Genomic DNA, 1,042,952 nt, shown 5'->3' with positions numbered 1-1,042,952 from the left:
ATCAAACATTAAAAACTTCCCTAAACAGGGCTGCCTTCAGATGTCTTCTGAAAGTCTGGTAGTTGTTGTTCTCTTTGACATCTGATGGAAGGGCGTTCCACAGGGCGGGCGCCACCACCGAGAAGGCCCTCTGCCTGGTTCCCTGTAACTTGACTTCTCGCAGGGAGGGAACCGCCAGAAGGCCCTCAGCGCTGGACCTCAGCATCCGGGATGGACGATGGGGGTGGAGATGCTCCTTCAGGTATACTGGGCAAATGCACAAAGGAGGAGAGGTCTCTCGATGGCTCCTAGCAACTGCGGCTTGGCTCTGCCACAATTCTTCCAAAACTAGTTGCTGGAAACTGCAGGAGGGGAGAAGATGCTTGCTCTCATCTGGCTGGCTCTTCTGATGGAACCTCCAGTTCCAGAGGCTGTCTATCTGGGTTCCTCCTTCCATTGGGCCGCTGTGAGATCTGCTGGATGTGTGGAGCCGCAGGATCACCTTCGGTTCCACACGGACGTCTTGCGGCATTGGGGATCCTCCAGCTGTAGCAAGGAAGCATTGGACTCTGATTAATAGAATACACACGAGGCTTGACCAGCAAGACTCTGGGAGGAGTGCATAGAATAATCCTCCCTCTCCACCTCTAGTCCCAGGTTGTTTTTTTCACAAAAGAACTTTTTACAGAGTGTTTGTAAGAACCAATCAGATTTCCCCTGAGCATTTCAAAAAAAGTGGGACAAAGTAAAATCAGAGAAATTCTTTTAACTACAAAGAAACTATTTCCTACTTGAGCATGCATATGTAGTTCAGAGTAAATAAAAGCGGAAGCAAGGAGGAATGCTTTTAGGAAACTCTGGAGGTCATAAACGGGTATAAACAGGATGGCAGTATTTGCCATCTCCTTGTGAACTCTCTTCCTGGCCCTTAAGATCTATCTAAAGATTAAACTACATCAAAGTAACCTACTATCTCAGTCAAAATAAAAAAATTCCTTCCAGTAGCACCTTAAAGACCAACTAGGTTAGTTCTTGGCATGAGCTTTCGTGTGCATGCACACTTCTTCAGATACACTTCTTCAGATACACTTCTTCAGATACACCTGTAGCAGATACACTTCTTCAGATACACCTGTAGCAGTCCAGGCAACACCGTGGGACACGATTCAAGAGAAGCTCCGTAACCACAACTTAACAAAATTTCTGTTTTAGACTGCCTTTTCTGTGATGTAGGTATGATGTTTCTGGGGGTGGTCTTGATCTACAGGGTGGCAATTTCAAAAGTCTTTATAAGGCCTTGCGCTCCATTTTTCTGGGTTCCTCCTTCTCTCCTTCGTGTGGTGAGTGAGGACCCTGTTGCAACAGATCAATAAAGATCAGGCTCACTAGCTGCTTTGCTTCTCAATATTCTCTGCTTGGCCTCTGTTATTCTCTCCTACCAATAGGGAACTCTGTAAGGACTCTATATGGGCTCTTGGATACCCCTAAGGGGAAAAGGGCAGTTTTTCTTTACAACAGAGGCTGGGGGCCAGAGTTGGCCTGCCCGCCCCCTGTGAGACGGGAGCAAAAAGAAAGCAAAGAGTCTGCAATTGGCGGCCACTCTCAGCCTCCATTCTGTGACTCAGCCCAGCCCCTCGTTTTATTCCCAAGTCATTGATTGACTTAATTTCATTTCTCTCCCAGCTGCCGTGCTCATCCTTTTTTCCCTGCCACCCACACACAGCCTGCAGCCAGTTCTGTCCCCGATTTAGCCCCACCTCAAGAAGGTGCTGGATCCGTCCCTCTGCCCTTGGGCATCCTCCGTCACGGGTGACCTAGCTTCTCTGGGGCGGAGCATGGGGGGGGTCCTCCTTCTTCCCTGCCGTGGCCTAGATTCCCCTTATCCCAGCTCCCTGCTCAGAGTCATGTCTCTTTTCTGGGGGGCGGGGGGGTGGGGGCTATGGCCAAGAAGCATTTCTCTGCCTCTGTGGCTACAGGACCACCTGCCTTCCTCCCCTCTTCAATAAAAAGCAGCAGCGTGCTTCCTTCTAGATTCCCACCCACCCTTCGTGGCCTTCTGCATGCAAGCTCTCCCCCGCTGAAAGCAGGCCACCAGAACAGGCCTTTCCCCACCCTGCTTAAAGTTCTTAAAATCTCTTTTAAAAAATAATAATTCTGCAACCTGGATAGTTGTAGGAGGTTTGTGCATCTCTTCCCCCCATTTTTTTTTATTTCATAAAATTTATGCACCGCTCGATTGTGAAAATCCCCCTCAACGCAGTTTACACAAAAGATCGTTAAGAAAAATAAATGGCAAGAATTTTAAGTCTTTCAAAAGGTTAAAATAAGAATCGGCGTAAAACGGGTAGAAACTAACATCAAATTTCTGAAACGTCCCGGTGGACTTTTCTAAACAAGAATGTTTTGAGGAGGTGCCGAAGAGATTGCAGCGGAAACGCCTGCCCTCCCACCTGTCTCCCTCCCCAGAATGACAATAGGCTGTTCCAGCAGGAGCTCTTCATCTCTCCGTCTTCTCATCACTGGTTGACGCCTCCCTTTTAACCGCAGAAGAACGTTCTCTCACCCTGTGCAGCTGTCCTGTTTTTTCCTGTTCCAGGAACCCCGATGGCCACAGTTAAAATGCTTCTAGCAGCCTCTCTCTCGCCATCAAGCATCCTGAGTCCCAGAGGATAGAATACAGAGGTTACAATATCCAAAATATAGAGAGGCCTCTATATTCATCATTTATGTTCCTCTATGCCAGAGGTTTCCCAGACTTTTAGGGACCCCTGCCCTATAAAAAGCAATATTCAGGATAGCTGTTTGCACAACCCACTAAGGGAAATAATAGCACCAGACAGGAGGAAGAGATAATTGCACATTGATTCAAGGTCCAATTAAAACTATTTAATTCAATTAATTCAACCAAAGAGATGAAATTGGACCCAGTGACAGTCTGGCAGTCTCTTCCACCTCCAGCCCCCCCCCTGCCACCCCTTTAGGGCCCCCACTAGGGAATCCCACCACCTCCAGGGGGCGCTACCGCACACTTTGGCTCTACGCTGAGCACTAACATATGCGTGTGGATGTCAAAGCTCCGTCATGCGGACACAAAATTAATACATTTAACCACACCAAACGCTGTGCGATTTGGGGTTAATCCTGGGTCCCTCTTAGGAAGGCCAAGGGGCAGCCCCCTGGAACATGGGGCTGGGAGATTCTCTTCCTGCTATCATCAGAATCATCCAGCCTCAGCCTCTTGACAGCTCTCTAAAAATATTATCTATATGTGTCTTTTAATTTCGGAAGGCGTTAATATCTGAAGGGTAAATGACTGGGGGGCAGGAATCAGAGGAAGGGAGAATCTCTCCCAGGTGGGAGCTGGAAGGATTGAAGATTAAGACAAAATACTGAGATGACAGATAGATAGATAGAGATAGATTAAAAAACCTATATACTTTTGTATTTTATTAGGTTCATTATTGTCGTTGCTATTTTATTTCACTTGTTTTCTTTCTCTTTTTTGGTTTTCTTTTTTTTTTTTTAGCTCCATTATTCCTTTTATATGATGCTGAAAAAATAAAAATGAGGTTATTTTTGTTAATCCAGCCTCTGTCCAGGTGATTTTTATAGCACACGAATCTCTTTCTCTCTTTTCCTCATCTATAATACATAGCGGTGAAGCTGCTGAGTCAGTGGCTGGGCTCAACGATGGACTGGAGCCAGCCCTAATGGGCCTGACGCTTGGTCCAGGGTTATCGCCAGAGGGGTAAACAGCCATTTACTCTTTCGGCAAAAAAAAGCAGCACCACCAGCAGAGTCTTGTGCTATCTGACAAGCAAACAACTGTAGTGTGTGTGGCACCTTTAAATTATGTAACTTGATTATTGGGGTTTCAATTGAATATTAAGTGGTTTAGAGGTCTTTTGTGCCAGGACATGGGAAGAGTTTGGCCACTGGATCAGGCCAATGGCCTGCCTAGTCAAGCATCCCAGTGACTGAACAGTTGACTGTGGAAAACCCACACTCAGGATTTGACCTCCTCCCCTCCTGTGGGATCGCAGCAACTGGTATTCCAAAGCATCACTGTCTCCATGGAGGCAGAGGAGATCCATCATGACCAAGAGCCATTCATAGCTGTGGACAGACCATGAATTTGCTAGCAGGAAAGGATCCAGGGGTCTTGGTGGACCTCAAGCTGAACAGGAGTCCACAGTGTGATGCAGCAGCAAAAGAAGCTAATGCTGTTCTAGGCTGCATCAAGAGATGTCTAGTGTCCAGATCAAGGGAATTAATAGTACCACCCTATTCTGCCTGGATTGGACCACACCTGGAAGACTGTGTCCAGTTCTGGGTGCCACCATTTTAAAATGCCATTGGTAAGCTGCAATGTGTGCAGAGGAGGGCAACAAAGATGATCTAGTACAGTGGTACCTCGGGTTACAGACGCTTCAGGTTACAGACTCCGCTAACCCAGAAATAGTACCTCGGGTTAAGAACTTTGCTTCAGGAGAGGAACAGAAATCGTGATCCAGCGGTGCAGCGGCAGCAGGAGGCCCCATTAGCTAAAGTGGTGCTTCAGGTTAAGAACAGGTTAAGAACGGACCTCCAGAATGAATTAAGTTATTAACCCAAGGTACTACTGTATATCTGAAGTAGCGTCTCCACCCCCATCGTTCTACCTGGACGCTGAGGTCCAGCTCCGAGGGCCTTCTGACAGTTCCCTCACTGCGAGAAGTCAAGTTACAGGGAACCAGGCAGAGGGCCTTCTCAGTGGTGGCACCCGCCTTGTGGAACGCCCTCCCATCAGATGTCAAAGTGAACAACAACTACAAGACTTTCAGAAGACATCTGAAGGCAGCCCTGTTTAGGGAAGCTTTTAATGTTTGATGCATTACGGTATTTTAATATTTTGTTGGAAGCCGCCCAGAGCGGCTGAGGAGGCCCAGCCAGATGGGCGGGGTATAAATAATAAATTGTTGTTGTTGTTGCTAAGTCTGGAAACCAAGCCTGATGAGGAACGGTTGAAGGAGCTGGATATGTTTAGCCTGGAAAAGAGAAGACTGAGAGGAGATATGAGAGCCATCTTCAAATATCTCAAATATCACAAGGAGGATGGAGAAAGCTTGTTTTCTCCTGCTCTGCAAGGTAAGACTCGAACCAGTGGAATCAAGTTTACAAGAAAGGAGATTCTAACTCAACATTAGGAAGGACTTTCTGACGGTAAGAGCTGTTCGACGGTGGAACATCGGCCTCCCTTCCGAAGGTGGTGGACTCTCCTTCCTTGGAGGTTTTTAAGCAGAGATTGGACCGCCATCTGTCAGGAATGCTGAAATTCCTGCATTGCAGCGGGTTGGATGACCCTTGCAATCCCTTCCAACTCTATGAAAGCCGTCCTTGCCGGCCCTGCCTCCTGTGGCAGTGAGTTCCACAGTTTCACACTGTGCTCTGTGAAAGAGGACCTCTTCCTTGGACGCCGTCTATAAAGTTTGGGTGAAAATTAAAAAAAATGTGGGCTGTGTGGAGCTGCCCAGCTGGGAACTCCAGATGTTCCGAGTCTTCCTCTCAGCCCCGGCCACCAGGCTGAGAGTTGCTGCGGTCCAGAAAGGGCAGTCGCCTTTCTCCGCCTCTAACCTACCTCGCAGGGCTGTTGTGAGGATAACAGGGGGAGGAGGGAAACCACGTCCTCAGAAAGGTGAGATACAAACAAACAAGCAAACGATGCTCAAAGATACAAGCGAGGCTTCCCATCGCCGTGGCGCATGGCGCGCTGCGCCCTTCAAGGCGGCATCTGTGCGCCTCTCCGTCGAAACCGGCGGCGTCTCCGTCCCGGGCAAGGCTGAGCACGGGGGGGGGGGGGACCCTCCTTCCTCGGGTCAGGGGAGGGGACGGCGGGGGGGGTGGCTCCTCCCTCCCTCTCCCCCGCCTCCCGCGCCGGAGTCACGTAGCTCTGCGGCACCGCAGCCTCTTTTACAGCCGGAGCCGCGCCGCCCGCACACGCAGCTTGCTCCAGCCTCGACGACAGACGGACGCACGGACGGGAGGCCGGTAAGCCCGCCAGGATCGGGTCCCAGAGACCCCCCCCCACACACACCTTCCTCCTCCGTGGCACCGTTGCCTGTCCCCCCCTCCCCATAGGAAGGCAAGACCCCCACCATTTGCTCGAGGGGAAGGACGCACGGCACCCCACCAAAAGACGGTCCGAGGACAGGACACTTGGGGTGGGGCTCCCCTGTTTATTTTTTTCAGCCCCCCAATTCCTCATCTCTGCCTGGTTTTCTGGGGAGCGCCCTACACATATTTCTTGGAGGGTTTTTTTTTGGGGGGGGGAGCAATCTCCAGCCTCCCCTTCTGTGCTGAGGTGCAAAGTGATGAAGAGGCGTCATATGGGAGGAAGGAAAGGAACGTGGGGTTCAGATGGAGCCCCTAGCGAGGTCAGGGGGTTGCTGTGGGAGTGGTGGCGAAATGCGCTCTGCATGTGCTCAGAGGCACCCGCCGGGCAGGCAAAGTGTAGGGCAGGATTGGTTCCAGCTAATGTGCGTGCGTGGTTGAGGAGCGAGGCCCACCCATCAAATTCCTCCAAACGCCACCCCCTTCCCATCTTTTGCTAATTCCGGCATCCCTTCTCCTGCGGAAAATACCCCTTTAAAATGATTATGTTTGCATTTCTGTAACCCAGGAAGCAAAGTCCCAAATGGCGGGGAGGGGGTCCAGAGAGGCAAGGGGGCAGACTTCCACCCTGGGGCTCCCCCAGCTGCTGACCGCCGTGTTAGGGTCCGTCTTGGTGGTCCTGCCAGCCTCCACTTGGATTTGGGGCTCCTGTTCTGGGCCTCCCCACTTGGTAGGTATAAAAATATGTGCGGGTATTTCTTGCACCCGGAATTCTGGAATGGCGATTCCTCCTTGCCTGCCTGTTTGCTAGTCGTTCCCTGGCACCCGTTGCCCAGGGATGGGGAGGGGGGAGCCCAGAGTCCTTTGGCGCTGGCTGGGTTGGGGGGGGCGAAGCTTCCCTGGGACGCTTTGGGAATGGCAACATCTCTTGTTCCTGGCTCAAAAAAAGCTCTTTTTGTGAGCCTGGCAGATTGATGGCTTGAATTAAATCTTCCTTTCTGGACAGATGGCTAAGAGGCAAGTCTCTCCTGCCCCCCCCCCAATCACTTTTCTTGCCTGTGGCTCAACTTGCTTTCTTGAAAGCAGAAAGCACCAGATGGGATGTTGAATTTTAATATATTGATCGATCGATCGATCGGTTGGTTGCTTTCCTATTCCATCTCTAAGGAACTCAAGGTGGTCTGCAGGGTCCGTCCCCCCCCACAACAACAACCCTGCGAGGAAGGCTAGCCCAAGAGGCAGTGGCAGGCCCCCAAGGTCCCCCACCCAGAGAGCTCCATGGCCAAGAGGGAGGATTTGCACCCTAGTATCTCTAACCACTATACCACACTGCCTCTCTGGCGTGCATGTTACATTTACAGGGAACGTGGGGTGCAGCTCAGCGCTCCAGAGCCCCTGCTTTGCATGCAGAAGGTCCCAGACTCAGTCCCCATTGGTAGGGCTGGGAGAGACTGCAGCCCTGGAGAGGCAGTGCTGCCGGTCCGTGTGTGCAATACTGGGCTGGATGGACTCTGTATAAGGAAGCTTCCTATATAGGTAGTGGCAAAGCACCTCCATTGCGTGCAGAAGGTCCCAGGCTTGGTCCCCAATGGTGTCTCCAGGTAGGGCTGTAAGAGAGTCTGAAATCCTGGAGAGCCATTGCTGCCAGTCAGAGTAGGCATTATTTAGCTAAGTGGAGCAAGCCTCTAACTCACTATAAGGCAGCTTCCAGAGTTTCTATGAACCAGCATGGCAGGGTGGGGAGAGTCTTGGACTGGGACCTGGGAGAGACCGGGGTTCAAATCCCTTGAGCTCCCTGGAGAAAAAGGTGGGATCCAAAGGCCATAAATCCGTGGTCCACCCCTGTTTCATTCTCACAACAACCCTGCCAGGTAGGCTGAGAAGCAGTGACTGGCCCAAGGTCACCCACTGAGCTGAGGGGGAAGATTTGAACCCTGGTCTTTCTCAGGCTGACACCCTCGTCCACTGGGGTGCCACATGGGGGTGTTTGGGGGGGGGTGAGCTTCCTCTGAGTTGCCCTGGACTTTGCCAACCAGCCCTGAGACGGGGGCACATGGTGGGTTGCCGTCTCCCCAAAAATGGGGCGAGAACCGGCTGGTGGGTTGGGGCAGCCCACGAAGCTGCCAAGGACGTAGCAAGGTCACAGGGCCCCTGGCCTGGGGTGGGGGTCTCTGGCCCGGCTCTGGCATCCAGTTTGGGGTTGTTGGTGATTATTATTATTATTATTATTATTATTATTATTATTATTATTATTATTATTTATTTATTTGTACCCCGCCCGTCTGGCTGGGCTTCCCCAGCCACTCTGGGTGGCTTCCAACAAAGATTAAAAATACAGTGGTACCTCGGGTTAAGAACTTAATTCGTTCTGAAGGTCCGTTCTTAACCTGAAACTGTTCTTAACCTGAAGCACCACTTTAGCTAATGGGGCCTCCCGCTGTGCTGCCACCGCACGATTTCTGTTCTCATTCTGAAGCAAAGTTCTTAACCCGAGGTACTATTTCTGGGTTAGCGGAGTCTGTAACCTGAAGCGTATGTAACCCGAGGTACCACTGTACGTTAAAATGTCACACATTAAAAACTTCCCTGAACAGGGCTGCCTGATGGGTATCTGGCAGCGTTGTGGGACCGCCTTGCCCCTCGTGTTGGTGGGGGAAGAGGGAGGGTGTTGGCCCCCACCTAGGAGGAACTTCTCCTCCCAACTGGAGCTACCCAGGAAGCAGGATTAGGATCACGGAGAGGGGTCCAGTCCTTTAGGAGAAGAGCTTAAGGGGAGCAGTGTCTGCCTGCACAATGAGGACTAGCGCATCTTTCTCCAAAGGGAAGCCAACACACGGCAGAGTCTTGGAAAAGGTTCTGGAAGGGGCAGCCCAAATGACCCAGGGAGGGGAGCTTGCAGCGTTTGGGACGTCCCACAGTGCAGGGTTAAGCTGTGGAACTCCCTCCCACAAGGGCCCCCAACCTAGATGAGTTTAGAAGAGGATTGGGCAGATTCCTGGAGGGGGAGAGGGCTCTGCTCTGGCTGCGCTTCTGAATCCCAGTTGCTGGAACCCACAGGAAGGGAGAGCACTCTTGAGTTCGAATCCTGCCACGGGTTTCCCATCTGCTTGGCCGCTGTGAGGGCGGAAGACTGGACCAGATGGGCCATGGGCCTGATCCAGCAGCCGCTTCTTATGTTCTTATATTTCTATGTTTCCACGCTCTCCTGGAGCTCCCAGAGACAGGAATTGCTTCATGTTGACAGGTCGCTTTGATGGAATAACCATCGTAGAATTGCAGAGTTGACAGGCCCACTCCTCCCAAGGGCCATCCAGTCCCACCCCCTGCAGCGGGTTGCAGAGAGTTGGGGGGCAAGAAGTAGCAAACCCCCTTTCTCCCTTATGAGAAAAGGCAGCAAGGCTTGGGCCTTTTTTAGCTTAGGAAACCAGGCGAATTGCGGAGGTGTAAACATTGATGTGAGGTGTGATAGAGATGGCGAGAGGGTTCTTCCCCCCTTTTATTTATTAATTATTGTCTATTTATTGTATAGATATCCCAAGGAGCTCAAGATGATGATGATGATGATGATGATAATAATTTTTTATTTATACTCCGCCCTTCCCGGTTCAGAAACCGGGCTCAGGGCAGCTAACAACAAATTTAAAACAATTGATGCAACAAAAAACAGCATAAAACATGGATAACAATTAATTCAGAATTCAAAAATCAATTGGGAGGGGGGGACCATCCAATAAATATTAGATGATCACCAGGGCTAGCTGGCTAAATTAGTCCTATTTGGGCCAACGAGGAGAACAAGGGAGAATTAGCTGTGGGATCCCAGATCATAAAAGGGGGGGGGGGGAGGGAAAAAGATGGTATGGAAAGTTCTCTTCCTCCCCATTTCCTCCCCCCAGCAACCCTGTGAGGTTGCTTCTGCCGAGACTGAGCGACTGGCTTCCAAGTTCAGGCAGTGAGAGCTTTGTGACAGCTGGGTGATTTGAACCCGGGTCTCTCCCAGGTCCTGGTCTGGCACTCTCACCACTAGGCCACCACAGGCTCTGCATAATGCGATGATCCAAAAGGAGGCCGCCCAATGAAGCTCAGGACAGGCAAAAGGAAGAACTGCTTCAGGCAGCGTGTAGTTGAACTATGGAACTCACTGCAACAAGATATTTATTTTAAAAAACAGCATCCTGTTCTCTCTCCGCTTTCTCCATGCTGTGCGATGGGCTGTAGACATCTGAAGGCATCCTTGTTTGGGGAAGTTTTTAATGTTTAATGCTGTATTGGGTTTTTAATATTCAGTTGGGAGCCACCCGGAGTGGCTGGGGAAGCCCAGCCAGATGGGCGAGGTAATAATAATAATAATAATAATAATAATAATAATAATAATAATAATAATAATAATAATGTTGCGTTCTCTCTAAGTCCCAAATGCTCCTGGCTTCTTGGAAGAATATTTGGGGATATTGTTGTAAACAAAATCTGCCCTTTTCCCCTTATGGGGTATCCAAGAGCCCATAAAATTCTTATCACAATATCCTACTGATTCACTGGATTTGGGGCCTGTGCTGCTGATAATAATGATAATGATGATGTCAATAATAATAATAATAATAATAATAATAATGGCAATAATTAATAATGGGTCCCCATTTGGTGGCCGCAGAAAAGAAAAGCCCTTGGCGGGAATGTTTGTTTTGCAGGCTGTGCTTGAGAGGGGAAGGGTGCTTAATCCTCAGGGGTCACTAACAGCAAAGCCCTCGGCTGCCTGTGGTTGGGGGGGGGGGAGTGCCTGGCCGTGTGCTGCCATCTGGCTGGGGCTGCCACGAGACTGGGCACGTGTCTGGGCCGCTGGCTGTGATCGCCCCGCTCTCCGTTATGTAACTTGTCCTCTGCTACGTGCTCCCTGGATGGGCAGGCGGGCAGAGGGGTGGCGGCTCTGTCTGTCTGTCTGTCTGTCTGGTTGGGTGGCGCAGCTGGGTGGGGGGCTTGGAAGTCCCCCCCCCCCACAACTGCCTGAGCAGATGAGGCCTGGCAGAGAGGGGGCTGGCCCAGCTCCCATTTCTGTCTCACCTGGCACACTAATTCGCTGGGCAGCGCCAAGGGAACCTCTTCAGAGCGTACAACTCAGATTATTCAAAAATGTAGTTTTGCAACCCAGGAAGCAAAGCAAGGTGTGCTTTGTTTACAAGCTCGCATTTTGGAATAGCCGGGAAAGTCGTTCTTCACACAGTGCATAGTTCATTTTTCATTTTAAATTTTTATACTGCCTTCATCCAAAGATTTGGGGGGCGGGGCGTTGACAGAATAAAATACAAGATAAAACACAGTACAGTGGTACCTCAGGTTAAGTACTTAATTCGTTCCGGAGGTCTGTACTTAACCTGAAACTGTTCTCAACCTGAAGCACCACTTTAGCTAATGAGGCCTCCTGCTGCTGCTGGAGCACGATTTCTGTTCTCATCCTGAAGCAAAGTTCCTAACCTGAAGCACTATTTCTGGGTTAGCGGAGTCTGTAACCTGAAGCGTATGTAACCTGAAGCGTATGTAACCTGAGGTACCACTGTAAATAATTAAACCAAAACACCAAAAGAATAACTCCCCCTTCCCACTGATACCTTTAAAAGGGCTGTAGAATACTAATCAGCCAAAGGTGTTAAACTGTGGAACTCCCTGCTGCAGGAGAAGTGGGTGTTGGACTAGGTGGGCCATTGGCCTGATCCAGCAGGCTCTCCTTATGTTGTGATCCTGGAATCGTTGCCACTCCTTTTGCAAAACCAGATCCCCGAATTGTGTTTCCCAGGCCTGATCAGCTCCTCACACTCAGCAGGGCTTCTGTTTTAAGCTCTCTATCTAGTTCCATCCCCCAGCTGGGAACTGGTTTAAGGGGTTAGATAAATAGATAATTTATTATGGTCGGAGACCAGCTTATAAAACACACTTGGGGGTACAGTCCCAGAAGGAAAGCAAACAATTAGAACATTGTACAACAATAAATTTAAAATTTATAAATGCGATAAGCGTTTACGGGGTTGAAAAATGGAATTAAACTGATTGTGCTTTTGATGCACAGATGTCGACTCGATCAATATTTGCACATAAAGTTTCCATGAGCTCTGTAGCAGATATTGATTGAGTAAATTAGAAAGCCCTAGGTTGGTTTTGGAATGGGGAGAACGAAAATGTACAACTTGCTATGAATATGGCTTGACTTTCTGTTTATTCTGGAAGCTTTTGGTCATCGTTTAAAGACACGTGAACAAGGCCTGCATAAAAGCAGCGAGTGGACGGAGGCCTTGGCAAAGTTGGCGGGAGTTGGTGACCCCCATTTGCAGGGTGGGGGAGCCCTAGAAAGAGCTGCCCCCACGGGTAGGGGGTCTCTGCTGACTTGCTTCTTGTGCCTTCCTTTGGCGCAGGAAAAACCAGCCAAGATGACGCACCAGTACCCCGCCCTCACCACGGAGCAGAAGATGGAGCTCTCGGACATTGCCCAGCGGATCGTGGCCCCGGGCAAGGGCATCCTGGCAGCCGATGAATCCGTGGGTAGGCCTCTTTTTCTTTTAAAAAGCGCCCCTGGACATTTCCTGCACTGGTTCTCCACTTAGGCAGGAAGTCCCAGATGCACAATTATAGGATGGGGGGCACATGGCTTGACAACAGAGCATGTGAGAAGGATTGGGGGGTGGGGGGTGTCTTAGGAAACCACAAGCTGAGCAGGAGTCCACAGTGTGATGCAGCAGCCGGTCCACTGTCCCTCAGACCTTATGGGGGGCCAGACTATGTTTTGGAGGGGGGGAGAACAAATTCCTATGCCCCACAAATAACCCAGAGGTGCATTTTAAATAAAAGGACACATCCTACTCATCTAAAAACACGCTGATTCCTGGACTGTCCATGGGCTGGATTTAGAAGGCGATTGGGCCGGATCCGGCCCCCAGGCCTTAGTTTGCCTACGCATGGTCCAGATCAAGGGAAGTCATAGTCCCACTCTGTTCTGCCTTGGTCAGATCACACCTGGAGTCCTGTGTCCAGTTCTGGGCGCCACAATTTAAGGAGGATGTTGACAAGCTGGAAGGTGGGCAGAGGAGGGCGACCAGGATGATCAAGGGCCTGGAAGCCAAGCCTTATGAGGAACGGTTGAAGGAGCCAGATAGGTTGAGCCTGGAAACGAGGAGTTTGAGAGGAGATAGGAGAGCCATCTTCAAATATCTCAAGGAAGATGGAGCAAGCTTGGTTTCTCCTGCTCTGGAAGGAAGGATCCGAAACAATCCTGTCAGGGATTCTTTAGTTGAGATTCCTGCATTGCAGGGGGTTGGACTAGATGACCCTTAGGGATCCCTCCCCATCCTAGGATTATATGATACCAATTCTCTGCTGGCGTTACCTGCTGGCTTTGGCTGACCTTCTTGAGTGGCTTTTGATTCCCATTTTACAGATGGCAACTGAGGCTGAGAGTCAAGATCCCTCAGACTAGGGGCACTGCAGACTCACATACCCCTGACCCTTCCGCCATTGCGCTTCCGAACATTTGCGTGGGTTTTTGGTTTGCTAAGCCCCCCTCTGCCTTCCTCCTCTTCCGACAGGGAGCATGGCCAAGCGGCTGAACCAGATCGGGGTGGAGAACACGGAGGAGAACCGACGTCTCTACCGCCAGATCCTCTTCAGCGCCGACAGCCGGGTGGAGAAGTGTATCGGAGGGGTCATCTTCTTCCACGAGACCATGTACCAGAAGGCGGACGACGGCACGCCCTTCGTCGAGATGGTCAAGGACAAGGGCATCGTCGTGGGCATCAAGGTGCGCGAGGCGAATCGGGGCTGTGGGTCGCGAGGTTTCTCCCCCTTCGAGGGAAAGGAAACAACCGCCAGCTCTCGTTTACAGACCCTGGTGACCCCGTGCCCTCCCCACCTCTTGGACTACAACTCCCATGGGTGTATAATCCCGGGGCTGATGGGAATTGTAGTGCGGCAAGATCTGGAGGGCAGCAGGTTCCTGGCTTGTTCTGGGCCTTGGAGAGGGTCTGTCCCAGAGGCGTCGGTCACCCTTGGGTGTCTTGTGTCTTTCACAGGTGGACAAGGGCGTCGTGCCCCTCGCTGGGACCGATGGGGAGACCACCACTCAAGGTAGGAGCCTTTGAAGCCCAGCCAAACCCATCAGATGAGTCGCTGGCTGGCTGGTGTTCAAACGTGCATGCAGGTCAAAGCAATGTTTTGGAACAGCTGTTTCCTTGGCCATCCCAGAGACGATGTTGAGCTGGATGGATCAATGCTCTGATCCAGTACAAAGCACATTTGCTGCCCTTGCCCATTGTTCCAAAGGTCGGGTTGGGATTAACTTGATCTGCTCTTTCTGTAAGTAGATTAGGTCTTAGATGCTTCACGGCATGAAATTTTAGGGCCGAGGGTAAGGTAAAGGGACCCCTGACCATTAGGTCCAGTCATGGCTGACTCTGGGGTTGGGGCGCTCATCTTGCTTTACTGGCCGTGGGAGCCGGCGTACAGCTTCCAGGTCATGTGGCCAGCATGACTAAGCAACTTCTGGCGAACCAGAGCAGCGCACGGAAACGCCGTTTACCTTCCCGCTGGAGCGGTACCTATTTATCTACTTGCACTTCGTGCTTTTGAACTGCTAGGTTGGCAGGAGCAGGGACCGAGCAACGGGAGCTCACCCCGTCACGGGGATTCGAACCGCCGACCTTCTGATCAGCAAGCCCAAGAGGCTCAGTGGTTTAACCCACAGCGCCACCCACGTCCCAGGGCCGAGGATAGGCTCTCTTAAATAAATAAATAAATAACCAAGAGTGCTAAGAAGATGAGAATAGCCTGCCGGATCAGAGCAGTGGCTCATCTAATCCTGTATCCTCTTCTCGCACGTGCCAAATGCCCCAAAGTACCTGGGAATCGAGATAGACTGCCTCTGGACCTGGAGGTTCCATAGGAACATCAGAAGAGCCCGGATGCTGGATCAGGCCAAAGGGGGGCCATCTAGTTCAGCCTCCTGTTCTCACAGTGGCCAACCTGGTGCCTCTTCTGGGAAGCTTGCAATCAGATCCAAGCCTGAGCCCTTTCCTGTACTGAGGTTTTCATCAACTGGTAGAAGCATTTCCTGGCTCCAGCCTGGCTAGCAGCCATCGATAGCCCTCTCCTCCTCCATCAATCGGTCCAGTCCTCTTTTAAAGTTGTCTAGCTTGGGGGTCATCAGTGTTTCCTGTGGGAGAGAGTTCCATAGTATAAGTCTGCGCTGTCCTTTCTCACTAATAATGATAACATCTGCGGAAACCTCCTATTTCATCAGACCTGTGTAGGCATTAAAGACATGTCCCATAACGGTTTGTTGATGCTTGTTTTAAAATAGTCTCTTTTGCTTCAAAATAGTTTTCATCTTTTTACGTGGTTCTCTTCTTTTTCATTTTGTAACACACCTTGATATGTTCTGTGATTTAACGGTGCAGAAATACCTTGATAAACAACTCAGGGCTTGTGAATGATTAACTGCCTCCATCAGGCAACTGAAAGCTCTTTTTAAAAAAAGAGAAAGATTTTATTAAAGCTTTTTCACAATACAATGAGATAAAAGAAACTAATCTAAATAAAATGCAGAAAAGGGAAATGCAGAGTCCTCTCTCGAAGGCAGCTCTTAATTGCGCAGAAGGTGGTTCACCCCATAACTGTTTAATTGGAGTAATTAAACTCTGCAGCCCTAAACCCTGGTACCACCGGCTAATTATTTTGAATATCTCCAGCCCATCCTTTAGGAAGGTGCCAGTTAACAGGTCAGGCTTTTGATTTTTAAAATACAAATATGTTATTGTCCCCCCTCAATTCTTCCCTTCCTTCCTCCTGCCAGGCCTGGATGGACTCTCTGAGCGCTGCGCTCAGTACAAGAAAGACGGGGCGGATTTCGCCAAGTGGCGCTGCGTGTTGAAGATCAGCGATAACACCCCCTCCGCCCTGGCCATCCTGGAGAACGCCAACGTCTTGGCGCGCTATGCCAGTATCTGCCAGCAGGTGAGGGCACCCGGCTGCCGGGAGCGTCTGGAACAGAGGAAATCTCCTTGCAATGACTATCTAGCTTGGTATTGTCTGCCCTGGCTGGCAACAGCTCTCCCGGGTCTCTCACAGCTCTGCTTGGAAATGTCACTGAGGACTGAACCCAGGACCTGCTGCATGCAAAGTAGGCCATGGCCCTTCCCCTACAAAGTTTCTAGTCCTCATGTGTTTAAATAAAGCTTCGCCTGAAATAGGAACACGGGAAGCTGCTTTATGTAGGGTCTGGTATTTGATATTTTCAGCACTGACTGGCAGCTAGAGCCCTTTCCTTTAAAAAACCCCGCAAGGCTATAGTCCTTATGGTTCTAAATAAAGGGGCAAACAGGAAGCTGCCTGGTGCAGAGTCAGACTACAGTCCATTGGGACTGCGTACGCACTGACTGGCAGCAGTTCTCCAGGGTTTGAGCTGGGAGGTGTCATTTCCAGCCTAGATGCCGTTGGGGTTTGAACCTGGGGCCTTCTGCAAGCCAAGCAGGTTCACCATACCCCTGGGCTCTGGCCCTGTGCTAGCCTCATGCCTTGCCACATGCCCAGAGTGGCGATGGGGAAGATGGCAGTGTGGCCTAGTGGTGAGAGTGTCTGACCAGGACCCAGGAGAGATCCCCCACTCATAGGCCAGTCATGCTGCCTCTCTCTGCCCAAGCTACTTCACAAGGTTGTTGTGGGGGTGAATGGGGAGGAGGAGAACCAAGCTGAGTTCCTTGGGGATAAAGGTGGGCTAAATAATGGAATAAATAAATAAAAATGAAATAAAATTATGCGGCCGCCACACTGTCAAACTGGGAAATCCAGCCGTCTTCCGGGGCAAAGAAGCCTCTCACGTCTTAAGTGCTTGTGTTGGCCTTTCTGCTCTAGAACGGCATCGTGCCCATTGTGGAACCGGAGATCTTGCCCGACGGGGAACACGATTTGAAGAGGTGCCAGTACGTGACTGAGAAGGTGAGGCTTCTCTCTCTCTGTGTGTGTAAGTTTAGAAAACAGGCATGGCTGCCCCCACCCCTTTCAAAATTTCATTTTATAATGTACATAATACAGAACAATTATAACAGATGAAAAAAACTAAACTGTGAAATGGGTACATAGAACACAGCTGCACATGAGTTAAAATGGCAAAGTGCAAATGTAAATTCTCAGCGTTATCAGATTATCAAGCATGGTTTAAACAATGCTTCCATTGCATAGGTCACAAAAAGAACACCAAATCACATAAACGGCACCTGGAAGCCTTAATTTTCTCCATTATAGCTCTATTCCAGAATGAGGGGTACCAAGTGTAAGATTTTGGGCTGGAAAACAGGGCTGGCTTAATCCACATGGTGAAAGGCTATCTTTGTGTTTTTATGCTTTTTCTTCTTAAAGTTTACAGACTCCTCCAAAGTGTTTGGCAGAATGCCAGCAGGGCTGAACCCCATTGTCATTTTTTCAGTATTAGAAGGGCTGGCAGGAAGCAAAATAGTTTTGTTAACGTTTTGTTTCTGTGATCCTTTGCATTGGATACGTCGTAAATAAATACAATGTGACTTGCAACTTTTTAAAGAAGACTCGAAAGAGCATAAGGAGAGCTTTGCCATTGAGCGCCCAACATTCAGCGGCTTCCGGAAGGTTGCATAGCGGCCTCTGACCGTGGAGGAAGAGATAGCTGTTGTGGCCAGGAGCCATCAATAGTCTTTCCTCCTTGAATTGGCCCAATCCTCTTCCCCCCCCCAAATTTTTTCAATTCATTATAAAGCTTCTCCCAGAAGTCTTTGACCTTGGGGCAGGTCCACCACATGTGAATTGGCCCAATCCCCTTTTCTAGCCCCCTGGGGAGGAGCAGTTGAGTCTTCATGGGGTTCCTTTAGAGCTGGGTCCACCTGGCGCTAAATGGGGCACATGGCAAGAGCGTTGGGGAGTCTCATTGCAGCTGCACCGGTTGGATTTCCAGGTCCTGGCCGCCGTCTACAAGGCGCTGAGTGACCACCACGTCTACCTGGAAGGGACTTTGCTCAAGCCCAACATGGTGACCCCGGGGCACGCCTGCCCGACCAAGTACAGCCCGGAAGAGATCGCCATGGCGACGGTGACCGCCCTGCGCCGCACGGTGCCGCCTGCCGTCCCAGGTAGGCCAGCGCTCCCTCCCTCCCGCCTGCCTGCCCCACAGCTCCCCTGGGGAAGCCACACAAGGGTCTTCAAAGACAAGCCGTCAGTTTGTCTTCGATACCAATTGGTGCTGCCTCCAGCTTCTGGCGCAGTCTACCTTTGAATGCCAGTCCAAGTGGGCAGGGGGCGCCGTTGCACCCATGTCCTGCTCCTCGGGCTTCCCAAAGGTGCCAGATTCTTGGCGGGTGGCCTTGGGCCACCCCTTCCCCTGTTCCTCGGCCTCCCTCGCAGGGGTGTCGTGAGGGTGAAATCCCCGATTGTTCAGCCGTCTCCTCCTTCCCCACGCTCTCCTTCAGGGGTCACCTTCCTGTCCGGAGGGCAGAGCGAAGAGGAGGCGTCCATCAACCTCAACGCCATCAACAACTGCCCCCTGCCCCGTCCGTGGGCGCTGACCTTCTCCTACGGCCGGGCGCTGCAGGCCTCGGCCCTCAACGCCTGGCGCGGTCAGCGGGAGAATGAGGACTCGGCCACGGAGGAGTTTGTCAAACGCGCCGAGGTAAAGGGCAGGGGGGAGGCAGTGTGGGGGGTGTGTTTCTCCTTTTCCTCCTGTGGGGCAGAGGGTCCCGGGACAGGCAGCGAAAGGCTCCTTCTTTCAGCGCAGGGAGCGAGAGAATGCGGGCGCCCCAGTTAGGCAAACAGGCCAGTGACCCACCCAGTTCAGCACCCTCTTCTCACAGTGGCCAAAGACCCATAAGCCCCTAGGAGTTGAGATAGACTGCCTCTGGAGCTGGAGGTTCCACAAGAGCACCAGAAGCGCCTGGTTGCTGGATCAGGCCATTGGTCCATCTATAATACAGTCATACCTCCGGCTGAATGTGCTTCAGGTTGAGCACGTTTGAGTTGCGCTCCACGGCAACCTGGAAGTAACAGAGCGCATTACTTCCGGGTTTCGCCGCTCGCGCATGCGCAGATGCTCAAAATGTCGTCACACGCATCTGCGGAAGCGGCGAAACGTGACCCGCGCACGCGCAGACGCGCCATCATGTCTTGCGTTCCATTCAGGATGTGAACAGGGCTCCAGAACGGATCCTGTTCGCATCCTGAGGTACCACTGTATTATTAATAATAATAATAATAATAATAATAATAATAATAATAACGTCAAATCTTCACCGAGGCCAACTATCCAGACTGGTCCTACGTGGGCCAGAAAAAAGCCCGGGAAGTCCCCAAAGAGGAGTTCCATCACAGAAAGAGAAAGGAAAAAAAGAACGAAAGAGGGGAAGGGAATCAAATAGATCTAGTCTTCCATCCTCTTCTCACAGGGGCCAAAGACCCCATCAAACCTAGAAATAGAGATAGACTGCCTCTGGAGCTGGAGGCTCTATAAGAATAGCATAAGAGCCTGATGGATCAAGACTGCGACCCGCTTTGCCCGGCCTCCTGTTCCCACAGTGGCCAACCTGGTGCCCCCCAGGGAAACCCGCCAGCAGGAGCTGGGCACAAAAACCACTTTGGCTCAACCCTCGTCCCTTGCTCCCTGCTCCCTTCTCCAACTGGTGATGCAGATGATGGTGCCAGGACCTTCCATGAACAAAAAGCAGGGGCTCCATTGCTGAGCTTGCTTTCAAAATAAAGATCCTGGTCCTCATGGTTGTAAAACAAGGGCTGGCCGGAAGAGAAACCGAGGGAGCCGACTTGGATATAAATGGGCAAGAGCTATGGCCATTTCAATAATAATAATAATAGTAATAATAATAATAATAATAATAATAATAATAATAATAATAATAATAAATTTATTATTTATACCCCACCCATCTGGCTGGGCTTCCCCAGCCACTCTGGGCGGCTTCCAAAAAAAATATTAAAATACTGTAGTACATAAAACAAAAAAGGGGGCAGGATTCTAGTCCCTTTTATGCTAAATAAAAGGATTGTTTAAATCTTATGCAGAGTGAGACCATTAATGGCTCCATCTAGCTCAGAGCTGTGCACACACTGAGCAGCAGTGCTGGCTTGGACTGATGGGAGTTGTAGTTTAAAATGTATTTGTGACGGCTGAGCCCGATGGGAGTTGTAGTTTAAAATCTGTCCAGGCCAGCGGAGCCTGATGGGAGTTGTAGTTTAAAATCTGTCCGCATCAGCTGAGCGTAATGGGAATTGCAGTTTCAAATCTGTCCAGGTCAGCAGAGCCTGATGGGAGTTGTAGTTTAAAATCTGTCCGCATCAGCTGAACGTAATGGGAATTGCAGTTTCAAATCTGTCCAGGTCAGCAGAGCCTGATGGGAGTTGTAGTTTAAAATCTGAGTCAGCTGAGCCTGATGGGAGTTGTAGTTTAAAATCTGTCCAGTCCAGCGGAGCCTCATGGGAGTTGTAGTTTAACATCTGTCCAGACCAGCGGAGCCTGATGGGAGTTGTCTTTCCAAACTCTTCTTCTGCTTTCCAGGTCAACGGCTTGGCGGCCCTCGGCAAGTACGAAGGGTCCAGTGACGGTTCTGGCGCGGCGGGCCTGTCTCTCTACGTCGCCAACCACGCCTACTGAGGCCCCGCTGGGCTGGGAGCAGCCCCCCCACCCGCAGGTGGGGCCAGGCTTGTAGCCGCTCCCCACCCCCACCCCCACTGACGGAAAACCTCCCACTCTGCTACCTTGCCTACCAGCCACGACAGCCACACCCAGCTTTGTCTCTACCGTAGCCGCCAGAGGAGCGAAGTAGCCGCAGAGGGTGTCCGGTGCCAGGGGTGACGTGCCAGGAGGAGCAGCCGAAAAAGGAGCCGGGTTTTGTGCAGCTGGGAGGCGGAAGGGGTGGAAATCCTAGCAGCGCCGTCCTACCTTGCAGGGTCGTTCTGAGGATCCCGAAGCACATCCGGAAGAAGCGAGAGGAAGACCCCCAAATGGGATGGTCCCATCCCGGAGGCGGAAGCGAGTGTGGGGTGTGGGGCGAGCCCATTGCACGGGGCGACAGGTTGTGGGGGGGGGATCCCCTGGAGAAGACGTTTTGGGGGCCGCCCCTCCCTGCCTGTGTATTTGGGGAACCCCTTTTCCCTTCCCCCCGCCCATATGGCTCTGCACTTTGATGTTGGTCGTTGCTTTTGCAGAGCTGCGCCCCTAAGTACTCCCACCACCAGGCGATGTCAGCATGGGGGGCTCCCCCAAGTCGCCATGGGGAGGCAGTTACCGCCCTCTGTGTGTGTATGCTTGTGTGTCGAGTGTGCACTCTTTGCACCTTAAGTGTACCAAATAGACCTTATGACTAATAATAATAATAATAATAATAAAAAACCGATAGAGGACTGAAGCCGTCCGGGTTTCGTTTTGGTTGTTTCTGAAACACCTCCGTCGTTTGCGATGCCGTCTAAGAAGACGAAAAGAATTTGTGCCCCGCTCTTATTAAAAATTTGGTTAGTTATTTTGCAAGATTTATACACTGCTAGACTGCAAATAACAACAACAATTTGTTTTGCATGGAGAAGGCACCTATTTCAATCCCCACTTGGCAGTATTTCCCTAAACCACAAACAGTATTTCCATAAACCACAAACAGATTAAGACTCACATTAACTTTCTAAATATCTGTGTAGGCTTGTTGCTACCTGAAGCAACCAACTTTCTGGACTGTTAATGAATTTGTTTGTTTCCTTAAATCTATACACCGCTTGATTGTAAAATAAACTCGCCAAGCAGTTTGTAAAAGGAATAACATTATTGGTAACTGCTATTTGGCCTGTTCATACCCCTATGCCTTGAAAGCACATTCCAAACTTGTGCTTTCCCTCAAAGGATTCTGGGTGTTGTAGTTTAACTCCCTCTCACAGAGTTTCCAAGCAAGCCCTTTACCAGGCATCCCCAAACTTGGCCCTCCAGCTGTTTTGGGACTACAACTCCCATGATCCCTAGCTAACAGGACCAGTGGTCAGGGGTGATGGGAATTGTAGTCCCAAAACAGCTGGAGGGCTGAGTTTGGGGATGCCGGTCCTTTACAAACTACATTACCCAGAATTATTTGAGGGGAAGGATGTGCTTTAAGCTGCAAGAGATTGAGTTGGAGACTCAAATCCTTATGGCTGGAGGCCGTGCAAGGGCCACATCACATCGTGGGACGACCACCTGGGGGCCACATGACAAGGGTGGGAGGAGCCAGTCAAAAGTGGGTGTGGCCAGAGGGAGAAAGGAGGGGGCCAAGAACTGGGACTTCTTCATTCTGGCTACACAAAAGTCAGAGGTTTTCACACAGACGTGCCAGAGGCATTGCTCACACTTCCTAAGAACAGGAGAAGAGGCCAGGGGTCCAATGAGTCCAGCACCCCGTCCTCCCGGTGGCCAACCAGATGTCTCTTCTGGGATTCAAGCACAAGAGTCCTCTGCCTCCCACAGTTTCCAGCACCTGGGACCCAGAAGCATTGCTGCCTCTTACTGTGGAGCCATCAAGGCTAGGAGCCATCCATAGCCCTCTCCTCCTCCATGAATACGGCTAAACTATTTTTAAAGCTATCCAGGTTGGTGGCCACCACTGCCTCCAGTGGCAGGGAGTTCCATAGTTTAACTCTGTGCTGCACTTTCTTTTAAATGCAAAGGGGTTTGAGGAGGTTGGGGAGCAGAGCCCATGAAATCGACGGCCCGAGGATGGCTCTGGCCAGCCAGCAGAGAGGACCAGGGGCCAGGTGGAGAAGGGCCAGAGGGTCGCATTTCGGGCCCAGGCTTGAGGTTCTCAGCCCTGGAAGCTGTAACCAGAACAGGACTGAGGGGTCTTTGCCTAGAAATGGGAGTGGTAAATATCCTGCAATTGCCAGGCCTTGCAAAACCCAGTCAGGAGGCCCTGTGACATTGCCTGCTTCTCTCGAAATGTGGTATGGATGCAGCCGGGCAGGCAGCTGAAATCATAGCACCGTTGTAAACAAAACCTGCCCTTTTCCCCTTAGGGGTATCCAAGAGCCCATATAGAGTCCTTACAGAGTTCCCTATTGGTAGGAGAAAAGAACAGAGGCCAACCAGAGAATATTGAGAAGCAAAGCAGCTAGTGAGCCTGATCTTTATTGATCTGTTGCAACAGGATCCTCACACACCACACGCAGGAGGGAGGAGGAACCCAGAACAATGGCACGCAAGGCCTTATATGAACATTTTAAATTCCCTGCCCTGGAGCTCAAGACCACCCCTCCATCCATCATACATACATCACAGAAAGGGTGTAACCTAAGACCACCCCCCAGAGACATCATACCTGCATCACAGAAAAGGCGGTCTACAGCAGAAATCTGAGTGACTTGTTTATCTCGTCTGACAGGTTACCTGTTTAATGGTCACTTGATTGGATACCCTGGGGAGCCTGGCCAGTCTTTTGTAATGATAAAAACTTAGTTCCTGAGCCAGGTTCCGGAATAGGTCCTGAGCCTATTCCGATCTTAAATGTGCCCTTAAGACAAGATTTGTGAAGGGAAAAGACCATGGGGAAGTTTCCCACTTTGACCTTGCAGAGAAATAACTGAGGTCAATTTGTTCAGAACTTTTTCGGTGGGGTTTTCAGACATGTGGTTTATATATTTATGTATGTGTTTGCTTGGTACATTTATGAACATTTATTACATATCTAAGACCTTAAAACCTCGCCCAGCCCCACAGGAAGGATCCACAGAGGTCTCCTGGGAAGGGTTTGGGAGGAGACTCAATCCACAGATTCCCCACGGAGCCTCCAGGGACGTGGGCAGGTGGGGTTTGTATGGCGGGAAGAACTGGAGTTCCCTCTTGGAGCTCCCCATTAGCTCTGTGGAAAAAGGACAGTGCAATGCGATCCGTGGGTTTGATTCCCACGCAGAGGAGATGCACCCGAGGTCTCCGCAAGGGGGCTGGACTAGATGACCCTTGCGGGTCCCTTCCCTCTCCACGGTTCTATGATTCTAAGGCAGAGCCATTAAAGTTGTAAAGCAGGTCTTTAAAAAACATTTCACAGATGGTGAAAATCAGCAGTAACTAAAAAGAAATAAAACACATGTTAACTTCTAAAACCAGGTTGAACTTTCTGGTCAACGTTAACAGAAGCAATTTGCCTTGAAGGAGAGGAGAGGGTTAAAAAAAGCGTTTCTCCTTTCGTGTATTTTTTTTATTCCCTTCAGCTTTCCGTACTGAAGGGCGGGCCTTACTTGGCTATTTCTTTTCTCCACTGGCCAGTCTAGCTGTCGCTCCGTTAGGCGGCGGCGTACGATTGGCTGACCCGCCTCCGGCTTCGACTCATTGGGTAGACCGGGGCTTGCCCTTACCTAGGGTCGGGCGAGCGGTCCTTCAGCCGGGGAGCGCCTTCGGAGAGCTCTGATTGGATGTTTTCCCTGCTGCTCATCTCTACCGCGCGTCTGATTGGGTTAATCGCTCCTGGGGGCCTTGAGCTCCGCCCCAGGGCTACGCCAGCCCGGCAGCGGCTTCCGGGAGCGAGAATGGCGGCCGAAGCGAGCGCCGTGGCAGCCATGGATGCGGCAGGTGCGAGTTGGGGAGGGGAGGGGAGGGGAGGGGAGGGGACCCAGGCGTCCGGGAGGGGACCCAGGAGTCCGAGACCCATGTCGGCAGGGACCCAGGTGTCCGGGCACCGGAGTCACTCCAGATTCGATCCGAATTTAGCAAGCCCCCTTGTGTTCAATGGGATTTACTCGCCTGTAAATCCTGTAAGGATCGCCTGGTTTGTAGGAAAATGTATTTTCTATCCCGCTTGAGTGAATGGGAGGTCGATTCAGTGGGGAGGGGCCGGCGCGGGAGGGTTTCGCTTTACACGTAGCCCCAGCTGAACTGTGGAACCCCCCGCCACAGGACCTGGTGGCAGCTGGCTGCAAAAGGAGCCGAATCAAATACCCAAACGGACTGGAATCTGGAACCGGAATGTCAAAGGCTGTCTTTGCGTGAGCTGTGCATGCCTTTGCAGGATTTGGAGGCTATTTGTTTTATTTTTATAAAATTCATAAAGTTTATACACCACCTGAGTATAGAAGAAACCTCAGAGCAGTTTACAAAAAGAGGAAACAATAAAATCATCAAGGAAAAATTCACAACATTAATTAAAAACGTGTGGAAAGTTAAAATACCAAACCGGGTTAAAATTCACACCAGCTTTCTAAGCCTCTGCACAGGCTTCTCTAAACAGGAATGTATTTGGCAGGTACCGAAAAGAGTACAGGGAAGGTGCCGGCTCAATATCAATAGGCAAGGAGTTCCAAAGGTTCCTCTGCCATTGGGAACTGAACCAAGGAGATCTTTGCAGGCCGAGTGTGCCCTTTACAAACCAGAGACTCCCTTCCTTTCCTTCCGTGTCTCTCCAGAGAAGGCGCGAGGGAAATATGCTGCTCTCTCCTTCGCCGCCATCGCCATCGTGGTGGGGCTTCCGCTCTGGTGGAAGACGACAGAGACCTACCGCGCTGCGCTGCCCTACTCGGAGATCGCTGAGCTGGACACCCTCCTGGTGAGGACACACCCTGCCTCTTCCCCTCCTCAGCACCGTGCTCCAAGGGCCCCTCGTAGAATCATAGAACTGTAGGGGCCCCCACAGGTCATCTAGTCCAGCCCCTTCAATGCAGGAATCTCAGCTAAAGAATCCCAGGCAGGTGGCCTCTCTTTAAAAACCTTTCCACTGCCAAACTGTCAGAAAGTTTATCCTGATGTTTGGTTGGAATCTCCTTTCTCCTAACTTGAATCTGTTGGCTCTGGTCCTACCCTTTGGAGCAGCAGACAAGAGTGGAAATTCAGATATTTGAAGACAGCTCTCATGTCACCTCTCAAAATCTACTGAACAGGTGGGGTCTGACCAAGGCAGAATAGAGCCAGACTAAAACTTCCCTTCATCTGGGCACTAGACTTCCCTTGATGCAGCCCAGAATAGTATTAGCCTTTATTGCCACTGCGTCACACTCTTGCCTCCAGACTCCTCATATGTGACGCTTGCTGTCTCAGGCAATCCTAGCAGGACGGGGCTCTGCCTTTTGCTAGGTGCTGACATTGAAAGCCCTAAACGGCCTCAGTCCTGTATACCTGAAGGAGCGTCTCCACCCTCATAATCCAGCCCGGACACTGAGGTCCAGCGCCGAGGGCCTTCTGGTGGTTCTCTCACTGCAAGAAGTGAGGTTACAAGGGCCTTCTCGGTGGTGGCGCCTGCCCTGTGGAATGCCCTCCCAGCAGATGTCAAGGCAATAAACAACTATTTTACTTTTAAAAGACAACTGAAGGCGGCCCTGTTTAGGGAGGTTTTTAATGTCTGATGCTGTATTGTTTTTAATATTTGGTTGGAAGCTGCCCAGAGTGGCTGGGGAAACCCAACCAGATGGGTGGGGTATAAATAATCAATTATTATTATTATCATTATTATTGTTAACCTGGCCGTCCCGCGAAATCTTCTGGACTAGGAACTTTGACCTGGATTTGATCAGCCCCAAACAGCATCACTACAAATCTGGTGGGGAGAGCTCAGGTCCTCCTTGCGGGCTGGTTGCAAGCACCTGCTGAGGTTGCGCTTTTTGGATTCAGTTCCAGCTGACGGTGCCCGTCTCGGTGGTGTTTGCCAAGGGAACCCTTCCAGGAGATCTGGAGCGGAAACTGCCCTTTAGGAAACCGCAGGAGGCCGAGATCCCCTTGAACCGTGAGTTGGTTGATGTTGCTTCCGGGTCTGGCTCTGCAGGTGATGATCCACTGTGCGTGGGGCAGGTGGCCACCCGACCTCTGCTTAAAAATCCTGCCTCCTCCCTCCTCCCCACACTTCTCTCTCAGTCCTGAGAGTTCCTCTTTCACCATCCTCCGAGAGAACGAAGGAGCCAGCATGGGCTGTCTCGATCTTCTCTGGTTTGGTTAGTTAGACTATACAGGGGTCAGCAAACTTTTCCAGCAGGGGGCCGGTCCACTGTCCCTCACACCTTGTGGGGGGCCGGACTATATTTTTTTGGGGGGGGGGGAAGAACGAATACCTATATGCCCCACAAATAACCCAGAGATGCATTTTAAATAAAAACACACATTCTACTCGTGTAAAAACACCAGGCAAGCTCCACAAATAACCCAGAGATGCGTTTTAAATAAAAGGGCACACTCTACTCATGTAAAAACACACTGATTCCTGGACTGTCCACGGGCTGGATTGAGAAGGCGAATGGGCCAGATCCGGCCCCCGGGCCTTACTTTGCCTACCCCTGGACTAGAACTATAAACGTTGCTATCCAAGTTCTATATTTCCAACAATAAAAAACTTCGGTTATTTTCTTACCTGCAAGCATTTCCGGGGTTGCGTGATTTCAACGGATGAAGGGCCTTGTCTAAGCAAGAATCGGCGGCTTTAACGCTGCTCACTCTGCAACCCACAAGGACCCTATTATCCCCGAAGGGGTGCTGGGGGTGGGTGCTGGGGACCCAGTTACGTTTGGATTTCGGAAGCAGCCCGGGGGTTGGCTGAGGACCATCACCCGCAGAGCAGATGGCCTCATCCTGCGTCTCCTTCCTCCAGCCAAGACCAGCGTGACGTCCCGCTATGAGGTCTCCTACCGCCGAGCCACTTCTCAGGAGGAGAAGACTCTGTCCCAGGCCTCGGTGCCAGGTAAAGGCTCCGATCTGTGTGATGGAGATGGGTGGACCACAGGTTCCCCAAGTGGGCGGTGGCGTCTCCTGGGGGGCAGGTGGGATTGCCTGGGGGGCAGCAGGGGGGTGCGGGAAGTGTCAATGACTGTCAGATTCTGAAGAGCCAGTATCGCTGGAGCAGCTTCATCAATTGTATTGAGTTGATTAAGCTAAATGGCTTTTGACTAAACATGCAATTCTTTGGTCCCGTTTTGAACTTTACTGTGCTGTTCTTCCTTAGTGGGCTGTGCAAACTGCTATTCTGAATAATGATTTTTTTCATAGAGTTTGGTGGTAGGCTGTGGGGAGGAGTTTATGGGACGCAGGAAAAAGTTCAAGAACCCCTGGGCAGAACATGCAAGACAATTTCAGCTTGGATGATAATAATAATAATAATAATAATAATAATAATAATAATAATAATAATAATAAATTATTATTTATACCCCGCCCATCTGGCTGGGTTTCCCCAGCCACTCTGGGCGGCTTCCAACAGAACACTAAAATACAATAACCTATTAAACATTAAAAGCTTCCCTAAACAGGGCTGCCTTCAGATGTCTTCTAAAAGTCTGGTATTTATTTTTCTCTTTGACATCAGGTGGGAGGGCGTTCCACAGGGCCGGTGCCACTACCGAGAAAGCCCTCTGCCTGGTTCCCTGTAACTTGGCTTCTCTCAGCGAGGGAACAGCCAGAAGGCCCTCGGAGCTGGACCTCAGTGTCCGGGCTGAACGATGGGCGTGGAGATGCTCCTTCAGGTATACTGGGCCTCAACATAAGAGCAGGATGCTGCAGCACGGCTGCTGACAGGGAGTATCACACCTGGACTCAGAAATCTGCACCAGTTGCTGATCTGCTACTGGGCCATGTTCAAGATGTTACTATTAGGACATAAAGCCTTTAACAACTTGGACAAGTTCACTTGACCTGTGGCGCTCAGTCGACACTCCTTCAGGATCAGGGTGTGATCCTCTCCATGAGGGATGTGGGCAGAGGATTTTGGGGTGACTGCCGCGGGCACCGTCACCTCCTCTGGCCACTTCTCCCTGCCCCGGATCAGAGCCCCACCCCATGAGACCCAAAGGGAGAAGGGGCCTGCACTGACGTGTGACAGAGGAGTTTCTTTAGCGAGACCATAGAGAAGGTGCCTGTCTGATATGCAGTGGAAGGGAGTTCCAAAGGGGAAGGGGAGGTCCTGGGGAGTAGGTGGGCTTTTGGGGAGGGGCTTTCCCTCTGCATATCAGGATGGGGGGAACCCCACAGCCTCACCTCCTCTTCTCGTTCCAGAGGCGGGCGAGGGGCTCCTTCCAGCGCAGGAGGCTGCTGTGGGCTCCCTCACCATCTACGTGATCCCGAGAAACTCTGTTCTCCTGCCACAGGTAGACTGCCCCTCTCCTGCCCTCTCTGCTACTCCCCACCCTCCGGCGGGTGGGAAAGTCCCTTTTATGGAAAGGGGGCATTTAAATTATGCAGCAAATAATAATAATAAATCTTATTTATATCCCGCCCTCCCCGGCCAAAGCCAGGCTCAGAGCGGCTAACACCATTTTGGGTTGGCTCTCCATGCTTTATATGTTGTTCTGGCAAAATCGTGTGATTTGTCCCGCCTCTCAGGGCCGCTGTGCAGAACTAACTCACTATAGTTTGCTCACTGCCGTCTTTCTCCCTCTGCAGGAGGTCCCCGTCTACATCAGCAAGCGGCGCAGTGCAGTGGTGCGGGCGCCTCGGGGCTCGGGAGACGTCCTGGCAGCTGTGGACGCCCAGGTCCGAGAAGTCGCCCATGCCATGTCCTTCAGCCTGGAATCCATCGCAGAGGCCCTCTCTGACCGCGTTCCCCTCGGCCAGCCGGGCGCAGAGTGGAAGCGCCCTTTCAAATCCAGTCTGGGTAGGGACTGGCGGGCAGAGAACCTTCCCTTTTCCCAGCCGGAGAGTCTTGTTGGAATCTCCGTTTGACCGAGCTCCTCCTCCGGTCGAGTCTTCAGATCTCCTCCAGCGGTGATTAACGGCCTAAGCCTTTGATGAGGCTCCAGGCCTGTTCCCATTACGCAGAGTACACAAGTAGCAGCAGAAGGAAAAGAAATATGAGCTACATTGCTAAGAGTTTTATTTCTAACTACGCAGACAGAAAAGAAATATACATCCTCTCTCTGTGAAAGCAGAGAGGCAACTGGTACAAAGAAACAGGAAACCAGTAATATCAACATCCGTCTCCCATCTCCCGTGAGACTTCCAGCAGTCTGGAATGTCTTGTGACTCCAAGCACTGCCCAGTGGCACAACAGAAACCCAACAAATCTCCCTTACCTGCTGGGGTTGCGCCTGTGGGATTTCTGCCTGCCAGGAAGACCTCTCCCCCTTCTTTTGCCTCTGAGCCAAGCACGCTGGCCTGTTGAGAGGATCCTGCCCCATCTGTGCCCACTCAACCCGCTTCAGTCGGCGGAGCTGGCACTCTTTCAGCTGGTCTGCATTTGCAAGAATTTGATGTGTTAGTGTGGCAGCAACTGCACTTTGGAACTCCCTGCCTCTTGAGATCAAGGAGGCGCCTTTGCTGCCCTCTTTTCAGCACCTGCTGAAAACATTCTTCTTTGGGCAAGAATGTTTAGAAAACCGATTCAAGTCTTCGTCTGTTTTTAGTCCATTGCTATTTTCGAAAGTCTTAAATTATTGCCATTTTTTCATATATTTTTTCCATAAAATTTTGTTTATTTCGGATTGTAATGTATATGAATCAGAGAGAACAGTCAGGACAACAGATGAAAATTGAAAGATGAAAAACAGGGCTGTAAATTAACACACAGAATGAGCACAGTTGCAGGTGCCAGTGAAGAATATCGCATTGATCTGGTTTATGAAATCTGTTCCAGATTTGCTAAGTTTGGGTTAAGGTTGCCTTGGAAAAGATGGTTCTGCTGTGTATTTACTTGATTTATTTCATTAAACACCACTTGATTGTAGAAGAAACCTCAAAGCGGTTTACAAAAAAAGAGAAAACCATAAAATCATCACAATTTACAGCAGTAATTTAAAGAGTACAAAAAGTTGAAACAACAATGGATTGAAACAAATTAAAATTCACCTTAACTTTTTAAGCACCTGGACTGGCTTGTCTAAACAGGAAAGCTTTGAGCAGGTACTGAAATGTTGATGGCGAAGGCACCTGCTTCATATCAATTGGCAGGGAGTTCCGAAGTCCAGATGCCGCCACGCTAAACAACTGAGTCCTTACGAAAGTGAATGGGGTTTTATGTGGCACCTGTACGTTTTAATTTGTTGGGAGACATCCAGAGTGGCTGTGGCAACACATTGCGATGGGTGGTACTCGGAGACCTATTGCGGTAAGAGTACCAATTCTTCAGATTAAAGAGGTTGGGTGGGCACATAACAAAGGAATACCAAATCATGTTAAAAGGGCCTGGAAGTTCTAGTTCCTGATGAAGTCTCCAGCGTTGCCTAATTTTCCGCACTGTGACTCCATTCGGAGTGAGTGGCCCCAAGTGTCAGATTTCGGACAGTTTTCCATTCAGCCGCAATGGCTATTCGAACTGCCAGGATTAATTCTTTTGATCGTCAGAAACATTCAGCGATGTTAATTTGGGGCAGCAAACCATCGTTTCTTTAGTAGTATTTATTCTTGGTCAATTCTCCCAGTGGATAGTTTTATCATTTCCTTGTTTTTGTAAAGCCCCTTGTGGGTTCTTTTTAAACAATCAAGAGGTATATAAATTTTACGAAGCAAGTAGCCCCATCCGTAGAGTGTGAGGCTCTTAATCTTGGGGTTGTGGGTTCGGGTCACACGCTGAGCAAAAGATTCTCGAATTGCAGGGGGGGTTGGACTAGATGGCCCTTGAGGTCCCTTCCAGCTGATTCTATGAGTAAGTCAATATATTCCCCCTCCGCTCTGTTGCAGGATACGAGGTCACCTTCAGCCTGCTGAACCCCGACCCGAGAGCTCACAGCGTCCACTGGGAGATTGAGGGGGCCATTCACCGCTACGTGGACCCCCTCCTGGGGAAGCTGAGTACACTGGCCGAGTTCTCCGTGGACTCTCAGGTGAGTGCCGGGTGTGAGTTGCCCGGGAGTCATGCAGCGCCCCTGCCCTGCGAGGGGGGCTTACGGCCACATCTTTTCCCCTAATTCTGCAGATCCTCTACTACGCCGCCCTGGGGGTCACGCCCCGCTTTGACGCTGCTTCCTCCAGCTATATCCTGAGCGCCCACAGCCTCCCGCACGTCATTAACCCCGTGGAAGCCAGGCTGGGTGAGTCCCTCTTTCTCCCAACCAGGGAGGGGGTGGCTGGTTATTATTATTTTTCCCACAAAATTTTTTATTGGTTTTCACAACATTATAAACAAACAAACAAACACATAAGACAAACAAACATAAACCATAGCCTTATTGAAAATTACTCTTATTAACATTGTCAAGTGACTTCCTCGCTTCCCCTTGGTTGAATTTCATTGCATATCCTTTTAACGGTTTTCCAAATCGCAGTTCTTATAAAATTTAACTTAAACATTAACATCCTTGGATCTTCACATTATGAAATTAAACATATTAATTCACCACTTAACATAAATAAAATCCTAATAAATAAAATCCTAAGCCAATTAAGTATCTGCAAGCTGCTTTCAGTTAATTTAACTTAACATATTTAACTAAATAGTCATTAAATTTAATCCACTCTTCCTGATACGCCTCCTCCTCCTTCTGGTCGCGGACTCTTCCGGTTAGGTCGGCTAGCTCCAAAAAATCCATCGGGGGTGGCTGGTTATTGGTTCTTCCCAAGAGATCTCAGAAGCCCTTGCTGCCCTCAGCCGGCCAGGCCAAGCGAAGCAGGGTCCAGATTTGGCCCCTTAATTATTACGCATTTGCCTTTGTATCCCCCCTCTTTTCTCCGAGGAGCTCAGGGTGGCGCAACACGGTTCTCTCCTTGTTTAATTCCCCCACAACAACCCTGCGAGGTGAGTTAGGCTGAGACAGGCAGTGAATGACCCCCAGTGCCATCCAGGGGGATTGCATTTCATTTTCTGCCTTCATCTGAGGATCACAGGACAGTTTACATTATAAAAACGCAAAAATACATACCACAATATCAAAGAAAACCATAGCAAACGCACACAGTTTAAAAGGCCATCGATCTCAAAGCCCACACCCGGAATATCTTCCGACAACACCGTAAGGAAGAGGCCACCGTCCGACCCCCAGAATATTTCAGGTCTTAGAACTCATTGCGGCACCTATTTTAAAAAAAGAGATCTGAACATACCAACAAACAATGGAACAACTCCACTATGCCAAACAATGCGATTCTAGTCCTTAGTTTCTGGGGCATTTAACACCAATGACTTCTCCTCGCCACTTATTTCGCCTAGTGGCTGATACCACTACTTTTCATTCCCCCCCCCCCAAAGATCTTTATTGAAACTTAACATATATACATAATAACCAAAATTCCCAATGATTCCCTCACATAAAATATAATATCTAAATTAAAACAGCTACTTAATTATACACTTAATTATAAAACCCACCCCCTACTTCCCTCCACAGCAACTCAACTCAATTTCTTTCTACCTTTTTTCCTTGCATTCTATAATAAATTATTTTTGTTACATTCTGATTTTTCCTTCTTCCTGTATCGGTTTTGTTATTGCTTACATTTTTTTATTCTAAGCCTATTAGCGCGTCATTTTTAGAACAACATTTTGACATGTAATCTTCAAAACACTTCCACTCCATTCTTATCTTTTGATTTGATTGATAACTGAAGTTTGTTTTGCCAATTCTATATACTCACTTAATTTACAAATCCACTCTTCCTTTGTCGGTGTGTCCTGAGATCTCCATTGACCACTACTTTTCAAATGACCTCTTGCCATCATTCTGTGCAAATCGATGCCCCCGAGTGGCTCCCGGTTTCATCAGATGAAATAAAAATGTTAATTCCTGTTCAGGGAAGTTTTTAATGTGTGACAATTTAGTGTATTCTGTGGTCTCTGTGGAAGCCACCCAGAGTGGCTGGGGAAACCCAGCCAGATGGGCTGGGTACAAAATTATTATTATTATTATTATTATTATTATTATTAGGCAAGGGAAAGCTGCTGGCTCAGATGGGATAGGCTCTTTAAACTAGACCCTGACTGGCCAACCTATTCCCAAGGGTATATACGACTGGACTTATACCAGAGGCATGGGCAAGCGCAATCATTGTTCCCATATTGGCTCTCCATAGTGGGACTCCAGTTCCCCAACTAGCGCAGGACGATGGGTGTTCTAGTCCAAAACATCCTTCTCTCTCTCTCCCTTCCCGCAGGTTCCAGCGCCTCCTCGCTGTATCCGGTCCTCAATTTCCTGCTCTATGTGCCAGAGCGCCTGCACTCGCCCCTCTATATCCAGGACAAGGATGGCGCTTCCGTCCCCACCAACGCTTTCCACAGCCCCCGCTGGGGCGGCATCATGGTGAGGAAGCAGGCAGGGCTGCCACAAGCTCTGCAGGGACGTTGCGAAGTCATTTCTTGATTGAGAGCAATGAGCAATCGAGCTTTTAGTGTTGTTGGCCCTGTGGAACACTCTGCCACTGGAGACTCAACAGGTGCCTTCTGTTTTGTTTTTCACTTTCAAGGCACCTGCTGAAAACTTTGTTTTCTTTTTTTGAAAACTAGTTTTTTAAATGTCTTTTTATGGTGTATGTAAAACAGACAGGACAGTTATAAAAAGAGAGGAAAATGAGAAGATGGAAGGCAAAACTGTAAAACAGGCACACGGAATGAGCACAGTTGCACGTGGGTGAAAATAACGAAGCCCAAGGCAGGAAAGAAAGAAGCGAGGATAAATTTGGCCATCTCATAAAGAATATCAGCGTTATCTGATTGTCAAGTCTACTTCCTGGTTTGCCAGGCTCTCAGCAAGCGTTGTCTTGAACATGATGCTTCTGTTGTATATATTTCACAAAGGAGGACTGAACGGTATAAAATGCGCCTGGAGGTTCTAGTCCTCATTAACATCTCAAATTATGCCCCATTTTCTCCATCCAAACACTGTTCCAGAGGGGACCAAGCGGCCAGTCTCCTATTTTGGCCCGTTTTCCATTGAGCTGCAGTTGCTCTTAGCTGCCAAGATCATATATAAGACCAATTCTTTTGAAAATAGATCTACATAGGTATAATCAAAAATACCCAGCAATGTTGATTTTGGAAAACAAACCAGTTTCTTTGGTAATATTGATCATTTCCATCAAAATACTATAGATAACTCTTTCTATTCCACCAGGTTTGTGCAGGCCTTCCATTGTGATTGATGTCTGTCTTTTAACATTTTCTGTATGCTTTTATGTGTATTTTTGTCATAAACCACTTGGAGATTTTTCTTTAACGCAATGGCGGCCCTTTTGTACGTGAATAAATGAATGGCTCCCTCGTTTCCAGGTCTACAACGTGGAGCGCGAGACGGCCAACGAGACTTCCCTCCCGAGGAGGGTGGATGTCGACATGACGCGGGTGATGGAGGTGTTTCTGGCGCAGCTGCGGTGCGTTTTTACGGATCCTAGAATCATAGAGTTGGCAGGGACCCCCAAAGGTCATCTAGCCCAACCCCCCGAGAGCACGTGCTCCGCATGCAGAAGGTCCCAGGTTCCTCTTTGTTCAGCACCATGAGGACTAGGAACTTGCTTTTATTTTCAGGGGAAGGGCTGTAGCTCAGGGGCAGAGCATTGCTTTGCATGCAGAAGGCCCAGGGGCCTAGGGCAGGGCTGGGATAGACTCTCGTTCTGAAACCCTGGAGAGTCACTGCTGCCAGTCAGTGTAGGCAATACTAAGCTAGATGGACCACCGGCCTGATGTCCCTATTTAAATGAGCTGGGGGTTTTTTTAAACCATGAGGACTGGAAGCTTGCTTTTATCATCTGCTTTGCATGCAGGTCTCGGGTTCAGTCCCCAGCAGAACCTCCACACAGGGCTGGGAGAGGCCCCTTGGCTGAAACCCTGGAGAGCTATTGCTGCCAGTCAGTGCAGGCAGTGCTAAGCTAGATGGGCTGGTGGGGCGACTTGCTACACACACACACACACACACACACACACACACACACACACTAGTTTTTTAGCATACCATTTTCAACAATAATTAAACATACTTTTACATCTTATTCAATTTTTTTTTACTTCCATCAGCCCTGTCTAAAAATTTTCCAATCAAATCTCTTAGTATGCATTTCTTATTTTCCCTATTACATTTCAAACTCCTAACCAACACCTCTATCTTTTTCTACTTTGTAACACTTTGTATATTTCTCCTTACAAAACTTCTTGTAGTCCTACCAGCGTAATTTGTTGGTTACAGTTGCTCTTCAAATAATTCATATACTTCTTCCAATCGTCTGTAAATCTCTGGTCCCGCAGGTTTCGAATCCTTCCTGTCATTTGGTCCAATTCTGCATAGTCCATTAATTTCGTCTGCCATTCTTTTTTCGTAGGAATTTCTGGTGTGGCGGCTTGCTATTACGACAGCTACCCACATCCCTGTAGTTCAATGTTTTCATGGGATTGTTTATTGTATATTTTGATTACAGGGGCTTGTATTCTAGTGCTTGTGTGTTGCTGATTTCTGTATTTTGTAATCTGTGTGGTTTTGGCATTAAGCCGCCTATAAATCTGTTGCCCTAAGCGGTGCATAAAACTGTTGTTGCAGAAGCAACAGATAAACCTGCTGGTGTCTAAATCGGCTCGCTGGCCCTCTTCCTCTCTGCAGCTTGCTGTTTGGGATCCTGCCGGGTCCCCTGCCGGAGGGGGCCATCCTCGAAAGCCCCGGGAACGAGGGTCTCTCCGACTGGGAGCTGGACCGCCTGCTGTGGGCTCGGACGGTGGAGAATGTGGCCACCGTCTCCACCACCCTGACCTCCCTGGCTCAGCTGCTGGGCAAGATCAGCAACATCGTCATCAAGGACGACGTGGCTTCTCAGGTAAACTCGCAGGCGGGTCTTCCGGCGCAGCACCGCTCCAGTTTGCCTCCCTCTTTGGGGCCCCGTGCTGAGCCCGTTGCTGCGGCCACAATTACCAAGTCTCGTGGTGCCTTGAAAGGGGGTTGGTCTAGATGACCCCTGGGGGTCCCTTTCAACTCTGTGATTCTAAGCAGGGACTCTCCCACTCAGCGACAGCTCTTCCCCTAAAAGATTCAAATGAAGGACAAAGGTTCCGAATTCAGGGTGGGTGAAAATATAAGCAAACCAGAAACGCACGTGGGGGGAAGTCTTGGAGGGGAGGGAGAGAGGGAGGAATATATAGTAAATGTTAAGAATTTCAGGTGTATGTAATGAACGAAAATGAAAAATGAATAATTTTTTTAAAAAATAAAATAAATAGAAGTTAGGAAGCTGCTCTGTGCCAACCTTCTGCAGGCAAAGCAGCTGTCCTGCCACCAAACTCCGTCCTGGCCCAGCAAACCCGGCCTGATCCTGTGCCCTTTTTTTAATCCTAGGTGTACCACGCTGTGGCATTCGCCCAGGAGGCGCTGGCTGAGCTCAGCCAGGGGCGCCTGGACTCTGCCTTCCAGGCCAGCAAGGCCGCCATCAACGCCTCGGAGAGGGCCTTTTTCGACCCATCCCTCCTCCACCTCCTCTACTTCCCTGACGACCAAAAGTTCGCCATCTACATCCCCCTCTTCCTGCCCATGGCCGTCCCCATTCTGCTGTCGCTGGTGAAGATCGGCCGGGAGATGAGGCAGAGCAAGAAAGCGGCCATCAAGGTGGACTGAGGCACACGCCCAGCGTGGAGAAGTTGGCGCCCGGGGTGTGCGTGATGGAGGGCGAGAGAGGGGTCTGGATGCAACCCTCTCCCTCTTCCTGGGATGGGGCCCCGTCCTCCTCTTGATCTGAGTTTCACGCTCTCTGTGTTGGAGAGTTTGCCGCTGGATTCAAAGGGTGCTGCCGAGACTGTGATGAGCCCATCCAACGCTGCGGCGTTTGGGATATTATTATTATTGCCATTGGAAACAACTTCCGTTGTTTTATATAGAAGGCACAGTCGCATCCCGTTGCTACAAACACTCTCAGCGAAAACCAACCGAAAAGCCGAAATTCATAACCGTGTCCTCCCCAGCAGCCAGCTACCCCATCCAGACTCTCTTAATCCTACAACATTGTCTTCACTCTTTGCAAAGTCCACACACACAAAAAAAACAGGCGCCCACAACATAAATAAGTATAAATTTGTACTTTTGGATATAAGGAGTTTAAACGTGCCGAAAATGTCTTCGGCAGAGGGCAAATGAAGAAACGAGAAGTTTTGAGAAAACCACAAGCCAACGGCAAATAAATGATATGTAATGAAATACTTCAGTAGCCAGCTATTGTTTCTAAAATTCGATGTAAATATTAATCGCATCACACACACCCAAATGGATGAAATAAAAAAATTCATTCCAGTAGCACCTTAGAGACCAACTAAGTTTGTTATTGGTATGAGCTTTCATGTGCTAAAGCTGATACCAATAACAAAATTACTTGGTCTCTAAGGTGATACCGGAAGGCATTTTTTAATTTTGTTTTGACTATGGCAGAGCAACACGGCTACCTACCTGTAACCCAAACGGATGGTTTGGGAAATATTATCTCCCTGGGGTTGTGGATTTGGTGCTTTTTTCAAAACAGATTTTCCTTTTTGCAGAAATAAGTTTAGGAAGAATGCAGTGGGGTGGAATGGGCCACTTCTCCTATTTCTGCCCCCCCCGGTCATTTAAAGGGTGGCCCCCAATAAATCTTGTTCACTTGCAGGGCTATGAAGGGGCTTCCTCCTTGGTTTGCCATGGAAAGTTTGCATGTTGGCATAAATTCTGCCCTTGTTGATGGAGAGGATGGCATGTACCAACTACCAAAGGACACTTAGGGATGTTCCATAAAAGTCTGGCTGGATGGATTCTCTTTCTGCAGGGTCGTCGTTCTTGGGCGGGTGGGGCAGCGGCTGGGGATGGGCCTCCTGTGGGTGTTGGGTTGGAGCAGCGAGGGGGCCCCTGTGGCCCTCCAGACGTTGAGGCCATCAGAAGGGCCCTGCTGCGGACGGATCAGGCCTCAGGGGGCCCATCTGGTCCACCTTCCTGTTCTCACAGCGACCAACCTTGCTGTCCATAAGGAGGCAGGACCCGAGTGCGAGAGCAGCACTCCTCACTTGCGATGCTCCACTCTGACAGTGGAGGCAGAACACAGCCACTGAGTGTTATAGGAACGGTGGGAGTTGCCTCTATTAAAACTGAGCGAGACCGATGGTCCATCTAGCTTAGTATTGCCTGCACTGGCTGGCAGCTGCTCTCCAGGGTTTCAGGCAAGGGAGTCTTTCCCAGTGGAACCTAGAGAGGCTGCCAGGGATTGAACCTGGGACCTTCTGCATGCAAAGCATGCACCACTGAGCTGCGTCCCTTCCCTTTAAGAGAAAGATGCTAGTCCTCATGATTAAAAAAAGAGAAAGATTTCTCCCTTACCCACCTGCTCCAAGGAGGGCGGGGCTGCCCTTCTTCCTGCCACGTTCCTTTCACATGTTCACAACAGCCCTGCTGGGTAGAGCAGGCGCCCGGCAGCGAGCCTGGCAGCTCCAGACAGAGGCCCCTTTCCACTGTTTCCAATTGCCCCCCCCCATCTCTCCAAGGACGCGGGGCTGCCCTTCTTTCTGCCCTGTTCCTTTCACAGCAGCCCGGCGAGGCTGCCAGCCCCTCTCCTACCCCGCGCTGGCCGGCGCTCTGCACGCGCTCCGGGGCGCCCTTGCGTTCCCTCCTCCCTCCGCTGGGGAGGAGCCGGGCCCGAAGGGGCGGCCCGCGGCCGCAAAGGCGCTTAGGGCGCGCGGCCGGGCGGGCAGGAGCGAGGCGACCGTGGTCGCTGTCGCCGCCGCCGCCGCTGCAGCAGCCTCCGCGCGCGCCGCCGCCGCCGACACTCGCTCCGCGGCCGCCCAGAGCAGCAGCAGCAGCAGCCGGAGCCGGAGCAGGAGCAGGAGCGGCGGCGCCATGAAGGTGAAGAAGGGCAGCGGCGCCGGAGGAGGAGGAGGAGGAGGAGGCGCGCCCGGGGCCGGCGCGGGCGGAGGAGCCGCCGCCGCCGCTTGCACCGAGGAGGAGCTGCTGCGCAAAGCCGCCATCAGCCCCGAGGACGTGCTGGGGCTCCCCAAGATCACCTCCGGTAAGGCGGCCCCGCAGGCCCGGGTCCCCCTGCACCTCTCCAAGCGCCGTGCGCCCTGGGCGCAGCGCCCAAGCGCAACCCCTCCGGACGCCGCAACGCCAGGCCCCTGGCCCGCAAAGACCAGTCTTTTGGAAAGATAGATATCGTGGGGGTGGAGGGGTCCCCGAATATTCAGCCCCCCGATCTTCCACACCCCACCCACTTCCACTCGATCCCTCCAGGGGCCGCAAGGGGTGTCCCTGCTGCACCTCATTGGTCCCCCCCGGCAAAGTCTTCTGTCTCCACCCGCGCTTTTCCTACAGGCTAGTCTTTTCCGCGGGAGGGAGAAAGTTGAATGGAGGAAAGGAAGCAAATAAAGTAGAATAAATGCTGCTGTTCGTCTATTATTCTTTCATTCCTGTTGGGTTATTAACATCCCAAGAGTGTCGTTATTTTGACTTTTTGCAAGTCTAGATGGTTATTTATGCTCCTTGTGGATAATTTTTTGTTGTTTTATCTTTTCTGGCAAACCACAATGGAATAAAGTATTGCTCCAGAGCCCCCTCCTGTGGTTGTTTACTCAGAAGTAGCCCCATGGGGCTTGCTTCCCCTAGGGCCTAGGTGACCCATGACCCAAGCAGTCCAGACACGCGAGTGCATGTCAGAAGCAGGCATGACACGAGTGTTACCGTCGCCTCTCAGTTTGCACCTGTGTTCTTCCAGGGGGCTTATGGCCTGCTATGGCTGGCTGGAGTTCTGGTGGGCCCCTGATGCTCAGAGCCTCCTGGATTCTGCCTGTGTCTGTGGAATCTCTCCCGCAAGGATCAACTTGCCAGGATACCTCCCTTGCATTGGAGAGAAGCGGAAAGGTGTCCCCGCATTGAGTTTTCAAAGTTAGCGTGTGAATAGTTGGAGGAGATGATAAGGCTTTTAATGTTTAGGGACTGGTAACTTGAAGTAGTTGTGCTTGATTTCCACCTCCTCCCTCCTCCTCCCTTTTTCCTCTTGTGCCATGTCTTTTTAGATGGTGAGCCTTAGTGCTGACTTTTTGGGAGCCACTTTCGAGAACGTTTTGGGCTAAAGGCACAAATGCTGTCAAGAAAAGGGAGGTTTGCACGTCTCCAAGCTCTGTCACTTCCTGGAGTGTGCAAAAGCAAACGGGCTCTGTGAAGGTCTAGTCAGTCCATGGGTAGGCAACCTAAGGCCTGGGGGCCGGATGCGGCCCAATCGCCTTCTCAATCCGGCCCATGGATGGTCTGGGGATCAGCGTGTTTTTACATGAGTAGAATGTGTCCTTTTATTTAAAATGCATCTCTGGGTTATTTGTGGGGCAAAGGAATTCGTTCTTTTTCTTTTCTTTTCCAAAATATAGTCTGGCCCCCCACAAGGTCTGAGGGACAGTGGACCGGCCCCCTGCTGAAAAAGTTTACTGACCCCTAGTCTAGTGTGTCCTTTGAGAGCTTGTCCAGGGCAGGTGTGCTTTTGACCTGCGTGGTTGCAGCTTTGTGGCTTTCCGCCCTCAGACAAGGCTCTGGCAGGGAGAGGAATAGCGCCGGTTTGGGAGCAGGGCTCTAAGGTTTCGGTCCCCAATGACATCTCCAGGTGGGGCTGGGAATGTCCCTCCTGCCTGAAACCCCGGAGAGCCCCTGCTGCCTGCCGGTTAGCCTAGACCAGAGCTTTCCAAACTGTGTCGCGACATGTTTGTGTGTCATGCAAACACTGCTGACGCTCCTCTCAGAGCTGGAAAATGGTTAGTTTAACCAGGGGTCAGCAAACTTTTTCGGCAGGGGGCCGGTCCACTGTCCCTCAGACCTTGTGGGGGGCCGGACTATATTTTCTTTGGGGGGGGAAATGAACGGATGCATTTTAAATAAAAGGACACATTCTGCTCATGTAAAAACATGCTGATTCCCGGACCATCCGTGGGCCGGATTGAGAAGGCGATTGGGCCGCATCCAGCCCACGGGTCTTAGTTTGCCTGCCCATGGTTTAACCTCTGGTTTGCTAGTAAAACTGAATTATGCTGCTGCGAAATGATGCGTGTCTAAAAAGTGTGTCACCTGCAAGAAAAGTTTGGACTGCCCCGGTCTGAGGGCAGTGCCAGGATGGTCCAGTTGTCTGGTGTAATATAGGGGAGTTTCCTATCTTCCTATTTAATCCAGCTCTTACTCCAGCCCCATGAGGACCGGAATCTTGCTTCTTAGGTCTAGGGGAAGGGCCTTAGCAGCCGCTTCCTCTCTCCCTTCTCTCTGCAGCCGCTCATGGTCTTGGTTTGACTCCTGTAGCCGTCTGTATATTGCTGAGGGCTGCAATTCAAGCCTCCTGTATATTCCACTCTCAAAGTTTGGGTTTAAGTGCATGTGGCCTGAGATTTCCTCTGCTCCTGGCGAGCCAGACGGTTTTGTGGTTCATTTTTGGATCTCAGTTAATTAGGGGTGTATAAGATGTGGGGATATAGGAAGTGACTTTGTCCCAGGTCAGACAGTTAACCCATCTAACCCAAATTTGTGCCTCCTGTTGATGCGTTGGACAGGTCATTCCCCTGCCAAACCACAGGGTGTAGAAAGCAGACCAGCAGTCCATCTAGCTCAGTATTGTCTGCACTGACTGGCAGCAGCAGCAGCTCTCCAGGGTTCCAGGCAGGGAGCCTTTCCCCCAGGATTATGTGGAGATGCCATTGCGGATTGAACCTGGAACCTTCTGCATGCAAAGGAGGCAATCTGCGTTGTACGAAGTCGAACCATTGAGCCATCCAGTTCAGGAGTGCCAGCACTGACTGGCAGCAGCTCTCCAAGGTTTTATGTGGGGGGTCTCTTCCAGCCCCACCTGGAGATGCTGCCGGGGATGGAACCTGCGACCTTCTGCAACTGAAGCCCTCTTGCTCCCCGCGCATTGGAGGATTGGAGTCGGGGGGGGGGCATCTTTGCCAATTTGATGCATCTTTGCCAATTTATTGATTCTGAAGGCTTCCCGCTTGGGCTGGGTGACCGTGTGCTAGGAGCTGCCAGGAATTTTGGCCCGCTGTTCATTCGCTCTATTTATTCAATTCCGTTTAATTCTGGACCTCCTCCCCGCAAATCATCCCAAAGCAATGAATGAGAATTTCAACGATTAAAAAACCCCACCCATATTCATCAATCAAATTTGCACCCAGGGAAGATGAGATAAGGATCTTTGCTCAAGAGATTTCTTCGAAAGGAAAGGTCTTTGATAGACCCTGGAAAAGCAGCAGAGATGGCATCTGCCTGAGACGTAAAAATAAGGCGTTCCAAAGGTTGGGTGCCACCACACTAAAGGCCCCGTCCTGTAGGAAAGGTTCTGTGAGAGGCCATCTCCTGCAGAGCAGAGGGATCAGTTGGGCATATAATGAGTTAGAGGATCTTTTAGGATCCCTCCAGGCTGGTGGCGTGTTTCTGTGTGTGTGGAGTTGAGTTCTGTAGCATGACGTTGATGCAACAAGAGTGTATTAATAGCAGATTTTTACTGGACCGTCCACACGTCGTTCTGCAATATTAGCTGTTCTGCGATAACTACTCCAATATTGCCACAGTATTGCCCTCTGAAGGGACACTCTTGGGCTATAGTGTAACAAAAGATAAACTGGAACTTGTGCAGCTATGGAAAGTTGGACGAAATTATCCAGAAACTTTGGAGCATGTGCCAGTGAGGAACTAAGTGTGTGCCCACCACGAAATCTTTGCAGGCACAGTGTCGAAAGTGTGACAGTCTAACCACCCCGTTAACGTCTTGCGCGCAAATAATTATTTGTTTATTTCATAAAAATTATACACCTCTTGATTGAACCCCCCCTCCCCCCAACCTCAAAATGGTTTACAAAAAGATGAACATTAAAGTCAGGGGGAAAAACTACAATGCATTGAAATATAAAAGCTGTTAAAATGCCACAGCGGATTAAAATTCACACCAGCTTTTGTGGGCAGGCTTGTATAAACAAGAGTGTTTTCAGTAGACTCCAGAAAGAGTGCAGGTGACCTGATCTCAAGAGGCAGGGAGTTCCAGAGTGCAGGTGCCGATGGAAGTGGCCAACACTGGAACAGCTCAGTTTGTAGAGCACGAGACTCTTAAGGACATGGGTTCGAATCCTGCGGTGGGCAAAATATTCATTGTATTGCAGGGGTTGGGCTGGATGACCCTCGGGGTCCCTTCCGGCTCTACAATTCTAGCATTCTAAGTTGAATGCATTCTTAAAAGGGTGTCTGGAGGACCCCTTGGGTATCCGGTTTCCTTGTCTTGGGGAAGGGGCTACAGCTCATTGACAGAGCCCCTGCTTTGCACCCAGAAACTCTCAGATTCAGTCCTGGGCAGCATTTCTGGGTGGGGCTGGGAGAGACTTCCTTTCCTACATCCTGGAGAGCCATTGCTGCCCATCAGAGCAGACACTGCTGAGCTAGATGGAGCAATGGTTCCGGCTGGCAGAAGGCCACTTCCTATGCTCCTTTGGGTCCAGCCCTGACCAGGGTGAGGGCTACGGGGCACATGCGGGTGTCCTGTTGGGGACATCCGGGCAGCCGCTATGGGAAGCTGCCGGCCGGCCTCTCTGGGCCTTTCGTCTGACCCAGCAGGGCTGAGTCCTGTTCCTACTGCAAACCGAGAGCCTCTTTGTCTTAAGAACATCAGAAGACCCTCCTGGACCTGGCCAAGGCGGGCCCACCGTGTCCTGCCTCCTGCTCTCCCAGTGGCCACCCAGATGCCCCCAGGGCAAACCCACAGGCAGGATTCGAACACAAGATATTCCCACATTGCAGGGGGGCTGGGCTAGATGACCCTCGGGGGTCCCAGTTTTGTGGTTCTATGAGGAGCCTCGCTGCTTCCGACTGTGGAGGCAGAACATCAGATCAGGCCTGGCTGCAGGATCAGGCCAGTGGCTCCTCTGGTCCGGCATCCTGTCCTCAGATGGCCACCCCAACGTCCTGATGGGTAGCCCGCAAGCGGGATCCGAACCCGAAATCCCTCTCGCCTCTTGTGGTTTCCAGCCACCGGCATTCAGAAGCCTCGCTGCCTCCCCATAGCCCTCTCCTCCTCTGGGAATTGGTCTGATCCTCTTTCAAAGGGGTTGGGGGCCCCTCCTGCTCTCCTGCAGGACGTCCAGTTCCCCCGTCCCCTTCCTGAGCAGCTGGCGCTGAAAAGGTGTCTTTCCAAGGGATTAAGCCCAACTCGACCCCTCTGCGTCCCCTTCCCTGTTGCCCAGATTTGCGTCTCGCTCTCAGGGCCTCGTGCAAAGAGGGCGGCCGATTAGCCGGGCATTAGCCCTGGGTGCCTCTCACCTCCTCGGTCAATAGTGATGCTCCCTGCAGAGCGAGGAATAAATAGACGGTTTCGGGCATCTTCTGCGACAGCTGGTTCTGCACGGCACTTTTTCGATTTCTCTGGGCACCTTGCCTCTCGACGTTTCCATTTATTTGCTTCCTAGAAATTCACACGCCGCTCGATTGCTTAAAAACAAAGCCGCCCCTCCAGGCCGGTTATGAAAAAGAGACAATTATCCAGGAGGAGAAGTAGCAACAACCGTAACCGAAGGCTGTTGAAATGTTAGGTGAAAACTCGCAGCAGCTTTCTGAATGTCTGGATGGGCTTGTCTAAATAAAAAAAAGTTTTCAGTAGGCACTGAAAGCAGTACAGGGAGGGTGCCGGCATGGTGTCAATAGGCAGGCAGTTCCAAAGGTCACCACTCTAAGAGACTGAGTTATTGCAAATGCATGCGTGTTATTTATGCAATTCTTTGACCCAAACCTTTGCTGTAACTTGGTGCCAGGATGGATTTGTTAAAAATGCAACATTAAAATACTTGGGAGTCCTTTGTCCATTTCTAGGCACCCCAGTTTAAGAAGGACATTGACAAGCTGGAAGGTGTGCAGATGAGGGTGACCAAAATGATCAGGAAACCAAGCCTTGTGAGGAACGGTGGAAGACTGAGAGGAGATACGATAGCCATCTTCAAATGTCTCGGTTGTTTTCTCCAGCTCCAGAGGGGAGGATTCAGAACAATGGCTTCAAATTGCAAGGAGGGCGACTCAACATCAGAAGAACTTTCTAACAGGAAGAATTGATCAAAATGGAACGGATTCCCTCTGAAAGACCCTTTTAAACAGCAGTTGGATGGCCATCTGTCAGGGGTACTTTAGCTGAAATTCCTGCATTGCAGGGGCTGGACTAGGTGACTTTGGGTATCCCTTCTGACTCTATGTTTCTTCAATTTATCGGAGGTTATTAAAGAGAGCTCGCTCCTTCATGGACCACTGCCTTGCCGTGGCGAAGGGGCTTGAATAACTCAGAGAAGCTATGAGCTATGCCATGCAGAGCCACCCAAGATGGACAGGTCATAGTGGAGAGTTTAGACCAAACATGATCCACCTGGAGCAGGAACCGGCAAGCCACTCCAGTATCCCTGCCAAGAAAACTCCATGGACAAAAACAACAGATGTATGGAAGTGAGAGCTGGACCATCAAGAAGGCTGATCACCAAAGAATTGATGCTTTTGAATTATGGTACTGGAGGAGACTCTTGAGAGTCCCACGGACTGCAAGAAGATCAAACCTCTCCATTCTGAAGGAAATCAGCCCTGAGTGCTCACTGGAAGGACAGATCCTGAAGCTGAGGCTCCAATACTTTGGTCACCTCATGAGAAGAGAAGACTCCCTGGAAAAGACCCTGATGTTGGGAAAGATGGAGGGCACAAGGAGAAGGGGATGACAGAGGACGAGATGGTGGGACAGTGTTCTCGAAGCTACCAGCATGAGTTTAACCAAACTGCGGGAGGCAGTGGAAGACAGGAGTGCCTGGCATGCTCTGGTCCAGGGGGTCACGAAGAGGCGGACACGACTAAACAACAACAAAGAGAGCTCGGAGGGCTACCTGTCAGGGATTCTTCAGCTGAGATTCCTGAATTGTAGGGGGTTGGACTAGATGGCCCTTGGGGTGCTTCCAGTTATAGGATTTTAAAATCATGTTTACACATCAGGTTGCGGGAGTGGAATTGGGAGCCGTTTTGTGGCCCAGGTGAGGGGGATTCCTTCCTCCGACCCGGGATGCACGTCAAAGGGAGCTCACAGGCCTCTCCTCCTCCTCCCTCCGCCCATCCATTTTTCCTTTTGCAGATCACCTTCCTATTTATAGCTGTGCTGTGGTAACTGCTAATGAACTTATCTCAGAGCCAAATCCCTCCGAGAGAGGGAATTATCTCCTTGCTACGCAGATGGGCTCCTGTGTGTTGATGCGGGGATTCACCGGGGCTCTTGCGTCATTAAGGTGGGATTCTTTGGGACTAGTAACTTACAAAACAACCCTCGCTGGTCCGTGTCGGCGGCTGGTGTTGACTGAGAGAGACCCAGGCACACCCTGGCGCAGTAACAGCGCAGATATCTGTGGCCAAAGTGGATTGATTTACGCTGTGTTTAAATATGCAAAGTGCTTCTCCCCTAACCCCCATTTAAGATATTATTATATCAACCAATCTAGTTTTTGTTTTGTTACGTATTTTGCGTCCTCATTTTGTATTTTTTATGTTGTTCACTGCCCTTTGATCCTACGAAAATGTAGGTCATAATACAAATGCAATTAATTAATTAATAATGATAATATAGCTCCCATTTTGCAGATGGGGAAAACTGAGATGGAGAGGGAGTTGGCTGCTGTGTAGAGCTGGTGGCCTACACAAAGTCCCTGGCTAGGAACCCCCTTATTTCTTGGTCAGAAGACTAGGACCCTGGAGTCAGGGTTCAAATCTCCACCTGACCTTGAAGCTCTCTGGGTGTGACCTTAGGCTGAGAGAGGCTCTGGGTGGCCCCAGCCCACCTCACAGGGTTGTTGTGAAGACCAAGCAGGGAAAGGTGTGTGTGGAATGTCTGTCCCACCTCAAGCCCCTTGCAAGAAACCTGCTTTTAGTCTATTGCTATTTCAGCACTTGGAATGTCTCGACTTATTCTTCTTTCCCCCAAGGCATTGCTAATTTTATCGCATTATCTTCCCCTCCCCTCCTTTTTGCAGACACGTGGTGTCTAAACGTTAAGAAGTAAATAAGCCTGGGATATGAACGCCCTAGCAAAAATAATAACATGAACCTCAATAAAATAATTGCATCTTTTAAAAAATGCCTCTTTTGGTGCTCTCAACACCAGAAACACTTAAAAAAATAAATAAACTGCAAGCAGAGACGCTGTGGGATGTCGTGTTCCTCCCCCTGAACTCAAGGGCTTGAATGTGCAACTTGTGTGCCCACTGTATCTGCCTGCGGCTTCCTATCGCTTCCCGTCTTGCCACTCCGAGCGAGAGACCTTCCTTCAACTTCCTCTCCCTAACACCCTAATCGCTGATTCTCTGGCCGTGGGTGTCCTCGCCTTAGACCTGGCTTACCTCGACACGGCGGGGTTTTAAAAATAGCCCCTGAGCTTATCAGTTACCCGAGCAAAGCTTGTTAGGCAACAGGGCTTTGGGGAAAGGGGGGTTGGCCCGTTTTCCTCCTCTGGGGTGGAAGAAGACGTGACGGCGTCCCACAGCGCTGTTTCCATTACGCCGCAGTTTGCCTCCCTCCAAAAACGCCGACATGATTAGCCACCCGCCGTGGTGAAATCGCTTAACTTCTGCAATGGATCCAGGCAGCTTCCTTTGCAGAATGATGTCGTGAGTGACGTTTTCTCCCTGGTCCTTTCAGTGCAAAAGGAAGCTGGGTGTGTTTGTCAGCTGCGTATTTCTTGCAGACTGAAAGTTATAACAGTTGTGTCAACCCATTGATTCCTCCACTGCAACAGGTTGGGTAGATGGCCCAACTCTTACCAATTCTTCCAACTCTACAATTTGATGATGATGATGATGATGATAATAATAATAATAATAATAATAATAATATATTATTTATACCTCACCTATCTTTGTGGCTTAGGGCCCTCGTATTTACGGGACTGGCTCTCCTGGTCTGCCCACAGAGGACCTTAAGGTCCATGAACAACCATAGTTTAGAGGTCCCGGGCCCTAAGGAAGTCAGACTATCCTCCCCCAGGGCCAGGGCCTTCTCAGTGGTGGCTCCGACCTGGTGGAATGCTCTGTCCCATGAGACCAGGGCCCTGCAGGATTTAACTTCCTTCCGCAGGGCCTGTAAGACAGAGCGATTCCGCCTGGCCTTTAATTTGAATTCAGCCTGATCTTTTATTCCCCTTCCTTCCCTCCCTCTCCCCTTTTTATGAAGATTTCCCGCTCTGGGATCCCACAGCTGGTAATTCTCCCCTGGTCTCCTCGCTGGCCCAAATAGGACTAATTTAGCCAGCTAGCCCTGGTGATCACCTAATGTTTATTGGATGGATTTTCCCTCTAAATTGATTTTTGAATTCTGAATTTATTGTTATTCACTTTTTATACTGTATTTTATGCTGTTTTTTGTTGCATCAATTAAGTGTTTTAAATTTGTTGTTAGCCGCCCTGAGCCCGGTTTTCTGAACTGGGAAGGGCGGGGTATAAATAAAAATTTATTATTATTATTATCTGGCTGGGTTTCCCCAGCTGCTCTGGGCGGCTCCCAACAGAATATTAAATATATTACTCCTGTCTATGTTTTGTGCACTGCTTGATTGTAGAAAACCTCACCTCAGGCTCCTCTTATCTCACTAGCTTATCTAAGATGTAACTTATTTCAAAGAGTGGTGGTTTTCCTGTGACCTTTTTGACTCTCTTGAGTTTCGCATTCGGGGCTCATTGCTTTTGCGTAACGAGCGTCTCTTCCTGCACGTTGCGCAGAGCTGCTCGCCTGCGTGTTGCCCGGAAGCCGCCGGCCTCTCTCAGCATGTTAAGAAAGAACATACCGACGGCATTCGCACCCGGCGTTTTCCCAGTGTGCGCCTGTTCAGCAGCCGCTAAGTGTCGCCAAATCTGCCAGTCCCCGCATTTTTCAAATCTTAAATTCGGCTCCCCGCGTTTCCACATCTGGTTGTGACTTTTTTCCCTTAAAAGAAATCCTCAAGAAAAATCTGCAACATTTGGTGTGAATTTCTTGAATTTTTCTACACAATTTTACGATTACGATATCTTTATGGTCATTGTCCCATGCAGAACAATGAAATTGGAAAACTACATAAAACTACAGAAAAACTACAGAAAACTACCATAAAACTACATAAAACTACATAAAACTACATAAAACTACATAAAACTACATAAAACTACATAAAATCACATTACGTGATATTGGGGGGTGTGTGTGTGTGTGTTTGTGTATTTGCAAAGTGGTATTCCTGATAGGGGAAACGGGTGGCGCTGTGGTTTAAACCACTGAGCCTAGGAGTTGCCGATCAGAAGGTCGGCAGTTCATATCCCTACGACGGGGTGAGCTCCCGTTGCTCGGTCCCTGCTCCTGCCAACCCAGCAGTTCAAAAGCACGTCCAAGTGCAAGTAGATAAATAGGTACCACTCTGGCAGGAAGGTAGATGGTGTTTCCGTGCGCTGCTCTGGTTCGCCAGAAGCGGCTTAGTCATGCTGGTCACATGACCCGGAAGCTGTATGCCGGCTCCCTCGGCCAACAAAGTGAGATGAGCGCCGCAACCCCAGAGTCGTCCGCGACTGGACCTAATGGTCAGGGGTCCCTTTACCTATTCCCTGATAGACTGTTTAGGGAAGCTTTTAATATCTGAAGTACTATTGTATTTTAATATTTTGTTGGAAGCCACCCAGAGTGGCTGGGGAAACCCAGCCAGATTGGCAGGGTATAAATATTATTATTATTCTTATTCTTATTCTTATTATTATTATTATTATTATTATTATTATTATTATTATTATACTGCATTTTTATCTGTCCTTTTCACTTATATGTTCCTTTTTTGATGTACTGTTTACTGTAGCATATGTATTTTTGTACAAGTTCCCTGTCTGGAGATTTGCATTGCAAAAGTCAAAGAGGAGCAGATTTTGGAGGACAGCTACACTCTCAGCGCTTGCCTTGTTTATTTATTGTGCATTTATTCGCATCTCTCTCCCACCTTTTCTGTCGAGAAGCTCAATGAGACTTACACGGTTGCCCCCTCCTCACGTAACCCCCACAACACCCCTGTGAGGCAGGCTAGGCTGAGAGAGGCAGTTTCTGACCCCCAAAGTCTCACCTGGCCTCTGCTTCATGGGCCAAGGAGGTGATTCGCACTCTGGTCTCTCCCAGCCCCTAGTCCTCATTTAATCCCCCCAACATCCCTGTGAGGGAGGTGAGGCTGAGAGGCAGGGAGGGGCCCAAGTTCACATGCAGTGAGCTTCGTGTGTGTGTGTGAATTCGAACCCGGATCTCTCCCAGTTCAGAGTCTGATGCTGTAACCACTCCACAACCGCTGCCTCTCAGAAACGGCAAGCAGAATTGACTTCCTTTCTCCTCCTGACACATTATTTTGTTGGGTTGTCCACAAGGTGCGTTTGATTTAAATCAAATTGATTTAAATCACTAGTCAGTAAGACCTGATTTAAATCTTTTTTTTTTTTTTTACAGAAAGACTCATTCTTGCTAGTATAATGTTAATATTTCCAACCAGAGGAAGGTTTCATTTTTGGAATAATAAATTTTCAGGGTAGTTTTTACAGTTATATCAAAAATTACTGATTTGGTTATACTATTAGAAATACATAGACAGATAATTATGAAATAATTGAGAGGTTTAATAAGGTAACTGTTTATATTTGGACAACTTTTCTGCTGTACTTTATTGGAAGGAGAAAAACAATCATTTCCTTAATAACAATTTAAACAATTTATTCAACTTAAACAATAACATTATAGCATATGTATCCATGTTTGTTAACTGATGTGGTTAAATGTTTTTTTTTTTTTTGTTTAAAAAACTTTAACCGAGTTTTAGCACACATGAAAAACTTAAAACAAATCCTTATTTCCTGATGAATAGCCTTTGGACTACAATGTAACTTAAATAGAAAACTATCTTTAGTAAGATATTTCCTCCAAAAGCATTTTATTTAAAAAATCCAATTTATTTTTAAAAAAAATCCAATTTAAATATTTTTTTTATTTAAATAAAAAAAATCCAATTTTTAATTTATTTTTTTTTAAAAAAAGAATCATTGATTTTTATCCACCCTGGTTGCCCATCTTCCTCATTGACAGCCTTGTGGGCACTCATCTTAGGGGGGCCTGGTGATGGGTGCCAAGGCCCGATGGCCACCTCTCGCTGCAATTCTCGTGTTGGCAGGGGTTGGACTAGATGACCGCTGGGGATCCCTCCTGTGATTCAAGAGAGCAGAGGGGCTGTGGGAAAGGGAGGATGAGCAAGCTGGCGGGAGCCCCTTTTGCTCCACCCTGGGGACTGGACCGCTCTATCTCCCTCCCACCCCAGATGAGCCATGGCCACACCATCTCCATGGCAACCGTTGCTGAGGGGAGATGGCCGTTGCCATGGTGCTGGGAGGGAGGGGGCAGAGTGGGCAACTCTGACTGGCCTGTGCCATTAACCGGGGCAGGATTCGCCAACCTGGTGCCCCCACCGTGAGGTTTTACAGGAACATGCGAGATCGTGCAAGGGTTTCACCCGTCTCAGTATTGTCTGCACTGACAGGCAGCAGCGGCTTCTCAGGGGTTTCGCCAGGGAATATTTCTCAGCCCTACCTGGAGATGCTGCCGACGGGGATGGAACCTGGGCCTTCTGCGTGCCAAGCAGCCGCTCTGCTGCTGATCTACGTGCCACCCTTAAAAGAGAGGGGCTAGTCCTCGTGGTTCTCATTAAAGGGATGCTTTGAATTAGCAACAGAGGAAGCAGCCGTCTACCGAGTCAAAGCATTAGCACATCCAGCCCAGTGTTGTCTACACTGACTGGCAGCAGACCCTTCTAGGGTCTCTTCCAGAACTTCCTCTAAAAAGAGAATAAGTTTCCAGCCCTCAGGGTTCTGAACTAGAGGCTGGTTTAAGCAGGGGCAGAGGAAACTGGCTTAATCCCACAGCAGACCATTTGTGCACCTAGTTCAGTATTGTCTGCACTGGCTGGCAGCAGCAGCAACACCTCCAGGGTTTGGGGCAGCAGATCTTGCCAGCCGACTTACTCACCAAGAGGGGAAGGAATCTGCACACCTGTTTTCCACGGAGTTTCAGTGACTATTTGCAGATAATCTCGAAGGCCAATTATTTTTAAATATATCTACATTGGTATCCTCAAAAATATTCAGGAACATTAATTTTGGACAGTGTGTGTGTGTGTGTGTGTGTGTGTGTGTATTAAAATTTTCTGCTTCATAATTTAAAATACTCATTTTACACCCTTCAGATATCAATGACTTCCCTTCTCGTTTTCCATGGTTCATTTTACATATCATATATCCCTGCATATTTTACAAAAAAACTATACTATTCACTATTCCATTATGACATCCATCAAAGCTTATTTGCACTGTTGAATTTATCTTAATGCTGCCAGCGTTTTCAGCTGTACACTGTTATTTCCCATACATTAAACGTTTTTCTGTCTTCTTTAAACGTACAGTGGTGCCCCGCAAGACGAATGCCTCGCAAGACGGAAAACCTGCTAGACGAAAGGGTTTTCCGTTTTTGAGCTGCTTCGCAAGACGATTTTCCCTATGGGCTTGCTTTGCAAGACGAAAACGTCTTGCAAGTGTTCTGATTTTTTTTTGTCCCTCCCCCCCTTTTCTAAGCCGCTAAGCCTTTAATAGCCTTTTAGCAGCTAAGCTGCTAAGCCGCTAAGCCTTTAATAGCCGCTAAACTGCTAATAGCGCTAATCCGCTAATAGGGTTGCTTTGCAAGACGAAAAAACCGCTAGACGAAGAGACTCATGGAACGGATTTATTTCGTCTTGCGAGGTACCACTTTTTGTTTGTGCACAACTTGTTTCTTTTGTAATATTTATCCTTTCTGCCAAGATTAAATTTAAAAAACCTTGCCCAATTTACATTGCCACCATAAATGATAACACGCTGAGTTTATCACAACCCCTCCAACAATGGGGAGATATGGAAAGAAGCATTTTTGACACCTGGAAATGAGGAGGATGTCTTCCTTGTGCATTATTTTTCCTAAGGAAACTAGATACAGATTTCAAGGGTTGGAATTCCTATATTTCATTCCAACCTCCAGGAAAAAATTGTGTGCTGGTATCTGTTTCCTATGATGCGGGTGGCGCTGTGGGTTAAACCACAAAGCCTAGGACTTGCTGATCAGAAGGTCAGCGGTTCGAATCCCCGCAACGGGGTGAGCTCCTGTTGCTCGGTCCCTGCTCCTGCCAACCTAGCAGTTCGAAAGTACTTCAAAGTGCAAGTAGATAAATAGGTACTGCTCTGGCAGGAAGGTAAATGGCGTTTCCGTGCGCTGCTCTGGTTCGCCAGAAGCGGCTTAGTCCTGCTGGCCACATGACCCGGAAGCTGTACGCCGGCTCCCTCGGCCAGTAAAGCGAGATGAGCGCCGCAACCCCAGAGTCGGTCACGACTGGACCTAATGGTCAGGGGTCACTTTACCTTTCATCTGTTTCCTATATCCTGTTAAGGGGTTCCATAATATCTGCACGTTATATTAACTTTGGGCCCCTGCGGCTTGATGGAGGTAGAAACTGTCTCTCAAGCCTTGTTACGCTACCGTTTCTACGGTACGCTCGGTATTTACAGTGGTACCTCGCAAGACGAACGCCTCGCAAGACGGAAAACCCGCTAGACGAAAGGGTTTTCCGTTTTGGAGGCGCTTCGCAAGATGAATTTCCCTATGGGCTTGCTTCGCAAGACGACAGCCCATAGGGAAATATCCGGGACAGCGGGGAAGCGCAGCGCGTCTTCCCCACTGTCCTCGGACCTCCTCCGAAGCCGGGCGGCGGGGAGGGAACACCTTCTGAAGGCGGGCGGGGGGCGAAAGTCTTTGTCTCCCCTGCCTGCCTTCCCAGGGGCTTTTAAATCGCCCCGGACAGCGGAGAAGTCCTCCGCTGTCCCGGGGCGATTTTAAAATGCCGCCCGCCAGCATTTTAAGATCGCCCGGACAGCGGAGAAGTCCTCCGCTGTCCCAGGGTTTTTTAAAATGCTGGGGGTGGGAAGAAAAGCCCTTGTCCCCCCCCCCAGCCTTCAGAAGAGGTCCGGGGACAGACTGTCCCCGGACCTGGTCTGAAGGCGGTTTCCCTAGGAACGCATTAATTGATTTTCAATGCATTCCTATGGGAAACCGTGCATCGCAAGACGAAAAACTCGCAAGACGAAGAGACTTGCGGAACGAATTAATTTCGTCTTGTGAGGCACCACTGTATTACCCCTGCTATGCAAAAATCTCCAAATGAATCTGAACTTCAATGTCTAAAATCCCAGGTAGAGGACAAGGATCCTGAGATCACATTGAGGGAGCCAAATTCTGTGCGATTGCCATAAAACTTAGGGAACAAGCTGTGCTATCATAATGATTAAGGCCTTAAATGATAATTTTAGGTTATATATTAGTGACTAAGTTTTAATTTATATATATTTTTAAGCTTGCTACACGTGTATTGTCTCTGTTATACCGAATTGCAAATTCAAATGTATCCCTATCGTGTTTTGTGACTTCCTTGAAATTGTATGTGGGCTGGAACTGGTCTGTGACCGAAATAATAAAATTCATTCATTCATAACTTTGGCTGATTGACATCCGATGCCCTTTTTAAAATGTGTTGTAGAAGGGGAGGATTATTGGGTTGTTCTTGCTTTTATTATGTATTGTGTGATTTTAGATTGTGATTTTTAACGATTGACGCTTTATTATGTTTTTATATTCTGCTGGAAGACGCCCAGAGTGGCTGAGGAAACCCAGCCAGATGGGCGGGGTGTAAATAATACAAATTTATACTTTATATTATTTTATATTTCATGATCTGCCCCGAGACCTGTGGGGACAAGGCAGAATACATGTGCAATAAATAGATAAATAATAAATAATAACAATTAATCAATTGTGCAGAGTACCATCTGGGGCGCTTGGGCTGCCTCCTTGAAATACCCTCGCGCAGCCGCCCCCTCGCAGCTGACCGCCCCCTGCTGATTCGCTGCATCCGATCCGGCCAATCTGGGATCTGCCCAGATGGTCCATTTGCCGATGAGGGTGGCTAACCTCGTTAGCCGCCCGGAATTAGAATCCTTTTAGGGCGCGGGGGGCGGGGTGGGCGGCCGCTCTGACAGGCTTAGGGCGAGCGAGTGCCGCGGCCTCTGGGCAGAAGGCAAGAGGGGAGCTACTCTCTGTTAGCAGCAATAACAATAAAAAGGCAAAATGCTATTATTGATTTATTGCTGTAATGTCACAGAGCACAGGTTGCAACTTTAGAACGCAATCCCCAAAACAATTTGAAAGCACTTGCCTTGTTTGCCTATGAGACTGACTTGAGCCCATTTGATCCCTCTGATCGGGGAAGTTGGCGCTGCCAGGTCACCCCCGTTCTGCCCTTGTAAGAACTCGGCTGCTTAGCGTGGCAGCGTTTGCACCTTGGAACTCCCTGCCTCTTGATCTCAAGCACCTGCTAAGAACAATTTTGTTCGGGCAAACCTGCCCATATGCTTAGGAAGTTAGGGTAATTCTAACCTGTTTGAGTATTTTACCTTTTGTATGCTTTGAAGCAGGCTGGCAAATCTTTCTTGGTAATCTTGTAAACCACTCTGACGTTTTTGCCATCAATTGATAATAATTTTATGAAATAAAAAATAAATGCTACCTTCTTCAGGCTCCGCTTGGAGTCCTGGGGTAAGTCCAGTTCTGGGCACCCCAATTTAAAAAGGATGTTGACAAGCTGGAAGGTGGGCAGAGCGACCAGGATGAGCAAGGACATAGAAACCAAGCCTTATGAGGAGTGGTTGAGGGAGCTGGGTATGTTTAGCCTGGATAAGAGGAGATTGAGAGGAGAAAGGAGAGCCATCTTCAAATACCTTCAGGATATTCAAATATCTCACATAGAAGATGTAGCAACCTTGTTTTCTCCTCTGAAGGGTAGGACTCGAACCCGTGGCTCCAAGTTCCAAGAAAGGAGATTCCGACGCAACATCAGGAAGAACTTTCTGATAATAAGAGCTGTTCGACGGTGGAACAGCCTCCCCTCAGAAGGTGGTGGACTCTCCGCCCTTGGAGGTTTTTAAGCAGAGATTGGATGGTATTCTGTCCTGGACACTTTAGCTGAGATTCCTGCATTGCAGCGGGTTGGACTAGATGACCCTGGGGTCCCTTCGAACTCTACAACTCTATGATAAATTGTGCCACTAACTCACATGAGTTTTTAAAGCCCTGAACAATTCAGGCCCCACATAGAGGGAGGGCCGCCTCCTTCCCCACAGTCCCCATTGAGTATTGAGATCGGCAGGCGGTGCCTTCTTGGTAGTTTCTCCCCCTGCAGATTCTCAGCGGCTGAGGGAAAGAGGGCCTTCTCTGTGGTGGCCCCTAAGCTAGGCAACTCTCACCCCAAAGAGGTGCACCTGCCACCTTCATTGTCCTGCTTCCACTGAATGCTGAATGCCTTTCTCCTCAGGCTCCCAACATTCAGGGGACGTAGTTTAGGACCGACTTGATTTTTGTGATTGTAAACTCATGGAAACAGAGAGCTATTGGAAGGGACCCTGAGGGTCATCCAGCCCAACCCGCTGCTGCAATGCAGGAATCTCAGCTGAAGCATCCTGGACAGATGACTGAGGATGGAGAGTCCACAACTTCCAGAGAGAGTCTCTTCCACCATCAAACAGCTCTTGCTGTCAGAAGGTTCTTCCTGATGTTGAGTCAGACAAAAAACAAAAAAAAAACAGCTTAAAATACAGTATAAAACATGAATAATAATAAATTCAGAATTCAAAAATCAATTTAGGGGGAAATCCATCCAATAAACATTAGGTGATCCCCAGGGCTAGCTGGCTAAATTAGTCCTATTTGGGCCAGCGAGGAGACCAGGGGAGAATAGCTGTGGGATCCCAGAGCGGGAAATCTTCATAAAAAGGGGAGAAGGAGGGAAGGAAGGAAGGGGAATAAAAGATACGAGACTTCTGTGGCAAACAGAAGCAAACAAAGCAGCTTAGAATTGGCTTTTCTTGCCGCTGCATCTCGCGTCGAATCTGACTATGTACTAACATGAACTTACTGGATTCTGATCCATAATTGACTTCTGACTTGCTCAATGATTGAAACGAATTATTGTGTTATACATATCTTTATGAGTTTGAGTTTGTAATCTCTGTTAGAGTTTGTAATCTCTGTTAGAGTTTGTAATGCTTGTCAGAATACATACTTTTGAATGGATCAGTTTTTGTTAAAATTGACTATTGATTTGTGAGTAGGGACCACTCCCACTATGGAAACGAACATTGGCCTGAGGTCTTGGTGTGCTTTTTTCTTGGTATATTTAATAACAAGAACTCCAACTTATTTGACGCATCTCACTGTTGGCACAGATTTCCCGGGGTTCCCTGGGAGAGCGCCTTTCTGTCGGGGAGGAGCGGGGGCCCAGATCCGCCTCCTCTATTTAGGTGTATTGGGCTTAGCGGCTGCAAAGGAGCTTATCCTTTTTGTTCTGTCAGAGGGCAAAGCCTCTTAGGGTTGGCAAGGCTGCAGGGGCCGCAGGGGCACCACATGCCGGCCTGGGAGAGGGAGGAGGCAGAAGGGAGAGGCTTTGCGAAGGAGGAGCTGGCCTTTCCTCATGAGGCTGAGAGGCAAAGCACCAGGCTTCCTTTGATACAAAAATAAAATAAAACAAAAATCCTGCGTTAAAGAATTTAAAATTTGACGGCGGTTGTTGCCGCTTCAGGACTCTGACAAAATAATAATAATAATTTAGAAGCTGCCATAAAGCAGTTCTAGAAATAAATTAGCTGGATTCTGCAACCTGTGTGGGAAATTTGAACACTTTTTATTCTGCTTGAGGAATAGGGACAGGAGGAAAGGATTGTATTATTAGTTTTTTAACATATGATTTTCAACAATCATTAAACATACTTTTATATCGTATACAATTTTTTTTACTTCCATCAATCACATCTGAAAATTTTCCAATCTTTCCCACTTAATTTACATTTCTTACTTTCACTATTACATTTAAGTATCATAACTAATGTCTCTCTGCTTTCTCTTCTTTGCAATGTTTCATATATTCCTCCTTACAAAACTTCTTGTAGTCCTACTAGCGTAATTTGTTGATTGCAGTTGCTCTTCAAATAGTTAGGAGGAAAGAATTGTATTCACCTTCCTCCTCTGGTTACAAGCAGATGGCGTTGGCTGCATGTTTCCGGTGTCTGCTTCCAGTCATAAGGTCTAGAAACTTGCTTTGAAATTCAGTTTTTGCAGGATTATGGTGTACGCACAGCCACAACACCAAGCCTGTTTCCACCTGTTGATGTGGATTTAGGTTGAGTTCAGTCGCAGGCCTATTCTCTGCATAGACCCCACAGCAAGAGGAAGGAGAGATGGGCGAATCTGGCAATTCTGATGTCTCTCATTTTCTCATTTCTCACTCAGCTCACCCCATTTCAGCATCGTAGAATGGTAAGAGTCGGAAGGGGCCCCCGAAGGTCATCCATTCCAACCCCCTGCAATGCAGGAATTGCAAACAAAGCACCTATCAATTTGCAATTACTATTATTTGTTTGAGTCCCTTGTGGGAATTCATCAGCAACATACATTTTTCCTACCGTACTCAATTTATACATGCACTTTTAAAAAACAAATCAGTGAAATCTGACCTGCACCAAATTTCTCCCCCCCCCCCATGAAAAGAAAAGCGGAGCAGCTTTCGAACCCTGCACCTGCCTATGGGGCAGGCCTGAACCCTTTGGCCCACCTGCCCCCCTAACTGCGACGACCCTTCTCTCCCGCAGACTACCTCTGCACCCCGGAGGAGAACGTCTACAAGATAGATTTCACCCGGTTCAAAATCCGAGACATGGAGTCGGGCACGGTGCTCTTTGAAATCACCAAGCCGCCGGCTTCAGGTAAGTTCCTAGTCCTCATTATTCTGATGGAAGGGACTGCTTCGGACAGGAAGCTGCCTTACAACTGAAGCTGACCATTGGTCCATCTGCCTCAGTATTGTCTGCACTGGCCGGCAGCAGCTCTCCAGGGATTCAGGCAGACAGGCTTTCCCCCCAGACTTCCCTTGAGATGCCCCTGGGGTTTAAACCTGGGACCTTCTGCATGCAAAGCTCTTGCAAGGCTCTAGTCCTCATGGTCCTGCTTTAAACAGGAGCCTCGTACTGTGTCTGCTCAGTGGCAAGGGGTCTACAGAGTTTCTGGCTGGATGTCATTCCCAGCCCTACCAGGGATCGAGCTTGGGACCTTCTGCATGCCAAGCAGGGGCTCTTCCTCTGAGCCACACCCCTTCCCAGAGGTCTGGATGCTTTCTCGCTTTGTCACAGATTTCTAGCATTTTGTTTTAGTGCTTTTTGCTGTTGTTAAACCATGGAACTCCCTGCCACAGGAGACAGGATCCCCTTGAAGAGCCCTCTGGTGTGAGACCTTTAGATACATCAGAGAAGGATCAGCACCCGCCTTGTCTTCAAGAACGGCGGTACCAAAAGATCCAGGTTTGGAACACGGGTCTGTGGTCTCCGAGCCACTGTGTTCCTAAGGATTCAGGGGGTTTCCTCATGAGGAAGCAATCCCTGGATCTCCTTCACAGCCGCCATTGGTGGTCCAGGTGTGGTTTAGGAGGACAGCGTATCTAAGGCAGCAGTTCTCCACCTGTGGGTCCCCAGATGTTGTTGGACTACAACTCCCATCATCCCTGAGCTCTGGCCTTGCTAGCTAGGGGTGATGGGAGTTGTAGTTCAACAACATCTGGGGACCCACAGGTGGAGAAAGGCTGTGATGGACCCCCTTGGCTTGGTCCAGCCAGACTCTCCCCTCCATCTCCTCCCAGAACTCCTCTTTAGAGAACTGGCTTTTGCTTTCAAGAGTCAGGTTCCTCGTCTTCATGATTCTGTCGGAGGGAACTGGGTGCTGGACTAGACGGGCTGGCAGGCTCTTCCTGCCCTGTAGCTTTCCTTTCCTCTCTCTTCTCCTTCCAGAGCGAGAGCACAGTGACAAGAAGGACGTCGACCCCAACGCCGGGCGCTTCGTGCGCTACCAATTCACGCCGGCGTTTCTGCGGCTGCGTCAGGTTGGGGCCACGTAAGTGACCTGGCAAGGCCTTCGCTTGGATGCAGAAACCTTCCCTCTTCCATGTCTGTTTGGATAAATGCACCTTCTAGGCCGGGGAGGGGGGGCAGCCTCCAGCTCAGGGTCCAAATGCTGCCTGGAGCTGATGGGAATTATAGTTTGCAACATCTGGATGGCACCCGGCTGGGGAAGGCTGTTCCACACAGGCTGGCAGCAGCTCTCTTGGCGTTTAAGACCAGGGATATGCCCAGCCCTAATGGGAGATGCCACCTGGGTCCTTCTGCATGCCAAGCAGGTGCTCTGCACCCACGAACTGTGCCAGGGGCTCTGCCACTTCGCGAAAGCCCTTCTCCTCATGGTTCTGAGCTCAGAGCTGGTTTAAGGGTTGCCTTAGACTGAGTCAGACCGTTGGTCTGCCTAGCTCAGTGATGCCTACACTGACTGGCAGCCACTCTCCAGGGTTTCAGGCAAGAGTCTTGCTCTGCCCAACATTGCGGGTTGAACCCGGGGCCTTCTGCAAGCAAGACAGCTGCTCTGCCACTGAGCTATGCACTTCCCCTCTCTTTGAGAGTTAAAAAAAGTGACTCCTCCCCGAGAAATTGTCTCCCACTTTTTCACAGAATCATATAATTATTGAAAGGGGCCCTCAAGGTTTCATCCAGTCCACCCCGCTTCAGGGCAGGAATCGCAGTCTGCTAACGTTCTGTTCTGATAGTTTTATGACTCCGCTGTTTTGAACAGTCTGCCTTCCGCCGCTACGTTTTGCAGGGACCTCAGCTTTCTCTTCCCCTCTCTCAGGGTGGAGTTCACCGTGGGCGACAAGCCCATCAATAACTTCCGCATGATCGAGAGGCATTACTTCCGGGACCAGCTGCTGAAGAGCTTCGATTTCGAGTTCGGCTTCTGCATCCCCAGCAGCAAGAACACCTGCGAGCACATCTACGAGTTCCCCCAGCTCTCCGAAGACCTCAGTAAGCGGCTGCCAACGGGGGGGACGGGGGGGGACGGACGGACGGACAGTAGGGCAGCAGGAGCCGGGGGGGCGACCTCCGGAAGTCGTTGGACCCCACCTCCCAGCAGGCATTGCTTGGGAATGCTAAAAACTCACAAAGACCAGCCCGGGTTCGAAAGCTTCCTTCCGCCATCTTGATTCAAAATGTTGTCTGATTGTACCAACCTGCTCCATTTTGGGCAAGGTCACTATTGGCAAATCATTTTATCCATCTGTATTATTATTATTATTAATAATATCCCACCTTTTGCCCAAGGCTTCTGCCAATTAAAACAACCGCAACACAAAAGGCTAAAAGCATACAGAATCATTAATCAAACTCTAACAGAAATGAAATAATATAAAAAACTGATCTATTAAAATATGGGTAATATAAGCAGCACAGGGCTATTTAAAAGCCCTTTCCTTAAAAAAACAAACCAAAACAACAGCCAGTCAGTCCCCAAAAGCCTGTTGGAATAGAGCGATCTTCTCCTGCTGGCAAAGGAAGCGGCGAATCTGGTTTCTCCAGTGGGCCTGTGAGGGTGGTGGGACCTAGAGAAGAGACTCCCCCTGGGCTGGGCATCTTGGTTTGGGGCGTTGCAGTCCACCCTATAGCCAGGCTGTCGGCTGTGAGCCTCTTTCTTTCCCCTTCCTCCTTTGCAGTTCAGGAGATGATCCTGCACCCCTACGAGACCCAGTCAGACAGTTTCTACTTTGTGGATAGCAAGCTGGTCATGCACAACAAAGCGGATTATTCCTACAGCGGGGGACCCTGACGCAGAACCGCCAGGCGCCTTCCCCGCAAATTCCTGTAGAAATGGGTTCGGGTTTCCGCCGGCCGGCGTTGGCATGGAGAGCCAGGATCCGAGGACCCTGCCAGGAGCTGGAGTTTTGGGACTAAAATTAGCTGAAGTCGTTAACTGTTCCTTGAGCTGTCGAGGCAACCCCCCCCCCTGCCCACCCCCTCTCCCAGGGAGAGCCTCTTCACACCACTGAGTAACCCCGTAGTTGTGGCTTGAAATAGCTCCACGTAGTTAACTCCAGGCCATCGAGGTCTGCGATTCATGCCGGCTATGGTGTGTGTGTGTCTCTCTCTCTCTTCGTCTTTGGCCCAGGGGTTTGGGTTTTTTTGGTGGAAAACCCACCCCAGACGCTCTCTCCAAGAGAGCGGCGTCCTCGATGAACCCCTTTTTCTCGGAACTGGTGGCAGGCGGATGCGAACTCTGAGACGTGCACCTTCTATCTGGTCGGACGAAGGACCTGTGTGGTCCTCGGGGCAGAGTCCTAACCTCCTGTTCCCATTTCCTTTGCCCTTTCAGTGTTCTGAGAAGCGGAAGCAAACCAGGACAACGTTTAGATAGGTGTGTGTTTTTTTAAAAGAGGGGTCTTGCTGTGGGAGCCTCTGGCACTTGCAAAGGGCGGCAACTGTGCGTCTCAGGCTGGGTGGGAGCCCAGATCCCAGAACACCTCATTCAGCCCAATCCCAGGGTCTCCCGGGTGCCCCACCCTTTGCCATCTCTCTTGGGGGGGTCCTGGAGGCTTGTCACGGAAATGGGCCACTGGGGTCTATTACTCCCATTGCCATACTTCCCCACCCCAAGCCCAGCAAATCTCTGCATTCCAGTGTCTGGTGTCATTTGCACTTAGAAAGATAGCTGTGGGTATATTGGACCAGATGGGGTATTCCTCTTCTGCCAGGCCTCTTCCATCTTCCGTGCAAATCCTGGAGAGTTGGGGGTCTCCAGCCCTTTCGTGGGTCTCCCCTCGTCCTCAGCCCCTTCCACAGACACCTCTTCCTTCCCATACAGAACTGGCCGACTGAACCCCAACTTCTTAACCCAAACCCAACTTCTTTGTTAAAGGAGAGCCACTCAGACCAGAATCCTATAGACATTCCAGCCAGGGGGGCTTTTTGGGGGGGGGAGAGTAGCGTGCCCTGTTAATGGGGATTTGGGGAATGGGATTTTCTTATTTTAAGCACTCTCTCTCTCTCTCTGTGTGTGTGACTTATTTATTTCTTTGGCTTCCTCTCCGTGCGAATCACCTGGGAAACGTCCCTTCTCCGAAGATGCGCAAGCCCAAAGGTCAGGGGTCGGAAGCGACTTAGGGGGCTGGGGTGCCTGTGTGGGGCTCAAGCTCTCCGTGGGCATTTGACTCTCCAGAACGTCCAAGGAGAGGAAGGCGGGGGGGGGGGGGAGTCTTCCCCGTTGGGGGTCTCAGAAGCCGAAAACGCAACCAGTCTTTGGGTGGGAGACGAGGAGTCCCCTTTTATTCCTGGCGTAATCGTGGAGCCTCCAGGCCACTGGTGTTTGGGTGGGTGTGTTGGCCATTCTGCAGGGAGCTCTTTAAATACTAAGCGTGAGTTAATCGAAACAGCCATGTGCCGGCCTCCGAAAAGGGGGACTTTACCGGACAGCAGATTAAGTCCTGTTTCTCCCTCCCTCTCGGGACGCATCCTTGTTGAAGCAAGAAGTCCAAACGGAAAAGGCAGAGAGTCTCGTGGCGCTTTGCGTTGTGCTCTCCTGAAAGTTATGCAGGCATCACTGGGCCAAGGGGGGGGTGTGAACTGAGGGGGGTTTGGTAATTCAGAGCAGGAGGTGGGTGGGAAAGCTCCCCCCCTCTCTCTGTGTGTGTGCATCATCTCCTGGTTGAGTTGCTTTCCCTAATTTTGACCAGTCACATGAATTCCATTTTTCTATATTCAAGCCTAAGTGTGGACCAGGGGCAGAACGTGAGCTGTGACGGTGCTCTTGTTTTATTTCCGTTCTTCCCTATCTGAAACGTCAAAATGAAAAGGCAGAAGAAGAGATGGCAGAACCCGTTTCTGGGGCTCAACCCAAGCGGTTTGCCATTAGCAATGATCACGACAGCATCTTGCAGCTTGCGGGGCATGGATAATTGTGCAAGAGTTTTAAGCGCTCAAGGGTGATCCTTCTTGGCACCTGTCAGTTACGAAAAAGACAATCTCCTTATGGAAGATCGGAGGAATTACCTTGCAGCCGAACGGAGGCACGCAAAAGACCCTGTCTTCAGCAAGGATGGGGCAAGCAAGAGGCGCCATATGGGGACTGCTTCTCTACGCAGAGGCCGTGGCTCTGCCGGCAGTTCTCCTTGGCTGCAGAATTGCCGCGGTTTATTTTTTTATAGCGTTAAAAATTAGGTTGGCTGTGTTGCAAGCAGCACGATTCTCTGTCGTCGGAGGAAAATGATTCACACTGGGCAGAGTTCTTTCCTCCCCACCTCTTTTCTTTGGGGGAAGGGTGGCAGGAGCAGCACAAAAGTCCCGGGTTCAAACTCCCAGGATGAGACCTGCCTGAACTCCTGCAGAGCCATAGCTGCCTGTCAGTGGGGGCAATACTGACCCACAGTCTGACTTGGCAAACGGGCGGCTGCTCATGCTCCTCACTTCACTCACGACCACGATGACTGGAATCTTTCTTTTTAAATGAAGGGCTCTAGGGGTCGAGTGCCTGCTTTGGATGCAGAAGGTCCTGGGTTCAATTCTAGGGGCATCTCCTGGTAGGCTTGTCTGAAACCCTGGAGAGCTGCTGCTGCTGCTGCCAGTCAGTGCAGGCAATACTGAGCTAGATGGGCCTGGCTCTGCACAAGACAGCTTCCTCCATTCCCACCATTGGGGTGGTAAGAGGCTCATGATATCCCCCCTCCAGCCTGGTTTCTGGGATTTCTAGGGAAAAAAGGGGGTCTGCAGGATTTCTTACAGAAACGGCTGCATTCTCCATTCTGTGCCCTTCTATAGTTCTGGTCGCCTTTTTCACAAATGGAAAGCTATGTAGAATAATGGAATTGTAGGGTTGGGAAGGACCCAAAGGTTGTCTCGTCCAGCTCCCCACAGTGTAGGGATCCCGCCCGCAGCCATCTCTGGGTGGGCTGGAACCACGGACCCCCCTGGTGAAGAGCCAGGCCTATTGGTGAGAAGTGCTGTTAAGACACGAGGCTGGGAGGGAGAGGAGGAGTCTGAAAAGCTCTGCCTGGGGGCAGCCGGGTGGGACCCCTGCCTCCCAAAGGAGTGGGGGAACACTCCAAATTGCAGCCTCGCTGGTCGGACGGGGGGATCAGTGGTCTGATTCGGCTGAAGCCGCGCCCTGTGCCCCTACTTCATTCATCTCGCTCTGCTCACGTTCTCCCACTCCGTCCGATGGAAGGCGCCCACAAAAGCTCCTGTAGTAATAATAAGAAGAAGTCTCTTCAGGCGCCACAAGACTTCCACAGAGCCACGAAACGGACATATTAAATGCACAGAAGCTTTTCATTGATTGGGCTTTGGGGAGATAGATTTTTAGCATCACCTGGCAAAACGCTCTTAAGAAGTGTTTTGATTTTCTTTTTTGTGTGTGTCTCTTTTGAGTTGAGGGTGTGTGCGTTCGCATGACCCATCTGCTGTGTTAATAATATTTGAATGCAACGATTTAGCTGCAATTCCTGCATCGCAGTGGGTTGGGCTAGATGTCCTTTGGGGTCCCCTTCAAGTCTACAGTTCTCCGATTCAGTCACTGGGAATCAAGTTCCGGATGTGACACGTTGAGCTGCACTGCATCATTTGACAGGTAGACGTTAGGATTCCTCCTTGGGGACACGGTAGCAATGTCCACCATATCAGTTCCCCTCTTGCTTAGCTACCAGACTCTTAGCAGATTTCCTAGGAACATGCAAGGTGAGCTGCCAGAGCGCTGAGTGGTCTGCAACGCTGGATTTGGACCAAGAGGATTGGGTAATTATTCCAGGGAAAATAAAATAGGATTTATAATAGCCAGGTCTTCCTTGTAGGAATCGGAGGTGCCTAAAAGAGATTACAGATGAGTGGAGATTTTAAAGGGCCACATATAAGAAATGGGAGAAAGGGCAAACCACGAAGGAAGGGTATAAGTCTTGCAGGGAGAAGGTCAGGTGGACCAAAGCTCTGAGGAGCTCCGGCTTGCAGGAGAGGTCATCAATTTAAAAGGTTTCCCCCACTGGCTTTATTCAAAGCAAGAGGGAGAATAAGCACCCCCTTTGGGGGTGGAAAATGGAGAATTGCTTTTGGGTGACAGGGAGAAGGCAGAGCTGCTTGGTCATCTAGGGCCCGCCTCCAGACATGGCTGGGCTCCCATCAGCCAGCATGACCAATGGTTAGGGATGTGCAGCCCACAAATATCGAGAAGGCATCATGGATGCACCTCATCCTTGGGCGAAAGGGGAATTGTTTCAAAACCGTTTTGCGTTTCCACTTACAGATTATGGGGTGTGCTTTTTCCGGGTGGGACGGGAAAGGACTTTGGAAAAAAAAGCAAACTTTCCCTGGAACAAATGTTTGCTCTCCTGTAAAACTGTAAAAATGATAAATCGCCCATCAGTGGCACAAACATCCCTCTCCAAACACTTGAAAGTAAACGAGTGATCAAAAATAAACGAGCTGGTGTTTTCTTTGCCTGTTTTTCACTCTCCTTTATTTGAGGATGTCTCTAGAGGATGTGGGGTGCCGTGGTTAGAGGGTGAGGACCTGGGACCTGGGAGAGAGCAGGGTTCAGATGGACAAAATCAGGGCAGTGGGGCAAATCTCTTCCCTCTGCAGAAGGCAGGGGGAGCCCTTTCCAGCTGGTGGGCCACATTCCCTCATCAGAAACCTCCTCAGGGCCACATGCTGGTGGGGCGGAGCCAGAGGCAAAGGTGGGCGGAGCCAGAGGCAAAGGTGGGCGGAGCCAAGGCTGCACGAAGTCCGTAGCAGGTGACACAGCAGCCCTTTGAAACTCCCAGATTTCTATATGTACACGAACACACAAAGACATATATAAGAACGTCACATGATCACCGAAATAGCTGGATGAACCAAAGCACAATTCAAAGTGCTGGTGTTGACCTTTAAAGCCCTAAATGGCCTCAGTCCTGTATACCTGAAGGAGCGTCTCCATCCCCATCGTTCTGCCCAGACACTGAGGTCCAGCGCTGAGGGCCTTCTGGCAGTTCCCTCATTGCGAGAAGTGAGGTTACAGGGAACCAGGCAGAGGGCCTTCTCGGTGGTGGCACCCACCCTGTGGAACACCCATCAGATGTCAAGGAAATAAACAACTATCTGACTTTTAGAAGACATCTGAAAGCAGCCTTGTTTAGGGAAGCTTTTAATGTTTGATAGGTTATTGTATTTTAATATTCTGTTGGAAGCCGCCCAGAGTGGCTGGGGAAACCCAGCCAGATGGGCGGGTTATAAATAAATTATTATTATTATTATTATTATTATTATTATTATTATTATTACGGCCTTCCTAGTGCAGCATCCTGTTCTTGCAGTGGCCAACCTCATGCCCCAAAGGGAATTCTGCAAATGGGATCTGAGTGCAACATCAAGTCTCCAGTTGTTCCCCGTTGCCTGGCATTGAGAGGTAGACTGCTGCTGGGCTTGGAGGTTCTGCTGTCACAATAGACCTCCACAGTGCTTTTTTTTTCTAAAGAAGAATGTTTAGGGGTACTCTCATTTTCCTACTCATATTGAAATGAGGCCAAACTTGAGTGCACAAACTGTTGAGCGATATGCGTACCCCCAGGAAAAAAGCACTGGGCCTCCGTATGAGGAGCCTGCTGGATCATGGCCATCTGGCCTTTTTTTTAAAACCTCAAATGAATGAATTGTTGGCGGGAAAGGGGGGGTTCCCACTGAGCAATGCCCTCCTTGAAAGAGTCTTGCTTGGGTCTTGCTCTGAAAGGAGTCTTGGGGAAGAATAAGATAGCTACCTGGATAAACTTCAGGGGGTTGGGGCCATCACAAGACCATTTGGGCGAGTGCCCATCTTTCTGTGGGCAGAAATGCAGCCTTTGCAGGCATCGCGGGAAATGTGCAGCCGTGGAGCGAGACAGCCTGGCTTTCGCAAGAACCGATTTGACCTGGGGCTGACACCGCATCCCTTGAACAGGGGTAGGCAACCTAAGGCCCGTGGGCTGGATGCGGCCCAATCGCCTTCTCAATCCGGCCCACGGATGGTCTGGGAATCAGCGTGTTTTTTCCATGAATAGAATGTGTCCTTTTCTTTAAAATGCACCTCTGGGTTATTTGTGGGGCCTAGGAATTCTTTCTTTCCCCCCTCCCCAAATATGGTCCGGCCCACCACATGGTCTGAGGGACGGTGGACCGGCCCACGGCTGAAAAAGGTTGCTGACCTTGAACCACAAAACCTCCATGTGTGGTCTCGGGCTCGGCTAGACGTCTCCCCATCTTGGCCTTGCCAATCCCTATCTGTAAAATGGGCGTATGAGTGAGCTAACTTTCACAGAGCTTATCGCTGCCTATCGTAGAATTGCAACACAGCAATCCCAGCTAATGAATCCTTGACTAATGGCCACCTAAGCTCTGTTTAAAGACCTCCAGCGAACCGAGGAATCCAAGGAGATTCTGACTCAACCTTAGGGAGAACTTCTTGCTGATAAGAACTGTTCAGCAGCGGAATGGGCCACCTCAGAAGGCGGCAGACTCCTTCGCGGGAGGTTTCTAAAGAGGCCGGTTGGCCATCTCTCAGGATTTCCTTTGTTGTGATTGCTGCATTGCAGGGGGCTGGACTAAATGGCCCCTGGTGTCCCCGCTCTATAATTCCCGTGCCCCAAAGCTCTCTCCCCTCCTGTTGTGCCCGGCATCTGGTGACCATGAGGCCGGGCACAGAGCCATCTCTGTGCCAGGCAAACACCTTCCTTTACTCCCATGCCTGGGGCTAATTAAACCATCCATGTGTGTGTCTGGCAGTGCTTTTGTGTGTTACTGTGGCATGTGTTGTATTTTCATTTTATAACCCACCCTGTGATCCTTGGATAAAGGGCAGTACAGTGGTGCCTTGGTTTACGAACTGAATCCGTTCCGGAGGTCCGTTCTTAAACCGAAACCGTTCTTAAACCGAGGCGTGGCTTTCCCTAATGAGGCCTCCCTCTGCCAGTGCCCTTCCACCATTCGGCTTTCATTCTTAGACCGAGGTAAAGTTTGCAAACCAGGACACTACTTCCGGTTTTGCAGAGTTTGCAAACCGAATCGTTCTTAAACTAGACTGTTCTTAAACCGAGGTACCACTGTACAGTGATACCTCAGGTTACAGACACTTCAGGTTACATACGCTTCAGGTTACAGACTCCGCTAACCCAGAAATAGTACCTCAGGTTAAGAACTTTGCTTCAGGATGAGAACAGAAATCGTGCGGCAGCGGGAGGCCCCATTAGCTAAAGTGGTGCCTCAGGTTAAGAACAAACAGGAAACAGCAGAGAGGCCTCTGAGCAGGCTGCCTGCCTGAATCTGTTTTGCCTGGGCTGCCGAATGGGAGCCCCAGTGAGTCACCAAAAGCTAGAGAAGGCATGTTTTGCAGGTGGGTGTGCTGGGCACTGGGACCAGCTGGCATTGCACAATGACAGAGGGCTGAGAAAGCAAGCCACGTGCGCCTTGATGAGGGAAACGGTTGGGCAACCCTGTTCACACAAACCGGCAGGAAGAAGATGATTTGCTTATATATGTCTCTCTTCCCCCCAAGAAGCGCAAAGTTCTTCAGCAAGGACCAGGATGTACCAAATCAGGGCTGGATTCCGTGTTTGCAACATGGCAAAAGCATATGCGCCGCCTGGGGTTCCTTTTTGCCATGGACCAATGCTCAGTGCAAAAATGTGCAGAAAGGAAAGGGCGCAGGCCCAGCCCTCTGGAATTCACGTGAAAACCATCACTTGTGGTGCTGGACTTCCATGTAGTGCTGGCGACGCGCAGGCAGCTCTTTCCAAACAATTTAATTCGCTTTTAATTTGAAATATGCCCCTACCCAATGCTATGAGCATTGCCTGCGAGTTTCTCTTCTGCCAGTTGTGTCACATACGAATGCAAGGCAGAACGAAGGGAAACAATTGAATTGCAGGGGGTTCCTTCCAACTCTACAAATATAAGATGTTATGAGGTCAGCTACTAGAGACAGACGCTTTTTGGTGTTGGCAGCCCCAGGGGGTCTTCCAAGTGCCTCTACAACGACCTTCATAGGTGTCAGGTAAAGACTTCACCAGTCGCAAATATTTTCCACTGCTTTTTAAATTCGTTGCCATTCACTGTCACTGGTTTTATTCTGTGTTAGAGCTTAGTTTTCTATTGTATTTTACGTTTTTAATTTTCCCCTTTGCAAACCACCCAGACGCTTTTGCCGTTAGTTATTTTATTTGCAATATTTATATATCACCTAAGCACTGGGACTCACTCTGGCGCACGGGGCCTGCTTCCCCGGGCTCTCCCCATGGGTTTCAAACACCCTTCCTTCTCAGTGCCCGATTTACCTATAAGCTAAACAAGCTATAGCTTAGGGTCCCACTCTCTTGGGCCCCCCAAAAAAATTTAAAGGAAAAAACCACTGGATATGCATTTCCAAAATATAAGATAAAAAAATAAAATAAAACCTACATACAGTGTTTTGTGTTGTGTAGGCTCCTATTTGTTATGTGCAAATGGCTTTAGATACCTATTAGGTCCATAAATTACCCTGTATATAGCATATATTCAACACAAAAAACAGCGACAATTTGTGGTTGATAAAGGACAGCCAGACATATAAAGGGCCCCATTACCTTCCATAGCTTAGGGCCTCATCAAACCTAAATCTGGCCCTGTTCCTTCTATCAGGAAGCTCAGGTGGTGATTGCCAACAGATGGAGGTCCTAAAAATGGCTCTTGCATCAGCATCCCATCTATCCCGGCCTCCTGTCCTCACGGCGGCCAATCAGAGCCCCCCAAGGGAAGCCCCAAAGCACAACCTGAGCCCGACAGCAGCAACCTGCCATCTGTTCCCCATCCTCTGGTATCCACAGGTAGACTGTCCCTGGTCATGGAGGTTCTGCTATCAGACTAGACCTCCCTAAGAAAAGCCTGGCTGCATCAGGCCAAAAGGGGCCCGCCTAGTCCAGCCTCCTGTTCCCACAGCGGAAATCCATGCGCAGGACTTGTGCGCAACATCCACGGGAAGCCCTTGACTCTGCAAGTGTGAGTGTGTGTGTGTGTGTAAGGGGGCTGGCTGGCTGTTTATCACTAAGCAAGTGTGACTGTTGCATTTTTCTACCCTTAAACCGCCCTGTGGTCTTCGGATGAAGGGTGGCATATAAATTTAATAAATAATAATAATTAAGGATTATTTACTTTTGTGAGAAGGCGGAGAGGGAGCACCAGCTCTCAGGGAGCATCGGCTCTTGCCACACACACTGTTGTGTAACTCTGTGTTGCAACGCTGCTTGCTCATTGCCGGAGATTTCTCCACCAGCTGCTTTGGAGGTCACCAGCCCTTTCTCCCCCTTTTATCTCCTCCCCGCCCTCCCCGCCCTCCATGCTTTGCCAGGCGACCCATAAATACCCCTCCCTTGGGCGGAGAGGGAGGCTCAGAACATCTGCATCTCTGGCAAGCCTCTGTCTCTTTAAATCCCCCCTGCGGGGTGGGCAGGCAACAAGAGAGCCATGTCTGTATCTGTGGGAAAATTGGGAAGGTGGAGATCCCTTGATGGCAGGCATGGCCCACGGGAGCCACCAGGGGGAGGCAAAGAGCCACTGGCTTGATGGCAGAAAGTGAGGAGGAATTAAAGAACCTTTTAATGCGGGTGAAAGAGGAGAGCGCAAAATATGGTCTGAAGCACAACATCAAAAACGAAGATCATGGCCGCTGGTCCCATCACCTCCTGGCAAATAGAAGGGGAAGAAATGGAGGCAGTGAGAGATTTTACTTCCTTGGGCTCCATGATGACTGCAGATGGTGACAACAGCCACGAAATTAAAAGACGCCTGCTTCTTGGGAGAAAAGCAATGACAAACCTAGACAGCATCTTAAAAAGAAGAGACATCACCTTGCCAACAAAGGTCCGTATAGTTAAAGCCATGGTTTTCCCAGTAGTGATGTATGGAAGTGAGAGCTGGACCATAAAGAAGGCGGATCGGCGAAGAATGGATGCTTTTCAATTCTGGTGCTGGAGGAGACTCTTGAGAGTCCCATGGACTGCAAGAAGATCCAACCTCTCCATTCTGAAGGAAATCAGCCCTGAGTGCTCACTGGAAGGACAGATCCTGAAGCTGAGGCTCCAAGACTTTGGCCACCTCATGAGAAGAGAAGACTCCCTGGGAAAGACCCTGATGTTGGGAAAGATGGAGGGCACAAGGAGAAGGGGACGACAGAGGACGAGATGGTGGGACAGTGTTCTCGAAGCTACGAACAGGAGTTTGACCAAACTGCGGGAGGCAGTGGAAGACAGAAGTGCCTGGCGTGCTCTGGTCCAGGGGGTCACGAAGAGGTGGACATGACTAAATGACTAAACAACAACAATTACGCTTTAGCTGGGATTCCTGCTTTGCGGGGATTGGACTAGATGACCCCAGGGTCCCTTCCAACACTATGAATCTAGGATTTTATGAAAGGGGAAAGGGGTTTGGCTGCCTGTCTCTTTGTTCTCCACAGGTTTGAGCGTCACTTGAGAGATCAACACCCAACCCGGCCCAAGCATTCGCCCAGTGGGGTGGGTGTGGCAATTTTCATTGACCAGTCACTGGTGTGACTGGTCCAAACTCACAAATTACACCATCTATCTAAAAACCACAATTTTGAGGGATTTTTTTTTTTTTAATCCAAGGCAGTGCTGGGCTCATTCCCTGCTAGTAACATTATATATGTGTTTGTATCCGCAGGTATATAAAGCAAATGGCTTTCCTTTCAAGAAAATGACCCTTATTCCTTGCCCATAGCAATACATTTGTTGCATGTAAGACTTTTCGGAGCAGGAATCTGGTGGCAAATTGCTGGCAGGTAGTGATGGGTGACCTGTCAAATTCAGTTCTTCTCAATTTCTCATTTTTTCAGACCTGAGTTCCATTCTCCACAAGGCCATGTCAGATTGTTTTATATATATATAAAATGTCATTGTGATACCAATCAGCAGTTTAGCGTGGATTTCTTATTAAAAACATTTTTTGTAGGTAACTGTGCCCCAAAGGCACATTTTTGCAACACAGTTTTCCCTCTCTCTATTATATCCATTTTTCATGCATTTTTGGAACCATTACAAAATTCGGCAAAATACAATTTTCGCAGGCATTTTGTTTGCTGTTTTGTTTGTTGAGAGTGAGAATCTGATGAAATTAATGGGCAAGACTTGTGCAGGCTGCTTATGGCTCAGTCTGTGTACGTGAAAGAAAGCAAACGTATCGACTTCCTACTGTATATAAGGAAAAGAAGCAGTTAAAAAGAGCAGGTTCACTGTTTTATTGAAACAAACAAGGCGTGTGTTTTCTTGTGGGGGATTTGTAGTGCAATCCAGGATGAGCCCATTCAGAAATAAGCTACACTGACATCAAGGAGGCTTACGCCTGACCTTGGCAGACGACCACCGAAGGCGGCAGGTTCTCTGTTTTTAAACAGAGGCTGGATATCCACCTGTCAGATTATCGAACTGTGATTCCTGCTAGATGACCTTTGGGGTCCTTGCCAACGCTACAATTCTATGACTCTACGTTGATCCATTTTATTGAATTAAGCTAAATAGCCTTAAGTTGATTTGGAATAAATGCATAGTTAATTGTGACTGTCTTGAATTCTATTGGGTTACAGTCGTACCTTGGAAGTCAAACGGAATCCGTTCCAGAAGTCTGTTCAACTTCCAAAATGTTCCAAAACCAAATCACGGCTTCTGATTGGATGAAGGAAGCTCCTGCAGCCAATCAGAAGCCCCGTCAGACGTTCGAGTTCCCAAAGAACGTTTGCAAACCGGAACAATCACTTCCGGGTTTGCGGCATTCGGGAGCCAAAATGTCTGAGTTCCAGGGCCTTCGGGATCGAAGGTACGACTGTGCTGCCTTCCGTAGTAGGTCACCCTCTTCAGAATAAAACCTTTGATAAGGGAGGGTAGGGCATGGGGCACCAGGGATGAATTTATGGAGCCGAGGGTGGGGGTGGCGGCCCACCGGGTTAGAGACTTCATCCACATATATATATGTTTCTAACCCTGGCACAGCCTCTGTACATCACCCACCCTTGAGGCCCCCAGACCTACTTCCAAAAGGGCATTGAAGTTTGTGGTTGCTGAGCAGAATGTTGCAGGCTGAGGGGTATTTGAAAAGAGATGGGCTTTGAAAATAAAAGGGAACGGGAGTTTGCTTGCCACCTGACTTCTTCCCTGCAAGCCTTGGCCAGGTTTTCTCCAGGAACGCTGGCTTGACGCCGACATGGTTTTAACAGATCTCTGGCTAGCTGTGGTTGGCCGTTCCAGGGGGGGGGCCTACGACAATCTGGGTTTTGAAAAGATGGAAGTGGCTTGTTCTCTGCTGCTCCTGAAGGGAGAACCCAAAGCAATGGATTCAATTGCTAAGAAAGGAGAGTGTAGCAAAACATCAGGAATAACTTTCTGACCCTAAGAGCTGTTCAACGGAGAAATGGACTCCCTTGGAGGTTTTTCAGCAGAGGTGGGACAGCCATCTGTCAGGGGTTCTTTAGTTGCAATTCCTGCACTGCAGGGGGTTGGACTGAATGACCTTTGGGGGTCCCGCCTGAATCTACAATTCTAAGGTTCTGTGCATATCTACATCTTTGCACCACGGCACTTGGGCACGCCTCGGGTTTCTGCAGTCCGGGTCCAGAAGCAGTGAGTTTTGTTTCCTTGCTGGGCATCAGTGGCGGACTTGGGCTGGGGTTCCCCACCCAGCATTGGCACGGGCGATGTTTGGCCTGGCGGCCTAGACCAAAGCCACCGGTTTGGAGCCGGAGTTATTCAGGAAGGAAGGCGATCCCGTCTCCAGGTCCATGAAGGCAGAGTAGAGGGTGGTGAGGTGGATCTCAGGCAAGCTGTGGTGCTGAGCGTCACCGTGCGCACCGAACTTCCCACTGTTGTCGTCATCCATCTGGCACAGGGTCGAGAAGCAGGGACCGGGCGCCGAGGAGGAGGAGGAGGAGGAGGAAGAGGAGGAGGCGATGAGCGCTAGGGGGTCGCTGGCCAGGCTGTCGTCCTTCAGTTCCTCCCAGAGGTTTCCTGCAACGACAGAAACAGACTTCACTGGGTCATGCCAAAAGGTGTCCCCGCTTAGGCCACCGTCCTGCTATCTCAATGGCCAAATGCCCCGAAGGACCTAGGAACCGGGACAGACTGTCTGTGGGCCTGGCGGTTCCATAAGGACAGAAGAGCTTGGCTGCTGCAGGATCAGGCACAAGGGGCGCCCATCTAGCCCAGCCTCCTGCGCTCACAGATGACCATTATTGCAAGCCCATTAATATACAGTGGTACCTCTGGGTGCAAACGGGATCTGTTCCGGAGCCCTGTTCACATCTGTGCGGGTCGTGATTCGTCGCTTCCGCTCATGCGCGTGACATCAATTTGAGCATATGCGCATGTGCAAGTGGCGAAACCCAGAAGTAACACGTTTGGTTGCTTCCGGGTCACCGCGGAGCGCAACCCAAAAACGCTCAACCTGAAGCAACTTCAACCCGAGGTATGACTGTAATATATTATATTATGTTATGTTATGTTATGTTATGTTATGTTATGTTATGTTATGTTATGTTATGTTATGTTATGTTATGTTATGTTATGTTGTTTTATGTTATGTTATGTTATGTTATGTTATGTTATGTTATGTTATGTTATGTTATGTTATGTTATGTTATGTTATGTTATGTTAATGTTATATTTATACCCAGCCCATCTGGCTGGGCTTCCAACAGAATATTAAAATACAATAGTCTATTAAACATTACAAGCTTCCCTAAACAGGGCTGCCATAAGCGGAACCTGAGTGCAACAGCAACCCTGGTATGTAGTGGTAGACTGTCCCTGAGCAGGGAGGCTCTGCTATCACAACAGACCTCCGTAAGAAGAGCCCTGGTGGATTGGGCTGAAGTCCTTTCTAATCCAGCCTCACTATGTGGACGACCAGGTCTCCCCAAAGGGAATTCTGCAATACTCTATTGCCAGGTCAAAAATTATGAAGCCGACATCACAGTATGGATTCAATCCTTGGCCATCACTGGATTAGGACTGGGAGAGGCTCCCTGCCCAAGACCCTGGAGAGCCCTTGCTGCCAGCCAGTGCAGACATTACTGAGCTAGAGGGAGCCGTGGGCTGACTCAGTAGAAGGCTCCTATTCAAATCAGGACCCATGAGGACTAGAACCTGGAATGGACTCCCTCGAAGCAGGGCTGCGCACCTTGGAGCTCGAAGTCGGTGAGCGAAGGGCTCAGGGCGTCCACGTCGTGGCTGAGGTCACCTTCCGCCATGGGCACCTCCTGCACGGCGGCCCGTGCCATGGCCAGCATCTTCATCCCACGTCCCGGAGGGGCCTGGGCGCCCCCCGGCGGGGAGTCTTGGCCCTGGTGTCCGTTCTGGGCGTCTGCGGGAGGGAGAAGGCTTTGAGAGCCGCCCGGCTGCAGGAAAGTGGGCGAGACCTGGGAAAACCCTTGGGGAGGGACCCCGTAGCAGGAGGTCTGTGGGGCCCCCAGCATGCCAGGCTGCGGGGGCTTGGAGGGGAGGGCCCCATGGGTGTGGGGGGCACTGGAGGAAGAGATGGGGGGCTCACACAGGGGGTGATGCTGGAGCGGCAGCCCCCGGGAGATGGGAGGACTCGCCAAGCCGCTGGTGGGGGTGCAGGCCAGAAGGGTCGACCTCAGCTTGTCTGTCTTGTCCCCTATCAGGTTGTCCAGTTCCTCTAAAACACAAAGAAAAACAAAACAAGCCATGTTTATTTCTTCATTTCTGGGGGTTGGGCTGGATGACCCTTGGGGGTCCCAATTCTGTAGTTCTATGTTTCTAAGATGTGTTAATTCTGCCTGGGGATGGTCTTCTGCAAGAGACCAGGATATCTGCTTTGAATCATGTCGGAAGTGGGCCCTTATTACTATTTTTAATCGTTTACTGATTATTTTATGATTATCAGCAATAATCCATAAAATTCTTCTGTAGGAAAAGTTCCATCCAGTCATATTATTCTGCAGGAAAATATGACTTTTAAAGTTTTTATTTATCTTTTTACAACATTTGCACAAATTACAAAACTTAAACTCTACCCTTCCCTTCCCTGGTTCATTTCCATTTCCCTTCACTGCTGCGTTATTCCTTATTATTTCTTTTAAAAGTTCTTCCCTCAGTCTATAGTTTAACTGCTCAATTTATTCTAATTCTGCTAACATTTTAAATTGTTTACAGATTTTTTTCAAATATTCAACAATTTCCCCCCAGTCTTCTTTAATAACTCTTGTTTCCTGATCTCTTATTAGGAGGAAAATATGACTTAATGTAAAATTACATTTATTCTAAAGGGGGGGGGAGAAATATCAAAAGCTAGTTAAGGACATAAGAAGAGCTGGCTGCAGGATCAGGCCAGTGGCCCTTCATCTATGGCACAGCCATGGACCCAGAGCTGAGCTGCCATGGCTAGTTCCATTAAGGCTCTCTCCTCCATGCATTATCTCCTTTCAGGGAGCCAATTATTTAGTATAAGGAGAAACCATTTCCCTCAGAATTTATTTCTGGGAAACTATTTACAACAAATATTAAAACCAAGAATAACCTAAACACCAGATTAAAACACATGTCAGTGTCTTGATGGGCTTTGCATAAACAAAAGTGCTTTGAAGCAGGCACCGGACATAGGACAGTGAAAGTGTTGATTTCAAGAGGCAGGGAGTTCCAAAGGACTGGCAATGATGGCGGTTGTAGTCTAGCAACATCTGAAAGACTGCAGGTTAGGTGACCTCCCCACCATAGAGGTTTCTGCATCCATCACCCACCTGCCTGCCTTGCTACTGTGCAACCAACCCAGGAGGGGGCCTTGCATGTCCCTCCTCCCTCTTAGTCTCAGTGTTGCTCCTTGCTGAGCAGTCTCCTTGCTGCCTGCCAGTCTCTGGGGCTGCCAGCGTCCTCCCCCCCTTAGCCTCAGTGTTGCCCCTCACCAAACAGCCTTTTGCTGCCTGCCAGTCTCTGGGGCTGCCAGCGTCCTCCTCCCCCTTAGTCTCAGTGTTGCCCCCCACCAAACAGCCCTTCTGGAACTCAGCAGGAAGGAGGAAGAGGAAGGGGCAAAGCCAGAATGAGTTGGCTCTGCCCTTCATTGACTCTGGCGCCCCCTACTGTTGGCTCCTGCCCTGCCAGTCCCAAAGGGAATCAGCCACTCCTGAACGCCCCTTGCCCACCTGGCTTGGCCATGCTTTTCCGGACCGCGATGGGGTCTTTCCTCTTCCATTTCTGCAGCTCCTCCTGCATCTTGTCCACCTTGGCCGGGTTCAGCGCCCACAAACAGCCTTTCCTCGAGGAGCTGCCCGACTTATTCTCCACTTTCTCGAAGCATTTGTTCAGGGAGAGGTTGTGGCGGACCGAATTCTTCCAACCGTCTGGAGCTGTCTAGGAAGGGAGGCAGGCACAAAAAACGAACGGAAGTTAATTGGGGAGGGGAAAGGCTTTGTTTCGTTACATCTGTACCATTCCTCAACTTCTCCTGTGGCAGAAACTTCCATCTGAGGTAGGCAGCAATAAGCAGTTTCAGTTCTTCCTACAACTGATTGTGATTCCTGTAACTGATGAAAGCAAAAGTCAGCCGGAACAGGATTTGTGCCCAGCTAATCTTGGCACCTTCCAGGAGCTTGTGACCTATCATCCCTAGCCATTGGGCATGCTGGTTGCTGGAGGTTGTCAAAGGCAGAGCTGAACATCATCAGACCTTTGAAGTGTTTCAGAAAACCTGGAGCAGAAACACTCAGCAGTGCACGGGCTCTTTCGTTCTGATTAATGATTATTAACTAATATTATTAACTTCCCATCTTTTCCCCAGGCCAGGACTCCAAGCAGCTTACACAAATTAAAACAGCACAGATAAAATATGAAAAGCTGAATGCTTTTTGTTAATAAAGTATTTCAGCACTGATAGAATTAAAATAAGGTAAGAAAATGTTGATCTATTAAAATACAGATAATAAAAACAGCACCACACTATTAAAGCAAAAAAACAAAAGACACCAGGCAGCTCTGCCCAAATAAGAATATTTTCACCTGCCAGTGAAAGGGCAGCATGGAAGGCACTGGTTTAATTTCTCTAGGGAAGGAGTTCCAAAGGTTGGGAGAAGCCACTACCGAGAAGTCCCTCTCCTTCATTCATAACTAGCAGGCCTATGAGGGGGGCAGGACAAGGAGGGGGGCATGTGGTCTGCCAAAGAGCTTGGGCCCAATTGTGCGGTGATTGCAGAAGGGCGGCGGTTCAGAGCCCCTGCTTGGCATGCAGAAGGGCCCAGGATCAGTCCCCTTTGGCGGGGAGAGGCCTGAAACCCTGGACAGTTGCTGCCAGCCTGTGCAGACAACACTGAGCTCAATGGGCCGGTATAGAGCAGCTTCCTAAATATGGAACATGACAGAGATGAAGACATCAGCCCAGCCCTGTAGCTTTTATAAATAGCAATACCTCAGACCTAATTGCGGAGCGTGGGATCTTCGGATGGGAAGTGACAAGGTTAGAAACGCACGAGGAGGATTGCGTTTCTAGAAGAGCCACATTCCCTTGCACCCATCCTGGCTGGGGCTGGGCGAGGGTGTGGCCCAAAGCATCCAGGATGGCAAAGGCTGCTGTCAGCCAGTGCCTGGCACCGCGGCATTTTTGGGAGCTTAGGCGCCATTTTTTTGGAAGGCGGCTAATTAACAAGAGCTGTTTGACAACCGAATCCCAGTTTTAACATTTGCATATGTTATGGCTTTTTTTTATAGAAAAAACAACTCTGGGGTCAAAAACTCAGAAGACTGTTTTTGCTGGGACAATGCACTTTAATTATCTCTGCAAAATAACCTCCTCCTTTTTAAATTCATGTTCTCTCTGGTTAATGAGATAAACAAACGGCTCTCCTCTGCCTCGGGCAAAGCTCCCTGTGTAATTAATCATGCCTCAATTGGAAAGGGGGGGGGATGATGGATACCTGTGTCTACCAATATAAATAATAATAATAAACCTGCAGCAGGAGTTTACCAACACTTGACAGGTTCAGGGGTCTAAGCTGTCTGTCCTCTGGAAACGTTTGCCCTGCCATATAGTTGTTCCTGTAAAAATAAGGATTCTGGACCTCATGAATAAAGGGGACGGGGAACACAGAAAGCTGCCTTATATGCGTTGCAGGAATTTATATACAGGTTGGGGGGCTTTGCCCCTCCAGCAGATATCAGGCACATGCAGCCCACTACCAAAACCAGCACAATCACTTTTGTGACTTTTGTGATTTGTCCCCACAAAACACTTCATCACAGTTTCTTTCTATCTATTCAAAGGGCCTTTGCTGTATGATACCAAACGTAATAATTCACTGATAAATGCATCTGTGTACTGGCTCACTGGGAAAACTTCAGAAATTCATATAGACAGGTGAGCTCAGCTCCTCAGCAGCCCCTCTGCCTGAGGGATAATCCCTGGCATCCTGATACCTGAGTGCCAGACAGGTAGCCATTCCAGAAATACCAAACCCAGATGAAGGCAAAAGGGTGGGATGAACTTGGCTGGGAAACAGGGAAATGTGAATATCTCTTTTGTTCCACTTGATGGGTGTTTGGTGGAGGGCAAGGAGAACCATGGGGCAGGGTCCAGGATGCTCAGATTCCTGCCACCAGACCTCCCCTTTCATGATGTAACCATGATGTAGTTTGGGAGGGGGTGTAACATGGGGATTAGCAGCTAATAAAAGTTTGGGGGCTCTTTTGTTCGGGGCTTCCATCTTGTTCCACCTGGTGGCAGGTGGGAGTCCTGTCACAACAGTCTTCAATCAAGACCAAGCCTACTGGCTGCTGTTTTGCTCTGGTATTCCTGGCTGGTGTCCTTGTTTTTTGTCCAAGGGAGCCCTCAGATTTCTCCGCTAACATATGGAACCAGAGCATTAGTCCATATAATTCAGCATTGCCTAAACTGGCTGGCGTCTCAGGCAGGGGACATTCCCAGCCGCATCAGAACTTGACCCTGGGACCTTCTGTATGCTAAGGCTCCCTCCCCACTTATCCTTCACCTGAAATTCCTCCATTGCAGGGGGGTGAGCTAGATGACCCCTGGGTTCCCGTCCAACGTGACAATTCTATGGTTTCATGACAACCTAAACTCTCTTTGGAGCTGATCAGAAACAGAGCATCATCGGCTAGGTTTTGCTAGCCCAAGGATGGAAAACCGACGAAATACCAGCTAAAGAACAATGGCAAGAGAAAATGATGGAATATGCTGAGATGGCAAAGTTAACTGAAAGACTTGGAAACAAAGACAAGAGAGACTTTAAAGAAGACTGGGAACTACTCATGTTGTACTAACAGAAACAATGTAAAGAAACAGACTCACTAGCAGGATTTGACTAAACACTTACAATGAACAAAATGAATACAGAAATTATTGATATGATAAAATTACAATAATATACAATTTAAAGATTTTAGAATTAAGAGATAAAAAAGCAAGCAAGAGGAGCTAACATGTTAAAGAACAAGAAGAGGAAGTTGAGGGAAGTCGTTGTGGGAGGGCGGGGAATATTTGGGAATTGTATCTTTTGTTTTTTGATGTGGTGTTATTATGATAAAAATGTAAAACTTGATAAAAATCATTTTTAAAAAAGAAAAAGAAACAGAGCATCCCCAATTCCTCTTGAGCCACGGTGGGAAGGGGAGGATGACCAGTCCCTTCTAAACAAAGGCGCATTTCAGGTGAGAGGGCGTCTCTCGCTGGGCAATGGGGAAACCTGGGATCTGGCTCTCCGGCAAGAGGCGTGATGTTAGTGGTCAGTGAGGCGATGTCTCCTCGCTTGGAGTGGCAGCGCAGTTATATAAATCTCCAACTTCCAGAAAGCTGAGCCAGGCCTGCCTTCGTTGTCCTACGCTGGTGTTTCTGCTGATTAGCTAATTGCGTTTATAATTAAATTTCTGGCTCTCTGTTTTGTCTCTGACATATTCCTGGGAATCTGTCAGGTTCTACAACTTGTTTCCTGTGTCATCTTCTGCGGTGAGCAATGGTCTCCCCCAGGAAATGACTTCGGGAGAGCGCTGCGGCCGGATCAGGACAAAGGGGCCCCGTTCCACTCCAGCCAGTGGCCGAGCCCATGTCCCCAAAGAGAAGCAAAAAACTCTGTCGCTTGGGCAAAGACTCCCTGGGAACACAGACCGCTGACCAGTGCCTTCATCTGGTTTTCATCTTACCATTGATTTTACTTATAATAACATCAGAAGAGCCTGCTGGCTAGTAGCCATCAACACCCCCCTCCTCCTCCCTGGATTCAATCCTTTTTTAAAAGCCAACCACTTTGGCTGCCATCCCTGCGTCCTGTGGCAGGGAGTTCCACAGTGTAACGATGCACGGCATCTGTCCTGAATCTTCCAACTGTCGGCTTCATGGGATGCCTGTGAGTTTTGGTGTTACGAGAGAGGGAGGAAAACTTTTCTCTGCGCTTTGCATAATTTTAGACACTTTTATAAATGTCCAGTTCTAGGTTGCTGGCCATTACTGCCTCCTGAATTTTCAAACCATTATTATTAATAATCATGATTGTTAAATGTTTTAAATAGCTGGGTTTTTAACTGATAATTTGTTTATTCTTTTAGTAAACAACTCTGAGGTGTTTGCTGAGTTTTCATTTACAAGCCATTGGAATATAGATTTTGTGAACTGAAATAACAAATTTAAGGTCATATATATATAATGTTCATGGATATGTGGACCACATGTCTGGAGCAGCACAGAAGGACCGCCCTGAAACCATTTTGACTCTCAGACTGACCAAATGTTTTCTCTGCAAGGAGGGAGGGGGTGAGGGAACCTTCCCATTGTCTCAGGAATTGGGTAATCACCATCTCAAAGGAATGGCCAGACTACCAGGAAAGGCAATCAGGTAAGGCATTATCCAATAACCTGACAGACAGGAAAAACAATTCAAATTTCTGTTGCAGACCACCTTTTCTGTGATGTATGTATGATGTATGGAGGGGTGGTCTTGAGCTCCAAGGCAGGGAATTTAAAAGGTCTATATAAGGGCAGGCACACCTTTGTTCAGGGTCTTCCTCCTTTCCTGCGTGTGAAGGGGGCATCTTGTTGCAACAGTTCAATAAAGATCAGGCTTACTAGCTGCTTTGCTTCTCAGTATTCTCTGTTATTTTTTCCTACTGATGGAGAACCTATAAAGGACTCTATAAGGGCTCTTGTGTCCCCCATAAGGGAATGAGGGCAGATGTTGTTTGTTACAGAACTAAACAAATGGAATAACCTCCCTTTGTACTAATCGATCAAGCCAAGCCATTTGCACCCACCCAAGCTAGCTTGCCTTGCAGGGGATTGGCCTAGATGCTCCCGTCCAACGCTACAATTCTGTGCATCTATAAGCCCTTCCAGACCACCTTCTCTGCCTGCCACCCTGCTGGGCACAAAGCGACAAAGCGTCCCTGGCACAAGCAGATTCCCAGCTTGACACTCGCTTTCTCCTCCTGCCTGCCACACACCCTCGCTCGCTCACTGAGCCTGGCAAGAACCCCTTGATCTTTGGAAAGTTATTGGGCTCTTGCAAAACTCTCTCCCTTTTAGAAATCTGGTTCTGCTGAGCGAGGAGAGGCACTTCAAAGCGGCTCAAATTGTGTGCGTACCTTCCCTGCCCCTTTTTACCCCACGGACGTGGGAGTCGGATTGCTGTGTTTCAACTAGAAAAGGGGCCAGTTGCATCACTGCAGTTGCCACCTAAGTGCTGCTTGTCCTTTCCCTCTCTCGCCGTGTATTTTATTCCCAAATTGTGCTCTCCTCCACCCCTTGGCTCTCTCTGCTCCGAGAGCAACGGAGGGATTTCCTTCTCTGCCTTTTTTGGCAAGGATTTGCCCCGTGAGGCTGAGAGTGGAAACATGAGAGAAGGAGAAAGGGCAGGATAGGCAAGTAAGAGGTAACCGGAAAGCTCATAAAATTCTGCCAGGAATGGAGAGAAAAGTTTTCCTCCCTCTCTCGTAACACTGCAACTCGGGGGCATCCAAGAAAACGGAACGTTGGAAGATTTGGGACAGAGAAAAGGAAGCCCTTCTCCACGCAGCGCAGAGTTAAACGGTGGAACTCACTGCCACATGAGGCAGAGATGGCCACCAATCTGGCAGCAAGCTGGCCTCAATGGGCCAGCAGGCTTCCCCCCCCTACATTTTTAGCTGAAATATTGCTTGCTGTTTCTTCTACGATGCCCAATTTTGCTCGAAAAATTCTTTTTCTTGTGTTTGTTGCAAAGAAATCTGGGCACCTCCTGCGAGACTGAAGAAAAACCGACCGATCAAGCCAGGCGGTGCCCAGCATTGGGCAGGTTTCCTGGAAGTGCCTCCTTCTGGAGGAAGTGGTGCGAGGTCTGGTGGGGGGAATCCCCCAGCTCAGGGGCAGAACACCTGCTTTGCATGCAGAAGGTTCAGTCTCCACGAGCGTCTCTGGGAGAGCTTGGAATGTTCCCAATCCGAGTTCCAGGCCTACAGATCTGCAACGATCCATCGCTCGCCACAAGAGCTTACCTTGAAATAAGGGAAGTGTTCCGTCATGAAATTGTAAATCTCGCTGACGGGGAGGCTGCCAGTTTTGCTGTTCTTGAGCGCCATAAATATGAGGATGCTGGTCAAAGGAGAAAAACAAAACACGAAAGGGATGTTAAAGCTTCCTTCAACCTTCAGTTTCTCTGCTTTTGCTTAACAGGGACTAGCAACTTGGCACTCTGGCAGCTGTAGCCCTGCTTACTTCAAGACTGGGTTACTGCAATGTGCCAGATTATAGGGAGAGCGTTGCATGCCAGCCTCACCATTTCCTTCATTTGGTGCAGGGATTTTATTTTCAGTATGAACAGGGCTCCGTTTTTGCACCTACATACACAGCAAAGGCTCCTGTTTCCAAAAAGGTCTTGACTGGGGCACCTGATCTCTCCACCACTTTTAATCGAGATGAGGAGGGCAGGAATAAGGAAAAGCAGGACAGTCCAGGATCAGATCAGAAACCAGGACAGCTGCTGTAATTCCAGGACTGTCCCTGGAAGATCAGGACACTTGGAGGGTACGGTTTAGCTTTGGGTTCGTCTTGCCCCCACAGATGCCCCTTCAGGCACTACTGGCACTACTGCAGGGGCCACATGCCCCCCCTCCTGCATTCGTAAGAACTTGATCATTCAGTGTGGCAGCATCTACACTGCGGAACTCCCTGCCTCTTGATATTAGGGCAGGCGCCTTCGCTGTTCACTTTTGGGAGCCTGTTAAAAACATTCTTTTTTAGACATGGCTGACTGATGCGACTTCTAATCTTAGTCTATTGTCATTTTAACTTTTCAAAGGTCTTAAACTGTAAACCGCTTTGCGGTGTATCTTTTTACAATCAAGCGGGGTGTACGTTTCACGAAACAAATGAGCAAACGCCTCGCATTGCTTGGGAATGACAAGGAATGAAAAAGAGTCTATGCTGTTTTGAGAAGCTCGGTCCACCATCTTGATGCACCCTGGCGTCCAAGTGTCTCCAAATTTAAGCAAAAATCCTGCTCCATGAAAAAACTGGTTGAAATCAAGACAGTTTTGAAAGGTTGTGGGCCGTCTTGATTGAAAATGGCACCCAGTGGTGTCCAACCCTAGAAGAGAACCGGTTCCTTTCTCTCAGGAAAAGTCAGGCAACATGCAGCTCTGATTTCTTAAGAGGCGTCCAATCACATTGCGGATAGGCAAGCTACTTTCCAAAGTATATAGCAGATCGACACAAAGCCTGGCAATAGAAGGATTGATTGGCAAACAGGCTCATCTTATTTTTATTTATTCAATCAATCATTTATATCACAGAATGTCTCCATGGCTTGACTGTAAAAAACAACAACCCTCAAAGCAATTATGAAAAGATAAAATAAGAAAATCAAGAAAAACTTACAGCCATACTTTCAAACATACAGAAAGTTAAAATACGGAGGCAGATTAAAATCAACTCGACTGTCTAGGCATCTGGAAAGGTCTGTCTAAAGAGGAATGTATTTAGCAGGCGCTGAAAAGAGTGCAGCGAAGGCACTTGCTTGACATCAATAGGCAGGGAGTTCCACAGGGCACATGCTGCCACACAAAAATATTGCGTCCTTACCAATGTGGAACAGGGATTATGTGGCACCTGGAACAGAGCCAGTTCGACTGAGCACAGCAGGTCAAGAGGGTCAGGTGAACTTGTCCAACTTGTTAAAGGCTTTATGTCCTAATAGTAACACCCTGAACATGGCCCAGTAGCAGATCAGCAACTGGTGCAGATTTCTGAGTCCAGGTGTGATACTCCCTGTCAGCAGCCGTGCTGCAGCATCCTGCTCTTACGTTGAGGCCCAGTATACCTGAAGGAGCATCTCCACCCCAATCATCCATCCTGGACACTGAGGTCCAGCTCTGAGGGCCTTCTGGCGGTTCCTTCACTGTGAGAAGCCAAGTTACAGGGAACCAGGCAGAGGGCCTTTTCAGTGGTGGCACCCGCCCTGTGGAATGCCCTCCCACCAGATGTCAAGGAAATAAACAACTACCTGACTTTTAGAAGACATCTGAAGGCTGCCCTGTTTAGGGAAGTTTTTAATGTTTGATTTTTTATCGTGGTTTTAATATTCTGTTGGGAGCTACCCAGAGTGGCTGGGGAAACCCAGCCAGATGGGCGGGGTATAAATAATACATTTATTAATTATTATTATTATTAATACTGGAACTCGTTGGGGGCACCCCACGCAGCTGGACGTTTGGAGGTTCAGGACAGACCACAGCTTGCAGTTGAGCACTGAGGCCTCTTGTGCTTGAGTCCTGCTGGTGGGTTTCCTACCTGCATCTGCTTAGTCAGTGGCTGGTTCTGACGTTCTTCTGACGTCCTCATGGAACCTCCAGGTGCAGAGGCAGTCTATCCAGATCCCTCTGTTCTGTGGGGCATTTGTGAGAACAGGGTGCCGGACACAATGGGCCTTCGGGAAGGCTATTGGCTAGGATCACGACAGAGCCTCCAGGCACAGGGGCAGCCTACCACCAATTGCCAACTGCAAGACGGGACGAGGCTGTGGCACTCAGGGGTCCTTCTTGTGGGCTTCTGGTGGCCACTGTGTGAACAGGGTGCTGGCCTGGTTAGCCCCCTTTGGTAGCCAGGCCTCTTCTCGTGGAACCTCCAGGTCCAGAGCAGACTATCGTGAGTCCTAGGTTCTTGGGGGTATTTGGCCACTGTGAGGACAGGATGGGTGGCCTGGTCTGGCAGGCTCTTCTGATGTCCTTTTAGACATCACTCCAAAAATCGAAGAGAAAAATCCGAATTTCTCTTTTTTCACCAGCCATTATCTACTGATGCTTTCCATTATGTTTTTATGGATCGTTTTATTGATCTTGCTAGTCTGTCTGTTTTAAGATGCCTTGGGGGGGATCTTACGAAAGAGCAGGTTCTAAGCATCCCAATGAGGAAATAAAAAGAAGGTGCAAAGGCTTACCTGTAGGAGTAGATGGGCTTAGGGAACAGGGGCTGGTGAGGCTCTTGGCTGCTCTGCGGGGCGATGCGTTGGTAGGGGTACTGCGAGCTGGAGATGTAGGAGAACGAGTAGCTGTTCCCTGCAGGATACTAGGGACACAAGGAGACGAGAGATGGACCTTCATTGTATCAAAGGCTAGAGTGCAAAAAACCAAAACAAACTCCAAGAGATTTACAGAAAGGATAACACAATGAACCCATCAGTTTTTAAAAAAACACAACACAGGTAAACTACTATTTAAAACATTTATAGAATTGTAGTGTTGGAAGTCTGACCCGCTGCAATGCAGGGATTACAGCTACGGAATCCCCAACCAAAAATAATTAAAATCAAAATTGCTGCATGAACCTCCATCAACGGAAGTAAAGTCACAAAGAGCTTATGAAGGCGGCCAGCCCAGGCCCTGGTCTGCAGCCACCATGACTAGTAGCCTTTGCTAGCCCTCTCCTCCTCCACGAACTTGTCTTTTAAAGCCATCTAGCTTGGTGGCCCTCGCTGCCTCCATGTGGGAGGGAGTTCCACAGTCCATCCATGTGCTAACTCCTTGTACTCTGTAAAAGAACACCGAGGGTTCTGCGTCTCATTATCCATGATTAGTGTTCCTGAAGGAGCAGCCTTCCCGTTGCCTTTACACATATCTAAGGGAACAGGGAGAGCCCTTCTCAAGGCCGAGGGAGCCCAGGCTGCTGGAGGGGAGGGAGGCGGCCCCAGGAGCCGAGCCCAGAAAGCTCTTGGGCAGCCAGGGAAGATGCTGTCTTGTCTTGTGGGCGATATTCTGCTCTCTGCAGCCCGTCCTGGGGAGATTTACCTGTGGAAGCTGCAAAGCCCTACAGAGGAATATTAATGGCAAGGAGATGGTGTGCCCTTTAAATGTTGCTGTACTAGCTCCGGGCAGCCAGCATGCCCAATGGTTAGGGATGATCAAGGGAACAGAGGGACTCCCCGATGTGGAAAGTTTGGGGCATTTTAGGCAAGTGAGGTGACACGACAGGAATTTATAAAGTTCTGGAGGGCAAGGAGAAAGCAGACAGAGGTGATTTTTTCTCCCACTCATAACATTGGAACTCTGATGAAGCTGAAGGTTAGGAGATGCAGGGCAGATGGAAGAAAGTCCTTCGTCACGCAGCACGGAGTTAACCTGTGGAACTCCCTCCCACAGGAGACAGCGAGACATGGTCATTGGTTGCAAGATCCCAGTCAGGGGATGGCAAAGCCTTGCCTAGTTATTGCTATCAGTTTGGGGCTCCAAGGAGCCTAAACGGCTGTTGCTGGACTAGACGGGTCACTTTTGGCTTGATCCAGCAAGGATCAGGTCCAACTTGTGGGTTTCCTGCTCTTAATCTTGGGGCTTGTGGGTTTCCTGCTCTTAATCTTGGGGCTGTGGGCTCAAGCTCCATGTTGGGCGAAAGATTCCTTCCTTGACGTGGGGTAGACTGCATGATGCTCATGGCCCCTTGCAAATCGATGATTCTGTTCTTCGATTGGGGCATCTGGTCAGCCACTGTGAGAAAAGGGTGCTGAACTAGGTGGGCCCCGTTTGGCCTGACCCAACAGAGGTCTTCTGTTGCTCTCGTGGAACCTCCAGGCCTAGTGGCAGTCTATCTGGATTCCTAGGCTATTTGGCCATGGTGAGGCTGGGCCAGAAGGGCCACTGGTCTGATCAAGTGGAGCTTTTCTGGTGCGCTTGGGGGTCAGACCATGTGCCAGGGCTTTTCTTGGCATCTTGGGCCACATCCTGCCCTCCAGTGAGGCTCCAGGGGTCACCTGCCCCACCCTGCTCACCTGCGGTTCTGGGGCCAGGCGAGGAAGTTCTTTGCTCTGCAATTCCGATTTTATTGGTTTCAGTCTCTCCTTCAGAAGTTGGGGAAGGAGCTGGCGGAGGTGTCCTCATTACGGGCTGTTTTGAAAGGCCATTTCTGTTTTATGAGTTTCAAGGCAGTCGGTGTCAGGTGTGTTATTTCGTTTTTTATAGGCAAATGAAGGACAGCAGAATGGTCCAACCGCCTTTCGGGAGTTTTACGACGGCAAGGCTGGCACCACCGTCCTCGTCAGGCGGCGGGTGGGCAGGTGACTCCAGGCCAGCCAGGAGATGGTTTCTGACTGAGTCAGCCTTGACCCAGCAAAACACGAGGCAAATCCGTTCTGCTGGTCAGGGCCAGAAACGAACGAGGACGCTGACCTCCCTGGATGACGGAGAGCTTGGTCAGGCAGTCAGAGGCCAGGATGCTCTGCGGAAGGAATCCGATGATGGCAACCTGGAAGTGGCTCGTTCTGCTGGATCGGGCCCCTGTTCTGCCTGGTCCAGCATCCTGTTCTCACAGTGGCCGACCAGATGCCTTTTTGGGGAAGCCCACTAGCGGGAGCTGAGTGCGAAAGCAACTCTCGTCTCCTGCACTTTCACGCAACGCATATTCGAGAGCATTGCTGCCTTGGACCATGGGAATAGAGCGGATTCATTGTGACTGGTAGGCACTGAGAGTCTTAGCCTCTGTGGCCCATCCAGTCCAGATCTCCCAATGTGAAACGTGCAAGCAGGATTCGAACACAAGAGCAACTCTCCCCCTCCTGCGGTCTCCAGCATTCTGGTATTCAGAAGCATTTCCTGCCTCCGACCGTGGAAGCCCTCAATAGCTCCCTCCTCCATGAAACGTGTGCAATCCTCTTTCAAAAAGGGTTAGTGATTGTCAGCGTCTCCTGCAGGAAGGAGTTCCGCAGTTCAGCTGCTGCACACTGCAATCTGGGTGCCACTATTGTTGTGGGTGGGGGGTCGCCCCATCCTGTCTTACCTGGTGGAAAGGATGAGAGGGGCAATACATCTGGGGGGCCTGAGGTTGGTAGCAGTAGGGGCTGGTCTGTTCCTCCAACGGTGGGGTCTTCAGCTTGACCTCTGTTTCCTGGTGGATGAGAGAAGAATGTCATGGTGCCATGTTAAAAAAAACCCAAACCCCAAAACCTCAGGTGTGGGAAGCCTGTGTTGGTACTACTCGAAGTGAGAGCTGGACCATGAAGAAGGCTGATTGCTGAAGAATGGATGCTTTTGAATTCTGGTGCTGGAGGAGACTCTTGAGAGTCCCATGGACTGCAAGAAGATCAAACCTCTCCATTCTGAAGGAAATCAGCCCTGAGTGCTCACTGGAAGGACAGATCCTGAAGCTGAGGCTCCAAGACTTTGGCCACCTCATGAGAAGAGAGGACTCCCTGGAAAAGACCCTGATGTTGGGAAAGATGGAGGGCACAAGGAGAAGGGGACGACAGAGGACGAGATGGTGGGACAGTGTTCTCGAAGCTACCAGCATGAGTCTGACCAAACTGCGGGAGGCAGTGGAAGACAGGAGTGCTTGGCGTGCTCTGGTCCAGGGGGTCACAAAGTGGCGGACACGACTAAACAACTCAACAACAACAACAACTACTACTACTCGGAGTAGAGCCACAATGAAATGAACAGGTAGCTTAGATCCATTCGTTCCAAGGGGTCTACCCTGAGGAGTACCAGCAATTGAGCTCATGGACATGAAGGTGAGGGTTGGAAGAATCAGGGCCGATAAAAGGCAGGACTTTTTCATGAACCCCATAAATAAACTGTGGAACTCACTCCAGCAGGAGGTCAACTGGGATGGCTTTAAAAGTTCAAGCAAATTCATGGAAAAAGAGAGGGCTATCGATGGCTTTGGGGCTTTGAAATTCTGAATCGTGTCATGCAAAATAAAAATTGCAAGCCTAATGCATATATTAGGGGAAAGTGGCTGCCAAATTTTTATGTGAGTTAAAATAAAGCTCAAAGATGTGTTCTGTTAGTGGAAACGGCTTTCTGGGAAATGTGTTTATGTAGAAAAGTGTCTATTGGGAGAAAAAGGCACAGAAATGTAGTGTTTTTTTTAGTATTTAAAAAATTGCAAGCTGATGAAGAAATGAAGCAAATTGGGCTGAAAGATGGAAAAATGAAAAACTGAAACGTCTAGATTCTTCCACCCTAATGTTATGAGTTTGGGGGAAGTAGACTGTATGCAAAGACCCTTCTAATCCCTGCATCCAGCAAGTGTTAAACTCCAATGAAGGCTCCTAATTCTTGGAATAGCCAGACTAGCCTCCTGGTGATGTGCAAAGGGATGGGCAGTAATGTGACCTAGAAGTAAAACAGCAACCGGGGGAAAGAGCCACAGCAACGTTTGAGAGCCATATTTGATTTCTGTTTGACTGCTGCTATGGGAGCAGCAAGACCATTTTTGGGTGTAACAACAACAACAATAATAATAATATTTATACCCCACCCAACTGGCTGGGTTTCCCCAGCCACTCTGGGCGGCTTCCAACAAAATATTAAAATAGAATAGTCCGTCAAACATTAAAAGCTTCCCTAAATTGCTGGAAACTCCCCCAGGTTGTATATATGTGTAAACAAGCCATATTATTATTAATAATAATAATAGAATTTATATACCGCCCGATGCAAGGAGGTCTTAGGGCAGTTCACAGAATAAAATCAAAATATAAAACCACAAAATACATAATCAAAATAAAGACAACAACCCAATAATTCTCCATCCCCCAAAAGAAACAGCAACCACATTTCAAAAGGGCATAGGATGTCAATCAAATCAACCAAAGGCCTGGTTAAAAAGGAAGGTTTTTGCCTGGCGCTTGAAGTGTAAAATGAAGGCACCAGGTGAACTTCCCTGGGGAGAAGCCTTCCACAGATGGGGAGCCACTGCAGAGAAGGCCCTGCTCTCATGTTGCCACCCTCTGAACCTTTTGAGAAGGTGGCGCATGAAGAAGGGCCTCGGAAGATGATCTCAGGGTCTGGGTAGGTTCATCTGGAAAGAGGCGCTCCTTGAGATACTGTGACCCTGAGCCCTTTAAGGCTTTATAGGTCAAAACCAGCACTTTGAACTGAGCCTGGAAACTGATTGGTAGCCAGTGCGGTCAGACTAGGATCGCCAATGTAATGTGCTCAAACCGCCTTGTTCCGGTGAGCAACCTGGCCATCGAATTCTGCACCAGCTAAAGTTCCCAAATCGTCTTCAGAGACATATATCATAAAGACACCACAGTCTCCGCTCTGCTTCATTTCCAAAAGGAAACACAAATGGTGGGACCCCAGAATCTCGCACTGGTCAGAAACTGGGGTGCCATTCAACAATAACAGGATCAGAAGCAGGTAGCAGCGGGATGAGGCCAGAGGGGGACCCTCTAGTCCAGACTTCCTTGAACTCGGCCCTCCAGATGTTTTGAGACTACAATTCCCATCATCCCTGACCACTGGGTCCTGCTAGCTTGGGATCATGGGAGTTGTAGGCCAAAAACATCTGGAGGGCTGAGTTTGAGGAAGCCTGTGTCTAGTCTAACCTCCTCTCCTCATCTGGGGCCACCCAGATGCCCCCAAACAAAAACCACAAGCCGGACACAAGAGCCCTCTTCCTTCGCTCGGTTCCCAGAAACTGGAATTCAGAGGCATTTCCTTCCACCGGTTGTGGAGGCAGAGTGCGGCCATCCCCGCTAACCCTCTTTTAAAGCCATCCAAGATGGTGGCCGTCAACACCGCCTGGTTTGGGGAAGAAACGGCAATTGGGTTTTCTGCACATTGACATTTGTTCCCATCTAGCAGGTTTTCCAAAGGCAAAACCGCAAATTGAATAATGCAACAATAACAAAAATAATACATAGTAGGTAAAGAAGTTGCAGACGTGTGGAGGGAAGTCCTGGGCTGCAGGGAGGGAGGTGAATGGATTAACCGAAATTGTTAAAGATTGGTATAGCGTTTAAGAGATTTAAATTTTCATTAAGATTCTATAAGGAAAGCAGAAAGCAGCGAGAAATATCAAGTAAAGGTATCAGAGGAGGAGCTCAGTGTAAATGAAAACATGAGACTTATGGTTTTGTTACATATGATATTATTTTGGAGTTGCCTGCTTATTTTGGAGTTGTTTGTTGTAAAGAATGTATATAAAGAAGGTACAGGGTTATAAAGACCAGGACTAGCCGCCTGAGAAACAGTTTCTACCCAAATGCAATTCTGGTTTTAAACGCAGTATAAGGAGTCTCTATAGTATATTGCATTTTAAAATGGGGTTTCAGAGTTTTTAGGGTGTTTTGAATGTCTTATGTAGATTTTTCAATTTCATTGTTCTGTATGGGACAATGACAATAAACAGAATATATCGTGTGTGAATAATTTTTTTAAAAAAAATGGGGGGGAGCAAAAAAGCAAGAAGAAGAAGAAAAGAAAAGGAAGGCCGCTCGGACTCCTGCTTTCTAGGCATGGATGGGGCAAGCGGGAGGAGCCCAGAGATTGGTCGCTGGGAAAGGGCCAGCGGACTCTTTGGTGTCTCTAAGAAACACCTTTCGCACTGATTCTGCTGCAGTTGCAGCCGGAATGTACTGTACAGAGAAGGCTTGGCTGCTGGCGACTCCTTTGCAATCCTGTGCAACTCCAGAATGCGTCTTGCCAGCCAGGAGACCTTGTGACTGTTACACCTCTAATTAAAGCAGCAAGTGATTTTAAAATGTCTTAATTAATGGGTATAACGCATCTCTTTTCCTCTCTTTTCTTTGGCCAGTCTGCAGAGCCTAAGACCGAAAGTTAAACAGAGAGAGGAGTGTGTGGATGTGCTGCTTTCGGGGGTGATCTCCTTGAAACAGCTTTGGGCGCCTCAGAAGACCAGAAGAGGAGCCTGCAGGATCAGGCCAGGGGGAGCCTCCCTGGTCCAGCCTCCTGCTCTCATGGTGGCCAACCAGTGCCCGTTTTGAGCAGCCTGCCTTCAGGATCCAAACCCTCCAGAAACTGGCATTCAGAAGGGTTGCTGCTTCTCCATGAATTCGCCTAAGCCTCTTTCAAAGCCATCCAAGTTGGTGGCCATCACTGTCTCCCGCAGCAGCAGGGAGTTCCGCAGTTTAACTTTGAGTGAAGAAAGACTTCTCTTTCGTCTCACCGGGACATCCCAGCATTCAGCTTCATGGGATGTCCAGGAATTCTAGTGTTACGAGAGAGGGAGGAAAACTTCTCTCTATCTACTCTCTCCAGGCCAGGTTTATCATTTTACAAACTTAAACCATGTCGCCTCCTAATCACTACTTCTCTAAACTGAAAAGTAGGGGACTCACTTCCTCCCCTCAATCATTTGGCCCTTTTCTGACCCTTTCCAGTGCTACAATATACTTTTGAGGGGAGGCAGCCAGGGCACAAATCCGATCGCACCAGAGATTTGTATTATGATATTGGCAGTTTTCTTTCCAACGTCTTTCCTAATGATCCTTAGCACGGCGTTTGCATTTTTCACGGCTGCCGCACACGGCACTGACATCTCCATTGAGCTGTGCACTTTCTTCACGGCCTGCGCGGTTTTCTATACCTCTGCCATGCGCTGCAACTCTCAGACGCTTCGACTTCACCCCCAAAGGGACACTCCTCCATTGTCTGCCGAGACAGACGGAGGCCAGCGATCATCTTGCGTCTTCCTTGACTCTTAGAAAGCCTTAAATGCTGCAACCCTTTCCCCATCCCTTTGATCATTTTGGTGGATGTAATAACTGTAAAAAAAAAATTATCCAGAAGGGACCCTGAGGGTCATCCAGTCCAACCCGCTGCAATCACAGCTGAAGAATCCCTGGCAGGTGGCCACCCAACCTCTGCTTCAAAACCTCCAAGGAAGGAGAGTGCGCCACCTTCTGAGGTCATGGAAGCATAGAACCGTGGAGTGGGGACCCCCGAGCATAACCTAATTTGAACCCACCTCCTAAGGAATGCCGCCATTTAATTAGAACGAGCCCAACTCACCATAGCCTGGGGGTGATGTTCCTGCCCAGGGTTGCAATACTGCAGGCCGTTGCACCAGGCTGGCTCGGAGGAGAGGCTGGGAAGGTGTCCCAGATACATCTCTGCCTCCCTGGTCATGGTGGGCCCACACATCTCCTCAAAGCCCTCCATGCTGGCTGCCTTGAACAGGTGTCCGTCCATGGCCAGGGCCTGCTGAGCTTCTGGGAAGGTCTCCTCCGGGAACTGCCTCTTGTAAGGGTGGAAAGGGCTGTTGCGGAGGGAGCTCTTGAACCGGCCACAGGTGCCGGCCGCGCTCTCCTCGTAGCTGTAGCGCCTGAACTTCTCGGCGGCGCCGGAAGGGACCTTGAAGGCTTCCTGCTCAGCCGGGGCACCTTGGCCGGCGGAGAACCTCCCGTAGATGTGTTCGGGGGGCGGGGAGGAGGTGCTGGAGCTCGGGGAGGACTCCGAGTGCGTCCTCTCGGCCCGGGGCTCGCCATCATACGACGGGCAGCAGAAGCCGGGGGTCTCCTGGAAGCAGAGGCATAGCAAGGTCAGGGGGTACCCGGTGCAATTTTCTTTTTTGTTAACCCCCACATTGCAATTTTTGGGAATGTTGCCCAGAGGTGTTGAGCTTTTTAAAGGGAGGGTTGGTGCAAAACAGATACAGTGGTACCTCGGGTTACAGACGCTTCAGGTTACAGACTCCGCTAACCCAGAAATAGTACCTTGGGTTAAGAACTTCACTTCAGGATGAGAACAGAAATCGTGTGGTGGCAGCACAGCGAGAGGCCCTTTAGCTAAAGTGGTGCTTCAGGTTAAGAACAGTTGCAGGTTAAGAATGGACCTCCGGAACGAATTAAGTACTTAACCTGAGGTACCACTGTACACCCACAGATCACGCAAATCCGACTGGCGATCACATGGAACCGTATCAGCGCCACCAGATGGGGGTGCAAGCATTGCCCGCCGGGAGTGCCAGCGCCGGCCGCTTGGGGGTGGGAACCCCACCGGCCAGGGGTGCCAGGCTGATCGCTGGCCGTATTTGCATGATCAGCAGACGGATTATCCCAATGACGATCGCGCCAATCACAAAAATCCACCTGCTCGGGGTGCAAGTGCCGCCATGACGATCCACCCCGAGGGATTTTGTCACCCCTCCCAGGCATGGCACCTGGGATGAACCGCACCCCCCTTGCGCTGCCCCTGCCTGAAAGCCACCAAACACCTTTGGGGAGGGTTAGGTCACTGTGAGAGCAGATACCGGGCAGGTAGAAGGTCCCAGGTTCTTTCCCCAATGGCATCACAAGGTAGGGAGTCCCGGCCTACCCAGGCAATAACTCCTCATCCAGTCTATCCCCCCCCAAAACCCCCCAAACCCAGCTGGGCACTATTCCCAACCATCCCTACAAGATAAGTAAGTCAAACTCTATGGTGAGCACACCATAAACTCCACAGGCAAAACACCCCCGAGACCTAGGGGAGATTCCTGACTTGGGCAGGTGAGCCTTGGGGGCCCTTCCATTTTATCCTCACAACAACCAAGGTGAGCTTCACGGCTGAGTGGGGGATTTGAACCCTGGTCTCTCCTGGGCTCTAGTCTGACACTCTAACCACTAGGCAACGCTGGCTCATTATGTGATGTCAACAGACTCCAGCTCCCATCAGCCCCCGTGGCCCCAATGGTCAGGCGGGCTGGGAGCTGATGTCCAGCAGGAACACCTCTTCTGGATTGACACTGGTCAAGCGGGGAAGAAAACGCACGGCCATTCTCACCTGCGTTGCAGGGGGCTGGACTAAATGGCCTCCGGGGGTCTCTTCTAGGATTCTCACCTGCTGGATGGGGGACCCCGAATTGTCATGGGTCTGCATCCGGTCGCCGCGTGGGTTGCTGTCCAGAGAATCCGAAGGCGAAAAGGTAATGCTAGATTGGTCTTGGAGCAGTGAAACCATCACCGGCGCCAGCCAAGAATCCTGTTTCAACAGAGAAAAACAGCCAGCCGGGGAAATAAATACATGACCTCAGATGAATTGGAGACTTTCTGAGCTTCACAACAGGATTCACTTCAGTGCCTCTGATCCCAAGGAAAGGAGCTGGGCTTCCATCTCCCTGAAATCAAGAGGATGGCTGTCGCCGGTCCTGTTGCTTTTGACGGGACAAGGGGGTGAATTTTCGCTCAGTTGTTCATCTGCCAGGTGGTGGGTTCAGGAGGTAAGAAGAGGCTGCTGGATCAGGCCCATGGCCCATCTAGTCCAGCATCCTGTTCTCACAGTCGTCAAATGCCCATCAGTACCTAGGACTCGGGAGAGACTGCCTCTGGGAATGGAGGCTCCATAAGTGCACCAGGAGAGCCTTTCTGGATCAGGCCACTTGCCCACCTCACAGGGGGGCAGCCCCATGCCCCAAAGGGAAGTCCCCTAGCAGGATCCAAGCACAAGCAACTGGGATACAGAAGCATCACTGCCTCCAGCTGGGGAGGCAGAGCTGAGCCATCATGCCTAGCAGCCATCAAGACTCATCTCCTCCTCCATGAATTTGTCCAATTCCCTTTTAAAGCCACCCAGGTTGGCGGCTATCACTGCCTTCTGTGGGAGGGAGTTCCACAGTCCAACTCTTCTCTGCACGAAGGAGGTCTTTCTTTCCCCGGTCCTGAATATTCAGGGGGTGACTCTGCCTTGTAACTTTGTGCGAGCGGAATAAAAGGATTTCCCTATCCACTTTCCATCAAAGGGCCATACAAGAGAGCATATAAATAGAGCAAAAGCCCACCATTGCCACCTGCAGAAGCCCACAACCCTGGCCAGACAAGCGGCTTTGAATCCCCCAGAACTGCCTACTTCTTGATATTTAAGAAGAGTTGGCTCCGGCGACTTTGAGCTCTCCTTTGCGAAACCTGGGATGGAAAGGCGACTGCTTGACGGCTCTTGTGAGGGGAGCAGAATGCAGCCGGCACCTCTGACAACCCAGAGAGGCACCTGCAAACTTTTTTTATTTCGCCTGGAATGCCTTCCTCGCAATCTCTGAACCTCCCGGGGCTTTTACACCCGGTTTCCGTTGCTGATCCCCCTGGGCGGCAAACATTTCAGCAGAACTTACTCATGATAAAACATCCTTTTCCCCCCACCCCCACCCCCCTTTGAACTACAAAAGAGACTTTTTAGCATTTTTACAACCCTGCCTCTTTGTTTAATCCGAAACTGATAGATGAGGCTGGAACTTCCAGAGATAAACCCTTTGGGTGCAAAATCTGGGCGAAAGTGGCGGGAGACTGACAGGGCCCACGAGGAGGGCGCCCCAGATTTCTTGGGGCCACAGCAGGGCAGTTTGGTTTTGCTTGGTTTCTACATCTGCTTGTAACCTTTCTAAACAAAAATCCGGATGGAGATTCATCAGCATTTTCTGTGCAAATTTCTCCTCAATGTACACATGCACACATTTTACTTAATATATGGATTTTTGAAAGAACCTCCCCCAGAAGCATCCTTTAACTTATTTCCTCTAATAACACACATTTCTCTCCCCCACTTCGCTGGAAAACCACACCACAATGTTTGGGGGAATGCAACTGTTACGAGACAGCTGCATTCACACGTTCAGTTTGTTTTCAGGTTGCGAACCGAGTGAATCTCTCTCTGCTCCCTAACAAAAACGCCCAAGGGCCCGGCCCTCTCCTTTGCCTAGATTTGACGCTCTGGGGTTTTCCACAGGGAACTTATTTCATTTCACTCGCCACACTCCTGTTTGCAAGGATGAGTGCTTTGTAAATAACAAGTTAATGAGGCATTTATGCAATTGATAAGAGAAGATGGCACCGCCTTAAAATTAGGAAAAGGGGAAAAGGAAAAAAAACCCAGACGTGAATGCTAGAAAACTCAATGGAACTGTGGTAAGGGCAACCAGATTTGTAAGCCTCATCTACCTTCCTAACAGTCAATTTTAAAATTATTATTATTATTATTATTATTATTATTATTATTATGATGATGCAAGAGGACTGGAGAAATCCATGGAAGAGGAGAGGGCTATCGATGCCAACAATGGCTCTTCTCCACAGTCGGAAGCAGTGCGCTTCTGAACAGGGATCTGGGACAGCGGCATGTGGTGAAATATTGAGTAGGGGGACAAGTCAGGGCTGCCAGAGGTTCCAGCTTGCGAGGGCAATTGTGGGGGCTGATGTCCCACACGTGTGGCATCCCGATGTCCTGTGGTTGCGCGCATGAGCAATGTGCCTCCCTTCCTAAGCCAGGACTTTGGGCAAGAGGCACCAGGCTTTAATACTTTAATACTCTAATTTAGCAGGGACATTTAGGGGACCAGCCTCACCCCCCCCCCTAGTCCACTGACTGCATGCGACTGGTCTGGAAACCGCAGGAGGCGAGAGGGCCCTTGGGCTCAAATCCTGCTTGCAGGTTTCCCAATAGAGGCACCTGACCGGTTGGCCACCATGAAAACAGGATGCTGGAGTCGGGGGTCCCCTTTGGCCGGATCCAGCAATGGGTGCATCCCCCCAAGGTTTAAGGCAAGCAGCATCACAGCTCCCACCTATTGCTGGCCTACAGCACGGGCTGCATAGCATATTTTCAGGTCCCATTCTCAGCATCTCTCATCAAGTGCGTCTCCTGTTTGTGCAAAGGTGACCAGAACCGCGCAAGCTCTTCCAAACGAGGTCGCGCCATAGATTCACATAATGGCACTGCGGTATTTTCCCAGGGTTTGGAGGCGCAGCCCCACTTAGGAGAGCAAAGGCATGGCTGCTTGAGTTTCTAGCGGGACAGATGGCAGCCAGCCAAGGCTGAGATTGCTCCTGACCAACGACCAAAGCCCCGTGTCTCCGCCGCGCTCTGCCAATGGTGCGTGGCCCTCGCCACTTCCCCTCGGATTAGATGCCTGCTTTGAAAAAATCAAGGGAGTGGAAAGCGCTTGGAGAGGCGACGCTGGCCAAGCTCCTTCGCTGGCGTGACTGACGGGTCCCGTCAGCGAGCCAGGCCTGGACCCGGCCCCCGTTTCCTTCTCGCTCTTGGATTCCCGAGGGCCGCTATTCTGGCGACACCTCTTTGCCGCTCGCGCCTCTTGCACCGCTGCTGCGCCGGATGCCAGGTGCTGCTGCTGCTCCCGAGCAGGCCTCCCGTGTCCCCGGAGGCGGAGATCAACTTTCACTGGAAGGCGGCGTGTTGGATGATCCCCAATTCGTAATTCATCCTCTGCTCTACATGCCTCCGAGGAGGTGCGTGATCCCAGGTTGACACCGGTGTTTCTGATCTTCCCCCTTCTCCCCCACCCCTTCCCCAAAGCACTAAATCACCCTCTTCCCAACCCCCCTTCCTTCCTTCTGGGATTCACTCCGGTGCCTCTTGGTTCGAGAAAGAGCCAGAGCGTTGGAAGAGGAACCCAAATCACCTCCACACCAGGATTCTTTAGCTGGGAGATCCTGGCGGGTCCCTTCCATCTCCACAATCCTCTGATTCTAGATGGTACCACCACCATCAAGTTGCATCTCATTTCCTCATTTATTGCGTTTTTCTCCCAGGAGCAGGAGGGGGAACACGTGATTCTTCTCCTCATCCTTTAATCCCTCCAACAGCCCCGCGAGGTAGCTCAGGTGGAGAGGCAATAACTTGAGCCAGGCTCACCCAGTGGGAGCTTCGTGGCTGAGCGGCAGGATTCGAACCCTGCTCTCTCCCCAGGCCTTAGCCTGACCCTCTAACCACTACACCGCACTGTCTCTCTAGCAAAGAGTGTGGCTGGAGAACCAGGCAGACGGCCTTGTGGGATCAGCAAGGGAGGTTCCGTGGCAGGAGAGATAAGAGCCTCGAGAGCAGCCACAAAAGAAACCACGGCAGATTCCCTTTTTTGCAGCCACAGCAACACCGGCTCCGCGTGACCTCAGCTTTGTGCGGCACCTTTGAGTCTTCCAGGGTGGGGCTCAGGGGTTGAGTCAGCAGCTGGGAGGGGACGGGCCCAGGAGGGCGAGGTGGGGGAATGGCTGGCCTCTGGATTCCTGAGTCAAAACACCTTGTCTCTGATCTCCATCAGATCCTGATTGCGGCAGGTTTGGCCCACAAAGTGTGTCTTCCTGCCTGGTGGTGTGAAAGGCTCCTCCTTTGGATTTCCACACGTGCCCAGAACATCCCTGGTGATTTCATGGAATCGTGCAGTCGGAAGGGGCCCCTGAGGGACATCTAGTCCAACCCCCTGCAATTGCAGGAAGCAGAGCTGAAGAATCCCAGACAATCTCTGCTTGAAAACCTCCAAGGAAGGAGAGTCCACCACCTTCCAAGGGAGATCATTCCATTGTTGAACTGTTGAAATTCCTTCCTGATGTTTAGTCAGAAAATCCTTTCTTGCAACTTGAAGCCCTGGGTTTGAGTCCTACCCTCCAGAGCAGGAGAAAACACGCTTGCTTCCTCCTCCAGTTGACAGCCCTTGAGATATCTGAAGATGGCTCTATCTCAGTCTCCTCTTTTCCACGCTAAACATACCCAGCGCCTTCAACCGTTCCTCATCAGGCTTCACTTTCTGACTCTTGATCATCTTGGTTGCCCTCCTCTACACACCTTCCAGCTTGCAAATGTCATTTTTTAACTGGGGTGCCCAGCACTGAACACAGGACTCCAGGCAGGGCCTGACCAAGGCAGAACAGAGTGATACTATTACCTCCCTAGATCTGGACACTAGACGTCTCTTGATGGCAGCCTAGAATTGCGTTTGCTTTTTTTGCTGCTGCATCACACTGTTGCCTCATGTTACCTTTGTGGTCCACCAAGACCCCTCAATCCTTTTCACAGGTCATCTCTCAGAGTGCCAGGCTAACTGACTCTTTGCTCCAGCAAGTGAATGGCGTGATAACGTGGCTTTCAAGTTGGTAGCAGGGGTGGCGATAACAGAAGCCAGAGAAAGCAGACAAATCACCCAGAAGAGGCTAGTTATGTCTCTCCTTTTCTTTGAAGCGGTTTCTGCTTCATGCTAACAGCTTAAACAGTAATGCTGCAGGAAGGTGTTAATTTTACTGCATGCAGTGCACTTAAAGAAAATGTTATGAAAATGATATATAGATGGTATTTAACACCAGCTAAACTTGCCAAATGTATAAGACAAGAACTAATGAGTGCTGGAAATGTAAAGGAAGGTATCTTTTACTACATGTGGTGGACTTGTAAAGAGGTAAAGGCTTTCTGGGAAAAGATATATAATGAGTTAAAGAAAATGTTGAAAAATACTTTTGTTGAAAAACCAGAAGTCTTTTTATTGGTTATAGTGGCTGAAGAGATACCAAGGGAAGGTAAAAGATTGTTTATGTATGCAACAACTGCGGCAAGAATTCTTTACAAGAAGTACCAACGAAAGAAGAGGGGCCGATGAAGATGTTGGACTATGCAGAATTGGCGAAGCTGGCGGGAAAACCCCGAAACCAGCAAGATCAAGCACTCCAAAAGGACGGGCACATTTATACGATATCTGAAAGATTATTGTAAGCAATTAACATCACTAGCAGGGTTGTCTGAAGACTCGCAACGAGAAATTTTCTACCTTTCTATATTTACAGTGGTACCTCGGGTTAAGAACTTAATTAGTTCTGGAGGTCTGTTATTAACCTGAAACTGTTCTTAACCTGAAGCACCACTTTAGCTAATGGGGCCTCCTGCTGCTGCGCCACCGGAGCACGATTTCTGTTCTCATCCTGAAGCAAAGTTCTTAACCCGAGGTACTATTTCTGGGTTAGCGGAGTCTGTAACCTGAAGCATATGTAACCTGAGGTACCACTGTATTTAAATTTTGAGTTATTTTATAATGTATGTAATGAGAACTGGAAAACGTGCAAAATGCAATGATATAAAAGTTAATTTTGAAAGCCATGAGGTGGGAGGGAAGGAAGTTGAAAGGGTCTAAAGAGCCAGGGATGTATTTGTTGTTGAGTCGTTTAGTCGTGTCCGCCTCTTTGTGACCCCCTGGACCAGAGCACGCCAGGCCCTCCTGTCTTCCACTGCCTCCCGCAGTTTGGTCAAACTCATGCTGGTCGCTTCGAGAACACTGTCCAACCATCTCGTCCTCTGTCGTCCCCTTCTCCTTGCGCCCTCCATCTTTCCCAGCATCAGGGTCTTTTCCGGGGAGTCTTCTCTTCTCATGGGGTGGCCAAAATATTGGAGCCTCAGCTTCAGGATCTGTCCTTCCAGTGAGCACTCAGGGCTGATTTCCTTAAGAATGGAGAGGTTTGATTTTCTTGCAGTCCATGGGACTCTCCAGAGTCTCCTCCAGCGCCATCTGGGGACCCACAGGTGGAGAAAGGCTGCCTTAGAGCAAGCAGGGATGGAGCAGAGTTCAGATTCGGTTGACACTTAAAGCCAGGTTTTTATGCTGTAAACTGCCCTGTGATTCTCAAACGAAGGGCGGTAGATATGTTCAGTAAATTCAACAAATAAACAAAATTGCTGCTGCTGTTGCTGTTAATTAACTTTGTACACCTCCCTTCCTTTGAGAATCACAGGGTAGTTTACAATCTAAAAACACAACATTGCATAACAAACAAAAACATCAACTCCCACTTTATCAAAGAATTGTAGAGTTGAAATGAACCCTAAGGGTCATCTAGTCCCAGTGGCATAGCAGCTGCAGGGGGTGCCCGGCCGCACCGGGCGCAACATCTGGGGGTTAGGGTTAGGGGGCACAAATCCACGGGTTAAGGGGCGCAAATTACTTGCCTTGCCCCGGGTGCTGACAACCCACGCTACGCCACTGTCTAGTCCAACCCCCTGCAATGTGGGAAACTTTCATCCAATGTGGGACTTGAACCCAAAACCCTGAGATTAAGAGTTTCATGCTCTATTAGCTGAGCTATCACATTCGCCAACCAAGCAGAGTTTGCAGAAATGAACAAGCTGTGTGTGTGGGGTGTGTGTGCGCGTGTGTGTGTGTGCATGAAACTGAAGACATCCGTGAAAATGGCCTTTAAAACGGAAAAGTGGCTTGCATCCAAGAATATGCTACTCAGAATGGTGTCAACTGAGAGAAATTTGCACTAAATTGCTGAGGACTAAATACCGTATTTACTCGAGTCTAATGCGCCATCAAATCCAATGTGCACCTCAATTTTCAGAACCTTGAAACCCCAAAAAGTATTTGCTGGCAAATGCAAATGTGCCATTGAATTTAATGTGGATCTTAATTTTCGCAACGTAATCTGGCCAAAAAAAGGTGAGCACTGGGTTCGAGTGAATGTGGTAACAACAATCTCCATATTTCCACAGAAATGTGGAGATCCTGAATTTAAGACGGGGGGGGGGGGAATGAGAGAAGGGCAAACCCTTCCATCCCTGGCGGCTGAAGTGCTCACTTTTTGCCCTCTTCTTGCAACTGGACTACAACTCCCATAATCCCCTGGGGCTGGGACTGATGGGAGCTGGAGTGCTTGAGCCAAAGCTCCTCCTCCAAACTTCTGCCCCTTATCAACCAGCACTTTATCTGGAGCGCTGAGGTCTAGAATCTTGCTTCGCTTTCAGGGGGGGAAAGCTGCTTTGGTAGAGCAGCTGCTTTGCATGCAGAAGGCCCCCGGTTCAATTTGCAGGCAGGGCTGGGACAAAAGACCCCCCCTGCCTGAATCCCTGGAGAGCTGCTGCTGCTGCCAGTCAGCGCAGGCAACACCAAACATCTAAGGCGGCTTCCGATGTTCCTATTTAATTCGGAACCATGAGGACTAGATTCTTGCTTCGTTTTGGCGCTGGTGGTCAGTGTGGGTACCTCTGGGCCAAGGGTCCCCTGTGCCAGGTCTCTCCATCCTCTCCTGCACCTTCTCCTCCTCCTGCTCCTCCGGGATCCTTCCCTTCCCGTGAGCTCATCCTGGGACAGTGCCATGTTCCTCCTTTTATGAGGAAGGTGTGTGCCGTGAGCCGCCCTAATGGTTTCTGTCTCTGGCTGCGGCAGCATGTTTTATGCCGGGTGTGGCCTGGTGCTGTGCCTTTCATGCGTTCCCTCTGCTGCCCCACCTGGGACCACTCCTACCCTCCCACTGGGAAGCACCCACATCCTGCGCTGCAATTACCTTTATTTGATCTGCGGGACGGGTTTGGGAATCTTTCGCACCAGGGTTCTGGGGAGCTGAGTCGGGAGAAAAAAGCCTGGCAGGCTGCAGCGAGCGCCAAGGAATGGGCAGGATCGTAGCAGAGCCGGGAGGGAACCCCCAGGGGTCATTTAGCAGGGGCGGGGGGCAGCCGCACAAGCTCAGTTGGCTCTGGGGGGTGGAGAGGGCAGGGCTTCAGGCCCAGAACTTGATTCCCAGAACTCAGCTGTGGAATGTGTGGAAGCGTGTCGGGCACAAGGTGTCATGGAGCATGTGCAGAGTAACGCTCCTAAGTGAGGGAAAGTCAGACCCAAATGATCTGGGATTCTGGAGAGGGCTTTCCAGAATGGAGTCTGTGGCTTCTGGATGGGAAACTCATTTCATTTACTACGCTTGGCTAACGGCCAGTGGCTGCAGGTCCTGGGACTCTTTGCCTTAGTGATTTTTTGAAAACCTATAAAATGGAATATCTGAAATCTGAAACTGAATAATTAGAAAACAACAACAACAAATACACCAGGGTATGAAACCAAAGGGATGCGGGTGGCGCTGTGGGTTAAACCACAGAGCCTAGGACTTGCCGATCGAAAGGTCGGCAGTTCAAATCCCCGCAATGACGGGGTGAGCTCCTGTTGCTCGGTCCCTGCTCCTGCCCACCTAGCAGTTCGAAAGCACCTCAAAGTGCAAGTAGATAAATAGGTACCGCTCTGGCAGGAAGGTAAACGGCATTTCCATGTGCTGCTCTGGTTTGCCAGCAGCGGCTTAGTCATGCTGGCCACATGACCCGGAAGCTGTACGCCGGCTCCCTCGGCCAGTAAAGCGAGATGAGCGCCACAACCCCAGAGTCGTCCGCGACTGGACCTAATGGTCAGGGGTCCCTTTACCTTATGAAACCAAAATAGGAACACAGGTCTGCGTATTGTCTACACTGACTGGCAGTCGCTCTCCAGGGTCTCCGGGAGGGAGTCCTTCCCTGCCCTCCCTGGAGATGCTGTCAGGAATTGACCCTGGGACCTTCTACATGCAAGGCAGCTGCTCTGCCCCTGAGTCACAGCCCTTCAGGACACCTGAAGCTGAGAGGAATTTGCCCCATCACTGCATAAGTCGGCCCATCCAACCATGGATCCCTGCCAGAAAAAAAGCCAAAAGCAACCTTTTCTCCAAAGCAATCCCTCCCTCCCCAGGTCTTCCCCCACTGGCTCTGCAGGTAGGAGAGTAAGACATCTCAGGTGCAGGCAGCACATAATTAGCAGGGAAGGCTGCCTCGTGGCGTGGCTGGCGGCCACCAGCCAGCTTTCTCAAAAGGGATGAGCAACTCATGGCAGACGGCGAGGATGAGTGTGCACGTTACGGCTCCCATACATGGTCCTCCTGCTCCGTTTGCAGTCATAGGATCATAGGCCTGTAGAGTTGGGACACCCGGGGTCATCCAGTTCAACCCGCCGCAATGGAGGAACCACAACTATTTCCGCTTTAATTGCGTTGCCCCCTGACACCACTTTCTACATCCCTTGATTATTTATGATCCAACCAAGGGAACTCTAGCCCACGAAAACTGGTGCCAGGATAAATCTGGTGGCCTCTAAGTCAAGGGTCACCAATCATGCTGCCCCAGGTTGCCCACAACTCCCCTCCATCACCTCTGGAAAGTGCACAGAGCTGGAGGAGGAAGTTGGAAGCGTGGTTTCCCCCTTCCACTCCATGGTGCTTCTCAAGGCACAGCGTGACTCTGCTGGATTGGACTCAAATCCTTTGAAAAATTAAACTGGGTCATTGGGTTCTTTCTTTCTGTGGGGAATAATCTGGGAGAGTGGGAGGTGCCTGCGGACAGTCACTCCAAAATCCAAATGTCCCCATGGCTTAGAAAGGTGCACTATGTTGCTATTGATCCTGCCGCTCCCTGGAGCTGCCCAATCCTCTTTTAAAGCCATCTAGGTCATTGGCCATCACTGCCTACTGTGGGAAGGAGTTCCACAGTTTAACTCTGCACAACTTTCTTTTATCCATCTTGAATCCCATGAGTCTCATGAGAGAGGGAGGAAAACTTCCTTCTGTCCACTTTCTCCATGTCAGTCATAATTTTTATACACCTCTAGCTCAGCTGGTACAGCCCGACCTTCTTAATCTCAGGGTTGTGGGTTCAAGCGACATGTTGGGCAAAAGATTCCTGCGTTGCAGGGGGTTGGACTAGAAGACCCTTGCAGTCCCTCTCCCTCGCCTTTTCTCCAAACTAAAATGTCCCAAGCTCCACAACCTTTCTGCGGTGGGGAATCCCTTGATCATTCTGAACCTAAAAAAGCCCCAAATGAGTCCCAGATCCTTGCATGATTCACAAACCTCAGTCTCTGTCCTCTTATCTCTGGATTTTTTGCCTCTCCTGGGAAAGCAAAGGATCGGCTGGGAAGGAGCCTCAAAGGAGTTGCTCTGCTGGTGAGTAAGCAACTGCAGCCTCCCAGAGAGACTTGCTCCGGGCTGGGGTAGGGACTTGGTGCATTTAAAAGTGCTTTTTTCTCTCTCCTTCCCTGCCTCCTCCTCCTCTGTGGCACTTCAGCCCTTAATAAACAGAGCAGAGTCGTCAAAAAAGGCGCCCTTGTGCTGAAGGAAACTGGGGCTCCTGGCCACAGATGGCTCTGCAGCAATGCCCCTGAATCCCAGTTCCTGGAGGGAAGAGGGCTCTGGGGCTCAGAAGAGGCGCCTGGTCGCTGGACCAGCGGGGCCACTACGGGCCCGATCCAGCAGGCTCTTCTCCTGTGAGCCAGCCAGGGAACCCGGGGAGGGATTTCCTTCCACGAATGGCATGCGGCTGCTACATTCTTGGGAGAACAGGTTCCGCTCTCTCGTCTCCTGGCTGCCTCTCGCTCGCTCCGAGCAGGGAGAAGGTTGGCCGGGACCTGCCAAGGCAGGCCTGGGCGAGCTGGCTGGCAGTCCCTGGCATCAGGAGGGCAGGAAGACCCAGCCCCGCTGCAGGAGGGGAGGGAGAGAGAGGGGTGGATGGGCTGCTGCAACCCGGGTGCTTGGTGAGGCTGTGGCCACAGTTGCCTCCAGGCCCTTTTTTCTGGGTAGGGGGCACATCCACCGCTGTTTTTCACCTGCTGGGAATGGAGGAGGCTATCAAAGGATTGGCATCCTGGCCACATTCAGAGCAGCCCACACAGGCGCCAGGCGCCATCCCAGGCCAAGGGTGCCCCAGGCAGTTGGAGGCTTCTGGGACCGGGTGCGGGAGGCGACAAGCAGCCAGGTGACTTATTCACCTCCACCATCCTAATCTTATATTGATTGAGGCTGCCGGTGTTATGATGCCATCGCACAAATCTGTGATGCAGCTGCATCGGGAGGCCTGGTACAGTTCTGGTCAGCTCAACTCAAAACGGAGATGGAAAAGGTTGATAAAAGGGCAGTCAGAATGGTCCAGGCGATGGAGCAACTCACCTATGGTGAAAGGCGGCAGCGTTTGGGAATTTTGGGTTTAGCAGAAAGGCGAGGAAGAGGCGACATGAATTATAGACATTTATAAAATCAAGCCTGGCCTGGAGAAAGGGGGTGAAGGAAAGCTTTTCTCCCACACTAGAACTTGTGGACGTCCAAAAGAACTGAATATGGAAAGATTCGGGACTGATAAAAGGATGGACTTCTTCATACAGCAAATGGTTAAACTACAGAAATCGCTCCTACGCTTTGGCCTGATTCAGCAGGCTCTTTTGATGTTCTAATGGAGCTTCCAGTTCCAGAGGCAGTCTATCTGGATTCCTAGGTTCTTAAGGGCATGTGGCCGCTGTCAGAACAGGGTGCTGGGCTAGATGTGGCCGTTTTGCCTGATCCACTGGCTGTTTTTATGCCTCTGACAGCAGAGGAAGAACACAACCCCCCTGGCTAGCAGCCACAGGAAAGCCGCCGCCTCCTCCTCCTCCTTGATGCCCTTACTGTATCTTGACCTGAGTAACGTTAGGTCCATTCCTTCCAAAGGATCTACTTTGAGTAAAAGCTAGGCTATAACCCATTCTTTTAAATCTCCCTTTCTGGCCTTCTGTCGACCTCATCTATTTACTTCCTAAAACTTGGGCACTGCTTGTTTTGTTTGTAAAAAGCCTCCCTCAAAATGGTTTGCAAAGAAAGCAGTAATATTATCACTAGGGGGGGAAATGCCACTCTCAAAAAGTTAAAACAACACTAGACGAAGAGCTCATTAAAGCTCTCACCAACTTTCTAAACATCTGGGCAGACCTTCAGTTGTGTTCAGTGACTGGCTCCCTAAATCGAGGGCGGAGTTATTGCTGGGCTCCAAACCCCCTGCTCTGCCCATTGGGCGCTGATGGGAGTAGAGAGCCTCATGGCCTCTGGAGGAGGGCCAAAGATGTCCCCCCCTTTCTGAAATCTTGCCACCTGCACTGATACCCAGCATTGCCTCTGCCCAAAACCTCTCTCAGTAATCTCTGCAAACAGCCTTTCAAAGTAGGCCGGAGTTGGTTCTCCCCATTTTGCAAAGCTGCGAGAATCAGCTTGTATAAGGGCTATCTCATAAGCCTGTGATTCACCCTCCACACCCACTCTGCCAGGGCTGATTGAAATCTCAGTCTATTTAAACCTCTCTCTCTCTGTGTGTGTGTGTGTTTTGTTTTTCGTATTTCCCAGATTGCAGTCCCGGGACTTGCCTTTAGGGTCATTGCGACGTCTGCATTGATCGGGGTTGGACTAGATGATCTTGGGGGGTCCCTTCCAACTCCACAATTCTAGGAATCTATAAATTGTCCCAATTTCTGGTCTCTGGTTCCCCTTCTGGGGTGGGTGGGTGTGAAATGGGTTTGCCCACCTTGCCCCCGTCTCGGAGGAGCAGGCTGAGAATTGCCGCCCACCTGCTGTCGTCATCAGGACGAAGAAGCCTGTGAAAACAGGGACTGATCCCTTCGCACGTTGCTCCCTCCATTCCGCTCGGGGGCCGGGGGCTGAGAAAGTCGTGGCCCTTTGTGTGCCAGAGGGGGAAAGGTGTATCAAAGCCCTGTCATTTTCTTCTGCCGCTAATTCCGCCAGCGCAATCTCCAGGATTAATCTTCCTTTTCTTCTCCCTGCGACTTAATTCATTTCTTCAAGGTGGAAGGAGGAGGCGAGCGCTGAGAGGCTCGCCCATGCTGGGAGGCCTTGGCGTATGCCAGCCTGCCTGCCGGCTGCCTGGTGTGTGCCAGTGGAAATCTGCTCCGCTCTTGCACAGCTCTTCCTGCCAGAAAGACATTTGTACTGCAGGTGGCTTTCTGCTTGCCTCGGAAGGCTGTGTGTTTTGCTAGGGACCTTCTGTGGCACAACGGGGGGTGGAATTATTGCTGCTATTTATTAAATTTCTATACCGCCTTTTGCCCGAGGGTCACAGGGCGGTTGACAATATAAAACATGAACCCAGCTGGGCATCAAGAGAAACGGAGGCTTCCTATTCACATTTGCAAAGCAGCTTTGGGAGTCGCAGAAAAACGCCTTCTACTGTGTCAAACCCATTAAGCCCAGTGTTGTCTGCACTGACTGGCAGCAGCTCTCAAGCGTTTAATACAAAGGTCTTTCCCTGCCCCTCTTGGAGATGGCGCTGCCCCTGAAACGGAAGCAAGGCTCTAGTCCTCATGGTTCTAGACGAACACATTAACAGGCACATAGGAAGCTGCCTTAGAGCACATCGGATCAGAGGGCCACCCAGCTCAGTGTCGGCCACCCTGACTGGCAGCACCTCTCCAGGGGTTCGGGCAGAGGATTCCCCCAGCCCAAATTGCAGATGCCAAGGAATGAATCAGGGCCCGGATCAGCAAGGAGCAAACCTCTAGGTCAGGAGGATGGGGCCGCAACAGAGTTTCTGGGTATGTATAAGATTTTGGGCAGGGCCCAAATCTGCATAAGATTTGCAACAGTTCATTTATATGCAGAGATGCAAATCTAGCCTTTAGATTTTGCCCAAAGCAAGCCAATCAAGGTTCGCTCCAAATTCCCCAGTTTATTCCTTCAGTTTGCACTCGTCCCACTTCAGATCTCCCTGAGATAATGTCCTTGTACCTACAGGACCACCTCTCCTGGTATGTCCCATGTAGAACCTTACGGTCTTCAAAGAAAAACATCTTGGAGGTCCCAGGCCACAGGGAGGTTAGGCTGGCCTCAACCAGAGCCAAGGCCTTTTCAGCTGTGGCCCCGATCTGGTGGGACGCTCTGTCACAAGAGACCAGGGCCCTGCGGGACTTGGCATCTTTCCTCAGGGCCTGCAAGACAGAGCTGTTCCACCAGGCCTTTGGCCAGGGCACAGTCTGACCCCCTCCTTTGGTAATCCTCACAGAACTCTAGCCCAATGGTTGCCATGAATTTGACTCTGAATTGATTTTAGAATGATTTGATTTTAGAATGATTTGATTTTAGAATGCTGTGTTACTTTTACTGTTGTTAGCTGCTCTGAGCCCGGCTTCGGCTGGGGAGGGTGGGATATAAATAAAAATTTACTATTATTATTATTATTATTATTATTATTATTATTATTATTATTTAGCCCCAATTAATTTCCCCAAAGTTTCCTCCAAATGAAGGCTGCTCCTGCCTCTTCAGGACCCCCAGATCCCCACCAAGTACCTAAGGAGAGCCTGCTGGATCAGGCCAAATGGGACCCATCCAGTCTAGCCTCCTGTCTTCACAGGGGCCAGTCAGATGCCCATTATGGGAACCCCCAAGCTGAATTTGAGGGCAAGGACATCACTCTCCTGTCCTGCCGTTTCCAGCAATGGGCTTTCAGGAGCATTTCTGCCTCTGAGCGTGTAAAGCCATACAAGTTGGTGGCCGACACTGCCTCCTGTGGCAGGGAGTTCCACAGTTTATTTATGCAGTTCATGAATACGTCATTTCTTTTATCTACCCTGAATCTTCCAATAGTCAGCTTCATTAGATGCCCAGGAGTTCTGGTGTTCTGATGCCAAGCTTACTTTTACAAACTTATATCATGTCGTCTTTTCTCTTAACTAAAAAGTCCCACACGCTGCGAACGTCCTTTGCAGGGAAGCTGCTCCATCCCCCAAATCATTTTGGCGGCCCTTTTCTGTACTTTTTTTTTGGCAACTCTGCACTATCACCTTACATTAATATCCTACACAGGAACTGAGAACATCCCTCTGAATTCAAATTCCCCAGACAACACTTGGTGGGCGGGCAGGCGGGTGGCAGCGGGGAATGGGACATTCACAAAAATATTCAGCTCCCCTGTCCCCTTATTCCATCCTTCCTGGATGGATCAGCGTGTCTGGGAATCAGCGTGTTTTTACATGAGTAGAATGTGTGCTTTTATTTCAAATGCATCTCTGGGTTATTTGGGGGGCATAGGAACTTAGTCATTATTATTTTTCAAAATATAGTCCGGCCCACCACATGGTCTGAGGGATGGTGGACCAGCCCATGGCTGAAAAAGGTTGCTGACCCCTGGTCTACAATCTCCCAAGGGAAAAAGTTCCACTGTTAAGAGATTCTGACTAAACATCAGGAAAAACTTTCATCTTGTAACTTGAAGTCATGGGTTCGAGTCCTACCCTCCAGAGCAGGAGAAAACAAGCTTCTTTCCTCTTCCCTGTGGCAATCTGAAGATTGCTCTCATATCTCCTCTTTTCCAGGCAAAACATACCCAGCTCCTTCAACCGTTCCTCATAAGGCTTGGTTTTTTGAGACCCTTGATCATCCTGGTTGCCCTCTTCTGCCCACCTTCCAGCTTATCAACGTCCTTCTTAAATTGTGGTGCCCAGAATTGGACACAGTAGACAGCATCTTAAAAAGCAGAGACATCACCGTGCTCTGGTCCAGGGGGTCACGAAGAGTCGGACACGACTAAACGACTAAACAACAACAACAAATTCCAGCTGTGGTCTGACCAAGGCAGAAGAGAGCAGGACTAAGGCTTCCCTGTTGCTTCTGCTGATGCAGCCTAGAATAGCGTGAGATATTTGTCTCTGTCTGGAACCCTGGAGCACCCCTGTGTTGCAGTATAGGCCAGCTTCCTGCGCTCCAAAATTTTCCTGTCGGGTTGGGGGGACACCCAGTATCTGGCACCCAGGAGTCTGTGGACCTGCCAAAAGGTAGATGTCACAAATCTAAAAAAGGAGGCCAAAGTTGCAGGCAGCTGGGCTCTCTGGTGTCTCTTTGTAATGACTGCCTTGGGAGACAGAGCAGGGTGACTGACTTGCAGGTGCCAAATGTTTTGTAAAAGTCAACTTGCTTTGCATCACTTCTGGCTTCTGCTCTTGGCAAGCAGTGGCCCGTTTTCTGCTGGTCTTGGCATTCTCCACAGAGCCACCTCCTCTTGCCTCTGACCTTGGCTTAATTTAAAACAAATAACTAGATCTGAAGATTGCATCTGACTGTGATCTTCTCCGAATTGAAATAAATGGATCTCAGCAAGTTGCACCTATTAATTTTATTTTAAAAAATTAAAAAAATTGTCCAGTAGCACCTTAGAGGCCAACTAAGTTTGTTCTGGGTATGAGCTTTCGTGTGCATGCACACTTCTTCAGATACATGGAAACACAACTCACCAGACCCTTATATATAGTTGGGAGGGTGGGTTGGGGTTTTTCTCAGAAGGGTAGTAGGAGATGGCTGATTGACTCAATGGGTATGGTAAACCTGTTGACGACTGTTAATGACTGCAATTAGTCCTACAGGAAAAAGAAAGGGATAGTATGCAGATCACCAAAAATAACTTTAGCATATGTAATGAAGCAAGAATCTGAATATTCTTGTCTCATTACATATGCCAAAGTTATTTTTGGTTTACCATACCCATTGAGTCAATCACCCATCTCCTACTACCCTTCTGAGAAAAACCCCACCCCACCCTCCCACTATATAGAAGGGTCTGGTGAATTGTGTTTCAGTGGATCTGAAGAAGTGTGGGTGCACACAAAAGCTTATACCCAGAACAAACTTAGTTGGTCTCTAAGGTGCTACTTTAAAGGGACGCGGGTGGCACTGTGGGTTAAACCACAGAGCCCAGGACTTGCCAATCAGAAAGTCGGTGGTTCAAATCCCCGCAACGGGGTGAGCTCCAATTGCTCAGTCCCTGCTCCTGCCAACCTAGCAGTTCGAAAGCATGTCAAAGTAGATAAATAGGTACTGCTCTGGCGGGAAGGTAAATGGCATTTCCGTGTGCTGCTCTGGTTCGCCAGAAGCGGCTTAGTCATGCTGGCCACATGACCCGGAAGCTGTACGCCGGCTCCCTCGGCCAATAAAGCAAGATGAGCGCCACAACCCCAGAGTCGTCTGTGACTGGACCTCATGGTCAGGGGTCCCTTTACCCTTACCTTTAAGGTGCTACTGGACATCTTTTTAATTTTTTTATTTATTTTGACTGTGTCAGGCCAACACAGCTATCTACCTGAATCTATTAATTTTATGCTAGTCTTTTAGCTACTAATGGAGTGAAATACTAATACTAATACAATTAGATACTTTTAGAGTTGAAAGGGACCCCCAAGCGCCATCTAGTCCAACCCCACAATGCAAGAGTCACGGCTAGAGAATCCTTGACAGACAGACAGCCATCCAACCAACCAACCAACCAACCAACCTGTACTTAATAACCTGGAAGGAAGGAGAGTCCACTGCCTTCTGGGACATCATTTTGGCTGGTCTACTTTGAGTATGACTCATGCTGGATACAACCCTGACGAAGGACATTGCACCCTCTAGTTAACGCAAGGGCTTCATCCGGTCCCCAGATGGGAAGGTCCACCTGCAGGCCCTGAGCACAACACTCAGGAGAGAGGAGAGTGCTGCTCTTGTGGCAGTGAGTTCCATCGCTGGAAAGAACTCTTTCCTTTTGCCTGTCCTGAATCTTCCCATGTTCAGCTTTGGCAAGTGACGCCTTTGGGCTCCCGTATGATGAGAGAGGCCAATCCACTTCTCACCACCACCGTGTGTAATCTTAGACCAGCGGTTCTCCACCTGAGGGTCCCCAGATGTTGTTGGACTACAGCTCCCATCATCCCCGAGCTCTGGCCTTGCTAATTAGGGGTGATGGGAGTTGTAGTTCAACAACATCTGGGGACCCACAGGTGGAGAAAGGCTGCCTTAGACCAAGGGTAGGCAACCTAAGGCCTGGGGGTCGGATGCGGCCCAATCGCCTTCTCTATCCAACCGGCGGACGGTCCAGAAACAAGCGTGTTTTTACATGAGTAGAATGTGTCCTTTTATTTAACATGCATCTCTGGGTTATTTGTGGGGCATTGGAATTCGTTCATTTTCCCCCCCTTCAAAATATAGTCCGGCCCCCCACAAGGTCTGAGGGACGGTGGACCGGCCCACAGCTGAAAAAGGTTGCTGACCCCTGCCTTAGACCCCCATTTAATGCCCTCTTTTACTTGCTCTGAACTAATAAGCAAAACCCCCACAAGCCTCGTGAGGGAGTTGGGGGTGTTTCTGCCTGGAGAAGAGATGACCGAGAGGCAGCACAATGGCCATCTCCAAATATCTAGAGGGTTGTTCCATGGAGGGTGGAGCAGGCTTGTTCGCTCCTGATCGGGAGCGGAGGACTCGAACCCATTCAAATGACGAGAAAGGAGATTTTGACTAAAGCTCAGGAAGAACTTTCTGATGGCAAAAGCCACCTGACAATGGAACAGACTCCTTCCGAAGATGGCAGGCTCTCCTTCCTTGCAGGTTTTTAAGCAGAGGTGGGGATGCCTTAGTTGAGATTCCTGCATTGCCTCCCTTCTCAACTCCACAAGTCTACAAACTATTGCAGCCTCTTTTCACAGGGGAGCTGCTCCACCCTGTCAATCACTTAAGCTGCCCTTCTCCGTCACTTAACAGAGAGGGCTTGGGAAGCCACGGAACGACTGCTGCCCACGATTTGCCCCGATATGGGCTAGAGACCTGCAGAGCTCCAGCTTGCCGAAAAGGTGTTTGCCCAGCCCTGCCTCTGGGTCCCCTGTTGCAATCCTCCCATCCCTTCGCACCAGCGCTCCGCACCAGGCCTGCTTCCGATGCCTGCCTGGGCCTGCCTCCTTCCCTCTGGATGAAGAGCCGAGCGAAAGGTGGGGTGTGGCATGAGGCTGCCCTGGTACTCTGTGCACCTGTTGGCGTGGCGAGGCGGCTGCCAGTGGAGAGCAAGGTGCATTGGTTTGGCAGCTGCCTCGCCAGGCACCTGCCCGCTTTGAGGTGCTCCGTGGCATCCGAAGTCGCAACGGAGGTTAACTCTCTTTTGCTTTGCAATTCTGTACTTAAGCCTGGATTGTTTTGTTGTTGCAATACTGAATTTATTCTGTTTTCCAAAGTATTGGCTTTTGTCGTTTTTGGATCTACTGATTGGCTCCATGTTTTGTATATCTGTATTTTCAATATTTCAATAGGTTGCTCTAAGCCAGGCATGTCCAAAGTCTGTTTCGGGGGCCTAATCTGGAGTAAAATTGTAAAAAACAACAACCAACAACTTCAATCCTAAAAAAAGGCCAACAACTTTGGTTGGCCCCCACGGCCCTTCACTTTGTCAAATCTGGCCCTCTTTGAAAAAAGTTTGGACACCACTGCGTAAGCTGTTCTGGGCAAAGCTCATTGTGGAAAAGAGGTATACAAGTAAAATCCACCCATCGATCAATCAATCCTCCAGGCGACTCCAAGTCAAGAGAGCTTGAGGGTCGTTCTGCAACTGGTGCAGCTGCAAGGAGGGACTGGTGCCATTTATATCCTGTCCTTTCCCCAAGGAGATCCAGGTGACATTCACGACTCCCCCCTCCTCATTTAATCCCCACCACAACCTTGTGAGGTGGGTGAAGCTGAGGGGCAGTGCCTGGCCCCCAAGGTGAGACCTTCATGGCTAAGTGGAGATTTGAACCCTGCTCTCTCCTGTGTCCTAGTCTGATGCTCTAACCACTACACCACACTAGCTCACCTCTGGGCGCTGGCTGAGGAGCTGGCAATGTTGCCAAGCCCACCACTGGCCCTTGCTGCTCTAGCGCTCTCCAAGTCAAGGGGTGGGCGCCTGGACAGTGCCCAGGTAGGAGGTTGCACGGGAATATTTCCTTTTGCTCAGTGGCAGTGCCATCTTTGCACAGAGACCACCCCAGGTACGGCTAGGAAGACCCCAGAGGCTGAGTCGAAGGCACTTCCCTGTGTGGCTCATTAAACCAGCTCTCCTTCCGGAGCTTGAGGACTAGGATCTTATTTTATGCTTCAGGGAAGCGTGGCAGCTCCATGGCAAAAGCACCTGCTTTGCATGCAGAGAAGGTTCCCCGTCCCGTCCCAAGCAGGCTGAGGAAAAAACAACCTGCCTCTGAAAGCCTGGAGGCAGACCCTGCTGGTCAGAGTCGGCAGCACTGCCCTGAATGGAGCCAAGTGTCTGGCTTGGTCAAATCGGTTCCCCATGGTCACCAGAAGAAAAGTGACCGCCCAAACATGCCAAGCTTTCATTTTCCCCTTTGCACCAGAATGGTCTCCTCCTGCCGGCACCTCACTCCTCTGTCGCTTGCGCAGAGAATTCCTCAAAGGCAGCCTTTGCTGTCTTGGGGTCCTCCAGATGTTTCTGGGCCCAACACATCAGCTGGGTAGCTGCATTGGGGCCTCCAAAGCAGCTGAAGGGCGCCCCCAAGTCCATCGCATGATGAGGGGATGAAGGAAGGGGCAGCAATCTTTCAACTGGGGCATTCTGCCTCCGCCACCCACCCCGTCTCTGAACTGGGATTCCTGGGATTCTACCCTTGGTGGTCCCTTCCAGTTCTATGACTCCTGCCCAGGAGGAACTCTGGAAGTCCCAAAGTTGTTTCTTTGCGCCGTCGTTCCTCCTCCCCACCAAAATAAAACTCCCCTCAACACTCAACCGCTGCCGGATCTTCCACCCGCAAATTTCTGGGAACGCGAGGTCAAATGCCCAGTTGACAGCAACCTCCAAGAATGTCACCGCGGTGAATAATAACTGCCAACGGGGATGCCCCATCCATCCGTCACACCGGCTCCTTCCCCAAGTGAGGGGAACAGCCAAACTTTAGAATTATGGAAAAGTTTGGGGATCTTCCTGGAGAAAGCGGAAGATCAGTTTCTCCCGCCTCATAGACCTTAGCGAGCAACATGTCTCACAAGCATACACAGAGTGCCAAGGGTCTGCTCACCTCGCCGCCGGGAAGTTGGAGAGGCTTCGGGGCCCCGTTCCCTCCGCCGGGAGTTGAGCGCTGCCCGGGTTAAGTGGAGAGGTCTCGGCTTACCTCTCTGCTCCGAAGCAGCACCTCCGAGACGCGGAAAGGTCCCGCGGAGCGAGGCGCCCTTGGGTGGCTCTGCTGCTGCGGCGGCGCGCGCGGCTCAGCGACTCCTCTCGGCGCTGTGGGAGCCCGGAGACTGCTGCGCTCTGCAGGCGAGGCGGAGAGGCATTTGGCGAAGGAGGCAAGGCGGCAATTATGATATCAGCAACTCCTAGCCTTGGGCAACCGAGCCTCTCCGAAGGCCGGGGGAAAAGTGACGGAGAAGGCGAAGGCTCCCGCTCTCCGCGCCCCTTTCCCCTGCCTCTCAACTTTCCTAGGTGCGACTCCGGAAGAGGGGGGATGAGCTAGCCGAGGGTCACCTGGGCAGGTGCTCGACCCTCCGCAGGTGGGGAGAAGGCGTGGGGCGGGGCCAGCCTGTAGCTAAACCTGCCTGCGTCTGGCAGAGGCAATTGCGCACCTCCTTCCCCCTTCCCATAGCATCACAGAATTGCAGCGGTGGAAGGGGTCCGAGGGTCATCTAGTCCAACCCGCTGCAATTCAGGGATCGCAGCTTAGGCGTCCCACAACTTTGGGGGTGGAAAGAGGGTGTGGGCCAGACCCCTTGCGCTAAAACGATGGTTTTAATGGGGATGGGGTTTTAACTCAGGTGGGTGTTTTGTTTTATTTGGGGTGGGTGGGGTTGTTTAGAATTGTTCTTAAGGGCTATTTGTTAATGTGCAGTTTGTATCTGCAGTTTTTGTTTCAGTATTTTGTTGGAAGCCACCCGGAGTGGCTGGGGAAACTACGATTATTATGAAGCCTTTCCTCTAAGCTCTGTATGCTCCTTGGGGCAGGGAGCTGTCCCCTTTGGACACAAGGTACTCTGATGGCCTGGTGCCAGCAGGCAAGAGCAGCGGGAAGGCAGGGACCTGGAGATGCTGCCAGGGGATTGAGCCCAGGGCCTTCTGCATGCCAAGCAGGGGCTCTGCCGCTGAACTATGGCCCTTCCTTTAAAAATAAAGCAGGATTCTGGTCCTCGTGGTTCTGAATGGAGGTTTGAAGCACAGGAAGCTGCCTTATACTAAGCCAGACCACCATCTAGCTCAGCATTATCAGCACTGACTGGCAGCAGCTCTCCAGAGTTTCTCCCAGTCCTACCTGCCCCACAAGCCAGACTCCAGCACAGCAGCAGCTCTCCCCACTTGCAACTGCCATTCAGAGGATGGAGAACAGAGGCATTGTGTCTAATAGCCAGTCCTGACATTTGGGTTAGATCACAGAACTGTAGGGCTGGCCGTGAGGATCACCCAGTCCAATCCCCATGTATATGCAGCTGTCCCATGAGGGAATCGAACCTGCAACCTTTAGGAAATGTAAATTGAATATTCAGCCACTTATTATTGAGGGGAAGTGCATGGAACAGGTCTCGGTATTTTGATTTCTGGGAATGGAGTTGAGAGATGACCTAACCTGGGGAGAAAACAGCAAAGACCTGATGAAGAGAACACAGCAGAGGTCACATTTTCTGAGAATCCTCCGGAAAAACAGTCTCTCAAAGGACCTGTTGATGGCATTTTACCATTGTACTGTGGAGAATGTATTAACTTATGGTCCGTGTGTGTGGTTTGGGAGCTGCACGGCCAGGGAAAAAACAATGCTGTCCAGGGTTGTAAAGACTGCAGAGAGAAGAATTGGGTGCACTCTTCCCACCTTGGATCAAATCTATGCTTCCAGGTGCCATAAGAAAGCTGCAGAGATAGCGCAGGATAGTGCGCACCCCGGAAATGATCTCTTTCAGCATCTGATTCTGGAAGAAGGTACAGACAGGGTTATAAAGACTAGGACTTAAAGCCAGCATCTTAAAAAGCAGAGACATCACCTTGCCAACAAAGGCCCATATAGTTAATGCTATGGTTTCCCAGTAGTGATGTATGGAAGTGAGAGCTGGACCATAAAGAAGGCTGATGGCTGAAGAACTGATGCTTTTGAATTCTGGAGGAGACTCTTGAGAGTCCCCTGGACTGCAAGAAGATCAAACCTCTCCATTCTGAAGGAAATCAAGCCTGGGTGCTCACTGGAAGGACGGATCCTGAAGCTGAGGCTCCAAGACTTTGGCCACCTCCTGAGAAGAGAAGACTCCCTGGAAAAGACCCTGATGTTGGGAAAGATGGAGGGCATAAGGAGAAGGGGATGACAGAGGACGAGATGGTGGGACAGTCTTCTCGAAGCTACCAGCACGAGTCTGACCAAACTGCGGGAGGCAGTGGAAGACAGGAGTGTCTGGCGTGCTCTGGTCCATGGGGTCACGAAGAGTCGGACACGACCAAACGACTAAACAACAGCAACAACAAGCCACCTGAGAAACAGTTTCTACCCAAATGAGATTTTGGTTTTAAACACATTGCAAGGAATCTGTATAGGAGTATATTGTATTTAAAAATGGGGTATCAGAGTTTTTAGGGGGCTAACCAGGTTGGGATAGCTGGGATAGCAGGCTTGTTGGTTTTTGAATGTCTTATGTAGATTTTTCAATTTCGTTGTTCTGTATGGGACAAGGACAATAAAGAATATTGTATCGTTATTCAGCACTGTGGTCTAACCAACTGAGCTATCCAGACCTGCCGAAGGGAGAACGAGACATTGCTGCTGCTCCTTTGCTGCCACCCTTGCAATGGCGCACGGGGTGTGTGTGTGTGTGTGTGTGTGTTTTGCGGAGCAGCGGCCTGGGATCCCCTCCAGGGAAACACGCCTGGGCGTAGCTCCCTCAACCGTCTGCTGCTGTGCCTTGAGAGAGGAGTTGGGGCTTGCCCTTTATCTCTCGCGCAACGTCCTCCGGGGAAGGTGCGCCCCACATTGCTCCACCTGCGCTGGCCCTTTGGGTCCCCGGGAAACAACCCCATAGGAGGGCGCGGGGAATCGAAGGGACTGATCCGGGGGCACAGATGCCACGGTCACAGAGGCCACAAACCCAAAAGGAAATGGGGTCTTTTCCAGCCTCCCCCCCAGCCCACAGTGCCAGATTTACGTATAAGCTAAACAAGCTATAGCTTTAGGCCCCACTATCTTGGGGCCCCCAAAAAAAAATTAAAGAAAAAAAATCCTGTTCATTTCCAAAATATAACATAAAAAACAAATAAAATAAAACCTACATAAGCAACAGTGTTTTGTGTTGTGTAGGCTCCTATGATGTAAGTCATGGGCCCCGCCTGCTAGCCTGCTCCCTAAAATATCACTGGTTTGCTCATTTCTATATATGGGGTGCCGACATTCTTCATGGGCAAATAGCTTTAGATACCTATTAGGTCCATAAATTACCATATATATAGCATATATTCAACACAAAAAACAGCGACAATTTGTTGTTGACAAAGGACAGCTGGACATATAAAGGGCCCCATTACCTTCAGTAGCTTAGGGCCTCATCAAACCTAAATCTGGCCCTCCGTGTCAGTGGGGTGAAATGGTTCACTTATTATTTCATTTCATAAAAAGTTATATACCACTTGATTGTAAACAACCAAAGCGGTTCATGAAAAGGATAGAAAACAGTGAGATTATCAAGAAGAAGAATGAACAACAACTTAAGAAACAGAATATGTTAAAAAAGAAACACATTAAAACTAGCAGGCGCTGAAACGTGGGCAGGGAAGGTGTCTGCATGATATCAATAGGCAGGGAGTTCCAAGGTGTAAAGGGGGATTACAACCCAAATTGTTGTCTGCTGTGCCTTTGCGCAGCTTGGGGAAAAGTCTCTGTGGGTGAGGAGATGCAATATCTGGAATGAGAGCTAGTGGTGGCCAAGTGGTGAGAGTGCCAGACCAGGGTTCGAATCCCACACCCTCTCGGCCATGAAGCTCTCACTGGAGGTGAGCTCCTCTTTCAGTTGAACCCGCCTCACAGGGTTGTTGTGGGGATTAAACGAGGAGGTGGGGAGAACCACAGGCCAGCCACCTTGCGCTCCTGGGAGGGAAACGGGGGAGAGAAATGCAGCACAAAAATAACTAAGTCACATCACTCCTTCTAACATTCACAGCCAGTTTGTGTGCCAACAGGACCTGGAAACCAAATGGGACCACTGAGAAGCAGTAGGGATGAAATGGAGAAGACGCCAGGTCCAGAGATGAACTGTGGAACTCCCTCCCACAGGAAGCAGTGATGGCATTCGTGGAGGAGGAGAGGGCTTTTCATGGCTGTGCTCTGCACATGCTTTTGGATGCCAATTGCTGGAAATGGCAGGAGGGGAGAACTGTTCTTGGGCTCTGGTCCTGCTTTCAGATTTCCCAAGATGGCATCTGGTTGGCTGCTGTGAAAACAGGATGCTATACTAGGTGGGCCCCCTTTGGCCTGATCCAGCAACCAGGCTCTTCGGACGTCCTTATGGAACCTCCAGCTCCAGGGGCAGTCTATCTCGATTCCTAGGTTCTCAGGGGCATGTGACTTCTGTGGGAACAGGAGGCCAGACTAGGGGTGCCTCCCTCGGGCCTGATCCAGCCCTGCAGGGCTCTTCTGATGTTCTGACCTTGAGATACACTCTCCTCGACGTATGCTAATTGAAAGAACAAAGGATCCAATTTTCCCCTTTATGTCCTAGAACCTCCTGCGCAAATATATTTTCTGGTCTATCATTATGACATTACTATTATTATTACTGCTATTATCATGATTGCATTTCCACGGATAGAAATCTCTCCTTCCTTTGTGACCCTGCCAACCATGGGAATTATATCTTTTTGTTCACGTTACGAGTCGCCACCGGGGTTTGTCTACTGGCCCCACTGCAGGCATTTTGAAACAGTTTTCTCTGGTGCTGAGTCCTGATATTTCAGCTGAGCTGCTGGGCTGGGTGAGGGTGAACTCAGGAGGAGGGAGAGGGGAGGTCCTTGAGGACTGGTGTGTGAGACCCTTAGATACATCAGAGAAGGATCAGCACCCGCCTTGTCTTCAAGAACGGTGGTACCAAAAGATCCAGGTTTGGAACACGGGTCTGTGGTCTCCGAGCCACTGTGTTCCTAAGGATTCAGGGGGTTTCCTCATGAGGAAGCAATCCCTGGATCTCCTTCACAGCCGCCATTGGTGGTCCAGGTGTGGTTTAGGAGGACAGCGTATCTAAGGCAGCAGTTCTCCACCTGTGGGTCCCCAGATGTTGTTGGACTACAACTCCCATCATCCCTGAGCTCTGGCCTTGCTAGCTAGGGGTGATGGGAGTTGTAGTTCAACAACATCTGGGGACCCACAGGTGGAGGAAGGCTGATCTAAGGTCTACTTCTTGAACCTTTCATTTACTGGAAATGGCACAGATTGGAGTCCCCTTCTCTCCACACTGAGCCACTCCCTGTGGCTGAGCTACACCATCCCTGCAGTGTCGGCCCTGGGCTTGCCTGTAGGTCATGCTTTGGACCTGCTGGACCCTGGGCTTTTTTGGAATGCACTGCCCCATCATCTGCCCTGCAGTGATGGCCATCAATCAAGTTGCCTTTAAAAGAAGATTAGACAAATTCATGGAGGGGTGTTGCTGGCTACCAGCCAGGAAAGCTCTGCTTGGCCCCACAGCTGGAGGCAGCGGCGATGCTTCTGAACCCCAGTCCCTGGGAACCACAGGAGGGGAGAATTGCTCATGTGCTCAGAACCCGATTGTGGGTTTTCCATAATGTGCGTCTGATTGGCCCCGGTGAGAACAGAATATACAAAACGACGCAAAGTCATGGAGAGAAGTTTTCCTTCCTCTCTCCTAGTTTGAGGGTGAAGTATACTCAGAGTCGAGAGTGGATTTCATGCTCTTTTTTCAGCTCATAGTGGTGAGGAGGAATGAAAGTTCCCCCAAAGTATCTGCTTTATATACATCATTTACACAATGGGCTGCACGTGATTGGCTAATTCCGGAATTCTCCTGTAGGCCAATCAGGTTGTGGATTCACTTCCACCTGGAGCTGGATTGGGTGGCTCCTGCGGACCAATCATACTGCTTCATTGTTCTAGGACCAATCAGACTGCTGCATTTTGGATCCTATTCAACTCAGTACATGACAGGGGGCATCCCATAAAGCTGAATGTTGGGGGATTCGGGAATGAAAAAAGAAAGTCCTTATTCATGCAGCACATGGTTAACCAGTGGAACTCACTGCCACAGGAGGCAGCCATGGATTCCAACCTGGAAATTTTAAAGAGGCAATTGGAGAAATTAATGGAGGAGGGCGGCTATCAATGGCTAGGAGCCACAGCTGGAGGCTGCAAGGCTTCTGGAAACCAGAGGAGGGGAGAGTATCATCCTTTTGCTCGAATCCTGCAAATTCCCTTGGGGGTATATGTTCCGATGCTAGACTAGATGGGACACTGGCTTGATCCAGAATGCTCTTCCTACGTTCTGAGGGTGCTGCCTTTTTGCTGGAGCTGTCTTAAGGACACCAGATTTCTGAAGCTCAATGGCAAATGTGGAAAAAGCAAAGGGGGAGCTATAGGACCAAAAAAAGGACCGCTCCTTAGAGACATCCTTCCTCCAACAGTGGAGGGGAGAACAGAGCCATTGTCGCTCATAGCCTGAGCATCTTCTGAAGTCCTTGCCTGTTGCGGCATCTGCCACAGTGAGAACAGGAGGCTGGGCGACCTGAGCCCCTTCAGCCTGATCCTGCACCCAGACACATCCTCTGATGTTCTGTGCACTGTGTTCCTGCAGAGAAAATTAACCCGACCGCCTGATGGAGGGAAGGGAGGGGATGTGGCCCCACCCTCCCCTCTTCCCCTGAGAACTCCTGCCTGTCTTAATGAATCGAAATTAATTCCTCAGATGATTTGCCCGAGGAAGAGGAGAGGGTGAAGGAAGGCACCCGGAGGACCGGAAACGCAGGCGACTCCAAAGCTAAGCTGGAATCAGATGGTTTTCTCTTAATGGCGCATTTAGGGATTCTGCTTTGTGTGTTGAATCCGTAAGCAAAAACTGAAGCCTCCTGACCTGCCATTTTGGGGCAGGCTGGGAAAGCTGGTGCCCTTCCAGTTGTTGCTGACTACACACCCCATCAGCCAGCGTGGCAGCTGCAGTCCATCAACAGATGGCAATGCCTATACTTTGGAACTCCCCGCCACTTGACAGCAGGTGGTCACCTTCCCTGAACTCTCTTCGCTGGTCACCAAGAACATTTTATCCTGTCCAGATGTTTAGAGAGCTGGTGCAAGTTTTGCTCTGCTTTCAGCCGGTTGCTAATTTAGCTGCTGGAGGTCTTACATGATACTTGTTAATTCTTCTTTTTGGGTAATGTTTTTGTTTCTAAATCCTTTTCATAAACCTTTGCTGTTTTATGGTTTGTTGCTTTCTTAACGAGCAAGCGGAATATACATTTTATGGAATGAATGAATGAATGAATGAATGAATGAATGAATGAATGAATGTGTAAAGGTAAAGGTAAAGGTAAAGGGACCCCTGACCATTAGGTCCAGTCACGGACGACTCTGGGGTTGCAGCACTCAGGAGCCGGCGTCCAGCTTCCGGGTCATGTGGCCAGCAGGACTGAGCCGCTTCTGGCGAACCAGAGCAGCACACGGAAACGCCGTTTACCTTCCCACCGGAGCGGTACCTATTTATCTACCCACACTTTGACATGCTTTCGGACAGCTAGGTTGGCAGGAGCAGGGACCGAGCAACGGGAGCTCACCCCGTCACGGGGATTCGAACCGCCGACCTTCTGATCGGCAAGTCCTAGGCTCTGTGGTTTAACTCACAGCGCCACCCACGTCCTTTAAGCAGCACCTTACTTGAGAGCAATGGTTCAGGTCTTTGGGGGCATGGAGAGCCTTGGCTGATGTGCTATGCAAAGAAATTGGCTTGCTTCAAACTTAAGAAGAGCTTGCATGATCCGGCCAACGGTTCATCTAGCCTGGCATTCTGCTCTCTCAGTGGCCAAATGCCCCCAAGACCCTAGGATTCTGGATAGACTGCCTCTGAGCCTGGATGTTCCATGAGCACGTAAGAAGAGCCGGCTGGCCCAGGCCAGTGACCCTTCTAGTCCAGCCTCCTTCTCTCACAGAGCCCAACCAGATGCCAATGAGATGCCCACAAACAGGATCCAAACACAAGAGCCCTGTGCCTTCCTGCGGTTTCCCGCCACTGGTCTTTGGAAGCATTGCCCCTTCGGACTGTGGAGGCAGAGCAGAGCCAGGGTTCCCAGGAGCCACCGATAAGCCTTACCCTCCACAAACCTGCCCCAATGCTCTTCTAAAGCTGTCCGAGTTGGTGGCCTCCAGTGGGAGGGAGTTCCGCAGTTTACCTATGTCCTGGCGCCTCCCTTGGGAAGCAGCAGTTGTGGTGTGTCCTGCCCGGGGCCCGAGTGACGTTCAAAGGTTCAGCAATTTGTTGCTTTCTCAGTAAACAGTTTATTGCCTTTGTAATTACTGTGATTAAGCGCCTGCCAGGCGGTGCCAGGCTGCTTTTTCTGGTGTGGCAAGTGAGATCCCTGCCACAACAAAGGGTGGGTTGCTTTCTGGGTCTCTCCCCCCCCCATTCCACTGCCCTCCTGCTTTCTCCCAGATCCTGGCATGCCCTCCTGCCCACAGCAGCACCCTGAAAGCCTTCAGAGCGTCTGAAATGGCCGCCTCTGCTCGGATCTGTTGCCCGTCACCTTGCGCGCTCTGGCTGGCAGCAGCTCCGAGATCTCAAGGGGAGAACCAGGCTGCACTGTGGGGCCACAGTTTTCCTTTCCACCCAGCAGGGCTGCTTCCCTTCTGCCGCAGTTCATGTCTTCCCTAAAAGTGACGTTTTTCGTCTTGCTTTTCTGCTGTGGCGACATCACATAACTCTCACAAGTCTTGCCGCAAGCACACTTGCAGTTTCTGCTCACTGTACTTTATTTGCTTCCACTACTTTATTTATCTAATCTACATATCTGGCTTATCTGACTTCTCTAACTTAACCTCTACCTTCCTGCATCATTTTGCAATTTTAAAAAGTCCTCATGAAAAACCTCCTTCGCTTTCTAGCACGAATTTTCTGTATCATTGGCAGCCTGAAAACAATTTGTGGGTTGATTTCTTCTCCAGACACAGGGCAAAGAAGTTTTGCATGCGATTTTGGCTGCGGTACAAATATGTATATTTGCCATTCTCAATAATATAAAACATTTTTTATGTCCGCGGTCATGAATCTTCGTGCCTTTTTTGTATACTGTGATAACGCTGGTGAATTTTCGTGAGGCATTAAAAATAATAATTCACAAACAGGTGTGGAAATGTGAGTGACTGGATTTAAGATTAGGGGGAGGGGGTCGAGAAAGTGGAATTGGCTGACGTTTGCAACGTCACCTCAAAAAGGCTTGGGCTCCCGGGTGCTGCACCCTATGTTGCTTATACCAGAGATTCCGCAGGCTGAACAGTTCAGTGAAACTCAAAAGCTTGTGCATTGTGTGTGTGTGTGAACTATCATGATGCTGTTATACAAATTTGTGGCATTTGGAGAACTGTGTGGAGTTCCAGTCGCCTCAAGAAGGAGATTGCAGAGAAAAGATCAGGAAAGGGGAACCAAAATGTTTCAGGGAATGAATGGAGAGGCTTGCTTATGAAGAAAAGTGGTGGCGTTAGGGACTTTTTAGGTGAGGAAGAGGCAACATGGCAGAGGTTTCTAAAATTATGCCCAGCATGAGAAAAGTGGAGAGAGAAAAACTTTTTGCTTCTCTCATGACATGAAAACTCCCGGGAATCCCATGAAGCTGAATACGGTGGTACCTCGGTTCTCAAACGCCTTGGTACTCAAACAACTTGGAACCCAGTTCAACTACTGGTTGATTAATAATAATAATAATAATAATAATACATTATTTATTATTTTTACCCCTCCCATCTGGCTGGGTTTCCCCAGCCACTCTGGGCGGCTTCCAACAAAATATTAAAATACAATAATTTATTCAACATTAAAAGCTTCCCTAAACAGAGCTGCCTTCAGATGATTGATTGCGTGTCTGCAGTACATTGTTTATTGCTTTCGTTTTGGCTCAATGGTCTCGTTAGATAGTAAAATTCATGTTAAATTGCTGTTTTAGGGGTTGTTTTTAAAAGCCTGGAACAGATTAATCCATTTTGCATTGCTTTCTATGGGAAAGTGTGCATTGGTTTTGGAACGCTTTGGTTTTGGAACGGACTTCCGGAACGGATTAAGTTTGAGAGCCAACGTACCACTGTACTGGAAGATTCAGAATGGATAAGAGAAGGTCCTTCTTCATGGAACATACAGGGTCGCTTACCCTTTGTCCTGCATTGAAGGTTAGATGACCCTTGGGGATCATTCCAACTCTATGATTCCTTCTAGCACTTTCAAGCCCCATGCCAGAGGGCTTCTTGTTTTTGCCTGGCCTCTTTCCCCGCGAAAACCCGGTCTTTAGTGCCGAATCACAACGAACAGCAGGATGGGTGATCCACGGAAGGTGCTCAGAGACAGCACTTGAAAGCACAGACCTGTGCCTAGAAATCCAGCACGAAAGGAAGTTTGAATGAGCCCATGGGACTCCCTGCCACTGGAGGCAGTGATGGCCACCAACCTAGATGGATTTAAAAGAGGATGAGAAAAATCCATGGAGGAGGAGAGGGCTGGGCTGGGCCTTCGCAGTCAGAGACAGCAATGTTTCTGGCAAGCGCAGGAGGGGTTCTTTGTGCTCAAGCCTCACTCGAATGTTTCCCATAACACAGGCATAGGCAACCTCGGTCCTCCAGATGTTCTGGGACTACAACTCCCATCATCCCTAGCTAACAGGACCAGTGGTCAGGGACGATGGGAATTGTAGTCTCAAAAACGCCTGGAGGGCTGAGTTTGCCTCTGCCTGCTGTAAGACATCTGCTTGGCCCCTGTGAGGAAAGGATGCTGGCCTAGGCAGGTCCCCTTGGGCCTGATCCTGCAACCAGGCTCTTCGGACGTCCTTATGGAACCTCCAGCTGCAGGGGCAGTCTATCAGGATCCCTAGGTTCTCAGGGGCATTTGGACACTGTGAGAGCAGAACGCTGAACCAGACAGACCATTGGCCTGATTCTGCTGGGCTGCTCTGATGTTTTGAGCCCACATGGCCTCCATTTGAGGGTGGATCAGGAAAGGGGGGGTCCCAGGTGTGAGCAGGGGCTGGAGGGGGACGGTGACAGGAGGGGGGGCTGAGCCACCATTCCCCAACAAGACAAGTGATTTATGAGTGTTCATGTTTCCCATGGCAGGAACGAAACAGCAAGAAGAGAGAGCCGACTTTGCTCTGGGGGACACGGCACCTTCGCAGCGGCAGTGGCGGGGGGGGGGGGAATCCTTTTGAATTCCCTTGCAAGTCTCATCAGGACAGGCCTGTAGCGAAGCGGGGGTTGGCGGAGCAGAGTTGGGGGGAGGACGGACCTGCACTCTTTCTTTCTTACTCTGCCCGGGCAGGATCCAGTCCCAAGTTGGGCTCTCCATAAGGCTGTCCGTTCAGAAGGTGAGATGGTGGTGGGGTGATCGGTCACGGGACTCCCTAGGACACCTGTGGAACTCACAGCCTCCTGCCCTCACCAGGGTCAGGCAGAGGCCCCAAGCAGGATTGGATCACAGACCAGTAAGTTCATGTGAGTCCATAGTCCGATTCGACTCTTAGTTTCAATCATTGAGCAGAAGTCAGGAGTCAATATGGATCAGAAACCAGGACAGGGCCCTGTTTCAATGTATTCATCTTCATCAGCTAATTTTTAAAGGGTCGTGTATATATATGTATATATATATGTGTGTGTGTGTGTGTGTGTGTGTATATGGACTAACATGAACTTACTGGTCTCTGATCCATTAGTGAAATTGGTACCTCAAGTTAAGAACAGCTTTGGGTTAAGAACAGACCTCCAGAACGAATTAAGTTCTTAACCTGAGGTACCACTGTACTGGAAGCAGAGACAAATTTCTTTGTCTCCCAGGGGTGCTGCTGAAACTTGAGGCCCCAGGGTCTGGCACTTCTCTTCCTGCAGAACACTAGGAATAACTTTCTGAGGTTAAGATGGATTCTCGAGGTGGGATTCCTGGTTTGCAGAGGGTTGGACTAGATGACCCTTGGTGCCCCGTCTACAATTCTTTGTTTGTAAGGAAGGCGTGGGATTTGCTGGAATCTTTCTCTGGGTGTCCTGGAGCTCAGGTGAGGTTAGAAAAAAGGCCCCCTCGAGCAAACTCTCCTTTGAGGAAAGGTTAGAGCGTTTGGGACTCTTCAGGATGAAGGAAAGGCAAGGAAGAGGCGACGTGATAGACGTTTATAAATTCATGCCTGGCATGAAGAAAGCAGATAGAGAAACACTTTTCTTCCCCTCTCCTAACCCCGGAACTGCTGGGAGATTCAGGAGAGGTAAAAGGAAGTCCTTCTTCATGCAGTGCAGAGTTAAACTATGGAACTCCCTGCCACCAGAGGCAGCGGTGGCAGCCAACTTGGATCGCTTTAAAAGACGATTAGATGGAAGAAAGGACTATCGATGGCTACTAACCACTACACTCTGCCACCCTGGTTGGAGGCTCTGAACCCCAGTCGCTGGAAACCCCAGGAGGGGAGAGGGCTCTCGTGTTCAAATCCTGTTTGCAGGCTTCCCATGGAGGCATCTGGTCGGCCCCTGTGAGGACAGGATGCTGGGCTGGATGTGTGAGGAAAGGACTAAAATATCCGCCCTCTAAGCCTGTGTTTAACAGGGGCTGGCAGCGCTGGCAGTGGTGATTAACACCCAATAAACGGGGGTTATTTTGGGCTCCTGGCACCTGATCAGTGCATGCCAGGCACCTGGGCGCTGGTTTGGGCACCTGAGCCTTGGCTGACTCCCATTGTAAAGCGGCGTGAGTCAGCCTGCAAGCAGTTTTTATGGGTGCCCCGTCGGAACAGAGGATCAGTTGGTAGGGTGCTGGGATGGGCCTGAGTGTGTGAAAGAAAGACGGGGGTTTGGGGTTTTGGTTTTTTTTTTGACACTTGTGGTGTTTCTGCTGTGTCTGTGGTTGTGTTGCACCTCGGACACAAAGGCTGTTGATCCATCAAGCTCAGCACGGCCTGCACGGCCTGCACGGACTGGCAGCAGCTCTCCGGGTAAGGGATCCTTCACAGCCCTGCCTGGAAAGGCCATTGAGGGTTGAATGTGGGCCCCTTTGCATGCAAAGCAGGTGCTTCACCCCTAAGCTGCAGCCCTCCCCTAAAAACAAAGCAAGATTCTAGTCCTCATGGTGCTAAACAAAGGTGGAATCTAGACACATATTAAAAAAACGCTGTGAAAATGCTTTTTTAAAAAAGCGTTTTGAAAAATATATTAAATTTGCCATTGCCCACCATCGCCATCTAGTGTCAAATTTGTATAATGCACTTTTATTAAATATTAAAATACCGTAATACATCAAACATTAAAAGCTTCCCTAAACAGGGCTGACTTCAGATGTCTTCTAAAAGTCTGGTAGTTGTTTTTCTCTTTGACATCTTATGGGAGGGCGTTCCACAGGGCGGGCGCCACCACCGAGAAGGCCCTCTGCCTGGTTCCCTGTAACTTGGCTTCTCGCAGTGAGGGAACCGCCAGAAGGCCCTCAGAGCTGGACCTCAGTGTCTGGGTAGAACGATGGAGGTGGAGACGCTCCTTCAGATATACTGGACCAAGGCCATTTAGGGCTTTCAAGGTCAGCACCAACACTTTGAATTGTGCTCGGAAACGTACTGGGAGCCAATGTAGGTCTTTCAAGACCGGTGTTATGTGGTCTTGGCAGCTGCCCCCTGTCACCAGTCTAGCTGCCGCATTCTGGATTAGTTGTAGTTTCCGGGTCACCTTCAAAGGTAGCCCCACGTAGAGCGCATTGCAGTAGTCCACTGGATCACCTTCATCAGTTGGGTTGACTTAACTGAACTAAATAGCTTTCAACTGGATTTGGAATCAATGGGTGAAAGAGGGTTCCTGTTTCGAATTTTACTGTGTTGTTACCTTCTTTAGCGGGTCGTGCTAGTTGCTGTTCTGAATAACGCTTTCCACAGGGCAGGGGGTGAGTTTTCAGAAACAAGGGGGCAGTGGCTGGGCAAGAGGGTTGGACTAGGACCTGGGAGGGGCCCGTGGGGGCTTTCCTAGCCCTGCCTGGAGGTTGAATCCTGGGCCTTCTGCACTCAAGGCAGGTGTTCCCCACCATTGCACCGTAGCTTAGAGGTGAGTTATGGCCACCTGCCATGGATGCTTTAGTTGAGATTCCTGCATTGCAGGGGGGTTGGGCAGGATGACCTTTGGGGGCCCCTTCCAACTCGACAATTCCATGATCCTCCCCCCAGCTAGTGGGGTGAAGCGGCTGGGATCCTAACGGGCAGGGGGATCCCTGGAGCCTTGCCTGGGGTTTCCTCCGAGGAAGCACCTGCCTCTCTTCCCCACCTGCCATGCTCTGCACCTTGCCAAATTGGTACTTGTTTTACCAGCCGCATGATAAGGATCAGGCCTGGAGCGGAGGGAGAGAAAGGGCGTGTGCCCAGGCCCTTCCCCGAGATGCTCAGAGCTGCAGTTCCCGAACGAGGCGGGTTCCCCATGCAAATCCTCCGCGGGGGGGGGGGGGAGTCATAAGCCTGAGACCGACGGCAGCCGCAAAATGGGCAGCTGCGTTTGTTTTAAATTTAAAATATAGGCAGAACCAGTGTGTTTTTTTCTGGGGGTCTGTAGGGGTCTGCATGCCCCTAAACACTTTGTGAATCATTGTACTTTTGTCCATTTACTGTATTTATTTTTCCCGATTTGAACTACAAAATGATTTAATTTTTTTAAGTCAAAATGAGAGTACCCCTAAACTTTTTTTTAAAAAAAGCACTGGGCAGAACAGTGAAAAAATATGTAAAATATGAGAACATCAAAAAATGGCCCAGCTTCTCTGAATTTTGCAAAGTAGCTTTTGAATTTTTTTTAAAACCTGTGTAAAAGTGCATGCATTTAAGGGAAACAATGTACAAACACACCTTAAATTAGGGAGGATGACTTTTTTTGGGGGGGCTGAATATATTGAACAAACCTGCCTAGATCAGAAGAGAGGCATACAAAAGTTTGTGCGAATTTTCGTGCAAACTTGATGTTAAATATTGCAAACTAATAAAGAAAAGGGGTGAGAACTGAACTTTAAGGATGGTCGACTCAGAAACGGAGCACAAGCAGAGGATAGTGTCACAGAGTTAAGAACCTAAGAGCCCTCTGGATCAGGCCCAAGGCCCCCCTGGCCCAGCCTCCTGTCTTCACAGGGCCAGCAGGAGCCCACAAGCCGGTGGACAAGGCAGCAAGCCCTGGGGCCCCCCAGTCTCCATCGGCCTGAAGAAGCTCGGGGGAAATATTGTCTGCACCAGGAGCTTTGCCAGGTTTAGGTGACTGAATGGGCCTGCAAGCTTCTTCAGCTGACACCCCCGGGGGCCACTCAGCACCAGGATCACTTAGAGGTCGGGACAGAGCCTGAAGATGCTGGTTAGTTGTGTATAAGGATTGGAAGTATGACTCCCAAACCCCAACAGAGATGGTATATTCCCCTTCGGAGGGGGAATCTTGCCAACCTTTTGCAACTATTTTCCAAAGGTGACTGCGTCTCTCCTCTTGCCACTCTTCCTGTTGGGCCTTAAGCTTTTTCTTTTTGATCAAAGCTTTATAATTTCGTCCAGCTTCAAACCACTCTGCAGGGAGTAGATTGGCAGACCTAGAGTTCCTGTATTTTCCCAACAAAGAGCGCTTCATAGCGAGGCATTCCAATGGAACCAGGGTTTGGATTTGTTGGAGTATAATGGTCGTCCGCATGGGAAACAGGAAAGCAGGATTCGAACCCAAGAGCCATCACCTCTCCTTTGGCTTCCAGCAGCTGGGATTCAGAAGCATTGCTGCCTCCAGCTGTGGAGTCACAGCAGAGCCATTCTGGCTGTTGTTGTTGTTTAGTGGTTTAGTCGTGTCCTCCTCTTCGTGACCCCCTGGACCAGAGCACGCCAGGCCCTCCTGTCTTCCACTGCCTCCCGCAGTTTGGTCAAACTCATGCTGGTAGCTTCAAGAACACTGTCCCACCATCTCGTCCTCCAGATGGGCCCTCCATCTTTCCCAACATCAGGGTCTTTTCCAGGGAATCTTCTCATGAGGTGGCCAAAGTATTGGAGCCTCAGCTTCAGGATCTGTCCTTCCAGTGAGCACTCAGGGCTGATTTCCTTCAGAATGGAGAGGTTGGATCTTCTTGCAGTCCATGGGACTCTCAAGAGTCTCCTCCAGCACCAGAATTCAAAAGCATTCATTCTTCGGCGATCCGCCTTCTTTATGGTCCAGCTCTCACTTCCATACATCACTACTGGGAAAACCAGAGCTTTAACTATACAGACCTTTGTCGGCAAGGTAAGCCCTCTCCATCCATCAATTTGTCCCATCCTCTTTTAAAGCCATTCAAGTTGTTGGCTGTCACTGCCTCCTGGGCGAGCGAGGTCCATGCAGCAGTGGTGTAGTGGTTAGAGGGCCAGACTAGTACCTGAAAGATCTGGGTTCAAATCCCCACTCGGCCATGTGGCTTCCGCTGGAGGACGTGGGCCATTCACAGCCTCTTGCTTTCTCAGCATAATTAAATTTGTTTTCCCCCACCCTCTCTTTCCCCCTATTATGTTTTTGCTGTGATTTTATTGGTGTTAGCTGCCTTGAGCCCGGCTCTGGCAGGGGAGGGTGGGGTATAAATAAAATTATTATTATTATTATTATTATTATTATTATTATTATTATTATTTAGTATTATTATTATTATCATCATCATCATCATCTCCCTCGCAGGGTTGTTGTGGGAGGAGGCAAATCACATATCCCACCTTGAGCTGCGTGGAGGAAAGATGGGCTATGAATGTAATGAAATGCATAACCATCAGTGCCAGATTTACGTATAAGCTAAACACACTATAGCTTAAGGCCCCACTCTCTTCCCCCCCAAAAAAAAAAATTAAAGGAAAAACCCACTGGATGTTCATTTCCAAAATATAAGATAAAAAACAAATAAAATAAAACCTACATACAGCAACAGTGTTTTGTTTTGTGTAGGCTCCTGTGATGTAAGTCATGGGCCCTGCCTGCTCCCTAAAATATCACTGGTTTGCTCATTTCTATATATAGGGTGCCGACATTCTTCATGTGCAAATAGCTTTAGATACCTATTAGGTCCATAAATTACCATATATATATAGCATATATTCAACACAAAAAACAGCGACAATTTGTTGTTGACAAAGGACAGCTGTACATATAAAGGGCCCCATTACCTTCAGTAACTTGGGGCTTCGTCAAACCTAAATCCGGCCCGGATAACCATAGCTAAGACCTAGTGCCAGAGCTTGCTTTTTTCCTCTTCCCTCCGGACGCTCTTTCCTTCTGTGCTGGGTCTCTAAAGCTTGAGCTCGGCGACTCTGTTATCACTGATATTTGGATTATTATTTTTTGGCCTGTTGTGAGATAAAGGCGCTTTAAATAGACTCTGTGTATGTGTGTGACTGTGTGTGATCCACAGATCCCCTTAAACTCATGAGAACAACCACAATACACTTTTGGCCCACACTTTCTTTATTGCACAAAAGAGCTGTTGTGTTTTTCCCAGGGGCCTGGAAGCCCCCACCTCCTTGGAAGATGGGAGGCACCAACGGGGCACGGTGCCCACGGTGCCCAGTGGCTGGTGGGGGTCACAAGGAGGTTGGGGGGGTGCCTTGGCTCTGCCTGCCCGCTGCTGTGGCTCACACAGAACTACTCAGCAGCAACCTGTAAAAAAGACCAGCGGCAGAAAGACACGCCCAGACATGCCGGCGCTCTGCGTCTGATGAAACGACCCTGCATCGCAGGGGTTGGACTAAATGACCTTTGGGGGGCCCTCCCTCCTCAACAATTCCATGACCTCAGGAGGGAACAGATTCTTCTTCTCTGGAGGCTTTTAAACAGAAGTTGGATGGGCGCCTGCCAGGGATTCTTGAGAAGCGATTCCTGCATTGCAGGGGGCTGGACTGGATGGCCTCTGGGTGTCCCCTCCCAACTTTATGATCCTGTGGTGTGTTGCCCAGGGAAGATGGTGCTGGGTGGAGATCTGGGAGGGGGCCATTTCTTTCCTGCCCCACAACGCTGGGTCTGTGAGGTGAGGTGCCCCACTGCTAAGCTCCACACGGGTGCTAAAACTGGGGCAGAAGAAATCCCAGCGAGGGAGGGAGGGAGCCCCGTCCACAGCCGCTACCGGCTTGGGAAGGCTGCGTTTGCGCCTCCACGGCCCCCCAAGCAAGCCGGCCCCTCGGCGGAGCGTAGGAGTTGCCGCTCGAGGATCCAAAGGGCGTTTGCGAGAGAGTCGCTTCCCCGGGCTCAGCATTGACCTGCGGTGCCGTTTGCCCAACTTGGGAAATTGTGGAGGTCAAAGATGGGGAAGCCCCAGGTGTTGATGGCCAGGGTGATGGTCAAGACCCCCAGTAAGTTCAGCATGCAGCCGGCTTTGACCTGAGGACACAAAGAAAGGTGATCAGGATGCCAGAAGAGGCCGTAGAGCGAGGCAGGCAGATTCCAGCTCAGTTCTGCCTGCACTGACTGGCAGCAGCTCGTCAGGGTTTCAGGAAAGGGACCTTCTGAACCTACTCCTGAAGCACGGACCTTCTGCATGCCAAGCAGGGGCTCTATCCCCCTTGCCCCAAGAAAGAGCAGCCATCCTAGATGTGCCTTGAGATATCCCTGTACTTCCTCCACCTTCCTCTCCGCAGGAGGATGGGGGGCAAAGCTGGAATGAGTTGGCTCCGCCTCTCGTTGGCCTTAGCTCCGCCCACTGTTGGCCTCTGCTGTCCTCCCCACCAGTCCGAATAGGCAACCGGGTGCCACTGCAGGAGGGGCCACTGGGGGGTGCTGGAGTCAACAACCACCCATCTCTTTCTGCCACCCCCTGCCCAGGGAAGCTCCTGGGTGGGCAGAGCCCGAGGTGATGACACTGGCTTTGCGGGGGCGGGACTAGATGACCCCAGAGGGTCCCTTCCAACCCTACACGGCCTAGGACCCTCGTACCTACGGGACCGCCTCTCCCGGTCTGCCCCACGGAGAGCCTCAAGGTCCATAAATAGCACCACCCTAGTGGTCCCAGGCCCTAAGATTAGCTTCAACCAGAGCCAGGGCCTTTTCAACTCTGGCTCCGGGCTGGTGGAACGCTCTGTCTCATGAGACCAGGGCCCTGCAGGATCTGATTTCTTTCCGCAGGGCCTGTAAGACAGAGTTGTTCTGCCTGGCCTTGGGCTTGGAATCAACTTGATCCTCTCCCCCTTTTTCCTTCTGTGGCGGAACTCCTATTTGGGGACTTCCCTGGCTTTTTCTGGCCCATGTAGGACCAGTCTGGGGCCTTGGTGAAGATTTGATGTTTTCATCCCTAAAAAGTTTTTGATTTGAGTTTCCACTGAAATGAGGCTGCATTTTAATGTTTGAATGTTGTCTTTTAATCTCGTTTTTAAGTGGTATTTCAATCAATTTGTTTTATATCTGGTGTTAGCCGCCCTGAGCCCGGTCTTGGCTGGGGAGGGCGGGGTATAAATAATTTATTATTATTATTATTACTACTATGACAACGGCGTGACACTCACTCACCATGTCGATGACGTGCAGCTGCCCGTAGGAGAAGACGATGGCGTTGGGAGGGGTGGCCACCGGAAGCATGAAGGCCAGCGAGGCGGAGAGGGTGCACGGCAGCATCACGTAGAGGGGGTTGAGGCAGATGGCCTGAGACTGGGGGCAACAAAAGGCAGGAGGAGATGGGGGGGGGCGTGTCTGGCTGGATCAGGCCAAAGGGGCCCAAGAAGCCCACAGGCAGCAGGAACTCTCCAGCTGTCATTCCCCATTGTCTGAGATTGAGAGGTAGACTGTCCCTGGGCATGGAGGTTCTGCTATCACAAGAGACTTCCATAAGAAGAGCCCTTCCTTTTTGCCACGCTTACCATGGAAGCCAGGATGGGCAGGAAGAGCGTGGTGGTGGCCACGTTGCTGGTGCACTCGGTGAAGACGGCAACCAGCAGGCAGAGCACAAAGGCGATGGCCGGGTGAGGGATGGTCTCCAGGGGGGTCAGCTTGCTCCCCAGCCATTTGGACAGACCAGACGCCTGGCAGGAAAAAGGACAAGGGGGTGTCATTGATGGAGGACCAGACAGAGGGGCACAGACCCTGGCTTCTCACACAAACGCTACCCCCCGACTCCTCTTCAGCTGAGATTCCTGTATGGGCAGGACTAGACCCTGGAGGACTAGACCCAGTAGTGATGCATGGAAGTGAGAGCTGGACCATCAAGAAGGCTGATCGCCAAAGAATGGATGCTTTTGAATTCTGGTGCTGGAGGAGACTCTTGAGAGTCCCATGGACTGCAAGAAGATCCAACCTCTCCATTCTGAAGGAAATCAGCCCTGAGTGCTCACTGGAAGGACAGATCCTGAAGCTGAGGCTCCAAGACTTTGGCCACCTCATGAGAAGAGAAGGCTTCCTGGAAAAGACCCTGATGTTGGGAAAGATGGAGGGCACAAGGAGAAGGGGACAGCAGAGGACAAGATGGTGGGACAGTGTTCTGGAAGCTACCAGCATGAGTCTGACCAAACTGCGGGAGGCAGTGGAAGACAGGAGGGCCTGGCGTGCTCTGGTCCAGGGGGTCACGAAGAGGCGGACACGACTCAACGACTAAACAACAACAAGACCCTGGAGGTCCCTTCCAACGCTCCTGTTCTATGATTTGTATTTCTTATTCTTATTTCTTAACCACCCATCACGATATGGTTGTGCGGTGTCTTGCAGTAATTAAAAAAACCCGCAGCATTAAAAAGACTTCAGAGCAACCTGCAGCCCCAAGTATAGGGTGGGCTCCTCAAATAATATTGTTGCAGCTGAGCTTCCCAGGGGATAATAGAGCAGCCACTCATTTATCCCTTGAATGGCAGCTCGTGCCAGTTCAGCACTGCTTGGGCGCCCCCTAGTGCTTTGGATGAGTCATTGCTGATGTTGATCTGTGTCAGGTCACTCACCCATCTTGGTGGGACCTCGTGGGAAAGTGAGAGACGGTGGCGGTGTAGTGGTTAGAGCATCAGACTAGGAACCAGGGAGAGATCAGGGTTCAAATCCCCCACTTGGATATAAAGCTCACTGAGTCCCTCTCCCGCTCAGCCTAACCTACCTCACTGGGTGTTGTGGAGATTAAATGGGGGGGGGGGGGAGAAAAAACCACCATCATCATCAGTGCTTTTTCTCTTAAAAAATGTTTAGGGGTACTCTCATTTTGACTCAAGAAAATCACCATTTTATAGTTCAAATCGGGAAAAATAAATACAGTGGTACCTTGGTTTGCAACCGTTTTGGATTACAACCACGTCAAACCCTGAAGCGTGTGTCCCTTTTTTATTACTGCAACCTTTATTATTATTATTACAACAATTTTTTTTGGGGAGGCCGTATTGGCAAAAGCATGCCTTGGGTTACAACCTGTTTTGGTTTACAACTGGACCTCCAGAACAGATTATGGTTGTAAACCAAGGTATCACTGTACAATAAATGGACAAAATGTTTAGGGGTATGTGTACCCCTGCGTCTCCCCAGAAAAAAGCAACAACAACCACAACAACAACAACAACAGATTGTGAAGCTGAGGCTCCAATACTTTGGCAACCTCATGAGAAGAGAAGACTCCCTGGAAAAGACCCTGATGTTGGGAAAGATGGAGGGCGCAAGGAGAAGGGGATGACAGAGGACGAGATGGTGGGACAGTGTTCTTGAAGCTCCCAGCATGAGTTTGACCAAACTGCGGGAGGCAGTGGAAGACAGGAGTGCCTGGCGTGCTCTGGTCCAGGGGGTCACGAAGAGTCGGACACGACTAAATGACTAAAGAACAATAGCAGCAGCCCAAGGGGGATCACCTCACTGCCTTTGGCCAAGGCAAAGCCTCCTCCCAAGAGGATGACGATGTTCCAGGGCATCTTCTGATTAACGGTTGGCCAGTCCAGGAGGGCCGGGGTCACCCGGATCTGCCCTGAAATGCAAAGGGTTTGTGAGCCCCTGGGGCTGGACTAGATGGCCTTTGGGGGTTCCCTCCCACCTCTGCAATTCTGTGAACCACTTGCAGGTTAGGGGGGCAGCATTGCTCACCTCCTGGTGGGGTGCGGCTCCGGAAGCCGCATCTGGGCACCTCCGAGGGGATGAGGAACAGCAGCATCGAAATGAAGATGACGACCGTGGCATCAGTGGCGTAGCTGCAGGGAAAGGATGGGCATCGCAGGCGAGGATCAGAAGACGAGTCTGGCTGAGGCCAAATCAGGCCAGAGGGAGCCCATCTAGCCCAGCCTTCTAGTTTCACAGCAGTCACTTGCCCCATAGAACCTGGGGGGCCAGATAGGCTGCCTCTGAAGCTGGAGGTTCTACAAAAAGAGCCTAGCTGCAAAAGGACTCCCTCTAGCCCAGTATCCTGCACTCACTGTGGCCAACCAGGTGCCCCCAAGCGAAACCCACAAGCAGGCAGGACATTTCCAGGCCAGGGCAAGAAGGAGCAGGGAAGGTGTGCCCCTCTCTCACCTCTTCCCATCCCAGGTGAAGGCGGCACTCGCCCATCCCGGCATGAAGCCCGGCTCCCGGGTGAACCAGAGCAGCACCAGGATGATGAAGAGGACCAGGACGGTGATTTCGGAGAACTTCATGGGCCCCAGCGCCTGGTGCTGGTTCTTGATGATGCGGTAGGCCATCCGAGAGCCTGCCTTCTCCGAATCGTTGGTGCCGCACCCAAAGTTCTTCCGGAAGCTGGAATGGCAGAGAGAAATAAGACGGGGGGGGGGTTGTGGTTCCCCTGGGGGGCAAAACCCATTTAAGAGGGGCCGTTCCCTGCTTCTGGGTCCAGCTCCATCCCTAGAGACTCGGGGAGCCTCCGCGGCCAGAAGTGCCTTTGACCAAGCGCAGCTCCGGCCACAAAAAAATTGCCACAGTCATTGGATTGCTGCAATGCGCTGCAGTTAGTGCTGGATGCTGCAGCATAATTGCTGGTGGCAGTGAGATTTGAGATCTGAACAGGCTGCTCATCATGGACCAAGTTCAAGGTGTTCCTATATGGGTGCAAACCCTTTTCACAACTTGGGGCCAGTTGACCTGAACCCATGTGCACCCGTTTGGCCGCTTCGATCTGCGTTGTGATTCGGGCCACAGAATTCCCTGTTCCGCATTTGAAATAAATTGCCCTTTTAGTGTGGCTGCACTTTGGAACTCCCTGCCTATTGATATCCAGCAGACGTCTTCACTGTACATTTTCGGTTCCTGTTCAAGACAATTTCATTTAGAAGCCTGGCCAGATGCTTAGAAATCTGATGCAAGTTTTAATCTGCTTTTAGTCTATTGTTACTTTCACTTATTGAAAGTTTTAGGTGAATCTTGAGGTTTTCTTTTGGTATCAAGCAGAGTATAAATTTGAGATGATAGATAGATGATGATAGATAGATAGATAGATAGATAGATAGATAGATAGATAGATAGCCATGAGCTGCTGTATGGCTGGCAGAGCTTAATGTCTCTCCAACATTGAGTATCGCAAAATGCCTTGTGACCAGTCCCTCAAAGAAGTCCTAGCCAGCTGGGCAGAGTGGGTGTCACTGGGCCAAACATATGAACCTCAGCAGCTACCTTAGACCCACTCAGACTCTTTGCTCACTTAGCCTTGCAGTGTCTGCTCTGGCTGGCAGCAGCTCCTTGGGGGCCTCAGACTCACCCCCTACCCCAACCCGACTTAGAACCACAGGAAATTGCCTTACACCAGCTGCACTGCAAAAGTCCGTAGCTGAGGGACAGAGCCCCTGTATTGCGTGCAGAAGGCTCAACCCCCAACGTCATCTCTGTGTAGGGCCGGGAGAGACTCCCTAGCCTGAAACCCTGGCAAGCCACGGCTGCCAGTCAGTGCAGGCAGCCCTGAGGTCAATGGGCCCATGGTCTGACTCTGCATAAGGCATAAAGGACTAGAACTTTGCCTGCTTTTTTACATGCTGGTCTTGGGTGGAGAGACAGGAGTGACCCTCTTCCATGTGGGTCTCTCCTGTGTTGCAGGAATTTATGTATAGGTTGGGGGGGGGATTGCCCCTCCAGCAGATATCATGCACATGCAGCCCACTACCAAAATCAGCACAATCACTTTTGTGACTTTTGTGATTTGTCCCCACAAAACACTTCATTACAGTTCCTTCCTATCTATTCAAAGGGCCTTTGCGGCACGACACCAAAGGTACGAATTCACTGATAAATGTATCTATGTACTGGCTCACTGGGAAAATTTCAGAAATTCATATAGACAGGTGAGCTCAGCTACTCAGCAGCCCCTCTGCCTGAGTGATAATTCCTGGCATCCTGATACCTGAGTGCCAGACAGGTAGCCATTCCAGAAATAACAAACCCAGATGAAGACAAAAGGGTGGGATTAACTTGGCTGGGAAACAGGGAAATGTGAATATCTTTTTTGTTACACTTGATGATGGGTGTTTGGTGGAGGGCAAGGAGAACCATGGGGCAGGGTCCAGGATGTTCAGATTTCTGCCACCAGACCTCTCCTTTCATGATGTAACCATGATGTAGTTTGGGGGGTGTAACATGGGGATTAGCAGCTAATAAAAGTTTGGGTTCTCTTTTGTTCGGGGCTTCCATCTTGTTCCACCTGGTGGCAGGTGGGAGTCCTGTCGCGACAGTCTTCAATCAAGACCAAGCCGACTGGCTGCTGTTTTGCTCTGGTATTCCTGGTTAGTGTCCTTGTTTTTTTGTCCAAGAGAGCCCTCAGATTTCTCCGTTAACAGCTGCACGAGTCTCCCACCCACCTTCCCACAGCATTATCACCCGTGGGTCTCAACTTACTCCACGCCCAGGAACAGCAGCAGCAGCCAGACCCAGGAGAGGATCAGCAGGACCACCATGGTGGGGAAGGCAAAGCTGAACCACGAGGCAAAGTTGACCACGTTGCCGTTGTTGGGGAAGAGGCTGGCGAGGAGAAAGGGGAGCCGTGAAATGCGAGCGGCGTTAGCTTGGAGGCGGGTCTGCGATGCATGTCGTTGACCCTGTGCATTTTAATTATTGCACACTTTCCCCCTCCCCGCAGTGGGTGCATTTTGTTCGGTTGCCGAATCGCGTCACAAAATATGGAGGAATAATAGAACAGCCCCATGGGTGATCTCGCCCAATCCCTGCACCGCAGGAATCGCAGTTCATAAAATTGCACGCTGCTTTGATACTTTGTGATGGGGCAGTGTAGAAATACTTGGGGGGGTGTAGAAAACAATTCTATACATGGAAAGAACGGCAGCTAAACATTCCCTGACAGGCGATTATCCAACCTCTCTTTAACCAAACCAATACAACCATGTGAAGAAGAACGAGACGCTGAAATGGACAGAGTCTCATCCATCCCTGGTTCTGAGTCAGGGACTTCTCCTTCTCCTTATGAGTGTAGCTCAAGCAGAGAACAAATGGGGGTCACAGAATCGGAAGGAACCCCCTCGCCACAAGAGGTGCTGGTCTTGACCTTTCAAGCCCTTTGTGGCTTAGGGCCCTCGTATTTACGGGACCGCCTCTCCTGGTCTGCCCCACAGAGGACCTTAAGGTCCATGAACAACCATAGTTTAGAGGTCCCGGGCCCTAAGGAAGTCAGACTATCCTCCCCCAGGGCCAGGGCCAGAGCCTGACTCGGTACTCACTCGTCCATCTGCCCCTTCATCACCAGGTTGGGTGTGGTCCCCGTCAGGGTGGCGATTCCCCCAATGCTGGCCGCGTAACACACCGCCAGGCTCATTCCTTTGCACAAGGTCAGGTGCTTCTTCTCCAGCTGCTGCTGCTCGTGGGACACTTTCTCCTTCTCCACAGTCACGACGTGTCCGTTCACTGCAGGAGGCGAGAGAGGGGTTGGTGAAGGGCAGTAAGGCTGGCCCAAGCAAGGTTGGGGGAGAGGCAGCGGTAGCCTAGTGGTTGGAGCACTGGGCGAGGACCTTGTTTCTTCATTTACCGGTAACCCTTTTACATCATTTTGTATGATTTGTGGTATTTTATGTATTGAGATTTTGTGCTATTTTTATCGATGATAGATGAGTAATTTTTTATTGTAATTGGTAAGTGTAAATGGTGCAATTATTACTTATTGATGTTTAATTGTAGTGTTTACTATGGGATTCTAATGCATATTGCTTTATTTGGTATAAGTTGTTTATTTTAAAGTTATCGTGACTTTTTATATAGGATCTGATTGTTACTCTTAATGTTTGATTTTTAGTGTGTGTGTGTGTGTGTGTTGGAAGCCACCCAGAGTGACTGGAGCAACCCAGCCAGATGGGCAGAGTAAATAAATAAATAATAATAATAATAATAATAATAATAATAATAATAATAATAATAATAATTTATTTATACCCCGCCCATCCGGCTGGGTTTCCCCAGCCACTCTGGGCAGCTCCCAACAGAATATTAAAATACAGTGGTACCTCGGGTTAAGTACTTAATTCGTTCCGGAGGTCCGTTCTTAACCTGAAACTGTTCTTAACCTGAAGCACCACTTTAGCTAATGGGGCCTCCTGCTGCTGCTGCGCCGCAGAGCATGATTTCTGTTCTCATCCTGAAGCGAAGTTCTTAACCTGAAGCACTATTTCTGGGTTAGCGGAGTCTGTAACCTGAAGCGTATGTAACCTGAGGGACCACTGTACAATAGTCTATGAAACATTAAAAGCTTCCCTAAACATCAATGCTTCCGGATGCGAATTGCTGGAAACCGCAGGCGAGGAGGGGGCTCTTGGGCTCAGATTCTGCTTGGGACTTCTCTTTTGGTTGGTCCCTGTGAGAAGAGGGGGCTGGACTAGACAGGACCCCTATGGCCCAATCCAGCCCTTCTTACAGAGCTCCATTGCAATAGCAGAGCCTCCATGCCCAGGAACAGTCTACCTCTGAATACCAGACAATGGGGAGTGCCGGCTGATGGCCTAGATGTCCCCCCTTTGGCCTGATCCTTCTCCGGGGCTCCTCTGACGTCCTTCCGGGGGCTTCAGAGGAAGGAGGGCTGAGTGACGGTCCTGAGCCCGAACCTACCTTGCTGGTGGACGGTCTCCTGCAGCTCAAAGCCTCCGTTGACGGTCCCCTTCTTGGCCACGGCCTCCTTGGCCTGCAGCCGCTCCAGCTCGGATCTGTGGAGCTGCTCCAGGACGGCCTGGGCGATGGGCACCATCATGGCGGTGGTGGCCGTGTTGCTGATCCACATGGAGAGGAAGGCGGTGACGCCCATGAAGCCCATCATGAGCCTGTGTGATAGGAATTTCGAGGTCTTAGATGTATATTAAATGTTTATAAGTGTACCAACCAAGCACGTACATAGATCAGCACAGGAAGGCCAACCTGGAACCATTTTTTGATTCCCAAACTGTCCCAAACTGACCAAATGTTTTCTCTGCAAGGTCAAAGTGGAAAAGCCTCCCCACTGTCTTTTCCTTCACAAATCCTGTCTTAAGGGTATGTCTGTCTGTGTTTGAATAGGGTGAGCCTGTGACCTGGCTCAGCAACTAAGTATTTATCATTACAAAAGACTGGCCAGGCTCCCCAGGGTATCCAATCAAGTGACCATTAATAGATGGTCTGCCAGACAGGAGATAAACAACGCACTCAGATTTCTGTTGTAGACCAAACTTTCTGTGATGTATCTGGGGGGTGGTCTTGAGGTACACCCCTTTCTTTGATGTAGGTATGATGTATGGAGGGGTGGTCTTGAGCTCCAGGGTGGGCAATTTAAAATGTCTATATAAGGCCTTGCGCGCCATTGTTCTGGGTTCCTCCTCTCTCCTGCGGGTGAGGGGAGCACCCTGTTGCAACAGATCAATAAAGATCAGGCTCACTAGCTGCTTTGCTTCTCAATATTCTCTGGTTGGCCTCTGTTCTTTTCTCCTACCAATAGGGAACCTACGTAAGGACTCTATATGGGCTCTTGGATACCCCTAAGGGGAAAAGGGCAGATTTTGTTTACAACATCTGCCATGGATGGAGACTGTGGTGGGCAGGAGCCTGGCACTCAGCTCCTCTCGCCACCAGAGCAGGGCGGCTCAGCCCTACTCGGGGATGCTGGAGGGTGGAGGCCAAGGGGCCGTCTGCCATGGCCCTTAAGTGTTGGGCTTTGGAGAAATGGCTCCCTCCCCAGCTTTGGCCGTGCACCAGCAGAACAAAGCCACTAGAGTCTGTTGCAGCAATTTATGTATAGGTTGGGGGGGGTTGCCCCTCCAGCAGATATCATGCACATGCAGCCCACTACCAAAATCATCACAATCGCTTTTGTGACTTTTGTGATTTGTCCCCACAAAACACTTCATCAGGCAGCATGACTCACAGGCCTGGCCGGACCCCGATGAGCAGGAGGACGCGGAGGGCGATGCGCTTGTGCAGGTTCCAGTGCTCCACCGCGATGGCCACCAGCAGCCCCCCAATGAAGAGCATGTTGGTGTCCTTCAGGTACTCCATGCAAACCTGTGGGGAAGGAGGGGGATGTTAAATATACAAGTTTAAGAAAGCCTATGTTTGAATGCATTGTATTTAACATGCTCTGCAGAGAGCTTTGCATCAGGCAGGAGGTTACACTCTAGGTAAATGCGGCAAGGAGACGCTCGGTGAGCATGCTGAGTAGTGGCGTCACAGCAAGAGATGGAACCACCAGCAGCAGCGGCAGTGTTGAAAAAGGAAGTTGTTTAGGAGCTCCCTCTGAGACCAGAGAGAGGATAGATCCTGGACTGAATTAAAGAAGACTGACCCCATTGTTTAGAGCAATGTGTTACTTTGCGTTTTGTAACTTTCTGTTTTGTAACTAGTTTAAGACTGTTTTGCAGTAAAACTTTTTGGAACTTTTTCTTGTGGTGGAGAGCACTCATTTCTACTCTGCACAAGGTCCAGATCAGGGATTCAATTTGCAGCGGGGGGGTAGGGGCATTGACAGCCAGGAGAGGCTATAAGCCATGGGTAGGCAAACTAAGGCCCGGGGGCCGGATCTGGCCCAATCGCCTTCTAAATCCGGCCCGCAGACAGTCTGGGAATCAGCGTGTTTTTACATGAGTAGAATGTGTCTTTTTATTTAAAATGCATCTCTGGGTTATTTGTGGGGCATAGGGATTCATTCATCCCCCCCCCACAAAAATATAGTCCGCCCCCCCCCCCAGGTCTGAAGGACAGTGGGCCGGGCCCCTGATGAAAAAGTTTGCTGTCCCCTGCTATAAGCCTCTCTCTCGCCCTCTTAGCACTGAGCCAGAGTTTCCAGGCCACTTACTGATTAATAAAAATACTGAAATTTAGATGCCACTTGATAATGAAGAAAGCCAAACTAATCTCAAAATGGTTTCCAAAAAACAATAAGACAATAATATTACCCATAAGAAGAAGTAACAACAATAATTTAACACTTTCAAAAAGTGAAAGAACAGCAAACTAAAAACAGATTAAAAGTCACACCAGCTTTCTAAACTGAAGGTCTAATTTAAAGAGGAACAGAGGAAGCCGCCTTTATGCTTAATCACTGCGGTGGTCCATCTAGCTCAGTATTGTCCACTCGGACCGGCAGCAGCTCTCCAGGGTTGCTCGGAAGAGGTCTTCCCAGCCCCTCTGGAGACGCTAGGGATCGTGTGTTATGCATGCAAAGCAGCTGTCCTGCCATAGAGCTACAGCTATTCTGAAAACAAATTAAGATTCTAGTCCTCTTGAAGGCCTAATTAAAATAGAAACACGTGAAGCTGACTTGAGGCATCAGGCATAAGCCTGCATTTTATTAATGTTTGATCAGGGCTTGTATATTAAAGAGAGGGCTTAGATTTTCAAATGTTTCATGCCAGGCAGAGAAAACCTTGGCCATTCTCCTAGACAAGGGGCCCCTTTTTGATTGATAGCAGAAAACAATTCTCAAAGTCGTAAAAGCTGAAAATACAGACTAAGAGCAGGACATTGACCCTACATGTTACAGAAGATAACAAAGGCAGAGATAAATATAATTAGGAATGGGCAAATAGTAAAATGATACCATGGGCCTCTTTTAAACCTTGAGCTGTATTTTCTAAGGCCAGAGGCAAATGGGGAGAAGCATCTAGCTGGCAGAAAGAGAGGCTTTTTAGGAAATCTTCTAAAAACTGTTTCTTTCTTAAACTGAGAGAGTTTGAGGAAGAGCTAATGGAAACAAAGCAGCTGGCTGAAGCAGCTGGAGAAGGGGGGGAAGTGTAAACTGAAGAGGCTTCTTTTGAAGAGGTTTCTTCTGAAACTGTTTTAAACTGAGTTCCTTTTTACAAAGACCTTATTCCTTTTAAGAGGCTACTTGTGTTGTGTATTAAATATATTGGCTTAAATGTAATTATGCAAAGGATTTAACAAATGCTAGAAGAGTTGTATTTATCCTGGAATTAAGTCAGCCAGCAGTTTAGCCCCCCTGCCAGACAGGAAGACGCCATCAAATGCTGTCCTGATATATTAGCTGTCAGACATTTGTTTAGAAACCTTCAAATGAAGGATATCTTTCAATGTTGATGTGAAACTCAAGATCCTTGACATATGTTTAAGATAAAAATTTAAGATTAACCATTTGTTTTAGAAGGCAATAGGGCAGGGAGGGCAAGAGGTGAGCTGGTAATTAAGATTCCTTGTTGAGACACATGTAAGATATATTACTACTTATTTGTCATTTATAGATGTAACAATATATAGCTGTTTGTGTTCCATATAAGGACAGGAGGATGTGGGTGTATCTTTTAGGATTGGATATAGCAATCAGCCAATAGGAAATCCAACCAGGCTGATTGGACAGAGGCAGCCCAAGGAGGAGCAAAGGGGGCTGGATTAAGGGAATATAAGTGCTGGCCATAATGGCAGGAGGCCAGGCCAGAGCTTGGTAACCATATACCACTGTGCCTCTCATTTATTTGTCTGACAAATAAATAATTATTTTAAATTCTCTATTGCTGCGTTGAATATTTCATTCCAGCTAAGCGTTAACCACAAGCAGGGTGCTACATTTTATGGTGCGCCTGTGACTCGGATAAGTGGTCTGCTGGAACGCAGCCCCTTCGCTCTACTGAGCAGGGTACAAGAGAGAGGATCTCTAAACTGCTTACCCAAGCGCGCACTGGTAAATTTTTCCAGGGGGAACGCAGAAGTCTCGTCTGTCTGATACCCTGCTCACTGGCGGCGACAGACCGGGGGGAAACGGAACCAACCAGGGGTAAGTGCACAAAGGGATTTTTGGCCCTCCAATTAATTGGGAGGAAGAGAAGTCTTGATCAAACTTCTGCGTCTCAGTAAGTGGGAACTGAGTACGCTAGGTGGTTGGATACATCAGATGGTGGTCTGGTGGGGGAAAAGGGAAGAATGGGAGGTAGTGTGTGGTGAAGTATCCAGCGCATTGTATGTGTGAGAAAGTACAGAGCAATCTGTAGCTGACCTGAGTGTGGAGTGGGTAGTACTTCGGTTCCCAGTGAGGCGACTCCATCTGGGCAAGGAAACCCACGAAGCGTGTGTGTGAGTGACTGAGTGGATACTTCACAGGGCCATACAATGGGAGTTGGGGGTTCAAAAGGGGAAAATACACCTCTTGAATGTATGTTAAATAATTTTAAGAAAGCCTTCTCAGGGGCATATGGAGTCAAAATGACGCCAGAGCGCCTGAGAACGTTATGTGAATTAGAGTGGCCGAAGCAAAATACTGAATGGCCATCTCAAGGAACCTTTGATATAAATTTAGTAAGCAAACTTTGGTCTAACATCGCCAAAGAAACTGGAGGGTGCCCAGAACAATTTTCATATATAGATTCCTGGCTGAGCACATTAAATAAAAATCCTCCATGGATAAGGGAATGCAAAGTCCAACGATGCAAATTATTGGCTGTAAAAGCCGAAGCTAGAAAAGGAATCTTGCCAAATAAACTCAAACCCATTTTTGAGGGACCAGAGGAAGAGCTGCTTCCACCTCCACCTTATGCTCCACATCGAAGGGAGCCTAATCCAAACCCTCCACCAGTTGTAACCCCAAGGCAAGAAAGTGGAATGAATAATGGGGCTGGAGTCACAGAACTTGATTCCTTGATAGATTATGATAAATATCTTCAGGAGGCATTGGAGTCCTATAATAAAGCCCAAGCAGAAGTGGTTATTCCATCTGTGAGTCCCAGTAGAACTCCATCTACAGTCTCTTTTAGTGGAACAACTGATTGCCTACCCCAAACCCCTGTACATCCAAGTCCTAGAGAATTATTACAGAAGTTACAGGGAGACCTTAATCGGTCAGCAAGCAATACAGCCAGGCGTATAAGGCTGCTAAAAGAACGCCTTGGGACAAATACCATCCCCTATGATTTGAGGCCCTTAGAGCAAAGCGAAGAGAAAGATCACGTAGTAGCCCCTCTCAGAAGAGTATTTGATGCACTTGAGGAGCCTGTGCTGGTTAACGGGCAACCCGGACCACGGCCACCTCGAACTTCGACCCTCCAGTACATTCCATTCACAACTACGGATCTGATGAATTGGAAAACACACACCCCATCTTTCGCAGAAAAACCTCAGGCTATGATGGACTTGGTGACTTCAATAATAAATACTCATAGTCCTACTTGGACAGATTGCCGCCAGCTCCTGAATACTCTGTTCACCACTGAGGAAAGAAGAGACATAATTGAAAAGGCACAGATATATTTGCGTGAGCAGGCCAGAGTGGGAAATATTTATAATATTGACCGTCATCTCCAAGACAACTTTCCCTTGGAAGATCCCAATTGGGATCCAAACAATGTAATTCACCTGGCCAGGCTTACCACCTATCGCCAGACGCTTGTGCAAGGTATCCGCAGGGCATGCCAGAAGCCCACTAATATGTCTAAAGTCTCAGAAGTAGAACAGAAACCAAATGAGAGTCCAGGAGACTTTTTAGAGAGGCTGCAAGAAGCCTATCGTATATGGACTCCTTTTGACCCTGAAGCCCCTGAAAACAGCAGAATGATTACTGCTACATTTGTGGCCCAGTGCGCTTCTGACATTCGTAAGAAAATTCAGAAATCAGAAGGATGGGAAGGGATGCTGATGAGCCAAATTATGGCCATTGCACGCCGAGTTTATCGGAATAGGGATGAGGCTGAGAAACAAGAGAAGAAGAAGTGGCAGAAGGAAAAGATGGTAATGCTAGCCACAGCAGTGAAGCAAGACTACCGCCCCTTAAATGGAGGAAGAGGGCGGGGAAGGAATCCACCACTGGGAAGGAATCAATGTGCAAATTGCAAGAAGGAGGGTCATTGGAAGCGGGAATGTCCTGAACCCCTGAGGTTGGAAGAAGTACGCCCAGGCCCAGGCCCAGGCCCAGGCCCAGGCCCAGGCTCCGGCCCAAGAAACCAGGGACGGGGACGGGGAATGATCCGAGATGGAAGATATCAGAGACCTGGACAAGGACGGAGTAGGGACAATGTCATTGGACTGGCAGAGGAGGATTTTACCCAAGACTAGGAACGACCGGACTCCATAAAGTTAGGCTTCCAGGAGCCCACGGTCACGATTCAATTAGGAAGCCATTTAATAGACTTTATGATTGATACTGGGGCTGAATACTCAGTACTCCCAGAACTATTGCAGAAAAAGGCATCCAAAAGTGTAGTCATTAAAAGTGCCACTGGTCAGTCAGCTAAGAGGTCTTTCCTCCAACCTTTGGATTGCCAGATTGGGGGACATCGTTTAACCCATCAGTTTTTGTATATACCTGAGTGTCCAATACCTCTCTTAGGTAGAGATATGCTGTCCAAATTGCAGGCCCAAATCACCTTCACTCCTCGAGGTCCAGAAATGAAACTGCCATCAAAGGCAGCAGGAATAATTTCCCTCTCCGTACCTAAGGAACAATCATGGCGTCTAATGTCAGCCCTGCAAGTCCAACCCACATTGGATACAGAGTTAAACAAGCTCCTCCGAACTCTACAGGTGCCACCAGGAGTATGGGCCGAAAATAGCCCACCAGGAATGGCCAAGAATATAGCTCCAATTGTAGTAACCTTAAAACCTATGGCTACCCCTGTATCTGTAAAGCAATATCCTTTACCCCGGCGAGCAGCAGAGGGCATCCAGAAACATTTGGACCGCCTATTAAAATATGGTCTGCTTAAGCCCTGCCAATCAGAATGGAACACACCCCTTTTGCCTGTTCGAAAACCTGGGACAGATGAATACAGGCCAGTGCAGGACTTGAGGCTCGTAAACCAGGCTATCGAGACCTTGCACCCAAATGTACCAAACCCATATACCTTGCTGAGTTTGATCCCACCAGAAGCAACATTTTTTACTGTATTGGACTTGAAAGATGCATTCTTCTGTTGCCGGCTGGCACCACAGAGCCAACCTATATTTGCCTTCCAGTGGGAAGACCCTTTGACAGGAACAAAAGGCCAGCTAACCTGGACGAGATTGCCCCAGGGATTCAAAAATTCCCCAACTTTATTTGGCACTGCCTTGGTGAAGGATCTAACAAGTTACCCCTCAATACCTGGAGAAAAGGTGGTTCTGCAATATGTAGATGACCTTATACTAGCAGCAAAGGATTTTGATACCTGTAAAGAAGGTACAGAGGAACTGCTCCACTTGCTCTGGCAAGCTGGCTACCGAGTTTCCCAGAAAAAGGCACAGTTATGTTTAGAAAAGGTCAAATATTTGGGCTTTGACATCTCACACCAACAACGAGCATTGAGACCAGAGAGGAAAGAAGCTATTTGCCTTATCAAGGAACCTACCACAAGGAAACAACTCAGAGGATTCCTGGGAACAGCAGGGTTTTGTAGACTATGGATACCTGATTTCAGCAGTCTGGCCAAGCCCTTACATGAAAGCACTCGAGGTGCAGAAAAGGACCCATTCGTATGGGGACCTGAGCAGCAACAAGCCTTTTTAGTTATCAAACAACGACTTATGGAGGCCCCAGCCCTTGGACTGCCTAATTCGGAAAAACCCTTTCAGCTGTATGTACATGAACAGAATGGGATTGCAGCGGCAGTCCTGACCCAGAGATTAGGAAGTTGGAATCGTCCAGTAGCTTATTTGTCAAAACAATTGGACTCAGTAGCAAAAGGATGGCCTCCATGCCTAAGGGCAGTAGCGGCCACTGCAAGCCTTGTCAAAGAAGCTGATAAATTTACCTTCGGCCAGACGATGTATGTGAATGTACCTCATGCTGTTCTGACACTCATGGAATATAAGGGTAGTTATTGGCTAACGAACCCAAGGATGGCTAGGTACCAAGGCCTATTGTGTGAAAATCCCAGGATTCATCTACGAGTAGTGAATATGCTCAATCCAGCGACTTTGCTGCCCCTACCAGAGGTAGATGATGAAGAATCACATGATTGTCTCCAAATAATGGATGAAGTTTATTCCAGTAGACCCGATCTGAAAGATGAACCATTGAAAAATCCAGATGTTGTGTATTATACTGATGGTAGCAGTTACCTGCATGAAGGTGCCAGACGAGCAGGATATGCTGTGGTCACCAATGAGGAAGTTGTGGAAGCTGAAGCTTTGCCTGCTGGCACCTCAGCACAAAAAGCTGAACTTATAGGTTTAACTAGAGCTCTGCAATTGGCAGCCGGATGTAAGGCAAACATCTATACTGATTCTAAATATGCCTTCTTAACCCTGCATGCACATGGTGCTCTATGGAAAGAAAGAGGTCTAATAGGAGCCCACGGGAAGGCCTTGAAATATGGACCTGAAGTAGAAATCCTGTTAGAAGCAGTATGGGCTCCAGAACAGATTGCTGTAATGCACTGCAAAGGTCATGGACGAGGAAGGGATCCAATAACCAGAGGAAATCATGCTGCTGACAAAGCAGCCCGAGAGGCAGCCCAGAAGCCTGTGGGAGGATTTATAGCAGCCCTCATACCAGAGGTAGTTCCAGAAGAAGTTAAACCTCACTATACCCCAGAAGAGAGGAAGTGGGCTGAACAGGAAGGAGCAGTTGTGAAGGACGGTTGGATGATCCTGCCGGATAATAGGATTTATGTACCTCATCATCTAGCAGGCACAATTGTAAGAAATTATCATGAATCTACTCACCTTGGCGGTACTGCAACCAGAGAGAGTCTCAGTCGGAAGTTGTATATTATTAATCTATCACAATTAGCAACTTGCATTTCACAGAAATGTGTTCTTTGTGCTAAAAACAATCCCAGGCAGGGACCGGTACAACCTCCTGGAATCCAACATGTGGGATATGTCCCCATGGAAAGCCTAATTGTGGACTTCACAGAGCTGGTCCCTTCTAAGGGATTCAAGTATCTCCTTGTGTTTGTAGATACTCTTACCGGATGGGTTGAAGCTTTTCCCACCCGAACTGAAAAGGCACGAGAGGTAACTAAGAGACTCCTCACTGAATTGATCCCGAGATTTGGGTTACCTAGATGCATTGGAAGTGATAATGGGCCAGCGTTCATTGATCAAGTAGTACAAGAAGTATGTCGAGTCCTACAAGTGAAATGGAGACTGCATGCAGCCTATAGGCCTCAGAGTTCAGGGAAAACTGAAAGAATGACTCGGACTCTGAAAACCCAATTGGCAAAATTAACCCAGGAAACGGGATTGGGATGGGTAGATGTGTTACCCATAACACTGTTTCGCGTTCGGTGTGCACCCACAAAAAGACTTAAGTTGTCACCTTTTGAGCTCCTGTATGGGAGACCGCCCTCCTTTGTTCAGAATATTCCAGCTGATCTTAAACAAATAGGAGACCATGTGACACAGGGACAAGTGCAATCTCTCTCCCGTGTTTTTGTTTCTCTTAACAGGTGGGTCCTGGAGCGCACGCCGTGCAGCATTGCCGAGCCGATTCATCAGTTCCAGGCTGGCGATAGCGTATGGGTGAAAGAGTGGAAACGTGATCCACTTGCACCTAAGTGGCGTGGACCTTACACCGTCTTGCTCTCTACTCCAACAGCGGTGAAGGTAGCTGAGGTGACCCCCTGGATTCATCACTCCCGTTTGAAGAAGTCCGAAGGCAGTTGGACGTGCAAAGGTGACCCCTCTAATCCTCTTAAACTGACTCTCTCCAAAAACCCCTGTATCTAGCCCTACCGGGAACGGGCTAGGTCACGGGCAACATTAGACGACCGGCCTGCTGCAGCCACAACCTGGAAGCTGGCTGACCTGCGCACGCCTGAAGCTTGAGGAGCATCTGAACCAGCGATTGTGAAAGGAAAGATTCTCTTATACAATTAATTGACTGCCCACCCCCCTTGTGGAACAATTATCAGAGATATTACTCATTGGGGATCCTCGGGATATATGTTTTGGTCTTGGTGGTTCCCCATTCCTGTCACTGGGGGAATTATATTGGGACTAATATTTATTTGCTATCACAATAAGGTAATCTTTTGTGGAAGGAATGCATATGCTAGACATCAACATGATTCTATTATTAATCCTGATCCCTTGGGAAGGGGAAGGGTCCTTGAATCTGGCCAAATTGACTAAATATGGATTCCACCATGACCACAATATGTGGGTAGGTTTAGCTGAAATGGTAGCCAATGTTGCAAATAGGACCAATTGCCTTGTTTGCTCTCTTGGGCCAGATGATTCAGAGGGAGGTATGCCCTTATTACCGATACCATTAGATGCCATTGGTATGGTAAGCGAAATACCAAACCAAACAGAAGTACAGAATTTCCCCGGATGGAACTCAACTAAACCATTACGAGTTATACCTGTACAAGGGGAATTCTGTGTACATAAATCATCAGATGCAGCTGATTCTACCATGATAGGCTCTTCTCATTGTCACTATACTTGGGATAATATTAAGAATACCTGGGCACACGATACTACCTATCGAACTCGGGATGCCTTGCCCTGTGCACCTCCTTTTATTCATGCATGGAAAGTGGTATGGAACATAACTGTGACAGAAAAAGGCAATCTAACATACTGCACTGTGAACTCTCTACCTCTTTTGCTATTTCGCCTTCTGTACTCCACGTACCAAAGACCTCAGACCCGATGGTTGTGGTGGATATGTGGAGAATGGGCATACAAGAAACTCCCCTCCAAATGGAGTGGGACTTGTTTCTTGGGATGGGTATTACCACCAATGTGGATTATGCCCACTAATTTGGCCAAGCGTACACGAAGAAACGCTGATATTTCTCGTATAGCAGGAGGAAGTACCCAAAGTTGGAGCGGTACTGATGATTGGCCACCAGAGCGCATTATAGCCTATTATGATCCTGCCTCCTGGAATCCTGGTGAGCTCATACAAGGGGCACGGGATCCTATTTATAATCTAAACAGAATAATTCGATTGCAAGCAGTAGTGGAGCTTGTAACCAATGCAACGGCCCAGAGTTTGAGACTTATTGCACAACAGTTGGATGAAAGTAGAGCCGCCATTTTGCAGCTGAAAATGGGAATGGATTATGTACTTGCCAAGCAGGGAGGCCTATGTGGAGTCTTGAACTTGACAGGGAATGCCTGTTGCTTTAACATTTCAGATAATGGTGAGGCAATCCGTGTGTTGGCCACAAAGATGGAGAATATAGCACATGTCCCAGTACAAACATGGGAAGGATGGGATATGGGATGGCTCACCAATTGGTTACCTAATGTCACAGGACTCAAAGGGATACTATTGTCTTGCTTGTTTTTCTTGACAGTAGTGGTAATGGTTTTATGTATGATGCCATGTATCATTTCATGTTTTAGAAGTACAATTAGCAAGATGGTTTCAAATGAAACTCTACCTCATATCATGGCCCTATACAGAGCTTTACCTCAGGAATATGATGAAGGTCAAGCTATCAAGGACACTTGGGACGAAGGTCCTTGAGCTTGAAAGGGGGGAATGAGGCATCAGGCATAAGCCTGCATTTTATTAATGTTTGATCAGGGCTTGTATATTAAAGGGAGGGCTTAGATTTTCAAATGTTTCATGCCAGGCAGAGAAAACCTTGGCCATTCTCCTAGACAAGGGGCCCCTTTTTGACTGATAGCAGAAAACAATTCTCAAAGTCGTAAAAGCTGAAAATACAGACTAAGAGCAGGACATTGACCCTACATGTTACAGAAGATAACAAAGGCAGAGATAAATATAATTAGGAATGGGCAAATAGTAAAATGATACCATGGGCCTCTTTTAAACCTTGAGCTGTATTTTCTAAGGCCAGAGGCAAATGGGGAGAAGCATCTAGCTGGCAGAAAGAGAGGCTTTTTAGGAAATCTTCTAAAAACTGTTTCTTTCTTAAACTGAGAGAGTTTGAGGAAGAGCTAATGGAAACAAAGCAGCTGGCTGAAGCAGCTGGAGAAGGGGGGGAAGTGTAAACTGAAGAGGCTTCTTTTGAAGAGGTTTCTTCTGAAACTGTTTTAAACTGAGTTCCTTTTTACAAAGACCTTATTCCTTTTAAGAGGCTACTTGTGTTGTGTATTAAATATATTGGCTTAAATGTAATTATGCAAAGGATTTAACAAATGCTAGAAGAGTTGTATTTATCCTGGAATTAAGTCAGCCAGCAGTTTAGCCCCCCTGCCAGACAGGAAGACGCCATCAAATGCTGTCCTGATATATTAGCTGTCAGACATTTGTTTAGAAACCTTCAAATGAAGGATATCTTTCAATGTTGATGTGAAACTCAAGATCCTTGACATATGTTTAAGATAAAAATTTAAGATTAACCATTTGTTTTAGAAGGCAATAGGGCAGGGAGGGCAAGAGGTGAGCTGGTAATTAAGATTCCTTGTTGAGACACATGTAAGATATATTACTACTTATTTGTCATTTATAGATGTAACAATATATAGCTGTTTGTGTTCCATATAAGGACAGGAGGATGTGGGTGTATCTTTTAGGATTGGATATAGCAATCAGCCAATAGGAAATCCAACCAGGCTGATTGGACAGAGGCAGCCCAAGGAGGAGCAAAGGGGGCTGGATTAAGGGAATATAAGTGCTGGCCATAATGGCAGGAGGCCAGGCCAGAGCTTGGTAACCATATACCACTGTGCCTCTCATTTATTTGTCTGACAAATAAATAATTATTTTAAATTCTCTATTGCTGCGTTGAATATTTCATTCCAGCTAAGCGTTAACCACAAGCAGGGTGCTACAGACTGAGTCAGAACATTGGTTCATCTTGGCTCAGTTTTGTGTCCACTGACTGGCAGGGGTTTTAGGCAGGGGTCCCTCCCAGTCTCAGCTGGGGACACCATTAGGGCTTGAACCCGGGCCCTCTACATGCCGAGCAGACACTCTCCCACTAAGCCCCAGCCCCTGAGGGGTTATTGAGGGCCATGCTTTGTTCTCCCCGGGCTGGGACTGATGGGAGTTGTGGTCCGGGTGCAAACAGAGGGCGCCAGGTCATGTCAGCCCTGCATGGCTGGCCAGTTGCAAAACCGAGAGTCTCTTTGGTCCGGCCGTCTCCTTACCGTGGTGGAGTCCATGATGCCCATGAGCGGGAAGAGGATGACGGGCAGCAGAGCGGTGACGGCCAGCGGCAGAGCCTCTGTGCACCAGAAGAGCGCCATCAGGATGATGGTGTAGCCACATTGCGCTTCCTGCAAGGGAGAGGCAGAGGAAAGGAGAAGGGCCATTTTGCATGAGCTCATTGCTGGAGGGGTTTGCAATAAACTCAGTAAAAAGGTAAAGGTAAAGGGACCCCTGACTGTTAGGTCCAGTTGCGGACGACTCTGGGGTTGCGACGCTCATCTCGCTTTATTGGCCGAGGGAGCCGGCGTACAGCTTCCGGGTCATGTGGCCAGCATGATTAAGCCGCTTCTGGCGAACCAGAGCAGCGCACGGAAACGCCGTTTACCTTCCTGCCAGAGCAGTACCTATTTATCTACTTGCACTTTGATGTGCTTTCGAACTGCTAGGTTGGCAGGAGCAGGGACCGAGCAACGGGAGCTCACCCCGTTGCGGGGATTCGAACCGCCAACCTTCTGATTGGCAAGTCCTAGGCTCTGTGGTTTAACCCACAGCGCCACCAGCGTCCCTAATAAACTCAGTACATGCCATCTATAGGGGGCTGGGATGTAAGCTGCTTCAAGATTCTCAGAATTTAATCTTGACAGAAATGAGAAATGTTACCAAAGGAACCAAGGTCCAAAATTTATGTTACTGGATATTTTGGGGGCACATTGTCAAAAGCAGTGCTTTTTTTCTGAAAAAAAGAAAAATGTTTAGCGTTTTCCTACTCATATTGAAATTCTGGCCCTCAATGAGGCCAAACTTAGATTCACAAAATGTTTAGCGGTATGCATACCCCTGTGTACCCCCCAGGGAAAAAAGCACCGGTCAAAAGAATTGGTCTCATCTATGATCTGGGCAGCACAAATCGTCATCGCAACTCAATGGAAAACAGCCCAAAATATTACACTGACCATTTGGTAGCACTCACTTGGGAATATTGTTGTTCTTATTTCCACCGCTACAATTCTATGACTCTATTTATTATTATTTATCTGAATTTATATACCACCCTTTAGCCAAAGATTGTCCAGACAGAGGTCATTATATAAGGCGACCCGGGCAGTTTCTTTGCCAAAGCCAGGCTGAAACCCCAAATGAAATTGATCTAGAAAATCAATTTCCGCCAACAGCACCTCGATCTGGTCATTACAAAACGATAATGGAGAAAATCGCACAAAGATTGCAATTTCGGTGAGGACATTTCTTTGTGACATGCACAGTGGGACCATCTTTTTCAAGATAACTGTTGGCACAAGCCTGGCAAATCTGGAACTTGACTCGATAATCAGATAACACCGATATTCTTCACTTGGACTTTGTTATTCTAACCCGCGTGCAACTGTGCTCATTCTATGTGCCTGTTTTATCGTTTTGTTTTTCATCCTTTACTTTTCACCTGTTGACATAACCGTTCTCTCTGTTTTATATACAATATAAAATGAATTTTTTTAAAAAAAAAATATTTACCAAAAAAAGTGGGGCGGGGAAGGGAGTTTTGCAAAGGGTCCATGTGTGTATCAGTGTCTGGGAGAGAAGAAGAAGCAGGAGATTTTGCAAAGTAAGACACTTTGCAGAGGCAGGGTGGCATAGTGGTTGGAGTGTTGGCCTAGGGCCTGGGAGATCAGGGTTCAAATCCCCACTCAGCCGCGAAGCTCTCACTGGGTGTGACCAGTGCACACTCTATTTAAGACTTCCCCCAAAGGAACCTGGGAACTATAGTTTACCTCTCACAGAGCTACCATTCCCAGTACCTTTGGGGGTGAAAGTTCCCAGGATTCTTGTGGGAGGAGTTGAATACGAATACAAGTGCTTGAAATGTGTAGAGTTGGGCTTCTTGGCTATTACCCTCTGATTATAAATGTGTGTGGCCTGCAGGTGTTGATCTTGCTGCACCTAACTCTGCTTTGGTTAAAATAAATAGCTGGGGAGTCCCTGAAATGGCCCAGAAATTGGGGGTGGGGGTTAAAGAGGAGGGTTTTCTTTCTGCCAGACAGGAGATAAACAACGCACTCAGATTTCTGTTGTAGACCACCTTTTCTGTGATTTAGGTATGATGTATCTGGGGGGTGGTCTTGGGTTATACCCATTCTGTGATGTATGTTTGATGTATGGAGGGGTGGTCCTGAGCTCCAGGGCAGGGAATTTAAAATATCTATATAAGGGCAGGCACACCTTGGTTCTGGGTCCTCCTCCTTTCCTGTGTGTGAGGGGAGCACCCTGTTGCAACAGATCAATAAAGATCAGGCTTACGAGCTGCTTTGCTTCTCAATATTCTCTGGCTGGCCTCTGTTATTTTCTCCTACCAATAGGGAACCTACGTAAGGACTCTATAAGGGCTCTTGTGCCCCCCATAAGGGAATAAGGGCAGAGTTTTGTTTATTACACTTTCTTTCTTTCTTTCTTTCTTGAGCGCCACATTCACAACAACCCTGCAAGGTAGAGTGAGTCCCCTTCTTGGCAAATGAGAGGGTGTGTCTTTCCTGAGGATGTCATGCTCTGCTTGAAGGGGGGGTGGCAGAGAGAAGGAAGTTGCCAGCTCTCTCTGTTTTCAGCTGTGCCTCAGATTCTACTCCCCCCCCCCCGAAAGGCTTGACTGCATAATTGGTTTTTAAGGTTTGTAGCTGGAGATTGTGTCAACAATGCAGAGCATGAGTGAGAAAACTCTTGCCTCAAGGTCCACTTTCCTTCCCAGGGAATTTTCCGGGGGCCGCATGCCTGGGGTGGGTAGGGCTGCAGACACAGGTAAAGCAATGGATGGCCCGACTCGGTCCTGCATTCCTTGCCCTCATTCAAGCCGTGCAAAAGTCCAAGGTCTCTATACATACTATTGCAGTAATTTATGTACAGGTTGGGGGAGGGGGTTGCCCCTCCAGCAGATCTCAGGCACATGCAGCCCACTACCAAAAGCAGCACAATCACTTTTGTGACTTTTGTGATTTGTCTCCACAAAACACTTCATCACAGTTTCTTCCTATCTATTCAAAGAGCCTTTGCAGCACGATACCAAATGTAAGAATTCACTGATAAATGTATCTATGTACTGGCTCACTGGAAAAACTTCATAAATTCCTATAGACAGGTGAGCTCAGCTACTCAGCAGCCCCTCTGCCTGAGGGATAATCCCTGGCTTCCTGATACCTGAGTGCCAGACAGGTAGCCATTCCAGAAACAGTAAGGAACCCAGATGAAGACAAAAGGGTGGGATGAACTGGGCTGGGAAACAGGGAAATGGAAAGATCTCTTTTGTTCCACTTGATGGGTGTTTGGTGGAGGGCAAGGGGAACCATGGGGCAGGGTCCAGGATGCTCAGATTACAGCCACCAGACCTCCCCTTTCATGATGTAACTGTGATGTAAGAGTGATGTGGTTTGGGGGGGTGTAACATGGGGATTAGCAGCTAATAACAGTTTGGGGGCTCTTTTATTCGGGGCTTCCATCTTGTTCCACCTGGTGGCAGGTGGGAGTCCTGTCTCGACAGTCTTCAATCAAGACCAAGCCTACTGGCTGCTGTTTTGCTCTGGTATTCCTGGCTGGTGTCCTTGTTTTTTGTCCAAGGGACCCCTCAGATACTATACAACCCATCCCTCTGTTTCTCCACCCAGGTTATTATTACAGAAGCTCAAGAATTCACCATTGCAAGCAGGAGGAGCACTCAGGGAGAGCGTGGAGCAGGATTGCGGGGCTTGGAAAGAAGATTGGAGCCCTTCAGGCAGGAGGGGGCTCTGGGGGGGGGCTGGGTGGTCAGAGGCAGCAGCGCTTCTGAGCACGAGTTGCTGGAAACTGCAGAAGGAGAGAGTTGCTCTTGCGCCCAGATATCCTGCTTGTGACCACTTAGGTGGCCACTGTGAGGACGGGATGCTTCTCTAGCTAAGTTCCCATTGGCCTGATCCTGGAGGGTGGAGCATGAGGCACCTAATCCTAGGGTCATGGGTTCAAGTCTCACCACGTTGGGCAAAGATTCCTGCATTTCAGGGGGTTGGCCTAGATGACCCTCGTGGTCTCTTCCACCTACGATTCCTTGGTTCTTCTGATGTACCTGTTTGCAAGGGGGGTGGCTTAGGGTGAGCCCCAATGCCCAGCTACCCACACATGGCTGGGTAGAGAGGAAGGGTGGACAAGGCTGCTTGCCTGTTGTTGCAGGTCATGTTCTGGTTTCTTTTGACGAGGAAGGATGGGCCTCTCGTCTCTATGAACATCATGATCATGACCCAGCATTGTGTTCTCACAGTGGCCAAATACCTCCAAATAATCCAGATAGACTACCTCTGGACCTGGAGGTTCCATCAGAATGTAATAAGAGCACTGCGCTCACAGTGGCCAGTCAGGTGCCCCAAAGATAAGAACACAAGCAGCATCCGAGTGCAACAGTATGCTCCAATTGTTGTTCCCAATAATAATAAGAATAAATTTTATTTATACCACGCCTTCCCTGCCAAGACCGGGCTCAGAGCAGCTAACATCAAATATATGACACATTACCATAAAATCAAGCCATCAGTTAAAACACATCTTAAAATCAAGTCAGAATCAAAGTGAAATCCAATCATATGGCAACCGCAAAATAGGAATGAGGACCTTAAATGCTCAACAGGCCTAACTGTTTATGCTGATCTCATATGAGCCTGTGAGAAAGCTTGGGGGGGGGCCACTTTCATGCCAAGTTCTTTTAAGGAGAGAGGGGGAGTCAGACTGGACCCCGGCCAAAGGCCTGGCGGAATAGCTCCATCTTGCAGGCCCTGCGGAAAGATGCCAAATCCCACAGGGCCCTGGTCTCTTGTGACAAAGCGGTCCACCAGGCCGGGGCCACAGCCGAAAAGGCCTTGACCCTGGTTGAGGCCAGTCTTCTTTCCTTGAGGCCCAGGACCTCCAAGATGTTACTATCTTGTATTCAGAGGTAGACTGCCACTGGACATGGAGGTTCTGCTGTCACAATGGACCTCCTTAAGAAGAACCTAGATGGATCAGGTCAGTGGTCCACCTAGTCCAGCCTCCTGTTCCTACAGTGGCCAACCAGGTGCCCCCAAGGGAAATCCACAAGCACACGAGCAACATTCCCCTCTCTTGCGGTTTCTAGGAACTGGTATTCTGAAACCTCTGGAACAAGACAGATCCAGCCCTTTCTTTGGGCTGTGGACCATGAAGCCTCTTTTGTTCCTCTAAATTGTTGTGCTCTCTGCCTTGGCTCGGGATCCTGCTTCCTGGGTAGCAACAGAGCGAGAGACAGGTGAAGAACTTCCTGAAACCAACAGCCTCTTATCAGCCACATCATCCCCATTAATCTCTGTTTTCCTCCTCCTCAGCTGACTTCAGCACAATGCTCTGTTTTATTGCCCATTCTGCGGCATGAGCGTGCTGCCAAGGGCAGAAGAGTTCACTGCCCGCCCCGCAGGGTTGGTGTTTCTCCTCCCCTGTTGCCACCCGAGATGCGTCTCTTGCTGGAAGAAAACCCTGAGGGCCGGCGATGCCTAATGCCGTCGAGGCTAAACAGCCACAGAATCATAGAGTTGTAGGTCTGGAAGTGTCTAACCTGCTGAAATGCAGAAATTGCAGCTAAGGAATCTTTGACAGATGGTCGTCCTCAGTTAAAAATTGTCCAAGGAAAGCAAGACCCCCACTTTCCAAGGGAGTCCGTTTCACTGCTGAAAAGCTCTCACCATTAGAAAGTTCCCTTTTTTTGTAATTTGACTCCACTGGAGCCAGAGGCAGTGTAGTGCAGTGGTTAGAGTGTTGGAATAGGAGCTGGGAGAGACCAGGGTTCAAATCCTCCCACTCTGTCATGTTGGGTGGGCCTTGGGGCTCAGTCGCTGCCTTTCAGCCTAACCCACCTCACAGGGCTGTTGTGAGGATTAAACAAGGCCCTAAACGCCCCAGTATCCCTGAGTGTCTCCATGCCCATCGTTCAGCCCAGACACAGAGGTCCAGCTCCGAGGGCCTTCTGGTGGTTCCCTTATTGTGAGAAGTGAGGTTACAGGGAACCAGGCAGAGGGCCTTCTCGGTGATGGCACCCGCCCTGTAGAACACCCTCCCACCAGATGTCAAAGAGAAAAACAACTACCAGACTTTTAGAAGACATCTGAAGGCAGCCCTGTTCAGGGAAGTTTTTAATGTTTGACATTTTATCGTGTTTTTAATCTGTTGGAAGCTGCCCAAAGTGGCTGGGGAACCCCAGCCAGATGGGTGGGGTACAGATAATAAATTATTATTATAATTATTATTATTAGGAGGGGGAGTACCGTGTATGTCACCTTAAAGCTCCCTGGAGAAAAAGCTGTGATATAAATGCAATCGATAATCACACAATCATAGACTTGTAGGGTTGGGAGGGACCCCAACGGTCATCTAGTCCAACCCCCTGCAATGCAACAGATACAGTAAATGGAAACGGAATTGGATTCCCCCCTCCCTCCAAAGGATATTGCGGGTGGTCCTATCCTGAGAGGGGCCACTTTGCCTCTAGGAAAGAAGGTCGGAGGTGTTCCTTGGCTGAGGGCCGTGATATTTAAGCAGTCTTGCAAGTGGATTTTAATTGTGTCTCGTGGACGTGGTTTAGGAGGCACTGCCGGGCGAGTTTAATTGGCTCAAGGCAGAAACAACTTTCGCTGATTTACACACCCTCATTTATGGTCCATCACCGCTTTATGGCTGCTTTATCACCTTGGCAGATGCGGCCTGTGGTGGATGAGTAATGAGCAGTTCTGGGTTTGCTTTTGAAACGGGGCTGTTTACTCTGCCTTGTGCAAAACTTGCTTTTCGCTATGACGGGGGCAATCAGAATAAGGGCCACTGACTGACTGCTGATTCAGGACTTTAAATTGTGCTTTTACATCAAATTCCTGCATATACTATAATGTTTTACGGTTGCTATAGCCATTGGCTAAGGCGAATAAAGTTTTATCGGTCTCTCTTTTCTCTACGACAAGAGGCAGAAGAAAACCTCCCTTGCTGGGAGATCAAGGACCGAGAAAAGAAAGGACTCTTTTCACACAGCATGGCGTTAAACTTTGGAACTCCCTGCCACAGGAAGAACCTCATCTTGTAAAGTAAACCTGTACCATGGCTCCCTTTTTAATTGTCTTTTTCTAAATTGCAGCTCATCAACAATTTAGAGCTAGCAGCACATCTCTGGGGTCTCAGTCAGAAGCCATCTCTTTGGGTTATTATTTTTTTAAAAAACTAGACGTGTTGAGGAAATTTCACCTTGGCTCTTCTGCATGCAAGGGGCTCTAACACCGAGCTAAGGTCCTTCAAGACCCCCAGGTACTTCCTCTTGAAACCAGCCCTTTATCTGAACTCATGAGGACTAGAATCTTACTTTAGTTCTAGGAAAAGGCCCACTGCTCAGTGGCAGAGCTCCAACTTTGCGTACGGAAGGTCCCAAGTTCAGTCCCCGGTGGCATCTCCAAGTAGGGCCAGCAAAGAAAGACTCTCTCCCTGAAAGCCTGGGGAGCTGCTGCCAGCCAGAGTCTGCAATACTGAGCTGAGTGGACCAAGGGTCTGGCTTGGAATAAGGCCACTTCCTCAGTCCCTATTTGAATCAGACCTGAACTCAGAACCATAAGGACCAGAATCTGGACTTGAGTTGGGATGGGGCGGAGGAGAACCTGCAGGTAATAAAGGACGAAAGTTCTGGGCCAATTGCTGGCGCTGCTGGCGGGGAAACAGGAGATCAGGTTAGTCACGGACTCTTCTGGTCTCCTTGGAGCAAAGAGGCGAACTCTGGCCCCTTAAAGTGTAACTTCTGTCTGCCCAGCTGCTGCCCTCTTGACCCCGGCCAGGGGTCAAAGCATCTCAGGCTTAAAAATTGATAGACAGCTCTCCCACGCTCCCTCGTCACCTTCTTTGTGGGTTGAAAGAGACCATGCAGGACTTTGATTTAAGGAGGGCCATCGCCCAGTTGCAGAACACCTGCCTTGCATGCAGAGGGTTCGACCCCTGATGGCCTCCCCAGGTAGGACTGGGGAGAGCGCTCGTGTGAAACCCTGGAGCAGGCACAGGCAAACTCGGCCCGCCAGATGTTTTGGGACTACAACTCCCATCATCCCTAGCTAACAGGACCAGTGGTCAGGGATGATGGGAGTTGTAGTCCCAAAACATCTGGAGGGTCGAGTTTGCCTATGCCTGCCCTGGAGAGTCAGTTCAGACAGTACTGAGCAAGACAGACCAGTGGCTCTGACTCGGTATAAAGCAGATTCCTAGTTAAACCAGAACCATGAGGACCAGAAACTTAGAATCAAAGAATCGTAGAGTTGGAAGGGACCCCAAGGATAATCTAGTCCAGCCCCCTGCAGTGCAGGAATATGCAGCTGTCCTTTATGGGGATCGAACCTGCAACCTTGGCATTATTCAGCAGCACACTCTAACCAACTGAGCTATCCAGGCTGACTTGTTTAAAGCTTTAGGAGGGTGAATAAGACCTTTATGCTAGAGCACCTGCCTGGCATGCAGAAGGCCCCAGGTTCAACTCTCAACAGCATCTCCAAGCAGGACTACTGAAATCTCTCATCTGAAAGCCTAGGGAGTCGCTGCCGGTCAGTGTAGGCAATGCTGAGGTAGATGGACCAATTGCCAGATTTGGCCTTAAGCAGTTTCCTATGTTCCTATTGAAATCATCCATTTATCCAGAACCATGAGGACTAGAATCTTACTGTGTTTCTAGTGGGATGAGCCAGACATCTGTGCTAGAGCATTCACAGAGGCTCCAGGTTCAGTCCCTGATGGCATCTCCAGGTAGGGCTGGGGGAGACCCCTGGCTGAAATCCTGGGGAGCTGCTGCCCGTCTGTGCAGACAATACTGGTACCTAAGAACATAAGCAAAGCCTGCTGGATCAGGGAAGTGGCCCATCTAGTCCAGCCTCCTGTCCTCATAGTGGCCAACCAGATACCCCAAAAGGAGACCCCCAGGACCCACGCACAAAAGCCACTCTCTGCTCCTGCAGTTTCCAGCAACTGGTATTCAGGAGGCAGAACCGAGCCACCCTGGCTAGCAATCCTCAACAGCCCTCTCCTCTTCCGTGAATTTGTCCAATCCTCTTTTAAAGCCATCCAAGCTGATGGCCATCACTGCCTCCTGTGGCAGGGAGTTCCACAGTTCAACGATGCTCCGTGTGAACGACGCACCTTCCCCAAATCTATAATCTAGATCATGGGTAGGCAAACTAAGGCCTGGGGGCCGGATCTGGCCCAATCGCCTTCTAAATCCGGCCCGCGGACAGTCCGGGAACCAGCGTGTTTTAACATGAGTAGAATGTGTCCTTTTATTTAAAATGCAACTCTGGGTTATTTGTGGGGCACAGGAATTCGTTCATTTCCCCCCCTCCAAAATATAGTCCGGCCCCCCACAAGGTCTGTGGGACAGTAGACCAGCCCTCTGCTGAAAAAGTTTGCTGACCCCTGATCTAGATGAACCCCTGGTCAGACTCGGTGTGAGGCAGATTCCAATGTTCCTGAGGGCCAATTTGGGGAGGTGGGAAAAGCGAGCATCTCTGCTCTGTAGCTCAGCATGGAAGAAGCTTCCCAAAGAGGGGGTGTCGTGCTTCCACAAAGATTCAGGTGATCATCTCAGAGGGTGAGGAAGAAGCCACAGCTTCTGCCATGCAAGGAGTGTGGTCTAGTGGTTAGGGGCGTCAAACTGAGACCTGGGAGACCAGGGTCCCCAATCTCCGCTCCTGGGACCTTCCTATCCAAAGGTCAGGATTTTGCAGTGGGTCGGGGGTGGGAGTGTCCTCCAAATCAAGGCTTGGCCCATCTGGCCCAGGGACCCTCTCTCCAGTCCATTTGCCCAGCATTCATTTCTTTTGACACCTTCCCTGCAGCTGGAGTCCCTTCACACCTGGAGGGCAAGACGGGGAGTGAGCTGGAAGGGGTCCAAGCAGGAAACTCAGCGTCCAGAATAGGAGCTGGCTGCTGTTTGGCTCCGGGGTCAGGCTGCTTACGTAACTGGGAAATGGGCATGAAGGCAGCAGCAGAGCTCGACGAAAGGAGGTGGTCCTGCTAAAAATGCTGTCCTGTGCCCAAATTGCGCCTCTCTGCTCCAGATCCCTGAGGACTAGACTCTTGCAAGGGGTGGGGTTTCAAAGGAAAGGACCACAGCTCCGTGACAAAGCACCTGCTTCGCCTGCAGAGGGTCCCAGGGTCAGTCGCTGGCAGCAGGGAGTGCCTGGGGAAAGCTGCTGCCACCTGGAGAGCTGCTGCCAGCCAGTGCAAGCACCACTGGGTGGGGAAAAAATGTCGGATTTGTATGTGCTTTGGGGGTTGGACTAGATGACCCTTGGGTCCCAACTCTACCATTCTATGATTCTTAACATACTACAGTTCCCAGGATTCCTTAATGAGAGGCTACCAATGATGGTGCTACCAATCATCTGCTACCAATGAATGGTGTAGTTTATCTTCTCCAAAAGAGCTGGGTTTTACCTGCTTTTCCAGGCATCAAGCTATTTTGCCTTTCCTTTCCTCACCAAAAGCCTCTTAACTTTTCTCTACTTCTCTCTGAAGGTTCCAGCATAGGACGCTGCCTGCCCGGGAATGAGGCAGTGACTCTTTGGGGAGAATACCTGGCGTTGTTACCAGCACTGCCATTGGGGATTGTACCTGGGACACCCTCCTTCATGCCAAACCGGTGCTCAGCACCACTCAGCACCACAGCCCTTGGAGCAGGTTATGGGAGACGGTTCCACGGGTGCCGGGGGGGGTGCAATTTGAAAGGCTCCTGCAGCTGCCAAACTTTCTCCTTGGATCCTCCTTGGAGCTTGCAATATGAAGGCCACTGCATGCAAACCCTCCGAGTTGCATTCCAAGGCACACAGAAACCCAGGCTTGACCTTAAACTGTGGAACTCCCTGCCACAAGAGGCAGGGATGGCCTCCAACTTGGATGGCTTTAAAAGAGGACTGGGCAAACCCACGGAGGAAGAGAAAGCTATTGCTTCCATTTCTCCCACTTCATATAGACTCATAATAGAGGGGGGAGGGACCCCAAAGTTCACCTAGGTCCTAGTCCAACCCTCTGCAATGTAAGAATCACAACTAAAGACACTTTGCTCCACCTGCAGGGCTCTTCCAACTTGTAGGTTCCCATTTCATTTAGATTCCCAGCCCCCCACGCTGTGGCCGTCAGGTTAGAACAGGGGTAGGCAACCTAAGGCCCGTGGGCTGGATGCGGCCCAATCACCTTCTCAATCCGGCCCACAGACAGTCCGGGTGTTTTTACATGAGTAGAATGTGTGCTTTTATTTAAAATGCATCTCTGGGTTATTTGCGGGGCATAGGAATTTGTTCATTCCCCCCCCCCTTCAAAATATAGTCTGCCCCCCCACAAGGTCTGAGGGACGGTGGACCAGCCCACAGTTGACCCCTGGGTTAGAAGATGCTTGGAGGGCCTCCAATTCCTGTTATTATGTTAAATTATCTGTCGCTTCTGCCCTCTGTACAGCGCAACACCAACAGGGGCTTATCAGCAGCGTCCCCAGCAGTCGCTCCTCCTGCTGAAGAGGCAAGCTGCTTTTCAGGTGCCACAATTTGAGGTGGCTCGCCTCTTCAGCGTGTTCCGGAAACGGCAAAGGAAACATTGCTTCTTTGGGACATGGTGTTCTCTCACTATTGTTATTGCCATCTTTGGGGACCGCCTGGAAGATGGGGGGGGGGAGTGTTTCCCTCTGCAAAGGGACTGTGGTGTCACAACCTCGACCCCCCACTTTTCCTCTGGGAGCAAAACCCTGTGCAGCTCAACAGCTGTTCCTTCACCCTAAGCACTGCCCATAAAAGAAAATTGTGCCTTGATGGCTTCACTGCTTGGATCCTGCAGCCGCTGGGACAGGGCAAGGGAATCTCTCCTTTGTTGGGTGACAGGTGGCCCTCTGTCATGGATGCTTGAGATTCCTGCATCGCAGGGGGTTGGGATAGATGACCCTCGGGGTCCCACCCAGCTCTACAATTCTAGGATTCTCTGAATCCCCGACGACTCTCCTTTTCCATGGCGAGGGGCTCAGGACCCAGAGAGCGACTTACCTTGTAAGGTAGTAGCAGGGGCAGGGGGAGACAGAGGAAGGGGGTCAGCAGGACGATCAGGTAGTTCCTGTGCGCCAGAATCTCCCTCCACATGATGGTGGGGGACGCTGCCTGCCTGGGCCGAAAGGAGCTCTCGATCTCGCCTCCGAGGCTTTATAAAGGCTCCGGGGCACCTGGCAGCCGACCTTGGCACCTGAGCGCCCTCCTGCCGAGGAAGAAGAATCAGGAGCTGCTCGAAATCTTCCCCGGGAGAAACTCCTGCGCGCTCGCCAAGTTAACTCTTTGGCAGCCTCCCAGTTCAACGCTCCCCGGCGCACACCTGTGACTCAGGTGCGCGGATCTCGTTCTCCAGGTCGGGCTGGCGAAACCCGCCTCCAAGTTCCCACGCGCGGCAGCCGGCAAGAGACTCGGCGAGGCGGCGGCGGCGGGGCCGCTTCAGTTTGTGGGCGTCTGCTGGCAGAAACTTCTAGGCCAGACTTGCCGCCCCCCAAAAAGTGCCGCCCTCCAGAAGTTTGGGGCTGCAGATGCTCCCCGAGACGCATGGGAGGTGTTCGCAAAGATATCGGGAGGCGCACCACCAGGCTGGGAGCAGGCTCGATGGGGAGGATGAGCCTGTAAGCCGAGTTGCAGCCCCAACACACACACAGCGCCTTGGCCTGAAACCGTGGAACTCACTGCCACAAGAGGCAGCGGTGGCCACCAACTTGGAGGACTTTGAAAGAGGATTGGGCAGATTCGTGCGGAAGGAGAAGGCCATCAGTGGCTACTATTAGCCACAATGGCTGCGCTTCTTCCACTGTTGGAGGCAGTGAATGCGGGGGTAAGGAGGGTCTACATTGCATTTTCACACGTTCAGTCCCATCGTGAACTCCTGAATGCTTTCCAGATGTATGAAACTTGTTTGTTTTGCTTATTTAAAATACTGCACGTGTAATTTGAAATAAAAAAATAAAAATGGGCTGCAAGAGGCTTTCTGTATTATTATTTTTTAGGGGGATCTGTTTTCCTCCTTTTCGCATGCTATCATTCACTGGAGGGAATCAGCAGCCACTCCCCCCCCCCCGGATTAGAGGAGCGACACTGCCAGTAATATTTGCAGAGCCCCTTGCTCTTTCTCCAAAGTCCCCTCCCTGTTTGACAGCAACCCTGGGAGGTAGGCAAAGTTCAGATACAAGAATCTGGTCCAACCTCTACCAACATTACGCATTTGTATTGGTTCTGCGCCAGTCTAAGTTTCGGCCCCAACCACAAAACTTTGGAACTGGAATTGGTCCGGTCCCCCATCTCCCACAAAGCTACAGTTTCCAGGTTTCTGGGAATGGGTTAAACCAAGATGTCTGTAATATAGGTAGGGGAGGGAGAGGGCTGTGTTTATTATGGGATGGGTGATCATGCAGAAAATATTATCACAGCATCTGCACGCCCTGGTTGGCATAGAATGGCGACCTGCCTTCTCCCCTTCACCTACCCACCAATTTAACCTAAAATTAACCTTTCGAGGAAAAATCCAATGTTTATTGTTATTGTTATTAATTATCTGCTTCATGACCAAGTTATCGAAGCAGGGCACAGTGAGATAAAATAGCAAAGATTGCAAACTCAGGAAAACACCAGGAGAGTCTTGCGGGATCTGGCCTGGGGCTCCTCCAGCCCATTCTTCTGCGCTCACAGCAGGCGACCAGATGCCTATTATGGGAAACCTTCAAGCAAGATCCAAGCACAAGAACCAAGGCAGAGCAGAGCCATCGTGGCTAGAAACCATTGACCATAAAAATTAAAAAATTCAAACCAAACCCGCTCTGCAATTTTCTGAATGACCCCCCTTCTGGAAGCACCTCCACCCCCAAGACTAAATTTAAAATAATAGAACTGTAGGGTTGGAAGGGACCCCAAGGGTCATCTAGTCCAACCCCTACAATGCAAGAATATCGGCTAAAAGGGTCCCATTTTGCAGGCTGGGGTTAAAGGTGGAGCTTCCTGGCTCTACTTCTGAAGGGCTCCATACACACCATATCTTATCACCCCCCCCAAAAAGCCACCCATCCTGGGAACTATAGTTCCCAGCACCCTGTAGTTCTTGTTTGGGGGAGGAAGAGCTCCCAATGTACTCAGAGCTTGCCCTTCTCATCTGGCCTCCCAGTGACTCTATCTGCTCGTGGTGGGAGGAGGTCCAAATTGGGGATTCCCTTTCCTTGTGCTCCTGCTGCAGCCCAGGAAGGTTGAGGAGGGGGTTAATCCCCAGAGAAAGACACACCCGTCCCCAACACTTGATCCTCGGGGTGTGGGCGCACGTGCAGAGTGGAGCGGGTGTCGCAACAGGCCCTGTGTGCCAACTCCTGGGAGAAGGACAAGGAAGTGAAACGCGGCTGCATGCTTTCTCTGTAAAGGGTGAAACTGAATACCCAGAGGCAGCCTCCCTCCCCTCTCACGGCATCGCCCCGCTCGGCACCTAAAGCGCCTTCAACGCGCGCTCAAATAATCCCAGGAACTGCAGCAAACTGTATAGCGGTTTGCCGGCGGCGCCGGGATCCTGTGCGAACGGAGCATCCTCCCGGGCGTCACGACGCCTTCCTTCGCCCCTGCTCAGACCCACCACCTGTCCTGGCTTGACCGGGTCTTCCTGGATCACAGAAGTAAATCCCGGCTTCTGTTTTGATCCCAGAATGTCCCGTTTTTGGGTCCAGGGCTCTGGTGCAAGTCCTGGACCAAGAGACACTCCATCGGATGGTCGTCAGCAGCGTCGCATCAGAGCACTTCCCCGTCCAGAGCTGTGGCTCGACTCTGCGGATATTTGCCAGAGCGCCAGGCGGGAGGGGGCGAGCAGGGGGTGAGGGTGGGGAGGGCAAGTGGCAAGAGTGGGCAGGGGGTGCCCCAAATTTAGTTAGGAAAAGTTGGAGCGTGAGTTTTGTGGCTGAGCAGGAATTTGAACCCTGCTCTCTCCCCGGTCCCTAGTCCAGGAGTCCAACCATTACACCCCGCTGGCTCTGTTTTTAAGTCCGGGAGCCACATTGTCTCACGGGAAATGTTTTGGGGGCCAGGGGTCAGCCATGAATGGGCTGGGGGCCAAAGTGGGTGGGGCCAGAGGCAAAAGCAGCAGAGGAACGGATGTGACTCTAACCTTTGTACGTTAGATTATATTTCCAGCCGCAGGAAAGTTAGAGAGGCACATCTCCAGGAACGCAAGAGGCAAGATCACAGCTCAAGGCCGCATTCCAGCCAGCAAAAACATTCAAAAAGGTGGCAGAGCAGGGGAGACCGGGGGTGTGGTCTGGAGAGAAGGGGTGTGGCTTAGGGAGAGTGCTGAGGTCCAGATTGAAGGGCCTGGGGGGCCAGATATGACTTCCAGGACTGAGGCTTGCCATTGCAAGAGCTCTCTCTCTCTCTTTCTCTCTCTCTCTCTCTGATCTGATAATTTCCTTATCTGACGCCTTTTGCAACATTATGCTGCAAAGTCAGCACATTATGTAAGATCATAAATCCATTAAAAATATCCCTGTAATAATTAAACCATCAAACTTGTGAGTGTGTGAAAGAGAAAGAGAGATCGCATCCCTTTGCTCTGCTTGGCTGAGGTTCCCCTTCCAAAGAGGTATTTCAAGAAGCAAAGGGAGGGAAGAGGGAGGGGAACAAGACCTGCAGGAAGCTGGATCATGGCCAAGGTCATGGATTGTCTGGGGAGAGGGGGGGCTTTTTGCTTTCGCTCCCCCTCGCCCGCTCCTCTGCAGCCACACCTTGGAAACCACAGAGGCCTCTGCAGCTCAATTACTGAACAAATAAATAATAATTAATGTGTGGTAGTGGTGCCAAAGCCAGGTGGCTCTGGGGGTCTGGGCACCCACCATTTTTTTGTGGGTGCCCGGCATCCGCCCCCCACCGCTGCCACACACAGCCTGCTGCCATTACTGGCTGCCACCCGACCCCTGGTGCTCCAGGGTGGCAATGGCAACTAGATCAGGGCTAGCAAATCTCCAAACCTCCAAATCTCCTGGTCTGCCCCACAGAGGACCTTAAGGTCCATGAACAACCATAGTTTAGAGGTCCCAGGTCCTAAGGAAGTCAGACTATCCTCCCCCAGGGCCAGGGCCTTCTCAGTGATGGCTCCGACCTGGTGGAATGCTCTGTCCCATGAGACCAGGGCCCTGCAGGATTTAATCCTCCTTCCATTGGGCCTGTAAGACAAAGCTGTTCCGCCTGGCCTTTAATTTGATTTCAACCTGATCTTTCATTTCCCTTCTCTTCCCTCCCCCTCCCCTTTTATGAAGATCATCCGCTCTGAGACCCCACAGCTAATTCTCCCCTGGCCTCCTTGCTGGCCCAAGTGGGACCAATTCAGCCAGCTAGCCCTGGGGATTATCTAATGCTTAAAGGTAAAGGGACCCCTGACCATTAGGTCCAGTCATGGCAGACTGGGGTTGCGGCGCTCATCTCGCTTTACTGGCCGAGGGATGTGGCCAGCATGATGAAGCTGCTTCTGGCGAACCAGAGCAGTGCACGGAAACGCCGTTGACCTTCCCGCCGGAGTGGTACCTATTTATCTACTTGCACTTTGACGTGCTTTCAAACTGCTAGGTTGGCAGGAGCAGGGATTGAACAATGGGAGCTCACCCCATCACAGGGATTAGAACTGCCGACCTTCCAATCAGCAAGCCCTGGGCTCTGTGGTTTAACCCACAACACCACCCGCGTCCCTATCTAATGCTTATTTCCCCTAAATTGATTTTTGATTTTTATTGTTTTTCATGTTTTTGCACTGTATTTTATGCTGCTTTTATAATTAAGTGTTTTAAATTTGTTGTTAGCTGCTCTGAGCCAGGCTTTTGAACCGGGTAGGGATGGGTATAAATAAAAATTTGTTTATTTATTTATTCAGAGCAGGAGAGTTCACAACCTCCTTATGTTTTCTCCTTTCCAGCACCTTTCGTCACCAGAGATACTGCCAGGGAAGGAACGTGGGTCCTTTGACCTGCAAAGCAAGGGCTCAGCCCCAGAGCGGTTGCCCCACATGGGCCCTCCACGTGGAGCGTGCACAAGGCCAGTCATTGTGCAAAGGATCCCAGAGCTCGCGCCCTCCACTCTTGAGGGCGTCACAAGCACAAACATCCGTCTCCAGCCCATCCTAGCCGGTAATGGGGTGGTTGTGATGGTTTTCATTTCCTCCAAATGAACTCTGTGCCTTCAGGGCTGCTTAGGAGGAAGCCCTTTTCTGCTGCTATAGCAATTATCGCAGTCCTGTTCCCCTCCGAACATTGCGCTCTCCGAAGGACAATGCCAGCCACAAGAGCATTGCTCTGCCCCTTCTCCAGAAGCCAAGAAACCTCATCATAAATCAGTCTCATAAATTACTTCTGGGAATAATAAGGAGAAGGAGCGGAGGGCCGTCAAACCTTGAAAAGGGATCATTTACCTTTTGCAGCTGGGAGCAGGCCCAAGGAGCAAAGTCACCGCCCGGGAGTATTGATTTATTTCGTAAAACCTATATGCCGCTTGTGTTTTGTTTTTTAAAGTCGTCAAAGCGATTCACGAGAAGATTAAACAATAAAACCAAGGGGAAATCACTCTAAGAATTCCAGAAGAGCACCTGGCTGCACCTGGATGAGGCCAAAGGGTCTCAGCCAACATTCTCCCTGTGACTCGCAGGATGTCCCAGAGGGAAGAAGCCCACAAGCAAGGCCTGAGGGCAACAGCAGCAAGTGTTCCCTGTCAACTGGCATTCAGAGGTAGACTGCCCATGGGCATGGAGGTTCTGCTGTCACAGCAGACCTCTGGAAGAAGAGCCTGGCTGGATCAGGCCAAAGGCCAAATGGCCCCATTGACAAGCGGAGGTTGGAGGGTTGCCCCAGTGGGAAGCGCACAAGCAAGGAGGACCTGAGCTCAACAGCACCAACTTCCTCCACTTGTGATTCCCAGTGTTGTAAACAAAAATTGCCCTTTTCCCTTATGGGGTATCCAAGAGCCCATATAGAGTCCTTACAGAGTTCCCTATTGGTAGGAGAAAAGAACAGAGGCCAACCAGAGAATATTGAGAAGCAAAGCAGCTAGTGAGCCTGATCTTTATTGATCTGTTGCAACAGGGTCCTCACTCACCACACGAAGGAGAGAAGGAGGAACCCAGAAAAATGGAGCGCAAGGCCTTATAAAGACTTTTGAAATTGCCACCCTGTAGATCAAGACCACCCCCAGAAACATCATACATACATCACAGAAGGGGTGTAACCCAAGACCACCCCTCAGATACATCATACCTACATCACAGAAAAGGCAGTCTAAAACAGAAATTTGAATGTTGTTTTTCTCTTGTCATTTATCTCCTGTCTGGCAGGTTACTTGATTGAATTGCCTGGAGAGCCTGGCCAGTCTTTTGTAGTGATAAATACTTAGTTCCTGGGCCAGGTCACAGAAATACCCTTAAGACAGGATTTGTGAAGGAAAAGACAATGGGGAGTCTTGTCCATTTTCCTTTGACCTTGCAGAGAAAACATTTGGTCAGTTTGGGAATAAAAAATGGTTCTAGGTTGGTCTTCCTGTGCTGATCTATGTATGTGCTTGTTTGGTACACTTATAAACATTTAACATATAACTAAGACTGAGCCTTGGGCTTGCTGATTGGAAGGTTGGCGGTTCGAATCCCCGCAATGACGGGGTGAGCTCCCTTTACTCGGTCCCTGCTCCTGCCAACCTAGCAGTTCGAAAGCACCTCAAAGTGCAAGTAGATAAATACCGTAGGTATCTGGCGGGAAGGTAAACGGTGTTTCCGTGTGCTCTTCTGGTTTGCCTGAAGCGGCTTAGTCCTGCTGGCCACATGACCCAGAAGCTGTACGCCAGCTCCCTCGGCCTATAGAGCGAGATGAGCGCCACAACCCCAGAGTCGGCCACGACTGGACCTAATGGTCAGGGGTCCCTTTACCTTTAAGACCTCGAAATTCCTATCACACCAGCAATTCCGAGGTAGACTGTCCCTGGGTGTGAAAGTTCTGCTGCCACCGTAAACCTCCATATGGAGAGCCCTGTGAGTGCATCAGACCAAACCAGATGCCCACAACCTGAGCCCAACAGCAGAAACTCTCTCCACTTGAGACTCCCAGCATTTACCACTCCGAGAACAGAGCCTGGAGAACAGAGCCTTATTTTCCACAGCCGGATCTGCCTGACCCCTTTTAACCCTTAGCTGTCCCGAGAGAGAGGAACAGCTGCTTCCCTGTTTCTCAACCTCCTGTCCTCTTCGGAAGCGCTGAGAGGAGCACATAGAGTCCCTGGCAAAAGTCAGGCCCTGCAATCTGCAATTATGGGTCATAAACGCCTGGTCGGGTTCACTGGCTGAGGCTGGGGAGGGGCTCTCTGCACCCTGGTCCTGCTTGCAGCCTCAGCTGGGTTCACAGCCCCAAGGAACAAGGAGGGCACGACCACTGGGCTCTGCCGCCAGCACACCCGCATCTCCTCAGAGGGCAAAGAACAGGCTCCAAAGCCACAAGGAGGCGCCTCCTCACACCATCGGGATGGTTGATTGAGTCCTGATATGTTCAAAGGAGAAGCGCAGGAAAGCCTCGCAGCTACTAGGGGAATATGTAAACACTTTGGGGAAGAATGTGGTTAAAAGGTGTTGGGAAGAACTGGGGTGATTGACAGGGTTGGGTGATGGGCTCATGTTTCTACATGCCAAACACTCCTACTTTGTGACATATTTGTGATGTCTCGATGATGCTGTTGAAAAATGTATTATGGGAGAGGTCTTAGAAGTTCATGCAACCCCATGTTCAGGGGTTTGTGTGTTTGAACCTTGTTGCGACAAATAAAAATCAGATCTACTGACCGCTATTTGCTTCTTTAACTTGGCTGGAGATCCTTCTTTGCTGACCCAGAGAGATCCGCGGGAAGTTGCACCCCGACCAGATGGGCAGGGGAGTAAATCCGCACCCCAGGATTTTCTCCTTATCAAGGGGTTGGTTTTGCTCTCTGCGTTTTTCTTGAAGCTGTGGAGCAGTGAAAATCACTGTGGTCGAAAACCATTTTGGGATGTTGATCTTGGTAATCAAGGGCTATTGGCTGTGATTTCTATGCTCAGTCTCCACCTGCAGAAGCATTAACCCTTCTGAAGAGCAGGCGCTGGAAGGCGCATCAGAGGAGAGGGCTCTTGCGCTGGGATCTGGCTCGCAGCGTTTCCCAAGGGCCACTGAGAGAACAGGAGGCTGCACTAGAGGAGACCCCTGGGACCTGATCCAGTGGGGCATATGTTGTTCATTAAATGTTCAGCTTTCATTATTTTTAAGGAAAGCAATGACAAACCGAGACAGCATCTTAAAAAGCAGAGACATCACCTTGCCAACAAAGGTCCATACAGTGTTACCTCGGGTTACATACGCTTCAGGTTACAGACTATGCTAACCCAGAAATAGTACCACGGGTTAAGAACTTTCCTTCAGGATGAGAACAGAAATTGTGCTCCAGCGGCGCGGCAGCAGCAGGAGGCCCCATTAGCTAAAGTGGTGCTTCAGGTTAAGAACAGTTTCAGGTTAAGAACGGACCTCTGGAACGAATTAAGTACTTAACCCGAGGTACCACTGTATAGTTAAAGCTATGGTTTTCCCAATAGTGGTGTATGGAAGTGAAAGCTGGACCATAAAGAAGGCGGATCACCGAAGAATTGATGCTTTTGAATTCTGGTGCTGGAAGAGACTCTTGAGAGTCCCATGGACTGCAAGAAGATCAAACCTATCCATCCTTAAGGAAATCAGCCCTGAGTGCTCACTGGAAGGACAGATCCTGAAGCTGAGGCTCCAATACTTTGGCCACCTCATGAGAAGAGAAGACTCCCTGGAAAAGACCCTGATGTGGGGAAAGATGGAGGGCACAAGGAGAAGGGGACTACAGAGGACGAGATGGTGGGATGGTGTTTTCGAAGCTACCAGCATTAGTCTGACCAAACTGGGGGAGGCAGTGGAAGACAGGAGGGCCTGGCGTGCTCTGGTCCAGGGGGTCACGAAGAGGAGGACACGACTAAACGACTCAACAACAACAAAGTAGCCAAGTGTCTAGTCCCTATGAATCGAGGAGAGAGGAAGCCAAGCATGCCGGCAGGATTCTTCCCACTTCCCCAGGCTCTCTGGACGCCGCCGTCTTGCCGTGGCGTCACGGCAGGTCGGCGAGAGCCGCGGCGCTTCCCTTTCCGCCGGCGGCGCCGGCATCGCCTTCCTCCGCGTCCCGCGCCCCGACCGCCGCCTCCTTCCCTCCTGCCGACCTGGCCATGGCCCGCCCTTCGCCCTCGCGTCGGGCCGGGCGGAGCTGGTGGCCGCTCCGCCCCTTGGTCGCTGCTGCCGCCGCCGCCGCCGCCATGGCTGAGCAGGCGGCGGGACCCCCGGCGGAGCCGCCCGGGGACGAGCCGGAGCCGGAGGAGGGGGCGCGCCCGCGGGCCGGCTGCTTGCGCCCGCGGGCCGTGGAGCCGGTGCTGCTGCTGGCCACGCTGGCCCTGGGCTTGCAGGGTCCGCTCTGCACCCAGTACCTGTGGGAGCGCCTCGGCGCCGGGAAGGGCAGCGCCGCCCGGCCGGGAGGAGGATGCGCCAACCGGAGCGGCTCCGCCGAGCAGGAGGAGGTGCGTGGCCCTTCCAGGCGCAGCCCCCGGCCCCCAGGGGCTCTCCGGGCGCCTTCAGGGTCAGGGACCCCGGGGGGTGCCCGGCGGCAACGGGGCTGGCCTGGGGTAGACTGCGCCTGAACGGGGAAGCTCACCGGACAGGCAGGCTCTCTGCAGCCGGGAAGGCACGTTCTTGCTCCATCAGGATCAGGACCACTGGCACAGACTGGCAGCAGTTCTCCTCTGGGTCTCAGGCTGGGGGTCCTGCTGTTGTTGCTGCCTTTGTTTCTCTCCCACCTTTTGCTCCAGGCTGGGACTCCAGGTGGGACTCCAGAGAAAAACAAGCGCAGAAACACAGATAAAATAGGAAACAGCCATTCAAAAGTTTTTAAATAGGAATTGAATAGAAACCACATATTTAAAAGAAAATGAAGAAGAATGTTTGTGTGTATAAAAGATAATAGGGGCTCTGTGGCTTTTTTTGTTCTTACTTTTATTATGTATTTCATGTTTTTATCTTGGATTTTAATGCGGAACCAACCTGAGATCTATGAATGAAGGGTGGTATGCAAATTTTAAAAACAACAACAACAACAACAACAACAATAGCAGCACCAGCCTTTATGGCATACCTAAGAGACTGCAGACGTATAGACCAAGTCAGACCCTCCGGACTCCCAGCTCAGTATTGCCTACACTGACTGGCAGCAGCTCTGTGGGGTTTCAGGCAGGGGAAATTCCCAGTTCTAAGTTATTTATTTATAATAGATATTTATATACTGCTGTATCTTAAAAATATATCACAGTGGTTTTCAACAATGTAAAAACATAAAACCGTACACTAAAATAGTAAAAAAATGAAACTGAGTTAAAAGCAAACAAAGAATTAAAAGCAAACACCAGCCAGCCCTTGTATTCGTCATGGCCTGCCTTGACCAGGCGGAATAGAAAAGTTTTTAGTAGGTGCCCGCTGCATCTCCAGTGGCAGGGAGTTCCACAAGACTGGGTCCATGACCCTAGAGGCTTGGTTTTTCATTGTTGTCAAGTGAGCCACACCACGGGTGATCTCAGTGAGCAAGCTAGGATAGAAGGGCTCAGGCGACCCCTTAGGGATTGTAGACGCAAGTCGCTCGGGGCTTTGTACGTTAACGCAAGACCCTCGAACGCAGCTCGGCAGCAGGTGGGCATCCTTTGTTCTTGGCCAGCAGCTCCTGCCAGCAATCCAGCCGCACCAGCTGTAGCTTCTGAACCAGGCCCAAGGGCAGCCCCACGAAGAGCGTCCAGCTCCCTCCTGCTGCCTCACGGCCCTCTGCCTTCCTCTCTCTCTCAGGAGCTGGAGACCCTGGTGGCTCACTGGAACCTCTACCTCAACCTGGCCGGCTTCCTGGTGGGCCTCTTCTCCGTCACGCTGCTCGGCCCCTGGAGCGACTCCGCGGGGCGCCGCCCAGCCCTTGCCATCGCCTCTCTGGGCATGGCTCTGCAGGCGGCCATCTTCCTGGCGGTGATGTCCCTCCGGCTCCCCGTGGCCTGGCTGCTGCTCGGCCGCATCCTGGCTGGCCTCTCGGGTGACTACAACCTCATCCTGGCCGCCTCCTTCGCCTACGCGGCCGACGTCAGCGACCGGCGAGGGCGCACCTTCCGCGTGGCCGTCCTGGAGGCCTGCCTGGGCCTGGCGGGGATGGGCGCCAGCCTCCTGGGTGGGCAGTGGCGCCATGCCCAAGGCTACGCGGCTCCCTTCTGGCTGGCCCTCTCCGCTAGCCTCGCCGCCGCTCTCTACGCCACGGCCTGCCTGCGGGAATCGGTGGCGCCCAGGCGGCCCACGAGGCTCCTCACCCTCCGCCATTACGCCTCCGTCCTCCGCCTCTATGCGCCCGGCGCCCGGGGCTGGGAGTGGCGCAAGCTGCTCCTCTACTCCCTTGCCTTCTTCCTGGTGGTCAGCGTGCATTTCGGGGCCTCGGACCTGCTGGTGCTCTACGAACTGAGCACCCCGCTCTGCTGGGGCTCGGAGCTCATCGGCTACGGCTCGGCTGCTCACTACCTGGCCTACCTATCCAGCTTGCTGGGCCTGCGGCTGCTGCAGACCTGCCTCAGAGACGGCTGGGTGGCCGAAGCCGGCCTGCTCTCCAACGTCCTGGGCCTGGGGACAATCGCGCTGGCGAGCACCACACCCCTGATGTTCACAGGTGGGAGGCGTTGCTTGAGGGTTGGAGAGTTGGGACACCCGGCGGTCATCTAGCCCAACCCGCCAGCCGCGCAGGGGTCGCAACTAAAGAGTTCCTGGCAGATGGACACCCAGCCTCTGCTTAAAAACGTCCAGGGAATGGGAGTCCATCTCCCAAGCACCTGTGTAGAATAAGGAAGCTGGACCAGATGGGTCCCTGGCCTGATCCTGCTGCCGGGCTCTCCGCATGGAGGCCTACTGTGGGAGCAGAGCCTCCATGCTCAGGGGCAGCCTACCCCTGAAAACCAGGCGGTGCAGAGCTGAAGAACCGTTGCCCTTGGCTCCTGCTTGTGGGCTTCCCGTGGGGCAGCTGGTAGGCCACTGTGGGGAAAGGGGGTTGGGCTAGAGGGGCCACTGGCCTGATCCATTTCATTCTGTGCTGCATGCCCTCAGTGTCGGGAGGCAGTGTGCCTCTGAATTCCTGCACTGCGGGGGGTGAGACTAGATGACCCCTGGGTGTGCCTCCACCTCGGGAGATTATAAGATTCTGTGAGCCCCGGTGGGTGGGAAGCGCAAGCGAGGAGATCACACTCAGGACCCAAGTGCAACTGCGGCTTTCCCTTTGTGCTACCTGGTTGGCATAGGAAGCCGTGCTAGAATCGCAGAATTGTAGAGTTTGGAGGGAACGCAAGGGTCATCTAGCCCCCTGCAGTGCAGGAATCTTTTGGCCCCACGTGGGACTTGAACCCAGGACCCTGAGATTAAGCATCTCCTGCCAACAGAGCCCCTTGGGCCTGATCCAGCAGGCTCTTATGTTGCTCTTGTGGAACCTCCAGGCCCAGAGGCAGTCTATCTGTATTCCTAGAGAGCACTAACTGTGTTCCCCTTCCAGTGTCAGAGACATTCAGTGCGTCTGAATGGCAGTTGCTGGGACATCCATGGACACTTAAGTTTGCCCCAAACCGAAGTCCGCCATGTTAGTTCATTTCAGTGGGTCTCTTCCTTTTCTTTCTCCTCCTTTCCCCGACAGGATACGGCCTCCTCTTCCTCTCCATGACTGCCACACCTGTGATCCGCTCCAAGTTATCCAGGCTGGTTGATGAGAAGGAGCAAGGTAAGCCGAGCAAGGGTTCAGGGACCCACAGCCAGATCACCTGACCCAGAATGCATTGGGGCAACATGCAGCAAACATGGCCGACAGCTAGGACTGATGGGAATTGTAGTTCGGTAATATCTGGAGGGCCAAAGCTTCCCACTGCTACCATAAGGACTAGAGACTTAGAAAAAAACAAACTCAAAAGTTTCTAGTCCTCGTGGCAGGAGTGGGAAGCTTTGGCCCTCCAGCTGTTTGTTGCACGCCAGGCCCTCCTGTCTTCCACTGCCTCCCGCAGTTTAGTCAAACTCATGCTGGTAGCTTCAAGAACACTGTCCCACCATCTCGTCCTCTGTCGTCCCCTTCTCCTTGTGGCCTCCATCTTTCCCAACATCAGGGTCTTTTCCAGGGAGTCTTCTCTTCTCATGAGGTGGCCAAAGTATTGGAGCCTCAGTTCAGGATCTGTCCTTCCCGTGAGCACTCAGGGCTGATTTCCTTCAGAATGCAGAGGTTTGATCTTCTTGCAGTCCATGGGACTCTCCAGAGTCTCCTCCAGCACCAGAATTCAAAAGCATCAATTCCTCGGCGATCAGCCTTCTTTATGGTCCAGCTCTCACTTCCATACATCACTACCGTACTGGGAAAACCATAGCTTTAACTATACAGTGGTACCTCGGGTTAAGTACTTAATTCGTTCCAGAGGTCCGTTCTTAACCTGAAACTGTTCAGCCTTCTTGATGGTCCAGCTCTCACTTCCATACAGCTGTTACTGAACTACAACTCCCACCAGCCCCAGCAAGCCTGGCCAGAAGACAGAGATGGCGGGCGTTGCGGTCCAGCAATGTCTGGGAAGGGGTCCCCACTCCCGCCATGTGGGCGCAAGGAGCGCTCGGGAGCATGCCTGCTCAGGTGGCAGAATATAAGATTTGCAGGGGGTGGCAGAGGGCAGAGATCCCTTGCCCCACATCTCTCTTTCTTCTCCCATGAGCAAAATGAGCTGCAAGAATCAGCGGTTGTGCATTTACTGGAGAAGCACAACAGGCGTTGTTTGGCTGCCTTGAGGACCTCACCTCACGCCCAAACACCCCTCCTGGGTGGGCTCCCAAATCAGCCGACACCTCCCTCTGTGTGTGTGTTGCTGGGGACAAAGAGCAAGTTCAGATCCCCAGCTAGGAAGGTCTGGACATCACAGAACTACAGTTCCCAGCACCCTGGGAAGAGCAGACTCCTTCATAAGATGGTCTTTCCTTGACTGGAGAGGTCAGGTGGGCCACCTGTCAGGAATCCTTGAGCTGCAATTTCTGCATTGCATGGGGTTGGACTAGAGGACCTTTGGGGACCCCTTCCATTTCTATGATTTTATGAAAACACCCACCGTTGGGAGCATGCCCCTTGGGTGTCCCATGTGTGCTTCAGCTCTCTGCTCTCCCCTCCAGGCGCTCTCTTTGCTGCCGTGGCCTGCGTGGAAGGTCTCTGCTCGCTGGTGGCCACAGGGGTCTTCAACTCCCTTTACCCCGCCAGCCTCTCCTTCATGAAAGGCTTCCCCTTCCTCTTTGGGGCCGTCCTCCTCCTCGTTCCAGCCGCCATCATCGGGTAAGTCCTCCTCTCTCCATCTTGACCATCCTGGCTTCCTGCATCACACGGTCACATAAGAGCCGCCTGGCTGTGGCTGAGTCAGGCCAAAGGGAGCCCTAGTGGCAGCTACTCAAACTGCAGCATGACGACAGCCTTCCGTTGTTATTTATATAGGAAGAAATGGGATAAGTGTATAAGGATAGCCTGGCTTGTTCAGGCAAAGGGGCCCATTGAGTGCAGCCTCCTGTTCTCACAGAGGCCAACTAGATGCCCCAATGGGAAACCCACAAGCAAGATCCGGGCCCAAGAGCAACTCTCCCCTCCTGCGGTTTCCAGCAAGCTGGGATTCCAGCTGCCTCCAGCCATGGAAGTGAAGCAGAGCCTCCTAGCTAGGAACCCTCCAGAACCCTCTCCTCCTCCATTAATTTGTCTAATCTTCTTTAAAAGCCATCCAAGTTGTTGGCTATCCCTGTCTCATGTGGGAGGGAGTTCCACAGTGTAACTCTGCACTGTGTGAAGAAGTCTCAAATCTTCCATCCATCAGTTTCATTGCAGAATTCTATAAATTCCTGTAATGTCACCATTTAAACTAAAAAGTCCCAAACACAGCAATTTTTCTTCCACCCCTCTTGATCCATTTGGGTTGCCCTTTTCTGAAACATTTCCCAACTCTGCAATGTCCTTTTTGAGGTGAGCAACCGGAACTGTACATAGTATTCCAAATGCAGCTATATCGTGGCATTAGAAGAGCTGCAGTTTTAATTTTTGTTTTCCTAATGATGCCTGGCATGGCAGTCGCCTTTCCCTGGGCTCTATCGGCTCCATTCCTCGGAGGTCCTTAACTCTGCCCCTTTTCTCTCTGCCCCCCTCCCTACCCCAGGTGGATCGAAATCCAGGACTCAAAACCTGACTACAGCCACTTTGCCGACATGCCTGGTCCGCTGCAGGAGGCAGAACAATGACCCGCTGAACCGGAGTTGCCACCCTTCCGGAAAGCAGCAGCTGAGTTCTGCACGTGCCTCTCCAATGACTTGAAAACAATTTCCTCTTGGCTCTTCACGTTTGGCCTTTTAATGTAACTTGGGGGGGGGGTAACTTTCCTCTGAGACATGCTTTGATCTCTGTGTTACTGGATTGGGTGTGTCATGAGGACTAGAACATTTCTTCAGATCTGTGGAGCTGGGAGTAGGAATCCTAACCAGGGGAGTGAGATTGTGTGTGTGTGTGTGTGTGTGTGTGTGTGTGTGTGTGAGAGAGAGAGAGAGAGAGAGAGAGAGAGAGAGAGAGAGAGAGAGAGAGAGAGAGTGTTAGTGGGCTTGGTGTGTGCCATTCACATTGGCTTTTAGGGGAGATCACAAAGAAAGCTCCCTTTTCCCTCCCACAAATCTCTTCCTTGCCCGTTCTGGGGGTATCACCCACCCCAGCAGTGGGGAGTATTTTCCTTTTCCAGTGGTGCAGCTGCCCCTCTTGGATGGACCTGGGTGCCAAGGGGGGGCGGCCCGTCTCTCGAGGACAGCTGGCCCTCCTGTGCCAAGGGAGGTGGTGCCCCCCTCCCACTCAAGTTTGCTTCCCCATTCGTACTTGGAGGGGAAATTGCTGGTGGCAAATTGCGCCTGGACCCACCTGGGCGAGGGTGCGCATCAAAGGACGTGTCGCAATAAAGTTGGAAGTGTGCGCTGATAAGATGCTGGATCTTCTCTTTGCCCTTTTGTGGCATGTTGGCACTCTGAGGTGTGCCAACGGGGCCCTAAAGAGCGGCCTTGAAGATGCAGCTCAGCCTGGGGGGAGGGGGTGTTTTTCCACTCCTTCCTCTGTCCTTCTGCACCGAGAACAGATAAGAAGGAAGATCTGGCGGTTCAGGAACATCATGAGAACATCGGAAAAGGCTGCTGGGTCAGGTCCAGCGTCTTGTTCTCACAGTGGCTAACAAGATGCCCCAGTGGGGCCGCCCCCCAGCAGGACCTAAGCGCCCCCTCCCCTCCTGTGATTTCCAACCTGTTTGCATGCAGGATAATGAAGAAGAGGAGTTTGGATTTGATATCCTGCTTTATCACTACCCTAAGGAGTCTCAAGGGATGCAGGTGGCGCTGTGGGTTAAACCACAGAGCCTTGGACTTGCTGATCAGAAGGTTAGCGGTTCAAATCCCCGCAATGGGGTGAGCTCCCGTTGCTCAGTCCCTGCTCCTGCCAACCTAGCAGTTCGAAAGCACTTCAAAGTGCAAGTAGATAAATAGGTACCGCTCTGGCAGGAAGGTAAACGGGGTTTCCATGCGCTGCTCTGGTTCGCCAGAAGCGGCTTAGTCCTGCTGGCCACATGAGCCGGAAGCTGTACGCCGGCTCCCACGGCCAGTAAAGCAAGATGAGCGCTGCAACCCCAGAGTTGGTCACGACTGGACCTAATGGTCAGGGGTCCCTTTACCTTTTAAGGAGTCTCAAAGTGGCTAACAATCTCCTTTCCCTTCTTCCCCCACAACAAACACTCTGTGAGGTGAGTGGGGCTGAGAGACTTCACAGAAGTGCGACTGGCCCAAGGTCACCCAGCAGCTGCAGGTGGAGGAGCAGGGAAGCGAACCCGGTTCCCCAGATTACGAGTCTACCGCTCTTAACCACTACACCACACTGACTCTCAAGGATGTCCTTGCAGAGCCGCTGCTGCCAGTCAGTGCAGGCAGACCCAGTGGTCTGGCTCAGGACAGAGGCACCTTCCAAGGGACCCATGAATCTGGTCCTTAAAATTGACTGGCAGGGGTGCAAACTGCAATTATTGGGGGTCATCGAGACCAAGGCCCTGAGTGGGGGAACTGGGTGGTGACTGAGGGGGGACCTTCCCTGGGCACTCGGTTACCCATCTCCCACCCAAGCGTCCACAAGCCTGGCACGGGGAGGAAAGGCTGGGTGCTGGAATGGCGGCTGAGAGCAGTCCACCCCGGAAAGCGAAAAGATAAGATATATCAAAGCCAAGGAAGAATAAGGGGCTGTGTGCAGCCACAGCAAAGCCTGGCTTGTTCTGCTGCTACTCCTAAGGCACACTGGGGTTTTTCCAGCAGGTCAGATGGCTACCTGTCAGGGATCCTTTAGCTGCGATTCCTGCACTGCAAGAGGGTGGACTAGATGAGCCTTAGGGGCCCCTTCCAGGAAGGGTTTGGATTTGATATCCCGCCTTTCACTCCCTTTAAGGAGTCTCCAAGCGGCTAACATTCCTCCTTTCCCTTCCTCCCCCACAACAAACACTCTGTGAGGTGAGTGGGGCTGAGAGACTTCAGAGAAGTGTGACTGGCCCAAGGTCACCCAGCAGCTGCATGCGGAGGAGCGGAGACGCTAACCCAGTTCACCAGATTACGAGACTACCGCTCTTAACCACTACACCATACTGGCTCTCAGGCTCAGGAGTAGTGAGCAGCCCTGCTCTTTCTCCAGGCCACGCATAACCTTATGAACTTCTATCATGGCGCCTCTTTCTCACATCCCCAATGCTGCAACCTTTTCCACATTGAGAGTCGTTCCACCCCTTTGGGGGTTTTGCCTGCCCTTTCCTGAACATCGCCTTTTTGAGGACTGTACTGGACACAGTTCTCCACATGTGGCCGCATGACAGATTTCTATAACAACATCATGATCCTGGCCATTTTGTTTTCAGTTCCTTTCCTAACCATCCCTTGCAAGGAATGCGCATTGTCGCTCGGTCAACCTCACTCAGCTGTCTCTTGGGACCACAAGGTCTGCCACCTGCAATTCAGGGCCCCATGAGCAGGTAACATGAAATTAAGACTTTTTTGACCTGACACGCATCATTTAACACTTGTTTGCATTGAATTGCATTTGCCATTTTGCCACCTATCCGCTCCATTTGGAGAGGTCCTTTTGGAGCTCTTTGCAATCTCTTTTGTGTTTAAACGTCCCTGAACAACTGAGCACCACCGTCAGTAAACTCGGCCACTTTGCTGCTCCTTCCCAGCTCTAGATGGTTTATGAAGGAGTTTGAAAAGCAGTCTTTTCCTAAACCTCTGACCATTTGCTTAGCTTAAAAAACAGATGAGCAGACACCGAAGGAAGCTTCTGGAGCCTGGAATCTGATAAATACTTTAATACAAGATAAACACTACAAAGCCCACCTTCCCAACAGCCAAGTAATAACCTAATTGGTTGAGAAACCAAACATCTTACCCAGGCACACAAAGAGTTAAGAGCCTCCGGTGAAAGGCCACTAGCAAAGGAGAAAGTTTGCTGCTCCAACTGTCCTCCCAGGGCAGCTTCTTCCGGGATTTTGCATAACCTAATCTGCATATCCCAAAGGCAGCCAGCAGGGGGCACCGACGCAGCGGTGGCTGAGCCTGCAAAAGCTGGGGGGGCAGGGGGGTGAGGCCCCTCTCTAGGGCAGTGCAGACTTGGGGACAGAAGCAAAGGGTCACCCTCTTCTTCCCACCACCCCCTTCCTCGGCTCCGTTGGGGGGAGCACCTTCCAGTTCCCTAGTTTTGAGGGGGGCCACACTCCAGGCTGTTTTCCGAGCCAGCGGAGGAATCCCGGGAGGAGCGGCCTTGCAGGAAGCGGATGATCTTCTCAATGGTGGCGTCTTGGTATTCGTGGGACCATCTGCATGGGAAGAGGAAATGAAACAGCTGAACCACGGGTCGGCAAACTGAGGTCCGCAGGCCGGATCAGGCCCAATAGCCTTCTAAATCTGGCCCGCGGACGGTCCAGGAATCGCTGCATGGATTGCCAGTGTGTGTTCTTTCCCCCTCCCTCCTATGGCGGCGGCGCCTCCTCCCTCCCTCCTCCTGGCTTTTCCCTGCCCTGCCTAGAGGAGGCAGGGGGCTGGGCTTGGTTGGTGCCAGCAGCAGCGCTCAAGCAGCTGCCATTTTAAGCAGCCCCTCTCTGGAGCCCTTTCACACGCCGCTCATCGTCCCTTGTTCATTTCCCCCAAAAAATATAGTCCGGCCCCCAACAAGGTCTGAGGCAGGGGTCGGCAATGTGCAGCCCATGCACCGGATGCGGCCCACGAAGACCATTTTACTGGCCCATGAGCAGCCCTCGAACCAAGCCACACACTTGGCGAGTCCCCCCCTCTGCACTGCACTAAACCAGCGCAGCATGGCGCAGGCACTCTCAGAGCAGCGCCAGAAATCGCGTCTGCACATACGTAGATACCGGAAATCATGTCTGCTCATGTCCAGATGCCGGAAATTGCTTCTGCACAGAAGTGGTTTTCGGCGTCTGGGCATGTGCAGAAGCGATTTTCGGCACCGCAGACATGCGCAGACGCGATTTCCAGCATTGCACTGTGCCAGTCCAGCCCACGGACGACCTCCGTGGGAATAATTTGGCCCATGTCCAGTAAACCTTGCCGGCCTCTGGTGAGGGATAGTGGACCGGCCCCCTGCTGAAAAAGTTTGAGGACCCCTGAGCTGACCCAAGCCATGCGGTGCTTGGGGGTGGAAGGGGCTGTGGGGAATCTACAGCTCTTGTGTAGCGCTCCCAATTTTTCCCCTGCATGAACTGGAGCAGGAAAGGGGCAGGGGAAAGGGTGCAACTTCAAGCCTGGTGCTTCAAAGCGTCTTTTGCACCTGAAACTATTAGCATTAAATCGGTTTCAAACCCTTTCAGATTCAGCCTCGTCTCTCCGCGTTTCCCCAGATTCACCCCCCCCCCACAAGCAGCTGGCTGCCCTTATCCCCAGGGACACTCCTTGATCCCACTCACTTGATCCCGTTGAACTTCAGGATGGCTCTCATGTCCTCAGGAAGGGTCTTGGGATCCGGCCATTCGAAGTGGTCTGTGATCGGGACAATGTTCTTCCCGCTACTCAGGGCTGTGACAATTTCCTGTGAAGGATATGCATTTAAAAAGAGAGAAGAGAATCTTGCTTAGGGAGGGGTGAGTTTGTTCAATATGGTTTCCCTTCCTCTTGTCCTGCTGGCTTCCACGTACATTATATCAGGAAGATTTTGGGCATCACGTGGCAGGACCAAGTCTCCCCAAAAGATGTGCCCTCTCAATGAGCAAATGTTCCCGGCCTGTTTGCCCTCCTGTCTTGGTGATATTTATGCTGGTTTGGTCATGTCCACAGGATGGAAGATGGCAGGATCCCCAAGGAGATCCCTGCCCTGTGGAAATCCCTTGCAGATGACCGCAGCGCCTGGAGACAGGCAGACTGGTCATGCATCCACAGCAGTGACCGGAGGAGCAATGACCACTTGGAGGAGCGCAGAGAGAAGAAATGCCCTGGTGCATCTGCAGCAGCGCAACCAGATGCCTTCCTCTGCCCCGGCTGCAACAAAACATGTCTCTCCCGTATCGGCCTCCGCAGCCACAGCAGGCGCTGCGACTCTCCAACGTTTTGACTTCACCTCCCCAAGGCACACTCCTCCGTTGTCTCCTGAGACAGATGGCTGGCAGCTCAGCTCAAGGAGAAGCCCTTTGTCGTGAATTGGGCTGCGTCTCCTGCATTGCAGGGGGTTGGGCTAGATGTCCTTTGGGGGGTCCCACCCAACTTTTCTAGGATTCTCTGAGTTTCATCCCCACCCCCCCCAAACCCAGAGACACTATGAGCCCTCTCACCTTGTGCACCCAGTCTTTGCATTCGCTGTCCCCCACGCACTTGTCGAGGGCGTTGCGCGAAAGCAGCATCACGAAGTTCCGGGCGCTCATCACGCTCTGAATCAGCTTGTCCTCGAACTTCCCGGCCTCCAGCTTCTCCACGTCGATGAAGACGCTGAATCCGTGCAGCTGCAGGTGGACCTTCAGGAGGCTGGAGAGGCGGGAACAGGGCAGGGGGTGAAAGGAAGGGGTGGTTTGACCCAGGCACCCATAATTGGGCTCTTTCCGATTGCGTCTCCGGAGAGATTTGGGGTGATGGCATAAAGGGAAAGGGTTGGAGAACGCCCTTTCCCCTCCGGCTGCAACCTCAGTCCAAACTGTACCCTCCCACAGCTGCTGCTGCTGGCCTACCTTACAGGGCGGTTGTAAAGGAACTAATGTACGTCTGCCCTCGTCTCCCCCTCCCTGCTTATGTGTGCTTGTGGTTTCTCAGCCCTCCGCTCGCTCCCACTTCCCCTTCTTTAATTAACATGAGCCATTTTGGGAGACTACAATTGTTCAGAAAGCAGAATAATAAATGCATAATTAATAAGCAAGTGCTCTGAACGCCTCCAAAGTGTTACAATATCAGTGCTAAGGATAATTATATCCATTTCACGGTCTTATTTTTAAGTCTTAATGGGTGCGTTTTATTCTCATTCAGTCCCCTCTAGAGAACGCAGGTCTCTTGTAGAAATGCAACTCGTAAAAATCTACTACTGCTGCTAACGGTAGCGCAAAGTGCGGTTGCAGTGAGTTCCACAGGTTAATTCTACACTGTCCCCTGTTTCTGGCCAATCAAGGCTGCAAGCTTTGCTCTGAGCCCAGCTTGTCAGAGATCCTGCCGACCACCTTAACCACGGAGCAGCCTTTTTGGACCAACCTTTCAGAGGTCACGTGGACTACAACTCCCATCATCCCTGAACATTGGCCAACCTGGGTTGCTGGGAGTTGGAGTCCAACACCCTCTGGATGACATTGGCTTGGGGAGAGCCGCCGTGGGCCAACCCGTTTCCTTGAACAGAGAGGTTGAGAGATTAGAAGTTGAGGTTGAGAGAGACAGAAGGGACCCCCAAAGGTTATCCAGCCCAACCCGCTTCAGATGGCCACCCAAGCTCTCTTTAAAAACCTTCAATGAAGGTCCACCACCTTCTGGGGGTGTCTGTTCCGCTATCAAATAGCTCTTATTGCCAGAAAGTTATTCCTAATAGTATTCCGGGTGTGATCTGTCCAAGCCAGGATAGAGCGGTCCTACTATTTCCCTTGATCTGGACACAGGACTTCTGTTGATGCAGCCGAGAATCGCATTAAGCTTTTCTGCTGCTGCATCACACAGTTGGCTCTTTACAGAAGGAGAAAGGAGGCTTTTCTCTTTGACACGCCCGCATGTGTGAATGGTCCGCGCTGCGTTCCCCTGCCCACCTGGCCAGCTGCGCCCCAGTGGCTCTCCGGTAGCTGATGAAGACGTCCGTCCCCTCCAAGGTGGACTTTCCGCTGCTGCAGGGCAGAGGCGAATGCAGCATCTCTGGGAGGAGACAGAAAGGGGGTGGGTGGCCGTATGGGCTGCGCCGCCCCGGGTGCCGGAGAGGGTTCCTCCGCCACTGTTCCCCACCTTAGATCCATTTGTTCCCTCCCTTCCAACAGCAAATTGTTTCATGGAATCATACTGTACACTTGGAAGGGGCACCCAGGGGTCATCCAGCCCAACCCCATTTAAAGATCTCCAGTGAAGAAGAGTCCACCGCCTGGCGAGCAAGGCTGTTCCACTGCCAAATGACTCTGACCCTCAGGATGTCCTTCCCCGGGGTTGGGGGGTTTGCAGAGCAAGGGGAGAGGTTACCTCGGGCGGCCGAGAGGATGCGGACGCGGTGGAAGCCCATGTGGACCTGGCAGTCCTCCTGCAGCTGCTGCTCCGTCACGCGGTGGAGGAAGTTGCGGTCGATGCCGCTGGTGACCAGGTTGTAGGTGTACTGGCGGAATTTGGGGTCCACGGAGCCCAGCCAGTCGGCCAGGTTGCTGCGGTCGCAGGTGGAATAGTTGGCGTAGGTCTTGAGCTCTGTCAGCTCCCGGAAAAACCTGGGGGAAGGAGGGGGCAGCTCTGTAGGGCTGAGGGCAGGGGGGGCACCTTCTGCCAGGTTGGAGCAGAGGCACGCCACTTTCGGAGGGGGAACTGGCGGCCCTCAAGGTGCTCAAAAGCCTTTTGCATATCTGAATTTCCTGCAAACGTGGTGTGGGCTTTTAAAAAAAGTTGGAATGGCAAACATGAGTACAAACTGCTGTACTCAGGGAGCAATATAGCACAGCTTCTGTTTTTGATCTGGTGGGTTCCCTCAGAGATCATCCAGCTCAATCCCGCTCCTTACCGCTTGCGTGTGATGCTGGAGGTCATCTGGAGGTCCACCCGCAAATCCTCCTCCGTCATCCTCAGCAGCAGGTCGCCATCCACCTGGTGTTCCTGGGGGGAGAGGAAGGATGGGGTCAGTTTCACATCCAAAGAGCAAGGGGAGAGAAAGCAACATGATCCATGGGGTGGAGGGACTCTGCTATGAAAAAAGGTTGTGGTGTTTGGTAGAAAAAGTGAGTAAGAGTAAGAATAATGTTCTTATGAGGGGTCTTAGCCAGGGGTGAGCTAGAGAGGCAGCTTTTTGGGGAGGCCCGCGTGGGGAGTGAGCTGTGAACCCTGCAGACACCTGCAGTCTCTTCAGGGGCCCTCTCCTCTCTCCAGGAGCCCTGATCCCCATTCCCCGCACAACCACTGCCCCCTTGCAAGCCCTACCAGGAAATTGGGGCAGTATTTGACAAAGCCGATCTGCTGGAGCCACTTCTGCACCTCCAGGGGTTTCCAGTTGGGCACCGTGGGCAGCAGGCGCCGGGGCACCTCTTCGCCCATCGTGCAGAGCGCCCTCTTGGCAAGCGAGGAGGTGGTGCCGTCCGGGGAGTAGCAGACGATCCTCTTCAAGCTCTGGATGGCCCCGATCTCTGTGAAAATCTGAGCAGAGCAAAGCATTTATTCACTTCCTGTCCTCTAAGCGTCCTGTTCCTCCCCGTTTGGAGAGGTAGGTTAGCCCGAGAGGGAGCAACCAGCTTGCCAGTGAGCTTCATGGCGGAATGGGGATTTGAACCCAGATTCTAGTCAGGGATTGGACCCAGGACCTTCTGCATGCAAAGCAGGGGCTCTGCCGCTGAACTAAGAGAGGAAGTAAGGTGCTAGTCCTCATGGCGCTGCATGCAAACAATCTACCTGCATCTTCTTCTGCTGGGCCTTAATGGCGGCCTCTGCGCACAGGTAGAAGGCAGCCAGGCACTGGGCCTCTGGGCGGGAGCTGTCCAGAAGGGGCACCAGGCGCTGCAGGTCCTCTGCCGTCCTGCCCTGGCTGTTGTCGCTGCTGCCCAGCAAGGTGTGGGCGAAGTGCCCCGGGTCCAGCGTGGCCACGAAGGGCTCCACCAGCGCCAGGGTCCCCGAGTGCTCCACCTCCTTCTCCACCTCCTTGTTGGTGGCCAGGACGGCCACGGCCAGGCAGGCGTGGAACTGCACCAGGAAGCCGTCCTTGGAGAAGGCCAGCGGGAAGAGCCACTCGGCCGCCTTCTTCTCCACCATCAGCCGCTGGTTGGCCGGCCCGCCATGCATAGCCGCATTGGCCAGGGCGGCAGCGCAGTGGTGCAGGACCACAGGGTCATTCCAGCGGCACCAGTAGAGGAGCGCGTCCAGGCCGCCGTCGGAGATCAGCTGTGAGCAGGTGTCCTCAGAGTGCTTGAGCATGTGCTCCAGGATCCCCGAGGTGCTGCGCGCCAGAGGGAGGCTCTCGCGCTCCTTGGACAGGTTCAGGATCACACCCAGGCCGATGCGAGCCACGCGGTCCCTAGGGGCAGAGAGCGGGGAGGCAGAACGGGGTCAGGGAAGCAGCCTTGGAAAGAAGTGGAAAGAAGGCCCTTCATCACATGGCCCAGAGTTAAACGGCGGAACTCCCTGACACAGGAAGCAGGGATGGCCACTAACTTAAAAAGGTAAAGGTAAAGGGACCCCTGACCATTACGTCCAGTCATGGCTGACTCTGGGGTTGCAGCGCTCATCTCGCTTTATTGGCCGAGGGAGCCGGCATGCAGCTTCCGGGTCATGTGGCCAGCATGACTAAGCAGCTTCTGGCGAAGCAGAGCAGCACACGGAAACACCGTTTACCTTCCCGCCAGAGTGGTACCTATTGATCTACTTGCACTTTGACATGCTTTCGAACTGCTAGGTGGGCAGGAGCTGGGACCGAGCAACGGGAGCTCACCCCGTCGCGGGGATTCGAACCGCCGACCTTCTGATCAGCAAGTCCTAGGCTCTGTGGTTTAACCCACTGCGCCAAGGAGGATTAGACAAATTCAGGAAGGAGGAGAGAGGTATCAATGGCTCCTAGCCATCCTCTGCCTTCACAGTCAGAGGCACTGATGTTTCTGAATACCAGTTGCTGGAAACTGCAAAAAGGACTTCTGCACTCAGTGCACTCAAAAAGTACTCAGAGGTGCCTTCCTTGTTGCACCCCACCTCGCCTGAGTGGGTGGAACAATCACAAATCAGCTGGACTGGAAGGCAGGTAGCACAGAATTGTGGAACTGCAGAGCTGGAGGGCATCGCAAGGGGCATCTATTCCAACCCTCTGCAATGCAGAAATGTTCAGACTCCAGGGCTGACACCACTGGCTCTGTTCTATGTTAACTGTGGGTGGAGGGAGGAAGGAGGGACTTTGCTCCAGCCGGGGCTTGGACCCATAGCTGGGGCGGGATGGGGAGCATCAATGCCAGCAGGGGGGGTTGCATTGCAAGGCTAAACAGCACCCCCCTCACCCACCAGATTCTGCCAGGCTGGCTTGTTCCAGGAAGTGAGCGAAACGCCCCGTTCTGGGAAAACTTGGGCTCCCTCTGTGAGCGACTGACGTCGGCCTCCATCAATATCTGGCAGCCGCTGCACCTGCCAGCCCTGGCAGGGTTCCCAAGCCATCTCTGCAGGAGGCTGGGTCCTGCACTCAGGACCTGCCTGGCCCAGCCAGATGGGCCTATCTCAAGGAAGTGGAGAGCTTGGACCTGCCACCCCCAGATAAATTATAAGATAATAGAAGTGTCACTGTAAGAGCTAGAGAGGGACTTAGAGGTCACATGGTCCCCGTTCAGTACAGGGAATCCAGAGAGCTGCAGGATCTCTGAAGGACGGCCATTAGTGTGGGGCAATGGGGTGGCAACAGAGGACTGTTGGGGCAGAAGGCAGGCAGCCCAGCAGGAAGTGGTGCCAGATCGAACTCATCCCAGTTTCGTCATCCTCCTTTTATCGCTTGACTCCTAAGCTGATGCAGAAGTCTCTTGCGCTCAGGTTCCCAGAGGCAAGTGTGAGAGCAGGAGACGGGACTAGACGGGCCATTGGCCAGCAGGCTCCTCTTCTTATGTTCTTGGCCCTGCCAAATTCTGCATCTTCAGGTACCTGAATCGCTGTGCCGTGGAAGATGCAGAAAGCTGGTTCTGTGCTGCTCCAGAGAACCAGGGATTCAAGTGTCAAGGAAGAAAATCCCAAATAAACCTTAGAAAGACGCCTCTGAGGGCAAGAGCCATTTGACCTTCCTTGGGAGGTGGGGAAACTCAGCCAGATGGGCGGGGTATAAATTATCATTATTATTTATTATTATTATTATTATTATTATTATTATTATTATTATTATTATTATTTTCAGTTTTTTAAACAGAGAATAGATGGTTTTAAAAACCTCCAAGGAAGGAGAGTTGTCCACTTTCCAAGGAGTTTGTTCCACTGTCCAGCAGCTTTGACACTCAGAAAGTTCTTCCTAATCTTTAGCTGGAATCTCCTTTTTTTTGTAACCTGAAGCCATTGGTTCATGTCCTGGAGCAACTGAAAACAAGCTTGTTCCCTCTTCCCTTTGAGATATCTGAAGATGGCTCTCGTATCACTTCTCGGTCTTCTCTTCTCCAGGCTAAACACACATGAGAAGAGCCTGCTGGATCAGGCCAGCGGCCCATCTATTTATTTATTTTTATTTTTTATTGGAAATGTTATTTACAACATAACATAAACCCCCACCCAATACAGAATTCCACCCTCATTAAACGTGAACATAACATACAATAAGCATAACATACAACAATACAAACAACCAAATAAAAGACTTTCTTTATCCTGTATCTGGCCTCCTTATTTACTTCTTCTAAACTGTTTCCTTTATGAATAATTATTAAGCTTTTTCTAATTATAACTTAAATATCCACAAAGTCTCCTGCAGACATGAATCGAAACAAGTCCAAGTATGTATTTTAGGGCACTGTTTTGCCAAGTATTCTCTGCTTTTCCCCCATGCTTTTTGAAACTCTTGTCTAGTGTGATCTCTGATTGCCTCTGTTAATCTAGCCAGCGGCCCAACTAGTCCACCATCCTGTTCTCTCACACAGTGGCCAGCCAGATGCCTATTATGGGATGCCCGCAAGCAGGACTTGAGCACGAGAGCAACTCTCCCCTCCTGTGGCTTCCAGCTCCCTCCTTCTCTGCCCTGCTCCCATCGGGGGACACACTGGCAGGGCCCCTCTCCCTCTGGAGACCACCTCATCTTGGCACAGCAGCCAGCTGATTCATCCTCCAGAGTGGTGACGAGCAATCAGCACGCAGCAGCAGCAGCAGCACAGCTTGTCCTGGCCACATGGAACAGAACAAGGCGGCTTCCGCCCACCCCCCCGCCCTGCCTTGGATCCCCACCCTGGCGAGGCAGGCTGGCGGTAGGAAGGGGAGAGGTGTGTGGTTTATCCGGAGAGATGCAAAGGCCAGCAGCCGCTCCCTCCTGCCAGGAAGCTCATCCGATGGATCCAACGTCTTTCTGGGTCTCGGCTAATGCATTTTCCCAATTAGAAGCCCCGGTGGGCCCTTAAAAGCCCACCTGGCAGAGGGGAGAGGCTGCCTCGGCCCTTCCTGTGGGGCTCCAGAAAGGACATTGTGCCCCAGGGCAGGTTGTTTTGTTCTCAAGCAGATCCTGGCAAACTTTGATTTTGTATTTCATTTATAATGAGGATCGTAGCCAAGTGGGGATTTGAACCCAGATCTCCCAGGTCGCAGTCCTCCTTTAATCCCCACAACATCCCTGTGATTGAGCTTAGGCTGAGAGGTAGCAACTGGGTTTCAAGGTCACACCCAGTGAGCTTTGAAACCGGGTCTCTCCCGGGTCCAAATCCTCATTTAACCCCTGCAGGGTTGAACCTGGGACCTTCCGCCTGCAAAGGTCTGTTCTACCAAAGCAGCAGCTTCTCCCTAGGAATAAAGCAAGATGCTAGTCCTCATGGTTCCAAATTTAAATAAACAGTGCTCTAAATAGGAACATACAAAGCCTCCTTATATGGCGCAGACCAGTGGTCCACCTAGCTCAGTATTGCCCACACAGACTGGCAGCAGCGGCTCCCCAGGAGTCCAGGCAAGGGGGTCTTAATCTCTAGCCCTACCTAGAGACACCTGCAGCTGCTATGAAGGCTTTTTCTCCTAGCTAGTTGAATGAAATAGCAGTCACAAAATTAAAAGACGCCTGCTTCTTGGGAGGAAAGCAATGACAAACCTAGACAGCATCTTAAAAATCAGAGACATCACCTTGCCAACAAAGGTCCGTATAGTTAAAGCTATGGTTTTCACAGTAGTGATGTGTGGAAGTGAGAGCTGGACCATAAAGAAGGCTGATCACCGAAGAATTTATGCTTTTGAATTATGGTGCTGGAGGAGACTCTTGAGAGTCCCATGGACTGCAAGAAGATCAAACCGATCCATTCTGAAGGAAATCAGCCCTGAGTGCTCACTGGAAGGACAGATCCTGAAGCGGAGGCTCCAATACTTTGGCCACCTCATGAGAAGAGAAGACTCCCTGGAAAAGACCCTGATGTTGGGACAGATGGAGGGCACAAGGAGAAGGGGACAACAGAGGACGGGATGGTGGGACAGTGTTCTCGAAGCTACCAGCATGAGTTTAACCAAACTGTGGAAGGCAGTGGAAGGCAGGAGGGCCTGGCGTGCTCTGGTCCAGGGGGTCACAAAGAGGCGGACACGACTAAATGACTAAACAACAACAACAAGTTGAATGAACATCAACAACGAATAGTTTGTCATCCTGGTATGACACAGGGCAGCTATGGCTGCTGACATGACTCCAGAATTTGGGGGGGGGGGAGGAGTCAGCAGCGCGGTCAGGCCAGGACTTGGGGGGTGTATGGGATAATTATCACAGAAGATTATTATAATTCGAGGAGATAGTGATCTGGCATGGTCACCTCTTCCAACTCTGGTTATTCCTTCCTGCCTCTGCTTACTGTGCTTTATTGCTTTCAATATCCTTTGTGAACCTCTTCATGGATCACTGCCTTGCCATGGCGAAGGGGCTTGAATAACTCAGAGAAGCTATGAACTATGCCATGCAGGGCCACCCAAGATGGACAGGTCATAGTGGAGAGTTTTGACCAAACGTGATCCACCTGGAGCAGGAACCAGCAAGCCACTCCAGTATCCCTGCCAAGAAAACTCCATGGACAAAGGCAACAGGCATATAAAAGTTATGACGCTGGAAGATGAGCCCCTCAGGTTGGAAGGTGTCCAAAATGCTACTGAGGTTCCAATACTTTGGCCACCTCAGGAGAAGAGAAGACTCCCTGGAAAAGACCCTGATGTTGGGAAAGATGGAGGGCACAAGGAGAAGGGGACGAAGGAGGACAAGATGGTGGGACAGTGTTCTCGAAGCTACAAACATGAGTTTGACCAAACTGCGGGAGGCAGTGGAAGACAGGAGTTCCTGGCGTGCTCTGGTCCAGGGGTCACGAAGAATCGGACACGACTAAACGACTCAACAACATCCTTTGTGAAAAGGCCCTTGTGTTGATGAAACTGGTCCAGCAAAGCCTTTGATGTAGAGTAGCTCTGCTTGAGCCGGTGTTAGTCCAATAGGACACAGGTCTATAAAATATCTAGTTTTGGAGCATGCCAGGTAGGAGTTCGGCACAGACTCGTGGCCAGAGTGCTGTGCAAAAGACGGCAACCTGGGAGTCGCTTCGCCATTTCTGGGCTCCTCAATAGCTAATTGAAGTACTTGCTTGGTAATGTGTATTTTTGCTTGCTGTTTGGAATAAAATCTTTAATCTTCTCACCCAATTGCGCTTGTATTGCTTCCGAATCTAAATTTTAAAAGAACCATTTTGCATTGGGCAAGACAGGGTCAAAACCGGGGTCTCATTCAGCAACATGAGCAAGATTTGGAACAGGCCTGGCTTGGCCCATTTCATGGAAAGCAAAGCCTTGAATGTGCCCACGTTACATGTTGCCACCCCTGAAAGACCATCAAGGGCAGGTTCCCTAAGAACCTAAGAAAGAGCCTGCCAATGGCCCCTCCAGTCCAGCATCCTGTTCTCACAGGGGCCAAACAGATATCAAAAAGGGGAACTGGCAGGCAGGATCCGGGCACAAGAGCCCTTCCTCCCCTCCTGCAGTTTTCAGCAACTGGGATTCAGAAGCACTGCTGCCTCTGACTGTGGAGGCAGAGCTGAGCCACTGGTAGTCCTCTCCTTCTCTGTGGATTTGTCCAGTCCTCCTGAGTCCCATAGTTTAACTATGCATGGCCTAAGTGCACCATTGGCAGAAGGCACGGGTGCCTCTCTTGGCAAGCCTTCATTTGTAGTGCCACCGACAGCCCTCACAGGAGCGGGAAGGCCCCTGGGAGCCCCCACTATAAAACCACTCTTGTGTCTCTGCACGAAAACCTGCCCTGCCTTCCTTCTCAGCCCGCCTCTGCTGTCCCTCTGCCACTGAGAGGTGTGAGTGGTGGTGGGGATCTCTCCGGAGGCAGGGACACAGCGATCGCCCACCTTCAGGCAAGGGCATGCCCAGAACAGGGACTCATGCAGAGAACCACAGGGGTGGGCTTCTTTTGGGGCTTCCTGCACACTCAAAATGCAAACCTTTTAAAAGCAGGTGGGAAAATCCCTTTGGGGAAGAAAGGCTGTGGGAAAGGGAGTATAGGAAGGAGGAATTTCAGTGAGTGTGTCACTTCTTCCCTACACAAATGTTGCCCCATTGCCAAGGACAGGGAACTGGAGGTCCAGGGGCCAAATGCGACTCCCCCATCCAAAACCACACCCCCTCCCCCTAGGCTACACACCTGCCTGGCCCTTGCTTCACATCCTCATGCCCATTCCCCTTTCCTGTCTCATCAAAACATAGGAAGGCAGAGCTGAGAGGGACCCCCCCCCCAGGGGCAGCACAGGGATCACAGCTAAATAATCCCTGACAGACAGCTGTCCAACTTCTGCTTCCCATGAGGTCCCTTTGACTTCCCTCCTCCCCTTTTGTGGGTTCTTCTGTTAACTTTTCCTCCTGCAACTTCTCTGTTAATCCACTTCTACTAAATCTTCAATAAAACCATAGTTGAACTTTTGACTACAAGCGTCATTCCAGTCCTACTAATAATTTTAATTGTTGACAATGATTTTTAGAATAAACTATGCATTTTCCCCATTCCTTATTGAAATATTGGTCTTCCCGATTCCTAATTCTTTGGGTCAGTTTTGCCATTTCTGCATCTGCTTAATCTGCCATTCTTCTCTGGTGGAGACTGTGCCTTCCCCTTAAGCATGATCGAAGTCCATCCCTCTGCAACGCAGGTATCACAACTAAGGAATCACTAGCTCATTGTCCGTCCCCCGTCCCACCCCCCCACAAAAAACACCCCTGGCATTCATTGCTTGGCCTCCTTTTGCCTCTGGACCCGCCCACCTTGGCATGCGGCTCCTGGAAGCTTGCAAGGAAGGGAATGTGGCCCGTGATCTGGAAGCAAAGGTCCGCCAGCCCTGGCCCCCTGCAGACGCCTCGGCCCGTTACTCCCCCCCCCTCTCCCTGCCTGGCTCACCTGTTCTCCGCCACCAGGATCTGCTCCAGGAGTTTGGCCGCCTGGCACTTGGTCTCGTGGTCGGCCGTCTGGAGCAAGGACAGCAGCAAGTCCAGCCCCCCCTCCAGGCGAATCGCGTCGCACAGGCCCTTGGCGACCTCCCTGCCCACGGTGGGCATCAGCCAGGCCTCCTCCACCAGGGCCAGGATCTCGGCCAGGCCGCTGCGGAGGTCCTCGGGGCCGGCCGCCTGCTTGGTGGCCGAGATGGCCTGGTGCAGGTCGGGCAGGATCCTGTTCAGGGCCGCTTGGATGGCCGGGCTGGCCCCCGGAGAGCTCTCCTGGGGCGCCCGGGGGCTGCCTCCCCACCAGTCGACCGTCAGCCTCTCCGCGTCGGACATGGCTAAGCGGCACAGTCTATAGGCAGAGACGAGGAGAGGGAGCACCATCGGGGTGGGGGTGGGCGTCAGGGAAGGGGGGCACCTTAAAGCTGCATCCCCGGATCTGGGGGTGTCCCCAGGGCGGGCTTGGGAGCCTGGGGTCCGGCTGGCAGGAGGCTGGCACAGCGAGGCGCGGCAAAGGTGAGTCTGGGCGCGGCAGAAGAAGTGATGGAGAGAGATGGAGAGATGCAGGGCTGGAGGAAGGAGTCGGGCGCGTTCTTGGGTACCAGCAGTGAGCTGGCAGCGGTCCACTTGCCGGGCAGCTGAGCTGTTCGTCCTCCTGATGTGGGATGCAGAGCTCTCTGCCGGCAGAGAGGCGGCCAAGCCCATCCCCTCCGGCGATGCCTCGCCTTCCCCGCCGGAATGAAGTCACCTCCCCCTGAAAGGAGGGCCTGTCGCCGTGGCAACTGCATCTTCCTCCTTCCTTCCCTCTCTCCTCTCCTCCTGGTGAGACCAAGAGGACGAGGCATGGTGGTCGCGTCCTCGGCGGCGCTCCGGACATTGCACGCCCCCTCCCCAGTAATAATGAAGCAATTAAGGGGAATGGAAAGGGATTCAGGTGTGGGGTTGGGGAGGGGAGGGAGCGTTTGGGAAGTTGGCGGGGAGCGGCGATTGGACGAGAGTTTGACTTGTGGTTAGGTCATCCTCGTTCCTCATCTCAGTTCTACGGCTCCCATCAGCCTCAGCGAGTATGCGCTCCTCAGCAGCAAGTCGTGGGTTCAGGGAGGGGTCTTTCCCAGCCCCACCGTCATGAAATTGTAGGGTTGGAAGGGACCCCCAAGGGTCATTTAGTCCGACCCCCTGCAAGGCAGGAATCACGGCTAAAGGATCCCTGAGAGGTGGACATCTGGCCTCTGCTTCAAAACCTCCACTGAAGGAGAGCCCACACCGTCAGGACCTTCTTCCTAAGCTTGAGTGGGAATCTCCTTTCTTGTGATTTGAAGCCCTTGGTTCGGGTCCTGCTCTCTGGAGCAACAGGAAGCAAGTTTGCTCCATCCAAACAACTCCTCAGGTATCTGTAGTTAGATTATTATTTTCCCAGCCTTATTCTGTAGCTGTTGCCAACACAAAAATGGCCTGTTGTTCCGAGGACTCTGGCTGCGTACACAACATGCATTTTAAAAAATAAAATAAAATGACTTCCCACAAGAAAATATTGGGAACTGTAGTTCACCCCTCACAGCACTGCAGTTCCCAGCAGAAACTACAGTTCCCAGTGGGGAAATAATGCGCTTTCAACGTACGATGTGTAATGCAGCCTCGTTCTCTCTCTCTCTCAGACACAGACAACTTATTTTTATCTCTGTCCATTCAAGATCTCCCTGCCTGTCTCTGCAGCTTTAGAGCCAAGCCTGTGTTTGGGGGCCGTTGCAAAGACACTAATCCTCTTCCCGTCTGCGCGGAAAGAGATCCCAGAGGTGGCAAGGAGGGAAGGTGGGAGACCCGGAAGGTGGCAGCCTGAACCCCAGAGACACGGCAGGTCCCCCAAGCCACACCTGAGAAGGTAGGTTTGGCCTCTGGCCATTGGTTGTGGGTGGGGTCTGATGCAGTCAGAGGGGGGCTTTGTAGGGAGGTCTCTGGGGGCTGCTCCTCTGGGTTTCTGAAGCAAGAGATGCGGGGCCTTATGCCTGCAGGGATTCCCGCCCCTGCCCCTCCACCTCTCTGAGCAGGAGAGTCTTTGTCATGTGGGGGAAGTGCTTCAGAAAGGACTCTGGCTCAGGGGCAGAAGATCTAAGGTTCGACCCCTCGTAAGAAATTCTCCGCCCGAAACCCTGGCAATCCATTGCTGCCAGTCAGTGCCAGGCAAGACCGACCTGCTGAGACAATGCCACTTCCCATGTTCCAGTTTCAACCCTTCATTCCGGCACATGAGGTCTAGAATCCTACTTTGCACCTGCTCTGCATGCAGAAGGCTTGGTCCCTGACATTTCCATGCAGGGCTGGGAAAGAGACTCTGTGCCTGAAGCCCTGGGGAGGCACTGCTGCCAACCAGTGCAGACATTACTGAACTAAATAGATCAACGGTCTGTAAATGACCGTCTGTAAAAGTCTGAGTCTTTTAATGGGGGAGTTACTCACCAATTCTCTCTGCAGTAGCAGCAAGCTGCCAGGTGGGAGGTACGGGGGGGGGCAGAGGCAGGGACTTTCCTTGGCAGAACGGAGGATGAGTGTCAGGAGAGAGGATTTTCAGGCAGAGCCTTTAAGTGGATTCTGAGGCGGGGAGGGCGAGGGAAGCCGGCTTGGGCACCTGCCGATTAAAGAATCAGGGTGGTGTGTAAATCCCTTCGCTCAATTCCCTCGCTGATGCCAGATGGGACCCCCCCCAGGTGTGGGCAGTCCACATTGCAAGGGGAGCGGGGCTGTTGGCTCCCATGGGACAATGGTCAACGGGGCATAGAATTGTCGCATTGGGAGGGGCCCTGAGCAGAGCAGACAATCCTGGCTAGTAGCCATCAATAACCTCCTCCTCCTCCTTGAATTTGCCCAGGCCTCTTTTAAAAGCATCCCAGTCGGTGGTCATCACTGCTTCCAGGGGGAGGGAGTTCCACGGATTAACTCTGTGCTGTGTGATATTGGAATCATAGAACTAGAAGGGTCATGTAGTCCAGCCCCCTGAAATGCAGGTTGTTGTTAGCCGCTCTGAGCCCGGCTTCAGCTGGGGAGGGTGGGATATCAATAAAATTTATTATTATTATTATTATTATTATTATTATTATTATTATTAGCAGCCGCCCCATACGGGGATCGAACCAGCCACCTTGGCGTTATCAGCACCGTGGTCTAAACCGACGGAGCTACATAGGGTATATGGTTTTATTGATGCATATATGTTTATTTCCCCCATTTATTGTGTTTACAGTGGATGCTCGGGTTGCGAATGTGATCCGCGCGGGAAGCACGTTCGCAACCCACAGCGCCGCTTCTGCACATGTGCAGGTCACGATTCGGCACTTCTGCGCATGCACAAACACCGAAATCTGGAATTAACCAATTCTGGTACTTCTGGTTTCAGCCCCATGCGCAACCCGAAATCACACAACCCGAAGCGTCTGTAACCCGAGGTATGGCTGTATATCCCATCGTCTTTCTCTTCAGGGAGCTCAAGGTGGCATGCAGGGTTCTCCCCCGCTCCTCAATCAACCCTCAAAATAACCCTGTGAAGTAGGTTAGGCTGAGAGAAGAAGAAGAAGAAGAGTTTGGATTTGATATCCCGCTTTATCACTACCGATCCGAAGGTCGGTGGTTCAAATCCCCGTGACGGGATGAGCTCCGTTGTTCGGTCCCTGCTCCTGCCAACCTAGCAGTTCGAAAGTACGTCAAAGCGCAAGTAGATAAATAGGTCCCACTCCAGCGGGAAGGTAAACGGCGTTTCCGTGCACTGCTCTGGCTCGCCAGAAGCGGCTTAGTCCTGCTGGCCACATGACCCAGAAGCTGTACGCCGGCTCCCTCGGCCAGTAAAGCGAGATGAGCGCCGCAACCCCAGAGTCGGTCACGACTGGATCTAATGGGATCCCTTTACCTTTACCTTTAAGGAGTCTGAAAGCAGTTAACATTCTCCTTTCCCTTCCTCCCCCACAACAAACACTGGCTGCCCCAGAAGGTCACCCAGAGAGCTTCACGGCCAACAGAGAGGATTCAAACCCTGGTCTCCCAAGGCCCAGCCCTCTAATCCCTACACCCCACAAGATGAGCATAGGGTGGAGGCGCTCACAGCATTAACAACCATCAGCCACAGCTTTGGATTCAGCACAGAGCAAGCAGTTCTCTGCGTCTCCAGCTTCCAGCTCAGCTCACATAGAATAGAATCACAGAATCGTAGAATCCAACCTCTGCTTTCAAAGCCTCCAAGGAAGGAGAGTCTGCTCCTCTGTGGAACAGCTCTTCCTGTCCGGGATTCCGTCCAGGAATTCTTTCTCTGGGATTCCTGCATTTCAGGGGGCTGGACTAGATGACTCTTAGGGTCCCTTTCAACTCTACAATTCTATGGACACAGGGAGAGGGGATCCTTTGCCCAGCTGGGGCCCAGAGTCGCCCCAGCCTCTCTGGGTCCCCTTTGCCCCCTAAGTGAGTCAGAGTCACATCAGGGGGTGGGGGGGGAGCCTCCCGGATGGAGTTCATATTAATTAGTAACCAGGCGGAATCTGGGAGCAAATTCCACCGGGTTTTGTTTGCAGAGTGGGAGAGAGCAGGGAGGGATGTTTTTCCATGGAAAGTGAATCCGTTTATGGCTGGGATCAGGATGTGGCGAAAGAACTGCAGAGAAAGAACTTCCCTGAGTTCCCCCCAGTTTTTTCACACACACCTCAACTGGGCTCCTTAGGAATGGCACGGGCCCAAGGGCTGGATTTGAATCCAGACCGCGGTGGGACCTGGTGTCACAGTTCGGGCTCCCAGCTCTTATTATCCATTGGCTGCATTTATATCCCACCGTTTTCCTCGAAGGAGCTCAAGGTGGCCTACATGGTTCTCCACCTCCTCATTTAACCCCCACAACAACCCTGTGGGGCAGGTTAGGCCAAGGGAGGCGTTGATGAACCCCCAAGATCACACCCAGTGACTTTCATGATTGAGGTGGGGGGAGGTGTGGATTTGAACCCTTGTCTCTGCCAGGTCCTAGTCCAACACTCCAACCACTATACCACACAGCAGCATGTTGAATACCGGAGGTGCCTCTGAGCATGTGCCAAGTGCCTTCCTTGTGTGTCTAATAATGGCAGCCAATCGGACACCATTGGTCAGATATTGGGTTGGTGGCTTCCCAGAAGCTAGACATGTTGTGGGGTTGCTCTTGCGGGGGGCGGAAGCTCTAGAGTCAGCCCCAAATTTGGGGCCAGGTTGGGGGGAGTCTGGCGTGGCCCTCGGAGGGCTCTGCCCCAAGCTGCCTGCATTTTGACAGGCCCTTTCAGGGCTGCTCCATCAGGGGAAAGAGTGGCTGTAAAACTGCGTCAGATATTTGGGAAGCTGACTCCAGTCACGTTCCTCAAAGCAAAAGAAAGTCACATGCACAACCGAACATTTAAAGCACGATGATACCATTTTATACAGGCATGGCTTCCCCCAGAGAATTCTGGGAGCTGTAGTATGTTAAGGGTGCTAAGAGCTGTTGGGAGACACACACACACACACACACACACACCGTTTCCCCTCACAGAACTACGATTCCCAGACTTCCATGTGAAGGGGGATTGATTGTTAAACTGCTCTGGGAATTGTAGCTCCAGCAGAGGAATAGCCCCCATAGGAGCCAACTCCTATAATAATAATAATATAATAATATTAATAATAATAATAATAATATAATAATAATAATAATAATAATAATAATAATAATAATAATAATAATAATAATAATAATAATAATTTATTATTTATACCCCACCCATCTGGCTGGGCTTCCCCAGACACTCTGGGCGGCTTCCAAAAGAATATTAAAATACATCAAACATTAAAAGCTTCCCGAAACAGGGCTGCCTTCAGATGTCTACTGAAAGCCTGGTAGTTGTTGTTCTCTTTGACATCTGGTGGGAGGGCGTTCCACAGGGAGGGCGCCACTACCGAGAAGGTATAAAATATTTGTGGGTCCTGGGGCCCCTCAAAGTTGATGGGCATTCCCATTCAAATGGTGTGTGTGCACTGCGTCATGTGATCAGTTATTCAGGGTGGGGCTTACCTGGGCTCCCACACTGTTTTATTCAAGTTGGCACCCCTGGTCTCCCCTACGCCAGTGTGGTGTAGTGGTTAAGAGCGGTAGTCTCGTAATCTGGGGAACTGGGTTCGCGTCTCCGCTCCTCCACATGCAGCTGCTGGGTGACCTTGGGCCAGTCACGCTTCTCTGAAGTCTCTCAGCCCCACTCACCTCACAGAGTGTTGGTTGTGGGGGAGGAAGGGAAAGGAGAATGTTAGCCGCTTTGAGACTCCTTAAAGGGAGTGAAAGGCGGGATATCAAATCCAAACTCTTCTTCTAACATCTCTCAGCACCCTGAGCAAACTACAACTCCCAGGAGTCTTGGGGGGGGGGAGCCGTGGCTGCTTTAAAGGGGTATTGCAGCTCTTTAAACATCTGGTGTGAACATGTGTCCATACTCAGAGTGCGTCTTTGCACGTCTTGCCCTCGAAGGCTGGAAGGGTGGAGGAGGGCAGGCTTAGCCGTGGAGCCGTCCAGTCGCCGACCCCCGTGCCTTTGGAGGGAAAGTTGGTGACAAAGGGAAAGAGATAGTTGGAGGAGGAAGAGGAGGAGGCTGGTGACCCCAGTGACCTTGCGTGTTCCCTTTGAAGCAGGGAGGCTGGGCTGAGCAAACAGGATCCCTGGCACAACCCCCGGGGTCCCATCAGAGGAGGACGGCCACCCGCCTGCCCAGCCACTCGCCATGAAGCTCCTCAGCCTGGTCTTGCTGCTGGGCTGCCTGTGGGGGAGCTTTGCTGCCGAGGGTGAGTACCAAGACCCCCCCCAATAACTCCCCCCCCCCATTTGAGCCCTTGACTGGGGAATCCCAAGAGAACTTGCAACCAGCCTAGGTGCGTCTCCATGATAAAACTGTTCAGAGTGGGAGGGAGCGTTAGCTTTTGGAACTCCCCGACACAAGGGGCTGCCAAGTCCATCTGCTGGGGAAGCTTTGGAAGTGGGGTGCCTTCCAACAGAGTTTTACTCAGAGTTGTTGAGGTCAATGGCTCTATCTGAGTCACGTTCATTTAATGTTCAGAGTTTCTACTCTGAGTAAAACTTCTTTGAGTGCCCCCCATGGGTTTCAGGGACAATTTGTGCGCACACACACACACGGATGATACTGGGGGCAATCAGAATGAGAAAGAACAAAAGAAAAAACAGAAAGATTGATTAAATTCCTCCTGTTAGGCAATAATGTGGTTTTTTTTGGGGGGGAGGTTGAATTGCATTGGGAAATGTCAAAATTGCATCAAAAAGGTTCCTGAATATGGTCCCTGGGACTCGCCACAGCCCTCACCAGCCCTGCCCCCCTGCCCCCCCCACGTGAGGGTCTTTGCCCAGCTGGGAATCTGTCCTTGAACCCTGATCCTGCCTCTTATTTTCCCTGGATGGAGGATAAGGGAGGAGGGGTGTTTGTGTAGAAACCAGCCTACAGCACAGAGCCTGTGCTGCGCCACCCACTTTCCCTGAGGACCCCTCCCACCACCCTCACGTGGCCCCTGGAAAGTGAAGTAGAAGGGACTGCAGCCCTCAGGCCTGAAAAAGATTCTCCTCCCTCTCCTTGTCCTGGGAAGCAATCTAATTTTGCAATTTTATTTCACGTGCGCTTAGCAAACATTCAGATTGCTTGATATCTGCTTGCAATTCGCATCTGTTTGTTGCCAGAAGAAAATGGAGAATTTCCCCTTGAAGCGCAGGAGGGATGGTGGATTTCGGCCCCACTTCTCTGCCATTAAAGGAATAGAGAAAGGGAGAGGGTCTACATTGCAGGAGGTGGACTAGGTGACTCTGGGTGTCCCTCCCAGCTGTACAATTCTGTGATTCTATCCTTGATACCGCGGCCCCCGTGGTGTCACTTTCTCACTCAATACCAGATGGCTCTTCCAAACCTTCCACCCACCGGATGAAACTTGCTTTGATTTAATCTACAGCAATCCTTGCCCACGGCTTGCAAGCCAAGTGGAGGCCCCGATCTCTGTGCGAGTCTCCCAGGCTCCAAAAGCAGCTCGCCAACCAGCCCAGAAAGCAAGAGATGGAGTCGGTTCCCTCTCCCTTCTCCCCAGAGCAAGCCTGACTTGGCACATATTAACCAAAGAGCCTAGGACTTGCTGATCGGAAGGTCGGCGGTTCGAATACCCGCGACGGGGTGAGCTCCCGTTGCTCGGTCCCTGCTCCTGCCAACCTAGCAGTTCGAAAGCGCATCAAAGTGCAAGTAGATAAATAGGTACCGCTCCGGCGGGAAGGTAAACGCCGTTTCCGTGCGCTGCTCTGGTTCGCCAGGCTTAGTCCTGCTGGCCACATGACCCAGAAGCTGTATGCTGGCTCCCTCGGCCAATAAAGCGAGATGAGCGCCGCAACCCCAGAGTTGGCCACAACTGGACGTAACGGTCAGGGGTCCCTTTACCTTTTTAAGTTAGTGGCCATCCCTGCTTCCTGTGTCAGGGAGTTCCGCCGTTTAACTCTGGGCCATGTGATGAAGGGCCTTCTTTCCACTTCTTTCCAAGGCTGCTTCCCTGACCCCCTTCTGCCTCCCCGCTCTCATTAATTTTGGACCTTGGTTCCTTTGGTAACATTTCTCATTTCTGTCAAGATTAAATTCTGAGAATCTTGAAGCAGCTTACATACCCGCCCCCTATAGATGGCATGTACTGAGTTTATTAGGGACGCTGGTGGCACTGTGGGTTAAACCACAGAGCCTAGGACTTGCCGATCACAAGCTCGGCGGTTCGAATCCCCGCGATGGGGTGAGCTCCCGTTGCTCGGTCCCTGCTCCTGCCAACGTAGCAGTTCGAAAGCACGTCAAAGTGCAAGTAGATAAATAGGTACTGCTCTGGCAGGAAGGTAAACGGCGTTTCCATGCGCTGCTCTGGTTCGCCAGAAGCAGCTTAGTCATGCTGGCCACATGACCCGGAAGCTGTACTCTGGCTCCTGCTGCCGCAACCCCAGAGTTGTGGACCTAATGGTCAGGGGTACCTTTACCTTTACCTAATTCATGGAGTGCCTATCCTGTGCAAATGGCAGTCGCAGTGGAGTTGCTGTGTGGCGCCCCCTGGTGCCAGCCCTGACCGGGGACAAACAGACCACCTGCCTTGGTCTCTGGAAAGTAAGAACCTAGGAAAAGCTTGCAGGATCAGGCCGGGGGCCACCGGATCCAGCATCCTGTACTCACAGGGGCCACCCAAGACGCCCATAGGAAACCCACAAGCAGGATTCGAGCCCAAGAGCAACTCTCCCCTCCTGCGGTTTCCAGAAATTGTGGAGGCAGAGCAGAACCATCATAGCTAGGAGCCATCCATAGCGTTCTCCAGGAATGTGTCCAATCCTCTTTTCATAGAATCAGAGAATTGTAGAGTTAGAAGGGACCCCATAGGGTCATCTAGTCCGACCCCCTGCTGCAATGCAGGAATCTCAGCTAAAGCATCCCTGACAGAGGGCCACCCAAACTCTGCTCAAAAACCTCCAAGGAAGGAGAGTCCACCACCTTCAGAGGGAGTCCGCCCCACCGCCCAATGGCTCTTACCCTCAGGACACTTTAAACCCATCCAGGTTGGTGTCCATTACTGCTTCCGGTGGGAGGGAGTTCCATAGGCCCCCCCAGTTTTATTTATTTATTAAAGTTCTTGTGTTACATCGGTAAACATTATCATATTACATCACAAGGCTTATTATACTGTAATTTTCAGCATGTATACAAAGTTTATATACTTAAAGTAAAACAAAACAAAAGGACAAAAAACTATTCCAAAATCATATATATACCAACACTTTGGACTTCCTGTCTATCCCGTTGTATGTTCCTTTTTTTACAAATGAATGTACTCTTATTATTGTATACTTCTTTACATTTTATCTAATACATTCCTATATCAATATGTACCTGGGAGGGAGTTCCATAGTTTAACTCTTAACTCTTCCCATTACTCCTTGCTGTTTTGCTGGTTCTCTTTCTTTCTTTTCTTTTTTAATTTTTTTTAAATTAACAATTTCAACATAACAAAATATAAAAACATCTCATATTCATCATCCCCCCCAATTTCCCCATCAAAACCCCAAGACTTCCCTCAGCTCCTCTCTCTGATTTCTCAACTCATATTGTTCTCTGCATACTGTAAAATTGTATCAATCCTTATGTTATCTATTTATTCTGTTAACAATCAATACGTTTGTGTATTCAAAACCTGTCAAAAGTTCCCATTCTCCTTTGAAGTCACAGTTGTCCTTCTCTCGCAATTTGTGTGTCATTTTAGCCAGTTCTGCATAGTTCACCCATTTCTCTTGCTGCTCTTCTTTTGTGGGGTTTCCACCTTCTTCCATCCTTGTTGATGGTTCTCTTTCCCCTGCCCAGAGACCTGCGAGGGGCGCTGCAATGACGGCTTCAACAAGGAGAGGAAATGCCAGTGTGACGATCTCTGCATGTACTACCAGAGCTGCTGCAGTGACTACTGGACGGCCTGCAAATCCAAAGGTATCGTCAGCAGCACAGGGGCCCACGGGACACCTGCTCTGCATGCAGAAGGCCCCAAATTCAGCCCCTGGCTGCATCTCCAGCTCGGAGAGCTCTTCCCAAAATCCTGGAGAGCTTCTGCCAAACAGTGGAGACAACACTCATCTAGAGGGACCACGGGTCAGACTTGGAATAATAATAATAATAATAATAATAATAATAATAATAATAATAATAATAATAATTTATTATTTATACCCCACCCATCTGGCTTGGCTTCCCCAGCCATTCTGGGCGGCTTCCAACAAAATATTAAAATACAATAATGCATCAAACATTAAAAGCTTCCCTAAACAGGGCTGCCTTCAGATGTCTTCTAAAAGTCTGGTAGTTGTTTTTCTCTTTGACATCTGGTGGGAGGGTGTTCCACAGGGCGGGCGCCACCACCGAGAAGGCCCTCTGCCTGGTTCCCTGTAACTTGGCTTCTCGCAGGGAGGGAACCGCCAGAAGGCCCTCGGTGCTGGACCTCCAGGCTGAACGATGGAGGTGGAGACGCTCCTTCAGGTCTACTGGGCCAAGGCCATTTAGGGCTTTCAAGGTCAGCACCAACACTTTGAATTGTGCTTGGAAACGTACTGGGAGCCAATGTAGGTCTTTCAAGACCGGTGTTATATGGTCTTGGCGGCCGCTCCCAGTCACCAGTCTGGCTGCCGCATTCTGGATTAGTTGTAGTTTCCGAGTCACCTTCAAAGGTAGCCCCACGTAGAGCGCATTGCAGTAGTCCAAGCGGGAGATAACCGCTGCTGGGAATTGTAGCTTCACGAGGCATGAGCTACAGTTCCCAGGATTCCCCGAGGGGAAGCTGTGCCCTTTAAATGAGCAAGCGCCCCTGGTAACAAAAGCACATTTGCACAGAAGACAGGAGATTGTGGGAAGGGAAGTTTGTTAAGGGGGCTGGGAAATGTTTTTCAAGGGGTGAACTATAGTTCCCGGGATCTTCTGAGAGGAAGTCATGGAAAGTGCCCTCCCCCATCCATTTGCCAACGTTCACCTGGCATCTCTCCTTTTCCCCCAGTGACCCGCGGAGACGTTTTCACGCAGCCGGAAGATGACTACCAGGATTACTACGACCTCCCCAACGCCACGACCCCCGAGCCCACGCCCACCACCGGAGCCCCCAAGTCAACCACGTGGTTTGAGTATGACGATGTGTGGACGGGGGAGGTGGACGGGGGTGTGGCCGAGCCCACCAAGGAAGCCCCCTTGCCCCCCGAGACAGAGGCCCCGACCGATGCCCCAGAAGAAGAGGAAGAGGCCTGCAGCGGGGCTCCTTTTGACGCCTTCACCAGCCTGAAGAACGGCTCCATCTACGCTTTCCGGGGTACAGTCTGGGTCAGGGGGCGGGAAGCTGACCCCAGCACCCACAATCCAGACGTGGCTCTGAGGGGCCCGGAGACCTGCAGGGGGGCACGACTCCCCTGGCTCCACTGCTCCCCAGGCGTTTCGATCTCGCAGGAGCCCAAGGTGCAAACGGAGCCATTTATCTTTTATTTTTATAATTAGCTGACTTTATTGCAAGGAGCACAACAATTATACACAGGCACATAAATCATTGCCGCACAATCCAGCAATAAAAGAGGGAAAACACGGGGGAAACTGAGTTCCAAAGTGCAGAACAAGGTACACCTTTAAAGGAGAGGTTTTTTATTTAAATTTCAAAAGTCCATTTATTTTTTAGATAGCAAATAATAATAATAATAATAATAATAATAATAATAATAATAATAATAATAATAATAATTTGATTATTTATACCCCACCCATCTGGCTGGGTGACCCCAAATTATGTGTACAAGTGTGATCTTTTAAAACATGCAGATCATTACATTAAAACATCACAGCACCATCCATTTCCTTAAAAACAGTGACTTCCCCAAAGCCTGTAGGAACAAGGAGGTCTCCACATGCCGGGAGGAGAACAGCAAGGAGGGAGCCCGTCTGGCTTCTCCAGGGAGGGAGTTCCAAAGTTCGGGATTCTGGGAACAAATGTTCACCTTCCTCTGCCTGTCTCTTCCTCTCCCTCCCTCCCTGATCCAGGAAAGTATTTCTATGAGCTGGACGAGAAGAGCGTGAGGCCGGGGTACCCCAAGCTCATCAAGGAAGTGTGGGGCATTGAGGGGCCCATCGATGCCGCCTTCACCCGCGTCAACTGCGAGGGCAAGACCTACATCTTCCAGGTGAGAGGCTCACACACCCCAGTTCCCCTCCTGGTCCCCTGCCCAGCCTTTGCCAAACCTGGCGCCTTGCAGACGTTTCAAACTACAACTCCCACCATCCTCCCTTCCCATAAGGGCGTTTTTATATCACTGTTTTGGTTTTTTTATGTTGTGCAGATATTACATTATGACCTTTGGGTTGCGTATTAATACTTATATCTTACTGAGATTATTAAGGTAAAGGTAAAGGGACCCCTGACCATTAGGTCCATTCGTGGCCGACTCTGGGGTTGCGGCGCTCATCTCGCTTTACTGGCCGAGGGAGCCGGCGTACAGCTTCCAGGTCGTGTGGCCAGCAGGACTAACCCGCTTCTGGCGAACCAGAGCAGCGCACGGAAACACCATTTACCTTCCTGCCAGAGCAGTGCCTATTTGTCTACTTGCACTTTTGACGTGCTTTCGAACTGCTAGGTTGGCAGGAATTGAGATTATTAGAGCAAATTAAATAGAACAGAATAGAATTGTATATTATAAACCGCCCTGTGGTCTCCTGAAGAACAGCGGCATATAAGATTTAAATAATAATAATTAATAATTGCACAGAAGTGCACATCACAGTACGCAAAAATTCATCTCTCAGTAGTGGGGAACTTACAAAAATGTGTTCTATTTGGGGGAAATCGCTTTGCAGAGATGGGCCTCTCAGTCCAAACTCCATGTTAAAAGGTGTAGAGTGGAAGAAAATCACCCTGAAACGCTGAGGACTTTTCATGATGATTTCTCCCCACCACAAAAAAAAAAAAAAAAAAAAAAAAAACTGATTTGGAAATGCAGAGAACTTAATGTGAGCTTGGAAAGTAAGTGGGGCCTCAGCCCTTCCCCTATCCAGCTCTAAACGAGGGATAACCCCAGACAGCTTTTATGCCTGGAGGGTCCCAGCTCAGAGAAGGGGGCTTTCAGATTTTTATGAACTTGGTTGCGGATCAGGCAGGGGCGTCTTGCCCATAGAGGCAAGTGGCGTGGAGCGCCAGGGCGCCAAGTTCTGGAGGGTGCCAGGGAAGAGGCGGAGGCTGGGCACAGCGCAGCACCTCCTGGCATCAGCTTGCCACCCTCGCCCGCCTCGCTGAAGCAGCACTGCGCCCAGGGCCTCTGCCTCTTCCCCACCGGAGGAGCCGCCCTTCAGCCGCTGCCTGCCTCCTCCGGCCCCGCAAAGCTGCCGGCAGCGCCATAAAAAGGTCGGCAACTCTGGGAAACGGTGCGTGTGTGTGTGTGTGTGTGTGTGTGTGTGTGCCAGAGGGTCTTTGCACCACGGTGCTGGATATACGTAAGACGGCCCTGGGTTCAGGCAGCCCCCCACCTCAGCTGATGTGCATCCCTGACCCTCGCCTGCCCATGGCTTCCTCTCTCCTCCAGGGCAGCCTGTATTGGCGCTTTGCTGACGGAGTCCTGGAGCCAGATTTCCCCCGTAACATCTCGGACGGGTTCAAGGGCATCCCTGACGACCTGGACGCTGCCTTTGCCCTGCCTGCGCAGAGCTACTTCTCCAGCGAGAGGGTCTACTTCTTCCAAGGTGAGGCTGGGGGTGCCGTCCCTAAACACTAGGGAGTTTATTCTGCCTTTGAAGCGTGCTTAAGACGCATTTCCCCCAACCCCAAAGAATCTTGGGAAGTGTAGTTTAGAGGAAAGGCAACTGAGAGGCGACACAGAACTACATTTCCCAGAATCCTTAACAAACGAGCGTAAGAAATATAAGAAGAGGCTGCTGGATCAGGCCAGTTGGCTATCTAGTCTAACGTCCTGTTCTCACAGTGGCCAGCCAGCTGCCCCCATGGCAAACCCTCGAGCAGGATCTGAGCCGAAGAGCCCTCTTGCCTCCTGGGGTTTCCAGCAACTGCTGTTCAGAACCATGGCTGCCTCCAATGGCAGTGTGGTGTAGTGGTTAAGAGTGGTGGACTCGTAATCTGGTGAACCGGGTTCACTTCCCTGCTCCTCCACCTGCAGCTGCTGGGTGACCTTGGGCCAGTCACACTTCTCTGAAGTCTCAGCCCCACTCACCTCACAGAGTGTTTGTTGTGGGGGAGGAAGGGAAAGGAGAATGTGAGCCGCTTTGAGACTCCTTTGGGCAGTGATAAAGCGGGATATCAAACCCAAACTCAGAGGCAAAGCAGAGCCATCCTGGCTAGGAGCCACTGGAAGCCCTCTCCTCCTCCATGGATTTGCTTAATAATGACTGACATCCGTCTGTCTCGGGAGACAATGGAGAAGTGTGTCTTTGGGGGCGAGGTCAAGCGGTTGGATAGTTGCAGTGCCTGCTGGGACTGTAAAGACTGATACAGGAAAGACATGTTTTGTTGCAGCTGGGGCAGAGGAAAGCGTCTGGTTGTGCTGCTGCAGATGTGCCAAGGAGTTTCTTGTCTCTGGGCTCCTCCCAGCGGTCATTCCTCCTCTGGTCACTGCTGTGGATGCACAACCTGACTGCCTGTCTCCTCCTCCTCCTCCTCCATGCATTTGTCTACTCCTCTTACAAAGCCATCCAGTCCATTGGCCATCACCGTCTCCTGTGGGAGGGAGTTCCACAGTTTAACCCACAAGCAGGATTCGAGCATAAGTTCGGTTTCCAGCAAGTATTGCTGCCTCTGAGCCAGGAGGCAAAGTAGGACCCCTGTGTCCCGGAGCCATCAGTATCTTTCCCCTCCATTTGTCCAATACTCCTCTACAGCCATCCACAATGGTGGCCATCGCTGGCTCCTGTTGCAGGGAGTTCCAGAGTTTAACACTGCACAGCACGAAGAAGGACTTTATTGTCTCTGCCCTGAATCTTCTAACATTCAGCTTCATCCACGAGTTCTAGCGTCAGGAGACAGGGAGAAAAACTCTTCTCCGTCCCCTTTCTCCCGGCTGACATGGCCTAACGCGTCATCTTTTCCTGACCTTCTCTAAACGGAAGAGCCTTTTCTGAACCTTTTCTTGATGACTTCTGAATTTAAGTTTAGAACTGACACCCCCTGCAATGGCATGATGGGAAGTTGGGGCCCCCATTGCAAGACCCATCTCGGGGCTGGCACTCTCCTCCCTGCCATTGAAGAAGAGTTCTGGGAAGATTTGCACCAGGAACAAGGGAGGTTGGCTGTGGGATCCTGGCGCAGCCCTCTGTGAAATCTGTTCTCCCCTGCCCGGTGCTGAATCCCTTCTCCGTCTGCCTCCCCAGGGCGGAAATACTGGTCCTACGACTTCTCCAAGCAGCCGACACGGGAGGACTGTGAGGCCACGTCCCCCTCGCTGGTCTTCGACCACTACGCTGTGCTCAAGGGCGACAGCTGGGAGGATATCTTCCAAGCACTTTTCGGGGGCTCACGGCGCAGTGAGTAGGGCAGCAGCGGGAGGGTGTGGGGTGTCCGGGCTGAGCCCCTCTCTCTGCAGGGACCCACAGCTGGGCCACATCCTGTTGAGCTGGCCCAATGTGCTCGCCGGGGGCAGGAGAGGACGGGACTCCTGCCCTGTTCATACATTTGGGGAGGGATGTGGCTCAGTGGCAGAGCACCTGCTTGGCCTGCAGAAGGCTCCAGCATCACCAGGTAGGGCTGGGAAGGTCTCCTTGCCTGAAACCCCAGAGAGCTGCTGCCAGTCAGTGTGGAAAACGCTGAGCAAGATGGTCTAGGGCAGTGTTTCCCAACCTTTTTTGGGCAACGGCACACCTGTTTAATGAAAAAAATCTCGCGGCACACCACCATTACAGCCCCGTGACGTCAGCGCGCAGCGTCACGCCGGGAGGGACGCACGAAAGTGAAAGTTTTTTCCCTCCCCCTTGCCGGGGAACCTCCAAGCTTTGGGGGTGGGGGGGGAGGAGGCAGCAGAGCGAGGGACTGAGGGACGGCGGCAACTGAGGCGGCGGCGGCTGTTGTGGTGGTGGTGGCGGCGATAGCGGGCGGAGGAGGGGGCGGCGGCGGGGCTTGAGGAGCCGTCGCCGGGAGTTGCTGCTGCTGTTGTTGCTGCTGCTGCCCGGACATGCCGGCCTCCTCCTCCTCCGCTGTCTCGCGCTCCTCCCTTTTGCACGCGCTGCCCCGCCGCTCGGCACCACCACTGCGGAGCCGCCCCCGGCTCGACGCGGATCCTCGCCGCCGCCGCCTCTCACCGCCCGACTCGCCCGCCTCCCTCCCACGGCACACCAGCCAATGTCTCACGGCACACTAGTGTGCCGCGGAACACCGGTTGGGAAACACTGGTCTAGGGCACCTTCCGATTTTAACCAGCGGTTTAGGCCATCTCATGAGGACTGGAATCTTACTATATTCTGCAAGGGAAGGGGCTCAGCTCAATCAAAAGTCAGAAGAAGACCCCATTTCCTCTGCACACATTCCAGCTTGACAATATCCTCCTTAAACTGGGGTGTGCAGAGCTGGACATGGGAGTCCAGGTGGATCTGATCAAGGCAGAATAGAGCAGTAATATCTCTTCCCTTGATCTGGACGCTAGACTTCTGCAGATGCTGCCTAGGATTGCATGAGCCTTTGCTGCTGCTGCAACACACTGTTGGCTCAGTGCGCAGTTAAACTAGAGAACTTGCTGCCGCAACAAGTCTCCTTTTTTCCAGGCCAAACATATCCAACTGCCTTAACCCTTTCTCGTAAGGCTTGGTTGCCAGTCTCACGATTGACTTGGTCACCCTCCTCTGCCCATGGGGATGGCCTGAGGAAAGCCTGGCCTTGCCTGCTGCCCAGTTCTTCTGACGCCCCCTCTCCCCATTTCCAGGTGGGGCCAGCAGGGCGCGTTTCATCAGCCGCGACTGGAAAGGGGTGCCCAGCGGCCTGGACGCTGTGATGCTCGGCCGGATCTACGTGGCACAGAGCCCCGCCCAGCGCCGCCCAGCAAGGAAGTCATCACGCCGGCACCGCAGGAAGTACCGCCAGCGCCAGCGCTGGGGACGCTGGAATGCATGGGACTGGCAAGGCGAACCCAGCTCAGAGTCCTCGGACCTGGACTGGCTGCTGGGCGGGACCACCCCTTGCCAGCCCTTCCAGAGCGTCTACTTCTTCGTTGGCAGTAAGTACATGGCATGGAGGAAGGGCTGCAGCTGTTGCTGGTGGGGGGGGGGGAATAGACACAAAAAGAGGACTCCCTGGATGCCAAGATCCAGGTTTGGGGCAAGCACATTTTAGGGAGAGAACCCCAGTCCAGTTTTGAAATTGAAGAATATGCAGCAAGGCAAAGCTTAGAAACACAGGCAGTTAGAACTCTAAAAACATGTGGGTTCACAAGTTTAAAATGGTTTACTTGTTGTTGTCGTTTGGTCGTGTCCGCCTCTTCGTGACCCCCTGGACCAGAGCACGCCAGGCCCTCCTGTCTTCCACTGCCTCCCGCAGTTTGGTCAAACTCATGCTGGCCGCTTTGAGAACACTGTCCCACCATCTCGTCCTCTGTCGTCCCCTTCTCCTTCTGCCCTCCATCTTTCCCAGCATCAGGGTCTTTTCCAGGGAGTCTTCTCTTCTCATGAGGTGGCCAAAGTCTTGGAGCCTCAGCTTCAGGATCTGTCCTTCCAGTGAGCGAGCGCTCAGGGCTGATTTCCTTCAGAATGGAGAGGTTGGATCTTCTTGCAGTCCACGGGACTCTCAAGAGTCTCCTCCAGCACCATAATTCAAAAGCATCAATTCTTTGGCGATCCACCTTCTTGATGGTCCAGCTCTCACTTCCATACATCACTACTGGGAAAACCAGAGCTTTAACTATACGGACCTTTGTTGGCAAGGTGATGTCTCTGTTTTTTAAGATGCTGTCTAGGTTTGTCATTGCTTTTCTCCCAAGAAGCAGGCATCTTTTAATTTCGTGGCTGCTGTCACCACCTGCAGTCATCATGGAACCCAAGAAAGTAAAATCTCCCACTGCCTCCATTTCTTCCCCTTCTATTTGTCAGGAGATGATGGGACCAGTGGCCATGATCTTAGGTTTTTTTGATGTTGAGCTTCAGACCACATTTTGTGCTCTCCTCTTTCACCCTCATTAAAAGGTTCTTTAATTCCTCCTCACTTTCTGCCCTCAAGGTTTGGGATTCATCCAGTCCAACCTTTCACATGATGAATTCTGCATATAAGTTAAATAAGCAGGGAGACAATATACAGCCTTGTCGTACTCCTTTCCCAATTTTGAACCAATTCATGTGCTTTTCCATTTAGCGTGCAGGAAAAAAAAATGCACAGGCAGTAAAATTTGGCTTTAGGTACAAAGTGGCTTAGGTACAAAGTGGTAGAATTGGTATAGGTACTCAAGAGTGGCTTGTAAGAGTCATGCGATTTGCAACTCAGACCTCACACATTGAGCTTCTCTGGTAGACTAAGGGAACAAAGGTTTAATGACCTAGTCCCTCCCAAGGTGAGCTAAGCCTGACAGGAAAGCTTACTCTATGGTCTTAACCCCGTCATGCATTAATTAGGCTTAAGAATGCTGGTTACGTGAGGCTGGTTATCCCACAGTAGCTCAGTGGCCGAGCATCTGCTTGGCATGCAGAACGTCCCAGCCTCAATCCTCAGTGGCATCTCCAGGTAGCGATGACGAGGATTATGGGACACTCGTAACACTGCCAGGTCCACTGATCGAATAGCTGGGCTAAGGCGATCTCAAATTTATCAGATTAGCATTTCAAAAATTATAATAAAGACTATTGAAATGCAGCCGCCCTTCGGCATTCACCTACATCCAGATTTTGGGCTGCAGTTCTCCAGCCGACTGTTGGGTACAGAAATGAATATATTAGGGGGCAGTGTGCATAACTATTCAAAGGTAAGTGGAAAAAATGCCAATGAAAAATGCTTTCTGTTAGGAAAAAAAGGTGCACATGTGGTCAAAACAGAAGTGATCTGCGCCTGGTGAACTTTGATGAGGATATTTTTTAAAAACCTCAAATTGCTGCAGAAATCCAGAGAGCTGGATTTAAGGTTGGAGAAGTGAAAAGCCAAATTAACATGATTTCTTCCTCCCTTTCTGTACCTCCCTCTCAGACAAGTACTACCGCCTGAACCTGAACACTCGACGTGTGGATTTCGTCTACCCCAGGTACCCGCGCCCCATCTCCAAGTACTGGCTGGGGTGCCCATCCGATGAGGATCTTGCCTGAGCCCAGCCAGAAAGCCCTCCACACTGTCGACAGCGGCCAAATAAAGCCCTGAGTTCCAAAGACCGTACCCGCCTGCTTGTTTTTTGGGACCAGCGGCCTGTGGGGAGGGGGGTTCTTTGCAGCCCGAGTTTGGACAACCTGTTTCACCTGGTAGTTTGGGGACCAAAACAAAGAACGGTGATGCTAAACCGCCTCACAGGGGACACGTGTCATTTGGCAGTGACTCAATGTTTATTTAAAACTCCATAGTCAGGATCTGGGGTTGTAACGTGTGGAATTGCATTGTGCAAAAGCAGGTCCTGGAGATGTGTGATGCATGAGGTGAGGGAACCCGAATCCTCCAGGTCCTTCCAGCCAGCCCTTGAAATGACCACCAGGCCACGCCCTCTCTCCAAGGCCACGCCTCCTCCCAGCCCCCTCTGTCTGGGCCACGCCCCTTCAGTGCTGGCCACGCCCCTCTTGCTTGCCTGGATGGAGGATCAAGGGTCAGCAGTGTAGAAACTAAACTACTGCTCAAAGAGGGGTGGGGTCCTCCATTACCCCGCCTACTTTTGCCTCTGGCTCCGCCCACCCCTGGCCTATGGCCCTTGGAAGGCTGTCTAAAGGCCAGGGTTGGCCCTCAAACTGGAAAATATTCCCCAGGGTTGGTCCAGCACTAATTTTGGAGCCCAGGGGGGCAAATATTTCTCAGCACCTAAATCTGAAATGACTCTGTTTCAAACATGGGGAATTGGGAATAAGGATGCCTTGTCAGCTTTGGGACCAGCAAGTGGTGGGGAGGGGGGGGGGACCAGTCTCTCTCCAGAGCCTGAGGCTGGTGGAGGGGAGGGGCAGATGTTCTGTCTGCCCCACACAGTCATCAAGAAGCAGGCCAGAAGGTAGCCAAGCCCTTTCGTAGAGTTAGGGTGATCAAGATGATCATAATTTAGGAATGTGGGGGTGTCTGGAAAGCCTTAGGTCCAATGAGGACTGGTTAAAAGAGACCTTTCGCCTGACAAAGAGAGGGTTTTATTGGTTTCTACACTTTTCCTCAAGCTCAAGGTGGCAGGCATGGCTCTCCCTCTCTGTTTTATTCATGCAATCACCCATGTGAGGCAGCTGAGGCTGAGAGAGGGAGACCGGCCGCAGGTCACCAACCAGCCACTGACTGGGGGATTTGAAGCCCAAATTTCTCTGGTCCTTGGGGATGTACATTTAAAGCAAACCCCCCCATCCAGAGAACTGTAGTTTCCCTCTCCCAGCGCTACAACTCCCAGCACCCCTAATCTACAGTTCCCAAGATTCGGGGGGGGTGCTTTAAATGCATGGTGCAACCCTAGGCAGCACTCTAACCACTGCACCATACTATTGTTGAGCAGGAAGTGGGACAGACTCTTCCACTGTTACTCCAGCAGATGGGACTGGAATCATGAGGAATGGTTCCCTGTGAGGAACGATGGAGGGAGTTGCGTATGTTTCACCTGGGCAAGAGGAGACTGAGAGGCATGGGCGTAGCCAGGATTTTTGTTAGGGGGACAGGCCTTTGTGGGGGGGGCAGAACCTCAGTTAGCTATGCATTTTTATTGGTTTTGGGAGGCAGCTGCCCCTCCCTGGCTGCGCCCATGCTGAGAGGAGATTTGAGAGCCACCTTCAAATATCTCAAGCGCCGTCCCATGAAAGAGGGGGCAAGCTTGTGATCTGCTGTTCCGGAAGGGAGGACCAGAGCCAATGGATTCAAGTTGCAGGAAAGGAGAGTACAACTAAACGTCAGGAGGAACTTTCTGACAGGAAGAGCTGTTTGACGGTGGAACGGTCTCCCTCAGGAAGTTGTGGGCTCTCCTTCCTTGGGTGAGTTTTAGCAGAGGTTGGGTGGCCACCTGCCAGGGATGCTTTAGCTGAGAGTCCTGCCTTGCAGGGGGTTGGACTCGATTAATGACCCTTTGTAGGGAACCCTGACTCTACCCTGACTGTGATTCTATGGCCTCTGAAGTTTCTCTTCCAACTTTAATAGTACATAATATTAAGGGCTTTTTATGGGGCTGGTCAATCTGATACAATGGGAAAATAATAATAATAATAATAATAATAATAATAATAATAATAATAATAATAATTTTTATTTTTATCCCGCCCTCCCCATGAAGCCGGGTTCAGGGCAGCTAACAACAATAAAATAGTGCAACATTCTAAAAACATTTCATTATAAAAATTAATTAAAATCAAATTGATGGCAACCACTGGGCTAGAGTTCTATGAGGATTACAGGAGGGGGTCAGACTGTGCCTTGGCCAAAGGCCTGGGGGAACAGCTCCGTTTTGCAGGCCCTGCAGAAAGATGTCAAGTCCTGCAGGGCCCTTGTCTCTTGTGACAGAGCCTTCCACCAGATTGGAGCCGCAGCCGAAAAAGCCTGGCTCTAGTTGACACAGGGTTTAGTCTGCAATCCTATGCACACTTCCTTGGAAGTAAGCGTGGCTTTGCTGTTGAAGCAGATGCTTCTGGGATCACTGCCAGGCATATTCTATGCACACAAACTATGGAGTACTGAACTCAGGTTTAGCTCTCGGAGTAACTGAATGCATGGGGGCCAGAGCTGCACGTTAAGCCCTCATAATAACACCAGAAGAGCCTGCTGGATCAGGCCATTGGCCCACTTAGTCCAGCATCCACTTCTCACAGTGGGCAACGCAATGCAAAACCCACAGGCAGGAACTGAGCACAGGGTCCTCTGGTATTCAGAAGCATCACTGGACCCGACACTGGAGACAGAGCATAACCATCCTGGCTGGTAGTCATCACTAACCTTCTCCTCCTCCATGAATTTGCCCAATCCTATTTTAAAAACATCCCAGATGGTGCCCATCACTGCTTCCAGTGGCAGGGAGTTCCACTGTTTAACTCTGTGCTGTGTGGACTTAGAATCATAGAGTTAGAAGGATCGCCTAGTCCAACCCCCTGCAGTGTAGGAATATGCAGCCATCTCATACAGGGATTGAACCTACAACCTCTAACCAGAGGTTATACAGATGGCACCATACCCCATCAAAACTTGCTAAAATGTATAAAGGCAGGTCACCAGCATGTTGGAGACGTAAGAAGGAGATAGGGTCATACTATCTGTGGTGGACCTGTGCAATCATATATGATTTCTGGAATAATATCTACAACAAACTCAAGAAACTATTCAAATTTACCGTCAAAAAAAGACCAGAGATTTTTTTATTAGGAATATTGCCAATAGAAATTAAAAAAAATATATAAGACCATTGTTCATGTATGCAATCATGGCAGCAAGAATACTCGTGGCGAGAAACTGGAAAAGCACCACCAACGATAACACTTATGATAGAATATTTCCAACTAGCAAAACTGATGGGTAAAGTCAGGGGAGCTTTAAATCAGAAAACATACGGAGAATGGAAAATATTTAAGGAATATATAATATTCTGTTGTACAAATGATACCATCTTAGCAGAACTTGAATGATACTTGTGAACAAAAATGATTGAAATGAATACCTTAGTGGAATATATGAAAAAGGATATAACGCAAAGCTGTGCGACAAAACCATGATAATAGAAATAGTATAATGAGAACGTTTGGAAGTTTTAAGCAGAAATTTTTATTTGACGAACATGATTTTGTATAAATTTTGGGTTTTTTTTTTCTTTTTCCTTTGTCTTTTCTTTCTTTTCCGTCTTTTTAACTTTTTTCTTACTTCTATGTCGTGTTGTTTTTTCTTCTGTATTGAATTTTTCTATACTTGCCTTGGTTGTAAATGATCATTTACGTCTGTATTTTAAACCAATAAAGATTTACCATGGGGAAAAAACAAAAAACAGCCTCTGACCAGAGAAGCTATCCTTTCCTCTGTCTCCATAAACGTGAGCTTCCTGGCAGACTGCGGATTTCAACCTGCTTTCCCAGGTCCTGGTTCTAACCACTACACCACACAGCCTCTCTAAAGACAGGCCTCCTGCGTGTGCCCGAGAAGTTGGACTCCAGGAAAGCGCCCCTCTTCGACTGGACTCCAGGCTGGTCCCTAGAGGCGCTGCCCGAGGCGGGCACTTCAGTACCAAGGACAGCTCCCGCGCCCGACGGCGCGCCCTCCTCTCCCCCCTCCCGTCTCCAGGTGCCCGAACTGCGTTAGGTGGGGGGGGGGCTGGTCCCAGATGTGAGCCTGCCCGAGGGGGGGGGGGAATGACGCTGGTCGGTCTCCGAGGGGATAAAAGCTAGACGACCAGCCTGAGCAGCCGCAGGAGCCGCCGCCGCCACGATGGGCAGCAGGGAGCGGGCGCGCGTCCTGCGGGTGCCGCCGCCCTTTCTCTTCCCCGACGGGGCGGCCGGAGAGCGCGGGGAGCAGCCTGGTGGAGGAGGTGGGTTGCGGGGCGCTTGGTGCTGGGGGGACGGGGGTGGGACCTGGAGAGGGGAGGCTAGGAAGAAGCCGCCTCCTCCCTCCCGAGCACTGCCCGCCCCGTCTGCCTTCTTTTGCACCCCCGCAGGTCCCCGGACGGAGGGAGGCGGCGGCGGCGGCGGCCCCCGGAAGAGGAAGCGGACCACCTTCAGTCGGGGCCAGCTGAGCGAGCTGGAGCGCGTCTTCGCCGCCCTGCCCTACCCGGACATCGGGACGCGCGAGCGCCTGGCCGAGCTCACGCAGCTGCCCGAGGCCAAGATCCAGGTGAGCCCCGACGGCTCCTCCGCCTGGGGAGGGCCCCTGCCTCTCAATGCCCCTTCTCTCACCGGCTCCCTCTCCCCCCGCCAGGTCTGGTTCCAGAACCGCCGCGCCCGCAGGATCAAGAGCAGCGCCGCGCCCCGACGGGCTCCGGCTGGCAGCAAGCCCGACGGGCAGCCGGGATTGAGCGCCACGCCGCCGCCCGGCAGCGCCTCTGTCTTCCTAGGCTGGGAGGAGGCGGCGGCGGCCCCTCGGTGGCCGGGGAGCTCCGTCCGAGAAGAGGAAGAGGCCGCGGCGTGGACCGCCCTGTCGGGCCGCTGGGACGCCTTTCCTCCGCCTCGCACCTCCCTGGGGACCATCTCGGACCTCATCTACAGCGCCGCCCTGGTGGCCAACTTCGGGGACCTCTAGACGCCCGCGTGGGCGCACCGTCGGGGAAGATCTGGCGCTGGGTGAGAGATGTTTGGAGGCTGGTTGGGAGCTGGAAGCGGCCAAAGGGGAAGGCTGGAGCAGCGTCTCTCCTCCTCTGTCAACCATCGTTCCTTTGTGTAACAGGCCCCTTCCTAGGAAGGGGAGAGGGCTGTCTCTGTTGGGAGTCCAATTGTATCTGGGCGCCCCCCTCCCCGTTTAAAAATGCACCTGGCCGCATTAATCTGCTGGCTTTTCTCCTCTTCCCCTCAAATCTCTCTTGTAACTCCAATAAAAGAGATGTTTTGTGATGTCCTCACAGCTTAGCCTGATCACTTTCATTTCTGATTTCGGCGGGGGGGGGGTGCTCTCTACCCCACAGGCCTATCCAATATCCTTAAATGCAGAAGCGGGGGGAGCTCAGACCCCACAATCGCTTGATAATGCCACCTAATCTGCCCAGGGGGAAAAAATACCTTAATCTCCAGGGGGATCCGTGGATGATTGAACGACATCACCTAATCCCAGTGATGGCCCAGGGAAAAGGTCTAGGTTCCCATAGCGCCCCCCCCCCGCGCCCCCTTCTGGGCCCAGCCAGCTGGAATGGCACATAGCGACAATATTAATATTGGAGTGTGTGTTTCTGGCGAGGGCTTAGCAGACATCAGAACATTAATCAACGCTTCTGAGGGGCCTCTGACCAGCACCCGCTGCTTAAAGCCTCCAGGAGCATAAAGGGCACAATGGTTTTGAGCAACTGTTATCCAAGGCGGGCGTTGGCATAGAACTGTAGAGTTGGGGGACACCCAAGGGTCATCTAGTCCAACCCTCTGCAATGCAGAAATCTCAACTAACACATCTATGACAGGCGGCCTCCCGACCTCTGCTTAAAAACCTCCACAGAAAGAGAGTCCACAACCGCCTGTTGAACAGCTCTGTCAGAAAGTTTTTTTGTATTCTTAGCTGGACTCTTTCTTGTAACTTGAAGCCCTGGGTTCGAGTCCTACCCTCCAGAGAAGGAGAAAACAAGCTTGCTCCATCCTCCATGTGACAGCTCTTGAGATATTTGGCTCTCCCATCTCCTCTCAGTCTCGTCTTCTCCAGGCTAAATATCGCCAACTCCTTCAACCGCTCCTCATCAGGATTGGTTTCCAGACATGGATCATCTTGGGCACCCTCCTCTGCACACCTTCCAGCTTGTCAAACATCCTGCTTAAATTGTGGGGCCCAGAATTCTTCTATTCTTTCCCATAGCAGCTGTTATTGAAAGTGAGCCTGTTACCTGTTTGGAAGCCCTCTGGATGCAGAGTCTGGCTGGAGAACTTGGCTGGAGAGCAGACTTCAGCTGTTGCAATCACATACAGTGATGCTTGTAGAGAAAGGAAGTGATCATAGGGTGGTAGATATTTCTACAATATATATTCAATATATACTCAGGGATGATTCACACCCTGGCCGGCACTTTCTTGATCTCCTGCCCTCGGGCAGAAGATATAGAAGCCTGATTAGTCGCACCAACAGGGTAAAGAACAGCTTCTATCTGGGGGCTGTTAGGCTGCCGAATGAAAAGATAACAACAGGGCAACTGACTTTCGGGTTTGGTGGGTGTGCGTCAGAAAACGAGGGGAATTAAGACTAAGAGGGCTGGGGGGGGGGGGGGCTTGTGTAATTGTACAAGTGACAATAAAGTATTTCAAATTTCACCTGGCCGTACCTGGTAATGCTGTCTGGGATTGAACTTGGAACCTTCTGCACACAGAGCAGGCAACCAGCCGGTGGCAAGAGGGCGTGCTAATCACCTCCTCATCCCTGACAACCCCCTCGCCCAACTGCAGCACCCCTGGGGAAATCCTCAGCATGCTTACTTGAAATCTAACCCTGTCATGATCAAATAGATTTATTTCAGAGATGATATGCTTAAGATGGGAGAACTGAGATCCAAGCACTCACCATCTAAGGCTTTTCTTCGTGCGCCTCCTCTGCAGGAGGAAGGTGGCAGCACAAGAGCAGGCCTTTTCTGCAGTGACTCCCCACTTGGGGAATTCTCTCCCCAGGAAGGCTTGCCTGGCACCTTCATTGTACACCTTCAGGTGCCAGGTGAAGACGTTCCACTTCTCTCAGGCCTCTGGCTAATAAAACAATCTGTGGGAACTTTACTGTTTTAGTTTGTTACTATGCTATGCATTTCTGTGTTTTTATATTGCAAACCGCCTTGTGATCCTCGGATGAAGGGCAGTACAGTGGTACCTCGGGTTACAGACGCTTCAGGTTAGACGCTTCAGGTTACAGACTCCGCTAACCCATAAATATTACCTCGGGTTAAGAACTTTGCTTCAGGATGAGAACAGAAATCGTGCTCCGGCGGCACGGCAGCAGCAGGAGGCCCCATTAGCTAAAGTGGTGCTTCAGGTTAAGAACAGTTTCAGGTTAAGAACAGACCTCCAGAACGAATTACCGTATTTTTTGCACCATAACACTCACTTTTTTCCTCCTAGAAAGTAAGGGGAAATGTCTGTGCGTGTTATGGAGGGAATGCCTACGGGTGGCATGCCTACGGATTTTCCTCCTCTAAAAACTATGTGCGTGTTATGGTCGGGTTCGTGTTATAGAGTGAAAAATACAGTCAGTTCTTAACCCGAGGTACCACTGTATAGAAATTTAACAAAACAAGCAAACAAGGAGTGTCTGTTGGTTCTGACCAAAGGGGACCCATCTAGTCCAGCATCCTGTTTTCACAGTGGCCAATTATGGGATGCCCTCAAGCAAGATGGTGTTCGGAAGCATTACTGCCTCTGAAGAGCACAGCCATCATGAGAGCCTCCTCTGAATTTGCCTAATACCCATTGAAAGCCATCCCAGTTGCTGGGCATCTTTGCCTCCTGCAGGAGCAAGTTCCATCCTTTCAACTATGCGCTGCGTGACTTTCTTTTGTCTGCTCTGAATCTTCCAACGAAGGTGAAGCATACAATTATTTTGCTTCTAGGGATCTAAAACGGGACGAAGCTCATACCTCAAGCCTCAAAACACAGTTTGTTATTATCCCATATATATATTGGTCACCATTACACAGCAAATAGAAGACAAGGAGTACCTCCCTCTAAAATCCCTTCATCAATGAGAATACAGTGGTACCTCAGGTTACAGATGCTTCAGGTTACAGCTAACCCAGAAATAGTACTTCGGGTTAAAAACTTTGCTTCAGGATGAGAACAGAAATCGTGCTCCGGTGGTGCGGCAGCAGCAGGAGGCCCCATTAGCTAAAGTGGTGCTTCAGGTTAAGAACAGTTTCAGGTTAAGAACGGACCTCCAGAATGAATTAAGTACTTAACCTGAGGTACCACTGTATGTAGCCTTCCTCTCCCTCAGAACCTCCCCACACCTGCTACTAGAGAACTGCCTGAGTTGCAGCTTCAACAGATTCCAATCCGTTTATTGCACACAACAAAGGTTGATTTCTATACATTAAGACGACACCCGGGGGATGGCGGTTTGCGGAGGGGGGGGGAAAGCATCTCCAAACTGTAAGGGGTAGGACCCAGCCGTTCACAGTTGCTTGCCGGGCTTGGTGTAACAGCAAAATGGTGTGTCCCTTTGTGTTTGCCAAAGGGCAACAAAAGTAATCGCTATGGGCACCCTCTCTAGCACTGCCAGCTCAGGTGGCCAACGCTTTGGAAACAGCAACCTTCCAGCTTGGGGGTGTGACAGAAACACGAGGAAAAATCTCCTCTTGCTGGTGTGAAGTTGCTCTCCCCTAGTGCTGGACCCTTTGCAGCTTCAGGGCCTGCAGGGAAAAAAAACCCCACACTCCTGAAAACACACCAGATTACTTGTGCCAGAGAAAAGGGAGGCCTGTGGGGGAAAGGAAAAGCACAGAGGCCTCAGGGGAAGGAAAAGGAGCCGACTTGTCTGTAGCTGCAAGAGGAAGGAGTTGCATTGAGAATGTCCTGTTCCTCCTTGGTAGTTTGTACTGGGATTTGCAGGTGGCCTCTGGGGGCCGAGCCCACCTCCCCGGCCACGAGTGGGGAGCAGCAAGGATGGAGAGAGCGGGCCGAGAAAGAGGCCAGCCAGGAAGGGCTCCTTGGCTACGGCTCCCCCAGTTCTCCTTCCAGGTTCCGAACCATCACGTAGAGCTCGGCCAAGCCCACGACGGAGGCCACAACCACGGCAGACAGGACACGCTGGAAGGAAGGGGGGAAAGGAAGTCAGCTCAGCCTCAGAGCCAGGTGAGTTGCAGTTAAGAGACATCCTGCCTTGCTTCCGCTCTGGACATTTTGGGGGGTCGGGGCTAATCTGTACCCTCTGGGGGTTTTTTTTGCGTCTAGCATTAGAGTCAGAACCTTTTTTTTTTTGGATTCAAAACTAAAGGCTTCCCCTCTCCCCCTTTTACATAAAAATGCACTAGTGGAGGAATTGCAGGATCATAGAGTTGTGGAGTTAGAAGGGACTCCCAAAGGTCATCCAGTCCAGCCACCTGCAATGCAGGAATCTCAGCTAAAACATCCAAGACAGATGACCATCAAACCTCTGCCTAAAAACCTGCAAGGAAAGAGAGTCCATCACCTCTCAACAGCTCTTACTGCTCTTCCTGATGTTTAGCAGCCATCTTCTTTCTTGTAACCTGAAGCCATGTGTTTGAGTTCTACCCTCCAGAGCAGGAGAAAGCCCTTGAGATATCTGAAGATGACTCTCCTATCTCCTCTCAGTCTCCTCTTCTCCAGGCTAAACATCTCCAGCTCCTTCAACTGTTCCTCATCAGGCTTTGACTCCAGACCCTTAACCATCCTGGCTGCCCTACTCTGCGCATGTTCCAGCTTGTCAATGTCCTTGGGAGGTTAAACTCTATGTTGTTCAAGGGAGCTGCCCTTCACCCCCCCCCCACCCACGGAATATCCAGAGCTTTCCTTAGGTCTCTCCCTGCCCCCTGTATGGTTCCGCCCCCCCCCCGGCCCAGCTGCCACTCACCGGTGCCATTTCCACAAAGATGTACTGGGAGCCCAGGTAGGTGCAGGCAAACGTGGCTCCCACAGTGACCAGGAAGTTGACGATGGTGACAACCAAGGCTTTGGTGGACCTCACTGGGAAAAGCAGAGGCAGAGTGTGTGACCCAGGCCCAGCAAGGTCCATTCCCTAGGACTGAAACCCCAAGGAGGAAAGGCAATCCCCTGTCCCTCTGAAATGAGCTTTGCCCACCCCCACCCCACCTCATTACCCCACTGCAGTGCTCCTCTCCGCCCCACAGGAAGCTGCTATATACTGGGTTAGAACATTGAAAACTTGGGAACTCCCTGCCTGCTGATATCAAGCGTTTGCCTTCCCCGTACTCTCTTCAGCGCCTGCTAAAAACAAGCCTACGCTCGTTTTTAGTCAATTGTTATTTTAACTTTTTGAAAGTTTTAACTTGCGAATTTGGGGTTTCTTTTACAATCAAGCAGCGTGTAAACGTTATGAAATAAGCAAATAGGGCCATCCAGTTGAGGACTGCCTGCCCTGACCGGCAGAAGTTGCTCTCCAGGGTCTCAGGCAGGGGCTCTTTCCCAGCCTGGGGCCACAGGCATGGAAAGTGGGGTCTCTGCCAGGAACATGCAGCCCTTTTTCTAACAGCCCTCATGGTTCTGACCAAAGGAACTGGCTTTCAACAGGAACAGAGGCAGCTGCCATAATACAAGTTGGAACATGGTTCCCTAGAGCTTTGTATTGTCTACACCTGTTGGTCTTTAACCAATCCAGACCCGAGACCCACCTCTGACCCCCAAACAGGAACGCTGGACCCATTCTGACTTTCAGTTTTAACTTAACAGTACTGGAGTCTCACCACATATTACACATATTGAGGTACTGGCATGCTATTGTTTTTTCCAATATTATATGTAGTAGTTTGAACCAAGTTAACCAATCTTTCATTTAATACAGTGGTACCTCGGGTTACATACGCTTCAGGTTACATACACTTCAGGTTACAGATTCCGCTAACCCAGAAACAGTACCTTGGGTTAAGAACTTTGCTTCAGGATGAGAACAGAAATTGTGCTCTGTGCGGCGGCAGCAGGAGGCCCCATTAGCTAAAGTGGTGCTTCAGGTTAAGAACAGTTTCAGGTTAAGAACGGACCTCCGGAACAAATTAAGTACTTAACCCGAGGTACCACTGTAGTTGGCTAAAACTTCTAAACCCTTTTCTCTATGCCCGTGGTTGATACTGAGCAAGAGGACAAGAGGTCACCACCACCATTATGTCTGCCTTTCCTTAACAACAGCAAAAAGCTTCTCTCTCACTTTCCATAACCTTCACCGCCTCCTTTCTTTCTCATGGAGTTGCAGAGTTGGAAGGGACCTCTGGGGTCATCTAGTCCAACCCCTAAAGCAGCACACAGCTAAACTATGGAACTCCCTGCCACAAGGCATTGAAAAGATGGCATTGAAAGGAACTGAGCAAAATCCTAGAGGGCTATTAGCCAGGATGGCTATGATCTGCCTTCACTGTCACAAGCAGCAATGCTTTTGAATATACCAGCTGCTGGAAACCACAGGAGAGGAGAGCTGCTCTTGTGCTTGAATCCTGCTCACTGGTTTCCTACAGGCATCTGGCTGGCGACTGTGAGAACAGGATCCCAGACTAGATAAGCATTGACCTGATCCAGCAGGCTCTTCTTAGGTTCTCTTCATCTCCTCAAACATTTCTACCCTCCCTCTCAGCATCTTCTGCTTTCCTTTCGGCTGCTGCTGCTGCTATCACCTCTCAGTCTCCCTCTCCCTTTCCCTTTTTGCTCTGCTCTTTCTTCCATCTTCTGCCGCCTTCCCTGCCTCTTCAGCTCCCTTCTCTCTGTGACTCCTGCCCCCCACAACGTCAACTTGCCTGAAATTAAAATGAGCAGGATTTCTGGAAAAAGTTCACCCCCCTCAGAATCTAACATAGGGGGCAGCTGCACTTGGGTTCCCCTTTTTTGGATGAAGCAGCTTGAAGAAATTCCTCAGATTCTCCCACATTGAAGTAACATATTTTCGTGGTTCTAAAATGAAAAGGGTTGTTTTCCCTTTTAGTTTGCAAAGACTTGTACTTTATTTTATTTTTTAAGCGACTAAATAAAAGCAAAATTCATTCCAGAGTCTAATCAGACATTAAGAAAGTTGATGTAAGTTTTAATCTGTTCCTATTGTTAATTTAACTTTCAAAAAGTGCTTATTGCTATTTTTTCTTTGTGTTTTCTCCTTTTTTTGTAAATTGCTTTAAAGTTTTGTTTTTCTCACAATCAAATGGTGTATAAATTTTATGGAATAAATTTCAAATCAAGACTGAAATACTAAAGTTGCTGTCTCTACTTACTTGAGATACATCCCATTCCAATGAATGGGCCTTACTTCTGAAAAGACATGCATAGGAGCCGCTATCAATTTAACTAAGGTTAAATTGGGAGTCTCCTCTCCCCTTCCAGCAGTTCCCACCCCACCCTTTCTGCCACCTTTAACGGATGCCTTACTTTCCCTCTCTCGCAACCACCCGTCCATCTGTCCTCTCCTTGTCTCAACATGCCACCTGCTCTTAACACAGAAACCCACCTTGCCTTCCAAGGTCAGCCAAAGTGCCATATCGGTTCAGTTCCTAAAAGAAAGAGGGAGAAGAGTTTGTTAGCTTCTTACAGGGCTTTCCTCTGTTCTGCTTGGCAACGAAGCAGCTTCAGGACCAAGGCAAATAAAGGCCTTCCCTTCTTCCCAGGTGTGGTGTGAAAATGTCACCTAGGTCGTTAGATATAAAATGTGGAGCGCTATGACCCAAATCCCACAGCAGAAACTACAGTAACTGAGCTAGTCACATCACATATACTTAATGCTAACCAGAGATTAGCTGCCTATATAGCAACTCTATGAATAGGAAAGTAGGAAGCTGCCTTACACTGACCCAGATCTGTGGTCCATCTAGTTCAATACTGCAAACGCTGGCAGAGGCTCTCTAGGGTTTCAGGCAGGGAGTCCTCCCAGCCCTACCTAGAGCCATTGGGGGTTGTACCTGGGACCTTCTGCATGCAAAGCAGGGGCTCTACCACTGAGCTCCGGTCCCCTCCCCAAAAGAAAGGGTCTCACCCTGAAGCTTAATCTTTATTATGTTCATTTGCATGCTTAACACAAATTCTTAGTTCCAGAACCCCTGTGCCCTTCACTGAGGGTCTGTATCCACATCCACCAACCCTTCCTCAAAGCAGAGCCGTATCACGTAGATGGCTTAAGTAAGATCAGGCTGATCTTTGCTAAGGGTGGGACAGTTCAGGTTTATATTTTCCCCTCACCTGGCAGTTGATGTTCCTTGTTATCTTATTGTATTCCTCGTTGGCTAGCTTGGCCTTGATCTTCTCTAACCGGGCTACTAATTCTGGATTCTGAAACAGAAGACAAACTTGCAATGGAACAGCAATTTGTTGGGAGAGTGGAGAGATTTAGGCTTCCTAAGATACATGTAACTAGAGATTTCTGTGTGTTTGGAGATGCAAAGTTATCTCCTTATCAAAGCCTTTTATATACCAGAAGCCACAGAGATTCCAACCACCTAGTTATTTTTATTAAAAAGGTAAGTGCTTCATACAAACCCTGGGAGGCTTTTTCTCTTCAGGAAGGAAGATCTCACTGCCTTCCAGCAGTTCATGAAGATATACCTGAGAACCTAGGAGTAAAAAAAAGGTGTGTCACCAATAAGAATTCTGGGCCAAAGGAATTTGAAAGATATAATGTTATGCACATAGGAAATGGCCTTATCCTAGGTTGGATTCATTGCCCACTTAGGCCAGTACTGTCTGCTTTGACTGGTAGCTGCGCTCCAGGGTCTCAGGTGTGGAGAAGGTTTTCACCTTGATTCTTTTAACTGGAGAATTTAGGATAAGTCCTGCCCTTCCACATGTGCACAGGAGGGAAACAATTTCCTCCTCATGACAAACCTGTAAGGTCAGATAGGCTGAGAGATAGTGACTGGCTCCAAGGTCAGCAAGCAAGCCCTTCATAACTGGTTGGAAATTTGAACACTTGTATCCTAACAAGCCTGTAAGGTATGGTAAAGGGTCCTGCCTCTCTCACCCCCCCCCCACCCTCCAGTCCAACACTCTACTAGGGCACCACATAGGCTCTGTTTCCCTTTACTATTCACCCCCATTTCAATGTATTTTGTTCCCCAATAAGTGTGTATACCATGGTGCACCCTATGCTATGTATGGTGTAGTAGTGTTTTGAGTGTAGAGTCAGTGTGGTGTAGTGGTTAAGAGTCTTGGGCAGAGAAACCAAGCAGATCAAAGTTCAAATGCCGACTCAGCCATGAAGTTCACTGGGTGGCCCTGGGTCAGTCACTCTCTCTCTCTGTCTGTCTGTCTAAGAAACCTCACAGGAGTGTTCTGAAGATAAAATAACCAGGGTGGGGTGGGGAGAAGAACCATGTACATTATCCTGAGCTCCTTTATGGAAACACGTGACATGAATACAATTACAGTGGTACCTCGGGTTAAGTACTTAATTCGTTCCGGAGGTCCGTTCTTAACCTGAAACTGTTCTTAACCTGAAGCACCACTTTAGTTAATGGGGCCTCCTGCTGCTGCCGGAGCACGATTTCTGTTCTCATCCTGAAGCAAAGTTCTTAACCTGAAGCACTATTTCTGGTTTAGCGGAGTATGTAACCTGAAGCGTATGTAACCCGAGGTACCACTGTATATCTATATGCAGGTGCCCCTTCTAAGCGTTGGTTAGTTTACTCGAGAGGAAGCACACAGGGCGTGGAGGAAAGAAGGCAGCCTCTTTCGGACAGGGATTAGAGGGGGCGAACTGCCCCTCCGTCTCCAAGGTCAAAGATCACGACCCCAGCCTCAAGTCTCCGGGGGGGGGCTCTCCTCACCCGCCTCCCGCAGCGCTCGGTGGAGCTTTCGGACGAAGTGGAAGGACAAGCGGGGCTCCTCTTCGGCCAGGGCCGCCTCCAGCTCGGCCCGCAGCTCCTCCGGCAGCCGCTGCGCCTCGGAGCCCCGCAGGAGCCCCCGCAGCGCAGGCCCCACCTTCAGGGAGGACGCCATCTTGGAAGGGCCGCTGGTCACATGACCGCTCGGGGCCTGAAGTGGGCGGGGAAGAATCTGACGGGGGTTGCCGCGGCAACCCGAAGAGGGAGGGGAACCAAGAGGGAGCAAAAGGGAAGAGAGGGCGCCTGGTCGCCCTGAGAAGCATATTGCGGGTTCACTCCGCGGCCCAAAGGCGGGCAAGAAGCGCTCCGAATAAATAAGCGGCCTGCGTCATCCAAAGCTTTCTGCAAACTCGGCTCTATTTCCCGAAAACACAAATGTTTATAATCATTTAAACCCGCGTGGGGGGGGCAAGGGAGGAACAACCCCGGAAACTGCCTATTCGGGCTCCTTCTACACGTTCTTATCTCTGTGGGGAAGAAAGCGGCGCCGAGCGAGTGACCCGGAAGCCTTCCCCTCTCTATGGCCTCCGCGCGGGCCAGAGCGACCCCGTCCTCTCCGCCCCTCAGACGACGAAGCGGCGGCGGCGGCGCGGGCGCGCGGTGCATTGTGGGCGCCGGCGGAGGCCTCTCTTGCGCCAGGGCCGCGGGATGGCGGCAGCGGCCTGCGCGGCGGCGGCCCGGAGCCGGTGCTGGGCGGCGGTGGCGCTGAGCCGGGCCAGGGCCTCCTCCTCCTCCTCGTCGTCCTCGTGCGGCTCAGGGCTGCCCTGCAGGGCGGCGGCGGCGGCGGGGCTGCGAGGGGCGGCGCGCGGGAGCGGCCTGTGGGCGTGGCCTGGCCTGGTCCCCCGGAGGGCCCTTTCCTCACGGTGAGCGGAGAGGGAGGGGGGGCTTGTGTGGGGCGGGGGCCACAGCTGGGAAGAGGGGCTCGAGCAGGCAGCCCCAAGCTCGGCCCGCCAGCTGTTTGGGGACTACAACTCCCATCATCACTAGCTAACAGGACTAGTCAGGGATGGTGGGAGTTGGAGTCCCGAAGCATCTGGAGGGCCGAGTTTGGGGCTGCCTGGGCTTGAGGGTACAGGTGGGGGGGGGTCTTACCTTTTCAGGACATTCCAGCGATTTCTGCCTGTATCTATTAGTGGAGGTGAGGGAATCCATGGAGGCTGAGAACATTCCACCAGGGCTCGGATTGGGATCCTCCCCCAAATTCTTGCATGAACAGTTGCCAACTGGGTAAACCCCGTTAAGCTTCTCCTAGGTATGTTGCAGCTCTTGCATTTGATGGTGGGACATTCCCCCCCCTTCCTCATTCATGTCCTGCTGGCAGGCTTCCCACTGGGGCCCTTCCCTTGTGTGGAAGCAGGAGGCTGGACTAGGTGAGTCCCCTTTGGCCTGATCCAGCAGCCAGGGCTTCCTTCTGCTTGTCACTTCCTAAATAGCTGTTTGCGCCCGTTGCTCCCTCTAATAGCAAACGTAGGTGGTGAGTGCCAACAGAAAGGAGGCCCAAGCAGAGTTGTATGCTCAGGTGTTTTGCAGAGATTAATCTGTCCCTGGAGGTTAACAGTTCATCAATATACTTGTAGGTTCTGCTTTGTGGGGGGTGTGGAGTGTTAGAAACAGAGATATGAAAGCTAGGAGCTAAATGGCACCTTAAACGTAGGTTATGGGCGCAACAACAGAATGTCTAGGCGCACTTTTTAATAACAAGAATGCAAAGCTGAAAATGAATGAACTGCAGCTAAAATCTTTTGCTCATTTTTCAAATGGTCTAGTCCTTCCCCTGCCCACCCCCATAATATTCTTAAGGGGGTCTCTTCTCCAGTCTTCAGAGAGTGACTGGAAATGGGGAGGAAGAAAAACAGCAGCGGCATTTTTAGTCTGAAATCTTAGGCACCGTATTGCGCCCAGAGCTCAGAAACTGCTCATGCTAATGAAATTCCCTGCCGCAAAACATGCCTAGAACAATGGGAGTTTCAAACGCTGGGTGTGTGCAATATTACGGCGAGAGCCTGAAGGCGAGAGCCTGAAGGCCTGCCAACCACACCAAGGGGCAAAATAGTGGCTTGTGGGGGTGGAGCCCAATACATAAAGGTGCCTTGAGAGAGAAGTTCTCCCATTCTTATTAGAATGACGTGAGCTATCATTGGTCATTGATGCCACTACCTTGTTGCTATTGTTTAAGCTGGCCTTCACCAACCAAGGGCCCTCCAGATGTTTTGAACCGCAACTCTCATCCAGCATGGCTGTAGGATGCTGGGGGCTGATGGGACTTGTAGTCCGAAACGTTTGGCAGGCACCAGGTTGGAGAAGTCTGGTTTAAAGCATTTGGAGTCAGGAACCCTTACTGGTCTCCCGCAAATCACTTTGAGGCCTGCTTGCTCCTGCCTGACTTTGCCAGTGCAAAATGAGATTTCACTTTGCACCTAATTCAGCTCTCAAAACAGGACCCACAGGCACAGTCCCCTGTGTTCTTATCCCCAGAGCTATGCTGCTTCGGGGTGTGCAAGGCTCTTTTTAACCATCATGACCAACATCCATCGATAGACTTCCCTCCCAGTGTGGTTAAGAGAGCCAGTGTGGTGTAGTGGTTAAGAGCGGTAGTCATGTAATCTGGGAAACCGGGTTCGTGTCTCCACTCCTCCACATGCAGCTGCTGGGTGACCTTGGGCCAGTCACACTTCTGTGAAGTCTCTCAGCCCCACTCACCTCACAGAGTGTTTGTTGTGGGGGAGGAAGGGAAAGGAGAATGTTAGCCGCTTTGAGACTCCTTAAAGGGAGTGAAAGGCGGGATATCAAATCCAAACTCTTCTTCTTCTTCTTCTCCCTCCCGAGTTTATCTGTTCCCTTCAAAAGTCATCTGAGCTCTTGGACATCATGACTGCAGTTACCTCTGGAGTTAAACTTTAAACAAGCAGCTTTACTTTATTCATTGTTACTTTCTTGTTGTATTTGTTGTGCGTGGGGCAGATCAGCATCACAGGGCTCCCAGCTGAATAGGAGTCTGAAAGCTGAGCTGTGGTGGGGAGGGGGGAGGGGGGAGGGGGGCGGGGGGCAACGTCCAAAGCCAGTTCAGATTTGCAACTCAGTGACCAACACTCTGGGCGAGCTTGACGTCCTGCCTTCTCTCTGCCCTCACCCTAGGAATCGCCCTGAGGGCAAAGTGCTGGAGACGGTGGGTGTATTTGAAGTGCCAAAGCAGCATGGGAAATATGACACGGGTCAGGTAAGTGGGAAATATGACACCGGTCAGTTTTTTGTGTGGCAGGGTGGAATCAGAGGCATTGGAAGCCTCTTGCTCTACACTGGATTGCGTCAGCTTGGGATCCTCTCTTTTTGGTGCCCCCATCTCTGTTGCAGTTGGTGCTACTATAAAGGGACACCTCCGGACCACATTCTGCAAGCCCAGCCTTATAAAGGGATCCTTGTCTGGTTGCCCACAGGAACACGCAGATTTTTTTGCTTCAAGGCAACCAGGCAGAGAAGCTTTTCTCAATGGAAAGGAATGTTGGCTCTTGTAAGCCATCGCTGTGACACAGTATGGATGTGTGAAGACTGTCAGGACCTGTAGCATTTTTTTGGTCCTGCCCACAGCTGCATTTTTGGCTTCCTTCACATGACCTTTACTGGAGCCTTTGTCGTTTGTTTTGACGACCCCCCCCCCCTTAGACTCTGGATTAGGTAGCAAGAGATGCCCTAAAGCTGCCCACCTCCCTCCCTTCTGAAGCTGGTTCCTTGGAGCTGCCATTTCTCACCGCGATGGTTGGAGCAAGCTCTGCTTTCTCTTCTGCCTTGGCCTGCCTCGCTTGACGCTTTCTCTCGCCCTGCCCCCTGTGCTCTTTTCTTTCAGCTATTTCTCCACAGTGTATTTGGATACCGGGGGATAGTCCTGTTTCCTTGGCAAGCCAGGCTGTACGACAGAGACGTGGCTTCCCCGGTGCCTGAAAAGTAAGGAAGGAATGGTGTTTCACTCCCAGGCAGCCAGAAATGGGGAGGGAGAGGAGCATGTTAAGAAGCTCAGTGCGCTTTAAGAAGCTGTTGTGGTTGGTATTTAGAGTGGGCAGTGGGCAGAGCTTGCCCTGCTTTATTTAATCATTTTGTTGAATGTAATTTATATACAGCTTACTCCAAGTGGTTTACAGTAAACATTTTTTTAAAGTCATTGAAAAATACAGTTGTACCTTGGTTCTTGAACAGAATCTGTTCCAGAAGTCCGTTTGACTTTCGAAAACCAAGGCACGGCTTCTGATTGGCTGCAGGAGCTTCCTGCACTCAGTCGGGACATTTGGGCTCCAAAGAACATTTGCAAACCAGAACACTCACTTCCAGGTTTGCGGAGTTCGGGAGCCAAAACGTTCAAGAACTAAGTTCCTAACTGTATTTGCTTCCATATTAAAGGACACTGGGGTTTTTTGCATTTATTTATTTACACCAAAATAGCTTCTAACCAGTTTAAAAGTATAAAAACAATGATGACATATTTACACACAGTTAACATAAGCAATAAAATAATTTCATTAGCACAGTAAAAACATTCCTAAGTAAAATAAAGGAAATTCATTACGAAAGCTTCAGACACCAAGGTAGTGGAATACAGTGGTACCTCGGGTTAAGTACTTAATTCGTTCCGGAGGTCCGTTCTTAACCTGAAACTGTTCTTAACCTGAAGCACCACTTTAGCTAATGGGGTCTCCCGCTGCCGCCGCGCTGCCAGAGCACAATTTCTGTTCTCATCCTGAAGCAAAGTTCTTAACCTGAGGTACTATTTCTGGGTTAGCGGAGTCTGTAACCTGAACCGTCTGTAACCCGAGGTACCACTGTATATATGTGACTTTTGAGATTTTCCGGTTTGTAACATTTCCTCTCCTTTCTCGTACAAGAGGCTTTTTTCTTCCCCAATGAGGCTGAGCTGTCGCCCTGTGTCAGAGACGGCCCATCCACACTTGCTCTGTGAAATGTGAAATCTCTTGTGGATTTAGCATATAACCAGGCCTTTGCCTGATCGAGCCTTCTGTAGCCTTCTAAATGTGTTTCGGGGGGGGTGTTAATGGTTTGGTTTTTGCTCTGTTATGTATTTTGTGTTCTCATTTTGTATTTTTATGTTGTGAAGCACCCTGTGATCTTCGGATGAAGGACAGTACACAAATTTTAATAACAATAACAGAAGAGGTTCTAAAAACATGCTGTGTGTTTTGATTCAGGGGTGAGAATGCAGCTGGGCACGGATCCAAGGAAGTGAAAGGCAAGACGCACACGTACTACCAGGTTCTCATAGATGCTCGGGACTGCCCACATATAGTAAGTGCTTCAGCCTTCCTCCCCTTGCCCCCCCTCCGTGCATGACTAGGATGCCATACAGAGCAGGGAGGGAGCCGGTCGGAGGATCCATCTAAGGGTGCCTTACATCAGAGGTGGTTAACACATGGCCTTTGTTATTAATTGTTGTGTTGGTTAAATTTGTATCCTACCCTTCCTCCAAAGAGTTAAGCTGTGGAACTCCCTCCCACAGGAGGCAGCGACGGCCCCCAGCCGAAATGACTTTAAAAGAGGGTGAGGCCAATTCATGGAGGAGAGCGCTATTGTTGGCTACTAGCCAGGAAGACTATGCTCTGATTCCCCGGTCAGAGGCAGCAATGTTTCTGAATGCCAGCTGCTGGAAACCACGGGAGGGAAGAGTGCTGCTCTTTTGGTCAAATCCTGCTTGCGGGTTTCCCATAATTGTCATCTGGTTGGCCACAGTGAGAGCAGGATGCTGGACTAGATGATTCATTGGCCTGATCCAGAAGGGCCACCCCTTTCCATATGAACCGACTCAGACCATGTAATCTTCATCCAGTGTCCTCCTCTGTACTTCCTCTCCACAACAGTTCTGGATGGTGGCAATATGAGAGCTGGCCTTTGCTGTGGTGGCTCTCCATTTGTAGGCGCCATCATTACATGTATTTAGATGGCAGGCAAAAGCATTCCTCTTCTTCCACGCCTTTAGCTAATTAAATCCATGGCCTTTTAAACTGGGTGGGTGTTATTGTTTGATTTGTTATTGTGGTATGTATTGTTCACAAAATAATAGCAGCTCTCGTGCTGTCTTTGCCATTTCTTCCTCAGTCTCAGAGATCGCAGACGGAAGCAGTGACTTTCTTAGCGAACCATGATGACAGCAGAGCCCTCTATGCAATCCCAGGTGAGCAAGCTGTCCCTGTGGCTGCCTGGGGAGGGTCCAGGAGGGCCCAACATTTCCCCAGGCTCTGTGTGTAAATCCCTGAAGTGTTCATGCAGGGGAGTGGGAAGCGGGTTTAATTATTCATTAAATTTATTCCCTGCACTTCCAGGGTGGGACAAAGAGCAAAGTGGTAAAACATGCTCTGTTAGGGTTTTATTCAACCATCTTCCACTCAGAGTAGACTCATTTAGATTAATGGATCTACCATATTTTCCGGCGTATAAGACGACAGGGCGTATAAGATGACCCCCCCCCAACTTTTCCAGTTAAAATATAGAGTTTGGGATATACTCGCCATATAAGACTACCCCTCTTCCAACGCACACCAAATAAAAATTTAAAAAACCAGTCTCCAGTCCGGTTCAGAAATCCGCTCCACTTCCCAGTGGCCGGGGGCCTCTGGGGCCAATTTTCAAGCGTATTTCTGCTTCATCTAGAGAGCTTGGTGTCCTCTGATTTAATTTGCTGTCGTTTTATCCTTTGGTGGGGAGTTGCTGCAGGAGCTTCTGCTGTAGCCGGCGTATAAGACGACCCCCGACTTTTGAGAAGATTTTCCTGGGTTAAAAAGTAGTCTTATACGCCAGGAAATACAGTATGTGAATTGTGGCCATTCATTTCAATGGGTCTACTTTGTGAACTGTTGCGGGGGGTTTTCTTTTACAATCAAGTAGTGGTCTTTTTTAAAAAAACAACAACACATATCTACTAGGAGATATAAAGGAATAGGTTAGCCTTTTTCCTTTTGTGGACTAGTTTTTTAAATCTCATTCAATTCGGCAAATAGGCCCCCATCTGATCAGGCACCTAGACCAGTGGTCAGCCTGTCGCTCGGGGCAGATCATCTGCTTTGCATGTAGAAGGTCCTGGGAAGGGCTCCTGCCTGAAACCCTTGAGAGTTGCTGCCCGTCAGTGTGGACGGGACTCAGCTAGATTGAGCAGTGGTCTGACTCAGGATAAGGCAGTTTCCTATGTAACGTTTGAAACCTGGTCTGTATTTGGAACCAGGAGGACTAGAACCTTTAGAGCCACTACTTCAAAAGGCAGCTTCCTATGTTCCTCCGAGTAGGATAATTTGTTCTGGACAGGATTGTGTTCTGATTCTGAAGCTGAGGATAATAACTGGATAATTCTGAAGCTGAGGATAATTCTGAAGCTGATTCTGAAGCTGAGGATAATAACTGCACTTGGCTGCTGTTACCTGGCCTCTGCAAATACCTAGGTGTGTGTTTTTTCTCTGGGATCCCCTTCTAGGACTTGACTATGTAAGCCACGAAGACATCCTTCCATATACCTCCACCGACCAGGTGCCCATCCAGCACGAGTTGTTCGAACGGTTCCTCCTGTACGATCAGACGAAAGGTGAGTTCTTACTTGGGGGGAAAGGCTGCAAAGGCCGATATGTTCTCCCCCCTCTAAGAGAGGCAGACATGGGCTGAAGCCCAGCTCAGTGCCTTCAGTGGTGCGCCAGAAGCTGCAATAAATGCGGCCTTTTTTCTGATTTCCCCCTTCTTCTTATGCAAGGTGAATGCTACATTTTAAAAACCTTTTGTGGCAGATTTTTGTTCAACAGACACACCATTGTGACGTTTGAGACAGCTGTACTTGGTTGGAGTAACAGTGGCTGCTGGGGGACCCCCAGATGAGGAGCCCCTGGGCCTATAAACCATGCAGGCGTAAAAAAAAGGCATTCCCTCGCCTTAGCTTAGCCCATAGGAATGAAGTCATGTTGTGAGAGAGGAAAAGCCTTCCTGCATGAGCAGAGCTGGGTGCCTGGTTCATCGAGAGGAACAGGGTGCCTCCCCTCCTTATCGGGTGAGCTCAAGGATGAGTTCCTCCTGCGCAAACATTCTTGATACTTTCTTAATATAACCTGAGTAAACAGATTACTCGCACACTCTTTTCCTCCACATCTGTTCACGTACAATTTATATAGCAATAATAATAATTTATTATTTATACCCCGCTCATCTGGCTGGGCTTCCCCAGCCACTCTGGGCGGCTTCCAACAAAATATTAAAATACTGTAATGCACCAAACATTAAAAGCTTTCCTAAACAGGGCTGCCTTCAGATGTCTTCTAGAAGTCTGGTAGTTGTTGTTCTCTTTGACATCTGGTGGGAGGGCGTTCCTCAGGGTGGGTGCCACCACCGAGAAGGCCCTCTGCCTGGTTCCCTGTAACTTGGCTTCTCGCAGTGAGGGAACCACCAGAAGGCCCTCAGAGCTGGACCTCAGTGTCTGGGTAGAACGATGGGGGTGGAGACGCTCCTTCAGATATGCTGGACCGAGGCCATTTAGGGCTTTCAAGGTCAGCACCAACACTTTGAATTGTGCTCGGAAACGTACTGGGAGCCAGTGTAGGTCTTTCAAGACCGGTGTTATGTGGTCTCGGCAGCCGCTCCCAGTCACCAGTCTAGCTGCCGCATTCTGGATTAGTTGTAGTTTCCGGCATACTGTCAAGCGCATATAGCAAAGCGCATACTGTAATTCCCACTTCAACTTGCTTCCCCAAAAGTCTTGTCCACGTTACTTTCTGTGGGTAAACACCTTCTGTGCTTACTTTCCCTTGGAAATACCCTTTTCTCTCTCTCCCTCCCCTCCAGTTCCACCCTTTGTGGCAAGGGACACACTGTGTGCATGGCAGGAGAAGAACCACCCGTGGCTGGAGCTGTCTGACGTGCACCGGGAAACCACAGAGAACATTCGGGTCACAGTGATCCCCTTCTACATGGGCATGCGGGTAGGTGCCTGGCCCCGTGCCCCTTGGAGGCCTCGCTGTGGGTACGCCTGTCAGCAGCAGCCATTGTTTCTGACACAAGTCGTGGTGCTGCCAAAGCCTCAGGGACCTCGAAATGGGAGCAGCTGGTTGGGTGGCCCTTCCAGGGGAACGTGTCGCAGACCCTGCAGGTTTCGTACACCATCCTCAGGCCTGTATCTTGCGTCGCAAAGCGAATGGGTCCATATCTTTAGGAAATCATCCTGTGTGACTGGTTCTCTCCCACACTGTCCCAGGGTTGCAAGGAGAAAGGGCTGTTGTGCTAGGTCAGGCAAAAGGGTCAGTTGGGCTTCAGTGCACTGGCCATTCTCTATGGCTTGTCTACACAGGAATGCTTTTAGCAGGCACCAAAAGGGGTCTTCTCAATATCAGTTGTCAGGGCTTTAGACAGAGATTCCCAGTAGTTGCCATGAATAAACAGAAACCTGCTGTGAGGGAGACCCCTCCAGACTTCTTGAAAAGCCGCTAAGGCAGTCTTCTTTCTCTTTGGCGATCACTTGTAGCCGAGTAAGATTGCAATGCCCATCGTAGGCCACCCCTTCCTTGTCTCTCCCAAGGATGTGGGGCTTGGAAATCCCATGGGGAGCGGCCGGTAGCCATGGGTTTCTGACATGGAGTGCACTGTTTATGACAAAGGCCGCCTTCTCTTCTTCTCTCCTGCAGGAAGCCCAGAATTCCCACGTCTACTGGGTGAGTGCTCTTTCTCCTGGGCTTGCATGCTAAGGGTGGAGTGGCGGAGAGGGCTCTGGCCTTGCAAGGGTGTCTAGGCCTCTGTGGGCAGCCCCCCCCCCCCGTTTTCCGGCTGGGAAGCCCTTTGCTGTTGGCTCTCCTGCTCTGACTGTGACTCCTCCCTCCTTCTCGCGTCAAGTGGCGCTACTGCATCCGCCTGGAGAACCTCAACAACGAAGTCGTGCAGCTCCGGGAACGGCACTGGAGGATATTCAGCTTGTCGGGCACGCTGGAGACAGTCCGCGGCCGAGGGGTCGTGGGGAGAGTAAGTGCCCCCCCGGAGGGGGTTTAAAACTGGCCTTTTATCTCTTGCTGGCTCTGCAGGAGGGGAGGGGGCTCTTGTGCTCGGGTTTTGCCAAAGGGCTACTCACTGGGGCACTGGTGGGCTACTGTGACAGCAGGATGGGCCACTGGTCGGATGCAGCCGCAGGCTCCTACCATGATTGTTAATATTCATTTCGTTTCTGTATCTATATTTTTAGGAACACAAAATCTCAAAGTGGTTTAGCAACCCAACATTAAAACATTACTGAAGAAAGTCAAATATAAAGTCTACATTCAAAGCCACCTAATACAGGAAGCTGAGATATTATCTTTAAAGACTTCAAAATGAAACATTGCAAAAGAGGTCAGCTGCAGAATGCACATTTAGTGCAGCAAAGTTAAGAAAAAAAATATCTTTAACATATCAAAGGAAAACATTACTGAAGGAAGTCAGCTATAAAATGCACATTGAAAACAGCATAATTGGCAAGAGAATGAAATATTGTCTTAAGCATAGAACGTGTCTGCTGCTGTTGCTGCCAGTCCTGCCAGTGGTGGTTCACAGCGGGCAGCAGCTGTGGAAGCTCAGGCTGGAAGACCTGGGTCTGCACTGGAAGACAGCCAAGGTGGTCTCTGGCCTCAGCTTTTGTAGCTGGAGTCAGCCAGGTCCCCTCCCACCCAGGCCATGTGGAAAAGGGCCTGCAAGGTCTTCCAGGTCTCGCAGCCGGTCTTATGTTCTTCTTCCTGGAAGAAGTCTCAAACAGAACAAAGCAGTTTAGCATGAACAACTCCCATCAGCCCCCAGATGGTTGGTGAAGGTTGTTCTTATTGCAGAGCAGGAGGTGAGGCAGGAGGCGGCTCTCCAGTGATGCTTCGTTTTCTCTCCCCAGGAGCCAGTCCTGTCCAAAGAACAGCCAGCCTTCCAGTACAGCAGCCATGTCTCCCTGCAAGCATCCAGCGGCCACATGTGGTAAGGAACCGGAGGCTTCCAGAGCCACAGCAGGAAAGACCAGAGAGGAGGGTGGGAAGCCAGCTTCCCTGGGGGCAGCCTCCCCAAGGTGGCAGCGGCCAGGTGGCTGAACGGGCAGGTTGGCCAGGTGGGGTGAGAAACATGCCTTGGGAGTGTATTGAATCAGAGGGCTGGTGTTTATAGGTCCCTCAGGTTGGCCCTGGCCACTTCTGATCATCAAATCGTAGCACAGTATCACCTCTTCCCAGCCACGATGGCTCTGCCCTGTCTCCACAGTTGGAGGCAGCAATGCTTCTGAATGCCAGTGGCTGGAGACCACAGGAGGGGAGAGATCTGGTAGGATGCTGTGAGAACAGGAACCTGGACTGTTTTGAGCCTCCTTTGGCCTGATCCAGCAGCCGCTACTTACATTCTTAACGTTAACTGCCACACAATTGGAGGCTTCCCCTTTCCTGCCTGGTGTGTTTATGAAATGTGTTCATAAACGGAAGAGTTTTGCTGTTAGATGTCTCTGCCAATAATAGGTTTTATCTGATGTTTGTCCTACTCAGAGCAGACTGGCTGAAATTAGGTCTGTTAATTTCACTGACTCCGCTCTAGGAGTAAAATTCAGCTGGATGCTTCCCAGTTCCTCCAGCCCACCCTGGTTCTGATGAGCTGCTTTAAAAAGAATGTGCAGCATCATCTGCCAGACTCGCTGGGAAGCGTAAAGGAAGGAAAGATGGAAAGTATCGGAGGAGGGAGAGGAGACTAGCTAACAGATAACAAGGAGGAGAGGACGATCGATGGCTGCTACCCACGATGGCTACTCTCTGCTGCCATGGTGGGAGGCAGAAATGCTTTTAATTATCAGTTGCTGGAAACCCCAGGAGGGGAGGGGGCTTGTGGGTTTCCCTTTGCGGAATCTGGTTGGCCCCTGTGAGAACAGGAGGCTGGACTAGATGGCAAACCCTTTGGGCTTGACTTTATGGTCTTGTTGAAAGAAGAAGGTGGAGTGAAAACTGCAGTCCAGATATATTTTCTCTTGCCTGTTGTGGCAGTGCAGTCCTCCTGAGTTAACAGGTTTTAAGATCTAATAAACGGGAATGGCCCCGAACAGAGTGACTTGGTTGTGTGTGTCCCCCCCCCCCCCCCCGCCCGCCCCCTAACCTGCTTTGGGTCACCCCTCACTCTGAGCTCTGCTTTTGCTCCGTAGGGGCACTTTCCGCTTTGAGCGGCCCGACGGCTCCCACTTCGACGTCCGGATCCCACCCTTTTCCCTGGAAAGCAATAAGGACGAGAAGACGCCCCCTTCTGGCCTCCACTGGTAGAGCAGCCCTCAGGACAGCTTGGCTTCCCCCCAACTTACCCACAAACAAACAGCCCCTTTTCTTCCTCTCTCAGGGGCTGACGCTAGTTCTGGTTTTTCTTTTAAGGAAACACAAAAACTTGGAAACACCCCCCCCCCTCCGTTTCTTTTTCACAATGGCCGGAATCTGGAGAGTTTGCTTGGAATTCAAACGTGGCTTGTTTCATGGCCGCTTGGCGCCATCACCCCCCCTCCCCAGGGACTCAAGAGTATTGGGCCACCTGGGACAAACCTGCTGTTGATGGAGCCCACGGGAAGGGTCTCTGCTGAGTGTCGCATGGAGTCGTCTCCTCCCCCCCCCCCCCCCCGGAATGTGAGGTAGTGTGTGTTTTTCTCTGAATAAAACAGGCCCTCCCCAGCGAACTGCCCAAGTCTTCCTTTTGTATCCTCACCATCCCTCCCGCCATCGTTCTTGCCCTGATTCACATCCATCCCAGGCCTGGCCCTTCCCAGCAGTGAGCCTGCTTCCCTTTTGGGCAAAGGCCAGAGCAGGAGGGGAGTGTGGGGAGGCCTCTGCCCTGCAGCCTCTGCCAGGAGCTCATGGCCCTCTGGGTGTCATGAGGCTATGATTCCCCATCCTCCTCTCTCACCAGAACTGATGGAAGTTGAAGTTTGGCAATGCCTAGAGGGTCCCCACAGGCTCCATGTCCTTGTCCTCTGGCCCTCAAGTGATGGTGTCTGTGGCAGATCACATGTTTTGTCCCCCCGCCCCCTCCTCCAGCTGTGTTGCTTCCTCTAGATTCCATTTCCATCTGGCCTCACCTCCTTCTCCAGAGCCATTTATGTTGCGGGCTCCCAACCCCAGGGGCTTGGGCCACAGGTCAGTTTGCAGCCTCAGGGATGCTCGTCTCAGGATCCGGCCTGCTCTGGTCCCCTCCCTGCTAGGAGCAGAACAGAAATTGCAAGAGGTCTGCTCCAAATCAAAGGCCAAAGATGAGAGCCAGGCCAGGGAGCTGCAGCAGTGCCCGTCTGGGTGATGCTGCGTCGTCTTGTCCTGTTAGAGCCACAACCTGTTGTTGTCCCCTCCCGTCTCGTTCTGCTGATGCGTAGCTACAGCACTCCTGGTGCTGCCTTCCCTGGCAGGGACAGTGCCACCTGTGGAAGGTTAATTGTTTCTCAGCCAGCCTGGAGCACAGACTGACAGGAGGTTCAGTCCCAAACATCTGTTGGCAAAGCTTTTTAAGCTGTGGAAGCAAGAGCTGCTTTATAGCTCCTCTTTGGTCTCTGGAAGAGTGAACAGTAGGATTGCACCTTACATGGGAGTTCAGTTCCAGGATTTCCACGTTTACATGAAAATTGCATCTACCCAAACCCTTGGTTTTGCCCTGTAGCTAGCAGGTGAGAGTGGGGAGAAAAAGAGAGAATCCCCAGTCCTCACAAGGCTTTTGTGCCAAGTGGACCTGGTCCAAAGGAGCTTTTAAACTCTTTGCTTGCTGATCAAGGCCCACTCAGCCAGCGAACTCTGGGAAACTAGAGATGCTCATGCAAGATCTCACAGGAACTTGGCTGGCCCTGCGAGAGCATCCCAGAGCTGATACACTGAGCCAGCCTTGTCCCCCAAGCAAAGCAGAAACCTTAAAAGCTCTTTAGGCACCAGCTTAACCCCAAGCAGACCTGGCACCTAAATAGCTTATAAGCTATCCGCCTTGCTTGGGTTTCAGTTGTGCAATTGCAACCAGCCTGCCTTCAGCCATGGATGGTTGCAATTGTGCAGGTTAGACGCACATAGGAAGCAGTCATGCTGTATTAAGCAAGCGTTGGAGACTAGATGGAGGCAGGTCAGGCCTGGGGCTGGGCAAGCTTCCCTTCACACCCGGTCCTTGCCACTCCCCCCCCCCCATTTCTTCAACTGGTTTTATATATTTTGCAGGCGCAATTAACATTCTCCCAACTACCAGAGGGCTGGTGGTAAATGGGGGAGTCCATCCACCTCCACACCACCCACTTGCTTTCTATCCTGCTGCTCTTTAATTTTTTCTGCCTGTCAGCTGACCTTCGTTTAAGCCCAAAAACAAAACCCCACGGAGGCTCAGAACTGGAGCAAAGCTCAGTCCCTTTGGGGAAGTGCCCCCCTCCTGGCTGTGGGAGGTGTTGAAGCCAGCAGTGCCATGAAGTGAGGGGGCTCCCTGCCAAGTGTCAGGGGTTTTGTTTTACATTTTTAGGCAGAGGGCACTCACAGATCTCCTGGGGCTGAGGGGACTTGTGTTTGTTGCAGACTTTCCCCACCCACGTCTAAAAGAGACGAGGCAATCCTCTCCTTAGCCTCATTAGTGCTTCCAGACTGGCAGAGGAGCTGGGCGTGTCATGTAAATAACTGTAAACAAAAAACAAAAAGATGCTATTAAATAAAAAGTGTTGAAGTAATCCGTGTGCCCTGGTGTCGTGGGGGGTCCCCAGGCCACTGGTGGGTTGCAACAGGATCACTATTGCCATGTTGATATATGGCAAAAGATAAAAGAAACCGGTCTCTAAATGCATGATTTGAGTTAAAACAGTCCTGGATCTGAAAAGCTTGAAAATGACCTGCCCTAGGTAGACCAGCCTTTCCAGTGCGGTCCTTCATGTGCATGAATGCAGCATGGGGAGTTGCTCCAGACCCAATGTCTTTATGTCCCAAAGTCTTAGCTCAGACTGACCATTGCTTTGCCTCCAGCCCAGATTTTGTCAGCTCCTTCTGACACCATGTTGTTTCTTTCTTGGTTAGTGACAGCAGTGGGGGCATCCGGGGATGGGATGTGGTAATAATAATTATTTATTTATAGCCTGCTCATATGGCTGGGTTTACCCAGCCACTCTGGGCGGCTCCCAACAGAATATTAAACAGAATAAAACTTCAAACGTTAAAAAGTTTCCTAAAGAGGGCTGCCTTCAGATGGTAGCAGCATGTATCTCCCTACCACACTCCCTTCCCCTGCAAAAAGTAGGAGCAAAACTTTTTTAGCTCAGATCTCTGTGTGAAAATATCAGCCCTTGAGGTTTTCCAAAATTACATTTCGGCTGCGCCAAATACCGTATTTTTCGCTCTGTAAGATGCACCAGCCCACAAGTTTTTGGAGGAGGAAAACAAGAAAAAAAAAAAATTCTGAATCCCAGAAGCCAGAACAGCAAGAGGGATTGCTGTGCAGCGAAAGCAGTGATCCCTCTTGCTGTTCTGGCTTCTGGGATAGCTGTGCAGCCTGCATTCGCTCCATAAGACGCACACACATTTCCCCTTACTTTTTAGGAGGGGAAAAGTGAGTCTTATAGAGCAAAAAATACGGTAGTTAAACTATGGAACTCGCTCCCACCAGAGGCAGTGAGGGCCTGCAATGGGGATGGCTTTCAAAGAGGCTCAAGCAAAGGCATGGAGGAGGGGGCTCTCACTTGGTGCTCTACAGCTGTTCTGGCCTTCAGCACATGGGCTCAAGGCAGCCTGGCCCGTTTGCTGCCACGGGTGATGGGAGCTGTCGCCAGAAACTTTTGGAGGGCTTGAGGAAAGGGCATTCTTCACCCAGATGCAACGGCCTTTAAATCCTCACTTTCCCATTCCTACTTCGTTCTCCCTCTAAACAGAGCAGGAATTCCCCTCTTTGCGACCACCTTTTCAAAATCAAACCAGCTGAACGTGCTGCTGCCCAAAAATCTCATTTCATGTTGGGGGGGGGGGAATGAAATAGGAATCTGGTCCTCAGTGTTTTAGATACAAGGCTGGTTTAAACAGGAGCGCAGGATGCTGCCTTCTACTGAGCCCGTCTAGCAGCAAAGCGGCTCTTCCGGGAGCGAGAGAGGCCGGAGACTTAGCCGAAGACTCCGGCGTCCCCTTCCTCGTCTATCCTGAGAGCTGAGTTGCTCCTCTGCCCTTTCTTTTCTCTACGCAGCCTGGCAGGCCACGTGGCCCGGTGGGCGGGGCAAAGAGCTGCTTCCCGCCCCTCCCTCCTCGGTGGAGGCTGCGCCTGCGCGTTCCGTCCCGCCCCTCGCTTGTCCCGCGTCGGCCGCCGTCCGCCCGCTTCGTTTCTCGGGGAGCCAAAATGGCGGCGGCGGCGGAGCTGGAGCGCGTCCGCGTCTCGGCGGCGGAGCTGAGGAGGGGCGTCCTGGCGGCGGCGGCGGAGGCGGCCTCCTCGGGGGCGGCCAGGGGCGGCGGAGGACCAGGTGGGCGCGCCGGGCGGGGGGAGGAGAGGCGCGCGTCCGGGACTTGGCTCCGCGTGAACGGGCCCGGGGGGCGTGGCGGGGGGAGGCGCGCGGCGGGCGGGCGGGGGCGCTTCCTCACGGCCCGCCGACACGCGAGTTTGCGGGGAGCTTCTTGCAGTTACCACCGCGTGGTGGCGGCGGTTGTCACGGTTCTCACCCCTCGGCCGTTATTCTCACCGTGAGGGGATCGCTATCGCCACCATCGTCACCCTCATCTTCATCGTTATTCTATATTTAATTGGATCTCGGTGGGGTTTCTCGTTTCTATTCTGTTTATTCATTTGCACCCCGCCCCTCCCGAAAGATTAAAAACAAAACACAGCCGTGAAGCACAGAATACGTGAAGATAATGATAGTAATAATAGTATTTTTTATTATTTATACCCCACCCACTCTGGGTGGCTTCCAACACATGTAAAAACATCATGAAACGTTAAAAACTCACCAGTGCATAAAACACATGCATTATGTTTTAAAAACATAAAAGACCTTAGTTGTTGTTTTTTTAGTGATTAAAGCATCAATGGAGTTAGAGCAATGTTTGAAAGAAACTTGATCTGTTATACTGCAAGCAGTAACAAAGCAAAGCAAGAACAGCACAGAAGGCTGTTGCTTAAAAATAAGGAGCCGCCTCATTTTGTTGATTGCAAGTACTGTAGTTTTAAAGTTGTGCTTGGAGTTGTGACTCGCCCTGGGGCCCTGTGGGAAAGGGCAGCCAATCAATAATATTAAGAGCTGTTTCCTTAAAAGCAGTCAGATCCCCAAAGGCCTGTTGGAGAGAAATCTTCACCCCCCCTCCGGAGGACAGCAAGGAGGGAACCAGCTTTAATCTCTCTAGGAAGGGAGCCCCAAAGTTGTCTGGGGGAGCAGCAGCCACTGGGAAGCCCCTCTCCTGCGTCCACACAAAGCGTGCCTGTGAGGGTCAAGAGAAGGGCCTCCCCCTAAGATTGCGCTGAAAAAATGGGGTGCAAGCATGGAAGTGAAAGAAACAGATTGGGTGGAAAACAGGCTGGCACAGAATGTGCCCCGTTGAGGCTGCACAGTGGGTTTGTGCCATATATCAGTTTTGAAACGAGGTCCCATGGATCAAGACCCTCCTCACTATGTAATGCACTTTTTGTCCACCATCCCAAGACAGTGAACGTTTAGTTCTTGCATTGGGTTGTGGCTGTTTCCTCTCACATAAGTTTTAGTAATGCTGCAGTCTGTATTGAAACTGGTGATAGACACGTATAGAGCCATACAGTGGTGCCTCGCAAGACGAAAAGAATCCGTTCCGCGAGTCTCTTCGTCTTGCGGTTTTTTCGTCTTGCGAAGCAAGCCCATTAGCGGATCAGCTGATTAGCGGCTTAGCGGATCAGCTGTTAAGTGGCTTAGCGGATCAGCTGATAAGTGGCTTAGCGGATCAGCTGTTAAGCGGCTTAGCGGCTTGGGGGAAGGGGGGGAAACCACAGGAACTCACAAGACATTTTCGTCTTGCGAAGCAAGCCCATAGGAAATTTGTTTTGCGAAGCACCTCCAAAACGGAAAACCCTTTCGTCTAGCGGGTTTTCCGTCTTGCGAGGCATTCGTCTTGCGGGGCACCACTGTACTTGCATTGATTGGGCTGTAAATATGATTTTCAAGTAAATATGATGGAAGCTGGCTGCAAGCAGGATTCTCTCATTGTGGATGGTGGCTCACAGCAAATGGAGGACTGAGGCTGAGAGATGGAGACGTTGCTCACAGCCAGCCAGGAACTCCTCTGAAGAGCTGGTAGAACTTGAATCCAGCTCTCCAGCCTGTGGACCACATTGCTTCTCCCCTCTGCAGTCTATAGTGAAGTCCTACCTGGAAAACAAAGCTCAGATGTCATCCTAAAGTTGTTCCTGCCATTCAGGGGGCCGGTTTCTATGGAGTGGTTGTGTGTTCACCTTAATGTTCCTTGAGGACGGGATGATGGGAAGCCTGGGTGCCTTGCTGGGATTTTGCTTTGTATTACCATATTTTCCCGTGTATAAGATGAACTTTTTTGACCCAAAAATGAGGTTCAAAATTTAGGATTGTCTTATATACAGTTAGTGCTCAGGGGGGATGGGCGAATGGTTTTTTGGTGCAAGCCCGAGATTGTAAGCGGCGATTGGCCTCTTGATTATTTGGGGGGGGGGGGGGGAATGCTGAAAATCGTTCACCTGCCGGAACGTAGCACACAACCACTCATGTCACAGCTGCCCAATGGCCGCCATTAACCCAGCCTGATTCCGCTGTGGCAGCCAATAGACAGCTGCCCTTGTCGCAGCAAGCAAGAGTGTAATTGGCGGCCGCTGGCTGCAATTGGGCAACTGATATCGCTCACCCGCTGGAACGAACTGCGAGCCTGAGATTCGAAGGGGCAATTGTAAGCAGTTGTGTGCTGCGTTCTGGCGGGTAAGCGATTTTTGGCATCCCCCCCAATAATCCCTCAAAGCTCAATCCCCCCTATTTTCTAAATTTTAAAATAGGGGGCATCTTATACATGGGGGCGTCCTATAGACGAAAAAGTATGGTAGTTCTTCCATTTGGGTTTGGAAACGCTGGGGAGACTGTTCATTGTAGACTATTGTTTGCTTCCCACTTTTTCCTATTAGTATAAGAACTAAAATGGAGAAATGAACAGTACGGAACAAAAGCAATCACATCCTACATCCATTAAAACAAGAATCATAGTATATTGCTACCGAATCAGCTGCTTGCTTTGTGCTGGTTTACAAATGTTTTCTTATACTTCACTTGTAAATCTAAGGCCTGGTGGTGGCGGCAAGTTCTTACAGTCTTGCGTTCTCACATTCAGCCAATACTCCAGAAGCTGAGCCATCTTTCCCCACCAGCAGTCCAGTTTTTCCCCAGTGGTCCCCTTGGCTGGAAGGTTCCGGAACCCCGCCCCACCAAGGCTCTGTTGCCACGGGCACTGCTTCCTCCGGGGTTCCGATCCCTGCCAGCTCAGAACACCTGAGGAGGGCCACCTGGCATTCCTGGCAGCCTTTGAGCTGGCAATGGCACAGGGAGCCAACCAGTGGGAGCCCCCTGCTACTCTCAGGATGTTCTCCCCTGTGGGAGGTCCGTTCTGGCTTCCTGTGGGGTGGGGGCTGCGCGTCTTTGGGCCGCATGTGGGGAGAAGCCCGTGAAAAATACTTTGTGTCTGAAAAAAGCACCTGGTAGGGCAGAGGCGGCATCCTGATGCGTCTCCAGGAAGCTTTATGACAATACGTCACCATGGAAGTGGCCGTTTGGGTGGGATGTGGTGGGAAGCGCCATGCATGGGGGGTGGGCAAATTAAAAGAGAAACTCTAAGTTTGTGACTGTCAATGTCAGTTTTGTGAGGTGGCCAAGCAGCCACTTGGTGAACCCCAAAGAACTGAAGTGGGGACCAAGAGGGAGGGTCAGAAGGAAACACACTCATTTCCATCCAGCTCAGTATTGCCGACATTGGCTGGCAGCAGCTCTCCAGGATGTCAGGGAGGGGATGCTTCCAGTCCTCCCTGAGCGATGGGGAGCTGTGCTGCTTGAGAAATAACATTCCCGCTCTCTGCCCTGTGAGAGAGTCCTACTTGAAATGTTCTAGAGCAGTGGTGGCCAAACTTGGCCCTCTAGCTGTTTTTGGACTGCAACTCCCATCATCCTTAGCTAACAGGACCAGTGGTCAGGGATGATGGGAATTGTAGTCCCAAAACAGCTGGAGGGCCAGGTTTGGCCATCACTGCTCTAGAGGCTCTTCCAGTATGTCTTAGCAGTACTGAGTTGGGTGGACCAGCGATTTGACTCCGAAGGGAAGCGAATTGGCACCAGGTCTGCTCAGTCAGACATCTTCCTCTTGGCCCTGCGCTGGTCCTAATATGTGTTGGTCACAGCTCACTGTTTCCCCTGCCTCTTTGGCTCTCTTGCTCCCTAGGCAAAGCCCACAGCCGTGTCCCTGATTTCCCCTGGTGCTTCTTATCCGCTCCGAGGCTGACCACCTCCTTGTGTTTTCCTTCTTTGCAGAGACCACAAAGGAGCCTCGCCACCGCAAGGACAATCGGCGCCCTGACCTCGAGATCTACAAGCCAGGCCTCTCCCGACTGCGGAACAAGCTCAGCTTCTCAGCCAAGCAGGAGGAGGCCAAAGGAGGCGCCCTGGCTGGCGACAGAGGAGCTCCCCTTGCTCCCAGCAAGGAAGAGCCCCCAGCCCCTCAGGACCCTCCCCGGGGAAGCAGCCAGCAGCAGCCCAATGGCCTCTTGGAAGGCGCTGCCGAGGCAGGGGCCCCACAAGATCCGGGGGTCTCCCCTGAGGACTGGTGTCCTCGTATCATCCGGCGAGCCAAGAAGCCTGACCAGCAGATCTACCAGCCAGGGAAGCGCCTGCAGGTCCCCTCCAAGGAGCCCGCTGCCCCCCAGCTGGCGGCCGAGGAGCCCCCCGCAAAGGGGGAGCGGGATGAAGAGCCCGAAAGGGACGCTGGGAAGGGCTACAGGAAGCCAGCGGCCCCTGAGGGGCAGGAAGGGGGCCTGAGCCAGGAGGGGGCCAAGCTCCTCCGTGGCGGGGAGAAGGGCAGGCGGGCCGAGCGGGTCCGGAAAGGCGGCGAGGAGGCAGCTGCCCATAGCAAGGCCCAGAGCACCCCGAAGCGCTACTCGCGCTCGGACAAGCGGCGGAACCGCTACCGCACCTGCAGCACCAGTTCAGCCGGGAGCAACAACAGCGCCGACGGGGCCCGCGGGGAGGCAGAGGCCGGGCGGAAGCGCCAGGAGCCACCCAAGGAGAGGCCCCGTCCCCGGAAGCAGCTCTCCGCTTCCTCCACGGACTCGCTGGATGAAGACAAGGCGGAAGAGGAGGAGGCCGAGGCAGTCCGTGGCTCCAGCAGGGACTCGGAGGCAGCCAAGAGGCGCCTGGAGCACGGCTGGCTCTCCCGGGGCGCCGGTGGGCGGGAGGCCAAGGGAGCCCCAGCGGGCGGCAGGGGCGGCGGGCGGGGGGAGCCCTCCGAGGCAGAGTGGCGCAAGCGGAAGCCCTCGGAGGCCAGCCTGAGCGATTCCACGGAGGCCGCCGAAGTGGGGAAGGGCTCTTCCAATCGGGAGCCCCAGGGCAGGGGCCGCGGCATCCTGGTCCTCCCGGCCAACACGGACCTCACCGCCAGTGGTGCCGGCTCCCCCGAAGCCCCCCACTCAGGGCCACGGCTCCTCTTCAGCGGCGGCCTGGGCAAGGGGACCAGGGGGAGGGGCAGAGGGGGCACCGCCCGCCGGCTGTGGGACCCCAACAACCCCGAGCAGAAGCCGGCCCTGAAGAGCCAGGCTTCCCAGCTGCACTTCCTCGACACGGACGACGAGGCGGCCCCTCCGCCCCGGGGGGACACCCGCCAGGCCCAGGCCTCCTACTACCGCTTCCAGAACTCGGACAACCCCTACTACTACGGGCGGGCGGCAGGCCAAGCCCCCTCCTACCCCTACGCCGGGTACTCCCTGCCCTATCAGGTCGGTGCCATTAACGGAGTTTACCCGGGCACCTATTACCCGCCAGGCTACCCGGGGCAAGCTGAGCCCTACCTGTGCAGCCCCCTCCTGGCTGGGCCCCTCAGCCCCGAGATGGAGCAGCAGGTGCGCAGCCTGCAGCAGCAGGATCTCAGCAAGATCCTCCGCGAAGCTAGCAACCTGGAGCAGCAGCTGAGCAACCTCCTGTCCCGGGACCGGCTCAGCCCTGAGGGCCTGGAGAAGATGGGGCAGCTCAGGTGCGAGGGCTTGGGGCAGGGTGGGCGCTGGCAGAGAGGGCGGGAGCTGGTTGGCCAGAGGTGGGTTGGGGGAGGGGTCTTGGCATCCCAGCTGCTTTCACCTGCTGCTCTAAGAGCTGGGCAGCTTGCAGGGGAAACCACAGTGGGTGCTCTTTAACTTTGGCCATAAGGATACGGCCTAGCTGCTGGATCATGCCAAAAGGGGTCCATTGTGTCTACCACCCTCTCCTCACGATGGCCACCCAGATGCCACCAGAAGAAGGCCAAAAGCAAGGGGGACCATAGCATAAAAGCAGCGTTCTCCCCATTTAAGATTCCCAGCAACTGGCCTCCAGGCGCTTAGTAAAGAGGCAGTCTGGCCTTGGACTAGGACCTGGGAGAACAGGGTTCCAATCCCCTCTTAGTCGTGAAGCTCACCGACTGAGTCACTCTGTGAGTCATTGCCTCCCAGCCTAACCTGCCTCACAGGGTTGTTGTGAGGATTAAATGAGGAGCAGGAGAACCATGTAGGCCACCCTGAACTCCGTGGAGAAAAAGGCAGAATACAAATCAATAATGCTGCCTCTGTAACATAGTCAAGGCGGCTAGTAGCCATTGGTAGCCTCACCCTCCATTCATTTGTCGGATCCTTAAGAGAACATAAAAGGAGGAAAGGAAGGCCTTTTCGCAGGTCATTGTTGCTTTTATATTCATTAGTTGCATTTTGCATTTGCGTGTCTTAAAGTGACTTACGCAACAGAAATAAAGACATTAAGATCAGATAGAAAAACAACAGTAAATGAAACCTAAAATACTGGTCCAGACATCCATTCAAAAGGAACAAGTCCTATTCTCTCTTCTTAAAGGATGAGCACAACCACCAAGGTCACGGACGTATCCAGCTGCCCTCCCAGTTAAAAACCAGAAGCCTTGGCGAATAATGTATTTTGCCTGTACTCCAAAACAGGGCGTTGCTAATTAATGGGGTTCATTGTCAGAAGATGTCCAAGGAGGCTTTAAAAGGGGGTTAAGCCGGTTAGTGGAAGACGAGAAGTCCTGTCTGTGGAATCTCTGCTTTTGCCTGGGGAGTCACAACAGTTGGGGTTGTGCTATTAATAGACTTCCCAGAAGAGGCCTCTGGTTGGCCATTTTGGGGGAAATGGCGTGCTGAACTCGGGTGAGTCTTTGGTCCAACTCAGCTACCGAGCTCCTCTTACATTTGCCCCAAGTATCATTGTGGGTCTGAGTAGAGTCCTGTGGAAGAGATGAACTGTAAGGGGGGGGAGTGTTTGAGGCGGAAGCCCCTGGGCTTAGCTGTGCCCCTTTCCAGGGTGGAGATGCTGCAGCTGTACAAGCGCTGCCTGCTGACCGACATCGAGTTTTCTGACGCCCAGAACGTGGACCAGCTGCTGTGGAAGAACGCCTTCTACCAGGTGATCGAGAAGTTCCGGCAGCTGCTCAAGGATCCCCTTGGGGAGAACGCCCAGGAGATCCGCACCAAGCTGCTCCAGATCCTGGATGAGGTAAGGACGCCTGAGGCCGAGCCCTATAGCCTGGCACAAGGGGAGGGCACCACCTCAAGGGTCGGGGTAGTACGCCTGACCCCAAATACGGTGGCTTTAAAAACACACGGAAATAAAAAGGTTATGTTAGCATGATGACCCCCTTAGGTAAGGAAGAAAAAGGTGTGTCTGTCCCCCAACACATAGCAAATAGTGTGTAAAGTCAGAATGTTTTGCAGCCTAGCCTTACCCAACCGGGCACCCCCCCCCCCTGGATATTTTGGACTACAACTCCCATCAGCCCCAGCCAGCATAGCCATCAGAGCCCAAACTGTCTGGAGGCCAGCAGGCTAGGCCAGGCTGCTGTAGCCCAAGCAGAACCTCCTGATGCCCCCTCTGCACTGTCACCAGCAACCTGCCTCTCAAAACCAGCTCCTGGGAAACCACAAGCGGGGAGAGCTCAGCTGTTGCCCTCAGCTCCTGCTTGCGCACTTCCCTTTGGGGCGTCTGATTGGCCACTGTGAGAACAGGAGGCTGGACTAGATGGGGCCCCTTTGGCCCAATCCGGCTGCTGTAGGGCTCCTATTACATTTGTACTGATGGCTTTTTAAAAAAAATAAAATGAGACAAATTCACAGGGGTGGCTAAGCCTGCCTTCTTCCTCTTCTGTTGGAGGCAGGATGCTTCTGAATCCAGTTGCAGGGGCTCACGAGTGCAGGGAGTTCTGTGGGTGGACTTTGCTTTGGGGGCATTTGCTTGTCTGCTCTGAATAGGATGCTGGACGAGCTGGGCCCCCTTTCGCCAGATCCAGCTGCATGGATTTCTGACATTCTGATGACTTCAGCTCCAAGCTGTTCACAAAGCTTCCTGTGGCCCACTGACAAGTGCTGAACGCACAAAGGCTCTGGATCTCTTCCCACTTTATGGCATAAACAACCTGTGTTGGGTGATTCCAAGGCTGAACTCTTGTTTGTGGGCACCCAGAAGGACCGTGGTGGAATCCCAGGAGCTGCTTAGTGAACCAGCTCGTCCCCAAGTCTATTCCTGGTGGCGGTGGGGGGACCCAAGGAGGTCAGGATTGCTCTGAACTGGAGGTAAAATTGTAGACTAATAGAGTTGGAAAGGAACCCAAGGGTCATCTAGTCCAGCCCCCTGCAATGCGGGAAGCACAGATGCATTGGATGCTGAGCTGACAGGCTTTGGATCAACTCCAGCAGGGCTCTTCTTATGGCTGCTGTTATTCCATCAGAAGATTCTGAATCCGGGGCATGTGTTCTTCAAGTACTCCTTCCACGTCCACTCTCTCTCTCTCTCTCCCATCCCTTTTCACTTTCTCTCTCCTGGGTCTCAGGGCAGCGATTTCTTCGACAGTTTGCTTCAGAAGCTGCAAGCGACATACCAGTTCAAGCTGGAGGACTACATGGACGGCATGGCTGTGCGCAGCAAGCCCCTGCGGAAGGTGGTGAGTCCTGGCTAGGGCCTGGGTCTGCCAGAGGGAAGCCTTGTTGATCAGGCCCTCTGGGGGTCCCTGGAAGACGGATGGTAAAGGAGACCCTCTCTTTGGGCAGAGGGGAGCTCAGAGCTTTTCCCTGGCGAAGGAAGCAGGCGTGCTGAAGCCCGGCTGTGTCTCCATTTTAAGCTGGAGATCAAATCTCCTTTTGCCCTTGTCAAAAATGGACTAGGATGCTGGAGCTGGCGGGGGGGGGGGGGAGTCCTGCCTTTTCCCATCACTCAGCAAGGGGCAGGAGCTCAATCTTGCGAGGGAGGCAGGGAACAATGTCACATCCGAGACCTGTAGAGAGGAGATTGACTTCATTTTTAAAATAACTATATGTGTGGGTTGCAAATATCCTTTGGAACACTAGACTTGCCACTCACAGCCTCCATCTAAAATACGAGGGAAGAGTTTTTGGATTCCAGCAGAGGCCTCTCCCCAGCTCTCCCTCCCTCCTTCCTGCAACTGATGGGCTTGTTTCCTCTCCCCCAGGTTAAATATGCCCTCATCAGCGCCCAGAGGAGCCTGATCTGCCAAGGAGACATCTGCAGATACCGAGAGCAAAGCAGTGACACGGCCAACTATGGGAAGGCACGCAGGTAGGGAGGGAGGAAGTCCTGGAGGGCATCTGCCTCTCTACGTCATATGCCAGGCCCCTCTGGAGGGGAAGGGACTGTGTCGCTTCATGGGGTAGAGCACCTGCTTTGTGTCCAGAAAACCCAAGGTTCAGGTCGGGCTGCGACTGTTCCTAATCAGAGAACCTGGAGAGTCAGTGTGGACAATATTCATCTGGTCCGACTCAGTACAAGGCAGCTTGCTACAATTTTCTGTCTTCAGGAAAGGGCTGTAGCTCAGCTGCAGAACACTTGCTTGGCATGCAGAAGGTCCCAGGTCCAATCTCCAGGCAGGGCTGGGGTTGTTCCCCCGCCTGAAACCGTCCTGAGGAGCCCCTCCCTCTCTCCTTCCAGGAGCCTGCAGTCTAAACGTTGAGAAAGTTGAGTAGACAGAAGGGAAGGGGCAAAAGGGTTGATGTGAGCAGGTGCAGTTACAACATACTTTTGGGACTTTGTGCCAGTGGTGGGGAAGGGGGTAAGGCTGGATAACGAACGTCAGTTTTGAGAGGAGAGCGAACCATAGCACCTCAGAGGGGTTCTTTGGGAACTTCTGTGCATGGGACGGGTTCCGTGTGGCCACACTTCAGGTATAGCTCGAATTCCAGCTCCCCAGGGTCACGCTGTCCCCATCTCTGCCACAGCCACTGGCAGGACCAAGGAGAGGACTCTGCCAGTGGCAGCCTCTCCACTCCAGGGTCTCCTGCCCCGATGCAGCCTAGCCTGCCAGTCACTCTTCTCTCTTGCCTCCCCAGCTGGTACTTGAAGGCCCAGCACATCGCCCCCAAGAACGGACGTCCGTACAACCAGCTGGCCCTCTTGGCTGTCTACACGGTAAGAGAGACGCAGGGAGGGAGGGAGCCGGGGTGGTCCAGGCACAGGAGGCTTGTGAGCCTCACGGCACCAGGAGAGGCATCGGCTCGCTTCACTTGTGAAAAATGCTTACATTTCTTAATTATTTTGCCAGTGTTTCAGATGCATGGCAGCTATTTCCCAAATTGCTAATATTTCGTTAGACGAATTAACTCAGCTGTCAAAAATAATTACTAGCAGACTTTATAAGCATTTATGAAAATGTGGGCATCACTTCTTTTTCACTTACTGACTGAAATGGATAATTCCTCAAACATCTGTCAATAAGGTTCATTAGATGTACAGAGTTTGCTAGCTTTTTATTCCTGCAGTGTGACCATACAGCACAGCTTCTGGCCCAAAGATCTGAGGGTGCTGCAGGTACCCCTTCAGGATGGAACCCCTCATTTATTTTCAGGCCTCAAAACCCATTGCAGGTGCCTTGGCATGAGGAAGCTCCACGTCTGTGGACATAAATTCGCCGGGTGAGGGTTATCGTGGACAAATCGTACATCGTGTAGATAGACCATGGTGCTAGGAAGGCGTGTCTTTGTTCTTGTGGAAGGCTAACCAATGATTAAAACTGATTTTTGAAATTTAAGTTGGCATGAGTTTTCATGCGGTTTTAGTCTGTCATTATTTTAGCTTTTCAAAAAGTCTTAAATTACTGTTACTATTTTTTTCTTGTTGATAAGTTTCTTGTTTCTCCCCCTTTTTTATAAATCTTTTGGGTTTTTTAAAGCAAGGAGTATCTAATTGTTATTAAATTAATTAAACCATCTAGACCAGCTGCTGGGTAGCCAAGGTGCCAGGTTTGTGTGCAGAATGTCCCAGGTTCAAAGACTGGGAAGGACTCCCTGCCTGAGACCTTAGAGAGCCACGGCTGCCGGTCAGCGTATACAGCACTGAGCTAAGCAGACCCAGTGGTCTGACTCTGTATAAAGCAACTTCTTCTGCTCTAAAGGATGCAGCCCTAGATGTGACTGAGTCACATCTGTGTGACTTTGACAGAGACGGGGCTTCCTGCTCCTCCCCCCCCCATCAGCGTAAGGGGTGTCCCAGGAATATATATGCCATTTATTAGGAGCCACACACTTCATTTCTGATTGAGGTCCTTATTAGCACCACTGGAAAACAGAAACACTCTGTGTCGGTCTCCCCCAACCTGGCGTCCCTCCTGATGTTTTGGACTACAACCCCCATCAGCGTTGGGTGGGACTGATGGGCGTTGTAGTCCAAAAACTTGTTAGGGTTTCAAGGTTGGGAGAGACTACTCTCCATTCTCTGAGCTAGCAGGAGTTCCTTTGCAAGAGAGTCTAGATCCGTGGTTCCCCAAGCCCTTGGTTCTAAAACTCATTCTCAGGAACCCCAACCCTATAAAAGCATCATTCAGAATTTGCACAACCCACTAAGGAAGATAATAACACAATGAAATTCACTAAAGAATATCACGTGAAAAATATTTTTTACGCATCCTTACAAAAACATTTATAGTATAAAATATTACTATATAATATTAATATAGTACATTTCCGAGCACAATTCAAAGTGTTGGTGCTGACCTTTAAAGCCCTAAATGGCCTCAGTCCAGTATGCCTGAAGGAGCGTCTCCACCCCCATCGTTCTGCCCAGACACTGAGGTCCAGCGCTGAGGGCCTTCTGGCGGTTCCCTCGCTGCGAGAAGCCAAGTTACAGAAAACCAGGCAGAGGGCCTTCTCGGTAGTGGCACCCGCCCTGTGGAACGCCCTCCCACCAGATGTCAAAGAGAAAAACAACCAGCAGACTTTTAGAAGACATATGAAGGCAGCCCTGTTTAGGGAAGCTTTTAATGTTTGATGCATTGCTGTATTTTAATATTTTGTTGGAAGCCGCCCAGAGTGGCTGGGAAAGCCCAGCCAGATGGGTGGGGTATAAATAAGAAATTATTATTATTATTATTATTATTATTATTATTATTCACCAAAAGAGCATGAAGCTCCACCTACCACAGACGTCCGGTAACTAAGGCATAGGAAAATTACCAATCATTGGCCACCTTGTGATAACTCAGAATTGTAAATCCAGACCAATGTGGCTAAAAGAAATAGCAGTAAAACTCTCAGTGTAAAGCCGCTCACTAGCTACAATGGCTCTGCTCTGCCTCCACGGTCAGAGGCCGCAATGCTTCCAGATTCCACTTGCTGGAGATTACAGGAGAGGATCCTGCCTCCTGGTTCCCTACAGGCAGCTGTTCAGCCCCTGCGAGAACAGGATGCTGGGCCATTGGCTTGATCCAACAGGCTCTTCTTACGTTCTTAGAGTTTTGCCCCTGGCAAAGAGCTTAATGCTGCGGGGCTTGTGTTTGTTGCAGTCCTAGAAGCTTCATCTGCCCCTCTCCGTCCATTGCCACCTCCCCTTTCTCAGCAAGAAGGAGGGTGTTCCCTTAGGACCCCCCCAGTCGCCCCTCTCTAGGGTCCTGTCTTGTAAGGGGATCTTCCTGTTCTTGTCTCCGCAGAGGAGGAAGTTGGATGCGGTCTACTACTACATGCGCAGCCTTGCGGCCAGCAACCCCATCCTCACTGCCAAGGAGAGCCTCATGAGCCTCTTCGAGGAGACCAAGCGGAAGGTAAGGGGTGGGGGGAGGGCCGCGGACCCCTTTCCTCGCCCCCAGCCTCCCTCTCTGCCCAGGAGCCCCCACCCTGACCACGGCGCCACTCCCTCCCTGTGCAGGTGGAGCAGAAGAAGAGCCCCAGCCGGCAGAGCCAAGGCAAGAAGTCGGCCTTCCGGCCTTCTGGGGAGGATGCCACCCGCCTGGAGCTCTGGATCCACCCCTCGCACCCCCACGCCAGCCAGGGGCACGAGTCCGGGCGCGACTCGGAGCAGGACAACGGCCTCGGCAGCCTCAGCCCCAGCGACGTGAGTACCGTCCGGGCGGCTGAAATCCGTGTAGCGTCATGTAAGGAGTGTTGCCCCTTGTGGAATTGGTTTGGTTATTGCATTTATGCCTCGCCTTTTCCTCCCAGGAGCTCCCAGGATTCCCCGCTCTCCTCATTTAATCCCCGCAACGACCCCGTGAGGTGGGTTAGCCTGAGGGCCTCGGGCTGAGCTTTGTGGCTGAGTGGAGACTTGAACCCTGGTCTCTCCCAGGCCCTCGTCCTCTGGCACTCTCACCGCTGCACCACACGCTTTCCCAGGATGGGTAGATGAGCGTGTATAAATACGTGTGCAAGTCGGCCAAGAGGAGCTTCTCTTGCCGGGCTCCCTCTGGCCACTGGATGGCGCTGCTCTTCTTGCTATGCAGGACAGGCTGACATGTTGCGGGGGGGGGGGGCGATGAGAATGAGGATACAACTTGCAGTGATGGGTGGAGGGTGGTTTTTTGGTGGGGAGTGCCTTGGCCCTCCCAGCCTTTGGAACGACAGTGTTAATTGAGCCATGGGCTGCGCTGGCACTTTGGGTGCTGGGTGGGTGGGCTGCTTTGCTCTGGGTGCTTTGGCCTGAGAGATCCCTATTCCAAGGAAGCATCTGGGCAGAAGCAAAGGGGCAGGTTGGCAGGAAGGAGGCAAACAGAGGGTCATGGGAGGCACATGGGCTGAGCTGGGCAAGAAGACGGGTTAGTGGCTCCTATTCCAACTAGCTCAGTGTCACCTACACAGACTGGCAGCAGGGTTTCAGGCAAGGAGCATTTCCCAGCCTTTCTTGGAGATACTGCCAAGGATTGAGCCGGGGATCTTCTGCATGCCCGGCAGGGGCTCTCTGCCCCTGACCTCTAGCCCTTCTTCTGCCTCCTGCCGGGGCCATCAGTGTCACACAGGAGTCGGTGCTCAACTGTCACTTTAAGCCTTTCGCCCGTTGGGCTCATGGAGGTTCCCTGGGGTGCCTGGCTTTCATAGAACAACAGAATTGTAGTGTAGGAAGGTACCGTTTGGGGCCATCTAGTCCAGCCCCCTGCAATGCAGGAATCTCAACTAAAAAATCCCTGACAGATGGCCAGCAAAGCTCTGCTTAAAAACCACCAAGCAAGGAGAGTCAAACACCTCCCAAGGGGAGTCCCTTCCACACTCAAACAGCTCTTTCTTCATAGCACTGGAGCCCGACCTCGGGGGGGGGACTCCCCCTCACTCCCCCACCTGCCTAGACTTGCGCGTTCCTGGGATCCCACTGACTCGGGGTCACCCTGTGGGCGCCCTGCCGGCAGGGACAGCGCTGTGCTTTTGGCCTGCTGTGCCAGGCCTGCAGAGAGCAGTTGCCGAAAGCCCTGGAGGTTGACTCAGCGAGCGCTGGGGGGATCCCCCCTCCTTTCTGTTTGCGAAGCAGGTTCCCAGGCGAGAGAGAGGGGCAGAGAGAAAGACTCTGCTCCCCCCAGCCTCCTTCGCTGGTGCCGGGACGGGCAACCCAGAATGCTGCTGGGTGTGCTTCATCTCTCTCTCTCTCCCCCTCTTCCTCCTCGAGCTCCTTTGACCCGGTCACCAAAACCACCCCTCAGCTTTTATTTTTACACCCGGCCCGTTTTTGTTTCGAGCCCTGAGGTTTGGTCTCTTTCCTCTAACGGAGAGAGAAGTTCTCCGAGGAGGAAGCCGCGGGTGCCAGGCTGCAGTTGGGCTGGTTAGACGCGGAAACCACATGCCCGGCCCCCGCGGGCTTGGGGACGTGACTCTCGGCACGCAGCGCCTTGCGCTGGAGGCAGCGCCTGGCTCACCCCCGTCCCCTTCCGCCTCCCAGCCACCAGCTGCACCCACCCCTCCTCCCTGGTGCTCTGCGTCTCGGGAGCGAAACAGGCTTTTGGGGAAACTGTCCCACCGAGCGCCGCTCCTGCTCCCTGCTGGGGCTGAGCTCCTTGCTGCCTGCAGCCCTCTTCAGGGCAGCCTTGCGTGGAGCCTGCCCCCCTTCCCCTTCCTTCCGGCCCCACTTGACCTTTCGCTGCCACCCACAAGGAGGCCGGGGTGAGGTGAAGCGAGAGTTTCCAGGCACGCAAAGGCCAAAAAAAGAGAAAAGAGGCTCAGCGTCTTAATTTTAAAAGTGAGGAGAGAAGGCAGGTTGCTGTGACTACTGGGGAGCTGGTTGGCTGGAGAGGTGGGCCGCTGGGCATGGCAGGAGGGTGCCAGGCTCCCTTGACCCAGGAGAGGACCAGGCAGGATCCCATTCTGCAGAGGCCCTCAGCTCCAAGGGCTGTGCAGGCATTTGCAGCCACTTGCATTGTGGTTGTGTTGTGGTTGTGTGTATGTGTGTAAACTGAGAAACTGTCCCATTTTTGTGCCCTGGTTGTTGGCTTATATTTGCTCGTTTCTTCTCTGCATCAACTTGTGGGGAGTACTCTGTAGATCACAGAATCCCTCCCTTCTGGAGCCACAGCCACTCAGGGTCCTCCCCCTTCCCTCTCTGGATTCTGATTCCATGCCCTCCCTCAATGTTCCCCACATGCACCCCAGTTTATCAATAATCATCAGGACTAGGAGCCTATTTTTTCTTTGAAAGAAGGAACCAAGAGGTTTAGGATGTTGCATTCTAGGGCCAGTAGCAGGTTGTTCTGCTTAATGTGGAAGTGCTACAGTTTGATTTTTTTTAAAGTGAATAACTAAATCACGATACATTGGTTTTATTAATTTATGTATTAAAAGATATGCACCCCGCCCTTCATCACAGGATAATCAGGATGGGTGACAATAAGTGCACCATATTCTGATTTCCCCCCAAAACATCATTTGTGAAAATGGGCTTGGAATTCCAAGTGGGAAGAACACGGCGGCTGTTGCCTCCGGTTCCCCATGCCCCCTGGGGACATCTGCGTGGCCACTGTGAGAGCAGGATGCTGGGTAAGGGGGCCTGATCCAGCTGCTGCTCCAGGCCTCTCCTGATGTTTGTGAGCATTCAGGAGGTTGGAGGAAGCGCTGCTCTCCTGGCCCACCCATTTCCCAAGGGAGGCCTGATGCCTGCTCTGGGAAAGGGTGTCTGGAGGGGCTCTTGTGCCAACCGGTCAGACAAACACGTCTCTCCGCTGAGCCCGGCTGGGTTTGTCCCTGGGTGCATCTGCTCCCTTCGCTCCTCCTTGTTACTTTTTTTTTTTAGCAGCCACCCAAACTGCCCCCCCACCGTGACATCCGTGGCGCTGCTCCCTCCCCTCCCGCATCCGGTCCCCTGGCAAAGAAACAAGCCTTGTCCTTCCGCTGCCCCGCGCTGGTTCCGCCGACCCTTCTCTGCTCCGCAGATGCGTCGCGGCTGCCGAGGGGAAAGTTTGCCTCCTCGCTTGATAAAGAACAGATACCAGAGTGCTGCTTCCAAACCTGAAGTAACCATTTTTAACTGGAAGCAGCCTCTCCTCCTCCTCCTCCTCCTCCTAATCCCAGCCCTACCGGAGCAGCTGTGCTGGAATCCTGCCCTTATTTGGTGCCTGCCCTCCTTCCCACCAGGGATCCTGGGGCTCAGGTGCCGAGCGCAGAGCCCCAGCCCCCCGGATCGGGGCCAGATGGATCGGTGCTCAGAGCCGGGGCTGTTGCTGCTGGTGGCTCCTCGGCACAATAGCTGCGCTCTGCCTCCCCTGTGGGAGACACAGACGCCTCCATATTCCTCTTCCTGGGAGTCGCAGGCGAGGAGAGTGTTGCTGATTCACTTGGGTCCTACTTGCTAATCAGAGGATGTTGTGTTCGATGGTCCCCTTTGGGGGGACCTCCTGCAGGACTCTTCCTAGGTTCCTGTAAAGGATTAGGCTGGTGGTTCCCGATTGGGGGGGGGGGGCTTCTGCCCCCTTGGTTCCATAAGCTCAAGGCCCCCTACCCTACCCCATAAGAAGCATTATTCAGAATAGTGACATGCGCAACACACTCTGGAATATAATTACACAATAAAATTCAAAGCAGTAACAATTGCTTGCGCATTTTTTTGAAATCCAATTACAGCTAGCTAGTTTAATTATTATTTCAACAAAACTGATGAACCTAATCTTCTGAAAGCAGCCTTTCGAAGTCTGATAACCATTTAGCTATTGGGAGTTTTTAATGTTTGAAGTTTTACTGTGTTTTTGTATTTTGTTGGAAGCCACCCAGAATGGCTGGGGCAACCCAGTCAGATGGACAGGCTATATAGTTAATAAAATTATTCTTATTGTTAGCAAGAGTTTTAGATACCACATTCAGGAGCGACTTCACCATTTGGTAAATTCGTAATGTGATGGCTGACCTTGTGCCCTTATGTCCTTCCTATAGATATGGCATTGCTTTTATTCATATTGCCTGCTTTGGGCGCTTCCCCACCCCCAGAATCAGAGTTACTTAGAAAAGGAGCTCGTGGCGCTCTTGTCACCATCAGTCACACTCAAGATTGTACAAACCTCCCCTAATCAGCTTTCCCTGGGAAGTTTTGCTGCAGGGCGGCACCCAAGTGTTTCAGATCGAAACGTGTGAGCGGGTGAACGATCTTCAGCCTTATCGCTGTGTCTTTCTTTGTATGCTGCTTTCCCCTGACGGAGCCACGCGCAAGCAGCTCATGAGAACGCACAGATTTGAAATAAAACAACATTCCAAGACAATGCATTAACAGTTGCAAAGCGAAGCGCAATGTAAACGAAAAGCCACACAAATGTCCAGGCCTGGGCTCAGCCGAGCTGCCCCTCCGTACCCCCCCCCCCCCGCCCAAACAACAAGTGCCGCCCGTGACCTCTTCCTCACTGAGGACTAGTCTGCTTTGGTGTGTTCTGTATGGGGTAGCAGGAGATGGGGGAACCCCCTCTGCATAAATGGGTTGTTGAGGCAATGAGAAAGAGCAGCCACTGGGCTGTCTTCTTTGCTCTTCGTGTTTTGCGGAGGGGGGCACAGGGGGCGCATTTCTCATCCCTCCGCCGCTTTGGGGAAGTGCATGTGTCCCCCCCCTCCTCCCCCTCGCCTCACGCAGCCGCCGCAACCAGCAGGTGGTGCCACTTCCTCTCCCGGGGGCTCCGTTTCCCTCTGGCTGTGAGAAGCAGGAGGTTCCCAGGGGGGGCCCTGCCGGCAGGTGAGTCACGCCAAGAGCACAACCACGCAGAGAGTCATTTGGAGAGCAGCCGCTGGCCTGCCCTTGAACCTTCCCACCGGCCTCTTCCCAGGGCTGAGCTCATCGGGGTCACGCGGGAGGCAGGAGGCAGGCACGCACGCACGCTCGGAGGGAGCCGGGAAGGGGCTTTCCTTGCCCTTCTGTTCCCACCCCAGAGCACCACCACCATCATCATCGCAACATTTATATTCTGCTTTTCCTCCAAGCAGCTCAAGGTGGCGTGTGCGATTCTCCCCCACTAGCATAGGAATATAAGAAGAGCCTGGCGGCGGGATCAGGTCAGTGGCCCACCGAGCCCGGCCTCCTCTTCTCACAGGGGGAGCCCCCAAGCACGACCCCACCCCAGGAGCCCTCTCCCCTCCTGCACTGTTCAGCAACTGCTGTCCGGAAGCCTCATGGCTGGTTGCCATTGATAGCCCTCTCCTCTTGCGTGAATCTGTCCAACCCTCTCTTAAAAGCATCCAAGTCGGTGGCCATCGCCGCTGCGTCCTGCGGCAGAGAGGACTTCCTTCTCTCTGTCCTGAATCTTCCAACATTCCGCTTTGTTGGATGTCCACAAGTTCTCATGTTATCCTCCCAACAACCCTGTGAGGCAGGGACTCACCCAGGGAACTTCAGGAGGCTGAGTGTCAGGGGATTTTGGACCCTGGCCCCTCCCAGGTCCTAGCCCAGCGCTCTAAGCCCCGGGGTAGCCAACCTGGTGCCCTCCAGGTGTTTAGGACTGCAACTCAGCCGGAATAGCCAGCATCCAGGAGTGATGAGGAGTTAATAATAATAATAATAATAATAATAATAATAATAATAATACCACCTCACCCATCTGGCTGGATTACCCCAGCCACTCTGGGAAGCTTCCAGCACATAAAAAACATAATAAAGCATCAAACATTAAAAGCTTACCAATGCAGAAGTCCTGAACCCCCTGCTCTGACCACTGCTCTGCACTGCTTCTCTTCCATTCTTCCCAGGTTGCACCCCAACTATCTGAGGCTTCACCTATATTTAATTTACATCCCCTTCCTTTCCCCAAAGCACTTGGGGCAATGGACACCTGTCCCCCACGTTTCTCCTTGCACCCACCCCTGCAAGGTAGGCCTGGCCAAAGGAGAAAGCTGGTGGGTGGCTTGAGGTCACTCAAGGAGTTTTGTGGCCAGATGAGGGATTTGAACTCGGGTCTTCCCCGCAAGGAGCCGCATTGACAGGACTTGCATGCTCTGTGTGTGTCCCTCCCTACTGGAGGAATTGGTTGGGTCCGACCCCCTGCCACCATGCTTCAGGCATTGCATGGCAGCCTGTTTGCAAAATCGAGGAGGGGCAGGATATGGGATTCCTGGGCCAGTTACTGTCTTGGAAATGGATTTGTGCCACAGTTGGGTCAGTGCAGAAGAGTTGGCAAAGCAAAGGGGGGTTGGTGGTGGTAGAATATGTCAAAAACAGAGGAAAACCCACCTTGATTCTCTCTGTCTGGCAGCCTTTCCTCCATGTGCAGTTTGTTGTCGTTCCAGTGAATGTATTGGTTTTAATACATTGCTCTGTTTAGTTCAGTGGTAGAGCGTGAGACTCTTAAATCTCAGGGTTGTGGGTTTGAGCCCCACGTTGGGCAAAAGATTCCTGCATTGCCAGGGGCTGGGCTAGATGTGCCTCGGGTCCCTTCCAACTCTACAGTGATTGCCCCTCCCATTCAGCCTAAGAATGACCTTCGCCTCAGGCCAACCCTGTGGGATGCCCTCCAGCAAACTGTAGTTCCCAGGATACTTTGGGGGAAGCCGTGACTGTTCAAGTGGCTAAGAATGCTTTACGGGGATGGTGTGAATCACAGGAGGGGGAGAGTTGTCGTTGCCCAGGCCCCACCCTCGGGCTTCCCTTTGGGGTATCTAGAAGGCCACTGAGAAGCCTGGACTGGATGGGCCCCCTTTGGCCTGCTCCAGCCAGGCTCTTAGGAAGCCCTATTGAGAAAGCAGAACCTCCATCCATGCCCAGGGACAGTCTGCCTCGGAAAACCAGAGGATGGGGACAACTGGAGAGTTGCTGCTGCTGGGCTCAGGTCCTGCTTTGGCCACTGAGGACAGGTTGCTGGCCTGGCCTGACCCAGCTTCAAGGCTCTTCTTAGGTCCTTACGTGTTGCCCTCGCATTCCCCTCTGGAAAGTGGCGGTTGGTGGGCACCCCTGGGATTCCTTGCACACATGCTCCTGTCGCTTGCAGAGAACCTTGTCCGCCAGCAGAGGGTGCCGTGGGCCTAGCACGTCTCCCCCCTCAAAAAATGCAGCTGTCTGGCACTTGCCCTCGCGCTTGGAGGGCCGGGGCACAGACATTTGGTTCCCATCTGCCGCCCCTCCACCCCCCTCTGCACATCCCAGGCCAGGTTATCCTGTCACCCGGGACTCTGGGCTCGTTCACAGGAAAAGGGAGCGTTCGAATTGTTTTCTCATCTTCTTCAACATCATCTTTTCTCTCTCTCTCTCTCTGCTTTCCCCCCCTCTTTCCCATGCAGCTGAACAAAAGGTTCGTCCTGAGTTTTCTCCATGCCCATGGGAAGCTGTTTACCAGGATTGGGTAAGGCTGCAGGATGTTTGTTTTATTTTTCCTACATTACGAGCCCTTTTGGAATTCCAATATTGTTAGCAACTGGGCTTGTGTTTGGAGCGGAGGGCACAGGGTGTGAAGCCGCCTCCTCCTCCTCCCTCCCCCTCCCAGGCCGGCTCTGGAGGGTGGGGCGGGTGGGGGCGAGGGAGAGGGTCAGCACTCCGGCCGGGGCTGGGGCTGGGAGCGCCACCGCAGCAGTGACGCAGCTCTGGCCCTCCTCGTCCAGCACAGCAGCTGCCCTCCTTTATCAGAACAAATTCGTCCCCAGCCAAGTCCATTCGTGCCATTTTCCCGCTGCCGCCTGGAGTTCAGGGCTAGACTGCCACTGCCTGTGGAGGTTCTGTTTAGCATTGAGGTCTGATGCCCCCCGATCTAAATCGTGTCCTCCAGGGATTGGCTCTTGACAAACTGAGGCAGATTGTCAGAGAAATGCCGAGCAGAGGAAAGGAAGTCCCTCTTAGTGCAGCGCAGAGTTAAACTGTGGAACTCCCTCCCACATGAGGCCATGATGGCCAACAGCTTGGGCGGCTTTTTAAAGGGGTTCGGCAAATTCATGGAGGAGGAGGAGGAGGCTATCGAGGGCTTTGCTCTGCCTCCACAGCTGGAGATGGGGATGCTTCTGACTCTCTCTTGCTGGGAACCGCAGGAGGGGAGGCTGCTGCCCTTCTGCTTCAATCCTGCTTGCGGGTTTCCCAGGGGAACACCTAGTTGGCCTCTGTGAGAAGAGGACGCTGGACCAGAAGGGCCCTGATCCACCAGGCCCTTCTGCTGTGTGCTTTATCTTGTCCACCTAGCCCAGCATGTTCCACTCTGACCGGCTGAGCCTCCCAGGATCTCTGGCAGAGAAGCGTCTTTCTCCCCCATTTTCACTTGCTACCAAATTCTGGGTAGCAAGCCTGGGGATTGAACCTCCCCCATGCCAAGCATTCATTCTGCTGTCCCCGGACAGCATTTGGCTCCCAGGTTTTCCCTCAGGTGGCCATTGCTTCTTGGGTGATGGCAGAGGAGTTGGCGTTGCCCCTCTTGGGAAGCCTCCCTGGGTGCGAGGAAGAAGGCGCCTCCCATAAGGATGCCCAAGAAGTCAGCTCCAGTCTGTGCCCTCTCGGACTTCCACCATCCCTGACCACTGGCCATGCTGGCTGCTGGGTGTGCTGGGAATTGGAGTCCAAACAATGGCCACAGGGCCACGGGTTCACGTCAGCTCCCGCAAGGGCCGAGTTTGAGTTGGCTTCGTAACTGGGCGACCTGCAGAGCTCCCTCTGCTGTGAATGAGAGTGCAGGTGCTCATGTTTCCTGTGACAAAACAACGGAAGCGATTTCACTCACTGAGACACACACACACACACTCTTTCCAGTGGTAACCACGTGTAGGGTCAAAGTGGTAATTTCTCTTCACCAAAGTACTTTGTCTCCTTGTGCTCGGCAAATCTCGACGGCAGCCTCATAAAGTAGGCCAGTGTTGCTGAGAAAGAGCGGCTTTTCTCAGTCCCACACAGCCTCCCCTGCTTGCCCCACACCCCATTATTATTATTTATTACATTTATATTCCACCCTGCTGCCAAGGAGCTCAAGGTGGCGCCCATGGTTCTTCTCCCCATTTTATCCACAGCCCTGCAAGGTGAGCTAGGCTGAGAGGCAGTGACTGGCCCAAGGCTGAGGGGGGACTGGAACCTTGGTCTCTCTAGTCTTAATTCGACACCTCTCCACGTCTCCACAACAGCTGGCTTTCTAGCAGATTCTGCCGTTATCTTTCATCCCCATAGAATTGTAGAGGTGGAAGGGACTCCTGAGGGTCATCTAGTCCAGCTCCTTGCATTGCACAAATCGTGGCTAAAACATCCCTGACAGGCCCCCCCCCACCTCTGCTTAAAAACCTCCAAGGAAGGAAAGGCCACCACCATCTGAGGGACTCCATTCCTCTGTCGTCCGGCTCTTACTGTCAGAAAGTTATTCCTGATGTTGAGTCAGAATCTCCTTTCTTGTAACTTGAAGCCATGGGTTCGAGACCTACCCTCCAGAGCAGGAGGAAACAAGTTTGTTCCCTCTTCTATGTGACAGCCCTTGAGGTGTTTGAAGACGACGGCTATGCTTTCTCCTCTGAATCTCCTCTTCTCCAGGCTAAACATCCCCAGCTCCCTAAAATGTTCCTCACATGACTTGGTTCCCTGCCCCTTTTTATCACCTTGCTTGCGCTCCTCTGCTCTCAGGTTGTCGTTACGATAATTACTGTCTATTTGCAATTGTACTGGGAGATAAGTTAATAATAATAATAATAATAATAATAATAATAATAATAATAATAATAATAATACTACAGTGGTACTTCTGGTTGGAATGGGATCCGTTCCGGAGGCCAGTTCGCAACATGAAAAGAGCGCAACCTGAAGTGTCGTATCTGCGCAGGTGCGCAGCGCGATCTGGCGCTTATGCACGAAGCACGATTTAGCACTTCTGCACATGTGCGAGTGGCGAAACCTGGAAGTAACCCTTTCCAGTATTTCCAGGTTGCCACGGGATGTAAGCTGAAAGAACGTAACATGAAGCAAACGTAGCATGAGGTATGACTGTAATATAAATAACAGTGCAATGCAAATGGCGTTGTTAATAATGCAGTGGAAATAATGAGCAACGCAAACAATGTCTCCCCTCCTTCCTTGGTTTCTTCAGGATGGAGACCTTCCCTGCCGTGGCTGCTGAGGTCCTGAGCGAGTTCCGGGTGCTGCTGGGGCACAGCCCCTCGCCCATCGGAAGCACCCGTCTGCTGCAACTCATGGCCATCAACATGTTTGCTGTCTACAACTCCCAGCCCAAAGGTACTGGAGGGGGACAGGTGGGGGAAGGAGTCAGGAAGGAGCCCCAGGCCTCAGTCCTCAGGCGCTGGGTTTGTGAGCAGGACGCAACTCTGGTGCCCAGGAGGCCCTTTGGAAGTCGCGGGTTGAGAAAACTGCTAAATTCCAAAACCCCAGCGGGCAGAGTTGAGATCTTGAGAGCAACTCTTGCTGGTTAGCATCCAGCTCAGGCTTCCCATGGGACCATTTGCTTCCTGTGTGGAGAGGCGCTGCTCATAAGAGCCTAAGGAGAGCCCTGTGCCAGCTGGATCAGGCCAGCTTGTTTATCAGCCTGTTTTTGCAATGGCCAGCCAATGGGAAGAAGCCTGCAAGGAGGTCCTGGTCGCTACAACAGCTCTCTAGTTGTTGTTGCCCGTCACCCGGTATTCAGAGGTAGACTGTCCCTGGGCATGGAGGTTCTGCTATCGCAATTGGCCCTGCTTCCCCCCCCCCCCGCCAAAGGGGGCCCACCTTGTTTCAGCATCCTATTCTTTCAGTGGCCAACCAGGTGCCCCCTAGGGGAAGAAGCTAGCAGCAGAACCCGAGGGCTACAGCAGGGCACTCCGCACCTGCCATTCCCAATCTAGTACCTCTAGGCAGGCTGCCTTTGTCCTTCCTGGTGGGCAGAAGCAGCCAGTGGGTTTGGTCCAAGGAAGGGCCCCCTTTTCTCCCCCTGCCCCTTCAGGGTTTGTCTCTGACACATCGAAAGTGCTGGTGATCGAGCCTGGGCCTCCCCTAAATTCTCCCCCTGTAGCCCTCCGGCTGTGGCCGTCATCCTCATGGGAGAGCAGTGCCAGCAGATCCTGGGGCCAGCAGGTCAGATCTGTGGCTCTCCTGCTGTGTCGTCCTCTATGGCACCCAGAAAGCATTGCTTGCACAACCTTTCTCTTTCCTTTGAGCCTTGGTCTTCCTTGCTCCTTCATTATCATCTTGTTGACTGACAGTCCCATCCTGTCCCCCACCCCACTCTGCCTCGGAAGTGCTGTAGGGGAAGGTGATGCCTGGCCAGCCCCCTTTTGGTAGTTCCTTGGCAGTCCGGAACAGACCCCCCCCCACCACCACCACCCCAGAAGCTGCGATCTCTGTCCCTTGCATGCCGTCTCTCTCCAGAAGGAGGTGCTGGCGGGCTCCCTTTGCCCCCAGGAGGACAAGGAGGAGGCCAGCGCAACACCTTGCCCCAGGTGGCCTCCTTGGGCGCTTTGGGAGCCAGCTGCACACCCGCCTGGCAGGGAAGTGCCGGGTGCCTTTATCCTGACCGCAGACGCGTGGAGAATGTGGTTGGTGGGGTTTTTTTAAGGGGGGGGAATCTGTAATTTGGGCACAGGGAGAGAGGGGTGGCTGGAACGGAGTTTGCAAGCGAGCTAATTGAAGCCGTGCCTTGTGGCAGGGCATCTCCGGCTCGCAGGACTCCCCCCCTCCCCCACCCATCTGTGCCCAATTTACTCCAATCTGGTCTCGGTGGGGCTTTTCTCCCACCCCCAAAGCCCACCCCCTTTCTCTCTCTCTCTCTCTTTCCCCCTTTTAATAATTTGTTTTATAATTCCTGGAATCAAACCCATCTCAAACACACTGTTCTGTTTTACTATATTATTGGATTATACTTCCTATAAATCACTGGAGGGATGTTCATAGGGCCACCGCCGGGATCACTTCCCTTCGCCGCAACCCCCCCCCCCGCCCCCGGCACGTCTTACACACATATCCAGGCAGTTTGTCTTCTGGCCTTTTTGTGCCCTTCCCAGCTGAGCAGGGCAACAGTTGCCCCCACCACCACCACCCAGCCAACTTCTGGCTGTGGCTCCATCTGGCTGATCACGAGCTTTTTGGCCTGTTGGGCAGAACAACCCCCCCCCCCCCATACACTCCTCTGATGTCAGGGTTGGGAAGCCCTGTTGCACAAATGACAGGCCTTGCACTGGCCTTCTGGCGATGTGGCTTAGCAGGTGACCCTCCCTCCCTCTGTATTACGTGGAGAAGGAGCCTCTGAAGAGCAGCCGCTGGATCAGGCCAAGGTGGGTCTGTCTAGCCCAGCAACCTGTTCTCACAGGCCAGCCAGGTGTCCCTGTGGAAAGCCTGTTGGCTCCCTTTAGCTCAGTACTGTCTTCACTGGCTGGCAGCAATGGCTCTCCAAGGTTTTAGGCAGGGGACCATTGCGGTTTGCAGCAACTGGCGTTTGGGATCGTTGCTGCCTCCGACTGCGGAGGTAGAGAGAGCATCCATCATGGCTAGGAGCCCTCCATGAGTTGTCTTTCAAAGCCATCCTGGTTGGTGGCCATCCTTGTTTCCTGTGGCAGTGAGTTCCACAGTTCAGCTGCCCCCGTGTGGGCACCTCCCTGTAATATCAGGCATGTAAAACATTGATTTACATTTTAATCTCTTCTCAGTTCATTGCTGGTTTTATTCTTGGAACTAAATGTTGTTATTTAGTCGTGTCCGACTCTTCGTGACCCCCTGGACCAGAGCACGCCAGGCACTTCTGTCTTCCACTGCCTCCCGCAGTTTGGTCAAACTCATGCTGGTCGCTTCAAGAACACTGTCCCACCATCTCGTCCTCTGTCGTCCCCTTCTCCTTGGGCCCTCCATCTTTCCCAACATCAGGGTCTTTTCCAGGGAGTCTTCTCTTCTCATGAGGTGGCCAAAGTCTTGGAGCCTCAGCTTCAGGATCTGTCCTTCCAGTGAGCACTCAGGGCTGATTTCATTAAGAATGGAGAGGTTTGATCTTCTTGCAGTCCATGGGACTCTCAAGAGTCTCCTCCAGCACCAGAATTCAAAAGCATCCATTCTTTGGTGATCAGCCTTCTTTATGGTCCAGCTCTCACTTCCATACATCACTACTGGGAAAACCAGAGCTTTAACTATACGGGCCTTTGTTGGCAAGGTGATGTCTCTGCTTTTTAAGGTGCTGTCTAGGTTTGGAACTAAATAGTTGGCTTTAACTATTTTTACTGATAACATTTCTTTTTGCAAATTGTTTTGAGAGATTTCTTTTTTTAAAAAAGTTAAGCTGCGCATTAATTTTATGAAATAAATCAAATCAACAGCCTGCCCACCAAACCGAGGCCCGACTCCCAGACCCTTTCAAAAGGGCCCTTGTGGTTCCCCAGAGTTCCTCCGAGGCCTGTCCGCAACGTCTTTTTACCAGTGCCTCCTCGATGTGCAAACCACGCGGCATCTACCAGGACCGGAAAGCCCCAAGCCGAGTCCAGTTTTCTCAGCCGCCTATAAAAATAACGCCGGCTCGTCTGCTGCAGCCTTGGTTTAGTGGCCTTTTAAAATTAGCCCCTCCGGAGTATTTGAGCGTAACCTCAGGCTCCTGGGAGCAGAAAGAGCCGCATGGGGAAGTGGCCCCCAACCCCGCTCTCAAACCCCAGTCTCCGCGCTGCACCTCTTCACCCACACCCCAGGTGAGCCGGGGGGGGGGACCAGAAAAGCTGCAGTGACAAAGTGGGGCTGGGGTGGGAGCAGGGAGGATGCCGCGTGTTTGCAGGTAGCCGGGGATTGGGGCCGCCTGCTTGCAGCCAGCAGACGAGGCAGCTGCCTTATACCTGGTTGGGCTATTTGTCCATCCAGCCCCCTGTTCTCTGCTCCAACTGGCAGCTGGTCTCCAGAGTCTCAGGCTGAGGGGAAGAACCCTTCCATCACCGGGGAAGCTCCGTGGCAGAGCATCTGCCTTGCATGCAGAAGGTCCCCTGTTCAGTCCCCATCAGCATCTCCAGGCAGGGCTGGGAATGGTCCCCTGCCTAAAACCTTGGAGAGCCATTGCTGCCAGCCAGTGAAGACAGTACTGAGCTAAAGGGAGCCAACAATCTCAGTATACGGCAGCTCCCTAACTTCCTGGAAGCTTGCTCATCCGCAGCTCAGCGGTAGTGCACATGCTTGGCTTGCAGAAGGTCCCAGGTTCCATCCCTGGCAACATCTCTGCGTAGGGTTGAAGAAAAGACTCCTGCCTAAAACCCTGGAGAGCTATTGCTGCCAGTCAGTGAAGATCAGCCTGAGCTCGATGGACTCTGCATCAGGCGGCTTCCTATGTGCTCAAGATCCATTTTTAACTGATGATGCTGGTGGCTGAACCTGGGAGTAGAAGTAGATGCAGAAGTAGGTGCTGAAGAAATTTCAGTCCTTGTGCCCTCCAAATGACCTCTGACCAGCCCCGGCCAGCAGTGCCTTAGCCCAGGGCAGACAGAGAGCACCAGGCTGACAAAGGCTGATTCATCAGTTAAGTTCTGGGCGGCCAGAGCAGTATATCTGAATGGGCAGCTCACCAGGGTGGCAAAGCCTGCTGCATTTTTACTTATTTTTTGCTTTCTAGGTTGCATTTCATTTTTCAAGGTCTGAGATACCTTGAAACCGTTTTTTTTTAAGGTGGGATGCATTTAAAAACAAAAAACCCTAATCAACGAAGGTTTCCTTGCTTGTTTCCATGATGGAAGGAAAGGCTCTATTTGCGGAGGTTCCTCTCTCGTACCCGCTGTTCCCACAGAGGCTTGTGCCCACAAGGCCGTCAGCTGTTCAGACTGGGGCGGGCTGGACCAACCACCCCTCTGGAAGACCCGTCCCTGTTGCAGCGCTTGGGTAGTTAGGTTATGGAATTGACTCCCACGAAAGCTCGTGATGGGCACCAGTTTAGATGGCTTTAAAAAGATAAGGGGGGGGGGAGTGGTTCAGTCCTCTGCCTCTCCAGGTAGAGCTGAGAAATACAGGAGAGTCAGTGCAAATGCTTGCAAGCTAAATGAGCTGGCGGCCTGTCTCAGTAGGAAGGCCGTTTCCTACATTTGTCTGGGAGGAGTAAACCTGCATCGTGTGACTGTGAGAAGGGGGTGTCCCCTGAGTCCGCTTGCCAGCTGGTTGTGGGCAGCAGCCCCTTTGGGGTCCGCAAAGCAGCCAGGCTGACTCCCTTAAATCCTGCCTTGTCTGTCGGGGTCTGTTTCCCAGAATCCTCCTGGGCCACCCTTTGCCATCATCTCACATCTTGCTGAGCAGAGCAAGAGTGGGGGGCAAATCCTGCTGTGGTGCTCCGCTCCTGCTTGTGGGCTTCCGCATGGGGCAGGAAGCTGGACTAGGCGCTGGGTCCCCTCTGGCCTGATCCAGCTGCATTCTTATGAGGGGCTGGCAGAGCAGCTTCCTTTCACGTGGAAGCTCCTGAGTTGGATTCCTACCGTTTCCAGCCAAAAAGGGACTCGGCAGCTGGTGGTAGGGAAAGGGGTCTTTTCTGCCTGAGGACCCTGGTGGGCTGCTGCCAGTCAGAGCCTGCAATGCTGGGCTAGGCAGAGAAGAGTCTGAACTGTGGTGGCCCCTTTGAAAAGCCATGGCAGATTGCCTTGCAAGCCCCATCTGGTTAGAGCAGCCTTTCTCCACCTGTGGGTCCCCAGATGTTGTTGAACTACAACTCCCATCACCCCTAACTAGCAAGGCCAGAGCTCGGGGATGATGGGAGTTGTAGTCCAACAACATCTGGGGAGCCACAGGTTCAGAACTGCTGGGTTAGAGTGTCAGAGGAGGGCCTGGGAGGAGGCTGCTCTCCCTCTGTCTGATCTACCTCATAGGGTTGTTGTGAGGGAGTTTCTCTCACCGCCATCCCATGCTGCCTGTGTGTGTGTGTGTGTGTGTGTGTGTGTGTGTGTGTGTGTGTGTGTCATATTTCCTGATCCCTCACTCAGAAAGCTTCAGAACTGGGCCAGAATTAGAACTCAGGACCACTACCCCCAAGAGCCCTGCAGCATCTGGGTCAGGCCCAAGGGGGCCCATCTGGCCCAGCACCCTAGCCTCACAGTGCTCCTTAGAACCTGGGGGTCTAGATAGACTGCCTCTGGGCCTGGAGGTTCTGTAGGAAAAGAGTCCCCCCCCCCCCGGATCAGGCCCTCCTAGTGCAGCGTCCAACCTGCCCTGCCTCCCCTGAACTTTTCCTCTCTCCGTTTCCCTGCCTGAGCGGAGCATCATCCTCTGGGCAGCGCGAGGGGAGCTCTCCGGTGGGGACGTGGGATGGGGAGGGAGCTGCGTCCCAGGCCGCTGAGCCTGCCTGCCTGCCCGCCTGCCTCTTAAAAGCCTGCAGCAGCCAGCGAGCGGAAGCCCTGCACTCCGGCCCATCTGCGCCTGCCGAGGGAGACGCAGCGCAGCTGCTGTTGCTCCGAGTCGCTGGCGCAGCGCAAGAGAGAGGGAGGGAGCCAGATCTGCTGTCTGTTGGGGTTTACTGCTGTCTACATTGAAACATGGCTGGGGCTGGGGGGGGGCTGGGGCTCAGAATGGGGTGGGGGGAGCCGGTGGCACCATGCCAGCCCCAGTTAGCCTGGCCTCCCCCCAACCTTCCCCCCCACCCCCCAACTGATGCTTTAAAGTCACATTTCCAGGCCAGACATAGAATTAATCTCTGGGCACTTCAGATTGCTGGCAGCCCAAAGCAGGATGTGGGATTTTTCTCTCTCTCTCTTTCTCTCTCTCTCTCTGTGTCTTGGCTGACTTTTTTACCTCTCGAAGAATTTGGAAGGGCCGTGAGAGTCCCTCCTCCCCCCCTCCCTTTTCGCCTTGGTGCCGCGAAGCTTTTCTGCTCGCTGATCGCCCTGCTGTGGCTTCGCCCCTAATAGATTTCATATGTCGATGCCGTTGACATCAGTATCAAACTATTCTACATGTGATCTGGTGTGTTTCCTGCAGGAAATCTGCAAGATATTTATTAAGAACTAATAAAATAAACCTCTCCCCGAGCTTTTAGGTAGTTTTCAATTGTCCGCGTCTCCCTCGTTTCCTTTTATCAACTGGGGGGGGGGGCGTGCTTTGTTTTTGTTTTGTTTTTTGCTCTTCCCTCTGACCATCACAAAAAAGACACCCACCCAAAGTGGGAAGCCAGAATATTTTGGGGCGGGTGGTTTGAGGGAAGAAAGAGACAGCTCTGCAAAGACCTGCGTCTTCAGGGCTTGAATTCACAGGGGCTGCAATGGCTGTGCCTGTTCTTTTTATAGCACACCCTCCTTTGTGTGTGTGTGTGTGTGTGTGTGTGTGTGTGTGTGTGTGTGCCTGTGCCTGTGTGTGGCTTCGGCAGCCTTCACACCAGCGCTTAGAGGGCTGCCTTTGCACTACTGTTAAATTTCCTGCCCCTCTCGCAGCTGGAGACGGTTAGCTTGCAAATTGAAGTAATCCTGGTCAAGAAGAAGGCCGCCTTGGGGGCCCTGGGCCCTGCGTTCAGGATGCGGGTGAAGGAGGGCAGCGAGCGTGGGCTGGCCCCCTTCTTTCCCTTTCCAAGATAGCCATCTGGGGCTGCCATAGAGTTGTAGCCTTGGAAGGAATCCCAGAGGTCATCTAGTCCAACCCCCTGCAATGCAGAAACCGCAACTGAATATTCCCTGGGAGATGGCCACGCTCGCTCTGCTTAAAAGCCTCCAAGGAATTAGTATTCATATTTGTATTAGTATTAGTATTCGCCGCCCATCCAACTGGGTTGTCCCCACCACTCTGAGCTGCTCCCAACAAAATATTAAAAACACAGTAAAACATCAGACATTGAAAACTTCCCTATACAGGGCTGCCAAGGGAGTCCATTCCCCTGCCAGCTTAGTAATGGAGCTTTAGGTCTTTTGCCCCTTTGGGGGGGAAGATTTCTCAGAGCTCATGCAACTCCTTTCCAGAAAAGGCACATTTTCTTCCCCTTTTCTTTTTGAAACCCATTACATGTGCGTGTGGCCCCCTGGGATGCTTTCCTGTGTCTCTTGTGTGGCTCGGGGGGGGGGGGGCGTGGAGAAACACTGGCGCTCAGGAAGGGTCACACAGGAAACTCTCCCCACCCCCAATATACACTGGGCTATGGGTTAGAGCGGCAAGAGGCAGCCACTGGCGCACGGCAAACATCCCCAAGCCCCCTGGGCTGACATCTGGTGCAGGGCAGACATCCCTCCCATTAATTAGGGGGGCTAGCAAAAAAAAATAATAAATGGGGAAGAAAATCTTTTTATTGTACAAACTGATGGCGGGCTGCTTGGCTCTCCTGCAGCAGCAGGATCCGAGATTCGAAACAATAAAAAATGTGTGTGTCCCCCACCCCTTTAGGTAACTTTTTTTAAAAAATGCCTGCTTACCAGCCCCCCTGGAGGGGCTGTTTGGGGAGGGTGGGCCCACCGGCCGCTGTGCCTGGCCTGTACCCATCCTTGAGAGGTGGCTGACGCTGGCACCAGAAGAAAGGCAGCCCCATTTTTCCAAGAACTCTGCTCTTTCTCAGCTTGATAAGCATTTGAACGCAACGCCGCTCGATTGGAATTGGCAGGGTGTCCTCATTCTTTTGTCTGCCTGTTTATTTTTCCCCTCATCCCTCCACATGTGCTCGGCAGCCCACGGATGAGGCACCCCCAAGACCCGGAGGCTGGGAAAACGTGGTGCGGAGGCCGTGCCAGGACCCCCTCTTTCCGCAGCCGGGCAGCGACTCCCAAGGCTGCAAGTGAGGAGGACGGGGCAGTAGAAGCCAGCGCAGCTTAGGTTTAATCTTGGGAAGGGTCAAGGCTCTGCCAAGTGGAGATGTTTTCAAGTGCAGGCTGCCATTGGCCCCCCAGCCTCTGGGCCTCATCCAGCAGCCGGACTCTTCTTTCACACTGGTGGGGAATTGGTCTGTCAATAACTGTTAGCTGTAACAGACCCAGGAAAGGTGCCTGGCCCTCACCCAAGTGCCCAGGACTGTTGCACCGGCCTTTGCCAACCAGGTGTCCTTCAGGGGTGCTTGCACTACAACTCCCAGCCACCAACGTGAATCGATTAAAAATATATATAAATCCATTGCATTTATATCCCACCTTTTCCTCAGTGGGCCTCAAGGTACATGGTTCTGGCCCTCATTTAATCCCCACAACAGCCCTGTCAGGTGGGAGAGGCTGAGAGTGAGTGATCAGCCCCCGGGGTCACCCAGGGAGCAGTCCCCAAATGCCAGGCTGGTGGAGGCTGAGACTCATCCACAGCCCCAGTAACAAACACAGGAAGCTCTGTGATCAGAGGGAAGGACAGGGGGACTGAGCAGGATGCTGCAGTGCCGTCCCATGAGGACTAGGAACTTGGCCTTTGAAGTCTGCTCTGCTCGGGGACGCAGTGTTCTGTGCCCCAGCCCAAACGCAGCACCGGCTGCATGAATAGCAACCGCCAGTCAGGCTTGTGGAAGGCAAGTGTCCTCCTGAGTCCTGCGGTGTGGATCCCCCCTGCCTTCAGGGGAAGATGAGGGCAGAAGCTGGGAAGAAAGGCTTAGCAAAAGGCAGACGTTAGTGGGCTCTTCTTCCTTGGTGGTTTCTAAGCAGAGGCCAGGTGGCCGTCTGTCAGGGATGCTTTAGCTGGGATTGCGAGGCGGGACTAGATGGTCCTTGGGGTCAATTCCAACTCTGCAAGTCTGTGATTCTGCGGAAACCCCAAATGCCCAAGCGGGTGGATCAAAGACCTTGATCAGTATGCAGCATTAATGCCACACAAGCAGGTGGGCAGCAAGCTGTGTGTGTGTATCCGTGTGTGTGTGTGTGTGTGTGTGCGCCCAAAGGACTTTGGAGCCCTGAATTCTAGCTTAGAATAAGCCCATCCCTGAAAAGCTGTGCAAGAGAGAGCCGTCATTCTGGCAAGGCGGCTCTCGCGGCGCAGGATTCTGACTCCGTCAAGAAGTTCTTGCCACAGACCAGACCGGTCTGTTTCCTTGGCTACAGTCTGATGCTCTCCCAAGTGGGGGGAGTCTCAAAGCTGGAGCAAAGGGGGGGGGAGTTTTTAAGCAGAGGTCGGACGGCCACCTGTTGGGGATTCTTGAGCTGTGCTCCCTGCATTGCAGTGGGCTGGGCTGGATGACCTTTGGGGGACCCTGCCAACTCTGCAGTTCTCTGTTGGAACTAGAGTAGCCTTGGCATTGTGCTTGTGAGTTAACGGGGGGGCTGCTTGGGGGGGGGGTGCCACTTAGTAAAGCTGGCTGGATCTCCTGCACTGGGTGGGGGTTAGGGTAGTAGGGGAGCCTTCCCCTCCTGCAGAAAAGAAAAACCCTTTTGGTCAGAAGTTCCTGCCAGAGGGGCCTTCTGCTTGGCCCTGTGCTGGCGTCCTGTGGCATGGGTGCCAGGGCCAAGAGAAATGTCCCCTGCCCGGGGGGCTTTTACTTATTTTTCCCTCCTAGTGGCATCTGCCCTTCCTTTGCTGCTCTCCCCCCGCCCCCAGCAGTCCTCCTCAATTCCACACTGGGGGTTTTTCTCTCCCCCCGCCCCGGTCTATCTTTTTCCATCTCTCTGTCTCTCTTCGTAACAGTTTTTAATAATGTTTTAGTTAGTTCCAGCCCTTTTCCCTCAATGGATCCCATTGGAAAAAAACAAAAAGCATTTTGAAAGGAAACAGTTATACACTTCCCTTCCTTTGAAACTCTTGCTGGCACCTTTTCCAGCGCAGTAAACCATACAACATGGATTTTCAAGAGTTTCCAAACACAGACATGCTGGCGTTAAATTTATGAAAAAATGTTTTATTCGGCCGTGTGCTCCAGAAAGAGAGAGGAGCCTCGGAGCGGCTGGTCAGAGTTGAAACCCAAGCCCCCGGCTCGGAATCGGGCTCCCCCCAAACCTGCTAGGAGACGCAGCTGCCAACCCCAGGCAGCTTGCTGGGCCTTTCCCAGTGCCTCTGCAGCTTCTCCTCTCCCAGAAAGGAAAGCGGGGGGGGGGGAGAGGAAGAGGAAGAGGAGTCCCCCTTCGGCTACTGGCCCTGCGGCCGGCCCAAGAGAGACTCTGCCGCAAATCAGCGCTTTGGGGTGGGGCTTTTAAGAGCAAATCTGCACTGAGATGAGTCTGCTCTGCAGGGCTTTCTGCTGGGAGGGGGGCTATTAAAATTACACACACACCCCAGGTAGTCCGGAGTCTGTGTCGGGTATAGACAATGCGGTGTACACAGGAAGTCCCAGAGGCACTTCCCATAGGAAGCTGCCGTATACAGAGTCAGGCCATTGGGTCGATGTAGCGGCTTTTGTCAGTTTTGACTACAGTGGTACCTCAGGTTAAGTACTTAATTCATTCTGGAGGTCCGTTATTAACCTGAAGCACCACTTTAGCTAATGGGGCCTTCCGCTGCCGCTGTGCAGAGCACGATTTCTGTTCTCATCCTGAAGCAAAGTTCTTAACCCGAGGTACTATTTCTGGCTTAGCGGAATCTGTAACATGAAGCGTCTGTAACCCGAGGCCCCACTGTATTTTTATGTCCGTCTTTGGCACTGAACTGTTTTGCTGCTTCGCATCGCCGAAGGTGGCTTCTGAACGCCGTTTAAAATAGGCGCAGATTCCAGGAGAGGCGGAGGGTTCAGGGCATGTCGCCAGAAGAGTCTTCCTGGTAGGGCAGATGGGCTTGCGGGTGAGGAAGGAAGGACTGATGGACAGGAGCGGCGGCGGCCGCCCTTGCCCTGCAGGCTTTGATGACAGAGCTGCTCCTCTCCCTGGGCCCTCGCCACCCCACCAGCCACACACCAAGGAGTCTCCAAGGAAACTGGGTCTCCCTCCTGCACATTCACACACGGCTGTCAGGCTCCAGACAGCCTCTGGCGCAGGGCTGGGGGAATCCTGCCTGGCCTCTCCCACCCAGCGATGGAGTCTCAGCCTCCTGCGGGGTGAAGGGGTGCTCCCTTCTGGCTGCAGGTGATCCCAAGCAGCCTGCAGAGGCCGGCAGCTTTCTCTGCACTTGGGCTGCCAGAGGAAGCCCCTGCGCTTTCCCCCTGGAAACGTGAGTGCTGCGCATCAGGAACTTGCCCCCCACCCCACTTCTAGCCATCCTGCAGTTAAACGTGGGCGCACTTTGCTCAAATACGGGAGCTGTGTGTTTCCTCTTCTGAGCTGGCGAGGCGGCAGGGGCCCCAAATAGCACCTCCTTGGAAGAGGCCCCAGACGGCACTAAAACCCTGGCCCCAAATCTCCAGCAGAATTCTATGAGTTGTGCAGCCCTGGGGGAGCAGAGGTCTCTGCTCTTTGCAGCTTGGCAGAATCTGCTGTTTCTGCTAGTCCTGGTGAGGGATGTTGCCATGGGAGACCCTACCCCAGACCCCAGCAGTTGTATTCCCTCCAGAGCAGTTTTGTGGGGTTAATAGCGGCGGGTGTGCACAGACACCAGTATGGCTCTGTTCTGTCTCAACTGTTGGAGACGGCAGATGCCTCTGAATGGCAGTTGCTGGGAATCGCAGGTAGAGAGAGTTGCTGGTGCGCTCAGTTCTCGCATGTTGGCTTCTTCCCTTTGAGGGCACCTGGTTGGCCACTGCGAGAACAGGATGCTAGACTAGAAGGGCCCTCTTTGGCCTGGTTGTGGACAAGTGTCATGCTAGCAGAACCTCCATGCCCAGGGACAGTCTACCTCTGAATACCAGGTGGTGGAGAACAACAAGAACTGGAGAGTTGCTGTAGTGCTCTGGCCCTGCTTGCAGGCTTCCCACTGAAGTATCTGGTTGACCATGTGAGAACAGGAGGCTGCGCCAGGTGGACTATCGGCCTGACCCGGCAGGCGCTTGTTAGGCTGCTGCGCCCTGGGCCCTGGAGGGTTGCCACCGAGAGCTCCTGGTGCCTGGGTGTTTCTGTCCGTGCAGGGTCCCCCAGGTGGGGAGGCTGCAAAGCCATCGTGCCCTCCCTGCTCACCCCATAGGCGGCACCCGCTCTGCCCCATGGCGGGCCTGTGGAAATGGCTTCTCCGCCTGTTGGTCATTAGGGGCCTTTTCAGGAAACTTCTGAGAATAACACGTTCTAAAAATGGGAGAACCGCTTTCCACAGATAGCTTCCGGGAAAGGGGCCGAGTTAATTTTAGCCGCTACAGCGCCCTTTTCCGCTTTCAGGGGGGACGCGAGCTTGAGGCTGAAGACCCCGGTGTGTGTGTGTGTGTGTGTGCGCGCGCGCAAGGATGCAGCGCTGCTCAGTCACCTCGCAGAGGGGAAACGGGTCTGGTCTTCCATGGATCCAAACCCAGAGGCCGTCCTCAGAGTCACCTCTCCCTCCTGCCGCCTGCTCCTATTGGCTCTCCAGGCGAAAGGGGACGAGCGTGTGGGGCTCCAGGGGTTGGACGTGGGGTTCAGGACCCTGGCCAGGGCAAGCCCCTCTCGTAGCCGGGCTTCCTGTGCGAGTCCCGCGCAGGCCCAAGGCCACGTCTGGGAATATGCCATTAATTTTTATACTTTCCCCTGTAAACCACCGACCCTTTTTATGATGTCAGGAGGGATTCCTTAATTCTGCAGCTGCTTCCTGGTTACGTCAGAGGAGAGCCTCCCGTCCTGGAGCCGAAAGAGAGAGCTATGCTCCCCGGCTTGGGGGCTGGGGGGGGCAGAAACAAATGAAGTGTTGAGTATCTAATGGCTTCCATGGGGAGAGCCCCTCTGTTCTCTCTCCCCCACCCCTTGCTCCACACTTTCCACCAGGCCTTACCTTGTCCTTCTCTCCCCCTCCCTCCAAGAAAGAGTGATTTGCAAAGGAGGCTCTCAAAGGCCACACCTGCCCCCCCCTTGTCCGTGAAAGCACGCTGTCCTAGGACATGGGGGGGGGGTGTTTGTGCAAATCCAGCACAGAAAACCGTGGCCCTTTTCCCAATCTCCTGATGCCCAGACAGAGAAGAGCTTTTGTCCTCTGATGCCCCAAAGGACTAGAAAGTTACAGGAGGGGAGATTCTGTGGATCCACCAGGATCCATTCTGTGTTTTTAATATTTTGTTTCTGAGCTGCCCAGAGTGGCTGGGACAACCCAGTCAGATGTGCAACATATTAATAATAATATTATCATTCTATTCTAAGGCCAGTGATCCAGGCCTGCGAGGAAGGCTCTTAAAAATGAGGCAAAAAAAATGAGAGGCACAAATACAAGATGGGTGACACCTGGCTTGAGAGCAGTACATGTGAAAAGGATCTAGGAGTCTTGGTTGACCACAAACTTGACATGAGCCAACAGTGTGACGCGGCAGCTAAAAAAGCCAATGCAATTCTGGGCTGCATCAATAGGAGTATAGCATCTAGATCAAGGGAAGTAATAGTGCCGCTGTATTCTGCTCTGGTCAGACCTCACCTGGAGTACTGTGTCCAGTTCTGGGCACCACAATTCAAGAAGGACACTGACAAACTGGAACGTGTCCAGAGGAGGGCAACCAAAATGGTCAAAGGCCTGGAAACGATGCCTTATGAGGAACGGCTAAGGGAGCTGGGCATGTTTAGCCTGGAGAAGAGGAGGTTAAGGGGTGATATGATAGCCATGTTCAAATATATAAAAGGATGTCACAAAGAGGAGGGATAAAGGTTGTTTTCTGCTGCTCCAGAGAAGCGGACACGGAGCAATGGAGCCAAACTACAAGAAAGAAGATTCCACCTAAACATTAGGAAGAACTTCCTGACAGTAAGAGCTGTTCAACAGTGGAATTTGCTGCCAAGGAGTGTGGTGGAGTCTCCTCCTTTGGAGGTCTTTAAGCAGAGGCTTGACAACCATATGTCAGGAGTGCTCTGATGGTGTTTCTTGCTTGGCAGGGGGTTGGACTCGATGGCCCTTGTGGTCTCTTCCAACTCTAGGATTCTATGATAAGTAGACCCCCTCTGCTCTTGATAGATCAGGTACCTTCAACCTTTTCAGACCCAGGACCCACTTCTCACCCAGACATGCATTTGGGGACCCATTTATTGGTCTTATCCCATATATTTGCTGGGTGGTGGTGCTCCTGTTGTGGCCCACCTCGGATCAGGCCCTGGCCCACCAGCTGGAAGACCTATTCAAGTCTTAATAGATTGAGAAGGGGCTCAGCTGAACTTCCAAGGATCCTGTCTTTCTCTCTCTCTCTCTCTCTCTCTCTCTCTCTCTCTCTCTCTTCCCTCCTCGCTCTAAGAGTAACTTAGCCAGGTGAACTTAGTGGGACTGGGAATCTTTGGTGAAGGCTTTTGCGCACACACGCGCACACACACACACACACACACACACACACCCCATGCAGGCGCTATTTCCCTTTCTACTCCTCTTTCCCTCCCCTCTTTGGACAGTGGGGCTACAAGACTTTTGCATTCAATGGGTATTCCTGGCTCCAGCCAACGTGTGCGCATGCTGCTTGAGTCTGGCAGGAGACTGTCATTTGGGAGGAGGTGGGAGGGAGCCATGTGTCAGGCACACATTAAGCTAGGGCTTTGGAGGAATGCCCCCCAGCTGGGACTCTTCCTCCTCCCCCCCCCCCAACATCCCACCCCAGAGATTTGCATTCCTGTCTGGTTGACATACCAGCCTCTCTCCCCCCCCCCCCCCCGCCGCCTCATCCCTCTGCATCCCAGTGGGGGCTTAGAAGCATCCACAGGCGCTCCTGGGTGCTTGCCTCCTCTCTGGCTGCCCACTTCCTGCAAGAAGGCCAGCCGTGGGGCTGGGAAGGGGGGAGGCGGAGGGTGCGGTGCCAGGACTGTCTGGCTGAGGGTGACTCAGAAGGCAACAACTCAGCGAGTGTCTGAGCAGCAGTGATAAGGGAAGAGGCAAATGATGATCGCCTCCAGGTGGTGTCAGCTGGGAGGGAGATGGGGGGGAGCCAGCCCCACAGTCTTCCTGCCAGCCAGCTGGTGGAGAGGGGTCTGGTGGTGGCGGCGGCCGCAGAGTCAGTCGATGAGACATCAAGAGGTTGCCTCCTGGGGTGACTCCCCCACCCTGGCTGGCCATCCGGACACATCCACTTTTGGCTTTTGGGAGCAGAGTGCTGCTGCTGCCTTCTGCTCTCAAAGGCCAAGCTCTCTGGCATCACATCTGGAAAGGTGTGTCTCATTCAGCCTGGGCTGTGCAAGACTCTGGATCTGGCCAGTGGCCCATCTAGGCCACCATCCTCTTTCTAAGGGGGCCAAGCGGATGCTTCTTCCAGGAAGCCCATAAGCAGAGTCCGAGCGCAAGAGCTCTCTCTCCCCTCTTCATTACTGGGTGAAGGTTTTTCTGTCTTGGCAAATGGTCTGGTGCAATTCTGGACCCTTTCACAGCCCACCAACACTGGCCTCCCTTGGCCCGAAATCAGGGTCTCTCTTAACACCCACGTCCTGTGTGTTTTGTCAGGTAGATGATGATGATGCTCATCTGGTCCAGCATGCTCTTCTCACGGTGGCCAATGAGATGCCCCAGGGGCAACCCCATAAGCAAGACCAGAGCCCAAGAGCCCTCTCTCCTCTTGTGGTTTCCAGCAACTGGGATTCAGAAGCATTCCTGCCTCTGACCGTGGAGGCAGGACAGAGCCATTGTGACTCGTAGTCCTCCGTAGCCTTTTTCTCCTCCGTGGATTTGTCCAACCCTGTTTTCAAGCCATTTCGCTTGGTGGCCCTCCCTTGCCTCCCGTGGGAGCAAGTTCCATAGGTTAACTGCGCAGTTGTCTCCATCTGGGGCCATTTGGCCCCTTCTGCCTGGGCATTAGCCCTGCTGCTACTCTCGCTCCTTCCACTGGCTCCCCTGACCTGGCAGTGGCCTTCGCGTAGCTCCCTCGTCTTGCTTTGCTGCTCCCATCCGGGCATTGAGGAGGAAGCTGGCACTTTCTGCTTTCTCCTGCTGCTTCTTCTTCCCAGGCTCTTCCTCTGGCTCCCTCCTCCATGGCCACCTCCTTCCTCTCTCGCTGCCCTTCAGGCCTGGCCGATGGTGTCCAGCACACCCTGGCGGGGAGCGCTGGGTGTTTATCACTTTTCCTGGAGATTATCTGTTTTAAGCACTCCTTGACAGTTACAATAACAAGGGCCGCGCTCTCGGTTTCCCAGCACAGAAAAAGGGGACACTCTCCCGCCGCTGAAAGATGTATAGCGCTAATTGGAAAGGCATAACATCCGGCCACATGGCAGCCCCTCTCCGCTTCCTGAGCCTCGACAACTTTGACGACAGTTGGTTTATGTTTTCCACGAATATTTTGTTCTCTGGGAAACGAAAGCGGCCTTCCCGGCCAAGCGGGAGGCAGCTCCCAGGTAGACGGACACCAGGGCGTGCGTGTGAGTGCCAGAGCATCCCCTGTGCTCTGGAGAGCAGAGTGGCCGGGGCGAACCTGGGAGAGGAGCGCCCCCAAGGCCCCCTCGGCCACTTGAGAACATAAGGAGAGTCTGCTGGATCAGGCCAAAGGGGGCCCGTCTAGTCCAGCCTCCTCTTCTCCCAGCGGCTGAACAGATGCCTATGGGAAACCTGCAAGCGGGATTTGAGCCCAAGAGCAACACTCCTCGCTCCTGTGGCTTCAGAAGCCTGGCTGCCTCTGACCGTGGAGCCAGCGTGCAGCCAGCGTGGCTAGTAGCTATCCATGGCCCTCTCCTCCCCAAATTTGTTTAATCCTCTTTCAAAAGTCACCTGCGAGGAGTGAAGCTACAGGGAATCGGACACAGTGCCTTCTCGGTAGTGGCACCCACCCTGTGGAACGCCCTCCCATCAGGTGTCAAGGAGATAAGTAACTATACAATCTTTGGAAGACATCTGAAGGAAGCCCGGGAAAGGGAAGGTTTTTAATGTTTGATGTTTCGTTGTGTTCTTATATCTGCTGGAAGCTGCACAGAGTGGCTGGGGAAACCCAGTCAGATGGGCGATGTACCATTATTATTATTATTATTATTATTATTATTATTATTATTATTATTACTATTATTATTATTTATAACCACTATTACTGTTATCATCATCATCCAAGTGGGTGGCTGTCACTACCTCCTGGGAGAGCGAGTTCCACCATTTAACTCCTTCTGCGTGAAGAAGGACTATCCTTTGATCTGTTGCCCCTTCTTGGTCTCTCTTCTTGGGTCACCTGGTTGTCTTCTCTTTCCACCTTGGCACCCCAGAGAGACCAGCTCTATGGGTGCTAGAAGGATGTCCTCACAGCTGCCCCTCTGCCCAGCTGATCTCAGGCCGCTTCTGGACCCTGCAACCCCCTTGGCCTGGCAAGTGGGACCTGCAGTGCTAGGCGAGGGGCAGTGTAAAGTTGTGCAGTAGTTAGAGCAACAGACTAGGACCTGGGGGAGACCAGGGGTCCAAGCCTCACTTGGCCATGAAACCCACGGGGAGACCTTGCTCCCATCCCTCCCCCTCAGCCTAACCTGCCTTGCGGGGTTGTTGGGGGGATTAAATGGGGGGGGGGGAGCCATGGAAGCCACCTTGAACTCTGTGGAGGGAAAGTGGGATATAAATGTAAAGTAATAAATAAATAGGGGACGCAGGTGGCGCTGTGGTCTGAACTACTGAGCCTAGGGCTTGCTGATCGGAAGGTCAGTGGTTCGAATCCCTGCAACGGGGTGATCTTCCATTATTTGGTCCCAGCTCCTGCCAACCAAGCAGTTCAAAAGCACATCAAAGTGCAAGTAGATAAATAGGTACCGCTCCGGTGGGACGGTAAACGGCGTTTCCATGTGCTGCTCTGGTTTCGCCAGAAGCGGCTTAGTCATGCTGACCACATGACCCGGAAAAACTGTCTGCGGACAAAATGTCGGCTCCCTTGGCCAGTAAAGGGAGATGAGCGCCACAACCCCAGAGTCGTTCGCGACTGGACTTAACTGTCAGGGGTCCTTTACTTTTTAAATAAATAAATAAATATTCAGAGTTGTGCCACAAATGAGCCTCACTTTAGAACACTGGACAAGAGGTTGTTGTCGGACTACAGCTCCCATCATCTCCGCCTGTTGGGAGCAAGCAATGTCTGGTTCCCCCGCCTCACTTTATTGGGATATTATTGGTGAGCTTTAGTGCCTAAGGGAAATAAATGGCAGCCACCCACCCAGCTTGGCTTCCCTGGCGGCCCCTTCAGTTCGTAGGCGTGAGAAATTCAGGCGCCACCTTTAGAATCGCTTAGCAAAGGAGAAGAGATTTCTGGGCTGAGCAGCAGCTTCAGAGCAAAGGCCGCCCCCTGCATCGCTCTGCGGGGGTCCTGCGATTCCTGCACAAAACTGCAGGGTCAGTGGAATCTGAACACCCAAGTTCAGTTTCCTCAGAGCGAGTGCGAGAGAGAAAGCAGCAAGTGCCTAGACCCTGTTGCTGCGAAGTGAGACTGGTCGGCCTAAAACCTGGTGGGTCTTAGAAGACTCCGTGGGTTTCCAGCCGTTAAGGAGCTGCGTATCTGAGCCCTGCCTGGCTCTCAGTGACAAACTGTCAGGTGCCATAAGAAAGCTGCAGAGATAGCGCAGGATAGTACGCACCCCTGAAATGATCTCCTTCAGCTTCTGCCTTCTGGAAGAAGGTATAGGGTTATAAAGACCAGGACTAGCCGCCTGAGAAACAGTTTCTACCCAAATGCAATTCTGGTTCTAAATGCAGTATAAGGAGTCTCTATAGTATATTGTATTTTAAAATGGGGTTTCAGAGTTTTTAGGGGGTTTTGAATGTCTTATGTAGATTTTTCAATTTCATTGTTCTGTATGGGACAGTGACAATAAAGATATCGTATCGTAAACAGGACAGATCACGCTGCCTGCTGTGCCTTTTGTAAAGTTGCCTATCTCTCCGCTGTGCATTTGGACACCTCCGAAGATACTGCTGGGCTGCCTCTCTTGCCCTCCACTCACGGCTTCAGAGTCATGGCGTCCTCCCCCCATCACCTCTGTCAGCTTCTGGGGGACGGAGCGGGGTGATTCCCTGCCCTCCTCCCTCCAGAAGTGCCTAAGCTGCCTGGCATCTGCGTTGGTCAAGTCCAGCGGTGAAGGAGCTGCCCCTCCCGCCTCGGCAGCTGTGACTTGAGACGGAGCCAGGCTGCGCCCCTAATTATCCCTCTGACACTCTGCAGAGCTCCTCTTGGCACGAGGGGAAGGGGCCAGGCTGGGTGGCCGCCCTTCCCCGCTGGCGCACCAGGGCCTGGGTGGCAAAGCGGGATGGGTCAGTCTATTAAGACTCTCTGCCTTTTCACCAGGCTCTCCATGGCAGCCCAGACTGGCCTCTGTCAGATTTTCAGAGGGGCATGGAGGAGAGGGGGCAGCAGTGGTCACCAGTTGTCCTTTAAAAGAGGACAAATTGATAGCTATTAACCAGAATGGCTCGGCTCGGCCTTCCCGGTCAGAGACAGCCATGCTTCTGGATGCTAGTTGCTGGAAACCGCAGGAGGGGAGAGGGCTCTTGGGCTCAGGTCCATCTTGCGGGTTTTGCGTTCAGGCGTCTTTGGACCCTGTGAGAGCAGGATGCTGAACTAAATTTGCCCCCTTTGGCCTGATTATGTTTGAGAGCCTCAGATGAGCCCTCCTGTCCAGGTCAGGCAATGCCACCCCCACGCCTAGCCCACATCATTGCTCTGCAACCAGAGCGTGCTTGGTGGCAATGGTGGTGGTCTGGCGCCAACTCTCCAGGGCTCCCTTGGTGGATCAGTCAGGCGTGAGGTTCATAGAAACACGGAATAGTAGAGTTGGAAGGGAACCCAGGGGTCATCTCACCCAACCCCTGGCAACACAGGAATCTCAACTAAGCATCCCTGACAGGTGGCCATCCAACCTCTGCTTAAAAACCTCCAAGGAAAGAGAGTTTGCTGCCTTCTGAGGTGGTCTGCTCCACGGTTGAACAGCTCTTCCTAATGTTGGGTCAGAATACCCTTCCTTGTCATTTGGAGCCATTGGTTTGGGTCCTCTCCTCTTGCTCCCTCCTGCATCTGATATAGTTGAAGGTGACTCTTATCTCTCCTCTCGAGCTCCTCTTCTCCATGCTCAACATCCCCTGGTCCCTCAACCGTTCCTCATAAGGCTTGGTTTCCAGACTGCCCCCTGGACAAGAACTTCTGTCGCTGCTGCTTTGGTGGGGTTTTGTCCGAGGTTGCACGGGAGGGCGCTGACCGTGTTTCCTTTCGTTTTCCCTCTTCCCTGCAGAGTGCCTCTCTGAAGACTGTCGCTCGGTGATCCAGGAGCAGGCCACGGCCCTGGGGCTCTCCATGTTCGCCATGCTGGTCAAGCGCTGCACTGCTCTGCTGCGGGACGTCTCCCCAGGTGAGCAGAAGCAGGCATATATTTCCCTTGCCAAGGAGGGCTGCTTTTTCCTCGTTTCCCTCCCTCAACACGCCTCTGAGGCGACCCACGGGAAATCAGGCTAGATTCAGGGAACCCAGGGCACTAGCAGAAGTCAGTGCAAGGACTCTTGCTAATGGAACAGGGCTTCCCCAGCATCTGCCTTGGAGGGTCAGGAGAGCTCAGGGGGAGGGCAGGAGACCCCAGGGTCACTCCTGGGAGAGCATTGAGCTGGGAAAGATTCCCTGCCAGAACCCAGGAGAGCCCCTGCCAGTCAGTGCAGGAAGTACTAGGCCAGGTGGATCAACAGTGTGACTCGGTAGAAGCCACCTTCCTCTGCTCCCATTTAAGCTGTCCCTGTATTTAGAAACATGAGGCTTGAATCGACTTCTTTTCAGAGAAAAGGACCATATCTCTGTGGTGGAGACCCTGCTTTGCATGCAGACAGTCTCAGCCTCAGTCCCCAGAGGCATCTCCAGGTACGGTGGGGAGAAACTCCCTCTCTGAAGCCCTGGAGAGCCATTGCTGCCAGTCGGAGTAGACAGCGCTGTATCAGAGGGACCCAAGGCAGCTTGCAGTCTTCCTAGAGTGAGACCTGCCCAATCCTCCTCTTCTTCCTCCTGGTGTTCAGGGACCCTCTTCCCCCCATTTTGGCATCGGGAAGCCTTAAATTTTCATTTTTTAAAATATAAAAGTTCCCAGCCCACAGGGCTGTGAAGAAGCCTAATGGACTGGCAGAAGGCAGATGGTGGAGAGGAGGAGAATTGCTGTTCATTGGCGGGCAGAGGCTTCAGCGCTCTGCCTCTCCCTGCGACCAGCTGAGGCAGAATCCACTGGGTGAAACTAAGAAAAGACGCAGCACGTGTGCCTGATTTTACGCTGTCTGTGGAATTTCGCAGCTCTTAGCGCCCGGATTTGGAGTTGACGCTCAGCCTCTATTTAGGAACTGTTTCCTGGCTATGCTGGTGGGAAGCTCCCTTACGCCGGGGCCTTTCTCCAGCCGACTCCATATTGTCTTCTCTAATGGGCAGCAGCTCTCCAGGGCTTTGGGGCAGGGACCTCTCCCAGCCCTGCCTGGAGGGGCAGTTGGGGACTGAACCTGGGACCATCGCCATACAAAGCAGGTGCCCTCTGCCCACCTGGTGGATAGCCCAGTTCCTTTGTCCCTGTCCTTTGTGGGGCCCTTCTGCCGTTCCCCCTCCCCTTTCAGCTGCAGTCACAGCTGCATCAAGGAAACCCAGAGCGTCCTTAGACTGTCCTTGGGAGAGGAAGGAGCAAGGCCAGGCTGAAGCTCTGAAGGGCAGAGACCACCAGAAGAGAGCCTGGCGCTGGATCAGCCCCAAGGATTCTGTCCTTGCAGTGGCCACCAGCAGCCGCAACTCTCCTATGAGATTCACATAATCGTGTGGAGTTGGAAGGCACCCCAGGGGTCATCTAGTCCAACCCCCTGCAATGCAAGAATCTCAACTAAAGCACCCAAAGACAGATGGCCATCCAACCTCTGCTTAAAAACCTCCAAGGAAGGAGAGACCTCGACCTCTCAAGGGAGTCCGTTCCCTGGTCAAACCTTCCTAGCGACTGATACTCAGAGGCCTGTACTTCCTTGGACTGCAGAGGTAGAGCCATCCTGCCTAGTAGCCACCGATAGCCTTGTCCTGAATTTGTCTAGTCCTCTCTGTAAGCCGATCCATCTAGGTTGGTGTCCAGGAGGAAGTTCCATAGTTTTGCTGTGCGCTGCGAGAGGAAGCCCTCTCTTTTGCCTGCCCTGAATCTTCCAGCAAAGCTTCTGTCCCTGGTTCAGATCTCGCTCCTTCCCAGAGGATTTTCAGAGGGCCAAGAGAGGGGGGGGTGGCAGAGGAGCAGGCGAGGGGCGTTCTTGAGAGGAGCTGCCCGGCCCACTCTGCATTTCTTTCTCTCTCAGCAGCTGCTCAGGGCCAGGAAGGCTCTGAGGACGATGACATCAAAGTCTCCTCCTTGCCGCAGGACCTGAAGGAACTGCTGCCCAGCATCAAGGTCTGGTCGGATTGGATGCTGGGCCACTCGGACACCTGGAACCCCCCGCCCAGCACCCTGGAGCTGCCCAGATTGTACGTCAGCACCCTTGGGGGGCTATGCGCCCCTTTCTCCTCTCCTCTCCTCTCCTCACCCAGGCAGGGACTTTCCCTCTGCCCTCTGCCATGTATGCGGGTGGCTGTAAGTCACTAAGCACCTTCAGCCTCCGTTTATCAACCTATGACCTTTGCTTGCTGCCATTCCTCCAAGGAGCCCTGGGTGGGGCTTATGCTCTCCCCAATTCTGTCCCCCCCCCCAGCAACTCTGCAAGGCAGGTTGAGCTGGGAGTCAGTGGGTGGCCCAAGACTACCCAGTGAGCTGAACAGTGGGTGGGGATTTGAACCCAGGTCTCCTCAGCCTTACTTTGGCATGTCACCCTGGAAGTTCTGGGCTACAACTCCCACCGCCTTTCCATCAGCCACAGTCCCTGGAGCAGATGGGGGCTGGCAGATCCTGGCATCACCCAGAGGGCGCCCACTAACTGAATTATGAATGAATCCTTTATCAGAACAGCCTGGCTGCCGGATCAGGCCAAAGGGGGCCCATCTAGTCCAGCACCCTGAGCTCACAGTGGCCAAACACCCCTCAGAATCTGGGAGTCTAGATAGACTGCCTCTGGAGCTGGAGGTTCCGTAAGAGCCCTGTAGCTGGATCAGACCCCAAGGGGGCCCATGTAGCCCAGCATATCCTGTCCTCACAGCCGCTAATCAGATGCCCCAATGGAAAGAAGCCGGAAGCAAGCAGGACCCGGGGGCGTGTGCTGTTTTGACCCCCCCCCCGCCCCACCCCTTGGCACCCGTTTCCCTGAGCTGCGACCCCCTAGGCAGCTCCATGCACATTTTGCTTGCATCTTTCTGAGCCGCTCTTGCCCCATCTTTGGGGAGCCAGGCTCTTGGGGGGCCCAGAGGCCTTTCTCCCAGCATGCTCTTCCCCTTCCGCCTTTCCCTGCAGGCCTTTGCGCCCAGATCCGGATCCCCTCGGCCTCTTCCCCCTCCTCCCCAGTCCTATTAATCTGTCAGAGCCAGGGCTGAGGGTGATGATGGGGAAGACGAGGCTCCCGGGAGCGAAGGGGGGCTCCATCCTGCAAAGAAGCTGCAGCTCAAAGATGGCTCCCCAGCACTCCTGCTGCACAGGGGCAGAAGGAGGCAGGATGTCCGTCCATCTCCAGCCTCTTCCCTCGTTTATGGCTACTATTCTCTCTCTCTCTTTTTTTGCTTCATTTTGGCCGAGGAAATGGAAATCTCACACAGGAAGTGCCGGGCCCCATTTTGGGGGAGTGGGAAAAAGAGTCTGTTTTCTGTTTGCTGGCTGCTTGGGGCCGGCTGGCTTGCTGGCTGGCAGGGGGGAGGGGGGGCGCTTGCCTGTCTCTGTGAACTGTTGCCCATCTTTGGACAGCAGCTCAGACCCCCAGAGAGGGCACTCACAGGAGCCCACCTCCTGCCAGTCCCGACTCCTTTCCCAGTGGGGATCCACTCTTCCTCTTCCAGCCTCCCTGCTCTCCCTTCAACACAGTAGGATCCCTGGTCACTAAAAGGGCCATAGCTCAGTGGTGGAGCTTCCCTTGCAAGCAGAAGGTCCCTGGTTCAATCCTTGCTGGAATCCACAAGTAGGGCTAAGGACTCTTTGCTTGACGCCCTACAGAGCTGCTGCCAGTCAGTGTAGACAGTACTGGGTAGACCAGTGGTGCGGCTCCATATAAGGCAGCTCCCTGTGTGCCTAATCATATAATTGTAGAGTCGAAAGGGATCCCAACAGTCATCTAGTCCGATGCCCTGCCATGCAGGAAACAGCATTGTTTGGGGCGGTATGTTAGCCTGTGCCTGACCTCTTTGGGGCAAGGGGGCACCAGCCCCACGAGGGAATCCCATTTTTTTCTAAGCGTAGAACTTGAGGCTTGCCTCCCCGTGACTTTGCGGCAGGGGCAGATCCCAGAGACACCTCCTCCCTTCTGGCCCCCGCTTCTCCAGACATGGCCAATGGGTGGTGGAGGGCCCCTCGTCCCGTCTCCTCTCAGGGAGGCCCCCCAGGACACTGACAGGCCGTCCTCCTCACTTTGCTCAGGAGCGCAGGTGGGAGGAGCCCCATCCAGGTGGTGAAGCTAATGGACTTAGGCGAGTGGCAGGACCACTGACCATGCGTCAGCCTCATGGGGGTGGGCAGGGCTGGGCTTCACGTCCCAGGACTTGTTTGCGGGGCCTTTCTGGTAAAGGAAGCTCCAGTTGAGCACAGGATTGATGCTCCCCCTGCCAAAATCTGCCAGGGTGTGACTTATGGCACCTTACGCACGCACGCACGCACGCACGCACACACACACATACCCTGAAACATCCAGGCTCCCAAACAATTTGGACGGAAACAACTTGTCTTTGCTGGCCGGGGGGAGTCTGAACATGCACACCCCTTTTCTGAAGCGCAGGAACAGGGCCCTAAAGGAGGATCAGGTCCCCGCTACCCTCCAGCCGCTGCCCCCCAGGCCCAAGCTGTGGCAGCCTCTGTCGTTTCCACCCCGGTACCCCTCTTTTCTGCCCCCCGGCAGGCAGGCGGCCTGTTTCCCAGGGAGCCAGCGCAGGCTCCGAGGCCGGCTAAACTCAGCCCAGCTGCGGCAGTTGGTTTATTGCTTTCAGCTGGTACTTGAACCCGGGTCCCGGGCTTTGGAGCCCTTCCCAGGCTTAATCCCCGGAGCTTTCTCCGCAGCTGTATGACACTCCGCTGACCCTGAATGAGGATAGGAAAATAGAACGGGTGCCAAGCCAGAGTCTCTTTTTCATTTGGAGCGCCTGGCGGCCTGCCCATGACCAGGGTTACATAATGGGAAACATAGCTGGGACTCTGGAGAGCCCTCCGCGCCTCCCCCCCCTCCGCCTGCCCCCTCCTCTTCCTCGCCAGGCTGCCCAGGCCCATTCCCCTGCGCTCCTGCCGCTGCCTCTGCCGCCATATATCTTCCTAATTGGCCCTCGGATGCATTTATCACCCGCTTGGAGCTTTTACGCCAGAGTCCTCCGAGTGGAAACCGGGGCGGCGTTCTCCTCTTCCCCTCTTGCAGGGAGGGGGGAGCAGGGACAGAGGATGTGGCATTGGCGCTCGGGCCAGGTGGGGGGGGGGGGAACGCGCTGGGGGGAAGCAGGCATTTCCTAGGACCTAGGAAGGAAGCCGGTGTCCGGCAGCCAGTGTTTCGCCGAGCCCAGAGCCGGGAACTGTTTTTACCCCTTTAGGAAAAAAGAGGAAAGGACGCCTCCTTTGTGCCCAAGGGTGGCAGTGGCTTTTTCTTGGGGTGGGGGGCAGAGGGAAGACTGGAGCGCCATGTCACATCCCACATACGGTCCCCATGCGGTGGGGTTTAGTGGCAGGCGTGGCCAGAGCAATAGACGTGGCTTTTTGGTACAGTGACATTTCAGCCAGGGGGTTGTTCTGATGCACATAGAATGGTAGAGTCGGAAGGGGCATGCGAGGGTCATCCAATCCAGCCCCCTGTAGTGAAAGGATACTTGACAGGGATGCACCCTCCTCACCCAGGTAACCCAGAGGGGTGGTCAGCGTTCAGGGACGCCTCCTGCCCTGGCCAAAGCTCCTTGGGGGGAGAGGGAAAGTGGCCCTTGGGGGGGGGGAGCTCCTGCATTCAAATGCTGCTTGAGCGTTGGGGCATTTGCTTGGCCGCTGTGAGAGCAGGTGGGACTCGAAGGACCCCTTTGGCCAGATCCAGCAGACCCCTCTTGCGTTCTTACCAGAGAATTGTAGGGTTGGAAGAGACCCCCAGGCTCACCTAGTCCAGCGCACTGCAGTGCTGGGATGCATCAAGCGATGACTGACTTTGGGAGTGAGCCGCCCGATGAAACAACTGCTTGAACAAGACTGCTTGCTAAAACGGATCTTTTGCTGCCGGTCCGTAGTATTTGTTGGTATTTTTGTTTATTATCAAAGGTTAGAACAATGCAGGTACTATTTGGACGTAATTTGAGGAGGAGATGCGCCAGGGAGATGGAGAGGTGGAAGGGATTAGAAGGGATAAGAAACGCACACCCCACATACAGCCTTGCCCCACTCAGGAGAGCTCTCTCTCCCTTCCGCCTTGGACTTGCCTGTGGCCCAAGGAACAAGCCCCCAGGAGAGCTGTGGGGAGGGAGGACCCCCAGCTGCCACCTCCTGCTCTTTGACCTTTGCCATCTTTTGGGAGGGGGGCAACCTGTCTGTAGAGGCTGCTTTTAGCAGGATGGGGGCTTGGCAAGAAGTTGCTGGGAGAGGCGGCTGGGCTGAGCTGCCTTCCCTCCCCCCCCCCCAAAGCAAGAGCAAAAGGCCTGAGCGGTTTGCCATCTGGAGCGCAGCCCTGGGCTCCTTCCACCGCACTCCTTCCGGGTTTGAGCTGCAGCTGTGGGGCTGGTGAGTGCGAGTGTTTAAACAGGCTGGTATTACACAGGAAACGGCCACCTCCGTGGGGCCCCCGCAGGCCTGGAACATGGGGTCATTGTGTTTGGCGTTCAGCGCGTGGGAAGGGGGGTGCGTGCGAGGAGGCCCCAGGCAGCCCCACGGCACTCGGGGATCCCTTCCTGCAAGCCTCCGGAGCCCAGGCCTCGCCCCCAACCCAGGTTAGTTTCGGAAGAGAGTCCTTCCCCCTACCCCCGCCCCGACCATCCATGCCCCGCTTCCTTCGTCTCCAGGCTGTGCCCCCATTTCAGCCTCCCGGTCACCCTGACCTGCTCTGGCTGGGCAGACTCCCTGCCCTTGGAGCCCAGGAATTCAGGAAGACGAAGGAAGGAAAGACATTGCCTGGCTTTGCTGGGAGAAGGGCGGCAGATGCAAGGTGGGCAGTCCTCGCCCCACCCGGGCCCTTCCTCCTGCAGCCTGGCAATCCCAGCAAATGGGGTCTTTGCTGCTCTGTCCAGGAGGGCGTGCTTTGGGGAGAAGGCGGCTATTCTCCCTGCCTGGTTCGGGGTTGCCCAGCCCCCAAGGAGAACTGCCCTGTGGCCTAGAGCATTGCTCTTGGGGGCCCTTCCTTGCTCTCACACCCTTCTCAAGGTCAGGTGGTGAGCAGGGGCCCAGGGGACAGAGCTCCCGCTTTGTGTGCAGAAGGCCCAAGGCTCAGCCCCCGGGGCAGCTCCGGGAAGGGCTAGTGGAGTATCCCCCCCCCCTGAACCCCTGGAGAGCCAGTCCAGTCCAGCCGGGGGTCAAGCAGCTGTTCTTGTGAAATCCACCCTGAATTCAGGACCGTCAGGCCTGGGACCTTGCTTTTGAGGGAAGGAGGTGCAGCTCAGGAACAAAGTGCCTGAATTGCATGGAGAAGGAGTCTGCTTTGGGAAGGGCTGGGGGTGCCCCTGCCAGAGACCCCTGGAAAGCCACTTCTGCCAGTCCATAGAGGCAATGGCAGCATAGGAGGAGCCCTGCCGGATCAGGCCAGGGGCTCACCTGGCCCAGCCTCCTGCCCTCCCAATGGCCAACCAGACGTCTCAGGGGGGAATCTGAAAGCAGAGCCCAAGAGCCTCGGAAGCCCAAGAGCCATTGTGGCTCGTAGCCTGGGGTCTCTGCCTCCCTCTGCTGCCGCCTCCCAGCCTCCTGCCCCAGGCAGGTGATGGTGGGGGACTCACACTGCTGGTGGGGGCTGCCAGCGGGGTTGGGAGCATCAGGCCGCCTAAAGCCTGGCCAAATCCTTCCTCCCCGCGCCCCATGGGCAGCAGCACCGCACGTCGGAGGTGGCCCAGAGCTGTCCTCTTGCATCCGGCCCTTGTCTCTGCAGCCAAGGCCCCGAGGATAAGCTCAGGGCCGTGGGGCAGCGCAGGGCGGGGGGGGCAGCACCGTTGCTCATATACATTTCCTCTGGTGCGGATCTGGAGGGGGGGCAGTTCGTGGAAAGTTCAGTTCCTTTTAACCCTCCAGGCTCTGTTTATTTTCAAGCTGGTAGCGCAAGCCAAGCCTTTTCCCATTACATCATGGGGGACCCTTGGACATCGTCCGCCCGTGCGCCCCCCCCCAAAAGCCCCACATATTTACTCCTGTTTCTCTCTGTGTGCGTTTTCCACCTTTTAAATGTTTCTGACAGCCAGACCTGGCCGGGGCAAAGTGGGGAGGGGGAGCCACGATCTGGGGCCCCCTCCTCCCTGCCTCCCTCCCTCCGACCCAGGCTCTGGGGGCGCAGGCAGGCGCTGATGGTGTGCTGGGCTTTGATTAATGGCAGCTCATTCCGCCCAGCTCCCAGGACACTCTTGAAAACAAGATGTTTCGTTTCAGTGCAAGGCTTTTCTCTCTCCTCCCCCTCCCCGCATGTTGATTCCAGCAAATAAATGAGTGCAGATTGTCCACCTGGAGCCACTTGCTGGGGGGGGGGGAGAGGTGTTGGGTAGGGGGCTTGTCGTAGGCCCCGAGGATGGAAGACCTTTCCTGGTCCCAGGGTGAGCGGGCACAGAGAGAGAGGGCAAGGAAGGGGTTCCCTTTCCCTGCCGCCACTGGAGTGACCCTTTTCTCTGGTCCCACGGTGAAAAACGTCCCTCTTGAAAGCGAACACTTTTTGAAAAGAGGTTTGAGGAGTGAGCATGAGAACATGACCCCCTGCTTCTGCAAACTGACCCTCATTGTCCTTGGCCGGCTGCTTCCAACAATATTTATTTACTCATTCCTTTTTTGGCATTTCTGGTCCACCTTTTTCTCTGAGGAGTGTCCCTGGTTCTCCCCCTCCTCCTTTTAATCCTGGCAACAACCCTGCAAGGTGGGTTGAGCTGAGAGAGGCAGTGACCAGCCCCCAAGGTCATGCCCAGCTGTGCCCCTTTCCTCTCCCTGCTCACCCACCCCCAAGCACAGCTACGCCTTCGGAATGACTGCCATGTCCTGCGCCACTGAGACTCCTCCTGTTTTTCATCACTTCATTCCTGCCCCTCAAGAATACAGTTCTTTACAAGGCACCCAGTTAACGTTTTGTCATTGGGCAGGGTGTCAATATCGTCCACAACTCCCTCTTGGGGCTGCAATCCTTAATGCTGGGGAGCAAGCCCTCAAAGTGAGCGCCTGTGCCAGGTCCCTCTGGAGCCCAAGATGGCAGCTGCAGGTGACACCACCAGCCTTGTGCAACCGGGCGAGATTGCTTTGAGAATTGGGGTAAAAAATGGCTGTCTGTTGCTTGGGGTTCTTTAGCTGCAATTCCTGCCTTGCAGGGGGATGGACTAGAGGACCCTTGGGGTCCCTAGGGGCTTTTAAACAGAGCTTGCATCAGCGGTGATTCCTGTGTTGCAGCGGGTTGTGCTGGATGATCCCTGGGGGTCCCTTCCAACACCACAAGTCTGCGAAAAGTGCTGCAAAGGGAGCACCACTTGCTTGGCCCATTTCCACCCTTTTTGACTGCTTTGCATCGTTTTTTCTGCTTCCTCTTCCCCTGCCCAGCCTGGCTTCTGAGGTTTCCCCAGCCATGGTGACACGCTCTTCCAGGCCCCTCTTTGCACCACTTGAAAGCGCTCCCCAATGGCACTCTCTGTTCTCACCCTCGGCTCTGCGGGGTGTGAGAGCCACCCACACGCTACACACCCTCCTCCCAGGGTGCCTTTGAGGGTGAAGCTGCGGCCAGAAGCGAAACTGGTGTCAGGATGCCAGCAAACACCCCCACCCCGCCTTTCGTGTCTCTCTCTCACGACATACCTGAAGCTGGATGTCGGGAGAGTCAGGGCAGACGAAAGAAAGCCCTTCTTCAGGGTTGAACTGTGGAACTCCCTGCCACAGGAGGCAGTGATGGCCACCAACCTGGATGGCCTGAAAAGAGCATTGCACAAACACATGGAGGAAGAGGAGGAGGCTTTGGAGGGCTCCTCGCCAAGGTGGCTGTGCTCTGCCTCCACGGTCGGTGCTTCCGAATGCTGGTTGCTGGCAACTGCTACCCACAGTTTAATGGGGATGCTTCCAGGAGTTGAAGCTGGATATAGGAAGCTACCATCCAGGTCCGTTTTGCCTACAGGGACTGGCAGCATCCCCTGGAGGTGTCTTTCCCAGCCCTCCCCAGGGATGATGCCGTTGGGGTTTGAAGCTGGAGCCTGCTGCATGCAGAGCAGGTACTCGGGGGCCATGGCCGGCCCAGTTTGGCCCTCCCACAGCCGTCGTCATGCTTCCCCCAGGAGCCAGCATGGCTCCAATAGCAAGTGAGGAGAGTGGGCACCCAGTGGGTGCCCAAGAGCCTGGCACTCTCCACCAGACTCGGAGCAACTTACCCTTCCTTTCGCTGTGCTTTCCCTTTGCTCTCTCTGCGAGATCCTTCCCCAACCGGGCAAAGCCTGTTAGTTGTGGCCCCTTGAGCCTTAAAGGTGTGCGTGTGTGTGTGCCCCTTGTGTCTCTGGGCCTCTTCCTTTCTTCTCTGCTGTCTTCCGTAGAGTCCCTGTTGAGCTCAGTAGTTGAGAGACAGTGGCGGTGTAGTGGTTAGAGTCCAGCACTGGGGCCTGGGAGAGACCAGGGTTCAAATCTCCGCTCGGCCATGAAGCACACAGGCTGACGTTAGGGGCCAGCCCCTCTTGCCTCTCAGCCTGAGCCACCTTGCTGGGACAGAGGAGAATGGCATGTATGCCCTTGAGCTCGTTGGAGAAGACAGTGGGGTAGAAATGCAATAGATAACGGGGAAGAGGCCTCTCCAGCCTATGTGACATGGGGGGCAGGCATCCTTTAGGGGAAGGGGAAGGGGTCCCCACGCCTTGCCTGCAACAGAGTGCCCAGCCCTGCAGGGAAGTTGCATCTCCGGAGCAAGAGTGTCTGCGCTGTCCTGGGGATGGGGGTCTCTCCTGCCTTGCTCAGCTCCCCCCTCCTTCTCCCCACCCTGCAGGGTCTCGGTGGACGTGTGGGCCACCCTGGCCGACTTCTGCAACATCCTGACGGCCGTGAACCAGTCGGAGGTGCCGCTCTACAAGGACCCGGACGAGGACCTGGCCCTGCTCAGCCTGGAGGAGGACCGCCTGCTCTCGGGTTTCGTCCCGCTGCTGGTCGCCCCCCAGGAGCCCTGCTACGTGGAGAAATCCTCGGACAAGGTCAGGGCCGGGGCACGGCGCCCCTCCTCCTCCTCCTCTCTGTCTCCCCCCTCCACAACCCTCCAGGCCGTTTCTTCTTGGGAAGCATTTTTGTGCAAACGGAACACGATTAAGTCATTGAGAAAAGGGTGTTAAGGGAAAATATCGACCTTTTAGCCGCTGACATCCCGCTCTGTGTCATGAAAAACCCTCTTGACTTCCTTTTGCTGTGTGTGTGTGTGTGTGTGTGTGTGTGTGTAAGAGAGTGTGTGTGAGAGTGTGTCTGTGAGTGCGCTCGCTGGCATGCCGTAGATACGGTCATTTCCTCCCTTGTTTAAAGAGCGCAGCTTGCGTTGGCAGCTCTCTGCAGCTCCTCCAAATGGCTTGCATCACGCTCCTCCGAGCAGCCTCCTCCTCCTCTCCCCCCTCCCCGCCCCGACTGCAGAGCCCTGCGTGAGGAGGAAGCCGGCCAGATCTATCTCTCTTCCTCTAAAGACCGGGCGATAAAGAAGGTTGGCGGGGAAGTGAAAAGAAGCACCCAGTGAGGGTTATTGGGGGGGGGCTGCCAGATCTCCTGCAGCTTCCCTTGCCCCACCAGCAGCAGCTCTCTAGGGTTCATAGAATTGTAGAGTTGAAAGGGATCCCCAAAGGTCCTCTAGCCCACCCCCTGCAAAGCAGGAATCACAGCTGAAGAATCGCTGGCAGGACCTTCAGCCACTGCTGAATGGCTCTTCACTTCAGAAAGTTCTTCCTGATGTTTGGTCAGAATCCCCTTCCTTGTCACTCGTCCTCGCCTCTGGAGCAGCAGAATACAAGCTTGCTCCATCCTCCATGTGACAGCCCTTCCTTATTTGAAGCTGGCTCTCGTGTCACCTCTCCCTTTCCTCTTTTGTAGAACATAAAACGGGCCTGATCTCGCCCAGCATCTTGTTCTCATGTCGGCAAACCAGATTCCCCAATAGGAAACCCTCCAGCAGGGCTTGAGCGCAAGAGCAGTCCCTCTTCCCCTCTTGTGGTATTTCTGCATTGGCTTGGTGCAATTCTGGACCCTGCACAGCCCGCCAACGATGGCCTCCCTTGGCCCCAGATCAAGGCCTCTCTTAGCACCCATGTCCTATGAAGATGACACCTCCTGAGTTGGGGTTGGGAGCTCTCCTCTTTGGGCCTTGGATAGGAACAAAGGGAGAGCCTGCTGGATCAAGCCCATTGCCCACCTGGCCCAGCACCCTCTTCTCACCCATGAGATGCCCTAAAGGCAAACCTGAGACTAAGAAGCATCACCGCCTCTGACTCTGGAATCAGAGCAGAGCCATTAGGGTGAATAACCATCAGTAGTTTTATCCTCCTCCATGGATTTGTCCAATCCTCTTATAATGCCATCCAAGCGGGTGGCCATCTCTGCCTCCTGTGGAAGAGAGGTCCATAGCTCACAAAGAAGGACTTGCTTTCATCTGCCCTGAATCTTCCAGCTCTCAACTTCATCACATGTCCCTGCCTTCTGTATGGGGGGTAGGGGGGGGAATGCTGCCCCCAAGAGCTTTACCCCTCGAATCCCAGTCTTTGGGCAGGAGACTAGGCCAGTAGCGGCTGCCCCGTTCTGGGCTGCAGACCCCTGGCTTTGGCTACCGAGAGTCCAGCTGGCAAGGTGCGGGGGGACGGGAAGGGCTAATGCCTTTTGCACACTGGAGCACAGGGGGTCTTGAAACCCGTACCGTCCCCTAAGCATGTCACATGTTAATAGCAAAAAAAGAGGAAGAAGAAAGGAAAGAGAGGTTTTTAAATACCCATAATAAAAAAGGCCAGGAGCCCCTCCCCCCCCACCCCGAGGTCCCAGCAAAGGCCCCCAGCAGAAACCAGGCTGTGTTTTTCTCATTTGCAGGACCAGCCAGAGAGGAGAGTTCCCCCCTCCTCCCCCTCCCTATATCCTTGCAGCAGCCTGTTTCTCCTGCTGTATCTGCTACGGGGGGCAACGGGGGGGGTCTCCTTTTCATGCACCAGGCCCCTTTCATTGTGCAGTCACAAGCAACGCGCCCAGGGATGGGGTTGCCTCCTTCAGATCCAGGGTGGAAGCAAGAGTTCCTCTCTCTCTGCTTTTATTTTTTGGCCTGTGCAATATTATATCCTGAATGGATTATGGAATATTACATTTATTTGATATGAAGTTGTTTATTTTAATGTTACATATTTTAATTATGACTTAGTTGGATCAGACTGGTACACAACCTGTGTTGTGTATTTCGCTGTTTCTGCGGCTTGTAAAGCGCCTTGCATATGGTCCCTCTCTCCAGCAGCGGGTTGGACTAAATGAACTCTGGGGTGCCCTTTCTGCCTCTGTGATGCAGGTGTCCCTTACAGGGAATGCTGCAGCCTCTGAGTGTGCTGCCTCTGCTTTCGGCTGGGGGGAGGCAGGATGACACCCCCGGCAAATACTTCTTGTGCACTCAGCAAGGGGCGACTTGTGGCAAGTGGAACCTTATTTTTTTTTGTAAAGCTTTAATTTATTTATATAATGTATATAAGACAGGGAACAGTTACAACAACGGGTAAAGATGAAAAAATGAAAAACAAAACTATGAAACAGGCACTTTGAATGAGTGCAGTTGCACATGGGTGAAAATTGCAGAGTCCCAAGTAAAGAATATCAGTTTTGTCTGATGGTCTAGATCAAGATTTGCCAGGCTTGGACCAAGAGTTGTCCTGAAAGTGATACTTCCCTTGTATATGTAACAATGGAATTCCAAACCATATTCAAAGCATCTAGAGGTTCTAGCCCTTCTCAAAATCTCAAGCTGTGCCTAATTTCCTCCATTCCAGCTTTCTTCCAGAGGGTACCAAATACAAGATTTTGGGCTGTTTTCTGTTGAGTTGCAATGACTGTTTCAGCTGCTGAGATCAATTCTTTTGACAGTGTTCAGCAATATTAATTCTGGATGACAAACAATCGTTTGTTTTGTAATATTTATCATTTCCATCAAAATCATGGATGTTTTAGCTGAGATTCCTGCATTGCAGGCGGTGGTCCTGGATGTCCCTTGAAATACTTTCCAACTCGACAATTCTGTGATTCTATGAAAATTAAATTTTTAAAATCTGAGGCCAGTCTTGCATTGAGACTAAGGAGAGGCGAGCCCTGGAGAAAACCCGCAGGAGCGTCTCTGACTTGGAGGGGAAAGAAGAGCTGGGATTGGGGGGGGGCAGACTGAACTGAGCCATAAATCTCGGGTGCGGAATCCGAGGGAAAAGGCTCCCACCTGGAAGTCTCGGGCGGCTGCCGAAGGTTCCCTTTCTGGGGCGCCCCAGATTTGCGGGAAGCAGAGGCTCTGTCGGCCCCTCGTAATTGATGTCCGCTGGAGCTGGGGCTCTGCCAGGCTTGCGTTGGCCGGGCGCCAGCGTTCTGTAATTTCGGAGCCAGGTGTGAAGCGATTTCTGTTCCGTCTTGTTCCCAAGCACCTACAGAAGCCTCTCGCGTCCCACTGAGGCGGGGGGGGGGTCTGCTCCAGCCTCCAGGAAGGAAACAGCTGTGCAGGTAGAAAGACGGGAAGACGGCGGGGAGGGGGTGAGGAAACGGCCCAGCGGCAACGGAGTGCTTCTTGCACCCAGGTGCGATGACACAAGGCTGGGTGCCTGCCAGGGGGCACCCAGCCAGGCATGCGCCCACGAGGAAGAGCCCCCTTGCACTGTGAGGAATTGTGGGGTGGAGAGGAGGGGCTGAGTCCCCCTCCAGTTTGCCCACCTTGCAGGCTGTGGGCTCCTCTTTCTATCCCAGCCTTGCGGTGGCTCTCCGGAGCCTCACCTGCTGACTTCTTAAGAACCAAAGAAGAGTCTAGCTTCTGGATCAGGCCAAAGGGAGCCCATCTAGGCCAGCATTCCGTCCTGACAGTGGGCGACCAGATGCCTCTTATGGGGAATTCTGTTGGCTTTGGTTCCCCTGCAAGCCTTGGTCTGTCTGAGCCGGCTGACATCCCCCCTCCCTCTTCGCTTTGGCTGGTCCTGTCTTGGCCACATAAGGGCAGGTTGCTATTAGCATAGTTAGCACACAGAGGGAACACTGTAGGGCTGGGATGTTTGGTTGCTTAATCTAAAACAAAAGCCCCATAATGCGCTTTTAAAAAGGCGCCACTGGTTAACCAGGCAACAAATGCACATTACTTCATAGAAACCACCAGAGCAACCTTGCAGATGTCAGTGATAAGATGGTCCCTCCGCTCAGGCTTACAATCTAAAAAGTCACAGCATGAAAGGAAAAGCTGTCGGAAGGGAGGAGGGAAAAAGCAGGCACCAGGCACTGCGCCTTAAAGTTACAGAATTTATGTCATGGCCGGCTGGAATGGAAAGATTTCAAGAAAACGAGGAGGCCAAGGGAAGAGGGCTCTGGGGCTCTGGTCCTGCTTTCCGCAAGGCAGGTGGAGAGGCTCTGCACGTATATACAGATTGAAACTTCAAACTCAGGTGTCTTTAAATAGAAGCAACTGGGGACATATGGGTGCCCAAGCTGGCATTAATCTGGCAGGAGGGAATGTCATTGAGGACTAGCAAAGTGTGGCATCCCACCCCACGAAAGCTCGCTCACCTTGCCAGCTTGGATCTCAGCAAGCCTCTGGGCCAAGAATGATGCTGGACTCAGCAGCTTTTCTGCCCTCTCCCTTCCAGGGGCTGCTGGTCCTCTGGAAAGATCATCAGGGGATCCCAGCGTGCTTAATGAAGTGGTGAAAGGGGAGGGGCGGTGAGCACCAGTGAGGGTCAGGTGGAGAGGAGGAGGATTAGGCCCTGCTCAGACACTCGCCCTCCTTGCAGGGAGCAAAGGAGCCAAGGGATCGACTTCCCTTCCAAAGGCCTTGAGGCATCCCTCACAGAGGGCAGATCCCCAGGCAAACTCATGGAGGTGGGGAAGGCTCTCAGCGGCCCCACGGGCTCTCTTCTCCCTCCAGCGCCAGATGATGTAAATGCCTCTGGGACACCCAAGTGGGGACTGCTGTTGCGCTCAGTCCTGCTTGCTTGCGGGCTTCCCATGGGGGAATCCCGTTGGCCATGGCGATGGTGGATTAGATGGGCCCTCTCTGGCCTGATCCAGCAGCCAGGCTCTTCTTGTGCTGTCTGCATACTCTCTCCAGCACCAGAGGCCCCATTCCTCTGAATGCCTGTTGCTGGGGAGTCCCTAGCAGGAGAGCCCTGCTCTTAAGCTCTGGTCCTGGCGGCTCTCGGGCTGCTCGTTGGGTCGTCTGCTTGGCCCCTCACAGAATCAAAGAATCATAGAGTTGGAAGGGAATCTCAGCCGAGCATCCAAGACAGAGGGCCACCCACCCGCTGCTTAAAAGCCTCCAAGGAGAAGGTTCAGGGGAAAAGCAACTGAAACAATCAAGGGGACGTAGCGGTTCCCCTGGGAGGAAAGGTCAGCTTTTTAATTTAGAGAAAAGGCAAGAGCTGACATGACAGAAGTGCATTGAATTATGCCCGGCATGAGGAAAGTGGCAGGGGAAAGTTTTGCTCTTCTCATGACTCGCGAAAATCCAAGGAGCGGAAAGTTGGAACATTCAGGACAAATAGAAGGAAGAGCTTCCTCATGCAGCGGTTAATCTGTGGAACTCCCTCCCACCGGAGGCAGGGATGGCTACCAACTGGGATGGCATTCAACAAATTCATGGAGGACAAGAGGGCTATGGATGGCCACTGGCCATTGTGCCTAGGCTTTGCCACCATGGTTGGAGGCAGCCATGCTTCAGAAAACCAGCCGCTGGAAACCCCAGGAGGGAAGAGGGCTCTGGGGCTCTGGTCCTGCTCACAGATTTCCAGGCATCTATCTGGCTGGCCCCTGTGAGGACAGGAGGCTGGGCTCGGTGGGCCACTGCCCTGATCCAGCAGACTCTTTCTTACTCAGGCCCTGAGCCTTCCCAGCGCTCCTCCCACCCCCCAACCTCCTTTGGATCGGAGCACCCAGCGGCCCCTCTCTTGTGTCAGCTGCATCTTGGGAGGAGCTGGCGGCCGGCCAGGTGTCATCACTTGCGGCAGTGCCCCTGCCGTTGGGGGGGGGGAGGCGCAAGATAAGATCAGCCGCTTGAGGTGATGGCACCGTTTCAAATAAACCAGGCATGACCCAGAGCTCCCACTTCAAATGGGGGAATGGAATTGCTTCATCCGCTTGACAGCTCGCTCCGCGGAACGAAATTTATCTCCCCTTAATTGCCTCGGATCCCCAGAGAGAGGCTGCGTACGGTAATTCCGAGGAGATAATTAACATCAAATTTAAAAAATATGTGGCTCCGTGGCAAGGATCCGAGGGCCGAGCTGGGAAGGCACAGCCAGAGGTGCCCCCACCTCCAGGACAGCTGATGGAGTGGCCACAATTGTGGGGGGCATGTGCTCAAGGTTGGGGATGCAGCTTCTCTCCAGAAGGGATGGAGCACCCCACCTATGCTTTTGGAGGGGGGCACAAGGATCAGGACCACCCCTCCCTGGTCCTTCCAGCAGGAAGCAGGTGGTTTTTGGGCTTGCAAGCCATGCCTCTTTGGAGGCTCAAGGCAGGGCCAACTTCCTACCCAGAGAGAGAGTGGCTTGGGCAACTTCGGGCAGTGGGTGGGACGTCCCGGCTTCCCCTCTTCTGCCCATCCCGACCACCGGCCTCTGCATCCTCTCTCAGTCCTTGCTCAGGACCAGGAAAGAGCCTCCCTTTGTGCTGGCACTGCTGGACAGAAGACCTCTGGAGGTGCCTTGGAGTGGGGTGTGCACTGCATGACTGTGCTGTCAGCCTCCAGAGTGGGCCACCAGCCCTGGCAGGCAGCACGGCCAGTGGGCAGGGATGGAGTTGGGAGGTGTAGTCCCGGAGGGTGCCCCGTTGGCTGCCCCTGCTCCAGAGTCCCTGCCTGCAGTCTCCAGGTTGCAGAGTCACCTGAGGTGGCTTTTTAACAGCAGCACTTAACCTCCATCCAAATACATTTGTTTGCTAATAGGATTTCTTACCATAAGGTCCCGGGGCAGGTTTCAACCCTATATTTATGCAATTACCAAACGTTTATGAAGCCGTTACAATTAGAGAACAAGCGAAATAGATTAGAGCAGCATCTAAATTGCACCCATAGAGTTGAGTCCCTCAGAAGGTCCAACCACCAATGGTTAGGTAGATCTCTGCAGAGAGGGACTTCCAGAATTTAGGGGGTCCTGCAGAGAAAGCCCCTCTCCTAGGCTGGTGTTCCCCTCCTCTGAAGGTGGGAGAATCGTTGTGTTTGAAAAAGAATAATTAAGAAGTGGTTGCCGAACTGCACATCTGGGCTGAAGACAGTCCCTGGGTTTGCAGAGGGCAAGAGCCACTGCTCTTGAAGTGTCCTCTTGGAGGAGAGAGGTGTTGCAGTCAGAGCTGGCAAGGCTTCTAAATACCAGTTGCTGGAAGCCACAGGAGCAGAGAGTTGCTCTTGTGCTCCAATCCTGCTTGCAGGTTTCCCATAACGAGCATCTGGTTGTCCACAGTGAAAACAGGATGCTGGACAAGACGGGCCATTGGCCTGACCCAGCAGTCTCCTCTTGGGCTGTTTTTAAGAGGCAAGTTCCTAGTCCTCATAATCCTCTGAGAACAGGGTGCCAGACTCAATGGGCCTGAGCCAGCAAGCTCTTCTTATGGAAGCCACAGAAGGGGAGAATGCTCTTGGGCTGGGGACATGAAATGTTACTGTTCATTTATAATACGCCCCCTTACAGCATTGACAATATATCCAGGGGCAGCAAGCTCTGTTGTGCAATGGGCAAGTTGCACGAGGTCTGCATAGGGTGGGCGAAGGTGCCCAACATCCCCCATTCGGATGACCCCTCCTGAGAGTTTGCAGGGCTTTGTCTCAAAAGAGGTGCCTCCAGGCAAGCTTGGCTTCCTTTAGACTCCAGAAACATCTATAAGCTGGTGGTGGTGCTGGTTTGGGGTTTGCTTTTTTTAAAAAAAAAGTACTGAAATTGGAGCAAATTTGCATTTGAAAGCTGGCGTGAGTCCCCCTCTGATTCTCTTGAGGGAACCTGCACAGTCCCTTTGATGTCCTCACCTTCCTTGGATCTACATCAAGGAGCCTCCCGAGGGGAGAAAAGCAGAGCCTCTGGCTTGGTGGGGAAATATTTGCACCTGGTTGCCGGGGTGTCAAGAGCAGGGTCACCAGGAGGCAACTGGGGGGAGAGAGAGGCAGCCCTCCAGGCAGAAGGTGTGAGCTTCCCTCCGCAGAGAGGGAGAAGCCGGCACCTCCATGAGGGCTGGCCTCTTGCTGGGGGGAACAACCCTGTCAGCATGGAGGAGGAGGAGGACAGGGCTTACTGCAGGCCCTGGGCCCAAACCTCCTCAGCTTTTCTCTGAGCAAATTCCGGTCAGATAAAGGACTGCTTCACGCGGCACAGGCAAACTGTGGCCCTCCCACAAGAAACAGTCATAGCCACCAGTCTGAATGGCTTTAAAGAGGATTGGAGATATTCATGGAGGAGGAGGAGAGGGCTGTTGATATTCACTCGCTGTGGTGGCTCTGCTCTGACTGCCCGGTCAGAGGCAGCCATGCTTCTGAGTGCCAGTGGCTGGAAACCTCAGGAGGAGAGAGTGCGCCTCTTGGGCTCAGACCCTGCTTGTGAGTTTCCCTTGGGGGCATCTGGTTGGTCGCCATCCATGAGAAAAGGGGGCTGGACTAGGTGGGCCATTGACCCTGCACAAACCCCTGACCTCCCTCCCTCTCCAGAATATTATGAACATGAGGTGTAGAAAGGTGGAACTCCCAATGCCATTTGTGGCCACGCTCGTGAGCCCACCAGGACTGTGACCCGGTTTGTCCTCCAAATTCCTCCCTTCCTATGGGTGGCTTCTGGAAAAGGAAATGGTTTCTGGTAACGCCTCTCCCCCAAGATTCAGGGTGAATTGGGGTGTAGGGTGCAGGAAGGTGCCGCGGAGTACTCCTGCTTGGCATGCAGAAGGAGGTCCCAGGCTCAGTCCTCCAGGGGCATCCGCAAGTTGGGCCTGGGGAGGGATGGAGGCTCCCTCCTGCATCCAGGGGAACTGTCTCTCTCTCTCTCCTGGGGGCAGAAGCAGCCCAGAGCAGCCCCAACCCCTGCAGGAACCCCCCTCCAATTCTGTGAATCTTTAGCTGTGATGGCAGGGGGCTGGACTAGATGACCCTTGGGGATCCCTTCCAACTCTATGATTCTGTTATTTCTTTTCAGCACCCTTACACCCCCCCTTTCTTCCCTGGGCTTTGTGCAGGGACTTGCTCTATGGCACTGCTGCTGGTGGTGGTGGTGGTGGTTCTCCCTGGTGTAATGAACGAGCTGTCAAGCCAGGAGTGAGCGCCTCTTCTAACTCCTGGCAAAGGCTCCCTTTTTCACACCCTTCTGCATGGAGGTAGAGTCCCTCTCCGTTGGGGTGGGAGGAGAGGAGGGTGCCTTACCCCTGAGCCACAGTTCCCTCCTCAAAGGACGTCTGCCGGGGATGCTGGGGGGCACCTTTCTCTCAGGGCCAGGGGGGCATGCTTGGCTCCTTCTGGCTCCACAGATCTGCCCCACAATAGTCCCTCCAAGATGGGGCTTGAGCCTGGTTCTCTGCTCGCTCTCTGGACCTTGCCAGTGGCCTACCTAGTCCAACATCCAGCGGCTCTCACAATGGCCAACCAGATGCCTGAATGGAAAAGCCACAGGCAGAGCCCTTTCCGCTCCTGTGGCTTCCAGCAGTTGGCATTCGGTAGCATTGCTGCCTCCCCACCCCTTCATCTGGGGTGCCCTGTTGTGGGGTGACATGGAGAAGAAGCAGTGTTGCAGAACATTCCTCCCCTGTCCTCCTCCATGGCAAGTATCTCTCTTTCCAGGACGCCCCGTGCCTGGGGAAGAGACGCAGCTGGCAGCAGCGAGTGGGGAGAAATGTGCATCTTGGGGCGGATAAGACAATGGGCTGGAAAATCTTTCCTGCTCTTTGCTGGCAGGAGGACCTGCCTGGGGAGGCAGCCGGTAGGAGAAGCCTCATCTGGAGAGAGAGAGAGGTCTTGCCTGGCCCACGGGCAGCGGAACAAACTACGCCCAGGTTTGCAGCTGGCCAGCTGTGGCCCATCCCCACCTCCCATCTCCTGTCAGAGGCTCGGAAACGCTGAGCTAACTCCGATCAAGGCTTGAGATTTGTTGCTGAAGGTGCAGGGCGGGGGAAGAGGATGTGGAGAGGTGCCTGCCCAGCTGGGCTCTCGGCAGATTGGAGATGGATTGCGGAGTCGCAGCTCCCTGAAATGTGGGATGTCCCTCTCGAGCCAGAGAGCCAGCGAGAGAGCCCATCAACCCTGCCTTGAACTCCCAGAGCTGAGCCTCTCCCCGTTTCTCTGGCCTGCTCCCCCCACCCTCCTGGTGCCCCCGCCTCCTCCTCTCTGGGTCCCTGCAGCAGCTCCTTGGAACGCTCCTGCTCCTGCTCCACCAGCACGGGTAATGTCTGGCCAGCCGTTCCGCCAAGAGCTAGATCATGTTGAGGGCGTGGAGGGGAGGGAGGGGAAGGACGGGGGCTTCCTCCCCTCCGACCCTCTCCTCCTCCGGAGGAACCAGGGAGGAGGAAGAACAGGCGCGGAAGGGATGGATCCAGGCCCCTGGACAGGCCCCGGCCACCTTCGGAAGGCTTTCAGCCCTTGAAAAAGACACGTCCCAGCGCCTGTGAATAGGAGGGAGGCAGAGCAAGGGCCCAGATTAGGACGTGCCGCTTGCCCAAGGCTGGAGCAGCAGCAGCGAGGCACTTTTGTGGTGTCCGGACAGGAAGTGAAAGCTCCCTCGGTCTCTCTCTCTCTGCCCTTGTAAAGCCTCCCCAGGTCACCCTCGACTCTTCCTGTTCTGCCGAGGTTGTCCATAGCTGCAAGATTTGGGACAGATAGAAGAAAGTCCTTCTTCACGCAGTGCCCAGTTAAACTGCGGAACTCATTCCCTCAGGAGGCAAAGATGGCCACCAACTTGAATGGCTTTCAGAGAGGAGTAGACACATTCCTGGAGGAGGCTGCTAGCCCCCAAGGCTCAGCTCTCTGCACAGCCAGAGGCAGCGATGCTTCTGAATGCCAGTTGCTGAAAACAGCAGGCAGGAGGGGAGAAGGCTCCTGTGTTCAAATCCTGCTTGCAGGTTTCTCCCAGGCATCTGGTCGGCCCCTGCGAGAACAGGATGCTGGACTAGATAGGCCACTGGCCTGATCCAGCAGGCTCTTTCTTCTTAGGTGGGTGCTGCTCCATGGCTGCCGCAAGCACTTCCTGCCACTGCAGGATTCTGCATCTGTTTCAGGTTTTGGCAGCAGCAGAATTAGAAGCTTGGGTTTGTTTGAGTCTGCCAAGGAGGTTTGACAGCATGTGGGCAGCAGCCACCACAGTCGTGGAAAACAGCGAGGCTTTTGTGGCTGGGCTGGGGAGCCTTTGCTTGCCTGCAGTGGCTCTTTGGCCCTCCCCCACCATTGCATATTGTGCAAGCGCTGCTTTGTTTGCGTGACTCGAAAACGGTTGCAGAGGATTCAGCCTTTTTTTGCAGAACAGCATTTTGATGACTTGTTGGTAGCTCAGCGGAACGCTGCCCCCAAATGCCACGCCTCCACCCCTTCTGCTGAGCCTGCACCTTCTGGTGCCCTCTCTGGCAGGGACTTGCCCTGGAAGTGGGCGAGCCAGAGAGCCAGTGAGGATGAGGCCGCTCTCCTGCTTCCCAGATCATCCTGCCCACCTCTTTTGCCAGGCTTGCACCCACGTTCTCCTCCCCCAGGGACAGAGCAGGCTGCCTGGTGCTCCTGCTGCAGGTGGGATTCAGCCCAGCCCTGCAGCTCAGGGTGGCCAGCTTGCCAGCCCCTGCGCCACTCCTGCCGCAGAGCCCCGATGGCCTGCCATGACCTCAGGGGCCAGACCTCCAGCCAGGACTGGGCGGCAAATAGGCCCGTTGCTCAGGGGTTCCCAAACTTTTTCAGGCCCCCACCCCCTTGTTTCCACAAACTCCTCCCCAGAGCCCCCTACCCTATAAAAAACATTATTCAGCATAGTGGTCTTCTCGAACGCAATGTAATTCATAACAGGAACAATTGGTTGCACATTTACTCAAAATCCGGTTGGAACTATTGTAACTTAATTCAACAAAACGGGTGAAATTGATGCAGTGAAACCAGCTTTCCCAGTCCGACAGTCCTTTGCACCTCCAGTGCCCCCCTGCTGCCCCCTTGCCAGGAAACTGCACTGCCCCCAAGGGGTGACACCACCCACTTTGGGAACCACAGGGGCAGCTGCATGGTCAGGGGAGCAGAGAGATGGGGCTGCCTCCAGTTTCCCCTGGTGTGCAAATGTGGCCAAGGGGAGCGCTTGGCTCAGGGTCTCTCCTGTCCTGATGTTTTAATCACCTGTTAAGTGCTCCGAGGAGCCTCTGCCAGCAAAGGAGGAAGGGAGGCTCTGGCAGCCACTTTCACCAGCTCCTTGGCAGGAGAGCTTTTGGGCCTTCTCCTGAGCCCCACCTCATCTCCTGCCCCCACTGGGAGGACCAGTGCTGCAGCTGCCGAGCTTTGCTGCCAAGGAGCTGGCGAGGTTGACCTTTCCCAGTCAAGGCTGGTGTCAACCCTGTGCTGGCTCTCTCGCTCCCAAGCGCTTCAGACAAACTGTGAAAGCCAGCCAAAAGGTGTCAGGAATTAACAGAGGGGAGGCGATCAGTAAATCAAGCCTCCTTTCGAGGTGGTCCAGGGAACGTGAGCTGCAGGGGAAGTTTGTGCCTCTGGTGTGTGTGGCACAGAGCCCCAAGTCTTGGCCGGATCCTGCCACCTCTTTCCCCCCATGCACAGATTCTCCCAGCGCAGCCTTCTCTCTGCAGCAACACCCCAATGCTTCCCTGGAAACCCCTTGAACGGAGGTTATTCCCACAAGAGGCACCTGGGCGATCACTCTGGGAAGAGGCGCTGCACTCGAGGGGCCCCCACTGGCCTGATCCAGCAGCCTCTTCTCATGTTCTTACGTCCCACAAACCCGGTCGCGGGATTTATGACGCACCTGGTGCCAAAGAGTGCATTATCGTCCTTCGCACCCTCACGGCCGCGCCACAAGGTAGGCCAGGGCGAGCCACGCTGTCTTGCCAGGGGCTCAGGCCTGCCAGCATCCAGTCAGCACTCTGTCCCCCGTCCAGACCCGTCTCCTGTCAGGTCCACTGGGTGGGGCAGGGGAAACATTTCCAGTCGCAGGATTGAAACTTTAGGAGCTGGGCGGAGGGGGAGAAGCCAGGAGCCACAAAGGGCCAGCACCAGAATTGGTGGGCCGCAGTCCCTGCCCCAAACCCAGAGTGATCCAGAAGGGGCGTGAACTCTCAGAGGACCTTGGCAGCGCCAGTTCCATCCTGAGCACCCCACACGGTTCCCTCTGAGCTCTGTTTCTAGGATCCCTTTCACAGGGCGGCTTTTCAGACAGGAGTGGTTTTTTCCCCTGCCGACAGATGCCCTCGGGGCTTGAACTTGGCATCTCCTTCATGCAAGGCCCGTGCCCAGACTTGGATGCTCAGAGGGTGCTCCCATACCCCAACCCTTTAAGGCGGGCCAGGTGGGGTGCTGGCCAGTTGTGGCACGTCCGAGGCCTCCCCGCCTCGGCTGCGTCCCACAGACACCCCCTCTTGCTCGCTCTCTGCCCACACCGGCAGACCCACGCTTGTTGGGGAGGGGGAGCAGCTCCTCCCCCCCCCCATTGCAGCCTGTTCCCTGCTTCCTGCCGGGTGGGGGGCAATGTCAGGCCAGGGAGGTCACGGCGGGGTGAGGCAGCTGATGGCCCATGCGCCAGGGGACTCCGATTACCCTGCAGCAGAGAGGAAGCTGGCAGCTCGAGGGGGCAGGGGAAGTGCAAGCACTTCCTCACTCCCGGGCAGAGCAGAGCTGCCTTTCCCCACCAGCCCAGGCAGCTCTGACTCAGCCTCCACAGGGAGCCACCTGGGCTAGGGCAGCACCCCTCACCCCCTCCCTCTTGGCCCAGAGAGTGCTGGGGGCCTCCCTGCTGGTGCTGCTTGTGGGGCACGCTTCTTCCCCCTTGATCCTTCTCCTGGCCAGCAGGCATCCCCTCTCGCAGGCCAGGCCTCCAGTGCTCACAGTCAAGGGCAACTGTGCCCAAAGGGCTCACCGTCTTCTCTGCAGGCCGGGGAGGGCCGTACAGCGTCTGTCTTGCAGGCAGCAGGTTCCTGGTTCAACCCCCAAAGGCATCTCCAGGTCATAATAATAATAACTTTATTGTTTATATGCCACCCATCTGACTAGGTTGTCCCAGCCACTCTGGGCAGCTCCCAACAAAATATTAAAAACACAATAAAACATCAAACATTTAAAACCTCCCTGTACAGGACTGCCTTCACACGTCTTCTAAAAGTCAAATAGTTGTTTTATTTCCTAGACTGGGAGAGACTCCTGCCTGAAACCCTGGAGAGCTGCTGCCAGTCAGTGTAGACACTATTGTGTTAAATGAACCATTGGTTTGACTGGGTATAAGGCCACTTCCTAGGTTCCTGTTTCAGCCTTTTATTGAGAGCCATGAGGACTAGAATCTTCCTTTAGTTTCACGGAAAGGTCTGTAGCTCAGTGAAGGATGCAGCGCAGAATGGGACAAGACGGGAGGAGCTGAGGACACAGAGGGAACAGCTGTCCGGCCGCCGTCTTCCATCCTGTGGCTTCCCATCTCGTTTTTTTCTCAGACTCTTGGGGCTTCTGTGACTCCTACATGGCAGGGGGTTGGACTGGATGACCTTTGGGGGTACTTTCCAGTTTTACAGTTCTGTGACTCCATTGTCTGGCTGGCATTGCAGTCAGCCAGTATGGGCACTTGCCACGTGGGGTGGGTGGGTCTACATTTTCACCTTGAAATCCCTTCTGGGGGGACCTGGCCACAGCAGAAGACCAATTCCCTGAAGTGAAGGAGGGCAGCTTTTTTGTGCCTTTGAAATGGGCCTGGAGGAGCAGGAGTCTGCGCCAGCAATGCTGGGATGCCTGCCCTCCCTCCTCTCCCTCCCCAGCCCAGGTTCCCTCCTCACACTTCCCTCAGCAATGAGGGATGTTGGCTCGACCGCCCTACAGGCTCTCTCTCTCTCGGAAGCTTGCCGGCAGCCCTGTCCATCAGAGCCGAGCCTGTCAAGGATCGCAGCCCTCCCAGGCTGGCGAGAGGAGGAAGGATTTCTTCACCCGGGTGCGTCACTGACTTGGAACACGGGGCAGTGATGGCTGCTGGCGTAAGAGGCTTTGGAGAGGATTGGACATATCCAAGGAGGAGGAGGAGAGGGCTGGCAGGGGCTGCTGATCTTGATGGGCACATGGAGCTTCCACATCCAGGCACAGTCTACCCCAGGGGTAGGCAGCCTAAGGCCCGTGGGTCGGATGTGGCCCAATCGCCTTCTCAATCTGGCCCATGGACAGTCCTGGAATCAGCGTGTTTTTACATGAGTAGAATGTGTCCTTTTATTTCAAATGCATCTCTGGGTTATATGTGGGACACACGAATTTGTTCATTCCCCCCCCCCCAAAAAAAATAGTCCAGCCCCCCACATGGTCTGAGGGACGGTGGACCGGTCCTCGGCTGAAAAAGGTTGCTGACACCCGGTCTACCCTCTTGAGCACTGTTCACTGGGCAGGTGCAGCAGGAAAAGGGCGTCCCTTTCGAACCCTGCTGTGGGTGTCTTCTTGGCCACTGGGGAAGGCAGGGTGCTGGTCTGGTCCAAGAGCCTCCTGGATCAGGCCAGTGGCCCATCTGGCCCCTCATCCTTTCCTCACAGTGGCCACCTAGATGCCAAAGGGAGACCCGCAAGGAGGAAAAGGGTGGCACAGTTTTGGCCAGCCTTGGCCATCCTGGTGCCCATCAGAGGCTCTCCTGCGGGTTTCAGGAGTGGGGCACCTTGGCGGCTTGCCCTGCCAGACCTGGAAAGCCTCTTTCCCGGGCGGATCCAACATGTGGCTGGAACTGGCCCTCATGCTGGAGCACCCTAAAACGCTCCCCTTTTCTGTATCTACATTCCCACCTGTTATTGTATTGAACTCTTTTATTGTTTCAACTGCTTCAAAGGTTTGCCAGGTTTAGAGATTGATATAGGTATGATGGTTCAAAAATATAAATTGATAAAGAGAGATACGATGGTTTAAATATAGATGCATAAAAGGGAAGGTCCCAGAGCGGAGTCCAGCTCGGAAGCCCATTTGCTGTCGTGAGCAGTCGCAGTGGGCAGAGAAGTCTCTCGTTCTCATAATGCCACAAGAGCCGCCCCCTCCATCGGAGGTTTGGCATCTCCAACTTAAAGCTCTGAGGATCTGGAGAACAGGATATCCCGCTGTTCCTCCAAGGAGCCCACAATGGTGTGCGCCTTCTCCCTCTCTCCCTTCAATCTCCACAACAACCCTGTAGAGTGTGAGCCTGAGAGACAAGTGACCAGGGCGAAGTCGGCTGGTGAGCTTCCTGGCTGAGCAGGGATTTGATCCCAGGCCTTCGCTCAGCACACTAACCACTACACCCCACTGCTTCTCTCCTTAGCCACAGATGCCCTCCCCTCTCCTGGCCAACAGCCCAGCAGCCTGCTTAGTGTCGGAGAGGTTGGTTGCTCCCGTGTTGCCAGCAGGACTCAAACCCGGGTCTCCCTCTGGCTCTGCTACGTGCCTGCGCCCTGTCCCGTCCCCCCTGCCCAGACAATGCCCTCTGACCTCTGTATCTTGTTGTGTGTCCCCACCCCCTCCATCTCTCTCATCCTGGCTCCTCCGTAGGTCATTGCGGCGGACTGCAAGCGGGTCACTGTGCTGAAGTATTTCCTGGAAGCCCTCTGTGGCCAAGAAGAGCCATTGCTGGCATTCAAGGGTGGAAAGTATGTGTCAGTGGCCCCCGTCCCAGACGCCATGGGAAAGGAAGCAGCCAGCCAAGAGGGAAAACAACTGGAAGATCAGGTACCGGAGGGCGGGGGGGGGGGGAGAGAGATCAGCGCAGGCAGCAGCAGGAGCAATTGCCCCAGCGGGGCCTGGGCTGGCCGCGCTCCCCGCTATTTATAGCTGGCCAGGAGGAGGAGGAAGACCAGCCTTTGGGGGGGGGGTCCTGCTGCTGCTGCTGCCGCCGCTGCACTCATATGTGCCCCTTCCTGCCAGCAGCCTTTATTTCTCTGTCTCTCTCTCTCTCTCTCTCTCTCTGGCAACAGCGATGAGTTCCAGATGCGCTTTCCAAATAACGATTCCTTTCGGGGTGGGGGGGCACAGCTTTAATAACGTGCAGCTCAGGCCCAGCAGGAAAGGGTTTGGGGGTGGGAGGCAGAGCAGGGTGAGGGTTCAGGCTCAGGATCGAGTTTATTGGGGCGGTGGAGGGGGGGTGAGAAGCAGCGCTGAGCAGCAACCCACGTACAGGAAGAGAGGGGCTTGGTGCTGGCTCTTCTCTCCCCTGCCCTCCCTTTGCCTCTCGCGCTCTCTCTTTCACACACACACATCCTGATGTGATTAAGGAATTTCTCCTCTTGTTTTTCTGCCCCGGCTTGTTCCTGTAGCCCGGGGTTCTCTGCAGGCCGTCCGTGTGTGAGAGTGTGTGAGCGCTTGGTGTTCGTTCAGCATCCCTGCCAGCTGCTCTGCAAGGCTGCGCTTGCCTTGAGGAGGATCTCGCAGGAGGTCAGAGAGCGGGAAGAGGGTGGCAGGCAGAAGAAAGCCCTCCTTCGTTCTCCACAGGGTGAAACTGCGGAACTCGCTCCCACAGGAAGCAGCCACCAGCCTAGGTGGCTTTGAAAGAGGATGGGGCAGATTTGTTTATTTACACCCCTCCTTCTTCCCTGACCGGGACACAAGGCGGCTTACAGATAAAATCCGCAGAGGAGGACCGTTCTGGTCGCCTCACCCGAAAGAGGATATTGTAGAGCAGGGAGAAAGATCAGAAAAGGGCAGCCCAAATAATTGAGGGAATTGAGAGACTCCTCCGTGAAGGAAGGTTGCAGTTTTGAGGATTACTTTAGAGAAAAGGCGAGTGAGAGGCAACACAATAGAAGTTTATAAAAGTCATGCATGGCATAGAGAAAGCAGATAAAGAAAAGTCACTCATAACGTGAGAACTCAAGGATATGTGTTGAAGCTGAACGTTGGGAAATTGAGGGTGGATAAAAGAGAGTCCTTCACGCAGTGCTGAGTTGAACTCTGGAACTCCCTCCCACTGGAGGCAGGGATGGCCGCCAACGTGGATAGGTTTAAAAAGAGGACCAGACAAATTTACAGAGGAGGAGAGGGCTGTCAGTGGCTACTAGCCCAGGGGCTTGGCTCTGCCTCCACGGTCAGAGGCAGCAATACTTCTGAATCCCAGTCGCTGGGAACTGCAGGAGGGGGGAAGGGTCTTGTGCTCAGATCCTGCTTGTGGGGACAGCAGGCTGGACTGGAGGGGCCCCTGGCCTGATCCATCGGGCCCTTCTGAGGTTCTTGTGCAGGATAGAGGAGGAGAGACTTCGGATTCTGAGGCTGGGGAGACCCTTTTGCCCAGCCTTGGGCCGAGGAGCCAAGGACCTCCAATCAGCTGCTGCTGCTGCTGCTTCCTTTCCCCTTTTCCAAAAGGGGTTTGGAGCAGAATATCTTGCGTGTCCCTGAGTGCAGGAGCCCAGGGGCTGGGAGGTGGTGGAGTCTGTCAGGAATCCTTCAGCTGCGATTGCTAGATGACCCTCAGGGTCCCTTCCAACTCTGCAGTTCTGTGATGGGGAACGTCTCCCCGCCCTTGGTCCTCTCCACCCCTTTCCCAGCAGTAGCAGCAGGAGGAGTTTCTTGCAGGGGTGAGCCACGGTGCAGCGCCTGCTCCCAAGGATCCCTGGGAATTGTAGTTCCCTACAGGGGCTCCCATCCTCCTGCAGCGAGATCAGCCGTGCGATTCCCAGTGTTCATGGTGGGAAGACGGAACAGGGAGGGGGGAGCAAAAGCGCTGCATATAGCTTGCTAGCTTTCCTTTGTTGCAATTGTCCTTCCCAACCACCCTTTCTTTTCTTCTTCTTCTTCCTCCCCTCCTCCTGGCTGGTGACAAGGAGGACGATGTCCGGATCGAGGCTTTTGAGGACGACTCGGAGGCCGACGGCAGCGGCGGAGAGCTGGACATCAGGGAGCTGCGGGCCAAGAAGCAAGCGCTGACCAGGAAGGTGGCCGAACAGCAGCGCCGGCAAGACAAGATCCAGGTTTGCATTGGGGCGTGTGGTCGAATTGTAAAGCTGGAAGGGGTCCCCAGAGTCATCTAGTCCAACCCCTGCAGCACAGGAATCTCAGCTTGTATGCCTGTATCCATTTACTTATAGCAGAGGTAGGAAGCTTCAAGCTCCAAATTCGGCCCTCCAAGCCTCAGCACCCGGCCCTTGGAAATCTCCCAAGCCCCTTTCTAGATCTGCTTAATACTTCACGTGGTTTGGGGAGGTGTCCGAGTGTCTGCAGAAGCTAGCCTAGTGTAGAAAGCTAAATTAAATGTGCATGATGTGCCCTTGCCTCTGGCCCTGCACATGAGGCCCCTGGAGGGGAATGTGGCCCTAAGGCCTGAGCAAAAGGTTCCCGGCCCCTGGCTTTAAATATTTCCTAACAGCCTTTCATTGAAAATGTTCCAAGGTGGCTTTTCACATGTTTCATGCAACATAGAAGTGGAATTCTTTCTTAAAAAAAAAACCCAACAGATGAGTTTAACAAACGTACAGCAAAAATAAGCTGTGAACAAAAAACATTAAATACATGAGGTGCGGCTAGAAATAAGCTTTCCTTCCTTTCTCCTAACACTGCATCTCGTGAGCATCCAGAGAAGCTGAATGTGGGGAGATTCAGGACACGGGGGGGGGGGACTCCTCCTTCACACAATGCAAAGTTAAATTGTGGAACTCTCTCCTGCAGGAGACAGCGATGGCCACCAACCTGGGTGGCTTTCAAAGAGAATTAGACAAATGGGTAGATCAGCCTCAGTGGTGATGCCAAGCGCACATCTCTGGGAAGCTTTTGGGAGCGCAATCCCAGGAACCATCAGGACGGCACACCTTCCCCCCTTGCTGGGCCAGGCGGATCATTGGGCAAGTCGGGGGCAGCAGCCTTCAGGACCATGGTGGCCATCCTAAAGTCCCTAACCGCCTCTGCATCGTAAATCTCACGTGGGACAGGAGCTGATCTGGATGGCTTTGCTGCGCCTGAGTCCCACATCCCCCAAACCGCAGCAGAACTCACCACGACATCCCCCCCCCCCATTCGTAGTCCTGTTGATTCTGCTGTAAACCGACCTCTACAGATGAAGGGTGGTGGGCAAATTTAATTCATTCATTAATTAATAGAATGAAATAAACGGCAGTTCGAAGCCCCACTGTGCCAACTGCAGGGGAGAGAGAGAGAGAGTGTGCCCTAGGGCGTTGGCTGGCCTGCCTCTCGAGCCTGCAGGCTGGCTGGCTGGCTGGCTGGCTGGCTGGCTGGCTCCCTACAGCCAAGGGAAATTCCTCCTCCCTCCTTCTCTCTCTCTCTCTCTTTCTCTCTCTCCTTTCTCTCTCCCCCCGCCCCAAATTCTCTCTCCTTGCAGTGCCCAGGGCCCTCTTCACTTCCATAACTCTTCATTTCCCAGCCTTGAACGCCAGCCAAACACATCTGTCTAGCCATATGCGTGAACTCTGGAGTCTGTGCCGAGGTGGTTGTAAAACAGGGCCGCTGAAGGCCCTACTGGGAGAGCAGCGCACATGTGTACCCGCCGGCTGTTGGCTGCGGGCCCAGAACCACCAGCTCTTGTGCTCTCTCTTTCTCTGCTCTCCAGGCCCACCGTGGCCCAATGGCTGAGGCTGCAGCCAGCCAGCCGCTCTGCCTGCCTGCCTGCCAGGAGGAGAGGAGAGGAAGAAAGGGCCCTGCGTTCTGGCAAGCCAGAGCGACCCAGCACATGAGGCACAGGGGAGAGAGAGCGTGAAGCTCGCTTGGCTGGAGCCAAGGCAGCAAGGAGAGCCGGCAGGGAGCCGTGCGTCCTCTGGGTGGGTGGCTCTGCCATCCTGGGCCACTCCAAAAGCAGCAAGAGATTGGGAGGGCAGCAGGACCTGGCACAGGCAAGGCAAGGAGGGCACCCAAGGTGGCAAGCCACGCAGTGCCTAGTTAAAATTGTGGAACTCCTTCCTGCAGGATGGCCCCGAGCCTGGCTGGCTTTAAAAGAGGGCTGGATAGATTCGTGCCGGAGGAGAGGGCTGCCGATGGCTCCTAACCGCAGTGGCTCCGCTTCGTCTCCGCAGTAGGAAGCAGGAGAAAGCAGAAATGCCACGCAGGTTTCTCCTCCTTACCCAAATGAGAGCGGCACAGCAAGCGGGGCGGGGGGAGCATTCTCTACGTAAAGACCACTGCTAGGTCAGTGAGGGCCATGGAAGGAGAGGCAGCAGAAGCAGCAGGGCTGGTGGCCAGGCCAAAAAGGCCAGAGTTTGGCCCCAAATCCAGGCAACTGTCGGAGGCAGTAAATGCTTTCAGATAATAGTTTTTGGGATTCGTAAATGGGGAGAGCATTTGGGACGCGGGTGGCGCTGGGGGTTAAACCACAGAGCCTAGGGCTTGCTGATCAGAAGGTTGGCGGTTCGAATCCCTGTGACGGGATGAGCTCCGTTGCTCAGTCCCTGCTCCTGCCAACCTAGCAGTTCGAAAGCACCTCAAAGTGCAAGTTGATAAATAGGTACCGCTCCGGCGGGAAGGTAAATGGTGTTTCCGTGCGCTGCTCTGGTTCGCCAGAAGCAGCTTAGTCATGCTGGCCACATGACCCGGAAGCTGTACGCCGGCTCCCTCGGCCAGTAAAGTGAGATGAGCGCCACAACCCCAGAGTCGGCCACGACTGGACCTAATGGTCAGGGGTCCCTTTACCTTTAAATGGGGAGAGCAGCTGATCTTGCACTCAGGTCCTTCTTGCTTATGGGCTTCGCTGTGGGGCATCTGCTTGGCTACTCTGAGAACAGGATTTTGGACTAGTATGCCCCCCCCCCCGCCCCTCGCTCTAATCCAGGCTGTTTTGATATTCTTGTGCCGTGGGAGGACACTCAACTCCCCATAAGCTCAGAGGCACCGTGTGAGTCTCTCCCATGCGTTCTGAGCCAGAATCTTGGCCATCCAAACCTGTCTCAGACTGGGCGGGGGGGGGGGTGTCATTTAGCCAACAGAAGGAGCGCTTTGCACTCTTTCTGCCCCCCCCCCTGCCCGGTCCTTTGTCTGCCTGGAGTGGAGGCATTTCCTGCCCAGCTGAAACATTCCCACCTGAACCATAACAAGCTCTTCCTCTGGGCACTGCGGAGCAGGGCAGCCGCTCTCCCCAGGGGGGCTGCCCGGAATAGCCAGGTCCAGCTGCGGGGCGGGTGGGCTGCGGGGAGACGCTCTGCCTATATTTAGCCCTCCTCCGAGTCGCCCAGCACGTGCGCACGCGGACGGACAGCCAGGCACCTGCCAGCGGCGGAAGGGCAACCCCCACCCAGGCGGCTCCAGGGCGGGCGCAGTGACGACAAGCGAGCGCCACAGGGCGTCCGGCAGGGCGGCGGAACCTGCCCCTCGCCAGTTGCCAAGCCTCTCCCGTGGCCTCCTCTGCGCCCCTTCCCTCTCTTCCCCAGCGACGCCTGCAACTTTGCACGCGCTCAGGGACAGTCTTCCCCAGGAAACTGTTTTCCCTCTTCCCCAACCTGCAGCAGGAAGGGCAGAGCAGCTTTGCACGCCCTCAGTTGCCATTCTTCTCAAGGAAGCCTTTTGGGGACGGGTTCTAGCGGAGGGGGCGTCCGGCTGCCTCTGGGTGCCCCTGCAGCCACCTGCCCGCTTTTCCACAGCCTTTTCCACTCCTCTTGCAGACGCCCCTCTCTCTGGCCCAGCCGGATGTCGCCGCCCCCCCCCTCCTGTACCCCCTCGGCCAGCCCCTGTCAAACACAAACAAACCTCCTCCTGGCCTCTGAACCCTGCTGAGGCGAGTTCCCCTCCGGCTCCTTGAACGCAGGGGAGGGGGGACTTGGCACCCTCCCCAGCACCACCACCATGCGCATCCTGTCGTCCTCTCCCTGGCCAGCCCAGGGGGGCAGGATGGGACGTGACGGCCGGCACAGGCCTCGCTCAGCCTTGCCAGGAGCCCGGGAGTCTGGGCCAAGGAGCCTGGGGAGGGAGGGCGGCACCTCCTGGGCACCGGGTGCGCATGTCAGGGGCACTGCAGGAGCAGCTCCTCCCACCGGGAACATGCGTGACGTCGTGGCAGTATTTTTACATTCCTCGCTGTGCCGTTCCTGCAAAGCTAAATGCGGACAGGGCTGACGGAGCAGTTCAGGGTGGGTGGGTTCCTCGGCTCCCGTGACATAAAAATAAAAAGCAGAAGAACCTGAGCAGGGCCTTCTGCATCAGGCCAGCAGCCCATCTAGTCTGGCCTCCTGGTCTCGCAGTGTCCAGTCAGATGCCCCAGCAAGCAAGGCCTGAGCACAGCTCTCCCCTCCTGCCATTTCCAGCAGCTGGGATTCAGGCTCCGACTGTGGCGAGAGCACAGCCCTTGTGACTAGCCACCCTCCGTAGCCCTCTCCTCCTCCTCCTCCGTGAATTTGTCAAATGCTCTTCTAAAGCCATCCCAGGTAGCGGCCATCGCTCCCTCCTGCATGAAAAGGACTTTCTTGTATCTGCCCTGAGTCTCACGACACTCCACACGTCCAGCAGTTCTAGTGTTAGGAGAGAGGGAGGGAAACTTTCCTTTATCCGCTCTCTCCAGGCCAGGCATCATTTCATAAACTGCAGTCAGGTCACCTCTTAGAAGTGCATCACGGAAGCATGAGACTCTTTTATATTATTTTATTTATTTATACCTCACGCATCTGGCTGGGTTTCCCCAGCCACTCTGGGCAGCTTCCAACAAAATATTAAAAATACAATAAAACATCAGACATTTAAAACTTCCCTAAACAGGGCTGCCTTCAGATGCCTTCTAAAAGTCAGGTAGTTCTTTATTTCCTTGACATCTGATGGGAGGGAGTTCCACAGGGCGGGTGCCACCACCGAGAAGGCCCTCTGCCTGGTTCCCTGTAACTTGGCTTCTCGCAGGGAGGGAACCACCAGAAGGCCCTCAGCGCTGGACCTCAGTGTCTGGGCAGAACAATGGAGGTGGAGACTAATAGGCTAATGACGAATACACTGAATAAACCATAATAATCAACAAAACTGAAAAGAGCCCCCTCAAGCAGAGAAGCCAGTATGAAAAACCTGTCAAAACATAAATGTTTCTAACCAGTGGCAACCCACACGCACATACAAATGTCTCTTCTGGGAGGGGGCTCCACTGAAAGGGCCCCTCACTCACCTGAGAGCTTGGGGCGATGGCCCTGGGGCGAGCTTAGTTGTGATTCCTGCACTGCAGGGGGGGTTGGACTAGATGACCCCTGGGGTCCCTTCCAATTCTGATTTGACATCTCTGAGGCTGATTGAAAGGCCCAGGCAGGTCTGCGCGGGAGGGAAAGGATTCAGCACCAAGCTGCTTGGTTTCCATCATGCTTCAGGCTGTGCAGAATTTGGGGAGGGGGGACCCCCTGGTGCATGCTGGGAGAATCTCCCCTCGGCTCAAAGGCGGGGATTTTTGTGTGCTAGGCGGTGCTGAAGGACCAGGCCCAAGTGCGGCAGATGGAGCTGGAGATCCGCCCCGTCTTCCTGGTGCCGGACACCAACGGCTTCATTGACCATCTGGGCAGCCTGGTCAAGCTCCTGGACTGCCGGCAGTTCATCCTTGTGGTGCCCCTGATTGGTGAGTGTGTGCTTGCGTGTGTGCGCTCACGGACCCGGTGCGCTGTCTCCAAGCGGGGAGCAGCCACGTCCCTCCCCCACCTTACAAATAAAGGCTGCAAACATCGCAGGGCCCACAAGAAGGGCTGCTTAGCCCCACCTGTTCTCTGCATCCTTTGGGACCCAAAGGAAACGCTTGGGTATATTGATTTGATTTATATTCCCTCCGTCCAACTAAGGCAGTGGGTTTGGGGACCTCCTGTGCATGTTCCCTCAAAAGCATACAGCCTCTTCTTCAGGCGGTGTGTCATTGGCCGCTGGAACTCCTTGCCAGAGGAGCCTGCCACTCATCCATTCCAGGAGAGGCTCTCTCCTCTCCTCTCCTCCCAATGGACTGCCCTGTTTTGAGCTGCCACCTCCCAGGGCTCCAGCAAAGCAGCAGGCATCAGTGGAGCCTCCACACTCAGGGGCAGTCTACCTCCGAGGCACAGGGAGGCAGAAGCAGGCAGGGAGATGAGGTCCCATGGCCCTGGCATCCTGCATCTGGCCTTCACAGAGGCCTTCTGGGGTGAGGGAGGTGGGGGTCTGACCCGGGAGGGCAGCCAGCACTTCTGTACTGAGGGGGGGGGCGAGGTCTTGAGCCAGGGCGCTTGTCCCAGCTGCCTGGCCCTGGCTCTCCCTTTTCTCCTTATAAAGCTGCAGTCCGGCGACTCAGCAAGGCTGGTTCCTGTTATTGGTAAACACTCGGCCCTGGCAGATAACAGGCGGCTGCTGCTGCTGCTGGGTGGTCTGGCCGGGCCGGCAGGAGGGTGGAGGCGCTGGGCACTCACGTCCCCCTCCCTCACGGAAGGACCGAAGCAGCTTGGGAGGGGAGGGCATCCTGCTTGCAGGCAGAAGGTCCCGGGTCCCGTCCCCTGTGGGGTCTGCAAGGGCGGCGGGGAGAGACTGAAATCCCCAAATGCCACTGCTGCCAGTCAGTGTAGCATCGCCCTCCCACCCCCCTCCTGGGGGTAAAGCGAGGTGTGCTGCTCCAGCTCAGACGGCAGCCCAGCTCCCCTGGGAACACCGCCTGAGCTTCTTCCACTGAGGGTATTCCTCACTGAGGATCGCAGGGCAGTTTATGGTGTAAAAACACAAAAATACATGACATAACAACAAGCAATAACACCACCCAAAGGCCCAGTTTTAAAGGCCGTATAGGCTGTTCAATCAGCCAGAGACCAGGGAGGAGGAGAAGAGCGTTTACTTCCTGCATTTATATCCCACCTTTTCCTCCAAGGAGCTCACTGTGGTGTGTGAATGGTTCTCCTCCTCCTATAAATCCCCACCACAACCCTGCGAGGTAGGTTAGGCTGAGAGAAGAGAGTTTGGAGGCCGAGTGGGGGATTTGAACCCAAGTCCCAGACTGAAGCCCCAGACTTGCCCTCACGGCTCCTCCTGAGTTGCTCCCTGCAATAACCAGCAGGCACTTGTTATGGAGCAGGGAAGGGGTTAAAGCTCCCCCTCTTGCGCCCGGCTCCTTGAACCCGACCCGCGTGGGGAGAAGCAGCCAGGCAGCTTGGGCAGGAGCGCAAACAAGCTTCCTCTTTGAAGGCTGTTTTGCTTGGAAGCGGCTGCGAGCGGCGGATTTCGGCCCGGAGTACCAGCCGCTCTCCTCCTGTTTGATGTTCCCTGCGCTGGCTCTTCTCCCCCCTCCCAGGCCATCCTCCCCAGAGCAAAGCAGCGGCGGTGGGGGGAGGGGGGAGAGCAGGCCTTGGCCCAGGTGGGGACTGTACCAGGCCGGATGTCCCAGGAAGGGCCAGAATTGCCACCAGCGCTGGAAAAGCCAGGGGGGCTCATAGGGACGGGGAGAGGCCTCACCCCACATTCCCCCCCTGTCTCTCCCTCTGCACATCCAACCCCCCAGCCTCTCTGAGGAATGCATACTTCCCGCTTGATCTCAGCTCTTGGCGAAGAAAGCCAAAAAGAGCAGCCAGATTAACCGTCTCAGGGAGCCGGTGGGGCTGGGTGCCTGGGAAGAGGTGCCCGCCAACGCGGGAAGGACCGTAGCCCCATAGAATCCTAGAACGGGAGAGTGGAAGGGACCCTCAAGGCTCATCTAGCCTGGCCCCCCTCCGGGGCAGGAATTGCAGTAGATTAGGGCACCGCAGGAGGCCTCAGGCTCAGTCCCCCAGTGCCATCCATCTGCCAAGGGAGCTGGGAAAAGCCCCTCTTTCAAAACCCCGGAGAGCTGCTGCCAGCCAGTGCAGGCAGCACAAAGCCAGGTGGGCCCAAAGGCTGGCTCCTATGCTCCTCTTTAAAATCAGCCCCTTTATTCAGAACCATAAGAGCTGGACTCTTGCTTAGATTTTAGCGGAAGGGGGTTCATGCAGAAGGTCCCAGTGGCCTCTCCAGGTAGGGTGGGGAGAGACGCTGCTGGAAATGCTAGAACGCTGCTGCCAGTCAGTGCAGACAGCATGAAGCTACTTCACTCTAGGTTCCTAGGTTCCACATTGGCTCCAGGACTTCCCTTGTGCCCTTGTGCTCGTGGCCTCACATATGTCTGCTGGGGGTGCCGCCAGGCCCCCTCGGGCTCTCCTGGGGCTCCCAGACATATTTGTCACCCTGCCCGCTGCAAAGAAAGAGAAAGCCGTTCCCAGGGACCTCTGGCAGCTTCTGCCTGGCTCCCTCTGAGGCAGGGAGAGGAGCTGCGTTGGCTGCTTCTAGCCAGGCCAGACAGACCAGTGCTGCCCCTCCCTCCTCTGGGTTCCTCTCTCTCCGCTCCTAGCCAGAGTCAGAACCTGCTGCCCCCAAGCCCAGAGGAAATGCCCAGCCTCAGGCGCAGGGGTCTCCCAAGGCCTGGGGTGGGGGCAGAAACCTCCCACCCAGGAATCATACCGCCAAGGCCAGCTTGGAAGGCTTTAACAGAGGGTGGGTCAAACACATGGAGCAGGCTGCCAATGGCTACTAGCCAGGGTGGCCATACTCTGCCCCCACAGTCAGGCAGCAATGGCGGGTGCTGGGAAGGATGCCCCTGTTGCATTTCCCATAATGGGCCCCCCCTTCTCGCCCCCTGTGAGAACAGGAGGCTGGGCTTGGTTGGCCAAGGAGACTCTGCTTCTTACGGAGCCCCCAGGCCCAGAGGCAGTCTATCCCCCAGGCTCCTCTCCCATTCTTCTCTCTCCTTCCTTCCTCCCTGCCAGTCATCAACGAGCTGGACGGGCTGGCCAAGGGCCCCGAGTCGGAGCACCGCGGGGGCGGCTACGCGCGGCTGCTGCAGGAGCGGGCCCGCAAGGCGGTGGAGTTCCTGGAGGCGCGCTTTGAGAAGCGGGACAGCTACATGCGAGCCCTCACCAGCCGCGGCAACGAGCTGGAGTCCATCTCCTTCCGCAGCGAGGACATCTCCAGGCAACAGGTGGGGGGGAGGGGGCTCCCACTTTCCGGTGGGGCAACAGGGAGGTCCTGGGTTCAGGCTGTACAGCCTTTGAGGGGTTTAGCAGGACAGCTGCTTGGTGTGCAGAAGGTTCTGGGTTGAGACCCCAGAGGACATCAGCCCCATCTCTGCCTGGGAAGGCGCTGAGCATCCTTCGCTTTTCCAAAGGGTTTGGGGGTCCTTATCATCTGCCTTGAGCCGCAGTGGCTCGATGGGATCCTCCACTTTGAAGGGCAGTCTACCTGCGGCATGCCTACATGCCAGGGGTGGGTATCGCCTTCATATTCCTGGCTTGGGGTTTCCCCGAGGGGTCTCTGCCTGGCGACAGCAGCTGCTGTGACCTCTACATTTCCTCTGACAGAGAGCTCTTGAGCGTATCCAACATTTGGCCTGCTCACTGTAGACCCACTGAAATGAAAGAACATACCTAACTTGGATCCACTAATTTCAATGCCTGTGCACTGAGTAGAACCTAATTGGATGCAACCTTATTATTATTATTTTCTTAATTCCCAATATTTAGACTTGTCGGGCTCATATTTGGCTCATTAGCCAAAGATCTCCAAGCAACTTCTTAGAACACAGATAGAAACATGAACGTGAATACCTTACGCCATCCATCAGATTCATCCCATAGAATTGTAGAGTTGCAAGGGACCCCCACAGGTCATCTAGTCCAACCCCCTGCAGTGCAGGAATATAGACACACACACAAAACACCCACCTGCACCCATAACACCAAGAGGAGGCAAATAGGCAGCCTGTATTTTCAAAAGACCCCCCGGGGCTGAGAGAGGGCAAGCTGAGCTGTTCCTTTTCCCGGACTCACTCTCCTTCCTCCTCAGGGAAACAACGACGACCTGATCCTCTCCTGCTGCCTCCACTACTGCAATGACAAGGCCAAGGACTTCATGCCGGCCAACAAAGGTATGTTTCGGGGGGGCACTAAGATGCCCCTCCTGGGCGGGCAGGAGGGTCTGCCTTGCCAGGGAGGAGACCCTCCTTGCAGTTGTCCCCAACACTCTCCATGTTTACTCTGCAGTAAGGCCTCCTGTATTATCAGGGGTGGGGCTTACTCCCTAGTAAACGTCCTTAGGATTGTAGGACCGTTTCATTCCCAAGCAAGAACGGGCAAATATTCACTCCGTCGCCCGATGCAAAGAAAGCAAAAAACGGCCATCTCACCTGGAGTACCTTTCAGAATATGAAAGCCACGGCAGGGAACACGCGGGCACACCCCTTCCTCCGGCCCTCCGGAAAGTGCCGGGCCGCCTCCTGCCCTGCCCTCCTGCATCGCCTGGGGGCCTCTTCTCCTCCTCCACCCCCCCAACGAGCTCTCCTGGCAGGGAGGCGCACAGGCCATCTCCCCCACCCCACCCACCACCAAGGCCCCGGTTTCCATCTTCCTTGGGCCAAATCCTCCTCAGCTTAACTTGTCATCTTGACGGAGGGAGGCGTTCCCGGAGTGTTTATGCCTCGCCTGGGGTGCAGGCCAGGCGATCAGGGGATTATGGCGGATGAGGCCTGACAAACGTGACAGCCTCTGGTTTGTAACAGTCGCCTGGCCCTGAGCGCAGCAAGGGGATGGTTATTGTTACGGACGCAGGCACCCGCCCTCTTCTGAGCCGCTCTTGACTCCCGCCTCCTCTCGCCCCCTGCAGACGACCCGATCCGGCTGCTGCGCGAGGTGGTGCTGCTGACGGACGACCGCAACCTGCGGGTGAAGGCGCTGACCCGCAACGTCCCCGTCCGGGACATCCCCACCTTCCTGCGATGGGCGCAGGAGGGCTGAGCCAGGCAGCCTACAGGGGGCGCTGTCCCCAGGAAGCTGTGCCGCTCTGTGCCACCAGCAGGGGGCAGCCTTGAGGCAGAGGGGGGGCCCTTGCGCCAAGCCACTGCTGCCCCCACCAACGTTCCCGGCTGACACCCACCAATGAACAATAAACGTGTCTCCAACCCGCCCGGAATGGCCGTGCTGTGGGTGTGAGAGAGAGAGGGAAGTGTTGTGTCCGCACAGGCCACCGGGGGGGGGGTGCGCAGAATAGGTGCGTGTCGTGTTCCCCCGCCGAGGGGGGAGGATAGGACAGCCAGAGAGGTCTCAAGTGGGCACCCCCATATTCCTTTTACTTGGCCAGGTGGGGCAAGGGGGGATCCTTTGTGTGGAAGTTTGTGAGCCCCGATCCACTCCCTGCTGCCCCCCACATTGACATCCTCTCTCTTCCAGCCCCCTCCTGGACCCTCATCCTTCCCTTTTGCCACCCTGACACCTGCGTCACAGATTTCTTGAGCTTGCACCCATCCATTTTCATCACCCCCAGTCACACACTCTCTCCTGGTCCAGTGGTGTGGGTTGCAGAGGGAGGCCTGGGCATTGGGATCAGACCTTTAAGCTGCAGGGTTTGGGGAGTGCGGTGTCAGGGCTGGGGGGTGGAGAGAACAGGCGAGCAGGTTCCCCCGTGAAGGAGCTCTGAGGGCAGTTGGAGCTCACACACAGAACGGCTGCCGTGAAAAAGAAGAATTGTCCCCTTGGGAGCTTGCATTTAAATGGGGGGGGGAGCCTTAACTGGCCCCGGTCAGTTGCATCGTTGGCCATCCCCAGGCCCTTTGGGTCAGTGGCAGGCGGGGGGGGGGGCAGGATTGGGAACAAAAACAGAAAACCAAAAGAGCCAGCCATGGAAATGGACTTGTCCTGCATTCAAAGGACGCTTTTTAGATAAAACCCTTTGCTTCTGGAGGGGGTCACGCCAGATGGTTTGGGGGCACAATTCTGCCTTTCTTGGTCTGGAGAGGGGGAATCACCTCTCCCGCCTCCACCTTTGGGGTCTTCTGCACTCAAGATCGCCAGCCCCACCTGCTCGCCAAACAGGCGTGGACCCAGCCCCATGGATATGGGGAGGGGCGGCCCTCCCACAGGCAGGTGTGTCTCTTCCCCCACCCCTTTTGTTCTGCTTTTTGGCCTGCCTGGGTTTGATGGGGGGCTTGTGACAGGCAAAGTAAAAAAAAAAATGTTCCTTTGTTTTCTTAATAAAAATTTTAGTAGGGAAATGCTGTTCTGTGCTGCCTCATTTTGTGGGGTCGGGGGGAGAAGGCGGCCTGGGGAACCATCAGCCTGGAATGGGGTTTCTGAGGAGGGATGTAGATGGCACTGATTTGGGCAGAGTGGTAGCTAAACGACCCATCTCTTTTCAGGACACCCATTATGCCCATAATGGTTTGTGTCATAGAATTGTGGAGTTGGAAGGGACCCCATCTAGACGAACCCCCTGCAAGGCAGGAATCTCGCTACCCAGAAGTAAGTGCCCCTGAATTCAGTGGGGTTAGAATTTGGCCGGGACCATGGCTGGAGAAGCAGGTCAGGTTTTGAGGAATCAGGGGGCGGGGAAGCGGAGGTCTATGGCCAGAGTCTCCAATGCGGTGCCCTCCCAAGGTTGCTGGCCTTCCAGCTCCCAGCTCCCTGACCACCGACCACCAGGGCTCAGGACATTGGGGGGGGGCACCCACAGCTCAGTTGGCCTCATCCTGGCCCAGCCATAGATCATATTTGGAGGGGGGGGGACAAGATTTCACTGAGCCAGTTTAACACTAGTTTTCCACAGTCATTTCACGGTTTTAAAAATAAAAATACAGGAGGCCAATAAATGGTGTCATAACAGCTCCAAAGAAGATGAGAGAAATTAATGGCGGAGAGGGCTCTTGTGTTTGAGTCCTGCTTGCAGGTTTCCAATCGTGGGCCCCTGGTGGGCCCCAGGGTGGGGCCCCTTTGGCCTGATCCAGCAAGCCCTTCTGTTGGTTCCATGTTCATGATGTTGGATGGCCAGGCACCCAGTAAGGCCTGTTTTAAACTGGTTCTCCTCAGCACAGACACTAAATCTTGGCCGCAAGTCACCCGCAAGTTGCTCTCTCCGCTACCACCCCCAGGTTGCCACTATTGCTGCTTTTACCCCTCCCCAAGTGGTGGCTATCAAGAGCTCTTTTTGGGGGGGCAGGTTTGAGTCTCCCAAAAGTCCAGTCTGCAACACCTCAATCAAGCACACACACTCCAGACCCCCCCCCCCTGAGGAAGCAGAAGCAGCCTTGTGGTGTCAAAAGAAAACTTTTATTGCTGTTGAGGTTTTTTCCCCCATGTTTATTTTTTATTTCTGGTATAAAACGAAAGGGGAAAAGGCACATCCCATGTACAAAATGCTACGGTGGGCACAGCAGGCTGCCCCCCCCTTTTTAATACTTTGTGTTGGGGGGTTGTCTTGCTGTGTCCTCCCAGGGCTTGGTAGGGTGGGTGGGTTGGGGGGCAGCTGGCTCAGACAAAGAAGGCCCAGCCCCACGCTTGGGGGGGGGCAGGTGGGAGGTTGTGTGTGCAAAAAGAGGTAAAAGGAAGATTCACATCTTAACCTGACCTTTGGTTAAAAAAGAGTTAGAGGGAAAGAGGGGGCAGCTGTTCTGGCAGGGCCTGAAGGCAAAGGGCACATCTTGCCCCACAGCCCCCACCCCACCCTCTCCCCATAAGTGCAAAGAGTCTGGCAATACTTGCACTGGTCAAAGCTTGGGTTGCCCTCTTTCACCCCGTGGGGATGCCCATCCCACCCCCAACAGAGCTGGCAATCTGGGGAATGTTTTGTCTTTGTCAAACAGTCCTTGGGGAGGAGGGACAAGCAGGGAGAAGGAGGGCATCCCCCAAACCACACACAAATACCCCAAAATAATCTTTGGCTCAAAGTGAGAAAGTGGAAGATGGGACTTGGGGTTGGAAGACTGGGATGGAGCTGATTCAAAGGGAGAGGGACCCCGTTGTGGTAAGAAGGAACACACACACACCCATCGCCACCCCTTGGTCACAGCCGTGTGGAGTCTTTAGTAGGGGGAGAAGGGGGGGTGAGGGCCCCCTCCTATTCACATTGCAAAAGAGGTTGAGGGGAGAGTTAAGTGCTTGCTCAGGTGAGTCCCAGGGCATCCACTCACCTGTTGCCTCTGTGGCAAAAGGGATGCAGGAAACTTAAGGACACCGCGCCCCTTGCTCTGCCCCCACAGTCACCACACAGGATTTGTGAAAAAGCTTCCGGACACTTGGACTCGTGCTCAGCTCGTGCCAGTGAGCCAGGCTGCACTGGGAGCTTCACCACCTTCCCAAAGTCACTGCACAGCAGCCAGCCTGGAAAGGGATGAGGGGAGTGGGGTGTCCAGCGACATCTGTAGAGCCAGGAGTTTCTCACTCCCTAGTTCTGCAGGAAGGCACATTGTGGAGCTCTGTGTGAACCTTGAACCCGAAGGGGTTGGGTCCCATGCCAAGATTTAAGGCTTCCACACCTGTTGTCCTGCCTGTCACCCATTGTGACAGGCAGAAAATCAACATGTGTGGCGGTTTGAAGGCATGGGATGACAATTCAGTGCGTCAAGATATCTGGGTATAGAGGGACAGATGTCTATAAGATGCAAAAAGGACTGTGTGGGCAGCTGAAATGTACGCAGCATAAGCAGAGACCACCGACATGGTTCTCTGTGCATTCTGTGGGCAGTCCCTCTCACCCTCCTTTCTCTGGCCACTGATACCCCACTGAGCACTGGGAACCAGAGTCCACCAAGGTTTCTGGGGGCCACAAGACTCTTCAGCTGTCCCTGTAGACCCAACAGAGCTGCTGCCCTCTTTGCTAAAGCCCAGACCTGCCCAGAGGACGCCTCTGGGGCTTCCCCCAATTGAGGCAGGTAGAAATGTGGGTCTGCCCCACAGGAAAAGCTTGGGGCGGAGGGAGAGGCAGTCAGGAGCACAACCTCCCGGCCATTTCTGGAGGGCCAGAGGGCAGCCTCGAGCTTTGACTCCTGAAAGGGAAGTAGGAATGGAGTTGGTGGGATCAGGCCCATGACACTCAGGCCTCACCTCCCAAGCAAGGGGGACAGTCCTCAAGGTGCTCTCTGGATAGACTTTATTAGCCTGCTTCTTTTCCTTCCAACTCAAAACCCTGGGCACTCAAGGGGGGGGGAGCATCACTGACTGTTGCCTTGTTGTTAAAGCTTTTAAGAGCTGGAGTCAGGGCTTGCAAAAAAAAAACACCCACATGTCCCAATTCCTGAGAATTGCACCAAGGCCCCTTTCCTGAGCAGATCCCTACAGGCAAGATTCCCTTCTCTCCTTGAGGAGAGAGCTCTTCCATATTTCCCAAAAAAAAAAAAGCTGGGATATCATTCTCAATTGCACCACTTCAAATTTAAGGGTGGGGGGAACATTTCTAGGCCACCCAAAAACACCCACAAGCGTGTCAAATTATAATCTCCCTGCACATAGAAAACTAGGAGAAAGCCCTTTTCCCTCCTGCGCTAGTTTTCCGCCCCTGCGAGGCTCCTTTCTGGTAGAGGCTGTCAGGCCCCAGCAGGACACCTGTTCCTTTTGCCCAATGGTGAGATCAGGTGACAGGTGACAGAGGCCATTGGGAGGGGGAGACTATTCTCACCCTCCCCGCAAGAAGAAAAAACCAGCAATGAGGCTGGACTCGATTAATCTTTGGGTCCTTCCAACTCTACGGGTGGGGGGGGGGTGTATCTGAGGTAGGGACAAATTCACAATTCCGCTTTGGGGGCAGCTCCACAGCTTGGCAGAGAACAGAAATAGAGAAGAGAGAGAGGGGTGAGCTCTGGCTTCACGAGAGGTTGGGGGGAGAGGACGACGACTCCATGACGTCCCCTCCCTCGTCACAAATAAGAGGGGGCTGAACTGTTCCCTTGGGAGGGGCTGCGCTGGTCACTTTTGGGGAGGAAGCTGTCCTTTCCCCCCGCAGTGGGGGCAAGAGTCACCCCCTCTCCTGGGCAGAACACAAAGGCACTCTCACACCCCAAACAACTTGGGGGAGCCCCCTTCCCTCCCCCACAAGCCCCGGTCCGTGGAGGGAGAGCGTGAGAGCGTGAGGGGGGTGATGCGGGGGTCGTCAGGGGGGTGAAAAGCGCTCTATGGTCCGGGCGTGGTGGTCGTTGTGCAGGTGGGCGGCGGCGGCGGCGGCGGCAGCAGCTGCAGCGGCGGCGGCTCCCTGGGCGAGCACCTCGGCCGCCTTGTCGGGGCTGAGCCCGAGGTAGAGGCCCTCCATGGCGGCCTTGGGGTCGGCGGCGGCGGCCAGGAAGTGCGAGGTGTGGCTGAGCAGCTCCTTGTCGTGCTGCTGCTGCTGCGCCAGGCGCGCCATGGCCAGCACGCCCTCGGGGAAGTCCAGCTTCAGCTTGCCGTCGGGGCCCGCCGCCGCCGCCGCTGCAGCCGCCGCCGCCGCCGCCGCGTGCATCTTCATGTGGCTGAGGAGGTTCCTCTGCTGGGCGAACTTGCCGCCGCACACCTGGCACTCGTAGGGCTTCTCTCCGGAGTGGATGCGCATGTGCTCCGTCAGGCGGTACTGGCGCGTGAAGCGCATCCCGCAGGCCTCGCAGGCGAAGGGCTTGAGGCCCAGGTGGCTCCGCATGTGGCGGGTCATGGTGCCGCGCTGCGTGAACTTCTTGCCGCAGATGGAGCAGGGGTAGGGCCGCGTCAGCCAGTGCGTCTTCTCGTGCTGCCGCAGCGTGGCCGGGTCCTTGTAGGCCTTGTCGCACGACGAGCAGCGGTAAGGGCGCAGCAGGTCGCACGCCCCCGACGGCACCGGCGGTGGCGGAGGCCCCTGCTGCTGCTGCGGCGGCAGCGACGACGGCGGAAGAGGTTTGTCCAGAAAAGGAGAGCCTTGCCCGGCGGCGGCAGCCGCCTCGGCGGCCTCCTTGCGGTACAGCTCCTCTTCCTCGTTGTGCGCCTCGACGTGCGCGTTCAGCTGCTCCGACGACGGGAAGCCCTTCCCGCAGGGGATGCACACGTACAGGTTGTCGCCGCCGAAGCTCTCCGGCTCGTAGCCCAGGTACCGCTCCAGGCTGCCGCCGGCCGGGGAAGGCCCTCCGCTGCTGCAGCCCGTCTCCTCGCTAGTGCTCTTGTCGTTCTCCAGGTCCTCCCCGTCGGGCTCGCCTGCTCCGCCGCTCTCCAAGCTCGGGTAGCGCCGCGGCGGCTGCTCCTGCGAGGAGGGCGACTCGGGCTTGTGGTCCAGCTCGCCCTCCTTGTCCCGCCGCCCTCCCCGGCAGTCGCCCCCGCCCTCGTCGTCGTCGTCCTCGTCGTCCTCCACGTAGCCGCCCACCAGCGGCTCGTGCTTCATCCAGCGGTAGAAGAACTCCGGCGGCGCCACCTCGCCGGCGCGCCCCGACGGCTCCGACCCGGGGCTGCCTCCGCGGTGGTGGTGCAGGAGGTGGTGGAAGGGCGCCTGCAGCTGCGAAGGGGCCGCCTCCCCGAAGGCCGAGTGGTTGGGCAGCAAGGCGGGGCTCTCGGGCCGGGCGTTCTCGCGACCCTCCATGGTGGCGCGCAGGCGGCTCTCCGGCGGCGGCGGCGGGGCGGGCAGCTGCGGCGAGGGCCCGTTGGGGCTCTTTTTGGAGAGGTCGAGGCCGCAGAGTGGGGAGCAGAGGCGCTCCGGGGGGCACAGACCGGCCCCATGAGGGTGCGCGGAGGCTGCGGCGTACAGCTCCCCGCAGTGGGTGCTGAGTGGCTCGGAGGGGCGCGGCGGCAGCCCCGGGGGCGCGTAGCAGCTCTGGATGACGGGCGTGGCTGCGCGCAGGCCGCGCGCCAGCTTGCCGAAGGGCGAGTAGCCGCCGCGGAGCTGGCAGTACTTGCCCGAGCGCTTGAGCTTCTTCTTGCACAAGGCCACCAAGTCTGGGATCTGCAGGTAGCTGGCGGCGGCCAGCACGGCGCCCAGGCTGGGCTCTCCCTCTCCGCCGCCGCCGCCGCTGTCAGAGTCGCCCAGGCGGCCCGTGTAGATGAAGTCGAGGACGGCGCGGAAGACGCCCGGGCTGACCATCTCCTGGTCCAGGTTGATGAGGTTGTCGTGGACCACCAGGGCCTTGAGGTAGGCGCTGCTGGCCGCCAGCACGTTCTTGTGCGCGCGGAAGAGCGCGTTCTGCACCACCAGGATCACGTCGCACAGGAAGCCCTTGGTGCGCTGCGCGTTGAGCTGCAGCAGCAGCTGCCGGGAGTGGCCCGCCGACTCCGACGAGGCGTCCAGCATCGCTGCGCCGCGCTCTCCTGCAGAAAGACACGCACGGAAAGAGAGAGAGAGAGAGAGCCCGGCGGGCAGCGTCAGCGCGGGGGGCCCAGCCTGCCCGCACCGCTGCCCTCTCCTGTCCCACGACGGCGCGGACGCCCCCTCGGAACGTGTGTGACTCTGCCTCGGCCCCGGGCTCCTCGCAGGGCACTCTGGACTCCTTCCCCGCCAGTCTGCCCTTATAGAGGGGTTTCCCTCTCAAGGAAGGAGGAGGCGGCGGCGGAAAGAGGGGATGTTCAGCCCCCCGGTATCTCCGCCGTTGCCGATCGCATCCCACGCCCCCCTCCGGGTGGGGAGGGGGGGAAGGGCTAAACGTTCACACCTGGAGGGGGCAGCGCCTCTCCACGTCTCTCCCCTCGCCCAGCGCAACCACCCTGCGGAGCCAACCGGCCAAAAGCACTGATCCAGCCGCCGGCCTCTCCGTCTCTACTCGTCTCCCTCTGGCCACGATCCGGCTTTCAGAAGGCTCGCTTTCTGGATGCCGCCTCGGAGACCCCAGAGAGCACAGCGAGCCCCGGTCTTCTGTCCTCCGGAGGTCCCCAAGAGGCGGCTGCCCCAAGCGTCAAAACGCAGTCCCCACCCCTTCCTTTTCTCTGCGCGCTTTCTAGCCCTGAGCCTTAAAGGCTGCGATCCTAAGCGAGCCTCGTTACTAGAGAGTCAGCCCCGTTTCATGCAGCGGGACCGGCTTCCGAGTAAGCCCTGCAATGTCCCTGCCCTTCTTCCAACCGTCTCTCCAAGCGCGCCTCGCGGGGATCCGTCCGGGCCCCGGGAGCAGAAGGCACCGCTTGCACCCAGCTAGCGGTCCGGCAAAACAAAACTGAGAGGTTTCGGGGAGCCTTCTGGGCCCAGGAAACTGTTCCCCTTGCTCCACTTTGGTGCTGAGATCCGAGGCACCATCTGCAGGGAGCGCACAGGCCGAAGCGAAAGCAGCCCTGCGCTCCCTTCCAGCCGCGAGCAGGGCGAGGCCTGGTCTGCCTCTTCCAACTCCTCACCAGCCCCAGTTAGGAGGGTCAGCTCCGTCCCCGGGGTGAGGTGCGGGGTGCATAAGCGGAGCTGAGGGCAGGGTGAACCATGCCTAAGTTGTGGTGTTTGTTAGTCATAGGTCCCTGCCAAAAAGGGGGGGGACATTATGTGCGATCTGGTGAAGGCCACGGAAATGTCAAAAATGCCTTTCGGGAAAGTTTAAAAACAAAAACAAATTCCAAAATGTGCAGGAGAGTGGCGGGAGGAGAAAGAGAAAGCTGAGAGATTTGACGGGGAGAGAAGAAGGAGCCGCCCGCCCTGCCCGCCACGCTCTCTGGGCTGCAGAGTTGACAGCCCGACGGAGCCCGCTCCGCAGCCGGGAAAAGCGCTTCCAAAGCCGCTGGCCTCGGAGGAGACAGGAGGGAAGGCCGCTCGGCCGGCCGAAGGGGGATCTTCCGCCCCAGGACCGACTGCGGAGCGAAGAGCGAGCTCGGGAGAGGAATCGGGGTTCAGTAGAGGACCGAGGAAGGAGGTAAGAGCCCCCCGAAAAAACTTCCAAGGCGCCCCCGGTCGCGGGGCAAAAGCCACCCTCTGCTTTCCAAGTTCTTCCGAAGGAAAGTCGCCTTCGGTTGTGCCTCCCGCTCCGGGTTGACATGTCGGGCAGGGCAGGCTAGCTTGGCGGGGCGAACAGGGAGAGCCGCAGCGCAGCTCAAGCTGAGGATCGGGCGCGCGAAAAAGCGCCGCGCCTGGGACTGGGGGAGGGGGCGGCAAGAAAGGACTTTTCTTTTCCTGGGGGGGACGGGACAGTGAAGTATTTTCGCTGGGTCTCTTCGGAAAGGGCGCGCAATCTGGAGTGCCTCCCGCCAGCCCGCCGCGCCGTCTTACCCGGGAGCCCCGTCGAGTCAGCCAGGCAGGCGAGGTCCGTGTGGACGCGCATGGCTTAGCGGGCTGCGCTACTGCCGTGGCGGCGGCGGCGCCCGCCCCTCACCGGCGCCTCAGACCTCTTGGCCGCCGCTGCGCGCTCTTGCTGCTGCTGCTGCTGCTGCGCTTGAGCCCCATGTGCCGGGAGCGCAGCGGCGGCGGCGGCGGAAAAGGTAAAGGCCGGGCCGCGAACTCCGCCTGACCCCGAGCTGAACTCGGGCGTGTTCAAGGAGCCGCCGCGGCTTCCTCCTCCTCCTCCTCCTCCTCCTCCTCCTCTGGGCCAGAGAGAAGCAAGCGGAGCAGGACGGGGCGGGCGGGACGGATGGGGCAGAGAAAGAGGAGGAGGAGGAGGAGCCGCCGCGCCGACGGGGCTCCCGCAGGAATCGCCCCAGGTAGGAGGAGAAGCAGCGGCCGCGCCCCCCCCCCACCCGTCGTGGGACGGGGTGGGAGGGAGGACCTTCAGGCCGGGGCGGGTCCCTCGCCGCTGCGCGCTGCCGGGGATCTCCTCGGCTCCGGCTACCCCGAGGGGAAGGAGAAGAGGGAGCGCCGCCGCCGTCGAGGGAGCTCCGTCTTTGGCCCTTGGCGAGCGCCCCCTTCCCCGTCCGGCCCCGGGAGCGCTTCTCGTCCAAGAGGTGGGTGCTGCGGGTTTGGGGGCCAGGCGGCCAGCGCCCGCCCCTCCTTGCGCCTCCCCTGCCCCACTTCTGCTTCTCCTCTGCCCCCCACCCACACCGCCCCCATGTCTCCGCGGGATATGGTGATGGCGGGGGGGGGGGATCCTAGGGGTAAATAGCCCTTCCTCGCACTTCGCTCCCCAGCCGCTCTCCTGCCCCCTGGCCACAGCCCCCTCTCCTCTCCTCCTCCAGGAATCCCGCGCTGCCCCCCAACGCGCGCCCGCGCACACACGGACCCCATTCCTCTCCGCGGGTGCTGAAGGAGCCTGCTGGGCTGGCGACACCTGGCGGTCGCCGCGGGAACGACAAAGCGGCGCTCCGCTTCATTCAGGCGCGCGGCTCCGGGGGTCCCGTCGGGCGCTTTTTTGGAGGCCTGGGGCCGCTTTGAAGGGCCGAGGGAGAGGGGTCCAAACGGGGAGTTCGCAGCGGAGGAGTTGGGATCCTGAACTCTTCCAGTAGCACTCTCTATCTGAATAAATAGCGTCTCTTTCGTTACAGAGATATATGTTTTTATACCAGAGAGGGTTGCTGTTGTGCGCTCAGGTACTGCTTGGGGGCTTCGCTTTGGGGGTGTCCGGTTGGCCACTGTGAGAACTGGGTACTGGGCTCGATGCCCCGCCCGGCCTGATCCTTATGGCAGCCCCCCCCCCTCTCCACCAATGTCCAGTTGTCACTCGTTTAAAACACAACACCCAACTCCCCAGCCGCTCTGAACTGAGCAGGCAAGCAGGATTCTCCCCAGTTCCTCACTCAGAAGTCGCGCAGTCAGTCGTCCAGGTCCTGCTCGGGGACTTCCCATTTGGGGCATCGAGGCGGGCGCTGCGAAGACATTCGGCCCAGTCCTGCACTGCAGGGCCCTTCGGGTGATCTTCTCTTCGCATGTTGTCAGTGGCTCGGGGGGTGCGAGGACTTGGGAAGCCAAAGAAACCGGGAGTTTTGCACGGACAGCGGGTCTCCCTTCCTGCTTCCTCGGGTTCTTTCTCTGCAGCCTCTCTCAAATTTGGGAAAGAGCCTCCGCCGCGTCGGGTCTTCTCCTGCAGCCAAAACCAACTCGGACCCCTGTTGCTATCAAAGCGACGGCTGTGGTCCTCAGCCGGGGGCAGGAACCGGCCAGGGAAAGTGTGTGAAAGAGAAAGTGATGTTTATCCATGTGTGCATGCGTGTGTGTGTGAGAGAGAGAGAGAGAGAGAGCGAGCACCTTGTTTTTGCACGATGAGATTTCGAGAGGAGACTGGGACCAGAGTCCTGTTTTCTCCTTAGTTGCTTCCCGCGCTAACCCCCCCCCCCGCTCCTTTCCCGCCCCCTCCATTTCCAGTGACCCAGTGTTGCCTAGTGGTTAGAGTGTCGGACTAGGGCCTGGGAGACACCAGGGTTCAAATCCCTCACTCGGCCATGAAGCTCACCAGGTGACCCGGGGCCCGTCAGCCACTCTCCGCCTCGCCTACCTCGCAGGGTTGCTGGGTGGATTAAATGGGGGGGGGGGGAGAGAACCACCTAGAGCTCCTTGGAGAAAAAAGGTGGGATTGAAATGCAATAAGTAAATAGACAAAATGAATTCTCTTTGACAAGTTACAATAAAGTAATTCAGAATCTTATCGACGGGGCCCTCCTTCCTTCTCCCTGCTTCCCGCTCCTCTATGTCTTCCATTTTAGTCCCTTCTGACCCGCTCCAGGCCATCAGACCCACTTCACAAATTATGTGAAATCCATTTCTGGGCCCTGAAGGGCATTTCTCCCATTTCTTCATTATTTGGGGGGCGGGGGGTGGGATTTAGACCGCTTTTCGAGTAGAGAGGAGTCACATCCCAAAGCGGTTTGACAACGGAGTTCAGGCGCGATATGATTTTGAACCGGGAGAGCAGGGGGAGGCATCGTCCACACGAGACCCAGACCCAGAAGCGTGCATGTAAGAGAGAAAGAGATGTTAAGATCCGTGTTTTATTCCCCGCGCCTTCGAAACCTCAGTGCATTTCTCTAGGCCGGCGAGGAATAAAAATATTATACAGAAGTCCGTGTTCAGACGACCACGGCATAAAAACCCGCATGAGCAGCGCTCTAAATACCACATCCCTCCACTCTCTGAACACGGGTTAGGACTTGGAGACTGGATTTTTTTGGGAGAGGGGATCTCTACTAATATTCCCTGCAGGCGAACCCGCCCCCTCGTCGCCGATTGACAAACGGTTGGACGGGTGAAACTACTTGCTTCTTTCATTTATTTCGAAGATTTATAAAACGCTTGATCGAAAGAGATTCTCCGGCTCTGCTCCCCCCGGGTTAAATCGAGGGTTAAGCTTAGCCGCCGGCGATTTCGATTAAGGAACAAAAATGGACCCGAGGAATATAAGGCAATATATTTTTTTATTGCGCCTCTTCTTCCAAAAAAGGATTTAAACCGAATGGGATCGTTTGCTTCCTTGGCTGGAGGAGCGAGACGGTTTTTCTCCGCCTTTTCAAAGGCTTGAAAACGACAAGAAACGCGTTAACGAATTAATAACAAAAACTTCTCAACTTAAAACAACACAACGCAATTGAATTTACAACCGCAACAAAAACGCCCGAAAGGGGATTTTGGGGAAGGATCGATGGATTCTGCTGGAAGCCACCCAGGCGCGCCCAACTTTGGAGAGGGAGAAGAGGCCCTTTTTTAGGCGTTTGGAGATCGCAGGCCCGCCGCCCCGGGGATGCGCGCCGGAGGCTGGTTTCATTTTCGCCTCTCTTGCGTCGCAAGCCCAGGCGGACGGCTCTCCTCTCCATCGCTGTTTAGGAGATTCCCCCCACTCAACTTTTGAAAATATTCCTCTCCCCTCCCCCCACAAGGGCGCACGCCCAGCCTTCATCTCCTCCGGGGCTTTAAAAGTCTGGCGTGCTTGCCGCTTTGCGAGGCGAATTTCGAGGTCGTTACCGTGGATTTCTCCCGGTTTTTGAGCGAGAATAACAATTGCATTTCAGGAATAGCATGTGAAAATCCCCACACTCCAGTTTATAATTATTATTGCTATTATTACTATTTTATTAAATGCGAATTTAATTTAGTTATTGTAATAACCGTTGCTGTTGCTATTAATAACACCAACAGGAATCTGGGTCGTATTTGTTTTATTTATTTATTTTTATGCTACCTCTTCGCGACTTCAGAATGTTTCCAATGAATAATATTAATTGATTATTTCCGTGGGATAGAACGCCTTGCTCTGGCGCCCGCTCCCTTTGCCGAAAGGCGCCCAGGGGCCACACCACCCGGCCCGCGGACCCCTTCCCATCTCGCGGTGGGGGGGGGGGAGAGAAATGAGAAGAAACCCGGAAAGCGAGGTAACTTGTCTGCCCTAGGGGAGCTGCCCCGCCCCGGGACGAGGGGAGACGAAGTTCGCTTTTATCCCGCTGTGAAAGGGCTCCGCTCCCCTTCCCTCGCCTGTCCCCCGCCCGGAAGATTCGCAAATAAGAAGCTTAGCAAATATGAAAGTCTGAGGTGTGTGACACAGCTGCTCGAAAGCAAAAGCAGCACTCACGTACCCACAACGAAAGGAGGCAGGAAGGAACAGAAACGGAGTCTGCAGGCGGGGCTAGTCCTACTCGGAGTAGACGTATTACCAGGCACGCATAACTTAGGTCTAATGATTGCAGTGGCTAGAGCTGAGTTGGGGATCACTCCTCGTGGCCCTGCTTCTGTTATTAAAAACTGCTAAACCCGATTCACTATCCTCCTCGGCGCCCCCACCCACTTTTAGTGGGGGTCCGGCTTATTTTAATTCGGGGTTCTCTGATGCCTTCGGTGGGCTTTCAGAGGTGCGTCCGGAGAAACGGTGTGTCCAGGCTGACATAATGAAATGCAAAACAGTAACAATCAATTGCGCGTTTAGTCAAAATCCAATTAAATTTTGTTTAATCAATGCTACAAAATGGATGAGCCTGATACGGTGACAGCAGCATTTCAAAGTCTGATTGTCATCTCCGGTGCCCCCCTTGCCTCTTAGCGCGCACACACACACACACACACACACACAATCTCACTGCCGCCACCCCCCCCAAGGTGCTACTCTCCTTTCTGGGAAATGCTGGTCTAAGCCACCATCAGGCAGACATGGGCAGGTCTACAATAGCCGGAGAGGCCAAGAGGAACTTGGAGACTTAGGTCTGGGCACCTGCCTGTCTCTTGGGGACAGAAGGGAAAGTCCCAACATCTTCATCCCATCCCATGACCCCAGAAAAGGAGCGTGGCCTCCCCAGTGGTGGCTCCGGCTTGGCGACTTTTGCAGACAAGCAAAAATACAGATGGTTCTTTATGAAGCGTAGCTTGCCTTCCCTTCTCTCATTTTGCTGTCTTTTCAAATGCCCATTGTCGACTGCTGCCTCAGTTTAAGGAAGAGGCTCTACCCGTTTCAAAATGGGCTCCCTGCAACCCATAATAGCTCAGGTCACTTGGCTTCATCTTGGCAGGCGGAAATGTCCCCAGAGTACCTAAACGTAAACCACTTCAAGGTTGTTGACAACCAAGCTGTATATAAAGGAATAAAGACATGAAATTGCCGGATGCAAGCTTTGGAGTCACACAGGACTCTTGCTTCAGGATGAGTCCTCAAAAGAGAGAAATAGGGTCCTGTGTGACTCAGAAGCTTGCACCTTAAAATGCCAAGGTATGAGGGAAACGTTGACCCTCCTATCTTCCTATATGGGAGCTTTCTTCAAGCTGCTGCCCTCTGGGACTGCAACTCTCATCAGCCAGATTTAGCCGTGCCGCCTAATAGTCCTTGACAGAACTCTCCACCACAAATGTGCCTAATCCCCCTTTCAGAGGCACCTAAGACCATCACATGGTTGTGTTATTCTGGGCTGTATAAGCAGGGAGTTCCTCAGATCCATTTAAAATCCCCTGTCAGCCACACAATCCCAAAGTTCAAATATTAGGAGAGAAAAATATACTTATGTTTATAAAACTTTTATCTAGGAGGGAGAGCAAACCTCAGACCCAGAGGAGAAATTCGGCCCCCAAGGGCTTCCCATGAAGCCCTTGGGACTTGCCCCAGGCCACACCCTCTTTCACTAGCCTCTGATTGGCCCTGCATTGCAGGGTTTGGATGGCCTTTGGGGGTCCCTCCCAAGTCTACAGTTCTGATTCTGCTTCTCGCTCGCTTGCCTGAATTGAAGATGGAGAGTTTTATGTGCAGGACCTCTGTTTTTGTATACAAAAGTACAAATCACACCTGTGGCTCCGCCCTCTTTTCCCTCTGGCCCCACCCACTGCTGCCATGTGGCCCCCAGAAGGTTGCCAGCGAGGCAGTGTGGCCCTCAGTCTGAAAACTCCCCACCCCATGACCCATGTCCTGCTGAATCCTTCCTGACACACATCCATCCTAAACAACTCCCCACGCTTCCCTCGTAGTTTCCTGGTCAGGAACAAGGCTGGATGAGACCTGCCCAGAAGTGCCACAAATGAGGCTGGGGGTGGCTTTGGCCCAAGGTAAGGTCAGGCCGGCTTTTTCTCCTGTTGTGGAAACGGAGTGGGGTCTGGACCGAGGGAGAAAGAATGTGTGGAGGCTGACAGCTTTCGTTTCCCCTTTCCCACTGCGCCACACGCGACTGCAGCCTTGTCCAAGCTCCCCCTGCCTCTGTGCAGAGTCGCACCCCTGCAGGGCTGCTTCTTAAGGGGAAACAAAGCACAAAAAACAGGTCTCCAAGCCCACAAAGACCCTGAAGTCCCTGTGAGGCTGTGAGGCTGACACCATGGTTTGCACCCTGCTTAAGAAGTTAAGAACCTCAGAAGATCATGGCTGCTGGATCAGGCCAGAGGGGGCCCATCTAGTCCAGGATCCTGCCCTCACAGTAGCCACCTAGGTGCCTCTTTTGGGAAACCCACAAGCAGAATTCGAGCACAAGAACGTCTGCTCCTCTGGTTCGGAGACTGCAGCCTGCACGTCCTTTGCGAATCAGTGGTTCCCAAATTTTGTGATGGGCCACACTCCCCACCCACCCGCTTAGTTGCCTAAGTTCTTCATCCCCTGCCTTCTTAAAAGAATTATTCAGAATAGTGGTTTGCAAGACCCACTGAGGAAAGACCAGAATGCTGTAAAAATCAGAACAGTAGCAATTAATTGAACGTTTATTCAAAAGCCAATGAGAACTATTTAGTTTCATTAATTCAACACAGCAGGTGAAATCGGTCCAACTTTTCAAAGTCTGATAGTCACTAACACCTCCAGGCCCCCCCCCCTGCCTCTTAGCAGCCCCCCAGGTAACCCTCTCCAGGCAGCGTTAGGAACTGGCATAGAAAAACTAGGAGCCGAATGGCTCCTGGGAGCTCGATGTGGACGCCAAAAGAGAATGTCTAGTTGCCACTTCTTATTTGTTACTTTTGATAAGCATGAATTACCGTAATATGCAATTCACATAAGTAACACATTGTTAATACCACATTTTTAGCAGAAATTGTTAATACATGTTTAATTTGGTGATGACAATAAAAATATTTGTACCATTCTTCAGTTTTCAAAACACTCTACTCTTTATTGTTACATTTCTTAATATATTGTCTATCTTTAGCATATACTTTGAGGCTTCATAGCACATACATTTCAGGAATCCTTGAGTGTCAGCCAGGTCCGGGGGAAAAAAAAAAAAAGGCACCTAGACTCTTTGAGGTGCTCACAAATGGAGAATCTTTAGGTGCAAAATGTGCCTGGTGCTCTGCTAACTGCCAACCCTGCTTCTAGAGGGCTCTACCACCCACCTGCATACAAACTGGTATATAGAAGACCCAGATCTGCACTTTTTGGTGCCAGAGGCGTAGGAAGGTCAGGTGGTGCCCAGTGCGGAAAATTTCTTGTCACCCCCCCCCCCAACATTGATTTATTTATTTATTTTGCCTGCAAAAATGGTTTTACGTTATGTCATATTTTCTTACAAAGGAAATAATAATAAACAACTTTCATTTATATCCCGCCCTCCCCGGCCGGTCGGGCTCAGGGCGGCTAACATCAGATACATAACATTGGTATAAAATCAAACAATAATTAAATTAATCCTAAAAACATGTCAAAATCAAATTAAAGTCTAATTAGATGGCTTTCTGCAGGGTTAGGGTTGGGAACAGTAAGTGCTCCACTGAACTGAAATTTCAGCCTTCACGACATAGGAAAACGGCCAAGTAAGCAGCTATTTTCGTGGAGGAGGGTCAAGATATTAACTGATATGCATGAAATTTCATATATAGCTATGTAATCCCTAGTGCAGTAAGAGAAGACCTTTGGAGCAGGCTTTTTTTTAATAAAAGTTTTTATGAACTGCCCTAGTAGGGCAGTAATTGTTCCTTGATAATTTGTCGCCCCCCCCCCTCCATGATGGCACCCGGGGCCACCCGCCCCCTTCCTATGCCCCTGCTTGGTGCCCACCCACTGAGCCAGGGAGCCTCCAGGGCACAGCCCCAATGCGGCCCTCCAGAGGCCTCTCTCTCCGGCCCTCGGAACCCTCCCCAGGCCACTCCCCTCCTTGGACTCTGATCCTTTTCTTCTCTGGAAGGAGGATGGAGAGAGACCGGTGGGTGGGTGAGTGGGGGTAGAAACTTGCCTGCTGCACAGAGGTAAAATTTGCTCTGGGACGCTTATTTGATTTTTAATTATCATTCTATAACATTTATGCACCTTGATGACACCCATCTGTCTCGAGAGACAACGGAGTGCACCTCCAAGGGTCAAACTGCAGCGCAGTGACAAGCCTGGCCAGTGTGTCTGGAGGTCCTGGGCTGCTCAGACGACAAGACCCCCCCCCCTCGGCCTGGCTGATATGGTCCAAAGGAAAGCAGAGCAAGACGCTTGGCACCTTCTGATTGTAAAAAACCAACAGACAATCTCAAACCTGTTTTTGTACTTATGTTCCAGTTGTGAAACCCACTTATTTGTGTATTATGTTGATTGTTGATGCGTTGTCGAGATTATTTAAAGTAAAACATGAAAATGCATTTTTTAAAGAGTGAAATGTGCCTTTGTCGTCCCGCCCACCACTGACATATGGGTCCCTGGGAGGGGACCTAGAAGGGAAGGCAGCCCCCCCCCCCCACTTCTGGACTAATAGCCCTCCTCCTCAATTTTGGGCAAAACTGGCCTCTGTTAAAGAGACCCCACTAGAGAGACTGAATCTTCAGCAGACTGCCAAACAGATGGTGGCCGAATTTATTTGCCTGATGGTCAGCCAGTGCTATAATGTTGTTGTGAAACAATGGCAGGGCGTTTTTTTTCTTGTGACAGGCCAAAGGATGTCTTCCTTTCCCCATTGCCAACTTATGGAATTCACTGCCACATGATGGCTTTGAAAGCGGGCTTTGCACTTTCTAGGGACGGGTGACGTGAGGAGGCCTTGCCTGTCCTGCTTGCGGGACTTCCTGTTGTGGCGTCTGGTGAGAAACAGGAAGTTTGCCTCAGGGGCCTTTTGGCCTGACCCAGCAGGGCTCTGAGGCCGGTGAGGTTTCCAGGACAGATCTCAGATTCTTGCATTTCCCTTTCTCACTGAGCCTTCCGCAAGGAGGACCCCCACCCTCCTCCTCTTCATCTTGTTGCAATGGAGAGAGCTTCAACGGCGTTTTGTTCTGACCCGATGCCCCCTTCATTAAAAGGAAGGCGCTCCCAGGCCAACAAGGGTCGGCTCGAATCCCAGTGAAATTTTTTTCTGGGCCCCCCAGCAAGGGGCAAACCGGCTGAAAACCTTTACACAGGGTATGAAATGAATGTGTGGTCTTAATTTCATGTTGATAATAATAATAAATGTGATAATATTTGTACCTGTTGAATCCTAGAATCCGAGAACTGTAGAACTGGAAGGGACCCAAGGCTCATCTAGTCTGACCCCCTGAAATGCAGGAATCTCAGCTAAAGCATTCAGGAAAGATGGCCGTCCAACCTCTGCTTAAAAACCCACAAGGAAGGAGAGTTCACCGTCTCTCGTGAGAGCCCGTTCCACTGTCAAACAGCTCTTACTGGCAGAAAGTTCTTCCGGATGTTTAGTTGAAATATAAAACTTTGCAGAGCGTAGAGAAAGTGCACAGACTTCTCAATGTAATACTAAAACTCAGCAGGGTCATCCAATGAAATGGAATGTTGGAAGATTCAGGGCAGTTTTAGAGTTAAACTGTGGAACTCCCTGCCACAGGAAGCACTGATCTGGATGGAGGCAGCCACGCTTCTGAGTACCAGTTATGGGAACCCAGGAGGGGAGAGTGCTGTTCTTGCGCTCAAATCCTGCTTGCAGGTGGGGTTTCCCATGTGGGCACCTGGTTGGCAGCTGTGAGCACCGGATGCTGGACTGAATGGACCAGCCGGCTCTTCTGCTATTCTTCCCCAACCTTACCTGCCAGAGACTGAATCGTGGACCTCCTCACCAGGCAGAGCTGGCCCTCTTCCTCTCTGGCTACGACCGCCTTTTGTGATAATCTCTCTGGGATGATGGAAGGAGATGGAAGAAGAGGTTTTTCCAAATGATGCTCCATTTCCTTTGGCCCACCTGGAGAGGACAGGTTGGAGGTGATACGGAACGAAGGGGGGGGGGCTCCTTTCCTCCCTTCTTGCTAGCGACAACCGAGGCGATGACCTCGAGGGTGCCCACAATGCACCCACCCTCAGCCCCCTCACCGTTACACAAGCACCACACGTCTCCCATCACCCCTTTTCCTTCTCTCTTTCTGGAGCGAAATAAGCTCAAATATATGAACATATCCTCCTATCCCTTCCTATGGCTATCTGCGCTCCATTCTTAGAACGGGTAGACCTGGCGTTCCAGCTTCTCCGCTAATTCCTATGGCTGCGCCTTAGCCAATCACAGCCATGCATTTATCCTGCACGAGCTAGCTCACGGAGCCCTTGCACGCCTCGTTGAGCCTACTGACAAGCTGCTGACGGCCCCCCACGGAGAGAACAATGGATCCGAAACCAAGGGCCTCGTAAAGCTGTCAAAATGTATCCATTCTTGCTACAATGTATCCATTTTGTTTCCACTTTCAATCACCGATACGGAATAGGTCAGACAGCATAGGAAACCTTTAAAAATTGATATAAAATCAACCGTAACTCCGATTTCTTTCCTCTTGGTGTCATTCAACTCGGCTCCCTATGGACTCCATGATGCTGCCCCTACCTCCATGATCCCCTGAGCGACAGGTCACGTACTCAGGAAGACCTTAATCCTGTCGGATCGTTCTGCCATACCCTTCCTCCGGGCGATGCCAGGTGGCAGACGATGCATATCTCCGCCATTGTCTCCCATCACCTGTACTCAGGAAACGCTTATCTGTGTTTATCTGTGCATATCTCTTACTCTGCATATTTCCCCCCTCCCTTCCTGAAATGCTAATCCATGTAATCCCACCTTCCTGTAATGTATTCATGATGTAACCTGGAAAACCCAGCCTTCTTTTAATGTATTCATGACGTTTTGTTGCACTGTATTCTGGGACTTGGAGGGAACTTTTAAAAGTTTATGTCGCCCCATGCTCGGGGTTCAATCCCATCTTGAACCTGTTGCGCAATAAACTTTGGGTCTCCGCAGTTTGCTCCTGTGTCCGGCTGAACTTATTTCCTCCGCTAGGACCCGCGGACTTAGTCCGACGAGCTGGGTGGCAGTGCAACCACGCACACGGGATTTTTCCGTTACATTTGGCGCCCAACGTGGGGCGGGCGGTTCTCCCGTGTTGCTGACCGGGGGCCCCGAAATCTTCTGCCGGCTCCGGGCCCTTTTGCCTGGGAAGATCCTTTGGACCCCCGGCCATCTTCCGGGCGGTAATCAAACGTCCCAAGAGTTCAGCTGGGGAGCAAAGGGACATCCGGCCGGCTTCTTCGATCCCGGGATCAACGTTGAAGACGCGTGAGTATAAGGAAAAGAAAATCCAGTGCACTGGTGGGAAGGGGGTGGAAGTCTCCTGGCAACCGAATTCTCTGCCCTCCTCTCTATCGCTCCTTCTCTTCTGTACCTTGGTCCAAGTGGTGAGAGAGACCGCGGACTGCCGCTCGACCCGAAAGGGGGGTTCTGAGCTCTATATCTTTTCCTCAAACTCTCCAGCCAGCCGCACCGATTGAGAGTCCGAAAGTAAGACGGAGAGACCCGGCTTGGAAAGACAGCCGACTCTCTGCAACGGGCATCTCAGTCGAAAGCAAGGGGTTGGAGTTCCTTTTCCGAACTTCCCGAGCGCCCTTACGGAGGGGGCAGGAAGGGGTCTTGCTTTCCTATCGATCAATCCCAGCCGCACCGGTCGGGCCACGTAACACGTGTATCGTGCGTGAGTCCGCTTCCGAAAGCAAGGGGGATTTTCCGTTCGAAACCTGTCCAGGGATCATCCGATCTGGCATCGCACTGCGCGAGCGTCCAGTAGGACCCCTTTTCCTGAGAATGCGACGATAGGTAGGAGGTTGCCAGGAGGGATAGCCCACGAGGAATTGGGTGGGACTGGCAGAGTGGAAGAGAAACCCCAGGTTATAGGAATCAGGAATAAGGAAAGGGGTGAAAAGGGAACAATAGGAATCAGGTAGACAGAGCTCTCAAAACCCTCGTTAAGAAAGCTGCTGAGCAGCTAGAGAAACCCCTCTTTACTATCCCCTCCCTTTTGCATTCGGCATAATATTCCCCTAGGTGCACCATACCAATCCTTACCCATCCCTCTCTTCCCTCTTTCTGTCTAGACACGCGTGAAACAAATGGGTACCCAGGCCTCTAAGCATGAACGGGCTCGCTCCGGGAGGAAGGCTTCAAAGAAGCCATCCGAGTCCCAGAGGGACCCCGACTCCCCTCTCGAATTCGTTATCTCCTATTGGAAATCTATTCCCGGGCATAAATTGTTGTCAAGGCAGAAGTTAGAAGATCTCTGTAGAGATACTTGGCCCACCGGAACTGCCTCTGCGAAACCAGAGTTACGCTGGCCAAGAGGGGGCTCTTTCAATGAAGACCGTCTACAACATCTTAGAAAATATTTGTTAGAAGAGAAGCCCCGTCAATTGGAATATCTGGCCACCTTCGAGACGGTCAAAGGGCTGCTCCAAGGCACCAAAGGAGCAACGACCTATCAGCTGCCAGTCTTAAACCATGGAAGGTCATCCTTGCCCCCCCCATATGAGGGATACCCTGGAGAGGACCCCATAGAACAAGCACTCGTTCCCTTCTACTATCGACAAACTACTCCACCCGCCCCAGGGGGTCACTCAGATAGCGATGAAGACACCCAGGAGCCAGGGGCACGAGGGGGGGGCACAAGTCCACGAATAACCAGGCAGCGAGCTAAGGGGATTCAGAACGCTACCTCAGAAAACCCTAACCCCGTAGCTCTGAGACAGCGAGCTAGAGAAATACTAGACGCCACTCTAGATGCCACCTTGAGAGACCCCAGCCTTCTAGAGACACTTAAAGAGACCCCGGGGACGTCCAAACAAACAGAGTCCGCAGCCGTCCAGATGCCCTTAAGGGCCCTACCAATTCCACCCCTGCGACCGGACGGACCTCCTCGGATGGTATACACTCACCAACCATTCTATACGGCAGACCTGGTGACTTGGTCGAATCAAATGCCGTCTTTAAGAGATGACCCGGATAAGTGTCACCGCCAGGTCAGCGCTATTTTCTCGACCCACAAGCCGACTTGGCCAGACGTCCATGTCCTCCTGAATGCCCTTTTCAATGAAGCCGAAAAGGCAGATATCTTAGCCAAGGCCGGAGAAGCAATTGAACTCCCGAATTACCAGGCAGGACGCCCACAAGGTGTTGAGGCACTCACAGCCCAATGCCTACGCACCGAACCAACCTGGGACTATAATACCACAGACGGAACATGGTGCTTAGACTTGTTTAAGAAGGCAATCCTGGACGGCATTAAGGCTGCTGGCCAGCGTACAGTCAACTGGACGAAAGTCCAAACCGTGTTACAAGGGGCAAATGAGCACCCATCCGACTACTACACCAGGCTAGTGTCAGCCATCAAGACCTGGGGAGGGATCGACCCGGATAATTCTCAACACGAGGTCATTGTGAAAGGATTTTTCAAGGATCAGGCTTGCCCTGATATCAGAAAAGCCCTGAACCTACAAATAGGGTATGATGGAAAGAGCATTAGCGAAATTCTCTCCATCGCCAAATCCGTCTATAACTCCCGAGACGAGAGGAAGAAAAGGGACCCCAAGCCTGAAACGGAACAAATCCTGGCCCTCAGCATGGAACCAAATTACGGCAGGGGCAGAGGTTTCGGTCGAGGAAGGGGAACCCGGGGAGGGGGACCTCCGAATCCTCATAGACCTTGGGGACCAACTGCAGGAGGGTGTTTTTATTGCCAAGAGGAAGGACACATAAAAAGATTCTGTCCCTACCTCAATCATATGAATCACGGAATACACCCCAACACGACCTATGGGTACCGAAACCAACCTCCTATGACCTACGATCCTCAAGTACCCCCGGCACCTTACAATCCACCGCCTCCAAATGCCCCTACTAAAACTCCAGCGCCTCCGTCGGGACCGAGGACCCAAATGCCGACAATAACTCCATCTGCCCACCCTTGGGTAAACGCCTCTGCTCCGCCTCTACACCCGCCTAACCAACCCCCCCCGGACGACCAACAAACTTATTGACAATCAAAAGGGGATCCCGACCAAACCCAAACCATCTGTCCAGTCCTAACGTTATCCTCCGAAGACCCCTTTTGCACTATAGAGATAGATGGCCATCCCTATCAATGCCTATTGGACACCGGGGCCACCTACTCCACTTTAACCGATAGTCACCTGGAGCCAGGTTCGGAAACAAAAAAGGTTATGGGTCTGGACGGGATACCCCGCACTTGTCCTCTATCACGTCCAACTAAAGTTACCCTGGGACCCTTACTCGCCGAACATACCTTTCTCTTAACCAGTAGTCCAGTAAACCTCCTCGGAAGGGACTTACTCTGTAAATTGAACGCGACAATTAAATGTTCTCAGGAAGGTATCTATCTATACATGCCGGAAAGTTCCATCCCCGCATTCCAAGGAATGATGGAGGAAGTAAAGACAGATAGACAATTCCCCGAACTCCCTCCCGAACTAGAGAACGATCTACCCCCTTCTCTATGGGGCACCGAGTCAACCTCAGTGGGTCTCCTCTTATCGGCTACCCCAGTAAAAATCACCTATAGGACTGACCTACCCTTTCCGTGTACTAAGCAATACCCCTTACCCAAGGAGGCCATCGAGGGACTAACCCCGATGATAGAAGACTTTCTCAAAAAGGGAATCTTGGTTCCTTGTGCATCCCCGTGCAATACACCAGTACTACCAGTAAAGAAACCGTCCGCCGAGGGAGCCCCAGTCCGCTACCGCTTCGTTCAGGACTTGAGATTAGTAAATCAATTTGTAATACCCCGTCACCCAGTAGTGGGCAACCCGAACTCCCTCCTAAACGCCATACCTGCAGGAACCCAATGGTATACCGCTGCAGACCTCTGCTCCGCTTTCTTTAGTATACCATTAGACCCAGCTAGCCAATTCCTCTTCGCCTTCACATGGGGACCCAGTCAATTAACCTGGACAAGGTTGCCCCAGGGGTACGTGGAGTCACCTGCAATTTTTTCGGCAATCCTACACCAGGATTTGCAAGATATACATCTCCCAGCTGGTTCTGCTCTCCTTCTTTACGTAGATGACCTGCTCCTTTGTTCTACCAGCGAGGAGGCATGTAAAACAGACACCAAACATCTCCTTGCCGAACTAGCCAGAAAGGGCCACAAAGTGTCACCAAAAAAGCTACAATACTGCAAGCAAGAAGTAAAGTACCTCGGGCACATCCTTGGAGTGGGCACCCGAAGCTTAGCTACAGACAGGATAGAAGCCGTCACAAAAATTCCCCTTCCCAAAACGAAACGACAACTACGGGGATTTCTAGGAATGGCAGGCTTCTGCAGAGCCTGGATCGCGGGCTACAGCGAAATAACAAAACCGCTGTCCGCCATGACCCGTCAAGATCACCCCGACACCCTAATTTGGGAAAAGGAAGCATACAAATCTTTTGAACGGTTGAAGCGGGAACTGAGGTCGGCCCCTGCACTAGGCTTACCCGACTACCGGATCCCCTTCAACTTGTTTATCCATGAACAAATGGGGGTAGCCTCAGGGGTACTGACCCAACCTTTCCGAGATAAAGAGAGACCCGTGGCATACTATAGCCTACAATTGGACAATACTGCAAAGGGGGCAGTAGGCTGCCTACGGGCTATAGCCGCTGCAGCGACCCTCCTCGAGAAGGCTCAGGAAACAGTCTTGGGGCATGAAATCATTGTTCACGTTCCCCACTCTGTCTCCACCCTCCTAACTCTACGAGGCATTCATCATTTTTCCAACTCCCGATTAAACAAGTATGAGGCCCTTCTCTTAACCCCATCAAATGTCACCATAAAAAGAGTCAACTCCCTTAACCCGGCTACCCTCCTACCTCTCCCCGATGACGGGACTCCACACCACGACTGCGCCAAAATAGTCCGTCAAGCCGAGAAACCCAGGGAAGACCTAGATCACATACCCCTGGAAAACCCAGACCTTATACTGTACACAGACGGAAGCTCCAGAGTTATAGAAGGGGAGAGAAAAACAGGGTATGCCGTGGCCACCGACTTTGAAGTCTTAGAGTCCAACCCGATCAACCCACAATATAGCGCCCAAGCGGCGGAACTAATAGCACTCATACGCGCCTGTGAACTCAGCGAAGGCAAACGGGCTACCATCTACACAGATAGCAAATACTGTTTCGGGTTAGTGCACACCACTGGTCAGATTTGGCTACAAAGGGGTTTCCTAACAGCTGCAGGCTCCAAAATCTCGCACGCCGCCCTAGTGGAGAGACTACTGACCGCTATCCACATGCCCACTGCGATCGCGGTTGTTCACTGTAAAGCACATACCCGGGGCAGAGACCCCGTCTCGAGGGGCAATAGACGGGCCGATAACGCGGCTCAGGCTGCCGCCCTCCGCCCCCCCAACCAAGAATCTGAATTTCAAGCCCTGCAAGTCCCACTTAACATAGATCCTACACAGATTTACAAAGAAGCCCCCGAAGAAGAAAAGACCCTCTGGCGTTCTGTGGGTGCAATTGAGCAAAACGACGTTTGGGTCCTCCCTGATGGCAGACCCATCCTTCCAAGGGCATGGGTTTCAAAATTGGTGAGGGTCCTCCATCAACAAACACATTGGGGAAAGGGGAGACTGATAGAACATGTTAAGAGATCTTGGTATGCACCAGGCTTGCCACTCGCGGCAACAACAGCATCAAAGAACTGTATTACTTGCAGCTCTTATAACCCCAAACGACAACCCAGAGCACCTCCAGGAGCCAGACTATGGGCATTCGTCCCCTTCGAAAGCCTACAGCTAGATTTTATCGACCTCCCACCCTGCCAAGGCTTCAAACATGCCCTCATCATAATAGACAAACTCTCTTCCTGGGTAGAAGGATTTCCCTGCAGGAAGCCAACTGCCTCTGTAGTAGCCAGAGCCCTCCTGCAGGACATCATTCCCCGGTTTGGGGTTCCCCGCCGCCTAGACAGTGACAGAGGAACCCATTTCACGGCTCAAATAGTTCAATTAGTCGCAAAGGCTCTACAAATAAAGTGGGATCTTCATACACCCTATCACCCACAATCTTCAGGCCAAGTAGAGCGCATGAACCAAGAAATTAAAATACAACTTGGAAAACTCTGTAGACTTACTGGACTAAAGTGGGTGAATGCACTCCCATTGGTTCTCCACAATATACGAAGTGCCCCCACAGGACCCTTGAAATTGTCTCCGTACGAACTCCTATTCGGGAGGCCCCCTCCCGTCTATAATACTCTATTTCCCCTTTCGGAGCTCGAACTGGGGGAAGCAGAACTTACTAACTATGTCGTTCAGCTCCAGACGCAGCTACAGCGCCTCCACCAGTACGCGGCCATCGAAGGACAGAACCTACCTATCGACGTACAAGCCCACTCCTTCGATCCCGGCGACTGGATCCTCATCAAGGTCTATCAAAAGGAACCTCTTCAACCTGCCTGGGAGGGCCCCTACCAAATCCTCCTAACATCACCGACCGCCGTAAAGGTAGGGGAGAAGAATTCGTGGATCCACCACACGAGGTGTAAGTCCGTGCCGCCCCCTCAAGAGACGGAAGAAAACCCCGGCGAAGACTTCACCTTTTCAACCCCTCCCACACCTCCAACCTCGTACATCGACGACGACGAAGAACAGACCGGACCAGTGGATCGGGGCCAAGGTCGGGCTCAACAGACCGGACCAGTGGATCGGGGCCAAGGTCGGGCTCAACAGACCGGACCAGTGGATCGGGGCCAAGGTCGGGCTCAACAGACCGGACAGGACGCCGTGACATCCAACTGGACATCCGAGATCGTCCCAGACACCGACGCCCTCAAGCTACGTCTCAAACGCTCCGACAGCTCCATCTGACATCTCCCCACACCGCCGCTTCATTTGACAGCTTCATTTGACAGCTCATCTGACAGCTCCGCTACTTCAGTTGACAGCTCGTCTGACATTCAGCTCTACCGCCTCATCTGACATCTCCCTACACCGCCGCTTCATTTGACAGCTCATCTGACAGCTCATCTGACAGCTCATCTGACAGCTCCGCCGCTTCACTTGATAGCTCATCTGACAACTCTGTTTGAAGTTGACAACCTGCCCTTATGCGCATTCAGCCCATGGGTCTTGCTTGTGCCGCCCTCCTTCTTGCCGCCTTATCCAGAATCACGACTACCTCGTCGGATCACTGCACAGGATTGCAAACAGACTATCACTTCCTGGACTATCACGAGGTCGAGACAGGGGGAAGGTCCAACCCTGACCGAATGGGGGACTTTGATTTTTGCCTTCCTGAGTCTCGAACCCTACTACGCCATTCCCTAGTACCTCGAATTGCCAATGACGGATACTGGGAACTCTTCATCCGGAACAAAGACTTACGCCGCATCGGGTCTGCTGCCCTCACCCTTGACCACTCTTCTTATCGTCTGACTTGCCATAATGGGACTTACCTTCTTTACAAGAATGGAGAGGTCACACAAAATCCAAACTGGACCGAAGTCGAGATAGGAGGGGCCTCTCATGCCTACACGGACTCAAACCACCCCTCTGGAAACTTGATTTTCGGGTTCCAGTGTCTCCTCTCCGTCCCGGAAACTCGAAAACCCCAACTCCAGGGCCTCTGCTTACGGCGGTTCTGCTGCTTATGGAACCTCGGGGTCACTCGTGAATGGAAAGGGGCCGAATATCTGGAAGGTTGGCATCATCCCATACACCCTTCACACACCCCCTCCTGGGATCACGCCGGACCCCTGAGATGTGGTGGGATCGCCAGAGACAGGCGACTATTAAATACCACCGATCCACTTCATCCAATCGGCACAGCACCTAGACAACTTAACACAGACTCTGCGCTCCCGGGAGAGGACCTCCTCTCTTCCTGGGAGCAAAATTCCTACATTAAACTTCTTAGCCAAGTTGCGAAAGAAGCACCCTACCCAGACTGTTGGATCTGTGCCCACGCACCCAGTCACCTCCAGCAGAGCCTCCCACTTGTCCCAGTACCAGTGACCTTGGAACAATTTCACTCTGGAAACGTAACATCCTGGAACTTAACCGCACTCAACCTGACACACCAATACCTTTATCTCACAGGCCCTACAAAGGGACCCCTTTGCCGCCGTTTCTCCGGAGAAGGAACCTTCATTGGGTCCAGTACTTGTACTTCCACGCTCGAAATCCTACCGACTGGACTAGTTACCGTCACCAACGCTAGGGGTCCCCGGACTTTCCCTAACCTTACCACCGCCTGGGCCGCTGTCGTTGGACATCCGCTGGACTGGAAGCCTCAACCCACGGACTCCATGCTGCTGCAAACTTTTGCTTCAGGCAGAATGGAGTCTTACCTCAGCGGCTTATTCTGGATATGCGGACATCGCGCATATACCTGGGTGAGCCCCCACATGTCTGGATCCTGCTTCGTCGGCTACATTGTTCCCGGAATTAGAATAGTTCCCCACCTACCCCCCGGGAGACAGAGAAATAAGAGGGAGCAGAGAGAGCTGTCCGACCTGTCAGACGTTGCTGCGAATGGAGAGACCGTAGGTCGAGCACTTTTCCCCGCCTACGGTGCCGGCTCAAACCATGTGGATATTCTCCGTCTCACTGACATCCTCCTTAAATTCATGCAGGAGGCGACCCAGATCACGGACTCCCTCATGTCTGAATTAACCGAGGTAAGGCAATTGAGCTTACAGACGAGGATTGCGACAGACTTCCTTCTATCCAGCCAGGGAGGCACATGTGCACTCATAGGCACAGAGTGCTGCACGTATGTAACTGATCAAACCTTAAACATAACCGGGCATCTTAACAATATCCACGAGCTGGCAGGGAGGTTGAATAATATCCAACACGAAGGACTTTCAGAACTGGACTTATGGGGATGGTTGCCTAAACTGGGATGGCTACGACAATTGTTGAAAACTGTGCTCCTTACCGCCTTAATTGTTATTTTCTGTATCTCCATCTTCTGTTGTACTATACACTGTGTTCCCTCTTGCTGCTCTTTCTGTCATCGCTCGACTTCTCCTGCCCCCTTCCCGCTTAGGGCATACTCCCGCTCCCAAAACATCCCGACCTTCCCAGAGTATGTACGAATGAGACACATTGGAGAAGGAGAGTATGAGATCACTGAACTCTAGGGTGCGGAGAAAGGATTTGCAAGTTCCTTCAGAACTTTATTGCAAATCTATCTCCGAATGGGGGACTGATACGGAACGAAGGGGGGGGGGCTCCTTTCCTCCCTTCTTGCTAGCGACAACCGAGGCGATGACCTCGAGGGTGCCCACAATGCACCCACCCTCAGCCCCCTCACCGTTACACAAGCACCACACGTCTCCCATCACCCCTTTTCCTTCTCTCTTTCTGGAGCGAAATAAGCTCAAATATATGAACATATCCTCCTATCTCTTCCTATGGCTATTCGCGCTCCATTTTTAGAACGGGTAGACCTGGCGTTCCAGCTTCTCCGCTAATTCCTATGGCTGCGCCTTAGCCAATCACAGCCATGCATTTATCCTGCACGAGCTAGCTCACGGAGCCCTTGCACGCCTCGTTGAGCCTACTGACAAGCTGCTGACGGCCCCCCACGGAGAGAACAATGGATCCGAAACCAAGGGCCTCGTAAAGCTGTCAAAATGTATCCATTCTTGCTACAATGTATCCATTTTGTTTCCACTTTCAATCACCGATACGGAATAGGTCAGACAGCATAGGAAACCTTTAAAAATTGATATAAAATCAACCGTAACTCCGATTTCTTTCCTCTTGGTGTCATTCAACTCGGCTCCCTATGGACTCCATGATGCTGCCCCTACCTCCATGATCCCCTGAGCGACAGGTCACGTACTCAGGAAGACCTTAATCCTGTCGGATCGTTCTGCCATACCCTTCCTCCGGGCGATGCCAGGTGGCAGACGATGCATATCTCCGCCATTGTCTCCCATCACCTGTACTCAGGAAACGCTTATCTGTGTTTATCTGTGCATATCTCTTACTCTGCATATTTCCCCCCTCCCTTCCTGAAATGCTAATCCATGTAATCCCACCTTCCTGTAATGTATTCATGATGTAACCTGGAAAACCCAGCCTTCTTTTAATGTATTCATGACGTTTTGTTGCACTGTATTCTGGGACTTGGAGGGAACTTTTAAAAGTTTATGTCGCCCCATGCTCGGGGTTCAATCCCATCTTGAACCTGTTGCGCAATAAACTTTGGGTCTCCGCAGTTTGCTCCTGTGTCCGGCTGAACTTATTTCCTCCGCTAGGACCCGCGGACTTAGTCCGACGAGCTGGGTGGCAGTGCAACCACGCACACGGGATTTTTCCGTTACATTGGCAAAGTCCTTTTCCGAACCAGAGATTATGGGATGCTCCCCCCACTCCCCCCCCCCATGCTCAGCAATGGGTGCAAAGCGAGGAGTTTGCCAAATATGCAGAGAGGAGGAACATTATTTGGCAGGAGGCAGAACCCAGCTTTGAAGGCATCCGATGATCTCACTGTTGGTTCTGTATGCATGGCTGGGAACCAGGGCGGCTGATCAGAGGAAGCTGCGTTCTCCAGAGTTCAAGTCTCCAGAGTTTCAGAAAAGCTGCACTCGGGAGAGTCCAGGGGTTGAGACTGAGGCCTCTGAGCAACGTCCCTTTCCGTAGTTAGATTCCAGTCCTCCTGGTTCTTAATGAAGGGCTGGTTTCGTCTGGAGCATAGGAAGCGAGTCGCAATTCCAAATAAAGGAGGGGTTTAAATCAGAATAGCTGGTCTATACGAATCAGGTCCTTGTGTCCGTGTAACTCAGTACTGCCCCTGAGTGGCTCTCCAGAAATTCAGGCAGGGAACATTCGCAGCCCTACCTGTGGGAATGTTGTACATACTAGGAGAGGACATATTGATGTAATAGTATCCTTCCTAGCTCACGCTTGTGAGTCAACGGCAGAGTGCATTCCCCAATATACAGCAGGAAGCGAGTTGGTAGATTTGTTTGAATCTCTTAAGTAATCCAATATGGCTTTGTTCAGATTGGGTTCTGTTCCTGGGAAGACCTCTCATGTCCCTCCTAAAAAGAATAAAGACAAAACAAGCTTCTTTTAAAAGTAATAAGAAGTCACGCCCACCTACCTGGTCACATGAAGGGAGAGGATGCTCCAGGTGGAACAGGAAGTTCAACTGGCTGGATCAACACCCCCCCTATCTGTGTCCACTCTAGGCAAACAGGAAGCGTTGTACTTGACGGCTTATGTTACATCCCACACCACTTGGGGATGCTGCCATGAACTGAACTTGAGACCTCCTACCACTAGGCAACACTCCTTTCCTTCAGAATAAGGTAGGCTTCCACTCTTCATGGTTCCTAATGAAGGACTGAGTTCAATAGAAACATAGGAAGAACTTTCTGGCAGTAAGAGCTGTTTGACAGTGGAACGGACTCCCTCCCAAGTCCTTCCTTGGAGGTTTTTAAGCAGAGTCTTGGATGCTTTAGCTGAGATTCCTGCAATTGCGGCGGGTTGGGCTAGATGACCTTTGGGTATCCCTTCCAACTCTGCATTCCTTTGATTCTATGAGGAAGCTGCCTTATACTGAATCAGACCACTGGTCCACCTAACTCAGTATTGCCTACAGTGATCGGCAGCAATGGCTCTCCAGGATTTAAGGCAGGGGACGCTCGCAGCCCTACCTGAAGATGCTGTTGGGGACGGAGCCACATCTCAGCAGTGGAGAAGCTGCTCTTAATTTACTTTTATTCGCTTTCTCACCTTTACCCCCAAGGTCCCAGGGATGGGCGACAACAATAAAGCATGCAACTGTAAAACAGAAAAAAGGCACAAATGTAAAACAAGTGTTTAGATCCAATTAAAACCACTTCCGTAATGATTCCATATATAGAAAATGATACAAACCATTTTACCAAAAAAGATCACGTATGAAAACAGTCTGAAATTTGTTCCAGTGCAGATGGAGACCTTCAGGAGGCAGCAAAATGGCAACAGAGATGTCTAATATTGCAAGGAGGAGGTGCCACCACACACAAGGCCCTGTTCCTGCATTGCATTGCATTGCTTTGCATGGACCCTCTTTGCAGACAGAAGATCCCGGGTCCAATCCCCAGTGGTGTCTCCAGTTATAAAGGCTCAAGGAGCAACAGGTGCTGCAAAAGGCAGACATCTCTGCCCTGAGAGCTTGGAGAGCCGCTGCCGGTCAGAGCCGACAGTACTGGGTTGGGTAAGCAAGGAGTCTGGTCCTGCATCCAGAAGTTCTCTGGTTCCATTCCCACATTTTCAAAAACAAAGAAGCAGCCGCTTGAGCCAGCAGGACAAAACGGCCCGGGACTTGGCGCGGCAGCGTCACAGACACAAAACTTGACTCATACTTCTGAGTCAAGATGCCAGGCAAAGAGGCAGTGGCAGTGTAGCGGTCAGAATGCCAGCCTAGAACCTGGGAGGCCCTGGGTTCAAGACCCTGCTCAGCCAAGAGGCTCGCTGGGGTGACCTTGGGCCAGTTGCCATCTCTCATCCTGGCCCGACTCAACATCGGGAAGAACATTCTGACAGTCAGTGGGACAAACTCGCTTGGAAGTGGGTGGGCTCTGCTTCCTGGAGGTCTCTAAACAGAGGCTGGGTGGCCACCTGCCAGGGATCCTTTGGCTGTGACTCTTGCAACGCAGGGGGTCAGACTAGATGGCCCTTGGGGGACCCCCTTCCAACAATTCTTACTCTTCTAACCTACCTTGTAGGATTGTTCTGAGGAGCAAATGGTGAGACAAAGAAGTATCTGTGTCCCATTGAACTTATAAATAAATGAATTTCAAAACAAAATGAATAAATACCGTGCATTGCGAAGAAAGGCTCCCCTCGTATTGCATTTCCTTCCTGACCAAACTTACAAAAGGGGCACCATCAGAGACCCCAAAAGGCACAAACTTAAGTAAGAAGGAGTGTGGGGTTGGGTGGGGGGTACTGAGACCCCCTACCACCCCCCCAGAATTAACTCTCCTCTCTCCTCTTTGCCTCATCTTCAGCTAATTGTTGGAAACAATTCCTTTTCTCTCTCTCTCTTTTTTTGGAGAGGTTCTGGCATCAGACTCTGCACGGCTGGTGTGAGGAATGGGTCCCCCAGGCCTCATCCAGGTAATTTATTGGTCTGTTATGTATAAATCACACAGGCAGCCCCCTCCCCACCTCCAGGCAACCTGAAGACAAGCCGCTGAGTCCCTGAGGCCTTGCGTTGACTGACATCTGAGGTTGCCCCCTCCTGGAGAGGAAAGGGGCAGGGGGAGGGGGGAGAGAACATTGCCACAAGGTGTGGGGCAAAGACCCCCACTCTCTCTCTCTCTCTCTCTCTCTCTCTCTCTCTCTCTCTCTCACACACACACACACACACACACACACACACCACTCCTAACAAGCACAAAGTAAGGTTTGTGAAATCAGCTAGGCAGGAAAACATCAAGTCTGCTTTCATCAGCAGCCTGATCGGCAATGATCAACAGGTGGTGTTTTGCAGGAACATAAGAATGGAAAAGCCTGCAGGATCAGGCCTGGGCGGGGGCCCCAACTAGTCTAGCATCCTGTTCTCACAGGAGCCAACCTGATGCCCCACTGGGAAGCCCCCCAAGCAGCCCCTGAGCACAACACCACCCATCTAATTGCTGTTCCCCATCATCAGGGATTCAGAGGTAGACTGCTCCTGGCCATGGAGGTTCTGCTATCACAGTAGACATCCATATGGATAGCCCTGCTGGACGAAGCCAATGGCCCCTCTAGGCCAAGATCCTGTTCTCAGTTGGGAAACCTTTCTGAGATCTGAGGTCAAGGTGTGCTGCTTTAACCTTTTCCAGCTGAGGGCCACATTCTCCTCTGTGGCAGCAGCTGGGGGCCGCATGCCAGTGGTGGGTGGGGCCAGAGGCAAAAGTGGGTGGGGCAACACATGCAAATTTTGCCTTCCCAGGATAGGTTGCTTTCTACACACACACACACCCCTCTCGCCACCCTGGGGAGGTTTCCAAGGGCCAGATAAGGGAGGTCTGGAGGGCCACATCCCTCAGGTGGGTTGAATGGGCCCCACTGGCCTGACCCAGCTGCAGCCAGGCTCCTCCAGCGCTCTTATAAAGAATTATGAAAATTCACAGTGGAAGGTAAGGCTGTCCGTGGCTTGAAACTGCTATGGCTCTGTTCTCCCTGCCCTGGCGGAGGCAGTGAATGTCTCTGCATGCCAGTCCAACTGGGCCGGGGAGAGCTGGCACACTCAGGTCCTTTCTTGCCCCAATTGGGCCACTGAGAGAACAGGAATTTGGACTCAGGGCGGGGGCCTTCAGGATTGTAAAAGAGAACCTCCAATCGGAGGCCTGCTGTGATAGCAGAACCTCCCCGCCCAAAGGCAGTCTACCTCTGTATACCAGGCAATGGGGAACAAACAGTTGAGAGTTGCTCAGGTCCCTTTGGGGCGCCTGGCTGGCCACAGTGAGGACAGGCCGCTGGACTCGATGGGCCCCCTTTGCGAAGGCCATTCACCAACAGAACCTCCAGGCACAGGGGCAGCCTACCTCCAAACTGCAAGCTGGGAGAGAGAGCGCTGTTGCCTCCATGTCTGGCTTGTGGGTTTCCCGTTTGGGGCATCTGGTTGGATGCAGGATACAAGAGTAGAGGAGCCACTTTTTGCCCGATTCCAGCACACACACCCCAGGCTCTGCTTATGTTCTTCTGGAACCTCCAAAGGCACTTTCTCTCGGGGGCACTTGGCAAGGACAGGAGGCTGGACTGGACGGGCCCCCTCTGGCCTGATCCTGCTTCTACAGGGCTCTCCGGGTGGCTCTCCACGCCGTGCCCAAGCGGGAACCGGGGAGGAAGGGCGAGAAACTGGTTTCGTGGCCCCTTGCTGGCTGCGCGCGGGCAGCGCGAGGCGCATTTCGGGGTGGCGCGTGCGCGCGCGCGGAGAGGGCGCCTTTCCCCTCAACGAGTTCCGCACATTGGAGCGAGGCTCTGGTGAACTCATTGGCGCGGCGGGGGGGGGGGGGTCTGGGTGCCCCTCCCTTCCCCGCCATTAATCACCGCGCGAGGAGGCGACGCAGGCAGGCCAGATGCGGGGAGCCAGCGCCTCTCTCCCTCCTCCTCCAGCAGCAGCAGCTGCGGCTTTGGCGCATGCTCAGCGGTGGGCCCAGGACCGGCCTGACTTGGACAGGATACAAGCCCCCATTTCCGAGCCTCCCCCCCCCTCAAAAAAGCCCCCCACACCTGGCTTCGATTAGCAGCGCCTTGGCTGCCCGCTCCAAACCACTCTCAGCGCGACGCCACGCTGGAGGCGCAGGGAACTGTTCATCCTCCTCCTCCTGGCTCCCCCGTGCCAGGCCAGAGGACCCGGGCCGAAGGAATCCCTTCCTGGGGAGATGGGGGGGGGGCAAGGCCCAGCTACCCTGCCCTGGTTTCTCTCCCTCTCTCTCTCGGGCCCGTTGGCCAAGCTCCCTGGCAACATCCCCACCCGGGCTTCGGAGGGTGGGGTGTGGTAAGAAGCCTTCCTATCCCCCCTCCTCGAGAACCCAGAGAGCCCTCGCCCCCCACTCCCAGCCTCTTCATCTGAGGGGTCCCTCCTCTCAGCCCATTCGCACCTTCAGGCCTCATCCTGCTCTCCTCCCTCCCCATAATTGTCACTTAATCCTTTTGCAACTGGCTCTGGATTTGAGGAAAGTGGGGGAACCAACCGTAAAGTCTCCTTTGGGTCTGGGAGGAAGGGAGGAAGGAAGGAAGGGGGGACGGGACGTTCCCTGCCGCAATGCCAGACCCTCCAGTTTCTCCAGGGAGAGAGAGGCCCATCTCACTGGGCAAAGGAGACTGACAAAGGAGAACTGGAGCCGGAGAGGGAGGCTCTGGCCAAGGTCTGGCAGAGGGGCCGTTTATGATGGGTGGGAAACAGCCAGGAGGGACAAGGGCTGCGAGAAAGCGGGTGGTGGAGAGAAGGGGTGCTCCCTTGTGTGCACACAAAATCATAGACCTGTAGAGCTTGAAGGGTCCCCAATGGTCATCTAGCCCAACCCCTGCAATACAGGAAATGCAGCTAATGGATCCCTGACAGGTGGCCACCCAACTTCTGTTTAAAAACCTCCAATGAAGCAAAGAATCCTAGAATTGTGAGGTTGGAAAGGATCCCAGAAAGGCTGATAAGGACAAATATTGGGGTACGGTACTTAAACCGTTTCCCAACCTCGCCAGGGTCTAGAGACCTGCGGGTTCAGAACTGATCAGGTTCAAGCAAGAGACCTCATCCAGGCAAATCAAAGCAAAACAGCAGCTAGGAAGCCATTATCATTTTATTGTTGCAATAAGGTTCCCAATTCCCAAGCAAAAACAGGGAAGAAAAAGCCCAGAACAAAGGGCATACGGGCTCTTAAGAGTTGTGGGATATAATATCACGGAAACAGTCAAATACAACATTTCCTTTTTGCCCAGAGTGTACACCCAGGGGAATGTTGCTCCAGCCAGGAGGACTTCCTGTCACACCTGGAGCATCCTCCCCCTGCGTGTGACCAGGTAGATGGGTGTGACGCTGGCAGACCCTACAAAAGGGCCAGTCACGCAGCCATTGTTCTCTCTTGATCCTTCCTCTCCATTTTCCCTTTTGCTGTCTGCGGGCTCTCAGCCAGCAGCACATGGGCTCATTCCTCACAGAGGAGGAACCCACACTTTTCTCTGTAACTGTAACTAAAAGCTAAAGCAGGGGTAGGCAACCTAAGGCCCGGGGGCCAGATCTGGCCCAATTGCCTTCTAAATCCAGCCCCTGGACGGTCTGGGAATCAGCGTATGAGTAGAATGTGTGCTTTTATTTAAAATGCACCTCTGGGTTATTTGTGGGGCATAGGAATTCGTTCATTCCCCACCCCCAAATATAGTCCAGCCCCCCACATGGTCTGAGGGACGGTGGACCGGCCCACGGCTGAAAAAGGTTGCTGACCCCTGAGCTAAAGCCTGCCTTCATACTGTGAACTGAATGCAAGTAAACCTTATCATTACTTTTAAAAGAAGACTGTTGTGTCATTATTGTTTTTAAGAGGGAACTAAAGGGGATTTACCAGGAACAATCCAATCTGGACAAGCCAGACTGGATTGCTTAAAGCAAACGATTCTCATGAATCCATCCACTAGCTTCCTGCAATGTGCAAGGGAATGTGCTCTGCTACTAGCTCACTCGCGTGAGTGAGGAAGGATAGTATTTAATCAATATATCCTCCCCTACTATCCTCGAAAAATTCCCACAAGAGTTCCCACATTTCCCCATGATACATTTAACACAGCAGCATCAAAACATCATCGGTATGTCACGGAAAAAGCTGTGGCGCCAGGCAGAAACCTTGAGATCCAGGCATGCCCCTGTCCATCATGCGTGGTTCAAGGGCACACTTCACGCGTGTTAATGAAAATATCTCCATATCCTAGGTGTGCATGGGCGTCCCAGTTCCATTCGTTCCATGAGTCAGGTCCCCTTCCCTCCATTCCTGGACCACAATTTTTATTACCCTTTGGAACTAAATGAAACCATCTATTGGGCTATTTCTTTGGTGACGGGGTCTCCTTGCCCAGGGCAGGTTGTCCAATGGAGGGGAATGTATTGAAATCAGTGGTGGTATTTGCATGTGACGCCGTGCGGCGGAAAGAGCTCCTCTGCTCTGGAAATGGATGTTGTCAAATTCACACGAGATCAGGAGGCCAACGCTTCTGATGTGTTGGCTGGGTAACCCCCCCCCATCCCCCCCCCTGCGTAATAAAACCACCCCACCCATTCCCAAAGGGCCATCCTCTGGGGGTGCAGCAGAGATCCTGCTGGCACCCCCGATAAGGAAAAGGCCTCTTGGCCATCCCTCTGGAGGGCTGAGTGTGCCCGGCCAGCCTTGGGGCTGCTGGCGTGATAATTGCCGCGTGTTTGCGTCACGCCCGCGCTGGCCCTGCAGTACCTTCCTGTGGCCACCGGGTGGCAGCCCCTGCCCTGCCAGCGCGCCCGTTGCCGGAGCAGCCGCGAGGCTTGCTGACGCTGCTCCGCGAGTGACGAAGGTAGCAGCCGGGGCGAGGGGGGGGGTGTTCAGGATCTGGGGGGTTAGCTTGGCCCGGTGGGTCGGGAAGGACGTGCCCCGAATGCCACGGAGCCCCACAAACCCTGGCCCCCTTCACCTCGGGGGCAGGCAGCTGGCAGCTCCCAGCCTCGTTGCAAAGCCAGAAGCAGGAGCTCTTCCGCCTTGGCCAGCTGCATGACAGGCAGATATCCAACAGAGGACGCTGTGCTGATCGGAGCAAGCTGCACCTGTTGGTTTTCCGCCTACTGTGTACCCAAAACCTTGGCTAGGACACGTGGGCGGCTTCCTGTTCCTGACCTCCTAATTTTGCATCACTAATGTGTGTTTAATTATAAGGAGCCGGTATGGACTGCTAGGACCAGACCCTACCTCACAGGGTTGTGGAGAGGATAACTGTGTACTTCGCCCCAAGTCCTTGAGGGATGGGGGGAATATAAATGCGACCAACCGATCATTCAGTCAAGCCCTTAACAGCTCAGGACCTGCTCAAAACAATTTTGTTTAGGCAGAGCTTCTCCAGACATGAACTGTTGAGAGGTGGTTTAGGCATGGATGTTTTAGTTGAGACTTCTGTATCGCAGGGGGTTGGTCTAGATGACTCTAGGGATCCCTTCTAACTCTACAGTCCCGTGATTCTGTTAATCTGGTTTTTACCTAGACATTATTTTAACTGTTTTTTGAAGGTTTCAAATAGTTGTTCTTAATTGCTTTTTAACTGATAGCTTTTGTAAAGTGCTTTGAAGGTTGTTTTTACAGTCAAGCGGCATATAATACATTTTATGAAACAAATCAGATCTATAACCCCTCTTTCCAAAAATGTAAGTGCTAAACTCAACATAGCAAAACACGGCAAGCAATAAAAAAAATGCGCCAGAAAATTTTAAAATCCAACCTGGGCTTTCAGATCCCAGCAGCGCATAAGTTTGCTTGAAGCGATCAAATCTTCAGTGGGCCATTTTTTCCTCACAACAACCCTGCGAGGGAGGTTAAGCCGAGAGACTGTGACTGGTCCAAGGTCACCCAGCGAGAGCTTCATGTCTGAGTGGGGATTTGAACCTTGGTCCGACACCCTAACCACTGCACCATGCTGTCTCCCTTTCCATGACCTTGCCCATTGCACTTCCCATCTCACACTTTTTAAAGTAAGATGGTGAGCTATTATATATATATATATATATATATATATATATATATATATATGGAATGTTCAGGGAGGCAGGAGAGGATATATTGTTTATTAATATCCTTCCTAACGTGCGTTAGCAAGTTCCTTTACTTAGCAGAGTTTACATTCCCCTTTTGCATGCACAGCAGATAGCTGGTTGCAGGCTTGTTAAGCCTCTCACTGTTTTATACAATTCAATATTGAATTGTATATTCCTGGTAAGTTCCCTTTAATCCCTCTTAAAAGAATAAAGACATGAAAATCTTAAAGTCAATAAAAGTTGTTTATTCACATCAGTTCACAATTGGATCCCTGATGGCAGATTTAGTTGCAAATATATACATGTGCATCTCCCCCATATGGGAGATTTGATCCCAGAGCATTTCTAGCTAAGAAGCTGGTCCAGCGACAGAGGAAGTGAAAAAGAGAGAGAGTGGCAGCATGCCTTGTCCTTCTGTTACCTGGACAGGTAAGGTCACGCCCATCTCTGGCGACATGCAAAGGAAGGATGCTCCAGTCAGGAGGAAACAGGAAGTTTTCCACTGGCTGGACCAAACATTCCCCCGCATGTCTTCTCTAGACGCTGCTGGACTGCAACTCCCATCATCCTCTCTGGCTGCTGGGAGTTGGGGGCCAACAACATCTCGTGAATGGCAACCGATGCCCCCCCTCCCATGTTAACGATCCCCTGCTGGGCCCTGTATGATGTGCAGAGTCCAAACCTAGGAATCTTTGCCTTGCATGTGTTGGCGTACAGCGGTTTGCAAAGGGTTAAAGCAGACCGAGAAGGGAACTCCCAAATTCCTAAACTGTCTCCTTGTCCTTTGATCTCCGGGCTGACCTCTCCTGTAACGCAAGACTGATACTCTCGGGTTGCAGCTCTCCCTTCCTGCCTCCCCCTCCTTTCTCTTGGGGGGAGTTCTTGCCTTTTTGGCCCTATCCCTGCGGGGAGAACAGAGGCGGCAAACGTGGCTTCCTTGTATTGCCAAATCACCCAGAACTGGGAACTATTTTCCTATCCAAATACGCATTTCCTAGAATAAATTTAACTTTCTTCTTCCAACAACAGTTTACCCAGAAGGAAGCCCAGCTGAGCAAAAGGGTGCTAACTCTGCAGGGACTGCGCTCAGGATCAGCCCCCCCCCCCCGAATTTCCAGACGCGAGACCTTCAGGAGCTTCAATCCGCTTCATCGGAAGTAAAATGGACCTCGCAGAGCTGGTGGCGAGGACCACCATAAAGAGCGAGAAAATGGGGTGGTGGTCTGAGCCTCCTCAAAGGGGCGTGGGAAGGGCCCGAGAGAGGCTGCTTCTCCTGCGACCAGCAGCTGTTTGGTTTAGCCAATCCTCACCGACCCTCAAATGCTCCTCTGCAGCCACGAGGACTAGAACCTTGGGGATTCCTATAGAGTGGAAATGAGAAGGGGTTCCCCCCCACTGTCTGGCACAGGGTGGAGGGAGGGGGTAGTCCTGGGCGCGAGGGGTGCTGAGGTTTCTCTGTGATCCGCAAAATTGTTTGGTTCCTGTGATATTATCAAAGGGAAGATTCTGCAGTTCCCTTTAGAGGTTGATTGCCCGGCTGGGTTTCTGCCTGTCAGGCAGCTATGAAAATAGGGATGTGGTTCTTTGGATGTCATTGGACCCCTTCATCAGCCCCAGAAGTAAAAAAAAAAAAAAAGAGAGAGAGAGAGAGAGAGAGAGAGAGAGAGAGAGAGAGTGATTTGGTAAATAATAAGATATAATAATACGAAGATGTGGTCCAGCAACATCTGGCTTTGCTTTCCATGATATCTCTCCCTCTCTCTCTCTCTCTCTCTCTCTCTCTCTCTCACACACACACACACACACACACACACACACACACTTACTCTTTCTTTACACCCACCCGCACCCCGAGAGAAAGCGAGGAGTCCGGCTACTCCTGCGTCCCTCACGAGTAGAGGAAGGAAAATGCGTTTTGCACATGCTCAGAGGACACCTCCCAACGCTCAGCTCTGGCAACAGTTGCGGGCGAGAGAGATGAGCCTCTTTGAGAGCTCGAGAGCGCGATGGGAGTACCTGTAAGGGGTTGAAGCGCCTGCAAAGCTGGCGCAGAGTGTTAGGAGGGGGCGTCCTTGGGTGTGTGGGCTGCTGCGGGGGAGGAAGAGGAAGAGGTGACTAACCTGATCTCTGCGCCCACCCGCCCACCCACCCCACGCTTCCTTTCCCCACTCCCCACGCCTCGCGCATCCCTCTCTCCATCCACCCGTTTCTTCCAGACTTTTCTCTTCCTAGCGCTGCAGCAGTTCCGGGGCATGGGCAGAGAGAGGGGTGAGCTGGAGGCTTCACCTGGGGGGCGGGTTTGGACTCGGAGCCCCAAGCCCGACAAGGAGGGGTGGACCAGCTCAGCGGGGGGCCCTCCCCACCTTGGCCCGAGGCGAGGGACCCAGGCATCTTCCCTGCATCAGCAGCAGCCTTCATCCCTGGTTGCCATGGAGACCACAATGATGCTTTTCCAGGGCAGAATGTGAGGTCAGGGGAGGGGGGTGGGAGGAGGACGAGCAGCTTCCAACACAAACAAGATCGGGAGGGGGAGAAGGCAATTGCCGGGGGGGGGGCGGCGCTCGGATATGGTTTCCAGGCAGTAAATACGCCGGGAATGGGGGGTGGGGTGCTTCTTTTTGCAGATTGCAGTATGGGAATGAAGCTGGAATTGGGAAGGTGAACCCTTGTGGCGCTGGGGGGGGGGGACGGCAGGAATTTGTGATTTGTCCTTTTCGGTGTTATCTGTGGGGAGCGGAGGTCATAGCCCGCTGACAAAGCCCCCCCCCTCATCCCACGCTCTGGGTTAACAGAGCTGGAGTAAAATAGCACTTTTAGCCCCCCTACGGACTAGCACCTTGGCACGACTTTAAGAGCCCAGGGCGCATTTTCAACGCTTCCCTTGGAGCTGGGTGTGGGGAGAAGAAAGCGCCAGTTTTTCTCAGGAGGGGGCTGGCTTGTGATGACCCCCCTCCCACAGTCAGTCAGCCGGCGATGGCCCTCGGGTGGCGCTGACAGTTCCTCTTCCTGCTGCCCATCCACCTTCTCCCACACTGACTTATCCCCACGGTGTGTGCTCTCCGATTTAAGGATTATGTGGGGTGGGGGGAGAGGTACGCTGGTGCTCCACCTCGGGCCCCTTTCTTCCTGCTGCCGCTTTGCCCGGGGCTGTGGGTGGGCGCCCCACCCTGGGAGGGGAAGGAGAGGATGTTGTGTCTGGAGAGAGAAAAGATTCCTGGAATATCTGCCGCCACCCTCCAAAGTCCCCTTTCAGAACCGCTGTGCGTGTTTCATGCAGAGTAGAAAGGGGGGGGGGGAGAATGAGGCATAATGAGAGGCTAGCAACGTAACGCACCCCCCCCCACGGCATCTTCATCTACTTCTAAGTACTCTGTCCCCCCCGCCCTTCCTCAAAAGTGCCTCTTCCTTAGGATCAGGCTGGGTGTGTGTGTGGGGGGGTGTCATCTAGATATCAGTAACCCCTTTTACTCTGTCCTCAGAATCCTGTCCCAGCCTGTCAGTGGCTAAGCGAAGTCAAACCCCAAAAGGAGAGAGTCCTCTTCGACCGTGTAGACACAAACACGCGCGCGCACTCGGGTTTATTCCGCATCCGCCGCTGGTTTGGGCACACGGCTTCAAGCACGACTCGCATCTATCCCGTACCTCCCCTGCCGGCTCTTCCGAAACGTTGCATTTCGATGCCTTCCCCCGCACCCTGCATGCAAACTGGCTTCGATCCAGATTGAGAAAAGCAGCCGCCTGGCTGCATTTGGAGCCAATCCGGTAACAGTGCCATACAAACCATTCCGCTGAACCGGTATCTTCTGGCGGGGGGGTTCAGTGGGTGGGTTGATGCAGCTTTTGCCAGAGGCAGGAAGCGCTCACCTTGTTGAGTTGGCACGTGTATCTTGGAGAAAAGAGAATAGATTAATCCCAGATTAAAGACCGAGTCTCTGTTTTGCGGGGCGCCCCTTAGCAACTGTGTTTACCCAAGGGTCACGCTGTGGCTGGAAGGGAAGTAGGAGGTGATGAGGGGAGGTCTGTTCGATTTTATTAAGAGAACTCCCACTACACAAACACACACAGACACACAGACATACACACACGTGAGAACAAGAGCCTGGCTGCTGGGTCAGAACAAAGGAGCCCATCTAGTCCAGCATCCCCATCTCTCAGGGGCTGAACAGTTGCCTATGGCAGGATTTGAGCGTGGGAGCCCTCTCTCCTCCTGCAGTTTGCAGCAGCTGGTAGAATCGCAGATTCCTAGAACTGCAGAGTTGGAAGGAGGTCCCCCAAAGGTCATCTAGTCCAACCCCCTGCAATGCAGGAATCACAGTAAAAGCATCCCTGAGGGATGGCCATCCAATCTCTGCTCCAGGGAAGCAGTGAAGTCCGCTACCTTCTGAGGAAGCCCAACGTCCCGTAGGAAACCCGCAAGCAGGACCTGAGTGCAGAAGACGCCAGGAGGGCCTCTGCCAGTCAGTGTGTGCAGAACTGAGCTAGATGTGACTTTCTAAGTTCCTGTTTAAATAACCCCCTTATTCAAAGCCACGAGGACTGGAATTCAGGCACCTGCTTTGCACACAGAAGGTTCCAGGTTGACCCCCTGACAGCATCTCTAAGCAGGGCTAGGAATGTCCGAGGCCACCTGGTGGGGACCTCAGCCTGGCTGTCCCGGGTCCGAGTCCCACACCTGAACCTCCAGCCCACATGACACCTCCCATCACACAATGCATGTCCCACAGACTCCTTCCATTCCAGAAGCCCCAAGGCAGGCTCCCCCCCCCCCCTTAGGCTCACTAAGAAATAATAGCGGGAACCTCCGAGCAGAGCCTTGCAGCACCTGGATCAGGACCTGGGGGGGGGGCTCTAGCCCGGCACCCTCTTCTCACAGGGGCCAACTGCCCCTAAGAAACTAGGAATCTCGATAGACTGCCTCTGGAACTGGAGGTTCCATAGGAATGTCCGAAGAGCCTACTGGTTTAGGCCAAAGGGGGCCCATCTAGTCCAGTCTCCTCATAGTGGCCAAATATTGCATATAACCTAGGAATTTAGATAGACTGCTCCTGGACCTGGAGGTTCCACAAGAAATTGCAGGAGAGGGCAAACATCTCACAGGGTGTGGGGAGAGACCACCCAGAAATCCTCATGTTCTCACATTTTATTTCCATGTGGGCTCTTTCAGAATTTTGCAGAAATGAAATAAATTACGCGCAGCTTCCAGGTAGGCCTGAACTTGCTGTCTGACGATTCCTGCTTTGCAGGGAGTCGGACTGGATAACCCTTCTGGGTCCCTTCCAACAATAAAATTCTGTGATTCTATGGATTTCTAGCTCTTCGTCGAAAAGCCTATATGACGGTTCTACTTTATGAGCTTGCTTTTGTGGGAGGTCAGAAACTCCTGGGCACAGATCCAGTTTGGGGAGCTGCCATCTGATTCAATATTGGTTGCACTGACTGGCAGCAGCTCATCAGGATTTTAGACTTTCCTAGTCTCACCTGGAGATGCTGACAGGGTTTGAACCTGGTACCTTCTGCATGCGGGCAGGTGCTCTACCACTCAGCTATACCCCCGCCATGGACACGGCCTCGTTTTGTGGCCTTGGGTCTGTCCCTCGGCCTCGGCCTCCACTTCCCCATCTTTAAAATGGGAAGCATTTCCTCCTGCAAAAGAAGTCTTTGTGAAGAGGCAGGCTCAGATATAGCGTGAGACAAGAGAGAGATGCCTGGGTGCAGATTCCAGTGTTCCTCTCTGCCTCTCTCAATAGGCGGCTGGGGGGAGGGCACCTCCCTGCTGCCTATCACTGTCTTCTCCCGCCTCTGAGCCTTGCATTTATCTGAGAGATAATGGGCTCTGCCTCCCACATAATGCGTCTTACAGAACCACTTCAGAGGCCGACAGGAAAGGAAGAGCTGAGGAGAGGAGAAGGGGAGGCGGGGGTAGACAAGAGGAGAGAAGGTCCATATATAACAGGGGGTGGTGAGTTCATGCCTCCCCCTCCAGATGTTGTTGATGGACTCCGACTCCCATCAGTCAGTGCCAGCCAGCATGGCCAATAGCCAGGGATGATGGGCGTTGTAGTCTTAGGATGGGGAGCACAAGTGGGGTCTCCAGATCTCGTTAGACTCCAACTCCCAACAGCTGGCCAGGGGGGTGGTGGGGCTCCAGAAACATCTGGCAAGCCAGAGATGCTGCCCATCCATGTCATCGTCCAGCAACATCTAGGGGAGCAGGTGTTCCCCAGCCCTGAGAATGGCGCTCTCTTTGGTTTATACCAAGCGGCTTCCATGTTTGCAAATGCCTTGCAGCTGGCAATTCTTCAGAGGCTCCGTCAGGGTTGAACGGGAGGAGAAGAGGTTTGGGGGTTAAAGCATCTTACCAGCCACGTTTCCTGCCCCCAAACACCCCGCTTCTGAAGTGGGAGCCAGTCACGTTTTCCTCGTGGCACAGAAACTGCACTTGACACATTCTCAGAGGCATGCTTGCCATGCAGAGGTACATGGTAGAGCACGAGACTCTTAATCTCAGGACTGTGGGTTGGAACCCCATGTTGGGCCAAAGAGTCCTGTGTTTCAAGGGGCTGGACTAGATGGCCCTCATGGTCCCACTCTGCAATCCTATGACTTTAGGATGGGCAGGAGAAGGACCTAGGCTTTCTGGGTCAGATTAAAGGCCTGTCTCTCTGGGAACCTTCCACTTCTGGAAGAGATGAACTGGGTTGTTGGGAGAGACAGGGGTAGGGCCTTGGACTGTGTGAGGATAGGGACGTTTAAGTCCCTTTCTCAGCATAGTAAAACTGAGTCTCACTCAGGGAGGCAGGATGGGTGGACTATGTCTGTAATAAAATACAAACCCTTACCATGTTTTGCTGTTGCTTTCAGGCTCCTTTAGCCCTCCAGGCCTTTGAAGGAAAGATGGGCAGAGGGACTTCAGAAGAGCCCTGTTTGTCCACCACCCTCTTCTCGCAGTGGCCAACCAGAGGCCTTTAGTGGGAAACTTGCAAGTAGGAAACCAAGCCCACCAACTTTTTCTCCACCTGTGGCTTCCAGAAATGGGCATTCAGCAGCATTTCTGCCTCTGACCATCACTGGCTCCTGAGGGAGGGAGTTCCAGAGTTTTACTCTGTGTAAAAAAAAAAGTGCTTCCGGAACCTTCCAGCATGCTGTGTTTTAAATAAATACGTAAGTGAATGAACGCAGTACAAGGATTACTACTCAGCAGCGTAAATGCATTGTTCTAAAGGAGTTTCAGAATTCATCGCCTGGTGGCCGGATAGTGACATTGCAGGCACCCAGGCTGAGAGCCCATAAACCAGGCAGCACCGTCACCCAAAACACCTTCTCTCCAGGTACCCCTCGCTCTGCCTCTCACACACCCATGGCAACTGGGGCAGCAGCACAGCACTTCCACAAGACCTGGGTTGAGCTGGGAGTGGCAGATCTCCATTCTGGTACACTGACCCCAAGCTGTGTGGGGGCTTAATAGCACCAACCTCTAGCCCTTCACGGCCTAGGACCCTCGTACCTATGGGACCGCCTCTCCCGGTCTGCCCCACGGAGAGCCTCAAGGTCCATAAATAGCAACAGCCTAGTGGTCCCAGGCCCTAAGGAAGTCAGATTAGCCTCAACCAGAGCCAGGGCCTTTTCAACACTGGCTCCGGTCTGGTGGAATGCTCTGTCTCATGAGACCAGGGCCCTGCAGGATCTGACCTCTTTCCACAGGGCCTGTAAGACAGAGTTGTTCTGCCTGGCCTTTGGCTTGGAATCAACTTGATCCCCTCCGGTTCTTTCCTTTTTCCTTTCCCCTTCTGTGATGGAACTCCTATTTGGGGACTTCCCTGGCTTTTTTCTGGCCAACGTAGGACCAGTCTGGATAGTTGGCCTTGGTGAAGATTTGACGTTTTCATCCCCCAAAAGTTTTTGATTTGAGTTTCTACTGAAATGAGGCTGCATTTTAATGTTGTATTTTAACCTTGTTTTTAAGTTGTATTTTAATCAATTGTTTTTATACCTGGTGTTAGCCACCCTGAGCTCGGTCTTGGCTGGGGAGGGCAGGGTATAAATAAAATTTATTATTATTATTATTATTATTATTATTGCCACGGGCAAGAATCCAGTGCAGATTTGAGCACAGCCTCCCACCTTCCCACTCAGTCCATTCCCAGCTGGAAGTCCAGCAGCTGTGTTTTGAACTCATGACAGTTTCCAGGCAGTCTTCAAGGACAGCCCCACATGACATGCATTGCAGTAGCCTGGATGACTGTGGTCAGGCTATCGCTGTCCCAAAAGGGCCGCAACAGCTGCACTGGCCTCATCTTGGATGGATGGATGGATGGATTGATTGATTGCATTTATATCCTACATTTCCACCCCTGACGGGAGCTCACAATGGTGTACATGGTTCTCCCCATTTAATCCCACAGCAACCCTGCAAGGTTGGTTTGGCTGAGAAGCCGTGCCTGCTTCCCCAAGGCCACACCCAGGGGATCTGAACTCCGGTCTCTCCCAGGTACTATTCTGACATTCTAACCACTACACCACGCTGTCCTATCTGACAAATGCTCCTGGGTGCCACAGAGGCTGCTCTTGTCTCCAGTGATGAAGGACAGGGGTCGCAGGACCTGTGGCTGCCTCCAGTTCCTCTCAAACTCCCACAACATCTGGAGGCCAGATCTTTATTTTTGTTTTATTAAATTTCTATACCGCTCTTCATCTGAGGTGGCTTACAATATAAAAACACAAAAATACATACAATAGCAACAAACAGAAACAATACCCACCCGTTTAAAAGTTCATAGACAGTTTAATCAGCCAAAGGGGGGGGGTTAGCATTCCACAGAGGGGGAGCCACCGCAGAAAAGGCCCCGTTCTTGTGTTGCCACCCTCTGGACCTCTTGTGACAGAGGCACATGGAGAAGGGCCTCAGAAGATGATCTCATGGTCCAGGTCGTTTCCTATGGAAGAGAGGTGGCCCTTGAGGTATTGCCGTCCTGAACCCTTTAAGGCTTTGTAGGTCAAAACCAGCACTTTGAATGGGTAACTGACCAGCAGCCAGTGCAGCCAGGCCAGCAATGGCGTCATATGCTCAAACCGCTTCGCCCTGGTGGGCAACCTGGCTGCCAAATTCTGCACCAGCTGAGGTTTCCGAACCGACATCAGAGGCGGTTTCCCACCTCTCATGTAGGGGTGCCTCCAGATGGCGGATCTGATCCTTGAGGTGTGGGAGTGCAGGAAATGCTGATGGCTCAGCCGCAAACACTGGACAGGCACTCCACAAGGTCTCATGCGCATGTAGGAGAGGGTGGCATCCTGCAGAGGACCATAGCAACAGGTCCTTGGGGCTGAGCAGCAGCAGCAAGGCCAGGCCCAGCACCACTTTCTGGAACCCCCGGCAGGTAGGAGCAGAGCCACACCCAAACATGACCCCTCCAGCTCCCATCTTGGAGGAGCTATCCAGAACCCACAGAAGGGCTGGGAGTCTTGATCACCGACTCGGATGACTCAGGCGGTTTCTTGGCCTGGAAACAGACTGAGGTGGACCAAAATCAGCCTTGGCCAACCGACTGGCTTCCAGAGGTTTTGAACCACAACTCCCATCAGCCCCAGACATAATATAGAGAAAGCTTACCTAGATGATCCATTGCATCACATCTGTGGACTGGAGCTCAGTGGGAGAGCAGTTGCTTTGCATGCAGAAGGTCCTGGTTCAATCCCCAATGGCATCTGCAGGTAGGGTTAGAACCCTGAAGAGTTGCTGCCAGTTCGTGCAGGCAGTGAGTGAGAGGGACCAATGGGCTGACTTGGTATAAAGGTAAAGGTAAAGGGACCCCTGAGCATTAGATCCAGTCGTGGCCGACTCCGGGGTTGCGGCGCTCATCTCGCTTTATTGGCCGAGGGAGCCGGTGTACAGCTTCCGGGTCATGTGGCCAGGATGACGAAGCCGCTTCTGGCGAACCAGAGCAGTGCACGGAAACGCCGTTCACCTTCCCGCTGGAGCGGTACCTATTTATCTAGTTGCACTTTGAGGTACTTTCGAACTGCTAGATTGGCAGGAGCAGGGACTGAGCAACGGGAGCTCACCCCGTCGTGGGGATTTGAACCGCCAACCTTCTGATCTGCAAGTCCTAGGCTCTGTGGTTTAACCCACAGCGCCACCCGCGTCCCGACTTGGTATAGGGCTGCTTATAATAATAATAATTTTATTAGTTATACCCCGCCCACCTGGCTGGGTTGCTGCAGCAGGCTTCCTGGGCGGCTTCCTGGAGTCTCCATGCCCCCAGTGCTGTTTAGCTGTGTGATCCTGAGCGGAGGAAATTGGGGGAGGCTGGAATCATAGACTGGTAGAGTTGGGAGGGCCCACAAGAGCCATCTAGTCCAACCTCCTGCAGCACGGGAATCTTTTGCCCGAAATGCCTGTGCCCTTCGTGTGGCAGGGCATTTCTTCTCCTGCCCCACCAGTGCCCCCATGCCCCTCTCCACGGCTCAGGGGCCAGCCAGATGCCACCAAGGGAAACCCACAAGCAAGACTCAAGCCCAAGAGTCTCCCCTCCTGTGGGTTTCAGCCACTGGGATTCAGAAGCGCTGCTGCCTTAGACCAGGCATCCCCAACCTTTGGCCCTCCAGATGTTTTGAACTACAATTCCCATCACCCCTGACCATTAGTCCTGTTAGCTAGGGATCATGGGAGTTGTAGGCCAAAACATCTGGCGGGCCGCAGGTTGGGGGTGCCTGCCTTAGACCATGGAGGAGCAGAGCCAGCCTGGCTAGGAGGAGCCCTCCACAGCCCTCGCTTCCCCCATGAATTTGTTTTAAAGCCATCTCCTCCACATCCTGTGGGAGGGAGTTCCACAGCTTCACCATGCACTGCAAACCCCAATATCCCCCGGTAGGTCTGCAGAAATACTTCAGTCTGAAACGCTGGAGAGCTGCTGCCGATCAGTGCTGGCAGTGCTGAGCTAGATGGACTAGTAGTCAGGCTGAGCACAGCACAACTTCCTGTGTTGACATATGGAGGGGCTGTAGTTTAGGGGTGCAGAACACCTGCTTGGCATGCAGAAGGGTCCACATTCAGCTCCCAGTGGCATCTCCAGGCAGGGTCAGGGGAGAGTCCCCCCCCCCCGCCCCGAACCCTGAAGAGCTGCTGCTCTTGGCTGCGAGTCCCGGGAGACCTGCTCTCTGCCTTGCAAGCCTTTTCCTACCAGGCCTGGGAGGGCAGCCCTCGGACTGACTCCAGCTGCAAAAGCTGAGAATGCCGAACAGACTCTTGGGCTGGGGGGTGGGTTGTTTAGGGGGTTTTGGGGTGTGTGTGTTGTTGTTCCTGGTACTTTTTGTATCTTTATTTTCCATCTTCTTATGATTTATGTGGAAGTTGTTCAATTTGGCTACGTGCTTTCTGATGTTTTATTCATTGTTCACAGACTACTTTTGTTATGTTCATAATTATGTGATTTTTATATGTTGTCGACCACCTTGAGCATAGCTTTAACTTTGGAAAGGCGGCCTAAAAATAAAACGATCGGTTGACTGATTGCTGCCAGTCTGTGTTGGCAATACTGAGCCGACTGATTGGACTCAGTATATGAGGCGGTTTGCAATAAACCAGCCCTTTATTTAGAGTCATGAAGATCAAAAACTTACCTTATTTTTAGGGGGTGGGCTGCAGCTTACTGTCCCGGCACCTCCTTTCCCAGATCCAATCTCTGCTTAGCTGGCGGTAAGACCTCCGCTTTCTGGAGACCCCCGGGGAGACACCGCCAGTCCGTGTTGACGATATGGAGTTTAATAGACCAGTTGGTGACTCAGCCTCCGCCAGCTTCCTGTGTTCCTAGATCTGAGTTAAGACTTCGTGAGTTTTTTGCCACTCGGGTACATCTTGGCACATGCCGGGGGGGTGGATGCCCCCCTGGAGTGTGTGTGTGTGTGTGTGTGTGTGTGTGTGTGTGTGTGTGTGTGTGTGTGCCAAGACCGGGGAATCGGGCAGTTTCAGAGGTCTATAAAGCTCTCGCTTTCTCTCCCCCCCCCCCCCGTCGTTTCAATGGGCATCAGGAGTGTCATGTAGCAAACTGATGCTAAGGAGACCCACTTAGAGTCGCCCCCCCCAATAAATCCCCCCTCTCTGGCTGGCTAGTTTCTCTCCCCCGCCCCTCTTTCTCTCCCTTTCTCTCTCTCCCCCCCCCCTCCCCGTGATATAAATAGCTGCCTCTGCCCGTTCCCTAAATTTCCCGCTGACGTCGTGCTCACGTCATTGTGTAGGTTGATTCTTTTCTATGAATGAGCCGCGAGGTCCCCGTTACTACGAGCCGGACTCTATAAAAAGCCCGACGGCTGCAGACACCGCTCCGGAGCCTGCACCGCCGACGGAGCCCGGCGCTTCTCCCCCCAAAGCCGGGAGAGAAAAAGGGGGCTCCGGCGCGGAGGGATGGAGGGGAGAAGGGCCGGCGGGCGGATGGACGGGAAGGACGCCCCGTCGAGGCACAGGTAAGCGGAGAATGGGCTGCCCCCTACCAATCCAGCTCTGCCCCTCTCTCCCCATTGCAAGGCTGGCTAATCGCCGCTTTCAAGAGTGGGGGGGGTGTCAGGAGGTCCCCACTTATTCTCTCTCTGCTCCGAGGCGGAGATTCGCCTCCAACAGAGTCCCGTCCCAGGCGGTTTGTGGGGGGAGGTGCGCGGGGGTCCCGCAGCGTGACTCGCCCGGAGTCGATTGGTTCCCGTGCCAAACACGTGGCACTTGTCCGGGCAGCGACTGCCTACCTCCCCCCCACCCTCATCAAAGGAGAGTAAGTAGGTCTTGAATCGGGACCGACTTTCCCCACCAGGGATGTGTCGGGGGCGTCTCTTTTCAGTGGGTGGGGGGGCACAGAGGGAACAGAGACCCCCCCTCCTACGTGAATGGGAGCAGAGAGGCATTGGCCATTATAATAAGCGGGCGGCGAGGGGGACACGGCAGAGTTTCGGGCGTTGCCCCCCCCCCACCTTGTGCCTTGCCAACTTCCCCTCTCCCGCAAAAAGCCCAGCTAAGGGGAAGCTGCTGGCATTGAATGGGGGGGGACGGATGAGGAGCGCCTGGATGCGGGGCGCGCAGAGAAGGCTGGCTCATCCCTATCGCCCCCCCCCTCCACGTAATTGAGCTTGGAGCTGGTTAGATGATGCCTCTGACTCCCCCCCCCCCCAATTTCTTCCTCCTGCGGATCCGCCACCTGTTGCATTGCGTCTGCTTGGCGTTCGCTCCTCTCTTTTTCCTGCGGGGGGGGGGCGGGAGAGACGTTGCTGCAGCTCTCTCTCCCCCCTCCCTCTCTTTTCCGCCCCCACCAGCCTACCTGCCGCTCCATTCACCTTGAGCCGGAACAAGAACTGGCTGGAAGGGGCTGCTGCGCCGCCGGAAGCGATGGGCGGGGGGGAGCGCCAGCCAGCCAGCCGCTTCTCTACCTCCCCCCCCCCCCCGTGTCCGCTTGGCTGAAGGGGAGGGCTGGCTTGGCGCAGGGCGGCAGCGACCTGCCTTTCTCCCCCACCCCCAACTCCCTAGGCATAAGCATCCGTCAGACCAGACCCCCACCTCCCAAAAAATCTCTTTCTTTCCTTCCCTTTCCACTCCGAGATGCCCAACGAGAAAGCAGGAAGAGAGAATCTCCTCAACGGGGGGCTGTTGATGGGGTGGGTGTTGAATATAAGAGGAAGATCTGGGGGTGGAAGAAGGAGAGGGACCTCTCCCTTCCTTTGATACCCCCCCGGCTCTCCCCCCCCCCCCACACACACCCGGAAGCGAAGAGTTCGAGACACCCGCCTTCTCTAACGCCCTGCGCTTTTGTGGGGTTTAGTTATTCATTTTTAAGAATGAGCAACAGATTCATTCACGGCTCGCTCTGCCCCCGCAGTCGGAGGCAGCGATGCTTCTGAATCCCAGTTGCTGGAAATCGCAGGAGGGGAGAGTTCGAGCTCTTGTGCATGAATCCTGCTTGCGAGCATCCCATAATGAGCATCTGTTCAGCCACTGGATGCTGGACTAGACGGGCCCCCTTTGACCTGATCCAGCAGGGCTCTTCTTACAAAGGTCTATTGTGATAGCAGAACCTCCATGCCCTGGGACAGTCTACCTTTGAATACCAGAGGATGGGGAACAACAGCTGGGGGTCTGTTTCCCACAATGGGCATCTTGTCGGCCGCTGTGGGAACAGGACGCTGGACTAGGTGGGCTCTTGGCCTGATCCTGCAGGCTCTTCTGTTCCATTTATTTCCACTGTCCCTTGAACACACACCCCTGTTTCCCTGGCTCAGCCTTTCCCAACCTGGTGCCCTCTTGGATGGACAGCTCCCACCCTCAACAGAATCATGGCCAGCCAGGCTGTGTGCGAAAGGCCTCCTGGATCCATAGGAAGGAGAGAGGGAAGGAATGAGGGTGTGTGTGTGTGTGTGTGTGTGTGTTGTTTTATTTTATTTACTGATTGCTTTTCATAGAATTCTAGAGCTGGAAATGGACCCCAGGGGTCATCTAGTCCAACCCCCTGCAATGCAGGAATTTATGTCCATCTTTTTCTGCATGGCGTCCTTGGTTCTCCCCACCCTTGTTTAATCCCCACAACAGCCCTGTGAGGTAGGCTAGGCTGAGAAGCAGTGACTGGCCCAAATCACTCAGTCAGCTTCAGGGCCAAGGGGGGAGTCAAGCCCTAATTTCTCCCAGGCTAACCACTAAGCCACACTGCCGATGTACTGAGACCCTGCTTGCAGGCTTCCCAGGGGGCAGCTGAGACAAAGGATGCTGGACTGAATGAGTCCTGCTTTGGCCTGATCCAGCAGCCAGGCTCCTCTTAGGACCTGAAGCAGATGTAGGGGACCTCTGGCTCTTCAGGTGCCGCTGAAACTACAGTTCCCGTCAGCAGCAAGCATGGCCAGAGGCTAAGGTTGATGGGAGTTGTAGTTCACCCCACCCCCTTAGCCTGCCATAGAGGGTGAAAGTAAGGAGGGGAGCAGTTGGGGGAAACTTATGGAGAAGATTTTAGCCATGTTCGCTCCGTGGAGCCTCTCTCCTTAGAGGCAGTCTACCCAGGAGTCAAGGGCATTGATCTGGAGCCCAGACCCCTTGCCTGCAACTGCATATCCCTAGATATCCTCAGGGTCTCTTCCAACTCTACTATTCTATGGGCTATTTGGGGAGGGTCTGCCTGTTGGTTCTTCAGCAGAAGGCAGGTCTATATCACCCCCCTCCTAACCCCAGCCTCTTCCAGGACGGCCTGGAGTTTCCCCGCATCATTTCTGTCAAAACATTATTTGCCCTGTAACTCGCTGGTGAGCCCTGAAATCCAGGAACTTCCTTCCCCCAGACTCTGAAACTGAGTCCTCAGCTCACGCTGTGATCATGAGATCTAGAATCCTGATTTTAATGGCCTCTCAAGGAAGCACAGAGGCAGCCACACCAGCAGGCAGGAGGCTTTTTGCACTTTCCTTTGCAGTGGCCTTCCCCCCCTCCGGGTTAAAGCAAGGGGAACCGCATGCGGAAGAGACCCCGGTGAGAAGATTCAACCTCCTGCCCCCCCACCCTCCCTGCCAGGTCAGTGCGTCGGCACCTTGGCTCTAGACTGCTTACTGCTAAGTGCTACGACAGGAACAGTAACAGTCTACAGTCATGGCTACTGAAGTCTGACAGCAACTACAGTGCCTCTTCACCCGAGGGGGGCGGGCTTTTGTGGGGGGCGCCTGTCTCCTTTCAGCTGTGCCAGGGCAAAGACATGTCGGGATCCACTCTTGGTAGGTCTCTGCAGCAGATCCTGCAAAAGGGTTTCTGGCTCACGGTTCTTTAACAGCAGCACAAACAGATCTCCACGCCCTCCCCTGGTAAACCAGGCTTCTGAAACGAAGAAAGCTTAGCGAAGAAGGTATAGACAGTAGATCTATAGCTATATCTGGGCCTCAGTTTGCCCTGGCTGTAAAATGGGACCCTGGTGGTTTTAAATGCTGCTCCTTTAAAAAAACACACACCATACAACCTTGACATGGTGGGCCTTGTGGTATAATTGCTTACCTCTTTAACCTCTGTGCTTCTCACCTGTAAAACTAGATTATGGGTGGGCTATCTGTGACCTTGAGCAGCCCCGCCATGTACCGGTACTTAAATATATGTCTCATCATTTGTCTGTCAATCAAATGGGGACTCCCTACTGCTGGCCCTTGGACCAGTGCAACAGAGGAGTGGGGTGGTCCAGAGATTGAACAGGTGGGTGGATGCAAGCCAGTGCAGCTGACAGGTATTTAAAATGTCATAATGGTTGGAGATGACGGTCGGTGGGCAGCACTTTGTTAAACTATGGAACTCCCTGCCACAGGAGGAGGGCCACCAACCAAGATGCCTTTAAAAGAGGATTGGACAAATTCCTGGAGGAGGAGAGGGCTATTGATGGGTCCTAGCCATGGTGGCTGTGCTCTGCCACCCCAACTGGAGGCAATTATGCTTCTGAATACCAGTTGCTGGAAATCAGGAGGGAAGAGGGCTCTTAAATTGGGCTTCCCAAAAGAGTCACCTGGCTGGCCACTGTGAGAACAGGGTGCTGGTCGAGATGGGCCATTGGCCTGATCTAGCAGATAGGCTCTTCGGATGCTTTGATGGAACCTCCAGGTCCAGAGGCAGTCTATCTCGATTCCTAGGTTCTTTGGGGTAGAGGGGCCATTGGGCCGATCCAACAGGCTCGTCATATGATGTGGGCCTTGAGAAGGTGTGGGGGAAGTGCAGAGAGGGAGGCTGGTGCCACTCCAATATTGCGGATCTTAGGCAGAACTGGCAGAGTTGGTTCTTCAAACTGGACTCCAGTTTCTTGTGGTTCCGGGACCCACTTGGTTGAGATTCCCTACCCCACATTCTCTCCCCATCTCCTGTCCTTGGGGCCCAAACGGAGCCTCCCTCCCGGCACCAAAAGGGATCCTTGCTGCGAGTTGCTCTCCATGGTGCTGATCTCCAGTCTCCCCTGGAAAACTCCCCACTTCCAAACAGTTTTAGGGCTGGTCCCCTCGCGTTTTGTACTAGGGTGGGAAACACCTTTCCCATATCAGAACTGGGTCCCACTCCTCCTTGAAACAGTGAGAGGAATGGCTGGCTCTGATCCTTTTCCAAAGGGTAGCTGTGTTTGTTTTGGCCAAAACAACCAACGGCACTGAGTCAGACCATTGGTTGACCATGCTCTGTTTTGTCTGTACCAGGGACCCCGACGTTGCAGGACTCCAACTCCCATCAGCCCCAGACAGCATGAGCAGTAATGAGGTGGGTGGGAGTCGTAGTCCAGCAGTTTTTATGAATGAAGAATCCTGCAGCACCATAGAAACGAATAGATTTATTACAGGAGAAAAAATCATGGGTGCCGTCCATAGTTCAGCAGAGCATAGCCCATTCTTTTGCACATGCAAGGACTCCAGAAGCAGGTGAGGGTTCTTTGCTGAAGGCCCCAGAAAGCCACTGCCAGCCAGAGAAGGCAATACTGAACTAGATGGACCAATGGCCTGATCAGATTAAGTGCTGCCGTCTCCAGGTTTTGCCCATGCTGCAATAAATCTGTGAGTCCTTAAGGCTGTGTTTGACCACCTTCCCTCTCCAGGAATGTAGGGACCTGCTTCAAACCCAGTCAGGCCATTGCTATACCTAGCCCAGTATTGCCAACACTGACTGGCAACAGCTGTCCAGAGTTTCAGAAGGGACTGGGGCCTTCTGCATTCAAAGCAGGGGCTCTGCCACCAAGCGACGGGGAGTCCCATACTGGAAAGGTCCAGGTAGGTTTCGCCTTTAATCCTTGATGCTCTGTGGACGTCACTTGGGGGTGGGGGGTGCTTCTGGGATTCTGGCTTGTTGAGAATCAGTGAAGAGAGATGCCCACCTCCAGAGGGAGCCCAAGGTGTGGGGTGGGGGTACAGGCTGTCTCCCCATTGGCACATTTTCCAGCCTTTGCCAGACAATAGTGATGAAGGCGAGACCTGCACAGTAGTGATTGTTCCCAGTACAGTCTGGCCAATGAGGAGGAAGTTCCGTGTGGCAGTTAAGACATGCTCCTAAGCCAGGGTAAGAGCAAAATCCATTCTTCCCCATCCTCCATCTCCACCGCCCCAAGAGTAAAAGTCAGTCCTGTGTCCAGTTCTGAGCACCCCAGTTTAAGAAGGGTATTGACAAGCTAGAAGCTGGGCAGAGGAGGGCAACCAGTGTGATGAAGAAGCCTTATGAGGAATGGTTGAGGGAGATGGGTGTGTTTAGCCTGGAGAAGAGAAGACTGAGAGGAGATATGACTGCTGTCTTCAGATACCTGGAGGACTAACACATGGCATGTGAAGCAAGTTGTTTTTCTGCTGCTCTGGAGGGGAGAAGAACCCAAACCAATGGATTCAGATGACAAAAAAGGAGATTTGTCTTGCTCTTACCTGGGGGAAGCAATTGCACTTTCTGAGGTTGAAGTGCCCACCTTGAATGGTGCTCCTCTTCTTGCCAGAGCATCAAGAGCAAGAATTGCGCTCCATAATATGGTGATTTTTTTTTAATTAGACCAACCCAAAATAATGTGGACACTTTTGAGTTCCTCAGAACTCTTCCATAAGGCTAGATGGTTAACAAAAAGGAAAGAAAAAGCAAACAGTGGGTTGGGGAAGGTGAGTTATATGGACAAAGAAACAAGATTAGGAGGACTTTCTGAATAATGCTGTTTTTAGAAGGCATCTAAAATCAAGCAGTGGCAAGGAGTTCCACAGGGCAGGGCTCGCTACACTGAAGCCTCAGCTCCTGATAGGAACCAGCTGAAACTTGGGGGTACATGGGACCCCCTCAAAAAAGTGCCCCCATCAAAAGGTTGAAGTTTGAGTGCATCAGCAGAAATTTGAATTGAGCACTGATCCACTGCTGGCCCCTTGGATACAATCACACTGAGACTCCGAGTTTGGAAGCTAAGTTTCCTGAAGTCAATGCACGCTGGACAGGAGAGATCCTCGTTCTGCCCTGCTCTCAGCAGGAGTCACAAAGATTTGCCTCTCCCAATGTATGGAAGGAGGAGGAGGAGATGAGGCCAGCAACCCTCAGAAGATCAGTCTAGCACCAGAGGGGTGGTCGGAGCAGGTTAAAGGGCAGCTTAGGAAGCTGGGTGGCTTCTCTCACTGACTCTTCCTTCCCATGCAGACACATCAGTGCAAAGCGAGTTGTATCCCAAAAGTCCTCGGCAGTGGAGGAGGGGCAGGAGGAACCAGGTGGTTGACTGCCAGCGAGCAGTCGGGCTCTTCATAGGTCCTCTCTGGGGGAAGGAGTGGGTGCTGGGATTTGGAGTCTAGCAACATCAGGAGAGCCACAGGGGCCACTCATCCCTGGTGTAGATAATACAGAGCTGGGTGGAGCCAGTGGTCTGTCTGGGTCCATGAAATGTGGTCCAGGCAGCAGGGGAACAGTCTCCCGCGGGAGGCCGCAGACTCTCCTTCCTTGGGGATTTTAAATCAGAGGTTGGATGGCCATCTGTCTTTGGGTGCTTTAGTTGAGATTCCTGCATTGCAGGGGGTTGGACTAGATGGCCCTTGGGGGTCCCTTCCAACTCTATGATTCCATGAACTTACTCTGGTCCACAGTGGATGGAAATTCCGCACTTCAGTAAAAAGGGTTATTCAGCTACTGGTCACTGGATGACCAAAGAATTCAAGAGTCTCCACCTAACACTGGAGGGAATGTCAGCACAGATTAAAGGGCAGTCAGGGAGGGTCTTCTCTCTACTGACTTTCCCCCATCATGCAGACCCCCCAGTTCTCCCCAACAGAGAACACATTCATGGCTGCCAGCTCCTCAACTGCAGCCTCTGCAGATCTCACAACCTGACGTGCAGCTGAATTTGGGCAGACCCTGAGCTGGACTCCAAGTGGGTCCAAGTGTGCATTGCTGCTGATTTGGGGGAATGGCGAGTAGGAGATTGGAACGGTGGTGCTGGTGGGTTTTCTGCTTCTCCCTCTTCGCAGCAATCAGAGAGAAAGAGATGGAGCCTTCAGGATGCCATTTGCCACGGTGCCAGCTCATCCTGCGTCTCCAGGGCAACCGTGGCTTTAGATTGTTACTGTGTGGATGTGGGCTGGTAACAGTCTACAGCCATGGTTGCCTGGAGTGGACGCCCCAGCAGCAGCAGCAGCAGCAGCCGCCGCCGCCGCCTTGATGATGGAGGGGGAGGAATTCTTCGTGGGCATCCTGGGGCTGCTCTCTCTCCAAAGCTCCTGGTTCTGGGCCCCCACGGCAGAGACCAGCCTGGGAGAGAGGCTGGGCTGATGCACAAACACACCCCTCCCTGGGCGCTGGGCCCTGCCAAGTGGCCTCTGGGCTGCTGGAATGTGCTGGGGTGGGGGAGAAACAAACGAGGGTTGGCTGGCCCTTCCTTCCTTCCTTCCTTCCTTCCTTCCTTCCTTCCTTCCTTCCTTCCTTCCTTCCTTCCTTCCTTTCGTTTTCCTTCCTTTCTTTCATTTTCCTTCCTTCCTTTCATTTTCCTTCTTTCCTTTGTTCCTTTTTCCTTCCTTCCTTCCTTCCTTCCTTCCTTCCTTCCTTCCTTCCTTCCTTCCTTCCTTCCTTCCTTCTATTCCTCCAGGAAGTTCAAAGTGGTGTCCTTAATCCTCATGACAACGCTGTGATTTAGGTGATTGCTCTGAGAGGTGGAGACTGGCCCCAAGGCCTGAGCTTTATGGCTGGGTCAGGATCTGAACCTGAGTTTCCCAGGCCTTAGTGTAGAACGCTGACATGGGTGGCAGCCCCTCTTTCCAGTGAAAGGGGGCTCTTTTTGTCCAGACCATGCCCTTCTATCCTGGCAAGCGGCCCTGAGAAAGTTGGTGAGTGCAGGTTAGCAGATCTGTACTCACTGAGGACTAGTCCAATGTGGAAGCACATGCTCACCCAAAGGAGTGGGGACTCAAAGCAACAGGGACATGCTACTGCTTGCATTCCCATGTTCAGTGGCAAATGCGGGGAGGCTGCAGCGCAGCCGAGCAGATGCTTTGCCTGCAGAAGGTTCTGGACTCAATCCCTGGAAGCACCTTCAGGTAAAGGGGGATCAGGCAGCAGGTGATGAGGAAGATGGAGCTGCTTCTTGCTTTCCCTTTGTGAACCTCTCTCTGTGGGTAGCCAGCTCCTCGTGTGGAACCAACAAGAAGGAACTTACGAGGAATCTGGAAACCTTGGGGGGTTATAACGCTCCCTCCCCCTTTTCTTTCATCTCATATAAATTTAAAATTTGTGGCCTGCATAAATTGTACACATTTGCACCCTTTACTGTGCATAGGTCTATTATTTTTACACAGTTCATTCCTGCAGGTGTGTGTGTGTCTGTGTGTTTCAGGGCAGGGCAGGGAGAGAATGGACACAATTTTCTATTGGAGGGGCTGCTCAGGACTTTCTGGGTTTCCCACAAGATTCTGGCCAGGCCCCAAGAGGCAATCCTCAAGGTACCAGATCCTGCCCACTTGCCCTGGGACCTGCTGGATCTCCAGCCACCATCAGAGCAGCATTTTGGGAAATGTACTCTTCTCCTCTGCAACTAAGAAACAGCAGCTGTTAAACGAAAGGATGCAAAATTAAGGAGAAAATGAATATGCCTGAAATGGTTACATTTAAGATTGGGGGATGGCACTGAGGTTACAGAAGAAAGGCCTGCTCAGCTGGTGGCTCATATTTTCTTCCTGAGACCTGAAGCCCAATTTGAGGATTATAGTGCCAAGGAGGCACGTACAACATTTTCACATTCTATACCGAGAGCAGATTCACACATTCATTTATTTCATGAAATTCATACACTGCTTGATGGGGAATGGGAACATTCACAGCAGTTTGGAAAAAAAGATAAAACAATAAAATTATCAGTAAGAAAAGCTGACAATATAATTTATGGCTTTCAAAAAGTTAAAATAGTAGGCTAAAAACAAACTGGAACGCCCATCAACTTTCTAAACATCTGGATGGGCTTGTCAAAAAAAGAAAGTTTTTTTAGCTGGTGCAGAAAAGACTACAGTGAAGGCATCTGCCCGGTGTCAAAAGGCAGGGAGTTCCAAAGTGTAAGTGCTGCAAAAATATGGAGTTCTTACAAACAAGTATTAAGTTGTGCTTGGAACAAGGCCAGTTCTGCCAGTCAAAGCGGTTGGAAGGGTGCGGGTGGGGGGTGGGGGATAAGGTGATCTTCTTGCAGGCAAACTGGTCCCAAGGTGTTAAGGGCTTAATATACAGATGCTAAGTAACACCTTGAATTTGGCCCAATCTGGCAGCAGCAACTGGTGCCCTGCATGTGTGTATGGGCTGTCAAACAGATCAAATGCTGCAGGCACAACTTCCAAATGCACTGCTTTTAATGTACACATTAAAAGATGTGTGGGAATGTTCAGGGAGGCAGGAGAGGATATATTGTTTATTAATACCTTTTCCTAACTTTGTGCTAGCAAGTTCCTTTACTTAGCAGAGTTTACATTCCTCTTTTACATGCACAGCAGATAGCTGGTTGCAGGCTCGTGCGAGCCTCTCACTATTTTATACAATTCAGTATTGAACTGTATATTCCTGGTAAGTTCCCTTTTACCCCTCTTAAAAGAATAAAGACACGGCAATCTTATTTAAAGTCAATAAAAGTTGTTTACTCACATCAGTTCACGGTTGAATTCCTGAAGGCAGGCTTGGTTACAAATATATACATGTGCATATACCCCATATGGGAGATTTGATCCCACTGCTTCTGCTAGCTGAGAAGCTAGCAGAGTATTTCTAGCTAAGAAGCTGGTCCATGCCTTGTCCTTCTGTTACCTGGGCAGGTAAGGTCACGCCCACCTCTAGCGACATGCAAAGGAAGGATGCTCCAGCCAGGAGGAAACAGGAAGTTTTCAACTGGCTGGACCAAACATTCCCCTGCATGTCTTCTCTAGGAAAACAAGGAATGTTGTGTTTGACTGCTCTCAGTGGATTACTTCCCACAAGATGTGCATGTGTGGACAAGGCCCTGCAGGACCAGAGAAGAGTCCCATCTCATCCAGATTGAGGGATAAAGCTTTCCTCCTTCCCTCCTAACACTAGACCTCCAGTGAAGCTGAATGTTGGATGGCTAAAAGACAGTCCTTCAAGCGGCGCTGGAACTGGCTCCCGCGAGAGGCAGGCATGGCCTGGTCTCCCCGCACAGGAGGAGCTTGTGTGCAGATTCCGGATGACACTGCACATAAACTCTTACTGTTTGGGGAATGCCAGGGGCTTCTGGGTGGGTGCTCCCTCCAGTGCCAGGCAGAAATCCACAAGAGGAAGGGAAGGTGCCCGTGTGCTCCCTGGCAGGGGCAGGACGGATCCAGCGCATCCTAGAATCTGCAGGCTGCTGCAGGAGGGAGGCAACGCCCCTCAACCCACAAAAAGCAAATCCATTTTTTAAAAAAAATATTTTTATTGAGTTTTCCATATTTAATTACATCTCATTACACAAATCCATAACATAAAACATTGCTCAGACAGAGCATCGACTTCCTTCCCTCCCTCTTTCTGACTTCGAAACATCTTTTAATAAATTCTCGCATTTCTATAATCACTTTTCTACCTTAAATCTTCTTCTTTTTTATAAAAATTGCCACCTTATATGTAAATCGGTTCCTTATTTTCACATTACAAAGCATTTCAATTCAAACCTACAAACGTTTTCAAATGTTTACAGTTTTCTTTCCTATAGAATATAAGTTTGCTCCAGTCCTTCTGAAACAGTTTGTCTCACTGATTCCAGATCTTCCCCATCAGTTTTGCCATCTCCACATATTCTCCCATCTTTATCTGCCAGTCTTCCAGTGTAGGAAGTTCCTGCGGCTTCCATTTCATCCCTCCATCAGTTGGTACCCTCGACCCTCAGGCCCCAGGGAAGGTTGCAACAACTAAAACACAACAGTTTCAAACAACTTACAGTCACAGAAAGGAGGTGGATCAAGAATGAGGATTAGGGACAGATAAAAGAAAGGACTTCTTCACACAAGGCTTAGTTAAACTGTGGAACTCCCTTGTGCAGGAGGCAGTGATGCCCACCAACCTAGATGGCTTGAGCAGAGAATTAGACAAAGTTTACTCGCCACAATGGCTCAGCTTTGCCTCCACAGTCAGAGGCAGCGATGTTTCTGAATGCCAGTTGCTGGAAATCGCAGGATGGGAAAGGGCTCTTGTGTTCAAATCCTGCTTGCTGGTTTCCCATTGGGGCACCCGGTTGGCCACTGTGAGAAGAGGCAACCGGCCTGAATGGGCCACTGGCCTGACCCAGCAAGCTCTCATTATGTTCTGATGGTACCAATGTGCAAGTTGGGTGGCCCTCTGTCATGGATGCTTTAGCTGAGATTCCGACATTGCAGGGGGCTGGACCCCCTTGGGGTCCCTTCCAACTCTGCAATCCCAATATTCTAAGTTGCTCTTCTAATAGCTCACTGATGGGGAGCCCTGCTACAAATGGTCTACAAATGAAAAACATTTTGGAGGTCCCAGGGTGGTTAGATTGGTCTCAACTAGGGCCAGGGCCTTTTCAGTACTGGCCCTGACTTGGTGGAATGCTCTGTCACAAGAGACTAGGGCCCTGTGCATGGCTGTCAATATTTCCCCTTTTTTAAAGGGAAATTCCCTTATTCCAAATAGGCTTCCTCACAAGAAAAGGGAAAAGTTGACAGCTATGGGCCCTGCGGGACTTGACGTCTTTCTGCAGGGCCTGCAAGACAGAGCTGTTCTACCTGGCCTTTGGTCTGGACTCAGACTGACCCTTATGTTTTCATCCCCTTATGGTTTTGATGAGGCTGCATTTTAAATTGCATTTTAACCTGTATTTTAAATTGGGTTTCCCACCCACCCCCATTATGTTTCTACTGTAATTTTACTGTTGTTAGCAACCCTGAGCCTGGCTCTGGCCGGGGAGGGCAGGGTATAAATTATTATTATTATTATTATTATTATTATTATTATTATTATTATTATTATTATTATTATTAAAACCCAGGAGCCAGAATCGGCCCTCCATTCCACTCCACCTGGTCCTCAGGCAGAATAGCACTCTCCCCATCTGAGATTCAAAGCAGCTGGTATTCAGAAGCATTGCTGCCCCCCAGCCACGCCCCCTCCCTCCAGGACACGCCCCTTGCTGGCCTCACTCTGCCCCTTCCTGGCCAGAAGCCTTTCCTTGAACTCTGACCCTGCCTCTTTTCATGCCTGGAAGGAGGGTGGAAAGAGGAAGGGGCGAGGATAACTGCTACAGCTCCTTTTGCCTCTGGCATGCGGCCCCAGAAGGGAAGGCTGCCCTCCATTCAGGGCCTTTAAGAGATCAAGGAAGTGTGGGAGGGAAAGGGCTAGGCAGCAATTTGGTCCTGGGAAGCGGAGAGCCCTGGCACAGCTGGACACATCTTTGGACAGGGCAGGCAGCCATCCAACAGGTAGGCCTCCTCTTCGCCGGGCTGCTTCCATCCTGAGAACTCTGGCTAGTTTAAGGAGGGCAAATCTTTCTTTCCGTTGAATCCAGCACAGCATTCTGCCTCCGACAGGGGACAGCTGATGAGGACATGAAAGGGACGTGTCTCAGAGTCATTGGGCCCTAAATTTATGGTTCCATTGACTTATCATGAGCCTGGAGAAGAGGAGACTGCAGGTGACCTGAGAGCCACCTGAAGGGCTCTCCCAAGGGAGAAGGAATTCACTTGTATTCTGTTGCTCCAGAGGGTAGGACCCCAAACCAAGGGATTCAAATGGCAAGAAAAGAGATTCCCATTAAACGTTAGGAAGAACTGTCTAAGAGCTGTTTTGGCAGGGGAACGGACTACCTGGAGAGAGAGTCTGGAAGGCCACCTGCAATGGATCCTTCAGCTGTGATTCCTGCACTGAGAGGTTGGACTAGATCTGACCCCTGGGGTCCCAAATCTATGATCACATTGGCGGGTGCAAACACACATGCCTGCCCTCTGCCTGGCTTTGGAGGGAAGGGGTGCCCCAGGGGAGCACCCTAGCCTGAGAATCCCAATTCCCTGGGTCTGAGGAACTCACCCCTGGCCTCATGTTCCTGCAGAAGGCCCCTTGGCCTATAGGGTTAACACACACCTTCTTCAGGGGTTTCAGAAAGGATCCAGCAAAACAACAACACTGGAAGTGGGGTGTGTGTGTGTCAGGGCACATGTGCTGAACTGAACCCCAACTCACCCTCACTGGACTAAGCTTTCCTTCTATCAGTGATGGAGGAATTATCCTGCAGGGTGGTTTAAACTGGGACAAGCGTCAAGTCTTGCCAATGAGTGGGCCGGCCGAGGAAGACGCTTGTCAGGTTCTGAGTTGTCCTGTTCTCTGGGGCAGACGGTGATGGGGTGAGTGATGGGGGGTGGGGAGGGAGAAGGGAGTCAAAACGCTCCCCGCCACCTCCCTTCTCTTCTTCCCTCTCTCTGTGTGTTTGAGTGACACATCCAGCCTCAGCATCTGGAAGCGATTTCTCCATCCTGCGGATGGTGCCAGCTCTGGGCTGCACAAGAGGGTCTGGCCTGGCCCTGGGAACACGCTGTTCCCGGCGCAGGAAGTGCCTTTGACTCTCAGTCACTGAACTGAGCCGCCGCCAGGAAGCTGAGGGGGCTGCTGCTGCTGCTGGGGCAGCGTTGCACAGTCTGAGTCAGGGCAGATCCTCTCTTCAAGCGGCGGCAAGACTGCTACCAAGGCACGCTTCCTGGGGCCGCCCCCTGGCCGCTGTTCCAGCCACCCAGGAAGGGCTGGGGCAACCTGCCTCGCCCTTTCCCCACTGAGCCAGGCCCAAGGGGAGCTATACCCATCGAATCATAGACTTGTAGGGTTGGAAGGGACCCCCAAGGATCATCTATTCCAACCCCTTGCGATGCAGAAATCACAGCTAAGACCCCCCCAGACATCATTCCATGCAGAATAATGGGGGGCTTCCCTCGTCTCCCACAGGGAAGGGGGTGCAAGATAGACACAGTTTGCTCTCTGTGGGACTTTGACAGGGCGAAATCACAACGGGGCATCAGGGGCATTGGAAGAGCAGATGACTGCAGCTGGATTGGGGGGGGCACCTAGTCCAGCATCCTGTTCTCTTAGGACTAACCAGATGCCCCCCAAAATAAGCTCATATGCCAACCCACCCCCTGCCACTAATCTTCAACCCCCCCCTCCAAAACCTATGCCACCTGTCAGTCACTTTATTTCATTTCTTGTTGACTTTAAGACATTCCCAGTTTCTGACTAAGCTTCTTCCAACCAAAACAAAGTCCAGTCATCAGCCTGTGCTGCCCCCCCGGCTGCCCCCCCCCGTCCCTGTGGAGTGCTGAATCAGCCTCTGAATCTGAAATCCTCAGGCTCCTTGGCTCTTGAAAGGCACTCTGCACATGCCTCAAAACCATTCAGAGCACCCCAAAGGGAGAGAGCTGCTGTGTTTTAACCAGGACAGGGGAGATCTGGGTTCAAATCTCCGTTCTTGTCACAAAACTTCCTGGGTAAGAAGATGCTCCCCCCCCCAGCCTAGCCTACTTTGCATGGGTGTGGTTTTTTTTTGGGGGGGGGGGTAAATAGCTTGGGAGAGAATCATGAAAACTGCCTTGAGATGCTTGAGAGAAAGGCAGGATAGAAAGGCAGTAGGATTAAAGAACCCAGAAAGTTACAAGAGGATTAAAATTGGGTCCCACCGTCCGTTGAAATTAAGGCCCAATGAGGATGGGGGGTCCTGCCCTCTCCCCAACGGCAGCCTCAGGAGGACCCTCCCCGCTGGATTATTCACCCCCTCCCATGTCTCACGGACACCACACCTCCTTTTTCTGCTACTCACGCAAGGGATTTTTTTGCGGGGACTGAGAAAGAGGGACCCACATATTTGTGGGGAGCGACGCGCCCTCTCCTCTCCTTTCCCGTACTGGCTGAGTTTTCGGCGAGAGGAGGCAGCTTGGGATGGCGGCGGGTCGGGAGGGACGGGGGGTGTTCGGAGTGAACCCCAGAACTTCTTTCGGAAGTAGAAGGACCCCGTCCAGGCTGCGCCTCTGGGCATGTGCAGAGGGGCCTCCCACGGGGAGCCCAGCCCACCCCGCAAAGTGGAATGTGGGGGGGGGGTCCTCCGAGAGAGCTGCACCCCGTTTTTACCTGGCGCGGCGCTCTCCTCTCTTCCTCGACGGCTCCCGGGAGGACTGCGCGCCCGACGGCACCGCCAGCTGGGGCTGTTGGGGCCTCTGGCGGGGCGGGCGGAGGCGTCAGCCACTTGCGCAAGCCGGGCTTGGCTTGGCCGGGACGACCCGGGCCTGATCCTGACGCCGAGCAGCGGCGCCAGCCAAGCTTCAGAGCCGCCCGCCCCGTCGGTGGCCGCTCACCGCGCCAGCAGGGGGCGCCCTTGGCACGGCCGCCGCCGCCGCTCCACCCACATCCCTTCACAGACGCGGGTGGGAGGTTGCCTGCATGGGCTGCCCAAGAAGGAGGCGCTCTGCACATGCCCAGGGGGCGCGGGAACATCGGCCCAGAACTTCAACCTGGAAGGGTTGGGCAGAGCCGGGTGGTATCACCTGGGACCTTTTCTGCGCTCAACACGTGTCGTGATGGTGGCGTGCAGACGACGCTCTCCGCGTGCGCGGCGAAGCTCGAGAGGCCAGATCCTTCGTGTCCCCCTTCCTAGCCAGTCCTGCCTCAATGTGAACTAGCAACCCCTAGAGACTAACCCCGCCCCCCCAACATAAGGGGGATAGGAAAACGGCGCCCCGCTCCGCCTGGAGATGATATGGCGCGTGGAATCTGGGAGCTAACCCTGCCCCTAAAAAGAAAGTAATATTCTTATGGTGTAAGGGACTGGTTTTAAATAGAAAGGTCGGAAGCAGCCTTAAAATCAGGCCGTTGATCCAGCGGGTTTGTATTGCCTGCACTGACCGGCAGCAACTCTCCAGGGGGTTCTGAAGAGCTCCTTAGCTTACCCCAAGAGTAGGATATGAAGGCAGTAAAGAAAATAAAAAAATGGGAATCAAATACAGGAATCAGCAAACTTTTTTAGCAGGGGGCCGGTCCACTGTCCCTCAGACCTTGTGGGGGGCCGGACTATATTTTTTGGGGGGGATGAACGAATTCCTATGCCCCACAAATAACCCAGAAATGCATGTTAAATAAAAGGACACATTCTACTCATCTAAAAACACGCTGATTCCAGAACCGTCCGCGGGCCGGACTGAGAAGGCGATTGGGCCGGATCCAGCCCCCGGGCCTTAGTTTGCCTACCCATAGACACCTCGAACTTCTTGGTGGACGGGAGAGGTGGGTACAAAGTTAAATGCATGGAGGAAGACACTCCCCCCAATATACCTCATTGTCGCCCCCTGGATTTGCAACCTGATTTTTATTTGTTTCCCAGACAATCACAGGAGCCCAGCCAGGGAGAGGATTCCTCTGCCAGGGGCAGCTGGGAGCAAGAGCTGCCTGTTTATGCCACGGATTCCACCCTGCTGGGCTCCGGGGACTCAAAGGGAACGCGGTCCGTTTTTCTCTTTTTGCAAGTGGCAAAAGGGCAGCCAATTTCTCTCTTTGCAGCTGCCTGGCTGCATAGCGTGTCAGTTATGGGTTGTGGTTGTGGTGGTGGTGGGGGTTACAGCCCTGTAGCCCCACACTGCTTATGGGGCATCTGGTCGGCCACTGCAAGAACAGGACGCTAGACTGGATGGGCCCCCTTTTGGCCTGATCCAGCAGCCAGGCTCTTCCTATGCTCTCATGGAGCCTCCAGGTCCAGAGGCAGTCTATCTGGACCCCCAGGTTCTGTGGGGCATTTGGCTGCTGTGGGAGCAGGAGGCTGGGCTAAGTGTGTTCCCTGTGACCTGCTCCGGCTGCTGGGCTTTTCTTCTGGGTGGGGAAATGGGCAAGAAGGAAGCCCCTCAAGTTCTGGGCTACTGAAAGCCCAGCTCTGGAGCCCCAGCCCCACTTGACACTTCCCTCCCTCTCTCCCAGGGACTGCAGCCTTTTAGGAACCAGATGGTGGCGACTGCTCCTCCTGGTCTGGCAGGGGTTTCTGTGGAAAGCCTCCCTCAAAACCAGCTGGTGTGACTCAAGAGATCTGGAGGGTGGGGTGGGTGGGTGGCTGTCCGGGAGCTCGGGACCACCATCGGGGCCTTGCAGAGCCCACTGCCAGCCGAGAGGCTTAAAGTTGCCACGGCAAAAGGTCCTCTTCTTCTTCGCTGTGGCCGCCCACAGATTGTGCTCATCCCAGGAGGCCTCTCTCCTGTTTACGAGGAAAAAGCCGAGGATGAGTAAGAGGAGCGAAGCACAGCGGCTGGGGAGGGGAAGAGCAAGAGGCAGCTTGGCTCCGGGAGAGGAGGGCTGGGAGCCAAGGCAGCCTCACCAAGCAGGCCGCAAACTGATCGCCCACAGCCACGGAGACCGGCTGCAGGTGCCCGAGGGGAGGAGGTCGCAGCTCAACTAGGGAACTCCCTGCCACAGGAGGCAGGGGTTGGGTGGACCGCTTGACGGAGAGGGTGAAGGTTATCGACGGCAACCAGCCAAGATGGTGGTGGGGACAGTCCTGTGCTGAATGGGCTAATGGTCTGATGAGGTATAAGGCTATTTAACCCTGCCCCTTTATTTGGAACAATGAAGACTAGAATCTTGCTTTCTTTTTTAGGGAGAGGCCATAGCTCAATGGCAGAGCACCTGCTTGGCATGCAGAAGGCGCCAGGTTCAATCCCCAACAGCATCTCCAGGTAGGGCTGGGACTGGGAGAATCCCTATATGAAACCCTGGAAAGGTGCTGCCAGTCAGTGTCAACAACAGTGAGCTAGATGGCCCCATGGTCTGACTCGGTACAAAGGCAGCTTCGCTCAGGGGCAGAGCACTTGCTTGGCATGCAGAAGGTGCCAGGTTCTGTCCCTAGCGCCATCTCCAGGCAGGGCTGGGAAGTGTTCCCTTCCTGAAACCCTGGAGAGCTGCTGCCAGCCAGTGTGGAGAACAATGAGATGGCCTAAGGCAGTTTCCGCTGTTTCTACGAAGCTGCCCAGCTGTAATTTCAGGTGGGGAAGCGGCGGCTTCCAAGCCGGCAGAGTAAGTGTTCCCAATAGGAACAAAGAAAGGTGCCTTACAGCGAAGTCAGGTCATTGGCCCATCTAGCTCAGTGCTGTCGACACTGACTGACAGCAGCTCCTTCAGGCAGGGAACATTTCCCCAGCCCCACCTGGGGGTTCCATTGGGCCCTGGGCTTTGTTCCTTCTGCATGCAAAGCAGGAGTTCAGCTGCCCTGGAGCCTTTGCTCCTTAGAAGAAAGCAGGATTCCAGTCCTCATGAAGGAAGGGCTAATTGAAACAGGGAGCTGCCTTCCAGAGTCAGGCAGCTGGCCCATCTGGATCACACTTGTTCACACTGACCGGCAGTGGCTTTTCAGGGTCTCCTAATGGTATCCCTTCCGGGAGACGTGGGAAAGTGAACCTGGGGGCCTTCTGCATGCCAGGCAAGTGCTCTCCGGCTGGGCTACAGGCCTTCCTCATACCCTCATCACTGCCCAAATGACCACAAAAGGACTCCTCCTCCTCCAAAAGAACACCTCACTGTCAAGTAATCTGCTCTTCCTTCTTTCCTCCCTTCTTTCTGCACTGGGGACCCCTTTCCCCCGTCTCGCCCCCCACTTGCCCTAGTCAAGACAGCAAGTCAGTCCCAGGGCAATGGCACCCCACCCTCCTCCCACAAAGACAGGGCCCTTCTGCTGGCAACCCCCCCCCCCCAGCACCATCGCAGAAGCCCAGCGCCATCCCAGCGCCTCTCAACCAAAGCCTGTCGCCATGGAGAGGAAGAGGAGCCCCCTGCGGAGTGGCAGAGCGGGTGAGTCAGACTCTGCAGAGCAGCAGCAGCCTTTTCACAAACAGAAAAACAGCCGCCAAGCGCCTGGCAGTGAGGCGGCCTGCAGCCCTCCTCTTCCTCCTGGGTCCCTCAGAGCGCCTCCCCCACCCCCACTCCAGACCCAGACCCAGCCGTGAGATGGGGGGCTCACAAGACAGAGCGCTTTCCTAGCCCTGTCCAGCTTTCCCTGCCTTCTTCACTAGCCACGTTGACTCCAGCAGGTGCTCCAAGGAAGGAGCCCTCAGCAGCTGGTTCCTTGCAGCTTGGCTGCCTTCTCCTCCCTGCCTGTGGAGAGCAAGTCAGATGGAAAGAGAGAGAGATCTGTAGGGAAGCAGGCAGGGAAAGGCCTTCGTGGGGGACGTGGCTGCCCTCTAGCGCCTAAGGAAAAATTACAAAATGCTTCCTGGAGCCTGGATGGTCCTTAACCTGTCAGGCCTGTCAGGTCCTTAACCTGCGCCACCCCCCATCCTGCCAGCCAGTTGCGGGACTGAGTGTGAGAGCAAGTCTCCACATTTGAGGTTTGCAGGAAGTGGCTGAGAGAGGCATTTACGGCCACCAGCAGTGGAAGGGGCCGTCGTGGCTAGGAACCTCCTCCATGAATTTGTCTGATCCTTTATCAGAACAGCAGAAAAAGCCCTGCTGCAGCAGGTGGACCAGGCCAAAGCAGACCCTCCTAGTCCAGCATCTTCTTCTCCCAGGGACCAAGCAGATGCTCCCGTGGGAAGCAGCAAGCAGGGCTCTTTGTTGCTGTTGTTTAGTTGTTTAGTAGTGTCCGCCCTCTTCGTGACCCCATGGACCAGAGCACGCCAGGCCCTCCTGTCTTCCACTGCCTCCCGCAGTTTGGTCAAACTCATGCTGGTAGCTTCGAGAACACTGTCCCACCATCTCGTCCTCTGTTGTCCCCTTCTCCTTGTGCCCTCCATCTTTCCCAACATCAGGGTCTTTTCCAGGGAGTCTTCTCTTCTCATGAGGTGGCCAAAATCTTGGAGCCTCAGCTTCAGGATCTGTCCTTCCAGTGAGCACTCGGGGCTGATTTCCTTCAGAATGGAGAGGTTTGATCTTCTTGCAGTCCATGGGACCCTCAAGAGTCTCCTCCAGCACCATAACTCAAAAGCATCAATTCTTCGGCGATCAGCCTTCTTTATGGTCCAGCTCTCACTTCCATACATCACTACTGGGAAAACCATAGCTTTAACTATACGGACCTTTGTCGGCAAGGTGATGTCTTTGCTGGGCTCTTTAATGCACTCCAAACTGGTCGCCACAACGACCTCTGTGTGTGTGAGAATTAATGACACACTATGGAAAGAGAGCACTGCCCAGGCTCCAACGCCTCCCTGTCCATCGGGTGGCTCAGAGGCTTCCACTGGGCAGCTGCAGGGGGACTTGGGCACAAAGAAAAGATGACAGCTATTTAAACTCTAATCCCTGCTCCAAGGCCCAGAAAAGTAGCTCAGAGCAAAAGCCCCTGCAGTCTAAAAGACGCCAAAGGTTGAAGAAAGGAGAGGGGGACGCCAAAGGATTCGGAAAAGCTGGAAATAAAAGACCTCACTCAATTCTTCCTGTCCTGAGAGGGAGGGCTCACTTCAACAAGGACACCAAGGCAGGCCACAGCCAAGATGGTGCCGCCCTCAAAGAGGCCTCTTCCTCACTGGAGAAAGAAAAAACGGGGACAATATCTTAAGGTAAGAATTTGCATAACACTTTGGAAGAACTAAGGCTTCCAATGGAAACTGACAGAGCTTAACACAAGGCCTGACTCTTTAACAGAAAACACAACCGCAACAAAATAACCCATAACAAAAAGATCAAAGAATTACAAAAAGAAAATACAGACATACACAACAAGCTTGGAGATGCAGAAAATTAAAACAGGAGAATTTATGTTTTTGGTGGGAAAGGGAGTGGAAGAAAATGATCCTAGAAGAGTTTGGATTTGATATCCCACTTTTTTCACTACCCGAAGGAGTCTCCAAGCGGCTAACATTCTCCTTTCCCTTCCTCCCCCACAACAAACACTCTGTGAGGTGAGGGAGGCTGAGAGACTTCAGAGAAGTGTGACTGGCCCAAGGTCACCCAGCAGCCGCATGTGGAGGAGCGGAGACGTGAACCCGGTTCACCAGATTACGAGTCCACTGCGCTTAACCACTACACCACACTGGCTCTCCTACACCATTTATTGCCACGTGGCTTAAATCGCTGCTTCTAGAACTCACAGTCTCCGATGGTTTTGAACGGCCACATTGAATGCTTTGCTCATTTCAGGAACAAGGAGGGAGTGTGGCACAAACTGAGGAACCTAATATCCATAACTTATAACTTGCAGGGGGCAGCTGCAGGCGGACCCAGGGGGATGCCCTCAGGACAGTGCTTAGTTGAAGAAGCCTCAGCAATTCTTGCCCACCCCACTGATATCCTGCATGCTCTAACTGCCAGCCTCAAGGGCAGCTGACACTCTCCCCCATGAAAACCCCAGAGTTGTGCCTGTAGGGGAAGAATAAAGAGCTCTTTTTAAATAATTTTCAACACAGGGACAGACAAGATTTTCAGCTCTGACAAGTCCCAGTTTACTCATCCCTCAAGGCAGTGGTTGCAAAACAAATAGGATTCTCTGGCCATCATGCTGCAGTGACCAGGCAAGCCAAGAGCTGCCCCTTAAACCTTCATCCGCCGGAAGTCCCACTCCGGCCAAGCCCCAAAGCCGCCTGGGCACCGGGCCCCAACACAGTCACTTTACAAACCGATCCAAGAATTCCAGATAGGCTTTCTTTTGGGGTGCGGAGGCCGGGACAAAGTGGCCCCCTGTGTGAATGAGGGTGACGGGCTCCGCAAAGCAGGAGGCAAGCTGCCTGCTCATCTCAGCTGGGATGACCCGATCCGTCTCGCCCAGGACGTGCAGGCTGGGCACCGCAATGGGGTCCTGGTAGTAGCCCTGGTGGGGGGCAGCCTGGCTCTGGAAGCCAGCCACCACGATGGCGAAGGCAATGGGAAAGCGGGGGTCGCCGCGCTGCTTCAGGGCACAAATGATGCCCACCAACGCCGCTCCCTGGCTGAAGCCCAGGAGGCCGTCGATGGGGCCCTGCTCCACAAAGGCCTTGGCAATGCTGTCTAGGGACTCCTCCAGCCCTTTGCAGGAAGACGCTTCTTCCAGGGCACTGAATGTCCCTTCCTGGGGGTTGGAGAACCACCAGCCCTTTGAGTCAGCTTCTAGAGCACCTGAGGCAGCTTCCCCTGCAATGGAAAGGGGTGGAGGTTAGCAAGAATGTCAAGAGAGATCAGCAGCCCTGCAGATGAGGGACAACTCATCGGAACACTCTTCATTAATTCCCTCTCTTGCAGCATAACAAATCTTAACCTTAGATGTTGTGGCCATCCCATGAAACTCAAAATGTTGGAAGATTCCAGACGGATAAAATTAAGGACATTACGCAGCGCAGACTGTGGAACTCGATCACACAAGAGGCAGCGATGGCCACTGACAAAGTTGGTTTTGAAAGAGGATTAGACACAGTAAAGGAGGAGAGGACTGCAGATGACTGCTAGCCCCAGTGGTCTCCACAGTCAGAGGCAGTGATGCTTCTGAATGCCAGTTTTCTGGAAACCAGAGGAGGGAAGAGTTGTTCTCGTGCTTGATTCCTGCTGGAGGGTTTCCCTTTGGGGCAGGAACAGCAGGCTGGGCAAGACGGGCCGTGGGCCTGATCCTTCTTATGCTCCTAGAGCATAATAAATCTGCAAGTCTCTATTTAACCTGGTGCCCTCCAGGGGCTGTTGGACTACAAATCCCATCAGCCTCTAAACCAGCAGAGGACAGGCAAAGGCTTCCTGCAGGTCTCATTGCAAGACTTGTTTTTTGCTGCAACTGTCTCCATTTTTTCTTGCTGGTCCCTGACCTTTCTGCTAACAATCACTCATGAAGTGTTGTTGCTTTCAGAAGGTGAGAAATATGAGTATGTACAAATGTTCATGATCAAACCATACAGTGACTAATGTGTTTTTGTACAGGGATAGGAAACGAGGGCCCACGCCACAGACCTGCCACTCAAATGCAAACCATAACTTGTTCCTCCCACCTCAGAACAGATTTTCTCTCAGTAATTCTTACAATCAGCCTGTGGGTAGACCACTAATGGCAGGGTCTCCATCCCTGCCGGGGAAACAGAAAGGACTCGCTTAAGGCAACAGGGACTTTGCCAACCGCAATGTATTTTACAGGCTTCACTGGGATTTTTGCCATGGGTTTGGAAACCAGGATTTTGCTGGCGCTTTTTCTTAACTGGAGAGGCCAGGGATTCAACCTGGGACTTCCTTCCAGCAAAGCAGCTGATCTGCTCCTACACTCCAGTTCCTTCCCCTAACAAACACACCTGAGCTGTGGCTGAGAACAGATGGAGAAACCAAAGAAGAGCCCTACAGCAGCTGGATTAGGCCAAGAGGGGGGGAGGCATCTAGTGCAGCCTCCTGTTGCCACAGTGGCCAACCAGATGCCCCCCAGGGAAGCCCACAAAGCAGCAGGACGGGGGGGGGGGCAGCAGCTGCTGCTGCACACCACATGCAACATCTTCATTAAACTAGAGGAGGGTTTCCCAAACTTGGGTCTCCAGCTGTTTGGGGACTACAATTCCCATCATCCCTGAGCACTGGTCCTGCTAGCTAGGGGGGATGGGAGATGTAGTCCAAAAACTGCTGGAGAAAGCCTGTTTGGGAAACTCCAAGGTCTTATTCCTGGCAGGTCAGGAGGACATCCGAAGAGGCTGCAGGGTCCGGCCCAAGAGGGGCCCATCTTGCCCAGCCTCCTCTTCTCACTGTGGCCGATGCCCCCCCAGCAAACGGGACCCGAGCCCCAGAGCCAGCCTCCCCTCCTGGGGTTCCCAGTCCCTGGCCTTGGGAGCCACGCTGCCCCTCAGAGCCCATCCTCAACAGCCCTCTCACCCGCCACGAACTGGCCCAGTCCTCTCTGGGAGACTGTGGGGCTGCTGGCCCGGCAGATTTCTTTTTTTAAAAAAAGTTCACAAAATGGATTAACGAGACTTTCTCCTGATTAGTTGCCCATCTGGGATGCGGAAGCGGTTAATAATAATAATAATAATAATTTATTATTTATACCCCGCCCATCTGGCTGGGTTTCCCCAGCCACTCTGGGCGGCTTCCAACTGAATATTAAAAACAGTACAGCATCAGACATTAAAAACTTCCCTAAAGAGGGCTGCCTTCAGTTGTCTTTTAAAAGTAAAATAGTTGTTTATTGCTTTGACATCTGCTGGGAGGGCGTTCCACAGGGCAGGCGCCACTACCGAGAAGGCCCTCTGCCTGGTTCCCTGTAACCTTACTTCTCGCAATGAGGGAACTGCCAGAAGGCCCTCGGTGCTGGATCTCAGTGTCCGGGCTGAACGATGGGGGTGGAGATGCTCCTTCAGGTATACAGGACCGAGGCCGTTTAGGGCTTTAAAGGTCAGACCCAACACTTTGAATTGTGCTTGGAAACGTCCTGGTAGCCAATGTAGGTCTTTCAAGACCGATGTTATATGGTCTCAGCAGCTGCTCCCAGTCACCAGTCTAGCTGCCGCGTTCTGGATTAGTTGTAGTTTCCAGGTCACCTTCAAAGGTAGCCCCACGTAGAGCGCATTGCAGTAGTCCAAGCGGGAGATAACCAGAGCATGAACCACTCTGGTGAGACAGTCCGCGGGCAGGAAGGATCTCATACTGTGTACCAGATAGAGCTGCTAGACAGCCGCCCTGGACACGGATTTAACCTGCACCTCCATGGACAGCTGTGAGTCCAGAATGACTCCCAGGCTGCGCACCTGGTCCTTCAGGGGCACAGTTACCCCATTCAGGACCAGGGAGTCCTCCACACCTGCCCGCCTCCTGTCCCCACAAAACAATACTTCTGTCTTGTCAGGATTCAACCTCAGTCTCAAGGTTTTTTGAGGGGGGGGGATCGCTCTCTGCACATGCTCAGAGGAACACCTGGCCAATGGCAAGGCTCTCCTGGAGTGACGTCAGGGGAGGCGGCCCGTGACGTCACAGGGAGGCCCCGCCCCTCACCTGACGGGAGAGGCGCGTCCACCGAATGGGGCGCGTCCACGTACAGGAGCTCCGCGCGACCCCGGAGGGCCTTGCGCAGGGACCCGGTTCGCGCGCGGAAGACGTCCGCGCTCTGCCGGTATCCATGGAGACAGAGCAGCCGCAACCCGCCGCCCCCGCGGGAGGACATGCCGCATCCGGGTATCTGCGCCAGGTGGGAAGTGGAACGAGGGAAGCCGGAAGCGACGCTCCTCTTTGCAGCGTCTATGGTTAGGAGGCCGGAAACGCCCTTCTCGTACCGTAGAGCTATCAAAGATATAGAGTGAACTCTATTGGGGGTCTGGAGAGGGGAATTCCGGGCTCGCTCATGGAAATCTGGCTCTCAGGTCTGCGCGTAAGACTTCAGATGCCTGCCAAGGCGAAACTCTTGCCTGCTTCCCGCTGCGTCTGCCAGGGGAGGAAAGAGCAAGCGAGAGGAGGCTCACGACAGCCCTGCAAGGTAGGACACCAGAGGCGGGTAGGATTCCCAAGCAAAAAAACAGGGGCCTTAAATTCATCGCCTGCCCCAACCTCCTCTTTCTGGGCAAAAAGAAAGAGAGCAATCCTGCCACGCTCTTTTTAAATCTCACACGGAGGACCCTTTCCCTCCACTGCCTTGCCTACAAACACGAACAGTGAATGCTTACTCACAAGTAAGCCCCACTGAGTGATACAGGACTTGCTCCCGGGTAAGTGTGCATGTTTAGGATGGCAGCCTTAAGCTACTTATTTACTTTGGGATTTCCAAGGCAGATCTCAAATTATTTAGGGGAACGGAAATTAATTTCACATTAAGGCAGCTGGGAGACCCTGTACAGATTTGGGCAACTGAACAGCCTTTTTTGTGGCATTTTCCCTATTTTCCAGGGACAGCCCCGGATTTACAGAAGCCACCCTGGTTTCTGATTTGATCCCAGAGTGTCCCTCTTTTCCCTAGGATGCCCTTATCTTCATCGGAGAAAGCTTGGAGAGTATGGAGATGTGACCCTGAACCAAAGAGATGAATAACTATACAACCTTTAATGTTTAATTATGTGTTTATATATGTTGTAAGCTGCCCAGAGTGGCTGGAGCAACCCAGGGAGATGGGTGGGATACAAATAATAAAAAGATGGTGATGGAATGAACTCTCTCCACTGTGCAGCAGCCGCTTTTCAGTTTTGACTGCATTTCTGAGTGTATTTTGTAAAGAGGGACTCCTGTCCCAAACAGGCTGCATAGCAGAGGGGCCCGGCTCTCCTCTTGCACCCACAGCCAGGCGTTTGGGGACCTTACCCCTTCTCAAGGGTAGTGGAGACATTACAAGTGTTAACGGAGAAATCTGAGAGCTCCCTTGGACAAAAAACAAGGACACCAGCCAGGAATACCAGAGCAAAACAGCAGCCAGTCGGCTTGGTCTTGATTGAAGACTGTTGTGACAGGACTCCCACCTGCCACCAGGTGGAACAAGATGGAAGCCCTGAACAAAAGAGAACCCAAACTTTTATTAGCTACTAATCCCCATGTTTGAGCGCTCACTGGAAGGACAGATCGTGAAGTTGAGACTCCAAGACTTTGGCCACCTCATGAGAAGAGAAGACTCCCTGGAAAAGACCCCGATGTTGGGAAAGATGGAGGGCACAAGGAGAAGGGGACGGCAGAGGACAAGATGGTGGGACAGTGTTCTCGAAGCTACCAGCAAGAGTTTGACCAAACTGCGGGAGGCAGTGGAAGACAGGAGTGCCTGGCGTGCTCTGGTCCAGGGGGTCACGAAGAGTCAGACACAACTAAACAACAACAACAATCCCTATGTTACACCCCCCAAACTACATCCCTCATACATCACGGTTAGATCATGAAAGGGGAGGTCTGGTGGCAGAAATCTGAACATCCTGGACCCTGCCCCATGGTTCTCCTTGCCCTCCACCAAACACCCATCATCAAGTGTAACAAAAAAGATATTCACATTCCCCTGTTTCCCAGCCAAGTTCATCCCACCCTTTTGTCTTCATCTGGGTTTGGTATTTCTGGATTGGCTACCTGTCTGGCACTCAGGTATCAGGATGCCAGGGATTATCACTCAGGCAGAGCGGCTGCTGAGTAGCTGAGCTCACCTGTCTATATGAATTTCTGAAGTTTTCCCAGTGAGCCAGTACACAGATGCATTTATCAGTGAATTCTTACATTTGGTATCGTGCAGCAAAGGCCCTCTGAATAGATAGGAAGGAACTGTGATGAAGTGTTTTGTGGGGACAAATCACAAAGTTACAAAAGTGATTGTGCTGATTTTGGTAGTGGGCTGCATGTACATGATATCTGCTGGAGGGGCAGCCCCCTCCCCCAACCTGTACATAAATTCCTGCAACACAAGCATCCCACCCCAGCAGTTTCTCCCAAGACATGTTCCTGGATTATTTTTATGACTGATTTCATTTCTATACCGCTTCATATTTGTAAGAAAAAGTTCTCAACGTGCATTAAAATACCATACAGAACATTCCAGAAAATCATATATAGAACATACATTTAAAACAACATAATTAACGGGAAACAGCAATATTATCTTAAAAGAAGTCAAAATAAAACATTATAAAGGAAGGTCAAGGATGGAATACACATTTAAAGCAGTGCAAAAGGGAAGAGAATAAAATATTGTCATAAACATGGATTGACAGTAAGTAGAGATAGATGAAACACTCCCTCCATTTCTTAGTGCAAGGGCTCCAGAGCTGGAAGTTTGGGGATAAACCAGGGTTTCTCAAATGTTTGGGGGCCCCCTGGCACCTTGGTTCCATAAACTCACCCAGTGCCCCCTGCCCTGTCCTATAAACAATAGCAATTTGCATGACCCACTACAGAAGATAACAAAATGAAAACAGCAATGATTTATTGTACATTTATTTCAAAAAAATAAACATAGGCAAAAATAAATATATGCTCCACTCTAATCATGGAGCTGAAAAAAGAATGTGCATCAAAGAATATTGCATGAAAAATAGAAATATATGTATATTTGGAAACATTTTTAATGATTACCAAGCATAAAGTGTTGTCTTCCAGGAGAAACGCATGAAAACTCTTTTACGCATTCTAATGATGGAAAACATAAGGGAGAAGGAAATTTATAGCATATGGTTTGTACTTGCCAAACAGGCACAAACCTTCACCGACTACAGATGTACGGTAACCAGTTTATAAGAAAATCGATAGCTATTACCAATAATTGGCCATCTTGGGACGACGCAGAATTGTAGATGCAAAGAAACTTCCCCAAAGGAAAACAGTTTTGAAAGTGGTAAGAACAGTAAACCTTTAAAAACGAAGCGAGGGAAAAGTTTCACTCGAGCTTCTAGTCTGATCAATCGTAAAACAGCGGCGCATGAGCTTGGAGGGGCTTCCTCCAGCGCCCCCTGCCGCCCCTTCCTCTTATCACCCCTAGGTGATCCCACCGCCCCCCAAGAGTTAGTCCCACACATTTGGGGAGCCGGTGGGCTAGACTGTGGCCCCCACACTGCAGGACAGCAACGGCCGCTTGCCTCCTTGGAGGTGCATCCTCTGGGCTTGGCTGGTGTTTGTGCCCCAGAGCGCCAGCCCTGCTGTTCCTCAGGGGTGCTGCCAAGCCGGTTCTGTGCCCGACAGCTCAGTGTGGTCCCAGGACCCGCCTGAACCCCCAGGTCTGGCACGGAGCCTCAAGGCTGAGGGCTGGGCAGCGGCACCTCTTCCTTCTCCTTCTCCTCCTCTCGGCAGTCGCAGCGCCCACAGGCATTCTTCTCGGGCTGGAGCGTGGCCTTGGCCGGGATCACCTGCAAGAATTGGTCAACGCCTGAGAAGCTGAAGGGGCCATGGCAAGGTCCCAGCCCTCGGAGTTTTGAGCTGAGGGCGGATCTAAACAGGAACACGGGAAGCTGCCTTGTCAGAGAGTACAGAGTCACTCTAAAAAGAAATGCAAGTTTCCAGTCCTCAGGGTTGATTTCAATAGGAACTCAGGAAGGTCCCTTTTACTGGCTATTAAGTACAGTGGTACCTCGGTTTAAGAACAGCCCTGTTTACCAACTATTCAGTATAAGAACTCGGCAAAACCGGTAGTGTTCCGGTTAGCAAACTTTACCTTGGTCTACGAACGGAATCTGAACGGTGGAAGGGCACCGACGGCGGGAGGCCTCGTTAGGAAAAGTGCACCTCGGTTTAAGAACGACTTTGGTTTAAGAACGGACTTGTGGAACAGATTAAGTTCGTAAACCGAGGTACCACTGTACTGCTAGATCCAGCATACATTTTGGAAAGCTATTTTTCTGGTATGTATCTGGATACTCCATTCAAGATGGAACGCTCTGTCACAAGAGACTAGGGCCCTGCGGGACTTGACATCTTTCTGCAAGGCCTGCGAGACAGAGCTGTTCCACCAGGCCTTTGGCCAGGGCACAGTCTGACCCCCTCCTTTGGTAATCCTCTAGCCCATAGAATTGATTTTAGAATGAATGGATTTTAGAATGTATTTCAATTAATCGATTATTTTTTATGTAAACTGTGTTATTTTTACTGTTGTTAGCCGCTCTGAGCCTGGATTTGGCTGGGGAGAGTGGGATATAAATAAAATTTTATTATTATTATTATTTTATTAAGATCATCATAACCAAATTTTGCATGGTGCTTCCCAAGACTAAGGATCAGCCTTTCGTCTGTGTTTGGATACTGTAATGACTATAGGGGTTGCTCGTGCGTAAGTTGCCGCCACTCCTGGCTATGTTGCCTTGTTAAATCTTTCCTGTCTGGACAGCCCTTCACTTCATGGCTGCCTCAGTCGCTAGCAGAATCCGTCAGTGGGCGTTTCTTAAACCTTTTCCAGCATAAAAGCTGTTTGACGCCAAGTGTCCTCCTACTCTCCCTGCGCGGAAGTCTTCTGCGCAGGGTGGGCGTGGGTAGCGGAGGACCTGTGCTCTCCCCGCTGGTGTCCAGTGAAGAGTCCTGGAGCCCTCTTGCCGATTCCCCCATCTGCCCCCCTTTATCCCTGGTGTTGCGCTGATTTCCTTCCCCAGCTGGTGAGCTGCCTCTCTCCCTGCTGGGTCCCTCTCCAGCATCACTTGGGAGCCTTCCCTCCGCCTCTGGCTCCGATGTCAGTTCCCTGACAGATACCATCGGACGCCATCAGACTAAGACCTGGGAGACCCCAGGGTCCCAAATTCCTTCCCTCGACCATGACACTCACGGGGTGACTTTGGGGGCTGGTCACTGCCTCTCAGCCAAGCTGACCTTGCAGCGTTGTGGTGGGGAGTATACAAGGAGGGCAGAACTGTTTACACATCACCACGAGCTCCTTGGGAGGAAAAGGTGTCATACAAATGCAATTCAACGCATTTTGATCCAAGATGGGGGGCCGGATCTCTCGCAATTTAGCCATGATTTTGCAAGACTGCACTGATTTTGCGGGATGGGGTGTTCTTAGACTTCCTGAGCAACGTCAGGAATGAGGTTGCTAGCTATTAAATAGAATCACAGAATCAAAGCATAGTAGAGTTGGATGTGATCCCAATCTCATCTAGTCCAACCCTTCTGGGCCGCCCTGAGATCTTATAAATCTAATAATATATAAAATAACCCCCCTGCAATGCAGGGATCACAGCCAAAGAACTCCTGACTGGGGGCCATCAAACCTCTGCTTAGTTTGCCCATTGCACATGAAGCAGTCATGGTGGAAGCCAGATCTGGTGTTAGCAGGGAAGGCGGATAGGACAGAAAAAAACTGATCCAAGAACCGTGAGGATCTAGGACTCCTGGGTCCGCTCTCTGGCTGCGCCTTCGCTGCACTAATGCAACTCCCACTATATGGAAAACAGTTCACCCAAAGCGAGAGGGGCCCCACCCTGACTGGCCGCTAGGGGGAGATGCCACCCTGCAAGTGAAGCGCAGAGAGCCGAGTGCGAGAACCTGGGAAAGGAACCGCAGAAATGGGGCTTCCTTCTGCAGGACAAGGGACCTGAGGCCTGTGTGTCCCAGTTAAGAAGCCACAGGCGTCACCCCAAGGGAAAGAGAGGGATCTTGATAGACAAATAGAAAGGGCAGGGCTACTGGTGAGATGGCTACTGACTGCCATGGTCCATCTAGCCCAGTGTTGCCTACACTGACTGGCAGCATCTCTGCAGGGTTTCAGGCAGAGAGTGTTTCTTCCAGCCCCCCCCCCCGGAGATGCTGCAAGTGGGGACTGAACCTGGGACCTTCTGCACTCAAAGCAGGTGCTCTCTACCACTGACCAAGCCTTCCCCTCAAGAGCGTGGAGAGCGGCTGCCAGCCAGAGCAGACAGTGCTTGGAGACTGAACTATAATACAGAAATTGGGGGGGATCCAACCCTGAGCTGTGAACCAGGAAGTCCCACTTCAAATGCTATGAGCTCTTTGGGTCTCCCTTCAGCCCCCTGCTCCCCCCTGAAATTTGGGGGATAAAGTGAATAATGCTGACCTCCTGCTCTTGTAAGGGGTGCGGAACCTTACGTGACCCCCACACCTCTCTCTCTAGCCCCCAAAGTCCCCCCCCTGGCTGCACCCTCCTCCAGTGGTCTAGCTGCAAAGGTGCCCCATGCCTCTTGCCTAGCCTGCGGGGGGAGAGGCTGAGGGCTCCTGTCCAAGGATAAAGAGGGCTATTTGCTGCCCCCCTTTGCTTCTTGCCCCACCCACCACTGGTGTGCGGCCCTCAGGAAACTCCGCAAGGGAATGCGGCCCTCCGAGCGGACACGCTTCCCCACCAGGGATTGCAGTTTCAAAACGCGCACGAAAGCACTTTGCCGCTGGTTATTACTGTGAATTACTATGAATTGACTGAATTGCATCAATTGTTTTGATGAGTCCGTGGCTGTTTGCTTTATTTATTTATATGCTGCTGTGTTTGATATTATAGAGATCGCAATGCCTTTTTTAAAAAAAACTAATGCTGTTGCTTTGCGCTCAACATTTGCTGCTGGAAAAGCAGAATACAGATCCCCAGTCAGATCAAATGATGAGAATCGGGAGGCCTTCAAAAGCCCCACTTCCTGCACTGCAGGGGGCTGGACTAGAGGACCCTTGGAGGTCCCTTCCAACTCCACCGTTCTATGAAACAGAAGTGCCAGAGTGCAAGGGCTCCTGTGCCCAGGAAGAACCCCTGCCCCACTCCCCGTCCGCATGCAAAGCCCCCAAGGGCTGCCCTGCCCCTCACCTCCTTCTCCCGGCTCCCCCTCTGCGGCTGGCGGCTGCTGCTGTGGTTCACCGTCCAAGGCCCCAGCGACTGGCTGGCGTAGAAATCCATGGGGTAGGTCTCTTGCCACTGGACCTGCTGCAGAGCCACGGCGGCCTGAAAAGAGGGCAAGGGCGGGGGGGGGGGTCAAGCTCCTGGTGGGTCCAGACGCTTCCCTGACTGGAGGGGCTTAATCATCATCATCATCTATTACTTATACCCCGCCCATCTGGCTGGGTTTCCCCAGCCACTCTGGGCAGCTTCCAACAAAGTATTAAAATACAGTAGTCTGTTAAGCATCAAAAGCTTCCCTAAACAGGGCTGCCTTCAGATGTCTTCTAAAAGTCTGGTAGTTGTATCTGGTGGGAGGGAGTTCCACAGGGCGGGTGCCACTACCAAGAAGGCCCTCTGCCTGGTTCCCTGTAACTTGGCTTCTCGCAGTGAGGGAACCACCAGAAGGCCCTCAGTGTCCGGGCAGAATGATGGGGGTGGAGACGCTCCTTCAGGTATACTGGGCCGAGGCTGTTTAGGGCTTTCAAGGTCCGCAACAACACTTTGAATTGTGCTCGGAAACGTACTGAATCCTGTTGTGGTTTGGGCTGCGGGTTCAAGGCCCAGGGAATGATGGGAGGCGGGAGTCCAGCCACCTCGGATTGGAGGAAGGTGGATGCTATCGTTGGCTCACCTCGTAGGGCGTGAGGAGAGGTCTTCCGAAGGCCTCCCCCCAGTCGATGGAGAGCCTGGGACAAGCCACCTGGACCCACCTGCAGGAAGGAAGAGGAAGAGAGGCTGTAGGGCAGCAGGGCAGGGCGCCTGCTTGGCATGCAGAAGGACCCAGGCTCAATCCCCAGGAAGAAAAGGTCCCAAATGGGCCAAATCGGCCCAGCTAGGAAGGCGAGACCTTAGGCCAGCCACAGTCTCTCAGCTTCACTACCCTCGCAGGGCTGCTGGGAGGACGAAACGGCCTGGCAAAGATTTGCCTGTTCCAAGCCTGCTTTGGGTTCACTGGCCGCTGGGATTTCCTATATGTTTTATTGAATGCTTGCTCTGTATTTTGCTCCATTGCGTATGGAGTTCATGTTATTGGAAAGGCAAGATTACATCTTTTAATTATTTCAGAAAAGGCAAGTGCCTGTTTGTTTGTTTTTTAACTGAAAAATTCATTGTTTTATTCCTTTCTGAGGTTTTGGGGGGTTTATTTTACAGTCCAGCAAGATTTGGGTTTTTTAAATGAAATAAATAAGCGAACAAATCTTTGCTGCCTGGTGGACTAGAACCTTGGCTTTGCTTTTAAAACAGAAAAGAAGCTTGCCCAGTGACAGGGTCCGGCCACCACCGTTCTGGGCAACAAACAGGGAAATGGGGGAAGAGGAGGCCTCAGGTGTCCCAGTGTGGCGCAGGGGTCAGAGTGTCAGACAAGGCCTGGGAGGGACCAGGGTTCAAATCCTTCCACTTAGCCATGAAGCTCACCGGTGTCCTTGGGGGCCGGCTGCTGCCTCTCTCACCCTCACAGGGTTGTTATGGGGATTAAATGAAGAGGGAGAGCAGAACCAAGAACGCCAAAGAGGGGAGAGGAAGGGGGGTGTCTTCTGACCCACGGCTCCCATTCATACTCACGCCTCAACATCGGGGAACAGCCGCAGTTTGCCAGGGAAAATCTCCGAGAGCAGGAGGCGGATGTAAGGGCGCCCCAAAGACTGGAGGGTGGACTCCAAGTGCTGCAGACAAGGGGGGGGGGGACACGGAGAGAAGAGAGGTTGGGACCCGAGACGGAGCCTTAACGGTGGTGGCACCAAACATGTCTCCCCTGCAAGGAAGGTCCACCAGGCTCCTTCTCTCTTTGCGGAAAAACTTTCTATTCCAGCATGCTTTTCCTTTACAGTCGTACCTTGGAAGTCAAACAGAATACGTTTCGGAAGTCCGTTTGGCATCTGAAATGTTCTACTTCCAAAGCGCGGATTCTGATTGGAAGCTCCTGCAGCCAATCGGAAGCAGCGGAACATGTGTCAAACGTTCGGGTTCCAAAAATAGTTCGCAAACCGGAACAGTCACTTCCAGTTTTCGATCGTTTGGGAGTCGGAACATTAGGCTCCCAAGGAGTTCGGGAGCTGAGGTACACCTGTATTTTATTTCAACAACTTATACACCACTTATTTACCATCGTCGCTAAGTGGCTTATTTTAGCTGAAGGATCCGGTTAACGGCCCCCATGAAAGGGCCCCCTGAGTCCAGCGCCCTGATCTCACCGTGGCCAACCAGGCAACTCAAAGGGACCTGATCACTTCAGCAACTCTCCACTGTTTGTTCCTCATTGCTTGGTACACAGAGGTAGACTGCCCCTGGGCATGGAGGTTCTGCTATCACAGCAGGCCTCCAGTTGGACCTGTCTGTCTAGTCCAGCCTCCTGCCTTTGCCATGGCATTCAGAAGCATCGCGGCCTCTGGCACCTGCCCTCAGCCCCATCCCAGCTAAGAATGTAGTAAGAACTCTGTACGAGGACAGGAGCTGGCCAGGGGGGAATGGAGGCTGGGGGAGGACAGGACTTGATCTCTGTTGCTGGAGGGCTCCTTCACACACAATGGTTCTATGGTTCTGTTGATTTATTCCTTGCCCTCCACCCTAAGATCCCAGGGCAGGTGATAGCATTAACAACAACCCTGAAACAACACTTTAAAATAACTTAAAACGGTAAAAGGACCCCTGACCATTAGGTCCAGTTTTGGCCGACTCTGGGGTTGCGGCGCTCATCTCGCTTTACTGGCCGTGGGAGCCGGCGTACAGCTTCCGGGTCACGTGGCCAGCAGGACTAAGCCGCTTCTGGCGAACCAGAGCAGCGCACGGAAACGCCGTTTACCTTCCCGCCGGAGTGGTACCTATTTATCTGCTTGCACTTTGACGTGCTTTCAAACTGCTAGGTTGGCAGGAGCAGGGACTGAGCAACGGGAGCTCACCCCATTGCAGGGATTTGAACCGCCGACCTTCCGATCGGCAAGTCCTAGGCTCTGTGGTTTAACCCAGAGCGCCACCCGCGTCCCTTTTAAAACAACTTACAATGGCAGAAAACAGGTGGGCCCTAAAAATATTCACCTTGTGTGTCAACAGCCAGAGCAAAGAGGGGCACCTTCGACATTCTCCAAAAGCTGGACAATGAAGGCGCCAGACGCACCCCAGTCAGCAGGGAGTTCCACAGCTCATTTTATTCCTAACAGTATTGGCATACTGCTCTATCATACAAAAGTAAAATAAAAATAAAACCCACGTCAAAGTGGTTTATAAAGAGATAAAACCATACAAGAGAACCACAACATGTTGGAAGTTTTGCAGCCTCCCTGGGTGGCTCTGCCTGGCTGCGCCGTATCCTCGAACTCAGGTCCTCGAACTCTATTTCCCTGGGCGGAGAGGGGAGAAGCAGCGAATGCAGGAACCAGCCTGCTGCACCCAAGGGAGAAATCCAGACACATTGCTCCGCCCATGTTTGCTCCTGGCCCCGCCCATTACCCCCCCCCCGGGCTGGAATCTTCCCCCTCCACCGCCAGAGGAGGGACAAGGCAGGGAGCAACTCACTTCCAGGATGGCCGGGGACCCCTGGCGCCCCAACGTCCCCAGGATGAGGCCCCACTTTCCGGCGCGAGACGCCTCCCGGATGGCTTCCTTCCGCGTCCTCTGCATGCGCTCGTGGCCGTAGTGCTCCTGCGAGAAGACCTTGCTGTAGGGGTCGTACCTGCAGAGAGGGGAGCAGGGGAGGGGTCAGAGGCTGGTAGGGAGGGACCCCCACCTCGGGAAAAAGGAAAGACGCAGGCCCTGAACTCAGGCAGGCAGCAGCAGGTCCCACCCACGGCATCCCCCCATGCGCTTCCCACAGGGGCCAAGCGCAGAACGTGGCGTCCTCTATGCACACTGGAAGCTGCCTGATGCAGAGTCAGGCCTTGGGGTCTGGCTGGCTCAGGGCTGCCCACACGGACTGGCAGCAGCAGCAGCTCTCCAAGATGTCAGACAGGAGGTTTCTCCCATCTGAAGATGCCCCTGGGGACTGAACCTGGGGCTTTTCTGCGGGCAAAGCTCTGCCACCGAGCCCAGGGCCCTTTCCCTTCAAAAAACAAAAGAGCCAAAACGCTAGTCCTCATGATTAAAGGGGCTGCTTCAACAGGAAGCCGCCTTTTGTCTGGAACAAACAAACTGAAGAATTGCTGGTGCTGCGCTCAGGTCCTGTCGGCCGCCGTGAGAAGAGGACGCTGGGTCTCTGCTGAGTCCCCTTTGGCCCAACACTGCGGGGCTCTTCTGGCGTCCTTTGGGCTCTGCACATGCTCAAAGAGGCAGCGCGGCACCATGGTTAGAGCGCTGGACCAGGAACTGGGAGAACAGGGTTGAAATCCCCACTTGGCCATGAAGCTCACAGAGTGACCTTGGGCCAGTCACAGCCTCTTAACCTAGCCTCCCTTGCAGGGCTGTAATAATAATAATAATAATAATAATAATAATAATAATAATAATAATAATAATAATAAATAAATTTATATCCCGCCCTCCCCAGCCGAAGCCGGGCTCAGAGTGGCTAACAACAATAGTGAGGTTGAAATGGGAGGAGGAGAACCATGAGGTTCTTGGAAAACAAAGGTGGTATATTAATATTAATAAAAATAATAATAACAACAACCGCAGCACCTCCCTCTAGCTTTTATCACATCTTTGGAATGGGAGGCAGTTGTACTAAAGGGATGGGGCTGCACCAGGTAGGGGATTGTGTGTTGGGGGGCAGCACACCCCCCCGTCTTCCTCTGCCCAGCAGAGCACCCTCTAAAGTCTACCCCTCTCCCATCCGAAATCTAAACATTTTGACAAGCACCTCCAGAAACGTGGGTCTCCCATTACGCCCCCCCCTCCCGACCGCCCTTCTTCTGGAGGCAGAGAGGGGCCATAAAACGAGGCGATGATGAGCCCTGCTCAGAACCGATGAAATATCCGCCGCTCTGCTGGGACCCGGCCTGCCCACCGCCCAAATCTGAATTCCTGAGCAGGTCGTTTGTTAGCGGCAGGCAGGGGGGGACGGCAGCTTTATGGGGCAGAGAGGCGGCCCAGCCCAGGCTCAGCTTGATTAAAATTCCCTCTGCCAAGCCGGGTAACAAATCACCCGTTTTCCAGGGAAGCGGCGATGGGGAGAGAGAGCGCAGCGGAGCGTGGCCGCCTGCGGAAATCAGGCCTTTCCTGCTGGGGGGGGGGCAGGGAGAGGGTTGGCCATGGCTACTGGCCAGGATGGCTAGCTGCAAGGGCAGGAGGAAGGACGGGATGAGCCATGGGCCCGATCCTTTAGGCTCTTACGGAGGAGGAGAGGGTGGCCCATGGCTACTAGCCAGAAGTCGCAGCAACCGGCCTTGCTGTCTCCAGCAGAGGAGGCAGGAGCACAGCCGTCGCGGCCAGAAAGCAGAAAGGAAACAGGGAGCCAAGCTGAGTGTTGGTCAGGTATAAGGAAGAACTTTGTTAAACTGTGGAACTCCCTTCCACTGGAGGTACGTGATGGCCACCAACCTGGATTGCTTAAAAAGAGGCTTGGACAAATTCAGGGAGAAGGAGAGGGCTACTAGCCAGGATCACTCTGCTCTGCCCTCTTCTGGAGACCAGTTTCTGGAAACCACAGGAGGGGGAGAGTTGCTCCTGTGTTCGAATCCTGCTTGCGGGTTTCCCTTTGGGGCATCCAGTTGCTGTCCCAGGTGGGCCACTGGCCTAATTCAGTCGGCTCCTTTTCTGTTCTTAGCAGAAGGAAGGTTCCCTACCTACGTGCAAACTCCCTCTTCCCCAGCAGAAGGTGGACGTTTGCCTTCCTGTTTGCCTTCTGGTAATCACTGTTTGCCGTCCTTCCTGCTCAGCCCAACCTTGAATTCCCAGGCCGGCCTTTAACAAGATTGTTCCGCCCGTTTAGCGGGAAATCAGCCCGCAGGAGGGGCTGCGCTGGGGTCCTAAGGAGAGCGGACGGCGAGGGACTGGGGTGGGAGCAGCCAGCAGGTGTTGGGGGGGCCCAGGGCTGAAGAGGGTGAAGGGTGGGGCACACAGGACTGGGGGTTTTGGTCTATGACATGCCTGGCGGGGGCTGATGGGAGTTGTAGAGCCAGGGGCTCCAGGTTGGTGGAGGCTGAGAACGTGGTCCTCTGCGCTGACCACCTCCTAATCAGTCCAGCCCAACGTTTGCTCCTAAAGCCCCCTGGAAATTGAAGTTTCCGTAACAAGGAAGGCACTTTTACAGAAATGGAGAACCACACGGCTGGGATGAATGTGGCCCTCAAGGCCTTTTTGGCCCCCAAGATGCTTTTCCCAGGCCACGCCTCCTACCTAGGCATGCCTTCTATATCCAAGTCACACCTCCCTCCTTTGCCACACCCTCTGTAGGCCACGCCTCCCCCTAACCACACCCTCTATAGGTCACGCCTCCTCCCATGGCACACCAATCTCTAGGCCATGCCTCCTCCCAAGCCACACCTCCTATCTCAGGCCACGCCTCCTCCCTAGCCACACCTCCTATCTCCAGGCCACACCTCCCTCCCCAGCCCCTCCCTGGACCTCACCCCCTGCCCCCCCTCCAATACCTGTAGGCAGGAATCCCTGGGTTGGCGATCATGATGGACTCCAGGTGGAAACGGCCGTCTCCCAGGTAACTGGAAACAGAAAGGAAAGGAAAGGTAAGGAAGGGCTGCGGCTCAGCGGAGGAGGGCCTGCTTGGCATGCAGAAGAGTCCTGGGTCCAACTGCCAAGGGCATCTCCAGGCAGGGCTGGGAAGACCCTGCCTAAAACCCTGGGGAGTCGCTGCCAGCCTGTGCCCGAGGGAGCTGCCTGCTGAAGCAAACCCTTTGTTTAGAATCATGAGGACTAGAATGCCGCACTCTCTGTTTAGGTGGCCCAATGGTCTGACTTGGTGGCGGCCAGTCAAAGGGGGGGGCGGTTCCCAGAGCACCACAGAGCCAATGGCAAGAAGGGCCACCAGGCCGCCTTCTGCCCCAGACCCCCAAGAAGGGAGGGGGGTCTGAAAACAAGCTCCTCTGGGTACCCACTGTCTCAGGCCCCAAAGAGGGTCCCCCATTTGTTCTGAAGGACAGTCGCCCACCTAGTCCGTCATCCTGTTCTCACACGGCCACCCAGATGCCCCAATGCAAAACTCCCAGGCAGGATTGGAACCCAAGAGCCCTGCTCCCTCGTGTGGTTTCCAGTAACTGGGATCCAGAAGCATTTCTGAGCAGAGCCATTCTGGCAGGGAGCCCTCCAGAGCTCTTTCTGCCTCCATCCAATCCTCTTTCAAAGCCATCCAAGGTGGTGGTCCCCACAGCCTCCTGTGGCAGGGAGTTCCACAGTTGAACTGCGCTGTGCAAAAAAAAGGGACTTTCTCTTATCTGTCTCGAATCTTCCCAAAGGAACCTGGCTTGCACCAATCTGGCTTTCTCAAGAGCCCCCCCCCCCCCGTGCCGCTCAGGCTGCTTTCCTCCAGACTCTCTCGCTGCTCCCGCTAACGCTGCATTTTCATTTTTAAAAATGGATCGTGCTTTTCCGTTTGCTATTACACCTTGATGTTTTCGTTGTGCAAAAACATATCTTTCTTTTTTTTAAGGCAAGCAAGGAACTTTAGTATAAACATGTAAACACAATCTGGCTCTCTGTTCCTGCGCCCTGTTTGTTTTGCCAGCAAGACGTTGTTTCCAAGGGCAACGGGGGACGCAGGTGGGTAGACTTCTTCTGAACATGGAGGTACCATTTCGCGCCAATGAAGCAAGACCCTTTTACTCTCCGGAATGGACCTTTGACTTTTTATATAAAACAGGGAGGGGCAGCCTGTCAAAACACACACGGACCCCACCTCCAAGATGGTGGTGGATTTCAACTCCCCGCAGCCAGGAGGACCAATGGTTAGGGACGGTGGGAGGTGGAGTTCTGAAAGATCAGGCCAAAGGGGGCCCATCTGGTCCCGTGTCCTGTTCTCACATGGGTCCAATGCCCCATAGCACCTTGGAATTGAGATAGACTGCCTCTGCACCTGGAGGTTCCATAAGAACAACACCAGAAGAGCCAAAACGGGTCCAATCCAGCCCGGCATCCTGCTCCCCCAGGGGCCAGCGAATGCTGCCGGTCAGCGCAGGTGAGGCTGAGCTAGATGGAGCTGGCTGTGCGCAATTATGGCAGCTTCTTTGGTCCCTCCTTAAATCACCCCTTTATTTGGGACCATGAGGACTAGATGCTTGGGTTCTTTTCTTTAAGAAAAGGGACACAGCTCAGCAGGCAGAAGGTTCCCGGTTTGACCCCCGCTGGCATCTCCAGGTGGGCCTGGCAGAGAACCCACTCCGAAACCCCGGAGAGCCTATGCTGCCAGTCCGTGCAGACGGCACTGAGCTGGATAGTCCTCCCTGTGCCAGATTCTCCACCCTGTTTCCTCCCCAGGACCCGCACCCAGCACCCCCGTCCCCAGCAAGAGCGCCCCCGGGAGAGCCAGGACGGGTCCTTAGCGAGGGAGACGTCTCCGCTTCCCGTTGTAATCAGATTCCGAGTCAGCAATTACATCTCAAACTCTTTTGTTCGGCTGCCCTAATGGAGTGAGGGGTCGGAAAATGAATCCGGACAGAAAACCTGACTAGATTTTTGCCTTTAATTGTGGAATGACATTTCGGAGGATCAAAGCTAATTTGCCTGCTTTCTTTGAAAGCGTCCGCCCAAGAGACGGGCAAAATAATTACTGAGCCTGAGCCAGTCACGGCAGCAGCACCCAGGGCAGGGGAGGGGGCCGAGGCGAGGAGGGTCTGTCGCCCCTCCGAATCCATTTGCAGAACGAGGGAGAAGCCCTCCAAAGCCTCGGAGGGGGAGGAGTCAAAAGCCGGTGGAAGGTCTGCGAAAGGGAAGGGATGGATCTGCGGAACTCATGGCCACTGGGTGCTGCTCTTCTCTTGGGAAACTGCAGTTTGGTAGAGCAGGCAGCCTGAGGGTGGCTGACCTGTCACTCTCCAGATATTGCTGAACGCCCCTGCTCCAAATGGCCCCCTAGCCTGTGGGGCCGCTGGCGAGAAATGAAGGGAGGTGGGAGTTCACAGATTAGCCCCCCCTGGGCTCAAGGGCCCGGCTCAAAAGCAACATTTCGGTGGCTGACTGCAGGCCCTGTGGCTGTCTCTCAGCCTGGTCTACCTCACAGGGTTGTCGAGAGGATAAAACGAGGAAAGGGGTGAACCTTGATTTCCTTGGAGACGAGGCGAGATAAAACCCAAATAATACATAAAATACATTTTACAAACATGACAAGAGACAGAAAAATCCTTCTCCCATCCAACCCGGGGATGGAGTTAAAGAACTTCCGCCCTGTCGGCCGATAAACTGTCCTGAGAGGTCGCCACGAAGGTTAAATTCTGCACGACTGACCCTTTGCAAAAATGGACCCCCTGCAGGCATCACCAACATGGCGCCCCCCTGATGGGACTACAACTCCCATCAGCCACTGCCAGGATAAGAGGTGCTTCCCATCAGACACAGAGCAAGGCAATCCATGCTGGCAGCACCTGATGGGAGTTGTAGTCCACAGCCAAGAGTCGCCTCCGTTGCCCCACCCGACAAAAGCATGTGGCCCCCAGGAAGCTGCTCACCAGGGAATGTGGCCCCGGGGGGGCAAAAGGCGATCCCTCCGACCAGAAGAAACAGAGGCATTGGCACGCTGTGGGGTCCAGAAGGAGCCAGAGCTACTCATCGCTCTCCAAATCCCGAGACGTAACCCTCCGAGTGGCCGTTGGCGGTATGAGGTCCCGCTCCGGCAAGCGCCATCCATCAACGCCAGAGACTCCGCAACGGCACCTAATAGTTGACGTGCGCCTTCCTTGCTGCCAAATTTAATTAAATTTGGAGGGGCGCTCAGGAGATTCGCTGGATGGATCCAGGCTGCTGCGTCTGGTCTGGCAGCCTCTCTCCAGGGATTTGGGGAGGGGTCATTCCCAGCCTCACCCAACAGATGTCAAACAGAGACCCCCCTTTTGCCCCCCAGAGTCTCAGGGCATGTTATGAGACCCCGGAGCACCTCTCCTCCTCAAAGATGCCCCTCGGATGCTGCTCTGTGCTTGGCCAGGGCAGAGACACAACGGGGAACCTCCCCGGAGGACAGGCCCGCCCTGTGGCGCCAGCCTCAAGAGCAAGCGGCCGAATGGCGCCCGATACTTAGAGGCAAGCCTCCATCTGTTGGTGGAAGGCGGCAGCCACCAGGACAGAACTGTGCATCACACAGAGGTACAGCGGGAGGCCTCCTCGGCCTCCGCATCTCCTCTTGCTGCTGCTGCCTGCCCTGACTCACGAGGCAATCTAGTCGCTGGTCCCCATCGGGAGCAACAGAGTTCAGCTTTCAGGGGGCTGGACTAGAGGACCTTGGGGGTCCCTTCCAACCCCACAATTCTGTAAGTCTCTGAACTCCTAGGAAGGCGGAGTGAACAGGACTGTCCCAGACGTATCCAGCTCCCCTGGGAGGAGGGGAAACTGGGGAAGGTTGGCCACGGTGGCGGCAAAAAACCCTCCATCATTTTGGTTGGGGGGCTGGCCAGAAAGGCCCCCCCTCCCTGCTCCCCCTCTCCTTCCAGAGTGGGGGGGGGGCGTTATTTATTTCCCTCTGTCTCCCTGCTGCGCCGTTCACAGCGCATTAAGCATTTCCATTACCTCTCATAATTAGGTGTGCGGGAGGCAGGGGCCGGCTAATTCGCTGTCCTTAAAGAAAATTAATGGGGTTGCCGCATCAGGCCCAGAGTCGTCTGTCTTCCCCCAAAGCGCCAAGTTCTCCCCCCCCCCCACTCTATCTCTCTTTGGCCCCACTTCTGGGGGGCAAAGTCCCACCCAGGCCTCCCACAGACAAGAGCCGACCCAGGACCAAAAGGTGCGTGGCAGAAGCAGCCAGAACTTCTCAAAAACTTCCGTCAAGATTTCCAGACGTCACAAGGGGGTTCTGTGGGGTTCTGCAGGCCAAGAGGCACCACAGGCTATGGGCATGGGGCTTGCAAATATGCCCCCCTCCACCCCACTGATACCTGGCCCCTGGGACCTTCCCCGGCCCCCACCCATAGGACATTACCGCCACCAGCCAAGCTTTGTGAAGCGGCATTCCTGAAGCTCCCAACCCAAAGGTCAAGGGAGAGGCACTCTGCGTCTGCTCAGAGGGCCCCTTCTCCTTGGTCCCTTCAGCTCGGAGTTGAGTCAGGGCAGGAAACCTGAGCCCCCGATCCCATTACGGATGCTGCGGGAGGTTAACCTGGATCAATTCCCCCAGATGAACTATCCCACATGATTTCTGGGTCCTGCGAGATTCTCCATAGCACAAAAAGGTAGAACCCGCAAGACTCATCTCTTGAATTACGGCACGAAAACTGCGTGGAACTCGGCCGATGGCCAGAAAATAGCCTGTAACCTCTGAGTCACAAAAGGAAAAGAACCCGTGAGAGGTTTTTGGTCAGCAGACAACCGGCAAAACTCACTTGCCTACACAGTCATACCTTGGTTTTTGAACAGCTTAGTTCTCGAACATTTTGGCTCCTGAACGCCGCAAACTCGGAAGTGACTGTTCCGGTTTGCAAACTATTTTTGGAAGCCGAACGTCCGATGGGGCTTCCGATTGGGTGCAGGGGCTTCCTGAATCCAATCAGAAGCCGCGCTTTGGTTTCCAAACGTTTTGGAAGTTGAACGGACTTTCGGAACGGATTCCGTTTGACTTCCAAGGTACGACTGACCGGAAAAGGGACGGCGGAATAGGACCCTTTGAGGACCCAGATACGGCGAGGCTCACCTGCATAACGGAGACACAGCTCAAGGCTGACTTTTTGCATTTGTGTGTGACTTTTTGCTGTGCATTATTGCCGTCTGTAAAACATGGTCCGTAATACCGTTGATCTTGCCAAACCATAGATACATGCATCTTCCTCTGGCCCAGGTGCAACGAAACACGTCTCTCCGGCATCGGCCTCTAGAGCCACAGCAGGCACTGCAACCCTCCAGCGATTTAACTTCAGCCCCGAAGGCACCCTTGTCCACTGTGTCCCAACACATCTATCTAGCCAAGAGCCCCGATCCCAAGTAGGGGTCCTACTCACACGATGGCGTCCGTGGCCTGGGCCAGGCGGGGAGCTGTGCACCCCAGCAGCTCCCCGGGCGAGAGAGGCTTGCACTGCGGGGTGCAGATGGAGTAGTCGGCTTGGAGCGCCTGCCGGGCAGCCTGTCAAGGGGGAGGGAGGAAGGAGGACGCAAAAAAACAGGGGCTGAGATTAATAGTGGTGGTTCTCACTGGTATCATTACATCTACACCCCAACTTAAGGAGTTTCACAATATAAAATCAACACACCAAACCTCCTATCAATGCAGAGATATCGTCAAAGGAAGAGACCTCAAATTATGATCTTGGCAGCTCAAATAGTTGCTTGTGACTCAACAGGAAACAGCCCAAAATCTGACACTGGGAGCTTGGTACCACCAGTTTTGGAACAGAGCAATAATGGAGGAAATAATGGATTCTGACGAGGACTAGAGCTTCCCGGCACCTTTAATATGGCTTGTCCTTCCGTTCTTACAAATGTAGCAGAATGATCCTTTTCAAGGCGACCCTCATTCCAAGGCTGCCAAATCTGGAACCAAACTGGATCATCAGATAAATGCTGGCATTCTTCACTTGGACTTCCTCATTTTAATCCACCTGCAACTGTACACATTCTCCCTGCCTGTTTTATGGCTTTGTTTCCCATCATTCCAATTTTGTCTGTTGCCCTAACCGTTCTCTCCTTTTATATACGTTATAAAAATCAAAAGCAAAGGGACTTGACCGGGAACACACACACACCCCAAAGACGTGAAAAATCCTAAAATTACTTTTGAGAGCTCCAGTTCCCCAAAGCTGGATCCACGGCCATCTTCCTGACCGAGAAAGAGAGGTGGTCTGGGGGCTCAGCACCACGCTGGATGGGAGCTGGGCACACGACTGTCACGTTGTGTGACAAGGAGGGCTCCCCCCTCTCAAAATAAAACCCGAAACGTCACCCCTGGGAACCGGGCCGGGCCACGTGGGGCTTGGCAAGGCATCAATTAAAAGGGCAGGCGCTGCGTCCGCCTCCTTAACGCTCCAATGCTGCCGTGTTCAGACGGCTCCGGCGCCCGGCGCCCATCCATCTCTGCCCACCCAGGCGCTCCGCAGGCCCTGCTGGGACTCCTCCCTGCCTGCCACCCGCTTTGTGACGCTCGCTCAGGCTGTCTTGGGTGACAGTAACAGAGTGCCTGTCAAACGGGGACCTGGTGAGACAAGCGGCAGACAGGAGCTCAGACAGTCATCCCGGGATGTTAGAGAGCTCGCCGATCCAGCCAGTTAAAAAACGGGTTTCGGAGAAAGCAGGGAGGAGAATCATATGAATGTAGTTGGATGGGACCCCCCATGGTCATCCAGTCCAGCCCCCTGCAATGAAGGAATCACAGCTGAAGCATCCCTGGCAGGTGGCCGTCCAGCCTCTGGTTAAAAACCTCCAAGGGGGGTGTTACGGAAATTACAGGGGGGGGGGCCCACATCTTTAAAGTTGTTCAATGTTACAAATATTATGCCTAAATGTATCCTTTCGACTAGGGACACGGGTGGCGCTGTGGGTTAAACCACAGAGCCTAGGGCTTGCCGATCAGAAGGTCGGCGGTTTGAATCCCCGCGACAGAGTGAGCTCCCGTTGCTCGGTCCCTGCTCCTGCCAACCTAGCAGTTTGAAAGCACGTCAAAGTGCAAGTAGATAAATAGGTACCGCTCCAGCGGGAAGGTAGATGGCATTTCCATGTGTTGCTCTGGTTCGCCAGAAGCGGCTTCGTCATGCTGGCCACATGACCCAGAAGCTGTATGCTGGCTCCCTCGGCCAATAAAGCGAGATGAGTGCCGCAACCCTACAGTCGGTCACGACTGGACCTAATGGTTAGGGGTCCCTTTACCTTTATCCTTTCGACTTGACAGCTCAGGGAAGTTGCCAAGCTTTAACAATCATATAAAATCAACTCCTTTTTGCCAGTTCCCTCTATTTCAACACTATTTTGCCCTTGGAAAAACCCCAACTCTTTTCCCTTCCACCTCCCTAAGAAAGGACAAGTATACACACCTCCTACCCCAGGAAGTGCCCAGAGGTGACAATTGCTGAGCTGATTGTTGGCCAAGGAAAGCCTAATCCCATCACCAGACTTGCCAAGGGGTCCAGACATGCAAGTTCTATTGTACTTTGGGTGGTGGGACTTCAGAGGTGTTTGCCTATGCTAATCTTAGACCTGAGTCTTGCCCTGACATGTCTGCTAATGCTAATTTTGAACCAAGGACTTGTCTGGACCTGTTTGCCACGGTTGAACTAGTGTAACCCCTGTCTACCCCTCCCCTTTTGTGACATGTCAGTGATGTAGCAACGATGCTGTACGAACTGTATTCTGGGATATGGTGGGAAAGTTTTAAAAGTCTTTGTCACGCCATCCTCGGGGTTCAAATTTCCTCTTTGAACCGGTTGCGCAATAAACTTTGGTCTACAGCTATTGGCTCCGGTTGGTGGCTGGACTCCTTCCTTTATTCCGCAGGGACCCGCGGGCTCTGCCCGACCAGCTGGGGCACTGAGCAGCCTCACACCTAGATTCTTCCGTAACACTGGGGAAAAGGCTTCCCTGGTGTGGCTCTTCAGGGTCTCCACAAAGCATAGGCGGCCCCCCTGTACCCTGAAATTCCAGCGCCATGCAAGGCAGGTGACGCACAGAGCCATCTTCAGATATCGGAAGGGAGATGGAAAAAGGCTGGTTCCTGCCGCTCTGTGAGGGAGGACTTGAACGAATGGATTCTAATCACAAGAAAGGAGATTCCCACTCAACATCAGGAAGAACTTTCTGGCAGTCAGAGCCGCTTGCGAGTGGGACGGTCTCCCTCGGGAGATGGTGGCCTCTGCTTCCTTGAAGGTTTTAAAGCAGAGATTGGATGGCCATCTGTCAGGGATGCTTTAGCAAAGATTCCCGCATTGCAGCGGGTTGGGATAGATGACTTTTGGGTACCATTCTATGATTCTACGATCTAGTCCAGGGATCAGCAAACTTTTTCGGCAGGGGGCCGGTCCACTGTCCCTCAGACGTTGTGGGGGGCCAGACTATATATTTTTTTGGGGGGGGGGAATGAACGAATTCCTATGCCCCACAAATAACCCAGAGATGCATTTTAAATAAAAGCACACATTCTACCCATGTAAAAACATGCTGATTCCCGGACCGTCCGTGGGCCGGATTTAGAAGGCGATTGGGCCGGATCCAGCCCCCGGGCCTTAGTTTGCCTACCCATGATCTAGTCCGTCTTCCTTTCCCCAATGGGAAGCCCCCAAGCAGGGCCTGGGTGCAGCAGCAGCCCTCTTGCCCTTGTGATTCCCAGTACAGTGGTACCTCAGGTTAAGTACTTAATTCATTCCGGATGTCCATTCTTAGCCTGCAACTGTTCTTAACCTGAGGTACCACTTTAGCTAATGGGGCCTCCCACTGCCGCCAGGCCGCGGGAGCACAATTTCTGTTCTCATCCTGAAGCAAAGTTCTTAACCTGAAGCACTATTTCTGGGTTAGCGGAGTCTGTAACCTGAAGCGTATACAACCTGAAGCGTATGTAACCCGAGGTACCACTGTATCTGGTGTTTGGGGACACCCTCCCTCCCACAGCGCTGACACAGCCTAGCCCTGGTGGCTAGAAGCCACAGACATCCTCACTCTCCTCCATGAATAAAGAGGAGCCCACCTTTAAAGGCACCAGTGGCTCCTGCAGAGGAGAGTTCCACAGTTTAACAATACGCTGTCTGAAGAAGGATAGGCAGGCAAGACTCCCAGCGCACACAATATTGTGATTTATTTCCTTATTCTTACCTGCAGCGCCGAGATGAACTGGACGGTGCTGACGAGGGCCAGTGCGGCCCCTGCAGGGAAGTTGAAGCGCAGGGTCTCCACAAAGTGTGCTGTGTCAATCTTGATGTCCACAAAGACATAGAGCATCTTCACTCCCTGCGTGGAGTCGATGGGAACTGGAGGGAGCGGGTAGAGAAAATGACACGGCATGTTTTTGGGGGGTGGGCACCAGGGAGAGAAGCACGCTGATCCTCCATCCAACAGATTTCAGGTCTCACCCCATTAAGGTACATTTTCTTACTCAGCAGCAAACCCCACCAACCCAAGGCGGGGAGATCCCACACCGCCACAATCGCAACATGCTCAAATACTGGATGAAGAAAGTGGGAAAGTGGGACTTCCCTGCTGCCCAGTCCCAGCAAAATGAAAAAGACAACAACCTCCATCAGGTTTCTAGCCCACGTAGAAGGAGCGTCTCCACCCCCATCGTTCTGCCTGGACACTGAGGTCCAGCGCCGAGGGCCTTCTGGCGGTTCCCTCATTGCGAGAAGCGAAGCTACAGGGAACCAGGCAGAGGGCCTTCTCAGTGGTGGCGCCCGCCCTGTGGAATGCCCTCCCATCAGATGTCAAAGCAATAAACAACTACCTGACATTCAGAAGACATCTTAAGGCAGCCCTGTTCAGGGAGGTTTTTAATATGTGACATTTTAGTGTATTTTTGGTCTCTGTGGAAGCCGCCCAGAGTGGATGGGGAAACCCAGCCAGATGGGCGGGGTACAAATAATAAATTATGATGATGATGATGATGATGATGATGTGGGGTGCAGGGAGAGCCAAGCAGAGCAGGAAAGTAGCTCTGGCTACCCAGCCACCGCTGCAAAGAGCACATCCACACAGACGCTGACTCCGGCCCCCTTGCAGGTCGAAACACAAAGCAGAAAAGCATAATAATAAAGAATGAATTGCTGGCTGCGATTCCTGTGCTGCAGGGGGCTGGACCCTTGGGGTCCCTTCAGTCTCTACAATTCTATGATTCCGTGAGTGCTTAATGCATTTAATGGTTCTACCGAGGGAGACGCTGGCATAAAGACACCAGATTGCCCAGAGAAGGGACTCCCCACGACTCAAGGAACTGGGTGTCCCACACCTTCCAGGAAGAGACGGATTCTCCTCCCCAAACTGCGCAACGCACAAAGGGATTTCATTCCAGAAGGAGCACCTCCCATCGCACCTCTGCGTGAGTGGCTGTTCTGCGACGGAAAGCCATTTCCGCCCCTGTCCTTGCAGTGCGTGCGACTTCAGCATCCCTCCCAACATGACAGAATTGCCTGCCCTCCGAGGAGGCTGAGAAACCACCACCTCCTGAGGTAGTCTGCTCCACTGTCTCCACGTGCAAAATCCCCTAGAACCTTTTTTGGGGGGGTTGTCCCTCCTGGCCCCCCGTCTTGGCCAAAGGAACGGGAGCCCACTCAAAGATTTACGCACAGAGACGCAAGCCATGCCAAAGCTGCGCCTCCACCTGCCATGTATTCTTTATCTGCACTTCCTGCATCACAGGGGGTTGGGCTAGATGACCTCTGGGGGTCCCTTCCAACTCTGCAATTCGCCAAGGAGGCTTTTCCGAGCAGCGGTTTGGGTGCTTCGCTTTGGATGGCTTTTCAATCTCACCGCCAGAGAGAGAGGGGGGGGGAAGGAGAGACGGACGGCATGCGGCGTCAATTAAACCTCTCCTAAACGGAACTCGGAACTTGGCTGCCGCACGTCTGCCTGCCCGCAACACCCCTGCGGTGCTGGCGCTCCAGGGCCACTAGCTCAGGGAAGGGGGAGGGGTTGCATTGCCAGGCCCCCCCATCCCACTACCCTGCCTGCTAACTGGGAGAAGCCCCCAAGGGACTTGGGCTGCCCTTTAGGTGGACCACTTGGCAAGGGTGGGGGGTCCCTGCATAATGCAACCCCCCCCAGCTTGCCCTGCTCCTCTTGGCGCACTGAAAATCGTGTTGGGGGGGGGAGAGGGAGGTGTGTGTGTGTGTGCAGAATACAGACTGCTCCTCCTTCTGCGAAGGCCGCCCCTGACCTGGAAAAGTGGCGGGGGGGGGGGGGAGAAGCCAGGAAAAGCGGGAATAAAATAGGTAAGATAGATGCCTCCCCGCTTCCAATCCGCCTGTGCCAGGGGGTCTTACAGCCTCCTCCTCATCCACCTGCTTCTCCCCACCCCTCCAATGATCCCCCACTCCATCACTGTGACCCCCCCCACACGCACACACCCAGCAACAGCCCTAGCAACAATGCCAAAAAAACCCAGAGAGCTGGGCCAGAGGGAGGAGAGAGGATGAAGGCTCAGGGAAGCTCCACCCCCTCCCTCCGGGGCGATAATTCTGCAGATCCACCTTAAAAGCTAACATGGCCCCTTTTTCCCTTTTCTATCTCTCCCTCCCTCCCTCTCCCTCCCCCTTTCCTTTCCTTTCCCTGTTATTTTGAGCCGGATTCCATCCTGGGCAGACTTCAAAGTTAGCAGCATCTGGGACAGCAGCGCTGCAGTTGCCATAGCAACAGCATCCAGAGAACCGTTTCCGCCTAGGGAGATGCAAGGCAGCGGCAGCAGCCAGCCCTCTTTTCGGGTTTCCTGGCCTCCCCTCCCCCACCCAGCCAAGCCTTCCTCCTCTTCCTCCTCCAGTGCAGCAAAGCCCCCCCCCCCAGCCCCGAAATACTCTCCATGGGGCAAAGCAGGGCCACAGCCCAGCCCCAGAAGCTCCCGAAATCAAGGACGCTGTGAAAGAAAAGGGAAAACAGGAGAGGAAAGGAGGCAGGCAGGGCAGGAATAATTGTGCCCCAGACTCCAGAGTTCCCTTTATATTCAGAGGCTGCCTTTCCTCCAAGGAGCTCAAGGGGGCGCCCAAGGACCTCCTGCCCACCACTCCCGGGTTTGTCCTCACTGCAACCCTGCGAGGAAGGCCAGGCGAAAAGGATGGAAGGAAAGAAGGAAGGAAGGGAGGGAGGGAGGGAAGGAAGAGGCCCACCCAAGGTGACCTACCCTGAAAACTAGTCATACCTTGGGTTACGAATGTTGCAGGTTGCGCATTTTCGGGTTGCGGACCGCGCCAAACCCAGATGTACCGGAACGGGTTTCTTCTGGGTTTTGGCGCTCGCGCATGCGCAGAAACACAAGATGTCACACGCATGCGCAGAAACGCCAAATCGCATCACGCACGTGCGCCGTGGGTTGTGAACCCTGAGGGCTGCGAACATGCCTCCCGCATGGATCATGTTGCAACCCAAGGTATGACTGTACAGGGCCAAGTGGAGATGTGAACCCCCAGTTTCCCCAGTCTGGCACTCTTTAACTGCCACACCACGACTGGACCCTCAATTCCCCGGCGGAGAGACTGGCCCAGGCCTGGCCCTTGCCTCCTTCGTACCCAGGCAGCTGTGGCCGTAGTGGACCAGGAAGTCGGCTCCCAGCGCCCGGGCGGTGAAGTCGTCCACGCAGCAGGCCCCGTAAGTCACATCGCCCATCACCACGGCCTCGGCCTCTGTGAACCTGCAAGAGAGGAGAGGAGAGGAGGTGGGCTGAGGAAAGAGGGAGCCGCTCTGCCCCACTTCCCAGCTTTGGGGCCCAGCCAAGTGCTGCTGGGGAACAGGGGCAGGTGCACCGCTGGACTGGAGAAGACCCGGATGAATCCACCCCACAAGCCAGTCACCATCTTCTGGCCTCAGTTTTCCCAGACGGGAAATGGGAACAGGCACATCTTAACATCACCAGAAGAGCCCATGGCCCATCCGGCCCAGTATTCTGACAGATGCCCCAAATGCAAAACCCGCAAGCAGGATGTAAGCACAAGAGCTCCGTCTCCTCCTGCGGTTTCGGCATTAATGATTTCCGGCCACACAGGCAGAGCGTCGCCATCCTGGCTAGTCGCCCATCGATAGGCGTCTCCTCCTTCATGAGTTTGCCCAATCACCTTTCACAGCCACCCAGGTTGGCAGCCATCATTGTGTCTCCTGTGGGAGTGAGTTCCACAGGTTAACTCTGTGCTGCGTGAAGATGCCTTTTGATCTATCCCGAATCTTCCAATGGTCAGCTTCGCTGGATGCCCACCAGTCCCAACTTCCTTTCTAGGGGTTTCTTGAAAGGGCAGCAAAGATCCGGATGTATTGTGACTCCTCCATTGCAGGGGGTCAGACTACATGACCTTTGGGGGTCCTGTCCAACTTGACGATTCTAGGATTTTTTAAGGAAGAGGCCACTGGGGCTGCAAGTTAGGAGGAGGAGAAGCTGGACCCGTGGCAGGATGGTCAGAGGCACCTCCGCAGCCACCCCACCCTCTCCCTCCGCCAGCTGGAAGACCCCCGGAAGGCTGCCTGCCCCCTCCCTCCGCTGCCCCAGCAGCCAGGCCACTCCGGAGATGTCAACATGATTAAACTGGAGTGTGCTAATCCACCTCCTCAATTGGGGAAAGCTGTTTGCAATTCAGGGGATTAGGCGCTCATCAAAAAATGAGGCTGCGCTTCTCCGAGGCAGAAGATGCAGGAGGGAGAGAGAAGCAGGGGAGGCAGGCAGAAAACCCACAGCCGGCCCCACAGCACCAGAAAGGGGGCAGCCCCACGCAGAGAAAAAGCCCAGGAGGGGAAGGCGCATCCTTGCTCCGGCTAGAGCAGGGGACTGCGGCCTGCAGGAGATCTCGCTCCCCTGGACGGAGTGGGACAATCGTACTGCTCATCGGCAGCAGGAGCTGACTAGTTGGGGGGGCTGATGCTGTGGGGCAGGAGGTTCCCTACCTGTGTGACGACTGGTCTTCCCATTCCACAGACGGGGAAAACCGAGGCCAAGGAAACGCGGCAACAAGGCAGCGGCAGAGATGAGGTGTGAAGTCGCAGGGAGAGTTTTAAGGGACTAAAACGATCATCAGAGGCAATCCCACACTGCTTGTGGGAACACTGGTGGCCGAGGGGGACCGGCAGAGCTTTTAGTCGCTAAGGATTGCTAAACGGAGCCTCCACGGGCAGCGCCAGTCTACCTTAGCATGCGGGGGAACAAGAGCGGGAGGAGGCTGCTGCTCTCAGGTCCTGCTTGCCGTGGCTTCCCTTTGGGGACATCTGCACACGGATAACCTGCACACGGATAACCTGTGGAACTCCCTCCCACCGGATGTCCACCCACCTAGATGGCTCGAAAAGCTAATTAGAAAAATCCATGGAGGAGGAGGAAGGCGGAGGAGATGGCTCCCAGGTCCTGCTGATGGCTTCCCACTGGGGCATCTGGCTGGGGGGCCCCACCTTGGCCCAATCCAGCTGCAGCCAGCTGCTCTTCTGAAGCCCCTCGCCCCCTTCACCCAGCACAAAATCTGCGATTATCTGACGGCTGCAGGGGAAGGAAGCCAGCTGGATGCACCAAGGCTGCATGCGAGGGCACAGAGGCCCTGATCCTCCTGCCCCTGCAAGAACCTGGCCGTCGCCCCCTGCACCCGCCAAGGCAGGCAGCACCCGGCAGGCCAGGGACTCCCCCGTTGGCGGCGGCTGCAGCTGCCAGTGCTCCTGCCGCCCCTACGGAGCGGACGCCTCGCAGTTCAGCTCCACCGGTTCTTCTCCCGTCAAAATGTCACACGATAAACAGATCATTAACTCTGATTGGAGAAGGCCGCAGGGCACTATTCTGCTAACAGCCTCCCTCCTTCCTTTCTGCCTTCCTTCCCAGGGCGAAAGGCAGGCAGCGGCGGCAGCAAAAGGGGGGGGGCGGGAGAAGGGGCTGCGACGGGGGGGGGGGCAGAAGTGCCGCGTTTGGGGCTGTGGTGGGGATCCAAGGAGGACTAGCTCCTGGGAGGCGTCAAATCCCCCCCGCTCAGCCTTCGTGAAGCTCACCTGGCCTCGCTCAGCCTGACCTACCTGGCAGGGTTGTTGTGGGGACCAGGTTTGCTGGGAAGAACCCTGCCTGCCACGTTGGGGAAACGGCGGGATATAAAGGCAACTGATGATAATAATTGCAGGAAGAGGTGTGTGATCTGCTGGGTGGGGGCAAGAAGAGTTCTTTCAGCTCAGGCAGCGACTGGGGGGTGTCGTGTGTTGGGGGGGGCTGACAGACAAAGCGGGAGAGAGATTTGGCGGCTGGGCCACGCAGGTGCCAGACTCCACCTGCGAGAAGGCTGCGAATTTGGAAAGCCGAAAATAGCAGCCGCCTTCAAGACGCCGCAGCGCCCTGGCTGGGGCGCCTGGGAAGCCGAACTCTGCAGCCCCGCCTGAGATCTATGCAAATCCAGCAGGACGGCATTTGCATGCGCTTCTCGTGCCCCTTCGTTTCCTCGTGAGGAGGGGGAGCGAAGGAAGGGAGAAGCCCGGCTGCTGTGCCATCAGCCCCGGGGAGGTGGCCAAACCCGCCTCCGATCCCACAGCTTTGGCCAGCAGTTCCCCTTCCTGCGACCGCCTAGAGGGCGAGTTCCTTGCTGCTTCTTGGAATCGCAGAATTCTGCAGTTGGAAGGGACCCCCAGGCCTCATCCAGTCCAGCTCAGGAAGCCTCCGAAGAGCTCAGTTCCTGCCAGAGAGTTGCTCACTGTGAAGACAGGAGACTCTTCTGATTATGAAACCTCCCAGTTCGGGGGCAGTCTATCTCGATTCCTGTCCTCCGAGGGGTATTTGGCCCCTGTGAGATCAAGACGGCTGGACTCAATGGGCCGCTGGCCTGATCCAGCACACGTCTTACGGAGGGACGGAGAGGTGAGAACGGCTCCCAGCCCCCCCATGCCAACTCCGTGGGCACCTTGGCATGCGAGATGCGCGTCTCGGCCTCCTTTGATCCTCCTTATCTCCCCGTCCTGGCTTGTTCTGCGAGTGGGGAGAGAGGGCTTTAAAGTTTCTGCCAAAGAGGCTCCTTTCATGCCCAAGATCTCTGCCAAGTCCGGAGACTTGCGCACGCTGCGCCGTTCCTGGCGAGTTGGCCTGGCGCACTCTGCTTAACTCTCGCCCGCCCTCCCCAGCAGACAAGCAGTCGGTTCCAAGGGCAACATACCCGGGAAAGAGACATCAAGTACCCGCCCCAAAGGAAGCACCACGTTCGAATCCTGTGTTGGATTTGGGCTGTGTCAAGTTGACGGGCTGGGAGGAATCGCCCCCCAGCCTCCGCCGGCACTCACTCAGCAAGGTGGGCGGCTCTGCCGAGCTGAGAAGATCTGAGTGGGTGGCACCCACCTCACCATGATCACCCCCCTCCTTCCACGCACCCACACGTCCTCCCCCCCCCCCTTTATGGCCTCCTGAATATTTCACTCAGAGTAATCTCTGGAAGAGAGGTTTCATATGAAAGGCAGGAGCGGCACAAGAGCCCAGGAGGGGATTTGGGGAGGGGGGGGGAGATACAGTAGAGAGAAAATGCGGCCGCTAGGATGCTCCCTCGCATGGCAATCACCGCAGGAAGCCAGGCGGATCCGAGGCCGAGTCTGGGCGCTGCTTTGGCAGAACGGCTACGTCCGCCTGCTCCCAGCCCCACAGACGGACGTTCTCCCCACGCCACTCCCAGAAAGGCTTTTCAGGGCAGGCTTGCCTTGGAAAGCAGGCTGGAGGAGGGGGCTAAGAATGGCTGCTAGCCGGGATGGTGGCTCTGCCGCCGAAGGCCAGGGATGCTTTGGGGTACCCATTGATGCAAACTGTGGGAGGGGAGGGGGCCCCGGTGCCCCTGCTTGTGGGCATCTGATTGGCCACGGGGAGGGGGAACGGGAGGCTGGACTCGATGGGGCCCCACCTGGGGCCCGATCCGGCTGCCAGGTTCTTCCGATGGTCTCAAGAGGGACTGTGACTTGCCAGTTTGGATTTTCCCCTCATTTAAGAGCGGCAATGAGGGGCATTTGAAAGGACCATTTGCAATCTCTGGGAAACAGAAAGGTTGGGTCAAGGGAAACATGCGGGCAAAACCTGGCAGGCACCCTGAGGTTTCTGCATCAGGACCAGCAGAAGCCACGCCTGGGCAGAGCAACCAGGTTGTCCCATCCAGATGTTCCGAACTGCAACTCCCCTCAGCCCCCAGCGCTCCTGCAGCCGTGATGGACTGCAGTCCGGAACACCCAAGGGGCGCCAGGGCGACAAAGGCTCCTTTGCAAGGCTGGCTGAGAGCAAGAGGCTTAGCGACCACAAGAAGGGGGTCCTGGGGGTGGATGCGACCATCTCCCCTTCCTGGTCCCTGGCGCCTGGGTGGTAGAGTGCCTTTAAAGCTGGAGGTTCCACCAAGGGACTCGGCTGCAGATAAGGCCTCACTTCTAGGAGAAGGGAAAGCACAGGACCAGGGGCATTTGCAAGAGAGGAGCCCCCTGGCTGGGGCAATTTGGCCCTGCAATGTGGGCCCCCAGCCCCCTCCTCCTCCTCCTTCTTCCCCCCTCCTCCTCCTCCTCCTCCTCCGCCTGCAGCACCAAGGATCAGAGGCAGCTGCTGCCAGGGAAAGTCATGCTTCAGGTTTCATTCAGATAAAAGGATCGCCATAATCAGCTGCCTTTGAAGTCGGAGACATGAAAGCGGCCCCATGCTGGGAGGGAGGCCAGCTCCCTTAAAGGGCCAGCAGCACACCAGCCGGGAACTGGCTGCAGCTGCGGCAGGAAAGGAAAAGGGACCTGCCCCCCCCCCTCCTTAAAACAAGACCAGCCGCTGCACGGGGCCAAAGGGGGACCATCTAGTCTACCCTCCTGTCCTCACAGGGCCCCTAAGGGACCCCCCTGAGCAGGACACGGAGGCAACAGCGACTCTCCCGCCCCCAAAACCCCAAAGAGCTGCTGCCAGCCAGTGCAGACAGCACTGAGCAAGATGGGACAATGACCACCTCAGCCTCCTCCATTCCTGGTCAAGCCAGCCCCTCGCTTAGAATAGGGAGGACTAGAGTACTGATAGGGTGGTTCCGCAGCAGAGCCCCTGCCTTGCATGCCAGGCTTCTGAAGGTTCAGTCCTGGAGAGCCATGGCTGCCTGTCCGTGCGGACAATACTACGCTACATGGGCAAACGGCCTGACTCAGCAGAAGGCAGTTTTCACTACGTTCCTTTTTAACTGGACACTTTATTCAAGCCAGGTTTGCTCTGGGGGTAAGACAAGGTACCTGCGCCACGGCGGAAAGTTACCACATCAGTCCCGAAAAGGGAGTCGCAGGGCACACCTTGTGGCAGCTGGAGGGGGGTGGCAGCCTGGCCACAGTCCTGCTCCCTGGTCTGGACGCGGGGGCCCCTCCAGACAACCCCCTCCAGCTCACAAGGCCACCCAGTAAAGGTGCCAGGAAGAAGGGCTGCATTTTCAAATGAATTTTTTAAAAAATTGGCTGCCCTGCAAAGGAGTCTAGGATGCCCTGAGGCTCTGCAAACAGGGGCAGATCCTGTCAGCTCCCTGTCTGACCCTCAAACCAGCCAAGCCAGGCGCAGAAGTGGCCACCCGTAGGAAGGGACCTGACACCTGCAGTCGGGCCACTGGCTCATCTAGCTCAGTACGGCCTGCACTGGCTGGCAGCAGCAGCTTTCCGTGGCCTAAAAAGGACGTTTCTAGTCCCTCGCAGCTCTGCAGAAAGGGCTGGTCTAAGCAGCAGCAGAGGAAGAGGCTTCCTACTCAACTAGATTGAGGCTCAGTGCTGTCTGCACTGACTGGCAGCCCTGGCTCTCTGCGGTTTCAGCCCTCCTTAATCTGAGCAAGCCATTTATACCAGGAGGCATTATTCTTGCCCCTTCCCACTCACGCCAAGCACACCCTCTCAGGGTCCAGCCCACCCATTCGCCCTCCGCCCTGCTCTCAATCCCTGCCAGGGGCCAGTCCACGTTTGACCCCTCTCTCCCCTACTCACCTCTCAATGATGTCTGCCAGGGTGCAGGCGAACATGAGGAGGCCTTCCGGCATCTGCAGCGCCACTGAGAGAAAGAAGGAAGGGACGCATGTCACAGAAAGCTCATTTCCTCCTCCCTCCTCCTCCATTTTCCTTTTGTGCTGCGTCTCCTCATATTGCAACCCCGACGGGGCAGCGGCTATCTTTTGCATGTGCGATTTCAAAGCAGTTCCGTTGGCCTTTTTCTGACAGAACAGCAGGATAAAAATATTCTCAAAGCTGGGGGCCTTGGACCTCCACATTTCCAAATTCTCACCTCACACCCCTGCGCAGAAGACTGGAAGGGGGCAGCGCCCCTTCTCCCCCAGACCCATCACGGCACACCGGGGTGAGGTGGAACAACCTCTGGGCATGCCTTGAGCCCAACCCAGGAACACTCCCTTTGCAGGGTCCTTGCACGAAACATTATGGGATGGCTGCATCTGGAATGCCGGTGGCTGAAACTGGCCCAGCTGCTGCTAAGGTGGGGAGAGGACCCAGGAAGTCAAGGGGCTACTCCAGCTGGACAAGACCTTTCAACCCAAGGCAGCGTGGCCGAGTGGTTAGAGTACTGGGCTAGAACCCAGAAAAGACCAGGGTTCAAATACCCTCTTGGCCATGAAGCTCACTGCCTCTCAACCAGGTTGCTGTGAGGATGAAACGGGCAGAAGTACGTGGGCCACCTTGAGCTCCACGGGAGAAAAAGTTGGGATACAAATGGAATAGAATTAATAAACTTCATCTGGATTTCCCATTCATTCACAGGCAGCTGGATCAGGCCCAAGAGGGGCCCATCTCGTCCGGCATCCTCTTCGCACAGGGGTCAAGCAGATGGCCCAAAGGGAAGCCCACAAAGAAGACCTGAGCGGAAGCTCTGTTATTCAGAGGTAGACTGTCCCTGGGCATGGAGGTTCTGCCACCACAACAGACCTCTCCTCCTCCATGAATCTGCCCAATCCTCTTTCAAGTTGGTGGCCCTTGCTGCCTCCTGCGGGGGCGAGTTCCACAGATTAACCGTGCGCTGCGGGAAGAAGCCCTTCCTTTTGTCTGCCCTTAACCTCCCATCCCCGCTCCCCATCTCTCCCAACGTGGGGGGCGCCTGGCTAGCTGCCCTCCAGAGGCCCCTCCCCACTCCGACCCCTGCCCAGCCGCGCAAGCAGAGGCCTGGCTCCGCCTGGCAGAGCTCCCAGGCCCGTCAGCAGCTGACGCTGCCTTGTCCGATCCCATTATCACCCTGACGCGGAGGCTGATCATCGGGCCGACGTGACTCTTGCTCGGGCAACGACTGCGTGCAGCCGGCTCGTCTTGGCATGGATGGCACCAGTCAGCAGCCGCTGTGCCAGCCCCCCCCCCCCCGGGCAGCCACCGCACACACAAGCCAAGGTCTGCCACCCTGGTCCCCCCCCCCCGAAACAGGGCTTCCCCACGAGGATGCAGGCTGCCCGGCTGTGGGAATGTGAGAGCATCAAGAGCCTGGCTGCAGGATCAGGCCAGGGGGGGTCCCATCCAGTCCGACCTTCCCCCTTCGCATACTGAATCCGGCTCTCAGCTCTCCTCTCCGTCTCCTTGTGTGCCCCCCCCCCGAGCTCCTCCGCCAAGAGGGGTTCAACAGGTAACCCTGGGAACCGTAGTTCTGTGCAAGGTCTTTGAACAACTCGGCGCCCTGAGCAAACTACAGCTCCCAGGACTCCCTGGGGGAAGCCGTGGCTGCCTTAAAAGCAACATCAGAATTTTCTGGTGTCCATGTGGCCTGAGGGACGGAGTGGAAAGCCCCGGTTTCCTCCAAAGAATCCTGGGAGCTGTAGTTTGTCAAGGGTGCTGAGAGTTGTTAGGAGACGCCTCCAGAGAGCTGCAATTCCCGAGTTCCCTGTGAAGGGGGATGTGGGAATTGTAGCTCTGATAGGACAGAGGGGTCTTCCATCACCTCTCAGCACCCTGAACAAAACTACAGCTCCCAGAAGCCTCTGGGGGGAGCCACAAGTGTTTAAAGCAACATCGTGATGCTTTAACTGCCTGCGTTGGCTCCGCCCATCACTGACTCTGGCTCCGCCCACCCCAGGCTCCCTGCCTCCTTCTTCACCAGCCGCCATGGACTCAGAGGGTGGGGGTCTCCCGGGCCCAAACCTTTCCAACGGGAGCCCTGAGCTCAGCCAAGGAGACGACTGCAGGGGGTTGTTCTAGATGACCCTTGGGGGTCCCCTTCCAACTCCATAGTCTTGCCATCTCCCCCCTCCCCCCAGCCAAGACACTCACCCCGCTTCACCCCGGTCTGCCGGATCCGCCACACCGTCTTGTGGACCTCAAAGTTGTAGTTGCTGGGGAGGGAGGCCACGGCTGCCTGGAGCTCAGGGTCCGAGAGGATCTCCTGGGGGATCTGGTGAGCCACCCGGCGGGGGCCTCGGCGGGCTGCAGGAGGAGGAGGAGGGGAGAATCAGCAGCTGAGTCAGGATCGAGGAACCACCACAGCTTCTCTGCTTCCTCCCCTCAGGCTGGGTGGAAGTGAGGGAAAGGCACTCTGCACATGGTTAGAGGTCTCCTGCCCGCTTCATGCCTTACAGGGTTGAGAGAAAGAGCCCAGGTGGGCGGCCAGAGGGCCAGAGCAGCTCTTCTTGATAGGTCAAGGGGACATCAGGCAGGGCAGAGAGGCAGCAATCTCCTCAACCCCAGCCATTATTCGTGGGTTTTTATTTACTTCATCTAAGAAAAATTGTATTCTGCTTGACTGTAATAAATCCTTTATGCAGTTGTTGCTTCTATGCTGGTATTCAGAGGCTGACTGGCCCTGAAGCAGCTCTAGAAAGCCAAATATATACAGTGACACCTTGGTATACGAACTTAATCCGTTCCAGAAGTCCGTTCTTAAACCGAAACTGTTCTTAAACCGAGGCACGCTTTCCCTAATGAGTCCTCCCGTCGCCGGTGCCCTTCCACCGTTCAGCTTCTGTTCTTAGACTGAGGTAAAGTTCGCAAACCAGGACACTCTTTCCGGTTTTGCAGAGTTCATATACCAAATAGTTCGTAAACAGGGCTGTTCTTAAACCAAGGTACCACTGTAATCTAGTCGCCAAAGGGAACCTTAAACCTAGGCTGCAGTTGACACAATTGAATTTCTAGGCGCCATTTTTTCCTTTTCTTTTTTGCGATGGAGTTTCTATGATTATCGTTATCATCATTATTATTTTCATTTCTACACAGTTTAAAGAACAAATCTCAGAGGGGTTTACGACACATTAAAACATGAAACAAAACGAATCCAAGCTTCAAGGAAAATCTTCCAGATCCTTCTCTAAGTGGCACTTTGCCTTCCCCAGTCGCCTACCGAAAAATCCAGAGATCTCCACATGGTCACAACTGGAAATGCGACAGCCTCAAAATGCGCCTGGCCCTGGGCTAATTTCTAGCACTGCCCTGAACCTGTAGGTTCCTTTAACCCACCAGGCCAGAGAGCCGTTATATTCCATCACAAAAGAGAACTGTAAAGTTGTAAGGGACCCCTGAGAGTCATCTAGTCCCACCCCCTGCAATGCAGGAATCCCAGTGAAAGAATCCTTGACAGGTGCCAATCCAACCTCTGTTGAAGAAGAAGAAGAAGAGTTTGGATTTGATATCCCGCCTTTCACTCCCTTTAAGGAGTCTCAAAGCGGCTAACAATCTCCTTTCCCTTCCTCCCCCACAACAAACACTCTGTGAGGTGAGTGGGGCTGAGAGACTTCAGAGAAGTGTGACTAGGCCAAGGTCACCCAGCAGCTGCATGTGGAGGAGCGGAGGCGCGAACCCAGTTCACCAGATTACGAGACTACCGCTCTTAACCACTACACCACACTGGCCACGAAAAACCACACCACGCAAAAAACCTCCAAGGAAGGAGAACCCGCCACTTTCCACCTTCCAAGTTAAAGGTAAAGGGACCCCTGACTGTTAGGTCCAGTCGTGGCCGACTCTGGGGTTGTGGTGCTCATCTCGCTTTATTGGCCGAGGGAGCCGGCGTACAGCTTCCAGGTCATGTGGCCAGCATGACGAAGCCGCTTCTGGCGAACCAGAGCAGCGCACGGAAACGCCGTTTACCTTCCCGCTGGAGCAGTACCTATTTATCTACTTGCACTTTGACGTGCTTTCGAACTGCTAGGTGGGCAGGAACAGGGACCGAGCAACAGGAGCTCACTCTGTCGCGGGGATTCGAACCACCAACCTTCTGATCGGCAAGTCCTAGGCTCTGTGGTTTAACCAACAGCGCCACTCACGTTCCCTCCACCTTTCAAGGGAAGGGGCAAATTTAGTCAATAAGATCCAGGAGGGAGAAACTCTGGCAAGTTTAGGGGGAAATGAAAGATTAAGAGAAAGCATGGGTGGGGGGCATCCTCACCTTCCCTCTCAAGATGGGGGCTCCCCTAGGACAGGGAGCAGAGATCTTCCCTCCTGAACACACACACACACACACACACACACACACACACCATGCTAGTATTTTGGGCAGATGAGGCAAGTGTGCCAGTTGGGGACGTAGGGTGAAATCTGAGTCACCTTTTAGCAGGGTGCTTGGCACCCTCCCACGGTGGCAGGGTGTGTGTAGATGGAGCTGCCCAGAAAGGGCTGGTGGGCATCGATTGCTTCAGCTGAATGCCAACGTCAGAAAGGGCGATCTGCTATTCTTCCCCCCCCAAAGACGCCCCCTCCTTTTAACACAAACGCCATCCTGTGAATCAGCAAAGCGACAAGAGTTCTCAGAGAACACAACTTGGCAAAGAGTTATTTGGGATGGGAGGGGTGGAGAGGTGACAGAAAGTAGTTTGAGGGGGGCTATTTATGCTCCTGTGTGAATTTGCCCCCCTGCTCCCCCCAAAACACACCCCAATAGGCGGTGGCTACTGTAGGAAGGAGCAGAGAGAAAATGACTCACAGGAGGTCTTGCCTACTCACCAGGGAGAGGCAAGAGAACCAGAAGAGGAGTACACATTGCGGGGGCCGAGGTGGAAGGGCGTGGCTCTCTGGAAGAGCAGCTGCTTGGCATGCAGAAGGTTCAGTCCCCAATAGCATCTCAAGGCTCTTGGAGAGTCACTGCCACTCATCACAAGATGCCGAACTCAGGAGCCAATGGCCTGACTCGGGGGAAGGCAGCTTCTGACCTTCCTTTTTTCAGTCAGAACAATGAGGACTGGAACCTTGCTTTATTTTTAGGGGACTAGCCACAGCTCACTGTGGAAGTGTGTGCTTTGCATGCAGAAGGTCCCAGGCTCAGTCCCCAACAACAGGATGTAAAAAGAGCCCTGGTGGATCAGGCCCAAAGGGGGCCCACCTAGTCCAGCCTCCTGTTCCTCTCAGCTGTGAGAGTCCAGCCCTCTAAAGCAGGCATAGGCAAACTCGGCCCTCCAGCTGCTTTGGGACTACAGTTTCCATCATCCCTGAAGACTGGTCCTATTAGCTAGGGATGATGGGAGTTGTAGTTCCAAAACAGCTGGAGGGCCAAGTTTGGCCATGTCAGCTCTAAAGTGTTCCTTCCAACTTTACAATTTAAATTAGACGAAATCTGCAGCGAGGCTGAGACGGATCTCAGCACCTTGCTGGATCAGGTCTGAGGCCTATGAATGTCAGCCTCCACCTCCTCCCCACATCTCACTGGGGGATGCCCACGGCCCGGGCGCCCTCGCTCTTCCTTCCGCTCAACAGCTGAAATTCAGGGGTAGACTACCTCGGGCCAAGGGGGCTCTACAGGTGGCTTTTCTCCTCCCACACGGCAGTGCCCGACTCCCTCCTGCAAGGACCACGCAGTGAAAAAGGCCCCACATAGTGACACCTCCAGATTTTTGTGGGGGGGGCGCAGATAGAACATAACAACAACAGTAAATAAGAACAATAAATAAAGGCAGAGCCCCCCCCTCCACGCCTCCTGCGCGTGCCCGCTGCGCCCGCTCCGGAGCGACTCCGAATTCACCTGGCGCCGGATCCGGAGTGGGACCCTTCTCCTCCCTCGCTCCTCCTGGATCCGCCATGGCTGCAAAACCCACGTGGAGCCCAGAAAGGCAGCGCCAGTGGAGCGCCGGTCGCGCGAGCCAGGCAGGAGCGAGCCGTCCCCGAGCGCATCGATCGGCAGCGCCCCGCCCGAAGCCCCGTTTGTGGGGCCACAGGGAGCCCTTGCGTGGGGGTGCCGGGGCTCAGCCGCCCCAGCACCTGTTCCCCGTGGCTCCTCATTATTATTATTATTATTACTATTAGCATTTATGGCATCGTAGATCAGAAGGCAGCGAGAAAAGGCGACGAGGGTGCCCTTGAGCGCGTGCAGAGTGCACAGAAACTGCAGGCGCAGAGTCTTCACGCTTCGCGGGGCTTCAAAATCAGAGGGCGAAATTTCGAAATAGGCCGTCCTAAGCTCCGGAACCTTTTTCAGGAGATCGAGGGTGTTTTGCCACAAAAATGCCATTCGCTCGCCTCAGTTGCAAAGCGTCAAGGGAGACGACCCCGCCACACTTTTGCCCGCCCCTGTCAAGGCTGTGTGTGCCCCTGGTGTGGAAGGCACTCTGTACATGCCCCAAAGCACTGCCTCCACTTTTCAGGGCCAGTACTGTATGCATCAGTCTAGAATGCCACAGGGCTGGCCCGAAACCAAATGCCTCCCTGCTCCATTTAACTGCATTTGTAGCCCATTTCACGACTTTGATGCACGATTCGAAATGCATGATTTATTTCCCTGTCCCGTAAGATGATAAATTTGCACGCACAGACCTGCAAATCTGTATTTATCCATGCCTTATACGAACTGTGTGCATTTCATCTGGGGGTAAACAGGTAGCTGGACAGATCAGTGCAGTGTTTTGGGGGTGCTGGACCTTGGGGGGGGGCTCTGAAAAATGGCCACCCAGAGAGCAGCCCAGTGGCAAAGTGGGCCCCCATCAGCCCCTGGACCAGCGCAGGCATGCCAGCGCCCCCCAAGTCTGGCACGGCTCCCTCTCGCTTCCATCCTTTCCTCCGTGGAGTCAGAGCGCAGCCTCCAGTAGCTTCCTGTAGCCTCCATGAATCTGTCTGTCCCTCTTTTAAAGCCGCCTAGGGGGTTGGAACCACTTCCTGTGGAAGTGAGTTCCATAGATTCACTGTGCACTACATGAAGAAGTCCTTTCTTTTATCTGCTCTGGACATGGAAGTCGATTTATTTCACCTGAGAAAACCCATCCAACTCCACCACCCCTTCATCAGTCCTCTGCGCCCAGGACAAACTTAAGAACAGAAGACATCAGAAGAGCCTGGGGCAGGATCAGGCCCAAGGGGCCCAGGTGGTCCAGCATCCTGTTCTTAGATGCCCCAAAGAGAAGCCCTCAAGCCCGAAACGAGCACAACATCAACTCTCCAGTTGTTCCTCATTGTCTGCTATTCAGAGGTAGACTGTTCCTGGGCCTGGAGGTTCTGCTATCGCAATAGACTTCCATATAAAAAGAGCCTGTTGGGTCAGGCTCAAGGGGGCTCATCTAGTCCAGCCTCCTGTTCCTACTGTGGCCACCCAGATGCCCCGAAAGGAAGCCCGCAAGTGGGTCCTGAGTGCAACAGCAATGCTCCCCTCCTGCAATTTCCAACAGCTGGCTTTCAGAGACTTGGTGCCTCTGAAACAGCCCTCCTTCCTCACCCCACAAAGAGCCTTGTCTGTCCTGAAAAACTGAAGGTTTCACGGGTGCCCTTGAGGATCTTGGTTGGAGATGCATCCTGCCTTGCTACTTGACAGACCAGGCTCCCCACACGCTGGACCTCCAGGACCTCCCCACTCTCTGGTGCTCACAAAGAACCACACAGGTGAGCAGCAAAACTGCCAGGTGTCGTATGATGGGTGCAAAGAGCGGCACTGGTTTCAGGCATGCTAGAGAGCTAGAGTTGCTGCTTCTCAGGCGATCCTGCCTCACAGGGTGGTTGTGGGAATTAAATGAAGACTAGGCACCTGGGAGAGACCTGGGTTCAAATCCCCCACTCACCGCATGTGACCGTGGGCCCATCATTGCCACTCAGCCTCGCTTGCCTCACAAGGCTGGTGTGGGGATTCCACGAGGAAGCAGAGAACTTTGTACGCCACCTGGAGCTCCTTGGGGAAAGAGAGGGGCTAGAAATGCAATAAGAAATGAGACTCCCTTTTTCTGCATAGGTCAGGCAGAGCTTGGAAGGTTCTGGGAACACCTTGGAGGAACGGACAGAAAGAGGAAATCTCCCCAACTGTGAAGGTGGGAAGGTCCCATTTTTGGGGGGCGGCATAACAACAACAACAATAATAATAAATAATAATAATAATAATACAGTCATATCTTGGGTTACAGATGCTTCAGGTTGCGTTTTTTCAGGTTACAGACCTGCCAAAACCCGGAAGTACCAGAATGGGTTACTTCCAGGTTTCGGCGGTTGCAAATGTGCAGAAGTGCTAAATCGCGCTTTGCGCAAAAGCACCGGATCGCAACCGGTGCATGTGCAGATGTGCCGCTGCGGGTTGCGAACGTGCATCCTGCATGGATCACGTTCGCAACCTGAGCGTCCACTGTAATAATAATAATAATAATAATAATAATAATAATAATAATTTATTATTAATACCCCACCCATCTGGCTGGGTTTCCCCAGCCACTCTGGGCGGCTTCCAACAAAAGATTACAAATACATCTTGCATGTTCCAAAAATGGCAGGTGGGGTGACAGTGAGAGGCTGCTGTGCTGGGCCTTCCAGCCCCACAAACCCCAAAGGTGTGGGTCATAGCAGGGATGGGGGAAGAGATTGGGTATGAACCCCTTCCTTGGCTGCCTTTCTAGTCCCTGAGATTCCCTCTTGCTGTCCGTTCCTCCAGGGGGTTCCCAGCCCCTTCTGAGCTTTGCCTGACCTTTGCAGAAAAAGGGAGGCGCATCATCTCTCTTGGCAAACCTCTGACCTGGCTCCTCTCTGCCTTTTTAAAACAAGAACGAAATTAATCCGGATCTCTTTGAAACCTTTCCTTTAAAAAGGGCCCGCAAGTTGATCAGAGATTATTTATTTCCTCAACCCCCTTGGGAAACCAGAGAGAGAGGAGGGGGGTGGCCGGTCCTGCCCCTTGGGGTTCCCTCCGGAGAGCCAGGATTGGCCCAGCGCCTGCTGCTGCCGTGCACCAGAGCCAGGCGGGTCTCCCTGGGGCTTTTGCCATGGTGCCCGGCTGCCCTGCCTTGCCTGCTCCTGCCTGCGAAGGCACACCTGCCCTTGAAAGCACGGAAAATATCCTGGGAGCTGTACTTTGCCCATCACGCGACTACGATTCCTGGAACCTTTTAACAAGCTACAGTTCCCAGGATTCTTTGGGGGAAAGGATGTGCTCTGAAGGTCCCAGGTTCAAATTCCCCCCTCAGCCTTGAAGCTCACTGCCCCTGCCTCTCAACATGACCTACCTTGCAGGGCTGTTGTCATGGGGATTAAAGGAATAGGGATGGGGAAACGTGTTGGCCACTTCGAGCTCCTTGTGGGGGGGGGAGGTGGGGCATTAAATGCAGTACAGTCATACCTCGGGTTGAATATGCTTCAGGTGGAGCGCTTTCAGGTTGCGCTCTGCAGCGACCCGGAAGTAATGGAGTGTGTTACTTGCGCAAGCACAGATGGTCAAAATGACGTCATGCGTGGAAGCGGCAAATTGTGACATGCACAGACGTGCAGTCGCGGGTTACGTTCGCTTCAGGATGGGAACGGGGCTCTGGAACGGATCCCGTTCACATCCTGAGGTACCACTGTACAGTGGTACCTCGGGTTAAGAACTTAATTCATTCTGGAGGTCCGTTCTTAACCTGAAACTGTTCTTAACCTGAAGCACCACTTTAGCTAATTGGGCCTCCTGCTGCCGCCGTGCCGCCGGAGCACGATTTCTGTTCTCATTCTGAAGCAAAGTTCTTAACCCAGGGTACTATTTCTTGGTTAGAGGAGTCTGTAACCTGAAGCGTATGTAACCTGAATCATATGTAACCTGAGGTACCACTGTACATAAATAAATAGCCCAGCATCTGGTTCTCAAAGTGCCCAGCATGATGCCCCAGTAGGAAGGCCATAAAGGCAGGCCCAGGGGGCAGCTGCTTCCCAGAGACAGGGAACAGGGTGGGAGGTGGGGAAGAGGAAGACCCTGAACCAACGGATTCAGATGACTAGAAAGAATATTTTGACTAAACGCCAGGAAGAACTTTCTGATGGTCAGAGCTGTTCAACTGTGGAAAGGTCTCCCTCGTAAGAAGGTAGACTCTCCTTCCTTGGACTAGATGACCCTCGGGGTCCCTTCTGACTCTAGGATTCTATCCAGAGGACGTCTGCCGCTCCAGGAATCAGTCTACGGCCACTGCAGGCTCCTGCACATGCCGACCCTCAACCTCCCAGCTCCTCTTCCCTCCTTCCTCCTCCTCTGGGCCCAAGGACCAAGCCCCATCGCACATTCCTCCTCCCCAGCATCACAGAGCCTCCGATTCCACCGCCACGTTTGGATTCCTGTTCTCTGACATTTTATTACACACTAATTAAATTAGACCCTCTTTCCCCCACACGCAGGCTGAGCGACAGATGCTCAGCCCCCTCCGCGCATGGCTTCTTACTCAGCGCCTGAGTAATCCTCTCGCCTCCCTCCCGCTGGTCAGATGCGGCCACAAGTGGGCTACCGCCCCACCCTGGAAAAGGGAGGGTCCCACCAAGTGTAGCGGGTCTCTCTCTCTCTCCCCACCTCGGAGAAAGGTCTCTCGATTCCAGGAGAGCAGGAATAATAATAATAATAATAATAATAATAATAATAATAATAATTTATTTATACCCCGCCCTTCCTGGTTCAGAAAACCGGGCTCAGGGCGGCTAACAACAAATTTAAAACACTTAATTGATGCAACAAAAAACAGCATAAAACATGGATAACAATAAATTCAGAATTCAAAAATCAATTTAGGGGGGAAATCCATCCAATAAACATTAGGTGATCACCAGGGCTAGCTGGCTAAATTAGTCCTATTTGGGCCAGCGAGGAGACCAGGGGAGAATTAGCTGTGGGATCCCAGAGCGGGGAATCTTCATAAAAAGGGGAGGGGGAGGGAAGGAAGGGGAATTAAAGATCAGGCCCCCTCTGGTGCTTTTGCCTACGTTGCCAACTTTCCTGGGGAAGAGTGTCACTAGGCTCACGGCACATAAAGGAGAGCCCTGCACCAGCTGGGTCAGGACAAAGGAGTGGAGGGTCACCTGGTCCAGCCTCCTGTCCTCACGGTGGCCAAATGCCCCAAAGAACCTAGGAATCGAGATAGACTGCCTCTGGAACTGGAGGTTCCATAAGAACATCAGAAGAGCCTGGCTGCTGGATCAGGCCAAAGAAGGCCCATCGTAGTCCAGCCTCCTGCTCTCACAGTGACCACCCGGATGCCCCAGGGGGAAACAAGCAGGACTCGAGCCCCACAACAGCAACGCTCTCTTCACTTGGGGTTCCCAGCGTTTAGTCTCTGGAGGTGGAAGGTAGTCATTTTGGCTAGTGGCCACGGAGAGCCTCCTCCTCCTTGCTTGGCATGGGGGTCCCTGAGGAGGCTTCCAGAGCCTCCCAGATACGTAGCCAATGATCTCCTGAGCTTGAGTCACCCCGAGAAGGCTTCAGCACAAAGTGTTGGTGCTGACCTTTAAAGCCCTAAACGGCCTCGGTCCTGTATACCTGAAGGAGCCTCTCCACCCACATCGTCCAGTCTGGACACTGAGGTCCAGCGCCGAGGGCCTTCTGGCGGTTCCCTCATTGCGAGAAGTGAGGTTACAGGGAACCAGGCAGAGGGCCTTCTTGGTGGTGGCGCCCGCCCTGTGGAACGCCCTCCCTTCAGATGTGAAGGAAATAAGCAGCTATCTTATTTTTAAAAGACATCTGAAGGCAGCCCTGTTTAGGGAAGTTTTTAATATTTAATGCTGTATTGTTTTTAACACTCGATTGGGAGCCGTCCAGAGTGGCTGGGGAAACTCAACCAGATAAAATAATAATAATAATAATAATAATAATAATAATAATAATAATAATAATAATAATAATTTCTACATTGCAGGGGGTTGGACTAGATGACCCCTGGGGTTATTCCCATGATTCTGTGAGAACAGCATCCTCTCCTACGTGGGTCTCCAGGCCTGAGGCAGCCTGTTCCGCAGGGCTGAACTGGCAGAGGGGGTTGGCAGCCAGTTCTCTGTGCCAGTCAATTCCTTGTCCTGGCTGAGAGGAGAGATCTTGCCCTGGAAAGCAGCCTGGTCTGCAGAGGGGCCCTGATTCAGGAGTGACACCAGCATGGTCTACAATGTGTAAGGCCATTTAAGATGTTGAGTATTGTTGCAATGGGTAAGCAGTTGGCCTCATTGCCACCACCTTTCTGCCCTTAACACGACGCTATGTGTGCATTTCAAAGGATTCCCTGCTTTCCCACAAACCGCACTGAAGGTGACCTTCAGCCAGTCAGTGGCTCTCAGCCGAGCCTCCCTCGCAGGGTTGTTGTGGGGAGCAAATGGAGAAGGATGAGAAGAACGTACAGCGTGCCCCACTTAAGAGCTTCTTGGAGAAATAGGTGGGATATGAACGCAATAAACAAATAAAAATCTGTCCTTTTAGAATGAAGCAAGATTCTAGTCCTCAGGTTCTGGCTGATTTAAATGGGGCCTTATATCATCCAGCTCAGAATCGCCCGTGACTCATTGCAGCAACTCTCTGGGGAGTCGGGCGAGGAGTTCCCAGCGCTACCTGCCTTGCAGGGGGTTGGGCGGAATGATCCTCAGGGTCCCTTCCTCCAGCTCTACCATGCTGTGATTCTACCTGGGGATGCTGTCGGGCATTCAGCCTGGTGCCTTCTGCATGCCAAGCAGGGGCTCTGCCCTGCAGCTACAACATGGCCCTTTCCTCCAGAGTCAGCATCCGAGGCAGAAAAGACCTCCTTCCTCCGAGGAGGGGGAAACAGAAAACAAAACAGTGTGTGCCTCTGACTGCAATCTGCTTGGCCCAGACCCCAAAGAAGAACAGAAGGGAGGATTCGTCATGTCCCCACTGCAGCGGAGAGGAGCTGAGACGCCACCGGCAAGCGCCATACCTCTCCCCAATTCACCCCTGTTGTTCTTGAGCAGCACCCTCCACGCAGGAAACAGGGGGACGGAGAGCTCCTTGCGGCAGAGACCTGCCCTTTTCTCCCCTTGTGCTAGTCTGTAAATAGCAGAGCACATCAATGCGCCTGGCACTCCTAAGAAGAACCTGCTGGATCAGGCCAGTGGCCCACCTAATAACAACAACAACAACAACAACAGCAATAATAATAATAATAATAATAATAATAATAATAATAATAATAATAAATTTATTTATACCCCACCCTCCCCAGCCAAGACCGGGCTCAGGGTGGCTAACACCAGGTATAAAAACAATTGATTAAAATACAACTTAAAAACAAGATTAAGTACAACATTAAAATGCAGCCTCGTTTCAGTAGAAACTCAAATCAAAAACTTTTTAGGGATGAAAACATCAAATCTTCACCAAGGCCAACTATCCAGACTTGTCCTACGTGGGCCAGAAAAAAAGACAGGGAAGTCCCCAAATAGGAGTTCCATCACAGAAGGGGAAAGGAAAAAGGAAAGAGGAAAGGGGGGAGGGGATCAAGTTGATTCCAAGCCAAAGGCCAGGCAGAACAACTCTGTCTTGCAGGCCCTGCGGAAAGAGGTCAGATCCTGCAGGGCTCTGGTGTCATGAGACAGAGTGTTCCACCAGGCCGGAGCCAGTGTTGAAAAGGCCCTGGCTCTGGTTGAGGCTAGTCTGACTTCCTTAGGGCCTGGGACCTCTAGGGTATTGCTATTTATGGACCTTGAGGCTCTCGTGGGGCAGACCGGGAGAGGCGGTCCCATAAGTGCGGGCAGCCTCCTGTTCTCCCAGTGGCCGACCAGGTACCTCCTTGGGAAGCCCCAAAGCAGAATCCAAGCACAAGAGCAACTCTCCCCTCCGGCAGTTTCCAGCAACTGGTACTGCCTCCAACTGCAGAAACAGAGCAGAGCCATTGTGGCTGGTCGCCATCGACAGCTCCTCTCTTCCTCCATGGATTTCTCCGAGTTGGTGGCCATCCCTCGCTCCTGTGGGAGGGAGTTCCACAGTTTAACTTGGCGCTGCATTAAGAGATACTTTTTTTTGCCTGTCCCAACCTTCGGCTTCTTTGGACGTCCTTGAGTTCTCGTGTTATGAGAGAGGGAGAAAAAACTTTTCCCTATCCACTTTCTCAGTGTTGTTCATAATACACATCGCTGAAAAAGTAGATAGAGAAAAACTTCTGTCCCGTCACTTCTTTACAACAGGGCTGGCAAATCCACAGCCTGCAGGTCCTAAATGGCCCCCCAGATGAACAGAGTGCAGCCTGCAGAAATCCCCCTGACGCCTGTCACACGTTTGGAGTGGGGGGTGTTAATTGGTTGCTTTCTTCCTGCAAAGGTTTTTGTAAAATTACAGACCTCACCAAGGGAAGAGAACACAGATCTCTGCCTGCAAGGAGCAAGCAATCCATTTTTGAGTGAAAGGCCAGCAGAAGAATAGGATAGAGGGCAGGGAAACAGTGGGTCACTCTTAACAGCAAATGTGCAGCAGCACCAACGGAAACTGGGAATTGTAGCTGTGGGAGGGGTAAACTACAGTTTCCAGGATGTGCTTTAAACATAGGGTATGTCCTCAGCCCGGGACCCTTTAAATTGCAGTGGGGCATTAAGGTTATTTTTTGACGGGGTGGGGAGGTTGTGCCCCACAGCTTTGCAGAAGAAGAGGTGGGTGATTTGAGGAGGGGGGTTAAGGGAGAGAAAATTCAGACATAAGAGCCAGTGGTGGCATAATGGTTAGAGTCCTGGGTTCAGATCCTCCCTGGTCCATGAATCTCACTAGGTGTGCCCTTGGGGTCCAGCCACTGCCTTCCTCGGCCTCACCTCCCTCACAGGGTCGTTGTGGGGATTAGATGGTAATGGGGGGGGGGAGTCAGGTAGGGCCCTTGGAGGAAAAAGATGGGAATAGAACTGCAAGAATAAATAAATAAATTAAGCGTGTCCCTCCCAGCTCTACAATCCCATGAAATTGGGGCAGCGTCAAACCAGGCTCCTCCAGCCCAGGGTTGGGGAAGCGGGAGGCTCCTCCTGCCTCTTTCGCGCCAAGCCAGCAAACAAACAATCTGCGCCCCCCCCCCCACCGCGAGGCTCCGAAGGCTCAGTACCCAAATCCGCGTGTAAACACCGGGAGCCGCTCCAGTCTCTGCCCGCCCCTCTCCCCGCAGCGAGGTGAGCCATCGGCACCAGCGCGGCTCACGCTCCGCGCGCTGGAAAGAGCCCCAGATGGATGGAGTCCGGAGGGGCGGGCAGGATGGAGCCCCTCAAGCCCCACCCCGTCTCTGGGCAGAGCAAGAGCCTCTGGGCCAGCGCGAAGAGGGGCGATAGTCAAACGCGGGCCCAGCTTGCCGAGCCAGGGATCCTGGATCGGGATGGAGAAAAGGAAGTCGTTTTTCACCTAGTGGATCTGTGGAACTCGCTTCCGCAGGAGGCGGCGATGGGCAGCAACTTGGATGGCTTGGCTTTAAAAGGGAATTGGACAAGTTCATGGAGGAAAAGGCTCTCGGTGACTCCCAGGCACCGTGGCTCTGTTCTCCCTCCACGCCCGGAGGCAGGAATGCTTTTCTGCCTCTCAGTCATAGGCGGGAGAGTTGTGTTCAGATCCTGCTTGGCCACTGCGAGAACAGGAGGCTGGACTGGACGGGCCACTGGCCTGATCCAGCAGACGCTTCTTAGGTTTTGGTGACTGCAGAAGGCCTATGAGACGCCTTCCGGAAGAGCATAAGCAAGGCCTGAACATCGCAGCCCTCCCCAGCAAAGGCAGACTGCCTTGGGCCCTGGAGGCTCCACGCAGCCTCGGATCTCGGCCCTATCCGTGGAAGACCATCTCGGTCGTCCCCCTCTGCACCCCTTCCAGCTCGTCCATATCGTCCCTAAATTGTGGTGCCCAAAACTGGATCCGGGACTCCAGGTGCGGGGGTTGGCCAAGGCAAAAGAGAGCAGCACAATGAACATCCCGTGATTTGGAGCAGCAGAAAACGAGCTCGACCCATCTTCCAATGAAGCGCCCTTCAAATATTTGTAGATGGCTCCCATCAGCTGTGAATTGCATTCCCTGGTCCCCCGCCCCGAAGACGTTCCAGCGACGATTTCAGAAATGTGACCCTGCTGCTCCTTTGCTTGAAAGCATAACCCGCGTGCGTGCGTTTAAAGTGTCAAAATTGTCCACACCTCCTCAATTTAGCGCGTAGACTCGGAGCGAAGCGACTTAATCACTCCGTGTGCGCGCGTGCGACCGGGTGGAGGAGTCCGGGTGTGATTCAGTTACGTGCAAAAAAGGAGGAGGGGGGATCTGGCCCGGTCAGACGTTCCGAGGCGATGACTCCGAGCGACGAAAGGAGATGCGTGAAGAAGAGGCTTGAGAGGTGGGCAGAGCAGAGGAGGGAGCGGCTGTTCCAGGGAGCAGATGGTAGCTGGGTGCCCAGGCAGCGAAAGGGAGAGAGAAGAAGGCGCTTTCTGGGACGCGAGAGGCGGCAGAAGAGGCGGGGAGGGGTGACCCCTCCTAGAGACCGCCCCGCCCCAGCCAGTTCAGTATTCAGACTCGAATATGAGCCAAATATTTATTGACTTGCGCACTGAAGAGCACCAGCCACCCATTAACTCGCCAGGCCCTCCATCTACCAGCCGCCTATAGCTCAAGATGGAGCTTCCACATCCAAAGGCAGTCTATCGCCAAATGCCAGGATTCATCCGTTCGTTCCACTCAAATCCCACCTTTTTCTTGCAAGGCACTCAAGATGGCGTGCGCCCAGTTCTTCCTCCTCTCTTCTTGATCCCCACAGCAACCCTGGGAGGGAGGTTACTAGGCCCACCCCCAGTGAGCTCCAGGGCTGAGTGGGGATTCGAACTGGGGTCTCTCCCATGTCTTAGGCAGCCACTCTAACCACTACCTCACGCTGCCTGCCATCTCCATACCCAGTTTGTCCCTGGTGCGGCTGTTGGCAGGAGGACTTGAATGTGCTCCTGGGGTTTGATCAAGGGATTATGTTATTTTATTGCATTTACAGCCCATCTCTCCTCGCCGCATCCCCGCTCCTCCAATGAGTTCAATATGATACACTGTACGTGGTTCTCCCCTTCCTCAGTCAGGCAACACAACAACCCCGTGAGGGAGGTCAAGCTGAGAGGCAACGGCTAGTTCAAGGTCACAGCCAGCAAGTTTTACGGCCGAGTGGGGGATTTGAAATCTGGTCTCTCCCAGGTCCTGTGCCAGGACACTAACCACTATGCCACGCTGCCTCCCAGACTGAAGCCCCAGAGCCTGAAAGTGCTTGCTGCCTCCTCCCGCAGCCCCGGACGGACCTGACAAATAAGTGTAAGTGTCGCCAATGCAAACAGAACAGATCGGCGAGGTGTAGACGGGTGTCCTGGCCAAGAGGTCAGGGAACTGGGAATTCTGAATCTTGACCCTTGAGAACATAAGGAGGCGAATCAGGCCAAAGCACTTGGCGTAGCACCGTGGCCAACCAGGTGCCCAAATGGGGAGCCCGCAAGCAGGAGCTGGGCGCAGCAGCAGCAGCGACGCTCCCCGTTCGCGATTCCCAGAGACCGGGATGGAAAGGCATTTACTGCCTCCGACAGGGGAGGGAGAATACAGCCATCGCGGCTAGTAGTGGCTGCCGAGAGCCTCCTCCTCCTCCTCCTCCATTTGCCTAACCCTCTGGTGAAGCTGTCTTCGTTGCTCGCCTCCTGCGTGGAGGAGTTCCACAGTCTGAGCCCACAACTCTCCCGCCTAGCAGGGTGGTCGGAAAGGTTCCTGACCTGGCCTGCTGCACGAGCCCCTTTCCTGGCTGGACCAGGCGCCACTCTCGATCTGCTCCTGTATCAACGGACAAAGAGGTGCACAACGCCCCCCGCCCGGTCAAGGGACGCCCCAACCCCTAACTTCTTCTGCCCCCTCTCCAAAATGGAGAGCCGGGGCGGGGCAGAGCCTGGCCCGCGATGTGGGGTCACTCTGGGGAGCCACAGGGCACCTTCCTCTCCCCGCCACGGTGCGCAAAGGCTCTCAGCCTCCCCCTGGCAAAGCGAAGGGGCGAGAAGCAAGGGGGTCGCCCTGGCTGGCGGGTCTCGGGACAAAGGAGCCTCCACGTGGCGGCGCCGGCGGAGGGCGTGGCGGCGGCGAGGGAGGGTCCGCGCAACTCCAGCTGGTTGCCATGGAGATAAGGAGGGAGAGGGGCTCGCCGTCGCGTTGCCATGGCGGCCACGGCTGTCTGTCAACTCGCCGCGCCTGCTCCTCCCCCTCCCCTGTCCGGGCTCACAACCCCCTTCCCCCAACCCGTCCGTGGCAGGGAAAAAGTGGGCCGGGGTCCCCTCTCCGCCGCTGAGAGGGACTCAGGGGACCCGCATCGCGTTCCTCCTCCTCCCCAGGCCCGTCGGGGTCTTTGTGCCACTAGGGAAAGGCGAGCGCGCCGCGCCTGGGCTCTTTCTGCCCGCCGTCCAGGCGCGCCCCGGTGGCTCTCCGGATCTTGCCCTCCCCGCAGGGCGCAGAATTAAGCATGGGAGAGATTATATCGGGTGGGGGGCGCTCCCCGTTTCCCGGCCAGGCCCCCTTTTCCGAAGCGAAGTCTCCCTCCCTCCCTGCGTGCGGGCTCCGCCTGTCCCTCCGTGGGGAGCTGTCGGGAGGGGCGCCGCCGCCAAGACTTTCATAAATTTTCGATGCGAAGCGGGAGGGAGGGAGGGAGAGCGGGGGGGGGGAGGAGGCGGGGAAGGAGGCGGAGGGGGACCTGGCCCTGCCCAGCCCGAGCCCAGCCCAGCCCTGCCCAGCCGTCGCTGCTGCGGGGAAGAGAGGCGAGGCGAGCTGGGGCGCAGCAGCGCGACGCCCTTTGGAGGCGCAAACCCGAGCGGGTGGAGAGGGGGCTCTGCGCGTTAAAGAGGGAGGCAGGAGGAGGAGGAGGAGGCAGCGCGGCCAGCCCGGAGGGGGCGGCTCCCCCCCTAAAAGCGCCGAGCCGGGCGGAGCCGAGCCGGCAGCGAGCAGCCAGGCGCGCAACGGAGTAGGAGAGTCGTCCGACTGCTTCGCCTGCCTTCTCTGCCTGCCTGCCTGCCGGGGAAGCGCTGCCGCCGGCCGCGCGATGCGGCTGCCTGGAGCTCCCGCGAGCCCCGCTCGGATTATCTGCCGCCGTCGCAGTCGCCGCCCGCTGTGAGCGCCGCTCCGGGATCCGCCGCCGCGGCGCCTCCAAGATGCTCCGCAAAGGTGAGTCCGCAGAGCCCGCGAAGGAAGCGAGGGACGCAGGCGGCCGTCGCCAAACTTTGCCGCGCTGTCCGGGGGCTGCCGGACCCAGCCGGGGAGCACAGGCCGGCAAACTTTCCTGGCCCCTCCGGGGGGAAGTGGGGGCGTCGGGGCTCCTTCCCGCGGGTCCCCGGAGTCGCGCCCGGACGAGAGCAGTGAGCCGCGCGCTCCGCTCGGCTTCTCGGGGTACCTGGGGAGGAATGTAGCAAAGAGTAAAGAGGGGCGAGGCGGCGGGGAGGGCAGAGCAGTCTCCCCAAAGGGCTGTGGCAGGGGGTCCCCGTCGAATTGGGGAGGGTCAGGTGGTGTCCGGCCTGGAATGTCCGGAGCGCGGGGCTGAGTCGCCACTTGGGCTTGGGCGGCGCTGCAGGGAAGGAGTCGACGGGGCGGGGTTGGGGGGGGGGAGATGATCGGAGCGCCCAACGGGGTGGGGAGAGGCCGGTGCCTCCCGGCTTCCTCGGGTGTAAGGACGGTTTCTTTTGCTTCGTGATCCGCAGTCGCATTCTGGTTCGCGCGCCCCGCTGCCGCCTTTATCTGGGGGTCCCTCGACGGGTCGGGGCTGCTGGGACCTGGCTAGCTCTCCGCGCGCGCTGTCAAGTCAAAGTATGGGGGGGCGTGGGGTCTCCCCCTTACCAAATGCGCCCAACTTTGCCGGCCCAATCTTGGGATGTCGCTCTGAGACAGACTTGTGTGCGTGCGCGCGCGCGCCCTAGGGTGATGGGGGTCTCAGGGGCGGGCTTGATCCGTGGGGCTGAGCGCGGATCTTTTCTCGGGACCCGAAGTGGGGCAGGGCGGAGGGGAGCGAGTAGCTGGTGCGCTCGGCTCTAATCTTCATGCGGCGGCGTCACAGTCGTGGCGGGGTCTCTAAAATCGGCTCAGGAGGTGGGATGGGGAGGCAGATCCGTGCCCGGGCTCAGGCGCCTGGTCTTGTCACGGCAGCCTCTGGCAAAGCGGTGCCACAGAGGCCCCTCGCAAGGAAGAAGGAAGGAAGGAAGGATGAGGCCTCGCCCTCCCTCCTTCCCACTCTCCCTTCCCACCCCCACCCCCGCTTTCTGCCCCAGTTTCCGAAGCTTAATCCGTGCCAAAGCAACTGCCCTCCTTCCTGACCGCGAGTCGGGGCCCAGCACCTATTTTTTAAAGGAGCACAGCTTCCTGAGCATGCACAGAGCGCCCCTGAAGCCCGGTAGCCAGAATCAGCAGACCCCTTAATAGAGGGGGGAGGGAGACTTTGATGTGGGGGTCAAGAGGTCAGTTTAGGACCACCTCTCCCCCATTCGGAAGTTGGCCATTGGGGGCGGGGCGAGGAAGTTTTTTGGGTCCCGCAAGCCGGGCGGGCGGCGAGGCGACTTGGCTAAGTGGCCCCGCGAGGAATTCTTGCGAGTCTCGAAGCTGCCTTTCATTTGGATCTATCTGTACGTCAGCCACGCGGAGGAAATGCAGAAAAGAGCCAGCCCGGCCCGCGCTTCTCTGCCGAGCTAATATCGCCGCCCGGAATAATTCAGCAGCCGGGCCCGCTTCAGGCCACGCCCCCCACTCCCACCCACCCAGAGGAGAAGGACCCCGGCCCCTTCTTGGCACCGGCGGCGGCCTCGCTGGTTCTGGGCCCCGGAAGGAGCAGGTCTGCTTTGGAGGGAGAGCAGCTCAGCCCGGGACCCCTCCAGGTCTCCAGCAACTGCCTCCAGGCACATATTTGCATCTCATTTGCATGTAGTCGAAACAAAATAAAAAAATTCCTTCCAGTAGCATCTTAGAGACCAAGTAAGTTTGTTATTGGTATGAGCTTTGGTGTGCATGCACACTTCTTCAGATACATAAAAGCTCATACCAATAACTAACTTAGATGGTTTCTAAGGTGCTACTGGAAGGATTTTTTTATTTTTATTTTTTATTTTTTTATTTGTTTATTATTTTATTACCGCAGACCAACACAGCTACCTACCTGTAACCATTTGCATATAGTCATCTTTGCATATTTAGGCGGCCATTCAGAGGGACAGTCAGGACAGAAGCAAAGTTGAGGTTGTTGTGAGTAGAGGAATGTGTGTACCTGGGGATATAAACACAGGCACATATATTCTCTCATATACACAGAGATTTAATATTATCTAAATATATCTCACATACATGTAAAACCAACTTTGGTTCATGCAACCCACTTAGGTGTGTTTTTTTAAATCGATTAACATGCCACTTAATCTTGCCAAATATTTGTTTTATTTATTTATTTCGTAAACTGCTTGTGAGGGTTGTTGTTTTTAAAAAAAAACTATCAAGGGCTATATATGTTTTATTAAATCAATCAATCAATCAATACTATATCTCGTTAAGAGACCTGCAAGAAGACAACCCTCAAAGCAGTTATCTAAAGGAATAATGTAAGGAAGAAGGTTCAGGAGATCATAGGGATGTGGCCAGCGACTTGGGTCTAGCCCTCCCCGCTTAACACCCCTGAATGGCAGGATCTGTAAGTAGACCTGGAGAAGCCTCTGAAGATCCCAAGGGCCTGAACCAGGCGGCCACCACTAGCCCCCCTTGGCTGTGTTCTCGCTCCACCGTTGGAGGCAGTATGCTGGGAACCCCAAGTGGGGGAGAAGAGGTGGGCTTCCCTTTGGGGCCTCTGGTGGGCCACTGTGAGGACAGGAGGCAGGACTAGGGGTGCATTTTTTAGCCTGGTCCAGCACGGCCGGCAGAGCTGTTTTTCTGATGCATGCCCTGATTCCAGCACAAAGGGCAGAACATGGACCCCTTTCCTGGATCCTGACCTTCTGTTGGATGAGGCTACTTGAAAGCATTCACATCATGCAAACTGTTTAGAGAGATAATTTCCCCCCAGTAAGCGGTATACAGCGGTACCTCTGGTTACGTACTTAATTTGTTCTGGAGGTCTGTTCTTAACCTGAAGCACCACTTTAGCTAATGGGGCCTCCTGCTGCTGCCGCGCCGCTGGAGCACAATTTCTGTTCTCATCCTGAAGCAAAGTACTTAACCCGAGGTACTATTTCTGGGTTAGAGGAGTCTGTAACCTGAAGTGTATGTAACCTGAAGCATATGTGACCCGAGGTACCACTGTATAAATTTTGCCAGGTAAATAAATCTGGCCAGGACTGGGGTTGAACTGTGGAACTCCCTGCCACAGGAATCAGTGTCGGCATGGCCACCAACTTAGAAGATGAGCAAGGTTAATGATAAGGATATCAGTGGCTCTGCTCCTGACAACCAGTTGCTAGAAAGCACAGGAGCGGAGAGGGATCTCTTGCTCAGATCCTGCTTGCTGGTTTCCCATGGGGGGGGGGACTGGTTGGCCACTGGGAGGGGAGGACACAGGACTAGATGGCCCACTGGCCTGATCGGGCAGGTTCTTCCTGTGTTCTTAAGGCCCCCTCCCCTCACGAACCGAGTCAACCATTTGCACATCTGAGGGGTTGTTTTGCACATTTTGCTTATTTTTCACGGTTCTCTAAGTTGCTTTCAGGTTTTGTGGGGGAAAGAGACATGATGACAAGAACTCCCAGCAACCAGCAGAGCCACAGAGGGATGATGGGAATTGTAGTCCAGCTGGAGCTGGATTCTGGCCAAGGCTGCTTTGTTGGGTGAAGGGGCAGACCCCAGTCCTGGGAACGGCAGGCAGCCCGGTTCAAAGGGGCCAAACCCCCAAGGTGGGGGGGCCATTCTGTAGCACTGCTGAGGGTCAGCTGAAGCCGCCTCCTCCAGCGGGACTGGCTCTCCTGCCTCTGTGAAAGGGCTGCAGCCACAGAGTTAAGACTGGGGTCCCCACTTCTGTTCTTGAGGAGGAGAGGGGGGCAATTCTGGAGTTCCTGGGGGACCCACATATCCCAAAGCTTTTAAAAACCTATTCTGAGTCTCTTTAGAATCCAGTGCCTGAGCTTGTCTCAGGACAGATATTACAGCACCTGGGGTGGGGGCAGGCAGGGACCTTTTCAATCCAGGGGCCACATTCCATCCCGGGCAACCTTATGAGGGCCACTTCTGACATTGGACTAGATGACCCATTGCGTCCTTTCCAGCTTTAAAATTCTATGATTTGATGGTGGGCGAGGCCAAAACCAAAAGTGGGCAGGGCAAGGAATGTGAATGGTTAGCTACACTCTCAAAGCCTCTCTCTCTCCACCCTCCATCGAGGCAGCCCAGAGGCATGTGCAGAGTTCAAGGACACATTTGCAGCCTTGCACAAGTACTCAAGGATGGTGTGAGGCAGAGCCAGGGAGGGGCGTGGCCTGGGGAAAGCCCCAAGGAAGGCGGAGGGGGCCCCCAGTCTGAGGGCCCCCCTCCCCTTGTAGGATCACAGGAGTGTCTTGCAGTTCCTTGGCCTGACCTGCCAAGGAAGGATCACCCTCAGCCCATAGCAGCTGCTCCCTCTCACCCAACAGGCCACTTAGAGTACAGAGCAAACGGCTCTGGATGGCTCAGGCTAGTGAGCCAAATCACAGGTAGCTATGGAAGGTGGCGCAGATGTGTTTTTGTGGGGGTAATAGGCTCCTTAGCCACTCTGAAACGCCTTCTCAGATCCCTTCCAGGTTCCCTTGCATGAGATGTCAGGATGCTGCCTAGAAGGGTCTGTGTGTGGTCCAGGCAGAGAGAGAGGGAGACTTCCAGATTCCTGCCCCTCTCCCTTTGACCTCTGTGCTGACCTGTCCTTTGAAGGCCAATGGATGTGTCTTGGCTGCATCCCTTCCCCTTCCGCCTCTCCTCTCACACTTTTGAGGTCCTCTTGGAGAGCAGAGCTTCTTTGCCCCTCCAGCTGGTTGGTGATCCAGGGCGATAGAATCCTGCCCAGTGCACTTCCCTCAATAAACACCTGCTTCCTTATTTTATACTAACTCTCTCAGACTTCAGAGGTGTTCACCAAAGACCCATTTCACCAAAGTTTACTTCTGCTGTTGCGCTCCGGAGGCCAACTGGAGATTCCTTTGTCGTTCCCAGAGCACCAGGGAGCTCCAGTTCTTAGACCAGGGATAGTCATTGGGGTGGGCTGTCGGGAGCAGCCCTCCCCACCCAGCAACCCCATCCATTCTTTTAAAATCAAGGTGCACTTGACATTCTGAAGACTGTGCCACTTGCAAAGGAAAGGGGCTTAATTTCAAAAGATGAATAAGGAAACGGGGGAACCTACACCTCACCCCCCCCATCCTAAGAACAGGCCAACTGGATCAGATCAAGGGATGGAGGCAATTCAGGAGGGTTGCTGTTTTGGTTTACGGCTTCCCCAGGTGGGGGGGGGGATAAATAAAAGTTTAAGGCATGGGGATAGGAGAGGTCACAAATGACAGTCTCTCCAAAAGAGTGGAATTAGTGAGGAGAGGAAAGGAGCGCCAGACTCCCAGCAGTAGAAAAATGGCAAGAAATGAGATCCTGGTGGAACATTAGGAGGAAATTTCTAAGCCATTTGATGGGGGGAATGGGTGATCCTGGAAGGTTGCAGACTCAGGTGGTCACCTGTCAGAGATTTTCTTAGCCATGGCTCTTGCATTGCCCCTTCCAACTCTACAGTTCAATGATTCGATGGAAGAGGAAGCTCAACATGTCCTACCAAAGAGACGAGACCTTCCCAACGCAGGAAAAGAAAACATGTGTCCAGAGATGCCACAGGTGGATGGTGAGGCATCCTGGGGCTTTGGCAGAGGAGACAGGAGCCTAAGTATTTAAATAAATAAACCGGCGAATGGATTGAGGAGAAGCAGAATTGGTGCCAGAGGGCCCTGACCAGAGCAAGAAGAGACTTTCCTCCAGCCAAGTTGGGGTAGAGAGCCAGCGGTAGATAATTGGGACCAGGGGAGCTGGGTTCAAGTCTTGCCTCTGCTATGGATTTGTTTTCCAGTCTTGGGAAAGTCACTCATTTCTGGCTCTCATGGAAATGAAACTTTTCTTCTTCTTCTTGGAAGTGGAAAACCGTTATTTGAATCTGTGGCAGGAACATAGTTCTGGTCTCTGCACCCCAGAAAGGAGATTGTAGAAGGTTCAGAAAAGGGCCACCAAAATGATTGAGGGGATGGAATGACTCGCTCCCCTATGAAGAAAAGTTGCAGCATTTGGGACTTTTCACTTTACAGAAAGGACAAGTAAGAGGGGCCACAATAGAGGCTTATAAAGTGATGCAAGGCCTGGAGAAAGTGGACAGAGAAGTGTTTTTCTACCTTTCTACGAACACGTGAACTTGTGGATATCTAATGTTGGGAGATTCAGGACAGACCCCCCCAAAAAAAGCCCTTCTTCACGCAGCGCAGAGTTAAACTCTGGAACTCCCTGCCACTGGAGGCAGTGACGGCCACCAACTTGGAGGGCTTCAGAAAGAGGATTAGACAAATTCATGGAGGAGGAGAGGGCTATGGCGGGCTACTGGCCAGGATGAGCTATTGCTCTGCCTCCACAGTCAGAGGCAGTGATGCTTCTGAAATACCACTTTCTGTGGATCTCAGATAGGAGAGCACTGCTGTTGTGATCAGGCTTTTCTTGCAAGCAGCCCATTTGCGGGGGACAGGATCGGGTTGGCTACTGTGAAAGCAGGATGCTGGAGTAGAAGTTCCCTCCGCCCCTTGGTCCCTTCTGCTGATCTTACTCTCCCTCTCTCTTCTGCACCTCCCTTTAACCCCGATGCAAAACTGGAATCCCAGGCTTGTCACCCCACCAGATCCCTTGCTCACTTCGAGGGCTGAAAAGACAAGGAAGGCCCTTAAATTATTTATTTGTGGCATTTCCGTGTTTCCCCGAAGCCAGATTACATCAGAAGTTGAAATGCAAAGTAACGCATACATAACAAAGGCGGGATAAGAAAGATATGGCAACAGAGAGACTAAGCCAGGCTGCGCTGAGTGAGTTGGAAATGAGAGTTGGGTGTTTGAGTACACATACTGGCCTATTAGCCACCTCACGCCCAGTTGGGGAAGGTTCCATCCGCCATCTTGATTCAAAATGGTGTCCCAATTTCATCAAAACCCAGGTGAAAACCTGCTTTGTGATCTTGCATTGCAGGTTGGTGGGCTAGACCAGGAGTCAGCAAACTTTTTCAGCAGGGGGCCGGTCCACTGTCCCTCAGACCTTGTGGGGGGCCGGACTATATTTTTTTGGTGGGGGGAATGAACAAATTCCTATGCCCCACAAATACCCCAGAGATGCATTTTAAATAAAAGCACAGTTCTACTCATGTAAAAACATGCTGATTCCAGGACCGTCCGCGGGCCAGATTGAGAAGGCAATTGGGCCGGATCCGGCCCCCGGGCCTTAGTTTGCCTACCTGTGGGCTGGACGACCTCAGTTGGTGGAACAGGAGACTCTCAATCTCGGGGTTGTGGGTTTGGGCAAAAGACGCCTGCATTGCAGGGGTTGGACTAGATGACCCTCGTGCTCCCTTCCGACTTGACAGTTCTATGACTCTGTGACGCTTGGGGTTCCTCCCAGTTCTATGATTCTGTGTTCAGGAAACATTTGGCTCTGAGGTCTCAAAGGGTGCCCAAGTGCACAGCAGGCAGATAAAGCTGAGCCTTCCAAAATATACAGTAGGAGGGAAGAAGGGGGCTGGGTGAAACCAGAGGTGTTTGTGATGTGATAGAAATAAAGTGTGCTGGGTGTGTGTGTCAATCCTGGCCAACTCATCCCTGTTGTTGCTGCTGCTGCTCCCGGTCTCCTCATTTCACCTCTCATCCCTCTGTTTTGACCAGCGGGAGAAGCCTCTTTCCCCACATCCCACCTTTCATGTGAGACCCACTTGGTGGGAATAAGGAAACAGGGAGTTTTCCTCTTATTTAGCACAGCACCCACCACATAGGAGTCGTCTCTCACCCTTCCCTTAATGGTCTTGCCCTGTCTTTCCAATATTTGGGGTGGGAGGGCCATAGCTCAGTGGTACAGAGCACCTGCTTTCCATGCAGAAGGTCCCAGGTTCAATCCCTGACAGCATCTTCAGGAGCGAGCCAGCATTCGATCACACTGAGCAAGCTGGAGTTAACTCTTTCTTAGCAAGACAGTGTCTGCGCAGGAGTGTCCGTCCTATGAGCACAGCAATTATTCACTAGGTCTTGCCCCCCAGGAAGCAGTTGCAGAGGCTGAAGGCCCCGCCTCCCCACAGCTAAATTCCCTCCTGCAAGCAATCTGAGACTGTGCCTGCTTGCAGCCAACCTCTCCTCCACCCTTTTCAGGCCTCTCCTGGTTCTGGGAGGCGAGTGTGTCGCAGCAGGAGCAGGAGACACCTGTGACTCTTCCCCAGCCAGACTCATCTCTGCCTCTTGGCTTCCTTCCTCTCCTGCTTCAGCTTCTGCCTCTGATTCTGGACTGCTCTCTGCCACAGACTCTCCCTGCTCACTAAGCCCTGTTCTGCTTCAGCTTCCAACACCTCCTTCTCCCAGCCCTCTCCCTCTGACCACTCATTGGTGTCCCATCCCCACTCCCCGGGCTCTGAACCTTGTTCCCTTGGGGTTTCCCCAGCCGGTTCCTCCAACCAGTCCATGACCCCAGATAGGGCTGGGAGACAGTCCCTGCCTGAAACCCTGCAGAGCCATTGCTGCTGGCCGGTAAGGATGACACTGAGCTTGAAAGGCCCTTGGCAGATGTCAGCCTCTGGTCAGCCAAAAGGAGAGCTCTAGATGAACGCATGGTTTGGCTTGGAATTAAGGCTGCTTTCTTTTCTTCCTCTGTGTAAACATCCCAGTGTGATTGATGGCGCCTTGCAGGCTCCTTGCTTGTGGGGAGAAAATAAACACCTGAATCTGTTGATTGATCTGGGTCTGCCTCTGGGGGGAATCACAGCGCTGCCTGGGAGCCGACAAGACCCCCTGGGAAGAGCAGCTTTTGGGGAGAGCTGGGTTGATCTGAGAGTTCTTTTTAAGAACATCAGAAGAGAGCCCGGCTGGACCAGGCCAGTGGCCCAACTGGACCAGCACCCTCTTTTCAGAGCGGCCAACCGGATGCCTCAGGAGCTGCTGCTTTCTCCTTGTCTGGGGGCATTTAAGCAGAGCTCTTGGGTTCCTTCTGCAATGCCCAGCCAGGCGGCTGCCAGGGACTCCTAGCGGGTGCTGCAAACAGAAAGGGCCCTAATGGGGCAGGAAAGGGAGGTGCAAGTGTGCAGGTGTGGATCACAGCCCCAGGACACCCCACCTTATCTTTATTGGGCTCGAACCAAACACCCAGTACTTTGGGAATGAGGCCTGGACCTCCTTACCAGCCCCACTGGGGTGTCGTCACCTCCTTCAAACGGGACAGCCGATGGAAATAACCCCAGACCCAGAGGAGAGCTAGTTAGCGGCTGCCTCTAATCCAGATTAAGGGGCTTGCAAATCGAGAGCAAGTCCTCTGATCAGGAGATGCCTGCAAGACGTGTAATCCCGTTCACATGGCGAATTAATCCAGATTAACTCCCCCCCCAACCCTGGTGTGGGGAAGGGCCACTTCTCTTAGCCCTGGCTGGTGATAGCCTAGCTTGACAGCCTTGGGGGCTCACGGGGTGAGGGGGCTTTGTCAGTGTTTGCTGCCGTGCGAGTGTGTTGAGGGGGTATTATTGTTGGTGCCCCCTTGCCGTGAGGGGCTGTGCCACCCCAGGGTGGGGAGGAAGCAGACAGGAAGCAAGGCAGGCCGGGGAGCTCCTGGAGCGACAGACTCTGACCCGGCAGAGCCGTGTGGGGAGAGGAAGGTCGCTTCAAGGTCAAGGCATATGGCAAGGTGGTTGGGCAGGAGTGGGGTGGGGTGGGGGCCTGCAGGAACCCCAGCAGAGACGGTGTGTGTGTCCCCCCCCCACCTCTATTGCTTTGCTAAAAGGGTTCACTTGGCAGCTGGGCAAGAGAATCGAATTAAGTTATTTGCGCTTAGTTGCTCTTCTAATGCAGGGAAGGGAGCCTGCAGGGAGAGTCAGAGGGAGGGGCAGGAGGGGGTGGGCACGGAGCTGGCCTGGGCTTGAGGGGGCCCCCCCACACAAAAAAAGGCCTTCTCTTTCTGCTCTCCAGGAACTGTGAACCTGCTTCTGCAAGGTAGGCAGCAGCACCTGGGCTCTGCAGAAACAAATGTCAGCTCTAGCATTTGACAAGAGTTGCAGGGTGCAGATCCAGGGGCGAGTGACTGTGGTTTTGCCCGTGCTGCTATGCATGACCCCTGAGCCCCCAGGCCATGTCCCGCCACTGGAGGCCATCAAACTGTACAGACTGCCAAGGGACATCTAGCCCACCCCTAGCAACGGTGTGTGTTCAGAGCTGTGTACGTCTCCTCTAAGCCAGTGGGCTCCCTAATCGCCATTATTTACTGTATTTTTCGCTCTATAACACGCACCAGACCATAACACGCACGTAGTTTTTAGAGGAGGAAAACAAGAAAAAAAATATTCTAAACGAAATAGTGGATATATGATTTTTGTGGTTCATGCTGTGGCCACAGACGTGATCTGACAGTGAGCTTGGAGTAGCCCAATGCAAAAATCCTGAGGATCCATGTGGATCCATGCTTTGTAACCACGGAGGAGGGCAGGAAGGGGAACCATGGATCCTCTGCTCACGACTGCAGCAGATCCCCCCCCTGCCACCTGCAGGCATTCGTAACACGCACAGACATTTCCCCTTACTTTCTAGGAGGAAAAAAGTGAGTGTTATGGTGCAAAAAATACGGTATTTGTTGCCTTTGTAGCCTCTGCTTTCTCAAGGCAGCGTGCCTCGCTCTCCCCTCATTTATCGCCACAACACCCCTGCGAGGTGGGTGAGACTGAGAGGCGGTGCTTGTTTTCCGAGGTCATCCAAGGGGCTTTGACGCCTGGTCTCTCCCAGGTCTTCGCTACTTGGGTGCAGGCAGCCAGGGACCAACTGGCAGCTTCTCAACACCCCAAGGCGGCCACTCTTCCTGGGGGACGAGGATGGGGGGGGGAGAGAGAGAGAGAGAGAGAGAGAGAGAGGGAGCGGCGGCAGCGGGGTTCTTCTGGGACTGTCTAGGACAGCCTTTCTCAACCTTGGGTCCACAGATGCTGTTGAACTACAACTCCCATCACCACCAGCTAGCAAGGTCAGAGTTCAGGGGTGATGAGAGTTGTAGTCCAACAACATCTGGGGAGCCACAGGTTCAGAACCGCTGGTCTAGGACTTGGAAGCCTGTCCTGGGAGACTTCCCTCCTCAACAACAACAACAGGAAATCAAAAGCTCTCTGCACATGCTCTCTTTTTCTGACACCACACATCACCTGGGACCAGGGCTTGATATTGAAGGTAGAGATTCTGAGGTCTGAGAGGGGTCCCTGAAGGGATTCCCGTTGTGAGGAAAGGTTGGGGAGAAAGGCAGGAGACAGGGGCAGTCAGGCCACCCCTGACCCTAGATGGGGGCACAGTGGTGGTTGTGGGAGACAGCTAATTCAGTTTATTTTTTTAACTGCGAACCAGCCCGATTCATGCTTTCGAAAAACACAAACTGAAACTCGCCCGCCCTTCAGAAATCTGCACTTCTCTGAATTTTGCAACACAGTTCTCCATACAGAAATGCACGCACTGGGTTTAAGTGTGCCTATAAATGAATATATCAGTGAAAGTAACGTGCCAAAAGGGGCAGAGTGTTAGAGAAAATTGCTCTGCAGAAATGTGTTTGTGAGGAGGAATTTGACTAAGATGCTGAGGAATTTTCAGGAAGCTTTTTTTAATAAGAAAAAATTGTATTGCGGATTGCTGCGGAAATGTAAGAGAGCTGAATTTAAGATTAGGAGTGAGATTAGTGTGAGAAATTGAAATGGAGCCCTCCCTCCCTTGACATTTGGCTTGGGGGTGGAGAGGCCTCTTCTCCCTGTCTTCTGGATAATGGACAGCCTTGTCATTGCAGCCCCTTCCTCTTAGCCTTTACTAAGACCATCCTCTCTCTTCTCTGGCCCAGAGAGCTCAGGGAATAGCCCTGACGATCTGCTTCGGAGGGGCCAGTGGGTGGGGTGCTCCACTGCCCTCTTTTATCCTGACAACAACCCTGCGAGGTGGGCTAGGCTAGGCTGAGAGGCTGTGACTGATGCAAAGTCAGCCAGGGAGCTTAGGGGCGTAGGAAGCTGCCCTATACTGAGTCGGGCCACCGAGTCTGGCTTAGTATTGCCTACACTGACTGGCAGAAGCACCCCGGGACTCTGGGGAAAGGGTCTCCCTCAGCCCTTCTCTGGGAGATGTTGCTGGAGGTTGAACTCAGGACCTTCTGCATGCCAAGCAGGGCTCTCCCACAGAGCTGGAGCTTTCCCCTTAGAAATATAGACTATAAGAAGGTGATCTCTCCCTCGGGAAGTGGCAGACTGTCCTTCCTTGGAGGTTTTTAAGCAGAGGGTGGATGGCCATCTGTCTTGGATGCTTTAGCTGAGATTCCTGCATTGCAGGGGGCTGGACTAGATGGCCTTTGGGTATCCCTTCCGACTCTACATTTCTTTGATTCTATGACAAGGCTGATAACCCTGCTGGATCACCTAGTCCAGCCTCCACTTCTCACAGATTCCCCAAAGGGAAAACCCCGAGCAGAGCCTGAGGGAAGCAGCATTCAGAGGCGGTGGCTGAGATGGGATTTGAACCCAGGTCTTCCAAGTCCTAGTCCAACACCCTAACCACTGCGCCACGCTGCCTCCCGGTGGTCTTACCACAGCCTCCCATCTAGTGATTCTGCACTTTCCTTCAGTCGGCTCCAAGGGCTCCTTTTCCGTCTCCACAGCCAGCGCAGCGATTGTAGTAGTACTAAAGGGGGGCGTTTCTCTGACGCTGGATTTGAATGATGGCCTTGTGTCGCGGTCTTATTCCCCATTTTGTTTGGCAAATTTATTGTTTCTATTTTTAGTGGATCTTATCGTGGATGCGTGGTGTTGCTCTCTGGGCAAGGTGCTCTGAATAATTCACTGCCCCAACCCCTCGAAAGGTGACTAATGAGCAAATCACCCATTGCAGGGACGGGGCACATCTTGTAAGGGGTTCCAAGGGTCCTCTAGTCCACCCCCCCCCCTGCAGTGCAGGAATCTGTGCCCCACCCATTTCCCCCACCCATAGCGGAGAGGGACTTTTGCCAGCCTCTTCCTCTCCAATGCAGAGGAGCACATTGTGAGTTTCAGCTCCAGAACGCAGCAGGCGGGCTATGGGAGTCCAAGTCTTTTTACAGGGACGTGTTTTGGGGGGGTCCTCCACCCCATTTTTAACATTTCAGGCTGTTTCTCAATTTACAGTTGCTCCATGTCAGAGTAGACACTGCTATGCTAAATGGAGCAATGGCCTCCTGACTCAACAGAGGTTTGGTTGGTTAGAGAATCATTGGATTGGAAGGGACCCCAGGGGTCATCTATTCCAACCCCCTGCAATGCAGGGATAATTTCAATGCAACCTTCTAGGGGCCACATGCCACAGTGGGCAGGGCCAGAGGAAACAGTGGGCAAGCAACAGGTGCAAATTTTGCCTTTGTACAGTAGCTTGGTTTCGAGTCGCTCTCCTCCATCCAGGCCAAGCAAAGAGGCACTATTAAAAGCCAGACTCAAAGAGGTTGTGAAGAAGGGCTGTGGTCCAAGGAAGAATCCCAAGGGCCAGGCAGAGAGGCATGGAGGGCCACATCTGGGAATTTGGGGGCCGGTGATCCCTGTGGTGGACTTGGCCTCCGATGGAACACTTTCCTCCAAGCCAGTAAGAGAGCAGAGACTCTCTTTGTGAACTGTCCTCACTCAGAGTGTACCAGCAAAGTTGGGCGCAAGAGCTGGTTTAGGAGGCCAGGCTTTTCTGTAATCCCATCCAGACCCCCAGCACAGCTGCCCCCAAACAACCCCGCCCAGAGGGGTCTGTGCAAACAGAGGAGGGAGGGATCAACCTCCTTCTCTTCCTCATCTTGGCAATCCGGTTCAGCGCTCCTCCTTTTTCTGTTTGTGATTTCCAACACACCCCCCCAAAAGCCCGCATGAAAATCCATATGCAAATCTCCGTGTGCATTTCACTTGCGTACAGCAAACCTCATACAACCCATTTTTGCACTTGCTTTCCTTTGAGTGCACCTCGTTCCCCTAACAGATGCTTTTTTGGGTGTCCAAGTTTTGGGGTGGTGACCAGACACATGGCAGAACTCAGGGAAATGTTGGGTTTGGAAGGACAACAACCATGTCCCAGCCTTGGCTCAAGAAGTGCAGCTGAGGTCATTGTTTAATGGAAATGGAACACACTTCTCTCCTGTCCAGAGGGGCTGGGTTATCTTTTGGGGGGGAGAGCACTGGCCAGCTGGGAAAATGATGTCACAACAACAGTGACAGAGGCCTGGAGCCAGGTGACTGGGGAGCCTGGTGACGTCCATGGAAGGATCTGGACCACAGCACAGAGAGGGCAGGAAAAGCAGGGGTGGGATAGATGAAGGCTTGAGGGGGAAGGGGGGTGCCCTTGGAGTTGAACTGCAAAGGCTCCCTGATGAACACAGGACTGGAAAGCTTAGTGCACATCTTTGGGAAAGGATTTTCCAAAGGACTGTGCTACTATCATGGATTCCCCCCCCCACGTCCCAAATTCAAGCAAGCTTCCCTTTGGACTTTGGAGGGGCTCTCTGGGAGGGCAGGCACTGTTGGGGTGTGCGTGTGAGCATGCTTTGCCAAGGACCCAAAGCTTGGACCAATTCATGGAGGAGAGAGCTATTGATGGCTCCTAAGGGACGCGGGTGGCGCTGTGGGTTAAACCACAGAGCCTAGGACTTGCCAATCAGAAGGTCGGCGGTTTGAATCCCCGCAACGGGGTGAGCTCCCGTTGTCCAGTCCCTGCTCCTGCCAACCTAGCAGTTCGAAAGCACGTCAAAATGCAAGTAGATAAATAGATACTGCTCAGGTGGGAAGTTAAACGGCGTTTCCGTGCGCTGCTCTAGTTCGCCAGAAGCGGCTTAGTCATGCTGGCCACATGACCCGGAAGCTGTACGCCGGCTCCCTCGGCCAGTAAAGTGAGATGAGCGCTGCAGCCCGACAGGGGTCCCTTTACGTTTACCTTTAAGCCACGATGGCTCCGCTCTGTCCTCCACTGTCGGAAGCAGCAATTCTTTGGAACACCAGTAGCTGGAAGCTGCAGGAAGGGAGAGGGCTGTTGTGTGTTCGAATCCTGATTGTGGGCTTCCCAGAAGAGGCATCTGGTTGACACTGTGGCTCTTGGACTGGACCTGGAGCCCGACTCCTTTGTACACCTCCCTCCCATCCATCTTGCCTGGGACTGGCAGTGCCGATCCAGCTGGACCAAAGGCTTAGCGTTGTCTTGAGGTGGCGCCTAAGCAACACCCCCCCCAAGCTGCACTCTGCTGGTCCCTCAACATCTGGGGTGGGAGACAGCCTTGTCTGCTGGAATTTTGCTAAAGGAAGGCAGGGCTGAGATTATATTGCTCATTTCCAAGCGTTGAGAGACTCTGGGGTTCCAGCGCTTCCACAGGTTCCAGTTTCCTGGAAATGAGAGACAGCGGAGATTGTGGTGTCTTTAGCGTATAGAATCATAGAAATGTAGAGTTGAGACCACAAGGATAATCTAGTCCAACCCCCTGCAGTGCAGGAATCTTTCACCCAACATGAGATTCGAACGCATGTCCCTGAGCATCTCTCTCATGCTCTACCAATGGAGCGATTGGTTTTATTAGATATGGTTTTATTGACATGTCTGTACAACCTAAGGCTAAGATGGAGGGACTCACAGCCGTAACACGCCCCCCCCCCAAAAAAAATCTGCTTCTCCCATCATCACAGCCTTGGGATCAAGCATGGCTCTATCTCTCTGGCTTTTGCCTGCATCTTTCTCCCAGTTCCGCTCACTCTAGCTGAGAGAATAGTTCACTACCTGGCTGTTGTTCTCCTAAATCACATCCACGTTTCTGAGCACAATTCAAAGTGTTGGTGCTGACCTTTAAAGCCCTAAACAGCCTTGGTCCTGTATACCTGAAGGAGCATCTCCACCCCCATTGTTCATCCCGGACACTGAGGTCCAGCGCTGAGGGCCTTCTGGCGGTTCCCTCGATGTGAGAAGTGAGGTTACAGGGAACCAGGCAGAGGGCCTTCTTGGTGGTGGTGCTTGCCCTGTGGAACACCCTTCCGTCAGATGTCAAGGCAATAAACAACTGTTTTACTTTTAGAAGACATCTGAAGGCAGCCCTGTTTAGGGAAGTTTTTAATGTCTGATGCTGTATTGTTTTTAATATTCGGCTGGAAGCCGCCCAGAGTGGCTGGGGAAACCCAGCCAGATGGGCGGGGTATAAATAATAAATTATTATATTATTATTATCCAGGTGAGGTGGGATGGATGGCCCACCCATTAGCCTGCCATTAGGGAGCTTACCCCTTCAGCCACACAGCCCTTGCCTAGACAAAAGGTGGCCTCAAGGATGGAAATCCGCCCGGCTAGTTGAAGAATGGGGTCCTCTGTTAGATCTTAACCCTAGCTGGGTAGAAGGCTCCAGGAATTAGAGGGGACTCGGGAATCAGGCAGACAGAGGCACCCCACCAAAAACACCCTCACAACAATATAAATAAATGAGCTTTGGATCCGAGTGTGCTGCAGATACTTGAAAGGTGCACATCCCCCCCCCCCCGACACACTCCCTGCCTGCCTTCCCGGACCCCCTGTGCTGGCCTGCCTGTTTGGGTTGCTGGGCAGGCTTTGATGCCTGTTAATGAGACTCTCCCCTTAAACGGGCTTCACTCTGGTGTGAATTTAATGCTGATCCAATTTGCTGACAGCAGCAAGAGCCACGGGGGCAGAAAATGCACAGGAGGAGGAGAGAAGGGGGGCTAGTTCAATCTGCAAAGGTGCCTCCAAGGAGAAAGGTTCCGGGGGCAAGGGGCAGAGAGGTCGGCTCCTGGCCACAGGTGTGTCCATCTTCACGTGGCCTAGAGCTGGCTGGGGAGCAGGGAACAGAAGGATGGACAGACGTCTAGTGCCATTCCTGGGGAAGATGAAGAGTGCCTTGGACCAAGCTAGACCTTTGGGTGCATCTGGCTCTGTGTTGTCTACGCTAGCTGGCAGCAGCAAAAGAAGCTGGCATGGTGATTCAAAGTCAGTTCCATCTAACTTGGCGTTGCCTACACTGACTGGCAGCCTTGGCTCACTGGCGTTTCGGACAGAGGAGTCTTTCCCAACCCCAGCTTTCTTTCCCAAACAATAAACCCAGGTCTCATGGTTATGGAATAAAGGGCTGATTTCAGTAGGAAAGGAGGAAGCTGATGAACCAAGTGTTAGAAATGTAGATACAGTATATCAGCTAGGCGCCAAATGGCTCCTTAAACCAGGGTTACAGTTGCCAGAACGGAATGCCTTGTTGACATTTCGGGAGCAGACACCTCGGATGTTGTATGTTTCAGTGTGACTTTTTGGTTCCTGAAATTCATTCTGATTGTGCAGATAAAATATCATGGATAGAATCCTACAGGTTGTGCTGTGAGAGTGCAAAAACAGTCCAGACCCAAGGATCTCCAGGCAGGCCATCTCCAGATGGTGGAGACTTCAGGTGTCATCCTGGCGCCCAGGCATCTTCACTTGGTCACAAGCGGCTGACAGCCAGGGCCAAAATGCTCCTGGCAAATTTCAAATGCTGATTTGAACCCGGGACCTTCTGCATGCAAAGACTCAATGACCTTTGAGGTCCCTTTGTAACTCTGTGGTTCTGAACTTAGGGTGAGAGCTGTGTGCGCTGGGGATTGTGAGCTTACCTTGTTGTCACTGAGGTTTTGCAGAGAACAGTCACTGACTGTGGGTCTCTGACCCCCTCTTGAGCTTCCCTTTGGGGGCACCTGTCTGGCCACTGCGAGGAAGGGATGCTGGACTAGAGGGACCCCTATTGGCCTGATCCTGCAGCCGCCAGGCTCTGCTGACGTTCTTATCTTCAGCACCACACCTGATGCCTTTTATTTATTTATCCATCTCACCCCCTTCCTCATCCTGCTTCTGCCCCTTTGGCCTGATCCAGCCACCTTGAGGCTCTGATGTTTGCATTTCACTGCTATTTCCCCCGCCTCCCATGCCCAGGTGTGCGCATATACCTGCCAAACATCACCTACGTGGCTGTCATGACAAGGGGACTGGGGTCCATATACAAACGCTCATGATGATGCAACAAATCTGTTGGCCTCTAAGGTGCCACAAGTCTCCTCTCTGCTGCTTTTTCTGCAACAGACCAAGAGAGCTGCGAACCCCACTGGAAACTGGGGCGTGTCTTGCCTTTTGCTCTCCTTGATGCACCGCAATCCCTCTTCCCTCTGTCTCCTACTGGTTTGGAGTGGAGGGCAGGGGTGAAACTGGGCTTTATTTCACCCGAGTCAAAGACCCAGTTTGGCACATTCCCAATGCGCGCACACACAGGCTGGGAGCCTCAATGGCGCCCCTCTGGAGGCTTCACCCGGGGCAAAAAAACCAGATAGCCCCCTTCTGCCAGCTACAGCATTGGTGGAGGGTCTGGAGGAAGTGGGAGACTCAGCAAGCCCAGGGCTGTATCCAGCCCCCTCCTTTAGCTTAGGCGCCCAGCTGATTGGGATTTCAGCACCCAATTTTAAAAGCCACACACACAGACACAGAGGGAGGTACAGGCCCTCCACTGCCAGAGCTTGTGCCTCGTGTGCCGCTCTCTTATTTTTTAAATAATTGAGAGTAGTAAATATGTATTCCTCCTTCCTTCTTCCTCCCACCCTCCGCAGCTTGTCAGCTCCCAGCGCCTCTCCTCTGATCAGGCCGCATCTTTCCTTGAGTGCAAAAAAAAGTGGGGGGGGGGGAGAAAGGGGAAAAAATCCTTTAAGCAAAAAAGGATTAAAGCCGGGAAAGTAGGGCTCTTATTGCCAGCGACTGAGGCCTCTTCTGGAAGGAGGCGCCCTCTGAGGTTGGGAAAGGAGGCAGCCAGGGGCGGGGAGGCGAGGTTTCTTGGCCAAGGCCACTGATGGAGATAGGGGAGGGGGCAGGAATCAGTGTAAAGGCCCAGCCATGAAGCCCACTTCTTGTACAGTGGTACCTCAGGTTAAGAACTTAATTCATTCTGGAGGTCTGTTCTTAACCTGAAACTGTTCTTAACCTGAGATACCACTTTAGCTAATGGGGCCTCCCACGATTTCTGTTCTCATCCTGAAGCAAAGTTCTTAACCCGAGGTGCTATTTTTGGGTTAGCAGAGTCTGTAACCTGAAGCGTCTGTAACCTGAAGCGTCTGTAACCCGAGGTACCACTGTACTTGTGTGTCTCTGTGTTGCAGTAAAGAGGACAGGCTCTCTCCCTGCTTTCTAACCCAGCTTGTGAGAAGAGGGACCAGAAATGCAGCCTTGGTCAACCTGGTGCCCATCAGAGATGCTTTGCACTACGGCTCTCAACAGCCCCAGAGATGCCAGAGGGTGTCAGGTTGCCAAAGGCTGCGGCAGACCCTTCTGTAGCGCCTTGGCGGTTGGCTTAGCTTGGCGTAATCCCAAAGGGCAGGTCATCACTCCATTGTGAGGGGGGAAGCAGCCCCCTCCCCTTAGCGCTGGGTGCTAGCATGACCCACTGGCTGAACCTCCAAAAGGGACCGAGGCCCCTGGGGCACTCTGGATCCTGCCCGACTCCCTCAGCTCTGCAGGAGACAGCACGGCCAATGGTCAGGTGATGGCAATAATGGGAGCCCAGCAAGTTCTGGAGGAGTTGCAATCTTGAGGGGGTGGGTGCCACCTTCCTGGCCCCCGTGGCTTTGCAGATCTCCAGGGAGGCTGTGGAAAAGACGTCCTACCCCAAACCCTGGAGAGCCATGGCTGCCAAGTCCGTGTGGACGAAACTGAGCCAGGTGGACCCAATGGCCTGGCTCCTTCTTGAAGCAGCTTCCTGGCTCTGGGGGCATCCCTTGGGGGCATTGTGTGGGGACAGGATTCTGAACGAGGTGGCTTGATCAAATCAAATCAAATCAAATCAAAACTTTATTAGCAAAGCCAACAGGCCACAGCTGTACAAGAGTTAAAAGTGAGAATAGGGATAAAAGGAAGAAAAGAACAGGCAAAAGGAGGTCCGTCGGATGAACAGGTCTGTCACTCAGATGGTGGCCCTCAATTTCGCAGCTCTCTCGATGTACCTCGCGACCTTCTCTGTTATCTGACTATCCGTATCAGATAATAGAAAATACAGTGTAATGTCTGGTGAACGGCCGGGGTTGGAGAGAATGAGTGGAGTAATAATCTCATTCCTTAGGTCTTTGTAAAGGGGGCAAGAAAGAAGGACGTGGGACACTGTTTCCGTGTTACCATCTCCACATGGGCAGAGTCGTTTTTCAAATGGAGTCTTTTGGTAACGCCCTTCGAGTACAGCAGAGGGAAGAACATCCCATCTAGCCAATGTAAAGGCACGTCTGTATTTTGGGATGGTTAGTTTAGACAAATATGAGGCTGGAGAGTCAAAATGAGAAGGGGGAAAGTAGGTATACCATGGGCACAGTTTCTTTAAGATAGTCAGGTTGTTTTGTCGTTCAATGTCTTTCAGGCGCTGGCCTATTAGACTCTTTGCTTTAATGAGGCCCATTGATAGTAGGGACTGTGAGTGCAGACCGCATGTAAGGAGTTTTTGATGCACAGTTTTAAACCACTTGCTTTTGTGAGGGTCTTGCATTACTAGCGGCAGTAGACCAGGAGGATTCAGATTAAGACGAAGCCAATAATTAAATGTTCTCTGCCAGGTCCGAGTTTCCACAGATGGAAGGCAGGCCTCGAGTCGTAATGCTGCGTTTGGAACACAGGAGGGGACACCGAGTATCTGCCTTAGAAATTTGGACTGGACAGTTTCAAGACTGGAGCTTGATCCAGCAAAGCCAGGCTCTGCTTTGTTTCTTAGGATTCCTAAACAGAACCTCCACGGGCAGACAGAGTCTACCTGGGAACGATGGACAGAAACAGGGGAAGGCTGTGCTCTCAGATCCTGCTGGTGGGGTTCCCTTTGGGGCACCTGGGCAGTCCCTGGGGCAAGAGGATGCTGGGATAGGCAGGTAGGGCACCCTCTTGCACCTGCGCCTCTGGAAACCCTACAAAGGTGGCTGATGCTTGCAGTCTGGTGGTTTTCTTTTGGAGGTACCCCCCCCCCCCCGTCCAGCGCCTGTTGCTGTTTTAATCCATCTGGCTTCCATCCTTTCTTTGGGGTGGGGGGGGGGAGTTTAGGGTTGCTTTTAGCTTTAAATGTTTTATGACTGTCTCCATCGCTGCTCTTGTCTTTGAGCTCCGCGTTTATCGCAGAGTGCTTCCAGGGCCATTTGGCAGAGAGCGCGGCTTATAAATAAATCCCCCGGTAGCCAATTCTGAATGGGGATAGAGTGTACCCACTGGTGCCTCCACGGAGAGGGGGGGGGACAGGCAACAGAGCCCATTGGGGGAAGAGAAAAGGGAGCAAGAGATGGAAGTTTGCAAAATGAAGCCTGGCATGAAGAAAGTGGCCAGAGTAGAGAAAAGTTTTTCTCCCTCTCACATCACTCTGGACCTCGTGGGCATCCAATGAGGCTGAATGTTGGGAGATTCAGGACAGATAGGGCCATAGATCTGTAGAGCTGGAAGGGGACCCCAGGGGTCATCTATCCCAACCCGCTGCAATGCAGGAATCTTTGCTAAAGCATCCCTGGTGGATGGCCACCCAACCTCTGCTTAAAACCTCAAATGAAAGAGAGTTCACCACCTTTGGAGGGGGTCCAATGCCCTGCCGAACAGCTGTGACCATGAGAAAATTCTTTCTAATGTTTAGTTGGAATCTCCTTTCTTACACATAAAGTAGACAGAAGAAGGGACTTCTTCACGCAGCCCAGAGTTGAACTATGGAACTTACTGCTGCAGGAGGCAATGGCTGGAGTGGCTTTATTTTATTTTATTTTATTTTTATTGATTTTTTTAACATATCAGTTCCAACAGTCATACAACATATCTTCTCCTCTTATACAATATTTTAGACTTCTGTCAACACCTCTGATGATTTCCCCTTCTTTATCACTTGGCTGGAGTGGCTTTAAAAGAGGACCGGGCAAATTCAGGGAGGAGGGGAGGGCAACGAGGGCTACCAGCCACATTGGCCATGCGCTGCCTCCTCAGTCAGAGGCGGTGTGCTGGGGACCAGGAGTGGGGAGAGGGCTGCTGTCGTGGCCCTGGGGGGGGCTGCTTAGGGGCTTCCCTTGGGGCATCCGCTTTCCCCTGTGAGACCTGGAGGCTGGGCTGACCCAGCAAGCTCCTCTTCTGACAAGGCAGAGACGCTGGCCTGTCCATCTGCAGCAGACTCCCCGGGGAGCCCTGGCAAGAGGGTGCTCAGCGCTCCTTCCTCTCCCGCACGAAGCGCTTTTTGAGTTCTGCTTAGGCTGCATTCCGCCTGGCTGCTGCCTCTGCCGCTCCTCCTCCCGCTGCCCTTTACACCAAGGGAGGCTTGCACGAGAACAGAGACGATCTGCACGCTCTCTCCCTCTCTTGCTGCAGTTGCTCCTTCCCCACCTGCGCAGATGGATCCGCCTAGACAGATCAGCACTCCTGGGTGACGCTGCCGCTTCCAGGCCTGGCTGGGCCTGGCACCCGCCGCCTGCCTGATGAATGAGCCCACGAGGAGCCCTTGCCATCCCACTGGAGGGCGGGCTCAGCGTCTCCCCGGGGAGGCCAACTCAGCCAGGGTATCAAGTCGAGCAAGTGTGCTGCGGAGAAAGGGGGGCGTGCGTTTGGCTATTTTTAGCCCCTCCACCGTATTCCCAGGCCAGCTGCACTCTAAATAGATCCAGCCGCATCCATGGAGCTTCCTTGACCCCCTCCCCAAATCCTCCACACGGCAAGGCTGAGGAGGGGGCTCCTTTCCCTCTGGAATCATTGTCCCGGGGTTTCATGCATGCATTTCTTTCGTGAACGTCTTAACAGCTTTATATTCCTCCCGCCTTTCACCCTTGTGAGCCTGATGAATCGCACTCTTATTAGCGCATGGGAAACATATGCCATGAGACATTTGTTAGGCTTCCAGGTGCCACAAGCCGCTCTCTGCTGCTTCCTTGTGACTCAGGGACAGTGCTGAGCCCGGGAAGCAGACAGATCCGGAGGTGAGCAGGGGATGATGGCCATGATGGTCCTGTGCAATTGACACACACACACACACACACACACACACACACACACACACGGCTGTCTCCCAGAAGTGGGCAGGGATGATATCTAATGGGCTTAAAGTTACCGGAAGGGAGATTTACGTTTAAGATTGCAAGAAGCAGCGAGAGCAGGACAGATTAATGCAAGGACTTATTTGTGCAGCGCAGAGTGGAACTATGGAACTCCCTGCTGCAGGAAGCAGGGGTGGCCACCCTCTAGGATGGTTCTCTAAAAGAGACAAACTCCTGGAGGAAGAGAGGACCATGGATGGCCCTGGTCTGCCTCCACAGGAATGCTTCTCAGTTGCTGGAAACCTCAGGAGAGGCGAGGGCTGTTGTGCTGGGTTCTCGTCTGAGGGTTCCCCGCAGGTGTTTGGTTGGCCGCTGGGAGAACAGGAGGCTGCTCTAGATGGGCCCCCTTTGGCCTGATCCTGCAGGCTCTTCTTCAGTTCTGACACTTTTCCATCATAGGACGAAGGAGGGAGGCAGTAAGGCTTCCGAATGCCAGTCGCCGGGACTCTCAAGTGGGAAGAGTGGATGTTGTCCTCAGGTTCTGCTCGTGGGCATCTGGGCAGCCACTGTGAGGGCAGCTGCTGGGCACCCTCTGGCCTCATCCAGCCTGCTCTGAGGACCTTCTGATGTTCTTTAGTTTGGCCAGGATTGCACGGCGGCCACCACATACATTTTCTTTAATGCCACTTTATGTTTTATGATAATGGCGGTCTGGAATGACTCATAATAAATGCAACTGAGACCATCTCCATTCAGCACCCAGAAAAGCCCCCCTTCTCTACGTTGCTGGTGGATCAGTGGTCTGCCTTGCTGCTCCGTTGCTTCCTGCGTTCTTCCATCCTGGATGAGGGAGCCTCTGCTTTGCAGGGAAAGGGCCATCGGAGCTCAGCAGCAGAGCACTTGATTGGCATGTAGAAGGAGATCCTGGGCAACATCTCCAGGCCCAGCTTGGAAGGACTCCTTGCCTGAGACCCTGGAGAGCTGCTGCCAGTCAGTGTAGACAAGACTGAACTAGATAGGCTAAGGCAGCTGGGGGGGTGTGTTTTTAAATGGGGCTTGGTTGTGAGAATGCCTTGTGCCTACAGCTCATGTCAAGAGGAAAGTGCAGGAGCAGGGAGCTTTCTTGCTGTCCCACTTGGGGGCTTCCCATAATGCGCCCCTGGTTGGCCCCATGAGGACAGGAGACTGCGCTCAATAGGACTGCAGCCCGATCCAGCGGGGCTCTTCTAATGGAGGTCTGTGGCAAAAGCAGAACCTCCGTGTCCAGGGACAGTCTACCTTTGAATGCCAAAGAGGGGTAACTGGAGAGTTGTCATTTCATTCGGTCCATGCTTTTCAGCTTCCCATTTTAGGGATCTTGTCGGACAATATGAGTACAGGATGGTGGCTTTGATGAGCCATGGGTCTGATCCAGCAAGCGCCTTTGATGTTGGCTGTTAAGGGTCCTCCCATGTCCTTCATCACCCCAAGAAATACAAAAGCAAAAGGCTGGAGGGAGAAGCCCACCCTGAGCCCCGGGACCTGGGCTCTCCTGGAAATGGGGTTGCGGTTGGGGTGGCAGATTGGGCGAGGGGGCCCAGGCTTGCGGAGGGAGGCTGTGCCAGAACTGCCCCCCTCCCTGCAGGCTGGTCAGTGCAGGAGGGTCTCCTCCTCTTCCTCCTGGCGTCTCTTCCTGGCCCACCTGCCTGAGCAGGCGCAGCCCCTCCTTGCCAGCACTCGGCTCTCTCCGAGATCGATAGAGCCAAGAAGCAGCACGAGAAAACAAGGTGAATATTTCATAGGATCCAGGGAGGCTCCCCTCCCCCTCCGGCCGCCTGTCTCCCTCCACGGCCAGCTGCTCACGGCTCCAGCAGCAGCTCCTCTGCGGCACGGAGGCAGGAGGGATCTGCTGGCCAGGGTGGGGTCAGCCCTGCCAGCTGGGCCTTGGCAAGAGGACCCTGGGGTCCCACAAGCATTGTCACCCCATGACTGTTGGGCTTCTCCACCACCAGCACCTCACCTCTCTCTGTGTCCCCTAACCCTAACCTGGATGGCTTTTAAAAAGGGTTGGACAAATGCATGGAGGAGGAGAGGTCTATTGAGGGATGGTAGCCACAATGGCATACCCTCCAACATTTCTCCGATGAAATTAGGGACGTCCTAATGGCTCTGTGGGTTAAACCATAGAGCCTAGGACTTGCTGATCAGAAGGTCGGTGGTTCAAATCCCCGCAACCGGGTGAGCTCCCGTTGCTCAGTCCCTGCTCCTGCCAACCTAGCAGTTCGAAAGCACGTCAAAAGTGCAAGTAGATAAATAGGTACCACTCCAGTGGGAAGGTGAACGGTGTTTCCGTGCGCTGCTCTGGTTTTCCAGAAGTGGCTTAGTCATGCTGGCCACATGACCCGGAAGCTGTACGCCGGCTCCCTCGGCCGGTAAAGCGAGATGAGCGCCCCAACCCCAGAGTCGTCTGTGACTGGACCTAATGGTCAGGGGTACCTTTACCTTTATCTTTAATCCATGATGATGATGATGATGATGATGATGATGATGATACAGTAGTAATAGTAATAATAATAATAATAATAGTGTTATTTATACCCTGCCCATCTGACTGGGTTGCCACAGCTAGTATATAAAAACACAATAAAACATTAAACATTTTTTTAAAAAACTCCCCTCTACAGGGCTGCCTTCAGATGTCTCCTAAAGGTTGCCTAGTTCCTTATCTCCTTGGCTTGGGGGACACATAACTCTGTACACTCCAACATTTCTCTGATGAAAGTCGGAGCAGGAGCTTTCTCTCTTTCACAGTGAGCCCTAGATCGAGAGGAACCGATGGGTGGGAGAGGATGGGGCAGCCCCACACCACCCACCCAACGCCCACTGAACACCCACAACTTCCCCCAAAGACTCCTGGCAACTTATCCCAGTGTGCCAGGACCTCCAGCTCTGTGAGTGAGGAAATTGCAGGGCTTCAGAATGGATGGGGCAGACCTGCCCTAGATCTTGTGGGGCTGGAGGACGTGGCAGAGAAGGGGGACTCTTTCCTCTCCCCACGCACCCGTCCCTTGAGGTTTGGGAGGATGGAATATGCAGGGTGGAAGGTGGCTGATCCCTGGAAATCTGCAGCCGGCCGCAGTCTGGAGCCCTGGAAGTTTTTGCAGCTGCATTGTGTGTTGGGGGGGGGGAGGGGCACACGACTGTTGACATGTTTTTTTGAAACAATTTCAGATCCGATATCTTTGCCAGATTGAGTTTGTAACCAGCTTTATTGTTTAAGCCCTGCTGGGATTTCATCAAAGGCGTCTGCTGTTTACCCAAAGACATTTCATTGGAGAAAACAGCAAACAGGCCTGACGCTCCATCTGATTTCACGTTTATTCCACCCCCCCTTTTTTTTCCTGGGGAATTCGGGAGCCGGTGAAATGGCGGGGGTGTGATAAGGCAAGAGAGCAATGTGGCGAAACCCCCCACCCACCCGACGTGGCTCCGTGGGGACTTCCAGGCTGCGCCAGTGCGCAATAGCCTTGTCTTTGAAAGTATTTTTTGTTGTTCTGTTTACTGCATTTGCATCCCACCTTTTCCTCCGAGGGGTTCAAAGTGGCAAGCGTGGTTCTCCCCCTCCTTGTTTAATCCCCACCCCAGCCCTGCGAGGTAGGCGAGGCTGAGAAAGGCAGCAATTGGCCCAACCAAGGTCACACTCCGTGTGGATTCAAACCCAGGTCTCTCCCAAGTCCTAGCTCAACACTCCAACCACTGCGCCACACTGTCCCTGGCCCAGGTGCAAAGGAGGGAAACAGAGAGTGGGGCCTTCCCCCTTCCTCGCCCTTCTTGTGCCAGGGTTGTGCCAGAGGTGGGCTTCCTTTTGCTGAAAGATGCTTTTTTTGTCCGGGAGGCAAGATGGGCCCAGGGTGGGCCTGATCCATCCTGACATGCTGCCAGTTCAGCCTCTGGGGCACGAAACGGTCCAGCTGTCAACGGAAAAGCCAAATGGAGCGGCCGTCCCCCATCCCAGCGCCCTCCAGATATCTGGGACTACAACTCCCAACAGCGCCAGCATCACTCGGCAGCACTGGCTGGGACTGGTGGGAATTGTAGTCCCCAAACAAAGGGAAGGTCTGGGGCTCACAGGAAAAGCAGCAGCAGAAGGAGCGCAGGGAGCAGGATTCGCCTCATCCGAATTAACCCATTGGCCACTGTAGGAGCAAGAGGCTGGACTGGATGGGCTCCCTTTGGCCCGGTCTGGAAGCAAGGCTGATTCAAGCCTTCATAAGAAAATCAGGGGAGTTTTTCTGGACCCCACAAGGCCAGCATCCGGCTCTCTCTCGCAGGGGTCAGGCAGGTGTCCCCAAAGGGAAGCCCAAGCAGGGAGTGAGAGGGACGGTCTTTTTCCACTGCGGCTCCCTAGCAGTCTAAGGTAGGCTGGCTCTGTCCATGGAAGCTCTGCTTAGACCAAAGGAGGGACCGCCCAATGTCCATCCAGCTGCCCCCAATAGCAAGCAGGGTCCAGGCACTAGAGCAACGCTCTCCCCACGTACGATTCTCCCAGAGGCGTTCACTGCCTCTGACAAGTGGAGACCCAACTCATTCTCTGGGTTGGGTTTTGCTTGTGCAAAGGTGGAAGTAATATCTAATAAAGCGAATTGCTCTCGCACCTTCGCTGCCTCTGCACCGGAAGGGGAGCTTTGCAGTTTGGGGCGATGACTCACGAGCCAGCCCCCTACCTCCCCCCATCCCACCCCCTGCTTGTCTCGGGGGCACCTGACGGCATTGCCCCGCGAACCCTCTCCGCCACACACCTCCCGGGCGAACGTGGCTGGCTTGTCTCCTCCATCTATCACACCTGCGCTGTGACAATGTAATTTTTATCTCTGGTTGTTTATTTCTCAGATGGAACTACTTGTAAATTCCGGGAAGAATATATCTCTCTGCGTGTGACACAACCAGCACAAGCCGATTAATCTGGCCTTTTAGGAGTGGAACGGGGAGACAGGGCAGAGGTGCCCCCCGCCTGTGCAATTGAGGGGGGAGTGGTGGCGCCAGGAGGGGGGGCTGCCTGGCAGAAGCAGGACCAATTGCACCCCCACCCCAGTTTTCAGCATAAATGCGCTCGAATGTGTGACAGAGCAGCCAGGAACCCTGACAGAGAAAAGTCTGGTTTTTAGCCAGTGAAGCCACAGTCCCACAGCTAGAGTCCTTCCTCTAAAGCGTCTCTGGTCTTTGTGGTTCTGAATCAAGGGCTGGTTTTAAATAGGGACATTGGAAGCTGCCTTCTGCTGTCTCAGACCCTTGGTCCATCTTGCTCAGTGCTGTCTACACTGACTGGCAGCAGCTCTCCAGGGCTTCCGGCAGGGAGTTTCTCCCAGCCCCACCTGGAGAGGTCATTAGAGATTGAACCCGGGGCCACCTTCTTGCAAGGCGGACACTCTGCCACTAAAGTACGGTTCTCCCCATCGCTTTGGGAGCTCAGCTGCCGGCCTCATTCACCGCCCTGCCCCCCAAAACACCCTTTTGGCCCAGCCCCAAATCACCCCCCTTCTCAAAGCACCTTTTTGCACACCAGGTGCCGTGAGAGCATCCAGAGCCATTGTGAGAAAGGCGCCTTAGAATAAAGAGCTGTGAGGTCGGGGCTGAGATCCTCTTGCCCTGAAGGCAGCTTCTCTATGAGGGTGTTGGGTGGACATTTTCAAGGTCATAACCAGGCGAGAGTCTTTGCAGGAGCCAGCCCCAACTAGGCCTTGATAACCCGAGGGCTGTTCCTCTGATCCAGGACTCTGCACACGCTCTTTAGTGCTTTGGCTAGTGCATGGAATCCTAAAATCGTAGAGTCGGAAGGGGTCCCGAAGGCCATCTAGCCCAACCCCCTGCAATGCAGGAATCTTTTACCCAACATGGGATTCGAACCCATGACCCTGAGAAGAAGAGAGTCGTGCTCTGCTGACTGAGCTATCCAATTGCCCTTGAATGATCACAGCTACCCTGCAACACTTGATGTCAGAGAACAGGAGGTTTAAACTTCTCTCACCCCGACCCCAATTGTAGTCCACCATTGTCCTTCCACTAGACTGTTTCTCTCTCTTTCTCTGTCTCTTTCTCTCCCCCTCTTTCTCCTTTCTTTCTTTCTCTCTCTCTCTGCTAAACAATAATCCCCCCACATTCTGAGGCAGGGAAGAAGAGCCAAATTCTGTGACCTGATTAAGCAGATTTGCCCAGGCAGGCAAGCCGGGTCTGTCTAATTCCTACTGGCGCGGGGAGGTTGGCGGGGGGAGAGAGAGAAGAAGCAGTGAGTCAGAGCCCTGGGACCCTCTGGCAGGACTGGCATGGCATTCTGCCTGTCACACACAAACACACCGCTCTGCCAGGGATGTTCCACTGTGCAAAACACCAGCGCCAACTGGGGGTCCCTTGCTGGGGGACCCTAACCCAACAAGAGCCTCTTCAGCCCGCTCCTATTTGGTCTCCCTCCTTCCACCCTGCCAGTCTCCCTGGGCCTACACTGTTAGCCAGGGCACTGACGGAGAACCTCCAAGTCCAGGAGCAGGCTACCTGGGAATGCCAGCTGTGGAGGGACAGGCATTAGGAGTGGGGCTGTGCCTTTGTGTCCTGCTTGGAGACGCAATGCTAGTCTAAATGGACCCGCCTTAGTTCTCATCTCCAGGAAGGCTCCTGTTAGGACTCTGTGGGAGGGGTGAGATGTTTAGGGCATGGATAGGCAAACTAAGGCCCAGGGGCCAGATGCAGCCCAATCGCCCTCTCAATCTGGTCCGGGAATCAGTGTGTTTTTACATGAGTAGAATGTGTGCTTTTATTTAAAATGCATCTCTGGGTTATTTGTGGGGCATAGGAATTCTTTTATTCCCTCCCCAAAAAAATGTAGTCCGCCACACACACACACCAAGGTCTGAGGGACAGTGGACCGGCCCCCTGCTGAAAAAGTTTGCGGATCCCTGGTTTAGGGCATGTAGGAATCTTCCCCTTTGCCCCACCCTCTGCCCCTGAGTTCCCCTTTCTTTCCTCCCTTGCTAGGTGGTCAGTCTTGCTGCTCCCCCTGGACCCAAGGAAGGAGTCAGGTCCCTTGGTCGGAGGCTCCCCCCACCCCCAACTCAAGCATTACCTTGAGTGTAAATGTTGGATTCAAATGTCAGGAAAGGAGATTTCAACTAAACATTGGAAAGAACTTCCAGACAGGCCAGGGCTGTTTGACAGCAGACTGGCTGGGACAGTGGTGGGCTCTCCTTCCTTGGAGACTTTAAAGCAGAGAGATGATTTGGCTGTGATTCTTCCATTGCAAGGGGTTGGACTAGATGGCCTTTGGTGGTCCCTTCCAACTCTACAATTTATACGATTCTGTGAATGTGAAGAAGGCTTCTGTGTGACCCGAAAGCTGGCACCCCCTTCAGCAGTTTGCCCCCTGTGTTCAGGGGGTCAGATGCGGCCCCTCTGCATCCCCCCGCCCCCGTATTCAGAGCAGTGCAGTGGCAGGTGGTGGCGCAGGCCCCTTCGGACCCCCGCTGAGCTTCTGTGCTGAGCTGTGGCTGCTGCGGCTGCATCTTTGGGAGGTTTATGCAAATGCGGATTTGGGCCTCCCTCTTCCTGCTCTGGCCTGCGCCATGGCCCAGATACGGAAAGTGCTGAGCCGACACTTGTGCAGTGTGGCCGCCACTCCAGCCAGCCATCTGCAAGGCTCTCTCGGGCTGGGGGAGGGCGGAGAGGAGGAGGGGGAAGGTGGGGGTGTGTGCAAGAGAGGCCGCTACGCACCCAACAACTTGAGGGATCGTGCCAGATGGCAGGGCACCTCCCCACCCGAAAACCCCTGGCCTGCCAAGTGCATCTTCCTTAGAGAGGCACCTTTTCCTCCTCCCCCAAGTCTGCTTATTCACAGACAGCGCCCAATGTCCACACATACACGCACACACTTTCTGCAGGGTGCCACTGACACCCGGTGCGTCATGATCCGGAGAAAGAGGAGCTTGGTGGGGAGAGAGAAGCCGCCCGGCATCTCTGAGATGTGCTAATGGCTTGCAGGAGGGAGGCAAGGAGGCCTTCTCCTGCCAAGTTTCCTACGGTGAAGGGCACAGAGCATATGCTTGGCCTGCAGAAGGCCCCAGGTCCAGTCCCCAGCGGCAGCTCCAGGCAGGGCTGGTAAAACGAAATCCCAGAGAGCCTCTGCTGCTGGTCAGTGCAGACACTATTGAGTTAGATGGGTGAGTAGTCTGCAACAGGATGGGGTTAGGACATGGGTAGGCAAACTAAGGCCCGGGGGCCAGATCCGGCCCAATCGCCTTCTCAATCCGGCCCACGGACGGTCTGGGAATCAGCGTGTTTTACATGAGTAGAATGTGCCCTTTTATTTAAAATGCATCTCTGGGTTATTTGTGGGGCATAGGAATTCGTTCATTTTCTTTTTCAAAATATAGTCTGCCCCCCCCACCCCCACGAGGTCTGAGGGACAGTGGACCGCCCCCCTGCTGAAAACATTTGCAGACCCCTGGCGTTGGATTAGCGGCAGAGCTTCTGCCCTGCATGCCGAAGGTGCCTGGCTCAATCGCCCACGGCATTTCCAGGGAGGTCTGGTAGGGAGCCCTGCCTGAAACCGTAGCTGCCAGTCAGTGCCAACAATCCTGAGCAAAATGGACCGATGATGGTGGCCCTGTGGTCAAGGTCTCCTACCTGGGAGGCAGGTGGCGGAGGAGAGAAGGGAGGAGAAGCAGGATCCTGACCAGACCAGCCTCCCCAGAAGAAAGAAGGCACCCGTTTGTGCATCTCTGGATGAGCCCCCCCTCTACCTCCCCTGGTTGCTCCATGTCAGCGGATGGGCCCAGCCATGTGGGGTGTCTGGGGCTCAGGGCCATCCTGCTGGGTTTGTAGGCCTGAGAATGCAGGAGGCAGAGACTGGCTGGCAACACTGCTCCCTTTACACGCCCCTCCATCCCGCCATCCATCTATCCATCCCTCCAGGCCTCCTAAAAGCCTTGCTGAGTTGCCAGGAGAGGTGGGGGAGCTGCAGAGAGAGAGGAGGTGACCCTCTTGAGAGAAGGGGCAGAACATTCCTCTGGAAGATAACTTGGTGTTCTTCCAAACCCTTTCATTGTCTCAAACTTCCCCAGCACAGTTAAACTCCTCTGGCTGCAGCCTGTATTCTTCGGGGGGGGGGGGGAGATTGCTCTGGTCCCAGGGCAGGGAAGGGAGGGGCCCTCTCCGCTGAGGCACACCCTCAAGTGTTGCTGCTGCCTCATTTGAGCTGCACGCATGATTCATTGGCAGATCGCTCTCTCCATCCACTTAGGATCACAGGGCAGTTTGCAATACAATCAATGAAGCAATAAAAAAAGAATACTAGCCATAAAACCATTAACAGCAAAGCGTTCGATAAAAACCAGGCGCTCGCTCTTCCTCGGGTCAGGGCAGCAAAGCTTAATTTTGCAAAGCTTATCGCCTGATTGCCGTGCGCTCGGCTTGGGCTCCTGGAGCCACGGATGGGGCCAGAAAAGCGTCCCGCGCGCATTTGGTGCAAACAGGAAAAACGGGCGCTTCCCGAGAGAGGAAGCAAAGGGCCTCCAAGGAGCCTTCGAAATTCACAGCCCCGAATTTTGCAATGCACTCCTCCCACGGAAGCAGGCGCGCAGAAAGTTGGATATTAGTGGGAAATAACGGGCCACAATTCAGACCTGCTAGGCGAGAATTGCTGGCAACAATTCATATATTAGGCAAAATGGCATACAAAAATGTGTACCGGTATATCTGGAGAAACGTGTACAAATGTTCAAGAATAACACAATTGTACATGGAAAGGGAGCAAATTTGTGAGAACAGGATTCTGGACCCGGCGGAACTGACCCAGCTTCAGGGACTCTTCTGGCTGTAGGCCCCCTGCCCTGAGCTGCCCCACATACGGTGTGCATCTGCGTGACCCTGGCCAGCCCCTTTTCCTTTTTCACATGAGGGGGGGGGGGGATATTCCAACCCGGTGCACAAAAAATGAGCCTCCCTCCCTTAATGGCCATTTCAGGCATCCGCTGTTTCTCAACCCAGTTCCCGGGCAGTGAGTCATCCTCCCTGGTCGCTGTGCTCAATGAGTTCCACCCTGGAATTGGGTCCCTGTGGCTGGTGGGGCTGCCCTCTGCCTCCTGCCCCACAGAAAGGCCTGTCTGCCAGCGCAGTCACAAGTCACTCAACCCAAACTCAAGTGCTTTGCAGGGGGCGAAACACTCCTCCTGCTGCTGCTTTTTGTGTCTGTTGCTAATTCATGGGGAGATAATAAGAAGGCTGTGTGTGTGTGTGTGTGTGTGTGTGTGTGTGTGTGTGTGTGTGTGTCTGTCTTTGCGTGAGGAAAAAGGGCTGGCTCAGACAATGCCTGCACGGGGCTGCAGAATGCCTGGCCCGGAATTGGATCCTCCTTGATTGTCTCTCCTCTTCCCTCCTCAAATGGAAGCTGAGTCTATCATCTCTGGCCAAATGAGAGGCTGCCTCTCTCTCTCTCCCCTCCACACCAGGGAGGAAGAGGCAGCGAGGAGAGGGAGGGAAAATCACAGGTTATTTTTCCACACTTTTGAAAAAACGAGGCATTCTGAGCGAGGCCAGGCTGAATAGGGCTAGGAAATTGCCTCGCAGGCCTGCTCTCTGCAGGGACGGCCTCTTTCGCGGCCCCAAGTATTTGGAAACCTAATTGTGCGTTTGCGCCGGCCACTGTTTTCCTTTCCCCCGCGCCGGTCTCAGAGGTGGGCTTTGAAGATTGCTGTCGCTCCGTAATGGCTTTCCTTTATCTTGAGCAAACTCCCCACACCTGCGAGGCGGAGCTCCTCGAGAGAAATGGGGCCAGAAATTGGCTCTCAGTTTAATAAACCTGCAAACGGGGAGAGAGGCAGAGCGGGTTGAGTGGCAGGTGCAGGGGGGGGGGAGGAATAGGAGGGGGTGCTGGCGCTGCCGTTGGCTTGCGATTGATCAGCTTCCCAGGAATGGCTTCCCCTCCGACTTCCAAAAATCCTGCCCAGGATGGGATTGATGGACCAAGTCTTTTGGGCTCGGCCCCAGGCCCTTCCCTAGCTTTGCAGCTGTGAGAACACTGGTCCATCTAGCTCAGTATCGGCTACACTGACTGGCAGCAGCCCTCCAGGGTCTCAGGCAGAGATGCTGTGAGCCAATGAACCTGGGACCTGCTACCTGGCAAGCAGGGGCGCTGCCATGGAGTCAGGCTCCCACCGAGCTGGGCATCCTTCTAGCTCCGGACTGCCTGCACTGACCAGAAGCAATGGCTCTCTGGGTCTCAGACAGAAAGTCCTCACCAGCTGTACCTGGAGAGGTCATTGGGGGTGGAACTGGCGACCTTCTGCATGCCAAGCAGGAGTCCTGAACCACTAGCCTCTCCAGAATACATGGGGTTTGGCCATCCTGCTGTGAAGTCCTGTGCTCCTGCCTGGACAGCACCACCAGGCGCAAGGGGCGCCTTGCCATTGGGGGGCGCTGCCCCCAGCTTCCTCTTCTGCATGCCAGAGGCCGCCTGCCTGATCCTGGGCAGAGTTGCAGAGCTGCATGGGACCAACGAGGGCCACGTAGTCCAACCCCCGCAACGCATCTTGGCCGTGCTCTGCCAGCAGCCTGGCACAAGCGCCCAGCTATCCAGACAGCCACCTATTCCCCCTTGCCAGGCCAGATGCCTCCCCCCACTTCACAGAATCATGGCATTGTTGAGTTGGAACGGGAACCACAAGAGTCATCTAGTCCAACCCACCGCAATGAAGGAATCACAGCTCCAGAATCTCGCCCACCCAACCCCTCCGATGAGACGGTGCAAGGCAGGAGGCGCTGCAGTTGGGGGCTGCTGCCAGATGGACCTTATGAGCCCACCTACTTCAAGGGGGCCAGGTGGGTGGGGGGAGGTCTCAGCCCGGCTTGGACTGGCAGCCCTCTCCTCGGCCTCTTCCCCGAAGGAGCCCAGAGCCTCTTTGCCGCTCCTTGCCAGCTTCCGGCTGCGGCACTTAATGCCGCCACGCTCGGCTGCCTCAGGCCGCCTCTCTGGTGTCAAGAGGCTTCTCTGCTTCTCCATCCCCCCAGCAAAACCCCGTGGCTCCTTGATGAACCACTGCTGCAGGGGGGGGGGCATGCAAAATCCCTTTACAGTGAGGCCGAGCGAGCGGTGCTCTGCGCTGGCCGTGCGCAGGAGGAGACAGGGCGAGGGTTGGCCTCTTCTCCTCCCTCCTGCCGGGGCTCAGAGATGCTGCTATTTTTTCCCTATGGCTCTGAGGTCTCAGTGCATTCAGACGGCATCCCGTTGGCAGAGGAGGGGGAAACACTCTGGTTCTGGGGAGTCTGTGCTGTGACGGGGCTGGCTGGCCCTGATTTGCAGGGATGCTCACCATGCAGGAAGAGTAAGGGTCTGGTCAGCTGTTCCAAGCATCGGAGGTTCCAGTTGTAAACAGTGGAACTCCCTGCTGCAGGAGGCTGTGAGGGCCACCAGCTTGGATGGCTTTCAAAGAGGATTGGAGAAATTCATGAAGGAGGAGAGGGTTTTCATTTTCATTTTTTTAAACACATTTTTATTGGGGGGGGGGGTTTAACATATCATATCCAACAATCATATAACATAACCTCTTATCTTATACAATATTTTAGACTTCCGTGAACACCTCTGATGATTTTTCATTCTTTATCACTTATTCTGCATTTCTTAATTTCTCTATTACTCTTAATTATCATTAACTAATAATTCTCCTCCTAGTCTTTATTGCAATATTTCAAATAGTCCTCCCTACAAAACTTCTTGCAATCCTACTAGCGTAATCTGTTCATCACAATTACTTTTCAAATAGTTCATATATTTACTCCAGTCTTCTAAGAATCTCTGATCCCGCAGGTTTCAAACCCTTCCTGTTAATTCATCTAATTCTGCATAGTCCATCATCTGCCATTCTTCTTTCTTCTTGCTTCCCTTTTTGTGCCAGTGGAGGAGAGGGTTTTCAAGGGCAACTAGTAGTGATGGCTCAGAGGCAGCCGTGCTTCTGAATACCAGTTGCTGGAAACCACTGGTAAGGGAAAGAGAGCTCTTGCACTCGGATCCGGCTTGCAGGTTTTCCAGGAGAGTCAGCTGGCTGGCCCCTGAGAGATCAGGCTGCTGGTCTAGAGGGGCCACTTGCCGGTTTCCCTATCAGAATCATGGCCCACCGAAGGAAAGCCCACCCCCCGGATCTGAGCACAAGAACAACTCTCCTGTTGTTCCCCATAACATCATGCTCATGCAGAGGTACACTGTCCCTGCACATGGAGGTTCTGCTATCACAACAGACCGTTGTCATAAGAAGAGCCTGGTGGCTGGAGCAGGCAAAGTCCAGCCTCCTGTCCTCACAGTGGCCACCCAGATGCCCCCAAGGTGTGGATAGCTCAGTGGGTGGAGCACGAAGGGCTTCCTTTCAGGAGTTTGAGCCCCACATGGGACAGAAGATTCCTGCATTGCAGGGGATAGGACCAGGTGATCCTTGTGGTCCCTTGCAAGGGTATAATTCTGTGCGAGGGACCGAGCCCAAAAGCCCCCTCGGAAGCATCTCTGGAGGCAGAGCGGAGCCACCGCCAGGCCTCTCCTCCTCCGTGAAACTGCTGCTTCCCTCCATCTCCACCTGCCGAACAATGGGCCCCTCGGCGCTCCTTCTTTGTGCTGCCTCTTCATCTCACCCTCTCCCACCAGAACCCCTTTCACCAGAACCCGCTCACGGCTGCCGGCATTGTGGGCGCTTTTATATATAACGTCCTCGTCGTTGAGCGTCCTCCAAGTGCCTCATTGAAGTTTTCCGCGCCGCTCATCACCATGGCATCCGAACACCCAGCAGGGCTGAACAAGGGCCCGGATCCCATTCCGGAGGCACTCGGCCCCTCGCTCCACCCACCCCCTCTCCCTCAGTCGCAGCCTCTCATTGTCACCCAGGCGGCTTCTTCTGGGGGTTCCTGCCTATGCCTGGGTACTTTGCAGGCCCTTCAGAGACGGCACACACACCCCCCGGCCCCAATCTATGCTCCCCTTTCAGCTTCTGTCAGCTCTGCCTCCCTTCTTCCCTCCTTCCCTCGCTCTTTCTCATCTCAGGAAGGATTTCCTCCTTCTGCCAGGCAGCCAAGCCCCGTGCCAAACAGCTCTTGCTGTTAAGCCAATTTCCCTAATGGCTCAGGTAGAATCTACTACCTCTCTTGAGTAGTAGTTTAAATTCAGGGCGGGCAACTCCCCGTCTTCCTTTACTGAGCTGCCTTTAAATATTTGGAAACTGAGCTGCCTTTAAATATTTGGGAAACATGCGGGGGGGGGGGGTTGGTAGTTTGAGATTCCTGAGATTTCCTTTCCTCCAGATGTGTGCCTGCTCACTCAGCTGGCCGTGGAGAAACAAAAAACAGGCCACAGGCCTGCCGTGAGATGCAGGGGGAGGGGGGCTGTCGGGGGTGGAGGCTTTGGGTGGTCCCTGCAGTGGTGACCTGGTTCACAACACCCACGTTTCTCTGGGCCAGGAAGGGAAATCCCTCCACCCCCAGGAAACGCCCCACTTTAGGGCTGGCCCTACCATCAGACAGCGTCAAGCAGTTGCCTTGGGTGTCAGATGCCAGGAAGCCCCAGCCTAGATAGCTTTAAAAGAGGATGGGACAAATTCATGGAGGAGAAGAGGGCTAGCAATGGCTCCTAGCCAGGGTGACTCTGCCCTGCCTCCACTGATGGAGGCAGCAATGCTTCTGAATGCAGTGGCAAAGGTAAAGGGACCCCTGACCATTAGGTCCAGTCGTGGCTGACTGGGGTTGCGGCGCTCATCTCGCTTTACTGGCCGAGGGAGCCGGCGTACAGCTTCCGGGTCATGTGGCCATCAGGACTAAGCCACTTCTGGCAAACCAGAGCAGCGCACGGAAACGCCGTTTACCTTCCCGTCAGAGCAGTACCTATTTATCTACTTGCACTTTGACGTGCTTTTGAACTTCTAGGTTGGCAGGAGCAGGGACCGAGCAACAGAGGCTCACCCCATCGCGGCGATTCGAATCACCAACCTTCTGATCAGCAAGCGCCACCCACGTCCAGAATACAGTGGTACCTCGGGTTAAGAACTTAATTTGTTCTGGAAGTCCGTTCTTAACCTGAAACTGTTCTTAACCTGAGGTACCACATTAGCTAATGGGGCCTCCTGCTGCCACCGCCACACGATTTCTGTTCTCATCCTGAAGCAAAGTTCTTAACCCAAGGTACTATTTCTGGGTTAGCGGAGTCTGTAACCTGAAGTGTCTGTAATCTGAGGTACCACTGTACCAGCTTCTGGAAGCTGAGCTCAGATCATGCATGCAGATTTCAAGAGAGGCATCTGGCTGGCCACTGGGAGAACTGGGTGGGCCTTATGTTCTATGGGGAGGCCTCACGGAATGAGCGGTGGAGGAAGCCGCTTGGGTGCCCAGGGGCAGGGCAAGCTGTCCATAGGGGCGGGGCACACCGTGGGGCCTCTGGAGTCTGCCTGCCTCCCTCCCACTCAGCCACCCTACAGCTGGGGGGGGGGAGGCAGCGGGTGGACCATTTGGGCAGCGCGGAGCCTGCACGCACCCAGGCCACCATCTCTCCCAGGAGAGACGCCTGACTGGAGTGCGCTGCAGGCGTCAATGGTGAGTGCCGCCCGGCATTTTGTCACCACCCTCAGTGGTGACACCCGGGGCAGCCCACACCCACCGCACCCCCCTTCCTCCGCCCCTGGCTACATAGCAAGAATGTGACAAGAAGGGACCAAAGGGGGTCTGTCTAGTCCAGCCTCTCGGTCTCACAGTGACTGACCAGTTGCCCATGGCAAACCCACAGGTAGGATCCGAGCACAATAGCATACCCTCCAATATTTCTCTGATGAAAATAGGCACGTCCCAGTCCATAATGATGTTTTTACCATTTATACCCCACACATCTTACTGCGTTTCTCCAGCCACCCTGGGCAGCTTCCAAAGCATATAACAACATAATAAAACATTAAACATTAAATAAACTTCCCTATACAGGATTGCCTTCAGATAGCTCGGGGGTCAGGTAACTCCACACCCTCCAACATTTCTCCAGTGAAAACAGGGACATCCTAAGGAAAAGCAGGACATTCCGGGATCAAATCAGAAATTGGGACAGCTTCTCTAAATCAGGGATGTCTCTGGAAAATGGGGACACTGGGAGGATCTGCAATAGCCCTCTTTTAAAGCCTTCTATGTTGGTGGCCATTCCTGCCTCCTGTGGAAGGGAGTTCCACAGTCCAACTGTGCATTGCGTCCTTCTGTGGGAGAGCGGCGCTGGGTCTCCTGAACCCCCATGACTGTGTCTGACTGCCCAACGGCCAGAATTGGCCCACAGGCGATACACTCCCCATGCTGCCTGGGTGGTTGGAAGCAAGCCTCCAGGCTCCAAAGGGGCTCCCCCCACGCTCACACTAAGGAGTGGGGCGTTCATCCCTCCCCTTTCCAGGGGGACAGAGATGGCTGCTCCAGCCCCGCTCCCCCCACTCCCCAGGGCGGCTGGTAATGGAGCGTCCCTCGGGCGCTTGACTCCATTAAGTGTGAATCAGACAGCCTGGACAGGGCAAATTGATCTGCCGCGCAGCCGCCCCTCCAGATTGAGAGCGGCTCTTATCCGTGCTGCCGGGGCCTCCGTGATTGGATTAGGGGCTGCTAATGGGCCCGGGCCCTGGTGCTGTCGCTGGGCTGGCAGTGGAGCTGTCAGGACGGGCGGAGGGGGCAGACGCCTGCCTGTAATCGAATCAGCGGCTGGCAGGGCCTCTCGCCTGGCTGGGCACGGGGCCGTGCGGGTGGCTGGACAACAGGCAGGCAGAGGGGAGGCGATGCCATGCAGGGCTAAACCAGCAGGGCTTGGTGTGGCCACAGGGAAGATGCCCTCTGCTCCTGGGCTCCAGCTCTCCGAGACTCCAGGCCTGGCAAGTCAACTAGCCTGGCTGACCTGCCAGTCCCGCCTCAAGGTCACTGAGTTCTGCAGGGAAGGGGCTTTTGGTCCTGGGCCACATTAGAGGCTGCTGGATCAGGCCAATGGGGGCCCCTCTAGACCAGCGTCCTGTTCTCACAGGGACCAACCAGGTGCCCATTGTGCGAAAGAGCAACTCTCCCCTCCTGGGGGCAGAGCAATAGGCATCCTGGCTGCTAGACATCCATCGCCCTCTCCCATTCTGCTTCAAAAGGGCCATCAGGGAAGGCAGGCAAAAGCCCTTCTTTGCTCTGAGATGGTGGAGAGCTGCTGCCAGTCCGAGAAGGGAGCGCTCATAGCATTGTAGGGTTGGGAGGGTCCCCCAGCAGCCATCTAGTCCAGCCCCTTGCAATGCTGATCTATGCAGACTCTGCGCAGGCCGCCCTAAGGTCCGTGATGGGCAGCTCCGTTGGTGAGAGCGTGGTGCTGAGAACACCAAGGTTGCAGGTTCGATCCTCGTAAGGGACAGCTGCCTATTCCTGCACTGCAGGGGGTTGGACTAGATGACCCTCAGGGTCCCTTCCAGCTCCGCAGGTCTATGATTCCATGGTATTTGTGTGCCCGCTGCTTCGAACGCATCCCCAACAGGTGTCTGTTCATCCGAAGGAGCAGCAGGCTGCCTGGCCCTCCCCCAGAGCCCTGCTTCTCTTTCTCTCTCATTTAGGAAAGATCTCCTCATGTTTAATTGAAGCCTCCCTCCCTGTGGCTCCAGGATTTCGTGTCCAGGCCGCACGACACAGGCCAACGCGCCTCAGCTGCTTCTGAGATCCTTCCCCATCTCTCCAGGCGTCAGTGAACATCTCCGTCGCTCCTCGCCTGACAAACGCAGTTCCTTGAAGCCTCTCCGCAGACGATTTGTCTCACTCAGCTTCACAGGCGCCCGTCTCTTTCCCCCACTTGCTGCCAGGAGCCGGGAGGAAGCCCCGACTTCCACAGGCAAGCTTGCCCCCCCCCCACTCTTTAAAATATATATTTTACAAATCACCGTCATTATTCCACCTGTTCCAAGGAGCTCAGGAGTACGCGGTTCTCTCGCCCTTCCCGTTTTATCCCCACAACAGCCCTGCAAAGCAGTCCAGGTCAAGAGAAGGTGACTGTGACTGGCCCAAGGTCATAGAAGGGTCGAGTTAGAAGGGACCCCTGCGGGTCATCTAGTCTAACCCCCTGCAATGCAGGAATAGCAACCCACAGCCTTGGCCTTTTCCGCTGCAGCCTCACCTGTCTGGCTCATTATTATTTATTACATTTATATACCACGCTTCGTCTGAGGACCACAGGGCAGTTTATTGTATCCTGCAAACACTGTCCAACTGGGTGCTTGCCAGAAACCCTTGGTCCTCCCCAGAGGAGCTAGGGGCCTGGAACACTGCGGCCTCCATTTCTGAGCCCGCTTCCGTAATATTTTAGAGCGGAGGGCTTGTCCGCAGCTCCATCCGGCCTCTTTTTCCGACTTGGACTCTGGCACTGCTGGCTCTCCTTTCCCCACCCCCACCCCGGCCGCCCCCTCCTCCTCCCTGTTCTCTCCCAGTGCTGAACTGCCTTTTCAGGCGGGCCTGCCATCTCTGTGGCAGCCGCTTGCTTTGATCTCATGGTCTTCCCATCCAGCATATTAAAAGTTGCAATTAGCAGCATGTTCACGGATGAGCTTGCTCTGGCGGGAGGGAGAGGCTCCCCAGGAAAGCTGAAAGGTTATTCCAATAAGCGGCTACCCTTGCCGAGAGGAAGAACTTGCCAGGGGAGGTGGGATGTAGGGGGATGTCTCCCATGTCCAAGGGGTGGGCCGGCTGGCCAGAAGGGTGCCGGCCCCAGGAGGAGGAGGAGGAGGAGGAAGCTGTAATCCTTTTCTCTTGGGCGTGGTGGGAGACCCGTGCAAGCAGAGACACCAAGTGTTGAGTAGCATCTTCTTGGTCACTGTGAGACAGGATGCTGGGCAAGATGGACCACTGGCCTGATCCAGCAGGCTCTTATATTGTGACTCAGTGGGCCAAGTGGAGGATAAGTCTGAGCGGAGACCCACAGGGGGCCCCATCTTTCACCCCACCCTCCGGGAAATGATGTATCTCAGGGGCAAAGAGCACCTGCTTGGCATTCAGAAGGTCCCGGGTTCCATCCCTGCTGGCTTCTCCAGGTAGGGCTGGGAATGCAGACTCTCCCAGTGTCCCTACTTTCCAGAGACATCCCTGATTTAGAGAATTCGTCCCAGTTTCTGATTTGATCCCAGAATGTCCCGCTTTTCCTTAGGATGTCTCTATTTTCATTGGATAAATGTTGGAGGGGGTGGAGTTATCCACCCCCTCAGCTGTCTGAAGGCAATCCTGTATAGGGAAGTTTTTTTAATGTTTAATGTTTTATTATGTTTTAATATATGTTGGAAGCAGCCCAGAGTGGCTGGGGAAACGCAGTAAGATGTGTGGGGTATAAATAGTAAAATTATCATTATGGAATGGTACATCCCTATTTTCACCGGAGAAATGTTGGAGGGTATGGGAATGTTGCCCATCTGACACCTTGAACACCTGTTGCTGCCAGTCAGTGCCGACAATACTAAGCTAGATGGACCAACCATCTGGTTTGGTATAGGACAGTTTTCTCTGCTCCTAGGAAACAGAAATTCCTGGGTCCAACGCAAACTTTCTGGCTTCTGAAATTTCCCCATGTGCTACCTACCTGCATCCCAGTCATATGGACTAGCTGCTTTGGACTAGCTGGCTGAACAGCAAAGCCCATGTGATGAGCTTGCAGAAATGCGAGCGAGTGGCAGAGAGGGCCTTCTTGAGGGTGGCTGCTCCCAGGTTTTGGCCCTCCCTCCCTAGATAGACCAGACTGGCTTCCTCCTTGCTGTCCTTCCTCCGGCAGATGAAAACTGCTGATTCCAGAAAGGGTTTGGGGGAACTGGCTCTTTGTTTGTTTTTTAAAGGAAAGGTCTCTGAATAGCGTGCTCTGCTGCCTTTTGCATTTTACCTGCAGTTTCATAGACCTGTTTTTACACCAAACTGATGCCTTTATAGTTTCAATTGAACTTACAGAAGTTTTTAGCTTTCTGTGCATTACCTGTTTTTAATTTTTGTGAGCTGCCTTGCACCCCCAGTTCTGGAGGAAAGGTGGGGTATAGATGATGGAATTGTAGAGTTGTAGTGTACGAAGGGACCCGAAAGGGCCATTTAGTCCAACCCCCTGCAGTGCAGCAGTAATAATAAACGATAATGAAAGGAGGGTGGGCTTGGGACAGGGACGTCCTGCAGCAGCAGCAAGTGCCGCCCACTGGGCTCGCTGGCCAGCCTCCCCTCCTGGCTGCCGTGGCTCTGGAGCGCCAGCCCTGCGTGCCCTCCTGGCTTCGCGCCAGGCTCCTCACAAAGCGCCGGCTCTTCTGACGGCGTCTGGGCCTGATAAAAGGCCCTTGAAAGGGGCCGCACAAAGCCAGCCACGCTTCAGAAGGGGAGACGTGGCCACAGATGCTGCCGGCAGGATAAATGCTATCAGGAGCCATCAGATGGCGAGTCGGCCCCCCTCCCCGCCCCCCACTTCCAAGGTTCAGCGCTGGCTGGCCCCTCCTCTGTCCCTGACAGGCCTTTCAAAGGCTCCCGCAGCCACAGCACCTCTGGAGATGGAGGGGCGCATGTCTCCTCCCTCCGCTTTTAATTAGCTGCGCCTGCCCTTTCTCTCTCTGCCAGGGCCAACCCCCCCCTCCCTCCCTGCCCAGCTCGCTTTCCATCACTTCTTAATTTCCTGGAAACTTTTGCTAGATGGACTTGAAGCAAGAGCAGCAGCAACAGCTGGGCAGCTGCCCAAGGAGAGCCAAGGGCCACAGGTTGGACCAACCCCACAAGCAGAGGCTGGTCACTATGTGGGGGGCTGCTGTGTCCCCACCCCAAATAACAGGTTTAGGGCTGCCCGGTTTGCTTAGTTTTTACCACCCTGCACAGAGGGGCTGTTTGATATCCTGGGTCCCTTAAGCTGCACAGAGTTAAACTGTGGAACTCCCTCCCACTGGATGGCTTTAAAAGAGGATTGGACAAATTCATGGAGAAGGAGGAGGGGGCTGCCAAGGGCTACTAGCCAGGATGAGCTATTGCTCTGCCTCCACATCCAGAGGCAGGAAATTATTCTGAATCCCAGTTCCTGGAAACCCGGGGAGGGGAGGGGAGAGGGCTGGACTAGATGGGTCTCTGGCCTGATCCAGCAGCCTCTGCTTAGGTTCTCAGGGTATAGAGAGGGTTGCAGCATTGGCAAAAGATTCCTGGTTCATCCCCACAACTCCTACCCCTGCTTTCTTCAAGTAGGGCTAGGGAAAATATCCTATCTGAAAAGCCCCGAGAGCCGCTGCCAGCCAGGGTTGACAGTACTGAGCTGCATGGACCAATGGCCAGACTCAATATGGCAGTTTCCAAGGTTCCCATTTAGAATCATAGAATTTTAGAGTTGGAAGGGACCCCCAAGGGTCATCCAGTCCAACCCCCAGCAATGCAGCAATCTCGGCTAAAGCATCCATGACAGAGGGCCATCCAACCTCTGCTCAAAAATCTCCAAGGAAGGAGAGTCCGCTACGTCTTGTGGGAAGCTGTTCCACTATCAAACAGCTCTTACTGTTGAGTCAGAATCTCTTTTCTTGGAGCTTGAAGCCATGGATTCGAGTCCTACATTCCATAGCAGGAGAAAACAGGCTTGCTTCATCTTCCCTGTGACAGCCCCTGAGATATTTGGCTATCCTATCTCCTTTCAGTCTCCTCTTTTCCCCGCTAAACATCCCCAGCTCCTTCAACCGTTCACCATCAGGCTTGGCGTTTAGACCCTTGATCATCTTAGTTGCCCATTTAAGCCAGCCCTTTGTGCAGGACTGGAATCCCAACTTTATTTTTAAGGGAAGAGCAGCGGCTCCGTGGCACAGAGCACCTGCTTGGCATGCAGAAGGTGCCAGGTCCAATCCCTGACAGCATCTCTGGCTAGGGCTGGGGGAGATTTCCCTGTCTGAAATCCCAGAGAGTCATTGCTGCCCGTCGGTGTAGACAACAGGGGTGGGTGAGACCCCGCTGCCTGAAACCCTAGGTGGGCCAGCGCTCTAAGGCAGGCTCCTATCTTCCCATTCAATTTAGCTTTTATTCAAATGCATGAGGACTAGCGCCTTGCTTTGTTTTTAGGGAGAGGTTTTAGCTCACTGGCAGAGCCTTTGCTTTGCATGCAGGGGCTCCCTGTTTCAGTCCCTAATAACATCTCCAGGTGACGTTGGGGGAAAGACCGAAACCTTGCAGAGGCGTTGCTGCCAGTCAGTGTGGACAATACAGAGTTAGTGGTCTGACTCTGTATAAAGCAGCTTCTTATGCTCTGCACCAGCAGCAGCTGCTGCTGCTGCTTCTGCTGCTGTTGTTGTTCCTAGAGAAGCCTCCTGAGGAGAGAGGGAAGGAGGAGGGAAGGAAATTTCTGCCCACGAATTGCTGCTGCACTCCTAGGTGCCCGGAAGGCAACAGAGATCCTTTGAGACAGGGGATCCCCTGAGGCCAAGAGGCAGGTCTGAGCATCTTGCTCCTCCAAAGGGAGAGGTGCCTCCTGCCCCCCCCCCCACTTGCAAGACCCGTCTGGGAAAAAGCAGGAAGGGGGAGAGGCTCAGCCTATTTAAGGCCAGGCAAGGAATCCTGGGCTGGAGTGTCCACAGTGGCTCTGCTTGGAGGCTTCCAGCTTGCAGGGAGATCCACCAGCTCTTCAGCAGGGAGTCATTCCCGTTATCCGACTGTTCCTGCGGTTCCGCCTGCATCAGAATGGCCGCTGGCTGCAGCAGGATCAGGCCAAATAGGACACACACACCCCAGCCCAGCCTCCGGTTCTCACGGTGGCCAAATGCCCCCAAAGAATCTGGACCAGAGGTTTTTCTGGCTTGGAGCTGATGGGAGTTGTAGTCTGAAACATGGCTGTGCTCCCAAGGGCTGATGGGAGTTGTAGTCTAAAAATATGGCTGCTGGCTGGAGTAGAAGGGATTTGTAGTCCAAAATATCAGGAAGGCACCAGTTTGGCAAAGGCTGCCACATGCCACGTAGCGTCAGCCACCAAATCGTCCTGCATCAGGAACCAGTTCCAAGTTTCTCGGGGTGCGACTAAAGTGCGTTGCATTTCTGGCACTGGGTGGGAGTACAAGATCTGAGGCCTGTTTGTTCATTTATTGTTATTTTTATTTATCTCAAAAGATTTACCTCCCACATCTCTATTCAGAAAGCCTCCAAGGCAGTGGGCACATTTAATAAGAATGTAAAATGATATTTTTTCTTTACAAAAATATAATCCATAATACAGTTTCTTTAAAAATGACATACATAGCAAGTAAACAGAATAAGAAATGGAGTCCCCCCCCCCCCTGTTCTTGCCTGCTCAGAAGTCATCCCTGCTGGGTTTTGGTGAAGCTTTGTTACTCCTGAGTAGATGCACCAGAAGTCAAGCAGTCAAATGCCGGGTTATTTTCAAATGCTTAAGATTTTTTTAAAATATAAAGCCATTGCTCAGAGACCAAGAGCCATTCAGTTTCACTCCAGGGGCTCTTCCTGGTGGAGAGTATTCCCCAAACGGGGCTACACCCAAAAAGGCCCTGCCCTGCTCACCGCCAGCCGGGTATTTCTGCAGAGCAGAGAGATGACAGAGGAGGCAAAGCCTCGATTGAGGGAGTTGGGGGTGTTTAGCCTGGAGAAGAGGAGATGAAAGGTGACCATCAAGTCTCCTCTCAGTATAGTGGTACCTTGGTTTTCGAACAGAATGCATTCTGGAAGGCTGTTTGAAAACCAAAGTGTGACTTCCTATTGGCCGCAGGAGCATCCTACAGCCAATTGGAAGCCGCGCTGGATGTTTGGCTTCCGAAAAAGTTCAAAAACTGGAACACTCCCTTCCGGGTTTCGATCGCTTTGGAGCCGATTTGTTCAGGAGCCAAGGTGTTCGGCTTCCAGGGTACGAGTGTACCTCAAGGTCTCTCACATGGAAGAGGGAGCGTGCTTGTTTTCCGCTGAGGACCTGAACCAAAGGATTTAATCTTCAAGAAACTAAACATTAGGAAGAACTTTCTGATGGTTTGACAGCAGAACGGACTCCCTCGGGATGTGCTGGTCTCCTTTTCCTTGGAGGTTTTTAAGCAGAGGTTGGGTGGCCACCTGTCAGGGGTATTTTAGCCATGATTCCAGCATTGCAGCAGGGGGCTGGGCTGCATTTCCCCTTCCCTTCCCTAAAAGAAACCAAGATTCCAGTCCTCTTGGTTCTGAATGGAGGCCCATTTGCAGCAGGTCTTGCCCTGACAGCTGGCCCATCTGGCTCAGGACTGCCCACACTAAAGGAGAAGGGGCTCTGCAGGGCTTTGGAAGGGAGCCTTTCTCTCAGCGTCCCTGGGGGCATTCTGCATGCCAAGCATGTGCTCCACCCACTGAGCTGCAGACCCTTTCGAAAGAGCAGAGATGGGGAGAGGAGGCAGGAGGTGGGGCTGGGCAGAGCCTCTTTCTGTCTGATGAAGCAGGAGAGCAGAGTCCTCAGAGGCAGATGCTCTCCACCCGAGGACCAAGGCAGGCCGCTGCCCCCTGCTATGAAGCCCCACATTCTCTTGGGCTGCAGCCTCTGCCGGGGTGGGAGCAGGAGCGAGCGGATGAACCTGCCGGAAGACCCATTACTCTCCTTCCGTGCACATTCCCCAATGGCCGCTTTGGATCGGTGCTAATTTGTTTTTGAGGAGCAGGCATCTGCTGGCTCTCATAAGAGCGCCTGGCCTTCCAAGGCAGCTTGAGGGGGCAAAGGAGGCTACTGGCTGGCCCTGCCCCCACCCAGCCGTCAGGAAAGATGTGATGGGGGGAGGCTCTGCTCCCAACCCCCCCAGCCCCGCATAGATGCCTGCACGATGCTTCTTCTTTCTGGCAGCGCTGGGGGCGGCTGGCTCCTTGCATTAGCTCCCTTTCAATGTCAGAGGCGGTTAAGGCCCTGGGTGTTTCTGGCTGCCCATGCCAGTGGCAGCCTGTTGCTGGCCATTCCGAGAGAGGGACAGTGGCTCAGCAGGGAAGGACGCCTGCTTTGCATGCAGAAGGTCCCAGATTCAACCCCCTTCAACGGCATCTCCAGGGAGGGCTGGAGGAGACAAGGTTGTGCCTGGAAACCTGGAGGGCTGCTGCCAGTCAGTGTGGACAGTGCTGAACTCGGTGGGCCAAGGTTTTGGCAAGGGAGAACTTCGCTGTGTGCATTTTTATCAAAGGCTGCAGGCAGCCCTGTGCAACCCTACTGTCTGCGCACAAGCCATAGCTCTAAAGCGCATGGTTTCTCCAAAGATCCCTGGGAACCACAGTTTGTTATGGGGGCTGCTGCTCTGAGAGGGGTGAATGACAGGGGCTGGGGAGGGATCTTTCCTATCACTGGACATCCAGTGAAGCTGACATCCCCGTTCAGGGAAGTTTTTAATGTGTGACATTTTAATGTATTCTTAATCTTTGTTGGAAGTCGCCCTGAGTGGCTGGAGAAACCCAGCCAGATGGGCGGGGTACAAATAATATATTATTATTATTATTATTATTATTATTATTATTATTATTATTATTATTATTAGATTCAGGAGAGATAAAAGGAAGGACATATTAATGCAGCACAGTGTTAAACTGTGGAACTCCCTTCCACAGGAGGCAGGGATGGCCACTAAAGTGGATGGCTTTGAATCATAGAATCATAGAGTTGGAAGAGACCACAAGGGCCATCGAGTCCAACCCCCTGCCAAGCAGGAAACACCATCAGAGCACTCCTGACATATGGTTGTCAAGCCTCTGCTTAAAGACCTCCAAAGAAGGAGACTCCACCACACTCCTTGGCAGCAAATTCCACTGTCCAACAGCTCTTACTGTTGAAAGAGGCTTAGATGAATTTATGGGGGGGGGGGCTATTGATGACTCTGCTCTGCCTCCACAGTTGGATCTGAATCCCAATTGCTGGAAACCACATGAGGGCAGAGATGCTCTTGTGCTCAGATCTTGTTTGGAGGTTTCCCACTGGGGCATCTGGTTTCATAGAGTTGGAAGGGACCATGAGGGTCATCCAGTCCAACCCCTGCAAGGCAGGAAAATGCAGCTGTCCCTTATGGGGATTGAACCTGCAACCTTGGTGTTATCAGCATCCCGCTCTAACCAACTGATCTATCAGCCGCTGTGAGACTGGGATGCTGGACCAGCTGGGCCCCTGGCCTCATCCCGCAGGCTCGCCTTATAGTCTTATGAAGTTGCAGCTTGCATTAAATGCGCCACAGTCCTTCCACCTGCAGAGCAGGGCTGGGCTACTTGTCCACCGACCTTTCCGACTGTCGCAAAGGTCCCAGGCCGGCCGGCAGGGAAGGGAGTCGAGGCTCCTCCTCTCACTCGCCCAGTGTCCCCTTCCTGGCGCCCCGATGTCCCCGAGCGGAGCAAGGAGGGAGATGGTCTCCTGCGGAAGCGCCTCTCCTTGGTAACTTCATCCTTGAGATTGAAAGCATGCGGTTGGCGGGGCGGGGGGGGGGGGGGAGCTGGTGGCGAGGAAAGAAAGCCCTGGGAAGAAATCGCCCCAGCCAACTGACCCATTCCCCCCCCCCCCAGGAAGGCCAAGCGCCCGCCCGGAGTGGAGGCTAATCCGTCCACTGGCGTTCATTTGTCTGGGTCCAAGGAAGGGCCCCGAGGGGAGGTCCTGGGCCAGGCAAGAGGAAGCTTGAGTTTCAGCCTGCGCTATTGATTTCCCCCATTATTACAGTCTGGGATTTATGGCTGGCTTTAAAACGGCAATAAGTGGCAAGCTGAAGCGGGCGGGGGCGGGGGGAGCCTCAGGACGACCTTGGGAAGACGGCGCCCCCTCCCTGTCCTTCTCCCCGCACCAACTCTCCTTGCTTCCTCCCAGCGGGGTGGGGCGCAGGATGAGGCCCCCGCCCGCTCCAGATCCCTCGCCACTGGCAAGGGGGAGCTTTGGCATTCGGCAAGAGAGAGGGGCCCGTTCTTCACGCACCCAGAGTCCTGAGGCTGCATCTGTGGGGCGTCTGTGGCTGCCAACCAGAATGGCCCATTCTCCATCGGTGGAGGCAGGAAGGTCATGCTTGCCGGTTTTTCGTTTTGGGCATCTGGCTGGCCACTGTGAGAGCAGGATCCTGAGCTAGATGGGCCACTGGCCTGATCCTGCAGGCTCTTCTGAGGGTCTCATGTCTGGCTCCTGGTCCTGCTCAAAGCACTGCCTGCCTGGAGCTGGGCTGGTGTGGCATGTTGTTGTTGTTGTTGAGTCGTTTAGTCGTGTCCGACTCTTCGTGACCCCCTGGACCTGAGCATGCCTCCCACAGTTTGGTCAGACTCATGCTGGTAGCTTCGAGAACACTGTCCCACCATCTCGTCCTCTGTCGTCCCCTTCTCCTTGTGCCCTCCATCTTTCCCAACATCAGGGTCTTTTCCAGGGAGTCTTCTCTTCTCATGAGGTGGCCAAAGTCTTGGAGCCTCAGCTTCAGGATCTGTCCTTCCAGGGAGCACTCAGGGCTGATTTCCTTCAGAATGGAAAGGTTGGATCTTCTTGCAGTCCATGGGACTCTCAAGAGTCTCCTCCAGCACCAGAATTCAAAAGCATCCATTCTTCGACGATCAGCCTTCTTGATGGTCCAGCTCTCACTTCCATACATCACTACTGGGAAAACCATAGCTTTAACTATATGGGCCTTTGTCGGCAAGGTGATGTTTCTGCTTTTTAAGATGCTGACATATGTGGCATGGTGCTCCTGGAAAGGGGTGAAAGGGGGCCCCCCGCCCCTCCGACCCATTTTCCATACTGGGCAAGGTGGGGAGGGGGGAAAGGTGGTCCCTGCCCTCACAGGCAAACCCAGAAGAGCCTTTCTCCTGGAAAGGGAATCCCTGGATTCCAAGGCTATTCAGACTCAGTTGGGCAAAAGGGGGGTTCCCCCCCACCCCCATTAAATAGTCCTGATGTTTCCCCCGGGACAAACAAGGCAAGTAGGTTGGTGGCCCCAGAGCCCCCCCTTCTGCCTTTAAGGTCATAATTGCCATTAAAGCCACAGCTTGCCTAACCAAATTATGCAAAGACAAAATTATCTCCCGTGATTTTTATGTTCCAGAAACTGCCGGGGCGATTACTGGGGGATTGGAAGCAGCTGTCACTCTATCAGAAACTATAATTCCAAACAGCTGGGATCTGTCAGTTATTTATGACGCCGCTTTGCAAGGCGAGAGGGAAGGGGGGAGGGCGCATAGGCTCCACATTTTCAGGCCACACAGAGACCCCGGACTCTGGCAGGCAGATTGTCCTCCTTCCCCTATCAGGCAGCAGGAGCAGCTTGGGGCCAATGCAGAGATACCCCTACTTTGTTTTTGTTTAGTCGTGTCTGACTCTTTGTGACCCCCTGGACCAGAGCACGCCAGGCCCTCCTGTCTTCCACTGCCTCCCGCAGTTTGGTCAAACTCATGCTGGTAGCTTCGAGAACACTGTCCCACCATCTCGCCCTCTGTCGTCCCCTTCTCCTTGTGCCCTCCATCTTTCCCAACATCAGGGTCTTTTCCAGGGAGTCTTCTCTTCTCATGAGGGGGCCAAAGTCTTGGAGCCTCAGCTTCAGGATCTGTCCTTCCAGGGAGCACTCAGGGCTGATTTCCTTCAGAATGGAGAGGTTTGATCTTCTTGCCGTCCATGGGACTCTCAAGAGTCTCCTCCAGCACCAGAATTCAAAAGCATCAATTCTTAGGATCCCCCAAACAGAAGGCTGGCAGCATTAGGGAAACAGGTGAGTAAGAAGCAGGCAGAAAGCGGACAGAGGAGAGTTTCTCTCCTCTCATAACACTAGAAAAACGGGGAATCCAATGAAACTGCATGTGGGAAGATTCAGGAAAGACTAAAGGAAGGACTTGTTCACACGGGGCAGTGTTCATCTGTGGAACTCACACCTGCAGGAAGTTGTGATAGCCGCCAACCTAGATGGCTTTAAAAGACGTTGGGACAAATTCGTGGAGGAAGATAGGACTATCTGTGGCTGCTACCCATGAGGGCTCTGCTCTGCCGCCACCGCAGGAGGAGAGAATAATAATAATAATAATAATAATAATAATAATAATAATAATAATATATTATTTATACCCCGCCCATCAGGCTGGGTTTCCCCAGCCACTCTGGGCGGCTTCCAACAAAAGATTAAAAATACATTAAAACATTGGTCATTAAAAACTTCCCTAAACAGGGCTGCCTTCAGATGTCTTCTAAACATCAGATACCGTATTTTTTGCTCCATAAGACTCACTTTTTCCCTCCTAAAAAGTAAGGGGAAATGTGTGTGCATCTTATGGAGCGAATGCAGGCTGCGCAGCTATCCCAGAAGCCAGAACAGCAAGAGGGATTGCTGCTTTCACTGCGCAGCGATCCCGCTTGCTGTTCTGGCTTCTGAGATTCAGAATATTTTTTTTCTTGTTTTCCTCCTCCAAAAACTAGGTGCGTCTTGTGGTCTGGTGCGTCTTATAGAGCGAAAAATACGGTAGTTGTTTATTTCTTTGACATCTGATGGGAGGGCATTCCACAGGGCGGGCACCACCACCGAGAAGGCCCTCTGCCTGGTTCCCTGTAACCTCGCTTCTCGCAGGGAGGGAACCGCCAGAAGGCCCTCGACGCTGGACCTCAGCATCCGGGATGGACGATGGGGGTGGAGACGCTCCTTCTGGTCTTCGGGCCGAGGCTGTTTAGGGCCTTAAAGGTCAGCACCAACACTTTGAATTGTGCTCGGAAACGTACTGGGAGCCAATGTAGGTCTTTCAAGACCGGTGTTTTATGGTCTCGGTGGCCGCCCCCAGTCACCAGTCTAGCTGCCGCATTCTGGATTAGTTGTAGTTTCAGGGTCACCTTCAAAGGTAGCCCCACAGAGAGCGCATTGCAGTAGTCCAAGCGGGAGATAACCAGAGCATGCACCACTCCGGCGAGACAGTCTGCGGGCAGGGAGGGTCTAGTGCTCATGTCTTGCTTGCAGGTTTCCCAAAATGGGCACCTGGTTGGCCACTGTGAGAGCAGCCAGCTGGGCTGGATGAGCCCCTTTGGCCTGATCCAGCAGGCTCTTCTTCGGTTCTTCGCAAACCACCCATCCATCAGCTGAAATCTGTACAGATTTCACCTTGAGAGAACGTAAGAATTGCCCCGCATCTCGATCAGGGCCAAGTGCCCAGTCTGGTCCAGGCTCCCGCTCCCGCGGCTGCCCCAAAGGGAAGCCCACAAGCCGGCAGGGCCGGAGCGCAACACTCTCCCCTCCTGCGGATCCCAGGAACGGGTAGTCAGAGGCCTCCAGCTGAGCTCCAAGATTCCCTCCTGGGACTAAGGGGAGGTAGAAGGCTTCTTTCGTGGAAACGTGGGCTGCCAGCAGCTCTTAGAACCACTTGTACGAAAAACAGGATGTGTGTGTGACTTTGTGGTGATATATTCACAGAGAGACTGACTAATCAGGGACACTTATTTATTTATTTATTTATTTATTTATTTATTTATGATTGATTGATTGATTGATTGATTGATTGCATCTGCATCCCACCTTTCCCCCCAAGGAGCTCAAGGCGGTGTGTGTGGCTCTCCCCTTTCCCACAACAACCCTGTGAGGTTGGTTAGGCTGAGAGAGGCAGGGGCTGGCCCAATACCACAACCTGTGAGCTCCATGGCCGAGTGGGGATTAATTGACGGGAAGGGTTTCCCCAAAGCCAATTAAACCTGATTGATTAATTGAGTCGACACCGCAGGCTCCACTTACTCTGACTCCTCCTGCTAAGGAAAACAAGGGTGCCAATGGGGAGAGAGCGATGCTGAGCTTATGTCCCACCCAGGCAGGTCTGGGGAAGACCCCAGCCGTAGACCCTGCAGAGAGGTGGGGCGGGGGGGGGAGCATTGCTGCCAGCCAGTGCTGACAACACTGAGCTCAATGACGCCATGGCCTGGCTCAGCCTATTAAGGCAGCTTTTGGAGTCTGTCCTGGGGCAGAGAGGCCCACCTGGCTGACTGGAGGCTGCACTAGCCCCCCAGCTGCCCCATGGCTGCCTTTGCCACTCTCTCTCAACCCCCCTGTTGTGCTGGGGCTCTGCCCAGCCCCAAGTGGCCAGGAGCGGCAGACTCTCTGCTGAGCTGTAAACAAGGCAGAGGCGGTTGCTGCTGCTGCTGCTGCTGCCTGGCCTCTGCAGGGACAGCCCCATGGAGACCATCCCTAGAGCTGGGCCAGGTGCTTTGGAGGAGGGAGGGAGGAGCTGCATCTCCTGTGCCCAGCACCTCGCACGGGGAGAGCATAATCAGAAGAGGCTGCTGGATCAGGCCAAAGGGCCTCTGTCCAGTCCAGCCTCAACAGGAAGTCCACAAGCAGGACTTGAGGGCAACAGCATTCTCCCATTACCTGGCATCTGGAGGTAGACTGTTCCTGGGCATGGAGGTTCCGCTATCACAATAGGCCTGCTGCATCAGCCCAGTGGCCTGTCTAGTCCAGCGTCCTGTCCTCACAGTGGCCACCCAGGTGCCCACTGTGGTTTCCAGCAACTCAACTGGTATTCAGAACCAGTGGCTGCCCCTGTGAGGGGAAGGTAGCAGCAGCCCTGTGATGCGGGCCAAGCACCCCTATCTTCTCCCAAGGTGGGCTTCCCCCGTCCTCCTCAGGCGGCGCATGAGCTGGTTAAGGAGGAGGAGACCCCATTCCCTGCGCATGCATGCACAGATATGCACCCTACATCTGGGACGGCTGCTTTGGCCGATCTGCAGATCTCCCAGATGTGCCCTGAAAAGGACCCTTCTGCTTCTGCATCTGTTCCTCCCGGCCAGGCTGGCACCCCAGGAAGGAGGGAGAGAGAGGGAAGGAAGGAAGGGGGTCCTCCTCTCCCCCCCCCCACTGAACACGTCCCTCTAGTAGAGTCTCCTAACGAGGGGGAGTCCTAACGAGGCAGGCGGCGCTCTTGGCTGTCCAGAGCCGGAGATAAATTATTTCAAGCATCCATTAAGCAATGCCTAATTAGTGCCCAATTAGAAGAGTCACGTGGGGTGCAATTCGGACAGGCTTGGGAGGCAGACCTGAGTGAGGAGGGGAAGCCGGGGGGGGGAGAGGGAGAGCAGGGTACTGGGGGGAGGCACTGCTCTCCGGGGGCAGGAAAAAGGAGAGGGCATTTGTGCCTGGGGAGGAGGGGCAGCGGCAACACTGGCTCGAACCCCACAGAACCCAGAGACTGGCAGGGCAGCATGGCATCTCTAGAATCTGCAGCCCTGTGCATGTGTTCCTGGGAGGGAGGAGAGGCGGAGGAGAATCCAGCCCCTGCTTGGCATGCAGAAGGCCCCAGTGCCAATCCCCCCAGGCACCTCCCGTTTAAAAGGGTCAGGAGGCAGGTGAAAAGGCTCCCCTCCTCTGCCTGAGATTCTGGAGAAGTGATGGGGAGACAAAGACAGCTCTCTGCATCTTAAGGAAGGGCCCCAGCCCAGGAGCCGAGAACACGTGCTTCACATGCAGAAGGTCCCAGGCCCAAACCCCAGCAGCCTCCTGTTTCCCTCCTGAAAGCAGCCCCTTCATTCAGAACCACAAGTCCCGAGTCCTAGTTTACTTTTAAGGAAAGGGCCCTAAACCAGTGCCAGAACAGCTGCTTGGCATGCAGAATGTGTCCCAGGCCACAAGGGCAGCCTCCGCTGGCAGGTGATAGGCAAGGCCTCTTCTTCCTCTTTACTGGAGCCCCTGCCAGCCAGAGGAGACAAAACTGGCCTAGCTAAACAAGCGGTTTGAGGTGCTATGAGGCGGGCAAGGACCACTGCTCAGTTCCAAGAGCAGCTGCTTGGCATGCAGAAGGTCCCCTGGTTCAATTGCTGGCATCTCCCGGTCGGGCTGGGGAAGATGCTGCCAGTCAGCGCAGGCATTCCTGAGCCAGAGGGACTGCTGAGACAGTTTCGCTGGTTCAAGACCAATTCCACCCTGTGTCTCGGTCTCCTCCTCCTCTGCAGTTGCTTCTCTTAGGTGCCAGAGATTCTGCAGGGACAGAGGCTGCTGCTCATTGCCAGGATACCTGGTCCCCCAGAGTCCTCCTCCGATGGCCAACTCTCAATTACCACCAAGCGCAGAGAAACAAGTAACGAAGGAGGAGTTGGCGTCTCAAAGATCTCAGCTTGCTTACCTGCTTAAAAAAAAAAAAACATTTCAAGGTGGCAATCTTCTAGCCCTCATGGTGGCAGGGAAAACAAAAGTACAGGGAAGCCAGGAGGAGGAGGAGGAGGCTTGTTTCTGGCCACAGAAGAATAAATTATGTAAAATGATAAGCACATCAATGCGCATCGCGGCGGCCTACTTTGCATAACTTGCTCTGGATTTTCGGCTTCTCCTTGGCAGGGAATGTGGGTTTTTTAAAAGCGCGGCTTCGCTGTCTGTGCAGCCCTGGGCTGGGGGGGGGGGAGGCAGAGGCGGAGGGAACCGCGCAGGGATCCTGGGTGCAGAAGGAAGACACACACACACACCCCCAGCCGGAGGAGAGGAAGAGGCCTGTGTCTTGGGGGGGGGCAGGCGAGGCGGTGTGCGCGCCTGACTTGCCTCTCCAAGATTGCGTTTCAGATCCACGCAGAGCAGGCCTGAAGGGCTGGGAGGAGGCGCTCTCACACCACCAAGTGAATCGCTTTCCGTGCCTGCTTGCACCAGAGCCGGGAAGGCTTGATGCGGAAGGACAAGCCGCCTGCTTGCCTCTGCTCTTTGGGCTCCAGGCGGAACTGGGGCGGTGGAAAAGGAGGGCCTGCCCTCCGCCCCGAGAGGGAAACTGAGGCCTGGGACGGGCACTAGCTCCCTGGAGAACAGGAAGAGGCTGGCATGCTTTGCAAGGGTGCTGTTGGCCACTGCAAGCATGCCTCTTCCTGAAAGACTGTTCAGTGTAGTGGTTAGTGTCGGATGAGGGCCTGCCTCTCAGCCTGACCTACCTCTCAGGGTTGTTGCGGGATTGAATGAGGAGGGGGAGAACCCCTCTTGTGCTTTCGGTAAGAAGAGGCTGCTGGATCAGGCCCATGGCCCATCGGGTCCCGGCTCCTCTTCTCACAGTGGCCAACCAGATTATGAGAAACCCACCATCAGGATTCGAACTCTCCCCTCGTGTGGCCACGGGCATTCAGAAGGGCCGCTGCCTCATGACTTCTGCAGGCAGGGTGGAGTCATCTCCTCCACAAATGTGTCCAATATCCTTTGGGTTGATTACAAGCTACAAGAATTTGTTGAAATGGTGCAGTTAACAAATACCCTGAGAGGCAATTCAAAACAAAAAATTATGGAAAAGTGGGATAGATATAAAACATATGTTCAAAAATACAGCAAAGGTTCGCTATCTATGCTAGCATTTGATTGACGTTGGAGTGAGACTGAGTTGAGAAATAAGACTAAGAGCACATATTGATATAGGAATGTATTAGATAATATGTAAAGAAATATACAATAGTAAGAGTGCATTCATTTGTAAAAAAAGGAATATACAACGGGAAAGACAGGAAGTCTAGTGTGTTGGTGTGTATATGATTTAGGGGGGGGGGTTGTTTTTGTTTTTTCTCTTCTTTCTTTTTTGTTTCATTTTCTTTCTAGGTATACAAAATTTGTATATAATTTTTGTATACGTGTTGGAAATTACAGTATATTATAGTAAGCCCTGTAATGTAATATGACAACGTTTACCGATGTAACGTAAGAATGTCAACAAATAAATAAAATGCAAATTCAAAAAGATAAAAATAAAAAAAGACATTTCGGTTGGTGGGCATCCCTGCCTGCTGTGGGATGGAGTTCCACAGTTTAACTCTGTGCTGAGAGTTACGGAAAAACCCAGGGCATCCCACCCCACCCACCCCCCCACCCCTCTCTCTCCCTCTCTCTCTCTCTCTCTCTCTCTCTCACACACACACACAGACTTTTCAACCTCTCAGGGACTCCCCTCAGCAGCAGCCCCAGAAAGTTTTCTGGGAGGCTTCACCTGGCTGTCATATATATATATATATATATATATATATATATATATATGCACACCACAAAATTTAAAAAACCCAAATGGCAATTAGGAGTGCACTGGAGCATCTTGAGCAGTCGGATGCTATGGCAACCCTGGTGCCACTTGGCAAAGGGCAGGGCATTAATATTTCAGAGCATAAATAATGAATGGCGGCAGGAGGGGGGCTGCTCTGGCCTTGATCCCGTTTCTCCGGCAATATTCGGGAATGCAATGCCCAAGAGGCCACTTGGAAAGAGGAGCTGTGGCTCGTGGGCACCCGTGGCAGGAGCCGGGGGAGCCTGTCAGGCTGCTGGGGGGCTGGGCAGGCTGGCCACGGGGCAGAGGGGGCCACAGAAGTGGGGCTGGGCACGAAGCCAGGCTAGCGGGGGTGCTTCTTGCGGGGTGCCAGCCCTGCCACTCAGCCCAGTCCTGTAAATTAACACCAGAACTTCCCTCCAGGATCAGGCCCGTGGCCCATCTAGTCGGGCATCCTGTTCTCACAGGGGCCAACCAAATACCCCAAAGCAGGATTTGACCCTGAGAGCAAGTCTTGGCCCTGCTGGGGTTTCCCGCAACTGGAATTCAGAAGCACAGTTGCCTCTGACCCTGGAGAAAGACCACAGCTATCGTGGCTGGGAGCCCCCCACAAAGACTTCTCCTCCACCCTGAATTTGTCTGGTCCTCTTTTGAAGCCATCTCTATTGGTGACCATCCCTGCCTCCTGTGGGAGGGAGTTCCACAGGTACACTGCGTGAAGGAGGACTTCCTTCCACGGGTCCCGAGTCTTCCGACATTCAGCTTCACTGCATGTCCGCAAGTTCCAGTGGTGTGAATGAACCGCCCAAAACTGCCATTTACCCCTTGCAGATCTACAGCTCCCAGCACCCATAACAAACTGCAGTTCCTAGGATTGCGGGGGGGGGGGGAGAGCCATGTGCTTTCAATTGTATTGTTTGCATGCAGACAGAAGAGTTTCACAGGGCTGCAGGCTTAGTAAAGCAAACACAGACAGAGAAAGGCCTGCCTTGCCAAAACCTTGGCCCACTTAGTATTGTCCACACTGACTGCCAGCAGCTTTCCAGATTTTCAGGCACACGTTTGCCTCTCCCAGCACCCCCACTCCCCGGAGATGCTGTTAGGGGGTTGAATCTGGGACCTTCTGCATGCCAAGCAGGGGCTCTGGCCCTTTGTAGTTCAGTGGGGCTCAGCCCATGGCCAGCGCTGACCGTAGAGGTTCTCCTTCTCTGCCTGGATATGCACTGCAAGCAGGTTGGGCCCTGGAAGACGGTGGACTCTCCTTCCTTGGTGGTTGGGTGGCCCTCTGTCATGGATGCTGAGATTCCTGCATTGCAGGGGGTTGGGCTAGATGACCCTTAGGTTCCCTCCCGACTGCAGTTCTGTGTCTCTGATTGCAAAGTCCACCCTCTTGATGTCTCTCCTCCTCTCTCTCCTCTTGCAGGGAGCTGCCTGGAGCTCAGCCTGCTGCTTCTGCTGGCTCTGGAGCTCCCCTCTTCGGGCGGCTGCCCCACGGACTGCGTCTGCTACCCGTCCCCCATGACCGTCAGCTGCCAGTCCCACAACTTCCTCGCCATCCCGGAGGGCATCCCCGAGGACAGTGAGAGGGTCTTCCTGCAGAACAACCAGATCTCCCTGCTGCTGCGCGGCCACTTCAGCCCCTCGCTGGTCACCCTCTGGCTCTACTCCAACAACGTCACCTTCGTGGACCCCAACGCCTTCCGCGGCTTCTCCCACCTGGAGGAGCTGGACCTGGGAGACAACCCCAACCTGCAGGAGCTGTCGGCCAAGACCTTCCAGGGCCTCATCCGCCTGCACGCCCTGCACCTCTACAAGTGCGGCCTCAGCTCCCTGCCCAGCGGCATCTTCTCCGGCCTCCACAACCTGCAGTACCTCTACCTGCAGGACAACCGGCTGGGCTACCTGCACGATGACCTCTTCGTCGACCTCGTCAACCTCAGCCACCTCTTCCTGCACGGCAACCGGCTCTGGAGCCTCCACCAGAACACCTTCCGGGGGCTGGTCAACCTGGACCGGCTCCTCCTCCACCAGAACCAGCTGCAGAGCATCCACCGGGGAGCCTTCCACGACCTGCGGCGACTCACCTTGCTCTTCCTCTTCAACAACAGCCTCTCCGAGCTGCCGGGTGAGGCCCTGGCCCACCTGGAGGCCTTGGAGTACCTGCGCCTCAACAGCAACCCCTGGCACTGCGGCTGCCGGGCCCAGTCGCTCTGGGAGTGGCTGCGCCGCTTCCGGGGCTCCAGCTCCAGCGCCGTCTGCGAATTCCCGGAAAAGCTGCGCGGCCTGGACTTGAAGGAGCTGACGGCAGACAGTTTCCGGGGCTGCGCGGCCTCCGAGTCGCTGCACCACCAGGTGAACGGGGTGCGCTTCCCGCCCTCGGCCGACAGGGCGCCCCCCGGAGACCACCCGCCGCTCCACTCCTCCACGGAGAAGGGCAAAGGGCGGCCAGGGGAGCAGGGCCCGGGGCAGCAGCAGCGCCCCGGCTACCGGAAGCCTGGCAAGAACTGCACCAAGAGCCGTAACCGCACCACCAAGCCGGCCGGGCCCTGGAAGGAGAGCGAGGGGGCGGACTACGAGCACAAGTCCCCCGGCCTGGGCCTGCTGCCCAAGCCGAAGGGCAAGTGCCATCGGACATCTCTGCAGCCCCCCAGCGGGGTCCAGCAGGCAGCAGGGGGCGGGGTGCGCGGGGCCGGGGCCAGGGCTGCAGGGGCCCTGCAGGCCACCCTGTTGGCTGGGGTGCTGGCCTTGGCGGTGATCGTCCGCTGACCGCGGAGGAGCCACGCTGAGCCGCCAATGGTCTCCGGAGCCCCAGCGCTGTGACTCCTCCTCCCCCTTTTTTCTGCCTGGGGGTTTGGCAGCAGCAAGGTAGGCCCCCTCCTGGGCCTTCTCCAAGGCCCCCCGCCCATGGCCGGCAAGGGGGGATTGTAGGCGTGGACCGTGCAGGGCGGGCGGGCGAGCGGGCAGGCAGGCACTTCCTTCGCGCCTGCAGGATGGAATTACAAGCAATATCCCACACGCTCGCCACCAATGGCCCCGACAGAGCACCCACGGAAAGGAATTCCCCGCCCCCGCCCCCGCCCTCCTCTCCTGAACCCAGGGCCCGGGAGCGAATCCTCGGTTAGCAACTACTGGACAACTGCTTTGCTCCCTGAGAAATCCTGCTGAATTGAGAGAAAGAGGGAGCCGCATATACCCCACCCTGCCAGGATTACAAAAAAAGGAGTCGCCACCGCCGCCGCCCCTGTCAGGACTGCACCAACTAAGCCGATGTGATCCCTGCATTGCAATGGGTCGGACTAGATGACCCTTGGTATCCCTTCCAACTCTGCAGTTCTGTGATTCTGGAACAGAGGGCTAGCCTGGGCCATGGGGCACCCCACCCCATCCTGCCTGCGAGGCCCCCTTTCCGCTCCCCTTCTGCTCCCGGCCAAAGCAGGCAGGGAGCTTCTTGGAGGACAGATATCCAAGTTGCTGGATGGCTCAGGATCCTTCCCCGCCTGGGCAGGGCTGGGCAGCCAACAACAAGACCAAAGGAAAGGCCAGCCAGCAGCCGAGAGGTGGGAACTCTGAACAAACTTTCCAAGCAAAGGTGCAATTCTCTTCCCCGCCCTTTTCTTTTTTGTAATGTCTGTGTTCACATATAAAATTTAAAAAAAACCCAATGCACAAGTTTTCCCTCGGCCTTCAAGCTCCCTGGAGATTCATGTCCCATGACGATGCTTATAAACTGAATTGAGGAGACTGCGCACAGGAGAGAAGGAACTGGACCGATCCCACCCCGACCTGTGGAACTGAGGACTGTGGATGGGTCTGCAGGCAGGAGGGCTTTGGGTGGGCAGCTGGGTGAGGCACCTCCCCGGAGTGGACAAGGCTTGGGGGGAGAGGGGTGGGGGGAGAGTTGGGGTGAGGGCAAGGGGGGCCCACCAGGGACCAATTTACGTAGAAACATAGCACACCAGGAATTGTAGTTTTGTGGATCTGTATGCAATATGAAAGGGAGAGAGTGAGAGAGAGAGAGATGGGAGCCAGGAACATCCCCACTGCTTGCAAGGGAAATGCTCCAATTGCCAGGGAGGGAGGGGGTCTAGTTTTGGGTGGGTGTGTCCAGAATCAGTCAGTATAGCCCACACCCCAGGAGCTGGGGAGAGGGCGAGGAGGAGGAGGAGGAGGAGGAGGAGGAGGACTGCAACATGTCCTCAACAGTGTTAGCCCCAGGTCCAAGGGTCTTGCTGGCATCCTTGGAGAGGACCCTCCTGGCAGCTCTTAGGGAGGGGGCCGGGATCTGGGGCCGGGAGGCAAGGCAGGGAACAAACACCACGTTTGGGACCATTTGCCCTGGGCTTTTTTTAAAGAGTAAAATGAAAACAGCCATTTTTTTAGGGGATAAGGCAAGGTCAGGGGATGGCCAAGCAGTGCTTGAGCGACAGAGAGGTCGGAGGGGGGGTGGGGTGGGGGTCCTGCCTCTTAACCCTTTTGGCTGCCACCCTCTCTCTCCCTCCCTCCCTCCCTGGCTCCTGTTCTTAGCAGCCTAGCAGGGAGGGCACCCAGGCCTTGTTGGGGAGGGTGCCCAGGGAGGCGGGTGGGAGCTGGTGGGAGTTGATTTGTGCCCTTTCCCCTTTCCAGCTGTGACCCCACCGTGCACGGGGCCCACAGGGGTCCCCCTCCCCGAGCCCCCGGCCAGGATCGTGGCCACGTTCTGTTGTTCCAAGTTGGGCCACTACCAGGGAGGCCCCGCCCTGGCTGTGCAGGGAGGGGGGAATAAAGGAAACCGTCTGAAAACCAGCTGCTGTGGCCTCTTCCTCTCACTCTTTCCTTCCCCAGGAGTTGCACATGCTCTCTAGCATGTACATCATGAGCTGTGTCAGGCAAGGATGCGCCGAATCACCAGCCCTGCCTCCCCAGCAAGGAGGAGATGTTCCCACAATGGCCAGGCTTCTCAGGAGAAGGGGCTGAGCCCCCTGGAAGAACCAGTTTCGGGTTTTTCAAAGTCCAGGAGCATAGGAAGGTGCCTCATGAGAGTCAGACCATTGGTCCTGCTTGCTCACTGCTCTCAGTGGAAGAGAGCTTCTGCCCCCTGCAGGGTTTGATCCGCGGGTTAGCGGGCAGGGAGTGGGGGCAGGGGACACCAGGGCAGCGAGAGGCCACATAACGTAAATTCAAGCAGAAAGGCAGCCACATAGCCTTACATGCTGGCTCATCAGCCCACAAACAGCCACAGAAGACAATGCAGAGGTTTGCCATTAAATAAAGCTGGAAGGTACCCAAAGGCCTACCCCTCCCCACAGAAGGACCCCCCCCCCCACTGACCAGGGCTCCCATGTATGGAAAGATACATTTGGACACGGGAAGCTGCCACAGGCACAGGCCGTTGATCCACTTAGGCCAGTGCTGCCTGCACTGACTGGCAACAGCTCTCTGGGGCTGTTTCAGGCAGGGAGTCTGCCAGCCCCGCCTGGGAGGTCAAGAGATGGGGCTGTCTCCATGCAACAGTCCCAACTCTGCCGCTGAGCCCAGGCCCAAGCTAGGCCTTGGACGAGAAAAACCATTGGTCCAGCTAGCTCAGGGCTGACTGGCAGCAGCTCCCCAAAGTTTCAGAGAACACGCGTCTCCCTAGAGGATTGTGCCTGGGAACTTCTGTGTTCAGCCATGGGGCATTCACCTTAGACAGTTTAGGACTGGAGAGAGAACACACCCATGTCAGGGGCTATGAATGGTGTCAGATAACGGGAGCCCCTATGTGCAAGGCCGACCGGCCAGGTATTGAGGACAAGGGGCGGGCAAGGGCCTCTGCCCGCTGTTGAGAGCAGAATGGGATGGTGGGTTTCACAGCCCCCACTGGACCTGGGGGGGGGCACATGCCATGGGTAGGAGGAGCCAGAAGGAAAGTGGGCAGTTCAGTAGATGCAAACCCCACCCTCCACGCTGGCAAGCGAAAGGCAAGGTCAGAGTCTGGGGGTCCTCTCCTTCCAGCCAGGCAAACGCTCAGGAGGGTGTGCAGCAGGGCGAGTGAGGGGGTGTGGCCTGGGAGAATCACGAGGGCCACATGCGGCCACAGTGCCTTAAATACCCCCCTTTTGGACCAGAGGGCCTTCGTGGACCTCAGATCCAGTTCTAACATTATCGTGGCCTAACTGGGAACTGTGGAGGGGGGGGCATTTGCCCTCTAACAGAGTAAACCCCTTTGGGGTCAGCCCTGCTGAGGCCCTTCTTCTCCACCTGCAACCTCCAGCCCCCTCCCCAACACCATTGGCTCTGCCTTCTGTGGAGCATCACCTGCTGCCTCCGGTGGGAAGAAGGGAGAGTTTTGCGGCTCCTTAAGAGATTGAGAGGCAATAGCAAGAGAGATAAGAGGATTCTCCTCTTCACACGAGGGTCCAAAACATCATAAGGTAAGGAGAGCCTGCTGGATCAGGCCAGTGGCCCATTAGTCCAGCATCCTGTTCTCACAGCGGTCAGCCAGATCCCCGTGGAAAACTAGCAGGCAGGATTCGAGCCCAGGATCCATTTCCCTCACTGTGGTCTCCAGCAACTGGCCTTCAGAAGCATGGCTGCGTCCGGCAGTGGAGGAAAGCGCACAGCCACTGCGGCGAGGAGCCATGGATAGCCCTCTGCTCCACGAATTTGGCTAATCCTCTTTTACAGCCTTCTAGGTTAGTGACCATCGCTACCTCCTGTGGGAGGGAGTTCCATAGATTAACTCCGCGCAGCTTGAGGAAGCCCTTCCTTTCAGGTGACCTGAATCTGAGGGCGAATCCTGCGCTGCCCAGTCTCCATAGCTAAGGGAGGCGTCCGAAGAAACTGCCCTTCCGCATCTACCGGCCCGGCCACTCTTCCATGCTCCCCGCCCTCGGTTTTCAACCTGTTTCCCTAAAAGCCTTTGATTCCCTGCCGATGCCGCCCCTCTCCCCACCCCAGTTTGCAAGGGGGTCTTCTGTGGGTGCGCCGAGGTGCGTCCCCGAGCCCCCCCTCCTGCCCTCTTTCCCGGCGTCTCGGAGGCTCCCCTCCTCCTGACTTCCAGGCGAACCCTCGGCAGCTTCACCTCTACAGAAAGGGGAGTCGCTTTCTAGGCCAGGCCGTGGGGGGGGGGGTTGCTCGCGAAGCCGCCTTAGCTGCGGAGAGGAAGCCTCGCGCAGGCCGGGCCCCTCCCTAGGAAGCCCCCAAAGCAGCGCCCAGCCGAGCGAGGGCGACCCCCGGGGCCGGGAGGAGGCGCCGCCCGTCCTGTGGACACGTCTTTCCCCAAAGGCTTTGCAGCCGGCGAGGCGGGCTGCCCTGGAGGGGCCACGCGGAGGGGCGCGGATCGCGGCTGCGGGAGAGGATCGTGAGGAGGGGGCGCAGGCTGCCGGGCCCCTGGGGGGGGGGAGAGGGAGAGGGACGCCGGCCGCTCTTCCCGCCCGGCCCCGCGCTGGGAAGCGGCTCTGATGCAGAGCCAAGCCGAGCGAGGCTCTCCCGGCTGCGCCGACGCCCCAGCACATTTCTAACACCCTCCCAACGCCCAAGAACCCATAGGAACCCCCCTCCGTCCAAATCATGAGGGTTTGCATGGCAGCAGAGACGGGGAGGTCCCGGGAGCCCCCCCCCCCCCCACATCTGCCCATCTAGGCTCCTCGTTGACGGCTGTGCCTCGTGGGAACGGGGAGACCCGTGTTGCGTCTCCTCCTCACGACAACTCCGCGAGGTGGGCCCGTCTCGAGGCCATCCTTCAAGAGGGGCTTCTTCCCGGTGTGGCCGGCCTCGGCCTCCCGCCCCCCGGAGCCACCGGCCCCGCTGGGCGACTGACGGGAGCCGGACGGCCTCCGTCTTGTTCTGGATAGTTCCGTCGGTTGGTGCCTAGTGCTGAGAACACCGAGGTCGCAAGTTCGTGCCCCGTAAAGGACAGCTCCATATTCCTGCCTTGCAGGGGGTTGGACTAGATGACCCCCGGGGTCCCTTCCAGCTCTGCAATTCTATGATCGCCGGTTTCGTAGAATATGCTTGGGACAGTGTGACGGTCGCCTGTCTCTTGGGGACTTGCGGGCTGCGGCTGCCCCAGCCAAAAAAGCATCTTATTGCGTCCCCTACCCCACCCCGCCGCCCAGATATGATGCTGCCAAAGAGAGAGAGGCCGGACCCCCCACCCGCCCCACAAGGGCGCTTGGAGTGGCCGGAGGGGGAGGCTGGCCAGGCAAGCGCCCCCGCGCCGTCCCAAGAGCGCTCCTTGGCCCGCAAACGCCCCCTTGGGAGAGCAGTGCGCGCCGCGATTCGGTACACACCCGCGCTGCCGCCAAGGCGGGGAGTGAGCGAGTGACCTACTTTCCCGGCTCTGGGCAGCGCAGGATTCATTCCGGCGGCCGAGAGAGAGGAGCAGCAGCAGCAGCCGGGAAGGGCCTCCCCTCGGGCGGAGCGCACCGGCCTTTGCCCTCGAAGGTTACCTGGCGCCGGACTAGCCAAGGCGCTTCCTTCGGACACCCGCCCCCCTCACTTTACACAGACCTAGGCGGGTCTTTCCTGATGACCCCCCCCCCCTCCATTCAGCCTCTCCTCCACATTCCTCCGCAGGCAGCACTACGTGTCCGACGGCACACAGCGCGCGCGCGCGGACACACCCGCCGCCGGCCCGCGGAGGAGCTTCTGCTCGCCCCCTGGCGGGCGGGGCAGGGACCCGGCGGGGGGGGGGCGCGCTCCCGAGGCGCCGTCGCCCGGAGACGCGCCGGCTCTGTCCCCGGCAGGTGCCTCGCGCGGCGCTCCTTGGCAACCCGCCCGAGCCCCGAGGGAGGCCGAGCGCTGCCAGCCGGCAGAGCAACAGCCCTCGCCCGCCAGGTGGAGAAGCGGCCCGGCCAGGATCGGCCCCCTCCGCGCTCCTTCTGACATTTAGCCGCCGGAACAGGGGATGGCGGAGCCTCTTGCCGGGAGCGGCAGCATGAAGCATTTTATAAAGGGGGGGGTAAGTCCCGCTGCGCAACTAGGCAGGTCTATCAAGGCACGGCGTGGCAAACTAGTCCCCCCCCCACCCCGCAAGAAATAAGAAACTGCGCAAAGACCAAGAGGGCCTTGGAGATTCGGCCGCCATCAGGGCAGTTTCAAAAGTCAATACAGCAACTTTGGGGGGCTGCAGCCCCGCAGGCGCGTCCCATGGATGCATATAAATAGCCGGGCGTTGCCGCTTCTTCCCTCGACCCTGCAGGTGCTTGAGCCGAGCTGGGCGGTCAGCTGTAGATGCTGCTGGAGAGCAGACGCACGTGGCCAAGGCTGGGCGCGCCAGGCGAGTCGACGAAGGCGCCGCTCCCTTTACTCTCCAGTAACCATGTACCTGGATGGCTAAGCGCGCGCACTCACAGCGCGCAAGGCCCTCTCCAAAGAATATTGGGAACTGTAGTTCGTCTCGGGTGCTGCTGGGAACCGCAGCCTTGCAGCCAGAAGGGCCAAGAACGCCCAAGGCCGGCCGTCTCCCAGGCAGGTGGCCCGCGCAAGGCCGAAAGGCTTAGCGGGGCGAGAGGAGACCCACCAGCCCTTCGCCCCTCCACGACGCCAGGCCGGCTGCGCTCCCGCAAGGCGTCGGCCTCGCTTCGTCCCCGCGGGCTCTCCGCGTCGCGGAGTCACTCGCCCTTGACGTCCGTATAAATAACTCAAGTCCGGGAACAAGGTCGCCGCGACCGGCGCCGGAGCGACGGCAAGGCGGCTGCGAGGCTCGCCTTTGCCCAGCCTGGCCCTTCGAGGCGCGGCCAGGAGCAGGAGACTCCTTTGCGCATCCGGCGAGGCAGGTGTTTCGCGGCGTCTCCAGTTGTGGCCCCGGGTGGGCTCTGAAAAGAAGGCGCCTGGCTCAAAAAGGGGGAATGCAGCGCAATGAAAGGGCGGGGGTGCGCTTTCCTCCGCCGCCGCCCCCCATTAAAGCAGAGCCCATCTTCCTGCAAAGAAAGGGCGCTTTGCGATAGGAGAGTCTCGGGCGGGTATAAGCCTCCCAGGTGAGAAATGCTGGTCCAGCAGGACCGAGAGGCCCGCAGGTGCCCCGTCCGGCCCGGCCTACATCCTTGGAGCTTGCAAGCGGGACAGGGGCTGCTCCGCGCCCAGGGAAGCCTGGAATAAGTCTTATATTCTCTCTTGTCTCCGCCCGTTCTTTTCTCGCCCTGGACCCCCGCCCCCCCCCCCCACTGGGAGAAGAATGCTCCCTCTCTTGCCCTCCTTCTCGCCACTAGGAATGACCAGGCTGGTTGTTTAATTCTTGATTTATTGCATTGATGGCCGCCCCCAATTTTTCCTCCAGGGCGCTCAGGGTTAGGTAGATAGTTCTCCCCTCCTCTTCATTTAATCCACACAACAACCCTGCGATGTAGACTCTAGGCTGAGAAAGACGGTGATTGGCCGAGAGCGGGATTCGAACACAGGTCCTAGCCCGACATTCTCGCCGCGGGGCCACGGCACTGGCTCTCCGAGGGACTCCCGGGGGACACGGACAGGGCTAGCCCGCGGGCGCTGCGCCTCCTTATTGCGCAAACCCTTTCGCCCGCTAATGGGAAAATCTCTCTCCTGCAAAACCCTCTTTTCCTCCGCCAAAACATCCCAGCCCATTTGCTTACATGTTGCGTTCTGCGATGTATATATTTTGCGGCATCCCTATTAAAATGACAAACAGCCTCCGAGGGGCGGGGGGAGAAGGGGGGCAAAAACTCCAAACGGGGCCGTGAGATTAAATGCATTGTGATCCGTGACGTAACGACGGGAAGATTTAGATTTTTGTTTTTAAATTTTAAAAAGCCCTTTTGTCCTTCGGGCTGGGCCCCTCCGGCGTCGCCCCGCATTAAGGGGCTGCGGCGCGAGGGGCGATGCGTGGAGGAGACAGCTGACTTCAGAAGAAATAAAATCCCCATTAAACTTTTGTTGCGCGATTACATCAAAAGCAGCTCGTTCGTTTTAATCGGAGCGGAGGCAAGAGCTGTTCTCGACTCGGGGTCCTCGTGCCTCCGGGGCTCCCTCTGTGCGCCACAGCAGAGAGCGTTTGCATAATGAGCCATTTCCACGCGATCTGGATCGCGCTGCGAGATAAGGCTCCCTCTCCGTGGTCTTTCTTTCTCTATATATAAAATAAGGGAGGGAGGGAGGGAGGGAGGGAGGGAGGGGCGCATCTTTGGGGAGTGGTTTCTTGTCCTCGCAACGCCACCTGCTGGACACCGGGGGGAAGACCAAGCTGGGGGGCGGCCGATTGGATCACCAAAAAAGCAAGGGAAGAATGATAGACTCTTGGAGATGGAAGGGACCCCCAAGGGACATCCAGCTCAACCCGCTGCAAAGCGACTTAAGAGTCCCTGCCAGATGGCTGCCCAACCTCTGTCTGGAAACGGGCGCAGCTGGAAGGGACACAGGTGTCTTCCAGCATTCAAAGCAATTTTTAAAAAAGTTTCCCCCTCCCTTAAAAGGTTAGAAGTTAGACATAAGTTAGACATATCAGTCTGTGGGCTGCGTGTTTAGAAGTGTGTGTTCTCTCTCTGTTATTTTAAAAAAGGAACATATTCCTTTATTAAGCCATGGCTGAAAGCAGACTTCTGGCACTGAAGGCAGGAAGACCCGGCCTAGTCCATGCTTGTTTCATCTGGGGCAAGGACGATAAGTCACTCCCCACCACCATGACAGTTTTACACAATACACAAAAGACGAAGAAAAGCAACAACCTCAAAAGATTATAGAACTGCGTGTTTTACAAGACTGTCAATGATTCCTGGCCAGGGTGGCTCTCGTCTGCCTCGCCAGCCGGAGGCAGCAACGCTCCTGGAGACCACTAGGAGGGGAGAGGGCTCTTGTGCCTGGATCCTGTTTCCTTTTGGGACATCTGGCTGGCCACTGTGGGGGCAGGAGGCTGGGTGGGCCACTGACTTGATTCAGCAGGCTTTCTTACATTCTTACTGCCATGTTCTATCCTGGAGCACCTTTGTAAGAGGCATCAAGCCCCCACTGCCCCTTTCCAGCAATGTGTTGCTGACGCCTGCTCCCCAGTAGCCCAGGGAGGCCGTGTTGATGCAAGAGAAGGGGCACCCAAACACTGCAGTGAGAAAAGGTGTGTGTGCACGGTCCCCTGCTTTCCTTGCCCCAAGGACTAGCATTTCCAGCTACCTTTGCCGGATAACACAGTGACCTTTTCCCCCTGGAGATGACACTTTATAAAACTCCCTTCAGGAAACCAGCCAGCAAAGACTGTTCCCAAAACCCCCCGCAATTAAACAGCGAGGCGCTTTGTGACAGCTGCTTGCGATTCTCCACGCTCTGAGCCGAACATGTGAACACACGTAAATCCAGAGAAGGCCCAGCTTCAAAAGCAGGCAAGAGACCAGACCTGGAAATCCAGCCAATTTAGTTTTAGAAGCGATTAAGTGCAGCTGCAGACGGAGAACGGCTGGTAGAGGAGACAGAGGTCATGGTTCGGAGAAAGTCCTGTATCTGTTGTGCAGGACAGAAATAGGACTTCTGCATGTAGACCAAAAAAAAGGGGGGTCTTTTAATAAATGCAGAGTAATATATTTATCCTGAAGAGTCTTCAGAACCCTTCAATGAAGAACTTTTTCCTGAGACACTGACATGATCAAGGCATTAGGTGCGAATCCCTTGGAGGCGCAAGGAAGGACCTTTTCTACAAACACGACACAGTTAAACCATGGAGTCCCCTCCTGAGAGCAAACAAACTGGGCGGCTTTAAAAGGAGGGCGAGGGTATCCATGGCTACCAGCCACGATGGCTCTGCTCTGCCTCTGTGGTCAGAGGCAGAGATGAGATATGCTCTTGTGCTCGGATCCTGCTCTCTGGTTCCCCATTTGGACACCTGGTTGGCCACAGTGAGAGGAGGAGGAGGAGGAGGCTGGGCTAGATGGCCCACTGGCCTCATCCAGCAGGGCTCACTCTGATGTTCTTATGGCTATGTCCAGGTTACAAGAGACTCCAGTTAAACATCCGGGAGAACTTTCTGAGAGTCAGAGCTGTTTGGAAGTGGAGCAGTCTCCCTCTGAAGGTGGTGGGCTCTCCTTCCTGGGAGGTTTTCAAGCAGAGGTTGGGTGGCCATCTGTCGGGGATGCTTTAGCTGAGATTCCTGCATTGCTGGCACAAATATGGAAACAAGAAGAATGACGGACGAAAGAAGAATGGAGGATGAAACTGATAGACTATGCAGAGCTAGATAAACTAACAGGAAGGATTCCAAACCTGCGGGACCAGAGACCGGAGTCAATATACGAACTATTTGAAAAGTAATTGTAATGAACAGATCACGCTAGTAGGGTCGCAAGAAGATTTGTAAGGAGGATTATTTGAAATATTGCAAAAAAGACTATGTTATATGAATGTTGGAAATGATATGTTAAAAAAACTAATAAAATATTTTTTTAAAAGAGAGAGATTCCTGCTGTTACGGAAAAATCTAGGTGCAGGGTTACTCTGCCACCCAGCTCATCGGACTAAGTCCGTGGGTCCCTGCGGAAGGAAATGAGCTCAGCCGGACGCAGGAGCAAACTGCAGAAGATCCAAGTTTATTGCGCAACAGGTTCAAGGCGAGATTGAACCGAGAGGAAGGGGTGACATGAACTTTTGAAATTTCCCTCCATATCCCAGAATACAGTGCATGAAACGTCACGAATACATTATGGGAAGGTTGGGTTTCACAAGTTACATCATGAATATACTTTACACGTCATGAATACATTATGAAAAGGTGGGATTACATTAATTAGCATTTTCGGATGAGGGAGGGGGGATATGCGGAGCGGGAAATATACATAGATACACATTTATTGAGTACCGGTGGTGGCAAGACAATGGGTCAGAGATATGCATCGTCTGCCACCTAATATTGCCTAGAGGGAAGGTTTGGCAAATTAAGAAGTTCCTGCGTACGTGACCTGCCGCTTCGGGGATTATGGAAGTAGGGATAGCATCATGGAGTCCACGGGGAACTGAGTTGAATGACACTGAGAGCGAAGAAATTGGAGTTACGGTTGATTTTATATCAATTTTTAAAGATTTCAATGACTTCAAACCCATTCTGTACTATAGGGCAAAAGCAGAAACAGAATGGATACATTGTAACAGGAGGTCTGTGATTGGCTAAAGCGGGGCCATAGGAATAAGCGGGGCCTCGGATGTTCCTAGAAGGAAGGGGGAAAGGAGCCCCCCCCCTTCCGTTCCGTATCAGTCCCCCATTCGGAGATAGATTTGCATTAAAGTTCTGTAAGAACTTGCAAATCTTTTCTCCGCACCCTACGGTGAATGGGATGTGTGGCTTTATGCAAACCTGAAAGGGACTTGCAAGCCATGCCTCTTACGGTCATTTGCAAGTATAGCAGTGCAGGTAGCTGCATATAGGGTATTATATAAAGAACACCTCTTGTATTTTGTTGCTAAATTAGTTGTGGCATTCTCAATAGTGTTTTATGCTTTACACCTAGCAGGAAGGTCTAATTGACTGAAAAATGCAGTTGGCTTCCCCCCCGCCATTTGTGTGTTCTCAGGTGTCAAGGTAGCTCTTCTGTGGTCTCACACTGACATAGTGCTACAGCAACACATCCTGTCTGTTGAATCCCCTCAGGGCTTTCATTTAACCATGTCGCCTGGCATTCACCATAGCTGGCACAGGTTTTGGGCATCTCGTGAGGGAGAGGTCTTCGCCTTGGCCTTTAGCTATGGGATTCTATTATAGGCTGTGGTTTTGCACGCATGGGGGTTGCTCACTTGCACTTAAAGGACCAAAAGGCTAATTGCAGCCTGGATACACTTGCCCAATTCAAACTGAGTCCAATTTGAATTTATCTTGCCCCATGGTTCTCAACTCTTCAAACCAATCTGTTAAAAGAAAACCATTCTTAACAAGGGCAGTTGTCCAAATAAGTCAATTTAACTCTATAAGGGATCATTCCTGCTAAACCAAAGCATACACACCTTCATGTACCTGGTGTTTTATGGATCCAGAAGCTTGTCCTTGGCAAAACGAGGTTTAACACATTTTAAAATGGATAGGGAAAGTTGGCGGTGGAACAATTAAATGTGGTTACAAGTTGATCTAAACATTGGACTACGCAATAGTGTGAGCTATTAGAAAGTATAAAATGCATGAGAATTCTCCATTGGTGTGTAAGCAAGAAGACATTAAACATAAAAACAATTACACACAAAAATTGCCCCCCTTTGTGGAAATCACACTGTCAGACACATTTCAACATTCTTACATAATAACACATAATACAAAACAAACTAATTAAATATCAGTTACATATCTTGACACAATTGTGATCTTTTATGCATGTATCTTTTGAATCCTGGAGCACAGTCTTAAGGTTCAAAAGTGAGAAAATGTCCTTGCAATTCAACTCCTCCCCTTAGCCATGAGGGGTTGTTGCTCCTGTTCATCATTGCACATCTGTAGAAGTGATATCCTGTAAGGGGGCAGGGTTTTTGGGGAGATTTTGGGGAGACTTAAAGACACAGACAAGGAAGGGGCAAAAGGCAAAAAGGATGTCCTCCAGTTTCCATGGGAAGCTGCAAATAATAACAATCTTAGTGGATTAAACATTTTATTCATTATCATTATTGGACTATTTTGATTGTTGTTAGCCGCCCTGAGCCCAGCTTCGGCTGGGGAGGGCAGGATATAAATAAAATTATTTATTATTATTTATTATCACATTTCCACATAATTACTGTTATTATCTGCTAAGTTTGTTTGCTTTCCTTCACTTAGTTTTTGTTGTTGTTCTTTTCATATTATAAAATAAAATTACTCCACATGTATAGAAAGAGAACTGTAAAAAAAATACAAAGGTTAAAAAATACAAAAGAAAGCAAAAAATTAGATTACCAGTCAGATGAAAACAAACTTGACACAAGGACATCAGATTTAGAAAAGAATTATTATTATATATATTATCAAAACCACGCAGATTACTACTAGACTGAAAAAAATGGGAAAACCATGGGGGAAAAACTTTAAATTCACCATGTGCTATCTGATAAAAGAACTTCATGAAACTGACTTTCAGCATGTGATGAACATGTCCCTAAAGTAGAACACACACACACAAAATGAGCTATGAGGAACCAAAAATAAATAAATGCTAAGACACACCATTAATAAGTAACCTGAAGTAATCTGTTTTGGCATTCTAACATCCCAAATGAAAATAAAAGTGTTTCTTGATGTGACATCAGCTGTAATGTTAATAGCGGAATACTGGGAAATGAGTTAATACCAATAAAAATGAATGGCAATTTAAAGTTGTGCAGGTACCTTGCACTAGCCAAAATGACAGAATTAGTAAGAAATGCTCAGGCCAAAGGTAAACAAATACCATTCCACAAACAATGTTTGGTTGTGCTTCGATTAATTTCATATATATAATGGAAGAACTAATAAAACGAACTTAATAAACGAAAACAGATTATTTGTAACCTAAAAAAAAAATGTCAAAGCCACAAAGAGATAGAAGGAAATCAACTAATATAGCAGGGATTCAGACTTGTTTTGCTGAACAGAAAGAAAGTGACTGTTTGGCTTTAAGGGAAGAAAGACAAAAGAAAAACAAATGCAATTACTTTTTATAGAGTATTTAAATCACTGTTTGCATCCCCTCATTATCATTTGTGCTGTGGGAGAAAAGAAAGGACACTCTGTTAAAAAGGAAAATTATTTCATGTGAGAGGTCTGTCAGGAAATGCTGTTCCTAAAATGTATAGGCATATACACACCTGTTGAAAGGGAAAAAATTTTCATGTGAGAGGTTTGTCAGGAAATGCTGTTCCTAAAATGCATAGGCATATACACACACACACACACAAAAAAAAAAAAACTTATAAAATTTAAATCCCATGGGGGGGGGGAACTACTCAAGAGAGGAACTCACAGTGGGAGTGCTTTGATATTTACCTGTGAAAAGAATTTGGCATGTCCAGTACTTAACTTTATTGTCTTAAGTAGCCCTGGAGCAAAACACATTAAGGGTGATTTCCCTCAATGGTTCAAGGTTTTACATAAGGAAATTTGTATAGGTTTCAGGCTCTCCAAACCTTCTCTCTCCCCCCCTCCTTTCTCTCTCTCTCTCTCTCTTTTGTAAGCTGATCTAGCCTCTGTGCATGTGCAGAGTTCATGCCTCAGCAAACCTTTTATACCATTGAAAATGTTGCATCTTTTGGCTCAATTAGAATAAGGAAGGGAAAGGTAAGGAGTAGATTTTAAAAATAGGGTTAGATTTTAAAACAAAAAAGAGAAACTCAGCAATTCAAGTATTCACCATTCAGCCCAAGCAAAGGAGTCTGCTTCCTTTATGTACAGGAAAGGGCTAATATCCCTCTGGCCATTCGCGGAACAATCAACCGCTCTCTTATTTATGAGTAAAAATGGCCAGAGAGTTAGAATTCATAGGATTTTTTATTTATTTTTTTAACATTCTCAGTCATGGTCAAGGCTAATTCTACTTAACTATATGAATTTTTTATGTGTTTAAACTTTGAGTAGACTTTTAAGTCTGATTTTTGTAAATAATAGACAAAATGATAAACACTGCAATCACTTAAATGCCTTATATCACCAGTTCTGCTTCAAACATCATGGCTTCACCAGACACCTTTTTTAAAAAACAAAGAGCAAATCTGGGCTGAATTTCAACTCATCAGCCACAAATTGGGAAAGTTGAAAGGGACCTGGGGTCATCTAGTCCAACCCTAAAATACAGGGTTCATAGCAAGATTTGTACTACCAGAAACACACACATACTTATGTACACAGACACAACTGGGGAAGAGATCACAAGCCATGCGCCTATCATGTACTAAGGAAGAGGAAAATAAAAGTACCCAACTAGTTTGAGTGAGAGTTTACTTCCTTAGACTAAAGAGTGAAAGTTCCTAGATAAATTATCCTTAAAGACTGAAGTGAACATTTTTCTAGGATAGGGAGAGGATCTCTTATAAAGCAAAGTTAATTCAATTGATATAACCACTCACAAATAATTACAACAGCCATAGATTTGACATTTTTGTTGAACTTGCAGAGCAATAGTAAGCCTAATCTATGCCCCCCCTTGCAGTTTCCTTTAAAGGAAGCTTACTCAGGAGTAAATTTACCTGGCACAGAATAAGAAGGAGAAGGGGAAAAAACCCTGAAAGAGACAGAATGAAACAAGGGGGGGGCATTTTCTAAGAAAAGAGGCCAGGAAGTCTTATAGAGACTGATATCAGGAGCCTTACAATAACTCTTCTGTCCAACCAAATCAAAGTTAAACCTGGACTCAGATATTTTCTTAGAAGGAACACCATACTTTCATAGGCATATGCTTAATGAAATACATACATTGCATTTTAGCTTGAGAGCAGTTGGCTCAACTAGGCTTTTTCAGCAGAAACATTAGGTTATCTGCACCTTCCAAAATAAGACTGTAGACTCACAATCTCAAAAGTTGGGGCAAAGCAAGAGGTGGGGTAAACATTTGCACACTTCATTCTCATTTTCTCTTATTTAGGACTGCTAAGATCCAGCATGGCTTCCTTAGATTTAAATTTTGAAGCAAGCTTGCAGTTTAAACTATGCACACTTAAGAAAAGCAGTCTGCCAGAGACAGAAGGAACAGACAACACACATAACAGACAACATGTAAACATACATATTCTCATATATGTATTAACAGACAACACACATAACAGACAACATGTAACATATAAACAGATATATTCTCATCATTTAGTTGGTTATTGCAAGGAGTTGGGCCACTACCTCTGGCTTCATTAAGTGAAATTAGTAGGAAGGTCCCACATGGTTTTATGAGCCTCCTTGCCTCTTCAAACACACCACCAGTTAATCAAACTGGTAGGGCTCATAACGCTTGGTCGACTGGGTACCCCTTTATAGATGCATGCGTTGCTGTTGTTGCTTTTTTGCTTTTTCCTTTTTTTTGGGGGGGGGGGGTGTCTGGGATAGAGAAGGGGGAAAGAGAGGGGTTGATTAGGATTGGTATGTCTAGGGGTTTGGTATGCTTAGTACAGGGACGTATAGTAAAGAGGAGAAGGGGCTTCTAGTTGCCTGGCAACTTCCTTAGTGGGTTTTAGAGAGCTCTAGCTATCCGGTTCCTTGCGTTCCATTTCCTATTTCCTTATTTCCTATAACCTGGGGTCTCTTTCCACTCTGCCGGTCCTGCCCAATTCCTCATGGGCTATCCCTCCTGGCAACCTCCTACCTATCGTCACATCTCAGGAAAAGGGGCCCTACTGGACGCCCGCGCCATGCGGTGCCAGATCGGGTGGTCCCTGGATAGAATTTCGGGTCGAAAATCCCCCTTGCTTTTGGAAGCGAGCTTACAGTACACGTGGTATGTAGCTCGACCAGTGCGGCTGGGATTGGGATAGAAAGCAAGACCACTTCCTGCCCCCTAGCAAGGACGCTCGGGAAGTTCGGAAAGAGAACTCCAACCCCTTGCTTTCAACTGAGATGCCCGTTGCGGAGAGTCGGCTATCTTTCAAGTCGGGTCTCTCCGTCTTACTTTCGGGCTCCCAATTGGTGCGGCTGGCTGGAGATTTTAAGGAAAAGGTATAGAGCTCAGAACCCCCCTTTCGGGTTGAGCAGCGGTCCACGGTCTCTCTCACTAACCGGACCAAGAGAAAGGCAAGAAGGAGCGATAGAGAGGAGGGCAGAGAATTCAGTTGCCAGGAGACTTCCACCCCCTTCCCACCAGTGCACTGGATTTTCCTTTTTCCTTATACTCACGCGTCTTCTATGATGATCCCGGGATCGATGAATAAGCCGGCTGGATCCCTCTTTTGCTCCCCGGCTGAACTCCTAGGGCTTTCGATTACCGCCCAGAAGATGGCTGGGGGTCCAAAAGGATCTTCCCAGGCAAAATGGCCCGGAGCCGGCTGAAGATTTCGGGGCCCCCAGTCAGCAGCTTGGGAGAACCGCAAGCCCCACGTTGCGGCGCCAACTGTTACGGAAAAATCTAGGTGCAGGGTTACTCTGCCACCCAGCTCATCGGACTAAGTCCGTGGGTCCCTGCGGAAGGAAATGAGCTCAGCCGGACGCAGGAGCAAACTGCAGAAGATCCAAGTTTATTGCGCAACAGGTTCAAGGCGAGATTGAACCGAGAGGAAGGGGTGACATGAACTTTTGAAATTTCCCTCCATATCCCAGAATACAGTGCATGAAACGTCACGAATACATTATGGGAAGGTTGGGTTTCACAAGTTACATCATGAATATACTTTACACGTCATGAATACATTATGAAAAGGTGGGATTACATTAATTAGCATTTTCGGATGAGGGAGGGGGGATATGCGGAGCGGGAAATATACATAGATACACATTTATTGAGTACCGGTGGTGGCAAGACAATGGGTCAGAGATATGCATCGTCTGCCACCTAATATTGCCTAGAGGGAAGGTTTGGCAAATTAAGAAGTTCCTGCGTACGTGACCTGCCGCTTCGGGGATTATGGAAGTAGGGATAGCATCATGGAGTCCACGGGGAACTGAGTTGAATGACACTGAGAGCGAAGAAATTGGAGTTACGGTTGATTTTATATCAATTTTTAAAGATTTCAATGACTTCAAACCCATTCTGTACTATAGGGCAAAAGCAGAAACAGAATGGATACATTGTAACAGGAGGTCTGTGATTGGCTAAAGCGGGGCCATAGGAATAAGCGGGGCCTCGGATGTTCCTAGAAGGAAGGGGGAAAGGAGCCCCCCCCTTCCGTTCCGTATCACCTGCATTGCAGGGGGTTGACCTAGAGTACCCTCAGGGTCCCTTCCAAGGCTACAGTTCTATGATTCTATGTGCCACCTCCACTGTCAGAGGCAGCAAGGGCCCCTGGACACAAGCGCAGGAGAGGGCCACACCTGAGAGGCTGCTTGAGGACTTCCCACAGGCCTCTGTCTGGCTTCTGCGAGAGCCGGACAAGATGGGCCTTTGGTCTGATCCAGCAGCCAGGCTCTTTTTACGTTCTTACTGCAGGTCAGTAGCAGAGCACACGGTTTGCCTGCAGAAAGTCCCAGGCTCAATCCCCAGTCTCTCCAGGCAGGTGGATCCCAACAGCCGCAGCCACCAGCAGGCCAAGAATCAGCAATGATGGGAGTTGGAGTCCGACGGCAGCTGGAGGAACACAAGCTCTTCCCTTTCCGTGTCTCTGTGTGCCTCCCTCTGCCCAGGCCAAGGCTCCATAGCAACAGGACGGATGAAAGTACATCTTCGCACAGTGGAGGAACTGTGGAACTCCATTCCGCAGGAGGCAGTGAGGGCCACCAACCTGGATGGCTTTAAAAGAGAATTGGACAGATTCACAGAGGAGGCTACCAGTGGCTCCCCGGAAGCCCCAGGAGGGGAGAGGGCTGTGGGGCTCAGGTCCTGTTTGTGGGTTTCTGGGTGGCCACCGTGAAAATAGGATGCTGGGTGGATCCAGCAGGCTCTTCTCATGTTCCGCGCATGCCCATGGCATGGCGAACGGAATTAGCAGGACAGCCAGTCTCCAGGCTCTGATCTCCCAGCCAAAATTATCTGCACTCTCCAGGCCAGACTGAAGCACGAAGTGCTTGGCAGAAAGGGGGGCCTCCCCCAAGCCCACTCTCACGCAAAGCTGCACGAAAGCTGTTTATAGAGTCCTTGGTTGGTCGTGAGATATTTAAAATATGCACATGGTAATTCAGAACTAATTACCCTGAGCACATTTGGAGCATTTATGCCCTCATTGCTGGAACCTGCCTATTGGCTGCACCTTCCTGCTTACTCTCGAGTGTGTCTATAAACTGCTCGGGTGCATTTAGCTTCCAGGCTGGATCTGACAAGCGCAGCCTCCCCAGAAGAGCTGCTGGGCTGCTGGGAAGACGCTGGTCCTTGCTCTCTCCTCTCCCCCCCCCCTCCCAATCCACTTTCCGAGGAGTCAAGGCAGCACACATTTCAATCAGGTTCTCTGCAGAGCAGCCGTCACACACACACACACACACACACACACACACACACACACCCCACTTGAAGATGCAGGGCTTTTGCATTGCCTCTTGAGCTGTTCAACTGGCACACTTTTCATGGCAGAAGTTATAACCCAAAACGGCGCTAAGAGAACACAAACGGTGTGCGAGAGTGACTAGATGGTTGAGAGCAATTGGGAAGTGGGGGGGAAGGAATCTCAAAAAGTGGCAAGATGCTTCATACATCTGTCTGGGGAAGTTTGCGGGCACAATGCTGCACTGCAAAGCCAAATCCTGGATCCAGGGTTGTTCACCGTGGCTGTTCCAGCAGTCCACTGGCAAGGGAGGTTCATCAGATCTTTTGTGCGTTTACACACTTCATTCACTCAGCATCCAGAATTTCAGCATCTTCACCAGAACCCAGCAGAGAGCAAGTTCCTTGACCTGGGCCTAGAGAGACCAGGGTTCAGGCGCCTGCTCAGATAGGACGCTCATCTTGAGCCAGGCTCTCTCTCTCTCTCTCTTTCTCTCTCTCTCTGCCTAGCCAACCTCACAGGACTTCTTGGGAAGACCCAAGTGGGACAATTGTCAGCAGAGTCACTGAGCTTCCTGTCCCTCTCCCACAATACCAGAACCACCGTAGGTCATCGAAAGAAGCTGAATGGAGGGAGATTTAGGACAGACCAAAGGAATTCTTCACACAGTTGATAGATAAACAAGGAAAGTGGCTGCCACAAGATGTAGTGATGGCCAAGAGCTTGAATGGTTTGAAAGGGGATTAGGCAAACTTGTGGAGGAGGTTGTCAGCCCTGTGGCTCACTCTTGAAACTTCTTCAAATTATTGTTAAGAAAGCAACTAATGAGACATTTTGAAAAGCGTGAAGTGGATGGAGGCGAACCAGGTGAGTGTAGATTACTCTCTTTCTGAGATGTGTGACCACAGCAGCCTCCTTGTCCCACCTCCCACCCTTCTATATAAATAGGACGCCTTCTGCCAACGCCTAAGGAGTGCTCTCCCATCTCCTCGCTGATGAGGCTTCATCCCTGCGAAATGAAACAGCCGAAGAGAGCAGCAAACTGGCATTACCTCTCCCAATTATAATTGCGAACTTCCCCAACTGATCCGAACGGATTAATCTTAGCTACGAGGATCCGGAATGCAACAGCCGGAGATTTCTCCTTTATGAGTCAATGGGAGGATCAATTAGCATCCGAGTTATAAATACACTCCAAGGCAGTGACGGGAGTCAGCTCAGCCTCCCATTAACTCTGGAGCCGAAGATGGGGGGCTGCAGCATTTAAAGCTGAGCAGCAGACCTGCAGCCTCCCCCCCCCCCCCCGCTTCTGGCTAGATATTGGAGAGCAAAGAAGACATTTGTCATCTCCCTCCCACGGAAGCTGTCCTGCGAGAGCCATATGGCGGGAGAGGAAGGAGATGGTCGCTGCCCAAGCTGGGAGCCCACGAGGACCCTTGCGATGAACCAACGCCCCTGCACACTCTGCCCATCCGCAGTTCTCTTTGTGGGGGGAGGAGAAGGAAGCACCAAGACCTCTCCTCCCTGCCCTGAAAAAAACCACAGACCCACAAAGCTGCTAATTCCAACGCCGGAAGGGCTTTGGGGGTAATGAAGGCACTAAATTAAGGCTTCGGCGAGCCAGACATAGCACAGGGCCTAACTGGTAGCAAGAGGCCTCTTAGGCGGAGAGAATCTTTCTCCAAGCACCGGCTTATGAGCTGGAGTTTGGCAGGGAGCTGGGCAAGAAGGATGGGGAGAGAAGGGAAAAGCCAATTTCACCTGGTAATCAGTGCCGCTATCGCTATTCCATCCGGACCAGGCCTGCAGGCACCATGGACTGAGTTTTCCTCTCTCCATTAAGAGAGAGGAGCTAATGGCTTTCCCTGGGAAGAGATGGGCAAGGTGGGCAGGGCAGAGCGCAGGTGGGGGAGCTGCTGCTTTGTCTTCCTCCAGGAAGGGGGGAGCAGCACCAAGCCCTGGGCAACTCAAGCGAGGTCAACAGGCCTCTGTTCAGGAGATGGCTTGTGCCCGCCGGGGTTGGTAGATAGCAAGGCAGGCAGCCCAGACTGTAGGCAGAGTCAGAGAGAATGATAGGCAGAGCCAACTGAGTCTAATTTTCTCCTCCCTTGTGTTGCACAAGAAGCAACACTGAGACTAAGGAAGAGGAGAAAGCTGGCAGCCCCAGAGACTGGCAGGCAGCAAGGAGAGAAGGTGGAGGTTGGCAGGCAGAAGTTGGTAGGGCAGTGCCTTCCCATCACCCTAATGTATCAGCCTCCACTGACTTTCACTCCAGGTGTTGTTAGGCTACAACTCCCATTTACAAATTCATAGAGGAGAGGGCTATGAGATTGTGCTCTGAAGCCCTTCTTCATGTGACTCCTCCACAAGATGTCTGGAGAGTGGCAACACGAGAACGGGGCCTTTTTTGCAGTGACTCCCCATTTAGGGAATGCTCTCACCAGGGAGGAAAGTGAGAGCTGGACCATAAAGAAGGCTGATCGCCGAAGAATTGATGCTCTTGAATTCTGGTGCTGGAGGAGACTCTTGAGAGTCCCATGGACTGCAAGAAGATCCAACCTCTCCATTCTGAAGGAAATCAGCCCTGAGTGCTCACTGGAAGGACAGATCCTGAAGCTGAGGCTCCATCCAATACTTTGGCCACCTCATGAGAAGAGAAGACTCCCTGGAAAAGACCCTGATGTTGGGAAAGATGGAGGGCACAAGGAGAAGGGGACGACAGAGGACGAGGTGGTGGGACAGTGTTCTCGAAGCTATCAGCATGAGTTTGACCAAACTGCAGGAGGCAGTGGAAGACAGGAGTGCCTGGCATGCTCTGGTCCAGGGGGTCACAAAGAGTTGGACATGACTAAACAACTAAACAACAGCAACAACTCCCCAAGGAAGTTCAGCTGGCACCTTCATTATACACCTTTAGGCTCCAGGAGAAAACATTCCTCTCCAACCAGGCCTTTGGCTGATTAACATCCAATACCCTTTTAAATGTGTTGTGGGTAGCTATTGCTTTGTTTTTGTTCTTGCTTTTATTATGTGCTTTTTTAATCTTGTTTTGTGGGATCAACAGCTGAAGGGTGATACACAAATTTAATAAAGAATGGTGGTGATTATGATGGCTCGGCTCTGCCTCTTGGTCAGAGGCAACAGTGCTTCTGAAAACCTGTTGATGGAAGCCACAGGGAGCTTTGCTCTGGTGCTTGGGTCCCGTTTGTCAGCTCCCCATCATGGGAATCTGGTTGGCCACTGTGAGAAGAGGATGCCAGCCTAGATGGTGTCAGGGTTTTTATCCACCAGTGCTGCTCAGCAAGTAGCACTATGTTGTTTATATCATGTGAGTGTCTGAGAGCGTGAGACAGTAAGTCGCAGGACTGTTGGACTATCGCTGGAGAGTTTAGTTTCTCTTCTGTGTGTGATGTTTTTCTGTACTGCTGCTGAGAGAGCACAGACATGCCGATGGATTCTTTGTACATAGACTGTAAATAAAGTAGTTTAGAGCTACTGATTGTCTCTTTCTTCTGCTATGAGATGCCAGAAGACGAAGGTGCTCCTCTCAGGAGGGAGGGGTCTCTTATCGCACGTCTCTCTGGACTGAGGACGAATTACAGCCAGAGAGTGACCACCGGAGAGAGGCCCCGGTGTCTTGGGAAGGTGGTGGCCTTCCCAGGCATTTTTCCAATAGATGGTCCATTGGCTGATCCATCAGGCTCTCCAGCCATGCTGGACGGGGCTGATGAGAGTCTAATGCTGTCTGGAGGGAGAGCCACAACCTCCCTACCCCATCTCACACACCTCTAGGAACAGCAGAGAGGCCTGCTCTGGTTGCCTGAGCACTGACCATTTTCAACAGCCACCCTCATGAGAATTTGCCCTTTGCAGGATGGGAGCATCGCTTCGAGGGCAGGAAGCCAACTCAGCCGCTTGTGCCCTGGGGAGGCGGGAGCTGCTTCTTGCCCCTCCGAGAGAGGCTCAAAAGGGCTTCAGCTCCGGAAAGAAGTTTGCCAAGGAGACCTCTGCACTCCACAAGCCATTTTCCTGCTTAATTAGCAGGTGATGCGCGGCGCTCTTCCAGGCAGAGGAGGGGAAGCAGATTGCGACAGAGCAGTGACTCAGTTGTGGGGCAGCCCCTCAGCCCTTCGGCATGAAGCACACATTTGCTGGGCTGGCAAAAGGGCCGCTGAGTGTGTGTGTGTGGGGTTTGCCTTTCAAGAGAGGTGAGCAAAGTTTGCATCCCACGCTCCCCCAAAAAACCCCCCCATACACACACTCGAGAGACCTTTGTGCAATCGCCAGAGCTCACAGTACACAAACGCTCTCAATCTGCCATTTGTATCAACAGGAGAATCGTTTTCGAGGCTTCCAAAGTTGGCATAGTTTTCTGCTTGGGATTTGCAAACAGATGCCCAGATCGTTGTTCGGCTCTGAGCGGCACAGCTTTTCTGGATAATGTTGTCGGTGGGCAGCAAAAGGAAATACCCCGAGGAGGGCTATGAAGATGAGAAAGGACCTAGAAAGTCCGAGGGAAATGGGGCACTTGTAGGGGGATTTCGAAGGGAGAAGCGAGGCCTAAGTGGGGCAGAGATCTAAAGGGACATTCAACTGTGTGGAGGGGGAGACCCGGACAGTCTGGTGGGCAAGACAAGAGGAGGTTCAGGGAAGGCGCTGGTAGACTTCGCCTGTGTGGAAGGAGCAGCTCCGTGATGAAATGAATCAAGGAAGAACTGCAGCTCTGGGTGCAGAAGGCCCCGATCCCAATCCTCAACAGCCTCTCCAGACAGAGCTCAGAAAGGTCCCTGCAGCACATATCCAGAAGCACTTGCTGGCTCCACCCGTGGAGGGGAGGACCCAGCGATCACAGCTGACAACTCTTGCTAGCCTTCTCCTCTTTCAGGAATTTGCCTAATTCTCTTTCAAAGCCATCCATGTTGGTGGCCATTGCTGCCTCCTGCAGGAGCGAGTTCCGCAGTTTCACTGGGCACTATGTGGACTTTATTTGGTATGTCCTGAATCTCCCACCATTCGGCCTCATTGGATGACCCTGCTGGGCTCTGAAGTTAGGAAAGAGAGCTCTTCTCCCTGTCTGGCAGGCCAGCCCCATCAGGCCTCCTCTCCCCCAAGTGCTATCTGGGGCGGCCGTCAGACTGCCTTAGTTGGAGAGAGATGGCGAATGGGGTTCATGGCAGGGCTGGCTCCATCAGGCACCTCCTGCCTCTCAACTGGGCCAGCTGGGCATTACAGGAACACGTGTTTAGAAAACGGTGCCTGAGTTTTGGTTTTCCTCTTCCCCCCCTATCTCTTTTTCCTTGTGTGCTGTGCCTTTTTTAAAAAGGGGACTTTCTTGTCTTGATTGTCTGTAAACTGCTTGGGGAGCCTTTTTAGCCGATAGATCAGGATACAAATGCCGAAAACCTTTCCTCACCAAAACCAAAAACCTTTCCGCACAGAAAAACGGACCAACGTTTCCAACTCGGGCCAAAGGCCGCTTCTTACATTCCTCCACCTGGGATTCTGGAGGCAGCAGCGACGGAGGGAAAGAGAGAGAACTCTAGGTACTGCAAGTTAAATATAGGCTGTGTTCCTTGTATTTTTACAAGTGTGAGGCAGGGATATTATCCAGAGAAAGCTGTCATTTTTAATGACAGCACAAGCTCCAATTACCAGAAAGCCAATACTCTTGGGAGCTGAAGGGTTTTATTCACCCAGCCCCCAACCCCACCAAATTGCTCAAAATTGGGGAAGGAAAAAGAATGAGATTCATGATGCCAGCGTCACAGCCAGATGTAAATAGCTACGCCTGGCCTTAAGACGCCCAACCGTTTCGCAAAGTGCTTCCAAGAGTTGAGGCTCATTTATGCGAAGAACACCCCGACCTCCTCACAAAGCCCGTTGGGAAAAGGGCTTCTGGCTGGAGACGGGGTGGGGGTGGGGAAGTACGGCTCAGAGGCTGACCCCACCCTGCAGGGAGCAACCCGGGCTGAGAGGGCCAGAAGAAGAACTGTTTGCTGTGGACACACGGCCCCTAGGCCATTGCAGCTGGCCCCGAGCAAGCAGCCAAGGCCTTGATCCTCTGTGCAAAGGTCCTTGCTCACTGTTGCCCTCAGGCACTGCTTGCTTTGGGGCTTCCCTTGGGGTCACCTGGGGGCCCACTGCGAGGACATGCTTGGTATCACAGTGGGGCAGAGCCGTCTTTCCCATAGGGCTTAGTGGTGCGTTGCGCCAGGGCGTTGGCCTCTCAGGGGCGCCCCAGCGAGTGGGGGAGATGCGCAGCTTTGCCAGCGGCCTCCCCTTTCCCTGCACGCCTGCCAGCCATATGTACGGCGGGTGCGCAACTTCCCTTCCAAGCCTCTGCAGGGATCGCTCTCCTTCCAAGGAGACTTGGGAGGGAAGCCGCGTACCTGCCAGCCATATGGTTGGCGGGGCACAGCTTCCCTCCCATGCCTCTGTGGGGATTGCTCTCCCACAGCGGCATGGGGGAGAGTTGTGCCTCCCCCCATGGCTGGCAGTGCGCAGCCTCATTCACCCCCTATCTGTGGTAATTTGGGGGTGCTGGACAGATATTTGCACCCCAGCGCCAAATCTGCTAAAGACGGCCCTGAGTGGGCCAATCCCACTTGCTTGCAGGCTTCCCTCTGGGGCCTCCAGGTGGTCTCCATGAGGATGGAAATCATAGAATGGAGTTGGAAGGGACCTTGAGAGTCATCTAGCCCAACCCCCTGCAATCTCAACCCCCGGTCCCTCATCCCATTTGAAACCACGGAGGCAGAGCTAGATGGGTCCCCTTGGGCTCTTCCTACACCTTTAAGATGCTCTCTCCCCCTTGGCTCTTCATCCTCTGTCTTGCAAGTGCTTTGCTGGGACTGGTCCGGGAGCTCCTCACATCGCCTGAGACAGACTTTTCTCCCACCACTTCCTCCTCTGTGGCTGGTTTTCAGCAACCATGTTTGTGAGCACTGCAGCCTCCAGAGTCCAGACCATCATGGCTAACAGCTTGATGGAACCAGACACAGATTTTGGCAGAGCTAGGGGTTGGGACGCAGGTGGCGCTGTGGGTAAAACCTCAGCGCCTAGGACTTGCCGATCGCATGGTCGGCGGTTCGAATCCCCGCGGCGGGGTGCGCTCCTGTCGTTCGGCCCCAGCGCCTGCCAATCTAGCAGTTCGAAAGCACCCCTAAGTGCAAGTAGATAAATAGGTATCGCTTTATAGCGGGAAGGTAAACGGCGTTCCGTGTGCTGCGCTGGTGCTGGCTCGCCAGAGCAGCTTCGTCACGCTGGCCACGTGACCCGGAAGTGTCTCCGGACAGCGCTGGCCCCCGGCCTCTTAAGTGAGATGGGCACACAACCCTAGAGTCGGACACGATTGGCCCGTACGGGCAGGGGTACCTTTACCTTTACCTTAGGGGTTGGGCTAGATGAACCCAGGGGTGCCTTCCAACTGCACGATTCTATGATTGTAGATAGTCGCAGCTCTTGATGAGAATCAGCTGGGGGGGGGCAATTCAAATATGAACTAGGTGAAGGTGAGCCCCTCCCTCCCTCTCGCTCACAAGGACTTCCCCTCTAGAGAGTTGATAATCCTGGCCCACTTGAAGAGGCTTTTGAAGCGTTGCTGAGATAAGTGTGTTCAGACAACTTCCCCATGCATTGAGGGAAGGGCTCCTTTTATGGTTTCCATGTAAGAACACGAAGAAGAGCCCATTTGGTCCAGTTTCCTGTTCTCACAGTGGCCAAATATCCCTGGGAATCTAGATAAGACTCTTTCTGGAGGTTCCAGAGGGACATCCTAAGAGTTGCTGGGTCAGGACAATCAAGTCCAGCCTCCTGTCCCCACAAGTGGCCAACGAGACGCCCCAAGGCAAAGGCCCCAAGCAGGATCCATGCACGAGAGCCACACTCTCCCCTCCTGTGGTTTCCAGCAACTGGGATTAATAATTTATTATTTATACCCCGCCCATCTGACTGGGTGGCTTCCAACACAATATTAAAATACAGTAATGCATCAAACATTAAAAGCTTCCCTAAACAGAGCTGCCTTCAGATGTCTGCTAAAAGTCAGAGAGTTGTTTATTTCCTTGACATCTGGTGGGAGGGTGTTCTACAGGGCGGGCGCCATCACCGAGAAGGCCCTCTGCCTGGTTCCCTGTAGCTTTGCTTCTCGCAGTGAGGGAACCACCAGAAGGCCCTCGGAGCTGGACCTCAGTGTCCGGGCTGAACGATGGGGGTGGAGACGCTCCTTCAGGTATACAGGACCGAGGCCGTTTATTCAGGATTCAGAAGCATTGCTGCCTCTGACAGTGGAGGCAGAGAAGAGTCATCAAGAGCCCTCTCTTCCATGACCTGGTCCAATCCTCAGTTTAACTCTGTGCTGCGTGGACTTTATCTGCCCTGAATCTTCACGGTGCAGACTATGGAGGCTGGCACCCATGGGGTTGGGTGGCTGGTAGGCCAGACAGCAGGCAGATCCAGAGTCAATGACAGTAGGAAGAATTGATGATCATTTATATTCTGCTAAGGAATTCTGCCTGAGTTCTATTAAGGCAAACTTGAGACTAAGGGAGGAAGGGGAAAGCAGCCAGTCCCACCCCCTGAGAGGAAGGCAGGTGGGTTGGGAGGGGGCTGGCTGAGGCTGGTAGGGAAGAGAGCCATTTGCCCACATGGACCTGACTCCACCTGTGCAATCCCACAACAGACAGGTCTGCTCCTCGCCACCTTCATCCTCCGTACCTGAAGCAGAAGAGCACCTGGCTCCCCCCCCCCCCACAGCTGCTCCAGGGCCCCACTAAATTGGGAAGGAGGTTCTCTAGAGACGAGGGAGGGGTGTGGTGCTTTCATTATGAAGTGGTGGGCAGGCAAGCTGGCAGCTGCCGTGAGAAGGATAGGCCATGGCAGAACCACATCTCAGAGCGAGGGCTGAAGCCCAGGGAATAGTGGGCAGCAGAAAGAAAAAAAGGCACTTTTAACATGCCATTGAGTTACTTTGATGGAGGGAGAAGCCAATGGGTAATAAGAAGAGAAGAAGAGTTTGGATTTGATATCCCGCTTTATCACTACCCGAAGGAGTCTCAAAGCGGCTAGCATTCTCCTTTCCCTTCCTCCCCCACAACAAACACTCCGTGAGGTGAGTGGGGCTGAGAGACTTCAGAGAAGTGTGACTGGCCCAACGTCACCCAGCAGCTGCATGTGGAGGAGCGGAGACGCGAACCCGGTTCACCAGATTACGAGACTACCGCTCTTAACCACTACACCATAAGCAACATCTGGCCGATTCCTCCACTTGGGCAACTGGGACATGGCCTGGCGCATCCATCGTGGCTCAGCTCCTTGTCTGTGGGACTCATAGGGGAGGGTGGGGAGAAGGGAGATATTATCTTTAACCACTAGGGAACATAAGAGCCTGCTGCATCAAGCCAGTGCCCCACCTGGTCCAGCATCCTGTTCTCACAACCAGATGCCCCAGTGGGAATAATAATTATAATAATTTATTATTTGTACCCCGCCCATCTGGCTGGGTTTCCCCAGCCACACTGGGCGGCTTGCAGAGAAACCCAAAACACACTAAAATAGAGAGCCCTCTCCCCTTCCCAGCAGCTCCGTGGGAGAGCATCTGTTTCGCATGTCCAAGACCCCAGGTTCAATCCGGGTTGGGCAGGGAAACACCCATCGTTTTCTGAAAACCTGCTGAGCTGCTGCCAGTCAGTGTAGACAGCACCATGCTAGATAGACCAAATAGTCTGGCTCAGCATGAAACTCCCTCAGATTAAGACACCTGCCCAGCCAGTGTCCTAACCACCAGTTGTTTCTGCTTGGCCAGCACACAGCAGAAGGGTTGCTTGCTTCCTGATCCACTGGCGAGGAAAGTGAGCGCTTTCCCCCAGGACAGACACTGAGCAGGGAAACTTTGCAGAGGAGGGGACAGGGTGGGCAGACGCATCCCTTGGCCTCCAACAGGCACCGGAAGCAGCAGGCTGGGATCATTTTGAAAGTTTCCCTGGAATACAAGAGGCTTTTAAAAAAGGACACCCTTTATTGCTCCTACAGTAAGTTTACCAGACAGTCCCCGGATTTACAAATCAGCCCCCATACAAAATGAATTGAAGTTGAAAAGTGTCCCCGGATTCATTGAAAAAAAATCTGGTAACCTTATCCTACAGTGGTACATAATAAAAGGCTTTTCCTGCTATGGGCCAAACACCATTTGCAGTTCCCACCCAGGGAGGCTGGGAGGCTTTGCTTTGCTTGCAGGATTCCAGGTTCAGGGCTGGGAGAACCCTGGAGAAGGGCAGCCAGGACTCGATTCTGGGTGAAGTGAGCCAGTGGCCTTCCTGGCTATAAAAGCAGCTTCCAGTGTTGGCCCTCTCTGTTGTCACAATGGGAAAACAAGCCAGCCAGCCTCAAAACCCAAAGGCCACATGGATTCCTGAAACTGCAGCCTCCCTCTGGTGTGGAGTGGGGCATTTAACAGCTGGGCTAGGCAGCGACACCAAACAGCCATCCTGCTATCTCTGAAGGTCATGTGGAAGATGGAGGAAGCTATCTGCTGCTACAGAGGATCCAAGCCAACGGATTCAAATGCTGAGAAATGAGATTCCAACTAAACAACAGGTAGAACTTCCTGGTGGCAAGATCCACTCAACATTGGAGCAGACTCCCTTGGAAGGTGCTGGATTCTCTTCCATGGCCATCTGTCAAGGATGCTTTAGCTGAGATTCCTTTACTGCCAGGGGCTGGACAAGATGGCCCTTGAGGGTCCCTTAAAGGTAAAGGGGCCCCTGACCATTAGGTCCAGTCATGACCGACTCTGGGGTTGCGGCGCTCATCTCGTTTTATTGGCCGAGGGAGCCAGCGTACAGCTTCCGGGTCATGGACTAAGCTGCTTCTGGCAGCAGGACTAAGCTGCTTCTGGCGAACCAGAGCAGCACACGGAAACGCCGTTTACCTTCCTGCCGGAGCGGTACCTATTTATCTATTTGCACTTTGACATGCTTTCGAACTGCTAGGTTGGCAGGAGCAGGGACCGAGCAACGGCAGCTCACCCCGTCGCGTGGATTCGAACCGCCGACCTTCTGATCAGCAAGTCCTAGGCTCTGTGGTTAAGCCCACAGCACCACCTGGGTCCCCTTGAGGGTCCCTTACAACTCTACAATTCTATGAACAGGGTAGCGTAGGAAGCTCCCGTGAGGAGCAGATGGCACCACCTTTCTCTGGAAGAGCGTCCCCCACCCCCGCCACCAGCTCAATGTGCTGCTAATGCACAGCAGCCGTATCAAGGGAGGCTGCGAATAACACAGCCATTAGCGCAAACTCACACGCCTGCGTTGCTGCGCTAAGAGATAGCATAACAGGTGAAAAAGCTAAATGCCTGGGAATTTTAGCACCCCCGCAGATAAATGGAAGCCTTTGAGCAGGTAAAAAGCAGTTCTCTTCCTCTCTTGTGTTTGGTGGGGGGCCAGACTCTGCCCCACAGAGGAGGGGAACCAGCTTCCCTTTCTATAAATAAGATGGCCAAGGCAGGCTCCCTGCCAGAGCAGCCCAGTCAATACGGCTTTCTCCGTCTGTGCTGCCAAACTTCACTTTAAGGGAGTGTATTAATTACGTAGTCGATATCTGTCTGTTTCATTAGTGTATTAAATACCCGGATCAATAATATTTATACTGTTCACAGAGACAGCCTTAAGTAGGGGGGCAGGGAAGGGGGGAGAGAGAAATGGGGGACGTTTTGGACCTGGAGGATTCGAAATGCCAGGGGAACCCACCAGGGACCAGCCGGGGCCTTTTAATGGAAAGCATAAAGCACTGGAAAGAGACAGGAGCCAGATTATCACTATCTGTTTTTCAGTCCCTTGAACAACGAGGCACGGGGGAATTCAAGGAACATTTAAGAACTGGAAGTGAAATGATTCGGTTCACTTCTCCCTCCCTCCCTCCCACAGAGAGAAGGGGGAAAGAAGGAACGCGATTCTCCACCCACCACTCCCAAAGAGTTACCGTAAGTGAAAAAGCGGCTCGATTGCAGAGCGCCATCATTGGCCTTTTATTACAGCCTTTACGAGGAAGCTAATGACTCCGTGCTTGAACCTAATTAGGACATATGGCTGCATAGAAGACTTTGGTCACAGCACTCCCACTATGGTTGTCTGCAAACAAACTTATTGGTGTTTTCTTTGCGGGGGAGGCTGCTTCTCTCCCCTCACCCCACATTCAACCGCCAGGCCAGAGAGCCACCTGCACACACTGAAAACTCCACCATTTCAGCCTGTGTCCCCTTCTCCTTCCTGAATTCGGGGGTGGGTGGGTGTGGTGGTGAATGGAAGCCAGGAAGGAAGAGAGACTGGTTAGCAGAGCAGAAAGAAAGACGATCACACCAAACCTGCAATTTGTCAATCGCGAAGCGGGTGGAAGACCATAATTTCCCAGCCAACGTTTCATAAGCAAGGTCAGAAGGAAGAAGTGCCAAGGCCCCAGAGCCCGCTTGGGAGAGCCAGAGAGGGGTGCTCTGCTCCACGGAGAGAGCGAGGAGGGCCAAGAGGTCAGGGGTCGAGGGAAGCCCTATTTTCATGCTCATCGCTAGAGAGGACACACGCCTGTGTGGGCAAAAGCATGGTTGGCTCCAGAGCCGCCTTCCAATTCACACCCCACGGGGAAGCTGCAACACTGCCCGGCCATGCAGCCAACGTTTTGCTGCAGCTGGCAAATGCATAATTCATGCAACCAGAGGCAGGCGCAGCTCTCTGGCTCTGCTAACTAGAAAGCCCAGCAGCAGCACCTCTGTTCCCGGGACCAGTTCACGCAGAGCACGTGTATGTAAAGCCTGGTTAGTTCTTAGACTGCTGGGTAAACATTAATAAAAAAAATAATAATCCAAAATGCCAGAGAGGCCACCTTCACCAGCCAAAACAAGATCACATTATCGGCTCTCGCTGACACAAGGCTGAGAAAAATTGCCACTCTTCCATCTCGCCAACTTCAGCCCCAGCGCCTTTCCCCCAAGTGAAAGCGTATTATGAAAACTAATTAATTGCTTTCCAGTAATGAGAATCCGCTGGCGTTTGCAGAAAGCAGAGACCACAATATAGAACTAAATGCTGTTTATAGAAAGAGACAGGAGGAAGAAGGGGCTCAGGCGCACTCTCCGTTGGAGGCTTCTATGTCCTCAGTGATACAAACAGAGAAGGCATTTCGTTCACACACAAAAATTATGGACAGGTAGCAAAGCCACCGCAGTCGGCAGCCCCAAAAATGCAGTATTAATTGAAGTGCAAAACTAAAGCACTGCTTTGTAGTTGCCTAGATTTCCCAGGGGGATGAAGAGTCAACGCTTATCAGCCTCTCTCAGAAGAGACAATTTTGATTAATATCGGGCCCATCTGACTCAGTCTATTAAACCCTGAAGGAAGGATATTCTTCAGATATAAGAGATACGTCTTTGATTAATAATTCTGCCATATTGCCATTCCAAGCATTAACAGTCGCCTGGCACCTGTGGAAGGAATGAAGCCTTTGAACGTTAAGGGGGGGGAGGGGAGCTTCTGTTGAGCTAAGGGACCCCTTCCACACAACACCACCCCCCTCACAGAAGTCCTGGCCCCTCCCACCCAGGTCTTTGAGCATTTCCCAAGTTTGTGGGGGGTAAGGGGGGGGTCTCCCCTTCCCAGCTCAGCCTGCAGGTATTCCCTTCATGCCAGCAGGTCTTCTCCACCCCCCACCCCAGTCAACGATGGCACTCAGCCACGGCACAGGAACACAGAATCAACGGAGGCAAAGAAGAGGACACAAAGCATTCTGGAACTTGGGTCTGTGCAAGAGTGTGGAGAAACCAATTCAAACATTTGTCTCTAGTTATTCTACAGAGGGGACCCCGGCTCTGCCAAGGGGCAGGGGGGCACCAGGCTGCTCGTCGCCCTCGTCAGCATCCCAGCTGGGCAGCATTCTTCCTGATGATCCCGATCAGCCTCCTGCTGTACTCCTGGTGGTTGACAGGCTTGACGTCCAATGCTGTCGCCTTCAGGCGCGATTCGTCCTTGGGAAAGAGAAAAGGCTTCAGGTGAGGACACCGTAGCGTCTCCGGGCTCGGCTGCGCTGCTAGCAAACCACCTGGCGCGGCTGCACAGTTCCCGGCATTGCAAGCAAAACCCGGAATTGATTGGGAGAGGCCCAGTTCTCAAAGGCTAATTCTCTGGCAAAGGCAGAATCCTACACAGCGTGCGGATTGAGGGAGCAGCGTAGTGGTTAACAGCCTGCCTTTTGAGCTGGCTCAAGTTCACAAAGTGGCCACAGGCAAAAGCCTCTCAGGCCCCTGCAGGAGCCTCCAGCAAAGGAACATCTCTACTTAAAGGGAAGAGGGAGAAGGGGGAAAGTGCCTTTATATATATAAAACACACACAGAGAGAGATTATTTTGGAAGAGCCACAGAGGTGGGACCTGTTTCAAACCCATCTCAGTTTCTAGTGCAGACACTCCCCTCAATCCCAAGCAAAAAACACCTGCATGAAATTCCCCCCAGATATAGTTTTAACTCCTTGCGGCTACTGATCATCAGGCAGCATTTCCTGCTGCTGGTTTTCAAACCCTCTTTAATTTTGTCTAAGCTCTGTGTGTGATGTTCCACTGGACAGCCTCCAGTTCTATTCTGGCAGGGCCCCCTCTCTCCTACTTTTTCATTCTTCCACCTCTGCCAAAGAAGAGCCCAACTTGCTTAACAAACAAACAAACCCCCCAACCCCCCAAGATACAGGTCTGCTTGTTTCTGTGTGCACATCTCCGTGTGTCCGTCTTACGTTGAAAGTCTCTTGCTTGACTCTGACCCGGAAGACATGGGTGGTGAAGCTGGCTTTCTGGAGCACCTCATCAAAGGCGTTCTCATTCTGTGGAAGAACAGCAGAACAGAGGCGTTGAAGCCAACCCTAAGCTGGAAGTGAGCATGGGAGCACAGCAGAAAAGGCATGGTGGCACCTTCAGCCCCAGTCCTAAGCCAGCTCAGAAGTTCCTTCCCAAGCCAGACAGACACGCAGGCTCACCAGGAGACGCTATCGGCAGAAGGTGTGGGAGGCTTCTCCGCTGCGATTAAAGGCGGGTGCTTAAAACACAAGCGTGGATGGCCCTTTCCTTGTTGCCAGGAGCCTTATCAGAGGCAGTCAGCTGTCCCTGCTTATCTTGCAAGCCACATCCTGAAGCTGCAGTTGTTCCAGCTGGGGGGTAGGGGATGGGCAGGTGCTGAATGCTCTCTGGTCATCCATAGCACCAGCGCTATAGAGCCACTGGCTTCAGCGCGTAGGAGAGAAAAGCAATGGTCTAGCAGCTCGGATGCCAAGCACTTGTGCCCAGGACACACCTCACAGGAGCTGCGTCCCTTCATTCCACCCCAAACCAGCCAAACTCTCCGGCTCCGAAAGAGCTCTCCATTAGCCGGCCACTGCATGACCCTTTGCCTTCCCTCCATCTGCATCTTCCCTCTCTCCACAGCCTTTTAAGATGTGCTCATCATCTGTGCCGATATAAGCAAGGCGAGCCCAACCCTCAGAGCTTTAGGTTAATGATCAGGCACTAGCTGCCCAGGAAAGGGGCCTGCAGAGAAACAAGGAAATGCTATTATCTTGTTGTGCTAAACGCACAGCTTGCGTCCTCCTTGGCAAAATGGCTGCTTTGAAAGCAGCGAGGCAAGACGCCTTGCTAGAGAGCACCGCTGCCCATCTACCCCTACGGAGCACGGCTCTTTTGCCAGCCACAACATCTCTGTTCCCCAAAAATTAAGACACAGCAAAACCTTTCGTTCTTGCCGGAGTCTACCCGACAAGAGGGCAGATCGCGTCGCAGAAGCGAAACCGCATGCCAGGAACTTTAACTGTGTCAGTTGGAAGCCCTTTTTCTAGTTCAGGAAAGCAGGTGAGCTGCTAACGCAAAGGCAGACTCTGCGCCACAGGAAGGAAATGGATGGGGGGGGGGAAGGGTTGTCACATTAAAGGAACACAGGTTCTTCAGGGCACGAAGGACTCGCTCTTCCAAAAGCACAGCGTTTCGGCTGCAATCTGGAAAGATTTACCAAGAAAAGCTGCAGCCAGATCAGGCTGGGGCTCATCTAGGGCAGCATCCTGTTCTCCCAGTGGCCAAGCAGTTGTCCCAATGGGAAGAAGCCTGCAAGCAGCACATGAGAGCGCCTGGTAATGACAACAGGCGCAAGGCCTCTGGCCCTGGAGGAAGCACAGAGCCAGCACAACTCCTGAAAGCCAGGCCTTTCTGGAAAGGGCAGCAACAGAGATGTGCCCCCAACCAACTCTGGTTTCTCATAAAACATCCAGCTACTCCTACGTATATGAAAAGCAATTTAAGGAACAACCCAGTGGCTTTCAAAGGACATGGCAAGAGAGGATGGAAAGGGTGGCAGGAAGATGCACGGACAATCCAGGAAACATTAAAAAAAATATTCAGTGTAGTACAGTATAGTATCAAAATAATTTATTTATTTGCAGAATATGGATAGGTATCTTTTCAAAGCGAGCAAGAGCATCCTTCCATGTGACAACAAGGGGTTAGAGGAATTCACAGGTTATCCCTGGCGAGGCAACACCAGGCAAGAAGGGCAGAGACCACCTCAATGAGGCCAGACGCCCCGAATGTCAGCTGCTGGGAAAGAGTGTGCCAGTTGATCTGGGACAGCAGCAGGAAAGCACATGGGCCTCTGCCAAGAGACCACAAGGAGGTTCTGCTCAGCCCCACCTCCTCCCAGAAAGAGCATCACTAGGAGGGAAAGACAAGCCTGGGTCCATTTATGGGCTGGAGAAAGCTGCTCTCCCTGCAAAAGAGAACGCTTAGACTGCAGAGCAGAAGGGAAGAAGACTTCAGGGAAATTCATCTGCTGTGGGTCCACTGGTGTGTGTGTGTGTTGTTTTGTGTGCATTGTTACAATCTGTTATTATTATCTTAAACCGTAATTATACGTGTAACTGTTTTTAAATGTTTGTATTTACATTATTTCTTAAAGCCTGTATTATTCTCTTATACAGAACTGAAGTGGAACCAATTTTCATTCTCGTTGTAACTGCTTCGTTTATTTCATAAGAATGTATTTTGCGTATGCTGCGAACTGCCCAGGGACCTTGTGGTGAAAAGCGCATTAAGAAATCAAGCAAAATAAACAAATAAACAAAGTATTCTGATTGAAAGGCAGGGCGCAAGCCTCCCAAAGTAAAGGGATCCCAGGGAAGGCAGTGCACAGCATTTGCTAAGGACTCCTCACGCCCCCCCGGCCGGAAAGACAAAAAGCCAAACAGTCCAGGCTGCCCTGCGCAGCTACTCAGGATTTCAGGTATTTTCTCACTGGGGTGGGGGGTGTCCTCAAGAGAGAAGCAGGGCTGTGCCCTGAGTGCCTCCCATTTTCAGACAAAATTGTTACCCGCTGCCTTGCCTGCAGTCCTCCTGCCACTGGCTGCCAAGCAGCCTTCAGACACAGCCCCCCAAAAAACTGCCAGCAGTAGGCAGACCCTCAGGGCAAGCCCCCCAGTCTCCCCCCCCCGAGAGCTCATCGTTGTCAAGGAGCCTGAGAGGCCTCTGCAGACCCAGTAATGAGTGTTATTTTATTGTATTTTTGGTTTTTATGGAAGCCGCCCAGAGTGGCTGGGGAGGCCCAGCCAGATGGGCGGGGTATAAATAATAAATTATTATTATTATTATTATTATTATTATTATTATTATTATTATTATTAAAGCACCCAGGTGACTAAGGGAAGAGAAACCTCCCAGGCAAGTGACACAAGTGGCCTGACCTTTTCCTTCAGTTCTCCCAGGAAGGCTGTGTTCTGCCCAAGGATGGTCTCTGCCGACTCCTGGAAACAAGTCAACCACAAATTGTCCTGGAAATCAGCAATGTTGACCTGAGGCGGGGGGGGGGGGGAGAGATAAGAAGACCAATGACAAAGCAGCACAGCCTCAGCCCACCACCAAGGGCAGCCTGGAGCCCCCAGCTCAGCCCCTCCAACCCCCCCCCAAGCCTTGACCCCTCCTGTTTCCACTGCCTGCAGGCAGCCACCACAAGTGGAGGCACACATGCCAAGGGGCAGCGGCCACCCCCCAAAGAAAACGACACGTCAGGGGGGTGTCGGCGGAAAGGAGCTCCTCTCGCACAACCAGGCAGCACAGAGCAGCCACAAGTCAGGGCAGATCACAGGGCTCCCTCTGCACAGCCCTTCCCAAAACCTCTGTCTTTCAAAGTCCTTCCATTTTATCCCCATCAGTGCCCACATCCATTATTCAAAGCAGTGTTTCTGTGCTGTGAAAGCAGCTCAGGGGTTCTTGGGCAAGTTTGGTTTGTTTTTAAAAACAGAGAGAGAGAGAGAGAGATGAGGAAGGGATGGGGAGTAGGAGTCTGGCCAAGAGGCTTCACTTCAACCGGCCACATCCTGCTGGGACCATGTGGGACAATCAGGGCTGTAGACAGGGGGTGGTGAGGTGGGCCCCTGCCAGGGGCACAGGCAATGGGAGGGGGGCACAAAATCGGCAAAAAATTGTCCATAAATATAAATATTGATTATTGCCTCATAAGAAATCGTTTTAAATAAATGTGTGGAAGGTGGGGGGTTGGAGGAGAGGCGGAAAGAAGAGCTAATTTGTCCGTGGCTAGGGGGCGCAACCTGGACGGTTCTGTGGCCATCCCCAGCCGTGGAGAAAAAGCAAGGGATGCCTCCTTAGTGGTGGGGCCAATAACGAGGAGGGAAGAGGCGGGACAGGAGAGTCAGAAGAGCCTGGTCAAGGGCAAACCTGGCCCTCAATTATCACCTGAAAGGCAAAGAGGCTTTGATTCTGGCAGAAACTGGCGCCCACCATGGTGGAGGAAGGAACCAGGGCAGCCAGAGAAAGCAGATTGATAATGCCTGATGGACATTAAGATGCCTTCTGAAAAAGCCAAGACACTTTTGTGTATTTCCAGGGGCCAGAACCAACTTCAGAAGCAAGGAAAGGGTTTATAGTCCAGGGCAGAGCCTTCCACACTTTGGGGATTTGAGACAGCTCCCACTTCACTCAGACACACTTTCAACGGGAACTGGGCGTGCAAGACCTCTGGAGAAGCCACCCAAACACATCCCTAGGAGTGCACAGTGCCCGCCTCTTCTGCTCTGCAGCTCCTTCCTGGGACCACCAGCATCTCTCTCTCTATTTCTGGCCCAGCCACCCGCTGCCTGCTTGGGCCTCACAACCAAACACACTCCCTCGGAAGGTGTGGGGCTCTCCTTCCTTGGAGGTTTAGAAGCAGAGGTTGGCTGGTCCCCTGTCACGGACACTTTAGCCGAGATTCCTGCATTGCAGGGAGTTGCACTAGATGACCCTCGGGGTCCTTTCTCATTCTGCAATTATATTCCCCCCTCTTTCTCTCCCCCTCCTCACGCTCACTATCTTCACCACTTCGGGCGCGGGGGCTGGCAGAGAAGGGATTTCAAAAGGAGCTCCTGTCAAACACCAGGCAAAATCTCTTGCCCACCGCAGAGCCTAGCAGAACAAATGCGGAAGGAGAACTCGAGTGGCCCGTAATTCAGAAGCACTTCTCCGGCTTCCCTCTCCCTCTTGCCCTCCCACCTCCACTCCGTACAATAAATCCTCCCCCCAGGGGACTGCTCCCCCCACCGCCACGTCCTCAAACATTCTAATAAGGTGAGGCCGTCGATTTGGAGAGGCTGTTCATTTAGCCGCTCTATTAGCTGAAGTGAAGCCTCCAGCAGCCGCCAACCTCCCCTTTGCAGGCTCCCTGCATGGGAGTTTCTAAAGGCGAGTCGCAGGGGCCCTAATTTGGGGGCACTTTCATGAACCGAAGGATGGAGGAAAGCAGCGGCGTTGCTCTGGAGGTGCAAGCAGGCGTCACAATGGCAGCCCTCAGATGCTCTGCTCCAAAGCCGGTTCCCGTTAATGCGCGAGACACAGAACATTAGCCACAAAAGAGAGAACTAAATATAGGGAGCAGCTGAATGAGTGCAATTACAGCTCTCCAGAAATGCCATTCCACATTAGCTTATCTTCCTAACAAAGAAACGTGGGCCAGCGATGCTCCTGCGCTGAAGGCTGCGACGCTCGCAAAGGGGCTCCGCTGGGCGAGAGGCACTTGGGGTGGGGAGGGAGGGAGAGCAAAGGGCTCAGGAGGGCGCAAGGACCGCAGGAGCCAGTTGAACAGTACCCCCTTGAGTGGGGGCAAAAAGGATCTATTTGTTCTACTTCCTCCCCTGCCGCAGTCAGACACCTGAAAACGCTTTCCAAAACCAGCCACTAAGCGAAGCGCAGAAAGGTGTTGTGGCCACACAGTTCTCAGCGGCAGGGATCCTAATGCACCAGTTCCCAGTTCAGTAGGAAAAGAGCGGCAGGGATAAGGGACGTTTAACAGCACAGCACCATCTAGGCTGTGCAGCAGCAGCAGCGCCACAATGGTAGCAGAGCAGCCGGAAAGACGTACAATGAACAGGCAAGGCCAACTTTAAAAGCTTAGCCATTAAAAGGGGGCATGTTCTGAACTTCAGTCAACAAACAGAGCGCGCAGTTCAAGAGGCTGCAAGGCCCTCACAGAGCAATAGCCTGGATGGTTTAGCACAAATAAATAGGTGGTCATATTGCTTATAGACTTGGTTTGGACAAATATACTGACATTTGGAATGAACTTATACAGAATGTAGTAGATTATTAATGACCATAGATGTATTAAAATAGCACTTAAGGTAATAATATTACTGTCATGGATGCTTTAGCTGAGATTCCTGCCTTGCAGGGGGTTGGACTAAATGACTCTTTGTGTTCCTTCCAACTCTACGGTTTTATTTATATGCAGGTTTTGGTGTCCTCGGGTGTCTTCCCGTGTAAAAGTTGGGGTGTCTAGGCGACGTTTCGACGAGGTCTCACTCGTCATCTTCAGGCTGGTGCTTTCGGCTTCTTGTTACTGGAACATATATATATATATATACACACACACATACATACATATATGTATATGTATGTATGTGTGTGTGTGTAAAATGTATGAAAATGTAGTTGATTTTACTAACTGTATTACACTGAACTTTCTGCACTTTTCTTTCCCCCACCCTTTTCCCCTTTTATCACTTTATTTCTTTATAAAGGAAATTCTACTAATAAAATATCATGAAAAAGGAATGGACGGTCATGGCTGAAAGGGGCCCATCTGGCCTGGGTGGGCAGGAGAGCAGCCGTTGCTGCAGTGAGGAGCGGGAAGAGAGTTGCTTGGCCCCTCTGCGTGGCATATGAACAGCGCACCTTTCCATGGGAATGCAGGGCTTAGGAACAGAGGAGCCTTGCCTGATGCCAAGTCAGGACATCTGGCTCAGCACTGCCTGCATTGACTGGCAGCAGCTCTCCAGGCTTTCGGAGGGGAGTCTCTCTCTCTCTCTCTCTCTCCCTTCCTCCCTCCCTGCAGGGGTTCTGACAGTGAGCCTTCCCCCGCAGCTCCAGAGAGGGAGAAACAGAAGGTGGTCTCTGTGCGCACTCACGTGGTGTGGGAAAGACCACTGCAAATGCCGATTGGCTCAGCATAATCTTCTCTCGTCCGCTGGAGCAGGAGACAGAAGCTCTTTGGTGCTCATCTTTCCCCTTAGCAAGAGCAGGCTGGCCTGTGCACACAGCGCTCCCTGCTCCTCCCAAGCCAAAAGGGAGCCTGCCTGCGAAGGGCACAGGACCTGCTGGAAAAGGGACTCACCGAGAGGATCATGCGGTACTTGAAGTTGGAGAACTCCCGGTCACATTTCTCGCAGCGGTAGAGCCCGTTCTGCAGGTCGACCAGCTTCTTGTTGCAGTCCGGGGATGGGCAGGCCTGGTACATGCAGTTCTCCTTGCGCAGGTACACCACTGTGGCCAAGCAGCTGAAGTAGTCTGCCTGCGGGGGGACAGGAAATGCTGTGGATGGGATTTTGTTTTTCAAACCTGACAAGCCACCACCAGAGCAGCGCCTCAGGGAGACAGGCAGGCCGCTGCAGCTCCAGCCCTGCTGGAATCAACACCCCCAGCCACCCCCACCCCCACGTTAAAGGGACCCCAGCATGCCACACCTCCTGCTCAAAACCAGAAGGGTCCACTGCCTAATCATTCCTTCGCATAATCAGGCAAACTCCCAACAGTGAGTTGAACAATGCGCCTGTGCTAGTTAGGAGTCAAGATAAAGAACTGTGTTCATTAAATATCCTCCAACACATTACCTGAATTGAGATATTGTAACCTGCGCATGTGTGTTTTAATTGACTGATTAATGGACGAACCGTTTAGAGAGTGAACTAATTGAGCTGGCTGAGGAGCCTGACTGGCTGTGCAGCCGACATTTCCCTCCATTGCAAATGTGAGGCCCTTTGTCTTGCCTTATTAACATCCCAACACCTCAAGACACCAGGGCTATTGCTCTTAATTTTTATTTTAAAAGATAATGAGCTGTTATCAAGACTGACATTTAGGCTACCAAAGTGTTTCCTTCACGTTTCTGCTCCACTGGAATTGAATTGCCTCCAGACACGGTATGATTTAATGTGGTTTAACTGCGTTGCTTTTAACTGGTTATTTACTGTAAGGTTTAGGAACGTCTGATGCATTCTTAAGAATAAAATACAGCCACTTCAGTAGGAAACACTTAATGAATTCCAATATGCAATTGTTCAATTATTTTGATTTTTGTCCTTAGCATCCTCCGGGGTCTCAGGCAGGAGCCTCCTTCCCAGCCCCACCTGGAGATGCTGTTGAGGACTTTCGGCTTTTCAGGCAGGCACTACGGCCCGTCCCCTGAACGTGGCGGCTACTTTCGTTTCGGAGAAAGGGAAGGGATACTGAAGGGGGAACTTGTCTAAGGCTCTGCGCATGACTTTGCAGGCAGCAAGGGGGACCCTTCTAGTTGCAGGGCTCTGCTGACTGCCTGCCTCTGCCACCTCCACCACAGGAGCCCCAGGGAACAGCCCAAAACGCTGAGTCCCCATTGTACCTTATCTCCTTGCCCCAGGTTCTCGGATTTGGCCTCATGCAGACTCTTCCAGTTGGTGTCTGCACCTCCCATGGGCCCAGTCCTTGTGCCTGAGATGGAGGTGGACTCCAGGAGCTGCCCTTCAGAGTCAAACCTGGAAGTAAAACAAAATAAAGCAGGGGTGTGGGATATTTCTCTCGGTTCCAAGAAGAAACAGAAACATACCAGGGGTTTGTTTTTTTACCCTCCTGCGCTCAATGCAAGAGGGATTTTTATCAATGGCTTGCACAGGAAACAATTACAGTAACTTGTGTATATTACTCACTAAAATAGCATTTCAGGATACGCTAATACTCCATTTTAATTAGTGCAATATTTTATAATCTTGGAAAAGGGGGACACGCTCCGTTTCGCTCGTGCGCCAACTAGAGGCCATGGCTCAGTACTGCAGCCGCTTCAGAGGAGAGCTGAGGGCACTGGGACATTTGCACGGTGAGAGCTAAATTACATGCTCACATTATCTTTGCAGAAGCTTGGGAGAGAAATGCAGGGAGAGCTTAATAGATCCCATGCCTGAAGTAAAAACCAGCCGGCCCCTCTGCCAAGCAGATAAGCTGGTGCTACCACCCCTGCACCAACAAGCAGCGCCGCAGTTTAATTTGTTTTTTAGCACGAAGCACTGGCCTTTGTTTCATCAGACCCATCAGGCACGGCTAACAAGCAAGGAAGCGAGAGAGCAGCTCACGTCGGGCGGAGGAGAGGGGCTCAGTGACAACCTCTCGGGTACCGCAGGCGGAAAGAGAAACAGAGAAGAGAGGAAAGAGGAGAGAAGCAGCAGCCCGCACCAACAGCAGCAAGAAGCCGTCAGGGCAGGGAGGGGAGGGCGCTTTGCTTCAGGAGATTTTTGCTCCCCTCCACAAAAATTCACCAAGGAAGGGAGAGAAAAAGGGCTGAACGCAGCCTTTTCCGCTTGTGAACACTACTGGCTTCTGAAGGAGCCTGAGGCAGAATGCCAGGTGGGAGTGTGCAAGGGCCAGAGCAAAGGCAAAGCCCTCCCTCAACGGAGACAGGACACAGGGCCTGCTAGGAAAAGAGCCAGGAAGGCGGCTGAGGAAAGAGCCCAGGCAGAGTCCTGTCTTTCTTCCCAGAGCCACCTTTGCAAAACCTCCCTGAAGGGGTGAGCAGCAGTCTAGGCAGCTATGCAGGCAGGGCGCTGCCTGAGTTCCTGTTCAAGGATTCCCCTCTCAAGCCTGCAGTGGAAGCAGGCACCTCGGGGAACAGAGCCAGCCTGAGCTACTGACCCCGTTCTGGAGGGATGCAGCCACATCCCCCTCTGGAAAATGGTGACTGTGCTTGAGAAGGACCCACCAATAATCAAGGTGGCAACATGCGGGGCTCACATGGACCAGTGCTCCTTGCCTGCGGACAACTAAAAGGGAGAAGGGAAAGGAGTGGAGCCAAGCCAAGCCCTTGGCACTTGAGTTTCATATGCCCATGAGCCCATCGCTTGCACCTCTTAAGCAGCTCAGCTCTGACACCCAAGAGGTAAACAGGCCCTGAGAGTCTGAACTGAAGTGGAAGCCGCAGTTGTGTTTAAGAGGAACAACAGAAGCTGCCTTATACAGAGTCAGACCACTGGCTCCACCTAGCCCAGTACTGTCCACACTAACTGACAGAGGCTCTCCAGGGGTCAAGGCAGGGAGTCGTTCCCAGCCCTACCTGCGGATGCTGCCGGGATTGAACCTGGAACCTTCTGCTTGCAAAACGGCATCTATTCCACGGAGCTGTGGCTCTTCCCTTCCAAAACTGTTCCCAGAGCAGGGGTAGGCAACCTAAGGCCCGTGGGCCGGATGCGGCCCAATCGCCTTCTCAATCCGGCCCAAGGATGGTCTGGGAGTCAGCATGTTTTTACATGAATAGAATGTGTGCTTTTATTTAAAATGCAGCTCTGGGTTATTTCTGGGGCATAGGAATTCGTTCATATATTTTTTTCCAAAATATAGTCCGGCCCACCACATGGTCTGAGGGATGGTGGACCAGCCCACGGCTGAAAAGGTTGCTGACCCCTGTCCCAGAGGGACCAAGTCAGGCAGGGTGGCCAAGGTCCTTGGCACTTTTGAGGCTCTCTCTCGCAACCACCTGCTTGGTCCTCCTTGACCACGCGCTGCACCACGGCTGCTTCTGCTGCACAGCTGCCTGCCCCACCTCCCTCCGGTGCTCACTTCCTTGGTAACTCAACGTGGTTACCAAGAAGGCAGGCTCGGCCTCCTTTCCAAGCCCCTCTCCATCACGCCTGCAGAGCCGTCCATGAATGGCAGCCCACGCACCGGCACTCCAAGCATGCAGGAGGTGTCCAGAGACAAGAGACGCCGCCACCCCCCTATGCCTCTCCTGGTGGCTTCTCAGGCTGGCCAGCAATTCAGAAGAGAAGCGCTTGGCAGGGGGAGGAGGCGAGCACGGCTGCCTCCTCTTCTGTCTCTGGCACAGCCTTGAGTGTGCCAAGAGCACTTAGAGAGGAACAATGCGCCAAATGAAACGGAGTGCATTATTGAAGTGCCTCCGTCGCTAATGGATTCCTTTCCTCAGCAACACACACGAGGCAGCAGAGAGGGGTTGTCTGCGCCCCGTTTATAACCCGGCGGGGGGGGGGGGCACTGAAGCCCAAGGTTAACCAAGCAACTTTCTCAAAACTTGTTACGGCTGATTCAGGAATGCACGCAAGCTTCCCTGAGCGTGTTTTGGCCACGTCCGGATTCCTCACACGTCAACTGGTGGGGAAGGAAAAACTCTTCCCCTACCCTGGCCCCAGAACCTTGTGCTCCAGCAGGCAAGTGTGGAGCGGCTACAGCCTCTGCGCAGTTGCCAGCAGCTAAATGCCCTTTTGGCATCATGTCAAATGCTGTAATCAACACAGAAGCCAGAGTGAAAATAAATGGCAAGCCCCTCGCAGAGCAAGAAAGCAGCATCGCCTCCCCCTGAAGAAGCTCAAAGGAAGCAGGAGTATTCTACAAATGAGAGCAAGTGGAAGGAAACACAAACGGCGGGGGGGGGGGGTGTCCCCGAAGAAGGCTGGTCTGATGGGCATCTGGTGGGTGAGGTGGGAAATCCAAAGGACAAGCCCCCTCCTGACTGATTCAAACATGGGGTGCAACACAGCAGGGAAGTCTTGTGGGGCAGCCAGGTGTGATGTGGACCACAACTCTCTCCCCCACCCCAGCCAGTGCAGCCAATCAGAATCACCTGGAGGGTAGCAGGCTGGCCTAGTGGGCAGATCTAACTGAAATGGTCAGGAATCACCGGGGGACCTCACTGAAACGATCAGCACAGAGTCCAACCACGAAACTCCCTCCGGCAGATGGCAGAGATGGTCCCCAACTTGAGCGGCTTTAAATGGGGGAGGAGAGGGCTATGGGTGGCTGCTATCAAGGATGGCTCTGCCCTGCCTCTGCAGTCGGAGGCAGGGATGCTTCTGAATACCAGCTGATGGGACCCAGAGGGAGAAGAGAGGCTCTTGCGCTTCAATCCTGCTTGCTGGTTCCTCACAGGCATCAGGTTTCTTTATTAAATTGGTATGCCGCCCTTCATCCGAAGATCACAGGGCGGTTCTCACAACATAAAAATACAAAATCTGGTTGGCCACTGTGTGAACAGCATGATGGGCTAGATGGGTCATTGGCCTGATCCAGCGGGTTCTGCTTATGTTCTAAGGAGCTGTGCTGCAAAAGCAGCCACCCGCAAAAAGCTCCCAGCGGATGGGTCGGATCTGCCTCGCCCTCCACTGTCCTCCAGGGTGCCCAGAACCTGCCCTGTGAAGCAAACACCTTGCCCCCTTGGCTCCCAGAGCAGAGTCCCATTTCATGCTGCCTTGCACAGATCAGGGAACTGCTTCTGCCTGACCCTCTCCCCACACCCTACATCTGTTTCAACACCCAATCCTTCAAGGTTTGGTCACAGGATTATGGGTGCGCGTGTTTTGCCTCTCTCAAGAGGAACAACACCTCAAATTCCTAGTGCCTAGATTTTGCATGCAAGCATGTGGCCAGGAATGGCGTGGGGTTTACCTTCCCCCCACCCCACTCTAGCCAAGATGTTAAATCCAACACGTGCCATGCGGCGCTCACAGAAGCGAGCAAGCGTACCATCCACGCAGCTTGAAGGACTCTGGGATGTCAGGGTTGATGAGGATGCTGCTCGATGAAACAACAGACAGAGTCCGGCCACCAAAATCCGAGACTTTGACTCCCTTGATGGCCACCACAGGCTGCTTAGAGCCGTCAAAGTTCTCGGCCTGCGAAGATAAAGAGGAAGGGGCACACTCATTCCACAAGAGGGCATTTGAGTTTAGGGGAAAGGTGAGTAAGAAGCAGCATGATAGAGCTTGAGAAAATTACACATGGTGGGGGAAAAGCACTAGAACTAGGCTGAAAAGAAAGTATTTCCTTCACATCATAGCACAGGAACTCTGGAACTCCCTCCCACAGGAGGCAGTGATGGCCACCAAGCTGGATGGCTTTAAAAGACAATTAGACAAATCCACAAAGAAGTAAGTAGGTAGTAACCATAGTTACTAACACTCATGCTTATGTTCTGCTTCCACTGTCAGGGACAGCAAATGCACCTGAATGGCGGTGGCAGGGGATCCCATGAGGAGAGCGAGCCCTGCTGAGCCCTGGTCACTAAATGGACTAGGCACGGGACTGGTGAGCCACTGCCCCGATGCAGCAGGCACTCCTTGTTCATCCCTATGTATGGCACGAGAAGCAGCATGCCTATGGGGTCTGGGTGGCCCTGAGTCTCCCTGGGCACAAGTGCAGCAAGCCCATGAGGAGTCCACAACAGCACTTTCTCAACCAGCCCTTGGTTCTCGGGTCTCTACAAAAGGTGGCAGGAAAAGTGGTGCTCGCGTAACTCCCCAATGTTTCAAAAGCAAGAGGAGTTTGCAATATCGACCTAGGAAGCCGCGGTGCAAAGTATGGAAATGACTCCCTCAGTGCTTTCTGAGCACGACAGCATTAAACCCAAGGCCATCACGACTCCATCAACCCTATTTGGGGGCGGGGGAGGGGAATTGCAGGGAACAAAAACCTTAGGAAATAAAAAAAATGTCCCTGGCTTTTAAAGCAAGGAGCTGAGAATAAACTACAGCTCAGGGAGCTGCCCTCTCGTGAGATCAGTGCCCTGCCTGGCCTTCCCCGACCTGGCGCCCTCCAGATGTTTCAGACACTACAAGTCCCAGCAGCCTCAGCTTTCTGCAGTGGTGCTGGCTGAGCCTGATAGGACAGTGCCAGGCGGGAGGAGGCTGGTCTGCTAGGACTGTCAGGACTGTGTCTTCCTCACTGCCTCCCCTCTGATCCTTTTGAACAGGAAATGCCAGAGACGGAACCTCGGACCTTCTACATACAAAACCACGGGCTCTACTATGGCTCCTCCCAGATCCAGGGCCAAGAGGCACCTGTCAAAGGGTGCCATTCTCCTGGGTCCACAGGTGAGGCAAGCTGGTCAACAGAGCAGCAGCAGAAATGAAGAGGTTGGGTGGCCCTCTCTCTTGGATGCCTTAACCCTGTATTGCAGAGGGTTGGACTGGATGACCCTTGGGGTCCCTTCCAACTCTACAATTGCATGATTTCTACGATCTTAAGGTTCTAAGAGCAACGTTCTGCCCCGAATGGGCTCCCTACTCCTCTGACAACTTACGTCGTTTCCCCACAGAGTGACGTTCACTCCTTTCCCAGTCATGTCCATCAAGTGCACAACTCTCTTCAACACCTCTCGATTGGAAGACTTTATGGTGATTTTCGTGAGGTCCTCACAGCTCTTGCAGATCCCAATTACATCTGAAAGGCAAGCAGAGGGTTGTTAGGAGCGTTCTCCATACAGTGCCCTGCCATGGCACAGCCCAGGTTAGTGGAGTAGCCCAGATCAGCCCTGCCGAAATAGGAGACGGTCCATCCGTATTGGCATTCCGCCGGCTCTTGAAGACACACCTGAACCCGAACTTCCTGATCTGATAGCTTTTTAAAAATAACTCTTCTAATTGCTATGCTTTTTAACTGGCTTGTTTTACTGCATATTAAATTATGGATGCTTTTAATGCTTTGATGGAATAGTTTCACTGTATATTGTTAATTATGTATAGATTTTATAATTGATTTTATACCTGTAAACTGCTTAGAACAAGGCTTGTCAGTGGCTATTAGCTACAGTGGCTATGGTCTCCCTCCAGTGTCGGTGGTGGTATGCCTCTGAATACAGTTGCTGGGAAACACAAGTGGGGAGGAAGAGCATCTGATTGGCCGCTGTGGGGAACAGGACGTGGGACTAGAAGGGCCTCCTTTGGCCAGCCGCCAGCCTCTTCTGACATTCTGATCCTAATTAGCAGCGTACACTTATCATTTGCCACTCCATGCATCACCAGGGGTAGGGCTTTGGGTCCATTTCATGAACGGGGGGTTTTCCTGTGGGGAGGGAACAAACCCTTGGCTGACGTGCAGCACAGAAGCATGGCCACGGAGGAGCTTGGTGGCGGCTGCCTTCAAAAGTATCATTCTGAGTTGTTAAATGTGGATAAGGAAGTTTTTAATGTTTGACGTTTCACTGTTTGGTGCTTTAATTTGTTGGAAGCTGCCCAGAGTGGTTGGGCCAACGCAGTCAGATAAGCAGCATAGAAATAAATAATAATAATAATAATAATAATAATAATAATAATAATAATAATAATATCACCCTGAAGTACTGCAGCAGCAAGGCCCTGACCCACAGCCCAGTTTGCTTATGCACCTTTCGAATTAGTAAGGCCCTGGAAAGCTGTGCCTTCGTGCACTAAGGCAGTCTGGAACCGTTCACCTGAGCTACTACAAGAGCTGAGATCACTGAGGGGAGGGGAAGTCTGGCAGAGCCAGTCTAGAAAGCAAGCCAAGAGGGCTAATGCAGCAGGCAACAGCCCAAGAGGAGGAAGGTCGAGAGAGCAATTCAATGGTCCTCTTCTTGTGAAAACACAAATTACCATGTACCCTAGCTGGTGGCTGGGTCTCTGCGTGAAGGAGGAAGGCTGCTGGTCTCTTGGCAACAAGGAGCAGCACTGGGATTGTGCCAGGGGAGCTTTCCAATGAGTGAGCATGACAGACTCATACCTCGGTACCTAAGGCAGCAGCACAGTACTGACTTGGGCTGATGGGAATTGTAGTCAAAAACACCCTGGAAGGCACCAGGTTGGGGGTGGCTGCCCAAGGTCTTTGGGACCTTTAAAGATGCTCTGATGTGGCCTATCATGCGGTTCCCCTCATAGCCCCTGAGGCTTGGGCTGCCTTCACTAAGGACTGAGCCTTTAGGGCGGCAGGCCCTCTGGAACTCCCTGCCGATGAAGGTTCAGCAGGAATCGTTCCTGCCTTCTTTCAGACATCTCCTAAAAACTGTTATTCAGACAAGGTCTTTGTAATTTTGTAAACCACTTTGCTGTTGTTGTTGTTGTTAATATCCTCACATGGCTGGATTGTTATGACAGTAGTGCTGCCTAGAAACATTTTGCTAAACACGCAAGCAATGCCCCCGCTGCCTGCCTCACCCACAAGGGCGTCTCTGTCTGCACTCTCCAGGTCGCCAATGGGGATGAAGTCAAACTTCACAGAGGGGAGGTGCTGCGCTTCATCGCAGGCGACGACGGACGTCTCGTTTGAGAACGTGATCTCGTAGTCGTTCTTCACGGTCGTGTACTGCTTGTTGGCCGTCTTCAGGTGGCCCTTTGAGAAGTAATAGACCTGAGGCAGAGGAAAAAGAGTGAAGCAACTGCGCACACACACCCCCCGATGCAAGTGCTCCGCTGCTCCCCTCTCAACCCCAACTAAGGAAATTCCAAGGGGGTGGGAGATCAGGGTCGCGTCCAGAAACGCAGAGGAACCTGCGCTCTCAGACAAGTCCACTTGCTGTCTCCTGAAAGGGGAACCTCAAATTTATATGGGCTAGCCCAAACCCTGCTGTCTTTATCAAAGGCCCTTCTCCAGATGCCCCACCCAAGGGAGGGGTGGAGGGGGACCACACAAAACGGGCTCCAGCTGCAGAATACTCTGCTGGCCTTTGACAACTAAGGTGCTCGTCTTTCAGTGGGGCAGGGAGGTCTTGTGGCCTTTTATGTTAGCAGAGCACCTTGTGCTTTTGAACTGTTCCCTGCTTTGAATGTTTCTCCTTTTAGTTTGTTGCATTTTAACTTGCCAAGCTGCTCTGAGGCTTTTTCTTTTGTATAACGCCGCTGATAAATTAAATAACCGTGATTATTACTATACGAGAGCTCTGCTCTTGTTTTCAGGCATGTGGACAGGGCAGCCACGCCTCCTAACCTGTGAGCTAACCCAGAGACCCTGCAGGGGAGGGGGGAGGTTTGGCTATGGGCAAATCAAGCTGTACTGCAACCCTTCACCCCTTAGGCAAGAGTAACTGCAACACTCTCCCCCCTAGCCTTAAGAGATTCCAGTTATCAGGCCCACAGATCAGACAGACCCACACAAGGTTTATTCCTCTAGGCAAGAATGAAGGCAGGCTGTGCACATTCTGCTTTAACACATTTAAAATACATCCGGCCAAGGGCACAGTACCTTGTTCAACTCAATGAGGGGGAAAAACTTGTCCACTTGTTCATTGAAGGCCGTTGCTCTGATCTCACCCTGAAATAAGGAAGCAGGAAGGGCAATCAGCACAAAAAGGGGATTCCAACTCCACCCCCAGACCCCGTGAAAATTGCTGGGGGGTCTTTGCAGACCCCTTAACGGTTCTTTCGCCTGTTGAAGCAATGTGCTGTGCTAGATGCTGTACATGAAAGCAGCACTATTTTTACTGCTTCTTTCACTGCTTACATATTGTATTACCATTCCACAGAATTCAAATTGCAATTCAATAAGATACAACAGGTAAGAAATAAAAGAAGCAATTAAATTACAATTAGCAGTCAATACGAATGTTATATATCTTCAGGCGCCAGGCAAGAACATTCCTTTGTAATCAGGCCTTTGGCTTTTAAAGATCTGGGGCTTTTTAGAGTGGGTGGGGTGTTTCAATGTTTTCTTTAACGCATGATTTTTTTATTTTGTTAAGTTGCTTTGAGTTGCCTGTAGCAAAAAAGTGACTAACAGGATTTGTTGTTGTTGTTTTAAAAAAAGTCTAGTGTGATGGATATGCCGTCTCCTATCTTCAACCATAAATCTGCAGGCGTGCCACAAACCACCTGAATGTACCCCAGGGCCACAGCAGAAGTGGCACGGGTCTGTTCCCACCAGGGACCAGTGTTGATCTGTTACCACAGAAGATGGAAAAGGTGAAAAGATGGCCTTCCCTTTCAGCAACAGGAGAGGAAAGCTTTTGCAAATTCTCACAGTTCCGCCATTATCCCAGAGAGGCAGGCTTGGGTAGCATGTAAATTTCACATGAATTTAAAATCAATCAATCTGTTAAAAGGGCAGGTGATTTCTAGTTGCCAAATCAGCTGACAATCCTAATGATGCGAGGTATTTTGTATTTGCTTTATGAACGTAATTTTACTGTTGATTTTATGCTGTTCGCTGCCATGTTGTTTCCCCGTCCTTAATGTCAGTGATGTAGTATTTTTTGCAAATGAATAGATAAGTATAAAAATAATACCTATGAACAGATTCCTCTCCCCACCTGGACTCCAAGAAGACTCTCTGGGTTGCATGCTTCCCTATAGTCCCCTGAAAATAAACTCCAGAAGAACAGGGCCTATGCCAGGCATAGGGAATCTCCCCCCCCCCCGGGTGCTGCTGAACTACAACTCCCATCCTCCCCTGCCACTGACGATGCTTGCTGGGGCTGATGGGAATTGTAGTCCAGCAAAAGGTCCCCCACACCTGGCCCATACAGAGCAGCAATGAGCCCCTTGTGCTGCCGCCCAACTGAGAGCCCTCTTCCGGCTCCACGACAGTGTCGTTGTCTCACAAGCTCCCTGATACCTGCTTCTCGCTTCACAAATTAGCGGATGACATCACCCACATAGCAGCAGGAGCAGAGGCACCCAGAGTGTTGTGACAGGCCCATCCCAAAGTGATAATTAAAAGCGGAGCTAGAGCACCACCAGCTAAGATGTTTATGCAGGAGGAGTATTAAAATTGTAATAAAAACCGTCAGTCAGGAACCTGACAGCACGGAGATAGAGAGGAAGCAAAAGGAACAGCTGACGAGGATGTGCCAGGAGTTCAGAGCCACACCTCTCCCCCAAAAAATGTTTCCACACACGCAGACAAACAGGCAACAAGCCTCTGCGCAGCGAAGAGAGCTGTAATTTGATCAAAAGCTTGGAATTACAGAGCTTAAGTACAGGGCTTGGCTAATCAAGCTTCCCTCCTCGCAAACAAACTGGAGGCAGGAGTTTTCCTCCAGTTACATATTTATTTTCTAATTAAAAAGATGTTCTGTTTGGAGATGCTAATCATTTGCATACCATACCTCCCTGATTCCACAGGGCGGCGGGGGGGGGGGGGGGGAGAACCTGCAATCCACACTGCAGCAGCAGCAGCAGAGCAGCAACAGAAACCAGCAGGCTGCTCTATTCTCTCTAAAAGTTCCTCCTTACTGACACAAGGTTTTTGGTGGACAGAGAACCTGTGGGGTAGAAGGCTAGAGAAGGTCTGGAGGAGACGTGGTCCTACTCACTGAGTGACCTTGGGCCAGTCTCTATCTCTCAGGGAATACGCAGCGGAGTAAATATTCCATTTCAAGACTGGGAATGGGGGGGGGATGGTTGATTTGAACTCGGAGTGTTCAAGGAAAGGTGGGCTGTTGAATCCAGCGGCAGCAGAGACGGGAGCATGTAGTAAGTTCAGAGCTTTTGGCTGATCTCTCTGTAGCTTTCTTCTGCAACAGCCTTTGCCAGCTGGGTGCCCTCTGGAGGGTTTGGACTACAACTCCCATCAACCCCAGTCCAGCCTTCAATTCACTCCTCGCCACAAACACTTACACTTTCATCAACCAATTCGATGGAGAAAAGCTTCCCTTCCCCGCGTGAGTTGCTCCATGCACGGACCTGGCCCTTCTGAGTCACCCGGGCACAAATTGTCCACCTAGAACCACAGGGGAGAATTAGGAACCTTGCCAGCCCACTTGGACAAGCTCCCGCCAGCATCTCTTCCAGAGCCTTTATAGACGGACAGCCTTGAAATCCATTTTAAGATTAGGGAAGAACCACACAGGAAGTGCTGCAGTCTCTTACCGTGTGTGTGTTTGTGTGTGTGTGTGTGGAGGGGGGAGAATGAAGCCCTCTAGGCCTGTCTGTCCAGCCCTCTAGACTCCCCCTCCCCTTCCCACTCCACCCCTTCCCTGCACCCCTCTCTCCTAGAGTGCTTTTGCCAGGGTAAGAGATGTGGTCCTACAGAAACCACTGGCACCAATCCCACTGGAATACAGTTCTCTGATCAAATCTGGTGTTCCACCCAATTCTGCCTCCAGCCACGCCCAGCATTGGCATGTGGGCTCTCCAGAAGGTTGCCCCCCCCCCCAGAGAATGAGGCTGAAAGGGCCTCCAACCCTGCCTTACGAGCCTCATGACAGCCAATGGCTGATCCAGGGACTGCCTCCCGCTCACCCAGCAGAGCACCTACAGGGCAGAGACAAAGGAACACGCCTAGCAGGCACTTCTGTAGGCAACAGCCTACTTCATCAGATGTGCATATGGAATAAGTGGCATTCAGCTCATAGCTCTCGTACATCTCGCAGCACAAAAGCCCCTTTGTTCTGCCGCAGTAGGAGTAAGCCTCCCTATTCTTTGCCTTCCCCCACAATTTACACCAATGACTACAGCCAGTGACTTGCTGAATGAAGCACGGCAGCATTGGAAACCCGAAACGCAAAGGAACAAGGACGGTAAACAGGCACAATGGAAGCCTGCCATGCCCAAGCCACCTGCTAGGAACGCAGTCGGGAAGGACACTCTGTTTTCACTGGGAAGAAAAACAAGGCAAAGACGCATGCACGTGCACTCAAGAGCGCAGCTTGCCTCGGATTCTGCAGACTTTGTGCCACAGGAGCAAAGCCCCCCCCCCAAAAAAAAGAGAGAGAGGCACCTGCAGGCTTCAAAATCAACTTCCTAAAAATTAATCTGTCACCCAACCGGGAGAGGTTAATCCCACGGTAGTTGGGACTAAGCAATGAAGACCAGAGACCCAAGCACAGGGCGATGGGGCAGCAAGCCCTGACGTGAAGCTAACGCAGCTCTGGGTGCCCCGGGCATTCAGGCCATGGTGGTGGCAGGCCCTCACGCTGGACAACTTACCTGGACTGGTACGGGTTCAGACTGGCAATGGGCACCACTTTGGTCTGGGAGCCCCCAGGGGTGCTCAGGAAGCTGGAGCCGCCTGCCTTCCCAGGCACCTTTGAAGGGGTGATGTATTTTGACGCAGACCCTAAAGACAAGAGATGCATCGGGCTAAACAGTAGGAAGAACTTTCTGGCGGCAAAGGCTGCTCGATGGGGGAATAGACTTCCTCAGAAGGTGGCAGACTCTCGTTTGCTGGAGTTTGTTTGAACAGAGCTTGGATGGCCATAAATTGGGGATTATTTAGCAGTGACTCCTGCAGTGCAGGGGGATGGACTAGATGCCTCTCACTGTCCCTTCCAACTCTACAATCCTACGATCAGGGATTCAGCTCTGCGGCGCAGCAGCGACATCAAGATAGCCTGGCACTTGAGCTCCTTCCACGTATTGACCAAAACCCAGGACAGACTGGTTCTGGCGCCACTCGGCCACTTCCCCCACCCCTTCAATATCTCAAGCAAAGGCAAGAGCTGGTACAAGCTATTACCACAACTTTTTGTTGTTGTTTTGCATTTAGCTTTTATGGCCGAGAGCATCCTGCTCTGCCCAAAGGGAACAATCACCGCAACACTCAGCTGGCACCCTGTGACAGTTCACAGCCTAGTGCCTTGTACCCTCTCTATAGCAATTCTGTGTGCAAACGCTGCCCCCCACCAGCCACATTGAGTATTGCAAGGGGAGGAAAGCCTCATTATGCAGTTTGCTAACATTCTCTGTTATCACTTGAATTGCACATTCCATGAAAAAGAGGACAAACTGCAGCACCAGGTGGGGGGGGGAGGGAGGGTGTTTACAATATTAAAATCAACACAGATCCTTTCAGCATCTTAAAGACTTAAAAAATACTTATTCTGGCCTACGCTTTGCACCTCTAGTGTAATGGGCTGCCGCCTACGAGGGATCGCACCTTAATAAACGTGCATTGTCTTTTCTAAGGTGGCAACAAGACACTTTTGCAGGGGTTTCTGTTGCAACCGACTAGTCTGCCTCCGGAAGTTTTATAATGTTAGCAATATATACACAAGCTGTTCCAATATGTAAACTCCTTTTGCAAGACATGTATTTCCTTTTCTCTTGTGCTGAATAATTTACGCTGCACCACAGTTTGTTTCACTGTTGTGAAATAATGCCTTAATAAAAAGTAAAAAAAGGGGGGGAGAGAAAAAGAATTAAGCTGCCTATCAAATGCCAGCACAAAGCTGCGTTTCCTCATTTAGATAACAATTACAGTGTGCGCCTCTGATAATTTTCTGCAAGCTACGAAAATGACTGGCTCTATCGTTATTAATGAAGCTCCGCTGTAACCTGACAGGGGCTAAAAATTATTTTTCTGTTTCAATTTCAGCGTCCGCTTCTCTTTTTCAATTTGCCTTTCAACTCCGTGTCACCATCCTCCCTGTTAGCACCACTCTCCCCTTGGAAACAAAAAGGCACTTTTAATTATAAACATTTGTTGCCAATGAGCCAGGAGCCAAACTCAGAGCTCAGAGTCAAGTGAAGAACCAAGAGAAACCTTTGGCAAATCAAGTCCAGTATGCTGTGATGTTACTTTTCCCCACCTGCAGGACTTTCTGGCTTTCCATTTAAAGCAGGGGGAAGGAAACATCTGTGCCCCCCCCTGGATGCTGCTGGGCTACAATCCCCACCAACCCTGACCACTGGGGATGATGGGAGTTGAGAGTCCAGCAACAGCTGGAGGGCCAGGGGTGCTCCCCCATCCCCAGCTCAAGGCCGGCTCCGTGCAGAGGCCAGCAGAGCGAACGACAGCAGCGCCTGGTGACAGAGTACTTGCCTTGCGTGCAGGTTCCATCCCTGATTGCAGCTCCACCTGGGGTTGGGAAAGGCTCCCTGCCTGAAACCCCCAAGAGCATGGGTAGGCAAACTAAGGCCCGGGGGCCAGATCCGGCCCAATCGCCTTCTCAATCCGGCCCACGGGCGGTCCAGGAATTAGCATGTTTTTACATGAGTAGAATGTGTCCTTTTATTTAACATGCATCTCTGGGTTATTTGTGGGGCATAGGAATTTGTTCATCCCCCCCCCAAAAAAAATATATAGTCTGGCCCCCCACAAGGTCTGAGGGACAGTGGACCAGCCCCCTGCTGAAAAAGTTTGCTCAAGAGCTTCTGCCAACCAGTGCAGACAATACCGCGCTAGAGGGGCATTGTATAAGGCAGCTTCCTATGAAGTGGGCACCCACTGAGCAAAACCTCTTTGCCCTTTCACTCAAAAGATCCTATAGCTGCATACGACAAAGTAGATCTGCTGGAAGTAATGGGCCTATGTGAGCCACATACATCAATTCCCATAGGTTTGCTCTGGGTATTTAAGAACAGTGGCAGCCCTGACTTCGCACAGGGCAGCCCAAATCTCTCCAGTTCTTGTGAGGCCAGAATGAGCTTAGCACAGGGATTGATCCCCACCAGACACAGTTGGCCTCCAACTCCCAGCAGCCACCTTGGCCAATGGTCAGAGGTGCTCTTGGGAGCTGGAGCCTGGCAGTATCTGCAGGGCACCACATTGGCTACCCCTAACTAAAACCTACACAGATCTCAAGACTGGGAAGGGCCTTCAGCCATAAGCCAACCAACCACCACCACTTCCCCCCCTTCAAATTGCAGCAAGTAACATTTTGACCAGTGGTTTTTAATGCAACCCTGACCTCACACAGACAAGAGAAGCCAAGCCCCATGGGAGCAGCAAGACACCACCTTCTCTTGCTGCTCATCAAACCTCCTTCTCTCTCTGCTTCACACATCCTGGACCATTTACCTGCTGCTGTGGCTGCTGTAGCTGTGCTCTCATTCGGATGTGCTGGCCTGCTAGGGGCTTGGTTGGTTGCCAGGCTCCCAGAGCTCTGCTGCTGCCCTGCTTGCAAAGTGCCTGGGAAGAAAAGGGGGGAAAGCCATTTCAATGGCAAGAGTTGGCAAGGAAAGTCTAACCTGCTCCCTTGCGGTCTTTCGTGCAACTGCTCAACCAGTCAAAGCAGTGTACAGAGCAGGGGGCTGTTGGGCTCCCAGCTCAGGCCAGTCCCAGGCACCACGGAGGGCACCACATTGGCAAATGCTGATAAACTGTACAGTTTATCAGTTGCATTTTGGCTGCTCATGTCCATCAATTTCAATGGGTCTACTCTGAGGAGTAGCACTGGCCAGACCCTTGTACATTCTTTGTAAACTGCTCAAAACTTTTACCTAAATTTAAGCCGCATACACTTCTTCAAATAAAATAAAATGCAGAGGATGGAGGAAACTCCTGGAACTATTTGTAAACTCAAGAACTTGAACCTCAGATTGCTTGTTTCTAGCTTTCTCCCAACCCATATTCATTTGGTGCCATGTCTCGTGAGGGCAGGGACTGTCTCCCCCCCCCCCCAGCCTCTTCAAGTCTGTGAGCCTCGGGGGGGGGGGCGGTTAAGAGGGGGATAAAAATATTTCAATAAAACAATAATAACCCTAGCAGCTGTAGAGTGAAGTCTCATTATAAAATCTCATTTTCATCTATGCTGCATTTAAAACAGGCACACAGTAAGCTTTAAGGGCTGTGGATATCCAGGCTGTAGGGTTGTTTACTTCCACACTTCAGCAAATGGACAACGAAAACTGTTTTTGTACTCCCAGAATATTTTCCTTCTGGACCTGAATTTATGCTTTAGATTTACGCTCCACAAATTTGTGAAGTTCAAATCATCTGCATTAAGTCAGGCTGATTTGACTCAACTTATGAACCAACTAACTCCCGCGGCTCCTCTCTGTGCGGACAAGGAAATTTTGTGGTTCACCAGTGTGTTGCAAATAACTCCTAGCGTTCTTAAAATATGGGTTCTCCCTAGAACACTTGCCACCTTCTCTTGGGCTGATGGATTTAATCCTTCGTCTGAGATGTGCCCTGCCGAAAACTCAATTTTAGCGTCATCCGACTCTGTTCCAAAGGGCCGAACACATTCAGACGGTGGCGACCGCTCACCAAAGCGGAAGGAGTTATGAATGAGAGAAGTGATCCCGGAGTAACAGGGGACGTCAGCAGAGAAGAAATCGCTAATCCAGACACAAAGTCATTTCAAGCCAAAACACAAAATCCCTGTTTCTCATTAGGACAGGGAAAGCACATCATTGAAAAGGGCATCGCAGCAGTTAAGATGCCAGAACAAGGCCCCTGCAGACCCATTGCTCAGGAAAGCTTCTTACCTTCAGTGTACTGCACTGGATTGCCTATCTTCCCCGCCACCATGTCGGCCGTCTGGAGGACTTCTAAATCCATCACAATAACCACCTTCCTGCAAAGAAAAAGCTGAAGTTTTACCCGCCTGGTGCCTGCTTTGCTTGTTAAGAGACTGTGAGCTGGAAAGGTAAACAGGAGCCAGGATCTTTTGCCACAGGGCAATAGCTGAGAGGCAGAGGTAACCCAAACTGGGGACTTAAGTGCTACAGCACCTACAATCCATGCTGCACTGTGATTTTAATTATTGAATTTATATACCACCCTATACCCGAAGGTCCTCATATGTTAGAATAGGGGTGGGGAGGCTGCATGCAGGAGCCGCATTTCCTTCGCAGCAATTTTCCAAGGGTCCCATGGCAGCAGTAAGCAGGACCAGAGGGGAAAAGTAGGCGGAGCAACACACCTCAGTTTTTACCTTTGTACAGTCAGCTAGTTTCTACTCACAAACCCCTCTCTATCTTCCATTCAGGAAACCAAAGAGCATCACCAAGGTTAAAGGTTACTTTCCCAGCCCTGCTAAAATACTCGAGGTGCAAAGCGGGGCCAAGTTTTGCAGGCCAGACAGAGAGGGCAGGAGAATCATGTTGGAGAGTTAGAAAGGGCTCGGGTCTGAGTTTACCCACCCCTGTATTAGTACAGTGGTACCTCGGGTTAAGTACTTAATGCGTTCCAGAGGTCCGTTCTTAACCTGAAACTGTTCTTAACCTGAAGCACCACTTTAGCTAATGGGGCCTCCTGCTGCTGCCATGCCGCTGGAGCACAATTTCTGTTCTCATCCTGAAGCAAAGTTCTTAACCTGAAGCACTATTTCTGGGTTAGCGGAGTCTGTAACATGAAGCGTCTGTAACCTGAGGTACCACTGTACTGGAGTATTGGGGGGGGGGTTACAGTCCAAGATTTGGAAATCTTGAGGAAGCAGAGAAAGGCGAACTGGAAATAATACCTTCTGTCTGCCCATTGTTTTCTTATTTTGAATGCATTTTAACTACCGTTGGATCAGATGGTGGTTTCACATTTTATGGCCCATAAAAGAAACCACTTTTGTCACATGTGATTTTGTGATTTATTTGCTCAACACTACCCAATAAGAGAAGTTCTGTGAGGGGTTTACAACAGAGATTAAAAAGCATTAAAAATTACCCAAAATCTGAAACAGAATAAAAACACAAAATGTGTAAGAAATTGCTGCCTGCTTGCCTGCTCTCCACAAGGAGGCGACACAATGCTGTATCAGAGTCTTGAACCCTAGATCAGGCTCCCCAGAAGCCAGCGCTCACTCTAGATGTTTTGGACTACAACTCCCATCAGCACCAGCATTGTACAGCCATTATGATGCTGGGGCTGATGGGAGTTGTAGTCCGAATCTTCCGAGAGCTGGTCCTTTTTGTTTTTTTAAACCCTCAATGTGCCACAAAAGTGACTAATATGGCTATGTGTGGGTAAACAAGGCAATTCGAAAATCTAAGTAAATATTGCTGTTGCAAACTTCCTCCCCAGGTTGCCGTGGCAGACCTGAGGGCTAAGATGAAACACCGCAAAACCATACCAAGAGGAATAAAACACCATGCCTGGACCTTAATGTCACACTAGAGGGGATTGGATTGTAAAGCAGAATCATACGCCCTCACTTTTATCACAGATTGAGCCGTTACCTTCCATCCTTCAGGACGTTAATGATGAACCTGTTAATCTTGCAGATGGCATTCGCACTCAAGCCCTGGTCGTTAACCAGGTCGTTCAGCTGTGTTGCCAGCATGAAAGCTGTAGAAGAAAAAGAAGAAAGGAGGGGGAAAGTATTTTATGAGGTGAAAGGAGGCACCGCGTGATTGTGGCCTGGCTGTGATAAGACTTCAGGTTACTGCTCAGGGATCTAAGAACTGCTTGACTTAAATCAACACTCATCTCATCAACCACCACCCAAAGACCGACTCTGCTTTGATAGAGGTGCCTGAATAAAACCTGGAGGACAGCCACACGCCAAGGAGGCCTGCAACTGCATCTCGCACCGATTATGATTCTACGGATATAGTTGAAATGCAAACCAACATTCCATTTCCAAAAAGACAATTTGAGACGGAATAGCCTCTACATTAAGCCAAGAAACTGAAGCCATGTTAAGCCACATGACACAACAGCTCTCAAACTCTTTAAAAAACCTAAGTTCATACAGTGTCCCACATTGGTAAATTTTTGGGAGGGGGTAATAGAAATGATTAACATGACTATACAGAAAAATCTTGAATTTGCAGAGGAAAATATCCCTTTGAATTATATTCCCAATACATGCAATCTAACTAAGAGACAGTATGAATGGATTCTACATGCCCTTAATACAGCAAAAAGACTGGCTTTAATGAACCGGAAGAACAAAAATGCGTCTCCCTTCAGCGAATGGATAAAAGATATGTATAAACTCACAACGCATGAGCAAATTACATATAAACGTAGACTTGCTATGGACAAAGTCAACAATATATGGAAATCAGTGGTACAGTGGTACCTCTGGTTACGTACTTAATTCATTCCAGAGGTCTGTTCTTAACCTGAAACTGTTCTTAACCTGAAGCACCACTTTAGCTAATGGGGCCTCCTGATGCCGCCACACGATTTCTGTTCTCATCCTGAAGCAAAGTTCTTAACCCGAGGTACTATTTCTGGGTTAGCAGAGTCTGTAACCTGAAGCATATGTAACCCGAGGTACCACTGTATAAACACTGCATTAGATAAAAGTTCAGGATATGTACAATAACAATCCTTTAAGTTTTCTCTCCCCCCCCTTTTCTTTTTCCTTTTATGTTTTTAATAAAGGAACATAAAAAGCTCTCAAACCCAAAGGCTCAAGAACATGCTGAGGCCCCCAGCACAAGAAGGCTTCCACCAAACCCTACCAAAGCAAGTTCCTATTTTTCTGGAGGGGAAAAAGGGCTGTGAATGCACCATACATTTAAAAGCATGTTCAACCACCACTAAGGAATGCTGGGAAATGCAGTTTGTTAAGGGTGCTGAGAAGTGTAGCTCTGAGAAGGGTGAACTACAGTCCCCAGGATTCTTTGGAAGGAAGTAAAACCAAAACCACCGATTCTTTAGTCTTTACCTAACCAGTGGCCAAGCAGCAAGGTGGAGAGAAAGTCAAACTTCACTGGAGCAGGAATTAGGAAAGTTACTCTAGGTAATTTCACCAGTGTAGGGTAAACTCTTAAGACCTTGTGATTGCACTCCACACCCTCTTGTAAATGCACATTGGCAGTGGGCCTCTAGTCACAACGGCATATGGCCTATTTAGCCTAGTAGCACCATGTTTGGCTGACGGTGGCCCCCCAAGGTCTCAGGCAGAGGGTTCTCCTAGCCTGTCTAACTCAGGGTCCTTTTTTAAGAAGGGTGTGCCAAGGGCTGAGCCTGGGATCTTCTGGGTGTAAGCCTGTGGCTCTACAACTGAGCTATAGCAACACCCCTCCAAATCGCCAGTGCTGATGTCCAGGAGCATCTTGCAGCAATGTCCCCCCAGCCAACTGTCTCTGTGCACGTGGTGCTTACAGGAAAGGGTTTGCACGCCATCACTCATCAGCATCCGGTAACGCTGTGGGCCGGTTCCCGTGGAGATAGCTCGGATGGTCTGCACAGAAAAGCACAAGAGGCACGGTTAGGTCCAACAAGGAGAGTTGACTTAAGGCAAGAACAGTAATGTGAAGGACACATAGTGTCCCTGTTACAGAAATTACCGGGGGGGGGGGGAGCACATCTTTAAAGTTAAATATTACAAATATTATGCCTGAATGTATCCTTTCAACTTGACAGCTCAGGGAAGTTACCTAGCTTTAAAAATAATATAAAATCATCTCCTTTCCCAGTTTCCTCCATTCCAAAGCTATTTTCCCCTTGAAAAAGGACTCCAGCAAGTTCCCAGAGGTGACAATTGCTGGGCTCATTGTTAGCCAAAGGAAGCCAAATCTCATCACCTGACTCGCCTCAGGCTCCAGACATGCAAAGGAACTTCTATTGTACTTTTGGGTGGTGGGTACTTAAGACATACCGTATTTTTCGCCCCATAGGACGCACTTTTCCCCCTCCAAAAATGAAGGGGAAATCTGTGCGTCCTATGGGGCGAATGCAGGCTTTCGCTGAAGCCTGGAGAGCGAGAGGGGGTGGTGCGCACCGACCCCTCTCACTCTCCAGGCTTCGCGCAGATCTCCGCAAGCCGTGGGAGCCCGCGCCGGGCTCCCGCGGCTTGCGGAGAGTTGCCTGCATGCCAAAGGCTGGGCGCGCTGAGCTCAGCACGCCCAGACTTCGCGCAGCTCTCCGCAAGGCACGGGAGCCCGGCGCCGGGCTCCCTCAGCTTGCGGAGAGTTGCCTGTTCTGGGGGCTGGGGAAGCTCGGGCTTCCCCCACCCCACCTGCGCCTGGGGGGGAAAATAATTTTTTCCCCTTTATTTCCCCCCAAAAAAACTAGGTGAGCCTTATGGGACGGTGCGTCCTATAGGGCAAAAAATACGGTATTTGTCTATGCTAATCTTATACCTGAGTCTTGCCCCGCCATGTCTGCTTATGCTAATCTTGTACCAAGGACTTGTCTGGACATGTTTGCTAAGCTTAACCCCTCCCCTTTTGTGACATGTCAGTGATGAAGCAATGAAGCTGTATGAACTGTATTCTGGGATATGGTGGGAAAGTTTTAAAAGTCTTTGTCACCCCATCCTCAGGGTTCAAATTTGCTCTTTGAACCTATTGCGCAACAAACTTTGGTCTACAGCTATTTGCTCCATTTGGCTGGACTCCTTCCTTTATTCCGCAGGGACCCGCGGGCTCTGCCCGGCCAGCTGGGTGACTGAGCAGCCTCACATCTAGATTTTTCCTTAACACCCCAACGCTTTGCCCCCTGGGTCAAGATGGTAAAGCCCCCCCCCCCGAAGGCCAGTACCTGGCCTCCTGTACATTTATCTTGAAGCTTATTGGACAGGGAGCAGGGGAATACTCACAATGAGCTGCAAGACAGGATTATTAACATTCTCTCCTTGCATCATGGCCTGAAAAAAGAAATAGACAGCTGACTCCTTTGAGCAAGAGAGGGTGAATGGCCTGATCTCAGCAAAAGGTTTCCTTGGACTAAATGAAGTTTTTCATTCTCCTGGAGCAAGGATCAGCACATTTACAGGCGGTTCCCCAGGGAGGCAATTCCAGCTTCCCCAGCCTGCAAAAGGAGCATATCTAGGAGACAGGGAGTGGGCAGCCTTCCAGTTTTTGGCACCCAATGAGAGCTGACCTTTTATCTGCGATTTTAAGTTGTTTTAAACTGTTTTAAACATTGTGTTTTAATTGTTGTAACCTGCCCAGGAGCCTTATGGTGAAAGGCAGGTAATAAATTATAGTATTTTTCTGGACTACATATCACTCAAAGTAGACCCACTGAAATAATAATAATAATAAGCAACTTTTATTTGTATCCCACCCTCCCCAGGGTTAAAAGACCAAGCTATTCATCACACGTTAATGAAAAAAGGTTTACTTTGAGCCTGGCTAATGCTTGATACAACTCTACCCTGTGTCACCTTGAGTCCCTGTTTTGGCGAAAAGGTGGGATATGAACAAATAAATAAAAATAAGTCTCTCCCCCCTTGCAGTTCTTCCTCTGGAGCAGCTCTCCCATGAAGGTTGCCAGGGCTGGAGGGGGCAAGGCAGGTGGAAAGAGCCATTGCCAGATGGAAAGTCTCTCCCCCTTTGCAATCCATATTGATGCAAGCAAGTGTGTGGATACACAGGCATTCTTCAGTAGCCAGACATTCCCGTGACTGTTCTGTACTTTAAAAAATGGTTTCTGATGTTTTTATTGTGGCTGCAGACCACCCTGGCAGGGCAACATACAATAGGCACATGCACACATAAAGTGCCTACGATTTAGGGATTACAGTGGTATCTCGGGTTAAGCACTTATTTCGTTCCAGAGGCCCGTTCTTAACCTGAAACTGTTCTTAACCCGAGGTACCACTTTAGCTAATGGGGCCTCCTGCTGCCGCGCAATTTCTGTTCTCATCCTGAAGCAAAATTCTTAACCCGAGGCAATATTTCTGGGTTAGCAGAGTCTGTAACCTGAAGCGCCTGTAACCCGAGGTACCACTGTATATGCAAGTATGTAAAATGGAAAACATACACGTATAAGCAAACTTATGTAACCAATTGTAAGTTATGCACGTTCTTGCATACACACGCGCACACACACGTGTACTTTCGTGTATTCCCGAACTGGATTTCTGACCACGTGCAAATACATGAATATTACTTGCAAAGTCGCCAGGAAAGCGCTAGGAGTCATTAATCCCGCTCGCCTCAGCCTCACTAAAAAAAGCCACGGCAGAGGAAGCGGGGGCGCGCGAGCATGTGCAGAGTGCGGCGGCCCCCTCCCCGCCCCCCCTCTCACCGCGATGGCCCCCTCGCTGAGCCGCGCCGCCATCCCGGCCTCCGCTTCTTCCTCGCCGACGGCGCTTCTGAGGAGAAGAGCGGGGCGGGGCGGGGGGCGGGGCCGGCCTCCTCGTCCCGCGCGCGCCAGGCAGCCGCCGCCGCCTTCGCCTTTCCCTCCGTCACGTGCTGCTGCCGCGGAGGCGCCATTGGCCGAGGGGAGCCTGGTGAGGGCGGAAGGCGGGCCCGGAGCCGCCTCCCCGCTTCACCGCCGGCAGCGCCGCAGCCGCGCCGGGCCCTCCTCTCGCTTTCGCGCCTTTTCGCGCTGAGGGGAAAACAGCGGGAGGAGGAAAGGCGCGCAGATTCCCGCGCGGGCGCTTCTTCGGAGGCGCCTTTGGTGGTCGGGGCGGCGGGGGCGAGAAGATTGAGGGGCCGCCCTAAGCTCGGGGGCACCGAACAGCCTCCCTCCGCTCTTTCTGGGTGCGGTGTTATTGCCGCCATTGCTGCTATTATTATTATTATTATTATTATTATTATTATTATTATTATTATTATCCTCGCTCAAATGGCATGACGGGGTTGTGTCTCAGTTTTAGTCGGACTAGAGCCCTTCTCTGCCAGGCGAGGGGCCGAGAGATTTCTCTGCCGCAGCTGTAAGCCGCCTTGAGCCTCTCTCGGGGAAAGGCGGGTACGAGAAGCAAGAGCGAGGGATTAGGGAACTGGGTACAACAATTGTTCTTCTTCTCCTCCCCTCCTTTTGCAGCCCTGCTATTATAGTTCTCTTACCAGTATACTTACAACTTAGTACTCAACCTTCACCTGCAGGTTCCAGGGTGAGTCACACCAGTTTAAAATTCTGAATTAAAAAGAATGGAAAAAACCCACTGCAATCACAATGCTAGGCTGTATGAATATTTGTGAGGGGGGGTAGAGAGAAAGAGACCAATGTTCAGTTCTGGCTACCCCCATTTAAGAAGGATATTGAGAAGCAGGAAGGAAGGTGACCAAGATGGCAAAGGGTCTTGAGACCAAGCCTGATGAGGAACAGTTGAAGGAGCTGGGGGTGTTTAGCCTGGAAAAGAGGAGATAGAGCCATCTTCAAATATCTCAAGGGCTGTCGCATGGAAAAGGAACATGCTTGCTTGCTTCTGCTCCAGAGGGTAGGACTCGAACGCATGGCTTCAAGTTGCAAGAAAGGAGATTCCGACTCAACATCAGGAAGGGATGTTCAAAGTGGAACAGTCCCCCTCAGAAGGTGGTGGACTCTCCATCCTTGGAGGTTTTTAAGCAGAGGTCGGAAGGCCATGTGTTGGTTGAGATTTCTGCATTGCAGGGGGTTGGACTAGATGACCCTCGGGGACCTTTCCAACTCTACAGTCCTATGGTTCTATCTCAAGTGCCAAATGCCAGGGGGAAGAGGTGTGGTTTCAGCATAGGATGAAAGCTCTGGGGATGGAATTTGTAGTGCTTTTTGGAACATTACCCTTATTGCTGCCATCATCCTTGTCCTGCTTCTTCTTCCCTCCAGGGTGACAAGCACCATACTCACCTGCCCCAGCTTTACCTTCACAACAACCCTGTGAAATAGGCTGCATGGTAGGTGTGGGGGATATCTTGGGGGGGGGGAGGGATGTCCGTAGATGCCATCACAGCCCCTGGCCGCAAGCCATGCTGACTGCTGGAGCCAAGAAGAATTGGGAGCCCAAAGGCATTTGAAGGGAGAGCCACAGCAGGTTCCTCATCCCTGGTTAGCACCCAGAAGCACACCCTCATATGTCTTTGATGCAAGAGATTTTTTTTAAATGCCCAATTTACTGTATTAGATTATGTATTTTGTCATTATTAGAGTATGTATTTTTGTGTTTTTATACTGTATTGTAAACCGCCCTGTGATCCTTGGATGAAGGATAACTTTAATAAACTACTACTACTACTAATTTTCCACCTGCTCTGGTCTAAATTCACCCTCTGTTAAAGCAGGCATCTTCAACCTTTTCAAGCCCAGGACCCACTTTTAACTCAAATTTGCATTTGGGGCACTTTTCCTAATGTTTTACCATATATTTGCATTGTTGTAGTGCTATTGTTTTAACCTACCATTGCAGAGGCTTGCACTAGATGACCCTTGGGGCATAGCTGTCAACGTTTCCCCTTTTTTAAGGGAAATTCCCTTATTCCGAATAGGATTCCTCGCAAGAAAAGGGAAAAGTTGACAGCTATGCCTTGGGGTCCCTTCCAACTCTACAGTTATGTGATTCTATGACCCACAAGTGAGTCCCAACCCACCAGCTGAACACCAGTGCATTATCAAATAGCTGTAGATTGTATGGCCTCTGAATGGTTAATCAAAATTTGGATGGATTTGTTTCTAGCTTATCATGGACTTACCTGTGGAAAAATGGAAGCTTTACATTAGCCAGAAACTGACTTCACTGCAGCCATTATTGAAGGAACAACTTTGTCACTCCATGTCGCTCAGGGACAGCTTTCTTCTTTCCTTGACTCTTTTTCAGTAAGTAACTTTGAGTGATGTGTGTGAATATTTTGCTGAGAAGCCTGCATGCTGTTCCTCTGCAGTTCGGCTTCTGAAAAAAACCAAAAACGTTGAGCTAGCTGCTTGACTATGGTGAAATTTAATAACGTCGTTAATTTGTGATTGTTATGCAGTGCCACGCCATTCATTTCTCGGAGGGGAGCATGTTGCAAATAATGACAGCGAATCGTGGACAGAAAAGGCAGCAATGGCCACCAACCTAGATGGCTCTAAAGAAGATTAGACAAATGCATGGAGAGCTCTATCAGTGGCTAGTAGCTATGATGGCTATGCTCTGCATTCACAGCTGGGGGTAACAATACTTCTGAATACCAGCTGCTCAAATCAAAGCAGGGAAGAGTTGCTCTTGTGCTCAATTCCTGCTTGCAGCTTTCCCACAAGCCAGTGTGAGACCAGGATGCTGGACTAAATGGGCCCCCTTTGGTTCTTCTTATGTTCTGGCATTAGATTATAACAGCCAATACCAATTGTATTTGCTGCCGGATATGTATTCCTGTTTGCAGATGGGCACACAAACTAATGCCATTCCTGCTCTCATTTTCTGTTTTGACAGAAATCTGTGACATCTCTAGTGCTGACTCTCTGCACACCTGTCTCAAATCTCTCCCCCTGTCTCTTGCTCTTTTCTCCCTCTTGTAGTCCTGAAGATGAAGAGTATTTGCTCAGGCTGTCCAGGTACTATTGTGTGAAGAAAGATCCTAAGATGACTCTGTCCTGCAAGGAGGAGGGGAACAAATGGTTTCGAAAAAAGGAGTATAGAACAGCAGCAGTACTCTATTCCAGGGTAAAGACCTGAGAGTGGATGAGGGCGCTCAACATCTATTTATTTGTTTATTTATTTATTTATTTAGTTAGTTGATTCCCCCCCCCTTCACTCAGAGCACTCTCAGCGAAGTTTGCAATATAACACAAATAATGCAAAAATGGGACACAGGTGGCTGGGTTAAACCACAGAGCCTAGGACTTGCTGATCAGAAGGTCGGCGGTTTGAATCCCCGCAACGGGGTGAGCTCCCGTTGCTCGGTCCCTGCTCCTGCCAACCTAGCAGTTCGAAAGCACGTCAAAGTGCAAGTAGATAAATAGGTACCGCTCCGGCGGGAAGGTAAACAGCGTTTCCGTGTGCTGCTCTAGTTCGCCAGAAGCGGCTTAGTCCTGCTGGCCACATGACCCGGAAGCTGTATGCCGGCTCCCTCGGCCAATAAAGCGAGATGAGCGCTGCAACCCCAGAGTCGGCCACGACTGGACCTAAGACGCCAATTTTGCATGGCTGTTCCTGAGATGAAGGAGCATGTTTTTGTCTTGTGTTTGGGTAGAACTGGATGCCCTTTTGAATCAAGATGCTGGATTGAACCTTTCAAAATGGAATTTAGCTCAGTCTTCTTACATGGTCATTTCTGAGATCAAGGAGCAGGTTTCCATCTGTGTTTGGAATCAATTGGATGGTGTTTGGATAGCAGACTGAAGCTTTCAGCACTTCACTGATTTTAACTACTGATTTCAAAACTGCTTTGCTTTTTTTGTTTCCTTAGAAATCCTGAGCAGTGCCACGTATGAGACTGCTAGTATGTTAACAAAGCTAAACCACAGCAGAGCAAAAGCTATAGCTGGGAGACTAAAAGCCATCAAAGGGGTGTGTGAGAGAGAAAGCCTGGGAGTGAGAGGCCATAAAAAGGATGGGCCAGGCAAATCCCAACATAGAGCAGGGAGTTCAGCATTTTGGGCACTGCCACAGAGAAGGCCCCCATCAAAGTCTTTTCCACTCATAAGAGAGATGGGTGTGAAGGGGGGGGTGTAATGGTTAAGAGCAGTAGACTCGTAATCTGGTGAACTGGGTTCGCGTCTCCGCTCCTCCACATGCGGCTGCTGGGTGACCTTGGGCTAGTCACACTTCTTTGAAGTCTCTCAGCCCCACTCACCTCACAGAGTGTTTGTTGTGGGGGAGGAAGGGAAAGGAGAATGTTAGCCGCTTTGAGACTCCTTTGGGTAGTGATAAAGCGGGATATCAAATCCAAATTCTTCTTCTCTTTTGAAGGCACACCAGTGCATTTTGCCTCTGCAGTTAGCTGTGTCCTGTGGCTGAACTGAGGTTCCAACCAGAAACTTCCCAGCTCTTGCCCTTTAGCCACTCTACTTATTTTGGCCTCCTCTTTCTCTGATCTTTCCAGGCACTGTCCCACGCAGAAGCCGGCAGCCCAGAAATGGCAGTGTGTTATGCCAACCACTCGGCAGCTCTTTTCCACCTGGGTCAGTTTGAGGTGAGTTGGGGCCAACCAAGCATTACATTGTCCAAAGCCATTGTTTCCAGTTGGAGGCCTGGCAGTCAGAAAGTCACATGCCCCCAGAAGCATTTGTGTGTCTGTGTGTATAGTGCAAGCACTGCAATATGTAGGGCTCCCCCACCTTTGGGGAATCCGGGTTATCGCTTAGAGTTAGAGCATTGTTCTTGCATTCCGACAGTCCCAGGTTCAACCCCTGGCTTTTCCAAGAAGGGCTTCTTCTGCCTGAGCCTCTGTCAGTCAGTGTAGATTTTACTGAGCTAGATGGCCCAATATTCTCACTCAGCATAATGCAGCTTCCTGTGTTTCTAACATGGTAATGCACTCTCTGACTCTAAAGATTGTAAAATAGCTCTCACTGCTTATTGTGCCTGACTGAGGTTAACTGCAGGATAGTGATTTCCTGTAAGTAGAAAGGTGAAAGCTTGGGGGAGCAGGGGTGTGGGAAGTATCATTAATGTGTAAGCACTTCTGGGGGAAGCCATTTACAACACAAAGAGAACCTTGCATGGTATACATGGCACTTGTAACTAGCAAGCTGGCAAGTGGTGGGGCAGATGAGGACCTAGTTGTAGCTGTAAATGTAATAAGAAAGTTGAGCAACAGAATAAGCAGAGCTTAGGACATTGTAGTATCCACAACCCCCTTTTCAAGCTTTCAGAAAACCTTTGTTTTCTCCGCAGGTTTGTTTGGAGGACATTAAGAGGGCACAGGGAGGGGGCTACCCAGAAGAACTGCTCCCCAAGCTGTTGCTGCGGAAGGCCAACTGCCTCCTTTCTCTAGGTCGATTTCAGGAGGCGTCAGAAGCCCTAGACAGCATGGAGGAGAAAATGTCTGCAGTCCAGAGTCTGGAAGCTGCCAGCCATCATGTGCTGCTTAGTAAATTCAACCAGCTGAAACTCAAAGCCTGCAAAGGGAAGAGTGGTTCAGTCTGTCAGCCTGCTGTGTCTGACAGGATCCAGAAGGATTTGGAGCCCTGGGAGGAGAGCAGTAGGATTTCATGTGCCTCTGCATCAGTGAGCTTAAACTTCTCTGCGTGCAAAGGGCGCCATTTAGTTGCCGCCAAGGATATCCTTCCAGGCGAACTCTTAGTGAGGGAAGAGGCGTTTGTAAGCGTGCTATGCCCCGGGGAAAGCCTCTTGCTTCAAGGCAGTGCAGAGGCCATGTTGAATGGGCAGCCGGCTAACGAAGATCTTCACTGCCACCATTGCTTGAAGCAGCTGCTGTCACCTGTTCCCTGCCAGGGGTGCAGCTATGCCAAGTACTGCAGCCATGCCTGTGCCCAGCTGGCATGGAGGACCTACCACAGCAGAGAGTGCTCCTTCGGGGGACTGCTTCTGACATTGGGAGTGTTCTGCCATGTCGCCTTAAGATCGGTTCTGGTGGCAGGCTTTGCAGAGGTCAGCACTTTAATAAAGCAGTCACACACAGAGGAAGTGGTGACAGAACCTGTTGCTGAAGCACCAGCTCCCAGTGTGGTTGTAGAAGAGAACTCGGCCTCCTCCATTCCTGGCTGTGATGCTGATGGGCGGTACAGCAGTTCCTACCAAGCCATCTTCTGCCTTTTGCCACACACTGAAAAGCACAGCCTTGAGCTCAGGCTCCTCTGCAGCCTGAGCGTTGCTGCCTTGTGCAAGATGCTTGGAGAAGCTGGTCTGGAGGCTTTCATTTCAGGGAAGAGCACACCTGAAGACCAGGGAGGACCAGAAGCTGGCAAAGCATGTCCTGCGTGGGAAGTCCCAGGGGAGGCCATGCTGAGGCACATGCTGCAGCTGCAGTGCAATGCGCAGGCAGTGTCTGCACTCCACGTGTCAGGTGAGTACACATGGGATTGCTCTTTCTCATGCTTGGACTCCCTAGAGGAGATGGGCAGAGTGTGTTATACATGAGGAAGCACTTTTAAGAACTGGAAGCTGCAAAGGCCTCCAGATTCTTCTGGCTGGGTTCTCTCCTTCACTGCTGAAGGCAGTAAATGCCTCTGAATGCCAGTTACCACTCACATTATATATTTCATTGGTAGTGAGAGGTATTGGAGGGCAGGGTGTGGTTGGCTGGCTGCAATGGGGTTTGCTTGCATTTGTGAGGAGGGGAGGGCTTGTTGGGTCAGGAAGCCAGATTGATTTGTATGCTGTTGATGGGTTCTTTTTGTCTTCTTGGGCTATGAAGGTGATTAAGGGGAGCCATACCAGGGTGAACGCATCCTCTTCTATTTATCCCCTTGTCAGTTTCAGTTTATTGGTTAGCTTTTCTAGAAAGGGCCTATCCTGAGCCAGGTGCCACCCATTGTTGACTGAAGCGGGGTTCGCTCAGGAGTTGGCTTCCTTTGGGTGGGTTGTGTCTTTCTTGTAGGAAGGCAGTGTGTGGTTTCATGGTGTTTACTTACAAGTTGGTGCGTTTTCTTTTGATCAGGTTTCCCAGTCCCCTCACATTTAGTGTAATTGCTTTTAAGCTAGCCATTTTGTTTGTCTGTTTTACGGGATAATTCCCTTCTAACCTGTCTGGGTTGTCCTGTGTTTCTTACCTTATATTGGCTATTGAACCTAATGTGCTGATATATAGTGTGGTGGGTGGGGGAAGAGCAGGGGTTAGTGTTAGGAATGGGCTGAAGACTGGGGGGGTAGGTTATAGAGAGTAATCTTTATGTAATTATATAGGTGTTTGTTTGGGGTAGCTTAGACCATTTGGCTCCCAGCCAGTTGGTCCTGTGTCTCATCTGGCATGAATGGCCTTATTTGAGAACAGGCTGTCCCCCCTTTCACTTGCAATAGGGGTGGGTCAGTGAGATGGTGCCAAGCGCCTTTGTGGCACTTGGTTGGGTGTAAAATTTATAAAGAATGTTGTCCGCTGGGCCGTTGGTGGGGTGCTCCCAGTCCTGGTGGGGTTGAGACCACTGGTGGGGCTGGGGGCTCTGTGTGGCCTCCCTGGTTGTCGTCCCCCCACCAGTGGTGGTGGCAGTGTTGACACGGGGACCAGCCAGGTCCAGGACCTGCCAACCCACCCAGCCCCGGTTGGTGCTGGCGATCCTCAGGTGCTCCACTCAGCCATGGTGCTCTCACCATCTTGCCTTGTCGGATGTCCAGCCAGCCTCTTCTGATGTTCTTATGGATTCCTCTCGTCCCTAAAGGCCTCATTGTCACTTTCACTCAGGGGCTGAAAATGGGCCAGTGGCGAGCAGCAAACAGGTGCGTGTGGCCACAGCTCTCTACCCCGTGGTCAGCCTCCTGAACCACTCCTGTGAGCCAAACACCAGCGTGACTTTCAGCAGCAGAACCGCAGAGGTCAGAGCTTTGCAGTCAATCCCAAGAGGGCAGGAGATTCTCCACTGCTATGGTGAGTAACTGCTATCATTTGGCTGAGGAGGGGGCCAGGTGAACTGATGCCTGGAAACCCTGTCACGCTTCTCTCAAGAGAAGCCAAAATGTACCAGTGCCGTAGGTCTTGGGGTCTTATCTTGCTTGTACGTCCTCCCTTTCCCTTTTCTCCCTCCTTGACTGAAAACGGGGCTTAAGGGCCTCATGCCTGCAGATCAGCCTCATTAGTTTCTTGGTGATGCTGAAGAAGTTCTGGGGAGCCGCTCTCAAATTCCTCAGGATGCTGGAATTTGGAAAACAATTTCTCTGCTTCTTTCCAACATTTCAACATGCTTTTTGTCAAAACGATTACAGCTGAGTTCTACGATTTTATCATTTTTATTTCAATTACTGTATCTGGGATTGAAAGTGAATTTGAGAACCCAGCCAACTGATGAGCGAGATATAAATTTTTAAGTAGTTAGCACAATATCGCATTTCTGGGTGACCTGAGTGCATGGAATTTTTCCAGCTCAAGAAAGCTCAGGCCAGAGTGAAAGGTGCACACAGGAAGACACCAAAAGAGCCACGCTCTTGAAAGTGTCCAGTTATTCATTTCAGTTATTTATATCCCACCTTTTCATGATACAAATCATACCAAAGAACAAAAAGCCTTAAGGTCCCCCCTGAGGTGGCCATCGCCTGCCTCCTGCTCTCCTCTGGAATCCTCCCCGTAGGTGAGTTGATAGTGGATGAGGACCCCGTGGGACAGAGAAGGGGGAAAGTGTGTGTGCCTGTTCAGGGCCAAACTCAGGGGAAATAAGCTTTCTGGTTTTGCAGTGGGAGATGGCATGCTGTTGGTCAGCCTCACCTCTCCAAATCTGTTTTACAACCTTTAAAAAACTGACCATGCTTATTTCCTTTAAAAGCCATCCATTAAACATTAAATTGAATGAAGGCAGCGTTCTAACTCTTTTATACGTTTTTTAATGGCCATCAACCTGCCCACGTTACTGGGAAGGGCAAGACCTGAGAGCTCAAATAACATTGGGATTGCTGGCAAGTCTGCTTGTTTCTGGCAAAGCAAAGGCAGCAGGAGGAAGCTGGTCTCAGAACCACAGAAAAGCGTGGTGCGGGAGCAGTGGCTTTGATCTGCTTTTGCAAGCACCTACACTCCAGATCAGTTTCCCCTTGTGGCTGGGGCTCCTGTGGCTCTTCTTTGTGTCCTCTCTCAACAGGGCCTCACAGGTGCAGGATGGGGGCTGCCGAAAGGCGTAAGCAGCTCCTTTCTCAGTATTTCTTTGAATGCTGCTGTCCGCCCTGCTTGGAGGAGCTGCAGCCCAACTCAGGAAAGAGAGCATCCTCCCAAGGCGGCCTCTTCCGTTGCCCTGCCTGCCACAAGCCCATGCAGCAGGTAATGCTCTGACAGGGTTGCTTCTGCGGTATTGAACGGGGCAGCTGCATCTTTGACTGGGGGGGGGGCACAGCCCTCCAGTTTACAAGCTGAGGACGTTCTCCGCTTATGATAGTTAAGAACGTAAGAGCAGCCCTTCTGCATCAAGTCACAGGCCTCTCCAGGCAGGCATTCTGTTCCCATGAGCCAGCATGAAGGCAAACAGGCCTTTCCCACTGTCGTTCCCCACCAATTGGCACCTAGACATGGAAGAGGCATAGTATGGCCATTGCAGCTTCTGGACACCAGTCCACGCTTGCCTGGTGGTTTTAGCCTTCCTCGCATCCTTTCATGATATAACTAAAGGAATATTTGAAAAGGAATTTCTCCACACCTAGTTGTGGAACTCACTCCCAGAAGAGGCAGTGATTGCTGCCAACTTGGGTGGCTTTAAAACAGGATCAGACACATTCATGGAGAAGGAGATGGCTATTGATGGCTGCTAGCCAGAATGGCTGTGTTCTGCTGCTACTGCTGGAAGCAGTAAAGGCCTCTGAACAATTGCAGTTGGTTGGTTGGTTGGTTGGTTTTTTAAATTCATTAAATTTTTATACTGCCCTCCTGGGAAGCACAAGTGGGGGGAGTTGCTGTCGCACTCAGGTCCTGATAGCAGGCTTCTTGCTGAGTTGGCTGTTGTGAGAACAGGAGGATGTACTAGTTGGGATCCCTTTGGCCTGATCCAGTTACGGTGCCCTTCTTAACGTTTTTCATTGTGAGAGTAACGCTCATGTCATTTGCTGCAAAGACACTCAAACCGATTTTTGCATAAATTGGGCTGGATCTTTGCCTGAGTCGGTTTATGGGGTGCCCTTTCCCCCCCCCCCCAGCACCACGTGGCTCAGGGGTGTGATGGATGAGGCTCTGTAATGTGATAGAAACAGGGAGCTGTCTGGTGGGTTTTTCCAGGGCGCAGAGGGTTTGCTCCATTGCTCCAGTGGGGCCTGCAAAGTACGAGTTCATGAGGATCACTTCCAGCATCAGCTCTGTGACCTTCGACTGCAATCCGAGGCGGCCTTGGAGCTTCTGCAGTGTGGCCACCCAGGTGAGCATCTTCTGCAGCAAGTGCCTGTGCTGCTGCTTCCTCACTGACTGGTTGGCACAAGTAGAAATGACCTTCCCTAGGATGTCCTGTTCCTGATGACCACATGGGGGCAGCATTGTTGTATTCAGGCTGTTCCCTCTTAAGGAGCCGCCTTTTGGGAAATACTGAAGGGGAGAGGCCAGATAAAGTGTGAGGCTTAAAAACACCCAAGAAACTCAGGCAGGGCCTCTCCCTGGGTAGCTAGAAGAGTCGGGTAGGAACCAGGAAGCCCTGGGTTTAGCTACTTAAACGTTTCTGCCGTACCTTTCTGCAGCCTTAAGAGCCACTCAAGGCATCTCACAGCAAATCGGCCCTTAATAACAATAAAAACAAAAGGTGACACTTTTATCTGTCTCGACAGCAAACCTCCACAGCCGCACATATGCAAAACAATACAGAGATCTTAACAGAAATCTGCCCCACAGGCCTCTTGTGAATATGGCCAAGGCTGTCATGTGTCCATCTCACAATTGCATTGGGCCTGGGCCCAATCTTGAATTTCCAGATCAGTCGATGGAGCTGCTTCTGAAATGCAGGTTGGATGCCAAGAGATTCCTCTCTCCAGCGCACTTGATGGTGGGAGAGATTGAGGATCACCTGGCGCAGGCCTACGTCACCCTGGGTAAGGTGCTCTTTTAAACTAAGGGGGGGGAAACCCTTTTTGGCTCTGCCAGCCAGAGCCTTATCTGGCCCCACCCCTGCAGACCAACTTTGATGCGGGGGGTGTTCTTGCATGGAGAAACCCACCTGCTAATCACATGATAACAGATGAGTGACAGGTAACCCGTCCGGCCCAACTGTCAAAATCCCAAGCGCTCCGCTGGCTGTCAGGCCCTTGGGAATCCCAAGCAACGCGCTTTGCAATCCCTGTGCAGGCAATACAGCCTGCTTCAGCTCTCCTGCCCATCAGCTGATCATAACTGCCTATATCCCTAGCACATCCCCCACAGCATTCACTCTCTTTCTAAAGCAAAAAGGCCCCAATGCACCAACCTTTCCTTGTAAAAATGGTGTGCCAGCTTTTTCATCATTTTGTCCTCTTTCAACACCTTTTGCCAGCTCTCTGGTATCCTTTCTTGAATCAGGGTGACCGGAACTGTGTATGCTATATTTATTCCAAGTTTGGTTGCAACAAATAATTGCATAAGGCATTACGATAAGTGCAGTTTTATTTTCAGCCGCTTCCCCAACATCCTCCAGCATGGAATCTGCCTTTTTTTGACACAATCAGACTCTGAATTATCATTGTCTTTGAGGTAACCACGGTGACCCCAAGCTGCCAGCTAAGATCCCCTAAGTCTGTGTATATGGAGTTAGGGGTGGGTTTGTTTGTCTGTCTGTCTGATTGTTTTCCGCAATATGCATCACTTTGCACTGATATTTGGCAGTTTGCACTTGAGTAGTAAGTTTGCATGATTGATTGATTTTGCAAGGTTCATATAATCTTAAAATGGGAGCTTGGCAGCAGGGCTGTGATGATAACAGCCCATGAGATAATACATACAGGCATACAGGCACCCACCATTGCTTAGAGCTAGAGCCCTCCGTAATCCGTAAATAGATAGCATTTAAGATAATGAGAGCATGAAGCAGTAGCTGTGAGGAGGCTAAGGAATCACTCTGGCGCCCAGTGAAATGATCCCCACATTATTTCTCCTTCCTCGCTCCCAATCTTTCCCAGGGAAATGGCAGGAAGCAGCAGGGCACCTACGCAGCAGCATCCAGACTGTGGAAGCCCATTACGGCCCCTCCAGCATAGAAGCAGGCCAGGAGCTCTTCAAACTGGCACAAGTCCTCTTCAATGGGTAAGTGCCCCTCTCCCGCCCCCTATGGTGGCTCACAAGGCACATGCTTGGTGGACAGGAGCAGCGTGCTTTTCAGAAGGGGCTTTTCAGCGCTGGCCTAGGGAAAGCAGCTGAAGGGTTCGCACAGAGGGGTTTTGTGGCCCACCCTGCATCCCCTTAGGGGTTGTGGAGAAAATGGACTTACCTGTGTCGTAGGACTGGGAGGCATGTCTTGGGGTCGCCTCATCTGACCCCTGCCTCTATTCAAGGCAGAAAGTCCTGTTCTGGAAGTGTCCGCAAGAGCCACCTTTTCACTGGAACCCTCCAAAAGGAGCCTGAGCGCTTTGCTGTGTTACTCAAGGGCTGAATCACATGGGAAGTTAATTGCATGTTAAGAACATGTGTATATTTTTAATGTAAATAGCAGCTGCTAAGCCTGGAAGCCATGTGGAGGGGGAGGTTTAGTTCCCCCCCCCTCTCCCCCTCCCTGCCACGGTCAGGATGAATTGCTTTTCAGAGAGATTTTTGTCCAGATTGTGGACAAATTCCTGTTACATAACACAAAGTTCTTCCTAATAATTCACTCCCCAGACCCTCCATCCCTATTTTTTACTGCCTCCTCATCCTTCCTGAGGCCTCCTGCTCTCCCTCCCTTCAGCCTCTCCCCCTTCATCTTGGGTGGCTGAGATTAGGTCCACAGCTCAGCTTGGGGTTCTGTTGAGGGGAGGGAGCCATTGCTGCAGCCCTTTCAAGAATGCCTCCTTTTCCTCTGTGGCCAGGCGTGCTGTACCAGAAGCCCTGCACACCATCCAGAAGGCTGAGAATGTTTTGTCTAGGCACTTCGGCCCCCAGAGTACCCAGCTGCAAGAGCTGCAAGAGATGAAAGCCTGCCTGGAGGAGTTGCTCAGAGGAGGCGGAGCCTCTGTTGCCAGTGCAAGAGCCAAGATGTCGTAAGTGAGAAACATGCAGGCTGCCCAGTTAGGCTGCTGTTTGGTACCCTTGGCGGGGATGAAGACACCTGAATGATGGGAAGGACACGCCCTTTGTACTCTGGGCAGCCAGAGGCAGGGAGCAAATCATGTGATATTGGCAAACTTCATTAAACTTCCCCAAAGGCTTGAAAAACCATTCCTGCCTCTGCCCACTTGTTCCAAGGGGGACACAGAAAGTTGCCTTGTGCCAAGTCAGACTTTTGGGCCAACAAACCCAGGATGGTCTCCTCTCATAGGCAGGATCCCCGGTAGAGAAGGGCTTTCCCCACTGGGAGTGGGAGATGGTTGGGCTGGAGCCTGGACCTTTCCCATGCAAAACATGCTCTCTTCACCACTGAAGCAGCAATCCTTTGCCATGAAATTTTCCTCAGTGCATTGAAGGTGGTGGCTGCCATCAAGTACATGCTTTGGGAGGGGGAGATGGATCTGTGTCTGGGGGGGGGGTCCTCAAGTCACAGGATTGGGAGGTACCTGTTGGTTCATACAGGTTTTGGGGGGGTGTCTAATCACTCCGAGGGTCCAGAATTTTCCCAATAAAAAGGAGAGTGCCTGTGTCATTGTCCCGAAGCACAAACAGGTCAGAGCCCCCCCAGAGGTACAGGAGGGACTGCTGGAAGGCAACCCCCTCCCCCAAAGCACACATAGGCTTCTCTGGATCCCTGGGGAGTATTGCCTAGTGGCGAGAACATTGTATTGGACACTGGGAAGGAAAAACAGGGAACAGAGGTAACTTTTCTCTGCTATCTCTTCCATCCTTCTCAATAATTCTGTCTCCCCTGGTATGCTTTCTCTGTCACCAACAAGATAATGAACTACTGGGACCCAGACAGTTGTTCTTGGGGCATGTTTATTGCAGCACGTAAGCATAAACAGTTATGGGGCACAGCAAGAGTGCAACAGGGCAGTCGGGCCCCACCTACCTACCCCCAACCCATTTCCGCCCCGATGACCACAGGCTGTTCTGATGGGGGTTTTTTTGGGGTGGGGGTCTAAGCACTCCGAGGGTCCAGAACTTTCCCAATAAAAAGGAGAGTGCCTGTGTCATTGTCCCGAAGCACAAACAGGAAGGGTCTGTCCAGGTGGTAGTCTATGGCGAAGTTCAGGGGTCCGGTCATCTCTGGAGCAGACACAGGGCGTGCGCCATCTTCTCTGAGCTCAAGGACTACTTTGTGCTGTGCGTGGGTGAGCTTGACAGGCTTCACAGTGATCTTGCTGAAGTCGGGAGTCGAGAAGAGTGCCTGGAGCCCTGTGAGGAAGGAGGATGTCTCATTAGCTGGGGGGAGAACTGGCCGGGGGTGCAGCCAAGCTGCGTCTCCTGGGCTCCTAGCCAAAAAGAAGAGGACAACACTGACAAACTAAGGAGAGTTGGCCCGCAAGGAAGATCGGTGCTGACATGGCTGGACCAAGGCAGTGCATGGGAAAAGAGGAGGCTGCTTTATCCTGAGACCATAGGTCCACTGAGCTCAGCCTGGTGTGGGCAGGACTGGCACTAATGCTCCAGGGTTTCAGGCAGGGAGTCCATCCAGGTATCTGAACCTGAGACCTTCAATATGCAGGACAGGGGCTCCACCATAGAGCTGTGGCCCTCAGTGCACAGTCTAGTTGGATGGAAGTTACATGAGTGATACTAGACCTCTCGCCATCCAATAAACTAAAAACTGGCACCAAGGGTCACACTGCTTCTTGCAGTTGCCCTATGGCTGCCACAAGTGCAGTTTACTTGTTCAGAAGATTAGACGGGTTCACTGGAAGAGTAGAAGAAGCAGCCTTAGACCAAGCCATCTAGCTCAGCAGTGTCTGCACTGACTGGAAGGGAAACAGCCCACCTGGAGACTCCGCAAATTGAACCTGAGGCCCTTCTTCAGGCAAAGCATGTGCCCATCCCCAACGTGGACAGAGTTTCTTTGTGTCCATTAGCTTTGGCAACTAGGAATGGCCTTCCATGTTCAAAGGCAGCCAGTCCAAAAATAAGGGAAGGGAAGGGGCTTGTAACCTTCAGTGCTTCATCCACCCTGCTGGGTGTCTCTATTTTGCCAAGTGCAGCACTGCACTGACGCTCTCGCCCCACCTCAGCTGCAGAACTGGGCTGGGTACATACGCATTTCCTGCAGTGTGCTGGCAAGGTTCGTCTCAGAGGTCATCTTGAGCTGGGGTATGCTCAGCACCGCCTGGACGGTCTTCAGCTGCCTGTCTATGTCATGAATGAACTCTGAGGTGAGGCTCTCTTCAATCAGCGTCATGTTTTGGGTCACACTCTGGGGCAGGAAGAACATGATGCTGACACTTCCTGCCAGGGGCAGCTGAGCAATCTAGAAATGGGAGACGGAGAAAGTGAAAGGTATTAGTTCCTCCATCTGTGCTCCTTGCAGGGCTTTGACCCACTCGCTCAGCCCAGGACCCCCCCCCCCCCAAAAAAAAAGAATGTTGCAGAGTGAGCTGTGTGCCCCACTCTTACAAAGGTAATTACTTTCCCTCTGTTCATGCATGTCTTAGCCATCATGGATGGCTTGAGAAATGTTGCCACGGCCCAGGGGATCCTGTTTGTTCCCAGCCCCTGTGGGAAGAAGCTTATGCTCCAGAGGAGGACTTTTGGATGTGTTTGTCACTGGGACTATGGGTGCAGCTCTTTGGGAAGCAAAAGGGGAAGTTGTTGACTGAGCCGGGGCAACAGTCATAGGCAGGTGGAAACTGGGGTCTTGGGATGTTTAGAAGGCTTGAATCCTGCCTACACACATATTTGCAGACGCACACATATATCCATGGGGCATTCGTACCTGCAACACTTAAGAACACCCTTCATTCTCTATTGCAGCAGCTGGCTAGGGTCCTACCACTTGAAGAGAGGCACTTTTGAAAATGAAAGAGACGACCCAATCAAAGTTGTTCTCAGTGCATAAGCTGCAGTTTACAATCCCTTCTTTTTCATCCCCAGCTTCCAAGTTTAGCTTAGGGATTACAGTGGTACCTCGGGTTAAGTACTTAATTTGTTCCGGAGGTCCATACTTAACCTGAAACTGTTCTTAACCTGAGGTACCACTTTAGCTAATGGGGCCGCCGGAGCATGATTTCTGTTCTCAACCTGAAGCAAAGTTCTTAACCTGAAGCACTATTTCTGGGTTAGCGGAGTCTGTAACCTGAAGCGTATGTAACCTGAGGTACCACTGTACAGTGGTGCCTCGCACGACGAAAAGAATCCGTTCTATGATTCTCTTCGTCTAGCGATTTTTTGTCTTGCGAAGCAAGCCCATTGACGGATTAGCGGATTAGCGCTTTTAGCGGCTTATCAGCTTATCGGATCAGCTGATAAGTGGATTAGCGGCTTAGAAAAAGGGGGGAAAGGGGGGGGGACCCGCAGGAACTCGCAAGACATTTTCGTCTTGCGAAGCAAGCCCATAGGAGATTCGTTTTGCAAAGCACCTCCAAAACGGAAAACTCTTTCATCTAGCGAGTTTTCCATCTTGCGAGGCATTCGTCTTGCGGGGCACCACTGTACTTGCAAAATTTGCAATTCTTCATGAACCAAAACAACCCCATCTTATGTAGCCTAGTTCTCCTGGCCTTCAGCCCAAATAAGCAATGGATTGTGCTGCTCTCTGACTTGGACCTCTGAGAGAAGCCACAGGGTGGGAGGGACTGCTCCAGATGTGTGAATGAGTTGCCAACCTGCAAGGAACGGGGGAATCTTTGCTGGCCAGTTTTAGCTTATAGCAGGGCAGAGCCACCCATGGAGGCACATCATTGGCACACATTTATATTTCAATAGCATATCCATGCAGAGGTTCAAATCCATCCTCAGGGTTCCATGTGGGATCTTGGGCAGGTGGCAATATCTGGCCGCTTCTCAGTGGCAGCGTTGCTAAACAGGAATGGCTTCTTGGGAAGAAGAAGGGGACAAGGGCAAATAACAAATCTGGGCCACTGAAAGTGCAACAATTAATGTTGTTTGTATCCGTCTGTCTTGAGAGACAAAGGAATGCGCCTTCAGAGGCAAAGTCAAACCACTAGCAGCACCGAAGTGACTTCCCTGGGGAGCAAGTCTGGGCAGTATATGGAGGTCCTGGGCTGCCCAGAAGACAATATGCCTCTCTCAGCCTCACTTATGTGATCCAAAGGAAAGCAGAGCAATATGTTTGGCGGCAGGAGTTCCTGGAAGGAGGCGTACAAAGCGCCATCCAAGTATCTTAAGGACTCCACTCCGGACTTGTGTAGGGTTTACTCCCGAGTCTTTTCTTCTCCTGAAGATATCCCACAAGGCAGTGGAGGTTTAGGACCAGAATTTTCCTTCTAGATAGACTGCCTTCCCAAGTTGACAAACCCCACTCGCTCCTCACCTCTCTACGGCACGTGCTGAAACTGCCTTCTTGACCATTGGACCCACTATTGCTCTCACCACCTCGATCCGCCAGAGCCTGTCTTCACATGCAGGGGAAGTCCCTAACTCACTGAGGGTTTGAGACGCTTTGGCTAGTTTAGTCGGCCAAATGAAGCCGTTCCCTTCTTGTCACAAATTTAGTGATGAGAGGGAGCAACTGGTGAAGGAAAGCCTGCCTGCCCTTATACTGTGAAGCAGGCAGGGAGACCCTTTCTGCAGTCTGCTCCCTGTACTGACCTTGCAGTTGAGCTCAGAGTCAAAGCCGTACTTGAGGATGGCTTTGGGATCTGACATCATGGGCACTTTCACCGTCCGGCCCTCATCCAGGTGGAAGTCCTGCAGCTTAGTCAGCCTGGTGTCAAACCTGGTGGCCCACTGCCCTGTTGTTAGAGAAGGTGAAGAAATGTTATCAAGTTCCTAATTCCCTCTTCCTTCGAAAAGCTTCAGCTGGAACAGTGACTCCCCCTGGGGAGAAGCAGAAGACACAGCCCAGCCTTCACCCTCTTCTGTGATCCTAACCTCAAGGAACTGGAGACACCTCTTGTCACTCCAAGGTGCCCGCCACTGGACCTTACCTTCTCCTTTCCTTGAGCACCTCTCTCAGCAGGTATCCCCTTACCTTTGAAATAGGCTGCCCCAAGGAGCAGGATGCTAATTCCAGCAGGGATCTCGCCAAAGAACCTCGTGACCTTCCCGCCGGTCCGCTGCTGCACCCAGTTGTTGATCTCTTGCAGGTCTGCCCGGGCGTTTCCACTCAGCACTCTGGGGCGGACTCCGTAGGCCTTGTCCAGCTCATTCACAAACCCAATTTTCATTTTCAGCCCTAGGGGAGTGGGAAGGGGTGAGACCAGAAAGCTCCCATCCTGCTCAGTACTTGGAGGTCTTAACAGCCTGTACTCATGCAGCCACAGATGTGGAGGCAGCCAAAGGTGACCTGGTCCAGCCTACTTGTCTAGAGCCACTTGCCCAGAGGCAGCCAATGAAAAAACCCTTCCAGGCACTAAATCAGAAGTAACTTTAGCAGTTCTCAACAGGAACTGTTTCGTAGAAAACAGTGAGAATCGTGCAGAAGGCAGGCGTTAATTCTGCCTTGGACTTTGAGGCTGGGCTGGTGCTCACTGGCTCCAAAAAGCCTGGGCCAAATTGCTCATGAGACTGACAGACTTTTTAATAGAGTGGCTAGGTTAGGCGGCGCCTGCTGCCCAAATAGCCAATCCTACCAAGGCAAATGGGTACATCCTGCAAGTACGGATGATTTGATTTGGGAACCAGGAATTGCTGCTTGCTGGACCATGTTCCCAGTGGCCGTCCACTCTGCCTCTTTGCCATCCCCTGTGACTAGGGGACCAGGGTCACAAGGTTTACTTCTCTCCATGATGAGGCGGAAGACACTCTTCAGGCCTTTGGAGGGAGCCGCCATGGTGGTCAGGAGCTCCTTGTACGTGCTGTGGATCCCGGCCTTGTCAAGCATGTCGTAGAACAGAGCACGAGAGATTATACCTTCGGTCCGTTCTCCTGCCCCTACGAACCACAAAGAAAAAGGCCTGTGAAATTCGCCTCCCCAGGATGGGTGATGTTAGGAAAGGATGGAACAGAAATGAGCTCACCAAGGGAAATGCCAGAGAGAGCAGTGGCAATGCTGAAGGGGGACAGCAGGACGTTGGCGCTGGGAGCCTGGCTGGATTGCTGACGGTACAGGTCATAGCCAAAGTTGGAGACGGCAGCTGCTAGCTTGTTGAGAGGGCTCTTGAAGAAGGGGTCCTCCTCCTCAGCTCCCTCTGTGTTGTCGGGTTCAGGATCCTGTGAAAGGCAAAATTTGCTTGCTCAGAATTGTCCCATCCCTAAGACTCCTTCCATTTGTCTGAATGCCTTAAGGAGAGCCTTCGCTGCCACCATGCCCTCCAGATGTTTTGGACAAGGGTTGATGGGAGCTGTAGTCTAAAACATCTGGAGGGCATCAGGTTAACTGAGGCTGCTGTAGAAACATCCTAGGGACTTCTCTACAAAAGCGAGAAGGCAGCATATGGGTTTTCATCCCCAGCTTGCAATGGGCTAGGTTATGCAGCCAGTCCCTGCCCCTTTTTGCTAGTTTTTAAACAAAAGGGGACATACAGAATGCCTCAGGGGTCGTGTTCAGTATTTTGGGAGGGGGCCTCAGACAGACCTGTGGGCTGCTCCTGGTGCCAGAGTCCTGGCTTCTGCAGGAGATGGCTAGGAGTCCCAGCCACAGAAGAACCACCAGATGTCGCATGGCGGGGCCTGGAGAGGAAAGAACGAACAAAATTAACTGCTGTCCCCCTCAGCCTTTTCTCTGTAGCTGGAGCTGCAAATACAGGACAGAGCACTGAGGCAGGAACTCATTTCCCAGGACTTTCATTTAAAACAAACCAAGAAAATCTCACTTCCTGTTTCATTAAAGAGAAGACTGCGGTGGGCATGGCTTTGGTACTTGCTGATGTCTTACTAACTGCCCTGCTCCCATGAGCCAGCAGAAGCAATAAAACTACAAGTAATATTTACTATTTCCACCCCCCTTGTGAATATTCCAAGCAAGAAACAATGCAAGAATCACAGCTCAAGTCCAATGCTTGTCATGGTCCTAAACATGAATCAAAACCTTGAGCTTTTAACTTTGCCCCAGTAGCAAAGCTGAGAATTCCTCAGTAAAGACGTCCCAATTTGTGCAATAACTCCAGACCAGCAATTCCTTGGACTGCCACAGGCACCTCTTTCCCCCATCGTGAGTCCTTCAGTCCTACAAATGGACTGGGGCAGGGGAAGCAGACCTCTTGTTTTGCAGAATTCTGGCATGAATTCATCACTTGTGTTTGCAGGGGACAGACTTAGATAATGCCACATCCAGTCCAAAGGGTATCCTGTAACCCCAGCAGACACCAAAGCCATGTCCCTGAAAGCTGGCGCCACAAGAGCTATGTGGAAATAGTAGTTAGGTCTTTAAAAGGCTACAATTAAAGGGAAGGCAGCCAAATCACCAGGATGGCACAAAAGTTTCAAATTACTGCAGATCTAGAGTGGTCATGTCTCAAGCACGCTTTTCTCCCCACTTGTGATTCCCAGCCACTGGTATGGAGAGGCATTTACTATTTCCCATAGTGGAGGCGGAACACAGCCATTGTGGCCAGCAGCCATCCATAGCCCTCTCCTCCTCTGTGCCTTTCTCTAATCCTCTTTCAAAGCTATCCAACTTCATGGCCATCCCTGCCTCCTGCAAGAGCGAGTTCCACAGAGAAGGGTTTTCTTTCCTCTGCTCTGAATCTTCCAACATTCAGCCTAAGCCACCAGTTCTAGTCTTAGGAGAGAGAGAAACTTCTCTCTATCCATTTTCTCCACACCATGCTTGGTTTTAGACACCTCTATCCGGTCTCTTCTTAGCTGCCTTTCCCAAACGTTGCCCTTTCCTGAGCCTTTTCCAGCTCTCCAATATCCCTTTCTAGTTTGTTTGACGGACTACTGTATTTTAATATTTTGTTGGGAGCCGCCCAGAGTGGCTGGGGAAACACAGCTAGATGGGAGGGGTATAAATAAATTGTTGTTGTTGTTATGAAGCGACCAGAACTGGACACGTATTCCAAATGCAGCCACACCATAGATTTTTATAATGGCATTATGTCATTGGCAGTTTTATTTTCAGTCCCTTCCCTAATTGTGCAAGGTGACCAGAGAAGAACTAGAGAGAGAGAGAAAGAGAGGTGTGTGTGTGTGTGTGTGTGTGTGTGTTATGCCTTATTTAGATTCAAATGGCTATTGGCATGTTGGTCCTAACCCCATTCCACACTGGGGAAGAGGGCCTCAGAAAGGAGATGATCATGCTCCAGCTTGATCACCATTGCCAGGCTGAGAATTTTCACATTTGCCAAAAACCTATGCTGAAACTCTGCTTGCTTGCTTGCTTGAGTGGGCCTAGACATCTGGATCCCATTAGCACAAAACTTAAGCACACAGCCAAAATGAGAAAAATAAGAGCTACTACTTTAGCCAACATTGGGTGGTTCCTGGGACAGGGTGGTCCACCCCCCACCCCCCTTTGTAAGTTGCTTCTATGAAGGAGAAGAATCTAGACTCTGAACCTCTCCCCCCCACACACACACACACCAGAGGCACCTGAGGCAAGAGAAAAGGAACTGTCAGATGAGGTGGTGGGTGATCTCTGCCATCTGCAAGTCTGAAATAAAAAGGCAGGTTTCTTTCTGAAAGGTGGACTGCGGCTTTGTTCTCTCAGGGTGGAATTTTTTCAGCTGTCAGAGGATCTGCCATTAGCACCCTGGTGCCCTGGGTAGGTTTTACAAAAACAGTCCTATTCTTACAAAATCTCACACTGGGACCTTCTTTCTCCAAGTGAAAAATGGAGGTGTTGCCTGGCTCTTAACTGATGCTGCCTCCTGGGCAGAACCAGTGGAGCTGATGGTGCTTTCTCTTAAACTCTCATTTGGTTTCTGTTGCAGAGACAATACTTCTAAAGTAGGGCACAAGTTGATGGAAGAGGGTGAAAAAAATGTACATTGCTCCCATGTCCCCCACCCCACCCCAATATGACCTTTTTTCCCTTTTGAGTTTTGCTTTCCTGCTGCGCTGCGCTCTACGCCCCAAAGGAAAGTAGGCTTACACCCACCCACACCCCTGGGCAGTTGGAATAAGCTCCTTACCTCAGGCTCCTGTCCTCCACTGCAGTCCTTCTTGACCAGGCTGTGTGTGAGTGTGTGTGGAGCTTCACATCTGCCTGGGCTGCTGCTGCTGTACTGCCAGCCCACAGGCTATCCCAGCCCAGCCATCAGCAGGCTTCAAGTTACAGCTCCCCTCTTAAAGCAGCCTCCTTTTGTTTTCCCGCACTGCATGGACAGCTGTGCTGCAAGGCAGAGCACAAGAGCCTGGCTGCTGGATCAGGGAGGAGTGAGAGACCCATCTAGTCCAGCATCCTTTCCAGGACCCAAGGACAAGAGCACTCTCCCCTTCTATGGGTCAGAGCATAATCACCATTGGCCAGTAGCCATTGACGACACCCCTGCTCCATGAAGCTTGGCCCAGGCTGGAAAAGTGGAGCCTAGCAGAGCCAAGATCAGTAGGAGTCCTGGAATTGGAGGTGTGCTGCTAGTATGAGATGGGGTGGAGTCTTAATTACCCACACTGCACACACATGCAGGCACAGAACATGCTTTGTGGGTGCACACTCTTGTATTTATTCAAATGCTGGGACAGATTAATAATTAACCAACCAAGTTTAATTTCTTCATATCCCAGATGCTAGACTGCTAAACACTTTTCTTACATTCTGCTACTTTGGCAAAGTTTCTCATCCTTAACTCTGCAAAGATTGGCTTGAAAGTGTGGGCAAAACCTGATGATGGCAGAGAGACGAAAGGGCTCAGCAGGAGTCCTGGTTCTCGATGGTCAGGGCTTTGCTCAGTTATTTGCTTCTGCCCAAGGAAATTCTGTTGTGGCAATAGGTAAAGGACCCCTGGACAATTAAGTCCAGTCAAAGGCGACTATGGGGTGTGGTGCTCATCTTGCTTTTCAGGCCGAGGGAGCTGGCGTTTATCCACAGACAGCTTTCCGAGTCATGTGGCCAGCATGACTAAACCACTTCTGGCACAACAGAACCCTGTGACAGAAGCCAGAGCGCACGGAAACACTGTTTACATTCTCACCACATTGGTACCTATTTATCTACTTGCACTGGCATGCTTTTGAACTGCTAGGTTGGCAGGAGCTGTGACAGAGCAATGGGAGTTCACCCCGTCGTGCAGATTCGAACCGCCAACCTTCTGATGGGCAAGCCCAAGGGGCTCAGTGGTTTAGACCACAGTGTCACCCGCATCCCCTTTACCTTTACCTTTGTGGCAATAACCTAACCTTGAGAATTCGTCCTCTGGGTGCCAGAGTCCCTGGCTAGCATAGTACAGTGTTTTGCTTGTTCAGCAGTTGGATCCTAAAATGGGGAAAGAGCATCTTATGCCATAGACTGCCAAGTCAGTCTGAAGACTTGGATGATGCCTTCCTAGAGCAGACTGCCACACATTCAAAAAGGAGACATATCGTAGTCATGGAAGATTTCAACTACCCCAATATCTGTAGGAACACAAACTCTGTCAAGAACATAAAGGTACCCCTGCCCGTACAGGCCAGTCGTGTCCGACTCTAGGGTTGCGTGCTCATCTCACTTAAGAGGCCGGGAGCCGGCGCCATCCGAAGACACTTCCGGGTCACGTGGCCAGCGTGACGAAGCTGCAGCTGGCGAGCCAGCACCAGCGCCGTACACAGAAACGCCGTTACCTTCCCGCTATAAAGTGGTACCTATTTATCTACTTGCACTTAAGAGTGCTTTCGAACTGCTAGGTGGGCAGGAGCTGGGACTGAACGACGGGAGCTCACCCCGCCGCGGGGATTCAAACCGCCGACCTTACGATCAGCAAGTCCTAGGCGCTGAGGTTTTACCCACAGCGCCACCCGCGTCCCCGGTCAAGAACATAAGATCCAACAAATTCCTCAGTTGCCTCTCTGACAGTGACACCATCACCCTGAAGGTGAAAGAAGCAACAATGGGATCATCTGTCTTGGACCTGACCCTCACCAACAGAGGAACTGATCAACCTTGGGAGGAAGTGATCATGTCCTCTTGGGTTTCATGATACAGAGGCAAGGGAAAGTGGAGTGCAGACAGACATGCACTCTGGACTTTAAGGCGGCCAATTTCAAAAAGCTGAAGGAACTACTGGGTGAGATCCCATGAACAGAAATACTCAAAGAGAAGATGGATGGGAGTTTCTTAAAGGTGAAATATGGAAGGCCCATGTAAACTACCGACCAGTCAGCTTGATGTGGATACCAGGAAATGTCCTACATCAGATAATTAAGTCTATGAGCACTTAGGAAAGGATGCTGTGACTACTAAGACCCAGCATGGGTTTCTCATGCCAGATGAATCTCATTTCTTTTTTTGATAGTTATAAGCTTGGTGGATCAGAGGAATGTTGTGGACATTGTGTATCTTGATTCCCATAATACTTTTGACAAAGTTCCCCATGATACTCTTACAGAGAAGCTAGTAAAATGTGGATTGGACGAAGTAACTGTTAAGTGGTTTTGTTGTAGGTGTTTGGCTGAATCCAAGGAGTGCTCACTAAGGGTTCCTCATCATCCTGCAATAAAGTGACAAGTGGGGTGCCACGGGGTTCTGTCCTGGGCCTGTTGTTGTTCAACATTATTTATAAACAACTTGGAGGAAGAAATTGAGGGGATGTTCATCAAGTTAGCAAATGACAACAAACTGGGAGGGGGTAGCTAGTGCCACAGAATACAGAATCGGAATTCAAGATGACCTTAACAGATTGGAGACCAGGGCCCAAACTAATACAATGAATTTCAAAAGGGACAAATGCCAGGTTATAAACTTAGGAAGGAAGAACCAGCTGCATAAATGGAAGATGGGGGACACCTGGCTTGCCAGTAGTATGTGAAAAGGATCTAGGGGTCTTAGTAGACCTCAAGCTTAACATGAGTCAACAGTGTGATGCAACAGCAAAAAAAGCAAATGCTATTCTAGGCTACAGCAACAGAAGTCTAGTGTCCAGATCAAGGGAAGTAATAGTACCGCCCTATTCTGCCTGGGTTGGAGCACACCTGGAATACTGTGTCCAGTTCTGGGTGCCACAATTTTAAAATGCCGTTGGTAAGCTGCAATGTGTGCAGAGGAGGGCAACAAAGATGGTCAAGGGTCTGGAAACCAATCCTTATGAAGGCTGGTTGAGGGAGTTGGGTATGTTTAGCCTGGAAAAGAGGAGACTGAGAGGAGATATGAGAGCCATCTCCAGATATCTGAAGGACTGTCAAATGGAAGATGTGAGCAAGCTTGTTTTCTCCTGTTGCGGAGGTTAGGACCCAAGTGAATGGATTCAAATGACAAGAAATGAGATTCTTTTAATTAAATTTACAATGAATGATTTTAGAATGTTGTTTATGCTGTACTTTTGTACTGTTTTATTGTTGTTAGCCGCCCTGAGCCCGGCTTTGGCTGGGGAGGGCGGGATATAAATAAATTTATTATTATTATTATTATTATTATTATTATTATTATTATTATTATGGCTCAACATTAGGAAGACCTTTCAGACAGTAAGAGCTGTTTGACATTAGAACAGTCTCCCTCAGGAGGTGGTGGAGTCTGCTTCACTGGAGGTTTTTATGCTGAGGTTGGATGGCCATTTCTCAGGGATTCTTCAGCCATGATTCCTGCATTGCAGGGGGCTGGACTAGATGACCCTGGGGTTCCCTTCCAACTGTACAGTTCTATGGAAAGAAGGGTTGAGCATCTGGAGGGGAGCAGTTTGCTGGACACAGGTGTGCAATGTGGGGAGTCAGTCTAATTGATTCCGGAGTGCAGCCAGGAGCACATACCAACTTTCAGTTCCGCATTGTGGCTGCTTATGCAGCTGCTTTAAATAAGGAGCTGGGAATACAGAACTGGGAAGTCTTAACCAACCTCAGCCTCATCCCCCCCATGAGTCACTGGAGATCCCCAAGCAATTCTCTCCCCACACCCAACAGCCTCCTTGTCTATCAAGGCAATTGGCATTCACATTCACATTCTCTCTCACACATGCTCTGTTGCTACAGCAATGTAAGTGTAAAACAGCCCAAGTGGGATTTTGCACAGAAAGGGCAGGGGCACTTTACACAAACCCCATAAGCAAAGAGAACAAAGACGCCACAGTGCCCTGCAATGCCCTTCTCGAGAACTGTTTGCAGGATTCGAAGTGCGGTCAGGCACACACATTAGTGGCAACAGGCATTAGGATACCAGCAGGTTTATTTCCCTAGCAATTCCCAACACTCTTATTTTTTCTTGAGTTGTGCAGCGCTACGCAGTCTATTCTGTTGCATTTTTGTGGCCACCTGAAAGGAAAAGTTGTGGTCTGGATATATTGTGGGGCTGCAATAGTGAAGAGAAGCTGGCGCCAAGATGGGAAGTGAGCCCGTAAACTCCACGGGGCCTGGGCTGCTGCTGCTGGTTCTTGTATTCTCTGCATCCTTTTATTTCACGGCACTCACAGCTCATTCATATCTGTGGCGCTTCAGATTCCTCAGCCAGTGTCCCTGCAGAACATAGAACCAGAGGAGGAGGTGCAACCTTGTGACCTTTTGCTCAGCTTTAATTCTAGGGCCAAAGGCCTGCAGGTCAGGGTGCAGGATCCCATCCGCAAGGGCCATTGAGAAGAAGATGAGTCAATAGGGCCATATTTTATAGCTTGCAGGACTGGGTACAGGATGGCAACCCACATCAGCAGCCAGTTAGGGGAAGGGGTGGCTTTTTGTTTTGTTTTCTGGAGATTTGGGGAGAGGCTGCTGAAAAAAACCCTGACTGGCCACAACACACTCGCCCTCCTGGGTGTCATGGCATCCTGGAGGCCTCTGAGGCGTTCAGGGCTTCTCTTGGTCCGTGGAGCACGGAAAGAGCTTTCCATCATCTCCCACAGCACAGTCACTCGTCTTCCTCTCCTGAGGGGCGCTGGGGTTGGGGTTCCGGATGGCGCCCAGGAAGAGAGGGATGCCAGTGGTGTCCTCTTGGATGATGAAGAGGAAGGGCTGGTTGAGGTTGAAAACAGAGAGGGAGCGGAACATGGAGACACTGGTGGCGGCCGATGCCTCTACCCCATCCTCAGAAAGCTCCAGGGCGGCTCTGTGCTGGACACTGGAGACCACGAGGGGACCCTCTGTTATGGGGTGGAAATTTGGGGCAGAGAACAGCTCGCCAAGGCCTGCAAAGAAAGAGAGGGGAGTGAAGGCAGCGCCAAGGGGGAAGCTGCAGGCTTCTCTAGAGAGAAAAACAGTCGTCAGTCAGGATGGTGCTGGTGCAGAACATCAGCAGCGTTTGTGACCCAAGACTGTTCTCAGGGCTGTGTATATTTGGGGGACAAGGAGAATTTCCACCCACCCACAGCCTGAATTCTGCCACTGCATTAAAATCGTTCAAATGGAGTGCCTGTATGTTTTACTAAGGAGGCAGAATTTCTGCTGCTTCCAAGACGAGCTTGAAACAGAACCTGGACTTCTGGAGCGGAGATGGTGGAAGAGTTAGGAAAAAGTCACACACGTTTAATCCGTGAGTGAAAAATAAAACTGCTGCCAGTGACTTGCTTGCAATACCAGAGCAGACCATTTTGCAACATTAAGCCTCCATCTGGAAGCATCTGAAGAGCCACTGTGGAGGAAGCAGAGGGAAATGAGGACACAAACATCCACTCGCCAGCATGCCCTGCTAAGGGCCTGAAAGCTCTTTGCCACCTCCGTCTGGTGAGGACTCCAGAACATATCAGAAGCTGCCTGCGTGTCTGAGGCCACAGGAGCACAAGGCAGGGACTGTATTGAACACAGGGATCTGCCTTGCTTGCCCAGCTATCCTCGCACTGAGCGTGTCAGGAGTGCGGAACCTGTAGATCTCTGGCTCTCCTTGGACTGCAGAGTCCACCATCCTTGACAGCTGGCCTTGCTGGCTGCTGGGGCTGCCGGGAGGTGAAGCCCCCCAACTCTGGTCTGTGCCAACTGGCAGCCGTGGCTTCTCCAGGCCTTGGGGCAGGGGGACAGAACCTGGGACCTTCTGCATTCAAAGCAGGAATTATAAAGCGTGCCCCATCAAGCTGTTTGAAATAAGGCAGCAAGGTGGCTGAGGGTATCCAAAACCGTCCTGTAGAGGCGAAGAGTGAAGCAGGCTGGCCCCCTCCCTCCCTCCCTCCCTCCCTCCCTCCCTTCCTCCCTCCCTCCTCTTACCCAACTGGCGGAGGGCTTGCTCTAGGTTCAGGTGGTGCTGCAGGTGCAGTTTGGGCATCTTCACCATGGTGGGCCTCTCCTTGGGGAAGAGGCTTTGGAAGTTGGCCTGGCTGAGATCGGAGAGGAGCCGAGAGAAGTTCTGCTCAGGGTGGCTTGGAAGGATGGCCACAAAGCTCGTGTTGCCCTTGAAGGGGAACCTGGCCACCTGGGAGAGAAGCACAGGGACGAGTCAGCAGGGGCAGCCCAACAGAACATTATTTGTGGATATGAAAGGGCAACTGCAAAGGACAGAGGAGAGGAGAATCAATGGTACGGCTTTTGCCTTGAGTCCTCCTCTCGTGTGCTCCAGGGGTAGGAGAAAGGCCCAGGCCCACCCCATGTGGGAAGGCAAGGAGGCACTTTGACCTGAGGCCAGACCCTTTGGCAGCGTCAACAGCAAAAGCTCCCACCCCCCTGGTACCCCACCTGGACATCCTGGGCCTCCAGGTTGAACCAGCTGAGAGGGTAAACACGAGCCCGCATCATCTCCACGGAGACGGTGAATTCATCATCCAGGTAGAATGTGTCAGGCTCAGTCAGAAGGGGATCAAACTTGGTCTTCCAAAACCCTGCCCAAAAGAGGGAATAAAAATTTGGTTGAGGAGAGGAAAGGCAGCCTCTGGAAACCAAGCCCCCTGGAGTCCTGTCTCCAGTCCTGGGCACTGCAGTTTAAGGAGGATATTGGCAAGCTGGAAGGTGTGCAGAGGAGGGCGACTGAAATAATGAGGGTTCTGGAAAACAACCCTTATGAGGAACGGTTGAGGGAGCTGGGTATGTTTAGCCTGTGTGATAGGAGACTAAAAGGTGCCATGATAGTCATATTCAAACAACTGAAGGGCTGTCACAGGGAAGACAGAGAAAGAGCTTATTTTCTGCTGCTCCAGAGGGTAGGACCTGAGCCAATGGATCAAATGGCAAGAAACTAATGATTAGGAAGAACTTTCTGATGGCTTGACAGTGGAGTGGGAGGTGGCGGACTCTTCTTCCCTGGAGGTTTCTCAGCAGAGGTTGGGTGGCCATTTGTCAGGGATGCCTTAGTTGTGATTCCTGCATTGTTTCTGAGCACAATTCAAAGTGTTGGTGCTGACCTTTAAAGCCTCGGCCCCTGAAGGAGCGTCTCTATTCCCATCATTCTGCCCAGACACTGAGGTCCAGCGCCGAGGGCCTTCTGGCAGTTCCCTCACTGCAAGAAGCCAAATTACAGGGAACCAGGCAGAGGGCCTTCTCGGTAGTGGCACCCGCCCTGTGGAACACCCTCCCACCAGATGTCAAAGAGAACAACAACTGCCAGAATTTTAGAAGACATCTGAAGGCAGTGCTGTTTTGTTGTTGTTGTTGTTTAGTCGTTTAGTCGCGTCCGCCTCTTCGTGACCCCCTGGACCAGAGCACGCCAGGCTCTCCTGTCTTCCACTGCCTCCCGCAGTTTGGTCAAACTCATGCTGGGAGCTTCGAGAACACTGTCCCACCATCTCGTCCTCTGTCGTCCCCTTCTCCTTGTGCCCTCCATCTTTCCCAACATCAGGGTCTTTTCCAGGGAGTCTTCTCTTCTCATGAGGTGGCCAAAGTCTTGGAGCCTCAGCTTCAGGATCTGTCCTTCCAGTGAGCACTCAGGGCTGATTTCCTTTAGAATGGATCGGTTTGATCTTCTTGCAGTCCATGGGACTCTCCAGAGTCTCCTCCAGCACCAGAATTCAAAAGCATCCATTCTTCGGCGATCCGCCTTCTTTATGGTCCAGCTTTCACTTCCATACATCACTACTGGAAAACCAGAGCTTTTACTGTATGGACCTTTGTTGGCAAGGTGATGTCTCTACTGCAGCACTGTTTAGGGAAGTTTTAATGTTTAACAGAGTATTGTATTTTAATATTTTGTTGGAAGCCACCCAGAGTGGCTGGGGAAACCCAGCCAGACGGGAGGGGTATAAATAATAAAATTATTATTACAACTACTACTACTACTACTACTACTACTACTACTACTACTACTACTACAGGGGGTTGGGCTAGGTGACACTCGGGCCCCCTCCCAACTGTGATTCTATGACAATCTTGCTTTTATTGGTGGTAAAAACTACGGCCCATAAAATCACAACAATATTAAGTTATTAGGATGGATTAAAATGGGAGAAAGAAGAGGCCTCATTCACACAGTTACTTCTTGGGCTGCTGCAATAACTTAAAGGTTGACTGACCTGTTGGCTGCCCCAGCAAGTCAGGGGGGTGGGGAGGAGCACCCAGCTCACCTCGGAAGTGCACGGCATTGAGCAGCAGCATCACGACACTGGCCGGCAGCTCAGTCAGCATGGTGGGGATCTGCCCATGGGTCACGTCTTTCACCCAGGTGTTGATGGCCGCCAGGTCCACCTCGCTGTTCCCAGACAGGGTGGCTGGCTTGGCCCCGTAGAACTTCTCTGAGTCCTCCAGGAACTGCTCTTTCACTGGGAATCCTGCAAAAGCACTTGATGTGAGGCTGACCCCTCCCAGTGCTGTTATCCTCATGAAAACTGCTACCACCCATCCAACAAATACTATTTGCACCATCCACATGATGATGCTTTGCTACTGGTGCATTGAGATGGATGGTGGTGACATTAGCTGGGGAAATTACATGGGCAAAAGGGTTAAGAAAAAACACTATTCCTCTCCAGTCCCAATACAGATTCTCCCCCTGCCCCATCCCTCAATATCTGCTATCCATTAAAGGTTTAGTAGAGGTTCGCCTGAACCCTTATATCCTCAGCTCAGTCACTGAGCTCACGCACAGGAGTGTCGCTGGTTGTTCCCTGAGCTGGTGAGGCTTGTTTGATAACAAGAGACCAAGCTTTTAGTGTCACTAGCCATGTCCTGTGGAACTCTCTACCACTGGAGATTCCATAGGTGGCACCATCTATGCCAACTTTTAAATGCCTGCTAAAAACCTTTATGTTCTGCCAGCTATATTCTTATTCTTATTGTTATTTTGTTATACCTTGCCTTTTTCCCTGACAAGCCTACACAGGCAGTTAAGAATACGTCTCCCACAATGGTCTACTGATGTTTGTTTTTAATTCTTTGGCTTTTAACCTGTTTTTAACTTTTTATTATTTTACTTTCTGTTTTCATATTGGTAGGAACCGTTGTGGTACATTTTTTTTAATGATACAGCGGTATACAAATATTTTTTTATAAATAAAATAAGGAGAGAAATTCAAGCCACACCATGTGGAAACGCTTGCTCTTCCCTCTCATGCCCAAAGGGCAGGCTCACTCGACTTCTCCTATTCCATACCTGCCTGCCCACACCTCTCACCTTTCTGTAGGTAAAGCCGGGCCGCGATGCTGAGCGTCTGGCTGAGGTGCTGGGAGACGGTGCGCAGAGCCTGGTGTGGGCAGGGCACAGACTCCACGTGCAGAGCCTTCAGCAACTGCTCCTCAGTCCGGTTGGCTGCGCCTGAAAGGGAAACCAGATTAACAGCAACACAGTTAACGCTCAGCTAACCTGGGAACGTGGTAACCAGCAGCACCGAGCGTGTGAGCATGGCAGTCAGGCATGGAAGCCCTCTTGCTTGCATTGGGCCACTGTGCTCCAAAGCGCTTGTCACATCAGCCAGGAGTGAGAGAGCTGCCGCTGTAGGCCCCATGTTAAAGCAGAAGAGGGCTGAAGACCTTTCATCACACAAGCAGGAAGAGGGAGGCTTCCATGCTTAGCACTCTGTTATCCTTCAGTAACAGAGCACCAACAGTTGCAGGCAGAAGGTCTCTGGTTCAGGCCCCAACGGCTGGGAAAGACTTCCTGCCTGAGACCCTGGAGAGCCACAGCTGACAGTGTGGAAAACACCAAACTAGATGGACTGCTGGTCAGACCCTGTACAAGACAGTGTCTTCTGCTCCTACTCTTCCCGTCTCCATTGTAGAAATTCTCAGACTGTGCAGCCAACAAGGCTGCTCATGTGCTGGAAGAAATTCCGTTAACTGGAGTCCAGAGCACTCAGTGGCTGGCAGGCTGCTTTGCTTTCAGCCCTGCTGGGCATTTCTCCTGCCATTCATTCAGAGAGATGACAGGATTGCCTCTCCTCGGAAGAGGCTGCTCCATGCACATAGGAGCCATCACTACTTGGAGGGAGAGCAGCATCTCACCTTTTCTACATCCTAAAAGCAAATTGCTGTTAACCACGAAAAGCCCCTTTGCTTTTGAGTTCAGAAGAAGTCAACAAACAGGCTGTCTTTGAGGGATTTGGGGATACTGACCTACAGCCAAGTGAGCCAGCGCCAGGCTGATGCTGAGGGGAGAGAAGAAGAGGTTGCCTTTGCTGTTCTCCAGTTCCACCTGCCGCAGGAGGTTAGCACCCAGCTTCATCACAGCCTCGGTCACCACCTGCGTCTTCTCCAGAGGGATGTCCCTGTCGCAGCTTCTTCCACGGTCGTCCTCCTCTGCCTCAGAAGAGCTCTGGGGCTCTCCCAGCACCGCGGCTGAAACCTCCTCTGCCAGGCTTGGATCAGAGGGTGGCAGCACGGTGCCAAGGAGGCTCTCCGGGGTCTCGGGTGCAGGTGGGAGCACCTCCGCCTCAGGCAAAGCAACCTCTGGCAGCAATGCTTCTTCCACCAATCCATCTGCTTCATCAGCCTGTGAAGAAATGGGCCCTAGGAGCTGAAGGTGGGGAGGAAAGAATGGGCAGCTAAGTCTGGGATGGAAGGAGACATCTGGGTAGCTGAGGGACAGAGGATGGGCTGGGCAGGCAAGAGGGCCCAGGCTCACCCTCTAAAGGAAGAAGCACCTTGTTTCCACACTGGGTAAAAGCTGGCAAGTTCTCTGCTCACCAGGAGACCAGGGAGCTGCTGCCAGTCAGAGCAGGCAGTGCTGGACTGCATGGACACAGAGACTGGCCTGATAGATGGTAGTTTTCCTAAGCATAAGAAAGACCTTGCTGGATCAAACCAAAGGGGCCCCATCTGGTCCAGCCTCCTGTCCTCACTGTAGCATCTGAATGACCCCAAGGGAAGCTCACAAGCAGGACCTGAGGTGCAAGGGCAGGACTCTCCCCCTTGTGATTCCCAGCAGCTGGTATTCAGAGACAGAACACATAAATGAATCAGAGCTAGCCTAAGCATTCCTTAAACCCTCATAAGGCAGCATACAGAAAAATAAAAGCAACACACAACATCACATTTCAGCAAAAACCAATCACTTAAAAGCAGCAAAGGCCTGGAGAAAAAACCTGAAAGAAGTTTCAGCACCAGTGGCACTGTCAGGTCCTTTAAGACAGAGCTTGTGCCCTTCCAGGTGTCTCTGAACTGCAACTCCTATCATCATGGGAGTTCCAGTTCAGCAGCATCTGAAGGGCCAGCAATTGGTTCTCCACAGCTGCTTTGGGAGAAAGCCGTCTGAATTGAGTGGGTTTGCAGGCCCTTTTAAAAAGCTTCTTCTGGCAGGGAGTTCTCATGACAGTGTGGGGTCTCTGCTGAGGAAATCCTGCATGCGCTTGATTATTTTACCTTTAATAGTACTTCTCAGCAATTTACCTGGAAGAGACGCCAAGCCTGTAACTTCCTGAATCCCTTTGTAAATATTGGTGTTGCGCTGGCTGCTTTCCAGTCCTCTGGGACCAAGGACACTCTTAGGAACGGCACATATTTTTGTTGGAAGATCAGTTTCACATTTGAGTTCCTTAAGAGCTCTTAGGCAATACCATCCAGATTATCCAGCGCGGCCTGCCATCTCCTCTCTTGATTGCCTCTGCTCCCAAAACTCCCTTTCTCGAAAATGTCATTCCAGGCTGAGAGATCTGCGCTACATCTCCCGCAGCGATTCATCCTCTCAACCATCTCCTTTTGCACAGCTTTGGCTCCCTGGTTGTCCAGAGGCCCAACTTCCAGAAGATGCCCCCCAGCACCCAACAAAACCAAGCCCTTCTTCCTGACAGCCACGTGCCCAAGTTCTTCTGTGGGGAACCTTTTAGAGAAAGCTGTCTCAACAGGTCCTGTCTTTGAACTTTCTACTTGCCAACCTAAATTCTGCTTCCGGGACTGGCTACGTTTGCCCACGCCATTGGCGTTGGCCTCCATATGTGATTAAAATGTGGAGACAACCCAGGACCAGAACCATCACGCAGCAATGTTACCCGCCTTGCTTTCCATTCCCAAGTCCCGAACTCGACACAGTATTTGCCTTTTCATTAAAAATAAACAAATCTTTAAAAAAAGAGAAGCTGTGAGATTCCTCTCCCTTACCTGGAGAATGTTCCTCTGCCCGTCATCTTCAAAGGCATGGGCAATCAAGACCTAAAATAATAGAATCTTAGAGTTGGAAGGGAACCCCCCCAAGGGTCTTGTAGCCAACTCCCTGCAATGCAAGAGCCACAGCTAAAAAAACCCTGATATCTGACCATCCAACCTCCTGATTAAAGACCTCCACCATCTTCCCAAGGCGAGGGGGTTTGTTCCACAGGACGCTCCCCCTACTTGGGAGACCAGCAGCACAGTCCAGGGGCCAGTCCCCCCACCCCATGGTCCCCACGCCCTCTCCTGCCCCTGCCTGTCTCCCCGCCAGTCTCCCTCGGCTGGGCTCTTCGGAGAGGAGGAGCTGCCCGGACCGTGGCGGGACTTACCCCGTGGTGCGTCGCGCGCAGAGCTGGCAGGCCGGCCAGCAGGAGCAGCAGCAGAGGCCAGGGCGGGGCAGCCATCTTTTGACGGAGGGGTGGAAATCTGCCGGAGATGGGCGGATAAGTGATGCCTAGGGTGGCTTCGGGGTCCCGTCCCCCCTTCAAGACAGAGAGGGACTCACAGCCTCCCCAGCCGCTTTCCCTTCAGCTCAACCCCTGCCTGCCCCCCAAAAGGAGGTCCCCACGGCAAGCCCCCCTTCCAGTCACCATCCTCTTCTAGACTGAGGGTTGTATATATTTAAATTCCACCCCGCGTCCCTTGGAGTTAGGACTTTGGTGGGTGGCTGTCGTTGCTTTTTGAAACCAAGCTCTTCAGGGACTCGCTCGGCTCCTTTGCGCTTCCTGGGCGCAAGTTTGGGAGAGGAGGGAAGGAGGCTGAGTCCCCCCCCCCCCCGCCAGCTGCAGGCCGAGAGACAGGGCAGGAGTGGGTGCTGGAAGCTCCAGCTGGTGCGAGAGGGCGTGCGCTCTTCCCCTTCCACGGCCACAGGAGCCAGGGGTGGCGCAGTGAGTCAGTGTCGGACCTCGGGAGCGACCCGGGTTCAGATCCCGCAGCTCAGCCCTGAAGCTCCCACGGGGTGTGAGCCTGGGGCCAGTCACTCCTGCCTCTCGGCCTCGCCTACCTCGCGGGGTTGTCGTGGGGATTAAATGAGGAGGGGGATAATTGGACATGCCGCCTTGAGATCCTTGGTGGGATATGAAATGCAATTAAATTAAATTAATAAAAACCAGGAAAGCAGAGCCAGGACATTCCCCCACAGCCGCCTCTCTCTTCGCTCAGAGGAACCCAAACGGCCCATTGCGCAAGGACTCCCCTCTCTCCTCTCCCCACCCAGCACAAGCCCCCCATCTCACGTTGGTCCTGCACGGGGCTCTTCCTTGCGCCTGTCTCCTGCCGCCGCCGCCACCACTGCCAGCTTCGTGGAGGGGGGGCGATTTTGCAGAAGTGGCCCCCAAGTTTCGCCAGGGACCAGCTGCTGCAGGAGCAACGCCTACTCGTGGAATCTCTCCCCCTTCCTCACTACTTCACCACCCTCCGTGGGCAAATATTGACTTTTTCTGCATCTGGTTAAACATTTCTCCGGGAACTGTGTGGCAGCGTAGGAAGGGACCTGCCTGAGCAACAGGACCGAACCGCCTCCCCGCCTCCTGCCCGACGTGTGTTTGGGGTGGGCTGGGGAGCCTCCCAGAGGGCAAGAACGGGGTCCCTTTGCACCCCGAGCCCAGCTGCAGCCTCCGTGCAGAGGCGAGCAACGCGGCCCCCTCAGCCGGCCCAGCTGGGACTACCCAGCCCTCAAGCAGCCGCCCGCTGGATCCTGGCCAAAGCATAGGCATCTGGGGAGGGGGCAGCAAGGAAGGGAAAGACGACTCTCGAAACTGCATGCAAAAGGGACATGCACTCCCCCCCCCCCTTGAAAACCAGACCTGGGCCAGGCGGCGGCAGCTGAACAAACAGCCTGCCTTGGGAGAAACTGAGGAACAGGCCCAAGTGAAGTCCAATGATTTCTAGCAGGTCTACTCCCTGCAAAGCTTAGCTGAATGCTACCCTAATAATTCCTCCCTGCTTGGCTGGAAGCTGCTTGGCCTTTCGAGGCCTCCTTTGAAATCAACGTCATGGAATTGTGGAGCTGGAAGAGACCCCAAGGGTCATCTAGTCCAACCCCCTGAAGTCAGGAATGGCAGCTTTGCCTTGCCTAGAGGGCACTCATCACCTTGACTGTCTGGTGTGTTTGTTTCTTACCAGGGACCGGACACACGCTTACTAAATAAATAAATAGCCAGGCTGTCTCACTATCTGGCACAGATTAACTTTTGAGTCACCACAGAAAGTTTTGGAACATCTTGGCCCTTTTGTGGCGCCCTGCTGTCCCTTACGGAGGAGGAGGAGGTCTGGGGGGGGGGGGGAGAGAAGGAAGCAGCAGGAGGACACCAAATTCATGCCACACAAAGAGAGAGAGAAGGCAACTGCGAGCTCCAGGGTGTTTATTAGAATATGTATATATATATAATCTATTCCAATCAGTTAATCAGCAAAGGGGGGGTCTGCTCCCCTCCCCCCAGGAAAAGGGAACAAGCACTTGCACAGGTGTGCTGACCCTTGCCTGGGTGGGGGGTTTTCCCACAAGCTGCCTCCCTGCCACTCCCACCCCAGGGGGAAAATATCATTCCAGGAGGACAGGCAGAGCGAGGCAGAACGTGGCAGGGCAGTTGGACCACTCAATCTGTGTGTGTGTGTTTGCATCCCCACTGGGCTTGAGCAAAGACAGGGAGACGGGAGAACTGGGTGCCAAGGGCATCTGCAAGGGCTGGTCAGCCAGGAAAGAGGCTGCCCCCCTCCCAGAGGAGGAGGTTCTGAGGGTTCCAGTTCTCCAAGCACCACATGAGGACCATTCTCCACAGGGTGGAGAGAAGGCATTCTCCATAGTCCGACTGGAGGAGCCCTCGGTGCCCAGGTGCAAAGCCTTCTCTCTTTGAACGGAGGCCAGCTCTTGCAGGGTGGGGAGAGGAGACGCATATGGGATGGATGGGGGGAGCCAGGAGGACAGAAGAAGTCTTGTGCAACACACACAACACAGCAGAGGAAGTGCTCTCCCTCAATTGAAAAGGTTCAAGAACAGGAATGCTGCGTTGGAGAGGGGCGGTGGAAGAGGGCACCAAAGCTGCCGCCTTCCGTGGGTTCCTCAGGGAATGCCCACCCCACTTCCCAAAGAGAGTCAGGCACATACGGTGATGAGAGGATTGGGGCCTCTGGCTGCCCAGCAGCCTGCTTGCAGAGAGTCAAAGCGGGAACGGAGGTCTCCTCGAAGATCCCTGCCCCCTCTCTCACCCACCCCCAGTCCCCCCACAAAAGGGGCACTGCCCCCATCCCCAGAAGGGAGGAGAGAGCCGGGGCTACGCCAGGAGCCGGACGGTGCCGTTGTCGGAGCCCAGCAGGAGCTGGCACTTGGTGGGCAGGACAGCCAGGCTGGTCAGGGTGCCCCGGAAGTTCTCGGAGCTGAGCTTGGTGACGCTGGGGGGCAGTGCCTCCTGCAGGGCGTAGACGCTGATCCTGTTGGCCACGGTCCCGGCCACCACCTCGTTGCCGTAGAGGTCGAAGGTGTGGATGGGCTCCGAGGAGGCCGGCTTGTAGGTGTGCAGGGGCTTCGGCTCCAGCTCCTTCCAGATGGCCAGGGAGTGGTCGGAGGAGGAGCTGATCAGCACATTGCCCTCCGTGGCCTGTGGGGGAAACATCACCCGTCAGCTCAGGGGCATCTCGGCCCACACCCAGGAACCCCACCCAGGACGTGGAGGGCAGCAGTCCTTTGATGCGAAGGGGAGATGCACCCCACCACTGAATCCTGCTTTACAAAGTGGCAGGGGAAAGGCACTTTGCACATGCCTCAAGGCACTCTTCCTTACCCAGCAAGATCACCTTACCCTCCATATGCCCACTCGACTTCTTCCATTGCCACAACTGGCCACATAGAACAGCCGTCCCACATTTGCTCAGAACTCAATATTTGAGTGTGGTGGGACCTAACCATTGTAACTCCCTGCCTATGGATATGGGGCAGACACCTGCACTCTACTCTTTCCAGCACGAAACATTCACCTTCAGACAAGATGGCCCAGAAAGTTGTGGTAATTTTAATCCGTTTTAGTATTTTAGGTTTCTGTATGTTTTAAAGAACTTGCAGATTTTTCATGATTTGCTTTTCTTTCTTTTTTAACAATCAAGCGGTGAATGAATTTTATGACATAAATAATTTCACTTCCTGTGCCCCAGGCGGCTGCCTCACAGGGGTTGCACATCACATTTTGCCGCCTGAGGCAAAGCCAGAACATGCGGCCGCCCAAGCCTCCCTTGCCTGCAGCAGCAGCAGTCTCCGGCAAGATCACGGGAGATTTTGGCAACATTCTGCCGGAATCCAGTGCCGCTGGCAGCAGAGGCAGCAGGGTACCTGTGGGATACCGCATTCAACATCTGCCACCCAAGGCAGCCTGCCTTATTATTATTATTATTATTATTATTATTATTATTATTATTAATACCCAGCCCATCTGGCTGGGTTTCCCCAGCCACTCTGGGTGGCTTCCAACAAAGCACTAAAATACAATAACCTATTAAACATTAAAAGCTTCCCTAAACAGGGCTGCCTTCAGATGTCTTCTAAAGTTTGGTAGTTATTTTTCTCTTTGACATCGGGTGGGAGGGCATTCCACAGGGCGGGTGCCACTACCGAAAAGGCCCTCTGCCTGGTACCCTGTAACTTCGCTTCTCGCAGTGAGGGAACTGCCAGAAGGCCCTCGGTGCTGGACCTCAGTGTCTGGGCAGAACGATGGGGGTGGAGACGCTCCTTCAGGTATACTGGGCTGAGGCCGTTTAGGGCTTTAAAGGTCAGCACCAACACTTTGAATTGTGCTCGGAAACGTCCTGGGAGCCTGTGTAGGTCTTTCAAGACCGGTGTTATATGGTCTTGGCGGCTGCTCCCAGTCACCAGTCTAGCTGCCGCATTCTGGAATAGTTGCAGTTTCCGGGTCACCTTCAAAGGTAGCCCCAAGTAGAGTGCATTGAAAGTCCAAGTGAGAGTGGGTGGGCTGGCCCTGCTGCCACACAGGGTGCAGATGCCCCACCTAGCCAAGGAAGAAGGGTGTGTGCATGGGTCCCAGCCAGCCTCTTTCGGCACTGGCAGCCCAGTCCTGACAGCAGCAGTCCCTGGGAGCTGCCAGTGGGGCTTTGTGGCCCAGGGCCTCCCGTCAGCGGAGGAACACAAGCAGCTGGGTTGTTTGGCTCTGGGTGAAGGACATGGAGGGCAGCCCAGGGAGCAGGCAAATAGGGAGAAGGGTTAGCCATTCAGATGGGGGCAGCCGGCCAGTGCTAAGGGGGAAAAGCAGGGACCGCCAGCACACACACATTCTTGCCTTCCCCGCCTCTGGCACACAAGACCTTTGTCCTCCTCCCACCAGCTCAGAAATGGCCCCCAGAGAAGGATCAACAGAGGGGACAACCGGCCAAACCCCCAACGCCCTAACCCCACTCCCACTCCCACGCAGTACAAGCCGCTCCACAACCGGACGCCTTCCACAAGGTATTGCTCACATACAACTGCCCTCCGCTCTGGAATCAGGAAGGCTGGAGGCAGGGCTTTTGTTTGTCTGTGGGCAACACTGCAATACCAGATCCCCCGGTTTCTCCAGTGTGCAATCTGGGAATGCATTGGAGACACGTAAGCAGACAAGGCTACGGCAAATGATGCCTGTGTTGGATCTGAGGCTGCAAGGGCCTTGGGGCAGGGGGCCTGAGACCCCCCCCCCCATGCAGAGCATTTCCCTGTACAGAGAGCAGGCCTCAGCCTGGCTACTTGCGCTCCCTTAACCTGAGCCCCTCGGCCCAGCGCCCAAGAGCACCAGGCGATGCTTTGGACCCACAGAAGGGAATCTTCAGCTGTCTGCTGGGCAGCAGTGGGGAAAGGGGGGCAGCTGGTCTCTGAGCGAGAGTGAAAAGGCATCTAGGTCAGACCAGGAGAGGCAATCTGGGGCCCCCAGGGTGGGGCCCATGGGCCTCGGATGCCCTCCCACACCTCCTAATTCCTGGCTTTTATTTCAAAAACTTGGTGGACCACAGGAGGTTGCTTAGATGGGCCTGACCCAGAAGGCTCTTCTTGGGTTCTTACGACAGGATGGTCCCTAGTTTTAGCCAGCATTTGAAAGGTCAATTGTAAACGAATTTGCCTTCGAGACGAACGAGGCGGGGGGGGGGATGCATCCAAATGAACCCCTCCCGCCCAGCCCCTTACCTTGATCTGCAAGATGTCTCCCTCGTGCGCTGGCCACACCTTCAGGATGAGGCCTGTCCGGGTGTCCAGCAGGGCCATGAAGCCGGAGGAGAAGCCGGCTACCACGCTCCGGCCACTGGGGCTGACGGCCAGGCAGCGGACCAGGCCAGCGTTGGCCCCACAGGCCAGGCGGAATTCATGCTGGGGGCACAGAAGGAGGGGAGGCAGAGGGGCGTCAGAAGCAGCCTCACTCCCCGTCAGAACCTGCGGGAATTCTCCCTCGGCGTCACCTGCTCTGACTGGCAGCAGCAGCTCTCCAGGGTCCGTCCCCCCCGCATTTCTCCAATGCTGCCATCAGGGATTGGACCTGAGACCTTCTGCCTGCAAGGCCACTGCTCTGCCTCAGAGGACTAGGGGAAGATGCTTCAAAACCACATCAGGTGCTCCTCTCTCCCTTTGGCCCTCCAGGGAAAGGGAGACCCTCCCAGCACCTGCCACGTGGCCCCCTTTGTAAGTGAGGGGACTGGTGTGGGGCTGGATTGGGGACCTCCTGCCTGCAAGCTGGGGGCCTCCCAACTCCCAAAGTTGTCACTTGGGGTCAGAATTCATGACTCCCAGATAAATGTGAGGCCCCCTCCAGCCCCCAGGCCCACTGTCACAGGGCACTGCCTGGCTGCAGGCCAGACTCTCTGTCCATCTGGTCCAGTGCTGCTTGCTCTGACTGGAAGCATCTCTCCAGGGCCTCAGGCAAGGGAGGGTCTTTCCCATCACCTGACACTTTTCCTGCAGGCCAGAGACCTACGTGCAAAGCAGATGTTTTGTCTCCAAGTGACAGATCCCATAGGGAAGCGGCTGAGGGATCCCAGAAAAGAGACTCAGAGGTGACATGAGAGCCATTTTCCAATCTCCGAAGGGCTGCCACATGGAAGGTGGAGAAAGCTTGTTTTCTGCTGTTCTGGAGGGCGGGAGCTGAACCAACAGATACCAAATGGCAAGAAAGATTCTGGCAGAACATTAGAAAGAACTTCCTAAGAGCTGTTTGGCAGCGGGATAGAGTCCCTTGGAAGGTGGTGCCCCCTCCTTCGCAGGAGGTTTTTGAGCAGCTCTGACCACCAAGACGTTAGACGTTCTTCCGAAAGTCCCGTCAAGTTGGCTGGCCATCGGCCAGAGATGCTGCTGTTGTGATTCTGACATGACAGGGAGCTGGACTGGACTCGACAAGGCTGTTATTCTGAGCTGCCTTCTGCCTTTCTCTCTCCAGCTCAGTCCTGGCAGTAGAGGCAGCGACACAACATTTACATGTGTCCATGCAACGCGCCAAGCTCGGAACGACCCAAAAACATCATCAAAAGGGGGCCTGCCATAAAACTTAGGGAAAAAGCTGTACTATAAAAATGCTTAAGGTTTTAAATGATAAATTTTAGGTTATATTTTAGTGATCAATATTTAAGATATATTTTTAACTGCCGCTATATCTGAATTGTCTCTGTTATACCCAATTCAATGTATTCCTGTTGTGTTTTATGATTTTCCTGATATTGTAAGTGACCCGGAACTGGTCTGTGACCGTAATAATAAAATTCATCAATCATCAAAAGGGGTGGAACAGGGTGCTGGCAGGCTTTTCCAATGGTGCTTCAAACATACCGTATTTTTCGCCCCATAGGACGCACTTTCCCCCCTCCAAAAATGAAGGGGAAATGTGTGTGCGTCCTATGGGGCGAATGCAGGCTTTCGATGAAGCTTGGAGAGTGAGAGGGGTCAGTGCGCACCGACCCCTCTCGCTCTCCCGGCTTCAGGAAGCTATCCGCAAGCCTGGGGAGCCCGCAGCTGGGCTCCCTATGCTTGCGGATAGCAGCCTGCATCCCCAAACCCGGGGCGCAAAGCGGAGTGTGCCCCGGGCTTCGCGCAGCTCTCCACAAGCCATGGGAGCCTGGCGTGACTTCACGCCGGGCTCCCACGGCTTGCGGAGAGCTGCCTGTTCTTGGGGGCTGGGGTCGGGGGAAGCTCGGGGGGGATTTTCCCCCCTTTATTTCCCCCCCCAAAAAACTAGGTGCGCCCTATGGGCCGGTGCGCCCTATGGGGCGAAAAATACGGTATGCAATTTCACATGAACATGCGATTCCTTGGACCGTAACTGCTGCATAAATTGGGGGTTGCCTGTATTGGCTCCCTGGTGTCTGTGGAAGAGAAAACCATCGCCTGCTCTCAGACCCTTTTCCAGTGGGAAGCTGGACCAGGGCAGCTGCTCTGTCCCAAGGCTACGGCCTCCTCTTCACAGTCACGCCCAATGGGGAGTGGGAAATGTCCCCCACCTCCGCTGACTAAAGCAGCCCCGGGAGCAACGAAACCGCAGAGTACCTGGAGCCCCGGCTTCCGGTGGTCGATGAAGCGCAGGACCGAGTCAGCGCTGGCCATGCTGATGCTGGTGTAGGGAGGCGGCATGGCGCTCACCGCCGTGATGGGCACTTTGGAGTCAGGTGCCTCAAACGTGCGGATGACTTTGCCTGCAAGAGAGAGACAGCTGTTCAGAGGGGGCGAAAGGGGCAGCTGGCTCCAGAGCCCGTTGTGCTGCCCCAAATCCACCTCTGGCATGTTTTCCTCCTGGCACATGTGCGTCACCAGATGAGGTCTTCCCAAGAGGCTCCAAGCCCCGCTTTCCCTCAACCAGGGCCAGGGCCTTTTCAGTACAGTGGTACCTCGGGTTACAGACGCCTCAGGTTACAGACTCCACTAACCCAGAAATAGTACCTCAGGTTAAGTACTTTGCTTCAGGATGAGAACAGAAATTGTGTGGCGGCAGCGGGAGGCCCCATTAGCTAAGGTACCTCAGGTTAAGAACAGTTTCAGGTTAAGAACGGACCTCCAGAATGAATTAAGTTCATAACCAGAGGTACCACTGTACTGGCCCCGATTTGGTGGAACGCTCTGTCCCAAGAGACTAGGGCCCTGCGGGACTTGACATCTTTCTGCAGGGCCTGCAAGACAGAGCTGTTCCGCCTGGCCTTTGGTTTGGACTCAGTCTGACCCTTATGTTTCCCTCCCCTTATGGTTTTGATCTATCGGCTTCTTTTAAAACGGGGCTGCATTTTAAATTGGGTTTTTTTTGTTTTGTTCTTTCCCCCCCTATTATGTATTTACTGTAATTTTACTGGTGTTAGCCACCCTCAGTCCAGCTCTGGCTGGGGAGGGCGGGGTATACCGTATTTTTCGCTCTATAAGACACACTTCTCCCCTCCTAAAAAGTAAGGGAAATGTGTGTGTGTGTCTTATGGAGGTAATGCAGGTGGGAAGCTCTGTTCAGCGCTCCCTTTAAGGAGCTGTGCGGAGCGTGTGTGCGGGGGCTCTTGGGGGCTTTTCCCTGAGGAGGGAGAAGGGCTGCCCTTCTTGGGGAAAAGCCCCCAAGAGCCGCACACACGCTCCGCACAGCTCTTTAAAGGGAGCGCAGTTCTTGGGGGAGCCTTCATCCCGCTGCCCTGAAGAGGCTTCGTGCAGCTAAGCCAGAAGAGCAAGAGGCTATCCCAGAAGCCAGGTCCCTCTTGCTGTTCTGGCTTCTGGGTTTCAGAATATTTTTTTCCTTGTTTTCCTCCTCCAAAAATTAGGTGCATCTTATAGAGAAAAAAATACAGTAAATAAAATTTATTATTATTATTATTATTATTATTATTATTACATCACCCAGCCACAGGGGGCCACACTCCTGCGGCCCGGCCAAGCCCCCCCCCCCCGCCTCACCAGTGAAGGGGTCCCAGATGTGGACGGTGCCGTCGCAGCTGACCACCTGCTGGGGGGCCTCCAAGGCGCCGACGTAGAAGACGGACTTCTTGTGCTGCCCGTAGGTCAGGCGGGGCTCCTCCTCGCGGGTGCCGCCCCCCCGGTTGTAGAGGGGCCAGAGGCGCACCGTCTTGTCCTTGCTGCCGCTGAGGAAGAAGTCCTCCCCGCCCAGGGGGGCCAGGCACTTGATGGCCCCCGCGTGGCCCACGAAGCTCTGCAGCTTGATCTGGTGGAAGTGGAAGCGGGCGTCGTGCTGGCTCACCCCGATCTCGTACTGCCAGTAGGCCAGCCAGTTGCCGCAGAGGTGGTGGGCGCTGCGGTGGAGCTCCTGCTTCAGCGCCTCCCCCTCCTCCCGGCGCCCCGCCGTGGGGCAGAAGCCGCCAGGGCTCCCCGAGGCCTCCTGCTGGGCCTCCGTGGGGACCTGGATCCGGTTGCCCACCAGGACGCTCCCAAAAGTCCCAGAGTGGGTGTCCTCGCAGGGGCCGGAGGAGGGGTCCGCGCCCAGGGCGCTTTGCTCCAAGGACCCCGGGCCTGGCGCGGCCGCATCCTGGCTCTGGGAAGCCAGGCCTCGGGGGTTGATGCTCTCCAGGTAGAGTCCGGCCAGCCGGCCGACCAGCACGTGGTTGGGGACGAGGGTGTGGATGACGTCGCCTGCAGAGAAGGGAGGAAGGGGGGAGAGCTCTGGCTATGGATCCAGGCCCCACGCCAGGCCAGGGAGCTCCAAGGCCCCTCCTCACCAAGCGCAACGGGGTCAAGGAGCCGCGAAGGCAACAGAGTCTGGGGCTTGTCAAGTTTTAAAAAAGGAGGGAGAGAAACAGTCGGAGGGATTTATAAAAATTGTGCACAGGTTGGAGACAGGAAGCAGGGAGATGTTTCTCTCCCTCTCCTATGCAGTTCTAGAATAAAAAAGTTTATTCAAACTGCTGTAAATTAACCTGTGGAACTCACTGCCTCAAGATGTCCAGGGTCCAAAAGGAAGAATGGATGTTCCTTAGGGGCCTTCAGGTCATCACAAGGAGATGGGGAAAAACACACACTTATACCTTCCTGCTTTGCCAGCCTGCCACCCTCCCAATGTTTTGGGCAACTTGGCCACCCCAGACCCTGCAGCCCAATACAGCTGCAGGGCACCAGGTGGGCACAGGCTGGGCCGATCTTCAAGGTGCCTCAAGACTCGCTGTTGTGTCTGCTGCCCGAGACTCACACCCAGAGCCATTTGAGAAGGGGCAGAGCGTGTGCGCATGCATGTGTCTGCAAGAGCACAAGAGAGAGACACGGATCGGGAGAGAGCGGGGGAGAAGAGCCAAGCCACACGCCATACCTAGCAGGCAGGAGAAGGGGACAAAGGTGATGTATGCCATCTCCAGGCTGAAAACTTTCTGCAGCTCCAACACAGCAGACGGGTCCGGGGGCAGCAGCCTCGTCGGCAGGGCAGGCGGCTCCTGTGTCACACCCTGGGCGGGGGGGGGGGGAGGGAACCAGTCAGACAAACCTCCGCCTTGCTGGCACCCACCTCTGGGAGAAGATTCCCACTCAGCGTCAACAGCCGCCCTGAGAACAGCACTGCATTTTGGAAGAGGCCATTCCCCCCCTGCCTGCACTTTTCATAGAACTGTAGAGTTGGAAGGGACCCCATGAAAGCATTGTAGAAACTGGAGCCCCGTGTTTGCTTCTCCCCAACCTCTGCCACCAAGGCTCCCTAGATATGATCCGTACAGCGAATAAGACCATTTTGGCTCTGCAGAGGAAAGATCACTTTCGGGACGTTTGTGGCCTGAGAAACGTCTCCTGGGTTGACCTGATGCCTCTTATGGGAAAGAACCCCTTCCACCCCACTTCCACGTGCCACGAGTTCAAGTCTTGCCAGAGCCAGGGGTCCTTCTCTCCCCCCCCCCATCAGAGGCCAAAAAAGCTCCCCGCCCTTCTGCCCTCCCTTCCCGACTCACCTGCTCCAGCAGCGAAAACGTCTCGAAGAATGTCCGGAGCGTCTGGCTGAGGTGCTGCTGCACCATCTCCGACCCGATCCGCAAGCAAACCAGCGCCACGAGGCCGATGGTCTTGAGGCACAAGCCGACGCGGGCCTGGGCCCCGCTGGGGAAGCTGCAGGGGAGGGGGGGGCGTCAGCCAAGAAGGGTGCCCAAGAGAGACATCCCAGCACACAGCGCCCAGTCTCCCCCACAAGGGCTCTGGGGGCTCGGCAGGGGCTGCAGGATTCCCCTCGTGGCCAGAGAGGGATGCCTGGGACAGGTCCCTCCTGCTCCGTGCCAGAGGGGATCTGTCGCCCCAGCCTCTCACCTGATGGTGGCCGAGGTGAGGAAGCCCAGGACAGGCAGAAGGACCTCCTGGCTGATTTTGGGCAGGATATCCATGAGGGTGGTGTCCGAGAGGTAGACGACGATCTTGCGGGTGAGCGTCATGGCGGCCAGGAGCCCGGCCTCCTTGCGGCTGTTCAGCCGGACGACGCCTGCTCCGCCCCCAGGAGCCACCTGGAAGAGGGAAAGGAGGTCCCACGTGGGTCAGCGGCTGAACGCCTGCTTGGCATGCAGAAGGTCCTCAGGTCAGTCCCCAGGAGGCATCTTTAGGTAGGGCTGGGGACAACCCCCACCTTAAAATCCTTGCCTTTCCTATGGAACTTGAGAAAAATCATAGAGTGGTAGAATTGGAAAGGACTCCGGGGTCATCTAGTACAACCCCTGGGGGAAGCCTGTAAGCAGGATCCGTGCACAGGAGCCCTCTTGCCTCCTGTGCTTTCCAGCACCTGGTACTCAAGCAACCATGGATAGCCTTCTCCTCCATGAAACAGACCATGGCCTCATTTGCACCCCTGCCTTGCCCACTCATAAGCAAGCTGAGGTGGCTGCCTCAGATGGCAGGATCCACAGGGGCAGCAGATCCCGTCTCCAAGGAAGGAATGGATCACCCGCTGCTGCTGCTGCTGCCTCTGTGGCCACAATGGCTGTGGTGCGCTGCTTGGAGGCTGGATCTGCCACCTCCAGGGGTCTCCTGGCATGATTCAGTGCCTTTGGATTCCCACTTCAACCATCCGGTTGATTCCCCTCTTGTTCCTAATGTAGCTCTTCACCCACCCCTTTGCCCCTAGTGGAAGGGGGTGCCATTTCGTGGTGCACCCTCGGTGCCAGCCTGGCCAGTTGGACATCACTGCTGTGAGGCTCAGCACAGCTCTTCCCAGAGGCCTCCTCCTCCTCCTCCTCCCCCCACCCAGCGAAGGGGCTGCTCCCTCCCCTGACTTGGCTGAATACAACCCTCCTTGTTGGGAAAGATTTAAAATGGGGAAGTGTCCCCCAATACAAAGTGTGACCTCCACACACAGAGAGAGAACAAGTGAGTGCGCAGAAGGCAGTCAGAGCCCCTGATTCTGAACATGAGTCAGCTTCTCCTTTCAGAGCAGCTGCCGGGGAGGAAACGAAACTCCCCCCTGAAGAAATATGGTTCCGGAATTGAAATATTAATAGAGAACGTGTAAAACGTGCAGGAGTAATCAAGAAAATAATAGCAGAATCAATTGAATAATTATTAAATTATAACAACACAACAAGATGGAAGAAGTAAAATATTGAGATCACACATGGGTGAAGGGGAGTGGAAGGTATATGAGAACCTATAATATAATTTGTTAATGGCTTTGTATTTACATATAGCAAAGGGAAGCATAGAGCAATTAGATATATTTTAATTTAGGTAATCTATGTAATAGGCTTATATTAGAAAATGAATATAGATTTTGAATTTGATGTTTGCAAATTTTTCTTTGGTTTTGAAATAATAATAATAATAATAAAAGAAATTCCTCCCTGAGCTGCCACACCACCCCCACCCCCGGACACAAAGCAAGGCAAACTCCCTCCTTGGAAGTTGGGTGGGGGGCAACATCTAGGATTTTAGTTGGCATATATTTGCCCAATCTTCCGTCCTGCTGGCCCCTCCTCTGCTCAGCCCCCCCCCCCCGCCCTCTGGGAGTTCGCCAGGCACTGCTCAGGCACATTTCAGCTTCTCCCTAAAGCCATGAGGGCTAGAAACTTGGGAAGGCGAGTTGGCTTGGGCTGCTTTGTTTTAAAGCTAAGCTTCTCTGGCTGCTGAAATCTTCAACAGAATCCTGTGTTCCCTGCAGCAAGCTGCTCAGGCTGCCCAAGAATGGTGCTGGAGTGGAAGGATATGAGAGAGAGCCCCGGGTAAGGGCCCAGTAGCGCAGAACACCTGCTTGGCATGCAGAAGGTCCCAGCTTCAATCCCCAGTGGCAGCCCCAGGGACACTCCCTGCCCAAAACCCTGGAGAGCCATTGCTGCCAGTCAGCCTGGACAAGACTGTGCCAGGTGGGCCCCGGAGTCTGACGCAGCATATGGCAATGGTATAGGAGAAGGCAAGATGGAATCAGAGCAACCTGGAGCTGGAAGGGACCCCCCAAGGTCATCTAGGCCAACCCCCCGCGATGCAGGAATCTTAGTTAAAGAATCCCTGGCAGATGGCCACCGGAACTTTGCTCCAAGGAAGATGAAGACAGAGGGAAAGTGAAGGGACCCCACAGACACGCCTGGAGCCCTGACAGTCACCCTCAGATAGAGACACTGACCAGGTAGCTGATATAGGGCAGGTACAGGTAGGTGAGGACAGGCTCCCCATACAGGTGTGCTAGGTGGACCAGGCAAGTCAGCACCGGCTCGGACACCACGTCCCCCACCAGCAGCCGCTTCTGGTAGATGTTCCCGGAGCTCAGAGGGCTGCTCTCTTCAGCCCCGGCCACAAACTGCTGCCTGCCAGGACCTGCAGAAGGAGGAAGAGCAGAGAGAGAATGTGGGGGGGGAGGGGCACCTCAAAGGTCATCCAGCCCAACCCGCTCCCAAGGCAGGAAATCCCATTGCGACAGCAGCCCTGAAAGCAGTTCAGCCACTGCTTACACGCCCCTGGTGAAGGAGAGTCCACACACACACACACAAACGTGCCAGGGCAGCTCAGACCCTCAGTGCTCCTGGTTCAAGTCCTACCGTCTGGGGAATGCCTGTGGGGCTGTTGGGCTCTAGCACCTGTCCCTGTCCAGGCTGCCCATGCCAGCTGCTGCAGCCGATGGAAAACTGGAGTCCAGTGAAGACAAGTCCACCACTTTCAGAGGGAATCTGTTCCACTTTGGACAGTTCTCAACCTCAGAAAGTTTTTCCTAAGGTTTAGTTGGACTCTCCTTTCTTGCAATATGAGTCTGTTTGTTGAGGTCCTGCCCTCCAGGGGAGGAGAAAGCAACCTTGCGCCTTCTTCCAGGTGACAGCCCTCGAGACAGCGGAAGAAGGCTCTCCCATCTCCTCTTCTGCAGGCTAAACTCCCGCTAGACCCCACCCACCCCACTTGGGCACCAGGTTGGCAAAGGTTGCTCCAACAGAAGGAAGCCCCCAGACCCATGAAAAGCAGCCTCCTCCTTTCCCCCCGCCCCCCCGCCCCATAACCCTGCAGGCGAGAATTACCGCTGTAGCAGGACGTCAGGAGTCGGAGGAGGTTCCTGGCCACGTAGCGGGAGGTGGTGGTGGGGCCCAGCTTGGGCGAGAGCCACCTCACCATCTTGCAGGCTGTGTCTGGGAGACAAGAGAGGGCGGGAGCGGGCGGTTAGGCGGCACTCTGCCCACACCCAAGGGAGCTCCCTTTGCGGGCGCAGCCTGGCCTCCCAGCACCTCCCCAGTCCCTGCTGGTGTTTGTTTTGAATTCTTCTTTTGCTTATAACTTATATTACTCTAAACCACTATGATACAGCAGTATACAATTTTTTAAATCAATCAATGAATGACTAGGCCCCCCTCCCCGCCCACCCCCGGAAGGAGCCTTGGCTCACCCAGCAGAATGCTCCTCTCCTTGTCCCCCTCCTGGTCCAACAAGCCCCGTCCGACCCGGTCTTCCTCCTCCTCCTCCTCCTCGCCATCATCGTCCTCTGCCAGACTGGCTTCCACCGAGGCGCTGAGTCCCAAGGAGAGCGTCAGCTCCTCTGCGACCACGGTGGTGGCGTCATCGCGCTCTTCCTCCCCATCTTGCTGGCCCTCGTCTTCCTCCTCCTCCTGCGGTGGCTGCTCCTCTTCCTGCTCTTCCTCCTCTTCCTCCTCGCTGTGCTTCAGGTCCTGGCTGCTGTCAAGGGACTTGAGGCTCCCTTTGTCCTTCTGGGACTCCCCGTCGGCGGCCGACCGGTCCTCCCCCAGGGAGACCTCGCTGGCGCTGCTCTTGTCGCTCAGGCGGCCCAGGCTGAGAGATTCCTCGGCTGCCGCAGCCTCTTCCTCCTCCTCCTCCTCCTCCCTGCCCCGCAGAGCCTCGGCCACGTAGAGCCCGTTCTGGAAGTCCTCACTCTCGGGCAGGTCAGCCTGGTCGTGCAGGCTGACCCCAGACATGTAGCCCAGCAGCTGCAGGGCCGAGCCCCTCTCCGCCTCCGCCTTGGCCTCCTCCCCAAAGGAGCAGGGCCCGGGACTGCCCCCGCCGCTCTCGTCGTCCTCCTCCTCCTCCTCCGTCACCCCCAGCAGGGCCTTGTTCTCCTCCGGGGCGGCCCCCTCAGACCCCACCAGCACCTGCAGGATGTGGGGCAGGAGGGCGGAGAGGAAGAGCTGCAGGCCCAGCCGCGCCATCAGCTGCGCCACGAAGCAGTCGGTGTACAGGTAGAATCGCCCGTGGAGGCAGCGGGGGTTTTCGTAGGCCCCCACCAGCAGCTTCAGCAGGTACTTGTGGGCGTTGCGGGGGCCCAGGGCCCTGGCGATGGGCTCAAAGAGGTACCAGGCGGCGTGGACAGCCGTGCGCTCCCCGGACAGCAGCGCCAGGACGAAGGGCAGCAGGATCTCCAGGCCCTCGGGGGTGATGCTGCTCAGCACGCCCTCCAGCTGCCGCCACAGCTGGAACACCAGCTCCCGGCCCTCAGCCTCTGCCTGGCGAGACAGGTAGGTGGAGATGAAGCGGTGCAGAGCCGGGAAGTAGGCGGGGAAGGGCAGCACCGCGCTGAAGGAGCTCCGCAGCTGCCAGGGGCAGGGCGGAGGGAGGCCCTGCCAGACAGGGGGGTAGTCAAAGAGGAGCGGCCCCCACCCTGCCCTGGCGAGCTGCCCATCTGCCACCCTCAGCCGCAGCAGCGTATCCAGCAGGTGCTGCAGAGGAGCTGGGATGTCCTTGGGGTGCTGGCGGCACAGCCTCCGAGCCGCCTGGAAGCGCTCCGCCAGGGCCGCCCCGGGCTCCAGCGCCCGCAGCTTCGGGGCAAAGACGATCTCGGCCACCACAACCCCCAGGGCTTGCATGTCTCTCTGGAAGAGGTCCGAGGGCCCCGGGGGCAAGGGAGGCTGGCGCTGCTCCGGCCGGCCCACCTGGGCGTGCAGCCCCTTCAGGAGGAAGGCGTCCAGCTTCTCCAACTCCTCCAAGGCCTGCAGGAAGTTGCAGCCCTCGGGAACGACAATCTTGGCCTCTAGCCCTTCCGCAGGAGGAGCCCCCGCCTTGGTCCTGCTGCGGCCGAGGTGCTTGCCCTCTGCGGGGATCCCCGGGGGCGGGGCGGGGGGACCGGGCAGCTCCGTGGCCCGGCCTGCCCCCGCAGGGAGGGCCTCCAGCGCCTCCGCCCCCTGCTCCACCTCCTCCTCCGCCGTGAACCGACCTCCAGCCCACACGCCTTCGCATGGCGCCACTTCCACGACCGGCCTGCCGGCCCCATTGCTGGCCTGGCCCTTGGGGGCACCCCCTTCCAGGACTCTCGTCTCCTGCACAGGTGGGATGAGGGGCCTGGTGACGGGCGGGGCTTCGGCGGAGAGGAGGGCACAGCTCCCCGCCAGGCGCCGGGGGTGGGGCTGGTCAAAGAGAGGCACCACCCCGTAGCTGGCCAGGTGGGTGTGGCCGTCCACCAGGTGCAGGCAGACGTTCTTCTCCTTGACGGCCTCCTTGCCCAGCAGCTTGTAGCCGAAGGTGAGGTCGATCCAGTGGTGGAGTTCCTGGGAGACCTCCCAGCTCTCCAGCAGCGCCCGGTGGGCCGCCACAAACTCCTCGCGGCAGGCGCACCAGGCCGGCACCTCCAGGTCCGGCATGTCCGGGTGGATGGAGCGGAAGATAGCGGGGTCCGAGTAGAACTCGGGGATGCACTCGTCCGGCGTCCAGCCCTGCATGCGCTCCATGCTGGCCGGGTACTCGTTGGGCTCCCACTGGGAGCGCACGTGGGAGCACAGCACGGCCCGGGGCGTCCGCCGGGCGGTGTAGACGTAGTAGGTGATGTCAGAGAGGACGTCGGAGATGTGGTGGGGCACGTGGGGCTGCTCCCCGCCCAGGCCACCCCCGGCCACAAAGGCCTGCTTGGTCATCTCGTAGGTGAAGTCCAGCTGCTTGTCGCCCTTGTTGAGGCGGAACTTCGATTTCCGAAGGTCCCGGAAGCGGCCGTTGCGGGTGCTGAAGTCCACCACCCAGGGCAGGACCGGATGGTAGTTGGGGTCACCCGCCCGGCGGCCGGCCAAGCGGTTCAGGTGCAGGAGGTAGTCAAAGTTGCTGAGGCGCCCGTGCACCCAGTCCAGCACCAGCTGCCCAAGGCCCTTCCCAGGCGCTGCAGGGATGCCGCCTCCGTCCGCCAGCGGGTCCCTCCCTGCAGTACCCGCCTCTGCCGCCACCTCCTCCTCCTCCCGCTCGTAGTCCCGGAGCTGGACCCTGAGCCGGGCGCACAGCTTCTCGTCCACGGCCACGTCGTGCAAGGAGAAGGCCCCGCATGCCAGCCCTGCCCGGTGGCAGGCCTCCATGGCCTGCAGGACCTGGAAGAGGATGAAGAGGAGCTTGGCATGGCTGTTGGTCAGCTTGGCTGGGCTGAAGGTCACGATGTCGTGGAGGCAGAACTGGACGTAAGGGAAGACCACGTACAACATCTCCGGGGACTCCAGCAGCGCCTCCGCCGGGAGGATGCTGGGGCAGCGCAGAGAAGGGCACCTGCCGGGCGAGCAACCGCCCTCTTTGGCCGGGGAGGTGCAGGAGGGGGCGCCCCTGCCCACGGGGATGATGGGGCAGCCGTAGAGCCTCTGGAGGGCCCCACAGAGCACCTCCAGGGCAGGGGCCGTGGGCGGGGTGGGCGCGTGGCAGTACGGGCGGACGTAAAGGCGGTGAGCCTGGCTCCACAGGTTCCGGTAGTTCTGAGAAGCCACATGGCGCATGAAGCCATGGAGGGTTTCCGGGGGCTCCTTTGGGTCGCCAGGCACCACAGCCAGCCCGTAGCGCAGCCGGTCCTTCCTCAGGCCGTGGATCTCCACCCTGGTCCAGCCGGACGGCAGCTTCTGCACCGAGTGCTGGAGGCAGGTGCGCACCTCCACATCGCTGAGCCCTTCGGGGTGCGGGCACAGGCTGGGCAGCACCCCCCGCTCCTTCAGGCCAGCCAGCCACTTGGTGGGCACCAGAGCGATGACGTGGGAGCTCCCCGTGGCAGCTGCCAGCTGGCTGCGGTCAATGCCCAAGTCCTTCTCCACCTGCCTGAGGAGGGTGTCCATTCTGGGGGCAGCACAGCAGCATTCCCTGGGGAGGGGGAGACACAAAGAGCCACAGGTCACTGGGGCAGAACATAGACCGTCTGTGGAAGGGGTGGATGGCTAGAATCAGAGAATTGGGAGGGACCACAAGGGGCATCTAGTCCAACCCCCTGCAACGCTCAAACCCACAACCCGGACTGAGATCGAGAGTCCCATGCTCTGCCCTCTGAGCTATCCCAGCTCACAGCCACAGGCCTGTGGCAAAGTTGGAATGCCTGTGGGCCGCCGGTTGAACCCAAGCCCCATTTGAACAAAGGGTTGGGCTGGATGACCCCTTGGGTCCCTCCGAACTCTAAAAGTTCTTTGGTTCTATGGAAGAGAGCGGCCAGATACCAGCTCCGACCCTGTTGGTCCATTCACCAAACAGCGGCTGCCCAGTCTCATGAGAGACCTACAAATAAATGGGTCTCTCCATCCATCTAGCTCAGCACTGCCTGCTCTGACTGGCAGCAGCCCTGCAGGGTTTCAGGCCAGGGCCATTCCCTGCCCTTCCTGGACTTGCTGCCAGGGACTGAGCCCGAGAGCTTCTGCTTGCCAAAAAGGGGCAGCTGAGCCCAAGCAGAGCTCAGAGACAGGATCATACCAGAGGCCCACCTCGCTCCCCAGCACCCCGCTTCCCGCGAGGCCAGGGGATCCCACCCGCCCCGGAGAAAGCCACCAGCTCCTTGACGATTCATTTCCAAGAAGCGAGGAAGCGCCCTGCCCGACCGAGGCTGCCTCGCGTCACGCGCCTGGCGCGCTGCAAACTGTCAGCTGACGGAGCGCTTCGCCGGCGCTGCCCCGCCGAAAGGGGAACCCCACTCTGCACATGCTCGGGCGACCGGGCTGCCAGGACCGCGCGGGAAAGGAGCTGCGGGTCCGAGCCCGGGCTCCGGGCGTGGGGCGGCCCCCTCCTCCAACCTCCCTCAGCTCCGGGGTCCTTCCCTCCCCGGCCCTTCCCCGCCGGGCGCGCCCGCCCTCCCTACAGCAGCGAGCAAGGCACTCTGCACATGCTCAGAGGCCCGCCTGCCCCGCTTCCAGGGCGAGGCTCGGGGCCGAGCGGGGCGGCGGGGCAGCCTCACCTGGCCGGGGCGCGGGGCTCAGGGGGCGCGCGAGGGGGCGCCTTCCTCGGCGGCGGCGGCCGATCTCGCTCCGCTCCCAGCCATGTTGGGTCAGCTGACGCGCCGGTCACGTGGCGCCGCTTCCCGGGGAAAGACACAAACTCCACGTGGCCCGAGGGGGGGGGGCGGCGTGCACGCGCAGCCAAGGAGGAACGGGGGCGCGCCAGAGGGAGGCGGGCGCGGGGAGCGAGTTGACCTACATCTACGTCCCATTTGCGTAAATGTGGAACTTCCTGCCTCTTGAGATCACGATTCCGCTGGGCAGCTGCTGAGAAGAGCAATGTTTACTCAAGTCCGCCCAGATGGAAATTGCTGGGGATTGAATCTAATATTTTAACTTTTCATCTGTTTTAAAGCAACGCTGTGAAAAATTCTCGATTTTATTGCTTCATCTTTTTGTAAACCGCTTTGAGGTTTTCTTTTTGCGATCACGACACCTGCGCATCAGATGTCTAGTTAAGGAAAAGCGCTGACGTTTTTCCCCCGAATGATGGACGCGGGTCACAATCCACACTGTGCCTTATAAAGCTGAAAAAGCCACAAACCCTCCCTGCCGTGCTGGCATCCCCCCCCCCGCCCTTCTTTTGAATTTGCGAGGGTTTGGGCGTGGGCGGGTGGGAAGGAACATCATTGACCCGCCCGGGAACTCCAGACCCGACCCCCCGTTTCTCCCCTCCCCCCCCCGCACCCCTGTAGCATCTGGAGCTGCGATGCCCCCTGGTGGCAACTGCTGGGGTGCCACCCTCGTCTTTTTCCGCGGTGGCGGGTGGCGCCTGTTGCGACACAGCCGGCAAAGGTGGGCAGGCTGCGCAAGGAAGAGGAGCCTGCGAGGCCCCCCCGCCCCTCCAGGCGCCTTGGACTGCAACTCCCATCAGCCCTAGCGGATGGGCAAAGGCTGCTGCAAGCTTTCTCCTTTGTTCCCAAAGGTCGGGTCGTGCCCTCCCTGGATTGCACAAGCACTCCAGGGCCCTCTCGGAAGATCAGATCTATGGGGTGGTGGGGCACCTGGGGCACCCCAAATCCTGCTGGACTCCAACTCCCATCGCAGCATGGCCAATGGGCAGGTCATGGTGCTGGGAGTTGTAGGTCCAGCAACGCCTGAAGGGTGGGGGTTGGGAGTCACCACCTTTGCATGAAGCCCTTGTAGTCTTGTGGGGGTGTGCCTTCCTGGCCCCCACTACTCTGCAAATCTCAGCTGCTGCTAAAAGCAATTCATTTACAGCAAATTGTTGCTCCAAAGAGTTCAAAGCTGTGTCTCTTGTTCCTCCCCTTCCCCAAATTATCTTCACAACAATCCTGAGAGGTAGACTAGATTTAGGGGTAGCAATGGGCCCAACTTGGGCTGGTTGCTGAGTTTTATTATCTTGGGCAGCTGCACTATCTATTGGGGGACCGTAGGGGCCAACCCCCCCCCAACAATTTTCACTGACAGGTCAATATTCCTCAGCCAGCGGAGCCCCATTGGGCCTCCTCCCATTGTGTTGGGCAGAACTCATCACACCTGATCTCGGGTCTCTTCAGGCCTAGTCTGAGACGCCAACCCTGAGAGACTGAAGAAGTGGATGGACTCCCACCCCATTGCTGCTCTCACCCCTGCACCACACCAGCTCTCTCCCAATATTCTGACGTGCTTCTTCCTCCTGGTAACTTTCCACTCCACCATTTTTGGGTGACCAAGCAGATGCCTCTCCTGGGAAGCCCCCCAGCAGGACCCCCACAGCTGCTGCTCTCCCAGTTTGCTATTCCCAGCAACTGGTATTCAGAGGCCAGCTGCCTCTCACAGGGGAGGAAGAACATTGCCATTGTGACGAGGAGACACACTAAGCCTTACTCTCCTCGGTTCACATAGCTCATCCTTCATAACAGCAGCAGCTGGATCAGGCCAAAGCAGGGCTATCTAGTCTGGCATCCCATCCTCACAGTGGCCAAATATCCCTTGGAGTCTAGGTAGACTGCCTGTGGACCTGGAGGTTCCATAGGACCATAATACGAGCCTGGCTGCTGGACCAGGCAAAGGAGACCCATCTAGCCTAGCCTCCTGCTTTCACGTTGGCCAACCAGGTGCCCCCAAAGGGAAGCACTCAAGCTCCCCCCAATTTAGTTTCCCAGCAATAGGCACGCAGAGGCCTCTAGCAGTGGCTATAGGCATTCAGCGGCTAGTTCATAGCATTTTAACATTTGTTCAAAAACCCGAGGCATTTTTGTTGGGGATTGTAGGGAAGGACCTGCCAAAAAAGTTGAAAAACATCTTCATGTATGCGACAAGGATGATATGTTTTTGGACAATATGTCTTGTTATAATTTTGAATTAAAAAAAAAGAAAGAATAGTATCCACAGAGACAAGGGCAGGAGGATATCTCTTGCAAAGCTATTCCAGACTTTGGGTACCACAACTGGAAAGACTCTGTTTCCATAACTCATCAGCCACCATCCAATAATTGGTGGGTGGGGGCAGGGAAGGAGCATCATTTTGTGGGATGAGCAACTGTTGAGAAATTCTTATCCCATGCAGTTTGAGGCTTTGAAAGGTGAAAACCAACGCAAGAGATAAGCAATCCAACCCTATGTGCTGGGAAGGAATGCCTAAATAGTTACCTGAAAGATAAATAAGTAAAACCATCTCCCTGTGGCCAGCAGATGGCGCCCCAGCCAGGTTTTAGAGAAAGGGGTTTTCCTTCGGGGAACTTTTGGGGGAGCCCTGAAGGAGCAAGTCGGGGGTCTCTTATGCTCCCCTGATTCTTCTTCTAGTCTCTCCTGCCTCCCCACCGACAGCGCAGTGGATAAAATGTATTTTCGCCGCTTGTGAAAGTTGCTTGCTTTTTAAAAACTGAAAAATACCTTTGATTGATTCAGGAAAGGGGTCAGTTTTGACCCACCAGCGGGTCACCCTCTTCCTATTTCTAGCCCACCTTCCGATTTCATCCTCCCAACCAGCCCTGTGCGGGGGGGGGGGGGGTAGGCTAAGAAAGAGGCCGTGCGTGGCCCAGGGTCACGCTGAGCAGGAACCGCAGTCGGGGTCTCTCAGGGGTCCCAGCCCGGCATTCTCGCCGCTGCAAAGAGTCGCCCCCTCCTGCCCACCCCGGAGGAGCTTCTCCTCTCACAGCAGGCGGGGGGGGGAGTAAAAATGGTCAATGGAGGGAGAGGAGAGGCTTCTTAGCTGTGTCCGCCCGGCTGATGACCCTCCCTCCTCCGGAGACGGGCCAGGGGTCTGAGCAAGGGGCGCCCGAGGGGACGGCCAAGCACCAGGGGGGAGGTGTGGGTGGCTGTCGCCTTCCTGGGATTTGCTGCGCGCCTCTCGGCCTCAGTCTCCCCTCCGGGAAATGGGACTAAAAGAAACCTCCTTCGCGGAGGGGTGAGCGGGGCAGCCTTGCCCGAGTTCTCCCCTGTCCAATGTGGACTCGAGGGAAACGGGTCGGCGCCCGGCCCCGGGAATGGGCGCCCCTCACCTTGGCACAGGTGCGCCGGAGATGCTGCGCTGCCCTCGCCAGGGGCGGCCAAGGGGAGTTACGTAAGTCCCCGCTGGGTGCCCGAGGCAGCGGCCTATACATAGCCCGGCGGCGGCGGCGGCGGCGGCGGCTATTTCAGTCCCGGGCGGCCAGGAGGAGGTTCTGCGGAGGTCAGGACGGCGCAAAGGCGCCCCGAGGTCGGGAAAGTGGCGCTGGCGAGGCGGCGGCGGCTGGTAAAGGCTCGGGCACCCGAAGCGGTCGCAGGGCGCCTAGCGGGGCTGGCTGGCGATGGGTGACGTCGGGCAGGGCCGAGGGGAGAGCCTGGCAGTGGGAGCCTCTTCCTCGTGTCCTCCGTCTAACGCAGAAGCGGAGGCTGCAGCCGCCTTCCCTAGGAGAGGAGCTGGTTCTTTTTTCCTTTTAGAAATCCCCACGGGAAGAGCCAGGTTTCTGGCTGAGATGGCGCAGAAACCATTTGCTCCAAGGAAAGCCTCCTGCCTTCTTCCCTGGAGATTTCCAAACAGGGGTTGCCTATTTTAATATTTTGTTGGAAGCCGCCCAGAGTGGCTGGGGAAGCCCAACCAGATGGGCAGGGTATAAATAAATTATTATTATTATTCCTCTCTAGCTGCCATTCCTGAATCACAGGGGGTTGGACTAGATGACCCTGGAGGGCCCCTTCCAGCTGTATAATTCTATGGTTGGGCCTGGATCCCCAGCAGCAAAAGCAGCTGCCTGGGCCTAGGTCCACCTTCCTCACCCCTCTCTGCTGCCAATTCCCTTGCTCCAGGCCTCCAGCCTTGGGTCAGCTGCTCTCTGGCCTCCCCACACCCTCCAGGCCAATGGGGGGGGGCTGTTTCAGGTGACATGGGAAGAGCGAAGGCCACGACTGCTGGATTTCTGCTGCTGCCCCTGTGGCCTCTGCCGCCTCCTCCCATGACTCATCCAGGAATGTCTGGAGAGTGAGACAAGCAAGGCTCCCTCCCTCTACACCCCAGGGCTGCTGAGGGTGGAGGGGCTCCGGCAGAGGCTGCCTTTCCCCCTCCCACGTGGCATCCCTCAGGATGGTGCCCTTTACACCTGTGTTCACACATGCAGGCAAGGTCTGGCGGGAGAACCTGGAGCTGCTTGTGGGGTCCTCTGCTGCCCATGTGGGTTTGCCCTGCCCCTCCAGCACCAAAGGGGAGGGCGTGGCATTTCCTGGTTAGAAAAGCCCTCGCTGGGTACCTTCCCCCTTCCAGGGGGGCTGCCTGCCAGACTCCTGAGCCAGGATGTGGTGCCCTCTGCCTCTCCTGCCACCCACCATGTGGCACCACTCCTGGGCACCTCTGTCTCTCTGGCTGGAAAGGGAGCCCCTGCCACCCTGAGCTGCCTCCAGGGCTCCGCCAGGCCCCATGCCGCAGGAAGGGCGGAGGCACATAGCTGACATTGCTGGGGCATTGGCTCATGTGCAGAAGCCTGATTCGCTCTGCAGCTTCTGGCAGGGTCTGGAGGGGCCTTGGCAGGCCAGGAGTCCTGCAAGGACAGGAGAGGCAAGCCAGGACTGGGGAGGGGAGCGCAGGGACGGCCCCAGAGGAGGAGGGGGCAAGCAAGGGGAAGCAACTTTCTGGGTGAGGGTTTGGCAGACTCCAGAGGGAGGGAAAGGAGTTGCATCTGCCAGGAGTGAGTTGCTGGTCCCTTTTGAAAGTGCCCACCCCATCCCGCTCCTGTCTCTCCTGGGGCATCTGGTCACTCTGTAACAGGTCACCTCCAGGGACTAAGTTGCCAAGGCAGGCCAGAGGAAGAGGTCAGTGTGTTTGGGTGAAACAGAAGCTGCTGTGTCAAGCTTGTGAGGAATAAACATATGGCCCCAGTTCTCTCTCAACAGGCCTCCTGAGGCTTCCTGGCCTGCTTCCTCACAGGGACAAGAGAAGCCGCCTTCGGCTGAGTCATAACAACATGCGAAGCACGGGCTGGACCAAGCCAGTAGCCCACCTGTTCATGCACCCTGTCACCAACCAGGTGCCTAAATGGGGAACCCGCAAGTGGGACCTGAGTGCAAGAGCCCTCTCCCCTCCTGCAGCTCCCAGCAACCAGGATTCAGAAGCATTTAAAGAGACCCCTGACCATTAGGTCCAGTCGCGGATGACTCGGGTTGCGGCGCTCATCTCGCTTTACTGGCCGAGGGAGCCGGCGTACAGCTTCCGGGTCATGTGGCCAGCAGGACTAAGCCGCTTCTGGCGAACCAAAGCAGCGCACGGAAACGCCGTTTACCTTCCCACCCAAGTGGTACCTATTGATCTACTTGCACTGTGACGTGCTTTCGAACTGCTAGGTTGGCAGGAGCAGGGACTGAGCAATGGGAGCTCACCCTGTCGTGGGGATTTGAACCACCGACCTTCTGATCGGCAAGTCCTAGGCTCTGTGGTTTAACCCACAGCGCCACCCCGCGTCCCTTCAGAAGCATTTACTGCCTCCCAACTCTGCAGAGCAGAGTCATTGTAGTTAGTGGCCACTTCCATCAGAAGACTCTTGTGCTCCACACGGACAGCAGCAGTGGCTCTCCCAGGGCTCCAGGCCTTCCTGGAGATGCCGCCAGTGGGGACAGAGCCATCTGCATGCCAAGCAGGGTCTCTGTGCCCAGGCACTTGTCCTCTTCGCCTCCTGAGACTCTCCCAAGCCTCCTGGGCCTTAGATCCTCACCCTCACAGGAAGCAGCCCCCACAGCCCTCCCAAAGTGCCCCCTTTGAACCTGACCAGAGGCAGAATGATAGAACAATAAAATCATAGACTTGTAGTGGTGGAAGGGACCCCCAAGCGTCATCTAGTCCAACCTGCTGCAATGCAGAAATCATGGCTAGAGAATCCCCGACAGGTGGCCCTGCTTAAAAAACCTCTGCCTCCCTCTGGGCCCTTTTGGCCTCCTTGCCAGAGGCTGACGACTAGGAAGCCACCTCCAAAAGCCGCTTAGGCTAATTAGGGCTTAGCAAAGTCTCCCTCCAGCCAATCGGCCTCCTCCTCCTCCCTCTCAGAAGCCTTCGCAATATGCATCTATCATATCTAGAGCTCTCATTTGCCTCCCCCGCCATCCTCCCACCCTCCAACATTAGCCTGCTTCCTCCATGCTGGGCTTCTGCTCAGCCTCATGGCCGATTCCGTGGCCAGGATTTGGCAAGGGGCCTTTTCCCTCTCCCTCCCCAGCCTCTCAGTTAGGCTGCAGTCCTCTTTGGGCAGGATGTGCCCATTTGCGCCTGGCCAGCGTCAGAGGAGCAAAAGAGCAGGGGGGGAAGGCCTAGGCTGCACCAGGGCGGCCTCAGTGCCCCACTCCCAACACAAGCAGCTAGCCAGGGGGCTCAGCACAGACTGGCAGCAACAGTTCTCCAGGTTTGGGGCAAAGTCTCTCCTCCCAGCTCTGCCTGGACCTTCTGCAGGTGGCTCTTTGGTCATGGAGGGAGGACTCTTGATGGCTCCCAGCCCCTGTGGCCACGCTCTGCTTCCACACCGACATGCAGCAGTGCTTTGATTTCTATCCTGGATCCTGCTTGCTGCGTTCTCGCTGTTCAGCCACTGGGAGAAGAGGGCACTCCCTGGACTATTGTGGGCTAGCTGTGGCCTGAGCCAGCAGGGCTCGCCTTGTCCTTAGGATGAACCCTTGCTCCAAAGGAGGAAACTTCGCCAATGCTGTCTACACGTGCAAAAAATCGTAACTCGCAGCGCGGTGCTTCGCGCTTTTCCACCGCTGAGAGCAAGGGGCTTCCCTCGGAGTGGGGGGGGGGCGGAAGTATGCAGGCGGCGGCCCCTTGAAGATCCAGTTTCGGGGAAGTGGCGCACGTGGGCTGCCCCCCCCCCCCGTTGAGTCCTCGGCCGCCGCTGCGGCTCCTCAGGCGCGTGGTGATCACGTGGGCGGGATGTGGAAACAGCTGATTGGCCCCCTGAGGTCCCGGTTGCTGCTTTGCATCCATCAGCTGTTACTGGGGCGAAGGGCGGCCAAACTTTCTTAAAGCGGCAGAAGCTTCGCTGAGGGTGTTCGTGTGAATGCAGTGCACTGGTTCCTAGGCTTCAAAAGGGGGCTTCTGGCCAGTTGGAATAGGTCCCGGAGGTCAGGGCTCTCGCGAGAGCTCCGCCTTCGTTCTGAAAACTCTCCTCCGGAGGGCAGAGACGGGCCTCTGCGGCTATAGGGAATGGGTGAGCACTCTGCATGTGCTCAGAGACTGCCTCCCGTTTAGCGCGAATCACGATTCCCCCGCCCCCGCCAGCTGAGGAGCTAGCACGGTTTTGCCAGGGGGAATTGGTTCGCACGTGTAAGGCGAGCGCACCTGGGCAGGTGGGGAGCCGGTGAATCCCCCGGACTCATCCTCCCATTGGCAGCGCTCGGGAGCCCTGAAAGGCAAGAGCCGTCCAACGTGGCGCGTTCGCACGACGCCTGTGTCCAGAAGCCTCTTCGTCCTCCCGCCAGTGACGCATCCCCCCGACCCCCCGAGGCGCCCCACTCGCCCAAGCCCGAGACGTGGACGCGAGGAAACGGGGCCTGCGCTACCATCGGGGCTTTGAAATCGGCTCCGAGAGGAGTCCTCTGCACATGCTCCGGGGCGCTCTTGCTTCGCCCTTCTTCCCCCGCCCCGATTCCCGAGTTTTCCCGCGGAGCTCCCCCCCCCCCCCCGCGCGCCTTCCCATGGCGGGAGGCGCAGCGGGGCAGACCGGGCGCCTGTCCCTTTAAACAATTTGCGCAGTCATCGTCCGCCCGGCCCGGATTGCCAAGTCACCGGGTTCAACTGAGTTCCCTGGGCCACGCCCCCTCGGCGGGCTCCGATTGGCGGGCGGCGGCGAAGGACGAGAGAGGCGCTTCCGATTGGCTCCCGCAGTTTGCAACATCTCGGAATCTTTGCCTGCGTCATTGAGCTGGAACTCTCGTTAAAGCTGCAGTGCGCGCGACCCCGGGAGCAAGAAACGGGGGCGGGCGGGCGAGGGGGGGGGAGGTGGCTTGCAAAGCGAGCCAGGCAGAAAGTCTTGCAATCAGCATGAATGGCAGCAATTGCCGTGGATGACCCGCCCCCCCCCGCCGCCCCTTTCCCCTATTGCATTCATTAGAGGCTCTTTCCCGACCTCGCCAAACGGGCTCGCCCCGCCGCAGCAGCTTTTACTCCCCTCGAAAATGCCAACTCACAGCGGCGGCGCCGGAGCCGGTGCTCCCCCAACTACATTTCCCGGCACCCCCTGGCGCGGGCGCGGGGTCTCCCTGGGCCAGCCAGCCCGGGCCCCCTCTCCCCTCCCCTCCCCGGCTCGGCCCCTGTCAATCACGGCCGGCTTGGCTCGCACGTTGCAGCGGGACGGGGCGGGGCTCGGGGCCGAGGGAGGCCGCCGGCGGCGCTGATTGGCTGCTCCCGCTTGCCAATCGGGGGGCGGCGGCGACTGGGCGGCAGGCGAGGCCGCCAGCTGATCAGAGGCAGCGGGAGCCGGTGAGTGCGGCGGGGCCGGTGGGCAGGCGGCCGGCGGGCGGCGAGGGAGAGGGGAAGGGGCGCCGAGTCGCCAGCCCGGCCCCGCCCCTTGAGCCGGGGTCCCTTCGGCCAGCTGCTGCGGGGTTCCTACCCCGGAATGACAGAGGTGGCGGGGGTTCCTCCCTCGACGGAGGTGGCCGCCCAGGGGTCCCGCTGACTCCCCCTCGCCCCCCTGCTGCTCCCCCCTCCCGGGCCAAGCGGGGTCCCTGCCCTCCTTCGGGGTGGGGGCGAAAGGGTTACTCGTTGGGGCTGCCGCGACGGGGCTGCGGCCGGCGCCGCTTATGCAACCAGAGGCCGGTTATAGGGTTTCCAGTGGGTGGCACCCGCCCCGCCGCCGCCGCCCCCGCCGGAGGTCACCTTCCCTTGTGCCCGGCCGGGGAGGGGCGTCTCGCTGCCCCGCGCCCGACCTGGGCGGAGACCCGGCTGGGGGTGTCTCGTGTGGCTGTCCCCCGACCCCGAGGGGGAGTCCCCAGACCAGCCGCCTTCTTCCCCGGGCGGCCAACTCCTCTTCCCACTCCGCGAAAGTTTGGCGCGCCCTGCCGGGGAGGCGTCCGGACAGCACCCCCTGGACGGCACGGGGCCCCTTCCTCCGCCGCGCCGTCGGAGCGCGCCCGGGCCGGCTGCTGATTCATGCCTGGGAGCCCCCGGCAGGAGGGGGTGGAGTCCGGCCGGGCCGCCCTCGGGCCGAAGTTCAGCGCGGCCGACGGGCTGGAATGCGGAGCATCCGGAGCAAAGGCGCGTGGAATGCGCGTCGCGCCCCTCGGCGGGGTAAGTGGCGGCCCCGGAGCCGGGCTTGCTGCTGCTGCTCGGCGTTGGCGAGGGTCCCCGCGGTGGAGGTGCTGCCCTTGGCCGGGCCGAGGGGGCGTGCCGCGCCGGGGCCCCGAGGGGGGCGGGCGGGCGAGCGGAGCCCTTTGGCCGAGCGGCGCTCCAGCGGGGATGAGTCAGAGCTGCTCTGGCGGAAGCTGCTGGTTCCTTCGGCATCCAGCCGGAGGCCAGAGGGCGCCGCCGCCGCCCGGGGAGAAGGCAGGCGGGGAGGCTGCGCAGGGCTTTCCTTCGCCGGGCCAGGGCGGCGGCGGCTGCGCGCCCGTGTCTGCCCGCCCGGGGTCCGTGCGCGCCGTCTAACGTGTCCCCGCTCGCTCCGCAGGCTCTGCGCCTGGTGGGCCCGCCTGGCTACCGCGCAGCAGTTCTTCAGTGGCATGCTTTACGTCTCCCCTCTCGCAACTAAAGCTGCCAGTTGAAGAACTGTTGGCCGTGGCTGCTCCTCTCCTGCCCCGACGGCGCCTCCGGATGGGTGTGGACGCGCCTCGCGGCGGCCTCCGGGTAAGTCGGACGTCTCTTCCGCGGGCTCTGGCCTTGGATGGGGGTCCGCGGGCAACGTGGCAGCCCCAGCTGGGAGCTGGTGTTGGGGGGCAGCCAGACAGGGGACTTTCTCAGCAACTCCGCTTGGCCGTTTCCCCCACCCACCCACTCCGGTTCCAGCCCTGCTGGGGCTCCCACCACCCTAGAGACAGACAGCCACAGGATGAAAGGGTGTGGGCTTGCGAGAGAGAAAAATGGCAGCTCCAGGAGGGTTAAGGGAGGAGCTCCACTCCTCTCCCTCCCCAGGAAAGGAGACCCTCGTTGGGGCCTCTAGTCTGTTGGGGGAATTTCTCTGTGGAGCAGAGGGCCACAGAGGCTTGGCAAGCGAGGACAGGTGGGCATCCAGCCATCTCCACCTGAGACCCTCACAGATACTTCCATCCGCAAGTGCAGTTGTGTGGGGTGGGGGCCCCGGGGTCCCAGCAGTAGCGGAATGCAGAATGGGAGCCCCACCACCACAGCTTGGGGGGGGTAGGGGGCCTGGCCTTCTCACTGTCTAGTGAAGGGGCCCAGTGTATCTCCCATGACTCAGTGGCGTAGCGTGGGGGGTGCAGGGGGCCCCGGCTACACCGGGCGCAACATCTGGGGGTTAGGGTTGGGGGCGCAAATCCACGGGTTAGGGGGCGCAAATTACTTGCCTTGCCCCGGGTGCTGACAACCCACGCTACGCCACTGCCATGGCTACCCTTAGCAGCTGAGACATAAGAGGGAGAATATTTGGCGTGAGGGGTGTCTCTGGCAGGGGAACAGGTGAAAGGACAAGCTAGCCTCCCCCCGCCCCCTTCTCAGCCAGGATCCTGTGTCAGCTTATTTGGTCCAGTTCTGCTTTCCTGCTGGGAGCCTCTTTTAAGGGGAACTCTTGTCTGCTTTAGCTAAATGAACTTGGTCTGTGTTTTTATAAATGGTTATTGGGGGGGGGGCAGGGTCCTTCCTACATCTAAAAGAGAGACTCTCTCTCTTGCTGCAGAAGCAGAGGGACACCCCTCCCTCCCTCCTGCCTGGCCCTCAAAGGTCTGTCCTAGGAAGAACTCCCTGGAGTTTTATACCTGGGACCTTTACTGCATGCAAAGCAGCTGTTCTGTCTCTGAGCTCAGGGGTCTCTCCTTGGAAGCTGCCTGGCAGGGATTCAGCCTTTGCCCCACCAGAGTGGCCCCCCCAGCTCCTTCCAGGGCACATGGTGTCACCCCTCCTGTGCAATACTGATGCCGAGCCGCTCTTTGTGAGGTGTCCTTCCTCTCCTCCCTCCTTAAGAGGGTTCTGTAGCAGAGGCTTCCCCACCCCCAAACTAGTCGTAGAATCATAGAGTTGGAAGGGATCCCCCAGGGTCATCGAGTCCAATCCCCTGCAATGCAACAAAATCTCACCTTTCCTCAAGTCCTTCTGCCTGGGATGGCCCAGCCCTGCCTGACACTTGCAGCTGAGAAATTGGGGAGCCAAGTGGGAGGGCAGGGCCTGCCTTGGGCCGCTTTCCCCTCTGCCCGGGTCCCAGGGAACCTCCAGTCAATGAGGAAGTCAGCTGGCCAGAGCTGGGGCAAGGGCACCCTCTGCTGGCCAGGAGTGGAACTCCCTGCCTCTCGCCATCTGAGGAGGTGTGGGCTTAGTGGGGGTGTCTGTCAAATCTCCTTAAGGGGGATCCACCTGCAAAAATCCTATTACATTAAAGGCTCTCACCTGGAGTTCTTTTGGACAAACTGTTTATGAACGCTGCTACAGTTAATTCAGAACAAAAGTGGCAAAGGCCTTCATCATATCAGAACAAATATTACATTTTGCAAGACCAACTAGGCAGCTGCCTCCTCTCCACAGAATCTAGTGTTGTCTGCACAGGCCGGCAGATGTTCTTCAGGGGTCTGAGCAGAGCCCCTCCCTGGAGATGACGCTGGTGCTCCACCCGTAAGCTGCTGCAGCCCCTTCTCTCCCCCCCCAAAAAAAAACATGGTATGGGGGGCCTGCTTGGAAGGAGGGTGGGACACCTGGAGGCAGCTCGGCTCAGGCACTTTTTCTTAGCCTTCAACACTAGCAGAGAGGACAGCTTAGATCGGAATTTCAAACGTTTGTGAGAAACCTAGGCAAAAATTAGAAGCTCCAGTGCCTGATAGGGTCAAATCCAGCCTCTCTCTTCTCAGCAGGGCTAGGAGCCTCATGGCCTCTCCCTGGCCCCGATCCTGACATGGGGTGGGGAGAGAGGTTAGGCCTTCTTTGGTGGGGCTTCTTCATTCATCGCCCTGAAAGGAAACAAGATGGCTGGGGTCACCCAAACAGAGGAAGCGTGGCCCTGGTGAGGGTCAGCACCTGTGGGTTTTTTGGGGGGGACCCCTGACGCAACTTACTCTGCCTCATCCTTGGTGATGATCTTCCCCGAGTAAAGGATCTCAGCCACCATGGCCACCATGGGGTCAAAGTTCAGGCTGGCCACTGCAGTCACAATGCCATCCCTGCGCAAGGGAGAGAGAGGGCTGGGTTAGGATGGCCCCCCCCCCAGGATCTTTCCCATCAGCCCCTGCTGCCTGACCTGCCTTTAAGGAGAGATTCTGAGGAATGAACCTGGGACTTGCCAGCAGCAATGTCCCCCCGCCCCCAATGACGGGTGCCACTCTGACAAGCCTCTGCCCCGCCCCACCCAGAGCGGAATGAGCCCTGCATGATTCCTTCATCGCAGGGGGTCGGCCAGGATGACTCTTGGGATCTTTCCAGTTCTGCAGTTCTATGTTTCTTTCGGCAGAGGTGCTCTTTCTGAACCTGTCAGGCCCAACAGTAAGAGGGCAGGATTGCCACCCCTCCCCCGCAAGGTGGCAATGGACTCCCATCATCCCTGACCACTGACCAATAGCATTTAGGGGACCCCCCTTGCTGTCTCCCCTTCCATGCAGTAGGAGTTAGAAAGCACATCAGCCTGAGGGGTGGGGGGAGAAAAGGGATCTATCTGCCCCTGCCTTAAGACAGTTTGGAGCATCACCAGCATTAACGCTCTATCCTTAACCCCCACCCAAAGAAAATACTGTTTTATCGATCAGAAAATGCTATATTGCCAATTTAGAAATCATACAATATGCCTTATGCTGTAATTCTGATGTTCCGCTTATTTTTTAGGTTCCGTTTTGCTGACCGAATTTCATAAATTGCTGTTGTTTTACTGATTATTAATTAAATGGTTTGTGCTGTACTTGTTCTGTTATTGTTGTTCATTGTTTTGTGAGCCGCTTTGGGTTTCATCTGAATGGAAAGCAGCCCAGAAAGGCGACCAATCCAAAGCACGGCACTTGCTTCTCTGCAGCGCTGGGCATGGGGGCTTCTGCACTGGCAACTGGGGCCCCTGCTCGGCTCCCCCCATGACCAAGCGGAGCTCTTGACTCACCTGATGTAGAAGATGAGGAACTTCTCCTGGCTCGGATCTCCCTTGAGCACCGTCTCGGTGTAGCCGATCCCACAGCCTGTCAGGCAAGAGGGAGCAAAGTTTTGGGATCCGACAGGATAGTTGGCAGGGAGCTGGCAGAGGACTGAGACCCCTCCTGGACACGAGGCTCACAGCTCTAGGGTGGCATTCTCTAGGTGGTTTATGCAGATATTATGTTTTTATATTTTGCTGGAATCCGCCTAGAGTGGCTGGGGAAACCCAGCCAGATGGGTGGGGTATAAATAAGAAAACTACTATTATATTTCATAAAATTCATACAGAGCTAGACTAAAAAAACCCAGACAGCCAAGTGGATTTATTAAAAGATAAAAATGAGGAAATGAAGGAAAAAGTGCGGCAGTACTTTAAAACATACAAAAGTTAAAACGTTAAAACAGGTTAAAAATCACCTCAACTCTCTAAGCACCTGGACAAGCTTTTCTAAACAAGAATGCTTTTAGCAGGTGCCAAAATGAGTACAGCGAAGGCTCCCGCTTGATATCAATGGGCAGGGAGTTCCAAAGTGTAGGCGCTGCCACACTAAATGACTGGGTTCTTACAGATGAAGGGCTGGGATTATGGGGCACCGCCAGTTGGTTGGCTCCTCTGCCTCTGCCTCCTGGCGGCTTTGGGGCAGGAGGCTGGTGTGTGCCCCGCCCCCCTCGCCTACCTGCGTAACGGATGCTCTTGGCCTGCAGCTTGGTCCAGAAGAAAGGCACCGTGTGCAGCTTCTCCTGCCTCTGCAGCATGTTGAGGGCAGCCACGCGGCCTGGGGGGGAGAAGGAGAAGTGGGGAACAGCCCTCAGAGGAAGGATGGGGGGGGGGCTGTGGTCAGTCCTCTAGGGATCACTCTGAGGACACAGCGACTGAGCAGGGATAGCTGCCCCCACCCCTTTCTGGCTTTTTCTTTTCCTGCTCGCCCCTTCCTCAAGAAAGCAATCCTCTATTCTCTGCGGTCAGTAAGGACTAGAAACCTGATGTTTCTTTAAGAAGAAACACACGCAAGCTCTAGGCTCTGGGCAATTAATTCTGCAAACGCTGTACTTGGGCCGAGGGGACTGCCCTGAGGGGTGCGCACATTCCTTCCCCACTCCTGCAGTGCCTACCGTGGGCTTGGGCGATTTGCCAGTGGCAGATGTTGGTGTTTTTCCCTCCGAGCAGAGCCACGGGGAAGGAGGCCACGTCCCCAGCAGCGAAGACAGAGGGGGCGCTGGTTTGCATGAACTGAGGAGGCAAAGGAGATGGTGAGATGGGGAGGGGGCAGAGGGCGGGGGGGTCCTCTGCATCTTCCACCTACCAAATCCACGACGACGGCACCTGTGCGGTCCAGCACAATGGAGCTGTCCTGAAGGAAGCTGGAATTGGGGGTCACTCCTGGGGGGTGAGAGGGGGGAGTGAGGTGGTGGCCTTGCCCAGCTGGCACCAAAGTGCTTTGCCCTGGCCTCTAGCCTGGCATTGCTGAAGCCCTGGCCTGATCCCTCCTTGCCAAGCCATGTGACTTACAAATTATTTTCTCTCTTTTTCTCTGTGTGTGTCCTTACTGATTTGCTTGTTTGAGGGGAACACTAAGCTCCCCCTTTCAGACCAAGATTGTGACCCTGCTGGGCTCTGAACAACTGGCATGACATGCTAGAAATCATTGTAGCTAAAATAGCAAAGGATATGTAATAATAATAATAACTTATTATTTATACCCCAGCCACTCAGGGCGGCTTCCAACCAAATATTAAAAACAACACAGCATCAAACATTAAAAACTTCCCTAAACAGAGCCACCTTCAGTTGTCTTTTAAAAGTAAAATAGTTGCTTATTGCCTTGACATCTGCTGTACCGCTGAAGATACTTTTATTATTCTGTGCCTAGATAATATTGTTGAAAAATGAATAGAAACATACAGAGAAAGAAAGAAATCATTCCAGTTCTGCAATGGGTGGGTGGCAAGAGCACTGCACCTTGTTGCCAGAGAGTGCAAAGGGCTTCCAGCTTTTTTGGGTGTGGGGGGAGGAGAAAACACCAGCATCCCCGTATGTGGGGTACAGAGCCTGGGCTGCCTGCCCTGCTGCTCATGGGGGACAGCGCTCCCTCCATACAGCCCAACCCTTCAACTCACCTATTCCCACCACCACCACATCTGCGGGGATCACCTGCCCGCTGCTCAGAAGGACCTGCGTGACCTGGGGGTAGGGAAGGAAGAGGAGGAAGGCAGCTGTGATTTGAGGACCTGCCAAGCCCTCAGCCTCCCACTTTTGTGGTCGCTGAGCTCAGCCCCTGCCCCCCCTCACAGACCTTTCCTCCTTCGCCTTGCAGCTCTGTCACATCTGCCTGCAGGTGGAACTTCACTCCCTGCACCTGAAGCATCTGCAGAGGTGGAAGGAGACACAGGTGTTGGCCTTGGAGCACCCAGGGAGGGCAGGCAGCCTGCACCTTCTCCTGGGTTGCAGGTACTACACTGGGGGGCTCTGGGAGGGCGTCACAGGTTCCAGAAAATGCCACCTCCTAACCAAGCCTCGGGGGTGTGGGGGGAGGAAAGTCCAATCCACCATCAGAGTATGCCAAGCAGGCTCTCTGGCCCTGAGCTCCCCCCTCTTCCCTCTCTAGAAATCCCTCTGGCTCCATGCCTGGGCTGCTCACCTTCATGGCCACGTGGCCCACCTGGCAGCCCAGGGCTGCGTAGTATGGGCACTCTGCCTTCTCAATCACCTCGATGCAAGCGGCTTTGCCCACGAGGCTGGCGGCCAGTTCCATGCCTGCAAGGAGGAGAGGAGGTCCTCACTCGGGGGTCTTTTTGGGGAGGGGGTGCAGGGGGGAGAGGCCAGCTGCGTCTCTTTGCTCCTAGGGACCTGCTTCACAGAAGGTTCCTTAGAGCCAGGCTCCTGCAGCTGCTCTGTCCCTGCCTTCCCCCCTGCTGCTTGCCAGGCCCACCCAAACTGAGCGTGTTTCCATACCGATGAAGGACGCTCCCACAATCGCCACCCTCTTGCCCGTTGCCAAGCACAGGATCTGGCTGGAATCTTCAGGGGTGAGGAGGACGCAGACGTTCTGGAGGTTGGCGCCTGGGCACTGGAGACGCCTGGGACTGAAACGGGGGGCAAGAGGAGATGGGGCTGAGCAGGATGGCTTGGCTTATGATCGGGGCAGCGTTCAAAACTCCCATTGTTCTAGGCACGTTTTGCAATGGGGAATTTCAGTAGCGCGAGCAGTTTCTGAGCTCTGGGCGCAATACTGTACCCTTGTGCCTGGGAGGAGGCAGTGCCTACCTGCTGCCCGTGGCAATCAGCAGGTGGTCGTAGGTCTGCCAGGTACCATCACTGAACTCTGCCCTTTTGCCATCCAGGTCCAGAGACGCCACCTGCAGCCAGGCCAAAGAGAGGACCCGAAGTGGGACTGTGATGGAGGGATGGGGGATAGTAGAGTTGGAAGGGACCCCAAGAGTCATCTAGTCCACCCCATGAACTAAATCTGCCATTAACATCATCCTTCGTTAACCCTTTGACCACAGTCCTTAAATGGCCTGGGCTTTAAGAAAAGCCTCATCCTGCAGGACAAGGGTCAGCACTGCTAGCTCCTCCTCATCCTGCCTTTCTGTCCTTTCCATTGTTCTGAAATGGGGGCACCCCATTTTGCATGGCATGAGACCCCCTCCTTACGCAAAGGTGCAGGGGTTTGTGTGGCATCATCCATGTTAGGGGGGGTCCTCCTTTCAGTGTCCTAATCTCCCCCCTCCCCTCACAGGTGGCAACACCACTCACCTCTTTCTCCATCCAGACTTCGATGCTGTGAGCATCCAGGAAGCTCTGAGACCGCAGGTAGATGTCTGTTGCTTTGGAACCCAATAGCTATGAACAGCAAAGGAAGGAGACCTGCTTTATACCAGTGTTATTTTTGTTGTTTTATATTTATTTATACTCTGCCTTTCCCCCCTGACATGGAATCAAGGCAGCTTACAGCTAAAAACACTGGGGGGAAACAATAATTTAAAAACACTTAATTTTAGTTTTTTTCATTTAATTAATTCTAAACTATAGAATTAAAACTATACCTATCGATGGATCTATATAACCTATTAAAAGATACAAATTCCTGCAATAAAAACTTCACAGCGCCAGGCCTTTCATTAAAAAGCAACCAAAGGACTTCACCTGCTGGTGGAAAGACTGCAAAGAGGGAGCCTGTCTGGCTTCAATCGGCGGGGAGTTCCAAAGCTGCCTGGGAGAAGACACCGTGGAAGACTGGGAGCACCCAGCTCATCTCTCCCCAGCCCAGCAGTCTTCTAAGGCAGGGGATTGAAAAAGTGGTGGGCTTCCTGCTAAAGGGCAGTATAAAAATGCCATCATGTGGCACAGGGGGTGCCCATCCTTTTGGGCAAGTGGGCACAGGTAGTGCCTTAGGCACCAGCCACAAAACGTCTGCCATGCAGAATGTGGCATCGTACACAGTTAAACGACTGTCATGCCTACCCTGCACCCGGGCAACCTTATGCCTGCCCAGAGAAGGCCAGTGCTTCCTGCTGGTCCTGGGTGGGCAGATCCCACCATACTGATCCTCTGTGCAAGGAAAAATGGGCAAGGCAGCCACACCACCCTATCAGCTCTCAGAAATCACTTCCAAAGTGCCTCCACCTCTTGCCCCATAACTTTCCTTCTATGGAAGCTAGAGACATCCTCATTGTAAAAAACAAAAGCTGAAAGTCTGGGCCCCCTGAAAACCTTGGGTGATCCCTGGTGTAATGAATGAGGGGCAAAGAGACTTCCCACCCTCAGCGTTTTCAGGTATGATGAGCCCCACTGCTCATGCCCCAGGCCCCTCAGAGACCTTGCTCAGCTTCGTCTTGTCGTAGGGCAGGTGGTTCTCCCGGGTCACCATGACAATTCTGCCAGTAAAGCCCTCCTGGCGAAGGATCTCAGCACAAGTCAGGGCTGCGGGGCCTAGGAAGGAGAGGGCAGCCTGGTGAGCAGTGATGACTCTTTGGCACTCTGGGTGATGCCCCCCCAGCCTTGGCCCTCCTGGACTCACCTGCCCCCAGGAGCAGCGCCGTCTGGCTGTTGAGAGGGTTCCGTTTGCTCATGGGCTTCACCCTGTGGCTGCTCTCCAGGTCCTGCCAGAAAGTGGGGGGCAGAAGAAGGGTGTGAGCCTGGGCTGTGGCTGGGCAGGAGGAAGGACAGGTTGCCAACACCATGGCACCCCTGACATCCAGCCTTGAGAAGGGGAGGAGAGTCAGAGTTCCTTACCTTAATCTTGGCCGTGACGTACACATGCCCACCGTCCACAGTCACCTGCAGAGACCCAAAGGATACTGACTGGAGCTTGGACAGCAGAGGGTTAATGGGGCTGCAAATATCCCTTGATGCTCTGTAGGAAGTGGGCACAGACATCTTTTGGTGGCTCTCTAACCCCCCCCCCACCCTGCACCAAGGAAAATAGGAGGTAACTGAGGGCGTGGGGTGTCTCTGGGGCAGGAAGCCAGGAGGAGAGCAGGAACTTTTCAAGGGAGACCCAGAGAGAGACGAGGTTTCTGGGTCTCCGGGGATCTGATGGGGAGCAGTGCATTTTGGGTGTGTGAAGCTATGCCTGCCGACTCCACCTGCGCTCAGCCTGTATACTGGTGAGTGAATGCAATTGCTACAAAATGCTCGTAAGTCTCCTGTGACTTTTCCTTCCAGAGGAAATCAAAGCCCAGGGGAGTTCTGCGTTTGTGGGACTTCTCACCCCCAAGGGAAGTAAGTGGGGCCACGTGGAGCCATCCTCTTTCCCACTGCAGCATTTGTGGACTGGCCTCCCTCTACTGAGGCTGACCAAAGGCCAGGATTCCAGCTGCCACAGGCATTACAACACACACTGATTAATATGCTCATTTTGGGGCCTTCACAGCTGACTCAGTTGAGGCTGACGTTGGTTGTGGCCACCAAAGGCAGCTTATAGCCGTAATAATTCACATGGCACAACTGAGTCAGAGCCTTGGTCTATTGAGCTTAGTATCCTCTACTCTGACATGCAGCAATGGCTCTCTGGCATTTCTGGCAAGGAATCCAAACCTCTCCTGGGGTTGAACGGGCCTGAAGAAGTCATGCCTTCCACAGCCTGCCTAAGGGCCTTGAGAGAAGAAGGCAAGCCAGCCGCTCTCGAAAGGGAGCACCACAAGCTCAGGTGCCACAGGCGAAAAGGCCCCGCCATCCGTCCGAAGGGGCAACAAGATAAGGAGCAAGGCCTGGGCAGGGAGGCTGTCCGTCCAAGATCCTGGCCCTCAACTGGGCATGCAGTGGAGCACAGGCACCCTTCCACCCAGGCAGGGAAGCTGCGCAGGAGGACCACAGCGGAGGCCTCCCCCTCCCTTGGCTCTCTGTGCAAGGAAGCCCCAGCAGATGGGGCAGTCAGAATCAGAGCGCACCTTGAAGGATGTGAGGCAGTCCAGGGTGGGGTATTCCTCAATGTCCCCCGTCTTGAGGCTGAAGCAAGCCCCGTGCCAGGGGCAGCGGATCCGTCCCTGTCCCAAGTAGCCTGGAATTCAGAAGGAGAGACCAGCTGAGCAGGAGAGAGAGAAGCAGGCAGGGAGGAAGAGAGATGGGAGAGAGGCACTCCCTTACCTTTGCTGAGGGGGGCTCCGGCATGGGTGCACCTGCTCCCCAGAGCGCTGAACTGCAGGTGGTCCCTCACCAGCAACACCGGGTGCCCAGCCACCTCCACCTCTCGCATCCTGCAAGTGGAAGGAAGACGGGTGGCCCTTGAGAAGCAGAGGCTCCTTCTCCCTCCAGAAGCCTATTTTTGGGAGAGTTCGGTGGTGCTCTCCAGAGGAGTTTCCTAGGAACTGGACTCCCCCAGCCCACACATCCAAGGGAGCCAGGGACTCCAGGGCTTAGGGTCCAAAGGAGTCCTGCAGGCAGGCAGGCAGGGATTGTCCTGCTGCCAGTTGCCCTCCCCCCACCCCTTGTCCAATCTCCTGCCTCCACAACAGCGAAGGCCAGAGGACCAAGACAGATGCTCCAATCTCTTTGTTGACTCGGAGGTCCAAATGCACCAGGTCTGCAAGGTGGATGATTCTGCACCGTTTGCAAATGACAGCATGTCTAGCTTGCTGTGAAACGAGCTAATGTGAAAGCAGGAAAAGAAGCCTTTGCTGAACCTGAGCTGCCAGACAACTCTGCAAGGCCTTGAAGACATGTGCAGATGGGTGGGGAGGCTTGTATAAGACCCGAGCAGGAATTATGCAAAGGCCTTTGCGTAACATGCAGGCTCATAACATGCCGCCTGGCTCAGCTCCTGCTCTGGGCAGCCCGATGGCTTAAGAAACCGTAATGGAAAAGAAAGCATCCCATGCACAAGGCCAGGATACGTATTTTGTGAAAGTGGGGAGGGAGGAGGGGAACTTGGCAGCCTTAAAAATGTGTCCTACCCCCCCCCCCTCCAGATACTCTGCAGGTCTATAAAAGGGCAGAACTGGGAGGGGCTGGGTAGCCAAGCAGAAACCGGAGGAAGAGGAGGCAGAAGTTAGTAGCATGAGGGCTGGGTGGGGGGAGCGGGGAAGGAAGGAAGGAAGTCTTCCTTCGGGAGAGGGAGGGGGAGAGAGAGAGAGAACGCTTCCCTGTGTGTGTGTGTGTGTATCTATATCTGGATCTATATATATCTGGATCAGCCCACAGCTTTCAAAGGCTAGACAGATCCATGCAGGAAGGAGAAGTCAATCTTTGGCTATTAGCCTCGGGAGCTTCATGTGGAACCTCCAGGGACAGAGGCAGTCTATCCCTCAGCAGCTGGGGAGAAGCGGCAGGAAGGGCTGTTCCCTCCGTGTCTTGCTTGGTGGTCTTCCATGGTGGAACTGCTTCTGTTCATACAGCCAAAACAAACCCAGCAATGCTTTTACCGCTTCCCTGCCATCTATACTCACTCTCCGTCATACATGTCGCCCTCCTGGCAGACCTGCTGTGTGACCACCGTGTCTCCCCCTTCCATGGCTCCTGCGGGAGGCCCAGAAGAAACAAGGTCAGGCAGAGAACACAAGGGCAGACCCTCCCTCCCTGAGCAGCCTCTCTTGTCTGCCCCCCACCCTGGGACCTCTCTCAGCAGAATGAGCAGCGAGGTGAGTGGGCGGAAGCACCCAAATCCACCCGGGCCACACCCCAGTTCATTAAGTCTGCATTAACATTGCCCAGCTGCACACTCCAGGCAGTGAGTTCCACAAGGCAGGACTCAGTCAGAAGGAAAAGGAGCGAAGCTTGCTTTTTTCTGACATCAAAGACATTACGTGAAACATTATCTCTGACAATGATGACACCACAAAAAAATTCCTTCCAGTAGCACCTTAAAGACCAACTAAGTTAGTTCTTGGTATGAGCTTTCGTGTGCATGCACACTACTTCAGATACACGAAAGCTCATACCAAGAACTAACTTAGTTGGTCTTTAAGGTGCTACTGGAAGGAATTTTTTTGTTTTGACTATGGCAGACCAACACGGCTACCTATCTGTAAATGATGACACCAGATTCCCTCATGTTGTGTTTGTAAAAGAAGAGAGCCCAGGGCAAATCAACACCTAATTCCTTGCTAGTAGTCGACTGGCAATGCAGAGAAAGCACTCCGCACACTCTCAGGGGCACTCTCTTCTTTATTAGCACACACTATCCTCTCAGCTGTCAAGCACCTTTTGGTGGCTCAGCCCTCAGCAGTTTCTGATAACACCCAGCTGACAGCCCTGAGTTGAGGGGGGGGCTCAGCTCCGTGGCAGAGCTCACTGTTCCGCATGCAGAAGCCCCCAGGCCAGCTCCCGGAAGTGTCTCCTGCTGAGAAATGACCCAGCAGCTGGTGATGGCGAGGCAGGCCCAGTCCTCCTTTGCCTGGGACCAGAGACAGAGAGGCAGGCTGCCTGGCAGAGGGAGGCAGGCCAAGCTGAGATGAGGGCTGGGCAGACCTCACTCTTGTGGGACCTCCTTTGTGCCCTCTGACTAGGACCCCCAAGCTCTACCAGTCAGAGTCAGGTGCAAGAGACAGGCAGCTAGGGCATGAGAGAGAGAGACAGAGAGGGCAGGGGAGCCTCCAAGCACCTTCTCAGCTAAGGGCCTTTGTTCTCAGCGGCAGAACCGTTTAATTTAATTTTATAAAATGTATACACGACTTTGTAAAAAACAAACAAACCTCAGAACAGTTAACAAACAGAATATGATGTGACCTCACAGCCCTCTCCCATAAATCCGCTTTGAGGTCGGCTTCTTCTTACAATCAAGGAGCATACTTTTCATGAAATAAGCATGGCATAGGAACAAAGCCCCACTCCTGATCAGCATCTCTCGCCCTCCCAATTCAGGAGCCTAACTTAGCACACCCAATGCTGTTCCCCTGTTTCATTTTACCGAAGGGCAGTTGGGAGCCCTTCACCCCAGCTTCTCTCCTCCCGGCTCCTGGGGTGTCTCTTTCCCAGTGTCACCTCCCTCAGTGCTCTCACCCAGCCGCAGCTGGAGCGGCCAGTGTCCTTCTACATCTCAGGCACCTTCTGGTGTGCTGCTTGCGTGTGGGAAGGCAAGAGGACGTGCCTGGGCAAGGGAAGCCACTGGGCCGGAAGAGGCAGAACCAGGTGCTTCGAGTGCCATCTATTTATTTTTTGTGAAATTATTCCTGGGCCTTCAATGGCAGATCATCAAATACAACTTTCTATCAAGGGACCCTTCCCCTGACACAGAAACAAAAGGCACCATGACAGAGTTTGCCCGCCTGGCGCCCAATGCATGTTTTGGACTACAACTCCCATCAGCCCCTAGGTCAGCACCACTGGATAGGCTATTGCTTGGGCTTGGTTTGGAGGGATCTGGGTTCAAATGTCTATCCGTTGACTGGAGAACCTTCAGCCAGCCAGCCTCTCTCTCTCAGCCTACCTCACAGGAGCGCTGTGAGGGTTCAATAGCTGCTGTTACAAGACAGAGAGACAGTGCATAGGAACATAGGAAGCTGCCTTATACCAAGTCAGACCATTGGCCCATCTTGCTCAATAGTGTCTCCAATGACTGGCAGCTGCTCTCCAGGGCTTCAGGCAGGGGGTCTCTCCCAGCCCCACCTGGAAATGCCATTGGGGATTGAACCTGGGACCTTCCGTTTGCAAGGCAACATTCCACCCCTGAGTACTTGAGATGCTGCCTTCTAACAACCGGCCTGATCACCTAAGCTAGGATTGTGGCAGGCAGGGAAAGGTCTTCCTCACTGCCAGAGACCCTTCCAACAGAGCACAGGGAAACATCTGTGGCTGCCCTCCAGATCCCCTCAGCATCCTCCTCACCCCTAGCTATGAGCCCAGGCTGGCTGCGGAGAGCCCAGCAGGCAAGGCCAGGGAGGAAGCAGCAGCCTCCCAAAGGCAAGACAGGTTCTCTGTCCCCAGGGGGGGAATCAGATGCTGGCCACCCTTCAAACTTGGAGGGAAGCCCCATCCCTTGTACCTCCTTCAGCCTGTACTGCCAGGGAGGTGGCCTGTGGTAGTGCCAGCGAGGCAAAAGCAAGTACTCACGGCCTTGGATTCGGTTTCCCTGGAGCTCAGCTGATCCGCCTGTGGCTCCCTCCCTCCTGGCTTCTCCTGGGAGAGAAGGTGGGTGTGAAGAGAGGCAGCCGCCTGCTTCAACCAGTTCCTCCTCTCACCTCCTGCCGCCAATGCACAGCTCCTCCACGGCTGTTGCTCTGCTGGAAACTGGGGCCCCCAGTGGCACCCCTGTTGCTCCGGAGGGCTGAGACCTGGAGAGGAGCTTCTGGAGCTCCTGAATCAAGGTGCCAGAAAGGGAGTGTGCAGACTGCCCATGGGGTAATGAGCAGCTGGGCCTGGGTGTGGCAGAGGCTTGGCAACTCCTACGTCACATGCAATGAGGCAGGAGTTGCTCCATCCATTTCAGGACTGTCTACGCTGACAGAAAGAGAGCCATTCCTAGCCCTCCCAGGAGATGCCACTGGGGACTGAGCCCAGGCCTTCTGCATGCCAAGCAGGTGCTCTGCCCCTGAGCTACGAGGACCCTTCCCAAAGCCAGCCCAGCCAAGGACACTTCTTCTTGGACTTGCAGTCTCAATCTTCTTCCTCTCCAAGTTGGGGGAGGCAAACAGTAATACTCGAGCCCCGGCTGTTGGGGCCTAACTGCAAACCATCTCTCCGCTGCCCCTACAAGCTTTGGAACTCCCTGCCTATTGAAACCGGGCAGGTGCCTTCGCTGCACTCTTTTCGGCACCTGCTAGAAATGTTTTTGCTTCGACAAGCCTACCCAGATGTTTGGAACGTTGATGTGAGTTTTGATCCGTTTTTAATCCCTTGTTATTTTAGCTTTTCAAATTTCTTAACTTATTGCTGCTATATTTTCTTAGTAATAATTTCATTGTTTTATCTCTTCTGTAAACCAGCTTTGAGGTGTTTTTTTAATAATCAAGTGGCAGATAAATTTTATGAAACAACCAGCAAAACTTTCATTTGTATAGACCAGCAGATGTGAAGAAGGTAGACAGGCCTGTCTGATGGAGGATGCGGACGGGACCCAGCAGGCAGATAGGGAGATAGGCAAGATCCTGCTCTCTGGTGAGAACAGCCTCTGAGTCAGCAAGAAAAAGGGAGAGGCAAGTCCTGGGCAGAGGACCAAAGATGCAACAGGTTGGTTCTCTAAAGAATGACGAGTCCTTTATTAGGACTCGGAAAGAGTGCAGAGCAAAGTCTGCAAGTCTGAAGTTGCAACAGGGACCCGAGAGTGACTTGACCGGCTCTGGTATCGCTTGGAGAAGCACGAAGGGTGCATAAAATTAGCGTTGTGAGGTTAGGTGTCAATTTAGAAAGAAAGGCATAGCTTAATAAACATTGGCAGAAAATTTCTGGCATGGCCTCCCCTACAAGTTGCAGAGTAAGCGATGGGGAGGGGGGAACCCAAGGGAAAGCATGGCCATGGGGCAAAGGATGGCGCCCAAGACTATGGAATGAGTTTGCTGTGTCAGTGGACAAAGATTAGGCAGGCATTCTCTGGAGGGCTGTTAGCCTTAGGAACGTAGGAAGTTGCTTTCTACCTCAGAACATTGATTCATCTAGCTCTGTACTGTCTACACACTCACAGGCAGCAGTGGCTCTCCAGGGCCTCAAGCAGGGATTCCTTCCTGGAGATGCTCTCTGAGAGTGATCTGGGGAACTTCTGCATGCAAAGCAGGTGCTCTGTCACTAAGCTCTGGCCCTCTGACCCTTGGCCAAGCCTGTGGGGAAGAGCGCATACTCAAAGTGTGCCCTCCCACTTTCTCATATGCACACACCGGCTGGTGGCATCCCCGGTATTTGATGACTGGAGAGAGGTAGGTCTGAGTCCCCTTAAGAGCACTGGGATCCCTCACCCCAAGCTTTGTGCTGATTTTATTTCTTCTTTTTCACCTTTTCTTCTGCCACCAACATTGTCTAAGTCTGGGAGAGGGCAGACAAAATTGCCTGTTTCCCCCTCCCTTTTGTTGAATGGTTTCTTTAAATGTAAAGGTTCATCATTGTTCCACTCCATGTGTATGTCTTTAAGGGGCCAGAGCAAGGGCCAGAGCAAGATAACGAGACCCAGCTTTACAGCTGTGTAACATAGCAGGTGCTGCTGAGTTGTATTTGATTAAGGTGTGTCAGCATTTGGGTAGAGTATATAAGGAGCAGCATCTAGCTCTCCCATTACCCTGGGGGATGGGTTGGTGGTTGGGTCATGTTTGTTTGTTAATATATTTAGTGTTAATGGAGTTTTTGTTTTTCTTATTAAAACCTTCTTTAAGTTATTTTTGAGTCCCTTCTTTTTAATGCATGGTCTCCCCAGCAAGCTCTCTGCAGCGTCACTATACTGCAAAAAGCCAACATCTTTGGTTATGGGCCCAGCTGCTGAGTGGATGACTGCATATTTTTGGACTCTAAGAAAGGTTTGAAAACTCCTTCTCCTGTTAGTGTAGTTTCTGTGGGTCTGGAAGAGTTCCAGAATGGTTGACCGGGTTCCAGAAGCTGAGAAGGCTTTGGTCTTCCCACAGCTAACAGATGAGAACTATAGTTTATGGTCTTTTCGGGTGGAGGCGCTTTTGACCTCTAGAGAAGTATGGACCTATGTAACTGATGACCCTCCTGACCCTGTAACTAATGCTTGGTCGAAAGGAGATGCAAAAGCCAGGGCGATAATTAATTTGGCAGTCAGCGACCAGCAAGTAGTCTATATAAGAAATAAGAAAACTGCCAAAGAAATGTGGGACAGTCTTGCAGCAGTGCATGTTAGAAAAGAGTCAGCGTCTGCATTGACCTTTTTCAAGCAGTTGTACCAGACGAAGTTGCAGCCTGGTGGTGATTTGGCAGCACACTTGAGACGTCTGGAGGCAATACGCGGCGAGTTAATTCGAAGGGACATGGAGATACCTGATATTCAGTATGTTTTTATCATCCTTTGTTCCCTTAATGAGGACTTTGATGGTATAGCTAGCCAGATATCTGCTGTTCCACCAGCACAATTAACTGTGGAAGGGGTAACGGCAAGATTAATGGGCGAGTTTGATAGAAGGGAGGCTTGTGCCATAAGCACTCCTGTTTCCAGAAAGAATGAGGAACGCCATATGCAAACCTGTGGTGATACAACTGCATTTAAAGCTGCAAAGCGTTGTTGGTTCTGCAATAAGCAAGGACATTTTGCAAGGGACTGCAGATCCAAAAGAAAGCAAAGTACTCCCAAGCCTGTTTCTGTTCGTCAATCACGGTCGTCAGCCCAGCAGCCGGCATCGTATAGTAGAGACAGAAACGAGCCGCGAGCTTTTCACGCTCGGACTAAAGATCGTAAAAGAATTAAAGGTGCCAAGTGGAAGTCTTTTGTTATTGACTCAGGAGCATCCCAGCACATTTGCAACGATCGAAGTTTGTTTATTTCTTTCAAAGAGGAAATTGGTAATGTACATTTAGCCAATTCACAAGTCCTGCAGTCGCTTGGCAGGGGTACTGTTAAACTTGACTCTTTAAACATTACAATAGCGAACTGCATTTATTGCCCGTCAATGGACAATTTATTATCAGTAAGGTGCTTTGCTCATCAAGGGATAACTGTGCGTTTCTTAAAGTCAATGTGTGAGTTTTTCGAGGGGAACAAACGTCTATTGTATGCCCGGGAATCTGATGGTTTATATAGACTGTATTTTCACACCTACTCACAATCGCATATAAATTGCAGAGCAGCACAGTCAAGCCAGGGGTTGAGGAATGTAAGACCACATTCTGGGTGTATCCACGTGGCGCACAGAATTCTGGGACACCTGAATTTTGCTGATGTAATTAAGACAAAGAATATTGTCAATGGCCTCAACTTAAAACCATGCAAATTCTTTATGCAATGTCTATCCTGTTGCAAGAATAAGATTAAGGTTGCACGCAAGGGTAGGTGCTCAGATAGGAAAGTAACTGAGCCATTTGAGCGTGTACACTGTGATTTAGTTGGGCCACTCCCACCATCATTAGGAGGTTCTAAGTACTGGCTTACCCTGATAGACCAATATAGTAGATATTGTTGGACTTATGCAATAGCTGAAAAGTCACAAGCACTTGAGAAGTACAAAGCTTTTTGCAACTGGGTAAAAACACACTTTAACAAACCAATTAAGAACCTGTTTTCTGACCGGGGTGGGGAATTTGTTTCTGAGGATTTTGAGAAATTCCTGGAAGCGCAGGGGACTACTCATGAGTTATCTTGCCCCCGAAGTCCCTGGCAAAATGGGCTTGTTGAAGTTGTGCAGCGTGACCTGCAGGCAGGGGTTAAAACTTATCTGCACGATGCTAATCTGCCCAAAGACTTTTGGGCTGAAGCGCTCCATGCCTTTTGTTATGTTAGAAATCGCAGTTATCATTCTGGTTTAGATGTCACCCCCTATGAGAAGTTGTTTAAAAAACGCCCTAATCTGAAATACCTACGTATTTGGGGTTCAGATGTAATTATGCATTATCCTGCTAAGCAGAAATTGGGTGAACGTAGTATTCAGGGAAAATTAATGGGCTACCAGCAGGGGGCGTACAGAATTTACATACCAGCAACTGGCAAATTTCATATTACCAGAAGCATGATACAAACTGTAAATTGGAATGGGGTTGCTGTTTTCCAAGATACTGATGGTATAAATGATACTGAGGAAGAAGAGGAAGCAGCAGCAGCAGCAGGAGGAAATGGTGATTCTGAATTAATAGAAAAAGACAAAAAGCCTGTTGAATCTGATAATTTGTTTGATGATTTAAAGTCACAGGCATCTGAGGGGAGGTTAGATTCTCTTGAGTTTTCTGACCGTGAGCTTAGCCTACAGGCACCTCTTCAGTCTGACAATGATGATTTACAACCTGAAACTAGTAGTTCACTGAGTCCCATTAAGTCTGAGGAGTCTGACTCTCCTTCCGGACTGAGACGTTCAGATAGAAAGAGGCAGAAGCCACAACGTTTTGCAGATGAACATTTTAATACTGTGTATGCCAATAAGGTGGTTTTTGAGCCAAAAAGCTACAGTGATGTTCAGAATTTACCTATGCACCAAGCTGTAAATTGGTATAAAGCTATGAACTCTGAGATAGCTTCTTTAAAAGAGCATAACACTTGGTCTCTTGTACCACAAACCCCAGATATGAGACTTATTGATTCAAAATGGGTTTATAGAGTTAAAATGAATGACAAAAATGAAGTTGTAAGGTACAAGGCAAGACTAGTTGCTAGGGGCTTTCAACAAATTCCAGGCGAAGATTATGATTTGTGCTATTCGCCAAGTGTAAAATATGAAACAGTTAAGCTTTTGTTAAAAGATGCATCACAACGTGGACATTCTGTTTATCACCTAGATATAAAAACTGCATATTTGTTTGCAGATTTAAAAGAACAAATTTTTATGCGTGTCCCTGAAGGCATAGACGCTGCTGAAGGTTTGGTATGCAAATTAAATAAATCCCTTTATGGTCTGCACCAAAGTGGAAGGAATTGGCACCAAACTTTAGCAAAAGAATTGCTAGATATTGGTTTTTCACAAGGAAAGGCAGACAATTGTGTGTTTATAAAGGAAAGGGCAAACTCTGTAACAAAAATATGTGTGTATGTAGATGACGTATTAATTTCTACAAAAACTAAACAGGAATATGAACAGGTAGTTTCACAGTTACAGAAGAAGTTTGATGTGGTGGAATTAGGCATAGCTAAAAATTACTTATCCATGCAAATTGAGAAAGGCAAAAATGGATCTTTTCTGGTTCATCAAACTGCAAAAATTGATGATCTAGTTGAAATGCTACGTTTAGAAAATGCAAATGGGAAGGAAACACCTATGGTGTGTGGTTTCACCTTTACAGGTGAAGATAAGCCATTTCCTAACTAAACTTTGTATCGTTCTGCTATAGGCAAGCTAAATTTCATTCAAAGAATCTCAAGACCAGATATAACTTATGCTTTTCACTTTCTAGCAAAATTTGTGGAAAAGCCCACTACACAATGTTTCTCTGCTCTTAAGAGAGTGGTAATGTACCTTAAACATACTAAACATTATAGGTTGCAGTTTACACCCAGTATTGATAAAGGTTTTGAAATTTTCTGCGATGCATCTCATGCAGTGGAACAAAATAATTGCAGGGGTGTGTCTGGTATGGTGTTTTGTTACAACGGTTGTCCATTTGAATGGAAGTCCCAGACACAAACCATTATTTGTCTCTCTACAACAGAGAGTGAATTATGTGCATGCGTTCAGGCCACTCGTGATGTAGAATGGTATCTGCAAGTATTCGCAGACCTACAGATGCAAGTAACACTACCAGTAAAAGTTTACCTTGATTCCCAGAGTGGACTTGCTATCCTGTGTTCAGAGACCAATACGCAGCGCACTAGAGTCTTAAGATTACGTTTACAGTTTGTAAAGAAACTAATTGCTGATGAAATGGTTGTATTTAAATATGTTCCAGGTGACAATCAAATTGCAGACATTTTTACTAAAGCACTTCCAAAGGTTACACATGAAAAACATGTACAAAGTATGCTTTATGTTTTTGTTTCACAATGATGAACCGCAGGGGAAATGTTGAATGGTTTCTTTAAATGTAAAGGTTCATCGTTGTTCCACTCCATGTGTATGTCTTTAAGGGGCCAGAGCAAGGGCCAGAGCAAGATAACGAGACCCAGCTTTACAGCTGTGTAACATAGCAGGTGCTGCTGAGTTGTATTTGATTAAGGTGTGTCAGCATTTGGGTAGAGTATATAAGGAGCAGCATCTAGCTCTCCCATTACCCTGGGGGATGGGTTGGTGGTTGGGTCTGGTTTGTTTGTTAATATATTTAGTGTTAATGGAGTTTTTGTTTTTCTTATTAAAATCTTCTTTAAGTTATTTTTGAGTCCCTTCTTTTTAATGCATGGTCTCCCCAGCAAGCTCTCTGCAGCGTCACTATACTGCAAAAAGCCAACACCTTTTGCCCCCAAACAGAGCGTTTTGCGCTGGCTGGGAGTGATGGGGGTTGTGGTCCAAAGCATGTGGGGGATTGGCACCAGATTGGCACAGGCTGGCATGGTGTCCGCTTTAGCAACGCTTCCCACGCAGTTTGGTGCCTGAGGGAATTTACATGCGCCTTTGCTCAGTCAAAACAACACAGATTTTTCTCAATCTGTTACAGGCTGTACTCAGTGTCAAAGTAATGAATGGGCATTATATCCTGAGGTCCGTTAATTTCAAGGTATCTACTCTTAGATGGGAGTGAGAGATTTTACTTTCTTGGGCTCCATGATCACTGCAGATGGTGACAGCAGTCACAAAATTAAAAGACGCCTGCTTCTTGGGAGGAAAGCAATGACAAACATAGACAGCATCTTAAAAAGCAGAGATATCACCTTGCCAACAAAGGTCTGTATAGTTAAAGCTATGGTTTTCCCAGTATTGATGTATGGAAGTGAGAGCTGGACCATAAAGAAGGCTGATCGCCAAAGAATGGATGCTTTTGAATTATGGCACTGGAGGAGACTCTTGAGAGTCCCATGGACTGCAAGAAGATCCAGCCTATCTATTCTGAAGGAAATCAGCCCTGAGTGCTCACTGGAAGGACAGATCCTGAAGCTGAGGCTCCAATACTTTGGCCACCTCATGAGAAGAGAAGACTCCCTGGAAAAGACCCTGATGTTGGGAAAGATGGAGGGCCCAAGGAGAAGGGGACGACAGAGGACGAGATGGTGGGACAGTGTTCTCGAAGCGACCAGCATGAGTTTGACCAAACTGCGGGAGGCAGTGGAAGACAGGAGTGCCTGGCGTGATCTGGTCCAGGGGGTCACGAAGAGGCGGACACGACTAAACAACAACACTCTTAGATGGAGAGAACGAGCCATATCTACAAATTAGACATGAATATTATTATGTTGGTAGGTTGTTAAGCATTTTCAAAATGACTAGGTGGGCAGACCCCTCCCCTTCCCGGGTCCACTTTTCCGGAGCCCCCTCGCCCCGCTCCCGGGGGGCTCTCTGCGAGGCCCACCCGAGCCACCCTAGCGGTGGTGCTCTGTGCGCGCGCCGGAGGAGCGCCTCGCTGACCGTGCCCATTCCTGACCGGTTGGGTCCTTGCTGGCGAGGAAGGGGACGTGGGAGGACCCCACCACGGCATCCAACGCGGCTGGCGCTGCCTCCCTGCCCCCGTTTCCCCGCTGGAAAGGGATCCCCGTGTAGTCCTGCCGCTGCCCGGCTGCGCTTTGCTGCTTGTGGGCGGCGAGCTCCGCGCAGCCCTCCCGTTGCTCTGCCGGGAACCGGACCCTACAGGACCAAGTCGCTCCGGCCGCGTCACTTCTGCCGCCGCTGATCCCGCCCGCAGCGCCCCCTCCCGTCCCGTCGGGGCGTGCCCGTCGCCATGGAGACGGGCTGGCCGAGGAGCCAATGGGAGGCGCGCCCGGGGGCCCGCTTGGTCCGGCGGCTCCTGCTCCTGCCGCTGCGCCCGGGCGCCAAGGGAGCTGGAGGCGCCGCCGTCGGGGGCAGTTCTCTGGGGCGCGGCCGAGCGAGATCGGCGGGGCTCGCGGCCCGCGGGCAGCCCCTCGATGGATCTGCTGGTCCTGGGGGGGTCGGCGGTCGCCTTCCGGCTGCTCAACGGCGGCCTGGAGCGCCTCGTCCCGCCGCCGCCCTCGGCGCAGCGCAACCGCTGGAAGTGGCGGAACATTTGGACCTCGCTGGCGCACAGTCTGCTTAGCGGCTCGTGGGCGCTGCTCGGGTGAGTCGGGGGCCGAGAGAGACTGGGCGGAGTTGGGGGGAAACCGGACAGCGCCCGCTCAGGCGTCTCACGGCTCTCCCTCTCCTTTTCCAGCTTCTACTTCCACCCGCAGATGGCGGAGGACCTCATCGACACCCACTTGCCCGCCGCGCACCACCTGCTCGGGATCTCCGTGGGTGAGTGGCCGTCAGAAGGGGCAACAACAGGAGGAGGGGTCCCCGCCTGCAGCCGACCTCCGCTCCTCCTAGGCGCTGACCATAAAAGACGGGCGGGAGGGAGTGTGGGAAGCCGCCCACGGTGGGCACAGTGGTTGGCACTCTGTGCGCACCCAGAGGCACTTTGCCCACGATTCCCCGGTCCTAGAGCTGAAGTGGGATTGAAAATGGGCCCTGGAAGCTGAACACAGCGCTCTGGACCCAAGGAAGCGACAGAAGGACGTGTGTGGGAAAGATTGCCTCGGGGCCCCCAGAGCCTTCCCTTTCAATGGCTGCTCTGCTTGCCTGCCTTTGTCCCCTGGGGCTGCGGCCTCAGCAGCTGACCCGTGGGGCGGGAAGCGGCTGGTGCCAGGCTATCTCCTGGGTGCGCCTCTCGCCACTTCCCTCTGGCAGGCACGTGACCTGGGGGCAAACAAACGAGCCCATTCTCATCCCTTGCTGCTGCCGCCACAGCAAATTCCTCTCCGCAGAGTTCAGCCTCGCTGCCCACCCCCAAGAGACAGAGAGTCATTGAAGCGCATGCAAAGCCCCCCTTGGGCTACGCCCCAGCCTCAGCCCAGGCAGCAGACCCCTTTCAGGGCTATGTCTGGCTATGTCTCCCCACCACTGACAGGATATAGCATGGTAAGCTTCCTCTAGATAGCAGGGAAACGGGGAAAGTCACTAGGACATTTGCTTTGGTTTACTTTCCACAACGGAAGCCTGCAAAGCAAGGCACAGAGGTGGCAAGCCTCGCCTGCTGTTTCTCCCCAGCGGTTCAGTGGTAGACTGCCTCTGACCCTGGAGGTTCCGCACAACACTCTTGAGCGCATAGCCAGTGAGTGACTTCTCACTCCTCTTCAAGCCAGGCTCCAGCATCACACCTGACCGCAGGTCCCTGAGGATGGGGCCTGGGAGAGATGCGAGTGGCCCAAGGGGCTTGGGGGGAGGCCTTCCAGAGCTGGGCCACATGGCCTCTTTCTCTCTCCAACAGACATTCTTCTGGATCAGGAGAGAGCAGGGCACCCGCCTGGGGGAATAAGATTCCTGGATGTGGAGATGCCCCACCCAGCACTATGAGATTTCTTTGCCAGATACTCTTGAGGCAGGGGATGCCACGAGGAGGAACAGGAACGCTTCTCATGTGACTTTTAAAATAGTCGGCGGGGGTGGGGTGTTGTTATTCCAAGTCCCAGAGTCCTAGCCAAAGGGACATGGAAATGCCTTGCGGTTGCCAGCCTTGCTGAGACTGCTGCCTTCCCCTATTGGCAAAAAAAAACTCTTTATTTTTTGGCTGTGTGTCTTCACCTGCCTTGATCCCTCTGGTGGCACTCAGGACTGGGCTCTTGGCACTCGTGCCCATGTCGACGGGGAGAAGGACGTCCCAGTGAACAATCTGGGGGTCTGGAGGGGTTTCATCTTCTTAGCATTTGACAGAAGTGGGTGGAGAATCCTGTGTTTCCATAGATCATTTATTTGATGCATGGGATTCTGTCTTAAAACATGCCCAAAGCAGCTTAGGAAGATCACCTTTTAAGCAACATATAAGCACAGCAGCCGGCAGTTAAAATTATGCCGCAACCAGAGACTCAGTTTTCGTAAATTATAACTAAAGGCCGTAAGAGCAGGCAGGTCCAATCTATCAGAGTGGATCCCTTGTGTGAGTGATCCTGCAGGCTGTGCTGGTGGGGTTTGTCCTTGAGCTGTGAGAGGGCTGGGGCAGCTATGGCTTCAACCTGGATCATGAGCTTAAATCCCAGGACTCAGTCACAGAATACAGGCAAGAGCGCCTCTGAACCTGTGCAGGTGCTGAGGCAGTATTCAGGAGGCACGGTGCAACTGCCAGTTGACCCTGCTCATCAGGGCGGTGTTTGCCAGCCTGACCGGGGCTGATGAATGTTAAGACATCTGGAGGGCACCAGGTTGGTGAAGTCTGCTTGAGGAAGGTGGCTTTGAGCTGCCAGCCCCCGGGTCAGGCTGCTGGGATCAGAGGCTGTCACCTTGGAGAGGAGAAGGGGGAGCGAGAGGCCTTCTCTAGACTTGTCCCGAAGAGGCCCTGTTGTTGGTTTTTACAAGGGGGGCAAAGGGCAAGGCTGGGAGCTTTTGAGGAAACAGCATTGTCAGGGAAACATGGGCAAACAGCCCTTGCCAGCCGTGTTCCCTGCCTCTGGCCCTGAATGGAGACGTTAGAACTATGAGGGGGGATCTTTATCTATCGGGTGCGAGGGGGAAACGCCCAGGCATCTGCTTGCCTGGGGAGCTGAAGAGACAGGCAGGGCCATCTTCCCCTCCCTGTATGCATGTTCTTAGCATGGGCTGAATCTGACCGCTGCAAACTAAGCAGTCAGAGGTGGGGTAGGGTGGAAGGAGTCTGGAGCCAGGAATTTGGAGACTTTTTTCCAGCCTCTTCAGCATCTTCATAATTTAATCTGTGGAAAGTTTAACACACGCCAGTCCTCGGAGGAGCATGAGGCCAAGCTCTGCACACTCCCCCCCCTTGGGTCTGGGGTGTGTGTGTGTGTGTGTGTGTGTGAAGGGGCCTGGCTGCCAACGCTTTCTTTTGTGTTCCTCCCTCAGGCTATTTCGTGCAGGACTTCTTCGACATGATGTTTCACCAGAAGATCCAGCAGTGCTGGGAACTGCTCTTCCACCACTCTGTGGTGAGTTCTGGGAGGACCTCTCCCCCACACCCAGTGGTCTCTCCTGGGTCCCAGTGCAACTCTCTCACCCCTGCACCACACTTCCCAGGCACCAGCCAACTGGCTAGGAGAAACAAAGGCGCCTCAAATGAGTTCAGGGATAGGGCTCTCCGGGATTTCAGGCAGGCAAATCCCCAGATGGCAGAAGTTTATAAAATTATGCATGGCCTGTAGAAAAGTAGATAAGAGAAGTTTCCTCCCTTCTCCATCTCATAACACCAGAACTCCTGGCCATCCCGTGAAGCTGAATGTTGAAAGATTCCGAAAGGATAAAGAAAAGCCTTCCTCACGAACCACACTCACTCCTACAGCAGGCAGGGATGGCCAACTTGGATGGCTTTAAAAGAAGATTAGAGAAATTCATGGAAGGGGAGAGGGCTGTCAATGCCTGTGCGCTGCCTTCCACATTCAGAGCATTCCTGAATGCCAGTTGCTGGAAACCACAGGAAGGGCGAGTTGCTCTTGGGCTTGAGTGCTGCTAGCAGGCATCCTCGTGGGGCACCTGATCCGGCAGGCACTTTGGTTCTGATGCTAGGCGAGGATTGTCAGCAACCGCCCCGTCCCTGAGCGTGTTTTATAATGATGGCTGTGCAGGTTACATAAAGAGAAGCTGACCTGTGCCTCCTTGGAGCTGGGCAGGGCAGGGCGTGCCATGCTTGGCGGCTCTCCAACAATGGTCTCTGGCAGCTCAGCTTCCTGGCACAGCCCTTGGCTCAGGCCACTCGAGAAGGGCCGGGGGCTGCGGGGTCAGGCAAGCTGATACGTGCAGGGCTTGACTGCATGTGCTGGGTGGTCTCATTCCCCATTCAGACCCTGTTACTAGGAAAACGTGCTTCCTGCTCCTCCCGGTCCCTTTGCAAGTGGCCGAAGTTTGAAGTGGGGGTGGGATGAGCGCATGGTAAGTAACTGGGGGGGCAGGGGGTAGAGAAGGCAAGGAAAGGAGCCTTCGTAAGGCTTTGCCCCAGCCTTCAGTCCCAAGGCAGTTCAGCCTCACAGCAGGTAAGGTGGTGGTGAAGGCAGGAGTGTCTCTGCACATGCAGACAACCTTTTGACCCACGCTGATTAAGCTGCCTGTCTGGAGTATGTTGGGGGGCAGTGTGCACCCCCCCAGGCAGGAACCTCTCCTCACTGGGCTTCCATCCTTCTGGTGGCTTTCCAGCCCATTAGAAGCTGCTGCCAGATGGGTCAAAAGGCCATTTAAATAATACATCTAATTCAGGCAGAGACAAAGCTTAATCCCCAGGGGGCAGCTAATCCCATTAGGGCCTGTGCTGAGGACAACATTGCTGGGAAGAGCTAGAAGACCCCCCCCCCACAAAGAATGGATCTCCTACACACACACCCATTAAGAGAGGGGGACCTTGGCAGCTCCCCCTTCCTTCCTCTGCAGTCCTACCCAATCCACTGAGGTTTACAGAGGAGGAGGAGTCTGTCTGCTGTGTGATCCCAAGATCCTCCTCCCTCTCCCTGCCTCCCTCAGGTGCTGAGCTGTCTGGCTGCTTCTCCTCAATTTTTTTGGACAAGGCCCCACTGCTTTTAACAGCTGCAAGACAGGTAGAAATTCAACAGGTGATGTAGGCACCACTGCCACATCTCCATGCAAGGGGAAAGCCATGTTTTTGCTTTGCTTGCAGCTGTTAAAACCTCCTTATAAAAAACCTGAAGATTTAAACTGTTTTAGTTGGTGCCTGGCTTTGCTCTTCCCACTCCCTGTCCCTTTGGCCTCATGTGTCGTACTTTTCAGATTGGAAGCCTATGGGCAGAGACTGTCTTGCTTTAATTGACTGTAGGTAAGCTGCTGTGGGTGCCCTTTTGCCTGATACAAATCCTGTAAATTAAATAAATCCACCGCAGCACCCTTGACTGGCATTGACCCAGTCACAGGCACTCACCCTCTCCCCCAGCCAGAAGCGCCCTGCCTTCCTTCCTCACCCAGTGGATTCAGCCTCAACCCCGAAGCTGCTCCCTAAAGTCTTCGTTGTAGGAAAACGATGTGACATGAAATTGGCTGGGGCTGATCCGCTCTCAGGCTTTCCAGGCTGGCCGTCTTCTGTTGCTGCAGCTGGAGAGGAAGGGGCATAACTGTGTGGACACCTGTCTTACATACAGAAGGCCCCAGGTTCAATCCCCAATGGCAGCCTCTCCAGTTTACAAGGGTCAGGAAGCTGGCGAACAGGCTCTCTGCCTGAGAGTCTGGTGACCCACTGCCAGTCTGAGCAGGCAATCCTGGGCTAGGTGGATAGAGAGTAGACTGTCTGCTTTGCATGGAGGATGCACTCTCCGATGGCAGTCTCTCCAGTTAACAGCGGGCGTGGGAGAGACCTTTTCCTCAGCCAGAGACCCTTCAGAGATGGTGCTGGCTTCCTAACGGCCGTTGCTCCCTTCCTGCCTCTCTCCCAGGTGATCCTCTGCTTCGGCTTTGCCTTCCTGGTCCACCGCTTTGTGGGCTTCGCCATGGTGGCCCTGCTGGTGGAGATCAACTCCATCTTCCTGCACCTGCGGACGATCCTGTTGATGGCTGGCTTGGCCCACACCACCTCCTACCGCTTGACCAGCCTGCTCAACCTGGGCACTTACGTGGTCTTCCGCATCACCACCCTGGCTTGGATGACCCGCTGGCTGGTGCTCAACCGGGAGAACATACCGCCCAACACCTACACCCTCAGCACGGTGGGCATGGCCGTCATGACTCCCATGAACATCATCCTTTTCTACCGCCTGCTCCGCAACGACTTCCTCACCTCCAGCCGGCGTGAGAAGGAGAAGTGATCACCCCTGGCTCCTCCCTCCCTAACAGCTGGCTGTACAGGCCACAGGGAGGGGGAGAGCAAGTCAGCAGGACAGGAGAGGAGAGCCAGAGGGTGGTCTTCAACATCTGTTTTCCAGGTTGCAACTGCCCCTCCAGCTGGATCATGGAAAGGCCACCACAGCCACAGCTGCAACCACATGGCAGGAGGAAGCTGCTCCTGGAGAGTCTCTTGGGACAGTGTTTGGGGGCCCTCTGGTTAGCTGGGGAGGGGTCTTGGCAGCAGTCAAGGAATGTGGGCTAGCGGGAGAAATAGCCAAGGATGTAATGTCTCCCTGCAGGGAGGGAGCTGGTTGAAATGACTTGGCCCTCACAACTGGCTGTGCTCTGCCTGCCCCCCCCCCTTGCAGGGTGGGAGTTTCACTGCATCAGAGCTCCAGAAGGCAAGACCCCTTTCCGAACACCAACACCTGAGATCCAGGCCAGAGCAAGTGGCAGGATGCCAGGATCCCTCCCTTCTCCCTCACCCCTCTGTCTTGTTGCCTCCTGGCCCTTCTCTGCCTGCACATGAAAGCAGGATTGCCCTGGCCCCTCTTTCTCTCTCCTTGAAGAGCCTGTATGTGATCTGCCCTTCCATGCCATGCTCAGCTGAGCCTCTCAGTAACTAACAGTCTGTAGGTGCATTCTCTGCATGCAGGCGTGGGGGAGTGTCAGGTGGCAATTGTCCTCTTACTATTCTCTCTTTTGAAGAGTTGCAAGCAAATCCCACTCTCCTCACCTCTCTCCAGGCTAAGCCAGGGATGCTGCCGTGGCCACGTTCTGCCCCTGCTGGCCACCTAGATTAATCCAAGGCACCCCTGTGCCAGGGGACAGCACCACCTGGTTGTACTGGGTGCTGAGGGCCAGGATCTTTTAACCCTGCGAAGAGCCAAACGGCTTCCTCTGAGGCCTCAATATTGTGTAGACCAGTGGTGGCGAACCTATGGCATGCGTGCCAGAGGGCGCACTCAGGGCCCTCTCTGTGGGCATGTGCGCCATTGTCCCAGCAGGGCCATAGCCAGGGGGTGAAACTGGTGCTCCAGCACTGTAGGAGGCTCCTGGCCACTTCCAGCATGGTCCCAGCACTGCTAGGGCACCATTTTCACCCTCGGGGCGGCGCTGAGGGGAGGAGGAGAGGAGGGCTCATGCTGGAAAACGGCCGGTCTGTCCAGGCCTCGGGTTTTGGTGCGTCAGGGCCTCCCGCCAGTTTGTTGTTCCTACTCAGGAGTAAGCCGCCTTGAGTTCAGCAAGGTTAGACAAATTATCAGCATGCGTACAACAGCAAAAATCACATTAATTGTTCAAAAGCATGTCAATTGCAAACTTTTACCTTTCAAAAAAAAAGTTGTTTGTATCATTGAAAGCACTGTTATTGTGGGTTTTTTTTAAGACAACAGATGTTAATGTATGAGTTGTTTTTTCTAAACTAAAACCTCAGTATTCAGGTTAAATTGCCGTGTTGGCACTTTGCGATAATTAAGTGGGTTTTGGGTTGCAGTTTGGGCACTCGGTCTCTAGAAAGTTTGCCATCACTGGTGTAGACAATAAGGGAGAAAGCACTTACAAGAATCTTATTCTAACAAGGTGTATGGATATGTTTGCACAAAAGTAACAGAAATAAAAGGATAACGTGAATGCTGGTGCTCGGTCTTACCTGGCAGGAGGGAGGTTCCTTGGCATCCAGTGGGGAAGGAGGCTCCAAGTGGCCCTGAAGGTGGGGCTGGGGGAACCCAGAGCTGTGTTGCTGCTCAGGCCAGCGTCATGGTCGTCCTGTAACACTGACCTTACAGGATGGATATGCCACTGTCCTCAGGAGTTTGATCAGGTTTACAGATGGACAAGATGGCAGACCCCATGAAGTAGTCACACTCCGAAAGATAGCTTTCTGAATTCAGAGGCCTTCCAACACGGCAATGGCTGTAGGAAAACCCATGAAATGTCACGGAAGAGCAAGCTTTTGAGTGTTTCTGAACCCTTCATTGGGCTGGGATGGAGGATTCAGAAAGGCCCCCCTGTTCCCCAAAAGTGGAGCATAATGATGTTGCCCCAGAAATTTGTAACAATTATTGAAACGGAACAGAGGAGGCACCTTCTGCAGGTAAAGCTGGTCCTCTGCACTAAGTGTTGGGGCCTTTCCTCTGGAGACAACAACCTTGTGTGCGTCTCCTGAACAGGTTTCAATGGAGCTTAGCCCCAGGTAAGTGTGTCTACACCAGGACTAGGGAACTGGTGCAGGACTCCCACATCCCATCAGCATCACCCAGTAAGAACCATGGCTAGGGATTATAGGGACTGGAGTCTGAAGGGTCACAGGCTCCCCATTCTCCTGCTAGAGGATATCCAGTAAAACTGAAGGGCAGTAGATTTCAGACAGGCAGGAGGACATACTTAATACATCAGCCACTTACACACCAAACATGTAAAGCACATTATTTGACCCTTTCAAGAACCCTGGAAACCATTTACCTCTCACAGCTACAATCCCCAGCACCCTTGAACTAGTTCCTAGGATTCTTGGGGGAGGGGGAAATGGGCTAAAAATGGGCACCCCTCCCCCTCAAGTATGGCCAGTACCCAGACCGGGGGGGGGGGGTGAGAGCAGGAGGGGCCCTGCAGCACCTGGAAGGCCACCACCAACACACATGTTCCTGTAGCCCCAGGGAAACAGGGTGGCAGCCTCAGGCAGACCAGCCTCAGCAATTGTAGGAGACACCCAGGGCTCACAGGATAGAGAAGACATAGTGGCTCCCCATACATAGATATACATTTGAAATATCTTAAACTGAAATTGTTATTATGAGGGAGAATCATTACTATAGTACTGGTAAGGCTAATAGTGGCTGCCGTAATTTTTAAAAGTAAAGGTAAAGGGACCCCTGACTGTTAGGTCCAGTCGTGGCCGACTCTGGGGTTGCGGTGCTCATCTCACTTTATTGGCTGAGGGAGCCGGCGTACAGCTTCCGGGTCATGTGGCCAGCAGGACTAAGCCGCTTCTGGCGAACCAGAGCAGCGCACGGAAACGCCGTTTACCTTCCTGCCGGAGCAGTGCCTATTTATCTACTTGCACTTTGATGCGCTTTCGAACTGCTGTTATAATTATTACTGTACTGTTTAGGTTAGTAAGTGCCCGGAAGCTGTACGCCGGCTCCCTCGGCCAATAAAGCGAGAGGAGTGCCGCAACCCCAGAGTCGGACATGACTGCACCTAACGGTCAGGGGTCCCTTTACCTTTTTTATTGTTTTTATAATTTTTAATTTTAAACGTTTCAAGGGATGAGTCATTACTACTGTTAAGGTTAATAATGGCTGATATATATATAAATATATAAAAATGTTGCTGCCTATTTCAACTTAATATTATTATTATTACACGGGTGAATTCTTACTATGAAGGTTCTGAATGGCTGTGCATGTTACATAAACAGAGGCCGGCAGCCATTGAGAACCTCCAGGCAACGCGAAGGTTTCTTGTCACGAGAGCGAGGAGGGGAGATTCCTCTCAGGACTTTCCTGGGGGCGCCTATATTCGCCTCCCTCCCCGGCCCCGCATGACGCGTGTAGTTCTCCCCGCCCCCCTCACCTATTTTCGGGGGGGGAGGGGGGGTTTCTACGTAAATGAAACAATCATAATAACTGGGGCGCGTAACCGACACCCTCGCGCGCGCCCTTTCTCCCTCCCGCTCTCACTAACCGGAAGTCCTGCTCGTGCCTTCCGGAGCGACGGCGGAGAAGACTTTTCCCCTCGGCGCCGCCGATTGGACCCATTCCGCGTCCGTCTCCCGCTGCCGACAGTTGATTGGCTTCAACGGCCGTTTGCGCACACCGCGCTCCGCCGCATCCGGTTCCGCGCCGCCGCGCCTGCGCAGTGGCTGCGATCTGCGTCCCGAGAGTGGCGTTGGTGGCGGCCATTAGAGTTTCCCGAGGCGCTGGGAGAGAAGCGGCGGCAGCGAGAGAGAAAGCGGGACCCGGAGCGGAGGCGAGGGGAGAGGAAGAGCCGGGCAGCCCCCCTCGCGGAGGGGACAGGTATGCAAAGAGAGTCGGGCCTTGGGGGAAACCGGAGTGGCCGATTCGGATTGACGGCTCCACATGCGCCAATCCGGATTAAGGGCCGCACCTCCCCGGGAGAAGCGCCCTGAGGGACGTTTTAAATGTGCGTGCAAAATACGGCACGACCAATTTATGCGTGGAGCGTGTGTGTATGTATGTATATGCGTTTGTGTACAGTGGTACCTCGGGTTAAGTACTTAATTCGTTCCAGAGGTCTGTTCTTAACCTGAAACTGTTCTTATCCTGGGTTATTTCTGGGTTAGCGGAGTGTGTAACCTAAAGCGTATATAACCTGAAGCGTATGTAACCCGAGGTACCACTGTATATGTTTGTATATATGTGCAGTGTGTATATGTATATATACGTGCATGTGTATATGTATATATATATATATATATGTGTGTGTGTGTGTGTGTGTACACGCACACACACACATATATATATATATATATATATGTTTTCGTAGATTTTCACGGGTACAGGAATGCAGGTTTTGGTGTCCTCGGGTGTCTTCCCGTGTAAAAGTTGGGGTGTCTAGGCGACGTTTCGACGAGGTCTCACTCGTCATCTTCAGGCTGGTGCTTTCGGCTTCTTGTTACTGGAACAGAGCGGGATCTCAGTGTTTGAGTTCCTATAAATACTGTAGAGGGGTGTGGTGTATTGCCTCAAAAGTTCTGGGCAGAGGGGAAGTTCCCAGGCTAGTGTTCTTTTCTTCTTTTGTTCCTTAATTACTTGAGGGATATCTTGAGTGATTTCTTGAGTGATATTCTGAGTACCACTTAGGTGGGTCATTAGGTGTGGATTAGTTGCTAAAGCCTTCGTGTCTTGACCTCTTGAGCTTGTGAAGAGTTTTTCTGAGAAGATGGCTGTACTGCACTTAGTTGTGCTCTGGCTTGGCTTCGTGTATAGGGGCGAGCTGTGGTTTTGTGCCCTGTGCCAGCCAGATCTGTGTAGGGATTGCAGGGGGGTGCAGCATCCGGAGGTGCCACTATGGTTTGGCTACTGGATGGTGTCTGTAATTTATCTGTGGAGAGGGTCTGGGTTTGGGTCTGGTGTGGTTGATTGGTGATGGCGTTCTGTGTGCCTCTGGTTCTGGTGTCGGTTTTTGTGGGGAGGGCTAATTTCCAGATGTCTGGCAGGCGGGACGTGTCGTCACGCTTGTTCATGTTGTGAGGGTGTTTCTCTATCTCGATGGCTTCCATGATTATTCTCTTGTGGTGATGTTCCATGTTAAAGAGCAATTTGGAATCTGCAAAATTAATTTCGTGTCCTGTTTCTTTCATGTGTTGGAAAAGAGAGGAAGTTTTTTCTTCTTTTTTGACGGCATTCTTGTGTTCTGCGATACGTGCATTTATTCGTCTGTTTGTTTGTCCAATGTACGTGGCTGGGCAGACTTTGCAGGGTATTTCATAGACCCCTTGGTTTTCCAACTGGATTTTATCTTTGGGGTTTCTGAGGATATTGGCTATTTTTTGGTTGGTGCAAAAGGCTGTTTTGATATTGTGTTTATGGAGGATTTTGCTAATTTTATCTGTAGTGCCCTTGATATAAGGAAGGAGGGCCATGCCATTGTTTTCTTCTGTGTCTTGGTTTTTGGGGGTGTTTCTTTTTGGATTAGCTTCGTAACCCTGTTTTGCTGGTATCCATTGGCGATTAACACATTTGAGAGATTCTGTAACTCAGTTGTCAAGTGGTCTTTGTCAGCTAGGCGTTTGGTTCTGGAGATGAGAGTCTTGGCTACGGAGTTTATTTGTGCAGGGTGGTGGTGTGATTGTGCATGTAAGTAGCGGTTGGTGTGTGTTTTTTTCCGGTAGATAGTGTGTCCTAGGGAGCCATCAGGTTTTTTGTAGATTAGGACGTCAAGGAAGGGAAGTTGGTTGTTGGCTTCTATTTCCATAGTGAATTGTATTTTGGGGTGTAGGCTGTTGAGATGTGTGAGGAAGCTATCTAGTTTTTCTTTCCCGTGTGGCCAAATTACAAAGGTGTCGTCAACATATCTGAGCCAAAGTTTGGGTTTGTGTTCTGACTTGTCTAAAGCATTGGTTTCAAAGTGTTCCATGTACAAATTTGCGATGACCGGTGAGAGGGGATCTATGGGATCCCTATGGGATCACCCCTCTCACCGGTCATCGCAAATTTGTACATGGAACACTTTGAAACCAATGCTTTAGACAAGTCAGAACACAAACCCAAACTTTGGCTCAGATATGTTGACGACACCTTTGTAATTTGGCCACACGGGAAAGAAAAACTAGATAGCTTCCTCACACATCTCAACAGCCTACACCCCAAAATACAATTCACTATGGAAATAGAAGCCAACAACCAACTTCCCTTCCTTGACGTCCTAATCTACAAAAAACCTGATGGCTCCCTAGGACACACTATCTACCGGAAAAAAACACACACCAACCGCTACTTACATGCACAATCACACCACCACCCTGCACAAATAAACTCCGTAGCCAAGACTCTCATCTCCAGAACCAAACGCCTAGCTGACAAAGACCACTTGACAACTGAGTTACAGAATCTCTCAAATGTGTTAATCGCCAATGGATACCAGCAAAACAGGGTTACGAAGCTAATCCAAAAAGAAACACCCCCAAAAACCAAGACACAGAAGAAAACAATGGCATGGCCCTCCTTCCTTATATCAAGGGCACTACAGATAAAATTAGCAAAATCCTCCATAAACACAATATCAAAACAGCCTTTTGCACCAACCAAAAAATAGCCAATATCCTCAGAAACCCCAAAGATAAAATCCAGTTGGAAAACCAAGGGGTCTATGAAATACCCTGCAAAGTCTGCCCAGCCACGTACATTGGACAAACAAACAGACGAATAAATGCACGTATCGCAGAACACAAGAATGCCGTCAAAAAAGAAGAAAAAACTTCCTCTCTTTTCCAACACATGAAAGAAACAGGACACGAAATTAATTTTGCAGATTCCAAATTGCTCTTTAACATGGAACATCACCACAAGAGAATAATCATGGAAGCCATCGAGATAGAGAAACACCCTCACAACATGAACAAGCGTGACGACACGTCCCGCCTGCCAGACATCTGGAAATTAGCCCTCCCCACAAAAACCGACACCAGAACCAGAGGCACACAGAACGCCATCACCAATCAACCACACCAGACCCAAACCCAGACCCTCTCCACAGATAAATTACAGACACCATCCAGTAGCCAAACCATAGTGGCACCTCCGGATGCTGCACCCCCCTGCAATCCCTACACAGATCTGGCTGGCACAGGGCACAAAACCACAGCTCGCCCCTATACACGAAGCCAAGCCAGAGCACAACTAAGTGCAGTACAGCCATCTTCTCAGAAAAACTCTTCACAAGCTCAAGAGGTCAAGACACGAAAGCTTTAGCAACTAATCCACACTTTATGACCCACCTAAGTGGTACTCAGAATATCACTCAAGAAATCACTCAAGATATCCCTCAAGTAATTAAGGAACAAAAGAAGAAAAGGCACACTAACCTGGTAACTTCCTCTCTGCCCAGAACGTTGGAGGCTATACACCACACCCCCTCAACAGTATTTATAGGAACTCAAACACTGAGATCCTGCTCTGTTCCAGTAACAAGAAGCCGAAAGCACCAGCCTGAAGATGACGAGTGAGACCTCGTCGAAACGTCGCCTAGACACCCCAACTCTTACACGGGAAGACACCCGAAGACACCAAAACCTGCATATATATATATATATATACACGCACACACATGTCACCTTTGTGTACATACACACACACATATACGTATTCGTACAGCTGATGTAATTCTATTTGTAAGGCACCCACACTCCAGCACACGAGTCTGCATGCAACTAAGCTTTACTTGGAGGAGACCCTCCCCCAGTGAGTCACGCCCTTTGGGTCTTTCAGGAGGTCTCCTCTGAGTAGGGCTGACCTTGGCGCAACTCACACACACACACATATACATTAATAAATGTTGAAATGTGCCCTCATTTGTTTGCATGTGTCATTTTTGTGGGCGTGTTTTGGATGTGCTTTGATATTTATATTTAAATGAACTTGTGAGGGAGCTGTAGCCCTGCAGCCTCTGGAGGGCACATGGATGGCTCCCGCTGATCAACCTCATCAGATGGACGGACCAGGGGTGTGATACTGCCTTGGCCTCTTAGCCTGAGGTTTTGCCAGGCCTCCTCAGATGAAAAGTAAAACATGGGAAACACTTGATTTTCTTGTAGTGTAAATCTTCCTGCAGAACATATTCCACAGCTTTGTGGGATATTCTCCCTCATGACAGATTTCTGGGATTTTTTAATGCTTTTCTGTCTCTCTGCAGAGGTGGTGTGTTTGGGAAGTGGAGGTTGGACTGTGGGAAGTGCAGTGCAGTAGAATTCACACTCCTTGGAAGGAATTCACACCCACTTCTCTCTCCCTGATTTGCTTTCTCTTCCCAGCCCTAACTCCTCAACATGGCAGGCGTGTTCCCTTTCCGGGGGCCCTGCCCCCCAATGCCTGCTCCTTTGACCCCACTGCCTGACTACATGTCTGAAGAAAAACTGCAGGAAAAAGGTATGGCTGTGGCAGGATCTGTGTGCCTATTTGAGAGGGAGGGAGGGAGGCCTGTCTTTCTTCCGCTTAGACCCTGGGGGGGTGTTGCCCTCTTGGACGGAAAGGCATTCGTTGCAAATAGTTCTCCGGGGTTTCAGTAAGAGCACCTTCCCCAACTCTCCCTGGAGAGGGCAAGGATTGATGCTGAGACCTCGCCTGCTCCCCTTCCAGCTCGCAAGTGGCAGCAGCTGCAGGCCAAGCGCTATGCCGAGAAGCGGAAATTTGGCTTTGTGGATGCGCAGAAGGAGGACATGCCGCCAGAGCACGTGCGGAAGATCATCCGGGACCACGGGGACATGACCAACAGGAAGTTCCGGCATGACAAGCGGGTCTATTTGGGGTGAGAAGGGGAGATGGTGACCTCGGGCAGTTTGGGGGTGTGGGGTGTTTCTGGCATTGCTTATGTTGGGGAACAGCCAGACCTTTCAAGGGGTGGGAGGCTGAGTTGATTCTGGGAGCTTTTGGCAGAATCCTTTATGCTTTTTACTGGGAGGGTCTCCAAGTTAAGAACTTCAAAGAAGCCCTGAACTGAATTGGACAGAAGGCCCAGCAACCTGGTTTCCCACATGTGGAGTCACTGACCTTCTTTGGCTTCTCAACAACTGATCCTAAGAGGCAGATTGCCTCTGAATGTGGAGATTTAATTTAGCCATTAGGACTAGCAGCCACTGACAGCTTTACTTATTTCACCCTATTCAGTGGCTGCCTGTTCACTGCAAGTGCTTTACAGCTCTGCCTTGAACTTTCAGTGACCTGAAGTCAGCTGATTGACAGGTGGGCAGCCCCACCCATCTGTCAGAAGTGGCCAGCAGAGGGTTGGCCACTCCTGGATCTGGCCCTCTTAACTTGATCCAATTCCCCCTCCCCAAAGACTTATATTCTGCATATATTTAGCAAGCAAAGCATAAGGCATTGAAACCGTCAAGGTTGCCAGATGCAGTACATTGCAATTGACATCCATTCACTGTTACCCATTCATGAAACAACCCACAGAAAATTAAAAGTACTACAATTTTTTTCCTGGAAAATGTACCTGCAGAGTTTTGTGGTTGTGTGTTGACTGCTAACTGCAAGTCAGTTGACCCTGATGATAATAAAGCTTCTGACTACCAGTTGCTGGAAATGGCAGGAAGGGAGATTTGCTTTTGTGCTCACTTCCTGCTTAATAATAATAATAACTTATTATTTGTATCCCACCCATCTGGCTGGGTTTCCCCAGCCACTCTGGGCTGCTTGTGGTCTTCTTCCCTTTGGAGCGTCTGGTTGACCACTGTGAGGACAGGATGCTGGACTAGGCAGGCCCCCTTTGGCTTGATCCAGCACGGCAGGCCTTTTCTGAGGTTTGTATGACATTTGTAAGGACTGGCCCAACCTTTAGAGCCTGTTTTAGCTTTGCTTTTCCTCCCTCCCAGTGCCCTCAAATACATGCCCCATGCAGTCCTGAAGCTTCTGGAGAACATGCCGATGCCCTGGGAGCAGATTCGCGACGTCCCTGTCCTGTACCACATCACGGGGGCCATCTCCTTTGTCAACGAGATCCCGTGGGTGATCGAACCAGTCTACATTGCCCAGTGGGGGTAAGTGAGGTCTCCCATCCGGCTCCAGGGGCTTGGACTTGCAATGTGCATCTCAGCCCCTGACCCTCCCGATCTGCTCCAGGTCCATGTGGATCATGATGAGGCGGGAGAAGAGGGATCGGCGGCATTTCAAGCGCATGCGCTTCCCGCCCTTTGATGATGAGGAGCCGCCCCTTGACTACGCTGACAACATCCTGGACGTGGAGCCCCTGGAGGCCATCCAGCTGGAGCTGGATCCCGAGGAGGACGCCCCAGTCCTGGACTGGTTCTACGACCACCAGCCTCTGAAGGACAACCGCAAGTGGGTACCATCTTGCCTGGGCTCATGGCTAAAGCAGAAAATCCTCTATGTCAGGCTCTGTACAGAAGGCAGGGATGGAGAGAGTGGGACCAGGTAGAGAGGGAGTCAACTAGAAGGGGGTCTTTATGGGCATCAAATTCTGCTACCCCAAACAAGGCATGGTGACTGGCAGCGATTGAGAAACCCACAGAAGACAAATTAGGGGGCTTAAAGGCAAGTGGCTAATTTCAGTATCAGTTTCCGTTTATTGAATTTGTATCACCGCAGCAAGGAGCCTCTCTCCCCTTTCTCGTCATCGTTTGTGGTCGTCCATTATTCGCAAACACTTTGAGCCCTCAGTATGAGTTTTCCAAATAACCTGGATCCTAAAAATCTACCTAAAGACTGAATGTGTCATTACGTACTATCTCCTTCTGGTAACCCTCCACTCTCCTCCCCACCCTGGATTCTGGATCCTAATCCCCTTAAAAAAAATTTTTTTAAACCAATTTATCGATACAAATATCAACCGCAAAAGACACATACAACAAAAACCATAGTAACAGTAATAATGCAATTTGACAATTCAGATTTGGATACACTGATATACCTGTGACTACACCTTTTTAAACAATATTTTCCCACCTCTCTCTCCTCCCTCTACTTCCCACCACTATCTGCCTTATCGCTTAAATATTCGTTCCAGATTCTTCATATTTATCCATTCTTATTTTGTGTCGTCATGCAATTCGTTCATATGTAGCTAATCTGTTCATATTATCAATCCATGTGCTCAATGGAATCTTTTTGCAGCTCTTCCAATTCATCAAAACAAGTTTTTTTGCTTCTAATATAGCACGGTACATCCGTTTTTTTAATCCCTTCTTTGATTTTTCTGCAGAAACGTACCAGGATTGTGTTTGTTGAATTATGCTTTTTGTTCCATCGTGTTTGTTAAAAATGAAATTACTTGGGGGGGGGAGCTTCACTAGGGCTTGAAAAAGGTGCTGCTGGAGAGCTTTGGAAAGTGTGAGTCAGGGTGGCTGAGAGGTGATGCACTTGCTTTTTTGGCTTGGGAGAACAGCCTGCACTCTCAACAGCCCCTTTCTCCAAGGCTGTTCCTTTGTGTCTCCGGCTGGAGAAGGGAGAGCTCTGAAGGTACACATGGGTTGGCTTTCAGCTGGGCCCAGTAGGCACCTTCAAAGCCCTCCTTTGGGAAGCTGTGTGGAACTCAGGACTAGATCTGTGCCTTCCCCAGATGTAGGCTCCCCATCAGTTCCAGCTGGGACCCCTGAGAATATCCTGCTTTTGGGGACTGAAGCGTTCCTTGCCTCTATTGCTAAGCACTGCCTGTTTGACCTGCAAAAATACCACACCACGTTCTGTGTGCAAGGCCTGGTTTCTGCTGTGGGGGATAGGAAGGAGAATGGGTTTGAAAGTTGGCTTTCTGCTCTGGGCCTGCAGATACGTCAATGGTTCCACCTACCAGCGCTGGCAGTTCACCCTCCCCATGATGTCCACCCTCTACCGCCTGGCCAACCAGCTCCTCACAGACCTTGTGGACGACAACTACTTCTACCTGTTTGACCTGAAGGCCTTTTTCACCTCCAAGGCCCTCAACATGGCCATCCCAGGGGGGCCCAAGTTTGAGCCCCTGGTCCGAGACATTAACCTGCAGTAAGTGGGAGCCTTTTTCCCTGGGGGTGGGAGGGAGATTTGGTGTTATAGGACCCAGGCTGCTTTTGGAGGAAGCTGATCTGGGGCTCACTGCCCTTGGACCATTTCAGGTGTATTTTGACGGGACCCAGAGGTGGGGTGCTGAGAACCCCCGGGGGGGGCAGTCGCTTGACCTGTGTGGCAGTGAAAGCAGGCTTTGAGGGGGGCAGCTGTAGCAGGCTGCTGTTTCCAGGGAGATCTCTCCAAGGCCAGCTTGAGGCAGGGAAGGAGGGGGCTGCCAGGCTTGTTCCCCTGCCCCATAAAGCCCTGGACCTGACCACCCGCCTCCCTTCTGGTCCAAACAGGGATGAGGACTGGAACGAGTTCAACGACATCAACAAGATCATCATCCGGCAGCCCATCCGGACAGAGTACAAGATCGCCTTCCCCTACCTGTACAACAACCTTCCCCACCACGTCCACCTCACCTGGTGAGATTTTGAGGGTGGGTGGGGCTGGGCCAGTTGCGGGGTGGGGGAGAGAGGGAGGGAAGGAGGAAGTGGTGGAGGGCACAGCTCTGCCTGACGTCACCTGTTCCGCGCAGGTATCACACCCCGAACGTCGTCTTCATCAAGACGGAGGATCCGGACCTGCCAGCTTTCTACTTCGACCCCCTCATCAACCCCATTTCGCACAGGCACTCTGTTAAGGTGGGCTCGTGGATCTAGGGAGGAGGGGGACATTTATTCATTAGCGGGGGGGGGGGTTTGGGGGTGAGGCCACCCTGCCTTTCTGCCTTGAAAGTGGATAGAGCAAAGAATGTAAATTTCCTACACCCTTGTCCCCCCCTTTATCCTCCGTCCAACAAGGAAGAGGCATCCGAAGGGCCTGAGCTTCCCCACCGCACTTACAAAGGAAGGCAGGCAGGGAGGCTCACTTAAACAACTCCCTAAATGTTTGCTGGCAGTTTCTGGAGGGTTTTTGTGTGCTCCGGTTTCTCCTTCCAGAGCCAGGAGCCTCTCCCTGATGATGATGAGGAGTTTGAGCTCCCAGAGTTTGTGGAGCCCTTCCTGAAGGAGACACCCCTCTACACCGACAACACAGCCAATGGCATCGCCCTCCTCTGGGCCCCTCGGCCCTTCAACCTGCGCTCTGGCAGGACCCGCAGGGCCCTCGACATCCCCCTCGTCAAGAACTGGTAAGGGGGCTCTTAGAAAGACATTTCCCAATGGCGTTTTTAGGTGGAGCCTGGGAGAGACTCCTGCCTGAAATCCAGCGGAGCTGCTACCAGTCAGTGTAGACAGCACTGAGCTAGGTGGACCAAGGGTCTGACTCAATATAATGCAGCTTCCTGTGTTTCTTTTAGTCCTACCCAGAGTGGACATGACTAACTTGGGTCCCTTAAATTCAACATGCCTCTGAGCAGGACTTGGTGAGATACAACTGAGGGTGTTTTTTCAGTTGTTCCGTTGTAAATGCTTGAAGTGCTAACTTAGTGGTGGTAAACTTCCTGGAGCTCTCGCTGGAGAAGTAAAATACCTTACTGTATCTTATTTTACTTTGTAAGATTTATACACTGCTTGATTTTAAAAACACACTCAAAAGTGATTTACAGAAAAGGTAAACAATGAAATAATCATTAAGAAAAATTAACAGCAATAGACATTCGAAAGGTGAGGAGAACATCCTTCTAAATACCTGGGTAGACTTCTTTAAATAGAAATGTTTTTAGCAGGTGCCAGCCTGATATCAATAGGCAGGGAGTTCCAAAACTTTTTGCCTTTGACTCCCAGGTACCGAGAGCATTGCCCCGCCGGGCAGCCCGTCAAAGTCCGCGTCTCTTACCAGAAGCTGCTCAAGTACTACGTCCTGAATGCTCTCAAGCACCGACCCCCCAAGGCCCAGAAGAAGAGGTGAGCGGCCCTCCCTGGAGGGGAGTCTGTAGCTCAGTGACAGAGGATCTGCTTTGCAGGCACAGGGGTCCTTGTTCAAGCCCCACTGGCGTCTTGGGGAGGAGGGAAGGGTGTCAGGCAGGAGGTGATGGGAACTGGGCCTAGTGGACCAGGCAGCTTCCTGCCCCTTGATGTGACACACAGCCTGCCTTCCCCTCTCTCCCCTCCAGGTACCTCTTCCGCTCCTTCAAGGCCACCAAGTTCTTCCAGTCGACCAAGCTGGACTGGGTGGAGGTGGGGCTGCAGGTCTGCCGCCAGGGCTACAACATGCTCAACCTCTTGATCCACCGCAAGAACCTCAATTATCTCCACCTGGACTACAACTTCAACCTGAAGCCCGTCAAGACCCTCACCACCAAGGTGCCGGCTCTGCTCCCCAACAGGGGCTGACGACCTTCTCCAGTCAGTGAGGGGCCACAACACAGCCCCTTCCCGAGTCCCATTCTGGTCACACTTCATCCGTGAACGGGATTGTGGGTAGCTGCTGCCAGTCGAGTCATGGGAAGATGGAGCTGGCCTTCCCTGTCAGCCAGCTCCTGCTCCTAGCCTGATTTGGGGAGGGGGCTTGGCAGCTGCTGAGGGAGCCTTGGGCAGCTTCTTCGGTGCAGTTGGTGTTGGGGGGTTCTGCACAGCACACCTCTCCCTCCTCTTTGTCTGCAGGAGAGGAAAAAGTCCCGCTTTGGCAATGCTTTCCACCTTTGCCGGGAGGTGCTGCGCCTGACCAAGCTGGTGGTGGACAGCCACGTCCAGTACAGGCTGGGCAATGTGGACGCCTTCCAGGTAGGTCATTGCCAGCCCAGCCCCTTTTCTGCTGCCGAGAAGGAATGTAGCAGAAGAACGCAAGGAGAGCCTTCGAGGTCAGTTCAAAGGGGGCCCGTAATAGTCCAGCTTCCTGTCTTTGTAGCAGCCAGCCAGCTGCCCCTTAATCCACAAGCAGGATCCTAGCACCAGAGTCCCCTCCCCTTCTGCCTTTTCCAGGGGCTGGCATTCGGAAGCGTGGCTGCCTCTGACGGGGGGTGGGCAGAGCATGGCCATGCTGGCTAGGAGCCATTGATTGCCATTATCCCCCATGAATTTTTCCGGTCGTCTTTGACAGCCTATCTAGGTTAGCAGCCATCACAGCTGGGTTCAGGGTTGCCCTCAGGGGCCCTCCCCTTTGGGGTATAAGAGGACGCTCAACTAGATATGCCCCCCCCCCCAGTGTGACTCTTCAGTTCTGAAAGGAGATGCATGTCACTTGCAGAGAGGCTGTGCAAGTGCCCCCCCCCACTGTAACATATTGGCCTTCTCTCTCTCTCTCTCTAATCCCCAACTGCCCCCCTCTGCCCGCAGCTTTCAGACGGCCTCCAGTACATCTTTGCCCACGTGGGGCAGCTGACGGGGATGTACAGGTACAAGTACAAGCTGATGAGGCAGATCCGGATGTGCAAAGACCTGAAGCACCTCATCTATTACCGCTTCAACACGGTGAGTCCTGCAGGGAGCCCGGATGGGGGGTTGCAGCTGAGCTGGGAGTGGAAGGTGGAAGCTGGGGGAGGAACAGTGATCTGCTGGATTCCCCCACTTCAGTTTTTTAACATGCTTTTCCTGCCCCCTTCTCCTAGGGGCCGGTGGGGAAGGGTCCTGGCTGCGGCTTCTGGGCGCCCGGCTGGCGTGTCTGGCTCTTCTTCATGCGAGGCATCACTCCCCTGCTGGAGCGCTGGCTGGGCAACCTCCTGGCCAGGCAGTTCGAAGGTGAGCAGATGGGGAGGGAAGGGGGAGGGGTTATGTTGCTGTCCGTTTTGTGCCGCCTTTCAGCCAAGGAGGCTCCCAAGATTAAGAAGGTGCCAAATAACGCAACTACAAATGACAGAAATTCAAAGCATACCAGCAATATTGAAAACCAAACACACCTGTGTTTGTGCTAGAAAAAGAGCATTCCCCGCAAAAATGGTAAGAGACAAAGAGGACACCTGAGTAGCATCTCTGCCTTATAAGGTTCTTGGTTTGTCTGGGGTTTCCTGAGCCATCTGGGTGGGAGTCTCTGGGGGCCGTTTCCAGAGTTCTCCCCCCCCCCCTTGCTGCATAGCTGTTTGGCTGGCCTAGTCTTTCCTTCCCTGACCAACCTTTCCTCCCTCCCTTCTTAGGCCGTCACTCCAAGGGGGTGGCCAAGACTGTCACCAAGCAGCGTGTGGAGTCCCACTTTGACCTGGAGCTGCGCGCGGCCGTCATGCACGACATCCTGGACATGATGCCCGAGGGGATCAAGCAGAACAAGGCCAGGACCATCCTGCAGCACCTGAGCGAAGCCTGGCGGTGCTGGAAAGCCAACATCCCCTGGAAGGCAAGTCCCTCGGGGCCCCTGGCTGCCCCCCAACATTGGGAGCTGCCTTAGGGAGTCTGACCCTTGGTCTACCTGGCCCACTGTGGGCCACACTGACTGGCAGAGGCTCCCCAGGGTTTCAGGCAGGCCTCTCTCCCAGTTAGAGAATGAAAGAGTTGGAAGGGACCCCACACCCTGCAACGCAGAAATCTCCGCTAACGAATCCCTCAGCAGGTGGCCATCTAACCTCTCTTTAAAAACTTCCAAGAAAGGAGAGTCCTCCACCTTTCCAGGGAGTATGTGCCTTTCTCAGAACTTGAATCCATTGGTTTGAGTCCTGCCCTCCAGAGCAGCAGAGAACAAGCTTGCTCCTCCTTCCCTGTGACGGCCCTTGAGATTGAATCCTGACGGCCCTTGAGATTGGATCCTGCCCTCCTTCCACCTGATGCCAACTCCTCCAGGCAGCCTGCCCTCTGTCCTTCCTGTCTTAGAAATCTGTATTTTATTGAACTTCACAGAATAATAAAAAGCATAGACAAAACCAGAACTTGTGTACTCTATGTATCTTTGACCTTATGCAGCATAGGAAAGGTCCTGTCCCACCCGGTGACCTCTCCCTCCCTCCCCCTGCCAGGTGCCAGGGCTGCCGACCCCCATTGAGAACATGATCCTGCGCTACGTGAAGGCCAAGGCCGACTGGTGGACCAACACGGCACACTACAACCGCGAGCGCATCCGGCGCGGAGCCACCGTGGACAAGACAGTCTGCAAGAAGAACCTGGGCCGCCTGACGCGGCTGTACCTGAAGGCAGAGCAGGAGCGGCAGCACAACTACCTGAAGGTGGGGCCGGGTGGAGTGGGGCGGGGGGCTGTGGGGCGGGGCGGCGGAGAGACCCCTGCCTGACTGTGTGCCTGCTGTGCCTCCCCCACAGGATGGCCCCTACATCACGGCAGAGGAGGCCGTGGCCGTCTACACCACCACCGTCCACTGGCTGGAGAGCCGGCGCTTCTCGCCCATCCCCTTCCCCCCGCTCTCCTACAAGCACGACACCAAGCTGCTCATCCTGGCCCTGGAGAGGCTCAAGGAGGCCTACAGGTGAGCCAAGGGAAGGTGGGAGGCCACAGGCCACATTGCGGGGCCCAAGCAGCGCTCTGGTCCAATGCTGGTGGTTACCAGCCACAACGGCTAGGCATCACTGCTGAATAGCTGCTGGTGGAAGCTGCAGGAGGGGAGAGGGGAGCTCTTGCTTGGGGGCTTCCCTTTGGGGCTCCTGTGAGAATGGGATGTTGAGCCTGATCCAGCAGCCAGGCTCTTCTCAGGTTCTTATGGTGGCCTTGGGGGACCCTGCTTTCTGAGGAATTGTGGCCGTTGAGGAATGCCTCCCATTCCATGAAATGTAACTTCCCTCCCTCCCCTGCAGTGTGAAGTCTCGGCTGAACCAGTCTCAGCGGGAGGAGCTGGGCCTCATTGAGCAGGCTTACGACAACCCCCACGAGGCCTTGTCCCGCATCAAGCGACACTTGCTGACCCAGCGAGCCTTCAAGGAGGTGAGGCTGTTGGAGGGGGGAGTGCCTACAGGGCCTCAGCATCCCCAGAGTGACGTGTTCCCAGCTGTGGCGTCCTTGGGGTGCTCTTCCCTCGCCCCCTGCTGGCTGACTCCTCTTCATCCTCTTTGGCCAGGTGGGCATTGAGTTCATGGACCTCTACAGCCACCTTGTCCCAGTCTATGACGTGGAGCCCCTGGAGAAGATCACAGACGCCTACCTGGACCAGTACCTGTGGTACGAGGCCGACAAGAGGCGCCTCTTCCCACCCTGGATCAAGCCGGCAGACACAGAGCCCCCTCCGCTGCTCGTCTACAAGTGGTGCCAGGGTGAGCCCTGTGGGGAGAGGGGGCCTGGGGCGGGGGGCTTCTTGGTTGTGCTGTGTAGGAAGCTGCCTGGTACTAAATCAGGCTGTGGGTTCATCTAGCTCAGCTTTGTCTGCAGTTACTGGCAGAGGCACACCAGGTGTTCAAGGGGGGGTTGCCTTTCCCAGTCATACCTGTAGATGCCCTCACAGGTGCTCTTGACCGTGGGAAGCATCCATGGATCCAGTGTCTGCTTTGAGAGCGGGTTGGGTGTTTCCTGATTGGGAAGAGGCCTGAGGAAGGCCTTGGCTGTCGAACTGTCAGCCCCTGAGCCTATTCCTTGACTCCAGTTCCTCCAGGGGGGTTTTGAGCAGGGCACAGCTGGCCTCAGGGGTTCCTTTTTCCCTCCCTTCCTTCCTTAGCAGGATGGAACTGGATTGAGCTGGGCTCCTTCTCTTCCCGCCCTCCCTTCCCTTCCAGGCATCAACAACCTGCAGGACGTGTGGGAGACCAGCGAGGGCGAGTGCAACGTCATGCTGGAGTCTCGCTTTGAGAAGATGTACGAAAAGATTGACCTGACGCTCCTCAACAGGCTCCTGCGCCTCATTGTTGACCACAACATTGCTGACTACATGACAGCCAAGAACAACGTGGTCATCAACTACAAGGTGGGGCCTGGGGGTGTTTTCCTCTGAGGGCCCAGGGCCTCCTTCACGCAGCTGGTTGGGGCTTGTGCCCCCCGGCTGAGCCCTCTGGCTGACCTGTCTCTTTCCTCCCCCAGGACATGAACCACACCAACTCCTACGGCATCATCCGCGGCCTGCAGTTTGCCTCCTTCATCGTCCAGTACTACGGCCTGGTGATGGACCTGCTGGTGCTTGGCCTGCATCGCGCCAGTGAGATGGCCGGCCCCCCGCAGATGCCCAATGACTTCCTCAGCTTCCAGGACATTGCCACCGAGGTGGCCCACCCCATCCGCCTCTTCTGCAGATACATTGACCGCATCCACATCTTCTTCAGGTACTGGGGGCCGTGGAGGGAGCAGGAGAAGGGGGGGTGCTCCTGCAGATAGGTGGCTCCAGGAGGAACGCCAATGGGATGAGGAGGGGCCCTCGTAGCTGAGTGGCACCTGTGGCGCCTCCAGGAAGGGCTGGGAAAACCTCCCTGCCTAAAATCCTGTAGAGATGCTACCAGCCAGTGTTGGCAACACTGATCTGGATGGACTGATGGGGCGGCGCAAGGCAGCTTCCTACGATCCCATTGCTGAACTGGAAAGACCCCCCTCCGCACACAGCCTGCCCATGTCCAGCTTTGCCCCAAAGGGTAATGTGTCCCGGTGGTGTGGAGTTCTGACCCTCCTGACTTTGCCCTCTGCTGCTTCCTCAGGTTCACTGCCGATGAGGCAAGGGACCTGATCCAGCGCTACCTGACAGAGCACCCGGACCCCAACAATGAGAACATCGTCGGCTACAACAACAAGAAGTGTTGGCCCCGAGATGCCCGGATGCGGCTGATGAAGCATGACGTCAACCTGTGAGTGGCTGGCTCCGGGGTCAAGTGGAGGGGCCGGTTGCCCTGCTGGCTCTGTGGCCAGAAAGGGGGTGGGTTGTGGGGCCTGCCTGGGCCAGGGGATTGACACCTCTTCCCTCCTGCCAGGGGCCGGGCCGTCTTCTGGGACATCAAGAACCGCCTGCCGCGCTCGGTCACCACGGTGCAGTGGGAGAACAGCTTCGTCTCCGTCTACAGCAAGGACAACCCCAACCTGCTCTTCAACATGTGCGGCTTCGAGTGCCGCATCCTGCCCAAGTGCCGCACGAGCTACGAGGAGTTCACACACAAGGACGGCGTCTGGAATCTGCAGAATGAGGTGGGGAGAGACGGCGGACTGTGTTTGGGGACAGGGAACAGTCCCCTTTGGGTTCAGAGAGGCCAGGCCAAGTCAGTCCATGGGAGGTGGTGCTTACTTTTGCATGGAAATCACAGCAGGGGAAAGTTGCTGCCGTTGTGCTTCTGTTCCCCTTTTGGGCTTCACTTTGAGGCATCTGATTCACCACTGTGGAAGTTTGGGCAATGATGGAGGCCCCTTGGCCTAATCCGCCTGCTGCGGGCCTCTTCTGATTACTTTCAAAGAGAATTAGACAAGTTCACAGACAGGGCTGTGTTCTTTCTCCACTGTTGGAGACAGAAGTGCAGGGAGTGAATCACCAGTGCAGGGAATGCTGCTTGTGGGCTTTCCTTTGAGGGTGCCTAGTTGGTCAGGGTGAGAACAGGGTGCTGTGCTAGGTAGAATCAAAGAAGAAAAGTTTGGATTTGATATCCCGCTTTATCACTACCCTAAGGAGTCTCAAAGCGGCTCATATTCTCCTTTCCCTTCCTCCCCAACAACAAACACTCTGTGAGGTGAGTGGGGCTGAGAGACTTCAGAGAAGTGTGACTGGCCCAAGGTCACCCAGCAGCCGCATGTGGAGGAGCAGGGAAGCGAACCCGGTTCACTAGATTACGAGTCTACCGCCCTTAACCACTACACCACACTGGCTCTTCTCATAAAAGAATTATAGAGTTGGAAAGGACCCCCAAGGACCCCTTAATCTGACCCCTGTGATGCCGGCACGGCTAAAGAATCCCTGGCTGGTGGCCCCAAACTTCCAAAGAAGGAAAGTCCACTGTCAGAAAGTTCTTCCTGAGGTTTAGTCCTTTGGCCTGATCCAGCACTGCAGGGCCCTCCTGAAGTCCTTGCTCTGGCTACTCTTTCAGGTGACCAAGGAGCGGACGGCTCAGTGCTTCCTGCGGGTGGACGATGAATCCATGCAGAGGTTCCACAACCGGGTCAGGCAGATCCTGATGGCCTCCGGCTCCACCACCTTCACCAAGGTCAGGAGAGAGGCATGTCTTTGGGCCTGGGGTGTGTTTGCATAGTCTCAATGCAGAGTCTCTGAGGCCTGGCTCTCCCCTCTCTGCTTTCCAGATCGTGAACAAGTGGAACACGGCCCTGATTGGGCTGATGACCTACTTCCGGGAGGCCGTGGTGAACACCCAGGAGCTGCTGGACCTGCTGGTGAAGTGCGAGAACAAGATCCAGACCCGGATCAAGATTGGCCTGAACTCCAAGATGCCCAGCCGCTTTCCGCCGGTCGTCTTCTACACCCCCAAGGAGCTGGGGGGCCTGGGGATGCTGTCCATGGGGCACGTCCTCATCCCCCAGTCTGACCTCAGGTGAGCTGGGAGGAGGGAGGCCGGGTGGGGTAGGGTGGGGAGGGAGGGAGGGAGGGAGCGGAAAGACCTTCCAGCAGGGACTTCTCTCCACCCACACCTTCTCCCCTCTTCCCCGCAGGTGGTCCAAGCAGACGGACGTGGGCATCACCCACTTCCGCTCGGGGATGAGCCACGAGGAGGACCAGCTGATCCCCAACTTGTACCGCTACATCCAGCCATGGGAGAGCGAGTTCATTGACTCCCAGCGGGTGTGGGCCGAGTATGCCCTCAAGAGGCAGGAGGCCATCGCTCAGAACAGGTGCGCTTGAGAGGCAGGAGAGCGCCGCCTCCTCCTCCTCCCTCCCTCCCTGGTGGGGCAGGGGAAGAAGAGTGAGGAGCCAGCTGCAGCCTTGTCTCTCCCCCTCTCCTTCCCAGGCGCCTGACTCTGGAGGATTTGGAGGACTCGTGGGACAGGGGCATCCCTCGCATCAACACCCTCTTCCAGAAGGACCGCCACACCCTGGCCTACGACAAGGGCTGGAGGGTCAGGACGGATTTCAAGCAGTACCAGGTAGGAGGGGTCCCTGGCTTCCACAAGCCTGTCCCCAGTGCCCTCTCACCCTGCCCTGCAAGAAGCATCGTTCAGAAGAGCGGTCTGCACAACCCGGCCAAGGACGGTGGTAACACATCAGAATTCAGTAACAATTAAGTGTACATTTGTTCAAAATGAAATTTAAATTACTAAGCTTAATTAATTCAACAAAACTGATAAATGTCATCTGGTGAGCCCAGCTTTTCAGAGTCTGGCAGTTATTTTCACCTCCAGTAGGGAACTCCCCTGCTCCACTGGGCTAGGGGGGGACTGGGGGCCCATGACCAACCCTTCCCTCTTTCTCTTACAAGGGCTGGTGGCTTGGCAAGCAACAAAACCTCCCCTCCCCAAACTGCCCAGGGGTGCCGAGCCCTCTGCTCTTGTTCTTCTCCGCCTGACGCTTCTCCTTCTCTAACGTTCTCCCCCTGCCCCTTCCAGGTCCTGAAGCAGAACCCGTTCTGGTGGACCCACCAGCGCCACGACGGGAAGCTCTGGAACCTGAACAACTACCGCACGGACATGATCCAGGCGCTGGGCGGGGTGGAGGGCATCCTGGAGCACACCCTCTTCAAGGGCACTTACTTCCCAACCTGGGAGGGTCTCTTTTGGTAAGGAGGATCGGGAGTGTGGAAGAGAGCGGTCAGAAGACCCTTGCGCGACTCCAGGCCTGAGCTCAGGCCTCACCATGTCTGTGTTCTGCTTCTAGGGAAAAGGCTTCCGGGTTTGAGGAGTCCATGAAGTGGAAGAAGCTGACCAACGCCCAGCGCTCAGGTCTCAACCAGATCCCCAACAGAAGGTTCACCCTCTGGTGGTCTCCCACCATCAACAGGGCCAACGTGAGTCTCCTGCTGGCTTGGGGGGGGGCTACTCCTGAGTCATCTCTTGAGGGGCAGCTGGTGGGGACATCAACTCTGTCTCTCCTTCGCATCTCCCAGCTTTCCACTTCTAAGGTTTTATGGCGCTCCCCCCTTTTCCTGAGCGTCTGCCCTTCTCCTTGCAGGTGTACGTGGGCTTCCAGGTGCAGCTGGACCTGACAGGCATCTTCATGCACGGCAAGATCCCCACGCTGAAGATCTCCCTCATCCAGATCTTCCGGGCCCATTTGTGGCAGAAGATCCATGAGAGCATTGTCATGGACTTGTGCCAGGTGAGGAGGCGGCCAAGCGGGGCAGGAGCAGCAGCCCTATGCTTGGTCTCTGGCCTTGGGCAGTCTAGCTCAGGCTGCCCCCTCTGACTGGCAGCAGCGTCTCTCCAGGGTTGCAGGCTAGTGGATTTTCTCCCCCACCACTGCCCTCCTTGGAGATGCTGTCAGGGTGAAGCTGGGACATTCTGAGCCCCAAGTGGAGGGGAAACCACCTCCTCTGCTCCTGCCAGTTCCAAGCTGCTCTTAAGGGGATTCTCTGGCTTCTGTTCTGCCCCCCCAAAGGAAAACGGGAAAGCACCAAATTGTGGGGGGGGGGGCCAGAGGCTGTAAGAGGGTTTGTTTAGCGAACCTTCCGGCACAGTGAATGAGTCTCTAGGCTTTGCAGAAACCTCTTAAACCTCTGGGTGAGACAGGACTCAGGGGGATCCCTCTGTTGCTGCTGCCTTCTTGGGGGAGTGGTGGTGACTTCTGGGCCCACGGGGCTGTTCTGAGTGGTCCACTTCTCCCCAGGTGTTTGACCAAGAGCTGGACGCCCTGGAGATTGAGACAGTGCAGAAGGAGACAATCCACCCCAGGAAGTCCTACAAGATGAACTCCTCCTGCGCAGACATCCTCCTCTTCGCTTCCTACAAATGGAACGTCTCCCGTCCCTCCCTGTTGGCAGACTCCAAGTGAGTCCGTCTGCTTCTTCCCACTGAGGGCAAGCGGGGATGGAGGGGGGAGGGAGGAGGAGGGGCACCCCCTTGGGGTGGCGGCAAGGCTCCTGGCTTGCCGAGTGCCATGCCAACGGCTGCCTGCTTCCTGCGCAGGGACGTGATGGACAGCACCACCACCCAGAAGTACTGGATCGACATCCAGTTGCGCTGGGGCGACTACGACTCCCACGACATTGAGCGTTACGCCCGGGCAAAGTTCCTGGACTACACCACGGACAACATGAGCATCTACCCATCTCCCACTGGCGTCCTCATCGCCATCGACCTGGCCTACAACCTGCACAGGTGAGGGGGTGGGAGGGTGTTTTCCAGGGGATGCAAAGTAGGTTGGGGTCCCAGCAGGGTTTGAGGGGTCACCTCTTAATAGGGACCTAAGAAGAGCCCGTCTGCTGGATCAGACTGGTCCCGTCTAATCTCCTTTGGGAGAAAGGGAGAAACACAGGGTCGCCCAGGTGGGTTGGCAGGGAATCCCCCTGTAAAGTAGACATGCAGAATGCCTGGCTTAAGAGCAATTATGCTAAAGGGGAGGGGGCTGGGAAACCCTGTCAAAAGAAAACGCATCACCTCGTACATAAACACCATGAAACCCCACACGGCCTTCTTACAAGAAGTTCACAGCTCACCCAAATGAATCAAACTCCTGAGCGAACCCTGCTTCAGTCAACAGTGGGCAGCACTCGGATCAGGAAAAGCTCATGGAGTAGCCATAGTACTCAGAGACTTGAATTTTTAATTATTCTTTTTTTTTATACCCCACCCATCTGGCTGGGTTTCCCCAGACACTCTAGGTGGCTTACAGCATATATAAAACATAGTAAAATATCAAACACTAAAAGCCACAACAGTGCTAAAAGACAAAGGAGGCGGATTCGTTTTCGCTAAAGATGGCAAAACTAAACTGACAGTCGGCTTCATATATGCCCCTTTGAGAGAAAGGGCAGGATAGAAGTTTAGATAAAGCAAAAATAAACAGCCCAGCACCTTGATGCCCAGTGAGAAGCTCACAAACAAGGTCTGAGCATCTCCGCACAGTCTGCACCTTGTCCTCCAGCGACCGGGATTCAGCAGCAGAGGGAGTCTGCTGCCTCCAGCAATCAGTGGTAGCCTTGTCCCCTTCTGTGAATTTGAGCAATCCTTTAGAAGAGGAGCCTGGCTGCTGGATCAGGCCCAGAGGGGCCCATCTCCCCCATCTTTGCACAATAGCCAGCCAGATGCTATCATTGGAAGCCCATGAGCAGGACCAGGGGTAACAGCATGCTCCCTTCCTGCGATTCCCTTCAGCTTCTGTTACTCAGAGGTTGAGCATAGCTATAGTTACCTGTACCCCACCCATAAGCTTCTCCTGTGACTACCAAAAAGTATATAAGCAAGCCAACCATACCAGACCCCGAGCTTTCTTTGGTCCACAGAATGGGTCCCCCTCTAGGTGACTGCAACCACCCTGGAGGAATGGGAGTGTCTGTGCAGCCAGCTGTGTGGAAGGGAGGGGAGGGGCTGCCTCTGACCTGTGACCCTGACCTTCCCCTGCTTGGCTTCCCCAGCGCCTATGGGAACTGGTTCCCCGGGAGCAAGCCCCTGATCCAGCAGGCCATGGCTAAGATCATGAAGGCGAACCCGGCTCTGTACGTCCTGCGGGAGCGGATCCGGAAGGGGCTGCAGCTCTACTCCTCCGAGCCCACCGAGCCCTACCTGTCCTCCCAGAACTACGGGGAGCTCTTCTCCAACCAGATCATCTGGTTTGTCGACGACACCAACGTCTACAGGGTCACCATCCACAAAGTGAGAGCCACCACTGACCCTGCGGGCTGGGGAGGAGGCGGCCTGTCCGCGGCCTGAGAGGTCTCCCAGTGCTGCTGTGACCTGCTTTGAACCGGGGTGGGGGGGCAACGGAGGGTCTAGAAACTCACGGGCTTCTTCTTTCCCCTTCCAGACCTTTGAAGGGAACCTGACGACCAAGCCCATCAATGGGGCCATCTTCATCTTCAACCCCCGGACGGGGCAGCTCTTCCTGAAGATCATCCACACCTCCGTGTGGGCGGGGCAGAAGCGGTTGGGCCAGGTGAGGAGGCGGGGCCTGGGCCAGCTCCGCGGCCACCTGTGCATGCGCCAGAGTTTTAAAAGGAGCCACTGGGCCAATGGCAGGGCTGGTTCTTTACTCAGCGCCTTCTCTTCCTTTTCTCCCTCCCCATCCCTTTTCCAGCTAGCCAAGTGGAAGACGGCTGAGGAAGTGGCGGCCCTGATCCGCTCCCTGCCCGTTGAGGAGCAGCCGAAGCAGATCATTGTCACTCGGAAGGGCATGTTGGACCCTCTGGAGGTGGGCTGGGGTCTTTGTCTTGGGATGGGGCACCTGCAGAGTCTGCTCTCCTCCAGGTGGCGCTGGAGACCTCTGGCCTCACCCTGCTCCCCTGACCCGCCTCTCTTCTCTCTCTCCCTCCTCCCAGGTGCACTTGCTGGATTTCCCCAACATCGTCATCAAAGGCTCGGAGCTCCAGTTGCCCTTCCAGGCCTGCCTGAAAGTGGAGAAGTTCGGGGACCTCATCCTGAAGGCCACAGAGCCCCAGATGGTGCTCTTCAACCTCTACGACGACTGGCTGAAGACCATTTCCTCCTACACGGTGAGGCTGGAGTGGGAGAGCCGTCCAGCAGAAACTGGCATCTGCCGGGGGCTTGGAGCATGGTGGCACCTCCTCTGGCCGAGCTCTTGAGGCTTCCCAGAGAAGGAGTCCCTCCCCAGCAAGATCCAGCTGCAGATGCTCACGCTTTGAGGCGCACTTGCATCCCTGTTCACCTGCCTCCCTCTCTCTCTGCCTGCAGGCCTTCTCCCGCCTGATCCTCATCCTCCGGGCTCTGCACGTAAACAACGACCGGGCCAAGGTCATCCTGAAGCCAGACAAGACCACCATCACGGAGCCTCACCACATCTGGCCCACCCTGACGGACGAGGAGTGGATCAAAGTGGAGGTGCAGCTGAAGGACTTGATCTTGGCCGACTATGGGAAAAAGAACAAGTAAGAGGCTCCCTAGCCTTTTCAGCCAGAGGGACACATTCCTTCTTTGGGGCGGGGACAAGCACGTGCCTCTCGTGGAGGGGCAGGGGCATACGAGGAATGGATGCGGAGGATGTGCGCAGGGTCCATGTCGGTTCTTGTGGAGAGAGGCAGTCCTTGAGGCATTTCACTCTTTGGACTTCCCTGAGCTTGACCCCCTTCTCCCCCATCTTAGCACCAGCCGCAGTTTTTAAGAAGCAGAGGGAGGGAGGGAGGGTTGTCCTGCTGCCTTAGCAGGTGCCGTGGTAGGAGAGTGTCCCCCTGCCTCTGCCTGCCCGATCTCACCTTTCCTGGCTCCTCTCTCGCCAGCGTGAACGTGGCCTCCCTGACGCAGTCTGAGATCCGGGACATCATCCTGGGCATGGAGATCTCTGCCCCTTCGCAGCAGCGCCAGCAGATTGCCGAGATTGAGAAGCAGACCAAGGAGCAGTCGCAGCTGACGGCCACCCAGACACGGACCGTGAACAAGCACGGCGATGAGATCATCACCTCCACCACCAGCAACTATGAGACCCAGACCTTCTCCTCCAAGACAGAGTGGCGCGTCAGGTGGGCAGCCGAGGGGCTGGCGGTGGCAGCAGCAGCTGTGGCCTTGGGTGAGGCGGGGGCGTGTCTGGGTCCTCCAGTAACCCCCTTCCTCTTCCTCCTCGTCTCCCTCCAAACAGGGCCATCTCCGCTGCCAACCTCCACCTGCGGACAAACCACATCTACGTCTCGTCGGATGACATCAAGGAGACAGGCTACACTTACATCCTTCCCAAGAATGTCCTGAAAAAGTTCATCTGCATATCGGACCTGCGTGCCCAGGTGCCCTGGCCGGTGGTGGTGAAGGCGGGGGTGGTGGCGGTTGAGGGAGTAACGGACTTGGGCCCTGGGGGGGTCTTTGCTCTCTCTCTCTCTCTGTGCCCCATGGCTCTTTTCCCCTCCTCCCAACTAACTGGCTGGCTGCGTTCTTGCCCACTTTCTGTTCCCCTCCTGATCTCACTGATACCCGCTGCCAGTATTATTCCTCAAGAAAAATGTTTTAAATGCTAGGAATTTTCTCTTTGGGGATAGGGAGGAGTCCAGAATAACACAGTGTCAGCCAGTAAAACTGTTTATGACAAAGACAAATAGTTAATTAGAGAGGGAGGGAGGCTTTATAACTAGGCCAGAAGTTGGTCATAAAATTGACACAACTTTCAGTTCTCTTTTCCTCATGAAAACTAACACTCCAGAACATCACAACTGTTCTTCCCGGGGTGTTTTGTGTACAATGTCAGTGCAACGTAGACGGCACGGCTCTGATGTTTTTGTCATATACTGTGAAGCTTTGCTTCCCCCTGAATTCCAGCTCAACCTTCTCTACCCCTTGGGTCTTCTTGCTGTCATTGTGGGGATCATCTGCAGGCCTCTGGATGATGCTGGACTCCCAGCAGCCAGCAGGGCCAGGGACCAGGGGTGATTATGATGGTGATGGGAGTTGCAGGTCAGCAACCACTGGAGGGCCAGTCATTCCCCCGCCTGTTTCACTGGATCTGATTTTTTTTCCTGCGTGTGCCTTGAACCCTCGTTCCCTTCCTGTCCACTGACCTATTTCATCCGACTTGCTTCTGTGGGGCTTCCTGGGCCTTTTGCCTCCTGGGGGCTGCTTTGCCAAAGCCTCTCACTGAGGTCGGTGTGCCTTTTCTTTTTTCCCCCTCCCAGATTGCAGGATACTTGTATGGGGTGAGCCCCCCAGACAACCCCCAGGTGAAGGAGATCCGGTGCATCGTGATGGTGCCTCAGTGGGGCACTCACCAGACCGTCCACCTTCCTGGCCAGCTGCCCCAACACGAGTACCTCAAGGTGCGTCTGGCCTGGGCACCCCAAACGTGGCAGGGGAGGCGGCTCTGGGTGTCTTGGTGATGGGCCTTTATCTTGTGCCTCTTGCCACCATCTTTGTGCTGCTTCTGGTCACCCACCAGTGGGCTGGAGGGGGCAGAGGAACAACAGAGCCCCACGGCAGGGCACAGCGGCTTGGGCCTGCCTGCGTTCCTTGTGGAGATGTCTGCCTCACTCTGTTCGTTAGCCAACGGCGCCCCACCCCACCCCCTTTGGGAAGCCTCCCCCTGCCGTCAGCCCTGGAAGGAGTCAGCGATGACTTTCTCTCAATTTTACAGGAGATGGAGCCCCTGGGGTGGATCCACACGCAGCCGAATGAGTCGCCCCAGCTCTCCCCACAGGACGTCACAACCCATGCCAAAGTCATGGCTGAGAACCCCTCTTGGGATGGCGAAAAGACCATCATCATCACCTGCAGGTGAGTCCCAGAGGCAGGAGAGGCTGTGGGCCCTGCTTGGAGGCTGGAGCAATCACTATCGCGCCTGGGCGCTGGGCGTCTTGGATCCCCTTGGAGGGCACAGGTGGGAACTGGGCTCTGCTGAGGAGGAGGGCGGAACAGAACTTGCCCTGTTCCTTGTCTTCACCCCGGGTTTCTCCCCTGCCCAGCTTCACCCCCGGCTCCTGCACCTTGACGGCCTACAAGCTGACCCCCAGCGGCTACGAGTGGGGCAGGCAGAACACCGACAAAGGGAACAACCCCAAGGGCTACCTGCCCTCTCACTACGAGAGGGTGCAGATGCTGCTCTCCGACCGCTTCTTGGGCTTCTTCATGGTGCCAGCGCAAGGCTCTTGGAACTACAACTTCATGGGTGAGTTGAGGCAGAGGGGTTTCTGCTGCGATGGCCCGTCCCATAATGAGCCTCTTCCTCTTCTCTCCAGGCTGATGGGCCTGTGACCTAGAAGCAGCTCTTCCTGGTTAGCCTTCTCTCCGGTCAAGACCCGCCTCCTTCCCTCCCCAGGATCTTTCCCCCCTGACTGATCCAGTAACCTTAAGCTCTGAGCTTTTGTGTCCGGTGGCAGAGATGAGGCTGCTGAGAAAACCAGCCAGCTGTGCCCACCACCCCACCAGCGCCTTCGCTTCCTGCCAGGCAGGATGTAGCCGTTCTGCTCAGAAAGGAAACGGAGGGGAGGAGGGCAGCCTTACTTCTGCCCTTCCTGCTGAGCAGCAGAATCAGCCTAGGCCAGGGATTGGGGGCAAGAGATCTGTGGCACTTGATATGTTGTTGGACTCCCCGCTCCCACCAGCCCTGGCTGCTGGCAGTCCATAAAGCACCTGGAGACGCCACAGAACTCCCCACCACATGTCGGCCTAGCCTGAGCCCCGCCTTGAGGTTTTCTCACCATCCATTCCTGGCACCAAAGCAGGAGCCATTGAAGCTGGTAAAAGGAAGGACTTCTTCATGCAGCGCAGACTGTGGAACTCACCCCCACAGGAGGCAGGGATCGCCACCCACTTGGATGGCTTTAAAAGAGGATTAGAGGGCAGTCGAGGAAGTGGGGGGCAGGGGCTATCGATGGCCACGAAGCCACAGTGGCTGTTCTCTGCCTCCAGACACCAGTTGCTAGAAACCCCAGGGGGGGGGGAGAGTTGCTCTTGTGTTCGAATCCTTCTTGCTGGCTTCCAACGGGGGCATCTGGGTGGCCCCTACGAGAAGAGGAGGCTGGACCAGATGGGACTGATGGCGGTGTTTGTGTGTGTTCCCCCCCCCCCTTGCAGGTGTCCGTCACGATCCCAACATGAAGTACGAGCTGCAGTTGGCGAACCCCAAAGAGTTCTACCACGAGGTCCACCGCCCCTCTCACTTCCTCAACTTCGCCCTCCTGCAGGAAGGGGAGGTGTACTCTGCCGACCGAGAGGACCTCTACTCCTAGGCCCAGGGTGGCCGAGGGAACCAGATGCTCGCTGGCCAAGACTGAGAACTGTTGACATTCAACAGTGCCTGCCATGTTTTACCTTTTCCCCTTTCTCACCTGCCCAGTTAATGTTCAGCATCTCCCTCCCCCGCCCCTTTTAAGGTTTCCGAGTCAAGTCACTTTACAACACTTGTGTAAAGTGTGTGTATTGGTTGGTATGTGTGTGTGTATAGTGCCTGCTTCTGAGTGTAGTTCCACAGTTGTTTAATAAAAATTTTGTATAAATGGGAGCTTTGTGTGGTCTCTCAGCAGGTGGGGAACAGCAGAGGATGTTGTTAATTACATTTGTATTCTGCTCTATACACAGAGACCTCAGAACAGTTCACAACATACAAATTACAATATAAAAACACAAATACATAATAGAGACCGCTCAATAGCCTCCCTGCTTCCATAAGGGGGTTGGCAGAAATGTAAATCACATCCAGTTGCCAGAAAAGCTTTTTCAAGGAGGTTAAATTTTGCCCTCCAAGCCGGGGAAGCCCTAATTTCTGTGATGGTGTTACATGCAGGAGGCCCCAAAGTCAGTCTCCCAGTGGCATCTCCTGGTAGTGCTTTGAGAGACCCTCCCTCTGGCCCACCTGAAACCCGCAAGAGCCACTGCCAGCCAGTGTTGGCAGTACTGAGCTAAGTTGCTCAATGACTGGTTCCTTATAAGGCAGCTTCCTGGGCTCAGATATGGAGTGGCCAGGCTCAGCATTGAGGGTCTGGTAGGCAGGAGGTTCAATCCCCAACAGCAACTCCACTTAAAAGCCGCCTGCTGATACGAAAGACTCCTCTAGAGAGCTGCTGCCAGTCGGAGCATGTTGAACAGGGTTAGATGGTTGAAGAGTGCTGCTGCCACACAGATACTTCTTGTAGGTGCTCAGGGCTGCCAAGAAGCCACCTGCTGCCTGGACCCTCCCCTGGGCAATGAAACTGGCCGCAAGCCAAGACTGGAAGGCAGCTGCTGCTACAAGTTTCTGGAAGCTGCAGTCAGGAATAATGTGGCTGTTGCGCTGAGTCTTGCTTGCCAGCTTCCCTTTGGGGAGTCTGGCAGCTGTGGGAAACAGGACACTGGGTGAGGGAGGTGGGCCTCATCCAGGCTTTCTGCCTTCTGAAAGAAACACTGGCCTCCTACCCTTAACTGCCACCAATTGGGCTAGGACGAGCTTGCCAGGAAATCCCCAGCAGTGCAGTGCAATGGTTAGAGCGTCAGGCGAGGGCATTGGAAACCCCTGCTGATTCGTCAGGTTCACGGGGTAACCTTGAGCAGGTCGCCGCTTCTCTCAGCCTCCCTCGCTTGTCGTGAGGATAAAGGGGATCCCCCTTCAGCTCCTCGGAGGGAAAGTTCGCGGACTGACGCAAGAACCATCAACCAGGGAGGCAGCCCGTGGCATTTCTGCCGCCTGCGCCTCCCTTTCAAGGGGCACAAACGGGCGGCGTTATTTTGGCACCACCTGAAAAATCCTCCCCGCGCTGCTTTTCCCTCGAAGGCAAAAGCCCCCCCCCGAAGCAGCCCCCCTGGGTGCTCCTCCCTCCCTCCCTCGGCTCAGCAGGGAGTCCCGGGGACCGAGCTGCGTCACTGCCGCCGTCACAGGAGCCCAAAGTCCGCTGGCAGGTCCCGGGGCAGCGATCTCTGCGCTCCCGAGGCGCCCCGGCGGAGAGGCGGGCAGGAGGCGGAGCGGCGCGGCGCCTCCCCGTTGGCCGCGGCTGCCCCGGAGAGGAGGCGAGGCGAGCGGCGGCGGCGGCGGCTGGGACTCCGGGGACGGCGCCCCGCGCGGCTGGCTGGCTCCATGGAGTCTCCGCCGGAGCGGAGGGCGCCTGGGCCGGCGGCCGCCGAGCCCGTGTACCGTCTGGCGGGGGCGCTGGGCTCGGAGCTGCAGCGGCTGTCGGGCCTCTTCGGGCCGGGCGCCGTGGCCGGGCTGGTGCCGCAGGTGGTGCGGCTGCTGGAGCTCCTGGAAGCGCTGGCCTGCCGCGGGCCGGAGCGGGACGAGGGGCCGGGCCGGGCCCGGCAGCTGCAGGAGGCCGGCGAGCCCTCGCCGGGCCCGACGCGGGACTTGGCGCAGGTGGGCGGCGAGGCCGAGCTCGGCGCTGGGAGGGCGGCTCTCTGCACGCGCTCAGAGGCCCAGCTGACGGGCGCGCTCGAGGGCTGAATCCTGGCCCTGTCCGAGTGGAAACCGGAGGGAGGCGCACCTTGGGGAGGCCGGGGGGCGCCGGCTGGGAAGAGCAAACCTTCCCTAGACCCTACTGCGCTGGATGCACCAGCGGGCAGACTCCGTCCGTCCAAAAAGGCACCCTTGGGTGTTCCTTGGGGGGCCCTGCTCCCTTCCCAGGTCGGTTCAGCAGCTGTGTGCAGGACTTTCCACGTGGGCCTCTCTGTGTGCCCCCAGTTTTAGATCCTCAGGAGGCCAAGGCTGGTTTTGTGCCCCTGGGAAGAAGGGGGGGGGGCGATTGCTAGGTCCCAGCTGCCTCCTTGTCCTCTCCCTGAAGTGGCTCTGCCTGAGTCCAGTTGCCAAGAGGTTTCCTAATAGGACAACCTTTGCCAACCTGCCGGCTGGCAGTGCCTGATGGGAGCTGCAGTTCACAATGTCTAGAGGGCTGCCCTCAAACAGCCCCCAGGGCGAGCTGCCCACAGAGCGCTTTGCCTCCATCTCTCCGCACGTGCCCCTGAGCCTTCCCTGGTCCAGCTTCCTCTCCCTCCTCTTCATCAGGCTCTGGAGCTGCGGCTGGCTGAGGCCCAGGAGAGAGCGTGTCTCCTGCAGAGCCGTCTGGCCCAAGCGGAAGCAGAGAACCAGCGCCTCTTGGCCCAGCTGGCCGGCACCCAGTCCCAGGAAGGTGAGATGCAAGGGAGGCGGGATTAGGGGGACGGACTGCACCAGCCACGCTCAGGTGCCTTAGGAGGCACTTGGACTGACATGTGGGGTGGTTGTGCCTGGCCTGGGGGAATCTCCCAGGGTGGGGCAGAAACTCGCCTGCCTCGTGACTGGTGTAAATGCAACCCACGTGGCTGTGGGAGACGTGCTGCCAGCTGGTTAATGACTTGCTGCGTGCTGCCTGCCCGGGACTGCCCAAGACCTTGTCCTCTGTAAGGGCTTCCTCGTGTGCAGCTTGTTTCTCTTTTGCTTTCTCCTCCTTTGGCTTGCCAGGGCGTGGAGGAAACTAGAGCGAGGAGACAGGCTGGAGGGGCCTCCCAGAGCAAGAGCAAGCAACTATAGAGCAAATAACTGGGCAGGTCGCATTCACAGGTTGCAGACAATGGAGAGATCTGGTTTTTCCTCTCCTGCACTGCAGGAGGTTGGACTAGATGACCCCTGGGGTGCTTTCCACCTTTATGATTCTGTGATTCTAGGAATGCCACACTTTTCTGTGACAAAGGGAGGCGTTTCTTCAGCATTCAGTTGCATTTCTTACATGACGATTTCCTCCCTCCCTCCCTTAATCTGGCCTGCTTTACTTAATGTGTGAAATGCAGTTGTCTGAATGTTGTGGGCAGTCTGGCTGGCATCTGTCTGTCTTGAGACAAAATGGAGGTTTGAGACCCACTGGCTGCCCTCACCTGCTTTAGCCGGGCAGTTGTGGGCAGTAGTGTAGTGGTAAATTCAGAAGTGCAGGGTCCTGTCATTATAATCATAGCCATGCCCGGTTCTATGATTATACAACATTCTAAGATAATGCAATAATCTTATAATTTGCAACCCTGGACCTCTACATCTCTGGGTGTGGGTGGCTATTGGCTAGTGCCTGTTGCTAAGGAGGAGCAGGACTTCTGACTCTTGTACCTCACCACTCTTCTGAGTTTTTAAATTGTTGCTTTGGGTTTAGAACAAGGGAAGGGACTTTTAGGCCCAAGTGCCGAATGCAGCTGTCCAGGCCTTTGCCTCTGGCCCTCAGGCCACGGGCCTCACCTGGCCTCATCCCCACTGTCCTCGGAGGAATGTCTCCTTGAGCTGTGACATCACTCTTGCTTGACTGGTTGGAGAGGATGTGTTGATGTCTTTGCCCTCTGTGTGGCTGGAATGCAGCCCTGTGGGAGTTGCATCTGTGTTGCTCCGCCCACTTTTGCTCCTGGCTCCGCCTACCACTGGCCTGTGGACCCTGGAAGCTTATCTGTGAAGGAATGTGGCCCCCAGGCTGAAAAAGCTTCCTTTAGACTCAGAGGCTAGACGCTCTCTCCCCTCTGGATAAATGAGCCTGGTAGTCCCTGCAGGGAACTTGAAGCCAAGGCCCAGATGAGTGGGTGGGTGCAGAGGAGAGGAAGAGGGCTGCCCCTCTTCACACAGTGGCGCTTCTGTCTTCTCCTTTGCAGCCTGCACTTTCTCCCTCCCTCTCTCCTTGCCTTGTTTTTGAAAAAGAGAAAACCCTTGACATTCAGCTGGTCCATGAAAAGGCGTTGGCTTGGCTGCTTCTGGACTGGGTGCTCTGAGCAGCAACTTGGGCTGCGTGTCAGCGCAGCAGGGAGAGTTGTGCACTTGTTCAACCGCTTACCGTCCACGGTCACCCCCAGTCCCCCAAGCGGTGCGGAGTTCAACAGGAGCAGCATTTCCCCACACCCAGCTTCCTCTGGAAGGAGGTCAACGGAGGCTTAGGGTGTTTTGTAACAGCTGGATGGATCTAGAAACAGGGCAGGTTTTGTAGTGACGGAGGCACAGTCTCCACACTCCGGCCTGCGGCCAAATCCACTGCCCTGCATTGTATCTCTGGGGAGAGGCAGGCACACTCCACCCCACAATGTTCTTATCAAGCATCTCATTCCAGTTTTGTCCCTGCCCCCCCCCCTCGAGACCGAGGAGAAGGGAGATTCAGGGAACATTCAGGACAGGATGAAAGGACAGCGCAGAGTTACACTGTGGAACTCCTTCCCACAGGAGGCAGTGAGGACCAACTACCAACCTGAATGGTTTGAAAGAGGATTAGAAAAATCCATGGAGGAGGAGGAAAGGGCTATTGACAGCTACTATGGCTCTACTCTGCCTCTGCAGTCAGAGAGAGTTGCTGGAAGCCACAGAAAAGGGCTCTTGTGATCCAATCCTGATTGCAGGTTTCCCATTGGAAGCACCTGGTCAGCCACTGTGAGCACAGGAAGCTGGCCTGATGCAGGAGGATTTTCTGGTGTTCTTATCAAGCCCAAAGAGAGGCCGAGCCAAGTCCTTCCAGTTTTGTCCCCATCCTCCTTGTTGAGTCCTTCCGGACACGGAGACTGAGGATGGAGGGGAGGGAGCTGACAGGCAAGACCACGCCCTGGGCTGGTTGTTCAGTAGCTGGGTAGGGGGTGGATGGACGGGCCAGCTGAGGTTGAGAGGGAGCAGTCAGGCCTCCCTTGATGGCCTGACTGCTTCCTAGGATGACGGCAGGGACACCTGAAAGCCTCTGTTCCCTCATATGAACCTACCTGGGTTCTGAGATCTTTGGGGGAAGCCCTTGTCTCAGTCCCACCCCCTTCACAGGGGTGCTTGGTGGGGACATGCGAGGGGACCTTCTTGGTGGTGGCTGCTCTTGGAGATCTACGCAAGTTATCTGAGTGCAGGGAGAACTTGCACCGGCCAAAATTCTCCCTGATATTAATTTTACAAAAGGCCTGATTGCATTTCTTTTATGTGATTTTAGCTTTTTGGATTCTATCTGTGTAGTTGTTTCCATTTGTGGAAGCCACCTTGAGACTGGGGAAGAGGTGGGATACACATTAATAATAATAATAATAATAGTAATAATACCATGGGCAAATGCCAGGTCAGGTAGAGTGTCTGGGGCTATGAAGGCAACCAAGGACCCTGTCGGAGCTGGGGGTGGTGGGTGCTGTGACTGTCCGCCCAGGGGCGCCACTCAGCTCTCTCGTCCTTGTCCAGAGAGCACCCAGCGCAGAGAGAAGGAGGTGATGCTGCGCCTCAAGGAGGTGGTGGACAAGCAGCGGGATGAGATCCGTGCCCAGGCCCACGAGATCCTCTGCAAGGCCCGGGACACCGAGGCGGTAAGGGGACGTGAGGGTGGGCAGGCACAGAGGCTGGCCTGGAGGGGACCGGCAGGCGCTCAGCGCCATTCCCGCGGCACGTGAGAGCAGCGCTGTGTCCTGCGTGCGAGGGCCCTTTCCCCCTCCCCAGTGTGGGGCTGGCACTATGGGCCATGGCACCCCGGAGTTGGAAGATACCCTGGGGTCATCCAGCCCAACCCCCAGCAACGCAGTGCCTGTGTCCTCAGCTGCAGGAGCAGCTGAACCGCTTCATGACGGTCAACGAGGAGATTCGCCGCAAGCTGGCCATCGTCCAGGCCCAGCTGCAGAGCGCCCTGCAGAGGAAGGAGGAGCTGGAGAGCGCCCTGCTGGAGGCCCGCCAAGAGGTGGAGAGGCTGAGCAAGGCTGCGGGGGCAGCACAAGAGGCCTTGAGGACTAGCGCCACGGTGAGAGGATGTAACCCAGAACTGCGTATCGACTTGTGAAAATACTGGCATACTGGTGGTTTACAGTAACAGCCTTGCATTGTGCCAGTCTGTGGCAACCTGGTGCTCTCCATCAGCCCAGATGTCCAAAATATCTGGGTGGCATTAAGTTGGTGATGGCTGCCCTCTGCGGACCCCCCTCGATGGGCTCCAGAGAGGGTGGTCTGTGGGAGGCCAGGCTAGTGGGATGGGGGTCCTGACCTCTCCCCACCTTCTCACAGGACCAGGAGATGGTGCCTGGCCAGGAGCTTCCTGGCAGCGGCCAGGGCAGGAGGTCCTACTCGAAGGAAGAGCTGCAGCAGATCCTGCAGGAGCGCAACGAGCTCAAGACCAGCCTGTTCCTGGTGCAAGAGGAGTTGGCCTATTACCAGCGGTCAGTTTATTCCTGCCTTTGCAGGGGGTTGGACTGGATGACCCCTTGGGTTCCTCCCAGCTCTCCATGTCTATGATCCTATGTTGGGTGTAGGGAGGGGGAAGCCAGGTGCTCCTACTGGCCAGTTGCTCTTAGAGGACCAAATCCCTAAGCAGAGGGATGTGCAGTTTTACCCAAGAGTTGGGTTCCTGTAAGTTAAGAAGTAAGGGACGCAGGTGGCGCTGTGGGTTAAACCACAGAGCCTAGGACTTGCCGATCAGAAGGTCGGTGGTTCGAATCCCCACGACGGGGCGAGCTCCTGTTGCTCGGTCCCTGCTCCTGCCAACCTAGCAGTTCAAAAGCACGTCAAAGTGCAAGTAGATAAATAAATAGGTACTGCTCAGTCGGGAAGGTAAATGGCATTTCCGTGCGCTGCTCTGGTTCACCAGAAGCGGCTTCGTCATGTTGGCCACATGACCTGGAAGCTGTACGCCGGCTCCCTCGGCCAATAAAGCGAGATGAGCGCCGCAACCCCAGAGTCGGCCACGACTGGACCTAATGGTCAGGGGTCCCTTTACCTTTACCTTAAGTTAAGAAGTGGGGAACCTGTGGCTGTCCAGGTCTTGTGCAACCACAACTTTCTCCCGAGTTAAATGCCTTCAAAGATGTAAGGATGGCCTCTGACTTGGGTGCCTTTAAAAGAGGAGGAGCAGGAGAGGGCTATCGAAGGCTTCTAAACACCAGGGCTCTGTTCTCCCTCCAGGGGCAGAGGCAGTAAATGTCTCTGGGGTGTCAGTGGCTGGGAGATCCAAAGTGGGGAGAGTGTTGTTGCCCTCAGGTCCTGCTGGCTGCTGGGCTCCCCATGGGGGCATCTGGCTGGCCACTGTGAGGAGAGGAGGCTGGGCTAGATGGACTCTCTTTGGCCTGATCCAGCTGTGGGCTCCTCTTGACTCTCACCAACCCTGACTGCTGACTGTGGGAGCTCAGGATCATCTGGAACAGCTGTTCTCAACCTGTGGGTCCCCAGATGTTGTTGGACTACAACTCCCATCATCCCCGTGCTCTGGCTTTGCTAGCTAGGGGTGATGGGAGTTGTAGCCAACAACATCTGGGGACCCACAGGTTGAGAGAGGCTGATCTGGAAGGTCACAGGTGTTTGGAACATTGTTAGATGCAGTAAAAATGACTCAAAGTGACTTACAAATTCGACAGGAATGCTAAACCAGTACAATCAATAATGTCAGTCATTGCAGATAGTAGCCATGGATGGCCTGAGACTCTGTGAACTTGTCTAATCCCCTTTTGAAGTCATCTAGGTTGGTGGCCATCACTGCCTCCTGCAGAAGGGAGTTCCACAGTTTCACAATGAGCCATGCAAAGCAGTCCTTCCTTTTCCCTGTCCCAAATCCTGTGCTCCCGAGCCCCGGAGATCCCTGGGTGGGAGGGAGGCGCAGACCCTTCTGCCTCCCTTTGGTGGGAAGAGTCCATTTCCTTCCTTCCAAGGCTCTCCTGAGACTCTCCTGCCTCTCTTCACCCCCGCAGGGAGTTGCTGAATGATGAGCGGATTCCCAGCCTCCTCCTGGATGCCGTGAAATCCACCATCAAGAAGCAGCGCAGGAAGATCCGGGCCAAGATGCTGGGCACAGCAGAGGAGCCCCTGAGCAGGTGAGTCTCCCGCTGCCTCCGCCTGAGCAATACCTGCAGGGCCAGTGTCTGTCTGGCCCACCTGGGCAGGAAGAGCCGGTGGCTGAGGGAGCTCCTGGCACTGGGTCACTGTGGATGCACTGGGACAGGCCTGGCTGGGACTGACTTTTGGGGGACTGAGAATGTCTTGCTGAGCAGGGCAGTCTACCCTACACTTCCTCACAGGTGGCTCGCTCACCTGTGGTCCTCCGGTTTCTGTCGAACTCCAACTCCCAGCAGCTCAATGGTCAGGGACGATGGGAGCTGTAGTCCAGCGTCAACCAGAGTAACACAAGCTCCCAGCCTCTGTGGTGACAACAACAACAACAACAATTTATTTATATCCCACCCTCCCCAGCCAAGACCGGGCTCAGGGAGGCTAACACCAAATATAAAAACAATTGATTGAAATACAGCTTAAAAAACAAGATTAAAATACAACTTTAATACATTAAAATGCAGCCTCATTTCAGTGGAAACTCAATCTAAAACTTCTTTGGGGATAAAAACGTCAAGTCTTCACCAACGCTAACTATCCAGACTGGTCCTACGTGGGCAAGAAAAAAGCCAGGGAAGTCCCCAAATAGGAGTTCCAACACAGAAGGAGAAAGGAAAAAATAAAGAGGGGAAGGGAATCAAATTGGTACACATTATTATTGTCGTCAATTAAATATATATCCCACCCTTCTTTAAAAAAAAAACCCGTTGCCCTGGCTGAAAGCAGGAGGCGCCTGGGCCATGCTGTGCACGCTGGAGGTCCTTCTGCTGGTTTCACTGAAATGCAGAGTTGGGAGGGGACCCAAGGGGTCATCTAGCTCAACCCCCTGCAGTGCAGGAATTGGTTGTGCTCGGGCGACAGAGCGCTTCTTCAACCTGCTTTGGCTGTGCAAACCTCCAGTTCCAGTTTGTGCTCGGACCCCACTGGCAAAAGACCTGACGGCCTGACCTTTCTCTTCCCAGCGATGAAGAGGAGGAGGGCGTGTGGCTGGCCTCCCCCACGGGCTCGGACTGCGTGGACGGCCGCCTCCCTGAGTCCAAGATCCGGAGCTTGTAAGTGGAGCCCCCTTGGCAGAGGGGTGGCTGCTTTGGCTGGAGTGAGAGGTAGGGGCACCCGTCTCCGGAAGAGCAGCCGGGCAGCAGGACAGCTTGCACACAGAGAGCAAACCGGCCCCAGCCAGTCCAAGCCTGCAGAGCCTTCAAGAGAAGGACGAGGAGGAGAGCCGCTGGGCGGCAGATGGCGGTCTTAAATTCAGAATTAAACAGGTTTAATTTGAAGGCAGCCTCCAGTTTAATCAGCCTGAGTGAAGCAGGATCACAGTGGCTGGAGAAGAGGCAGGAGCCTGCAAAGGGTGGTTTTGCATTTACAAACCTTTCAAGCCTGGTGCTTTCCAGATGTTTTGGACCCCCAGCTGTGGGGCTATGCTGCCTGGTAGATGCAGCCCAAAACATCTGGAGGGAATCTGTTCTGAGTTCTCAGGAATGGCTTAATCATGCTACAACCTTAGCAGTTTTATACCTGCTTTTTTAAAAAAAAAAACCACAAAGATTATTTTTATATCCCACATTTATCCTCCTATATATGCTCCCGGGAGCACAGTGAGGAATGCATGGTTCTCCGCTCCCCTTTGATTCCCACAGTAACCCTGGAGGGTGAGGCTCTCAGTGGCTGCTGGTCGCAATGGGCAGCACAAGCAGTCAATGCCTCTGAATACTGGGAATTGCAAGCGGGGAGAGTAGCTGTTGCCTTCAGGCCCTGCTTGCAAGCAGAGGAGGCCGGACTAGATGGGCGCCCTCTGGCCTCACCCGGCTGCTGTGGGGCTGCTGGGGTGGTTCTTAGGGGGTGAGAGGCGTCCTCTTTCCCATATGACCTCAGCTGGGGGAATGGGCTGGACACCCGGCATTTCTGCCTCCAAACTCTCACCCAACCAATCAGTCTATTATTTAGATCATGTTTCTTTTTCTGCATGAGAACTTGGAGTGGTTTCACAGCATCAAAATAGAAATTAACATGTACAACAAAGCACACAAAAAAAGAAACACAAAAAAACACAAAATCTCAGCCAGCAATCACAAACTCTAATAATCCTGCAAATGGTAGCAGTGAAATCAATCGAAGATGCAAAAACTCCACTCAAAAGCGAATGTTCTGGTTCTTCTGTGGGGCATTTCTCGACCTCTGCCAAACTCCACTTCTCTTTCTCTTTCTCATTCTTCTTTCTCTCTGCCTGCAGTTTTGGCCTCTGGTACCGTGGGAGGAGCAAAAGCAACTCGCCAGAAGACTGCCCTGGAGCCTGGGAGATAGTTGACCCTCAAGATGTGGGTCCTGAGGAGGAGGAGGAGGAGCAGGGAGGGAGGGAGGCCTCCTGCAGCTTCAGCCCCCCAAGTGGACCCTCGCCCTTCCCTTGAGCCAGACGCGGCTGGCTGAACCCACAACAGCGCCCTGTCCGGGCTGACCCCACAAAGACGGCAGGCTCACAGAGGTCGCTGCCTGGCTTGCGGGAACAGCTCCAGCCTTGGAGAGGGAGGGAGACAGCCTTGCAGAAGGCTCCTCCCGTGGGACTCTGCAGAGTCCTGCTTGAACCCAGGCCTGCAGCACAGCCGCTCGGAGGTGTCTCTGGCAGTCGTCTGCTGGTGCTGAGCAGAGAGGCGCAGAGGTTTTTATTCCTGCATAGGGCGCTCTGCTTGGCAGGGGAAGCAAGCTCCCCGTTTTGAGATATGTGTGCACTGATATAGCTGACTTGCAGAGCTGGGGGGATGTGAACCTGCTTTTCCCGCCAGCTTTGCTGGGGGGCTGATTTCGCCTGGGCTCCTTCAAGGACTTTTCAGTGTGTCTTCCCCGTTGCTCCCCCCCCCCACCGCCACTGATGTATGAACGGCAGGCGGAAGCGCTGCTTTGAACACACCTGAACCTGGAATCTCATGTAGGAAAGTGCCCTTAGGACCATGCCTCAAAATCTCCCTGACTCCGCGGAGCAGAGTTTGAAACCTAAAGCACTTTCCTCCGTATAATGTCCACACGTTTGGGGAATGTGATTTGTTTTTGTGAGAGATGTGTTTATATTGCGCAAGAAGATCCCCAAGGTAGTTAACAAACGTTGCAATTAAAATGTCAGCCTTTGAAAGCGAATAAAGCAGGAGCCAGTAAAAGACTGAGACGTGCAGCAGGCGGAGTGGGGCCGCACTGTCCCGTTAAAGGTCAGGAGAATCCCATGGTGTCGTTCCAGCACTGAGAAACTATTAAATTTGTGCCAGCCCCAACAGGGGGGGGGATTTATTCTTGGCCAACTGGGGTGCCACCTGCACCCCCAGAAAAAAGGGCCTGCTCTCCATTTGCCACCCAAAGCCTGCCCTCTGACCCAAATCTGAACGAAGGGGACGGAGGTACAGAGAGTGATAACCTGAAGGCGGGCCGGACGTCCATGCATATATTTTTACAAGGGGTGACCTGGGTTCTCAATTAGTCAAGAAACTGGTCTATGCATTAGGAATGGGCCCTCCCTCCAGGTGCAATGATTGGCGGGGGGGGGGGCCTCAGAGGTTTGGGGTGGTGGTGGCTGCCAGGGGTAGCGACCCCTGAGCCGAGGGGCTCCCTCCCAGCAGAGGTGCGCTTGGCACCTTCACTGGACAGGGCTGCAGGTGCCTTTCTTCACCCCTGGATTCTTTGGACATTTTGGAAATGTATATTTTTAGGACCCACCTTATTTCTGTGATGAAAAGTTGTTTTAAACTGTATTTTTAAATATATAAATATATATTGTGTTTTAATTGTTGCAGCCTGCCTTGGGACCTTAGGATGATGGGCGGGTCAATTAATTAATTAATTAATTAATTGCATCATATAGGAAGCTGCCTTAGACTACATCTAGCTCAGACCATTGGTGAAATGCAGAAGATGTGTGAAGGGCTGGTGGGGGCATTGCAGAAAGTGTGTGTGGTTTTTTTTTTTGGGGGGGGGTCCTCACACTGTCTCCAGGAGTCCCTCCAAATTTAGGGCCCCTCCAATGGACTTATTTATAGAGTGTCCTTTCTGATTTCCTTGCCCCAAACTTATATGGAGAACGCATTCTGCCTACTCTTTATTTAACCATTAGAATCATTTGATTGTAGAGTTGGAAGGGACCCAAAGGCTCCTCAATTCCTGCTCCCTGCAGTGCAGGAATTGCAGCTGAATTCTGATTAATTAATTCTGATTTGTTTGTGGGGCGGTGATTCGACAGTGAGCCTCCCTCCTGATCTGCCTGGCGGGTATCGTCTGTTAATCATTTGTTCATCCCACATCATGATTCTCTATTGATTTCCTAATTGCAAGAAGTCAATTTAAACAACAGCAAAAATGTCAGCTGCAGCAGAGTGCTTTCATACCTGGTAATTGTGTGAACCTGCCTTTGTGCTTTGATCTGCCTCACAAAATACTGACCGTCTGGAGGGAAACCCTCGTTGCAAGGGAGCGTGGCTGCAATGTCTTCTCTTGACCAATCTAATGTTACCTATCAATGGTGGCACAACACACCTTAGCCAAAGCAGGGTAAGGTTGCCGAGTGATTATGAAACCAGCTGTGAAATACATGTGTTTTTGGCTTTGTGCATACAATAAAACCAATTTAGTTTGACAGCTGCTGCTAGTTGAATCAATGAGCGGGGAGCAGAACATAGCAGCATTCATGGATTGCTATAGCTGGCCGTTTGCCCTTTTTCTAAGAAAGGCTGGGATTTGAGAGCAGCTTCAACCATTCATAGAATAAGCACATCACACCATTCTCCTGGAGCCCACCTCTGACTCCCTTCAGAAGGATTCGGGACTTCCAAAGAGAACTAAACTTCCCCAAGACTAGAAGACTTCCCCGAGGTCTAGAGACATCCTTTATCTTAAAACAAGATTAAAGTCAATTTTCTAAGCTGAATTCTACAGTGGGGCTCCAAACCCCGCAGGTAGTTTGAGCAGTACAACACACAGAATCCGGAGTCTTGGAGCCTGCTGCCATTCTTGCACACTTAACCCTGCCATCCTAAGTCCCTGCGGGTCCTTTTAGATTCATATCTGCTGCTTGAGGCTCAGGTAGTCGTGGTGGTGAGGAATGCCTTCCATCAGCTTCGACTGGTGGCCCAGCTGTGCCCCCACCTGGACAGGGACAGACTAACTTCTGTGATCTGTGCTCTGGTGTCCTCTAGGTTAGAATGCTGCACCTCATTATACCTACGGCTGCCTCTGAAAATGGCTTGGAGACTCTGGCTGGTGCAGAATTTGACGGCTAGGTAGCAAGAGGGTTTGAGCATATAGTGCCAAACCTGGCCTGACTGCATGGGCTGCCAGCCAGTTTCCGGGCCCAATTCAAAGCACTGCTTTTGACCTATAAAGCCTTAAACAACTCAGGACCACAATACCTCAAGGACCGCCTCTCCCCATAAGAAGCAATCCAGATGCTGCTATCACCATCTGAGGCCCTTCATATGCCCACCTCTGCAAGAGGTCGGGGGGGGGCTCCCCACTTGTGGGTGCTCTCCCCAGGGAGGTTCACCTGTTGCCTTCATTAGAGATCTTCAGGTGCCCAGTGAAAACATTCCTCTTCTTCCTAGGCCTTTGACTAATTAAACAACCTATGAAACTGTGTGTAGGGGTGCATTTTTGAGTTTTTCTATTGTAAACTGCCCTGTGATCTTCGGATGAAGAGTGGTATAGAATTTTCATAAACAAATGCATGAAATAAAAGAAACCCAAACACCTACAATTCACAGATTTTCCTGGAAAGAGGTGTTGATGGTGGGTGGGCTGGTTTTAGCTCTGCAATGCAGAAAAGCCTGGGACACAGACTCCGGCCGGACACAAGTCCTCAAGCAGCAAAGGTGGCGGCGACAGGGGGACTGTCTCTGCGCAAAGCATCCATCGGAGCAGGAAAAAGGTGTTTCCTGTTAATCTGCTGACACAAAGCTCTACTAAAGGCGAAGGAGCGAACAGGAAAGACCCTACAAGGCCCTTGACTCCCCTCTTCACTGTGGGACTTTTGGTGGTACCCATTCCTTAGCTGCCTCCATGGGGCTCCCTCCCTCCTGGAGCCTGTCCTGAGGGCTGGGACCTTCCGAAGGCCTTTATCAAAGAGGCACCTTTCTGGAGTCACCACTGAAAAATCGCAGCCATCATTGAGAAGGTTTCTGGACCACCAGACACACTGGGGGAAGGAGACGACTCCCTTCCCTTGACCCCAAGAGGCGCCCTCCGCAACCACAGCTTCCCCTGCTCTTCCTCTTGCATTCGGCTAAAGATAGCCAGGGGCACATGTGTGTCCGTCCCTCTGTTGGCCTTGCCCTCTGCGCCCCTCCACCCACCTCCCAGTTTGCTTCCTCAGGAAAACCCAAGGAGGAAATGGGCGGGAGAAGCAGCGCAGGAAGGAGGCGGCCCAGGAGTGGTGGCCACAGCAGCCGACCGGGCAGAGAGTCAGTCTAGTGGGACTCCCTAAGGAGGGTGATGGAGCGCTGGGCCCTGCCGCTATTCCTCTGCCTCCAGGCGCTGGGCTTGGGGGTCAGGAGCAGCAGCCCTGACCTGGACCCCAGTGGGAGAAACGTCTGCAGGTCCAGCAGGTAGGAGACCCCCCCCCCAGTGGAGGGTGGAGGAGGGTCCCTCGCTTCCAGGCTGGGAAAGTCAGGCGAGTCCCAGTCGCATGGCTTTCTCTGTGTGGCTGTGGCTCTCCAGGATGCAGGCAGAGAAGGCCCTTCCCCCCATCACTGCCCACCTGGGATCCTTTTGAACTGGAGGTGCCTGAACCTGGGACTGACCTTCTGCATGCAAAGCAAGGGTTCTAGCCTTGCCTCCATAGTATAGGGAGTTGCCATCTGCCAAGTTGGACCTTTGCTCCATCTAGCCTAGTACTGGCAGCTCTGACTGGCAGCAGCTCCTCAGGGTCTCAGGCTACTCGCTGGCTTTTCCCCATCACTGGCCCCCTGGTCCCCTTTTAAAAGCAGGGTGCCTTAAGGCAGGGGTAGTCAACCTTTTTATACCTACCACCCACTAATGCATCTTTCTTGATGGTAAAATTTCCTTACCGCCCACCAGTGCGAAGGAGGATTCAGCTTGTGCCATAAAACCCCCCACTGCCCACCTAGAATCCTGAAACGCCCACTAGTGGGCGGCAGGGACCAGGCGGACAACCCCTGCCTTCAGGGTTCAGACCTGCGTCCTTCTGCTCTGCAGCGGAGCTCCAACCCTCCCCTTGTATATGAGATTCTGTTCCTCGTGGTTCTTTGTAAAGGGACTGGATTTAAAAAGGAACACAGGGTGCGGCCTTGGGCTGACCCAGCTTGCTATTGCCTACACTGACTGGCAGCTGCTCTCTGGTGCTTCGGACAGGGTCTCCCATCCTTTCTTGGTGAAGCTTCCAGGGACGGAGCCTGGGGCGTTCTGCATGCGGAGCAGATGCTCTGTGTCACTGAGCTGTGGGGTGGGGGCAGAGTGTGTGGGCCCCATGCCGTGCCCTCTGCTTGAGGCGCATTTTCCACTTCTGAGTATCTCCCCCACCTCCACTATTGTGTTTTCAGTTTCCTGCCATTCATACTGAAGTCTATTTAAGTTCGGGACTGCTCTGTTCAAAGCGCAAGGAGGAAGAAACAAAACCACTTCTCTGTGGGCACATTCATTCAGGGGCCGTGAGCCTTCCCCAGATGATGCTGAGGCTTCTGCTCTCATCCCTGACCATTGACCCTGCTGGCCTGCTGGGACTGAGCTGGAAGTCAACAACAGCCACCCCCCCCTGCATTTAGGGTCACTCACAGAGCCACCAAGGGACTTCTAACAAAGTTTCCCCTGCCGATCGATAACTAAACTCAAAGTGGAGGGAGTGGAGCCCCCTTGGGTGACATGTTCTGTAATACTGTAAAGAATAATGGAACTGTAGAGATGGGAGGTACACCCAAGGGTCATCTAGTCCCACCCGCTGCAATATGGGCTCAAGGCGGGCTCCGTTTCCTTACTGGGCTCAGTAGGCCAAAGTGACCAGTCTGGAAACAGAGAAAGCTGAAAAGTGAACCCCCTCGAAAAAAAAGTGGGGGGGGGGGAGAGGCAGGCCTGTTCTTACTGGCTGTGGAAGATAATAATAATAATAATAATAATAATAATAATAATAATAATAATAATAATAATAATAGTATAATATATTCGTACCCTGCCCATCTGCCTGGATTGCCCCAGCTACTCTGCAGCTTCCCATTCATATGAAAACATCATAAAACATCACACATTAAAAAGCTTCCCTAAGCAGGGCTGCCTTCTAAGGGTTACAAAAGTCTCCTTGACATCTGAAGGGTGTCCCACAGGGTGGGAGCCACCACCGAGAAGCCCCCGGAGCTGAATCTCAGTGTCCAGGCTGAACGAGGACGGTGGAGACGCTCCTTCGCGTAATAGATGGGCGCCATCAAACTGCAGCTCTTCCTGGGTACTTTTGCCAGCGGAGGGTGCTGCTGCTGGGCGGGGGGGACCAGAGAGTGGGAGCCCCCTTCATTGTAGGGGGTTGGACTAGATGCCCCTTTGGGCACCTCCTAACTCTACAATTCTATGATGCTATGACTCTCCAAACTGCAGCCCAGCCTTTTTGTTTGCCGTTTGTCTGTCTTTCTGTCCCCACCACCAGCCACCCGCCAGTCTTCACCTGCTGCCCAGGATGGAAACAGGAGGGCCAGGAGTGCCCAGCTGGTGAGCATGCCCACCTTTCCCTTTCTCTTTGGGTTCTCATTGCCCGAGAATGAGGGCTTGTCTGAACACCTCCTTCTGTCTCCTTCGTGCCGCGACCAGCACTCTGCACGGGAGCAGACGCCTGCCGGGAGGGCGAAGTCTGTGTCCGCCCAGGGGTTTGCCGCTGCCGGCCTGGATTCTTTGGGGCCAACTGCATTGCACGTGAGTACTGGCTTCAGGGTGAGGGGGGGCACAGGCGGACAGAGTGGGAGGGGGCTGGGAGATTCTTAAGGGACAGACAGACGGACCATCTGGTCCACGAGGGCAAATGGGGCTCTGCCCCAACCACCTCAGCCAACCCCCACCTGCCTGCCTTCTGACTTGCAACCAGTCCAGGGGGTGGGCTCTGCCTCTCATTGGCTCTCTGGCGCCACCTACTGCTAAGCTCCCTGCCTTCTGCCCACTGGGGCTCCCACACAGTGGACAAGTGCAGGCAGTACTACGCTATAATAATAATAATATCAATATAATTTTTATTTACGGTATACCCAGCCCTCCCCAGTCAAGGCCAGACAGGGTGGCTAACAAGCAATAATAAAAACAAGTTGAATGAATACAACCTAAAAAGAAGATTAAAATACAACATTAAAATATTAAAATGCAGCCTCATCACAGGAGGAGAAAAGGAAAAAGGAAAAAGAAAGAGGGGGAGGGAATCAAACTGGCTCCAAGCCAAAGGCCCCCTCAGCCTCTTGCCTGCGGAAAGAAATCAGATCCTGCAGGACCCTGGTCTCATGAGGCAGAGCGTTCCACCAGACCGGAGCCAGAGTTGAAAAGGCCCTGGCTCTGGTTGAAGCCAATCTAACTTCCTTAGGGCCTGGGACCTCTAGGGTGTTGCTATTTATGGTCCTTGAGGCTCTCCGTGGGGCATACCAGGAGAGGCGGTCCCGTAGGTACGAGTGTACTAGGCTGTGAAGGGCTTTAAAGGTCAAAAGCAGCACCTTACATCTGACCCTGTACTCCACTGGGAGCCAGTGCAGCTGGAAAAGCACTGGGTGAATATGCTCCCATGGCAGAGACCCCGTGAGGAGCCTCGCTGCAGCATTCTGCACCCGCTGGAGTTTCTGGGACAGCTTCAAGGGCAGCCCCGCGTAGAGCCAATTACAGTAGTCAAGCCTGGAGGTGACCGTCGCATGGATCACTGTGGCCAGGTCGGGGCAGTTGATGCGGCGAAGGTGGGAAAATGTCGTCTTGGCTGTAGCTGTAACTTGTGCCTCCATGGAAAGGGAGGCGTCAAGGATTACACCCAAACTCTTAATGGAAGGCAATGGCACTAATTGGGCCCCCGCAAGAGAAGGGAGTTGGTCCCTCATCCCCATGCCATCCCGCCCCAGCCAGAGGACCTCTGTCTTCGAAGGATTTAGTTTCAATCGGCTCCCACGAAACCATCCAGCCACAGCTAGACAAAACAATGGCAGCTTCCAAGTTCCCATGTCAACCCTTGATTCAGAAGCATGAGGACTAGAACCCTCTTTTATTTTAATGGGGAGAGACACAGCTCTATGGCAGAGGGAAGAGTCCTGGCCTGAAACCCTGCTGCTGCTGCCAGTCAGTGCAGGGAATGCTGAGCGAGGCAGCTTCTTCACCACCTGCCCTTCCCTTCCAGGCTGCCCCGACCAGTACTGGGGTCCGGACTGCAAAGAGAGCTGCGCTTGCCACCCCAATGGGAAGTGCGACCCGGCCAACGGAGAGTGCCGCTGCCACCCTGGGTGGTGGGGCCCCCTCTGCCAGTCCGTGTGCCCGTGTGGCCCCAGAGGCCGCTGCGACCCCCTCACCGGGGTCTGCCATTGCGAGCCCGGCTGGTGGGCGCCCGACTGCAGGCGCCAGTGCCCTTGCAACCTCTCCGGCTCCCGCTGCGACCCCGTGACGGGCCGCTGCCTCTGCCATCGGGGCTGGTGGGGCAGGAGGTGCTCCTCGCTCTGCAGCTGCAACGGCTCCCCCTGTGCCCAGGAGACCGGCCGGTGCGAATGCCGCGCAGGGCAGTGGGGGGCGGCCTGCCAGGCCAGCTGCCAGTGCCTGCACGGGACCTGTGCCCCCCAGGACGGGCGGTGCACCTGCCACGCCGGCTACCAGGGCGACAGCTGCAAGGACCCCTGCCCTGCTGGGAAATACGGGCTTCAGTGCATGCAAAGGTAAGCTGGCGGTAAGCTGCCATGATATATTTCTGGGAGACGGCGGTATATAAATATTTCTATGAATACTTGGGGTTTCTGGCTAGGGCTGAGACTGGCCCCACACGACACTAGCCATGGCGGGGGGGGCAGGGTCCAGTATACCTGAAGGAGCATCTCCACCCCCATCATTCTGCCCAGACACTGAGGTCCAGCGCCGAGGGCCTTCTGGCGGTTCTCTCCCTGCGAGAAGCCAAGTTACAGGGAACCAGGGCCTTCTCGGTGGTGGCACCCGCCCTGTGGAACACCCTCCCACCAGATGTCAAAGAGAACAACAACTACCAGACTTTTAGAAGACATCTGAAGGCAGCCCTGTTTCGGGAAGCTTTTAATGTTTAACAGACCACTGTATTTTAATACTTTGTTGGAAGCCGCCCAGGGTGGCTGGGGAGACCCAGCCAGATGGGTGGGGTATAAATAATGATTTTTTAAAAAATTATTATTATTATTATTATTATTATATTGGGGAAGCCCTTCTCCTGGGCACCCACTTCCTCTCTTCCGCGTCCTGCCTCTCCCCACAGCTGCGGCCACTGCCAGGACCTCAAGGCCTGCTTTCCCGTGGACGGATCGTGCCCGGCCTGTGCCCCGGGCTGGAACGGGACCCACTGCAAGCAGCCATGCCCACTGGGGCACCATGGGGAGAACTGTGCCCTGCTTTGCCCTCCCGGCTGCCGGCGAGGAGAGAGCTGCCACCCAGAGACAGGGGAATGCCGGAGCTGCGAAGCAGGCCTCACAGGTGCCAGGTGGGAGCAGGTGGGGGCCGGTCGGGTGTGGGAAGCGGCCCTGACCTGCCTGGAGTGTGGGGAGGGCAGCTGGGGAAGGAGAGGGGCTCCATGGGGCTGGTGCAGGCCCTGCTCAGCGACATGGGGGGAGGGCAAGCCAGAGCGGTGGAAGCTGCTCAGAGGGGCACCCCTCCTTCTTCACAGGCTCTGGTGCCACCTACTGCTCGGCTCCCTGCCTCCCGCCCTATGGGCATCAGCCGCCACTAGTTTGTGGGTGGGTGCCTTAGATGCCCTTGGAAACTGAACCCGGGACCTTCTGCACACCACGTCAGCTGTCCTGCTGCCTGCCTCCTCCCCTGCAGGTGTGAGCTCTCCTGCCCAGAGGGCTTATTTGGAGATGGATGCCGGTTTGCCTGCCCGAACTGCTTCAACGGGAGCTGCGACCCGGCCTCTGGGGCCTGCGTGTGCCAGGCTGGGTTCTGGGGCACCAGGTAAAGTGGGGGGGGGAGGCTTGTGGAGCAAGAGATGTGGGCTCCCCCCTCCCAGCCCACGAGGCGGCTGCTGCAGCTTGGAGACTTCCTGCTCCTCTCTCTCCCTCTGCAGCTGCAACTGGACCTGCCCTGAAGGGTCTCACGGCACCAACTGCTCGGAGGCCTGCCAGTGTGGGGGGCGCCTGTGCCACCCTGTCACCGGGGACTGCCAGTGGAGTAAGTCACTAAGGGCACAAAGGGAGCACAGAAGCAGCAGCAGCAGCTGAGTCAGGCCATCAAAGACCAGTATCCTGCTTTCTTGGTCCCCAAATACTCTAAAGAACCCAGGAATCTAAGTGGACCACCTCTGGACCTGGAGGCTCCATCAGAACATAAGCACCTTCTTCTCACAATGGCCAGCCTGATGCCTCAAGCCTGGAAATGGTTTAAATTTGCAGAAAAGGGAATGTTCTTCCTTACTAAACCACCCCCCCTTCTAGGACTGTATAACCAAAACAACCTTTAGACCAATGCAGGCATTACGGCCTCAGCGCCAATCCCCCCCCCCCTTGATAATCCAGCTTGAGGAAGAGTTCTGGTGGGGGTTCAACAGCCTGCTCACTAACTGGTGATGTTTTAGTTGCTCTTAATAATAAAGGGACTTCTGGATTTTTTCGGTGGCAATTTGACGCTTTGCCTTGCATGCAAATGTCACATATCTCTGCCACTGAACATGGGGAGAGCCAGGATCTCGAGGGACCAGGCCGAAAGGGGCCGATCAGAGGCCCCCAAGGCAGGACGGAGTGTGGCAGAGACACTCTCCCCACCTGCAGTTACAAGCAACTGGCCTCTGATAGGGGAGATAGAACATAGAATCACAGAACGGTAGTTGGAAGGGAGCCTGAGAATTGCCTTGTCCAGCCCCTTGCAGTGCAGGACTATGAAGCCGTCCCATCCAGGGATCCAACCTGTAACCTTGGCCTTTTCAGCACCACGCTCTTAACAACTGAGCTATACAGGACCATGCTTAGCTTATCTATTTTGCATGCAGAGGATTGGCAAATGGTGCACCAGGATCTGGCCCCTGATGTCCCTGCTCTGAGCAAAGCAGCACTGCGGCTGCACCCACTGAGCAAGACAGCCAGAGGTGGGGGCGGGGGTGGCTTGGAGTGTTGGACGAGGACCTGTGAGAGACCAGGGTTCAAATCCCCACCCGGCCATCAGGATGCACACTTGATCTAGTTGCCACCCCTCTCAGCCAACCTCACAGGGTTGTTGTGAAAATAAAAGGGGGAGGGGGGAGGAGAACCAGGTGTGGCACTTTGAGCTCCCTGCAGGAAAGGGGGAGCGTTTCATATATGCCACCCCTGCTTTCCAGCACGGCCAGGCCTTGCTTCTGTGACCATCTAGGAGGTGGGGGCTTCTTCCCTTGCTCTCTCTGACTTCTCTGTCTCCCCCAAAAGGACAGAACCAGGCAGCCCTCTTAGCAGGAATCCTGACCCCTTTGATTCTCCTCGTCCTCCTCTGTATGTGTTGCTGCTGCTGCTGCTGCTGCTCTGAGTCCACCCCGATGGACGCCAGGTACAGATACAAGGCCGTGGGGAGAACCCCGACGCTCTGTTTAGCAACAGCCATGTGCCAGACGCTGTACACAACCTCTGCCTGGGGCGCTGACACTGTTTGGAAAGGGAAATTGCCGGGGTGGTGGTGGGTGGAGTGGGGGGGGGCAGTCTTGAGAAACAGTTAAGCCAGCCTTGGACTTAGAATAATGTGGACTAGAAACATGTTTAGTTTTCAAAGGAAGGCCTAGAGCACTTATGCAAAGGGTCCCAGTGGCACCTCCAGCTTAGAAGGTCCAGGGGGCTGGCGAAAAGACCGTCCTCTGCCAGGGATTCTGGACAGCTGCCAGTCAGAGCAGGCAATATTCGTCTTCTAGGAGTACAAGGCAGCTGCCTGTGCTTTAAGACAAGGCCCACAGTTCAGTGGGGCAGAGCGCCTGCTGTGCATGCAGAAGGTTCAGTTCCAATGGCCCCTCCAAGCAGGGCTGAGAGATGCCCTTGTATGATCCCTGGAGAGCCGCTGCTCTCATTAGAGATCCAGCGAGATCTGCCATACTGATTTCTGAAGTGCTGGTGGTATTCCACGCATCATAAAGTGTTGGAGGAGCATCTGGTCCTGTGAGCCAGAGCCCACAAACAGGCTGACCACCTCAGAGACTAAGAACTGGGTCAGAAACCACACCTGGAGCTGGAAAAGGAGCTGCTGAGTGTCTTTTGCCCAGCTGTGCTCCGTGTCCCACAGCACCAGGAGAGGGGGGCCCACCTGTGCACAGGAAATGTGTGTGTGTGTGTGTGTGTGTGTGTGTGTAAGTGTAAGGCCTTTGTCCCTGCTTGTCACTTGCACAATGCCCAACACCCTCCTTGTGTGAAATTGGCATCTCTTTGCTCCCTCCCCAGGTCGGCAGCTGCGGAGGGAGATCCCATCTCCCGCGTGAAGCACCACGTTCTGGGGACGTTGGGCAACCTCAGCCCCGCCTTGCCCTGCTTCTCCTTGGGGGGCTACAAGCTCCCACGCGTGACAGGTGAGATGTAGCCAGGGGCTGCTGCTGCCTTGTGACCAACTTCGTCCGGCTTCTTGGCCTCCTGGTGCCCCTTGGAAGTAAGAAAGGGTCACGCGGCTCAGGGACAGGACAGCTGCTTTGCATGCAGAAGGCCCTGGGTTCAATCCCTGTCAGTGTAGCCAGGTGAGGATGATGGGAACGTCCCTTGCCTGAAACTCTGGAGAGCAGCTGCCAGCCAGCATTCTTCAATCTGGAGTCTCAAGAAGCTGCTGCACTACAAAACCCATCATCCTTGGCTAAGCTACCTGTGGATGATGGGAGTTGTAGTCCCAAAGGTGAACAGCACTGGTGTAGGCAATACTGAGCCAAGTGTATACGTAGTAGAAGGCAGCTTCAATCTATGGTTACATGCAACTTGACAGTGGAGAGCTCCCCCACACTTCTTGTCCTAAGAGCTGGGGCAGGTGCGCCTGAGCTGAGCTACTGCAAAGCAATGGCACCCCCCCCCCCAAGATCTGTGGGGCAATAAAGCCTGGGAAGGAGAATGGATGGGTGCTGAGCAAAGGCCTGTGGTTCAGAGATCCAGGATCTGGGAATCTTCCTGTTTGTGCCTTGCTCTAAACTCTCGTTAATTTATTATTTATTTCATAAAATTTATACCCTGCTCGATTGTAAGAAGGGAAAACCCTCAAAGCGGTTAAAACAATAAAATTATCAATGCACAAAGCTGACAACTCTCTCTCCCCCCCCCCCCCGCTTTGGGCAGTCTCCCACCATGATGCCGAGATCCCCTTCAACCCCAGCTTCATTGAGCCCCCGTCAGCCGCCTGGCCTTCGGACAGCTCCTTCTCCTCCTCCTTCGACACGGACGACCAAGAGGACCCAGCCTCCCCTGCCCAGGAAGGTAGGGCTGTGGGTCTTGCTCCCTTCTTCCCATTGGCCTCTCTAGAAGGCTGGTGAGGTGGGGGGGCGGGGGGGCACAGTGTGGCACAGTTCAGTTGCCAAGACCTCGGCTACTGAGTCACACGCTCAGCCACAGTGACATGGTCTCCAGCAGTGGGTGGGAAACCTTTTTTGGCCCAGATGGGGACATTTGGATTATTGAGGGAGGGGGCCACCCCTCTAAATCGCCTCCCTGACCCCCGGGTCAGCCCCCCCCCCACGCAGAAAGCAAAGACACACACACAAACGTAAGCATTGATCTTACAAGAGATCTGGATATTGGCCTGAAAGACAGAGCTGTTCCCCCAGGCCTTTGGCCAGGGCACAGCCTGACCCCCTCCTTTGGTAATCCTCACAGAACTCTAGCCCAGTGGTTGCCATTAATTTGATTTGAACTGATTTTAGAATGAACTGATTTTAGAATGTTGTATTATTTTACTATTGTTAGCCGCTCTGAGCCCAGCTTCGGCTGAGGAGGGCGGGATATAAATAAAAATGTTTTATTATTTTATTATTATTAAGATCTGAGCCCTTCTCCCCCTCCTCTGCCTGAGCCCCACACCCAGGGTTTTTTCCAGCTGGAACTCACTGGAACTCAGTCCCAGCACCTCACAAGTGGGGGGCATTCTAAGAGAACAAGAGAGACACTCGCGGTGATTTCCAGCACCTCTTTTTCGAGAAAAATAAACTGCGCACACCCCTTTCTTTCAGCGGCCGGTGCTGAGCACCAGCCAGGATTCCCCCCGGAGGAGCCAGCCTTGAACTCGGAGCCCTTCACCATCCCCCGCACCTCCAGCATTGCCAAGGCCAAGCGCCCCTCCGTCTCCTTCGCAGAAGGCACCCGCTTCATCTCTCAGAGCCCCAGAGGCTCCACGGAGGCCCTCAACCCCACCTGGAAGGCCAAGGCCCTCTGGGGCTCAGCGAGAGCCACCTCTTTGCAGCAGCCCGAAGCGGATCCGGCTGGGCAGGAGGGCCTCCCTGCGATGGGCGATTGGCCGGGGGGATGCTACGAGAACGTGGAGGCCGGTGGTCGGGAGGAAGGGAGCCACAGACCCTGCTCCTCCTCCTCCTCCTCCACGCAGAGGAGCAGCTCCGGGGGCCACAGGAAGCGGGGGAACAGCTCCCGGCACGTGGCCCAAAGAGTGGAAGCCCTGGAGGCTGCCTCCAAAGCACAGACCAGGGGCCCCGGCGTCACCACCATCTACGTGACCGTGGGCAAGGCGGGGGGCGAGGGGCCGGTGCAAGCTGTCCTGCAGCGGCTGGGGAGCCTGCAGAGGGCCAGGCAGCAGCCCAGGGAGGAGGCGCAGCAGCGGCCAAGGAGAAGGAGCCTGGAGGGGCTCCTCCAGAAGCCGCCACGGAGGAGAGGGCTGCTGGACTCCGAGGGGGACGCCGGGAGGCTGCTGCCCCAAGGTGGGACTGGCCAGGAGGCTGCCACCATGCTCTGTGCTGAAGCCAGCACCCCGGAGGAGGCGGCGGAAGCCCAGGGCTTTCCCAGGGGGCCAGGAGCTCCTGCTGGTGGAGAAAGTGGCGGCGGCAGCAGCAGTGAGTCACCCAGCAGCCACAGCCAGGCTGGAGGAGGGAGAGGAGGCACCTTGCTGGAGGAGCAGGAGCCAAAGTATGAGAATGTCTCTGGGTGGTCTAGCTCTCCGTAGGCACCTAGAACCTACCCCACCCCCCAAGAACCTTCACGGAAGCCGCTTGGAGGAGAGCCAGCCATGTAAAAGGCCATGTCCATTGGTGGGGCCGGGAAAGGGGCCCGTGGCTCCACCGGACGCTCCTTTCCTGCATCCGGCAGAAATCTGCCATATGGCAACTTGAACAAGGGGCCAGGAGAGTCCAAGGCGCTGATTCTCAAGTACCAGCTCGCGAATGAACTTCTGCATATCTACTTGTCTGTTTTAATTTGCAGGCCTTGTGTGGCTTTGTTGTACTGGGTTGCCGTGAGGTTTTATAATATTGAACTTTCTTTCTTGGTAAGCAGCCTTGCAGTCAATTTGGTGAAAGGCCGATTTAAAATAACACCGATAAAAGGAGTGGCACATGGATGCACAAACCCTTTCCATCTCTTTGTGCCAATCCCTGGTTTTTATCCTGAGTTCTTCACAGGCTAACAACTGCTAGAAACTCCCCCTGGGACCTTGCTCTCCACTATCACACACCTAAAGTGGCTGGGAAGCCCCTCCGGCTCACCTGCAGTATCTTCAGTCACTCAGGAAATGCTTACCTTTGCCAAGAGCCCCTGCACAGCCATCCTTTATCCTCCTGAACTCTGAATTCTCCCAGAACTGACCTCTATCAAGCTGAGCCAAGTTTCTTCATGTCCTTAATACACGGAGAATACCGGATCTCTCCTGATCTCCCTGGTGGGGAATGTTTACGCTTCCCTGACGGAGAATATTCTGAGCGTCATAACGCCAGTTTTGGTGTGGATGCTCCGCAGGCCTGGATGGGACCACTGGGAGGAAGATGAGCAGGGGATGTACCTAGAATCAAAACCAGATTATTACTATTATTGATTAGTATTATATTATTTCCACTTAAAGAGATTTATTAGCTGCTCTGCAGCTGGAACCCTGGCAGCAGCATACAAGAAGTCAAAAGCAAATGTAAAAACAGGATAGTATAATACACAGCCCAACTGTAAAACTGGGCAGTGATAAATTTCAGTCGTAAAAATGTAAAACTAACAAGTTTTAAAAGACTGAGGTGAACAGACAGACATTTTTTCAGCTGGTTCCAAGAGCAAAAGCAAAGTGGGGGGGGGGGCAAGACTAAGAAGACCCTTTCTTAAGTCACCGCCTGCCTTAAACCTGGGCGGTGGGGAGTGGGGTCTCAAAAAGAGCCTCAGGTACAATAATATCAGTTCAAGTATCCTGGCCACCTATGCCGATGGTGCTATGAAATGCAAAAGCGACACTTTGAGTTGCACTCATGACTGGTCCAAGAGTCAGCACAATTGTGTAAAAGCGATGTCGTCATGCCCAGTCCCAGTTACAAAACACTGCTGCATTTTGTTCTGATTGTAAAGCACTCTCCCAAAATATTTACAGAGCAAGGATAGCTGTGGCCACAAGGGGGTGCTGCCGCCACTGGCAACAGACCAGCCTTACCTGGCACAGGGTGCTCCAGATTAGGCACCCAATAGCACCCTCCACCCCCACAAAGTCTGCTAATCTGGGGAAGTGTGACACCACCCAGATCATGCTGGATGCCGCTTCCCATCCCAGAGGAACCACCTGCCCACAGCACCACTGCCTTGGCTTCTGTGCCTTCTTTGGCGATCCCTCGTAGCCAAATAAAATTGACTTCCATGAACACGGTCTTAACAGTGAGTCCGTAAGTGACTGTGGAGGCCAATTCTGGACCCACACATCCGGCCACAGTGGGGACAGTGGTTTCCGGGCGAGAGTTGATCACGGTGTGGATTTGCCAAGTGTGCCTTCCTCTTAGCACGTTTCTCCCTGGCGTCCTGAGTTTGAGTTTTCAAATCTCGTGACACCTTTGGTAGAGGCTGTTCTCCAACTGGAGCACTCACAGGCCAGTGTTTCCCAATTGTTGGTGTTTATACTATTTTTTAAGATTTGCCTCCAGAGAGTCTTTAAACCTCTTTTGTTGTCCACTGGTATTTCGCTTTCCTTTCTTAAGTTGGGAATAGAGTAGTTGCTTTGGAAGACGATAATCAGGCATCCGAACAACATGACCAGTCCAACAAAGTTGATGTTGAAGAATCATTGCTTTGACACAGGTGATCTTTGCTTCTTCCAGTACACTGGCATTAGATCATCTGCCTTCCCAGGTGATGTGTAAATTTTTTTGGAGACACTGTTGATGGAATCTTTTGAGGAGTTGGAAATGGCGTTCATAAGTAGCCCATGTTTCACAAGTGTACAGTAAAGATGGCAGTACGAACATGTCAGGACGGAGCTGAGCATCATACATGAGCCTTGAGGGCAAGACCTTGCGCCTGGAGCCAGCCTGCAAGTTGGCTGTGCAGAGATGCTTCACCCCAGAAACTCCTTGCAGTGCCCTGAGACTAAGAGTGGAGGACAGTCTGCCAATTAGGTTGGTTCACCTGTCACTGCAAAGGATGTTTCAGAGTGTCAGGCAAGGCCTTCGCCCCCAACTCTTCCCATTTGTGCAAAGGGAAAAATTAAAGCAATAATTTGTAAGAGCTGTTGGACAGTGGAATTTGCTGCCAAGGAGTGTGGTGGAGTCTCCTTCTTTGGAGGTCTTTAAGCAGAGGCTTGACAACCATATGTCAGGAGTGCTCTGATGGTGTTTCCTGCTTGGCAGGGGGTTGGACTTGATGGCCTTGGGGTCTCTTCCAACTCTATGATTCTATGATTCTATGAATTTATATGCCACCCATCTGACTGGGTTGTGCCAGCCACTCTGAAAGACTTCCTCCCACTTTTTCTCCTGGCTGCTGAAAAGCCTGCCCACCTCTGCTAAAACTACCAGGAGTTCTGCGGCAGGCAGGACCCCTTGGCTGTGGGCTGAGCTGCTCTTTCTGCCTCGTGAGCCCCAGTGGCCACCCCAGCAGCTTGGAGGACAGCCCCTTCAGGCTCATGCCAACCAGAGCTTGGCATGGAGGTGGGCAGGGAGGACACCAAGCCCAGAGGCCCACCCCCACTCCTTGCATAAGCACAAACTATGGTTGGGGGGCAAGGAGGGACTGCAGCCTTTCCAGGGGGCACCCAAAGAGCATCGTTTCTTGGCCTCCAGGCACAGGAATTCTTTGCCTTCCATTCCCGCAAGAAAGGCTGGCTGATCCTGGGAGCAAAGCAACCCAGTCACATGACGCTGGACGTCAGGCGGGGCTGGCTCAGAAGTTGGGGAGGGGGTCTTCTCTGTGGCAGCCCCCAAGTGGTGGACCCCACCCCATCATACAGCTGAAGACGTCCCTCTTTCCCCTGGCCTCTGCGGTGCCTTTTCAGCCCCCTCCATTCATAGAAGTGTAGCCTTGGAAGGGACCCCAGGGGTCATCCAGTCCAGCCCCCTGGACTCCTCTTGTGGGAATCTGATTTCACTCTTTTGATGAGGGTGGGCAATAAATGCAATGACATTCCTAATAATAATAATAATAACCACAAGGAAAACAATCCCGCCCTGGGTGAGAGCAGTGGCAGCTGCCCCCAACTGCTCCCCAGGCAGGGCGGCCAAGAGGGCAGTGGCGTAGCGTGGGTTGTCAGCACCCGGGGCAAGGCAAGTAATTTGCACCCCCTAACCCGTGGATTTGCGCCCCCTAACCCGTGGATTTGCGCCCCCTAACCCTAACCCCCAGGTGTTGCGCCCGGTCCGGCCGGCCCCCCTGCACCCCCCACGCTACGCCACTGCAAGAGGGAGACGCTGCCCGGGAGCCCCGCCGTCCTTTCCTTCGGAGGGAGCCGCCTCAGGCCGGGCAAAGGCGACGACCTCCGGGGCGCCGGCGGGCGGCGCGATGATCCTCCAGTCCCGGCCCGCCGCGGCTGCGCTGCTTCGCCGTTTCTTCTTCCTCCCCCGCGAAGTGCGCGGCTCTGGCGGCCTCCTCCTCCCCGACAGGCACCTGCTGCAGGCGGGCGGGGACCCCGCGCCCCGGCGCCCCCTCGCCGGCAGCGCGCAGAAGCCGGGCGCGCGCGGCAGCCAGGTGAGTCTCGGGCGGCGGGCGGAGGGCCGGGCGCATGGCGGCGAGGGAGGCCCGCTTCTTCCCCGGGCCCGCCGGGAGAGCCACTCTGCGCATGGCCAGAGGCACCCTCGTCCCGCGGGCGGCGAGGAGCGGAGCGAGCTCCCCATCGCCGGGCGGGCGGGCGCGGCCTGATTGGTCCCCGGCCTGTTTCTAGCTGCGCCGCCGCCAATCAGCGCCCCGCCTTGTTTTGCTCCTCCGGCCGCATAAAAGGCGCCCAGCCGCTGCCGGCCCGGCCCAGGAAAGCAGCGGCGGCGGCGGAGCAGCAGGAGCCGCGGCCGGCAGGTGAGCGAGCGAGCGAGCCGCGGGAGGCCGGCTGCGCCCGGGGACGCGCTGCCCGGCTGGCCCTCCCCGAGCCGGGCGCCCCCTTGCTCTCCTCCGGGGGATCCTCGGGACCCCGCAGCCCCCTCGCCGCGCTCGCCCCATCTCGCTTAGGGATGAGGAGGGACCCCCGTCCCGGACTCGACTTCCAGGCTGGGGACCCGGGAGGGGGGCGCTGGGGGGGGCAGCCCTGCCCTAAGCAGCGTCTCTTGGGGGGTGTCCTGGTGGAAAGGGGGTGCCCCCTTGTTTGCTAAAGGGGAGGAGAGAGGAGCCTTGCCGAGCGAGGATCTCTTTGGGCGGGGGGGGGTCCTTTCCGGGCGCCCCCCAAGCAGGACGCCAAGGCAGCAGCTTCCCCTGATCAGGCATGTCATCTTCAGAGATAGACTGCCTTAGCACATGGAGGCTTTACTTCGTTATCCTGGCTGATTGCGCTCCATACATCTCGTTTCTGTCGAATTCATCTTATCTTGGCAGCTATTGCCGCATCTTGTGATGGTGAGATCCAGAGTTTTTGGGTGCTGGGTGCGAAGAAGTCCCTTCTCTTGGATTGTCCTAATCTCCTGCTCTTCTGCCTTCATTGTGTGGCCCCTGCGGGAGGGGAAACTTTTATCTCTCCACACCAGGAATAATCTTGCACACCTCTGTGATCTCTCTTCTTATCTTTTCTCTAAACTAAAAAGACCCAAAAGCAGCATTGCCTCATAGGGGAGTCTGTCCATTCCCTGGATCAGTTTGGCAGCACTCTTGTGAACCTTTTCCAACTCTGCAATTTTCTTTCTTTCTTTCTTTCTTTCTTTCTTTCTTTCTTTCTTTCTTTCTCTCTCTCTCTCTCTCTCTCTCTCTCTCTTTCTTTCTTTCTTTCTTTCTTTCTTGGTTCCAGATCTGTGCGGCTGCACCACAGATTTATGCAAAGGCACCATGAGTCAAGGGCAGTTCTCTCTGCCTTGCCTAATAATTTCCCGTTTTTAACTGCAGCTGCACGCTGAGGGCTCTTTTTCTCTGCTTCTAAATAGTTGTCTACGGGTGCAATTTGGATTGGGGCCATTTTGCTGTGTGGGTGGTGGTGGTGGGGTTTAACCTAGTTGCACAAATGGGTAATTTTAGACTCCCAACTTCACGGTCTTATGGGAGCCCCCCACAATTTAGGAAGCAACATGCATTACTTACTCAGAATTAGGATGGGGGCTCTATTCTGCTGACTGGGCTTTGGGTTCCCAGTGCCCCACTGATTAACCCTTCCCACACTTTAAACCACCCACCTCCTTTGCTCCACAAGCTTCTGTTAGCTGTGGAGAGGTGCTCTGGATATTTCTTGAATGACCACAGCCAGTTCAGACCCCATCAGAAGATAGATAGATAAACTTTATTCGCATTAGCCAACGGCCATAGCAACATAAAACAAGCAATATATATAATTTTAAAAAAAAACAATGGGTAAAAAGGGCATTCAAATGACCAAGATTATCGTTCAGATAGTGGCCCATCAGAATTTCACCCCCCCCCCCAATAAACGTGCACCAAGAGAACCACACTTGTATTTGAAAGTCCATTTTGGAGAGATCCTTCTGGAAATCTTTGGAAATTCCTTTCGTTTTTAACCACACTAGATAATTTGGTACCATCAGCAGACTTGGCCACCTCCCTGTTCACCCCAACTCCTGGTCGCATCTTCAAAAGCACAACTCCCCATATTGGGTGGAAGAAAATCTCCGCCTGCCTCCAGGGGCTCATTTTCCATTGTTTTTACCCCTGTATTCAGAAGTTGGTTTAGCACTGCTTTCAAAACTATTTTTACCTGTTTCTGTGATGTGTTTGTAAACTGTCCTGAAATGCATGTAAAAGTCAACTGACTTTTTAATTATAATTAAATAAGAATGATCCTTGGAGGACCCCCCCTCCCTGGGCTTTCTTCCCCCTTCCATTGTGAGAACTCCCCATTTATTATTCCCTCCAGTTGTTTATCTGGAAGAGGAACCTTCCGCTTAATCCTATCACTGCTGGGTTTACTTTGTGGAGATGTTTTGGGAAGTCCAGGGGTATCATGTTTGCTGGATGACCCTTATCGATGTGCTTGTTGACACTTTGAGAACACCCCAGCGCCTGGCCTCTCTTTTGCAGGAGCTGCCAGGTGAGGCTTGCTCCTCCTAGGCTTCAGCAATGCTCTCCAGGCCTGCAATTCCTGGTTCTTTTAAAGTTTCCTTGGCTCCCTTCCACTTTTCCAATACGCTGCATATCTTTGCTAAAAGTTCACCCGTCCCGGGCGAACGCCCTTTGACCCCACAGTCTGGCTTCTTAATTCATAACTTGCCACTGGAATTTTCTGTCCCCTCTGTCTTGCCTTGGCTGTTGCCAAGAGAAGGGGAAACGGCAACAGGTACAGGGTGAGGAGTCACTTACACGGATCATGGCCTTGGACTGAGCCACCCACAGATCGCCTGACATGGAGCCCCATGGAGATCCTTGGTCCTCAGTCCTGGGCGGGGGGGGGGGCACCTGTGTCTGCCACCAAGTGCCCCCTCCTCTCCACCAAAAGGCTTCGGGGATGGAGAGCTTAATTGAGCTGGGGGGGCTGCTCCCAGTGGCCCCACAGGGAGCTTCAAGGGGCTGCTTCTTGCAGCACTTCTGGCTGGTATTACAAGAGGGGTGAGTCCAGAAAGAGAGAGAATGAATTATTATTATTATCTTTATTTTGGCTATGTATACCCTGCCTTTAAAATGCTTCCAAATTATGAGGGGGTGGGTGGGGAATTCACAACAACACAACAAAACACAGATTGAAAATAAATCCAGTTAAACAAATATTAAAGAAGCAGAAAATGGCACCAGAGGAGACAGAGTGGAAAGAAGGATAGGAAACCACCTGTCTGATATGCCTGGGAGATGAGAATGGGGGGGGGGAGGTTACCTGGAAGCCCCCACCCCACCCCAATCCACTTCCCCAGTCAGTCCTCTCCCACTCCAGGAGTTATCAGCATAGAAATGGCTTAGCCAAGTGGGGGTAGATCAGGACTTTTCAGCGTCTTGCTTCCCTTCTCTGCCACTGGGGCTGGAGGGTAACTCAATTTATTTCGTACCCCACAAAAAGTTGCTTCCTTCTGCTGAATCTGGATTCTGCTTAATTTTCAAAGCCCAATTAAAACTTGACAGAACTTTGCATTCCCTGACCTAGAATTTAACGCTGTGTCCCCCCCCCCCGTGATGTTTTGTAATGTGGTGCTTCTCCCTCATCCTCTGCCCCCCCCCCAATGTAAGCGGCTACTAGTACTATTCATGGTGGCCGGGCAGGCGTGTGTGTTGAGGGTCTTGTGTCTCCTTGCTCTTCCTCCTCTCGCCACTTAGAGGTGTGATTGGGACCTGCCTCTTCCAGGAGGGGGCTTCTCCTGTGGCTCCAGACCCCTTGGGAGCTCTCCCAGGGCCAAAGCATTTACCGCTTTCTGTTTCTTGCAGTTTGGAGGAGCCCACGTGAAGAAGGCCCCGCTTGCCTCCCGCCGTCCTCGCCTTCGCCCTCCTCACCGTCGTCATGGCTCCCACTCTGGCCACGGCCCACCGGCGGCGCTGGTGGATGGCCTGCACGGCCGTGGTGGAGAACCTCTTCTTCTCTGCCGTCCTCCTGGGCTGGGGCTCCCTCCTCATCATGCTTAAGTCCGAGGGCTTCTACTCCTACTTGTGCCCCCCACCAGGTAAAGGGAGAAATGGCTTCCTAGCTCTCAGAGGGGGTTCTGCTGGGGGAGGCACTTATGCCACCAGGTTGGGATCCTGGCCAGAGCTGACCTTGCTTCCTCCCTACATTTGCCAGGCAGGCCTTGGGAACAAACTTCCCTTCCTGGCCAGCTTGAGCTGCTTCTGAACCAGCTCAACTGGGCACGGCATTTGCAGGCCCTGGGAAAGGGGCGTGTCTGTGCGTATCCAAGGGCAGTGCTCTGTGCTGGATGTGGCAGGGGAATGAGCCACAGGCTGACTGGTGGGAGAAGCAGACCCTCTCTCTCAACTAAGTTTGGAAGGATTTCCTTTCAGGCCAGGTAGGCAGGAGTGGGTGGTTCAGAGTAGTAGTAGGAGTGCCCCCTGAGCATCCCCACATGCCACATATTTCCCCCCTTCCTGAAGGGATTTACAGTATCTGAAGCGGGGAAAGCCTGTGGCTCTCCAGAGGCTGCTGAACTACAACTCCCATCAGCCCCAGCAAACGTGGCCAATGGCCAGGAGAGCTGCAACTCACCAGCGTTTCCCACAGCCTACCTCTCAAGCCCTTCAGGGATTTGGCTACTTGGGCCTGGGCTTCTCATAGGCTGTGATGCCCCCTTGCCCACTGGGCCAGTCACTGCCAGGAAATTGCCCCCCCCGTACACCCCCACCCCCAGGACTGAGTGGCCCCCAGTGTTGATAGCAGGATCTCCTATCTCCTCTCTCTCCGCTGCCTTTCCTAGCTTCCCAGGCTCTGCTCTGGGCGCTTCCCTTGCAACATCAAATGATTAGCTTGTAAATGGATCTAGATGATTGCCAAAGATTAACAGCTGCGGGGGGGGGGGGAGAATGAAGCAAACACTGGAGCAACTAGGTGGACTCTGTTGCTGCTCCCCTCCTGCTAAGGCTGGAGCAGACCTTACTGGCCAGGAGAGATTTATTTAAAACAGCATTTTCTCCTTCCCCCTCCCCACCTTGGCCGCTTACATATTTGCTGACGGCCTTAAAGCTTATCAGAAGACTTCTGCTAATCTGCAGAAAAAATGCCTTGTGTTGCAATTGGAAAAAGGTGCTGCCATTTATTGCTCAGTAATGACCGAGGAGACATTTCCGGTTCAGGGTGGTGGAGTTCAGTAGTTTTGGACTCTGGAATTAGTGGTCTTGTGCCCCTCCCTGTCTAGGGAACGTCAGGCCTAAGACAACCTTGCTGTGCCTGCTCCCCTCCCCACCCCTTCTGGGCTCAGGCCCTGGCCTCTCGCCTGCCCCTGGTGGTGCCACGACTCCTGCAGGTGGCCTCTGATGATGAATCTGGCAGGCCAGTCCTGGGCTGGTGGGGCATTCCTGCTGCCTTTTGGACCAGGAGTTGAGTTGGTGGGAAGGCAAACAGACTGGCCTTTGCTATCTCTGGGCTGTCCTTGGGAGCAACAGCTGTAAGAGGAGGCAGAAGCAGCGTCCGAAGAAGTCTGTTGCAAGCTGGCAGCCTCCTGGGGCTCTTGCGGGTGCCCAGCCTTGTGTGTGTGTGTCCTCTTTGTTGCTCCGTCTGGCTTGGTCAGGACTGCCCTTTGGACGCCAAGTCAACCTTTCACTGGGTCTGAAGAGATGCCCCATTCAGGGCCAGGCAGAGGTTTGGTGGAAAGCAAGAGGCCCAGGGCGGTCCCTCAAGGGGTGACTCTGCTCCGGGCTGGTTTCCTGCCCTCTGTGGCTGCTTCTGCTTCGGCTCCCGGAGGCAGGAAACAGGCTCCCTTTGCCAGAAAAGAGAAGCTGAGATTGCTGAGTCAAGGCAGCCAAGGCACAGGGCAGGAGGGGTGGAGTCCAGAGGGCAAGGGTCAAGGTGTGGGGTCACAGCCAAAGGGAGCCCCATTCCTCGGCTGGGACTCTGGTGTGGGGCTGTGCTGCAAGGCACATGGCTCCTTGTGAGATCCTCAGCCTCCCCTGTGGCAGGAGGGACTCTGGACCCTCCAGAATGGGTGCTGGCTTCTCACCCTCTCTCCCAGAGGGGAGCTTCTACCTAGAGAGAAGGGACCCTTCCCCCCCAACCTGGCCCACCCGCTCCTTCTACTCTGCCCCAGTCTTAATCGGCTGCCCCACTAACCCGTTGCCCTAGTAACCTGTTGAGCCAGCATCTTCTCCCTGCTGACTCTGCTTCCCTTATCTGCTTTTATCTGGGTGTCTAGGGCTGCTGCTGCTGCTGTTTCTGCCTGCGTTTTCCTTCCAGAGTGGAGCTGAAGGCTGGGGGGCGGGGGGGGGGGGAGAGAAGGGTCTTGCTCTGTGCAAATCCTGTGCCTGCTCTCGCTCCGCCCTTCCCTCCCTGGGCAGGCGGCTGAGATCACCCTGTTCTCCTTCAGTTTCCTGGGTTAATGAATGTCAAAGAGACAGACGGCTGCCTGGAGGCTTCAGCCTGGCCTGCCTGGATTGCGGCTGGGGGACATTCTGTTTGTGGGGTGGGGAGGAAAACGGCACAAGCTTGAGTTGCAAGGAGGAAGCTGCCTCCGAACTCTCCGGCAGGCTGTTTGTTGACCCAGCCAGCTCAGGTTTATTGCCTTCTCCGGCTTCCAGAGTCTCAGCGCTAAGCCCTCTCCATCACCTGCTACCTGAGATCCTCTTAGCTGCAGGATGATGGAGAGTGAACATCCTGGTGCCTTCAGAATGCAGAGTGGGGAGCTGTTCATGGGGTGTGTCCTCCCCCCAACCAGTGTATTTTTCATTGAAGTCACCCGCTGGAACTTGGCTCTAACTGCTCCACCTGTTGTTGTCATTATGTAAAAAGTCTGTGGTGGTTTGTACTTGCCCGTAGCCTGAGTCACACCCACCCAGGACTCCCGGGAGAGCTTGGGCAGCCGTGGGGCAGAGGGAACCCCTCTCTGCTGGACAGGGAGCCAGTTAAGCCACAATGGCTGGGCACTCCCTCCCCACTTGGAAGCAGTAAATGCACCCGACTAATGCCTGTTGCTGGGAACCATGAGTGCGGCTGTTTGGGGTACCTGGCTGGGCGCTGTGGCCTCCTGGGGCCTGAGCCAACTGCTGCTCAGGGCTCTCCTTCTGCTTCTATGCAGTCAGTATGAAATACGCGGGTTGCAGGGGAAGAGGATGGAGGAGTAGGCACCCCCAGGGAGATTCCTGGTTGGGCCTGGGGCTAACGAAGGAAGGATAACAAGCCAGGGCTGAGCACGGAGGTGGCACCACCAGTGAAAGACCACCAAAGGGCCCAGACTGGATTGGGTGGGATTAAGAATGGCAGCCCAGCTCCTGCACAAGTGGGGCCTGCAGCGAGGGAGCGTTCCTGTTCAGACCCCCCACCTTGGCTTCAGAGAGCTGTCCCCATCACCCCAGCTTGGCCTGCAGGTCCTTGGGCTGACCATTCTCCGTGCCCTCGATGCCCTCAGGTCCATGCCAGGTAGGAGTGCCTGTCACCTGAGCCGGGGCTTCTCAAGGGCATGGCAAAGTGTCCCCTGCCGGAATCTGTGTTTCCACTACAAACAGTCCCCTGTTTGTGGTGAGGCAGCTGCTCCTGCAAAGCCAAACCTGCGCTCAACTGGCGGGACTGAGCTGCAGCCGAGGGAACTCAGGTCACAGGCAGCCTCCAACTGGCAGCCCCCTCCCTTGCCAGTGGCTGCTGTGGTTTTCTCTGAAACACCCCCCCCCCCCTTTGGCAGAGTCTGTCCTTCCCCCTCCACCTGTTTCCTGCTTCTCCCTCTCAGTCAGGAGGACCCCCCCCCAGGCCCTGCGTGCTTGAGCTGCTCTGCGGGTGCCCAGGTGAGGGAGCGTGTCTGCGAGTTTAGTTAATATTTGCACAGAGCCATTGGCAACAGAGGCCTCCCTGGGCATTAGCCAGCTGTTGGGTTTGAAATGCTTCTGAGCAAGGGGGGGTGGGTGTGTTGTGTTTCTCTGAGCTCACAGCTGCAGCAGCAGCACTTCCCAGATTGGGTGATTGAACAGAGTCTGTCCATATTGCTCAGTATTTCCCACACTGGCTGGCAGCAGCTCCCCACAGCTACAGGCAGAGAAGGTTCTCTTGCTTGGGGAAGGGCTGTAGCTCAGGGGCAGCAGACAGTCCTGGGTTCAATCCCCACTATAGTCCCCAGGTAGGGCTGGGAAGGATTCCCTGCCTGAAACCCTGGAGAGCTGCTGCCAGTCAGTGTAGGCAGCACTGAGCTAGACTGACCAAGGGTCTGACTTTGTATAAGGCCTCTGGCTCCCTGTGTTCCTGTGCCAAGCAGATGTTCTTCCACTGAGCTCTGGCCCCTCTATACATGCCTGGAGAGCCTTTGCTGCCAGTCCGTGCAGATTATATGGAGCCAGGTGGATCACCGGATGGAGCCAGTTCTGGCCGCTGGAGGTTTTCTGCTACAGCCGCCCTGTTAGTCCCAAAGGGTCCTGAGAGGCTGAGCTTCCTTTGGCGACGGCTGCTGCCGCCTGGGCTGACCTCCCTCATCTCCCTCCAGAGAACTCCACCAGCTCGGCACACACCAGTCCCGCCAACTCCTCCCTGGCGATGGGCAACCGGACGGTGGCAGCAGCCCTGGCGGCCCCAGAGCCTGAGGTGCGCATGAACGGCTGGCTGATCTGCAAGGAGCAGGATGAGATGCTGAACCTCGCCTTCACCGTGGGCTCCTTCCTGCTCAGCGCCATCACCCTGCCCCTGGGCATCGTCATGGACAAGTATGGCCCCCGCAAGCTGCGGCTGCTGGGAAGGTGAGGCTGGGGGCTACTGGGTTCCTGAGCAGGGGTCTTGCCAGGGTTTCCCCCCGGGCGTCAGACCAGGCCTGCTGGGTCCAAGCTGGAGGTTTCCTGAATCGAAGCAGAACTGGTCTTTAGCGCATGGTGGGTGTTTGTGGGTGTTTGTGATTTGTGTGTTTATTTGTGTATGTGTGTGTGTTTGTGTGTGTTTTCCCTTGCCTGAGCCTTTGCTTTGCCCCCAGCTGCAGGAGGTGGTGACAGCCAGCAGCTGGGATGGCTTTAGAAGAGGATAAGGGAAATATGGGCAAGAATGTCTTCTAGCCAGCGGCCACTGTGGCTGTGTACTGCCTTTCGCTGGGTGAGGCTGTCTGCCTCTGAGTACCAGTTGCTAGGAGTCTCTGTTGCGCTCAAGCCCTGTTATGGGGCTTCCCTTGGGGGTGCCTGGATGGTCCCTGTGAGGACAGGATGTGACCAGGCAGGTCCCCTTTGGCCTGTTCCAGCTACTTCTGACATTCTTATGAGTGCCTAAGGATCACTCATAAAGAGCAGCCTGCAGGATCAGGCCCATGCCCCACCCAGCCCAGCATCTTGCTCTCTCAGGGGCCAACCCGCTGCCTGCGAGAGTCCCACAAACAGCGTTTGTGCACCAGAGTCTTCTCCCCTCCTGTGATTTCCAGCAATTGGTATTTGGAAACAGGACTGCCTGGCCTGGCACCTGGGACTCCAGATTTTTTTGGGGGTGGGATTAAAGGCAAAGAGCCTGGGGTGGGTGTGGGGAGGGAGAAGCACCATCGCAGCTTGGGAAGCTCCACCTGCTGATGCCTGCAGGCCAGACTGCTCTTAAAAGCACAGGAGCAAACCAGTGGTAAAAAGCTGGCCCTTCTCTGCAGCAGAAGTGGGAGGGCGTCCTTCTCTCCTGGGGGTGCAAACAGGCCAGCCGCCCCCAACCTTGTGTCCTCCAGGTGTTGCTGGACTCAGCTGGCACCACCACCACTCCCTCCTCCCCCCCCCTTTGTCTTGCGTTTGGCCTGTGGGGCTCCCCCTGCTCTGCAAGTCTGGCATTTGCCCTGATCCAGCACGGATGTCTTGGAAAGTAGACCGGAGAGGAAAAGGGGAAGGGGAGACGAGGGGCAAAGAGGGAAGCCTGTATCAGTCTGTCTTCCTGTTTCAGCCTCCATTAATTGGGAGGAAATCAGAAAAAATGACGAAGGCAGAGAAACCATATCTGCTGGCTTCAGGTGCTAAGACAGACGACAGACATGGCAAGGCAGACATGCCCCCCACCTCATCAATCTTTCTCAAAAGCTCTGCCAGCCTGTGACCAGTTGCCTTGTCCTCCATTGCAGCGCCTGTTTTTCTGTTTCCTGCGTCATGATTGCCTATGGAGCCAGCAACCCGGACTGTAAGTCGCTTAGTGGTTGGGGGGGGGCAGGGGACAGGACCCCTGTCTCTAGGGGAAGGGGAGGTTGTTGTGGGCCAGGGGCTGTCGGGTGGGGTTTGTGCCCAGTCCTGCCTCCAACCTGTACTCCCCCTTCTGTTGCCTTGGCTGTTTTTGGGTGGCCAGGCACCTGAGAAGCCAAGTTGGTTAAAAGCACTTCCTGAATCAAGGCTGAGCGGCCTGCAGTTCTCCTGATGCTTCCAAACGACAGCTCCCATCTTCCCTGGGCATTGGCAGCAGCCATGAGAGTTTAGGGGTTTTTATTCTCCAGCTATGTGAGAAAGGGCACATCTACCCAGGGGAACAGCACTTCCCGGTCCAGTCCTGGGCATCTCCAGTGAAAGGGGCAGGAGAGGCCCCTGCCTGAAAGCTACTTTGTGGGGAGGGAGCTATAGGTCCGTGGGGAGAGCCCTCCCCAAAGTGGGGGGCTTTGCAGCAGACGATGTCCCTGGTTCAAGCCCTGACAGCCACCTCTGTGGTTGCAGAAGGACCAGGTCACTGCAGCTGCAGCATCAGGAAGACCCCAGAGAAACTGCTGCTGGTCTGGGCAGATGCTCAGCTACATGGACCTGCAGTAAAAGGCATTTAGAACCACAAGGACTACTAGAATCTTCCCTTTGGGGGAAGGACCACAGCTCAGTGGCAGGGCAGAAGGTCCCACGCTCAGTCCCTGGAAGAATGTCCCATTGCAAAAGGAATCTCAGCACTCTGTGTGGGATGGAGCTGGCGGGCTGGCAGATCTGGCCCTCTCCCTGTTTCGCAAAGCTGGGGCTGAGCTAGAAGGCCATTGGGGGTTTTGCTGGTGGGCCTGCTGCCCCACTGACGACCTCTGCCCTCCCTCCTTCCCTCCTCAGCTCTGTCGGTGCTCATCTTCATGTCCCTGGCACTGAACGGCTTTGGGGGGATGTGCATGACCTTTACTTCGCTCACGGTGAGTGCAGAGAGAGTGCGCTGGGAGGACGGGAGGGGCTCCTGTACCTGGCAGCTGATGCCCCCCACCCCAGAGTCCCTGCCTGGCCTCCCCTTCACCCCTCCAGCCCTTTCAGGGACCTCAAAATGGGAAGAGCGAATGAATCTGCCAGGACTGAGGCCTCATTGAGGAAGTGGAGGCCTCTGGTGTCCGGGGCTGTTTTTTCCGCTTGTCTTGAAGGCTTCACTTCCTTCTCCCGAATCTTGCACATTCTCAGGCTCCCTTCACCCCTCTCACCTGTGGTTTTGTTGCACCAAAGTCTCTTGGAAATGAAGATGTGGTTACAGACCCCCAAGCGGTCCCCTGCCCCAAACTGGGTTGAGAACAGGAACGGGCTGCCGGGGGGGGTTCTGTGTTCCCAAATCTCCTGGTCCCCCACAGCACCCATTGACTCTGGAGAGCAGATATTGGGGTATTTTTTGAGGGGGGAGTTGTCAGTTTTTCCAATCCTGAATGGGCTTTGCCTGGACCCCGGCTGTGTGCTCCCTCCAAGCCAGGGCTTCCTCTGAGCGGAAGGGACCTGGGGGGGTGGGGGTGTCCCTAAACCCAGGAGGCACCCTGCTTTCCGGTTCCCAGGATGGTCTCCCCGAGACCCGCTTCTGGCAGCTGGAGGGGCTCTAGCAGGTTTTACCTGGGGTGCTTTCCCTCCAGGCAGCCCTGAACCCCCCAGCACCTCTCCTCCTGCAGGGGTGGGCCTCAGCCTCCCCCCCCCACGGGTGGCGTACAGCACTGCAGTGCAGTCCAGGATGCGGCTGCAGCCGGCTTCCTCTTCCCCTCCCCTCTCTGAACGCAGAACAAATCTGTAAGCTGCTCGCCTCCTCTGCTCTGGGGTTATTTAAGGACCCGGCTGCTGCATTGCATCCAAAGCGCTGCAGCTAGAGAGGCGGGGGGGGGAGGGACGGAGCCAGGTGGAAGCTCCCCCCCCCACATCACTGCCAACCCCCCCCCCTTTCCTGCTAGAGAGATCCTCACAGCAGGAATATCCTCAGCCCTGTAAACAGGCAGCTGCAACAGGAGCCCGGGCAGCCTTTGGAAAAAGCAGCCAGATCTCTCTGGGCATGTTGGGGGGGGGCTCTTGAGCTGGGGGAGGGTGGAGAACGTCATAGTCTCTGCCCCCTTCCCTGGCACCTCCCTGTGTCCCCTTCAGATGGGCGGCCAGTGAAATGTCTCTTCAGATGGCAGCCATGGTGCAACACGCCTGGAAGCCGGGGAAGGCTGGCTGAGCAGGGAAGATCTGAGTCTCCCACTTCTCTCTCCCTCTCCCCCCCCCCCCCCGGCCAGCTCCTTTCACAACTTGGTTTCTCTTTTCCATGCAGGGCTAAGATATCTTCTCTCTTGGCCATTGCTTGCCCAGACAGGGCAAGGGCGGGAGCTGTTTTTCTGTTTCCAAAGTGGTGCTTCCTTCTCCTGTTGGCCCCTTGTAGGGATGCTTGTCCCACTGCCGCCTCTCAGGGCTGGAGGGAGCGAGTGTGCCTGGTGCCTTTGGTGTGCAGAAGCTGCAGGGTGGCCGAGAGTGGGGCCGAGAGAGGCACAAAATGGGCACCGGAGTTCATGGAGGAAATTGTCCCATTTACCGTAATATTCTGATGGACTGTGTTTCTGAGTCAAGGCTGGTGTGTGCTTCCAGAGGTCAAGTGCCAGGCCAGCCAGCCATTTCCTCAGAGGCTTAGTGTGGGCAGCTGGCTGGACAATACCCCCCCCCCCCCGGCTTCTCGCTGGGCCTCTTGCACGCAGCCTAACCCAGCAGAGCACATTCAGCCAGAGCTGGGGAAGGACAAGACCTGAGAGGTATGTGCGCATCCAGGTCTTGTTTTGTTGGCAGGCAAGGCAGCCTGGGAGGGTGACTTCGTCAGCACTGCCCTCGGCTGCCTCCACACAGACTTTGCAATCTTCTTCCCACGAGGGTGAGCCCAGGGCAAGAGTTGTTGTGACACTTGGGAAACTGCCTTGCGCTGAGTCAGCGCATTTGCACCACTCGTTCTGGGCTCTCTCCTCTGACTGACGGCAGCTGCCTTTTTTGAACCCAGAGCCTTCTGCAGGCAAACAAGCCGTGGCATTTTCTCACTTGGATCCTGGAGGGAAAAGGCTTTGAAACAGAAAGCCTGATGTCGCAGAAGAGTCTTTGCCCCACATGTTGCCAGGGTGCTGAGTGGATATACTGAGCTTGCGTGTCAAGGGACAGCCCTGGCCCCCAGGGTGGGTTGTGGAGGGCAGCAGAGTGCGTGCAGAGAGCAAGCCTTGCAAAGCCCCAGCCCCGTCTGGCAGCCCAACTTGTCTCTTGCCTCGGAAGAGGGACCACTTCCTGGCCCAGTTGTGGGAGATGGCAGTCAGGCTTGCTGGCTGCAACTGGTGGGGCTTCTGACAGACCCTGCAGCGCTGGCTGCTTTTGGGGGGCACTGTGCTCTCGTTTCGTATTTTCACATTGTGAAGCGTCCTGTGATCTCCAGGTGAAATGCGGGGTACAAATTAAATAAACGAATGAATTTCCTGTTCCCTGGCAAGCAACCTCTTCCAGCTCTGAGGGGGCTGTAAAGGGCTTGTGAGAGGCTTCCTCTTGCAGGCATTTGAAATGGTACCAGAAAGCCTGCAAACTGTGTGGGGACGCCAGGGGGTTAGGGGGCTCTCAGATGGCTTTTAACTCTTTAAAAGGGGGAAGGCAAATCTGCCTCCAGCATTGGATACCGCAAGATATGGAGACCTCCCTCCCAAAGCTACCCTAGGAAGCCTCTTGATGAGCCTGGCAGCAGCTGCCTCGCCCTCCTGCCCCCCTGGTTCCTGCTCCCGAGTAAACAGGCTCCTTTCCTCCCCACACAGCCCACCTGCCCTAACCCTCCCCCTCTTCCTGCCTTCCTTCCTTCCTTCCTTCTCAGCTGCCCAACATGTTTGGCGACCTTCGCTCCACCTTCATCGCCCTCATGATTGGCTCTTACGCCTCGTCGGCCGTGACCTTCCCAGGAGTCAAGGTAGGTTGGCTGGAGCTCCAGCTTGTTGCTGCCGGAGGCGGATGGGGTCCTTTTCCAGTGATGCAGGCGAGTGGCACTGCGGGGAGCGGGGGTCCCTTGTCAAATGCAGGGATGGGCTCTCTGGGGGAGGTATTTAAACTCCTCCAGCTTCTCTACAGTGACTGTCTGCCCCCCCCCACTCCAAAAAAAGGGATGCCGTCTGTTGAGAGAGCAATGGGGGAATTCTCAGTAACTGGCCTTGGCATTCCAGTCATTCTGCCAGCTTCCTGCTACTGACCCTCCAAAACCTCAATGCCACCGTGAAGTGAGATGAGCTTTCCTAGAATTCTGCTGGCCCCACGATGAGAATGTGAAGGTCCCCTTAACCAAGGGGTTGCTTAAAATATGCAAATAAACTGGAGGAGAATAAGCAGAATTCATATTTTTAACCCACTTGTGGCTGGCAGAATAGGCAGCCATGCCCAGCTTGTCTTTCCACGGAGGAATCTGCAGGAAAGAGGGCATTATACCAGGGGCCTCTTATTGCAAACTGATGGACAGAAAAAGCAGGACGGAAATAAGACATTTGGGGCAGCGGGTGCAGAATCCAGTTCCAAATCCCCAGACTCCCAAATGCCAGCTGTGGAAGATGCTTTTTGTTGGCCGGACGAGCTGTGCGATTGGCCTTAAGGCCTGACATGGGACAGGAAACCCCCAAGCAGAAGGTCAGGGAAACAGGCCCAGCACTCTCCCCTTTCGTTCCTCTGGCATTGGGGAAAGGGCCCCTCGGCTGGTGGGGCTGCTCTGTTTCGCCATCAAACACCTCTTGATAGCCCCCCCATACGTTTGTCTCATCCCCTTTGAGGTTGACTGTGATGACTTATGGAATTCATTGCAAGAAGATGCAGAGTTACATGACAGAAAAATAAATGGAGCATCTTCTGTGCTTCTGCTCTGACATCCGGACTCTTCCATGGCAAATGCCTTCGACCTGAGATGCCCCCCTAGCCCGGGGGGAAGGAGGGGGTCCTGCTGCTGCCGCTACCTCTGGTGACCCCCCAAGGGCCTGGCTGGTGATGGCTGCCTTTCCTCCCTTTGCCCCTCCAGGTGATCTATGACTTTGGCGTCTCCTTCATCCTCATCCTGGTTGTCTGGGCTTGCTGTGCAGGCCTCGTCTTCTTCAACTGCTTCTTCAACTGGCCCCTTGAGCCCTTCCCAGGCCCAGAAGACATGGACTACACGTAAGTCCTGTTGGTGTGTGTTGGGGGGACCCTTGGCTGCCCTTCTGAGCAGTGGCGTGGCGTGGGGGGTGCAGGGGGGCCCGGCCGCACCGGGCGCAACATCTGGGGGGCGCGCTCCATGGGTTAGGGGGTGCAAATTACTTGCCTTGCCCCGGGTGCTGACAACCCACGCTACGCCACTGCTTTTGAGACCCCCCTCAGGCTTTCCTTGGGATGGGTGGTGGCCCTTCCTGGGAATTTTTCACCTCGTCCGCCACAGTGCATTGAATCGTATAATTGTGGCATTGCAAGGGACCCATCTAGCCCATCCCCTGCAACACAGGAGCTTGCCATTTCCACATTACTTCCATGATACAACCCTAAAAACATGGCAAGTCAAATATGCTGAGGGTCTTGTGTTGCACACATGAGCAAGGGCTCTCCAGAGCTTCATGCCAGCCAGGGGTGGGTGGGTGTTTGGGGACGCAGGCAGGGCATTTCGAAACCCCCACTCTTTTGGGGTGGGATTCAGCAAATGAGAGGTTGGTGGTCCCGGAGTGGCTGATGCCTCGCCTCCCTGCAGGCAGTCTGGGGCAGATGCTCCCTTGAACCGGGTGCCCGTCAGCAGCCCAGCCCAGATGCTGCAAGTAGGGCAGCGGGTCAGGCAGACGTCCCAACCCTCCTCTGCCCTCTTTCTTCCCACTGGACAGGGTGAAGATCAAGTTCAGCTGGCTGGGATTCGACCACAAGATCACCGGGAAGCAGTTCTACAAGCAGGTGACGACGGTGGGCCGACGCCTGAGTGTGGGCGGCTCCATGAAGAACCCGAAGGAGCAGGCTGCCCTGCAGGAGAGCAAGAACCTCTGCCTCTCCACCGTGGACCTGGAAGTCAAGTGCGAGCCGGACAGTGCAGGTGGGGCAACCAGCGAGATGGTCCTATGGTCGTCTCTTCCTTGGACCCACACATGTGTGTGAGAGAGAGAGAGCTGTCAGGGCTGCCAACCCCCCCCTCATGTGGAAATGCAACTTTGTCTTACTGCTGTGTGTTTCTGGTGATGCAGAGTCCAGTGTGAGCTGCCCCCTCAGCTCTCCATCGGAGGAAGGACTGGGGACGTCCTGGGAAGGGCCATGGTCTACTCTTCCTCCTCCTCCTCCCCCAGGGAGCAAATGGCCCCCTGCCCAGCCCCAGGGCCATTCCCCTATCTCTTTCCAGAGGGTTGGCAGGAGTTGACCAAACCATGAAAGACACGGAGAAGGTTGTCTGCCCCTTTACTGATGTTGGAGCACTTCCTTTGTCTGTGCGGATATTCAGCAAGCCCCACTTGGTCCCCAACAGAGTGTCCAGAAATAAAACAAGCACAATCTTAGTAAAAACTGCGCCAAATTTAAAGCTTATAGCAACATGAAAAGCAGTATCACGAATAACACAGCACAGGGGGAAATTGCTTCCTCCACTTGTGTGGGCCACACACTTTGGCCAGCCATGTCTGCACAGACTGTTTCCTCCCAGCCCCAGTGAATGATCTGGGGCTACGCATTTGCAGGATGAATGCAGAGTGCTCTTTGGGATGAGCAGGTGGCCCTGGCCAGCAGGAGCTGCCTCAGTGACCCTGTGCTGGCCAAATGGCCCGGGGGGCAACTGGCGTCTCCCAAGGAGCCCCTTCCTTATTTCCTCCCTCCTTCCTCCCCCCGCAGCCTCCCCGTCCTTCATGCACAGCGTCTTCAGCCCCATCCTGCTGCTCAGCCTGGTCACCATGTGCGTCACGCAGCTGAGGCTCATCTTCTACATGGGCGCCATGAACAACATCCTGGAGTTCCTGGTGGGCGGGGATCTGCAGACAGGTGGGTGCAGCTCCCCCCCTCCTCCCCCAGCGGCTTGCAAGGGAAGAGCAGCGCTTGCCCTGCCTGCACAGAGTCAGCCGCCGGGCATCCTCACGCCAGCGGAACAGTGCCTTGAAATATTCTCTAAGCGCCTTTCTCGAATAAAAAGCCGCCTGACTCGTCGGTGGCTTCCCAAGAGGTCATTGGGCCTTTAGAAGCATTGGAAGCCAACAGTTCCTAGTTTCACCACCCTTCTATACGTTTAAAGTACATTTATGCCACATTAACAGTCATGGCTTCCTCCAAAGAGTCATGGGAACTGTAGTTTGCTACTCACAAAACTGCGATTCCCAGCACTGCCAACAAACTACAGATTTTATGTAATAATAATATAATTATTATTCATGCTCTGCCCACCTAGGGTTCTTTGGGGGCTGCTCCATCATTCAAAGGCACAGCACTCTCCGTTCAGTGTCAGGAATCACACCCATTCCACTGAGGAGTGCGGCGCTCACATACGCTTGTCACCTTGGCCACCCAGGACGACTTTGCCACTGGGTGGTTCCTGCACAGGGTGAAATGAGGGTGTTTTGTGGCGGGGGGGGGGCTCAGGAAGCCACACTGTGCGGTGCTCCTTGCAGACCCCTCTTTGTGCTGAGTCTTCAGGTGTTGCCAGCACCTGCTGCTGCCAGCCGGGTCCAGCTGGCCTGGCTGTGCCTCCAAGCATAGGCTGGCAGACGCTGAATGCCAGGCTAATTTTGGCCCTGTTTCTGTGACACCCTTGGGTGTCTCGTGGCTCAGGGGTGCCTGAGTTCAGTTCCTCAGAATGCCCCGACTACTCTTTCTGGTTTGCGGGAGAGAAAAAATTGGTCAGCTGCGGCTTGTGGTGCTGCTGCTGGCTGGGGGGGGGGGAGTTTCCTGGCTCTCGCTTCCCTTCCTCGCCCTCCCCAGAGCGAAGGGAGAAGCCCAGCAGCTGACAGGGTGTCACTGGGGGAAGGGGGGGGGTTGTGCTTGTGAGCTTCAGCGCCGCTGACTCAAGGCCCGTATTTATAGCGGCTGGAAGGGAGCCAGCCAGGAAAGGGAGCGATTTCCATGAGCTGGTTGTTTGTCTTTTGCACAACAGGACGAAACCATTTGTGTCTTGCGCACCGAGATCCAGTTTGGGCTTGTTAAATCTGGAATCTGCGAGGCAGATAAATCAAGAGGCGCTTTCATGAAAACAACAGGGAGGCTCAGGGGAAGGGAAGCGCAGCCGAGCGAGCAAGTGGCCAGGCGGGCGGGCGGGGGGGGGGGGTTGAAGCTGAGCGGCTGCCAGGCCGACCCCCTCCCACCCCTCCTCTCTTCTTGGGGCTTCGCTGCTTGGCAAGCTCTGCTGTGGGGGGGGCAGCCTTTCGGCCTTCACTCTGGACTTCCAGACCCCCCCCCACTTCCCTCCTGACTCTGCTCTGGTGTCCTCAAACTCCTTTGCCCCCAGCCTGGGGGCTGTGGCTGCATCTCCTCAGGGGGCTGGGTCTTGCTGTTCACCACCCCTCCACCAAGGAGGCGCCCAGGCTCAGGACTTGGGAGAGAAGGGCCCGTCTGTGGCCCTGCAGAGGCTGCTGGACTACAACTCCCATCATCTCCTTGTCTGTGCTGGCTGCTGGAGGAGCACAGCACCTGGACAGGTGTCCCCTCTTTTAAAGGGATGCATCTCATCACACGCAGTGCCCCTCCTTTGCTTGTTGGCCAGCTGCCCTCCCCCCAGTCTCCCCTTTCCAGCCACCCAAACCCCGCAGGCCTTCACCTGGCCCTGCCCTGACGCGCCCTTCCTCTCTCCCTCCCAGTGGACCTTTACACCACCATCTTCGGAGTCCTGCAGCTCCTCTGCCTGATGACGGCCCCCGTCATCGGATACATCATGGACTGGAAGCTCAAGGAGTGTGACGATGGCGCTGCGGAGGAGGCGGACGAGGGGAGCGCCCCCGGCCAGTGAGTAGCGCAAAGGCAGGCTGCGAGGGCACTCGCTGCCCTGTGGATCCTCCGTCTGGGGAGGGGGACCCCCAGCTCCTTCCTCCCCAGGGGAGGCTAACCAGACGGGAGGAGTCTGAGGTCACTAGGCCAAGGCTGGAAGCACAGTCTGCCCAGCCCTCGGCTGACCTAGAAAGACCGAGAGCCTGGAGGCCGATGTGGAGAGATGCCTCCGCCTTCGTTTTTGCCAGGAGCCAAAGGTTGGCTTGTGGCTAGGCCTCCTTTGCCCAGCTTGCCACCCAACCAGCTGCCCTCCTGGGGAAAAGGGCATCCCAGGAGTGGGAAGCGTCTGAGCTCCTCCAGCAGATACTGGGCTCCCAGCAGTCCGGGAGGAGGGGCTCAGCTGCTGCCCACTGCTGGCATGACCCCAGGGCTTGTGTGTGTGTGTGGAACAAAGGGTCTGAGGTGGGTCTACAGCAGCACAAAACACCCTGCAAGTATCTGGTAAAACTACTTAGATGCGACTGCCCCAAACACTCAGGTGGGTCTCAGGCCTGAAAAGGCTGAGGACTTGTGGCATGATGGGTGAAAAGAGGGGCAGGCTCCTGTGACCCCTCTTTCTTTGCCAAGCAATTGAGACCCCACAGCAGGGACCCCCACCAGGCAGCAGGACTGAGGGGCATTGCCCAGACCCCGACTGCTGTGACTGTGACATAGAAGCACAGCCTTGGACTCAGCCAGACCCCCAGTCCATTTACCCCAATACTGCCTACACTAACTGGCAGCCATGGCTCTCCAGGGATTCCCCTCCTTGCAGATGCCTGGGACCTTCTGCATGCAAAGCAGCTGCTCTTCCTCTAATTTGCTGATCTACTCGATCCCTTTTTTGTACCACCTTCTCTCCCAAGGTGTTGGGAATCTCACACCATCTTTTGTTGTGCAGCGAAGGCTGGAGACCTGGGCCTCCCTCCTCTCTTGCGGATCTCCCACTGGCCCCTGCAAGCCCCTCTGACCCCCTCCGTTCCTCTCCCTCTCCCTGCAGGGGCAGCAAGAAGAAGCGCCGAGACAGGCAGATCCAGAAGGTGGAGAACGCCACACGTGCTTTCGCTTTCACCAATCTGCTGCTGGTGGGTTTTGGGATCACCTGCCTCATTCCCAACCTGCCTTTACAGGTGAGTAGCTGGCAGGGAGAGCAGTTGTCAAAGGCTCAGCACAGGAGAGGCAGGAACTGGGCCAGGAGGTGCTGTGGGGGCCAGTCCAGGCCTCACCAGTTTGCTGGCTTAGCGGTCCTTGCGTCTCCTGTGAGCAGGATCCCCACTTCCCAGCCTGTTTGAACAAGGGGCCCCTCCAACCCCACCTGCTCCCAGTGGGCAGACAACATGTGCTCAGTTGAAAGATGCTTGGTCATAAGACCATCAGAAGGACCTGTTGGATCAGGCCGGGGGGGGGGGGAGTCCCACGTTGTGTGCAAATGTCCTTTCTCTTCTGACAGTCAGCTTTGTGGGACGTCTCTGGGTTCGAGTGTGCTGATCCTTCTTCAGTGGTTCTGTGGATGGAAGGGGGTCCCCGTGGAGGGGAGGGGGCAGCCCTGCAAGCTCCCCAGAGGGAAGAGGGGTGGGCAAGTAGTGTGCTGGGCATTCAGAAGGTGACTTGGGGTGAGAATTCAGGGTTGCGTGTCTTTCCCCCTTTTCCAGATCCTCTCCTTCATCTTGCACACCATCGTGAGAGGGTTCATCCATTCTGCCGTGGGCGGCCTCTACGCAGCCGTGTAAGTCTAGTCCTCAGCCGGCCTCTGGCCATGTCTGTTTGCCCAATCGTCCGCCTGGGCTTTGCTGCCACCCACTTTGTTTACAGGCACCCAGTTCCCGGCTGGGGACGCTCCTTTTCCCTGGCCACCTTGCCCTACCTTCCAGCCCGTTTCTGGGTCATGTTTTTCCTCCTCCTTGGATTAGCTTATGAGCAGCTGTGGCTGCTGGCTGTGGGCCTGCTTCTCTGGGTGTTGCTCAAGGGGAGGGTGCTGAACATGACCCACATGCTTTCATCCTCTGCACCTGATACCCATTTGATGTCACCCTCTGCTCTGGTTGCAGCATTCCTGGTGGGAGCAAAACAGTTTCCTAATCGCAGGCCCAGCCCAGGGACCCCGCCCTCTGCTTAGGCCACCCAGGCGCTTCTCTCCACCACAACACCCCCTTCCTTTGGTGAGCCCCATCTAGGCCAGGGTCTCTGGGGGAGCCCAAGGATGCTGTCCTCTTGCCTATCAGGCATGCAACGCTCAACCCATAACCAGATCTGGTTTCAGCTGCTGCAGCTCAGCTAGACCCGACTTGGGCGTTTTTGTCCTTGGGTTTGTTTTTTAATCAAAGAAGTATATGAACGTGATGATCAATGCGGGAGTTGTTGGTCCAGCTCCAGTTCTTGGCTTTTCAACATTGCTCAACTGGAGGAGGAGGAGGAGGAAGAGAAGCCCTCTGGCCTGCTTTCCCAGGCTCCTGTTTTCTCCTGGCAACCTCCAGCCTTCAACACTTTCCAATCAATGATGCTGATCTGCCTGGCTTGGCTGGGCCACTCCTCTAGGGCTCCTTCGTGCCCAGGCAGGCGGTGGGAAGGCAGCCAAGGCTTGTAGCCCAACCTGGACTCTGTTTGCTCAGAGGTGCCCCACATTCCAGCTCAGGGTGTGTGGAGACTTGAAATCCAGGGGCCCGTGGTCCAAAGCAGTTGTTTCTGGCCAAGGGCACTCTAGTCTGGGGTGCAAGTGATCTGGCCCAAGGTCTGGACTCAGGGCACAAATGCCATAAATATTTTAGCTTCCTCTCCCACCCACTTGAGAGAAGCTTGGAACACGTTACCCAGAAGCATCCCCTTGGGACAGCTAAATTTGATCAGTTAAGCTTCTGCATTTAGCCTTTTGTGGGATTTGATGGCGTGGAAACCAGACTCCTGAGGATTGTAGGCTTTCCCTGCTTCCAAACACAAACATCTAGTCCTCATTTTTGCTTGGGCAAGGGGGAAAATAATCTCTGCCCATGTTCTGCTGAAGACTTTGAAGGTAGAAGAGGGAAACGGCAGAGTTCCCCTCCTGCATCCTGCCCCGTGGCTGCTCCAGCTGTGCTCCCCACAGGGCAGAATTGCCCAAGCTGCTGCTGGAGAGGCTGGAATGAAGAATTGCCAGGGAGCGGCAGTCCTTTGGGGAAATCCTGCTTTATGGCTGCTTGCTATGTCTGCCACGTGGGGCCTTTCTGCTCAGAGCCTCCGTGCCCCTGAATGCCAGGGGTGAAGAACATAAGCAGAGCCCCGGCGCTGAATCCGGCCACAGGGGCTCATCCAGTCCAGCACCCTCTTTTGTAGCTAGATGCTCCAAAGGGAAGGTCCCACAGGCAGGGCCTGAGGGCAGCAGCCCCCTCTCCACATGTGGCTCCTGGTGACTGGCACCCAGGGGCATTTACTGCCTCCAGCAGAGGAGGAAGATGACAAGGCAGGAAGGGGGCTTCTGCCTTCACACCCTGCTTTCAGGGCTTGCTGGAAGCACCTGGCTGGCCGCTGGACTGGAATGCAGATATGGACGGGGCCTCCTGCTCAGATTCTGATGGGCTGTTAGAAAAGTCTCCAAGGGCCTTTGCTTCCAGAGAGTAATGGGCTGTGGGGCTGGGCTCAGGGAGGAGCCCCACGTGGCCAGGCTGTGAGTGCAGAAACATGACTGCCCCCTTTCTTCCCCCCCCCCTCTCCTGCAGGTACCCCTCCACGCAATTTGGCAGCTTGACAGGGCTGCAGTCTCTGGTCAGCGCCCTCTTTGCCCTCCTGCAGCAGCCCCTCTTCCTGGCCATGATGGGGCCCTTGGAAGGAGACCCTCTCTGGGTAAGTAAGTGGTTGGGCGGCTGGCGCAGTGGAGCTCCCAGCGCTTGGCTTTTGTGCAGAGGAAACGGCAAGGGACAGTCAGTCGGCTGCATCTTACTCAGGAGACCCATTTAAATCAATAGAACAGGCCTCTGTGGCACTATCCTTTTTAATGAGTTTAGTCGGAGTAGAGCTGAGTTGGAGACAACCCTTTAATTCCAAAAGCAGCCTTGGGGGGCTTTCCTGGGCAGGCAAAGGGCTGGGATAGCTCTCCCCCCTCCAGCTGTTTCTCTGCTCAGCACTGATGCCCCCACCCAGGTGCTTTTCCCAGCCACAGGCACTCCTCACCCTCTCCTGTGGGGAAAACACGCCAGGGCTGGTGGGGCTGATCTTTAAGTGGGCACAAGCAGTTGGAGGGGGGAGGCAAAGGAGACCCTCTCTTGGCCATTCCTCTGCACAGACTTGAAGCAAGAAGCTGCCTTTGGTTTGGGAGAAAACCGCGCCGGGTGTGGGTGTGTGGGTGGGTGAAGCCTTTTCTGTGGCAGCCCATTCTGGCTGCCTCTGTCTCCCTCTGGTTGGCAGGGCTCTTGTAAAGGCAGGAAACCCCCAAGAGGAAGCCCCCAAGCAGGCAGGGTTCGGAGGGCAGCAGCAACTCTCCCCTCTTGGGGTTCACCCAGCCAGCACCCAGCATTTACTGCCTCTGGCAGTGCAGGAACGACAGAGCCTTTGACAGGGGCTGCCTTTTCCTCCTTTGGAGCAGAAGGCTATGGGACATAGTCTGCCGCTTCTGCCACGCAGGCTCCCCCAGGACGCCCAGCTCCCGCTCTGGAAAGTGTTCCAGGGCCTGTTTGGGAAGTGGACGTGGCTGCTTGGATCCTCTGGCTGGGCTCCCAGAGGCCACGTTGTTTTCTGTTTAGACAGCAGAGCACCTGACACCTGCCTGGGAGCAGCTGAGGGCTGGCTGGCAGCCGCTGGTCTGTTTCCAAATCATGATGGGGGCACATGGGTTGCGGAGCGCAGCAGAGCAGTGCTGCTGGAGGGAGGCTGGCAGGAGCAGAGGACTCCTTCCTGTGGGCGCTGTGTCTTCCCGGGGGAAGAAACAGTTCAGTAACTGCTTGGCATTTCCAGCTTCTGTTTTTTCCTGGGTCTGGGGCTGGCGCAGACCCCTTCCCTCCTTCCCTTACAACTGGAGCTGCTGTGGGGAGACCCCGGCGGGTGCTGCTGGCCTGCAGCAGGAGTTTGCAGAGCTCTTGTGGCAACCAGCCAGCCTGGGGAGGAGCCACTTCCACACAATGCCTTTAAAAACCCCATCCCCACAAAAAAGGGTTTTCAAGAGAGCAGAGCCCCCACGCTCCTAGGCTGCTGCAGGGGCAGTGCTCTGCCCCCGAGAAGATCTTGGCTTGTTGGCCAGCGAATGATACCCAAGCAGATAATCCCAAGTGGGGTGGGGGCAAAATCCTGGCCACATGGGATCTCCTCCAGCTCTTTCCCCCCCAGCCCAGATCTGAGCAGGAGGTCAGATCCTGCCCTCCAACCAACACCTGGCCTTGTTGTGGAAACATACCCAGGTTGCACAGGTAAACGGCCTCGGTCCAGTATACCTGAAGGAGCGTCTCCATCCCCATTGTTCAGCCAAAACACTGAGGTCCAGCTCCGAGGGCCTTCTGGCGGTTCCCTCCCTGCGAGAAGCCAAGTTACAGGGAACCAGGCAGAGGGCCTTCTCGGTAGTGGCGCCCGCCCTCCCAGCAGATGTCAAAGAGAACAACAGCTACCAAACTTTTAGAAGACATCTGAAGGCAGCCCTGTTTAGGGAAGCTTTTAATGTTTAATAGGTTATTGTATTTTAGTGTTCTGTTGGAAGCCGCCTAGAGTGGCTGGGGAAATCCAGTCAGATGGGCGGGGTATAAATTATAAATAATAATAATAATAATAATAATAATAATAAACAATTTATTTTATTAACACCCAGGGAGGGGGCCTCACATCCCTCAGCTGCTCCCCCCCATCCTGGGGGCAGGGAGAGTACGCTGGAGAGTACGCTTGGCTTGCAGAAGGTTCTCCCCTCCAGTTCAAGCTGGGGGAGGCAGGTGCTTCAAGGTGACATCCCTCATCATCCTCACCACTGAGTGTTGGGGAATCTGACCATGGGGGCTACTGCCTTATAGCGTCTAACCAAGCTGGCCCTCTGGCTCAGTACTGCCAGCACTGGCTGGCAGCAGGGCTTTGGGGCCATTCCTGTTCCCAGCACTCCCTGGGCTCTCCCACTGAGCCACAGCCCCTCCGAAGCCCCTGTGCAAACAGATCAGGCTCCAGGCAGGCTGAGCTGCAAGAACCAACACTCTGTTGCTGCCCTGGAGCAGCTCCTTTGCTGCCATCGCCACACCCTCCTCCTGCTCCCTGTACAAAGGCACCTCAAGGATCTCGGGGCAAAGGGGGGTGCTGGGCAGCTGGAACCCCCTACCCTCACCGCCCCCACGCCTGCTGCAGGGATTGTGCTGGCCACCAGGCTCTTCATCTTGGGCTCAGCTTCAGCCTTTCCTCTGCCCTCCTCCTCCTCCTCCTCCTCCTCCTCCTCCTGCTGACCCTGCCGGCCTCTTCTGTCCTCCTGCAGGTCAACGTGGGGCTCCTGGGGGCGAGCATGCTGGGCTTCTGCCTCCCGCTCTACCTGATCTTCTTCCGCCGGCGGCTGGAGCGCGAGAAGCAGCAGAAGAGCGAAGATGCCAAGCTCTTCCTCAAGATCAACGGCACACCCAGCCAAGAGGCCTTCGTCTAGGAGGCGGCTTCTCTTTGCCGGACTGGGCTGGGAGCCTCCATGGGCAAAGGCAGCAGCCTCTCCTCCCACTCCCTGGTGGTGCTGCTTGTGCCCCCCTGGCAGCTCCTGCCTTGTCCTCCTCTGCCCAGCCTCCAGAGACAGGCAGCGGCTGGGCCAGCATGGGCCTCACCTGAGTCCTCAACGGCCACACACAGCATCACGCCTCTTCTGCTCCCTCGCTGCTTCTTCACGGGACTCTGGTGCTGCAGGGGCGCTGACTGGTCTGCAAAAACAGAGCTTCTTCACTGCCCCCAACTGCAGCTTGCGCCAGTGCAGGACACAGGTGCTCTCCTGCCGCCCTCCTCTGCCCTCTGCCATTCCTGGAGCCCAGAAGCAAGCCTCTTCCCCCTGCCTCCAGACGCCAGTCCGTCCTCCAGCCTGAAGGGGCGAGGAGAGGAGGGGAGCCCAATGGGACTCTGCAGACTGACCTGGGCAACAGCCACGGACCTCTTCGTTCTGCTCCGGACAGGCCTCATGGCTACTTGCTGCAGGGCAAGGGGCTGCCTCTGGGCCACTGAAGGGGCAAGGAAGATTGGGGGGTACATCCAGCTGGCCTGGATCTAGAGGCGGAGGAGCTGGGGCCTTCCCCCTTGCTCCCCACTAAAGGGCTGGTCTGATGTGAAGCTGGCACTGAATTTTGCAGGGTTGCTGGGAGCCGGGTGCGTGTGTGCGGAGCTTGCTCTCCTCTCTGCCTGGGGAGGGAGCAGTTCCTGCTTTGCAAAGCAATAAATAGGCTGGTGGGGGGGGGGGGCTAGACTGAGCTCCAGGGAGGCAAGCTTGATGAATGTTCCCCTATCCCTTTCCTGAAAGGGATGCCACAAGCTTGCCCACCCCTCTCCACCCGTAGCCATTTGGGGATCTCTCAGGCCAAGGGGGGGGTCAGGGTGGCGGATGTCTTTGCCCCGGAAGGTACTTGGGCTGACCCTGATCCTCTTCTACTGGCAGCCTGGTGGAGCCGCTGCGCCCCCTGGCGGCCGACAGTCACTCCACAGGGAGGGCCATTTACTCACACGTAGTGACAATGGCAAGGATGACACAGCCTGTTTTGTGTGTTCTGAACAACCTCCTCCCCTGCTGTCTTGTCTCTTAAAAAAAGGAAGGAAAACCCAGACATGGCTTGAGTGCTGATTTCACAAATCTCTCATCAAAACAGCCTTCCTCCTAGGGCAGGGAAGGGTTGGCTGCTCGGGGGGGGGGCAGGACAGGGATGTGGGTCGTCCACATCTTGCATTCCCTGGGATTGAAACGCCCCCACTCCCGTTTATTAGAAGGATGGGTGGGGGTGATACCCTGCTCCCTCCCTCCCTCCCTCTTTGTTTCTGAAATGCTGACAGGGAAGGGGAGGAGAAGAGAAGAGGCAAACCTTTAACCAAGAGCAGCTCTGCTGTGGTCCATTATTGAGGTGGGGCATTTCTGGGGTCAGCAGTGGGACTCCTCACTGGGGTGTGGGGGGAGTTAAACTGGAGCTAACCGAGGGGAGATTCTGAACTTGAAGAGCAAGGGGCTACCACCAGTGTAAGCGCACAAGCATGCGGTGAGAGGTTGTATCATTTTATTTATTTATTTATTTATAAATTTATTATTGGTTTTCCACAATTTATATAAACACAAACAATACACAATACAAACAAACAAACAAACAAACACATAAACGAACAAGTATAATATCAAATCCTTATTTCTTAAACCTTACTTCACCGACTTCCCCATACCTCCCCTTTCTACATCCCAATTTCCAATTTTTTTCCAGCAAATCCTAGCCTTTAGTTTTATCAAATTTTCCCCTTATTCTTTTCTTTTACTTAATCTTTTAGAGCTGTAATCCAAGGTTGTATCTTTTAAAAGCAGTGGCTGCAGTTTTCTCTTGGGCTGCTTCTGCCCCAACCTCTTCTTGCAGAAACCTTCCTGCAGGTCACTCCAGGGGCTCTTCTCTCCCCATCTGGGGAGGGGGGGAAGGAAATGGGCAGGAAGCTTAACCTCCCAGGCCAGGATGCTGAGGCAGGGGGAGAAGACCCTCCTACAAGAGCCTTGCCCCCCCCCCGCCCCTTGGAGCCTTCTAGAAGTGGTGCCAGCTGCAGAACTGGCCTCTTCCTCCAGCTGTGATGCCCCGAGCCTCACACGCCCCCACACTTCTCCCTGCCCTGTCACCCTCAGGGCTGCCACCTGCCAGCTCCTCCCTGCTCTCTTGTCCTGGCAAGCAAAGGCTGGCACCCTCTGCCAGGCCTGCCCAGCGGCAGAGGCAGGGCCCACCTCTGCCAGCAGTGAGCTTTGGGGGGGGAGAGAGGTAAGGGCTGATGGGAAGAGAGCCCCTTTGGACATGCAAGGTGCCAGCAGGCCCCCCGACATTTGCAGGACAAGAACAAAGTGTGTCACCTGTGCCAGGAAAGCTCAGCCCAGTGAAGACTGAGCATGCTCAATAGCCACAGCATTGCATGTGTCCTTGGGCATAACACTGGAAAGCTCTGGTGGGTCTTCCATCACCTGGGCTGTGCTAAAAGAGATGTCAAGGGATGAGAGATGCTCCTCCACCCCATTTCTTGGCCCCAGAGCAGCCAATATTCATAAAACACCCCCCCTGTAAAACAGCTAAATGATGTCTAAGGACGCTCAGTTTGAGGGGGAACAGAATGGAGTATCCTGGAGAAGGGACTGGCTGGCCAGTTCCCTCCCTGGGCAACAGCACTCTCATACCCTGACACTGTGCCACTTTGTTCTGCTTCCCTCTCCCTTTTCTCTTACCTTCTTAGAAAAGGCTGCTAAGAATGGATGGAATTAAGATAAAACATCTAAAACAGGAACATTTCAGCACCACAGCAAATACACCCCCCCACTCCCCCCTGGAGGGGCAGGACCTGGTGGAAGAGATGGGCTGAGCTGAAAGTGCAACACAACCAGGCAGCCTGCTTTGGGCAGAGCAGAGGCCCCACCACCGAGAAGGCCCTACCTCCTTGCCTCCGCCAGGGATATGCCCATTTCCTTGACTCTTCTCCCTGCTGCTTCTTTTTGACAACCCAACAGTTGGGAGAAAAGCAGACTCCTCAGCCTTTGGCTGCCATGCTGCGTCAACTACATTATTTTCATTGCCCGGCCATTGACAGCTGCGTGAGGAAATTCTCCTGGCAATTAAAGAAGCATTTGTCTCTGCTGTCCTTAATTCACAGGACAGAGGCAGGATCACCTCCAGGTGGTGTCAGAGCCCTTGCGCACATGGAGGCTGGAGTGTAGGGAACTGGGCGGGTGGCTGTTTACTCCCTCCCAGGCCCCATCTCCTAGCAACAGCCTGCCTGGGGTGTTGCAAGAGGGCAGCCAGGCAGGAAGCGGCCCTGATTCAAGCTTGCCAGAGATGTGGAAAACTTGACTCTGCAAATGCCAGAGCAGCCACCCCACACAGATGAAACTGGCACAGCCCAGGGACTCCCTCCGAGGGAGGTTTCAGAAAATGACACGGCGAGAGAAATATTTTAATGCCAGGTGTGTGTGCAAACTTCACAGGAAAGCCGCCGGCACCAAAATGTACATGCTTTTAAAAGGAGCTCCATTAACCGGAAGCCCAGAATCGGAATCTGCATGCTGCTCTCATGCGTAATCTCACTGGCATCCTGGCAACATCCCTGGGAGGTAAAGTCAGTATTACTATCCTCCAGATTGCAGGTCCCGGACCCCCAACAACTTCTGAAGCTGAAAGGGGGCAAGACTATGCTGTGAGTACACGGCAGAGGTGATGGTCTCCCAGTAGCCCAGCCAGCATGGCCAATGGCCAGAGGCAATAGGAGGGGGGGGGTCCATCAACATCTGGAAGGCCAAACCTTTCCCCATCTAGTCCAGCATCCCATTTCCTACAGCGCTCAGTCAGATGCTGCTTCTGGGAAGCCTGCAGGGAGGGGTTGACTGGCTGCCCCCCCTGGAGGCAACATGCTCCTGAATAGAGAGTCCCAACGGCCATTAACAAATGTCCTCCATGGGGCAAACTTTGATACTAAGGCACCCTGAGCTAGGAGAATATTTGGTCCCTCCCGCTGCTTTGGGAAGATGTGAGGGCTCTGGCAGGGTCCTAGAGACCCCCTACCTCTTTCCCAAAGCTGGGGAGGCATGACTCTAGGACCCTGTCAGCGCCCCCAGGCCTCCTCCCCATCTGTTCTCCCTCAGCTACTGGAGGCAGGGAGTGCGCCTGGGAATTGCAATTGGGGAGAGTTGCTCAGGTCCTACTTTTGGAATTCCCTTTGGGACATCTGGCTGGCCATGTGAGAACCGGAGACTGGATCTTGATACGTACATAATTTTATTGTTTGCCACCTTTCCACAGTTCAAGGGAGCTTACAACATGAAAAAATACATAACTTCAACATAACAAAAGTAGTCATAAATGATAAAACATTTAAAAAATAAGCAACCAAACTGAATGCTTTGCACATAAAGATCTAAAATAAATATATAAAAAGCCCACATCACCACCAGCAATGCCCTGCAACAAAACCCCTTAAACAGCACCCCAGTCTTTGAGTCTGTTCAGCATTCTCAGATTTTGTAGCTGGAGTCAGTCCTGGCCCCACCCTCCCAGGCCAGGTGGAAAAAGACTTGCAAGGAAGAGAGCAGGCCTTCTGGGACTCACAGCCAAGCTAGTTCTTGATCTGTGTCCCCTTCATATAGTTAGGATCCTTACTTTCCTTAAGGCCCCTAAAAGACAGTGGTCTACTGGTTAGAGAAGACGGGGGCATGGAACCCACCAGCCACATCCCCTCTTGGGGATCCTTCCAGAGGCTGGGTGCCAGAAGGACAGCGGTGACTCTTGCCACCTTGGTACTGCAGGGTACCTTCCCTCAAGAGGTGGTGTGTGCACACCCATAAACCTGCCTCTCCACCCTCCAGCCAGGCAAGCCAGAGTCAGGATCCCAGTTCAAGAGCTCACTCAAGGCGGGCACTGAGAGACTGGTCTCAGGAGGGTGCGTGGTCTGAGCAGCGTCCCAAGGGCCAGAGAGAGAGAGGCTGGAGGGCCGCATTGGCTCCCAGGGCTAGAGCATCAGATTAAGACCGTGGAGAGCCAGGATCACACCTCTGCTCGCCCATGAAACTGACAGGGGCTGCTACTTCTCAGCCTAATCTGCCTAACAGGAGGCCTAGGCCACCCGCCCTGAGGTCCTTGGAAGGAGGGGGCGGTATAAAAAGGTAATAAATGCACATTTGTGACAAGGGACCATGTCCCATTGGGAAGCGGTGTGAAGAAGCCCCACTTGCTCTTGGGGCAAATGAAGGATGCTGGCTTCCTCCAGGGAGGTGCCTGCGCTTGGTCCCCAGAGCCAAACATTCCCTGCTGCCGTGGCTCCAGGGAAGGGGCCTGGGCTCTGAGCACAAGGCAGGCTGCAGCTGCTGCTCACTCCACATTCGGACAGCTTTGCAAGCGAAGCATCTTTCCCCAAAGATGACGTCCTTCTCTTAGTTAAACACACTCCCTCTGGGGGCAGGCGTGGTCAAGGCAGACCCCGCTGAAGCCAGTCAACAGGCAGGCAGGCGGGTGGGGAAGGTTTCTCATCCACAAGGGGTCCTGCCAGCCCTCAGCCCCACTGACTTCAAGGGACCAAGTCCAAGGGCGGAGAAAAGCCCTCAGATAAGGGGCCTTGGACTTTGCCTCTTTCGTTCTGTGGGCGTAGGTTCCTCAGAGGGTTCACAGGAACAGAAAGTAAACTCAGCCGTTATGGGTTAAGAGGGTGGATTCCTCTAAACAGATTGGTCACTGGCTGAAACAGAAGAAAACCAAGAGTAGGAATAAATGCCGCCTCTTTGCACAGAAGGCGGCTGCAAAAAGGGGCATCCCTGAAGGATCTCCTGAGATTTCTTCCAGAATATTAAAATTCAAGGTAACCTCACCTAGCAAATTTCTACAAAAATAACAAACCCATATTGACACAAGAAATAAAATACAAACTAGGTGACACCCAAATGCCTTGGCTAACACACCAACAACTGCATGCCGCCTTAAACAAACCTAAAGTAAAACCAGCAGCCAATATGCCCGTGACCACCTTTGAAAACCTCCTCCTAACAGCAAAAGGGCACAGCAAGGAGATGACAAAATACTGCTCCAAAACCCCCGTGACATAATCAAAAAACAATAATGCTGATGACATAAACATAGGTTACGAAATTAACCACACCCAATGGACTAGAATGTGGTCTAAACCATAATGACCATACACATTATAAAGAGCTTACTCTCAGCAGCCAGAAACCTCATAGCCAGATGGACCTGTCCGGAGTATAAACATGGACCACTGGTACAAAATCGTATTGGGAAAAGCCTTACCATAAAAGTTAACCGATAAACTGAAACTGACACGGGAACAAATAAACGAGGAGGCCTTCACCCTGGAATGGCTCCCCTTTATTACATGCACAGCTCAACAAGAACCCACCAACAGCATGCACATTAATATGGCTAACTTGACCCAACAATCCCTCCCCCTCACATAAACAAATCTCACTGCAGCCAACTAAAGACAGCCAACCCCACACGGCCCCAGTGCCTTACTACCAAGGGAACAGTACCAAGGGAATATAACGAATAGAAAGAGAGGCTACTCAAGTGATGCTGACACAAAGACCCCCCCCCATACACTTAGTAAAAGAATATAAGTTTTACCACCCCACCCCTCTCCCCCTCTTCTTCCCCAACCTTATCCTGTACACACTGTCTCACATCAAATGTAGCCCATCTGTAGAAAAGACTCTACAACCTGAAACAATGCACATATTTTTGTAAGGCAAGAAAATCAATTTTTTTTTTAAATTCAAGGTCACCTTGTGAAATTGATCAGGTAGAGCAGTGGGCAGGAACCTCAGTCTCAGGGGTCAACTGGTGCCCTCCAAGCCTCTCTCGCTCTCTGGCCCCCTAAACTTCCCCCAAATCACACACCCTCTTCCCAGTCCACAACTCCCTGCCCTGCTTTGGGCCCTCCTTGAGTGCTTTGCCTGACTGGACTCTGCCCATGCACTCTGGTCATGTCTCTTGATGGCACTGGACAGGAGGGGTGCCTATATGTGCAGAAACTGTGTAGCAAGGCAAATGCCCATTTTGCTTCTGGCCCCCGCTCCCCACATGTGTGCAGCCCTTAGACTGTAAAAGGTTCCTGAGCCAGAGGTTCAAAACAGACAAAAGGAAGTCCTTCACACAACATGTAACCGAACTCATTGCCACATGAAGTGGAGATGGCCACTAGCTCAAGTTGCTTTAGAAGGGGGAAATCCAAGGAGGAAGAAGCAGCAGTCTTTCGATGGCTGTGTAGAACCTCCACTTTCAAGGGCAGTCTACCTCTGAATGACAGATTCTGGAGGGCAGCAGGGAGGGAGAGCCCATGCTTTTATTCCCTTTCTGGGCTTCCCAGAAGCACCTGCAGGAAGTGGGAGGCTGGGCTCCATGGCCTGATCCTGCAGGGCTCCTCTTTTGCTGGAATTCCCTCCCAGGGCTTTACTGGGCCATGGAGAGGGTGACATCCTGCAAAGACGATGAGAAACTTCTCCTACTATCAGAGGCAGCTGAGGAACAACCAGTGTAACCAGCTCAGCCGGTATAAACCCGGAAACCTAGCAACCCTTGAAAGGAGGATGACAGCAGGCGGCTATCCCAGGCTCACTTCATTCTCCGCGCAGGGTGGAGGCACCAGATTGCCCTGCCATGCAGAAAGGGCTGTCCCAGGGCTCAGGGTGGGGCCAGGATCTCCTCCTCCTCCTCCTCCTTGGCAGCTGAGTCATGCTTGGCAAAGGGGGGGGGCAGACTCAGCCCTCCAAACCACCTTTCAGCAGCTGAACCTTCCTTCCAGCCAAACCCTTTTCAAAAGGGTGCTTTCCCCACCCCACCCCCAAAAATATGGAAAAATTCCCACCAACTAACTGATGACTTGAATAGGCAGGTGTGGGGAAGGAGTGCAAGTGTTGGTGGACTACAACTCCCATCGCCCCGATCGCTGACTATGCTGGTACATCCACACGACTTCCCCCAAAGAAACCTGGGAACTATGTTGTTGTTGTTTAGTCGTGTCCGCCTCTTCGTGACCCCCTGGACCAGAGCATGCCAGGCCCTCCTGTCTTCCACTGCCTCCCGCAGTTTGGTCAAACTCAGGCTGGTAGCTTCCAGAACACTGTCCCACCATCTCGTCCTCTGTCGTCCCCTTCTCCTTGTGCCCTCCATCTTTCCCAACATCAGGATCTGTCCCAGGGAGTCTTCTCTTCTCATGAGGTGGCCAAAGTCTTGGAGCCAAAGTCTTCAGCTGGGAACTATAGTTTCCCCATCCCAGAACTACCCTTTTTGGGATTCTTTGGGGGAAGCCGTGGAGCTGTGTGGGGTTGCAGTTCACCAACTTGGGGGGGGGAGCACTGATGCCCACCCCCCGGTTCAAGAGAAGCTGTGGCAGAATGAATATCCGCTCTCAGAGCCCCCTCTCTCAGCCGCTGCTGCTCTGTTTCAGGATGAACCCCACGGGGCTCCTTTGGACGTCCGCCACACTCTGGATGAATGAATGAATTTTATTATTTCGGTGACAGACCAGTTCCAGCCCACATACAGTATCAAGGAAGTCATAAAACATGATAGGGATACATTTGAATTTGCAATTAGGTATAACAGGGACCATACAGATATAGCAACAGTTAAAAAATATAAAAATTAAAACTTAGTCACTGACATATAACCTAAAATTATCCTGGATAGAAACCGAGGCACCAGGACAGGGACGTTGCCGAGCGAGCGAAAGAGGCGGCTGGCGCCCTTATCCCTGGAAGCAAGGAATGCCTCTGAGCATACGCAGAGCGCCGCCCGACCCGCCTCAACCTTCCCGCGCGCCTCCTGCGCAGGCGCCGCCGCTCGCGCGCCCCGCCCTCCCGCTTTCCCTCCGCGGCGTGACGCCATCGCGCCGGGGACGCGTCGCAGTGACGCAGCGGCTGTTGCCGGGGAACGCGCCTTCCTTCCCTCTCGGCGCGCCGCCCCCTCCCTCCCGCTCCCGCCCCCTCCCTTCGGCGCTCCGTCCGGGCCGCGCGCCGAGCCCAGAAAGAGGCGGACGGCCGGCCGGCGAGGAGGGAGAGACGGAGCGCAGCCCCGCAGGACCAGGACGGAGCAGGAGCCGCCGCCGCCCGCCCGCCCGCCATGGTGCTCGTCAAGGAATAGTGAGTGGCCGCCCGGGGGCGAGGGGGGGGCGGGGGGGTCTCTCCTCAGAAGGGCTTGAGGGAGGTGGCAGGGAGTTCCGCAGGCGGAGACCCCCCCCACTGTCCGGAGGGACGGGGGCTGCGCTCCCTCCCGAGCGCGGGGAGGGGGTCTCTCTCTCTCCCCCCCCCCCGAGGAAGAGGAGGATGGACGAGGGCGGTGAAGGTCACCCTCCGCCCGAGGCCGGGATGGGGATGAGGATGGCGGAGCCGCGCTGCTGCCCTCCTCCTCCTCCTCCTCCTCCCCGGCGCCCGGCATCCTCTTTCGCCGGAGGACCTTGGGCGAGGAGGAAGAGCGGAAGGCCGCCGCCGGGAGCCCCGAGGGAGAAGCGGGCCGCCCTCCTCGCCCCCCCGGCCCCTGGGGGGCCACCTTCCCTCTCGGGCCAAGCGGCTGCCTTGGAGGACCGGCTGGTCCGGACAGGGCACAGCCAGGGGCGGGCTTGCCGCAAGGTTAACTTGAGATGAGTGCCTCTTTTTTGCACCGTGGTGGTGGCTGTTTTTGAGTTGTTTTTTTGGCTAAGGTCACTTGACCCTGCCTGAGGTCAGCCTGCGAAACCTCCTTGGTATGGCCCTTCCCTGGGCCTCGGGCAACAGGGGCTCCCTCCTCCCCCTCCTCCTGCTGCTGGAAGTCCTGCCTTGCCAGGGAGTGCTGGGGGGGGGGAGGACTTTTTCCTGGTGCCTTCCAGGTGCAGGGATTTGCCAAACGCCAGAGCAGGGACCCAGAAGATGGGACAAACCTGGCAACCGGCTTGCCAACATGGCCACAGCCATCAGATGCTGACTGGGCTTCCGTGGAGGAGAGCTAGATGCCGGCAGCAAAGAGCAGCTGCTTCTTCCTTGACCTGCCTGGAGTTAAACTTCTGTCCTTCTGCAGCACTGTATATCCGCAGTGTGGGATACAGTCTGGGATGCCCTGCTGCTCTCCTCCCTGCTCCAGGGTCCTGGTCACGTCTTGGGGGAGCGAGGCCCCACAGCACAGCGCTCCCTTTTCTTCCCCTCTCTGAAAGCACATGGAACTTCCTGAAAGAGCTTTCAGACTAAAGCTTGTTTCATATATTGCTCAAAGTTGGCCTCACCTCAGAGGCAGGCAGACCCTGCAGCAGAGCTTCTTTTAAGCCTGGACCAATCCTCCGCTGTGGCCCCAAGGAAAGTGAGCCACAGCTAATCAGCCATGCTTGGTCCAAAGTCTACTCAGTTATGAAAGTATGACTCGATCGTGCTCCTTTATAGGTTTCTAGTTGAGAGGGCTTTGAAAGAAAGTATTTTCGTTATTGAGGTGGTTTTACCTGTTTGCTGACTCCTTGACATGTCTGGAAAATGACAGCTGGCTATGCAGAGTCTGCTTCTTCTGGACAAGTTTTGGTTTTCCCAAGTTATATGCATTTTGACAGGTCGCTTTGTGATGAACTGAAATTCTCCGGTATGAAATTACTAATTGTCTCCTGTCTGTCTCTTTGCAAACACAGACACACATCCTAGCCTCAGGAGTCATGCTCTGCTGGCTCATCTCATTCATTGCTTTATTCCAAATGCTCATAGAATTGGAGGGTTGGAAGGTATCCCAAGGGTCATCTAGTCCAACCCACTTGCAATGCAGGAATCCTAGCTGAATAATCCCTGAAAGAAGACCATCCAACCTCTGCTTAGAAACCTCCAAGGAAGGAGAGACCAATACCTTCCAAGGGAATCTGTTCTACTGTTGAATGGCTCTCACTGTCAGAAAGTTCTTCCTGATGTTTAATTTCTTGCAATTTGAATCCATTGGTTCGGAGCCTCTCCTCTGGAGCAGGAAAAAACAAACTTGCTCCATCTTCCATGTGACAACCCTTTAGATGTTTGAAGGATCATTTCTCAGTTTCCTCTTTTCCAGGCTAAACATACGCAGCTCCTTCAACTTTTCCTCATAAGGCTTGGTTTCCAGACCCCAGATGATCTTGGTTGCCATCCTCTGCACACGTTGCAGCTTGCCAATGGTCTTCTTAAATTGTGGTGCAGGACTCCAGGTGTGGTCTGACCAAGGCACAATAGAGCGGTACTATTACTTCCCTTGATCTGGACACTAGACTTCTGTTGCTGCAGCCTAGAATAGCATTAGCTTTCCCCCCTGCTGTATCACACTGTGGACTCATGTTCAGCTTGAGGTCTACTAAGACCCCCAGATCCTTTTCACATGTACTACTGGCAAGCCAGGTGTCCCCCATCTTCCATTTATGCAGCTGGTTCTTCCTTCCTAAGTTTATAACCTGGCATTTGTCCCTTTTGAAATTCATTTTATTAGTTTGGGCCCAGGTCTCCAATCTGTTATGGTCATCTTGAATTCCGATTTTGTATTCTGTGGCATTAGCTACCCCTCCCAGTTTGTTGTCGTCTGCTAACTTGATGAGCACCCCCTCAATTTCTTCATCCAAGTTGTTTATAAATAATGTTGAACAACAACAGGCCCAGGACAGAACCCTGTGGCACCCCACTTGTCACTTTATTGCAGGATGATGAGGAACCCTTAGTGAGCACTCCTTGGATTCAGCCAATCACCTACAACAAAACCACTTAACAGTTACTTCGTCCAATCCACATTTTACTAGCTTCTCTGCAAGAGTATCATGGGGAGCTTTGTCAAAAGTATTATGGAAATCAAGATACACTATGTCCACAACATTCACCTTGTTTTTGAGAAACCCATGCTGGGTCTTAGTAATCAAAATATCCTCCCTAAGTGCTGTTTAATTATCTGTTCTGGACTTTTCCTGGTTTTGATGTCAAGCTGATTGGTGGGTAGTTTCCTAGGCCTTTCCCCCCCCTTTTTTTGAAGATGGGGACAACGTTTTTGTCTCCTTGTTCCCGTCTTCTGGTCTGTTATGACCAAGTTTATTTTGGTCATAAATATTTTGGTACAGGCTCCTGCTTTTAACAGCCATTTTGGAAATATATTTCTGGCTCTGACCAATCATAGAATCATAGAGTTGGAAGAGACCACAAGGGCCATCGAGTCCAACCCCCTGCCAAGCAGGAAACACCATCAGAGCACTCCTGACATATGGTTGTCAAGCCTCTGCTTAAAGACCTCCAAAGGAGGAGACTCCACCACACTCCTTGGCAACAAATTCCACTGTCGAACAGCTCTTACTGTCAGGAAGCTCTTCCTAATGTTTAGGTGGAATCTTCTTTCTTGTAGTTTGGATCCATTGCTCCGTGTCCGCTTCTCTGGAGCAGCAGAAAACAACCTTTCTCCCTCCTCTATGTGACATCCTTTTATATATTTGAACATGGCTATCATGTCACCCCTTAACCTCCTCTTCTCCAGGCTAAACATGCCCAGCTCCCAATGACAGAGAACAAAATAAGGCACTTCTTTCTTTGCTGTCCTCCTTGCCAGAAGCACAGGAAGTTACTCGTTCCTCATCTTCCACGCAGACCCTTCCAGGTGACTCTCCTCCCCTTTGACTTTCATGTTTCCCTCTAGGGTACCTTTGCCCAAGACTGGTTTGGTGAGGGAGCTCACTCAGTAGGGTGTCTTGCCCTCGGCCTGGTTTGTGGACCACTGTGAGCTCTGCTGTCCAACCGGCTAGTACAGAGGGGTCTCTTTGCAGAATTCCATACATTCCTGGACTCCCAACGCCCACTATCCCAGTCTGTTGCCAAGTTGCCTGCTGGGAGCTGGAATCCAGCTGTCCCTGAAGGGCCACAGCAAGTTCCCCTTCCTTAGAGGAAGAGGGCTGACATCTTTCAGGGTTGCTACTGGGTGTGCGCTGCATTGCTGGGGAAGAGAGGCTGCCACATTTTGTGCCTGGAGCCCTTCCCCAGTTTGGAGTCGTTCCAGTCCACACTGTCTTGACTTTTCTGGAGTTCATCAGTTGGCCTTGCCAAACATCAAGAGCTTTGCCAAATATTTAAGTTGCCCTAGTATGGAGATTACTGGCATAGTTGTAAGAAACCCTTGTCTCTTTGTTTTAGTAGAGGTAGGCTTTGGTGACAGCTGCTATTGTGATGCCATCATCATAACGCGTTAGATAAAGCAAACATCTTTGCATCTGACGTTAATGTTTAACTAGCCACTGCGTGTGTGTGTGTGAAACATTATTGTGGCGTTTGGGTTGGGGTTTACATGTGTCTTCTTTCTTGAAAGTTCCTTGGTGGGGCTTGGACAGAGTCCATTTTGCTGTTCTAGTTTTTCTGTTTATGGAAGTGACAGGCACATATATTCTCTTTCTGTTTATCCACACAACATTTGTGAAACGGGAAACTTCATTGCTGTTCTGGGAGGTCCTTGCCTGAGTTGCCCCAGGCTGCAGAAATGAACTCCCCAGCAGAGACAGCAGTGGCAATGGGGGTGGCAGGCAATAGTGGGAACAGAGGGGGGGTGTCCTTGCTCCACTGGAACCCCTTGGGCTGTAATCCTCCAGTGGGACTGTGAGTTGTTGTTGGCACTGTGCAAATGATCCTGGTTACTGGACCTTTAGTGAACTTCCTTTTGTCTCTTCTCTTGCAGTCGTGTTCTTTTGCCCGTGTCTGTGGAGGAGGTAAGTGCCAACTTCTCTGCTGCTTCCTTTTCAATACCTGCCTTAAATCTAGTCTTGGTTCCATTTGTGGCCAGTGAGAAGTGTGTTGTGGCTACTTAAAGATTAGCTCATTTCTGCTTTAGTAGGGGCCACTTTGCTGCAAGCGGGGAGGAGGTGGGTGCTTAGTGCTGTGGAGAGGAACTTGTCACCAGTTCTGCAAGGGGTTGAGTGACATTGGACAAGTTTCTGGGACTCTCCTTAAGGTGTGAGGGCATGGCATTTGTCTGCAGGCTTTCTAATGTTCTTATCACTGTTTAAACACTCATGGTCAGAGCACCCACAAGTCTCAAGTGTGTGGCAGATCTTTCCACCAACCCAGTTCCCTGCTCCACTCTTGGCATCAGTTATGGATGGAAGAGTCTATAAGATTTATCCGGGCTCCTGGGCTCTGTTGCCTGCCTGCCCTCCTTCTTAAGACTATTTGAATTATTAGGAACAAGCTGCTGACTAAAGAATGTTCCTGCATTTGCAGCAAGATTAGTGAGCGTTGTGTGAGGGCCTAACTCCCACCGTGCCATAAACTTCAGCCTGCTTGCCTGCCAGGGGCTTTTGCGTGGAGGTGGAGACGTCTCTAGGATGCATAGCTTGTTATTCCCCTTGCTCTCTCTCAGCGCTTTGCGCTCCAGGGCAGTGTCAGGCCCTCATTGGGGGCATTCCTGGGTGCCTGTGGCAAATGTGAGCATTGCACAAAAGCGTGTGTCATTTCCCCCAACTATTTGTTTTGAAGCACAAGTGTGGAGGGGGCTACCAGCTTGAGCAGAGAGCTCTGGTTGACTTTCCTTCCAGGTCCATTTTTCTGCTCCCCCAACCCTGGGGATGGCAGTAACAAAGGACAATGGAGGCAGAGCTAGGAGAATGTAGGTCAGCCCAAGTGGCCTGAAGCACACACGTGCGTCTTCCGTATCAGCTTCTCCCACAGAAGGAGACCCAGCTGGAAGTGCTCCTTGCTCCTGGCCAGGTCTTTGGGTGCTGCCCTTCCTCCAGCCTGGGTTGGATGGGGCTCATCCTGGTCTTCTGGCATGACACTCCTGGGGCACTGACTCGCTCTCTGCTTGGCTTCCCCATGTGGAATATTTGGAGAGTAATGCTGGCCAAACCTGTACGGTTGCTGCAGAGGTAACTGAGACAATATGTGTGAAGCAAATATGTCTGCTTGAAATCCCCACGGCTGCCCGCTAGCCTGCTCTGGCGCCCGGGTGGCTCCTCCTGAGCAAGGGCTGCCTTGGCTGCCTCAGGCTCTGCACCTGCTGGGGTCCTGAGTCCCGTCCGGTGCTGCCTTGTCAGAATTGGGGCAAAGCAGAGTTGGGTTCATGTTTCCCAGAGTTCGGGTTACAGAGAGTGCCTTGAAGAGAGGAGGAGGCTCCTGACACCTTGCAAGTGGAGCTTGGCCTCTTGCCGCTTCTGAGGCTGCACCCCTTGAGCAGCCTGGCTTCCTGTCTCCCTGGACAGGGCCTGACAGGGAGCCCCCTGGGTCAAGCTCTCTTGGAGACTCCCATCCCTGGCTTGTGGCTTGGGCAAGGTCCCAAAGCACAACTCAACCAATGCAGGCAGGTGCCATTTCCATTAAAGAGACCAGAAAGCCAGAGGACCTAGGAAGGAGGTGCAGGCGCGAGCTGAGAGGAGGAGCCAAAGCCCTGAGGCTACTGGGATGGGGAAGGGGGTGGGCCTGGGCCTGGGCAGCAGCGGGCTCTCCGTAGCTGTGTAAAGGGACGCCAAGAGGGGGAGCTGCAGAGCAAGATTTGTTCTGAGCGGGCTGGGTGCCAGCTGTGCTCTCTCTTGAGCCTACAGAACCCCTCAGCATTCCCCCCCCCCCCCCCGGAAAGCAATGGCGGCAAAGGGGAGGAAAGCAGGAACCTTCCTCCTCCCAATGAGGCAGCTTGGGCAGATTAAAAATCCAATGCATCACAGTCCTACAGTCCAATGGCCCAGGTTCCGTGTGGGGCTTGTAGGTGTCCGTTCTCTGTATTCTGTAGGGGCATCTGCAAGAGCCCCAATGGGGGAGGGGGACCTTTGTAGAATATAAACAAGGTGGGCCATCTTTAATATCCAGAGGCGATTTAGGATTGGATCTAACCCCTCCCCCAAATATCAGTTGCTTGGTGTTTTTTGGCAGGATGTGTGGGTGTGTTCTCAGCTGTTACTTCTAACATGGTGCCATCATTTGTACCCACTCTCTGTGTGCCCCCCCAAACCACCCCCCTTCCTGCTTGTGAGCTGGGGGATCTGCCTTTCCCAGCTGAATGCAAAGCTGCTTCCAGGAGGATGAATGGCCCCCCAGGAGCCTGGCTGAGGGGTGGAAAGGAAGAGGGGTGCTTTGACTACAGGATCATGTCTCCCTGAGCATGGCACTGAGTCTGACGTTTTAGCCCCAGCAGAGCACAGGGCCGCTGACCGCCAGGCCTCCCAGAGCGCTGAGCTGTTCCAGCTGGACTGAGCACCTGAGCTGAGCGGCTCCTTCCAGCCACCCCACCACCCTCCTTCCTGGGCACGGGGCCTCTTGCCCTCTTGGACACTTTCTCTGGCGGATTCCCCCGGGGCCGGCTCTTATTTAACACAGCAATTTCTCTGGGCCTGCTTCCTTGTTCCAATGGGATTAGGGGATCAGAAATAACAGGGAAGATTAAGGGGTGAAGATGGCAGCCCAGCAGCCTGATCCTCTTAGTGCCTGAACTCCAACTTGTGGAGTGAGAGGATGCAGGAGAGGGAGAGTGACCGGAGAGTGCGTCAGCGCTGGGGACACGCTGCTCTCTGTCCCTAGGGGACCCCGTCTGGGAGACCCCACCCACCCCCTGGGACAAAGCCACTTGTCTGCCCCAGTATTTGCTCTCTCTGCTCTCTCTCTGTGTGTGTATGTGAATGCCAGCCCTGCACTGGAGGGGCTTCACAACTGTGCTCACAATTATGGGGCAGATGGCCTAAAACGCTTGCAGAGCGTGGAGGTTTAGTGTTGGACTAGGACTGGGTAGAGCCAGGCTCAAATCCCCCTAAGCACCTAGTGCTGCTTCCTCTTAGCGGCCTAATCCTTTCTAGGGTGAAATGGGGGGCGCTGGGCACTTTGGAGGGCTGGGTCAACCCCTGCTCCAAGGACTCTGCAGAGCAGGCCCTGCTTCCGGCCGGTGGAATGACCCAGGGCTCCCTCACAGGCTCTGCAAAGTCCTGGCAGCAAATGCAGCACATAGGCAGAAAAACAGCTTGGGCGCCCAGCACCCGACTCAGGCTCAGTCCCTGGCAGCATTGCCAGGTAAAAAAGAGGCTAACGGTCTGCACAGTGTAAAGCAGTCAGGAACATAGGAAGCTGCCTGACACAGGTTCAATAATAATAATACTAATCAATAATAATGTTATTATTTATACCCCACCCATCTGGCTGGATTTCCCCAGCCACTCTGGGCAGTTTGCAGCATATCTAAAAACATAAAACACCAAGCGTTAAAAGCCTTCCAATACAGGGCTGCTCAGACCTTCCTCTGTTCAGTTTTGGGTTGCCTGTAGGGCTGGGTCTATGCCTATAGCACAGCCAGTGGTCAGGGATGATGGGAGTTGTAGTCCAGCAGCATCTGGGGGCGCACTGCCCTACGCATGATCTCTCCAGCGCCTCCGATCATTTGCCGTATCTTTGCATGGTGCTCATGCTCCTGTTGCAAGCCACCTTCGATCATTCCTGACCCACCGGTTGAGACCCAGTGGGGTAGGTGATGCTGAGCTGGCTGGATCAGTGGTCTGCCCCAGTCCAGGGCTGCTGCTTGTGTCCCTGCCTACCTGCTTGCTGAATCTACAGTGATGCTGCGATGTCCCTCCTCCTTCAGTACCAAGTGGGGCAGCTGTACTCCGTGGCAGAAGCCAGCAAGAACGAAACTGGCGGTGGTGAAGGGGTGGAGGTCCTGGTGAACGAGCCCTATGAGCGCGACGGGGAACGTGGGCAGTACACACACAAGATCTACCACTTGCAGAGGTATGTGGCAGAGGTGCTGTAGGCAGGGTGGGTGTTGGTCAGCTGAGGCCTTGCTTGGTCTTCCTGGGGAAGGGGTGAACTCCACTGCTCTTTGGGGAGAGGAGAATAGTTGACCCCAGGCTCTGTCTTGGGAAGGCAGACCCTGTCAGAGGAAGGAGCCCTCTGGCCAGAGTTCTGAGCAGCCTTCCAAGTGAGCTTAAGGGGTGGCTGGAGGAAGTGCTTGTTGGGTGTGTGGGGGGGGTGGATCTTGGCCCCTCAAGTGACACACAGATTCATCCCTCCCCCTTGCAGTAAGGAAGCTCTTCTGGGTGTTTGTTCAGCCCTAGTAGTTCTGCTTTTCTGCATGTTGGGCTTGTTGCTGCTTGTGCACAAGAAAAGCAGTGGCTCCCCTTCCTGCTTCAGCTTCTGGGCAGCTGTCCTTGTGGCACTCCTTGCTGCAGCTCCTTTTTGGGTGGGGGTATTGCTTTGATCCCAGGTGCTGTGACCTGTTCGAGTGACCCTCAGGAAGCCTGCAGGCCCGTTGGAGACGGCCACAGCCAGGCACTTGTGAGCTGAGGTTCCTCGTCGACCCTTTCTGGCCTGGTGATGAGCAGACTGGGGAGACAGAGAGGAGGAGTCGCAGCTGGGTGGGGGGAGGACGTGGGGAGTCCACAGAGAGGAGCTCCCTCTTGACCCCTTTACAAAGCAGCTTGCTGTGCAGCGAGCCCTTGGGCTTTACCTGCAACTGTGGAGAGCAGCAGGTGAGCAATGGAGGTGGGGGGTCAGTCTGAGGTCCCGGGCCTGAGCACTGCTGGCTTGGGGGTGGTTTCAAGTCAGTTGCCTTTTTCTGCGAGGCCGGTGGCTCTTCTCAGCTTTGTGTGGCCTTCTGGGTGTTGTTTCAGCCTTTGGGTGCAGGGCATTGTGTTTGTGGCATTTGACACATGTTCGCTGGCTGTTGCAGTAGTCAGTCAGAAGATCAGAGGCCCAAAAGCATCCTGGGCTTGTCTGTCTTTGGAGGTGGGCTGTGTGTGCAAGATGCCGTTCAAAGACAGCTGTCTTCTGTTGCTCATTTCCTGCAGCAAAGTCCCTCCCTTTGTGAAGATGCTGGCCCCAGAGGGAGCCTTGAATATCCACGAGAAAGCCTGGAATGCCTACCCTTACTGCCGGACTGGTGAGTAGCCTTGCACTCTGTGGGGTGGGACACCCCCCTCATCTATTTGGGAAAGTGCAGGCAGGGCCAGGCTTTGGGGACCTTTTGCACAGACCTTCCTAAGCTGCAACTGAGATCACTTTCCCTCCCTGGGATGGGTCTTGTGAGGCCAGCCGGAGTTCCAGGGCTTTGGTGCTGGAGAGAAGCATCCGTTCTGCTTCCTTGTATAAACCACAACAGGGCTTGTCTGATGGATACCTGGGCTGATCCTGCCTGGTTGATCAGCCAGGCAGGACTCTCCCTGCTCCAAATCAGCCCTCGAGAGGAAGATTCCTGGAGATCAGGCAGGGCTGAGTGGAGTGAGCCAGTTTGGAGGAGCTTGCGGAGGGTCCTCATTGTGCCTTGGCAGGTGAGGGCAAGACTGGAGCCCTAGGGCAGCTGCTGGCTCCCTGGGGCCGTGGCCAGGAGGAACATCTGCCTTGGCAGCCCTGGGGGAAGAGCTTAGGCCAGCTGTCCTGGCGAGGATCACAATTTGTCTCTGGCTTATCACATTAGCACTTTGCCTGAGACATCGGGATTCCTGCCAGGGCATGGCCAGTGTGTCCTGGCATTAATTGGTGCTCCTTTCCTGCCCAGCATTTCACGGCTGCCCGGCTGGCTTTCCTCTGGGCATGGTTGAGGCTGCAAATGTTCTTGCCCCTGAAAGCTTCGCAGGGTCCCTTGGCCTCAGGTGCTTCCCCCAAACCATGGACTAATGAGCTTCTCATGTAGGGAAAACAGCAACCCTTGTTCCTCTCCAGCAGCTGCCAAGCTGTGCCTCTGGCAGGCCAGCACATAGCTCAGCGCTTCTGTTTTCCAGGCCTGCCATGTTAGCGTTTTGGGTGGGAGGATGGTGTAGCCACAAGGCTTGGTTGGTGCAGGAGCTGCAGCCGCTGCTCATGTAGGTCACAGGGGGCCTTGCTGCCTTCGCCTGAGTTTTCCAAGGGCAGAGAAGGCACACTGGGGGGGGGCCCAGGCCATGGCCTCTTCTGGCCGTGGGTCCTTGCGTTGCTCAGGCCTCCCTGGGGGAAACATCCATTGCTGCTCCTGCCCTGGGCCGGAGTCTGTGGAGGCAGCCTGGTTGGGAGGGGGAGCTGCACCTCCACCTGGACTTGCAGCAGTGCTGCATCCAGGGCAGGCCACACTTTGTGGCAGCTGCGCAGGGCTAGGGGTGGCTTAGTGGGGATCTTGGGACACGGCGGTTCTTCATTTCCCGGAAGAAACTAGCAAACTGTGCGAGGCCCATCCTTGAGAGTTGGGCAGCGGTGCTCTGATTCAGGAGCCCTGCCCTGTGAACCTCCGCTCTCTCTTCCTTGCTTTAAGTTGGGAACGACACACCCAGCATGCTCTGGGACTGTGCGCCAAGGGAACTGCCATGGCGGCTTCTTGTCACGGTACATTCCCGGGTGTTCCCTTGTGAAAACTTGTAGGGCCAAGCAACCTGGCGTTAATTCCTCAGAAGTCTCTGCGCTTTGAGCAGCCGTCTGACGCGGGGCGTTGAAACCCTGGCATTTGCCCTGTGAGCCTCAGCTCCTCCTCTTCAGAATGGAAAGAGTGGCGGTGGCTGGTGCAGATGCCCGGCCTGTCACCAGATCCACCGAGGCCTGGCTCATGAATAATGGAGCTCTGCTATCAGAAGCATCTGATTACTGGCAGCCGGTGCTGGACTTGGTGTGCTGGTTTTGGTTACCACACGGTGGAATGTGAAGAGCTGGCCTGGCCTGGGAGGCGGCTCCTTCCCCCTGTGCAGGATTGGAGCGAGGAGAGAAGGAGAATGTCCTTATGCACAAAGTGGAGAAGGCCTGGCAGGCAGCAGTCACCTGGCCAAACTTATTCCATCTTCTCATCCAGCTGGAAGCAAATGGCAGCAGAGCCTCTAGCCTGGTTCACCAGGCGGCTGGGACATTTCCCCCGGGGTGGTGCGCTGTCTCCCTCGAGAGGAAGCCTCTTCCGGCCTCAACAACTACGCCTGTTTTCTAGGCACAGAAACTCTGGGATGGATTGAGCCAGTTCCCAGGGCAGCAAAGTCTCCCACATCCTTCTGCCTGTGGAGAACACTTCTTCCTCCCCATCCTGCAGTGGGGGGGGGGGGCTGTGGTCCTCCAGATGTCGCTGGACTCCCAATGTCCATCAGCCACAGCCAGCCAGCAGAGGAAAGGAGGAGGAGGGAGCCAGGGATCCCCACCCCAGGGATGGGGATGGCTTTGTGATGCATGTCTGGTTAGTGTAAGTGTTGAGTTGAGTTGAAGAGTGTCTCCACAAGCCGGGGCCTCTGTCAGTGCAGACCATGAAGGGCTGAGGTCCACCTTGTTATATGGGAGCTTCCTAGGTGAACCCACAAGGCCCCTCATGCTCTGAGATGTTACCCCCCTGCCCCTGTAAACAGCAATAGAGCTGGTGCCCCCTCTGAAAAGTGGAGGCTGGAGCAGGAGCCCCAGGCAGTGCTGTTGATTCAGAGGCAGGCAGGAGCAGAATGACCCAGGAGCATGTCCAGGGCTGGGGGGAGGGTTTGGGGCAGTAGGAGCGCTTCCTTCTGGCAATCCATTCCCCCCCCCCCCGCCCAGACACCACTGGGCTACATGCATGGGGATGGGGGGGGGGAGTGTGGCACAGTTCCTGCTGCATCTCCAAACTTTTCTCTCTGTCATGAAAGCTGTTTTTCTCTTTCCATGTGCCGATTTCTGGAGCAGTTATTACGGTAAGTATGGCTTCCTCCCTCCTTCAGAGCGGAGCTGTATGAGTGATTGGGGAGGCTGCTGGGATGTCCCACAGCCAGGGGGGGTTGCAGAGGGACGGCACCCTCATGACGTGGAGCCCCTGCTTTGCACACAGAAGGTCCCAGCTGGCAGAAGACCCTTCTCTCTTCTGGGGTGAACTTTGCTTCTTTGAATTCAACAGTTGATGCCCCTCCACAGCCTCCTGCCCCCAGCCCTGTTCTCATCCTGGGCCGGCTGAGATCCTCCCAGGCCACTTGTACCAACCGGCCCTCCCTGTCCTGTGGCCTTTGCCCCTTCCTTCGCTGCTCAGCAGAGGCCATTGGACCCCCATCCTGGCCACTGAATCCTGTGCCCAGAGTGCTTTGGTTTATAGACTCGGTGTCTCGGCCGGTCCTGGCAGGCCCTTGATCAGCCCCTCTAGGAAGTGGCTGCCCTGGCGATGGATTCCAGGCAGGGCAAAGAAGTTGGGGGTGGGCTGGCTTCCTCCGGCTCTGCCCTGCTAGCCAAAACCCTGGGGAGCCTCTGCCAGCCTTTGTCCTGGGGCAGAGGACCAAGGCTCTGACTGGCAGCTCCAGGCATTCTTTGAGGGTTCTAGTCAACTACCCTTTGCCCCCAACAGGGACTGTTTGTCTCTTAGCTGGAAGAGCACTGCAACCAGTGGCGTAGCGTGGGGGGTGCAGGGGGGGCCGGACGCACCGGGCGCAACATCTGGGGGTTAGGGTTAGGGGGCGCAAATCCACGGGTTAGGGGGCGCAAATTACTTGCCCCGGGTGCTGACAACCCACGCTACGCCACTGACTGCAACATCTTTAAAACTACTCCATTCTCATTTTGTGATAGATAAAACAGTGCAGGTTAAATGTTAGCAGGCACAGAGTTCTGAGATATTTGCCAAATAATGTAAGAGCAAGTTTTCTCAAAATGTTTCTAAGGGCCTGGAATTCCATGGCTGTGATGTGATCCCAGCCTGTGAGAGAAAGTTGCCTGACCCAACTTCAGAAGCCAGTGGGGAAAGGAGAGCAAGCAGACAGATCCGCTGCCCCAAGGGTTGAGTCTGGGAAAGGTGTATGCTCCCGCTTGCTTTTCCTAATTCCCAGCTGGTAACGGAATCTTCTCTCTTTGGCAGAATGAGTACATGAAAGACGACTTCTTGATCAAAATTGAGACCTGGCACAAACCGGACCTTGGCATGCAGGAGAACGTAAGTGCCCTTGGCAGGGACGGCCCCTGTGGCTGGCTCTGCGTCCCGGAAGCGGGTGGCAGAGAGATGGCTCTGCAGAGCTTGCCTTCTGGAGGTGGCCAGGGGCAAAGACGGTTCGGGCATGTTGCTGGTTTGGAGCAATTCTAAGCCGGAAGGGCTTGTTCCCAAGTGAAGCCTCCCCAGCCACCTCCCCATGCACTGCTCAGGAGCGCCACAAGACGATACGCCTCCAGTGGGTGTGCCAGGGGTCCCCCAGGAGTGTGTGTGTCCATCTTAAAATGCCTCTTCCTGGACCACACAGGCTGTGGGGTGAAGTGTCCCCTCAGGCTGCTCTTGCGGGCAATGGGGGGATTCTTCACTTTCTAGCTTGCTTTTGGACAGGAGCTCTTTCCACCTGGGGCAGAGGAGAGGTTGCTTTTCGGGCCCCGGAGGACCTGGCTCTTCATGAGCGACCCGTCAGCTTCTCTCATGTCTTTTCTTGCTGCTGCTGTGTTTATTTGATTTGTCTTACTTAGAAAACTATTAATTCTGAAGTGATGTGCAATGGGGGTATGTAACAGTAAGAATGTATAAAACTAATGAACAGTATCCAACATTAGTCGTACTTGGAGCACCAAAGCAAATGGGCATAGTGAACTTGGGTCCATTAATTTCAGTGGGTTTACTCTGAGTAGAACTTAGTTGAATATAGCTTACTATAAATATTCTGCTCTTTCATAAAAACTGTTTTCATGGCGATGAGTTTCTGTGTGTTTAAAGATCTTTGCTGTTATGTTCTTGTCCTGCATTGGCTGCCCTGAAAGCTCCAATGGCTGAAGGTGGGGGGAAGAAATCCATTTAAAGAAGAGCACTGAAACTTGGAAGGGGGGCACTGAGACATCACGCAAACGCTCCTCCTTTCTGCTGCCTGCAGGTTCACAAACTGGACCCGAATGAATGGAAGAACGTAGAAGCCGTCTATATCGACATTGCAGACCGGAGCCAAGTGCTTTCAAGGGTACGGCAGCCGAGTGCGAGAGCTGGCCTGGGGTGGGTGTTCAGGAGAAGGGCTCCTCTTGGGCTGCAGGCGGGTGGGGGCTTTTGGGGGGGGCGTGCGCTTTGCTTGGCTGGAGAAAAGCAGCTGCCTCTGTCGGGGGCTGTTTCCAGTCGGCCGAACTGGGCCCTGGGCATAGCCACAAATAGCCACTTCAGAGTTGTCTGGCTGACTGTGACCTTGAGTTTTCCCTCAGAGCTCTGCAGCGGCATAGCTTACAAATGAAAGAATTGGCTTAGCCACAAAAACCACTTAAGACTTCTAATTTCTGTGGGCATTTTGTGTAGGCTTCTAGGAGAGTAAGAGGTTCCTTTTTGCTTTTCTTTTTATTTGCGAGCGCTGAGAAGGGACCATAAATCCCAGCATAAATCGCTCTGTTCCCTTGCTCAGGATTGTAATTGGCAGGGCGGCTGTGCCATGCATTGAGTGGAGAGAAAAGGGGGGTGCTGTCCGTCTTCCATTCCCTGGGGGGCCTTTGGGATTAGGAGCTCAGGCCAGCTTGGGTTGGGGCTTCTTCCTCCTGGTTCCCAGTGCAGGGAGCTACAAGGCAGCCTGGGAGCTGCTGTGGCCCTCGATACTACAGCGGAAGGGGGGAAATGGAACTCCCCTGAGCTCCTTGCTTTCCAGGAAGCAAAGGAGACTGCTTTGCACCCTTCTTTGGAGGTAGGTGTTACCTTCCTTTGCTGTAACCTGCTCCCTGTTGTATCTGCTTCAGGATTACAAGCCGGAAGAAGACCCATCAAAGTTTAAATCCACCAAAACAGGGCGTGGCCCTTTGGGGCCCAACTGGAGGGTACGTATGGGCACTGGCGTCATTCTGGGTGCTGTGCCAAATGGCAGTGGTCCTTGGAGAACAGGGGCTGTGTAGCTGCCAGGTGTTCAGGCTGCTTCATAGCTGATGGAAGGTGGCTCAGGACTGTCTTCCTTGAGACTTAAATGGGGGGCTTCCTGGCTCACAGCCGATAATCTAGACATACTGGACCTGCTATTGTGGGTTGGGTTGCCGGAAGTATAAACGCTGAATGAGCGGAGAGGAGGAAGAGGGGAGGACTGGTTTGGGGCCAAGGGCTCCATTCTGAGGACTCCTCTCTTACGTCTGCAGAAGGAGCTGGGCAAGCAAACCGACTGTCCATACATGTGTGCTTACAAGCTAGTAACGGTCAAGTTCAAGTGGTGGGGGCTGCAGAACAAAGTCGAAAACTTTATACAGAAGGTGAGTGAAAGGTCATCCCAAAAGGCCAACAGGACGTAATTGGGGAAGGCGGGTGAGATGGTGCAGCCCTCAGCCTTCACAAAAGGGCTGGGTGGGGGAACGTCCCTTCCATCGCTTGGGTGTTGGTGTGCTGTGGCTTTCCCAGGCAGGCCACATTATTTTCTTGGAAGTGGAGCAGCCACACACCAGCTGCAGGTAGGCAAATGAAGCCCTGCCACGTTGCCCTCCTTGTCGTGAGGCAATCTTGACTCCTTTGGCAAGTGCACACAGCTTTCCTTTAGAGCCAGCAAAACCTGTGCCTGCCTCAGAATAGCTACAAGCCAAGGGCTGAGATGGCCTTTTGTGCCCAGCAAGATGAACAGGCACTGTAGGGTCCATCTTCCTTCTGCTTTGTGTATTGGAGCTCTTGCATCCTTGCGCTTGCCTGCCAGAGCTCAGAACAGTCCATCGCTGAATGAGGCCAAGAATATTGGAACTGACTTCTGGCAGGGAGCAACGCGGTGCTGCTCCCTTGAGGGGAGCGGGGAGGCATGACTCAGCTGCGTGGCGTAGCATGCCCTGCTGCACGCTGGCTGTGGACGGCTCTGGCGCTGGAGCTCTGAGCTCTTCTTCCTTCTCTTGTAGCAAGAGAGGCGGCTTTTCACAAATTTCCACCGGCAGCTGTTCTGCTGGCTTGATAAATGGGTTGACCTGACCATGGAGGACATTCGCAGGATGGAGGACGAGACGAAGAGGCAGCTGGATGAGGCAAGTGGGAAGGGACTTGGTCTGCTGGGCCTCATGTACCCCAGAGTGATCAGGGACTGGGGCGGGCAAGTGGCCAGCAGCTCTGCTTTCCTCGCCCGAGTCCCTGAATTTCTTGCTCCTTTTCTCTGTCAGATGCGTTGTGTGTGACACGGGGCTCTGCTGAGGTCTCTCACTTCAGGAGATCTGCCCACTTGGCCTAACTTTGCAAAAGACAAAAAAAATATCCTTTTCTCCTGCTGCAGATGAGACAGAAGGACCCCTTGAAAGGAACGTCGGCTGCAGATGACTAGCGTGGATTCCTCTCTTTGCACGGTATGTCCACATCTTCGGGGCTGCCTTCAAAGGTTAGAAAAGAGGCAGTGCCACAAATATGGGGACAGGGTGCTTCTGACATGAGCTGTGTTGTCCCTTCTTAAGGATCCTGCATTGGCTCCAAGCATAAATATCAAGAGAAACATCTGTGCCCAGTGCAATAAATTCCTGGTGCAAATGTTCTTTGTGGGCTCGGCTGCAGGAGGCTTTTGGTGTGTGTGTGGGGTGTCTGAGCAGGACATGGAATAAGTCTGCTGCTGGCTCTCCATGATTGCACAGTTGACTGTACCCTCACTGTTGAAACTGTGCAGTGTCATCCCTGACAGAAAAGGCACTCCCCCTCCTTCAAAAATGACTGCCATATACTCAGGAGTGTTTAATAAATCCACCTACCCAGCAGTTTCCCCACTTGGAAGATCGCTTTCAAGCCACTGAAGTAACCCAGTTTCTCTCTTTCTTTCCTTAAGTTTGCAAAACAGCCAGCAGGAAGGCCCAGGAACTCCACCCTCTTGACCAATGGACCATCTCTGGATCAAGCCCTCCTCTATCCAGTCAGCAGGCGACTTCCAACCTCCCCTAGCTAACTCTAGTGGCCCTTACTATCGTGAGCAAATAGACAGTCCTCTGGTCCTGAGCGCTCTGGCCTTGGCACCTGGGCTGGAGGCGCTTCCTGGGGGATGGCTGCACCTGTGACACAGGCGCCTTCCCCAGAAGAGTGTTCAGCCCGATTCCCACGTGGCTCTTTGATTTCCAAGTGACCGTTTTAGCTGAAATAGTCTTGTGATGTGGTGATTTAGATTTCATATGTATGTATATATCTATATTTTTCCTTTGAAACACTGGGATAAACTGCTGCCTTGGTTTCTTCCCCTTTCTTTGTCCATTTGTGGAGATGGGAACTCAGTATTAGAGGGTGTCAGGCCAACCTTTTTGCTCCCTGAATATCACGGTGATGGGCAGGGCTCCTGGCAACAAGGAGCAGGGAAGATTGCTACTAGCAGTGCACCTGCGCCAGCCTCTGCTCCTTGCCCAGGTTCTGCCTGCTGAGCCCCTTCCAGTGTGGTCCTCAGGGTCCATATTGCCGCTTTTGGGGTGGTGGGAGCAGGTGACTTAGTTGGCCTGCTAAGAAAACAGTCCTGGGTCTCCTCCACCTTCCCCTTTACTACAGTAGACGAGCGGAATGGTCTCTTAACCCGACCACCAAACAAATTGCACAAGCAGAATCCCGTTCTTTGGTTGTTTCCTGCTCAGGTGCTGCTTGTGTTGGGCGTTTGTGCTGCTCCCGAGCAATAAGGCCCGTAGCACGGAGCAGTGGCACTGCAGAGGGGGTGATCTGTCTCTCTCGGTTGCCAGGAGCTGCAGGGGTCATGGCCAAAAGCTGGCTGAGCTCTTTGCTGCTGAGGAGGGGCTTCTGAAGCCCACTTGCCTGTGGGCTGGCAGCTGCTTAAGACAATCACAGGAGAAAGAGCGGGTTGAACAAACACTGCCGGCTTCACTCAGGAGCTGGTGGAAGCAGAGCTGAGGCCATGCCTTGGTGTGGCAGCCTCTGTAGCCGGGTCTCCTCCCTTTCTCTGCGCCTGAAGCAGTGGCCCTTGCCAGACAGAGAGGGTGGGAGACCAGCAGGGTGACGACGGGCAGCTTTGCCTTGAGAGGAGGCAGTTTATCCCTCTTGTCCTCTTGTTTTGTCCATTTTTTGCCTTATCAATGTCCAAGTGCAATAAGCAAGCTTGATCCGTTCTGGTCGCGCTCTCTCGACAGGTGACTTGAGGGGCTTTGGGGGAAAGGGGCTTTTAGCAAGCTCCCCAGGCGGAGCGGGAGACATGGCTCAGCACTGGGCCGGCCTTGCCTGCCTGAGAAAGAGAAGCCCAGGGGTTGGGGCAAAGTCTGTGGGACCAGGAATGTGTCGGGTGCTCCCTCCTCCCTCCCCTCCAGGGCAAGGAGGCCCCCTGGTTAATCTTCCTGTACTGTAAAATACTGAGAATTGGGAATTAAAACACTGAACATTTTTTTCCTTTTTTTCTTTTGGTAATGAAGTGTAAGAGGATTCTTATGCTTGAATGTGTTAACTGTTTCTATGGCTGTTCTTATCACTCCTGCTGCTTAAAGATTTGTTTTTTAGCTGAGAGGCTTTGTAGCTGGTGACACCACATCTCTATGGAAACAGATGGTGACATTTTGAAGGGTGGGGGAGAAAATCAAGGGAAGATTGTGGTACGAAGGTGAAAGCTCTCATTAAAACACAAAGCTTTCCTGCTTAGCAGTAAGAGCGAGAAAAATGCAGCAAACTTCCACTGTGTGTCCTTTGTTCTGCCCTTTGCGTGTTGCGTTTTTTTAGAGTTCGCCTCCTGCCGAACTGTAGCTGAGGCACATCTTCTGAGCCTTCTCTCTGCCTCCCCTGCCCCCCCCATGACGACTGACCTCTTTGTTCCTTCTTGGGAGGAGGGGGGAGCCCAGCAATGGGAGCAGAGAGGGTGCTGCGGAGGCACCGCGTAACATGTTGCATTTGGCTTCATCACCCAGACCCCACCCCAACCTGTTGGCTTGAAGGAGGGTGGGTATGGTTGCTGAGCTGAGCTGCTTTCTCCCAACACCTGCCTGGGCTTCCATCTTTGGAGCCCAGTGGGGGGAGAGAAGCCCCCCACCCCACCAGCATGCTCTTGCCTTTCTGGGCTCATCCTCTGCTGGCCTCTGCAGGGACTCCCTGATCTGTTTTGGTTGGTTCCTTGTGCAACTCCTTTTTATGGCAAACACTTTGTAGACTTGATTAGATGATCTTATTGTTTCTTTAATGTGAGTTTGTGCCTTTTTTTGTCTCCCAATCTTCCAATACAGGCATATTGGAAACAAATCTAATAAAATCATAGACAGAGCATTGGCCTGCAGTCTGGCTTTTTCTTGGGTGGGAGGGAAGGAGGGAAGGAAGGAAGGAAGGAAGGAAGGAAGGAAGGAAGGAAGGAAGGAAGGAAGGGGTTGTTTTGCCTCTCCCCCACCCCGATATCTTTTAGGGGGTGTGTCAGCCAGTGTGAATGACTTCTCTTTAACTGGAGGAGGGAAGCTGTGACAGCTGTTGTGCTTACTGAGCAGCTGGACTCCAGTAACCAGGGGGAAATCTCTAAGGACGACACAGCAGTGCTTGCAGCAGTTCTCAACCTGTAGGTCTCCAGATGTTGTTGGACTACAACTCCCATCATCCCTGAGCTCTGGCCTTGCTTGCTAGGGGTGATGGGAGTTGTAGTTCAACAACATCTGGGTACCCACAAGTTGAGAGAGGCTGATAGGGAGTGGGTGGGCTTCCCTGGTTGTCCTCTTAGAAAGCTACAGTGGAGACCATGATTTCAGTAGAGTTGGTGACAGCCGGGGGTGGGACTTGGGGAGTGAGTGAATGAATCCCCTCCCAGAAGACGCTGGGAAGGCGGCAGGAGCGACGGGAGAAGTGTCTCTTAGCCTGCAGTGTCCCGGAGGCAAGGCAGGAGCCCCATGTGCCTTCCTACCGCAGAAGGGGTGCTCTGCACATGTTCTTGGGTCTCCCTTATTCCGCATTTGCACTCGCGCTCGGGTGTCCGGCCTTTTCTAGTGGGGCAGCCCTAATTTATATATAAAGCGAGTACAAGGCGAGGCTCCCTGCATTCTTGTGAGCTTTGAGGCCGGTCACTTCCGCTCCCGAAAGGGGCACATCGAGGTTGTATTTATCGTGCGACCTGAGACGCGGCTAGGAAAGCCCCGCTGCTGCGCTCCGTGGGGCCCTTTCCCCCTCCGACCCTCCTCCTGGCCGGCCTTCCGACGGCCCCGCCACACCGCCCGCCCTGCAGCGCTCCTGGGCCCGAAGCCGACCCGGAAGGCAGCTGCGGGACGTCCCGGCCCGCTCTCGAAGGGACTCCGTCGGGGCCGCGCTCCCCCGGAGATAGGAAATAGTCAGAGGGGACCATTTTGCTGCCGGGATGGGCCACTCCCTGGATCCAATTGAGAAACCATGTTTGAATCTTCCTCCCTCAAGTGAGAGCAGCACGTAGGAAACAGGGGCAGCCCGGACCGCGCAGGGCAAGCGCCCCCCTCCCCGCAAAAGAAACACACGTACAAAACGCCGCAGGCACGTGCAGGTTTTTATTTTGCGAGAAATACGTTCATTTTACTGCGCCGGCCATCGCTGCAGCAGAGCGGAGAGTCCTCTGCGCGGAAGAGAGCCGCTTGCAGCAGCCTTGCAGGGTAACCTCGCGCGGATATTGCGGGTTGGGGTCAGGCCCCATCATAATAATAATAAATTTTATTTATATCCCGCCCTCCCCAGCCGAAGCCGGGCTCAGGGCGGCTAACAACAATAAAATAATACAACATTCTAAAACCATTACATTATAAAATTAATTCAAATCATGAAGAGCGGCAGGCCCCAGGGGCGCAGCGACCCTCAAAACCCCACTGACTTCTTTGGCCAGCTTCTTGTTTCTACCCGGAAGTGCACCGGATATGACCCTCTCTCCTTTTTGCGTAGCTCTGCGTTCGCTCCCCGTTGTTTGCATCACGTGCTCAGAAGGACGCGGCCTCTTGGCACCCCAGCCAATCAGGAGGCGCGCCGACCTCGTCCCCTGCCCCGATTGGCCGGAGCGGTCACAAGAGCGGAGCGAGCTCTTTCCTCCGGTCTCGCCCGCCTCTTCTTTCTCGGGCAGCCGCGATGGAGGCGGAGGGAGGACCGCGGCATCTCAGGTGAGGGCGCGGAGGGGGCCTCCGGCTGCGCCTGCGCGCGGGGGACCCGCCTTGGGGAAACCCCCCTTTGGCCCCCGTGCCCCCGGCGGAGTCAAGGGAGTCCCTGGGCATGTGCAGAGTGCGCCCGAGCCTTCCTGCCCCAAGGGGCGCCCCCACTCCCGTTGTTGGGGAGGCGAGGGCTGCTCCCTCGAGGCTCTTCCGCCCCCTTGGGCAGCAACCCCTCCCGAAGGATCTCGGGGCCCCGTGACCGGCCTCCGCCCGCGGACAGGCGCTCCTTCTTACAGCCAAGCCGCGGCTCCGGAGCGGGAGTTATGCTAATCGCCGCGGGAAGCGCGAAAGCCGATTTCGGCTTGCAAAGCACCGGCTGGGATTTGAGTCCTTCGCGGGCGGCTTATTCAGCAGGTGCTGCGCCTGCTGCCAAAGGGGCTCTCCGGCCCGCACTTGCCACATCCTCCGGGGGCGGTGGTCAGGTGCGCCCGCGGAAAGGCAGGCAGGCGGCCGGGAACACGCCCAGGATCGGGGGCTGCCGGGCTGCCTGCCGGTGGCGCTTCTCCCTCCTCCCGCGGGACGGGGGTCTGGCGCTTAAGTCCCAGCCAGGTCTTCCTAACCGCGGCCCTGCGCGGCACATCCGCTTTCTGCCTTTGCAGCTCCTGTATTTACGGGGAACCTCCAGTAGATGTTGGGCTCTAGTTCCCAGCAAGCAGCGGAGTCAGTGCTCAGGGGTGATGGGAGCTGTAGTCTGGCAGCCTTTGGAAGGCCACCTGTCTCTGGGCTACATCCTGTGCCTTGTGGAGGGCTGACTTGGGTGGGGAAACAGGCCACATATGTTTTCCCTTCCCCACACTTCTCTGACCACAAGCTAAGCTCCAACAGCCACCTCTGAACCCCCAAACCCCTTCCTAGCCAGAAGCTGTGTTAATAAAAGCCTCCTGAGGGGGTCACTTGTCAGATTTGGTCCCTGGCTTGGCAATCCCTCCATGTGGGGCACGTGCCTCAAAACCAGTGATTATACCTCCATGACACAGTGGCAGAAACATGTGATTGGCCTCAGTTAACAATAGCTTTTCATAACTCTCCAGGCTCCAGTAGCATTAAATCTTGGCGCGTGGCATGGGTGTGGGGGGTGCACCTTGAGGGCTTGCAAGGAGAGGAAGAGGACGTCCCTTCCTGCCTCAGAGTTGCCTTCTGGTGCGGTTGACGGCTTCCTTGCTTAGCTTGTGCCAGAAGCAAGGCTTAATTCTGCCTACATTGACCCTTCTCTGGCTGGGGGGCGCCTTGGGTGGGGAGTGGGGCATGCCCCTCTCCTTCTGGCCCCATGGCATCTTTGCAGCCTGAAGAGCCGCTTCAGGACTTGCTCTCCGTCTCCTTGCTGGACCTGGAGGGCACCCCCTCTGCCTTGCGCAGCCGCTCGGCCAGTGTGAGCAGCACGGGCTCCAGTGGGCGGCTGCAGCTGCGGCAGCGAGTGGCACAGCTCATGGCTTGCGTGGAGGACGTCAGCTCCGATGACGAGATCCACGAGGAAGTCTCACGCACCATCGACGAGGCTTTTCTGATCTGTGGGAAGATGCAGAAGCAGAAGCTTCTAGGGATCAGGTGCCCTTCCCAGGCAGACAGGCTCTCTCCAGCGGGGCTTTGGTGTTTTTAGGGCAGGATTACAGATAATAAGGCACGAGGAGGGGAGAGATAAATGGGATGACGAGGGAGCCTGTCCCCACCTGTTTGTACTTCAGCTGCACTGCCTTTTGTCTGTCTCTGAAGGTTGCACTTGGTGACTTGGAACGTGGGCACAGCTGCTCCCCCTCCTGATGTCACCTCTTTGCTGCAGCTCAACTTGCAAGACCAGGAAATGGACATGTATGTCATTGGGTAGGTATTTTGGGAACTAGAGCTGGGGCTCTTCTTGGGGATATCATCCTGGTCATGCCATCTGCAGAAGCGAGGGGGCGGCCTTCAAGAGCATGGTGCTTCTTGAGATCTTTTGCAGAAGGTCTCTGCAGGTCTCTGGACATAGGGGGAATGTGACACAGGTGAGCGATCTCATTCAAGAAAAGGGGCAGCCATGCAGGATTGTGTGGACTTCAAGAAAGAACGCTCTTGGTGTGTGATTTCACTGAGTAGTCAGTACTCAGTGTGCTAAAATGGTATCCAGAATTGTGCCACTGTGTAGTGATGCACCCTCCCTTCCTCTGCTTTCATGTGGATGCAGGCGATGGGTTGAAAGATTAACAAACATTTTATTGGACAGCAGAGGGACAGCAGCCGCTCCTGCTCTTAGTGGTTCCCAATAGGTCTGGGTACTTTTTGTCAAAATGAGATGTAAGATTACCTGGGTTAACCCTGGACTGTTCAGTTTACAGGAGGTGAACTCCAAGATTGTGAATTTCCTATCCGACATGGCCTTTGATGATCCTTGGAGTATTTTCTTCATGAATGTTCTTTCTCCTCTGCGCTATGTCAAGGTAATCATGTTGATTTGTCTATTGGTGGTCTCTGGCTTACATTCTCCTGATGAATATTCTCTCGTGTGAGGTGTCCTGTCATTTGGGCATGGCCCTGCCTCCTTCCTGACCAGCAGACAGTCATAGATCTGCTGCAAGTGTTCCAGAGTTTGCATTCAGCATAGGGAGGGCACGTTGGGGAGGCATTCTCAGTGACTACCCGCTCCTCCCAGGGACTTGCCAAAGCAGAAACCATTCCAGGCTGGCTTTTGGAATTAAGTGTTCTAGAATTGTCTCTGATGCAAGAAGTAATGTAGTCACAGTGGCTCTGTGCTCCCTCCACTGGTCTGGAGGCAACAAGTGCCTCTGAATACGGTGAATTACAAGCGTGGAGAGTATTTATGCTGTTTTCAGGTCCTGCTCATGGGGAGCAGGTTGGCCACTATGGGAAAAAGGGCAGTGGGCTAGAGGACCCCTTTGGCCTGATCCAGTTGCTGAAGGAACTTCTTATGTTCTTTTGATTTCAAGAATGGTCTAGTCTGGTTTGATTCCAAAAGGCTTACCAACCACCTAGAATTGCAGTGGCTGTGTATTAAATTAAATAAGACAAGTCTACAATTTTGATATTTCCTGTGCTTGGTCCTCAGACACTACTCCATGGCCAGAGTTCTGTTGAGCATTGCACTGGCTTTGGTCAGATGCTCCCCAGTGCCTTTATCAGGGCTGGGCAGGAAGAGATTCTTGATGCTGCCTGTCTTCCATTTATCTCAAATTCCATCAAGAATTTTGGCCCTCAGGGGAGCTTTCCTTGGCCCTCAGGGGAGCTGCAGTCCCCTTTCTTTAGCCAACTGAGCAGTGTTTGGACTCCCTTCCCAGGCCTGGGATTTCCTGGGGCATCCTAACCTTTTCTGGGGGGTCGCTAGTGTTTGTTTTTAAAAATTCTCTTCTGCTCGCAGGTGTCTTCCATACGCATGCAGGGCCTTCTCCTGCTGGTCTTTGCAAAGCAGCCTCACGTCCCCTTCATACGGGACATTCAGAGCCAGTTCACTCGCACGGGTCTCTACGGATATTGGGTAAGCAGCTCACCGTGTTTTCCAGACCTTTTAATGGCTTTTTCAAAGTGCAACTTAGTCTTGGCTTCTGCATGTTGTCTGCGGTGGCTTCAGTGAGGAATAAAAAAACGTATAGAATTTTACTCCTTTTAGTAAAGTTTTGAAACATTTTGTCTGAAGTTATAAACTTGTCAAGGGCTACAGAGAATAATCTGTATGATGATGCAGGGATTGGACCACATCAGAGCAAAAAGTGCTGCCATCCCTGGTGCTAGCAAATTTGCTCCTCACTTCTGTACCCAAAGTACAGTCTGATTCCTGGCTACCTATTTAACACTCATGGTGGCTTACTTCTCTGTTGTCTTGAGGATTCCAGTCCCTTTCTTGTCTTCAAACAAGTTTGGGATTGACCAGGGCTTTTTTTAGCTGAAACTCACCAGAACTCAGTTCCGACACATCTCAGGTGGGCCATTATAAGAGAACAAAGGAGGTATTCCTGAGAAGTTCCGACACCTCTTTTTCTAGAAAAATAGCACTGTGTTTGATATTTATGAATGGTAGGTGTTGCTTCTGAAATGTACCTGGAAATGGAAACAAGTTCAATGGAAACAAGTCCCAAAACAGCCTCAAGCGCTGTTGTTGTGTGATCTGGGGGACCTGATCCATCCGTGCCTTGGCTTCTTATGTCTTGTAGGGAAACAAGGGGGGTGTCACCACTCGCATGTCTGTCTATGGACATACCATCTGTTTCCTGAACTGCCACTTGCCAGCCCACATGGAGAATGCAGGACAGCGGTTGGATGACTTTGAGCGCATCTTGGAGATGCAGCAGTTTGAAGGCGAAAAGATTCCCAACGTCCTGGATCACGAGTGAGTGGCAACTGAATCTGGTCGAGGCTGCCCTGCTGTCTTGCTTCTAGGAAAAGAGGATCCAGCTGGCTTGGCCTCTGCTACATATGTCATTGTCCATTTAGTTTAGGGAGCCTCTCTGATAGCTTTGAACCCAAAGTGAGAGCATCCGGAAGAGGGTTATTTCATGAAGGTGGTGGTGGTGATTAATTTGTTGCTGTTTCCACAAAAGCAACTCAAAGTGGTTTACAAAAATGAACATTAAAAACAATCTTAAATGCTCATCCATAAAATGTGGATTCAATTCAACTTATCCTAATAAAAAGGTGAGCAGAAGGCCACAAACTTAATTGGCACTCCAAATTCCCAGCTAAATAACAATTTTTTTTGCCCAACTCCTAAAAAGAGATAGCGATTGTGGAATTGTGTAGTTTAGGGTTTATTCAGAGCTCCACAGAAGTCCGTTCAAGGGAACAAAATTCCTGGAAGAAGAGAAGGTCCTCAAGCAGAACAGCCCTTGGTCTCACTCCCAAGCTTGGAAGTCTTCCCTTTTGCTCTGAAGCACCTGGTTTTGCGAAGGGAGGGAGGTAAGGTGCCTGGACCAGAGAGGGAGGACCATTTTGAGCATTGTTCTGGCAGCTCTTTTGGGAGCCACTGTAAGTAGTGAGCCTGACTCCACCCCCCCCCCCCCGCCTCCCATTGTGTCACTTTCAAGAATAAGTGATGCTTCCTAATGGGAAAAAAACCATGCAGTTCAAAGTGAGCAAGAGGACAGATAACTTTGCACAGTGGTGAAAGATAATGGAAAGCTACAGAGTAAATGTGCTCCTGAGATGATATGTGCGGATGAATCTGCTATGTCTGACGTCTGCCTTGCAGCTTTCTCCTGTTTTTTTTTAAGCAGTTATTTCTCGTTTCTCCTCTGTGAAGCGTTCTCTTCTGGTTTGGTGACTTGAACTTCCGGATTGAAGATTACGGCCTGCATTTCATTCGAGAATCAATCAATAACAGCCGATTCAGCCTTTTGTGGGAAAAGGACCAGGTACTACCTCCAAGTTCTGTTCTCTCCATCCCTGTGCAGGTGCCACCACCAGGATCTTCTGCTTTCTTCTCTCTTCTGGCTTCCCCTGATGGAAGACCCTACAATTTCTCCTGCTGATTCCACCCACCCATGACTCACCCCCCAAATGTCACTTGGCAACAAATCTGTGAATATTTACATTTTGTTCCCATAATTTTTTGCCTTATTCCTGGTCCATATCTATTTCACAATTGGCTCTAAATTTCCTCCTGGGAAGTTGTGAAACTTGCCTGTCCCATTCCATTATCAATTTCTGTGGAGTAAAATGACCTTCATGTGGATCTCCTTTCCGGAAGGAAGGAAGGAAAGAAAGGCCTCGAAGAGGAGGCTGCAGAACTTCTCATATGTAGGATTCTTTTAGTTGGGCCTGGTTGCTGCTTTGCGTTTCTGTTATTCCTTTCTTTTTATTTATGCAGCTTAACATAGCTAAGAAGAAGGAACCCATTCTTCAAGAATTCATGGAGGGGCCCCTGAAGTTCAAACCCACCTACAAGTTTGACCTGTACTCAAATGACTATGACACCAGGTAAATGCTGGTTATCCCCACAACACAGACATCTTGGATGTATGACCAGGCTGGTGAAGGCGAATAAGCAGAAGAAAGTGGGAGGCAGTTTGGGGAAGGAGAGAGCTTCATCAGTGTCTTGGCCCAGTCCTCCAAAAGAGCTCCAGTGGAATTGGTGTTTGGGATTTTTGCACTAATGTCTGTTTCTATTTCAGGGGGCAGAAGACGCTCTTTTGGTTTAAGTAAGGAGATTTTGATGCCCTCCTTTCCAAATCTTCAGCATTTTAGACTATTAGGCTATTAGCATTTCAAACTGTTGCTGCTCTATTCTCTCCAGCTGCTGGAGGCTTGATCTTAACCTGCTAATTGGCGTGATGGACCTGAAATAAAAAAGAGCCTCTTGCATCTGGGTGCAACGGAGAGTTTCCCCCACAGTGATCAGTGGGGATGAAGGAAGCAGCTGTTCTCCAGCATGATAGCCCTTGCAGATTCAGTTTTGTTGGCTCACTAGGTTTGCTTTCTTGCCTGCCTGCTGGGGCTCCTCAGAAGTCAGGATAGGAAGTGCTTCTGCTGCACCTGCTCCCACAAGGCACAAAAGGGCTCTGCTGGCTGCTGTTCAGTCAGCTCAGCAGCTTAAAGCAGGATTCGTAGGTTGCTCAGCTGCCCCTTGGGTAGCTTAATCCCTTCAAAGAGACCCAGGTGGGGAATGGAGTGAACAGGTCAGATCTTAAGCTACTGGCAACTCCAGTGGCAATAAGAGTTTAGTGCTGCCGAGCAAACTGTCTTCTTCCCACATCTTTCTATCGTAGAATTATAGAGTTGGAAGGGATCTGAAGGGCCATCTAGCCCACCCCCTTGCAGTGTAGGAATCCTTTGCCCAAAGTGGGGCTCAAATCCATGACCCTGAGATTAAAAGCCTCGTGCTCTGAGTCCTCTGAGAATGACCAGGCAGCCCAGGCTGTATTTGTCTCCTGGGGTTATCACCATTTCACTCTGAAGAGACAGCAGAGTTTTTGAAAAACTACCTAGGATCAGGGCCAGAAATGCAGGTGGCACAAACTTCAATGTGGGCAAACCTCTCCTGAGCACTTGATGGTCTCATGACTTACCACGTGGGCCACTGTAAATGTAGCTGATGCAACCTGGCTAACACTTGGTTGCTGCTAGCTCGTGTTGTTTTCTGATACGAAGTTGATTAACCTCCCTTCTTCTTCGTCTGCCTTTCTTTTAGATCTGCTAACATCCAGATAGACGTTGTTTGATTGAGCTATAAAATGAAGGCGGTGGGGGGGGCAGTGTATGCACTGGTTTGCTTTGTCCCCATAATGCCTCTGCTGCTGCCACCATGGATAGCAGCTTTGCTTCGTTGGTGTGTCCTCACTGCCTCCCCTTTTGCAGTGGGAAGAAGCGGAAGCCTGCGTGGACGGACCGGATCCTCTGGAGGGTGAAGCACCTTTTGCAGTTGGCCTCAGAGGCAGGAGAGATGCCAGAAGAGGAGGCCATTTCTGTGTCCCTGCACAGCTACATCAGCCACATGAGTTACGGCATCAGCGACCACAAACCTGTCACCGGGACCTTTGTACTTGAGGTAATGTTCTCCTCTCCCTGAGTGCAGAATTGGCTCTTGGAAAAGGGAACCTGGCCACGACTCCGGTCCCTTCCATCAGAGAAATGGCTGGGCAGATGAAACCCAGCTACAGAAGTCCTGGGAAGGCTTTGCAAGCTTTCCAGCTACCCAAGGTGTATTTTCTGATGGACGCTTTGCAGTCCTGCTCTGTGTCTCAAAGACAGATCACGAACCATCTTATGGTTGGTGGAGAGAGAGCCCTTGCACCCTAAGTAGATAAAGAGGATTGACTCTGCCTTTGATTTCCAGGCCCGTTTAAACTCCTCTCTTGTGCAGGTGCTTGCAAACTGTACAGTGGTGCCTCGCAAGACGAAATTAATTCGTTCCGCAAGTTTTTTCTTCTTGTGAGTTTTTCGTCTTGCGAAGCACGGTTTCCCATAGGAATGCATTGAAAATCAATCAATGCGTTCCTATGGAGACCGTCCGGGGACAGAGGGGAAGCGCCGCGGGCCTTCCCCTCTGTCCCCGGACCTGTTTTAAAGCAAGGGAAGGGGCAGCGGGGAGAATTGTTTCTCCCCGTTGCCGCCCCTTGGTTCAAAAGGGGTCCGGGGACAGAGGGGAAGGCGCGCGCGCGCCTTCCCCTCTGTCGCCGGAGATTGCGGGGCTGGCAATGGGGAGAAGCAATCTTCTCCCCGCCGCCCCTTGCTTCAAAAGAGGTCCGGGGTGCGGGGGCAAGCTTCGTTTTGCGAAGCAAGCCCATAGGGAAATTCGTCTTGCGAAGCAACTCGAAAACGAAAAAACCTTTCGTCTTGCGAGTTTTTCATCTCGCGAGGCATTCGTCTTGCGGGGCACCACTGTAACTGCGTCAGCCTACTGATTTGGGAAGGTCTCCTGTGAAGCTGCCGCACCCCCCAATTTTTTTTTGAGGGTCACTACAACCTTTTTAGGATAGCTTAAGTGGCAGCACGGGATGCGGGTGGCGCTGTGGGTTAAACCACAGAGCCTAGGACTTGCAATCAGAAGGTCGCTGGTTCAAATCTCCGCGACGGGGTGAGCTCCCGTTGCTCGGTCCCTGCTCCTGCCAACCTAGCAGTTCGAAAGCAAGTCAAAGTGCAAGTAGATAAATAGGTACTGCTCTGGCGGGAAGGTAAACAGCGTTTCCGTGCGCTGCTCTGGTTCACCAGAAGCGGCTTAGTCATGCTGGCCACATGACCTGGAAGCTGTACGCCAGCTCCCTTGGCCAATAAAGTGAGATGAGCGCCGCAACCCCAGAGTCGGCCACGACTGGACCTAATGGTCAGGGGTCCCTTTACCTTTAAGTGGCAGCACTTGAGGATTATTAACGTTTTCAGAGTTGGGAGCATGAAGAGTGGCCTTTGACTGCTGTTGAATGGGTGGCTATGGGATTCAGCTTCTTTCCTTTCTTCCAGATGAAGCCTCTGCCCCCTGTTCCACTGGTCAGGCTGCATCCTGTGGGCAACTGGGATGCTGAGCAAGATGCCACTGTCCGCTACTCCACAGCTCCTGAATTCCCAAGCAGTGCCTGGGATTGGATTGGTCTCTACAAGGTGACATTGCCACAGATGTGTACTGAGGGGGGAAGGATAGTAGCTCAACAACAGAGACATGCAGAAGAGTCCTCAGTTGAATTCCTGGCCTCTTGAACTGGGAAAGACCCCTGCCTGAAACCCTGGAGAGCTGTTGCAGTGTAGACCAGGCACCCCCAACCTTCGGCTCTCCAGGTGTTTTGGACTACAATTCCCATCACCCCTGACCACTGGTCCTGTTAGCTAGGGATCATGGGAGTTGTAGGCCAAAACATCTGGAGGGCCGCAGGTTGGAGATGCCTGTTGTAGACAGCACAGAGCCAACATACCAATGGCCTGGCTTCCATTTCCTCTGCTCCTTTGAGGGTGAGGTGTGCTGTGGTCATGAGAAAAACGGTGCCATTTTCTCCTTGTGAAGGAGAGGTTCTCCTGGTCCCTCCTGACAGTGTCAGAGATTTCCTCCTGCCCAGAGTGCCCGCAGTTCCAAGAGGATTTTTGGCATCCTGCAGCCAAGGATGACTAAAAAAGGAGGCAGTGGTGGGTTGTGTGAAGCCGAGGTATCAGGGTGGGAGGGCACTGAGTGACCTGAGCAAAGGGTCTGGTTCCCTTGGGGGAAAGAACAGGCTGCAGACCCTGGCCCAGAAACAAAGGCAAGGCTCAGAGACAAGAGGAGGCTCGTGAGTGGCAAACCTCCTTGCGCCTGAAAATTCTCATTTTGATGGAAGCTGTCAAAAGCCAGGAGACGGATGAGACTTGGTCTTTGGTATGGGAATCTTTTTGATTATTTAGGCCAGTTCTTCTGTCCTTGTCTAAGCCTCTAAATACCACATGTGTTGCCATAATTTCCTTAGAGAAAAGGTTACAAACTTTGTGATAAATCATTGTATGGCCTTGGCTTAATCTTGCTTTTGTTGTCATATTTCCTCATTTCTAAAACCTTGTATCACTCTCAGCAATACTGAAGTGTGAAACAGTTCAGAGTTTGCCTCCCATTTCCTTAGCTAACCAGAGCAAATAGCTCTCACATATTAGACAGTGTTCACTGCCCTGACAACCAAGTTGTGCTCAAGGCAGCTCTTTCCCCTTGCAGGTGACCTTCAAGCATGCAAATGACTATGTGATGTACGCCTGGGTGCAAGACAACGAGATTTCCTCTGAGGAGGATGCCAAGCAGGTGAGGGGGAAGTAGCCTGAGGTTATCACTGCTGGCTGGCTCCTTTAACACTCTTAGACACCTTTCACTCCACCTGGAAAGCTTCCCTGTTTGAAAAGATAAGAAGCTTGGGATTCTCCCCGCAGATCTTGATAGCGGCAGGATATGAGAGAGCCAGAAGTCAAGTGCTCCAACGTATTAGGGACATAGAGCTGCAATGTCATATGGGCAAAATGGATAAACATGCCACAATTAGAGACTTTGGGAGAGGGTTCTCACCCGCAAATTATCTGGCTGATTTACAAATACCTAAGTACAGACACTCCTTTACCCTGGCCAGATTTAACGTTCTGCCCTCTGCCCTGTTGCTAGGCAGATATGAGGGCAAACCATATGCGTCACGCGTTTGCCCATGTGGCACATCGGAAGTGGAAACAAGTCTGCATGTATTGCTGCACTGTAGTTACTACGAGGATCTACGCCTGACCTTTATTGCCCCAGTTCTACAAAAGCGTAAAAATGAACCAGAACTCCAACGTATGAGAGCCTTGATAGAAGATAAGGTTCCTGAAATTACGATCAATGTGGCCAAATTTTGTGTAGCCGCTATTAGGCGCAGGAAACAAGAGCTTTCCAATGTCAATATGCAGGCGAAGGCAAATACTTAATTTTATGTATGTTGTCTAAATTTAAATTGCTGTTATGGCCTAATCTGTATTGAAATTGTCCTTTGTTTTTTCCGGTGCTATGCTTCGCTGACTAGCTGTACGAGTTAATCTGGTCTGTGACCGTTTAATAAAATTTGATTTGATCACTGCTGGCTGCTTCGTTCCAGATGTTTTGCTGAATGCTGACTGCCTTTGCTTTATTTTCCCCAGGTCTACCTCAGTGCTGAGGAGCTTCCAGCAACGGGAGGAGAGTTTCTCCTGGGTTATTACAGCAACACAATGCAATCCCTGGTTGGCATCAGTCAGCCCTTTCAGGTATGGGACTGATGGGCTGACTCAATACAAGCCAGCTTCCTAGGTTCCTAGAACCCCCAGGGAGCTCTTCCCTATCTTCCTGGAATCACCTGGGGAAATGGTTCTCCTCTTTGGATTACCTAGCCTACCTCACAGGATTGTTGTGAGGACAAAATAGAGAGGGGAAGAGAGCCATATATGCCGCCCTGAGCTCCTTAAAGGAAAGGTGGGAGAGAACTGTAATAAATAATAAGAAACAAACACAAAGACTGATCTCTCCTTTCAGATTCAACCAAGGAGAATGTTAGCAGAGAAGGACCTGGCCTGGGACGGAGTCAGCAGGATGCAGGAGCAGCTCTGTGATGAGAAACCACCGTGTGACTTTTGAACTGTGCCACGTGCCCCTGCAGCGGGGTCTGTGAGGAGGGAACCTCCTTCCTCTGCCTTAGAAACAGGCCTCTCTCTGAAGAAGGCTAGAAACACAGAGGGGCATGTGAGTTTGAGCAGCCCAGAGCATCATTTCCTAGGAAATAAATAGTTCTATTGCTGTCCCAGGAAGCTGGAACAAGGCTGTGCCTACCTTCAGCAACTAAAGAACCTTGACTAATTGTAGCTTTCCCAAGAGGATCCACCTTCCAGTGGCCTAGCGCAGGGCAGGGGGCACTTATTCCTGAGGCCGGCTGCTGCTTCCTTTTCCTAGAGGTTATTTTAGGGCCCAGGCAATACACTGCAATATTAAGTAGTCGATGGTTGGTCCTGTTTTTTAAAAACCAGCATTCCAGGATTCAGCTCCCTATTTTTATGAAATGCACTTAGAATTTACTTGGGAGCTGAAATAAACTTTCTATCGTAGATGAAGAGAGTATGCCATCAGTTGTGACATTTTGGTTGGTTGGAAATGAGCAGTCTTGACAGAGCAGTGAAGAGGGAGGGACGTGAGCAGCTCATGGCTTGTGTTATCTTTACTTCCAGCTGCCCCACTTCCTCTGGTAGTTTTAATCTCCAAGAGTTCAGTGCTTGAAATTCTGGAGGTAAATCTACATCCATCCAACCAACCAGCTGACTTTTGCTTGGAATGTGGGAGTTCTTGATGGCCTGTCGCATAAAAAACCCCCAGCCATGCTGGTGATTTCACCTGGGGTTATTTTGAGCTGTACAACAAGGGAAGCCAATGTGGTGCCGTCCAGATGATGTTGGTCCCCCAACTCCTATCAGCCACAGCCAGCATGGCCAAAGGTCAGGAAAGAACAGGGGCAGGTGTTATCTCCCCCTTCCCCTTCTGGAGCAAGCTCCGCAGTAACACAGCCTTGCTGGCACCTTCCTGGGGCCAGTCCTCACCTGGATGCGGATTTCCTGCACCTTTGCACAATTTCTGTGGACCTGGCCTGCCTCCTTCAGCCCATGTTTCTGCAGTGTGTGGCTCCACTCAGCACTCAAGGCCCCTGTCAGGATGGGCTGCTGTGCTGCACTCTCTGCAGCCCCCAAGCTCACAAAGCAAAGCCGGCTAGTTCTTCTCTGTATGCAAGTGATGTGGAGGCTGCTGTGGGCAACATGTTGTGTGTGGATATGACTTGGCCGCTGCAGGGATTCCCTTTGCTGCTCATGCCTTTGCACTCCCAAGGGAGGGAGAGAAATATGGATTCCCCTGCCCTCTGGGCACTTCTCAGCTGCTCCTGTGATTAAAAGGTTTTCCGTGGAGAAAAGGTACCAAACTGCCAAGAGAACAGGAGAAACCTGGGCTGAAATAATTAGTGGTGGGTGTTATCATGGTGGGCAGCCTTTGAGCTCTGAGATAAGGCAGATGCACCCACCAAAATCCTTATGTACAAGCACTTTCAATTTGTCTTGTCTGAATTACTCCTGTTGCATCGGGACTAGTTTCCATTTCTCCCAATGGAGTTTCTGTTTCTGAGAAGGTGGCCATCTTGCTCCCTTCTAGACTGAGACCAAGTGTAAGTATGGGAGGTTTTTGAATGGGGCAAATTTCCCCATGCCTGTTAGCAGGTGAGCTTCAGTCACTGCCTAATGGATTTAAAGTTAAATTGTGGCAGATGGACAGCAGGATTCTTATGTAAATTGGCCCACAAGAAGGGCGCCCTGCCTGGCAAAGCCTGACTCTTCGCTTGAGCCTCGCATTCTAGCTGGGGCAGGAACTTCCTTGGGAGCCAGTGGTGGCAGGTGCTTTTCTGTATGTCACTTTGTTACATGCGTGAAGATATATTGAGAGCGGTTTTTTATTGTCTTTTCGGTAAGCGCCCTCAAGATACTGTCTGGGGTCATTGCTGTGACGGACATATTTTTTGTTTTAATCTTTCTGTTTGAGAGCTCTGTCGCAGCCTGAGAAAGGACTCTCTTCAGGAAGGGCTATAGCTCAGAGCACCTGCCTTGCATGCAGAAGGCTGCTGGTTCAATCGGCAGGTAGGGCTGGCAGAGTCTGAAACCCAGGCAGTGTAAACAGTACTAAGCTAGATGGACCAGGGGTATAAGGCAGCTTCCTCAGTGGAATTTCATTTTCTCCTCTTTTAAGCATCCTGGCCATCACTTCCTTTGTTCTTTGCTGTGCGAATTTAAGATAAGCATCGTATTTGTGTCATTGTATCATGACATCATTTTTGTGTGTGAGAGAGATTCACCCCGAAAATTGTTTGGCAGTCAGGTGTGCTCTGTCAACACAGAACAAGATGTGGCAAAGCAGGTGTTCCATCCTTTCACTGTGCCAAAGAGTCTTGTGGCCTAGGGGTCACACTTCTCCATACCAAACTGGTTCACAGTTCAATCTGCCATTAAATCTAGTCCTGGTGTTGACACCCAAGTGGTAGGAAACACTTCTCATCAGCTTTGATTGGTTTACCAGTGTGCATCTCCTCTTGAGTAATTACTTGGCCACATCTGCAGTTGATAACATCCAAGAACTGTGGGGGACTGACTAGGAAAAATGTCCAAGCTACTGAATATGTATCGGCAATACTTACAAGACTACCACTGGGTTGCTGTTGGTTTCTGGGTGCAGTTCAAGGTGCTTCTCCTACTGTTTTTTAAAGCCTAATTCCTTAAAGGGTACCTGAAGGAGCTCTGCTTCCTCCCATATGAACCTGCTGGTTCCTGGAGACCACTGTCTTAAGGTCCAGCTCCTGGCACCTCACTGTCACGGGTCAGGCAGGTGGTGATTTGGGACGGGGGGTTTTCTGTGGTGGTGCCTTGCTTTTGTGATACACTTTCAAGTGCATCAACTTTTTTTTTTTTTAAATCATGTTTTAGGTACCAAGTAACAACTGTATTTTCCCCCAACCCCTCATCTGTTATTTGCTGTATTTTGCTGCTGCTGCTGCTATTTGTCTTCACTGCTTAGTTTGTATTGTGCTTCTATACTATTTTATTTTAGATGGTAACTTGTCTTGCAGCCCTTGAGGTGAATCACAAATGGTTTAAAGAAGAAATATAAAAATAAATGTTAACTCTGATAGTTACTCTGCCTCCCAGTTGTTGCTGTTGTCTCTGAGCCACAAGGGGGCACTGCAGAGGGCGCAGATTCTGCTGAAATGGTTCCAGCTGTTTCTCGGGCGTGGTCTCTCCTCTGGAAGCTCTTCTGAGTGATGGCAGTGCAGAAGTCTTCACCATCAGTAGGGTGCGCCTGCCTTTAAGTGAGGCATGTGTGTGTCCTGAACCCTGGTGCATGCCATTGCACAAGGGGGAAGGGGGTTGCTGGGGAGACGTGGAGATTGTTAGCGTGAAAAGAGATGGTCCTGCTCACTGCCATTGGCAGGGGACGCCTATCTGGGAAGATTCCCCCCACTCCCCGCTTCAAACTTGGGATGCAAAGTTTTTCCCCAGCTCAAAAGAGTCTTCTGTTTTGGCTCCTATTGGCAAAGGGAGAACAGATCCTCCAGACCACAAAACAAGACCAGAATTGATCACTTGCTTCAGAAATGCCAGTTCAGAAATGTGCCAGGGAAAACTGCTGACACTTTTGAACTGAGTGGGTGGATCTGTCTTTAGTAAGCTAATCTCTCGGCAGAACAATGCTACTACCACCGGCTGCAGTGGAAAGTCGTCTAATTAAATCTTCCCAGCTTGTGGCTTTTCCAAGCCTTTGTGGCAGAGTGCAACCTGGGGTGGGAGGAGGAAGAGGGCCTGTGCTGCGGATGGAAGCAGATAACCAGGCAGGGAGCGGCTGGCTCCACAGGGCAGGCGCAGGGAGCCTGAGAGGGAAGAGATGACTGAGCCAGAGGCGGAGGGGAGGGAGACTGGAAAGTATTTGAGGAGAGGCTTGAACATGGAAACAACTAGGCAACTTTTAAAAAATCTGCTAGGCATACAAGAAAACTGGGAGGAGTTCTCACATCTGTCCTTCCCCCTCCCGGCACTGTTGTTCACTGGTTAATGAACTGAAACAATCCTGTTCGTGGTGTCCTCCAAAAGCAGTGCTACAATGATAGGAAAGATTTGCTTTGACGCAGCCTTCTGTGACCTGGCACCCTCAGGATAGGATGGCCTGCAGCTCTCAGCACCAGGCATCTGGAGGGCACCAGCTGGCAAGGGTTGCGAAAACAATTTTGTGTTCTTTTGTGATCTAGTAAGATGCTGTGAACTCCTTGGCCTGGCTCAGCTCTCTCCCCCCCCCCCCCCTAGTCGCACTGCAGAAGAGCCAATGCAAAGCAAGGAGGAGGGAGAAGAAATCACCACTGAGGTTCACAATGCAAAGAAGAAGGGTTTTGATGTGTGTGTTTAAAAAAGCCGAATCTGGGTTGCTACTGAAACGAAGTACAGTAGACTTGAAACAAGCAGAAGCGTCAGGAGATAAAACTTCCGACAGGGTTGGCATTCTGGGACAGCTGCCAAGGCCCCAAAACCTAACCCAGTTCACTGCCCCAGAGATGCTGGAGCAGCAACCCCCATGGCCTGCCCCCTGTCTTGCGGCACCATCAGCCTCCCACCCCTTGAAGTGGCGGCCACTGATTCCCACCTCTTGCGCTGCTGAGGGGGGCGGGCAGGTAGGTGGTGGCAGAAGCTGCTGCTTGCTCCTGTCCCATTGCCTTTGGTTCGTCCACCTGACTGCATGGGGAAGCAGCAGGCAGCTCCTCCCTGGCACAATGGGACTTGGGCCTAGCAGGTGGCAGCAGCTCCTTATTGCCCCCCCCCTCCACTCAACACACCCTCCAGATAAAGCTGCTTCCACACTGCTTCGCTTCCTCCTTCCTTGCCTGCAGAAATCTTCCTACAAAGCCCTGCCCTAGAAGCCAGTTATGGCTGCCTGCCAAGAAGACGGTTGGCCCCTGACCCGATTGATTGACAGACGACTACACATGCCCTGGAGGCAGCAAAGTGGGCCATCAGTGTTGAGAGCGATGAGACAGTATTTCTGCAAGTTCTCTTCCGCTCCCAATCCTCCTGGTTTCAGAGCCAGAGAAAGATTTTGCAGCGAGGGTGAGGGTTCCTCTTCTCTCCGCTTCCTGAACTGTCTGTGGGCAGCAGCACAGGTAAAGCCTGGCTGCTGGATGTTAGAGGCACGAGAGCAGTCTATGAGGTGTCTTGTGGGGTTTTTAATTCCCAGCATGGGCCCGGAAAGAAGCTAGAGGGTTGGGCAGGGGGGTGTGCGTGTAGGGGGGCAGGGGGAGTCTTTCCTCTTGGGACAGAGCAGAATGTTCTTTCAAGGATTTCTTCCCAAAGTGATTCTGATTTTCTCTCACCCAAGCTGCAGCTCCTCTGTAAACACCCAGCACCGACATCAATCTGCAACTTTTTTGCACAACTGCTGAAGGCCTAGGAGTCCTTTTTCTGGCACTGCATCAGACAGCCACAGACTCATAACTGTCTTTTGTTTAAGTCTTAGGTGCCAAGCTGTACTAGGGAAGTAACAAGAAGTCACGGACTGATTGTGTCCAAGGGTTTTCTTTTTTCCAGTTGCCATGGGCTTGCTTTCTGGCTTTGGACCAGCCATTTATCCCCACTCTGATGAGAAGTAGCTGGTGTGGTTTGCTGGGAAGAGTTGGAGCAGGAGCAAGTAGGGAATGGGAGCCTGAGGGTGGGGGCACCAGCCACCATCGGGAATGACTTGCAATAGGAGATTTTGCTTACTTAACTATCAGCTCTTTAGTGAAATCCTCAGAACCAAAGACAGCCAAAATCATCATCATGTGGCAGGGTGTGTGGGGGAATACATCCATTTTCAGCTAAGAGCAGCAGAAAAACTAGACTCCAAGGGAACTTTTGGGTGACCAAGAAAAGTAATGTGACTTAATTATGTTAGCAGAGTTGGGAGCAACCTTTCTGTTAAAGTGGGTCAAATTTGACGGTGCTGTGTTGGGAGGCTTTCACATGATTGTGGCTGTTCAAACCTTAGTTCGAAATCAGTCCCTGCTCTTTTTACTCCTCTTAGGCAAGGAGGTTGAGTCAACCGTCTTCCACCAATTCAAAATCTGCAGGCTCCTTCAAGCTTCTCCTTGTTAGTGGTAGACAGGCTGGGGTGCTGGGAACTCTGGCTCTACAATTAAGTCCTTGCATTCTGATTGGTGGCTTCCGAAAGTGCGTAAAATGCTATGGCAAGGGGACCCCCAGTGTGTGCGTATGTGTGTCCCAAGCAATGGCATGAAAGAATGACAAACACCTGCTGAGGCCAGCATGCTGCAACTGCCAGTGTGGATGAGGAAGGCCAAGCTCTCTCTTGGGCAGGAAGAGCTCCTGCCAGATGACCCTTCCCTGCCTCCCCCCCCCCCCGCCCATTTGTCAGATACTTGGCAGCTGCTGGCTCCATCAGTCTTCCATAGGCTGTTTCTCAAAGAAAACATTTGTCTGCTTTCAAGTTGCCTAAGTGAAATCACTTGAGGACAATTCAGCCAGAGGGGTAGCAAGTGAAACATTGCAGGTTTCTTCAGACAGCTTGCTCCCCCCTGTCATCCCTTAACACAGGCAGGAGCCATCAATGGTCACCCCCTCTCTTGGGGATAAATAGTGAACCTCTGCATTTACATAGCACAGCTTTATGTAAACAGGAAATGTTTCCAAGATATTTCGCATGTTTTCTGGACCCTAAAATATCCACTGATAAGAGCCATTGTTCCTTTCCCCACTGCTTCCTGCAAACTAAATTATGATTTCCTTGAGACGGCCCAGCCTTAGAGTCCCAGAACATTGTCTCCTGTCTTACCTGATTATCCTGGAACGTGGACCAAGCAAGGCAATTTCTCTGAAGGGCAGGAGACAAAGTTCACGGAGGCTGGCAGGACTCATCACCAAGAGGCAGTTACAGCCCTTGCGGGTGAATTTCCAGAGCACTCCCCATCAGGAAGCAGTTGCAGGGTAACACTGCAGTGTGGGAGGAAATCAGTAGTGTATGTCCACCAGATCATTCCTTCATTCTCTCTTCCTTCAAAACCTGAATGGGGACTGACCAGGCACCCCACCAAGAGGGGGAGGGAGGTTGCAGCATAGTTGTGACACCCTTGCAGTCTCAACTGCACTGTCAACAATTGAAGTATATTTAGCTATTTCACTGGATGCCTAACTAACTCTGATTTCCGCAAACAAACCTCTGTATAGGTTTCCTACCTAAGTCCACCAAGTTCAAAGCCTTTCCCTTTCTTCCTCCTCCTCACTGTCCCATTGCATTCGGGATTATGCCACTCTTTCTTACAGCCAGTGACACACCAGAGCCAAGGTGGCTCCATAAATAAATATAAGATTCATCAGAACTGTGAGACATCTTGGAAAACATGAAGTCTTTGAAAGGACACTGTTATTTTATACTAGAAGGCAACTTTTCTCTTTCAACACAAGCTTGATACCTGGGCGAGGGTGCCTCTTCCCACCCTGGTTTGGGTAGTGTACGTGACAGCTGAGCTTGATACCAGTCTATTTTTAAGAGAGGTGGGATTTCAATCTCTGATGAAGGATTCAGTTGATTAATCAGACCAATTAACCCTAACTCCACCTTGAACCCTTAGCAGGAGTGATTCTAGCACTAATATAAGCTCAATTTTATCAGCAAAGGCGGCAGATGGGTAGCAAAAGCCAACAGTAACAGCTGAGAGTTTTTCTTTTTCATATACCATATTTACTCAGGTCTAAAGCACCATTGAATTTAATGCACACCTCAATTTTCAGAACCTTGAAATAAAAAAAGGAATTGCTGGCGAATGTAAATGTGCTGTCGAATCTAATGCACCTTGATTTTTGCAACATAATTTAGCCAAAAAACGTGAGCATTAGATTCAAGTAAATACGGTACATATGTATTTCTGGGCAAGCTCATCACCCCTCAACATTTAAAGTTTCAGCAAATAAATTACTTAAAAGTACATTTTTCCAAACAAAAATAAACTAGTTTTATTTTTGGATTGCTTATCTCGGGGGAATATATTTGGACAGCTGTGTCCCAGCCTCCCTTTCTCCTCAGTGTGCTCTTTGGCTCCTTTCCACCTTCGTTTAGTTCCTGGTCCCCCCCCCCCCCCATTTTACATCTATTTCTTAAAACCCGTTCTTATATTTTCTTTCAGCCTGGGTCTTAAGGCACATCCATTCAACCACTTCTGAAGGAAAAGAGAGATTCAAGTCTGCTCCGTGTTTTTAGGAATAGGAGAAACTCTTGGCAACTACTTCCCACCAAGGAATTTGCTTTGGAAATGGGAAACTTATTCTGGAAAAGACATAAGCAGACTCAGAAGCGGGGACACAGCCTGCTCTGGAAGGGGTAGTGTTCCTTCTTTTGAGCCTGGCTGGAGGCAGATGCTGGCAGTAGCTGGGCTTTGGCTGCTGTGTCTGTCCTGGAGAAGGCAAATCTGGCCACTTTCATCACCCATGATGTCTTGGTCACATATTTCAACTACTGTAAAACACTCTATCTTTGACAAGGGCTTTGCAGCTGGTGGAGACTTATAGGATTTCCTCTGTTCCTCTCTATCTGTTTATAGATATCAATATAATGTCCTCCAGAAGAAATTCCCAAGGTGGTTTACATAAAAACAGGCAGAAATTCAAAATGCTTTTTTTTTTGGTTAGCATTGAGATGTGGTGGCAGGCAAAATGCGAGGATGTAGAATTTCTGCCTGTCATGGAACGGCTGATGACCTCTCAGATAAGGAGAGGGCAAATTGTTTTTGCCTCTTAATCAGTTCCTGATTTCTTTCTGAGCCCAGTTCAAAGTGCTGGTTATCATCTCTAGTCCCAAGTGTTGTTAAACTTGCTTATCCCGCCTGCCGTTCTGAGATCTGCTGGGGAGGCCCTGCTCCACATCCCTCTTTCCCCTCCAGCAGAAACATGGAGGGGGCCACATTATTATTTATTAAATTTGTATATTGCCCTTCATCCATAGACCTTGAGGCTGTTCACATGCAGGGAGGGTCTTTTTTGGCTGTGGTACCAGGGCAGACTCTGGTCTCCTTCCTTTGGGCGCAGCCTCTCTTCTCCCTGGTCATTTCACAGACTGGTAAAGACTGTCACGCAGGCGTTCAGATCGGATTATCACTGCCATGTATTTGCCTACTGCCAGTGGTGGCCTTTTTTTATATAGTATATGTGTTTGCAGCTCTTTTTATGATGTTTCCACTGTTTTTTATTAATAAAACAGCTTGCTGACTTCAGGAGCCTTTGGGTGAAAAGTTGCCCATATAATTTACCAAATTAGCACACAAACAAAGCTTTGCCCCTTAGGAAGAGGTCTGACAGAAAGAAAGACACACCTGGCGCCGGCTGGGCAAGGGGGACCAGGAGGGCTAATGTACCCGGAGAGGAAAAGAGCCCTTCCGCTGCAGCTTCTCAGGGCAGAACAGCCAAGGTCACAAAGGTGGTGCCAAAAATTGCAGATGTCCATCCAGGTCTCCAGAGTCCCCTGGGTCTGAGAGAAGAAACATTGGAGTTAAAAGCAATAAGCAAAGACATAAATTAAAGGCTCTTGGAACAGCTGAAAGGACGTGGAAACAAGTGCTTGAACTGCATTGTTGCTTGAGCTCACACCTAGAGCTTGTACAAACACAGGCCTCCAGTTCTTCCGCTGCTGGGCCAAGAAGGCTGTTTATTGTGCTGCTGCTCCTTCAGAGAATGCCAGGACTGTTCGATGTCCGCCGGCTGCAGAGGGATGGTGAAAACCAGAGACCGAACCCTGGGAGGATGGAGCTGCGGACCAAGTTTATCCCCACCGGAGAAATGATTTGCCAGGTTGGTCAGGATCGAGGGGCTAAGCCTGTAAGCATGGCTCTTCTTGTGCTGCCTAAACCTGCTTTCCTTTTCTTGTTTTGGTAACTTGGCACAGACAAACACGAAGAGGGAGGCACGATTCAGGAAGGGTTCTATCAGTGCGAGGGAACTGCTGCATTTATGGAAAGGGACAGTCTAGCATGGCTTGTGAAGAGAATGAGGACAATACCCAGTGACAACTTCAAGCTTTGAGAAAACTGGCCCTTGCAAGGCCAGAGGAAGGAGGAGACAACGGTGTCCATATTTCAGACCACTGGACTGATGCTATAGCAAGTTAAAAGCAAACACAGTGAAATCTGTCAAGGTGGTCAAGTAGCAGGGGTGGGGGCATAAAGGAAAAGGCTCCAAGAGCCATGTAAAATTAGCTGGACTTCAGGCCGTCTCTATGTTTGCGAATGATTGGATCTGGAATACCATATGGGTGAAGAGGAGGCATTTGTTGGTTTGGGCTTTACACATCTCTCCCAATATCTGCTCTGTTGCTTTAAATTAAGGTTGCCTGCATGTTTCTAACTCTTTGTGCAGGTGACATAGGCAGGATTCCAAATTCAAGAGGTCACAAAGGTTGGAGTGGACGTTTCTGGCTTTATTGGGACCTCCAAAAGCTAACAGCCTGCATTGCCAAAGGATGTTGGCTCTTAGCTTTATACAGTCCAGTTGAATGATTATTGCTCTGCCTGCAGTTGGTCTTCTCCAGTGTCTATTGTGGTGGGCCATGGGCTGGGCTGTGGGGCACTCGTGGCTATACCTGATGTGGGAGCCACAGGGGAAAGCCTTCCTTGCAGATTTGGCTCTCAAGTTACCCTGGGACTCTTTCCCCACTTTCCAGGATGTTCCTAGTAACAAGGGCTAGGCCCTGTCATAACGGCAGGATTTCTCTCTCTCCCCCTTTGACTCTGCTGTGGTTGTTTATCTCTGCCCTCTCAGACAGCTCCTGTGCCCATGTGGTACCAGCCAATGTGAAATGACAATGGTTGTGGGGAAGAGGACTCAGAGGGCGGGTAACATTCTGGGCTGCCACAGCCTGCTGATGGAGCTTGTGGTGACAGCAGCAGGGTTGGCTTGCCAGTACTGTACAGTGGTACTTTGGGTTACATACTGTCAGGGGTTTAGGAGCAGAGGCAAGGGCAAGGGAGGAAACAGAGAGCGAAGGGGAGGAGGCAGAAGAAAAGATGAGTGATGACGACGACCCGAGAGCTCCGAGTCTTTCCAGTGAATCAGAGGATTCACAGAAAGGAGCACCAGTGGCCAGGGCAAGGGGGGAGTCTAGGGGGGCACCCCAGGAAGATAGAGCCAGAGGGGACTCAGAGGAGAGCAGTTGGAAATCGGGACCAGCGTCACCGCCAGAGAGCAGGGAAGAGGAAAGGAGCCAGGGGGCAAGCGCTGGCAGCTCACCACAGGAGGGAGGGCACGAGTCAGGAGTGGCCACACCTCCATCGGGGAGCGAAGAAACGGTTAAGCGGAAAGTGGAAGGTTGGGCGCGCGCGCCAAGTTCAAATGCAGAGGAAGGTGGCGCAGTAAGCAGCCCGGAAAGGGAGCCAGGTCCTAAAGCCCGGCGCAAGGAGACAGGAGGGTCCGGGGGGTCAGCGTCAGAAGAATCCCGGAAGGAAGAGACCCCGGGGGGTAGAGGGACCCAGAGGAGGACAGTCAGGCGGAAAAGGTGGAGCCGGGCTAGGATATTAAGTTGGTGCACACGGGGCGGAGACTCAGACGGAGCTTCGCCGATCTAGCTACTAGACGTAGAGTTGCGCGCAGCAGCGTGAGAATGGAAACTGTAACTCAATAAAGACTTTTACTTAACGATCGCTGGCTAGCGTGATCCTCTGTGAGCTAGGATCTTCAAGCAGCTCTGACAGTAAGCTCCGTCTCGTAATTGTGGGCATCTACAGCCTCGAGGAGGGGAGAGAAGCAGGTGCCTACTAGCGAGCTCACGAACGGCAGACGACATGACGGCTGAGCAGCAGATAGAGGAACTCAGAAAAGCAGTGTCACAACTGAATGCCGAGGCTCTCGCATCCAGGAAGAGAGAGGAGGAGGCAGCTGCCGCCTGCAGGGATCTCCAGGTCAGGTTAGACGTGCTGACAAAGCAGACACCCAGGCAGGAGGGAATTGGGTTGGCGAGACGAACAGGCGGTCTGGTCTCTCACTTCGATGGGAACCTGCAACAGTATCCCAACTTTAGAGCAGACGTACTGTGCGCACTGCAACTGCTGAATAAAGACTTTAGAGATGAGCAAGAGAAAGTGGGATTCATTATGTCCCATTTGCATGGGGATGCTAAAGCATGGCCGCGCAATTTATGGAGAGATAAGGATCCGGCGCTCCAAAATGCGGATGCCTTTATTAAAGCGATAGATGGGTGTTTTTTATCAAGCATTGACGTGGATCTTGCCCGGAAGGAGGTGCATGGACTAAGGCAAGGGAGGGCCAGCGTGAGGCAGTACCATGCCCGCTTTTTCGCTTTGGTCAGTGCCCTGGAATGGGACAGAGATTCGGCCCCTGTAAGAGACCTCTTTTGGGAGGGGCTGCACAGCTCGATTAAAGATGAGATCGCGAGGGGGGAGAGACCCCGGACCACCCAGGAGGTCGTTCAGAGGGCACTGGCAGTGGGGGTGCGGCTGGAAGAACGTCCGTGGAGCAGGGACGAAGGGCGTGGAGGGCGCGAACCAGCCAGGGGCTCCTCCTTCCTTCCCAGAGAAGCAGCGCGTGCGCAATCCACGCCTCCGCCAGGAGGAGGAGTGGAACCTATGGAGGTTGGAGGTGCAAGGGCTCAGTCAGCAACCAGAGCCCTAGCACCGGCAGCAGTGAAAGCGAAGCCTCCTGGAGGGAACAGGAAGTGTTACGTCTGTGAGGAGCCAGGGCATATGGCGAAAGAGTGTCCCCAGAGGCTCCACAAGCTCACTGCAGCCTCAGCAATGGTGACTGCAGCAACGCAGCAAGGAGGACCACAGCAGGGAAACGACGCAGTCTGGCTGGAGGAAGAGGCCCTGGGGCCCAGCCAGACGTGTTAGTGACGCAGTCCCCAGAGATTTTACAGCCCGTGAACCCCCTCCCGCCCAAACCAGTAGTGAGGCTCACCGCATCTCTCCAGCTGCCCAATGGAATCACCATGGACGTGCCAATCACAGTTGACTCGGGCAGCAATGCGGACTTTATAGGGCAGGACTTTGTCGACAAACACGCTATACAGTTGCTGCCGGCCACACTGCCCCTGCAGGTTGTCACGGTGGATGGCAGGGAGTTGCTAGGGGGGCAAGTGGTGAAGCAGACGCCACCGATGGCGATGCGACTTGGGAATCACACAGAAATCATCAGCTTCAATGTCACTCAACTATCGGATACGCCCATTGTATTGGGAATGAGTTGGCTGGACAAGCACAGCCCAACGCTGGCTTGGTACCAGAGGCAGCTGATCTTCGGCTCTTCCTTTTGTGCTGAACACTGCATCGTGCCCCGGCAGGAAGGAGAGGAAGAGGAGTCACAACTGCTGCTAGGCACGCTGCAAGCGATTCCCCACAAGTACGCAGAATTTTTGGAAGTTTTCTGCGAGAAGGAGGCAGACAGGCTACCCCCTCACAGACCATATGACTGCAAAATTGACCTGCTGCCGGGGGCGGCGCTGCCTAAAGGGAAACTGTATTCCATGTCAGAGGACGAACTGCAGGAACTCAAAGAGTTCATAGATCATAATTTGGAGCGCGGTTTCATCCGAGAGTCCAAGGCAGCGGGGGGCAGTCCTGTATTCTTTGTTAAAAAGCGAGACACGCCCCAAAAAAGACTGGTAGTGGACTATCGCATTTTAAACAATGGGACCAAGCCATCGGACTTCCCCATGCCCCGAATCGACGACCTCCTCGCAAAGGTACGCAAGGGAAAAGTGTTCACCAAGTTAGACCTGCGAGGGGCGTACAACCTCATTCGCATGCGGGAGGGAGATGAGTGGAAGACGGCCATGTTCACGCCACTGGGTACCTACGAATATAGAGTTATGCCTTTTGGATTGCAAAATGGCTCCCACGTTTTTCAAGCCTTCATGCATCACGTGTTGGCGGGACTTCTCTACAAGACGTGCGTCTGTTTCTTAGATGACATCCTGATCTTTTCGGAATCGCAGCAGGAGCATGACGGACACGTCAAGGAAGTGCTGAGCAGGCTAAAGCAACATAGGCTCTACGCCAAGCTGGAGAAGTGCCAATTTGACGTGACGGAGGTGGATTTTCTGGGCTACAAGTTGTCTGACAAGGGGCTCGCCATGGACAGCGCCAAGGTTCGAGCGGTATTGGATTGGAAGAGTCCACGCAACCGGAAGGAGGTCCAACGGTTTGTCGGCTTTGCGAACTTCTATCGCAAGTTTATCAAGGGCTTCGCTATGCAGACAGCGGCCATCACAGACACGCTTAGCTCCAAGAAAAAGAAGTTCGTTTGGACAGAGCAGGCGGAGCAGTCCTTTCAGGCACTCAAGCGTCTCTTCGCGTCGGAAGAGCAGCTGCTTCACGTCAACCCCAGCAGGCCGATGAGGGTGGAGACAGACGCCTCGGACAGAGCCGTGGGGGCGGTCCTGCTGCAAAAGGACCCGCAGGGGGTGTGGCGACCGGGAGCGTTTTACTCCAGGAAGCTCAGCAAGTCCGAGCAGAACTACACCATCTGGGACAGGGAGTTGCTGGCCATTCATGCAGCGTTCAAAGCGTGGAGGCACTTCCTGATCGGCGCCAAGCACACGGTGCAGGTTTGCACGGACCACAAGAATCTGGAGCACTGGCGCACGGCACAGTTCCTAAACCAGAGGCAGATACGTTGGGCTGAGTTCTTTGCGAACTTCGACTTCCGCATAGAGTATGTCCCGGGGGACACCAACATCATGGCGGACGCTCTCTCCCGTAAGCCGCAGTATCTGGAGGACGCAACGCCAGCAGCCGCCATGCACATCTTCGCACCAACAGTGTGGGCGTGCGCCGCGGCAACCGTGGACCTGGAGGCGGTGCGACGAGCGTTGCAGGATGACTCCTTCGCGCAAGCAAAGATGGCAGAGGTGCAAAGGGGCAAGGCAGCGGCCGACGGTTTCCAGCTACGAGATGGTTTGCTCATCCGTAAAGGGGCCATCTACGTGCCGGGAGACGACCTTCGCACCAAGGTGCTGCAGCAGCTGCACGACGCGCCCACTGCCGGGCACTTCGGCAAGGAGAAGACGGTGGAATTAGTAGCCAGGGATTTCTGGTGGCCTGGAATGAGAGGGGAGGTCGCAGACTACGTGGCGAGGTGTGACACCTGCCAGAGGGCCAAGCCAGTGCACAGACCACCGGCCGGACTGTTGGAACCGCTGCAAACTCCGGTCGAACCTTGGGAAAGGGTGGCCCTGGACTTTGTCACGGATCTGCCCAGCTCGAGGGGCAAGACGGCAGTGCTGGGGGTGGTGGACCTGTTTTCCAAGAAGGCACATTTCATTCCGTGTGCTAAGGTGGCCACGGCGGAGCAAACCGCCAAACTGTTCATAGACCACGTGTTCAAGGTTCACGGTCTGCCACGGTCTATTCTGTCCGACCGGGGGCGGCAGTTCATCTCGAATTTCTGGCAGAAGCTGATGGGCTTCCTTAACGTCAAGATCAACCTGGCGTCGGCGAGACACCCGCAGACCAACGGGCAAGCGGAGCGGGTCAATGCCATCATGCAGCAGTACCTGAGATGTTATGCATATCAACAGCCTGCGACGTGGGTGGATTACCTGCCGCTTGCCGAGTTCGCCTACAACAACACGAAACACGTCTCCACGGGGGTCACGCCGTTCTTCGCCAACAACGGGAGGCACCCCAGAACCTTCCCGGGACTGGAAAGAATGGGGGAGGGGGAGCCGCAGACAGCAGATGCGTTCGCGTCGGAGCTGCAGGAAGTCCACGATCAGCTGAGGCGCCACCTGGAGCTGGCCAAGCACGCATACAAGGTACAAGCGGACAAACACAGAAGGGTTGGCGAAGAGCTCCACGTGGGAGACTGGGTCTGGTTAGCAGCCCACGCAGTGCCGGCCAGGTCGTTGGCCAAGAAGAAACTACGGCATAAACAACTGGGGCCCTACCAAGTCGAAGAGCAGGTCAACCCGGTAGCTTTCAGACTGGCACTTCCGGAGGGTTCCAGAATGCATCCGGTATTCCACAGATCGGTGCTCACTCCCTACAAGGCACCGCACAGGTTCCAGGAACCCGGAACGGCGCCGAGTCCGGTCAGAGACAGAACAGGGCACGCGGGAGTGGCACAGAAGGAGCGCATCAACGAAGTCACGGAGATTTTGGACTCCAGATGGGGGGAAGAGGGGGTAGAATACTTTCTCGCCAAGGAGGGCACCCCGGCCAGTGCGAACAGCTGGGTGCCGGGCTACGCCTTGGACGAACCTCTGCTCAAAGACGAGTTTCATGCCCTCTTCCCACATAGACCTATGCCAGCAGACTTTTTCGACGACTGGCTTTTCACGCCCACGCTTTCGGCCAGCACGTTCCGGGGGTTCGACTCGGACGAGGACCCGACACGAGACGTCCGTTCCCCGGAGGGGTCACCCTCGGGATCTGCATCAGAACCCTCGTATTGGTGGGACGATAGGCCAGAGGAGCAGTTCCGCAGAAAGTGGCTGGAATGCTCAGGACGAGCAACGCCGCCAGGAGGAAGTGAGGGAGAGACGGACATGGACATTTTCGGGGACGACCCTGGTTTCGAGCACGGCGGCACAGAGATGGAAGCGGAGGTGACCGTCGTCGACGAGAGCAGGGAGGAAGACCCGGGAGACTTCAGATGGAGACCCGCCACGGGAAGCGAACGATATCCGACGTTCGTCCCTTTGCAACAGCAGCACCCAGCTCCAGCACCGGAAGGAGGGGAGGGGGGAATGGGGGGCTTCAAGGGGGGGATGGATGTCAGGGGTTTAGGAGCAGAGGCAAGGGCAAGGGAGGAAACAGAGAGCGAAGGGGAGGAGGCAGAAGAAAAGATGAGTGATGACGACGACCCGAGAGCTCCGAGTCTTTCCAGTGAATCAGAGGATTCACAGAAAGGAGCACCAGTGGCCAGGGCAAGGGGGGAGTCTAGGGGGGCACCCCAGGAAGATAGAGCCAGAGGGGACTCAGAGGAGAGCAGTTGGAAATCGGGACCAGCGTCACCGCCAGAGAGCAGGGAAGAGGAAAGGAGCCAGGGGGCAAGCGCTGGCAGCTCACCACAGGAGGGAGGGCACGAGTCAGGAGTGGCCACACCTCCATCGGGGAGCGAAGAAACGGTTAAGCGGAAAGTGGAAGGTTGGGCGCGCGCGCCAAGTTCAAATGCAGAGGAAGGTGGCGCAGTAAGCAGCCCGGAAAGGGAGCCAGGTCCTAAAGCCCGGCGCAAGGAGACAGGAGGGTCCGGGGGGTCAGCGTCAGAAGAATCCCGGAAGGAAGAGACCCCGGGGGGTAGAGGGACCCAGAGGAGGACAGTCAGGCGGAAAAGGTGGAGCCGGGCTAGGATATTAAGTTGGTGCACACGGGGCGGAGACTCAGACGGAGCTTCGCCGATCTAGCTACTAGACGTAGAGTTGCGCGCAGCAGCGTGAGAATGGAAACTGTAACTCAATAAAGACTTTTACTTAACGATCGCTGGCTAGCGTGATCCTCTGTGAGCTAGGATCTTCAAGCAGCTCTGACACATACGCTTCAGGTTACAGACTCCGCTAACCCAGAAATAGTACCTCGGGTTAAGTACTTTGCTTCAGGATGAGAACAGAAATTGTGCTCCGGCAGCACAGCGGCAGCAGGAGGCCCCATTAACTAAAGTGGTGCTTCAGGTTAAGAACAGTTTCAGGTTAAGAACAGACCTCTGGAACGAATTAAGTACTTAACCCGAGGTACCACTGTAGTTCAATGGCAGCAGTTCCACTCATGAAAAGGCTGGAGGCTGTTGCTGGCAGGACACTTGTGGCAACATTGGAAGACTTAATCTGGGAGTAGCTGGGAGAGTGCCATGTAGATCAGACTCCCCACCCCCACATGCTGGAGCCTGTGCATTCTTTTGAGCTCCTGGCTCCCTCTCCCTGCCCCCACTCTCTTGCATTCTCCTCTAGCACCAGGCCATCTTCTATTCTGCCTTCCTCCTCACCCCCCCCCACCCTGGCTGCCTTTATGGAATGGTTAAATATGAGATTAACTGGGGTAAATGTTTTCTACATGCTTGCTTCCTCAGCCTCAGTGTTCTCCATCTATAAAACAGGCATGTTCCCTAGAATGCCTATCTTTCCTTTAGCTGATATGCTGCACTAATATGCTGCGCTGCACTGCTGTTTTGTGTTATACATGTGATCTTGTGTGCGATGTGACCTGATGTGGTGGGGTTCAGAGTAATGGGGTCTACATGCACTCTTACGTCTTGCTTCATGTGGGACCTAGGTAACATATCTGTTTTGTGGGTTGGGGGGCTGGAATTCTTTGCAAGGCTTTGAAGCAGCACAGCTTTTTTGAGTACATTAGGTCCTAAAAATAACAGAAATGTGCAACTGTTGGTGACTTCAGGGGTGGGGGGAGAAATCCTTACCAGGTCAGCAACACAGAATTTACCTCTTAGCTGAAGTGCTGCCCATAGCTCTGACATGGACCCACAGACAGTCTTCTACTATTCTGAATACGACACTCAAGATTCTTGGGGAATAAGAGCTGTGTAGTTTGAAGAGCCTGCCATTGTGAGCATAAATGCACTTGGAACTTTTAAATGTCCTGTCTCCAGATGCTTCAAAATAAGAAACTTAAAATGTTTTATTACTAAAATAACCCTCTACTGCCCTATTAGCCGCCAACAACTCACTTGGGAGCATCTGAAAACAGGCAAGACTCAACCCTATCAGAAGCCTGTCAGCTACCCTTATGTTGGAATCCTAAGCTAGATTGTTAGTCCTTCCAGTGCAGTACTGTCCTTGCCCTCGCTATCCCCCTTCTTTGTTAGAAATCTGCAGAGCTTCAGGCAAAGTGAGCAAATAGGTGTTACAAGGTGCTCCCTTACAGGCTAAAGCTGCATCCGCCCCAGCACTGGGCACATTAACTGGCAGCAACTCTCCAGACAGGTGTCTCTTACAGTTCTGTTACCTGAGACCTTTCATTGGAGAAGTCCGAGCCTTAACCCACAACCTTTTACAAACAAACTGTGGACTTGCCAACTGCCAGAGACTGACATGTTGTAAACTGGTCAGATTTGCAAGCAGGGCTGGGCTCAAATGAACCACAAGGCAAAGGCAAAGACTGCTGGTGGCGGGGAACTGCAAAAGGCAATTTTTGCAAGGGAGTTCACCCTTCCACTTTGCCCCTAAGTATAGTGTATAGTAAAAGCTATGGTTTTCCCAGTAGTGATGTATGGAAGTGAGAGCTGGACCATAAAGAAGGCTGATCGCCGAAGAATGGGTGCTTTTGAATTCTGGTGCTGGAGGAGACTCTTGAGAGTCCCATGGACTGCAAGAAGATCAAACGCATCCATTCTTAAGGAAATTAGCCCGGAGTGCTCACTGGAAGGACAGATCCTGAAGCTGAGGCTCCAATACTTTGGCCACCTCATGAGAAGAGAAGACTCCCTGGAAAAGACCCTGATGTTGGGAAAGATGGAGGGCACAAGGAGAAGGGGACGACAGAGGACGAGATGGTGGGACAGTGTTCTCGAAGCTACCAGCATGAGTTTGACCAAACTGCGGGAGGCAGTGTAAGACAGGAGTGCCTGGCGTGCTCTGGTCCAGGGGGTCACAAAGAGGCGGACACCACTAAATGACTAAACAACAACAACAATAGTGTATGTGCTGTGCAACCGCAGCATATGGCTAAATCCCACCGAAAGTCTCTTTGGGGCTTCTGCATGGCAGAGTCCTCCTCTATTTTCTAGGGCACCTGGGAAGGGCTGCAGCGAACTGCAATTCTCTCCTCTTTTTTCATGTGAGCAGAGCAGATCCCAAGCCCTCTTCCTATTCAAAGAGTTGACAAATGTTAGAACTTGTATTTAAAAGTCGCCGCCAGCATGAAAGGCCTGGCCTTTCCGCCGCCTGCCGTGCCCCGGAGAGGCTCCTCTGGAAAGAGCTGGCCGGCACGGAGGGCGAGGAGGCCTTCGCCCGGCCCCGCTCAGCGCTGCCCACTCGGACGGGCAGCAGCAGCGGCGGCGGCTCTGAGGGCGGGTGTCAGGCCCCAGCGCCGCCGAGAGGCCCTCCAGCTCCACCACGGATGGTCCCCCCGGGGCCCCTCGAGGGCGACCGAGGCGGGGAGACGCCTCACCCGGCGAGGCGGCGGAGGAAGTTCCCTCAGGGAAAGCGAGACGCCCCGTCCTGAGGCGCTTCTCTCGCGCGCGCGCCTTTCCCGCCCAAAGGGGCCGGCGGGGGCGGGGGCGGAGAGAGGGTCGCGCAGGCGCGGAGGGGCGTGGCCAGCCGCTCTCCTGCCCTCCCGCCCCCGCCCCCGCCCCCCCCCGGAGGACCCGAGTCAGGCCGGCCCGCCAGCCGCGCAGGCGCACTCCGCCCTTGCCACGGCTCCGCCCGGCCCGTGACGGGAGCCCCAAGTGCCGCCGCCGATCCGACCGAGCGGCTGGAGCGAGCGTCGCCGACGGGGCAGGAGGAGGGCGCGGCGGAGCGGAGCGGGAGGGCCAGGCGGCGGCAGCAGCAGCAGCTCACTCCGCAAGGTAGGCCAGGAGGGAGCGGCGAGGCGGAGGACGGGCCTCTGAGCATGGGCAGAGCGCCTCTGCCGCCGCCCGCCGGACTGGGTCTCCCCCGGGGGCGAAGGCAGCCCGGCGACCCCCGAGGGGCTGAGGGGGCGGGGCTCCTCTCCCGCCTCTCCGACCCTGAGGAGCTAGGTCTCCACGTGCAGAGAAGGAGTCCCGTGTCCGCGTGTCCCGTGTGAATGCGGCCCCTCCCCGGTGGGCTCCCCGCGGCGAGGCTGGGCGACGAGTCTCGCTTTCTCCCGAGGAGGCCCCTCCGCTCTGGCTCTGCCGCCAACAACTTCGCTTGGGCGCCGGAGTTGGCTGCGCCGGAGCAGGAGGGAGGCGGCTGCCCCGGGGCGGGGCGGGTCTGCCAGGGCGCCGCCGCCGCCGCCGCCCGAAAGCGGAAGGGCATCGGGGCTGCCCGCGGCGAAGCGTGGCTCTTGCTCCTGAGCCTAATCCGTCTGCTGCCAGCCAGCCGCTGCCTCGCTCGCCTTCCCTTGGGGAGAAGACGAGGCAGCAGAGGCTGCTCTCCCGGAGGGAAGGCGGGGAAACTGAGGCACAGGGGGATGGCGGCCCTGGAGAAGCAGGCCATGGCACGGCATGCCACCCGTTCCACCCCCCACCCCCGTCCTGTATGCCAGGCAGCAGCTACACGTGAATACGCCCCCCTCTGAGCTCAGGTGTGAAGCCCACCTCCCTCCTGGGTGCAGCAGGGGCCTCTGGCTGTGTTAAAAGACAAGGCAAGGCAACTGGCAGATTCAGCCTCCACTGGACTTTCTCCTGGGTAGCCACTCAGGCCGCCTTCTGGATCAGGCCCATGGCCCATCCCAACCAGATGCCTGTGCAAAACGGGCAAGCAGCTCTCTGCTCCCATATGTAGCATATTGTACTCCCATGTTGAACTTTCCACTGGGCAAGTCGCTTTAATAATATTTCTTTTTAAAGCCTCATTATAAGTGATTCCAAAGTAACACGCTTTTCAAAAGCCAAGCCATGGACCTCCTACTTTTGAAAACTTTGCCTATCCCTATGGTAGTTTTTGTTGTGTGAATGGAGCCAAGGACCCTCTGGGTGGGTTACATGGATCCGCTGGGGTCCACGAACCACCAATTGGGAACCACTCATAATGTAGTTTAAATATGTATACGCAGTATATAACAGTGTATGGGAACATCAGATCCCAGATGCAGGCCAGGAGGATTCCTATACTGGGTTACGTTTTTGTTTCTTTGATTATCTTGAGACTCAACTCCAGGCGAGGTCCCATAATGGGCAGGTATGTCCTGCTGACCAGGCTTGCAGTTCTGTTGTTGAGGGAGTGGAGATTCATCTGCTTGTGTGTGTGTGTGTGTGTGTGTGTCTTTCCAAGTGCCTGGTGAGAGTTGGGGTCGCTGTTCAGTGCGGTGGGAGTGAGGGTGAGGGTCGGCCAGAAGGGATGAAACCTCCGGTGACCTTGGGAAGGAAAATGAGCTGGACTCTGCCACCTTTGTATGGGTGTCTTGCAACTTGTGTCTCTGTCAAGGTTGTTAGCAGGCCGAGCCCTTGGAGTGAATTTGGCATTAATTAACAGTGACCTGAGGTCAGCAAATCCACAGCTGCAAGGGCAGGCAGGCTGCTTACTTAGTGGACGTCCTGGGAGAGGGGAAGGTATTCTTGCTCTGCTCAGGGTTTAGCCGTGTACATTTCCATATTCCGTTTTGCATTCCAGTGCTTGGTGATTGCAGGGAAACCCCGTGGCCTTAGGAGGAGTCACACAGACACACTCTCCCCCCTTCCCCAGGGTTTTGACCTGGCTTGCAGAAGTAGCTGCTGGGTCAGGGAAGCTGGACTCTGGGCGGAAAGTCAAGAACTGCCCCAAAGGGGATTTTTTTGTTCTCAGGGTGGGCTACCTAATCTTTCTGGGCTGGGCTCTGATTTCCTGTTGCTTATGAGTGTTATGGAAGCTCTTAGTCACAATCAGCATTGCCAAGAGTGGCTTGATGCAAAGAGGAAAGGAAGCCTAGCAGGTGACCTTTGCAGAGGCTGCTAGAAGGACTCCTGGCTCCCAGTTGCAGCGCAGGGGAAGGGAGGGTTGGGGGGTCTCAGCCAAGGAGGTGTGATAAGGGCATGGCAGTCTGTGTCTGCATGAGAAGCTCTTAGGCACGGGTTCTCTCCACCTTCCCCCTACCCATTTGTGCCTTGGATAAATGGATGAGATCTGCAGAGTCCCCCCCTCCCCTTAGAAATTGGGTGGCATGGAGGAGAGCAGTATTGGTTCAGATTGCAGCTTTTAAATTCACTGCACTTAAAAAAACCACCCTTATCTTACATTTGTGAGTTGGGCTGGGAAAAAACCCCATATGTCAGGTTGCCAGAACATTTGCAGATTGGATGCTGGTGCCAGCTTGCAGGTCTGAAGCTTCTGCCAGCCTGATGCAGAGCTGGTACCTAAACTACCATGGCTGGCTTCTCGGGATGTGATGGAGGGGAACAGAGCGATGGAACTCTTTTCTCAGCCCTGGCCGGAAGTGCTGGGAGAAGCGGATTCTGCTTTCTGTGGTGCCTCTGAGGGAGGGGCACCTGGGTGCAGCGCTGCTGCTGCTGAGAGAGGAAGGCCTTGCCCACTTCCGTGGTGCTCATGGATGATCCCAGGAGGACTTTGGAGCTGTGACTCTTTGCTAGTGAGACACAGCGGGAGGGACTGTCAGCTGCAGCCTCTTCGGCTGTGGTTCCAGCAGGAAGCCTTGGCTGCTCCAGGAGAGCGGAGTCCTGGCTGGAAGTTCTGGGTGGGCTTCCTTCGCCACCAGTGGCTGATGCTGCTGGTGCGGTGCAGTCAGTCCTGAGCCGTTCTTTGTGCAGGAAAAATGCATTTTGTTGGCCAGACTTGGTGTCCCCGAAATCGTGCCTGCCCTGCACATTCTGAGCCTTTGTTTCCCCGGCCAGCTTGGTTTAATAACATAAGAGCAAGCTTACAGTGCCTCTAACTCGCTTAGCTGCAGCCTGGCTAATTTCCTGGCTTCTGTCGTTTAAACAGGCAGCGCTGGCTGCCGATGGGGCCAGTTGAGCAGCTTCTGGGTGGAAGCCCTTATCCTGTTGACAGGTAAAGGGCTTCCATGGGGCCTCCCCGCATCCTGGAGCCAGCCCCGCCCCTCGCCTCCCCAGAGGGCCTGGCAGGAGTCCTGCCTGGTGGCTTTTCCAAGGGAGTGGATTATTGGTTTTAGATTGAACTGCCTTTTATATCCCGGGCTGTGTGCTTTGCTCCCACACCACCTGCTGCATCTCAGGTCCTTCTCGGCTTCTTGGTGGCATTTAGCTGGGCCTGGGCAGAGCTTTCACTCCTGAAAAGCACAGGGCTTCCTTTCTCCCCCCCCCCCTCCTGCCCCCTCTCCCCGCCCAGAGCCTCCTGTCCCCCTGCCATTTTGAAGGGGGGGTGACCACTTTTGGAGCCCTTTGGGTCAATTCTCTTTCCTTTCTTCACTTGCCTGAGTCTCACCCAATGAAGAACCACTGAGAGATCCCTGAGACAATGCAGAACGAAGTGTTAGCACTTCATACAAGAGGGAGGGTGATGTTCTAATCCTGGAAAGAGGCTGGTGCGTATTCAGATGCAGTTCTGCAGGTCTCTCTGCCCTCCCAGCCTCCCTCCCTCCCCAGGTTAAACAGATGGAGCCTAACATTTATTTGCGTCCTTGTCTAGTGCTTGTCACAACAGAGCCAAAATCTCCCACAAGGAGGGGCAGCCCCCTGGCTGGTTGTACACAAAGCTTGGTGAGCACTCCCTTCCTTGAACTCAGGTGCTTTTTCATTCATCCTGCTCTTCCTTCAGCAGGCAGAGGCTTATCCTACTCTCACAACAATCCTGTGGAGTAGATTAGACTGAGGAGGTGCCTGGTTCATGTTTGCCCCAGGATGGCTGCGTGGGGATTCAAATGCAGAGTGCTTCAGCCTTCAGGTCCATCTCTCTCTATGCAGGATGTGCAAGGCAGAGTCCTCTCTCCTACTTTTCTTTCCCACTGATTCCGCCCCCCTCCCCGCAACTGAGCAAGTGGGAAGTAAAATGGGAAATGCAATTCCTTGTAAGCAAGTGGAAGGGGATGCATGTTGGGGCAAAAAAATAATAATCTAAATTTCACATCTACACTTAACGGCGTCTGAACTGGCAGCGGCTGACCAGCAATGAAACCTTGGGACATAGTAAATAGCTCTATGAAGATGTTGACCCCAGTGTGCAGCAGCAGCAGCCGTGAACAAGGCAAATGCCATGCCTGGGCCATTAGGAAAGAGATTGAAAATGAAACTCCTGCTTTCACAGTACCATTATACAAAACAGTTGGCATATGGTGTACAGTTGCCCTGCCTTAAAAAGGGTATTTTCAGGCTGGAAAGGGTTCAGAAGAAGGCAGCCAAACACATTTGGTGGAGAGTGGTGGAGTTTATTATGGATAACTTTTATTATGCACACAGTCCTGGAAATGAGGGACCCCCTCCCAAAGGTACCTGCCAACTTGTGGATAGTACAACAAATGATCACCTGTGTTTTGTTTTTTGCCTTCTGTCACAAAGCAATATGCTCCTGCAGTAAGGGAAATGCTAGTCTCACATTGGGGTCTCCAAAACTGAAGGCCAGGGGGATGTTTTGTTGTGAAATGCCGTGGGCTCAAACTGTGCTGTGCAGGACTTCAGGTAATAACAATGAACAGTGATTTTAAAAGGAGAGGGGGGCACCAAAATGAACAGGGTGTGTGTGGAGAGACTCCTCTATCAGGGCAGGTTACAACTTTGGGGGGGCCTTTTTGGTTTAGGTAAGTGAGTGAGGCAGGACATGATGGGACGTTTTGCATTTTGGCAAAAGAGGTTTTTCTCTCCCCCGTGGTACAAGGACTTGTGGACATCCAGTGAATTGGAGAAGACAAAAGAAAGTCCTTCACAAGCCACATGGTTAACCTGTGGAACTCGCTGCTGCAGGAGGCAGGGGTAGCCACCAATGTGGGCGGCTTTAAAAGAGGCTTGGACAGATGCATGGAGGAGGAGGAGGCTATCAATGTCTACTGGCCAGGAGGGCTGTCTTCTCCCTCCACAGTCAGAGGCAGTGATGCTTCTGAATACCAGTTGCTAGAAATTGTGGGAGGGGAGAGGGTTTTGTGCTTGGATCCTGCTTGCGGGATTCCCACAATGGGCATCTGGTTGGCCCCCTATGAGAGCAGTTTGTTGCACTAGGCGGGCTCTTGGCCTGGCCCAGCAGACTCTTCTTCTGTTCTTATCCTTGGTGCCTTTGAGAAGCAAAACAAGACATTGTTTATTCCAGGCGATAATCATGAACATGCTGCAAACTGAAGGTGCCTGAATGCGCCCTCGCCATCATTATGCTCAGGAAGGTTGCTGGGATCCCTGTGTGCGCTCTGTCAAGAGCAAACCCTCCAGCTGGCTTGAGTGGCTCCTTAAGAAGTCGCCTGTCCCTGGCTGGCCTTGCCCCCCTCTCCCCCCAGCTTGTGGGATGAGAATGCGGCATGTCAGAGAGAGAAGGACCATCTGCCCTCTGGGGTGGGGCTTGGACCCACATCTGTGGGTTGTTTGCTGGGAGTGGCAGCTGAAGGGGGCATGGGAAATTCCTGGGTGGGGTGGGGGTGAGGCTGAAGTCCTCTGGAACAAGACCACTTGAGACACTTTTATATTTGGCAAGGGAGATTCTTCTGCTGAGAGAGAAAGAAGGTTCTTGAGGGGAAAGGCTGCTAAGAATAGAAATCATTCACATACAGGACATAAAACATTCCAAATCCCAGCCTTTTCCCGGCCTGCAACTCAGCGCAGCCCTGGGAATTTGGTCCCACTTACTGCCTTGGAGTTTGAATTGTAGGGATTCAGGGCTTGGGACCTGTGAGGCTGGTGGGTTCCTGTGCTCTTCCTTGGACAAAGGAGGTTTCCAGCTTCCCCCACCCAGGCCCTTCTCCCTGCATGTGGGGATGGCAGGAAGAACCAGCAGCTGTGTCTTGTTCCAGGCACTCAGGGCTCTGGGAGCACGAAAGCCTCCCTCCTGACATTTTGTCCCTGGGTGCTTCCTGCTCTCCTCTCCTTGCCAGCGTTGTTGCAGAGGGCCCTGCGCTCTTTCTTTCTTTCCTTCTTCCCTCCCTTGCTCCTCTCCCCCACTTGGGTCCCGTGCAAGAGAGGAATTTCAGCAAGATTCTCCACACGCTGGCATTGCCACTCCTCCCCACTGCGGAAAGTAGGACTGAAGTCAGCTCTCTCCCTCTTTCCCACCCTCGCCAGATCTCGACACAAACTGCATTCCATTCATTCCATGGGCTTGACTTGTGCGGAGGGGGGGCTTGCCATGACAGGCTGGAAGCAGAGCTGCCATCTCAGTCTGCAGCCGAGGCAGGGCACCCCCGCCTTGCCCCATAACACTTCCTGGAGAAGGCGCTGCAGGATTGCCCCACTCCCCAGCGCCTCTGTAAGGACATTGTCAAAGGTGCAGGGGGCTGTTGCAATTGTGGGTCCAGCCTCTGGGATCAGAAGTGTCTGTAGCTCCCTGAGCCTTTCATGTGTGTATATATCGTGGGTGCAAAGCAGATCTGTAGTGTCTGGGTGCAGTATTAGAAACTCAGGTAGATAAGCTTATCGCCAAATGGCACCTTGAATCTAGGTTATGGTCAGTGTGAGAAACTGGGATAGGAGAGTAAGGAGCCAAATGATTTCTGAGACCTGGGTTGTGGGTGTTAAAACAGAATGTCTAGTCACCACTGGGGGGGTCAGCAACACTGTTAATGCATGTTTAATTTGGTGTTCACGATATAAGTATTGGTACCATACTTGAGTTTTCAAAACACTCTACTCTATTGTTAAACTCCTTAACGTATTGTCTATTCTTAACGTATGCTTCAAGGCTTCAAAGCAACTACCGTATTTTTTGCTTTATAAGACTCACTTTTTCCCTCCTAAAAAGTAAGGGGAAATGTGTGTGCGTCTTATGGAGTGAATGCAGGCTGTGCAGCTATCCCAGAAGCCAGAACAGCAAGAGGGATTGCTGATTTCACTGCGTAGCGATTCCTCTTGCTGTTCTGGCTTCTGAGATTCAGAATATTTTTTTTCTTGTTTTCCTCCTCCAAAAACTAGGTGCGTCTTGTGGTCTGGTGCTTCTTATAGAGCGAAAACTACGGTACATTTCAGGAATCCTGGAGTGTCATCCAGGCGCAAAAATGGCACCCAGACTTTTTGAGGTGCTCGCAAACGGAGAATCTTTTGGCGCAAAATGCGCCTGGCGCTCTGCTAATTTCAAACCCTGGTTACAGTCACCACAATGCACTGTCCAGTTGCCTTTTCCCCCAACGAAGTTTATTATAGCAACAAGACTTCGCCACAGATTGGCAGGCTGGCATGCAGCAACGTCTTTTGATGCGTGAGCATGCAGGAGCAGAAAACTGCTGCACACCAGCCAGATGGTGGCAATGTCAGCCATGAAACCTGGCAACAGGGCATCTTCACTTGTTTGCAATTGGACCTGTGCCAGGCACGAAATGCGCCTTGCGCCTGGGGAATTTTGAACACTGCCTGAGTGGTCCTCCGGATAACGCTGGACTCTGTTAGAAACTCAGATATATACACCAGGCGCCAAATGGCTCTTTAAACCAGGGTTACACTCGCCAAAACTAAACGCCTAGTTGCCATTTGGGCACCAGACGCCTTGAAAGTCATATTTTTCAATATGACTTTTTGGTTCCTGAAATTCATTCTGATTGTGCAGGTAAAATATCACAGATAGAATCTTAACAGGTTGCGTTGCTAGTGTGTGAAAACAGTCCAGATCCGAGGATCCCCAGGCAGGCACCTCCAGATGGAGAAGACGTCAGGTGTCATCCTGGCGCCCAGGCACCTTCACTTCATTGCAAGTGGCCAGTAGCCAGGGGCAAAATGCGCCCAGCGCCTGACAAGTTTTGAATGCTGGTCGGACTACAGTTCCCATAATCTTTGGCCGTGATGTGAGTTGGAGTCCAGCAACATCTGACAGCATGCCGATTTCCCATCCCTGATTTAGCAGGGGACGTGTGATGGTTGACTGAGATCATTTTGGTTTCTGCATTTTGTGTAATGTGAGATGGGGGGACACACAAGCAGAATCGGAAGGGGACCTGGTTTTATTTGGCCAGACAGAGCTGGCAGCAAGGCAGCCGAACAGCTCAGCCTGGTTCTTCATCTGGGACTTAAAGTCAAGCAGACGCACAATCTGAAAGGAGTGATGATGGAAAGAGGCTGGCGTGGTGGAGCAGAACGGCAGCCACACCCCAGCCGCTGAGGGCAGGAAGCTGCCTCGGTCAGACCTTTGGTCCCTCTGGCTGGCCGGCTGGTGGCTCTCCAGGTTGCTGGCCGCCCTGCCTGGGACGCCCCTGGGCCTGGACCTTTTGCACGGCAAGCAGACACTTCCCGCCGAGCCACGTTGAGTAAGAAAAGCCCCTGCTTGTTCCGAGGAGGTTTCAGCATTTCAGAGTTCACGAGGCGGCAGGGCGAACCTCGCCTTGTCTGGGTAGGGCACTGCCTTGGCACTCTGGTCCCCAGAGACGTGTTTGTTCTGCTCCGTGCGCCTTGGCTGGGATCCTGCAATAAAGAATGAGTCACGAGTGTTTAGCCAGCAGCACCAATAAGGGGAGCCTTCCCAGGAAGAGGAATTTGGAGAGCTCTGGCGGCAGGCCTCGCTTCCTGGGCAGGTGCTGAGCAGTCCCAGGTTGTGGAGAGAGAGACAGAGAGAGGGGGGAAACTCCTCCAAACTTGAGGGCCTCAGAGAAGCAGCAGCAAGAGCCAGGAGGGCCTGGGCGAGCCATCCATGTTTGCTTACCAGAAAAGGAAAAGGGGAGGATCTGGGCCGTTTCAAGGTGCGTTTTCCACACCCATCTGCTGGGAGAGGCTGGGGGCGTTCTCCTTGGCTCCCCTGACTGATCCCCATGGGATGAACATTTCTGTAGCTTATTGTTTATTCACTTTATTACCTGCTCTTTAAAAGAGGATTAGACAAACAGCCTTAAAGGAGGATTAGAGGAATACAAGGGGGGAAAGGCTACGGATGGCTGTGCTCTTCCTCCACAGAGGGAGGCAGCAGGGCTTCGCCTGAGTCCTATTGCAGGGGAGGGCTCTTGCACTCAGGGCCTCATTTTGGGCTTCCCATTGGGGCATCCGGCTGGATGGGCCACCGCCCTGGTCCAGCAGGCTCTTGCGTTCTTCTAAGGTCCCAGGGTGGGTTACAAGAATTTAAAACACAAGATTAAAAACAGATTAAAACAAATTACAATCGCAAGAATAGGCCGGGTTCTAAAAATATGCATCTCAAGTGTTCAAGGCCAGGGCGCATCTTCAGCACACTGTGCAATGAAGGTGCCAGATATCTGCACCTCTGCGGAAAGGGAGCAAGGGAAGCTGGCCACCCAGCTCAGTATTACCTGCACTGACTGGTAGCCGTGGCGCCATCACTAGTGCTTCAGCAGGCAGGACTCTCTCTCCCAGCCCTCCCTGGAGATGCCTCTGGGGGCAGAGCCTGGTGCCTTCTGCATGCAGGACAGGTCCCCTCCCCTGGGGCCACGTCCCTCCCTAAGGGGGCTGGCACAGAGAATACCTTTTTCCAGCCCCCCCCCAACATCCAAGGGCAGTGGAGTTACCAAGAAGGCCCCCCTCCCCTGATCTTGCTCCTCCCCAAGAGGGTCAGGAGGTGGCCTCCCAGATGTTTAAGGCCTAAGTCTTTCACTGCTTCAAACGCCATGCAAACCCCTTGAATGGGGCCTGGAAATGACCTGGCCATCAGGCAATTTGAAGGGTGGCTTTTTTGGGCCTCCTGGTCCCACCCAGCCCCCAGTAGAGCCCCTTCTCCCCATGGCTGCTCCTGGGGAAGGAGGTCCTCAGGGGCCACAGGAAGGGGGGTAGGAGCAGCTGCTGCATTTTGCCACCTCCCTGCCTCCCTTAATTCCCAGGGGCCTTGTGTGGGAATCGGCAGCAAATCAATAATTGGCCCTGGTCTGCCAGTGGCCATCCCCCAGCTGCCTCCCAGCTGCCTGCCTGCCTCTGCTCCTCCTTGGAGCAGCAGGATCTGGACCTCGTTGTCGTTCCTTGCAACAAGCAGCCAGAGAAGCAGAGAAGCAGGAGCCTTCCTGGGGCGCCCCTCCCTGGGCGTGAGGCTGGGGGTGGCACGACCATGCCGCCCCCCTCTGCTGCGTTGGGAGAGGCCTGTGTCTGGAGCTGAACAAACAAGCCATTAAGCGCCTCCTGGGGCTGGGCGTCAGGCGTCAACAGGGCAGGCGGCGTGCTCAGCGCCTGGGCTCAGAGCTGGGACGTTGTGCCAACCTGCCAGGAGCCATGAGGGACGCCTGATCAGCGCTCTCTGTTCATTGTCAGGGGCCCCCCAGGACGGGTTTGGGCGAGGGCTTTTCCCCTTCCAATTAATTAGTTCTCACAGACTGGCTCTGAGCAGCAGGAGCAGCAGCAGCTGGGACTGCTCTTTTGTACAGGGTTGCAGGTACTGGGTCCCTGTCAGGGAAAAGGGGGGCCTGTTGTTGGGGGGCAACTGGTCCTCCTCCTCTGCCCCACTGGGGCAGGAGGACTTCCCTGGCCCCAGTGCTCTGTGGGAGAGGCGTCCTCTTTCAGCTTTTGCTGGGAGTGGTGTGTGTGTGTGTGTGTGTGGTGGAGAGGGAGGGCCAGCTCTGCCATTGGGGACCTTTGGCATGTGGAGCAGGTGTGGAAGAGGCCCAAGGGAAAGATGTCAGGAAGCACCCTGGCTTTGCAGGGGGTCAGAGCAAGGTGCTTAGCCCTAGACAAAAGCCTTGCTGAGCGGGAGGAAAAGAGAGCTGCCGCCTCAGTGCCCTTGAATCTGTGCAAAGCGAAGAGGCTGCTGAAAAGTGGCCAGTTCCTCCCTCCTGGACAGATCCTGCCTCTCTCTGTGTGTGTTTGTGTTGCAGCAGCAAAGCTGCTCTGCTGCTCTCCTCAGTTCCCCTCCCAAACTGCCAGGCACCCAGTGCAAATCTGCCCTTATACAGTCATTTCCTATTCTTAGAAGCTTTTCCCTGGGATTCTGCTGGGGGAGTCATCCAGAGGAAATCCTGTTTCCTCCGTTGAAAAATGGAGGGCTGCAAGCGGCACTTCTCTCACTTCCTATCTGGTGTCCCCGAGGGGACCCTGGATGGAGGGGGCAGGCCCTGCCCGTCCTCCCCACCTTACGCCCTTTGCAGCAGCCGCCACAGAGCAGCCAGGTAGCAGGTTTGCTTTTTGACTTTGGGCAGAGGAGCAGAGCCTTCTCTGCCGTGGGGAGGCCCCGTCTGCAGGGCATTCTTGCCCCATTGCTGCGGCTCAGGACCAGGGCCTGGATCAGCCCAACGCCTCAAGTGGGGCAGGGGGGGGGCGCAGGAGGGGACCCCAGAGTCTTTCTGCTCTCCTGAGCCTCTTGAGGGAGGAGGCATTTCCAGCAGCGGAGGATTCCAGCAACCGCAGGCTCTGGACACTGAACTTTCCCCGTGAAAACATATTTTCTCCTTAAAAGGAAAATGAGGGCCTGGCTGCTGGGAGGAGGAGAGGCTTTGGCTGAGCAGAATCCAGCTCTTTCCCCTCAGTGCCACATCTGGCAGGAGAGGGAGAAGCTCCGCAGGCGACTGGGCTGAGCCAGGGGTCTGCGCGGCTGCTGGGGGTGGCGAGGGGCGTCAAGGCACAACAACAAACAACAAAGCAGGGTCCAGTGCAAGGGGCACCGATGTGAAATTTTGTTCTGCATGGGCTCTGGACCCCACCACCCGCCTGTCCCTGGTCTTCCTCACCCTGAGGGCCTTTTGGCACCAGATGCTGTGCACCTCTGTTGTATATGGAAGCGGGGCTGACTTTGATCCGGATGTGTGTGCCTACCCACAGGCCTCAGGGAACGGGGCAGCTGAGAGCCAGCAAACCCCTTCGACTGGCCTGTTTGGGGCGCTTCTCCCCCCAAAGCTCCCTGTGGACAGACACTCTGCCTCCACTCACTGCCTGTGCCTGGGAGGGAGGCCCAGGGTGACTGAGGGGCTCCTGCTCACCCTCCCGGGGGCTGCCTGGCTGCTTTTGGCCACATGGGAGGCTGTCCCGCCCCACCTAAGGGTGCCACCCCTCCCTTCCCTTGTGGCCTCCATTTCTCAAGCAGCTGTGCGGTTAGGATACAAAGGGCTTATCCTGGCAAAGCAGTGGGGGGAGGGACAACCAGTTGACCGATTGATCTCTCAGGTGTGAGCGTGGCAATCCTGAGTCGGGACAGACAGACAGACAGACAGACGAGGATCCCAAGGCCCTTCTGCCCCTTCTGAATCCTGCCCTTTGTGGCCTGCAACATGAGATGCTTGGCTGGTGGCGCAGCTGGCAGAGCCTCGCCCCCTCGCCCAGCCCAGGGAGAGACTCCACCTGGCCCCTTCCAGGCCTGCTGGGAAACAGGTGCTTATCAACTGTGAGTGGAGCAAGTCTGGCCAGGAAGGCCGGGATCCGACCACGGCCAAGGGGAGCCATGCAGCTGTCCGTCACCGTCCCCCCCCCCAGGCAAAGAAGAGACTGCTGAAGAAGACCCCCTCAGTTGCCTTTGCTGCCCTTGCCCCCCCCACTGTTTCCCAGAGGCTTGGCCATGTGGAGATCCAGAGGAGGTTGGGCAGTGTGATGGCGCAGCAGGAGAGCCAGCACAGCCCCCCACCTGGAAGCCCCCCCCCATGCAAATTCCTGTTGGCAGGGTGGGCCCCAGGTCTCCCCCAGCCCCTCGTGCTTTGTGAGTGTGTGATGCTCACAGGGTGTTGTTGCCGAGAGGGCCAAGGTGTGGGGAAGTGTGTGGAGGACATTGTGGACTTTGGGGAAAGAAGGCGGCAAAGGCTCAGTCGTTGCCTTTCGGTGGGTTTCCTCACAGAAGTCTTCGAAATGCGCCAGGCACCTTTTGCTCCTGCTGCGGGTCAGTTTGCGAATATGTGGAGACTTCTGGGTGCCCAGAAATTCCTCCATGGGTCTCCTGGGGGTTGATCTTGGCCTCCAGCTGATGCCCCTCCCTGTGGCCCATAATTCAAGGTGCCATTAGCCCCTAGCTTATATATTTGCGTTTCTCACACTGCCCCATGGCTGTGGCCCAATGGCCGCCTGCTCCTCCCTCCTGGGCTACCTTGGCTGGCCATTCCCCCATTGCCGCCCTCCTCTGGGAGCCAAGCTGGGCCCGCCATCCTCCCTCCCTGCCTCCCTCCCCCCTCCTTGTGGCTTTTTACGAGGAGTGCTGGGCTCGGGCCCAACTTTCCCAGCCACTTGGATTCCTTTTCTCTCCCTCTTGCCTGCTGAGAGGGAACTATTCATCCAAGGCAGCCGGCAGAGGCTTTTGCTGCAGCTTGTGATTTAGGGTGTGCCCACTCGCCTGCCCGCCTGCCTCTGCTGCCCATTGCTCACCGTGGAGCCAGGAGGGGGGCTCCTGCGGCGGCGGCTACTGCTGCTGGCGATGAGGGGAGGCCTTCTGGAGGGCCCAGGGCGATGCTGCCGGGAGGAGAGAGGCGGCAGAGAGTAGAGGCAACCTCCTTTGGATCCCTGCTTTGAGAAGCGAGGCCCGTGACTCTGGCCAGGGGCAGCCATGAAGTTCAGGGCTGTGGTAAGGCTCTTCTGCGGTGGGGAGAGGGCGAGGAGGGGCAGGAATTTCCTCCATGGGTCTCCTGGGGGTTGATCCTGGCCTCCGGCTGATGCCCCTCCCTGTGGCCCTGTCCTGCAGGGGCAGACCTGGACTTGGGAGGAGGTGGGGGGGGGGTGTCAATGTGACCACAAAGCTCAGGAGGTTTTCTCTGTGGGGCTCCTGGATCTGGTGTGGGGAGGGAGCCTATTTCTTGGCTGGATCAGGACATGGGGAGGGGAGCCCACAAGCCGTGAGGCTCTGGAGTCGTCCCCCCCCCCAGTCCTGCAGGGACCCAGGAAAGCTAGGCCTGGTGTGCCTCAAGGGCCCCTCCTGGGTGGACTGGCGTGGAGGGGGAGCCTACATCACCCTCAGGTGACCCCCCTCTCTATCCTGGGCCATGGACTCTGCCTCAGGCAATGTTCCTCCTCCAGCTTCCCTTATCATAGGAGCCTTGTCAGGGCCGGCCGGCCCCTGAGTCTCCCCAGACACAGCCTACCTCCAAGGAAGCTAGCCCTGCCCTTGCAAACAGGCCTGAGCCATTTGCTCAGCTGCAGCCCCTGGGACAGTTCTGGGTTGCCCTGTCTCCTTGCTCTGTGTGTGTTGCAAGGGGGGGGGTATTGTGAATCCATTAAACAGTCAGAAAAGCCTTCTGAAGGGTGTTGAAGGAGGACCCTCTGGGGGCACTGGGGTGCCTTTGGGGGGCTGAGCCAGGCAGGGGAGCAGCTGAGCGACACCCACAGCGCCCCTCCTAAGTCCCAGCCCCAGGGGCAGGGCAGCAAGACAAGGGAAGTTGGAAGCAGAAGCGCTCGCCAGTCAATGGGGAAGCTGGCCTGGAGAAACCTTGCTGTTGCCTTTCCTCTTGTTGCTCTCGGCCTGGGCTTGCGCACCAGGAGGAAGTCGACTCGTGAGACATGCTCAGTCTTGCAGTCGGAAGGGGAGCTTTGCCTAGTGGGCGGCCAGAGCAACAAGCAGGGAGGGAGGGAGGGAGCAGGGTGGCCCAGGCACCTTGGAAGGGCTCCCTGGCTGCCCACCTGTCCTCTAGACCCCTGGCCTGGATGCTAGGCTGCCCCAGCCAGGCGAGAGTGATGTGGGGCCTCTTTGCCAGCCAGGGCGGGGACCCCCTGGGGCAATGGTGCCATTGCCACGCCCCGTGAAACTCCTGGCAGCTGAGGAGGGGGTGCCTGCATCTGTCTGGGCGAGGGAGGGGCCCTGTAGAGATTTCCAAAGGCCAGCGAATGGTTTGACTGGAGCAGTGGAGCTGGCCAGCTTATCCTCTGAAGGGGGTTAGGGTCTTCTGGGAGAGGCTCAGCCTCCTCCATCTCTGTTGTCAATTCTGCCTCTGGAGGAAATTGCCTCTGGGGCTGGTGGAAAGCAGGACCCCTTTCTATGGGGTGTGGAAGGGGGTCGCTGTTGGGGAGCAGGCAAGCAGCTCCCCTCTGCCCGGCATCACTGCTTGTGGTCCAGCAGAACCAGGGAAGGAAATTCCTGAGGCTGCAGCAGCCTGAACTTCTTCTCTATATGCCCAAGTTCCTTCTACTTTGGAAAGGGAAACCCGGGTTGTGTGTGTCCAAAAGGCCCTCCTTCCTTCCTTCCTTCCTTCCTTCCTTCCCTCCCTCCCTCCCTCCCTCCCCATATCTCTCCACCCCACCCCAGCAAAACAATGTGCCTTTGGGTGCCCTTTGGGCCTCACAGCTCTGCCTCCGATGATGGGAATGTTTATAATTCTTGTTTGAATAAATACTGCAGAATTTACACTTGTTTGCTTCAGAAAGACGCCTAACGGTACTATTTTTAAACGTTACGTTTATTTGCTTTTACCCAACCCAAGATGCAAGAAAGGCATGTAAGATCCTGGCACAAAATGTGTGTGTGTGTGAGAGGGGGGGGGGGGGCAAACAGCGAACACGTCTGCATCATGTTTAACACCAGAATTGCACCAGAATTTGACTGCCTGCATCACCAGGCAGTCAAAAAACCACCCTGCCTGCGTTCCGCTTTCCCCTATCTAGCACTTCCTTCCGGTGGACAGAGGCTCAGGACCCTCAGGACCACGGGCAGGGTCAGTCCCGTCTGCAGACAAGCTGCAGGTGGGCCAGCCATGCCAGCCACGTGTCCTGGAGGAAGGGGAGGCTGCCCACTCCCAGCCAGCCCTGGGGCCTTTGCCTCCACCTCCTCCTCCCAGGGAAGGCAGCCAGCCAGCCAGCCAGGGCGGAGCATTGCTGGCTGGTCCCAGACAGGCCCATCAGCTGATCTGGCTGGCCAAGGGGGCTGCCTGCCAGGGATGAGCCTTCAGGATTTGTGTGGGGGTGAGGGTCCCGTGAGGGTCCCGCTTCTCCCCTTCTCCCCCTCCTTCCACCCTCCCATGGGGTGGGCATCACTGTGGCCTCGTCTCCCTTGGTTTGTGGTGAGTCCCCTCCCACCTCCCACACTGCCCTCTCCTCCAGTGTCCAAAATTACCCAGGGGCGTTTTGCTACTGACTCAGGTCCAGTTGCGATTGTGTGGATATTTCTGGGCGCCAGGTTGGCAGCGAAGTTTAAAAACCTCTGCCTTAATCCATAGTTTCCCCTGTGTGAGTTTCTCCTCCTTGCATGCTGGGATTAGTGAAGTGTTCTAAGATCAAGTACAATCAGGCAGGGCAGTTGAGATCATAGGATCGTAGAATTGTAGCGCTGGGAGGGACCCTGGGGGTCATCTAGTCCAACCCCCTGGCAAGCAGACGTTCCCTTGTGGTGACCGTGACCCAGATTCAAGGTGCCATTTGGCACTCCTCCCCCACAGAGCCACCACTTTGTCCCCCAACTGTACCTGTGGCACCTGGGGAGACCGGGTCGGGTCGGTGTCCTTCACTCAGAGGTCTCTGTGTCCGGCTTGGATGTGACCTCTTTCTTTCCCCTCCTTGGCCAGCCAGTGTTTGGAGGAAGACCTCTGGGCTCCCTTTGCTGCTGGTGCTGAGGGGGCCAGTGGGGTGGGGCTGGCTAGTGCCAGGAGCCCCTGCAGGCATGGGGAGGAGAGAGAGAGATGCTCAGCTGTCTCTGAGGCACCCGCCTTTCTCTCCCCACTCTGCCCCCCAAACTCCAGGTCTTCCCCCCTTGGAAGAGCCCCTCCCAGTAGCCAACCCCCAAAGGCTCCCTGCGGGGCCTGAGCAGGGAGAGGTGAAGAGGGTGGCTTGAGGAGCGCAGGTGCGCCTCCTTTCTCTCTCTCCCCTCCTGGGGATTTGCTAGGGGAGGAAATGTTCCTGTTGGCATGGAAAGTTTCCTCCATTGGGGGGGGGGCCCTCTGCGCAGTGCTGGGGAGAGGCCGGCAGGCTCACTCCGCTCCACTCCCAGCAAGCGAAGGACGTGGGGACGCTGTGTTCCCTCTCGCGCCAGCCATGAACGTCGAGGGCTTGTTGGCCCAGATCCAGCAGAAGAGGTCTCTCATCCCCATGGGCTTCCACCTGGCCAACCACCTGGTGAGCGCCCATGGCGTGCGCAGGGTGTTGCTGGCCGAGGGCAGGACCTGGAGGCCTGGACGGGAAGCCAGTGGAGTGTGTGTGTGTGTTGGGGTTGGGAAAAGCCGCTCTCTTCTGCCTCGCAGCCTTCCGGGGAAGGATCCTGATTTGCATTGCCATTTGTGGCTTCTGAGACCTGGACTCCTTTACTCTAGGAGATGTTAAAACTTTGGTAGTGAACCAGCTGAGGGGCGTTGGCTGGGCTGGAGTGGGGCGTGTGGACTTCTGCCGGTGGGTCCGGGACTTCTGTCCCCTCCTTGTTGTGGACATGCCTCTCCCTGAGCCCTGCCAGCCCTCGCTCTGGCGTCCGTCCTTTGGCCCTTCCTTGACAGCCAGGCCAGGCACAGCGAGGCTTCCCTCCCTGTCCACCTCTGGCCGCCTGGCTCAACCTCCCCTCTTGTTGCTCCTTGCAGCCTGTCGGCAGTGACGGGATCCGGCTCGCAGCCATGGAGAGCGCCCTGACAGCTCGCGACCGCGTGGGAGTCCAGGACTTTGTCCTGCTGGAGAACTTCACCAGTGAAGCGGCTTTCATCGAGAATCTGCGCAAGCGGTTCAAGGAGAACCTCATCTATGTGAGTGGAGCGGGTGGGGCAGCCCCCTTCATTCAGCAGCTACCACTTTCCCTGTGGGGCTCTGCCTGACGGGAGCCGTGGCCCCGCAGAGCTCCTCTGTTCGGGTGCTGGGCGGTCCCACGGCAGGTTCTGGAGCAGAGGGTCCAGGAGGGCAGGCTGGGGTGGGGCCTGAGGTGCAGCTGCTCTCAGCCCTGCAGGCAAACATTGAGGGAGGCAAACCATTCTGCCCCCACCCCCAGTTTCTCATGCCATCCAGTAATAACCCCCTGAGAAACCTCAAAGTTGTTTGAGGGATGCAGGAAACATTTCTTGGAGGAAGATGTCAAGGCAAAGAAGAAGAGCGTCCCTATGAGGGATCGTCAGGTGTCCCAGAGGCTGCTCTCTCCTTCTCCCTGTCCCTCCTGACCTCCCCTCCCTCCCTTGCTCTGCAGACGTACATCGGCTCTGTCCTGGTCTCCGTCAATCCCTACAAGGACCTGGAGATCTACTCCAAGCAGCACATGGAGCGCTACCGGGGCGTCAGCTTCTACGAGGTCTCTCCTCACCTGTGGGTAACGCCAGGGGTCAAGCCAGCCCCCCTCCCCCCTTGCTTGTCCTGGGCCTCTGGAGCCGCAGGCCGCCAGCCACACCCAAAGCATAGGAAAATCTGTGTGTGTGTGTGCACCAGAGGGCAAGGGTGGGATTTTTCCTTCTCCCTCTGCCCAACATTTCCCACGTTGCTAAGAGACCAGGAACCCGGCAGAGTATCTTTGTTTGCATAGCTGGGTGAACACTCCTCATTTAGAGAACGGAGCGCTGATTCTGAGCACAATTTTGGAGGGTTCGTAAGAGAAAAGAGCCCTGCGTGCGCGAAACACCCGGCCACACTGCTTGTACAAAATCTAGGGAGTGCCTTTGCTTTGGGAGATGGGAGGGAGGAAGAGAGGGGAGGAGGGGATATCCCAGGTCACATTCTGCCCCCCTACCCATGTTCCCTGGGATTTGGCCCAGCCGAAATGCTGAGTGGGCGGGGCGCTGTCTTTTAGAGGGACAGGCTGACTCCCAACTTCCCACTTGTTGGATCTGCAAGGCTCTTGATCACAAGCTTCAGCCTCCTTGAGATGAGGGAAAGCAAAGAAGGGAGGGAGTGGGAAAGAATACTCAATTCGGGATTTATTCTCTCCCAAACCCTATCGCATTTTATTTATTTATTGAAATAGTTTGCTCTCCGTATACCACCCAAAACCATGTTGGGATTTCAGGGCAGCATACAGCGAAAAGGTACAAATTCTCAAATATGACCCAGCAGACAAAATCCTTGAAACGTCGATGAGGATTTGTAGCAGTGGAAAGTGCCTCCCTGAGTGCCAAAATATTTGCCCTGTGGGCCCTGGGCAAGGCTCTTTGGGGGTGTCCTTCCCCAGCTGGGGCGCCACAGCCAAACAGCCCCTCGCGGCTGCATCACGGGAATCAGACGCTGCCACAGCCTTTCCCTGGCCAGATGGGATCCGACCCTGTAGTTGTCGATATCAGTCTCAGTCCCTGTTTTAACCAGCTTTTACACACGTTTTACATTTTGCTTTAATGGCAATGCGTACTGGGTTTACGGTAGACATTTTGGAAATAAAGGAGGAAGGTGCCTGGAGAAAGGGCCTCAGCAGAAGCTCTTTAAGGCACAGGCAGGTGAAGAGAGAAGAAGTAGAAGCAAAACTCTGGCACAGACTCCCCCCTGGCAGGCCTCCTTCCCCCACCCCCTGCAGGCCCCGGGAGTGCCGGATGGTGGCGCTGGCCGGGTGGTGACGACCGTGGCCCTTTGCTTCCCTCCTCCTCCTCAGCTACGCCATTGCAGACAACGCCTACCGCTCTCTGCGCACAGAGAGGAAGGACCAGTGCATCCTCATCTCGGGGGAAAGCGGGGCTGGCAAGACGGAAGCCACCAAGAAGGTGCTGCAGTACTACGCCATCACCTGCCCAGCCAGCGAGCAGGTGGAGACCATCAAGGACCGGCTCCTGCAGTCCAACCCAGTCCTGGAGGTAAGAGCACGAGGCCCAGTTCAGAAGGTGCCAGGGCTGCAGCTGCCCCTTCTCCTCTGTGGCTTTTGGGCCTGGAAGAGGGCTGGACACAGCACAGCTGCTCCTCCCCGGTAGACCTGCCCCATCTTTGTGGCCTGGTTTGCTCTGCTGGGTGCCAACAACCAAGGGAGCCCACATGCCAGCCCCTGGCCCAGGATGCCTGTGCTGAGGCAGGAGAGGCCCTGCAGTGGTCAGCACTTGGGTCCGAGTCGAGGCCAGCGGGGGCCAGGCTAGAAAGTCAAGCAAGGCAAGGCCTGCAGTCTGAGGGGCTGTGCCTGAGCCAGAGTCCTCTCCCCACACCTGGAGATCAGTTGTCCTCTTCTTCCTCTACAGGCGTTTGGAAATGCCAAGACACTTCGCAACGACAACTCCAGCCGCTTTGGGAAATACATGGATGTCCAGTTCGATTATAAGGTGAGCCTCCTGGTCCACCCTGCTCTCCCCGCCTTGCCTGGTCATGTCGGGGGCTGAAACTGGACCCTTCTGCATTGCAATGCGCACACCGGGCCATCTTCTGAGCTGTGGAGGAGTAGGGGGAGCCCCTCTCTCTGTCCTCATGTGGAGCCAGGTTTCCCCCAGCCCCCAAAGCTTTTCATCATGTCCCCTGTGGAAAATACACCTGAGCTTCTCTGAGCCATGTCCTTCTGAGCATCTCTCTTTGGAGAGGAGAGACCGGCCAGTCCCGGAAGGGGTGGGCTCCAGTTTCTGAGATGAGGAGGAGGACAGAGCTCCAGCAGCAGGGAGCTCCAAGGCGGCTCTGCATGCAGGGCTGACCCCTGGTGGACGGTCTGCAGGCGCTGGGTGGGGAAACCCTGAGAGCTCTGGCAGCAGCCTTCTTGCTTGGCTCCGGGCTCCCTCTGCCCCTCTGCTCCCTTTCTGCCCTCGCCAGCCACACCTGCTGCCTTCTTTGCCTTAGGGGGCTCCCATTGGGGGCCACATCCTGAACTACCTCCTTGAGAAGTCACGGGTGGTGCACCAGAACCACGGCGAGAGGAACTTCCACATCTTCTACCAGCTGCTGGAAGGGGGCGAGGAGGACCTGCTGCGGAGGCTCGGCCTGGAAAAGAGCCCCCACCAGTACCAGTACCTGGTGAAGGTAAAACGCTGCACACCCCCACACCCCCAGCAGAAGCTTTTCTGGGCCTGCAGTGGGGCTGAGTGGTACCTGAGGACCAACCTGCCTGCCTGCCTGCCTGCTGCCTGTCCATTTTGGGGGCAGCCACTGCACCCCCCCTCTCCGCTGCTGAGGGTCTCCTCCCCACATTCCCCATCTGTCTTGCCAGGGTCAGTGTGCAAAAGTCAGCTCCATCAACGACAAGAGCGACTGGAAGGGTGTGCGCAGAGCCCTGTCCATCATTAACTTCAGCGACAACGAAGTGGAGGTAAGAGGCCCCTTTTGCTCCTGCGGCGGCTGCTGCTGCTGCCTCCCCGTGTTTGGGAGGGAGGGGGCTGGTCCTGCGTCCCCTTCTGTGGTGCTCTTCTGCCAGTGACCCTCCCTGGCCCTCCCCTCTTCCCTTCCCTTCCCAGGACCTCCTGAGCATTGTGGCCAGCGTCTTGCACTTGGGCAACGTGCAGTTTGCTGCCGACGAAGAGGGCAGCGCACAAGTGACCACAGAGAACCAGATCAAGTACCTGGCCAGGGTGAGGAGCAGAGCTGGCAGGGAGGGGGCAGTGGGAGCGGGGCAGGGAGAGGAGCGAAAGGCTCCCAGGTACCTTCGGAAATGGGCCTGAGCTGCGTCACTTGGAGGCTGTTTTTTAGGGGGGACGTGTGTGTGTGTCATAAAGGCTAGAGAAAGGCTTATATTCTAGAAGGGATCAAAGAAAGGAAGGAATCTGAGAGATGGCCAAGTAACATTGGGGGAATCAACGTCCAGTGAATACAAAGGCAGGCCACAGTTTTATTCCTGCAGCTCTTGGAGTCAGAAGACGGAATGCTAGAGGAAATGACTTTGGAGTCCTTGAAAAGTGTGAATAAGGCCTTCAGTATGTTTTGGGGGTGAGGATTAGTCACAGCTGCTGGAAGAGAGGAGGCCAAACCACCCCCCAGACTTCCACTCTCCTAATGACACCCTTTCTCTGATGCTGAGCAGGGCTGGGGCAGGTGGCACCTTCTCTCTCTCCCGGCTGCACTGCACCCATCACTCCTCCCCCAGTTTGGGTCTCTGCCTTCCTGCTCCTCTCAGGGCTGAGAAGGAGCCTTTTCCTCAGCCGTGGGCAGAGGCCGCTCTGGCTGTGGCTCTTCAGCCGTGGCTCTCCTTTTTCTGCCTTGCAGCTCCTGGGGGTTGAAGGGTCTTTGCTTCGAGAGGCTCTGACCCACAAGAAGATCATCGCCAAGGGGGAAGAGGTAAGAGGGTTGGCCGGGGGGGGGGGGAGGCGGCCAGGCCAACCCAGGGGCGTTTCCAGGTGATGGTCACTGCAGCCATCTCCAAGGGAGGTGGTTCGGGTACCTGGTGGCCCTCCCTCCCGAGTCCGCTGGCCGGAGAGAGGCTGACGTCAGCTCCTTCCTTGCAGCTGGTCAGCCCCCTCAACCTGGAGCAGGCGGCTTACGCACGGGACGCCCTCGCCAAGGCCATCTACGGGCGCACCTTCTCGTGGCTCGTGGGCAAGATCAACAAGTCCCTCGCCTACAAGGTCAGCAGGCTGGGTCCTGGGCGGCACCCTCCGTGGAGGAGGCCTTGCTTTGGGAAAGGGGCCCACAAGGAGCAGGCCTCCTTCTGCAAGGGTGGCTTTGCTGGGACAGGAGCAAAGTCCCCGTTTTCCAGGCAGGCAGGGCAGGGGGGCCAGGGGAGGGTGCTGTTCCCAGGGGGCCTCTCACTCCCCTGTGCCTTTTGGCAGGAGACAGAGCGCCTGGGCTGGAGAAGCAGCGCCTCTGTCCTGGGGCTGCTCGACATCTACGGCTTCGAGGTTTTCCAGCACAACAGGTGGGTTTTCCTGGCTCCTGCCCAGGTGGAGGAAGAGGAGGGGCTGCCTGGCACAGGGCTGGCCTCAGGCTGCTCTCCACCAGGAACCCCCCCCCCCCGAGGGTTTGTCTCTGACCTTGTGCTGTGCCACTGAATCTCCGGTTGCTGCAGGCCAGCAGGGCTGTGAGAAGAACCAGCCCCAGCAGGGAGGTGGGTCTCGCTCTGCTACCCATGACTGTGGCAGGGGGGACTGTGACCCCCCTTCAGTGAAAGTGGTTGCTTGGAGGGGGAGGGGGGTCAGAGTCTCTGCTGGGGCCAAGAGCTCTTTTCTGCCTCCCCTCCTTTGCAGCTTTGAGCAGTTCTGCATCAATTACTGCAATGAAAAGTTGCAGCAGCTCTTCATCGAGCTCACGCTGAAGTCGGAGCAAGAGGAATACGAGGCTGAGGGAATTGCGGTAAGAGCAGGGAGTGGTGATGGGGGGGGCTCCTCTGCTCTCCCAGCGAGGGAGGGGCTGCCATTTACACCTGAGGAGGCTGAAAATAGAGTCAGCCCTTTGGCCAGCCGGCCTCTGCTGAGCCCTTGCACTTTGGATTACTGGCCACGTTTCGGTTGAATGAGAGGTGCCCAAGAACGTGGCAGCCGTCACTTCTCCTTTGAAGGGCAAGGAATTGAGGCCTTAATGCCTGACTCTTGGCAGTGAGGGGCTTCCCCTTAGGCCCCCTAAAGCCAAAGGGGGAGCCCAGCCGGCTGGTGCCTCCAGCTGCTCCCCCATGCGCCTCTCCTCCCGAGCAGGGCCTATTTCACTCAGACTCTCTCGCTTCCTTTTTGCAGTGGGAACCTGTCCAGTACTTCAACAACAAGATCATCTGTGACTTAGTGGAAGAGAAATTCAAAGGCATCATTTCAGTCTTGGTAAGTCCTTGGTAAGGACGTTTTGAAGAAAAGGGTGTGAGAAGATTCTGGGCAGAGGGCCTTCTCGGTAGTGGCTCCCTCCCTGTGGAACACCCCCCCCCTTCAGATGTTAAGGAAATAAACAGCTATCTGATTTTTAGAAGACATCTGAGGGCAGCTTTGCACAGGGAAGTTTTTAACGTTTGATGTTTTAGTATGTTTTTAGATATGCTGTGAGCCGCCCAGGGTGGCTGGGGAAACCTAGCCAGATGGTTGCGGTATAAATAAAAGTATTATTATTATTATTATTATTATTATTATTATTAGTATTAGTATTAGTATTAGTATTAGTATTATTGCTGTTGTTGGGGGGTGGAATAGCATTTCTGTCCCGTTATTCCCCAAAGGTCCCAGGGCTGCAAAAAGGCAAGATTTTAATTGGTGGAAACAATTTACAGTCAAAGGAATAGGGAAGGTTCTGAAAACATACATTGTCTGTATGTTCACAAGAGAGGCACCTCTGTTGGGAGGGAGCCCCACAGCACAGGAAATGCCCTCCTGGGCCCCCACCCCCACTGCTCTGCTCCCTCCTTTGGGCCCATTAGCCAAGCTGGTCAGCGGGCAGTCTCCTGGGGACACCTGCAAGGCCCCCCCCGATCCTATGGAGACTTCCATCTGCTCCGAAAGGCTCCAGTGATGGTCTTGTGGGGAGGAGGAGGGTGGTGTTGCCTGCTAGACCCCCAAGTCCTTCCATTTCCGCCCTGCAGGATGAGGAGTGCCTGCGGCCTGGAGACGCCACCGACACAACCTTCCTGGTGAAACTGGAGGAGACAATAAAGAACCACCCCCACTTCCTCACGTGAGTCACCTTGGGGGCCGGAGGAGCCCCTCCATCTTCACCCCAGGACTGGAGGCTCCACTTTGGTTTCAGCAGCTTCTTTGAGAACAGAAGCAGCCAATCTGCTCCTGCTATAGGGACCCAATCCCCTCCAGCTCAACCTTGTCCTCTGGGACCCTGAGCCACTGATTCTGGCTCCCTCCCTCCCATCTTCTGCCCATTCTGGATTATTGTAACTCGCTCTATGTGGGGCTACCCTTGAGACTGACCCAGAAACTCCAGCGGGTGCAGAATGCTGCGGCGAGACTCCTTGTGGGGTCCTTACTGCAAGATTACATTCACCCGGTGCTATACCAGCTGCACTGGCTCCCAGTGCAGTACAGGATCAGGTTTAAGCTGCTGGTTTTAACCTTTAAAGCCCTATATTGCCTAGGACCTCATACCTGCGGGACTGCCTCTCCTGGTATGCCCCACAGAGAAACTTAAGGTCTTCAGACAAAAACATCTTGGAAGTCCCGGGCCACAGAGAGGTTAGGCTGGCCTCAACTAGAGCCAGGGCTTTTTCGGCTGTGACTCTGATCTGGTGGAACGCTCTGTCACAAGAGACTAGGGCCCTGCGGGACTTGACATCTTTCTGCAGGGCCTGCAGGACGGAGCTGTTCCACCAGGCATTTGGCCGGGGCACAGCCTGACTCCCTCCCTCGGCAATCTTCGCGGAGCTCTGGCCCAATGGTTGCCAGTGGCTTGATTTGAATTAATTTTATAATGAATGATTTTAGAGCGTTGTACTATTTTATTGTTGTTAGCCGCCCTGAGCCCAGCTTCGGCTGGGGAGGGGCAGGATATAAATATATTATTATTATTATTATTATTATTATTATTATTATTATTATTATTATTTATGGGGTTTCCCTCTCCACAGACACAAGCTGGCAGATGCCAAGACCCGGAAGTCCTTGGGCCGAGAGGAGTTCCGCCTGCAGCACTACGCAGGGGACGTCACCTACAACGTGGCAGGTAGATGGCGGTCGTCTCCAGGCAGCAGTGCTGGGCAGCAGGGGGCGTCTGTGCCTGTGCCCCCCTTCCCATACAGACACTGTTTCAGGAGCAAACTCTCCCTCCAGCTCCTCCTGGCAGGGTCTTTTATGCCACTGGTTTTGTTCTTCCTTCCCCAGGTTTCCTGGACAAGAACAACGACCTCCTCTTCAGGAACCTCAAAGAGGTGAGTCCCGGCTGGAAGTGGGCCTGTGCCCTGGGCAGGAAGGTGCCTGTCCGTGCAAAGGGCTCCTGGGGCTAAGCCAGGCCCACTTTGCCCCAGCGTGACTCCCTCTCGCTGCCCCCACAGGCCATGTGCAACTCAGAGAACCCCATTGTCAACCAGTGCTTTGACCGGGCGGAGCTGACGGACAAGAAGAGGCCAGAGACAGTAAGAGCCGAAAGAGAGTGGGAGGGTGGTGGGTGGTGGCCCTGCTGCAAGGCCAGGTGGCCGCGATCCTTCCCTCTGCTCCATTCCTCTCTTCTCCTCCATTGCAGGCAGTGACACAGTTCAAGAACAGCCTCACGAAGCTCATGGAAATCCTGATGTCCAAGGACCCCTCCTACATCCGCTGCATCAAGCCCAACGACGCCAAGCAGGCGGGTGGGTCTGAGCCTCTGTCCCTGCTTCCTTCCCAGAGGGCAGGGAGTGCTGGTGTGGGGGTCTGGGGGCATTCTGAGCCTTGGCTGGATTCCCCCCTTTCCAGGTTTCTCATCTCTGACGTTTCTCAAAAACTCCCAACTTACAAGCTCTGGCTGCCGCCTAGGCCTCCTCTGATGTTGCCTGGCTTGCACTGCCCCGTTCTTGAAGGGGGGGGCACTGTCTACTGTGGAAGAATAGCTCCATAGACAGCAAGAGGGCAACCCAGGCGCTGGGCAGGGCATTGGCCCAGCTGCCCTTTTTTACGGGTTACTCTCCTTCATTCTGGGGACGCAGGTGGCACTGTGGGTTAAACCCCAGAGCCTAGGACTTGCCAATCAGAAGGTCGTGGTTTGAATCCCCGCGACGGGGTGAGCTCCCATTGCTCAGTCCCTGCTCCTGACAACCTAGCAGTTCGAAAGCTTGTCAAAGTTCAAATAGATAAATCGGTACCGCTCCGGCAGGAAGGTAAATGGTGTTTCCGTGCGCTGCTCTGGTTCTCCAGAAGCGGCTTAGTCATGCTGGCCACATGACCCGGAAGCTGTACGCCGGCTCCCTCGGCCAATAAAGCGAGATGAGCGCCGCAACCCCAGAGTCGGCCACGACTGGACCTAATGGTCACGGGTCCCTTTACCTTTACTCCTTCATTCTGATCATTTTCTAGGCCGTTTTGATGAAGTTTTGATCCGGCACCAGGTGAAGTACTTGGGCTTGATGGAGAACCTGAGAGTGCGTCGGGCTGGCTTTGCTTATCGGCGAAAATACGAAGTCTTCCTCCAGAGGTAGGTGTGCGTGCAAACCCTGTGCAGGAACATTGCAGCGCAGGAATGGATTCGGAGGGAGCAGGTGGCTCCTGGGGGCGAAATGAAGGGTGGTCGCTCTGCCTGCAATCTTACGCCAAGGGAGGGGGGTTGTGGCAGCTCCAGCCCCCTCAGAGGAGAAGGGCAGCAGGATCCTCATACAGCTTCTGGGGGCTTGGGGGCTCTGCCTGGCGCTCCCTTGGTCATGTGACCAGGCTGCCATCCCTTCCCTGGCCAGGTACAAGTCTCTGTGTCCCGACACGTGGCCCACCTGGGACGGGAGGCCCCACGACGGCGTGGCTGTGCTTGTGAAACACCTTGGCTACAAGCAGGAGGAGTTCAAGATGGGCAGGTAGGCGGCTGAGTCTTGGGGTGCTGCCCCAGGTGGGGGTGGGGGGATCAACGTTCTCTCTCTCTTACGGATAATTTCCTTTCCAGGACAAAAATATTTATTCGTTTCCCCAAGACTCTCTTTGCGACAGAAGACAGCCTGGAGATCCGGAAGCAGAGTCTGGGTGAGTTTGCCCATCGGGGAGTCTGGGGGCAGGGAATGCCTGGGGCCCTCCGGGGGTCAAGGAAGGTGGGCGCTGGGCCCCAGCAACCTTTGAGGCTGCCGGGGGGGCATCTCTGTGCTCAATGTGCCTCTTCCCTCCCTGGCTTCAGCCACAAAGCTCCAGGCAGGCTGGAGAGGCTACTACCGGCGGAAGAAGTTTCAGCAGATGAAGCTGTCAGGTAAGAAGCGGCGATGGCTCTTGGCTTCTCCTCTAGGAACAGACCCTCCCTTCCTGTCCATCACAGGAGCAGTCATGCTCAAGGTGGCCCCAGTTAAGCAGCAGGGCTGGCGCTCCAAGCAGCCCCTGAGGCCAGCAGGGGGGTGGGCAGGGCAAGGGCCTCCCTCGCAGGGGCGTTTCTGGGCCCTCTGCTCTGCTTGCTCCAGCAGCCATTTGCAGGTGGGGCAGGCCGTGGGGGCTGCTTCTGCGCCTTTCCTCAGGGCAGCTCCTGCCACGAGTGGCAGGCAGGCAGCTGCCAGGGAGGGACAGGGTGGCACACCCACTGCTTTGCCGCCCATGGCTGGCCTGTGTTGAAGAGTCCGTGCCCAGCCCCATTGGCTTCTGCATCTGGAACGGCTGGAGAGCGGGGATTCATCTCATTCACCTCAGGAAGCCCTAATGCCTTGGAGCAGACCTCCCTTGCGGGTCCAGCAAAGGCCAGCCAGCAACATTTCAGGAGGGAAGATTGGGAATCGCAAAATGCCCAGAGAGAGAGAGCGAGAGAGAGAGAGAGTTGGGTATCCTCCTGCATCTCTGGCAAGGACCCCCCCGGCCACCTCCTGCGGCAGCCTCTTCTCCCACTGAAGAGCCCTTGCTCTAAGGGAGTTTGTCTGCCCTCCCTTTGGCCAGAACCAGCGAACCCTTGCAGGTGGTGCCCTCTGGAGCAGTGGAGAAGGAGTGGCCGCCTCTGTGCCAGGCTCCCAGGCCGCCCTTCTCCAGGCTCCTTCCACCATTCCTGTCCCCTCACCAGCACTGTCCTGTGCCCCTGACCCCCGTCTCCCCCTCTTTGCTCCCTCCAGCCATCACTATCCAGTCCTGGTGGCGAGGGACACTGGGGCGGCGCAAGGCAGCCAAGAAGAAGCGGGCCGTGGAGACCGTCCGGCGGTGCGTCTGGGCTCCCTTTTCCCTTCCCTGGGCCGAGGGGCGGGGGGGGGCGGGCACACCCTGCCCCTTGCAGGTCTTGTGAGGGGAGGTGGGGGCTGTTGGGGGGGGGTCAGTGCCACTCTGCTCTCCTAAGAAGCCTTTCCCTGGATCTCCCTGCAGGTTCATCAAGGGGTTTATTTACCGGAATTATGCTCGCTGCCCCGAGAACGAATACTTCCTTGACTACATCCGCTATTCCTTCCTGATGAACTTGAAGCGGAACCTGCCCCGGAACGTTCTGGACAAGTCCTGGCCGGTGCCTCCGCCCTCCCTGAGAGAGGTAGCTCCAGGGGCAGCGCAGTGGGGTGGGGGAGCGCCCTGCCTCGCCCAAGGAGCTCCTCCTCCTGCTGCTGTCCCGGGCCTGGATCCAAGCAGGGGCCTGCATGTCCCACGTCCTTTGTCCATCAGCAGTTGTGGGTGACAGCAAAAAAAGAGTGTCTAGGCCACCGTCTCCTGGCTGAATGAGATGCTCTGCTTTCAAATGAACCAACCTGGATCCTTGTGATAGTGCTCCCCCCTCCTTGCAGTCCAAAGAGATTTTCAAATATTAAGCAGTTTATAAATGTTGTGTTGTTGTTGTTAATGTTCCAAAGGGAGTCAGCAAAACAGACTCTGCAACCCAGTCTGGGAATTGTGGGACATTTGGCAGGGAGAGGAGAGGGAAGATTCTTGATGGCTTTGACCTGGTGCCAGACACTGCCCCTCCCTCCTCTCCCTCCCTCCCTCCCTCCCTCCCTCCCTCAGATGTGATGTACAAGGAGCTGGAGGCTCCACAAGCGCCAGGCCCATCTTCTCAAGAGGTGGAGGCCTGCTTTCATTCCCAAAGTGTTATTCAGGCAGGCAAAAGCATGAAGCGGGGAGAAAGCCCCTCTCTGACCTCCAAATATCTAGCTCAGGAGGAGGAGCAACAGATGGTCCTCTTGGCAGGGAGCTTTTGTCTAAGGAAACCTTTAAGTTTGAAGTTGTGCCATTGCCACCACCTCCTATTCAGGCCGCAAGGCTGCCCTGAACCCTGTGCAAATGTCCAGAGGGGGCCCTCGCAGCTTGGGGCCAGTGAAATCTGTGAGCTGGTGTCTCCGTAGGTCCTGAGAGCTTAAAAGCTGCCCAAATGCTCCTCCTTCCTCGTATGGTGTGCCCAGGGGGTGACGGGGGGTGTGTGTCTTTGCCCTCCTGCTATCCCTTGTGGTCTCCCTTTCCACCTGGCAGCTGCTTTTGCCCCTTGTCCTTCAGGCATCTCAGCTGCTGAGAGACCTCTGCATGCAGAACATGGTGTGGAGCTACTGCAAGAGAATCAGCCCCGAGTGGAAGCTGCAGGTGGGTAGCGCTGGGGCTGCCTCCTTCCCTGCCTGTCCCACCCCAGGGAGAAGTGCTCTCTGTGAGCAGCTTCCCAGTGGCTCCTCCTTTCCCTGGGGAGCTCTGTGACGCCGCGTGTCTCTCCCGCAGCTGGAGCAGAAAGTGGTGGCCAGCGAGATCTTCAAGGGGAAAAAGGACAACTATCCTCAGAGCGTCCCTCGCCTCTTCCTTAACACCCGCCTTGGTGAGTGGGGCTGGCCAGGGGTGGGGCTGCCGTCTCCAGCTAGCTGCTTCCAACTGCCCCCCTTCTTTCCTTTTTGCGGCAGGTAGCGAAGAGATTAATGCCAAAGTCCTTCAAGTGCTGGGAAATGAGACGCTCAAGGTAAGTGAGCCACGGCGGCTCTTTGGCCCCAGCTCAGGGGCTCTGAAGGAAGGGCGCAAGGAGGCCGAGCCAGCCCAGAAGGGCTGGCCGGGATGGAAGTTGCCACTCTTCCCTGCTGCCCCCCGTAGCCTCTTGTCTGGAGGCTGCTTCAGGCACTGTGGAAATTTGCTGTTGGGATTCTCGCTGCTCCTTTCAGTATGCCGTTCCCGTGACCAAGTACGACCGCAAAGGCTACAAGGCCAGAGCCCGGCAGCTGCTGCTCACCCAGAATGCAATTCTGCTGGTTGAAGAGGCCAAGGTCAAGCAGCGGATTGACTACGGCAACCTGTCAGGTGCGGAGATGGCGACCAACAAGCGCTTGGCTGGCCTGGAGGCTGGGGGGGGGGGAGAAGCTGCTTTTGGAGCAAGCGTTGCCTGGTCCCCGTTGTTGGGAGCTGTTGTTTGTGAAACAGTGTGGTGTAGTGGTTAAGAGTGGTAGTCACGCAATCTGGGGAACCGGGTTCGCGTCTCCGCTCCTCCACATGCAGCTGCTGGGTGACCTTGGGCCAGTCACACTTCTCTGAAGTCTCTCAGCCCCACTCACCTCACAGAGTGTTTGTTGTGGGGGAGGAAGGGAAAGGAGAATGTGAGCCGCTTGGAGACTCCTTAAAGGGAGTGAAAGGCGGGATATCAAATCCAAATCCAAACATGCATGCGGCCAACTCAGAGAAATTTGTTGTCCTCTGAGATTTTAGATGCACTTTCCAGAACGTGGCTGGCTGCTGGCATTGTGGGGCCTGTTTGTGGGCCTCTCTCCCCTGCCCAGGTCGCTGACGGAGCTTCCTATCTTGGAGCTCTGTAGGTGGCAAGGGGGGGCCTGTTCTGCCCAGAGGGCTGGAGCTGCCAGTGTTGCCACAGAAGAGAAAGGTGGCCGTGCCAAGCAAAATGGCCCTTTCTTGTCTCATCAGGAATGTCCGTCAGCAGCTTGAGTGACAGCCTTTTCGTTCTCCACGTGGTCCGGGAGGATAACAAGCAGAAGGTGCCTTCTCTGCTCTTTTAGCTGTGGGCTTGGGAGGGGAGGAAATTTGGGCGAGGGACCAGGCACATGCTGGATTTGGGGTTTGGTGGCTCAGTCCAGTGATGAGCAGCCAGATTCCCAACAGATTTGTACCTTGTGGGAATTCGAAAATCTCTCTGAAAGACATTTGGTTTGTTTTCCAGGGAGACGTGGTGCTACAGAGTGATTTTGTGATTGAGACTCTGACCAAAATTGCAATCTGTGCCAACAAAGTAAACAGTGTGAATATCAACCAGGGCAGGTGAGCTTGCTATACTTTTATTTTAGAATGTGTGCCTGTCTGATGTGGGTCATATGAGCTGCCGCCCTCCTGCTTCTCTTAAGAGTAAAGGCCTCCAGGCCTGTTCCTGCTTTATCAAGGGAAGGGGCACTCTATAGATCAAGCGGCTTTGCCAGAAGAATGTCCTGTGTATTTTGCGCTGCTGTGGAAAGCCAGTGCCACACCAGGCCACTGGGCAATGCAGACAAAAAGCCCTGGTATCAAATCCCAGCTCACCAGAGGCCAGTCTCTCAGCCTCAGATTGTTCCTCTGCAGACAGCCATGGCCTGAATTAAAGGGATGTTAGGACTGCAAAAAGAATGTACGAGAAGCATGTTGAAGATTGGGTCACTGTACTTAAGAGGCAGTACTAGTGACAAGACTTGTTTGTTGGTTTTGATTTTAATCCTGCCTTTTATTGTCAAATTATGATACCAATTTCCATCTATTAATCCCACCCCTGGGTATGTGGTGACATGGATTTGACGTGGCTCAGCTAGGTCCCAAGTTCCGCTTTTGTGCTTTGAGCCAAGATGCCCCAGTAGAAGCTGCCCCCCAACTCTTCTCCTTCCCTTTCTCTACAGCATAAAGTTCACTGTTGGGCAAGGCAAAGAGGGCATCATTGATTTCACATCGGGATCCGAACTGCTGGTCGCCAAAGCCAAGAACGGCCATCTTGCGGTTGTAAGTAGCATTGGGCTGGCCAAGCTGGGAGTGGCTCCACCCTCCTGCCCACCCCCAGGGGTCACTCCATGCGGCTCCTAAGCCAGTCTCTGTGACTGTGCTTTGATGGCAGCTCTCCCTGTGACCCTGCAGGTGCCATAGGCTTTATGCAGCTGTTCATGCTGCGCCAGAAGCCTCTCGTCCCTCTTGGCAAAGCCCTGCCTCAGTTCCTGCACAGTGCTGACCCGGCTCCTTGCCAGCTCACCTTGTTCAGTTCTGAGCAGGAATAGCTGCTTTGGGCTAGCTGTTGCTCTCCTTCCACAGCTGACCTTTGTCTTCTTCTCAGGTGGCTCCTCGTCTGAATTCTCGATGACAAAAGCTGCCCTTCCGCAAGGAACCTCTTCGTCGGGCGACATTCTGTAATCCTGGCTGGACACTTTCCCTGCCAACTTTTTTGGGGGTGGGGGCTGCTTTGCAGACCTTCTTTCTAGCTACCAAAGACCTGCAGATCCAAAGAATTATCCTCTAATTATGTCCTTTGGTTTCCATCGTACCAGGCAGGAACCTTTTGTCACAGCAGTGGTGGCCGCTCTGTCCCCTGGGCATCGAACGGCTGTGTGCCACATCAAGGCCAGACCCAGAACAGCAGCAGCAGGGAGAGAACCTGTAGAGCTGCCGGCCAACTAAACGAAATGCCAAATTTTATACTAAAAATATTTTATGAAGATGTTTTCTCCTAGATTTTTTGATGCTTTGTATGAAAATGTAAAAGCCATAATACATGTGTGTAATTCTGTTAGTATGCCCTAGCTCATTGTATGGGATGTTTGCACTTTGAAAACTATTTTCTTATTTTTAAGTGGAAGAGCTGTGATAGCAATCTATAATTAATGCCCATCTGCCTTGCCCTGACCTTCTCATTTCCTCAGTTCAGTCTTGTGGCATCTTGCATCAAAAACCTGGGCTGCTTTTGCTGCAAGAGAGGACTGGCATGCTTGCACCTCTATCCCTTTGTGCTGGGAGGGGCTTCTGGTCCTTCGTGGCTATTTGCCTGGAATATCTGTCTGCCCCAGGCCTTATTGCAGCCAGCTTAGTTGGGACAGTTGGCAATGATGGCTTCCTTCCCCCACATGCTACCTCTGGGGTTTCTCCCCCTGTTAAGTTACTGCCCTCCCCGCTATGAACTTTCATCCCATCTACCCCCAGCCTTTGCAGGGTATTTTATCATGAAGTGACAAGCATGGAAACAGAACCAGAGCTTTTAAAATGCCTTTTCAAATAAAGTGCAGTTTTAAGAATGCAAAGGTGCTTAATTTAGGCTCTAGTGTTTGGCTGCTCCAGTGGGAACCCCTGGGTTTTGGAAGCAAAAGTATTGGTTTTTTTACCACCATTAAGACACTAAACCAACCTTTTGGTTTTGGTAAGCTTTTTGTGAAACAGTTCCATCTGGTGTCCAAATATCGTTTTAAATCTGAATGTTCAAATTATATGAAAAGCCCTATTCATTGAGTCAGAATTCTTTTCATTTCTTAATTGCCATGTGGAGGTATGATTTGTCTTTTACAAGACCCACAAAAGTTTGAGCACTTCTTTAATCCCATAAAACAAAAAAGGAGGAGCTATGATATCTTTTGAAGGTAGTTAACAAGTCATCAGTAACAGCAGCTGCAGTGCTTTCAAGGACAATTGCTCAAGATAAAGGAAAAACTTCTTTAGTGTAAAAATGTGAATACGAGTCACTTTTGTGGTTGGACTGGACAAGCTTAAAGGCATTCTTAGATTTTGCATTACTGGTGGGCAAGATGTAGAACTTGGTGCACTTGTATCCTTCGCATCCTGCTGCTGCTGCGGCTGACCTTCAGAAGCCCAATTAGATTTTCTTTTCCGACGGGAAAAAATGTTGCACCAGGCCTGGAATGCTGTCCATGCTATAGTGTATATAAGATTTAATGCACTATTGCTATATAAATGCCAAATAAATTTTTACTAAAATCAGATTTTTCTTTGCATTACAAACTAGCTTTAAAGTGCACGGGGACATTGTCCATGAATGACAGGTGGCAGACTGTGGCTTTAGCTAGAGAGATCTCTTAGCCTGGGTCAGATGTAAAAGCTGCAGGAGGAGGTGTGCATTTGGCCTAGCCTAGAAATTACAGCTCAGTGGAAGCTGCTCAAATCACAGCACTGCCAGTTTAAAAGGAGCTGAAATCCAGAGAAGCCACTGGTAGGCAGACTGGGCTCTTAGCCCAAGGGGGGGGGGCTGGGGTGGATGTAGAGATGCACGTCCAGGAGACCATTTTCCTACCCAGCCTCACCTAATAAAGGAAATGACCCTTGCCACCCCTCAGATTGTTCCTCCTTCAGAGTTCGATGATTTTCCTCATCATTGCAGTTTGGGGCCGGGCTGTACTTTGTCCACCTAGCCCAAGGCTGCAGCATCCACCCCCCACCCCCCCACAAAACCACCATTACCTTGGCTTTGTGGGCCAGAAGCCCACCACCCCTGAAACAGACACTATGCCAAATACTCCAGATGGAGAATTACTCTCACCTTACATAAGGCAGCATCCTGTGTGGCTTTAATTGGCCTGGAAAACCCTTTATTTTGTAAAATATATATACCAGTACACAATACAAGTTCAGAGGGGAGTTGAAGGTAGAAGAGGAGGAGTTGGGGTGACTTTCACAGACCCATTTGGGGATGGACAGTGGTGGCAACTCAAATCTTCCCATTAGTGTGCTCAATTCTTGCTTTAAACTGATAACTGGTCCCATGAAGTAGAATTACCTGTGAAGAAACTAGAAACTCCCAATTCCAACCTCTTCTTAGGGAATAGTTGATGGGGACCCCAAAGATGCAATAGCAGCCAGCAGCTGGGCACTGCCAGACTCCTACAGCACCATTTGGTGTTTTCCTTCCTTGTATCAAAAATTCATGTAACAAGATTTGTTGCTGCCCAGCACTGAGGGAAGTGGCAGATCGCTAAGTGACGGTGCCTGCAATGGCAGCCAGGGATGGGGTGGATGTTGAGCAGAAAATTTCTTGCCCTTGTCTGCCTCTACTTCACTGCTCCTGGAGCTTGGCGTGCCAGCCTCTCCCTCTATAGATTAGAGTCCAATATGGTTCCAGCTAGCAGCAAAGAAAGATGAAGCAAGCAGCCTCAGAATGAGGCCTAATGGCAAGCTACTGCAATCCCCCTTGCTGTGCAGTCCTTGGTAGCAACCGTCTGCTGTCACCTGTTCAGTCAGAAAGGGGAGGGCACAAGTATTATGGGTGTGTGACCTGTTTCTCATCAGAGCTGTAGTACAGTTGGTGCTGCAAAGCGGCTTCCCTCATCTTGCACCCACTAAAGTATAAATAGCTAAAAAGTATGAAGAGTCCATGCAAGTGCAAGGAACCGTTTGTGCAACTGCACCCCTTTCACACAACACTAGTATGATCTGTTCATTGCGTTTCTGGGGACTGGGGGGGCTGAAGGCCACCGCCCTAGGAACACAGGAGGATGACCAGGCTCCTGGCTCCGATTGCCAAACAAGGCACCCAAGACGGCCACTCCATGGCCAATACAAAGAAAAGGGGTCCTGGGGCCAGTCATTTGCTCCAGGCTGCATTTCAACGGACGGGTGGTTCTTGTGACAGGCTAGATGCTCACTCTTTTCAGATATACCCCTAGGAAAGGGATCCATTAACCTCAGTTCTATGTGCAGGTAGGAGCAGTAGCAGCCGTTAGCCCAAGGGCAATGCCAGAACCTCACTTGCCCCAAACAAACCAACCCGTTAATGTGCAGACTCGCCATACCACTGGCTCATTTGGCATTTTGAGAAATGGGGGGTGGGAGAAGGGAACAGCTCTCAAAAATGAAAATGGGCGGCTGCTGAAAGGAATGGGCACTTGAATCAAGCAATCCATTTTAACCCTCCAGTACCAACTACAATTCTTGGCATCATTCAAGAGGGAAACACTGTTAAGAGCCCCAAGCCCCTACCCACTCACCAGGAAGGGTACTGAAAGGCATCACTAAGCATATTACTGGAAGGGATGGAGACTGATGGGGGCCTGGCAGGTGCTGGTTGAGTGCTGAAGCATTCCCCACTTTTGAGAGGGTTCAGTAGAGAGCAGTCTGAGGTGCAGAATCTTGACACAGTATTTTATTTATCCAACAGACTCACTGCTCAGCCAGAGGGGAAAGCCCAGATGAAGCTAAAAGGCAAGGAGACAGTTCAGACCAGAAGAAGGAGGGTACAAGGCATTAGCAGAAGGAGGCTGAAGCAGCCAAGGAACAGTTTTTCGGGGCCGGAAGGCTTCCCCACAATCCTTTCAGTGTTTTGTCAGCATGTGACCAAAAGGACTGAGCACAGCTAACAGCGGAGTTTAACTTTGAAAGGAAACAGAGCCGTTAAGAAATGAAAGGGAGCATGGCTTGGTTTTCAAAAAGGTGTTCTAGCTCAACCAGAGTACAAATTTTTGACCCAGTTAGGCAGGCGTCTGCCTTGCTGCTTCCCTGATAAAAACTGTTTCCTCGCAATGCAACAATTAAGCAGACTGAACCACCTCAGATTGATTCAGTGCCCAGGTTTGCGCTCTCTGGGCAGCCGCCAATTGAGACCCACAAATTCTGGTGATGGCCTCCCTCTCCATTATGCTACAGCCAGCCTCTCTTCCATTAAGTAACACTTTTCTTCCTGCTACTTGTTCGGTCTGCAGCTCTTGCTAAACATTTACCAGGGTAAAGTAGCAGTAGTATTTGGCATCATTTTAATTTAGGGTTGTTTTATTTAAGTTTAATGTTAATTCCATGCTGTGTTTCAGTAAGAACAATACAGATCCTGTATCTGTGGCTCCAGTCAGATATCCAGTAGTACAAATTAGCTTCAAGTTACACATACTGAACAAAAGAGGTTGAGCTAGCGAAAAGGGAGGGGGGAGGGAGAGAAAAATATTGAACACACATGCAGGCTTTCAACGCCACCTTCAATGCTAACCTGCTTGGAGGGAAAGTAAAGAGAAGGCAAGAATGAGCAGCCACGGATTGTTGAACCGTTACCAGCACCGTCTGTTGCAGCAACATCATCTCAGCACAGTTGGATTTTTTTTTTCGCTTTTTGTTTTTTCTTTTACAGCAAAACCACTACAAGAACTGTCCCAATGAAACCGGTAACTTCAAGCTAAACGCCCAATTCTAAACACTCATATAAAATTGTTTAAACAATTATAAAAAATGAAAAATGCCAACACATGCACTCTACAGTGCAAGCCTCTGCTAGAATTCTAATGGCTTCCAGATGTCACCTCCAACACTGACAGAAGACAACACAGGAATGCAGAAAAAGCCTCTATGCAGCCAGTCCGGTTAGTGTCTTAAAAGAAACTGAAAGCTGGCACCAGTAAAATCCACAGACATTCACTCTTGCCTTTTAAAGAACTTTTCAACTGTGTAAAAAAACCAACAGGGTAGGAACCTAAATTCTGGGGCCCATCACAAACGTCAGATCAGATGGTTCCCAGGGACACTGAGGGGCTTATGGGAGTGGGTGCGGTAGAAGGGGGACAAAGATGGGGGGTCTCTTATTGGCCTTGATGTCTCACTGGTTCTCATCTTCCACATCCTGCAGCGCTTCTTTACTCTGTTCTTCACCTGGGAAGGAAAACAACAGAATTAGGCCATTAGGACAGCAGATCACCCTGTCGTTGAGGCCTCTGCCTGCCAGGATTCACCTACAGAGCTTGGCCCCTCACAGCAGCGGCAGGACAAGTGGGCAGCCCAGCAGGGGGTGCCTGACAGTGACGAGAGCAGCCCCCCCCCCACACCGCATTGGTGAAATCTCAAATGCTGGCCATCAAAACAAGCATCCAAAATAACCAAGTAACTTCTACAGCCAAAAGAAACTCCTTCCTCCTTTCACCCTGGGACCATGGCTCTTTTCAGTGGCTCCCATCTCTACAGCAACACACTGTTAGTCTACCCTGCAAACCTGCTCTGCAGAAGGCAAACACTGTTTTAATGGTTACTTTGCAACTCCAACACAAGCAGCCTTGTGCCAAAGGTTACAGGTTGTTTTGACCAAGGCTGTTCACATGCTGGGCGTTAATTTGGAGCCACTCCTCAGACTGAAGCATGCAATGAACACAGACGGCTCCACTGCCCTCTGCCACCAACCAGTTGGAGCCTGACCTTACACACACAAGCATGGACCCTGACATCCAAAGGAGAACACGCCTAACATGGCATGGCTCTAGCCCCAGACATGCAACCAGTAGAACAAGATGGCCAAAATGCCGCCTGTGCCTCTCCCTCCTGGCCCTCCTCTTGCAAGAGGTGGAAGGGATGCCTCACTGCACGTGCCAGGCCCTTTCATGGGGGCCACTGAAATGATAAGCTCAGGGGAACCCTGGCAGTGCAGAAGTTCAGCTTTGCCATTTTGAGAGGCACAGAAACGTGTTGAAAACGGCCCAAAGAGCAAGCGCTTAAGGGGGCCTGCCCAGGTCTCCAGAAACCCAGTGCCAATGGCCCATATTCAGAACCTGTGGGAAGCAGGTGAGCTGGTGCACAGCCCTGAAGGAATCAAGATATGCAAGCAGGACCACGAGCATTAGTGCCAAGGAGGAAAACAGTCACTGCCCAAGTAATCATGAAGACTTACAAAGTAGAGTTTTAGAAAATGAACAGGTGAAGTTCCTTTTAAGAATCTACACAACAGAAAGGGGGGAAAACAGGAGTTAGAAAAAGGCAGCAGATGAGCCCAGGTACAATGTTTACGGGAAGCAGGAGATGGGAATGTGGCAAGCCCAATCTGGCTGGTTAGGAAAGGGGCTGCAAAGATACCAGCGCACACAAAAGTCAGGCACACCTGGGAACTGACACTGTGCACTGATGCTCCCTTTTCACCCTTCGCACTTTCTCACAACTCGAACCAATAACTTATGAGGTAGAATCAGTCATCCTGAAGTGGATTCCTAAGAATGCATCTTTTCCCTGGGTGTCATTTTAGCACACAGGTAGTGTCCACTTTAAGCAGGTCTAATTGACACACGATCGCAGACGCACTGGTCCTTTTGGACCCAAAAGAAGACTGGAGTGGGGCAGAGCATAGGGGCTGGGAAAGGACACCCCATGTGAAATGCTTGCTGCCTTTTTTCACAATACAGATGACTACTGAATGAAAAACCAATTAACTTCCCCCAAAAGCAGAAAAGGAGGAATGGATTACCCCTTGCGGGGGCAGAGCCTTCTGGAAGGTGGCAGTCCACAGGATGACCTTTTGAGTACCCAGTGAATACCTTTTCGTCCTCCCAGGCATTTTCACTGTAACGGGTGCATCTATTTTAGTGATTTGAGATCTGTGCACCATGCAACACTCCATACTGGTTTTATTTATTTTTTAAGTTGCTGTGCTTGCAGCGGTTTTAACTTTTTGCTTTATTATTGTTAAACTATTCTAATTTGGATTTGTTCTGTTTTATTTACAGTATTTATAGTCTACTCCACTAAAAAAAAAAATCAATTCCAGAGTGGGTAACAACATAGAAAAACTTATGCAAAAATTACAAAACCATATAAACAATGGTATGTACACAATACAAAAAGCATAAATTTTATGTGTTGCATAAATACAAAGAAAGCTAGGACATATAAAAATTGATTTTAAAAAGCCCTTCTCTCCTGCTGCCGCCTCACACTCCTGACCCAGAAAGGTACTGGACCTTTTAATACTGAGCTGAACGAAAATGAGGGTTGACAGCAACACTTAAGATTTCCCTGAGAAGAGAAATACTGGCTTCACCACCAAAACCATTTCTGCAAGATGAACCCCACCTTGGTGCTGAATGGTGTGCCTGTGGTAAGACTCGGGGAGTGCTGCAACAGTGAAAAACTGGGTGGAGAACCAGTACAGGGTTTTGGAGACGGGGTCTGTTCTCTAGCTGGGAGTGGGGCGTCCAAGTCTGACAAAACGAAGCCCAAGGCCACCTGTCCTAAAAGCGCTTTTCCTTAATTCTGCCTGGGAAAGGGCCATGTGCTCCCCCCCTTTTTTAACATACCAACCGTCTAGAAAAAAAACTGTTGGAATCCAAATCTGGACAATTTGCTGACTACCTGAGAATGTGTGTGGAAGTATCTGACACCAAATACTACTACATTTATTGCACTGGCATCTGCAGCACGGAGTGCTCCCTGTTTGTGATGAAAAACATCTAGTCCATTTGGGGTAAAAATGTGGCAGAGCACCTGGCCTTGCAAACAGAAGGCCCCACATTCAATCTTTGGTGTCTTCAAGTAGGGTTGGGAGACTCCCTGCCTGAAACCCTGCTGATCTTATGCTAGTCAGCGCAGACATTATCAAATTAGGCGGATCAATGGTTTGACGCAGTATGGAGCTTCTTTTGCTCCTCTCCCCCCTCATCACCGGCCTTGGGGATTCTTTTTTTTTGGGGGGGGGGTTACCAGCAACACATGCTGCTTTGTACTCTTGAAAACTTCAGGACCCCTCTGAGCATGCTGGGTGCCACATTAGCTCCACCAGGGCTAGCACTCCAACTATTAGTGGCTAGGAGGGTCGGTTTCCTGCAGGACCCAAGACAAGGTGCTCAGCTCCATTTCACTTGTTCTGGTTCCATGTGATGCCACCCCACACCTTGTCTGGATCATGTACCAAGCACAAGCGCATTTGCCACCTTCCAGCCACCAACATTCTGCACTGTTACCAGTTCTGCATTTACCAATGCCAAGTCAAGCTACCAGAACACTTTTCCATCTCATGAGATGAAAGATCTGCCACGTGAATTGTGAAAATCATGATGATGCTTCTTTTTCAACAAAGAGGAAACTATCTGATCGCTTTTATTTTGTTGCAGAGGACCAAACGAATGATGGCCAGGCATTCCTGATTTTAAACAGCAGCAAAGTTCCAGCTGGGAAAGTGAATTTTGTCTTTTTCAAAAGACTGATCATAATTCTGAAACTAAAGGTCAGCCCCTATAAATAAACACACCCCATTATGAGGCTGGTGGTCTCAACAGAAACATCTCATGCGATCATGACCATCGTTTTCTTTTCCTCACTTCACTTCACGCTTTCCAACTAGTCTGGGACTGAACAAGTTTCTTCCAGCATTCACAGCTAAACTGAGGGAATCAAGCTGCCCACTATGTGGAACCAAGGCTTCTCCGTGGGACCCCAGCTGACATGCAAAGTTCATGATGGCAACTGGCTGCTTTCTGCCCTCATGGCCTTTTGAACTCTTTTTATCTGTGATATATTTTGTGGCTTGTCCTTGTTTACTTTTTAATGCTAGGCCTGGATTCAATATTGAAGTGACTGCATTTCTGCTGCCTTAACATTGTTTTGTATCCAATGTATTTTTGCCTAGAGAAATGTTTTTCTGAGGCAATCAGCAATATGCATAATACAGGCACCCCACCCGTTTACACGTGCTAAATGTGTGTGCAATAGTGGAGCACACTGAACCCAGAAGTGACTCAAAAGTATCACAGGGGGGGGGGGGGTTTGCAGGCTTTTTCAATGGTGCTTCAAATATATGCAATTTTGCAGATGAGTGCAGTGCCTCGGAACATATCTTCTGCGTAAGTGGGGGAGTGGGTTGCTTGTAATGAATTTAAAAATTGTGATTCTTAAACTAAATGCTTGAGGTACATAAGAAACACCCTCCTCCTGCCTGTCACCCAGAGATGACAATTCACTGCAGTAGCAAATGCAGTCACTGAATGTGCCCAAAACAAGGCCACAGAAGAAGAATGAGAACAAGGCTCACAGGAGTGTAGCTGAAAGGAAAAAGCAAATGCAACCCCAGAAAAAACAGTCTCATGAGCACATTGAAGAGCTGGAAAAGAAAATGAGGAGAGCTGAGGAAAAGCCCTGCTTGGGCTCCTGACAGTTCCTAGTAACTTGGAGGGCGGAGTAGATGTCTGGCACCCTGAACAAGAGCTGCCCTGCTAGAAGGGGAGGCCACAGCAGTCACCCCTCCAACAGCAAATTCAAGTGGCTGAGCATCTATCAATGCAGTGGTTTATACATACCACGAAGATCCTTAGGCACACATTAGTATGCAAGTATGCAATTAAAAAACTGTGGAAAAACTAAAAGGAAAAGGTAGTTTAAAAAAATGCTTGCAGCTGAGCCCATGGGAAAGGGAAAAGGGTCAACATAAACTGGAAGCTAGACTGTGTCCGTTTATCAATCAATCAATCAATCAATCAATTATGGTTGAAACCTGGAAAAAGACAAGAGACTATCCATGTGTCAGTTGGAAATATGGAGAAGAAGAACTGGAGCATTTCTGGTGTCATGCCAGTAAGAATCCTAGATGGGGAATCACAACTGCATGTCCTCCAAAATATAAGCATTAAAAGACTCAGCTTTGAGGCTGACAGTCCCAAGGTGCTCAGCTGGGAGAGAGAAAAAGTGTCCCCTATCTCTTCCCTACTTCTTAAATACCGTGCCCCCCACAACAGCCTGACCAATGTGACAGACTTCCTGTTCCAGGCTAGCTGGAACCATGGCGACGCACTGCAACCTTCTGCCCCACTTGCTCTCTCCCATGTTAAGATTAAGGCTGGAGCATCATCAGCTACTCACCGTCACCCTGCATGTCTGAAGTCCATAGTGTCAGGTTATCACGTAACAACTGCATGATAAGTGTAGAATCCTTATAGCTTTCTTCGCTCAGCGTATCCAGTTCTGCAATAGCATCATCAAAAGCTGCTTTTGCCAACCTACAAGGAGACAGATGACAAAGTGTTCCAAGATACCAGATCTAACAAATCAAAACCAATTCACGGAGGACAAGGCTAGCAGTGGCTCCTAGCCACAATGCTCCTCAATGCCAGTTCCTGGAAACTGTGCGAGGGGAGAGCTGTTGCACTCAAGTCCTACTCGGGGGCTTCTATTGGGCCACTGTGAGAACAGGAGGCTAGAATAGGTGGCCTCCCTTTGGCTGCAGGGCTCTTATGCAAAACCGCCCCTGAGGCGCCACTGCCCACTTCTACAGCACTCTCAGGATTCTCCCCACCTTTTGTCTCGCACCAGGGGAGCAAAGTTTTAACCCACAAAGATGACCAGGGGTGTATGGGCGGGCACACAAGGGCGACCGTTTTGCATGCCTACCTGGCTGCACACTCCAACAGGCCCAGAGGCCCAGAAGCAGTGGCAGCTGAAACACCCACCCACCTGCCCTGACATCTTCTGCTTCTCACCCCTGCTCAGAGCTGCAGGAGACAACCTTGAGAACTCTGCTTAGCAGGCAGCACCTCCCCCCAACCCTCCCATGCGGGGGGCTGCTCCTCACCTGCAGGCGCGGTCAGGAGAATTAAGGATTTCATAGTAGAAAACAGAGAAGTTGAGGGCAAGTCCTAGGCGGATGGGATGTGTTGGAGGAAGTTCTGTCATTGCAATGTCACTAGCAGCTTTGTAAGCCACCAGGCTGTTCTCGGCAGCTTCCTTCCTGTCGTTTCCTGTGGCAAACTCTGCAAGATACCTGTGGTAGTCCCCTTTCCTGGGAAAGAAGGAAACATTGCTTACTTCAACAGCTTGCCAGCTGGCATAGCCTTCCATATAGAACATTTAAGCAGAAATTTAAATATATAAATTTAATAAATAAATAAATAACCAGCTATGCAAGCTGTTGACTGCAGAGACAGATTTGTTTCTAAGCTCAAACAATACAATTTCCTTTTATTTACTGATAAGTTTTCTGCCTTAAACATAATTCCCCCCCCCCCAAGAAAAAAGCATGAAATGTTTGTTACTTTATGGTGAAGTAGCTAGTTTGCTGTCTGAATAAAGGCAAGGCGTTCATTCATGTCAAATTTAATAAATATAGGAGTATAACTTTATGTGCTAACTAATGCTTGCTATGTTGCTCACAATACATTTTATGTTCTTAACAATATTATACAAGAACTGATGAAAAATATTACAAACGCTTGCATTTCTCTCCAAACTTCTGCTTCCTTCTGGAGGGGGCAGCAGGAGAACTGTTCATCCCCTCCTGCCCCTGCGTCCCGTTACACCACTAGGGAGGATCCCGTCACCTTTGCGTAGAACCCACTCTACCCACAAGCATCATAGTTAAGGCACCTTCCGTATTTCACACCTACATTTTATAATAGAAAACCTTGGATTCGCCAGTGTTGGCTGCTGGAATGAGGTGTTTGTCCAGTACGTCCAGAATATCACAACAGATTAGTTTCAATTCAGTCTCAACCTTGGGGGAGAGAGGAAAAAAGAATGGCCAATTCAGAAAACCTGCTGCCAGTGAATAAACAAACAGAACTTTAACAGAATTTTTGAATAATCATCAGTCTCACTCCTGTGGAAAAGTGTGCTGCTTTGCCTTCCAATCCCTGCCTCCAGCCCAGGTAAAGTTTCTGACTCAAGGATTTACCTCCCTCCCCTGCAAGCCCAAGAGGTATACAAAGTAGGAGCAGAGAGGCCACGGTGCACCCCGCGCCCCCCTAAAATGCCCCAGGGGGCAGAATGGAGGGTCTGAAGGAAGAGGCCTGCGGGGCTATCTGTTGTTTTGCAATCCAAGGCAGGGATTGGGTGGGGAGATACACAAATTTCATCAGGTGTCCCACAGATCTCAACATGGGAGCCTGTAGGGAATTCTTTTTGCCCACTTTCCCCCCAGCTGTTGTTCACAGCGACATCCTTCCACCTTACCCTGATCCCAAAATCTTCAGCTTTCAGAAACCCCCTTATCTGTGTATTCACTGTAGTGCAAATGCATGCCCAACTGATCACTGCAATAGGGTGATCTAAGTTATTCCTAATTTCCCAGTGACCACTGAATGGTTTGCTATTTGATCCAGCAACTCACCCTAAACTCTTATTTGAATCCAAGGTTGAGGCACTACAGCGGTACCTCGGGTTAAGAACATAATTTGTTCTGGAGGTCCATTCTTAACCTGAAACTGTTCTTAACTTGAGGTACCACTTTAGCTAATGTTCTCATCCTGAAGCAAAGTTCTTAACCCAAGGTACTATTTCTGGGTTAGCGGAGTCTGTAACCTGAAGCGTCTATAACCCAAGGTACCAATTTATCTACTGTTATGAACTGAATACAACACACTAAGCCCTTAAAAGATCCAGGGAACTTTTCAGAGCTTGATTTGCCTAAGATGCAAATTCTTCACTGTGCTCCAGTGCAAACTTATGGATGGCCATTGTCAGGCAGCTTCATTTCCACAGCACAGAGGCGCCACCATTATTCCCTTACAATTCCAGTTCAAGCGATTCCCATCAGCTTTATGCAAAGGACAGGATGCTCGATTGTAGGCATGGGTGCCAAACAAAGGATCCCCCACCCCAAAGACTGTCCACTTGGAACAAAATGAGACCATCCGGACCTGGTGCTGTGGTGGAATCCACCGGGGGGGGGCGGGGGGTTGCTATTGTGCTCATGTCCTGCTTGCAGGCTTTCCATGGCTGGCCAAACTCTGTGCTGCAGCAGTCAATGACAAATTGAATATTTGGCATTATGAGGAAAGGGATGGATATAATAAATGCCTTATATATAAATGGATGATCTGTCTGTGCTTGAAATGCAGGTACAGGGCTGGTTGTCTGGTTTCAAAAAGGATATCGAAGCACTGGAGAAGTGGGCAGATCTTCACAAGGAGGAAAGGTTCACACTCCAAGGTTGGTTAACCATTTGTGCTTTTACACTTGGCTCCCGCAGGGGTTTCCATGATCAGGAGCCAACTGTTGCAATTCCCCCTTTCTCCTGCATGCCCCATGAATACTGCCCCTCTGGAGCCAATGTGAGAAGGAGGGTGCAGAGGAAAAGGGAACCACCCATTCCCTCCAATTCATAGAAGCCTCCATGTGCAAAGAGACACCATGGGATGCAGCCTTAGAGAGCTGAAAAGATAAGGAGAAATGTAACAAGTGCTGTGAAGGGAGCGGATACTTTTCTCTCCTCCGCATAATTCCAGAACCATGATTTGCTCTTTGCTTTGACTTTTATATTGCCCATGGTTTTCATCCAATCAGAGGCACAGAGCATCATCTAGTCCAACACCCTGCAATGCCGGAATATGCGGTTGTCCCATATGGAGACTGAACCTGCAAACTTGGTATTATCAGTACCTTGCTCCAACCAACCGAGCTATCCTTGGAGCTTATTAAAGGCTTATTTTATTGTATCAGATGCAACACAATGTCTTTCTTTCTTATTTATTTAATGACACACCATGTGACCTTGTTACAGGGCTGCAAATATAAAGAATTAAATTCACAGCCACCCCATAAAACTGGCAGTTGTGTTCAGAAAATGTATGCTTAACTGGAAGAGGATAGTCATGGGTTTGCTTGTTTGTCCGTTAGATTTCAGAAGGGGTTTTTTTATTCCTGGTCGAATGAACGCTTGCCTTGCAGCTGCCCTGTGCTCTAAGAATCCCATTTCCTGAATCTATTGGGGCTCCTAGAGAAGCATCCAAGGCCTTTGAGGGCCAGAAGCCCAACAACCAAATCCACTGTCTTCTAAAAGCAGAAAAGGCATTTCACAAGCAGAGATAGCCTTATTGTTACAGGATTCAGTCTAAGCAAGTAGGATGGGCATCAACACTCTCCAAGGTGAAGTGATTCTAGTTTCGGGTTCTAGCCCTTTTCTAAGGTCCTTTCTGCCCACCCTTGTACCTGAGCATCACTTTTCCATCTTTCCCATCCCTTGAAAAAGGTAAACAGCGGCTGGGAAGCTTTTGTTCCCAATGGGCTGTTTCAGGGCTTTTTACCCTCTTTGGTAGTTCTGTAAATCTTAGGGTTCCCTCAAACCAGCTGATATGTCCCTTCTGTGAAAGTTGCGGTTGTTAGTATAAACGCCAGCAACGCCTGGTTGATCTGCTGGACAGCTGAGGATGAAATGTGTGCCTGTGATGTAACTAGCAGCCCTGAAGACAGCTCCTCATTCCTCTTTCACATTTATACCCAGCACCTTGACTGGAACAGGCAGAGACCAGGAAGAGAGCAGGTGCCTCAAGAAGCAGCTGCCCAGGTCAAGGAAAGGTCCAAGTGCACCTTGAATGGGATTGAAGAGCGCAAGCAAAACACCAGTGCAAGGTCCACACAGTTTTGCTGGCAAAGAGCCCAACAGAACAATGCAGCTGGGATGTTGGGGAGGGAGGGGAATCCCCAAGCTCACCCATGCCTCAGTCTACACTGGGGAAAGTCTTGCTCAATCCCAAACACAGCCCTCACAGAGAAATCATGAAGCAACCCTTACCTGGGGGCTACCCTAAACAGCATGGCTGTGCAGCTGGAGAAGTTATGTTCCACAATACAAAACTCACACACTGATGCTTGCAACGACAACAGAATTCTGTCAGCCCCCCCACCCACTGGACTGTGTTGCATGTAGGGTTGCAAACCCCGCCAGCTGCCCCCTCAAGCGTCCCAGGGGTCCCTTCTCTCCTGAGCACTCACCATTTGCCGATACTCCCGGATCATCTTCAATTTGTCTTCTCCACCTTTGTTTTCCTCTTTCTGTTCAATGCTGCTGATTATTCTCCAAGAAGCTCTTCTAGCGCCAATTACATTTTTGTATGCAACAGACAGCAGGTTCCTTTCTTCGACGGTCAGTTCAACATCCATCCCAGCTACTTTCTTCATTGACTCAACCATTTCTAAAGAGAGAATAGGTGTGTCTGTGTGTGCTTGAGCAGAGTTGCTCTCCATGCCCTTCCATTTAAAACCATCACCAAACCAGACACAAGCCTGGCTTTGAATTAATGTCAGTCTGGACAAACCTGAGCAGGGGAGGCAGGAGGCAGGCAGCCACCTGCACAACCCAGGACAGCCTCACAGACCTACAAGAACTCAAGTGGTGTGATTGTTGTCACCAAAGCACTTTCACTGTGCATCCATTATGCTATTCCAAGGAGCCAGGAAAGGGCACTGATGAGCTGCTCCATTGACGTGCTGAGCTACAAACCACCAGGGCTGTGATTTCAGGTCAGCTACTCAGATTAGATGTACATCACACAACTTTTTCAGCCCTCAAGTGTTCTCCTGTTCATGCACATGTAGTATGAAAACAGAAGATGCCTTCACTACAGTGAATTTATACACACTGTAGCAAAGAACAATAATCAGAAATGGAGCACAAATATATCAACCAACTCCAAATTGTAGCCATATTAAAAGGGAAGCCCTTTATGTAAAGCTGCTTTGGGGCAACCATCACATATCACTGGGCACCAGCTGCAGTCAAGATCTGCTATATAATAAAGATGAGGCATTCCAAGCTATGCTGAGCCAGATGTGTGCTGGAGAACCATGACGAAAATGACCGGATTGTATTCTGATATCTGTTGTCACATGTTTACACTGCATAATTCCTTCTGCTTCCAAAATATAAGTTTCTAAATTTGGAGGGGAAGAGGGCAGAAACAGAAGCATTGGAAAGGCTAAGAAGCAGGGGACAAGAGGTGTTACCTGGCTGCTTTAGCAGAGGAAAGATGAAGAGGCAACAAATGCAGGAACCAAAAGGGGAAAGAGAGACACTAAGAATGCTCAGGAGACATTTACCCAAAAGAATTTAAAGCAATACTGTTATTCAGGCAGGAGTCTTGAAAATATGCTAATATGGATGTATTGTGCTTCTAGAGTTGAGTACAGATTTAACCTGAAACACATTGGGCAATGAAGTATATTCAGGGCACCTTCATGGTCTCATGCCCATTTATGCTTAGAAGTCACCCAAACACCTGGGGTTGCCAGGCCACTGCCAAGCAGGGAGTGCCTTTGACCTTATACTGCACTTCTGAAGCTCAGTTTCCAAAATCAGGAAAGGCCTCCTGCTCTGGGAGAACCTCTTGCCTCTTGGTGTTAAGGAAGGAGAGCAGCTGTAACCTGGAAGGGGCAGGGGGAGGAAGAAGAGCACCTGTGATGTTCAGCTCCTGTGGTCTGCAGGGAGCCTTTGAAAGGCAGCCTACCAGGCTTTAGATGTACCACGTGAGGGGAAATAAGAAGTCAGCTCAGCCTTAACATTTCAAGCAGACAGGTGAAATGGAACCAGGTCATCACAAAAAACACACAGGCATGCCCAAGAGTGGTAGTCACAAGGTGCTCAGCACTCTAAGCCATTGCCACTTTCCTTTGCCCAAGATGCGGCTACCCAGGCAAGGGATAAACTCCAAAGGAGGCGGCTTCCATGGTCTACAAGGAGCTAAAAGGCACTTTATGCGAAGACTGCAAAAGGCCGGCTGGGTCAAGCGTTTACAACTCCCAGAGTGTCCACATGTCACCGCCAATAGCCCAGCTCCTTTTCAATAAATACAGCCTTCCTTGTATTGTAAGCTCAGCCGTCATGGCCAGGATGGGATGGAAACAGGCCACCTAATAGTAAGTGGCTTTCTGCCTTGGACAGCTCCACCCTCCGCTGCTTTGGAGAGAACCTCCCTGCACTGCGATCAATGTGTGCTATCCACAGGAACAAGGGCACCACCCCACACTCCCTGCCCCCTCAAACCTCCCTGCCCCTCAGCATGGAGAGAAGATACGGGCCAGTGTCACGCAAACCCAGGTAAATGCTTACTCCCTACAGGTTGTAAAGCTTAAGGAGAAACTGAGTGAAGCGGAGAATGTGCTTTCGCTTCCGGGTTTCACAGCAGCAGATGCTTTTAAATACTAGAGCAAATGGACCTAAGCAATCCCCACATCTTCAGTTCCCCAGCAAGGGACAGTGATGGCAGCTAAGCAAGCATGCGATTTCCCAGTAAACCCCCCCCCCCCGATTATCTTCCTGCGAGTCTCAGAATGGTTGTTCCCCCTGCCCAATAACGGGCGGTGGTATTCTATGGTGCTTTCAACGAGAGCCTGGCGAATACCCAAGAATTCTGCCGGTCTTTTCCCAGGGAACACGTTGGGGGGGGGGAGAGAGTGTTCGCTTGAACTAACCAGCTTGGGGCAAAAAAAAAAGACCCACCTCGGGAGCCCGGACCCAGTGCGGGGCGCGAAACCGACAGTGAACATACACACCCCCCGCCAGGCGATCGGGGGCTGCGGGAACCGGGGAAATGGCTGGACGTAAGAGAGGGACAAGGAGCCGCGCCGCCCTCCGGCTGGCTCTCCGCCTCCGCCCGCCACGCCCCTCTGCGCCGCCGAGACCTCCGGGAGCCGCCCAGGCCCAGCGTGGGGCTTTTGTCCTCCCCGCCCAGGGGACCCTCACGCCGCCTGCCTGCCCGCCCGCCCCGCTCCCCCGCCGGCGTCTTCAGCGCCTGTCGCGCGCGGCAGCCATTTTGTGTGCGCCCCCCCCCCCACGCCCCGCCGCTTCTCCCTCTGTCGCCGCCGCCGCCGCCTCCCCGCCCGCCCGCCCCGTCTTGCCGGCCCGCGCCGCCATTTTGTGCCGGGCGCTCCCCTCCGCCAGCCAGCGAGGCAGCCGCCCGCCCCTCCCTCCCTCCGCTGGCCCTTGGTGGCCGCCGCCCTGTCTGTTCTGGCTCCCCGGCTGGCTGGCCGGCCTGCTGCCTCCCTCCCTCCCTCCCTCCCTCCCTCCCTGCCTTCCGTCCCTCTCCGCCTCCGCCGGCCAGAGGGTCGGCGGCGTCGTCGTCGCCCCCCGCGCGCACCATCGTAGCGTTCGGCCTGCTCGGCGAGCTTGGCCTGGTAGACGAGGTCCTCCCGGTCGTCCATGTCCGTCGGGCGAGGGCGGCGGGGGCTGCGCGGGGCGGATGGAGACCGATGGTCCGGCGGGGGGGGCTCAACCACGATCAGCTCTCGCTGCTCTCCGGGCAAAGATGGCGGCGGCGCCTCCTCCCGCTACATCCGGGCACTCCGGGCCGCGCGCGCAGGCGCACCGCTCCGCTATGCACGCGCGCTCTCCCTCCCTCCCTCCCCCTCCCGGCCATAGCAACAGCGGCTCCCTAGCAACCGCGAGAGCCGCGCCGTCCGCTTCCGCCCGGGCCTCCAGCGCTTGTCCGGCCGGCGGGGCGGGCGGCCTGCGGCGTAACGGTTAGAGGGTCGGACTGGGACCCGGGAGTGCAGGGTTCGAGTCCATCCCTCAACCCTGAAACTCATTGCGGCCTCTCAGCCTAACCTACCTCACAGGGCTGTTGTGAGCTCCTTTGAAGAAAATAATAATAATAATAATAATAATAATAATAATAATAATAATAATAATAATAATAATTTATTTATACCCTGCCCATCTGGCTGAGTTTCCCCAGCCACTCTGGGCGGCTCCCAATCGAGTGTTAAAAACAATACAGCATTAAATATTAAAAACTTCCCTAAACAGGGCTGCCTTCAGATGTCTTTTAAAAATAAGATAGCTACTTATTTCCTTCACATCTGATGGGAGGGCGTTCCACAGGGCAGGTGCCACCACTGAGAAGGCCCTCTGCCTGGTTCCCTGTAGCCTCACTTCTCGCAATGAGGGAACCGCCAGAAGGCCCTCGGCGCTGGATCTCAGTGTCCGGGCTGAACGATGGGGGTGGAGACGCTCCTTCAGGTATACTGGACCGAGGCTGTTTAGGGCTTTCAAGGTCAGCACCAACACTTTGAATTGTGCTCGGAAACGTACTGGGAGCCTGTGTAGGTCTCTCAGAACCGGTATGTGCTATATAAATACAATAAATGAAATAAAGCCCGCAGGTGTGTCCTGGGGAAGAGCTCTCCATCCGGGAGGGGGGCGGCATCCAAGAAGGGCGCTCTGCATGCATTCTGCATCACTGGTGCACCTCACAACCCCACTTGCTTCCTTCCCAGGCACACGACTGCTGGCCGGACCCTTATCACCCTGCGCAGCCTCCTCCCCACCCCCTGCTCAAATGGCAACCCAATGACAGGGAGGAGGCTTGCCCCTGCTCTTCTCAAAAGGACTCACACTTTTTCTGTTGGATGCAGGGAGGTATACAAATGTATACAAATACATACTTTGGCAAAGTAGCAAATAATTATTTCTCAAAAGATCTGCTGCCCAGATCTGGGGACACCTTTGTAATAAATTTAGATTTTTTAAATAAAAATAACCAGTTGACTTAATATTGGCAGACTGGCTTCAAACCTGGTTGGCAGGATAAGTGCGATGGAGAAAGCTTTCCACAAGAATTATTTGATTTCTGTACTACCCTTCATCTGAGGATCACAGGGTGATTTACACAACATAAAGAGCTCAGGAGGGCGGAGAGCCCAATGGCACAAACTTTGGACTAGCGCAGCGCACAAGTAGGCTGCAAAGAGGTAGAAATAGCTCAGTTACAGTGAATATTCGGTACCGTGAGCAGCTGGCATGTCCACAGGGAGAAGTTGGTTTGAACTAGTTTATTTGTCAGCTATAGTCTCAATAGCCACAGTGCAATCTAAATTTTCAAGCACATCAAAGCGGTGTCAAAACTCTTATATGCCATGTCAGTTAAATATAATTTAAACTGGCAGGAAAACTGAAACTCATCAACTTTGGGGACACATAATGTCCTTTTAATAGTAATTCAATTTGCATCCTACATCTACCAAGAAATTGATCCTAATGTGCAGCGCACGTAAGAAAATATTGAGGTACCTTTTCAATTTTGTTACAATCACCCTAGGTATCTCACATATCCATACGTCTATATTTTTAAAGCAATGAGTCACAAATACGGTTTTTGCAATTTTTATTTACTTCACGTATTATGCACATGTCAATTACATACTACAAAAAGTAACTGTCAAGAAAGTGTGTAGTGTTATATAATACAGTGGCACGTTTTTACATGTTTTTGATTCTTGTTCGCTTACTTAGTATCTTTCATCCAAATGGCATGTTATTAAAGATGATTAAAATACTTGCAGTATTAGGAATTCCAACAGATTAACAAGATTAAACCACAGCAAGTTTTAGTATGAAAGGCTGGGTTTGACTTAGATGGAAGACAGGATACACAGCAGCCCATTCCAAGAGAGTTCAGTATACCGATGCAAAACTGCACCAAAGAGAATGAAAACAGGGCAACCGATGGCGGTGCTGTAGTTAGAAACCTTTATGAGTTACGCTAGCTGTAGCACAAGTTAACCACCCAACACTGACCAAGTGACGCAGTCTTAAATCTCTGAAGTAACTAGGAAGGAAGGAGCTTCACTGTGGAAAAGAAAAAGCAGCCTCCGATCTTGCGCAGGAGTTTAATGTCATCCATGCTTCCCTGCCTTCCAGCCTTACTCAGCACAAACATTGAAGCAAATGGAAGTTTGTTTTTTTTCTGTTCCGTCTCAATCACTGTTGCATTCTTAAACACAGGGACTTTCCCCACACAACTTAAGAGAAGGGGTGGGGGGGTCTTCCTGATGTTGTTGGATGACAACTCCCATCACCTCTGCACTACTGGGTGGGTTTGCTGGGCTTGACTGGAACTGAATGCCAGCAACATCCGGAGGACTGTTGACTTAGGCACAAAAGCTGGTTCCCTTCCTTCTGCCAAGCTGATCAGTTCCAAACTGAAATGGACTGTAATACCTATATTTTTTATTTAAAAATGCAGCACATCAAGGTTTAATTAAAAATATTGCATTTCTCTGTAAAATACAGTTCCATGACAAAATTTAATAGTGTGAAAGAGGAACTACTAAAATCAACAAAAGCAAAGAAAGGTCTATGGATTTTAAGACTGTAGCATGTACTAAAGCTGTTTAATAAGGAGTTATGTTATCTTACAGGAAATGCTGTAAAAAGAAAAGGGAGGAACTTGCTGAGGAATTGGTCAACTTTACAGAGACAGGTAGGTCTCAACTATCAAATTCCAGTTAAGGAGAAGAATTAAATAATAATAATAATCTGCGTTCCCCATAGAAACCCAAGAAGGTTCATGAAGGCAACTGATTGTGTTCACGGCTTGCCCAATAATTTGGAAGCATGATCTAGATAAAACATGCAACAAGCACCATCAGAAGGAATATTACCTGCCAACCTGAATTATTGATCAGCAAGAGCATTTTGCTAAAACCTGTCTGATGCCGTCACACATCTACAGCCAATTTGCATTGCTCCGCAGGCACTGCCCTTTCAACGTAAAGCAATCGCACTTAAGCAGAAGTGAAGAACATGACCACTGCAGTGTTCCAGCCCCAAGGGCCTAACACACGGTGGTGTGTTCTGCACATGGTCTCCATACTGGGATCCAGCTACTCCACTGCAACGTGTAACAAGACAACACCCCACTTATATGGGATCATCCAAAGGACATTTCAGTTCTTTATCCTTTAGGAAGAAAAGCCTTCTTTACAATTGCTGCATCTGGGTGGATGGTTGGATTGTTTAAAAAAAGATGTGGGGGAAAGCAGCTTGGGAAATATTAGCACAAAAGTTGGATGTTTAAGTAGTGAAAAAGTGAAGGGATAAAAATTAATTTTGTGAATTATGAATGTATTAGAATCAATCCCAAAGCGTTTAAGTATTTCCATTAGTTTATTAAAAATAAGATCTTCATGGAGCCATCATGTGAATGCTTTACAAATGGAAACAAACAGACCTAAATAGCAGGTTTTAAAAAAAGGTTTTGGCATTTTGATTTCTGATGGCAATATTCAGTGCTTATTTTCTGGGGGTACGCACACCCCTAAACGTTTTGTGAATCTAACAGGAAAAGAAATTTTTTTTAAAAAAAAATTGTTTCTTCTCTAGCACGGTTAATTGTCCGTTCCGTTGCTACCCCCGATGGTGGCCTCATTTCCTGTCACGGTGTTTCCTGAGTCTCAGACAGAATGAGAGTACCCCTAAACCTTTTTTTTTAAGGAAAAAAGCACTGGCAATACTTATCTTACTATACTGAATGAATAAAAGCACGCAAAGACTTTGAGGCACTTCCATTCCTTCCTGCAGCGCGTCAAAGGTTACATCTGGAGTGTAGTGCTCAGATCTGTAACAGATTCAGCAACTTGTATCGTTACCCATATTAGTGAATAAAGTGCAACAAACATAGTTCTCTGCACTTAGAAGGCCAAACAGTCTACCTAATTTTTTAGGTTTTAATCTCTACTTCTGGAATTAAATCAATAACTTGCTATGCCTGTACTGGAGACTGATTTCTGAAACCCCCTTTCTTGGGAACTCTGGGGAATAGCCAAAACGCAGAATAGTTATACAATAGCTAACCCATTCAAATGATGGTAGTTATGCAACAGCTACCCCAGTATCAAAATAGTATGTTTAAACAGTCACCTGCAATGTGCAAATTGTACTTATTATGCAACAAGCAGTTATGATGCAGGAGTTGCAAATCAAATCCAAAGAGAGGAAATTTTCTTGGCTTAGCAGGTTGTGAGCTTTCTACTTAACCATTCAGGTTTGCTGCCTACAGACAAAGCAATGGGACTGGTAAAGCCATACACAAGAACCCTCTTGAGGTGGCCAAATCCTACTTCCAGCAGGGAGGAGGGGAGGGGAGAGGGGAAGTGATGTCTCTGATTTACCTATCCTTATGTGCCACTTTTGGCACAGAAGCCATTGAGTTTCGTACCCTGAAAACACAAGCCTCTTTTAAGTGTCGGGTCCCAGGGATATTTCAACAATATCAGTGTCTTGCAGAAGTGACACTGCTTTTGACATCTAGGAACAGTCTATGGCAGCTGCAGTGGAACACAGTGTGTTTGTTCCCATCTGTAAGCAGAACCGTTGAGCCATACTCAGCTGAAGTCTTCCTCGGGATTCTGTTGATCGAGCAGCCGGACATGCGTGAACGGGAAGTGTCCTCTCCTGCCATTGCACTCTCCTTCCCACTGGCCACTCATGTTAATCTTGGTGACCTTTACCAGCTCACCGACCTGCAGCCAAGAATGAAAGCACCACTGTTAACAACTCCTCGGACAAGTAGAGTCTACAATTATTTGGTCAAAGTAGTCAGTCACAACACTATACTGAGCCAATAACCCCTTTCCAAAAGCACCAAGGAGAATGGGAAGCAGTGAAATTAAGACACACAACCAGCAAAGCATCAGTGGAGACTCTTGGCTTGACTCTTCCAAGACCACAGAATGGCCTTCCTGGTGCATCCTGCACAGCTGCTTGCATATTTCCGTTCCACTGTGTCCAGGAGAAATCACAAAGCGGCACCATCTCAGGTGCTGGTCAAAAGCAAGTGAAGTCACTTGGGAAAAAATTAAGCTCATTTAACAGGCAGCCTACAATCACAAAAGGTTTCAGGTTTGAACTGGCCCATTTTATTGCTTTCATAAAACCAAGGACCACTCAGTCAAATGATTAACTACATGCAAAGAGCAGAAGGCAAATCCCGCTTGCTGCAGGAACTGACGATCCCAGTGGGGCTTGGATTTAGCGCCAAATTTATGATCAGGATGAAAACTACCTGGTGAGCCTAAGGAAACAGTGTAGCCTCCCAATAATATTAAGGAAGTGGAAACAGTAACACTCCCATCAGGCAGGCCTCTCTATGATCAGACAAAGCCTTGCAAATCACCTGGGTCACCTGAAAGACTGAGCAAAGAGCCTCTCCCAAAGCAGCAGCCCTACAAAAGTCTGCTTTGCCATTTACTGCTCCAACCTCTTGCTCTTGAACAACTGAAGTTAGGGTTTTATCTACTCACATAAGGGAAATGCTGTATACAGTGGTACCTCTGGTTATGAACTTAATTCATTCTGGAAGTCTGTTCTTAACCTGAAACCGTTCTTAACTTGAGGTACCGTTTTAGCTAATGGGGCCTACCACTGCGCTACACGATTTCTGTTCTCATCCTTAAGTAAAGTTCTTAACCCGAGGTACTACTTCCAGGTTCGCGGAGTCTGTAACCTAAAGCGTTTGTAACCCGAGGTACCACTGTAGTATGAAAGCATAAACCTCTAAGGAGACAGTAGACCTTATTGAACTGCAGAGCAGTGTGCTACCCACAACATTTGGCATAGCAATCTGTTTGCCAAAGCAATGTGTCTAATCAGGCCTTTCAGAAAACTGCATGGATGTAGAGAACCCCCTTGTCTCTGAACAACACAGAATCCTCATTCTTTTGGATGCACAAGCCTGCAGAATGAAACAATTCTAAAGTTCAGTATCGGCTGCTCCCAGATTTCAGCATAATTAAACCTTTAAGGAAAAAACAAAAGTGGCAATCGCATGCACTAGAGGCAGCAGGCAAGCACACCCTGCCTGCCCAAGGGTCCAACATTAGACACGTGTCACATTTTGTAAAGGACCCCTGGATGGTTAAGTCCAGTCGAATTTGACTATGGGGCATGGTGCTCATCTCTGCTTTCAGGCCTAGGGAGGCGGTGTTTGTCTGCAGACAGCTTTTCCAGGTCAAGTGGCCAGCATGACTAAACCACTTCTAACGCATGGGGCACCGTGACAAGTGCCAGAGACACAGAAACGCCATTTACATTTAGTACTGTAGATGCACAAGGATACAGGACGACATACAGCTGCAAGGTGAGGACTGGCCCCTTAATGGTATGTTTTCACCGCCCCTTTCATATATTTTAAACAAAGAAAGCATGAAAAGCATGACTACTTTTGATTAACAGCAAAAGGATTCTTAACCTCTTAGGATGCAAGGCTATTTGAAAGAGAAATTGCTTGAACCAATCTCTTTTTGCCCATTATGTACCTCCAAAGCCAAGGCTGTCTTGTCGTAGGCATTAGGGACCCGCTTCTGGATAACCCGGGCAAAAATGGGGCCATTCTGGAGGTTGGGGAGCGGAGTGTTGATGCTGGGCTGGGCATAGGGACCTGGCTCCGGCCCACCCAGCGGCTGTGGGAGCGCACTATCCTGGTTACCTCCAATCGGAGCAGATACTGAAGCAGAGGCAGGTCTATACTTCTCGACGTACGGAACAGGGATCATCCCTCGCTTGCCTTCGCTGTCTTCTGCATTCCACCACTGCTCTTCAGGCTTTTCCCGGATTCTCAGTATGTCTCCTTTTTTAAATGGAAGATCTTCCTCATCATTGCCATTAAAGTCAAAGAGAGCACGCACGTACTCAGCCTCTTCCTGCCTCAGCTGCACATCACTGTTATGTTTGGATTTTGAAACAGGTTCTATCAAGGTTGTAGTGTCCAAGTAGTGTATTTTGTAGAACTCCAGTAAAGCTGGCAGGGAGTCAAACTCTTGGTCCCCTATTCGAAACCTAGGAGGATTATTTGACCCTGGGAGTAGGAGGGGAGAAAGAAAACTACAGATTACTTACTCCAAAAACTATGAGCATGGCCAAACAGATAACTCTGACTGTAACTAGCTTTCTTTCAGTACAATCAACTTTTCAATTTGTGACCGTCTTAAATATTTATTTAGCTTATACGCAACCATGTAAAAGCACTCTTTTTTACTAAGGCAGTGTTTAAAAATATCTAATATCTCATTGTAAAAGCAAACAGAAAAACTCTCCAGTGTTATGGAGGGTCACCACACAAATGTGCCTTGTCCTGCATCCTCAAAGCAAGCATCACTTGCGCAATCTTCTCTCCATAATGGAATGCATTATGGAGAGAATGCAGGCATAAAGTTGTGCATTCAATTTACAGGGCACCATCTGAGCCCCAACCACCAAAGTAAGCAAGCCAAGCGGTTTTACAGCACTGTCAACAAACACTTGATTGCAAACTCGGCAACTGCTGCTCTTCCAAAAGATTTCAAAGGCGCTTCATGCCTTCAAAGAAGGTGCAGGTGAACCGAGCAAGCAGCAACAAACACAACGCTGGAACTTTGAAACAATTATAAAAAGCCAAGCGTAGGAGCCGCGCACATCTTTCCGGGGGCCAATCGCAACAGGCAGGAAGTTCCCAGCAGAAAGCAAGGAATCAGAAACATTGCTGGCTGGAGCGAGGCAGGATCCTTTCGCGGACCGTCTGGTCGCTCCTAATTTTGTTGGGGGGGGGGTAGAGAAGAGCGAAGGTGGAGTCAGGAAGCCTAAAGTTCCCTCTCTCCCAGTATACAGCTAACCAAGGACTGGGGTCCACCCCGTCTCAGGCCAAACGAAGGCGCGGCCTAGCCCGCCAGAAAACCGAGGAGGCGCCGGTCTGCCGAACCAGCCTCGTGCTGCGGCAGCCCCGCCCAGGGCAGCGCCCGAAAAGGCCTCCCGCCGCGCCCGCCGGAGCTGCAGGCCCCTGGCCCACATGAAGGGGCGGAGGCGGGGGAGGCGGCCAGGCCGGCCCCGGGGCCCCGCTCCTCCCCGGGCGCACCTTGGCTGTTGACGATGTAGTGGGAGACGCGGGAGCTCTCGGAGACGGAGAGGACGAAGTCTCCCGGGATGCTGCTGGAGTCCCGCACCAGGAAGGTGCCGTGGCGCTGCCCCTGCAGGAGCCCCACCGCCTCCACCCGGTTCAGGCGGCCCCAGTACCAGCTCGCCTGGTCCTCCGCGTCGAACTGCCCGGCCATGGGCGCCGCCTCGGCCCGCCGCCGCCGACGCCGCACCAGCAGGAGCAGGAGGGGCCGCAAGCCCGGCCGCCGCCGCCGCCGCTTCCCTCCCCCCGCCCTCCAGCCGCCCAAGATGGCCGCCGCCGCGCCTCACCGCCCGGAAGTGACGCTGGGCTCGACCGGAAGCCCTCTGAGCGGGGGGGGGGAGAGAGAGGATCCTGCTGAAGCGTCATAGCTCTGCGTCACGGCCGGGGGCTTAGAGCTAGGCAGGGAAAGAAGGGCACCTGACAAGCCGGAGAAGGAACTTCCGGAAGCGGAGAGTCTTGCAACTTACGTCACTGCCCGAAAGCTCCTCCCCCGGGGCAGCAGATCTTCCAAGGGGGGCAACTCTGGGGGCCCGAGGGGGCCGCGCCCCCCATAAAACATTTGGGGTGGCCGCCCACAAGTTGATGGGCATTACTATTCAAATAGTGTGCGTGCACCACGTCCTGTGATTGATTATGCGGGGCAGTGCTTACCAGCCCCCCCAATATTTTATTCACGATGGCATCATCATAATAATAATAATAATAACAACAACATTTTTTTATTTATATCCCGCCCTCCCCAGCCGAAGCCGGGCTCGGGGCGGCTAACAACAATAAAATAATACAACATTCTAAATTCATTTCATTATAAAATTAATTCAAATCAAATTGAATAATAATAAATCCCTAAGATCTTTATGACGTAGCTGCCAACTATGATAGCGAAAAGTGGTGCCTCCACGGCCAGGAGCAGTATATCTCCTGCCTGAGACAAGGTTTTTAGTTGCCCCTTTGTGAATAGGGTTTTATGGATTGTAAATGTTTTATTGGTGATTTGTTAAATTTTAGGTATGATTTATGCTGTATATCTAATGCTCTATTATGCTTTATCACGCTACAGTACTGTTATTTATTGCTTGTAAGCTGCAATGGATAACAACATAGAAATACAATCAAACCCAGCTTCTAAGGAGGCCTTTTGCCACGAGGTCCTGCTGCTGCGCATCTTTCCAAGCACTTCTGTGGGAAGCAGACAGGAGGGCTCGATTGGGGTAGGCACCCCCACCCCACATTCTAGTCCAGCAGAAGCAAGGCTCTTCTCCTGTTTTGCTGCCTGGAATCTCCTGTGGCTGCAGCAGCTTTAAATGAAGCCACTTAATATTGTTTGCACTGGCTGGCAGTCTGCCCCCCCCCCTCCAGGATTGCATGCTGGGGACATTGCCACCTCTACCGGTAGATGCTGCCTGGGACAACATGGGTCTTCTGTATGCCAAGCACTGGCCCTTCCCTAGAAGTTGGTATGGAAAAATTGAGGGGAATAGGGCTGTAAAAGCCAACCCCAAGTTCTGTGGGTCAGAAAAGTTAGAGTGGAGGCAGGTACCAATGGAAAACAAGGAATATCTTTATTTTTCTGTTGCAGCAGAGTCCTCACCATCACCTTGCAAGGAGGTGATGCCCCAGGATAAAGGTGTGTAAGTGCTTTTGAAGACTTTAGAAGTCGCCTCTTAGCCTAGAGCAGGGGTCTGCAACCCGCGGCTCCGGAGCCGCATGTGGCTCTTTTACACCTTTGCTGCGGCTCCGGGGCGGATACTAGCGAGGGGAGGAGGCGCATTGTGCGCCCCGACACTCTCCACTGTGGCAGGCGCTGTACTGGCTATGACGTCGCATGGGGGCGGTACGTGCGTTAGTCACACACCGTCCCAACGTCACCTTCCTGCCCGCTGTCAGATCGCGGCTCTGGAGATATATTTGTTTTAAATGTCACAATGGTTTTGCAGCTCCCAGGTTTTTTTTCTTCAGAAACGGGTCCAAGTGGCTCTTTTTGTCTTAAAGGTTGCAAACCCCTGGCCTAGAGGCTTTCAACCTTTTTGAGTCCACAGCTCCCTTGTCCAACTACAATCTTTCTGTGTCTCCCCTGAGGGGAAACACTCCAAGCCTCAGAAGCCCAGTTATGTTACCCCTTGTCTGCAAAACTGACAGCCCCTCAGCTTTTTTTAAACAATCTCCTTTTGTATTCCCTCAGGCTCCTCTGCTCTCCCATCTCCTTGGGAGTCTTCTGGACAGCAGCCACCACTCCACCCCAAAGAGAGGTGTCTCCTCATGCCACCTGATGGAAAAAGAGATGTGAGTGGGCATCAGAGGAGGGAGAAAAGGAAGGAAAGAGGGACAGAGGCCAGAGTTGCCTGTGGCATCCCATCATTCAAAGCACTCCAGGGTGCCATGCTGAAAACCCCTGGACTAGGGGTCAGACATGGCTGCAGTCTTGCTCTCTGTCCTATTTTAGATCACTTTTATTTGGTGGTATATTTGGCATTCCAGAAAACAGGGCAGGTGCTGTTTGTTTTGTATGCCCTTGAAGAGGCTGAATAAAAATTATTATTATTATTATTATTATTATTATTATTATTATTATTATTATTAAAGTATAAAAATAAAAAACTCAGCCAAATGGGCGGGGTATAAATAAGAAATTATTATTCATTATTCTTATTAACATACATCCATAAATGACAATTTATGGTTAAAGCAATTAAAGTGTTAAAATACTGATTTTTCTTTTATACTTTGTTGGGTGTAGTGAAGGGTTAACCTTCTGTGCCTCGAGCTTTGGTGTTTTATGCAATATTGCTCATGTTTCTTTCCCCTGGTGAATATTACATATCTCTTTTACTTGAAATAAATGAATAAGCCTCGTCTGCGCCCCTTGATTTCAAAGGCTCCGCCCTTGACTGCCACTCCAAACGTGGCCGCGGGGAGGCGAGCTAAACCACAACTCCCGTCGCGCACCGCGGCGCTCCGTAGTCCCGCGAGGCCTCGTGGCGCGCATGCTCCCTCCAGCCTGGCTGGGGTGCGGGAGGCCCGCCCCGGAAATCTCTTCCGCCCGGCAGCTCGCGGGACTTCTCGCGGCGTTTGGGCGCCGTAGCCTCGCGAGAGCTGGCGCTATAAGCTGGCGCGGGGCTCACGTGGTTCTCTCTTTTTCGCCTTCCTTTCCAAGATGGCGCCGAAAGTGAAGAAGGAGGGTGAGCCTCGTGGTGGGGGCTCGGGGGGCGCCCTCTCTGGGGCAGCCGTGGACCTGCGGGGGGGGGGGCTGCAGTGCGGGGAGGGAGTTGGCTGGCGAGGGCGGGGTATAAGTAACATTTATTATTATTATATTATTTCACCCCCCTATAATTGCTATAGCTCTGTTACTTAACTTTCTCTGCTGGGGGGGGCCTGTTGAGAAGGGTTTTGTCCGGGGGGGGCTGCTGGTTTCTCTCTCCCCCCCTAAGTTGGAAGTGGCTTGGCTGCAAGGCAGCCCTCAAATAGGGGAGGGGGCTAAATTATGGGTAGGGAGGAGGTGGTGAATTGGGGGGGGATTCAGAAGGGCTTGTTTCCTGGGGGGGGGAGGCTGCTGGTTCGTTCATCCTTCTCTTAGCACTGCCCCCCCCCCAAGGTGGTTTGGATGAAGTGGTTTGGGAAGACTGACATGGTATTAGCCACCACATTTGGATGTGAGAATGATTAGAAAAATTAGAATATGCAGCAGAAATAGATGATTTGAGGAAGCCATGGAAGCATGGAATGGAAGTCGACCTAAAAAGAAATTATTTAATGAATAGATTGAAATGTTTTCTTTCTTCTCTTTCTTTTCCCCCTCTGTTTTTTTTTTAAAAAAATATTTTATTTTATAGTCTACAAAAGAAAACCATAAAATAAATATAAAACAGGTCCAAAGCAATTGCCGTAGCAACAGTAAAAATACTGTTATATTTTGAAAAAATTATAAAGAAGAGGAGATAGTATTGGCCACCAGCTTGGATGGCGTTAAAATAAATTTTGACAGATTCATCGGGGTGGAGGGAGCTACCTGGGCCTACTAGCCACACAGTCAGAGGCAGCAAGTGCCTCTGAATAACGATTGCTCGGAATCACAGGGATACGAAGATTTCCCTCCTTCTCTTGTAATAGTGAAACCCAGTGAAGCTGAATGTTGAAAGATTCAGGACAGTCCAAATTGGAAGGGGCATTGAGGGACATCCAGCCCTGGCTGAGGCTGTAGGGTGACATGTGTTTGTGTTTTAGACCTACCTGGCAGCCAGACCCATCTAACAAGTGAAGTAAGAGTTGACCTACTGTTGAGTGGCTTTCATTTCTGGCTTTTAGAAAGCTTGTAGGCTTCCTTCTTTTTCAAAATATGTTTTTATAGCAACAGGTAGCTTTCTCCCCCACCCCCCACCCCAAATCTTTATTAACCCTGAGCAGATTTCTTTACATGTTATTCTGCATGTTCTAGATCAGTAGAATCTGGCCTTTTCAGAAATGCTGCCCCCCCTTTACTCAAAGAGGCATTAGGGACCCACTTTTTAACTTCATGAAATATTTTTGTACAGCTGTAGTGTTGCTGTTGCAGCCCACTCTTAAATCAGGTTGTGACCCAATAGATCCTGACTTACCAGTGGACTAAGATGGTGTTGAGGCAAACACTATAAATCTACCCTTCCCGTTCTCATAAAAAGAGACCTGTTGAATCAGACTAAACATTCATATAGCCAGCCCAGCATCCTGTTGTCACAGTGGCCAACCAAACAGCAAGCAGACCATGATCACAACAGCACTGTCTACTTGTGTTCTCCTGTGACCGGTATTCAGAAGAGGTTGCACATAGCTGTCCTGGCTAATAGCCACTCAGAGCCCTCTGAATTTGTCCAAATCCCTTTTAAAGCCATCTAGGTTGGTCCCATCATTGCTTCCTGTGAAAATGAGTTCCATAATTTAACTGTGCTCTGGGTGAAGAAATACTCTTGCCTCTCCTGAATCCTCTAACACTGGGATAACTCACCTTCTTTCTAAATCAGGGTGGGCAACACAATATTCCAATAGAGTTTTCACCATAGATTTGTATAAGGACAGTTTAATTTTCAGTCCCTGATGATCCCTAATGTGGAATTTGCCTTTTCCACAGCATCTTGATGATGGGTCGACATTTTCATTGTGCTAGCATAACCACAAAACCTCTCTTGACCATTCACTGCTAGTTCAGAGCCGGTTAGTTTATGCAAAGATTTCCTTCCCTCTGTGGATCACTAAAAGCACATGTTTCTGTTACTTGAATTGATGTGGAGTAAATTGCATAGGCCATGTGCTGATAATCCCGTTGAAGCTGTATGGGATGTGCAGAGGATCTCTCCCCCCCCTCCCCCCACCTCCCTGCTCATCCTCAGCTCTGTCTTCTCCTTGCAGCTGTCCCGGCCAAGACCGAGGCAAAATCCAAAGCCCTGAAAGCTAAAAAGGCAGTCCTGAAAGGCGTCCACAGTCACAAGAAGAAGAAGATACGGACGTCCCCTACCTTCAGAAGGCCGAAAACACTGCGGTTACGGAGGCAGCCCAAGTATCCCAGGAAGAGCGCGCCAAGGAGGAACAAGTAAGTCGGCCCAAGAGATGCTCAGCGTGGCCCACCAAGTTCTGGTAGCCAGGCAAAATACCCATTCTACTTGTGTATTAAAAATGGATTTTTTTAATGGCATATAGTATCTTCCTGCAGTGAGTTCCACAGTGTCTTCCTTTAAAAATTGCTGATCAGTTTCTGCGCTATCCCTCTCAGCTCCAGTCTATTTTGACAGTTTTGTTTATTTTTAAAAAAATATTTCTGAAGAAAAGTAAAATATTTACATTTAGAAAATATCATAGAAATAATTGAGTGCAATGTCTTTAGTAAAATATTTGGAGGATAAAACTAGATTTATTCTATTTTTATGGTTACTTAATGATGGTCCGTGAATGATGATTGCTGCTCCTGTTCTCCTCCCCCAAATTGTTGAGGGAGTTTGAGAGTTTCCCCACAGGCATCCAGGTGTTCACAGTGAGAACAGGATGTGGGACAAATGGGCTGTTGGCCTGATCCAGAAGAGCTCTTTTTATGTTCTCATCTCAGTGCTTTATGAATGCTACGCAGGCATGTTGAAAGCTGTTTTATCCAAAGTCAGACCTCTGACCCCTCTAGCTCATCATTGTCTACTCTGACTGGCAGAGGCACTGGCAGGAGGGACTTTCCCAGCCCTACCTGCAGATTCCCCTGGGGATTGAATTTGGGACCTCCGACTTCTACCAAGTCAGGCTGTTGGCCTATCTATCTTAAGCACACAGACTGGCAGAGGCCCTCTAGGGTTTCAGGCAGGGAGGATATTCCCCAGCCCCACTGGAGATGCTGAACCGGAGACCCCCTTTTGCACGCAGAGCAGGGGTTCCATTGCTGAGCCCATGGCCTTCCCCTTTGGCCAAGGATTAAAGGTGCAGAGGATGATGATTTAGCGACCAAAGCCTGATTGGTTGTGATTACAGCTTAATAGTGACTGATGCACCTGGATCTGTATTTGAGGACCTCTCGCCCTCACCACTTCTGTGAGTAACTGAAAAAGCCCCCTTTTGCTGCCCTCCTTCCCAGGTTGGACCACTATGCCATCATCAAGTTCCCCCTGACCACTGAATCGGCCATGAAGAAGATTGAAGACAACAACACCCTGGTGTTCATCGTGGACGTGAAAGCAAACAAGCACCAAATCAAGCAGGCTGTCAAAAAGCTCTATGACATTGACGTGGCAAAGGTCAACACGCTTATCAGGTGAGCAGAGACCGTGTGTGTGTGTGAGAGAGAGCGAGAGAGAGAGAGCAGGGAGAGGCGGGTACTCTTGTGCAAATGATGGAAACATTATTGAACTGAAGAAAGTGATGCTTTCAAAGGAACCACTGATGCACAAAAAATGCCCCTCCAGGGATCGACAGAGGTGGAAGAATTCTCAGGGGAGGGTATTTGCCGTCTGTAAATGTACAGTATATCAAACAGAGAACAATAATAACAGATTAAAAAGATGGAAAACAAAGCTGTAAAACAGGCACATAAGAACGAGTACAGTGGCATGTGGGTTAAAACAACAATATTCCAAGTACAGAATATTATCTGATTGTCAAGCATTTCTCCAAGATTTGCCAGGCTTGGGACAAGGTTGTCTTGAAAATGATGGTTCCATTGCACATGTCATAAAAGGAATGCCAAATCATATAAAAAGTGTCTGGACGTTCTAGTCCTTATCGACATCTCAGATTATGCACAATTTTCTCCTGATAACTATATTCCAGAGTGGGTGGTACCAAGCATCCAGTGTAAGGTTTTGGACTGGAAGATAAGGTTTTCTTTGAACATCTTGGCATCTTGCAACGGGGAAAGGATTGTTTTTGCCAGTGTAAAGTAACTCAAAGCACACACCTAAAATTTAAATGAGGAACAGGTGCTGTTAAGAGGAAGAGCATGGATTTTGATTTTTTTAATATAAAAAAAGTTCTAATTGCTCAAGGTAGTAAAATAAGCTGAAGCAAGAATATCACACACTGCACTTATCCTAGGGAACAAATGTGCACCAAGGCTGGAGAGTAGGAATGGTGCAGCACCGCTGCTTTTGAGAGCTAACACCACCTGTCTCCTTCCAGGCCTGACGGTGAGAAGAAAGCCTATGTCCGCCTTGCTCCAGACTATGACGCGCTAGATGTTGCCAACAAGGTAAGGAGGGAGAGGCTGATAGACCCTTTCCCCATAATGGGGCCTTGGAGTAAGGGCAGGCAGGGCCTGGCTGCTGGATCAGGCCAAAGAGGGCCTGGCTAGAGCAGCATCCAGACCCTGTGGAAGCCAGCCAAATTCCCCAGAAGGAAGCCCACAAACAGAACGTGAGTGCAAGAGCGCTCTCCCCGCCTGAGAGTCCTGGAATTACCAGCCAGGAGAAGAGGAGGCAGAATGGCCATCTTTACAGATCGAAAGGGCTGTCACATGGACAGTGCAAACCAATGGGTTCAAATTGAAAGAGAGGAAATTTTGAGTAGTAATAATAATAATAAAATTTTATGTATATCCCGCCCTCCCCAGCCGAAGCCGGGCTCAGAGCTGCTAACAACAATAAAAGTAACACAGCATTCTAAAATCAATTCATTTTAAAATCAATTCAAAATCAAATTAATGGCAACCACTGGGCTAGAGTTCTGTGAGGAATTACCAGAGGAGGGGGTCAGACTGTGCCTTGGCCAAAGGCCTGGTGGAACAGCTCTGTCTTGCAGGCCCTGCAGAAAGATATCGGGGCCACAGCCAAAAAGGCCCTGGCTCTGGTTGAGGCCAGCCTAATCTTAGTAAACATTAGGAAGAACTTTCTGAGGGTTGGAACAGACTTCCTCAGAAGGTGATGAACTCTCCTTCATTGAGGGGTTTAAAACAGTCAGAGATTCTTTAGCTGTGGTTCCTGCAAGGGGGGGTTGGACTAGATGAGCCTTGGAGGTCCCTTCCACCTTTACATTTCTGTTATTCTGGTCATTGCTGCTAGATTTTCTGTTATCGCTGAGAATACTTACTGGGTTTCTAGGAAATAGCCCCAGATCTCAAATTCTTGGACAGTTTTTGCACTATGAGGCTGAGTTGTATAGGCCGCTGTGAAGCTCCTTTGCTAGATGTCAGGTTCCCTGTCCCCCCCCCCCCAGGAGGGAGCAGCGCAGTGAGTGGGTGTGATTCCCCAAGGGGCAGAAAAGCTGGGGTAGATCAGACGGCTAATGCAATTCTTCGCTTTTTCTTTTGTGTTTCCAGATTGGCATCATCTAAGTGGCCCGTTGCCAGCATTGTACGAAAAGACCTCCCACCTCTGAAATGCATTTTGTACAAAATGTTTCCTATAGACTCCTGAGTCTAATCCCACCAGTATATGTAAAAGGATTTTGCAATAAATTGCATCTTGGGCTCCATAAGTAACTCCAGACATGCTTTCAAACAAATGCCAAAGTTTGGGGGGGGGGGAGAGAGAAGGGCTCAGCCTTGTCACCAGGCAAGCGCTTGGAGTGTGGGTCTGCAGGCATCTGAAACAATGCTTATGTGTCTTCTCGTTCTTTGGGAGCAGAATGATGGCTGCCTGTCTGCAGAAATCCAAGACGGAAGCTGCCGTTTTCAACTTAAAGCCATTTCTAAATCTGTTCAAAATTGGGCACTTCCACTTTCTGACCACGGGGAGGCAGATGTTGCGAGAGACGGAAGCAGGCTGAAACTGCAGCCGTTTAGTGTTTTCGTTTTATAAGGGTGAAGAACTAAAGAGACTTTCCTTTGGAAAACAGGGGGGTTGTGGGTCCACACAGGTTTTCAAGCATAAACAACATTGTCTGCCCCCCAACCCAGTGCTTCAGTGGCAGTTAAGCTAGTGCCAAAATCTGTTTTGGCAAAAGACTGGAGCCTTGAGGTGGTTAGCCCTTTTTCTAGCCCAAGGGCTGCAAGGGCTCATTGCAGTTCCTCTGGGGCCATATGGCCCACTCTTCAGCAACCAGGTACGTGCATTTTGATAAAATAAGCCATGCAGACACGCACACAAGAAAATGGGAAAGGAATAAAGAAAGGGTCCGTCTAGCTTTATGTAATTTAGCAAAATGTATATGCCGCTTGATTGTAGTAAAGCCTCTAAGCAGATGACAGTTACAGATAAAAATGATCAATTAAATTTTTAAAAAATGATTAAGTAAAAGAGATTAAAATGCATGCCAGCATCTACCTGTGTGTGGCTAGGGTTCCCTAAGAAAAAATGTTTTAGGCAGACATGGCAGAGAGTTCAGGAAAGGCACCTGCCTGTTATCAAGAGGCAGGGAGTTCCAGAGGGCAGGTGCCACCACACTAAAGCGCCACTTCCTTACAACTGCAGAGCTGGTATTGGAAAGATCAGAGCGCTTGAGCTCTGGGAGTGATGCGATCTTGCAGGTGACCTGGTCCCAAGTGAAGGGTTTTAGATTCTAGCCGTAATGCCTTGAACCTGACCTGGTAGCAAACTGGCAAGCAGTGCAGATGTTCTTGGAGCACAGATGTTCTATCAGCATCAGTTGATTCTGCACTAACTGCAGTTTCTGGGTCATCCAATATTATATAATATTGCCAGAAACAGTTACAATATACCATATAGCCTTTTGGTATACCATGTCAGAACTCTTCCATGGGTACCTTTCAGGGTGGGAGAACAGCTTTTACCCTCTGGATGCTGCTGGAGTGCAATTCTTGCTCCCCCTGAATTTTACAGCTCAAAAGTCATAAGAACTTAAGAAGGACCCTGCTAGATCAGACCAGAGGCTCATTGGTCCACCAAGCACAATTCAGGGGCATTACTGCATCTGGTTGTGGGGACAGACCATAGCCATCACGGCTACTAGCCATAAATAGCTGTTTTCTCCTTGAATGTGTCCGATAATGATAATGATAATATTAATCCTCTCTTAAAGCCACCACTGCCTCCTGCGGAAGGGAGTTCCACAGTTTAGCTGTTCTGAGAAAGAAAGGAGGACTTTCTTTTCTCTATCTTGAATCTTCAACTTCATTGGCTGTTCACGAGTTCCAGTTTTATGAGGAAGAAAGGCACTTTCTCCATGCTATGCTAAATTCCTTATCATGTCTCCTCTTCCTCACTGTTTCTCTAGAGAAAACCCAAACACTCCAGCCTTCCCTCCGTCTGTTTCAGCCACCCTTTTCTGAACCTTTCCCAACTCTCCTGTCGCCAGAGCCTTTTTAACTAGAGATGCTATTGAGGGTTGAACCTGGCACCCTCTGCCTGCTGCAACGTGGGGCTCCGTCTCAAAGCTACGGTTTCTCCCATTGTGCCAAACGCATTGTACCCGTGGGAGAGTTGAGAAGACGCTGCTTTAGTCAACAGCTGTCTTGGGGCGAAATGCAAGACGCCCTTCCCAGCTGCCTTTGCGCCTGGCCTGATTGGAAATCCGAATCGCTTTGTTAGCAATCCAGCGGCAGGAAATCTGATTCAGATAAGCGAGGATGCGATGCATTTTATTAAACTTCTGTACGGTGCAAGCGGAGGACAGGAAGAGGTTTTTCTGAACCTGAGAGCCTTGTGGATCAGGCCAATAGCCCACATCTATTCCCATACCCCACAGGGGCCAACCAGAGGCTCCCAAAGGAAACCACCTAAGCTGCGTCTGATCCTAAGAGCCCTCTTTCCCTCCTGCAGTTGCCATCCACTGGTATCAAAAAGCTTTGCTGACTCCCACTGGGGAGGCAGGGCACAGCCCACTGGTCTTGAAAGACCTACATTGGCTACCAGTACGTTTCCAAGCACAATTCAAAATGTTGGTGATGACCTTTAAAGCCCTAAACAGCCTCAGCCCAGTACAGTGGTACCTCAGGTTACAGACACCTCTAACCCAGAAATAGAGCTTCAGGTTAAGAACCTTGCTTCAGGATGAGAACAAATCATGCTCCGGTGGCGTGGCGGCAGCAGGAGTCCCCATTAGCTAAAGTGGTGCTTCAGGTTAAGAACAGTTTCAGGTTAAGAACAGACCTCCAGAACGAATTAAGTACTTAACCCGAGGTACCACTGTATACCTGAAGGAGCGTCTCCTCCCCTATCGTTTTACCCAGACACTGAGGTCCAGCTCCGAGGGCCTTCTGGCAGTTCCCTCATTGCGAGAAGTGAGGTTACAGGGAACCAGGCAGAGGGCCTTCTCAGTGGTGGCGCCCGCCCTGTGGAACGCCCTTCCATCAGATGTCAAGGAAATAAACAGCTATCTGGCATTTAGAAGACATCTGAAGGCAGCCCTGTTTAGGGAAGTTTTTAATGTTTGATGTATTACGGTATTCTAATATTTTGTTGGAAGCCACCCAGAGTGGCTGGGGAAGCCCAGCCAGATGGGCGGGGTATAAATAATAAATTATTAGTGGCAATTCATAGCATTCTCTGTGAATCTGCCTTTTCTTTTAAAGACCCTGGGTTGGTCCCCCTCCCTGGGGAAGTGAGTTCCAGAGTTTAACAATGCGCCTCTTGAAGGACTCCCTGGAGCGATGGTGCCTCGGAGCTCTCTCAGCCTGAAGAGCACTCGGGTGCTCTTAAACTTCATTTGATTAACTGACGAGAACGTTTGCCTTCCATTTGGCAATGGGTTTGGCTGCCAAGAATTTCCCCATAAGTGGGAGGCATGTTGCAAGTGGGGCTGGGTGCTGGGTGCTTTAGCAAGGGAGGGCAGTGCCTGTTTGGATCTGGGACGTGGGGTGGGGGAGAGAGTTTGGAGTGGGGTGGAAGTGGAGCTGTTGGAGTAGAGGCCCTGGATGGGCGTGCGCCAATTCAAGGAGCTTGTGTGCAAGGAGGTGGATTGGCTATAGATCCTCACAGCAGCTACAGCTTCGTAAAAAGGGCCCCAGCATCCTGTTGGGACACCCAGATGCTCCAAAGCGGAACTCGAAAGCAGGGCCTGAACACAAGAGCCTTTCCCCCACTGTGGTTTCCAGCAGCTGGTATTCAGAAGCATTGCTGCCTCCCACTGTGGAGGCCGCGCAGAGAAATCATGGCTAGCAGCCCTCCAGAGCCCTCTCCTCTTCCACAAATTTGTCCAATCCTCTCTTAAAGCCATCCAAGTTGGCCATCACTGCTTCCAGTGGCAGGGAGTTCCACAGCTGAACTAAGCGCTGGGGAACAGAGCAGCTTAACCGTGGGGGAACCGAGCTGGAAGCTGCCCAGAATGGTTGGGGAAAGCCAGGTGGGCGGGGTATAAATAATAAAAATAATATTATTATCAGATGCAGGTTGTGAGCACACTCTTAATGCGCTGCAGAGAGAAGGAAAGCCATCACTCTGGCAAAAGCTTGCAGCTGGAACGCTGCCACCTGGGTTTCTGGGGCCCTCAAGAGTCCCAGGATGGGAACAAGGCGTCACCAAGTTGACTGAGACAAGGATCCTCTCAGCTGAAGTGGTCACACGCCTGAGCAGCTGTTTTGGAGGTTTAATCTCCACAAAGAACAGTACCTGCTGTTCTGCAGTGTTTGGTATTCAGAGGTAGGTTGCCTCTGATGCTGGAGAGACCGCATCCAGCCGTCGTGACCAGCAGATTTCTTCTCTGTTAATTTGTCTTAATCTTTCAAAACCATCACCGCAAGCATGTTGCAGCGGCGCCTTGTGGCAGCCAGTTCCACAAGTTCACCACGCCCTGCCATTTCATTCTCTTCTGTTCTGAATCTTTTGTTTTCGTTAGATGACTCAATGTTCTGGTATTGTGGAAGGAAGAGTTTAGGGCAGAAAGAAAAGGGGGGAAAGTCCTTCATGCTGCAGAGAGTTGAACAGTGGAACTCCCTGCCACAGGAGGCAGGGATGATGGCCACCAACCTGGATGGCTTTAATAGAGGATTGGACAAATTCCTGGATGAGACTACTCTGCCTCCATAGAGGCAGCAAGGCTTTCGAATACCAGGTGCTGGAAACCTCGGATGGGGGAGAGTTGCCTTGTGTTCAAATCCTGTTTGTGGATTTCTCCATTCCATTCTGTTCATTGCACTTATATTCCACCTTTCCTGCAAGGAGCTCTTTACAACAACAACAGCCCTGAGAGACTGAGTGGCCCTAGGTCACGCAAGGGCTTCCATGGCTGAGCAGCTATTTGAACCCTGGTCACTTTTCACCAGTACACCACCCTGGCTGGTTGGCCACTGTGAAAACAGGAGGCTTGCCGGACTAGTTGAGCCACTAGCTTGATCCAGCAAGCACTTAGGTTCAGAAAACAAGAAAAACCTCTCCTTGCCCTTTGCTTGCACCGTGCATGAATGCTATAAAAAGCCATCACAGCCAATTGCTGCCTTTCCTGACGCTCCGATACGGTCAGTTTCCAAATCAGCGGTTTTACGATTCCAGCAGGGGATTTGCTTCCTTCCCTCGGACCATTTCAGTCGCCCTTGACAGCAACCAGAAGCAATTCAATGAAGGCTGTGTGCACTTTCCGTGGTCACATGAGTCCATGAACCCAGAACAAACTGAAGCGGCGTCTGCATGGGAGCCTTTTCCATGGCAAAACCTCCTTGACGTTCAAGAAAGAAAACGCAACATCCCATTTAGCAGTCCAGGCATGCAGAGAGCGCCAGGGCCAGATTTATTTGGCCAGTCTTGGTGGGAAAATGACTTGGGGGGGGGGGTGTGAGACCGCCTGCCAGTGTCCTTTTTGCACAATCTGGGCTTGCAAAGTTCCCTGATTAATCTTCGCTTTCTTCCCATGAAGTCCACCCCATCCTTGGAGCCAGAAATCTGTCCAAATTCAACACAGATATGGGTTGCCTGGGCTGGGCTGGGCAGAGATCCTTCCAAAACAAGCCGTTACAGAATTGTAGAGTTCCAAGGGGCCTCCAAAGGTCATCCAGTCCAACCCCCTGCAATACAGGGGTCACAGCTACAGATGCCATGCACCCTCTGCTTAAAAACCTCCAAGGAAGAAGTCACCACCTTCTGCGGCAGTCCCACCATCAAACAGCTCTTACCGTCAGAAAGTTATTCCTAATTTTCAAGTCATAATCTCCTTGTAATTTGAATCAGCCGAACTTTTTAACATTTCATTTTCTTCCTGCAAGTTCCTAGTCCTTATGATTATGCTGGGAAACGGGAAATGTATTGGGAGATGGATTCGCAGTCCCTTCTCTGCTCCTTGGGTCTCACAATAATCTACCTCGCTTGGTTGTTGTTTCTGAGCCCCTGCTGGGACCCAGATGGGAATAACTTGCCCTACTTTAGTGCAGACAACCAGTAACTTCTTGTGCTGAGATACAACTGGTGTGATAGCAGCATTCCACCTCTTTTTATCTGGCCAAAGCCATTAATGCACTCTCTGGCCTTATCCTCCTAGCTTCTATAACTCCTGCTCTCTCTGATCTCATTGCCAGGGCTGGCTGGGGCAGATAAAGTTGCAATCCAAAAACATCTGGAAGGTTATAGTCTTTCCACTGCGGACGCCGCAAACTTGCTTTGTATTTAACTGGGCTCTCTCCCCTTCTCTATTCATTTCAATTTAAAAATACTTGGATGGAAACATAAACCTAATCTCACTTGTGATCCCCAGCAACTGCTATTCAGAATAGACTGTGCTGTACACTGGAGGCACGACACGGCCTTCACCAATGTTGTATTGTGTAATCCTCTTTTAAGGCTGCTCAGTTTCATGGCCATTGTCACATCTTGCGGCAGAGACTTTCGGAAGTTAACTCTTGTTTCAGGCAAATACATAAGAAGCAAAAATAATTATGCAATGCCAACATTGTTGTTGCCAGATACTCAGGGTTGAGAAATGAGGAAGGAGTCTTAAAAAATAATAATGTCAAAGGCATACTGAGTTGCAGCTAGCTCAGCATTGTCTGCACTGACTGGAGGAGTTCTCCAAGGTTTCATATTTTGGGGGTGGTCCTCTCCCAGCCCTACCTTGAGATGCCCCCGGGGTTTGGACCTGGGTCCTTCTGCATGCAAGGCTGATGTTCTGCCACTAAGCAGCAGCTCTTCACTTAAAAAAATAAATATTCTAGTCCTCATGATCTGGAATAAGGAAGTGACTTAAATGGGAACATAGGGAGTTGCCTTATTCCAAATCAGACCCATTGGTCTATCCAGCTCCGTATTGTCCAACCCTGACCCTGCACTTGTCATCCGAGGTCTCCGCTCCTGGAGAAGTTCGGAGAGTGGCAACACAAGAACGAGCCTTTTTGGTAGTGGCTTCCAAAACTGTGGGATGCTCTCCCCAGAGAGGATTGCCTGGCGCCATCATTGCATGCCTTCAGGTGCCAGGAAAAATCATTCCTCTTTGCCCAGGCCTTCGGTCTTTAAATAATCTAAAGCCTGTAAAAAGGTGGAGGGGGAGGCTGTTATTCTGATGATTATTTTTTCTATTAGGCTGTCAGTATGCTTTTTATTATTGTTCGATCATTGATGTTTTGTAGTGTATTTCTAATGCTGTGTACCGCCCCAAGATCTTTTGATAAAGGGTGGTATAATAATAATAATAATTTATTATTTATACCCCGCCCATCTGGCTGGGCTTCCCCAGCCACTCTGGGCGGCTTCCAAAAGAATATTAAAACACAGAAATGCATCAAGCATTAAAAGCTTCCCTAAACAGGGCTGCCTTCAGATGTCTTCTAAAAGTCAGGTACTTGTTTATTTCCTTGACATCTGGTGGGAGGGCATTCCACAGGGCGGGCTCCACCACCGAGAAGGCCCTCTGCCTGGTTCCCTGTAACTTGGCTTCTCACAGCGAGGGAACTGCCAGAGAGCCCTTGGAGTTGGATCACACTGTCTGGCTGAGTGATGGGAATGGAGACACTCCTTTAGTTATGCAGGTCCAAATCCATTTAGGGCTTTAAAGCATATAAATTGAATTAATAATAATCCGTGGGGTTTTTTTCCTGGGGGTACGCATACCCCTAAATATTTTGTGAATCTAAGTTTGGCCTCATTGGGGGGCAGTATTTCAATACGAGAAGGAAAGTGAGAGTACCCCTAAACATTTTTTTTAGAAAAAAGCACTGATATTAATAAAATAATAATGCCTACACTGACTGGCAGCAGCTCTCTGGGATTTATGGCAGACGTTGTCCCTCCCAGCCCTCCCTGGAGATTTCAGGGTGGACTAAACCTGGGAAGCTCCACCACTCAGCTGCTGCCAGGTGTGTTTTTCTGCCTGAGCTGTGCCCTTGCTAGCTGGCACCATGCCCAGGGAGAAGAGCCGGCAGGGATGCCACAACCCCCTCCTGGAGAAAACAGTTTCCAATTCCCAGCACAGCTCATTGTGGCTCAGCAGCCGAGATCTCGGGGATATGCTGGGGGGGGGGCAAGAGAGTCCTTTGTTGTTGCTGCCACACACACACCCCAGCCTCAAAACCCGCAGTGCCTCTTTCGAGGCCCTCCCCATGGCAACCAGCTGGTTTTTCCACTCAACCCGGCCTGGATCCCAAGCCGGGGATTGGATGGGCGTCTCAGGTGAGGCGCCGGCCAGCCAAGCAGATCCTGCCTCTCGCTGTGGGACCGTTCGCAAGGCAACGGCAGCGCCCTGTTGGTTCTGCTCAGCCCCAAGAGGCCGGCTGGGAGACGCATTTTCAGGGCAGCAGAGAGTTTGCTGCTTGACAAGAGGCTTGCGCTCCCTCCTTCACGCCACCGCTAATGTCCAAAAGGAGCCAAAGAGCTGGCTGGGTCAGGCCAAAGGGGGCCCCCTCTGACTATATGGAACTTGCCGAACTGACCGGGAGACTCCGAGACCAGAGAGAAGAGACGGTGGAAGAAGATGAAAGAATATTTGAAAAAACATGTTCATATTTAAATCTTAGAATAGCTTTGGAAGTGGATATAGGCCATAGGGTTAGGAGGAGAAGATAGTGTATTTTAAAATAGTATTACTTGTAAGGGGTAAAATGTCAAGGTTTTTATGGTAAAAGTAAGTGCGATTAAAAAAATATGGTTAAAAAGTATGATATATGTAAACTGCTAAAGAGGAGGTAAAATGAAAATCAGATAGGGGGGACTTGGGGAAGCTCACCTAACAATGTTTAGAAAAAAATAAGGGTAAGACAAGAATTTGCTTGTATTGTCTGGTTTTCCGTTTGTGTTGTTTAGTTGTGTTATAAAATGAATAAAAATTTTTTTGGGGAAAAAGGGGGCCCATTTGGTCCAGTATCCCTTCTCACAGTGGGGTTTCCAGCAGCTGGCATTCAGAAGCCTCCCTGCCTGCAGATAAAATAGCCGCCAGGGCTAGGAGCCATTGATAGAATCCTAGAAGTGTAGAGCTGGCAAGGGACTCCCAAAGGTCATCCAGTCTCAACCCCCTGCATTGCAGGAGTCGGAGCTGAAGAATCCCTGGCAGATGACCATCCAAACACTGAAAGGAGCGCCCACCACTTTCCACGTCGTCTGTTGCACTGTCAAACAACTTTTCTCAGAAAGTTCTTCCTGATGGTGAATTGGAATCTCCTTTTAAATTGAAGCCAAGTGTTCGAGTCCTACCCACCATAGCAGGAGAAAACAAGCTTGCTGCCTCTTCCATGTGAGATATTTGAAGATGGCTCCCCTATCTCCTCTCAGACTCCTCTCCTCCAGGCTAAACGTCCCCAACTCCCTCGCCTGTTCCTCATCAGGCTTGGTTTCCACACCCTTCATCATCCTGGTTGCCCTCCTCTGCCCACCTCCCAGCTTTGTCAATATCCTTCTTAAACTGGGGTGCCCAGAACTGGACTCCAGGTGTCTTCCCAGGTCCCACTGTCAGGACTGCAGAAAAATGTGAAAATTCCTAAACTTTTTTTAATGAACAGGAAGACCACATTAGACCTCGCTTGATGAGCATCCTGTTTTCCTCAAACGGCCAACCAGATGGCCCAATGGGAACCCTTCAAGCAGGTCACCTGACTGCGGTAGCGCTTTCCCGCTGTTGCTTCAGAGCAGCTTGAAATTCAGGGGTACACTGCTCCTGAAGGTGGAGGCTCCATCTAGCCAGCCTGACCGGAAGCATTCAAGAGCCTTCTCCCGCTCAGTGGAGTTGTCTAGACCTCTGAAGCTACCTGGTAGCAGCAATTCTAAAAGTTTGTTATGCTTTGGGTGAGGGAAGTTTATATTTTTCATTGGGGAGTTTTATAAACCTCCTCTTCTTACTCTTCTACTAAACTAAAAGAATCTCCAAACATTGTAGGCTTGAGGTGGGGAACCTCAAGCCTGGGGCTCAATGTGGCCCTCCCCTCCCCTCCATCAGGCCCTTGAGACATTCCCCAAGCCACAAACACTCCCCCCAAGTGCCAGGCTGGGAAGTGTCCTTGAAGCTGACCAAGCTTACTTGGCTTCAACCAGAGCCAGGGCCTTCTCAACACTGGCTCCAGCCTGGTGGAACGCTCTGCCTCATGAGACCAGGGCCCTGCAGGATCTGATTTCTTTCCGCAGGGCCTGTAAGACAGAGTTGTTCCGCCTGGCCTTTGGCTTGGAGCCAATCTGATTCCCTCCCTCCCTCTCTTTCTTTTTTCTTTTCCTTCTCCTGCGATGAGGCTACATTTTAATATTTCAATATTTTAATGCTGTATTTTAATTTTGTTTTTAAGTTGTATTCATTCAACTTGTTTTTATTATTGCTTGTAAGCCGCTCTGAGCCCGGCCTTGGCTGGGGAGGGCGGGGTATAAATAAAAATTATTATTATTATTAAAGGTAAAGGTACCCCTGCCCGTAGGGGCCAGTCTTGCCAGACTCTAGGGTTGTGCGCTCATCTCACTCTATAGGCCGGGAGCCAGCGCTGTCCGCAGACACTTCCGGGTCACGTGGCCAGCGTGACAAGCTGCATCTGGCGAGCCAGCGCAGCACACGGAACGCCGTTTACCTTCCCGCTGGTAAGCGGTCCCTATTTATCTACTTGCACCCAGAGGTGCTTTCAAACTGCTAGGTTGGCAGGCGCTGGGACCGAACGACGGGAGCGCACCCCGCCGCGGGGATTCGAACCGCCGACCATGCGATCGGCAAGTCCTAGGCGCTGAGGTTTTACCCACAGCGCCAACCGTGTCCCTTTATTATTATTATTACTACTTAAAGAACGGGAAGGGACGCCTTGTCTCATCCAGTCCAACCCCTTTCTTGTCTGGACAGAGGATGGCGAGACACGTGTGAGACCCTTTGTGTGGAATCGCCGCCCCCTTGAAAGAACACCTCGGGGGGGGGTGGCTTTTATCGAGAACAGCTTTTAATGCATGAAACTACCCTTTCCCCTTCCGTTTTCCAAACCACCAACAGCGAACAAGGCAAAAACACAACCCCAACCGCCAAATCTTCCCATCTTCTCTTGCTTCCTGCTGAGCTCAGATCGGCTCGGGATCTGAATTCGGAAGGCGTCACCCTCATCTAGTAAGGCAAGGCCCGGTGGGGTGGGGTGGGGTGGGGAGCCCCCTAACCCCACCGGGCCCAGAACAAGGAAAGGAAAAGGCTTGGAAAGAACATCACAGTGAGAACGGCGCGGTCCTCAGCGGATAAGGCACACGGGCGGCGAAGGAGCTCTCCCTTTGGCACCGCCCAAACCGTCCTCTCCACCCGCCGAGGAGTCCGGGAGAGACCACGAGAGGCGGCTCAGTCCGTCAGGAACTTCTTCTCACTGTCGGGGTCCCGGGCGCCTGGGCAGAAGTCGGAGCGCATGAGGCGCGAGAAGTAGATGAGGATCATGCCGTCGAGGAGGACCAGGTTGACCATGAGGAACGCGCCCTGGCCGCGCATCTCCACGAAGCGGACGAAGTACCAGGTCAGGTAGGCCTGGGGGGCCAGGCGGAAGAGGAAGTAGACCACCACGTTGATGTACTTGTTGACCAGGTAGAGGGTGGGGAAGGGTAGGCGGCCCAGGCGCATCATCATGCGGAGCGTCAGGAAGATGTTGCTCACCTCCACAAAGAGGGTCACCAGGCCGGCGGCCACAAAGCGGTTCAGCAGGATCCCAGAAAACAATCCCATAATGGCCTGAGAAGTAAAGAGGAGAGGGAGGAATCGTGTCTTTAAATATAATAAGAGGCGAAGATGAAGGAGACTGGCAAAACAAACTACAGTGGTACCTCGGGTTGAGTACTTAATTCGTTCCCGAGGTCCATACTTAACCTGAAACTGTTCTTAACCCGAGGTACCACTTTAGCTAATGGGGCCTCCCGCTGCCACACGATTTCTGTTCTCATCCTGAAGCAAAGTTCTTAACCCGAGGTACTATTTCTGGTTTAGCGGAGTCTGTAACCTGAAGTGTCTGTAACCCGAGGTAAAATAAAATGGTAAATGGGCCCCTGACCATTAGATCCAGTCGTGGCCGACTCATCTCGCTTTACTGGCCGAGGGAGCCGGCGTACAGCTTCCGGGTCATGTGACCAGAATGCCTAAGCCGCTTCTGGAGAACCAGAGCAGCACACGGAAACGCCGTTTACCTTCCCGCCGGAGCGGTACCTATTTATCTACTTGCACTTTGACGTGCTTTTGAACTGCTAGGTTGGCAGGAGCAGGGACCGAGCAATGGGAGCTCACCCCGTCGCGGGGATTCGAACCGCCAACCTTCTGATCGGCAAGTCCTAGGCTCTGTGGTTTAACCCAAGGTACCACTGTAATGAACTATGCAGGACACACCAGACAATCTGAAACTCTAGAAAAAATAAGGACATTGTTCTTCTTTTATTTCCTTTTTCTCTCCTTTAAAAAAGGGAGAAATGTTCAGCCATAATTAGTAAGCTTTGCGTGTTGGCTTCTACATTAGTTGACCTCTTAAAGGTCACTTGTAATAATATGCGTAAGGTTTTAAAATTGGATAGTTAAGAGTACAGTGGTACCTCGCAAGACGATTGCCTCGCAAGACGAAAAAAGCGCAAGACGAAAGAGTTTTCTGTTTTTTGAGTCGTTCCGCAAGCCGAATTTCCCTATGGGCTTGCTTTGCAAGACGAAACGTCTTGCGAGTTCTTGCGAGTTTGTTTTCTTATTCTTAAAGCCGCTAAGCCGTTAATAGCCGCTAAGCCGCTAATAGCCGTGCTTCGCAAGACGAAAAAACCACAAGACGCGGAACGGATTAATTTCGTCTTGCGAGGCACCACTGTATAAGACTCAGTGGACGTGTATAAATCAGTAGAAAAAATGGAACCAGGAGGGGGAGTCTGCGGGAAGTCAATTCAGAAGTGTGATTATTTAATCTGTTCTTTTGTTATCATAAAATTAATAAATTGTATCAAAACAAAACAAAATAATAGGCAGCCCTGCTGGATCAGGCCAAAGTGGGCTCATTTGCCCAGCGCTCTTGCTGTCCCGGAATCATGAGGACTAGGAACTCGCCACTTAAAAACAAAAGCGAGTTTCTCTGAAAGCTGAATTCTGCAGTGTCAAAGAACATCAGAAGAGGCTGCTGAATCAGACTGAAGGGGTCCCCGGGCCCAGCCCAGCCTCCTGTTCTCACAGATGTCTAAGAGTTCCACGGTTAAGAGAAAAAAGCTTTTCACTATCCACTTTCTTCATTCCAGACATGATTTTATAAATGTCTTTTGCGTTGTCTCTTCCTCACCTTTTCTCTAAACTAAAAAGTCCGAAATGCAGCGACTTTCCCTCTGAAGAGAGCTCTTCCACTCCCTTGATCATTTTGGTCTATCAGAGTAGCAGAGATTAGCAAATCCAGGGATTCCCAGAACTGTAGTGTTGGAAGGGAACCCAAAGGGCATCCAGCTCACCCCCTTGGTCAAGGGAAGATCTGGAACACAGGATGCAGCCACAGCAGATAAGGCCCCGCAAACTCTGGAGTCTGCCAAAACCTCTTGCCTGCTTTGATAGAGGGTGGAGGAGGGGGAGCATGTGCAGAAACTCTGTCCTTGCGTGACCTCATTCTACAGTGGTGCCCCGCAAGACGAATGCCTCGCAAGACGGAAAACCCGCTAGACGAAAGGGTTTTCCGTTTTTGAGCTGCTTTGCAAGACGATTTTCCCTATGGGCTTGCTTTGCAAGATGAAAACGTCTTGCGAGTGTTCCGATTTTTTTCGCTCCCCCCCCCCTTTTTCTAAGCCGCTAATAGCCTTTTAGCCGCTAATCCACTAAGCCTTTAATAGCCGCTAAGTCTTTAATAGCCGCTAAACCGCTAATAGCGCTAATCCGCTAATAGGGTTGCTTCGCAAGACGAAAAAACCGCTAGACGAAGAGACTCGCGGAACGGATTAATTTCGTCTTGCGAGGCACCACCGTACCTTTTTAAAAGTTATTTTTCTCATATTTAGTAAAGCAAGCTTAAAAACGCTGACAATACCAAGCTCGTTTATATCACAATTTGCAAACGGCACCCATTCATGTTTACTAACGAACTCGTGAAACGGGACTTTTTTTCCAGCAGGGGAAAAGAAAAAAAGGAAAACCAGGGAAATTTCCTGCTTCGCATCTCTGTGACTCAGAGCCACCGGCCTCTGAGTTGCCTCGCCTGGCCCATGAGGGCCGGTACTTGCCATGGCATGGTGGACCAGGTACTCCCACGAGGCCCGAGACTGGCGGCAGACGATGATGTCCAGAGAGTCATGGATGAAATAACCTGGGGAGGAATAAGAAGAGTTATAGTGTTGGAAGGGACCCCTGGGTCATCCATCCCAACCCCCGGCAGGAAGAGGTTCGCTCTCGCCACCCTCTGCACCTCCAAGGATGGGGGAACCTGCGGTGTGGCCTTCCGGGTGCACAGGAGCAGACTCGGGTCATTTTTGATAATATGGCGCCCTGAGCGAGGCCAAATTTGGTGCCCCAAACGAATCTTCTCCATTTTGGCCCCTTGGCCTGGTACCCTGTGCAGAGGAACTGCTCTAAATCTGGAGCTAGGACTCCAGTTCCCATCTTACCATCACCTACAACTATTAAAAGGCCCCCAAACTTTTATACTTTTATCCTGAAAGGATAGCACCCCAACCCCCTTGAATTTCAGCTCTTTTAAAACTCCTGCACCAAAAATGATCTAACCCGCTTTGAGATTATTATTTTGTGAAAATGTTGTGAATAAAAGGACGAAAATGACAACACTGTGACCTTTGGGTATTAAACAGAGGAAGACGGGGAGGTACCTTGCGTCGCAGACCACTGACCCATCTAACTCAGTACTGCCTGCACTGATTGGCAGCGGCTCTCCAGGGTCTCTCCCAGCCTGACCTGGGGATTCCACTGAACCTTCTGCATGCCAAGCAGAGCCTTAAAAATACACCCAAGACTCCAGTCCTCAGGGTTTTAAATCAGAACAAAAGAAGTCACTTTTTTCTAACTCAAGACCGTTCGTCATCCACCTAGCTCAGTACAGTCCACACTGACTGGCAGCAGCTCTCCAGGGTTTCAGATAGGAGTCTTTTGCCTACTTAGAGACACCAGGGATTGAACCTGGGATCGCCTGCACGCAAGGCAGAGGCTCTGCCACTGAGCTACCCTGTATTCAAGGAAGTCACATGAGGGAGCGGTCTGGCCTGCTCACAATCCCCTCTTTCTGGGCCCAGGAAAACCTCCCGTTCACGCAGAAGGCTCCAAATATTGATGGGCCCCAAGCAGAACCAGGGCAGCCTCAAACTCCACAATACAGAGCGCAGCTCCCAACTCTCAACTGGGGAAAAATTAGCAACACCAGCCGTGTTTCCGTTACGCTGTTGAGCAAAAAAGGAAGTTGGCAGCAGCGCTGAGTGTCTGGTGGATTTCATTTCCATACAGCTGACCTGCAGAACTACCTTGCTGCAGCACGCGATATCGGGAGGGTTTGCATGCCAAGGGACAGCAGAAAAATATCTGCACGGAGAAATCACGGGGGCACATGAGGTCAACCCAAAGCAGCGTCAGAATAATAATAATAATAACAATATTATTATTATTATTATTATTATTATTATTATTATTATTATTATTATTATTAATTTATTTGTACCCCGCCCATCTGGCTGGGTTTCCCCAGCCACTCTGGGCGGCTTCCACAGAGACCAAAAATACACAAAAATGTCACACATTAAAAATTTCCCTAAACAGGGCTGCCTTCAGATGTCTTTTAAAAATAAGATAGCTACTTATTTCCTTGACATCTGGTGGGAGGGCGTTCCACAGGGCGGATGCCACCACTGAGAAGGCCCTCTGCCTGGTTCCCTGTAACCTCACTTCTCGCAGGGAGGGAACCATCAGAAGGCCCTCAGAGCTGGACCTCAGTGTCCGGGCAGAACGATGGGGGTGGAGACGCTCCTTCAGGTCTACTGGGCCGAGGCCGTTTAGGGCTTTAACGGTCAGCACCAACACTTTGAATTGTGCTCGCAAACGTCCTGGGAGCTTTCTCCTTCATGACCTAAGAAGAGCCTGCTAGATCGGGCCCAAGGGGACCCATCTAGTCCAGCAGGCTGTTCCCACCGTAGCCAAATGCCCCAAAGACCCTAGGAATCCAGATAGACTGCCTTGGGACCAGGAGGTTCCATAAGACCATAGGAAGATCCTGGTTGCTGGATCAGGCCAGAGGTCCACCTAGACCAGCCTCTTATTTTCACAGCGGCCAACCAGGTGCCCCAATGGGAAACCCACAATCCTGAGCGCAACAGCAGCCCTGCCCTCCTGACATTTCCAGCAATTGGATTTCAGAAGCATCCCTTCCTCTGACTGTGGTGACAGAGCAGAGCCATTGCAGCTAGTAGCCCAGTCCATGGGACTCTCAAGAGTCTCCTCAAGTACCATAATTCAAAAGCGCCCAAGAATGGATGCTGTTGAATTCTGGTGCTGGAGGAGACTCTTGAGAGTCCCATGGACTGCAAGAAGAACAAACCTCTCCATTCTGAAGGAAATCAGCCCTGAGTGCTCCCTGGAAGGACAGATCCTGAAGCTGAGGCTCCAAGACTTTGGCCACCTCATGAGAAGAGAAGACTCCCTGGAAAAGACCCTGATGTTGGGAAAGATGGAGGGCACAAGGAGAAGGGGACGACAGAGGACGAGATGGTGGGACATTGTTCTCGAAGCTACCAGCATGAGTTTGACCAAACTGCGGGAGGCAGTGGAAGGCAGGAGGGCCTGGCGTGCTCTGGTCCAGGGGGTCATGAAGAGGCGGACATGACTAAATGACTAAACAACAACAAGAACAACAGCCCTCGATAGCCCTCTCCTCTACAGACTCCCATCGTCCCTGACCGCTAGCTGGGAGTCGTTTCAGAAACATCTGGAGGTCAGGCAGTTGGCAAAAGCCACCCTCGATTCTTGCCCCCCCACCGGCAATCAATCTGACTAATGTTTAGGTACATTGCAGTTTAAAAGCTTCTGAAAGCCCTGCTCATTATTTCAGCTTACAACTGCTCTTAACTTAGGAGCAAAGGCATTAAGTGTAGATGCATCAAAATACGGGAAATGTGAGCCATTATCCTATCCACCCGATCCAAAAACCACACATCCAGCAGTTGCTCATCTTCTGTGGGAAAAGCCTGCTAAACCTTCCATCTCTCTGAGCTGCATCTCGGAGAATCAGAGAGTTGAAAAGGGCCTTCAAGGGTTATCCAGTCCATTTCCTTGCAATGCAGGAATAGCATCTATATTATTATTACTATTATTATTATTATTATTATTATTACCACCCCTAAGTCCTTTTCACATGGACTGCTGTCAAGCCAAGTGCCCTCCATCCTATATCTGCGCATGTGATTATTCCCAATTATTACATTTGTCGCTACTGAAATCCAGTACGTTTCCATGCACAATTCAAAGTGTTGGTGCTGACTTTTAAAGCCCTAAATGGCCTCAAAGGCCCAGTAGACCTAAAGGAGCGTCTCCACCCCCATCGTTCTGCCCGGACACTGAGGTCCAGCGCCGAGGGCCTTCTGGCAGTTCCCTCCCTGCAAGAAGTGAGGTTACACGGAACCAGGCAGAGGGCCTTTTCGGTGGTGGTGCCTGCCCTGTGGAACGCCCTCCCATCAGATGTCAAGGAAGTAAACAACTATTTTACTTTTAAAAGACAACTGATGGCAGCCCTCTTTAGGGAAGTTTTTAATATTTAATGCTTTATTGTTTTTAACACTCGATTGGGAGCTGCCCAGAGTGGCTGGGGAAACTCACGCAGATGGGTGGGGTATAAATAATAATAATAATAATAATAATAATAATAATAATAATAATAATTACTATTACAGTGGTACCTCGGGTTACAAACGCTTCAGGTTACAGACTCTGCTAACCCAGAAATAGTACCTCGGGTTAAGAACTTTGCTTCACGATGAGAACAGAAATTGTGCTCCGGCGGCGCGGCAGCAGCAGGAGGCCCCATTAGCTAAAGTGATGCTTCAGGTTAAGAACAGTTTCAGGTTAATAACAGACCTCCAGAAAGAATTAAGTTCTTAACCCAAGGTACCACTGTATTATTATTATTATTATTATTTCCTTTTTTGGCAGATCTACTCTGCGCCGTCTTTTGCCCATTAGGCTGCCTTACTCCATCAGAGACAAGGCACTGGGTTGCTGCCCGCCTGAGCCCGGCACCACTAGCGTCACCTGCTTCTCACCTGCGGAAACACACAGCAGCAGATGCCCGGATCGAGAGGTTGAGTTGATGAGGTCGGCAAAAGCCCCAGGCATTTTCCACACCCTGGGATGGAAAACAAGAGATTCACAAGTTAGGACAGGCCATCTACAATAAGGACTTTTTAAAAGGGTAAATTCAGGAGAAACAAGTTCCTCCTGACCTAAGCCTTACCAGGGTCACACACTCTTAAGGGCCAGTCCCGTTCCTTGATCAACCCACAAAATCCATGTCATATTACAAGGAAGAGATCCCTGAGCAAAACTGGTGGAACATGGAACTAAGGGGATATATGACAGGCACAGACCACCAGAATTACTGGCCAGGGAAAGCTAGGCTCTTTCCCAGACCCAAAAAGGGATCTCTTGCACACAGACACAAATGCAAACTAAAATAAACAAGATTAGATGTCTCAAATCCAGCACAGATACCATTTAGAATTTCCCTAAATTCAAAATGGGGCGTTCTTTCCTTCTCCAAAATCCCAAGTGTTTAAAAAGAGAGACAGACAGAAACAGAGAAAACTCCAAAAAACAAATAAATTGGTTTGTTGTTATTAGCTGCTACTAAATAAACCAAGTCTGCTTTTAGCACAATGTCTGCCACTCTTTAAAGTCTGTTTTCATTTGCTGTTTTTAAATGGATGTTTTGCCCCGTTTTATGTAAAATGCTTAAGATTATTATTTTTTTAGCAGTATATAAATATTGCTAAATAAAACAACACAGCATTACGAAGAATAACCACTTATTGCAACATGGGGTGGCGTGGGGAACTTCATGGCCTCTCTCTTGAAGACCATTATTAGGGATTTCCTAATGCACGAAGATCCGAAACCAGGTTCTTGGCGTTCACACACACAAGCACACAGATGTCCTTTTTTGCAACCGAGAGATTCTGGCTGGCATCTTGCCAGCACCTGCTGGAATGAGGAGGGGCTGGAGACCCACAACAGGTGCTTAGTGGCAGGGGGCGACCACCTGCGCCAGCCCCCTTGGGCAACCCCAGCCTGCTACGAGAGGCTGTGCCAAGGCAGGGACTGACACATCCAGGGCACCGCCTGCGGCCTCCTCTTGGGGAGACGGACCGGTTTTCTCCTTCGGAGGTGAGTTAGGAAACATGGGAAAGAACAGGCGAAGGTTGGCAGTGTGGGAGAGCAGGGCATCACGCAACGGCTTGGCCAGCCGCAGGCTTCCTTGGACGTTGCAAAACCCTGCTGAGGTTCGCCAGGTTCCCTCCGAAAATCTGTGTGGGCTTCCTTGAGAGAAGGGCGGCCCACACTCTGTGTGCACTCAGGGGCACCCTCTCCTTCCACAGAATTATTAGAGGTATTTCTGGTCTCTCCAGTTTTCCTGGAACAGGGCTGACCTCGAGGAAATTCGCCAGGAAGCACCTTCTAGGGAACAGGTAGAACCAGGAAAGGGAAGATCCATCATCTCCAAGGACAAAAGCAGCCTTGTCTCAAGGCCCCGGCAGGCAGCCCTTGGCAAGAGGAGGCTGAGAACAGGAGCCGGGTCTTAACCTGAACGGCGCTGGCGCCAGGCTGCTGCCCTGGGAGAGAGGAGGGCAGGGCACAGAAGCCGCTTCTGGGAGCCCCACCCTGGGGAGCAACTTCTTCTTTCAAAAAGAGACAAGGGGGGGGGAATGTCCTCTGTTTTGCAACATGCTGTCTAGGCTGCAGGAGGGGTGGCACTCTGTACATGCCCAGAAACGACCACCACCCTCACTCCCAGCCACCACAACGCCAGCCTTGCAAAATACATCATTCCTGAGAGATGATGTTTATGTAAGGAGCATTCTCTGGGCATGTCCAAAGGCAACCAGAATCCGGGAAGTGCAAAGACAACGGCGTGGGAGGCACTTTGTGCATGCTCAGAGACCACCCCCACCATCAGCTACAAACCCACCCCGGCTTTCCAAAACGCCTTTTCCCCAGCAGTGGGCTGGCGGGGGGGGAGGGATGGGAAGAGGGGGGGTCTCTCTGTGCATGCTCAGAGGCAGCCTCGCCCCGGGTGCCGATCTAAGAGGGGAGGGCACTCTGTACATGCCCAGAAACAAGCACCACCACCCTCACTCCCAGCCACCACAACGCCAGCCTTGCAAAATACATCATTCCTGAGAGATGATGTTTATGTAAGGAGCCTTCTCTGGGCATGTCCACTGGCAAGCAGGCTCCGGGAAGGTCAAAGGCAGCAGCGGCGGCGGCGGCGGCGGGGGAGGCACTTTGTGCATGCTCAGAGACCACCCCCACCCGGCTTTCCAAGCCCCCTTTCCCCCGGCAGTGGGGTCTCTCTGTGCATGCTCAGAGGCAGCCTGGCCCCCGGAGCGGAGGGCGGCCCTGCTCGGCACTCACCCGACCACGGCCCAGATCCCGGCCACGACGGAGTGGACGAAGGAGACGAGCAGGTTCCTCCAGCGCCAGGTGCGCGTGGCGTCCAGGCGGACGTGCGCCGGCAGCGGGCTGAGCCGGAGCCCCTGGCGGAGGGCGGCGAAGGCCAGCGTGGAGCCCGCCACCAGCCCCGCCGAGCGCAGCCACGGGCCCATCGCCCGCCCGCCTGGCCGCCCGGCCGCCTCCTCGCCCGCCCGGCCGCCGGCCCGCCTGCCTCCCCGCTCCCGGCGCGCCGCCCCGGCCCACGTGCGCGCCCGCCCGCCGGGACGAGCCCCGCCCAGGGGAGGAGCCCCGCAGGCCACGCCCCGGGGAGGGGGACCGTCCGCCGACGCCGACGCCAGGCCACGCCCCCCGCCCGCCCGCCGCGCGATTGTCACCGTCGCCCCATTGTTGGTGGGCGGCGCTGCAGCGCTAGCGCGACGGAGACGCTATTATTATTGCTATTATTATCATCCTTATCAATCACCCAGTAATATTAGCAGCTTCGTTCTCAAGCTGCCAAGGAGTAATAACATTATTATTATTATTATTAATCATTCTGTAATATTAGCAGCTTCGTTCTCAGGCTGCCAAGGAGTAATAACATTATTATTATTATTAATAATCATTCTGTAATATTAGCAGCTTCGTTCTCAAGCTACCAAGGAGTAATAACATCATCATCATCATTATTATTATTATTATTATTATTATTATTATTATTATTATTCAGCCAGTAATATTAGCAGCTTCATCATCAGGCTGCCAAGGAGTAATAACATTATTATTATTATTATTATTATTATTACTTGTCTGTTCCCCCCATCATAACCAGGGTCGGATTTAGGTTTGATGAGGCCCGAAGCTACTGAAGGGAATGGGGCCCTTTATATGTCCAGCTGTCCTTTGTCAACAACAAATTATCGCTGTTTTTTGTGTTGAATATATGCTACTGTATATGGTAATTTATGGACCTTATAGGTATCTAAAGCTATTTGCCACTGTTGCTGTATGTAGGTTTTATTTTCTTTGTTTTTGTCTTACATTTTGGAAATGTACATCCAAAATTTTTTCCTTTAATTTTTTGGGGGGCCCCCAAGAGTGGGGCTCTAAGCTATAGCTTGTTTAGCTTATATGTAAATCTGGCACTGATCATCACCCTACGATAAGGAGAATATCATCTTCCTCAAGATACCACATAATAAGGACTTTATTATCATTTTATGGCTTTATTTCTGGTGGCTTCGCCATGTGGAATTGCCCCTGATTTTTTTCCTTTTTCCAAAAAATGTGGAAGCCTGCAATAACACCTCTTTTTAAAAAATAGAAAAGCTACCTTGTGGTACTTATGAATGCTAACAGTATTATGGTGACTATTAATTAAATTGTATACTGCGTACAAGCCCTTGTTCTCCTTCCATCAGCCGCTGGAAACATTCTTGTTCGAACAGGCTTTTGGCAACTGACTGCTTTTAAGGAAAGGGCTGTTTTGTTGTAATGATCTGTATGTTGTAAACGTATTATAATGCAAACACATTCTGTTACTATTTAACTGTTTTTTAAAGATTGCTTCCCCACCCCATTTGTCTGGCTGTCTCTTTTTCAGCTGTAAGCCCCCTTGAGTCCCTTGTCAGGGGGGAAAGCAGGATAAAAATATATATTAGAGGTTGAAAATGGCTTCTTTTATTACGGCCAGAGCGACAGTCCACGTCACCAGATGCGCAGAGCGTTAGCCTGAGTTGTCACTGAGCCACTGATGTGAAGAGTGGGCCCTTTGACACTGGGTGGCAGCAACACACCGCAATATTTGATGGGCCTTTTTTTTTGTTTATTCAGAGCCTTTCCTTGCTGGGGAAGAAGGATAAGGCTTCCGCCAGGCACCTGGAATAGTTATTTCACTTGATTTGCCCTGGCCAAATGCCCCTCACTCTCTTCACACGGTGCAGCCTTAAACTCGGAAATCTGCTGCAAAGAGATATTGGCAGCGACCACCAGCCTGAGCAGTTTAAAAGAGGATTAGATGAAATTCATGGGGGATAAGGCTACATGAGAACATCAGGAGAGCATCAGGCCAAGGGCCCCTCTGGTCCAGCATCTTCTCATAGGGTCTGAGCACACAGGATGGAGGTTTTTCATTCCTGATCTAACGTATTGTCCTCTTTGGTGGCAGAGACCAGTTCCGATCTGCGCTCCCCCTGGTTCACTTTGGGCTGACACCACCTCTTTGCCCACCTTGTTATGAGAATCAAAGAAGGGGAAGACATTGTGTCTGCTGCATTGGGTTCCTTGGAGCAATGGTGTGTGTGCATGCTTGTTTGTTTGTTTGTTTGTTTGTTTGTTTGTTTGTTTCATAGAATCGTAGAGTTGGAATAGACCACAAGGGCCATCGAGTCCAACCCCCTGCCAAGCAGGAAACACCATCAGAGCACTCCTGACATATGGTTGTCAAGCCTCTGCTTAAAGACCTCCAAAGAAGGAGACTCCACCACACTCCTTGGCAGCAAATTCCACTGTCGAACAGCTCTGACTGTCAGGAAGTTCTTCCTAATGTTTAATTTAATTTAATATTTATTTTAAATACTTTTTATTGGCTTTTTCAGTTAAACAAAAAACAAACAAAACCAAGCAAAAACAAACAAATTATAATAAAATCATCTTGACATTCATTCTTTGGTATCATCATCTTATTTACGTTATATCACGCCTCGACTTCCCTCCCTCCCAGTTGCAGGATTCTTGGTATACCTCTTCTCTTACAGTTTCTTTCCCAATTATGTACGCATCACAAGGTTTATGTTAATCCTACTGTAGTTCTTAAACTTCTACAATTATATTCAATATATGTTACAAATTTACTCCATTCTTCAATAAGCTTTGTACCTTTTTGGTGTCTAATTTTATGTGTCATCTTCGCTAATTCTGCATATTCGAAAAATTTTACTTGCCAATCCATAACAGTAGGGATCTCTGATGATTTCCATTTTTGTGCTATCAAAACCCTAGCAGTGCATGTTTAAATGTGAAACCTGAAGGAGCATCTCCACCCCCATCGTTCAGCCCACTGAGGTCCAGCTCCAAGGGCCTTCTCGATAGTGGCGCCCACCCTGTCGAACGCCCTCCCATCAGATGTCAAGGAAATAAACAACTATCTGATGTTTAGAAGACATCTGAAGGCAGCCCGGTTTAGTGAAGTTTTTAATGACTGATGTTTTAATGTATTTTTAATCTTCTGTTGGAAGCCGCCCAGAGTGGCTGGGGAGGCCCGGCTATATGGGAGGGGTATAAGTAATATTATTATTATTATTATTAGCTAACCCCTTGGTTTCCTTTTCTGATGAATTCTGATATTTATTTTTGTGTATATATGCAGAATCTTCCCCAGCTTTCCTTTGAAATCATGCACTACTCGGCGTGCTTTCCTCCCTCATATGTTTTGCTTAGAAAATAAAACCCTTTATCAAGGTGAGGAGAGGGGAAGCCAAGCTCTTTCTCAGCACCAGCCTTGCAGGCCACCTGGCTGGCTGGGAATGACCTTGCAGGGAGAATCAGCCACCACATCCACCTTATCTCAGAGGATCTGTCTCAAGACCTTGAAAGCCTCTGTGGGCTTTGCTGGAAAAGGAAATCCATGCATCTCCTTTCCAGAGGTGTGCCTGGAAACAAAACATTTGCCTCTCCAAACTGGGCAGATGGCAGCTTGAATCAGGGCCAAAGATTAGTGAGTTGCATTCAGAGTTTTGTTTTCCCCCTTCTTGCAAACGTTGACTGCTTTGTAGGAAATGCCCCTCGTAAGCACTTCCAGTGTTCTTTACAAATCTGCTGTTTGCCCTGACTTGGTAAATAGGTCTAGACTTGATAAGGCTTTCCAACTCCTTATATATAAGCTGTGGGTTGCTTGCAGGGAGATCAATTAAGCTATCAATAAAAAATTGTCCAATAGCACCTTAAAAAAGGTAAAGGACCCCTGGCAGTTAAGTCCAGTCGCGAACGACTCTGGGGTTGCGGCGCTCATCTCGCTTTACTGACCAAGGGAGCCGCAGACAGTTGTCCGCAGACAGTTTTTCCAGGTCATGTGGCCAGCATGACTGAGCCGCTTCTGACAAAACCAGAACAGCGCATGGAAACGCCGTTTACCTTCCACCAGAGTGGTACCTATTTATCTACTTGCACTTTGCTGTGCTTTCGAACTGCTAGGTTGGCAGGAGCTGGGACTGAACAACGGGAGCTCACCCCGCAAGCCCTAGCTCAGTGGTTTAGACCACAGCCCACCCGCATCCCTTAGCGCCTTAGAGACCAACTAAGTTTGTTCTGGGTATAAGCTTTCATGTGCATTCGTCAGACCAACACGGCTACCTACCTGAATCTGCTATCAATTGCTGTTAGCCACTAGAGCAAAACCTTGTGGACCATCTTCAAGGGTAGCCCCACACAAAGGGCATAAACAGCTATGGCCATTTCTTACTGGCTCAGGAATGAATGTATCTGGAAAGAGAGGTGTTTCTGCCCCCCCCCCCCCGAAATCAAGTGATTATGTTCTTAATCCAGGTGCTTTGAAACAGTTAGGAAACTCTTGTCTGCGAGTGCTTCAATTGGAGAACAGCCTTTACCAAAAGTGTCATGGGCTTTGAAAACACTCCAACTCAGGACACAAGGAAGAAACATGCTAAGAGGAAGGCACACTTGGCAAATCCACACTGTGATCAACTCCCGCCCGGAAACCTGTGTCCCCACTGTGGAAGGATGTGTGGATTCAGAATTGGCCTCTACAGCCACTTACAGACTCATTGTTAAAACCGTGTTTATGGAAGACACAGAGCCTAGGACTTGCTGATCAGTCCGGTGGTTCAAATCCCTGCAACAGGGTGAGCTCCCGTTGTTCGGTCCCTGCTCCTGCCAACCTAGCAGTTCAAAAGCATGTCAAAAGTGCAAGCAGATAAATAGGTACCGCTGTGGCAGGAAGGTAAACGGTGTTTCCCTGCGCTGCTCTGGTTTGCCAGAAGCGGCTTCGTCATGCTGGCCACATGACCCGGAAGCTGTACGCCGGCTCCCTCGGCCAATAAAGCGAGATGAGCGCCGCAGCCCCAGAGTCGGTCACGACTAGACCTAATGGTCAGGGGTCCCTTTGCCTTTATGGAAGACAGTCTTACTTGGCTATGAGTGATCGCCAAAGAGAAAAGAGAGAGCTTTGAAACATATGCTTGATTAAATTGTTCTGTTGTTTTAGCGCCTGATGAAAAGGTCTGTTAAGCCCCGAAGCTTGCACACTCCTAGCGTGTGCAAATGAAGATCACATCCACACTGTACACTTAAAGCATTTTAACAGTCATGGAGAAAACCGGGAACTCTAGCTGATTAAGGGCATTGAGCACACGGACGTAAAATTCCCGGCGCCATGATGGCTCTGTTCTGCCAGGGAGAAAACTGTGCTTGAATTCTGCTTGCAGGTTTCTCATGTGGGCCACTGTGAGAACAACATGCTGAACTAGGTGGTCCCCCTTCGGCCTGGTCCAGCAATCTCTTTTTAGGTTCTTAGCACTCTTAACAAACTACAGTTCCCAGGATTCTCCATGACTGTTAAAGTGGTACAAGAGGGCTTGAGATGGATGGTGTGGATGGTTCATTCTGTCCCCAATATTCGAACCTGGTCCCTGCAGAGACCCACTTTCCAAAGATCCCTCTTTCTTTGCATCCTTCCCACCAGGAGTCCAACAACAAGCTCCCTTTGTCTGAAGAAGAACCGCCTCCCCAGCTGTTTATGCCTCAACAACAGCTCATCCTTGCCCCAAAGGGATGGGGCATTTAATTTGCCTGAAAGGGACCTCAGCTGTGTTGTGTTTGGGGGAGGGAGTCCTGTCTCCTGGGGGGGGACCTATCCATTAGGTGCAGAGGTGGGGAAATAGGCAAATAATTAGCGATGAACGTCCTGGATCGCAGAGGGCCTGAGTGGTGCCTTTAAAATGCTTTATATACCATGCTAATGGTCATATTTAAACCAGTTTGCAACAGAAACAGCCATAGTTAATCCCCTTGTCCAGATGTGGGGAACCTTTGGCCCTTCAGATGTTGCTGAATTTTTACTCCCAGTATCCCTGGCTATTGGCTATGCTTGCTCTGGGGCTCATGAGAGTTGTGGTTTAGGACCAGGGTGGGCAAAGGTTCCCCACACTTGCCTTAGTCCTAAAACTGCAAAGTACATGCAACTACAGTAAGCAGCATATTCTAGCCTGGCTCTCTCTCCTGTACTCTGTTGACTTCCTGGGGTCAGTCTGTAGATTGGAAGCCTCTTGGGGCAGAGACCTGTCCTCTCATTTTTTGTTTCTTTTTAGTAAAGTGCTTTGCTCCAGGAGGGCGCTATCGAAATGATAATTATAATGGTGTCAGAACCACAAAAAAGAAAAAATAGTCAGAAGAACCATTTATTTATTTGTTTATTGAACTTGCCTGGCGGTATATGGTTAGCCAATGCAGACTTTTTTTAAGTAAAGATCTTTCATTTTATAATGCATATAAAACAGAGAGAACAGTTATAATAACAGATGAGAATTAAAAGATGGCAAACAAAAGTATAAAATGGGCATGTAGAGTGAGTCCACCAGGATGTGGGTTCAAATAAAAAAGTCCAAGTAAAGAATATTAGTGTCATCTGATTATCAGCTCTGGTTTCAGACTTTCCTGGCTTGAAAATGATGTTTCTGTTGTACATGTAATAAAGGAATGCCAAATCATATTTTAATAAGGTTGCCAAAGTGAACATCTAGCTGCTTTTTTTTTGCAAAGTTTCTAAGCTGCCATACATCCAAATTTTCCCTTGTCAAAATCCCAAATTCTGTGAGATTTGAGCACCTGAATTCTGTGCTGGCGTCTGCTCCCCTCAATAGTCTAGCTGTGGCATTTTGCAACAGCTGGATCTCCAGACCAAGCCCCACGGAAAGCAATTTTATCTATCAGTCTGTGGGGAACCTATCAGGATCTCCTGATACGGCTAGATTCCTGTTCTCACAAGCCTCTGGCCAGCAGGAACAGTGGTCAGGGATTGTGGAAGTTGGAGTCCAGCTGCATCTGGAGCTCCCCACCCTTGCCTATGCACCCTAGAGAAAAATCCGAATGCAGCCTTTGCTGGCCTTTTATTTCCCCCAGATGTTTTGGGCTGCCTGTAATCCCAAACATCAGGAAGGCAACAGGAAGGTGAAGAGGCTTCCAAGGCCCAGAAGCTTGCACCCTTGGGCTCCAGAGAGACCCTCGGGTGGGTCTTCAAATTCACAGAAGCAAGCCTTTGGTCGTGATGGGGACCCTTGGGCCAGTCACCACCTCTCAGCAATGTGAAGCTACCTCACAGGCTTGTTGTGAGAATGGTCGGCAGGGAACAGAGAACGAGAATGGGAGGAAGAGAATGGGAGGAAGATAACCTTGTTGTCAGCCTTTTGCTAGTGTTTGCTATTGCTGTTGTGATTCTGATTGTTATGTTATTGATTGATTATGCATAACTGTCAACGTTTCCCTTTTTTAAAGGGAAATCCCCTTATTCCGAATAGGATTCCTCGCAAGAAAAGGGAAAAGTTGACAGCTATGTGATTATGGTCATCTTGCTGTTACTGTTTGGAAGCTGGTTTATTATTTATTCATGCTATGGCTATTGAAGTTTAGCAAGGGTCCCTTAAGCAGAGAAAGAAAAAGAAAATAGCATTCAGGTTTGTCTTGTTAATAATAACAACAACAATTTTTAAAATCATTAAATGAATAATAAAATGCAATAATCATCCAATCAATACTTAAATGCAATAATTATTAAATAAATAATTAAATGCAATAATTATTAAATCAATGTTCTTCTTGTTTGTTTGTGTGGTTTGTGATGGGTTTATTCTCCCAGTTCCCGATGGTGGGGGCCATTTCAGGAGCGAATCTCCCGTTAACCCTTTCGCTGCCGGCGGCCCTTGCTACCCACCTATTCCCCACCAAGCAACGTGGCACGGCGCTGCCCGGCCGGCCTTGTCCCTCGGTGGCCGCCGTAACCCTCATCCCGGAAGCGTCTCCATGGCGACGCGGGACCCTGTGGCCGCGGCCTGGCGGGCAGAGAAGAAGCGCGATGGAGAAATACGAGCGGATCCGGGTGGTCGGGAGGGGGGCGTTCGGGTGAGAAGGGGGGCGAACCCAGAACAAACTCTCTCTTTCTCTCTATCTCACACTCGCGGGTGCATGCCGACGCTGTTGCCATGGTGATGGGAGGGGCGCACCCCTCCCTCCAGCCAATCAGGGTTTTGGGGGCGCCTCACCCCCAGTTTGAAAGGGGCGGCCCGACGAAGCACCCCTTTCCCCCCTCGCATCTCTCTCTCGCTAAGGTCGCAGCCCTGTCCTAAGAAAGCTTTTTTTTAAAAAATGCTATTTTTGAATGAAAGAAGCTACAAAAATATGCATATGCATATTAATGTGCGTGTATTGCATATGCAAATGAAAGGAGCTTATATAGATGTATATGTATAATGCATATGACTGCATTTTTTAAAAAACCAATTTAGGATGAAATAAATCACGTTCCCCCATTGGCCAGGCATTTTCTCAATCTGCCATTCTCTATGCACAATTTAACCCACTCGAAATAAAAGTGGCGCCTACTCCCAAGGAAGCATGTAGAGGATGAGAGCCAGGGTGGCATTGTGGCCAAGGAATGCAGGGTGATCTGGGTTCAGATCCTGCACTGAAGGAGCCATGAAGTTCCTTGGGTCACCTTGACACAATTTAGCTTCCCTATCTTTGGAGGGAAAGGACTGGATAGGAAGTATTGAGTAGAACAGGCTCCTCTCTGAGCATAGTTTGAGCCCCACCCTTAATGATGTTTTGGCGCCCACCCGTTAAAGGTGCTCTTACGTTCCCAGACTTAATTGCACTTAATTTCAGGAGGTTCTTTTATATTCTCTCCATTTAACACTGCATGGCTTATCTGCTGCATTTTACTTTGTATGTGGTTATTTTAAGCTGGATGTCATTTAAATAGCAGCAGGCTGCCTCAGGGCTCAGGTCCATTCATTATTTCAGTAGGTCTACTCTGAACAAAATGCAATTGGAGCCAGTCTGTGGCTGAGCTCTTGTGGAATCGTGTGACCCTAGGCCTTAAATTCACCTTTTCTTTCATTAATGCTTTCCCTCTACACTAGTATATACAATCAGTATAAAGACAGCTAAGAGTTAAAAAGAAATAAAAATTATACACAATAATGAAAGCAAAATGCCATAAAGCCAGCAGCAGTTTTAAAGCAGGGGCTCTGCAATCTTCCAGATGTTGTTGGACTACAACTCCCATCATCCCATGTTGGGGGTTGATGGGGGTCCAGGGACGCGGACTTAGAAAAAATATTGGGGGGGCCCGGGAAAGCTCATGAATAATAAATAAGCTCATGAATATGCAAATAAAGTGGCTCCGGCCCTAAATAGGGCAAGCCACGCCCCCCCAGCCAGCCGATTGGCTGGCTGGGAGGTGTGGCCAGTCGGGATTCCCCTGTTCTCGCGGGATTTCCGGCCGGGGCTCTCCGATTAGGGCGCGCGGCTGGCTGGCTGGCTGGCGAAGGAGCAGGTGGGGAGGAGGCGGGGGACGGCGGCGGCGCTCTGCTGGAAGGGCGCCCGCCCGAGATTATTGGGGGGGCTGAGCCCCCCCCAAAATTTTTTTGAGGGGGCTCGAGCCCCCTCAAGCCCCATGGAGTCGGCGCCTATGTGGGGGTCACAGCGCCATGACGTCTGGAGGGCCACAGATTCCGCATTCTGACTTCTTTTAAAAAAAGAGTGTCCCATTGCTTCTCTCCTGCGTGAGTCACATTCACATGTTACACTCCCCAGATAAAACAGCCGTGACGCAAAATGTCCTAAGGGGGTGTTCTAGTCATATGTGCATTACATTTTCATTTGTACGCTTTTCCAGAGTTGGAAAGTAGGCCATGTTTACTGCTTCCATTTCACAGATGGGCAACTGAGCTAACTGATGATGACTCATCCAGGATATTTCAGCCATGGCACAGCTTTGAGGCTTTCCCCCCTGCAATGGTGGAGATGCCTGCTTTTTGTCCTGAAGACCCCAGGTTCAAAAAGGATCTTACTGCTATAGAATCATAGAATTGTAGGGCTGGAAAGGAACCACAAGATTCATCTAGTTCCCTGCTGTGCAGGAATCACAGCTAAAGAATCCCTGACAAATGGCCAACCTTCCTATTTGAAAACTCTCCAATGCAGGAGAGTCCATGGTAGTCCATTGCACTGCTGAATGGCTCATACCGTCAGAAAGTTCTTCCTAATGTTTAAGAAACTCCAGTGGGTGCAGTATCTCCGTAAGGAGATACTCCTTGCGGGGTCCTTGCCACGAGATCACATTCACCCAGTGCTTTACCAGTTGCACTGGCTCCCGGTGGAGTACAGGGTCAGGTTTAAGGTGTTGGTTTTGACATTTAGAACCCTATGAGGCCTAGGACCCTCGTACCTATGGGACTGCCTCTCCTGGTGTGCCCCACGGAGGACCTTAAAGTCCATAAATAACAACACTTTGGAAGTCCCGAGCCTCAAGGAGATTAGATTGGTCTCAGCCAGGGCCAGGGCCTTTTCAGCTCTGGCCCCGGCCTGGTGGAACGCTCTGTCACAAGAGACTAGGGCCCTGCGGGATTTGACATCTTTCCACAGGGCCTGCAAGACGGAGCTGTTCCGCCTGGCCTTTTTGCTGGACTCAGTCTAAAACCCCCCCATTTCTTTATTTTTTTTAATGGAACCCCTTAAATGGGATTTTGTATATAAATTTTCCCTCGGCTCTTTTTGCTGGCCCATGTAGGACCAGCATGGATAGTTGGCCCCGGTGAATATTTGACGTTTTCTCCCCTTATGGCTTTGATCTATAGGCTACCACTAAAACGAGGCTGTATTTTAAACTGTACTCTAACTTATATTTTAATCAACTGTTTGTTGGGTTTTTGTTTTTTTGTTTTTGTTTTGTTCTTAATGTTTTTACTGTATTTATATTCGCTGTTAGCCGCCCTGAGCACGGTCTTGGCTGGGGAGGGTGGGGTATTAATAAATTATTATTATTATTATTATTATTATTATTATTATTATTATTATTATTATTAGTTTCCTGTCCCCGACACCCTGGTGAGCCTCTGCCAGTCAGAGCTGACAGCCCTGGGCTGGGTGACTCCATGGCCAGACTGCGTACCAATATGGCTTCCGATGTTTAGGGGCTGACTTCCTTCTTGGTCTTTTTGTGGCTCCCTGTCCCTCAGGATCGTCCACCTCTGCCTTCGGAAAATGGACCAGAAGCTGGTGATCCTGAAGCAGATCCCCGTGGAGCAGATGACCAAGGACGAGCGGCTGGCCGCCCAGAACGAGTGTCAAGTGCTGAAGCTGCTCCACCACCCCCACGTCATCGAATACTATGAGAACTTCCTGGAGGACAAGGCGCTTATGATCTCCATGGAGTATGCGCCGGGTGAGGATCGTGGGTCCCCAAGGTGGCAGGGCGCACTCCTGCCGCCTAAAGGCTCGTACCTCTAAGGAAAGGGGGGTGCAGTACAGGCCCTGCAGGCTGAAGGCTGCCCTTAAGCTATCCTAGCACCATTCAGATGTTTCAGACTCCAACTCCCATCAGTCCCAGCCAGTACAGCTGGGGTTCTGCCAGCTCCAATCCCACCCCCAAATCATTCAGTCTTGAGGGTGCCAGGTTCGGGGCAGCTGCTCAACACCACACATTGGCTCCCAGTACGTTTCCGAGCACAATTCAAAGTGTTGCTGCTGACCTTGAAAGCCCTAAACGGCCTTGGCCTAGTAGACTTGAAGGGGCGTCTCCATCCCCATCGTTCTGCCCAGACACTGAGGTCCAGCTCCGAGGGCCTTCTGGTGGTTTCCTCACTGTGAGAAGTGAGGTTACAGGGAACCAGGTAAAGGGCCTTCATGGTGGTGGCGCCCGCCCTGTGGAACACCCTCCCATCAGATGTCAAGGAAATAAACAACTATCTGACTTTTAACATTCAATGAATTATTGCATTTTTATCTTTTGTTGGGAACAGCCCAGAGTGGCTGGGGAAACCCAGCCAGATGGTCAGGGTATTAATAATAATAATAATAATAATAATAATAATAATAATAATGTTGTTGTTACTGGGAACTTCTGTTGTTACTGGGAACTGCTGGACTCCCATAATCCCCACACACTGGGAATTGGGAGTCCCACCTAGAAGGCCCCTGGTTCCCTACCCCTGGTCTGTTTATTTCCTTAGAATCATATAATCATAGAGTTGGAAAGGACCATAAGAGTCATCTAGTCCAACCCCCTGCAATACTCGAATCTTTTACCCAGTGTGGGGCTTAAACCCCTGACCCTGAAATTAAGGGTCTTGTGCTCTACTGACTGAGCTGACCTGGTTTGAAAATAGTAACATTTCCCCCCCCCCCCCGCTTGGGTTTAATCTCAGCTTGACCAAACTGGGAAAGACTCATGGAAGGGAGGGCTGCCGATGGCTGCCAGCCATGATGGCTATGCTGTGCCTCCATAGCTGGAAGCGGCAATGTTTCTGAATCCCCGTTGCTGGGAACCACAGGAGGAGAGAGTTGCTCTCAGGCTAGCCCCTATGAGAAGAGGATGCTGGTCTAGATGGGACATTAAGAATAAGAATAAGAATAAGAATAAGAATAAGAATAAGAATAAGAATAAGAATATATTATTTATACCCTGCCCATCTGTCTGGGTTTCCCCAGCCACTCTGGGCGGCTTCCAACAAAGCACCAAAATACAATAACCTATTAAACATTAAAAGCTTCCCTAAACAGGGCTGCCTTTAAATGTCTTCTAAAAGTCTGGTAGTTGTTTATCTCCTTGACATCTGGTGGGAGGGTGTTCCACAGGGCGGGCGCCACCACCAAGAAGGCCCTCTGCCTGGTTCCCTGTAACTTGGCCTCGCAGTGAGGGAACCGCCAGAAGGCCCTCAGCGCTGGACCTCAGTGTCTGGGCAGAACAATGGGGGTGGAGACGCTCCTTCAGATATACTGGACTGAGGCCATTTAGGGCTTCCAAGGTCAGCACCAACACTTTGAATTGTGCTCAGAAATGTACTGGGTCTTTCAAGACCGGTGTTATGTGGTCTCGGCGGCTGTTCATTGGCCTGATCCAGCAGGCTCTCCTTATGAGCTGCTGGCAGCACTGAACTACATGGACCAATGCCCTGACACAATCAAAAGGAACTTCCAGCATCTGCCTTCCTTCTCCTGGGAGAGCTAAAGCTTGAGCAAAACCGTTTGTGGGGAAAGGCACGGAGCCCTCCCTCTCCAGCCTCCAGGTCAAGGCGGTCTTTGAGGGGACGTGCGGCTTCCTAGCAACACCTGGGCTTATGGCAGTGGGAAGAATGCCGGAGAGGAACACCATTGTTCCCAGGGCCTGGCCTACAGCACATCCCCTCCCCCTCCCCTCCCTCTTCTTTGCAGGTCACCTTCAGGCAGGTGAAAAGGAGGTTTCAGGTTTCAAAGCCACCAAAGGTGGCAAGGTAGCTGCAAACCTGAGATTTGGCTTTTGGTTTGTGGTTTGGAAACAAAGGAGCACCGGGTTTGTTTGGCATGTGTGTTTTTCGCAAGGGGTGGGGGGCAGGGGTGTGCTTCCTGGACTAGGAGGATCCACAGACCCCCATATCTTTGAGGCAGAAAGAACAGGTTCCGCTTGCTCTGCCCTTGGAGAAAAAATTGCTTTCTTCCGTGTGGTTCCACCCTTGTCAAGGAGCACAAGGTTTAACCCGTTTAGGGACACCTGTAGCTCTGCTCCCATTCAGGGGAGAAAGTGCTGTAGTTTTCCGGGGAGGGGGGGCTTTCTGTTATTTTTGTTGTTATTCAATTTATCACTAGCCCTTCAAAATATGGTGCATTGCAGGGAGATGCACTAGGTGACCCCGTGTGTCCCTTCCAACTCCACAATTCTATGATAAGAATTTAAAATCTAAAATCACAACAATTTAAAATGCAGTATCAAAAGCAATTTAGACCAGTAGGCTTCAAGGCTTTGGGGGCCATGCCTTCTAGGTTCCATAAATGCACCCCCAGTGCCCCCTACCCTAATAAAAACATGGTTCACAATAGCAGTTTGCTTGGCCCTTGAAATATACTCAGAGTCGAGTATGGATTTCATGCTCTTTATTCAGCTCAGAGTAGTGGGGAATGGAAGTTCCCCCAAAATGTCTGCTTTATGTACATTATTTACACAATGGACCCCACCTGATTGGCTAATTCTGAGATTCTCCTGTAGGCCAATCAGGTTGCAGATTCACTTCCACCCGGAGTTGGATTGGGTGGCTCCTGCGGACCAATCAGACTGCTGCATTCTGGATCCTATTGTTCTAGGACCAATCAGACTGCTGCATTCTGAATCCTATAGTTCTAGGACCAATCAGACTGCTGCATTTTGGATCCTATTCAACTCAGTACATAACAGCCCTGTAAGGAAGTTGATAACACAGTCAAGTTCAAAACCGTAACAATTAATTGGACGCTTATTCAAAATCCAATTAAAACTATATTGGAACTATTCTGTTTAATTCAACAAAATGGATGAACTTGATTCAATGATACCAGCTTTTCAGAGAAAGTCTGGTAGTCGTTTTCACTTCCAGTGGCTCTTAGCAGCCCCCTCGGAATCCCACCATGCCCCAGGTGTCATGCTGGCCTCTCTGTGCTTGCTCCCTGCCAGGTGGGACGCTGGCTGAGTTCATCCACAAGAGGGGCAACTCCCTCCTGGACGAGGAGACCATCCTCCACTTCTTTGTCCAGATCCTCCTGGCCCTCCACCACGTCCACGCCAAGCAGATCCTCCACCGGGACCTCAAGACTCAGAACATCCTCCTGGACAAGCACCACATGATCGTCAAGATTGGGGACTTTGGCATCTCCAAGATCCTCAGTAGCAAGAGCAAAGCTTACACGGTGAGAACAACTGATAGCAACTCCTGGTGCCCACGTCCCTTCCCCTGCGATTGGCCGGTGATTTGAAGCCTCTGGACTGGCCAGGTTTGGCGTCATTCACAGGGCAGCCAATGTGCTACTGCCCCTTGACAGGGCCTTCTTAGCGGTGGGTCCCTGTTTGTGGAATGCTCTCCCTCATGAGGCCATTTGGTATTATTATTGGGTTAATTTCTTTGGTTTCTTACTCACCCGTCACTGCATGGTCCAGGAGGAATTTTAAAGAACAAACATTCTCACAGGCACCGAATGGGTGAAAGAGACTTTCCTAGCAGCCTTGAAATTATTAGCTGTGAGGGTATTTGATTGTTTATAAATTCTTTTAGATAAGCTTTTATTATATCTTATTGAGGGGGGTGTGGATTTGTTTATTTGCTGTTTTGTCATTTGCCCAACCTGGGATCTTTTGGGAACAGACCTTTTAATAAATACAGTGGTACCTCGAGTTAAGTACTTAATTCGTTCCAGAGGTCCGTACTTAACCTGAAACTGTTCTTAACCTGAAGCACCACTTTAGCTAATGGGGCCTCCTGCTACCGCTGGAGCCCAATTTCTGTTCTTATCCTGAAGCAAAGTTCTTAACCTGAAGCACTATTTCTAGGTTAGCGGCGTCTGTAACCTGAAGCATATGTAACCTGAAGTGTATGTAACCCGAGGTACCACTATACATGAATATAATCTAGCCCAAAGTTAGCTTGGGGATGCGGGTGGCGCTGTGGGTTAAACCACAGAGCCTAGGACTTGCCGATCAGAAGGTCAGCCGTTTGAATCCCCACAATGACGGGTTGAGCTCCCGTTGCTCGGTCCCTGCTCCTGCCAACCTAGCAGTTCGAAAGCACATCAAAAGTGCAAGTAGATAAATAGATACTGCTCCAAAAGCAGCTTAGTCTTGCTGGCCACATGACCTGGAAGCTGTACGCCGGCTCCCTTGGCCAATAAAGCGAGATGAGCGCTGCAGCCCCAGAGTCGGTCACGACTGGACCTAATGGTCAGGGGTCCCTTTACCTTTACCTAAAATTAGCTTGAGCCACCAGGATCTCTCTGAGCTGGGAGACCTGCTGTCATCTCACACTGTGAGCGTCCTGAATGCGGATATGGATCTTGGGGGGGGGGGGGAGAAACTGATCCTGTCTCTGGATAGAGGGGCTTTTTGCCCCCCACCCCCCCCCCACCGAAAGAAAGAGTATTGCACAGAAATGGAAAAATGCAATCCTCCTGCCGTAACGTATTAGTTAAGGAAAACTTAATGATAAAGTTTATTTTAAGGATAAAACTCACACATCAGAAAAATAATCAAGAGAACAAATACGTATTGAAAAGTGGGCCCTATTCTTACATTTCTGGAATGACCCTGTAAATGATTATATCTTTTTAATTTATTCTCAGCACTATCAGATTTTTTGTTATAGGATTCCTGTCACACATGTCATTTTCTTTTTTCCCTGTTTCTATTTCATTTATTCATTTTCTTCTTGGGAAACAAGGATATTTGATATATACCGTATTTTCCGGGGTATAAGACAACTGGGCGTATAAGACAACCCCCCAACCTTTCCAGTTAAAATATAGAGTTTGGGATATACTCGCTGTATAAAACGACCCCTCTTCCAATGCACACCAAATAAAAATTTAAAAAGTCAGTCTGCAATCCAGCTCGGAAATCCACTCCACTTCCAAATGGCCGGGGGCTTCTGGGGCCAATTTTCAAGCGTATTTCTGCTTCATCTAGAGAGCTTGGTGTCCTCTGATTTAATTTGCTGTCGTTTTATCCTTTGGTGGGTAGTTGCTGCAGGAGTTGCTGCTGTAGCTGGCGTATAAGACGACCCCAAACTTTTGAGAAGATTTTCCTGGGTTAAAAAGTAGTCTTTTTATTAGAACGTTAATAACATTATTCAAGAAAAAAAGAGAAAGTAATACCCGCCCATCCACCTTTGCTCTGGGCCTCATTCGCACATCCGTGTTGTTTCCTAGGTGGTGGGCACCCCCTGCTACATCTCCCCGGAGCTCTGCGAGGGCAAGCCTTACAACCAGAAGAGTGACATCTGGGCTCTGGGCTGTGTGCTCTACGAGCTGGCCAGCCTGAAGAGGGCTTTTGAGGCCGCGGTAAGGAGACACCTTCGAAATCTGGTTGGAGTGGAGGGCTGGCCAGTCTCTGTGTCCTGAACGCCCTGTCTGCTCAGCCTCGGTCCTGTTAACGATTGTGTCGTGGTCTGTGCAGTGGACCAGCATCCTGTCTCCAAGAGGGGACAGCTTTGTGCCTCTAGGAAGCTGGTCCCCTGGCCAGAAGAGTGCTTGACAACCAGGTCAGATAAGCCGGCTCTCAGTTTAGTCCTGTGGTTCCCAAGCATTTTGGGGCCACTGCCCCCATGGTTCCCTAAATTATTCCCTACTGCACCCCACCCTACCGTATAAAAAAGGATTGTTCAGAATACAGGTTTGCGGTATGAGGAAGATATTGCAAGAACATTCAAAACGGTAACAATTAATTGCATGTTTATTCAAAATCCAATTATAATTATTTCATTTCTGAACTGATGAACTTGATCCATTGATACCAGATGCTGCATGGAAAAATTTGGGCTCATTCTTACTAACGAAACCATAAGGATGAATGAGGTTTATAGCATAAAATATTTAATATATAAGTTACACACAAGCCTTCACCTATCACAGATGTGCTATAACTAGTTTATTAAGAAAATCAATATCTGTTACTAATAATTGGCTATCTTGTGACTTGTGGCAAACAGACGTGACCCAAAGAAATAGCTTTGAAAGTGATAAAAGCAGTAAACCTTTGAATACAAAGCAAGGAAGGTGTTTTGCTCTAGGCTCCAGCCTGGTCAATCGTAAATAAGTGATTGGCCTGCCTTGAGGGCCCTGCCTCCACTGCCCCCCTTGCCTCTTAGGGTCCCCCCAGGGAATCTCCCTCCCCTGGGAGCAGTATCACCCAGTTTGAGAACCACTGGTCTAGTCAATGATTTCACAAACGTCCCCTCACCATCTTCCTTCCTTTCTTTTTCTCAAGCTAAAGAGCGTCCCCTTTATGTGTCCTGCCTTGCTGGGGTGGTGCTGGCCGCTCCTTGCCTATTAGTGTATGGCAGTATGGCAAGGCGGCATTCTATGCCTTCTCTCCTACGAGAGCCAGTGTGGTGTAGTGGTTAAGAGCAGTAGTCTCGTAATCTGGGGAACCGGGTTCGCGTCTCCGCTCCTCCACATGCAGCTGCTGGGTGACCTTGGGCCAGTCACACTTCTGTGAAGTCTCTCAGCCCCACTCACCTCACAGAGTGTTTGTTGTGGGGGAGGAAGGGAAAAGAGAATGTTAGCCGCTTTGAGACTCCTGAAGGGGAGTGAAAGGCAGGATATCAAATCCAAATTCCTCTTCTTCTTCTAACTGTCCCACCATCATTCGCACACAGAACCTGCCCGCCTTGGTCCTGAAGATCATGAGTGGGACTTTCGCCCCCATCTCGGACCGCTACAGCCCCGAACTGCGCCAGCTGATCCTCAGCCTGCTCAACCTGGACCCCTCCAAGCGGCCCCAGCTCAACGAGATCATGGCGGAGGCCATCTGCGCCCGGCCCCTCCTGAACCTCTACACCGACGTCGGCAGTGTCAGGATGAGGAGGCAAGTCCTGGGCCCCCTCCTCCAGGAACACTCAGCTCATGGGCCCACTTAGCTCAGTATGGCTTGGACTGGCTGGCAGCAGCGACTCCCTGGGCTCCCAGGCAGGGGATGTTCCTAGTCATGGAATTATAGAATTGTAGCATTGGAAGGGACCGCGAGGGTCATCTATGCAGGAATCCTTTTGCCCAAAACCCCGAGACTGAGTCTCATGCTATACCAACCGATCTATCCTTACCGGGAGATGCCACTGAGGACCAAGCCCAGGGCTTTGAAAGAAGGTCCTTTGCTGTAGAGCTGTAAAGTAAGATTCTAGTCCTCATGGTTCCAGGCGAAGAGCATAAGAGCCTGCTGGATCAGGCCAGTGGTCCATCCTGTTCTCAAGCTGGTGCCCTAATGAGAAGGCCACAAGCAGGACGTGAGTGCAAGCGCCCTCTCCCCTCCTGTGGTTTCCAGCAGCTGGGATTCAGAAGCATGGCTGCTTCACAGCCATCATGGCTGGTGCCCATTGATAGCCTTCCACTCTATGAATTTGTCCTCTTTTAAGGCATCCAAATTATTGGCCATACCTGCAGGAGGGAGTTCCGCCATTTAGCCATGCACTGCATGAAGAACCATAGAGTCATAATATCGTAGAGTTGGAAGGGATACCCAAAGGCCATCTAGTCCAACGCCCAGCAATGCAGGAATCTCAGCTAAAGGATCAGTTGCAGCTGGCCATCCAACCTCTGCTTAAAAACTGCTCTTGGTTCAAGTCCTACCCTCTAGAGCAGGCCTAGGCAAACTCCGGCCCTCCAGATTTTTGGGACTACAACTCCCATCATCCTTAGCCAACAGGACCCGTGGTCAGGGATGATGGGAGTTGTAGTCCCAAACATCTGGAGGTCCAGAGTTTGTCTATGCCTGCTCTAGAGCAGGAGAAAAGAAGCTTTCTCCCTCTTCCATTTGACAGCCCTTTAGATATTTGAAAATGGCTCTCAGTGTCTCCTCTTTTCCAGGTTAACATCCCCAACTCCCTCACCCGTTCCTCTTAAGACTCTGCTTCCAGACCCTTGATCATCCTTATCAACATCCTTCAACAGAAGTCCCTTCCGTTTTCCTTTTAGAAATAGGAACATAGGAGGCTGCCTTAGGCTAAGTCAGCCCATTGCCCTGTCTAGCTCAGCACTGTCTGCACTGAGTCGCAGTTCTCCGGGGTTTCAAGACAGGAATCTTCCTGGGCCTTACCCAGAGATGCTGCCACTGGGCCTTAGACCTGGGGCCTTCTGCGGGCCAAGCAGGTCCTCTGCCTCTGAGCTGCAGCCCTTCCCTGCCACCGCTGTCTGAGAGAAGCTCACCCTCTTTCCTGCCCCCCCCCAGGCCCGAGAAGCCGCTGGCCGCTGTGCCACCAGTGACCCACGGCAGGGTGGGAGCAGGAGCCGTCGGCCCTAGAGCCAGAGGTAAGGTGGGAGGCCTTTGGAAGAGGGCTGCACACCCTTTATTTTTTTTTGGGGGGGGACGACATTGCCTGGGGTCCTTCTGAAGTGGCCCAGAGGGCACAACCGGGGTGGGATGGGAGGTGAAGTCTTCAGTCTGGGGCACCACATCTGACAAGGGCATGTATGGTCAGTTCATCCTTCCCATATTGAAAGTTATCTTTTAATTGATTTTAAAATGCTGGGTTACTTTTATTGTTATTAGCCACTCTGAGCCTGGGGAGGGCGGGATATAAATATATTATTATTATTATTATTATTATTATTATTATTATTATTATTATTATCTGCTGTTATTTTCTGTCCTGCTGGATCAGGCCAATGGCCCACCCAGTCCAGCATTCTCTTCTCGCAATGGCCAACCAGATAACAATTGCCTTCCACACCACCAACCTCCCCTTTCCTGAGTCTGGGGGTTCCCCACTTCCCTTGCCCCCACCAGCTCCACTAACTCACAGGGCTTTTCTCTTGGACCCAGGCTCCAGAGCCGGCTCGGCGAGGCCAGGCATCCCCCCCGCCCCATCTTCCGTCTACACCTGGGGGGGTGGGATCACCCTCCCTCTGCGCCTGCCCATGCTGAACACCGAAGTGGTGCAGGTCTCCACCGGAAGGACCCAGAAGGCAGGCGTGACCAAATCTGGCCGGTTGATCCTGTGGGAGGTGAGAGGGCGAGGAGGGGTCCCACAGGTTCGTGGGTGGGTGAGGAGCCCATTGCTATCCGCCTCCCAGCTCATGGGGATCATGGGAAGGAGGAAGGCAGGCTGACTGAGAATCTCGAAATACAGTGGTGCCTCGCAAGACGAAATTAATCCATTCCGTGAGTCTCTTCGTCTAGCGGTTTTTTCGTCTTGCGAAGCAACCCTATTAGCGGATTAGCGGATTAGCGGTTTAGCAGCTATTAAAGGCTTAGCGGCTATTAAAGTCTTAGCGGATTAGCGGCTAAAAGGCTATTAGCGGCTTAGCGGCTTAGAAAAAGGGGGGGAAAGCGAAAAAAGATTGGAACACTCGCAAGACGTTTTCGTCTTGCAAAGCAAGCCCATAGGGAAAATCGTCTTGCGAAGCAGCTCAAAAACGGAAAACCCTTTCGTCTATCGGGTTTCCCGTCTTGCGAGGCATTCGTCTTGCGGGGCACCACTGTATGCCTTACATTAGACCAGCTTGTTCTTCTGCTTGAAACTCCTGGGCTCTGTGTTTTGTTGTACAGTAAGTTAACCTGAGCAATGACAACCTTGTGTGGTTGAAATCTAGCCAGGTAAAGGTAAAGGTAAAGGGACCCCTGACCATTAGGTCCAGTCACGGATTACTTGGGGGTTGCGGCACTCATCTCTCTTTACAGGCCAAGGGAGCCGGCGTACAGCTTCCAGGTCATGTGGCCAGCATCACTAAGCCGCTTCTGGCGAACCAGAGCAGCGCACGGAAACGCTGTTTACCTTCCTGCCAGAGCGGTACATATTTATCTACTTGCACTTTGAGGTGCTTTCGAACTGCTAGGTTGGCAGGAGCAGGGACTGAGCAACGCGAGTTCACCCCGTCGCGGGGATTTGAACCGCTGACCTTCTGATCGGCAAGGCCTAGGCTCTGTGGTTTAGACCACAGCGCCACCCGCATCCCTCTAGCCAGTTAAGGTTGCATAAATAAAATTCATTCTAGGCCCTTGGGGTTCACACATGCCTGGTGGCAATGTCTCCTGGGGTGTATTCTCTTGCTGTTAGCCCCAGATGTGTCCCCCCCCCAGGGCGGGTTGTGGCAGCCAGGACACCTCAGTGCGTTCTTCACATGCTCAAGCAACTTCTTGCTTTGGATGCTGCATCGCTGAGCCCTGACCCTGTTGCCACCAGCTCCCATTCAAACTAAGCCCAGTTTGTTCCGACTGACCCGGGCAGGAATGTAACACACCCTCTTCCCGCTGTTTCCCCCCCCCCTTTCTCTCTCTCTCTCTCCACCAGCCACCCCCACTTGGCACGGCGGGGGGGCCCTCGCTCCCTGGGGCCACTGAGCAGCTGCAGCCCCAGTTTGTCTGCCGCTTCCTGGAGGGCCAGTCCGGGGTGACCATCAAGCTCGTGGCCTGTGGGGACCTTTTCACCACCTGCCTGACAGGTACAACAAAGACAAGCTAAGGGGGCTGTCAGGGCACAGGAGAGGAGAGTGTGTGAGAGCCAGTGTGGTGCAGTGGTTAAGAGCGGTAGCCTCGTAATCTGGGGAACCAGGTTCGCTTCCCCGCTCCTCCACATGCAGCTGCTGGGTGACCTTGGGCCAGTCACACTTCTTTGAAGTCTCTCAGCCCCACTCACCTCACAGAGGGTTTGTTGTGGGGGAGGAAGGGAAAGGAGAATGTTAGCCGCTTTGAGACTCTTTAAAGGGAGTGAAAGGCGGGATATCAAATCCAAACTCTTCTTCTTCTTCTCCTCTCCCGGTATGCCCCGCGGAGGACCTTAAGGTCCACAAATGACAACCTTTTGGAGGTCCCAAGTCACAAGGTGGTTAGATTGGTCTCAACTATGGCCAGGGCCTTTTCAGTACTGGCCCCGATTTGGTGGAACGCTCTGTCACAAGAGACTAGGGCCCTGCGGGACTTGACATCTTTCCGCAGGGCCTGCAAGACAGAGCTGTTCCGCCTGGCCTTTGGTTTGGACTCAGTCTGACCCTTGTGTTTCCCTCACCTTTATGGTTTTGACTTTTAAAATGAGGCTTCATTTTAAATTGCATTTTAACCTGTATTTTAAATTGTTCTTTTTCTTTTTTCTTATTATGTTTTTACTGAAATTTTATTGGTGTTAGTCACCCTGAGCCCAGCTCTGGCCAGGGAGGGTGGGATATAAATAAAAATTTATTATTATTATTATTATTATTATTATTATTATTATTATTATTATTATTATTTTCCTGCTTGTCAGTGGAGGGCAGCAGTAGTGTAAGGATTGGTTGCACAGGGATCTGGCCCCACCATTATTTCTGTTTGGGGATTGTATGCATTCACACTCACTGCCCCCTTGATCATGAGGAAGCGAAGGTGGTTCGTTTTTCCTTCCATCCTTTGGCAACCTCTGCTCCGGACTGTGCTGACAGCTCTCCTTTCCCCCCTGCAGACCGAGGGATCGTCCTGACCTTTGGCAGCGGCAGCAGTGGGTGCCTGGGGCACGAGACCTTCACAGACGTCACCCAGGTTGGCCAGGGCTCAATTTCTGAGCATCGTTCGGCTGGTGGGCTGGTTTGGCCACTTTCCCCAGATTCCCTGGAGGCCAGGATTCCTCCCTGTGGCTGCTGTTGTACCCTGATCACAAGAACAGGAGCTGGGTCTGGCTGCTGGGTCTGCCCGCAGGGGACTCATCTAGTCCAGCCTCCTGTTCTCACAGTGCCCAGCCACAGGCCCCCAAAGGGGAGCCCACAAGCAAGGCATGGCCACAAGGGCAGCCTTCTCCCCTCCAGGGGTTTCCAGCAACTGGTACTCAGAAGCATCTCTTGCCACCAACCTTGGAGACATCCAGGGAAACTGAACACTGGAAGGTTGAGGGCAGATAGAAGAAAGTCCTTTACGTGGCGCATAGTTAAACTTGGAAACTCCCACAGGTGGCAGGGGTGCCTGCCAAGGGTGGAGGAGAGGGCTGTCGATGGCTACTCGACACAATGGCTGTTCTGTATTGTTCCACCTGGCCTTTGGCTTGGGATCAACTTGATTCCCTCCCCCCTTTCCTTTTTCCTTTCTCCTTCTGTGATGGAACTCCTATTTGGGGACTTCCCTGGCTTTTTTTATGGCCCACGTAGTCTGGATAGTTGGCCTTGGTGAAGATTTGACGTTTTCATCCCCCAAAAGTTTTTGATTTGAGTTTCTACTGAAATGAGGCTGCATTTTAACGTTGTACTTAATCTTGTTTTTAAGTTGTATTTTAATCAATTGTTTTTATACCTGGTGTTAGCCGCCCTGAGCCCGGTCTTGGCTGGGGAGGGCGGGGTATAAATAAAATTTATTATTATTATTATTATTATTATTATTATTATTATTATTATTATTATGCTTCTGAATGCCAGTTGCTGGAAGCCCCAGAAGGGGAGAGTTCTTCTTGTGCTCACATCCTGCTTGCTAGTTTCCTGTAGGCATCTGGTTGGCGGCTGTGAGAAGAAAATGGGTTCTTGATTAGGGTTCATCAAGAAAAACCTGGTTATGTTTAGAATGATACCGCAAAGGGAAATGTTCCCTGATACCAAGATGAGGGATTCTATGGAATGCAGATAGAGAGAATTGATAAGAATAATGATCTGTTGTGACCTTGACGGAAGCGTATAATAGATGAGCCTTCTTGTGTTTTGGCCAATCTTCCTCTTTTTCTTCTTTTTTTTCTTTTTTCCCTCCTCCTTCTCCTTTCCCTTTTCTTTTTTCTTTCCCATAATGGCTTATGTTCTATGCCATGTACTTTGATATTTTTTGTAGTTTTTTTAGCTTTTTTCATCATCATCATCATCATTATTATTAAGGATTTTTCTTTTGTAATTTTGGTTGTTTATATTTATCTGTATTTGTTTAAAGCAAAATAAAAAAAAGAAGAGAATGCTGGACTGACCCCTGGCCTGATCCAGCCAGCTCTTCTTAGGACAGAGCACAGCCCTCCTGGCAACTAGCCATCATTATCCGTCTCCTCCATGAATTTCCCCAAAACCCATGAATTTTAAACCCATCCTATTTTGTGGCTATACCTGCCTCCCACGGGAGCAAGTTCCTTCGTGTGCCATTCCACAGTTTTAAAGACAGAATGAAGGCAGGATAGAAACACGTTGAACTGATGGTTTTATTGTCTGGCATACTAGGGTTTCCTGTGTCTGGGAGGTGGCAATGCTTCCCCGGCAAATTTGGCTGCAGGTCCGCCAGCTGGGGATGTGGGTGGGGGCGGCTTGTGCAGTTGTGGGACAGGATGAAAGGGGCTGGGTGGGTGGGGAGAGAGAGGGGGATCTTGTGGGGGGAGACTGCTTGAACAGTTGCTGCCTTCCCCCTCTGCAGCCCAAGATTGTGGAGGCCCTGCTGGGCTACGAGATCACGCACGTGGCCTGCGGGGCGTCGCACGTCCTGGCTGTTTCCAATGAAGGGGAGATCTTCGCGTGGGGCAGAGGGGACAATGGTGAGTGGCAGTGGCGCACTGGGTTGGTGGGGCTGCCTGTTCTCTTGGCTCCCTTTCATCCTGAGAGATCTGCATTGGCTCCCAGTACGTTTCCAAGCACAATTCAAAGTGTTGGTGCTGACCTTTAAAGCCCTAAACAGCCTCGGTCCTGTATACCTAAAGGAGCATCTCCACCCCCATCGTCCAGCCTGGACACTGAGATCCAGCTCCGAGGGCCTTCTGGCGGTTCCCTCACTGCAAGAAGCCAAGTTACAGGAAACCAGGCAGAGGGCCTTCTCGGTAGTGGTGCCTGCCCTGTGGAATGCCCTCCCTTCAGATGTGAAGGAAATAAGCAGCTATCTTCTCTTTAAAAGACATCTGAAGGCAGCCCTGTTTAGGGAAGTTTTTAATTTTTGATGCTATATTGTTTTTAACACTTGATTGGAAGCCACCCAGAGTGGCTGGGGAAACTCAGCCAGATGGGCGGGGTATAAATAATAAATAATAATAATAATAATAATAATTATTATTATTATTATTATTATTATTATTATTCCCTCCCACCCCGTTTCCCTCTCTTCCCAGGGCGCTTGGGGCTGGGCACCCAGGAGTCCCACAACTCCCCGCAGCAGGTCTCCATCCCACCAGACCACGAGGCACAGAAGGTTCTCTGCGGCATCGACGCCTCCATGATTCTGACGGGGAGGAACCAGGTCCTGGCCTGTGGGAGCAACAGGTAGGGCGGGAGGTCTGTGTCGTGGTGGGGGGGGGGTCAGTCACAGGAGTATGGGGGGGGAGGGTAGTGAAACAGAAATGCCATAAAGCAGAAGATCTGATCCTGCTGACCTGGCCAGAGTGGGAAGCCAGGCTAGCATGCAGAGCCAAATCAGAGGCTTCATATCCAGGGCCTGACACAGCTCACTCCTGTTCCTGAATCTGGACTGGGGCAAGGAAAGTCTGGTTGGATCCTATGTTTTGCTAGGCCAGAGTCTCCCAAATCCAGAGGAGGCAGAGTTTTGCAAACAGAGGGTAGTTCTGCAGCTTGGCCCTCCCTTGACCTCCTTTCCCCTCCCCCCTCCCCTCCAGGTATAACAAACTAGGCCTGGACAGGATCTTGCCCCAGGGAGAGCCCCTCGCCATGGACCAGGTGGAGGAAGCCCTTGTCTTCAGCTGCGCCTGCTCAGCCCCCTTGAGCGAAGAGGCCATTGTGTGGGCTGACATTGGAACGGCTCACTCAGCAGTCGTCACGGGTGAGCATCCGGTGAAGACACCTCGCTTGGGGGGTGGCGGCAGCCAGCTGGGACGATGTCAGCATTCTAGTGGGGCGTGTTGGCTGGAGGTTCTTCCAGGGTGCCTCTGAGCATGTGCAGAGTCTTCCATTCGCCCTGGAGTAATTGCAGCCCGCCAGGCAAAGTCAGGGTGAAGGCTCAGAAATCACCCCGGAGCAGGAAGGAGTCGCGCTCTGATCCCTGCCCTTCTGCCTTTTCTGTTGCCAGCCACGGGCCAGTGCTACACTGTGGGCAGCAATCAACACGGGCAGCTGGGCCCCGTCCCTTGCCGTGCCAGCCGCACCCCCTACCTGGTGGAGGGGCTCCAGGCTGTCCGAGTCACCATGGTGGGCTGTGGCGACGCCTTCACCACCGTTGTGGGAGCAGGTGAGCTGATGGGGTGGAGCGGGGTTTGGGGCTTGGTTTCCGGTGCAGTGGGCCCCGAGGGGGTCTGGCCTGGCCTACCTGTCACCATAACCTACTGTGGACGTCCTCTCTCCCCAGATGGCGAGGTGTACACCTGGGGGAAAAGCGCCAGGGGGCGCCTGGGGCGGAAGGATGAAGAGCCCCGGAGTCCTCGTCCCGTGCAGCTGGGAGAGACTCACCCCAGCCTCGTGGCCTCCGTCTCCTGCTGCCACGGAAGCACCCTGCTGGCCGTGAAACGTAAGTGTGTCTGCGAAGGGCGCACAGGTGGAAGAAGGTGTCCTTTTCCATTTGCACGGCATTCACAAGGTGCGACGCTGCTTCCGTTCCGCTGCAGTCCGCCTTCCGCCAAAAGCACCATGGTTTGTCCCATTGTGGGAAAGTTCTGTAAGTTCCATTGCCGAGAGATTGATTGTTAAACCACTCTGGGACTTGTAGCTCTGGAGCCCCAAACAGCTCTCGGTCAACTCTCCGTTTCAGCCAATGTAAAGCCTGAAGCTTCTTGAATGTCGGTGAACGTCATAGCAGAGTGGAGATTTGAACCCGGGTCTCCCCAGTCCTGGTCCGACACCCTTAATTACTAGGGCCACATTCAGGCCATACAGTTGAAGCATTGTGATACCACTTTAAGCAGTCATGACTACCCCCAAAAGAATTCTGGGAGCTGTAGTCGGTTGAGGGTACTGAGTTGTTAGGATTCCCAGAGTTCCCTGGGAAACAGGAATTGGTTTTTAAAACCACTCTGGGAATCTTAGCTCTGTGAGGGGAACAGGGTGGGGATTCTCCTAATGATTCTCTGCACCGAGAACGGACTACACTTCCCAGCATCCTTTGGGGAAAGCCGCGACTGTCTAAAGCCGCATCGTAGCCCTTCCAGTGCATGGTGTGAATGTGACTGTTCATTTCAACACAAAGGAAACACCTTGCAAACAGGGATAAAAACACAATCGGTTACGGTTCATTTGTATTTGCTGGGTATATTTCCCTTCAGGGCCAGCGAGGGATAAGCGAGCACAAGCCGTCTCTGCTCCCATCCCTGTTTGCGTCTGACTCTTCCAGTGCCCCTTGTGTGGGGCTTCTGGGTGAGGCTGTATTTAGGCCCGGGAGGCAGGTACCCAAGAGGCCCTCACGCTTCCTTGCTGCAGCTTCGCTTGCTGCCAGCTGGAGAGTTGAGTCAGAGGCACGGGCCACGTCCCTCCCACCTCTGGTACCTGCCACAGTCCTGCCCACGTGGAGCCGTGGCGGCAGCAGTGAGCCAGCTGGCAGTGGGGCTGGTGAGCGGAGGAGGAAGGAGATTCAGAAGGGGCTCAGCGGAGCACTCCGGCCCACACCCTCTCTGGCAAGGCAGGCTTTCTAGGAAGATCCTGATGGGCCTCTCGGTGGCTGCCAGCCTTGGTGGAGGCTCCACTCTGCCATGCTGCTTCTGAATACCAGTGGCTGGAAACCGCAGGAGGGAGAAGCACTCTTGTGCTCAGATCCGGCTTGCTGGTTTCCCACAAGATTCTGGTTGGCCACTGGGGAAACAGGATGCTGGACTTCCATTGGGTGGCCATCTGTCTTGGATGCTTTTCTTGAGATTCCTGCATTGCAGGGGGTTGGACTACATGAATTTTGGGGGTCCCTTCCAACTCCACGATTCTATCATTCTGTGGTGCTATGACTATGTGGCTCCCCTTTGGCCTAATCCAGCAGGCTCTTTTGTGGTTATAATTCATGGAGGATAAGGCTTTCAGTGGCTACCAGCAACTTCCACCTTCGGAGGCAGCGGCGCTTCTGAATCCTTGACGATGGAAACCACAGGAGGGGGAAGTGTGGCTCTTGTGCTGGAATCCTGCTTGCGGGTTTCCCTTTGGGGGCATCCGGGTGGCCACAGGGAGAACGGGAGGCTCAACTAAATGGGCTCCCTTTGGCCAGCTGCGGAGAACGGGTGGGCCTGCCCAAAGCGGCGTGCACGCCCTGCGGCCGGGGGCGGAGCAAGATGCTCACGGGGGCGTAGTGAGTTGCCCATGGCGGGCATTTGGTGTGCTGCCTGCCCGCGATTCCCAAGCCTCCCCCAAGCTGTCAGAACAAAGAGGGAAGGGGGGAATGTTGCCAGCAAAGCAGTGCAGCTCCCTGCCTTACCCCCGATGGCTTGGGGTAGGCTTGGGAGTCGCGGGTGGGTGGTGTGCCAAATGTCACCCCCCCTTGGTGAGGGCACCTGGGGAGATCCGCCCCCACCGCCCCCCCTTCCTACACCCCTGCCTTTGGCCTGATCCTGCAGGTGCCGATGTTCTTACATTCTCTCTCGGCTGCGAAAGGCAGCGGCACCTCATATAGCCAAGAAGCCAGCGGCCCATGAATGGAGGGGCAGTGAGAAGGCTGGGAAGGCTGCCCAGTAACTCGGACGTTGCTTGCAAGGGGGGTGAAGATGGCTGGGAGTGAAAAGGAAGGCCAGGCGGGGGGAGGGGAGAGAGAGAGAAAGCAAACCCCCCATTCCACAAAGAACCTTTTAGCCCCAGTTCCAGGGACAAAGCCCCTCTGTCTTTGATTCCCCCCCAAGGCTCGTGCCAACCACTGTCCTCGTGCCAGGCTAATTTCCGACGCCTCGGATGCGAGTGATGTGCCTCACTTCAGAAAGTTGGAAGAGGACCCGGAAAAGGCGACCGAAAGGATCAAGGGGAGGGAGGGAGAGACTCCCCTGTGAAGGAAGGCTGCAGCGTTACAGACTTTTTAGTTGAGAGAAAAGGCGAGTGAGAGGCAAAACGATAGGAGTTTATAAAATTACTCACGGCATGGAGAAAGTGGATGGGCAAACGGTTTTCTCCCTCTCTCGTAACATGAGTTCTCGCTTGTAGGCGTCCAATGAAGCTGGAAGATTCAGGGCAGACCAAAGAAAGTCTGTATGGTTAAACTGTGGAACTCCCTCCCACAGGAGGCAGGGACAGCCACTGACTGGAGCGGCTTTAAAAGAGGATCAGACAAATTTGTGGAGGATTATTGGTGGCTGGGCTGGGCTGGATCTGAGAATCCTCCGGAAAAACAATCTCTCAAAGGACCTGTTGATGGCATTTACCATTGCACTGTTGAGAGTGTATTAACTTATGGTCTGTGTGTGTGGGGGGAGCTGCACGGTCAGGGAAAAAACAATGCTGTCTGGGGTTGTAAAGACTGCGGAGAGAATAATCAGGTGCGCTCTTCCCACCTTGGATCAAATCTACGCTTCCAGGTGCTATAAGAAAGCTGCAGAGATAGCGCAGGATAGTGCGCACCCCGGAAATGATCTCTTTCAGCTTCTGCCTTCTGGAAGAAGGTCCAGGGTTATAAAGACCAGGACTAGCCGCCTGAGAAACAGTTTCCACCCAAGTGCGATGCTGGTTTTAAATGCAGTGTAAGGAGTCCCTATGGGAGTATATTGTATTTAAAAATGGGGTATCAGAGTTTTTAGGGGGCTAACAAGGTTGGGATAGCAGGCTTGTTGGTTTTTGAATGTCTGATGCAGATTTTTTCCATTTTGTTGTTCTGCATGGGGCAGTGACAATAAAGATTATCATATAATCGTCTAATCACACCTGGAGGCAGCCAGGCTTTCAGATACCAGTTTCTGGAAACCACAGGATGGGAGAGGGCTGCGCTTGTGCTCAATTCCTGTTTGCGGACTTTCCAGAAGTGGCACCTGGCAGTTCCCTGGGAGAAGAGGATGCTGGACTAGATGGGCCCTGGGCCTGATCCAGCAGGCTCTCTTTATGTTCTTATGTTAAAAGGGAGGAGGGAGGACCAAATCTATAACTCTGGGCCTCTGTGTCTCTTGTGTTTCAGCTGCGGCAGAGGAACCCAGTCCTCACTGAGGAGAGACCAGAGGGCCCTGCCGCCCCCTCCTTTTGCAGACACCCCTCTGGCAGGCCTTTCCCCCTCTGGCCTACGTGGCGGCCTGTTTTGGACCTTCGACGCGGAGTGCCTGGCCAAACTCAGTCCGAGAGAACTCAGCCCCTGCCTGCAGGCCCAGGTACCTGGCGGGCACCCTCTTGCCCCAAACAGGGGGATCCAGCTCCATAGGCGTTCCTGGGCAGCCACCCCCCAGGAGGGAGCAGTGCATGCTGGGAAGCTGTGCCCCTTCTCTGCACGCAGCTGAGCCATCTCTCTCTCTGTGCCTCTTCTCCAGCGTGACTTGGCTGGGGGGCAAGGAAGTGGGCCCTGGGTTTATTTTTACTGCTCTCCCTCTTGAGCTGACTCAGAGGCTGTGCTGCGTGGGATCTTGCATGCCCAGGTGGCTGGGGGGGGGGAGCTGAACGCCGCTTGTCACAGCCCCAGGCGCTCTCGGGGAATGAGTCAATGCCAGGCTTCTTCAGAGGCACTGAAAGCCTCTCTCTCTCTTTTCTCCCCCACCCTCCTTTCCCCCTCGTCTCCTGCTTTCCAAGGCCTGACCCTGATTCATGTTGCTGCCTTTGCTCTGCCCAAGGGGGGGGGGCTGGAGCCTCCCGTCCTCTGAGGAAAGGTGAAAGGAGCTTGGGAGAACAGGCGATGGAAGCGGCGGGTGGGAGAGCCATCCTCAAATAATGGGAGAGTCATAGAATTGCGGGATGCGGGTGGCGCTGTGGGTTAAACCACAGAGCCTAGGGCTTGCCGGTCAGAAGGCTGGTGGTTTGAATCCCCGCGACGGGGTCAGCTCCCGTTGCTCGGTCCCTGCTCCTGCCAACCTAGCGGTTCAAAAGCACATCAAAGTGCAAGTAGATAAATAGGTACTGCTCCAGCGGGAAGGTAAACGGTGTTTCCGTGCGCTGCTCTGGTTCGCCAGAAGCGGCTTAGTCCTGCTGGCCACATGACCCGGAAGCTGTACGCTGGCTCCCTCGGCCAATAAAGCGAGAGATGAGCGCCCCAGAGTCGTCCGCGACTGGACCTAATGGTCAGGGGTCCCTTTACCCTTTACTATAGAATTGCAGAGGTGCCAGGGACCCCAAAGGTCATCCATTCCAACCCCCTGCAAATGCAGGAACAGAGCTACCGAATCCCCGATACGTGGCTGTTTAAAACCCCCCACGAAGGAGAGTCTGCCACCTTCCAAGGGAGTCCATGGATAATGGAGGGAATACATTTTTCTGTTGATCTGCCCTGAGCCCCACACAAAGCTCAGCAGGGGGTGTTGGGTGAGACTATTTCGGATACCAGCAGAGGGGCGGGTGCAAAGGGCGAGGTCCGGGAGAGGGCAGAGGCTGACCTTTGCGTCACTCTGCAGCTGTGCGTGTTTTCGGAGGGTTCGCTGGCCTATTTTCTGTTTCCAGTGCCTGGAGCTGACACAGAGCCGTCTTGCCCGTGCTCAGCCGCACACCTGTTTGCTTGAATTTATGAAAGGAAAGGAATGCGTGCCTTCAGCATGCCGACTTTGCATACTTAGATTCCTGGCGAAATGTCTGCAATCCTGGTCGCTCGGCCGGCAGAACAGCCTTTGCCAACCTAGAATTGTAAAGTTGGGTGGGACCCCCAAAGGTCCTCTAGTCCAACCCCCTGCAAGACAGGAATCTCAAGTAGATCATACATGGCAGATGGCCAGCCAACCTCAAGGCGAGCCCATTTCCAAGGGTGTCCACTCCATGATCAAACAGTTTTCTCCACCTAACGTTTTGTCAGAAACCTGGCACCCTCCCGATGTTTTGGTCTACAAATTCCCACCAGTCCCCTGCCAGCCGAGCTCACTTTTCGCACGAGGGGTTGTCCATATTTGACTGCAGCCCATGGCCCCAGGGAAGTTTTTAATGTTTGACATTTTATTGTACAGTACTTTTATATTTTGCTGTGTTATGGAAATTATGGGGGGGGGGGACATCTTTAAAGTTGTTCAGTGTTACAAATATTATGTCTGAATGTATCCTTTCAACTTGACAGCTCAGGGAAATTACCTAGCTTTAAAAATAATATAAAATCAACTCCTTGGTCTACAGCTATTGGCTCCGGTTGGTGGCTGGACTCCTTCCTTTATTCCACAGGGACCCGGGGGCTCTGTCCGACGAGCTAGGAGACTGAGCAGCCTCACACCCAGATTTTTCCGTAACAGCTCCCACACCGTAGCTATGGCCCTGCTTAAGGCAATGAGGCCGGGTGGCCCTATCTCAGGGGTTCCTTAGCTGTGATAGCTACATCGCAGGGGGCTGGACTGGATCAGACCCAGCCTTGGGTCTCCAGCTCTTTTTTCGGACTACGAGTCCCATCATCCCTAGCTAGCAAGACTAATGGTCAGGGGTGATGGGACTTGTAGTCCGAAAACAGCTGGAGACCCGAGGCTGGGAAACACTGGGCCAGATGACGCTTGGGATCCCTTCAAACTCTATGATGCTGTGATCAAATCCCTGGAGCGGACAAGGAGAAGGATTTCTGTGTTTCTGTTTTTGCGTTTCTCTGGCATTCAGCTCGTCTTGTGGACTCTCCTTAAAAGCAGCGCCTCCTAACTCTGGGCTCCTGTTCCCGTTGTAATGGATCTTTGTAGACAAGTTCCACATCTGTTGTCTTACCTGGCCAGGTGTTGTGTCTCAATCACAGGATGCGTTTGACCATGAACTTGCTTGTGAAGTTTTCTCCTTTTCACCCCCTGCCGGCCTTGAAACCGCTCAGATCTCACTGCGGCAAAGTGTCATAGAATCATAGAATCATAGAGTTGGAAGAGACCACAAGGGCCATCGAGTCCAACCCCCTGCCAAGCAGGAAACACCATCAGAGCACTCCTGACAAGCCTCTGCTTAAAGACCTCCAAAGTAGGAGACTCCACCACACTCCTTGGCAGCAAATTCCACTGTCGAACAGCTCTTACTGTCAGGAAGTTCTTCCTAATGTTTAGGTGGAATCTTCTTTCTTGTAGTTTGGATCCATTGCTCCATGTCCGCTTCTCTGGAGCAGCAGAAAACAACCTTTCTCCCTCCTCTATGTGACATCCTTTTATATATTGGAACATGGCTATCATATCACCCCTTAACCTCCTCTTCTCCAGGCTAAACATGCCCAGCTCCCTTAGCCGTTCCTCATAAGGCATCGTTTCCAGGCCTTTGACCATTTTGGTTGCCCTCCTCTGGACACGTTCCAGTTTGTCAGTGTCCTTCTTGAATTGTGGTGCCCAGAACTGGACACAGTCCTTGCAGCAGTGTGAATTGTGGGGGCAGAAAGTGGCCTTTGGGAAACGCCTGGCCTCGAGGAGAACGTTGGGACAATTTGGAATTGCAGGGGTTGGGCTGGATGACCTTTGGAGGGCCCCTTGTGCTGTGATTTGCCAGCATTCCGTTCCAGCTCTAGCTAGTTCCCTTGAAAAGCCAGTGACATTTTGATTCCCTGTTCAGTCTCCTTGACATGAAAAGGAAGCGGCTTTTCTTCCGCTGGAGCCAGGAAGGGGGTCCCAAAAAGGTTCTCTTTGATGTAGGACAGGGGGGGGGGGAGCTGAGATAGCTGAGCAAGCAAATGGGGAGAGGATGCAAGTTAATTAGCAAGCACAAACTGTCATGGTATTAGCACATTTGTCGGAGGGAAACTTAAACAAGCTTGCAAACAAAAGACAAATATTTGAAATCAAGAAGCACCCTGAGAAAAGAGTGTTAAAAAAGTGGGATGTTTTGTTTCCCCCCTATTTTAAGCCTTCATATGAGGACTCAACCTCTCCAGCTTAGTTTTCTTACTGATCTTTGCCTCTGTGTACATAGTGCTTGAATATGAAGCTTTTACAGCGAGAAGTATTTTTTAAAAATTATTCCAATTTGTAACACACGTTGCTGATTATTCTTATATTTGCATAATTTTAATGGTTTCGTATATGAATTCAAGAAAAACAAACAAATTGTGGTCAAACTTGTGGGTCTCGAAATCTTCTTATTCTGTTGGTTTATTACATGTATATCTCCCCTTTCCTCCAAGGAGTGCGAGGTGGCGTATGTGGCTGCTCCTTTTCCCCAGAAGCAGGGAGCCATTGCTGAAAAGGCCCTGTCCTTTTTGCCGCCACCCTCCACACTTCACAGAACCCCGGGGGGGGGAATGCAGGGCGTTCCAGGGTGGTCAGAGGATGGTGCCTTACGATGAGGGAGACCATCTAGCTCAGTATTGTCTGCAGCAGTTCTCCAGGGTCCCAGAGAGGGAGTCCTTCCCAGTCCTATCCAGAAATGCTGTCAGGGGTTGACCCTGGGACCTTCTGCATGCAAGGCAGGTCCACTACCACTAAGCTGGGGCCACCCACCCAGGCATTCACTGGACCCAAACCGACTAATAATAATAATAATAATAATAATAATAATAATAATAATTTATTATTTATACCCTGCTCATCTGGCTGGGTTTCTCCAGCCACTCTGGGTGGCTCCCAACAGAATAATAATAATAATAATAATAATAAAGCAATAAAACATCAAACATCAAACATTAAAAACTTCCCTAAACAGGGATGTCTTCTAAAAGTCAGATAGTTGTTTATTTCCTTGACATCTGATGGGAGGGTGTTCCACAGGGTGGGTGCCACCGCCGAGAAGGCCCTCTGCCTGGTTCCCTGTAACCTCGATTCTCACAGGGAGGGAACCACCAGAAGGCCCTTGGAACTGAACGATGGGGGTGGAGATGCTCCTTCAGGTATACTGGGCCTTTGAGGCCATTTAGGGCTTTCAAGGTCAGCACCGACACTTTGAATTGTGCTCGGAAACATACCAGGAGCCAGTGTAGGTCTTTCAGGACCGGTGTTATATGGTCTCGGTGGCCGCTCCCAGTCACCAGTCTAGCTGCTGCATTCTGGAAGATAGCAATGGCTTCCTCTGCACATGCTCTGAGACTCTTTTCTCCTCTGTGCAGTTAAGCCCTTCAACATCCCCGCTGTGGCATTCACATTTGCCTCTGATTGGCAGGTGTCAGGTGGGACAAGGGACCTCTGGTTGCCTCACCTCCGAAAGGATATCGATGAGCTGGGAAGGTTCAGGAAAGGGCAACCCAAATTATCTGGGGGGTGGGAGTGAGGGGAACTAGTCCCCTATGAGGACACATGCGGGACTTTTCAGTTGAGAGAAAAAGCGAGGAAGAGGCGACAGGATAGACGTTTATAAAATGATGCCTGGAATCGAGAAAGTGGAGAGAGAGAAGTTTTCTCGTAACACTCGAACGCATGGGCATCCCATGTGGCTGAATGGGGAAGAGTCAGGACAAGAAAGAGAAAGTGCTTCACACGGTGCATAGACTTTGGAACTCTCTCCCACAGGTGGCAGTGATGGTCGTCAGGTTGGGCGGCTCTGAAAGACGACTGGGCAAACACAGCGGAGGAGGCCTCTGCAGTCGGAGGCAGGGATGCTTTTGAAGCCACAGGAGGGGAGAGTTGCGCTTGCACTTGCATCCTCCTTGCTGGTCTCCCATAATGGCCATCTGGTTGGCCCCTGTGGGAACAGGATGCTGAACTAGAGGGGACATGGGCCTGATCCAGCAGGAGGGTTTTCATCTGTTCTGTCTTCATTGTGAGCCTCCCCAAGGCATGGGATGGGGCGCTGTCCCAGGCTGACCTTTGGCCTGACCCAACACAGAGGTTCTTCTGTGCCCTCAAATGTGGTCAGCAGAGCCTGGGCGGAAACCATTGACCAAATTAACCGCCTGTTGTCGGCTAACCCAGCAACCTGCCGAGAGAGAGAAGCCGCAAAGGGATCTGTTTGATCTGCAAGTTGAGGCATATCCTTGGCCGGGATGGAGGAGCGGCCTCCCCCCTTCCCACATACAGACATTCTTTGTCTCGGCCACCATGGAAACCCAGGCAGGCATTTTGCTTCAGGTGCTCAGTGGCAAGGCAAAGGCACTGCTGGAAGGAAGAAGCCTCCAGCCTTGTCCATGGGGGAAAAGAACCAGAGGTCTCATGGACCGCTGTAGCCCAAAGTGACGCAGTGCATACAGGAGACCACCAGAACCTTAGAAGATCCTGCTGGAGCAGGCCCTGTTCTCACAGTGGCCTCCCAGGTGCCCCCCAAGCAGGATTTGACCACAAGAGCCATCTCCCCTCCAACAATCAGCATTCAGAAGCATCGCTGCCTCTGACGAGCCGTTGTGGCTAATACCCATCCATACTCCTCCTCTATGAATTTGTCCAACTCTCTTTTAGTGCCATCCAGGTTCCTGCCTCCTGCAGCGGTGAGTTCCACCGTTTAACTGTGCTGCGTGAGGAAGGACTTCCTTTTAACTGCCCTGACTTTTCCAACCTTCAGCTGCAGTGGCTGGGCAGAAGGCGTAGAGAGGGAGAAGCTGTTCTGCTACTCCCCAACTTCCGTGTTGCCCCACTGGGCCTCAGGGCCACCCCAGGAAGGGCCCCAAGCCACAGTGTCCTGTCCAGGCCTGTTTTTGGGGAGGCCCCATTCATTCCCTGAGCAGTGGGGCGGAGGCTGCAAGACCCAGACACTAGTCAAAACTCACAAGGCCTATGCTCAATTTGCATAGCTTTCCCCGCTGCCATTGACATGCTTCTCTTCCTCTTCTTGGGCTCGAGAGAGAGATGTGCTTGGGACTGCCCTGACAGGAGAGAGAGAGAGGCTGAACTGGGTAAACTTGCCCGAGCTGCGCATGGAGCCTGGTGCTTTGACGGCCGTGTGTCGACACAGATCCCAGATCCCTCTGTGCGACCAACGTGTGGAGCGAGCAGCGGGAGAAGGTCAAGGGACTTTGAGAAAGCAGACCCCTCCAGCACAGCCAGCTGATAAGAGGTACAAAGCTCAGAACAACTCCTGGAGGGCAGGGCGAGTGGCAGCTTCCAGTCACAATGGCTGTGTTGTGTCTCCACTGCCACAGGCAGTGTACCACTGGATTAAGGTTGCTGGGAATCACAGGTGGGAAGAGTTGCTGTCCTTGTGCTCAGGTCCTGCTTGGTGGTTTTACATGTGGGCATCTGGTTGGCTCCTATGAGAACAGGATCCTGGGCTAAGTGTCCACCCCCCCCCTCGGCCTGATCCAGCAGCTTTATTGCGCTACAGTGGTGCCCTGCAAGACAAATGCCTCGCAAGACGGAAAACTCGCTAGACGAAAGAGTTTTCCGTTTTGGAGGTGCTTCGCAAAACGAATCTCCTATGGGCTTGCTTCGCAAGACGAAAATGTCTTGTGAGTTCCTGCGGGTTTTTTTCCTCCCCCCCTTTTTCTAAGCCGCTAAGCCGCTTATCAGCTGATCCGATAAGCCAATAAGCCGCTAAAAGCCGCGCTAAAAGCCGCTAATAGTGCTAATCCGCTAATCCGTCAATGGGCTTGCTTCGCAAGACAAAAAACCGCTAGACGAAGAGAATCACAGAACGGATTCTTTTCGTCTTGCGAGGCACCACTGTATTTAGGCCTTTCTTGAACAATTGAGACTGTTCCACACATCTTTCGGCCTCTCCAAGCTGCCATGTTGGGCTGCTGACCACAAAAGGCTGCCACATTGGTCAGTGTGCGCCAGGGCTCAGTAGCAGAGCACCTGTCCTCAGGTTCTCCAGTTAAAAGGCTCTTAGCGGCAAAAGACACACACACCCCTTCTCTGCCTGAGACCCTGGAGAGCAGCTGCCAGTCAGAGAGAGCAGAACTAGGCTAGATGGACAAAGGCTTTGAGTTGGAATATGAAATGTCCATTGTTGCATTGACTTTGCCAGCAGGATGTTCTAAACAGCGCAGTTGGTACAGCATCTTAATCTCAGGGTTGTGCGTTCGAGCCCCACATTGGGCAAAAGATTCCTGCATTGCAGGGGGTTGGACTAGATGACCCTCGTGGTCCCTTCCAGCTATGATTCTGTGATCCGCAAGGCCTCGTTTTTTGCTTTCGAAGCTGGTGTCTGAGCTGCAGAAAAAGTGAGGGGACATCCTGCCTCGCCGCCACCGATGCCTTTGGGCTTGTTTGGGCCCAATGAAACCAGGCGTTACAAATAATAATTTATCCTTAATGAGCCTGTGCAGTGTAGGGTAGGGGTGTTGGACCTGGACCTGGAAAAGACCCCAGTTCAAATCCCCTTTCGTGGGCCAGGAAGGGGCCAGTCACTGCCTCCCAGCCTGACCTACACCACAGGGGATTAAACGAGGAAGGATAAGAACCACGTGAAACACCTTGAGCTCCTTGGAGAAAAAGGTGGAATATAAACACAGTAAATAAAACAGAAATAACACACCTGGACGGTGGTGGCATCAGAACATAATTTTGCTTGAGGGGGAATTTTGGGCAAGGGGCAGTGACTTAGCCCCCGTGGCATCTGTCCTCTGCTGGGGGTTTTGATAGACTTCCAAGTAAGCCCAGGGCCACAGACTCATCCGAATTCCTAGTTTCTAATCTATACATGTTGTGAAGATGGTGCCTTCTAAGTAGATCACATGGTTCAGCAACGGAGTGTGTATGTGATGCTATATGCATCTGGGGGCTCCAACTTCTTCCTGCTATGGGGGTGGGGAGAGGAATCTCCTGCTAGCTAATTAAAGAAAGTAGGTGAGAGTTGGAGAAGCAGGAGAGGAAGGCAGCAGAAATCGGGTGCATCAAAGGGAAACTGCAGCAGATTTGCATCTTCTCTTCCCTGGGGGTTTGTGTGTGTGTGTGTGTAGATGTAGTTTTGTGTCACAAACAGGGCAGGGGGCCCACACTGCACAACCCCCCCCATTCCCCTGCACCAGCTGAAATCAAGAGCAGCTGTGTACTGTTTCCATGGCCTTGGTGGTCTGCTGTGGTCTGGGGGTGGGGGCGTGGAGAGGAGTTAGACACCCATCCTGCAGCTGTGCAGTCCTCCCACGGCAACCACTGATGAGGAACACACACACATGTGCTTGAGCCACCAAGAGACAGAGAGAGAGAGAGAGAGAGAAACTGGGGGCGGCAAGGGAAGCTCTTTACTCAAGCTCAGTGAGAAGCAGCTGTCTTCTCTGCAGGCCGTGGAATCATTGGAAGGGACCCTGGGGGCATCTAGTAGTCCAACTCCCTACAATGCAGTGATCTTTTGTCCAACGTGGGGTTCGAACCCCCAGCCCTGAGATTAAGAGTCTGCTTCTCTACAGATGGAAGTGTAGGGAAGTAGGAGGACGTGAAGGGACATCAAGTCACCTCCTGATGCAAGCCAGGGTGGAACCATGTGGTATCAGGGTGGAACCATGTGGTATTTGCGGCCCCAGGACTGTGCCCTTAGGAGGGTCTGCCTGACCAATGCCATTGGAGGCAGAGACATACCTAGGCATTGGCCAGGCTGGACCCTGCTAAGGGCACAGGGACGCAAAAATCACACAAAAAATAAAAATTAAGAGAGCCAGCAATTGCCAAAGGTACCAGGGAGAGGGATGTTGATACAGCTTTTCGCCAAAGGAGCAAGGAATTTGCCTCTCTGGGTGGTGGATTAGCAACTGGTAGTATGTGGGCCATTACTGGCCAGCGGAGAGGGACGCTTCTCTGATTTGGAGGGCTGGTTTTTCTTCTGTTTCTGGCAGATCCTCCCCATTTGCCCCAAGAGCTCTGCAGCTGGATCGGGCCCACGGCCCACCTAGTCCTGACTCCTGCTCCCACGGTGACCCCCCCAGAGGGACCAGAGTGAGCAGCAGCAACTCTCCGCACTTGAGATTCCCCGCGACTGCTACTCAAGAGTCATTTGCTTCTCCTTGCCTTCCGGGTATGGCGCCTGCAGCTGTAGAAAAAGACCCCAGCGCTCCAAACCTGGGGAACAGAATGCTCTCTCTCAAAAGCGGGGGGGGGGGGCAAAGTTGGCAGCCCTCCCAAGGCAAAAGAAAGACAGAGAATGCGAGTTACAGATAGGTAGCCGTGTTGGTCTGCCATAGTCAAAATAAAAAAATTCCTTCCAGTAGCACCTTAAAGACCAACTAAGTTAGTTCTTGGTATGAGCTTTCGTGTGCATCTGAAGAAGTGTGCATGCACACGAAAGCTCATACCAAGAGAAAGCGAGGGGAGGCTCAGCCTGCAGTAGAAGATAAAGAACCACCCGAAGCAGAGAAGCGGGGAAGCGTCCCTCGACGGCAGAGGAGCGGAGGAAAGGAGCGAAGTTGGCAACCCTCCCGAGGCGGGGCGGGGAGGCGGAGAGAGCGCGGGGAGGGGAAGGACTCTTTGGAGAGGCGTGGCGTTGCCTTGCCTAGGCGAGCCTAAGTCGGCGCTGCGCACAATAGGGAGAGGGGTCGCCCGGCAGGACCTGCGAGGCCGGCGGGCGCAGGAGGCGACAGGGGCGGCGCGGGGCCTGCGGAGGCGCCTCTCCCCGCCAGGCCGGCGGGACCATGCCGGGCTTCGACTACAAGTTCCTGGAGAAGCCGAAGCGGCGGCTGCTGTGCCCGCTGTGCGCCAAGGCCATGCGCGAGCCCGTGCGCGTCTCCACCTGCGGCCACCGCTTCTGCGACACCTGCCTGCAGGAATTCCTCAGGTCAGTCCCCGCGGAAGGACCAGCCCAGCCGGGCCGGCCAGGGGGCGCGATCCGGTCGCAGGAAGACGGAGGCGCACGGCCCCTGCGCGCCTCTCCAAAGCGCGCTTGCTTGGAGAGCCCCGCTCGCGCGCCCTGGGCGCACCGCCGCCTGCCCGGCTCGCCGCCTCCTTTGTTCCGCGCCCGCTTCATTCCTAGGGAGAACTGGGGGGGCCCCCACCCGCCTCCCTCCTTGGGGGCTCCCCCCATTTCCCAACACTTGGCTCGGCAGCGGCAAACGGGATAGGCCGCTTCTCTGAGCGTGTGCAGAGCGCGGCGGCGCGGAGTCTTGCTGGGCTGCCTCCCTCTCCCACCTCACTCTCTTCTATTGTTCTGCCTGCTATTGTCTCACCTTGAAGGGTCCCTCCTGTCTTCCCCACCCCAACCCGGTTGTCAAGGGCCTCGGAAAAAGAGGGGTGCCTTCTTCGCGGATGGTCGGCGACGAGCTGAAATAAAGCCTCTGTCTGCAGCGGCAGTCTACCGCGAACTGTCTGCTGTTGGGAGCCAACACGGGGGCCTGTTTGTGGATTTATTGCTGACCTCTGTTGGAAGCGGGATGCTGGGCTAGGTTGGGGGGGGGGGAGTTTGCGGAGGGGTCTGTTTGATCCAATAAGTCTCTTCTGCCTGTTGAAGCCAGCAAGGATTGACGTCTCCTTTCGTCCGAGGGAAGCCAAAGAAAGCATTGCTTTGTGTGTTCTGGGCCTTGGGAAACAGGTTTGGGGCTGCTCTGAGCCCCCCGGGCGTGGCTGAGGTTTGGGGTTATCTGCCCCTTAACTCCGTGATTTGAACCTCTGAATCAGAGTCCGGCTGGGTTGGACCCAGCACCCACCCAGCAGAGCCGGAGAGCCACAGTTGGGTCCTCAGTGGAGAATCCCACCCCCCTTTTGCAGTAGGTTAGCTGGACCTGTCTGCGTATAATTAAGGCGGCTTCCGTCCTCCCTTCCTGATTAAATTCAGGACCATGAGGACTGGTGTCTTGTATTCTTTTTTAGGGAAAGGGCCTTAGCTCAGTGCTGAAGCACTTTCTGCTTCGCAAGCAGAAGGACCCCGTTTCAGTCCCCACTGGCATCTCCATGTCGGGCTGGGAAACCCTCCCTTCCTGAAATCCAGGAGAGCCATTGCTTCCAGCCAGTGCAGACAACACTGAGCTAGATGGATCAGGTGTCTGGTTTGGGGAAGGGCCGTAGCTCAGTGACGGAGCCCTTGCTTTGCATGCAGAAGGTCCGAGGCACAATCCCTAAGTAGGGCTGGGGAGGAAACTTTGCAGAGCCACTGCTGCCAGTCAGTGTTGGCAGACACGGCTGACCTAGCTGGAATAGCAGCCTGACACAACAGCTTCCCATGTTCCTGTTTAAATAAGCCCTTTTATGTGGAACAATGAGGACTGGCGCCTTTATTTCTCAGGAAACTCTGGAGAGCTGTTGCTCCCATTGACCCCCAGCATTAGCTACATGGGGTAGCAGGAGCCTGGTGATGTCCAAAGGTAGCTCTTGCCCACCCCTGATTTCCCATCGCAATTACAAACATCTGTCTTTCCCCTTCCCTTCCCTTCCAGTCCAAGGTTCAAGCCTCTCCCGCTGCTCAGGTGCCCTCTAGTCCGGCTGCTCCCTTGACTCTGCAAAGGCGTGACTTTGTATATGTTTGTGTTTCCTGGGTAAAGGCAGTAAGTTTTCCCGGATCTCCATGGGCGTTGAATAGTTAAGTGTTGGGGATCTGGGAGGGGCTGTAGCGACTGATCTCCTCTGCCCACCCCCACCCCAAAAAAGCTGGGAATTCTCTCTTTCTGCCAACCTCTCTTGTAATAAGATCTCTCTAACTAACAAGCAGGGACTGCTTGTCTGCTTAAGTGAATTTTTCTGGCCTTTGTAGAAAAGCTGCTATTGGGGGGGGTATGTAACGGCAGAGAGGCCTGCGAGGCAGGGGGGGGGGCTTGCATGACTGGCAAGGGGGGGCGGGCGGGAGAGGTGCTTAGCATATTGGCACCAAGGTCGCTTTGCAGTTAGCCTCCTTGCGGCTTCCCAACAACCTTGCCAGGTTGGCCTTGGCTGATTGCATTTTAGAGGCAGGGAAGGGAAGAAGAGAGGCAGTATTAAAGCCTCATCCAGCGCTCCTCCCCCCACCCCACCCCAAAAAAACTTCCTGATCTACTCAGAATCTGAGCTTTGGTGGAGAAGGGGGGAAGTTGATAAGCCGCTTGCATTCCTGTAATGTTTAACTTTCTTAGATGTCTGGTATTAACCAGGGATTTGAGGGGAGAAGGCCGTACAGCTGTTGTGGCTGCAGGTGGGGTAAGAATCAAGCATTGCACCTGGGCTTGCTAGTTCAGGGGACCCTGCAGGCTACTGGGCAGGGGCCCTTCCTCCCCACCCACTTCACCTGGCTGCCAGGTAGCAGAACAATAGCCAGAGTTTTGGGGTCTGAGCTGAGATGGAAGCAGCTGGAGATACAAAGACCTGCTTGCTCTGTGCTGGGCCCAAAGCTGCAACTAAGCGAGATATTTCGGGGTATAAATGCTGCGAGCCCCTTTAGATCCTATGCTTAAGTTGTACAGGGGTCAGAATGTCCGGTTGGGACCTGGGGGCGACCAGCGTTCGAATCCTCACTCAGCTACGAAGCTCACTGGGTGTGTGGCCTTGGAAGCCGGCCACTCACTCTCAGCCCAGCATACCTCGCAAGGTGGTTGTTGTTGTGAGGATAAAATGGGGAGCAGGAGAACTATGTACAGCGGCTTGAGCTCCTTGCAGGGGAGGGAAGGTAGATAAAAATGCAATAAAACCATATATCTAGAAGACTCCCCCCCCCCTTAGGATACAAGTCCACTCGTCCTGCCCCCAGGAACTGGTATTTGGGGGTGCATTCAAACAGAGACCCCCCTCCACTTTGGGGACGCAGACATGCTCAAAGCTTCTTTATTGCTCCAACTTTGCTTGGCACGTAGGCAAGCTTTCAGAGTTTCACAGAACTGTCAGTCAGCCGGGGACCGTTCCAGGTGTTCCGGAGAATGAGTGTGTGCGTCTGATCCATGGGCCTACTTATTCATGGAGCAGAAAAGACGCCCGCGAGGCAGATTGACAGCGGCTTTTCCAGTTCAAGAGCCCCGTCCTTGCGTAACCGTTTCCAGAGCGTTGCTGCGAAAACGAAACCCGAGTTCTTGTGCGCACCTTGAAGGCCGGCGAGCCTTTTAAACCCAGGGAAAAACTTTGCTAGAATAAATTTTGTGTGCGTCTCCCGGGTGTGGCACAGGCGTTTGGGTCGGCCTGTGCACTCTGCGCGTGTGTTTGGGTCACTGCAGTTTCGTGCGATTTCACAGTTGTCTTTGCGAGCCCCCTCTTACCTTGGGGGACTCGGGTTTGGCCCTCCTTTGGTGAGTTCTGCATGTTTCCAACCCTCTCTCCCCGAAGTGTTGAGGCTGAATTGATGCAATACATTTGTTCGTTTGTTTTATTTACTGCTTTTATATCCCGGGTTTTTCTCCAAGGTGGCATCCATGGCTCCCCCCCCCCCATTTAATCCCCACAACATCCCTGCAAGGGAGATTAGGCTGAGAAAGGCAGTGATTGGCCCCCAAGGTCACCACTTGAGAGCTTCATGGCAGGGGGGGGAATTTGAACCCTGCTCTCTCCCAGGTTTTCGCCCAATGCTCTGACCACTGCACACTGGCTTTCCGTGAACCGGTGCGTGCAATTTCATAGGGACAATTCTTGTTTCTCTCTCTTTCACAGACACATCCTTCTAACTAAATTTTTCTGCTCCTTTGCAGACCCCCTGAACCTTTCCTTTTTGGTTCCTGTTTTCCTGGGGTTCTGGATTCAAGCCTTGCGGAGTGAGGGGATTTGGCTAGGCATGTCTTTGCTTGCCTGGCCCTTGATGCACAACTGTGTGTGAGAGAGAGATAATGAGGGAGACATAAAAGGGTTTTGTGTTTTCAAGAATGCAGAAGGCATTTTTTCTCCCCTGACTTCCTTCATTCCACTGTGGCCTCCCCAGAGAGAGAGCAGATCCATAGGGGGCTGATTGGAGGGGGAGAGGCGCACAGGTGTGGGGAGGGGCAGAGTCAAGAGCCCAAAGCCAAGGAGCTGGATTCCACCCTAAGGCTATGAGATCCTGTGCCTGGGACACCAGAGGGCCATCCAGTCCAACCCCCTGCACTGCACGAATTGCAGTTGAAATTCAGCCCCCTCTTGTGGGTTGTGCTTGAACTCGGAGTCAGGACACAAGAGGGCTGGAAAGAAGGGGGAGAGAAGGAGCTGCCACTAGACCAACTCTGGCTCAGCGCCAGCCACACTGACTGGCAGCAGCTCTCCGGGGTTTCCCCAGCCCTGCCCGGCTATGTTGTCGGGAGTTGAACCCGGCACCTTCTGTGTGCAAAGCTGACAGTGCTTTACTTCCTGTACCTTTTAAAAAGAAGGCAGGATTCTAGTCCACATAGTCGTTGTGAGTAGGAGGCTGATTTGAACAGGAGCAAAGGAAGCTGCCTCAATGGTACATAGGTCCAGCTAGCTCCTCACTGCTTACACTGACTGGCAGAGGCTCTCCAGGGTTTCTGCATGCCAAGCCCTTCTGCATGCCAAGCAGCTGTCCCGACACCCTGAAGACAGGCGATTTAGCCACTTTGCTGTTCCTACTTGGAAAATGGATGCAATCAGGCTACCTTCCTGGGTATTTTACCTGGAAAGAATGGTGAGGAGGTGATTTTTATGCTCAAAGGAGGGGGGCAGGGTCTCTCTCCCTGCAAAGCTCAGCTCCAGAGGTGCAAAGGGTTAAATCTAGAGGGTCTGGAAATTCCCAAGGTGGGGGGTGCTGCGGATTAATCCCCACCACAGCCTGCTGGGCCCATCACACTTGGCTGGGCAGGGAATGCGCTGAGGCAGCAGCCTGGGAAGGGCAGAAAAACCGGTTCTCCCCCTCCCCAACCTTCAGCCAGGCAGATGGAGGTCACTCTGCCCCACAGCTGGGCTGCCTGCACCATCCAGCTTGCCTTTCAGCAGTTCTCCTCTCCCATGTTTGCATCGGCTCAGGGAGATGCACTCTGCATACTCACAGAGGCTTCCTGGGGCCGCTTCACCACGTCCCCAGCCTGAGCACGGGCAGCATCCTTTGTTCCTATTTCAGTTAGCCCTTAATTCGGAACCATGAGGACTAGAACCTTAGCACTCTCTTTTATTTTTTTTAAAAAGGAAAGGGCCGTAGCTCTGTGTGCATCCCCACATTTTTGGTGCCCTGAGACCCAGCTGGACTTGCAGATTGTGGGGGGCATACCCCTGGGCCAGTGCTCTGTTCCTTCAAGGGGTGATGTGCTTGGGGAAGGGAGCGAGGAAGACTACAATTCCCATCATCCCTGACCACTGGTCCTGCTAGCTAGGGATCATGGGAGTTGTAGGCCAAAAACATCTGGAGGAAGCCTGCTCTAATGCCTTTATCTCAGCCTTTCTCAACCTTGGGTCCCCAGATGTTGTTGAACTACAACTCCCATCACCCCTAGCTAGCAAGGCCAGAGCTCAGGGATGATGGGGGTTGTAGTCCAACAATATCTGGGGACTCACAGGTTGAGAACAGCTGCTTAGCTAGTCCCAAGGCAGTCATTTCATGCTCAGCCAAGGCTTCCAGCTCTTGTCTGCTTGTCACTGAGATGGGGAGTCTCTCCCCCCCCCCCCAGCAATTCTTCCAAAAGCTTTGCCCCGATTCCTGCATTGCAGGGGGCTGGACTAGATGACCCATGGGCTCCTCCCAGCTCTGATTCCATTATTCTGCCTGGCTTGCCGCAGAGAGCAAGCTTTTGGGGCGACCTGCCGCCTCTCCGTGCCGCTGCCTTCATCACACTCAAGCAAACGTGGAAGCAAAGAATCGTGGAGTTGCTTAAAATGTATATAGGAAGTGCAGTGTAAGCGATGGAAGTCAATTAATGAAATTTTATTATTGTTTTTATTATCGAGATATTTGTAAAATAAACTTGGAAGAAATTCTTCCAACTTTTCTTCTTCTTTTTTCTCTTTATTTTTTCTTCTGTTCCTTTTTTCATTTATATGTGCTTATTTGAAATATACATGTATGTATCTGCAATATTTTGCTTATATTTTGTAACAATTATGTTAAATAAATTTAAAACTTTAATAAGATTTAGAAGAAGAAGAAGAAGAAAAAAGAATTGTGGAGTTGGAAGGGACCCTGGGGGTCATCTAGTCCAACCCCCCTGTAGCTCAGGATTCCCAGCTGAATCACATCTCTTGGCTGGGGGAGGAGAGGCAGTCGCCCGGCTACATGTGTGTGTTCCTTCCCAGACAGGTCACACACGCTGTGCCCGCCGGCCGTTGCTGCGCGTTTTTCCTTGCCAAGGATCATAGCTGCTTGGCACAGGGTGTCTCGGCCAGGGGTGGCCCCAAAGGACCTCTGTGCCTTCCCGTTGGCTGCCAGGCCCCGCTTGGCATGGGAGGGAGAGCAGCATCGGTGGCAGCCGATCTGATGGAATGGAGCCAGAGCAGGAACTGGCGTTGAAAACAAAGCTGCCCGTCTCATGATGCCATCGCACAGACCTGTGGTGCAGCCACGTTTGGGACGCCATGGACCATCCTGGTCGCCTCGCCTCAAGAAGGAGATTGTCGAGTTGGAAAAGGGGCAGAAAGGGGAGACCGAAATGATGGAGGGGAGGGAGCGGCTCCCCTCTGAAGAAAGGGGGCAGCATTTGGGACCTTTTAGCTTGGAGGAAAGGCGAGGAAGAGGCAGCGCGATGGCAGTTTATCCAATTCTGCATGGCATCAAGGAAAGCGGAAAGAGAGAGAAGTTTCCCTCCCTCTTTCGTGCCCTTAGAAATGGAGGAAGAATCAAAGGTCAAAGAAAGGACCTGGTCATGCGCCGCGTAGTTAAACTATGGAACTCACTGCCACAGGAGGGACTGACGGCCACAAACTGGAGTGGCTTTAAATGTGAACTGTGCCAGTTCCTGGAGAAGAGGGTGATGGATGGTTCCTAGCCAGGACGGCTCTGCTCTGCCTCCACAGTCAGTCTTGCTTCTGAATGGCAGTTGCTGGAAACCGCAGGAAAGGAGAGTTGCTCGTGTGTGCGAATCCTGTTTGCGGGTTTCCCTTTAGGTATCTGGTTGGCCACTGTGAGAACAGGAGGCTGGACAAGGTGGGCCATGGGCTCTTCCTAGTGATATAAGGATTAGAGACCCAAGATGTATATTTTTGATTTTAATAACATTTTGATGTTTCACTTTATTTTCAAGTAACATTTTAATTGTTTTGTTTTTGTTTTTAATTTTTATTGATACAGCAAGAAGAAAACACACACACACACACACACACACACACACACACACACAGGAATTACCAAATTACACACAGGAATAACCATAGACCCATAGTTTTCTTAACAAACAATAAAACATATATTGGTCTTAACACTAAAGACCCAGCCTCCCGTATTTCGATTTCATATTACTTATTGCCAATACACACTTTTATCGTAATTAAACTTTTTCATTATATATTTAATTCCTTATATCTACTTTGCAACTGTTACTGAAGTGCCTCAAATACTGCAACAGAATTTAAACTACTATATTTATTTTTCAAATACCTTCCATTTTGAAGCAAATTCCTGTTTTGATTATGTAACGTTTTAGAATGCATTCGGCTTGAATTTGTCGCCTGCGGTTTGTCCCCCTCCTGCCATCCTCCATTCCCACGTTACCTGACCTTCGAAGGGCAAAGGATGTTTTGCCAAAAGGGATGTGTTGAACAAGCTCTCCTTAAAGCTCGCAGGGAGACACAGGGAGAGGAGAGGGGGGAGAAATTTATGACGCTGTTCCCTTCTTACTGAAGCTCTGGCTGCCTAGACACAACTGTCTGATAAGCTGTAGGTTGAGACCAAATGTTTTGGGACCCCCTGAGGAAGTTGACGCCAGTGTGGAGTCATGTGTCTCAGTCGGTCGAGCATCAGACTTTTAATCTCGGGTCCCACATTGGGCAAAAGATTCCTGCATTGCAGGGGGTTGGACTAGATTACCCTTGTGATCCCTTCCTGTGATTCTGTGATCTTTGTATCTCATGACCTGTAACCTTTCCTGACGTATGTTTAAGAATGCATAGATGTTTTATGACTCTTTGCCGTGTTTGAACTGCTATATATGCTTTTGTCCTGAAGTGCCCCAGGGCACACCTCTGTTGGCACGTTGGGCTGAGCTGTGTCCTATTGCAATCCAGTCGTACCTTGGAAGTCGAACGGAATCCGTTCCGGAAGTCCGCGCGGCTTCTGATTGGCTGCGGGAAGCTCCCACAGCCAATCAGAAGCAACGGAAGCCCTGTCGGACATTCAGCTTCCGAAAGAACATTCAGAAACCGGAACAGTCACTTCTGGGTTTTGATCGTTCGGGAGCCAAAACGTTCGAGAACTAGGCTGTTCGAAAACCAAGGTACGGCTGTAGAAATGTTGGATGCTGGACTTGGAATTAGTTTCCTTGGTTCCGTGGTTTATTTAAGTGATGGCCTCTCACCTGCATAACGAACAAAGGGCTGTCAAAGTGAATTCTTACATTCTTAAGTTCAGAGGAATCTCTGCCCCAGGGAGCTTGCAGTTCATGGCAGACATAGCTTGAGTGTCATCGCTGCTGCTGATCCATCGTGGCTTCTCTGTGATGAATACATAGGCCTTGTGGAGACCCAGATCCCACGACCCCCAGGAGCCAAGTTCTCTGCCCTGGTCCACAGCCCACGGGACCAGTTCTCCTGCCCGTCATGGGCTCCCTGGCTCAGAGGAGAAGCTGAAGGCAGCACCATGCACACGTGGCACGACCTGGTGTGCTTGGCGATGCCGTTTGGAGGGGATGCCGGCGTCAGAGTCCCCGGGTGCAAATAAGAGAGAGGAACTTTGGGCCGGCTGGTGTTTTGTTGGGCAGGAGCCACAGCGGCTCCACTCTCCCAGTAAAGTTACTGAGGATCACAACTGGGGGAGTCTTCCTCCCTCTCTCCCAACACTAGAATTTGTGAAGATGTGCGCTGGAAGGTTCAGGACAGATAAAAGGAAGCTTTTCTTCATGCAGCGCACAGTTAAACTCTGGAACTCCCTGCCACTGGAGCGATAGCCACTCACCGGAATGGCTTTCAAAGAGGATCAAATTTATGGAAGAGGAGAAGACTGTTAATGGCTGCAAGCCAGGATGGCTCCACAGTCAGAGGCGGCGATGGCCTAGGACCCATGTTAAGGTCCACAAATAACAACTCTTTGGAGGTCCCAAGCCTCAGGGAGGTTAGATTGGTTTCAACTAGGGCCAGGGCCTTTTCAGTACTGGCCCCGACTTGGTGGAACGCTCTGTCACAAGAGACCAGGGCCCTGCAGGACTTGACATCTTTCCGCAGGGTCTGCAAGACAGAGCTGTTCCGCCTGGCCTTTGGTCTGGACTCTGTCTGACCCTTATGTTGCCCTCCCCTTATGGTCTTGATTTATCGGCTACTTTAAAATGAGGCTGCATTTTAAATTGCATTTTAACCTGTATTTTAAATTGGTTTTTTTCCCCCTTCTCTTTTTCTCCTATTACGTTTTTACTGTGATTTTATTGGTGCTAGCCACCCTGAACTCGGCTCTGGCCAGGGAGGGTGGGGTATAAATAAAAATTATTATTAGCCCTGTTGCTGGAAGCCGCAGGAAAGGAGAGAGTTGCTCTTGCACCCGGATCCTGCTTGTGGGTTTCCCATTGGGGTGTCTGGTTGGCCCCTGTGAGGACAGGATCCTGGACTGGGTGGGACCCCCTTTGGCCTGATCCAGGCGTCAGGCTCCCCTCCATCCTGCTGCAGTCTCACGTCTTGTTCTGGTGTGAAGCAGCTCTCTTGTCTCCTGGCCAAACCACAGACAAGGGCTTGGCTCTCTCCCTGCGCTGGCAGCCTCTTCTCGGATCCAGCCCCCAGCAGCTGCCTGGTTTTTCCCACAGCTGCCACCCCCGGTTTCGAGTTTCCTGGAGCCGGCAAAGTTGTTTTTCATCATCTGTCGGGCCGGCTTTGTTTCAGCAGCTCTAAAACACACAGCCATAAGCAGTCCTAGAATAGGAGCGTTGGAGGGGGACCCCAAAGGTCTTCCAGTCCAACCGCCTGCCCTGCAAATCGGAATATTGTGAGAGCCATGCGCGGTCAGAATTTTGGGTTTGGCAAGTAAAGAGGCAACACGATGGGAAATTTACGAATGGAGGATGCAAAGAGAGAAAAGCTCTTCTCATAACACCGGAACCATGAATGCTGGAAGATCCAGGAGAGGGAAAAGGAAGGAATTAGTCATGTAGCGCGGGGTTAAACTGTGGAACTCCCTGCCACAGGAGGCAGAGATGGCCGCCAACCTGTGTGATAGGAATTTTGAGGTCTTAGATATATGTTAAATGTTCATAAGTGTACCAACCAAGCACTTACATAGATCAGCACCGGAAGGCCAACCTGAACCCATTTTGATTCCCAAACTGAGCAAATGTTTTCTCTGCAAGGTTAAAGGAAAATGGAAAAGCCTCCCCATTGTCTTTTCCTTCACAAATCCTGTCTTAAAGGCAAAGGATTTGGCTCTGGAACTAAATATTTATCATTGCAAAAGACTGGCGGGGCAATCCAATCAAGTGACCATTAAACCGGTAACCTGGCAGACAGGAGGTAAACAAAGCACTCAGATTTCTGCTGTAGACCGCCCTTTCTGTGATGTAGGTATGATGTTTCTGGGGGGTGGTCTTGGGTTATACCCCTTCTGTGATGTATGTATGATGTTTCTGGGGGTGGTCTTGATCTACAGGGTGGCAATTTCCAAAGACCAGCATTGTTCTGGTCACCTCAGACTTGCTGCAGTAGCAAAATTTTAAAATGTAGTATTTTTGTTTTGCTTTGCTTTGAATGTGTTTGGCTGACCACCGCTTAGTTCAGATGCCAGGAGCACCCCAATAGACTCCCAATTTGTGCCTAGCCAGCAGGCGTAGTGGTTAGCGATGGATTATAGGACTCTGGGAGACCGGGTGCGAATCCCCACTCTGCCCATCTGGACGCTCACCAGGGCAACTTTGGGCCTTCTCAGTCTGGTCTCCCTCACAGGGTTGTTGTGAAATGGGGAGAGAGTCCTTGTGGGGCACCCCCCCCCGAGATCCTTGGTGCGAAGGTGGGGTGTAGAGGTGATAACAAATAGGTCAGAGTGACCGTTTTTCAAATACACAGCACAAATTTACCTCTTATACAAATATTGCGGCACAGTATATGCAAATGTCTGGCTTATTTAAAACTATATAGAACCTTTATTCTCAAGAATAATGGAGCTCACAGGTGCAGAATACTTTTTTGAATATTAATCTTGCTTGTAAAAGGAATCGTTGTACGAGTTGATATTTATTTATCCTTTTGGAGCTTTGCTGTATCCTTGTACTTTTGTCCTTCCAGGCTGTGACGCTTTATGGTTTAATTATTTTCTTCTGTTTTGTGTGCACTTTTTGCTGCTGTTAACACTTTTTAAAAACCCCACACAGATCAGAGAAAATAAAGGAAATCCCTGTTAGAGAGTGCTTGGGTGGGGGGGTGTATTAGGAAACATCTCACGAGACAGTTTGGAGCCCGGGTGGCCTAGTGGTTAAGAGTCTCGGACTAGGACCTGGGAGTTCGAATCCTCACTCAGAAGCCAGACCTTGGAAGCTAGTCACGGCCTCTCAGCCTGCCTTGGAGGGTTGTTGGGTGGATTAAATGAGGAGCGGGGAGAACTTTGTAGGCCACCTTGAGCTCCTTGGAGAATAAAAGTGAGCTATAAATGCCCCACTTTGGCCCCTGGGTCTCCCATTTCCTCTGCAAAGCCAGGACTGGAGTGTTAACTTTGCAGGGCCCCCGTGGCGTGAAGCTGGGGGGTGACACACAGTGGGAAATGGGGCAGGGCTTGGCCTGACAGATGTGACGCTGGGATTAGCAGGATCTGGCCCTCTTCCCAGCTCGCTCTTGCTTCCGCCCGGTTGCTCCCGACTATTGAGGTTTGTTTGTTTTATCCCCCCCCCCCAACCGCCACCCTTGCGTGCCACTCCTGGGGCTCTGCTGCCGATGCGGCAGGTGGTTTATGGGGCCGGCTGTGTCCCCCCACCGAGCGAGGATTTCAGACAGATGGAGGGGATTAGAGGAGCCCGGCTGCTTCCTCTCCCTGGCAGAGACCTCCCCAGGTAGAGAGGCAGGGAGCGTTTGCCACGAGAGCAGTTTCGGGAGACTTTCAGAAAGAATTTGCCTTCCATTAGGTCCATTGAGCTCAGTGATGCCTGCACTGACTGGCAGCAGCGAATTTCCAGGGTTTCAGGCAGGGGGACGTTTGCCAGTCCCCCTGTGTTATTATATTTCATTTTGTTTATAAATGATTGTAAAAGGAGGGGGGAGTGGTTTACGAAAAGGATAAACCTGTAAAATTATCACATAGGCAAAATTTAACAACCATAGTTGAAGACAACTCGAAAAGTTAAAACAGCCGTAGACTGAAAAGCAAGCGAGAATGTTTTGAGCTGGTACAGGGAATAATGGGCTTGCCTTGTATCAATAGGCAGGGAGTGCAGCTGCACAAAAAGACTTGAGTTCTTGCAAACGTGGAACGGGAATTGTGCGGCACCCGTTAACAGCGCCAGTTTTGCCAATCGAAGCGGGTGCGTGGGCACAGATGGGAAGGGCGATCTCTACTGGGATTGAACCTTCTGCATGCAGAACATGTGTCCTAACACTGGCCCTTCCCCCCGATAAAACAAGATCCCATTCCTCATGTTTCCAAGGAAAGTAATAACTCGTGCAAAATGAGAACAAATTGGTGAATGTGTTTTTATTGGCATGATATATGTGGGAGATGCCTGGTTTTGTAGTGGGGAATATTGGGGGGGGGGGGTAGCTTAATTGGAAGAGCCATTGGGTGAGCTGCTGTGATGTCACAGAAGCTCCTGAGATGGTCAGCTTCTCAACCTCTTCCTTTTCCTCCTGCAGCGAGGGGGTCTTCAAGTGTCCGGAGGACCAGCTGCCCCTTGACTACGCCAAGGTGAGTGCCCCCCACCCACCCAAAGAACCCCTTCCTTCTACTAGCTGAAACGTTGGTAGGCACCGAGGGCTACAAGGGGAGCCCTATTCCTCTCCCCCACTCCCCCTCCCTCTCTCCTCGCCTAAGGACACCTGGATTGTACAGTAAAATCCATATTTAAAAAGTTAAAAATTAACCATTGTGGAAAGACTACTATTCTTAATTGCCTCTCAGAATAGAAGCGCTTTTGTCAGGCCTTTAAATGTAAGAACAGAAGGTGCTTCTTGTCAGTCACTCTTGACAGAGAGAGAGAGAGAGAGAGATTGTATGAATAATAATAATAATAATAATAATAATTAATAATAATAATAATTTTTATTTATACCCCGCCCTCCCTAGCCAAGACTCTGCTCAGGGCGGCTAACACCAAATATAAAACAATTGATTGAAATACAACTTGAAAACAAGATTAAAATACAACATTAAAATGCAGCCTCATTTCAGCAGAAACTCAAAAACTTTTTGGGGGATGAAAACGTCAAGTCTTCACCAAGGCTAACTATCCAGACTGGTCCTACGTGGGCCAGAAAAAAACCAGGGAAGTCCCCAAGTAGGAGTTCCGTCACAGAAGGAAAGAGGAAAAAAGAATATATATAAATACTTTTAAACAAATAAATGGATCAATGAAAGAAGGCATTCTGCGTGTGGTGGGTTCTGCATTCAAAACTCCTCTCCTGCTGCCCCTTGAAAGCTGTTCTGCATGTGGTATTGTGTATTGTATTGTATTGTCCATTGAAACACAAAAAAACCACAGAACCCTTTTTATGTACGCAACCACAGTGGCTAGGATTTTAATAGCGAAAACTGGAAAGTCGACTTAATCCCCAGTGGCAAGCGAACTTGCGAAAATGACTGGGAGAATAAGAGGGAACTTAAACCAGAAAGTCAACAAAGATTGGATAATATTGAAAGAATACTTTAGAAAGTATTACGATAATGCAAATCTCTTGACAGATTTGAAGTATAAGGAAACTATGAAAGTAAAATTTCTTTTGATAAGTAACAGAAAAGTAATAATAATGAAGTGCGTATAGATTAATAAAGTGTAAAAAGTACAATGAGATGAATCGAAAGTTAATGATATGTTGTTAGTTAGTGTCTATGTTTGTTTCTGTGGGGGGGGGTTGTCCTGTTTGTGTTATATGTAAATTGTTTTGTAATAAATAATTGTTTTAATCAAAAGAGGGAAAGAAGGCTATCCTGCAGGTGCTTTTGTTGCGTCTCATATTTCCCCCTTCCTTTCCCAGATCTACCCAGACCCAGAACTGGAGGCTCAGGTCCTGAGCTTGACCATCCGGTGCATACACAGCGAGGAGGGGTGCCGCTGGAGCGGGACCGTCCGCCACCTGCAGGTGAGGAGACAGGCTGGAAAAACCAGAGGTGGGGAGCCCTCAGCCCTCCTGGTATTGGTGTGGTGTGGCGCTCGTCTTCCCTTGACCTAATGTGGTCCATCCCTTAAAAAGTAAGGTTAAGGTTGTAGTCCTCATGGTTTTGAATAAAGCACTGGGGATCAGAGAGCTGGGCTACAGTCCTTAAAAGTAAGGTTAAGAGTGTCGTCCCCACGGTTCTGGACCACAGAGCTGGGGCCCATTCCTTAAAAACAGTGGCATAGCGTGGGGGGTGCAGGGGGAGCCGGCCGCACCGGGCGCAACATCTGGGGGTTAGGGTTAGGGGGCGCAAATCCACGGGTTAGGGGGCGCAAATTACTTGCCTTGCCCCGGGTGCTGACAACCCACGCTACGCCACTGCTTAAAAAGGAAGTTTTTTTAGGTTTTTATTTATACTTTCCCAATTTATACATTTCATTAGTTTTACCATCAATTTGACATTCCAGCATTTGACTTCCTTCCCCCTCTTTCGGCGGTTCCTTAAATTTATTTCTTCATATCTTCTGCATATCCAAGTTTGTTTAACTTGCTCATTTTATTATCTACTGCAGATATATACTCTTTTAAAACTGCAGGTTATTACACTAATCCTGCTAATGGTTTTATATGTTTACAATTTATCTGTAAATATTCAATCAACCATTTCCATTCTTTTACAAAAAGTTTGTTATCTTGATTTCTTCTTCCGCTGAGTTTTGCCACTTCTTCATTATTCCATAAGTTTTTGTATCCATTCTTCCTTTGCTGGGACATCTTTTTAACAATTTTGGGCAAGTAACATTCTTGCTGCTGTAGTAGCTGACATGAATAAATTTCTATACAATTCAGGTAGTTCTGTCCCTATAAGTCCTAAAACTTTTAGGAAGTTAAGATGGTAGTCCTCATGGTTCTGGATTAAAGGTTTGAAATAGGATCTCCTTGGCAGAGTCAGACCATTGGCCTGTCTAGCTCAATATTGCCTACACTGGCTGGCAGCAGCCCTCCACAAAGGATATCTTAGCTTAGACCTTCCTGGGAATCAAACCTGGTGGCCCTCGCTTCCCTGACCTGTGTGGAAGCGAGAGGAAAGGAAGAAGTTTTCTGGCTGACCCACCCCCAATCCTGCTCCCCCCCCCGTCTTGCCCAGGTGCACCTTGGGACGTGCAGCTACAACGTGGTGCCCTGCCCCAACCGCTGTGGGGCCAAGCTGAGCCGCCGCGACCTCCCGCCCCACGTGGAGCACGACTGCCCCCAGCGCCACCTCAAGTGCGAGTTCTGCGGGGCCGACTTCACGGGGGAAGCCTATGAGGTGAGGAGGCGGGGCCGGAGGGGCAGGGCTTGGGAAATGGGGCGGGGTCTCTTGGCCATGGGGTAGCCGTGGAGCGAACCTGGGGGGGCCCGTTTCCGTTGTCAGGATAGACCCTCATCCAAAAGGCACCCGCCTCAGGCCACTCGCTGCTGAGCTGCTGCCATTGGCTGAGCTGCTGTGATGTCACAGAGCTCCTCAGAATGTCAGGGGCATCTAAGAGGCGAGGGAAGGCTTAGCATTAGAATGGGGAGACGGATTGTGAGGTTGGTTTGTTTTGCAAGGGGAGAGAGGCCAGTTGGCTGAGATTTAGCCCAGAGAAAGAGGAGGAACTCTGTCACCTCCAGAAGTCCGTTCAACTTCCATTTGTCCGTTTATATATATATATATTATATATATATAAAATCATTAAAATGTCACAATTCAGTGCTTGGAGCTTGAGGGTCTGTTTGTATGTTTACTTTCTGATTTTCGAGTCGAGCAAATGGTCAGAAAGACAAAACAGGTCTATGTCTGTGCTGCTGTCAATAACTGTCATGCAGTGATTCGCTATTGTGCGCTTTTAATGAATTTTTTTAAAAAATGGATTTAGTAAATTTTTATTCATATGTTTTCACTGCCAGCATGCCAGTGATCTAACATATATTTAAACGTAAATAAATGGGGGTGGGGCCGGAAAACCAGGGAGAGATCCTGAGCTACAGACCTTCGCCTAAAAACATAATAATAATTGAGATTCCTGGTCCTCATGGGTCTCAGTTAAGGAACATAGGAAGCTGCCAGACCTTTGACCCTCCTAGTGAGATGTTGTTCACACTGACCGGCAGCAGCTGTCCTGGGTTTGTGGCCGGGACTCTCCCCAGCGCTGCCTGGAGATGGTTTGAACCTGCCAAGCAGCTGTTCTGCGCTTGAGCTGTGGCCCTTCCCGCAGAGAGGATGCCCAGGCAGGAGGGGTCCTTCTGGTGCCCCCTCCCTCCGTATTAACCCCATAGCCTCTCCCCCTCTCCCCCCCCCCCAGAACCACCAGGGCCTCTGTCCCCAGGAGAGCGTCTACTGTGAAAACAAGTGCGGCGCCCGGATGATGCGACGGCTGCTGTCTCAGCACATGATCTCTGAGTGCCCCAAGCGCACGCAGCCCTGCGGCTACTGCAGCAAGGAGTTCCTGTACGACACCATCCAGGTGGGACCCGGGAGAAGGCGGGAGCTGCGCCAGGGGCGCCGGGGGGCAGGAGGACCGGAGGAGCCCTTGGCAAGCTCCAGAACGTAGCAGAATGGCTTCTTTCCCTTTCCCTTTAATTTGCTCTTTTAAATAATAATAATAATAATAATAATAATAATAATAATAATAATAACAATAATTTTATTATTTATACCCTGATTTCCCCAGCCACTCTGGGCAGCTTACAACATTTCTAAAAACATCAAGCATTAAAAACCTCCCAATACAGGGCTGCTTTCGTTTCCTTATTTACATTAGTTTTCCAAATCTTACTGTATTATGAATTTAGATTCAGATAGGAAGCTGTGTTGGTATGACGCAGAAGAAATAAATTTTAAAAATTGTCCAGCAAACTTAGTTGGTCTCTAAGGTGCTACTGGACAATTTTTTTAAAAAAAATTTATTTCATCTGTATTATGAAAAACTTTAATAAAAAAAGTCTTACATCAAGCAATAAAAAGCTCCTAATACAGGGCTGTTTTCTTTTTCTTATTTACATTAGTTTTCTAAATCTTACTGTATTATGAAAAACCTTAACAAAAATCTTGCATCAGGATTTAGTAGAACTGTTAATAGAGTGCAGGATTTGCAGCTAAAGAAACCTCCCAACCTTTGAAACCTCCCAGGAATCCTAGAATTGCAGAGCTGAAGAGGGAACCCCCCCCCCAGGGTCACCTAGTTCACCCCCTTGCAAACTGTCTTGGAGTTTGTCTGAATCCTCTTCCTCCGCTCCCCCAGAACCATGAGTATCAGTGCCCGCGTTACCCCGTGCCTTGCCCGAACCAGTGTGGGGTGCCCAGCATCGCCAGGGAAGACCTCAGCGGGCACTTGAAAGAGAACTGCACCACGGCACTGGCACTCTGCCCCTTCAAGGAAGCTGGCTGCAAGCACCGGGTAAGGCCTTCCTCCTCCCTTCGCGCAGCCTTTCCTTTACTGCTGTGCCTGCCCCTCACCCCAGTCTCGCTCTCTGACGAGGCCCGGCATCCAAAAACCCTCTCCGCTGCGGCACAAGCCCTTTCAGAGTTACTGCCGTGTTATTTTCAGAGTCATTGCCATGGCCAGCTCTACCTCTCAGGGTTGTTGTGAGTTTAAGGGGGAGAGCTGTGTACACTGCCTTCAGCTCCGAGGGGGGAATGTAATAACAGAGAATGAGAGGGATGATTAAAAAAAAGGGGGACAGGTTTTCTGAAATGGGGAGGTCCATTTTTGAAAACTGTTTTATCCATTTTTCTGGGTCCCCAGAAGCAATTTCCCTTCTTTTAGCAATGGGTGCCCAGTTCCCATTTTATTTGTGGGCATTCTCAGTTAACTAGAAGGGTTTTTGAGGACTGTGTTAAAGATCATTGGAGGTTTGGGACAGGTCCTCCTTCACCGCAGGGCTGTCGTTGACTTGTTGGACCCTGCTGCTGTCTCAGGATGTGTCTGACAATGGCCGTAGGCTGTGAGGGCTTTTAATAAAGGGGGGTTAGGCAAATTTCTGGAAGAGGAAGAGGCAATCAAAAGCTGCTTGGTGTGGAGGGTCAGTGGAGCCTCCAAGACGCAGAGCAGTCTACCTCTGAATGCCAGATTCTGGGGCAAGTGAGGAGAAGGCAGCTGCTTGGCCACTGGAGGAAACGAGAGGAATCTGGTTGCTGGATAACAACCCTCAAAGTGGTTTACAAAGAAAATAAAACAATAAAATTATCACTAAAGCGGCTCTTTAAAACACCCCAAAGATAAAATCAACAACAAACTAGAAACAAGTTAAAACTTGTCCCAGCTTTCTAAACATCTGGGTAGGCTTGTTTAGACAAAAATGTCTCCAGCAGGGGCCGAAAAGAGGACGGCAAAGGCTCCTGCCTGATATCAATAGGCAAGGAGTTCCAAAGTGCAGGTTCTGCCACACTAAAGGACCAAGTTCTTATAAATACGGAAGGGGTCTCACATGGCAGAGGTGACAATTCTGGTTCTCCCAATCGAAGCAGGCCTGGATGGGGTCAGCGGATCTCACAGGCAAATTGGCCGCAAGCTGTTAAGGGCTTTGTATATTAATAGCAACGCCTTGAACTTGGTCCGAAAGCAAGTGCAGTTCTCTGAGCGCAGGAGTTAAGTGCCAACAAGGCCTCCTCCTGTCAGCAACTGGGCTGCAGCATCCTGCCGCAATGGAAGCTTCCGGATCAGGAGCAAGGGAAGCCCTGGTTAAAGCTCATTGCAGTAGTCCAGTGTCGAAGTCCCTGTGCAAGAGAGGAAGGAGGGGGAAGCAGTGGCCACAATCTTGGCTGGCTTTGAAAGAGGACTAGGCAGATCCAGGGAGGAGGAGAAGGCTGTTGATGACCACCAACCAGTCAGAGGCAGATTCTGCTTGCAGGTTTCCCATAATGGACATCTGGCTGGCCACTGTGAGAACAGGAATGTTGCGCTAACTGAGCAACTGTCCTGAAGCAGCGAGCTGTTCTTACACGCAGGTCGGTCTTGTGTTCGAATCCTGCTTGCGGGCTTCCTTCCAGGGGGCATCTGGTTGTGAGAAGAGGAGGCTGGGCTAGGTGGGCCCTGGCCTGATCCTGCCCGGGCTCCTCTTCTTACCCTTGACCTGAACTACAGAATTCAGCCTTCGGAGACGCTTGCTTTGGTCCGGTTTCCTAGTCCTTGTGATTCTGTAAGGATCAGGCGGGCCGCTGCCCTGATCCCGGCAGCCTGGCCTCTCGTTCTTACGCTGTCCCCGGTCTCTCTCCTCCCCCCCGCAGTGCCCCAAGCTCTCCATGAGCCGCCACCTGGACGAGAGCACGAAGATGCACCTGGGCATGATGTGCGCCCTGGTGGCTCGCCAGCGGCAGGAGCTGGGGGACCTCCGCCGCGAGGTGGAGGAGCTGGCGGTGGGCAGCGACGGCGTCCTGATCTGGAAGATCGCCGACTACGCCCGCAAGCTGCAGGAGGCCAAGGCCCGCAGCAACTTTGAGTCCTTCAGCCCTCCCTTCTACACCCACCGCTACGGCTACCGGCTCCAGGTCTCGGCCTTCCTCAACGGGAACGGCAGCGGCGAGGGCAGCCACCTCTCGGTCTACATCCGCGTCCTGCCCGGCCAGTACGACAACCTCCTGGAGTGGCCCTTCGCCTACCGGGTCACCTTCTCCCTGCTGGACCAGAGCGACCCCTCGCTCTCCAAGCCGCAGCACATCACCGAGACCTTCCTGCCGGACCCCAACTGGAAGAACTTCCAGAAGCCCGGGGCGGGGCGCACGTCCCTGGACGAGAGCCTGCTGGGGTTCGGGTACCCCAAGTTCATCTCCCACGAGGACATCAAGAAGCGCAACTACGTGAGGGACAACGCCGTCTTCATCAAGGCCTCGGTGGAGATCCCCCAGAAAATCATCTCCTGAGCCCCTTCGTCCCCGGAAAGACGGGATTAAATCGGTTCCTGCTTTGCAAGGGGTCAGACTGGATGAGTCTTGGTGCACCCTTGAAACTCTACAAGTCTGTGATTATACGGTTCCCTGGAGGTTTTTAAGCAGAGATTTTTTGGGTAGGGGGGTTCTCTAGCTGTGATTCCTGCATTGGACTAAATGGACCCCAGAAGTCCCTTCAGACTATGATTCTCCGGAGTGCTGCATCTGAAAATATTGTACTCTTGTCTTGCCCAACTTGCCCTTTGTAGTCCTGACCTCTGGATGGATTCTCAGCCTCCCCACCTCCTGAAATGGTGCTAACTTGCTACAGCTCAACAAGGAAATCCTGCCTGCCTTCAGACCATCTCCTCCCCACCCTCCCACCCCAAAGCAGCTGGGCTGCCTCTGTTTTCCTCCCCCCAAAAAATAATAATTCCTCAGCTCTTCTTCCAGAGCACCCTGCCCTGGTCTTTGTCCTTTGGGTCTTGGGTTCAAGAGGCAGGAAGAATGCTTGACCCTTTCCCCCATGGGTTGGCTTTGGGGGGGTGCAGGGGGGAGGGGGGGTCCCCCAGTGAGAGAGCACTGGGGCTTTGGGCTTTGTGATGGGCCAGTCTTCCACCAGATCCTCCTTCTCTCCCCCCACCAAGAAAGCCAGCTTTCCTAGCCATAGTCCTGGGAAGAATGTGTCCCAAAATGGGGGCCTGTCTATCTGTCTGTCTTTCCGTCTGTCTCCCTCGGTGGTCTCTCAGGGATGCCCTGCAATTGCTTTGGACGGACACTGGAGGAGGTTGAGGCCCCTTCTACCTTCCAGGTACGGCCACCGCAGTGGCGTAGCGTGGGGGGTGCATGGGGGGCTGGCCGCACTGGGCGCAACATCTGGGGGGTAGGGTTAGGGGGTGCAAATCCACGGGTTAGGGGGCACAAATTACTTGCCTTGCCCCGGGTGCTGACAACCCACGCTACGCCACTGGGCCACCGGTCAGCATCTTGAGGCTACTGACCCCAATAATCTTCCCTCCTCGTGCCTAGACCCCTTTGCCTCCCACTCAGTTGCCTGGACTGCTCTCCTGTTTAGCGGGGGGAGCAGTAGGGCAGGGAGTGGAGCCCCCCGCCCCCCTACTCCATCACAGAGCCATATTTTGTACAGGGAGCCCAGAGTCTTTGAGTGGATCTGGTCCTCCTTCATCCTCTCTCCTGTTTTTGGAATCAGTTTTCTCCCGCAGGAGGGTTAGGGAGGAGCAGCTGCGATTTCTGCTCCTGACTTCCTTTCTCTGCCTCTCTCTCAGTCTCTCTCTGTGTGTTTTTTTAAAATAAACAATTTCGTGTATTTATTAACCAGGCTCTTCTTCCTTACGTGAGGGTCTTATTCTGCTTGCTGACTCTGAAAGGTCTGACTAAGACCAGTGGATCCCAAACTTTTTTGGGCAGCTGGGGTGGGGCTGGAAACTCAGCTTCAGTGCCCCCTACCCTGAAAAAAGCATTGTTCAGAACAGTGGTCTTACTACCCACTGAGGAGGGTAATAAGCACCATAAAATTTAAAACAGTCACAATTAATTGCACATTTGCTCAAAATCCAGTTAAAACTATTTAGTTTAATTAAGTCGACAGAATGGATGAAGTTGATCCGGTAATACCAGCTTTTCAAAGTCTGAGAGGCATTTATACTTCCAGCCGACCCCTTTCCTCTTAGATCCCACCAAGGTCATCCACTGCCCGCCCCCCCCCCCCAGGAGGCAAGATGCACCCACTTGGAAACCACTGCACTAGATGGCCTTTGGCTGGTGGCGCTGTGGGTTAAACCACAGAGCCTAGGATTTGCGGAGCAGAAGGTTGGCAGTTCGAATCCCCACAATAGCATGAGCTCCCGTTGCTCGGTCCCTGCTCCTGCCAACCTAGCAGTTCGAAAGCACGGCAAAGTACAAGTAGATAAATAGGAAGGTAAACGGTGTTTCCGTGCGCTGCTCTGGTTCACTAGAAGCGGCTTAGTCATGCTGGCCACATGACCCGGAAGCTGTACGCCGGCTCCCTCGGCCAGTAAAGCAAGATGAGCGCCACAACCCCAGAGTCGGCCACGACTGGACCTAGTGGTCAGGGGTCCCTTTACCTTTACCAATGACTTGCCAGTGGGGGGGGGGAGCCCTCGTAGTCGTGCTGTACCCCCCCTTGTGCTGCATGGGGGCAGCCCATTTAGCTCCCAGCAGTAAAGGGAGTTGCCTCCAGGCCTTGCACATGCACAAAACCCACTTGGTGTGCAGAAGGTTCAATCCCGGGGGGCTGGGAGAGTCACTGCAGAAAGCTGCTGCCAGTCAGTGTAGACAACACTGGGCTAGATGGACTGGCAGCTTCCTGTGTTCCTAATTCTCCCTCTTCGCAGCTTTCTCCAGCTGTGTGTTGAAGAAGAGGGGAGAGGGGGCCAGCCATGTTCCCAGCTCCTCCGCGCTGGCCATTGTTGCTCCTGCCTTGGAGCTGGGAGGTTTACATCCCGCTCCTTAAATTACAGAACCTCCTTGGGCTGTGATTTCCTCCTGGCTCTGTCCCAAGGGGCCGCAGGCCGGCAGCGGTGGTGCCAGGCAATGACTGCCTTTGTGGCCGTTGGTCTTCTAATTCTGGAAATGGCAATTTAATTCCAAATATATCACACTGTGTTTTGAGCTGCCGCTGCAATGTGTGGGTTTCTTGGGCCTTGGAAATGCAGCCAGCCAGCCAGCCACAGAGCTAAGCTGCAAACCTAGATCTGCCCCTTTTAGGAACCATAGGCAACCTGCCGGTCCTTCGTGCCTCGACCTTCCTGTCTATACTATGGGGATAATAATACTGGTTAAAAGGATTCTGTGCAGGATGCGAGTCTGGGCCTCCTCTCCCCAGAGTGGGGGCCCACAAAGGCCGTCGCTCAGAGCAGCTACTGCGCATCATGCAGAAGGTGCCAGGTTCAATCTCTTGTTAAAAGGGATCTGGTACCGGGTCCCTCTCCACTTGAGACCCTGAAGATCTGTTGCGGAGTAGCTGGAATCCTGGGCACCTTGGCTTACCCCTCTCTGAGCTACAGTTCCCCACACCTGTAAACTACAGTTCCCAACATTCTTGGAGTTGGGTGAATGGGGAATGCACAGTGTGCAGAGAGGTGCCTGGGTGCTGTCATACAGGGTTAGAAATTTATTGCAGAGAGCAAGGAAGGAAAGAAAAGTTTCACTTTGCCAGCAGGTAGCCTTTGGCCATCTATGACGGATCACTTGTGTGCCCCAGCCTTTGCCCTCTCCTTGTGTGCGTAATCTCCTGTTTATAGGCAGGAACACGGTCCTTTCTTTGGACTCTGGCCTGGCCTGTGGGTTCTGCCCTCCCAGGGTGTATCCAGCCACCGCCTTCAGGTTCCTCTTCCGCATTTGCCAGATGCTTCAGCTCTGAGTCACCTGCGTCACCTGCCAGGCAGACCTGGGTAGAACAGTTTTTGATTTTTGTGTAGTGCAAAGGTGGTATTCCTGCGGTCGGCGTACTTATTCCTTTGCATTCCAGTTTCTTGCCATCTTTATCCTTCGCCTCACGAAAGGTTAACATTTTTTTTAAAAATATGAGCTCTGGAGGCAGGTTTCACGTTCTGTTGAAATGGATCAGGTCTCAGGTGCTAAAGAAGACCCTTCTCTGCCCAAGACCCTGGGGAGCAGCTGCCGGTCAGAGCAGGCAATACTGGGCCAGAAGGACCAAAGGTCTGGATAAACCAGCATCCTAGATTCCTAAAATCAGGTGATCTGTAAAACCAATGCAGGAAGGTTGTTTCAGACAAGCTTTGAAATCCTGCCTTGCAATGGGTGAGACTAGATGAGCCTTGGGTGTCCCTTTCTAGTTTACCGTTCTATTATTCTATTTTCCGGAGCCAACAGATTGTGTCTGGGGGGAATTCAAATCTCTCCAAGAAAATCCTAGGCCACTGCTGATACAAAGTTTACTGAATGAGGAAACGGAACGAAGCAGCCCCACCCAGACGCTTAGTGGTGAATCTTCTTTTCCTTGCAGAATTATAATACGGCACAGGTTGCATCTTGTCGCAGGATGCATCCGGAACAGTCCATTCAAAGGACGTGCAATCTCCTGTCTGCCTCCTGGCACAATCGTAAATCCTCAAGGGTGCAAAATCAACTAGCGGTCAGCTGGTTTCTGGGCCTGATCCAAGATGCTCACATTAGTGTTTAAAGCCCTAAACGACTCAGGCCCCCAATGCCTCCTTGCCTACAGACCCTCTCAGGGGTTAAGATCTCCCTTGATAGTTCTCTTGCCCTCTGTGACAGACACTAAATGATTACAGCTATTTTGAATTTAAATCCCAGCCTTCTTCCCAAGTGGGGATTCAAACCCTGGTCTCAGCCCAGGACTGTAGACCACACTCAATGCTCGGTGGCTCCAGCGGTCTGACTCTGCCTGAAGCATCTTCCTGCGTCTCTATAATTTGTCGCGTGGTGTTTATAGGAACGGTCAGAGCGGGACCCACCTTCTTGGCCAAGAAGGCATTCAAAGGCCCGCTGTTGCCGATGTGCAGAGTGGTCCTGTCGCAACCCAGAGTGCTGTTCTCTCTCCCTGACCCAGCCAGTGGGCTTAAAGAGGCAGATGGGGATCCTGTTCTGGAAAAGAAGGGTGTCTCTGCTTCCTGCCATCCCTACTCTTAGGAACTGGGGCAAAAGGCTCTGCCTTAATCGGTGACCCACATACAGCCCCAGACAACAGGGGCTTAGGCAAGGAGATGGCTGGTAGGTCAATCCTGCCCGGAGGCTCAGGACCCCTCCCCCCCCGCCCCCCAGTATGGGGAGAAAGGGGGGAATGGTTCTTTGGAGCCTCTGACAAGCATTCAAATGGGGGCAGGGAGGCGGGGGATAAAATCTCCGTTCTTTCCCCCTCTTTCTGTAGTGCAAAAGTGATAATTTCCCCCCAGTGATGCAGCTTCTGTAGAAGTAGTCGATACAGCTCTCCCCCCTGTAATTGTCAAGAAATTGGTGCATTAATGTACAGAGAATGCGGTTGCTTTCAATTCCACTCTGCACCCACCCCCAATTATATCACGCAAAAGTCATTTGCAAATTGTCTGTGCCAGCAAACTCCCCCTTTATTTTTTTTTACTTTAAGGGAAAAAATCCAGATTCACAACCATCGGCTTGGAAGAGTGTCGGAAGGGGTCAGAAAATGATTTCCTCCTTTCTCCACCCCGAAATTCTCCAGCGTCACCAGCTGGAATTCAGTGTAGTCCCCCCTCCTCCTTCATTCCCCCAAATTCACAGCCAGCAGCAGCTGTGCAGGGTTTGAAATCCCAGCAGCTAATTAGCCGGATCTGTAATTAAGGTGCACTTTGCTGAGAGCTGGGTGCTAATTCACAGCAGATGGAGGTGAGGACGGGAAGGAAATGACTGCCTGGTGTGAGGAAGGAGGGAGAATTGGATGAGGCCTGTCTCACCAGCGTAAGTCGTAACAATTCCAGCATTTTCCGGGGAGGGGGGTGGGATGGAGAAGGGCAAAGATTTGGCATTAGGGATGCCAACCTCGGCTTGGGAAGCAAATAGCCACCCAAAGCCCTTGCCCAAAGCCCAAGGAGGCCAGCAAGGCGCAAGGGTTTCGTAGAAGAGGGCAAACTTCCCTTACCAAGAGCCCCTCTCTTGCTTTGCCTCTGCCCCCCCCTCCTGTTTTGCAGAGACACCCTCTTCCCCCAAATCTGTCTGAGCACCCTGGTCCCAAGTCTGCCCTGCTAATCTCCCAATTGCATTAGAGGGGTCCTGCCTTTAGGCTGATTACCAGTAACCTGTTCTGTCTGTATCACAATAGATCTGAGCTGATCCTTCCCCACCCAGATCCAGATTACGTCCAAAGGGCTGGTCCTTTTCAAAATCCTTTTATGGCCTGAATACTTGAGGGATGGAAGCCTCTCGGTGGTCTCATCATCTAACAGGGTGGGTTGAGCAGCAAGTTCGCCTCCCTCCTCCCCAATTTTATCCCCGCAACAGCCCTGCAAGGTAGGTTAGGCTGAGAGAGGTAGTGACTGGCCCAAGGTCACCCAGCACGGTGTGGATTTATTTGAACCCTGGTCTCCCAGGTCCTAGTCCAGCACTCCGGCCACTGTCCCAGAAGGCTTAATTTTAAAAGCCACCCCCATCAGTCTACAACTTCTTCTTTTTTTTATATAAGATTTTTATTAAGATTTTTACATTACAAAAAAGGGATAAAACAAACAGAAAAATAAAAAATAAAAAATACAGCCATTATTTTTCGTTTACTTGTTTCTTGGACCCCCTCATACCTCTCTTTTTTGTATTCCAATTCAGTTTATTAGCTCAGCAATTTGTTTCCCTCTTTATCCTACCCAAATCTTTATTCTTAAATTTTTATGATCTTGAAATTTAACTTCTATAAATCCATTTTTTCATATTCTTTTAACCCATTACAGCTAGAAACCTCTTAATTTTAATCCAACATTATTCTAAAGTTCTTTAATTTTACAATGTCTCTGTAAATAATCTTTAAATTTCTTCCAATCTTCTTCCACTGACTCTTCCCCCTGATCTCGGATCCTGCCGGTCATTTCCGCCAATTCCATATAGTCCATCACCTTCATCTGCCATTCTTCCAGAGTGGGTAGATCTTGTGTCTTCCAATATTTTGCGATAAGTATTCTTGCTGCTGTTGTGGCATACATAAAGAAAGTTCTGTCTACAACTTCTAAAGTACTTTGCAGAGTGGTTCATCCTGCTGTTTCTCAGCTCTCTGAATTTCATAATAATAATAATAATAATAATAATAATAATATTTTTAAAATTACATTTGTAACGAAAAGAGCATCAAACATCACATATCCAAAACAGGAGCTGTAAAAAGGCCAAGACTGGAATTTCTGTTGCAGTAACATATGCAGTAACTGAGCTGGTGTGAAGCCAACAGAACATGCCAAGCCATAGAAGAATGTGGCAAATTAATCAAACTGCAGGGGAAAAATAATAATAAATCACGATGCTATAAAAAATGAACCAAAGCCAAAAACCGAGTGCAAAATCTTGACTAGTGCTTTGACTTGGATTGATAGACTAGCAATAGATAAACCTTAATTCAGAATATGAATATGACTTTAAAATTGTTGTTTTAATTGAATGCTCTCTTGCTAAGGCAGCTGGTGGTGTTTCTCCTCTGAGCAGAGAGACTTAGCTGTGCCACGCAGAGGCTGCTGCCTGGGGTGATGTGCCCCTTGGTGCCCTAAAGCCCGATTAGCATCATCCAATCACGAGGCTATTTTTAAAGCTGCTAACTAGGCAACATGGGCCAGGCCGTGGGGGGCATCCTTGGGGCACAGCCTGGGGCTCTTGCTGCTGCAGTCCAGCTTCCAGGGGGGAGTTAAAGCCCTTGCCGAAAGCGGCCCAAGGTTGTTGCTAGCCTGGCAAGTCCTTTATCAGTTGTTACCCCGTTTCTATCCCAGCTTTCCTCCAGGCTCAAGGTGGCACCCACAATTCTCTCTCCATTTCACCTAAGAACGCAAGCTCAGCCTCTCTGCATCAGGCCACTGCCCCGTCTAGTCCAGCATCCTGTTGTCACAGTGGCCGTACATTCCTAGGAATCGAGGTAGACTGCCTCTGGACCTGGAGTTTCCATAAAAACATAAGAAGAGCCTGGTTGCTGGATCAGGCCAAAGGGGGCCCATCTTGATTTGTCGGCTACTGTATTTTAAAATGAGGCTGCATTTTAAATTGCATTTTAACCTGTACAGTGGTACCTCGGGTTACATACGCTTCAGGTTACATATGCTTCAGGTTACAGACTCTGCTAACCCAGAAATAGTACTTCAGGTTAAGAACTTTGCTTCAGGATGAGAACAGAAATCGTGCTCTGGCGGCACGGCAGCAGCAGGAGGCCTCATTAGCTAAAGTGGTGCTTCAGGTTAAGAACAGTTTCAGGTTAAGAACGGACCTCCGGAACGAATTAAGTACTTAACCCGAGGTACCACTGTAGTTTAAATTGCCCCCCCTCTTTCCCCCTTATTATGATTTTACTTTGATTTTATTGGTGTTAGCCGCCCTGAGCCCGGCTCTGGCGGGGTATAAATAAAAATTATTATTATTATTATTAGTCCAGCATCCTGGCCAGAATCCTCTGCAAAGGCTGCAAGCAGGAGCTGAGCACAGGAGCAGGAAATCTCCCCTCTTGCAATTCCTAGCAACCGGTGCTCCCAGGTAGACTGCCTCTGGAACTGGAGGGAGAATGCGGTAGCCACTGATAGCCTCATCCTGCACAAATGTGTCTAACATCGTTCTAGGATCGTAGAGTTGGGAGGGAGACCTGAGGGTCATCTAGTCCAACCACCTAGAATCATAGAATCATAGAGTTGGAAGAGACCACAAGGGCCATGGAGTCCAACCCCCTGCCAAGCAGGAAACACCATCAGAGCACTCCTGACATATGGGTGTCAAGCCTCTGCTTAAAGACCTCCAAAGTAGGAGACTCCACCACACTCCTTGGCAGCAAATTCCACTGTCAAACAGCTCTTACTGTCAGGAAGTTCTTCCTAATGTTTAGGTGGAATCTTCTTTCTTGTAGTTTGGATCCATTGCTCCGTGTCCGCTTCTCTGGAGCAGCAGAAAACAACCTTTCTCCCTCCTCTATGTGACATCCTTTTATATATTGGAACATGGCTATCATATCACCCCTTAACCTCCTTTTTTTCCAGGCTAAACATGCCCAGCTCCCTTAGCCGTTCCTCATAAGGCATCGTTTCCAGGCCTTGGAATCTGAGCCAGGTCATACATGTCAGGTGGCCCCCCAACCTCTGCTTAAAAACCTCCCTGCTGGATCCAGCCAATGGCCCAGGCGAAGCCCACAAGCAGGATCTCCTCCTTTGGGCTTCCAGCAACTGGGATTCAGAAATCTGCCCTTTTCCCCTTATGGGGTATCCAAGAGCCCATATAGAGTCCTTTCGTAGGTTCCCTATTGGTAGGAGAAAATAACAGAGGCCAACCAGAGAATATTGAGAAGCAAAGCAGCTAGTAAGTCTGAACTTTATTGATCTGTTGCAACAGGGTGCTCCCCTCACCCGCAGGAGAAGGAGGAGGACCCAGAACCTAGGTGTGCCCGCCCTTATATAGACATTTTAAATTGCCCGCCCTGAAGCTCAAGACCACCCCTCCATACATCATGCATACATCACAGAAAGGCGTGTACCTCAAGACCACCCCCCAGACACATCACAGAAAGGGTGGTCTACAACAGAAATCTTGAGTGTGTTGTTTATCTGAAGGAGCGTCTCCACCCCCATTGTTCTACCCGGACACTGAGGTCCAGCACCGAGGGCCTTCTGGCGGTTCCCTCACTGCGAGAAGCCAAGTTACAGGGAACCAGGCAGAGGGCCTTCTCGGTGGTGGCGCCTTCCCTGTGGAACACCCTCCCACCAGATGTCAAAGAGAACAACAACTACCAGGCTTTTAGAAGACATCTGAAGGCAGCCCTCTTTAGGGAAGCTTTTCATGTTTGATGTATTATAGTATTTTAATATTCTTTTCGAAGCCGCCCAGAGTGGCCGGGGAAGCCCAGCCAGATGGGCGGGGTATAAATAATAAATTATTATTAATTATTATTATTATTATTATTATTATTATTATTATTATTATCTCCTGTCTGGCAGGTTACCTATTAATGGTCACTTGATTGGATACCCTGGGGAGCCTGGCCAGTCTTTTGTAATGATAAATACTTAGTTGCTGAGCCAGGTCACAGGCTCGCCCTATTCAAACACAGACAGACATGCCCTTAAGACAGGATTTGTGGAGGAAAAGACAATGGGGTGGGGAGGCTTTTCCATTTTCCTTTGACCTTGCAGAGAAATGTCTGAGGTCAATTTGGGAGCGACAAAATGGTTTCAGGACTTTCTGTGGGGTTTCAGACATGTGGTTTATATATCGATGTACGTGCTTGGTTGGCGCATTTATGAACATTTATTATATAGATATAAAACCTTAAATTTGTTATTTCAATGGCCATCACTGCCTCCTGTGGCAGGGAGTTCCAGAGTTCCTTTGCCCTGAACCCTCCACCATTCAGTTTCCATGAGAGAGGGAGAAAAGCTTTTCTCTGCCTGCTTTCTCCAGGCCTGTCCTGTGAGGAAGGCAAGGGAGGGAGAGAGAGAATGGCCTTCATGTCTGAATAGGGTTTTTTGGACCTTGGTCTCATGGCCCAGTTGGGCGCCCCTTCCTTTTCCCTGCATATGCCACTGACAAACCGAATCAAGATAAGACAGTAGCTTGTGTTTTTTCCTTTTAGGACAGGTGAGGTGGGGTGCAGAAGGTAGATTGGGCTCTCCTGGTAGCTCTCTGGAGGAATTTGAAGTGTTGTTGTTGCTAATGGAATTTATATACAGTACATGAATTTATAGACATGGATGCCTAACTTCCATTTTTCCAGCAATGGCACCACTGATTCCCCCCCCCCCCAATTACTTTGTTTACATGAAGACAGTTGGGGAGGTGTTAGTGTGTTGGGGGGTCAGTGTGGCAGAGTGGTTAGAGCATGGGTAGGCAAACTAAGGCCTGGGGCCCGGATCCGGCCCAATCGCCTTCTGAATCTGGCCCGCGGATGGTCCAGGGTGTTTTTACATGAGTAGAATGTGTGCTTTTATTTAAAATGCATCTCTGGGTTATTTGTGGGGCATAGGAATTCATTCATTCCCGCCCCCCCCCCCAATATAGTCTGGCTCCCTGCAAGGTCTGAGGGACAGTGGACCGGCCCCCTGCTGAAAAAGTTTGCTAACCCCTGGGTTAGCATTGGAGCTGGGAGACCAGGGTTCGATTCCCACTCAGCCATGAAACTCCCTGCGTGTGACTTTGAGTCACAACCGCTCTCTCTCATCCGCACCTACCTCATAGGGTTGTTGTGAGGATAAAATGGGGAGGAGAAGAACTATGTACTCCTCCTTGAGAAACTTGGGAGGAAAGGGGGGGTTACAAATGTCATAACTAACTAACAAAGAAGTGGTAGTACAGAAAGACGGAGGAGTCACTTCAGTTCTGGAGCTCAAAGCAACTTCCTGAACTTGATAGAAAACAGCCCAAAATCGTAACACTGGACACTTGACAGCCCTCACTCTGGAACAGAGCTATAATGGAGGAAATAATAATCTGAGATTTTGACAGGGTTGAGAACCCCCAGGCACTTTACATATGATTTGGCGTTCCTTTATGACATGGGGTGGAATCATCATGTTAAAGGAACCCTTATCCCAAACCTGGATCTTTATTTGATAAATCACGTGATATCCTTTACTTGGACTTTGTTATTTAAACTCCCGTGTGTGCAACTGGACTCATTCTGTGTGCCTGTTTCACATTTTCGCTTCCCACCCTTGAATTTTCAGCTATTCTTTACCACTTTACCAAACAACAACAACAACAGCTTCCTGGGCTCACAATTCTTTAATTGTAATTAACACGGGCTCTGGTTAGCAGACCTTTGGGATTCTGGTAAAAACAAAACAAAACCCCACAACCACCCTAAGGAGATCCTGCAAATCTAAAGTCTCCCTTCCTGGGGTTAGGAAACGCCAGACCCAGATAATGTTTGTGTGTGTTTGGAGGAGGGGAAGAGACAGTGCTGATGATCCCATTTGTCCTCACCCCAAGATTATAGGGTTGCAGAGCCGCAGGGGGTTGGAGGTTGCAGCCAAATGGAGCAAAGAATCTAATTTAAGCAATAATGAATGATGACAGCAACCCTCCGGCAGTGGGATGGCAAGGAGGGGTTCCTGGCAGCCACTACTAAATCATCTTTATATGCCTAGCACTGCCCCCCAATCCCCTGCCAAGCTTACCTTAAGCAACCTGCCCTGCTGGGCTCTACCTCCCTCCCAGATGTGCAGGAGGGGGAGCTGCCTCAACTGATCCCAAGCTTTGAATCCCACCCCCCAGTGCACACACGATACGATAATCTTCATTGTCATTGTCCCATAAGGTAAAGGGACACCTGACCGTTAGGTCAAGTCGTGGCCGACTCTGGGGTTGCGGTGCTCATCTCGCTTTATTGGCCGAGGGAGTCGGCGTACAGCTTCCGGGTCATGTGGCCAGCATGGCTAAACTGCTTCTGGCGATCCAGAGCAGCGCACGGAAACGCCGTTGACCTTCCCGACGGAGCGGTCCCTATTTATCTACTTGCACTTTGACGTGCTTTCGAACTGCTAGGTTGGCAGGAGCAGGGACCGAGCAACAGGAGCTCACCCCGTCACAGGGATTCGAACTGCCGACCTTCAGATCAGCAAGTCCTAGGCGCTGTGGTTTAACCCACAGCGCCACCTGCGTCCCATCCTTGTCCCATACAGAACAACAAAATAGAAAAACTCTGCATCAGACACTCAAAAACCAACAAGCCTGTTATCCCAGCCTGGTTAAGGCCCTAAAAACTGATACCCCATTTTTAAATACAATATACTCCCATAGGGACAGTATTTAAAACCAAAATCGCATTTGGATAGAAACTGTTTCTCAGGCAGCTAGTCCTGGCCCTTATAACCCTGGACCTTCTTCCAGAAGGCAGAAGCTGAAAGAGATCATTTCCGGGGTGCGCACTATCCTGCGCTATCTCTGCAGCTTTCTTATGACACCTGGGAGCGTAGATTTGATCCAAGGTGGGAAGAGCGCACCCAATTATTCTCTCCACCAATGTCCCCATAAGGACACAGGAAGAGCCCGTGCAGGATCAGGCCCATGGCCCATCTAACCTAGCATCCTCTTCTCACAGGGGCCATCCAGATGCCCCAAAGGGAAACCCACAAAGGGATCCGAGTGCAAGAGCAACTCTCTCCTCCTGTGGTTTCCAGCCTCTGGGATTCAGAAGCATCACTGCCTCTAATGGTGGAGGCAGACCACCCTGGCTAGTGGCCATCAATAGCCCTCTCCTTCTCCATGGATGACTTTTACAGCCATCCAAGTTGATCATCACTGCCTCCCACAGCAGGGAGTTCCATAGTTTAACTTTGTAATGAAGTCCTTTATTCACCGCTGTTTTTCTAGAAGAGGTGCCGGAAGTCGCCACAAACGCCTCCCTCGTTCTCTTAAGCACCCACCGGAGAGCTGCTGGAACTGAGTTCTGGCTGGGGAAAAAGCCCTGCCTTTATTTGATTCCACTCTGAATTTTCCAACATTCAGCGTCAAGTTCTAGTGTTACAACAGAGGGAGAAAACTCTTCTCTATCCCCTTTCCCAAGGCTATGTGTGATTTTGTGAACTTCTATTCTGTCTCCTCTCCTTCGCTTTTTCTCTGAACTAAAAAGCCCCAAACTCTGGGACCTTTCTTCCCAAGGGAGCTGTTTTCCCAATCTTTTCCAACTCTGCAATATCCTTTTGGAGGGGAGGTGGCCATACCCTCCAGGCTCTCCGTGCTGGCTGGGGGCTGCGAGTCTTGCTGCTCCTTTATTCCTTCGCTGAAACCAGAGCCAGCTAAGGTGGGAGTGGCTCTAGAGAAAGACAATCAAATCCCTGGCAGCTTTCTCTCCAGGTGTGAATTTGGGTGCCAATATTCTTCTCCAAAGAGGCCTTTGAAGTGCAGCCTGGTTTTTGCAGACCTGGAGGGGAGGGCAACTGTGGAGTCCCCTGCCCTGGTTACCAGAAGGCAAGAAGAGTCTGGCTGCTGGATCAGGCCCATCTTGCCCAGCATCCTGTTCTTACAGTGGCCAGCCAGGGAAACCCGCAAGCAGGCTGCCCCCTCCTGAGGTTTCCAGCTGCTGCTGCTGCTGCTCAAAAGTGTTGCAGACTGACCGCGGAGGCAGAGCCAAGCCACTAGGGCTAGTAGAAGCTGCTGGCCAGGAGATTATCTGTTTTTAGAGGCAGCAGGTGGCTAAGGAGACCAGTAAAATGGGCAGGAGTGGGGCAAGCTACAGTTGGGGTGGGTTATTGCTCAGTCCAGAAGATCTCAGGTTCAGCATCTTCCAAATACTATCACCTGCCCATGGGTGGAAGAGAAGCATCAGCTAATGGCCCAATATGCAATACAGCCAGAGTCTCACAATGCGAACCAAGACCTCAGCCAGAGCCTGTATAAAGCAGTTTTCTATGTCCCCCTCAATTCGGAGCAATGAGGACTAGGATTTGAAGTGGTGGAAGAGGGAGAATAGCTTTGGTTTCCCGGGAGAGGCTGCAAAAGGCTTTCCTCTAGATGAGCGGTTTCCAAAGTACTGACCCCTGTGGGGTATTGGAATTTTCCGGGAGGCACTAAGAGGCAAGGGGGTGTTGAAGGGATACATGACTATCAGACTTTGAAAAGCTGCTGTCCTGGGATAAAGTTCACCCATTTTGTTCAAATCATTAAACTAAATCGTTTTAACTGGGGTTTGAACAAATGTGCAATTAATTGCTGCTGTTTTGAGTTGTATTGTGTTATTGGGGCAAAGCACTGTTCTGAATGATGCTTTTTACAGGATAGGGGGAACTGGGAACCAAGGAGGCAGCCGCTCAAAAAATGTCTGGGAACCTAGGACTCTCGTCAACCAAGCAGGTTTTTAGGCTTGTGCCAAGCAAGTCTCCAAGCCAGCAGAGATGGGCAGAGTGGGACCACCAGGCCTCTAACCACCCACTGACCTCTACAGCTATAAGCAAAGAGCCTGGCCAGCTCAGCTCTTGACTAATCCAACTTGGAATCGTATTAGGTGGCAAGTGGATCCTTAACCATTTAAAAAACAGCCCGCATTAGCCCTTGAACCCCTTCCAGCAGCCCCCCTGGCTCACACTGCCATGTTCCTTCAGGGGCCTCCAAAAGCAGTTGTCTGTCTTGCGTAAACTCCTTGTCCCTGGCCATGTGCCTAACTGTAGAGCTGGAAAGGGAACCTAAAGGGCCATCTAGTCCAACCCCCTGGCGAGAGTTCTCGAAAGGGGCCTCTGCGCTCAAAAACTTGTACAAGCACAGGAGCCAGGCCCTTGGGGAAAGCGGAGCAGAGCTGGCAGCTTGCTTACTTCCCAGAAGGCCAAGAAGCTTGAGAGCCGAGTGCGAGGCTTGGCTTGCGGTTGAAAGGAGGCCACGTCACAAGGCATTTGGTAGGTGAGCAAGGAATGGAGCGGTGCTTGCTTCCCAAGGCTGGAGGCAGCCTCTGGAGAGTGCGGAAGCAGCGCAGTGCGAGGTGAGCCTGCCCTCTAGCGTACGAGCTTGAGAGCTGCAGTGAGCAACAGCCATGCGCTTGAGCACGGTGGCCCACATCCCGCTGTGTGCAAAGCTCACACTCTGATACAGAGGCCACGGAAGCCAAGGATTCCTGCAGTAAGAACCAGGAAACCTGCAGCTCCTGGGCGGCAGCTGAGAGGCAGTGTGGTGTGGTGGTTAGACTGTTTGACTAGGGCCAGGGTTCAAATCCCCCCTCCGGCGTGAGGCGCACTGGTCACGGCCTCTCAGCCTAACCTGCCTCACAGGGCTGTTGTGGGGATTAGAGTAAGGGGAGCAGCAAGCATGCCTCCTTGGAGGACAAAGCCAGGATAGAAATGCAATTGAATGATTGATGCCATGGGTAGGGGAAGATTTTGGATGGAAAGAAAGTCAAAAGGCTCCCCTCATCATTGACCCCTGCCAATTTGCTCCTACCAACACAACGCAGCTCTCAGCTTCCTTCCTCCCAAGAAACACTTGTCTGTCCTGACACTCAGTGTCCTGGTCTAGCACATGCCACGGCTCAGGCAGAGACAGGGGAAATGCATGGCGCTCCAAATGTTGTCGGGCATTTTCTTGAAATCAAGTGGTATGCATGAATTTTTAAACGCCCAGCAGCCACTATGGCTGGAAGTTCCCGGGTTCAGTTCCCAGCGGCATCCTTTCCAGGCGAGACTGGGAGACATCCCTGCCTGAGACCCCAGAGAGCTGCTGCTGCCAGTCAGTGTAGGCACAGCTGAGCTGCTATTACTCAGTTAGCTGACCTTTACCAGCAGATCCCAGGGCAGGTTACAATAATATAAAATCCAATTAATCCAAACAAATTGCCATTGTGGGAATAGGTGCCAGCCAGCCAACTGTTCTGAAGGTGGCCAGCCAGATGCCTCTGCTGGGAAACCAACAAGCAGAATTTGACACAAGAGCAACTCTCCCCTCCGGCGGCTTCCAGCAACTGGAATTCAGAAGCATCGCTGCCTCCCAGCTGTGGAGGCAAGAGCACAGCCATTATGGCTGGTAGTCTTCAATAGCTCTCCTCCATGGAAGTGTCCGATCCTCTTTTCATACTCTGTGCAACATGGGTGCGGGGTGTCAGGATCAGGGCTCTCTCTAGGCCACCCTTGGGACTCTTGCCTCACTGGCCTCCCCCCTGTTCCTTGCAAGCTTCTGCCAAGCTGGTCTGTGCTGCTGAATGGTGATCATGTCTTTCACGGGTCATGGAAAACCGCTCCAGCTTTGGAGTGATTGGACCCCAAAAGGCAAAGTCACTTCCATAACTTCCCCTGAGGACAGGTGGGCTCCCTGTTTGCGCTTGTGGGAATGGCGCCTCTCAGGCTGAAAAGGGGTCCCTAACCCCTCATGGGTGGGATGCGGGTGGCGCTGTGGGTTAAACCACAGAGCCTAGGACTTGCCGATCAGAAGGTCGGCTGTTTGATCCCCGCGACGGGGTGAGCTCCTGTTGTTTGGTCCCTGCTCCTGCCCACCTAGCAGTTCAAAAGCACCTCAAAGCGCAAGTAGATACTGTACCGTATTTTTGCCCTATAGGACACACCTTTTCCCCTCCAAAAATGAAGGGGAAATGTGTGTGCGTCCTATGGGGTGAATGCAGGTTTTCGCTGAAGCCTGGAGAGCGAGAGGGGTCGGTGCGCACCGACCCCTCTCGCTCTCCAGGCTTCAGGAAGCTCTGCGCAACCGTCGGGAGACCGGCTCCGAGGGTTGCGCAGAGCTGCCTGCAGTCCTGGGCTCAGCGCAGCTCTGCGTGGCCATCGGGAGTGGGGCGCAAAGTCCCGCCCGGCTCCCGATGGCTGCGCAGAGCTGCCTACAGTCCCGGAATCAGCGCACTTCTCTCCATCACCAGCCCCACAAGCTCGGGGGACAGCGGCGAGGCAGAGCGCACCTTCCCGCTGTTCCCCGACCTGGTTCTTCCAGCCCCGCACCTGGGGGGAAAATAATTTTTTTTTCTTTATTTCCCCCCCAAAAAACTAGGTGCGTCCTATGGGCCGGAGCGTCCTATGGGGCGCAAAATACGGTAAATAGGTACCGCTCCGGCGGGAAGTTAAACGATGTTTCCATGCGCTGTTCTGGTTTGCCAGAAGCGGCTTAGTCATGCTGGCCACATGACCCGGAAACTGTACGCTGGCTCACTCGACCAATAAAGTGAGATGAGCGCCGCAACCCCAGAGTCGTCCGCGACTGGACCTAATGGTCAGGGGTCCCTTTAAACTTTAACCCCTCATGCCACAGAGACACTTCCCACCCCCAACTTTCCAAGAACACCCACAACAGCGCAGGCGGGCTTTGGGCAAGGTGGACGGACCACACTCAGGCACCCTTCAGAAAGGGTTGTGGGGGACAGAGAAAGCGTGACCAGAGATTTAAGGGTTTTTTTGGCTTCACTTTTTTATTTTTTGTTCCTGCAGACCAAAAAAAATAAAATAAAGAGAGAAAGAGAGAAGAAACTCTAGTTTGGATACCCGTAGCACATGAGCAGCAGCTTATATTAATAACAGTAATTATAATCAGTGAAGTGTTTTTTAAGGAAAATACAGCAGCAGTTTAAGACCATCAACCTTCCTCCTCCCCCCCATGCAGAAGATCTTCCCTGCTCCTGGGGGGTGAGGGGCACTGTGGACACCCCACGGGAACCTGCAAGGGTCACTGCTTTTGCTCTGAGGGCTCCCCAAATGCTTCCCTTCACACCCCAACCTGCAGAGAGACGGGGGAATCTCTCCCAAGTGGCAGCTGCAGGGCTTTTCTGCGTTCTGAGCAAAATTGTGGGCCTGTAGCTTGATTCTGGGAAGGGGGGGTGGGAGAGAAGAGGGAGGTGCTGTCTTGGCGTTACTGGAACTGCGATGAAATAGGACGGGGGCTCCTACAGTGCTCCAACAGGCCTCTACATCCTTCTCCCCCCATTCCTAGGAGGCCCACACGTTTCTGATGGATGGGGGGGGGCTGTAAGGAAACGCAGGAGGTGCAAAGGGACAGTAGCGTGTCCCTCCTCCTCTTCAAGGTGAACACGCTGCATGATGCCCACCGCACCAAGCTTGTAAAAACATGGCCGCAGGTCAAGAACAGAGTGGTCAACAGCCAATGTGTCTGAGGAAATGCTCCTGTCCCTTTGCTAAAGGAAGTCTGTTTAAAACTTAGTTTCTTTGTAGTGGTGGTGCTGGGGAAAAGAGGAGGGAATTGGGCAGCACCAAAGCAGGTCGCAGGCCCTTCACTTCCAGCCCAAATTCTGCAAGGAGGGGGCAGGGGGAACATGTGGGTACTTTGCGGGGAAGGGAGCACCTCAAAGCTGAGCTAGTGTAGGTCCTGGCCATCACCGGAGAAAAAGGGGCCACGTTGGTTAAGTGAGCTGTGCTGGACCCCTGATTTAGGAGCTCAAAAAAACAAAACTATGAAGGTAGACGGAGGTGCCTCTCCACAAAAACAACGGCAACAACAGTGATAAGTCGGGGGGGGGAGAGGTGTGGGCACTAGCTCTGCCGTGCAGGGGGGGTCGGTCTGGAGGCTAGCTCTGGCACTGCTCTGGGATCAGAAAGCGGAGGAGTTAAAAGGAGCTGCAGTTTAACAGTCTAAGCTTGGTACCTGGAGAGGTGACAGAGGACAGGGAAGGTTTTCAGTCCAGGTATCAGAAGTTTACAGGAACCTTAAAAAACAAAACGAAACAAAAGAGCACCCAGCAGCGGTTGACTGGCTGAGGAGGGAAGCAGGGAGAGCACTTTGGCCCTGTTGCTGGGGAGGGGGGGGGATTGCAGGAGAACCCTTCGCTGGGAGTAGGGTGGGGGGCAGAAGTGAGATTGGAGACCACCCATTTTTTCACCAAAATGTGTGGACCCCATCTTCTTCCTCCCTCTCCCCAGCAAATTAAAAAAAAAGCAAGTAAAAAGGCCGCAGGGGTCAGATTCTAAGAACAATAAATTAGGATTTCTGTGGCGCTAGGATTTGGCGTAACAGATCAGGCATCCTGTTAAGGCAACGCAAGCCGGCGCATAATTTAATCCACTAAATTTAAAAAAAAAGTATTTTAGATCACTGAATCTTGTCCTAAGGAGACAGCGCAACAACACTTTAAAAAAGGAAGGAGCTCACGATTCTTCTAACACCCTGATCGAGGGATTTTTAAAATAGCCAAAGGATCCTGCACTAGGTTGGGGGGGCGGAGAGAGATGGCAGCTAAGCTCAAGAAGGTTACCGAGGTTTCCTACAGCCCAGAACTAGACACCTAAATCAAAAGAGATACACAGATTTAAAAACTGACCCTAATTTCCCCAACTTCTGAAAAATCCTTAAGAACCTCTAAGCCAACTAGGACGTCACTTTTAAACATTTGGAAATTTTGTCATGGTTTTCTTCTTTCTTTTAAAAAAGAAGTTTTTGTCTGATAGCTTTCAGAGTTTAATCCATGCTCGTTAGGGAGAACCGGAGGAGCAACAGCTTAAGGCTTCATTAATTTGTCATCAGTGTGTTTTCAGCCCCCACGGGGCTGTGGGAAGGGAAAGGGGGGGAGGGGGGAAGGGGCAGTGGGCTGACCCCCAGAGTGCTACTCAGACCCCACCACGCTACCAGGTAACATTCACACAGAAATATTACACGTCCGAGTTTACAGTGTACAGCAATCGCTTTAGCCAGTGTACAGAGAAAGATTTTTTTTAAAAAATGCAGCTGTTAATCATTATTGTGATTATTATTATTATTTTCGTTTAAACTGCAAACTTCATGGTGATCACTGTATGCTCAAGTTCTGTCTTTGGAGGCAAGGCTGTGAGAGGACGAAAGAAAACTGGGAAAATATTATCCCTCTCTGGCACATTAGCTAAAGTGGTACCTCAGGATAAGAACAGTTTCAGGTTAAGAACAGACCTCTGGAACGAATTAAGTACATAACCAGAGGTACCACTGTATTAAATGTATTATCTTGAAACGCTGTATTTTATTCTGCATGTTCTCGTGAGCCGCTCTGAGTGTGGCTCTGTCATGGAAAAGCAACATACAAATAAACTCATGACGACGACCACGACAAGCCTGTCTGGGGGATGAACAGGACCCTGGGCGCGGGTGTTTTCTTGTAGGGCTGCGCCCCAACAGCACAAACCCCTTCCAAAAATAGCCAGCTCACAGCCTTCCCCACAAATGGGCACTGCAGGGCTGTATGTATAAGCTATGAAAAGGACCTAGGGGGGGTCACAGTAGATGACAAGCTTAAGATGTGTCAACCGTGTGATGCAGCAGCAAAAAAAGCAAATGCTAGTCTAGCCTGCATCAACATGTTGAGCGTCCCAAGGTGATAAAGGGCCTGGAAACCAAGCCTTACAAGAAACAGTTCAGCTGGGAATGTATAGCCTGCAGAAAAGACGACTCTGAGAGGCGACAAGAGAGCTGTCACATGGAAGATGGGGCAAGCTTGTTTTCTGCCGCTCCAGAGAGGAGGACCCAAACTGATGACAAGAAGGAGATTCTGGCTGAACATTAGGAATAGCTTCCTGAGGATAAGACCTGTTTGACAGTGGAATGGACTACCTGGGAAGAGGGTGAGCTCTCCTTCGCTGGAGGTTTCTAAGCTGAGGTTGGGAAGCCACCTGCCAGGGCTTCTCAAGCTACGATTCCTGCACTGCAGGGGGCTAGACCTCCGCTTAAAAACCTCCTTCGGCAGTTGGTCACCAGGATCACCAAAGTTTGCACGTTTAAAAAAAAATAAGCAATAAACCAAAAGGAATAAAACCAAACAAACAGCCACACACCTTTTGCTTATTAATTCAAATTAAGACTAACCCTAATCTTCGCTCTGGTCAGTGAAAAGTGACGGCTGCCTTATCTATACCCTGGGTGCTGAATATGAAGGCTGCGACTATCCGCGGGATCGTGGGCTCGGTTCATGGCGGGGCGGGGGGCTTTGCTCAGCACCCCCCCGCCGCCCTGCTGCTCCCGGAGGCAGGAGTGCTGGAAGTCCCCGCTCAGGTATTCCATCGTCTGCATCAGGCCGCCCTGGGCAGGCGGGCCACCGGCCCCGGCCCTGTAGTGAGGTCCGCCGGTGCACTCCAGGCCGGCCCCCAGGGGCTGCCCCCCGCCTCCGCCGTGGAAAGGCATCGCCAGGTCCTGGGAGCCCGAGCTGTCGCTGTTGGGCGTGGGCAGAATGTTATTCCACAGGGGCTGGAAGTAGTGCCCGTTGGTGTAGGGGGTGGGGCCCGGCAAGCTGTTGACCGGCGGCGAGGGGGTGGGCTTCTCCAGTGGGGGCTTCACGTTGAAAGGCTGGCCCATGCAGAGGTCCAGGGCGTAGCCAGGGGCCTTGCCGGCAAAGCCCTGCCCGGGCAGCTCCCGCCCGGGGGGCTTCCCCATCAGGCCCGAGGGGCCGACGGCCTCGCCGCACATCTGCTGCAGGTGAGCAAGCTGGTGCTGGTTCCAGGCTGCCACCTGCTTCATTTCGCTTTGGTAGGTGGGGGGCCCCCGGCCGACGACGCCCCCCAGCGGCGGGACACCCATGGCCCCGGGGCCCGAGGGGGGGACCCCAGGGTCCACCACGCAGGAAGGCAGGGGCGTGGGGACGTTGTGGGCGGAGACCCGGGTGCTTGCGCTGATCAGGAGGTTGCGGCTGATGGGGCTGGGGTTGGCAATCTGTCCCTCGCAAACTGAGGTAGCGCTGATGCCCGCGCGGGCCTGGCAGAACTGGTTGATCTGGTGGACGATGCTGCTCAGGTCCGGGGGCTGGTTCTGCTGCAGCGTGGCAGCCATGGAGAGGGGGATGGTTGAGGTAGAGACAGTCACATTCGGCGGGGCGTCAGCGTCGGCCATCTTCCGGCCCCCGTGCAGGCCCGCTGCTGCCGGTGGCTGCTGCTGCTGCTGGAGCAAGTGGTTGGCGTGGTGGGGCGGAGGCTGCAGGGCCGGGTGGGCCATGCTCTGCGGGTGCTGCGGCTGCTGCAGGGCCGCGGGGATCCCCTGAGGGTGCTGCTGCTGCTGCTGCGCCAAGCCCTGGGCGTGCTGCAGAGCCTGCTGGCGGGCCAACGCCTGCGGGTGGCTTAAAGTGCTGGGTGCCGCGTAGGGGGCAGAGGGGGGGTTCATCATGGCTTCCGGCAGCAGGCGCGTCCGGGTCCCGTCAAAGTCCTTGACGATCCCTTTGGCCGGCGGGGACCGGACGATGGCCAGGAGGCCCGTCTTCACGGAGGCCTGCGACGGCGGGTAGGGGCTGTAGCGCTGCCCGGAAGTGTCCAGCCCGTTCACGGTGCGGCGGATGTGTTTCCGCTGGGGGACCTTGACGCTGTTGGGGAAAATTTTGATAGTCAGAGGATGGCTGGCCACCTTCTTAGCATACGCGTCCAACTCTGCTGGAGTAGGGTGCTGCTGTGCGGCTCTCATTTTCTGTGGAGTGTCCCCTGGTTGGGGGGAAGGGAGGGGTGGGTGGGAAAGAGGAGGAGGATGAGGATGAGGAGGAAGGAGAGAAGTAGGAAGAGGGAGAAGAGAAAGGCAGAGAGACAGAGAGAGAGAGAAAGAAAACGAGAGAAAGAAAAGAGACGCCATCAACACTGACTCAACAAACAGCCAGTGCTGTCTCTTAAGAACAAAAAGAACTGCCCCTCCCAGAAAGGTCCGTCTAGGCCAGGGGTGGGGAACCCTGCGCCCTCCAGATGTCTCTGGACTACAACTCCCATCGTCCCCTGCTATCAGTCATCCTCAGGCTGCCGGGAGTTACAGTCCAGAGAGCCTTGCAGGTTCCCTGTCCCTGATCTAGTCCAGATATAGACAGAGAGACACTTCTGGGACGCTCACTAGCAGGGCATAGATGGCAATGCTCTCCGTCCCCCAACCCCGGTCCCATTATTTACTCACAGCACCTGGCAACCACCCCCTAAGGTAGACTGTGCCTGAACATGGAGGCTCTCTTCTTTGCTTGAGGCAACAGAAATGGAACAAAGCTTACTTCTGCTGGGCCAGGACAGATCAGGAGTCCTCAGGCAGGAGCAGCCAGGGCGGTGCCTTCGCCCATACTGTTGCTGGGCTCCCAAATCCCATCAGTATCCTGCAGCCATGCACGGAGTTGGGAGCCCAGAAATGCCTGGAGGGCCCACAATGACTGCCTCCCTGGCCCTTCCCTAAATGAGGAGGCGTGTAACTCTTAAGGAAGATATTCAATCTGAATCAGATCGGTCCATCAAAAACAAAAAGAAGGCAGCCCACCAGCCCTTCTTGGTGGGACATTCCTCAGCTTCACAGAATCATGGAATTGTAGAGTGGGGAAGGGTCTCCAGAGGGTCATCCAGTGCAACCCCCAGTGCAATGGAGGAAGACAGCTGAAGAAACCCTGACAGGCAGCCATCCAACCAACCATCCTGTCTCAATGTAAGCAACCTCCTCTGAAGCATTCCTTCAACCCAGTCAGATGAGCAGGGTACAAATAATAATAAAAATATTATTATTATTATTATTTATTTGGGATGAGGACTTAACTCCACCCCCTGCAGCTTCAGTTTAGGTTACTGATTAAAATGAATTTCAAGCATAGGTATTGCTTGGAATCAGACAACGGGTGTGTGAAAAAGAACAAAAAACACTCCGTTCCCAGATGGGAGGGCAGAAGGCAACGGGCAGGCTCCCCCATCGGCAGGCAAGCCTCTCACCCCTCTGGGGGTGACTGAACCCCCCAGCCACAGCAGACATGGAGAGAGGGCAAAAATTACCGGCAGAGCCAATCGAAAAGGAGAGGACAGGGAGGCACACAGAGCTGCGGTGGGCAGTCTCCTCTGTGTCCACACATACCCAGAAGAGGAAGAGTAGCCGGGGCTCAAAGGAGCCTCGAATGCCTTATTTCCTTCTTGCAGCACAGGATTTGGGAGTATGGAAGCTGTCAACCCGCCATGAAGCACTGCAGCTTCAGGGCGGGTTGTAAACCCAGATAAAGCACATTTCACAGTGTCAGCAAGACAAAGGCAACTGTTATAGCACATCAATGGTGCTGAAAAGCACGGTGGAAATAATAGCTGTGAGAACAGTAAGCACTTCCTCCGTTACCCCCTGCTTCTTTTTTAGATTTCACTAAAACAGCTTTTTCCCCTTTTAAAAACAACTTTAAAATAGAGGTGGAGGAAAGTATGTCCTGCCTGCCCAAGATACTGTGGGGACTCCAACTCCCCCATCAGCCTCAGGCAGCATGACCAAGGGTCACGGCTGCCCCCATCTTGGCTTCTGAAATGATGGGAGAGTCACTCAGGGAGGGAGTTTGCTAAGAAGGGTCCCAAAGGCCACCTCTCTCTGTCTGCGTGGGCCGCAAGGAGAGTGGCTGCTGTCAATCTGGGTGAGTGCTGGAAAGGACCCCAGAGAAAGGACCCGGGTTCAACCCACAATGAATGGAAGACTGTAAGAGAAGCCTGCTCAGTCAGGCCACTGGTCCATGGTGCAGCCTTCTGTCCTCACAGTGACCCCCTAGATGCCCCCATGGGAATTCCTTGAGCAGGACCTGAGCGCAACAGCAATTCTCCCCTCCTGTGGGTTCTCCCAGCTCACGGCTGCACTGTCCAGATTCGTAGTGGTGGCAGCTACTCACATTTCTGAAGTCCAGCGTTCATCTGCGGGTAAGAAAGCAGCTGGAAGGAGAGGTCGCCTGGTCCCGGCAGACAGGCCAGCATGGCAGGCGGTCACTAGCACATGGGGCCCTCAGTCCTCTGCACACTGCAAGGAGAGAGAGAAGGCAGGCAGGTGAGAATCCAGTCCAGCCTGGGGAACAAGGGCCGCCCGCCAGGCTATTATAAAGGCTTTCATTCTTTGGAAAGATTCCCTTCAAAAATGTTATCTGCCTTTAAATTCATTGGTCAATTTGTATTTGCTTATTATCAAGAACATAGGTGCCTTTTTTATATATGGAACAGTAAATCTAATTTGCTTTTTAAAACAAACAGAAGCTACTGCTGATGGTTGGAAGGAAAAGGACCACATTTACACTTACTTACTTACTTACAAACAAACAAACAAACAAACACAGACACACACAGACACAGACACACACACACACACACACACACACACACTTTCTAGATGATTATTGATCTAGTATCAACTTCTGAGTCTTTACAGATGTGAAGATGTATGCAAAAAGCAGAAGATTCTTCACACATTATTTTTTCATGGTCCACTGCAGATTTCTCCCGGAATCTCCCATTACAGAACGGGGGAAGAATCTTACTTTCAACACCCCAACATTGATCAATGCATCTGCTTTGGGAGGGCTGGGAGGGAGAGACAAATGCAGCACACTGAAGGAAACAGCGTATGAAAGATCCAAGTTCAGACTTGGGAAAAATAAAGGTGTTTGAGATGACAAGATTGAATAGCAGCGGGGTTACTGAAGATGGAAGCCGCAGCAGCCCCCACGCCCCATTCTCAGAACCTAAACCCTGAAACCTATTTGATGTTTCCACCAGGTGGGGGTGCCTGAAAGCAGTCAGGGTGAATGAGATGCTATCTCCTCCTTCAGCGTCTGCCTGACATGGCAGCATTAGATCTTTATGATGTTTCCAAGGCACAGTGCTTGCCTGGCTTAGCCTTGCAAATCAATTCACATCTGAAGGGGAGTGGGGGGGGGAGTTCATCCATAAAACAAACTATTTTCCTGCATCTGCGTCAATGACATTTTTGGCATTCTGATGGCCAGGAAAGAAGGAGCAAAGGAAGACAGACGCAGGCCAGTTTGCAAAAGCCCCCCTTCCTACTTGCCCAAAGGCAGTTCTTACTCACCAGAGGCGATCAGAAGGGAAGCTATTTAAAGTTCTGCTGGGTAGCTTCAAGCTACCCGAGTCCCTTCCCTAGAAAACTGCCCAAATGCATAAACTGACAAGCAGGGAGAGATCGGGGCTGAGAAACCCTTCCTCCTGAGCTGCTTGCTTCTAAGGACATCCTGGCAGCTGAATGAAGCCAAAGGCCCAGCATCCTGGGTGTGAGGGAAGATTTTAAAATGATGCACAATGTGGATGTCTCCATATCATGAAAGGGTCTGAGAGGTGCTGGTGACGGGGAGGTCAATGCTAAAAACAGTATGATCTGTCAAGGAGAAAGCCTCGAGTGCTTGCCTGCCTCTCACCCACTCTCCATGGAGAACAGGAAGCTACATTAGCACCTTCTCATGCTCTGGGTGCAGGTGGCTTGGGGCTGTGGGAAGCTTCTGGCCTCCTTCCCTGCCCACACACCTCGTTTTTTGCTAACCAACAGGCCAGAAAATAGCTGCTCACCCCCTCCCACCCGAGTCGTGGCTTTTAATTTTTTAATTATTAACACCACCCTGCTCTTTCCAGATAAATGGTTCAAAGCACTCTGCAGAGGGGAAAGCCTGGCCTGCACCACCATCCCAATACCATGAGCACATGGACAGGTAAGCCCAGTGGCTGGCCCCAGAACCCACACAGCACTGGCCGCCCCCCAGTTGTTGTCTGTTCTGGCAGTACTGCACACCAGCCTCAAGTAAAGCCAGCTGGTACTTTGATAGACACAGCTGTTCAGAGATGGATTCTGCAAGATGGAGGGTGCTTCTGAAGCTCCTAACTACGTAATTCCAGTTCTCCTCGAGAAGGTTCCAACACTGAGGCGAAGGAGGAGCAAGCTGAGAGGCAGGGCTACCTCCGGGGCTGGTTGCAAGAAGGCAGGAACAGGAGGGCTGGCTAAGGGCAAAGCACCACTTGGCCAAATAGACCAGCTCCCCCTGCCAAGCACTGATGCCTCTCTCCCCTACCCTCTGCCAGTGGGAGCCCTTCTCAGCCCTCCATGGCTTCTCTGCAAAGCTGCAACGACAACTTTGCAAGTTCAGTCCAGCAAAGTTAATAGCTCACCTGTCTACACCAGAGTTTGAAATTTGCCAGGCGCCAGGATTGCCGCCTGACGTCTCCGCCATCTGGAGGTGCATGCCTGGAGATTCCTTGGGCTTTGCCTGTTTTCACACACTAACAACACATTCTGTAAAATTCTATCATTGGTATCTTATGCCACAATCAGAACGAATTTCAGGAGCCAAAATGTTGTATTGAAAAAGATGACTTTCGAGCCGTCTGGCCCCCAGATGGCAACTGAATGCTACAACAAGTGCCCAATTCTGCCCTTCAGTGTCTGAAAGTCACAGAAACGCAATCCACGGAAGTTCAAAAGCAAAACTCCTCCTGAGAGAGACCATGCTGTCCTGGAAGGGACAAGAGAGCCAAGAGGCCAATGACTTTGTCCAGGGCTTGCACTGGACTCAGCCTCAGGCACTGGCTTCCATGCAAACCTGCTGGGCCCACAGGCTGGCTTCTCTGGAGGTGGCAGAAGAGGCTTGCTCTCCTTTCCTGGCACCTGCACGATTTGCAAGATGGATATATACACATAAAAGCTTCTGCAGGAAAGCCAGCCTCAGTTCCTGGGCCCTCCTTGCCCATTAATGAAAAGCAATTTATCAGCTCAGCTCTGAAGACTTGGATCTGTCTCTTAACACACGTTCACACCACCCCTTGATGCTTAAAGGGACACTCTCAAGGAGAAAGGCTTTGGAGGCGGGGAATCTAATCCCAATCCCCAAGGTAGAAAGAGAGAGCAGTCAATCATTACCTGGGGCCTTTTTAGAAAATGAAGCAGGTGACTGGCTGGCTACCCATCAGATCCCTCAAGGTGCAAACTGTCCTGGCACAGGAAGTCAGGGTTTGACTCCAGTTTCTGGCAAGCCGTCCCCTGCCAGACTCTGCAAACGGATGAGATCAGCATGCAAGTGACCAAATTACTGCATGCTCGTTTCTGGAATACTTTCCATTTGGAGCCCAGCTTGGGGGACGAAAGGAATAAGAAATGCTGAGACACAGCACACGGCTGAACTATGAAACGTACTTCCACAGGAGGCAGAGGATTAGACAAATTCATGGAGGAGAGGGCTGGCATGTTTCTAAGTACCACTAGCCGGACACCACAGGAGGGGAGAGCTGCTCTTGAGCTCAGGTGCTGTTGGTGGGCTTCCCGCAGGCACCCGGTTGGCCACTGTGACAAAAGGATGCTGGACTAGGTGGGCCCCTTCCAGCCTAATCCAGAGGACCTTCTGATGCTCATATGTTCTTACTGCAATGCCAACAGCCCCACTCCCAGGTTGGTTCTTACAGCTGATCCATGCCGAAAGCTATTGAAGTGTCAGAGGAGGGCGGGAAGGTATTACAGCATAAACTCTTGGCATTCGCTCTGCCCATTCGGTAAGTCAGCAAAAATCACCTCCGCGGAATGGAGTCAATTTATGCAGTAATTGGCTGCTGATTTGCAGACACTGTTGAATGGAAAGGGTTTGAAATAACACTGCTGGTCACAGATGGCGTGTTCTAAGAGGGCTAGACAACCACTGAGTAATTCTGCCTGATAATTTGCCCCTGGCATACAGCTGCTGCTCCCAGGAAAGCACCTTGGAGGCAAATTATATACAGGGATGCGCCCTCCCTCCTTCCCAGGACCAGCAGGGCCTGCAAGCCTCAGCATCTCTCTGATTTGAAAATATCATTCATTCATTCTTTCTTTCTTTCCAAGAGCAAACATGGGCAGCTGAGGAGCCCATCACTTTGGAAGCAAAAAGGGCTGCCCCGAAAACAAGCTGGTGGCTCCTACAGACTGGGGAGACATCCTAGGTATGAAGGAGGACACAAATTCGTGAAGTAAAAGAAGCAAGACTCCCATCAGCCCCAGCCACCCAGAAGGAACGACATGGGAGCTGGAGCCCAGCAACATCTGGAGGGTCACCAGAGCTCCCACAACCCCTGCCCTAGGAGGTTGTGGTCCCCTGGAGACGGACATCAGGAGCGGGAAAACACACCTGAGGCCAAATGCTCTCCAGCACCCCCACTCTCTATACAGCCCTCAAGTTAGCCAGCCCTGACCCATAGCAGGTACATGCCACGCAACAGGGGAGGGTTCTCTGCCAGCCCCAAACAGCTCCAGGCCAGCAGGAAGTCTGAACAGCAGAGCTCTGCTTAGGGGCTGGGGATACACTGCAGGATCTTCTCAGGGGTCCTCTCACTCCCCTGCGCTGCCTGTGAACTGGAGTCCAGACAGGAAGGATGTTGAGCCACGTTTCCTTCAGGCAAGGAAGTTCAAATGCCCCCACTCTGCGGGCTGGGATGGCAAGGGGCGGGGGAAGGAGAGGTGCAAGAACTGCAGGCCATTTCCTGAATTAATTCCCCGATATCTTACTTAGGAAATGGGGATGACATCAGGGGTTTCGGAAGTGGGGCGCCCACCAGGCTCACCCCTCCCCCACAATACCCAGAAACAAGCCTGTTAACTTAAGCTGCTTTGGCAACAAAACAAACAAACAAACTGGCATCAGGGAGCCAGGCTGCAAGTGGACATCTTGAGGATTAAACTGATTTGAGAAGCTGGCGGGGGGCACTATTCCTGATCCTCCTTATTGGGAGGGATATAAACAGACACACAGTCCCTGCTGCCTCCTTTCGCAGAAACAGAGCTTTCACAAGTTCTGAACCTCAAAAAGATGCTATCTAGTTTCAGAAAGCACCTGTGTCAGTCACCATCCGCTCCAACCCAACGACCACACAGGCCCAGCTTTTCATAGGTGGCCATTAAAAAAACTTAACAAAATACAGGCAGTAGCCATGCTTCCCGCTCGCCCACTGTCTGGCAACTCACCTCCCTCTTGGGGGGTTTCCAGTCACTGCCCTTCCTCTTCCTGAGATGAAGAAGCTATGTCAGGAGGTGAAAATTAAGTCCTCCTCAGAAAGAAGCCTTTATTCTTATATACATTTATTTCTTGCATTTCTACCCCACCTTTTTTCCTGCAAAGGAGCTCAATGTGGCGGATAGCCTCCCTCCACCACCCGCATTTAATCCTCACAACCAACAACCCTGCGAGGTAGGTTAGGCTGAGGGACAGGGACTGGCCCCCAAGGTTACGCAGAGGGCTTCATGGTCGAGTGGAGATTTGAACCCTGGTCCTAGTCCAACACTCTAACCACTATGCCACACTGGCTCTCAGTGTCAAGATTTTAAAAACAAGTCACTGTTTTATTATTATCTGCTCAAACGAATTTGGGGGGGGCGGGGGGAGAAGAGGAAATAGGTTATTCCTGCTCCAATGGCTTGGGGGAGGTGGTGCCTTCTAGCTTTTTTCTCCTGGTGCAGTGGTGATAAAGCTACCTTCCTCCACCTCTGCTGACAAGGGCATTGAGCAAGTGCCCCCCCCCAGGTGTAGCTGGACCCCCAAGGCCCACTCGTCCCATGGATTATGGGAGCCGGGGGTCCAGAAATATCTGGAGAGCTGCATAAGAGGCTACAGCCACTCCCCAGAAGGAGGCAGCAAAATTACCTGTCCTCAGAGGAAGCCACGAGCTCGGCTTCACTCTCATCAGGAGGCACAACCAGAACAGCGACTCGCACAGAGAACATAGCAGGCAGGGGGGACTCTTCAGAGGGCAGGCACTTTGTATGCTTACATGCCCTAAAAGTAAAGCGTTGGGGGGGGGGGGGAGAATGTTAACGAGTAAAGGAAAAGTCCATTCCACCAGAAGGCCTCTTCGGTTCTGCTGCATTAACAAGGGCTGCTGCAACCAGCCCCTCCGCTTCAGGGATCCTCAGAACCTCTGGGCTGTGCTATCTGGACTATGAATCACTTTAATTAATATTTACCAAAGTGCCTGAAAAACTCCCTTGCCTTCTCTGTTTTTCGCCCTTGACATTACTCAGCCAAGCTGCTGCTGGATGATCAATGCTTCTGAGGCCGTTGCTCCTTCCCAGCAAGGCAAGGAGGGGGTGGGGAAGAGCGCCTGACGGCAGCAACTCCAAGGCCTAATTGCGCATACATTATGCCGTTAATTATGCAGTTGGGTCCGGCTGGGTATAAAGAGCCACATTCTGGAGGTTGAAGTTTTCCAGGCTTGACGTGGTTTTGAAGGTGGGGAAACACTCCCCAAATTACAGCACGTGTCTCCACCGCCACCTTGCACAGAGCCCCACCCTGCTTGGCAGAGCAACCTGGGCCAATGCAATCCAGGCAGGGCAAGTGGCACAACCTTTATAAATTATGCAAATGAGGTGCAATCCCGATTACGGGAAACCCTATTCTGCTTACTTTAAATTCTGTCCTGATTACTGGCAACCCTGTTGGGGCTACCTCAGGAACCGGTGATTTAGCCAAGCATATCTTTCATCGGGTCTGTATCTTTGCAACCTTCAGCAGCAGAGAAGAAATTCAGTGGCAGAGCATCTGTTGCACAAGCAGAAGGTCCCAGGTTCAATCCCCGGTGGCACCAACCGGTAGGGCTGGGAGAGACTCCTGCCTGAAGTCCTGGGTAGCCACTGCTGCCAGTCAGTGCAGGCAACTCTGAGCTAGATGGGACTAATGGTCTGACTCAGTGTAAGGCAGCTTCCTGTGCTCCTAGATCCTTGGGAAAGTGATCTCCAGGACAACCATAAATATGTTCCGCTTTCCTGTGAATGAGGGGACACACACAGCCCTGATTGAAAACCACAAGACCAAGAGCCCCCAGTCATGTGACCCTAAAACCGCCTCTGACATGGGAGAGAAAGAACTGAAGGACCGTTACATCTTCCCTTTAACACAGAACAGGAAGTTTTGTGCATTCCTCTCCCATACTTCTTCCCTACAGATGCTACAAGATAAATAAAACCAGGCCTTGATTGCTTCTTCAGCAAATGCAACAGGCACTTTCATTTACTGTCAGAAGCAGCAGAAGCTACAAGCTATTCAAAAATTGCAGAACCTAAATGTAACCCCTCCCCCCCCAGAATGACAACTTTAAAAGGGACGGGAACAAAACACAATAAGAAAGAACCTCAAAGCTGTAGCAGGCCTTTTTCTTTCCTTTACAAACATTACAAACCACTAATGTTTAAAGGCAAAGGGAAGACTTAAACTACCTGGCAAGTCGTGTTCCCACGAAAAGGCCACTGATGAAGACAGGCTGCAATGATGAGCATGACTTTTTAAACAGACAGTTTCTCTCTTGGACACTGGGTGGGAGAATGAATCATTATTTTGTCCCCATCTTCTCTGCAACCTAAGACTGTTCAGCAGGGGCGTCCGACCTGTGCCCTGCCCCAAAATGGGGCTAAACTTCTGCTCCCATTATAGTTGATCAACAGTCAAGCTGGCTACTGGGAGCTGGAATCCAACAACATCCTGCATGGCCACAACTTAGCCATCCTGCCTCACAGTTTCATATGGAACAATATTCGCAAATCATTGCTTGCCTGATTGCCTACGGAGAATGGAGTCATGGCCAGGAGACTAAAGAAGGGAAACTAAATTCATTCTCTCTGTCTTTTCTTTTTTAAAGTGGATTGGTAACTTTTGTGGACTTACTTACAAGGGTGCACAATACTGCTGAGATTCTTTTGAGGTCAGTCTTGCTGTTAAGTCCACAAAAGTTACTAGGCCATACAAATTCTTACAAGCCTCTCTGCTTTTGTGATGCTTCAGTGGTTGCATCTTTTGCCAATCTGGTGACCTCCAGATGTTTGGGGACTATAAACGCCCATAAGGGAGTCTTAATGCTGTACACCGTTCTGACATCTTTTAATAACCGGCAGCATATAAACTGAATAAATAACAATAAAAATAAATAAGTCCAGCCAGGACTTGTGGTCCTAAATACCTGGAGAGGACCAGGTTGGTACCCAGCTCTACCCCTCTTTTAAATCAGAACCAGTGAAGGCAGTAACTCCTGTAGTGCAGGGGGCTAGATGACCCTTGAGGTCCCTTTCCGACTTGACAATTCTGATTTTATAACTCCCACTGCCAGTTGCAGAAACCCCACATCCACTCTGGCAGATTCTATTTCAAGGGAGCTGAATTTATCATCTTAGATGTGAATTGAAGAAAGGAAAGGCAGTGGGAGAGAGAGGGAAAAGCAGAAGGAGATCACCAATATATTTGAAGCTGTTCTTCCAGCCAGCTAAAGAAAGGATGTGTTTCCATGAGTTGGAGAGGAGGAGGGTTATTATACACAGCTGCTTGATCACACATACCTGCCCCATCTCACCTGCTCCCACCTTTGCTCCTGTGGCTCCAAAGTCAGCTGCATACAACACTCAACACCTCAACCAGGACGTCTGCTACAAACACATCAACAGGCTCTTTCTGACGCCTGGCAACTTCTTTTTCTTTTAAAGAAGAAACCTGAGTTGCTTGCCCTTCCACTAGTTGCGGCTTCCGGATTTCAACGGCCCAACGTTAATATTGCAAGCTGATTCAATGTGCCAGTAAGTTGACACCCTCACAATTTACAACAGCCTGGAGGGGTAGCTGATCACACTTACATTGTCGTCCTCTCCCACTGCCTCCAATGAGACTTGTGGGGGATGATTCCACTTCACCTTGCAACCACCCTAGGAAGCAGAGCAGGACAAGAGATGCTGGCTTGCCAAGGGACCAAACAGGTGAGCTTCAGTGCTTGGTCAGCAGCCGAGATCTGCTCTCCTGGCTGGCAGTCGCAAATAGTCCTGCTTGCCCCACCGCGCAGGAACAGAGTCTGACTGCTGTTCAGGAGCAAAGTCTACAACAGAGGGAGAGCTGCTAACTCTGCACACCCTATCATTTAAAAAAATAATAATTATTTTTTACTTTGTTTTGGGGGAGGGTTGGGAAAACACTCCCACCTGAACCCCTGGAAAGCCAACTGCTGTCAGTCAATGTGGACTGTACTGAGCCAGAAAGAGCAATGGGCTGGCTCAGTGTCAGGGAACTTCTTACATTCCTATGAAAGGTCAGGTTTGGAGGTGGGGGTCCTGGCTGCTCTTCAGAGGGCTTCACTACCTTTGCTGTAATGAGCGAATCTGTAGAAGGCTGAGCACCTCAGCTCCTTTCTGTCACAATTTTAAAAGCCCTCCTGCTCTCTGTCAACATCTCAAAAGCATGATGTACAGAGCAAATTTTGCCCAAACTGCAGCCATCCTTCCTCCTCGCCCCCCCCCCCGGGCCTTTCTTCCCTTGACTTTCCTTTCTTAGCTCTGATGCTTCTATGATCTAAAGTCACAATGTCCCTCTAACTTCTGATTCACAGGCCAGACAGAAATCAAGAAAGATTAAATCAGGGAAGATTCACAAGGCTCAGTTTGCCACAGCTCTCCCTTCAGATTTCGGCATACCCCAGGCTATCCCTTCAGCTCGTGACACTCTGCACCTCTCCTGCTGCAACAAGCACCCTCCAGACCCTTGATCCCAAGCTGGCTCCTGGAAAAGGAACACCCAAACAACACCAAAAACTGGGGTGGGGAATGCAAGTCATTCGGAGACCAAATGAGCAAGCAAGAAATTCCCCGTCTGCCATTTCCCATGCCTACTAGCCCAAGCAGCTTCAGCTTCAGCAAAGAATGTACGAAATCTGAGCTGCCACAGCAGGAATGCACAAACAGAATGAACTGGAGTATGGACCATCAACATCACCATCATTTTATTATTTGTACCCCACGCCCATCAAACTGGGTTGCTCCAGCCACTCTGGGTAACTCCCAACAAAATATTAAAAACACAGTAAAACATCAAACTTTAAATAGCTTCCGTACACAGGGCTGCCTTCAGATGTCTTCTAAAAGTTGTATAGTTATTTATCTCCTTGACTTCTGATGGGAGGGCGTTCCACAGTGTGGGCGCCACTACTGAGAAGACCCTCTGAATCTTAGAGACATTAGCTTTCATTTCAAAGCAAAAAGACAAGCCTCTGACCCTTAAGGTTTGGAAGACAAGCTTGAAGTTGGAAGCATGTTACCTGGTAAATTCTCAGAAGTCAAGAGGACCTGCAGACGTTGAGGGGCAGAGCTCCAGCACTCTCCAAATCCCAGGAGGACACGGAAGGGCCCTGCAACTGGGTCAGTCCAAAGGCCAATTGAGTCCAATGTTCTGCTTGGTAGCTAACCAGATGCCCCAATGGTATGCCTGGAAGCAGTTCCTGAGTGCAACCACGCTCTCTCCAACAACCTCTCTGTGTGCCTTGCAGAAGAAGAATGCAAGCATTTTTGTTTGTTTTAAAAAAGCAAGCAAAAAGTGAAGGTTGCGAACAATTCTCATGGCCTGCTTCCGTAATTACAGATAAGAGTATGGGCAGTGTTGTGTCTTGAGCCTTGGCCCAAGAGTCATTTAGCTCAGCATCACACTGCTAGTCCAATTCTCCTGACAGGGAGACAGAGAAATATTTGGTAAGCAGAACCAAAGACAAGGATCCTAGACAAGTACCCATTCCCAAGATTATTTAGAAACAAGGGTCTCTCTGCCCTTGTGAAAGTGCAGCTGGGCAGGGGGCAAGAGGGGGTGGGGAGCACCCACTGACTGTCCCAGAAGAGGGAGGGGAATTTTTTTTTGCAAACCCTCCATTACTAGGCATTTTTGTGAATCACATAGAGGGGAGGGGAGATAAGGAAACACAGAAAGGCTTTCTATGTGACTGAGGTCACGAGCTCCTTTAGATCCAAGATTGCCCTTCAATTAATACACACTGAATACAGCATTAACAAACGCTTCCCTTTCCTCTTCCAAGTAAAAGAAAATTGATTATGCTGCTGCTGATTGGTTTCAGGAGATCAATTCTGAGAGCCGACACAGTTCCTTCCTTGTCATGAGTGCAATTTGATCAGCATGGTTGACTTTTGAGAATAAAAAGCCAAAAATCAAAAGGACTGCGCCATGTTGGTGCCAATGAGGTAGAAGCCAGAATTCTTCAGCCTTTCCCCAACCTACTTCACAATGACCTTTGGGTCCCATTCAACTCTACAATTCTACAATGCTGCCCTCCAAACCCCATCATGCTTGACCACTGGCCAGGCTGAGTGGAGATGATGGCAACTGAAGTCCAAAGACACTGCCGGTGACTCTAGAACAACATTCACCAACAGGTGCCCATCAGCCCCAAGGCTGCTCTAGACCAGTGTTTCCCAACCGGTGTTCCGAGATGTTGCCTGGAGGGAGACGGGCGAGTCCAAAAAAGGTTGGGAAACACTGGTTTCTCTTTCAAAAAGGAAACGTGGGTTAAAGCGGCGATGCCGCCTCCCACTCACTTTCCTGCTCTGGCTTCCCCAACAGTTTTCCGAGTTGCGTCACTGGATCCAGCCCCCTTTTCCACATGTGACACGGGGCTGGAGGGAGGGAAAGAGGGCTTTACGTCGCGCACAAAGGCAGCCTCCTAGAAGCGCTCTGGGCCGGCGCCGTTTCGCCGAAGGCGCCGGAGGACCCCCACCCTCAGCTCCTTCAGAAAGGAAGCCCCGCCCCTCGGCTCCCTACGCCGCCAGGCAGCTCAGCTGACTGACGAGGATGTTCTGCGGCGGCGGCCGCCGCACAACCACCGCAGTTGCTGGCAGCGTCCGCAGCGCAATAAGTAACAGCGCCTGGTGCTGCCAACTCTTTCTCTCTCTCTCCCGCCCCGCCCCCAAGCTCTCGCGCGCCCCGCGTCAACATCGCCGCGCGCAGCTTCCCGAGCTCGAGGCCAGCCGCTGCACGCACGCGCCGGCTCGTCATCGGCTCCGGTTGTTGCCTTTCTCCACCGAGGTCAGTGGACCCCGAGCCTAGGCTTCCTTCCCGCACCCCGCTTTCCGAAGACCGCACACCAGTTGGGCCAGTACATATTCCCCTCCCATGACTGGAGCGGAATAGCCCTTTCTCTTCTTCCCCAACCCTTGTCGTTGGAGGAGTCCCTCAGTCCCTCGCTTTGCTGCCTCCTCCCCCCCCCCACCCCCAAAGCTTGGAGGTTCCCCGGCAAGGGGGAGGGGAAAAAATTGAAAGTTACACTTTCGTGCGTCCCTCCCGGCGTGACGCTGCGCGCTGACGTCACGGGGCTGTAATGGTGGTGTGCCTCGAGATTTTTTTCATCAAACAAGTGTGCCTTTGCCCAAAAAAGGTTGGGAAACACTGCTCTAGACCATACCCCAGAATACTTTGCAGCACACCAAAAGGGGCCAGCCTGGGAAAGAAGCATTCAACAGAGAGCCTCAGTGGGACCAACTCTCATCGCTGTGCAATCAGGCATACATAAGAACTCTCTCTTCTATCCAGGGGATGGAAAACCTAAATGTTTCCAATGCTTGCTTGGCAAGGCAGCTCAAAATGGAAAGAACTCTGGGTTAACAACATATGCAGTGGATTGTCTCTAGGTCACCTCAACCAAACTAGTGCTCAAATCAGGTGGCCGCTAAGTTCAAAGATAAATTGCACAATTACCATATTTTTCGCCCTATAGGACGCACCGTCCCATAAGGCGCACCTAGGTTTTTTTTTGGGGGGGGGAATAAAGGGGAAAAAATTATTTCCCTCCCAGGCGCGGGGCTGGGGCGGGGGAGGCCCGAGCTTCCCCCGACCCCAGCCCCCAAACAGGCAGCTCTCTGCAAGCCGTGGGAGCCCAGTGCTGGCTCCCGCTGCTTGTGGAGAGGTCCGCGAAGCCTGGATACGCTGATCTCAGCGCGCGCAGGCTTCGGCATGCTGGCAACTCTCCGCAAGCAGCGGGAGCACTCCCGCTGCTTGCGGAGAGGTCCGGGAAGCCTGGAGAGCGAGAGGGGTCGGTGCGCACCAACCCCTCTCGCTCTCCAGGCTTTAGTGAAAGCCTGCATTCGCCCCATAGGACGCACAATACGGTAAAACCAAAAAGCAGCCACAGGCTTATTGAGATGCCTTGCTAAGAAAGACCTACATATTTTTAAGGAAACTCCACATGCTTGGAGGAAGGGAGTGTTCCTGTTGTATTTTAGCTCAGGGACACAAGTACATCCATTTTATTCCATGATGTTTGTAAGCAGCCCTGTTCCTCAGATTAAATAATAGGTTTAATAAAGTAAAGTCAGCCCATGAGAGACGCCACACTTTTTTACACACTTGAACTTAAATGAAGGTTACATCTTAATAACTCTGGGTTTACCAAACTCCTACATGCAAGGATCAAATTTTACTTCTCAGCCATGAATCCCACAGCTTTTGAGCTGTGATCTGTTCAACATCATACTTAAGATACCTTGGGCAAGACACAGTCCAATCTCATTTTTACAACCTGATCTTTATCATGTTTAATCAGAAGTAAATTCCAACGAGTTCAATAGTTAACCCCTTGAAGCTGCGGTCTCTTGCATGCTTCCCTTGCTTGGAAGGTAGCCATACTGAACTCAGAAGAACTTACTCCCACGTAAACATGAGAGGAGCAGATGACCCAGATTACAACAACCACCTTGTTGTGTGATCTGCAGTGTTTTTACTTGGGATACAACCTGAAGTGAATTCAATGGCACTTACTCCTAGGCAGATGGAAGTAAAATAGGGTTGCCCATACGTCTGGAATGTCCTGGACATAGCTGGAATATGGCAGTTGGAAACAATGTCCAGGCAGAAATTGCAAAAATGTCTGGGAAAATCTGGACACCGTAAGTCTTTATTTTCTTTGAGATTTTGCAAAAAAGCTCAACAACTTTGGCCAAAAGATAAAAAAATATCAGGGGAGGCAGCACTTTGGCTTTGCATGGTTTATTGGTTATAATGGAGGCAAAAGTGGGGGAGGCAGGGGTTAAACAGGCTGGAAAAAACCTGTGACACACTTCATGGAAAGTCTCAAGGGAACTGGAGGCAATTTGGGGGGGGGAGGTTTAATGGAAGCATAACAAGCATGGCCCTCAGTTGTTCAAGGTCAGCAGTGTTTTTAGAGATACATATGTAGTGAAAAGAAAAATCAGATCAAAGCAGTACTTACTTCTGAGCAAATATGCATTGGATTAGGCTGTATAAGAGGGGAAGAAGCAGAATAAATTCTCTTTTCTGAGGAGGTTATTTGATCAGGCTTGTTAGAACAGACCACCATCAAAACCTTACTTTGCTTACAGCGATTTCCTTAGCTTCAGACACAGAAAAATGAAATTTTTTTGGAGGTGGAGGGGAGAATAAGAAAAGGGAACCAGATCATTTCACCTGCCACTCACATCCCCCATCCTGTGGCATTTGTCAAAAGCTGTTCCTCCATTTATCACTTGTGTAAAACCAAAGGTCATCACAAAACATTTATCAACGCTGTGCCACTCTTCTTTTTCATAATAATTTTAGAAAGTCAGCCTCAGACTCAACCCTGATGAGCTTTCTTGCTCCTCAGAGATTTCGGCACCCCCACTGCAGCAGGAGGGGACTTAGGCACCGGGAAAGCCAAGCCAATCAACTCCCTGCAGGTAACCTCTATCTGCATTGCTAGCTAACCTGTAAAATGGCAAGCGAACAAGAATAGCAAATGTGCACATAGGGCTTGAGGAAGTTCTCCTAACACACCTCAAAAAGGCACAGGCAGGCCACAGACAATGCCACAACCCACCTCACTGCCAGCATTTGCCAACTGGGTGCCCTCAAGGTGCTGGCTGGGGCTTATGGGAGTTGTAGTCCACAACATCTTGAGGGCGCCTGGCTGGGAAAGGTCATGATATGCACCTTAGGAGCCAAGGAGCTTTCTGCCTGTAAAAACCAGAGTCCAGAGAACCAGGACTCAGTGCTTTGTCACTGAGCTATGATTTCCCACTCCCCACCAAATTCCTGAAGATTTGAACACAAGACTTGAGGGGCTCATTCTCTCTCAAGAAAATTACACTTATATGATCAGGACTGGGGAGGAAAACATCTAGCATCAGTTCCTAAATGGGCCACAATTGTCCTCCAGCCTTGAGCACGGTTGGGGCTTAAAGTACTAGGAACTGGAGGGGAAATGTCTCAGCCCCAGGAACTGGGACCCTCCGGAAGTTGTTGGGACTCCGGTTCTCATCAGCTCCAGCCACCATGGGATGGGAGCTGGAGTTCCTCCTTGGTATGATCATTTAAACACCCAAAGAGGCCAGCTATTTAGGCTTCTCAATTTGGTAACTATACAGCATCACTCACATGTGAGATGCGTACCTCAGGTTTGTGATGAGCATATATTTATAAGCAGCTATCCTCAGTTTTCGATATCTTTCTGGTACAGATGGCCACCCAAGCTACCAACCGCCCTGATTACCAAGGAATCGGTCCTCCATTGATCCCAGTATCTCATGCTGAGGAAAGGTGATGTCCTGTGACAGGCTAACTTGCCCCAACAAAGTTTTCCAAGTATGTGGTAGTAAATATCCCCACTCCCCACAAAGATAGGGAGACCATAAACTCAATATGGAGATGGGGTAATTGAGAGCAGGGGCAGAACTCCTACCACTTACAAGAGCAGCAGGAGAGAGTCTGCCCAGCCTCCTGTTCTCACAGGGCCTAGCAAAACGTCTCTTCTGGGAAGACCACAAGCAGGACCTGGCCACAACAAAAGCACTCTCCCCATTTAGGATTCCCAGTAAATCAGTATCATCAATGGGGCTAGGAAAATTCTGGTTTCTCACATCACAAAATTCTGGTTTTCAGCTTCACAGAAAGTGTAGAAGGATTCACAGCTCAGGGGCAGAGGTCCTGCTTTGTGTGAAGGTTGCAGATCCAGTCGCCAGATAAAAAGGGATTGAGTGCTGGGAACAATGCCCCTCTGCCTGAAAACCTGGAGGCCTGCTGCTGCCAGTCAGAACAAACAATTCTGGTTTAGATGGGACATAAATCCTGACCCAATAGAAGGCAACTTCCTATTTATTTTTGTAAGCACCAGAATCCTTACATGTTCAGGAGCCCAAGCGACACAGCACCAGACATTCGCCCCCACTACTATCCCCAGTTCTGGCAGCAAATATGTAGCCTGAGGAAGGGAGAGGCTGAGTCCATGACAGAGAGGAAATAATCCGAACTGGCTTTTCAAGCCAGATGCAAAAAAGGCCTCTGAGCGAGGCCGAGAATGGAAGTGGCAGCTTGATTAAAGCTACCTCAGCTCCCGTGACAGAACCGCCCCTCAGGCAACCAGCCATGGAATTTCACATGTTTGCAAACTCTGTATCAAAGGGGTGGTGTGGTTTTTTATTTTATTTTTTGGAGGGGGCGTTGCATAATGAGAGTAGGACAAAGTGGATTTCCCCCTAGATGGCACCCCCACCCCTCCTTTCTCAACCCATTCACATCATCTAAACTTGACTCATCAGACACTTCAACCGAGGCAGAGAAAACTGAGAACACCTAAAGAAATTTAGGGAAAGACCCTTAAGTGTAATTAAATCAGCCAAGTCTAGTCTCTCAATTCCAGGAGAAGCCAAAGGTGGTCTCCAAAAGGCACCTGTTCTTTCTGTTCCTTCCCCTAAGAACAGCGGTGAGGGGGCAGCTGTCTCTCCAGGCCCCATCAAGACAAAAAAACAGCATCTTTTTTGTTCCCCGCTTCCAAAATCCACAGAGGACATTGAATGTCTCTGTGACAGAGGACAGAAGCAGGACGTGGTGCCTTGCAGGCCTGCCTGATGCAATGTCACTACCAGGGGTGCCCTTGCTGAGAGGTGAGGGAGCCTTCGGATCTGAATTCCTGCCACAAGGGAGCTGGGCAAAGGGACCCGAACAAGGAAAGTGTGGGGACTATAGGGCAAGTCTGTTTTGTAAAAGGACACATGTCCTAAATTGAATTCGAATTAAGTTTGAATTTCAGGAGAGCCTTGGACACATTGGGGAGGCGTGGTGGGTTAGACTGGCCAAGACTTAGGGGGCTGATATGTAGGGGCGGCGGAAGGTAGCTAACTTATGGAACAAACCAGGTTCACTCAAGGCAGTTGCTCTATAGCATTAAATAGATTTTCAGGGGCACCTGCCTCCTTGACCTAACAGGGGTATGGGGCAAAGCAAGGCCCTAGACCGCCCCTTATTAAAAAGAAATAAAAATTACCATGTCTCCCCCCCCCCACCTTTAGAATGAGACCAAACCTTATTCCTACTGCTACTAAAGGTGGACACACACACACACACACAGACGCCCAATTCAGCATGGTAGAAAACTCAAGAGGTGGTGCAGGAGGTGGTCATATCCAGGTAAAGACAGCAGGCAAGGCAAGAAGATGAATAAGGGAGAAGAGTGGAATTAATGATGGTGTCAGAGGAACAAGGAGCCAGGCTGAATTCTTTTTGGGGGTGGGGGAGAAGGGTGATGCCTTAAGGAGAGGAAATGAGAGAGGTTGCAAGCTGAAAGGGGTGGATATTGGTGATGGAGCAGGATATGGCATTGGGGAAAGATTCATGGGAGTAGGGGGGGGGGGAAGAGACCTCAAGAGAAAGTGGGGGCTGCAGTTTGCAATGGGGAAGAGAAGTGGAGTAAGTGCTTGGGCTGCAATGCAAGCTGTAGTTCATTGTGGGAGGGGCAAGAGGCCCACCTCACTCAGGGGGGGGGGACCCAGCGGAGGAAGCCAGTTCAAGGACCCAGGTGTGGGGAGGGGAGGGAGAAATGATGCAAGAGCACACATGAGCAGCCCCAGCTGGATTTGTGCAGGAAGGAAAAGGGAAAGAAAGCAGGAGCCCACCTGATGGAAAGAGGAAGCTGGAGGGGGGGGGGAGAGAGGCTGCAAGTTCAAGGGGGGGTGGCTGCAATGGAAAGAGGAGACTCTGGTGGTGCAGGAGGAGGAGGAGCAACTCAGGCCGGAAGGGGTTGGGGGGGCTTCCATGAGAAGCGAGGAAGCAGGTGACTTTGCAAGTTCAAAATGGGTAGGCAGATAAGCAGGGGAAAGAAGGAGGTGCAGCCAGAGGAGGCTCCTCAGCAGCAGCAGCAGCGGGATTTTGGGCGGGGGGGGGCGGGAAGAGGCCCCACCGACCCCCTGGGGGATTTTTTCTTTTTCCTCTAACCTTCATCTTGATACTGGGATTGGGGAAGAATGACAAAACGGGGTGCGGGAGGAACAGGACCAGCAGCAGACGGGGCGACAATCTTTTTCGAAACAAATTTTAAAATGGGGTGTCTGAATTTGGAGCAGGCTGAAAAACAACACGTGTATATATAGATGGACATATATGTGAATGTGTGTGGGGGGGGAATAATCCTCTGTTCCCCACCTCAACAGATGTAAAATTAATGGGAGGGGGGATGGTCCCCCTAATTGCCCCCCAAATACACAGCCCCCCTCCATCGTCCTAAGCCCCCCTTAACATCCCCATTAATTACTCCACAAACACACAACCCCCCAATTATCACCCCCATTAGTTACCCCACAGTCGCCCCCCATTAATTCCCCCCCCCACGCAGAGAGGCCTTGCGTGCTCCCCCCTTTTCGGGTGGGTTTTTTTGCCCCTCCCCCCCCAGGTAGGCCCTCCGCCCCTCCCCCCACCGGGAGCGGGAGGGGCGCCTGGCCGGGCCTGAGGGGGGGAGGGTGTCTTTCTAACCGCCCCCCCCCGGACAAGCGCAGCTTCCCTCCGCCTCACCCACCGTGGGAGCCCCCGCCCGGCCCTCATGGCGCCGCCGCCGCTCGCCTCGCCTCTCCTCTGGCCGCCTTCAGCCGCCGCCGCCGCCGCCGCCGCCGCCTTCTTTCCCCTCAGAGCCGGCTCGGCCGCTCCCCCCCTTCTGCGCACGCGCCGCCCGGCCCAGAAGAGGCTCCTCCTCCTCCTCTTCCACCAGCACCGCCTCCAAGAGGGAAGGGTCAACAGCAGCAAGAAGGGCACGTAGACACTTCCGGCTCTCTGTTAGGGGTTGGTGGGGGTGTGGGGGCGAAAGAGAAGAGAGGCTCGGCATCGAGGTTTGTTCGTTTTTGCGGGTTCGGAGCAAGGCGAGATAACAGCTTGAACGTGCACGCGCGCGCTCGTTTCCATCACCCCCACCGTATCTCCGGAGGTCAAATGGGAACCGGAAGTGACAGTTACGTTGGGGGTTTTTTCGTTTGCGACGCGGACCTTTCCTTATCTCTATGGCTTTTTTGTGCCAGTCTCTGCATCGCTCGCTCCTGTGCTATGGAGGAAATGCCGGTTTTGACATTCTGGTGCGCACGCGCAGCGCATGCGCTATTTTCTCCCACATCCGAGCACATGCTGGCTGGGGGCTGATGGGAGTTGTAGTCCAGAACATCTGGAGGACATCCAGGCTGCCCTACCTTGTGGCCTATTGAGTTAGGGTAGAGAGACTGTAGCAGCCCTGTATATTTTATCATTGGTAATTATTATTATTATTATTTTATTAGTATAATTATTATAATGTCCCAGCTTCAAGGAGCTGGTGTACATGACCCTCACCCTTTAAAACAACCCTGCGAGGTAGACTAGGCCGAGAGGCAGTGACTGGGCCCCAAGGTCACCCAGGGAGAGCTTAATGGCCAAGTGGGGATTTGAACCCTGGTCCCTTCCAGGTCCTAGAGCGAAACTCCAACTACTATACCACACTGGCCCTTTCTCCTCGTTTTTTAATAATTGCATAAACTGTTTAACTTGCTTTTAAATGGTACGAGGTGCTTTACTGCCAGCCACCCTGGGCCCTTGTGTCAAAGGTCAAGGAATAAATCTTCTTATTTCATAACTATTGTGACCTCTGTTTTGAGAGAGAAGGTGGGAGGTTAAGAGAGGACACGTTATTCCAGGTCTCTGCTGCCACAGGATAAAGCCACGCCTGTTAGCCAGATGCAGCAAACAAGAAAGAGGAATTACGCCCAGGCAGCTGTTGCAAAATGGAGAAGAACAAAAAGTACCAGTACCCATTGCTCTGACCAGACCCACCGATGCAATCCTACGTGGGTGTACATTGACGCAAGCTCTACTTGTGTTTCTGTGGGGTTTTGCTCCCAAGAAAGTGTGCCTGGCGTTGTAGCCTCAAGCACCTGACATCACGCTGAAAAATCTGTCTAGTGTCCATAGTAAAATGGTTACATCTTCACTAAGTGCCACCGGACTCTTGGTTAGCAGCAAGGAAGGCGCAGACACCTCACACCAGGCATGCCTGTAGGTCAGGATGGGTGGGGGATCTGTGGTCCTCCAGATGTAAAATGGAGATTCCCAAAGCAAACTGGAGGCTGAGAGGGCAGGGGTTGCTTTTCATTGTACGCCTTTAGGCGCCAGGTGAAAGCATCCCTCTTCAACCAGACCTTTGGCTGATTACATCCAATAGCCTTTTAAATGTATTAGGGGCGGGGTTACTGGTATGTTTTTGTTCTTGTAGATCTGAGTTGGAAGGGACCACAAGGATCATCGAACCCAAACCCCTGCATTGTATTTTTATGTTGTGAACCACCCTGAGAACTATGGCTAGAGGGATGGTTCACCACCACTACTACTACTACTACAATCTGTTTTCCTCAGTCATTAAAAAGGATGGGCCCTCCTAGAACAATGGCCTTTATACATTTCGCTCTGTAAATGCCCACAAAAGATTGAAAGTAACCCTAAATAATAAACTTTTATTATTGTTATTTATTAGATTTACATACCGCCCTTCACCATAAGAGCAATTCACAAGATAAATCCAGACTAAATAATCTAGTCCAGGCATGTCCAAAGTCCGTTTCGGGGGCATGATCCAGTCCACCGGTTGGTGTAATCCGGCCCCTGTGGCAGTTTATTTCCTGGGGTGAAATCCTAAAAAAAGTTCAACAACCCATTAAGGCTCCCATTTTACAGATGAAGGGCACTGAGGCTGAGATCATTAGACCTAAGTGGTAAGGGACAACAAAACTGTTGCCTGAGTGACCACCTTAATTTATTGAGAGCACGGCAGCCGCATCAGAGCCCCGAAGGGTCTCTGGCTGAAAAAGACAAGCCATTGCCCCGACTCAAAGTGATGGAGACAAATTGAGATGGGAGTGCCAGGCTCCAGGCAGCAGCTTCTGAAATGTTTGCTTTTCTTCTCCTGCTAGCACAGAGTGAAGCCTACACCCACCCCAGCAGCAGTCACTGTGCGAGCCAGAGAGAGCGTGAGATTCAGCCGCATGATCTGGGGGTCCACATCGCATGAAACCAGGGAGCTGTGTGCATGTGCCCAATTTCAGTGAAAGATACGCATTGGCAACCTGGCACTGCCGTTTCCTCCTTGTGTATCGTCGGGTGCTGGCCGTGGGTCCGTCTGTAGTCCTTCCCTTGACACAACGCGCCTGAAATGGGACCTGGGGCAGGAGAGCCAGGCCATCAAGCAATTGCTGCAGGCTTTGGGGCAGGAGAGAAGAAGTTGGGAAGAAGTCCTTGGGGCCGGTTGCTGGCGAGACCCATGAGCAGGAAAGCAGGGCCTTGTCGTTGGCTTGGAGTGGCCCCTTCCGTGGCAAGGCCGGGCTGCTGCAGGGGGAGCGACGGCCCTCATTTCTTCAGCTGCACAGAAAGCTTCAGGTGCACATCGCAGAGGAAAGCGTTCATCAGGTCACAGCCGGCCTCCTGGGCAATCTTGCTGATCAGGTGGCCGCGGGAGCCAATGAGCATCTTCTGCTCCGGGGGAAGGGGAAGGCCAAGGAGAAAGGGGTGTCAGTGGGAATCGAGACAGCTCATCATTTGTGGCATCACAGCCTAGGCATCCTTTTTTGCTCACCCTACCCCATTCCCCAGCTGAGAAGCTTATCTGCAACTACAGAAAGTTTATTGGGAAGAAGGCTTACATTAGAAGGTAAGAACAGCCTGCTGGATCAAGCCAATGGCCCATCTTCTCCAGCATCCTTTGGTCATAGGGGCCAATGAAATGCGCCAATGAGAACTCCCCGAGCAGGATTTGAGCACAAGAGCCCGCTCCTCCCCATGGGGTTTCCAGAAATCAGCATTCAGAGAGCATTGCTGCCTCCAACCGCCATCCTGGCTAGTAGCCATCAATAGCCCTCTCCTCCTCCTCCTCCTCCTCCTCCTCCTCCTCCTCCATGGGTTGGTCTAACCCTCTTTCAAACCACCCAGGTTGGTGGCCATCACTGCCTCCTGTGGGAGAGAGTCCCACAGTTCAAGTATGGGCTGCATAAAGGTCTTCCCCTTTTATGTGTCCTGAATTTTCCAACATTCATTGTTTGTTAAACTGCTCTGGGAATTGTAGTTCTGTGAGGTGGGAGGGAATAGGGGAGCTGCCTAAAGATTCTCAGCAGGCTTAGCAAACCACAGTTCCTTGAAACAGCCTCGGTCTGGTGTATCTGAAGGAGTGTCTCCACCACCATCATTCAGCCCGGACACTGAGGTCCAGCTCCGAGGGCCTTCTGGCGGTTCCCTCCCTGCGAGAAGTGAGGTTACAGGGAACCAGGCAGAGGGCCTTCTCGGTAGTGGCACCCACCCTGTGGAACGCCCTACCATAAGAAGTCGAGGAAATAAACAACTATCTCACTTTTATAGGGCATCTGAAGGCAGCCCTGTTTAGGGAAGTTTTTAATGTTTGATGTTTTATCGCTATAATAATAATAATAATAATATTCTGTTGGGAGCCGCCCAGAGTGGCTGGGGAAACCCAGCCAGATGGGTGTGGTATAAATAATAAATGATGATAATTATTATAGTTCCCATGATTCTTTGGGGGAAGCCACAGCTGTTTGAAGTGGCATGGAGCTGCTTTAAATGCCTATGGTGGAGATGGTCCCTCTCTTCATGGCCGCTACCATTACTGCTTTGGGATGGAGGTTTAGGGGGGGAAATAGCCACCCTCAATGCCAAATTGGCGGCTTGGCAGAAATGTTAGTGTTTGAGAATGCCCTCCTCCCCATCCTCATTTCTCTTGGCTGGTGGCGGGAGGAGAGAGACACCTTCTGACCAGGTACTCACCACGTGCGTCTCCTTCTGGACTATCAAATTCTGCACGATGACCAGCTCCCCGCCAGGCCCCTCTTCCCAGACCTCCGTCCTCTGCAAGGAAAAGAGAAGGAGCCCTCAGGTCTGCAGTGGAGGGGAGCAAACATGCTAGGATGTGTAAGGAAGGGAAGAAGGGGGGTGGGGTCCCAACCCATCACCTCCTGGCCCTCCTTGCCTCACCTGGGTCACCGTGTAGGGCACTTCCTCAGGCAGATACTCAAGAAGCTTCTCTCGGATGATGTTATCACAGACCTCCTGCGGGGACTGGGTGGTCAGAACCTCACTGTGGAACTCCCAGGGGCCTGGCCTGGCCTGCTTCAAAAGGTACCTCTGTTGGAAACAAGAGCCAGGGTCAGGCCAGGAGGATTGGACAGGATGTCCCCTGCAGGTCCCTTCCAACTCGACAGTCCCATGATTCTTGCCATACTGCCTCTGGGGGGCAGAGGGTGTTTGGCATTTTGATTTGGCTTTATTTTCTATACCATATTTACATCCCACCTTCTTTTGTGCAAGGAGCTCAAGGTGGCGGATGTGGTTCTCCCCCTCATGATCTTACCCTCACAACAACCCTGTGAGGTAGGTATGGTGGAGAAAGAGAGAGAGACTGGCCCCAGGTCAGCCAGAGAGCTTTGTGGCTGAGTAGGGGATTCGAACCCTGGCCTCCCAGCTTCAGGTCAATGGCACATCTAGCCCAGCCTCCTGTTCTCACAGGGGCCAACCAGATGCCCTTAATGGGAAGTCCGCAAGCAGGATTTGAGCACGGGAACACACTTCCTTCCTGCGGTCTCCAGCACCTCGTATTCAGAAGTATCGTTGCCTCCAACTGCGGTGCTAGAGCAGAGCCATAGGGGCTAGTACCTATTGACAGCCTTACCCTCTTGTTCTATAACAGACCTGGAACAACTTGGGTCCAGGGTGCCTCAGGCCCTGCCTGAACCCTTCTATCGCTGCTCAGTCAAGTGAGATCACCTGCAGGAGCGCCACTGGCCGTTCCTTTTGTGGGAAGGCTCATCTGACAACAAGAAACCGAGGCTTCATTGTGATCGGCCCAGTCTTGTGGAACTCTCTGCCACTAGAGATTCAGCAGGCGCCCTTTCTGTGCTGACTTTTAAACGCCTGCTGAAAACGTTTCTATTCTGCCAAGTCTAATAAGGCAAATAAGAAGACATCCTTCTGCAACAGTTGATTGACGTGTTTTTAACCTTCTTATGCTGTAAACCGCTGAGATATATTTTTCACAACACAGCAGCATACAAATATTATTTATGCATAAAACAAATAAAAGCATTATTTAGTTAAAATGCAAGGCCCTCCCTCTGTCCTGCCCCCCAAAGGAAATCGTTGCCAGGCAGAACTCTTCCCTCCTGCCCAGTCCTACCTGGAGATGCTATTGGGGACTGAACCTAGGACCCACCACATGGCAAAGCTGGTACTCTGACCCCAAGCAACAGCCCTGCAATTTACCTTCAGAGTCTCCACTTCCTCTCTATCCGTAGCAGCCAGCATAAAGATCTCCTTGAAGCCGGGCCAGCCCTTCTTGGCTTTCTCCCTCATGTCTTTCCTGTTCTCCTTTGCAGGAACTGAGTCCGAATCTTCTGCAGTCTCACTGGCTTCACCATCCAAACCGGAGCCAGGCTGAGGCCCTTGATCTGCCTCCAAATCCCTGGTCTCTGGGGACGGGTGTCCAGAGGTCGCTGAAGCCTGGGTGACCTCAGTAAGGGAGTCTGGCTTGACTCTGGACTTGACTTTCAGCTTCTTTCCATTGACGACCCCCTCGGTCAGCTCCGTCACCAGGTACAGCAGGAGAAATTTCTTCTTCAGAAGGTCCACCTGAAACAGAAGAAATGGGAGGGAATCAGGAGTTGCAGGAATTTATTTACTTATTTATTTCCTAAAATTTATGGACCACTTGATTGCTGGGGGGGGGGGGCTCAAAGCAGTTTGTGAAAAGATAAAGCTAAAGCAACAATAGACTAAAGGCAGATTAAAACACCTTTTGACTTCCTAAACATCTGGCCAGGCTTGTCTAAACGACATTTTTAGCAGGTGCTGAAAAATGTGTAGCAAAAGTGCCTGCCTGATGTCAATAGGCGGGGAGTTCCAAAGTGTAGGTGCTGCCACACTAAGTTACAATGAATGAGAGAGGAACACAAGATTAAGGTTAGAGCTGCAAAGATTAGAGAGGAGACCCATCAGCTAAAGCATTTGATAAGAGATGGGGGCAATTTTAGTCAAGGGTGCAAATTTTAACAAACTGCAAGCACCCTTGATTGTTTTCTGCAGCTGTTTTTGGTTCTGCTGTGGTTTCTGCCCCACGGAACAAACAAAGAACCTTTTGGCAATAAATGGAAGTTGCTGCTATATTACATCCTCTAGCCCTGCAGCCCATCCTTTGGGGATAAGGAAATCGGGCACACTCACCTTGTTCAAGACAAGGACGCTGGGAAGATCAGGGAACCGAGCCAGACACTTCAGCACCTCTGGATGGAGGCGGTTCCGGGTATAATGGTCCGAAACATCCACGAGAACTAGCACTTCAAAGGAGGAAGTGGGGGTTACAAGGTCAGCTTGGGTCAACCTTTCACTCCCAAGCAGCAGACAATCATCTTAAAGCAAAATGATCCTTAATGGCAACATCAACTGGTCCAAGGAGGAAAACAACCTCTAGCGCTGGCAGCCCAGAGTGTGGTTAGAGTGTTGGACTATGACCTGGAAGAACAGAGTTCGAATCCCCACTTGACCACAGAGCTTACTGAGTGACCTTGGGTCAGTCGCTCACTCTCAGCATAATCTACCCCACAAGGTTGTTGTGGAGATTAAATGAGGAGGGGAAGGACCTACGGGACCGCCTCTCCTGGTATGTCCCATGGAGGAACTTAAGGTACATAAATAGCAACACCCTAGTGGTCCTGGGCCCTAAGGAAGTCAGATTAGCCTCAACCAGAGCCAGGGCCTTTTCAACACTGGCCCCGGCTGGTGGAACGCTCTGTCTCATGAGACCAGGGCCCTGCAGGATCTGATTTCTTTCCACAGGGCCTGTAAGACAGAGTTGTTCCGCCTGGTCTTTGGCTTAGAAACAATTTTATTCCCTCTCCCTCTTTCTTTTTTCCTTTCTCCTCCTGTGAAGAGGCTGCATCTTAATGTTTTAATGTTGTATTTTAATCTTGGTTTTTAAGTTGTATTTTAATCAACTTGTTTTTATTATTGGTTGTTAGCCGCCCTGAGCCCGGTCTTGGCTGGAGAGGGCAGGGTATAAATAAATTGATGATGATGATGATGATGATGATGATGTAAGGCACCTTGAGCTCCATGGAGAGAAAAAAAGGGATATAAAGCAATGTCCGTCCCCCCCATTTATATCCCCACAGCCTTCTGAGCTAAGACAGGCTGAAATATAGTGACTGGCCTGGAGTCACCCAGTGAGTCATAGCCAAGTGGAGATTTGGACCCTGGCCTCCCAGGTCCTAGTCCAACACTCTAAGCCCTGCACCACACTGGGACACTGGGACTTCCTTCCCACCATCACCACATAAATCACTGCAGCAGCAAAGGATGGTGACCACTAAGTGGTCCAGGGGTGGCATGAGGGGAGGGAGGGGTCAAGGGAAGAAAAAGAAACCAAGCCCCTACCTAGGTCTGCATTCTTCAAGCTCTTACAGGGGTCGTAAAGCAGAGTTTTTTCCAACTGATGCCTGAAAGAAAAGTTGAAAGAAACGCACAGCGTGAATTCAGTACTTCCCAGCCCCAAGAGAACTGCTTCTCTCCCAGGCTCCAGTTACTTCTATACCTTTTGGCTTTGAGGTGTGTGGTGAGGCCCGGAGTGTCCAAGACAACCTAGGCAAAGAAACAGAGAATCAAACCACTTAAAAGGTTTAAGAAAAGACTCGGTTGAAGAAATGCATTTGCTCATTGAGATCTTCACTGAAGAAAAAAAAGAGAGGAATTCCTGCTATAAGAGAGTAGAACAGGATACTCCTCAATTAATGAATGGAAGCTCTGCCATCAACTGTGTTAGCTGGACATGGAGTCTCCATGTTTTGGAGTATTACACCAGCAAATGCCAGTTGCTGTGGGCAAACAGCACCAAACCTTGGCATGTGAGTTTCACAAGGCGTGCCTGGGGTGTTGGGGCAGGGAGAGTGCTTGGGCCAATTCTTAATACCAACCAGCTGAGTATCGTCCTTTGTGATGACGCCCTGGGCATTGCGCCTGGTTGTGTGCACCTTCTTGGAGACAGGCAGGACCTGTCAAGGAGGGAAGCCAAGGGGTTGTATAATGCAAGGGAGCGCTGGAGGGCGGCCCCAATCCTCCCACACCCGTGGAGGCTGTGCGCTCCAGCTCATTACCTTCCGTCCCAAGAGCTGGTTTGACAGGGTCGATTTCCCAGCGTTTGGAGCCCCGATAATGGCAATTCTCAAGATCTTGGGATTCTCAGGTTGATCTGGCTGGTGCCCCAGCAAAATGTCTTGCTCAGCTGCAGAAAGAACGCCCAGACATCACTTGCTATTTCCAATGGTTTCACATGAACAATCTCTATGGGACCTCAGTGCTTTGCGAGTCCCAATAGATTAAAATAAAGGCTTCCACATCCAGAACTAGGCTAATTTTGTGATTGCAAGTTGTTTTAACCCATTTTTAATATTGTGTTTTAATGTTAATGGTGTAGCCCTCCCTGGGACCTGAGGGTGAAGGGTTGGCAACTAATAATAATAATTATAATGATTAAAGGTAAAGGTAAAGGGACCCCTGACCATTAGGTCCAGTCGCGACCGACTCTGGGGTTGCGGCGCTCATCTCGCTTTACCGGCCGAGGGAGCTGGCATACAGCTTCCGGGTCATGTGGCCAGCAGGACTAAGCCGCTTCTGGCGAAGCAGAGCAGCGCACGGAAACGCCGTTTACCTTCCCGCCGGAGTAGTACCTATTTATCTACTTGCACTTTGACGTGCTTTCGAACTGCTAGGTTGGCAGGAGCAGGGACTGAGCAACAGGAGCTCACCCCGTCACGGGGATTCGAACTGCCGACCTTCTGATCAGCAAGTCCTAGGCTCCGTGGTTTAACCCACAGTGCCACCCACGTCCCTACGATAATATACAGTAATTCCAATCAGCTTCTACCAAGGGAAATCAATTTCAGCCTGCTACCCATACATAACTGACAAAAGTCAAGGTTCACCTTTAAAGGCGCTCAAAGGCGGTGGGTGCTGACCAACCAAAGATGGGGCATCTTCTTTAGTAATCCCAAGGATGTAATCCAGGGCAGAGTCGTTTCCATACAAGCGAGCAGGGATAATCCTGCCCTGATGGGATGGGTCCTTCGAGAAATGGAGGCTGATACCTAAAGCAAACAACAAGAGAGAAAACCAGCATTTTAGAAACACTCCTACGGCAGATCTGGCAGATCAAGGATGTGGTGGGGAAACCTCAGGACCAAGAACCCAGAATGTCAGGCATTTGTGGGGGTTGAACTTGCTTTGATACGAGCTGAACTATGGGTGTGATGGCACAGAATGCTGGGAAACATTACAACTACTCATAAGAAGATAAGAAGAGCCTGCTGGATCGGGCCCACCTAGTCCAGCATTCTGTTCTCACAGTGGCTGACCAGATGCCCCAATGGGAAACCTTCAAGCAGGATTTGAGCACAAGAGCCCCCTCCTGGAGTTTCCAGGAACTGGTATTCAGGCATATCCCTGCCTCTAGCTGTGGTGGGCAAAGCATAGCTATCATGGCTAATAGTAATGCATTTGTCTACTTTTTAAAAGCCATCTAGGTTGTCTATTTGCAGTCAATCTGCTGAGAAAGAAGGGGAAGGAGGAGTACACTTTCCTCTGGTGAACGCAGGTTCTAGAAATGGAAACACTTTTGCAGGTAGAAGGCTAAGGAATACAGTGGTACCTTGGTTTACAAACTTAATCCATTCCGGAAGTCCGTTCTTAAACCAAAACTGTTCTTAAACTGAGGCGCACTTTCCCTATTGAGGCCTCCCGCCGACGGTGCCCTTCCACCGTTCGGATTCTGCTTGCAAACTGGTACAGTTCGCAAACCAGGGCATTACTTCCAGTTTTGTGGAGTTTGTAAACCGAATAGTTCGTAAACAGGCCTGTTCTTAACCCGAGGTACCACTGTACAAAGAAATTCCAGGAAGCAGGGCTATTAATGGCCAGGAAGCACAGAGGCACTACTGGCAGGAAGAAGGGAGCTAAGGCAAAGGATTTTCTTGCAGAACAACAGGAGAAAATGGTCAGCTGCCTTATACTGAGTAAAGCCAACAAACTCAGTATTGTTTACTTTGGCTGGCAGCAGCTCTCCAGTGTTTTAGCTGCTAGCTGGAGATGCTACTTGGAATTGAACTTGGAGCCTTCTGCATGCCAAGCAGGTGTCGTGCCAGCACTTAATATATAATTAACGAATGAATGAATTGCCCACCCTTCAGCCTAAGCTCCCAGGTCGGCTTACAGCATTAAAAACAATCTTAAAGACCGGTGGCCCTTTCCCGAAAACTAAAAAGTTTGTAGCTTTGGGCCTTCTACTCGGCTGATCAATCTACAGATTAATCCATCTTCCCGCCAGTGAGACCACCTCACAGCATGCGGCGGCGAGTTCCAAAGATTAACCAAGCCCAACGCCACCTGAGCAGGCGCAGCGCGACGTCGGCCTCCCTCTCCCCGCCAAGACCCCAAGCCCGGCCAGGCCCAAGGCCCGCCAGCCACGCCGGGCCAGGCACGCCGCCGCCACCGCTGCCATGGCAACCACCGGCGCGCCGTCGAAGCTCAAGAAACGCCTCAGCGGACGGGCGGCGCCATCTTGGAGGCACGAAATGCATTCTGGGAGGGAGGGGAAAAGAAAGCAGCCGTGCCCTCTGATTGGCTGGAGGGGGCGGAAGAGGGGAACCATAGAGAGCAAGGGTGGCAGTGGCCAGAGCGGCTTCGGTGGCGGAAGTCGGAGGAAGAGCCTGGGGCATTTTTTTTATTTTTATTTTTATTATTTCTTCACAACTTAGTACACCCTGAGGGGAGAGCTTAACTCTCTGCCCCCCCCTTGTTCCACATCGCCAGCGGAAACCGGAAGGGTCACCACCGGAAATAGGAAGTGACATCACTTCCGAA

The 1,042,952-nt window shown here is 52.7% G+C and overlaps 38 protein-coding genes and 11 long non-coding RNA genes across 84 annotated transcripts; 26 read left to right on the top strand and 23 right to left on the bottom strand.

Moving 5' to 3' along the window:
• Positions 1-5,756: 5,756 nt before the first annotated feature.
• Positions 5,757-21,479, top strand: ALDOC (aldolase, fructose-bisphosphate C). Its single transcript, XM_083480249.1, has 9 exons — positions 5,757-6,006; positions 12,471-12,597; positions 13,638-13,849; positions 14,121-14,175; positions 15,899-16,059; positions 16,957-17,040; positions 18,026-18,200; positions 18,537-18,736; positions 20,630-21,479. The coding sequence occupies exons 2-9, from the start codon at positions 12,486-12,488 to the stop codon at positions 20,723-20,725; spliced, it is 1,095 nt and encodes a 364-aa protein (XP_083336375.1). The 5' UTR covers positions 5,757-6,006; positions 12,471-12,485; the 3' UTR covers positions 20,726-21,479.
• A 3,024-nt stretch (positions 21,480-24,503) lies between these two features.
• On the top strand, positions 24,504-38,073 carry PIGS (phosphatidylinositol glycan anchor biosynthesis class S). The gene is made up of 12 exons (XM_083480247.1): positions 24,504-24,649; positions 25,480-25,619; positions 26,678-26,789; positions 27,645-27,734; positions 29,042-29,133; positions 29,429-29,639; positions 31,661-31,803; positions 31,896-32,010; positions 34,067-34,212; positions 35,178-35,278; positions 36,496-36,706; positions 37,222-38,073. Exons 1-12 carry the CDS (start codon positions 24,607-24,609, stop codon positions 37,495-37,497), a joined length of 1,680 nt encoding a protein of 559 aa, XP_083336373.1. The 5' UTR covers positions 24,504-24,606; the 3' UTR covers positions 37,498-38,073.
• Positions 38,074-39,554: 1,481 nt separating this feature from the next.
• UNC119 (unc-119 lipid binding chaperone) lies at positions 39,555-67,370 on the top strand. Its single transcript, XM_083480272.1, has 5 exons — positions 39,555-39,901; positions 59,667-59,780; positions 60,855-60,957; positions 61,744-61,916; positions 62,603-67,370. Exons 1-5 carry the CDS (start codon positions 39,733-39,735, stop codon positions 62,713-62,715), a joined length of 672 nt encoding a protein of 223 aa, XP_083336398.1. The 5' UTR covers positions 39,555-39,732; the 3' UTR covers positions 62,716-67,370.
• Positions 67,371-74,148: 6,778 nt separating this feature from the next.
• Positions 74,149-119,723, bottom strand: FOXN1 (forkhead box N1). 4 transcript variants are annotated; one of them, XM_083480243.1, is made up of 10 exons: positions 105,855-106,145; positions 97,955-98,095; positions 96,146-96,652; positions 91,161-91,268; positions 88,336-88,463; positions 85,397-85,493; positions 79,072-79,279; positions 77,463-77,591; positions 77,094-77,276; positions 74,149-75,922 (listed from the first exon to the last, which is right to left on the bottom strand). In XM_083480243.1, the coding sequence occupies exons 1-10, from the start codon at positions 106,038-106,040 to the stop codon at positions 75,630-75,632; spliced, it is 1,980 nt and encodes a 659-aa protein (XP_083336369.1). In that variant the 5' UTR covers positions 106,041-106,145; the 3' UTR covers positions 74,149-75,629. The 4 variants fall into 4 exon arrangements, with proteins under 4 accessions (XP_083336369.1, XP_083336371.1, XP_083336370.1 ...); XM_083480245.1 differs by lacking the exon at positions 105,855-106,145 and adding an exon at positions 119,268-119,723 and having other exon boundaries at positions 77,094-77,591; XM_083480244.1 differs by lacking the exon at positions 105,855-106,145 and adding an exon at positions 119,361-119,722 and having other exon boundaries at positions 77,094-77,591.
• A 17,091-nt stretch (positions 119,724-136,814) lies between these two features.
• On the bottom strand, positions 136,815-172,052 carry SLC13A2 (solute carrier family 13 member 2). The gene is made up of 12 exons (XM_083480248.1): positions 171,732-172,052; positions 159,684-159,812; positions 147,613-147,749; positions 146,331-146,539; positions 144,956-145,139; positions 144,120-144,242; positions 141,816-142,037; positions 141,393-141,496; positions 141,164-141,276; positions 139,211-139,372; positions 138,864-139,001; positions 136,815-137,741 (listed from the first exon to the last, which is right to left on the bottom strand). Exons 1-12 carry the CDS (start codon positions 171,822-171,824, stop codon positions 137,610-137,612), a joined length of 1,746 nt encoding a protein of 581 aa, XP_083336374.1. The 5' UTR covers positions 171,825-172,052; the 3' UTR covers positions 136,815-137,609.
• An 8,917-nt stretch (positions 172,053-180,969) lies between these two features.
• Positions 180,970-187,181, top strand: SLC46A1 (solute carrier family 46 member 1; the record flags this gene model as incomplete). Its single annotated transcript, XM_083480831.1, has 5 exons — positions 180,970-181,314; positions 182,624-183,476; positions 184,485-184,568; positions 185,984-186,140; positions 187,003-187,181. The coding sequence occupies 5 exons, from the start codon at positions 180,970-180,972 to the stop codon at positions 187,082-187,084; spliced, it is 1,521 nt and encodes a 506-aa protein (XP_083336957.1). The 3' UTR covers positions 187,085-187,181.
• A 2,985-nt stretch (positions 187,182-190,166) lies between these two features.
• SARM1 (sterile alpha and TIR motif containing 1) lies at positions 190,167-205,024 on the bottom strand. The gene is made up of 9 exons (XM_083480218.1): positions 203,598-205,024; positions 195,938-196,556; positions 195,473-195,685; positions 195,060-195,151; positions 194,537-194,772; positions 194,119-194,221; positions 192,679-192,868; positions 191,821-191,942; positions 190,167-190,713 (listed from the first exon to the last, which is right to left on the bottom strand). The coding sequence occupies exons 1-9, from the start codon at positions 204,341-204,343 to the stop codon at positions 190,590-190,592; spliced, it is 2,445 nt and encodes an 814-aa protein (XP_083336344.1). The 5' UTR covers positions 204,344-205,024; the 3' UTR covers positions 190,167-190,589.
• A 5,258-nt stretch (positions 205,025-210,282) lies between these two features.
• Positions 210,283-223,506, top strand: VTN (vitronectin). The gene is made up of 8 exons (XM_083480251.1): positions 210,283-210,442; positions 214,024-214,143; positions 215,198-215,503; positions 216,220-216,359; positions 217,752-217,908; positions 219,547-219,699; positions 221,088-221,378; positions 223,328-223,506. The coding sequence occupies exons 1-8, from the start codon at positions 210,382-210,384 to the stop codon at positions 223,441-223,443; spliced, it is 1,344 nt and encodes a 447-aa protein (XP_083336377.1). The 5' UTR covers positions 210,283-210,381; the 3' UTR covers positions 223,444-223,506.
• Positions 223,507-226,516: 3,010 nt separating this feature from the next.
• SEBOX (SEBOX homeobox) lies at positions 226,517-231,793 on the top strand. Of its 2 annotated transcripts, none has more exons than XM_083480266.1 (2): positions 226,517-230,955; positions 231,127-231,793. In XM_083480266.1, the coding sequence occupies exon 1, from the start codon at positions 227,696-227,698 to the stop codon at positions 228,500-228,502; it is 807 nt and encodes a 268-aa protein (XP_083336392.1). In that variant the 5' UTR covers positions 226,517-227,695; the 3' UTR covers positions 228,503-230,955; positions 231,127-231,793. The 2 variants fall into 2 exon arrangements, with proteins under 2 accessions (XP_083336392.1, XP_083336391.1); XM_083480265.1 differs by having other exon boundaries at positions 227,666-229,476; positions 231,483-231,757.
• Positions 231,794-231,908: 115 nt separating this feature from the next.
• On the bottom strand, positions 231,909-238,602 carry VMA12 (vacuolar ATPase assembly factor VMA12). Of its 2 annotated transcripts, none has more exons than XM_083480278.1 (6): positions 238,359-238,569; positions 237,073-237,146; positions 236,776-236,865; positions 236,051-236,093; positions 233,462-233,574; positions 231,909-232,677 (listed from the first exon to the last, which is right to left on the bottom strand). In XM_083480278.1, the coding sequence occupies exons 1-6, from the start codon at positions 238,528-238,530 to the stop codon at positions 232,582-232,584; spliced, it is 588 nt and encodes a 195-aa protein (XP_083336404.1). In that variant the 5' UTR covers positions 238,531-238,569; the 3' UTR covers positions 231,909-232,581. The 2 variants fall into 2 exon arrangements, with proteins under 2 accessions (XP_083336404.1, XP_083336405.1); XM_083480279.1 differs by lacking the exon at positions 231,909-232,677 and adding an exon at positions 235,346-235,503 and having other exon boundaries at positions 233,462-233,570; positions 238,359-238,602.
• A 338-nt stretch (positions 238,603-238,940) lies between these two features.
• Positions 238,941-251,073, top strand: POLDIP2 (DNA polymerase delta interacting protein 2). The gene is made up of 11 exons (XM_083480256.1): positions 238,941-239,278; positions 241,551-241,632; positions 242,257-242,354; positions 243,608-243,704; positions 244,512-244,587; positions 245,878-245,985; positions 247,227-247,363; positions 248,063-248,089; positions 248,268-248,393; positions 249,283-249,362; positions 250,558-251,073. The coding sequence occupies exons 1-11, from the start codon at positions 239,064-239,066 to the stop codon at positions 250,670-250,672; spliced, it is 1,161 nt and encodes a 386-aa protein (XP_083336382.1). The 5' UTR covers positions 238,941-239,063; the 3' UTR covers positions 250,673-251,073.
• A 3,614-nt stretch (positions 251,074-254,687) lies between these two features.
• SMG6 (SMG6 nonsense mediated mRNA decay factor) lies at positions 254,688-341,362 on the top strand. 5 transcript variants are annotated; one of them, XM_083480214.1, is made up of 19 exons: positions 254,688-254,838; positions 258,874-260,584; positions 261,894-262,086; positions 263,417-263,527; positions 264,053-264,159; positions 264,927-265,005; positions 267,518-267,628; positions 267,733-267,918; positions 275,517-275,578; positions 278,276-278,421; positions 299,154-299,270; positions 301,213-301,375; positions 310,117-310,318; positions 326,977-327,153; positions 329,238-329,384; positions 334,774-334,927; positions 338,088-338,299; positions 339,163-339,244; positions 339,979-341,362. In XM_083480214.1, the coding sequence occupies exons 1-19, from the start codon at positions 254,718-254,720 to the stop codon at positions 340,107-340,109; spliced, it is 4,212 nt and encodes a 1,403-aa protein (XP_083336340.1). In that variant the 5' UTR covers positions 254,688-254,717; the 3' UTR covers positions 340,110-341,362. The 5 variants fall into 5 exon arrangements, with proteins under 5 accessions (XP_083336340.1, XP_083336339.1, XP_083336341.1 ...); XM_083480213.1 differs by having other exon boundaries at positions 301,210-301,375; XM_083480215.1 differs by lacking the exon at positions 254,688-254,838 and adding an exon at positions 257,804-257,952 and having other exon boundaries at positions 301,210-301,375.
• A 1,029-nt stretch (positions 341,363-342,391) lies between these two features.
• On the bottom strand, positions 342,392-349,515 carry HIC1 (HIC ZBTB transcriptional repressor 1). Its single transcript, XM_083480302.1, has 2 exons — positions 349,237-349,515; positions 342,392-347,369 (listed from the first exon to the last, which is right to left on the bottom strand). The coding sequence occupies exons 1-2, from the start codon at positions 349,286-349,288 to the stop codon at positions 345,229-345,231; spliced, it is 2,193 nt and encodes a 730-aa protein (XP_083336428.1). The 5' UTR covers positions 349,289-349,515; the 3' UTR covers positions 342,392-345,228.
• Positions 349,516-349,648: 133 nt separating this feature from the next.
• LOC310695602 lies at positions 349,649-381,366 on the top strand. Its single transcript, XR_014520174.1, has 3 exons — positions 349,649-349,904; positions 371,713-371,832; positions 380,793-381,366. It is a non-coding gene; the product is annotated as an uncharacterized lncRNA (long non-coding RNA).
• Positions 370,943-373,893, bottom strand: LOC310695605. Its single transcript, XR_014520177.1, has 2 exons — positions 372,181-373,893; positions 370,943-371,562 (listed from the first exon to the last, which is right to left on the bottom strand). It is a non-coding gene; the product is annotated as an uncharacterized lncRNA (long non-coding RNA).
• Positions 379,988-382,188, bottom strand: LOC310695608. Its single transcript, XR_014520180.1, has 2 exons — positions 382,127-382,188; positions 379,988-380,665 (listed from the first exon to the last, which is right to left on the bottom strand). It is a non-coding gene; the product is annotated as an uncharacterized lncRNA (long non-coding RNA).
• Positions 382,189-382,309: 121 nt separating this feature from the next.
• LOC310695604 lies at positions 382,310-386,937 on the top strand. The gene is made up of 2 exons (XR_014520176.1): positions 382,310-382,811; positions 386,625-386,937. It is a non-coding gene; the product is annotated as an uncharacterized lncRNA (long non-coding RNA).
• Positions 386,938-387,071: 134 nt separating this feature from the next.
• LOC310695600 lies at positions 387,072-393,175 on the bottom strand. 2 transcript variants are annotated; one of them, XR_014520171.1, is made up of 3 exons: positions 393,059-393,175; positions 391,380-391,572; positions 387,072-389,465 (listed from the first exon to the last, which is right to left on the bottom strand). It is a non-coding gene; the product is annotated as an uncharacterized lncRNA (long non-coding RNA). The 2 variants fall into 2 exon arrangements; XR_014520172.1 differs by having other exon boundaries at positions 393,075-393,175.
• Positions 393,176-402,304: 9,129 nt separating this feature from the next.
• Positions 402,305-408,999, bottom strand: LOC310695603. The gene is made up of 2 exons (XR_014520175.1): positions 407,806-408,999; positions 402,305-403,592 (listed from the first exon to the last, which is right to left on the bottom strand). It is a non-coding gene; the product is annotated as an uncharacterized lncRNA (long non-coding RNA).
• A 5,057-nt stretch (positions 409,000-414,056) lies between these two features.
• On the bottom strand, positions 414,057-417,760 carry OVCA2 (OVCA2 serine hydrolase domain containing). Its single transcript, XM_083480273.1, has 2 exons — positions 417,559-417,760; positions 414,057-414,744 (listed from the first exon to the last, which is right to left on the bottom strand). The coding sequence occupies exons 1-2, from the start codon at positions 417,725-417,727 to the stop codon at positions 414,242-414,244; spliced, it is 672 nt and encodes a 223-aa protein (XP_083336399.1). The 5' UTR covers positions 417,728-417,760; the 3' UTR covers positions 414,057-414,241.
• Positions 417,761-417,859: 99 nt separating this feature from the next.
• On the top strand, positions 417,860-420,480 carry LOC310695607. The gene is made up of 2 exons (XR_014520179.1): positions 417,860-418,036; positions 418,514-420,480. It is a non-coding gene; the product is annotated as an uncharacterized lncRNA (long non-coding RNA).
• Positions 420,429-456,436, bottom strand: DPH1 (diphthamide biosynthesis 1). Of its 2 annotated transcripts, none has more exons than XM_083480252.1 (12): positions 456,339-456,436; positions 452,663-452,815; positions 450,392-450,455; positions 444,016-444,137; positions 440,621-440,775; positions 436,831-436,952; positions 431,335-431,403; positions 428,324-428,480; positions 426,377-426,477; positions 425,445-425,523; positions 424,742-424,876; positions 420,429-421,358 (listed from the first exon to the last, which is right to left on the bottom strand). In XM_083480252.1, exons 1-12 carry the CDS (start codon positions 456,394-456,396, stop codon positions 421,245-421,247), a joined length of 1,329 nt encoding a protein of 442 aa, XP_083336378.1. In that variant the 5' UTR covers positions 456,397-456,436; the 3' UTR covers positions 420,429-421,244. The 2 variants fall into 2 exon arrangements, with proteins under 2 accessions (XP_083336378.1, XP_083336379.1); XM_083480253.1 differs by lacking the exon at positions 420,429-421,358 and adding an exon at positions 424,241-424,504.
• Positions 439,026-593,703, top strand: LOC310695601. Its single transcript, XR_014520173.1, has 2 exons — positions 439,026-439,201; positions 593,630-593,703. It is a non-coding gene; the product is annotated as an uncharacterized lncRNA (long non-coding RNA).
• RTN4RL1 (reticulon 4 receptor like 1) lies at positions 469,207-532,371 on the top strand. Its single transcript, XM_083480250.1, has 2 exons — positions 469,207-469,667; positions 529,013-532,371. The coding sequence occupies exons 1-2, from the start codon at positions 469,655-469,657 to the stop codon at positions 530,353-530,355; spliced, it is 1,356 nt and encodes a 451-aa protein (XP_083336376.1). The 5' UTR covers positions 469,207-469,654; the 3' UTR covers positions 530,356-532,371.
• On the bottom strand, positions 562,578-595,529 carry RPA1 (replication protein A1). The gene is made up of 17 exons (XM_083480246.1): positions 595,363-595,529; positions 593,927-593,974; positions 592,489-592,567; positions 590,607-590,715; positions 588,921-589,009; positions 587,506-587,616; positions 584,694-584,823; positions 583,383-583,485; positions 581,011-581,079; positions 579,987-580,179; positions 578,120-578,259; positions 576,565-576,713; positions 572,447-572,579; positions 571,184-571,360; positions 567,264-567,371; positions 564,282-564,368; positions 562,578-563,524 (listed from the first exon to the last, which is right to left on the bottom strand). The coding sequence occupies exons 1-17, from the start codon at positions 595,393-595,395 to the stop codon at positions 563,411-563,413; spliced, it is 1,872 nt and encodes a 623-aa protein (XP_083336372.1). The 5' UTR covers positions 595,396-595,529; the 3' UTR covers positions 562,578-563,410.
• A 24-nt stretch (positions 595,530-595,553) lies between these two features.
• On the top strand, positions 595,554-608,906 carry SMYD4 (SET and MYND domain containing 4). Of its 3 annotated transcripts, none has more exons than XM_083480221.1 (12): positions 595,554-596,173; positions 596,869-596,936; positions 597,713-597,852; positions 598,534-598,678; positions 600,060-600,149; positions 600,854-601,985; positions 603,318-603,500; positions 604,699-604,874; positions 605,820-605,955; positions 606,500-606,616; positions 607,676-607,799; positions 608,558-608,906. In XM_083480221.1, the coding sequence occupies exons 2-12, from the start codon at positions 596,934-596,936 to the stop codon at positions 608,730-608,732; spliced, it is 2,421 nt and encodes an 806-aa protein (XP_083336347.1). In that variant the 5' UTR covers positions 595,554-596,173; positions 596,869-596,933; the 3' UTR covers positions 608,733-608,906. The 3 variants fall into 3 exon arrangements, with proteins under 3 accessions (XP_083336347.1, XP_083336346.1, XP_083336345.1); XM_083480219.1 differs by having other exon boundaries at positions 595,620-595,820; XM_083480220.1 differs by lacking the exon at positions 596,869-596,936.
• On the bottom strand, positions 596,138-608,551 carry LOC310695606. Its single transcript, XR_014520178.1, has 3 exons — positions 607,984-608,551; positions 597,729-597,925; positions 596,138-596,196 (listed from the first exon to the last, which is right to left on the bottom strand). It is a non-coding gene; the product is annotated as an uncharacterized lncRNA (long non-coding RNA).
• Positions 608,907-609,600: 694 nt separating the features above from the next.
• On the bottom strand, positions 609,601-618,190 carry SERPINF1 (serpin family F member 1). Its single transcript, XM_083480254.1, has 8 exons — positions 617,807-618,190; positions 615,307-615,401; positions 614,750-614,942; positions 614,508-614,663; positions 613,762-613,965; positions 613,380-613,522; positions 610,869-611,079; positions 609,601-610,016 (listed from the first exon to the last, which is right to left on the bottom strand). The coding sequence occupies exons 2-8, from the start codon at positions 615,391-615,393 to the stop codon at positions 609,760-609,762; spliced, it is 1,251 nt and encodes a 416-aa protein (XP_083336380.1). The 5' UTR covers positions 615,394-615,401; positions 617,807-618,190; the 3' UTR covers positions 609,601-609,759.
• Positions 618,191-621,945: 3,755 nt separating this feature from the next.
• Positions 621,946-631,635, bottom strand: SERPINF2 (serpin family F member 2). 2 transcript variants are annotated; one of them, XM_083480207.1, is made up of 9 exons: positions 631,451-631,635; positions 630,545-630,641; positions 630,168-630,218; positions 628,188-628,563; positions 627,250-627,390; positions 626,204-626,407; positions 624,387-624,529; positions 623,922-624,126; positions 621,946-622,912 (listed from the first exon to the last, which is right to left on the bottom strand). In XM_083480207.1, the coding sequence occupies exons 2-9, from the start codon at positions 630,617-630,619 to the stop codon at positions 622,575-622,577; spliced, it is 1,533 nt and encodes a 510-aa protein (XP_083336333.1). In that variant the 5' UTR covers positions 630,620-630,641; positions 631,451-631,635; the 3' UTR covers positions 621,946-622,574. The 2 variants fall into 2 exon arrangements, with proteins under 2 accessions (XP_083336333.1, XP_083336332.1); XM_083480206.1 differs by having other exon boundaries at positions 628,188-628,587; positions 631,451-631,631.
• A 926-nt stretch (positions 631,636-632,561) lies between these two features.
• On the bottom strand, positions 632,562-650,819 carry WDR81 (WD repeat domain 81). Its single transcript, XM_083480205.1, has 11 exons — positions 650,687-650,819; positions 645,956-649,611; positions 645,594-645,701; positions 644,714-644,904; positions 642,421-642,611; positions 642,072-642,225; positions 641,447-641,579; positions 640,087-640,776; positions 638,713-638,858; positions 636,373-636,552; positions 632,562-633,811 (listed from the first exon to the last, which is right to left on the bottom strand). Exons 2-11 carry the CDS (start codon positions 649,584-649,586, stop codon positions 633,488-633,490), a joined length of 5,748 nt encoding a protein of 1,915 aa, XP_083336331.1. The 5' UTR covers positions 649,587-649,611; positions 650,687-650,819; the 3' UTR covers positions 632,562-633,487.
• An 11,860-nt stretch (positions 650,820-662,679) lies between these two features.
• Positions 662,680-692,953, bottom strand: LOC310695567 (apoptosis-inducing factor 3-like). 5 transcript variants are annotated; one of them, XM_083480198.1, is made up of 20 exons: positions 692,929-692,953; positions 690,893-691,155; positions 672,277-672,346; positions 670,979-671,088; positions 670,783-670,892; positions 669,626-669,670; positions 669,411-669,492; positions 669,210-669,322; positions 668,147-668,233; positions 667,655-667,746; positions 667,343-667,473; positions 667,029-667,144; positions 666,684-666,755; positions 666,508-666,571; positions 665,694-665,770; positions 665,503-665,620; positions 665,067-665,165; positions 664,358-664,433; positions 663,333-663,437; positions 662,680-663,227 (listed from the first exon to the last, which is right to left on the bottom strand). In XM_083480198.1, exons 3-20 carry the CDS (start codon positions 672,339-672,341, stop codon positions 663,191-663,193), a joined length of 1,599 nt encoding a protein of 532 aa, XP_083336324.1. In that variant the 5' UTR covers positions 672,342-672,346; positions 690,893-691,155; positions 692,929-692,953; the 3' UTR covers positions 662,680-663,190. The 5 variants fall into 5 exon arrangements, with proteins under 5 accessions (XP_083336324.1, XP_083336325.1, XP_083336322.1 ...); XM_083480199.1 differs by lacking the exon at positions 692,929-692,953 and adding an exon at positions 692,872-692,895; XM_083480196.1 differs by lacking the exons at positions 690,893-691,155; positions 692,929-692,953 and adding an exon at positions 682,913-683,104.
• LOC310695571 lies at positions 675,328-682,725 on the top strand. Its single transcript, XR_014520167.1, has 3 exons — positions 675,328-675,635; positions 675,826-675,994; positions 681,992-682,725. It is a non-coding gene; the product is annotated as an uncharacterized lncRNA (long non-coding RNA).
• Positions 683,231-690,873, top strand: TLCD2 (TLC domain containing 2). The gene is made up of 4 exons (XM_083480203.1): positions 683,231-683,560; positions 683,654-683,736; positions 686,332-686,414; positions 688,854-690,873. Exons 1-4 carry the CDS (start codon positions 683,391-683,393, stop codon positions 689,220-689,222), a joined length of 705 nt encoding a protein of 234 aa, XP_083336329.1. The 5' UTR covers positions 683,231-683,390; the 3' UTR covers positions 689,223-690,873.
• Positions 692,954-693,068: 115 nt separating the features above from the next.
• Positions 693,069-720,204, top strand: PRPF8 (pre-mRNA processing factor 8). Its single transcript, XM_083480190.1, has 43 exons — positions 693,069-693,260; positions 697,736-697,850; positions 698,061-698,229; positions 699,302-699,466; positions 699,549-699,767; positions 701,211-701,423; positions 701,768-701,893; positions 702,007-702,112; positions 702,410-702,600; positions 703,196-703,315; positions 703,525-703,714; positions 704,015-704,134; positions 704,687-704,821; positions 704,959-705,088; positions 705,481-705,677; positions 706,291-706,497; positions 706,589-706,752; positions 707,078-707,204; positions 707,338-707,530; positions 707,987-708,174; positions 708,288-708,526; positions 708,893-709,039; positions 709,163-709,373; positions 710,261-710,377; positions 710,472-710,719; positions 710,838-711,017; positions 711,134-711,269; positions 711,729-711,898; positions 711,997-712,126; positions 712,291-712,437; positions 712,945-713,105; positions 713,244-713,435; positions 714,692-714,929; positions 715,081-715,209; positions 715,351-715,464; positions 715,592-715,765; positions 715,965-716,158; positions 716,507-716,746; positions 716,863-717,004; positions 717,884-718,024; positions 718,339-718,478; positions 718,667-718,869; positions 719,778-720,204. The coding sequence occupies exons 2-43, from the start codon at positions 697,751-697,753 to the stop codon at positions 719,930-719,932; spliced, it is 7,008 nt and encodes a 2,335-aa protein (XP_083336316.1). The 5' UTR covers positions 693,069-693,260; positions 697,736-697,750; the 3' UTR covers positions 719,933-720,204.
• Positions 720,205-721,592: 1,388 nt separating this feature from the next.
• Positions 721,593-733,030, top strand: RILP (Rab interacting lysosomal protein). Of its 2 annotated transcripts, none has more exons than XM_083480202.1 (8): positions 721,593-722,022; positions 722,668-722,791; positions 725,800-725,921; positions 726,155-726,346; positions 726,607-726,758; positions 728,280-728,402; positions 729,381-729,470; positions 730,652-733,030. In XM_083480202.1, exons 1-8 carry the CDS (start codon positions 721,750-721,752, stop codon positions 730,824-730,826), a joined length of 1,251 nt encoding a protein of 416 aa, XP_083336328.1. In that variant the 5' UTR covers positions 721,593-721,749; the 3' UTR covers positions 730,827-733,030. The 2 variants fall into 2 exon arrangements, with proteins under 2 accessions (XP_083336328.1, XP_083336327.1); XM_083480201.1 differs by having other exon boundaries at positions 721,715-722,022; positions 726,149-726,346.
• Positions 733,031-733,182: 152 nt separating this feature from the next.
• On the top strand, positions 733,183-746,057 carry SCARF1 (scavenger receptor class F member 1). Of its 3 annotated transcripts, none has more exons than XM_083480191.1 (11): positions 733,183-734,993; positions 737,036-737,097; positions 737,197-737,298; positions 738,743-739,268; positions 739,832-740,053; positions 740,395-740,523; positions 740,636-740,739; positions 741,966-742,083; positions 742,959-743,083; positions 743,829-743,966; positions 744,716-746,057. In XM_083480191.1, the coding sequence occupies exons 1-11, from the start codon at positions 734,881-734,883 to the stop codon at positions 745,654-745,656; spliced, it is 2,580 nt and encodes an 859-aa protein (XP_083336317.1). In that variant the 5' UTR covers positions 733,183-734,880; the 3' UTR covers positions 745,657-746,057. The 3 variants fall into 3 exon arrangements, with proteins under 3 accessions (XP_083336317.1, XP_083336318.1, XP_083336319.1); XM_083480192.1 differs by having other exon boundaries at positions 734,849-734,993; positions 739,832-740,046; XM_083480193.1 differs by lacking the exon at positions 733,183-734,993 and having other exon boundaries at positions 736,987-737,097; positions 739,832-740,046.
• Positions 746,058-749,643: 3,586 nt separating this feature from the next.
• On the top strand, positions 749,644-776,438 carry SLC43A2 (solute carrier family 43 member 2). 2 transcript variants are annotated; one of them, XM_083480194.1, is made up of 14 exons: positions 749,644-749,951; positions 753,435-753,667; positions 758,111-758,360; positions 759,692-759,747; positions 760,638-760,714; positions 763,624-763,716; positions 764,803-764,936; positions 765,626-765,828; positions 766,611-766,757; positions 768,560-768,704; positions 769,726-769,855; positions 770,378-770,451; positions 772,415-772,538; positions 775,129-776,438. In XM_083480194.1, exons 2-14 carry the CDS (start codon positions 753,508-753,510, stop codon positions 775,288-775,290), a joined length of 1,755 nt encoding a protein of 584 aa, XP_083336320.1. In that variant the 5' UTR covers positions 749,644-749,951; positions 753,435-753,507; the 3' UTR covers positions 775,291-776,438. The 2 variants fall into 2 exon arrangements, with proteins under 2 accessions (XP_083336320.1, XP_083336321.1); XM_083480195.1 differs by having other exon boundaries at positions 749,911-750,482.
• A 7,906-nt stretch (positions 776,439-784,344) lies between these two features.
• On the top strand, positions 784,345-804,284 carry PITPNA (phosphatidylinositol transfer protein alpha). Its single transcript, XM_083480204.1, has 11 exons — positions 784,345-784,479; positions 789,002-789,032; positions 792,878-793,023; positions 794,082-794,173; positions 798,006-798,109; positions 799,023-799,106; positions 799,858-799,935; positions 800,245-800,355; positions 800,980-801,102; positions 801,345-801,414; positions 801,882-804,284. Exons 1-10 carry the CDS (start codon positions 784,460-784,462, stop codon positions 801,390-801,392), a joined length of 837 nt encoding a protein of 278 aa, XP_083336330.1. The 5' UTR covers positions 784,345-784,459; the 3' UTR covers positions 801,393-801,414; positions 801,882-804,284.
• A 1,673-nt stretch (positions 804,285-805,957) lies between these two features.
• Positions 805,958-820,733, top strand: INPP5K (inositol polyphosphate-5-phosphatase K). 2 transcript variants are annotated; one of them, XM_083480188.1, is made up of 13 exons: positions 805,958-806,112; positions 807,871-807,978; positions 808,463-808,571; positions 809,507-809,623; positions 810,297-810,472; positions 811,382-811,493; positions 811,949-812,058; positions 812,253-812,279; positions 813,436-813,625; positions 815,035-815,172; positions 816,242-816,325; positions 817,183-817,287; positions 817,553-820,733. In XM_083480188.1, the coding sequence occupies exons 1-13, from the start codon at positions 806,081-806,083 to the stop codon at positions 817,652-817,654; spliced, it is 1,410 nt and encodes a 469-aa protein (XP_083336314.1). In that variant the 5' UTR covers positions 805,958-806,080; the 3' UTR covers positions 817,655-820,733. The 2 variants fall into 2 exon arrangements, with proteins under 2 accessions (XP_083336314.1, XP_083336315.1); XM_083480189.1 differs by lacking the exon at positions 812,253-812,279.
• Positions 820,734-825,562: 4,829 nt separating this feature from the next.
• Positions 825,563-837,799, bottom strand: LOC310695533. 2 transcript variants are annotated; one of them, XR_014520131.1, is made up of 3 exons: positions 837,696-837,799; positions 836,010-836,123; positions 825,563-827,095 (listed from the first exon to the last, which is right to left on the bottom strand). It is a non-coding gene; the product is annotated as an uncharacterized lncRNA (long non-coding RNA). The 2 variants fall into 2 exon arrangements; XR_014520132.1 differs by lacking the exon at positions 837,696-837,799 and adding an exon at positions 837,318-837,471.
• MYO1C (myosin IC) lies at positions 827,173-872,258 on the top strand. 4 transcript variants are annotated; one of them, XM_083479796.1, is made up of 32 exons: positions 827,173-827,415; positions 855,600-855,758; positions 856,190-856,305; positions 857,573-857,771; positions 858,144-858,224; positions 858,727-858,906; positions 859,094-859,192; positions 859,338-859,451; positions 860,083-860,154; positions 860,322-860,441; positions 860,646-860,731; positions 861,060-861,165; positions 861,543-861,623; positions 862,370-862,461; positions 863,363-863,457; positions 863,616-863,662; positions 863,786-863,866; positions 863,974-864,079; positions 864,780-864,897; positions 865,154-865,267; positions 865,354-865,430; positions 865,579-865,647; positions 866,486-866,570; positions 866,730-866,889; positions 867,840-867,923; positions 868,053-868,146; positions 868,229-868,284; positions 868,481-868,616; positions 869,232-869,302; positions 869,485-869,582; positions 870,185-870,284; positions 870,610-872,258. In XM_083479796.1, exons 1-32 carry the CDS (start codon positions 827,299-827,301, stop codon positions 870,634-870,636), a joined length of 3,240 nt encoding a protein of 1,079 aa, XP_083335922.1. In that variant the 5' UTR covers positions 827,173-827,298; the 3' UTR covers positions 870,637-872,258. The 4 variants fall into 4 exon arrangements, with proteins under 4 accessions (XP_083335922.1, XP_083335924.1, XP_083335923.1 ...); XM_083479798.1 differs by lacking the exon at positions 827,173-827,415 and adding an exon at positions 837,824-838,092; XM_083479797.1 differs by lacking the exon at positions 827,173-827,415 and adding an exon at positions 851,328-851,677.
• A 2,133-nt stretch (positions 872,259-874,391) lies between these two features.
• On the bottom strand, positions 874,392-889,109 carry YWHAE (tyrosine 3-monooxygenase/tryptophan 5-monooxygenase activation protein epsilon). 2 transcript variants are annotated; one of them, XM_083480128.1, is made up of 7 exons: positions 888,842-889,079; positions 885,702-885,901; positions 882,377-882,483; positions 881,566-881,772; positions 880,857-880,993; positions 876,907-876,952; positions 874,392-875,900 (listed from the first exon to the last, which is right to left on the bottom strand). In XM_083480128.1, the coding sequence occupies exons 1-6, from the start codon at positions 888,903-888,905 to the stop codon at positions 876,945-876,947; spliced, it is 723 nt and encodes a 240-aa protein (XP_083336254.1). In that variant the 5' UTR covers positions 888,906-889,079; the 3' UTR covers positions 874,392-875,900; positions 876,907-876,944. The 2 variants fall into 2 exon arrangements, with proteins under 2 accessions (XP_083336254.1, XP_083336253.1); XM_083480127.1 differs by lacking the exon at positions 876,907-876,952 and having other exon boundaries at positions 888,842-889,109.
• Positions 889,110-890,849: 1,740 nt separating this feature from the next.
• Positions 890,850-897,713, bottom strand: CRK (CRK proto-oncogene, adaptor protein). 2 transcript variants are annotated; one of them, XM_083480313.1, is made up of 3 exons: positions 897,371-897,713; positions 895,800-896,338; positions 890,850-894,005 (listed from the first exon to the last, which is right to left on the bottom strand). In XM_083480313.1, exons 1-3 carry the CDS (start codon positions 897,564-897,566, stop codon positions 893,868-893,870), a joined length of 873 nt encoding a protein of 290 aa, XP_083336439.1. In that variant the 5' UTR covers positions 897,567-897,713; the 3' UTR covers positions 890,850-893,867. The 2 variants fall into 2 exon arrangements, with proteins under 2 accessions (XP_083336439.1, XP_083336440.1); XM_083480314.1 differs by having other exon boundaries at positions 895,970-896,338; positions 897,371-897,674.
• A 2,733-nt stretch (positions 897,714-900,446) lies between these two features.
• RPL23A (ribosomal protein L23a) lies at positions 900,447-906,325 on the top strand. The gene is made up of 5 exons (XM_083480295.1): positions 900,447-900,591; positions 902,792-902,972; positions 903,993-904,169; positions 905,033-905,102; positions 906,168-906,325. The coding sequence occupies exons 1-5, from the start codon at positions 900,567-900,569 to the stop codon at positions 906,180-906,182; spliced, it is 468 nt and encodes a 155-aa protein (XP_083336421.1). The 5' UTR covers positions 900,447-900,566; the 3' UTR covers positions 906,183-906,325.
• A 10,717-nt stretch (positions 906,326-917,042) lies between these two features.
• Positions 917,043-926,973, bottom strand: TLCD1 (TLC domain containing 1). The gene is made up of 4 exons (XM_083480296.1): positions 926,705-926,973; positions 924,337-924,419; positions 920,308-920,390; positions 917,043-917,821 (listed from the first exon to the last, which is right to left on the bottom strand). Exons 1-4 carry the CDS (start codon positions 926,893-926,895, stop codon positions 917,441-917,443), a joined length of 738 nt encoding a protein of 245 aa, XP_083336422.1. The 5' UTR covers positions 926,896-926,973; the 3' UTR covers positions 917,043-917,440.
• A 7,765-nt stretch (positions 926,974-934,738) lies between these two features.
• NEK8 (NIMA related kinase 8) lies at positions 934,739-961,779 on the top strand. The gene is made up of 16 exons (XM_083479865.1): positions 934,739-934,852; positions 937,972-938,177; positions 941,415-941,647; positions 943,655-943,786; positions 945,103-945,311; positions 946,668-946,747; positions 947,262-947,443; positions 948,730-948,880; positions 949,870-949,946; positions 951,774-951,891; positions 952,456-952,606; positions 952,957-953,120; positions 953,367-953,525; positions 953,643-953,801; positions 957,357-960,151; positions 960,653-961,779. Exons 1-15 carry the CDS (start codon positions 934,806-934,808, stop codon positions 957,383-957,385), a joined length of 2,097 nt encoding a protein of 698 aa, XP_083335991.1. The 5' UTR covers positions 934,739-934,805; the 3' UTR covers positions 957,386-960,151; positions 960,653-961,779.
• Positions 961,780-963,742: 1,963 nt separating this feature from the next.
• Positions 963,743-989,530, top strand: TRAF4 (TNF receptor associated factor 4). 2 transcript variants are annotated; one of them, XM_083480050.1, is made up of 8 exons: positions 963,743-964,219; positions 980,851-980,902; positions 982,189-982,293; positions 983,456-983,617; positions 984,633-984,794; positions 985,572-985,727; positions 987,557-989,025; positions 989,179-989,530. In XM_083480050.1, exons 1-7 carry the CDS (start codon positions 964,080-964,082, stop codon positions 988,187-988,189), a joined length of 1,410 nt encoding a protein of 469 aa, XP_083336176.1. In that variant the 5' UTR covers positions 963,743-964,079; the 3' UTR covers positions 988,190-989,025; positions 989,179-989,530. The 2 variants fall into 2 exon arrangements, with proteins under 2 accessions (XP_083336176.1, XP_083336175.1); XM_083480049.1 differs by lacking the exon at positions 963,743-964,219 and adding an exon at positions 967,592-967,870.
• A 10,966-nt stretch (positions 989,531-1,000,496) lies between these two features.
• Positions 1,000,497-1,031,689, bottom strand: FAM222B (family with sequence similarity 222 member B). 5 transcript variants are annotated; one of them, XM_083479958.1, is made up of 4 exons: positions 1,031,554-1,031,682; positions 1,012,851-1,012,975; positions 1,009,091-1,010,685; positions 1,000,497-1,001,199 (listed from the first exon to the last, which is right to left on the bottom strand). In XM_083479958.1, exons 2-3 carry the CDS (start codon positions 1,012,930-1,012,932, stop codon positions 1,009,130-1,009,132), a joined length of 1,638 nt encoding a protein of 545 aa, XP_083336084.1. In that variant the 5' UTR covers positions 1,012,933-1,012,975; positions 1,031,554-1,031,682; the 3' UTR covers positions 1,000,497-1,001,199; positions 1,009,091-1,009,129. The 5 variants fall into 5 exon arrangements, with proteins under 5 accessions (XP_083336084.1, XP_083336083.1, XP_083336085.1 ...); XM_083479957.1 differs by lacking the exon at positions 1,000,497-1,001,199 and adding an exon at positions 1,005,693-1,005,732; XM_083479959.1 differs by lacking the exon at positions 1,000,497-1,001,199 and having other exon boundaries at positions 1,005,693-1,010,570; positions 1,031,554-1,031,689.
• Positions 1,031,690-1,033,484: 1,795 nt separating this feature from the next.
• Positions 1,033,485-1,042,676, bottom strand: ERAL1 (Era like 12S mitochondrial rRNA chaperone 1). Of its 2 annotated transcripts, none has more exons than XM_083479968.1 (11): positions 1,042,476-1,042,676; positions 1,041,020-1,041,181; positions 1,040,192-1,040,319; positions 1,040,012-1,040,089; positions 1,039,633-1,039,679; positions 1,039,476-1,039,537; positions 1,038,267-1,038,379; positions 1,037,310-1,037,675; positions 1,036,026-1,036,175; positions 1,035,819-1,035,899; positions 1,033,485-1,034,519 (listed from the first exon to the last, which is right to left on the bottom strand). In XM_083479968.1, the coding sequence occupies exons 1-11, from the start codon at positions 1,042,588-1,042,590 to the stop codon at positions 1,034,394-1,034,396; spliced, it is 1,428 nt and encodes a 475-aa protein (XP_083336094.1). In that variant the 5' UTR covers positions 1,042,591-1,042,676; the 3' UTR covers positions 1,033,485-1,034,393. The 2 variants fall into 2 exon arrangements, with proteins under 2 accessions (XP_083336094.1, XP_083336095.1); XM_083479969.1 differs by having other exon boundaries at positions 1,033,485-1,034,516; positions 1,042,476-1,042,674.
• Positions 1,042,677-1,042,952: the final 276 nt, after the last annotated feature.

Source organism: Podarcis liolepis, assembly GCF_965112155.1.
Source record: "Podarcis liolepis genome assembly, chromosome: 16".
Lineage (NCBI taxonomy): Eukaryota > Metazoa > Chordata > Lepidosauria > Squamata > Lacertidae > Podarcis > Podarcis liolepis.
This window is presented reverse-complemented; position numbering and strand designations above follow the sequence as displayed.

What these genes read in the sequence shown, in the direction of transcription:
- MYO1C (XM_083479796.1), top strand. Translation starts at nt 827,299, where the DNA reads ATGCCAGGACTGTTCGATGTCCGCCGGCTGCAGAGGGATGGTGAAAAC. An exon ending in GAGGTTTTCCAGCACAACAG is followed by an intron (nt 860,732 to 861,059) that starts GTGGGTTTTCCT and finishes CCTCCTTTGCAG; the next exon opens with CTTTGAGCAGTTCTGCATCA. An exon ending in GAGGAGTTCAAGATGGGCAG is followed by an intron (nt 865,268 to 865,353) that starts GTAGGCGGCTGA and finishes TTTCCTTTCCAG; the next exon opens with GACAAAAATATTTATTCGTT.
- FOXN1 (XM_083480242.1), bottom strand. Translation starts at nt 106,040, where the DNA reads ATGCTGCCGCAGCCAGAGACAGAAACCATTAGGGCGGCTCACGGCACA. An exon ending in AGGGGACCCTTGGCCCAGAG is followed by an intron (nt 98,096 to 105,854) that starts GTACCCACACTG and finishes CTGTTGAAACAG; the next exon opens with GATTCTTGGCTGGCGCCGGT. An exon ending in CACCGACTTCGAGCTCCAAG is followed by an intron (nt 75,923 to 77,093) that starts GTGCGCAGCCCT and finishes CTGTCGTTGCAG; the next exon opens with GAAACCTCTGGGAGGAACTG.
- RILP (XM_083480201.1), top strand. Translation starts at nt 721,750, where the DNA reads ATGGAGTCTCCGCCGGAGCGGAGGGCGCCTGGGCCGGCGGCCGCCGAG. An exon ending in CGGCACCCAGTCCCAGGAAG is followed by an intron (nt 722,792 to 725,799) that starts GTGAGATGCAAG and finishes GTCCTTGTCCAG; the next exon opens with AGAGCACCCAGCGCAGAGAG. An exon ending in GCAGAGGAGCCCCTGAGCAG is followed by an intron (nt 728,403 to 729,380) that starts GTGAGTCTCCCG and finishes TTCTCTTCCCAG; the next exon opens with CGATGAAGAGGAGGAGGGCG.
- SMYD4 (XM_083480221.1), top strand. An exon ending in TCCACCTGGGTCAGTTTGAG is followed by an intron (nt 600,150 to 600,853) that starts GTGAGTTGGGGC and finishes TTTTCTCCGCAG; the next exon opens with GTTTGTTTGGAGGACATTAA. An exon ending in GTCTGCACTCCACGTGTCAG is followed by an intron (nt 601,986 to 603,317) that starts GTGAGTACACAT and finishes ACTTTCACTCAG; the next exon opens with GGGCTGAAAATGGGCCAGTG.
- POLDIP2 (XM_083480256.1), top strand. Translation starts at nt 239,064, where the DNA reads ATGGCGGCAGCGGCCTGCGCGGCGGCGGCCCGGAGCCGGTGCTGGGCG. An exon ending in CGGAGGGCCCTTTCCTCACG is followed by an intron (nt 239,279 to 241,550) that starts GTGAGCGGAGAG and finishes CCCTCACCCTAG; the next exon opens with GAATCGCCCTGAGGGCAAAG. An exon ending in GCTTCCCCGGTGCCTGAAAA is followed by an intron (nt 242,355 to 243,607) that starts GTAAGGAAGGAA and finishes GTTTTGATTCAG; the next exon opens with GGGTGAGAATGCAGCTGGGC.
- SARM1 (XM_083480218.1), bottom strand. Translation starts at nt 204,343, where the DNA reads ATGGGCTTGGCCGCCTCTCTGCCGGCAGAGAGCTCTGCATCCCACATC. An exon ending in ATCCTGGTGGCGGAGAACAG is followed by an intron (nt 196,557 to 203,597) that starts GTGAGCCAGGCA and finishes CTCTGCCCCTAG; the next exon opens with GGACCGCGTGGCTCGCATCG. An exon ending in CCCAGCAGAAGAAGATGCAG is followed by an intron (nt 195,686 to 195,937) that starts GTAGATTGTTTG and finishes TGCTCTGCTCAG; the next exon opens with ATTTTCACAGAGATCGGGGC.
- CRK (XM_083480313.1), bottom strand. Translation starts at nt 897,566, where the DNA reads ATGGCCGGGCAGTTCGACGCGGAGGACCAGGCGAGCTGGTACTGGGGC. An exon ending in CTACATCGTCAACAGCCAAG is followed by an intron (nt 896,339 to 897,370) that starts GTGCGCCCGGGG and finishes TCCTACTCCCAG; the next exon opens with GGTCAAATAATCCTCCTAGG. An exon ending in AGACAGCCTTGGCTTTGGAG is followed by an intron (nt 894,006 to 895,799) that starts GTACATAATGGG and finishes TCTTGGCTGCAG; the next exon opens with GTCGGTGAGCTGGTAAAGGT.
- NEK8 (XM_083479865.1), top strand. Translation starts at nt 934,806, where the DNA reads ATGGAGAAATACGAGCGGATCCGGGTGGTCGGGAGGGGGGCGTTCGG. An exon ending in CTCCATGGAGTATGCGCCGG is followed by an intron (nt 938,178 to 941,414) that starts GTGAGGATCGTG and finishes GCTCCCTGCCAG; the next exon opens with GTGGGACGCTGGCTGAGTTC. An exon ending in CGTCGGCCCTAGAGCCAGAG is followed by an intron (nt 946,748 to 947,261) that starts GTAAGGTGGGAG and finishes TCTTGGACCCAG; the next exon opens with GCTCCAGAGCCGGCTCGGCG.
- INPP5K (XM_083480188.1), top strand. Translation starts at nt 806,081, where the DNA reads ATGGAGGCGGAGGGAGGACCGCGGCATCTCAG. An exon ending in ATTGGATTGGTCTCTACAAG is followed by an intron (nt 815,173 to 816,241) that starts GTGACATTGCCA and finishes TTCCCCTTGCAG; the next exon opens with GTGACCTTCAAGCATGCAAA. An exon ending in GCATCAGTCAGCCCTTTCAG is followed by an intron (nt 817,288 to 817,552) that starts GTATGGGACTGA and finishes CTCTCCTTTCAG; the next exon opens with ATTCAACCAAGGAGAATGTT.
- SERPINF2 (XM_083480206.1), bottom strand. Translation starts at nt 630,619, where the DNA reads ATGGCTGCCCCGCCCTGGCCTCTGCTGCTGCTCCTGCTGGCCGGCCTG. An exon ending in TGCGCGCGACGCACCACGGG is followed by an intron (nt 630,219 to 630,544) that starts GTAAGTCCCGCC and finishes CTATTATTTTAG; the next exon opens with GTCTTGATTGCCCATGCCTT. An exon ending in TGGAGGCCCAGGATGTCCAG is followed by an intron (nt 624,127 to 624,386) that starts GTGGGGTACCAG and finishes CTTCTCTCCCAG; the next exon opens with GTGGCCAGGTTCCCCTTCAA.
- LOC310695567 (XM_083480198.1), bottom strand. Translation starts at nt 672,341, where the DNA reads ATGGAAGGGGGAGACACGGTGGTCACACAGCAGGTCTGCCAGGAGGGC. An exon ending in TGCAAGGCGAAGGAGGAAAG is followed by an intron (nt 666,572 to 666,683) that starts GTCTGTGAGGGG and finishes CCCTACCCCCAG; the next exon opens with GTCACGCAGGTCCTTCTGAG. An exon ending in CAAGAGCATCCGTTACGCAG is followed by an intron (nt 664,434 to 665,066) that starts GTAGGCGAGGGG and finishes CTTGCCTGACAG; the next exon opens with GCTGTGGGATCGGCTACACC.
- DPH1 (XM_083480252.1), bottom strand. Translation starts at nt 456,396, where the DNA reads ATGGCGGATCCAGGAGGAGCGAGGGAGGAGAAGGGTCCCACTCCGGAT. An exon ending in GGTCCCCGGCCATCCTGGAA is followed by an intron (nt 426,478 to 428,323) that starts GTGAGTTGCTCC and finishes CCTTGTCTGCAG; the next exon opens with CACTTGGAGTCCACCCTCCA. An exon ending in GGGGGAGCCGGGAGAAGGAG is followed by an intron (nt 421,359 to 424,741) that starts GTGAGGGGCAGG and finishes CAATTCTTGCAG; the next exon opens with GTGATCCCGGCCAAGGCCAC.
- SEBOX (XM_083480266.1), top strand. Translation starts at nt 227,696, where the DNA reads ATGGGCAGCAGGGAGCGGGCGCGCGTCCTGCGGGTGCCGCCGCCCTTT.
- PIGS (XM_083480247.1), top strand. Translation starts at nt 24,607, where the DNA reads ATGGCGGCCGAAGCGAGCGCCGTGGCAGCCATGGATGCGGCAG. An exon ending in GGCAGCCATGGATGCGGCAG is followed by an intron (nt 24,650 to 25,479) that starts GTGCGAGTTGGG and finishes GTGTCTCTCCAG; the next exon opens with AGAAGGCGCGAGGGAAATAT. An exon ending in AGGACGACGTGGCTTCTCAG is followed by an intron (nt 36,707 to 37,221) that starts GTAAACTCGCAG and finishes TTTTAATCCTAG; the next exon opens with GTGTACCACGCTGTGGCATT.
- YWHAE (XM_083480127.1), bottom strand. Translation starts at nt 888,905, where the DNA reads ATGGACGACCGGGAGGACCTCGTCTACCAGGCCAAGCTCGCCGAGCAG. An exon ending in TCCGGGAGTATCGGCAAATG is followed by an intron (nt 882,484 to 885,701) that starts GTGAGTGCTCAG and finishes CTCTCCCCCAAG; the next exon opens with GTTGAGACTGAATTGAAACT. An exon ending in TCTCCTGACCGCGCCTGCAG is followed by an intron (nt 880,994 to 881,565) that starts GTGAGGAGCAGC and finishes GTCTCCTTGTAG; the next exon opens with GTTGGCAAAAGCAGCTTTTG.
- FAM222B (XM_083479958.1), bottom strand. Translation starts at nt 1,012,932, where the DNA reads ATGCTGGCCTGTCTGCCGGGACCAGGCGACCTCTCCTTCCAGCTGCTT. An exon ending in GAACGCTGGACTTCAGAAAT is followed by an intron (nt 1,010,686 to 1,012,850) that starts GTGAGTAGCTGC and finishes CCCCCCAACCAG; the next exon opens with GGGACACTCCACAGAAAATG.
- TLCD1 (XM_083480296.1), bottom strand. Translation starts at nt 926,895, where the DNA reads ATGGGCCCGTGGCTGCGCTCGGCGGGGCTGGTGGCGGGCTCCACGCTG. An exon ending in GCTGCTGTGTGTTTCCGCAG is followed by an intron (nt 920,391 to 924,336) that starts GTGAGAAGCAGG and finishes ATTCCTCCCCAG; the next exon opens with GTTATTTCATCCATGACTCT. An exon ending in ACCTGGTCCACCATGCCATG is followed by an intron (nt 917,822 to 920,307) that starts GCAAGTACCGGC and finishes TTTACTTCTCAG; the next exon opens with GCCATTATGGGATTGTTTTC.
- SLC13A2 (XM_083480248.1), bottom strand. Translation starts at nt 171,824, where the DNA reads ATGTGGAGGGAGATTCTGGCGCACAGGAACTACCTGATCGTCCTGCTG. An exon ending in GGAGACCGTCCACCAGCAAG is followed by an intron (nt 145,140 to 146,330) that starts GTAGGTTCGGGC and finishes CGCCTCCTGCAG; the next exon opens with TGAACGGACACGTCGTGACT. An exon ending in CCTTGGCCAAAGGCAGTGAG is followed by an intron (nt 139,373 to 141,163) that starts GTGATCCCCCTT and finishes TTTTCCTGCCAG; the next exon opens with GCGTCTGGTCTGTCCAAATG.
- SERPINF1 (XM_083480254.1), bottom strand. Translation starts at nt 615,393, where the DNA reads ATGCGACATCTGGTGGTTCTTCTGTGGCTGGGACTCCTAGCCATCTCC. An exon ending in GCACCAGGAGCAGCCCACAG is followed by an intron (nt 614,943 to 615,306) that starts GTCTGTCTGAGG and finishes TGCCTTTCACAG; the next exon opens with GATCCTGAACCCGACAACAC. An exon ending in ACTCTGAGCTCAACTGCAAG is followed by an intron (nt 611,080 to 613,379) that starts GTCAGTACAGGG and finishes TCCCATTTCTAG; the next exon opens with ATTGCTCAGCTGCCCCTGGC.
- ALDOC (XM_083480249.1), top strand. Translation starts at nt 12,486, where the DNA reads ATGACGCACCAGTACCCCGCCCTCACCACGGAGCAGAAGATGGAGCTC. An exon ending in GGCAGCCGATGAATCCGTGG is followed by an intron (nt 12,598 to 13,637) that starts GTAGGCCTCTTT and finishes CTCTTCCGACAG; the next exon opens with GGAGCATGGCCAAGCGGCTG. An exon ending in GCCAGTACGTGACTGAGAAG is followed by an intron (nt 17,041 to 18,025) that starts GTGAGGCTTCTC and finishes TTGGATTTCCAG; the next exon opens with GTCCTGGCCGCCGTCTACAA.
- RPL23A (XM_083480295.1), top strand. Translation starts at nt 900,567, where the DNA reads ATGGCGCCGAAAGTGAAGAAGGAGG. An exon ending in GCCGAAAGTGAAGAAGGAGG is followed by an intron (nt 900,592 to 902,791) that starts GTGAGCCTCGTG and finishes TTCTCCTTGCAG; the next exon opens with CTGTCCCGGCCAAGACCGAG. An exon ending in AAGGTCAACACGCTTATCAG is followed by an intron (nt 904,170 to 905,032) that starts GTGAGCAGAGAC and finishes GTCTCCTTCCAG; the next exon opens with GCCTGACGGTGAGAAGAAAG.
- OVCA2 (XM_083480273.1), bottom strand. Translation starts at nt 417,727, where the DNA reads ATGTCCTCCCGCGGGGGCGGCGGGTTGCGGCTGCTCTGTCTCCATGGA. An exon ending in GGACGCGCCTCTCCCGTCAG is followed by an intron (nt 414,745 to 417,558) that starts GTGAGGGGCGGG and finishes TTTCCATTGCAG; the next exon opens with GGGAAGCTGCCTCAGGTGCT.
- TRAF4 (XM_083480049.1), top strand. Translation starts at nt 967,728, where the DNA reads ATGCCGGGCTTCGACTACAAGTTCCTGGAGAAGCCGAAGCGGCGGCTG. An exon ending in TGCCTGCAGGAATTCCTCAG is followed by an intron (nt 967,871 to 980,850) that starts GTCAGTCCCCGC and finishes TTCCTCCTGCAG; the next exon opens with CGAGGGGGTCTTCAAGTGTC. An exon ending in TCACGGGGGAAGCCTATGAG is followed by an intron (nt 983,618 to 984,632) that starts GTGAGGAGGCGG and finishes CCCCCCCCCCAG; the next exon opens with AACCACCAGGGCCTCTGTCC.
- RPA1 (XM_083480246.1), bottom strand. Translation starts at nt 595,395, where the DNA reads ATGGCGGCGCGGCTCAGCGAGGGGGCCATCGCG. An exon ending in TACAGCAGCCACAGCAGCAG is followed by an intron (nt 584,824 to 587,505) that starts GTAAATGGTCCA and finishes TCTTGTCTTTAG; the next exon opens with GGTCTGCGTCAAAATACATC. An exon ending in AGTACCGCATGATCCTCTCG is followed by an intron (nt 567,372 to 571,183) that starts GTGAGTCCCTTT and finishes CCCCCGCCTCAG; the next exon opens with GTCAACATTGCTGATTTCCA.
- TLCD2 (XM_083480203.1), top strand. Translation starts at nt 683,391, where the DNA reads ATGGATCTGCTGGTCCTGGGGGGGTCGGCGGTCGCCTTCCGGCTGCTC. An exon ending in GGCTCGTGGGCGCTGCTCGG is followed by an intron (nt 683,561 to 683,653) that starts GTGAGTCGGGGG and finishes CTCCTTTTCCAG; the next exon opens with CTTCTACTTCCACCCGCAGA. An exon ending in TGCTCTTCCACCACTCTGTG is followed by an intron (nt 686,415 to 688,853) that starts GTGAGTTCTGGG and finishes CCTCTCTCCCAG; the next exon opens with GTGATCCTCTGCTTCGGCTT.
- HIC1 (XM_083480302.1), bottom strand. Translation starts at nt 349,288, where the DNA reads ATGCGCGTCCACACGGACCTCGCCTGCCTGGCTGACTCGACGGGGCTC. An exon ending in TGACTCGACGGGGCTCCCGG is followed by an intron (nt 347,370 to 349,236) that starts GTAAGACGGCGC and finishes GTCTTTCTGCAG; the next exon opens with GAGAGCGCGGCGCAGCGATG.
- UNC119 (XM_083480272.1), top strand. Translation starts at nt 39,733, where the DNA reads ATGAAGGTGAAGAAGGGCAGCGGCGCCGGAGGAGGAGGAGGAGGAGGA. An exon ending in GCTCCCCAAGATCACCTCCG is followed by an intron (nt 39,902 to 59,666) that starts GTAAGGCGGCCC and finishes TCTCTCCCGCAG; the next exon opens with ACTACCTCTGCACCCCGGAG. An exon ending in CTGCGTCAGGTTGGGGCCAC is followed by an intron (nt 60,958 to 61,743) that starts GTAAGTGACCTG and finishes CCCCTCTCTCAG; the next exon opens with GGTGGAGTTCACCGTGGGCG.
- ERAL1 (XM_083479968.1), bottom strand. Translation starts at nt 1,042,590, where the DNA reads ATGGCAGCGGTGGCGGCGGCGTGCCTGGCCCGGCGTGGCTGGCGGGCC. An exon ending in GCCTTTGAGCGCCTTTAAAG is followed by an intron (nt 1,040,320 to 1,041,019) that starts GTGAACCTTGAC and finishes TTCTTTCTGCAG; the next exon opens with CTGAGCAAGACATTTTGCTG. An exon ending in ACCAGCTCTTGGGACGGAAG is followed by an intron (nt 1,040,090 to 1,040,191) that starts GTAATGAGCTGG and finishes CCTCCTTGACAG; the next exon opens with GTCCTGCCTGTCTCCAAGAA.
- WDR81 (XM_083480205.1), bottom strand. Translation starts at nt 649,586, where the DNA reads ATGGACACCCTCCTCAGGCAGGTGGAGAAGGACTTGGGCATTGACCGC. An exon ending in CGTTTTCGCTGCTGGAGCAG is followed by an intron (nt 641,580 to 642,071) that starts GTGAGTCGGGAA and finishes CCCCCCGCCCAG; the next exon opens with GGTGTGACACAGGAGCCGCC. An exon ending in CATCTGGGACCCCTTCACTG is followed by an intron (nt 638,859 to 640,086) that starts GTGAGGCGGGGG and finishes TCTCTCTTGCAG; the next exon opens with GCAAAGTCATCCGCACGTTT.
- SMG6 (XM_083480213.1), top strand. Translation starts at nt 254,718, where the DNA reads ATGGCGGCGGCGGCGGAGCTGGAGCGCGTCCGCGTCTCGGCGGCGGAG. An exon ending in TGCTCCAGATCCTGGATGAG is followed by an intron (nt 262,087 to 263,416) that starts GTAAGGACGCCT and finishes CCTGGGTCTCAG; the next exon opens with GGCAGCGATTTCTTCGACAG. An exon ending in AGGACATCTCCAGGCAACAG is followed by an intron (nt 338,300 to 339,162) that starts GTGGGGGGGAGG and finishes CTTCCTCCTCAG; the next exon opens with GGAAACAACGACGACCTGAT.
- VTN (XM_083480251.1), top strand. Translation starts at nt 210,382, where the DNA reads ATGAAGCTCCTCAGCCTGGTCTTGCTGCTGGGCTGCCTGTGGGGGAGC. An exon ending in GGGGAGCTTTGCTGCCGAGG is followed by an intron (nt 210,443 to 214,023) that starts GTGAGTACCAAG and finishes TCCCCTGCCCAG; the next exon opens with AGACCTGCGAGGGGCGCTGC. An exon ending in GAGGGTCTACTTCTTCCAAG is followed by an intron (nt 217,909 to 219,546) that starts GTGAGGCTGGGG and finishes CTGCCTCCCCAG; the next exon opens with GGCGGAAATACTGGTCCTAC.
- SLC43A2 (XM_083480194.1), top strand. Translation starts at nt 753,508, where the DNA reads ATGGCTCCCACTCTGGCCACGGCCCACCGGCGGCGCTGGTGGATGGCC. An exon ending in CTACTTGTGCCCCCCACCAG is followed by an intron (nt 753,668 to 758,110) that starts GTAAAGGGAGAA and finishes ATCTCCCTCCAG; the next exon opens with AGAACTCCACCAGCTCGGCA. An exon ending in GTGCGAGCCGGACAGTGCAG is followed by an intron (nt 765,829 to 766,610) that starts GTGGGGCAACCA and finishes CTCCCCCCGCAG; the next exon opens with CCTCCCCGTCCTTCATGCAC.
- PRPF8 (XM_083480190.1), top strand. Translation starts at nt 697,751, where the DNA reads ATGGCAGGCGTGTTCCCTTTCCGGGGGCCCTGCCCCCCAATGCCTGCT. An exon ending in CGCACAGGCACTCTGTTAAG is followed by an intron (nt 702,113 to 702,409) that starts GTGGGCTCGTGG and finishes TTCTCCTTCCAG; the next exon opens with AGCCAGGAGCCTCTCCCTGA. An exon ending in AGACCATTTCCTCCTACACG is followed by an intron (nt 715,766 to 715,964) that starts GTGAGGCTGGAG and finishes CTCTGCCTGCAG; the next exon opens with GCCTTCTCCCGCCTGATCCT.
- VMA12 (XM_083480278.1), bottom strand. Translation starts at nt 238,530, where the DNA reads ATGGCGTCCTCCCTGAAGGTGGGGCCTGCGCTGCGGGGGCTCCTGCGG. An exon ending in CCGAGCGCTGCGGGAGGCGG is followed by an intron (nt 237,147 to 238,358) that starts GTGAGGAGAGCC and finishes TTTTACTCCTAG; the next exon opens with GTTCTCAGGTATATCTTCAT. An exon ending in AAGAGAAAAAGCCTCCCAGG is followed by an intron (nt 236,866 to 237,072) that starts GTTTGTATGAAG and finishes CTTCTGTTTCAG; the next exon opens with AATCCAGAATTAGTAGCCCG.
- SCARF1 (XM_083480191.1), top strand. Translation starts at nt 734,881, where the DNA reads ATGGAGCGCTGGGCCCTGCCGCTATTCCTCTGCCTCCAGGCGCTGGGC. An exon ending in AACGTCTGCAGGTCCAGCAG is followed by an intron (nt 734,994 to 737,035) that starts GTAGGAGACCCC and finishes CCCCACCACCAG; the next exon opens with CCACCCGCCAGTCTTCACCT. An exon ending in GCTGGGTTCTGGGGCACCAG is followed by an intron (nt 740,524 to 740,635) that starts GTAAAGTGGGGG and finishes CTCCCTCTGCAG; the next exon opens with CTGCAACTGGACCTGCCCTG.
- PITPNA (XM_083480204.1), top strand. Translation starts at nt 784,460, where the DNA reads ATGGTGCTCGTCAAGGAATA. An exon ending in GGAGCCAAGTGCTTTCAAGG is followed by an intron (nt 799,107 to 799,857) that starts GTACGGCAGCCG and finishes TATCTGCTTCAG; the next exon opens with GATTACAAGCCGGAAGAAGA. An exon ending in TCGAAAACTTTATACAGAAG is followed by an intron (nt 800,356 to 800,979) that starts GTGAGTGAAAGG and finishes CTTCTCTTGTAG; the next exon opens with CAAGAGAGGCGGCTTTTCAC.